The following is a 1,153,433-nucleotide window of genomic DNA, read 5'->3' as shown; positions in this document are numbered from 1 at the left end:
TACAGAAAGGGACAGTACAGACTGGGAGGAGAGTACAGTGAATGAACTCAATGAACTGAGAGCCTTACAAAGCCGTAAAAACAAAAGAAGGTGTCATGATATCGGTCCTCGAAATGATGATGCATGACTTCTGTATCTGGGCCATCAGTTGGTGATTGTTGTTAGAAATGATTCACCAAGTGCAGGGACAGATTCTCTAAAGGTGTTATTATACTCATATCTGCAGGTGCATTATGGATCAAATTTTAATGACTTTCGCTTTTAATTTGATACAGATGAATACTGCGGCAATCTTTTGTCCACCACCTTGCTTTGCCTCTGTGTATCACATCACTGATGAACAGGGAAGCTATGTGTGCCTGTCTCACATTCATCTGGTGAGAAGTGCAGCTTTGGGATTTGCAGCTTTGACTCTCTGTATTTTAGGTTGCTTCTTGAAAATGTGTCCATATAGGTTATGGGAACGCTAGCGACTTAGCTGGCTCTGGAAAATTCTCCCAAATGGGCCCAGTTAACACAAGTCACATCAGCTGATTCACTCACTCCGCGGTAGGGCCCCACATCTGGTCTGCCCTTGAAGTGAATGACACTGAGGCAAAATCAACTGAATTCGAGGACAACTCGGTCTCTCTCTTTTATGTGTCAAGGAGAGAACTCCTGTTGCATCCAGTCCTGATTGGTCCATCAAGGTCCCAGTTGCCAGGCAACCATCCAGCGGTGTATGGGGCCTAGCTGACAGACAGCTGCTAATGAAGCTGAGGTGGTGGGTAGAGTGAGAGTGCTGCAGAAAAGGGCTATGCAACCTCTTTTCTCATGCCTTACACATCTTGAACTACATCTGCAACCCCCAATTACACTGGTGCTCACATGCACATGTAATCTCATTTACTTCCTGCCCGCAGTAAGAGTCCTCGCAGAGAGTATCAACAGTCACGTCTTACACAGCCCCACCTTTTACACCATTGCCATCTCCCTAAACACCCTGTGACTAATATTTACGCAGAAAAAAACAGGAGCATCATACTTATATGCTCACACAAGGTTGCAGAGTGCAAAAGAAGTCTTTTTTTATTTTGGAAATGGAGGTGTAAAGACACAGATGGCATCCACGCAAACATGACAACCACAGTGTTGATTGCTGCACATGAGTCATGCTCAGGTCACACATACAGATCCTGCACAGCAAATGTCCCTTCCAATCTGTTTGGACACACTGGGGATTCAATGGGAAATAGGAGTTACAGTCATATATTTTCCATTTATTTCCAAAAGCCACAATTTGTCACAGTAAAACACTGGGCAAATGGGGTGTGTACATTTTTTTTAGGCACGCTAGTGCATGTAAGACCAAATTTTTCTTTATGTTTCTTTATGCTTGAAGTCCTGTAACAGTTCATGGGTGTAAAGTTTAGTGTTGCACTTTATTGTGTGCTTCAGTGCTCTGCATGCTGTCACACATTTTTTGGTAATGCCTGAAAAAATACACCATCTCTGTGCGTGTAATGCACCCTCGCTATGCCCCTCTGCAGAGCCTTTAAGGTGCCACTCTTTGTATCCACTGGAAGAGCGACTCCATAGCGCAAGACCACTGTGAATTGTCGCATTGCCCGCTCAAGGTGCAAACGACGGAAACCTCGCATCTCTGAACAAATCTCAACACACCAGAGTCTTTGTTCCAACCCGTGGTGAAAGCAATGAAGCAATATGAAGCAGTTCATTTAGAATTGCATTAAAACAAAAACACACACACTTGAAAACATACAAAAAGTTGTACTTGAAAATGTGTCTGCTGTTTTGAAAAGCAGTCATCTTTTTAAGAGTGACAAAGTCCACATTTGGAGGTTGAAGAGAGGGCGGTGATGAAAGGTACAAGTTTTCCATATGCAAATATTGGTTTGTGTCTTGTTTGGGCTTTAGTTTTGTTTAATTTTAACTCAGATTAATTTTGCTGGACTCGCTTAGTTTTGCTTTTGCTTGTTGGATTGGTTTAGGTACAAAAAGCTTCTTGCTTGGGTTCAGAAGAAGACAATGTTCTGGTTTAAGCTCTGTACTTTTTAACCTTTCCTGAAAAAATGAAAGTTACCCACTGCATTCAAACGTGGCGCTAATGGGTCTTTACCAACATTCATATGTATGTCAAAGGAGTTGCAAAGAAAAACGTCTGGACTTCTTTAAGTTGCTTGAAGACGTTTCACCTCTCATCCGAGAAGCTTCTTCAGTTCTAAGGTCAAATGGCCGAGAGTCCCAGATTTAAACCAAGTGGGAGTATCCCCCCAAAGAGGGACAAAGGACCCCCTGGTGATCCTCTAATCAATCCAGATGAAACCATGGTGTCCTTTGATGTAGTCTCTCTCTTCACTTGCATACCCACCACGGAAGCAGTGGAGACTGTCAGAAAACGACTACAAGAAGACAGCTCCTTGGAAGACAGGACCAACTTCACACCCGATCAGATCTGCACACTGTTAGACCTCTGCCTCACCACAACATACTTCAAATACAACGAAGGCTTCTACAGACAAAAACATGGCTGTGCCATGGGCTCCCCCGTGTCACCTATTGTAGCCAACCTTTACATGGAGGAAGTAGAAAGGAAGGCTCTTGGCTCTTTCAAAGGAAGAGTACCCAGCCACTGGTACAGATATGTAGATGACACCTGGGTCAAAATCAAGACACAAGAAGTGGAATCCTTCACTTCGCACATTAACGCCGTGGATAAAAACATCAAGTTCACCAGGGAAGACACTAAGGATAACTGTTTGCCTTTCCTGGACTGCGCTGTGCACATTGAAGAGAATGGCAACCTCAACATCGAAGTTTACCGGAAGCCCACACACACGGACCAGTACCTCCTCTTTGACTCCCATCACCCTCTGGAACACAAACTTGGAGTAATCAGGACCCTACACCACCGGGCAGAACATGTTCCCTCTAAGTCTGAGGGAAAAAAGAAGGAACACACACACGTAAAGGAAGCACTCAAAACATGTGGTTATCCTAACTGGGCGTTCATAAAGTCAGCAAAGAGGCACAGAAAAGAAGATCAGACACCAGCGAGCGAGGATAAGAAAGACAGACGCAACAATGTTGTCATCCCCTATGTAGCTGGTGTATCAGAGAAACTCAGGAGAGTCTTCTCCAAGCACGACATCCCAGTGTACTTCAGACCCAGCAACACACTCAGACAGAAACTGGTTCACCCAAAAGACAAAACTCCAAAACACAGACTTAACAACGTGGTGTATGCTGTACAGTGCAGCGAGGAATGCCCAGACCTCTACACTGGAGAGACCAAACAACCACTTCACAAGCGCATGGCACAACATAGAAGAGCCACCTCCACAGGACAAGACTCAGCAGTCCATCTGCATCTTAAGGATAAAGGTCACTCTTTTGAGGATGCCAATGTTCACATTTTGGACAGAGAGGACAGATGGTTTGAAAGAGGAGTGAAAGAGGCCATCTATGTCCACTGTGAGCGACCATCTTTGAACAGAGGCGGTGGTTTACGACATCAACTGTCTGCCATTTATAACCCAGTTTTGAGTTCCCTCCCCAGACGCCTTAATGCCCACTCACATCCTGGGCCATCTGACCTCAGGAATTCACATGACAAGGTGGGGCCAGGTTTCACAATGAGCACACCCGAAACCTTGGCTGATTAGGTCCCACACCCACTTTCACACCTCGGCTCATGTGATTAGAGGATCACCAGGGGGTCCTTTGTCCCTCTTTGGGGGGATACTCCCACTTGGTTTAAATCTGGGACTCTCGGCCATTTGACCTTAGAACTGAAGAAGCTTCTCGGATGAGAGGTGAAACGTCTTCAAGCAACTTAAAGAAGTCCAGACGTTTTTCTTTGCAACTCCTTTGACTACGATGACCTGGATGACTGAGAACCTTCACGGACACATTCATATGTATGAGAGCCTCATTTCTCCAGTGTGTGACATCATCAACAGTCTTTGTTTTTTGGTTGCCCATCTTTGCCATGAACATCAGTGGTTCCAACTTGGCTGCAGAAATTCTACTTCCACCTATATTCCACCAGCACTAATCTTGATTTGGTGGAAATGTGTGGAATCAGGTCTGGGCACTGGCACCATTGCAGTAGGATATGCAATATTCAGTGTCCTGTGAATGAGAACCAGCTAAAAAAGTGATCTCAGTGTAATCAAGGTTTGGGGGTAATAACATAGTTATAATGGCATCACAGTAGGAAAAAAAAACAAATGTATCTAATCTTCCTCAGTAGTTCTGGTAGCAGTCACAGATGACAGTCACAGATGAATATATATCGCAGTGTACATTCGCGTGGACTATGTAGCCACATGACAGTTAAAGAAAGTACTTGTGTCAATGTTCCCTCTAAGCTGCGCACGTGCGCAATTGCGCACTGCTGGCACGGTCTCTGCGCACAGAAAATCTGCGTTGCGCACAAAAAAATTAACCTGAATTGAAATTAAAATAAATACTTTAACAATTCTGTTTTGCAGTGTTAGTCAGTAAGTGACTGGCTGCTCCCATATTGTATTAGAACAATGCCACCTTATCCCATAGTCCAGCCAATAATCCCATTCACGTTCGTATATACGCAGCTAATCAACGTGGTTGACAGGCTATGACAGCGTCCTTATGTGCCGACACCGACGGTCTTTTAGCTGGCAAAGCGGCGTGTCTGATGTGGAGTGAAGCCACGTGTACAACCATTGGAGATGTGAGCAGGACAGACGGAACAATTGACGGGAAAAGTGTGGACATTATACCAGTTTTTAAATTGTGTTGATAGGCCACGTAAAACCAGAGTTATGATAAAAATATCTGCAATGTTTGGTTTTCTTCCTGAATACTATCGTTGTTTATATTTACTGCGAGAAGAAACGGTAAAAACGGCGTTTTATAAGAAAAAGGCTCGAAAGCGCTCTCCGCCTGTGAGCAAAACAAACTCCACCCCCTCTCCCTTTCCTATTCGTCCAAAAAAGTACCATGTCGACCAATCATAAAATGGTATGGCAACGCAGCATCTAGTTGTTAAGAAACGGGGGGAAGTTTTAGGAGTGACGGCGGTGCTTTGAGATGTGAGAGATTTGCGATATTTAGCGCAAATCTTGTGTAGTTAGTGTGTAGTGTAGTCAATAGTTTTGTTGTGTGTGTCAGAACAATGAGGCGACTGCTGAATGTTACAGGTGTTACAGCAGTAATACTCCTCCTGTTGTCAGGCCTGCAGGTATCAGGCTGTTGTTCTCCTTTATCTCATAGTGGACAGAAATTGTTTTTTGGAGTGGCACAAATAATTTGTGTGGCATCAGATTTGATGCAGAACAGCTGATTGTTCTGTAAATAGTTTGAAATGTTTATTTAAAAATGCCTTGGCTGCATTTAAAAAAAATAGCTGCAAAAACTTTGTTGTTTGCCAAACTGAGTTACTTTTTTGAAGAAGTAACTATATAGTTAATTGTCCAACAGAGTTACAGGACTCTCTCCCAGACCACAGACTCAGACTCATAATACAAGTCAGAGCTTTTTTTTAAAAGAAAGAAAGTTGTGTTTTCAAAATTGGAGTTCAAGTTATTTTTACTTCCAATAGTGTTAACATACTACACAGGTCAATGACTAGATTTTTTTTTACATTTTCATTGTAAGTGGGCTAAAGCAGTTAATTAAAAGTAGTCTAACATAAATGTAAATGCTGTAATTTGATTATTTTAATAAACCATGTAACTTGGATGGATTAGATGCCGGCGTGACCACAGTGCACACGTCTGATGTTGCTCACAGTGGTCCAAGGGACCGCTCAGGGAGTTTGTGTGTTCGCTCAGACACGTGAAAAATTAGAGGGAACATTGCTTGTGATGAACACGTGGATCATTTTAGGGCAGTACTCAAATTCTATTAGTCTGCTGCTGTTGTTGAACACAACACTTTTGCTTCTATCAAGAAGAGTTCTCTCAGGAAAGTGCAATTTCTTGTTAATACAATACTACGCAGAACATGAAATAATTATTAAAAACAACTTATAATACATGACAAAATATTGTACACCCCTGTGCAATTGCACAGACAGCTTTTGTTTTAATTTGTAAACAGTCAGCCAACACATTGCAGTCATTCTGAGTCAGCCTGCACCCATGAATGCAGCTCGTCTGTGACATGTCTCTTTGGTCCAGTTCCCAAGTTTTCAGAAATTATGTATTATCTGTTAGCTCCACAAACCATGAAATACTGATGGTATGGCTCCCGCCACGCATAGCAAACTGACTGTCTTATTGCAGTTTTCATGCAAGTCTTTTTAAAGATGGCAGCTGACTGCAAGTGGTCGTAGACCTGCTCCCTGTCTTCGAAACAACCATTTCAAAGGCAACAAGACGTCAAGTTCATTGCACGTGCAGCAGCTTTAGTTTGTGCCTCAGTCTCAAAGTGCTGATTTCCCTAATGTGACCCTCTGGTGGTGCCTGATTTTAATAACAGAAAAACATTCTACTGCACGAATGTTAATATTTTTCAAACTGCTCCAATCATGTGAGAAAAGATATTTCGGTAAACAATGCGATTCGGATGGATGCTGTAGTGGTGGAGGGGCTGAAACAGCAGGCTGCGATGCAATGCAGCAGTGGCACTATCATGTCACAGGGGGAGAGGGGAAATTTTGCAGCTTAAATAGACCACCAAACTGGAGGGTATGTTTGATATATCACGCGAGGAGAGACAAGCGAGGAGAGAGGGATATTGCAAGGGTATGACACAGCACAGCTCTGGTTGTTTGCCTGATAAACTAGTACGAAATCGAGTATAAAATCGAATTAAAGGATGGCTCTTAATCTTCTTTCTAGTACCTACTATATGCCAACTGTGATTTTGATGCACCATTGTTTTTAATAGAAGCTAAATATATTGATTATGTTCAGTATTATTTCTGTCTGCTTGTTAGACCCGTCCCCTTCCACGTTTTGAAATCTGCACCACAGACACCCAGCTTGTTGCATTTTGTCTGACATCTTCCACATGCTATGAATCCTGATATGTGGAATAAACAAGATTTTCTGGTCCCTTGGTAGATATGATCCTCCCCTCAAGGTCCTCCAGCAGCGTCTTCAGGCAACATCTGATTGATGTCGCTCCATTAAGGTTTTATGAGGCCAATGTCAGAGGGCCGTGTACTCTCACCTGCAGCGATTCTTATATTTCGGAGGAATGATAGACCACATGTCTGCCATGTCATGGGAATATGCAGTGAGGGGAGAAATAGTTATCCTATTAAGAGAAGCTTGTATTTTTTTTTCTTTTCATTTATTTACAGATTAAAATTCATCAAAGATATTTCAGTGTATCTATACAACTACAAAATATAGCCCCCTGATTGTCTTCGAGCTCTTAAACTCTGACTTCTTATCTCACAGATAAAAAATGACTTTTTAAATTGTATAAAATGCCAGAGTGGCCCCCACCCTGCTGGCTTGTATTATATTGTCCTCCTAAATGTTGCGCTCTCGTTTTCATAGGCAAAGTGTCTGGGTCCTGCTCAGAGGCTAAATAGGCAGCGCACATAAATAATTCAAGCTAGCAGTAGCAAATGCAGGATACACTTAGTGTCCTGAGAGACCGGAAACCAGCACGTCTCACCAGTGCAAGACTGGTTATTGAGAATGATGCAATGGAAGAAGCTTTGGCGTCTTCCTTTGACAGTACACGAGTTAAATATTTTACTGATAAAAATCTCACGAGTATATTCATGGCAAATATAGAGCTATGAATGCATTTGAGGGTTGTAATTGGTTGGGGTTAAAGAGCTAGATGCAGTGTAGCCTGGTACTAGAATTGCTGTTTGAAGGCAACTAAGCATAAGCTTTTGATGTGAAGCTTTTCATGTCAGAACTGCAGAAATTAACAGCCTCTTGCTGTCCCAAGGGATTGATGAAAATAAAGGTGGGTCAAAACATCAAAACATCCACTTTAACTGGATGAAAAAAATGACAGAAAGAAACTGAAACGGGTGTTGAATTAATCACTTAAGTGACTTGATAATTAGGAATCATCTATAATCCCAGGGAATCATTCCTTGAATGTGCTGCCAAACAACTTCAGTTCCCCTTCAATGGACCTAAAACTATATCCCTCCTACAGCTTCAGCAACACTGGGCAATCTATTTAGTACTCTCAGCGGAAGTATAAATAACCAGACCAGGCGGGCTGATTAAGTCTTCTAGAGAGTGGAAAAATTTTGTATTAAATAGAAAGGCTAATTAGAAGGAGCCTTCAGGCATGAAATGGGAGTGAAGCCCTGTACAATCTGTGACTCTGTACATGCATGCATACAAAACTGCTGTCGACATGTAATCAAGAGATATCACTGCAGATGGTGATCAGCAGTGGCAGTAAGCAAACAACCAAGTCACTGTTTATTGATGTTTAATTAACAGGGCCCTGTAGACTTCCAGGTGACTAGAAGAGTGGGGTTTTTTTTTTCTCTTCAAGGCTTCAACAGTTTTTAAAGGTTAAATTACAAACATGTTATTTGACCTTTTGTGGTCAACTTCCATGTAGAGACAAGACTTTGTAAATCAAACACACATCAGAAGGGCACCAGAACCGAAAGATTAGAATCACTTCTCAGGTTCGGTATCATGCCCAAGGACACTTCTCAAGGACACTCAGCCACCAAAATTGCAATTAGTGTATGACCTGCTCTGGCTGCTGAGCCACAGCCCCTGTGTGAAGTGATTTCATTATTTTCTTTTTTTTCCATGATGAGGGAAATAGGTGCAGGGGAACAGAAGGCCAGGAGAGATTAGATGATGCACGGGAAAAGGAAGGCTTCTCAGTCTTTTTGAAAAGCTTACCTCGTGACTTAGAACACATCTAGATGGATATAGGTATGGACTTTATTAATTCCACACTGGGGAAATCCATGTTACAGCAATATATCTCAATATATCAATTGAGATATATTAGAAAATAATCCATCCATCCTCTATCTTTATCAGAGTCACTTGGGGGCTTGAGCCTATTCCAGCTACCATAGGGTGAGAGGTGAGGTACACCCTGGACAGGTCACTAATCTGACGCAGGGCTAACACAGACAGACAAACAACCGTTCACACTCACATTCACACCTATGGGTAGTTTAGAATCACCAATTAACCTATCCCCACTAACTGCATGTCTTTGAACTGTGGGAGGAAGCTGACTTTCCCAGTGAGAACCCATGGGGGAGAACATGTAAACTAGAAAGGTCCCCACAGAAAGGCCCCGGCCAGATGGTGGAGTCAAACTCAGGACCTTCTTGCTGTGAGGCAACAGTGCTAACGACTGTATCACCAAGCTGCCCTAGAAAACAATGAAAATAGAAAAAAATATAAGGTACAACAACAGAAACATGGTAAAAATGTAGAAATCAATAAAATACAGACTGTACTATATGCAATAAAAGAGATGTCACAGATAGAGTAAAAAGTTGCGCTCTTTACCAGTTTAGCAAGTTGTTTCCTCTCCTTATTCTATTTCAGTTATTCTGTTGTAGATTTGCGGCTGTGCTTGGGATTGTCCTGTTACATGACCCAATTCAAGCAAAACAAGCCCAAATCATTGCCCCCCTGTTTGTTTTTACCAAACATGGAACTGTGCATTATGGCATATTCCAAACAACCCGTAGTTGTTCAGTTGTCGTCTAATTGGGTTGTCATAAACTTTAATATTTAACATGACAACTGAAGCCTGTAGACTCTGAGATGTAGCTCTTGGGTCTTTTTTAATTACTAATTATTTACCAATGTAATTACTATGTAATTACCAATTACTATGGGCAGCAATAATTGTTTCTGTCAGATCATTGATCATTGTGAATGCTCCAAACCAGCGAACTGCCAAAACTTCAGCTTTTATAAGGGTGCTCACACTTGCTGAAGACAAATTAGTTATTTGATTAGCAGCACCCAGCTGCTACTTTCTTTGCGGTAATAAGGTGTACTTAGTTTTCACAAGACTGAGTCCTGTGAAAACTTCCTTCAGCTCTTTGAGTTGTTAGCTCTTTGAACCTTTATTTCAGTGTTTAGTTCGACATTGCTTTCACTCGATGATTAAGGATTTTTGCTAACCAAGCATGTATGAATTGTAAGACAACATGATTACCAGTCATGCCAGCATAATGGTTTTGCCAGGTTTTAAAAAATATAGCAAAGAGAAGTACCAAAAAAATCAGTCCTCATTGTCAGAGGATAAAATACTGTCATTTTGTCAAAGATGCTGGCTTCTCACAAACATGCAGAAAGTTTCCATCGGTACTAGTCCCATGACTGACATTTAACCACAGTGAGTAAGCACAAGATTTATATTACAGGGTTAATGTTTTACCGATACTGCAATATTTTCCCAAACCAGTTATTCATATTGTCATGGTCCGTGGGAGTGTCTGGGGTTTTTCCACCTGTAGCTGCTGGTCTCCTGTCCACCCCTTTGGGGTGGAGCTTCCCGCATCTCCCGCATCTCACCTGGGCCTCGTCAGCAAGCAATCAGCAGGCTTCTTAAACCAGTGAGACTTGCTACTCCTCGCCAGTTCATTATGTGATCCATGGTGGTAACTAGGCGGCACTTGTAAAACCTCCTATACCTGTTTTTCCCTGTGTAACCTTGTTTTCCTTGTGTTTAGAGGTTGTTGTTTCTCATTGTTTGGACTCACCTGGACATCTCTTTCGCCTCCTTGTCTGCTTGCCTGCCAGCCCTACCGTCTGCCATTACACCCAGACACTTTGGAAACTCTCATGGACATCCCCTCCTCAGAGCTTTCAAAACCCAGACCTGCAAGTAAGGAAAATAAACTCACCAGCTAATATTTCTCAGTCACCTGCTCCTTACCCGTACAATAACTCCTTCTCCGTCTACTACAGAATCCTCTCATTCCTCTGTCTCTCGCTGTGACCTATTCAGTGACCCAGTTTCGTAGGACCACCCTTCCCTGTTCCAGTCACTGTCACATGTTCCAAACATTTTCTGTTACAAAATAAACACTCTAGTACATAGTTCTACTACGTGTCTTTGTGTTTGCATTTGGGTCCACTTCTTGGGTCAACCTTCGGTTCGTGACACATATATACTATGCCCTAAACAGAAGCATTATTTTCATTGTTAAACCTAACCAGCAAGTTAAAAGGAAAGTAAAAAGTGAGAAAAAACAAAACACAAAACAACTGTAACTCACTCACAATATCAGGGAAATAAGCCAGGTGGACTTGATAGATTCAAAGTTGGGGACAAGGATGAACAGCTCTGGATCTGAATTAGAATAGAATAGAATAGAATAGAATAGAATAGAATTCAACTTTATTGTCATTGCACATGTCACAAGTACAAGGCAATGAAATGCAGTTTGCATCCATCCAGACATGCTTTAGCAATTATATGGATATATTACAGAATATAGATCTATTATAGATGTGTTACAATGTACATGGTATGAAGGTATGTTATGAATATACTATAAGTACGTACAGACTATAACTGTAGTGAGTGTACAGGCTATGAACAAGTATATACAATTGCGAGTATTAATAAATAGTCGTAGAACTATAATTATTGTCTTGTACAGTATAATTGTCTTTACAGCATTTACAGTAGTGCAGTTGAGCTCAGTGAGATATATAGATAAATTATACAGTAGTTATATAAAGTGCCAGTAGTTGTAAGTGGTGGTTCAGTCCATGTTATTATTGTGTGTATAAGGGTACAGTCGGCCATTTGTTTGTTTTTTCCATTGTGTGTATGTTTAGTTATGGGTGGTTGTGAGTGTGTGTGTGTTCAGTCCATGAGCTTTAATGTGGGTGAGATGTCAGGAGGCAGCGTTCAGGAGTCTGACAGCTATAGGAAAAAAGCTGTTCTGGTACCTGGTGGTCCTTGTCTGGAGGCTCTAGTAACGCCTCCCAGAGGGCAGGAGGGTGAAGAGTCCGTGTGCTGGGTGACTGGGGTCTTTGATGATTTTTCCAGCCCTTTTCAGACACCGCTTCCTGTAGATGTCTGTATGGCAGGAGGTGGTGCTCCGGCGATGTGCTGGGCAGAATCGCATGACCCTCTGCAACGCCTTCCGGTCCGAGGCAGAGCAGCTCCCGTACCAGACTGTTATACAGTTGGTCAGGATGCTCTCGGTGGTGCAGCGGTAGAGGATGTCTGAGGACAGATGGTTCTTCCTCAGGAGGAAGAAGCGCTGGTAAGCTTTCTTGACCAGCTTGGAGCAGTTGGTCGTCCAGGTGAGATCCTCAGAGCTCCTAAATAAAGTATAAAATGAAGTATAAAAACTAAAGAATATTTCTCCAGCAAATAATGTTAGATATATATTTCAAAAAATAATCCTTCCATCTATTATGGCAACAGTGAAAGCATGTGGCATGCTGGGTAATATTAATCAAAAACAATATAAGACTGACTTTCTCCAAGCAACCATTACGTGTTTATTTTCTGGTGTTTTTCTCCAAATCTTATAGACCGAAACTGTCTGGCTTACAACAGTGATTTTCTTTCTGTCTTTCTCTCTCCAGAGGTCTCCAGAGCTCTGCTTGCTGTCTGTTCCAAGAATCTGACAGATACCCTGGGCTTAGATTGCTGCCTAGGATGCCTTGCTATCAGTCACTTCCCAGTCTAAACCCCAGTGTCCCTCTGCTATGAGCCTGGCCTCGCTCCACAGATGAAATTCCAAGTTTGATTCAATCAAGGAAATTGACTCTGAACTGCTATTCTCATCACAGTCACCTAAAACCAACTGTGTGATTTTCAACCCTTTAAAAGAGACAATCTATAAAATACACCCCTTTAAGATTTCCATTGGTCTTCTGTTTGTTGATACTTAACGTATTCAGCAGTATTACAAAAAAGAAAACTTCACAAGTCAATTTTGCCAGTGGATGCAAACATTTTAAAGGACAGTATGTCTGAATGTTACATGCTATGATGAAACAAATCATTATAGATAGTGCTGAGATGCATTCACAATTTACATAACCTTTTTCTAATTTCACCCTTTATCTTTATGGTCACAGGACTTTCACCTCCCCCACATATCAGACGTTTCTGTTTTTTTTTTGTTTTTTTGTTTTTTTTTTAATTCTCCATCCTCTTCCTTTCTCTCATTTGTGTGATTAAATATGGAGGCAGGTATATGAGCAAGATTATGGAAGGGGTTTGAGAGGTAGTGTTGGAAAAGCTAACCTCCAGGATGGAGTCCATTAATGTCTTCAGGTTTTGCTTTTTTTTTTTTTTTTTTTTTTTTACAGTTTTAACAATAACAATAATGGTATGACAATAGACTGTATATAAACGATGGATGTAGTCACTGGGACATCACCCACTGGATTTTAGATTGCATTTTGAAGCTTCAACGTTAACGTTTTGGTAAGTAGTGTGTTATAACAAAAAAATAAAGTAGAATTTCATTTACCAAAACTGAAAGAAAAACTTATTGGATGGTCTGTACAATCTACCAAGCCATGTTGAGCCATTGAGCCAATAGCTACCAAACCTTTGAGTCAAACAATCACAATAAGCTAGCTCCAAAGCTCCAAAGGACACAAACAGCATAAACATGTTGGTGATCCAGTTATGTGGCTGGAATAAGTGGAGGGGAAGGTTGGAAGCAAAAATTAGCCTCACCTCCCAGCTTTCTAACACCTGCATATATATCCAAGCAGTCATTCTCCTAGCTTAAAGCCTTACCAATTAATCGAAATTTAAAAAACATTTAAAAAAGATTTACTTTATTTTTCAGGCTGCCTGATTCCCACTTGACTATAACATAACTTTGAGCTTTGAAGAGCCACAAAAAGACAATTTAATCAATAACTTAACATTTTGTACAATACACCTTTTCATTTTCTTGCCTAGTTACATGACAAGATTGAGGCCACTGCTGTTGATACTTAAAACAACGCTTTACAATGAAAAAACAAAACAAAATGTAGAAATGTTAAAAGCAATGTATAAGTAACATTATTTTAATGAGGTCATCAAAATTGTAATAATAATAATATTTATGATTATAATTATAACAACAATAATAATTTCTGTCTTTTAAAAGTTCAGGTGTTCTTTCTTTTGCAGTATTTCCAGGCAGCACCATCAAAGGTAGGATTGCTTACAAGAAGCTGTCTCCAGCTCTGGACACAATTCTGTTATTTGGAAATATGCATACCAATGTAGTTATTTCTCTGATTGGTTTTATGTTTGAATGTGACTTGACTTTGTGCTGCCAGTTAGATCAGTATGCATTGCTTTAAGAAATCTTAGTTTTCTTTTGACATACTTGTGATCAGCCAGCCGTGCCAAGGCAACTGCCTACATTATGGGACAAAATGCCTTTTAGTGCTGGAAGTTTAAGTTTTTTATTGTGAAGTCAGCAAGGGGACTTAATGTTACTGTACTATAAAAGTGCAGCAGTGAAAATGTTAAACTTAAAGAAACATCTATAGCCTGTCGTGGATGTTTCTGCTTGCCCAGAGCTAATCAATAAGTAATGTAATTTAATGAGGTAATCAAAATTGCTCCTTTACTTATTGGGTTTTTACAACTGTGACCCATAATCTCAAATTTAAAAGCAACCTTCCCACAACTAGTGTAAGTTCAAGTGCTTCCTCCGTGTCACTCAGGAATCGTAATGTCCAATAACTGACTTCAAAGTCATGTCCTGTTTTTCTTCCTTGAGAGCTTCAAGGTCACCAGAAAGAAGAAAGCTGAAACAGTTTATTGTTCTCAATATTCTCCCTTAATCATAGCAAATCAAACGCCACTGACACATTGTATCATTGCATTCATATGATGTTAAATTATAAACCTCTCAGTCTCCTGCTTTGGCCTAAAGAGTCCCCTGACTTTGCAGTGATCCAAATAGTTGGCATTGATCCATGATTTTTAGCCAACACAGTGCAGAGATTGCAGCTCGCTCAGGGAAAAAGACATAGCTCTGGGGATGGGATGAAATCGACTTTCTCCTCATTAACAGCAGGATAACATATAGAGAATCAAAGGTCAGCCGGAGTGGCCAAGCTGAATGTCAATAACCCACACCGCATAGACACCCTTAGTGAAGCCTGTTAAAGAATCCACAGCATACCTCTCGAGATTACCTCTGATGACACGACCACAGCTTAGGAGCAAATCTGTAAAGCCAGCTGTTCAGACAGATCAAACCAGGTGATTTCAGTGAATCTAGAAGAGCAAAATTGCACAGTCTTCTGGGAGATCCGAGTCCTGTGAGTATGTACAGTAGACAAGAAGAAGTCAGATTGTGTGCGCTTATCTGTTCACCTGTACATATTTGAGTCCTCATTTCAATTTTTCTTTCATGCTTTGCTGCCCCATGATTTATTCATGACTACTTTCTGGTGGAACCATCCTCCCAGGAAGGCCCGGAGGAGAATCAATAGAGGCTGGCACGAAGAAAAGCTCTCGCTTTTCTTTTCCAAGTTTATTCTCATCTCTTTTTTGTGGATAACTTATTCTATTATATCAGCTCTCAGATGCAGAATACCTTAACTCCTACTTGTAAAGTCTGCTTCGGCAGTTTCTTGATAACCTTAATGTAAAGGCTTTTGTTTGCAACCCAGACTGAAGACTGCAGTCAGTAAAATTTAGAGTTGAGGGGTGCTATCTGTCGTATCTTGAGATAGTTGTGGTCTGAGACTGTGATGATTTTGTTTTATTATTATTTTTTGGTTAAAGCTTGCATTTGAAAATTACATGTCGGTGTCAATAAAGCCATGTTCACACCTTAACCTTGAGCAATTTTAGGAGAATTGGGTGTCAGATATTTTCCACAGCTGCCCTTTCGCTTGTCTTTCTTGTTCTGTCATAACCTTCTTTCCCTGAAGTAACTGGAATGAAATCATTGCATTAAACTAAACAGAAGCGTATTCATAACCCAGTCTGTGTCATTTTCAAAATGCACACAGAAAATGTATTCATCTGAACGAAGTCTCTGATACAGCAAATCCTTTGTGGAATCCCCATAAAACGAATATACTGTAAGCTTGTGATTTTTGGGTATCCCCAGTGCAACTCTTTGAGGACTTGCTGCTGTCTTGATGCCTCTGCTGTTTCACAGAAAGCACAGAAAATGCTTGCTGTGAGAAAAAATGGTGAACTACTGTCGTTCTTTCTTTTATTTCATATGCTGCTTTGATATATGTAAGGATAAATAAGAAAAATAGACATCAGACATTGAGGTTTTGCTATGAGTTGGCAAAAGTCCCCTGTGTATGAAAATGAGTAGGCAATAGACCCTGTCAATTTTATCTCAAACATCACACGTAGTATTGATTGCGGATATGTATTACCATCTATCCGCAAGCCTATGCGTGCTTTATTTTGCCAGGCTGGTAGTCTAACATACCGAAGATGGACAGGTAGACAAGCAGAGCGTCCATCAAGTTAGGCAGAGCAGACAGAGATGGAATTCGAACAGCTGTGTTATTGATCTGAGACTATGTTCGGTGACAGCTTGTCAACTTGTGAGACCAGCGCTGAGATGGACAGCAAGGACACTGCATTTCAGAATATGAGTATGTGTGTGGTTAAAGAAAATACTATATATTTATAAAGGTATTATTTCATTGGGATGAATAAGAAACTGAAACACAGTTGAATTATTTTGCAGCTGAACACCAAACATCAGTCCCACACTTACTTGATTTATAATGTGAGCTAGTAACAAGGAATATTTTTACAGCCTTCATACATACATAAGCAACACTTATTAAGTAAAAGCCAAGCTTTCAGTCCCATTTCTATGTGGAAAAAGTAGTGATTCTGCCATAAAGAGACTCTGTGAAGGAGTGAGTCAGCACAGTGGGTCATTGTAAAAAAGCAGGCTTTAAACTGTGTAGGCTGAGGAGCAGGCAGAGAGAATTGGAGACATGACTAAACTGGAATTAGGAAGGAGCTCTTGTCTGGATCACAGCAGCAGGGAGGGAATAAATGTACAGAATTAATATTTAAGACACATTCCATAATTCAGTCCCACTGAAAAATTCACCTGGCATTCAAAATATGTCTGTCTGGATTTAGCATAGCAATATTTTAATAGCTGGTGGTAGTGAAAGGCAGATATCCCTCAAATCTAAACCAGTCTTAACTCTTTGTATAGTCAAACCCATCTTAAACACCAACAATAATGCCAAAAGGTCTAGAATTATCAAAAAATATAATAAGGACTAAAGCTTAGTATAACTAAGGTGGTGACACCACATACACTCACCAGAAACCCAATTTTGCCTTCCAAACTGCTTTAAATATACTTGGCACAGTTTCAACAAGGTACTGCAAGCATTCATCACATGTTTTGATTAATATTGACATGCATTATCCTGCCCGAAGCAGCCATCAGAAGATTGTAACGCTGTTGACATAAAGGCACAGACATGCTCAGCAACAATGCTCTAAGCTGCCAGGTTTAAATGATGCTCACTAGTACTAGCACCAGTGATCCCAGCGTGTGCCAGTCCTCCACAAATATCCTCCACACTATTACACCACCAACAAGAAACAATCTGAACCATTCATACAAGTCAGGATGGATCCATGCTTTCGTGTTGTTTACAGTAAATTTTGACCCTACCATCTGACTGTTGCAGCAGAAATCTGGACTCATCAGACAAGGAAGTGACTATACATATGTCCATCCTTCCTTTCTATACCAAAGCACTCCAATTGAATACCAATAATGTTCTCACATATGGTAAAGTTACACTTCATTCACACTTAAAATGTTACACATTTTCTTTATGGGAAATAACACAATATATGCCCAGCCAAAACATGACTCACTACTATTCTGATCAGGTTTGTGTTTCTGTAAAGAGGGCCTCTTTAGTCTCAGAATTAGAGATCAGTGAAAAAGCAATCTTAGTGATTATTATTGCCATTTTACCTTTTATCTTCAGTTACATCACAAGGCAGGGTGTTACTCAAATGTCAGAAAAAACAGAATATTAATTTTACTTCTAGATTTTGAGATTGAATTTAAATAAATATCATATAATCCAATCCTGACAAGTTTCATTTCATATTTGTGTTTTGTAGCAGCAGCACGATGGTGCAGAGGTTATTACAGTCACCTCACAGCAATAAAGTCGAGGTTCTTATCTTCCCGAGCCCTTTATTCTCACAGTGCCTGGTAGGTTTCCTTCTCCAGGCCTTCCTGTTTCCTCCCCTAGAGTAATGTATGCATGTTAGAGTACATTTTGAAGTTAGCTGTGAATGTGAGGCAGATAAAGCTTTGAGTGGTCAGTAAGAAAGCTCTATACAAATGTGAGCTTGTTTCTATGAATGGGTAGTAATAAAAAATAGTAATGGGTACCCCAATATCCACTTCTGGACCTTTTTAAAATGTCAGTGTTTGTACTGTTACATTGAAGTACTAAATTGTTGGTACAGGTTTAAGACTGGTCTTTATAATACGCAAGCTACAAGGGTATTCCTTGTGCCGAAGGTACAAGGGCAGCAGCTTGTGCTGATCCAGTAACAAGTCATTGTTCCCTCTTAGGTTAGTCATCATATTTGATCCATGTACGTTTAATGGCTTATGAGGATATCATGAATACAAAGCCAGCCAACTTAACGGCTGAATTCGGTCCTACTGCTGATTAACTGATAGTATTTCTGAGTGTTACCAAATGTGAGGTGGAGAACTCAGTGTATTGGGTGTTTTGCCGCTGAGGGCTTCACCATAGAGACCTTGATTTAATATCTGTTACGAAGCTTGTGTTTAATAACGGTCCTCACTGGATTTTATGAGCTGACTCCTCTACCTCACCAACATATGTCATAAACAATCCCCGCAGTGTGTCATCCAAATAAGAGATAATTCAACTTCAGTCGCCCGTCAATGTAATCAAGATGCGGGGCTGCAGTGGGAATATAGTGTTAATAAATGTGGTCTATACCGCACAGCGCGATCATAGATCATTGGTTTGTTTGTTTGTTTCACTCTAAAATTGTAGTTATGAATTTCAAGGAAGCAAAGAAAAACATTTTCTGATCCCACACAAAGATGCTGTTGGTAAACAACATATGGATTCTTTGTAAGGTTACAGCATGAAGAGGTCACATACATGACGACAGCAACGTCCCACGTGCACTCATTCATCTCCGCCTGCAATGCACTCTTTGGGCAAGTTGACTTCAGACCAAGCAAACTTCATAAAAGCTTTTACTGCACTTAGACACCATTTGTCTAGTAAACAGCTACTTCACAACACCGCATGGCAACAGAAGCTCACACACACAAACAAACACTAACGCAGAACAAATTTAGAGAATCAAATGTTTGTATGATCACCTAATCATTATTCATTACGCTATTAGTATTTCAATAATAATATGTTATAAGATTCTGAGATAGTCAGTCACATTCATAAAAAAAATAAAGACTTACCCGAGTGAAAGACAAACAACTTTATTTGTTTAGGTGATCCAGGTGCTACACAAAGGTACGTAGCCTTAATTAAACAGTAAGCTCAGAAGTTCACTGTCTTTTCATGGCTTTAAACTGAGAATGAAACATCTAAAAGGTTAGGTTATTTTGTGTAACTGCTTCCAAAATAGGTCAGGAATAAACTTCCAAGGTGAATAATGTCTCAAAAACAATAAGATAAAGCAGTGTGACACTGTTAAGCTGCAAAATCTCTAAGGGAGCATGTTTGGGTGGATGTTACAGAGTGACTTTGACCTAGACATTGATAGTTTGATAGATAGCTTGATAGACCTTGATATATAATGACACAGTGTAATATGTCATGTTTTGAGTTTAACCTGTGGATCTATCTAATTAATTTCAAGGCCTACTAAGATTATGTTCTGATGTATAAAATCTCACAATTGACCTCCCATCCAAGAGGCTTCTTCGGTTCTATAACCAAATACGTAGTGGAGAGTCCCAGGTATTTAAAGCAAAGAGGGGGTTGTCACTTAAAAAGGCCAACAGACCCACTATTAATCATATGTCTCATCACACGAGCAAAGGTGTGAAAAAGGCATGTGTCACTAGCAACAGCGGTTTGCTTTATAGTAGTCAGTAGTTTTCTTCACTCCCATTGGTGTTCCCCCTAATCACTTGTTTACAAGTAGAAATAAGTTTATGTACCCAAACAGCTCTGTTCTCCAACTGTTATTTCACTCATCTATTGCCACAGATAGCTGAATTTTATTGACATGGTTGCCACATTGCTGCTAGTCTCTGAGTCTAGAGACAGAGACTGCATGATGTGTAACTCAACCCTACCCTGATCTCAAAATATGTCTATGCAGAATGTAATCATGTATGTTATGCAGGCTTTTGGTCCCTATAACGAAGACAGGTCTCCATAATGTGACTTGAACATATTTAGGTCCCCACAAAGCGAGTGATGCCTGGATGGAGACACAAAAATACACACACTTTTACAATGGGCATCCCAGACATCCACTGGGCAGGGAGGAGCTGTCTCCTAGCAACTGGTTTTCAGCTAAAGCATTTGGTCAACTAGCTTTTTCTGCAACAGAGTGCACTGGCACAACACTGTGGTGGGACTGATGAACTGACTTCAAGCTTAAGATTAACTCAACAAATATTATGGGGGAAAAAGAAAATCAACACTGTAACATTAAAATTAAACATTAAAAATAGGCTTTGGAAGACTGGATAAATTACTGTGTTTGAATGACTTTTGTCTCACTCCCGGCAGTGAGGGAAAATTATCTCTGTGACTGCATCATAGCCCCGTCAAATTAATGCGACACAGTAAAGCAAAGCACTTCATCATGTGGGACATAAATTCCCTGGCAGGACAGATTTACATTGATTGAGTACGTCCAGATGAGGGAAACACGCCCCTTTAGGTAATAAAGTGCCACAGTCAATCACCCATCAGACTCTCATCACAGCTGTATCCCTGCTGTTCGGCTCTATCAGATGGAATTCTCCGCAAGCTGTCCAGCAATATGTGGGCTTGTGCGAACTGAGAGGAAAACTTTGGGGATGGAAGTTAGTCGGTCAAATCCTGCACCAATTTTCTGCAAATGGAGATCAATTTTTACCAAGCAGTCAAACGTTTGGCTGCTCTCTCTACTATTATGATCCTTAGAATAGACCAGCACTGTGCTATTTGTCGTGTTTAAAGCAGTTAACGTTTTTAAAAGTCAGTCTTTCCAAGTCAAAAAAGCCAAATACATGCTAGGTTAATAAAAGTGGGCCACTGATGTAAAAACTCATGCATGTGGAGCAACAAGCCACAAGGTAAGATAAAGATATAAAATCTCTAAAAACGGACTTTGTCTTTATAGCATCGCCATGTTGTTTTCTTGGAGACTGCTAAGTTATGATCCAATGTCTAAAAGTGAGGAAAAAACAGTCTTCCCATTGAAATTTTTTTTGTGATTTCCTGCCCCTATGGAGAGGCCACCCAGGCACATGAGATATCAACCGAAAGCCCTGGATGTCTTCTATTTAGTACATCAGGAGTAGTAGGGTAGTAGGGTAGCTGAAATAACTCAAAAAATATAGAACAAAAACAAATGTCCATTACAGAGGACAAAATGAATAGGCTCGTTCTCAGAGGGATATAGAGCAGAATTTAGTCCTAAGTAACACACTAATAAAATGCTAAAATTTCACACACTAAAACTGAAGTACAAGATGTCTTTCTTTATGGATTTTATGCAAAAACTTTCCCAGAAAGCTATGTTATTTGTCTGATATTTGCATTGAAAAAAATCCTAAAGATACCAAAACAAAACCCACAGTGTACAGGTCCATTCAGTGATTTGAATAAGCTTGGCTGAGGCCTGGCAGATATCAATATTAATTGATTGATAATGACTGATTCATTTTTGGAGTCAGCCTTAATGTAGTCATTTTTGCCTTAATCGTGTGAAAGCAGATGGTTTGCTTCTTTTCTAGCAATTAAATCTCCTTTCCTCAGGAGGTGTGGAACCTGTTGAGATTCCGAACACAGTGTTCAGAGTTAGTTGGGTGTAATTCAGAGTGAAAGAACATCCCTGTTGTTAGAGATCCATTCATGAGCGCCAGAACTCTCGACTCCCCCTCTCTTTCTCTATGCATCTCTCTCTCTCTCTGTCTGTTTACAGCAGTTCAGGCCTGTGTGATTTACCTGGATATATAAAGCAAGTCATGAGTGCCAGCAGCGCAGACGCCTTCAGCTGAGACGGTTTTCTTCTGCCGGGCTGGACTGCAGCTTCTGTGATGAGAGAGGGAGGGTGAGATATCCTGCAATTGTCATCAGTCACTGTTATTTGCTATGTCTACTGCCATCGAGATGAATGCTGTAAGAGGGCCCTCATGTATCTATATCCCCAACAAGACTTCAAGCTTCCTTCAGAGGCCAGTTCACAGATTACTTGGGTCGTGTTGTCTTTGCGGTGCATTGTTGTTCTGCTCTATGTGGCAGGCATTTATCAGCCTATCCAAACAACAAATAAATAAATAAAGAGACCTGCATTATTAAATTTGTTGTTTTAAAGATGTATGCTACCTTTACGACATCTGCTTAAAAGTCTTCACGTGTATTCATATTTTGAACTGTGTATACAATATAATTTTTTTTCACTTTACAGCGTATAGTCCAATCCTGGTTTTGGTTTAAAAGCTTTTCATTTTACTCAATTTGTCAAATTTTAAATTCCTTTTATCTCCAAAGTCAGATGCTGGAGTTGGCGACGTCACCCCCAAGTTTAGTATATTCAAGTTGCAGCAGGCAGAAAAACGGGTGAGCCTAAGGATCAAGTTAGAGCTGTCTTTGCCAATATCTGGAGTGAAATGAAAAACATGGCTGCATGTTTGGACAGATTCTGGTTGATGCTCTGTGTATGGCTTCTTCATGGAGACACTAATACACAACAGCGGGTCTACATTTTTACTTATTGTTTCCGCTTCCCACTCCCATCTTGGATTGCAAAGTCAATCTGAAAGGGAGATCCAGATAAAAACTGTGACTGGGAGATTGAGATTTCTGACTTCCCTCTTTAAATGGAATCTGGCAAATGGCATACATGACACAAACATATCTCTATGTGAAGTTGTGGAGCTGTAATGCTCTCAGCTTAATTATTTTGACCAACATAATAATTAGCTTATTTGTTACAGATCACATCTATAGTGAGGAAAGACTGACTGTAAATCAACGCTTTTGCCACCACAAGGTTGATCAAATTATATGTACAGAAATGAATACTGCATCTGTACTAAAAGGTAGCTTAAGTAGTTTTGTTTGTATAGCCAGATTTCATCTATTCCTTTGTGAAAACACAGCTCATCAAAGTACTTCCAGTCAATTTTTATTGCAGTGTTTTACAGCCATGGTGTCTCACAGTCCACATTGTAAGAGATGGATTGTAATTACAGTTTTACCCACCCTGAATCAATATCTGCTGAATTCAAATGAGCTTTGATGAGCAATGTATTCTATTGCCACGAAGTAGTGACTGCCACCTTTAAAGTTCATTAAAAAGCAGGCAGCACAGCAGTGCAGCGATTTGCACTTTTGCTTCATAGCAAAAAGGTACTGGGCTTGTATCCACAAGCTGGCTGTTCCCTTTCTATGTGGAGTTTACATATTCTCCCTGGTCATCTTTCTCCCACAGTCCAAAAACGTAAATGTTGGGTCAATTGGTGAGTCTAAACCATAGATATCTTTGTGAATGTGAATGGTTGTCTGTTTTGTGTTAGCCCTGTTTTAGCGTAATAGGCTGATGACTCTACACCTTTATTGCTTCCGTGGGATTTAGGAGCGTAGCAGCCTAGTGCAGCTAATCAAATGCACTTCATTAATTTATGATCAACTGTAACCATCTCTTAATGCAATTAAAATTAGTGTGAGTAAAAAACACCTTGAAGTTGGGTCAAAAGGACAATGGCATTTATTCACTGATTTCTGAGCAAACAAGTGCATACACAAAGTCATCAGATACACAAAACATGCACACCAATTTATTTTGTTCGTACTGTATCACCATGCATACAAATCAGAATCATTGTAAACCAACAGACATGTGCAATCAACACTAAAAGAAGAAAGTAGGGAACAAATCTGACTAAAACTGGACCTTCCAACTGAGCTTTCCAAAATGTTTCCACTGGAGGGAACAGTTTAAAAAGAAAAAGAAAAAAAGGTTCTGGCTGAAATAATATAAATTTTAATAATAGTGTTTCTTCTGAGATACTCACTGACTGGCTCATGTAAAAAAAGTTAAAAAAAAAAAAAAAAGGAAATTCGGGACATTAAAGTTGATGTGAAAACAAACAAGAGACAGACTAACAGGCTACAAGGAAAAGAAGAAAACACATGGAGGGCAAGGAGAACAGAGGTGAAAAATGTACCGCAAAGAAAAAAATAAGTCTCCAGCAACATTGATGAATCACTGATTTGCATCTGAAACATTTGGATGCACGATTTACACACTGCTTGTTAATGTGGCCCAGTGAAAAGAAAAGAATCAAGGTGTTGCAATGCCCCAGTCGGACTTGATTAAAATTCTGTGGCAGGACCTGAAGAGAGCCGTGCATGAATAAATCTCAATGAACTGAGGTACAATTGCAAAGAAAAGCAGGCCAAGATTCCTCCAAAGTGTTGAAGTTGGTTAAACAAGCTTTTAAATTATGGGGTATATTTAATTTTACACAGGCTTGAATGGCCCATATGACAAAGACACACCAAAGAAAAGTGAGTTCCTGAGACAACTGAAAGTAAAATCAAAGTAATTATGCATAAATGCTAAAGTGAATGCAAAGGTTGAAGGCTCAAACTTTCATGTATAGTGAAAACAGACAATGGGATATAGACTTAGACTGTATATTAACCTCTTGGTCTGAAAACAGGTGCCTTGAACCTGCATTGTTTCTAATGATCTACAGCCATCGACTCTTCTGGCTGAATAAAGAAAAAAAGAAGCCGAGAGTGCAAACCTCTGCCAAGGTAGTTCACTCTGGGCAGTATTTACCCCATATATCATTCCCTATGTAGCCGTAAGTTGTCAATTCAAACAATGGCAGTGAGAAACTTGGGTTTAAAAAGCTGTGTATTGGATTTTTATCACTTTGACTTTCAGATCAATTTTTGACCTTGAAGGAGAAGCCAGAGGTCAATTTTCGACTAATAAATTGTTAAGTTGACCTTGAAGACCGCGGTGGATGTAAACCAAATTTGAACTCATTGTTAACATGACCCCACTCTGCACCCCTAAAAAGTTTTATCTGAATTCATTCAAAACTTTTAGAGCTATCACTAACCGAACAACATGTTTAAGCATGCAAACGCTACCAAAACCATAACCTCCTTAGTTAAGGTATCAATCCTAAGAAAACTCAAAAAATGGCCGACAATTATAGGCAGCTGTCACATCTTTCAGCCCAGAAGTTTTACACTTGGTATAGATTATTACTAGCTATATTATTTTCTTTCTGTTTGCTATTGTTAATAAAGAAAATTAATTGAAGAAATAAGACCCCTTGCTGCTTGTATGACAAACATGGATGGCGACTGGGCTATTGGTACTGGTTTTAAGTAAATATTCCTTTTTGAGATAACATTGTTGGTTTTTCCTTCTCCAGCCTAATAATCTCATTGACACACTGTGAAATGAACACACACAATATCGACTTAAATACACGCTGTACAGCGCTGAAATGATTCAAAGCAGTGCAAGCATTTAGACAAGACAATTAAAACTGTAAGTGATGGTGCACGGTTCACAGCGAATGACTACAATCAGTGCCCGCCATCACATTGTGAAAATGATGAATTGTTATTTGTATCCATTATTTATGATGAATACTGATTGTACTTTAATCACATTTTTCATGGTGATTGTTGGTGTGAGCGATTTATGATGCAGATCTGCAACATAATTAAAGCGGCTTCTCTGTGTATTACGTAAAGTTATAAATAGTGTAAGTAAAATCAAATAACTCAAGGTGGCTTTGAAATGTAAACACTAATTGAACTATTGAACTCTCTGTCCGAGTCACACAGTATACTGTGCACACTTTGTATTGTTACTGGACCAGATCTCCAGACAATTGACTGAGCAGGACTCTAAACACCTAAGATGTGTATCAGGCTGCTAAAAGGAGAGAAGGGGAGAGGGTGATAAAAACAAAGGGTTGAGAGAAGGATGGATGGACTTCCTTTTGGGAGCATGTAAGATGAAGATTGATGTGGTGGCCTTTTATTTATTTTTTTCAACAGTTCTTTGTGGCCTGGTTTCTGGACAGTGGAGGTCTGTATCACCAGGCTACAGAGCCAGTGGTGTTTATTTACACTTTGAACACTGTGGAGACCTCAAAATCCCCAGAAAGGCTTTGAACTCTAGTCTTTCTTGTTTGTGTACAACTTAAAGGACCCATGGCATTAATTTTGCAGTCAAGTGCCACTAAATCCGACCATGAGCAACACAAATGCACACATACACAGGACACCTTCTGCCTTCCTCTCAAGGGTTGAAATGTAATTTAAAAACAGCACTGTAAGCTACTTAATCAAACCATTTGCTTGAGTACTCTGCTGTAACCTGTCATTTCACTTTACCAGTGTAACATTTGCCAACCCTATCCATCATGCTTAATGTTTAAATCTAATGTGATGGTCCCATGCAACACATGCTACATGATTCTTATTTGAGACACATTCTAAAGTCAAAGGTGGATGTCTGCTGTGTGCCAGAGGTAGCACTGATAGATGGACTGTCTGCTGTGCCCTGCAAATTTCAGTAGTATTTGCTTCAAACTGGAGCAATCTAGATAAGGTATTTGTTAGTTGGGGTCTTTGATTATTACCCAATCTTTAGGCTTTATGTTTAGGCAAACATCCATGCATTATGCTGGTAAACACAAACATGAATGTGTTATGGTCCCACTCCTCTCGTTTGGAGTTTTTTCCGTTTTTCTTTCCCTCTTCTTTCCTTCTGTCCTTGTGCTCTCAGGTGGAGCAGTGTTCCAGGTTTTCCTGGACACCCTCCTTTTAGGCAAAATTTGTGTTCCTGGGCTTCAGCCATCGTACATGTTGGTAATCCTGGAAATTAAGTCTTGCAGTATTTAAGAACTGGCTGGTACTGTCATTTCTTGCCATGTCGCCTCACGGTGGGGATCAGGAAACTCTGTTTCCTTGTGTGTGTTTGGTCAGTAATCCTGCTTTTATGCATGTCTCCTGTTGAAATTCCCGGTGAACAGCTGAAAAAAAGCTCCTCTGTTTCTCTTTACCTAAGGATCACAAGCTCCTTTCACTGGTACACTTACCCGCTTCACTCAAGCCGGTAACCTTTTTTGCACACCTGTCAGGCTGCTGCTTCATCTTTTTTTAGGACTCCCTTGGCCATCTGCATACTCACCTTCCTTCAACTCCAAAAGAGAACCAAGTAAGAACTGAATGGAAACTATCTAACTAAGATCAAACTATCAAGAGCAATTGGTCATACTCATCTGAACCTTAATCAATCCATGTTTTCCTCCCCTGCAGAAATCCCTGACCAGCTGCAGTAGGACCTGATTTACATTGGTATGTTATTCCTGCCTTTGCTGAGCCCTGGGCGCTTTGCTGTTTTGCAATAGACGATCTGAGTCCTGCTTTTTAGTCCTTGCTCATGTTCATTATGAGAAACTGCAGCCAACAAGGTCTCAAAATAATTCATATAAAAGCTATAGACACAGTGTAATGCCTAAAAAAAGAACAATAATGCTTCATGAGCAGTTAAAGTTTGAGTATTATCATCAAGAACTTTGAACATATATCTGACTGAGAGAGAAGACAATATGGAGTTTTATCTTACGATGCATAAAATCTCTGTCTGTGTGTCTGTCGGGAGACAAGCAACCAAACTCGCCACACAGGTACATCTTAGGCCCCTGAACGTTTGTATCTATAGCAGATATCATGAGACCATGACATTGCCAAGCAGCCACCTAGCAACACGCTAAAATGAACCATTTTTAGCATTGTGCACCTGTGATACCTTATAAAAGTGTGCTATTTTAATTTTTTCACAGTAACTTTTAATTATATCCACAGGAGTTGAAGTATGCATGATATAATATAATGTCATGACATTGCCTGGCAGCCACCTGGCAACTAGCTTAAATTACCCATTTTTAGCAAACAACTATCACTGCTATTTTTGATTAAGTTTTCTCAGTGTGAATAACTAAATCAGTTTCCTAAAGGCACCAACAATATTGTGGGATGGGCTTGTACTCACTTCCAAAATCTGCACCTCCAAGTACATAAATCTATATGCTGAATTTGGTGTGATGCAATGAAATGCTCAAGAGTAAAAAATAAATTGGCCTTGAAATTGTTTTCTCTTGTGGAGCTGACCCAAACCAAAATCAGATCAAAATACAAAACATGTTTTCTCTTCTTTTCTTACCTCTTAGAAAGGGTCTAAAATACACAATTCAGTCTTGTTCATGCAATATTACTTTTCATACCCTGCAGAGTACATTAACATCAGTCATTGTACTGAATATAATCCATTTACTGTAAATAAGCTTCAGACAGTTAAGTTTTCTTCACAAATTTATACAGCTTGTTCACACTGTTTTACCCAAACTTGTAATAACAACACGTGATGTGTGCATATATGTGTGCGGGAGCCTCTATATCTGGCTTTTTCCATATCACTGAAATCCCTTAAGCATTATATGTGTATGTTTTCATGTACAGTACGCATATGTGTGGTGGTGCATGTGTGCATTTCTGTGTGAAGGTTAATTAATTCCCAGGACAGGAACACTCAGGGTTTACTCGATTATAAATTTTATAATTGGGGTCTCCATGCTCTGTGCATGCAAAAACCTCAGCTGGGTACCAACGGTGATGCTTCCATGAGCGTAGCGGTGGAGGCAGAAATAAACTGTTCAACAGATCAGCAGTCCAGTCTTTGTTTTTGACTTTTATTTTCACAACAGTGGATTAGTGTGCCATATTTACAGCACAGATTGGCTGGCCCAATTAAAGAAAAAACAGAACAAAAAAGATAATTTCACGAGAAAGAAGGAAAAATAATGTATATGTCCAACTTAAAGTGTATAATCCTAAACTAAATCAAACTAATAAATAAACACCCGGGCTAAACCCTCTTTAACTAGGGCCCCTGGCAAGTAAGTCACTGTGATCTGCTTACAATCATCATCATCATCATCCCCTAACCCAGGGGTGGGCAATCTCAGTCCACGAGGGCCGGTGTCCCTGCAGGTTTTAGATCTCACCTTGGGTCAACACACCTGAATCACATGATTAGTTCGTTACAAGGCCTCTGGAGAACTTCAGGACATGTTGAGGAGCTAATTTAGCCATTTAAATCAGCTGTGTTGGTTCGAGGACACATCTAAAACCTGCAGGGACACCGGCCCTCGTGGACTGAGATTGCCCACCCCTGCCCTAACCCATAATCTTCAAGAGTCGCTGCAACTTCCAACTATATAGTCAGTAGCCCCTCCCACTCCAAGAAATAATTAGATACCAATTAAGGCTTAAATACACTTGAAACAGTGCTCAATCTATCATTTAAATATAATGGTACTACATTAACAATGGGCGCATAAATATATTCAAAATGTCTGTGCTCTGTAACTTTTTGCAATCAACACATCCATCAATATCAAACAACATTCCCCCTACTTCATACCACACTTGGAATGTTCTCTTCCTGGAATTTCACCCTAAAAGAGATCCAAAAACACCTGGACTGGTTTTTCAGTTCATGTGTTTAATCTGCGTGGAGGCTAGCTGCAGTCAGGAGGAGAGGTGAGAAACAAATGAATCATATACAAATCTTAAAACCATCACTTGCAATCAAACTAGCTTCATGACTTTAGAACAACTGTGCCAGCAATCAGAAAAGAATCACTAGCCTATTACATTAGGTGTAACACTAAGAGACAGACAACCATGCACGCTCACACCTGTGGGCAATTTAGATTCACCAATTAACCTAACCCCACTCTCTGCATGTCTTTTGACTGTGGGAGGAAGCTGGATTAGCTGACAACCATGCAGACATGAGGATAACATGCAAACTCCACACAGAAAGGCTCCAGGTAGTGGAGTCAAAGTTAGGTCCTTCTTACTGTGAGGCAACAGTGCTAATCACCGCACTTATGTCAGAAATATACACGCAAGTTAAAAATAACGTGTAGTATGTTTAAAGTACAATACTTTGCTTCTTTCTTTTTTTTTCCTCGATTCTTTATATTCTCCACTGGTTTCTTTTCACTTTTAATCCAGATCCCAAAGATATCATTTTAATATATAAAACTGATACTTTCCAACTAAAGTATTTACTAAGGAGATACTAAATTATTTCTTTTTTCAATCTTTAAACTTTAGTTTAGTTGCTATTGATTCACTGAATGGAAAAGCCAGATGGTCCCTTGTGTGTATGGCTCCTGAGAAATATTAAGATGTGTTCCTTTTGTATTCTGCTCCATGTGAGATGAGCCTATGGGAGAAACAGTTGGGAGTGAGCAGTTGAAGCTTGTTTGGCCTCCAGTTGACAAAGCAGGGATCTTAGCAGGTCAGGTGGAAAACAGCAGGGAAGATAAGCTCTTGTCTCCTGGGATGGGTTTACCTGCAGAGAGGAGGACTAAAATCGGACCCACCCTGGGAATTTCACACTGTGATGCTCGAGATGTCTTGGGGGTTTTTACCTTGGAGAAAATTATGTACGCATTCAACTGCAGAAGACACAGTTGAGATAAACATAGAATCAAGGTTAGCAACCTGTAAAATTCAAAGCCAGGTGAGATGTAATTGCCATTTTCTCGAGGAAAATAAAAGCACATTCATCTGTGGGGTAACATTTACCAAGAAAGAGACATGAGTTCCATCTGCTGGCCAAAGATGGAGAAACATCAAGTAGTAACAGGCAGAATCTAACACAAACGTATTGTATGCACGATGAGGTTTAACAGCATTATTTAAATATCTAAATATACATTTGATTCAGTCTCTACCATAACCATTTATTAAAACTTGCATAAAACATACAATGTTCCTTTTAAGGGGTTGACACTTTAAAATCAAAGAAATGTATACAGCAAGATGCTGACAGCTTGCATACAGCAAAAAGCAATGCTATTCTGTGCTGAGTAAAATTTAAGCTCCAAAGTATAATCCTATGAGCTATTTGGTTAAAACTGAGTAGCTATTATTTTGGTGTTCCTACTGTAATCTCAATAAATGGTTAATTGCTGTAAAATATAAATGAATAGCATGTCTTATGTAACCTGAATTCTTGTCTTTTATTAACTATGACAAGACTCAAGTGTTAACCATCATGCCCTATTCAAACTACACCTTCCCACTGTTACTGGTCACACAGTCACTGGAAACCATATCACATTCTCATAAAATCATACAAAGTGTAAAAATGCAAAATAATTGACTATAGCAATCAAACCTTTTAAATAATTGAATTGAGTGGGGAAAAAATCATTCCCATGAGTCTTAGTATCGCCAAAGAAAAAATAGTTATACTGTAAAAATTGATTTCCTTACAGTGTTCAAACATATTAATAAAGAACTACACATTAATGCATGCACATTTTTTACACAAATTGTTATTTGAAAAAAAAGTTTTAATTATGCTGAACATTTTACAAATAATATACTAGAAATGTTTTTCAGTCTGACGGCATTTTGAATGCATCCATCTTTGCATTATCTGAGTGAGAGGAGTTCTGAGTGCAGATGCAGTCATTCACTCGTCATAAATCTTGACAGAAAGAACTTGATGTGTGCTGTGTGTAGAGGAATGTTAACAAGCGGAGCTCCTGCTGATAAAGTGAAGCTGACATCCATGCAGTGGCCATGCAAGTGAAAGTAAGGAATATTAATAAAGCGGCCTCTGTCATTTTTTTGTTGTTCTGTTGTCTCATATCATTTTTAGTTTTTGCTTAAGACGTGTATGTACACTGTGTAAAATAGCTTGACAGGACACCATGAGATTTTAGTCTGTGTAGATTTTGTTGAAAGTAGCCCTCCTGCAGTCTACGCAGCTGCCTCCACAGCACCCTGACCTGTCTCCGTCTGAGCCCACAGGGCCTCTTCCAAGCTGTACACACATCCATCCGCACATCCACAGTGTACAATGCAGAAAAGTGTTGAGCCTTTAAACTGCTGTTAATTATTGCTTAAGTTTGGAAGACTGCTGGCTTTGTTCCCAGCTCAGACTGGGCGGGTGGGGTAAGAGCCAATGAGTGGTGAAAAAACAGACAGGATTGGGGGGGTGGGGGTGTTGTTGCAGCCTGTGCTGTTTCTTCCTGCCACAGTGTCCAGCACATTCGCCCTGTGACCTACAGCCACAGAGAAAAATGGAGGGGACCAGGATAAAGAAAGGGGGAAATAACGAGAAGGATAAGAGAGATGATGAAGTGGTGTGCCTTCGGAGGCAGATCGGACTGCTGCCTGCCGTGTCCTTCATCATTGGGACTGTGGTGGGCAGTGGGATTTTCATTGCACCGAAAGGAGTCCTGATGAACAGTGGCAGCGTGGGGTTATCTCTGCTGGTGTGGGTGCTATGTGGCGTCCTTTCTCTCTTTGGTAAGATGAATGATATTTCAGCTGATGTCTCCTTTTGTTTTACCTTTTTCCTGCTATTGTGTTGTGCACTTAAGTGTCAAATATGAGAAACAATGTGTTTTATGAGTAAATAGTAAAAAGCTAGATTTATGTTGGTGTCATGATTGCACAAGTGGACAGCCCAGTTCAGTCCTGGAAAGAGGCACAAATCCATTTAGGGTTGCATCAGGAATGGCATGTGGTGCATAAAGAACCTGCCAAATCAAACATGTGGAGCTACCTGCAGCACTCTTGTAAATAAGGGGAAGCTGAAAGTAGATTTTTAAACTACTTAAAAGACATTCTAAAAATGTTGCCATTTAATATTATAAAGTAAAAGTCATACTCTTATTTTTCCAAAACTCTGCTCTGCCTCTGGCCTATTAGGAGCCCTGTGTTATGCAGAACTGGGTACCACTTTTACAAAATCAGGGGGTCACTACACATACCTACTGGAGACTTTGGGGCCTCTGCCTGCCTTCCTACGACTCTGGGTTGAGTTTTTATTCATCAGGTATGGTTTTTACTGGTTCGAAAGGAATTAAACTGCCTCAAACATAATACTCACAAAGATATTGTCCACCTCTAGGCCAGCTGTTGCGTCTTATGTCTCCCTTGCCTTTGGTCGTTATGTGGTGGAGCCATTCTTCACACCCTGTGCTGCTCCCACAGTGCTCATCAGACTTGTCAGTATCCTTGGAGTGAGTGAGTGCTTTTATAACTCATCTGTGTCTGGAGCACTTTGTGTGTAGAACAACACATATCTTTAACCAGTTCTTTGTCTTTGTGTTGCTTCAGCGTTTGTCGTAGCCGTCAATTGCTGGAGTGTGAACATGGCCTCTCGCACTCAGATCACCTTGACTTTCATTAAGATGTTTGCCCTGGTCCTCATCATCGTCCCCGGTGTCATTGCACTGGCCAAAGGTGAGAACACCTAATTGTTAAACCCTAAGACAGAGTTGGCATTCAGCTCATTTATTCTCTCTGTCTTTGCAGGGAGGACAGAAAATTTTCAGAATGGTTTCGAGGTTGACTTGTTAACACTGGATAAGTTGCCACTGGCCTTCTATAGCGGCCTCTATGCCTATGGTGGATGGTAAGCATACTGTGGTTTGAGCATCAGTGCAAATCCAATGTATTTTACTGTGTATCACACAGTATATGAAACTCTTTCCCCCAGTAATGGTGAAAAGAACCATAAATTACATGACAATGTATGTACTATAACTAACAATCAAAGCTTTATGCCTCAGTCTTGGCTTTCTCTTTTCCTCTAGGTTTTATTTGAACTTTATCACTGAAGAAGTCATAAACCCTAATAGGTATTTTTGCATGAAACATCTGCTATAAAGTCTGTCGCTTTTTTTGAAAACCAAGTTGCCTCCTGCTGTTATATCTCTCTGTGTGTATCCTGCTTTGTCAGAAACATGCCACTGGCAATAATCTTGTCCATTGTGGCAGTGACAGTCTTTTATGTGCTTATTAATGTGGCCTACTACACCATGATGACTCCTGCTGAGGTGCTTCTGTCAGATGCTGTGGCTGTGGTCAGTTCCATTTCTTGCTTTATGTATCATTAAAAAAGGAAAACCTGGAGTAAATGTGGTATGTCACTGTTGGTCTGATCTGCTGTTTGTGCCTCTGCAGACATTTGCCAACCGTGCTTTTCAGGGGTTGGCTCCTGTGATCCCAATTCTTGTTGCTATATCTTGCCTTGGAGCCCTTAACGGTGGCTTCTTTGGGGCACCTAGGTAATCTAGGGACCATAAAGGTTTATTATTGTCATTTTTTTGTGTGTGTGCCTGAATTCTAATGAGAGCTCTGTGTTGCAGGATGCTGTTTGTGGGAGCCAGGGAAGGCCACTGGCCAGCCATTTTTTCCATGATTCACATCCGCAGACACACACCTTTACCTGCTGTGTTGTTACTGGTAAACTACTTTTAAAACAGATGAAGTAATCTAAACAAATAAATAAATGACTTATTCTATTTATTATGTTGCATTATTAAAATTGAGAATACGCAGTAAAACAATTATAACATTTTATTTGTATTAAGTTTATCCATGTCATATGAATAACAACAATAGGATCCAGGCACAGGATACAGAGGCTGGTTGAAAATGGGAAACAGGGGAACACAAAGCCTTAATCCAGATCTAAAGGAATGAGTGGTTGGCACAGTGTCTGACAAAGATATATAATGTGATACTCTCAAAATAGTAGGTTTATAACTATCTTGCCTGTGTCCCTTTAGTACCCCTTGGTAGTTTTCATGTTAATCACTGGAGAGATTTACCAGCTCCTCAACTTTGCCTCCTTTTCACGCTGGTTCTTCATCGCCTTGGCAACCTTGGGGATGCTCATACATCGATATCGTTTTCCTCTCCACCCAAGACCTTTTAAGGTTAGCATACTGAACTAAAAAAACCTCCCTTTATCTTACTGCTCCACACTACGCTGACCAACTTGTTTTATTTTTTGTAATGTGAAGGTGCCCTTGGTCATTGGAATCACCTTCACAGTGGTCTGCTTCTTCATCGTGGGTCTGTCTCTTTACTCTGACCCCTGGAACACAGGACAAAGTTGTGCTCTAACACTGACTGGTGTCCCAGTTTACTATGTTACTGTCTACCGCTTTCGTTTGCCCCGTAGATGCAGGCGCATATTTGGTAAGTTGTAACAATATTCTTCTTCAGAATTTATTAACATGATAGTTTTCATCATGAGACTGAATTGAGTGGCTCTACTTTTAATATTAAACATAGGCATCTTTGGTACAGTGTCAAATGATCATATATGCCTGCTTGTTTTTGTTAAGAAGGAAGAGGATGAGTGAAATCGAGAAATTCAGTTGCTTGTAGTAAACAAACTAGATAATTCTGACTTTCCTCAATTCTCCCAGACTACTGCAGCAAAAAGCTACAGATCCTTCTAGAAGTGGCTCAACAGGAAGTCCAGACTTACTGAAGACCCAAAAGGCATCCTGCATTCTACTTGCAGACTACACGGATACTACCTGGACAAAACATTAAGAAGACATTTTTAACAGTTTAAATAAATGTTTCATTTTATACTACTTTTATATAAAGGGCCACGTGTTTAGAGAAAATAACTGCACCAATTATGCAGGTATGTAGTGTTTATACCAGAGACCTTAGAAAAAAAAGTACTTAAAGTTTCAAAGATGCACTCAAAATGTTCATTTTGAAACGTTAGATAAAATGACATTTTTGAACAGACAACCTATGATAGTTTAAACTTTTATTGAAATATAAACAGAAATAAGCAGTCTTGCTACACAGTTTTTCAAATAAAATACGCTATGTGCAAAAGGGTTCATTGCTGTATTGAAGAATATTTCAGGGTGTAGAAATTACGCCTTGTCTCTACACATGAATTAAATTTGATCTGAGCAAGACAACAGATCAAAGTTTGCTTATAGCCAAAAACATAAGTAAAAAATCTTCATGTTATATGAGGCACCAACACATTGATTGTTGTCTTAGAAACACCGAGTTTAGTCAGGTACAAGGTCTGAAAACTGCTAGAAACCACAACATTTCACTCCTGCATACACAGGGACAATTACTGTGAGAATTTATGAAGTCATGTGATAAAGACAGTTCTGCAGTTAAATAAAGAAACAGTCCTGTTCCTGTTAGCGCTATTCGTCAAGGCCTATTACTAGCAATCCTCCATCACAATCTATTATTCTAAGTCAGATCTAAGACGCTGACTCAAACTGCAGTGAAGCATCTTGAAAATATATCCTTTAAAATTTATGTAGAAGCTAAATTATATATTAAAATGTGCAAATCAACATACATATACACTTACATATTTCTTTTCATATACATGTCTTTCAAGAAGACAGACAAATAAGACAAATAAGGAAAACCATAAAACACAAAGAGGCCCAAATATGTGAAGAAATTCAAAGAAAAAGAAGTGACACCGAGGCAATTATTGATTGATCCAATGAATGAAAAACTCAGAGAAGGTAAAAACATCAAACAGTAACTGAAACTGAAGCATCCCTGCAATCTATTTAACTATGTTACATTTTCCCCCTCATGTTGTAGCCAGAACCCTCCAGCAGCAAAGCAAATGTAAAAGAAACTTGAAGCTAAAAGCTCCTAAACTACTGCAAAAAAGGAGGTCCGAATAAGTCTCCAATAAGAAATTTAAAATTCATGCTTCTGAATATTTGACAACCAGAGTAAATTAGAGCACTCTAGAGCACTAGAAATTTCTTCCTACATCAACAGCCTCGCCTTCTATTGAGAGAAATCCTCTTCAATATGGAAAAGTCGGACGGTTTAAATAGTGTCAGATCCAGATTTGTTTCTGTCTTGCTGCTTTGGTGTGGGCCTAAATCACATAGTCTTTACATAAAGAAAAAAAAGGAAAAAGAAACAGGTGACACTGCTTAGCCATAGAATGTGTTTCAGCCCTCTGACTACTTCAACTGAGGGATTAAGTCAGACCAGCTGATGTTCGCCATACTAAAGTCATCATCATCAAGACTAGAAAAGCTAACATCCAACAATATCTTGCTCAGGCTGTCGTTCATGGTATCCAAAACGAGGCCCTCTGTGATTGAGCGACTGGCTGCTGTGGAACTGCCTCCCTGCAGAAGCTCTCTGGAGCAGCTACTTTTGAGGCATTCGGTGGGCGACTCTGCTGGTCCGGTCACTCTGGAAGGAGCGGATGTGAGCAGCTCTCTTGGGGAGTTAAACAGAGGCAAGTCTTTAAAGGGAGTGCTGCTGAAGCTGAAGGTGGTGTAGTCGTGTTGTGGAGTAACTGTGGGACCACCCGTTGCACGAATAGGGCTCAAGTGTAGAATATTTTGGCTTCCTTTGCCCACCGGGGTCACTTTAAAAGACGCAACATAAGAAGGTGGCTTGCTGGGGGTGGATGAGGTCAAATGACTGCTACTTTTTATTGGGGTTTTGAATGAGAACTCCCTATCTGGGCTTTCCTGCCCATGCTTGGCTTCATCCAGCTCAATATGTGGATTGTCCTGGAATGTCGAAGCATCAGAGGCTACGCCAGAGTCAAAGAAATTACTTTCGCGGCAGAGGAGAACATGCTCTTCATTCACAGGGTGAACAAAACACTGTTTGCGCCGTGAGCTGCTGGCATGTCTCTTTGGAGGAGCTTTGGGAGTCTCGCATTTAATTGGAACACATACCAGCTCCTCCTTCACTTCTACCCTAAAGTCCGTATTCTTCTGAGGAGATATCATCACAGCTGGGGAATCACTTTGTGTCATCTGTCAAACATGCAACAATTCCCATTAAAATCTTAGTGGTATGGGTGAAGTTTATACTCATCTCTATGCACATAATGTTGTCAATGTAAACTGTAGGGAGTTCCAAGAAATACTTGTTTTGAAAAGCAGTTTGGAACTTGCATAGCTTATGAAGTAAAACAACAACAACACGTTTTTCATCCATTTGCTTCCGCTTTTCCTTTTCAGGGTCACTGGAGCCTATCCCAGCTGTCTTAGGGCGAGAGGCATGGTACACCCTGGACAGGTAGCCAGTCTGTCACAGAGCACATACACAAAGACAACCATTCGCGTTCACATTCACACCTATGGGCAATTTAATGTTTCCAATTAACCTATCCCCAGTAACTGCATGTCTTTTGACTGTGGGAGGAAGCTGGAGTACCTGGGGATAACCCACGCAAACACGGGGAGAAAGACCCCGGCCTGATGGTGGAATTGAACTCAGGGCCTTCTTGCTGTGAGGCAACAGTGCTAACCACCATGCTACCGTGCTGAAATAAAACGCTGAAATATATGAGAAATTCCTTACCTTCGGTGCTATGCGGACTCTCTTTGCTCCTCGTGAATTGTTCCCCTTCTGCTGGGAGCAGGGCGGAGGAAAAGGAGTAGAAGTGGATGACAGATAGACAGAAGGAGTGACGGGGAGCTGTATGGGCACCAAGTAGGAATCGGTTCGAGGCAGAAGAGGTTTCATCTTTCTGTCTGAACACAGAAAACACAACAACATAACATTGCACTACACATTTCCAAACTAAACAGAAATCAAATATTTGTTTGCCGACCTCTGACTTTTCTCAAGTCTCAAATTTATAAAACAACTCATACATTTCTCTTAACTCACCAGAGCTAGTTGGTGTTTTTCTTGCATCTGGAAGTGTCCTCTTTTGGTGCTGTGAAAAGTAAGATGAGACATAAATTATATCAGTTAGGAGCCTTACTGTGCTGTCACCTAACAACACTTGTAACTTGGCGTTCTGTCCAAAATTTGTCCCTTGATAACTGACCCTACATCTTTACCCTCAGGAAAGGACTAAAAGGAAGTTTTATGATTGTATGGATACCAGATATTAGAAGAAACAAGTGCTCTTAAAGCACATTAGCCTTTCAGACTGACTTCAGCCTCTCTGCTTCCCTGCTGCTCTCTTGTCTCCTCCTGCAACAAAAACAGGTGTAGCTACAACCTGTGGGTCTGAAAGTCTGGTGACAAATGGATTCATGAACGTTCAGATTTTTCTGGCCCTTCTCGGCTTACTGCTGCCTGAGTGCGATTTAAAGATGGCTCCTGAAGAACTAAAAAAGAAAAAAGAAAAAAAAGGAGTAAATCAGTCTTACTTGATTAGCCAGTAAAAGCATTGGCACAGGAACAGTGGCAGTCACTGGATCATAGCCCGGCTACAGAGAGAGATGTGAAGTGAGATTAGGGGGAAAAAAGAAAACAAAAAACAACATGAGGAATCTCTCTGCTTCCCTGCTGCTCTCTTGTCTCCTCCTGCAACAAAAACAGATGTAGCTACACTCTGTGGGTCTGAAAGTCTGGTGACAAATGGATTCATGAACGTTCAGATTTTTCTGAAAGTGTGATTTGAAGATGGCTCCTGAAGAACTAAAAGAAAAAAAATAAAGAAAGGGGGTAAATCAGTCTTACTTGATTAGCCAGTAAAAGCATTGGCACAGGAACAGTGGCAGTCATTGGATCATAGCCCGGCTACAGAGAGAGATGTGAAGTGAGATTAGGGGGAAAAAAATAAGACAAAAAACAACATGAGGAATCTCAAAACACTCTCAAGGTGTCAGACATACAAAAATACAATTGAAAAACAAGGATCCAATGAAAATCATTATATAAACACAAGGTAACACAATAAGCATTTAACAAGCATTCTTGCAACAAAACATTCAGGCCAAGTAACACAAATGTTCCCAGATATCACCGATGTAAAAGCAATGAGTCAGCTGCACTCACCTTGTACACATGATCAAGTGTGAGGCATCGATTGGCTTCAGGTCGGATAGTCCAGAAAGACATTTTACCATCTGGAGACGTTTCACGAATGAACATGTCATGCAGAGAGAGGTTATGGCGGATGGAATTCTGCAATTATAAATAAAAAGAAAAAGTATTTGAAAACTGTTGCTTGCTGCAGAGCTGGAAACATATCACACTTTCAGCAGCTCTGAAGTACCTTCCAGCTTAATTTGCCCACATCTCTATAGTAAGGGAAGTTGTCCTCAATCCACATGTAAATCTCGTTTAGGGTCATCCTCCTGTTCTTTCTGCTATTGATAGCAAACTGGATCATGGCCATGTAGGAGTATGGTGGCCTCTCTGAAATGGGTTGCTCAGGAGGTTCTGCACTGGTATGTGTATTGTGTGCCTATATGACAAACAAACAAACAATAGTCAATAAATCTGACAGTGTAACTATTCTGTGCAATCAGACTACTATTGCTGTCATTATAAATCACAGTCATGACCAATTGGTTCAGAAAGGGTGTTTAGGGAACATAAAGCAACATGTCTGGGGTCAGTGTTGCCTTCAGAAAAGTATGCCCCCCCTCCCCCCCCAAAAAAAACAAAAAAACAAAAACAAAAACAAAAAAAACAAGGCAGGTAAGTGACATTAAAAAGCACCGAACCTGAAAAGTCTGTGGTAAAGGGTCTTGGTTCTCCTTGCTGCTGAGCTGCTTTGTAGAATTTGGCTCCAAGGCACATGTGCTCATCCTACCAAGGCTGTCATCTAAAGGACTGTAATTGACATCCTTATTCTCTAGTATGACAGAGAAAAACAAGCACTAAATTCCACACTTATACTTTAAGTATTATCCTAAACATTAAAAAACATTTTCCGTGCATGGTTTAATTTCAGTTAGAAGTTTGTCACCTGGGAAATTGCGTGTAGTTTCAGCTTTGACTTTATGTCCTTCTGTACTCCTTGTAGCAGCCGCTTCAGCAGCAGACTGAGAATCAGGTCCATAGTCCCACTTGTTGACACTTCCACTTCCACTCAGAACAATGAACTTGTTTGGGCCCTCGGCATCACATTCCTTGCCTTTAGCTGTGAGGGCCCCAATAACACTTTGAAGATCTGCTGTTTTGGGAAAGTATACCAACCGAGTATCAGACTTGGAAGGATGGTCCATGATGCGGATACCACCAGGAAAGCACTGAATGGCAGCTGGTATTGACGGTTCTTTGGAGCCTGATTCTCCAGGCTGTGAATCAGTCGCATTTTGATGAAAAGGCAGTTTTTTTCTTTTGAGAATCAGGGGTCTCGTCGGGCTCCGTCTCATGGTCAGATCATTGAAATGTGCCAAGTTGTTCAGAGGTATTCTGCACAAAAAATACAAACGAGCCTGAACAACGAAGATTAACTGTTACAACAAGAGTAAACAGTAACGGTAACGTTTACCTGGGAGATGGAAATTATCAAGTCAGCGCTGAAGTCAGTTACTGGCGTTAGCCATCAAGTCCGTTCACAGCAAATCAGTCTAGATCATCTCGGGAAAACTCCCCGATTTAACTCAAATACTGATCATAATAAATCGTACACTAAACGGGTTAAATGTTATCTAGATAAAACCAAGGTCCGCACCTTCTTTGTGTCTTTTTTTATATCTTGAACTCCTCACTTAAGCGGCTAATTTTCTTCAGTTAGTGATGTTTCCGGACGATTTCCAGCTTCTCGAACAGACGTTAGCTAATGTTTTTAACCCTCTGGGTTTGTTCAAAATCACTATCCTTTCAGCTTGTTCGTGGCCAAAAGTGTCCACCAATAAATTAGGTGTGTAATTTGTATTGGGGGGGGGTTGCTATTTTTACTGCATAAAGTTTTTAACTAGCATCAGTTCTTTTCATAAATATAAAATAGTTATTTCTTTAAAAAAAAAAAAATTAACCTTTAAGAAAACAGTTTGTTTGTACAATGTACTTGTTGGAAGACAACCTCAAAACTCACCATTTCATTTATTCGCATTGCTACTGGATTTTCTTGTATTATTAATGGTAGAGTCTGGGACATGTAATCGATTAACAGCAACATCGATTATTATGAATTGTTATTTTTGTGCAGGGAAAGCAAACCAGATAAAACTCCCACTCAGCTTGTTGGTGGCCAAAATGACCACCTTTTGTTTAGGTTTATAAAATACTATCAAATTAATATATATGTAAATATTTTTCCACTTTGACCGACTTGATTTTTTAAATTAGCATCAGTTCTGGTCATGAAAATCAAAATTTCATTCAAATTCAGAATTTCAACCCTTTCAATACCAGTTAGATCACATAATTGTAATGATCTACAAAGAGATAAAATAATAAAATGACTATTTTCCCCAAATAATACATACAATCTGATTTATTTTCTCCCCATGATTGCAGTTAGATGTATATCAATAATTAACAGTATCAATGATTATATAGGCATCATTACTTTTTTTTGCACAGAAAAGCAGAAAAACTCCCACTCAGCATGTTCATGGCCAAAAGTGGCCACCTCCTGTTTATATTCAGAAAATGCTATAAAATGAATATATGTTAAAACAATTTCCACTTGATTTTTCAAACTGGCATCAGACCTTGTCATAAAAACCAAAATTTTATTCAGATTTTTTTTTTTTACCAGTGGCTGAGGTCACCAGCATACGCCCCAGCTTTTCCAGGATCATTAGGTTTTAGACTCCACCAACTCCTGTGAAGTGGTTTCCAAGGGACAAAGACATTGTATTTCAAGACATCCAGGAGACTGTAGAAAAAAGCCAGCACCCAGCAGCTAGTTTTCCTTCAGCAACTCAAGGTGCCAATATCCTGTCTAGGTTATCCACACTATTCAATCGTGCAGTCCAGGATTGCTTCTTGCTTCCTCTATTCCCCATCACTGACTGCTGATTCCCTGTGTGTTGTTGTCAAAATAAGCCCATTCCTCCGTTGCTTTGGGATGTGGGATATTGGCGTCGTAGTTTTGGCGAAGGCAAAGACAGACAACAAAATCTTCCTCTGTTGCAACTGGAAAAGCTGGGGAGGTAGCTCTGTGTTGTTTCCTGACTGTACCAACAAGAGCCAGTTTTCATCTGAGGAGTTTCTCTGCCAAGGTCTACAAAGTAAAGATGTTGTCATTGTGTCCTTGGAGCTCCTTCATCAGTTGGAGTCAGAAACTCTTTCCCTTTTTAACTTCCTGGGAAATTCCAGTGTTGTCATCCAACATGTTGCTTTATTCTGGTGTAGGCTCACATCTCCACTTCATCTATACCCCTCCAATCCTCACCCTTTCACGTCTCATGCAGGTTTGTATAGGTGCACAGCAGCTAAAAGATCTCCTTTGTTATAAAAAAGTTAAAGGTAGATCTCAGGCTGCTTATGCAGAGAACTGCATATAGGGTGGGCTCTGGACTGTAGAGCAGCCTCTCTTTAGTAGTGGGACCAACATGGTTTTTCCTTCACAAGGCATCCACTCAGTTGCCAGCCCTTCTTGACAGAAAAAAATGATCTGGAAGCTGTTAGGCTTACTTGTAGCAGTAGCACTGACTGCACCTGCATAAAGTCCAGGACAGAACTACAAAGTGTTTGTTGCTGTTTGTGTTGCAGCTGCGAACTCTGCAAAATGTCCTGTGAGGGTTTTTTTTTTTAAGAGTTAATATTTTGGGTATGGTATCTTTTTTAATTAAAAATACAAGAGTAAAGGTGCTTTTAGCATTTGCTGAAGTTAAGTTTGCCAGGGAAACTAAAAGCTAAATAGCTTGCATCAACATTAATTCACTGCAGCCTATGTGATGTTTGATGCATCGTAATTATTTCAGTTTGTCTTGCAAATACATAGTTGTGCTGCAGTGTCATGCACAAACAAACTATTATCTGAGATCCTCAAGATCAAACCTGTGTCAACATTGTGTCATTCTTTTGGTCCATTGGAATGCGGTAAGCCATCATACGCCCCTATTGGAAACTAAGAACATTACATGAAATTGCTTATTTGGACAAAAATGGGTAAATGATGTAATTTGTTAAAAAAAATATTACAAACTACCATTTTCATGCGGTGAGTTTAAAATAAAATCAATTTTACCCAAATTGCATGATTCAGTACTGTCACTAACAAGGAATTAAACATTTTTGAACAGACAATCTATGATAGTTTACACCTTTAATGAAATATAAGCAGAAATACCTCAATGCACGGCAACACCTCACTAAACCATCAAGTTTCACATCAACAAAGGACTAATGAAGTCATTATAGGTATGAAACACTTTGTGGCATCTTTAAAAACAGGTATTTATCCTCCAGAGTTGGGACTGCAAAAACTACAGTGAGTATTAAACTCCAAGACTGTGTGGATGAAGTCACTGCATGCATTTTTTGTAGGTTAAAGGTGCCCTGAAAATGAGCGATATTAGCATACACAAGGACAATTACTGTGAGAATTTATGAAGTCATGTGATAAAGACAGTTCTACAGTTAGATAAAGAAACAGTCCTATTCCTGTTAGTGCTATTTATCAAGGCCTATTACTAGCAATCCTCCATCACAATCTATTATTCTAAGTCAGCTCTAAGACGCTGACTCAAACTGCAGTGAAGCATCTTGCTGGCTGATCAGAAAATATCACATACTTTAAAATTTGTGTAGAAGCTAAATTATATATTAAAATGTGCAAATCAACATACATATACACTTACATATTTCTCTCCTTATGCATGTTCTTCAAGAAGACAGACAAATAAGACAAATAAGGAAAACCATAAAACACAAAGAGGCCCAAATATGTGAAGAAATTCAAAGAAAAAGAAGTGACACCGAGGCAATTATTGATTGATCCAATGAATGAAAAAGTCAGAGAAGTAAAACACATCAAACAGTAGTTGAAAGTGGATCATCCCTGCAATCTATTTAACTATGTTACATTTTCCCCCTCATGTTGTAGCCAGAACCCTCCAGCAGCAAAGCAAATGTAAAAGAAATTTGAAGCTAAAAGCTCCTAAACTACTGGAAAAAGGAGGTCCGAATAAGTCTCCAATAAGAAGTTTAAAATGACAGCATCAAGTGGGCCTTATTTGAAGTTGTTTTGGTATAATACCAGATATGCTTCTGAATATCTGACAACCAGAGTAAATTAGAGCACTCTAGAGCACTAGAAATTTCTTCCTACATCAACAGCCTCGCCTTCTATTGAGAGAAATCCTCTTCAATATGGAAAAGTCGGACGGTTTAAATAGTGTCAGATCCAGATTTGTTTCTGCCTTGCTTGCTTTGGTGTGGGCCTAAATCACGTAGTGTTTACATAAAGAAAAAAAAAAAAAGGAAAAAGAAACAGGTGACACTGCTTAGCCATAGAATGTGTTTCGGCCCCCTGGCTATTTCAACTGAGGGATGAACTCAGACCAGCTGATGTTCGCCATACCAAGGTCGTCATCATCCAGACCAGAAAAGCTAATATCCACCAATATCTTGCTCAGGCTGTCGTTCATGGTATCCAAGACGAGGCCCTCTGTGATTGAGCGACTGGCTGCTGTGGAACTGCCTCCCTGCAGAAGCTCTCTGGAGCAGCTACTTTTGAGGCATTCGGTTGGTGACTCTGCTGGTCCAGTCACTTTGGAGGGAGCGGATGTGAGCAGCTCTCTTGGGGAGTTAAACAGAGGCAAGTCTTTGAAGGGAGTGCTGCTGAAGCTGAAGGTGGTGTAGTCATGTCGTGGAGTAACTGTGGGACCACCTGGTGTACGAATAGGGCTGAAGTCCAGAATATTTTGGCTTCCTTTGCCCACCGGGGTCACTTTCCAAGACTCAAGTGCAACATAAGAAGGTGGCTTGCTGGGGGTGGATGAGGTCAAATGGCTGCTACTTTTTATCGGGGTTTTGAATGAAAACTCCCTATCTGGGCTTTCCTGCCCGTGCTTGGCTTCATCCAGCTCAATATGTGGATTGTCCTGGAATGTCGAAGCATCGGAGGCTACGCCAGAGTCAAAGAAATTACTTTCGTGGCAGAGGAGAACAGGCTCTTCATTCACAGAGAGAACCAAACGTTGTTTGCGCCGTGAGCTGCTGGCTTGTCTCTTTGGAGGAGCTTTGGGGGTCTCGCATTTAATTGGAACACATACCAGCTCCTCCTTCACTTCTACCTTAAAGTCCGTATTCTTCTGAGGAGATATCATCACAGCTGGGGAATCACTTTGTGTCACCTGTCAGACATGCAACAATTCCCATTAAAATCTTAGTGGTATGGGTGAAGTTCATACTCATCTCTATGCACATAATGTTGTCAATGTAAACTGTAGGGAGTTCCAAGAAATACTTGTTTTGAAAAGCAGTTTGCAACTTGCATAACTTATAAAGTAAAACAACAACAACAACAACACATTTTTAAAAAGCTGAAATATATGAGAAATTCCTTACCTTCGGTGCTATGCGGACTCTCTTTGCTCCTCGTGAATTGTTCCCCTTCTGCTGGGAGCAGGGCGGAGGAAAAGGGGTAGAAGTGGATGGCAGATAGACAGAAGGAGTGACGGGGAGCTGTATGGGCACCAAGTAGGAATCGGTTCGAGGCAGAAGAGGTTTCATCTTTCTCTCTGAACACAGAAAACACAACAACATAACATTGCACTACACATTTCCAAACTAAACAGCAATTTCTATTTGTTTGCCGACCTCTGACTTTTCTCAAGTCTCAAATTTATAAAACAACTCATACATTTCTTTTAACTCACCATAGCTAGTTGGTGTTTTTCTTGCATCTGGAAGTGTCCTCTTTTGGTGCTGTGAAAAGTAAGATGAGACAAAAATTATATCAGTTAGGAGCCTTACTGTGCTGTCACCTAACAACACTTGTAACTTGGCGTTCTGTCCAAAATTTGTCCCTTGATAACTGACCCTACATCTTTACCCTCAGGAAAGGACTAAAAGGAAGTTTTATGATTGTATGGATACCAGATATTAGAAGAAACAAGTGCTCTTAAAGCACATTAGCCTTTCAGACTGACTTCAGTCTCTCTGCTTCCCTGCTGCTCTCTTGTCTCCTCCTGCAACAAAAACAGGTGTAGCTACAACCTGTGGGTCTGAAAGTCTGGTGACAAATGAATTCATGAACGTTCAGATTTTTCTGGCCCTTCTCGGCTTACTGCTGCCTGAGTGTGATTTAAAGATGGCTCCTGAAGAACTAAAAAAAGAAAAAAAGAAAAAAGAAAACAGAAAGGAGTAAATCAGTCTTACTTGATTAGCCAGTAAAAGCATTGGCACAGGAACAGTGGCAGTCACTGGATCACAGCCCGGCTACAGAGAGAGATGTGAAGTGAGATTAGGGGAGGAAAAAGAAAACAAAAAACAACATGAGGAATCTCAAAACACTCTCAAGCTGTCAGCCATAAAAAAAAACAAACAACTGAAAGACAAGGATCCAAGCAAAATCATTATATAAACACAAGGTAAAACAATAAGCATTTAACAAGCATTCTTGCAACAAAACATTCAGGCCAAGTAACACAAATGTTCCCAGATATCACCGATGTAAAAGCAATGAGTCAGCTGCACTTACCTTGTACACATGATCAAGTGTGAGGCATCGATTGGCTTCAGGTCGGATAGTCCAGAAAGACATTTTACCATCTGGAGACGTTTCACGAATGAACATGTCATGCAGAGAGAGGTTATGGCGGATGGAATTCTGCAGTTATAAATGAAAAGAAAAAGTATTGGAAAACTGCTGCTTGCTGCAGAGCTGGAAACATATCACACTTTCAGCAGCTCTGAAGTACCTTCCAGCCTGGTTTGGCCACATCTCTATAGTAAGGGAAATTGTCCTCAATCCACATGTAAATCTCTTTGAGGGTCATCCTCCTGTTCTTTCTGCTATTGATAGCAAACTGGATCATGGCCATGTAGGAGTATGGTGGCCTCTCTGAAATGGGTTGCTGAGGAGCTTCTGCACTGGTATGTGTATTGTGTGCCTATATGACAAAAAACAAACAAACAACAGTCAATAAATCTGACAGTGTAACTATTTCCTGCAATCAGACTACTATTGCTGTTATTGTAAATCACAGCTGTGACCAACTTGTCAAGAAAGGGTGTTTAGGGAACATGTAGCAACATGTCTGGGGTCAGTGTTGCCTTCAGAAAAGTATCTCTTCCCCCCCCCCAAAAAAAACCAAGGCAGGTAAGTGACAAGAAAAAGCACTGAACCTGAAAGGTCTGTGGTAAAGGTTTTTGGTTCTCCTTGCTGCTGAGCTGCTTTGTAGAATTTGGCTCCAAGGCACATGTACTCATCTTACCCAACCACTGAATGTTGGTAAGGCTGTCATCCAATGGACCGCAGTTTACATCCTTATTCACTAGTATCAGACAGAGAGGAAAAAAACAAGCACTAAATTCCACACTTATACATTAAGCATGATCCTAAACATTAAAAAAAAAACCTTTTAAGTATATGATTTAATTTCAGTTAGAAGTTTGTCACCTGGGAAATTGCGTGTAGTTTCAGCTTTAACTGTATGTCCTTCTGTACTCTTTGTAGCAGCTCCTTCAGCAGCAGACTGAGAATCAAGTCCAAAGTCCCACTTGTTGCCACTCCCACTTCCATTCAGAAGAATGAACTTGTTTGGGCCCTGGGCACCACATTCCTTGCCTTTAGCTGTGAGGGCCCCAATAACACTTTGAAGATTTGCTTTTTCCGGAATGACAACCACCTGAGTATCAGACATAGAAGGATGGTCCATGATGCGGATACCATCAGAAAAGCTCTGAGCAGCAGCTGGTTTTGATGGTTCTTTGGAGCCTGATTCTCCAGGCTGTGAATCAGTCGCATTTTGATGAAAAGGCAGTTTTCTTCTTTTAAGAATCAGGGGTCTCCTCGGGCTCCGTCTCATGGTCAGATCATTGAAATGTGCCAAGTTGTTCAGGGGTATTCTGCACACACACACACAAAAAACTACAAATGAGAATGAACAACGAAGATTAACAGTTACAACAAGAGTAAACACTAACAGTAACGTTATATAATAGCTACGGGACTCGAGAAACTTTTGGCCACCTAACCGTTTTGACAATTATTGAAACATTACCATATAACTTACATTAAAGTCAGCAACTGATTTGTGTCGTTATACCTAAACAAATTCAATTTTTCCAGCGTTAGGTTTTCTTGCACCTGACGATAAAAGCTAACGCTAGCGTACGCTGAGGTAGTCTGCTAAGCTACGTTAGCAAGGTGCCTAGTTCACTACACTGCTCCAACAAACGGCAAAAAACCTGACCTTCATATTACTGCGAAGTTTCAGAAGATTCCGTTTAGCTTGAGTCCAACCAGTAATGGTTCATATTCGTGTTTAACATAACCGAAAACATCTAAAACAGTCTTTTATTTAATGTTATTTACATGACGTCAATACGATTCACAAGCGATTTTGAATTTTGGCGCTGTGGGTGCGGCCTCCCGTCACTTTGATCACGTGAAATTTTTGAACCAATAGCAGATAGGATAGCGACGTCACTAGAACCAATCAGAAAAGACAATGGCTACGGTAGATGGCAGTAATGCACATGTGAGGTGGTTTGTCAAGCCCCAACCTAACCAAAAAGAAGAAGGGGAAGAAGACCCGGGAAATAACAAACAAAAAGCAACAAAGAGATGAAAACAAAGCAGGCAGAGAAAAGACAATTTACACTAAACAACTAACTTTTGATATAAGTATTTATTGTATGCAAATAAGCACATTAAGGTAAGTTTAATGTCGTCTTAGCACCCACGAGCGAGTATATTCGGTTTGGTAGTAACCGAATATAGTTTTGGTTTGGTAGCAACATCTGGTTATTTGCGGACATTTGATGCCTCAATTGATCGTGTTTTTATTCCACCAGGAGTTCAGTGATGATTTATCTTAATGCCCAGAAAAGTTACAAAGACAGCAAAGCCTTCGCTGCAATTCTTGGAGCGACCTTTGTGTGGAGCCAAACTCCAAAATGTGCCCGAAGTCAGAGCAGCACTCAATGCCAGAGATTTCTTCACAGAGGCAGAAGCACAGAGCAGCTCAGCTCTTAATTCCTGGGTAAGCTGTAATGAATACTTTTTAAAGTGGTGTGGGCTATGTTTTGCTTAAAAATTATTTCTGAACATAAACTTGATCTTCATATGCTGGAATTTCACATAATAATTTTCATATATGACTACATGGATTATTTTGTTTAATTTGCCTTTAATATTTCAGGTTAGGCCACAATTTGACATTTCAGTTGCAACTGCACCTCCAGTGAGACGAGGGAGGAGAAAGTGTCAGTCTGCCACAAGCATCTTGGACAGCTGCAGTCAGCTGTCCAGGAAAAATAGTGTCTGCAAATTCCCCCAATTATTGTTTAAAACAGGGTCAAAAGACCAAACTCAGCAACCAAAGGGGATCTCCAAGAAGAAAGCTATAGAGAGTACTCATGTGGGAAGGAAACCTGCCGAAAAGAAAACAGTTTCAGCTGCACAGTGCTCTAACCTACCAAAGGGACAGTTTGCCTCAGTAAGAAAACAGAGTGCTGAAACATTCTCAGACGACACTTCATCCCACCAAAGATGTTTGGCTGAACCTGACAGACCATCTGTGCAAGTGTCAGAGAGATGCAGAATTCCAGCAGTCTGTGCTTCAACACTTCCCTGTGAAGAGTTTAGCACCACTGAAGTCTGTCCACCTCCTGATGTGGACACTCCGAAAGCAATGGGGGAAAGGAACATTTCTCCGTCTACCCCCTGTGGACATTTGCTGCTGGCTCAGCCGTGTACGCCTCCATGTAATGGGTCACCTGACATTTTGGTGGCTGACACGCCAGAGAGGGACTATGGAATGAAGGTGACATGGAGAAGAAGAAAGAACTTGATGGTGTTGTTAAAACAGAGGGGCCATCTCTCTGAGGCAGATGCTTTAATTCAAAGTTGATGTAGAGATTGTAAGATTTGTCTGTATTCTCATAATAGCTGCAGATTAATTTCCTGTTTATTGGTTAATTGACTAATCGTTGCAGTTCTAAACATCATAATGCCACGTCTGACAAAGTCTGTTATGAACCCCCTCTGAACAACATTTTTATGCATGAGTTTAAAATTTAACTTTAGTAAATTAGTTTAATGGGTGTGATATTAAAATCTGTCTTGTGATATCAAGACAGATTCTAATGATACTGTACTGTTTTATAAATTATGTTATATACAGAAGATTTAATCCTCACTTGTGGCAACATGTCTGGATTGTTATTCATATGCAAATGATTTTTGATAGCTGGCATATGGAAGAATGTTTAATCTATATTAACTTTAACTCAAATATCCAAAAATTAAGAGGCACAAAATAAGTACTCAAGTTACCTGTGTGATCTAACCACTGGTCTTCTGAAGGACCATTTAAGATTGTTTTTGATGATTCTGATGTGCAATTTAAAAAGAGGCATAAAATAAATGTTTAAGAGGAAAGAGAAAGCTAAATTCTTGATTATTGAGTAACCTCTCAGGCTTCCTGTGACCCCTATGTCCGGGATTGCTCTGCATTTTTATCCCTTCTTCTAGCATTCCATTTATTGAGACAACATCCCACATTGTGATTGGCTCTTGGTAAGTCGAGACGTCACACTAAAAGTGTTGACCCTAAAAGAGCTGTGCTGATCCCTGGATGCATCCCTTCTGAAACGAAAGATGAGCATCAGCAGGTGAAATAAGTGTTTAACAGTTACAGTGACACAACCCTTCAAAGACTTTCCCGGAAACCACTGAAAAACACTAGTTTCCATTTATGTTGAATGCTAGATGCCAGACCTGTAACTTGCACGTTTGTGAGTAGTTAGATATACCATTAATTCAGACTACCTCACAGCAGTATTAACGTGTTCCACAAAAACATACTTTGACCCACATTTAGTTTGCAGTAAAGTTATATTGCTATAATTGCAGTTGGGTTGGATTGGACAGGTGGAAATTTAGCTGGATGTTTTTCTTCTAAAACTTTACATTTGTGACAATTCATTGCTAATTCATTCGTATACATTACTTGCATTTATATAAACTTATATAGGTTTTTATTTATATAAAATGAAAAATAAAACCCCTCCTACAGTCAAGGCATGCACTCCCCCTTCCTGTAGAATGTCCACCAATCAACCTCCCCCTAAGTAACTGGTAAGCCAATAGCAACCCCTGTCTTTAGTGTGCTCGGTAACTAAGGACTGAGCAACTGAGTTCTTCCCAACCACAAAAGTGCTATGCCTCCTGAGAATCTTCCTTAGCAACCGTGGACAAACATGAGTTACTACAGCATAAGGTGAGAATTAAACCATACGCAGCTTGTACGTTGTGTCCTTACTTTTTCCCTTTGGTGAACTGGGGAATGGGGAGGTAAGCGCTGGGATTAGCGCTTTCTTTGAGGCGAAAAACTTAGCTGTCGCCTACAACTTTTATAAGAGAGAGCTGCATACAGATAGAGACTGGGCTCAGGCAACTAGCGTTAGCTTGTAACGGTAACAGGCTAGCTTTAACATTCCACAGCTGGCGTGTGAGCACAAGGAGCAGTTAACGGTGTAGTCCCCCCCCCCATCTTTTTTATTTTATTTATTTTTTCGTTTCGATGACTGTTACTGGGCGAATGGCGAGAGAACGGTCGTTGTATTTCAGGACTTGTGCTGTGCACAAACCGCACAGCAGAAAGGGGGGGAAATAACCATAAGTAGCAACCGTTTTGTTTTAATGTTACCCTTGCTTGCTTATAAATGTAGCCATACTCCCTCTTTTTCCGATGAATAAAATAGTTCGGAAACCCATCATTTGTCGCATCTCGTTTGTCTTTAGTTAAATGCCCACGTACAGTGTAATAAACACTTATTTATTTATTTATTAAAGCCGCCGACAATCCTTTTGTTATACACAAACACATTTCTTTATTTCAAATAGCATTTGCGTTAGATATTTGCCTCATACACAACGCCATAGATATTTCAAATTTGGATATAGCAAGACTAGATGGATTCCAAATAGTTGTTTTGCTGTATAAAATGCTTTAGATCCTGTACCTAAAGAGAGGTACTCAGCCACTTCAGAGCACTCACTAGGTTTAGGTGAGTGCTCTGGGAAAAAAAACTGTATATCATGTCTGAACATGCCTCTTCGTAGTCTCTGGTTTTATGTAAAAAGCATTCATGTCAGCGTGTGTTTATCCTCACCTCCCAAATGAGTAAATAGATAAATATCTGGATAAGTAAGCCAGTTACTGAATGCAAAACATAGATTTACAAACAGTCACACAAAATTCGCCTGGGTATAATGTACTGCCTGTAACCCCCCTCCCCATACACACACAGAGTGTAAAAACGGCGCTGTGTTAATGGAAGCTGCTTTACACGGTTTTAAGAACTGGAGCAGAGATTCGTCCTTCATGTTTGTTGGGAGATAATTATCACAGTAGCTCACCCACCCTTTCCTGTTATAGAGCCAGTCACATTATTTGATTTAATCAGTTTGTAGATTAGTTCTGTCACCTAAGGCTTAAACTTAGTGATAGATAATTTTTATTAGTTACAGTGACATTGAAACAAGAACTTTTTTTGTCTGTGTTTTGTTTTTAAATTGACTATTTTGCTGCAAACAAGTATTGACAGAGAAATGATCTCTGCATGGTATCAGTTAGTCTTGGTCTGTTGACTTGGAATAACTCCCATCCTGTTCATGTTTTTTTCCCCAGATGTGGAACAAGTACTGTGTTTTTGGAAATCTCAGGGCCTTTCTAACTGTGTCAGCTTAGTAATGTGAACCACTTTGAACACATTCCTGATTAGCACACCACTTGGAATGCACACTTTATCAGTGTTGAAAAGAAATGGATAAAGGGCTTCTCGGAAATGCCACACAATTCAAAAAAATAAATATATATGTATGTATTATTAGTATTATTCTTTGATGCAGTGAATGCTGTGTCCTTCGTATTTCTTCAGTGACTGCTGAGTCACTTGGCAGCTTGGAGTAGTTACAAATCCCAGAGTCTCCATGCAGAGCTGACACATTTGCAGAATGACAGTTTTCATAACAGCATCACCATTGTAATGTTTCAAGTGCTGATAACATGAGTGTAGCGTTATAAGTGCGAGGCTGGTGGAGTTTTGTTATTTGTCGTACTGCACAAACAGTGCCAGGCTAGTGCTTAGCAGGGATTTTCAAAGTTTTGATGACAGATTGCCTGCTTAAGGAGCTAGCACAGAAAATGCACACATCAAACCCTACTGTAGTTACTGTGTGTGTTCAGATAATGGTGCTTTATGTTAGTATTTGTCATTTATGTAGTGAGGTTGCTGTAATATTTCTTAAAACCAGCTTTATTTGTATATTTTAGGAACCAGCGTGAGTATTTGTTTTGGAAACCTAGGGGTTTTAATTTGGATAATGTCCTTAGGAAAATGTTCTATTTGTCTTTTATTGAGTCTGTTTTAACTTTTTCTCCAATCTGCTGGTTTGGGTCTCTTAGCTTGAAGAACAAGAAGAGGTTGGAGCATGTTGTTAAATTGTGTAGTAAAGTGGCAGGTATAAAGCTAGATGATCCTGCCCTCCTGTATAGAGTCAGCACATCAGAATTGAATGGAGAAAAAATTCGGGTGATAGCGCACATCCTGTGTTTTCAGAGTATCAGCTGTTGACTTAAGGGAGGAGGTATTCTTTGCCTAATTGCAGAACAGATAGATTTAAATTCCAATTTGTTCCTACCACTGTTAATTTTTTAAAATTCTATGATGTGATTTGTGTTTTTCTTGGCACATCTTGGCTGGCTACAAAGCAAATTGCCCCTCGGGGATACTAAAGTTGATCTTGATCAGCCACTATCTTTGGTGTTACTGAATTCTCCTTTTGGATTTCTATTCATTGTTGGATTGTCTGGATACCATTTCTGCCTCCTGTAATATCTCTGGAAATACTCTCTTGGTATTTATCTCTGCTGCTACTTCAGGAGTGGTGAATGAATGAAATGTACAGTTTCCTTGTTCATAAAATCTCACCATTTTCTATCCCTGTTGTTCTATCCCAGTGTGCACACAAACCAAAATTTCAGTGCGTAGAGGCAAAACTGCCTCTGTGCCATCTGACATGTCATCAGTTCTTCTTCTTCAGATTCTATATTTGATGGCCTTTTTGCAGCATCTAGACATAACAGGATACTCTATTAGCTTTTACCACTTTTCCATCCATCAACTACTTTCATACAACAAACAAACAAAAAAAACCCTATAAAAAACAAACATTTCTCAGAGGAGGACTTAGATTTCCCAGGGATTCCTTAGTTTAGCATTAACCAACATCTCCCAGCAGATCAGATGACTTACTCAGGATGAGGGCTGTTTACTTCCCAGGTAGCCTTTGCTGTACTTTTTTCTCCTTTTTCTCAATTAGTGGTGGTTCACCTGCACCTGTTTTTAATTGTGGGTTAATTCACACAAGAAATCGATCGGCCTTTTTAATTACTAAAGTTTTTTTTTTTTTTTTTTTAAGGAAAAGTGAGTGCAAATTAGTACAAAGTATTGATGCAGTAATCTAACAGTTAATTCATAACTGTGTGTGAAATATATTGCAATAATAATTTGTGCTTTATGTAAAATCCCACAGGAACACTGGAACTAGCCCCACAGCACACACAGTGGGCCTCCACACATCATTTGAGAATAGCTGGTGAGCCCCTGTGTTCACACTCAGTGGACTGTGGGGTAGAGTGTTACGTATAACCTGAGGTGAAATGAAACACCTTTTCTTAGATGACATGTGAGGACCACAAGTGTTAGCATGGAATCTTCAGCTTAAAGTTAATTATAGCTAACTTTTTTTCTGAATATTTCCTGTTGGAAACTAAAGTTAGTCCTACAAAGACTCTTTTATACCTATTGTGTCAAAATCTTCTTTGTATGATTCAGTAAGATTCAGTAGCTTGTGGAAATGTGGAATCATTGAGAAGGAATGTGTTGGGATGAGGTTTGAACTTTGACTAGGCCATTGCAACACCTTGATTCTTTTCTTTGTCAGTGATTCTGTTGTAGTTTTTGTTGCTGTGCTTAAGATCATTGTTCTGTTGCAATACTCAATTTTAGACAAGCTTTAACTATCAGGCAGATGGCCTCAGATTTCACTCTAAAATATAGAGGAGCTCATGGTTGACTCAGTGACTCCAAGGTGTCCAGGTGGCAACAAAACAAGCCCAAATCATCACTGTCAGTTGGTATGACAGTTGGTATGAGGTGTTTATGTTGTGTTTTGTGTTTGGCCTTCACTAGTCGTGACACTGCGTTATGGCCAGACATCTGTGCTTTGGTCTCGTCTATTCATTGTTCCAGAAGTTTTGTGGTTTGTTCAGATGCCACTTTGCAAACCTTAGCCATGTTGCCATCTTCATTTTAGAGAAAATTTCTTCTGTGTAATCTGTCCAAACAACCCATAGTTGTTTAGTCTTTTTCTAATTATATTGGAACTTGGGATCTTTGCAGTTTCTCTGAGCATATGGTGAAATTGCTGGGATATCCACTCCTGGAAAAATTGCAATATTGTGTTAACACACACCTGAATGCTCCAGACCAGCAAACTGCCAAAACCTCTGCTTTTATAAAGATAGTCAAACTTGCTGATGATTATTTAGCGGCAATGGTAAATGGACGTGTTCTTATATAATACTTTTCTACTGTAACTGAGCACGCAACGTGCTATATACAATTACAATATTACTGCTTCCAGTAATGCTTCCAGGAATGCAAAAATTCCTTTGAAACGTTTCCTTTCCAACCTGCTACCTGCATCATATAATGTGTGCAGTTCTGCACGAACAGTTGGGGTGATATTGAAGTTAGTACGCCATCTTAGTTGAACATTGTTATAAATCAATCAATTAAAAAAATTCTCTACAAGGATAGCGGTTAACCTCTGCAACTGCAAGAACGACTTGTGGTCCAGTTGTGATTTACTGTGGCTGTCCAGTGAATTCCAAATGGCTCAGCTGGCAGGCGTAGTCCACTCTGTTTCTCATGCATTTAGAGACTAAAGTAGCATTTCTGGTTTTTGTAATCTATACACTTTTTTGTTGTTGAATAGTACAGCACTGCAAGCAGTCAACTAAATTAATAGATATATCTGTATTTGTCATTCTTTGTTAATTATGAAGAATTAGTGCTAATGGACATGAGTTAGCTTTTTTTGTTGTTGCCTAAATAAAGTAAAACATAATTGTGAAAGAGTCAAAAGGGGACTGTGTCACTTGGCATCCCAAGGGTAGCTTATTTCCATCATTTGTTTTGACTTCAATAATTACTCCCACGGGTGAATGATTCCCCTGCTTATCATGAGTTAACGTATTTGCGAGTTTACTGCTCTCTCTCTAAGAACAAACATAGACAATATATGCCTCATTTTCTGTCTGATTTTTATTTTGTCTCTCTATTCCAAATAGCCTCAGGAAAAACAAATGTCAGCTTCTGGTCACCTAGCAACCACACAAAGGTCCTCCCACTGTATCTGTTTTTAGATGTTGTAATCTATAGGTTTAATTTTATTCAGATAACTTTCTTAAAACTGCGTATGCTTCTCAGTTCCACAATGAAAAATGTAATCTTAGAGTGATCCAGGAAGGTAGTTTGGGAATTAGTTTTGACAAGATTTGGACTATTTAAGGCTCAACATAGTCTCACTGTTGCATAACTCAGATGCCAGACAGAATTGAAGTCTGGTTTCATACTATACGTGCAGTGGCCCCCCTATGAGTCAGAGAAAATGAGCCACATGCAAGTGCTGACTTTCTCAGTAGTTAGTGGACGGTATTGTGGGAACTTAGTGATAGCAATCTTTAAAGAGTGACTTTATATCTAAAATATAATCAGGCTAAAACAACTTACCCTGGTGCTCTTTTAGACTTTTAGTTCTGTGTCTGCCTGATCTTTTGCAATACTGTGACATTCAAAACTGTCACTTCCATACCTATCCCTAGCTGGATCCTTGCGCATTGCCTCAAGTGTGAAGTCATGGTAACAGCACTAAGCCTCACAACCTCAGAGTACCTCAGCAGTGGTAGCTGTCACTCCCATGGGTGGGACATCTACTCTTTCTCAGTGACACACTAGCAGAGATCTTGGAGTCTGTAGGCTTACAAATGGGTAGAACTGAGCAGTAAGTAAGACACCGAGTGTAAATGAAGATTTTTGTTATAGATAAGAGACATTTGGACTGGCATTCCTGAAGCTGCATCCATGGACACTGTAAAGACCGAGGGATCTCAGCCTGCGTACAGTCGCTGGTCATACAGGTAGTTGCACATAATGGCACGCGTACATGCAGTATGTTTTGATCTCAGTAGTAGAGTTATTTTCAGAATATACATTCTTGTGTGCTCTTTAAGACTTGTGGTTTCTTTAAGCAAGACAGCTGCCTTCTGCATTAAAACAGATGCAGTTAAAGAAACTTTTGCTTTAATTCTCCTAGCAGGATAGTCTTTTTAGAAATAAGGAATTACAGAGTTGCCTGTGTTAGGATTGAGGTCAGCATTACTATGTTTCTTCAAGTTGCTGAATGACTCGATGTTCTTCTCTCTCATGTTTCTGCCACCATGTCGTTACTTATTCAGAGCATCAGGCTGTGACTGTGTGCTGTAACCAGAGTTGGTAAATTGCGTGTGTGTCCAGCCCGTTTTGAGTGTGTGTGTGTCTGCTCTTGGTAGGTTAATTCAAGCAGATTCATGTAAGTAAGGATGTGCTTGGAGTATTCATCCAGTTAAATGTTTCCTCTTAGCATTTTATTTTATAAATACTCATCAGTTTCTAGTCTGTTCTAAGGAGTCTACATAAACCATATTCTCAGTTTTGAGGCTGTGGTGATTGAGACTAGAGATTTAATTTGAATTTACCAATCTTTAATTCCTTTGATTTTGAAATTGATCTGAGAAGGCTGTAATCATAATACATCTGTACATCTGCACTTTGCTTCTTGTTTAGTTATCATTCCAAGATTCTGTAGCTTTGAATTATCATTATTCCATTTCAAATTCATAAGTCATGACTCTGTGATTTTGAGTCCTGAAAACCAATTGAAGGGGATTCCTCCCTGATAGTATTCAGAGATGCTCATAATATATATAGAAAAAGTTTTGCTCTATGACAGCTAATCACTCACTGATGTCCAAAATAGTCACTGGCAAAAATAACTATAGTTAGAAATTTTCAAAAAGCCATTATTATTGTTAGAGCCCAACCAGGGCTAATATTGTTCAATATTAGCTATTTGCAGATCTGTCGGTATCTGCATTTAAAATGTCCGATAAATGAAAATTAAAAACGTAAAGAAGAGAGAGGGAAAAAACACGTTTGAACCATGGTATAAGTGTTGATGTTCCAGAGTTTGTCCACCAGAAGGCACTGTACAACTTCCCTTTTGGCAATAAATGCTTTTGGAATTCCATAAACACAAGAAACAGCTGATCCTGGAAGACTCATTCAGAGCATAAACTAAATAAATAAAATAAATAAACAACCAAACTTACAAATATTAGGGAACTGCTTTGTGTGTCTCAAAAAAAAAGGGCAATATATATTAGAATATTGGATTTTTCGGTCACCAAATATTGGTATTGATATCGGTCTTAAAATGAGTCAACTCTAATTATTAGCACTGATTTTAGTATTTAGTATGATTTAGTATTTAGTATTTAGTTGCTGCATTTCTGCAGGTGCTTTTTCTGTTGCTCAGATATTAATGTTAAATACAATCAGTCAAGTTTTTAGTGAAAAACAAGAAGGACACGGGTAAATTATATTTAACCTTAATATGTTTATTATGCTTTATCGACCAGAGAGTCTAGTTTGACAATCTTGTAAAATGTATGAACAAAAAGTTGTATGAACCTAATATGTTTTGCATGGCCAGAGAAACCGTAGCTCTCGATAACCCAGGACAACCTTGCTGTGAGGTAATAGACACCTGCTTCTATACATGTACCAATTTTAGTTCTTCCTGATTATAAACTGGTGCAAGAGCAACTGGATGGATGGATGGATATTTTGGGGTATGTTTTACTCTCTAGAATTAAGCATTAAACCATTATCAGCCCTCATTTTATGGAGTACCCTCTCTTAAGTTCAAAGCTGAATTGCCTGAATTAAGTCACACTCATCCAACTTTCAAATTAACATTTAAAGTGGCAGAGTGGAAAGCTTTAAATTAAAATGAACAACACACAAAACAGATCATGGTCTGATAATACTCTTGTGGGTTTAATACATTTTTCTGGTCAGCTTTTCATTTTTTTATATCTTGAACCAGCAGCAGAGTTATGGACAGTTATCACAGTTAAATTAATCCTTTTAAATCATTTAAAACATCAACATTGTGCAACTTCTTTGATATTTCCTACAAAGAATTTATCAGAGGCATAAGTACTTAGATTTTGCACAGCTCAGCTGCAATTACGTGCTTTGGTAGGCTCCTCCCTTTGTCAGTCTGTGAATCTTTACAGCAGAGTGCTAAAGTCCTCCAATTACAGTGAGGCTCAAGAACACACTGCAGGTTTTTAATCAATGCTGGTGGAAGTGTGCTGTTGACAGAGCAAGAATCTCCATGGTTACCTTGGACTGACACACAAGGAAGGGACAACAGTGGCGCGTCCTTCTCTTGTCACCAAAGCTGTGACGGACTAATGAAGAGGCGATCGCTTACCGCTGTGATGAGGCACCATTTAACTGTGTTTGTGTGTATGCACATGTCCATATTTACCAAGAACATAAAGGACATGCTGTAAACCTTCAGCAAATTAAAGTGTTTTTTTTATAATACTTTAAAGAAGCTTGTCTTATAGTTTACATTGCACCTGTTCTGCAGCTGTCTTTTTTAATACGTTATCTACTTGTCTGACCTAATATCTGAAGGAGGCCATCGATTTTGGACTTTTTTGGACTGTTTTACAGCCTTTCCTACTTATATAGACCGCCTCTATTGCCATTCATACTACCCCAAATTAAGTAATTGGTATGGAACTAAATGACTTTTTTTTTAATGACAGGAGAGTTTTGGGTAATTTTGAGCCAGCAGAACCTTTTCTGCTGTTTTACAACTGTATTTATTAATTCTGGAAGATTTATTTCTTGTTATTATCTTTATCAGTCGCATTTCGTTATCACATTAAAAGCTGAGACATACCTTTGAAGTTGCACTTCTTTTTCTTCTATTAATTGGGATTAAATGTACAGCTTAATTTCTTTCTACTGACACAAAAGGGAGTATTTTTGGTTTGGCCCACTTAAGATCAAAGCGGCTGTAAAATGACATCCCTGCTTTAAAACATATCTTGTTTTTTTGTTTTTTATTCTTTCCAAACCACAATTGAATCAATAAAACCATCCTTAAAGATGGAGGGTTTTTTTTATATCCCACACATTTTTTAACTCCTTCAACTGAAGGACCAGCGAGTTCATACCATGGTAAGGCATTCAGTTCAATTGAATTTCAATTCAGTTTTATTTATATAGCACCAAGTCACAACAACGGTCACCTCAAAGCGCTTTAAATTGTAAAGTAGAGACCCGAAAACAGGGATGTCAAACTCAATTAACATCAAGTGCCTCCTTCACATTTTCCAAAGTCGTCCGGTGGGCTGGATTGGTCTTTGATGAGCTGATTTGCTCCCCTGTGCCTTATATTTGATACCCCTGCCCTAAAATAATAGGCTTGTATGTCCTTCCATCCAGGTGTCTATCCACAATTCACAAGAATCACTGTTCCTCCAACAATAACGGTCAGAATTTAATCGAAGTTGCACACAGTGATGGGTTTTCATCCAAACTTTGCTCAAGGTCAAAGTCACATTTGTCATTATATAAGCACTTTTCCTTTTCCCTGTTTTCATAGCATAACTTTTAAATACATTTCTTACAGTTTCTAAAAATTCTTTCATTCATTTCAGTGTGAGCGAGATTTTGTCCTGGATTTGACTGTTTGCGAGTGTCCTTGGCTTCTCAGTGAATTTCTATTCTCAAACAGCCAACCAGTGACAAGGAAACATTTTACTTTCTTTCTGTTCTTCACACATTATATGAACCTGTGAATCGTGATGAATCGTGAGCCAAATGAGCTACTACGTCATTGACATTATGGTTTTCCTATTTGGTGTTGTCTCTAAACTTGTTTCATTCTTTTGTTTATTTTCCATATGTCCCATGCGTCTGGCGGTATGATTTTTTCTCAAAGACCTTCCAGTTCTGCCAGCTTCTCGTCTAACACAACAGCCAGGTATGCACCTACACACTCCAAAAAATTAAACTCCAGTTGCAGTACCTGAAAATGACAGATAGACTGAATGTTGAACTTAAAACTGTTATATTTCAGACAGTCATCAATTAAAGAATGATCTTCTTGTGTGAGGGGCCTAGGTTTGATTCCGGTGTGGACCCTTTCCTGTGTGTCATTCCCTTTTGCTCTCTCCCTACTTTCATCTGTACGCTTACCTGTCCCTGTCCAATATAGACTAAGGAAATGCCCCCAAAATATTAAAAAAATATGGAAGTCTTTCACTTGGTTTGCATTTCTTAAAGTGAATCATAAATGTGATTTAAAGGGTATATTTGTTATGTTTGTTTTTTTGCCATATTTGTTACTTAGGGGCTAGACTATTAAAACTCTTTATATGCAGGCTTACTTGTTGTTCCTAGAGAATTTAAAAGTAGAATGGGAGGCAGAGCCTTAAGTTTTCAGGCCCCTCTTCTATGGAACCAGCTCTCAGTTTGGATTTGGGAGACAGGCACTAATAGTAAAATACAGTAGCCACTGTGATCACAGGTGTATCTACTCTGTGACAGGCCCCAAGATACCCGTCGCTTTGTACTAGAGCAAACTCAGCTTCTCAACATTCTCTCCCTCCCTGTCTCCCATAGACATACACAGAGACTGTAAGTGCAAAAATAATAACATATAACAGTAATCAGTCATATCATTAGTATCACCCTGGTCAACAACGCAGTCAGAAGTTGAACGATGGACACGTTTATCTAAGCTTATGCTATAAACTCACACTTCCACTAAGCTACCATAAGCCCCAAACAGATTTAGACATAAAGACAGCTGTAATGTCTATAAGCATGGAGCAAACAAGAGTCCACAGGTCCTCACTGATGGACTGGATGGGGTCATCTTGCCAGACAAACACATTCATTCATAGAATTCCTATTTCCGATGGGTCAGCTTCTAGATACACAAAAACGCAAACTGAATTCTGATTTAAGCTGCTAAGATTAGGCTTAAAACTTTCCTTTTTGCTAAAGCATATAGTTAGGGCTGGATCAGGTGACCCTGAATCCTCCCTTAGTTATGCTGCAATAGGTGTAGGCTGCTGGGGGATTCCCATGATGCATTGAGTGTTTCTTCTTCAGTCATCTTTCTCACTCAATGTGTTAATAGACCTCTCTGCACTTGTTGGATTATTGTTATTATCTCTATATCTCTTCCACAGCATGTCTTTTATCCTGTCTTCCTTCTCTCACCCCAACCGGTTGTGGCAGATGGCGCCCCTCCCTGAGCCTGGTTCTGCCGGAGGTTTCTTCCTGTTAAAAGGGAGTTTTTCCTTCCCACTGTCGCCAAAGTGCTTGCTCATAGGGGGTCATATGATTATTTTCTCTGTATGTATTATAGTAGGGTCTACCTTACCATATAAAGCACCTTGAGGCGACTGTTGTTGTGATTTGGCCCTGTATAAATTAAATTGAATTGAATTTATTTTATATAATTCAAAAAACTCTGCGAAAGCCTTTAGCTGTTCTTAAAACACCACAGCGAGAGAACTAACAGGCACTAGAAGGGGAGATAAGCTACCCATTCCTGACTCTAGTTCTGCTGGAGATCTGTCCCTTTTAAAAATTTTTTTTTTTCTTTCCACTGATATGCCAGCTCATAGGGGTTCATCTGATTGTTAGGTTGTAGGTTCAGTCTTTACCTTAATGGATAAAGTGCCTTGAGGTGTCTATTGTAAAACTGAATTAACTCTCTTTACTACTTATGATTTCTCTCTTGGCTACAAAAAATGTTTTAATCTCTTGCTCCCTTTATCAGAGCAGTCATGTTCTAATGTGTTCAAGCAGTGCTTTAGGCTCTTAAGCACACACTATTCTGCCAAATTACTTTAGGGGTATTACACTGTACCAATGGGGAAAAAATGTGTTTTAAGGAACTATTAGGAAAACTGAGCTGCTGTAGAGAGTGTCTTTAGCAATTAACCAGATAGTGCCTTGTAGCATGGAAACAACATTATTAATGGAAAAGTTCAGTGAACGGTAAACATTTTAATTAGAGCTGTTTATGCCATACTTTGATCACTGGGTATGGTTACATTAGTTGGAGAATTTGTAAATCAGAGGCTCTTTGGTAAAAGCCTCTTTAGGAGGACTAATTAACAACGTGTCCCAGGTCCCACTGTTAGTTCATTTGAAGAAATGACTTGGGAAATTAAAAACTAAAATCATCTCCCATTCTCCAGCCCTCCTCTCTATCACCACAACCTGTGCTCAGTTGCCATAATAACCTGCTGTGGAGCCCTTTGATTCATTCGTGATAATATGGCACACTCGGGCAAGATGACTAATTTTGACACTATGTAGCAAGGTACTATTCTTGCTGGCTGTTTGGGAACATATGATCTGTTAATTGTAAGCTGAATTAAAGTCTGTTATGCTTTTGTGCTTTTTAAAAAAAATCTAAATGGATTTCATGCACTATGATGTCAGCCAACATTGGGCTTGAGAATCATAAGCATTATGTGTCCTCACTTATAATCAATTCATAAATGTGTAAAGGATGTGAGAGTGACTAGAAGAGGTGGAACAGAGAGTCAGGATAAGCTTTTTGGATATCTGATGAGCTTACGTGGCTCATTTCTGCCAAGCAGAGCATGAGATATTTAAAGATTTACTCGACAGGAAGCATTCAAGTTCATGAGGATGGGAGTCACACATTACATCACATTATTGGCTTTGGGTGTGTGTTTGATGGAGAGATAGATGTGCTGTCGTAGGTCTCTGACTCCGACTTGAGAAAGCCAACTCCTGCTGCTCTCTCTTCACTGTAGCTTAGCAACATTTGCCTGGTCCCTTCAGATAGGTGTCCAAAGTAAATGCCCACAGGCCCCACACTGTAAGGGCTTCTCTCAGCTAGAGCATTGTGTTGTTTCTTTTTCTTCTTCCCTCTCTGTTTCTTAAAAAAAAAAAAAAACCCTAAACAAGACACAGGCGTAATTAGAGAGTGAGTCATGTCATGTTTCAACAGTAAGCAGAAGATCAGTGTTTTCCCCTTTGTCCCTCTCCCTTGGAGTTAGTTTGCAACGCTACTCTTTTCAAGATGGGTGCTTAAGATTTTAGATGTGCTGTCTTTCACTAAAATTACTAAAGTAAAGTATCTGTAATTGATTAGAGAAAGCTATCAGTCCAACTGCAGTAATGCCCTCTACTGGCTAGATAAGAAAATGCAATTTTTGTTGAAAAAATGTGTCTTTATATTGCTTCTCCTTTTCTCTGCAGTGGTGTTGAAAATGACAGCAGCAGTCTTATGCAACAGAAGCTGGAAAAACAGGTGGGAAACAAAACATTTTCTACAACTGAACAGCACAGGTTTTCAAATATCCTACTTTTGATGTTCTATTTCTCAAAATTTGTGGCATTTCTGCTCTTTTGTCATTGCACTTTCAAAGAGCATCTGTTGAAGCTCATGTGCTCAAATGAGTCTAAGGCAGAAGTTCAACTCACACATAGATTTTAGTTTGAGGGTTAACCTCTGGTGCTTTTCTAAACATCTGGTAAGATTTTGCAGGGTAATTAAGGGGCCTGGCTTGTGTTCTGTTCTGGTCACCACGGGCTCCTTATGGTTGGCAAGAATGGTTAAAGCAACATACATTTTATTAAATAATGTTGTTGGATTGAAAACCTCCTCTGTTTTTTGGCTTTACTGTTATAATGCTGGGTCATGAAACTGTGACACCTCTATCCTTTCCTAATGAACCACTAAACCAGAGATTCATGGATGTTCAAATTTATGTCTAAATTGCTTTGAAATGCATAGTTTTCACGTTTAAAAAAAAAGCACAGTTCGAATGAGAGATTTTAATAGACATCTATAACACAACTAGATATTGATTCGAACATGCAAATTGTTTTTCTAAATGTAGTATTCAATTGACATTTTAATTGTGTATGCAATGACTATAATGAGAGACCGACAAGCATTTACTCCCAATGCACAGACTTATATTAGCAGACAGTTAGTCAAATTATGTGTGTGGTGATGGTGGTGGGTGAGTGGAGGGGGGAGTGTTCATTATGGGTTACATGGTAAGACAGTTAAAACTTAATGTTCCTGCATGCAGAGTGATCTTCTGAAACCTTGCTGTAGAGCTGTGGTGTAGCGCTTTAAGCTGGAAGCCTTACTCCAGTATCTCACATTAGGCAGAAGGAAAACAGGGGAGAAGGGTAGGGGGCTCAGATTGGTGACTTCAAAGAGAGAGGCAGATTTATTGTGAGGCGCCTGGCTGTGTGTGTGTGTTTGTGTGTGTGTGTGTGTTTCAGGGTCTCATTGTGGCTGTCTTGTGCTGCACGCTTTCAGCTGAGTTCAAACACACACTCTCTCTCTTGAGTCTTCTGCTCTTACATAACTCACAAGGACAAACAAACATACACAGAAGAGATCAGATGCAAGCTTTGAAAAATTAAATCATAATTACATTTTATATATGTTTATATGATGAAAGTGAAGCGCACTAAAGGAGCTGTACACCTCACAGCCCCCCCCCCCCCCCCCCCTTTTCTCTCTCGCTCTCTCTTCCCTTTCTTTCTGTCCTCTCTCTCTCACCCTATCTCTCTCCTGCTCGAGCGCTAATGATTCCTGATTCAGTTAGCAACGGTGACTGCCTGTACATACAGACACACATACACACACCCGCGTACAGACACACACAAGCTTGGTATTCGGCTTGTGTTAGAGGAGCACATAGTGCAGTGGAACAGGTTGACAGTTTACTGATTCTTAAACTGAGCTCCAGAAGAGGAATAAAGAACATGGAGACAGAGTCATGCCCACCAGGAGTGCTTCTTTTAGGGGGAGAACACATCTTCATCTGACTTAAAGAGAAGTGGAATCTTCTTTTTTCTTTAGAAAACTTGTTAACTTTTAATATCAATGGAACGGGTTTGTAACTTCTTATTTTTCTTTTTCTGATGTATTTTCTACTTTATTTGTCTTTTGGATCAGGACTTGTTTGTGAGACGCAGGTGTGAGGCTGTTGCTTACGTAGACTCAAAGTTTTTTAATCAGTACTGCCAGTGAGAAAAAAAAAAAAATCTAGTTATCTCTCCCTAACAGTACTTCAACTTCTCTTTTCAGTAGAGGGTTTGCATGGCCTCTTTTCATCATGTAAATATAAATGTACATTATATCTAAATCAGTGTCTTTTAACCCACGTTCTTTGCTCGGCTCTTTCCGGTGTTTTGGGTCACATAGGAAGGATTGTGAAAACCTGAATGAAGTCACATCCTGTGTTGAAAATGCCAAGTACTCACGCTATACAAAAGAATTGAATATTACAATGGGTTGGCTTAAAATAGCTCAATGGAAGACAAAACAAACTGCTCAGACTAATGTTAGGCTGGGAGTACATGTGCAGCAACTTTTGAAGTTAAAGCTGTGGGTTGCCTCAAATCAGTAGTCAGTATCTTATTGAAGAGGAATTATTGTGCAATGTGAAATCTGGTAGCATTCCCACTTTCATTCATTACACTAGACCTAATTATGTTCATTATGATAATGTTGCGTTATGTTTTATTCATTTGTCTCCTTTTATTTATAGCAATAAAGGGAGAACACAGATCTGCTCTTTCTTTGAAATGATAACGACTGGGTCCAGCTCCTGGATTTTTCATATGCTAAAGAATAAAAAAACAAATGCTTGCAGTACCAATTCTTTCTTAAAGTTTGCATTTTGGATGTTTTTCATGTTCACTGTAGGATAAGAAGATTCGATTCTCTCTTTTTTTTAAAAAAAATTACATCAATTCACTTTGTCTAATATAACTTGCAACGACGGCTAGTGAAACTGATTTCCTCGAGTGTTGGAATGACTGAAGTCTAAAAAGCTTTTTGGTCTGCCAAATATGAGACAAGGCTTCTCGGTCTCTCCCAGCTGACTGAACACTAAACAGGAATTGTTGTTGTGCATTTGGTGCGCTAATTAATGTGCTTGCATAATCCATCGCCTGCTCTGGCCACAGTGGGTTTTAGGGCAAGTGGATACAACATGAACATAGTCAGTTTTCTATCCTTACTGAAACTACAGTACAAATGATTGTGGACTAATCTCACTACCTAGAGGTTACACGTGTTCTGAGTAATCAGTCGACAAAAACCTCATCTCAGTGATGATGTTTGAAGCAGCTAATGACTTTATCAGACCCTTGTTATGTTATTACGTTGGGCATTCTACAGTTCACCAAACTACAGAACATTACTGTAAGCTTTCACAGCCCCCATTATTTTATTATTTTTGTTTTGGTTGTTGTGTTTTATTATGGGCTTATTTTTTATTTACTCTGCTTTTTGGCGTCAGTATTAAGTCAGGTCACAGTGGGTTTTAGGGCGAGTGAATACAACATGAACGTAGTCAGTTTTCTACCCTTACTGAAACTGAGTTGTGTACTGCATTACATATAGTTTTTGTAGTACATACAGCTTTCTATACCTTGAAATGGTTTGCACAATTGCTTTATCTGTTAATGCATGTCAAATGTCCTCCTATTCTGATTAGTAGCTCAGCAAAATGTGTTCTGCTGCCTTACAGGTCTGGACTGTGTGTAGCTATCTTTCTTTTGAAGACTGCGTAGTGTATTATGGTGTGACCTTGACCTTGTATGGCTTTATCTCTCCACTGGAATATTTTCTTCAAAGATAAAGTAAAAATAACTAAAATACTTTAATGAGTTATTGGATGGACTTCTGTGCATTTTGGTAGAGGTAACCACGGTTCCCAGATAAGCCTTTAGAAAATCAAAGCTTTTGTTTGTCCAATACTTGTTTATGGCACAAAATCACACATGTAGAAATCCAATTTTTCCTAACCTTGCTGTAGTATTAGAATAGCATTATGCAATGCAACTACCAGTGCTCCTTTCTTTTATTTTCTTTTTCTGTTATTGTCCTGGTCATTTGCAGCACCTACTGAGAGACACAGGTTGTAACTCATCATCCATACTAATGTAATTACCCATAGCTTGTTGTGTTGATGTTTTCCAGCTTGGCTTAATCTTCCCAACCTCCATCATTTAATACATGCCAGCTAATTATGTATGAAGTGAGTTTTCCAGTTGCGTGACCTGAAAGTCATGTATATTTGTACCTAGAATTAGGTTACACACCATTTCTGTTCCCCTGTTTGGTCCACAGAGGGCACTGCTGGAGCAGAAGCAGCGGCAAAAACGTCAGCAACATTTGATGGTCCAGCCCAACACAGAGGTTCGCCCCCGGCGTTCCAGGGCACGGCGTGGTGAAGAGCAAGCCCCGCTAGTCGAATCTCAACTCAATGTCACCAATGATGTCATAATAGATGGTGAGAAAAAACATGTGCAGCATTTTTTACGTCTTTCATAAAGGCATGTTAATCAAATCCCCATAGTCTAGGCATTGTCACACACTGTTTCCTCTTTACATAAAAGTAACTTCAGTTGGAAGTATAAAATTTTCAGCATTGGGCTGTTTTTAATTTAGGCTAGGCACATCATAGAGCAGCACGGTTAAACTACCAAAACACACTTAAAGGTCACTTGTGGCCTCAGGCAGCAATAATACTCTGCTATTTGATGTCCTGCTGCATGAAGCTGCCGAGGTTACACTGATACATATTTTAAAAGGAAATTGTTTTATGAAATCATGGGTTTTCCCCCCTATTTTCTTAGTTCATATTAATATTAGGTGCAGTATTAAGGGAGAGTACTAAAAGTGGCTACCATCAATCCCATGGATCAGTTTTTTGCATCAAGGCAAAAGGGCTTATTTTTAAGCTGGTATGGGCCTCATTGACAGATATGTATTTTTTTTTTAATATATATTTTTTTCCTATTTTACACCCATCTTATTTGTGCTCAAGCACTGTCATTTTTTTTATATATTACAAGGTGTTTCTTAAGTTTTAACCTCCTCAGCCTTGTTTAGCCACTGACAGGCTCAGATTATCCATCATTCTTGTCTGTGAGTAGTCTTTACACCTGTCATGAGCACAACTAGCCAGATGTTCAGCATCTCCCTGTCTCCCAAAGGTATGCTGTAAAAGCTTCACAAACTACAGCGTGACACTGTGATGAAACAACACTGCAATAATTGACCTTCCCTCAAGATTGAGGCTTTTCCTTGATTAAAACTTTGTTACATGTTAGACAGGTGTCTGTCTTTGTAGCTTTTATTTAAACAATGCTTTCAGGTACTCCAAGAGATGTTTTGTTTTCATATGGAAGGTGACATTATTAAAATCAATATTGTCACAATAAATTCTATTTCATTTTCCAGGATTTTCTAGTGTTCTAGGCAATCTAGTATTGATTTTCTGCCTTGTTTCTTGCACACAGATATTTCCCTGGATTCTCTAAATCTGATTATGAGAGGAGATATTTGGGGTCTTTACAATTTTATATTATATTTTAAAGAACATGGTGTACCTCTTCCCATTTTTACTTCTGACAAGCTGCTTCTCTAAGAAGCTCTTTTTGTACCATGTCATGTTAATGACATGTTGACCTCCACATGTTATTTATAGTGCCACTTACTTTTCCAGCCTTTTGTTGCTTCTGTCCCGACTTCAAACTAATTGCAGATATATGAATAGAAGAGGTCTTGCTATGCATTTAAATGTTTTCTTTGTTAAATGGCATATTTTAGACCATTTTTATGGTTTTTCTACTGTTGGATGTATATTGTGACAGTGTCACATTATAGCTCTAATATCCACTCACAGGATTAAGTTGTTTGCAATAAGGCCCAGTATGAGAAAAAGAAGGATTAGTCTAAAGTGCAAATCACGCAAACCTACACTGGAATCCAAGAATAAAAATATGGATTTGGAAATGTGTATAATAGATTCACTTAGTAGATTCATTAGATATGCTTTGTTGGACCCAGGTAAGGGAAAATTAACAGCTCATGCCTGTCTGCTACTGTCTCCTGTGTTGTAGGTATTGATGGCCCAGCAGCCTTCCTGAGCTCAGAACCTCCTGATATAGGAATGAAAATTCAAATCCTGTCAGTGAGCCAGTCCCAGTCTCAGTCCCAGCCTGAGTCTCAGTCCCAATCCCCTGCTGCTGAAGAGCCTGAGAGAGACGGAGACACTGAGACGCTGCTGGAGCCCAAGACAGATATCCACGAACTGCTCCAGAAGCAAGGTGATTTGTACTGGAGCCTGGGTTTAAATCATTTTTCTAAACCCTGCAGTAAAGTCAAATGGAACAACTATTGTTTGCCTGCTTACTTATTTACTTTGATAGTGTGTGTGTTGAGTCCCTGGTGATTTTTTTATTAGAAGAGAGTAGCATCACATATTTGCTTCTGGTTACTCTCAGGGTTTTTCTTACGTTTCTCAGCTTTACAGTTTTTACCTATAAAGAAAAAAATATGTATTTATGACTTAGCAGGTAAGAAGTTGCTGTTAAACAAAGTCAGACTTTTTGACATCTACCAAATTGATAGCACTCTGCTGCTGCATATGGAGTGAGTGGTATGATTGATGGTAATGCAGTGAGAACTGGTTCACTAAATAATAGGTAAGGACATTGTTCACACTGCAGTGCTTGTTTGTGGCATCATTAGAACTACTACCACCCACACCCACCAACCAGCTGACGAGCATATGTACAATTTCAGGAAAATGTATAAAAATCAAGCTCACAGTGACTTTTGCACTTTTCAGATTCATCTGCAGCAAAAACAAATTTCTCATTATATGAAGGTTAGCATGCGTTTAAACAGTAACAACATCATGCAGTTCTGCAGGTGTCATAATGTAGCTCGTGTGTTACCACTTTGTGCCCACAAACTTAAGACATGACTGTTTTTTTAAGATTTCATTTGAATCCTGCTGAGAAACTCAGAAGCTGGGTTACTTTTCATACCTTTTTTAAAGGAAGAAAGTGTCATTGTGCTTCTCAATAATGTAAGACCTCATTGTTAATGTTAGCTCAGTTAAGCAGACGAGCCTGTCCCAAAGAGCTCCAGCAGGTATTTTTGGCTGCCTGTCTTCCATATTACCACGGTGCCTTGGGAAATGGAAGAAATAGACATTTTGAGGTACATTCATATTTAATCAGCTCCTTGATGTCATCCAACATCTTCACTTTTGGCTCGCTGTAGAATTTAATATCCTTCTTGGCCATGTGATAATAATTATCTGGAAATGCTGTATGTCTTTTTTGGATTTGCTCAGTCGAATGTTAGTCCTCTTTGACATTTCCAGATGGTTGATTTCATAAGCCAGTGGCTGACACAACTTTGTGTGGGTTTTTTAATTGGAGCCCTGGAGTCATTGTTAGAGGGCAGCTAACATTTGCATTCAGTATTCCATGATGCTTCCTGCTTTTTCACAGGATTAGCAGCATATTTGGGGCGCATCACTTGTAAATACTGCACAATAGGGGTTGTGTTTTGCTGTTTTTACTGTCACATTATCCATCTGGTTTAGTACTGCATAGCTTAATGCTTTCTCTCACGCTGGAACTTGCCCAGGATATGTTAGTCTAACTGATCAGTGTCAGGAGGAGGCAGAAATATCTGAGGACAGAATGCTTTTTGTATGCAAAAGAAGAAAGGCTGTGTGAAAAAAAAACAACCATGTATATAAAAGCAGGAATATTCTTAACGTGAAATTGGATTTGTTTAATAAGGTTCTGCATTCCTTTTAATGGGCAGCAGGGAGGAACTCGTCTGGTCACTCCCTGGAGTCTGATTGGGAAAACTCGCCTTGACTTCCTCCATCTGTTGCATTAGTAAACACTTCACTGATGGGTTTATGGTCTGAATCGCCAAGTCTCACTGAATATAACACGATGTTCATTTTGTGAATGAAGGAACAGCTAAGATGCAAAAAAAAATGAGGATAAAGCAGGGTACGATTTTAAGCAAGCCTACTTGTGTTCGACAGATCTCTACCTATGAGCAGCGTTCCTTGGTTTGTCAGTCAGAACCACACTTATTCACCCACATTTTCCTGCAGCAGTATATCCTCACAGTAGTCAGTTTGATTGCTGTGATTTAAAATCTAAAGTTCTTCATTTACTTCAAACTGTAGATTGGATTGCAGTATTTAGGACTCCAGCTGTATAGTGTAACAATTTAGAGCAATCTTGGTATCATTATTGCCATTTCTGGTCAAGCATTTCTTTTACAAGTCAAATTTTAATTAGATTTTAATAAAAAATAATACTTCAATGTAGTGAAAACACACAGCTTTCATATGAGTTTACACTTTGATAACACATTACAGTGGGCTGTAGCTGCAGCCAAGAGCTGCATCCTGGCTGATAAATCCAATTATCAGTGAGGAGACAGATAGACAGTCCCGACTGTCTGCACTGTGCAAGCCCCAGTTTATGTCTGCATGACTGCATGGAGCTGTCTCTGCACAAGTAGCTGCACATCAGCTTCATTTATTGTCATAAATATGAGCCTTCCAGTAACTGACATGGGAAAGTGGTCTTTAGGCCAGAGAAGTGGCCTTTTGGTTGAATAAATAAGAATCAATGCTAAATACTCACATTCTTTTTGATATTCACTTTCACAAGGCTTCATCCTTTCATTTCATTTGTCATGGTTTCAACAGCTGAAATCAGTCTCCCTCATGTAAAAGAAATCCCCCTCCCCCTGAATATTTCAGATAAATATGAAAGGATGTGCTTTCAGCTGTATAATGCTCTATTTTTTGCTTCAGCTATTTCCTAAGTATTGCATCACTTCTTGGGAATTTTTTCTCATATATCAAAGACCGCAGATGAACCAAAAAACTGGTAAAATCTTCTGTGGAGCGTTTTGAACCAAAACTGAAGGAACCCCTGGAACGAAATAATGACTGAGGTTCTTTTGTTGTGGAGGATGTACGCAGAGCATCTGGGTTTCATTTTCCTCTTTTGTTTTTGTGTGAATGGGTTTCTCAGCTGGAGAATTAGTAAAGACCTTCGTGTGTAATTAAAGCTCCCTCACACCACACTCCCACGTCTCTCACCAGGTCTCTGCGAAAGCATGAACTTTGATGAAGCCAGTGAGCACGAGGAAGACTTGGAGGAAGAACGGACCCGTTCTCGGTCCTCTCACACAGACAGCAACAGGCCTGCCTCAGCTACTAGTGGCAAGGACATTCCTGTAAAGCCTACGCACACTAGTTCATATACTCACTATTATCTAAAATGCTTTTTTTTTTTTTTTTTAAAAAGTAGCTGACTATATTAATTTGTCCCAGGATCTGGTTACCCCAGGATCACCCACAGCGGAAAACTTACTAGCCGATGTGGCGAATCTGGAGGAGTTTGTGTTACGCCCAGCACCACGTGGCGTCACAGTCAAATGCCGAATCACCCGTGACAAGAAGGGTATGGACCGCGGCCTCTACCCCACTTACTACATGCACATGGAGAAAGAGGATTGCAAGAAGGTGCGATACATGCGTGGGCCATTAAAGTTGTGAATAAGAATCATCATTTTTGTTGTAATATGTAACATTTATAAACAAAAGCCTTCATTAGATACATGTGTCTGCTTTATTGTGTCGTTCCAGGTGTTTCTGCTGGCAGGAAGAAAGAGGAAGAAGAGTAAGACATCCAACTACCTTATTTCAGTGGATGCTACCGACCTGTCACGAGAGGGAGAGAGCTTTATAGGTAAACTCAGGTAAATTCACCCTCCCTGTGTCCACAGAGACCTGCATTAATAAGGTATTATTTGCTGATTGCACACCTTTAATTATATTTATTTTTTTAATGTCAACTGATACCATGTGAACAAAATACCTTTAATTAATAGCATTACCTGCATTCTATATCCGGCAGCTCTTATAAGTGATTTATTTTTCTATTTGATTGGTAATATTGATTCCAGTCAAAATAGGCAGTGAAAACATTTCATCTGTCCATCCATTTGTAGCTCAACTGGTCACCAGTGTGTGCCTGGCAAAAATAAAGTGAAGTGTAGCAGACCATTGGCTGATTTCAGAAATTCAATCACAAACCGTGAACTACTGAACAGGAAGCTTCTCTTCTCTTCCGTGCCTGGCTTCCTCCAACTCTCACTCACATTCACACTTTCTTCTTCCAGCAACACCTCACCTCCGGTGAGATTTCAGAGCGAGACTTCTTCTTGATGTGAGATACACATCTCTGTAGGGATCCTTTTCATAATGTTGACAGTTGGGCTTGACAGTCTGAGCTCATCAGTGGCAAAGACAACGACATTCACTTTGGTCCGGACAGTTGACCTGTGGGATTACATTGTAGCCTCTCACTTTTGCCTCTTTTTTTCAATATAACATTCAATTTGATTCCAAAGATTTTCTGCTTGCTAACAGTTAGAATAAACTGCAGCATCCAATAGTTGCTGTTTGTTTGTTTTTCTAAATATCAAGCAGAGTGTGTTGCTTTCTGCCAATCCACATGACTCAAATGTGAAACAAAATGCTGCCAGCATCTGAAAAATATGAAAAGGTGTAAACATTTCATGACCGGTTTGTTTTCTATCAGATCCAACCTCATGGGCACTAAATTCACAGTGTACGACAACGGGACCAATCCGTGTAAAAACCCCGGGGCTCTGCTGGAAGAAAGCAACACACGACAGGAACTGGCTGCCATCTGCTATGTGAGTGAATGACAAAAGGCTAGCAGTGTGTTTAGTGTGTTGCCTGTTCATTAAATATACTTAGTAAAATTGTCACACTCTCTGTGTTTTTTGGCAGGAAACCAATGTGCTGGGATTCAAAGGACCACGCAAAATGACTGTAATCATCCCTGGCATGAACATGAACTTTGAGAGGCTCCCTGTAAGGCCCCAAAATGTGAGTCTGTCAGTAACAGAATTATGCAAAGCTTAACAACTCAAAGAATCTGCCCTTAAATGTGCAACGTGTTGTCCGAATGTTTCATGTATAAAATGACTAAAAGATTCATTTGAATCCAAAGCTGTTTAGCTTTAGCAGTCTGACATTTCACAAACGCTGTTAGAATGCAAAAGTCCAAAAGTCCTGGTGTGTGAGTTTAATGTGCAGTTTGATTCATTCCTAATAAGATTAAAGACTGAAATCGGATGTGTTTGTATGATAGGAGCAGGAGAGTCTCCTGAGCAGGTGGCAAAACCATTCGCTTGAAAATCTGATCGAGCTGCACAACAAGGCACCCGTATGGAACGATGACACCCAGTCTTATGTGCTAAATTTCCATGGCCGTGTGACTCAGGCATCAGTCAAAAACTTCCAAATAGTTCATGATAATGACCGTGAGTATCTTTAATCTCTGAGAACAGCATCTGTTAACTGTAGCATTGCTTTCTTCAGTTATGTTTAAGTAGTTTAAATAATTTGGCTGCTAAGAGGATGTTGCAGAATGTCTTGAAATATTTAAAACATACACCATAAAAACATTGATCGACCTTTTTTATTTTTACCCCCCTCTATCTCTAGCCGACTACATTGTTATGCAGTTTGGTAGAGTTGCTGAAGACGTCTTCACTCTGGACTACAACTATCCCATGTGCGCTCTTCAGGCGTTTGCCATTGGCCTGTCGAGCTTCGACAGCAAGCTGGCCTGTGAATAGGTGCTGGTGCTCTGCCGGTAAATTCCAGGAACTCAGTTTTTGCATGTCCCCCCCACCCACATGTCGTTTGTATCAGGGTTGGTTAAACGTCTGCTAACCTGTGTACAATTTATGTGTATATGTACACGTGTGTAGAGACTAAAAGGGAAATGCAAATGAATAATCTGTGCTGGAGACAGGTGCTCTTATTAGACACCAAGTGCAAAAAGAACTGATCTGATATTTATGAACCTGTTTGAAGATATGTGAAATGTTTATTCTTCACATATTTTTTGTTGCCTTTTATATTTTCATTCCACTATGTTTTTTAGCTTAAAAAATAGCTGTCATCTACAATTCATACTGTAAACCATTTTGAACTATGTAACATGATGGCCTTTCCTCTGGCACCACCTGCAGGCCCAACTTTAGATGTTGTCAGCTAATAAGGCAAACAGAAACACACAGTTGCTGTACTTTATTTCAACCCCCATTTATAAGGAACTGGCATCACAGCCTCAACACTAGTTTAACTTTTTTTAATCCTTGTTTACATCTTAAATCATATAACGTATGTTTTAATCTGCCTTTTATCAATAGCTAATTCTGATATTGTTTTTTCATTGTTGTTATCACTCTAACATCCTTGTGTGAAAGGTGGGGGTTTTGTGAATATTTTTTTTTTAATCTTGTGACTGTAATTTTGTTTTTGCGAGTTGGATTATCATTAAAAACATGAATGCAGAATTGCACATTTTAAGAAAAATGAAATACAGACTTTATACAGTATGAAATAAAAGATAACACCATGTTATTTGAGCCGTTCTTACAGTCCTAAATTATTCAGTGACATTTCACGATATGGAATTTTACAATGCTGTTTGGAAGTTAAACATACACTACACACAGCTTTTTCTGTGCTACACAGATCTTAATCTATTTTTCCGGGGGGGGGGGCAATGAGTGTTCAGGACATGTGGCATTTTAAGGAACTAAGATGGCATTAAAGCCAAATTTTTACTGCTCATGTTTTGTTTTTCACAATTTTCTTCGACTTTTCTTCGACTCTTATTTTTCTCCTTTTAAACAAATTTGATAAGGGGGGTTATTATTTTCATTAGCAGGGATTTAATGTGGCGTTTTGGTTCATCATTAACTGTCCCGAACGTGTTATCTGTTCAATGCAGTTTGTTCTTAGATGGACTGAACTGGGAACATTTTTTATGGCCAGCAGCGTCAGATACTTTTAAAACAGTTTAAACTGGATCCTTCAAAGAGCCATGATTTTTCATGCATAAGCTAAATTATTAGAATTTTCCTGCTGTTTCCTGTTCAAGGAAGTGTGCAATTAAGTTCTGAAGAAAAATATTCTGTATATACTTTTACTAAAGAAATCTTTGATGAAACACATTCCAGTCTGACCTTTGGAACAAACAGTCAGCTCATTTGGCTGTATGAAAATATACCAGCAGTTGATCAAACATGTTTTTGTTTTATTATACTGAGGTGAATGTATTTAGTGTTTAATTTCATAAACATAACAGAAATGAATTTCATTGAACAGATTTGAGAGAAAAAAAGGAAAAAAGTGTTTATTGTAAAATCTTCAAATAACAAAAATAAAGGCATTTTGAAAAATTAAGTGATACAGAATATGTTGTCATTTTAACACTGTCTTCACTATTGTCAAGAACTTCATTGCAAACAAACTGAATATGGCATATTTTATCAAACTAAACGGAGCATTTGATAACAATATATACTGGATTCGTTAACACTTTAGGTTTTCTTGCAACTGGAACACGATTTTTGTTGAACAATTAGCGGCTGAGGCCCCTGTCCTCATCCTCATTAAATGTCTATCTCTTTGGGTAGGTTTTTATATTTGATTAGGTAGTATGGGTAGCACTGACAGCTATCAAAAACAACAAACATGGTGGGAAGGTTCACGTTGTCAACACAGGCGTCATACAGACGATGCTGCTTCTTCTTGAAGGTGAGCTTGGGTGGACGGCGGTAGTGGCTCTTACCCACAGTTACCTTTCCCACCAGGACTTTGGCAAGGAACATGTGGCAAACTTCATCTGGCCCGAACTGGGCTGAGAACATGTGGGAGAGGGAGGCAGCGGTGGCAAAGTATGTGCCATGACCGTGGGAAGCTCCGTTAACCCCGGCCACTCGAGGGTCAAAGTTGCTGGTGCAGATCTCCTCTGAGGCCTCTTTGGTGGTCCCATGGAAGAGATGTCGCTCTAAACTCCCGGTGGCCTTTCCATGCTGCTTCTGCATGTATAGCTTTTGCCTGTAACGAGTTGTGTAAGTGTGGCATGCATATCACCATGAACAACAACAAGATTTTGTGATATTTTATGCTTTAACTTCCAACAAAATAATTATTTGAATCCGCTGTAAGGAAGCCATAGAACTGTCTAGAAAAGTAAACAATGGATGAAAACAGGAGGAAATAAGCATAGACCCTACTACTAGCCGAACCAATGCTTACCCATGTTACAAATGTATTTCATCCAATAAATGACATTTAGAAAAGGACTTTCCGAATATCCAAATAGTTAATAAGGACATCAAATTTCCCTCCAATATTTCTTAGTATTAGTCATGATTAAAAATTGAACTCAAACTTAGCCGGACCTTTGGTACTTGTCCCAGTGGAATAGGTTCTGGACCTGCTGGATGCTGATGATGTCCACCTTTGTCTCAGGCATGCTCTCATTGAAGAATTCTTGAACCCGTTTATAGGCCGGAGTGCCTGTAGGAACATCCACTAGACTGTAATCCTGCTCTGAAGCCCAACACCACGCCGGAGGGTACCAGGAACTGAACTCCTCCAGAGGATCTACACTAAAGTTGGCCTCAGGAGGATTACTGTCAGGTTCCGCTGAGTCAGGCAGGACTCCTGTCCTGGGTGTTGGGAGTAAATGGGAAAGGGATGGGAGAACATCATGATATAATTTTAAAGGAACAGAATCTCATGATTTTAAAAGAAAATGTAAACAAATGCAAAAAAACAAAAAACAAAAACATCTCAGGACACCAACTGCAAGTAAGGTTTCATAGAATCCAGAGAGTGGTAGGCGGGTCTGCAGCGAACGCCTCTCTGGAACCCTGTGGCGACGTTGGTCTGGGTCATGGTAGTGAAGTCCACCTTATACTTCTGTGAGCCGACACTGAAGAAACACTCTGACTCCTTCTCGCTCATCTTTTTTAGCAATGTAGCGGCCACGCTCTATGGAGAAATGAACCAGTTAAAAAATAACAAAACTGGTGGGGGTTTTTGATGTGTTGAAAATGACAGAAAGGAGTAAAGAAACTAGAAAAAAGAAGGAAAGAAGATCACCGTGTTGTACTCTTGCCAACTGATGTTCCACCAGTAGATTTTCGATTGGCTGGCAAAATGAGGGTTCTTGATCTTACTGTTAGTGTTAGATAGTCGCCTGACTCCATCATACACGGAAGAGTCATCCAGTTCCATTGAGTCAAATTTCAAAGTGTAGCGTGCATTCCTAAAGAAAGTGTTCTGAAGTTACAAAAAGAATCCACAAACTTTTGTGATTTTTGTCTCAAAAAAGCCCATATTTTTATTTTTTTAATTTGCAGACTTTAGCAAAAGATCTACCCTGTTACTCACCCATTTTTGAGGCAAATGGCATCCTTATTGACGTCGCAGTACATCCTCTCCAGCAAGACCTGAGAGCTAGGAGAAATGTCCACCCACTGGCGGTTGGCAACACACCACAGCTGCCAGTGAAAGGGATAGGGAGTGTGGTGCATCTTACACTTCTCCCCTGCAGAACACAAACCAAGGAGGAAGTCGTCACAGATTTGGATGGTGGAGCAGCCTTTTGTGTGAAATGAGACAGGCACTTTAGATGGGGTTTCGGTGGTTTGCTTGGTAGGGGTTCCACTTGGCGTTTGGGTGGAGGATATGGACCCTTTGTTGACAGGAGCAGTAGGCTGACTGGTATGCTGGGCCTGGGCGATAATGACCGGCAAGGAGACAATAAGTGAAGTGGCTGGAATAGGACTTAGAGGGTGTGACACAGACTGTGTGTTTTGGGGGAAGGTAAGCAGCACACAGGAGCTGCTCTGCGATGCAACATGCTGCTGAGTGTGAGTGATGGGCTGAATGTGGATCTGAGGTTGCAGGATGCTGGAAGACAGCCCTGCAGTCTGCACCATGCTGGAAGAGCTTTCACTCTTGCTGGGAGCAGAATGCTTTCCTTTCTTAGAGGTCAGAGGTGTTATATTAATGCTGAGGCCATAGGGCTTGACGGTCCAGGTGATGTCAGCCTGCTCGGCTCTCAATGCCTTCCACACTGGGAGGCTGGTGTCGGCGTCAGAAGGGATTTCCAAGAGGAGGAGAGACGGGCTCAGAAAGGTGACTTTGGAGGACCTGGACACAGGTTCTGCAGCCTTAGCACTAGCAGACAACTTTCTCTTTGTTGATCTGGTGGATGAAAGTCCAGCCATGTTGGACTTCCTAACCAAGAACAATTTTAACAATTATTTGTTGCAAACTGGAACAAACACAAGGTTATAGTGACGTAGAGACACTACAAATGAAGAGAACAGAAATTTTAACTAGCAGTTACTGCCATGAAACTCCCCAGCTTTTGAGATTTGATGGTTAAGTTTTAAAATAATTGAATAAATGCACTATTTTTCATAGTTTTGAACAGAACTAAAGCCAGCTCTGTAAAACTTTTCTCCAGTCACTTTAATACCTAGACCCACTCAACTGCTGCTCACCACAAATATCTACTCAGCCAGTCACACAGTAGCAACTCCATGCATTCAAGCAGCAACCATAGTTTACAGCCAGACAGGCCAATCTGAGAATTTCTGAAACTTCAGATGTAAGAAAGGCAAACAAATAAACACTTTTAAGAACAAACATGAGCATCTTTGAATTCACAACACACTGAACCTTGAAAAAGACCACACAGCGTCACATCCAGCTAAAAATGAGAGACTGAGGCTACAATTTACATGGGCTCACCAAAGTTGTACAATAAAAGATTGTCCTTAATTTATGTTGTGAATTCAGATGGTACAGTCAGAATTTGGCATAAAAAACATCAAGGCAAGATGGAGACAATACCAGTGCCTCAGGTGGAGGTGATGTAAAGATGTGGGAGATATTTTCTCGGCACACTTTGGACCCATTAGTACCAGTTAAACAATTATTTAAAGGCCCGGCAGGTCTGAAGGCAAAACAGCTTTCCACAACATATCCTCCTCTAAAGAACATAACTGAGCCTTTACAACACATGACTCAACCTGCTAGCTACATACACCCGTAGCAAGGTACTATGACTAGCTAATAAGACTTTTAACGAGTTTGGCTTACATTAACCGTGAGTCCGCCTCAGGCCTCTAAACTTTGCTGAATCAAAGTTGCAGGAAAAAAAAGAAGCTTTTAGGTATATGCCTTGAAAACCCTTCTTTATACAAAAGACGGTCAGCTTCAATGCGCCAGGCTGTAGAGTTCAGAGGGAGGGGAAAGAGAACGGTGTGCAAAGGCTGTTCATATACCGAGAAAAAAAACCCCACTAAAAATGAGAAAAAAAATTAAATGGATACTTTCACTGCATTTTGAACAGAATTACAAACAGCTGATACATAAAAACAAAATTTGAAGCTCAGCATATTCTGTCTTTGTGATTTTTAATTCAAAGACAGGTTTTCTGAAACTCTTTCAAAGTTTTTCTTTGGACATTTTACTCATTTTCAGTCCAGTCCTTCACCCTGTTAAGGCATACAATACTGGCCTATGAATCATTCAGGCATTAAATAGCCACCTAACTCAAAGAATAAACCTGTGTTTTGTCTACTCATCACGGTCAACTTTAAATTGTATCTTTCGGGACTTTATTACCAGCAGCCTGTTCCAAAAACAGACATTATGTTCCGTTTTATTTATTTGAATCTACAAAAACACAAAAGAAAACAGTTTGACAGCCATAAAAATAGTACTTTGGATCAAATTGGTGATTTCCAGAGAGCTATTATGCAAATCCGTGGCACATGTTAGCATGGTGCGCAGCGTGTAGTTAAGAGAAAAAAAAATGGAAACTTGAAAAGTGGATGACGAGAGCAGTGTCAGACCTGAAAACTATATACAGGAGATGAACTGTATCTGAAAATCATGCCCTTAGGAAGCAGGTAATAAAATCTAGCAAAGACAAGACGTCGCATCTGACCAAACATAGAGGCTCACCTCACACGCTAAAGAAAAGTCTTTCTGACTGCTCTCGGACTGCAGGTCTATATCCAGTAAGGACTGGGTGGTGACTCATCATCAAGGGAGGCCACAATACTTGCAAATATTTTATTTGTAAATTAGCACTGTAAAACAAGTAGTATCTGCACATAAAGCACATTCGATGTTTTTTCATACATTAGTAGTTAGGAATACAGCTGGGCACCAAAATAAGGGAGGAATGTGTAGACACTGACATGCTTACTCATTTTTAAAACTTACATACAAGCAATAAATCTGTACTATTTTTTTAAACCTCACAATTTATATGCTGATAATAAGCAAATGAATAATTTATAAATTATTAGTGCAAAAAAAAAAAGCTCTAATTCAAGTTACCAATCACTGAATCCTAAGTACGTTGATCAGTGTGTTCATTGAGTTTTAAATTAAGAAGAGCCCAAAGAACATTGCATTGAACCAGGAAAAAAAGAGGCAAATAATCTGACATTTAATTTGATGAGTTTCTCAAAGTCACAGAGTAACTAAGTTGCACTTTCAATTACACTCAGGGCAACTTCCATTGGTTCAACCGTCAAAGGACATTGCTGACAACCGACCCAGAAGTAAGGAAAGACTTTCTCACTGATGGCCTGTTTGAAGGTGTAGATATGTGTGTTGTTGTGCGCGTCATAGAAAGAAACCTTGCCCTTGTCACAGTCCAGCTGCACTCTGATCTTCTGCGGGTTCCTTTTCAGGTTTAGTCGCGTTAAAGGAGAGGTACCCGCAAAGTACATCTTGTGGTAGAAGTACACACACAGGTAGCCGTTTTTCTGGACCGAAGACACTTTCTCTTTCCTCTGGACAGATTCTTTAGCCACGCCGACAACCCACGCAGTGTTATCTCCCACATTCACATCCCAGGTACGCCTTCCTGAGGTGAAGCCCTCCGAGCCCAGCACACCGGTGTCGGGGTCGAACCTCTCCGGGTTGTCTGGGAGCTTCTGTTTCTCATCGCTGTCACAGACGCTGGTGAGGTCATCTGACAGAATGAGCCATGGGGCAGCAGTGTTGGGATCCAGAGTTACTGGAGCTGAAGGAAACATGGCAGATTGTCAGCTGTAGTTACTGTGGCTGTAGTTCAGTCAAACATCTCAACCTTTCCTCCACCTTGGGAATTCATGACAAACTCCAGCTCAGAGTTTAAATCAAGCAGTACATTAGGGTTAAACTCACTGTATTTGGCAATTTTATGCATCTTCTCCCACACATAAAACATCAAAGAGCCAACATGTTTGGCCACGTCTATGAGTGCTCCTGGAGGCATAACGGGATCTTCAACAGGACAATCAGCACTGCAGAAAACACACAAAAAAAGCAGGTTACATAACACATTATGAAAGTTAAGCAAAGAATAAAACAAATATTAAACTTTTCTTTACCTTAACAGAGTCCTCTTACTGTTCTAAAAGACAAAATTAAAATTTACTTTAGCATTTAAGGGGGAAAAAAATATAAAGTGTTCCTTCTTTAGTCTCATTTCAAACTTACATGAAGGACTGAGATGCCCTCCAAAGCCATCTCCTCCTCCAAAACTCTGATGGATTCGGACACAGATGCCATTTTTCTTTCTATTTCTTCAACCTTCTGCTTCATCTCTTCGCTCTTCTCCTCTTCCTCCCGCTTCAGCGCTTCCATCCTGGCGTTCTCTTCAGCGTGAAGGAAGTTGTGAAGTTTTTCAAACTCCTCATGGGTTCGCCTTTCCACAAATCGAGCCTGGACCTGTAAGATAATCTGCTTAAGTACGGCTTGGAAATCAGTTTATTGAGAGCCAATAAATAAAGTGACTTACTAGGAATTTTAACCTATAGTTTGACAGATTATCACCACACCTGAATGTAGGTCACAGTGTCTTCATAGTTCTTTTTCATTTTGTCAAACGCCTCCCTCTTCTCCTGCAGTGAGCTGAGAGCGGACTTCATTTTCTCCTGAGTAAATAATTCAAAGTAAATTCATTAGAAGGTTTGTTAATCTCGCTTTAGGCTTGTAACATCCTTCAACATAATGACTCATGACAGAAACTCTGTAAAAACTTAGTAAAGGAGCCCCAAGAAAGATTCAATCTCAAGTCCTTATTTGATCAGGAAAGTGAAATATTTACCTTCACATCCACAATCGCCTCACTGACAGGACAACATTCGTGCTGCTTGTGTTTTCTTGAGGTGTGGCAGACAACACAGATAGGCACCTTATCTGACAGGCAATACAGCTTGAGCCTCTCCCCATGATGAGGGCACAACTCCCCTGGTTCACCGGGCAGCTCCTCCGCTGTCTCCTCCGGCTCCTCGCTCTCATGTGTATAAGATTCACACAGGTTCTTCAGGGTGAGACTAGGAACGGGATCATCCACACTCTGGGTTCTGCACAGAGGACAGTCACGGTTTCGTCTCTGTCGACTCCAGTACTGCTGCAGGCAGGATGCACAGAAGCTGTGGCTGCACTTGAGGACCACTGGGTCTCTGAAGATTTCGCAGCACACGGCACAAGTGAGGTCCAACTCAGGGAGATAGAGCTTCCCTGCCATCCTGAGGCTTTGCTCCTGTTTTACCCTGAAACTGAAAGTAAGGGAGAGTTCAAGAAACTAAGCAAACACAGAGGAAGTCACTCCCTTTTTATACCCTAGTCAGTTGTTCCTCCTCATTTCATCCTGTGAAATCTGTGCATGCAAACCAGCCTTTAAATGCAAATGAAATAGTGTTCTGTTTAAAAAAACAAGGAAAGTTAGAGTGAAACATACCTCAAAGCTACAGTCTTGTAACAGCTGTATATGCGTAATGGTGAACACTTCCTGCTTCCTGTTATGCTGAGTCACTGAAAGGAGGCGGAGTCTCAAAGACAGCAAGCATTTTTAACCCTTCACTAACCCTGCAGCTCAGTCAGAATCAACAGATTACAGGCAAGGAAGAAGAATATGAGGTGTTTTCTGGACTAATAAAGGGACAAGAAAAACGATGACATAACATTCCAGTTAGATTTTCCATGCTTTTCTTTTTTTCTTTTTTGGTTAAATTATACCATTTAGAGAGAAAAAAATGCAGTTGCAACAAAAGGTCCCCACTTGCATTTCTGAATTGATTGCTTAAAGTACAGTCTGATTTTATACAGAAATGAAGCAATTAATTATTTTACTGGGTTGATCTTTGGGACCTCTAGTTATAACAGTTAGCCCTTCTGTATCTAGGTTAGTTCTGCCATTACTAACTGTGGGCATAATTAGGTTGTTTTGGCTGTTTCAATGTCACTGTCAGTTACTTTGTGGCTGTTTAATTATTAATGAATTTACCTGTCCAAAGATTACGGTCCTAGAAGTGCTGTGGAAAATCCAGGTGTTCCTTTTCACACTTAAGATTTGCCACATAGGCTTTTCAGAGAACAGTATTTTCCTTTGCCTTTACTTATTTCCTTTAATTACATCCATTCTTACTCATCATTATTCTTAAAGTCAATGAATGAGAAAAGATTTCTTTGAGAAATCTACCCTCAGGTTCAGTTTTACCTCTTAAGGCTGCAAAAATCACACCAACATCAAAACATGCAATCTCAGTTTTCCCAAAGAAAGAAATACATATGTAAACAAATTACAACTGCAGATATAATTTCCTTACAAAATTAATGTATTTAGAGTTAAACTGCATCTCCATCATATATACATTTGGTCTCAACCTAAAATATACAGGCACATATTTCTGTCTTTGCTACTTAAAATAACTGTATTCAAATGAATAATGATACTTATGTCCAACCTTTCCACGGCTACAGAGTACAAATAAATGACTGACATATTCAACATCAGAAAGTCTACCCGTAACTATTGTAATACCACCAGCTCCACATCTAAGCCTTGCCAAATAACATCAGATAAAATCATCTAATCTACGCATGGAATTTTCCAGTTGAAACTTGTGCGTAAATATTGTATAATTTATAAGTGTGTGTGGTGTGGCGGCTACTATTCGATGTTGTATGCCAAAAACTAAACAACCTACATCCAACTATCTTTATTGATTTAAACCTACCCACTTCTCCATATACAGCAATAATTGCAGCATTTTTATTAAACTTAAGTAGCCTCTTCAGACATTTAACATGAAAGGGTGCAATAAATGAAATGTCTTCATGTATCTACACCTGACCCATACACCCATACAGCAATGCTGGTAAGACCATCTGATCAAACAACTGTAACTGGGTTTCATCAGTTTCAACTCAGGTAAGATGCCAACTAATGAAAAACTACATTAAAAGTTTGATCTTTATATATAATAGCTAATGTCAGCTTCTAAGCAAATTATAGAGTAGAATGGGAATTTTACTCACTGCTGATTCATTTTCTGCTTGTTACAAAAGGTTCATTATAAAGTGAGTGGCCAAGGAGGTCATTTTTTCCCTGCCTTTCATTTATCAACAAAAATAAAGTAGTTTGTACCACACTGGTTTTCAATTTAAGATAATCTCATTTGATTTTCTTTGCATGCTAATAGGAAAACTGTGATGGTAATGTTTAGTCACACTCTTATTAAAATGCATAACAGTTCTGAAAGCTTTTCCTTAATTTGGAACAAATTTTTCAGATCTAATGAACAAAATCAAACACACAGAGACAAATAATCTGATCACCGGGGTTCTTGTTGCTTGATAAATGTGCCGAAGAACTTTAGGGCATCAATGTGTAGCGTGTCTTTAGCCCATTTTCCCCATTCTCTCCACTTCTAGTCCACTTGAATGCATCTCCAATCACAACGTGACTTCTGTGACTGTAATTTGAAGGACTAAAAATAGCCGAAACTTTTCGTTGTTTCCATGAGAGAGTTACAGCTCAATCGCTTGCTGTGAAGTGATCCTGTTACCCCACTCTGGTGTGTGATTAGTGGTCTGGACTCCTCACCAGGTCAGCGCTATAATCACTTGAGTTATTGTGAATGCTTTGGAAAGAAAGCACTTCAGTGAGTCATTGCATTTGGCTTTGGTCTGTATTTTAAAGCAGGATAGAAAGAACTGTTTTTAGAAATGTATGAACAAACCCAAGTGGCTACTAATGTTTGCCAGAAAATGATTAAGTTAATATTTTTCTTGAAATTGGTATTTAGTGGAAACACAGCCTCTTTTGCAGAGGCATGTAGGACAGATAAGAACTAACTTTGTAATTCAAAGGTTTTGCACCAATCCTAACACTGTACATACTTTTTGCCTTTATATTCATTTTAGAAATGCCATACAATGATATTTGCAGGCTATTATTGATAATTAATTACATTTATATTTCAACCATTTGCAAAACCATTGAACAGATTAATGTGTGGTTAAAATAACACTGATGGATATTGAAACAAAACAAGGTGTCTATAGCCATACGTGCCACTCTAAGAAATATAATAAACGTGCTCAAAAGTTTCAAATGCTGCAGTTGCTGTAGTGGCCACTAGAGGCTCCGTCTGAAAGCGAATCAACAGACTCCCATGGTGAAATGCCCAATTTAAACACATTTCAAAGCATATTTACAGCCTGGTACAAAAACAGCTTCTGTCTCCATGAATAATTTCCTCTTCCCCCCACCTTGATAACAACTGTGTTGTGGGTGATAATTTGTTATAACGGGCCTTTTGGATTTTGCTAAGTCTTGGCAGCTTTGTTAGGTCTCACCTGTGCTAATTTGAGATACTTGACAACTTGACTTTTTTGTGGTGCTGGAGCCTTACATGTAAGCTTAAAAACACATCTTGAGTCAGGGCCATTCCACACTGTACCTAACAGTATTTCAGCTTCTACAGTTTATGGTTAAATTCTCTACTGAAGCTCTTTTCACAAACACACACACACACACACACACACACACACACACACACACACACACACACACACACACACACACACACACACACACACACACACACATATATATATTTCACCCCAAGTCCAGCACCCTGAGGCTGTATGCTAAGCGGAAGGAAGGAGGCCAGGGACTAGTGAGCATCAGCACTACGGTCCAGGATGAGGTAGCGAATATCCACGAATACATCAGTAAGATGGCCCCAACCGACCGCGTGCTCAGTGAATACCTCAGGCAGCAGAAACCCAAGAAAGAGTTTTCGAATGACAGCAACATCAGAAATAAGGAACAAGGAATAAGGAGTGCAGTCCTAGGAACAGCTAAGATGCTGCACAGGACCCTCAAGCTCCCAGGGCTCTGGTAGAGGACCCGAGCTTGAAGGATAGACCGCCGGCAGAGGTGAGAGGGGAATTTTTTTTTTTACGTGTGTGTATGTATAAAAATCCCAAATGTTGAAATATATCTATATCCCAAAAAAACATAATAAATAAATACAATTTTTAGGCTACAGGTCCATAGCATGTCATTGATTCTGGATCATTTTGCCATTTGCACCCACAGTATGAAAGCAGAAGTATATGGAATATTTATACGTTCCTTGGGCGCTGTCATGGTGACTGTGTCGATTTTTTATGTAGACCTGTATTCCATGGATAATATGTAACACATTACATGTGCCAAGTATCAGATCAGAATCTAAGTACTGAAGGAAGTTTGAGTCAATTGTGACACCAGACAAAGTCAAAAGGATCACCAAGTTGTTACAGAAGGTGATTCATCCATATTTGTTCAGGTATTTTTTCCCCCTCAGCATCAACTGTCAGCCTACTTGTGTGGCAATAAACCCAGTTCACAGCAGCCATTTTAACATGTCATAGCAGGGTAAACATTGGTGTAATTGATAAAAATTAATTATAGCCCCTTCTATTTGGAATGTCACTATCAGTCCTGCGAGCCACCGTGCACAATACCAGGGGCCCAGCCAATTTAATGGAACGGTGCCATAGTTAATGTGTTAATTACATCCACATTTGGCTTGCAGTCACATGTCAAACCTGAGTGCTGTGAAAAGGGCCTATTTATCCTCAGGGTGCTCGAATGTCTGTACAAAATTAAAGGCAATCCACCTGACAGTTGTTGAGATATTTGAGTGTGAACTAAGCCGCTACAGCGCCTTGATTTTTTTGTACACTCGAGAGTCCTTTTTTCAAATTTTGACCCAGATATGGAGAAGGGGATTTTGCTGATTAGATCAACAACCTGCTGCTTGTCTGAGGGACCCCTGACTGATGGAGTACATGACTGAGCTGTCACTTTCCAGAAAAAAACTTAAGTATGAAGTCAGCTTTGGAAAAGTTACAATAAATTGTGAAAATTTTCTTTTAGCACTATGCTTTTGTAATAAGACTGGTAACACAGATGGTCTGTGTGCCAGCCATAAAGTTTCCAGCAGATGTTTCTGTTATTTTCTTCATTTCCAAATGATGGGATGTTTTAAGCAAAGCTGAGCTCACTGAGCTTCATTTGGCCACTAAAACATTTACAGTGTTGCAGTTTATTACAGAACATTGCAAAACACTATGTCTTTATTAGCATGGCTGCTCTCTAAATTATACTGTGGGTTCAGGGAAAGGTTTTAGTGCTCTGTGGACTTATGTGGCTCCATGTATTATAAAATGAAATTATATCCCTGTTATTTTGCTTCTCCATACCTCTTTACACGCCATATGCTGTTTAACAGGATATGGGAGAACATCTGTTTCATTTTGGCATTTTGGATGCATTTGCATTTGCAAGTTTGCTTCTGGTTTTATTTATGAGGAAGCTAACTTCTTTATATTCACATCATAATCGGCAGTAAAATCTGGCAACCTCTCACCAGTAACCATTTTAATTTATATTGCTGTAACCAATAAGCACCACTAGATGTCAGAATATACTCACCTATGACATCAAATAGCGTGCTGAGTACTTTAAAATACTGAACAAATGCTGCAGTATCAATGCAGAAAAGTTCATAATAGCATTGCATTAAAATGACTTGAGGCAAACTCACAAGATTCAAAAGATAAGATATAATCTTCTAGTCTTATCTGACCTGGATATTACTTTAGAAAAGAAAAACTGCTTTACCTCAGGATAAAGCAGTTAAACGCTCACATTTACCTGGATGTCACCCTTTGTAGCCTCTGCTACTCTGTAAATTGGTTGTCAGCCAGTGTGACCTGGGCTAATAGTGATTCATTATTGCCCACACCCAGCCAGTGTTCACAGAGAACTTCATCTGGGCTGAGGGGAAAGAGGAAGGGATGGGGGGGCTGTGTCAGTCCCTGAGCATCTAATGAGGACAGGCAGGGTAACAAACCAGAGAGACAACCTCAGTCAGACCTGTCTCACCACCTGACACTTCACACCAAGAAGCGGGAGATGAACTACTCCTTTGTAGGTCAACGGAAGTATTGATGAGAACAGCTCAGGAGGTGCTTCAAAAACATTATCAGCGAAGCATAGCGGTTTCATATTTATATTGCCCCCGTGGAAGCGTGTTTGCAAATACATCCCATACCTGGTAGTTATCCTCTTAGCTTTCCTAATTTCACCATGCATATGCATCACAATGTGTTTTTCTGACAGTATATAAATTCTGTTTTAAGGTAACACTTTCTCACAAAACAAAAATTATTCACCTTATGTTTGAAGATTTTCAGACTGAGGCATCACACATATGGGTGGTGTGCCAAAAAAGGTGCAGTGTGGCCCAGTAAATAGCTTTGCACAGTGTTAAATTAGCAGAAAAAGAGGACATTTGGACTTTTTTACTCTGTTTTCCACCAGGAAATTGTGATGCAAGTCAGTGACATTCCCTGTGGTCGTTCCCAGAAGTAAGGTGTTGAGTCAAGAATCCGTGCTGACGTGTTTCTTTGATTTATGGGCGTAGCATTTCTTTGTAACAACAGCAGACACATAGACACGCTTGATGTGAAAGAGTTAGACCTGCTGCTGAAATTGTACATATTTTCCTTAAGACATGGCCAACTAAATGTGAATGCTTGACTTCACTTAAAAAAAGGATTGTTTATGGACCATGAATGAAAATGAGTTTGTCACCCCTTGTTTAGACCAGCAAAGGGCAAGCCAAAATTTCACCTGTATTCACATATGCACAAAATAGCCTCTATTCCATCTGACACGTCATCAGTTTTTTAGACAGCCCATCTGTGGTATCTGGAGCAAAGAGGGTTTTTTTTTTTTTTTTTGCAAGAATGTCACTTTTTCCCCTTTGTAATCCTGCTCACTGTCAATCATGGCTTCTGATGTGTCACACTCTTATAACTCCCACCAGCTGCTGGGATGTACTGGGTTTCCCTTTTTTTGAGGGATTATGTTAGCCATAGCACAGTACACACACACACACACCGACTGTGTGTGAGGGGTGTGCTGGTTGTGATAGTTCCATCTACTCCATCTTCCTGCTCATCAGCATCATCATGACTTCAAATACCTCTAGACCCCTCTTATTTTGTGCATGTGCATGAATTTACAAAGCAGCTCTCATACAAACAGCTGATGCATGCATGATTTTCGGTAACAAAGACTAAAGCTTATGCAGCACAGGGTTGCAGGGTTGTTGGAGCCCATCCCAGCTGACATAGACTAAGAGGTTGGGTGCACCCTGGACAGATTGCCATCCCAACAGACAGACAGAGCACATGCTAACCTAACATGTGTGTCTTTGGACTATGAGAAGGAGCCTGAGCAAAGGAAAACATCTTTGTACCAGATCACGCAGATGTCTTTACCTCAGTCCACGCCTCCTGTGAATTTCTGTCCACTTGTCTTTCTGAGCAAGAGTGCTGCCTCTAAGATTCACTTCACATTCAGCCTGACCAGTTGCCAGCATTTATATCAAGCTGCCTTTCTGCATTAAGCACTGTCATGCGTCAGTATGTTCAAGTCTGAAAAATCTTAATTTACTACACAAGCGCCCTACTGTGCTTTTTGCATATAAGCCTAGTTGTATCCGACAGATAATAACATTCCTCTTAATATTGAAATTCCTGCAGTGCAAAAGATTACAGTCGGCTCAGTCAGTGCACAGTGTGGGGAAGACACTGTAAAATTAATCTCCTGGTTTATTCATAATTGTAAATGCTACCATAGAGAAGACAGAGGGACATAGGCACCAGAGCTGAATTATACTTTGTGCCATATCAGTACCATTTGATCTTTTCAAATTAAAATGTGATGCACTGACGAGCCATTTTCATGCTCCTCACATTGTGACTGGGAAGGAGGGAGCTTCGTCGTCAAAGGAAAACGCTTTAGCGCATTCATTTCATCGGAGGATGCTTTTATTTTGTCTCTATTTTAACACATGAATTGACCGCTCCATGTAAATTGGATTAAATGCCCAATTTCACCACAGCTTGCAAGGCACTCTCAAAGACCAGGTGCCTTTTTTGGGGGGGGATGTCACATTTTGAATTCTCCTCCTGGTAATGGTTGAGAAACTTCACTGACACTGTAAAGCATGTGTGATGTGGTAAAGTTTAGGTCTTTTCCCTGCTAGCAATTTTCAGTGTGTATATGGAAGTGTGTGAGGGAAGGGTTGACTGAGAAGACCCACACACGTACCCACACCTGAATGTGTAATGCAGCCACGCCGACACATAAACACATTGACATTTTCACACATGCAAATGTGTACTGAATTGGAGGTAAATTTGATCTTATTGGAGAGACTGCTGGAAAGCCTTGGGCTCAGAAACCTCCTTGAATGTCTGGAAGGTCGCCAGGCTCTCCAAATTCACAGGAAAACCTTGGTTATTTCCCTCCCTCTCTCGCTCACTCACTCCCTCACACCTGCACCGAAACCACTGAAATTTAAAGGAGTGACATCAATTCAATAAGCTCAGCCTGACAGGGACAGAGCAATGCACCATAACACAGCTGCTCTCTCCATCTTTTTGCTAACCCATTTCCCCTCCTGGCTTCCTCCCTTCCCTTTAAACCCTAGCTCAGCAAAGAAGCGTGATGACAATTTTGTTTTAGCCGGATGAATCTGCTGCCTGTGATGACCAAATCTTCATTAAGTTTCTTTTTTTTTTTTGTCACTTCCCTGCTATCGTAAATGATGTAGAGAGAGTCAGGAAATTGTGTCCGTGTCAGAGAATTGCTTACAATCATTTTCTGTTGAAATTGAGGTATTTCTTTCTTTATTTCACTTATTTTTTGGTGGGGGAAGGTGTTCTTCTCGCCATTTCATGCCATCTCGAACAGGTGAAGCAGAATAGCAATGGAGTACCTCTGGTCCCTTCAGTAGTCGTAAAAATGAATGTCAACTAGACGAAGCGGATCAAACTGTAAACACGTGAGTGAAATCTTTTAATGGCTCCGTGGGGCTGTTGCAGCACGAGGAGGACCACGCAGTGACCATCTATGTGGGTCATTTGGCTCAGCTTAGGCTATAGTCGTCTGTCACCATCGATGTGTCAAATCAGCTGTGGCATGACATGATCGGCTGTGGGGCTGAAGCCAGGGATCTCAGGGTAAAGAGACAGAGCAACATTATTCATCTCAAAGCCTACAAAACGCTAAATGTGATCATCAGGGACATCATGGCTAACCTTATCAGGCCTTTCTAAAATCCAGTTAAATGACCTGAGAGAAAACGTACACATGTATGTGGTTTTGTTCCACAGGAATAAATTAGACCCAGTCCACCCTTCATTTCATCGACTTCAGGCAGGCCTGGTTCTCTTTAGCGCTGAGATGGATGTGCCTGCTCTGCCATTATGGCACCCAAAGCCCCTCTGTCACGTGGTAGTGTACATTATGAGCTGGTCTGTGAGCTAGATACCACCCCAAATGGGTCTACATCAGACCGAATGTACAATATGGATTGCAGGAGGGAGGCTACATAATCCCACTGACCCCTAATAATCCATGTATATATTTGGAAGTGAATGCCTCTTCTTAAGGACATCTTTTTAAATAATTTAACAGCTCCATAAATGATCCAGAGTTTTCTTTTGTAACTTACTCCTTAAGGAATCATTGGACTCATAATGGAGCCCATATGGTATAATATTACTGATACCATGAGTTTTCTTTCTTTCTTTCCTTCCTTCTTTCTTTCTTCCAGACAAGCATGAGTTTAGGCTGTAGGAGGAAGTTGGAGTACCTGTAGGAGAAGCCCTGCTGGCACACGGAGAAAGTTTTCTCCCTTCCTTCCCCTGTTGTTTTCCCATCTGGACTTTCATTTCTGGAAGGCTCGAATAAGGCTGGAAGTCATTTCTTTTTTTCAATAATCTCATGTGACTTGTTTGTCTCACTCTGTTAACATTTTAATATTCATTCACTTGTTTTTTCCTTTTACAAAGTAGTTATAACTCCTCTAAGCAGCTTCAGTTGGCCAAATTAGATTCTTCCCTAGAGTATCGTCTTTTGGTGTGACACCCTTTATTTTAAAAGGGCTTTTGCATCATCGACACCTGTACTGAGCTGATAAGCAAACTGCAACAAGTCAAGAATAAAAGCTCTTTGCTCAACAGTATGGGACTTTAGAATTTTCGCCAACACCTTCATTGTAGTGGTCACTGCATTTTTGTGTGCACATGTGTTTGTCGGTATGTGTTTACTGGGAGAGATAAAGGTGCAAACAACCACTGAAGTGTGATGCACATGATTCGCTTGATAAAATGCTCAGATAGTCACGATCTGGACAAAACAGCGGGAGAATACAGAGCCCACTTTAACACACATGAGAGCTGCTTGGGTTGTCTTTTTGTGACTTTGTGTGTCTTCGTAAATAAATCAGAAGCACTTCTTCAGGTTCAAATATTTGCCAATTTTTTTCCTGATAAGACTTTTGGAGACCTCAGCACTAATTAACATTCCTGTGGCTCCACACATCAGGATGACATCAGCCAATGAGATTAAATTATTATTTTATTTCCTATCTTAGCTACAGGGAGGATTTGAATGATATAAATCCCCATTGCCAGAAAAAGGATTGGAGCTTTCGCCTGACTTAAAGGTGTCAAACAGTCCGAGACGGCACTAATCCTGTAATCTGGCCAGTCAGCAGCACTGCAAAGGTCCTTACTACAGGATGTACTGCACAGGCAAACACAGTCTGATATAGAAACACCACCCAGCCACAAAGGCCACAGCTGCCACCAGAATAACCAGCAACACTACCACCCACCTCTTGTCTGTCCTCAGATCCCAACTTGTATTCCTCTGCTTCATCCCAGCAACCCTTTGTCCTCAGCTGAAGTCAACAGGTGGCAGAAAATGGAGTGAAAATCTCTTGAATGCATTTGTGGAAAAGTAAAGCTTGTTTGAAGTAAGGCTTCTCACAGTCCTGAAAGTAATCAGATAAAATCACGAGCAAGAAAAAAATCCTTCTTCATTTCTGGGACCATGGAATATCATTGAAAGTTCCAGATTAATAGTTTCAGTTAATTTGCAGATGTACATAACTGTACAGAAACACTGGTGGATCAAACAGTAACGCATTGCGCAGACTGAATTCAAAAAAGGAGATAAAGGCTTATGCTTGTGAGACAAAATCTGTGTCCACATGTAAACCATAATTTCGTTGTACATGTACAATGACAATAAAGGGCTATTCCGTTCTAGAGTTTCTGAAAATCTTCACTCTGGAAGAAGCTCAGTTTTCAGTTATTTTAATATTTTGAATTGAAGTTGAGCAATACAAATAAAAACTGAGTTGACCTTTGCAAGAAAAGAAATTATTCATAAATACACTTTGCAGAGAATCATTTAGAAAAACAGAGACTATGATAAGACTTTTTACAGAGGCTTGGGTTATATCAGCATACTGATTGCTGTGTTTGACAAGCCGGCTTAAAAAATGTCTTTTGTAAGGTTAGACTCAAACCAAGTATAACGTAAAGTTGGCAGAAACAAAACAAAAAAAGGCCCGTGAAAGTCAGTCAAAACAACAGTAATCCGTGCTTGCAGGTGCCAAGGCAGCTGTTTAAATACAGCTTGAGGTCACGGGCCAGTTAATATCGTGTGGAATGCCCAGGTGAAATAAATCAACAAATAACACTCAGATGTCGAGCAATTACCTGCTGAGATACCTGCCGAGCCTGCAATTACCAGCCTTCATGACTGTTGGAGGGTGCACTGACATATTCTCAGGTTGTGACCTGTAACATGATTGACATCTATAAATGTGCTAGCTTTTTTTTTTTAATGTCAACAACCTGTGTACTGGTGGGAAATTAACAAACACTCCTTCCAGTAACCGGCATGTCCCCTCTTACTCTCTTAAGTATGGGGTAGCCGAAGACATTCGGAGACTTGCCCATGTTGCTGGGATACCACAGGCACGAATGCATTGATTACATCTTATGCTTAAGGATGTACACCGAATCGGATTACGGTGACTGTTTGTATCTTATTAGTGTGACATTTTAAACAAGAAGAGGACAGTGCCCTGAGATGACTCAGAGAATTGGCTGCATTTAAATGTCAGACAACAAGGACTAATGATTTTTAGGTCTTGACATGTTTTAATATGCTTATGAAAGGAGGGGGGGCGGGAGTCTAAAAAACTGCAGGACGGCGGGTTGAGCAGAGAAGCTGATAAGAGACCTTTTTATCACTGCGGTTCTTTTCAAGAAGAAGAGGAGACGCAGCAAACTCTTCAAGTGGAGCCCTGACTGAGTGCATTTGATGATAGCAGTTGCATAATGAGACTATCCTGAAGCTCGGCTAATTCTCGACTGGAAAAAAAAGAAAAGGCACAGGTTTACCGTGGGCGAGACAGAACAATGCCATTTTTGAAGTCTTTGTTGTGGTCCTTCTGTTTTTTCTTTTAAAATATTAACAACTTTGGAATGACCCAAATCTGTTGAATGTCACATCTTGTTGAATCCTGTTGTGAGCCACGTTAGCTTCCTTAGTACTGGCACTCACAGAAGAAAAACACGACTGTCTCTAAACAACAGCCTTCTTTTTTTTTGGTTTTGTTTTTTGAAAGAGAGACAATAATTCAACTTTAACCCTCAGTGCTAGCCTCAGTGTGGCCTCTAATGTGTCGACCATCTGTATTGACTCATACTGCTAGGACTGGACTTGGCTTGTGATGAGAGGTGCTTAAACCACAGCAAGCGCTATAACCAGCCATCGATCCATGGAGAGATGAGGTCTCGGTCGCTGTATTCGTTGGGCCTTTTCAATTTTGATAAAAAAGTGATGTATAGTGGGTGTACTGTAGGGGAAATGAGCTGGGATAATTCTTGTGTTGGTGTTCCCTCCTTGACCCCACCATGCCCTCAGTGAAGGTAATGCCTTACTAAGTGTTTGGCTGCACTTGCAACCATAACCATGCAGTTATATAGAATGGTGTCATTGATCAAAGCTGCCTGTGGTTTTCCAACATCATATGTTACATTTAACATTCAGAAATGGTCCATAAATATACATATATAAACAAAGGGTTATGTATCACCTGAGGGGAATAAATATTAAGTGTAGAGCCCACATTCAGTGAGATTGATGTAAACATGACTTCATACTAACTAATGGCTTATGGGTGCTAATTTAAGATGCTTTTGCCTGTCTGCAAACCAATTTGCAACCCACTTCCACCCTGAAATGATACCATCTGTTGTCATCAATAGACAACTGTACTAGGCATCTTGCTGATTATGGATCTCCAGATATGTGTGCATGGAAGGGCTGGGAGATCCCACAACAGAACCATTCCATGGTATGAATTACTGCTGATAGAAAAAATCCTTTCAGACTGATTCTGACTGAAATCTTTATAAATCTCGCTGTGGGCATATCTACATATGATGTACTCAACTACCATCATAGTTATTTTCAAGTAAACCTAAAAATAATATTCTAAAAGCCTGATGATCAATTTTCCTTTAGTTCCTTCAGTTCAGGGCCCCAAACTTACGTTAGCTTGGATTTGTCACTGGCAGCTGTTCATCTTGAACATGTTCCTAAATGTTGTTGCTCATTTTTATTAAAATGAAACCCAAAGATATCAAGGTCCAAGAGCACCTGCCTCACCCCACCTGGTTCATCTGTGGCAACAGAGAAAACCCCCCGCCACACACACACAAAATTATATCAATTATATTGATATAATTATATTGATGCAGACTTGCACAAAGTGACAACAGAGCATCACAATGGTATTTTACTTTTATTTAGGTATTTTACACATGCAAATTATCCAAATGCGAAATTTTAATTTTCATTTCAAAAACTCTGATTAAACATTAGCAACACATAAAATGCACCAGAATATAAAAAAACAACAAAAAAGTCCACCCATCCATTTTTGTAAACAGTACTCCAACTAAGGGCTGCAGGAGACTATCCCAGCTGTCATACGCTGAAAAATTGAGCACACCATGGACACACTGCCAGTCTATTAAAGGTGATAAATAAAACTTTTCAACATTACTGTGGCCTAATAAACTTCAGTTACTTCATGAGTCACCAAAGCAACAACAAATATCTCCCAGCCTTGCTCATCACTTGTTCAAATTCCCTAGAAGCACCTATATTAAAGTCTCTACTACCTGACAGTATTTGCAAAACACTTTAGTAGAATATTTGCAAATATTTTCTTTTTTCGCTGGTGTTTTGCCTATTGACCTGTTTCCTTTTAAATAGTGCATCAAGCTCTCAGGGCCACCTGACTTTGGCTAAACAGAAACTTTTTAAATGAGGCAGTGACACACAGGATTTATAAACTGCTGGAATCCAATATTTACCACATAAATAAAGAAGCATTCATCCTGGGATTTAATGAATTTGAATGAGTGAAGGACAATCTTTTCATACTCTCAGAATGGAACTCTCAAAAGTGCAAAGACACCAAACACAGTACACAGAGGCAGCTGGAGGCAACAGAAAAGGCGAGTCTTTATATTGCTAAGAAGAAACACAAAAACAATGTATATCTAAAGTTAAGCAAAACAAGAAGTAACTTAAAAACAATAAACTAATACTGGAATGAATATTGTGTCTCTCAGTATGGACTCAACCCTACAGACAGAGAAGCATGGCAGAGGTAGAGTATGATTCAGTATACAATATGTGTATATATATGTGGAAAACATATGTGTTGATGATGCAGTAGACACTTACTGTGATATTTCTGTGCAGATTGCTTCAGTGATGTTCCTGTTCAATGCTAAAATTCTAATGCTTATATTAAACCATCTAAAAGCTAGAAGGTGATATAATATTATATTTTAAGCACAATTCCATTATTGTTGGGTCCTGCTTCTCTAAATTTCTCTTATTAATGGGATGACCGGATTGGCCTCAGACTAATTAACATTGCAACAGAACAGATTATGCACCATGAAAACAGATAATTCTGTTTGAGTGCAATGTCTAAATCTCTTTTGACCAAAATACCAACAATTTGATTTGCTCTGCCTCATTTGATTAGACTTCCTATTTGTCTCCTCCTACTTATTTACAATGCACTGGTCATGGTGCTACACTGAAAACGGGATACACTTAGTCTTATACCAGTCTTTATTTCTTCATTCTTTTTAAACTGACCTGTATTTATTTTGTGCCCTAATTGGCAGAAGAATGATAATGATTTAGTAATGTATAGATTTCAACTGATATAGGCATGCTGGCTGGCTATAAGTTAACTAGGAACTGCCTTCCTTGCTATGCTGACAATTGAACCCCCTTCCTTGGCTGGCGCTTTGGTCTGCTGTTTGTAATCCGTCAGGCTCTTGTGAATGATGGTTATGGGGTGTTAAAGGTCAGCGCAGTCTAGCCTACACTGCTTAGACTGTGGATATTCTCAACCTCATTAAGAAGAAATCACTGAAGCCCTCTTGGACCAGACGCATTCTCATCTGTATGCCAGGAGACACTAACACAGACATCAATGCGGCTGGTGCTTTGCTCCATCTGCTTGGCCAAAATTGACCCAAATAAAACACAAATGAAACACATATCACTGCAGCTGCTTTGCTTGGTTTCGTTTTCTCATGGTGCCAGTCATAAAATCTAAGTTGTGAATGCAGAAAGCTCATTTTGAATGCTGTGATCAATATTCATAAACCTGATGCAAGCCAGAATTAAGTTAAGCGTCATCTTTGGAACAAAAAAATAAATAAAAAATTCCGAGAAGTTTTAGGAAAAAGTGTATAAGACATTTTGCTCTTGTAGTTAAAAAGTTACAAACTCATCCCAGTACAATGAAGGAGACCATTTGGGAGCATGGATTGTAATGCACCACTTTTAATGCTTGCTAAAGAGAAAACAGCATTTGCATACTTCAATTATACATGAAAACTCATCAGCAAGCATTAAGCATGGGAGACTGCAATGCAGTGGATAATCCTTACATTCTATCTTTGCAAGAATGTCCTTTTCCAACCATGACAAATGGCTCTCTGCTCAACCACGTTTCAACAGAGGGGGCTGCATGCGGTTTCATTAAAAATGGATGGTGATCAAAATGTGGTGAGAGTCTTAAAGCTCTATGTAAATAAAATTATTCTGCTTTCTTTGTAATTTCATTTGGTTATCATGTTTATCTCTAGCTGTAGCTTCCTCTCAGCATCACGATCAAGTATTATACATGGATAATAAATTGACTTTTGATCAAATACCCACAGGAAAGGAAATACTCAGATGATTCTTTACTCCCTCTAGTTTTCAGAATCAGCAATCTGTTTAGTGCCACAACCATTAAAACATCCTTGCACTATTCCTGTACTTTTCCTTATTTTAAACTCTGCAATCTCTATATCATTTTATATTTACAGTCTCATGTCTGTTTTCAAAGGGCTTTATAGAGTGCTAAGCATACCCTTACTGCTTCCAGAGGAATTAATAGAGTAAGGAGCAGCCAGCTGCTGTTAATCAAATACACTCGATTGTGAGCATTCAGGTGTGTGATAACACAATGCCAGAGACTTCCCGGGATGGGAATTTTACCTCAAGGTCAAACTGTCCAGTGCTCAGAGAACGAACCTAAGAGCTACATCTCTGATTCGACAGGCCTCAGTTAGCACGTTAAAAGTTCATGGCAGTACAATTAGAAAAGCTGGACAAGTATGATTAAGTTGTATCTGAACAAATCACAACAACAATGTCCTTTGAACATATGGTAAAGTCGAAATGTTGCACAATGCTAAGTAATGATACGTTGTGTTGGCAAAAAAGTAGACATGGTGTATCAGCACAAATCCCTCATCGCAACAGTCAAGCATGGTGATGGAGGCGTCATGATTTGGGACTGTTTTAGAGTCACAGGACCTGGGCACTTTGGAGTCACTGAGTTAACAATGAACTATAATTTGAACTACAGCTATGGGTTGTCCAAAACTGGGTTACACAACAGGAAAACGATTGCAAATACACCAGCAAATTCCCAAAAAATCCTGAATGATTTACCCTTGCCCTATTCTAGCATGATATGTTTCTCTGAAGTACAGTATTTGCAATGAAATTAATGTAAATTAATTTAATTAAAAAACAAACAAACAAAAAACTACAAACCAAACTTTTTTTGTCCAAAGGAGCACTGGGAGCTCTTTTACTTTTCCACTTTCTGGACTGACAGTGTACACCTGCAAAGAGCTGAACCAATGCCCACTAAACTGATGTGTCTTTACACGCTTGGATTGCTTGTCAAAGTATCCCCAACCTGAGAAATAGGCTCAGGGCCCAGTGCCAATCATCAACATTTTAACTGTCTTGCTAAACCTCCCTGATGACAAGAGACAAAGAGATTTTAAAAATGAGAGTCAAAAATTGAGACAAAATCATATCTTTTGTATATGTCTTGTATCACCCCAAGGCCATGTTATTACCACAACTATTTCCATTACTTCTTCTTTGAAAGATCAGGTCAGTTGTACACTAATTGGCACTGTGGCTCAACCTCTCCTCAGGTCTATGCCCAGACTGCCAGTGGTAATTTATTTCCTCATCGATTAGCGCTGCAGGTCTTTCCAACCACTGACAACTGGCAATCAGCTGAAGTGAGACAGAGGTGTTTTATTATGAGGATATTGACTTCCATCTAAACTCACTTCAGTTGCACAGGTAAGCCATCTTCATAAAGTTTTCTGAGGTGAGGTGCCGGCCAGAGCATGTTGTATTAAACAGACCCGGATGGTTACCTTTGTGCAGCACAGGTCTCCCATCATCAAACAGGTTTGAGGAACAGGTTTTCAGGTTAGTGAGCCTTCTCTTCAGCGTTTCCTTTAAGGGGAAGGACAAGGAAGGTTCAGCAGTTGGTCGCAGAGCTATTTCCTTCACTTCTTTCTCTCAATCAGCAGATAAAAGGCCTGTGCCAGTGCCAAGCAAACAGACCCCTGCCCACTGGCTACAGACTAGATGACAGAGAACAAATCAAACAGAAAGACAAGTGCTCCCTCAGGGTTTGAGGCTCCATCAGTGATAGCAGTGATCCCAGGCAGTTTTTATCTTCCTTCCCCCCTGCCTTTTTTTGCTGCCCAGCTTGGCACTAATCCTATTGTTAAAGGTGACGGCTGGAAACACCGCGATGCTTTGAGCTCAAGTACAGAGCTCTGTGTTTTTTGGATAACACAAAGTTACTCTTACAGAACCGAGCAGATGACATGTCATTTAAGTTTTTCTTCACCTCGTCATCATTCTGTGCAGGCCTCCCCCACTGCAATTCCCTCGTTAATTGGCCTCAAAGCTATTGATCTATTCAAGTGCACACATTCTTTCTTTGTCAAGCTCTGGGTTGTTTTGACAACTTAAAGTCGAATTGAAAAGAGTGACATGAAATATGGAAGACTGTGTTTATTTCACCACAGAGCAAATACCCAAAGGGGAGTGTGAGAACCCATAATCTCAACAATACTTAAGAACAAGACTGCAGAACAGTGTGTCTTGTTTACAAAGTTGTTAAGGCAGACAAACTTTTGTTCCATCCCTTTTTTTAGGTTTCAGATCTCCTCAATTTAACAAATAAGAATCTTAAAATGTTTCATTCAGCATCAAGGATGTTGATGTTTTCCAGCATTACTCTCAAACCACCACGCTGAATAACTTGGCCTCTATAAACTTAGTTTACCCCGTGTCTTTCAATGTCTTTCGCAAGTTCTTAATTTTCGTTTGAACTATAACTTGCTTGAAGCTTTTATACATTTTCATTTTCTGTCATCACCCCTAGATCTCATACTTGATTATCTGCAGCACTCGACATCAAATAGCTACAAGAAGGATCACGTACATTTCCTATTTCTAATCTAAGCCTCCTTTTTTCTTTCGTTTTTTTTTCTTTTTTTGGAAGAAAGGCATTTCATAATCTTGTTTCTACTCTATAGCATAAGATTGAAAAGCCATTAATGAGAACATATGCAGGCCATACTGGAAACACAGAATTAAGTCATTAGAGATTAATGAGTTTTGGGGGGGAAGCGTATGGAGGCAGATAAATGCTGGGCGACAGGGCCAGACTGTCGGCTGAGAGACGAATCGGGCGAAAGCTGTTTTTGCCAACGCTGTCACGCTTCACCAGCCATGCTGCAGTGTTTTTGCTCCTTCAGATTAATTGTCAGTCATAACTTAAGTTCTGCAGTGTTATAACAGGACTGCCAAGACAGGGGGCTTTCACTGACATGGTTATACATGAGTACAGGAGAGAACATGTTTGATTTATCTGGCTGGAGTTGCATTAAAATTCAGCAGAGAAATTTCTAAAGGCATTGTGCACAGCAAAGCGAACACAGTATCAGATTTCCATTTGTTTGACTGGTAGAAGTTTCCACAGTCTGACATTCAAGAGAAACTGAGAACTTCACATCCCCTAAGATCCTTTGGGGATCCCAGTGCAGGGAAACCGCATTATCATACAAAAGCATCAAGCTAATAAATCAGCATTATTTCATTTGAATTCTGATTATCTTGCTAATCAATAGATTTTCACCATTACATTGCTGATGCTAAAAGTGTATGATGACTAATTACCATCAAATGGATTTTAAATGGAGATTAAATACTGCATTAAGGCCTGAATTAGAAATGCAGCTGCAGTACTGGAAGTATAAGAGGTATACCTTTGCTTTTTACATTCCTTTATCTACAGTAAAAACGTGAAAAAGTCATTCCTGAAGTTCCAAAGATGCCAATCATTTACCACAGAGAATGCTGAAGATGGTCTTTGGAAAAGTGAAAATCTCTTTACTTTTATTAGCTTTGGCACAGGCATATGAATACTAATATTCAACTGAGAGCTTATGTTGTATTAATGAACGTGAGCTTCTTGTGAAATTAAATGGGCATAATGCAATACTGTTCATTAACTTGTGCTGAATTAATTAGAGCCATAAACCTTTGTGTTTTCAGAAGGAATAGATTGCGATGGAAATTGACTTTACTGAAGTTTTCATGTTGTGTTTGTGTCCAATTAAAGTTGTACAAGAGTGTGTGCTTCTGAAAAATGATCAAAATCAAATGGAATTAATATTACAGTAACAATGGGTGCCATACGCTGCATAAAATGAAAAAGATATTGGTGGTGACAAATTCAAGAAACTTCACTGATCAGCTCTGTGCTTCTCATCTAGTCTCGACCTTTTGCCAGAGAGTTGCTCAACTTGAATCTTCAACTTTAATGCTGCTTTCACAATCGCTGCCTCATCAGGCAGCTACTTTGAGCACAAAATTATCAACTGGCTGCTAAACATACTGGAATAACTAGCAGAGATTGAACATAACTGGTTAAGCGATTTTTTTTATAATATGTAAGATGACAACCTGTTGAAGTTCAAAACGGATTATCAGAATTGAGAAGAAAGGTGATTTCAGTGATCTTGGACATGGCATGGTTGTTGATGCCAGGCAAACAGTTCTGAGTATTTCAGAAACTGACGATCTCTAGGGTTTAGATAGCAAGATTTCAATAGGAGAGAGTATCCAATGAGGGACAGTTCTCTTGGTGAAAGTGCCTTGTTGATATCAGAGGGCAAAAGAGAATGGGCAGACTGTAATGAGCTGGCAGGAAGTAACTGAAAAAACCCCCCACTCATTACAACAAAAGTATGCAGAACGGCATCTCTGCATGTATAATATTCCCAATCTGATGGTCTACTGCAGCAGAGGTCCACACTGGGTGGCACTCAGCTGAAAACAGAGAACGGTTCACACAGGCTCACCAAAATTAGACAATAGGAGATTGAAAAAATGTGGCCTGGCCTGATGAGGCTGTTATGTTTGGACTGTAGTGTCAGAATTTGGTATAAAGAACAGGAAAGCATGAAATCCAGCTTGTTTTAGGGTGATGGTGTAATTGTGTGAGTGATATTTTCTTGGAATGCTCTGGCCCGCTTATTACCAGTTGAGCATTTTATAAACCCCACAGCCTACCTGAGTATTGCTGCTGACCATGTTCATCCCTTTATGACCACAGTGTACCCATCTTCTAACTCCTGCTTGCAGCAGGATAACACACCGTACATTATCCTTCTGGAAGCTAAGATCATCTCAAACTGGTTTCTTGAATATTACATTGAGTTGACTATAGTCCATTCACCTCCATAGTCACCAGATCTCAATCCATCAAGACCTCTGGGATTCAGTGGAACGGGAGATTAACATTATGAATATGCAGTCAACAAATGTGAAGCAATTGTCTGAAAAAGAGGACTCAAAAAGAGTCCTTAGTAACGTTTCTACTCTCTCTTACTGTCAAGGTCTATGTAAAGGCAGGACTCAGAGGCAGAGGATAGTGCATTTATTTACAGTGAATAAGATAAAAATTTCCAAAAAGACCAAACAGTTGTGACAGTCCCAGTCTCCTCTTAGGCTTCCAACAGATTGCAGACAGTTTCCAATCCACACGTTCTCTCCAATCAAAGACCAATCACCACTCAGTGTCAGCAAGTCCTCCAAGCAAAACCTGAGCACAGGGAAAAGCAGTGTAATATTTTTTCGCAAACAAGTCGCAGCGTAAACAAAGGCAAGGAGCTGGGCAGCACCGAGTGTTATGGTAAATTGATCCAGCAAAAACTGAAGCTCAGTTTGATACAAATGAACTTGTTTTGATTAGATGTACTGTGAACAGTTGGATATGGTATGTGGCTGGATTTCAGTTTAAATGGTGGTTGTGGCCTGCAGATGTTCAGTGTGTGTCAGTGCGTGTGAGATTTGTCCTGTGCCTGGTGTGACTCGAAGCCTCGCAGGACACATTATGTGAATAACATTGCCAAGACATGTTGGGCCTCCATTTTCTCCTTATTTACTATTACCATATGATGAATGAAATGCATTGATTGAAATGAGAAAAGTACAAATCTATCCCCAAAGGGATATATATTACCATGAAGGGCTCAATATGTTCTGATGATAATCTTATACCTAAACAATTTTTTGAGTGATTTGAGAAGATGTTCACAGACACAGCTATTTTATCTGCATCTCTTACATCCATAAAATGAATCTCTATTTCCTTCTAGACACACTGAATACTTGCTCTGAAAAAAGAAAAAAAAAAAAAACTGTGGAAAAATGACTTCTCTGCCATTTCCTGTCACTCTCATCTGTGCCGTGTTTGTGTCAAGGAATGATGGGATGAAGAGGCAGAACCGGTGGAGCTGTGACTTAAAAAAAAAAAAGAAGAAGAAAGAAATCATGTGGCTGACTTTGACAGGCTTATTTCATTTGGTTTCATCAGGCTCTCGCCACAGAAAGGCCGAGTCACTGCCATCTCTGATTGGGCTGCCGGTGGACATGTACTCAATGAACAAAGCTAGTGGAGCTTAACAGTGACTTCATCCCTGGCTCACAACGACAGCAGCCAGTTTAAACTGTGTAAAAAATAATGAGGAAGCTGTTGGGTTTAACATTAAGGTCATATTTCACTCAAACCCCTTTAGATCTAGCTAAACTCTTTTGTGGAGTTCCCTTCATACTTTTGAGAGAATAAAAACAGAAAATCAACTCTTGGAGCATTCTAAAGACAATCTTCTTTTTCATAATTTTTTCCTTGATTGCCAGATCTCATTTAATCAAACAAGGGAAATGATATCATTTGTGAAGCTCCTTGTGGGTGACACTAAAGAGCAGCACACACTAAGTGGTGGACTGAAGGGAAAGCAAATGGATCAAATGTATTATTAATGAGCTGAATTTGAGACGGCAGGAGTGGAATTATATATCTTTATCAGTGGGGAATGGGGGGGTATGAGTCATGCTAATTACTGACCATCACTGGAGCTGGGGCTTGGGGCTGATACCGAAATCCCCAATAGTGCAACACGAAGCTAAACATGTGACCCTGAAAGAAAAAGAAAGCCAGAGTTAAAGGTTTATGTTTCATGTAAGTCCTCTAAGCGTTATATGTCCCGTGCTATGATTCACTTAAAAAAAGTAGCATTTTTCTTATTTTATGGATACATTATGATTAAATTTAAATGATTAGATTCTGATGAATATGTCGCCTGAAACAAGTGTGAAAGCAGCAAATTGTATTGGTAAATTACTACCAGCATCCTCAGTGGCTGAAAAAGTGAGTCAAATATAAAGTGCCAAACATAGCAGTACTTAAATGGTCACTTGAAGCAAACTCCAAAAGCGAGTGAAGCCCCATAGACTCCCACATTTAAGCAACTCATTCATTTAAATGTTACATGTAGTTGCTTAAATGGTGCATTGCTTGTAAGAAGGCTAATTTGATACTGGTATGCCAACACATGTGGGTGTAGCCAATTTCTGTCTGCTTGTCTTTACTTCAGCTGACGGGAGTGGCATCCGATGTGGTCTTCTGCTGCTGCATCCCATTCAAAACTCGATGTGTTGTGTCTTCGGAGACCTTGGTTGTGATTAGTTGGGTTTTTTTGGGTTACTGTTGCAGTCTGGCCATCCTCCTCGGATCTGTAACCTCAACAACTTATTATCCCAAAGAGCAATATAGCTCACTGGATATTTTCTCTTTATGGGCCATCTTTTGTAGGCCATAGAAATGGTTGTGTGGTAAAAATCTCAGCAGTTTCTAATCAACTGTCTTCACCGTGGGGTGGCTGTGGCTCAGGTCGTAGAGCAGATCAGATCAGCTATTGACTGGAAGGTTGGAAGGTCTGCATGCCAAATATCCTTGGGCAAGATACTAACCCCAAATTGCCCTCCGATGCGTTCATCGGAGTGTGAATGTGTGTGAATGTTTATTAGTTGTACTTGAGTTTAGAAGTGCTTGTATGAATGGGTGAATGAGGCATGTTGTATAGAGCGCTTTGAGTATTCTGGGAGAGTAGAAAAGCGCTATATAAGAATCAGTCCATTTACCGCTCTGATGCTGAACTTCATGTTATCTTGACCACGTTTACATGCTGAAATGTACTGAGTCCCTGCCATGTGATTGCCTCATTAAATATTCATATATAGCAAGTGTTTTTATATACCTTGCTAAAAGGCTTAGCATTAGCTGAAGCTTAGTGATCTGCTCTCTTAATTTGTGGAAAACCAAATTGATGAGAGCCTTAATGCTGAAATTGAGGCTTCAAAATTGGACTTTATAAGCTATGGTAAATCATAGTATGAGTGATGTGAGTCTTAAAAGACATAATAAATTCTTCTGTTTCTTCTCTCTTTGTCAGCACAAATGAACAGTGGACTAAAATACTGGGTAATAATAAAACTACGTGATACAATCGGGGAACACAACTTGCATCTTCTTGATGCCATTTGGCCATGTGTGCACGCAAGTGTTTAATCTGTGTATTATTGTAAAAAAAATTTATTAAAAAAATCAATTCCTACATTACAAGTTTTTACCTTAATTTAGACTATAGATGAGGACACATCTATCTTGGGAAGATGCACCAAGGATTCTAAAAGTTTCTTACTAACTAATCCATATTTTTGCGTCTGGCCTATTGCTTTCCAATTTCAGCATTTTTTTTTAACACAGCAACACTCTAAAGACTTTCAAAACAAGCCTTCAGTTGCTAGGCGAAAGGTGTTCAAGGAGCACAGCTCATCATCGTGCTTTTGAACTCTAAGTCTAAATGCTTGCGATCGAGCGGCATGAAGATTTTACCCCTCACCTTTTCACTTTTTCTGTCAGTCTTCATCATATCACCCTGAAAGAAGCTGCTTGGTCCAAGTGAAAGCAGATTTCAAGACTTGAGACTTGACTTGAGCGAGACTTGCATCAGAAAAAAATCAGTTATAGTCTTGAACTTGAGAGCTATGAGGCTCCCTCCAGACCTTACGTGAAAGCTTCCAATTTTAGGATGATAAAAATCTGTGAAAATAAATAAAACATGGAGAGGTAGATCTTGTAGGTATGTGCACTACGTATCTAACAGATATGTTGTCATGTTTCAGTTTAATTTATGAAACATACTACCAAATTTTTTATTCAAAACAGCTTGACAATGATGGCAACTGGTCATATTAAATCAGCTGTTTAAAATATAGCAGTAAAGTTTAAAAGCAATAAAAACCAAACTATTTAACAGAATGAGGAAGGACGGTGGGGTAAATTGAAATTGATTTAAATTTAAAGCTATTAAATTGATGCTGCAGAATGACAACCCAACTTTGAAAGGAAAATGTTCAAACACTGAGTTTAATAACTTTTATTCAGAGACTGAAGTAATATTTAACTCTGACTCCTTAATTCATTCTTGATGTAAAGAACTCTTGTGAAAAGGCTTTGGGGCATATTTTAGTCACTAAGGTTATTTTTTCCCCTATTTTTAATTCATAATGTTGAACCTCACCATACTAACTAATGGTTCTTGAATGTGCATAAAGACGATTAAAGTTGTAATTGTGCATTATAATCACATTGCCAGTGACTGAATAGCACCTTGACAGCAGTCCCTGTCACTAAAATGGGTTATCTAATAATTATGACCTGGAGAGATGCTTTCATTTCGAGCTAAGAGGCATTTTAATCTAGCACAGAAAGAGCCTGTGCCAGGTACTCAATCAATAACTCAAGCCTGGAAAAAAAGCCTTATAATGTGATATATAAGGCCATTCCTCTTTGCGGGGACTTTAGCGAGTACAGAGGCAGTCTGACATCAGTATTGCACACAGGGCATTGTGGACAGAACTAATGGTAGACTTTATTGATTGTGTGTGCTGTAATCTGTCAATCCAGACCTGTCCAGCTGTGGCAGGGTGCCGGGTTTGCTCTATAGGGTCATCTGCAGCCATCTGCTCTTTGAAACACACTCAGTGTATTCACAACTTATTACCACAATCCCTTCCAAAAGGATATATTGCTACAAATGAGAGCTGAAATTGATTTAACTGGAAATACGAGAGGAAGAGAGGAAAAGATAGAAATCAAGTGACTACATATCAGCTGTCAGACACTGTTGGCAGGGCTGGACTGGGACAAAAAAAAAAAAAAAAAAAATCGGCCCGGACCCACCAGGTATTACAGGAAAAGCCATAAAGCCTTTGAATGAAAACACACGCTGTTGTGACAGTGATGCACACCGTCTTGTTGGTATATGTATGATTTCTATACATTTTACATCAGATAAAAACTTTGGTTGTAAGATTCAGATAATTATTTAATAAAAGCTAGACATTTTAAATGAGAATAAGAAAGAAAAGTATTTCTTTGTGCCCCCCTCTCCCAGTAAAAACGAAAAATCACCGATGGCCAGTCCAGCTATGACTGTAGCTCTAAAGGCAATTCTCAGATTTAAACCTAATTCAAGTTGACCATTAAAAGTCACTAACTGTTTATTCTATCTAGATTAGACTGCAAAATTGTACACTTTGCTGATTTGTTGGTCAGGTGATGATTTATTTTCAGCCATCCATTTAGCCATTTGTTGCTTCTTATGTGGCAGTCAAAGCAGAGATACCCAGACCTCCCTTTGCCTGGCCTTCCCAGCCACCCAAGACATGTAATCTCTTCAGCACGGTCTAAGTTTTCTCCAGGGTCTCCTCCAAATACCCAAAGTACCTCACCTAGGAAGCGCCCAGGATGGATCCTAGGCAGATGCCCAAACTACTGTCTGACTACTGACTACTGCTTTTGATGTGGAGTAGCAACCTCACACTGAGTCCCTCCTGAGTTGCTGAGCTCCTCACTCTGTCTCCAAGGGAGAATCCGACCACACGCTGGAGGAAACTCACTTCCATCCCTCGTATTCATGGTATATTTCTGGTCACTACCCAGCGCTTGTGAAAGCAGCTAAGGGTAGAAATGTAGATTGAGTGGTGAACTCATTAGATTAGTTTTCACACTGAAGTTTCTCTTGAGCTCTCTTTACTGCATAGACAATATGCAAAGACCAGTGAACAAGACACCCTTTACCCAGGGGCGTAATTTCCAGGGGGGTTAGGGGGGTTATGAGCCCCCCAATAATCAGACTAATATAACCCCCCCCCAATAAAATTATGATTTATCTTGCATAAATCGGTTGTTGATTTTCTTTACTCATTTCCGTTATTACCAGCAAAATAGTTGCATGTTTAATCATCTGGGAATTTACCCAGATTTATTTATTTATTTATTTAGAAGGAGATCTTGACCCTCTCAATGTTCAGCACAAAGTTACGCTGATGCCCTTACCTCTTGACAGTGCCAAGAAACTCTGTTAATACAAATTCTTAATAGGATTGGTAATTTTATGTTTGGGAATGAATGGATTAGCCTATTAGTCAAGTTACCTGTAACACATAATCAATTACTAATTACTGACTAAAAAAAAATGTCATTAGTTACATTACTGATAACATTAGGCTCCTCACTCTGGTGTTCTAGAACAAAAACAGACAAAATTGATCTATTGATTGAATTTTGTTTTTTTCAATGAATCATCTCAACCACTCTTTAGTATATTATCATGAAGTTCTTTGAAGCCTATTTCATGATAAAGTTTCGTGTCACTGGTTATTCCTGACTTCCCATAAAGGGGCACAGCCAGGCAAATTTCCCATTTTTCTGTAGAGTGTATATAAAAGATCACCTACTGGTTAGTGAAGTCCTGTTGCTGCGCTCTAGCTGAATGTTTCCACCGTAACCATCTTGGTGTTTTAAAAATGGATGTGACAAAGGAGGCGTGGATTTGACTGACTGATACAGTAATGACTTGTTAATTACGCCCTTAATGGGCACCATAATTTACAAAATGAGCTTCATGTTTTAGTCAATAACATGTGAAACTAGACATTGAGACCAAAATCTTATCAGGAAAGTGTTAACTGAGGTCATAGATTAAAGGACCTTAAAGGGTCATTTTCCCATACACTTCTGCACAACAAGACTTGCTCCCCACTGTCTTTGATTTTTCCATTACTTACTGCTAGTACTATTGCAAGTTTATGATCAAATATCTGAAAAGCTGATGGCATTAAATAGAAGGATTCACTTTCACGTTCAGTGCTTTCAACACCATGACAGACAGGTCCAGCATTACTGCAGTTTCTGCACCAAATCTGTCAACTTTCCAGTTCTTTCCTCCCCCATTTTTGAACAATTCCATCTGTGAATGGCCACTTTATTATATTTGTTGGTTTTGTGTATTCCAGTGATAACAGAGCAATGCTGTCAGGGATAATTTGCCCCTGGCAGGGTCTCAGAAATCAAGCTGGTCATGTGTGATGGGCCAGACTAAGTGTGACTCAGAAGTCCTCTACAATGGATACAGATGACTACATTTTGCCTGTAACCATAGATGGGGCTTGCCAGGGCCCCACCCTAGAGTCAGGCTTGGAGGAGGGGCTCATTGACGAGTGCCTGGTGGCTGGAGCCACCTCAAATCAGCCGCACTGGCAAGACCTCCTGTAGATGACCCAGCACTCTTAGGATGGGCCATAGAGGTCTGGTGCAATGTGGCTCAAGCAATTTGTTGAAACTTTCTAGTTGATAGTAAACAATGATGGTAAACACCGCAGATGTTGCATCTGTTAAGAATCTCCACAATATCCCTGCTGGGAGCTAGTCAGACTACACTTAACACAACTTCACTAACCTGATAAATAAATACATCCAATAATGTACATTTTCTGAATTAGCACGTTAGCTTCTTTTTGTTTTTTTTACCGCTAATATGTGGTAAAATAAAGAATTACTTATATCTGAGCCAGCTTTTTGAGTCAGGATTGTGCCGATATCTGATCCAAACACTGCATCAGCACAAGCCTGAGTACACCACAATGACTGTAGAAAACACAGTCATTGGTACACCATCTGGACGCTGATCATGCTTATCCACGTGAGCGCAGAATATCAAATACAAGAAGTACATTATGTGAATAAGTCTGTCAGGCACAGCACTGCTACTTTAATGTTTTATATGCAAACTGCAACTTGATTAAATATAATAATTAAAAAATACTTAGTTGTCAACAGAGTTAAACCTTAAAAGTTGTATCCGGTTTAGTGTAAAGTTGAAACTTAGCAATTATCATTTAAAAGTCAGGCAACCACAATCCTAGCATAAGTAAAATAAAATAAAATAAAATAAAATGAACACACTGGAAAATTCCACGCAAACAACAGTCAAGTGATTAAAGGTACTATTGTTTCAGAAAATATGTTATTTACCTGAAAAAAAAGTTTGTTTTGTTTATATGGAAACACTGGCCTATATAAAGCACTCAGAAACAAACCCAGAGCCCTGCTGGTGTTTGCCAATATTCTATTGATTGCTTTGGACTCACTTTTCCATAGATCAACAGGATATTTTATGTAACTGTGTGGTTTGATGGGACTGCTGTTCTCAGCTTGCTCACTCTGTGGGCTCAGAGTCACACGCAGACGTATTTTATTGTAGCGTTAGCTCACTCCTCCTGAATATCTGCATCTCTGTTGGCATTTGTATCAGCGTCTCATTTCTCTTGCTTATATATATCTGTCTGTCTCTTTTCCCTCACAGCTTTTTCTCCTGGTCCCCATAGATCTCCCAAACACTTTGGCTCTTAACTGCTCTCTCCCCCTATCTCTTTCTCCCACACACTCATCCACCATCTTACATCTTCTCTCTGGTGTCTCCATAAGTGCCAGGCCGTAGCGTCCCTCGAGTGACCTTGGGGGTAATGAGCTCCTGATCACGAGTCAGGAAACCCGGCATTCAACACCCAACCCATCACCCTCCCCTCACCCCATGTAACAGACACACAAAAAAAGAAAAAAAGTCTACACTGCTATCGAATGCTCAGCCCACAAAGACAAATAGTATTGGAGAGGCAGGGCAGAGGTGCAGATGAAAAGAGCCTGGAGAAACTATTGCTTTAAGCTCTGAAATACAACTACCAGACCTCCAAAACAAAGTAAGTGGATTCTTTTTCTGGGTCTACACTTATTGATACGTAGTTTTTGAGGGGTGATGTAATGTTGAGCTGATTTACAGAGCAGGAACTTGACGTTAAAATTTGTATGAATTTTGTTCTGTCTGCTCACTCTGTATGTTTGGGATGGGATTTATATGGATTCAAGGACTGCTAGTATCCATCCAGCTTGTTTTCATATGACTTTAAAACTTGCAAGAAGTAAAGTTTTTGTAAAGTTGCAAAAATTAACTCAGCAAAAGTTTCTGTTCCAAGCACAACACTGTTTTGCAATTGTGCATTTTTCTGATATTTTGCCTTTTGGTAAAAAATACCCAAACAAACAATAAAAAAAACAAACTTCTGTAGATATGGTCCTAATTGATTCTTTGTTGTTCTTCCCATTTTAAGCAGATTTTGTCTTGAGGCTGTTGATAGGAGATAATAAACATATGAAAATATAAAAGACTATTAAGCTTAAAATGCTGAGAATTATAACAGCAGATGGAAAAGTGGCTTGTAGACATACTGTGTAAACAATTGGAAAGACCCAGTAATCCAACAGCCATGGGCTACGGACTTTGCTGTTAAATCATTAACAGGCCCTCTTTCTCAGTGATTAGACTTCAAACATTCATATGTTTTGTTTATTACTGCTATCAGCCAAATATGTGTTGGCCCAAATTAAGTCTGTCTGTGCGTGGGCACTGATTGAAGTGGGCTACTTTTTCCCAGGATGTCGTAATTTGGGTCAGGCCTGACTGGAATGACAAACCCAGAGCTGCTGTATTGTATCAGCACTAAGTGATCCAGCAGACCTTCTGCTTGCGTTGCCATGGCTTTCTTCAGCTCCGGTATAGCAACCCGAGTCAGACCAAACAGTGTTCCTCTCTGTCTTATGGGCATTCCTACTGTGGACAAAAGCTTTCTCTGGCTCATTCTTGCTCGAAATGAGGTGTCCGCTTCATTTCTTCAGAATCAACACATGGTGTGGTCCTAATGAAAGAGCAGGGGGAGATTAAACATGAAGTGGAGATGAGCTTGAGAAACCTGCTTTGGTCTGTAGGAAGTCAGAACACAATGTGGATTAAGCTGGATGATAGCCAGCAGGGGCAAACTCATAAAACTGCTTAATTTCTAAAAGAGTCCTGGCATTTTTTCCCCAAGATGGCCACTTGGAGGCCTTTAAGAGACATTTCACACATTCTGCCCTTTTTTCTTTTTTAAATGTTTGACCCCCAGACTTCACCACATGATGTCACCTATATGTCAATGTGTTTAAGCACAAAGCCAGTTCATTTCTTTCAGTATCCTTACAAATGCTTTGGCGAGAAAGTTCTCCGTGAAGGAGCTGGAGCAATAAGGCATAGAATTACTCTGTTAGGGCCCCGAGAAGTTCGCTCCAGGGGGGAGGGAACACTGTGAATGGAGCCAGTTCTCGTCTATAGGGCGCAAGTAAATGAGTGAGAGAGAGATGGAGAAAGAGGCTAGGGGGGTAAGGACATAAACAAAGATACTCACATTGAGTGGCTGGTTTATTTTTGTGGGGTATGCACTGACCCCTAACATGTGGGATGTACAGAATGAGACTTGATGGGGTCCAGGGGGCCTACGGAGAAAGGGAGGAAAAGATAAAGAAAGGGACTAGAAGAAAAGAGGAAAGGAAGGATGCCAGTAGAGAGGCCTGTCAAGGAACTGTCCTAACCATCAATCTCTAAAGACAATAGGCTAGAAGTAAAATCTGCAGTAAAGCAAAGCTGGAAAAAGCAATCATGTGACCCTTAAATGATTATTCTGGTGTCTTTTTTCATAGTTTGCCCACCTCTTGGAAGTAAATAAATCTGGTTAAAAAATCCTTCGTGTTTTAAAAAGTTAAACACAAACTATTAAATATTTCCAAAAGGTTTGGTTATTACAAGTGGCAACAAAATAAATAGAAGCAGCAGAACTGAGGCATATTTGATTCACACTGCCTTATATGGGTAGCACTCTAGAACCACTGGACCCTACAGTTGACGCAAGCAATCCATTACTCTGTTAAATTCTCCCTGCCCCTGTAGCAGGGATGAGATATTATCAACTTAGCCTCAAGATTAATTTTTACCTCATCCTGTACTTTGGGTTCTCAGGCAAAAGTATTGGTTTGCTCACTATCAATCTTGTTGCTGACCACTCGTTCTTTAATCCTTGATAGTTGCAATTTAGTGCATTTAAACATTTAAATATTTGATAAACTGAGTGTTGGGGCTCTGTGTGCGGGCAGGCGGAGGTGAGGATCCAAATGCAGGACTCGTGGAGACTGAATTGCAACTGAAAACCACAGCTTTATTGCTGGTGAAGAACAAAACATGAACTGAACAATGAACGGAAACAAACAGGCACAATCTTAGGGTACGACGCGACACTGACACAAAGAAACATGGGGCTTAAGTACACTGAAGAAGTCATCAAGGAATTAGAGACAGAAGGGGAACACAGCTGGGAGGAATGAGACCTAATGAGATAGGGGGAGCGAAGCTAGAAACACTGACATAAGACATAATCTTTCAAAATAAAACAGGAAACAATTCACAAAGACGCAGACTAAGAAACACGGACTTTACACAGAGGGAACACACAGGCAGAGAAGACTAAGCACAGAGCTAAACCTAAACTAAACATGAGGGCATAAGAACAAAACCTAAGAACTAAACCCTAAACCAGAATAAACTGAAACGTAGATTTATAATAATCAAAACAGGATAACTAAAGAATCAGACATAAATCAGAATACAGAAGAATACCAAAAACATAAGAAACTGAAAATGCTGGGTCAAAATGACCCAGAACCGTGACACTGAGTAGAGAGCTCTCGCTATCACATTTCCTGAGTTTGTTGGTTGTTATAGCTTTTTTTCTGCATTTGTGGCAATACAAAGTTACTGCAAAGAGCCCACCTTTTTGGTCTGTTGGGTTAATAATCAAGAGTGGAAATGCTGATGTTCTCACAGAGATGTCAAGCCAGCACCTCTTTCAATATAGGGAAGGGTGAGACAAAGCTGTCTGCAAAACCTCTAGGTTTGTAGGGGGGTTGGTCCCTACAAACCTAGCCATGAATGCTTTTTGTGGAAGAATTCAATTACACAAGCCAGTGTTTGTGTTTGTCCATAGTATAGCGGCATATTATGAATTTCTCTGTTTCTTTTTGATCAGAAGCGAGTTTTATCATCTGATTTAAAAAGGTAAAACTTTCCATCTTGCTATTTGTACAGATTTTGAAGTTTTTCAGTAAAATTTTGTGGCCAGCATCTCTCTCTGGCATGCTGTTGGTTTGATCTAGTATTTGATCCTCTGAGAGCTAATGAAAACCTGAGGCTTTCCACTATAATCAGTTGGCTCATTAGTGTTCCACTCAGTCACAGAGCCACCCACGCACACTTACACACATGCACAAATACAGACAATCTCTCCCCAGGCCCCTCAGTCAATGACTGAAGGAAAATAGGGCAAAGGTCATATGGCTGGGTGTGAATTTCTGTACTTGCTGAGGAAGTAAACATGCAGCTGTGATGTAAGACTTAATTGGATGCATTTGTGCAGCTGTGCTAGCATTGCTGGTATTGTTTTTACCTTGTGAGCCATGTATTTATCCTCATAGCAAATTATGGCATGCACAATCGTAAAACACAGTACAAATGTAATTTGAAGTACTTTGGAAGGTGTTTTTTCACTTCCCTGACTGTCTGACAACAAATTGTGTAACCCAGCTTTGTCACAATCTTGTGAAGTCCTAAGCCAAATAACACTCTTAGTTATGTTTGGTTGGCGGGAAAACCAAAGCTCTGGGAGAAAACGCAAATTCACAGACCTTTCTAGGGAATAAACCCCAAATCTGGTACTTACAACTGTAAGAATGTTTTTACCTGTGTGGCTGCTGCAGGTAAAGACAAGGGGCTCCAGAATTCAAGCTCGAGAAACGACGACTACCGGGAGTGCACTGTACTGTCAGACAATAACACAGCCTAGCATCATTTCCCTCTGATTTTCTGTGCCCAACCAGATTGTTAGAGTGCCCCTACTCCAAGGCAACTCGGGTTCAACATAAACATGAAACAGCCACTTCCCCGCTGTTTTAAAACCCCTGGTTTGCATTAGCCACTGAAAGGGTCCAAAAATACAAACAAAACACACAACACAAACAAAATGATAAAAATAAAAGGAAGAAATTCTTCTCAGAGCGCTAAAAGAATGAGGATAGAACTGTATGAAACCCTCTTTTAAAGGCCAAGCGTCTCCAGATTACATGAATTCACTCTCCCCTCTAGAATTATTAACACTGTATCACAAACATAACACAATTTACAATGTTCACAAGGAAATAGTCCCAGTTTCTACTAGTCAGTCCCCCCCAAAATGGCCTTTGAATATGAAACCATATACAGTATCTTCTTTGAAGGTGTAACTGTAGTGAAAAGGAGATAACTGCGGGGTCCCATTCCATTAAGCTGACCAGAGGTACAGGAGCTGGAGTGAGGAATCAAGTCTTGGGTTCACAAAAGCAAAGAAAATAGAAACCATGCCTTTGTGTCTAGGCAAAAGTGCGCGGGAAAAATACTGGGCTATGAGAAGGCAGCGCTTTCACATACAGCTGAACGAAGCCGGATGAACAACCAGGATGTCATCTGGATGACAGGGTAACCCGTTCACCGCTGACTCACTTTGTTCTCGGCGTCGAGTCCGTAGAAAGTGCTCAAACTCAGACCAGCAATGGGCAACATTAAGTGAGGTCGCTAAAGCCCTCCAAGAGACACGTTAGCTTCCAGCGAGGCAGCTAACCGTGCTGCCTTGCTCTGAACGTTCACTTAAGGGCCAAAGTCAGCCTAATCCAACTGCAACGGTGACAGGTCTTAAAGAAAAGCACAGCTAAGGTTAGGTCTCACTCCAGCTCCCCACCACCACGCTGTCTCCTTCCACGATGGCCTGCAGCACCACACGTTGTGGCTACAAAAGCTATGCTTCCCGCATGGAGCGAAACTCCGTCTAAACTTGCTGCAGTCGCAACTTCTTTTTTGACTGACCTCTCAGATCTCCCTTTTTGTCTCAGTCAAACTGTGAGACGTGGGAGACAGCTACTCCTACTCCACACAAACACACACACCAGAGCGTGTACCCGGGTTCTCTATCTTTTTTTGGTTTTTCTTGCCTTACTCAGACAAGCCCCTTGAGGCACTATAAGGCAGCCCCTGACAATTTACATACATGTGCCCTTACATGTGTTTTGACCCAACTGTAATTCATAAAACAATGCAAAAGTAAGAAACTAAACTATGTCTTCATTTTAGCAATTAAGTAATGACTCAAACAGGTTAAATATTTCAAGCAGTGTGCAAGATTGAAACCTTGAACAGATGTACTATATGTTTAGCAAATGTCATGTAGGGAATACAGTTCCTGAGGGTGCTCCCTCACTCAAGGTTTTTGTGTGTACAGGCCTTAGAGTGTGAAGCACAGGGGAATGGGTAGTGTTTGTATTCCTCTAATAAACTGAAGGATGATCTTGTCTCTCAGCACGAACGGAAAGCTTGAAACTCAGGATTTTACAATAAACAGCAATACTTTAGTTGTAGTTACCACAAAGCTAATGGCAAAAGCACATTTATAACATCTAGATAATAGCACCAGTTTAGTAGTAATTCCTTGGAGACTGTGTCATTTTTTAATAATTAAAATCTGGTTATTCTGCAAATCTTTCTCTGTTGATAATAGGTACGGCAGAAATAAAAGTAAGCCGCATCAGTAACTTTCTCTCCAGTCCAGAACCTTGCTTAATGGCTCACAAAACCCTAAGGGGGCTATTAAATAACATAGAGCCAATACGTTGGCAAAGTTCCACCTAAATGCTATAATGTATAGGCTCAATCAATGAAATCTCATTTTATTTAGAATGATTTTTTAGCTGCTCTGAAGCCAGCAGTGGATTTGCCAAGAGAGTTTTTAGCGATATTATAATCGCTCCTATAGTGAGAATTTGATCCTTGCAAGCCATAAACTATGAAAGGGTATAAAATGAAGAAAAAAAAATCTGATATGGATGGGAGCAGGTTGCTCTTATGCACAGGGATGCAGGAATTTGTTGTTCAACATCATGTGACCAGTGATGTTGAATGGAAAGTTAAATTGATTGTGAGCATCACTGTGGAACACCGTCTGCCACTTAGTTTCTCTATCCCAGTCGTACTGCTAATTGGATTGCTAATGGCAATGATGCACAGAGGTTAGACGCTTCTCTGATTAGAATGGTTTGCATTGTTTATCGTGAAATCTAACCACATTACCAGTGCTGTGATCACATGAAAGGGAGCCAGTTTTGTAAAATATATAATTCTCTTGAACTGACTCAATAAAATTATGTGTTCTTTTTACTTGTGGATTTTTTTTTATTAGGCCAAATAGTGGTTACTTGGCTGCTTGAAGGGCAAAATCGTCAATACTTAACATAAAAATAATTTTAAACAGTTTATATAGTCTTCTCATGCCAAAGGGGGTTTCTAATCCTTGGCTAAATCTCAGCAGGTTTTAATCAGGCCCAGTGGAGAGTTTCTGCAGCTCTGGGATGTCTTTGTATTCTTACCTCAGGGTACCACATTCTAGAGAAAGTATGATTTGGAAAGTTAAATGCCTGCGATGGATGGGGAGGGGATTAGATAGGCCCATGGTTACAAACACTGAGGATGGCTTTATGTCCGCCTACCAATAAGTGATTAGATAGCAGGATCAGTAGGGGTAGAGGTGTTGTTACTTGCTCTATTTTAGTTTCTTACATCGTTGTTAATTTGAACAGAATTAAGCATCTTGAGTACTTTACTCAGGAGTTACAAGTTTCTTTCCACAAAGAGGCAATGGGAGATGGAGGAGTGAGAGGAAAGAGTAGAGTGGGATGGAATCTGGAGAAATCGAGAGAGGCGAGAGAATCATTAGTCATATCCATTAGTATTCCATCCACAGCTTGTGCTGTGAGACAGCCGGTCTGTCCAAACAAACAACCGGCAGAGGGGGGATGCCTCATTATAACTTCCCCCCTTTCTTCTCACCCGGAGTTCACATTCCATCTGACCATAAACACTAGGCCAGGGCTGTGACCTTGCCCTCTTTCTCCACTGGAGTTTAGAGATGTTAGTGGGGCTAGTAAAGCAACAATTCACATGCTGTTCAGTACATGATGATGACAGTACAGTACAAGGCCGCATCCTGTAAGAAGAAAGCAAAAACACAGTCTGAATTCCTATTCTTTACCTCTTGGAGCAATTTAGCTTAGCGGCCTCTACAGCCTGATGCATTTATGGAAAGGACATCTTGAGACGTCTACTCCTTTCACCTATCTTTCCCAGTACTGTATCTAGTAAAGACTTCACAGGTCCCAAAGGGAGCCCTGACTCTCAAGGGGCATGTAAACCTCTTGTGCTTGATGTACAGGGGCACTGAGAGGATATTTGCAGAAGACAGAATTCCTGCAAATACCTGCAAACAAAAAAATCAAATACAATACCTACGTAAAACATTCAGAGCCATATGGCAGGGTAATATAATTACCCAACAGATGGCATTTTTGTTTTTAACCCATTTGTGTCCACACTGGAATTTCATATAGAACTTGAGTCAGCCACAAATCCATTTAAATAGGTATAAAATATTCATGGAAATCCCCCCAGTTATTCAGTGTAAAAACAATTAACAAACAAACTTAAGTAAGTCAAGTGGGAGAACATCTCTATGTTGCAGTGGATCATCATTATACATTAACCAAGAGTTGACCACTGTTTCTTCACTTTCTGGAAACAAAAATGAAAGAGCAAATGTTCCTATAACAGCTTTTCTCATGAAATAACTCAAAATGCCACGAGGGGAGAGGCAACCCCGACTTATGCATGCATATAAAAAGTAGACAACAGTAGCCCTCAATGGAACTGTAAATGTGAAGATTTAAAAATTAAAAGCTCTCACCAGTCCACAAATACTCTGAAAGCATCGATGGGATGTTGGAACAAGATGAATGCCAGCTCTGCAACCCGCATAATCTAGATCATCAGCTGCAAATATCCCTGTTCCAGACATCTCTGGACACATTTGGAGGTCTGACATCGGAGCTGTTTTGGCAGTGTGAGGGAATGTACATAATTTTGGTACATAATTCTAGTTGTTGCTGGTAATGATTCATATACCAGTGATTCATTAATCATCAATCATTTATCAAGAACTGTAGCATTTATCACGATTACAAAATTAAATAATTTTTTAAAAAAACATATATTTTAGAGGAGTGACATTATTTTTTTAAATTTCTGTTACAGGTATGTCAGTGTTACCAGTTCAGTCACCATGAACAGTGATTTAAATTTTTTTTTGAGAATAAGGTATATCTCACTCACAACACCTCTTCTCTTGTGCCTGGCAGCAAGACTGATGGTGGCCAAGTACAGCAAACCAGACTATAAATAAAAATAAACCTGCACTTTAGAGATCAGAGATGTTTATAAAGAAGCACCTGGCTTTAGGATTATTCTCCCTCTTTCTCTCTGTGTTTGTGTGTACTCGTAAACCTATCTCAGTGAGGACCAGCATGAGTTTACTGCCAATGAAATGAGGACATTTTTGAAAAGAGAGGGCCTAACTTTTTCACTTTGCTTCAAAAAAAGCAGTTTGAGGGTTACGATGTGGTTTAACAGTCAGCGTTGGAATTGCGACATGCAGTTGTATATTGCCTTGAACAATGGATATGGCTGTTACGTTTATCCACTAACTGAGCTTCATACTTGATTGAGATTTTTTAAAGTAACGATTGTTAAACAAATCCACAGAACTGAGCTTAGTTGTCACTGGACCCTAGCTGGCCACTTGTGCATAATCAAGAAACATGTAGAGTTGTACTGCAGAGCCCGAGAACTTGACCCTAAGAATTACATTACAGCACCCTTTTTTGCAAGTCAATTTCTGAACCTCTAGCATTTGCCATTTGTACTTTGAAAAGTTCAGTTATGTACCCGAGTGACCTTTAAACATAATCATCAGAGAATATGGAGAAAATCAGAGTACTGCCTTAATTTGAAAGGCCAATTTTCCATACACTGCAGTTATCGCTCATGCTTGGCTTGGGGATGCTACAGGCAACCAAACAGAGGAGCAAGTCACTGCCATGACAAGGACATGAACCTTCACTGGCTACAAACAACATAACAGCCACACTAGCGGGAATTCAACCGGGTGTGTCTGCAGCGTGAATGAACCCCCCACCTCAACCCCCCAACTCCATATTTGCATTCCTTAATTAGTGCATTACTTAAAATGACTCTGAAAACAGTGATGTTTAATCTGCCATTGCAAACCAAAATGAATTGGTATACATTTGTTTTGTTCTTTTGTATGAAGTTACACTTTTGGTGACTTTTTTTTATATACAAAGATAAGAGAATTAGATGAAAATTTGCTGGTGCATGAAATTCGCATTTACCTTTCCCATTTCTACATTTATTTAATTGATAATGTTGTGTTTCTCAAAAAATAGAAATAAATAAACTAACTACTTGCCAAATATTTCAATTTTTATTATAGAAACTTGTCATTTATGTATTATTTCACTGTATAAGCTCTGCAGAGACAACAACCTCTTACCGAATTATCTGCATGTCAGTTTTGGTCACTCGTTTTAGACAGGGTAAAACCACCTCGACTGCAATGGCTTACTTAGCAGATGTTAAAGTAAAAGAGTGTGTCAGTCCTAGCAGTAGTCCCACCACACTCTGTTCATACACAAGGACTTGATGTCTTTTCTGACTGCTGCAATGCTTGGTGGCAAGTTGAAAGGTTATGTTTAATGCCCTGGGCTGTGACTTAAGGCAAGAGCCCACCATGCAAACTCCTCTGACTCCCCTGCTCACCTCTTAACCCTACACCCATCCCACAGTCGAACAGAGCCTGTGTCACAGAAGGGCTGCTGGTATTTGCACAGCAGCTCTGAGTTGTGTTTTCACTTTGAATAGGAATGATTGGATCTGTCCATGCAGCAAAATGGGCTCCCTTATTTATTTGTAAATTGTGTCACATATAGCATTGCTGCATTTATGGTTTGGTAAATAAAGCTGGAGCAAATAGTATTTTGTGCAGATGAATGTAGACAATGACACTGGTGGGCACACAGAAAATCTGGTGCATTGCATTCCTGATGGATGGAAATAGCTTACTGCAGAAGCAGGTTGATAGTGAATAGGATGGATCTGTGAGCTGAACTTTAGTAAACACTGCATTGTATGTGTGAGCAAAAAGACTAAATGACTTTGGCAGGAAAATGGACAACATTTTTAAAGGAGTAGAAATTGTATACATTTTCATTCCTTATTATCATAAAGTCCATGCCATTACTATGACTATAGATGTTTGAACTTTCTTTAATATATGTGGACTATTAGAACACTGGATTGGATAGTGTTGCAAACAACACTAAGACAGTAAATGACCTGAACTGAATGCTTTTCTTTTCAAGAATATTCTGTCACACAGAAACCTCTTTAGTTAAAGAGTTTGTGATGAACTTTAGTGACATTCAGTTGGCTGAACCATCAATGGAGTGGTACACAAACAAGCTCCCACCGATTTTATTGTGGAATATATTAGGCAGTGTGGATGCTGTGTATTGAATTCCTATCATCCTCTCCAGCTAACGTCAGAGAACCTCAGGCGGTGGATATCTGTGATGCTGCACGTGCCCCCCTTGATGCCTATCCCAAGTGGTGGCATTTAACCTGTAAACATGTTTATTTCTGCTGCCATTTTAATACGAGGGTCTTTGGGAACTAACTCGCTTTGCATGCAAGTACAACTGACCATTCAAGGAAGTGTCGTTTTTGATACGTCCATGTTGACTTCATTTTGCATCCCTTTATGCTGCCACTTGACATTCAAAAATAGTCCTAGTTCTAAGACTAGGGCTAGCTGTTCATCAACATGCAGCTCACAGAAAATCTAAACAACAGGTTACTGAACGTAGTGCCTCATGTGTCACTGTTATGCTCATCACTTATTTGGCTTTGAATGACTATTTATTGTATTTATTATATTTACACATAGAAGTTATTTACATGATTATCGGGGTTGTTGATGGGTCTTTTGAGTACCTATTTGAAAAACTGGGGTTTCATCCATCTGGTATCAGAGATGTTTTAAAGTGTGTGTGTGTGTGTGTGTGTGTGTGTGTGTGTGTGTGTGTGTGTGTGTGTGTGTGTGTGCGCGTGTGCGTACGTCCGTGCGTGCATGCCTGTGTGTGTGTGTTTAAATTTAGATTAGTAATTTTATTTTAATTTATGTATTTCTTTATTTAAACCAAGACTGTTCTGCTTATGTCAGACTAATGACAAGGCTTCAGAAACTCTGAAGAATGGATTTCCTTTTTCTCCTAGAAACTTAGCTTTGGGAAACAATGTTTGATCAGAGAAATGCTACACATTAGCCAGCCACCCCCGTCCACCACCACCATTACCAATTTGATCGCTTTGTGCCAAATGGCCCAAAAGACAATGCAATCAAAGTGAAGGATTTGCTTTGGCCAAAAGTCATGTCCTTGACAGATCAGGGATGTCCAATCTTTGTCCATCGTGCATTCTCAGTAAATAACATTACCTCTGCTTCATCGATGGCTGGAAATAAGACTGTCACTGGGTTCTAGAATAGTACATTGGAAGCTACGTGTGATTCATTTCAGGTCATGTGGAGCCTGGCGGCATAGGAACTGAATGACACTATCATTACAAACTGGAGTGAACAAGATAAACCTGCTCTATTTCTCTGCTGCATGTTTCTACAAAATCTTTTTTTTTCATGGTGAAACAAACAGACAAGTTTTATAATATGGCAAACACAAAAACATGACACTGAATGCACAGAACTGCTGTTGAATTATGTAGTCTCTTCCATCACATTTATATCTCCTGCCACACTTAACTTTCATCATTCATTCTTGCAATAAAAGCAAGACAAGATGAAAGAAAAGTAATATGAAATGCCTTCTTAAAAGAGTTTATAAATTAGCACAGAAATGTCTTACTGTAGCAGCAAGCCAAATGCAAAGCACTGTATACTGATCGTTTTCAAAGCCAAATAAGTGGTGAGCATACCAGTGACACAAGGCAAAACTTTAAAAGTTCACTTTGTTTTCAGCCTCAGAAAAGTCCTAAGATAAACGGACTGTTCGCCACTACGTCAAGTAACTTGTTGTTGAGGTGCTCTGTGTACTGCATGGTGCAGATAGTCCTTATCAGGAGTTGTTTTTGAATGTCAAGTGGCAGCATATAGGGATGAAAAATGAAGTCAGTATGGACGTATCAAAATACTACTACAGTTCCTTGAATGTTCACTTGAGCTTGCACAAAATCGAGTTCATCCCCAAAGGCTTGCAATAAAATGCCAGCAGAAATAAACATGTTTACAGGTTGATACTATAAAAGTTACTGTTATTTAAGATTAATTAGCAGATATTGTTATCTCTGTATAGCTGCAGCTTGATAACTCACACTTATGTCCAAATACAGTAATTTCTTGGTCCTAAGTTGGTAGTTGCTATAATGCTTCTGCTGAGACTTCAAAAACCAATGGGTGACATATCTTCTGTCAGTCTTACACACATAAACTAAATACTTAGTTATGTTCACCTGCTTGTCCCCAACTTTCTGGTTACTTTGAAAGAGACGGTGTGAATCAAAACAGTCTTTATAATCCTGGTTTCTATGTGAGAAAATGTTTGTATAGTCTTTCCCTGTTTCAGACATTTATGTCCATTATACACAAACAATACAGAGATAATTTTAAGATTATTGTCATAACTAAATGTTTGTGATGTACTCATTGATATAAACATGACTTGCAGGGAGTATTTATTTATTTACGCCAGTGAGAAAACAAAGATTAGGTAAAGTTTTCATATGTAAGAATCTCCTTGCTTTGACAGCACATTTTCTCAAAGACCGGAGGGGAGTTTGACATGTTTGAGAGCTTCTTGCAGATGGTGGGTATTTCATGCTTGTTTCACTGAATAAATTTTGATGGGCTGCTGTGGTCCAGACATCTTTTAACTGTCCCGACAAGCCTTTGTTCTTTTCCTGTTTTCATGTCTGATCCCCAACAGCCCACAGGGGAAGCTCTGTCGGCTGTGCGCTGCAAACCTTTCTGTTTGATCAACTTCTAACATATTTGAACAATTTAGGCAGGGATGAGGGCAGGTAATTCAAAGCCTGCCATAAGAGTGTTATGGGGAGATGAGAAGACACACGGGTTCACAAAGAGCAGCGAAGAAGATCTGTTTTCTTGTTTCTGTGCCGCTGCACGCTCCAAAACTACCCATCAACGTGGAGGATATTCTTAAATGAACCCCTAATACGGCTGACATCTTCCATCTACAAAAAAATGATCCTATCTCCCTCAAAAAGCATCTCTACCCTTCCCTTGCTTTTCTTCAGGCAATAACTTATTTTACCCAGAAGAGGCCAGTGTGTAGTTGATGAGGTCATCCACTCAATATGAGAAGTACTGTACACACACAAAAAAGGCTTTTAAACACCTTCACATGGAGGTCAAAGTAAAGAGACAGAGCCGTGGATATAATTTAGTCCAGAAGCACAGTGAGGAAATCAATGGAACATCGAGCAGCAGGAAACAAAGATGCACATACTGTCTGATGGTGAGTTAAGGTAAATGATAAGGCCATCCTCACCATTGTTTGAGTCAGAAAAACAGAGTGAGCTGGAGAAGAAAAGCGCTGTTCAGTATTGCCATGAAAGGGCATTGATAGTGGGTGTCATTAAATACAGTTACTGCAAGAGAGGTCAGACCCATTATAGATAGATCATGAGAGCCCTCTACTGACAGTTAAATCAAAAGAGACCAGTATCACCATCACAGTAGACTCTCCAGTTTTTTTTTCCTCCTGTGCATTAAGAAGGAAAATAGACTTTACTGAATATGCATGATTATTTTCTGTGGCTGAACCATCTGAAATTAGTTATGTTCTTCTCATCATGCGGAGAACTCCGAAATTACGATCATCATTTAGCTCTAAAAATCGTAATTCAAACGCCCACCTACTGTTCGGAGAGAAATGGAGTAAAGATTTAGTGATCTGAAGGGAGGCGTGAAAGAGATAAAGATAACAGCGGGAATATGCTAAAAATTTTAATAGCCTAGAGAAGTGACCCCTGATTGATGCTTGAGCCTTTAAGACGGAAGTGTAATTTTGCAAGGTCTTTTTACAGGTGTGCTGCATTGCAAACAATTATATTTTTCTAACTCTATGAGATCAAATCTTACATAATATATTTTGCAATTAGATTGTAGTGAAATCTTATCTCTGTTGCAGAGGTACTCATTAGAGTAAGCGAGGCATTTAGACATTTAAATCACAGTTTAACGCAGTTGTTCATTACTTTTTCAACACATTTGAATCCCATATAAACTAGAGAGTAAAGTTGAGTCAAAGTTTATCTCAACTCCAACTGTCCATCTTTCAGCTTCGGTCCAGCCACAAGGGGTATTTGAGTAAGGAAAATTTTTAAAAAATAAAAAAACAAACAAACATTAAGAACACACACTGCAGGGAGAAGCAAATCCCCCACCAAAGCAGCAGAGGAACACCGTTATTCAACGCTGCGCCTTAAAATCCCATCTCTCTGCAAGTCGATCTACTGGGAGCAACCTGTTACTGAATATTAATCAAGCAAATATTCTAAACTTGAGATGAGATCAGGCAGGCTGTTTGCATGCATGTGCGGTAATTAACAGTGAAATCTCCATTGTATGGGGTACGTGTGGTCCAAAAAATCAAAGTGTCACTGATAGATTGTCCTTGGAAGAAAGTGGTTGAAAATAACAACTGATTGGCTTCTGCTAAAGCATACAGGTTAGTGGCTAAAAGACCTAAACTTACTTGCTTGCAGTCATCCCTGAAATTGGACAGATATTGAAGTAATGCTGCGACGTAAAGGGCTGTAGAGACCGACTATTACTGTTATTTTAAAAATCAATAGGCTATTTTTTTATGCACCACTTGTGGGGGTTTGACTGGTTGTGGATGTGTGACGTGCATCTCGTAGATGTTGGACTGCAACTATTCCTGGCCCGCTGCTGCTGTGTGATCAGAGGTGAGACTCAGCCTGGGGGGAAATTTACAACAGTTTGCCTTTGTGAGGCTTTCGTAATCTGCAGTCAGGCTTTGTTCCATTGCCACACAGAAAGGGAATCATCGGGGCTTCAGGGAAACAAAGAAACCATACTGTATCTTTGTTGTTCACCTGCACTTTTAATATCTATTTCAAGAAGGCAGAAGGAATACACATAAAACGCTGCTGATTCACACTATGTGGGCTCAATGAGAGTACCATTTCAACTGCGGGCGGTCTATCCTTCAAGCTCGGGCCCTCTACCAGAGGCCTGGGAGCTTGAGGGTCCTGCGCAGTATCTTAGCTGTTCCTAGGACTCCGCTCTTCTGGACAGAGATCTCCGATGTTGTTCCCGGGATCTGCTGGAGCCACTCACCTAGCTTGGGAATCGCTACACCTAGTGCTCCGATTACCACTGGGACCACTGTTAACTTCACCCTCCATATCTTCTCGAGCTCTTCTCTGAGCCCTTGGTACTTTTCTAGCTTCTCGTGTTCCTTCTTCCTGCTTTATATATATATATATATATATATAGCACAGACTGTATATATTCTCTCATGTCTATGGCAGAAGTGTGACACTAAGATTGTAAACGCAACAGTACATATTCTAAAAATGGTGGGAAGAGCTGTCAGAGCTGTCCACCACAATTTGTTTTGCTAAAGTGAATAAACACAATCCACCCACACTTTCCCTGTTATTGTCTCGCATCGATGTCAGACAGTCAAAACTTCTTCATCTTGAGCAAGTCTCAGTGACAGCACACTTTAAAATGACTTTCAAGCTAATGTTGCACCATTGTCACCACAGCTTCCCTCCAGAGGCAAGATGAGAGCTGCAAAAATGCAAGAGTAGTAAAGAGGGGAGCAATAATGAATCCCTTGACAGTTTTGCTCACATCTTCACCCCTAACTTACTCACAACAAAAAGTAATGCCATCCAGAAAATAAAATAGAAAATGCCAAATTAAATCAATAGTGTAAAAGTAGATTATTCTGTCTTGGACTTTGCCACAACTAATAACACAGCTAGCGGCAACAGAAGATAACCTTCTCCTGCATCCTGTGACGCACACTCAACAAAACTGATTCAAAAACTTGTTTAATCAGCCTGTTTGCCAAAATCTCGCCAGCACTGTGCTGCAATATGTTTTGGATAAACATAGCCACCAAATAATGCACATTATGTTATGTTCTGCGTGCAGACAACAGTACATATCCAGTGCTCTTGGCACTCATTTTTTTCTTTCTAACAGCTGATCTGACGCTCTGTTGTACTCTGTTACAAGGACAGTTGGTAGCATCACATTATAGAAGATTTTACAGATTGGCAGTAATATCTAACTTGTGAGTTTTTTTCAGTGAACATGACATATGCTAATATACTATTATCTCTATTGCAATGCTATTAAATTGGTTATTTATTATAGTAAGGCTGCATATTTATATTTCATACCTATCTTAACTCAAAAGCAACAAAGTAATCTGAATTACTAGAAGGTAAAACAGTGAACACTGTCACCAAAACATATTTACACAACTCAGCCTTACTCCTGGGGATATGCAAATTTGTACCAATGTTAAGTGTCAAACTCACTAAATGAAACAAACAGAACTGCGTGCAGTGCAGCTATGACGTAATAATCTGTGACATTTTCATATAAATAAATTTGATTTCCCCCTTCATCCGCTTCAACTCGTGAAAAGCGTTGATTTAATGCTCTCAACAGCTCTCACCTGTTGAGGTAAATTTTCCTGGATGTTTGAAAACAATCCAATCAGATTTTAGGTTTCTGGCTTGTTTGATAAAAATGGAATAAGTTCTAAGTGAAAGAGAAGCATCAGCAAAAGAAAATGGTAAATGATAAATGGCCTGTATTTGTATAGCGCTTTTCTAGTCCCTAAGGACCCCAAAGCGCTTTACACAACCAGTCATCCACCCATTCACACACACATTCACACACTGGTGATGGCAAGCTACATTGTAGCCACAGCCACAGAAAACATGAAATTAGACGGCTGTACGTCTCCGGTAGTCAGTTTGAAGTTTATATAACTATCTGTCTATACTGGACCTATATCAAATCGAATAAAACGTGCATAATATACCCACAGTCGCATAAAAAAGTAATTAAAATTAAATCAATGTGGAAGTTTTCAAAAAAATCTGACTTTACCTTACTAAGTGAAACACCTTGAGGTGAGTGTTGTTGTTGTGAACTGGTACTATAATAAAGAAATAAGAATACAAGATATAATTAAACTGAAATAAATGCAGCAGAAGTAAACATGTTTACAGTCTTAGGCCAAAAAATTTTTTATAATTTCTTTTTCCGATTTTTTGCTTCATCAAAACTTTTTTTTAGTTATATCTTAAAATTATGCTTAATTTGTTCGTGTGTGTGTGTGTGTGTGTGTGTGTGTGTGTGTGTGTGTGTGTGTGGGGGGGGGGGGGGGGGGGGGGTCTGCAATTCTTTTTTGTTGTTATTTTTTGCAATTACCTGACAAATAATATTGCTTAGTGCATCATTAACTATATTAATTGGGTGTTCAAGAAGACTTTTTGGGCAGTTTCATGAAATGCCTGCCAACGTCAGGTTGCTGGAGACTGGAAGCATTCTTCATTTCCGGTTTGCATCACACTTTCTTGGATTTCACAAACCTTCAGTGAATAGTTGACGAGTGTTTTCAGACAAGTTTGCATCTTTTATACAAACTGTAGGCGAGTGCAAGAATTAGCTAGCCATCAGCTAGCAACCAAAGCAATCACAAAGAGCGTTTTGGTGCAAAACACCCTTTGTGACTGATTTTACCTGTAGCTACAACGAGCAGTTAGGGAATACACATTCTTTCCCAGTAGCCTGTCTTTGCTAGGGTGTCACAGACTGGTCTCTATGCCTGTGTGACTGGAGCCTTATATAGCACTAATTAGCAGGCACCTATATAGTCAACAGATGCATCTTTGTTTACCACACTTGCTAGTGTTAGCTAATATCTAAGTCCACTTTTCTTTAAATATTGTCACATCTGACTATAAAACCAAGAAAGTCTGGACATGTTACCATACTGATTGTTTGTATCCAATTTTAATCATAATTATGTGACTTCTTGAATTATGGGCAAAAAATATTTGTGAAATCATGGGCGACTTTCACCTTTGAACACTAAATCAGCTCATCCTTGATTCCAAAGACATATTCATTCCAAATTTGAAGACATTCATCAAAGGTGATCCTCAGATAGCTTATGAGTGAGATCACAGAGATCTTCACTTGTGGCCTTAAAAATCGAATAATTTCATCATTGAGCCAAAGTAAGTGGTTGGCCAAATTTGAAGAAATTCCCTCCACACATTGATGAGAATTGAATGCAATTACAGATGCACTTCCGTGCTTGACAGCAGAAGTACGGCAAGAAAAGACGTTTCAGCACTCAACTATATTGACTGTTTTACTATTTGTGGCTCTCAGTCTGGCGTTAATCCGAGTCCCTCTTAGCCGTTGAGCATGTTGTTTTGACCAGAATGTGGTGCAGGAACAGCCGGTGTGGAATTACAGGTAACAGCGGGCTTTATCTCTCCACCAACGGCTGTAAACCTGCTCCCTCTCAGCCTCACAGTGTGATGGCTGGTTTGGGGAAAGTGGGTGGGAAACCTCTGAGGGGGAAGGATGGTGTGTGTGTAGGTGGAAGATGTAGGTTATCTGAGACTAGAATCATGGTTAGATCCAGAGATGAGCAATACCTCCTTCTTTGGCATGTGGCAAATAGTACATAACCATGTGCTGAATTTGGAGTCCTACTGTATGTGCCAAGCTTTCAGCCTACGGTCATTATTATTCAAATTACCTCAAGAGCCAGACTGCACAAGGGAAACACGTCACTTCTTGGCATCACACAGCCAACAGGAGGTTCTCAAAGGAGATGATACATCTGCTCCGATTCGTGATTATCTGTGTATTCAAAGATGCCTCTGAATATACTGATTATATATGTGAGATTCCCAACGGTCTGAAGGGGTCTATGTTTATTTTTTTAGAAAGGACAGATTTAACAATTATGGGGAAAAATTTAACTGGCAACACAAAGTCAAGAAATAGCATTTTTAAAATGTTTTGTAGCCATTTTTGAGACAGTGGGATGGAAGTTTACGATGGGATTATAATAAGTAACTGATAAAATAGCAATATAAAAAAACACATCAGGTTGTGCTAGTTAGGATCAGTAGGATTAGATAAAATAGATTTGGTGTTGCTGTAAGAGTTTTTGGAATAAAATTAAACTTTTTATCATAGAAAATGGGATTTTATATGTAACAGTTTCTATGGTGGCTATGCAAAATAAAGGAGTTTGGTATTGCTATGATAAACTTTCTTAATCTTTTAAGACCTGAGATTGTTTCTTGTGGTATTGAAACACCAAATTCAAACTGATGGAAGTCAGCCACTGTGTGGGTGATCAAAGAGTCCTTCTGTACATTGGAGTACTTATGAGCCTGTTTTAGAATACACTGACTTTAGGTATTTCACTTTTGACTTTTCCATTACTGTTGTTTAAAAGCTTTTTACTTCATTCTGCAAGGTGGACAGACAACAAACCAGCCATCGTGGTTTCACACTTGTTAGTTTGTTAGTCAGGACCTCTGTCAGCTCACTGAGGTGATTCGTTCTACCCACAGAGGCCTTGTACAATAAATGGATTGTGTTCACTGTTTGTATGTATAGCCTTTACAGTGTAGCTTGGTGAATGTGAATCAGATTTTTAAAGGGAACCCTGACTATTATGACAAGTTACTCTAAATATGTTACAAATTATCTCCACTACATAAAAACATACTTGAGAATAACCACAATTTTTTTGTTATTCATTAAATCTTTGTTGTTTGAAACTATTTTGGAGCCGTGGGAGCAGCCATGTTTTTTCGCACACAATGCATTCTGGGACGATGATGTGTATTGGATGTCGGTAGTATAGGTGCTTTCGTTGAGCTAACCTGTTTTGTTTTTTAAAGTGTAGCAACCGTATTAATTAACTTGCCTATTAGTGACCTGGTTACGACTTGTTAGACCAGCACTGTCCGGTCTTTGAGTCTGACGTTATTAGCCACGTCTGAGCCCAAACTCCGCTGCAAAAGTCAAATGATCACTGCAGCATTACTGAGAGTTGAAAAACTGTCTAAATTTGTTCATCTGTAATAAAATGATCAGTGTGGCTGCTCTGCCAGGTGTAACAATTAAGTTTAACATCCAGGCATCCATGAAAACTTAATTTATGACATTTAACTGTGTTAGAAGTTAGCAGGGAGTTAGCTCGCTAGCTTCCATCTAAATATGATATACCATGTTCTGACTGAGAGATTTATTATCAAATTAAAACGTACAGCTCTGCTATCACTTCCAACATAAATGACGACAGGAAAGTAAACAGCAGTGACGTACAAACCGTGAGAAGCCGACAGTGATCACTGACTGTTTTTAGGGGACTGTTGAGATTAAATCGAACAAGATACAAAGCATTAAAACATGTTAAAAACACAACAGTCTTATTAAATGCAGACTACTTTGGGCCCAGAAGCAGAATTCATGATGTTATCACTTAAAGACTGGATACCGGTCATGGAGGCTAACAAGGGCTGCCCAAAGAACATCTGGATTAAGACATACGGTTTTGGTGCTTTACAACAAATGCTCTCAGTCGCCGTTGCCATTGGCAAGCAGTAGCCGCATAGACACCAGTAGTTTTCCCTCACTCTCTCGTCCTCGTGTGACGGATTGTTTTCATCTTCATCTAAACTAAGTGCTGGTTGACTATTTTCATTCTCTCTTTCGGTTTGCTCTGGTTCACACTGGAAAGGTTGAACAGAAGCCATTTCCAGTGCGCTGCTAACTGAACTGGATGCGGTGCAACTGTATGACGTCACTACCCAGAGTGCATTGAGAAGTAAATAATAATGGCGACCTACTGGTAAATCGGTTTTATAGAAAATGTGATTAAAAGGAAAACATTTGGTGTATTTTAATACCACATATGTGTTATTGAAAGCACAGTACATATTTTGGCGCAAACATGTCTTAATAGCCGGGGTTCCCTTTAAGAGAGCAAAAACTCTTTTAAAGGGTTTTTAAAATATATTTGTTGTGTTTTGTTGATGATGAGAATGTCATATAGGTTTACCTGCTTGTGAAACCTTTGCTAGTATTTTGGGGCAAGACATTAAAGTTATATATGTTTTTTTATTGCACTTTTGTATGTTTGTTTTTTATGGGGATTACTTCATAGCAAAAAAGTAAATGCTGATCTAGTATCATGGTGTATCAGGAGTAAGAGAAAGTACTCATGAACTTTCTAGTGTATGTACAAAAAACAACAATTAGATTTCAAAGCTATCGCTTTCTGTTTAGGTGCAGACTTACATAAACATTTCAGCAATCAGTTTTAGAGCAGATTTTAGACTATAATGTGAAAAACACAACAAAAAAAAAGCCATTTACTGTCAAAGTTTTAAATAAAGTTTGACAAATTATGTTGCACTGAATGTAGTTAACTGTTGAAAATGGCCAGACCTGCTTATTACCCCACTACAATTCCAAGGTTAAAACATTCTGTTCCTAGATAGCACATAATAGCTAAGCATAAAAAAGAACCTGCTCTCTCCTTCTGATGTTTATTTCGCTATTCACCACTTTCCTCATCATCACTTGCAGATTACATCAATAAATCCATTATTTCAGCACACTTTGCAAGGTCAGGAAAAAAGAAAAAGAAAGCAGTTTTCTTTGTTTTGGTGCACTTTCTCTGCAGCACTGATCATGTTTTTCTTTCTATCCATGTTTAAGCAGGTTTTTGAGTATTAGATGCAAACAGCCTGAGAGCATGCTTTCAGTGGTGATGGTAACTGCTGCTGCAGCAAAGATAACCTTCAAGGTTTTTATATGATGCCATGGTTGCGAAAGAATATAATGGCCCTTCCCGATAGCCTGCCCCATCCTCCCCCTTTACTATGGAGAAATATTGACATAACGGACCCTTACATCAGTGAGGTATATGGATGTAAGGGTTTCAAAACAGAAAACTGAATATTTGAAGCTTACTCAAAAAAACCCTTAAAAAACCACTGAAGGACACACATTGAAAACTTTATTTATAAGTCCATGTCTCTGCCATATACCATAATACCATATTGCCGTACTATATTATCAGATTTCTGTTCTGCTTCCTTCTCTGAACGTTAAAACCTCTTATGTGCAATGCTGCATATAAATATATAAGCAACCTTCACTAATGCTGTTTATTTTGATCGCAGCTCAGCATCAACTTCAGTTAAATTATTTTTTTTACTCCTGTGTAAACTTAAGGGAGTTTTTCACAGGTCTCACCTACAAGCTATTAGTCATTTCATTTTTGAAAACAAAATGTAATTCTCCCACTGAACAAAAGCAATTGCTGTAATAAGATCAGTTGCTTATTATATTTTTTCGTATCTCTGAAAACATATCGTAGTTTTAGTAATGAGACAAATATGCTGTGATTCATTTGCCAGAATTGGGCTACATTAAGGTTTGACATAGTGATGCTGTTGAAAAATGACACAACAGTTTAATTTTGGAAAATATTCTGTTGCAAAATAGAATGTACATGCTACATACAGTCCCAATCAAAAATTTAAGATACTTGAAAAATGGCAAAAAATCATATTTTGCATGGTTGGATCTGAAAAGGTTCCAAGTAGAGCTTAAACATGCAACAAGAAGAAATGGGAGTGAATTTTTTTTTGATCAAAAGTTTAGGACCACACCTACAAAAAAAACCCGTGACCCCCCCAAAACAGAAATCAATGTTCCAAACATGAACTCAGTAATGAGTAGCTCCACCGTTAATCTTGAGCACTTCAAAGATTCGTTGCCGCATGCTTGATGCAAGCGTTTCCATGAGGTGAGTGGGAACATTTCTCCAAGTGGTGAAGATGGCCACATGAAGGGCATCTGCTGTTTGGAACTGTTGTCCATTTTTGTATACTTCCCTTGCCATCCATGCCCAAAGGTTCACAATTGGATTTAGATCAGGGGAACACGCAGGATAGTCCAAACAAGTGATGTTATTCTCCTGGAAGAAAGCCCTTGTCCTGCGAGCATTGTGTACTGTAGCGTTGTCCTGTTGAAAAGCCCAGTATTGCCAAGTCCAAATGGTCAGTTCTGTGGCATTCAAGGAGACGAGGCTTTGGAAGATGTTTTTTGTTTTTGAAACGCTTCAATCTCAGATGCCGTCTGATGTTTATGGGTTTTGTCTCACTCCCATTTCTTCTTGTTGCATGTTTAAGCTTTACTTGGAACTTTGTTAAGATCCAACCATGAAAAAGATGATTTTTTTTTTGCCATTTTCAAGTGGTCTTAAACTTTTGATCGGGACTGTATTTACAGTTGGGTCTGGGTTTGTTTGTTTTTTTTTTTGCCGTCTTTGATTTCTTTATGTTTTGCTTCCAAGAATCCAAACTTTCCTAGTTTTTTAAATAAGTGTTTTAAGTAAAAATTCTCCAGGCTTTCTGAAGATATTTCAAAGTGTCAATTTGGACATTGGCTGCTCTTTTACTCATTTTCAGTCCAGTCCTTGTACCTGACCATTTTCAGAGAAATTTTGTTTGTTAAGCCATTTAACCTGGGCCTATGAGCCCCTTAAGCATGAAAAGGGTACCTAAAAAGGATGAATGAGTGCAAAGAATTTGTTATTAGCAGCCTGTTGGAAAGACACAATGTTTTCATGTTTCTTTAGTTGAATGTATGAAAAATATCAAATGACAGTTTCTTCAGATCTTTCTACTGTTACCAAAGCCTCATCAGAAGTGGGGTGGCTATCAAGAAGAAGAGGAATTACAAGAATACAAGAATAAATACCAAATTTGGCATTGACTTTCAAGCGAATCTGTTTTAACCTTATATACTGTATTTTCATTTATGTTTAGGTTAGGTTACATTTTAAACAAATTGTTAGACCTATTCTATCATTTTCTTTGCAAAATGTAACAAAATGACAGGTAGCTTAAGATGCTGAGTGCAACATCTTTGGTTTGTTGGACTCTAGTAACTCTGTGAGTGAACCTTTTCTTTTAAAAAATGTAAGTTGAAAGTGGTAGCCTATCATTTGTGAATGTTATCAAACTACAGACGTTCAGAGCCTGCAATGGCTTAAATGGATGAGAAGGGTAACTATTGTGTAGGTTGGCACTGGCGAGTGAATGGGGGTGACTTGAGAGGTAACAGGAAGCCATCCCTTCTTGAAAGCTTAGGAGGGATATATATTAGGAAGAAAATGAAAATGGTGACTAGTGTTTGAAACACAGCCTCCTGTTTCCTGTAGTGTACAGGATTTTTATTTATATAACTAAATACCTCAAGGTGAACTAATTTGTGACAGCTTAAAATAAGAAATCAACAGTTTACTGGCAAGGCATGGCTAATATCTTTTGTTTATGACTGCTTACTGCTCAGTTGTTGCATATTTATGTGATTTCTAAGAGAAAAAACAACCACATGACAATGGCATTGAGTTCTGAAGTACATTGAAGGATCTGAATCGGTAGCAAAAGTCAGTATATGTAATATACTGAATGGTATTCATGCAGTGCCCATTACATACAGATGAACACAGTGTAAAGACCCTGATATTTACAATATACACTGAAACAGTTGAAATAAATGTACTAACCAAAGCAGTAGATACTTTTTAAATTAAAATCTTCCATATCCATTGTGCAAATTTACTGTAGTGTTCGTAGCTGAGGTGTGACTGATAACTAGATCTTCTACAGCATTATGTACCTTATTCAGCTGCAGATGAAGTCCATTCTCACTTTCAATAAGAGTGATTTCTTGGCTCTTTAATAAGCTGTCACCGACTTTCCACTGCTATTAAGAAATTCAACAGTCTGTTTACAAGCACAAATTAAATACACAGAGATATGCAAAGCACTGCTCAAGTGGACAAAAAACAAAATTCTTTGCATAACTCTCTGCTAAATACACAGAATAAGAAGCAGAGAAAGAAAGAGAGAAGTCATTTTAGGAGGCAGGGAGGATAGGAAAAAAGAGAAAGGGAGGGAGCATGGCTTTATCAAAAGCCAGACAAAACTACCCACGCTCTCTGCAAAGGCTTTCTCATCCAGCATACTTTAATGAACAAGTGACTCAAGGTGCTTTCAGCAGGTTCCTAAGAGAAACACAGACACACACATACTCACTTTAGCCACACACACACACACACACACACACACACACACACACACACACACACACACACACACGCACACATACAGATAAATGTTGCCTACTCAATTAGACAGACACCTCTAAATTGGCACCTTTGGAGAGTAGGCAGGAGAAAGCATTTGAGAACGGAGAGAGGGGAGGCGGTGACTGCTGATGTTACTGTGTGGGGCTTGAGGGATGGAGCAGCATTGAGCTGTTTCTGTGCCGTCAGTGGCTGCCAGGGGGATCAGCCTGCAAGGGTCCAGCACCAGGACAGCCAGCATGTGAAGGGAACAAGACTAGCTATTTCAAGCAATCAAAAGGTACCCAAATGGAGAGAAAAGCAAAAGGACAAGTAGTGGGTGATAAGGTGTCCTCTGCAGCCAGGCACACAGGTGTTTCTACTGGAGCTTCACAGAAAGGAATGGAGATTAAAGGACAGGGTAAAAATAGCCCAGTGTATGAATACGGCACATCTATTTCAGAGTGTTCTACAATGAGCAAAACCTGCTGACTCAAAGTAGCCTTCTTTTCAGCCTACTATCAAAATGTGTTAGATCTTATCGTGAGACCCTTATAAAATGGAATAGATGCAGAAGTAATATTTATGAATATCTTTGCTGTTTGGATATGACCTTGTGCAATCTGTTCTTTTCAGAAAAACTCTCAAAAGTGTCTGCAGTTTTGTGGTTGTGCAATTTGAACAATTTTCCTGAAAAAAGGTTACCAATTTTACTATTTCAGAATCCATTAGAGAATAACAGTTATTTGGTTTTCTCTGTTTGTGCAACACAAAACAAAAAGGCCTATATTTAGAATGCAATATACAGAAAATCTACAAATATTCCATAAATGAAAAGGGGTAAAACAGAGTTTTGATGATTATTTTGCTTTATCAAAAGTAAGTAATTAAGGAAGTAATTTCAAAGACTCACTGAGCCGATTTTTCTAAGGTTCAAGATGCCATTCTCATTCTCAGGCCATCTAATATGACCACTTTTGCCTCACAGATAAATCTCATTATGTTTTGTTGTTGGTGCTACACACACTTGATTTATGGAAATAGAGTGAAGGGTCTCCCTCTCAACCTGTCACATAACAACAATGAAAACGAAAGTCGTTATTAAACTACTTTTTTTCATTCCTTAAAGTGAAAATAGAAAGCACTAGACAAATCTGAAAAAAAAAATGGCTAGCACAAAGCTCCCAACTGGACTCAACTACAGTCTTGGTGTCCAACCCATAACATCAAAATGTGAACTTTAATGGTGTCATAAAAATTTATATCTCTTGGTGTCCTGCATTGCTGCCCCCAGTGTGCCAAGGCACCAGTGTCTTGTGTGCATCTCTGCTATCAATGCAAAGACATCTGACTTCATTCGCTCTTAATTTTCATCTAGTGGTATTATTCTTTTACTGCCTTCATCACATATTCATAGTAGCTTAAAAAACATTTTTCTCATTTGAAACAACAATTTCTCATGCTAATTGGAAACCCCGTTGGCCCTTAGATACTCTTCACATTTTATGCCTTTAGACCAGTATAGTCTGGACCAACTTTGACCAGTCTACTACAACAAATTTTGAACAACAATTTTGAAGAGTAATTTAGAAAATCACTTATTGGACAATAAAGAACTGAATGAATCATTAATCCTTAATGTTTCATTGCTGATGTTAACGTTCATCTGTGCTGAGCATGGCCTGGAAGTCCAAATTGGTGATGGCTAACCAACTGGACATAGTAACAGTGGACAAGCAGAGAAGGAATCCATGGTAACAGATGTACCTACACCAAGCGATAGCAACATCAGGTAGAAGGAAAACAAGATGCTGGAAAAATGCCAAAGGCTGAGAGAGGAGTAAGGGAAGATGTAGAAGTTGAAGGTAACATCTCCATGGTGAGAGTGGGAGAGTGCCTCCAGGAGATTCCGGTAATGACATCTGAGATCTCTGTCCAGAAGACCACAGTCCTAGGAACAACACAACACAACACAACACAACACAACAAGATGGAGAAAAATCCCAGTGAACTCCAAGCGAACCAGAATGCAGTATTACGAAGCAGTGCGCTGTTCGCCACGCTCACTGAAATGGCAGCTCAGGTGCCTTTATAATCTCAAGCCCATGTTTGTTACAGGGGGATGTTAATCTGCTTATGGAAGCGGACCAATCACAAGACATTCGGGTGATCAGGGGCTGCAGCAGCTAAAATGCCTGATTCGAGAGAAAGGCCTAATTAAATGGTGGCAGCGGAGTGGTGTACGATAAATATGGAATATTTTTATTGTAAATTATGCAAATTATAAATAAAATTCCGATTCACTTAGAGTGCGTCTCAGTGCTGCTCCAAAATAACTTTGGCCTCACTCAAATGTTCGTGCACAGCATCTTACATTTGAACATTCTCTAATATTTGTTTTAAATGTTTACCCTCTGAGGCAGAACGTTTTTTTTCAGCATTTTACCAACTTATATCTACTTCACTAAAAAGAAAACTTTATTGAAAGTTTGCTCGACTGCTGCAGTGCTCCAGCCGCCAGCTTTCTTTGTGCAACCTTTGTAAAAACATAGTTAGAATATTAGAAACTTTAATTTGCCAATAAATTTTAATACAACTGTAATTTTTCTATATTGCAGTTTCATAACCCTAAAAATTGGGATGACTGGAATTTGTCACAGCGATAGTATGGGGCTCATAATGTTCTCATGCAGCTAATAATATACTGGGGAGATGAGAGGGAGGATAAGCAAATGAATGAGTGTTTGGGGGTATAATATAATACGATCATCGTGATGGAGGCATTCATGCATAAACCGAAGTCTTCAATTTCATCTGTTTCAGCTCTGATGCTCTCACACAGCCGTTGCCTGCCGTCCTTGTTATTATATTTTTTGGGGGGGTTTTGTTGGTTTTTTTTAATCATTAAACAAGCCTATTTTACACTGCTGTTCAGACTGGCCTCAGCACACAATACACACAAGCTGAAACACACACAGAGGATGCCACACATGCTGCTTTTGTTCTGGAGCATGGCTCCCTGGAGGCTTCTCTCAGGCTGTTCTGAGAGATACTGTAGTAGGGACCATCTTCACATACCCTCTTCCCCATTGTCTGACCTTTACAAAACACAAGTGTGGCATTTTCCTTTAATCATCTGAACCTAAACACACAAGAAATGGTGCCGTGCAACATTTAAGGCATCCTACGGTCCCACGAGAAAACGATTCACTTTCCTTCAACACCGAACCTGGAGGGATTACTGCACCTAGCAGCATTTTACCAAGCTTTCACTCACATTATTTACTGTGTAGTTATCTACATTTTGTAGATTTTGTAGATACATTTTTGCTCTGTGGGTGTTCTGTTTTTGTTAAGACGAAAGGATTTCAAACTCTTAGGCAGGGAAAGGTTGCTCCTTATAGGGAAGACAGCAAAGTCTAGGTAGAGTGAATCACAACTGAAGTCCAACAGAAAAAAAGGAAAACCAGAGGAGTAAGAGAATAAAGGCAAACAACAAAGAGTCACGGGCAGACCTGTAGAGAAGTCGTTAAAAAGGCAGGAAGGAAAGCATGCAGACTCACAACTAAGAGGCAGAAAAAGTAAACACTAAGGTACACGAGGGAGGTGATCTTACAAGCTAAACCCAGGACCCTCAGCCGTGACAGTGGCTGCATATTGGAGCTATATGCTCGACTTTCCATGGCTTTCTGCCTTTCAGTTCCTTTCAAAGGCCTTCCTTTGTCTTCCAGTCAATACACTTTTCATTTCATCTGTGCTAGAATCTCTCAAAAGCTCAGCTCAAGGAACACACACAAACAGAGAGACTCCTAAATAAATCCTTTCAATATGCCCTGTGTCTAGGTGAGGCATTCACTCCTCTCCTGAATCACAACTACCGGGATGGGAAAGCCACTCAGAAGTGGATTTTTCTGCCTGACTTTTCCAAGGACACAGTGTTGTGTTGTTTGTCTACAACTGAAGATAAACAAAAAAACAATGAACCACACAATGGAAATCTGTCAGCACTGTGGCTTTTCTTTTGTTTTTTCCTCTCTCTCTCTCTAAATATCAGATGTGACTTTGCAACATAAATCAATATCCAAGGAGACACTTGTTTTTGCCACATGTTATATATTATTTTTTTGTTTGGAGAACCGATGTCAGTTCAGCTGAATTTTTTTCATGAGGGAGATTTCCAAACCAGCAAAACAAACCCCAAACGGTTACCAGAGTAAGTTCAACTCATATCCTATCAAGTGTCCTGAAAGAATATTTTCTGTTAGTAAATCCACAAAGTTTGCTCATATAAGCGTTCCAGGTGAAATACAAACATTTGAGCAAATTTGACGTGATAAATCTTACGTGTATAGAGGAAATTTGTGTTCTTAAGAAAACCACACTTCCTGCTCCATTTATGTTTTAACTGTGTCAGCAAACCGTAACAATGTGACATGATTTTTTTTTTTTTTTTAAGGCTTGATGACGACATGAAATTAGATTAAAAAAAAAATGTAGTCCAAATCAAAGCAATGCATGAGCGACATGAAAGGAGGTCAAGGGTATATACAGAAATAGAGCTGGACATGGAACAGGTGCAGTCATGGGTGATGATGTGCTCTAGAGTTGGATGTCTCGAGACCACTTTTACCTGGTCTTGGTCTTGTCTTGGTTTTGACGGACTTTTGTCTTGGTCTTGTCTTTGTCTTGGTCTCGGTCTTGCTGTCTCAGATCGACATAGTGGTCGGGAGATTTGGAGTCAACAGTATCCATGACACACAACGTAACGTTCGATAATGTGTCATGCACAAAAGCATCAGCTCTAAAAACACATAAATATGCCTGATACCCATAAACGAAGCAGCATCTGGCTGCAGTTTAAAGACTTTTTTGGCTCGGTCTCGTCTCGACTTTGTCTTGGTCTTGACTTGGTCTGTCTTGGTCTTGGTCTTGTCTTGGTCTCGATACCCTCTGGTCTTGGTATTGTCTTGGTTTAGGCGGTCTTGACTACAAGTCTAATGTGCTCTTGGGTATGTCAAAAGCTCAAGTTCCTCTAGATCAGGAGTCTCAAACTCCAGTCTTCAAGGGCTGGTGTCCTGAAACTTTTCCATGTGTCCCTGTTGCAACACACCTGAATACAATTAGTAGGTCATTAGCAAGACTCTACAGATTTGATTCATGTTACAGCAGTTCATGAGTGAATGAACATGGTGCAATAAAAGTACTTTTAGAAGTACATTTTTTCAAACACTTACATTTATTTAACTTTACTTGAGTAGGGTTAGGGGTTGCTACTTCAACATGCAGCCAAGTTCTATACTCTTGCTAATGACCTACTAATTTTATTCAGGTGTTTTGCAACAGGGACACATGGAAAAGTTTCAGGACACCGGCCTTCAAGGACTGGAGTTTGAGACCCCTGCTCTAGATGGTGACTTCCATAAAGGTTCTGAGGCAATTATAAAGGGGTTCATATGGGGATTTACCTTGCAGATCTTAGCCAGCATCAATTGTATAATTTTATAGTGTTAAGACTACCATAATCTTATGTCCAATCTCATAATACTTCTTTTTTCAATTGAAAATGTGTTTCATTTAGCATTTTTTGCTTATGTTTTAGAAACATGAATAAATACAGTCATCTTATGAGACAAATAGCTAGTGTCACATCTGTCAGGATGTATTGGAGGGAGAACCTAAACACAGGTCACATAAAAAGGCAAAGTAAACAAAAAACAAAACATGAATCCAAAAACAGAGAGGGTGATTGATGATGTGGGAAGGAAGCACAGGTGGAAACAATCAAATACAGGCGACTGTAAAGAGGATGGTGGAGACAGTCACAAAGCTGGGAAAAGTGCAAAAGCAGGAAGTAAATTTTATACAAGAGACAGAAAAAGTAACCTTCAAAGTACAAAAGGAAAAAATAGACATGAAAGCTAATAATACACATGATGATAGAGAAGGCTGAGCAAACTAGAAACACAAAGAAGAGCAATAACACCAACCATGACAAACGTGCCACACAAAAAAGGAAAAAAAAAAAAAAGATAATTTTGTGGAGGATCTTGCTTCAGGTGCATTTCAATGGCATCATTGTATCAAGAAGTGTATCATGCCCCCCACTGCCAGCAACATTAATTTGTTGGCAGTGGGGAGCATGATCCAATCTAGGCATTTATGAAAAGAATGAGGGAAGAAAATTGGTATGGGTTTGGCACTTTGCTGCAAAAATGCCTGTATTATTGCGCTCATGATGTTGGGCAGATTTGAGGTTGGAGCACTTTTACAGAAGCCTGGTTCTACAGTTTCTGTTTGCTAAGATGCTCAAAGTTGAGTCTCTGTCAGGTTCCAAATTTCCATTTGCACCAATGATCTGAATCAATAATCAATAAAGATGGTGCTGCTCAAAATTCTACCTGTTATAATACATATTCATTTATTTTTCTTTTCTTTCTTTTTTCATTTTGAGAGTTGATTTATATTTTTTCCACAAACCTGAAGAACATTTTTTATACCACTTCTGCAGAACTGGTTGATAACCCTGTGTGCTTTTCTCTGTACAATAGGTGATCCATTACATCTTATAGCAGTGTAATACGTTCCCTGACATTTTCAGACTAAACAGAAAGATTTAAAACTGGTGGGAGGTAAAGTTGCAGTCACAGATGTGCAGATGTTCTTATGGAACACAGATACAGGTAAATGCACATAGCAGTAAAGATAGTTTGTCTTCTCTCAGTTCATCTTTACAGACCTCCAACTGACCTGAGTAACATATTTTTAATCACTCGGTAGAAAACTGTGAGTGCTGGCTTAGTGTTACCTTTTCTATCCTGTGTTCATGTGAAATGTTAAAACTGAAAATAGAGAAGCTAGAGAGGCCAGAAGGATATCGGGGAGCAAAAAGCTTACAGGACCATGTTTTCCCTTCACTGCACATATAGTTTTCCACATGGGGACACATGAGGAGTGAGTTTTTTGGGTTTTTTTCTTCTGTTCTGATCGGTGTTGTTCCGTCAGTCAGCTTTATGATATGGAACACTTTTGGCTGTCATCCCTCCTTTTACTTAGCAAATGAAATAGAAGAGAGAGTTGTGACTTGTTCCTGTCTGACCTGTTGCTTGATCCTTTGTTACGATCTGAAGTACAACTGATTTTTTGACATTGTGAGCTTGAATGTGGGGACATTAAATTGATTTTCTGACGATTCCATTAATCACTTAACTTTAAAGGATTTCTATGCTCTTTGTAATAGTTTGAATATATACTCAAGTACAACGTTCCCAAGTCTCCTGAGGTCTGCACAAAATCTGATTGTCAATCTTGATGGATTTTAAAATATTTTCCAAAAAGATGACTTTTGACTACTTGAAGCAAAAAAAAAAAAAAAAAAGTTCACTGCATTTGAAATGCTGCAATAAAAGATAAAAGAAATTCACGAAGTCTGACTTAAATCTAATCTTGTTATTTGTGAGTTTAAATGTGCGTGTATCAGCTTCGCTCTGCTCAGTGTCAGTGACTGTATCTGATGATTAGTTGGGACATGTGCAGGGTGTTGCTGTATTTATCACAACTTGTTGTTTGCTTTCATGGCTTGTGCTGTGTTGTGTTGATTGACTATGTGTAATTATTACAAATGAATAATTGCACACCAAATGAAATTCATTGCATGAATTCATTGCATGAATTTCATTTGGTGTTAAAAGCAGCCTCAAAGGCTCAATAACGAACTGGAACTCCATTTAATGCTGATTGGAGCTCTAGATTGGGGTAATTATTCTCTTTATGTTCACAAAAACAACCAACCCATGTGACCCACTTTACTAATTGTCATTACTGCACATTTGGACTAAACTCCTTATATCACAAATGAAAAAAGATTTCCTCTTGAGCAAGTCTAAATATTGAGTGATGAAATTAGTGATAGCCAAAAGTGTCTCCCATTTGGAAAGCACATCCTTTGATTTACTTCTGGGAGCCAGGAGTTGTTTAAAAATGTATAATTCATATGCAGCTAAGTGATATTAAATGCATACATGTGTCTTATGGTAATATTTGTGTTCATTATAAACACACAGAGGAGCTGTTGCCTAATTGCATGCTCCCCAAATGTATTTATACAAGTTCTCTGATTAGGAATTGGATTGTGAGAGGTTAACAGCTTTAATTAAAGAAACCAAAATCTATTCTTCACAGAAGGGTAATGGTGGAAATCTTTTTTGCTCAGCCGGTACAGCTAATAACCCGAGCAATTCCCCTTTTCTTGGGCCATATAATTGATTCATTAAACTGCTCTCTCCTTTATTCCTTCACTGTTGACTCCATCGCCTCCTGCCTTCATATCAAACGCAACCAAAGGATTCGATCGTATAAATAGATTCTCCTTTATGTTCTCAGCAGGGATTACGTCAGTCCGCGAGAGAGGGGAAAGAGATGGGATGTGTTTTGAATGCGGGGTTATTGTGGAGTGGAGGAGCATCTTGTTCGTATTTATTGAAGCATGTGAGGAGTCACTGAAGATCCATCGATCTGTGCCCGGTACTGGCTTTCCTCCTCCTTTCCTTTCACCAGCAAACTCACAGATTTGTTTGGATCAATGGGGCAAATGGTAGGGTTTGATAGGGCTCATTCTTAGTGGCTCATGAGCCACATCAACCACAGGATGTTTCTGATGTTCCAGCTAAAGTAACCCCCTTTGTTGAAGTTTGCAAACACTCACTTCTCCTGTTCCTGCACTGAGGAAAGGCGGGCAGTGAGGGGTATTGTCTAAAGACAACCTTGAGGGCAAAAAAAAAATCTCTTATTTGAAAAGCGCCACTTCACTAAACCTTTACTTACTGCAATTTCCTGCCTTCAATATCTAGTTTGGAATCTGGCAATAAGTTCGGCAATGATTAATGACTCTTGCTCTCTTGTGTCAGGCTACTTAGGTATCAACTTTAGCTGAACATTAAAATGTCTAAAAATTTTATGATAATCTTTTATAGACTAGATATAAAAGATGGACGTAATATTAAAGTCTGAAATATGAAACCAATCAAAAAGGCTTAACCTGCATTTTTTCTAATGACAAACAGAAGTGACTCTTTTCTTCTCTTCTTCAAACACATCTGAATGTAGAGAAAAAAACATGGCCTGCTCACTTCACTTTCACTTCATCAACATTTTTCTAATAGGCTTCTACACCCAATTGGCATTTTATTAGGTACACCTTACAGTTTAAAATACAGTCACACATACTCACACATAACATGACATGTCATGTTCAAACACCGGTTTGAGATGATTTGAGCCTTGTGGCATGGCACAGCCATTGACACAGCCATACAAGGATCCAGGCTTTCATGTTGTTCATGCCCAAAAATGAAAGAAAATGCCAGAAATGAGTCTTGTGAAACCAGGGGAAGTTTTTCAATCTTCTTTTGTGCAATTCTGGTGAATCAGTGTGAACTGTAACTCTGTTTCCTGTTCTTAGCTGACAGAAGCAGCACACGGTATCATCTTCTGCTGCTGTAGTCCATCTACTTCAAAGTTTGCTATGCTCTGTATTCAGAGGTACTCTTCGGCATACCTTGGTTGTAACAGGGGGTTAGTGTTAGCTTCATGACTTCTGGAAGCAGCCTGGTATCAACAGGGCATTTTCAGTCAGAAAACTACCTCACAATGGATATTTTCTCTTTTTGGGGTAATTCTCTGTAAACCTTAGAGATCGTCTCAAGTCCTGAAATACTCAGATCAAGTTAGATCACTTTTCTTCCTCTTCTGATATTTGATTTGACTTCACCTGGTTCGTCTTGACTATGTTGGCATGCCTAATTGTATTAAGCTACTGTCATGTGATTGGCTGATTAAATACTTGCCTTGCAGTTGAACAGGCTTATCACAGAAAGTAGTCGATGAGTGTAAACCTAATTGCAAGTTTCATGTCTTACTTGGAAAAAAAAGTTCCCATTTTATTAAAATGGGAGTAAAATGGGCAATAAACGAAGTTAAGCGTGCAGTGTCCTATTTTTCTCGTTAGATGCACCTTTCATGTTGACCAGTTTAAAAAAAAAAAGAGCAAAAAATAGAATTGCTTAAGATGAGAATTCAAAACACAACTTTATAAACCAATCGACTTACGTCACAGTAGCTATATCCATCCTTTATTTGGATTCTGTATGCATTTATCTGAATACACCAATTTCCTTTTGGCCACATGGAGGGAAGAGGTGACTTGAGGGACCTTGGAGAATTATGTTTTTTTACAAATCCCCCATTGGTTCAGTCAAACTATAGGGGTATGAGTCATGAAAGAAGGCTGGTTTGTGCTCAGGTTATAGCAGGAGCCGAGTCTTTTCCTTTCTGTCAATGTGTAGAGCTGTAGGTGCCTCTGAGCGTAAAGAAAATGAGAGAAAGCATTTATGGAAAGCATATGCGCTTGTCCTTTAAGAAGGCACTTTGGAAGGCTTCTTATCAAAGTCGAACACTGGCAGCACACATGCCTACTGAAGTATAGTCAAATGCTCAGACCCATCCATCCATTATAGGTGCTGTCATGCTCTGAAAACAGGTACAGTGACTTTCATTTAAATTATTAACTTCTCGAAGAGGAAGAACTTGTTGTCTCCCAGGATCCACTTTCTACAGAGGAAATGGTTAAGTCAGCTCAATTCCAGGACATATTTTTACTTTAACTTGCTGTATGTAGTGCTCATTCAAAGTCATCTGCCATGTCCCCTATTATTATGCCTGCACTGCACCAAAAGCCTATCATTCTTTGTGTGACTAACTCAGGGAACGGCTTTCTTATCTTTTGAAAGGCCACAATGCCTTTTTCTTGGAAAATGATCTTTATCAGTGAGCTTTCATTGGGCTTTCTCTATGAATCTTTTAGAACTCATTGTACATACTTCTTACAGTTGGGATTCAATGATTTTTTCCCCCTTTCATACTTTGGGTTATGGAGATGAATAGTTGTGGACCTCTTAAAAACTGGGAGACGGAGTCTGAAGTATTTAATCAAAACGGGGTTTCTCTGTGAGCTGAGCACTCAGTAAAGTATAAAAACAATCTGCTAGGCAAACTACAGGCACTGGCATAAGGTCCATTATGAATTTCAGAGAAGTGCTGGAAGACATTAACTCCGGGATAAAACTTACTTCAATAGCAGCAAATAATTAAATATAACATTTGAACGCCTTTACATTTCAGAGGTGCTCACTGCCATAGACTCAACTTATGTGGAATCTTAAGTGAGTGAAATGAAAAGCTGAGGACGCACAATAGGATGGACGGCTCAGATCCAGCTCGTGATTAATTAAAAATGACAAATGTATATTATTTCCCTGCCAGGCTGAACTGTTCTACAAGAATTCGAGCCCAGAGGAACGTTTCTGGCGTCAGACACTTTGTAATTGCTTCAGTCTCATGCTGTTTCCCCCTCAGAGAGTGCTGTCGGCTAGAGGATCTCACTCAGAAAAAAAGGAGAGTAGAGGGCAGTAGAGCCAAAAAAAAGTAAGCTTTTTGCAGCAATTTCATCTCAGTGCATTAGGCTAGTGGTAGTGACAGTAACAGCTTTCTGCCAATCCAAAACCAGCAGGAGGATTAAATAAGGTCGGGAAATATGAAACGTGGCTTTAGTTTGATTTATGAAATCATAAATCAGCTAGATTTTGAATCACTAATGTCAGCTGCACTGGACAAAAATGAGGCAGATGGCTAAAATTCTCCTCAACAGTTTCAATAATTGTACAGTGGCTACATAATAGAGGTCACCTCTGCTTCCTTGCTCTTTTCTCGCTGCAGGTATAATCTTTTCTTGAGCAAATGTTTTGCACCTCAGTAAGCCTGGACTCAAAGCATCTCAAGTCTCTCTAGCCTCTGGGAATATTGCATTTTATGATGGCAAAAATAAGAATACCTGTGAATTTCAACAATGATTGAATCTATATTAAAGGAAAAAGAACAAATATGTTGTGCTATATGTTGTACAAGTGTTGGCTGACTAATTTGGGTATCTTATTATATCTAATTAGGCAGTACAACAATGAACTCTATCATTCAGTTAGTGTGGGTCATATAATTAAAAAATATAGGTCATTTACAGTATATTAGCATCCATCAGTAAAGTGACCAGAAGGATCAACTTAACTTGACTGACAATCCAAAAACAGAGTAAGTGAGAAACTCAATAACATTAAGGGTTCTTGTTTTGGGTGTAGAAAAAGAGAATTTTGACATTAAATTTGACATAAATGAAACCCGTATAGTGAACATTTCACCGACACCGAGACCAAATTACTTTGAGTGCAGACAATCAAAATGTTGATTTTAGGCCCCAGCACTGTGGGGCTAACATGAAACGAGATCTTGCAGGATGTTCTTGTTGATCCATGTGATGGATGGCTGCATGACGATTGCTTTTCAGGTGTATTTTCTGTAAAATCAGAGCTTTGAAATGTTAGAACATTCCCTCTCACATGCATACATGGAAACCCAAGGGTATTCAGAGCACAGGCAGGTTGGTAGAGACAAAAGCACATACCAGTGGCAACATCCATAATGCTGATGAAGCCAGACAGCATGGAATGGAGAAGCTGAGGAAATGATGGTTGCAAAGTGGCTTGCAGATATATGCCAACTGCCTATAGGATTCAAAGAATGGAATGATCTGAGCTTTAACTGATGTGGAGCGGCAATGATATCAGATTATCTGCTGGGATTGGGGTTTTGTGTCCTGTGTGAACTAAGGGAGTGGATTAGCTGACTATAGTTGCTTATAGAAAAGGCATTTTAAGGAACACAGAATAACTGCTTGATGTTGATCTGTAACATTTAAACCGTGAAGAAGTAGGATTCTCCTGCTAACAGCTGTCTTTTTGGGACTTTCAGAATGAATGGACAGAAGCAGTGGACACGGGTGGCAATAGCACTCCTGGTGCTTACAGTGATTGCAGCTGAAGGAGGCAAAGCAGAAAAACAAGGTGATTCCTTCAAACTGTTAAGTATACTTGTCAGAAGATAAAGAGAAAAAGTGTTAGTTGACCTTAAATTAAGCAGTGTGCATGCTGTCACATTTCATTGTCCTGTTGAACAACTAATTTAGTCATACAAAACTCTTCAAAAAATACAAATATAATTTTTAAAATACAACTTTGAGGATAAAATAATTGGTCTCCTATGAGAATTAACAAGAGACAAATAGGAATAACTTGCAATAAGGAACAAAAAAAAAGTGGAGTAATCCCGCTTGGGTAAAGAAAACACATTTAACCTAATTTAAATTCAGGGGAAAAAAGTTAATTTGCATTGGAAATTAGTGCAAACACCTAAACTCATTACAGCCGCCTTAAAATAATGTGATACAGTCCTAAAGGGGGTACTTTAACAGACGAACATCCAACCATCCATCTATCCTTGCAGTTTCTACCATCTAACTGAAGTTGGTCTGCAATTGCAGCAGGCTAAGCAAGGAATTCATAAACAGAAGATTTAATAAATAAAAATGATGAGCAAGATTGATGTAAGACCTAAATCATGACTTCACTGTGGGAAATAACTTCACAGTTGATGTTAAAATCTCAATTTTTGACCCTCTAGAATAGAAGATAACAGAATCACGCTGGTGTCTGGCTGAACACACACCATTACAGGAGCTGGCATGAGTAATGGAGAACCATGCTATTGGAATACTATATTATTTGTACTATATTCATTTATTTTAAAAAATTACAAACAAAACAAAAGGAAAACACACCTTGTTTGTCCTAAAATACACAATGAACAACAATCAAGGGGTGTTTGAAACACTATTTCATTTAATTAACAATTTAAACTTTCCCCTTTTTTTTTGGAATACTTGCTACTAAACTCAGCTTAAAAGAAGAATAAAAAACAGCCTTGTTTTTTCAGACAGTTCTTCACCAGTTTAGGTCAGCAGTGTATGAGTGCACTGTGAGCTCTCATTAACTTTTGGCAGCAAGTACAAAAATCCGTGTAATAGAACAAGCACTATCATCTGTTTAGTCTATGTTTTAGATTACCCTCAGTGGAGCTCTGGCCCTCTCACTTCATTAAGTTTCAGTTGTTTTATACTGATAGAAGTAATACAACCTGTAGCTACTAGCCTTAGTAGAGATGAGCTGATAAGTTCACATCTAGCTAAATTCATGCCTCCAGATTTGATTCCTTCTGTGTTGTCTTGGGCCCCAAATATGTTGTTTTCAGCCTCAAGTAGTGATATTTGTTGTCTTTTGTCAGGTTTTGTGAGCAGCTTTTTACAAGATCTGTAAACAGACGTTCATGGGGAAAATGGGTGGCATTCCTGCTCAACGCTATCTATTTTGATGTTGTGTTATAATATGGATGTTTAGTGTGTTGTGTGGGTGATTCTACAGGAAAGAAGGAACGCAAGTCAGACTGTGGGGATTGGCAGTGGAGTGTGTGCGTAGCCAACGAAGGGGACTGTGGACTCGGCACCAGGGAGGGAACACGCACCGGCACTGACTGCAAGCAGACCATCAAGACCCAGCGCTGCAAGATCCCTTGCAACTGGAAAAAGAAGTTTGGAGGTGATAAATGTTCACATGTTGCTTTGTTGAAGTAGGAAAAGAAGGATCTACTTTTCCAGTAGAATTTAGAATACGTACTGCTTTAGGTTTTTAAATAATTTATGCCTTCTAAATGACCCAGGACTCCCCTCCTTCTGTACAAATACATGGATGCCATCCATCTCCCACCACGTCTCCCGATGATTTATTGTGGCCCGTCATTTACACAAACAATGGTCCCATTTTCAGAATAGGAATGAGTAAGCTAGCTAATTAGAGGTACAACAAAAACGTCTATGCAGTATATAATATATTGTCATGGAAAACATAGGAATAATTGCCCAGCATTGTCATTTTCTTTTTTGGGCTTGAGACGGTGAGGCTTTTACAGCCGAAATGTCTTGCAGTGACAAGCCTGGAGGACATTTGTTCCCACAGTAAGGCCTGTCAGGCAGGAGCCTGCTGCTCTGCAATGTGCCTGTCACGAATGATGAACACACTGCAGGAAATAATGGTGCTAACTGGCTACATAGATTACAGCAAGAAAAGTTTGGGAGGAGTGGCATTAAGTTTCACGCCTGTGTGTTTGAAACTGTGGAAAGTTAGTTAAGAAAAGAAAAAAAATTAAAAGTGTGAATTGCCCCTCTTGGCTGGAAATCCTGCAAAATGAGAGTAGTGTCGTTTTAAGTGTGGATACTTTTGTACTTGGAAAAAAAAATGGATAAACACTGTAACATTTGGTGCCTGCGCCCCACAGAACCTGTAAGAATAGGTGTGAAAAGACCCTCTACTTCAACCCTGGCTGTTAGGTCTATATTTGGATATGCTGCAGCTGAGTAAAATGTCTGTTTGCCATTAATTAATATACTATGTTACTAGTACACTTATTATCTAAGCTCTAGTAGGTAGCGTACTCAAATAAGGAGCTGTATTATATGCCTTTAGCTATGAAGTCTTAAAAGAGACATGAAAAACAGATTTTTTTTTAGTATAGTTCTAAGAGTTTTGAGCATGAAAGATTTGACATCCCATCTGGCAAAACTCTTACATCTAATTAGAATACTAAGACCCAAAAGACCCTTAAAAACCAACTAGTGAAAACTAGGTTAACGTTGGTTTTCCAGTTTGCAGCACACGGCCCAAACTGTTCTTTGCCTCTTGCCAAAGTATAACACAGTGATGCGAGGAGAATAAATATTAATATAAGAGGTGGGCACAATATTGTAAAACTGGGATTTCCAGCAGCATGACACAAAAAACACGAGTACCTATGGGACTGGTGACCAAGGTAACAAACACAGCAGCTAATGGGTCTCATTATAATAAACCGAAAGAGATAAGTCATATGGAGTGCTGCAGTGGCTGATACAATATGAATCCACAGAAAGCAGCTATGTGAGAGCTGAATGGAGAAGAATTACTAGGAAGTAGCAATATTTGGTTCCGTGGTGCATTTCTATAAAACTGTTAGCGTATGCAGGTTTTTCATAGCACAAAAACACAAGCACATTGCTTCTTTATTAGGTGGAAATGAAAATGCATGAAAGTAATTAAAATTAATAAATAATTACAAATATCTGGATCTCTTATTGCCAGGAAAGGGATTAAGGGGTAGTCATAGAACAAATTCTGCCTACTCCATATAATAGATGACCATCCCCATATACTCATATGTCATACAAGTCTCAAGACATCACTTGTTTCTTTATATATTGCTCAGAAAATGGGAAAAGGGTGCAGTGATGAAATGTAGACATGCACATACAAGAATATACAGTATATAAGGCAAAAATACTAGTTTATACCATTCTAACAAGGTTAAAAGTCAATATTTGGTATGATCACCTTCATTCTTTAACATAGTCTGGACCCTCTTAGTCAAGATTTCTTTTTATTTCTTTAAGTAGTCTTCAGGAATAGTTATCCAGGTTTCTTAAAGAACATTCAAAGCTCTTCTTTGAATGTTCGCTGCCTTTTTCTCTGCTTCGATAATGTTATTTAAGCTCTGGGCAGACCAATCCATGACTGACAGTGCTCCATTGTATGTTTTTCTATCCAAGCATGCTTTTCTATACTCATAATTCGATCAATTCTAGCAAACAACACTGGCTGAAATGGAGCCCTAAACTATGACAGAGCCTCCACTATGTTTTTACTGTACTGTACTGTTGTACCTCTCTCCTGACCTCCTGTCCTCCATCCATACTCATGATGATTGGAAACACACATTTAAAATTTAGATCTATCACTCCCCAAGACATTTTGTCGCAGTCAGTCCAATTCTTATGTAATTTAGCATACCTCAGCCTTTTCCCTTCCTTTAAATGACTAACAGGCACGCTTCCTCTGAGACCATTTCTGATGAGTAGATGGATCAGGTACTCATCAGAAATGGCCGTGTCTCTCAGGTCCTGTGTCAGGTCTTTGCTGCATTTCTTTTCCAGCAAAAGACATGACTTTCACATACCGTTCATGTTTTTTTTGAGCTATAGCAAGTTTTCAGTTAATAGCTTTTAGGAATCACCTTGTTGGTGCAAAATTGCTTATTTATATCTGTCACACTGTGTATTACCTTTGGCATTTTATATACATTCAACTAAAAAAAAAGAGATCAAATGATGTGGTTCTTTGAAAAAGAAAGGTGACTTTTTTTTATCCTTGAAATATTTATAGATCGGTATTAAATAACTTGAAAAACAAACAAAAATTCCTTTAGAAAACTGCTTAAGACCACTTTAAAAATGGCAAAAATCTTGTTGGAAGCAAAATATAAGGAACTTAGGATGGCTCATGACCACAGTACTGTACATAAAATTTATGTGCATATTTTTTAAGATTTTGAAAGCAAGATGGACTTAAACTAGAAATCATTCTAGAAATAAAGAATAAGTGATATAAAGAATAGATGGTGGGGATGATCTTAGTGATGGTGAAATGTATGAAACAACATCAAAAGCAAAATGTTGGCTGTTTCATGATGATATTTCATTTTGCATATATTCTGTCTCTATCTGATGGCACTCCAGTTTCTTTAGGCTCTGTAGAAATGAGTTATGACTGAGGTCTTTTTCACTGCTTAACAAGTTATATTCAGTGATTTGAGACTTTGGTTTAATGAATAGCCATGAGGGGGTGTTATTTACACTTTTGCAACCATCATTTTTGCCAGCACAAATACTGTATCTTACACTGTATGAAACACCTTAAAGAATACATGAGCTGCCTGACAAATTCCTGGTAGTCAGCAAGGGAGCTCTCTCTCCAAGACAATTTACAGCTGTGGAGGCATAGGGTTTTTAAAGTTGGTTGCTCAGGAAGTCCCTGTAGGATTCTTGCAACAATGGCCCTGTCACTCCCCCTCTTCGCTCTTCGCCCCTCTTTTCCTCGCCCCTTCTCCCACCTCTCCCCTCCTCTGATGAGCACCTTGGGATCTCAGAAGCAGTGACAAGGGCGCTGATGCTTTGATGAGAGAGGAGGCAGAAGAATGAGTGTCACATCCTCGAGGGAACCCGGCTAGACTGGGGAAAAAAAATTAATGGAGAGAGATAAGGGGGACATGGACATACAGTACAAAAACAAACACTAACATACACACGCCTGCATGCTTTTCAAACCAATATCCATAACATACAGTGCATTAGCGACTGTTGCCATCCGTCTAGAGCAATCTTGCACTTCTTTTGGTTGAATTTAAGTTGTTTAAAATGTATGATAAAATGAAAGCACCAGCAAGACCTCGCCCCAAACATCACGAATATGTAAAATTGTCCTCCTCTAAAATTACATCTATCCAGGAGCCAGGCTCTGCTTGATTACATTCATCTTTTAGAAGGTTTCATCATATCAAGAATATGAGACTCAAACTGTGAAGCATCACCGATTCCAGCAGGAAAAAACATAAACACACTTTAGTTTGTTGTTAAGAAAATGGTCTCATGAAGACACTTTGTGAGCGGTTGACAGTTTCTCTTGATGGAAGAGGATAGGCAACTGCTCATCAAACACCCATTCAAAGTCAATGACTCAGCACTCCCCAGGCTCAGGGGCTTGTTACAGTCACTGATTACAATGGACTCCTTTTAGAAACAAATGTAAGATGTGCAGGTTTCCTTTCTGATCCCGTCCATACCATTCTTTCTTCAAAACTTCACTAACGAAAAGCAGGTGATTTAAAGTCTGATGTCTTTTTACTTGATAGGTGAATGCAAGTACGACTTCCAGGCCTGGGGGGAGTGCGATCTGGCAACGGGCAAGAAGAACAGAACGGGAGTGCTAAAGCGAGCGCTCATGGACGCGACCTGCGCCGCCACCGTCACAGCCACCAAGCCTTGTGGGAAAATCCCTAAAACCAAGCTGCAAGGTAAGATGACAGAAATAAATCATTTGCAGCATGAAAGGTGGGATGCACTAAAGTTGTTATGCTGAATCACCATGTCCAAAAATGTGATATCTTGTACTATGCATTTTGTTGCTATTACTTTTAAAGAGATTAGCTTTTTGGTAAAAATCGTTCCTTGATAGTTAATTATAATGTCATATCTAAAATATATCTAGTGTCTCGTATATATTAAGTATCATTATTATTAGTTATATAGAGAGGGACATTTAAAATAAAGGTTTCATTACTGATCTTAGAGCGTGCTCTACTCTAAAAATGAATGCGACTCAAAGCAACTGGCTTGTCAGAAACATGCATGTGACCTTTTACATTGGCCCTGTATCATATCCAAGAAGTTATCTATGATCTAATATAAAGTAATTAATAATATTAGCTAAATAAACTTTACTTATTAGTTAGGAGGGTGTTACTTTAATGTGTAATTGGTAAATATTTAACATTTCAATTAGAAATACATCAAATATAGTATTTCCTACCTTTTGTATTTTTAAAAAAACAAGGTTATTGATTAGCAGCTAAGCTCAGCAGCTTCTGATGACTCACATTGTACAGCCCATATTGCTATTTTGAAGTTACTGGAAATGAAATTCCTTCGCTGACTAAGTACACCTCCAGTTCCAAGACTACACCTTGTGGGTGGCTAATGAAAGCAGAGAGACGAGCGTATTGTAAACCCTCCATTAAACTCCCAGTAAGACAGAATACATGCAGATCCCAAAATAGTCTGAGTAATGGAGCCTTAGTGGAAATTTCAAATTGTAATCTCTTTTCCTCAAAGCAGTCACAATTCTGTTGGCTACCTACCCGTGAATATTTACTCAGTCTGTGGAACATCTCACTAATAAATGAAGGAATCTGTGTTTGTATTTCTTGGCTTTTTTCCCCTCTACAACTGCTCTTTTAAACAACTTCAGACCACAACGTGCACTCACTTTGACCACCAGCCTTACACCTGCCAAGTATGTGTAAGGCTGGTGCCAAGTACATCAAAAAAATTCTACAAATTCCAGTGAGGCTCAATTAGTCCAGCTATTATAGGATCTACTGGTTTGCTGTTTTAGTTTCATCTGACAGCCTTATTTGGTATGTGTAGGAAATAGGGGTGTACAGAAAAGTGCACCGCTTATTGGTTAGAATTTAGCATGCTAATATAGGAACTGTCTGCTTCCTATTATATAACTTGTACCTAAAAGAAAATGGCAATTCAAAATATTTACAGAAGGAATCAAAATATCATCGTAAAATATAAATCTGGGGTGAAATTAAAGCAGGACAAAGCCTTTTTTACAAGCCATGTTCATAAACTTCCTTCAATATTTGTAATGTAAGACAGATCTGTTGAAAACCACCCTACGTACAACACTGGCCTTTTTTGGGCTCGTTTGAAAACTGTTTACTTTCCAGGAAACTCACATGATATTAGGTTGGTTTAGATCAAAAGCCAGACCCACGCAGACACATGGTCTATATGAAAAATCATTCCGGGACTTTCACTGTTAGATCACTGTAAATAGTTACGGGCAATGTCAGATCACTTCGTTTTTGTAATTAATCGTAGCTGAAGGGATGCTTACCGCTCAGACCTCTTTGTTTCTTCTGCCAAAGTGCTTCTCTGTATCCTGACACGTCCGCACATTTACATCTTTTGTTTGTCATGACACATGGGTCAAAATCAAAGGCAAAATAACTTGGGCTTCATTTTAATTAGGATGGATTGGCATCAGTAGAGTAGTACAAAGTATGTATCAAGGTATTTGGGAGAATGAACTAATTCTATCCTCTTTGTGATAATAACTGTGTAAATTCAGGAGATATTTATCTTGTCTCCGGCACATCTCAGACTGATTGCATCTCAGCTAAATCCAGCAAACCCTTGCAGATGATTTAATCGAGGAAAAGCCAGCTGTGATTCAAATTTATATTCAATCTGCCATCAGTATGATGGAAACCCTCCTACTTAAGTGCTAAGTTGGAGCTGTGAAAGACAGTGTTAAAGCAAGGGTGAATAGGTTAACTCATTATTCAGCTATAATTACAAGCTTTTAGCTTTCTTCAGTCATGTATAAGACACTAAACTGAGGACTACTTTTGCCTCCATTTCACAGAGAATGTGGGAATTAATCAGTTTATAGAACATTTAAGGAGCTATAAGATACAAGGTATTTAGAAAATCTGAAATAAACATGGAATATCTACAATATATCCCTGCCTGCTTGAAAAATTGAGGTAAAACTGTTGATGAGAAGCACTCGATTCATTCCAAATGAGTTGGTGCTTTTTGTCAGTTTTGTAAACAAGGATGTTCCATTGTCCAAACAGGATTATAATGAGTACAAAATGTTGCCAGTGGCCATAAACGGCAACCTTATCACACTCCCCAGATGCCATGTGTGCACATGAAGTTTGCACATACAGTTTACTTAACCTTACCATCGCTTCATCAAACAACCACAGTCAGGCGAAGTCCCGCTCTGCAAAGATAAGACAATGTGAGCACTTCTGAGAGACCCTCTCAGTGCAACACGTCTGCCACTGCAGTGCTGTGAAATGTTGCACATCTGTCTGCAATACTGTTTGTCTTAAGATTTTTTTCCACACACTATTTGACTTTCAAAAGAGGGATCAGTTGAGTATTTCTCTTGGTAGCACATTGTTAATACATTGTGACAGTAGGAACATCTTGAAGAGATGTACTCTACTTACCATCTCTCACGCTTTGCAGCAAGTATATGATACTTTTAAACACATAAAGGTGTATATGGATTTATATTTAGAAGGTATAGAAAGTAATTGGATCCATTTTGTTCAAAATAATATTTTACTTAATGTGAAATTGAATGTGTGCTCATTTATACTTCTCAGACCTTCATCTATCTGTGCAACTATGGACATGCAGGTTTTTTCAGTTTCTTGAGTGTTTCATAAGGAACCAAATGATTAATTTACTTAATTAAACAAAATCAAATATGACTTCCTTATTAAATTCTTATTAATCGTTTAGAGATGCTTGATTACATCCACATTAAACATGTAGACAATATCACTGCACATCAGTTCAAGGCGCAGCGCAAGTAAAAAAGTACAGCATGTATTTAAATATAGTCTGTGACTGTGTCAAAATCTATTTGTTTAGCAGTCATGTGTGCAGCACCGCATACCTGCACATCAATTAAAGCCAGATGCACGGATGCGGTGTGACAACCTAAGAGGTGTGAGAGCTGAGGGCAAAAGAGATGCAGAGCAAGGATGACAGGGGTAGACATGAAGGGAGGCAGTTGGGAAGAGAGACTCGATATCTGTGCGAGGTGTGATATCCCATGTCTGCCAGTTGGAAGATAAGCCTTGGGAAACAGGGGAGCTACTAGGAAACAGAGAGGGGGTGCTGTGCACAATAAGGTTCACATGGTAGGGGGAATTGTGCATGCTCTACTCTGTGAGTCAGGGGATGGCAGAGATACAGTCCACAGCAGCAGAATCAGAGGGCTTATGAAAAGAAGAAAAAAAACCCCTGAAAAACAAACAAACACAGAAATGTTTGCCTTAGAGAGAGAAAGTGAGAGAAAGAAGAGACCATCTAACCCCCAGCTGGGAGAACATATCTGCCCAGCCAAATATGTAATCCTGACCAGCCACTTTAGGTTTAGGAGATGCAGCCGGGTTTTCCCTGAGTGCAGCAGGGTTGCTGCTGTGGCGGCAGCATCTGTCATTTGGAGATTTTGAAGGAGACAATGCTAAGAGGCACCTTGGGAGCGATCTGAGATCCAGAGTTGCGTGTCTTTGCTGTCTAGTCCAGGTGAAACACGGACCCTCTGGAGCGAAAGAGAGAACAAAGACTGACAGAAATGAAACATTATGAATACCTGTAGAAATCTCAAGGTCCCCACCTTCTCTTTCAGCAGAACACACAGAGCAGTGCGTGAGGGAGTCTTTGCATGCCAAAGTTGATTTCAGGTAAAACAAAAGGCTTTGTTAGGAGAAATCTGGCATCTCTGGATCTTCTTGGAGTGAATTTGCTTCTGTCATTCATCTTGAACAGACAGGAGGTGTCCTCATTTTTAAGTCAAAGACATGCATTCACAGCCACATATGGTTGTGTTACTGCACTCAGGATTATTGCTTCCCAAAGGCAAAGAGGCATAGCTGCGAAAACTGAGGTTGAGAGTGGTCAAACTTTATAATTGATAAAGTTGTAATAAGTAATAAAATGCCTTTTTATTCTTTTTTTATGCCATTTTATGACACTGATGGCATGTGCATCAGTGTCATACTCCAGCTCTCTTGCTTTAGCTGTCTAAGCAGCTGTCTCCACCTCAATGAAAGTCTGAGAAGCAAAACAATTAGAATAAATTATAAAACAAAAAACTTGGTAATACTGTGTCCTTAGCTACTGTTTGTAAATGTTATACATTTTCAATCGAGTATATTTTTGGGAATAATGTTTTAATTAGAAAATAACACAGAAAGTTTGATCAAATGAGGGTGAAAAAGGTGGATGTCAAATAGTAACATTGCATTTCATTGAGGTGGAGCTAATTTTTACTTTGTAATTCAATAATGTGGAGCAGTATCATTTTCTTCCTGTGAAGCAGAAGTATAAAGTACATAATAATATAGGATAACTGTAAACTATTTAACTTAATATGCAAGTTTTACTTTAATATGTGCATTTTTATTAAGTGAATGCAAAAAGCCTGAAATTTGTGCAAATATGTAGCCACTGTGTTTTGGCTCAGGGCAGATTCGAGCTGGAGAAGGCAGCAAGGGTCTGATTATGAGTCTGTGTCAGAGGCAAAAAGAAGCAGAGTCATGCAATGTGCAAATGCAGCAGAAAGTACTCCAACCTGGCATGAGAGTCCACATCTCATATATGGAGCTGAGAGAACAGCATGAGAATAAATCCTTTTGCTCCATCTCTCTCTCTCCAGGGAGCAAAATATGCTGACACAAAACAGCAGGGAGATGAAGAGAGAGAAAACATTGAAACAAATAAAAAAACAAAAACAAGCAAACAAATGGCATGGAAGAGTAATTTCTGTATTTGCAGGGGCGAGAGCGCTTTGCATGTCAAGATTCTTATGCCAGTGGAAGTTTGCAACTGAGATGACAAGAAGAGATTTTCAGCTTTTTCCTGGTAGTGCACATTGAGAATGTTAAAAGGCTGAAAGGCGGCTCGAATCTCATTGATAAAGCACGCCTTGTCGGAGTTTAGAACTGCTTGCCAGCACGTTATTAGGCTAAGATCATTTCTTAAGGTAATCTCTCCAAACAAAAGTGCACAAAGTGAATGCATACAGAATCACAATGTAGCTTTTCTGAATGTTACTGTCCCTGCTGGATTTCCAGACATCTTATAATGACAGTCATTTTCATCACACACCATCACTTTCTACTTTGCCAAGTCACTTCTTTTGTTTAGAGTATGTGCTTTGGGTGCAGATGGCTGACATCGCCGTTCAACGTGTCCTAAGCTGGACAAATCTTGCTTTGAAACACGATTTATAGTCAGAGATTAGACATGCCAAACATCTAAGAACTTCAAACATGTATTTTTGAAGAGGATGAAAAGTGCAGAAGGAGCAAAATGTATTATTTTTATTCAACATTATCCATATGCATTTTTCACACCAGCCATTTTCACTTGTCATCGTGGGGAAAGCACAGGTGTTACTAACAATATTAAGCATGGCTTTGTTCCTTTGAAGTGTCCAGATGAGTCATGGCAGTGCGGCTACCTTGACAGACTCATGGTTAGGTTGTAGCATTTTCAAAAACCACTTTCTTGCTGAGAGGGAGTGCAGATGCCACTGCACTGTCTGTATTTTAAATATAAAGCTATAGGAAAGGCTAAAATGGGAAAACAAGCTTTGATATGTGCACAATTAAAAACTGAATCTTTTTTTAAAAAAAATAAGGCTTTAAGGCCCTGTTATTGTATTGTTAAGTCAGTTTGCTAAGACGCTTCCAAGCATAATATTCATAGCACTCTGAATTCTCCACATAAGTAACATTTGCTTCCAAATTGCTAACTAGACATATGGTGCTCTTTAAGAGCTGTGATTTGTTAAGATACATCCATCCATTCTCTTCTGCTTATCCTTATAAGGGTCGCAGAGCCTATCCCAGCGATCATAGGGTGAGAGGGAGGGTACACCCTGGACAGGTCACCAGTCTGTCGCAGGGTTTACACAGAGAGACAGATAACCACAAATTTAGAATCACCTATTAACCTAACTGCATGTCTTTGGACACAATATAGTATTATGTAATATTCATAGTGTATGAAAACATTACATTTGGTGAGCCCGTACAGCACTATGCAGAGTACTCGCCCTATAGCAGTTGGGATTGGCTCCAGCTCTCCCGTGACCCTGGATTGGATAAATGGGTAAGGAAATAGATGAATTTGCACAGACCAATTTTGCTAACATACATAGTCACCACCCAAAGCCCTGTTCTGAGCCAGGAAAAACTCTGGAGCTCACTGCTGCTGCACACTTTCAAAATGCTTTGGCTTAGCCTGAAGTAAATATAGTAGTCCTAAATTGGCATTTATATATTTTACTTCTCACTGACAGAATGCTTGCTGCGAAACAGAGCGAGTATTGGGATTCCACAGAATTGTCATTTGTCCTTCTGAGGTCTCTTGTTTTATTGCCTGTATCCACTTTGTCTCCTTAAGGCTCAGTTTTTTGGTTCAGCAGCTTGCAAAACTTAGTTCTGGGTTCTTTACCCTTGTGGTAGTGCACCGCACCACACTGTAGCTTTTAGGCATTTTCTTCCCTTTTTTCTATTTTTTTGCAAAAGCAGTCTTCATATAGTGCAAAGTCAGTCGAGAGCCATGAATTGTTTTCCTGTCTCTATATGCACATGATTAAAAAAATGGCTGTATTAATTGTCCAGTGAATTTCAGTCATGATTTATTTTATTTCCACCTGTAATGTTCCCAATATAACTTGGCAGAATATGTTCTAATGAAATGAGCCATTTTCCTGCCAAACAACCATTTGCACAGATGTTAGATGTGGTACTTTTAGACATATAACATCTGCGCGCTAAAATGCGAAACATCAAAGTTGTAAAATGATAAGACACCGACAATTTGGCTAAGAGATAGACATACATGGAGCCACGCAGATACAAACAAAAATGAACAGCACAGCTGAATGACCAACACACAGCTAGGCAGAAGCTAGCTGTCCAAACCTCTGAGGGTTGTGCTCTCTTTCTGTTTACCAGAGTGGAGAGGCCATAAAGCAGAAAGAAGAGCCATGCACTGTGCCTCCTGTCATGGCAGCCAGGTACCAAGCCACTGTTGCGGCAAGTTGATAAGGTGGTTTTTCATGGGGTACAACCCAGGCTGCCAAATCAATCCCCAAGAGAGCACAGAGCTACAATCATCACAGCACAAAATGTGAACTCTGGCGAAAAAAAGATTAAAACTCATACAGTTAATACATTTTGTTACCGAGCACAGGTTCTCTTAACTTTTCACAAAACAGCACAACTAGTAGAGAAACTGTCAAAGTAAAAATTGTCTATTTTAACCTTTTTATCCTTGCAGATGCAAAGAAGCAAAAGAAGGAAGGCAAGAAGCGAGAGCGCACCCAAATGGCTGATGAGCTTGTTTGAGCCGGTGAAGGAGGAAGAAGACACCGGAACAGACGGCCCTATTTCAACATGGTTCCTCTTTACGTGTCCTGTAGGTTGACTGTAGGAGCCCATATAGCTTTGACAAAAAATCAGTCAGAAGATGACTCTTAGTGACCACGTTTTACTTTTTTCTTCTTTCTAGCACCTGAGGAGAAAGACTTGTATGTTGCAATAGAGGATGTAATACAATAGAGATAAATAATCAGATTTAATTAGTAGCATTCCCACTTAATGATGTTATGTCTAGGATTATTTTCTTAAGGGCAAATTGCTTAGGATTTGTCTTACAGTTTCACATAGCATAACCCTAATTTGGAAAACTCTTTGATCCATGCCCAGACTTAATAAGTCGGTTTGTTAAAACTGAAGCTATGAAAATGTTTACTCAATTAATTTGAGCAAAAAAAAAAAAAAAAAAAAAAGTCATGAATTTGCAATTTGTGGCTCACTTTAATTATAATTCTTTTTCTTCCTGTCAAATAGCACCGAATAAACATAAGATAGTTTTTTTTTTCTCCTGCTGCTCTGTTGTACCTCAATTTATACTCACTGGTTGTAACTCTCCATCTCTCGGTTGTAAAAAAAGAACGGAAAAAAAAAAAAAACGAGTCCCCACTGTGGTAGCCCTTCGAGTTAACATCCTCTTTGTTTCCTGGTACATTTCCAAAAGTTAAAAATGAATAAAATAAAATTCAAAGTTAGAAAACACACCAACAGTGTTTGTGTTTCATCCTGTGCTTCCCGTTAATCAAAAACCTCCAAATTTCAAACACGTTTCGTATATTTTTATTCGAATTTCATTCCGAGAGGATATGGCACAATGTAACCACTTAATGCAGTTCATCTTACAGTGTCATAGGTAGCCAGTGATAAGAACACTCAGATTCATTGTCCAGAACAGATAATCGATCAAGAATGCATCAAAGCAAAAAATATTACCATTGTTACTGTACAGGGAGTTTCATAGTGGGGGGAGGGGAGGGAGAATAAACGAGGGATTGTCGAGGGGAAACATTCAGAGAATAGCTATTAATCGTGTATGTACATTTCAAATATACTGCATCTGAATTACATATAATGTAATATCATATAGATATATACAATGCAAACAATAGATTTATTTTTCCTATTACAAGAGAAGCCACAAGCCACAGTTAGTGAGTACACAGTGAGCACCTACATATATAAGCAAATGAAAAATTAACACCTGAATGTACATTTAACACTTGCAGCAGGCTACTGATTGCTTTTTTAAAAAGTTGGTTTTCATTTTAAATACACATTTTCCGACCCATGAAGTTCAGACCAGGTCATAGAACTCAAACCCTCAGCACATTATTTATTTATTTTTTTTACAGAACACATTTTCCCGTGATGTTAAAATTGAAAAAGTTGTAAAGTGTGTCTAGTAAGATAGCAGGTGAACCACCTTTTTCTCAAGGTAAGTGTGAAGCCTTATAAATTTACAGGTGAAATCAAAATGAAACCCTTGCCTCGGAGCTTTCGGCCACACTGAAACTAGTTTTAGCTTTTGTCCCCATCCTCGGTTTCCCTTCTTGGGGATTGCTCTTTTTTTTTTCCTCTTTCTGGCTGCATAAGTCATTCTTCAAATCCCCTGGAACGTTTTTCCAGTGTGTAAAAGTTTGGATTCAGTCACTCAGTTCCCAAGGCAAGAATCCATTTCTTCAAATGGCGCACTCCAGAAATGCACATATTTATACCTTCTACCTTTGCAGTTATATAATCTTAGAAACACAGTTTATAATATTCACATCTTTATAGATTTTTATTAACCTTTTTTTAACCAAAAAAAAAACAAAAACCCTGGCTGTACACTGGTCAAATTCTAATTTGTAATACTACATTTGTACTTTGTACAATGATAAAAGGTTCAGATTTACAAAATGTGATAGAAAATGTATGTATATCATGTCTCTTCCATGGAATTCTGTGTCTCAGTGAGTCTTTGGAAGCTTTTTGCTGTTGAAAGACTGTTTAAAGAGAAAGAAGTGATGACAAAGAAATAGGTAATCACTCTGCCTGAATCTGCCCTGATGTGCGTTATGATATTTTATCCAGTCTGATGAGTTCATGCTGAGAATGCCAGTTAGAAAAAAAATAAACCACCACACAGCAAGGTGCATGCACACACACACAGACACACACGAATGAATGATGACCCCTGATCTCAACGTAATGACACACACATAGGTTTTGCTTGTAAAAGTACAATGCCTTTGAAGACGATTTAGAATACATACATAAAGGATTGGCAGTCCGCTAAAAAAGCCCACTGTGCCTGCAAACTGGTTTAGCTGTGGATATTTCTACATCATTTCAATTCTTTAGCTTGTTCAGTCGAAACAGGTGACTCCTGTTAACCTAAAACTTGTGATGGTAGCCCAGAGCTGGCAAAATAATATCAATAAATAAATAAAATCACAAAGGCTGACAAACACGCTCTTTAATGTGCATCACACAGCAGCACAATCCACAACTTTCAGGCCAGACACTCTGAAGAAGCAACAGGGATTTTAGGATAAAAGAGCAATTTGTTTATGTCATTCTGGATAAGGCACTTCAAATTGCTCTGTACAATCCGGCGATATAAACTTTCGGTCTCTGAATAAAATCTCACAGCATGCACAAGCTGCTGCGTCTTCGTATCTGCTTGGTTGCACAAGACTGTTGAGATTATTCTCAGCAACGGCCCCAAGAGTGAAGCCAGAGAAACCTCAAATTTAAAGTTGTCTCTGATAAACGTTGCGTGTCACATGTACTCCTTAAAAAAGGAATGTAGCCCTTTGACATAAGCCGTATGGACAGGAGCCCAGCTAGCTCTGACGGCACAACATGATATGATGACTATTACAATATAGAGAGAGACTAAGTTTATTTTGGTCATGGACATCAAGATATGTATGTGAGCATAAATGCATTTGAAATCACTGATAAAATGCTTGAAAACAGTGAGAAACTATGAATTGCGTTTGCACGGCATGAGAATGAGATGAAATAAAAGCACAGCAGCGACAGTAAACGGTGCCGTGTCACACCCTGTTTACATACAGTGGCAGGTTTGGGACCGGGACACTAAAATTCTTGCAGGAAAACCTTTGGCTGACCTGCCGAAAATGGCTGGGACTTCTCCAAACATGGTCCACCTGCGGTGTGATCCTCTAGCTTTGGATTTTGTCACTGAACAGACCCTACTCTCTCCGCCCTTTCTATGTCTCACTCAGCCCCTCTCGTAACCACGATTATCTGCTGTTTCACATGTACAAAGAACACCTTGGAGCCATCAGCTTGCTTTCTCCGTTATATGGATGACAGCTGTACTCTTTCACTGTCACTACGTGTTGTACTTTCTCTCTGTCATAAGGGGTACATTCCTCACCTAACCCCCACCCACTTTGACCATTTCCAGTCAAGCCCTAATACAAGAACGTCTTTTAGTTCTCAAGTGTTTGACAACTTGGCAACAAGACCAGGATGAGTGAAATGGCTTAATGGCCCTAATGTTCAAAGTACACACGTTTGTTTTGTTGGATGCATTTTGCCCTTTTCCCGCTCCGGGAGGTGATAAACTGCCATCGCCTTCCATCAAACACCTACACAGCTGCTCAAGCTGAGACCCCTAGACCACCACTTGAGCTGTGAGCCACTTAGTCTCCTGCTGGTATCACTCAAATGACAGCTTAGCAAAGATTAGTTATTCTGGAAGGGTCTTTACTCACTTCTAAGATGTGTGACAGATGTCAGACAGACATGGCTCCACTTATCATCGAAAAGGATGGCTGCTCTGATGGACATCTGAGTTCCTGCTGGAGGTGTTTAGATAAATATGGACCAGCTGGTTTTTTTTCCCTTCTGTTGCTCAAACCGCAAAAGTAAAATTCTGAGGTGGTTTAATTTTTTTCTGTTTTACACTATTTTGTATTTCTACTGAGAACTTTAAAAGAATGACAAAACATTTTGTGCCAATATTAAAAGATAAATACATATGAACGCACCACTAAGACACCATGACCTATATCAGAGAATTATAGTTCAGGTGTCTTGGTGAAAAAGAAGAAGATTTAGAAGATGCAGAACAAATGGAAAGATGCTGTGGGAGCCCTTGATGCCATCTTTCATGGATGCTGAAAGAAATGTGAGGATTTTCTGGGCAAGGCAGGCAATCACTTCATCGAGAATAGAGGCAGTCAGCGGGTGTTCTGTCTACGATGCAGAGTCCAGCAAAACCACTGGATCCCAGACCTGCTGAGCAGCTGCGGGAACAGTTTGACTGTATGACACCTAAACAGTGCCATCAAGTCAGTCTAACTTGTGAGGGTTGCTTCAAGGAGCATGGGGTGTAACATATTTCCAGATTACCTAGGCAAATTGGCCACTAGATTGTCAAATGCCTGCGAGAATGTGAAAATTGATGATTCTTTGATGAAAGGCAAATTATAATTTGAACTAAATATCATTATTTCTAACCTTCTAATGTCTCTGAAAGTCATTTGAATAAAAATATCCATAAAAGAACTCCAAACTTTCACTATTCTCCTCTGCACTGTAATTTTGTTCTTTGACCTTCTTGTTTAATCTCTTCCCCCTTTCCCCACCCGATCGTGGCAGAATGCATACTGCTGCTCGAAGTCTCTCCTTTAGAAATGCAGTTCTTCTTCCCCAGAAAGCGTATGTTCATAGTGGATTATTAACTTTTTACCTTATAATATAAAGCACCTTGAAATATGGTGAATCCGCAATATATATATGGACTGATTTGAAATGAACAGAGCATACATCAGTGGTGTAGTAGCTGGAAGTAAGGTGATACACTGAGAAAAATGAAAGATACAGTGAAATAATATATGAAAATGACTATATAAATATATATTTATATGTACATTACATTCATGGCCTTAAAAGAGTAAGAGACTATAACAGGATCAGGGTTGAGTGGAGCACTAAGTGGGGCATGGGCTTGTAGCAAGCTGAGCGTATAATGGGCAATCTTTAATCTCAAATGTAGGTGTTCCACATCGTCCCATAATCTGATCAGCCTCATGGTGAGTTTTTATTATAGGATCTGTCCCAGATTTCTCTTTAAGGAGACAGCCTTGAGTAGCTATTCGGTGCAGGCGTAATTCTTTACAAAAAAAGCCCCCCTACCAGCCAATGTGGCAACATCCTCGTGGCAATTTCTCCTGCGTATTAATCAGATCAACTGGTGAGCGCACATTACTATAAACGAGGATCTCGAGGCTTAAGTGATGGATGACATGTATGAGCACACAGAACATGTTGTGCTGGAAAAAGATATTTTTCTCCATTTTTCATTTCATTAACACAAGTGTACGTGTGTGTATATGAGTGTGTGTGTTTATAATAATTCAACAGTAGTAAAATAAAAAAAGTCACAAAACACAAAAGGTGTAAATAGCCCTTTTTTAAAAAAGAAAAATCACGAGTCTATGACCTGTGATCAGAAGTAAACTCCACTCATGGAGTGCACAGACAAACTCCGCATGTATACACCCACACACAAGCGTACCCCACACACACACCTAGGTCTTCACAATCGCAATCATCATCAGTACAGTACAGAGCACGCTGTGACATCAATCCACTAATCAGCATGATCAGATGACGTCTCCCACTCATGTGCACACACAAAGTGCCTTCCCACAGATGGTAAGAAAAAACAGCTCTGAGCTCCAACCACCTGTTTCACTCACTGAGAAGGAAGTTTCATTTCAGAGGTGAATATCTTGACAGCAAAAACACATTTCTTCATAGCTGTCATGAGCGACAAAAGAGCGACTGAACAAGCTATGCCACATTTTTAATTTATTTTTTATAGCTATTTATAGCTACTGCAGTTGGGTCTGTTTGTTTGCCTTTCAGCTACAGCCATTTAGTTATCCCTTGTAATGGTATATGACAGACTACTCTTTGAGACTACTCTTTGGCTGTGTGCAGTGACTTCCTCACACTGACAGTAAGACAAAAATCACTGCCCCGAGACAAAAACAAACAAACAACAACAACAAAAAAAGGTAGTATCATACATAGACCCTCAGAAAACATCATGTTGTTCTTTACATCCAGTCCGATCCATTTTCTACCTCTTATCTGGATCCAGGACCGAGTGGCAGTCAATTAAAAATTGTGCAGATCTTGCTCGCCTTGGTGATTACCTTGAACCTTTCTGGGGGTCTGCAGGGCATTCCCAAGCCAGCTCAAGTGATTTCTTTCAATTTGAAGAAGCAAGCGCTCTACTCTAAGCTCCTCCTCCTTGTTGCAGTTTGCATTCACATTTTTGTGCAGATTAAATGACAGAGCACGTTAATCAGCCATTTCCCCCTTGTTTCCATTATTTATGCTACACTAAGCTACAGCAACTGTCTCCTGGTCCCATTTTCATCTCAACAAACATGAGTGCTAATAGTCTTCCCATCCATCACTGAAGTGAATGAGCATATTTACATCCTCAATGGGGATCCATCCTCAATTAGCAGAATAATGGATTTATCTGACTGGTTCAAATTAAGTTTTGCTGTTGAGTATTTTCAATCTTTATCAGCTGCTTCAGTGGATTTTAAATGCTTTTTTTTAAATGTACAAATTTTATTCTTAAAAAGAACAAAAAAACTTTGCTAAACCAATTTTTTAAGCTCAACATTATTTCTGACTTGGATCTGTTCCTGCCAGTGTGCAAACTTGCCAAGTGCAACTTTAACATTAAAAGTCTTATGTAAGTATCATGTATTAATGGCAACTCATTCCCACAGGGGCTCATTGTTAAATGGGAACTCTTTGAGTCCTAATGTGAGTGATTGGAGGTGTCATGATGATGATCACAGAAAGAAGGCAGGCAGAGGGCCACAAGTGTGCACGCAAATGCAGAGCCAGCACGCACCTACTTCTGCACTCACACACATAATTACATAGTGATATTTACAGTTATCTACAGGTATCTTTTCTGAACTTCAAACTTCTGATGTTTGTAAATTCAGTCAGCCCTATTTTCCCATTTTGAAGATTTCTTGTGTTTTCTTACAGCAGAGATATTCCACTGCTCTTTACCTTTGTTCATTTTTCATCGGATCAGTCTCACTTCCTTTTCCCTGCTTTACACCCCCCTTTCTTTTTTAAGCATTCAGTAACCCTTTTTTGTTTACCTCACAACCTTTCTTATCTACACTGTTTCTGCAAAACATATCTCAATGCAACTGGCTTCAGTTGAATTTGTGTAAAGTGCTACAACCGGTTATTGAGAGAATTTGGAAAACTAATGGCTGAATGATGGCAAACGTACTCTTGCAGTCTTTATGATGCTTACAAACCTCTTTCATTGGCACAGATACACATGTTCATGGATGACACACACAAACACACAATCATAGACACACGACTCATCCATCTGTGGTTCCTGCCAAGCGATCTGTGTTTATCTGGCTGACCTAATATTCTTATATTGGCAGAGAAGAAGATGTTTAAATGTCTTTTTAAATGTGACATTGCACAGGGCGTAGCAGGCCGGATTAATGGTGCTGTTGATATAGCATAGCCAGTAACCAATAGTCCATACTGTGTTGGGGATACAGCTAGAGCAAAACGTGTTAATAAGCACCATCACGTTGTAAGGAGTCCAAGTGGCAACAAACGCTACCAGGATGGCCATTATGGTGCGGGTAACTTTTTTCTCCCGTGACGGTGCTGCTTTCTTCTTCTTGTTTGGAGGTTGCTTAGTCATCTTCACAATCTTCCGAGCCACATGGTTCTGCCGCTCTGAGGTTGGGACAATCTCAACAGTGGCATTAGATGGTGTGTAGCAGTCACCTTTGGGTGATTTAGTCTTGATCTTAATGCATGTCAGCTTGGAGCCCCCTGCTTTGGCTCGCTGACGTGTGATTGGCTGGTTTGTCTCAAGACTGGAGTTGGCTGTGGATGGTGCAGGTTCCTCATCCTTCTGATTGGAAGCAACCACACTGCCAGATGTTGAGTCATTGGAGCTTTCCTTTTCCTCTCCAGGAGTACAGTTCTCCCTTGCTGCATCATCACCTTCAGTTTCTCCCTCAGCAGTGGTTGAGGAAGGCCCTTTGCCATTCTGGAGTTTTCCGTCATGCTGGTTTGCCCCATCAGCAACATTCTGGCTTTGCGAATGCCCCGCATCTTCCCCTGGTACATTGTTGTTGTTAGATTTTGGAGTGTTGTTTCTCCTCTGGCCTGGTGAGATAGAGTCAGGGTTTGCTCCTGATGGCTTCCGGTTGTCCTTCTTCACACGGCTCTTGCTTGCTCTTGAGATCTGCCAGTAGAGCTGAATCATGATGATGACAGGTAGGTAAAAGGCGGCAATGGCTGTGCCAAAAGTAACGGCAGCATTGGAAAAGAACTGGATATAGCACTCCTTCTCAGGCACTGTCCGCCCACCCACAATGAACTGCCAGAAGAGAATAGCAGGCGCCCATAGGATGAAAGACAGGACCCAGGCAGCCGCAATCATCATTCCTGCCATTTTGGTGGTCCTTTTGACAGGGTAGGTGAGGGGCTTGGTGACACAGAAGTATCTATCAAAGCTTATGATGAGAAGATTCATGACAGATGCATTGCTGACAACATAGTCCAATGCTAACCACAAGTCACACACCACTGGCCCCAGGGGCCAGTAGCCAATCACTATGTAGACTGTGTACAAGTTCATCGAGCACAGTCCAATAATGAGATCAGCACATGCAAGGCTGAATAAAAAGTAGTTGTTGACAGTTTGTAAGTTCCTATTAACTTTGATGGAAAGCATGACTAGGATATTTCCAATAACTGTAACCAAACTGAGGGAACCAGCCACCAACACGATGAACACCACCTCCACAGTCTTGTAGGCGCTTTCGCTCTCTTCCACAACTTCTGTGTCATTGCCTTCAGAGGCATTCCAATATGTGAAATTGAATGCATCCATGGCATTTGGTCTTTTGTTGCCACCTCCTACTCAGATGGAACCTACAAGAGAACAAAAGAGAGAAGATTTGTAATAAGGTGCAAAGGATGACGGTGATAGCTTCAGCATTTTAGTTAGCTAAAGACTATTTTAGATGCATATACATTGTATGCACTTTATTTTTTCTTTTCAACTGTGAAAGCTGAGAAGCCCACAGAAACTTATTTTTTAACTTAACTTAGCAAGCCAAGTATTTTCTCACATATAGTCAAGGTACCTAATCCAAAATGCATTAATATGTGCTGATTGGCACTAAATTAAAATTAAAACAGCAAATGACAGCAGCACTTATCAGCACACTTGATAAATATACTTTCAGAATGCTACAAAAGATGCGATGCCATCTTCCAACCTGTAATGGTACAAGCAGAGCAGATGATAATCGAGATTCATTACAAAAATGTGAAAATATGTTTCTCTAAACCATCAGTATGGGCAATATGACCCTTTCTGTTTCAAACTAGCTTTTAGCCCTCCTAAAAGCAATTCATCAGATAATAGTGACAATTTTGGCCACACACTAATTAGCTTGATAATTGGAAGCACAGGTATCAGGCACTTATATTTTTCATAATCACTGCATGAATAACATCTACCCATTAGACACCTGCCTCATTATAGAGAAAAAAAAAAACAAAAGGTCCCTGAGAGGCAAAAACCTAATGCACATCAGTGATTGATGAATAATAAGATATGTAAAAATAAATCGAGGTAGGATATGAAATGAGGATATCATGATGGCAGATCGCCCTGTGCCAGACTGGCGACCTGTCCAGGATGCACCCTGCCTCTCCCCCCTGTGATAGCTCAAAAGACGCTCCAACTCCACCATGGCTTTAGTCAATTAGTGGAAAGAAGAAGATGGCTGGATGGACAGATGGATGACGACATGGTCATGATAATAGAAATGTTCACATATAGGACTGTTTGTTTAATAAGCAAATCATTTTTAATGCACATGTAAACAAAGGATAAATAACTTTCATAAATTATTCATTTTAAATCAATGTCTAGTACAACATAATTTTACTTCAGTCAAGAGTCAAACTCACTCTGAAACCCCTTTATGTCAACTGATCTCAGTGCCTGCTAGCTTCAGTGTATATCTCAACACACCTTTGAACATCCTAGTGGTAAAATAGAACATGCTATGTAGCCCACATAATTTAGCTCATCTTTGCTGCTGCTTCTGCAAGCTGCTTTGCAACCCACTTACAATACAATTTCTCACTTAATGTCATGTCTGTTGTCACTGATACTTGTTCTATTTTATCTTTGGGATCTTTGTGTATGCACATGTCAGGGGGAGGGGAGGCCTCAGGATAAAACCATACCTCTAAATCTTAATTGCCGCAGATGATTGATAGCCATTTTTATGCCACTGTTGTGGTCCCAACTGGACAGAATTTGGTTAAACATGCAACAACAAACCTGTAATGTTTTCTTTGCTATTTTTTTTTAAAACCATGTACATATAAAATTTTATTTATTTATTAATCCCCAGTGATTAAAGCTTACTAGGTGTTAACACTTTGATGGATACACTTTCAAACTAATACTGTAATGCCTAATGACTAGTTTGGGGCTTGAATTACTGTCCTTTCATGTCTTCTTCATGTGTTTCTAAACCCATATATTAGCTATTGATGATTGTTTTAAAATTACTATTCCTTTAAACCAAGGCAGCGTTACTGCATACATTCTTAAAAAGAGCGAGGAACTGTGTGATTATACACTACACACATCATGTTACCAAGAGTTCAATGAAAACTTTAAAAGGAATTATTGACAAAATTTGAGCTAGCATTTTAACTTCAAAGACATTTTCCAACTTGCATTTAAAAATTCTTTTCATACAGCACTATAAACTTCTTTGGATTCCCAAGTGACCCACTAGTTCTCCCTTTTAATCTTAAACACTCATCAGTGTTGTAGACCTTGCTTTGATTTTAAAAGCACTGCTCAGTTCTGCGCATACTGTACTAGAGTCTTTTGAAATTATGAGTGATGTGTCTTAAGGTGGATCAAAATTCTTTGAGTCATTTCAGTTGCTTTGTTGCAGATTTTATGGCACTTGGTGACCTGTTTAGTGTTTTTATGCAAACACCTTAACGTACTCAAACTTTGTTCAGCCTCTGAACTGAGGGTTCAGATATTACTGGTACTCTTTTGCTGTTATTTAAAAACCAACCTTAATGTTACCCAATACGTTTCTTGACATTGCAGTAAATATAAATCAAAGCATATTTGACTAAAAACTGCTAGATAAAACACCAACACATTCCCCTGTCCATACAACACCTTGAATTTAATTACACAAGACAGAAAATCAAACCGTTTGTTCTTCGGGGATAAATGCCAAATCTAAAAAGTGTAGACAAACTGGAAAATCTGTCTCACTCATTTGTTTAAGAACACACACCTGCAATCCTCTATCACAGGGGTAGGCAACCTTTCTGATATCGAGTGCCATCTAAAATTTCCTCAGAAGTCAGTGTGCCATATGATTGCATTAGCAATAAATTTAATAACGCTCTATATTAACAGTTACACACTATATAGAACCACTTCATAGAATTATATTTGTTCGCAGATGTTGGCAGCTATCAGCGAATAGTTATCAGCTATTTTGAAACAACAAAAAGACACTTTTTATCCATAACAAGAACTTTGGTTGTAAGCTTCAGATAATTATTTAATAACAGCCAGACATTTTAAATGAGAATAAGAAAGAAAAGTATTTCTTTGCGCCCCCTTCCCCTGTTAATGCCCTAGCTGGCCCCCTGGCAACACTTTGCTAGACCCGCCCCTGCACAGTTACCAGCTGTCAGCTACTTAGAAAAGGATCCTGGTGTTATTTGTCTCTCGGAAACAGTTCATAACTTCCCTTCAACTAATTCATGTCACCTAAAAGGTAAACCTGTTTCTCCATCACCTGTTCAGCTCTGATGATTCAGTAAGGACATCTCCTGGTTTCATCTGCATGTTTCCCTCTCACCAGATAACCAAACTCCAGCAAACATCAGCTGATACAGAAATTAATATTAAATAAATTCTAACAACAGCTGATCAAGCTTAAACGTGCTGCTGTTGTTTAGCGCAACATCCGGCGGGCAAATTGGTTTGCCCGATGGCCAGTCTAGCTATGGTCGTGCCATCAGTTAACCCTTCGCGTGCCAGCTGTGGCACGCGTGCCTAGGGTTGCTGACCCCTGCTCTATCATATAAAGTAGTGTAGTTCTCTTCCAAATTTCCTGTCATTCAGCTTTCTTCAGTTTACATTTAAGCAGTCTTTACATCCAAGTTTTTTGCTTGAATACAGTTTAATGTAACAAAAGGTTAGTGACCAACCCGATCATTTCTCTGTGACGCTTCTCCAGCTTGAAAGCTGTCTTGTTCAAGACTTTGCCATTTTGGTCTAAGGTCTTTAACCGTTGAGCCCAGTGAGTAACTAGTGAACATTCACTTATCTGCTGTGCCAGAAATCCCTAATCATTGCATTAGGCATGGAGCTAAGCTTGTCTAATCCGCATAAAATGTTTAAGTCCACCGATTTACATTCAAAAACACTAACAATACAAATGGGACACACTTGTGACTTGCTTCAGCCAAGTGGATTAGAGAAGTAAAGTGGATCAGTATAGATGGTCATAGCACTGTTGAGACAGTTAACTCCCCTAGCTGCTCTTTGTCCACCTCTAGCTGCCATAAGCTATGTCCCCCACCTGAAATCTCTTCCACAACAGGGCGAAAGCTGGGCCCCTGCTAGAGTCAACTAAAAATGCACAAATCCTTTTTAAGCTCAATGTGGGCAGCCATGGTTTTCCAAAAGCAGACTTAGGGGTCCAGACTTGGTTTAAAAGCTTCACTTTATTCACAGGAAGCCATTAGGCACCCCTTCCAAGGAAACCCATTTATTTACTTTAGCTTTACTGTTGTGCTTTTAGCTGAAAACCTCATTAAACATCTTTATCTTAGCTCCTTAAGAAGAACTGAGGAACATTAATAAACCATTACTGAACAGAAGCAAGATGTTTTTGCTGTAGTGTGACTGGTAGACATACTGGCACTGCAGCCTGCTGAGCAGCAGTTCAATTGTCGTCACCTGGGGAGAGCAGCAGTGGCACTCTTAGCATAGCTATCAATCATGGAGCTTACCTGCAACTCTCAGTACTACAGTAGTCAGGTACCACTGCATCTGACAGAGCCCAATCAGAGCATGAGTGACACCTCCATTATTATCGAGACAGATGAATATTCAGATATTTTTCACTTATTCTATAAAGTTTTTTAAAGGATTAACATAATCAGTCACAGATGACGTAATAAAAAATAAGTTTGCTGTTTGTTGTAATTTGTAAACTTGTGCTCTGCAACTCAAAGAATTAAATGTGTGTCAGTGGATCCAGTAATCCTAAATTTGCCATTTTTGTTTAAAGTGTTTTTATTTAAAAAAAAGGTGACAAGTCAGTTGCTACCATGGGAAGACATGACTAAATGAGCTTCAGTATTGTTCTGTGTTCAGATGCTGGTATTCCTAGAGCTGGCTCACTAGAGCTGAAAATTGCGTATGCCCTCTGGGAAACAGAGAGGGCCAACCTCACTCTTCCACGTCTTATGTCCTCACTCTGTCTCTTCTGGTGGACTCCAGGCTAGCCAAATATAACAACAACAACAACAAAAAAGCCCTACAGTGAAGCCAGAAACACTTGCTGCATTTAACCCTAAGTTAAAGTTTCTGACTTAAAATTAATCAGAAAATAACTAATCACTTACACGATGGTTTTGCCAGAGACAGACAACAAATGTGAGCTTTCTGTTCACATGGCTTCAACCAAAAATATATAAAAGATTGCTTCCAAATGTCCCACCATTGTAGCTGAACTTAAACTGATGCATTTGACTGCTCCTAGTGTCCAGATTTCCAGCCCCCATCTCTGAGCACTGATCCCAAGCAAATCCCAGGGCACTTGCACCCTGCTTTCTGTGATTATATGCAATTTCATTGCAGGCCCTCTCCATGGGAGCGTGCAAGGTTAGGCCTTCGTTTACTTGCTGTTTGCACAGAAGCATGACTGGAATGTAAAAACCCCGCATTGCTACAGTCCAGCTCATCCACAGGGGTACAGATTTATTTAGCCCTATTGTCAGGGGTTATACAGTTTACTGAAAAAGCCAGTTTTCAAAAAGAAAAATCACTGCTTTTTTTGCTCATCTAAGCTCAAGGATTCTTTATTGTGGGCAAAATGAGCAGATGCCGTAAAAAAAAGAAAAAAAGAAACAAAAAACAAAGAGAAGTGTTATAAATACAGCTTTAGTAATAGGTAGTATGTGAGCAGGTTAAACGGGCTCTTATCTCTTTGGAATCAGATTTGAGGTTAAGCTAAGCAGGTTTAGTTGGGATTAAACATTTTTGTTCTTTGCCTTTTTGTAAACTAATCTTCAGTTGAGTTGTGATTCAGACAGGGATACTGACCAAGACGGGAGATACACAGAGACACAGAAATGCATACAAATATTTTTTGGGGAAAAAAAGTCCAGCAGGAAATGAAAACTGTTCTGATAACCATCAAAACAACACAGCATCCCAGTGTTCTGATGAGACATGGCTACCAAACGATCCAAATCTTGAGCTGGAGTGTAATTACAAATTTGCATTCATTTCCTCAGGCCCTTTCCACTGTCTCAGGGGTATCAGACTGTGAGTTATAGATCTTGACAGATGCCTGTAGAGATTCAGAGTAAATATTTATACTGTGAATGATCAAAGCTATTTGCTAATCCATTTTCTGTGATTTATTGGATATTGGATCTCTGTGGTAATCCTGATAGGTAATACCATGGCAAAATCTTCCTGGATGTTGTCATGGAAAGAGACCCAGCAGATTTCTCAACAGAAAGCACCCTGTCAAAACAACTCACTATTTTCAAAAGAACAGTGGTTATACTTAACGGGTGAGTGCAGGCAAACTCTTGAGAAAGTACTCTTTGGCTCCTTTCCAGTGTTATTCTTGAAGTCTCTCCCCAGATGTCATGACCATGGCTAATGGATGGCATCACCCGCGAAACTGAGAGACAAACTTTCTTCTGACCAACACAAATTCAGTACAATACCTGTATCTGCTTGTCAGACTCAGGCTCTGCCTTAAGCCGTGTCCCCTCTGGAAGTGATTTGCTCATTGTATATTGCTTTGTCACTGATGGTTGGGTGCTGGTAGCCATTCCAGACTCTAGTCCAACACTTTCTTTCATGGAAACATCATTGGAAATATACTATTTAAGGCATAAATAGAGTTCTTCAACTCTTAACCATTTTTTTTGCAATTTTTAAATTTCCTCTTGAATGATATTCCAAAGCTCTCTGTTGCTGTTGGCTGCCTTTCATTCTGCTCTCTGTCAGTATGATCCCACACTCCTTCAATAAAGTTAAGGTCTGGGTTGCGGGAAGGCCAGTTCATGATTGATGGTGTTCCACTGTGTGATTGTGTGTTTTTCTATTCAGGTATGCTTTTACTGCCGTTGGCAGTGTGTTTGGGATCATTGTCATGCTGAAAATGAAGCCACTGCCAATCAGATGCTTTCCAGATGGTACGGCATGATGGCTCTAAAAGTGACGGTACTTTTCTGCATTCATAATAACATAGATTTAGACAAGAACCCCAACATCACTGGCTGAAATGCAGCCCCAAACTATAACAGATGCCCCACCATGTTTAACAGCTTTTGTCCTCCACTTGTCTGGTTTTCTCAATTATTTTAAGGACAAACTACATGCCATTATGCCAAGATTTGAGAATGCCAAATAGAATTTTATGCCTTTTCATACTTTAACTTTGGTATTTCACATAGATTCAACTAAAGAAAAAAAAAACTACTAAAAACACTAAAAACACTAAAAAAAAGTGTTTTTACAACAGGCTACTAGTAATTAAGTAAGTGTTTAAAGATACAGTTGTTTGTAAGATTTTGTAAGAATGATTCTTTACTGTTGCTGTTGTCTGATATGTGTAGACTGATACCTTTGATACCTTGAGTTAGCTGTCTTTTCTCTGCTTGAATGATTCATAGGTCAGTGTTAAGTGGCTTAGATAGAAAAAAGTCCAAAAAGTTCAGAGTACAACAAAAACCTTTGAAACACCTTTAAAAAGCCTCGAGAACTATTATTCAAGGCCATTTTAATAAACTACTGCCTCCTTGGAAGCAAAATACAAAATAAAAGAGTGCTGGCTCAAGACTTTTGCACAGTACTATGTTTACTACCCAGTAATGTCAATCAGCGGTGTCCTGCACTGTCATTCAAAGTCGCTTTAATCTCTGAAAAAGAACAAAGCTGACCTTAGAATGTGCCCATTTGATGTCGCCGGCAGTTTCACTGGTCTCTGCTTGAATATCACTGACTTTCTGTGGTCTCTGGACGTCACATTGCTGCTAGACACTTCCTGTGTGACTGAGGCTTCACACTTAGGCTTTGAAAGGAAATACTGGGCATTACAGTATCTCAGAGAGTGGGGAGATAATTGAGCTACATTAGTGGATAACTTGGTGCTTATTTTTATATGGTCCCATTTGGCAGACATGCAAGCTGTACTCAGCTATATAAAATTTAAATGATAGAATTGTGCAGTGCATTAAAACGGAAACGTAACTTGAATAAGGCATTTAAACCCAGATTGCATTTTCAGCTATGTAAACCTGGCCAGTTACTGTAATATGTTGTAAATGTCAGATTCTTGGTTTTTTTGTAAAGACAGTGTTTACATCTATCAATTAAAATCACAAAAAGCATCAATGAGATCCAGAACCCACCCCTTGTGGTGCCAATAGCACATGCACTAAGTCCTGTGTTATAGAGGACTTATGTGTCTTATGATTACCTCAATACTTGACTGGTGCCTCCCATCTTGGGCAGCTCTGAAGAACTCTACACTAATGATATTGTTTTCAGAGCATGTGATATGTGAAAATGCATTAGGGTATTTCCCAGTTTCCCTATTCTGTATAAGGTTAATCTCTACAATAAAAGATAAAAGGGGGGATCTTAGAATCCCTCGCCATCTTGATCTTCACAAGAGATCATAAGATCCTTTTGAAGCTAAACATCACAACTTCCAGGGTCATAGCAGCATGTATCCTCTTTAACGTGATAAGATTATGATTCACTAATGGGAGTATTAAATCTTTATAAAAAAAAAATAGTAGTGGCTTCTTATTAAAAGTTAGACAATAGCATTCTGCATGAGAGGATGTAATTACTGGGACAACCTCTCTTTTGCAGGTGTGACACAGCCTCTCAAACCCAGACCTCTCTAGCAGTGCTTGTGTTAAGTGGACACGAAGCAAGGGGTACTAATGGAGGGTTAACAAGCAGGAAATGACATTCAAGCAGGTGGAAAAACAAGCTGTAATAATCTGCAAAAAGTCAACTACTCACAAATTCCCCGTGGAACCTGTAGGTGGCCATGTGTCACTGTGCACAAAGTGCTGGGAACGAGTTCAGAATGTACACAGGAGAATTTACTTGTCTTTCAATGCACATATTAGGAGAGCAAGAATACAGACATTGGTCACACTCCTCCCTGTCTTCTGTTTTACGGTCATCCAAGTTTAAATCAAGTGGCTGCAGCACTCCTGTTTGATGTGTCCTGATGAATTGTCGCGAGGCTTGACAGCGAAAGGCTCACAATTATTTTACTGTGACCTTTTGATGTGCACTTCATATAAATTATGTTCATACTGATTCAGTGCAAATTATCTTCAGCACTGCGGGAATGTCATTTTAAGGTGTCCTTTATTCTGCTACCCCACCCCCCTGCCTCTTCGGTGAATGCTCAAGAGATCTGTCCATAGATATTCCAGCTACGTTGCTATAGCAGCCTCGACGCCATCTGTGAAAAATGACAGCGTCACGTTTGACCTCTGCTGTTGTGTTCGGAAGTAACCTGACACGTTAAAGCCAAAATAAGAAGATCAATACATTTTGAAGCATGTTTTAGGCTTCTCCTGCGTGTATATTAAACCAGCCTCGAAGAACCGAGTGAACTTATTTTGAACAAATACAGGTCAATGGAAAGAGCTTTTACAGTTCTCGCTGCACATGACAGTTTCAAAGCCGTCCTGTCTGGAAAATATCACAAGCCTTCTGGGATTCAAAAACAGTGGAGCTCAGCCAGTAATGAACGAACAATGTCCTCAAGCAAGCTAGGAAGGTAAGGGGGATGAGTCAATTTTCTTCCTGTCATACAAAAGAGACCCTGCAACAGCTACGACTTGATAAACACCGTCACGCTACCTACTCAAACGCTCGCTATCTTGCCTCTCGCTTCACATTAAACATTTTATTTCATAGAAATAATTCACCCTCGACTGAGAAACCCCGCACCATGTATACTCTGCTGATTTGGTTTTAATTAGCAGATTTCCATATTTCTAATCATAATTGCTTCTCAAGAGTAGAGCTGTGAGCTTCTACCCCACCTAGTACAATTTCATTAGTCTGATTCTCAGTGGGGAATTTTAGGGACTTATTTTAGTGTAAGTAACATCAGATGTGTTTCCAATGTCAGCACAAATATCCTCTCTTATCCCCACCTAAAAATACCATCATCATTATCTTTCCTAAAAAATCCAGGGCAGGCGGAAAAACAAAAAAACAACAACAACAACAAAAAAAAAACAAAAAAACGGGGCTTGTAAGACATTACCTCTTTTGCTTTTTCCTTTTGGAAATTGTCCCAGGTGTTAGCTAATACATGACAAACATTTTTTTACCCGGCACCAAGGACATTTGCAGCAGCTCTCAAACAAGCTATAATCAACAGACAAACATATTAACCAACATCTGGCAGGCGAGCCATTTCTCTGGTGAGATGCTTCATAACACTGGCAGCCCACAACAGCCTGCGTGTTTGTGTGAGGCTAAAGCCATGGAAATAATAATGCAATAATGTAAAGAATAATGTACAATGATCACAATAGACATTATTCTTTCCACACTGTGCATGCAGAAATCCTTTGAGTTTGAAAAAGTGTATTGACATTGCCATTGCTTCTCCCATACAGAATATGCCCACTTTTCATTATCTAATCTGTGCCTCATGTGGGCAAAAATAGCACATCAATGAATGTTCTTGCACAATAAAGTGCATTCCTTTTACCACGGCTCCTCTCATGCAGACCTGCTGCAGCTGAAGCTATGACTCAGATTCAGATGTGATCCTAAGGAAAAGGAGTCACTGCTAAGCTTTGCTTAGGTAGGAGCACTGTCATGTATTTTATAAGTGGCAATGCTGTTTCTTTTCTTATTGTCGCTATTAGCTAAGAACATCTTCAGAGTTTGGTTTTTCCCATAAGGATGACAGAAGCAACATAGAAAAGCCTGTTTCCATTCTTAGATCACCTCTGGGACCCCCCAACCCCCGTCACTGATTCTTCATAGAATGCATGATAATGAACCAACCTGCTACTGTCTCCTGGTAATTTCTGGCTCATTACCGAGTTCACATAGAGCACGGACATGGATGCAATAATCATCTCACGCAGGTGAAGCACCGGGCCTTCTTTTCACAGGCATTGTTCAATTAAATCCTGCTCATGGGTGCCAGCATTGAAAAAGCAAATAGTGCCACATTTCCTATTATTGTAATTTTAAGGGTAGGTGTTGCAGACATAATTCAATTTTTATCTACTGAAGAGCTTGAGCTTGCACGACTATGAAGAATAAAAATAAAATATAAGACAGTGTCTGCTGTAAACAAATGGAAAGGTCACCTCCTATTAACTTGGTGCAATGTTGCCTCTGAATAATGAGACTGCGTTACGCAACTAAGCTCTCAGACTTTGTATGGTGAGTACTTCTGATTGTTCCATGGGGGTCAGCGTAGACTGACTTTAGACCTGACATTTTAATTCAGGCCAATGAGCAATTATAGCTAACTCTTTGACTGAAGTAAGCTGAGCTGGAAGAACATGAATCTGTTAATGTCAGTTTCCAAGTGTCACTCTCAAAAGGTTTGACCATTTCTCAAAGGGTGTCAAGCGCATAAGGTTTTATTGAGCCACTGAAAACAAATCCAAGAGAAGCTGTGTGATATTAAATAGACTCAGGCTGTAGTATTAGAGAAGATGACACTGCAGTTTTTCCCTATTAAATAGAAAAAGTTAACGTGCCTGAGTCATAAAAATGAAGCCACTGAAGAAGCGAATCAGCATTCTGTTTGAAAGCCACCATAGTTGGTTGGCTGCACAAAAACCTCTGATCCTATGGAGGTGTATGGCAAAACAGCTCTCTGACTTTACCTCTGTAAACACTTTGCTGCTAGGTTTGTGGGCTCAGTCAGTCATTTAAGTTCATGATGAATAAAAAAATAAGCCTTTTTGTAAATTTTGATCATACTGTGTTTCAAAATGGAGAATTATCTCTGGTATGAAAACACACACTTGTTGTCTAACAATTTATGATTGACAAGTGTGTGTAATGAGCATACAGTTTCACAAGTCACTCAGATCCTCACTGTCATATCTGTTTTTCTTTTTCTGCAACCGACAGTGCGAGGCTTCAAATTAGGACTTCAGAAAACAATGGATGATGTCATGATAACTACTGTTCTTAAAATTTTTTTAGACCAAAAAACACGAAAACTTAAAAATCTGTCAAAATAAATTGGACTTCTCTGAGAAGTTAAGCATTAATCAAGTATAACAGTCATTTATTTTAATTTGGCATCTTAATCAACCAATAATAATGTGTTTTTTAATTTTTTTCAGCTTTTTATGTAAAACACTAAATTAGAAAATTCATGAATAACAACATTAATTATGTTTTATTATTGTTTTAGCCTTGGAAATATCATTTCAATTAAAGAGCTTGTGCATACTCCTTGTGCACACCGTTACAGAAACCAAAAGAAGAATAGAAAAACAAGAAGCAGTCAAAGACGGCAAACCCAGCAAGGGAATGGTGCTGTATTTTTTATATTTTGTTATTTGCCCTCTTGAAACCCATTTTAATATACTTAATATACGTACATCATTTTGAGCAGAAATATTTTGTATCAATTTTTATATATGTGGATATAATACATGTCTAGCATCTATTCCATTATATAGTAAAAAAATATGCTTATTCAGGAAACTTGTACATATATTCAAATTGTTATGTATTTAAACATTTATAATCTGTTACTATATTGCACATGTGTCATAATAAGTCATAATAAAATAATAGGAGGTTAAAAGTAAAAGCTGACGTGAAATTTTAAATTCTTTCACTGTACTTTTGATATGTTGACAATACACAATGTTCCCTCTAAACGATCTCTGCGCACAGAAAAAGAAAAGTTGCGCACAAAAAAAAAAATCCGACACCGGTGTTTTAGCTAGCAAAGCCACGTTAATGACAACGTGTACAACCATTGGAGATGTGAGCAGGACAGACAGAACAATTGACGGAAAAAGTGAGGACTTTATACCAGTTTTTAAATTGTGTTAATAGGCCAAGTAAAACCAGAGTTATGATAAAAATATCTGCAATGTTTGGTTTTCTTCCTGAATGCTATCGTTGTTTATATTTACTGCGGGAAGAAACGGTAAAAACGGCGTTTTATAAGGAAAACGCTGGAAAGCACTCTCTGCCTGTGAGCAAAAACAAAACCAAAAAACCCCACCCTTCCCTATTGGTGGAAAAATGTACCATGTCGACCAATCAAAAAATGATATGGCAACATGGCATTTAGATGTTTAGGAAGGGGGAAGTTTTAGGAGTGACGGCGTGGTTTTGAGATGTGAGAGATTTGCAACGTTTAGCGCAAATCTTGTGTAGTTAGTGTGTAGTGTAGTCAATAGTTTTGTTGTGTGTGTCAGAACAATGAGGCGACTACTGAATGTTACAGGTGTTACAGGAGTGATACATCTCCTGTTGTCAGGCCTGCAGGTATCAGGCTGTTGTTCTCCTTTATCTCATAGTGGACAGAAATTGTTTTTTGGAGTGGCACAAATAATTTGTGTGGCATCAGACTTGATGCAGAACAGCTGATTGTTCTGTAAATAGTTTGAAATGTTTATTTAAAAAACCACCTTGGCTGCATTTTTAGGTACACAGCTGCAAAAACTTTGTTGTTTGCATAACTCAGTTACTTTTTGAAGAAGTAACTATATAATTAATTGCCCAACATTGGTCATTATATACTGTATTTTGCAGACAGAGAGTTACAGGACTCTTTCCCAGACCACAGACTCATACTCATAATACAAGTCAGAGCTTTATATAAAAAAGAAAAAAAAAGAAAGTTGTGTTTTCAAAATTGGAGTTATTTTTACTTCCAATAGTGTTAACATACTACACAGGTCATGAACAAGATTTTTTAAAATTTTCATTGTAAGTGGGCTAAAGCAGTTAATTAAAAATAGTCTAACATAAATGTAAATGCTGTAATTTGATTATTTTAATAAACCATGTAACTTAGATGGATTCGATGCCGGCGTGACCACAGTGCACACGTCTGCTGTTGCTCACAGTGGTCCAAGGGACCGCTCAGGGAGTTTGTGTGTTCGCTCAGACACATGAAAAATTAGAGGGAACATTGACGGTACACGTGTAAAACGTATTGTCGATTTTCAACCAATAAATCGTTAAGTTGACCTTGAAAGCCGTGGTGGATGTAAGCCAGGTTTTAATAAATTGCTAATAGTACCAGAATTCATTCAAAGCTTTTGAAGATATCGTGTTTAAAAACCAAATGCAACACACCCATGCATAAATGCATGCATGCACACAAACGCTCAGAAAACCATAACCTCCTCAGTGGCTGTAATGATTGTTTCATTTAGCGCAGCTGGGCCATAAACCTTACAGTAGGTGCGGTCTAGTAAATGTGTTAAGCACTGTACATCCATTTTTTCAAAATATATTAGACATCCATTTAAAGCCAGTATATGCAAAATGTATTTACGATTTGTATGTCTGTTCAAATTACACCGATGCAGCAATCTGTTACTTTCACTCCACTGGTCTCAGTTTTTACAGGTCACATGCTCATGGACAAGAGTATCTGCCATATATTTCTGTAACTGTATTTGTGAGTGTGTAAGTTTAATGCTTTTTGTCTTTGAAGTGTTTGAAGTGAGCACATAGGTGTTAATTTAGTCTTTGTGTGACCACCTTTACCTACACTCAGAGCATTCAGTCTTGGAATTGATTTAGTCATGGCTACATGGCTACACAAACATGCGCGCACGCACACACACACACACACACACACACACACACACACACACACACACACACACACACACACACACACACAGACACACACTGAGTGTTCTCAGTCCTCTTTATTTATTTATTTTTTTCTATCAAGGAGTGAATGAGGACCTCTGCCATTTCTCTGAGCATGATGGTGCTCTTTTGCTCACACTCTGAATCAGCATGCCTGTTTAAGCACTCTTAATCGCTCTGCCAGCATCACTGTCACCCTGCTACTGTCCTGTCCTCATTCCCCTGTATGTGTCCTGCCTGTGATGTATCACACTGGCACCATCCCTCGATAGAAAGCTGTGGTGCTCATTAAGATAAAGAAAGATAGCAAAAATGGAAAAAAGGCGGGGAAGGCGAAGGGAACGAGATAAAGCTTGTGCCTGTTGGATTTGTTCCACTTCATTGTTTCTGTATTATGCTTCCCATCCCCCTACTCTGTCTTTCTCCTGTTATTCAGAGTTTAATGATAAAACACAGAGTTATGCTGCCCTTGTATAGGTTGTTCTATTTACAGTACCTGTTATGTTTTTTTGCCCTAATCCAGAAAATGATTTACACTACAGTACTGTGAAGTTTTAATGGGAGTAAAGTACTGTTATACTTTTATCTTTTTTTAAAATGCTGCACCCAAATGAAAACTCAAGAGACTACAACAAACTGTTTCAGTGGAGTGTTATGGGACTTGTGGTCCAAAAACTACTGATGTATGAAGGCTCTCTGTGATTGTTCACTTGCAGAAAGATCTGTCTCACGCTTGTAAAGAAGCAGCTTCGACTATGTCAGATAAGACAGGAACGCAATATGCCAGAGCCAGTCACAAGTGGCCATCAGCATCCTTGGCAGTAATCTGTGCTCTGAAGCCTCTTGGTGTCGCTGAAAATAAAGCTGACAGACGCTAATCCAAGGAAGTCAACCTTGATCTGAATAACAGATGCGTCACGACCAAAACTCAAAGTGTTCAAACCTGACGGACTGTCAAACCATGTTGTTACAGGCAGACAATTTTGACAGAATCCACTTATGTGACCCTCCCGATTAGATTACCATGTCACTCCTTCTAATATAACTGCTGATGAAAAGAGATTAGTAGTGGAGTAAAGCGATACCTAAAAGCAATTTTTCATCTTTTTTTCTTTCTTTCTTTCTTTTTTTTTTTACATTTTACCTCAATGACCTCTCCAAAGTGGATCTGCAATGTTTTGGATATTATGAATAAAATTTCTGCTATTGCAGAAAAGCATCCAGCCTTCATCTTCACTATATTTCACAGCTGTCAGCTATTATAAAAGTCAGTTAAATACTTTTGCTTCACTATTGAGTCCCTTCCAACATTTCTCATTTCCAATTGGTCTCATATTGACATTTGTTTGGGAAACCCCCTTCTTGTTATGCTGTTGTAAAGCGTGCCCCTTTATTGTCTGGTGTGCGGAGTAAAGCTCCAGAATACTTTTGTCTCTTGTCTCAAGGCATCAGTTTCAGATGTTAGGTGATTTCTACTGAAATTTCTGCACAATATGAAATTATACTTCAGGGTGTGCTTTGCACTGCAACAGTTGTACAAGTCCTGACAAAAGGAAGCTGGAACTTGGAAGTGAGAGTGGCTTGTTTACTTACATTGCCTTGCAATGCTCGGAATAGGAATTCCTAGTAGCTGCATAGTGAAATAATCTTTATGGAGTATCAAAAGAAAAATAAATATCAGAGTTTAATGTTCTGAAAAGAAGGCATCACAGGGAGAGCTGCTGGCATGCTGTCAGAGGCATTTAGATTTTGCAAAGAGGGAATGCATGAAGGATTCTGAAAGACAAGATGCTCCTGCGTTACATTTGATTTATTTCAGGCATCTGTCTTTCAAGTAGGTCTTGACACTGGATTGATCCAACTGACAAGCGATGCTCTCAATATTTCAAAAGAAAAAACATAAATTGCCAAACTGTGTAATGCTCAAAGAACATGTCACATCATTTCTGTCCATCTAATACCGCAATGGCCTAAAAATAATGGACAAAACACAAGATGCACACCCAAACAATACCACTGTTGTGAAAACACTGTGTAAAAGGGAAAAAAGTAAAGAAAGCAAGAATCAGCCATGTAATTAGTCCTCCTTAGTCTGTCCTCCCCTTGCTTTTAGTATATCATTCCCTTCTGCTCTGATTGACAGTTTTATATTTTGGAGAAAGCATGCTACTGGACTTTTGTGCTTAAAACCCCCCCCCACTCTCTCCACCATTTAAATGTGATTAATTGGCGTTTCAGATTTGCTGTAGCAGCAACAGCACACCTAACCCAACATTTCATCAAAACACTGTGCCTCAAGCCAATCAGATTCTTTCAACTAAGCAGTCATTAGCAGACCTGACACCAATGATGGCTAATTTGTTGACATTAGTATGTGAAAAGAAAATCTGCCTCAGGAAAACCACTGTCATTTTAGATTTTGGTAATTACGAAATTTTGATGTCATGTTGCCTTCAGCTGAAATCACTTGAAAAGGACAATCGTTGACCCGTGTTCACCACCATCAACATCCTTTATTGATTGTTCCTTTATATAAGAACTTTAAATTACATTTTGTTTTTTGTTATTAAAGTAAACATGCATTTGCATTTTTTTTATTTTGGTAAATTGGCTTTTACTCAGCTTTCAGTGATTAGCCTAATTCTTTATGTCGACGAAGAATATCAGTATAGTGATGAAAGGTGTTTCGGGACATGGATAAATGGGAGCCAGCTTAGTAAAAATAACAAGATGCACATGTACCAAACTTCTCAACAGCATAGTTGATATTTTGCTGTTAAATATCATGCAGTGTTTTAACCCTGAATCATAATTTGATTTTATTAAGAAAAATACTCCAAACCAAAAAAAGTAAATATTTTTCAAGGTAAAAATATTTTATTAATGGATTAACATTAATGATGTCACGTGTACTGACGTCTGTACTTTCAACATGTCCAGATCATGAATCACTTTACTCAATGAGACTCCTATCTAATTTACACAAATTAGTGACTTGGTAGTCTGAGCGCACATCATTTAGCTTCTGTGGGCAACTGTTTTTTCAGGGTTTGAGTTTTTTTGGAGATATCATTTGTTACAGACATTTAATTGTTTTTGTTATTCTACTGTTGCTTTGAGTGCTTGACTCCTGTTTTGTTTCCATTATATAATCCTGAGCATTTATTTATGGTGTTTAGAGTCCCAGTTACTGTTTCATGCTCATGGAGTTTTGGATACTTGCTTGAGGCCTTTATTATTTTATAGTGAAACTGATCCTTTGTAAAATGAAGTCTTTGGTTCCTGTGTTTACTGCATTCGAGTGAGAGGTCTTAGTTTTTGGTTCATGTATATTCTTCTTTTTATTAGCAGTAGCCGTAGTGATAGTAGTTGTAGTATCAGTAGTAGTCTTCCCCTCGTTCCCGTTTATGCCTCCCTCTGTGTTCCTGATTTCTTGTTAAGTGTTTTCATTCAGACCTTCATTTCCTGTTTGACTGTTAGTTTCTTTTGTATCTACTTCTAATTTTACTTCCTGCCTTTTCCCTCCTTTGTGATTGCCTTCTCCTCCCTGATTATCTTCACCTGTGGTAATTTTAATACTCTGCCCTCACCTTTGTCCTTTCCCCCTAATTAGTGCTTTGTATATAAATAGTTTCATCTTCCTCTCTGTCTTTGTCACAGTGTCTGGTAAGTGCCCCTTAGTGTGTGGGTCCCTCTGAGCTCTTTTGTTGTGTGTCTGGTTTGAACTCAGAATCAACCTTAATAAACGGCTCCCAATCCCATTAATCAGTCTGCATGCCATGTCTGCATTTGGGTCTTTTTAGTCTTAGGTTAGGTCAACACAAGATGTTAGTCAGGGTGGCCAAGTGGTCTAAGGAGCTGTGTTCAGGTTGCAGTCTTCCCTGGAGGCATGGATTCAAATCCCTCTTTGACAAAAATGTTTTACATAATTTTGTTGTACATGTACAATGACAAAGGGTTATTCTACTCTTTTACCTGGATCATATGACAACAATGAGTTTCTGGGCTTGGTGAATGATCCTGTAGTTATTATTTACAAATTTCATTAGTCAACAGAACTCTGCCTGTGTCGTGATAAAACAAGAGGAGATTACCAATGTTCTGGATCTGAACTTTCATTTAACATCTATACTCATCAAATGTGTTTTTGCAGAAGATTTCTCTTCAAACAAAACAATGTGTAAAAAATGAAGTTAACATCAAGCCAGGATGAGCTGATCCTGATGTTTCTAAACAAAGAAAGGAAGAGGAGGACGTTCTCACGAGAAAGCAGCAGCAGCAGCAGGGAGAATTCTGTGGTTTGATCCAGCGGCATCACGACCACTTTCATACATATTTCAGGATGTCAGTGGGGCAGTTTGAGCTCAGTTGGCAGAGTTGGGACCACATCTAAGTAAGCAGGGAAATAATTTCAGAGAGCCAGTTGACATGAAGTCGCATCTAGCTGTGTGTCTGAGGAAAATGGTATTATTTGTATATTCAGTACTGGTACACGTTTTGAGCTACGAGCGCACTTGTTGGCAAATGCACTGGTCTGATTGGCCAAACCTTTTTATTTGGATCCAAAAATTTACCTGGTTAGTATGAACGGCTGCATGAAAAATGGGTTAGTCTAAAAAATATTTTGAATGCACAAAATATTCAGACAGATTGAATGCATCTGGTGTGTAAAGGCTTTAAGGCTATGTTTAAATTCCATATTTAATATTTGCTCTCAAACTCTAAAATGCAGGTGAGAGACTAAAAATACAACTGCTGGGATATGTTCTGAATTTCAGTTTAAATCAGCCCAAAGCACCACATTTTCATGGAATCTCTTATTTGCAGCATGTTTTCAGCGTGATATCGATTCTATGGTAGAGGAATGCGTTATATGTGCAGCCGTACCTTACTAAAATCACTAAAGCGCAAACTGTGTGTCACATTGTCATGGGAATACCGATGTATTAATTTGGTGATTTAAGGAAAAAAAAAAACTAAAATACTTGATTCTAATCTGCTGCTGAGTCTCTTTCCGACTGCTGGTTATCGCAGCTAAAAGGACACAATGCACACACCAATAATACCTGCTCAAAGTCATTTTGCATCGATATGCTGAAAAACTAAAGCGATCCCCACATGTTCTTTATTAGACTGTGGGACAGTAACATTAAATGTTTAAATGTATCCAGTTTAAAGTTTGAGAGCTCTAATGTGCAGCCATAACCTTAGAAATAAGCAGCAGCAGTGAGTGCACACTCAGTGATAAAATAATTAACTGGAATTAAAATGTTTATTTTACTACTCAGGCACTTAATGACTTGCTGCAGCATGCTCCTCTTCTCCTTTTTACATTTGCATCTTACTGTTGCATTTTTATGTTCACTAAAGAATTTTAATCAGCATTTGATAAAGTCTGTGGAGTAGGTGGCACTCACAGGGAGCATTTTCTGTCGAAGAAGAGTCATATGACCCACGAAATGCTCCGTTTAGATTGGTTAGATGTTGCCAGCAACATCCTATCCATGGATATGCACACTGAAGGTTAACTTAGTGAGTTGATAACCAGCTTCTTATGACCATTTATCCTGATGGTCAGTGTTAGGGTAAGTGAAACCAGATAACAGAAAGATACCTGAGATATGGTGAACTGCGGCTGAATAGAACAGAACCCACCATATAAAAATTTAAAGCTATAATGAATTCAAAGGATGAAGATATTAGGACGTTTCTGGGCATCATCTTGATTTGTAAATTGTGGACAGCCCACTATAGTTTGACACTAGCTTTTACATCTAAGAGTTTTTACTAGTTAAGCACAATTTATACCTCAGTTCAAACAAACTGACATTACATTAGACATGTGCCCATTAATAACCCTTAACACAACTGTAAAACATGCTTTTAACATAAAATCTAACAATTTACATGTGTTTAGGAAGACACATTCCCATAATATGATTGTGTAAACAGATTTTGGTCCCCATAACATTTGTAATACCTGAATTACAAACGCACATACACACATACACCCCAAGTGGTGCCATGGCATTTATGCCTACAGTCACCCAAATTGTGTTAAGAGGCCAAGTTAATGCGTCACCGAGTATTTCAGTGCCTTTCAGCCCTCACTGAATTAATTTTGTGGCAGTTCTGCTCCAAACAAGATTATAGAACATTACTAGACATAATACACAAACTGTTAATACATACTGACAACCAAACTTGTAGCAAAATGTAGCAGTACCGAGAATCATTTCACTGGTATGCAGAAGTTCTATGCACTCAATAAGAGCTATTAGAGCCACAGTCAGTCTGCAACTTTTCAATTTAAATCAGCAAAGACCGTCTGTTAACCCACTTTAACACTTGTGTTGATCAAATTATTGACTTAGCACCTCATTTTTTTTACAGATTGTCAAACTTGAACACAGTGTTTAGACATTATTCAGTCCATAGCTAAAAATGACCTCATCTGCAGTGAAGAAACATACCGAGATAAAAGCTAAATGGTCTCTAAAAACAGACCAATTAGAGCCTGGGCCAGATTTAGCTTTACTGCTCTGTTTACTTTACTTGGCACTCAATTTGGATTTCCACCATTGCTCTTATAGCAACACATTAACAATCAGCAGACATTCTTCACTTTCTATTTTTTTCACTCAAACTAAGAAATTTAGGGAATCCCAGCCAAACAAATTGGTAATTAATACTAAATGCTTTTGTTTGGTAATATCAGTAAAGGTATGATATATCTGCTCCACTGTGAAGAAGATACAGTATACATAGAATGGACTTTTCACTGATCTTGATGCTTCAAAAAGTCATACACACACACATAACTGGTATATTTTAAGTTTTGCACACTGATAACTAAACCACAAGACCAAGGATATTGTTTTTCAGTGGTTCTTTGTTTGTATTGTTTTGTTCTCTCAGTGTAATTCCCCTTATCTTGATTGGAAATGAGCAAGTTAATGAAGCTAGAGAGGATATATTAGAGGGGATTATTTGCCAACAACCAGGGAAATAAACATTGCTGTAATCAGCCAACAGGTAACAAGATGAGCTATACCTATGCAAAATCGATCATCAGTGCTTGCCTGTTTTTAACTCTGTCAGGACAAACTCTGTCATATAAAAATAGGAAACATTAAGAGAGAGCTATGCAAGCAACACAGCTGATCTTCGCAGACCGCAAAACCTCAGATCAGGGGGGAGAGGATATTTCCCATCAACTCAATAACCGTCTGTGCTGTAAAGAAACTTGTAAAGATATTTAAACTTTACCAGTAAAATATTTCATCCTGACAGATTATTCTGTTACCAAAATATACATGTGATTAAATTGCCAATTAGGCTGAATGCATTTAATTTGCATTACACATTTCTCAGACTGTACAAAATCTCTCATAGTTCTTGTGTTCAATATAAATATTTGACACAGTAAGTGGCAGAAAAAGTGGGGATGTGAAGACTTGAAAAATCATATCTGTACCAGCAGCTCTAAAGAATTAACACAATTTTTGCTGTAAAAAAATTAAGTAATTGATGACCGCATTGCTACTCAGTGTTATGGACCCCCCTCTTTCTTTTTTTCATGCAGAGTTTCTACCTGCAAGTGTGTTGGCAGGGAGAACAAGAAAGCTAATGAGGGTACACATGTTAAGACCGTCACACAGCGCTGAAATAAGCATTGTTTAACCATTCTGTGTACATAGGAGACCCCTCCAGGTGCTGGTTCATGTTGTCATTTGCGTTACAGCCACCACTGACCTTACGTTCTTCTTACCCCTCATGTTTATCATTCTTGTCTTCATTTTTGCAATTAAACTTATGATTAGCATCCTAACAGCTAGAAACACCTGTTGTCAGTCACATACAATGCACTCTTGAGATCCCTTCCCAGGCACCGCCTCCCCCATTCATAAATTGCATCAGGTGACCTTTATAGGTCACCCTATCATGTGACCTATACAAGGTGAGACGAAGCCTCGCAGTGGTTTTATCCAAAACTTTAGGCGGTAATTACCCATGCCTTTTTTCACAACTTGGCTCATGTAATGACCCACACAAGTTACCTCCTACAAGACAAGCTCCAGTAGGTTTTAAATACCTGGGAGTCTCCACCTTTTGGTTTAGAAATGGAGAAGTCTCATGGATGAGCAATGAAACGCCTGCAAATAACTTAAAGAAGCCCAGTCGCCTTATTTCAAGCTCTTGAGACTGGCATGATCTGGATGGCTGAGAACCTTCACAGACATTTGATTAGCATCCTAATCTAATCTGTCATGTCTTTTTTCTATTCCCTGGCCATGAATTAGCTTGTCATATCCTGCAAGATGAATGTAGCTCCAAAATGGTGGACTTATCTTGCAAAATCAAAAGTGAAAAGTCAAAATATTAAGATGACTGTCTCACAATGTGCACAAGGAGGAACTGCAGCTGTGCACTGTAGTCCATGATTTAGTAGGTATTATTAAGTGTACAATCTACATGCACCAGACATCATGTCTCAACAAGGCTTATTAGATCCATGTCACAATTGAGCTTGTGCTCAGTTTCACAGTGCGTAGGTGCCTTTGGTTTAATGAACTTCAAAAGTCCTACTGACATGTAGCACTGTAAAGCTACCACAGAGCAACAGTAATTATAGGAGACTACACACATAGTGATTTAGTCTGATAACATTAGGCTGGAAACAACTGACAAAGTGCGTTTCTGTAGCTTCCTGTGCAGACTGTGAGGCCTGCTGCAAACTGTTTATATTGACTGTAGCTTTTTGTCTTCCTCCCCCTGCTGCTGCCGCCTGCTCTTACCCACTTTCTATGCAAGACACAGCTCATCCTAAGCTACCCTAATCATTTTTGTATATGAAGCATTTAACTAGACACTGACCACACGCAGAGACACTAAATGAGATTTTATAATGGATGAACAAGGACATTCAGCTCATCCATGCCACTCACTAGTCACGGTCACTGCATACACTGCTTTAATTCCATGTTGTTTTATCTTTTAATCCTGATTAAGTTGATGTCAAATTATCAGAGGGCCCTATAGATATTGTGAAATACATATGATATATTTTTTTGCCCTTTTTGTAGCCACAATGGAAAACATCATTAAATAAAAGGTATTGGGCAGAAAGGATGTTTGGTGGAAATTTGATATAAGATACAGAAACGTCTGCATTAATAATAAATGCTAAAGTGTTTTTGTTCTAAGTGATTCTTTTTACAAATGGGATAAAGCTTTTCCGATTCCCAGCCTAATGGTTTAAATCTGTCCTCAAATATCCAAAGGGGCCCTTTTCAAACTTCTGACAGAGACTGAGCTCAGCTTCTGAGTGTTAGAGTGCCTACGCAAGTGTGACAGTGACAATGATAAATTCTGATTAATTCCAGCGAGTTCATCCCACATTTCTGCTCAAATTTTGTCATGCTCTGTAATTTGCAGGGAAGAGACTCATTTTGATCCCCTTTGTTGTAATTTGATTCAGATGACTACCAGTTACATAAAGAAGGATAATTGACCAGAGTGAAAGGGCAAGAATATCCTTGTCGTTGGAGAAAAGATTCAAATCTGCCTCAGCTGTGTTCTTTCTTTGCTGCAATCATGGCATCAGCCAGACTGAAAAGGTGAGAGCAGAGCAGAAGAAGGAGCTTCAGGGAAAAAAAAAAAGGTCCATTATGAAAAGCAGCATGTGCGGTTTTCTACATAACCATAACTGAGAGGAATCCTTTTTCCTGCACTTGTTTACATTAGTGAGTCATTTTCTCCTTGATGAGCAAAATAAATACACATGCATCTCCCGTTTTAGTGGAACTCGTTCTTTTAAACTTATTTCTTTTTCATTTACTGCACATTTACCCATGCTTTGTGTCAGTAAATTACGTAACCTGCATATAGACTATCAGTAAGTAATAAAGGCATGAGGGCTTCACATGGCACATTGCAGTTTAATTGGGTCAGAGTTGCAAGCTGTTTCATTCAAAGACAGTTAGCAATTATTTTTTTTTTTTTAAAGTAGTTTGCAGACGATAAATGAATGATGAAATTCTGGGAGAGTAACACACTAACACTTTGATGTCGGATAGACATGCAGATGATTGGGTCCGTCGGTCCATGACCAATTCTGGACATTTTGGCCCAAACTAGGTCCACAATTTGGACGTCCAACTGGATGATCCAGCCTGGACATAGATATGAAGTTCAACAGTTGAACTTTGGAATGGGTAATTTTGACGGACGTCACGTGGTCGTCCATAACAGGTGCAGGAAATTCACATTATTAATGAATGTGTCAGGGGCTGGGTCTGTGACCCAGCGCTTTCAGTTGGTTTTGATCTCTTTTGTTATATTTTGAAGATAATGTGGAGTTTTGGATTATTATTAATTGGCCATGAATTTAAGTTTAGTCTGTTTCACCCAGGCCTTCTGTGCTAGTTGTTATGTATTCTTGTCTGCATGTTTCATGTTGTCAAGCCTGTGTTGTCATGTCTACTTCTCTCCATGTTTCCTGTTTTATTTTGAAAGTCTTGTGTTTCTTTGTTTATTGTGTTTAGTTTTACTCTTCTCCTGTGACGTCGTTATGTTCTTTTTTGTCAGCTGTTTCCTCATGTGTTTCCACTTCCGCTGATCACCTCCTGTGTGTATTTAGTCTGCGTGTTTCATTCAGACTTTGTCAGATCATCTGTGTTCTTTCCTTCTTGTCTCGTCAAGTTCCATGTATGATTCTGCCCAGGTCGTGTTCATGTTTTTGATTTTCATAGTCTCGTTTAGTCTACGTTTAGTTTAGTTTGCCCTTTGCTCTATTTTTGCATTCATGTTTACCAGCCTGAATAAATGGCTCACTTTTTGTTTAACCTAAATTACGTCTCCTTCAGTGTCTGCACTTGGGTCCTCCTTTTCACGCTACACACAGTCAGCTCCCGCTGGCTGTGACAGAATGTAACATTTTTTTACCGGTCTGTGAGTCGTTTGGTACCGGGCTGCGAGAGTTGAGGTTCAGGTGTGAAATGTATGGTTTTCAGGGTTTTTATCGGTTTTCAGCGTTATTTTGTTATCGTTTTTATCGTTAACTCAGTTTTCAGGTGTGTTATGAATAAATAAATCTTCTTTTTTTCAGTACCGGTACTAGTTTTATTTTGTTGTATTTATCCGCGACACCTTAAAGGCCGGTCCGTGAAAATATTGTCAGGCATAAACCGGTCCGTGGTGCAAAAAAGGTTGGGGACCGCTGTGTTAAAAGGGAGTTTTTCCTTCCCACTGTCGCCAAAGTGCTTGCTCATAGGGGGTCATATGATTGTTGGGTTTTTCTCTGTACCTATGAAGCGCCTTGAGGCGACTTTTGTTGTGATTTGGCGCTATATAAATAAAATTGAATTGAATCTCATCAAAGGATTTTGATGATTTTAGCAATTCCTCGCTTTCTTTAAAACCCTTTGGATGAACTGGAAATTTCTCACACACAGGTTTTCATGAAGACTGACTAGCTTTAGGCATGACCTTGCTTTTTATAACATCTTTCCTGTACACCATCTAAAAAGCTTTGGGTTCTTTTCTGGCGTATTTTTAGACTAACCTTCAGTATTTCTATAGCTATTTTCCATCTATTCAATTGAAATGTCAGCCAAGAATATTGTATCTCCTCTGCACTCATATTTTCAGTTGAAGCTCACAATGCACAAGCCCTGAGGTCTATTCCAGAAAACAGGTTGAACTCAGTTTTTGGTTCCAGGTGATGAGTTTCTTCAGTCAACTATGTTCACTCCATGGCACCATTGCAGTCAGCAAGCAGAAAAGGTCATCCTTTGTATATATACATATGTACACGTTCTCAAAAAACAGCAGTTTTTACAGTTACAAAGGCATGATAGAGGCCTACTGCTGAACTGAATTAATGCAAATCTAAAATGCTAAACTCTTTAAGTAGACAGTTCATTGAGCATTCAAGCACATTTTCTTTACTGTTACAGGTGAAAAAGTAATCACTAAATTTAATTACAATTTCAAAGTGAATTTGCTGGAGGGCACTGAAAATTAATTAAAACATAAATTATAACATAAATTAAGGACACATTGACGGTGATGGGCTGAATACTGAAAAAATCTGCACGTCCATCCATCTATCCTTTTCGTCTTATCCTTATTAGGGTTGCGGGGAGGCTAGAGCCTTTCCCAGCTACCACAGAATGAGAGGCAGGGTACGCCTCTGACAGGTAGCCAATCTGACGCAGGACTAAAAATCTGCATCTGTCATTCTTGATGTCATCTTATTAACCAAGAGACTAATGGTAATTAACAGGTCAAATACTAATATCAAATGTCTGGGCTTCTATCAACCCTATTAGCAGAAGGAAAAAAGAGATAAGATTGGAAGACACATAAGAAAAGGTAAAAACACTGTGGGTTCCTATGAAGATTTACTACTTGACTCCTAAAACAAAACAAATCTCTTTTTACATCATAGCCCACTAACCAAAAGAGAGGCTACAAAAACTGCTCTCCCAAAAGTGTTCCACATGTTACTCAGCTAAGCCTTGAGGCTTCTTCAGTGTGCAAAACATACCAACTCTGACCCCCACCCACCACTTCACAGCTGCAAGCACTCAGTCATGAGGTGATCCAATTTAAAGATAAAAAGCTCCAGACATCAGAAACACACCTGATCAATCATGAGCTTATTTTTTAAAAAGATGCCCAGTATAAATCCACAAACATACATTATGTTTTAGGCATGTTAAAGTACATTAGGTAAGGTTTGGTGATGAATCTTTTAATGAACATACAGATTGTGAGTATAATGCAACACTGCATTCACAATGTTAAAACAAAATGCGTATACACTTATTGGACTAATACTGTTCTGTCTGCAGTTTGGAATCCAGCACACTTAATAAAATATTTACCAGTCAGTTAAACACAGCTAAAAGCTGAAGACATTTGCTTAAATTTAGAGGGACAGCTTGCTAAATTGTGCATTTATAAACCTAAAAAGGTCATTTTTAATGGCAGAAGCAATTTTTAGCTATGAACCACTATATATGGAAGCAATCTACAAACTCTCTGACCTTTTGATGAGTCACAAAAATTTACAGTCCATTACTTGAAGTATTGGCATAGCCCATTATCAGATCAAACTCTAAACTCAATTTCTTGATATTCTGTTTGTATATTATTAGGCAGAATATGTTTAGATAAAAATAGTATCTGTTTGGTCAGCACTGGTCATTTTTTTTTTTTTTTTTTTTTTTATAAGAGATAATGTAGGCCAAAAACATGACAGATACCCTCTGTAGTGTTTTTACAGAGGGTATCTGTAAAAATACCCTCTGTAAAAGTGTCTGTTAATTAACTCAATTGGCTATTCCTCTCATGCAGCCTAAAATTAAACTTCAAAGGAGTACTTAAGCAATATGGTATTCCACCTCCACAAAGTTATGGGACTTGTGAGCATCAGATTTAAAAATTGGTCATGACTGATGCAGCGAAGCCCTAAATGGTTTTTTAGAGCCTGTGTCGGGCTTGAAAAATGGTGTATCCTAACAGACCAATATATGGCAAAAGTGCAAAAGTATTTGCAAACTGGATTGAACACCAAAAAAAAAAAAAAAAAAGACTTCTACATAATTTCTGTGTAGGTTCTCGGTCATCCAGGTAAGTCCAGTCGGCTTTTTTTCCAAGCCATGTCCTTAGATTGCCATGACATAATGTTAATGTTGAAGAAATGGCAGACGCACTGAAAGGTTTAAGAGCAAACTTAATTTTGGTCATTTGAAGCCTTAAACAGCATCCACATTGGCTATGAACACATTAGAGAAACAAACCAAAGTTAAACTGTAGATAGAGAGCTCCAATTATTATATACAGACATAAAGCCAGTATCGACCTTTTTTAAAAGGCAGGTTTTCTGATCTCTATGCAGTTATGTATTTTGGATTTAACTACTGGCTTTCCATGACCCAAGTTCGTGACATTCAGACAGCCTAACACTAAAGTAAACAGCAATATATATTCCTGTATATTTTTATATTGGCATATATGTAGGCTTGGCAACGTGATCTTTCTTTGTAAATCTGTAATTAAGCGAGTCACTATTATAGATCTGAACTTATAGATTTGAACCTCCTCCAAGCTCTGTAGGTAGCCTGTACCTAACAACAGAATGCCTGCAGATGTACGATGGTGGGTGTGGTCATATAAATAGCATTTGCAGGGAATGAGGCATGTATTTGCACACCGAAGAAAGCTTTAAGTGTAAACATTTGTGCTCCTTTAATTCCCATTTGATAATAAAAATGTCAACAGCACTTGGAGAATAAATCGAATTCTATTTTGGGTAAAAGACAGCAACACATTTTCTTCTTTCACTATAAATATGTTCAGAGGTTGAAGGAGAAAAGAATGAAGATTAGGGCTGGTATTTTTAGGTACGGTTACTCTGGTCTGAAACCTGCGCTTTGCATACCTCCCTATGGTGATAGGAGTATCAAAGAAGTCATTGAATTTTGATTTGATTAATGGCGGTTTAACAGTCCTTAAAAAAGCCTCCTATGTTGTGTTTGCTTGGTTTAATGCTTTTGATTTGTTTGTTTATTCTCTCTCGTGTCTCTGTGTGATTTCCCCTGGCTCCCCTGTGGTGCAGTGCTAAATGAAGTGAGGTCTACACATACACACACGCTCTCCCAAAGTGGCACTCTTGTCTTGCAACGAGCCGGGGGGTGGTATCCATCACTGCAGGTTCCATCTCGAAGGAAGTGATTGATTTTGGTCGGCCTGGATCACATGATAAATTCAGCTTAAGGTGCATTATTTTCTCATTTGAAAGACTCTGAAGACATAATGTCTATTTTTATTAAGCGTGAAGTAACCCAAGAATGTAACCACATGCATCAGTTTTTTTCAGTGCACAGGGATGATGTTGTAAAGGGGCATATATTACCCAAAGCTGAATCTTTTTCTGAAACATTTTATTTCAAACCTAACTAGCAAGTCAGAGCAAAACATCCAGCCTGGGAACAGATTTTCACATAAAATAATACTTTTTGTGACCAAATGGATAATGGATGGGAATAACTTAAGACACGAACGCTTCCGTGGCATGCATTTTTAATTTCTCTTTGATATTTGGGCTAATTGGGACCCGATGTAATGTAAAAACAAAGAATTACCAGATTTTTTTTTTTTTTTTTTTTTTTTTTTTTTTTTTTTAACTGATTTTTTGGTTCTAAGAAAAATTAGAGCCACATATGAGGATATTTGTTTAAAATTGCGATAGAACAGTAGCAGTATAATGTCCTCATAAGTGGATATCAGGCCCTTGTAGAGCAAAATTAAGTATTTTGGTCTAAATAACCCAAAATGTGATGTCCACATATGGGGACGCCAGGTCCTAGGAGGTTAGCATATAATTTAAAATACAAAGACGAGATTCTATGCTGTTGCTTGCTTTCAAATTTCTAGCTAAAGCGAGGTTTCAGCCGCTTTAGTTGTTCTGCATTTTCCGCAGATGATCTCATGCTCCATTAAGCTCTATAAGATGTCCAAGCATCTGGGCATTTGGTTAGTTAGTGTCAAGATAGCACTTCAAAAGGGCAGACTTTTCAGGAACACTTTGCATGACGATACAGATTATATTTTAGCACATATGTAAAAATTAGCAGACATCCAGTTCTGTGTAATTTCGCCTTTTATATTCATGAACAATAAAAACCCATCTCGATTAGTCTGCTCCCTCTTGCTGTCTAGTCTGTCTCTCTTCTGCTCAGCTGTGTCCATCTCCTAATCAGATTAGGACATTATATTTGAGGTTGTTGGCTTAATCAGTGTAATAAAGGGTCTCTGAGAGCATTGCCGCCCATTAGTGTCATTAGGCTGCTGCTGAAAGAAGGGATTTGTAGAATTTGCCTGATAACCTCTGCTTAGAGGAGGTGAGCATCCATCTCTCAGGTGAACATATTGATCTGTTTACTCCCATATGAGCTGGCAGGACTTGTAGGAGTTTGCCACCACACAGAAGCTAAAAGGGTAGTATTCGCTGAACAAATTGCTGGTTGGTTGCATAATAACTTCACTTCTGCTGCTTCTTTCTGGTTTAGAAAAGTAATGTTCTGTTGAAACGGTTCACTTAAGTGCATGGGGATAACTGTCTGAATGTGCTACTTTCAGCATTCAAGTATCATTGTTGAAATGGGAAGTTCACGAATGGGGCCAAACTCAAAAAATTTGGATTAGGGTCCAGTTTTTTCCCCTACACAGACGAATGGAAGGGAAATGATAATTCTATCTGGCTGTGACCCAGACTTGTGACTTTTGTCAAATCTATTTTTATAGGGTGTTGTGTGTTTCATCTTCAAATGACGAAGCGCTGAGTGGTTTTAATCTTCAGGCCTCACGCTGTCATGCTTTCATGACACACTGGGTTTGATAAACCACTGCAAAGCGCTGTGTGGCTGCTATGGCAGGAAGCAAGCAGAGGCACTGCCAGGCATCAGTCCAGCTGGATCACTGCAGCTAGACTCCAGGGGCTGGCATCAATATGCTACACTCGGCTATGCTGCCTTTATGGAGCAGAGGCTGCGAGGGAGTGGCTTTGCCAATTTTGATTTATGGCCTGAGATTAGCAGCTGCATCGAAGGCTGGAGGTTGTCATCCTCTTGTGTATATGGAGAGATGTTCTTAGAGAACGAGAACCGTCTTGATATGAGCCAGAGTTATGTGTAGATGGTCCATTATGCACATCAAATCCCTCTTCTGTGTGTTAGTATGAGTATTGAAATGAACAACCACATGGTCCGTGGGCGCTAGGCAGCTCGCAGAAACAGTCAAAAACGTTATCAATGACCCTTTCAGTAATATAAGCAAAAGCATTGTGCATGAAAGACTGGGAGGCTGTATTGAGCAGGCAGAGAGGCCAGACTTCAGTAATGGGTCACTGCACACTCTAAGCAGAGAGCTCCTCAAAGCAGTTTTCCTTACTACAGATTTCAGTGATGTAACTGCCAACAGTTCAGAAGTGCATATTTAACTGCTAAGCATTGAAACTAATTGGCGTGCCAGTATGGTATTTACAATATCTGCTGACTGTCTGAAATAAAGTTTTAGGAAAGTTAAATTGTTGAGCCAGTTAATACTTTGAGCCATGTGGGATTTCTTTCCAATAGACTTGAATGGATATTAACTAGATAATCACTTTTGTACAACACTGTGCAACTCTCGAACCGCCACTTGTTTCTTTACATTTTGCTAGGAAAATGGAAAATAGTGGCAGCAATATATTGAATTGTGCAAACACAAAAGGAAATACACTTAAAAGACAAACTGAATTTTACAGATGGCTGTAGACACTCAATGTTGTAGACACTCCTGATCTCTTCAGCACATATTGACAAGGATTTGAACACAAAATTTTATCCCTTATGAACTGTTGCCATTGATTTTTCTGGCTCGACTGCCATCCTTCCTTTGGGACCATTTCTGATGAGCCTTCAGTGAACAGTAGACAGATCAACTGAAGGACTAGATACATCTCTTAGGTCCTGTGTTAGGTCTTTACTGGATTTTATTTCCCAAACAGTTGCTTGGCTTCTAAAGGAGAATGTAAGGGACATTGGAAGATTACCTAGACAATGATGTGGAATTGGGAAAAGGCAACAATCAAATTTCTGATCCAGTCCATGTACAAATCTTCTCCCAAGCTCTTTCAACTTTCATATCGGTTTCAGGCTACCAGGTCTTTGGAGCATATTTTGAGCTGCTACCCCAAAGCCCCAGTAGAGGGGGAATACATTGTTGTGCATTCAATAGCTCACGTCATCATCCAGACAGGTTCAAAGCCTCCAAACTAGCTGAAGAACTCTATAGACTCACTAACTCCAGCTCATGATTGGCAACTACAGGTGGACCTGGGGGAAACAGCTGAGGTTTCCAGAGTACACTGCTTAGACAGAAGTCAGGGCCTGATCAAACCTATGTGGGACACCCAGGTCAGGGTGACTGAATATCAAAAAGCTGAAATCCCCGATTACCCTAGGTTCTTCACTGATGACATGTCCAAACTGCTCAAATGAGGTTTGTTTAAACTATTCCTGTCAAACTGGTCCATATCTTGAATTTAATGTCTTATTTGTGTTTGAATCATTCATAGGCCAGAGTAAAGTGGCTTAATTAAAAAAATAATACATCTTCTGAAAATCAGTGAAAAAGCAGCCAATGTCCAAAGATCATCAAAAAGTCAGGACTAGTAAAAAGTAAAAGAAAGTCTGACTCTTTGGAAGCAAAATATAAATAAATGAGGGGTAGATCTTTTTTTTTCAGATTAGGATTCAAATTTTGGAGGTGAGGTAAAACCTGTCGTTCTTTAGTTGAACTTATAGAACCATAACCACAAAAGGTACAGCAGATAGCTGGGGGTCAAATGAAAAGTGAAAAACAATGGGGCAGTGCATGACCCAACAGATAACAAATACATACATATGAATAGGAAAAAGGGAAACAAGAATAAAGCTGGGAGAGACAATCACAGAGAAGGGAAACTGACCAGAAAAGTGTGAGGATAACTAAAAATAAACGGGTCAAAGTATTCTAAATCTATGACCTGGAAGTCTTTGATTTTATATATATTTAAAAAAGACATAATTAAAATATAACAGTGTTAAGTCCTTTAGTGAATGTTCCATCTCAACTGCTAGGTCAAAAAGAAAAAAAAAAAAAAGAAAAAAACATGTAAAATGATATATTACTTCTAATAACATTTCACTCCCTTTGGCACCATTTTGTCACAGACAGAAGGCAATTTTACAGTTCCATTCAGGACTATAATTTGTAATTATGTGGTGGTTATGGTGTTATGATTCTGTCTGTGGCCTCTGATACTCATTTGACAGCCAAAGAATGATTAAAGTCACCCATCAGTCTGTCATTTGAATTATTCACCACATAGACAGCTATAGTATCAAAATCAGAATCAGAACAAGAATATTAATCCTTCAGGGAAATTGCTTTTTAACAGTTGCCCAAGACTGTATAAGCTATAAAATTATACAACTTCAGCAGAAAGACGAGGAAATATAATGACCACAGAAAGGAAGGACCTCCAGTGACATTTGGTGTAGCATTCATTCATTCCTATTTTCTGGCTCAATATGCTCCTCTGGCTTATCAGAAGACTATTTAAAGAGTCAGAGGTATACATGATGAAGTTGACATCTTCTTGTCCGTGCCTGCATTCACTGTACAGCTCCGCAGCAACTATGCTGACCTTCTGAAACAGTTAACTGAGTCTCTCAGGCACTGTACAACCATAGTGAGAGCACAGCTAACAATAGCTTAGACTCATAAGTGTTGGACTTTGTCAGAGCTTCCCTTTGTCACTGACTCTGATCAGAAATTTTATGGATGGAAAATGGCTGAAAAAAAAGTGGCCAAGTCTTCTGGGTTCGATTTTCTCAGGATAACAACACTCTTCCTTTTGCATATGACATAGTCCTGTTATTTTCATCGAGCAAAGACCTCCACCGCAGGAGGAAACAGGTGAAGTGCCTGCTCCTGGGCCCTATAAATGTCCCAGGGTATTGATCATGGTGAGGAAAGAGGGTATTGGCAGAGCTTCTGCAGTACTAAAAACGCTGAACTGGTCTGTTGTGGCAAAGAGACCACTAAATGCAAAAGAAAAGTTGTCCATTTCCCACACTCCCCTATAGTCTCAAACTTTGAGTCATGACAGAAAGAAAGAGATTGTGGATACAAGCATCAGAAATCTTTAAAGAGCTGTAAAGAGCTCAGTCATCTGGGGGAAGCTCAGAACAGAGCTGCTACACTTCTACATTGAAAGGAGTCAGAAATAACAGAAAAACCTTAACTGACTGATAGGAGGCATCGTGGCACACTGGGACATTCTCGGTGTCCCAGGTGCCTTGGTAACACCTTGGGGTTTATTTAGAAGATTTATAAATTATGTTATATCATGTTATACTTGAAGCCTGAAACCCAGTTGGTAAAAATAAAATGGAAGAACACAGTACTTTGTGGACCTGCTCACAACTGTTTCTGAGTTCTGATACTACAAATTTGTCCTGAAGGGAGAAAAAGGAAAACACTAAAACTGAGGAAATGCAGTTGATACAGACAAACATACAGTGCTGAAACAACCGCTAGAAAAGGAGGATAAAAAATATGCTAAATTCTTGGCCTATCAGCAAGAGTGTTTATAGAAGTCATGACACCAGATTTGCCATTGTGCATAAGTAGTTGTTTTCGAGTCATTCCCTTCCATAATTAGTCTCATCACTTGTTTTTATACCATTTAGAATCGTATTAATAATATATATTACTAATAATAAATAAAGGAAAAAATATTTTTGAAAAATTGTCAGAAAATGGCTTCACATTGTGAATCTTGCTGACAACGCCCTCATACCAGATCAAGGTGAACTGACATTCAGTAGCAGAAAAGCTGCATACTAGAATGGTTGAATAATATCTGGCTCACTGCCAGCCTAAGCATCTTAGAAAAAGTTTTTGAACAATGTCCTGTTGCTGCCACGCAGTAGTGGGATTACCTAATGCGATTAGCAGAGTCGCCAAATCAACCGTGGTGAATGTAGCTCATAATTTACAGTGAAGAGCCGAGGAAGGTGTACAACAGAGATTAGCAAAGGTGAACTCCAGTGAGCCATACCCTCCCACCCAGTTTAAAATATACATACTGGGGTTTACAACAGGAGTGTTACTTAATTTGATTGCAAATCTTCCTAATGAAGACTGTTCTTTTGACAGACTAAACAGATGCTCTATCCTATCTTATACTTTCATTTACAATTAGTTGTGTCCACTTGAGAAATGTATAGTATTTTTTAAAGCTCTTAATACTAAAGATGATGTCTCTTTATCATTTTTTTTAATTCTACAATTTGTCTGAGAGCCATTAAATAAATTAAATTAAATCTTTTGTCCTATCTTTCTCCCTTCACCCCAAACATCCAGCCTGTTTTTTTTAAATCACAGAAATGTTAAAATTTCATTTTTAGTTTCACCTCAGACACCTGGAAAATATTCTAAATCTTCTTAAGGGGCATGCCTTTAAAGTTAATGAAAACAATATTGTGTTATCTTGAGAGAAATTTGCAGTGACTACGATTTGAGACTGGGCACATGAAAGTGACACCTATAATATGGTATTATTGTTGTTTCTGTTGCTTAATAGCAGAAGTTGATAATTCTCCTATTGCGACATATTTTTTTCCCAGGGGCCATGTGATTGGAAAGTCTAGAAATTACTATGTCAACATAAACAATTTATGTTTCTGCATCCCTCAACTACATGAACCCTGTGCACATGTAACTGATCACATGTCGATATAATCAAACTGTCCTAATCATCATCCATCTAAAGTATTGATTATATTATGAGTATGATGCCATTGATGTCTGATTTAGATGACATATGTCTAAGCTTTCAGTCCTGAGAAAGATTTGCATCTTGGGTCTTCAAACTGAGCCATGATACACATTCACATCCTTGCCTCGCTGCTAAATTTGTGGGAGGGGAGGCTATACTCTGACAATGTTATAAAGAAGAAGAATGAATTCCCGACAGCTAAATGTTAAATGAATGTTTTAAATGCCACAAACAAACTAATTACTCATTTATGTGCCCTCGTGGCACGTTTGAGGCATTTATGCAAACTAGGCTGGCACTTAGCTGACCTATCTATTGTGCTTTAATATTTTAAATCTCACCATTTGGCTCATTTCCCAAAAAATTCAAATTCTGTTTCTCAAAACAGCAACATGCCAACCCCGACCAGCCATCAAGTATTTATTGAAAGTGTACACTGAGTAAAGGCCATCCTGCTGCAGTGACCAATGGGTAATAAGATCACCAGTGTGATACAAAAAAGGTCTTCAATGTCAAAATAGGAACCTATATTTTCTGCATTTCCTGTATCCCGGGGAAAGAAATGAGCCTTATCTTTGAAGAAGGTGGCCATCCATCAGCAATTTATCTCAGTTTATCAGTCTGCCCGAGTCGAAATGTGCAATGATGTTGGACATTAATCAAATCCTGACACCTCACATTCAGGACTGAGACATGCACCCTTTCTTCCTGCCCAAATCTGGTCATTGTCCTGCTTGGGTTCTCTGGCTGCAGATTTAAATCCAGGCGGTGCTGGGTGCCAACATCAGACTGCTAGAGGGCCCTGTCATGTTAAAAGGGCATATGAAAATTGCAGCGACCATGCAATGAAAATCAAAAAAGCAACACATTAAAAGTCTTGTACTTCAGCATCTTCATTACAGTTTTATTGTGCTAAATGTATCGCTGAAGTGCTCTTAGAACTCGCCCTGTTGAAAAGAGCAAAGATGAGAAGGATAGAAAGTTACATTTACTGTGTGTCTGTGTCAAGAATAATCTCATCATAGACAATGCTGCAGATCAAGGGGAGAGAGCTTCTTGTGGCTGAGTTCGTTTTCTCTCTTGCTAGACTCCCTACTGACCACTCATTCATTCTGTTTTAGAAATTACTGAGTGTTACTGATGTACTGAATCGAAACTATCACAGGAGCCAAGGCTGCCATAAATTGAGCATTTTGGACATTGGCTGCTCAATCTCTCCAGTCTATATTCATGTCAAAGCATCGATCTAACGTGGACAGCCAAAGGTCTGATATGTAGAGCAAGATTTTAAGAAAAATCTGTCAGTGATGTAAGACCTTAATTCAGCCTCGGAGAGTAACCCCTGCAGTCGATCATAAAACCCTTTAGAGGACTTAAATTTTTCAGATGGATGAATATCTGGATACAAAATAGGAGGGAGCCAGATGTGACCCTGGAACAATTCCCTTCATTTTCTCTCTGCTATCAAATATAACGGATGTTTTGTGGCTGCTCTTGGTTGAACTCCATTCTTTCCTTTATTATTTTGTTATTGCAGCAGAACATTTTATAAAGAGGAGATGTGTATGGATTTTACACAAGAGATTTACTTTTTTAAAACTTATTTTACATGAAATGAGTTCATGGGATTTCATCTGTCAGTAGCACCACGGTAGCACTGGATGATTCACATGTTATCATAGCTTATAATTGAAAGTAATTGTATGCACATTCTTCTATCAAGTTCTTTTTTCCCATGTTTACACTCTTTTACTGCGACAGAGTGCCATTTGGTCCAGAGGTCTTACAGTGAATGTAGATGTGTTTAAAAGAAGATTTTAAGGCTTTTTTGACTTTCATCCATCCATCCATCTTCTTAACAGTACGGTCACGGGGCCTGCAGTCTGTCTCATCTGGATATCCTAGATGGGTGACCATTCCATGGTAAATGGTAAATGCACTGGTTCTTATATAGCGCTTTGAGTACTCCAGGAGAGTAGAAAAGCGCTCATTCGCATTCACCCCATACACATCCCATTCACACAAGCACTATTATCTATACGGTTAGTGCTTTCTAACTATCACTCATATGCATTCATACTCCGATGGATGCATCGGGGAGCAAGTCGGGGTTAGTATCTTGTCCAAGGATATTTGGCATGCAAACTGGAACCAGGGATCGAACCACCAACCTTCCAATCAGCAGCTGACCTGCTCTACCTCCTGAGCTACAGCCACCCCTCCATCACAAGGCTAACACAGTCAGACAGACATTCCACACCTATGGTCACTTTAGATGATCTTTACCTAACTGTTATCTGTTTTGAGTGTGGGACAAAGCCACAAATACCACACATACTTAATGCCTCAGTTAACCAGCAGGTTGTTGTGAGGCAACAGTCCTAATGAGTGCCTTTTAATTTTTTTTCCTCCCTTGTTTACATTTAACTCAGTCATAAAATGTCACTGTCTTTCAGGCTCTTTTGGAGGCTATTTTTTCTATTTTTTAATAGTGAAAGGGCATTTTATTGTCTAGCACACCAGGCCGTTAGGGATGACTGAAAAAATTCATTGTGAAGTATTTCTTTAACTGAAGTTTGACCCTTTTCAATAACAAATTTAAACCTTTTGCACTGGGAGTTGAAATCATGAGAAATGTCAGCAGCAATGCAATTACAGGTGCTATGCACCCTCTCCTTTGCACAGCTGACATCTTGAAGAGTGAGAATTCATGCAGAAAATTGCATTTTTTATGTTGCCCTCACACTGAGTGGCTGTAACATGTATGCAAATTCCGCTGCCTCAGAACATTCCTGTCACTGATTTGGAGCATATTCGAAATGGCTTAAAATAAAATAGTGTATGATTCTTTAAGACACATACATACAGCATACAGTGTAATATACGTGCACTGAGAGGTACATCTTTGTCTTTTATGAGATCATCTGTTTTAATAATGGCCATGATGGATGATAATGTTCTGAGAAAGCAGCTCCTAATGTGTTCCCACTGCTAATGTTCAGATTATAACCCGCCTTTTATGATGGCTCTTGACCCCCCTGCAGAAAGATGCTGTATAAACATAATATCTTTTGTCATTAAAGTACTAGAAGAATGCTGTATAGACTGACACAATGCTAATGTCTTTCCCTGTCTGCTATCTGGCAACGACACAACTCCTTTTCTGTGAATATTTGAAAGTTCACACGGCTTTTTCTGTGGTGTGTGTCAGTTATTACCAGGACATTTTAGAAATGAAAATGACCGGTAAGTATGTACTGTATAGCTAAGCGCATTTGAAAACAAAATAAAATTAAAATAGGATTCAGTTGCATTCAAAGTCAATGGGGGATATGCAAAGCTTTGAGATAATACCACTTAGTGTTCCAGTACTTCTATATGGTATGGTATATGGTTTCATATCATCATATTGTCCATTTAGTCAGTTAAGTAGGAAGGACAGTAGTAGTGGGATTCATATCTGGTCATGGATGTATAATTGGCCTTCAAAGAGACTGGTGACCTGTCAAGGATACCCAGACATCGATGGATGGACTTTTTCCTCATTTCAAACATGTTAATTTTAATGCATGGTCAGTGTGTAGAAATTATTGCTAAATGTAAGCCAAGGTTTTAAAAAACAGTTTAATAGTCATATTTATTTTACTTGCCTAATTGACTGGCCTTAAATCAGTGAAGCTGTGACAAAAAGACATACACTGACAGGCAGTTTGTATTTTCGGCATATTGAGTGCAGTAGACCAACATTACACATCAATTTACTACTGAAAGAGGAGGTCCATTTGCATAACCCAGGGGGCATAGAGCACAGATAGTTTTCATCACTTGCCTTATACGACCCGTGATCATCCCAAAGAATACAATTCTTTTCTATGTGATTAACCTCTTGCTCCTAGATTTCGATTGTGTCCCAGATTGGAATAACTTCGACTAATCAGCCATTCTCATGTCCATACTGATATCTCTCCTGATGTGATCTTCACCATACTAAGACAAAATCTATATAGAATGCATTATTCATACTCCCAAAACAAGCCCCATGAATTGATTTATGATCACTGATGAATAATACATATATAATTTCAAGCAGTAAAGCTTTGGCAACCATACATCTTATTTCTTTTTTTCCCTTTTTCTACTGTGAAGTATTTGTGAAGCAAGAACAGCAACACCTGGAAACATGAAACTTTATAACACGGCCTTAAATTCCTCTCTGTGACTTTTACCCCGAAACTTTAGTTACTGAGCACATAGATGATACTGTAATATTTAAGATAAGACATGAAAATGGCGGTCAAGTCATTATTTCTAATAATCTAATTTCAGCATCTTATCAGAAATCACTGGAACAGCTATCCTAAAACTGAGGCTTATTTCTGGATTTTGCTGATCTTAACTTGATAGGGAAATTTTAGTCTGTCCCATTTTATGAGCCAATTCCTTTTTATTAAAAAAATGTCACTTTCAAAAATTTATAATAACTCTAACTGTGAGATATCAGCTTGAAATTCAGGAAGTGTTGACTGAGCTTAAATAATAAAACACACCATCTTTCACCACTGAGGGATTCCACAAACGTAAAAAATCCATATACTGGCAGCATGGATTGTACACAGTTCTGTTTCCATGATTTAGTGTCGTAATTTAAGATTAGTTTAGACTTCTGTGTTGAATCCATGTAGGCTCTACAGCCTATGCAATTGGCTGACACCACTGCCAGCATTTAACATGCCAATATCACAGCAAACTGTGTAGTAGACATGCCGGTGCACCTTGTCCATTTCACGCCTTTTCTCTCCAAAGTGTAAAAATGTACATGCATGCAGAAGTTGCAGTAAGCTGCAGTACCATCAGAGGGAGATGATTTATTTCAAGCCAATGTGAAAACAATCACAGGAAAGAGCTAAAAGAGACATTATTACATATAAATGCATATTAGCCAGATAACTTAATTGTTTCTGACATAGAAAGACCCTGGAATGTACTTCATACTTAGCGACTTCTTGGCTTTAAATGTATTATCTCCCCCTGCTGGTATTTGAACTTCTGCATGCGTGTTCACACTGGACATGTCGTGTCTACTACACGCTTTGATATTGGGCTGTTAATACAACAGCATAAGTCTATTGCAAGCTGATATCTAACCTTTGTTGCAATAAGCCATTCCTCTTGAAACAGTTATTACCAAATCTAAAGTTCACGTTATAAAAATAATAAAAAAAAATAACACTTTGTGCAAAAAATTCCCAAGGGTCACTTTAAAAGTTAGTTACATTGTAAAAAATTTTTAGTGTCTGACAAAATCAATTTTAACTGCAAGCGTTTTACCTGTGATGTAATTTCCTTCATATGTGTAAAGGTACGTTTGAAGCTATTTTTTCACCCTGCCTCATTAAACCACACACTGGGCTTGGGATCAAATTCCCAGGTGGCCAAGACCAGATTGTCAATAATGTAGCTATTCATAGATGTGGTTCATTTACAAGAGCTCAATTAAATCTGTTTAAAAATAGTCTGAATTCTTGGAACTCTTATTTGAATCTTATCATTTTTCTTTTTCTGCTGCTATAGTTACTGATTTCTGTATCTCATTATTCTCAGGGACTTGATCAAGTAATAACCCTCATGTGAATGACATGTGGCTTTAATAATTGGTGGTTGCCAGGACACGTATCCCCCGCTTCTGTTGTAATGCATGTTGAGAGGAATGGAGGTCAGGAAGTGAGAGACGCCTCAGGTAGCTATTCTTGGCCTTAGCTTCGAGTCATTCACATTCTCTAATTGCTCAAGTTAACGTGTGACAAAAGATGAACAGCAGCCCTTCGTCCAGCAAAGCAAACGGCGAGCACTGCACACGTGCTTCACATGGCGGAAGAGAACAGTTTATATGTTGACATTTACAACCTAATTAAAACCAACAGGGGAAATGAACCACACAGGGTCAGATGCTTATTCACACAAGTATTTACACACAAAATAAAGTATACTAGCACTTGCACAGACAATGGCACAATCCTGCACACAGTTTAAGCACTCTGCACATTTGCTAATCCCACCCAGCTGGAAAACCTGCTCATTTGAATCACTAAAATCCTAAGATGATTAAAATATATTACCATGTCAGAGAAATTCATACTGGTAATATTAAAGATGTATATATGCACATAAATTCCCCAAAGCCCCCCTGCGTTTTGATTAGCAGATGAGAGAAAAAACTGTAGGTAACAAATAAAATGAATCAAAGGTGGAATTTTAAACAGCGTAAAGTTGTTATAAGAATACATTTGCACATCATTGTAGTATTTGTTCATAAGCGCACACTAAACTACCCGGGGCGGAGCAGAGTCTGCTGTCACATCTAACTTATCAAGTAGGAACGTGCCTCTCAGCCACTTGTTTCAGTTTTTCTATGGTAATAGAGGACATGAACTGAACTCTAGTTCTTCAGGGTGAAGGACTTTTTTATGCAAAGTCTGTGAATTGCACCACAGTTGTTCTTCCTTCATTTGATGTAACTCTTGATTGGAAACCAGAGCAAGGAAAATCTCACTTTGGTTTCACATTAACAATATTATCAGTGCACAGATTCGCTTTCATTACTTCCATGTCATTGAATTTCTTTGTAAGGAACACAGCATATTCTTCACTTTGCCACTGCCACTGCAATATGCTTTATTCATTAAAATGCCCTTTAAGCTCTTCTCTGCAAAGAAGAACACCATTTAGACCTCACAGTTTATTTAACCTCACACATGAATGTGCTTGCTGTGATGTAAAGCCATGGTGTTTGCTTGTGCAGAGCCTCCTGTCATTACACTGTGTTGTGAGTACAGAAAAATTACATGCATTATGCTTGTCCTGCAGTTTACTGTGGCTCTTATATTTGCATGGTTTTTTTTTACATGCATCCAAATTTTGTCTTATGAATCCAATAGGTGGTTGTTTAGTGCATGTTAATCATTTGCAGCTGGCTTTCCTTATCTTATTGTCATGGGTAATTGGTTATGCAGCACATGGAAACCAGAGACCTGCAGGCGACACAGAGGAAGAGGCACATTGGGATGGAAGAATCTGCGATCACTGAAGCGTGTCAAACATTTTTTTTTCCCCTTTTCCCTCCTTTAAATTGCTATATCTTGTTTACCTATTAATTTCCCCTTCTCCTCAAACCCATCACAACCCTCCCAAGCATTTCTTTATATTTTACTTTTAAAAATGTGCAACTTGAATATATACGCCTTCATTCCATCTGTCTCGCCTCTCCTTAATTTTCCTCTTTATTCTTACTCCTACTCAATCTGACAGCGAACCCATATCTCGATTAGACCTCTGGAAATGCCTGTGCAATTTCCTGGAAGATTATAGTGATGGATTTACACAATATCAATCAGAGCAAAGATGTGGCTCAAAATAGCCCTCTGCTACTGGCAAGAGATGTTTTGGAGCGGTGGTCAAAGCTCATATTTGCTCGACTACTTTCTTTAAGCACATAGTCAAAAATGGATGGGTTTTTTTTTTTTTTTTAAATTATATGAAACAAGCTGTTACAGTGATTTTAAAAACCTAGTGGGCCTCCTGACAGCAGTTACCTCAAAGCAAGATGAGCCATTCCCTGGTGACTTTTCATCTAATTTGACTAGTATTTCTCTTGCTTCCCTCAACAAACTACTCTGAATGAGGTCACATTCCTCTGACCTCGGGGCATTATTACCCTGTAATCATGTGTTGCTCTGCATGGCTACATTTGTTATTTCTCGTTGACAGCCTAATGTTAGAAGAAAGCAATTTTACCTGATGGATGATCATAAGACTGGGAGAGGCTATATCAGCTTCATGCCTCACCAGTGAATTATGCACAACAAAATCCCATAGATGCCTGAACCAGCTGCCCACAATACCTGCCTTCTCAAACCAGCTTTACACACTAGATATTATTGCCAGAGGTGTGAGGACTTATCGGCTTGTCAGAATGTGCATGAAGATCATTCATAACCGCGGTATTTGCTTGCCTTCTTAAATCAAATAGGGTGCCAGTCCTTACATTACAATGTTGTCATGAAAAATTGTTGACTTATTTTTAAGCAGCATAGGTTGGACAACTGATTCATGGGTCTCAGGGCGTTCATGATCACACAAATCAATCGGCACTGCTCCTCTGGCCCGCACTTTGTCTGTTGGCAGCAATAGGGATAATGTGTCAAAGTGGGCCTCCTCCATCTTGTCACTTTAAGTGCAATCAATAATGCTTCCCCACCAACTGAACGCCTCTGAATATCAGCCCTCCCCTCGCCTCGTACTGCGCCGAGCATTTCAATCAATATTTGACTGGGGGGCTAAAACATCTGCAGGAGCAACAACAAAAAGCGAGGTAATATTAAATGCTATACAATACACTGAAAATGACGCCACACTCTGCAGGAGTGTCTCTGCAGGACCGGCACTGCGATGGAAACCAAAAAAATAAATGAAAAATTGAATTCTCTGTGACGGTTGTGTCTACAAACGTCATGTTTGTGTTGTGTAGATTTTTACATGGTTTGAGTCTCAGTGGAAAACGATTTCACAGCCTGTCATAATTAAACAATTAAACTGCTATTTAACTTCAACTCAATTTAGCAAATCAAACACTGCATCACAGCTCAATCACTGCTACAGCATAAGTATGTGGAGAGGATGCTTTTTATCTTTAAACACAGTTTTCCAGCAGTGTTTTACAGTGTGAATGTGTTGTCCCCACAGCCTCATACATCACTGTAGAGAATTCTCAATGTATGGCTTGCCGTCGGCTTCCAGACGGGCCCAATCAATAAAAGCTAGCCTCTGGCCAACGTATCTGTAAATTAGTCTACCTAAAAAATTCAACAAGCCCATAGAGCGGTTAGATGTGTGCACATAGGTGCTTGGCCCTGGAAACGATTGTATTAATTGCCTCGGGGATTATGAGACACAGACCTCCACTCTCTCATGCATATTTGACACTTCTAGCAGCGCTCTCAAGCCCCCGTTGCAGCTAATGGATGGTGTTTGGCGCAGTGTTGCATATGTATTAGCTACCAACTTATAAGTGGGCATGTAGTGAGCACATCCCCATGCATGCCTATGTGTCTGTGCGAGTGTGTCGCTTCTGTTATCCTGAGCCGGGCAGGGTAAGTGCAGGGCTGGGTGGTCAGGTTGCTGGTTCCTAATTGGTATGACTGCTCCCACTACTCTTGCCCTCACAGGCTGGCACTACCCTTCTCTGTTAATCTGTGCCAGGGATTTGGCTCACTTGACACTCAACTGACCTGACAGTCCTTTGGGTGTCTGTTGCAAACAAATATACACACAAAAACGAAATGGATGACTGTACAGACACTTAACTACAAGTACTCCTGCACAAAGAGACAAACTCTCATGCAAATGAGAGACACGGATATGCAGTCACTTAGACAAGTGCACGCACACATCAACGCAAAATCACAGTTCAAAGAGCCGCAACTCCATTTGAGATATGTTTCTGGACAGCATCACTATGCTGTAGAGGGAGAGCTCTTGACAGTGTTGTTAGGGGAACGGCATCAAACAGTGGTGTGAGTATGTGTGAGTACGTGCCGATGCCACATCTGCTGATAATGTCCGCACGCAGCCCTCGAATGAGAAGTGAGCTTGTTGATATCAAGTACTTGCACATAGCTATACATGGTGTCCTTTTTGTCTGAAGAGCTCATCTGACACGGCAGACTGACATCTGATCTGATGGCTTTTGAAACTTCTGAACATGACGCACAGCCTCTGAAACATGTTCTTGTCTAGTCACATATGCAAATATTTTATTAAGGGAGACTGACAGGGAAAACATGCTACACAATTAAAAAAGGTCTTCGAACACAGGGCATTAAATGAGTGTCACTGATGAAGCCATAGCTACAGCCTGTGATCACAGGAAAAGCAGGTGTCAACTGCATTGCGAGAAGTCAACAAAGCTGAAAGTTTGTGGTTTAGCAGCTGTAAAACAAATAAACTGGCTGAAGCGATGAAGCAGCAGTCTTAACATGACCAGAGGTGTCAATGCTCTTCATATGAATCTACTTAATGCATTAAGTAACAGTCACTTATCTGAAAAGGCAAGGGAACAACACAAAAAAGACATAGTAATGCCTTATGTTGTTATAAGTAAGCAGATGTTTACAGAGCAGACAATGAACAAATCAGCAGTGTTCTTTCAAACTCTCGAGGGAACTCTATATTAACCGTTGCTAAACATTTCTGTCAGCTGTTCAGTGTTAATGTGTGATTTATCAAGTTATTTCTAAAAAATATAATTTGCTGCTGGAAATGAAGCCGATAAGAGCACCGAAACTAAACAAAACCAGTAAAGTCAAAGGTCATAAAACCAAAAAAGTGAACTGATCAGGTTTAAACCTTAATTAGATTACAGATATATATAAATGGTAGAATATAGAGCTGGTATCTTACCAAAAAACTTTAGCTCAACTGGACTGCTTTTAAATTCATAAATACTACCAAAAACGGTGTCAGTTTAGTACGTGGTACCATGAATGAAAACTTACCTGTGATTCTCTGAATTTTGAGTCTTTGCTCAAGGGTCTGTACACAGACAGGGTGAGCTCTCCTCTTTAGCTCAAGAGCTCATATGTAACTCTGGTAATACTCTTGGAAAGTAAGGAAAAATGTCACATATATACTTTAATAATGCTTCAAGGGTAGTCTGTGCATTAAGCTAGCTCAGAAATTCAGCGCACAAAAATGTAGGTTATTAAAAAAACAGGCATGAGTTTAGAGAGTGGGAGAGATATTTCACTACAATAGTCGAACAGATGGTTCATAATTTGGAAATGATTCGTTTTGAAAATCAGAACTGAGGATGAGTTAATCTCTCGTGGGGTTTGACTTGGTCTGAGTATTAAGTGAACTTTCTATCACTGCAGAGTCAGAGCGCATTCGTACTTACAGCAAGTGTTAAGCAGTCCGTTGGGCTTTCTCGTGCTCGGTTGACATATTCTGAGTGTCCGTTTAGTGTAGCACCAGAGAAGCTTGGTTGATCAGGCTCCAGCTTGATGGTTAATAGCCATGGCCACTGCACAAAAAGAAAGATGAAACAGAATGAGCAATAGAAAGCCTCCCAACTCAAGACAGAATGCAGGTATTGGATGGTTCTTCAAAACTCAATAATCGATGACCATACATAGCAAGGCTTTGGGAGGTTTTTCCATCTGAACAGAGCCCGTACAAAACAACGCCACTGTATAAGACAACAGCCTCTTGATTGATACTGCTCTTTTTTTTTTTTTTACCTTACTTTTATCCATCCACATAATAGAACACAAAACCTAAATAAAGTGAAAGATGTGCATGTACAGTATCTTCACATAAATTCCTAAATCAATCCTCAGTTCCATCTCTGACATTTTTTAAATTATATTAAACCTCTATTTTCAATAAATTACTGTCACTCCCTGTTTATAATTGTAAAGACAATTTTATCATTTTAATAGTACAAATAAATTAAAAAAATAAGCAAACTTTAAAAAATATTAACAAAGGAAGAAGTAAACTGCAGGAATCAACATCCATTCTGATATGGTCTTTATTATTGGCGACTATAGTGTTGCAGTGAATTGTTTCCCGTGAATGTTGACAAGGAATCTTGGAGATAAGTCGTGCCTAAAAAATGCAGTGATTTCAGTGGACTTAATGCTGTCAGGAGCACAATCATCATATTGCTGCACCCGTATTTTCTAAAATAGCCATTCTAATGAGAATGTCCCGTCTGTGCAATCAAGGACTCTGCTTGCTTCTCGGCAGGACACTACCTCTGATCTGAACACATGCACACACATTTGGGGACGGGACTGATGCAGGCATTTCCTTGTCTTCATTTTGTCATTGTTTTGGAGTGGAGGCTGGTGATGGCGTAATGTACAGCTTGTTAATTGTAACTATGAATCCAAAAATCAAACTAAAGTTTCTGCTAGGACTTAAATAAGCTTTAGCTCACAACCCAGCACTTCTTCAAGTCTCTGTCCTAAGACAGTGGTGCTGTTTCAAGGGCAGAAAAGTGTCATAGACCACTTTGTAAATTATACAGTACTCAGTCCCAGGAGACCTATAATCCTCATTATCCATAATGTATACATCCAGCATGAGAACCAAAGAAAATGACGATGGTTCTGACTGCTTCTGATGTAAATGACTGTGGCCTGAGTTCACTATATGTTCGCACCCTCTATGGCAGCCACAGCCCTCTGAGACCATTATCCCACAGTGCTAAAGCACTCTCACCCATATGGACACTAACAGGCACACGTCATGTGTGTAAAATGTTACACAGAACTCTTCACAGGAACCCAGGCAGTTTCAAAATCTCTCTAACGAAGACTTGTACACTTCATGGAAATAACAGCTGCTGCTTGTGTCTTTAGTATATGAAGGGCAAGCATGTAAAAAATAGATAAAGAAAATACCTTCTTTTGAACTGTGGATGAGCAATAACCTTAGTTTAAGACGCAAGGGGAGGGGAAGACACGAGCAGGTGATAATAGGATAAATCCTGAGCCCTGAGGCCACAGTGTTTAGTACACTAAGTCTGTGTTGCTAAAAAGATGTAGCGTCATGATAACAACTTGTGTTTATGGAATGTCGCCGCAGAGACGCATTACTGTCTGCACCGTGTCAGTCATGTTTTGACTAATCACAAAACAGAAGATGGCAGAGAAATCATAGGACCCCCACGTTCCAAAAAAAACAAAAAAACAGGTGAGATAAAGGGAATTTTAGCAGAATCCAGGCACCAGCAGGGCTTTTAGTGATGGAAAGAGTTCGGGAACGCTGGAGGGTGAAACATGCTGAGGCTGGGTGACACACCACTGTTGTCTCAAACAGTTAGACAATACATTGGCCAAATTATTTCCCCGTGGTGAAAAACTGCCTAACGATCCTTGTCTCTGGTGCTGTAATTCATTTATTATGCTAATAGGAAAAGCCTTTAGTCTGATCAGACATTGCATAAACTTAAGTGTGCTTCAGTGTTCTCTAATCATGTAGGAAAATGATTTGAAGGCTCCTAGCAATTCTGCTGCATTATAACATGCTGGAAATTATTCACAAAATTGTCAGATGATAAGGGTTTTAAATATCTAATAGGCAGCTTTGGACGGGGATTGCAATCTTCCTGGCCAGCAGCCATTTTAATCCTTCATCAACAAATCTGAGAATTCTGAATAAATGCTCTGTAAGGCTAAACATGTATAGCTGAGACTGGCTCACGGTAGTCTGGCATGACCCAAGGTCTTTTCTGCTGCAAGCAGTGGGCTTACTGTATATGTCAGTAAAAAGGGCCATCAAGGTTATAAAAATGCAGTCTAGGTTCTCCCCTGGCATATGACCCAGGCAGCTGTCTTTACCCACACTCTATCACCTTAATCTCCCAAGAACTACTTCAGCCTCTGGGGAGGAGGAACTCTGATTTAATAGAGTGACCAACCTGTCTAGCAGACTGTCATCACTGAGGAGAACCAAACATTTGGTAAAGAGCACACTTCCTGACTTGCTTCTACACTGGGTGGACTGTAACATCCTGACACTTGTCTAAGCCCTGCAAAGATGTAGGAAAAAATGTTGTTTGGTTAGCGAGTATGTTCGGGTAGCTGCACGAATATCACAAACCCTACATTTTATGGTTGGAAGCTTCAAACTTAATTTTATTTGTGTCATTGTGTGGATGATCTAATTTTAGTCTTTATGTAATGCAAGAAAGCAAGGCTGTCTACTAATCACATTTACATCTGATTACGCAACAAAAGATTTCAGATGGTGATGTCTATTCTTGAAATATAGCTACACCAGTCAATCACATCAAAACCAGCCATTGCATAAGTACCTGACCAATTACAGTCTGTACAGGACTGTGCAGGGGTGTCATTTCCTGTAACTGTGACACCTGCAGCGGATCCTTTGGGAATTGTGAAAGGATTTTATTGCCAGATATGCATTAGATGCTCATTTGGTGTCAGTGCCTTGGCAGTAGTGAGATGGGTCTGCAACTACCAAGTGCTACTTACAGAAGCTTGCCTCAGTTTTGCCATTTTTCTTCATGCGGCATTAATGTTGTAAGGGGGCACATTTTAAGATAAAGCAATTATCTAAAGCTGTTGCTCTTTGTGTTTCCTGTTCCTTTCTGTTTCCTGTTCCTTTGTGTTCCTCTGAAGTTTTGGCGTAATGGCAACGTGTGTCTTACTAATAAAGAGATTACAATTGTTTTTATTGGTAAGTGTTCATGATTAGCATTTGTCTCTATTTTATTTTATTTTATTTTATTTTAAGAATACCACTATTATTGTTCAGATAACTTCCAGGTTGTGGCACGGAAGGGTGTATTTAGCAAAATAACCAATTACTGGATATAGAAAGTATATATTTACTGGTTGCACCATAGGTGTAAAGAATGCTTGAGAAAGGAAACATAAATGTGTTTTTTAAGGTACTCTGTTTTTGTTTTGTTTTTTTGTTATTTTTACATTGTTCATTATTTACACTAGCTTTCTTTGTGTGTTGCTGCCAGCAGTTGTCAGTAGAATAGCATGTGACAGGCAGCAGATGCCGTTATCTTTGAGACTGACAAACCTCTTGGGGATCCAAACATAACAGCATTAATCTGTTGCACTTTAACCTTTAAAACCTAAAAGAAAATATCTAAAAAAAATATATATATATATATCTCCCAGGAGTTTATGTTCTTAAGAAATGCTTAAGAACACAAACTCCTGGAAAAAAAACCTAAAAAACCCAAACAAACATTTACTTTCCATCTCTGAATGTGAATTAGATGTTACCCAGTCTATTTTTTTTCTTGCTTTTTAATTCTTGAATATTTCCTACAGGTCAGAGAAGATTTATTAACACATTTTAACTGCAGATAATAGTGTCCTTTAATGGAATTAAGGTATCACTAAGTCATAATTTAATGATTGATTAATAAAGTAATTTTGAAACACAATGTGCCTAATTCCTCTAATCCCAGTTGAGCTTTGTCTTTTCTTTGTTTTATGAGGTACTGAACTGAATATCTTTGAGTTTTATATTGCTGGTTTAATAAATCAAACCATTTGAAAATTAACCACCTTTGGCTACAAGCATTGTGAGTTTTTTGTATAGATCAGTCAGCGACCTAATTTAGAAATCAGTCAGACAATTAAGAAATAAAAAATGTAGTTTTCTTTGCAATCTTAACACAACTAAACTTGGAAACTTAAATGTAGTATTGTTAGGTTTTTTTCATGCTATTATTTTTTTAATTGCAGTGATGTGTTGCTAGTTATGCTATCTCATTATTTCATATAGAGAAATTGTTTTTACAGCAAACTGATAAATAATTTTATTTTATTATTTTATTTTATTCAATTAATACAGTAGGTGCAGGCTAAACTGTTTGCAGTATTACCATATAGATTACAGTGATGGACTCTTGCAGTGGTGCAGGGCAAACTGTGGTATCCATGGTCACTGCTAGGTTGGGTCCTGACATGGTAAAAGACAGGCATGGCACTCAGGATTTGCCGACTGAATATTCTGTACATGTGGTTTTCTAAACATCATGAAAAGCAAAAAATTACAATAATAAGAAACATGTGATGAATAAAATAAAAAAATATGACACTGAGACATAAGAGAGTAGTATAGTAGAGTCACTTCAAAGTTCTTTGTGTTTATGGGTTGTGGTTTTCTGGGCAGTCGACAGTATAGTGGTAATTACTGTTACCTCAATAGCAAGGTGGGTCTGGGTCTCAACCTGTTGGCCTTTCTGTGTTCTCTCAGGCTACATGTTCCCTCAGGGTACTTCCACAGTCGAAGGACAACTAATGATTCTCAGTTGGCCTTAGGTGTGAATTTGAATGCATCTCGCCTAATGTCAGCTTGGACTCCAGCCCCCATGACCCTGAATTGGATGGATAGATGTATGGATGACATTTTTGTCTTTTTTTTTTTTTACCTCAGTATAAAACTTCATGAGGTCAAGGAAAGACTTTAAGGATTTAACTATATAATGGCAGATGCTGATGGGGATTTGAAATGTAGTGCAAACCATGTTTTGAAGATGGACTACAAAAAGCACATCTTAGATGTTTTGCCACGTGTTTTTCACATGTTGTTTTATGGAAGCTATAAGTCATAAAATATTACTGTATTAAGGGCGACCGTGGTTCAGGGGATTGGGAAGCTAATCTTGTAACCGGAAGGTTGCCGGTTCGATCCCCAGCTCTGTCTGTCTTGGTCGTTGTATCCTTGGGCAAGACACTTCACCTACCGCCTACTGGTGATGGCCAGAGGGGGCGATGGCGCGATATGGCAGCCTCGCTTCTGTCAGTCTGCCCCAGGGTAGCTGTGGCTACAACTGTAGCTTGCCTCCACCAGTGTGTGAATGTGAGAGTGAATGAATAGTGGAATTGTAAAGCGCTTTGAGGGTCTTGAAAAGCGCTATATAAATGCAATCTATTATTGTTATTGTATTACCAATGTTAAAATAGACAAAAAAGGGAAGCTACCAAATGTAACAGCGAAATAAGAGTGTTTGCTTTCATTTTTGCCACTCATATTGTGTCTTCTCGGTGAAGAGATGATGTAATTAAACTTTTGCCTTCATTAAGACTCTCAGTATCTGTGACTGAAGTCAAACTAATTAATGATAATCCTAAAGGCTGGCAATAAAGGAAGGCTTAAAATGAGGACCTAACTAAAGCAGAGTAGACGCGCAAAATAATCTCAACTTTACTTTGATCATTTTGATATAGCAGTCTTTATACAGATATAGAAAACTTCTAGACCTGTCTGACAAAAGTAACAACTTCATAAAAAGCTGTTTTTACTAAATCAGATTAAAGCTCACAGTTAACCTGTAAAGTAAAGATATTATTAAAAGCCCAGTTGTATAAGCATCTTAGCAAGTTATACCAGGAGATGGAAACACATCAGTAATTTACATGAAGATCTGCATCCTTTGTCAGGTCATGTTGATCGTTTGTTTTTGTGAACTGTCAGATGGTGCATTGCTCTGAATTGTGAGGTGGCATTATCACCTTTCCTTTTCTTATGGACTCTCTGCTAAGGGAGATAAGAAAGGAAGCATTCAAGCACCTTTTTTTCTCAGCAGCCAGACTTCAGCTACATCTTATTATGGCTGTGACTTAGACAGTTTTCTATCTTTTAACACAGTAACCATCACAAGGAAGAGATCTGACCATGATTAGGGTTGACCACAGACCTGGTTGTGCATTAGTCTGAATTTAGCTCACTACAGGTCACAAAAAATAATAAAATTTGCCTACATAGAGAAATGCACATAGAAGGAAATGCATGCACATTAAATGAAATGAGGACAGGTGGATACCAAGCTACATTTGATATCCACAGAGATTAAACCATTCATATCACATTTTCACTTATCACAGCATCACCTCAGAATACCCCATCCTGAAATTGCTGTTTTATGTCCAGTGACATCTGCATCTCCACAAGACTCCCCTTAAGAGGGCATTTTCTAACAAAAACATGTTCACACTGCTATGAACTGTCGGAAGTGCTTTGGAGAGATCTCATCGAAAGCATAAGCAATAAAACAAGCCTCCCAGTGTTTCCATTTTTAAATACTCAGAAGGGAAGGTCTATAATGCAGTTTCCTAGTACTTGGTGTCCCCTGACTGAAACTGCCAGGGCCCTCCTTCAAGTGTGGGCTCTTGCTTTCCTGCAATATCAGCATTATGTTAGAGAGGAATGAGCGGCAGCTTCTATAAGTCTAAGCGCGGTCATAGATCTCAGTGGACATCTACTCTGGCTCTTCATTATCTGCTCTCAGCTAACATCCCAGTTGGGGGGCAATGTGTCTGGATAAAAAGTCTTTATTATGTAACTGTCTGAAAAGCTGCCTGTCAGCTTGTTTACACGCCAATGCATCAGTCTTCCAGTGCTTTTTCATCTCTTTAGAATAGAGAGTCATATGCTTCCAGCATACATTATAGATCGATAGGCATGCCCATCTGGTGAATGTTTTCCTCTGGTTGATTAAGAAATCCAAGTAACAAGTATCGTACTGTATCCTGACTAATGCAGACATCAATCATATTATCAGTAGGTGGATGTTTTTGCACCTACATGTTGAGCCAAATCATTCAGCTTGAAAGACAGTAGAGCACTGACTGTGCTGCCGTCAATTGCTGTGGGTGCTGCCTGGATGAGTGCAAAGCCCAGACCAAACAAGGAGAAAGATTAGTGGATCTGTTTAACCTCAGGGCAAAAGGATATGGTATTAGACCGTGGAGTTTGCTTAGCTGTTTGCACTGCCGTTTGCCTTGCCGTGTGCTCTCCCTCTACAATATGTCTCGACAGTGCAACTCGGAGCTAACGGCACTAATTAGATAAACCACTGAAGGATTTTCTTTTTTTTCATTTCGATTACTTGCACGTGGGATTTTGGAATCAGTGCCTGTCTTGCTTTGGCATAATGTGTGCCAATCACCCAGTTATATATGTGATCTGTAGTTAATTTACTCAAGCATTTAGTCAAGAACTGCAACTTAATATTGTGCTACTGCTCATAACGATAATGTGTTCTTTGTCTATAGAGATGTATTAAAGATATTTTTTTGTCTCAGCTCAAATATGAAGTAATAACTGAAATGGATATAAGATTAAATTAACTCAAGAACTGGAGAAGCAAGCGAAATGAACAGGATTTTAATAAGGATGTGCTCAGGTTAAATTTGGTTTGAAAGTATGAAGGACTGTTGTAGAAACGAATTATTAAAAATTGTGATGCGTTCAAGAGACGCATGATCACACTCGTCGTGACACTCTATCTTGTTATCACCCATCAGTTTATGACGGACTAAGTGTTTTTCATTGTTACCATCTTGGTGTTTTCAGACCAGTGTGAAGAGTGAGAGGTGGATCTGACTAAGAAACTGAGCATCCCTGCACACTTGTATACTCGTTGTGACTTCTTAGTCACACAACAGGCCAGGTGTAAAGCACACACTGCTTTATCCTTCTTTTTTGTCTTCAGTGGGGACCACAATTTACAAACAGTCATGTTGTGGTCAATAAGACTTGAAACTAACAATCACAAACTGATCAGGACATGTTTTTACTGTTTTTTCCCCCCATAGACTTCAATACATGTGCAGGTCCTTTTTCAGATTTAAAGCACTACTTTTTGGGCTTCAGGGATTTTTCCATTTTTATATGGAATCTATGGAAACAGAGCATTGCTGGGTAACTTGTCTTGCCTAAGGAAACGTGAACAAGAAGAGCTTGGGGTTTAACCACTTTTTTCTAGCTGAAGCCAGTAAAACCATGAAAAAAGTGACCAAAAATGTTTAATATACTGTAAAATATGGAGTTTGTTACAAGTCAATTGCTGTATTGTGAAGTGTTTCCTACGATGTAACAAAGTTTCTATCAAAAAAAAAAAGAAAGAATAAATACATAAATATAAATGCATGACTATGCTGGTGTCTTAATAGGCACCGCATCCTTTAACCAACAAAATATATATACATGTGCAGCTTTCACTTCTGCTTTCTGCATCATCCCCAACTAGTCTGACATCCAAGTAATAAAAAATATTCAACAAAATACGATATAAACTTTAGCTCACTGACACAAGTACAGGAAGAACATTTAAGAATTCTTTCATGAAGGTGTGGGAGAAACAATCTGGAACATTTTAAGAGCTCAGAATAGGATCAGTGTGAGACAAGAAGCCATTTTTTTTTCCATGGGAGCGATACTTCAGAGGTATCAGAAAATGTTAAATAACTGTTGTCAAAACAAGCTTGAGTGTGTCTAGGAGAAACTGTCCTAGCAAAGATAACATCTTTACCTGAATTTCCATTTTCTCTTCCACTTAATGCCTCTGCTTCATGATTAGACAAGCTAACTGTGTGACCAGTGCAACCACCAGTCTGTTTTGCAGACATAGTGACACTTGTGTATATGGCAGCAAATAAGTAACAGAAAATACACTGAAAACTGTAGAGGTTAAAACATATGTTTTGACGTTTAATTGTTAACTGTATAGTTCTGCACAGTACAAATTTTTGTTGTAATTCTTAAATAAGCAAGCAGCCTTCACAGGTTTCTACTGTTGCAAATCGGGTATTCCAGCTTGTCTTTTTTCTTGGAGTTTAGATCCATATTTTTTTGCTTTCCTAGCTACTTTACAAGGTAATACCTGCAGCTCTTGCTGATGGTATCTCTTTGGTCATGTTGCTCAGTGTTGTTTAACCTTAAGAAATTCTGCTTCTCTAGATCTCTGACTGTGTCATCTCCATCACTTGGTGTTTGCACTACTCTTCACTTGAACCCGATAGGAATTGAGGTTTGTACTTAAAGGCTGAACTGGTACCATCACATTTTGAGACATCAAAACATTGAGCGCCACATCATTGGACAAACTTGTCACTTTGAGTCCACTCAGAAACTCCATCTAACTGTCACGGTGATTCAAAGTCAAGACAAAAGCGTGTCACTACATTTTCACGGCACTTTAAAACTGACATTAACTGAAGGGTGAAAAAATACCTCAGACAACTGGTAGGAATAATCACATTTCTATGCATTCTTAGCACAAATTGTAGTGTTTTTCATATTGTAATGATGATCTACTGCATGTGCAGGTACTGATATTCTATTAAGGAGTTTAAGAGCTACCTGCACTTGGAACTGCTGCTGATTTTAAAAAGACCAGACAGAGAAGAGTCTTTGATGTCGCTGCCAATAACCTCCCAATAAGAGGTTGGATATCTCTTTCCTTCCAGGTGTTATGCTTCTTGTCTGAGTTAAAAAACAAAAAACAAAAACAAAACAAAAAAGTACTTTTCGCTGTGTTTCACTGAGTGAAAAGAAAGAGCAAGTATAGCAAATAACAACAATTTGCTCGTTTTAGCTCTCAGGCTGCGAGCAAAAGGGAAAGATTAGATCAAAATCTGCAGATGGAAAAGTCTGCCTGAGATTAGTTTGTGAACACCGCCTATGGTTTAAACACTATTGTACAGAGATTTAAGATGACAGTTAAAAAACAGAAACATTAAATATTTAGGTTTATTCAACTTCATTTATTCAACATAAATGATAAGCAATCTAAATTAGTCTTCGCTCCTTTGATTAAAAAAAAAAATCCTAAAGGTTGGCAATAAACAGAAATCCATTCTATCAGCTTTTTTAAATCCTTGCGATTGAAAAATGTGCCTTTACGCTATTCATCTTCTTTTCAGTTGAATCCACTTCCTTGGTCAGGCTCAGAATTTTACAAAAGGATGGAAAAGATTTGGACTTAAAAGTTCAGGGTGAGCTTTCATAGGGACCGGAGCAAGAGTTATCCAACTACAGAGAGAATAAGATTTGAATAAACAGGAGGTGGAGATCACATCCAAAGAGATAAGATGAAACTTCACTTTGCTTTTATTTAAAAATAATCTGCAAGGTAACTGAATAAACCCTGTATACAGTGTCACTGGGGTTTTAATCGTGTATCCCTAGACCAGAAATATGACTAAGATATTTGACTGCAGCACATGATGCACGATCAAAGGTGTGCATGTTTGTGTGCAGGGTCATTTAGATTATATATTCCCTTTAAAGAAGTCCAGCATCTGGGAATATTTTTAAAAAAGCAGGGTTTAAGCAGATATAGCAGACAAAGTATTTGCTGTCTTGCAAAATTATGTTAATGGCTTGTGCATGTGGATTAAACTTTTCATTGCTTTTTTAAAATATTTGACATCCTTTTTCATCCTTTTGCTGGTTTAAGAAAGCTGAAAGATACATTTATACTACTCTTCAGCACCATAATCCTTTTGGTGGATTACGAGTAACAATTTTAAAGAAGTATTACCTTCATGTGGTATCAGCAGCTTTTCAAATCAAGCCTTTAAATCCCTTATCATACATTTATATTAGGTGTTGCAGATATTTTTTTCTTGCTTTTCCACATCAGCATTTAATGACAGCTGATAGAACTTTTGCTAATACACAGTGAATCATCAAGGGTCACTATCTCTCACAGAGCAAAACCAAGGCTATAGTGAAAGCTAAACACAAACACAAACACATGGGAATGCCAATAACCTACCTCTCACACTCTGAAGTAGTATTGATGTAGTTCTCCGCCAGCATTTATACCATGCATACTTGCATACTAAAAATATGATTCTTCTCTCAGTTTCTTGAACCAATTTTCTCTGCTGAATTGACTGAATGGGACTGTAACATCAACTGAATAACAACCACCCCACATGTGGTTTAAAACAAATGCTCTTCTTGAGGGCCACTTGAGGCTGGCTCCAGGCTGCTTATTACTAGGTATCAGCATTTGTGCTATACTCCTCCCCAACCAACCTTACCAGCATTTGCTGATAATGTCACGATTCACTATTCCCCATGGAGCCGCTTTCACGGGGAATAGCGTGAATAAAGGACATGGACAAAAGGCATGTGACATCTTACTCAAGTGGTAACCTGTGAAACGCAAGATCACAGTAATTCGTTGTGAGCCATAAAGTGCTCCTAAATTATTTCTACATGTATGTACCTGTACACCCACAGCATTAGGGGAAGAGAAGAGAGGGAAGGAACTCAGAGTGCAAAAACAAAAAAAATACAGAAATGAGTTAAAATTTAAAGATAAAGTAGGTGAAGTTGAAAAAACATCTTGGAAGACCAAAATATTTCCTAGTGAGATTGGTGGTTTGTTAAATGTAGCATAAAATCATTATTATTATTATAATTATTATTACTGCACAATGCTCATTAGTGTACAGTGTAACTAACATATAACTTCTGGCAGATGTAGCTGATCCCACTGATTCATGCAAATCCGTGCCCCACATGCAACTTTACTATAAGGTTCAAAATGTGTCAATGCTTTTAATGCGCTAAAGTTTTAGCCAACAACAGGTAAGAGAATAACAGAACTAGAATTTTTCACTATATTAAGTGTATATCTGTAAATGAATTGCACATCATTACACCAGTAATGATGTTTTATTTCCCATCCAGTGACCCCAGTATAATCCTCTGGTCAGAAGAACTATACTAAATTGAGCACATCTGTGAGTGCAATGTTAAGCTGTGCAGAAAATACTGTATTTTCTTCTGAATGGAAAGGTGTCTACCTAATGTGACACATCCAACTTACTGAAAGACAAAATGACAAACAGTTTAGCTTTACATTACCGTGAAGAGAGTCTACACGTTTTGATTATATTGCCTTAAAAAATATGTGCCCACTCAGTGTGACAATAGGGTCACTGTAGAGAAGAACAATTCCTCTTTTTGCAGAGAGAAATTGCACATATCATCGTACAAATTTAAGAATGAATCAAAACTTGATAAAATGTTTGTATTTTAGAAAATATTAGTATATAACTTTTTCACAGGGTGTGAATCATCTCCTAAATCCCTCTGCAAATCATCTTGCAATCCCCTGGGAGGTACCATCCTGCGGTCTGCTCTAGATTAATACTCAGGCATTTCTTTGGAATTGATTATTTAACTTCTTTAGTATTACGTTTTATCTCCGTCCAGCAGAATGGCTTTGCGCTGTCATAGAGGGCTTTGCCAGTGAACTGAAATCCTCAGTGCAGGTGTGGAAAGCAGAGTGGTGAAGGGGCTCCTTCACTTCTGGACTCCGCTGATAACCTTAACATTTGACCACGTATTGTGTGCAGGCAGCTGGTTTTATGAAAGCTTGTGGCGATGCTTTCCTCCAAACAGATTTGCGTTTTTTTTGTTCTCGCACGACTTTGAGTTTTGAAAAGAAGAGCAAACTCTTGAAAGGGAAATAGATGGCACACAGCTTCAGTTGCTGCACAGACCTGATTAATGAGCATTTCTTATCAGCGATCTGCTTATTTTGTTGCTAGGACGGAGGAAGCTTCAGACAAATTGAACCGCTCGTTGTAAATGGTCAGTGAAGTGAATTTCTAAAGAGATACATTTTGCATACCTCCAAGGTGGGGGAGTTTGAAATTAATATTTTAAATACTCAGCAGTTTATATTTCTAAGATTCAAGTTATAACAACAGAGAGTTCTGGCACTCAGATGGCTTTATAATGAATTAGTCAAGCTTGGAAATGAAAACTTCCCCTGTCAGCTGGATGGCGGTCAAACCTGTTTGCACCGCTTCTATGTGAAGAAAAAGATGAAGTGCTTGCATGCTGATTTTGTAACTAGGTTACTGGTCACTCTTCCCCCCCTTCTTTCTTTCGCTTACTCACCCTCTCTCTCTCTTCTTCCATTTCCTCCTCAACTTCTCAGCCATGCGTTTGTTACTAATTGCTGGATGTCATGTTCATGAAGTGCTTTCATTTATTTTTTTAAGAAAGCTAGTTTTTGACCCAAATAATGTATTGGTAGAGTTTTTCTCTATTTTTTAAAAAAGAAACTAAATCTTGCCGTTACTGGATACAAACACAACCACTTGGCTACTTCTATACTACCAAGCAAGCCCCTCCGCCCACCCCAACTCCCTCTGTCACCAATTCCTATCTTCACACTGGAGCCATTTTCCAGAGCGATTTCAGGGGATAATAGCACTCACAAATCATCCGCTGGGCACTGGAGCCCATAAAACTGATGTGCCTTCACTTCAAAACAATGGAGGGGCCTTATGAAGGGCCTCATGATGTCATAACTTTAGTAAGTGACAGCCTGGACAGGTGTTTTTTGGCCCCAGAATGGGCAAAGTGCCAATGACAGCCCAGAAAGGAAAACTTAATCAGCTGCCATATTGAGAGATAGAAAACCTTTCACATAAGAAGCCATGAAAAATTCTCTGTCATGTTCTCCATACTAAACAAACTGACAGCTTTCACCTTAAAAACCAGCCCCCTAACTCAAGTGACTAATGCCTCACTGTATCTTTTTGTTTTTTTTAACTTAAAAACTGAAGACTAAACACAGATCTACACGAGAGCTTTGTACCAATAAGAGTTTCTTGGGTTTTGCTTGAAAGTAATAAATTATTCATATGGTCAGGTTAAAGGGCACTATAAATCTCTGGAGTTTTTTTTTTAAATGTAATTGAGTCAGTCAAATATCAGTGGAACTGACACCCTGATTTGAACACATATTGCAGATTAAATTCAAAGTGAATTAACTTTATTTTTCACAGGGAAAATCAGCGTTATCCGCATGACCCGTTGCCTCCTTTAATCAACATCCGCTGCACTTGTTGACATTCTTTGTAAAGGGTGTATGAGTTAAGCACACCCCGAGTGCGGAAAGATTCAAAAGTCACTTACATGCTAAAAAGAATTATGAATGACTGAGGAGCATGGCCTGATTGAAAATTGATCGAGTTAGCCGTGTTACACCTGGTCTCGTAGCATTTCACATCCTTCATGCACAGTGAGTTTGATGCATTTTTCAATAAGTAGCTCCGTGGCAGCACAACCTTTTCATACTTGTGTTTCTCTGTAGGGAAAAATTGTTGGGATGAAACCATGTTGCCTCCACAGATCCAAGCCATTACTTCAAAGAGACAGGGTGGGGATGATCTTTGCATGACGGATGCAGCTTTCCTAGCTGTGGGTGCTGCAGAACGAGCAGCGTCTCATATCTGGGTTTCAAGTTCCATTGCCCTGCAACTGCTACAAACAAAAAAACAAACTGAAAGTAACTCCTCTTTTTCCAAGATGGATACTTGGTGTTGTGATTATCATGTTCTGGTTTACCAGACCTAGTGTCATTTTGTGGGCAGACACTGGGTCTGGTAAACCAGAAAATGAGGACCAAAAATAAGCTAATTATCCCCATACCTATAAACTATTAGATTCCAGGGTGTTAAAATTGCCAATTTATAAATGCTCTGATTTGCTCTGACTGCACATCACTAAATGTTCTACTTGCATTTAAATTTACTATACTAGTGCTTATTAAACACATAAAAAATACAGTCTGAGTTTATAAAACAATAGGAAACGTACATATAATAATAATAATACATTATTATATAGTCACCAGCGAACTACAAAACTGCCATTTTTTTCATGATTGGATTCTAAATTTTACTCCACTGTTTAAAACAGGCTTTTAATTTACATATGCTGCCAAATGTGGGTGATTTGCATGCAAAAAGTCCATCAGTTTACAATGGGAGCATGTAATGCAGGTCAGTTTCTGTACAGTTTATGTGCCCTAAACACCTCACGTTCAGGGTATTAAACACAAGATGCCAAAGGTGAGCCCCGAGGAGCAGAGCTCAAATAAATCACTGCAGCCATTGCTAAATAATCTAATGGAAGCGTGCCTGCTTTTACAAAGCCGTATCAGGTGAGAGCATTTCTTTTTATCATTGTGCGCAATTTCCACTGCAGTTTTTCCCACAGAGTGAGAATTTACATGGGATTGTGCGTAGCACAGCAACCACCAAATTTCTCACCCCTAAATTCCTGACATTCAAGCAATCAGTAGTTGGGAGAAGTGCTTACCCACACCAAGTGTGACTTAATACACCCCCCCCCCCCCCCCCCCCCCCACACACACACACACACACACACACACACACAAATAAATGACACATTTTTTTTTTAAATTTATTTGTGAGAGAGGATCTTTTTTTCTTTGTCATTTGGGTACATTTGCAAGCTGCATGTAGAGTGCGCTTACAAACTGCTGTTGTGAAATAACAGTTTTCTCAGCAATGGCAATTTGTTTTCCTTACTTGCAAAGCTGTATTTATCTAACAAGTGTTACAGCTGCATTTTTTTCCCGTCACCCCTGAGTTAGTCTGACAAAACTGATCAATTCAGATTTTTACACAGGCAGTGTAGCGTTTTTTCTTTTCTTTTCTTTTATAACTAAAGTCCTGTTCCCTCTGTTTTAAGTGAATCTGCAGTGATTGTGTGCTGAGCTCTGATTCAACATCACATTACTGTGCCCATGTAGACACAAAACACTGAGGCTGCTCTGCTAATGTGCCACTAAATTAGAAAGTTTACATTCAAAATGTATCATTTCTTCACCACACTTGCTTAATCCACTTTAAGGTCACTCTGCTTGTTGCTTGTCGAGTTCTACAACCAAAATGAACATTCATTTCAGTGATGTTTGAGAAACCCCTGGTTTAAAAATACACCTTAGGATAAAATCCAAAAATCTGACTTTAACAGCAATACATATTATGCTTGGTTAAATATTATTGTATCTGGCAGCCAAACCCGGTTTAGTTTTACTTAAAAGCATCACAGTGGGGCTTTACATTAGGATGTCCCTGAGGACAAACATTTCAAATGGGCCTAATATAGTTTGAAGGTACTTAAATGGATTATACATCAGGCTACAGGAACATGGGTGGGCATAACAGACAGAGTATTGTTGGTGATGGAGGGAAGGCATGCATGGCTGCTCTGCAGGCTCCAGACAGAGTCTGACAGGAGAAACATGGGAATGGCAAACATAGGAAACTCCTTGTGCCTGCCTATGTACATCAGCCGGGGTCACTGGCACACCAATCCTCAGATGTAAATGCAGCTAAGCACAGAAGAAGACAGACAGATGCACACACCTTTCTACTAACAGAGCACATCGCTGCCTGTCAGACCGGATCGAGGGGGTCAAGGGAGGTCACAGTAGCAAAGCCAGAGCAGTCAGACAGCTCGTCAATGCTGTTGACAACCAGATGGATGAGCCAATACTTAAGGGAGCTTCAGTTCCACTTTCCCATTTATTAACACAATGTACTACTCCAGTTGGACATGCCCCAAAAAGCTACACGTTTTCAGCTATTTACTGCAAGTTAAAGTTATGTTAACAGCTCATTCAAATATCCCCTGGTGAGCAAATTTGAATTTCTATTTTCTCATATCCATAATCTGTTGGCAAAATATCTCATCTCCCAGTTCTCAGTCAAAGCCCCAAATCTATATGTGCTGTTTACTGAGCTTGGTTGGCTCAATCTGGCACATTCATTTGTCACCGCTGTGTGTCTTGGAGCAGAATCTGATCCCAGAGTCAACATTAACATGGCTTTTCTGGGGCAGCAGCTTCATTATTGAGTCCCGGCATGGTGAACCGCACCATTACTGCTCTGGAGATATAGAGGCCAAACACGGAGAGCAGAGGGGAGATGGAAAGACGAGAGAAGCCGGGATATAGGATAAGCAGAATGATAAAGTAGGGAGAGGGGAATGAGGGAGTGTGAGTGAAGGATGCTAGCGTGAGGATGGAAGGAGAAAAGAAGTGACCAAATAAATCACCAGCCAACAGGTAATTGGACGAGCTGCACTCCTCTGTTGCATCACTGCGAAAAGTGACACCACGATTTGAAATTAACTCCAAGGGATTTAGTTCCTTCTGGTATAATTCCAGGAATGGCTGCCATAATGAATCTTTTGGGGAGTAGGAATTATTATCCTAATTTAACTCATATTATGGCACAGCTCTCCAGTGAGTAGAGGCCCCTAACTGAGAGGTTGAAAACATTTGAAATTACCCCTGTATGACCACAACAGGACTGTCCTTGGAAGCTGAGCACTTTCAATGTTTGTCAGGTGAGCAGTTTTTATCACGTGCAAAGTGCGTCTTTGCAGTTGAGAATTAGAATATACAAAGTTAAGTGGTTTCAAGGACAAGAAGATTGAGTCAGACTCAGTATCAACATTTGCACTTCTGAACAGAAGTTGTTTAAGGGCATAATTATGCAGAACACGCACTCACATTCTCACAGAAGTGTAATTTAAAGATAGAATCGCTCTGATACAAGGTTTGGTGTTCACTTATCTACCAAAATAAATGTATTTCCCAATAAGGAGGTTTGTTTGAACACATAAAACAGTACTGCTGAGGTGCTGTGCTGAGACAGAATGTCAAGGTCACATCAGTTATCTATTATGTAGATGATAATAATCAAAGCATAAACGTGCATATCCACCTTTGATTGCAAGTGCTAAAAATGGGACATTACAAGAAGCATGAAAGCAGAGGGGATGACCCATCACAAGAATCCTCAGTAGTTCTCCCATTCTTGACGTCAATGTGCTTGCAATGTTAAATATCACCAAAGCAACCTATGTTTCTGTCGCGTTGATAACAATCAAGACACTTAGCCCTTTATTGTAACTCACTTATTTGACCTTTTATTCATACTGTACCTAATTCAATATTACCTAGATCTAATTTAAAACTGACTATATGTTAATAATTCTAATTAGGCACCTGGATAATGGTGCTTTCCTCAAATGAATGCTATGGCCATCTGTGCTTTTAGCAAAGTGGATGACCTTTCCTGTACTTCCCCCACCAATAAACCACTAATCTCATTAGGATTTTAGAAGACCGCAACAAGTCCTCAGTCCCCTAATGCAAAGTCAGACAGTCGGCACTAATCACCGGAGACATGTGTCGGCCCACAAAATAAAAAAAGTTAATATTACTTTGAAGACTGAAAGGCTGCCTTGCATAAAAAAAGACGTATGAAAAAAAGTTTAAAGTACTTCTGAGTATTGAGGCTCGCAGTTTTAAGAGTCATCTGGAAACTGGGAACGTTTTTGATCAAATAAAATCTGAACATCAAATGAGAAATGTGAAAGAACAGAAAAGAAAATGTTTTACAGGTACAGAGATAAAGAGACCCGGGACATTTCTTTGTAGATATTCATTATTCCCAGTCAAATAAAAACTTAAAACATATATTTTTCAGCTTATTAAAAACAATCAACTTTTACTGATGCAAGTTGGTTTTACAACTGAATTACTTGAAAGAAATTCTCTAAGACAATGAAAAACATGAAAGTTCCTGCATTAAAACTTTTCTATTAATGCATGCTTTATTGGATTTGGATACTCTGTGTATTTTGCCCTTATTTATAAAAATTAAAAAGTTAATATGTCCCAAACTGAAGTGGAGAAGGTTTTTACCTAAAACATTCCAAGCATTGAGTTTGAGCTTTTATTACAAAGCTTGATTTTATTCAATGAAAAAGCAAGAAGCAGACGCCACTGTTACTCGTGTCCCATCGTCTATGCTAACTGCTTTCAATTATTAGGTGACTGGGGAATGAGACCTCTCTTTTTAGCCATGTTGGAGAGTATCGATTGGACAAGGAAACTGTGTAAAATTGTAGAGAAGTGGGATGACCTTGTCTCTTGTATTTCTCCCCTGATCGACAGACAAAATAGAGACAGCTGCGGAGATGTACCTGCATAGCAATCCTCTCCTTCATTTTGTTCAGCTGTGCAGTGTGATTAACACAGTGAATGCATTAACACCATCTTTAACTTTTGTAAAATATATATGTACGTTAATTTGAATACGAAAAAAGAAACAAAGACTTAATTGACACGAGGTCTTTAGAGAGCCACAGAAATTTGTGGAGGTAAAGGACCCCAACTGATTCCCCACCTGCATTTCCAATAACATCTTCAAGCCCAAACATTTCCCAACTACCTAATATGGCCAAGCTAATAATGTTAGTGATGAATGATGACTCACAGATGATTGGACAAATTAAAGGATGAACCACTAATACAGGGTGAGTCATCCAAAAAACATGCTTTTAGAGACATCCAGTGGCTCAATTTTGCACTTCACTGCGGTTATGTAACAAACCACACCCATTGGTGAGTGGCAAGTTTATTGACATGACCTAATTCACTGCAGCCAATTAAGAAAAAAAAGCGCTAGAGGTCAAAACTATGAACACTTTTTAGAAAAAGGTAGGAATTTGCATAGTATAATATTATTAAAAATGCTAGCCAAACAATTAGCATGGATGACAACGAAGGATAACAACTTGGAAAATCCATTTCGTGTGACTCTAAGTTGTTTTATGATGAGGCATTTCTTTTTTCTTGCTATGACTGGTTTGTTTGTGAGAGGGCTGTCAAAAAGGGCCATCAGAGAGTGTGAACATAGGGGCGACGGGTGCCTCACACAGTGAATCTATCCTACAGTCTGTTTGTGTTCCTCTGACACAGCGTAGTCTCTGGACTCTGTCAGCAGTCCTGTTCCTGTCAAGTCAAATAACAGCATTTCAGATGGGCTTCTCACTCTGACATAGTGAGCCCACTGAATAGTATGCCAGAGAGGTTAAAAAGTGGTTGGAAAATGTTCTGAACTTCACCATACATCCACTGAAGAATGCAAACAAGAAACCCCCCAAAATTCCACAACACACAAGCACGCATGGGCTCGGAAAACCCAAGAAGTGCCCACTTTCCTCCTTGCTGGCATTTCTTCCAAATGTCAAATCGTTCACCTGGAACAAGTTACACAGACCTTCAGGGATCCTCTTTGAGAATGTCAAACTAAACCACGAATCTGTACAAAGCTTTGGATAAAGTACAACGTCCACTGACTTCTTATAGCCAAGCCTGAGGGGAAGTGAACCATCCAGGTCTCGGATGACACAGTCACACTGCACTTCATAAATGTACATATAATCTTAGCCTGTGCTTTGTCTTTTAAATAAACCAAGCATGTTTATCCTGTGGAAATATCACATGCCCTAATTTCCGTTTTTGTGTATATTGGAATAAAAGTGAAAGTGTCCATACTCCAGTTTCCCTGGAGGCACCTCAAAAACAGAAATCTTTTCTGAGAGGAAAAAAAAAGTCAACATCTGCCAAATGTCATCAAACTCTGTGGTATTTACTACCATTATCTGGGCTTCATCTCACGTTTTCGTTTAAAAAGACAGTGTTGACAGAGTCAATAAATTGAACCGACTGACCACATAAAAGGGAACTACAGTTTGCAAAGCCTCCGGGCATTAAAAGAAACACGGGAAGAACCAGGTTACACCTCAGGCAATAAACAAGTCTTCACTTGCCAAATCAGAGGAATAAAACAAGAGGTGACACCGGATGCAATAACATTAACAGACTACTTTTATGGCTGGACTTAATAATATTGACCTGGTAAACGATGCTGCCTTCTTGCTGTGCCAGCCACTACGCTAGCCTCTTTTCCAGTGTGGAGAGAAGAATGTTTACCTTTTGATTTGATCCACAGTATCCAGGGTCATGGCCATGTTCATCTGCTGTGTGTGTACACAGTATTGAGTCTTGTGTGAAGTCATCTGTCTCAGAGGCAGCTCTAATTCAGCTTTGATTTCACACATGGTCTTTTTCTCACAGGGAATTTGAAGACAGAATGTAATTGTTTCATACTCTTTCTGACAATTTGTAAACTGTCTGGAAACTAAATCTATTTTTTTTTCTATAGACACTGAATTGTAACACTTCAAATCCCTTAAGCTATTTCAACTAATGCTTTCTAAAATTAGTGATTTTCAAAGCTCTGAATGCAATATGTCTGGCTTTCGAAGTAAATTTTCTTTCATTGTAGACAGATATATTTAATTGTGAAATAAAATCTATGTGTGTATGTATGCTGTATGTGGTTTCTATTTTTGTTAGGGATTTAAAATGAACAGACCTGTTAGTTACATTCCTAAAAAAGCCCAGTTTATTGATAGAGTTTGTAGATCCAAAATGCAATAAGGAATATTCAAAGAGAAGACTGCTCATTGCTTTTTCTATCATAACTGATTGCAATTCAAAGCACCCCATTGGAGTGTTTTAGGTTTGTTGTTTTAATTACAATATGAGTTTAAAATGAGTTTAAATACCTACCTTAAAAAAATTTAATTTGATTCTAAAAAAGCAACTTTGTAGCAACAGTCACATTTTGAGTTTTTAGCTAAATTTTTAGTCGCAGTGTTGTTACAAAACATTCTCAAAACTCCAATAAGAAAATATATGATCATATTTTAGAATTGCAAACTGAAATGAAGCTTATAGCCGTGCATGCTAATGCTAGCTAGACATGCTTACAACATCAGTGTTCACAGGTATAACAACTGCTGTGTTGTTTTCCATTATAATAAGCCAATTAGCAAATTTTATCAAAACTATCACAACATCATGACGAACATCATTATGTCTTCTAACGGTTACCCAGACATGAATACCTATCCAATTTCATGGCAGTCTATCCACTAGCCATTGGGGTATCTCAACTTGCACCAAAGTGGTCAAGAAGCTAACAGATGGCATAATCTGTCTGTAGAGAATGGCAGGGAAGAAATGACTGTGATTCATTATTGACGTTGAGTACATGGCGTCTCCAACTGATGATCATTCCTGTTTATCAGCTTCAGGCAGGCCAGTAATTAGGACAGCAATCCCTCCAGGAAGACAGTTTGACTTTTATTGCCTATTCAAATAGAAATCAACCGCCAGCAGCTCATTGACTCGCACTTAGCATGAATTAATGCTCAGCTACTCCTAATGGATCACACATACTGTTGTGTAATCTGCTGTATAAATCTGCAAAACTCCCAATGGTATAATGAAGGTTATGTGCATCTGTATCTTCTGTTTGGTCAGTTTACGTCTTTCAAACACTAGCAGCGTCGCTCCTCTGCCTCATGTGCCTAAATGATTTTAACATGCATTTGTATCTGCTGCGAATTTTCCTTCCTATAACAACCAAAACCTTCAAAGGCAAAACAAAGAGCATTCTTAGACTGTAAGCTCAGCTTTCGTCCCATGAAATACCAAGCACTCCTCCTGTTGGCTAATTGCTTGTTAGTGTTCCTCGCCAACAAGAAGAAAAAGTCACACAGGGCTACTTCAAAAACATCTGCAGCAACACAGTGAGATATTAAGGCGCCCTGTCATGTTGGCGCCATTTACAAGAACTTGTGACACCAGCTGAAGCTGTTCCCCCTGCTGCTAAAGTTGCACTGCAAAAAGAAAAGAAAAAAGAGAAAGCAATCTAAATTCACTCCTACCTTCTTTCTTTGTTTTTGTCCACATCACAGAGCTCTCTTGGTAATGCCATTCTGTGAATAGGCCCTAATTGTGTGTAAAAGCATATGCTATAGGTCAGAGGGAAAGCTTGAGTCTACCTTTTTAGTCTAATGTGTCTTACAATCTCCAATCATAGAGGAATTTGGCCTGTGGGCAATTAGAATAACGCCTCCCTGCCAAGGTCAGATGCGAGCAGACAGGCATACCGAATCTCAATGTTTTATGGAGGAAATGACAATGGCTGAGCCAGATAATAAAGCTGGTTGGAATTATCTGGTACTGAGGCTCAGAGTAATTAAGAGCAAAGAATGGCTGCCTGGCATTATTGCTGGGTGAGTGGCAAGACTGGAGAACACCTGAGGCTTTTGGAAGTGCACCACATTCAAAGGAATCTCCAGAGGTTTAGAGGGTAGTACTTACAACTGCTGCTGTCGCATTTCAACTGCTGTTCAGGTTCTGTTATTCAGGAATGCAACACAGACCAATGCTGCCAGGGTAAAAGGATTAACATTATGAAGATGCACCACCGGGGGATTTTGCATCCAGTTTGATTTAAGATAAGATGTTGATAATGTTCATTTTTGAAAAAAGAGTAAGGACATTTTACAATGTTTGAAAAAAATCACATGCCAGTGTACTTTACTATTTAGTCCTCTAAAGTGTGGCCGTATCTTATTTCTATTTTCTGCCCAAAATTCAGTACTACCAATGGTGACCTGTTTTGGTCAAAAGTCCACCTGAAGAGTTTTTTGCTGTATATAGTATACAACAAAGTATATATTATCCAGTATATTTCATCAGGACAGTGATTTATTATTTCCATATGGCTCCAGTTAATGTGTCATGGTATAGCAGTTATAACATAGTAAAATACATAACAAAATAAATGGAGCTAAAAGTGTCACTGTCAACTAAATGAGATTTGACTAAAAGGCTCAGGACATGTTTAAAAATGCTACATTGTTATAGTCTTAAAAAAGAACATTTTCAGGTCTATTCAAGAATTCTGTCTGTGAATATGTTTAAATTAAGATCTATGATTAAAAATAGATACATAACAGTACTGAATGGGATAAAAAAAAATTATATTATAACTGAATTTTACTGAAATCTATCTTGAAATTGAACGTCTTTCACTTTTTTGGTTTTGCTACCCAAGAGTAAAAGCAGGCAGCTATTCTCATTTAAAAAAGTTGTGTACACAAACTTCAGTCGAAAAAGTTAAAAAAAAATGTCCAACAATAGAAGAGTAAAATAACGCTTTAAAAATGAAAATTAATGAATGAACTAAATTGTTTTCACATGCCATGTCCACGAACGTGTGCTTTACAATACAAGGGTCGGGCTCATAGTGGGTGAGGTATTCTAGACAGAAATGTCCATCCTTTCCTCTTACCAGCCACCAGCTAAAGCACTTCTAAGAGGGATACCGAGGTCTTCCCAAGTTAGCTGAGAGTCTTAAGCCCTTTCTTACGACAACAGATGTGTGCTGTGGCGTCCTGTACCAATTTGTCAGAGGGTTTCTCCACTCGTTAACAAAACCATGAGGTGCTTGAAGTTTTCCAGTCCAGGAAGCAACTCAACCTTTCACAGCTTAGCTCTGTGGCTTCGGGTTTGAAAATGCTAAAACAAAAGTGGATATAATACATTTTAGAAGGGAAAAAAAGTTCTGTTTTGAAAAAAAATATATATATATTTGAAGCTGAAGTTCAGAAAGTATGATAAAAATATGATGATGAGTCAGCTCAATTAAAAATGAAATGGCCATAAAAAGAAAATTCCCAGAGACTAGGCATTTAGCTGGTAAGTTGGATGCCAGCTACAGAGGATCTGTGAGATGTATTATTTAAAAATCTAAAAAGTATATCTGACATGTCAAGCCAATAAGAAACTTCAAATCAATTTTAGACTAAAAGAAAAACCATGCAACACCTTTGAAATACAATCCTAAAGTTTAATCCAGCTCTTTTGAGAAATCAGGTTGTAGACATTGCTGTTTGATCTTGATCAGGCCTTGAGCTGCAATTTCCTGAAGAACTAGATAAACCAAACCAGACAGCATTGCAATAGTAATGTAAAAAGAACTCTATGCAGTCCTACGAAAAACTTACTAAACCCAATGATTTAATAGATTGTAGAAAAACCTTTAGCAGCAATGCCTTTGTTTACTTTTAGCAGTCTCTCTGGAATTTTGTCCCAGTCTTTACAGTGTTGTTTCAGTTCATTGATGCTTGCGGGCATTCATTCTTGCACAGCTCTCTTTAGGTCCCACCACAGTATTTAAAAAAAGTTGAAGGCTGGATTTTGAATGAGCCATCACAGCACCTTGAATCTTTTCCTTTACAGTCATTCTTTTATAGATTTTCTGGTATGCTTGAGATCATCGTCCTGTTGCAAGACCCATTTTCAGCCAAGCTTTAGATGTGGGACAGAAGGCCTCACATTCAACTCTAGAATACTAATAATTTAATATACAGAGGTGATCATCATTGACTCAATGGCTGCAAGGTTTCCAGGTCCTGTGGCTAAAAAGCAAGCCAAAACCATTACCCCTCCACCACCATGCCCGGCAGTATGAGGTGTTTGTGCTGATGCACTGTCGGTTATGGATAAATATCTCCACTTTGGTCTCAACTGACGAAAGAAGTTTGTCCAAGAAGTCTTACACTTTTTTTCAGATCAAACTTTGCAAACCAAAACACCTGGTTGCCACTTCCCCTCTTGATTTCTATCGATGCAGTAAAGGTATACTTAGTTTTTTGTGCACTTAGACTGTACATGTAGATGTCTGGAAGAGTATGTGCTTAATAGTCCCTGTTATTACATCATCAAATGTTAATGTGTATGTGTGTAGCAATATTATGTATAAATAATTATCTGTCAAAATTAATTAAATGTTATAAAGTGTTAAAAAGTTTCTGGTTTGTCAGACACATTCTGAATCGCGACATAAGAGAACAGACTACATCATAGAGAACTGCTGAACTAATTTCGTAGCATAGATTTTATAAGCAATTACAGTGAGACTGGATCCATTTGAATGTTGATGAAATACGCTGACCAATTGCTGTAAGTAGTGCTTAGTCCATTGATTCCAAGTCTTTTGTTACAAATGCAATTACACTGGTTTGTTTCGTCTAACTCTCTCTGTCTGCTTGATAATGACCTTAAGGAGGAATCTCCCTCCTCTCATGCTGTCCAATCAATGCCACTTCGTGCAGTGGTTTAGAGCCACTTCATATTGCAAAGCTCTGCAGTCGCTCATCATCTGAGAAGCAGTCCAACAGTGTTCCACTGGCCGAATCAGCTTCAACGTATGAAAATCTGCACGCTCTGACTGTGGATATATGCATATTTAGGCTTATGAAACTACGTTTATATATGTATGAGTCAATGACATCCTCATCCTGTCACTCTTTTCATTCGCATAACCTCATATCCCTGCATATATATCTGTACTTATATACAACATGCTCACTGTTATGTAAAACCCCTTCATCTCTTTTTATCTCTTTCAGAAAAATTCCACAGATCAGTTGAGCCCATTCTTTTGCTTCTGCTCAATTGCTTCCTTCAACACCCAGCCGATGTTACACGGACTTTCCGGCTCATCCACATGGAGCAAAAATAACATTCTAATTGCATAAAAATAAAATAAATAAGTGTGTAATGACAACAAAAAGAAAGCGATTAGAGCAGGAGCTCAGTGCAAATAGAGGACCCTACTGCGGCTGAAAGCGTGATAATTAGACATTCCTTTCTGTGTGTGCCAGATACACAGATTCACTAATGTGCACTGTGCAGCCTCTCTACAACTGAGAAGCTTATGTCCATGCAAAGAGGCACCCCACTGGCTAAATTTAACTATTTACAAAAGCAACCTTGTCTGTAACACTGTTTCCAACACTGCCAAAAGCACAGATTTAGCAATATGTGTGCAATGTGCCTCCACTGAAGGTAGCAGCGTTGGCATGAGCCTCCTCCTTCAATCGCTTCGCTCTCCGTCCTTCGTGTGAATGTGACCGAGAAAGACTAATTCATTCCATTTCATTTGAGTGTACGTGCATGCATGTCTCACTGTTATGAAGCACCGTTTTGGTTAAAATCGTCATGATTTTAACGTGAAAGACATCAAACGAGAATGAGAGTTTTCATTAGCGTGTTTTGTACACATGAGGAATAAAGATCACTTTTAAACACAACAGCAAAGCAAAAGGTGCTGATTCCTAAATACCAGAAATACACTTAATCTATTAAATATTTGTCACTTTACTCTCATCTGCATCAACAACAAAGACACCAATACGCAATATTCATGCAGAACTGCAGGGTGATACATAAATCAATGCATGTCATCATTTACTACATCAGTCAAGCTCATGGACACCAGATTCTGACACTCTGTCATCTGCATATTTCATGGAATAGCAGTAGGGTTAAAGAAAAGAGTTTAAATTAAAGCAAGCTACACATCTGATCTTAGTAGACCTCAGCGAGCTTCATGAAATTATAAATAACTTTTTAAAAAAATCTAATAGATCAAAATGAATAACTCACAGTTCATGTAAACCTCACCTATCAGCATCATGGTATCAGACATGGTCTTAAGTGGAAATGGACTGCAACTAGTTGCTGAAAGTTACAACGAATACTTGCTTAGAGAAAAATTTTCACTGCTACATAACGGAAGGAACAAAGGGACACAATAAAAGCCTTGGGAACTTAAAAAGTGGTTGGAGTTGTGAAAAAGACGTGGGTAGCACAGTGAAACAGTCACAGTTTATACAGCTACAACAGTTAAGCTACACTTTACCAAGTGTACACAAATATCACCTTTTATAATGCTATTATGTAATAAATATGACTCCATCCAGGTTTGGATTTGATTTTCAGTGATTATTATCTTTTGCATTTGTGTTTTTAGAGGTCCTGTGAATCTGTTGAGTGATTTTTCTACACCTGGAATTTTTTTTTTGCCCTGTAAACTGCTTTTTCCCGATAAAAACATAATAAGTAGACAACAACCTTTATCTGCACATTCACATACAGCAATATTAAACATTTTCAGGAAAAAACAACAATCATGTTTTTGTCTCAAGCACAAACCTGTTGACATTTTTGATATTGGTTTCCTATTGACTTCATTATGTTTTAAGAGTTTTGCCAAATGAACACTATTCGTCAGACTGAAAACTGGGCTAGTTCCCCTGCAGTGCAATTCCAAAGAAGAAAACAGTGCGAAACGGATTCCACACCAAATGGAAATCCTTTTTTTTCTGGAAAGAAACTAAATCAAATGTCACATGAATTAATAATGATTTTACAAGAACAAAACCAGCACCGTGTTAACGTTCCGCGTCGATAGGAGGTACTAAGGCAACACCACTTCTTTTTGTTTACTCGTCAGCTCTTTAAACAAAGCCAGTTACAGTCAGGAATCAAAACGTAATCAAGGTCAAGCCACAGCAGTTAACTGTACAACACAATGCTAAAAATATCAGATATCAGCACAGATGTTGGTGAACTGCATCAGACTAAATATTTACAAAATAAGAAATGAATACGCACAAGCAAAATATACTTAGCCTTATTATAAAGTCCTTAAAATCAAGGTAAGAGGAACACAGAGAGACCATATGTTTCCTCTTCTCTCAGTCAGAATTAGCCGCCAGTCTTGGCGAAACCTGATTTTCTCCCCACTGTAACAACTGAGAACCCCCACCCTCCCACCTGCCCCAATTCCAAGAAAACCTCTTCTCCCTCTTCTCTGGCTGTAACTTTTCAGTGAAGTTAAATGACCCCAAACTACAACCTAACCTCCAATCATCACAGCGAACCACAGGGCTCGTCCAACTGCGATGATTAATCTAGCCGAACGATACAGTAGGAGTAGAGTGCGTTTTGTTGTTGTTGTTTGTTAGTTTTTGTTGGGTTTTTTTGGTCTCCTTTCCAGTCACACGACTGTGACTGCGGCTAATTTTGCTGTCGTGCAGATTAGAAAAATACAATGGATTTTGTAGCCAAACGCTGTTCGATATAAACGAATAAAAAAAAATCTAAATACTTGAAACAAAAAAGAACAGAAACTGGTTTACCTTTGAGCCCCCCGTTCGATTTAGTGGCAAAAGCCTCTCTATCTGTCGTTAAACATGACTGGAAGATCCAATCTAGAAGTAAAACATCTCAACTATAAGACCCGTGGTTATAAAATCCGACAGAAACCCGCAGTCTCAAATCTGTTCTGTTGCGTTGCGCTTTTACGCACCTCTGGTGCGGCTTCGACGCCAAATCGTCTCTTAATCTCATTGTAAAAGGTGGCGGTAGATCTCAGTGCAAATATGTGCTTTTTTTTTTATTGCGATGGCTGTTGAAAACACGGGGAATGTGAACATGTGGCGAAAAAGCTCGCTGAAATCAAGAATGGTTTTATCGAATTAATGAGACGAGAGAAAACCTCTTTTGGGCAATTATAGACTTTCACAGATCTGTATCTCTGGTGCCACATTAACGACTATACATAAGCTTTCAGCACGTTGGAATTGTCAAAAGGCGAGTTTTCTCACCATTTGGGAATTATTTGCGTCCTACTGCAGAAATTAGACCAGCAATTTTATCCAGACTTGAATGAAACGATGCGGAGCGCTTTTATCCAAGTCACATTTGAGTCCTTTAAGCACACATTATGATACGAGTAAGTCAATTGGCTCTTCCTTTTAGAAACGATCCAAAAACAGATTGTTGGAATTAGTAATGTCCGGAGAAATGAGGCTTTAACGTCTTGAATACTTGATAAAAAAAAATGCGCGCAATGGACGCGTGATCGTATAATACTGACAAAATTAACAAGGTATCGCGGTCCATGACTCTGAAATTGTTTCCGCTTCTGGGGTTGTCAAAAAAAGTATATCAGAACCACAAAGTTCCCCTTGCTCCATCTAAGATGCGCAAAGACACCGATGTTGGCACAGGGAGCTGTTGAAATGTCTTTGTGTTCATTGCGCATAGCTTCCAAAGCAGTAGATATTAGACGGGCTCTTTCTAGTTCGATTATAAGGTGTGAAAATATTTTTCAATAGTCACCGAGGATCGGGATGTTTTCTCTGAGCTGAATTACGTGAAACCAGAGTTATGTACTTTTGCCACTCCATGAAACCAAAACAGTGCTGAAACGTTTAAAATCAGAATAAACCCCACTCGGAGTAGCACCGTGACAATCGAGTTTCCACATATTGAATGTATATGCAGGTGTTGATGTGGCTGTGTGAGCAACCTGGCGGATATAGATAGATAGTCCCATACTAAAAAAGAAAAAGAAAAGAAAAAAAGTCCAAGGTTCAACTCCTGACCACAACTAGTTCCTCCTTTCGGACTGTCCTTGAGCAAGACAGCTTAATAAACCCCTTTTACTGAAACAACAAGCGCTTCTTGTCTGACAGCTTCAGATAAAATATCGAATCCTTTGGTTCCTCTCAGAAATCACAGACTATTGATCATAAAGGGGCCAATATTCAGTCAGCAGCTTACCTGCTTTTATGCTGTCACGCTGGTGGCTTCTTTTTGGTCCGCTTCATCGCATCGCTGTTGCATGTCTGAGGACATGCTTCTGAAGACGGGCTTTGGAGACAAAACGCGCCGCACAGGAGAAAGTGGAGAGAGGGTGGGGGTGCGTGAGCAAGACGGCGAGAGAAAGGGAGAGAGAGCCGTAAGAAGTAGGCTGGCTTCTCTTTGACGGTAACGACAGTCGTTATTTGCCTTTCAGATTCAGGGAAACCAGCCTGAGTTTAGTGCAGCAACACGTGATTTAAAACAGAAATCACCCGCAGCTTGAAAGAGTGCTGTTCGTCGGTACACTAATTAAACCCCATGCCAGGAGAATCAGACACTTGCCACAGATTTTCCGCGGTAAATCAGCTCATTTAGCCCGTTAGTATATTTTTAACGACATTGGATTTTTTCTTCAAATTATATTTTAATTGGCTGGGGTGTACTTCGGTCTTAATCACTGTCATTTTGATTGAAAAGACAGAATTTTGCTTGTGGCTTTTCTCTTATAGTTCCCATTAAAAAAAAAAGCCAGAGTGAGAGCTTCGCGTAGACTTTTAGATTCAGCACCAAGGAGAGCGAATATAAACGATACGGGAAAAGAAATAAAAAAGCAAAGCTTGCTCACCTTTTGCGTCTGCAAAATTCAATCTTTTCGATTTTAGTGTACTTTTAATTAAGAAACAATCTTTAATTATTCAAGTACTTTTTGAAAAGAAATCTAAATTCAAACAAAAGAAGAACTGAGTGGCTCTCAGACCTGCATCATGTATTTCTGTCTATGCACACGTGTCTTTGCAGGAAACCTGTTGATTATCTAAAGACGTGGCCAACAGGACCTGCTTTATGTCAAGTTGTATACATTGTAAGGATTTAGTTTCCCCCCCTTCTCTCTGAAGACAGCTCTCACAGCGGAATGACTCCTTTTATCATAACTGACTGGCGCTTATCAGATTTACCCGCTTAGCACTTGTTTGAAAGCTGAATTTCTGCCTGATTTATTACAACATTACATTTGGGAACTGGACTGCTGCTATTAAAGTCTTGGAGTGATTTGACATTATTCAGTATTTCTCAAAAAAAAAAAAAAAATCTGCCACACAGCCAAGATTTTTGGAAAAACAAACAGAGGATGAGAATGTTTTACTGACATCTACTGGGGAAGTATTTTTTAAAGTCACTCTGGCTCTGTGTATTTATGTGTTTGCCTCTTAACAGGTCATCTGCCCACAGGAAGTAAAGCTGAAGTCAGTTTCATAGACCTAAACCAACCAGCACCCTTCCCAAGATCATCCAACATGCAGGTAACACAGGTAACTCTTTCTTCTTCTTCCTCTAAGCTGAATTTGATCAAATCAACATGAAGATTTTTTAGTGTTTTCTGATTCAGAGAAAAGAGACTACACACAGAGTGAATGATGCCACCCTGAACCCTACCTGCCAATTAAAATGTATCAAGTGGTACTAGTTTAGGTTTGGGGAACATACTCCATTTGAATTATTTAACAATGTGGCTCATGTAGCAACTGAAAAAAAATGCTAAAATGCAGAGAGGTTGCATATAAAGTGGGAAGGCTCTGCAGAGAAATGGAAAAACTAAGTAAGAGACAGAAGAGAGGCTGTTGTCATCTAGTGACAGATATCAGACATGGTTTTACACAGCTATGAGAGAATAATACATCAGTGACTCATGTAAATGCTCCAGGTACGTGATAAATCCTTAAATCCCATCTGATTGCATGTGCCAAAAACAAGTAGGGTGACAACAAAAACATCCACCACATGCGTTAATTATTCCTATTCGCATTGCTTCTGACACGCACGACTCACTGTATATGCACACACGCTGCTCATTACTCATGTGAGTGCGTGTGTGTGTTAGTGCTGCGAGCAGTCACCTAAATGGCCACAGATGCGTCACGTGTTGCATTCACACCTGTGTTATGCTGATGAACAGGAGAGCCTCAAAGGGTGGCTCGAGTGCACTGCAATTAGTTATAGAAAATCGCAGTTTTAATGGACTCGCTATTGCCCAATTAACAGAAACACGATGAACAAAGAGTCATCTAATGCACTATCCGGAAAATAGCAAACACATCAAAGTGCATATATAAAATTCATCGTTAATGTACTTTTATGGCAGCTGTGTGGCCGTGGTGTGCTTTAACTTTACTGAAATATAGAAATCTTGTCTTCATCTCCGCTCCGTCTCTCATCACCTCTGATCCAAAGTCTTTGTACGCCTGCTCGACAAAGATTTCCAATGTACTGATTTTGACTGACGTCACTGAACATCTGGACCCATACAGTCAAATCACAGGGCCAAGAAAAGCAAAGCCATGAAGGATTTCACAATGCTTAGCATAACCTATTCTGGAAGAAATTAGAAGGATGATGAAAAGCACGATGAATACATTTAAAAACATGAGTTTCTTAAACTATCTTACATGCTTAATCTGTATTGAGAGATGCTGGCTGGCATGCCTCTTCCTTGCACATTGGAAGCAGCTGTATAATTGTTTTTCCGGCTCTCAGACATTACGGCACATTGTATTATTTTCAAATGAAAACAATCTCATTAAGAAAACCAAATGCTGTCATTTCAAACCCAGCAACTGATAAAACAAATCACATTTTATTGTTCTGTTTTGGGGATGTCATGCATTTATTTGGGTTTATGAAGCCAAATCTGAATAACAAATTTGCACTTGTGATAGGTGATGTGTGTTTGCAAAGTATAAAAAAATACTAATACTATTTTTCCGCCCGTGTATGCTCACCACAATTTATGTAAACAATACTGGCTTTTAATATTCTCAAATGAGATTTTTTAAATTGAAGAATAAAAAAAGACAGCAAAGAAAAGTTGAAAAAAAAAGTAGTTTCTTATATGTATATATTTATTTACTGAAGTTGCATGGTGCTGTAATACATAGCCACTAATGTAAAGGCAAAAAAACTGGATCCAACACTTGAAACGCTTCCACTGATTTATATTATGTGGCTTTCTTATCGGAAGTAGGACATTAATGTGAGTATTCTGAAATCAATATGTCTAAAAAATGCATTAACGTCACCATTATTCGTGTTTAACCACTTGAAGGGTAGTTAAATACTACAGTCAGCCACTGAGTGTGCTTGAGAATGCTTATTGATCAGCAGGCTGTCCATCAATGTGAGCAGCTGTCAAGAGACTTTTACTTGCTGTTGAAAAACCTGAAGTACCACTCGACTAAACAGAAGGATGAAATAATCCCCTTGGCGTCTTAAACCAAGTCTCTCACCATAGTTCTCTATATAAAGTATTTTGTAACGCTCCAAGCTGCGGAGAATTTGAATGGATGAAGTAAGGCTGATCCTGTGATCACTTCTTTAAAAAAACAAAAAAAAACAAAAGGAGAATCAGAGGTTGGTGTTGGAAAACTTTTAACTACTCACTTTTCAACAGTTAACAATTCTGTTGGGATGAGTTGTCATTGCAGGCAAATGTGCTGTATGTAGTAGGACCATTTTGTCTTGATCGGGTTTAACGAGTCAGTGACAAGCTGTTCCCACAGTCCTCCCAGGACCAGCAGAACAAAAGACAGAAGCGAGGGAGAAAGGAGGGAGTAGAAGAAATACAATACACATGATTCGATAGATGGGATGGGGAATGGGATTCACCTGTAATTTAAGGAGCAGGCCAAACAACTGTCACAACAATTTAATGTGCTTGCTAATTAATTTTCTACATGAATCAGTATAGAAAAAACAAAACTATCTTAAGTTTGCATGTCATCGGGCTTTATTTTCAAAAAGCAAATCTTATCTCTCTCTAGTCTTTCTTCCCATATGCTAAACTTTGTATATATAATGCTAAGAAGGAATGCCAGCATTCTTTAAAAAATAGTTCTCAAATTTGATTCATCCCTGTGTGAATATATATACTTTATGTGGGCACTGTGCATTAAGCCCCAAACAACAGCCCAAAGCTGTGTGGTGATTGGCAGTACACAATGTAACTTGCTGCCCAATTTGAGCATAAACATGTTAAAGCACATAAGGACCAGCTGTACTGGATTATGTAAAAAGATGAACCGCTTTCTCCGTTGTCCAAGGTCTTTATAGAACTAACCAGCACTCATTTACAAAGTTTCTCTGCATGTATATTATAATCATACAGCTTAAAAGTATATACTGGGATATCCATATGCATACATATTTAAACAGGCATACAGTATTAAGTCAGATATGTAAAAATTTATTATTATTATTGTTATTATTGTTAATTTTGTCAAAGCTGTTGACATCAAAGAAGTACGTGCAAGATATTGCTTGGACATGGCCCTGGGTCATGGCAATGGTGAAAACGGCCCACTTCCAATGCTTGTGCAGGACTCCTTGGCATATTTTTTAACTGCACTATGTGCCATTTTTGCTGTAGTGTCATGGTGTGAACATGGACTTTTTAAACCAAACCAAAACCTTTTCCCAAACTTGTCACTTTTGCTGCTGCATCAAGTCAACTCACAGTTCTCTTTAGCAATAGTGAATTGACCTAAACAGTAAACGACTGAACGTGGCATCACCCCCTGTCAAATGTCTTTTTAAGTCTCAGTCTCAAAACGACATCTTTATTTTACTCATATTTCAGCTTTAATTACTTTGCTTCCATCTTTTACAGTGTTTTCAGATTAAACTGTGTTCAGTATTGTCGTCATGAGCACCACTTTTCTGATGGCTCATATTCAGCTCACACTGAGTCATGTCACGTGTATTAAATGCAGGACAAAATCAGTGGAGGAGTGCAGATGGGGTGGAAAGAATAAAGTAGAGTTTTATTAGTAAATGGGATCTTTTCCAGATGATATCTCAGTCCCCTTAGCAACACATGGAAGCACAAGCATTCAAGTTCAGGTACCTATTCATGGTCAGCAGATATTTATCTCAAAATATTGATTAAACTGTCTCATTTTTGGGGGTGGACTTTCACTTTAAGCTCACATTTTCTTTTTGTATAAAGAGAAGGGCTAAGGGAGTGAAGTGGCTTATCTAAAATGCCTGGGGTTAATTGCCCTCAATCCAGGATCTCCTTTTGAATGTTTCCACGTCTCCAAATTAGTTCATTAGCAATTCTTTGCAATTCTTCTATAGTGTCTTAATTGAGGGTAATTAAGTGAAGTGATGGCATTAGTGGAGTGGTGGACAAAGCATCAAAACCTCTGCTAGGGGTGTAGCATACATGAATATGTCATTAACGGTGACACTCAAGAATAAACCCCACAATCTCTAATTGTGGTAAAGCTTTAGAATGGCCAATGTGCATTTGCCTGAAACATTTTTTGTTATTTAGATAATTGGGATAATTGGAGGGGGATGAATGGTGCACCAGAGTGCAGATGTGCAATAAAGCTGTGTTGAAACTGTGCAGACCAGCAGGATTAGCACTTTGTGTCACGCCTTCATTTTCCAGTCTGTTTATGTGTGTTGAGAAGAAGTGTCGTCCCGGTGCTCGTCTGATCAGTGATAAATCGAATGCGACTTGTGATGTTTGCTCATTTATCGTTAGTCTCTCCGTGTGTTTTCTATATGCAACTTTAACCTACTGACCTGTCCGCCCTTTCAAAAAGGCCTTTGCAGGTGGTTGATCATGGTAATCGATATTTACATAGCTTGTGAACAAGTACATGTAAATCCTTTGCTGTTGCCATCACTCATTTTCCTTTAGGTGAGACAAGACCTGTCTCCTTCAACGCTTACTGTTAGATCAACCATTTCTACCATGTAGATTGTGAAAATAATTTAACTAAGTCTATGGTCTTTTTCAGTGTAATGTGTGATTCTAACCACATTTTAACTAAAAAAATAAAAATAAAAACTCAAATGTAATAAAAATAAATAAATAAAAATAAAAAAGACATGTACTATTTTCCCCTATATCACCACCAAACCTATCTACCCTGTAGGTGGAATTTGTTGTACTGTATTTTTAGGCGCATTAAGTGAAACAAAACAGATAAGTTTTATTCAACTCATTCTTCTTGCTTCCTTCACTTCCATACCATTGATTCATTAATGTTGAATTCTCTCACAGCTGCTCTATTCCCATGTTGTTGCATTATATTAATGACTAACCTCGTATTGTGGATGATGTCAGTTGTTCTCCTGACTGAGGTTTGATCCATTTACTGCATCCTGCCATGCGATTGCATTTGTCCCTAACCATCGGGAAACCTCACGTTAACTTTTATCGAATGGAAAAAAATTAGTGTTCATCCTCCAGCTTCACTGTGTTTATGTTATGCTAACATAGCTGTGACGCTAGCGATCACATAGCACATCATACCAGCTAGTCTAACTTCAGTAACCCTACAAAAGTATCTGCTGTTTAGTTTTCTGTCTTCATTTATGTTGGAAGTGACAGCAGAGCTGTATGTTTTAATTTTTTTCAGAAATCTCTCAGTCAGAACATGCTATGTCATGTTTAGGTGGAAACTAGCGAGCTAACTTCCTGCTAACTTCTACCTCCTTTAAATTTAATAAATTCTGTTTTCAAGGATGCCTGGATGTTAAACTTGATTGTTACACCTGGTAAAGCAGCAATGCTGATCATTTTATTAAAGATGAAAGAATTTAGACAGTTGTTAACTCTCAGTGATGCTGCAGTGTTCGTTTGACTTTGGGACCTGAAGCAGACGGAGTTTTGGGCCCAGATTACCCAGATTACAGAAGACGTAATGTTCCGACAATCCATCAAGTGATGCAGCTTCGTAGCTTACCGAAGACGTACTAAAACATTTTTTGACAGATTTTTGAGCGCCGTGTACCGCAAAAAATCGGTTTGAGGTCAGTAAGCACAACCAGAATTCATACATAAGGCGCATCGGATTATAAGGTGCACTGTCCATTTTTGAGAAAATTAAAGGATTTTAAGTGCGCCTTATAGTGCGGAAAATACGGTATTTTGATTTTAAGGTGTGTTCTACGGATTGGCTCTAATGAGAATTTTTTCCTACCCAGTTGTGAATTCAGCAGCTGGTTGCTAGCTCAGTCACCTTAGATTCAAAATGTAAGTTCAAGTGACAATGGCTGGCAGGAGAACTTTTGATTTTTGTTCCTCACAGATGAAAAGGTTTGGGTCATTTTGTTAGCTTGCCACTCCTCTTATTTCTAATCTTAACCTTGATTGATCTTTTATCGTAACTGATACCTCAATATTGACCTATTCAGTTGATTTGGGTGGCTACAAACAACAAAACTAATAGCTTTATTGTTACCAGTCATAATTTTGACAGCAAATATTGATTTAGTTTTAGTCATAGTCTAAATCAGGGGTGTCCAACTCCAGGCCGGTGTCCTGCAGGCTTTAGATGTGTCCTTGATCCAACACAGCTGAATTACCTCCTCAACATGCCTTGAAGTTCTCCAGAGGCCTACTAATGAACTAATCATTTGATTTAGGTGTGTTGACCCTGGGTGATATCTAAAACCTGCAGGACACTGGTGCTTTAGTAGCCTAAATCTAAAGTCGATTCAGTAGACTAAAGTTTTTATCATGTGGTTTACAAGCATGTTATTTTCCTCGTCATCAAATGTGAAATGTTCATACTTCTACTCTTCTCTTGTACCGTTTCCCAGGGACAGATCAAATATGTGCATGTAATCTTACTGTATCAGGAGATTACTTCTGATTGGATAACTTCCAAACCTTTCCGCCTTTCTACACAACTCAGTTAGTCCCGATTGGATCTCCTCTGTCCAGATGACTTTCTTTGTGTTTTTTGTTCATCGACAAAAGTGTCAGTACATTTCATCATAATTTTATTAGCTTCACCGTTAGCTTTTATTTGATGTTTGATTAAAACTATGATGGAAATTATTGGTCAGTGAAATTAACACTGATTATTGCATTGTTTTTCAAAGGCACAGACAAACTGTTCTAATGGTTCTTGGTGTGAAACGGTACTAAAACTATTGCTTGCCAAAAGGATAAAGTGACCTACTACTGTATCTATTCTTGCAAAGATAAATGACTTGCACTGTAGTGGTAAGCATTTTTTAAAGAGAATAAAAATGAGATGAAATTATGGGCACTGATCCTCAAAGTGTACGGTACTTTGATTTGTAACCTTTAAGCTCAAAAGAAGGCACCATATGAATGGATGTGGTCAGTCATCCTTCACTTGGACTTTCTCCAACCTTCATCTTGCCATTGCAATAAAAAGGGAGAAGCAAAAACAACAATTGTCTTAGCCAAACAGACTGTTGTTTTGGCTGTACTTCAGGTCTGTCCTGTTGAAGATACTCAAGTCCTTTTTAAAGGTGCTTCCACCTGTGACTGCAATGAAGTGAATGTTAGAGGACTGCTTTTCTGTGCACAGAGGCTGTTGTAGCCTCTAAATACCTCACCTACAGCAAAAGCTTTGTGCTGCAATGACTCACTGAGACAGTTGCTTTGATATAAAAAATGTAACATAAGAGGCAATTTGGCCTTTTGCTACTCTGAGCTGAGAGACAAACACTCAGATTATGTTTTGAATCTTTCTGATTCTGGCAAGTGTTGTTCTAGTAATGAAAACTGTCTTTGTGAGCAGACAGATGCAATTTAAAAGTTAAATCTCAGTGTGGTTCTTCTTTGAGCTTTGTCCTTTGTTCTTCCAAGCCCCCCCTCCCCTGCCCTCCAAGTCTTTAACTTTTAAATTGTCTCCTGCTTGGATAAAGTGTTGCTGTTTCACAACGAGAAAACTGAAAATTACTGAAGAAAAATCAGAGCCCACTACAAGCTGTGCGTGCAGTGGTGAAAAGACCCTTGTCTAATTATCATTTAAAGATGATTAGAGCAAAAAATAAACACTGTGTGACAATGCTGTGAAGCCACTGGATTGGAAAATTCCTCCAAAACTTTATGCATAGAGTTTGTATTGAAGCAAAATGTGTGCAAGCAGCTTGATCCTCATTGGACTGAAATTATAACCGAGGCTAAATCTTATAGAAACTTTTCAGATTTTGTGAGGGGAAATAAATAAGTTGCATTTTTGTCTGAGCAGCTGAGCACAAATGTTTGTGTTTGCTTCTGTTGTATCATTAAGTTACAATGCCAAATTCAGAGTGATTTCATGTAAAATGACAGACAGATAACGGAAGTCATAAAAATGCAAATGCATCTTCACTGTACTTTTATATTGTGTGGACAACAACAAGCTGGAAATTGGTCTGGGAGAGTATATTGTCAAATGTCTGGTGTGTGTATGGCTGTGTTTGCAAAAAATGAGATTTTACTTGGCACGGTTCGTCTCATTCTTGTAATCAAATGTGACCCTCAATGAGCTCCATCAGCTGAGCTAACAAAATGAAGAGGAGAGTGAGGGAGGGTGGAGGAGGATGAGAAGGTGGTCTACTTTAGTGGTGCAAATTATGAAGGACTGTGGAGTAAACTGGTGCTAGATCAAACATTCTCAGTCAAGCGTGGCTCCCTTTGTCTCTAAATAATAAGAAATTGAAATTGATTATGCCAAGTGGAGCAAGACAGTACAAAGGAAATTGGAAATTATTGCTGGTGAATGGAGGAGAAACTCAGAAGAGAAAGGATGTACTTAGTCTGCATTGTTTTTAGATACTCACTACAAACCCTGTGGTATGGTACGTCCATGATTCCTTGTCTTTGGAGAGAGCATCTGGCACAGATTAACCCATCAGGTCTGATTCCACATGTGATATTTGCACTGGTGTAACTGTTAGCCAACTAAACATTTGGCTCTGTTTTGTCTCCATCTATCTCAGGTCATTTTTATTGCAAAAGTGAAGCCATTCTTCTGTTTCAGAGAGTTTGAGAGAGCTATCCATGCCTTTGTTTCATCTTGCCTCAACTTTTGCAATAGTCTTTACTCAGGTGTCAGGTGTGAAGGCTGCCTCCAGCACGACGATATCACAAAGGTCAAATGATCTCAAACGGGTTACTTATGCATGGCAATGAGTTCTCTGTACTAAAGTCACCAGATTGTTAATCCAGCAGAGCGCGTTTGGGATGTTTTGAAACAAGAGATTTGCATCATGGATGTGCAGTTGACAAATTAATATGTGAGTGTACAGTGTAGTCAGAATCCAGCATGAGAGGTGTTATATTAACACTGCCGCATAAGAATCCAAGGGAGGTCGTTGTAGTAGCTGGTTGCTCTATAAAATTTAAGACTTTGATATCTTTGATCCTGAAACCTCCCCAATGCTTGCACTTAATACCCAAATCACCCTGAAAAAGATCAGATAAAGAATGTGGTTTTAGAGGTTGCTAAAAATAAAGCAAAGAGTTACTGTGCTTGTCTTACAGGAGGATTAACCAGAATGTCATCTGGGGGCTAAATGAACTAATTTGTATACACAGCTGTAAAACGATCACCTGGAAAAAAAAAAAAAAGCACTTGCAATAAAACCTGTTTTTTTGTAGTGGTTCAGCCTCCTTACGGAGGTCTTTAGATATTCTTCAGCCCAGCTATCAGGGATTTATTATTTATGATTCATTTATTTTCATAGTCCAGCACAAAACTGTGCCACATAAAGCTGTTTTATTTAGCTCTGCTTTGTTCATCGGGGCCTTGTTTTCAGAAGTTTCAGCAACACGTATGCCACCAAAGGATTCTATGTGGAAATGGGTTACCATCTATACTTTATTTGGAGTGTGGTCTTATGTAAATTAAATATGAGTCATGCACAAGCGCAGCCATGCAGAATGCTTGCCATTAATCACAGCTGTGCTTATCCGTGCATACCTGCTTGATCATTTTCTTGTTCTTGGTGCCACAAAGATTCAAAAGACTTTCTTTAGAGTTTAATAATAAAAAGTAATCTGAACAAATTTTAGCTATAGGATTCGATGAAGTCTCGGACGTGGTTGCTCCAAATAGAAAAGGGATTCTGAAATCAGATAGGATTGCATTGTACAGTCTTGGTTTTGCTTCCGGTTAAAGCTTCACGATGTGTTGTTCACTGTGAATCGCGTTTGGTTTTTATTTGCATTTTACTGTGTCACAGCTTTTTTGGAGAAGGAGTTGTAATCACTAAATCTCCAGCTGATTTTAACATTATGACAGACTGATCATAACATTAAATATTATCAGAGATAAATCACTTTCTTTTTCACTTGGGCTTAGGAACAATTCAGTCTTACCCAGCGACAACAGCAAACAAAACACAGTTTTAAGAGCTGAGTATCAAAATGTACTTTCTTTGTTCGGTTACTGTTGAACATTTTGGCTGTTTTGGGATTGGACACACACGCTATAGCCCAAAAAGTCAACAATGACTTTGTGAACATTGCATATGTCGCAATAGTTCAGCTAGGTTGTGCTCACAGTTCTTTATCGACTTATTCCACACACATAGTAATAATGCTGGCTCCACACTGCTGCCTTGCTGTGGACAGCTCACTGTCCACTTTAACAGTTTTCAGAGATCCTCACAGCTGTCTGCCAGTTCCAAGTCTGTGTGTGTTTGTGTGTGTGTCTCTCCTCCGTCTCACACCTACTGTATAAGGAGAGAGGTTGATTAGCAGGAGCATGCCATGTGTGCCTCTGTCCTCAGCTGGCACTGTTCCCTAAATCACTCTGATCCACCACTCCCTCCCACAGCTGAGCCAGAAAACCACACATCACTACCACAGTATATTTAACAGTACATTGATGATATCCATTACTTATCCATAATCTATGGTGAATAATCTGTATTTGTTTTCTGTGTTCAAAGTAATTTTTGATGGTCAGATGAGGGATAAGATTGTAAAAAAAAAAAAAAAAAAAAAAAAAAAAAAAAGGGATCTGGAGGAAAATGTTAGACGTGAGGTTTGTCAAAGGTCAAATAAAATTTTAAGTGACCTTAGTGCAGTTTTATTTCATGCATAAATACAAATGGTAAAAGTTTAATGTTTTAAAAATTATTTCAAAGTACATTTCAGAAACGCACATTTTCACAAATAAATGATCTTTTAACTGTTATGGCATGACCGTCTGATAGTTTTCATGAATGCCTAAATGTGAGTGAATGTTTACTCTGTTTTGTAATTTCCTGAACTATATACCATAATTGTAAACTGTTTTTGTCTCTGACTTTGGCCAACGTCTAATATTGATAACTGAAACATTAGTTACTGTGGTAGCCCCAGCACTGGATCCCTGTCCTCACACAGCAAGGCAGCAGTGCTTCCTGAAACATCGCTCTGTTTTTATGACCAAAATGAAGTTTAGCAATATGGTCTGTGGCAGTGTGACTGAAAAATGGCTGCTGAGAAGTACTGGAGCCTGGCACTGATTTTCGAGCACTTGCTGTGATGAGACTAAGAAGAAACCACCAGAGGAAAAATGACAGATGAGAATGCCTTTTATTTAACAGTAATTACGTTGTATACTTGAGTGGGATCATTAACTATTGTGACCAAATCTAAAGGGAAATTATGCAGCACAATTAATTAGGAATCTGGAAGATGGTCAAGCTCTGTGTTGTATTTATAGGTAGGTCAGAAGACTTCTATGTAACTGGGGTATTACTGTCAGGAGGTTTAATAGCTAACCTTGGTTTCGTTCCTGGATTACTAATTGTTTACAAAATATTAAGGAAAACACAAAATTGCAAAGGTTCAGTAACTGAAACAGCGTTCTTTTACAACAGCAAATATTGACTTCTCACAGTGAGATAAATCACCACACTACAAGCTTGACACAAAGTGTATTTCCTTGAAAAGAGTAGTACTTTTTTATTAATAAAACGTGAGTCAAATTTAAATTCACCCCACAGAGAGTTTCACTCACATGGATGACTTCTGATTTCTCATTAGGCCACAGAGGATGGAACATATTTGTTATGCAAGTGAAGCAGTTAGCCTTGGGTGTGAAAAAAAGTTAAAATATTTTTTAGTTATTCCAAGCTCTCTGAGTTGCGGAAAAGTAGACTGTTGGAGTCCATCGAAGTGCTTTCACAGCTTAACAGAAGTTCCTGGGAAAGGAAAAAAGGGGAGGCAGCAGTGTGGAGTGCTGACTGGCAAACAGCCAAAACACCAACTGTGGTTGTGGGAAAAAAAATAAAAAATAAATCAACTTGTATTTTTGGCAGCCAGGATGGATGTAACAGTCGGATGGCTCTGTCAACGACTGCAAGCTGCTAAAAGTGCTGTAACTCTGAAGAAGTAATGATGTGAATATGTTTAATTCATGTGTTAATATAAAATGTACAAAATATCAAAAAAAAAAAAAAAAGCTCCAGCCATTTCCCACTAGGATTGTAGACATTTAGTTTTTTGGTTTTACAGTTTAGACATAATTTTAATAAATATATTCATCACTTTAAAATGTCATTTTTTTAAGCCTCTGTGGAACTGGGACATTATCTTTATTCCACTTAAGTCAGCAGGACTAAACCATGTCCTCAATAATAAATATTTATTACAATTTAAATGTGACGCTTTAGTACTTTTTATCAGACAAAAAAATGTGCATTTGAATAGAGTGGTGCAATTTTACAGTCCTGGTGGGTTTTCTGTGAAATAAAAAAGAATAGTAAAGTTTTGTCCTCGAAAAGTCATCGTCTCACAAACCTCTGACAGTGCACATCAATCTCTACATAAACGAGGGAGGCAGCCTCTGTTAACAATATGAATACAGGAGTTATATGAGGTTATATTACAGCCTGGTGCTGGTTGTTCAAGACCTAATCCGGGATCCACAGTAGATCCGCTGTGAGTCATCACACTTTGGCAATGCACATCAATAAATTAGACACTGCAGATGGAAAACATACCTGGTGCTTTTGCAAAGCTCTAAAGGGAGTTAATCAGCTAAAAAAGAGACGTCACTGAGGCAAGCTGTTATGCATAAAAGATGCAGAGAAAAGTAATTAATTTTTACTCTTCCTTAAAGGCATTATTGCTGTAATTATTCTAAAGCTTTTGTCTGTGAAGGATCTCATCCAGGTTGTAGAACATGATGCTCACTGAATACGATGTCATACTGATAAACACAAGTTTTGAACATGATAAAAAAAAATGGCCGTATAAAATCGTCAGGAGATCAAAACGAGCTGTAGCATTTTAAAGAAACTTTACACCTATCAGGCAATAGCAATCTAAGGAGCTTGGAAAGAAAAGCGACTAGATTTCTTTAAGTTTCAGCTCATCATCCGAGAAGCTTCTTCAGTTCTAAGAGCAAATGCTGGAGAGTCCCAGGTATTTAAGCCCTAGTGGGAGTTGTCCTTTAAGAGTGTGTGCCTCATCACATGAGCCATTTGGCACATCAGTCAATCCAACTTTTAACTATTTTTCACATGAATTATGGATAACATTAAAAGAATCAGATCAAGATTATGTCCATAGTTACCCATTCTTCTATGTTGCATGCTCTTACAGTTACAGTTTTCATGTGATGTCTTCTCAGTACTGGAAATAGGTGCTACGACAATAGATCATGCAGGAGGAAGGACACATGATGAGCATGGGCTCACTGTGAATTCACTGTACTTTTATTTGCACAATTCTCACATGGGCACAGTTGTACTGAGGGAGTTGTCAGATTCAAGACCAGACTGTGTTGGGTATGTTGGTTATCACATTCACCTCTGCCGGGTATTATCTAGAAAGGTTTAGGGTGGCAGTGTAAAAAAGGACTTAGATGTTCGATTTTAAACTAGATATCATGAGTTACGCAGCTGTTTATTGTAAGTAAAAGATTAAATAAATGAAAAGGATAAATCAAACATCTAAAAAGGGCTGCTGCAGCAGGCTGGTGACCAAGAGTGAAAGCTGCACAATAGGCTAGCGTCTACTGGCCCAACCCACAAGCCATCACAACCGCTAGCCAATCAGCTTATCACAGTTAAGATGGAAACAGAGAATATCAGAACAAAACTAAGAAACGTAATGCACTCTTATACATTTGGAAGCATAAACTATCAGCACTTTCAAATTTTCTCTCCATGAGCCCATTTGAGTTAAAGCATGAATCCAAATCTTTGCCCAGGTCCTAGATCAAGGAAGTGGTTGCATTGTTTTCCCTTAAGCTTCAATAATGTGACTTCTTTTTCCAGTAAGGGGAGTCACCCCCTGCTGGTCTCTAAAAAGAATGCAGGCTTAAAATATTTCGACACTAGCTTCACTTGACATTCCTCTTTAATGTACAGTCTATAAAAAAAATAGTATCATAAAGCCATTATATTATACTTTAAGAAACTGCTGCCTTGCATGTATATTTTAAAAGGCACCTTTTAAGCCCATTTGTCATATTACTAAACCGCTTTCTGGAACTCGGGTTGCTGAGTTGTATCTAGTTGACACCAGCTGCACATCTGCCTCACTGTTCTGCGAAAGTTACTGTTGGTTGTGAAGACGTTATGAATATTTAAAGCAATTATAATGAGAGGCATACTTTTTTGAGACACTTAATGGTTTCTAAGTTATAGATGAGCGGTCAAAAGGTTGAAGCCAATGCGAGAGCTCAAGAGAAAATCCTAACTCGTGTAGCAAGTTAATTGGTAGTGCCTGTTGTCTCTTGGTACATTTCCAGCACTTATGATTCCACACTCACTTTCTGCTTTCCATTATCAGTGTTTTCCTTTTCTTTTGTTTTCCTGCCTTTTTATATCTCCCTTTTGTTTCTTCTTCTTTGTTTCACGCATGTTTTCTGTTCTCCCTCTTCCTCACTTTATGCTAGCCTATAATCAGTGTGGTTTCTATTGAACTACACAGTGCAGTTAAAAACCAGGAAACAGTAGCTATTCTTCTGTCATAAAAACAGGAACAGTGGCTCTTAATGAGGATGTGCAGTGCCTCTTAAAGCTGGAAATAGAAGCCTCCCATATATCACTGTTTAAAATGGCTGTAAAGTTATACAAGAGTTTTGATTGTTCTGGGACCAGCGAGGGAGATAACGAGACACGCCGACTTTGAGGCTGCACTGCAAACTGCTCACAGAAAAGAATCAAGCGAGCCAATACCTGAGACAGATAACACAGATTGATCGGGTTCACAGTTCGGTTGGTGCCACAAAAGACTGGACAAGCTTGGGTGCTTCTCTGAACCAGTCGATAATACCTTGAATGCTTGTTTTCTACCGCGCTGGTTGCATTATTGTTTGAAAGGTGTGCACTGTTTGCTAGGTGCATTCCATCATTTTGTATTCCATAATGCACTGGTTGAATGTGAGTCCAGCATTAACTGTCCTTGAACTCTTGTCCAATCAACTCCAGAGGAAAAAATCAGAATCTTTAGCTGCTAAATGGTTCACTAAATTGTTGCTAACTTTTTCTGCCTGACATTTATTGCTGGGCTGGATGGAAACAGAACCAATTAGTTTAATCAACCAAAGTTGTGAAATCAAACCAATTAAAAAAGAAAGATGAAAGAAAGATGCTAAAATGCTTTGATAAGGGAGGAACTCGTTATGATTTTACAGAACGTTGGGATCAGAATCAGAATACTTTATTATTTCCTAATAAAATGATGTGGTTACAGTTGTTCCAAGACAATAATAATAATAACAGCAACAGGTTGAACTAAATTAAATAATACAATATATTACAAAGTTAAAAAAATAAGATATAACTCTAATATATACACTTTTTTTTTTTACAATTTATTATTTTGCTATTAGTATTATTTGTTGTGATCTATATACAATTTGAAAATATTAATTATCTGAATAATAGGTCTTTCAGAGTGGATGACACAATGGCACTGCTGTGCCAAGCACATCATTTCCAGTGGCCTGTGCCAAACAACAGTTGTCTACACAATATGGTCAAAACATGGTGGTCCTGTTGACGAAATCAGTTTGAGATGATCTGAGTTTTGTGATGTGGTGCGTTATCCTGCTAAAAGCAGCCACTGGAAGATTTGTATACAGTGGTCATAAAGAGAATTACATGGTCAGCAACAACACTCTGTGGCTGTGGGACTTAAACGATGCTCTGTTGGTATAAAGTCCCCCAAAAAATCCCCTACATCATTACACCACCACCAACAGCCTGAACTGTTATTATAAGTCAGGATGGATCCATCCGTTCATGTCTTTTGCATCAAATTCTGACATTACCATTCAAAGGAGGGAGCAGAAATCATCAGACCAATCAACGTTTTTCACTTTTTCTTTTACGTGAGCCATTTCTTTTCCCGTTCTTAGCTGAAGCAGTAGCACACAAAGTGATCTTCTCCTGCTGTAGCCCATCAGCTTCATGGGTCGACGTGATGTGCATTCAGAGGTGTTTTTATGCACACCTTGGGTGTCATATGTGGTTGTTTGAGTTACTGTTGCCTTCCTATTACCTTGAAGCACTCTGGCCATTCTTTTCTGACCTCTGCCACCGACAAGGCATTTTCTCCCGCTGGACATTTTCTGTTTTTTGAACCGTTCACTGCAAAACATAGAAATTGTTGTGTGGGAAAATCCCAGGAGATCAGCAGTTGCTAAAATGCTATTTGGCACCAACCATCATGTCACTCTCAAAATCACTTGGAAAATCTTTTTTTTTTCCCCCATTCTGGGGCTCTGTTTGAGCTTTGACAGGTCATCTCGCCCATGTCTGCATGCATTAATACACTGAGTTGCTGCCCTGTGATTGGCTAATTAGATAGTCATTCGTTTCTAGCCATACATTTGTCTAAGAAGCAGGAAAACGAATGTGCCTATTTAAGTAGCTGTTGGGTTCATGTGTAAACATTGCTTACAATTATTGCACTCTTCCCCATCACACTACATTTGTAAAAAATTATTAATTATGGAAAAGAGGGTCGTTTTTAAAAAACAAAGAATGTTACCTTCGCCCTGAAAGCCTCTTTACAAATAAGGAAAGGAAGAACTAACCTCAAATTCATTTGATTAATTCATGATTTTATGGTATAGCAGATACTGGCATTTTAATTAAGGTACGACTACCTTTGTTAGAATAACAACAATGTCAAAAGATTGTGACAAAGAGAAAGTCCCAGTTCATATGTGAGGACGATCTCCTGTCAGCACAAGTTTCAGAGTTAATGTTAGAAATAAATAAACGTTCCTGACTGGAAACTTTATGAGACTAAGCATCATGGTCTCTGGGTTTTCTTTGTTTCTCAGCACTTTGAAATAGTTTTCAACCAACTTGCATTTATGACCTGTCCTACTATCACCACAATATTTTTGTAACGGTGTCAAAAAAGGGCAACTGGGTCATTATTGTGTCTGTTTGCATGCTGGGTCTGTTTGCATGCTGTGTCCCTCAAGGCGTGCGTATGCTGTGTGTCCAAGTTTGTTTACTGTAGATCATCCAATTTCAAATAAACCACTCAGCTTCTCAACAGTTGACCAAATGCCAACTTAACTGGCAGGTTTGAAAATAGCCTCTCTTTTGTTTGAGAAAATAAGAATTGTGAAGCGAAATATGCAGCTGTTACCTCTTAGTTTAAAACTGTTAGAAAGCATTCACAGTCTGATTTATTGAGTTTATGTGGTTTATAAAACAGCACATCAATTCACAGATCCTCCGCCACCTTACTTTACACTCCAGCTGGTTCATTGAGCCGAGTGTTTTTTTTTTTCCTCACACGTTGTGGGTAATACTGTCTTGTATTTGTATTCAGCTCAGGAAGCCTCTTAAATAACTTCAGTCCATTTAACCTGGACTGTTTCCACCTGAGTGTTATTATCATCTCCTTAGCATGCTTCTCAAATTAATCATCTTAAAAGAGAAACACTTGTGATGTTCAATGTATAGCGTAGGAATATTTTAAATATGCCTTTCATTTGCTTTTTAATCATCTCAGCTATACCTAAGTCCTAAAACAGACACATATTATGATCAGAATCACAATTTACATTAAATTTTCTTAGATAAATTCTATTGTAAGATAATCTAACACATTTTATCCAACCAGTGGGTATGTGAGAGAAGGTGGTGAGGTGTGAAAGCTCATCTCATTCCATATTTTGTTAATAAATACTGATTTCCAGCAAAAGGTTTCCAAATACCATTTTTATACTTCACGCTTACATTTTTTGTGCCTTTATTTAGTTCGTTTTCCTTCCAAACCATCACAACTAAAGAGCAGCAGTCACTTTGTGGAGCTAATTCTCTTATCTAATAATTTCAGAGTGGAACTCTCGCTTTCTTCTGCACACCCACTCATCATACCTCTCAGGTCTCATTTAACAAGTTAGAAAGGAAAATTTTTGAGATCCACAGAGGCTATTAGTTGCTCTGCAGAGCCTTTGGCAGTGCTGCGGTCCCACCTGCAATCACACGCCTCTATACTTAGACACACCTTGCTTCCCAAAGCAGAAACCTACACAGCAATTAAAAATGCATTGTAGTCTCACTGAAACATACATACTGCCATCAAAGCAGTTTGTGAAACTGCGCTCCTACACAGGCTGAGTTTTAATAATCTAAGAGAAACAACACTCGATTTGACCTTTAAGGACTTTCCACACTTTAAGTAAACAACACTGACTTTTCAACAGTGTCATGAAGAAATAGTGCACATATTGGATTTACAACATAAACGTGAGGCCATCACATTGCTGGTGATAGAATAAACTGCAGCTGTGACATTCCCAAGCAGTGTTTTTGGTTTATAAAAAGCATTCAGCCAAAAAAAATTTAGCAGATAATAGAAATTTCATCAGATCAGGCAAACTTGTCATTTTAACTGGTCTGGCCTAGTGTTCAATCAAACAAAGCTGCAAATCTTAATTAAAAGAATCCCTAGCAAGCTAACCCCGAAACCTCTTTAGGTCACTTTGGGTTAAAGTGTGGAGGTACGTAAGGACGACACGAGAACTCATCGCGTTTTACTCCAACTTTAATCTCGGCTTCACACAACTGAACTCAAAAGGTGGCAAACACCTCCTACGACCCAGAAACATTACCCCTCTCACTTCCCTTCTCGCTGGGTGTGAGTGGAGTCCCCTGGTGGTCCGCCACAAAAGATGCATTGAACTCAGCCCAGCATGATGGAGGGTTTGCTTTTAATCATCTTTGGGGGATCCATGGGAATGCAAGACAGATTTGTGATGAAAATGAGAAAAAAAAGTTTAGGAAGCCACATTGTTTAACTTCAAGCACTTGTGGCCAAAATGTTCCTGCAATCAACATAATAATTTGCAGGGAAGCTCAAAGAAAAAGTGACACGACGGAGGAGAGGAAGTTAGGAAGCCAGAGAGGAGTTTTTATTAAACGAAGAGCAGAGTGTGACAGTAATGAGCTCCTTTTGCTCTGTGACATGTAAGTAGCTTTTTATTTTACTGCTACATATATTCAACTCTTAGTAGAGCAGATATTTGAAGAATATCACAATGAGACCATTATTTTTCATGGCATTTCTGTACAACCATAGGATTAGTGTGCTGATTGCAGGTCTGTTCACACCGTATTATCATAATGCAGCCATGCTTCTGTTCAGTGCTACAGTGGGAGATTTAGCATGATTATTTTACTTTCCCATTGTTGGCATTTGTTATTGAACAAGTGCTAACAGGTAATCGACCACAAAGCAGAGAGCAGCGAGCTCCAGTTGTACATGAGGTGATGTGAAGTCAGTATATCACACAAGCTTTTAGACATTGAACTATTGTGGATTACATCTAAGATTATATTTACACATATATTGTATAATACTTTAAAACTTCTAGATTCTGTAAAAATGGAGGTCACTGTGTAGATCGTAGCCTACAGAGAGTACTTGATCAAGGGTTAGTAAAAAGTAAGGTGGACATGACTCTGACCAGGTAAATTTGATTCAAAATAGTTACTTATTAATGTGATTTAATTTTAGTAATAGGATGTTATAATGGGACCGAATAGTGTTACCCCCCAACTGTTACCCCATCTCTGCTCATGTCCCACTTCCAACGTTTCTCTGCCCCATCACAGCACTTTATCAAGGATAGCGGACCGTTGTGAGGCCTGCCTCATCCAGTAACTCTTCACATTAACTTTTTCTGACATGATTCTAACCGAGTACAGTTTTTCACTTGGTTGCTCACCTCTAATGTAGACTGACATTTATGCTTGTGGAGTTTGCATGATTTACAGGACACACTCAAACTTCTAGTAAGTTTAAAAAAAAAATAATTATAATAATAAAATATAATATATATATATATATATATATATATATATATATTTATTTATTAGGGGTGCAACGATACACAAAATTCACGGTTCGGTTCGATACTTTGGTGTCACGGTTCGTAACACCTCCCTGACCTGGAGTGGGCACTCCACCCTTTTTCAGCTGAGGACCATGGCCTCAGACATGGAGGTGCTGATTACAATTCCCTCCACGCTGTACTGGTTCTTCATGGTGAAAAGAGAGCTGAGCATAAAAGCAAAATTTAGATTTACTGGATGAGCTACGTCCCTACCCTCATTGAAGGTTATGAGCTCTGGATAGTGAATGAAAAAAGGAGATTGTGAATACAAGCTGTGGAAATGAGCTTTCTTCGAAGGGTGGCTGACCCCTCCCCTAGAGATAGAGAAAGGAGCTTGGCCAACCAGGAAGGGCTCAGAGTAAAGCTGCTACACCTCAACATTGAAAGGAGCCAGTTGAGGTGGTTCGGGCATCGGACAAGGATTCCTTTTGGGCGCCTCCTGGGTGGGCCCTGTTCCACCAGGAGGAGGGCCCGGTTCAGACCCAGGACACGCTGGAGAAATTATCTCTCCCGGTTGGTCTGGGAACACCCCGGTGTTGCCCCGGACAAGCTAGAGGAGGTGGCTGGGGAGAGGGAGGTCTGGCCTTCTTTGCTTAAGTTACTGCCCCCGTGACCTGGCCCGGAAAAGCTGAAGAAAATGGATGAATGTATGGATAATTACGGTCTAGTAAGAGACACTGGTACAGCTTAGTATTACAGTTTTCCCAGCTTAACAAGTGGCACAGCCAGTAACTGTCAGTACTTCTGATTGATCAGTCCCAGGCTGTTTGAGACAGAGCTGAATATAATGCTACTACTCCTAGCTGAATGAAAAGAGAATTGAGCCTTGCACATCTGTTCCTGTTTTTCCCTTGTTCTTTGCTTTCCTTATTCCCCCTTGTAGTTTGTGGCGATAAGAACGCAGGGCGTAATTATAAGCAAGATTTAGAGTTTTTACATCAATAGCTCTGCTGGGTTGCATAAAAGCTAAACAGCAGCATGTTTTCTGCCTGATTAAAATTCCTTTGATTCTCACTTTTCAGACTTCTAATGCATCAGTTCCACAGATTACTCTTTCTTATGCAAAAATGGGGCAACCTTCCAAATGTGTTTTAAAGAAATATATAATTCTTGTCGTGAATGGTATTTAGACTGTCAGGAAAATTAAAGATACAGCATTATTATGTGATATATACAGCTAGGTCCATAAGCTTTTGAAAAATCATGCTTTCTTTGGTAATTTTGCCTCTGTGCACCATTACAGTGGATTTAAAATCAATCGATCAAAATGTGATTGAAGTGCAGATTTTCAGTTTTGATTTAAGGGATTTAATAAAAGTGTTACATTTTAGGGACTACAGCCATTTTGATATAAAGTCCTCCATTCTGAGAGGTTCGAAAGCAATTGGGGAAACTTTTTTTAAACCTATGGATCATTTTTAATAATTGGATGAAAATCTTTTGCATTGAGTGACTTCATTGGTCATGATCCGTTTGCACTGTGAAGTGCTGCCTGATCAATTGTACAGCATTTGGCTGTAACTGAGCAGAGAATATAGCCTTGTACTCTTCACAATTCATCCTGCTACTTCCATCATCAGTTAGCAGTTTGTTTTTTGTTGTTGGTTTCCTGCTTTTGTGAATTGTAAAAGCTCTTTTAGATGCTTACTGGCAAAGTCTGTCCACTGTAATCAGTGGTTTGGACCTTATTGTAAACCCTCTGATGACTGTAGACTGTATAAGTGTTATACCTACCTCCTTCATAGTGTTCTCTCTTGTCTGTGTTGTGATTTTATTGATCTATTTATTTTTATTAACCATTTAAAAAAAACTGCTTTCCTACACCTTTGATATTGCTGAGCTAGCCAGTGTTATGTAATGGTTGTGTGCAGGTAGAGGTGGTAGTAGGGAGGACCCAAAGTGCAGACTCCGGAGACAGAAAGTAACTTAAATACAGCTTTAATGCTGAACTCAAAAGTGTAACAAAACAAGGAATACAAAATACACTTACGCAGACGAAACACACAGCTAGATAAGGGTAGATCGCAACAAAGACAAAACTGAAACACAGGGCTTAAATACATAGAGGGAGCAATCAGGGAATGGGCAACAGGAGGGAAACACAGCTGGGGCAAATCAGGCCTAACGAAACAGGGGAAGCAAAACCAGACACATTAACATCAGACATGGACCTTCAAAATAAAACAGGAAACATAACACAGACTGAACTACAGACACAGACTGACTGGACACAGGGAGACAGCAACTAGAGAACACAGAGACATAAACCATAAGACATAACTCTAACAAAGAAACCAAAGACTAGAAATGATAAATAATATAATAAACTCAAAAACCCTGGGTCAAGGACCCAGGCATCCTAACAGCCAGTGCATTTCTTCTTTATATGAGTCGCCAACAATCTCTTACATTCCTGACAGGTTTTTTTTCTCCGCCTATTGAAGGCCTCCTTACGTTCATATTCATTTCAGTTCATATTGAGAATTCCAGTGAAAGCTACCAAATACTGTTTCAACACTTGGAATCAACCCCAGATTATTTTTCATCTTAACGTCTCATTAAATAATGAGGGAACAGACCTCACTGCCATAAAACTACTTGTTACTCAATGGTCCAACTACTTTTGAGCCTCTTAAAATCGGGGACTGATTGAGTGTCTGAATTAAAGTCCACTGTTACAGCAGCTGGTAAATGAACTATTAGAATTTGTAATTCAGTTGCATATATGTATTTAATCTTTTTTATCAAGTAGTACTAGTTGTAGTTGTAGTGAAATTTTATTATTCTGACCTGTGGTAGTTTTGCTATTTGTGAATAAGGAAATAAGACATCATTGGATGAGCTGAGCGGACAGTTAAAAACATTTAACAGTTTCATCTCATGTGTCTTCTTTTTTCATAAATTGACTACTGGAAATACTGAAAAAAGTTTCTGCATTCAATGTTAAATCTGCAATCGCTATATGTCCATGTATACTACTTATCCAAGCATTGTGCTGAAATGCACTGTTACGCCATTGTATTCTGTCACTTGAGCAACTGACTTGAAAGTCTGACGTACTCTTGGTGCGAATGCTAAATGGAATCTGCAGATACCCCGCCATAACTGATGTGGCAGAGCCAGCTTGCACGTGATTAGCTCCTTGCTGAGACATAATGGGCAAAGATAGCTGTCTACTTAGGCAGAGGATTCATTCATCTTCTTCCTATCCCAACTAACCAATAAGTTCTTGCTTTGAGTATGGACAAAAAACAGGGTCACTTACACATACAGGAGCTGCCTGGACATGAACTCTGTAGGTAGCCAGCAGAGCGTTAGTGACTTTTGTATATACCCTATTTATTTTGGCATTCATCATGTGGTAACATCATGTGGTCTGACAGTTTGTGGCTTACATGCTGTAGTTTCTGAATTCTTCTATTTTGCAATAACACCATTAAAGTTGTTTGTGGAATATCTAGGAGGAAAGACATTTCATGAACTGAATTTTCGTAATGGTGGCATTACTATAGATGACTCATTTATTCACAAATGTTTGTAAAGGTAGACTGCATGGTAAGGTGCTTGATTTTATGCACTTGTGACAATGAGACTGAAAACAGCAGTGATACTTTCATCCATATAGTCTACAAGCAAACACTCTGTGAACAGGGCATAACATGCAGAATTCGAACTGTGTGTCTGTTTGAGCAATTTGTCTTTGGAGCATGATTTTGTGTGAAATTATAGACTGAAAAAGACCACACGAGAAATCGTTTCATAGCTTACAATGTTTAATAATATGTTAACTAGCCATGTGTTCCTGTTGCTTATGGTAACTGTCATGTAACACTGTGATTTTCTGTTTTTATTTTTTACTTCTATGCCAAATCAGTACATAAAATACCTGCACTTCTATGTTCTAATACATACAGTACACTCTATTTAAATGCTTAAACATGTAGCATTTTTCTAACAATTTTTCTAACTTTTCCTAGGATCATCACATTTCCGGAAAACCACACCTACGGGTCACCAGCCTTCTCATACCTAGCGCTCTAAATGCATTAATGTTGTTGCACACCATTAAACAAATTTTTACACAGCACATGACAAAGGCAGAGCACATAACGTAAGGCAATGATGCAATAACTCGAAAACATTGCGTTCTGAGCAATATCCACATAAGGCTAGAGTTTCCCTGTAGGTCAGCGTCTTGTCATAATGGTGGATAATGTCACATCAGTGCATTTACCATGACGACCTGCTGCAACCATTCAGCGTGAATGACAATTTAAGGAAATGACAATTAAAATAAAAATATAAATAAATAGATAAATGAGGGGAAACGCATGTCCATATCAAGCACGAATGACCGATCCTTAAAGGAGAGAATAATTTAAGCACTTTAACTCACATTTATTCTCATTGATCCCAGTCAGTGTTTATAATTCATATTTCCATCTACCAGTTTTTCTGAGGTCTACAGTGAAACGCCGCCTCAGCACATATAAGACTAAATAATATCACTTTTTACATTAAATGTTGTAAGAGTAGTTTGCCTTCATGCTTAGTTTGTGTACATTACTTTAGTGTTTTTCCTTTTCCTATCTTCAGTGTGTTTTTCCTTTGAAAACTGCACAACATAGTGAGTAAATGTAAGCACGGGTTTGGTCTGTCTTCTTTTAATAAAGTCGTGGACACTGATTGTTGTTCCTCTTCAGCAGCAAGGATCTACTAAGGCCTGATGGGAATCCACTCATGCCCACTGTTCTGATGTGACAGCTGTTATCAAAAGCAGTCACATCAGAACAGTGGGCATATAGCCGAGGCAGTGATTAAAGTTCAAAGTTTTACATGATCAAATGGATGTCCTTTTTGCTCTTTGGTTGCAAATATATATAGTTTTTGTGTTATTTAAGAATAATGAAAACAGCAGCAGCGAACTTATTGCAATTACAGATGCCATGTCTCCTTTAAAGGAATACACATGCAACATATGGCAACGAGCTACAGATATTTGCGATATCATGTTATACATTAAAAATGATTTCTGTAAAGCTTCAGTAAAGAATTGTAAATGCAAATGTTACTGTGGCAAGCATTCATGTTTTTAACACATTCTTACTTCATAAAAAAATAGTACAATAATAACAAATGTGTTTTCATTGACATATTGATTGTCTAAACAAATAATGGCCACAAGGGCTTTATTAGTACTCATACCCATGGATGGATTTCTATATATGCCTGCCAGGCACAGGGCTCATGGGAAGACATGTAATAAAAAAAATCACCATAAAAAAATGCAAAATGTCTACAGACAGAAAGCGTGACTATGAGAAGACACAACGGAACCACAAAGTGATGAATAATGACCATCACAAGAAGCAAAATGACCACAAAGAGCCAAAAGATATAAACCACAAGGAGAGAGAAAAAGATTTGATACATTCACATAAAAAAAAAGAAAATGATGGGTTGTGGGGTTTTTACATGTCTTTGCAGAGGAGCGTTGTGTCTCATTATCCCATACTCACAGATATTCTTTCTGTATCTTTGTACTTTCAATTTCACCTCAAGTGCCCAGCCGCAAATGATTAATGTGTGCTGTCAACCAAAGTTTAACCACCGCTTCTGGTCTCTATTTGCTTTCCTGTATAAATGTACTTTTGTAAACTGTATATATTGCTGCAGTGTCAAAAAAGTAGGCATCATTTAACTAATATTTATAAGAGCAGTGTCCAAAAAAGGGCAACCGAAAGCATTGCCTTGAAGGGTTTTGTATAGAATAGTATATCTCTGGAAAACTGTGCATTTCTTTCTCTTGTGTCATGAATGTGTTGCTCACAAATGTGCACTTAGCACTTTGGGAACATGTGTGTATGAAAGTGGGAGATGTGGAGACAGAGAGAGTAAAAGTGTATTAATGGATTTATGGTTAAATGACATTGAGTTAAACCAAAGGGCAATCTATAATAGCCTACTGCAGATGTTCCTTTTTGTATTCTCTGTACATCAATACCAACAACCAGAATGTTGGAGCTCAATTAAAAAGAGTGATGTCACTGTGAAGTGGACATGTGAGGATGCAAGGACTGTAAGGACAGCCCATACAAGACAGCCATATACATAGACTAGATATTGAATTTTGCTGTGAAAGATCTAAAAATGTGTTAAAGTTTTGGATCACTTCTCTTGATCACTTGGTTGGCAAATTATGAAGCAACAAGAATTGGAAGCAGCCGACATTGATCTGAGGTTTTCCGTCAGGGTTACTTACTTTGCTGTGTCCACTCAATAGGGCTTGTGAGCTCAGTATGTAAGAACCCTTATTATGATATAGCACCGCTAGTGGGTGTCATCCTATTATTGTAGCAGTTGGAGAGTCTCCTAGGGTGAGTGCAGCAGCAGCCATTACAACCGAGCATGCTGCTCGCCGTGCATCTGTTTAGAAAGTCCTTACCATTGTAACGGGCTGGCAATGGCGACTACCTAACCCCGGCACATGTATGTATGAATAGGGTAGAACCATGGAAACCTGGCTTGTTCTTTTAACCCCAAATAAAAGTCTGTTATTTAACTGACTGACCTCCGAGTTGTCCGGCTAACCTCCACACCACATGCCCGCTGGACCTGCTAGCCGCTCCTTCCTCGCCAGACCGCGTTACAAGTGATCAAATTATACAGGTACTGCTTGAGTAGGACCAACACTGGAGCAGGAATACATGCAGTAGGTATACAATGCTGTGTTTTAAGAAATAATATGTATAAAAGCTCATATTCAGGTCATTTTGTATTTAAGGAAATGGTACCTCGTCTGTTTTCCAGGAGGAATTAACTATTCTTATAATGTAACTGTTTTTTTCTTTGAGCTTTTAAATCAAAATGACCTTCAAATAATTATATTACAGATAGTTGCAGGCCATAAAATGTGACCATATCTCATAAAACCTCAAGAAGGGTCACAGTGTCCTTTGCACAATCAAAGCTTGAGATGTCCTGGGTGGATTTCTTTCCGTCTTGTGACAGGACTAAATGTTACGAGAACAGGGCATTCTCCATATCTGCTCAAATTGTAGAACTTCCACCATTCCCCCAAACTATTCACCCTCTCTGTTAGGATTTTCAAGGGACATCTTAAAAAGCACTTTCACTGATTAGCCTTTAACTGTGTCTAGCTCAGATTGCACTGCTGTGGGAACTGAAAACTTCCAGTAATTGTCCTTGTTGTTTTTCCAAAGTGTCGACTTATAATAAAAGCAAAGAAAGCCCCATAACGATGCAAGCACAGGGTACAGTGGCATTTCAGATTGCGCTTTTGGAGTTAAATTTAGAAAGGTATTCATTCAGAAGCCAGTACCCGAAACCATCAGCTAATCATGCGTGATTAGTCTCTAGGGGGAATAGGAAATGCATCGGCACTGCAGTGCAATGATTAAGAGTAATCAGTTTTTTCACCCACACATAAAGTAAGTACAAAATCGAAGTGAAAGCTAGAATCACACATAATTTGTGGTATGTCTGCTGCAAATATCCCCGTGGGTTTGTTTTTCCAGAGAATTTAAAAGTCTGAATAGCACATTAAAGCAGCTAGACGTTCTAATGTCACACACCATGAGGTATGTAAGCTGTGTTTTATGTTTATGGAAGCAGTTATACCACTGAGGGAGGGAAAGTGATAAAAAGATGGGCATAAAGAAACTTATTTGATACATCATTTGAGAAGGGAATGTCTTGAGGGCTTGGATGAGGAGTAACCATTGTCTTTGTTTGTAATGTGCTTGTGCAATCGAGTATTCCCAAAGGTTGCATTTATTTGGATTGTATTTGTTTAAATGAATGCACATTTTTAATGTGCTTTTGCTTATTGAATTGGACTTACTGACTGTTACTCAGGCTGTGCTGCGTTACTTACAAAAGGCTTGAAGAAGAAGGCTCAGTTTTGCAGGAAAAATTAAATACTGTGAAAACCGTGTGGGTTAAGTGGACATGGATTGAGCATACTTTAATACATTATATAATAGTTGAGCTGTGGAATAGAAGGTGAGTTTTAGCAGATTCTTTTGATTTTGATGCCCTTGGATTCAGCTGGAAGCCACTGCAAGGACAAGGATCTTTTCTTAGCTCTCTTTAAAAGTCTCATGTTGGATGAACTACTAATTTTTAATAACAGCAATCACACTCTCTTTATTTAGGTCAAAAGGTCTGATCTTTGCATGCTCTTTAAACGTTTCCTGTTGCATTGCAGTTTGGAACCCGCCTGGCCAATCTGCTCATTTAGCTTCCACATGCAGGAGCCACAATTTTTTCAGGCTTCCAGTGCAGCCAGGATACAGAGATGACACTAGCAGCAGTAGACTTCAGATAGATTTGCAAACACTAATAAAAAGCTTTGAAGTTTTGAGGCAACAAATGCAGCGCCTGTTTTGTTTTGCATGCATCTGAGTGGAATCAGTGATAATGGGAGATGTTCTGTGCACATTTCATTGTAAAGGGGGGGTCTGAGATCATGTTATAAACCTTTACTGAAATATGAATGACAACTTCATTTCTGTGCAAACTATATCCTACATTTGTTTTATTGACAAAATAACTCGAGCTAATGGCTGTTTCAGATTTGCGGCTATAGTTGTGTTTTTTAATCTAGGTGTCTTTGACATAATCAAAGAATACGCAAAGTTTGTTCCTGTTGTAAGAGCTGTGCTCCCTGGAAATAGACCACCAGCCTCACTCTAATTTAATTGAGTTATTACCGCAGAAACAATCACACAGGATGTCGGGGACCCTCGTGAGTGTTAAACACCTTAACTTTTCTCTCAACCAGCTGTTTCAAATTACTTCGATCTCTCTAGTGCTCATTAATGGAAAACGGCAATAAAATATTCATGAGAGCTAATAAAGCAGGATCTTAATAGGGCATAATTTAATTACTTGATTGTTTATGTAAACCAATAAACTTAAAGGGAAACCTAAAGGAAATATTTATAACTTAAAATTCAGACAAAACGCCAGAGACAGAAAATGACAGGGAGTAGAAAAAGTAGCAGGACCACAAGCAGGCAACCTTCTAGCAAATGACTTTTAAGACGGTAATGGAGTGCACAAAGTGTTAAACAGCAATAAATCTGCTATAACAAACATGCGATCAATAGTGTCAAACATATAAAGCACAGCGGTCATTAACTGAAATGGTTATCTAGATGCAGCTAAAGGGAGTGTCTTCCTGTTTGAACCTACTCAGAGCTTCATTAGTCCAGGATGATAACACCCCGTTGTAGAATCAAAGTTGTAAACAGGAGGACTTGTTTACACACTACAGATATATGACGATGGATTTATGTCTGTCTGCACCAGATAGGGATGACAAATAATGTCATGTAAAGTGATAAAGCCAATGGAAATGAAGGAGAGTTTTGAAAGATGGCACTGCTGCTCAGATGTGACAAATGAATGCAACGCAAAAGAAACGTCGGAAATTATGACAAACAGAGCACGAGGCATACCTGGCGCTAAGGGAAATCATGGCAAAGGCAAAGAAAGGGAAAACACTTCTGGTATAATGGAACTGTCTCGAGCTCCCAACACTGATTGCGGTTCCAGTCGTCTCATTTGAAAGTAATAGACAATAAATAAAAGGCCCAGTCATGACTTAATATTGAGAGGGCAGTGGTGAGGAGGCCCATTGGATGGAATTTAAAGCGAGTAAGCCGGCTCTCAAGTCACACTCAGTGCCACACCTGTCTTACACCATATATAATAGTCTGGTTTCCTCACTGAGCTTTACTTGAATGGCTGCTGTTTTTATCTCTTTATCACAGTGTAAATTATAAAGGGGATGCAAAAACATTTGGCGATACGCTGGATTGGGTTTATTTTGTAGACCATCTGTTCCCTCTTTGAATTAGAATATTTGGGGTCTTTGATTGAATATGCTGTTTTATCCACAGTCTCTTACATTTTAATTATCCCCACCCTCTACTTTTTCCTAGGCAGTATACGCTAAAGGATCCTGTAATCCTGCACCCAGTCGAGCTGACTGCTTTATAAATATAAACTGTGCACAGCTAAAACAACAGAGGTGCATGAACATAAGGCTATTCATTGGGCACAAATTGGGCAAAGCTGACAGTAGACTGATTGTTTTTGTTAATGCTTAAATTTCTCCACATCAGTATTTCAGCAAAGGTTGTCTTCTGTGAATTTCACTGAAAAACAAAAGGTGCATTGTACTCTTTAAAACTCCCATACACATCTATTGCTCAATGTCGTCTAAAGAGTCTCTTGCTACTTCTGAACCACAGTGTCTATGAACTATAAGCATACTCAGTATTGACACTTTGGCCAGAGCACCATGTGTCCTTGAGATCAGTGGCTTCTGAGTTGAACAGTTAAGCGAAATGACAGGCAGAATACCTTGTTTTTTTACTTTTTGTTTTTTTTCCTCTCGCTTGCCTGTTTTATCTCCACTCGCTGTCAATACAGGAGTATTTCTCTGTAATGCCCTGGGCTTTATTCTGTTTTCTTTTAAAGCTGTGTGTATGGGCAAGCGAAGAGGCTCAAAGGGATTTTGGGAATGCAATCCAATTCTCTAAGCATCCATCCACAGTTTTTCGTCTGCTCCCGTATTGTTCAAAAAAATGCTGGGAGGATTTAGTCTGAAAGCGTGGTTGCTTTCTTGTTTTTGTCTTATTACGGGACACAAGGTTAGATCAACCTCTCTCACTAGTGTGCAGCTGCTCGCGATCCCATTTCTGTTACAAAAATACTCTCACAGATTGCTTCCTGTTTATGTCCTGTAAAATGGCTTATTTTTATTTGGAAAATTATATTTTGGGGAGTTAAAATTCTCACAATGTCAGTGCTGGCCTGCCCTTGGCTGAAATCAAAACTATAGGCACACGTACCCGGGTATTTTTGAAAACGCAGATTTTTCTGTGCGTTTGCACCTTTCGTCCACACGTAAACGGTGTTTTCGGTCACTGAAAACACAGATTTTTAAAAACTCCTGCCGGGGTGGACATTTTCGAAAACTCAGTTTTTGCATTTATGTGTGGACGAGGAAAACTGAGAAAACCTTACATGCTTACATATACAACACAGTTTCTGTCCCTCCACATAGGACTCAGTTCTGCTTCTATGCGCCATCTTTGTTTACTCTTTCCCACCCAGGTTTCTAGACTTCTGATTGGCCAACATTTCTACACGGTTAGGAATATAACTGTTGCTTTGTCATGTTCCTAGCAGCATTTTCCTTGGTTTTTGCGTTTACGTGTGGACGGGATTTTTAAAAAAAACGTAAACGGAAAATTTCCATTTTCAAAAATACCCGTGTACGTGTGGACGTAGCCTAAGTTTTTCCCTTTTTGCTTCCTAATTTCCTGTAATTTCTCTATTCCCACATCTATAAAAAGCATAAGAAAGTGTTGTTTGAATATCAGAACTGACTTGCAAGGCGTAAAATGACAATTACACATGCATGTCTGTATGAAGGTGGGAGTGAGATGTTTAAGAAGAAATCAAAATAATTTCTTGAGTTAGAGTTAAAAAAAAAATCTACCCCAGATCTCATTATGTAGCAAATTTACCCCAAACATTTGAACATTCAAAGAATATTGGTTGACAATCACAACTAAGCTGTCTTGAGGTCTATAAATTTACCTGGACTCTCCTTTCTGGACTGTTTTGCTTTTCGGGTGCAATAATTTGATAAATATTTTATGGCTTATAAGAGTTACTAACTTGACTTCTACTGGACATGGCCATAACGTCATCATCTTCGTCAGACCATGTACAGAGGAGTTTCTTGCTCTCAAACAGCAATTGACTTTTACCCATTGTTTTCAATGTAGGTGGCAATGACTGGCATAATTTTCCTCCTACACCTGAAACTTAGTGAATTAGGAAACATTTCCAACTAAATATTGTAATGTCATCTAATTTTTTTTCATTGTATTACAACACACCCTTAGTTTTCAAAAGTGTGTTGTAATATAGGAGTGAAAACTTCTACAAAACACACATACATCCTAAACTTTTTTTTAACAAGCAGGAAACAAAGAGAAAAAAAAATTCTTTGAAAACTCGCTGATTTGCCTCGGTGAAATGCTGATTTTAATTTTAAAAGACCCCTTACTGCTTCATTGCTTTAGATGTACCTTGAAAAGAAGATGCTGTTTGTTTTGCATTTATCAAAGGGGTCCATATGTGCATTATCTGAAGGAGATGATGTGCTACTTTTTAGCTTGTGCTGTGCCCTTCCTTTTACTTTTGCCAGTAATTAGTTGTCTTTTTTATTTGTACGAGCTTTAGCGCCTTGAGGCGACTGTTTTTGTGATTTGGCACTATATAAATAAAAATGAAGTGAATTGAATTGTCAGGCTTTTTCTACTACTCTAAGTTGATATAATGTGAATAAAGCTCTTATATAAGTTTTAATTAATATGTACAAAAAACACTGCAATCAAAGCAGTGTTCAGAACCTGGTTATTACTCACTGTTACATGTGTTCCTACTGATATTCGCACCTTGCCTTCTCTTAGATTCCAGCAGCGTCATTCATTGCCTTCCCTCTCCTGAGTCTGCCCGTCTCTTTCTCACCTACATCTTTCTGTGTGCTTTTTATCATCTCTGCCAGCCTAGGCATCCGTCATTTCAGTGTCGCTCCCACTGAGTAGATCTGCACTACACGCAGACAACCCTGGTGTCTTCGGTGGACCAATTAGAAATGTATCTATATGTTCATCTCCAAACACAGTATGTACTTCCCTTTCGAAAACACTGATAAAGCACCTTTCGTCCTTCCTCTTATCACCTGCTGTTCTGTTGCTTCAGTGTCATCGTTCTGATACAAGGAACGAGAAAGCTGTTTGCCGCTCCCAGAATGCTCTCTAACCCCCACCCCCAGTAAAGTTTATCTGAATGAGGAGTTAAGTAGATATATGCTACATTTTTTGTATTTCTTATGGAGTGTTTCAGGTTTGAAAATTGCTGGATCTGTAAGCTCATATCTGCAATACAAAAATACCCACTTCTCAATATCTCTAAAGCAATGGGTGGAACAGCTCTCGTTTGCCTGTGTTGTTATTTCAAGGGATCTTTGAAACTGTCTGATATTAAATATGATATTAAATATGATAATAAAGCTGGCAAGGTGTGTCAGAAGTGACATGAAAAAAAACTGTGACGTTAAGCACTTATTACTTAAATTCAGCTACACAGACAGTGTTATCTGTTTATATTTTTTACAGCAGGGCTCCATGGTGTAAATTAGCCTTTTTTTTACATTTAGTATTTCATTTACACTTTAAACCTAATTTAATTTTGTTTTGTCCAGAACTTGTCACAACGTGATCGACTCACTTTCCATGTCATACACTTGTACTGGAATCAGCTCTGATCTTTTAGACACCTATGATTAAGAGGTTAACACAAAGATTTATCATCGAATGAGTATATTTTGAATAATTCAAGGGGAAACTCACTGGTTGGTTAAACTACCAATATGGAAAAGATATATATAAATCTTATAAGGTTTGTATCCGTCTTGTGTGAAACTTGTATGAAAAGCATACAAGAGTGAAAACAGATATAAGATCCCTTGAAAAATTATATAAATGGAACTTGTATGTTTTGGATACTTCCTAAAACAATATATGAAAGTAATGAGAAAGTGGCCACTTTAATGAGTAAATCATATAAACCTTATATGATTCACTATATGAAGCAAGCTGATGCAAGTCTTTTATAAGTTTTTCCTATTTCTTTTCCATATGGGTAATGACAGATTTTCATGCATGTATACATCATGATAGGAGGTGTCTAATCTTTGTGCATAATCTGTAAGCAAAGAATGACTCTAGGCATTTTCTAGCTTTCATTTATTTCAAATTTTTGTTTTCTCAAGTCTGTTTTCTGTGAGAGGACTTCTGAAAGATCTTCTTCATGGCAGAGTGAATGTTGGTCAAAAACACATAATTTCGCTTCTCACTCAAGTGAATTCTGCCTGGTACGAATATGGTGTTGTCATAATCTCTCAGGGAGGGATGCTCAATGATGATACCTCTATAGGAATTAGCTGCCTTTCTCGTGACTGAGTTTACAGTTGTCTTGTCCTTATTGATGTACTTTGGATTTCCGTACCTCTACATTTGGTGCTTGTTGATGCAGGAATATATGATTGTCATGGAGGGGAACTTTGCATGCAGTTCAATCATTTCTTTCTTCATTGCAGAGGAAAGTTCCAGGGTGGATATGAGTCTCAAGTCGTTGCGGCCGGCATAAATGACCAAAATATCAGGTGGACTCTTTCTGTGGAAATCTCTGCATAAAAACGAGGAGGCACCCATTCCGGCGCATCCCTCCTTCTCCAAACCAGTGAACATTAGCATCAACTCCAAACTTTTCTTCAAACATCTGGCACATTGCTCATTCTCCTTGCTTTATGCAACCTGATTCAATGATCCATATCTTAGGTACTCTCTTAATTACCCTCTGCTCTTTCTTTTTTTTCTCCGTGTGGTTTTGGATGTTCTGCCACAATTGTGAGGTCTGAACTTGACAGTGGAAGAGGCACCTCTTGATGTGCTTGTGGTCACTGCTAATTCTCTGTCATCTCTATTTGTTTTTCCTCTGTTTTCTGAGCGACAGATCTCTGATACACATTTACTGCTGATTGCAGTGTGACTCTAGCGTCTTTTTAACAGTGCTCTCTCTTCATAGATACGCCGTTGCTTCTTTGCTGGGGAGAAGCTTCTTTTGCCATGAAGTTCAACCTCAACTTTGGATCGCTTTCTTTTCGATGCAAACTTGGTGCTTGTTAAAGCAGATTGATCAGCCTTAGATGCTGGCAGCACACTGGGTGGACTTTGCATTCCAGTGGAGGAACTGCTCCATACTTGGTTTGGACACGGGCTCGTCCTTAAGGCTCAAAGCCCTCATCATTCTAATGATGGTCTCCATCTCAGATGAAGAACATTTTTTAGGAATCAGAGCCATGATTTCACAGTGATGAGTTCAGGGATGTTTTTTAACATTTTTTGTCAAGACGTTTATGAATTTGAGTTTTGTTGTATACTCAAAAACAACAATGAAATGACTCAAGGTTACAACCTCTCTTTATAGACCTTCTTTCATGTGGAATTCTTTTCTCCAGGATTTCTTCTATATTTACTGTGGTATTTATCAATGACATTGCTGAAACTATCAGGATTTCTAATCTGTTTTTATGACTTTATTTTACATCAACGAGATAATAGAGCCTAATAAAAACTAATAAGATAGAGTTTTAAAGTGTGTGTGTGTGTCTGCGTGAGTGTGTGTGTGTGTGTGTTAAGGGGGAGTGAGGAGGGGACTTTCGGATTTCACTGGGGACAGCATGTGACACATAAATCAGCAGGGCCAATCTTAAATGACAGATCATCAGGCAGGTGGTACAGTGTTCTGATGCACCTATGCTAATTAAATGCTAAATAAAGCCCTGCTATGATATTAAATCTCACTTCATTCAACCTGAGCAATTACTGGTTAATCAAATAAGTTACTTGGTGGGATAAATGATTGACTGGCTGATGAAGCTTGTTTTAATCTGCCAAGAACAGCAGGTTACAGGTTGCCCCTCAGGGTTAGCTTTGAAATTGTGTCACTAAATGGGGACAACCTGAATATGACTTTGTAAGGCCATGACGAATAGGTTTATATCCAATCAGACTGCCCAGACTATTTAAAATAGTACCCAAAGTGACCCCTTGGTCACTTTTTCTAATGCTAGATGTCTCAGCAAATGGAGGCCAAATTGTAGATTTTCACAGTCCACAGAGAGTGAGTTTGCTAACAGCTGCTAATTTCCTGAAATTCTGAAAAAAAGAAAAAAATGCAACTGGAAAATAAATAAACGTATGGGGGACACATATATATATATATATATATATATATATATATATATATATATATATTGTATATTATTTCTTTAATTATTATTTCTTTAAAAAAATAAAAGAAGGGGTGTGTGGATGATATGCATAAGAACAAGTCCTACTGGCTTGGCTCTGTCTTTCTCCTTCCCTTTTTGTTTCTGTTGCCCTGCCCCCTCTACACCATGATGACCTGTGTGGTGCAGGCCTGACTCATTTCCCTTTCTCTGCATCTGGCTCTCTGGGGTGGAGTGGGTGCCACTTGCTTTGTCATGGGTGGTGGGAGTAGGAGGCTTGGGTGGACACCCCATGGGAGTGGTTGTCCTGTGCTGCTGGGGGTGTATCCCGGTGCCCGGAGTCTACTGGCTGGTGTCTTTCTTGGGCTTTGGCTCTGTTTGCTGTACCTGTGGGCTTTCTGGGGGCCCCACATGTTGAAGCATTCAAATTGCCGTCTGTTCATCCATCAGTGTCTGAGTGTGTATAGCTGAATGGGTTAATTTTTGTCCATATTGACATAATAGTGTCAAGCAATTACTGCTGATTTGTCAGTCTCCCATTCCACCACATCCCAAAGGTATTCTACTGGATTGAGATATGGTGACTGTGAAGGCCATTTGAGTACAGTGAACTGTATGGCTGTTTCAACTTTGTTGAAGCCGTCATACTTCATCAAATGGGTGACGTGGGTTTTGTCATTAAATCATATTTACTTGGTACGGTACTATGCCTGAACTCTTAACACAATGCAGTATGGATCAATGCATTTACGTTGTTTACACTGGAATTCTGAGCACACCATCCCAATATCACAAGAGAAACTGAGACTCACCAGACCAAGCAATAGTTTTGCAGTGTTCTGTTGTCTGTTTTGGTGAGCCTAAAAACAATGTGGTCTTCACTGACAATCTGCTTTAAGGTTTGAATTAAATGATGCCCTTCTCGGTTGTAGCAAACAATTATTTGAGTTACTGTTTCCTTCTCTTGCTTTGTGGATGTTCTTTTCTAAACACTGACATTTTCAGCCAGAGAACTGGTGTTTACTGGATAATGCTACTTTGGGCTGCTCCTGTACTTACAAGGGGTTGCCAGCAGGTAGCTCGACCTATTTGATTCAGCAGATTTTTACACTGGATGTCCATTGTGACGTAACCCTAAAAGGATTTGTATCTCTTCGCTGAAAGTTTAAGATGAATTTATAAATGCAAGTGAATAAATCACTGGCTTAACAACATGGCCAGTGTGTAAATGCCGGTCCACTTACTTTTTTGTTAATTAAAGTGTTTTCACACACACATATGTTGAGTGTTATTTGGACACTGAGATTTCTCATTCTCTGGACATCAAATACTGCCTATTGGTAATATCTGCTCGCATCTCCAAATTACTCATAAGCTGTCCTTTGATGTCTATGCCCAGTTAGGCGATCCTGAGAAAGGTTAATTTGGAGTACTTTGTAAAATCAACAACATGAGGTAGACCCAGCTTATGGTTTATTCTGACATGCACCTTCCCATAAATGTAACAATAAGTACCCATAGTATCGTATTTTCGGATTATAAGGCGCACTTAAAATCCTTTAATTTTCTCAAAAATCAACAGTAGCTTGTGTATGAATTCTGGTTGTGCTTAGTGACCTCGAATCTGTCAAAAAATGTTTTAGTACGACTTTGGGAAGTTATGAAGCCGCACCGCTTGATGGATTGTCGGAGCATTACGGCTACCGTAGTCAGGAGCCTCACAGAGTAATCCGGGTCCAAAACTCCACTTCAGGTCCCAAAGCCAAACAAACACTGCGGCATCACTGAGAGTTAAAACTGTTAATAAAATGATCAGCGTTGCTTCTTTACCAGGTGTAACAATTAAGTTTAACATCCAGGCATCAATGAAAACAGAATTTATTAAATTTAACGGAGGTAGAAGTTAGCAGGAAGTTAGCTCGCTAGTTTCCACCTAAACACGATATAGCATGTTCTGACTGAGAGATTTCTGGAAAAATTAAAACGTACAGCTCTGCTATCACTTCCAAGATAAATGAAGACAGAAAACTAAACAACAGTGACTTTTGTAGGGTTACTGAGGTGGACTAGCTGCTATTTAATGATGTGCTACGTGACTGCTAGCGACACAGCTATGTTAGCATAACATAAACACAGTGAAGCTGGAGGATGAATGCTAACTTTTTACCACTTGATAAAAGTTAACGGGAGGTTTCCTGATGGTTAGGAACAAATGGAATTGCATGGCAGGAAGCTGTAAATGGACCAAACTACAGTCAGGAAAACAACTGAAATAATCCATCCACAATACGAGGTTAGTCATTAATATACTGCAACAACATGGGAATAGAGCAGCTGTGAGAGAATTCAATATTAATGAATCAATGGTACAGAAGTGGAGGAAGCAAGAAGAATGAGTTGAATAAAGTTTGACTTATCTGACTTTTCGTTTAATGCGCCTTCCAATCCGGTGCGCCTTATGGTCCAAAAAATATGGTAGTTATATGAGCACAGTATATTAGTTATCTACAAGGATAGTAGCTCTCTAATGCTGTATAATTGTATCTAGTTTGTTCATTATGCTAATGCAACACCAAGTATTCTGCCAGTACTATAGTACTGGTAAGGCACTATTATAAATTATTCTGAACTTATAATGCACTGTTTGCATCTTATTTAAATACACTGGGTGAGGTAATTTTTCACTTCATCTTTCATCATCTATCTATTCATTTAACTTAACCAAGTATAGTTTTTAGTCTTAAAGGAATTAAAAACAAATTCAACTGCCAAGTATAAACCAAGCAAATCAAAGAGAGCAAAAAGCAAACCATGTTCTCCTGCCACACCTACGGACCTCTAGTACCATTACCTCAGGCTTACAGTGTAAAAAGGCACAAATAACAAAAGGACACCTTGTAAGAAATTTGGAAATGCCAACAGCATCTCACAGAACAGCCCTGGGATGAGAACACTTTGGTATCACATATGGTGATGGTTCCTTTTGTTGACAGTACAGCTGTTAACAAGTCATTTAAATTCCTGATTCCATCACCAGCACACACGAATACAAGAGGATTATATTATGCTTTATGACAAATACAAAGCTACTTTATGATGCTGTAAACCATAAACATATCATAGTTACTTACCCAAACATACTTCAAGTTTGGACATTATTTTAAAAGGGAATTCAAAACCCCATCATCTTATATCATCAACTTCTTTACACAACTGGTGTTTACTCACTTACTTTGCATCTGTAATATCTGCAATTATGGTGCTTTTACTCAAGTGTAATTTATTAGTACAGTTTAATGCTACACTAATTATGTTAGGCTGTTAATAAATAATGATGTTTATCCTCCATAAGCTCCATAAGCAGTTGACTGGAGAGCTAAGCCATTCTGCTTTATGTCAACAACCTCTCTCTCCCACTTCACATCAGGCTCCATAACATTTTGCTGTATACTACAGCACTCTGAAATGTCTCATGAGATCAATCAAATATATTTGCACCACATCTTTCTCAACAAGACGATCTATTCACTTTACCTGTCAGTGGTTTTAATGTCCCAGGTAACTGGTGTGAAGTTACAGTTAGAAGTTGAGCAGTCTTCTGCTAAAAACACCAGAATTATAGATTCTGCACATTTGTAAGTGGCTGCTTATACCTTGTTCCATGACACCAATTGCTTGTGTAATCATGTCATATTGACATGATGTTGGTTTCTTCTGATAGTGAGTGGCTCCACTATTAGGAAGAAAAGTGTTTCACAACGTTGAAATACATTCCTCTCCTCTTTTGTGCACTGAAGTGTCTTCGAATTGTGTCACATTTGTTCCGGGTGTATCATAGGAAGGCTGTGAGACAGAACAGTGTTTGGCAGGTAGCTGACAGTGAAGGAACACTGGCATCCGTGACACTTCCGTTTAATTAGCATCCACATTCAGATACCTGCTGTTCTTGTCAACTTTTTGGGGGGGAGGGGCATGCTTGCTAACTGCTGTTAATTTGACATATTCGCATAATGTAATTGTGCTAGTACCATTTTACCTGGCTCGAGTTGGGGTTTTTTGGTCTTTTTTTATTATTGATGTGTTGTGAGTTAGTAGGGAAAAAATCCACATTTTACGTTTAAGGGGAGCAAATTAAGGCAGTTTTTTATTGTGTATTTATACCCCTACCCTCCTACAGTCTGCTTGTACAAACATTTGTGAAAGAACTGGTTGATCTAAAGAGCTCACTGAATTCAAGAATGGCTCTATACTAGGATGTCACCATTGCAACCATATTCTATGATCAGCTGTAAGTGGAGGCATCTGGGGACCACTGCAAATCCATTATAAAACAGCAAACCACATAAACTTACAGAGTTGGTTCGCTGTGTGCTGAAGCACGTAATGTGTAAAATTCAGAAATGCTCTGCTGGCTCAGGAATTGCAGAGCTCCAAACATCCTCTGCCATTAATATTAGCGCAAAAGTTGTACACTGGGATTTCCACGACCAGACAGCTACATGCAAGCTTTCCATGACCAAGTACAATGCCAAAGGTCAGATAAAATAGTGTAAGGCCAACCTCCACTGGACTCTGGAGCAGTGGAAAGGTGTGACAGATCATGCTCCTCTAACAGGCAGTCTGATGAGAGAGTAGGTTTCACAAATGCCAGGAGAACGTTCATTGCCGGACTGCGCTAGCCATAAAGTTTGGAGGACAAGGGATAATGGTGTGGGGTTGCTTTTACGAGTTTGGTCCAGGCCCCTTAGTTCCACTGAAGGGAAATCTTAATGTTTCAGCTTACCAAGAAATTTTGTACGAGTCTATGCTCCCAACATTGTGGGACAGCTTGTTGAAGGATGTTTTCTACCTCAGCGTAGGTGTGCACTGGCAATCCTTACAGAAGAGTAGAAGCTTTTATAGCTGCAAAGGGAGGACCAACTTCATTTCAATATGGAGAGCTCAGAAGGAATTAAAGTATATCAAGTTATTGATATACAGAATTCAGTTAAGGTATTTGGCAATTAGATTCCCACGCCCCATCACAGCAGAACTGAATCTCAGTGGTGATGGGGATTAGGGCACGACCCCCTGGAGTTTAGACGCTGGTGGTGGAGATGAAGATGGAGGCTTAAATGGAGCCTGAGTAAAAAGGAAGAGGCGGATATGCAGAGGAGGTGGTTTGCATGAAGGCATCTGCAAGGTAGAGTAACAGATGAGCAGTGAGATTTAAAGTATGCAAAGTAGAGGCTGATTGGGCTGAAAAAAGGGGCAGAAAGATGATTGGACTAGACCAGTGATGTAATAAGGTTAACAGTGTGGGGAAAGTGGAAGTGATGCAAAGCTTAAGTTAGCCACCAAACACCTGGAAAGCAGAAGCGTGACTACAGATCCTCCTTATTAAAATTATAAAGCTTCATATTAATGCCTGCTAATTTAGAATGAGACGCTATAAACACTCACTAAAACTGTGGGTAACATGTGTAGATCTTACATCGTGAGGCATCATTCATATGAGTTTATGTGAGAATAATATTGGATCCATATTCCCGACCTGTGGTATGGCAAGGGCCTGCTCAGTTTGAAATATTAGCCCACTTAACTGCTCTTCTCAGTTCACTGGGCTGTTACCAGTAAGCTATATTTTTGAAGTCAAATACAATATTTGCTACCAGAGATTTTACATGCACTTAGCTGCAGAGAAAAACTGCCACTGGCCATTGGCTCCTCGTCAACATCATCTTCTGGCTGACCTGATGCTATGCTCCTCTGCATGTCTCTCGCTGTGGCGAGTGTGTCTGCTTTTCTGCACGAGTGAAGACAGGTGTGTCAGAGTCAAACAGAGCTTCACCATCTGTAACCACTTCCATAATCAAGAAATCTCCAAATAGTAAGCTCTGCTACCCCCATTAAGCAATATCGTAGTCTCTGCTAACAGCTAGTGCCACTAGTTTGTTGCTATTAAGCATTTTGATTATTGCCCACCTTCCCTGGGCTTTTGTTTTGTTTTGTTTTGTGCCTTCTTGCCTCCTGTGTCCTCCTGCTCAGAAATCAGTCTTAGCACACCATCCCGGAGAATGCCTTCATTCCTCAACTGCATCAGGTAGAAAAAATGAGGAGAGATGATGTTCGCCAGAGCAGCTATGATTGAGGATGCACAAGTGTATCCTTTGTGACTCCAGTCAGTATGACACAGCTGAAACCATGGCAGGTGGACTTCATAATAGTAAGGTAATACACTCGTGTGTGTGTGTGTGTGTGTGTGTAAGTAATACATGGGAAACAATTTATGAACTCTGTAAATGCTTCTGATGTTGTGAAAACACTGTAACCTTAAATAAAAGGCCTATATATGGTATGGTCTTTGGCCGCCCCTTGTTTCCTAAGGTTTTGCTTCCAAGGAGACAGATTTTTATGTAAGAGTAGTTCTTCAGGCTTTCTGATTGCATTTTCAAAGTTTGTTTCTTTGAACATTGGCTGATTTTTTTTCCCCATCTAATTTCAGTCCAATCCTTGTACCTGACCATTTTCAGAATCATTCAAGCATTACAAAAATTGTTCCGCGCTAAAGAGCTGCATTCCAGCCAGTGGTGTTTCGGATCTTATCAAAACTGATGAAACTTTGAAGGCAGAAAAGTACCGTCAGATTTTGATCCACCATCCAAAAAGGGCCTGACTGGCAACAGCCTCATTTTTCAGCATGACGGCAATCCCAAACACGCATGCAGTAAAAGCATTCAGTCATGAATTGGCCTTCTCAGAATCTGGATCTCATCATAATGAAGCAGTGTGGGAACACGAGACAGTCAACATCCAAAGAAGTGCTTTGAAATGCCCTTCAAGACACCTGGAGAACTATTCCTGAAGACTGCTCAAAGAAATTATAAGGAACTCTTCCCCAAAAGACTTCAGGCTGTGTTTAAGAAGGAGCTCATAACAAATATGTAAAGTTTGTTTGTTTCTTACACACTGTATTTCCACGTACACTTGTACATGCTTTAAGAACCCATTTGTCATCTTCCTAGCAAAATATGAAGAAATGAGGAGTGGCTTAAGACTTTTACATCGCCCTGAATAACTAATAAAATAATAAATTTTGTCAGCTACAAGACTCTACAAATGTAAGTTTTCAGTTTTCATCTCCTTTCACTTAAACTTCATACTTGGTCTCCTGAACTATTTCCTGTCCACTTATATGTGATTGCACTTGGATTCATTTATTTTATTCATATATTCACATATCATATATTTATTATCTGCTTTATGTTGATGCCAGTACTATCAATGTAAAGTATGATTTGATTCTCTTTTACGAATGCAAGAATTCATGCTGTCACTGTAAAGTATTATTGAAAAATAATATTGATTATAATATTCTGTTGGTCTTCCTTGGTCTCTTGTGTTCTGGGGGCCTCTGGATGTCTGGAGTTTTGATCTCCTCCATACCTGCTTCATGCCCTGGAGGATGGGACTGTGGCCCCCCACACCCTCTAGCAGATCATTACATTAAGGAACCTTTTAAATACAAGCGCGCTCATGCTCACAGGTGTACACACAGGTGATCACACACACAAACTACACCCTTTTTGGCTCCTACCTCAAAGCACACTGTGCGCTGTCGATCTTACGTGCTGCACAATAATGTTTAATATTAAGTATGTAGTGTTATATTCCCATATATCATTGTGATGTTGTTTATTCTATTACTCTCGTTTTCTTCTGCTTGTTTTCTTTTTTCTTTCTCAACAGGTGATCCAGGTGATTGATATATGTATTTTTTGTCTGCTTATTTTGTTGGTTTTTGTTTTTTGCCCTTTATCCCCGTCCCTGTTCTCCGCTGTTTTTTTTTTTGTTTGTTTTGTTTTTTCCCCCCTCTTTCTTTCTCCCTTTTCTTTTCCCCTGTCCGAAAAAAAAAAAAAAAAAAAAAATGCATATAGGCATCTATGGTGCCCAGAGGATGGATCCTAAATATGTTACATTTTCTCATATCCATAACATTAAATATATTTCAGGCCAATATGTCATGTATGAACTAAGATTAAATTAGCATTTAAAAAAAAAAAAAAAAAATAATAATAATATTGAAAAATATTAGTCTGAGTTTCTCCTCTGAGGTTCAAAGAGTGTCTAGCCTTAGTTTTTCTACAGCTAAATCACTGCAGAAAATCTTGTCATGTTTTTGTTTGGGTTATGATATATAGTGCACCAAAGATAAGTGTTTTTCTTTTATTTTCTAGTCTGAACTAGTCACTGTATGACAAATGATATGAGTTCTGCAGAGAGCACAGAAAACTGTATTCTTGCTGGCAGGCGATCTTCACACAGATGCCGTAGATGCTCTTTAACAAACTAATTGTCGCAAATGTTTACAGTTTACAGATTCTACTAATCCATTAATCTCTCTTTGTTTTTCATTAAAAATCCAGAAAAATCCATTAATCTAACAACCCAACAATCAAGGCGTCCTGACTCAGATGAGTGATGCATTTATGTTCAAAGACAAACCGGCCAAGTTTTCTCATAGACGGGAAGTTATCTTCACCCACGTATATCGGAGCAATGAGATAGGCGCGAAACTCATTAAATGATTATGTGTGAGTTGTTTGGCAACACTGAATTATTCATGCTTATTTGATTGCTGTGTATGAAGGATTTATTGGGAGGTGGTGCATCAAGAGAGGCAATCCTTGTCTGGGTTGCTGTAGTTCAAATTCCACAGGCAAAGTACCATTTATGTGAAGTGACATTAAACATCCACTGAGGTATTTGAATCTGATTGTTCTCCTCATTATTTTTTATTATTTTGCATTTATGCTTATATCTATGGCCTTGTTCCACATGCTTGCTCTCCATCTGTCAAATCTTTTTTTTCTTCTTTTGCTCCTCCACACGACTGGTGATACTGGTATGAAGTCAATGCCAACATCACTTAATTTGCCTGCATATACTATCTGTGGACCATGACTGGTGTCTCCTAGCAACGGCATTTAACAGTTTCAATTGAGTCCCTCCGAAGAACAAAAGAAGATTTAGCTTTGAAACACTTAAATTAAGCTCCTCCTATTCGAATGATTCATTTTCCGTTTTAAAGCGCGCATCCCCCACACTCACCCGTTTATTCCTTGCAGCAGGCCAAAGGGGTTCTCTTTAGTTCCCTTCCTAGGCTTTACACTGTCATCAGGCATCTTAGAGTGCAGGGTATGCAGATATGTAGGAACAACCTTGTGTGGATGGATTTTGAATGGTCTGTTGCAAAAGCTAAAGCTGCAGTCCCCCCCAAAAACTTGCTGATTGATGTTGCTCAATGACACAATAAGACTATAAAAAGCTCTGTTCATTCTCCTCTCAGCTGGGTGCAGCATGGGGGGTGAAGCCGAATGCAGCTGTCAGGGTGGGTCATCGGACATCTGGCAATTGTGGCAAGTGGTGAGGAGATAATGACCATTATCTTTATTTCACCAACCTGCTGCCTTACTCTGCCCTGCAGCTCCATTCAAGGCAGCCCATCAGCTTGGCCAGAAAGAGACAGCGTTTCATCCATTAGTTTCTCAGCAGGGGTTACAAGCATAAACCTGACAGAAAATGTAGGTAGTGACTAAGTCAAAAACAAGACAGACTAAGAGAGGCTGTAAGTTGGCTTTCCACAGATAAAACATAGTGATGGAGCAGGAATACCAGCAGATGCACGTCTTTGTAAAAACTACAGGAGAGCTTTGATGGCTAATCTATATTTTAGTTTGAATTCAATCAAGAGTTTAAAGGAAACATGAAACAGACACAGTACTGCCAACCTATTTTTAGATGATGCTTTAAAAAAAAAGTGGAGCAGCACTAAAAAAACGTGGGTCCTCTAACTTTTTCAACAATGTCACTGCTTGGGATGTCTGGCAGGTGTTTGGGAGGTGGTTTTAGGAGGCTTTCCAATTCAGAGGGTGAAGTTATACCTGCCTGCTGTTCAACAAAAGTCACATCAGAAACCGGCTGCACCAGCTGTCTTCCAGTCAGCTGTAAGCAATTTCAAAAATAAGGATGGCACCAAAGAAAAAAGAAGGGAATATGGTGGATTCTTCTCCCTGAGGTTTCTGCTATGAGGCATATTTGCTTAGCTTTGTAAGCTGGATCTACCATTGATAAGGTGCAATGACAAATACAAACTGGCATCTGTGCCCCATAGATCTCAAAGCTGTAAATATTTAGAAAATAAGTTAGAGAATCTCTCTCGGACTCCCTAGTGTAGGACTCTTGCGCACGCATACACGCACCTGGAGAAATAAAGCTCTACTAAACCTTTAAACGTTCCCTTTTTTCCTCTTTTTATCTACAGAGCTTTCTTGTGCTTATCTTTTTATCCAGCCTCTCTGATTCTTTGATGCAAACCGAGGCTTACCGTTCTGCAGGCACCCTGTATTGCTGCTATTTAAAGCTTTGTCAGCAACTATCACTGAAATTAGGAACAATCCAACCCATTTGCAGCAGGAAGGGCGACACTTCAGTACACTTTAGTAAAACAGAAATGCAAACAGAGGATGACCAGCATTTATACAACCCCGAGGTGTAGCTCCAACTCGTCTCATTTGTTCAAACTCAGTGATGAGATACAAAGAAATTATCATATTTTCTTGGTTAGCAAGCTGCATCTGTAATTTTCCATGACGTTAAATAATATGATGATTTCCAAAAGGTCAAACAATGAGAAATCTGAGCACGACTCCTTATTGTCTTGGTCACTTTTAACAAAACTGATTGCTAAAAAATGACTACACAACAAGTAAAGGATTAATAAAAAACCAAATGGATGTTTATCTTAGCTGTAAATCTGGACATTGTAACATAGAGATCGATGAGGATAGCCATGTTTTAAGTGTACATTTGGGGAACTGTAGATTTTTGCTTTTATAGCTGGCACTTGGGCTGAGATAGCTTTTTTGGTCAGTATATTCCTCACATAATACAGATCTGCAGTGACCTACACTTCATTACTCATTAATGCACACCTCAACTCCTTTACCTTACTTCCTTTCCCCTTTTCCTTTTCTCATTATTGATTGGCTAATGAGTTTATTTGTTCCTTAACTTAAACAACCTGGGACACATTATTAAGGACTGCACTCCCTTACACTCTTTCCACTCCCACATAGAGAGGCAGCTAAAGTGAGTTTACTTTGTCCTTCTCTTGAGTTGATTTAATTTAAAAATTATTTAGTAGCTCATTCATTTTTAAGTTGATGGCTTATAGTCTGACCTTGTTTTCTCTTTCAGAGTGTAGCAGTCCGTGTATGTCTTTCCTTTTGTTATGTTAAGCTAGCTTGATGGCTGTGCTCTTCTGACCGGATTCCTATGCTGATAACAATCCTTAATTTTGAACCTCCCAATTAACAATATCTATTTTTAGTTTTTAATACATGTATCTATATCTCTACATATATCTATATTTATATGTGTATGTGTATAATATATGTATTAACAAATACTAAAGTCTATATATGTGTTTTGATACAGTAGAGACAGCATGTTGAGGATTTGTTACCTAGCATAAAATATTACGCTTTCGGGAGTGAGAACGTGTTGCAAGAACGTGTTGGTATAACATGGGTCTAATAAACTTCCAGAGGTCAATGAGTTTGCATTCATGGAGACTGGATAATAGATAATGCCGACTAAATCATGGGCTACAGTGTAGGCTACAGTTCCTTTACTACTTGTTTTCATGTCTTTTGTCAGGGTAGCTAGAGAGCACATCATACAAAATTTCTGCTGTCAAAACTCAGCTGAAACTAGAGGTTCTTCTTCGTTGGAATCCTGAACAATTTTTTTGCATATTCTCTCTCATTTCTTTTCCATTTATTTTTTAGAATTCATTTACCTTTTTAACAAGTTCAGGTATCACACTAGTCAGTGTGTCATTTCATGCTCCATTGCTATTGATGAGTTGCTACCTGCAGTCACCTTGTGAGATGTCACCATTGTTATTTTGCATTGATTGTCTTTCATCTGGGAAAGCCGCAAAATCATATCTTTCTTTAGAGATGTTTAAAGATACCTTTCATAGAGCTATGAAAAGTAAGGTAACACAAATTGAGCAAAAAGTTTAAAAATGCAATTAGTTTTTTCAGCGATGACAAAAAATTATTAAATTGTTAATTTTTCAGTTTTACACTATGCACATAAACACTATAGTCTATAAGCTGGTAGTAAAATCACTTTTTACTTAAGATATTAGATGACCAATACTTAGCATATTAGATATTAGATATTGATGCAGGCATTACATCATCAGCTGTAATGTACAATTTGTAAACTTGTACTTTGGTAACAAAGGGGTCAGATGTGTCAAAAGAGCAGCACTTGTCCATCAGGTTACACCTATGGTTCTTCATCAGCTCAGGCTACCTACAGAAATCTCAGTATCCATTCTGATAATCAGCCACTGTCTAAATACTCATATGCTCTGAAGCTCTGAAATTGGAATGATTTGAGAGAGGTGCTGTGCTGAGATGTCTCTGCAGCTCCTGATTGGTGTCTATTCATACCATCGCTTTCATATTCAAGCTTAACGCAGTGAGATTGGCAGATAAATCTCCATGCATGGGTGCTATGGGAGTTTAGACTATCATAAAGAAGCAAGGTACTTCTCATAATTTAGAGCTGCATATGCAAGCAGTAACGACCCCAATCAAGGTGATGAAGGAGAAATATTACAAATGCATCAAGGGTGTATTTTCAGACAGTAATGAGCAAAGTATTTCAAACATTATGTCTAAGAACTCATCAAAATGAAGCAAATATTTAAAGGTAGCAGCTTTTTTCAAATATTTAAATGACAGAAAAAGATTGGCTTTATTGAGTCCTCAATTTCCGCCCCAGGATGTTTGCAAGTACTGCAAACTCAGAAGGCACTGTGAGCTCTTGAATCATTCATGGCTGAGGGCAATTGCATCATTTTCTCCTTTACCCCCAGGGTTCAGGGACAGAGAGGAGAGAATTTTGAAAAAGAAAAAAAAAAGACCTGATCTCATCCTTGCTGGGAAACTAGAAAATGCTGGCCTCTTAGCGGGCACTTACCGCTTTAAAACTTGGAATAAAGTTGGTATACATTGTCAAGCGATGTAGCTGTCACAGACAGTGTTGTCATGGAGATGATGGTATTAATAGATGGAATTTTTAATTACTTAATTGAGTGCTGTCACGCAAGACTGGTTTCAGAATTTGCTGGATTTGCAAAATGAGTCTGCTTCCAAACAGAGCTTTCTTTTTTATTATTTTATGTTATTATATTAAAGATTTTATTATAGTGGTTCTAAACAAATGCCTCCTGTCAAATCAATCCTCCTCAAGCGAATCTACCACTTATAGTCAATCATGATCACTGAGATGACGTTAATAGGCTTGGCCTTGTCAAGTTAAAAAATATGATAGAACCTTCAGCTCTACTTATATTAATTAAAGGCTTTGAGTGGACATACATATACTTGAGCCTGTGTGCATACTTTTGACGCTCATGTGGATTAGAGAAAATCCAAAATACATTCAGACTTAAATACCCAATTCTTGTTTTGTTTTTTTTTAAGTCATTAAAGATGTATGCTGTACAATCATTCCACCCTGGAAAAGAACAGTTCACAGAAATCATTAAAAGCCCCAGATTATCAATCATTTGACACTAAACATGGGTGGTCAGCATTTGGGGACAATATTTTGAAAGATTCCCAACCGTGTTTAATAAAGTATAAGTGCAAAAGCAATACACAATACAAAGATAAAGTCTTACTTTCTGAAGTGTTGTTTTAGTCTCAAGTGGAATAAAGGTTCATATACTGACCATTTTAATTATCAAAGTTCCTGATTTTGAGAGAGTTCAGATTTTGACCAAACTGACACAATTAATAGGCCTCTGCTGGCTCCACAGCATTTATCTTTCCAAATGCAAATAGGTTTCACATTGGGTGATTGGTCATTTGTAGACTTTTCAGGGTTTTACTCATTAATTCATGCCCCGCAACACTAAAAATGACAAGCCACCCACCGCGAATCATTGTTTAGAAGAATCCTTTGTCAGCTTTCGGGATATGAGTGAGCCCACTGGGATCCATTAACAGTGACATTACAGAAAACAACCGCATACCCTATGCTCTCAAAACTGGAGTTTGGGCAGTAGAAAAAGATTGTGTGAATTATTTTTTGCACACGGAGCCATAATCTGATGTCAGAAAATGAATATACCATGACACGCTTGGCTTATTAGTACATTCAGCTGGGTGATTGGTTCTGGTTGTTTGTGCTGCCTACCGTCAGCCAAAAGAGATAATGATTAGTTGAAGTCTTGAGCCTGAAACTATTAGTGTGCCACTTGAGAAATATCTTAAATATGCTGACTCTGTTACGCTGACTATATGAAGTAAATAAATGTAATAGCTGACTAAAGACCATTTTTGACAAAAGCAAATATGCCCATCAACTTATTGATGTTCTCACCCCTATCTACTCGGTGTTCATCAGTTAAATATTCAATTAATAGTCACTACTCACTTCATACAATGGCATTTAAAAACCCGAGGTGAACTATCTAAAGCAACGGACAGTGAGAAGCAAAGAAAAGAGTGCAGGCAGGGTGGAGTGAGGGGAAATTTGTGAGAAAAAGATAGCACCAAGAGTGAAAGAGGGAAATTTTCCAAGATGATAGTGAGACCTGCTGTGATGTATGTTTCGGTGGCACTGACAAAAAGACAGGAGGCCGAACTACAAGAGACAGAGTTGAAAATGCTGAGGCTTTAATTAGGAGTGACCAGGAGGGACAGAATTAGAAATGAGTATATCAGAGGGAGAGCTCAGGTTGAGAGTTTGGAGACAAAGTTAGAGAGGCAAGGCTGAGATGTCTTGGACATGTGCAGAGGAGGGATAGTGGATATATTGGACTAAAAGTGTTGAATATGGAGCTGCCAGGCAAAAGGACAAGAGGAAGAACTCAGAGAAGATTCATGAATGTAGTTTTGAAGGACATGCAGAGGGTTGGTGTGACAGAAGACTGAAGAAGAATGCTAGGCATGAGTGGCATGAGGACGGCTGTGTGCTGTGGTGACCCCTAAAAGAAGAACAACACTCTGAACATCAGTAAAGTTTTATACCAACATCCTCCACACTTGTGCTATTGTGTTGACAAACTGTATCCATAAGCACACATATACACCTCTGCTAAAGTATTAAAAACAACATTTGTAGCATGTGACCCCTTCTCCAGGGCCACATGTGAAAACAATACAAGGTATACTATTCAATATGTTTAAATACCTGTCAAAACTACTTACATACGAGGATTAACACACAATAACACATAGAAAATTAAAGATAATTTAGGCAGAAGTGGGACAAATGCTGGGGAACCGTTCCATACTCATATGTATAAACCCAGCAATACTTGAACTCTTATCTTGCATAGTTCTGTTACTATCATGTTATTAGTAACAGTCATTTCCTGCTATGCATCCATATTTTTCCAAGATACTTGGGGTGGCTGCAGGTCAGGAGGTCGAGCAGGTCATCCACTGATCTGCTGGTGGTTGGATCCTTGGCTCCTCCAGTGTGTATACCAAAGCATCCTTGGACAAGATGCTGAATGTGTATGGATGTTAGCTAGATGTAGGAAAAAAGTGCATGTGTGAATGGGTGAATGACGCATGTAGTACAAAGGGCCTTGAGTGCTGGATTAGAGTAGAAAAGTGCTTTCTAAGAATTGGTTCATTTCAAATTTACCATTTACAAGCAAACAGAGAGGGAGACTCACAATCACAGACTCACGAAACAATATCAGACTGGCCAGCTGGTATTAATAGATATGGAGACCATGAAAAACCGAAATTAGCACTGAGCACCACACACCGTTTATCTGCCCACATATTTTTGGACATAATGGCAAATGCAGCTTTTTGAGTTTGTTTTTTGCTTATTTTAATTACTGCGGTCTCTGAGCAAGTTTCTGAAGAGTTTCCTCACTATAGCAAGCCACTGTGTTCCACTCAAGGTGTTAAACTAATAACAGTAGCCAGTATCATCTCAAGTGAAGCGTCAGGAGAAGTAAATTGGAATAACAAGAACTGGAAACTAGGGACATGTCATTATTTTCGCAGCAGCAACTTTTACTCTTCTTCCTGTTATCTCTGTCCAGTTTGCATTGTCTAGCTCACACACTTTGTGCTGCAATAAACTTCTTTTTTTCTTTTTTCTTTTTTTTTTTTACATTTTTACAACAACAGACCGAATCTGATATATTTTACTCTCTTCTCAGAAGAACATTTCTTGCAGTATAATCAGCGAATAAAGAAAGAGCTACTTTGACTTTTATTAGCGCTAACATTTATCTCGTTTTATGACTATTATATTTCTCTTTAGGGACAGCTTCATAAAATCTTTGTCCAGCCAGCAAGCCTGTGAAGTTTTGTCTATTAAATTAAAGTTTGCACAAACATATCCCAGATTCTGTGTAAAAGGAGCTCCTATACTGATCCATATGGTGCTTTAGAGACACAACAAGATGGCCTGGCTCCTTGAATGATACCAGCAGCTGCTTGGTTTATGGCAGTAGAGAGGTAGTGACAAATATGTGGTGGATTTGCCACAGTCATTGCAAAAGGATGAAGGGAAAAGCATGGAGAATATTGCAAAAATTCCTGACTATTAGATCAACTAAGATCCAACATTTCATACAAACACCATGGTGTACGTTTGGTCGACAGTTAAAAAGTTAAATCGGGAGGGAAAATAAAGTTTCACTCTGCCACTACAGTTTTGAATTGGGTAATGGAAAAGTGGATGGATTTTTTCAAATTTTATTTTAATTCTTGATGAAACAAAAATGAAGGGTGATAAGATTTGATAAGAATTGTCAAACTTCTGTTATCTTGTAGAAATGGCCAGCATTTAGCACAAACCGAGGCCTGGTCTAGTTGTTGAAGCAATCAAAAGACAAATAAAAGACAAACTGGTAAACTTGATGATGCAGAGCGTTATTTAGTCGCACACTATCAGCCTTCCTGTCAAAAAAAACAGAAAGAAAAAAGACGCACAGACAAACCCAGCTGCTGAATCTGGGCTGAAAAGACTCACACTCAGTTTGCAAGCAGCACCCATGTATAATTGATTAGGGTATTTTAGAAGAGCGGGCCAAATATGATAGATGTGCTTTATTAAATGAATTTTATATGCCCTCCTATTTTGTAAAGTTGGATAACCCCAAAGTTTGCCAGAGATAAATCCATAATGTTCAATATTTGATGAAGTACTCAACAGTATGTCACTCTATGTGATGTTAATGACCATTTAGAGAGTGAAAAAGTTGATTATTCAGGGTGCTAGTGTGGAAAAAACATGATTTGATTGATACAATGTTCACCACTCGTACCAAAATAATTCAGTCTTCACTGAATCGCCACTTTGGAAGTGTTGTATATGTCATGGTTTTAGAACACACATATCATCTGTGAGTACACACAAACATGCTGAGGAGAACCCTAAAATAAACCACCCTCCACTTTATTCAGGACACCCAAACTCTCAATTAAAGCTCTCTGGATGATAATTTAGACACAAACACTTCACTTCAAACACTGTTACTTCCTCAGACCCATTGTGTCTCTTTTTAGTATTTAAGTGTCCTCTAATTATCCGTTACACAGAGAGCACCCACTCTCTAGCTGTAGCCATGTGACAGGTGTTAACGCGACACGTTTTTAATAATGCATTCAGAGCTCAAGTGACCCTCCTCAGGAATTTTTGGTCACATACACTCAGATGCGCGCACCGTCCTGCATGCAACAACACCATCTGCTCCTCCTTTTCCAGCTCTCTCCTTATCGCTCTCCCTTTCCATGCAAGATGACACATATTACATGGTATTTTTAGCCATTAGCACTTGAAGCAAACAATAAGGTACAATGAATCGAAATCCGGTCTCATGTTATGGTTGCTTAGTGTGAGAAAATTGCTGGCATGTTATGTATTGAGTGTTTATGTACTGCGTGGAGGTTTATATATGAGTATCTCTCTCCCAGTCTGTGCTGAACTGTCTCCAATAAGCCGTCTGATTCCCAGTCTGACTGTTCTCAGCGGGTACAGCCTCAGGCTCTGCTGCCTCACACATGCACACACACAGACACGTCTGCCCGCGTTAAAGAAGGTACTGGCTTCTGCTCAGTATATACTGGCCGTATGGCAACCATACTCCTGGAATATCACCCTCCAGTGTTTCTGAGCACTCCACCTCCCTCCTCCATATATTCTTTGCCTCAGTCTCCTCTCAGCAGTGCTGTCAGCATGTCTTTGTTTCATACCTCCTCTTCCTCTGTCTGTCCAACCTTTCTCCCCCACCCTCCTCATTTCAGTCTCTTTTCAATATCCAGATTCACAGTGAAGCCTCGCCATGCCGCAGCCCTCCAGCTCAATCTCTGCTTCACAGAATCAGATACTTGCCTTCGAATCTCAAAGTGCAACCTTCTTTTTTAATGCTCCATATAAACCAGAGATTTATACTTGAATTACGCTTCTGGTGGAGTGTTCAGCTAGTGTTCACACATCGCTTATCTATCCAATATTGCTGACACACCTGTGAGTTTTGGACTTTTAGAGGCTAAGATGTTCACAGGATTTTTTTTTAAATCATTCTTTACAAATTGTTTTGCATACACACTGAAGCTCGATGTCTAATCCCAAAGTCACCGGTTAAAATATTAAATACTTATTTATTAATAAATAAATAATTCTGTCAAAACCTTTTGGGGAAATTTTGCCAGTTACAAAGTATTATATGTGGCATCTCAGGTTTTCTGGCTAAATTTTATGAGGAAGCATCAAAACACCTGTGATGTTAAAACCATAGTAAAGTGTAGCAAAGTGGTTTATGTAAGTCTATGACGAGATTACATCAACCAGTACAAGTTTAGGTGAAGTAGAAAAGAATCCAGTTCGAATAACTGAAGTGAACTGAAACTGAAAACAATTCTGACATATCTGCTCTTGGCAGTTATGGTGAAAAGTAAAGAAAATAGCTTCCATCGTCAAGCTGGTTTTGCCCATGACAGAAGATACTCACTACTGGAAATATCCTTTTTGGTAAGGCAAACTTATCTAATGCATGATAAAAACCCTTGTGGTTATTTTGGGGTAGTATGCTTTGACAACACTAAATATCAACTGAAATATTAATGCTAATTATTTACATATTACATAACATTTATTGTAAATACAATAAATACTACTAAGAGAGCATTATCTTGCTATTTAGCACAACTGCATTTTGTTGCATACAGGTATAATCTAGAAACAAACTTGATTTTATCAAAGTACGTTGTTAATGCATTTAAATATTTTCTCTGTTTTTTGCCCAGTGTGCTGCTTAGGTAGAGATTGCAGGAAAGAGGATACATAACATCCACTTCCCTTGCTGCAAAAATTGCCTGTGCTATTCTTGCACGGGCTCAATCGGACATCATACAGACTTTGTACCGGGGAGCTGGCAGGATAAAGACTGTTTAATGTTCAAACTCACTGAGTCAGACATTTGCATTTTCATGTACAGCTCCACTGAGTAATGCTGAGACAAATTCCAGACTGTAAAAAAAGATTTGGTAAGCAGTGATACTGAAAAGGATCGGTACTCTGATCCGATATCATGGATATTCTTGTTGTGCCTTTTGTTTTATGGGGCAGTCATTAAAAAAAAAAAACAAGTTTTAAATCCACCATAGGTACCATTACTGCAGATCGTGGTGTTAAAAAAACAAAGGCCAAATGTTTCCTACTTTATGCTAAACTAAACCATTCAAATAGAATGTATGCACATGTAACAAGAGACAAAGCTGCCTTCCAACTTTCATTTATTTACCTCCAGTGGGGGTCATATACAGTAAGTGGGCTGCTGTGTTTTATGCTAGTTTGAAATCACACACCAACCAGAACACAGCCATTGGAGGTCTGCTCACAACCAGGCAGCATATTGAGTCTGCAGGGCACAGAGCATGAACAGACCTGACTCACCTTGTGGTCAAGCAGATGCTGTTTTGAAAGTTTGTGTATTGTGAGCATGTGCGTTTCTGTGTGCACATGAATGTGTGTGTGGGTGTGTTGTGGGCTGGTATCAGCGGCTGACCTGTGACCCTACTGGGTCATTTGAGTCCAGTACTATTTTGCATAAGAGCTAAAGGTTTAATGACAATGGCGAGACCGCCTCACAGTCGCTTCCTCGGGGACAAGCCATTGGTAATTAGATACATAGGATAAGAGGAAAGTGCCCTTGTCTGAGCAGCTAGATATCAAAGGAGCCGGCAAAAAACTCTGTGAGATTATGTAATTTTCATAAAGTGTGTTTTTTTTATGTTTGTTTCATTGTGTGAGAAACATGGTCCTCATGGAGTAGCAAGCTGGGCAGAGCTGCACATTCAAAAGTTACTTCTTCAATTTATGTTTGAAGGGTTTCTAACAATAGTGACCCCTTTGTTCCTTTAAGTATCATGGGATCTACTATTATATTTATATATTATTATATTGTGTTATGTCCTGGCAATTTATTCATTTGTTTTTCTAATGTCAGTGCACCAAATTGCCCAAAATACTAAAACTTACTTACTATAAAAATATCCCATTGACCAGACTTTGGATTTCTTATTGTTATTAAGTGTTTAGGTACCAGAATGCACTGGTCACGTAGACGTTTGAGTTGCTGCTTTATTCTTTGGCTATGCAACTACAGTGTCAGGTTTATCTGCATTAATCAGCTATGAGTTAGCAAAAAATATAAAATGTTAGAATTAATTTATGAATCATGAAGTCTTCTCTCTGCACGATTTGTCTGTCTGATCATCTATTCCAAGTTTTCTATGAGTTCACAATAAAAGCTTCTTTATGAATATGTGTTTCTGTCCATTGAAAGGTTGAAGCCTTTTTGTGTTTAGTTAGTATAAACAGTGTATTGCAGTAATTATAACACATCTGGAGCAAAAAGACTGATGGACTGTCACATGATCACGGTTTGATATAATGCCAGTCAGAAGGATTAAGAAAAGAACAGAGGCCTGTACTACAGCAAGAGCCAGGTTCCTTCAGGATTAAACCCGGATTTTCGGGGTTACAACGGTGGTTTGCTTCTTACCAAGGTACATTGCCATGGTAACTCAGGCTGCAAATCTAATCTGCTCCAGAGTAGATTAGGGATTAAATAGTTTAAAATCATTACCAACTGACCAATCAGTTTTCCAGAAAATAGTGTCATCATTCCTAGAAGGTCCCTCAGACTTCTGTGTTTAAGAATGATCAATTTTTAGATCCAGCTTTATTGATTTCTTTTCTTGTTGGTTCTTGTTGGTTGCAAAACATCCTACAATAATTTTATTGTTCCATAAGCATGAATATATTTGATGCTAAAACAAGGCACCAATTTGTACTTCCAGATTCTATTTTCAAATTTGGACGTTCTTATATGCTCTAGAACCCTTAAACATCACTGGGGTTGCAGCTGAAAGAATAAAAACTAAACATTGATTTTCTTAATGACAGAACTGTGGCACTGACAATTATTAAATCACAGAGTCTGCCTTTTTTCAAGCTTTCCTTCCTGCCTTCAAATATAGGTGAAAATGTATGAACTTTATTATTAAAGTTGGCTTTTTCCAAGCTTACCGACCAAAGCCCTTAAAGTGCAGACACTCATGCAGCAGTTTTACTTATAATAAACGACTGTACAGAGCATTTCCTCTCACACGCTGCTGCTTTGTCTGCAGCAGCTGTTCATATTATCTATTCATATTATTCCCATAGTATAGTTTTATCTATCTTTGTAAAATCAGCCGCTCTGCTGCAAGCACATTTATCCATGTTTGTGATTGGTCAGGCGCTGTCAGCGCCACTCTTTTCATGTGAACGCACATGAGACCCTGGATGGAGACCCTGGATGAACTTAGCAAGCTGATAGTGAGCCAGCGTTAGGGTAAATGAATCCAGATAATGGAAAAATACCCTCAATATGCTGAACTTGCTTTATATTACAAGACCTAATTCTCTGCGGCTTCTGAGGTAAATAATGTGACTGTATGAGGAAGCATAGTGTTAATGTGAATGAAGCAATAGTGGTCCTAAGTTTGATCAGCCTTTAGCTTTTGGAGTGCTTCAAAAATTTGGGGGTAACTTTGCTGCTTTTTTATTTTTACATGTTTTTGTGTAAACCTACGCTTTAACATTCTCCTGCATCTTACCTAATGCATAAGCTGACGTTGTGAACCTGTTAACACTTTCAGGGCCAAATTTACTAAGTGGAGGAAATGACTGTGTAGAATATTAAAAATGTGCTGTTGGAAGTGTAAAGTTCTGTGGGTGATCTACCAATCATGTATTAATTTATAATTATCCTGTTCATTTTAATAATGACACATTAAATGTATTATAGCATTTGCAGGGCAAAAGCAAGCAGATCCATTATGGAGCGAGTAATCTACTAACTAAAGTGATACAGTGTAAGCAGGGGTTAAAGTAAGCCGGAACAATCCGAAATGGCATTCCAGCACCTTCAGTTAATGAGCAATTAAATCCTATCCAGATTAATGGGTAACACTGTGGAATGAGTTAATTTTTTATGCCCTGCGGCCTGTTGTTTCAATGACAGCATGGACATACTTGCTCAGTAATAAGAAAATAATGACATCCCACGGCCTCCTTGCAATAAAAATTCTTGTGACTCCAAATAATTGTTAGGTGTGCTGCACTAAACCTAATGTTAGGGTTCCCCCACCTGCCCAAAACCACTTTATCCCAAAGTATAAGCACTGTTTTTACTCATGTGTTTCTCTGTGGAAACAGCAATTCAAATCAATTTGAAGTCAACAGAGAATTAATATGTTTTTGATATAAGGATGAACACTTTTAGAAATAGCTGGGAACTTTGTGTAGACAAATGTGTGTGTCATCTCTGGATAAATCTAATCAGGAAGAGTGTAGGATTTATGCAGAGGAGGGCTGCATTACCGCAAACTATTCCATCATATAAATGTGAAATCTGTGTTATAAATGACTTGCAGGAGGTCCAGAAGAAGAACACAAAACATTATTTACTGTCATATCCTGGCCCATCAGCGTTGATCCGATATCAAGTAAATATTGCAGATACCCATACCAGTACCGATACTTTTAACTTATAAAGGCAGCTTATGTAGGGGAGAGCAGTGTGTCATGATTTGCCAAACTCTGAACACATTTTAAAGACTTTTACTTTTCTTTCCACAGTAATTAGCTAACACAACAACAACACACCTTTCAGCTTTTCATGTATTTTTAAAGATCTTTATTGTAACTGTTCCTGACTCTGAAGGACTAAAGGAACTGTGCTATAAGTTATAGATAAAATAGACGTTACAGTCAACACAAAATGGTTCAGACACTTTTCATAATGCATGTTTGAGGTATATTTTCCTTATTTTTTTCTACATATAAAACTTAGAAAACAGAAGCAAAGTATCAAGTATCATTCTGCCTACCTCTACTGAAAAGTATTAATGAAGTTACAGAGTGTCAAGTGTGTGTTTGTATTTCTTGAATGCCATGTGATCATTCAGCTATTTATTAAAGTCAGCATTATATATTCCTAACATTTAAACATTAATCTAACCCACTTTAGGGTTTTCTGAGTCTGATTAATTGTTGTATTTTGGTAAATATGCCATTATAGACCCATCTCTGTGTAGAAAAGTGATTAAAAGTCTGAATCATCCATCAACTAAGTGCAAAAAGTAAATTGACTTGCCCGTAAGCATTTTAGGTTTATCTAATAATGTGCTGTCACCAAAACATAAAATAAACCACCGTTCTCAAAATCCTATGAGAATAGAATAATCCAGCTAAACTATTTATTACAATACCAATGATTAAAAATGCTGCATACGGTAGCAGGATGAAGACAAAGCAGGTGACACCCTCAGATTACCTTGTTGCTGAAAATAAAAGTGATTGTTTCAGACAGCGTAAACAGAGGAAATTGCCTTTGATGTCAGCATGACAGGTGAAAGAATACAATTTGCTGATTTCACTTGTGGGTGGAGAGTTTTGTCAGATCTGCAGAGGCCCCGTGCACACACCTTGAGGGCAAGTAGTTTTCGTGTAGAGTATTGGTATGCACGTCCTCTTCAATTTATACTCAACTTAGTGCAGTGTGGCAGTGCACCACTTTCATGTTGGAATCGGTTTCTCGGGAAGACTGACTCAATTTATTTGTTTTTTTCCCCCCCCCTCATTCTGTCCTTTCTGTCTTCTCCATCTTTTCAGTTGTTTTGTTTCACCTGCACAGCTCTGACTTACGAGGGCTAAAGGGTGACAGTGTATTTCAGTACCAATCTGTGTTCACTGTGAGGCACATCACACACAGTTCTCCAATCTCTAACCTATACTTTTAGATTTGTTCGTCCTCAAGCTTGTCCAGCCATGCTCGTGTCTTTATTCAGGTCGTTTCTGTGCCACTGTGTGTGTGTGTGTGTGTGTGCATGAGAGAGATAGAGAATAGGTGGCCAGATGCTCGGCAGTGTGCTGTGAATCTGAGACAGTAGTCTCCTCTCCATCCAGCTGTCTTGCTAGTCTCCCCAGTGTTTCTCGACACACTCTGTCAGCCAGCCTTTCCCACACACAGATCAGTCTGAATTCACTCCATACCTCGCTGTCATGGTCTGTACATTCTGTTCCTGGATGTATGGTTTTCTCTGTATATTCACCTCTTTGTCTGCATCTTTGACAAGTTCTGTAATACATCGTAAATTCCTCATTTCAGGCATGCTGTGTCTTTTTTTGCATCACTGCAAAATGAATAACAGTGAATGGCAGCTGACACTGTTATTGTCTGTCACTTTTTTTTTCAACCAATGCTCCATAAATAAAGCAGGGTAATTAAACTTTCAAACCCATCATACAGTATGCATGTGGTGAGCAGTTTATTATTACTTTTATACTGATTCATGGGCTACTTTAGGAAACTGTGTGGGAGACACACAAACCTTAATACCACGCACACATTTGTAGAGTAGGTGGGTTGTAACAAAGTAACTGGGTTTGTATGCGTGCAGGAGGTAGAGCAGGTTGGTGTCTTCAGAGTAAAGAAAGGCAGAGTGCATCTGTGGCCAGGGATCCTGAGAAAACATCCATATCTAAAAAGTTAGGAGTGAGACCTAAGCCACCACCTTGGCCTTGTGCTTCACAACAAGTAGGCCAAGAAAAAGCTTATGGTCATCTCTCTGACACCAGCAGCTTTGAATAAATTACAGCACTTCACCCAGTTGACCTTAGTTTAAGATATGTAAAACTGGCCAAAAATAAAAAAGTAAAGCAAATTTAGGCACAATCTGCATAGCAAAATTAAATGAAGGCTAGTTACCATCAGTCAAAGTTCTAGCCGTTCACTATCTTCTCACCACTCGACAAAAGTGAACATAAAAGCTAAGATGATCAGTTCAAAGATGACTTTTATCCTGTAACAGAAAAATCTCACCAAATCTGTCAACAGGCCTTTTTTCTCTTTGGTCCCGTCTCTTTGACACTTTCTCTCACTTTGTGTTTCTGTGCCTTGTACTGACCCTGTAGTGCTGTCCTCAGATTGAACAATCGCCTGGTCTTAGAGTTTTAGAGCGAGAGGAGACATTTGTCAGCTAGAGCAACTCAAACCTTCGCGCCCCCCACTTCCACCTGCCCCCCTTCACACCGGCAAACTTGTGGGCAAAAGCCCTGCTGATGATTCACTGAATTTTCTGTGTGTGTGTGTTTCCATCCGTCTATGTGTAGGTGTGCACTTACATTCCCTTGAAATACACACACACACACGCACGCACGCACACACACATATCCATCAGTGCAGCAGAGGAGAGTCAAGCGGGAGATTGACTTTAGCAAAAGGAGCAGACAGCCGTCGCCAGCTGAACGCTTGAGATGTTTCCTTCATAGCACTCAGCTTTCACAGCAGATTACAGACACTTGCTGACTAGTCTTCAGTTTAGTGGCCAAGGACCTTTCCAGAATACTGATGACAGGCAGTATAGATCTCTATCGCTGGGTTTGCTGTATTTCTGCTCCCATTCTGGCTTTGATGGAGATCTGGATATTCTATCTCTATTTAATCAAGTTTAAAAAAAAAATTAGTTTTTGTATACATGTAGAATAATTCATCAGTGACCAGTGACCTGGTCATCCTTGATCTGTTTCAGCTGTGTTCCCCAAGTGTTTCCCATTTCCCCAATTACCTTGTGTGTATTTATAGCCTTTGTGTCCCCTCAGTTCTGTGTTGCATTATACTGATGGTTTGCCTGCCTGTGTGGTTTCCCCTCATGCAGCTTCAGTTTAGATTTTTATTAAACTTTATTTAAAGCACTGTTCTATTGTCTATAATTTGTGCTCTCCACATCTGCTTTTGAGTCCAGGAAACTAACACAATATACACATGACAGATGGTTAGGATGTTCTGAGCAAGTCTGTAAACATTAAAATAAGAATTTAATTCATTTTTAATAAATTGTTATCTCTGCAAATAATAAAGGAATTTTTCATTTATTTTAATTTATTTTATTTATTTACTTTTTGTCACATATTGGATGTGACTGTAATTCAGTCTTATCAATTGCATGACTGTGTAAAAGGACATTATTGGTGTATGACATAGAAAATGTTTCTTTTAGTTTTATTCTTACCATTGGTTCAGTGTATTATTCCATAAGGTCTGCTACAAGGTATCATTACAAGCAAAATATATCAATGGTTAGAGCTTCGAATAGTTGATTATACCAACAATTAAAACCCAAGATTTATCTATCTAACGATCGATCGATCGGGAATATTTTTTTACTGGAGTTTATAGAAATTCTTAAGTGTCACGTCATATGCTTGTTTATGAGTCCTTCTATGTGCTGGGTTAAAGGGTTACATACTAAATGTTCTTACTCATGTCAGTAGTCAATGTTTGTATATATATATGTATATATATATACATCACACATTCAATCCACTTTTTAGGTGACTGGAAAAGAGAAACAGCAGCCCGAGTACAACATGTCATGGTATCACTGTAAGGTGAGGGTTTGGACAAACTACAAATCGAGAATAAATCTATACAGTTGAGGCATGGCAGAGTCTTTAGTGGATTTTCATCGGTGGAAAACAAAGTCTTTGGGGCACAGCTCGTCCCCACCCTCCTGTCTCTCCTGGCCCTGCAGAGTGCAGCCCATTGATAAGGGTTTCTGTCCTTGTCACCAAGGACTGATGTCTTTCTGTCAACTCCCAGGCAGCCCTGTTCCTCATTTTGTGCTACTGTTTTGTTTCGCTTCTATACCTGACAGACTCCCTATCTCCCCTCCCTCCTCTTCCTCACTCCTCCCCCGTCCCCAACACCATTCACCGCCCTTGCCTAAGAAGCATTTTTTTTTCCTAGCACGGGTGCCAGCAGCTGCAGTTTACGAGTTATTGTCTCAATCACAGCTCCTTCTTTATACTCACATTGCCACCATCTCATAAAGCTCTGGGAGGGTGCTTATCTGGTGATTCCTTTCTCGCGCTTTCTGTCTTGAGCTCATCCATGCATTAGAGCACTAACACACTTGCATTACATTGTTCATTGTCATATCATCCAATCAGAGGAGAATGCTATTTCAGTAGGCACAAATAAGTCTTTTCTTCTTTTAAGCACACAGGAACATGCACAGCCATTTTGATTTCACCACCCACCTCCACATTACAGTGACTGAGTCCCCTGTGGCTTAACACCTCTTGTGTTCATTAGTACTGTGCAGCACCATGTCAACAGCTCTTATTTACTAATTAGTGACTGATGACAATGAGGCACACAATAGAGGACTATGGTGATCCTCATCTTTGATGCTTGTTGTCCTATGACAATATGAAGTATTAGTCATTCAACTGTGTAATAAGCTCTTCTGCTCTCAATGAAAAGTGTAAGAGCACAGCAGAATACAGTTTTGTCTTGGAATCGCAAAAGCTGATGGAAAAATTGTTGTGATTTTGGAAAGAAAAAGTTTTATTTCGGACGACTCTTCGTCCAAGGTCAGAAGCAATGCTCTGACTGCCACTTGCTGCTGGGAATGGAGATAAAAATGTCAAAGCCATTGTAAATAAGAATATAAATAATAAAGTCCCCTACCAGGCTTGTTTAAATTGAACAGCACAGGGTTGGCTTTCTCACCATCCCTTTGAGATTTTAATCTCACACACTAAATCTTTTTCACCCTTTCTTCTTTTGTCTTATGGTTGCTCCTCGGAGAGTCGGTGCATACACAACTGCCGCATGACGCAACCCTGAAAGGACAGGCCCTCCCAGCCGACCCTGAGGGCTAGTGAGTCAGTGAGGGTAGATCATGAATTTCATCAGTTCTTACAATGACTTCTAAAAACAGATGGGATATATTATTCCTACAGTGACGTCTGGTGATATTTATCCAGGTGCAAGATTTTGTATTATCCAGGGCGGTGTTCAGAAACTAGTGCTACTACTGATGTTCACGTTAATGAAAAGAGAGAAAGAATGATTAAAATTACTAGATGTAATTATAAGATAATAATTATTAGATTTGCCTACTACAAAAAAACAAAACAAAAAACTAATTAGTGTGTTAATCATTGCCTTGAAATAAAAATCCTTTTGAATGTGTTACTTTGAAGGTGAACAGTCGCAATTTTTGTCTTATGATTAATTTTTCACAACTTCACTACTGCTCAGAGAGCAAATGGATTAAGGTCTTACTGGGCTACACACCCAGCCATAGGCAGACAAATATTTTTCAGGCAGGTAGTCACTAATCTACATACCATTTATAGTTTACTGAAGAGGGATGAACTTTATCGTGACTAACTTGTTGTAATGGTACTGTACCATCCTATTAAGATACCATATGTGAATTCAGTGAGCTCTTAAATGAGACTGAATGGTTAGGTGTTTAGTTTGATAGCCCTGTGACAATGAGTGGGAAAACAACTGATTTCAAATGTTACCTGCTGTGGCCCAATACTTTTGTATTGGTCCTAAAAGCTTGTTTAGTTTCCATGATGGAATCCACAACAATTAATATTTCGTCATATGCTAATAACAAAAGAAATATGTGTCTATTATAATCAGTGCTCTGAAGGTACGACAATCAACCTGTCATTTGATGGGAAGGTTAAAAAATAACTGCATTGTTTACTCTAATAATCAAGGACTTACTTAAGTGTTTTAAAGAATCTTGACTTGTTATGTGATGGGCGAATATGTTGTCCTACAAATTATTGAGGATATTACAACAGTGATATCCTGTCTGCAAACTTTTTGTACTACAGAGAGAGAAGTGTGGAAACAATGTGACATCTGCATCCTCGGTGGGGATTTACAGCATACGTTTTTTTTGTTTATGCACTCTCATAAACAAAAAATGAACTACCTGCAAACTCAGATGCCAGAGAGCTCATCAGCAATGCAAATACATGAACAAGGCCTTATGTTTTCCTTTGACAGACTATGGATACCTAAAAGTTAAGCACCCTTCATTCATTTGGATCCTGAAGGTCGATTAAAGCATCATGATGCTCTACATAGAGCTTGTCGGTGAGTTTTTTCTATGGAAGTTTTAGCCAACAAACTTAATTTTAATGTGACTTTTTCATCATTGTTGTGCAGCCTGACATTTTTCTCATTCAGAAACCGATGAGGCGAAAATACTAAGCAGCTTTTGGTGCATTGTGTAGTTTTTTGACATCATTCCCTCCATATTTTCCAATCATTTTTTTCCTCTGACCTTTTCATATGTCTTGAGCCCAAATGAGTAGGCGCCAGCCACTCTGATCCTCCCTACACTCAACCACGCCTGACCCTGATGTATCACTTGCTCGTGGGCATGGAGGAGAGAAACACAGAAAGGGAGAAAATAGAAGAGAGGGGTTTTATACTTGTCTTGTAGAGTAGATCAGTAGTCCTCGGCTGCTTTCATCTCCAAACTCCAGCAATCTGCCACCTGGCCTCTGCACAAAACCTGTTCATTTGAGCCTTGGAGGTTTCTTTCTCTTTCTAAGTTCTCCTTCTCTTCTCCTGCATCTGCCCTGACTAAAGCTAAGCTAGAAAAAAAAAATCAAGAGAAGTGCACATTCACCCATGGGCACACAATAACCATTGTCATAATGCCCCCTTATGAAACAAACTATAAAAATTCTTGTGCTTTATTTCTGAAGGGAGCAACATTTCTGCCTTGGGCGAAATTCATCTGTTAAAAGTCCTGCATTGTTTCTCCAGCCTTTATTACCGCTGGCCTTGATCCACTTTTATTTGTTAAGATCGGCCCGCTGCAATTTAAATTACCGGGCCAATGATTGTAAGATAACTGTGCACTTGTAAGATAGCTGGAGGTCCTGCATGATTTCCAAGTAAGTTCCTCAGAACCCAACAATCTGAGAATAGAGAGAACTGTTCATTCCATTTAGCTACTTACTTGAAGTATAATGTATCTCCCTCTTCTTCCAACCTTAAAAAACTGCCTCCTAAGCTTTTAACTAGAGACTTACCTGGGAATCAGTTACTTACCTGTGATCACTTTTTGTTGCCTTTCATTTGAGTGTCGTTAATTAAAAACTGTGTCTATCTGAGTCCTTTGGGAGAAAACTTGACATATTTTTTGTTTCTTTTCATGTCTCGGTGTCTGTATTTGTCCATGTAGCAGTTAGTAGATGTCTTGTTGGGCATAATCTAAACTTCCATGTTGAGACTTATCTGTACAGAAAGTCTTTCTTACGCGGCCATCAAAAAGAGGTTTATCACAGTTTATTACTCAAGGATGAATGATCAAGGTAGGCAGTTTAATAATACTTTAGAATTGGCTCTGAATTTAATTTGACAATAATTTCCCTACACCTGGTGTCCGTTGCAGTGACAACATATCCTTCTGTCCCCAGGTTTTCTTGCCAAAGTCATACATAAATTTCAAACCTTAGGAAGTGATCACCTTTCATTAATCCATGGGGGTTTAAATCTTCATTTTCTCCTCATTTATCACTGGTAGTCCATCTTTGGAAGTTCTGTCTTTAACCACATTAACCTGTTTTCACTGATCGTTTCTTAAGGTTAATGCCAATGGGATATTGCATGTTGTCTTAAAGAGGTGAAGTACAGCCTTCCAGGGCAATGGTACAAGATTGTGTCCAGACAGGATAGGAAATCATTACTTGCTGCTGGCAGTAAAAAGCCTCTCATTTTATCTTTTTTCCCCCCCTTTTCTTCAGTGGTTGACCCTCAAACATGGTTATGAAAATGTTTTAAGGGCAGGTCACACTCCTGACTCCAATGATTTTCATGGAAGAGACAAATAATCACTGAGTAAATGTACTGGTCACTAAAAATGATTTAATGTTATCTTTTTTTTTTTTAAGTCACCTCACTGCACTTCATTGCTTCAACCAGCTGCCTCCCCTACATGCTCGACTTTCAGAGCTATCATGTCCTAACCCCACCCTGTGTTCCCCCAGGCAGCTGCCTCAGGTTGTTCCTAACTCGCACTTGAACAGAAGGCCTTTGAACCGTGTTTTCCGCACACACTCTTACATTTTTTTGTGAAGAGTAGACTGGTTCATAATTTAAAAGACCACTTTTTTCTTTCTACTAGCATCGAGCAGATACGGTATAGTTTCACTGGTACTGAAATGTTGAAATGAAAGCATTACGGCTTTAGTTTCAGTTCACTGTGACCCATGGCTTGGTCATTGAAGAACTTCAAAGATTTTGGCTGCTGAAAAAAAAAAAAACAGAAAAAAACCCTCCTAAACCTTTTTTTTTTTTTTCTAACAGTGTTTCTTCAACACCTGAATATAAATTATAGAGCTTGTCCATGTTAGGTCCATTATGTTTTTGCAATTTTGCCTTGGTACACCATCAGTGTTGGTCAAGTTGCTTGAAAAAGGTAATCAGTAACTAATTACTTATTACTTCCCCCAAAAAGTAATCCCGTTACTTTACTGATTATTTATTTTCAAAGGTAATTAGTTACTTAGTTACTTAGTTACTTTAAAAAAAAAAAAGATTTACAACCTGAATAGGTAATAAAGCGATAGATCTTTCAGCCCAATTCCATTTTTTCTGCATAATCCATCATATAAAATGTAATCAAATGAAAAAGTCTCTTTTTGAAACTAGTTTTATTAGTTTTAATCTTTTAACTTTATGCATCAAGCAAACATTAAATTATATACAACATTCTCTGACTGGAAGAAATTTGTTTAACATTTAAACGTATTTTCTGCACATTCCAGCATATAAAATAAAATATTTTTTTGTGTTTACACTCAGTCTTTCAAATAGATGCACGTAAAACCCAGCAGAAAATGAATATAAAAACAAAGACTCAGGGGTCCTGTTGCTCTATTTTCACCTGTATAGCAGGAGTGGGGCAGGCGGAGGTTTGCCCTGGTGCAGGTGTGCCGCAGCGGTCAGTGGAAGGATACGGCAGTTTCTCTGTGAATTTCACATTCCCATGGCAGCGTACTCAGTGCTTGCTCGGAAGTTTAGGGTTTTTCGCTGTAAAAAGAAGTTTTCTTCCCACGCAGTGAAGAGCAGACGCTAATGTTTTTGTCACTTTTTATGGAATCAAACTCAAAGTAAGGTCAGTACTTCCACGCTTTAAACGCTGCACGGTCATACTCTCTCCCCCACTCGATATATTATCCATTGTTGATCTGCACACAGCTGTTGCCACGAACGTCGCACTCCCTTACGTCATTGTCATGAGATACTCTCGGAAAAAAATTGCGGTTTTATTAACGCAGTAACGCAGCATGCTTACGGGAAAGTAACAGTAATCAAATTACCTTTTTTGCAATAGTAATCCCTTACTTTACTCGTTATTTGAAAAAAGTAATCGGATTACAGTAACATGTTACTCTTAACTTGTAACGCGTTACTGCCCATCTCTGTACAGTAACACGTTACTCTTAACTTGTAACGCGTTACTGCCCATCTCTGTACACCACTACCACTTTTTAGGAATTAGAGCCAGGTTTTATGGATTATGGATTATGGATTATCCCCCCCCCCACACACACACACACACACATTTTAAGATACTTAGAATTAACTGGACACACTGACACTATTTTATATATAGGAAGTGTTTACTTTGCAAATTGTAAGAACCCAAAGGCATCACCAAATGCTGTGTTTCCTTGCTTTAGATGCTCTGCTACTTACAGCCACCTTTAATTGCTTCTTGCTTGTGTTTGACCCACAGACTTGTCGGTCTGATGATGCACCTGTGCAGAAATATACTGCAAGGTAGAAGTTTAAAATTAGTATATAGACTATATGAAATCACATGGAGGAGCTAATAATCTGTTGTGTGTGTTCTTGTTGTTGAATGATTCTCTTCTTTTTTCAACATATCTCTGTTTTTAAGCAGGTACATGGGTCAACAATGAAAAGCAACCTCAGTGATTTTATGCATCAAAGTCATTTTAACAGTCATGGAGAATCTTATGCAGCCTGTTAAAGTAGCTGTATACTATTTTTTTAAATGGCATACTCAAAGAGCTTTGTTCAGTCGGTGGATTTAGCCTCACTGATAACAGGGATTATTGCCACTTAAACAATAAAGGCAACATTATTTAGAACAAGTTGTACAAACTGGGATTTGGTATGTGGATGTTTGATGTTTGATGGTGATCTTGTGAATGCATTCAATCACATATTGTTTTTAACTCCTTCAGCTGAGCAGCATTAGAAGCAGATTTTTTACACTGTCCATCATTGAAATCTTTTCCTTCCCTTTGGCTTTCATTCACTACATGAATGAACTTTCATTTATTCTGTCATTTAAGTGTCCAAGTGATGCGACCCACCCAAATCACCACCAATCGTTGCAATGAGCACATCATTTAGATGTCAACCAGATGTCAGGCTTATTCTTCACTCCTTTACTCCTGCCTGTACCACAATCACCAAAGACTTGACATATATGTCCATCTTCATCGAATAAATGATTTTTAAAGCCCTGCTGATAAATCTTGACACAATTGGCTTTAGTGTATGCCTCTTTTATGAGCATGCAAAAAGAGGCTCTTGCTTTGTGCCTGTGGCTCCATCTCCAAACACTGCTCACTGGCATTATGCTTCTTAAAATAGTGCTGAACAGATGTTATGTTTTGAGACATTAAGAAAGCAGCGCACAAACACAAACCGCCATATAGCTGGAAGCAGTTGTGGCAGAGTTTCTGTATTTTTTGGGTTTTTGTGTCATTTGTGACTTAGGGCTATTATGTCAACTTCCTCTGCACACTTGCAAGGCTGAGGTGGCTCCTGCAAGACGGAGCTGAGCTGGCTGAGCATATGGCAAGAGGAAGCTGCCTGCGGAACCCCTCTTTTTCAAATTAAGGAGGAACACAGTACTAACAATTAGCATTTCTCCTCCTCAGTGTAGCATGATGATATCACTTCATGATTTGTAACGCAGAGCTCACCAGTCCAGTTAAAAGAACAGCACTTTTGGATATATGACTCAATTGTGTTCTGGACATTCATACAATTTCATCGAAGGCAGATTTTATTTTTTTTTAGCTTTGGGGAAGTTTTTCATTTACCTTTTATTTCAGAGGGACAGTACTTCAGTTTTAGACATATTTCTATTGTATTTATTGTATATTTATTGCTTTATTATTTTGTTGTTAACAAAATCAACACCTCTTTCTTGCTTGTGTTTGTGTCTTTAGAATAATGCACAATTGCCAAATGGCTAGGGGCCAAACTATTTCAATCAAACTCTAAAGCCTGACCACCTTTCTGGTCACCAAAACAAGGCTAAAGACCATCAGTGGTGCAACACACAGGCTCGCAACTATTACTATTATTACTACTATTTTTTCTAGAATAACCATTTTGATATTTCTTAAAGTTCATTGTTAACATTCCTAAACATCTATGCATTCCTTCTTCAGGAAATTCAAACCAGTACAGGTGAACAAACAGTGTAAGATTTTGTCCCATGTCCAAGTTAGGTAATGATCTAGCTCACCTCTACAAAATTATCTGACTCTGTCACTGGGTGAGTGAGTTCTGGAAGTAAGACTCCCATTCATATTATCCCTAGGGTTTCTGATTTTGGGCTACAATCTTGTTACCATCCAAAGAAGACTTACTCCGAGTTACAACACTGTGAAAGGATGGTATGTGCTTCAGCCTCATACCATCCATATGATATCCACAAGTCCATATGATAGCGACTCCTAATCAGTAAAAGAGTAGCCACTGTTGCGCTCTATTGCACTAATTCATATTAGTTTCCTCTTACCAGCCAAATCTCAATCTATTATTTCCATCTTGTCAGAAGGGTTTAAATTCATTTATATAATGTACCTGTGATGCAAAACATCGTGGGCTAAGAGTAGGTTAAGTGTCAGGCAGAAAGAGTCAGCAGGAACACAACTCCTTTTGAAAATAATGGAGTCGCAAATGAAAATATTCATCACAATGGAGATGGTATGACTTTTCAAAGCATGAAATGTCAGGTTCACTTATTCATGAGCCCCCTTATCATACTCGGCTTCACTCTTTGTGTGAAGCCAAGAGTTTGCGCTGACAGATCAGCACTCACAGGGAATTTGCATTGTTAGGACAACCGTTAATGATTTAATACACAATCTCTCCCTCCAGGAGGGAGGCAAGAAAAAAAAAGAAAAGAAATGTGAGTGACAAAGCACCGATTCAAAAGTAAAGTGGGTCTGAATATAGCATTATAAGGATTGTTAGGACGAGTCGATAAACTCCCTGCAGTGAGCTCAGCAGGAGAGCTAGAATGTGGGTAAGTCTGAGCCCTGCTCCTCATTTGTGATTGGTGTGTCGGCCACAAGTCTGCCTTCATCATTAGATGACCTATTAAAAGTGGAACCAGCCAAGTGAAAACAGACAGGAGGGGAAAAATGTCTGGAACAGAGTCGGGAACAGGAAGATCACTTTTATCTCTGGCACAGAGTAGTAGCCTGTCTGGAGACATTCTGTAAGGCAGTGTTACTCACTGCACCACTCACAAGCCGTATGTGATCTGCCAAGCTTTAATCAGTACTCACCAGGTATATTATAATATATGGTAATGTAACCAATGCTCACAATCTCTTAAAAAATTTCAAGCACCTACAATAGGCATTTAGCAGTGTAGGCCTAAGACACAAGACATATTCTCTGCAGTGCTGGGAGCTTTGGTAGCCTTTGGGAGTAGCCCAATGGTAGAAGTGTTTCTGGACAGATAAGTAAATGGAGAGCAAGTGATAATTTTAAAAGGACTTCTTGCGATGAAGTATCTACACAGTTTCTTGCTCAAACTTGCTTGAAAACTGACTAAATTCTATAACTTAAAGTCCTTACTCTCATGTAGCATTTCATTCACACTCACAGACATTTTAGAATCACCAATAAACCCCACTAACTGCATGTTTTTAGACCGTGGAAGAAAGCAAGAGCACTTGGAGAGAACCCACGCAAACATTCAAACTTCACACAGAAAGGCCATGGCCAGATGGCAGACTCAAACTCAGGATCTGCTTGCTGTGAGGCAACAGTGCTAACCACTGTGCCATCATGCTGCCCTTCTTTCTGCATCCTAAGTTGCAATAAAGTTGGGGTGAAATACAGGAGGGCAGCAGGTAAGGAAAAATCAACTGAAACTCAGAACAATGTGTAGGTAGTCACTGTGAGAGAAATAGAGAGGAAACCTTGGGTGCTAACATTCATGTGAATGTTACTAAGATATGTACCACACACCCAAACATTGCTGCAGATGAAGCACACCACTCCATGGAAATAGCACTACTCCACAGCAGCAGCCTTCCTCATCAAGACAGTATTCACCCCACCATACTGCAAAAAAACTGCTCAGGAACAAAATGAGATCAATACAGAGGCCTGCGTTCAAAATTCCCCAGATCCTGACTGAGTATGAGAAGAAAGCAGTGGAACAAGCCTCCACAAGAGAAGCCGTTCCATGACACCAGACGCCAGCATTCAGTGACTCAAGGGAGAAGTTTTAAATTTTATAGCTGATTATTGTATAAGAGGGGTATGCAGAATCTGGACAAGTCATTTTTGGTTTATCCTTCACATGTGCAGATTTAAGTCATTAAATTTAATATGGAACCAACATTTCTGCTTTCAAGTAAAGTGACTTGGAGTGCCATTACCCAAAACTGTGTGGTTTTCTGTGACATAGCAAAAGTGTCAGTGCAGCTACATGGAGAAAAAAATAGTTAAGATCACCACTGTAGGGGAATCTTGGTGACGGTTCTGCCAAGTATCTGACATCTGCCTAATCAGAAAGGTAGAGCTCTTTCACTGTGGTGGTGAAAAGCAGAGCTTATAACCAGCCACCTGTCCACCTCGGCACGTAGGCACAGGTATATACAGCAGGAGATATTCTTAGTAGTTAATGGAGAATGTGCCAGAAAAGACTGGTGGAAGTGGTTTCAAAACCAATGTATGATTTTGGGACAGGGATGTACTTACAAAATCCATGCACACATCTCCATGGATTCTAGTGTCAGATTTTGCCACTAGACGCAGTCAAAAACTGTGCCTAATAAACTGGACTGGTTAAGATGTGAAATATAAAAAAAATGGCTTACAGCATTTCAATCTGGTTGCTTTAACATCCAAGCCACAACTCAGAATTGTGTCTGAGGAAATGACTTGACAAACATCTCCTATCATACCTTCCTCTTTTACAACATCCCCCCAGTCTTTTTGTTCGAGCTAGTTCCTCTCCTGGGGCATCTGCAAGCCACAGCACTAGTACTGGGAGGTGTCAGTATTTGCTTTCAAGGCATTTAGCTATTTCCAACATGCCTCAGGGTGTTGAGGGGGAAAAACACTAGGTCCCTCTACATATGGGTGCATACAACAACTAAGTCACTGGCTCAAGGACACTGCCCTGAGGCTGTTCAGTGACGGCCAAAAGAGCTACTGTACTTAGAGTCAATTGGGCATGTCTGCTAATGAATCAGACAAGGCATACAATGTAATCTTCTTTAATAAATCTCAGTACCCTAGTGTTACAAAGCAACTGAAATATTAAAACATCCACAACTACATTTCTAATACACTCAATTTATGAATCCTCATGCTGATGCATGTGACTGCTCCTGAAGCGTTACCTGGGGATTTCATACAGATTCTACCATTACTGCATTGCACTACTGCACTGCAGTTCAGCATACCTGCTGTGTTTTACCTGCAGCATAATGGGCTTCTGATGGGTATAGGTAACTATGGAAGCAAGCACAATCTTAACATGTACAGTAAAGGAATTAAGACAATTAAGACTTACTTGACAATGACTTATGAACTGTCTTGTTAATTCTGAGTGACAACTGACCAAAAAAATGTCCATTATTCTTGAGATAATGAAAATAGTAATAACTTTATCAAAGATGCTGTTTGGTGTAAAAGGCTATGGTTAAACCCCCTTTGAGGCAAACCAACTATTAGCGCTGATCTGTAAATAAACACATGCTTCTTTATATGTCTGATTAGCTAGCTTATCTTCATTTTCATTCATAAATAAGGCCTTTGGCTCTGGAATTACTACCTCCAGTGCAAAAGGTACATTTTTGCATTAGGTAGTACAAAGACTCCTGTGAGAGTTGTGATGTACAATTGGATTACAGCTAACGAGTTTGCAATCAATTCGCTACCTAAAGGGTAGGAACAGGCATCCCACTGGAAATGTTTGTGTGTTTTCTGCCTGCTATAAAGCCAGTATTTACTTAAGTTTTGGCCCAGTTTTGGTCAGTCATGTCAAAGGACTGGAGTCCTGAATGGAGTCAAATAGTCAAAACACAATATGGTGAACATATTAAAAGAACAGAAAAAAATAGTGGTATTATTTGCATTGCTAATTACTAATAAAAAGGATTTGTCTTGCAAGGAGGCACAAACCCTTGTTGAGCTTCAAGAGGCCACTATACAAGCAAGAACTTGAATCAACTGTACGTCACGATGTGAAACCTTTTGGTCAAATTAAAGAATAGAACTGTAATGCTTTCAAAAGCACATACTATTAGCCTTACAGTGCTTCACAAAACACATGGCAAGTAATAGAAACAACCTTAGATTTGTGTTTTTAACAAGTTCCAGATATATTAAGCTTCTGCAGGCAAAAAGGTCTGTTAACAGTCTATACATGTTAAATAAGCAACCTGGCACCACGCAGGGAAAAAAAGCCACAAACCCTGCAGCCTTTCAGTTGAGGTACCGATCAGAAACATTAACAGAGACATCTGTTTACCTTCTCTTTATCCAAACAGCCATCTGATCAATAAACATACCCTTTTCTATACACTTTATTACAAGTTTAAGCCATTAAACCCACCCAAATACACATTAATTGACACATGCATGACTTGTCTAGCTATATACTTTCTATTTGCACTGAGGAAGGTGATGAGCTTAGTATAAACTACACTTGGTGCATAAATAGAGGAGTAGGTCTATTAGGCCTGACTATAGATGTCAGAGTGTGACTATGGGAGTCCCAGAGGTACTGTTATATCTCGTTTCTCAGCCATTGCTGCTCTCTTGACTTTCAATCAGAGCGTCTATTGCTTAATTAGTGATTTGATAGAGCAGAGGGAATGAAGTCAGCAATTAAATGTCTCAAAAACTGCATTTCTATCACAGAGGTCAACTATGCAAATGTTTTTTTTTTGTTTATTTGTTTTCTCATGTTGCACTGTTTGATATAATTTATTGGTTGGAACTTAAAAACAGCCTCTGTGCAATGCTCTGTGGATCCATACACAGATGAACTGTAGGCGTATTTATTTGTTTGTTGTTGTGTGTTGCTGAATCCATCTGCAGATGCTTTGATGCTGTATTGATGCACAGTATTGCAGAGGATCATTTGCTGTGCCTGGAACTGATTGGTGCAACAGGAGTGAGCAGGGATCACCTTTTTTTCTTTTCCTGTGTTTACACCTACACATCTTAATGGCTCTGACCAAGCTGTGAGACTGGCTATTGATCAATAACTGCACTCAAGTGATCTCCAAGGAGAAGACAGAGAAAGACGCTGAGTGATATCAACATATAATACACAGTATTTATTTCTATTCCCAATGTGTGTTTGCCCTTTCTTTTATTCCCACTGTAAACACTGCGTTGTTGATGGAACCAATGATAAAACGAGATGTTAAATCATATTGCCTGCCTTTACTCTTTGGGCTCTTTTGTCTTGTTGTGCACAGCCACTGCGAGCATATGATGCGAGCCACTTGATAGTTGAGTTTATTCAGCCTGGCCCGATAAATCCTGAATAGAACAGTGCGTCAAGAGAGCTGCAGAGATGGCGTCAGCATTGGATAAGACAGCAAGAATAGAAAATGGAAATTGAGAACACTCACTTCAAAAGACGAAGGCTTGGATTCAATCTAAGTTGTATTCACTGGTCAACTGATGATAGGCGCAGGCTTATGGTAGAAAGTTAAGAGAAAAAAAGGAAACGTAGTCCTGCATAAAATATGGTGATGAGGAGGAAGGATTATAAAGGTAGTGGAAACATGTTTTGTAAAAAAAAAACCTAATTAGAAGGGCAGCATAATGTGTTAGTGATCCTTGATTTATTTTTAATGTGTCCTGTGCAGAATTTCAAATTCTCTCCTCAGCATTATTCCTGTTACAGTAATGACTGCTTTGCTCTAGGCCATGGCTGCTCAGGCCAGAGGGTCTTCTCATAATTTACACCTTTCCACTTGCTGTTTCTGTATTTTCACTTACCGCAAGTCAAAGAAAGCACTGTATGATATCATGGCTTGTGCTTGCTAATGCAGTCCAATTTGACCTTGCTCTTGTAGGTCCATGCAGTTTTTGAATGGTAATAGTTATTGTTTTGAAGTCGTGACCTTCTATTTAGCTGGGCCATTTTCATCCAGGCATGAGAGCGAAACTGACAAACAGCCTTGCCTGTAAGCGGTTTTCTATTCTGACCTTTAACCTTACTGTAAATACTGTTATAGCCTGGGATCAGCGTTATTACTTTCACAGACTGCTAGAGTTGTGCACACAATATACAGTATGCAGCATTGTAGAACATTCTTGAGATGCCTCATTTCTTTAGGTTTCTTAAGGTTTTTCTTTGCACATTTCACTTAATTTCAGTCCAGTTCCGCTCAGTCGATTTTTACAGAAATGCTTTGTTTTTTTCTTTTTATTTGTTCATCCACTTAACGCTGACCTATGAATCATTCAAGCATTAAAACGGCACTTAACTCAAGGGGTGAAACAGTGTTGTGTCTCCACATAACGGACAATTTAGCAAAGAACAAATTTGTATCTTTAGGCACTTGTTACTAATAGCCTGTTGAAAATCATGTAATTTGTTCCCACTTCTTTAGGTGAATCTATAAAAAATGCCAAACATACCACAGTTTGACAGGCATAAAATAGAAAGCGCTATTAGCCAAAAACTTGTTATATTTCAGATTGGTGCGCAGGGTGCCTTTAAAAAATTTGAGGAAACTGGACAAATGGAGCATAAAAGAAGAAGTGGCTGGCCTAAAAAAATATTTACATCATTTTTTAATTGCATACTTTAGTAACAGCTACAAACTTCCTCTCCATTCATTTCTATAATCGGCAAATAACATCAGTTGTAACAGTATGGGGGGGCATCCCATGACATGTGTTTCTGCGCTTCCTCCTTGGTTGTCATGTTCTACTTTGTGCACACATTCACACGTGTACAAGCACAAGAGCACACACAAGTGAGATAACACAGCAATTTTTGTCCCACGATAGCTGCCCTCCATTCCAACCAGGCTAAGAGCTTCAGACACCTCAAGTCTTGAATTAGCAGCAAGTGCACCCATCATCTATACTGACTCCTATTATGGTAAAGCTTGTGCATCACGTGAGATCGGCCTGTGGGAAAGAAAGTTCAGAGTGTACTCGTCTTCATCTGTTTTTTATCTCTTTGCCCTCTCTTCAATGACAAAATGCAACCAGCTGTTGTGAAACAATCAGGTGCACATGAGGTGATAAGGATTAAGAGGCAATAACGACCCATGGAAAGAAGGGGGGGGGATATTTCATCAGTCAGATTAGTGCATTAATGGAATCAAGGTCAGATCCTGATGCTTTTAAGAGCCAAGTCACGCTTTTTACACTCTGACAAGTTCGCTGGATATATAAGAAGAGCTTAAACTTAAAGGTGTTACCACATCTACAGAAAGATTGTATTGTGTGGGTAACTATTAGCAAGTAATATGCCTCATTCAATAATAGGAATAAATACTGCTGTTGGTTATCGATTAGAAAGGTAGGCTATTCACCAAATTTGAAGAGTAGTTAAGACTAAACCCTGGAAAGGATTAAAAAAATAGTAGACCTTAAAATGGGCATATAGTGATTATCAATTTCCTTATTTGTCATAAATGGCAAATGGACAGGTATTCTATATTACCAAGCACTCAAAGCACCCATTTATCTCCCATTGACAATGGAAGGATATATGATTTGTTAAAATGTAACATTGTTTCATTAATAAGGTCAGTGTATTAACTAAACCCTTGCTCTCAATGCTCAGTTTTCAGCTGTTTTTGCTTTTGTTCTTTTCAAATAAAAGGGGATATCCCTGATCTGCTCATATCACTGACAGATCTGGCTGTACATGAGATGATAACAGCAGTCCCACCCACCCATCTGCTGTTCAAACCATCTGTTTGCATGAGGGAGCAAATCAGAAGAAAGATGGTTTAAATGGTGAATAGCTTAAAGGGAGAGAAGCTAAAATGGCTTGTTTTGTACATTTGATGAACTGAGAGGGTGGACATGGTCCAGTATAAGATATTTTCAGTCTTGCAAAGCTACTGAAGTAGTCCAAGGGTAATAATACAAAGACAGAAATGACCACAATATGTCTGCTTTAACATAGCTCCTAAGGCGAGAAGGAAAACTGTTAGGAGTGAGGAGGAGGATTTTTAAGAGGCTTATGAGGCTTCTTAAGCAGAGAAGAAATGGTGGAAAGACAAAGAGCTGAGAGAAATATTCGTGAAACACTATATTAAATTGAGTCAATCAAGTGCTACAGACTAGACCATGCAGGGATTAGGTTTGTGGTCGATCTCATTAGGGATGAAGTCACGACTCCAACCAAACACATTAATGCTATGATGCCAGAAATGAGAGTGATCAGAGCAGTGGGATGCTTGGCAAACAGAAAAAAGCAGTGGAGCAGTGATGGATTTGATCTGTCACAGCCTTCTATAAAGAGAGTAATCACACAAGCAATTGCAGCACATTAGAAGTATCATTTTGTAATTGCAGTATGTTTCATTTGTTCTATGGACAAAAATATTTCTTAATACCAGCTAAGTCCACAATTAGGTCTATTTATTTTATTGTAAATTTTTTTGCCCTATTATCCCTAAATTATAATTTTTTCCTTTTTTGAAAAGTGCAGTAAGGTTAATAAAAGAAAAAGAATATTGTACTGCATATAAATACACTGATTAGTTTGTAATTACATCTTCCAAAAAGTTGATGTTCTCATAAACTTAGAATTAATCAATTAAAAACATATGAGTGGGCATTGCTTTCATGGTCTCTATCTCATTAAATCTTTCACATTCTCCTTACTCTCTCCTCTCTCATTGCCACCTGATTCTCTTCACCCTCACCTCGAGGTTAACCTTCCAAACTGAAATCTAGGCTCTAACATAAAAAAAACATGCATAAACTAGTGCTGTCAGCGTTAATCTCATTAAAATGACGTTAAAGCCATAACCACATTAACGCCGCAAATCTCCGTTAGCGGGTTAGCGCGATCGCCCCGTGCGTGGGGCTGCACGGCGCTAACACGTTAACGAGCTAACCGCGCTAACGTGTTGACGCCGTGCAACCCCACTCGCTAACGGAGATATGCCACGTTAATGCGGTTATGGCGTTAATGTCATTTTAACAAGATTACCGCTGACAGCACTAGCATAAACATGTTCATTATTCCCAAATGAGACATGCAAGCGTTCTGTTTCTGGACAGCTGACAACAAGCCGCTAAACAAAACCATTATGCCAGCTAACATTATGTCAGCTAATATTAGACTCAAGTCTCCTAAAAAATCCCATTTTCCTCCTGATAAATACTTTGATATGCATTCGTACATAATATGAACATTATTCACTAAGTGACCTGGTCCAGTTCCAGTTAAAAGATCCAGTTAAAAGAAAGTTTCATTAACGCTAGCTAACAGCAGATAGCAAACACAGCAACACTTGCGGATGGAAAAGTTCAGCATTTTCTCAAATGACTCACCACAGTATCGCTGTCATCAGCTAGAAGTGAGCTTTCCTAACTCATCAACTCAAATCAGACTCCTATCTATTTCTCCTAAATAGAAACAGACACCAGTTGAGGTAAAGAGTGGACAGCCTGCACTCACTACAGATGAACGGTAGCCACAGCCACATAGGTAGCGCTTAAACCGGGAGGGGTAGGAAAACATCTTCTGACATCTAGTGGTGAGATTTTACACACCATACTTTTTAACTATCCTTCACATTTTGAAATGTGATTTACCTTTTCGGTTTGATAATGTTAAAGTTTTGGTCCATGCCTTGTTCAGAGTTACTGTAGCTGTCACTTCTTGCCATTTTCTTTTCTTTTATTTCAGCTTGACTTCTGCTTGGCAGGCTGTAACATGTCAATCCATTTATAATTCCTATGGTGAATTAAAACTTCTTGTGCTTTGTCTTACTTTAATTTTACATGGCTTGATTTATGACTTTGATGAATTTGAGTAAATTATACTTTAAAATAAAAAGGCAGCCATGCTTTTAACAGCAGTTCAACCAGGCCCAGGTCATATGATGTATTTTATTTTATTTTTTGCTGGCAGGTGATTGCGAGTATAATTTTTAAACATTATAGACTATAGACCACTTTTCACAGACATAAAGTCACAAAGCATTGTAGAACAAAGTAACTAAGGACTAGGAATTATCATAATAAAATAATATAGAGTATAGCCTGTATAAATTTTTTTTTAAAAAAGTAGTCCGCAGAGTCATTTTGGTGACAGAGACCAAAAGGCTGCATCCCCCTTAGTTTTCAATCTTGAGGAACAACTAATATTAATTTAAATCCGTTTCTGTCTTCACCCACTCTAAAGAGAGTTTTATGACCTTTGATTACAAAAGCTCCTGTCATTTTCAACTAGTCCTCCTAAGCAACACCACCAGAATACTTGCATTCCCTTTTCAGTAATAAACATCATGACATATCCTTTAGCAGTATCATCCTCTACTCTCTTTCTGCTCAGTATTAATCATGTCACCAGTATGATCCACAGCAGCAACGCATACATTTGTCAACAGGAGAGTGTCTGTATCTTGGCGTTAGAATGGATCCATCACACATACAGGAACTTGCCAAATATATTTATATATCTATATTTAGAGATACACATGTGCTCTTGTAGTGTATGTTTACACACAGTTTACTGTTTAGAATTTCAATTACGGCCCATACCTGCCTGCCCCATGCTGGAGATGAAATGTTTGGCAGTGTGACAAGAGCAGGTGGATATTATGCTTGTGGAGCAAATGTGGCGAGCAAGGCCTGCGGGAAAGAGAGACAGAGAGTGAGGCAGGGAATATTAACGGGGGAATAAAATGATAGTGACAGCAGAAAATGGCAGCGAGCTCCAACACGGTGCTTATGGATTTATTTGCCTTGTATGTGGGGGAGAGGGGATATAGAGAGGTGGTGTTTCACTGCAACTCTTTGTATGACATTTTGTCACTGCATGGTCATGTCACCCTGTTTGGTTAGGTCTCACCAGACCTGCTTTGTGTAAAAACATAATGATCACTCTGTATGCATCGGGGGCGATTCCTGTGCACCAACAAATGATTGTTCAGGGACTACATTTTCAGACTTTAGGGACGTAATTTCCTGCAGTGTGCAAAAACAATTATTTATCTTCTAAAACTCCAGCCACTTGGATATTACTTTCTTTTTATCTCAAAAAACATCTGTTGGACAAAAATTTTCTCTTCTTCTTAAAAACTTTCCCCCCGCCCGCCTATCAGTTTTTACCTTTTATCAGTTTATCAGTTTTATTGTTTTCTTTATACAGAGTTTAAACAAAATTCAACTTTAAATTGACTCTCAAACCAAGTTATTTGGAACCAAAAACAAAAGTCTTTGAGTAATTACAAGCAAAGTGAAGCCATTAGTGGAAATTCACCTTGCTTCAACAGTTTTACTCTCATTTTTCAGAGATTTTGGGAAAGCAAATTCTCCATGTAATCAGTTGTTAGGCACATGAATAATCAGCAAGAGACCAATCTGTTAACACGTGACTTTCAGCCAATTACTATTAATGGCTTTAAATCAATTGTGTAAGAGGACTGCTGTTGGTTAATAATATGTCTCGTTTGATGAACATATATGTGCATCAGCAGAGGCTTCATTGAAATGAATGAATAGTAAACTACAGTTCCCTCTGTGGCCATCCTGCACCTGTATTATTACATTATAAATTTGTCCAGTTTCTTCAAGATGATCCATATAATATGTAATGTGTTTCAGTTGCAGTGTGGAATAATAATTCACATTATTACTTCTTCACAAGCGCTTTGAGACAAGAGCAAATATAAATAAATATAATGTGCAACATGATTTGCTGTCAGTCACTCTGCTCTGATTTTCTGATACCCACTCCATGCGGTGCTGATAATTCGACATGACAACGCAATGAGTTACTTGTCAGATTTTTTGGAATTCCTTTTATTCTTCTTGGTTTCTCTGTGAACGGCCAGTCTAAACCCAGTACTAAAAATGTTCCTGTATTATGTTGAGTATGACAAGCAAAATTATAAAATAAAAACTCCAAAACAACCTAAAAGGGAACATTTCTCTGAATTCCTCTACTGCAAAAAAAAAAAAGGTTGCTCACTTTTTCTGTTTTTCTTTTTTTTTAAGGTACATCTCAAGTGTTCATGTAATGATTTAAAAACAACTAGAGAGGTATTTTTCTCCGTCACCTCAATCTCCCCTTGATAGGACATGCACACGGAGTCTGTTTCAGCTCTTTTCCCTTCAATTATCTGGTTGCTTTTCCCATGTTAAGCCCCCTGCTGCTGCTCAGTTATCCTTTTTTTCCAACATCCTTGAGGGGGGATAAGTTGAAATGCTGTATTGATTTCTATCACTTTTCACATTGTTGCATTCAGTGGTTGGCTGGCTCTGGTTGCGTTCCTTTAATTCTTTTTCAGCATCTGTCTTTCTTTTAGTCAAAGCTTCACTGTACCTTGTGAGATAAAACAGAGTATTAAAAGACCTGATGTAGTGAGTAACTGTAGTAGTGGTTTAAAAAATAATCAACTGTGGTTGGCAAACAAAGATGAAGAATATGAATAAGTGAAGAGTTATAATATTCGGAGACATCAAAGACGTCTGTAAATGTATCTTCTACACCCAGAGGGATTTTTTTCTTTTATTTTCTCAACTCTCTTTGTTCACTTACATTTTACGCTTTTCATCTCCATTCTCCTGGACAATAACAAGGTATCAGGTGATTTAAGTGTCAGTATGAAAGATTCTTCTGAAGGCTTTTCAGCATGCATTCATGTGCAAACTGGTGAAATCCACAGCTTACAATCTGACCACAGGTTCTTGTACTCTAGCAAGAATTTCTGTAGTTTTACTTTTGGACCAAAATATATCCCATGTAATAATGTTGGGAATAAAAAATACCAAATTTGTATTTTTTTTTAGGAAATATAATGACATATAAAGACGTAAAAAGGAGTAAGCTACAAGCTATGCTCTTATTTTAACAGTTTCCAGATCCAAACAGAGCTACTGAAAATCAAACAAACAGTACAGTTTTGCTGTGAGGTGATGGTGCTAGCCACTGCACAGGGGTGCACAGCATGAGCATCCACAGCAAAGTGAGAAAAAGCAGTAACTACCAAGCTAACTGACATCTAAAGATACCTACCTGAGGCTCAGGGCTATCATTTGGAGAAATAGAAACTTTGCAGTGGCAATATCTGTTCAAGGTTTTAGCATGAGGCTTGAATTATACCTAACTGACTGATTTTCAAGTACAGCAACTACAATAGAAATGTGCAATCAAATGGAGAACACACTAAAACTGTCCAAAAATATAATAAAAAAGATGCATTACTCCGTCCAAAGGAAGAGGCTCCTAACTTATCAGTTAGGAACTGATGTTAATGATGTTGTGGTGTGATGTATTTGCTACTGAAAAGTCATGATTTTAAACTGGAATGGTTAAAATAATGAGTCTATAAGCCTGGTCCACATATAAAACGACTGGCTCTTCATCCAGTGCTTTCTCACCCTCTTGCCCCATTGGTAGTCACTTCAGTCACGCCACTTAAAGTTTAAATTACTTTGCCAGTGGTTATTTTGGCTTTTGTTGAATTACATTTACATTCCTTGCTCTCTGGTAGGGTAGAGTGGATCTATCCACATATAGATAGTATTGATCTAATGCTGGTATCTGATCAATGCTAACCTCTGTGGAAACGCCTCTCATGCAGACACACTTTGCTCCGCTCCCTCCTAGCTGCTCTGCTGTGTTCACGATCACGTGACTTAGAGGCACCGAGAAGAACCATACAGGCTGCAGCGAGTGAAACAGCAGAGCAAGGTGTAGAGGTACTTTACTGCTGAAAATGAAAACACTGCGAACCGTAATGTGGCAACACCACCAACTTATGTAAAGACATGAAAGAAAAGAAGAGCTTTGTCCTGGAACAAGCAGCAAAAGAAACTACAAGAGTTGAAGGGTCAGACAGACCCGGACACTCGACACAGAGACAGAGCCCACTGTCACAGTCAGTCAGGTAGCTCATATAGTAGTGAAAGTAATGTTTTAGTCATGACTGATGTTGACTTTTCAGCTGAGCTGTCCTCCAATATCTTCTGCTCTATGTGGATTTAGCCAGCTGAATTCAACAATATATGAACAGATGTTTCCTAGGATGTATGGCTCACTGCAAACCTAGTAAAAATATATAATTTGGTTAGTGAATGTCTGATACTCTTGATGTAACGCTACAATAACCATGCACAACACAGCCACTTTGGATCACTTTAAATTTCACCACAGTAATGTAGTTTAATACAGTTTACCGTACACTAAACTGTACTAAACTACATAATACAGTGTTTTACTAGGCCACTAGGCAGTTAAACAACTTCTTGGTGGCAGAGCCCCTGGGGACCAGAGGGTGTGTTCCAACTATTGGGGGATCACACTCCTCAGCCTCCCTGGGAAAGTCTATGACATGGTGTTGGAAAGGAGAGTCCGTTCTTAGCGAACCTCGGCTACAGGAGGAACAATGTGGTTTTCGTCCTGGTCGTGGAACACTGGACCAGCTCTTTATCCTCTCAAAGATACTTGAGGGTGCGTGAGAGTTTGCCAACCAGTCTACATGTGTTTTGTGGCGTTGGAGAAGGCATTCGACCGTTTCTCTTGGAGTGTCCTGTGGGGGGTGCTCCGGGAGTATGGGGTGTTTGGCCCATTGCTACAGGCCATTTGATCCTTACAACCGTTACAAGAGCCTGGTCTGCATAGCCGGCAATAAGTCGGATTCGTTCCTGGTGGGTGATGGGCTCCGCCAGGGCTGCCCTTTGTCACTGATACTGTTCATAATTTTTATGGACAGAATTTCTAGACAAAGCCAAGTGGCGGAAGGCTTTCACTTGGGTGGTCTCAGAATCTCATATCTGCTTTTCGTGGATGATGTGGTTCTGTTGGCTTCATTGGGTGATGGCCTCCAGCTCGCTCTGGAACGGTTCGCAGCTGAGTGTGAAGCAGTGGGAATGAGAATCAGCACCTCCAAATCTGAGGCCATAGTCCTCAACCGGAAAAGGGTGGAGTGCCCACTCCGGGTCAGGGACGAGCTCCTGCCCCAAATGGAAGAGTTTAAGTATCTTGGGGTCTTGTTCACGAGTGATGGGAGAAGGGAGTGGGAGATTGACAGACGGATTGGTGCTGTGGCTGCAGTGATGCGGACACTGCACCGGTCTGTTGTGGTGAAGAGAGAGCTGAGTGAAAAAGCGAAGCTCTCAATTTACCGGTCAATCTACTTCCCTACCCTCAGCTATGGTCACGAGCTGTGGGTAGTGACCGAAAGAACGAGATCGCGGATACAAGCGGCAGAAATGGGCTTCCTCCGAAGGGTGGCTGGCCTCTCCCTTAGAGATAGGGTGAGAAGTTCAGCCATTCGGGAGGGGCTCAGAGTAGAGCGGCTGCTCCTCCACATCGAAAGGAGCCAGCTGAGATGGTTCTGACAAGGATGCCTCCTGGGCGCCTCCTTGGTGAGGTGTTCCGGGCATGCACCACTGGGAGGAGGCCCCGGGGCAGACCAAGGACACGCTGGAGAGATTATATCTCTCGATGGGCCTGGGAACACCTTGTTGTTCCACTGGATAAGCTGGAGGAGGTGGCCGGGGAGAGGGAGGTCTGGGGGCTGCTGCACGGTGGTTAGCACTGTTGCTGCACAGCAAGAAGGTCCTAAGTTCAATTCCACCATCAGGCCGGGTCTTTCTGTGTGGAGTTTGCATGTTCTTCCCGTGTTTGTGAGGGTTCCCTCTGGGTACTCCAGCATCCTCCCACCGTCCAAAGGCATGCAGCTTGTGGGGATAGGTTAATTGATTAATCTAAATTGCCCATAGGTGTGAATGCGGGAGTGAATGTGAGCGCGAATGGTTGTTTATCTCTGTGTGTTAGAGACAGACTGGAGACCTGTCCAGGGTGTACCCTGCCTCTCGCCCTATGACAGCTGGGATAGGCTCCAGCAACCCTGAAAAGGATAAGCGGAAGCGAAAGGATGGATGGATAAAGTTAGTGGTTGGAAAAGATGAAAGTTACGGTTAAAAGGACAATCTATGTACTTCATACTATTTCCTTCTTACTATCCATTTACTACTTACACCTACATCTATTTAGCTTAATAATACCTCATTTCAGTATCATTAACTTACTTTTACAAGACAGTCAAAAGACAAATCAAGACATTGTCACATTTTGCTGATTTCTCTTGTGAATTTTTTTAGGCACCCTCAGTGGAGATTGGGCCACACATATCCTCAAGCACTGACAAAAAATGAGCAACAGCAGGAAGATCTAATTCACAGGCCATGCCCCTCCCGAAAGTCTGCTTCACAGTGATGGCAATACCGCTCCTTATATTACTTCCATTCTTCCCTCCAGGTGCACAAATGAAGAACAGACTCACTATATTGCTCACCGGCTTTGTTTAAAGTGCAGAACTTGAAAGGCTTTAGACTATCCCCCCTGTTAATTAGGCAATTGAAAGATCTAAGGCATAGGGGTAATTTGGGTTAAAACACCAACGTGTGTCAAGCATTTATCCAAATGCCATTTGCCATCCACAACAAAGGTAAGGGGCAGCTGTGATCTGAATGCAAGCTCTTTCAATATTTCCTCCGCTTACATACGCGCCTGTGTTTATTAGTAGGTGTTGAGCGGATTGGCTGACTTGCTGCTCACTCTACTCAATATTCTCAAGTAATGAATTGGATCTGAATGAAGGCAATGGTAAGATTAGTTGATTTACTTTTTCTCAGCCTCTGAGATTTTTCCCTCATCTCCTGCGCTAGAGTGTGATTGCAGGAGGGGAAAAAAAGAAAAAATCAAGACGAGAAAAAGGGGGTAAAAATGATTGATTTTAATGGATTTTGCTGGAGGAAAAATGAACCAAGTTCATTAAATAACAATGAGAGAGCATCACAATGTAACTTCAAACGATCCCTTTATGAGTAGGCTGTTTTTCTGTGGCACAGGCACAGCAGCCATTTAATAACTTGTCTGTTATTCATGAAAGAAGCCACAGTAACCTTGAACAAACCTTGTTTTCACAGAAATGAATTTATATCTCAAAATGAAGGAGGAAGAAACTCATACAGGGTATTGCTCTTACCTCTAGTATAGCTTTACTTAAGTGTTGGAATCTCTAAAGAAACTAAGTTATATCCCATTAAATTTGTTTTGACCTTTGCTCTTTTTTAAAAAAGTGGAGTGATCTAAAAAGTGTTTCTCAGTGGAGTTCTGAAGCCAAAGAAAGTTTAACTTCAACTCACGCTTTGGGGATTTAAGGAGTTAACTATTTAATTTACATGTACAATTCTCATGTCTAATTTGATCCAATTATATTCTTGCTTTTCAAATTCACCTACCGTGACTAAATAGTGGCAGATAGTAAAGTATAAGTAGATGACTTCTAACCAGAAGTCAAAGGTTCAGGTGCAGTACACCTTCATTTCTGATGCTCCTTTTCCATTGCCTTTTAGTCTTTAAGCAAGAAAACTACTTGGTTAGCTTTAAGAAAAGATTAACTGGATTCAAACGATCCCTTCTCCAAGATTAATCACACTTTACCAGGTAAATTTCTGCAACCTGAAATAAGTTTCTCCACCGTTTCTTTGGTTGTTTCTGTTATAACACCACAAGTCTTGCAACAGTAACGGCACATTTGCCCTCAGTCCATTTTGTCTACTTCAAAGGTTAAGGGAATTCTATTCAAATATGTTTGACTTCCTGTCAAAAGAAATTGCATTTTAGAGGTACACTGTGTGGTGCAGTATTACTGTTGTGATCAGGTCATAGGCTAAACAAAGAATGGACACACACTCACAAATAACACAGTTCCCGGGTGTTTTGCATTTCTGACAATCTCACTAATCTCCATATAAGAACCAACACTGAGCAGCCACAGCTCTACTTCTTTATCAGCTTGCCTGAAAATTATTATTCACCTTTTACTGCTGTCAGAAATGCAGTAATTTTTTTCTACACAAAATGTGACGATAAAGTTGTACAAGTCTGCCTATAAAAGAAACAAACAATAACAAAAACACAGAAAACACCTGATTTCCCATTCCTGGATAATCTTCCCAAGGATCTCTGTAACACTTCCAACCAGGTTTCCATCTTTCTATAGAAGTTTTGACAACTTACATGTCAGGAGGTCAGGAGCAAACCAGGAGCAAATGAACTGAATGGTCTCTGCACAAAGCAGTCTAAAAAATGCCGGACGCCATGTCCAAGAAAACATCCTTGAAAGGTGTCAAATTTGAATCACATATATTTTTTGATTTTTATGATTTTATAGTTAGATTTATAACTATTATTATCCAGACTTGACTGCATGAGAGGAAATTATTTCAGTAGATGCTAATGCACTTTATTCAACTGCAAAGCCCTGTGAGTCCTTGAATCTTCTTTACCATTTATCTGCTCACTGAAAGCATAAGCTGCTTTTGTAATGTATAGATGGTGCTTAACCTTCATAATATTGGTTGACATCCACTATAACTTTGCCTGATATCCGACATTCATATCAGCCATTTTTTCCCCAAAAACAGCCCAAAGATAAAACTGAACCACTAAGGCTAACAATTCCCTCATAACAATGCAAAATCCAGTCTGCATTCTGACTGAATTTTACTTGGCAAAATGATGCTTTATTACACTAATCTTGTTGATGTGCTGTCCATGAGATTTTTCATAGTCAGAAAGATGTGTTCTGAACATAGCTTTAATGCACCCTAATACTTTGGAAGTTTGGCAAGACATCCAGTCTTCATCTTATGCACTTTAGAGGGAAAGTGTCAAAGTGCACAGAAAAATTACCCTGATCACACTAGGGTGAGGCTCCCACAGTCCTGCTCAGTGTCAACATGAATAGGATGTTCTTTCTCTAATTAGGCAGGCCCCATCACATGTCTTTTAGTACACTCAGACGCCTTGGCTCAAGAGGCGAACCCATGCCAAAAGCCCCATTTGAAGGTCTAATCTACAAAACCCAGCCATGTGAGAAGTTGTGGTCAAGAATGATTTCTCAAAAGAGCCTTTAAAAAGCTTTTATACATCATAAAAGTCTAACCTTTTTTCTTTTCAGAAAATACTCCTCATTATCTCCCTAGACCCCTTTTCTCTGTGAAAACCACCAATTTGTTTTCATACCATTTGGAGATGATGTGGAAAGTCACTCCTCTTTAGGCACCTACTCTCCAGACTAGCAGTTGCCATTAATAATTACCTGCCATGCCTCGACTGAGAAACGGGCCTAATTAATTATACATGTAAACCAGACCTTATTTTAAACTGAATTTTCCACCGAATGATACAGGTGTCACTCAAAGGCACTGAGTCGCAGCCAAGTCGCTGAGCATCAGTCGCTGTCAAACTGTCCGCTGTGAGAAAAGGCGGGGGCAAGTTTGCAAGAAGGCACATTTGCACATTTGTCATGTCTGAAATTACAGTTGGATGAAGGACAACTCCTATTAGTTATCATTAGAGAAAAGAGTAGGCAGGAATACTGAAAAATGGGAAGTCCCATCATTTAGACAGTGACATAAAAACTGCAGTTCTCTTGTTGACACTTTTATAAAAAGAAAATCTGCCAACAGAGTTGTTATCTAATATCAGAAAACTTTAATTTTTCTTTTCTCTTCAAATAGAATGTCAGTGTACCTCTTAAGGTAGCATTGACAGGGGTCTAATCCAAAATGTGTTTTTATAGTTGTGAGTTTCTGTACTTAACCTTAAATCTGGTATTTTTGTGACATCTGCAACAATCGTTGTCTGATACGAAGCTTAAACAAGTGTGCGTAAGCATCACACTGACTCACATTTTGCAATACACGTCTAACCATTTTAAGCATATTGTATTTCATTTCATTAAATGACATGTGTTAAGGTTATGGTTGGATCATAATGACAGAAGAATGCAAAGAAATATGTGAAATGATGTGTCATTTTATTTTTATATTATTTGACAAGGCTGCCAGTGAACAAGAACTGAGAATGGATTCTGTGGTGCAGCAGGAGACATGATTTTTGGAGAAAATTACATTTTTTAGTAAAGCTGCAGCACAGGCATATATATATATATATATATATATATATATATATATATATATATATATATATATATATAGGCCCTGAGTACGACTCCACCACCTCGCTAGAGCCTTTCTGTAGAGAGTTTGCATGTTCTCCCCGTATTTGCATGGGTACTCTGGCTTCTTCTCACACTCCAAAGACATGCAGTTATTGGTTATTGGGGTTGAGTTAATTGGTGATTCTGAATTGTGTGAATGGCTGAACGGTTGCCTGTCTCTCCGTATTAGCCCTGCGACAGACTGGCGACCTGACAAGTGTGTACCCCACAGAGCCGAGATGGCAATTTTTCATTTATTTATTTATATATATACGTGGAGACCTTCCTGGCATGTTGTACCCAAGCACACTCACTGACTGTCTCTCTCTCTCTCTCACTCTCACTCTCACACACACACACACACACACACACACAAGACAAAATAACACATAACGATAATCAGTATCAATAGCTTCAGAACTCCAGCTTTCAATCTGCACCAGGGACAACAACCATAATCAGAGTTCAGGGGACCAGACATGTTTAATTGAGCTTGTGCTGTGAACGTAAATCATCTTCTTCAACTAGGCTACCACAAGCCCGAAACATCCAACCTTCAGATCCAACTGGATGACAACTGTATCCAACTGTAATGTTTGTAAGCATGCAGCAAAAGAGAATCCATAATCACAGGTCCTCACAGACTACCCGGAAAGGGTCATTGTACCAAACAAAGACACTTATTATAGAATTCCTCATTCAACAATGATTTCCAAATTACAGAATGAGTAATATATATTACCATTCCTCAAACACTGCTCAAATCCAAAGCCCTGATGGTATATATATCCTGCTCTCTCTTTCTCTTTTAAGCACCACTGTTTTGCTTAGGCTTTCTAAACTTACTTTTAATGCCACTGTGCTGACAAAATACTCAATAAGACACTTGAGGAAAAGCAATTTGTTGCATCGTTGACGTCGAACAGCCAAAAAATGATCGAGAACAAGGTCAGGATGTACAAGTGACAGACTTCCCAGCAAGCTCATCATCATCAAAACCTTTCAGAAAGGCCCCTATTTTTAATCAATGGAGTGTAAAATGATCAACTACATATTTGCAGATAAAATGGGACACTGTCCTGGCTCCACCACCTGAAGCTACACCTTTGAGCAGTAGAGGATGTCTGAATACAAAAATACATGGGGGTGGAGTGGGGGTAAATACTTATTAAAAGGTTGTACTTTGGTCCAGACCCCAAAGAAGCACTAACTAAACAGCGAGTCAAAACAAAAGTTGAAACATGAAAGTGGAAATACTTCTATATAGAGTATGTTGTTTCAGACAGTAGAAACAAACAGCCAACATTACTAGGACAAATTCTTTTTTGCAAGCATATACGTATTAAAAATATATTTGAGGAATCATTAATAAACATTTATTGGGTAAAAAAATGTCACTTGTTATTTAAGTTAAAGCATTAAATATTGCAATTAGACCCTTTAAAGTTGCTTTTTTTCTTTCTTTTTTTGTTTATTGTGAGTAGCTGCATTTGGACTATGGATTGTCTATATAAAGATGTCATCATGGGCTGTGGGAGATTGCAAGCGACAACTTATTTGACTATTTTCTGACACGTACACAAACGGAAGTTCATAAATCAGAATATGATCGGCAGATTTTTTGCACGTATACAGAAAAGAACTCGTGATTTCAGCAGTATTGCAGTTAGTTACAGCATAATGACATCTCTCTTGTCCTCCCACACTGAGCCATGGAAGCTACATGGGTGACAGTGAATTCATGTAATCTTTCAACTCTGACGTCCTGGTTGCTTTATTCCTTTCTGGTGGCAGACTGCAGCTGCACCAGCCATCTTCGCCCCATGTTCAGAAACCACTGTGTCATTCCCACCCCGTGTTACTTTCTCCGTCCCTCACATCTGTCTGTCTAATGGCTCTGGAGCCCCTCTCTTGATGCTTCATTATGATGGCAGACACCAGGGATCACTGGCACACCAAGTGTGTCCAGCCAGAAAGCTCCCAGCCACCCACTTTCCTCTTTGACACGCATCTTATTCTGCGACATCCTGCACTCACACACCACCCACTGTCTTTCACCTGGCACCCAAATGCATCATTGTAATCAGAGGAAGCTAAAGAAAGTATAGCAAAGTCTTTCCTAAAGCTGAAGCAGAGAATCACCAAAGATTTAATGATTCAAATCTCACTGGAGGCACTTTGAACGCTATTTAGTCCATATCAGCAACAAAGTGTAGATGTACTCTGCCAGGTGAGGCAGGGTTTGATCAGAGGAGGCAGAGAGTGTGAAGCACAGAATCTGATGCCTATTAAAATATATAAGGAAAGAGTCTCCATGTTGATCCCACTACAGGAATAATTTATAAGGGGTAAATCCCTATAAATTAATGAATCAAGGAGGATTGCCCCTGGAGGATTAATAGATGGGGTCTTACCACTGGTGATGAAGGAGTTCTGAAGCAGTGCACTCAGTAGGGATATGAATCAGAAAGACAAATTCAACTAGCATCTGATGAGAAAACTTGTTAGCGTGAGCTGAAGATACAGTGTGTTCTTTGGTTTAAAAAAAAGTCAAAGATGATTTATATTTTCTCAGATTCAATCAAGAATTCATGGAATTCAGAAATGAACTACACAGCAATCAGAGTGAGGCATATTATCAGAAATAATTACCAATCAGACATTGCACCAAACATCAGCTTTGGTGTAATTATGTGTAGTGTTTCCAGCACACACTTTTAGTGGCATAAAATGGAAAAATGAGAAAGAAGTTTCAAAGTAACTAACTAAACTAAATTAAATTATACACTGTATTACAAAGTTACAAAATAGCTGTAATAAATACAAATTGCTCTAACTATAAATATATTACACAAAATTAAATATATATAGTTGGCATTGAGATGCCCTTCTTATCACATAATAATAGCCAGTTTACCGAGCTGGCTGGATTAGATTAAGTTGAATATCACCTGAATCCAGCAGCTTTCGGAATGGTAGTGTTTCACTGCTGCTCAGTAGACAGTTCCCAGTTAATCCTTATTTTAATACATTGGTTGTGAGATTTCCACTTTTGCTTGACAACAGTAAAAACCTGACTTCAAAGCCCACAAGAGCCTTTCCATCTGTGCATTCTTCCCATGCTCGTATGCACTGGGTGTTTCAGTTTCCTCTCACATCAAATCATATATGATCTCTGTTAAAGATCTCCTTTAGATATTATATTTCACAAAGGTGCTGTTTTTACATTAAAGCTGGTCATTTTGTATCAGAATACATGCAGATGAGTGAAATGCACTTGTCATTTACAATTACATGAAAAACTTTCCTGTCTTAAAAGCTGGGGTAAACTCCAGTCCATTAAAATGTAGCCACAGTCCTGACATGAGAAATGTTGCAGGGGGGAAAAGGCAGCCTTCTTATGAGTCTCCACTGTGTGTCTTTGATGTGAGAATGTGATGCTTGCTGGATGAATTTCTCCTTGTTCCTCAGATGTGCCAAACACTCCCCAGGTTCTGCTTTTGACTAAAAAATTAAAGGCGCTGGATGTGGTGTGAACAGCAGGGGCATCAGCATAGTTTTTAAGGAAGAAAGAAATTCCTCCAGAGAAGGTCAGTGGCTCTGCTGTCCACCATCAGGGGGTCTTTTTGTTCCCTCATTGCTCCCGTGTTCCTAACATTTATCTCTTAATTAACCGCACTTTCTGCAATTCAATTAAAGGAAGTGTAATGGTGTACAAAGTGGGGAATGGTGTTGATCCTTTAGGCAATCCACAGTCTCTCGACAGTTATCTGGCCTTGTACTAGAACTGTCTGAGAGGCCAAAGGATCATTATGTGAGGTCTTTAGGGCACAATATAGCAGCAGAGAAATAATATCAATTTGAATTTAGCTACTTTGGGTTATTGTCCAATTCAGACTGACTCAGTTGTTTCATAGCTTTATAATTGAGCTGAATATGTGCCAAAGTCGTAGTTTCATTCATTTTTATATTTGAGCCTTTCTCCAGGCTAACTGGTGCACATTATGGTGCAAGGTGGAAATATTATAGATTTAAATATTTAAATGTAAAAATTGATGCTTTTTAGTTTAACATACAATCTTAAAATTGAATTTGAAAACTGTTTATTTAGGATTTAAATGGAGTATGACTAATCTTGAAGGGTTCTGAACACTAGGCATAAATTAAAAGGCAGCGTTATGCGCACATTTACATGCAGCTGAATCTAAAAAACAGTTGTATTGCGCACATGCCTTGAAAGTTAAGGTAGAGACAGTAAAGGCGTGATCCTGTGACAAAGAGCCTAACACCTTGATTGGAAAATTTAATGCGGACAGGGTGAAGACCAGAAGATGTGTTTATGTGCTTTCATCTTATGTGTGACTCTGTATCTGTCTAACCCTTTTTTGGCTTTCATCATTTCACTGCATATGCAGCAAAGTTCCCCTCCCATAATGTACCTCTTCTGGAGTTAATTAATGGCCTAATTAGATGAACTCATTAGCGATGAACTGTAATTCTCTTATTTCATCTACTCATTAGCCGACAATATTCATAATTAGTGGCATTAGTGACGATTATTGCATGGCAGGTTGGCCTGCATCAGGCTGCGTTCCCTGCTGTAGGCATCCTGCTGTGCAGACAGGGAGGCCTGATATTGGCTTCATATTTTACAAGTATCAAAGCTTCTTTAAAAAAAAAAAAAAAAAAAGAATGACAGCATGGGACAAAGAAAAAAATGCACTACTCCCACTAGCAATGTCATTGCAGGTCAGTTTCTTTCCCAAAATAAATAAATAAATTCCCATCATCAATAAAAATGCAGAATACAAGGGCCAGCATCTCTGGTGCTGGGTGGCTCATTATGCACTGAACAGCATTAGGTCTTTGGGGAAGTTGAATCACAGTCGTTAGCAAGCGCGCTATTGTTCAGATGTCAACACTGCTCACCTCCACGTTGGGGTCCCATGCTTTTATCAAAAAGCTTTTTTTCTCCTTCTTAACAAAAACACAGTCGGAGCAGCTTTTTAATTTGTGGCATTTTTTCATTTGGGTTATTATCTTGTATTACAAACCTGTTTCAGAAACACACAGAGAGAAAGGAATGCAACTGCAAAACAATTAGGATGTGTTTATTTATTTAAATCACCATTAATCATGCACAGCTAAATAATGTGGCTGTGTGGCAAATCTGAGCTGTGCTGAAACATCCTTTCAAATGTTTGCTGTGTTTAGTGTTGTTTTAGTAATTGTAATTAGGCTCAGATCCAGTAAGAAACCAAACGTGTCTACGCAAGAGGGATGATGTGTAAGGAAACATGAATGAGTGTGTTAATTACTACACTGGACTTGGCTGACAGCTGCCTGCCACGGCACATGTTTTGATTTACGACAGCAGCAAAGAAAGACACAAAACTGTTTTCCATCATCTTGAAAGGAATAGGAGGTGAGTGTATGGTTCATTGCTTGATTCATTTCTCCTGCATTTGTTGCATTGGATGGTATAAGGCGGAAAAGAATATATTCTCTTGCAAGTGTTTGTAACAAAGCCCCACAGGTCAGTTGGAAAAAAAAGACACGGGATTGTGGGATGTTGTTGTTTTACAGTTCTGTTAAAAAAACAGGCTGAAATGGAGACAGGAGCCAGACAAGCAGGTAGTGAAAACAAAGAAAACTAAGAATAAACTGCAGGTACTGCAGGGAAGAAGCATGAAAAGTCCAACAAAAGTTCAAGCAAGGTAATCCAAACTGACAGAGATAAGATAAATCCAAAGAAACATGAGAAACCAGCCAGGTACAACGCTGGACTACATGTTATTTCCACACAAGCACACACTGCTGAAAGCTGGAGTGCTTCAACAAAGTTTTGTAGTGGTTCAACTCGCAGCCTACGGACACCTTTGCAGACTGTTTCTACATGTTGTAACCGTTTACTGTCACCAGGGGGCAGTGCCACAGACAACCTGTCTGCAGGCTACTCTCACTTGTGCTGTTGTGGGTCCATCAACCAGCTGCAGAGAGGAGCAAAGTTCTAACATCAGGAAAAATACAACCTCTACCACAGGCACCATCTGTGCTTCTTATGCTGTATTTTTTAATTTTTAAAGTATTTTTGTGCCTCACACATTTGTGGTGCATGCTACTGTGCCTTGCCTGGCCTGCCCCACCTTTCAGCCAATCAGCGTTCGACCTGTGCCTATCGTCAACCACATCGGGCTATGTTTGTTGGGTGTTAGGAGGACTGCACACAAGCATGTTTGTGTAGGTGGAAAACCCCCGTAGGCTCTGTGTAGAGACAACTGCTGTACCATGAATAAAGCATAACAAGACTCAGATCAAACTAATCAGGATAGATGGAAGGTGGGGAAAAAAGTGAAACACATGACACACAAGGGCATCATTCAAATGGCTGATTAGAGCTGATTAGATTAGGTCCATTTATAGTCTCTGACTTTTCAACTGTAGCTTTCATCTACTACATATAGCGTACTACAAGTCACTTTAGAAGCTCAGTCTCAATCTTTAAACAATATGACCACTTTGCATTATATACTGAAGATTAGTAAACAATAGCACAGTTATAGCTGCTATCCTCAAGTGTAGGCAGATATAGTTCAAACCAAGTGTGTTGTAAATACAGTTGTGTTTAAAGATTTGTTGAACACAACTGTATTTGTAACATTGTGCTCTCCATGAACTTAAATTGGGTACAGTTTATGTGACAGTCATAATTACAAATAGGGCATAGTTATGTTGTAGTATTATATTCAAATGGTGTCCAGAATGTAGCTGTATGCTGTCATTCCCTAGGTGGTTCTTTATGCTGCAAACACTATATAATGGATGAGTGGGCAAGTGAACAAGTAGACAATTTAACAGAGCCAAAGGAAGTACAGTAAGCAAGGCAGGAATGTGCAGGAAAGAAAAAGAAAACAAAGGGGGAAAAGGGGAAAGACAAGGAAAGAAAAGAAACAGATTAAATGCTGGTGTGATTGGTGATATCATATGTAAATATATATGCATATGATTGCTGTCATTTTGTTTCCATTTGCTCATATCAAAGAGGTAAATGAATAACTTGTGCAATTTCTGTCCTGATAGACTAGCACTGTATAACAATGACAAGAAAAACATACGACAAGGCTAAATATCCAAGCAATCAGCATAAAACATTAACTGACGTGAGCAAAGATGGCTATTTATAAATCTGATATTTTAAAAAAGGAATTTTCAGTTTCAAGTGTTGACATAAAAAACGTGCAAAAGTCTCAAGTTACCCATCATTATTTATATTGTGTTTACAAGGAGCCAGATAGTCTTTTTGCTGGATCATTGCCTTGCAACAGTTAGAGCAACCTTACTCTAAAGCTTGAGTTCATGCTTCTACTTACCTGTGAAAGAGAATATTACCTGTGTTTTCCTTGTGCTCGGGTTTGCCTGATGAATTCCCCGCCCTGGAGTGGCGAGCTTTCTTTGTTTGGATTTTCAAGAATCCCTTTTTTTAAGGAAGGGAAATGGGGAAAAAAGGTTAAGGTATGCCAAATCTCGCAAAAACTAAAAAACAATGGTAACAGATTTAATGCATTAAACACAAATTTTAAATATTTGGTTCAAAGCATCAGTATGGACTGTCATATCTTAATCCACCATGAAATACCATCTGGAAAGGATCTAATTGGTAACTGACTCATTATTCAAAATGACAATGATCCCAAACACGCTGCCAGTGCAGTAATAGCATACCTGGATAGAAAAGCACACAGTGGAACGCTATCAGTCATGGGCTTGCTTCGCCCAGAGCCAAAGAAGAGCTTTGAATGTCCTTCACAAAGCCCGGAGAACTATTCCTAAAGACTAATGAAAGGAATTACAAGAAAGTTTGCCTAATAGAGTTCAGGCTGTGTTGATGAATAAAAATGGTGATAACAAAAACTGACTTCCAAGCTTGTGAGAATTATATGCATAAAAACAGTTTCTGCCTTGTATACTGTATATCCATGTGTATTTGCATATGTTCCAATAAATCACTGCACCTTCTATTTTCATAGCAAATTATCAAGAAATGAGGGATTGCTCAGGAATTTTCCACAGTACTGTATAGTCTAGTGGGAGCAATGCTATCAGTGTGCACTGTGGCTGTAATAATCAGTGGACACTAATGCATAACAAATATCTTTTGCATTATATATAACCATCTTAGTCGCTATTAATATTAATATTGATTGAGACAGCTTAAAGATTTTGCACCCACTACAAAATGTGGCATTTGTAAGAAATGTAGTGATGCCACATTTTGTAGGGGATCCATTTGTAAAAGGTTAATAAGCTGTAACAAAATGATTTATTAATGAAAAATACATCATTTACTAATGATTTACAGGTCAGGTAAAAGCCATTCATTAGTATAACATTTCAGTAGCTATGCTGATCCAGTATGGCACCTTCTTCATACTTTTGGACTTTATGACTCAACACTAGCCCGCTCCATTGAAAAAGGCCTGCAAGAATAGCAAAAATAACAAATCTCAGACAGGTTACTCCTCTGCTCTCCTCTGACATCCACACATATTCTCAAGCAGACATCCTTACCTTGCATTTAAGGGTTTTTCTTTTTTTCCTATTTTTTTTTTTTTTTTATAATTCAGAATAAATAAAAGGTCTGGCACTCCTCTCCTGTCACTGCCCTGGTCTTAATCAGCGTGCCTCCTGCGGCTTTACTGAGAAATCGGGCTGCCTAGGCAGGCAATGATTGGATGCTGCCATTTCGTGGTTCTGCAGTGTTGTCTGAAAGACCTCAGGCATGACGGCTTCTCGCAATCTTGGAGGCAATGTCAGAAAAGCAAGCAGCAGTAAGAAAGTATTGACAGGCAGCTAAATCTTTACCAAGTTCAGTTATTTTAAAGACTACTTGTTCACAAAAATGTGTCCCTGGCAGCAGTTCAATAAAACTGCAGTAGAAATAGATGTGCGCATTCAAGTCAATGAAAGAAAGAAGGCTGTTTGCGATGCAAGCACAACTCCCAATAAGACATCAACCTGTTCATTCTGTCCCGAGTATATATTAGAAGTTCTCAGCTGCCCCCACAGGCCATGAAATGAAAATGTGGACTCAACCAGTTAAAGCTGGACTTTTTTTGTCCCTCAGTTATTTCTCTCTTCATTGACTCTCCCCAGCTTTCATAGCCAGAAGTGCCTCTTTTTTGGATAGAGTTATTCATAAGACCAGGACCTCTTCGATTATTCTCAAGGAAAATGCAAGCATGGCCGTTAATCCGGCCTCAGACCAAGATTAACTCTGCTGCTGCCTCCAACTCTCCCTTTTGTTTGTTTGTCTATTTCACACATGCCCCCTTTGCTTATCTCCTGAAATGGTAAATGCCATTTGTTTTGTTCAAAGTAATTCGGGGTGTATTGGAGTGTGATTGTGTTCCTGAGAAGGGCTGCCAGGGCATAGATAAGCATGTCAGTACTACATCCTCTAAAATAAGGCTGGAGTCCAAGACCCTTATGTATCCCTATATTATGCATATAATGAAGAATACAGCTGTCATATAAATGCATCAGCCATACAGTAAAGCTGGAGGTTATGATTGGATACTTGGATATTGAACATCTGTGTCCTTCCTGCAAGGGTGTCTTCAGCCAGCGTATAAAGTTTTGTAAGCTCAAGGCAGGATAATAACTTTCTCCAACTACTTCAGGGCCTCGTCATCATTTATTAATTTTGCTTTTTGGTTTGTTTGTTTTTTTGGATGATTTAAATATAGATTTTCTTACATTTGATAGGCAAGTCTGAATAGTTACACTTTGTAGTCTTTGCTATTACAAAACAAAACCTATCAGTGGTTCTCAAACTGTGGGATTGGCCCTTGTGTGTGGGGCTCAGAGGAAATTCCAGCAGGGGCAGAGGAAAAAAATGTTGAGTGAAACTGTGTTTTTTGTTTGGTTTATTTGAGCAAAAATTATACAATGAATGCTGATGCTGTCATGCTGACCTTTATTTCACTAAAGTTCAACTTGGATCCTTATTTTTTTAATGTTAATGACTGCTAAAAAAAAGTGCTGAATTTGTAGCATGAACTTTCTTCCATTAATGTAAACAACACTCGCCTTTCTCACTGATTTTAATGTCAAATCCTGCATGTTTGGACATGTAGAAGGCATTTTACAAGTGTGAAATTACGCAGAGGGATATTTTTTGTAGCAGTAGTAGTACAAGTGACGCTGTTTGTTTCATTCACATCTCCTGCATGGACCCCTTACACTCACTGGTTACCCAAAATCTTGTTGTTTATGATGACTCAGGACCTAGAGCCTACTATTCACAAGGTCAGTGGTTTGGTCTCCAGCTCTTGCATCCATATGTTCAAGTGTCCTTGAGCAAAATATTGATCCCTATGTATCCTCCAATGCAAGCATCTGAGTTTGCAAGTTAAAAATGTGTCTGTGAATTCAGTTTAATTTAGAGTAAAAAGTGCTTGGAGTGCTACATAAGAGTAAAAAAAAAGCCACATATAAATTGCAATCCATTTGCCATAGAGCAAACTAGAAGATGGTATAACATTAACTAACCTTATAAACTTTTAGTTAGATTAGTTATATGATTTAGTCAACAGAACAAATAGCTAGGCACCACAGCAGTGTACTGGTGGCCTCGCAGCAAAAATGTTTGAACGTCTCCAAAGACACACTTGTGCGGTTAATTGGTGATTCTAAAGTGGCTGTTGGTGTGCTGGTGAATGGTTATCTGTCTCTCTGTGCTAACCTGTTAAAAAAATTGATGACAGGGTGTTCCAGCAAGAGAGTGCTTAGCCAAGGGTAAAGGAGTCTTCACGCGTCGAATACATGAAATTCACTGAATCGCACAGAAACAAATTGGCACCAGATGAATAACAAATGTCTGAACCCAGCTGTATGCATCACAGTGTTACCATGGGGGTAGAAGGGTAATCCCTCGACCTGCACAGTATCCTGCAGATGAAACTGTCATCAGATCACTGGAGCAAAGTGTAATATATGTAATATAAGTTTTAAATGAATAAATTGGATTTACTTATAGTCAAACATATAAATCAAGAAAAGCACCTTTGGAATTTTTCTAGTAATTCTGTACTGAAATGGCTCTTTTCTAACGGTAAAATCAAGTCGGGATTTTTCAAATTAAAAACTGTGAAAGGACAAACATGCTCATTTTTCCTTCACTGTAAGTACTGGGGGAAAAAAAGACTGATGATTTTTTTTCCAAAGTACCTTGGATAAGAGTCACCAAAAAAAAATTCCTATTCCAATATCATTTCCGTCATTTGGACAGTCTATTCAAAGGCATTTAACAGACCCAGTGAGTGGCATGGCATAGCATATTTAGAGGAACACATTTAGGATGTCCAATTCCATCCATACTATAAAAGAAATACTTTAAAATGTTAAATGTAAGTATGCGTGAATCTAACAAATGTGTAAATGTTCACTTGCAAATATGGTGCATGTGGTGAAAATGAGCCTACATCAGGCACCATTCATTTGGTGCATCCCGACCAGAGGTTTGCTATCATTCTGATGAAAAATGACCTCATCTGTGCAAAGCCTTATCTTCCTCACTTGTGACCTGCACTTGCTCCCCAAACTCATTTACAGAAACATCCTATCATCTACCACCCGAAACCAGAGAGACAGAGAGAGACAGATGCTTGTTATAAAAGCCATAGTTATAGTTCAGTGAACTTCTATTGGCCCACTGAAGGTTTACAATTCATTTTCAACACAGAGTGAATTGTCTGTGTAGTTACATTATGATACCTATTCCTCTCATTTACTGTAGTAGCACCTACGATACAAAACTCAGCTAATGGTGCACATCCAATACAATTAAATGAGAATAAATGAACAACCCCTCCTTCTAAATGTATTCTGCAGAACTGCCTAAAGGCCTGGATTTGTATCTGACCAAATATAAAAGCAGTGGCACACTGCTGATCAGTGAAACAACCAACGAGGAATGTTTGGTTTTCAAGGACGTCCTCAGGCCCACAGGGTTGACCTTTTAAGGTAAAGTTGCAATCGTTAAAGTTCTCAGTTGGTTGACCAGCAAAGGTAGACCTGAAGGCTTTACTCTTGAGCTCAACATGTTCGTTTTACACACATTTCTAATTTTTAAAGTTCACAGAAATCCATCTGTACTTATGGTGACAATAAAGTTATCTAAAAGAGTCAAATTACACATAAGTCAAATGTCACATAGAGACTTTGTTGTCAAATTTTTAATTCTTTACTTTATTTTGATCACCTTTGAGATGTCTCTCCTCCTTCACTGAAGTCCATCTGTTAGCATTGTTTAATTGGACATATGTGAAAAGCAGCACACCTGTTTATCTAAGACCACACAGCTGACAATGATATTGTTGTAAAAAACCAAAGGTACTGTATTTAAAGCTGAGCGGTACAAACCTGGAGACGGCCATAGATAAAAAAAAAAAATCTGGTACTGGGCTTTGATGAGCACGGAGAAGTTTGGAAGAACCAGGACCGTTATCTGATCTTGCCACACAAACAAACTGACCAGTCCAGGGATGAACTGCCATGGTGAGAGAGTGACCAAGAACCATCTGATCACCAATTTCCCTGCCTTGACTATCTGCTCAGGGTTGTTATGTTCTAAGATTCAACGACTTCTCTTGTGAGATCAGTAAAATGTCTATGTATCTATATCGCTCTGGGTGAGGGTCAGATTTTCTAGAAGAAACTTCCAGAAAAACAGTAACCACTGGGACACTCCACTGATCAGACACATGAAGAAAGAGTTTTCTCTGGTTTTATTAAGCAAAGAACTGTAAGTGTTGTGACATGAGGAAATTACCCAGTGCCATACCAAAGGTTTTTCAGGGACAGTCAGGGTGATCAGGGAAAGCTGAACTTGACATCAGACTGGCCTCGAACAGAACAACCCTGAGCAGATAGTGAAGACAGCAGCTGGGCTTGTTAAGGAGCTGCCCCATGAATGTCTTCGATTGGCCCACTCAAAATCTAATCAACTTTTAGGGAGACCTAAAAGTGTCTTTTCACAGATATACTATCCAACCTGAGAGGGATTCAGACTTTCTGGTAAAAAGTGAAAATCCTATCATCCCATACCCAAGAAGACTTGAGATAGTAATCAGACTCAGGGGTGTTACAACTAAATACAGAGTCTGAATACTTATTTTTCATTATTAATAGAATTGTAAAGATTTCAAAACAGTTATTGTGTTTTATTATGTCATTATGGGTTTTAAAATAAAATAAAGTAATTAATTTAAATAATTCTAGAGCATTATAGGCTGCATTATAGCAAGACTCAAAGGGGTCTGATTATTGTATGAACACACCTGAAGTTGTGTTTTTTTGCCTCTGTCTTGCTGTTTTTCTTCCATTCCATTTTTGTTACCTACAGTCTTTTCTAACCCCACGTTTTTCACTCTTTTGTGAATGCTCTTAACTTTGTTATTTTCAGAGACCATTGTCCACACCGGCCATCAATCCCGTGTTTGCGTTTAATGCTCATCTGAGGGCTGCTTCAGCGCCAGATGTCTTCAGAACAAATGAACATGTGCATACACAGAGAGAAGGAAGATCAAAAGAAAAATAAACAGGTTTTGACCACAGAACAAAATGGAGCCACAAAAATAGCAGCATGCAGACTGAAAAAATGACAGACCTTTTTATACTTATTCTAATAAAATAATTATTATAGGGAGAATGCCACCTCTCCATATATGATTATTTTTTTATTGTGAGTGTTGAAGCTCAGGGATTACATATGGCTACAATGCACTTATAATATCGTGGTTTGAACAGTTCCTATTTTACCTAGCTGTAATAAAACATATTCAGTTGTTTAGGCAAAAAAACTATATTTCCAGTGTATTTACAGCATGACAATAACTGAGAATGTCAATATGATGCAAATTATTATCCAGTAAATACATCTTATTACAAAGTTTGTCCAAGGTATCTCAATATAAAGTAAATTGTGCAGCCCTGGACTTTCAAAGCAGTCACTTTGAATAATCCAAACCCCCATCCTCTTGTTTAAAAGTAGATGCATCTGATTTACATTTAATTTGCATATATCTTTGTTTTAAAACATACTCATTGTGGTTATGGGTGACCAGTCTCAGATTTTCTGTTTTTAGCTATTGTTTTCCTGACACTGTGGTCTCTTCAGCTTCAACATACCGAGTCACCTGACAATAAAACTTAGACCTTGTAAAGGATTTTTTTTTTTTTTTAAAGTGATGGGCTTCCAGGGAGAGGAGTCAACTTGAGTTCCAGATGGCAGCGCTGATATGAGAGTTAAAGACCATTTTTAGGTTGACTGCTTTCAAGAGCAAGTGACCCTAGACAGTGTTTTGCATGAAGAGATGTGCCAGGTTATGTCACATGCAACACACCAGCTGGACTGCAACCTTAATAGGACACCAAGAGGGCTCGCCATTGCCTTGAGGTTTGCCTCAGGGCATTGTCTGAGCCTAAAGGTGCTTAAGCACTGCACTGACTTTTGTGGCTGTAGCTGTATTAATGCTGAACTCAACTGTTTACTTTTTCAGGCATTTTAGCATTATTTTGATCAGCCAAACTGCAAGTAGCCCCAAAGGCTTTGGACAAAGTTTTGGTTGGAAAACACTCTTTCTGCTGCAGTTGTATGATTCAGGAAATAGGTTGTTTTTGTTTTATTTTTTTACACATACTGAGTCTCCTGACTGTTAAGAATTGACCTATGACAGTGCCCTTATGCGATTAATCTCACCTGTGAATACTCGATCTGCTGTTGTTGCACCAGTTGCATAAATGTCTTTGTAGGTGAAATCGCAAAGCTGTAAACACAGCCCGCTGCAATAGCACAAACCAAATTAGTTAGGGATGCAGCAGAGGAGAGGACTGGAGTTGGGGCGGGGGCTGTTTTGAGTTTAATCAATCATTCCCACTGAAATCCGAGTTTGGCACAGGGGGAGACGAGCAGTAGAGGCTGGGAATATGTGGTGTTTTGCTAGGAAAAGGAATCTCACTTTTTCCCCTTAAGGAGCTGCACTGAGCCAGCTCATTTTTCACCTGGGTGCGGCTCATTTGTTCATTAGGCAGAGAGATAGGGATGTATACAACGGATCTGTGGAGCTGCTTCATTACTCTCTGAAGCTGGGCAAGATCGGACCATGCTGTGGAATATTTAACCCCCCTCCCCCGCGTGCTTCCTCCTCTTCCTCCTCCCTGCCATGGGAACGATGTGTGTTCAACAGGGTTTGAGTCTCTGCTCATTATAAAGGCATGATCATAACTCAGTGATGGGTGCTTGCTACATGCTGAGAGAGCAGCACTTGCAAAGGCAAAGATATGCTGATCCAGTGAAGGCACTGCTGCCCTGAAGAGATAAATGAGAGATGTGGTTTTGACTGAAACGTGATCACGGAGGAAAACAGAACACCTTTCCATAACGGCATGTATCCACTGAGATGTTCTTTCCAACCCTTTAAAGAACAGATTTATTAAAGTTGGCTCCGTTCCCAGAATATCCCAGAATAAAAATAGAGGATTATTCTTTCCAATGTATTCAGTTTGTATTGATTAGTGCACTGAGACAGCTTTATTACTTATGCATTTGGTGGTCAAAGGTCTCTCGATTAGCCTCCAGTGCATTAGAACAATGAACATAGCTGCAATGTGGCTATTAGGCATATCCACATCCATTACAGCGGGTAATATGGATGTCTTTACTGCCTCCTTTGGGAACTTGCACTCAGATTTTATATTGCAGTTTGGTAATTGCCCAATGTTTCTAGATAATTCTTTATAAAAAAAAAAAGTAGCAAGCAAAATAATATGACTTCTATGAAAAAGTCCCTTCTAACAGGTAGAAACCTCCAGCAGCACCAGGCTCAGGGAGGGGCGGCCATCTGCCATGATTGGTTAAGGTGAGGGGAGGAAAATGGAACAAAAGACAGAGCCAGAGATTAATAATAACTAATAATTAAATACAGAGAGGTGTATAAACACACAGTGAGTGAGAAAAGTGACTGAAGAAGAAATATTCAGTGCATCATGGGAATCCCTCGGCATCGACCCAAGGGAGGATTCAGGGTCACCTGATCCAGCCCTAACTATATGCTTTAACAAAAAGCAAAGTTTTAAGTCTAATCTTAAAAGTAGAAACGGTGTCTGTCACATGTGTTACTATAATTATCATAATTATAGTTCCTACAATTACTATAATTATATACTATAATGTGTACTAGCACATTATAAACTCATCATTAATGAATGAATGGTAAGTTTATAGTTAAGGAAATGTAACACTGTAATTATAACAATGTTTACTAACAGGTTTATATTTCATTTATGGTTATTATAAAATGTTTGCTTATGAATCATTGTAAACGTTTGAGAAGTGCTGTGTAGTGCAGCCATAAACACATTCATAGCCAGGGGTGCACACAAGTGGCCCGCAGGTGCGCATGCGCTGTCAAAATAAAAGACGAGCACCAGATAAGAAGTTGCAACGCGCATTTGCGTACATATAAAAGGCACTGTTTTTGTCCGCTAGAGTGGGATTTTCACGGCATATTCTGCACCACATCTCTGTGCGTTCATCATTTGTTTGAAGCCAGCTCACCTCCTGCAACCACTTTTCCGAGAATACGCGCTTCTTTTGCGTTTCGGACTCCTTCTGACATTTCTTTGGAGGTGGAGGAACACCAAAGTAATTGCTTAAAGGAGTTTGCTTCTTCGACATCTTTCAGAGTTCTAAACAAATGTCTGTCCTCCTCCAGAAAATCTTATGTACGCAAACGCGCGTTCCAACTTCTTATCTGGTGCGCGTCTTTTATTTTGACAGCGCATGCGCACCTGCGCACCACCCCTGTTCATAAGCGTATCTGGCATTTAATTTAACAATAGTGCGAGTGGGCTGGTGGGGTAGCGATGGTGTAAAGCAAAAATCTGTGAACCTGTAAACTGACATTTGCTTTTGGTTTCACTGACTGTTTAGTTCTGTTTTCACTTCACAAAACTTTTTAAATAGATCTAAGAAAAGGCAATTTAGCTCAAATATGACAAGTTAGGAATGAGTTCAAGAGGCATTATTTGATTCACAATACTCACACGGGTGAGGAGTTCCTCACTGACGAGTAGTAAAACTTTTATATATAGCACAATTAGCAAATAATAAATAGTTATGCCCATGCATGTATTATTACTTACTAGCTCTGACATAGTTCAAAATACAATATATAATTCATACATTATGTATTCATTAAATTAATATTTTTAATTAACCAACTAAAAACATAAATAAATTATAGTTTATGTCTAAAGCCAGCATTTTCAGTTCAGCACCCAAACTCTAAATATGAAACCATGCTGTTTTAATAGCTGCTGTATTCAGGTTTTGCTTTATCATGCTCAGATATTCAAGGTCTTTCCTGAAAAACATGCTTTCTGAATGGGAGCGTATGTTGTTGTAAAAACTGTATATACCTTTCAGCATTATGTTGCTTTTCCAGATGTGCAAGCTGTCAAATTGATGAACACTCATGCAGCCCCATACTATCAGAGATGCAGGCTTTTTGAACGGAGCACTGATACCAAGCCAGATGGACCATCTCTACTTTAGTATGGAGGACGCAACACCCTTTTTTTTTCTCAAAAAGAATTTCAAATTTCATTGATGAAATTGATGACAGTTTTCACTTTGCCTCGGTCTACTTTAAATGAGCTTTGGCCTAGAGATTTCATATGTCTTCTTCTTTGCATACGCACGCTTTAACCTGCATTTTCAAATAGTGCAGTGAACTGTGTACACAGACAGTGATTTCTGGACGATTTCTTGAGCCTGTGTAGTGATTTCCATGAAAGAATCGAGCCTGTTTGTAATGCAGAGCTGTCTGAGGGCCTGAAGATCACAGGCATCCAATATTGATTTTTGGCCTTGTCCCTTGCACACATAGAATTCTCCAGATTCTCACAGTTTAGTTTTTTTTTCTTGTTTTGTTTTGCTTTTCAATGATATTATGTAAAATGATTAGATATTCCAAGTCTTCACAACTTTATGTCGTGGAGCATTCTGAAATGGTTGACTCAGATTTTTGCAGATTGAACTTCTGTCCATTTTCACTTCTGAGAAACTCGGTCTCTCAGATATGCTCTTATTATACCTAATCATGTTATTGAGTTTCTATAACGTCATCTAAATGCAATTTCAAAATCACTATATAAATAGCATTCATTTACTCTACATGTTAATGTAATGTTTTATTGATATTTCATCCTACAGCGCTGCAAACCCTTGGCATTATCTCAATGAACTTGTGCAACTTGTGTAGTCACCTGAAATAGGTTTCACTTCACAGGTGTTGTGGAAGTTTTCCATTTAAATAAAGCCTGCAGACGAGCGGTGAGTGGTAGCTATAATATTCTTTAATCAAAACACAAAAGAACATAAAAACCCAGCTTGTGGAGAGCCTGCATGATCGCAGGGCAGACGGTCAGCAGAGTCTCCCCTGAGTCTAACATGGCTCTCAGTTAAATACTTTCTCCAGGAACAAAAGGCAGTACACAGCTGTTTCACACCTTAAGGTTCACACTCCCTTGCTACCTCCCAGAGTCCTCGAAGAGACAAAAGACTCTTCCTGTGGAGTTGTCTGCTTCCCCCAACTTCCTTACTAGACCCCCACCATTTGTCTTACTTCGTCTTGATGTATTCTCAATCATCCACGAAAGTAAATCTCCAAAAGTTGATTCTGTTCATCTGGACGTAGCGTTTTGTGGGAGAAACGTTTCGTCACTCATCCAAGTGACTTCTTCAGTCTCAGCTGACTTCAGGTTTCCCCAATCTTATAAACAGTACATTTGCATAATGACTGAAACCAGCCCACTGAAGGAACAATGGGCTGGGGTGTCAGTTCCTTAATCATAATTATGCAAATTCTCATGACCATTGATCAACAACCACTGACCAAAACCCAAGAGTACCATTCACAGAGAGTTGGGGAATGGCTGCAATCACAGCATTGTAAGATGGCAAAAGATGTACCCTTAGGCCCCCTCCTCGATTCAGAGATGGTCTTTCCCTTTTCACGTAAATGGCCTCCTTGACTCCGCGCTCAAACCAGCGTTCCTCCCTGTCCAGGATGTGTACATCCTCATCATTGAAAGAGTGTCCACTGGACTGTAGGTGTAAATAGAGTGCAGAGTCCTGGCCTGACGAGGTAGCTCTTCTGTGTTGTGCCATCCGCTTCACCAGAGGTTGTTTGGTTTCCCCGATGTATAAATCCTGGCAATCCTCCTGGCACTTAACAGCGTACACTATGTTACTCTGTTTGTGTCGGGGGACCCGATCCTTGGGGTGGACCAATTTTTGGCGCAGCGTGTTTTGGGGTTTAAAAGCCACAGAGACCCGGTGTTTAGAAAAAATGCGTCTCAACTGTTCCGATACTCCTGACACATATGGGATCACTACAGGTTTTCGCTTGGGCAGAATTTGCATAATTATGATTAAGGAACTGACACCCCAGCCCATTGTTCCTTCAGTGGGCTGGTTTCAGTCATTATGCAAATGTACTGTTTATAAGATTGGGGAAACCTGCAGTCAGCTGAGACTGAAGAAGTCACTTGGATGAGTGACGAAACGTTTCTCCCACAAAACGCTACGTCCAGATGAACAGAATCAACTTTTGGAGACATTTGTCTTACTGTATGAGTGTGAGACATGTTAAAATCCAGTGGCACCAAGACATCATACAATAAAATAATGTGATTAATACATAAATAAAAGAAATTCCTATACACAGGTGTGCCTTGTCAGAGCTCTTTTGTGGAATTCCTTGCCTTCTTAAAGAGATTGGGACCATCAGTTGTGTTGTGTAGCAGTCAGGTTGGTACAGCTAAGAAAAGAGAAATGACGGTCCAAGAACTAAAGGTCAGCAAGTCTGGAAAATTGCTAAAACTTTGAATGAGTCCCAAAGTGCAGTTGCAAAAACCACCAAGCATTACAACAAAACTGGCTAACATGACGACCGCCCCAGGAAAGGAAGATCATGAATTTTCCCTACTTTGTTTTCTGTTTTGATTAATAGACTGTGCATAAATTATACAAATGTCTAATATTTTTTTCATGAAGTTCCCCAATAAACGTGTTTGAGTCTTATTAGTCTCTAAAACAATAAAACTTTCTGTGTATATGTGAAAGTTTTCATATTTACTTAATTAAAGGCATATGGATACACCACTGCAGGTGTTGGGTCAGACACCTCCGGCAAGTCTGGACACATTATTTCAAAGAACACATTGTTGTTCAAGTAATACTGGCAAAAACTGGGAGAAAAAGTTCTTTTTTCAAATTTCCACCACTTATTTCAGCAGATAATGGCCATGGAGGATCTCTGCTCTGCGGTGACTGCATATAAGCAGGATGTCAAGGTGAAAGCAGGCTCGTGGCAGGACTGGCTGGTAACTTGTTGACATCTGTCATATGCATTTGTTTGTGGAACAAGGCTTTGCCACGGGAGAGACAGATACTCTCCAGAGAGTGACTGAGCACAAAGCCCACTCTCTTTCTAAAGAATGAGACACAGGTCTGCTGATATACAGACTCTATACCTGCACATATGGCTGACTCGTGGACGGAAAGCGAGGGCAGCTCAGTTATTCTGAGATGGTCTCTTTATCTCCTATTACCGAGTGATTTCTGGGAATTTCATCGTAAACGAAAGCACAGGAATGATTTATCTCTTTAGACTGCCATGATAAATGATGCTTCGGTGTAAAAATACTATTTGTGTAATTGGATCATTCTTTGCCCCCTGTTCCATAACTCCTCCGTCAGGCTGCTGGTAGAGTTATGTGCACTAGTGGCAGGTAATGTTTTTCATTATATGCCAGGCCAGTTTTATATATAGAAAATGGGTAGGAAGGGACTGCGTCTAGCCTGCAGACATTTGCTTGGTTAGTCCCTGTAGGTGCATTCAATATTGATTGCTTGAGAGTAGAGCGCTATCCCCACAGAAAAGCTGCATATGTACTGTACGCGCAGAGTGGAGATACTTGGTGTTCTTGCTTGGCTAAATTTAGAAGGCAAAGCAATACCCAACATGACAACCTCCAAGCAGAGGTGCCATAGAGTACACTTTATAGCTATGGAGACACAAACAAACAAACAAACACAACTCCATCATAGGCCTTTGAACACAAAGTAAAAAAAACAAACAAAGACTTGAGCTTTGCTTTCATCACACTCAGTATATATTTTAAGTCTAATTGGTTTTCAGCTGCTGTGAAGGTAATGCCCTCTGCAACTACTTCAGCGTGCATGGTGACAGGGTTGGTGAGGTGAATAAATTAAAGCATGAAGATGCACCTCCTAGGAAATGTTTGAGGGTTCCAAGGCTGTTATGTAAACAGCCTGTCGGTTGATTTCAGACGTCTGATAGCAGCTCACTTCCTCAGATAAGATTTCCCCGCGCCTCAAGAGAAAATCGTACCTGCATATTTATCTGTCCATTAGTCTCTGTCTCTCACCTCATCATCTTCCATCTCCAGGTATCAGTTACACCACAGAGCATGGTAAATATTTGAGATTCCCCCCTGCCAATGAATCAAGTCTCATTTTCAGAGTAGGTGGGCATATTCTGGAGAAAAAAATGACAGTGTTTATCTCCATTTTCAGTGCTCCACTGCATGATGGGCACACTCTATAATCTAACAGATTAATTCAAGGCAAAAGTTCCCAATTTGCATTCCTGAGGTTAACTCTCGTCTCATCCGATTTTCCCTTTGAGCTTTGATGAATCTGCGGCTGAATAGTAATATTTTTTTTTCTTTTTTCATGCAGTTAATGTTGGATTAAATGAAAGAGTTGTCAGTTTTGAAGAGCTGGTAGTTTTTGGCTGTCAGAGTATGCTGCATGGTTACTGCCATGCTCAGCAAGTGATTTTTCTAATCAGCACATCTCACATGAAAATAATTAAACCAATCTCTTTCATATGCACTTAATCATGAAAAGAAAAGACATAAATGTGAAAAGCTTGCTAACCCCGGTTGGCTCATCTGTGTTACAGAGTTTGAATGAACAATATGGAGTCTGGACAAATCACCACTGATCTCAACGCACAGTATATTTTTGTGTTGTTGTCTTAGGTGACACTAAAACAATACTTTAGAAAGGTGTTTATAAAGACCTTCTTTGAGGTCTTAATTCTTCTGTATTTTTTCTCATCCTCAGATGAAGCCTTTGTAATATTTTAAATTCTTTTTACAGTATGAATGGTGCCATGCAAATACATTTTTGTGAACAATTTTTAGGCACCACAACTGAATCTGGGTTTGCCCTGGCATGAGATAAGCTGGATACTTACATATAATAAGGATGCTCAGTGGAAACCCACAGAGCAGGCGAGAAAAAAACCCTGGAGAAATGCATCAAGTCAGAGGAAAAAGTGTTTGGTCAGCAGGAATAAATACGCCTCTGATTTTCTTCTTTCACACGCTCATTTTATTCTCCTCAACACCCAGTTCAGGCAGCATTCAGCAAAACCTGTCATTAAGGAAAGCAGGATTTCTAAAGCTGTAACTCACCCAGATTTTGCATGGTGTTTAGACTGGGCAATTTAAGTGATTCACAGTTGAACAAGGAAGATGGGAAGAAAACAGCCTTCATACCTGGGGCAGCAGCCGGTCTTCTGCCCACACAGGTAATTACAATTATGTAAATGAAGCACACAGTCGAGGCCTGGAACAAAAGCAATGCCACATATGCAAACTGAGAGCCTGACGCCGGCTCACCTGTACATGCAGAAGCAGGTACATCCAGCGAGGCAGATTAATTATCATTTTGTCAGAAAAAACAATTAGAACAGCCTCTGCAAAATCACGAGCTTTTCTCTGGGATCAAAAATCACTCTGTGAATGGCTTGCAATCTTCTTTTTCTTGTTTCAGTATCAGACTGCAAGATTGCTTTAGCAGGAAACTGAAGGGTGAGAGTGGTGATTAAGAGGAAAAAGAGAAACCTGGCAAGGGGTGATGAGTTTTGGACAGGAACCTGATGAGGCTCAGGTGATGAAAGGATGGTGTTCTCTCTAATTCATTAGTGGGCTAAAGCAAGATGCAATGAGGTGTTCTCTGATGGCACCATTGAGCACGAAGCGTGAACATGCTGAATACAACATTCGGTCACACTACCACTTTTCAGTGCTACATTTGAAGTCTGTTTGTAAAGCACAGCCATTAGGCCTAAATCCCTTTGTTGCATTCACTCCCGCTGAGGCCAGTGCTTATGATGTGAGGTGTGTTCACATGAATTATAAGAAGATGCATGAAGGTTGCTCTCCCTTTCCTATTGTTTTTGTATGAGTGCACCTGATTGGATGAAAGAGTCCTATAGGCCAACATATATTTTGCTTTAGAACTAAGAGATTCTCCACCTCTGGTCAACCAGCTGGTAACTACAACTTGCATTCATTCTCTGACAGCAAAAAAATGACGTTGCCTTCCTGTTTTTACTCCAGTCTGAGTGAACCGTCAAGTAGCCATAAAAATGTTTAATGGTTGGTGTTACGACCCGGCTCAAAAGCTGCAACATAAAAAAAAAAAAAGATGAATACCAGAGTGTTAGTGAGAAGATGTTTTAATCCTAAAATGGCATAGCAGTCTGGCTGAACACGGCTGGTACCACCAAGGCACGGCTAGTGAGGCTCTTTGAAAGCCTGCCTCAGGTATGGTTTTATCAACACCTGACTAGGTGTGGCCAATTAGCACCACCTGAACACACTGAGGAGATTAGGGGCTACAGAGGGACGTAACACCTCCTCCCTCAAAAGGGTTCCTCTAGGACCCCTAAATTTCTTTAAAGCCCCCCTGAAGCCTTCAGGTCCTTGACCCACAAACCTGAAATAAAAGTAAAAGCTAACAGAAGCACAGTGTTCACATTATAGTTGGCATCTTTAAGCATGGATGCCCCTGCATGAGGATTTGAAGTTGCCACACTGAAGACACACAAAAAGTAACATGTGACCAACACAAAGGAGCACAACAGTCACAAACTCAAAATGATTACTTGACCTGCTACAACACAAAAACAAAAGTAGCAACAAATAACCACAACCAAGTGATCTGTTGTCTCCACCACACGAATGGTCACATGCAAGTGGCCTCATACCACAACAAGTTACTTTAATCCACAAGGTTCAGTAAAGCAAGCATACTAGTGACCAACCACAAAATGGAGAGCTATGGCCACACAATGATCACATCAAGGGTGGCTCAGCACCCCTCAGTGTTATTGCCATCACCTGGCCAACAACACTCACAAGTGATCCAACAAAAGTAGCCATATTCCCCACAACACTAAAGGTCACAGCACAAAACACTCACCTCATGAGGATCTCATTAGCATCCATCAACACTGACATATTAGATGCACACACGGTGTACACACTACGCCAACTTAAAAAATGACCTACCTGCCTCAGCTACAAGAGCTTAATTAACGAATGTCTTAATCCCCTGCCAAGTTTGGTGCCACTGATTCACACGAGCAACTCCCGACCTAAAGACAATAAAGCCCTAACTTCACCTATCTAATCTTCAGTGGTGTACCAGGCTCGAGGCAACTTTAAACGCAAACTTACACAGAAAGTGAGTGAGACGCACAGAAGTGATGGATCCTATGGACACATAACCCGATTCCTTCAGATTCGGCAACTGTTTGTCACAAACAATGCCTGTTAACTCTATTTTTGACATTAAGCTGCATAAAGAACATAAAGAGGACAGGAAGTCACAGAAACACTGCTGGTGGTTGCTGATTTTCAAAATAAAAGACACTGTATGCTGTGCTTCTGAAATTCAGAGTGATTTGAAGCAGAAGGGAACAAAACTACATCAGAGATGCAACATTGGAGGCATGCATCCAGTGTATTCCCACGGTAATAGAGAACATAATGTAGGCCAATTACATCCCAGCAGCTGAGGTACAATATTCCTGGAGCATCTGAAGAGAGAAAAATCATTAAATTATTGTGATATATCATTGTGATATATTATCAGCCCAGCTTTACAGTATCACAGCATTCAAAATGTAAATATGACTAAAAACAGCGTCCATGTAAGCACTAAAGCATTACACTGTGTCTATACAGTAGGTTTAACTTTTCTCATTCATTGGAACTGAGGTGCACTGAGATGTATTAAATCTGTACTGTCACTTGTTACTATGAGACAGCAAACTCTTATACTGCAGGATCACATTTCATTTCTCTATAACTGACGCCTATTGAAGCTGTCAGGATTTAAGATCCCAAACCAAAATGATTTCTTACACTTTTTGTCCGATGATTTTGTATCATGGTTACTTCTTTAGCGCAACTTCCTGCTGAGACTAACCCTACTGATTTACTGGGTAACAGAAATCAGACACAGCATTTTAGGAAAAATCCCTGCATGAGCTCAAGGCACAGCTTGTTGCGCTCATACACGGGGGCTTTTCAAATTCAAGCTGATGGTTACAAATTGAACATTTATTTTTTTTTTCTCTCTTTAATTGTAAGAGTTTCAAATTTAATTAAAGCATTACAGTGCCATGCCCACCTCCTTACCTACCTCTTAAAAAAGTAGAGCAACTTCTGACAATATACTTTTTCTTAAAAATGTCACAGTTGGAAAAACAGATATTACCATCTGACTGCCTTTCCTGTGTTGCCTATAGTACATAGATTCTTGCTGAATATTCAGCTGACTGCTAATGAGCCCATCTCCTGTTAATTTAATTTAGAGCGTGGGCTCTTCCATGTAGCCACCACTGTTTCTGCTGCAGGGCCTTTAATCCCTGCACAATTAATCTCTGGTCTGCTGTTGGTGTGCCACCTTTGTTACATCCTGTCTTTCCTGTCTTACATCCTTGTGTTTTCTTGTAACCCAATGCATTATAATTTACACAATTAAGTGCTCAGGTAACTTCCCCAACAAATACAACAATAGATAGCAAGGACCATCAGGCGATCCACACCAAAACTGTTAAAGGAAGCACTGTGTACTACTCGGTGTGTATAATTTCCTAGGTAGAGATGCAATAGGATGTTGAGAAAGGCATTTCATGTTTTTAATGACACTGACTCTTATTGTGAAAGTAATGATCCTTATCTACTGATCATTTTCATTGTCAATGCCATTGTGTCTTCAGCATGCCTGTGGATTGTTGAATAATCAGCCAAAGTGGACTCAATGTGCATCACCTTGAAAAATAACAGCTGAGCGGGAATACGAAAAGAAGGTCAACACGCATTCTCATTTTCCTTCTCATATTAGAGTAAATGATCAAAAATGTGAAATTTAGGTAGTATTATCAATCATAATCTGTCTGCCTGAACCAGAAATCACACATCCATCCTTTTCTCCTCCTTATTTTCAAGGCAAAGCTGTCGCTTTGAAAAAAAAAGCACAAGAATGAAAAGGCAAAATGTAACTGCACTTTTAGAAAATCCCATTTTCTGCATCATTTCCATATATTTCCAAAAACAATCATAACTTATCACAGATATATCACAGATTTTTTCTGGCAAGGCTTTACTGTTTCCAAACAGGGCAGCTTCATATCCTGAAATTGCTACTATTTCATTTTGCTGCTACATCAGTCGCGCACCGAAAAAACTGAGTTGATATTTCTTTTTGGCGTCATATACTGTTGTGTTTGCAGCCACAAAGGGATTGATGTCTTAACTGACATGAAACTCTACTTTCGTTGTTTCGTGCAATACAAAGTTCATCCGCTGTGCCGAACAGTGTGGTGGAGATGCGCTTTGTCCTCAAGTGGAGTGCATATCCTAAAGGCGTGTGATAAATCTCTCTTACAAGAATCACTTGAGCCTTGGATACAATTTATGCCTTTTTGTTTTGTTTGTTTGTTTGCTTGTTGTTGTTGTTGTTGTTGTTGTTGTTGTTGTTGTTGTTGTTGTTGTTTAGATTTTTTTTTTCTGTTTTTAGAGATCAACAATCAAATCCTAAAAATAGAAGATCCCACTTCTGTAGCTGTAGAAGCGACTTTGCCTCTTTTCAGACCTTATACATTCATTTGAATATATGCAAAGAAAAGAAGCGACTTATGGAAATTGTCCGTGCCTTCTGTCTTTCTTTTCTGATCTCCCTTTGGGGTGGGGGACTGTTAACAAAGCCAGAATGAATGCTGCTGAAGTGAGAAGGAAATGTTAATGCATGAAATCCTTTTTCGGCTCCCCTCTCTCCATAATGCTTCTCAATTTGCCCAAACTTTTCTCAAAGAAATTGGGTGATTTTCATTTTGCTCTTGAGTGAGGAGCTTGGGGAACATGCCTGTGTTAATCTCTTCAAGATTCCCTCTGTTTAACCCCTCACTGAGACATACTGACAAATGGGTTTTTCTTCTTCCTCTGTTGCGCTGAAATAAATCATTGCACCCGAGAAAACCAGAGTGGAGTTATTATTTATCCTTGGATTAATTTATTATCTCTAAAGCCAATTGTATTTCATTGCCTTCTCGTATATTCCTGTTTCGTGATGGCCAAAAGTATTTTACGGTGAACCGCTACAGTTAGCGTCCTGTGTACCGCATGGTGTGGACAGGCTGATCAGCTATGTCATGTGACTTAATGTGACTTGGCATTAACAATGGTCCGAAGTGACAACTGTGGTTGTTTTTGTCGTGAGCTTGATACTATTCATTAATGACAGGACCAACAATCCAAGCAACAATATGTCCCCTAAAGCTCCTGTAGTAGAGCGCTGAGGGGAGGGAATGATAAAGTCGGAGAAGGACCCAGGGGCTTTGAATAAAAAGAGATAGAGGAAAAAGTGAAAAAGAGAATTCCACCCATGACGAGAACCACAGCTTGGGGCGCACATCGCTCACATGTCCACCAGAGAATGAAAGTGCGGCCGCCTGATTTGTGCCTAATAAAGTTGTCAAATCCTATCAAGACTCACATCTACCATATAAAGCACTGGCCCCCAGTCAGAGCTAGTCAGGGGTGATCAGGGGTAGCTGGTAGTGGACAAAACCTCATAGTGATAGATGATGTGATAGCACTGCCTTATGGAAGTGGAGGCCAGATGATAGAGGGTGAAATGGGTGAACAATTGACAGCCACGGGTGTTTCTGCTCAATTTATTAGGAGCTGTAAGCATCCAAGAATTATAGTGATGATCCTGGTCTCCTGGTAGCAAATTCATCACAGACTCTGTGAAATGAACAAGTCTTGGAATATATTTTCTTCACACCTCAGTGCCTGAAAGCCCACGCTCACAGTGGCTGTTAGGTTGGCATGAATGTGGTACACATCAGTGTGCCTCTGCTTGCAGACAGGTCCTGTTCTATGCCTTCCCTATTTCCTCATGCCCACACTCCCATTAAGGAAGGCTGTATCTATGGCCTGACCCCTAGGGGGAGGCAGTGCATGGTGTCAGAAGAAGCAGCACATGTCTGCCCACAGAGGACACGCTGACTGTTCCCTATAACAATGACGAGTCAGCCTCAGACAGATCAGACCAAACAGGATATTTAGAGAATTAGCTACTAGTGGTCACCATTTGGCCCCGAGGGCATCAGGATCTTAAAATCTTCAGGTCCTCTTTAAGATCATTCAATCACAGTTCTTAGGTAGACTTTTTAGAAAACCACTGACAGCTGAAGTGAAAATGTTGCTTTTTAATATTAACTTTAACAGTTAAATGTTTCCACAGGTTGCCTGTTGAAAACTACAACCTAGAGCTGTTATGCTATTAACTATCTAGCATGACTACCCATTGCTCATACAGTAATATTACTTTATCTCTGCATTGCAGACTTTGACAGAGATTTAATTTCTCTTGAGATTACACTCAATAGCTCATGGGTCTATTGGATGGAAAATTATGTACTACTAATGTTTCCTCTGCCCCTAAAACACAACACACTCTCCCGCAGTTACCAGTTTTTATTAGTCTTCCAAACTGCTTTTTTTTTTTTAATTTCTGCTTCACAAATTCATCCGAAAGAGTTTTGCCTGAACTCCCTTTATCAAAAGTTTTCAAATTGTGAAGCTGAAAAACCAGATGATGCTCACCCTTTCTGTCACAATACATTCCAGGTTTACAAACCCGATTTGCTCTGTGTGCAATATCTGAGAACAACAGGGCAGCTGTGATTGAGAGGGTTGTTTGAGGTCTAAATCAGTCTAGGGTGGCACGTTACAGGGAGTTAGGGAAATTGCTTTCATCTCTAACTTGGTGATGGTGTTTTTACATTAAATCTGTGATGAGACACACATATTATAACTTCAGATTCACAAAATGAAACAAAAAGTATGCTGAAGTTGGAAGAGTTGTATAAGCTACTGGATCATTATTTTTTTATATATATTCATATGTAATATAACTGATAATAAAAAAAATACCTGAAAGCTGTAATAAAACATATAAAAATAGTATACCCACCAGCTGAAATATGAAGTTTCTGCCTAATAATGTACAGGTCCACTAGTGCTGCCTCAACATCTCTAATCTGTGTAGGCAGGGGAAAGACCTCTGGGGGTATTTCTGACATCAGGAAGTCAGCAACAGATCGTTTAGGTGTAGCCCAAAAGCCCATTTGGCTTGATATGGCTTGATTTGATTAGGATATGGTTAGCTTGGAAAGCAGGATGACTTTGGTCTTTCTTTCTCAAGCCTTTCCTGAACAGTTTTTGTAATTTGATTGGGTTCAAAGTCATGGTTGAGGGACAAACTTAGGGGTTGGTCCAATGAGATTGCCATGTGCGTTTGCTTGGTAAGCTACAACATTTACAATGAGTACCCAAGGTTACACAGATGACCGTACTGCAGCAGCTTCCAGTGCTATTTATTTCAGCTATCAGTTGTTTTAGTATCTGTTTGGCGCAATGAGTAATCTGTAGATTAACCAAGGAGAATTTTCTCTGGCTCACAATTTAACTGCTTTGGCTGCCTTTTAGCACTCTCATTAACATTGTTTCTAACAGCAGCAGGTTGACTTTTTCAACAAAAACAAAAAAGCTCAAATGAACCTAAATACATTTGCAGCACCAACAAACTGTAAACATTATCATTAGCTGGTGATTGAAATCAGTGTGTGAAATTTGACATCATCCCAAGCATGTTCAATCAAACTAACACACAAATACAAAACTGTTGTCCTAACCGACCTATCACATTGAACACTGAGTTTTCAGATGAATATTATATATTATAATATATTTAAACATTGAGAAACATTTTTTAGTTTTTAATTATGTATACCTAAAGCCATCATTATTATTATATTACTATAATATATACTACATTTTTGAGGAGCATTCAACTTGCAAGGGAATTTCTCAGATCTTACAAGCTTATTCAATTCAGGTTTATTTCTGTAGTGCCAAATCACAACAAAAATCACCTCAATGCACTTTATACTTTAAGGTAAAGACCCTTCAGTATTCTGGAGAAAACCCTAGCAATCAAATGGCCCACCAGGAGCAAGCACTTTGTGATAGTGGGAAGGAAAAACTCCCTTTGAACAAGAAGAATCCTCCAGAAAAACAAGAAGGAGCCAGCCATCTTTTACAAGTGAATGAGGATGATGATATGAAGCTGATGCCTAAGTTCAAGAAGGAAGATCTGTCATCACTCATCTGCCTGCTTTCCTGAGTTCAGCTGACTATCACTTTCCCACATTGTCAATCTCAACACTGACATCATTACTCTAGTCCAGCCATCTTCTTGCTTGCCTTTCTTGAGCCAATCAGCCTCCACTTTGCATGGTTTAAATCTGTGCTCTCCGTCATTCTCCATTTTCAGATTCTCTTTCGTGCAACCCACTTCCTCTATGAACCACAAGTAAGCCTACAATCTGAGAGTGAAGTGCTCTGTTAGCATAATATACTATGGTATGGTATGGTATGGTATGGTATGGTATGGTATGGTCTATGAGACATGATGGGGCTTGAGCCCTGAGATAGAAATAAACTCATCAATTATATACTACAAGGACTACTGAGGATGAGTGTGACCTAATGTTTAATCATCCACATTTCATTATTTTGCTCCTTGTTACAGTTACAACATTAACATTTTTCTTTCTTTATGATTTTTTGGTAATTCAAATTATTTTTGCTAGTATTTTGTTAATTTTTTGGTGGTTAGGGAGCAAACACAGTCTCTAGGGGGTTGTTGTCTTGGGGGTTGTGGTGGCCATTCTGTTGGACTGAATAATTAAAATTTCTGATTCTGATTTTGAAGTTGTTATTGAAATGTGTTGCTGGGTTTGTTGGTCAGTGCCTATTGTAAGAAGTAATTAGATTGGAGGAACAATTCTGAGAATAGCTTGGACCTGGAGGACATTAAATACAGTTTTCAAAAAAAGAGAGAAAAAGAGCGAGAAACAAAAATCAGCATGAACTTAAAGTGCCATTCAAAAGTTTTGAGCAACCCATTCTAACACACTTGAAATTCAGTAGTTAGTATGACCACCTTTATTCTCCAACACAACCAGAAATGTCTTAGACAAGCTTTGTTGTAATTTCGTCCAGAGGTCTTCTGGGATGTTTTCCATGTTTGAAGAACATTCCAAAGCTCCTCTTTGTGTTTTGGTTGCCTGTATTCCAGATGATCACACGCTGCTTTGGTTATGTAGAGATCCACACTCTGGGAAGGTCAATCCATGACAAAATCTGAGGGTACCTTTCAACATTCATAGGTCCATTAGTTTTTACAAGATCCCCCAAATCACTGGTTGAAACCCAGACTTCAAACATGGCAGAGCTTCCACTATGTGGATAGATGGCTGTGGATATTCACTGTACCTCTCTTCTGATTTCATCTGCACATACGACAATTTAAATCAAAATGTAAAATTTGGATTCATCACTTCTTAAGACCTGTTACCACTGATTTTTTACAGTTCTTATGTAATTTGGCATGCCTCCACCCTTTTCCTTGTTACCCTACCTTAAGAAAGGCTTCTTGACAGCCAATATTTCAATGAGACGATTTGTAATGAACCGACGAGCAAACCATAGATGGATGAACTGAAGGGTCACATGCATCTCACAGGTCCTCTGTCAGACATTGCAGTGAAGACGTTGCTATATCTTACGAACATTACCAGAGAAAGTCACAAGGAAACTCTGGCTTCTTGGAAGTAAAATATAAAGAAATGATGGGCAGCTCAAGACTTTTGCACAGAGTGAAAAAGTTATTTCATGGTTTCTAAGAGGTCTCTCAACTCACACCTTGTTGCACTGCCCCCCAGTGTCCAAAAGGTAAATAACTGCAAGCTTAAAGTAGATATGTATATGTGGATGTAATTTTTGATTGATAGATAAACATACACACCAACATAAAACATAACACAAAACCCTCCATCTATTCTGATAAATATGAGGCTACTGATAGTACTGATAGTACTACTGCATTCTAAAGGTACATAAACTTGTATGACTGTGTTTCTTTTCAAATTCTAAATATTTCTCCAAGTAGTTATCTCTTTTTGCTTAAAAGGAAGAACAAAATTAAAAAGAAAAGAATATTTCAAGTGGGAAAAAATACAGTGTAGAGTGTAGAGTATTCATTTAATTTAAATTCGTGGCTAATCATTAAAGACAGTATTCAAGAATACGTTTGGAAATTTTCTATATTTTCAATGCTATTAAAAGATAAAAACCTAACAATTAATTGATTCCACTTACAAGCAGTATCTGTGTATATAAAGATTGACATAACGTCTTCATGATAAATCAGAAAAGTCCTTTAAAAAGAGCTACTCAGTGTAACTGTGTTCACTTTCACTCTGCAGAAAAAAAGTCTTCAGTTCTGGGGTTTCTGGGGCTTAAGTATGCTGAGAATTTAAGATGGTATGCATGTATACAACAGATGAAAATATACTATCTTCCATTTGGCAGGTTATAGAATATTCTTTTTGCTGCAGCATCTACAGCATAAGCAGTTTTGTATGAGATGCTTCATCAAAATGTCAGAGAACTTTTTTATTTGCCGCTATCTCCAAACTCTCTGAGCTAAGTGTACATCTTAGTACTCTTTTTTTTGTCATGTTTTATGGCTGCAATGTAAGTTTATCTATATGAATACCAGACTGAATAATGTATTGTGGTCAGTGTCACCAAGCAAAATTTTCTAGGGCTGAAATATTAGGCTAATATGGCCAAAAGAGTGGTCACTTGAGCCTGTCTCCTAAAGAAAGTCTATCCCCACAGACCTCCATGTGAAAATAACCAACGTAAAAGCAAAGACTTAAAGTTATGAGTGAAGCACGGTAACTTTTACAGTCATCTATAAACCACTTGAAAGTGATTAACAATGAGGTAACTGCATCTATGGATGTATGTTGCTAACTAAGCTTGCTAGCCCTAGCTAGTTAACTCTCCATCCGATACTGTCACTTTTGGCTTCAAACCACCCAGAATGGTGCTAGCTGAAAAGTTTAGCTTAGTCTTTAAAACTGGGGGTCATAAATTAGTGTGTGACATCAGAGTGACTAAATCAATTTTTTACATACAGTCTATGGGTTTTGCACATTGTCATAAATCGTCTGGATTCAGGAGTTCTGCGGAGAAGCTCTTGCAGCTTGTTGCTTTGTTTTCTGGCCATCAACTGGCCCATTACCATTTTTATTTGCTCTCATTTCTCTAATTAACCTTGTTTTGAGCATTGCAGGGAATTATATATCTGTAAACTCTCTTAGCATGTCTCTTGTATTTTTTCTACCGAATACTCCTGCTCAAAAAAGTAAGGTTCTAAGAATCGATCACCGTCTTCCTTTATGTTCCTTTATGGCCCTTGCTTTGACAAGTGAAAACTGTCATTATTGGTCTTTTGAGCTGCTTGTACATATAGTGCCCTTATCTTCCTTAATAAATGAACCTTATCTGACTGAAAAGGTGTGATTTTCTAACAGCATACATATTTGTGTACAATTTAAAGTTATTCTTTAAATTTTGAAATGTGATTGTTGTAGACTGTATGCGCTCCCAAGTCCTGACAATGTTGGAGAAGCAGGTTGCTTTAGCAACTGCTGTCTTTGAAAACACACCTGACATTTGGGTGATTTTCAGTGTGTCCCCAGGATTGTGCTGAGACTTTAGTAGATACCTTGGGTGCCTGTGACAGTGACAGCAGGCCTCACTAATCACATTAGATTTGGCTATGGCAAAGACAAGGCCATGTACAACTAAGATAGATGGATTAAACCAATTTAGCAAGTATGGATTACCCTTCACTACAGTGATCAGCGTGATAAGGATGGTCTCGAAGCTGGATTCTCAAACTCTTCAGCTGTTAGTTTGTATTGTGTAAATTTTGCTGTATATATATATATATATATATATATATATATATATATATATATAATTTTATTTTACTTTTTTTTTTTTTTAATTCTTCGTCCATTACATCCAGTTGATGTTAGTACCTGCACTGGCAGAACTGAATTTGGGGTTGGTTATCATTTGGCATTTGGTTATCTGTAATATAAGCATAACTAGTGATCTGCACTACATACTGTGCTAGTGCTGAGATTCATTTTTCTTCTCCAACTTAATTGTTGTTCATGCCTTTATTTCATCTCGTGTAGATTATTTTGATTCCTTGTTCACTTGTGTCAACAAAACCTCCTTGGAATGGCTACAAGTTGTTCAGATTGCAAGGCTTCTAACTAAGCCTTCAAAGTACTCTCATGCCACACCCTTGTTGTACTAGCACCCCATCAACTTCAGAATCTGTTTTTTGAATTTTAGAGCATTTTATGGGCAAGCACCAGCTTCCATACATCCCCAGCAGCTCCCTGAGCTCCTGTGATCAGGGGGTTTTCCACATTGGCCCCGAAATTCTAGAACTTTCTCCCACTTAGCCTGAGATCCGTGGTTTCTTAGGTAAAAACTGTTTTTTAAATATAATTTGGGTGGGGTTTTTTTGTTTTTATTTTTCAGCAATTTTATTGAAACATTTTGTGATATTTATCTTCAGAGCTGCTTTATGAATAAAATGTTGCTTATGTATGTAGGAGCCAGTGTTCCAAAAATAATCAGTGAGACTGTTCGTCCCCAATTTTCTGTCCTGTAGAGGAAGGTGCTGCCTTTATTGGATATCACTGTGGGGAATGAAACTCCAAAAATAGTCAGTTTTGAAGGTTCTTAGACCTTTGGTTTATGAGGTATGATGACAAAGTTCTAGATGGCAGTTTGGTGTGATAGCTACCATGGTCTCTACAAAGCAACAATCTACCAGCCATTGACTAGCCAAGTGTGTCTTCCTGTGTGGGCTTGGCATTCTTCTCCCTGTGTCTGTGTGGATTCTCCTTGGGTAATGCAGCTTCCTCCCACTGTCCAGAGACATGCATGTGGTTAGGTTAACTGGTGGTTCTAAACTAGCAACAGATTGGTGACCTATCCAGTGTAGAGCCTAGGCTCCAGTCCATCCATGACCTGAAGGGGATAAGTGAAATAAATGTACCCCTTCCACTATGGCTGCTACTTCTAGATTGCTGCCTAGAAGCACCTCTCTCCCTTCTGACCATTATCATGTTTGTTTTTGTGATTTCAATATGGACTTCAAACTTGTGAAAAGAGCAGCCATCAACTTCTGTGTCAAATTGACCTGACTGTCATGTCAAGAGACATCAGTCGTGATGAGAGTTGGGTCTCAGGCTATGACCCAGAGAGAGCAATTATTAGTGGAAGAGCTAACAGTGTCCGAACCCGAAGGTCATCCGACCAGGAAGGCGAGCAGAATCATGGCTGTTTTTGACATTCATGGGTTTGTGCACTGTGAATTTGTCTCCTAAAGTGAAACTTTCAATGCATATTCTACTGTAACATCCTGGGAGAACATTTGGCACGAACAGCCTAAATTGTGACCTTTGCCATCACGTGTCTGCTCACAGCACTTTGAAAATGACTTTTTTGACCAAAATGGCAAATTTGGCGCTCACCACCTGCTTTATTCTACTAAATATGGTTCTCTGCAACTTTATCCTCTTTATCCCAAAATGAAAATCAAGGTTAAAAGTTCAGCCTCAATGGACGCAGTACAGCACTAGTGAAGTATCGAGGTTTGTGCAAAACAGCTGCTCAGTTGTTGGATACACTGGAAAAAGTCGATTTAAAGGACTGTTTCAGAAAGATAACTGGTTAGTTTTTGCTGGAAATCAGGGACATTATTGAAAGAGTGCTAAAAAAAAGAAGTACAAGTCTCTTTTCTTCACAAGATCAAGTCTGGTACCACTGAGTCCAAGGACTGGTGAGAATACTCTTTCGGATTCAGGTAAATAGATTAATAGATAATAACAAAAAGACTAATTATAAGTAGGTACCAAATTTAAATCAGGTTTTGACTTTTATGGGGACTGCACTTTATGATATCACAGTCCAGGCTTCGTTAAGCATTTATGCAGGGAATGACAAGCATTAATTTGAGATCTACATTAATAAGGTCTACACTAAACTTCTATTAAGATATTTATCATTTGTATTGAAATTAAACTTCAGGGGACTTAGATGAGGCTGAATATCTAGAACAGACAAGTGAGTGAAATATTCCTTCATCAATATATGAGCTTCAGTTGAGTCAATGCCACATACTCTGGCCCATCTGGTGTAATTAAGAGTCCACCAGATTTGTATTAATCCACAGATAAAAATAGTCCACCATTTTACAAATTTACTTACCCCCCCCCCCCCCCCCCCCCACACACACACACACACACACATGCACACACCCTTTTTTAAATTGAAACTCTATATTTATAACCTGATTTGAAAGACTCATCTTCAGGGCCAGTGCACTTAAAGCAGACGCAGACAGACTGGAGTAGACAGAGACTATCCAGAGATAAATTAAGCATTGCCTGTTTTTGAATTTGGAAACAATATTCCTAAACTATTTGAAATAAAATTAACAATCATAGAACATGTGTTCATTTACATTTTTTCCCATATTTTAAAATAAGCATGAGCATCAATGTTTTTCCTGCATCTTACTTTTAGATTTAAGGCATTTAATGTGAACCAGTGAACAGCTGGAAACTGGTTTTATGCAACATACTGTCTGGCAGTGTGGTTAAACCTTTTTATGGTTTTATCTTAGGAGAAACATAAATGGAAAATGGGATTGAGGTAGCTGATTTACATTCACATGGTGAAGGGATTTAAATTTGAGATGCTAATCTAGAGTGTCAGTCTGAAGTTAAGTAAAACACATTTTTTTCCAAGCTTGATAGGCTAAAGTGTTATTATTTAAATTAAAAATGTACTTGTGGAAGTTCTTGTCTATTCTTTGCTAGATAGCGTTCAACAAAGTGTTCGTGCACAATTAGAGACCCAAAATGTACAATTTCAACTTTAAAGCATCAATTATAATCTCTCGGTGAGGAAAATAGTCCTCATAAAATGGCAGCATTTGATCCATGAAGGAATGTCTAATTGACTTACTGCAGAGGTTATGTGAATTAATTATTATTCAAACTGACTGTAATGGCTGAGTGTTCTTGTAGTTATGGGGAGGCATATGTGCACCGTTGACTGAGTATTATCCCCAGGAATGTTTTGAAAAGCTAGAGAGGAGGGAGAATGTCTGGACAGTTTAATGGACACAGTTGCATAGCGTATTTCTGCAGCCTGGGCTGCTAATAGACTGAAAAATGGAGGTGCCATACTGTCATGCCTATGGATAGAATTACTTTAACATTTCTGTCAGGTGGAAAATTCCACTCTGGTGCTTGTACATTAAAGAAATGTGCAGCACTCTCATAAACTTGGGCCTCCCTTTTGACACAGCTAAAGTATGTTTTTATGTTATCTTTAAGTATAGTAAAAGTGTAATTTAGATCTTTATTACAAATAATGATTAATCTGAAAACCTGGAGGATTTTATTAATTTTCTATCCAGCTGACGGTCGTATGAATTGAGGATATGTGATGAAATACTTAAGCAGTACATTCTTCAGCACCATTAGTATGCAGATGTCATTATTATAACCGTGAATACTTGCAACTGACTATAATTAATTTAGACTTCACATGAAGTTGTAGCCCATTCTGGGATTAATTTTAGTCAAGTTCTGTGTGTCACATTAGCATGGCAAGCAGGGGAAATCTGGGCAATACTCATCTCTGTCCTTATTAATTATTAGGATCTAAAATACGTTGCATAGACTGGAAAAATCTGATTCTTTTTGTTACTTAAAAGGGTTTTAATAATTGTGTTTCAGCTACTAGGTCTGTAATATATAGATGTACATATTGGAGAGATGATGGATACTATGCGAGGTACAGTGATAAAGGAAACTATAGAAAGAGGAAGGCAGAGCACTTAAATTTAACCAGCAGTATTTTAATTCAATATAGCATTTTCTTAGAATTGTATCTTTTACTGTTATCTTCTTCATCTAGACTAGTTCCAGGGAAGTGATTTCATCAAATGAATGTGTTACAAGACTTTTGTCCTCACCTATATTTCACAAAGATGGTGCATTGGAGAATATACACTTAGTTGGTTTCACTGGAAGAATGAAAGCAGATGTAGGTGTCTCTAGTGGCTTAATAGGCAAAGAGGCAGTTGTAGGCTTTGAACTTATTGCTCTGACCTTGAGCCTTTATAGATTAAGGTTATGTAATGATTGATCTTTCTACCCCTTTGGAGTGTTGCTTTCTGCAGCTGACCCTATTCATCAGGAGCTGATGGAGCTGTCCTTAAATGGCATAGGTCAGAATACAGATAAATCTGCAACACATGCTGCATTTGTTTTCACCACTGCCTTAAAAAGTAATCATGCACAGCCATGCTCACGTAATAGGAAACATTCCTCAGGGATTTTGATCCATATTGGCATGATAGCATCACACGGTTGCTGCAGATTTGGCTGCTGCACATCCCATTCCACCACATCCCAACGGTGCTCTATTGGAGATAGATGTGGTGACTGTGAGGCCATTTAATTACAGTGAATTATATACTTATATACTTGAATTATTTATTTAAGCCAGGATGGGCCAGTGCGTTCCTATTATTTATGCCAAGCTGACCTGACAACGATTTTACAATCTTTTATTGTTCAGTTCTGCTGAACCCCTGTCAACTGCAGCCTCAGTTTCCTGTTCCTGTTAGCTGACGGCCAGTGTAGTTGTCTGCTCTTCTGTATACTTTGGTTTTAACAAGTAACAGATGTGAGTTACGGTTGCTTTTATATCAGTAGGGCCATTCTCTTGTGATCACTGGCATCAACAAGCCATTTTTGCCCAGAGAACTGCCATCCACTGGATATATTCTCTGTAAGTCCTACACATACTTAGCAATTTCTGAAATACTCACAACAGTCTGTCTGGCATTAAAAATCATGCCATGATCAAAGTCACTCCAACCACCTTTCTTCCCTATTCTAATGCTTGATTTGAACTTCAGCAGGTCATCTTGAACAAGTCTGTATGTCTAAATGCGCTGAGCTTCTGCCATATAATTGGCAGATTAAATATTTGTGCTCGCAAGCAGATGAACAAGTATACCTAATAAAGTGGCTATTAGGTATATGTGACGTCTTTCTTTTTTATATATCTTCAGGTGTTTTTTGTGTTCTAATAATAAAACCACTTACAGGTCAAGATAAAAAAAGACTGATTTAAAGTGGAAATAATGTAGCTCAAACCCAGGCTGTGCTCTGAATAAAAATGAAACTTATATTGAAGGCCATGTCGGTTCACAGCAATTTGGAGAAAAACGAATATGGTGTTTGGTCATAGCTATTTAAAGACATGTGAAACTATGATTTTAACTTCCCTTGGTTACTGTGGCGCTATGGCTTAACATGACAATGTAAAAAGAATTTAATATAGTTTGCATTTGGATTTTGTAACTAGGCATATGACGGTCATATTTACTGGGTTTGTTTTCTTACATCGTTAACTGTAGTGGAGTTGAATGTTTTTTGTGTGTTTATTATTTTTATTATTAAAATTTTTCAGTTAAACATTTCTGAAAAACAGTGAAAAGGTGTATATTCAGATGTGAAGACATAATGTGCGAAAATACATAAATGCAGAACCAGATAAGGAACGAATTTCCGTTTTACTTTACATGGTAACATAGAGGCTTATTTAATTATACTTTTCTGTATATGTTTATTTAGGAACTGTAAATAATTGTTACAAATTAGGGATATTCAAAAACCCTGACGAGTCATGTGCGTTGCATTAAGTAACTCCTTATTGCCCCAGAACAGCATAAACTTCTCCATAAATATTCTCTTCCGGGTAACGGCATCGGAAATATTTGTGGATTGCAGAAAGGCGGATACCTGTTTGCTACTTTGCCGTTTAGAACTTTTCGTGAACCATTTTCCCCCGTCACTCGTCATTGAGTCGCCATATCGAACAAAAATTATTATTCTGCGTATTTTTATTTAGCTGAAACTGTATTAGCCTCGACGAGAGTAGTAGTTTTCTAGCCTCAACTAGCTAACTTTTAACACACTAGCAGATAAGTTGTCAAACCCCCGGCAGTACAACAAGGAAGGTGCAACACCGAACCGACAACAAAAAGATGTGCGATAAAGATCTGATTTGGACACTGAAGACCGGGGACCTGGATGAGGTCAAAGCCACACTGCAAACGGTAATTTGGCTGTTATTTGACTTGCCCACTGTTGTGCATTTTTGACTACTGGCAGCATAGCTAAGGTAATCAAAGCTAGTTCGTAGAGCTGCTAGCGAGCTAGCGTTAGCTGGAGTTGGGCAATGTTAAGTTAGGTAATCCAGAATTGAAAAGCTGTTGGGACATTCTAGGTCTGTAACATTAACGGTAATGTGTGCACCTTTAAACTGGCTTTAATTCGTCTTACGGGTAACGAGACGTGTTTAAAGTTAATCCATTATCACTTTCCGCTGAGAGCAACTTGTTGGTTAGCTAACCAACTATGGTATCTGTTGGTACGTGACACGGGTAACGGCTCTTGACACCAGTAACAATGTTACTGTAACAAGGTGTTTTAAGCACAGTATATACGTTACTAGAAAACGCATATTACAGTCTTCTATAAGCGTGTTGTTAAGAGAGCTGAGGCAAATGTCTAGCTATATGCTAGCGGCTAATCGAGCAGACAGGCCCAGTGTCTAGTCAGCTTTGGTGGGCGGTGGTCTCAGCTGTAGTCTAGGAGATGGAGGCTTGGCTAATAGCAGCAGCAGCAGCGTTCGTTAATGCCAGCATGCCCTTTTTGGAGCAGCCTGATGAGAAGGTTTCTGCCTATGCTTACCACGTAGAGATGTTTCTGTAAAACATCTACCTTAGGAAACACGCCTGCATTCGGATTTTGTAGTTGGGTAGTAGCTGGATAGTTTTACTGCCACATATGATTTACACTCAGTTGTTTCCCACAAATGACTAACTGAATCTATATTTGCTTCCTCATAAAGTACAGCTCACTAATATGTTTAAATTGTAAAATGCTAGCTTCCAATGTAAGTTTTACAATACGTGAAACTACATATAGTTTTTGATCAAACTCTTAAAGACTGATAAAATGCTCATGATGTTGGTGACTTTTGAGAAGACGGAAGCGTTTTATTTTTTCTTAGTGTCTTGTTCTATTTGTGTCATCAACACAATTTATAGAAACACAGTCATTTATGTGTTTCTATAAATGACTGTTTACATACACTCATCGTGATCGTCATGGTAATTTGGTACTTTAAGTTATTTATTTCAACTGTTCTTTTTCCAGGGTGGAATAATTTTACAGTATACAGCTTTACACACAGGGTCAAAACTATACATACTGTCTCCAAGTATGTGACATATTTTAAGGTTCTCTTACCTAGAGCAAAAGAACAAAAAATGAATTAAATTTTTAGGTTGTGTGAGGTAACGCTGTACTTGTTCAACTTGGCACCATAAAGTGCTTGCCACTGTTTCTATGTAGTCACTGATAGATTTTTTTTTTTTCACCTTGAGTCTGTGACATCAAGAAAAACACAAGTTTTTAGACACAAATAACTGTCCTGTTAATAATTTGTATTAATGTTACAGGCAGGCAGGACTGATAATTTTTGCTGCCTATTTCCCACATTACCATTATTATTATTTTATTAGTAGCCATACCGAATAACCTTCAGTGTTCCTGAAAGGGCAGCTTTAGTGACTTCTTCAAATTCCTGATAAATTGTTGTTCAGTGTTGTGCAGATCAACTACTTGAGCTGCCAGTGTAGGGAGGGACTGTGTGAAGTTTTGTGTGCGTGTGTTAACTGCAGGAGGCGAAGACCGCACTATAAGAACTGTTGACATAAACCACCACTACAAATGATTGACATGAGCTCATGATTACAGTTGGTGACTTCTGAGAAGTGAGGTTTCTTGTGTTCCAGCTGTAATTGTGTCATTGACGAAACATGTAGATAAAAATAACCAACCTTTTTCTATAGTATAAATGGAGCTCGTTTAATTTTATCAACCACTGAAAGTAACATTTAAACATTTTTAGAAAAGTTTGAGGTTTGATATCAATCAGCTACAGGACTTAGCAAGATGAGGTGTAAGGTGAAACATTGTGTTCAGTATGTTGAATTTGACCTACAAGGATGTTTTTGATAAGGCAGTGCTGTGGTGTGGATTCTGTTTCAGAAATATCTAGTGGTAATAAAACAGAATTTGTGTGCAACTGACCATGTTCATCTGACCCCAAGAAATGTCAGAGAGTAAAAAGAAATATGGTATTTTGTTTTTTTCAAAGTGTAACCTTAAGGTTTTAGGTCTACATAAAGCTGGATTTATTTTATGTACAAGATTATGTTGAGTCCTTTCACAACAGTTATTTCATGAAACTAAATATATATGTGACATTACCGCCATATTAATTCAATGTGTCTGCTTCGAAAAATTCATATTTAGAGATCTGTAGCAGGTTGAGTCTTCATTTTATGCTGTCATGGTAAATATTGTAGCAAATTTAATGTAGGAATTAGAGTCAGGAGATGACTATAATATTAATAATAATGTAAAAACTTGAGGTCATATGTAATCTCATACAGTTTTGATATCAATAATGCACAGTATTTGTCAATGCTGTTTGCCTAGTCTGTCCATTTTATTGCTATCTCATTAATGTTGATCTTAGTTGCCCCAGGAGAACCAACACCTGAGCCTTCATCCCCAGCTCAGGTGTTTATAATATGAAGGTCTTGTGTAACAAGATATTAATGCATCTTCTAGGGCTTCCTATGCTTCTATATTCTCGACAGTATACCCATTTTTCTGAGCTGATGAATGCTTTTCTTGCTTCACTTCCCTTCATCCTTATACAGGCAAGTAATTATTTATATACTTCTGGGGAAAAAGTCAGGACTGACAGCCCTCGCTGGGACCGATTTGTGTTTTATTATGGGTCCAAGCAGCAAAAAATGATTTAATAGATGTTACCTTCTTTTGAAGGGCTTTGATTTGTGTTTTCTTTTTTGTTTTTGTTTTTTTTTAAACTAAGACACACCATACTGGCTTGTGGCAATGCCAAGTTAGGTGATCTCAACCCTGTTAATGTGTACTTTTTCCCTTCTCTAGGCTGAGCATGTGAACCGGACCCTCGATGGTGGGAGGAAGCCGCTGCATTATGCTGCAGACTTCGGTCAGACAGATGTGGTGGAGTTCCTCATTTCTAAGGGGGCAGATATCAATGTAAGAGTTACAACTATCTCAGCTTCATTCTTTTTGCATTAATTTGCCTACTGCTCAGCACTACAGTGACCACAAAAATAACAGAGCCTGTGTCTCCTTCCTTTGACTGTCTAATGTCTGGTTAGAAACAAACATTATTTGTTTGTTTAAACAAAAGCAACCTGGCTCTAATAAAAAGGGGTTTATCATATACATTTCTACCTACTGTTCATTGGCTGTTTTTTACCAGTGAGTTGGCCAGGCCTCAGCAGGGGTTTTTTATAGGTCATAGTGGGCTTCTCATGAGTGACGCACATAACCACAATTGATCCGCTTGCAGTTAGGGCAGTGAGTCTGTGTTGCCTTACTTAACAGAGGTCTATGCATTTCCTGTTATGTTTAGTAAATTAAGCCCCTCTTCAAAAAAGTTCAGTAGTAGTTCAGGTAATCTTCCTTTCGTGTGAGGCTAAAACCTCTTTGAAAGCCCCAAATTTTTTTATGCTAGAAAACCCCTTCTCACATTTAACCTTGTTGGCCACTTGAGCCTTGTAGTTTCGTCAGAAGGTGTGGTAGTGGCCTGATTCAAAAAAAGTCTTTTAAATTGCTTTTTGCCTTGAAAGCATCATGTGTTAGTAATTTACAATAAGACATGGATGCTTTAACTCTAATAATCAGGAGTAGGAAGTCTCTAAATCTTCCTTGCACAGGAAGACGCACATCAGCACGGTGCATCTCACCCTTTGCTTAAAATTGGTATCTGCAAATCACAAGACTTTTTTTTTTTTAAACAAGAGTTTAAAAGTGTAACAATATACAATCTTTGCTTTCCCTCCAAAGACCAAAAGTCTTCTTCTTCTCACTCATTCCTCTCTCATCCTCTTCTTCCACAGGCTCCAGACAAACATGGGTTTACTCCACTGATGACTGCCTGTTTTGAGGGTCATCTCTCATGTGTCAAGCTCCTGCTAGAAAAGGTGGGTGCCCTGATTGCGTTCATGTATGCGTATGCAAGCATCTGCACAAAGGAGTGCACTGGTGTCTTTCACCCACTAGTGCATGCTGATGTATCAGTGGTTCCATGTGAGCCATGAGTGCTGATGAGGTAACTCATTGGACAAAAAGCCCTTTAACACATTTCTATGGAGGCTGTGCTGGAATGTTCATAGAGCATCGCAGACTGTCGCTGCTGTGCACTTGCTTTTTTGTTGTTTGTTTCTTTCATTCATAGGAGCACTGCCGTTGGCTTCATCTAAGTCTCTGCTCCATCCCTCCACATTAGCCTCCCTAAGGTGTTTAGCTCTGGAAGTACCTTAAATGCTACTTAGTCCAAAAAAATACATGCTGCCATGTGCAGATCTAGTCACAGCTGTGAGGAGAGGCACAGAACAGAGTCAGGCACAGCTGGCATTGGCTATAACACTACAACATAATAACAGGGATACTATAATAAATGTCCAATCTATCCAGCGTCATCTGGCCATAGAATACACATTTCTGCAGTTCCTTCACAGTTTGATAGACAGACTCATTTGTAAGTGGGGAGCTTTCTTTTACAAAGTCAGTGTTTCTTCTTGCATGTCTTACCTGAATGTTAGACTCAAAAGTGTATGCACTCCTGGCATAATGACACATCTTCTACCCATCAGGGCAGCTGTAGCTACTGTTTCACTACAGTCCAAATGAGCCCGACTGCAGTTGAATTGATGGCCCTGTGGAGGATGAATGTCACACATTCATTTTCACACACATTTCTTTTTCTGTGTACCCCTCCACCTTATAACACTCATGATGTTTAAAAGAAGCAGGTAGGTATGTAGTTGACTGGGTCCTCTATCTCGGTACATGTTTATTATTAAATTTAAGTGGAAAAAAAGCTTATTTGAACAATAATGCAAAGAACATGGATGTTTCAGTCGGACAGCTTAGCTTTGTAAATGTGCTTCAAACAAATTTGTCAATTTTTATAGTTTGGCTTGAAATTTGGAAAATGACACAAGTACACCACCACTGATTGAGTGGCGTTTACATTGTGGAAGACGGCATGATGTCATGAAAAAGCATCATTCAAAGGCTGCTCCAGACTGTTATGTGTATATGGGAAGAATTCAGAGAGAGAGTGAGAATCAGGGGCCTGAGGGTGAGTGAGCAGCTGTCTGTTTCCAGCCAGGCTTAATGAGGCAGGGTAAATGAAAGCTCCTCTACACAGTTGTTTCACAGTAGCATCAAGTAATGGGAAGTGGGGAGGGGTCACAGTACAGAATGGGGAAGTCACTTTTTGCAGTCTTTACAATCTCATTGCCAGCAGCCAGACAGACTTTTTAATAGGTTCACAGGTTGAATGGGACTTTGAAGAAGGCATTTGAAAAGAGGAAACCATAATCTATATATGGGGAAACAGCAGTGTTTGGTTAGAGAGGCATGGTTGTGGTATGCTACACCAACTGATTTCAGTTAATCAGCTGTATTAGTCCTGCATTTTTGGCAGCGCAGCTGCAAACTCTGTCCTGCCTATCAACAAAGGCACCAGAATCTTGTAACTAGTCAGCCAAGAGCGGAAAACTGTTGTCAGCTGGCAATCAGCACTAAGATAAACTGAAGGAAATAACGGACAGGAAAAAGAAACTAATATACAGCAAGTCATTTGCTATAAAAGTTGCTAGCATGTCAGCACGCATTTGACATTGCATGTTTCTGACTTAAGTATACATTTGACTCAGAGCTTTTTATTCCTACCATAGACCATATTTATATCCAATGAGCTATTATTTAAGCATTGAAAGATGACACGTTATAGAATGATTTCTTTGCTGAAACTAAGCGGTGTACTTCAAGTTAAGATCTGAGCTGTCACTAGATGATGCATTTAATGTCCCTAAGAGTGTTAATATCACACAGCCACATTTCACTTTCACATTACAATGAAAAATTTGGGTTTTAAAAGCTCATTTTGTCTCTTTAAAAAAAGACTTCATTATCGGCATTTATTTTCCTTAATTTCTTCTGCTGCCAGTCACAGAACATCCTTCTGAGAGTCAGAAGCTCTTCTGCATTTAAAATAGGCAGCTGTATCATGTAGTGCCTCATCTTTGTAAATCAAAGACCTTTGGGTAAGTTTTGTTTTAGAGGGGGATGAAAGCACAGCAACTTAAGAAAAGGTGTGTGAGTGATTTATTACACAAGAAAAATGAGTTTTGTTATGACAAGGACTATGACGAGGAAATATGAATAATTTTACGTTGATTGTCTTGTTTTCATAGTCATTGTAGATCACAATTGTAAATTTAAACTGAAGTCTCATGAATTATCCAGCTACTGGTAGACTTTCAAAAAGCTAGTATCATATCAGACAAGACAGGTGGTCCTAATTCAACACAGTTCTTGATTTTATAATAATTCCAACTAAGTACCATCAATAATTAACACTAGATGCTAATAGTTGCCACAGGGAGCAGGTCTCAGTATATCCATATGACAGCTTTGAAAACTTCCCATGTATCCCAACATGAGATTAATAGATATTTCAGAGCTACACCAATGATAGTGCTAGTGTAAATCCACTCTGTCTGGCAGCACCTGTAGCTGTGCACAGCTGCCACATTGCACTGGATAAAAGGAGCCCACTGAGAATACTGAATTGTGACTGTCGGACTGTCAGACATTCTTGTGTTGGCAGATTAAAAATGGCGTGGTTCCCTTGTGCATCATGGAAGCTGACCCCTGCCCCCAACTGTGTGCCGTACTGTTGTTGTTAATGAATTATGAAAGGCCATTATTACCCCAAAGGTGACCCAGCTGTAAGATCCTGGCCAAGAGTGCTGACTACAGCCTGCAAAGACCAGCCAGTTAATTTTAGGTCAGCAATAAAAGGGCGTACACACAAATACACACACATTTTCCTTTTAATGGGAACTTGCTATTGTCTAGGAAGAACTACAGTACTGTTTGAAGTCAGTTCCTGTTGTTTTTGTGTCTTTTACATCCCTAAAGGTTTCCTCCTTTTTTCTCTCTGCCCTTTATGCAAAGAATGGATGGAACATTTATCCTAACTGTATAGATAATAAATAAATAAAAAAAAAAAAAAAAAAAAAATATATACACACACACACACTAGTATAAAATATCTTTCACTCCTCACTGAAGTGTTTTTGTTTTTTGAGGGGGGTGAAAGTGCACACTTGCAGTCTTTATTGCTTCATATGTTGAGGTTACCATAAACTTATAAAAGGATTTTATTTCCCACCCCCCACCATATCTCATCCAGAGCCTTTCTGGCACATCCTGTCATAATACATGTATTGATCTTATCCTTATCGCTGGGTGTTAAAAATTTGCCCTTTTAACTGCTCAGTAATGTTTGATTGCGGACAGCAGCTCAATAGTCTGATGAAAATCTTGTGCTTCAAATAGGTTTCGAGTGAGGCTTTGGCTCAATATTTGAAGACTTAGGCATTCTATTCACTACAGTCATAATGAAAACTTAATGGACATTTTGGCATGTAGGTGGCATTATATTACTGACCCACTGCTGCTTTGTACAGCTGTATAATCCAGGGTGATGATGTATCTTATTTTGACTGGAGACACGCTGGGAGTCTATTCTTGTTCATTAGTCTGTGTCTCAATTGGCCATCAACGTCTTTGACTGGCTAGTGTTTGGACAGTCAGGTGATCATGTGGGGTCATTATTCAAGTTGAGTAAAGCTCATTACTCTAAGTGGTGTCAGGAGCGTGCCAGTGAGCTGCTTGGCCGTTGGGGGTAGCGTGGTGTATCCTGAAAGGCAGAAACGGGAAGACTGTGCCAGCACTATTACTGGAACTCGACCATAAATACTGATATGAAGCATTATCTCTGGCATGGCTCCAGTATACACTTTTTGGCAGTATGTTTGGTGACAAGAAGGTAATGATTATGAGAAAGGTAGAACCTAAAATATAGTGGTACAAATTATGCAGTTGTGTTTATTATATAGAAGGCTTATTTGTCGCCAAGAAGGCAGTGATTATTGCTAAAGTCAACATGTAATGCTGTTTTTTGCAATGATGAGGTCTGTAGGGTTGATTAAGTTTGGACTGAACCAACAACTAATGACCTCTCCAGAGCTGGAGAAAAGGGAGGGATAAAGAGAATCATCTCCATTCTTCTCCTCTTTACCCAGTGGTAAGACTGGGCGATATATCGAGTTTTTAAAAAAGATTGATAGATTTTTATACAAGATATAAGATGTGACAATATCGTTTATATCGATATAGTCTATGTTGTGTTATAATTACACTTGTGGAGCCACTGGTTTGCCTCTCTTTGGTCCACTTTTGTCTCTACGCAATGTTACTCTGTCCCGCCTCGCTCCTTCACTGAAAACAACTCCCCCTCCCCATCGTTTCACCTGCAGCCAGCGTCAAGATGCTGATAATTTATTTCTGAGTGATTTTATTTATTTATTTTTTTTTATGTACATCTACACTGTATGTTAATAAAAGTGCCTGTGTGACATCTGCGACACATAGCTTTGACTAAGAACTCTCTTTTTGTTCTTACTTTATTGGTTTAAAAAATATCGAGGTATATATCGTATATCGCCATCCAGCTAAACAATATAGAAATATGAAGTTTGGGCCATATCGCCCTACCCAGTAGCACATCAGAGTAAGAGATTACGGTAATTGGTTATCAGGTACCTGGTATGCATGAATCTGCATTTTCAGGGAAAGTTAACTGACAGAAGAACAAAAATTGTTTAACTTGTTAGAAGGAGTAGACTTTGAAACTGTGATAAATGAAAAAAGATTAAAACATTATTATCAGAAAAAAAACTGTGGTTTTTGCCTGGCAAGCTGCCCTATCTCTGACAAGATGAATTACACTGAAGAAACCCTTTGTTTATTTGCAGGTAAGGTAGGGGAGGGAAGGGATTTTTTTTTTTTTTTTTTTTTTTTTTTTTTTTGAAATTGAAAGATCTGGCTACCAAAACCATAGTTTTGTTTTTGTTTTGTTTTGTTTGGGTTTTTTTTTAACACTGCAGGATTTGATTAAAGACTCAATTTCACACAACTTCACTTAAAAAAAAAAAAAAAAAAAAAGTTTGTCATTGTTTATTTTGTAGTTGATAATGTACAGCTTTTGTGTGAGATCAATTCTTCATTATACAATGAAGACTGGCCCCACTTTAAATTTTTTTCTGCACAGACAACCAAATCAGTTATCATTTTGTTAATTAGTGAGCCTTATAGAAGCTGGTTGTCAGATTTTGTTCCCCTTGAAGAGAGCTGTTCCACTGTTTCTCCTTGCATCCATGTTTTATGTCCCAGCTAAGACAAGTTAGCTGTCAACCATCATTTTTAACAGACATGGGAGTGATGTGAATTTTATTATGTAATCCTTTGCAAGAATGCTTAAATTTATGAAATTGTTTTTTTGTTTTTTTTAAACTTAATATCTCTAACAGGCATGTTTGATACCATCAGAATAATCAGATAAAATGTATAAAATTCACATTGAAAAAGTGAGAGAACAGGTCTCACTAGTCTTCATACCGCAAGTGTTGCATAACAGAGCTCTAACATGTTTAACTAGAGTGTTGACAGGAGCATTATGCCAAGAAATGTGAAGTATGTTCCAATGGGGGGGGCGCTATCTCTCATTTTGTCTTCCATTTCCTTACCAATTAGAGCTGTAGATGTGACAGGTTACCAACTCAACCCTGGTAAATCCCCCTCCTCGCTTTATGCTCTGTTGCTCTTGTGGCATGGAATTTGCTCCCAGATAACCATCCTCCTGCTACCGGGTACTCGAACTGGGGCACATTGTTGTTGATGCCCTGCTTCTCCACGCAACAATAGTCTCTCTCTGCCTTGGTTCTGTAAGCTCTTTTGCTAAGAGGCTAAACTTGGCAAGCTAAACAAAGGGACGCGTTTCCACTGCAAGGCCTTCCACTCCTACTTTGCTATTAAATCTGTTGTCACTACAAATGCATTAAAACGTGTGGCCTGTTTCTTTCTCTCTCTCACTTTGTTTTTGTGTGTGTGTCTTTGTTTTTTGTCCGTACTAATCTAAATGGCTATGTCTTCTCCCATCTCCTTCACATTGATTCTGTTATCCCTCAAAGCTTGAATGGATTTGTGTCTCAGTGTGTGTGACTTCAGCCCCTCTTAGTCATGCACTCCTTTCCATTGATCTGATGGCCTCTGAATGTGGCAGCTTTATGTCTGAATGACCACCCTCATTTTTCTGTAAAGATCTTTTATGCCACAGCCTTTCTGCTTCCCTAAAGCAGTCAACCAAGGGAAAGTCTTGTCCTTGTTGTGTTCATGATTGACCTACATACCTTTCCTGTGTCCCTGAGTATGCAAGGGTTCGGCTGATGTAAAATATAATCGGACCGTGAATGCAAGGCTTTGTTTGGACGTCGGCATGCCTGCCAGTTTGTGCTGGTTCTGCACTATAATTGAACCAAATATACATGCCTCCTCCAGGTGGACTCCCTGCAGCTTAAAGAAAAGTATAACAATAACTACACAGCCACAGTGTCAGAGTCAGCATACACATATTATCACAGCTCAAATGAGTAAGGGGCTAGTCTAAAGTAAGTCTTGTCTCTCTTCTTTTGGCAACTACCGTAACTTTTGTCTGAGTTTTTCACTCATCTTTCTCAAAAAGTGAAAGATGCATTTGTACACCAGAACAATTGAATCTGTGAGATACTTAATAACTAACTTGGCCTCTTTCCGGTTGAATCTTATCAACTGATTCCTGATTTTAATGATTTTGTTCATTAGGGATGTGTATGCATTCCCCCCCCCCCCCGTCAGACTGAGCTTTTCCCATTTCTGGAACAAACCTCTTCTGATTTCGCTTTAGCTTGGCTTCCAAATGCATCTACTCAAGGCTCAGTGCTCGGCCAACAGTTTTGTTTTTGAGGAGTACACAGTTCAGCTCTGAAAACTAAATCACAGCTGGTGCAATTTGTGTCCAAAAACTATGCTTCGATTTTAATCCCTTGTTTTGGTTTCCTTAATCTTCCCAGTTCTTCAGATGTGGGTAAAACGAATAAGAAGTGTGTATGAAGGAGTTTGGGTCTGACTAGTTCTGTATGGCTCTTAAGTAGCCACGCAAGCTTGGACATTGTTCACGGCGGCGTTATCAATGCAGTATTTGACTGTCACGTTTGAGCAGATGTCACGAAAGTTTGAGACACCAAGTAAACATTATGTCCCCTCTCCTCCACAGGGAGCTGACAAAGACCAAAAATCACCAGACGGCATGACTGCCCTTGAAGCTGCTGCTACTGAGCCCATAAAAGCTCTGCTCAAGTAAGACACCACAGTGTGGGAGGTGGCTGGGCAGCTGTATGAACGGGCACTCAAATGGATGCAGTGATCTCCTGAGAGAAGATGGACTTGCCCCTTTGACCCTGATCAACCTCTGTCTCAACAATGCTTTTGTCTGTTTGTTGGAGGTTCATTTTGTCTGTCTGGTGGTCTTCCTTACATTGTAATTTCTCTTTTCCCCAGGTTTTTGGGATAGGATTTTTTTTTTTTCCTTAGTCCTCTGTTTTTAGCCATTTAACAGAAGGACTTGTCAGTTATGTCTCCCTTAGGGACCAAACACTTGGGGAGTGCTCTTGAACCTGGATCTTAACACTGCTCAGATTAGTAACAGACTCTATAACACAAACACAAAGCTTTCATATACGAGTAAATGCACATCTTTTTTGCAGTTGTGTTGTAAAAACATACTGAAGTTAAATTGTAATGGATCAGTAGTGTGTTAATATTTTTACAACTTCACAGTTAAAGTATTTTATGGCCAGGATTTCTCATGAACATTAATTGCACTGTACTATACTTGATAAGACTAAAAAGATTAAGTTTAATTATGTTAACATTTCATTATGTGTGGCCTCTTCCTGTACTTTAATTTTTTTTTTTTTTTAGTAGATCAAATTGTCCCTCAAATCTAAGCTTAATATTTTAGAGATGTTGGCTGAGGGAGGTGCAGAGGTCAGATTTTTCTTTTCTACTTGGTGATGTATCACTTACATATCAAATGGTGTTTTTTCCACAAATTTTACATCATTAAGGTATTCTCTATTCTTTGACCAATCACCATGCTGGCTAACTAGAATGACTTGAATGTTGCAATTTTCAAACGTGTTACTCAATCCCTTTTGAAGCAATGTTAACAGCACATAATAGGATTAGATATTTTAGAACTTTCTTCATTTTGCCGCCCCTGGGTGAGAGTTCAGAGCAAAAATTCCTTTTTCCTTTTTTTTTCTTGCAGCTTCTCTGAGTATTTTGTAACTAATGGGCTCTAGGGGTTGTAAGTGATGGGTTAATGGGGGTCAGATTTGAAAGTTGTTGGTAGGGGTGTTTTTTTTATTCCCCTTGCCTTGTTCGTTTTTTCGGTTCAAAGCCCTGCCTGTTTTGCTGCATGTCAAAACTGCCTCTGCTTTTATGCTATGAAATGGTCACTGTCCTCTTGGTTGCTTTCAAACAAATTACAACAATGCAATAGACAAAAAAAAGAATGCTCTTGCTGACTTTGTTGTGACAAAAGTCTGTAAAAACAAATAAAAATATAAAAAAAACACCTGTCATCAGTATCCATTTTCCTTGTAAACTGGAGAGGGAAACGGCAAAGAACTGTCAAAAAGATGTTTAAGATTAATGATGGGTCAGCTGTGAGAATGCTTTCTTTATTATCTAAAGCAGAAGCACATTTTCTGTGGCAAAACGCATTCCCTTAAATTTGTCATATTTCTGTTGTGCACTGTGGTGACCTTTAAGTTGGATTAGATGAGGGCATTACTGTGATTTTTATGCTGAATTCACTCAAGATGGGATTTGCTGACACCACAGTGCTGCTTGTAACAAAATCTTGTTGAGGTGTTGACTTCAGCAAAATGTTTTACCAAGAGGGATGCTCTTCACAGACTTGTTGATACGAAAGCCACATTTATATGTGTGGTGCAGCCATCAACACCTCAGCAAACATCAAAGTGATACGGTTCTATATTGGTGTTTTTTAGGATTTGAAAGTTAGTATTACTTTAAATGCATTATCTTGGGACTTGCAGAAACTTAACGTAATTTACTGATTTGTTCAATCAGCACAAAGAGCTTTCACAGTATAATGCCAAGTAATCAAACAGTCATTGATTGTCCAGGTAAAACTACCTTACCTTAAATATTACCTGCTGCATGTGTTAAAATCCTTGTGGCAGTAGAGTCAGTGCTACACAAGTAATGGCTGTAATAGAGTACAAGCACAGTAGACAGGATGGACTCTAGTTGCACCCATTTCTCTAACTTGTGTTAATTGAATGAATGAAGATCTGTAAACAAAGTGGGATAATTGGAAAATGAGCTAAAAATTTGAAAGAAAGAAGTAGTGTGCCTCTCCTTAATAGCAATGTTCCCTCTAAGCTGCGCACGTGCGCAATTGCGCACTGCTGGCACGGTCTCTGCGCACAGAAAATCTGCGTTGCGCACAAAAAAAAATCTAACCTGAATTTAAATTAAAATTAAAACTTTAACAATTCTGTTTTGCAGTGTTAGTCAGTAAGTGACTGGCTGCTCCCATATGGGATTAGAACGATGCCACTTTATCCCATAGTCCAGCCAATAATGCCTATATACGCAGCCAATCAACGTCGTTGACAGGCTATGACAGCGTCCTTATGTGCCGACACCGGTGTTTTAGCTAGCAAAGCGGCGTGGCTGATGTGGAGTGAAGCCACGTCAATGACAACGTGTACCAACCATTGGAGATGTGAGAAGGACAGACGAACAATTGAGGAAAGTGTGGACTTTATACCAGTTTTTAAATTGTGTTGATAGGCCACGTAAAACCAGAGTTATGATTAAAAAAAATATGCAATGTTTGGTTTTCTTCGTGAATACTATCGTTGTTTATATTTACTGCGGGAAGAAACGGTAAAAACGGCGTTTTATAAGAAAAAAGTCTCGAAAGCCTGTGAGCAAAAACAAACCCCACCCCCTCTCCCTTTCCTATTCGTCCAAAAAAGTACCATGTCGACCAATCAAAAAATGATATGGCAACGTGGCATCTAGTTGTTAAGGAACGGGAGGAAGTTTTAGGAGTGACGGCGGTGCTTTGAGATGTGAGAGATTTGAGACGTTTAGCGCAAATCTTGTGTAGTTAGTGTGTAGTTAGTGTGTAGTGTAGTCAGTAGTTTTGTTGTGTGTGTCAGAACAATGAGGCGACTGCTGAATGTTACAGGTGTTACAGGAGTGATACATCTCCTGTTGTCAGGCCTGCAGGTATCAGGCTGTTGTTCTCCTTTATCTCATAGTGGACAGAAATTATTTTTTGGAGTGGCACAAATAATTTGTGTGGCATCAGATTTGATGCAGAACAGCTGATTGTTCGGTAAATAGTTTGAAATGTTTATTAAAAAAAACGCCTTGGCTGCATTTAAAAAAAAAATAGCTGCAAAAAACTTTGTTGTTTGCCAAACTGAGTTACTTTTTTGAGGAGTAACTATATAATTAATTGACCAGCGTTGGTCATTATATACTATATTTTGTAGACAGAGAGTTACAGGACTCTCTCCCAGACCACAGACTCGTACTCATAATACAAGTCAGAGCTTTATAAAAAAAAAAAGGAAAAGAAAAAAAAGAAAGTTGTGTTTTCAAAATTGGAGTTCAAGTTATTTTTACTTCCAATAGTGTTAACATACTACACAGGTCAATGACTTTATTTTTTTTTTAAATTTTCATTGTAAGTGGGCCAAAGCAGTTAATTAAAAGTAGTCTAACATAAATGTAAACGCTGTAATTTGATTATTTTAATAAACCATGGTAACTTGGATGGATTCGATGCTGCCGTGACCACAGTGCACACGTTTGATGTCGCTCACAGAGTGGTCCAAGGGATCGCTCAGGGAGTTTGTGCGTTCGCTCAGACACGTGAAAAATTAGAGGGAACATTGCTTAATAGCTAATGTTAGATTGCTCATCGTCTTAGGCAGCTACACTATATTGTGAAATTATTTATTCACTCACCCAAATCATTGAATTCAGGTGTTCCAATCACTTCCATGGCCACAGGTGTATAAAATCAAGCACCTTTGTGAAAGAGTGGATTGCTGTGATAGCCTGAATGCCAGTGTGGTACCATGATAGTATGCTACAGCCGCAACAAGTCCAGTCATGAAATTTTCTCACTACTAAGTATTCTGCAGTAAACTGTTAGTGGTATTTTGACAAACTGAAAGTGACTGGGAATGACAGCAAGTCAGCCAAGAAGTGGTTGGCCATTTAAAATAACAGTGGGATCAGTGAATGCTGAAGTGTATAGTGCACAGATGTGGCCAACTCAAAACTTTTGGCAGTGTTCTACTCACATGGTGTATAATGCATGTGTGGTGTTGTTGACTTCGAATGAGGATATAGACAGGTGGTGAAAGAAATACTCCCAGGGATCTGCTGACACTCCTTTTATAGAGGAAACAAAGTCTAGGACTAAGGGGGATGGCTCGCCCATCACTAGCAGCGAGGTTACCGAGATAGTTAGCCAACTTGCTGGTGGGCCACTGGAGTGTGGGAGATTGGCTCATATTTCCTTAAGGCCTAGGATGTTGTCCGAGTGTCTCGGTTGACACACCTCTGCAACACTGCATGGAGATAAATGCATAACATAATTAAACAATAATTAGATCATTTCCTCAGGGATTAATAAAGTATTCTGATTCTGATCTGGGGACGGTGCTTCTGGAGTGGCAGACTGAGGTGGTGGTTCCCATCATTAAAAAGGAAGTTTGGAGGGTGTATGCTGATTATAAGGGGATCACACTACTCAGCCTGCCTGGAAAGGTCTACAGTAGGGCATCTGCCTATTAGCTGAACTTAGAGAAGGCATTCAACAGCATCCCTCAAGGTATCCGTGGCATATGTCATAGGAGTATGGGGTTTCTGGCCTGTTGCTATGAGCCTTTTGATCCCTGTACCCCACACTGAAAGGTTAGTATGCATTGCCAGCAATAGGTCAGACTTCCTGGTGGGTGTTGAATTTCACCAGGGCTGTCCTTTGTCAGCAGTCCTGTACATAATCTTTATGGGTTGGTCAACAGTTTTCACTTTGGTGTTCTCAAGATCTTGTTTCTACTTTTTTTTGCTGATGTGGTTCTGTTGGCTTCATCAGGTGGTGGCCTCCAGCTTGCACTGGAGTGGTTCGTAGACTAGTGTCAAAGGGCAGGAATGAGAATTGAGGGACTCACTAGAGCCAATACTCCTTCATATGGAAAGGAGCCAGCTGAGGTGGTTCCAGTTTAGAATGCCTCCTGGGCAGTGTTCCTAGTATGTCTTATTGGGAGGAGGCCCCAGGGCAGACCCATGCTGAAGAGAATATATCTTTTTGCTGGCCTGAGAATACCGTGTTGTTCCCCTGGAGGAGGTGGCTGGGGAGAGGGAGGTCTGGGTTTTTCTGCTTAGATTGCTGCCCCTGCAGCCTGGCCCTGGCAGGAGATGGATTGATGGATGGCAAGCCTCGTATAGGGTTATGAAAAGGAGTCTTGCTATACTTTAATTTTACTTTTTCCAGTCTATTTATTTTACATAAACATAAACTGTCATTCCACTGTTATTTAGTATAATGGGATTATATGAATAACTGCGGTAATTTTCTAGTACAAAGAATATCATGCTGTTTGACAAATTTTACCTTTGGTTTTTCTTGTACCCTTGGGCAATCTAATCAGTATTTGTGAACTTAAGCAACTCTGTCACAAATATAAAAAAAACTGCACACTCTAATCTTTGTTGCCATACCAATCTATTGCCTCGAGCAATTCCATTATGAATCATGGACTGATTTTGACTCCCACTAGATTTGTCTGAATGTCTGGATTCAAATAAACTCTTTATAATAACAGGACAGTCAGTTCTGATACAGAAAATGCACTGTCATCCACCATCAAATTATAGCAATCATACCAACTATTGTCATGGTCAGTTTCATCATTTAGTGTGACAGCCGTATCACAAATTAAATTAATGTTTCATCATACCAAAGGCCAAACCATTGTACACAAATGTCAGTGAAATTACCCTTAATTATGATTGAGTACTGCTACATTATTCAGCATCTACCACTGAATGTAAAACAAAGGTTTTTGGATCACAATCCTTACCCCAACTTGACATAAAACTACTCCAAAAAAGTACTAAGCTGTTGTTCCTACATATAAATTAAGATCAGCCTTAGTATGACGTGGCACTGGTGTTCATATGCCTATCTATAAGCTACTTTCCTAACTCCTCATTATTAACAGCAACCAAAGTGCACGTCGTGGGTTAAATTCCATCTAAGGTATTGTCTGAGTTTACATGTAAATGAAATTCAAACTGTTTACATTTAGTCATTCAGCCAGCAGGATCCTCATATAAAAACAGCTCCATTATGCTACTGGTATCAAAAACTCCCCGGGGTATATTCAAATTAAACATCATCGGCTCTGTATGACAATCTCACACTCACAAAAAAAGTATATATAGTAACTACTTTCCACAGCACTTGATTGATTTTATTTAAAGATTACTTGTAGAATAAACTTTAAACGGACATAAATTGTGAAGAAGACCATCACTCATAAAAAATGGAAATATCTAGATGTCTTGTGAGTTATTTCCTACACATTTCCCTCTATATTAACGTGAAACACTTGAGCTCAAGCAGAATTGAAAAGTTATTCAAGGTTAAACACTGCTTGTTTACACGACAAAAGTTAGTAATGATAGACCTGCAGGAAAAACCTCGGGGACAGAGCAAATAAGTATGTAACTGAGCTGTATCCTGAACTGAAGAGTTACAAGAGATCGGGTCCGGTCAAATGAGCACATCTGGAGGGAAGGTGGAGACTGAGAGATGTCACTGAAAGCTGCAGTGCTTTATATAACAGGAAAGGCGCATGCCTCTGTAGGCCACTTTCCATGTTTGTATGCTCACGCCTGCGAACAAAGACAAATCAATTATTGCCGTGTGGGCAAACGTCAAGATAAAATGACTTGGCCACATTTTGACAGCCTCATCTCCATGCTTCCACCCTGGAACCCGTACCATCTTATTTCTGCTCATTTAAATCACTTTCAAAGTGAACGACCAGGAAAAACTGAGGTCCGCTCTTGGCTCTGGGCTGACAGTGACATTCTTGTAATTTAAAAGAGCCAATTTTTCCCTTTGTCTTTGTCGCGCCAGCAAATAATATTGATGGCTGCAAAAGAAAGCATGCGATTCAGGCTCGCAATAAATGTCAAATGAATAAACGGCAATACGTTTTCATTTGATTTTTGAATTGTTCGCTACAGGCTGTACAAGATCCCTGGACAATCCACGGGCTTTCAAAACAACACTAATCCTGTTTAGGGTTATTAGTTTGGCCTTGTCACTCTGTATGCGGCACAATGCTCCTGTAATGTGTTAATCTGTCACCTTCATAGCACTTTTTGTATTTCTTTACTCCACAAATGTAACTTAAAATTCACACAAGTTTTCCAAAAGTCAGAAAAATCATGAACTCACTTCTTGACCTAGGTTGCCTCAGACGTATAAGAAAAAGGCATTTGGAAGTCATACATGAGTTCAACTGAATTCTCTCTTTTTAACGTAACCAATAGTGGATTTTTTTTCCCCATGAATAATTATGCAACCTGTGTTTGCATTTAAATAGAATGCAACACTTAAGAAATAATTAAAAACATTTGTGATAATGACGGATTGCCAGTCAGGGGAAATTTATACTGTATCAGTCACGTAGATTCAGGAATAGAACCTAATTGAAATCCGAGCGTCTTTACAGTAATTACGATAATTAGCATGTGTGCCCACGTGTGCGCGTGAACAAATACACACAAAGACACACACAATCTCTCTGACTGTCATTTGTTTGTTTTTTCCACACACACAGAATTTATGCAGAGCTACCCTTGTGATCAACCAGCTCAAAATGGTGGTTAATGAAGTGGCAAATCCAAATCATTAGCATAATTAATACAGACTCTTGATTGCCTTTTGGGTACCTCTCACTCACTCTCTCTCTTTTTTATAATCTGTTATTGACTCCATGCCTCATGCATTATCTTAGCTTTTAACTGATTTTCAGCAGATCTATAAGTTATTTGTACTTGTTCAGCAGTCACATGGCCTGAAGGCAAGCCAACCATGAAATCAGCTATCAAATCAAAAGGATGCAATAAACTGATGCTCACTCACCGAATGTGTATTTTGATTAAAGAACTGAATTGGGGTGATCCTGTGTATGTTGTTTTCGAGAAGACTAGTCTAGCTTTAGGTGCAGTTTTTAATGGACATTTAGGCTTCATAAGGTTTTTGCACTGAGAAGCGGCTTTACCCCCTGGTTGCAAACTAAATTATATTGTAAAGCATGTCGTCTCCAGCAGCCTAAAGATAAAAAGGCAGTATTTCAATTCACGGTTCACTGTCTATTCCCTGTAGCTCCAATTTGTTCTTGTCAGCAATTTGTTGTTTTGTTGAAACAAACTCCTGATTGAAGTCACTTACTTGTTTGCCTTGAATTGAAAGTAATTTCTTAGCTAAGTTTATTATTAACAGTGGATTCTCAAGTAAAAAAAAAAAGCTAACAAAGATAGCACAAAACACGAAATACACCAAAGATTGATTTTAATATTAGTTTGTATATATTTAGCTATAAAGACAAGGTAAAACTTTGCTTGAAAGGAGACAAAGTATAAACAAATGTGATGCATACACAGAGTTTCAGCCATTTGTTAGCAGGTGTATCTTTCTAATATTTCCAAGATGTACATTTTTCTGGAAATACTATATGAATAAGTATGTGCAGTAGAAGGAAAACCTGCAGGGATATTCTTTTAACTCAATTTTGGGCAAAGTAAATCACTTTTTTAAAGAAATTTGACTAGCAGATCTAGATCCTAAGCTGATAAATAAAGCCCTATGTTCACTAGTTGGTTTTAAAGTCTTAATGCTGCATTCTGCCTGCTGCTGTGTTAGTTTTCAAAGCCAGAAATGACCACATTTGGATGAGAAGGTGGAATGCTAATCAGAGCTAATAGGGCTAGCAAAGTTGGTTAGCAAACTGTATTCATAAATTTCTCTGCTGCTGAATCTTTATGGCACACAAATAAAATGTAGCAGATTATTCCAATTATTTCAGATGATCTCACTCACCAAAACTGAAGCACAAAATAGAGACATGTGTTCAGAAAGCTCTAGTAGAAACAAGGCAGAAAGGTCAGTGACGCAAATTAGCAGATGAGTCTTAGGATGGGCTACGTCTCCCCTTGTCTTGACAGTTGACAGTCAAAGCAGTCATACCCCTTCATTTCCACGCCTCACTAGTATTCAAATGGATGTGTTTTTAGAAGAAAAAAACCCTGTTGTTAAAGAGGGAACTTTTATATAGATGCTAAAACCATTTTTGCACCAAGCCGTCCACTCAAAATGCTGTAAAGTTGGTCATTTTGGAGTCTATGGGGACTGATTTATGTTTGGAACCTGATTCAAGTGGCCATTAGATTAAGTGCAATTTTTTTGGCACTAATGCATTGGCTTCATTTTTAGGCCCCAAAAGCTGTCATTTGTTCTAGACATTTAATTGTTATGTCCCAGTGACCACTGAAATTGAAGTTGAGGCTCTCCCCCTAATTCATTTAGATAGGGTCTACAAAAACTAAAACCTCCCCCAAAACAGCACTGCCTAAATGACTGCTGAGGCGAAAGACTTGTTTCTAGAAGGTGTGTGAGTAAAAAGTTTAGAGCAGATTCTATTTAAAATGTTTAATGCAATACAGAAACATTCATATGTTTTTCTCACCATTTAATCTTCCCATTTACACTTTTTCTTTTTAATAACATCTTCTCCAACTAGGGCGGTGCAGCTCAGAGGCAAGGATGCAGGTCACCAGTCCACCACAGGCCTAACAAACTGAGACAATAATTCACACTCACATCCACACCTACGACCAATTTAGAACCACCAATTAACTAACATGGCAGTCTTGGGACTGCTGGAGGAAACTGGAGCACCTGATGGAAAACCCACTCAGCAACAGGAAAAACCATCTTAAGCTGACCAAGTAATAGAAAACTAATCCCCCATATGTTGTTTAGGATAAATCACCCAACAAGAAGCCTGTCAATTATGACAATGTGTAGCATTAAAAGTATGCTATAAAGATTTTATATGTCTCCCAGTAAACCTCTGCAGGAATGTTCTGCAGGCCTTTAGAGCGTCCTGAAGGGCTGCATATTCTCCGAACTTTAAGTGACCACAAGCTGGCAGTAAATTTACGAAACTATAAGTGCCAGCTATTTTTATATTTAGAGGAACTTAAAGGAGCTATGGATAGTGTCATGCAAATTTACTGTGTGCATTTTGTTCTTGCGTCTGTATGAAGTGAAACTGAGGAGTAGAAGAACTGATGCATGGAGGAGAATTTTGTCTTCATTAAAATTTATCTGAAGTCAACTTCTGCATTTTGAATTTTCACTGCCTGTCAGTTGTCAAATGAAAAAGTGGCGTGGGCTTCTCCACAGAAAACCGCAATAGACGTTTAAAGCAATCAGTAGTGCTCTCATATACATTTGTATAACCATAATTTTGTTACAGACTGTTTAATTATCAGCCCTTCTTTGTTTGTACTCTGATCCAGTGAGCAATGAGCTGGATCCAAACCCCACAAGATGCCTTGGTGCAAATGTTTTTAGCTGAACAGCCATTTGCAGTAAAATCTATGTAACCACAATGCTTGTACGAAAGTTTTAATTGGAAATAATAGTAGAGTCATTATTATGTATTGTCGACTGAACTGTTGATGCTGGTGTAAGTGTGTGGGAAATTTACTTTTTTGGCCAATTTGGGCCACCTGAGTAGCTCTGAAATGTCTACGTGAGTATTGTTGCTGACCATGTCCATCCCTTTATGACCACAGTGTACCCATCTTCTAATGGCTGCTTCCAACAGAATGTTGCACCTTGTCACAAAGCTCAAATTATCTCAAACTGGTTTCTTGAACATGATGAATTCACTGTAATCAAATGACCTACACAGTCACCATATCTAAATCCAGTGAACACTTTTGAGATGTAGTGGAACAATATATTTACCGTTCCACTACATATCCAGCCAAATGAATCTGCAATAAAGTGGCCAGTGAATGCAAAAAGGAGTGATATTGTTTTAGTCAGATGGCTTGTACAAGGTAGAGATAAGGAGTCAAGAACCTAGGACACAAGAGTATAAAACAGATCACTTTAAACGGTAAAATAAACATTAATACATGATAACTGATGCTCTTCTGTATTTAGTTTACCTCTGTTTGCAGATCCAGCTGACTCTCTCCACAGATCTAGGTAATCATTGATGCAATAAACCTCTGAAGCATTCAGATCCTGTAACAAATATAATAAGTACAGGAAAATCTGTTGCAGGGTTCATATTTCAATAAATAAGGTGGTTTAGTGTGCAAGTCCCTTGCCTAGTATCCATTAAAAGCTTTAAAACTCATCTCAAACTCATCTCTTCATCAGATTACATTGAAGTTTTTACATTTCCCTTCAGGCTTTAAAATGGCTTAAATGTAACTTTACACTTCGTTAGTATGTGTGAATCATGAATATGCAAATTGATCCACACCTCTATCCCCACTCTCCCCTTCACCACTTACCGGAGCTCAATCATACAGGCTCACCTTCAATTCTGCTCAAACTGCCCTCATGCCATTTTCATACATAAACTCCGGACAATGTCATTTTTACCAGATCACGACCAGTTGACCTTTTACAGATCCTGCACGAAGAGAAGGACATCATCCGCTTCAGTCATGTTATTGTTGCTGGAAATACCATGTAGTAGGGCATGCAGGATGCAGAGCACACTTTCACTTCCACTTGCTTGCAATGAAATGTTACATGCACTTCCTACATCAGGTCAAATCAGCACAATCTGTCATTGCACGGGTTTTGGATCAAGGAGCTGGCAGGTGCAGGATCAGTTCAAGTCCCATCAAGTCTAATTTGATAGCGTCAGACTCGGTTGGGTAGTGCCAAGAAACATTTCTGGCTGCAGTCCATGTGTTAAAATGCCACACAACAACAATGTGGAGTAATTCATCCACACATAAGTCAAATATAAGCAAATGTATAGGTTGCTTGCATAGGTTGTGTAGCTTAACTACATAATCAAACATCAGGTAATGTCTTAAATAAACATTATTCCTGATTGCAAGGTCTGACAAGGTAGGCTAACCCATTAAGTTGAGGAAATTGTTTCCTTACATATGTTACTCTCATGATGTTTCTGTTTAGTCACTTCCTGTTTTATCTTGACATCTCTGTTTCTGTTTGACTTTCTGCCGCATGGGCTCAGCTTGTTTATGAAAGCCCCTTGCTGACTTTGCTTGCTTCGGTTGATGACTGATAATCTTTACTGTACATGTATGATTCCTGCTTGTTTTAGATTAAAGATTTAGATTTTTTTGGAACTTCCTCTGCCTCTCTGTGTGTCCTGCATTTGGGTCCAACTCCTCTGTGATTGTCACAGAGGAGTATGAAACCTTGTCTATCTGAAAGTTACTTGTCAAGATAGTGTTTCACTTCCATGGAGCCTGGAGACAGGACCACAATGCTGAATTGCTGTTAAACTGCATTTTAGAATGAGCAGGGCATACGATTTATAGCAATAGTCTGAGAAAAAATAAAAAAGCATTTGCAGAGAGAAGACTCAGACAATCGAACCTTGAAGTGCAGAGGCCATAGGCTATGACAGACTGCTCTGAGTCACATTTCTGTCAGGTAAAATACAAAAATATAAAGCCAAAGTGGGTTACTTTTACTCCTGACACCACAATTGGATAGCTGAAGAGTGAGGCAAAGTGCCACCTGCTCCAAATATTGGTTGCTGTTGTGACAGGTTAATGGCAGGGTGAAAATTAGTCATGAAGATCATGAATCAATGGGTTTTCTTTGTCTGGTGCATAAACTGTATATAGAAGACAAAAGCAGCCTCTGGTCTGAAAAGATCAATGTGGATGTGACTTAAACCTGCATTCTTTCTAATGATCAGCAGACACTGATATACAGAAGCCGACACTTTGGTTCACTTGATTTATATCCTTGTGAATACTGTACTAATGAGTTTATCTTCCTATCATATCTTATCATAATTCAGGTATTCCTTAATACAGCAAGACTTTCATATCATAAATGATATCCCCTTTGGAGGGTAAACTAGCTGATATAATACGCTATGGCATGTGTTTTTTATGCTCAGTATTTTATGAAATAAATGTAAGTTTAAAGAGAAGGCCCGCAGGGTCCACAGTAAGATAGACGCTGTACTGGCCTTCGTGAAGAAGAGAGAGCTGAGCGTAAAAGTGTATCTGTCGATTTACTTGCTTATATATGACCAATACCCTCAACAATGGTCATGAGTTTTGGTTAGTGACCGAAAGAACAAGGTCACGGACACACAGAGCAGAAATGAGCTTTGTCTGAAGGGTGGCTGGCCTTTCCCTTAGAGAGAGGGTGAAGACTTAAGTCATTTGAGAGGGAAGCTGTTGTGAGCTGCTGCTCCACCATTTCGAAAGGGGCCATTTGAGGTGGTTCAGGTATCTGGGATGCCTCCTGGGTGCCTCTTGGGTGAGGTTTCCTTGGCATATCCCACTGGGAGAAGGCCCAGGGGTAAACCTAGGACACTAGAGAGATTATATCTCTGGGCTGGCCTGCAGAACATGGATGGATGAATGGAAATGTAAGCATAAGTTTCCACCTAGCTCTCAAGCTATGATTTGCTCTCACCTAATCATTTCTGTTGTTTCCTGTTTAACTTTTTTAATGTACTTTTTCGTTTCAAGGCCTTCAGGTGTTTCTTGCCAGTGTGATTGCTTGCCCTGCTCAAATACGTTGCACCTGTTTCATATTGTCCTGTGTGTATATTTAGTCGTCACCTTCCCTCTTTCTTTGTCAGATCATCAGCATACCATGTGTTGAGCATTTAAACCTTCTTTTCCTCTCGTAAATCCTGTGCACCTGACTCTTTTTTTCCTCCTCTTGTCATAAGTTCTGACTCTGCCTCTTGACTCTGTTTCTTTGCTCTGTTCGACTGATCACCTGTGTGTCAAACTGTTTTCATCATAAGTAAAGTGTTTTGACTTTTTACCTGGTCTCTGGAGTTGAGTACTTAAACCTCTTCATGCCAGCTGTTATATTAAGCCCATCATTGACCTTGATCTTAAAACATAGTTCTAGCATGAATGGGAGAACATTTTTATACATGAGGCTCCAGGTTGGGTTTTTTTCCAGTCCCAAAACAGATCCTCTAGAGCACACTCATAAAAACCTCAACTCTGCTGCTGATCAGCTACCTCATTTAATGATTTAAAGTCTTTGCATTTGAAGCAAAAAGTGTAACTTGCCACCACAAAAACCTCTTGGAGGTCACTGAGCGGCTGCGCAAATTTTATTCAGCTATAGCTGTTTGGCTGTGTTGGTTTTGATGACAGATTTAAATGCACACTTCTGTTTCACTGTTCTCATCTGCAGGGTTTTAGGCAGAAAAGCTCACGCCAAGCCTGCCAAGCACCAAACACCAGACATTTGGTGAGCTGGCTCTGCTTCTGTTGGCTTGTTTTAAAGTTTTCTACTTTCTAATGCCCAGAAATCAATAAATGAAACTTCAAAAAGTGGCCATTCCGAGTAATTTACAACGGCTGTGAACTTTCCTGGGCAACTTGCTGTACCATACTCTGTCACAAAGACTTAAGAAGCACTTCTATCAGCTATTCTTCTTAGTCACAATGAGTAAGGACACTCCAGTGGAGTGCGAGTAACTGTAGCCTGTGGTACTGAGAAATCTTTGAAAGATCTTCTTTGTTTTTCCTATTGATTCATTTATTTTCTCAGGGCACTGGTGTCTGTCCTTGGCACAGTGACAGAGGGAACTGAGTGACTAATAGTACAGGTAGCACTTGAGGCTGAGACCAAGTCTATAACGACAGGGCTTATGTCTTCACTTGTGTTGTCTGGTTTGACTAATGTTAGCATCTGCCATGCTCTCATCTATTATGATCGTGTCTCTTCTCACCAATAGATGACAGTAAGTCTTCGTCTTCTCCCCTGTCTTACTAAGGAGCAACTAAGGAATAGAGAAACAGACTTCCCAAGGCTCTCTACTCCCTGTTATCCACTGTGTTTAATTATTAGGAATCCACACATATCCCTTCTACTTTAATAGGAGTGCCTGATGTTTGTGGTCCTCACAATGCAAAAAGCACACAAAGAAATTGCCAAGGAACAAAGAAAATACTTGTGCAACAGAGAGAGAGCGAGAGAGCGAGAGAACACTCAGGATATGCAACAATATGACAGAAAGAACTTTCTGGAGCTTAATCATGAAGGACCATTGTGGCCTCCATGGCAGAGTGCTGCCTCATTAAGAGCAGCTCAGTAAGCACATTAATGTCCTTCAGACACTGATACACTTCTTAATAAAGTAGCTCAATTGCAGACTCTTGTAATGGGACACTGACAAACATAGCAAAAGCCTGGTCTGGATTTAATTTCTTTCTTTGTTTCTAATGAATACACAGACAACACCATGGAGAATTATCCAAATTTCTCAAGTTTTAAACCTTAGCAGTGGATCTTAATGACAGTCTCAGACATCACTTCATGATCAGGTAATTCAGTTGTAAACAGAGGTTTTTGTTTATTTAATTATATATATATTTTTTTATCATAGTTATTATGTTAATAAAGTGTTCCAGTGTTTCACTTCCTTTTATACTGGCCAGATCAATTAAAGTATGGTGAACTTCGTCTTTGCAGTTGGTTCACTTATCTTCTTATGGCACACTCATTCTCTGTATCTGATCACGGTCCAGTTCAGTGATTTCACTTCAAGAAATACTACCAGGGGCATAATAGTGGGGAGAAAAGTGAAAGTGACTGTCCAAGGCCCCAGTGGTGGGAGAGGTACTTGCAAGTTTGTAATGAAAAGTTTATTTTTGCTTTCAGATTTTTATTCATTAAATTTAATTTCTCAGTAATTAGTGTCACAATTAAATTGCCTGAATAAATCAGCTGGTGGCTGAACTTTGATTCCACATAGTAGTCAAGGCTCTCTGATGCCACTTTCACTTCTTAAAAATAAAGTTAAATGGTTTAGTCCACTCTGCACTCTGGCTCGCCTGCAAAAACACAGCTAATTTATTCTATATAGGTGATTGCACTTGTCTTTGCCTTTTCCTAAGAAAGCAAACTCAGGATATCAAAACAGAAAAGAAATGAGAGGAGGGAGAGGTAAACTGAGGAAAGTCAGTGTTTAAGAAGTTCCTTTCAAAAGTAAGGTGAGCAAAGCACAGCTGATATCAAGTAGCATTATCCTTTGCTGTATGTTGCATCAACTGTTTAGTAAGAAAGGTATTTTGAGGAAGCCAGTGTGTTTGAGAGTGATAGAATAGCAATTTAAAATACCACCATGACACTGTGTCTTAATTTCAATCACCTAGGCATGCAAAGAACAGGTCGCTCTAAAGACCTCAGTGAATGCCAGCATGGTACCATGATAGGATGCCACCTGTGCATCAAGTCCAGTCGTTAAATTTCTTTAATACTAAATATTCCACAGTCAAGTATTAGCCGTTTTATAAGAAAGTGGAAGCAAATTGGAAGGACAGCAACTCATCTGCGGATGCTGAGGTGCATAGTGCACAGAGATTGACAACTTTCTGAAGAGTCAGTTGCTCCAAATCTCCTAATTTTATGTGGCCTTCAGATTAACTCGAGAACAGTGCGTAGAAAGCTTCATGAGATGGGTTTCCATGGGTGAGCAGCTGCTATATTACCAAATGCAATGCAAACTGTTGAATGAATGATGTAAAGCACGCCGCCACTGGACTCTAGAGCAGTGGAGACATGCTCTCTGCAGAGATAAATCACTCGCCTCTGTCTGGCAATCTGATGGATGAGTCTGGGTTTGGTGGTTTCATTATACCAAGAGTTTTTGGACAATTTCATGCTCCCAACTTTGTGGGAACAGTTTGGGGATGGCTTCTTTCTGCTCCAACATGACTGCGTACTAGTGCGCAACACAAGGTCCATAAAGACATGGATGAGTGGGTTTGGTGTGGAAGAACTATACTGACCTGCACAGGGTCCTGACCTCAACCCGATAGAACAGCTTTGAGATAAATTAGAGCGGAGAATGTGAGCCAGGCCTTCTCATCCAACATCAGTGTCTGACATCACACATGCTCTTCAGGCATAATGGTCAAATCCACCATGAAAGCACTCTTAAACCTTGTGGAAATCCTTCCCACCCTTTCTCACTGTCCCTCTTCCCTTCTGTTTTTCTTTTCCTTCATCTTTCTTTCTCCCTTTCCTATCCCTCAGTCATGTCTGTCCCATCTGTAACAACTGAAAATAAAATAAAATAAATAATAACAACAAAGGTTGACCAAATGGACCAATACGGCAAGGCCGTGATGATCCATTTGGCAAAGTAAATCCATTGGGTATCTTTGTTGGTCTTCAGACAACAATTCTGACGGCTAAAGAACCAAATGGGACAAGCAAAAAAAAAAAAAAAGGGAAATCCTTCCCAGAAGAGCTGAAGCTCTTTAACACTATGGATTAAGAATGTCAAGTTCATATGTGTATGAAGGCAGAAGAGAGTATATTTTTGGCAACATAGTGTCTTATAAATAATATTAAATCTAATGTATTCTGTATAATGTAATTATAGCGTAAAAGTTTTATAAACCTTAAAAATGTTTGGACACGAACTTTCACAAATATAAAGATTATTAAATTATTTACAGGTATTTTTGGCTTTTCCTTGGTGACCTGGGTTGACTTCTGATAGGCCTTAGTACCAAAAAGTTGAAAATAGTATTAAGCTGTAAGCAAGAGTGTGTCTGTGTAACAGATAGTGATTAAAAACATGTGAGAGAGAATAAAAGAAGTAAAGAGAGTGAGGAAAATGAAGTTGCGCTGACAGTGGTGGGAAGAATGAGGAAAGCACAGGCGGTGGGAGAAAAGTGTTAGAAAACTCAGATTGGATCTTAGGCTTTTTTTCTCCACAGCGTGGGGATTATAAATTTAAAAATGACTGATGACAAAAATATGAAAATAATTCAATCTTAACCTTGATAAACCAGCAAAAGGCATTTAATCATTAATACAAAATCAGAATCTTTATTGGAGCAATGACAGGCTTATAAATATGAGGTGAGAGGCAGGGAGCACCCTGGCTGGTTGTGAACTTAACATGCACTCTCCACACAGCGGAGTCCTGGGAGCCTTTTTTTTCTGTGAGGTGAAAGTGGAAACCACTACACTAGTTGGCACAGGGTGCACGATAGCTGACTAAATTAGAAGTTTGCAGGAAGGGCGTGTTTATGTCAAGCTCAATCTTGGGAACATCTCTGTCATGTGGTCCCACTGGGGCCAGTAACAGAGGCTGCTGCTTATAGTAAAACTGAAGCTACTGTGTGTGTGTGTGTGTGTGTGTGTGTGTGTGTGTGTGTGTGTCTGTGTGTGTCAAAGGACCAAACCGTCTAAGCTTAGACTATCAATTCCCATATCTACACATACAAAAAAAGCACAAAGGCATGAGGCATAGCTCTATTCCATGTGATCTTTGGAAAAGTGTAGACTTGTTGTCCTCACGCTTTTGAGTTAATGCTACCTGCAACACATTAAATCACCACGATAGAAAACCTGTGAAATGCAAGATGAAATTACAAAAAAAACCCAAAAACCCCCAAAACAGTCCAGTATTTTGATCATAACTGCTCAGATCTCCAGTTGCTCATTGTGCTACAGCAATGAAGACTCCCTTGTGTGGCATATTTGTGGTTGTTGTGGAATGAAAATGCTTCTAAGACTTTTTCATTTGTACTTCTTCCTTTGCAAAACATATAAAACTGTACACGTCACTATCATTTCAGGGAAAGGAATGCATTTGGAGGAAAATCAAATCTGCCGAAGAGAAGTTGTGCTTCAGGCTAACTTTCTAACTTTTCTAAACGAACAGTCTGACAGGCATATGCTTGATGCTATGAGGTGAAAAAGTGTGCAGATCAACACACATTTTTTGACATTGGTCATTTTTCCAATGCAGCGCCATTAAAGTCCAAAAGGAGATTTTTAGTGTGCACCACCATCCCCATTTGTATGAACTATACTACCCTTCCCTTTTCTGGGAGGCAGTGGGGAGGTAGAGCGTACAGCCCGATCCGGCGGGGAGGTGTGGGAAGCCAGATTGGGCGCCCCCCTTACGGCTCTCCTCTCTGCTCTCTCCTATCTTGTCCCTTTTGTCTTACTTCTCTCTATCACCTTTTCTATCCCTTTGAAGAAGTTAGGCCCCATAAATGCTAAAGAGGTAAGCATTTCTCAGTTGCAGTGAATAGATAGAAAATAAACTTTAGGAAACTAAACAGAAGAAAGAAGAAGAGAAATAACAATTTAACATAAACCAGTGACACACTCCAGGGCCTGATCAACCCTGGCAGGGCCTCCTTGGATGAGGATGTCTAGTGATAATGGCCGAAACACCAGATGAATCCAAGGTCCACTACTGATGATGTGTCCCAAATTTAAAATGATAATCTAGATTGATCTCTAATCCCTAAACCTAACCAAGGAAGGAAAATGGCAGATTAGCCTGGGTAAAAGACCGAAAGTTGAGGCACAGAACGATGTGTGCTGCTGGCAAAGTTTCTGGGCTGCCTTTCCTCATAACAGCCATCCCTCAAGAGTCTCTCCATCTAAAGCAGGGGTCCCGAACTCCAGGCCTCGAGGGCTGGTGTCCTGCAGGTTTTAGATGTGTCCTTGGTCCAACACAGCTGATTTAAAGGCTAAATTACCTCCTCAACATATCTTGAAGTTCTCCAGAGGCCTGGTAATGAACTAATCATTTGATTCAGGTGTGTTGACCCAGGGTGAGATCTAAAACCTGCAGGACACCGGCCCTCGAGGCCTGGAGTTCAAGACCCCTGATCTAAAGCAATGCATTATCACCCACATAGCAAAATTGGTATGGTCTGGATCTGGCCCACACAATGTGCTTACACATGGCCCACATACCGCAAAGAATGACGGCCCTTTGGGGGCCCAGATCTGGTTTGCTAAAGGTGGCCCACACACGGGCCAGCACAAGGCAAGTTTCAGACACACTGGTGGCCCTTTGCTGGCCCATGTGTGGATTACCTCTGGCAAACCTGGTCTGGGCCCCCAAAGGGCCGTCATTCTTTGCGGTATGTGGGCCATGAGTAAGTTGTGTGCAGCCACGGGCCAGTTGCAAACACACTGCTGGCCCTGTGCTGGTCCAGAACAGTTTCGGTTCTGGCCCAGAACAGTTTCAGCTCTGGCCCCAGATGTCAGCCTAATGTGTACCTTAATTAAGCCATGTAATAACAACATGTGTATAATAGTGCAAAAGTAACATGACGAAACTCTGTTCAGACAGTGAATAGACTGATTCTTATGTAACATTTTTCATCTCTCCCAGATTACTCAAAGTGCTCTATACAACATGCCACATTCACCCAACCACATACTTTCTCTTAACTGAGTGCTTCCTAACTACTTTCATACACATTCACACTTACGACATGCAGACTGAAGGAGCCAGGGATCGAACCACTAACCTTCTGATCAGTAGGTGACCTACTCTGCCTCCTGAGCTACAGCCAGGCGCTGGCTACTATAGCAGTACAGTATTGCAACATGACATTTGGGTCTTCTAACTAAAATAGGAAAATAGGAACATAAATAGTGCATCATTGCCAGACCTGGCCCACATCTGGTTGACATACACTCTGCCATGACACCAGTCAGTCAAAAGTGCCAGCTTGATGCCGGATCCCGGCCAGAGCTGTTTTCTATGGGCCTGGGCCGCATAAACCAAACCATAATCGGGCCAGATATGGCATGCCATCACATAAACAGTGGCATCATTGCCAGACCTGGCCCATATCTGGATGACATATGTCTTATCATGCCAGAAGTCAGCCAGCAGTGCCGGCTTGATACCAGATCTGGGCCAAACCTGCTTGCCTGGTGGGCAGGGACTGTAACATCTAGTCCTTTTAACTGAACCCCTTTTACGTTATTTTTATTGGATATTTTATTTGGTGTTTGAACAGCTTTCTATTACCTAATTAGCATTCCATAACATAATGGGCATTATCCAGCAGCTGAATGCTGCATTAACGTCAGAGTGACCTGCTAGTTTGAAAAAAGGAAGCTGCAGGATCTTGGGAATCACTGAGCTAACAGTGAGCCATTGTGAAGTCAGACAGAGGGATTTTCACAGGGGCTAGTTATTAATCATTTCCTGCAGTTGTATTTGTTGAGAAAGTGGAACCAGACCTTAAAAGACGCATCGCCACCACTGCACTCCATCTTTCCCCTCAGTACTCTCAGATCACCTTTACCAGACAGCCTTTCTCTAAGTTTGGAGAACTTGTCGATTAAGCAAGTTTTAGCAAAGGCCATTAGATTTCCAAAATATACCACTTATTCCAGAAGAAGATAGTGAGGTTTCAGGCTCATATCAGGAAGATTCATCGATACAGAGGCCCAAAGGATGTCCACTCAAAGCTGTCAGACAGTTTGCAGCCAATTATAGGGCTTTTTTCAAATTATCTCTGAGTCCTAAACATCCCCATGCTCTGTCAGAGCTGGCACTAGCCGCAGTTGCTAATGCCTGCTGGCAGCTGGGGCACTTGTTTAACCCATCACCAAAAGGTTCTCAGGGGGATTGATTATGCTTGTTTGTATCTGTCTCCTTTTTCTTTTACTTGCTGGTGGAATTAGAGGGAACCGCTATGCAGACATGTCACGGGTGTTTTAGCAGACAACCAAATGGTGGACCGGAATTACAATGTCAAACCCACCCGATTGGCTTGGGGTGCAGAAATTAAAAAGGAGGAAGTAAAGTATTTACTTGCTCCGGCGGTCACTGTGCACAAAGTGACAGCATTGGAAATACCTGTGCACCAGTTTTCCCTTTTGTTCGGCACTGAGAGTTGAGCTTTTCCTCCCGGCTTGGGGGGTAATTCAACTGCAATCTTTAGAGAAGAATAGATTACGTGCACTCTATTAACCTTTTCCTTTACCCCAGTCTCTTACCGTACACTTTATGAATATCAGTCCTGCATCTTAGCTCAGTACTAACTTTATTGCAGCTAATAGATGAAGAAAAAAGGGGAAAAATTGAGAAACTTGACATAAAAAAATCACCTTTCTGTATCAATGACTAATGGAAAAGAGGTCTGCAGGTTAGGAATCTTGTGCTTAGCAATTAAAGTCAGAAGTTTTGCATGTCTGCTTCTCATAAAGCCTCAGGTTTTATGTGATTATAAAAGAGCAAATGTGTTGGTTTGGGCCATTGGATGGGTGTTTAAATTTTTTTAAAAGAAATTCCTCTTTTAATCACATAATTTTACTGTTGTTATCATCACTGAGGCTTAGGAGTGTTATTAGTGCAGGGCTGGTGAGTTACAGAACCGCTAATTACTTTTTAATGGATGATATGCAAATTAGACATGGATTTCTGTGAATTTGTTTGTTCTCCTCACTACAAATATTCTTTAAATGAACCCGAAGAGACACGCTGAAGCAAAACTGTTTCAGAAACGGAAACTACTTTGTTACAAAAAGGCAATCAAGCAAAAAAGTATGTTAAGCAAAATAGTAATGTGAGGAAAAGTTTTTTTGGACAAACTCAGAATAGCATAAAGAAATGATCACCCAGGGGTGGCACAATATATCATCAAGAACCACATTTTAAAAAGAGACTGAAAAAGATTTCACAGGAGCAAATAATTTATTTTCCTGTCTTAAAGTTGCTGAAACTTGATGTCATACGCACCATGAACTTCTGTGGGATCAATAGAAATTAAATTTTTTCTTTAATGTATTCTGAATTGTTTTATGCCTAATATTCTAATTGAGTGACAAATATGACTAATAATGCACGGGTGTTTAAGACTTAACTGTTACGTTACTGGATTAAAACCATTAAAAAGTAATATGTTATATTTTCTCATTACCTACTGAAGTAAAATTTTAGACTTCCTCTGCATTAGCAAAAGCAAATTTAAAAAAGAACTGTGCATGCTTTGTTGCCCCACGGGTGTTTCGCCTCCTGTACATCTACAGTACTTCTGAATGTATAAACTTCTAGCAAATTGCATAGCTGGTTAATATTGGTATCATCTCCTGCATCACGTAACCATCAATATGTTCATTTCCCTCAGGGTGACAGCTTTAGCCAGCCTCATTATCCTCCTCAGTGGGCCACCAATGTGCTTAGCTTGCAGGTGCTTCTTCATATTTAAAGTAGACCTCTTAGACTTGGCAGACACACACTTGCCACCCAGGTTCAATTTGCATTTCATTGTGAAACAATTTTTGTCCTTTTCACCCGCAAATTCCTAATAATGTGACTACATAGGCAATGTAAAGACTGTCGCATCTCTGCCATCTTTCTAGCTGAGGACTGACATTAATGTAGATCAGAGCAACCAGGCAAGGTATAAGAGATAATTAGTTGGAAAATTTCTCTTTTTCGTTAGTGTTGCAAAAAAAAAAAAAGAGAGAAAGAAACTGAACTACTGTTACAACAAACCAGAATGTCAATGACGTAGTAGTTCATCTGGCTAGCAATCCATCACAATTCACAGGTTATTGTAATGTGTGAAGTACAGAAAGAAAGTGATAAGTTTTGTTGTCATTCTTTGGCTGAATTGCACAAACTAATGAAAGTTAAAATCCAGTGAGAAGTCAAAGAAACTCACAAACAGTCGTATCCAGGAGAAATGAATGTTGTTCAGCATCAAATGAAAGAGTTTGGGTTCAGGAGTATTACTACATGTCAGTAGTATGTAGTATGTCATTGACTCTGTTTCTGATGTTTGATCTTCATAACGTGGGAGTCAAAAAAGAAAACCAATTCCTCCATGACCATGACCAATAAGATCACAATCATTTCTTCAGTTTTGTACACGCAAAACTGATCAAAAATCAGAATCTTGTTAACAAAGCCATGGCCCTAGAACTTGGCCAGCTCTCACCTACCTTATGACATTATTATCCAATGAATAAACCCAATGACAGCATTTAGATGGCAGAGCTGGCCTACATTAAATTCATTTTATGAACATTGAGATCCACATCAGTACTCTTAGGAGTAGTGATTCTTTGAAAATGGACTTAACATTAAAAATCTGACCTTGACCTTTAGCACAGTTTGGGTGAAGACCAATCATGTGATCATTTCGTGTAAGTTTGATTAAATTCTGAGAAATTCTGTAGGAGAAGTAGTGAACTTAACAGATGAAAGACTCCTTGCTTTGGCCTAAGCTCATCAGCTCAGAGCTAGATAAATCAAAAAGTAAAATCGATACACTATAAAATTTGGTGCTGATGACAAATTATACGAATATCAATCACACTGTGGCTTACATTTGTTTTACTGACATAACTTCCTCAAGCTGACTCACCACCACCATCAGTTTCATTCCGTTTGTGCAGCTGTGATTACCTCCTATATCTTTACTGGTGTGTTGATGTTATAAATTGTAAATTTGTCACTTTTGTAAATCTTAGAGTTAATTAACCGAATTTTGAATAGGGCAAAACTGCTATCATACAGGATAACACCAGTTCAGAATGATGATGCTGAAAATGTTGCCAGTGAAGTCCGTAACTTGTTTGACATTACAACAAATTGTGCTCAACAGGCCATCTGAAACATCATGCCAGGATAATAAAATAAGACGCAACAAGTCAAAATTATGAGTCAGTTTGCCATTTTCATCTAATCAAAGTCTTCGGGTTTGATGATCAAAAGCCTTTCTTTCAGGCTGATGAGAGATTTGAGGAACTTTTAAACAGAGTGAACTTCTGAGCGCTGGTGACAGAACATCTTCATTTACATTTCCTGTATTGCTATTTGAAGATGCTCCACAAAAAGTAATTGGGTATGACATTTATTTTTCTTAAAAGGACACTTCAAAGGGACTTTCTCACTGTGCTTCTCTCTCCATCCTCAACATGGTTTCCTCTTGGTGTTCTGTTAACTTTTATTCACTTTGGTGCAACGACTTTACTCTGAGTGGCACAGACAGAAGGGATGAGACACTGTTTTCCCAACCACCCTTCTCTTTTGAGATTATTAGTTTCTGAAATAACTTCACATTCATTCCTCGTGGTCCTGCCATCTGGCTATTATCTTTACAAGTAGTAGACAGAACTGAACAGCAGGCATAGGTTTCTGGCAGGATTTTTTTTGTTCTCACATTTGTTATCGCTTTTGGATGCCCAGAATTGTCCTCCCATATGGAAAAGAAGTAGAAAAACCATATAGTAAATGCTTAAGGTTTGTGTAAGACTTACGTGCCTAATACTATCGTGTACTTGTGGCCCATTTGGCATTTTTCTAATAAAAAGTATTGACTCATTTTATACATAAATCTTACATTAATGTTGTATTAAAATGGATTATTAGGAAGCTTTGCACTCCACTTTAATGCAAAATGTGTGCACTGATGGGAAGATGTCAGTATTGCCCAGATTTCTGACCGCTGAGGCCATGACACGTCATCAGGTGTAATTATGGTAAGCAGGCTGTTGAATTTAACACATGATCAGCCTTCTATTCTAGCTGTAAAACTAATGGTGCGCTAATTAGGGCTTATAGTCACGGTGTAGGTCTCTCTGCCCAGACATTTGCCTTACATGTGTCACATTTATCACTACAACTGGTCCATTAAGCTCCACCATTACTTCTCAGCAGCTGCTATTTCATGTAAAAACAAATTACGCTAAAACCTCGGCATAACTCGGGACAAATGGCAATGGTGCTATAAAGGCAGAAAGTTCCAATGTTAAAGTTTTTATTTGAGGAGTGGGTGGCACAAAGATAAATTTCACTCCTCTATCCTCGCTTCAGAAGGCAGTGCTTTTTTTTGACGGAAATGGGGACTGGCTTCAATCTCCTGGTGTTGATCACTGCTCTGTGCTTTCAGATGAGATAACATAAGGAAGTAAGGAGAAGAGAGCAGCAGGAGGAAGAGGAGGAGGATGTGTCTGCTAAAAATAGAATTTAAGATGACTAAATGGAGAGATATCATCCGCTAGGAGGACTGAAAATTATGGTAAATTGCACCAGTTGTAGAAAGTGATTAGCTATGAGATTTCTTGTGCTGGGAAACTGCCACAATTTACTGCCCCAACATTACCAAAACATGAAAATAATAACAGCAGTAGCGGATGTCCTCGGTGTAGCTCTCAAGTGTACCTTGGCCGTTTGTTTTAAGTTGGTTTCATTCCTGAAGAGGAATTAAAGACATGATTGAATGAAAACTACTGAGGCCGTTTCCTACTTGAAGCATTCCACATGCCCAGTTAGATACTGTAGACTAAAAAGTAAAAAGTCTGAACTGCTTTGGGGTCAGTTCTATAGCCCTGTTATTGGCATGGCTAAACATGGCTAAAGCAGAACGGACAGCTGCACCAAATTAAGCCGTGGACATCTCAGTATTGCTATTTGTGAAAAACAATATGATGTAGTTGACATATATTTCTGCAAAAATACAAATAAAAATAGTATCTGCACCGTTTATTTAAAGCTGAACAGATTATAAAAGTATCACTATATGTTGTGACCCAAATTTTTTGCTGTAAATCTCAACTATTTACACTCCATTTATTCAAAATATGTGCCTTTTCTAGAAAGTTTTAATGGTGGGGAGGAGGTAGGAGTAGGAGTGGGGGTGAGGATGACGCACAGGTTGAAATAGTTTACTTGTACTGCCTGTCCTTGCTCTCATTATATCTGCACCTGGACCTGTCAGAGTTATTTTGCCTATGGTTTATGTTATGCCTTAAAGTTTGTTGACCTATTCAAATATTTCATTAGCAAGCTAATACCAGAACATATCACAAACATATTTACAAGCTGGGACAGCTCAACTAATGACGCAAATGTTGTTCTGGTAGTCTTTTGAATACCTATTTTTAACAGTTCTGCAGCACAGGCTTAGAGCACAACATTTCCACAGATGAGAAGTCTGAAAAGTCTTAATTAGATTTCTATTATACTCCCATCTTTCTTTGGTTAATAACAATCACAAAATTCTATTTTTTATTAACTAGAATCAGTCTGACTACAAATAGTGCACTCAACTCAAATTCCTAAATGTGCATTGTCTTGGTTTGCGCACAAGACAACTGCAGAACATACTGGAAAGAGTTTAGTCTTTTTTAAGGAACGCTTTCAGTTTAACAACTGCACCAGTTTGAGAAAATACAGAGATTATTATTCAAGGAAGGGACTTCAAGTATGCTTTTAAAACAGGACCGCAGATGATTTGCATTACAATCCTGCACCACAGGAAGCAGACTTTTAAAAATGATAACAATTCAATTTGATTTGATTTATATAGCACCAAATCTCAGGAACTGTCGCCTCAAGGCACTTTATGTTGCAAGGTAAAGACTCTACAATAATAAAGAGAAAACCCCAAAAATCACATGACTCCCTATGGCCAAGCATTTGGTGACAGTGAGGAGGAAATACTTCCTTTAAACAGGAAGAAACCTTCAACAGACATGGTACTATGCGGTCATTAAGACAAGATGGGACCTGATTATTTTAAGATAAGATGGATCCTGTATGGGAGGATATATAATGTATAATAAGAATAATATCTCAGCCGTTGAGTCTCAGGATGTCTATGTATGAACTTGGGTAGGTATTCTTCAGTGGCTGAGAGTGGGACAGGCAAGATCTTCCAGAAGTGAGCCAGGTTGGCACACCTATGGTGGATTCTGCGACAAAGAAGGGCAAAGGTAAGCACACAGCTAAGGTGAGCAGGGAAATAATAAATCATCAATTGACTAAGTGGCCCAACTAATACTGCCACTTAACGCTCCAGCAAAAAGTGGAGAGTGAGCCTGACAGCATATGACTACTTGCACTCATGCTGAGTGTACTCTAATATTTCTTGATTGTCAAAATGCAAAGGGATCATCTGAATGGGAGGGTTGTGGCTCCTTGAGCAAGCTCCATGCTCCATGTTCGTATTAGCCCTCCACAGGAGTAACCTGCAAATCGGGTTGCTACTACTAGGTAGCTTCCAGGTATCAATACCTGTTAAAGTATGAGTATGATCAGGAAATTTGTTTAGCAAAACTTTACTGTAAAGAAAAAAACTAGTTAAAATATGGAATTGGCTTATGCTTTTGGCAAAAACAATATAACAGAAATAGCTGTGAAGGGAGATAGATGTAAACAAGTAGGGGGCAGTTATAACACTGGCAATGTGCCTTTTTATCTCAGGATGTAAATGTTGTTTCTATTTGACATTTCATCATTTTCAGTTAATACTTTGCATACTACTGAGCTGACCACATTCACCTCTAAGACAATTTCTATTAACTCCAGAGAGCAGGTCATTGGTTGTTGTTTATCACTGCCTCTGGAGTAAACACTGCTAAACTTTCCATTTAAATTATAATAACCTCAGACTGAAGTAGTGAGATCGTCAGTGTTGCTTTGTTGTTAATGCTTTTTAAAAAAAATCTATCCAACGTCACCCACTGATTAAAAACTGCATCTAACATACAGGCAATGTGTGAAAATATCAGTTGAGAGTTTTGCTTAGGGAGTGAGCTTTTAAGCTGAGCACATCATCTGTGCTCTTGTTTACAAGATTCTGAAATAGGTATGGAGAAAACAAATATGTCTTCTTTCTCTTTTTTCTTGCAAGTTTGAAAAGTCGTGACAGCTTTAGAAAAAAGGTGTAGTTCAAGAATAGAAGGCCAAATGTCAGGGGCTGGGTCTGTGAGCCAGCATTTTGAGTTTATTTTGTATTTTTCAAAACTTATGTTATATTGGAAATATGTTAAGTTCTTGTGTTGTTATTATTAGTTAGGATTTAGTTGAGTTTTAGTATAGTTTATGTTTCACCTGTCTCTTGTTTATGAGTCTTTTCTGTTTGTCGTGTGTTTTCTCCTCGTCTATGTAGGTCCACCTTTCATTTCTCTCCTGTGTCCCTCTCCCTCTCTCGCTCCCTCTTTCTGTCTCCTGTGTCAAGCTTGCGTGCCCCAGTTCATGCCCTTTCATGTTTCCCGTTTTATTTTGAAAGTCTTGTTTCCATGTTCAGTGAGTTTAGTTTTGCTTCCCCTGTGGTGTCATGTTCATTTGTGTCAGCTGTGTTTCCCCAGGTGTTTCCACTTCCCTCATTACCTTTCTGTGTATTTTAGTCCTCTGTGTACCTCTGTCCGGTGTCAGGTTGTCTGTTATTCTCACCTCATGTTTTATGGCTGTCATGTTTTTCTAGTCTTGGTTTTCTCATGTTTAGGTTTATGGTGATCATTAGAACTTTTCCATGTGCTGCGTTAGTTTCTTCCCAGTTTAGGTTGTTGTGTAGTTCTTCACCTTTGTGTGCCTTTGCTTTTGTTTTTGCGGTAGTTATTGGCCAAAATAAACAGCTTGCTTTTTGTTCAACTTTAGTCCTGTCCCTCGTGTGTCTGCATTCGGGTCCACGCTCCTCCAACACATCCGCCATTCCCAACGTGACACCAAGACTCCTCTAAGAAACTTCCTCTGTTGATACAAATACAATAAAGCACCAGCATGCCAGATATTGCAAAACATCTTGTTTTTAATGCCTGGCTACCTTTTCATTTCATGAGCTGTTTTCCAAACAGAGCTGTAATTCTCGCCTTTTTTTTTTTATAATTAAACAAATATCATATCTGTCCAAAAGATGCCAATAAACAAATAAACTCACTAATGAAAATTCTACATTTCTTCTTTCTGCATCATGAGCCAGTTCTCAAGGGGTGAATACTGTTATTTATATTATTTCAGGGCTGATTGTTTGGAATATTTTGACACTGCAGAAGTGATTCTGTACTAAAGTAAACAAATAGTACAAAATAGCACAAAACTTCTGGCAGAGTATCAGATATATAAACTTACATTGGGTCAGCTGAATTATAGAGCTCACTGCTCATAAAAGTTTAGTTAATAAAAGCTGCCATTATTTCATCTCTCTTATATTTTCTCTTCAGTTCTAAAATGTTGTTTAAGGGTTTACAGTTAAACAATTTGTAAAGACTGCCCCTGCTGGCCCAAATCACCTGATTAATCTTTAACTGCGGACTCAGTGGACAAGGCAGGGAAAAAAATGCAAAGTTTGGAATAGTTGAAAGCAGCAGTACTCAGAGCAGAGCAAGGGCTGACAATTATTGATTACATGTGATGGAGAGCTCATTTGGAAAGGTTGGAGCCACGTTGCCCACCGGGAACTTCGAGTCATTTTGTTTGTCTAACAAGCTGTGCAGCCACAAGTTGGTAATTTTTCTTCATTAAAAAACAAAAATTATATTTGTGATTTATGTTCAGTGCACAGAAGGGTTGCACATATTACCATAAAAATAGATACAGGGACATAATTAGTCAGACTTAACACACATCACAGGTGACAGTTATTTTCCCCTGGCCTTGCATTCATGCACTCAGGCTCACAGACAAACCTATGTGAGTGTTTGTGTTTCTTTATCTAAATAGCCCCCTATCTAAGGGACTTTTCTATCTGCTGGTAACAAAGTCATCTGACCTGCAGAATGAATTTCACTGCCCTGCTCTTGTTTTATTAAGGACTCGCATAAGATAGTATATAGATAGATATACTTTCTCAGTAGCCTGAGTGCTTAGATGCTCTTAGTGTCTGCATTTGATCATCGAGGTATGTCCCATTACAAAGACAGAGGTTAGTAAATAGACAATTGGTACAAAATGGAGCAGAATTGGCATACAAACAGAAATAATTATACACTTTTTTAACTTTGTTTGGGGACCATCAATTTCCCAACTTAAGCTTTAGCTAAATGGAATCCTGTCCTCATTTTCATCCTCTAATGCCGTTTCGTGCTGGGCTGGTTGCTACAATAAGTACAATTTACAAAAAGAATAAATAAATGAAGTGGACCAGCATTTCAAATGTTACTGACAGATCCCACAGTTTGGGAGCAGGCACCTACTGTACCATCCTTCTGATAGGCAGACACTCTCTAGCTTCTAAGTCACTTGAAAAAAGTGAAAGGAAAACTAAAAAAGTGAAGTTGACCATAAACAGTGAACTGAAGGGTGGTACGTAGTTCATGGAGACTGCAGAGTTGATTGATAATTCTTTGTACTTGCTTGGGAATGAAGCTGGATTTACAGTCAACACAGTCCCAGGATACATATATTTAAGCTCGCCACCCACTTTGTTGGATATACCTGCTCAACAATACAGAGTAAATGGTAAATGGCCTGTATTTGTATAGCGCTTTACTTAGTCCCTAAGGACCCCAAAGCGCTTTACACTACATTCAGTCATCCACCCATTCACAACCACATTCACACACTGGTGATGGCAAGCTACATTGTTGCCCTAGGGCGCACTGACAGAGGTGAGGCTGCCGGACACTGGCGCCACCGGGCCCTCTGACCACCACCAGTAGGCAATGGGTGAAGTGTCTTGCCCAAGGACACAACAACTGAGATTGTCGGAGCCGGGGCTCGAACCGGCAACCTTCCAATTACAAGATGAACTGCCAACTCTTGAGCCACGATCGTCCCAGAGCTCTAACCAGCCAATCACATGGCAGCAACACGATGCATTTAGACATGCAGACATGCCTAAGCATGCTATTTGAAGATTCTGAAGTGGGGAGCATCAAAATTGGGGAAAAAAAGGTTATTTAAGTGACTAAAAGTGAAATGGTTATTGGTAAGATGAGCTGGTCATAGTATTTCACAGCGATCTATTGGTTTTAGAGAGAATGGTCTGAACAGATGAGCACAGGCTCAACACAATTATCACAATTACACAGTAGAAGACTGAAAAATCATTGCGTGGACTCATGAGTCCTGTGAAATTCCAATGGTAGGGACAGACTTTGGTGTAAACAACACAAAACCTTTTTTATTTTCCTGGCACATTCTGGACCTTCAGGAAAAACTGAGCATTGAGAAAACACCATAGTCTACCTGGGCATTGTTGATGACCATGCAGATTCCTTTATAACCACAGTGTACCCATCTTCAGATTGCTGTTTCGACTACATAACGCATCAAAAAACTCAAATCATCTCAAACTAGTTTCTTGAACATAACAATGAGTTCACTGTACTCAAATGGCCTCCACAGTCATTAGAACACAATCCAGTGGGGCATCTTGGGATGTGGAAAATAAGAGATTTGCCTCATCGATGTGAAGCTAACAAATCTGTAGCAACTGTGTGATGCTATCATGTGAAGATGGACCCAAATCTCTGAAAAATATTTCTACCAGCTTTTTGAATTTGTGCCACGAAAAATTAAGACAGTTCTGAAGGCCAAAGTGAATGCAACTCTAAAAGCAAGGTGTACCTAATGAAGTGTCCACTGACTGCATGTATGACATGGGTATATTTACATGAGTGTTTGATTTTGCCCACTCCAATACTAGTGAGTTATTAGCATTTCAAAATTAATAATCAAATGCCATTCATCTTCATGTGGTGGAGTTGTGGTCTATCCAAGTTGACACTGGGTTTTTGACAGGTCACCAGTTCATCTTCCTGAATGAGGAAAAAACACAAACAGCTCATGTTGAACAGTCACAGTTCTTGACAATGACCTGACCTCAAGTTGCAGTAATTACAAATGGAGCTGTGTAGTGCAGTTTCCAGGCAATGCTCAACTCACAACATCAGTGCCCAAGGCCAGCATGTAAGTGAAAAATCTTAAAATGTTTGACCTAAAATTAATGAGAGGTGCCTGAATAATTCATTAGTTTAATTCTGTGAGCCTTGACCATCCGAAGTCAATGTTTGTAGGTCATATTATTCTGAATAGTCATGCAAAAAAAAACCCAAACCATTAGAAGCTGCTATTTAAAGCCCCCCAAACTGTTCCTCACTTCCTTCAGCCAGCCTGTTCTCTGAGCACATTCATAAACAAAGTTTATGGTTGGAAGGGCTTTTAATGAATGGAATCTAAATAGTCTGGCAATTAACATCTGTTGCTAAGCTGGTTAAACTTTTCCTTGATTTTCATGATCCTTCCTCTATTACTGTCAGCATTGTCAAAACACTGGGACAGTTGCTATCTTCGAACACCTTTGCTGAGATCTTGACTCATCTTTGCCATGTTCCCTTAACTCAAACCCCCGTTTGTCAGCAGCCACTGGCTTTTAATTGCACAGGGCCTCAGCTTTGGTAATTATGTTGTCAAGTGCAAGAGTAGTGAGTGCAAATAATGTGAATGGTACAGCGGCTGGTCTCTCTTTTCTCTCTCTCTCCCTCTCTCTGCAAGGCTGATCCGTCTTGATCGCAGGGAGACATCGCTGTGAGATGAGGAAAAAAGCAACCCGGGGAGCAATTGAGCATACAAAGAACACTGTCACCTCATTTGCAATCAGGAAACTGTGGAAAATAAAGAAACTATAGTTTCCTCTATGCCAGAAATAGAGCAACACAAAGAAAATGTATCTTCTCTGTTGTTTTGTTTCATAACATAAAAGGTTTGCATCATGTTGTCAAGAAAACTGATAGTATACGGCTTAATTACCATATAGTTACCTGCAGTTTAATTATATGGTGCTTTGTTTATGTCTAGTTTGCCTCCAATCATTCAGACAGTTTCACCTTAATGCTACTTCATCATCACAGGTGGAAGTTTTTGCTTTTGTGCTCAAGACAACTTAGTATTTATGTGTTGGCATTCAAAGGAAAAACAATTCAAGCTGTCGAATAGCGTCACATGGTGTCTTCCGGGAGGTAATTTTCCTACCTGTAGGTATGAAGGTTCTTGAGCAATGGGTACCCAAAGGAGACGCTGTAATGTCAGCATACAGTTAGACCCATAATTTGTTAGACAAAGACAGTTTTTGCCTCCATACACTACAATAGTGGATTTTAAAGCAAACAATCAATACATGATTGAAGGGCAGATTTTCATCTTTAAACGAAGAGCTTAAAAAAAATAATTACATCAGCTGTTTAGGAATTACATCCATTTTTATACACAGTCCCCCATTTCCAAAGGCCCCAAAGTAATTAGACAAATATAACTTTAAATATAAGGAATGTTTTGAGTACTTGGAGGGAAATCTCAATTCTAGCACCCATAAATAGGACCAAATGGTTTTTTTTATGTTCTGCTAGGCCTTTACTGCAGCAGTTGCTGCAAGTTTGTGGGTTTTGTGGGTTTTTCTTTAGTGTTGTATTATCATTTGACTCAGGTGTGCTGACACCTGAATTAATACCTGAAAAGCATTGTCAGTTGGGTTGAGATCAGGTGACTGACTGGGCCACTGGAAATATTCCTGTTATGTTAGGATTTCCAAAAGACAGACGCACTGGAAAAAACACATTTCATTAAAAATTTTGCGAACACAACAGGCAAGAATATTGCTTGGAATTCTTTTCTGGAATTAACTCAGGTAGGTTGTACAAAGTTTCAAGGGTTCATAATAAAGTCCTATATAAAGTCCTTTCGCAGGGAGAGCTTCTCCAAAGTCTCTTTATTATACTCACGCGCTGATTCAACTCATTGATCAGTTGAGTTTCTCCAAAAGTCCACAATTCCAATTCTTCAACTAGCTCAGCTCAGCTCTCAGTTTAGTCCTGATGGACCAGGATGAGATCTGTGGCAAGATGTGGAGGACACAGGCTAGGGAAAGACAGATCGAGCAGGAGAGGAGAGTCAGAGAGAAGGTAGGTGTGCACCTGGAGAAGAGGAGGAACCTTAACTATTCAATTTCTTTGCCTTGAGAAACTCTTGGGCTGCTTTGGTAGTATATCAAACACTAGCTAAAATACACTTAGATGTAGCAGTTTACTTTTTTAAATTTTAAAAATTAAGTTTTTGGTGTTTCTGCACAATGCTTGAATATAAAGACTTTTGTTTGAATGAGATATTCATTCTCTGTTTAAAAGATGTATAGCAGGGGTGGCCAACTCCAGGCCTCAAGAGCCAGTGTCCTGCGGGTTTTAGATGTGTCCTTGATCCATCACAGCTGATTTAAATGGCTAAATTACCTCCTAAACATTTCTTGAAGTTCTCCAGAGGCCTGGTAATGAACTAATCATTTGATTCAGGTGTGCTGACCCTGGGTGATATCTAAAACCTGCAGGAGACCGGCTCTCGAGGCCTGGAGTTGGCCACCCCGTGATGTATAGGCTTATTGCTTTACATGTAAGTACAAGGGCTGAAAGTACATTTGTAAGTGCAATGATGTTGCGTATTGCTGGTGAGGGTTTTTTGGGGGGATGGGGGTACACCCACAAACAAGCAAACTTGGTGTTCAGATAGACTGGTTAGTCCAAAATATGTGTGAGCAGAGTTACCTGGAATGGAGTCAAATTAAAAAAGAGACACTTAGCGACCATATGACAACCCCTTTCCAAATTCCTATTTTGAAGCCTCAAAACATCATTATGTATGTCACCGTCTTGGCTTTTTCTGAGCCAAAGTGACAATAATTAGACAAGAGCTGAGCGTTTAATCATCAGCCAAGGCTAGCAAGCTTGGTTATCAAAGTGCATCCAAAGACTCTATGGGTGGACTTCATGGACACAAGAAGCTGGTTATAGTTAATAATTGTTGTTATAATTAATCACAGAGCAAGCAATGTTATTTTTCAGTTATTAAATTTAAGATGTTCAAAGAGTAACAAACTGTCTAAATGTATGCAGCCATGTCCCTATTAAATGTGTAATGTTAATCCATATTAAATGTAAATGCCAGAGTTTTACTAGGTTTTGAAAATATGTATTTTGGATTAAAGATGGGCATTAACTAATGCATGGGTGGCCAACTCCTGGCCTCGAGAGCTGGGGTCCTGCAGGTTTTAGATGTGTCCTTGATCCATCAGAGCTGATTTAAATGGCTAAATTACCTCCTAAACATTTCTTGAAGTTCTCCAGAGGCTTGGTAATGAACTAATCATTTGATTCAGGTGTGTTGACCCTGGATGATATCTAAAACCTGCAGGACACCGGCTCTCAAGGCCTGGAGTTAGCCACCCCTGAACTAATGCATAGGGTCTGGTGGCCATTTAAGGAACTGCAGTTTTAGCAATTCTGCATTGCATTTTTTACTAACCAGGTGTTGCCAACACCTGGGTTTGCAACACCAAAGGTCACCTGCCCAGTATCACATCACAAAGAAATAGCTTGAATGTCGTTATCATATGATTTCTACTTTGGTCTTTTGAATCCCAAGGATTGAAGTTTTTTCTTATTTTTGCCTTTGCCTATAAAATACTTTCAGGTATGCTTAAATGGGTATGTTAACAGTGTGAGAAGTTCAAGGCATGAAATGCAATCATTGACCCCATGGGTTTCTTTGGAGAAGAGCATTAAACCCATAGAAAAACAAATCCACATCTCCAGACACATCATTTAAAATTACCAGCACCATTGATCATAACAGAGTTTTTAATAATATATAAATAAATAAGCTACTCTATTTCTAATCCAATATCTTTTCTCATCTATTGCAAAATAATTCTTTTGGGATTCTGATACTGTGTGTGCTGTAGTCTGTGCTGATAACACCTTTGGATCTAATAAATTTTCTTCATGTGATTTATTTTATATACGATACGGTAGTAAAGTTTTATCGGCACAAAGTAAACCTCAGCCGGGTAATGCAGGATTATAGGCCCAACGTTGCCAGTCTGTGCCCTGGAGTCTGTTCTGCTCAGAGACACTGCAAGGGATGATGGGAGACTTTGTTTGTTTACTGTGTGAGAAGTGATCAATGGGAGCCTCGGCTTGCCAGCAAACTGTCAGGGTCAGGGTTCCCCTGAGCACTGGGGAGTATCAGCAGAGAAAATAAAATCTATACAACCCTATTGGTGGCCTCATTCTCTTGATTCACAAAAGCATGCATGAATTCATAGGAAATGCCACACAAGCTTGCAAATCCCTTGCCTATGGCAAGATCACACACATGTAGATGAGTTTACTGTATGAGTATGTGAGACTGTGGTGCAGTATCTGCGCCTGTTTGCTGGGGAGAGAACGGTCATTGCCATGGGTCCCCAGAACACAACCTGGAGGGCCGAGCAAGAGGCGTGACAGTAGAGGACAAATAATCAGAAACAACTGGCTGGGTCATCCCCACAATCGTCATATCTGTGAGGCATTGTCTGTGATTAGACGTGAAAACTGTCCTTGAAGCTGCAATTGAGAAACCCCGCATCCTAACACCAAGAAGAAGGATTAGAGGGATGGAAATCAACAGAAAATGAAAGAAAAGACAAAGAAAGGAAAGAGGGCAGGGAAACGCTCAGGGGGCTGGGGCGAGGAGGAAACAGAGAAACATAATGGAATAAGTTATGAGTAGGCAAGATGGACAGATAGAGAGCAGGGAGAGATGCTGGGGAGCAGAGACACATTTAGGACAGTGCCTTTTCACATTCTGGGTTAGTATGCAAGCACAGAAAGATTAAAATGAATCCCAAAGATTATCCTCACAAAAAATGCATTGTTTCAATAGTTTGAGGATTTTTAGTGGAAAGAAAATCGGTGTACAGTTCCTTGGTATCCAGTGTCTTTGTCCTGTTGTTATTTCCTTCACCCACCCCCATATAGTAAGGAAATAAAGTGCTTGAAGAAAAGTCAGCTTATGTTTCACAAGTATCATTAAAACCAATGCAGATCATTTTCAGATGAAGCAAATCTAGGAAGTAATTTCATCAAGAGGTGGGGAATGAAGATGCAGAGTTGTCATATAGTCTGATTAACAAGTTTTTCTTTTTAAAGGTAATGTCCACTATATGGCAGAATAGAAAAAACATGCAGGTATAATGACTGCAGAAATGTGGAAGACTATAATTAGAGGCAGTAGGCACACACCAAACAGTCACAACCTAAAACCCATCCAGCTAATAAAGGGTAGATCCTCATGTTGCCACAACAGCTGCGACCCAATGTTGTTACAGAAATTTGTGAGAATAGGTTCACTTCTGCAGCAAGTGTATGCGGGAGAATGTCAGATGTGGGTGGTACATGTCAAAGTAGTATCCAAATGAATGCCAGTACCTAAAGTTTTCCAGCTAACATTGGAATATAACAAGACTATTGATGCGCTTCACTTCACTTGTCAATGGTTTAATGATGTGGCTTGTATATAAAAATTGGTTGGGATAATGGAGGCACATCAATATAGTTTAATTTCTTAGATAAGAAGCCGTTAGAACAGGTTTTTTATTAAACAGAAGTGCATCACAGTGGGAACAGCTTACTTTGCATTGTCCAAAGTTTTAAAAATGCCTACCAGCTTTTGTAAGCCTTACTAATTAACATAGTTTATGTGCCTGTCAGCCCCATGTTGAGAGAAAGGCTTAATTAAGTCACTTTTACTGGCACCCCCCCACTGAAGCCAAAACCTGTCATTTTTTTGTCTTTGTTTCATGTAGAATTTGTAAGAAAGAAAGAAAGAAAGAAAGAAAGAAAGAAAGAAAGAAAGAAAGAAAGAAAGAAAGAAAGAAAGAAAGAAAGAAAGAAAGAAAGAAAGAAAGATAGATAGATAGATAGATAGATAGATAGATAGATAGATAGATAGATAGATAGATAGATAGATAGATAGATAGATAGATAGATAGATAGATAGATAGATAGATAGATTTTGGCTATTTATATATTTATATATAAATTATATTCCATCATTATTATTTGCATAGTAAGCAATACTGTACATATCCCTGCACTATCATAGTATGTAACCATCTCTCAGCAATCCAACATAACTAATATAACCCTCTGTTTCTGTGCAACAATTGATTAGCTCTGAAGGGTAGGTCATATTAAAAAAGTGGGGATTTAAATGTGGGCTGCTGGTTTTTTTAAACAGAGAGATGTCATATAGATGTTAATGACATCTTTTAGACCTCTAATCAATGGGAAATTGGCCACTGGAGAAGTCATTTACTTTGGAATTGCTTTCGATTTTTGGACAGTGTTTTCTCAAAATTATTCATGGGTCACACCTGGAGAAAAACAAAAGCAGCTGAAAAAAATTTACTAGCCCATCACACAGACCTAGAAACCAGTCAGAGACCCTACCCAACCCCATTGCTAGGGAAAAAATATGTATTCTCCAACTAACTGGCATGTGTTTGCTGGAGGTTCCCACACCAATGAAAGCAGCTTTCTAGCTAATTCCCACGGTTTCCTACAGTTTAAAAGGAGGACACCGACCTGTGTAGAAACACTTACCATTTAAATATAGTGACAGTTACTACAAGCCTCATTAACACACATATTTATACAGTGCTCCTATTTGATCCCCAAGAGCCTTGTCTAACATTCATCCACACACTCTATGATGGATTCACTGTGGGCAACTTGCAGTTGAGCATCTTCCCAAGGATGCAGGATGCAGAATGAAGGAACTGCTGGTAAACAGACGATCCCTTCTACCTCCTGAGTCATAGCCACTCTGGCAGCTGAGTTACCACTATCACTAAGAAGCATATCAAAGATATTACACTTGTGTAAATTAATTGCATGTTGTATGGTTGAATGTTTGTGCATGTTGGATTTCCTCTCTTTGTTGGGTCACTACTCAAAAAAGTAATGAATTACACATATTGCTTAGAACACTTTTATTAAAAGTAAGTGTGTTACTTAATTACTCCAAGGAGAAAATAATTAATTACTCATAACACTACTTTCATCTTACTCTGTAAAATGACCTGCAACACATTGTCTCATAATTACCATTTAACAGTCTACTACAATCCACACACAAATCCCTAATGAGAACACACATATGATTTTTTTTCTTAGTATTTAGTTATGAACACAAAGCCAAGAGCGCAAAGAAGAGATGAGAACCAGCACAACGAAACTACAAAGCGATTGCCACGGTGATTCTGCTGTAGAAACATTTGCAGGTAGAAACAAAGACTGCAGCCTGACTGCTCATCCATTTCTTACCTGATGAAGTTCAGTGGTCGGCTGGCTTCACCGCAGCTCACAAATAACTGCTCATTGACCCTGGTGCTGGGCTGGGATCGGCATTCACTCAGTGAATTCATTTCACTTTTTGGCCAGCTTAGCATTAGCATGCTGTTTACCTGAGTGCTTGCAATGAGCCAAATTTGTGTTAGCAACATAATGCAGTCGTTTCTGTCCTGGATGCAGTTTGAACATTAACATTACACTCTTGTCCTTTTGTGTAATAAAAATGAAAGCAATGTCGATATCCAGGCTGTAAATTCCACTACTTTTTTCCTCCGACGACAACTGAAATCAGCTCGTTATAGCCCAAGAACAAGAACTGATAAGCATGATCGATAGGCAAGCAGACTAATGATTCCAAGGAATCGGTTCTTGTAGAGAACTGGGTCCCATCCCTAAGAGCCAATTTCATGCTAGAGACTGACAACAGGCTTTTGCATCTGGTCACAAACTTCCTTAGCGACCTGGGGGGTACATGTCTGGTCTCAAGCCCTGCATAATTCTGGCGCGGGCAATTAATTTCACAGAAACTGCCAGAAACCTCAAGTAACCAATCACCTATTGGAAAATTTCAGAGAGTTTATTGATCCCTTTATTTGAAGCGCACTGACAGCCTTAACATGCACAAACTCAATGTAGTGCTTCCTGTTTTCCACAGGCATGTTGTTCTGTGAAAATGCAACAAGTTACGTTTGTCTTAGTGCATTTATTTTTGTGCCCAGAGCAATCACAGTAGCTCTCTAAGGGACTGATTTGTTGGCAAAATCTGTGACTACAGATGTAACCGTTAGATCATGACATCTGGACATTTTACTGCTCCACTGGGTGGTCCCAGTTCTTCCTTAACAAGCAAAAAAAAAAATTCACCTCAAAGGGAATCAAGACCAAGACCTAACTTTGGACATAACTGTGTAATTTCTTTTTATAGCAGAGCGAGGCAGATCCCCGGCTATTTACTGTCACTGACTGCTCCTGAGGATGTGACGGAATGAGGAAGGCAACCAGAGCAAGTCTGCTCCAGCAGAAAAGCCTTGATGGAGGAAGCTTTGAGAGCTGACTTTACAGTGGTACTGCTAATGAGACGAATGAATGAGCCGGCAGACTAGAGGAAAGGATCGCATTCACAGTAAATAACCTGAAAAGAGAAACCAAAGAGAAGAGAGAAACAGCTCATGAGCACAAAATTGTAAACTAATAACCAGCTTCTTGTATTTCTGATGAGGATACATGCTCCTCCTCTGTACGTGTACATCCAGTGCAGGCGGGCTTCAATTTTTTTTAAGCTGTTGTTCATTTTCATAATTCTGTATGTTGTTTATACTTTGATGAAGGGCTTAAGCTTTGAAATGCAAAACTGTGGAGTTTAATTGTATAATCCAGACTTAGTAAGCTGGGGATATTGCAGGATAAGCAGCAACAGATCAGATCTAACAAGGCACTTTGCGCCGTGGTAGACAGCTTTGAGAGGATTGGAGGGAAAAAGAAGTGTGAGATTTTAACAAGGAAGAGATTTGGATTTGGTTGGCTTTGTGTCTGCTTGACAGTCACAAAGATGCGCGCACAATGAAGAAAGAAAAGCAGGTTCAAGCTGAGCTCCCTCCAGATGTTGTTTTGAAATCAGATAGCCTTCAGAAAGTCGAAGCATGAGCATTGTCAGAGGCTGAAATGACAAAGAGAAAATCCAGTCACAAGCTGAGAGAGGAAACACATTGGAAAGATGTTTTTTTTTTAGTTTATCAGACTTTGCATTCATAGGTTGTCACAATACCATTTTTTCAGATTTCCTTAAAAAAATGTATTCTCTATCAAAAATATTATCCAGGTCACTTGAAAAAGTGGCACTTAATAGATACAACTTGTGATTGTTGTTGATCTTCCTTAAAAGTAGGTTTTAGCTATGTATATGCATGCATATGGGGTGTGGAACTAGGATATATACAAAAGATTTCTCCAAGTTCACTTTTAAACCCATCTTCTTTAACTTCTGTGTCAAATGGACCCAACTTCATCTTTAAGTATAAGGATTTTGTGATTCCATCTGAGGCTGAAACCATAGGTTTCAGAGGGAATAGTCAGCATTATTCGAACATAAAAAGCACAGAACTACTCTGAGAAAAAACACTAAAACCTCCCTCAGCGACGCAAGAATGCCTTCAACAGGACAGTGTCCTTTTTTACAACAATGGATCTTTAATTACTCGCAAAATGTGGGAATGAATTATGAGCTCAGACCACCACTGAATCTTTTGTGTTCAAAGCAATCTGACACACGCATACAGTGTTGTGATCTCAGCAGCACAGCCTTTCTGCCTCTCCTCTGATGCAGTGTGCTTGCAGCAAGTTTATACTAATGGATAAGTCAGAAAGAAAAAGGATGATATTATAATACATTTTTTCTCAAAGGAACTTAGCCACTGATTTTTATTATTTTCATTTTTGCTTAAAAAAATTCCTCTGAGATTTTGGTCGGCATTGACATGTTAGAATCACACAGTTGCTGCAGATTTGTTGGCTGCATATCCGTGATGACAATCTCTCATTCCACCGCATCCCAAAGATGCTCTACTGGATTGACATCTGGTGACTGTGGAGGCTTTTTGAGTACAGTGAACTCACTGTCATGTCAACAAGGCAGCTTGAGAGGATTTGAGCTTTGTGACGTCCAATTTTCATAAACGCCTCAGTTTCCTGTTCTTAGCAAAGGAAAGGTTAAATAACCTAAACACTTACGATTCATGTTCCTCTCTGCTTTCACAAATACTGATTTTTTTCTTTTACTGCAAAGTGGTTTTACTTTTTTCTTTATGTTTTTAGTTACTGTCTGTCCTGTCATGTAAATGACAATATAGCACTATAAACACATTTTAAAGTAAAAACTTACTAAAGAATTTTCCTTGATACAAAGCCTATGAGACATTTTGGAAAGCTGAACTTTAAAAGGATAAAATACCTTGAGCAGTACCTCACACTGTGGCTGTGCATGCTGTTTTTTCCTTGATCAAATACAAGTATTTAAGAATTCATGTGTGCAAAGACTCTTTCTTTTGAATTTCTGGCATCCCAGCAGGAAGTCTGAGTCAAACCATAAACCAAGTACTTTTTGCCAAAGGCCATATAGGCTTTTGGCATTTATTGAACTTTAATTTTTTCACTCTCTGTTGACCTTCTTTTACAGCTTTTTCAGCTTCTACCAATAGTTCTGAGTGGATTTGTAGCCATTCGAAAACCCTTTTTGTTTTTCAGTCGGTCTTTGTACTATATGTTTCCTGGTTGCTCTTCCCCACTCATCTTTTATTATTATTTTTTTTCCTCACTTTACAAAATGTTTTTTTTTCACCTTTCTTATTTAGAGGGGTTTTTCAATTGGTCTGAGTCACTTCTTTTCTTTCACTCATCTGAGCCTGTGCTTTTATTTAATTTTATTTAAAAGCATTTTTTTCTGATGTCCAGGTTCAGAATCTCCCATTCTTTACAAATCTTCTCATTAAATAAAATAGCTGTTGTGCCATAAGTTCATGTTTTCTATCACTGGGAAACCACCACAGTCTATGACGATACATCTTTTCCTTCCTCATCATGCCTATTTAGTGTCTTCCAGGTACAAGTAGTAGAAGCCAGCCCCCCTAACAGTTCCCACTGGAGTAATGCATGATCATCAGAAGGCCACAGACTGCTGTCGGCCATCTGGAATCTGGACATGCTTTGATGTGTTACACAGCTTTCCATATTGGGGAAAAGAATGAACACCTCATCCCACCTCCCTATACTGACCTCCCACCTCACACTCAAAATATTAATACACACACACACACACACACACACACACACACACACACACACACACACACACACACACTACACAGCCCCCTAGACCTCATTTGCTGGGTTCAGTCTGTGTCTACCACTTCCCATCTTTCATTCATACACATGATGTCTCACAGGACTCCAGCTTTGTTCTGTACAGGTGGAGAAACATTTTCATCCGCTGAGGTCAAGGAAGCTGCCACAAGAGACACAGGTGTCTAATAGAGACTGATGCAGTGCCAGTCTAGCATGCTGAAAAAGACTCAAATGTAATGTTTTATTTCATGCAGATGCACACACCCTAGAACGAACAAGGAGAAAAGTATAATACTTTTTAACTAGGTTTGCCATAATCGCAGGAAAAGCTCTGTTTTATATTGGAAGATATTACTGTTATTATGTGTTCTACTGGCAGGAAAGCAATGAGACTACTTCATACCTTGTAATAATCACCCACAGAAAAAACAAACATGTAATAGTGTGTTCAGGGGGAATTTTGACTGTGTGTTTTTCATGAAATTGACCACTAGACTCCTTCTGCAGTCTCTGTTTGTCTCAACAGCTCATTAGCTTGTACTCAAAGTAATATCAGAGCTCACCAGGACCTCAAGTTCTTTCTCATATTTCCCCCTAGCCTTTTCCCTTATCTCTGTCTTCATAATACACGATCATACACCTTCTGGAGTACTGAAGTGTTTGTTCAGGTTGAAATTTCTTTAACTGACATAATAGAATCTTTACTTTAGATACATAAGCCAACCCTACAAAACGTTAAACATTTACTGAAGCATATTTTACGTACATATAAGTGGGGGACAATATTTAACTGAATTTAACTCTATTAGAACTACTTTACAATGTTCCCTATGATGAAGTTTTCTCAAGACACTGTGCAGCCCCTACATCAAGTACATCCTTATTTCTTCCACAATAATTAAAATGGTAAGGATCTGCTAACCAGATACACTTGATCAACTGATCATCAGCAGGTGTAACCAGCAAAACAGAAGTATTGGCAGTTTGCCGGTCTGGAGCGTTTAGGTAGAGTATGTGTTAACGTAATGCCACTGGAGTGGACATCTGACCAAATTCACCCCAACATCTGGGAACATCTGGATAGAGAGAGACTGCAAAAAAGCGAATGACTCTACTAGTTAAACAGTTAAGCTTGTTAAATGTTGAAGTTCATTGGAAACTGGGTTTACTGGAAGGACTGCCATGAGAGAACCTCTTCTCTCTAGAAGAGCATGCCATCATGGCGTAGATCTGCAGAGTTGCATCGGAACAAACCATTAAATCTACATCAGAATAGATGAAAAAGAAAAGGATCAAGGTGTTGCAATGGCCCAGTCAAAGTCCAGACCTCGACCTGATTGAAGTGCTGTGGTGGGAAATTAAAAGAGCTGTGTATAAAAAATAAGAAATGTGTCTAACGGTGGTTCTACATGTTACTGAATAATGGGCTGCACTAACTTTTCTACAGCACTCAATAGAGTCCTAAAAACTTTCTAAAAACAGTATCCTGTTTCCAGACAGAGATCGACTCAGCTTTTCTCACTGTCAAAATGTTATTAATCTGGAGCATTTGTAGCTCATCAAATCAAATCGTAACAAAGAGAATACCGGGCTTCAATGAATGCAATCTGCTGTATAGTTGCTAACAAGCTTCAGCTGCAGAAGTTGGATTAATTAATTGACTTTATCCATCAACCACAGAACAGACCTTGAATTTGAAAGCTCGCAAATTTCCCTGTTAGGCAGAACAAGAACAAGTTAGCATTAGTCGGAAGAAAGGCAGCCTGAGATCTGTTTTGATCCCTAAAGATTCCTCCAAAATCAAATGTTGGCCATACTTTTTCTGTGAACACATTTTCATTTTGCCAAATGGGCTTTATTACATAAAACTTATTCAGTTATCCTATTTCTATGATAACATTAGATAAGGTTGATTTATAAGCCTTTTGAAGGTAAAGATTAAAATTGTATTTACAACCAAGTAAAACTTAGAAATACAAACATCAATTTGAATCATTTTTTGAAAACCAGTTTAATTGAATTTCCTCATAAATACATAAATTCCTCATAAAAACATAAATAAATAAATAAGCCGGAGCATTCTCATTACCTTGTTTTATGTAAGCTTGAGTCAGTCTGTTTCTATGCTTGTGGCTCACATCGTGACTCCCCTCTCTGGAGTGTGTTAATACTGAGGCACTTATGATGAGGCCCAGAAAACTGCTTCCTCATTACTCATGGCCAGTTAATAACTGTAACTGGAAATCGTGAGACCAATTCATGCATCGGTCATGATCATGGTGAGTGATGTTGCTCTGCCCATGCGTTTGTCTTTCACCATGACTCAATAAGTACCTTTCATTAACATGCAGAAACCAACGCACAAGCAAGCATGAGCGGCACATGATTACAGGAAATGAAGTGTACATATCCATCGTTATTCGAGATACAAGCAACCAGTTGGGTGGCTGTGGGGCACTGGGAGATGGTTGGCTTTCCTTTAAATCCTGTAAACTTTTCCTGATCCTGAGATTAATGAATTATAAGCTTTGCTTTACTTTCACATGACAGAAAAGTCCTTACACCACAGTCAGATTTCCATACTATTGTTCTGAAGGCAAAAACAAGCAATTAGTGTTGCCTAGTTTGCTAATTAACTTCATAATTTAAGATAAATTTAACTTAGCCTTTTGGTTGCAAAACATAAAATATTGCATTTAGAAATCTAATGGATATTAAATTTATATGATAAATTAAAGATAGCCCAGCTTTAATTCTGTTGTCATATGAACATGGATCTTGTTGGATTTTTTAAGAACTGCAAACATGCTTAGTCAAACTATATGTTTGATTTCTGTTCTGTGAACATTTTGTTCTTTTCCTCTTGTGTTCCAGAAAGTACACAAGAAGAGGGGTTTTTTTCAGCGTAAAACATTATTTTATGCATAGACATGATTTTTCATTAGAAACATAATCGGCCAAAGGGCCTTGGGTAAAATGAGCTGTGGGCCCCTGTTGAGCAGCCGCACACATCTTCCCCGGGTGTTTTTTTTTCTGGGAGCCCGTTAATTTTCCCTTCAGTGGATTATTTCCCTGCCCTACTTTGAGTGCATATCAGTTAGTCAGTGATAATCTGATGAAACGTATTTTTTAAAAGAATATTCACCATGTCAGCATAACACCATCTAAAATATTAAAGGTATTAAAACTAAAGACTGGGGCTGATTTAGTAAAATACAAAAGTTTTTATCTGCAATTTCAGGGGTCCACATTTTGAAGAAATTGTGCAATTATATAAATTACAACAAAGACAGTGATTGTGGCCTTCTGGGCTCATGGGGAGCCCAGAGGCATTGATAGCGTTGCCCATTTAGGTGCAGTTCCGAAGCATAGACTGAATTAACTCTATGAAGATAATCTACATGTGAATGCACAAAACACCTTTTAGGTACCAAAAGCTGTCTGATTTAAGTTAAGCCAATTTGCAGTATCAATTTATTCAGTCACATTTCAGCAGGTTTTGGTATCATGCTGCTAATGCAGAACATAAAAGATGAAACACATTTGCCTAAATGCCTAAAATGACTGACTATAATCTGACACTGATCTGGCTTTATGTTAGCTTTTTGAGAGTATTGTGCAAAAGTTCTGAGTACGCCTCATTTTATTTAATATATTTTGTTTAAAGATGAATCAATTTATTCGACACATGCAAACATACATGGACAGCCCGATATCACGGCAAAGGATACAATAGACACGCCAGTCCACCATGTCCATTTGTGAAATGGACATGCATGCACAAGTTGCGGCAAATTGCAGTACCAGCAGGGGGAGATAATATGTTTAAAGCCAAGTCGCTAGTGACCAAAGAAAGGTATGAAGTACATGAAGTACATTCCAGTGGCATTCAGTGCTGGGAAAAATTATGCTACGTAGCTAATATGTATTTCTATGTGTTCGTAATGTCTCTTTAAACTATTTCCGTGATTATTTTCCTGTTGGCTTGAAATAAAATATCCCTCTCGGCAGCTTACTGCAACTTTTGCATGTGTGTCCCCTCTAAAGCCACCTTCATTCTTCAGCACAGCCTGAACTCTTTTAATCAAGCTTTCTACTAATGTCTTTGAGTAGTTTTCAGAAATAGTTATCCAGGCTTCTCGAAGGACATCCAAACCTTTTCTTTGGATGTTCGCTGCCTTTTGTTACATTCTCTGTCCAGATGTTCCCACACTGTTTCAGAAGTGTTGAAGTCCGGGTTCTTGGTAACCCAAGACTGGTAGTGAGCCACTGTGTGCTTTTCTGTCCAGGTACACTTTTACTGCATTGGCAATGTGTTTGGGATAATTGTCAAGCTGAAAATTGAAGTTATTGCCAATCAGATGCTTTCCAGATGGTATTGCATGGTGGATAAAAATCTGATGCTACTTTTCTGTGTTCATAATTCCATCAATTTTAACAGGATCCCCAACACCACTGTCTGAAAGTGGTAGCTTTTATTGAAAAAAAGAAAGAAAAGAATTTAAAATCTATGCTATACATCATGTTAATGAGTGTGTCTGCGGTTTTAAACTACGAAGACAGTTATTTATGTTGTTTTGCTGTTTTACACTTGTGCATTGTAATAATGGCTGCACAGCTGACTATGAATCAGGCTATTATAAATTAATTGGTCAAACAGGAGAACATAGGAGAAAATTATCAACATGATTTTTGCAAACACATTCTATTAATTTCTCAAGTGTTACAAAGCTTTGTTTCCTGTCATGGCTAATTGGGATATTGTTTGGTAATAAATACTGCATGCCAAAGTAATGTGACAGGTGGCCTGTTTAGGCTAACATGCTGCTGTAGCTGTCTCCTCTCTAGTGTGTAGGATATATCAGGCAGACAAGTACCTACTTTTTAGGATTTGGAGACACCCGGCACCCACGAGGGTGATCGTGATGTTCCAAGCTGTCCAAGACATGCTAGCTCCATTTAAAGACTCAGTGCTGTGCTGTGACTGTGCTTCTGTGCTGACGAGCCCTGATGAAATTGTTTGCAGAGGTGTGATGGACAGTCGGGGTAATTATTCTGCTTGAGGTATGATGATTAGGCATTGTGGTTGAGCACTCACATACTCGCAGTATTTTGTTGAGTTGTTTTGAAGTGTGATGTGCCTCCTGCCAGGTAGGTAGAGAATCTCTAGACAGCCCATTCTCACACTGGCCTCACTTGTTGTGACGGCTGCCATGCTGCCACTAACTATGGTCAATCAATAGATCTTGGTTTTAAACTCTAAGAGTTCATTTCTAACTGTTCTCAAACTTTTCTCACTCTTACCCCAAAGCCTGGACTTCTAAGTTGTATTTATCCTCATGATGCACTTTTCTCTGCAACCTTGTCCCTGATATTTACTTGCATTTCTTCTTTTATTTTAATATGGTCCCCTAACATATTTATGACTGTCCTTATGATTTTTATTTAATTTTTACCTCTTTGCAACCTTGAGCACAAACAAGAACAAATTGTCATTTACAGTGAAATTAATTAAAAATGAAGGTGTCTCAGCAGAACTTTGAGGATTAAAACTAAAAAAAACATTGAACTGAACAGCATTATATGAATGTATATTAACAGTGCTGTATATGCTCTGGAAGCATTTTTCCCCAGGTAGTGTGTTTAAATGTGTATAAGCAGTCGCTTGCTGTGGTCTCCAGGCTTTACTTGCAGCAATATGTCAAACCAATAACTACCTACATCATAACATGACAACATTTCGCTATTCCTCCAAACACTCCCAATGAGCCACAGTCTCTTAGCTGGGAAATGGTACCATGCCCCAGCGGTCCGAATCTCAGCATTTTCTTTATTTGCACAATCAGATCAGGTGTTTATTTATTATCCCGACTCATTGCATTACAACATAAAACTGCAGCTGCAGACTTTTCGCGTGATAGCAATTTGACTGTTAAGCAAGCCTCATGCAAGTTCAGATGTGCAGTGGCCTTGTGTAAATTTGCATATTTGAGGCATTCCACTGATTTGCAGCATAGAAGCAATTAAACTAAAGGATGTCTCGAGGGTCCCCACCTGGTTTGAACCCAAACAACCTCTTTGATCTCTCTTAAGTGGCTGCATTCACGTTGCCAGGCCTTATCTGAATAGAATTCAATTATTTTGGAATTCATGCACCATCACCAAAAGAGTTGGGGAGCAGCAGCAATCACTGCAGGATCTTGGATAAGTTGGAAAATTGTGGATCACTCAGGATCTGTGTCGTAACACTGCCCCCTCATGGTTACAAAGACAAAAGAACTGGTTCTCTTTCCCACTGCACATGATCGGACTGTGTTTGTACAACCTCACGCACTCAGGGGTCATTACCATTTTTCTTGTCTTACAGTAGTTAAATCTGTGCACCTGCAGGCAAACACAAAGGACATAAGCAGCAGAGAATTATGTTTTGGGCTTTTGTTTTGCCCTTCAGAACGCCATCTGCCTGCGCCTTACGTGTTACTCATGTGAATCGCATGCGAACGAGACTTACAGCTTGCCCACAGAGGCACACTTCCAGAGTTCTCATCCTTGCAACTGTGTTTTGTGTTTAGTAGGTTAAAGAAAGCTGAGGGCATTATACCTTGGGCGCCCATCTGCTACTAGCAAAGATGCAAACATATGGTGGCAGTAAAGCAAAAGCACATAAATTCAGAGCTGTGTAGATGAATCAAATTTCTTAATATCACTAAATTACCATTTCTATGCTTTATATCTCCTAATCAAGCAGGATGAGCTGTTTTATTTAATATTATTGTTATGCTGCATGCTGTATAATCCTTCCATGTACCTTCTTCACTTTATTTCCCATCAGATTTTTTTGGCACACTAAAATTAAATGCATGAATCCTTCACTGATTATGTCATTTTTCACACTGTTAAAATCACTTGAAAGGTTTCCCAAACGTCCACTGACTTTTCATTTACTACTCAAATGAAATGAGAGAACTATTTGTCTCTTGCGATCATATGTAAATGCATTTGTTGACCTAAACTACTGATGCTTCTGTCGAATGGTAAAACTTCAGTGGCTTTCCATTCAAAAGGTGGATGTTAACTTAATGCAGATAGTAGACTTCATTGTTTATTCAAATGGCATAGTGTCGATAAGAAGAAGCTAGCTCTTATCACCTTTATTTTGTTAAAATAAACATTTAAGTTTGATATCGTTAGACTCTATTTGAATAATTAATTGTTGCTCTCTAATCTACTGCGGGGCCACAAGTGTCTGTCTTTTTAACTGCTTTTACGAAGCACCATCACTGGCATATCATCTCCTTTATTTTAGCAGACACAGCCTTAGAGAATCAGCCAAGAAAGCATACTATCTGAAATCCAAAAGCACCTACACAGGCTATTATATGCCTTGGCACAAGAAGGCGGACTGCGTGTTTATTGCACATATTCTGTGACAACAAAGAGCAGAAGGCACTGTGGAGGAGAGAATATAGACTTGGGGAGAGAGTCTTGACAGCCTTTAATCAAGATGCTCTGAGCGGTCCTCACAGCGTTGTCGATGTTGACTAGCTGTTTGTCTCCAGTCTGGTTTTCTTGATGTACTTTCAACTTTTTCAAATCCATTTTTTCACATAGTAGCAAATCACAACAACAGTCATCTCAAGGCGCTTTATACTGTGAGTTAAAGACTCTACAACGATAGAGAGAAAACTCCAACAATCAAAAGACCCTCTTTGTTCAAGGACCTGGCGACAGTGGGAAGGAAAAACTCCCTTTTAGCAGGAATACACCTGCGGCAGAACTGGGGTCACTACCTGCAACTAAACAATTCTTTTAGGGCAGGGCTTTGTTTCTTGAAAGTTTAATTTGAAAAATGTAATAAAATAACCAAGAATTTAAGCATATAGCAACAACAAAAATGTTAATCTACTTAAGGGGGACAGTTTCCATTTTAGTGAGTAAATAGAATCACTAGCATTTATTATAGATTGCAGTAATCAAATGCTGAGATTTGGGATCACAAGTACACAGGCTATAAAGTAGTAGGACAGTAAGCAAGGGGCTTAAGGAACCCTCAGGTTACCCAGACATACTTAAAGGAAATAAAAGGCAAATACCAGAATGATTCTATTCTCAGCACCTAGCCTGGGTCATTTTCTTATGTAGCTAAAATAAAATCCAAATTCCCTGAAATAAATATCTCAAATATTGGTTTGATGTCACTTGTGGAAGATAAACTGCACTAACCTCCATCATAGCGTACAGCCAAATAGCATCTGTCACTCTCTGTTATCCAGAAGTTGGGGTTTTTTTTAAGAACTATTTCTTAGAACTGTTGGCTTATTTACAACCTATTTGCACTTCAGGCTGCTTCTTTCTTGAAATGTTGTGAATAAATGAAAAAAAAAAAGCTGTTGTCCCATGTCTGACCTCTGACTACAGTGTGATGGGATAAATGTGGTAAAATTAGTTATTATCCTGAGTAGTCCATCTCTCTCATAACTGGCTTGATTGTGGCTCATTGGATGTCATTATGTTCAGTTAGCAATTTAGTCAGCCACTCAACCATTTGCTCAGTTGCCTGGTCAACTGAAGAGTCACTCAGTGGCTGAACCACTCAGCCAGTAAAGCAGTCATCCAGTAGCTGTAAGAAAAGTCCAGCCAAGAGGGCAGGCCTTCCCAAAATTGTGATGAATTCCAGATGAGAGCCCAGACACCCTGGCTTGAGAAGAGAACACACACACACGCAAAAGAAAAAAGAAAAAGAAAAAAAAGTAGATGAAGAAGGGAGGGGACAAAAGAAAAGTGAACACAGTGAAAGATGATCCCATGCACAAAGCCTGTGAAGTGGAAAGGAGGGTTCTCATCCATCCTTGAGATGTTCATTTATGACTGAGAGACAGAACTCAGAAAGAAGGGAGTGTGTACTGATTTATACGAGTGGATCTTGGTTGTGAGCATCAGCATGGCACAGTGGTGGACTTTACTCACTGTTGTTTACCTGTGCAGCTACTGTGCTGCCAGTCAGCACCACAGGAAAGGTATGTTGGCACACAAGCTCTGGTAATTAGGTCTAAATGAGCAATTATTAAGAGTCTGATTAGTGTCTCTCTATTATCAGATAAATGGCAATTTTATCACCATCGAGTATATTTGCATTTACAAATTATTCTGTTTTCATTTGTGGGATCATTTAAAAGATTACTAGAAGACAGAGACAGACAAATTGTGATGGCTGAGTCCTGGTACGAGTCTGTGGTTCCAGCTGTGAAAGAATGTGTTTATCCTCTTCAGTTAGCAGGAACATTGCAGTTTGCAGGACATCAGCAGATCGTTTTCCAGCGAAAAATGACTGGCCTGTTGTTGCTGGATCTACTCACTGAGGAAATTCCTTTCTCATCACTCGCAGGCCTTGAAATCTGTAGACAAGTCACATGACGCTGAAGCCAGAAAAAACAAAGAAAGTTCAGAATTGTTTACATTTTTATACCATATCACCAAAATCCAAGAAATCATTTTTTTAATCATTGTTTTATTAAAAGTTTGTAAGACTTGTTTGTTTCCTTCAGCAATAAATCAAACATCCAAAGTGACACTGTCAATAAAAAGTTTCTGAACATGCATTAATTGTCTGTGTTGTCAACAACTGCCCACTGCTGCTGAAAACAAGAGCAGAAAGAAAGTGAAGCTAATGTTCAGAAACTCCTAGAGTTGAGGGAAACTGCAGTTCTGTATTTACATTCTCACTACAAGCAGCTCAGTTCACACTGGAGTGGATAGCACAGCATCGAATCAGGCCAGGACTGCTCTGTTTACATGTACAGGCCAGCGGCCACTCTTTCAATGATGAGGATGTGCACATTCTGGACAGAGAGGAGCGCTGGTTTGGGCAGCCATCGCTGAACCAAAGAGAGAGCCTAAGAGTATATATTTCATCATTCATCAGCTTACAACGATGTGGTTGCAGCCATTCAGCGCTCTGTGAATAGCACTCATGACAATCAGTCATTGGTCATGCCAGTTTGCAGTATGACGCCAGTATGACAGTCTAACATTGTCATACATAACTGAAAAGTATTCCCTAACTGGTTGTCAAGTACTGTCTTTAGGATCGTGGCTGTAGGTGAAATCAACAGCAAAGAGAGTGCAAAAATCTCTTTGTGATTTCTTTGGCCATTAGCAGAATTTGCAGTAAAGACATCAAATTCTTTACTCGAGTCTGCAAACACTAGGCACAGCTTTTAACTTGAAAGTAAATGTTTCCTGCTTCTGTCTCACTTTTCACAGTTTCAGTACCGCTCGGCCAGCGTTGGTGAGTGTCAGGGACTTTCCATGCAAACTCTACAATCTCTGTCTGGCCTTCAGGTCTGGTTTGGTCTCCAACCAATTGCTAAACCACCAACAAGCCAACAAGTTTTAGGAAGTAGTGAGCAACTAATCTGCGATCATTCTGCGACTGGTTAAACAAGTGGTCACCCGGTTTTGGACCCAGGGTTTTGAATTTTCAAGTTCAGAATTCTTTGTACTTTTGAACTTATGTTATCTTTGGATTAGGTTTCTGTTATTGTTAGTGTTTAATTTTTTTATTCGCGCACTTTATTCATTAATTCCTTTGTGTTTACAAGTTTTGTCTTTCTAGCCTTGTTATTTGTTCCTTCAGTTGCTCGCTTTAGTTACTGTTAAAACAGTAACTTTAGGGTTGTTTTTAATTAGTTCCCCTTTTTCTGTTCCTCCTTCTGTCTCATCGCTCTTTGTCTTTGTCATCTCTGTCTTCATGTTCACTCCATCTTCTTGTCTGTCTTTACTTTAAAAGGTTCTGTTTTCATTCATGTTGAGTGTAGCTTTTGTTCGCGTCCCTGTCCTCACTGATTCCCTGATTGGCATCAGCTTGGTTTTGGTCCTCACCCGTCTCCTCTTCCTGCATTACCTTTTGTATATATGTTGTCTCAGTATTCCTTTGTCTTTTGTTGCATTGTCCATATAGTTGTGTGTTTCCTTAGCTTTGTGTTCTTTGTGTTGGATTCCCCAGCTAAATGCTTCGTTGACAAAAGGATTTTTGGACTTGATTTTGGACTTTCCGATTCTCTGAAATAAGAAGCATTGAAGCTGTTATTATTTAGACCTGTTTTCCTGTTTTCCTTCATCACATCTACAAAACCTTTAGACACACAGCGGTTCATGACATGACTTAAACTTTAGTAGTTTAGCAGTTGCTGGTTGCAAACCCATCTCTAGGCTATAGTAGGGGCTTTAGTTGGAATAAGACAACAGAGCTATTGAACACTGGTACTGAGAATAGATACCCTCTCTACTTTTAAGATTAGGCTTAAAACTTTCCAATCTGATGAAGCTTAGTTAGAGCTGGATCATGTGACCTTGAATCATCTCTTCCTGCAATAGGTTTTATATGCCTCTTCACAACATTAGCATATTTTGAAAAACAATGTTAAAGGGCAGTGCATGTAAACGTGACACCAACTAATCACAGGGGAAACTAACCAAGTGTTTCTTCTGTGATGAGTTGGAAATGTGCCCAGGCTTGTGTGGGTTATGAAAGGCTAAGCTCACACCTCCATGAGGTGGAGTGTGGGTGATGGGGAACCAGGAGAAACTGCAGATGTATAACCTTTCTCCCATATCTCCAGTTGTCACCACTGTCCCCAGTATATATCAGCTTCCCTGGCACCACTGCATGACTTTATTGCAGCTGGGCTTTACTACTGCTGGGCTCACAGTTATTAGGAGTATTTATGATGATCTGTGTTTACATCATAAATGGTAGAATTTCAATCTGTCTCACTACAATACTGTCATGGATTGGGATTTTACCATTTTCTATTATTTGGAGATATAGTGAAATGTAGAAGATGGTCCATTGCAGGGAAGATTTCATTGTATCCTGTGTCCTTTTCACCCTCTTTTATCGTACGCTGGAGGGATCCAGACATTCATTTGGGGGTTTTTTTTTCTGTTTTTGATTGTTTTTCCTTCTCTCTCCCTCTCTCTTTCTGTCTCTCGTCAAGACATCCTTCCAGCCAGGAGTACCATTTAGCCCAGCTAATTAATGGATCTTTGTTGTTCCCTCATCTCCTTGCAAGCAGTTAGCGGGAGATTACAAGTTCCCTGCCTCTACATAATGACACTGGGGGGAAGCCTGCCCATCCAAACATTGATTGTTTGGAGCGCCGAAGGAGGGAGGGGAGCATGACGGATGAATGGGCTTAGAACAAGCAGCAGGGAAAGCTGATATGTTGTGATAAAGGACATCAGCAGTATATTAAACATTCAAACTGAAAATGAGAAAAAAGAAAAATTTGCTCATAAGAATGAATCACCTCGTGATGGTTTGTTCGCCTGCATGTTACCCGACCCCCCCACCCACCAAAAAAACAACTTCATGGAAAAGAAGTGCCTGAAAAATCCAGCTCTAAAATATATGGACAGCCTATCTTCACCAGCCCCCTCACTTACATGTGATAAAATCGTAGTGATTAAAGCTGAGATGTCACTTTCACATTCATAAATATTGCACATTAACGTGGCATAATCAAAGACATTAGTTTTGCATAGCGGTTGGTAATCAAAAATGACTAAATATCATTATTTCTCCTTCACTATGATAAATTAGTGGATTTTATATGTTGTCACTGCAAAATTCAGTAGATTTTCTGCACCATTAATCATCTGTAGTTGTCTGCCTGTCACCAGCTGTGTCAAAATATTTCTTTCCCATTTACTTTGTTATGCACTCTATTTGGTCATCCATTAGGGAATGTGAAATTCCACAATGGCATAAAAAGATAGTCATGTAATGAGAGACTATTTTGTTCATGCAGTTCCTCAAAGCTAAAATCCACAATGCAAAGATCACTGTCCTGCAGCTGTACTGCAGTGAGTGCAGACGCTAAATGTCAATAATTTATTTATTGCTTGTAACAGAATGAATAATATCTTGAATATCTATCCTGCAGTGGCCTCAATTTCTCACATCTGTTATCTCTACCTGACCTTCACTACCACCTGTGCTCCTTCATTAGCTCCTTTCTACGTATATGTGCCCTTTTTCTTTGTTATTTGCCATATTGTCAGTCACAGTGTCTCAAACTTATTAGCTAGTTCATTTTCACTGTAATCTTTAAGCATGATTCATTTAGATATCCAGTGTGTGCCCCTACCTATCTTTCCTCTAAGTCAGTATCACCCTCACGATATTGTGCATGGAGAAATTGAACAATTTAACCGAATGACTAGAATTACTGTTATTGCCTGTGCACATATACACTAATGCAGCTCCAACTATAATATTTTTATTCCAAAGTGCTACTGGAGCTGCTATAAACATAAAACACACACTTTCCTACATGCCAAAGGACTATTGTAGTAGTAGCAGAGCCTTTTTATGTAAATTACAGATTATTAATTTTAGATGTAAATCAGCGCTGGGTTGGCCTCCAAGCTGTCACTTCCCTGCATCTCCTCAATCCTTTAACGATATAACCCTTGTTCTAATGAGCACCCTCGGGTGTTGTATTGTTTACATCAGCAATGGCCCGCTGAAGCTTCAGTATCTATTCGGTAACTAATATGTCTGCACAGGCATTGCTCCTCCACAATACCTGATGCATTTGGGAGTTGCATACTCAATGAGGAGTATACATTTTCACCTACAAGTTGTCATCCACTTAGAGTTGGATGTTAGTACTTGATCTAGGGAAATCTTCTCTCTACTTGTCTTTGGTGTTTTGGGGTTGGAACAACTGTGCATGTTGCATATTATATTGCTTCAGAGTCACTCTTCAACAAGTTCAAACTTCTCCATTGGAGGTGTTTGAACTTTTATTGATTTCTGACATTATGATGAGGGTCGTGAACAGCATTTCATCTGCAGTTGGAATTTACAAGAAGTACATATGTTTTGATCCTTGAAACCCAAATTCATATTATAGGAAAAGGTGGAGTTAAACAATGTTTATTTGAGATTTCACAACATCTGGCTATGGCCCTGTTTAGTTGGGGATGGTGGGGCAGGTGGAAGGAATGAGGTAACATGCTGAAGTTTACACAGATGTGCCAGATTTTTGGAATTCATTACTCTAGCATGGAAATGTAGAGCTACACATTTTCTTTACATTGAGAGCGGTGGCTGTGCTGCGAAAGGGAGGCCAGAGCTGAGACTGGCAGTCGCCCAAGCAGGAAGCAGGTACATGGGTGCTCTGCCAGTTTGTGTGGCTTTGGCTGGCCTGACAATTGCTATAAAGCTAAATGTATCTGGCCAGCGATGCTGCAGGCAGTCAAGCTGATCATTACTGCACAATTGGTGAAGCAGCAATCCATAGATGCCACTGTAGGAGAGAGGAAGGATGACATCCAAATTCACATGAATGCCAGTGTTTATATACTGTATACCTCATTAAGATCTCTGTGTGTTGGCTTACACGCTGAACGGAGCACTGGACGGCAACAGAATATGGGTAGCAACCGAAAAAGAGAGCTGAACAGCTGTCGAACCCCAGAGGAAGTTTTACCTTAATTCATTATACTGAGAGTCCTCCTTCTGTGCAAATCAAATTTGATTTTCAGTTCCTTCTCCTGATGCTACATTAACAAAAATGGTTCTTGGAGAGATAACAGAGATACATAAAAAAGTTTTCAAAGTCTGGGCAGTATTCAAAGTTATATTATTACAAACAGACCCTGCACATTCTCGTGTGACTCTTAATCTTCCTTTTAGCCTGGAATAAACTTGCCAGTAGGAATATCTGTTCACTGTCACACAGGACTGCTATCCAAAATATTATAATGCAAATGTGTTGCTGGATTAAGGGAGTTCACATATCATTTCTTAGACACAGCTATGTCATTTAGACAATTTAGACCATAACGTTATTTTTCATTTTAGACCAGTGAACTAGATCATCCCTGAGGTTTTCAAGGCTTCTTGACATGTGACAATAAAAATAAATAAATACCTCCAGTCAGACAGAGTTGTGTACAAAAAAATCTAATATACTACCACATTTAAATATCTCACAAGATAATACTTTTAAGTTATGAGGAAACAGATCATCAGTTCATCAGATCAAATGTTTCCCACTGAAAACGTTACATCCGGATCAAACAAACTCTTTTGGGGATTTCCTAACCTGGATGATTGAGCATGCGTCAACACATGATCCCACACTGTTTCAGCATTGCTGATGCTCAGGTTCAGGGAGGGTAGTCCATGACTGATAGTGCTCCACTCTGTGTTTGGAATCATTATCATCATCAATCATTGCTAAAAATGCCTTTGTTTACATTTCTACATTCATAATTTCCTCAGTTTTGACAAGAAATCTTGACAAACTGAAATTATGACAGAGCCTCCACCATGTTTCACATATGACTGTACAAACTCATTGTTGCACCTCTCAGCTGACTTGATTTGTAACAAAAGTTGTAAATTGGGATTAACCATATCAGTTCCTGTGTAATTTAGCTTACCCCAGCCCTTTCTCTCTGCTTCCCTTCCTTCTTGAGAGCCACCCTTCCACTGAGACCATTTCTGATCAGGCTTCAGTGAACGGCAGACGGATCAACTGAAGAACCTGATGAACCTCCTCTAGATCCTGTGCTAGGCTTCTGCTGGATTTTTCTTTCCAATTTCACATCTTTATAGAGCAGCTCACTCGGTCCAGAATTATGAACTCTGATGTTTCATCACACCGTACAATGCGCATTTTAAAAGAATTTTAAAAACCTCTGAATTGGGGTAAAAACAAAATATTCTAAAATAGCCCCGTGGTTAATTGTTAGTACATCAGATACTTAGGAAAGTATGTGAGTAATGTTAGCTGCTGTTCACCTCTAGATGTGAGCTGTAGGTTTAGCCTCTTGTTATCACTTCCAGGAAAATATGGATTTTGCTCTATTTTATCACAGAAATGAGGCGGCAGCAGCAACTGTTTCTAGCTGAAAGTGAGGGGTTTCATTCCAGCCGTATCAGGACACCTCACATTATGGGATCCCCCGTCTGCTACACATATGGACTGACACTTTGAAGTCTGACCAAATGAGGTCAGTTACACCTGCCCTTCCACAAGTCAATAAGCAGATATCTCACCTCTGGGGGCACCAGGCTGCTGGCGCTTGTAGCAGCTGTAGCTCAGGTCAAAGACCAGTTCATCTCTTCACAGCTGGAGCCCAAGTCTCACCCACATACATAATATTTGAACAGTAATGAATATGTGTTTACTCAACCTCTGGCCCTCCCACATAAATGTCACAATAAATAATGTCCTGCCTTAATTTTTGAATAGGGAGATCCTATAATCCAATTTTTTCTTCTTGTGTGTTCTAGCGCTGTACCCATCTGCATACAGGATAAAACGGGGAACATATTCACTGATCAACCCCACATTCCAGCACTCAGTGGAGGACATCAAGCTGCTTTTTGAGGTCAGTTAAGTTCTTGCGGCCCCGAAATAGTTCATGAGCTAGTGTTTCTTTACTGGAAACCAGTATGCTTAGAATGTGCACAAGACTTCTAAAAATAACACATTTGTGGCCTCACCCTGCTGATTAGAACAAAACACTGTGTACTGCTGCTGTGCTCCTATTATTAGCAGGAATGTGAGATATTTTGGTGACACTGATGAAAAAGATATTTTACTTTCTTATGCCATCTTAAGCTCATTTCAAGATATTTAGATGATTAGGCTCTTTGGAATAGATTGAAATAGCTGTTAACAGGACATGACCTTGCTAGCAACTCCATTTTTCAGTTAGCTACTTATATATGTGAATGTGAATTTAATGGATGCCTCTCTATCTCCCAGATTCTGCTGGCTGGAATGCAGATCCAAGGTGATGAACACACCCTGCTGATCCCAGATGAGGAGTTGGCCTCCCTGAGAAGTGTGGAAAAGCTGGAAGTCATCTGTGAGGAAGTACTGCCTAAAAGGCTCTCCGACATCAGGCGTCTGACGGCTGAGCTCAGCCAGCGGCGCCAACCTCTGAGCTGGCAGGACTTTGAGAGGACAGTACTGACGTTAGTGTACACCACTCAGACCCTGGCTCGAATCACCAACAAGCACCAGAAAGAGTTGTGGACCGACACCCTAATCCAGCTGTTCCAAGCTCTTCAAAAGGATCTCAAACCCTTTTGAGGAAAGAAGAAGTTGTACATATTTTTTTCAGTAGTGGAGATGCCGTTTATCCATGCCATTTCCAGTGTCCTGCAAAGTTTAAAAACAAATTTAATTTTTATATTGCTTTTTATATGAAACTATTTGTATATACAAATACAAATATCAAAAAAAATGTATATAAAATTATATAAGCAATGTAATTTTTAACCAAAAAATGTAACTAAACTCAGGGTCCAAACTCACTTTTATCAGCGCTTTCAAGCTTGACTTCCAGTCTTCCTTAGCTGACTGGGCTAATTCCAATTAAGAGCTCAAACCACAAACTCCTGAAAAGTTATATCATGTGCTTCTGTTTTGTTTTGTTACCCTATGTGAGGTAAATAATAAAATTTTAATTCTCAACAGATCAGCGTATCTTACTTTTCTATAAACTTATTTAAGCACAAGTTTAGTTCAAGCAGACCTCAAGGTCCCAATACATCAGCTCATAGCTGAAATGTCAGATGATATGGGCTTGTAGAGATCGGCTGCTCTCACTTTCCTGGATTTTCTTTCTGATCATGGAAGTCCATAGCATTAAATGAGACTCAACCTTCAGCAAATGAAAATAAACATGTATCTGAGTGAAGTGGTCATGGCTGAAGTCCCTTTTCTTTTAGCTATCAACTCGAAATGTAATGATCATCAAAGATGGTTTGTTATCATTTTTCAGCACATCTTTGCGATAACAGTAGCGCCAGAAAATCAGTGTATAGTCTATTCCTACAGTCACACCAGGTATTTTAGACATGTTTCAATGCCTAAAATTACTATGCATTGAACCAACCCCTGAGTCTAGCATTTCCCCAAACTATTTTAGAGTGTTTTACAGAATAATTTATTTATAATCTGCAGCAGTTTGAGTCACAATTATTGTCACAATATAGGCTATTTAGGCTAACTAGATTCCACCTACACATGATTCATTTAATGTCATAATACTATGACATTGTAACAAACCATCAGTCTAATACCCAAAATATAAGGTCATTAAACCAAAAAAGCCAAGCATACTAATGAAGGTAAACCATTAACTACTATTAAATCCGTTTTTGAGCTAAATAATGAATCACCATCACGTTTCTTAATGAACTAGTTCTGTTTTGTTACTGCATCAGTTATGTTACATCTCAGCTCCTGAGTGTGTGTTTGTTTTACGCTCAGTAATGCATTATTTCTGAGCCCACTTATTTGTACATCGTGAAGAAATCAAATTAAATCAACAATGCTTTTGAGCCCCGCATATGCATACAAGCCAGAGGATGGCCTCATTAATCAAGTGCGTCCCGGTGTGCTCAAATAAACTTCTCAAACTTAGTTTAATGAAAATACATCACGTAAGTACACACATACGCGCAATTACCTCAAAGTTTTTCCTTCAGATTTTTCTGATTATACTGATCTTTGACCTACTTTCAAAAAAAATACTAAATCAAAGTGTTACATTAGTTTGACAACTCCATGGGAAGTCACCTCAAGCCCCCTGCCATGCCTGTGTACATGTTTGATGCCATCAGATAACTTTAGAAGGCGTAAGATGCTTTGCTCTGTCTGGAAAAGATTGCTCAGCTCATTTGATTTGCCACTAAAAGCCCTTTGAATAAAACCCACGGATGTATACTTAAGAGTCTGTGTACATCAATACGCTTGATTGCATTTCTGCAGTCTGTAAAATATCTGATGGATATGTGCTTCAGAGCTACCCATTTCCCCATTCATTATGGGAAATAGGTACTTAAGCTTTTGTGCAGTTCACTCATCAAGGAGGGGATAGAAAGCAGATATCTGGTTTGTGTTGTTTTCCCTCCTCGAGTTGATTAGTTTTACATTTGCTTACACCTTACAGTATTTTGCTCAATTCATACTTTTATGTAACCGTGGAAATGTTCGTCATTCCCTGTCACCCAGATCGCATCTTCAGTTGCAGCTTCTGAAAATGTATACGTTAATCGCAGCATTTTCAGTGTCTTTCTCAGCGTGTCAGCATTCATTGCTGAGCTGTATTGGCACTGACTAGAGGGGGCTGATTAATGAGGAAGTCAGGAAGACTGCAGCAAGGAATTTCCTTCCAAGGCGAGGGATCAGCCTTCACCCTCGGCACCACTCTAACTATAATAGTGACCAATGACTCTTGCATTTGACATGGCTTGTTTTTTGAACTCAGTTTAAGTTGCTTAATGCAGATGTTATAATTTTCCAGCAGATTCCATGTTGCCAGTGACTTTCCAGACTGACTTAGAGAGGAATTGTGAGATTGTGGAATATTTGCCGAGCCTCTAATTAAATTTTGCTCTGTTATCACATTCAATATACAAAATATCGGGGACATGACGCTCCATTTGTGCAATCTAATCCTTAATTGTCATAAAGTTTTAAAATGATCTCACAAAGTGGTCTGCTAGGCTTCATTTCCTTCCCCTTTCTCTGTGATTGTGGTGCAGATTTAATAAGAAAAATCAGGCTTTTACGTGGATTATTGACTTATCAGTCTGCTTCATGAAAAATGAGTCTGCAATATTTTATTCATTTAGAGTATTATCCCTAAATGTCAAGTGGAGCCCTCTGCATGTTGAGAGAGCATCACCAAGTGGCTGTTGACAGAACTGCTCTCCTCATCTGATACTGCATGTCTCTAAAGTGTCCATAACACCCGTATCATGTCTTCATATAGGATCATTTAGGATATTTCTATACAATCACAGCTTAATATACAAATATCTGGTTTATCATTTCTCATGTTTTAACAGTAACTGTTTCATGTCTACAGGACGTAGGATGCTGTTTAGTATAGTTTGTTCAAGCCAAAACTGATGAAAGGGTTGTAGCATAGATGGTGTTCTAAAGGAATTTAAAATTGTTTCCTATTGCCGATTTTCAGGAATAGCATAATGAAATCCAGTGAATCCATTTCAACTACAGTCTTTCCTAAAATAAAGCAGAATATAACTAGATGGATGGATAGATGGTATAAAATCTTTTTGGATTTTTTTTTTTCAATTATTATTGCATCAAGATGCTCACTAGGTGGCAGCATTTCCAATCTGTTCCCCCAGATCCTGGCTCGTGGTGTCTGTCACGATGTTTCCTTTTGTTATTGACTTGTGCAGCAGATATAATGAGGAGTAATGAGTAAAAAGGGAGAACTGAACTATATAATGAAAGCAGCAGCATATCTTGTACTCTCACTTTCTCTTACTCTACAGTCAGTGTTTTGTTATGCATGCTGTAAGGCTTCTCAAAGAGTTCTCGTATGCATTACAATACATCTTTTTATGTTGACACAAAGTGCGGGAGACAGAAAACGACAGCGTGGCATTTCTAATTAGATTTATTTTTCTTTGGAGGACGTGTTTTTGTTGGAGTTCGCTTAATTAGAGCTGAATCTCATCATAACTGGAATGTGTCTTTCCTGGTAGAACTATCCTCTGATCACCTCCAGATGAATACCCAGTTGTTTTAACTCAAGCTTATCAGCTGCATATGTTTTCCCCGCAGCTGTCAGGCATATTTTCATGCTTCAAGTCCGCAAGCAGAGCGAGATGGGACTTTACAATGTGTCACATGTATACCCACCGTGCTTTCTCCATCAAGTTAAACAACTCAATACCTGAAATGGGAAAAAAAAATAGAAATAAAACAGCTATTCAGGATTTTCAAAATCTACATAAATTAATACCATTTTTTTTTCTTTGAAAAACAGTCCGTCACTTCAAACAATCTTTGACATGTTATGTTCACGAAGACATTTTTTTTTTCAAGCAAACAGATTTTATTTGTTGTGCAACACATTGTCATCCCAAGTGGGAGTAAAAAACACAGTGTGAGCATCCAGATGTAAGACTACATGACGGGTGGTGATTTGTGGGCTGTGAAGTCATCAGCATCTGCCCATGAGCGCCTGTCATGCCAGTGTCGTCGTCCCTTTTTGTATGGCTAATAGTAGTTATATCAGCTCCACCCTGCATTGCCTGGAGTCCAAGTTTAAGGTTATGATAGTGCAGCTTCTAAGGATTTAGTATTATAGCAGCTTGTCAGCTGAAACCACGAATCTGGAAATGGGTTTGGGGCATTCTTGCAACCCTGTTATTCTCATGCGGCTAATGTTGCTGAGCATAGCGGAAAGATGGCGCCAGGGATGGATGGATAGATAGATGGATAGACAGAGGTAGGCTGCTTTATTAAGAGAGCGGGATACCTCACTGACTAGGAGAGCCAATTACACTGCATGTGTGAGAGCAGGCAGCCTGCTCAAAACAACCTCCTGCTTGCTCCGGCTTCCAGTAATCAGCACAGTTTTCCACAAAATCATCACAACAGCTGGGAGAGCGTAACAAAGAAACAATGCTGCGTGGATAATCGCTGTCCTGATACATTTGGATGTAGAATTGAAACCTTTTAAAAACAAAGTGCTGTTTCAGTATTCTGGTCCACAGTGTTTTATCTTATCATGTCCTTCCAATCACGAGGATCTGCCACTAAGAGCTTGCAAAGCCTTTTTAGTTGTGGGATACATTTCAGCTTTCCCACCAAATATTTTCTTGGGCATTGCGGAATTTTTGATAAGGAAATGGGAGAAAGTTGGCGGGCCTAGAGATAGAGGCTAATGCTCGCTTATCAGCCGCTGTAATGAAGAGGTCTGAGATTCACACGGGAGTTGTGGTATGCTGTGTTTCAACATGGCTCCCCAAGTCACTAATTTGATTCGGCATGGTGCAGCCCCGTCACAGGTGGAGCAGTCTCAAAGGGACTGTTCCGATGGCTCATGAGAGACTAAGACTGCTGCTGTATGTGGATGAGGTCTTAGACTCTCCTAAAATATTTGTGAATTGGCGGATTTTCGCATTAACAGTTAAATTTAACGATGTAAGTATGATGAACTATAAAGGAGGCCAGTCTCCTTACTCTTATCTGTATAAAGCTGTTTGCAATTTTTAAAAAAGCACTGCACCAACAAAGCTGGTGACTAGCCTTTGGATTTTAAACCAAAAGCACTTTCAGCACTTTCATCCAACAGAAGTATTTCAGATTAACACCAGTGTTACATCATATATGATAGGCTACACGTGTAATGGGATAATATGTCAAGCTGTGTTCAGAGTCAGTTTCACTCCACCAAAGAACCCAGAAAAACCTGCTAAAGCCCAACACAGTAGCTAGTAGAATTCACCACAAATGTGAAATAGTCCTCACTTTTCTTCTAGCGGTCAAAACCACTTGGCCGAGCTCCAAGACAGCAGTAAATTCACATTTTAAATCGTCACCCCGGCTGGAAATGTTGGTCATGACAAATGGCTTTTTCCATTTCATGTCCTCCACACAGCTCCTTGTTTCAACATCATAGGATTAAGAGGCTCTTTTAACAGGAAAATAATAATAATATAAGAACATATTTTTGATGTAATGTGTTTCAGGTGAAACATATTACAACTGCCCTTCATTGCGAACTTGCTGATTATATTCTATGGATTCTCAAAAATATGACCCCACTAATGAAATGTGATTGCAAAGGAAACAGAGGGTGAGACCTAAAATAAGTGGGGCTTAAAGCGCTCTTTGACCCCAGCCACCCAGCAAAAGTCCTCTAATTTACATCACTTTCTTCTGATTCGTTGTAATGAAATCCTGTGCATTTGTGCTCTACAGCCGCATGAGCAGGCATGCTTTCAACACAGAGTGTCATTAAAAGTTTTATAGCACTCTAACGTGCAGAACTTTAGGCCTGCCCTCAAATTCCTCTTAATTGATAAGATCTGCAAGTTTTAAAACTTTTGATTTTTTTGAACTAACTGTAGCACAAAGTTAGACACGTGGCACGGCCCCGGAGCCTGGAGCCTGCCTGTAGTAGCCAGGCAAGGCTTAAACGGTGGACTCACGGGTGCAATCTGTCACGTAAACACAGTTAAATGTATTTTCTTTCAGATTTTCCAAAATTTATTTTTGTTTATACTCAGCCTCCCTTCCGTTGAACTCAGCGCACAGTGGTAAATAATATGGCCACAGCAGGTGTCCAGGAAACCTGACTATAAATTAATTCAGTTCAATAAAGTTTGACTCACATTTTCCTGTTTAAAGGAGAATTAATGATTAATTGAGTTGATCAGTCATTTGCTCTGATTGTTTTAATGCCACCCATCCTAGTTTGCTTTTCCTGGACTTTCTGCTTCAGCATAAACACTTTGAGGCAGCACAGTGTCAGAGAACAGAATAGAAGAGTTTGTTTCTTACAGAACAAACGCTTTTTGTCAGAGTGTGTGTGTGTGTGTGTGTGTGTGTGTGTGTGTGTGTGTGTGTGTGTGTGTGTGTGTGTGTGTGTGTGTGCGCCCTGGACAGCTCATCAGCGGCCGCCTGCCTGCCCCATTATGTGTTTGGTGTCAAACTGACTATGAAGAGGTGTACAGCCCCCGTGGGAGCCATATACCAAAGTTAACAATTTGCTTACACTCTCATTTCTCTTCACATCTGATTTGTATATCATCTGTGTACACTCTCGTGGCATAATAAACTGTGCTGGTAAATGTTTTTGTCCTCAAGTTGACCTCAGAAGAAAGGCCATTGCTTTGAACCCCCACACCATGCAAACTTTTAGAAGAGGCGTCGTTTTCCTCTTCAGAAAGGAAACATCTTTAGGAGGAACAAATGATTTAAAAAAAAAGATATAAAACAATGATTCACTGACCTCAGTTGAATTTTTACAGCAATTTAATTTAAAGAAACAGATGTGTGTTTAGTCGCAAAGTGGCTCAACAGATGCTTTGAGTTTGGGCAACACAGCTCCACTCACTGCACAGACATTCGCTCTGACACGTGGGACGGTATTCTCATTGCGTTCTCCTTCTCCCCATAATCTGACTTCATTCAAATTCTTTTGTAAAATCAGATATTCTGAACTTTTAACTTGGACATGAGGGATCTTCTCTTTCAGAAAAGCTATGATTGATGTTTTATGCACAAAGAATGTGTTACTTGTTTCAGTATGCAAGCAAATAACTCCAGTCGTCTGCCCCCGCAACAAATTTAGCAGTTTTCACTCAGGAAATCCTTGTCTGGTATCTGTGCCAGGAAAGCATAAAGGAGTGTGCTGACTCCAGTATATATGAACTACAAACATAAGCTTTTCATCTGTATTTTATAATAAAAAATTTAAAAGCATAAGGATTAAACTGTGGTAGCGGACTACACAGCTAATGCGCATGTTATGGTTTGTTTTCATTATTGACCTCATAATCAATGATTTCATTTAGATTATTTGTCAGTGATTTAAAATATTATAAAGATATAGTCCATGACTTCTTAGTATGCCAGGAGCAATGCCTCTTATATGAAGAACTACATGAGATAATCTGCCAATATAACTCCTGCTACTATAATAATTATGCAGTTCTAGGTTTGAGGACAGTGTGTCTGTAAATAACACTGCAATCCATTTGAGTTAATTAAATATACACTTTATACTAAGTCAATAATGCTGCGGATGCTGTATTGTTGGTTACTGTCGTGTGCTCTGTCAATACGTCTTCACTGTTTTATCTCCTGCGACTTGGCAAATTTACAAGAAGAGTGCACAGTGTTATATACTGTTATCTTGTTCCCTCTGTGTACACTAATGAGAACATTTAAATTGTAAGATTAATACTGTAACCATTATAGAAGTAATGCAAACCCATCCACTAAACATTGGGAAAATACAGGAAAATGTAGGGATATACAAAAAAACATTCACAGAAATAAATTGCAGAATCATCTTCCTTTGGCCGCTGTTTAAAGGATCACTACCGTGGATCATCTGCCTCTATATCATCGCATTCTCGTCTGTCACACCAACCCTCTGCATGTCCTCCTCCACTCCAACCTCTTCTGTGGTGTTCCTGTTTTTCTCCTGCCTGGCAGTTCCATCTTCAACATCTTGATTATTGATTTCATTTGGCAAACATTTTACCCCTGGTGCCCTTTGTGACGCAACACTCCCTATTTTTCCACGCTTGGGACCAGCACAAGGAGTACACTGGCTTGTGACCCACCCATAGCTGGGTTGTCATCATCATCATCATCGCTGTCATCATCAAGGACGACTGCTCTGCTTCCACATTTATGTGTGCACATGATTAACTTTTTGTATTAAGGCAGCATTTAAACTTTAATACTCTGGCACACTAAATCTTCCCTTCTCCTTTCGTATGTTTCAGTTTTCCAGCTTTATTTCTAGTTAGTGTGGCCTTTTTGTCCACTTATTTTCAATTTCAGTCTAATATGATTTACTTATGTTGCTCAAAATCTATAGACTGTACTTAAAGGATGGATGTAGCCACGATGACATTATCAGTTAGTCTGTGGACTCTGCATTTTAAAGTTGCATATTAGCATCTGTGGGTGCCAAAAGTGAACGAACGTGGACAATTGAGTGGGCTACTAAGTTATTGGTTAGCACTAGCATGCTTGTTTGGTCAGTTTTCACATTTCTTATAAATTGGGAAATTAAAGGTAGCAAGAAAAACCATGTTTAATTTTGGCTAACAGCACTAAAAACCTGTTTTTTAGTGTAATTAAGGTGGACATTTTAACAGCGAGCCAGCAGAGGGTAACTTATGCCTGTTTCATGCTTGAGCAGGGGTAGCACACAGGCAGCTCACGGGCAGTCACAGACTGGCCGACTTACCTGCAGAGAATGTTTGTTTTCAGATGGAGGCAGTGTCAGAAATATGTGGCACAACTGGCCTGTGAGCTGATGGACCAACCACAGCAGAGAGGAGTGAATTTATAACATACAAACAGCTGCAGTAAAACTGAGTGAAAACAATGAAAAGTGCCCGCTGCTGCAACTGCCTCCATTCCCTGTTCTGGCCCACTTGTCAACCAGCACTCAACCAAAGGATAGATAATCTGCCTTGTGCAAAGTGCTGGGATTGTGGAGGCCTGTACGGAACCATGTTTCATTGAAAATCTCTTTCTGAACATAAACATGTACGTTTTGTTTTTGCAGTCAACCTCAAGTGGCCACTCGAGGAAATGCCATTTTTAGCGCTTCCATAATGGTTTCTTTTTTCAGTCCTAGAGATAATAGACTACCATAGTTAAATCCCAACTCAAAGCACTTGGGTCAGCAAAATTAGAGATGGAAATCCTTGTCATCCTCTTTGACTAAACACACAGCAACAAACTTCAAGCCTAAAAGATTACTCAAAGTTAAATCTGTAGTTAAACAAGCAAAAACAAAAAAAAAAAATCATATTTTCCTTCCACTCCCTAGTATTACTGTTGGTGTCGGGCTCAAATTTGCACATAATATAAGCTTCCTGTCCTGCTGTCTGCAGCTACAGACCGCTGCCACTAACATGCATGTCAAAAGTGCATATCTCAGATTGGCTCTGTTGGTTTTTGTGTGCTTGGCAAATGTTAGTATAAGCTGTGAGGCTGCTGGAGACTATAGCTTCTGCCACAGTTATGTTTATGGGTAATTATCTTCCTTGAGAGCAAATATTATTGAAATTATGGTCACTTACTTTTCAAACTACAGCTTTTACAGATGCTGTTTTTAAAATGCAGCCCACACTAATATGGTTAAAGCCAATAAGTACAACAATTTTTAGGCACGACAGTTTTTCTCCTGGATTTTGCCACTTATAAACATCATGTTTCCTCAAAATTAGGCCCCAAGGAACTGTGATCTTTGTGATAATACCTCAAAGGGTAAACAACTAACAATTTAACCATTTCCCCCATAAAGACGACAATTGACACCTCAGTATATATCAATATAGGTGCAGTTTGACAACCTTTAGAATAGTTTCTGGGTTTTTCCAAGGGTTGTTGAATAGGCAGAGACCACCCTGACTGACTTCTGATGACCCAGTCATTTTGTCCTACATCAGCCCTGAAATATAACAGAAACTACACAGTTCAGAAAAGAGCTTCAAGGGTTATTCCCAGCAGGCGTTCAAATGGTAAAGAGTTAAAGCAAGAGAGGTTTGGTAACTATCTCAGCATAGCGCTTTTCAAACTGAAACACACCCAAAAAGATGGGTTTTTACATCTCTTTTCTTCTCTATCACCCGCCACCTTTGTCAAAAAAAATAAAACAAACTTTTATTACTGGCTATGAGATTTTGCTGACATGCATGAAATCTTAAGCGTGGTAATTCAAGAAAGTAACTGGTCTCTTTATGGGGATGGCTTCACGTGTACCAGATGGATGTCTAAACCAATCTGCAATTGAGACAAAGATCTCCGCCACACACTCCCCTGGGAAACTGGGTGTACAGGTTAATTCTGACCTAATCAATCAAAGCCTTGAATGGAATTACCTTTGAGTATTCCTGATCTTTCACTCAGCCAATTAGGACTATTCATCTGCTCGGGGTGGAGATGGTCCCGTGGCACTTACAGGGTCGAACTAATTAAACATCTTGGCTTCTCGCTGCTGTCCTTCTGCTCATTTACTTAAAACATGGGCACTGGTTAAGCAAAACTGCTCTTTTTGTTTTAGATGTGTACTGTGTTTGATTATTGATTTGGACCTGATGTCATCCCAGGTTAAGTGTAAATCTGTAAGAGGTCACACTGCAGAGGTAATCAAGAAAATGGAGAGTGACAGGCCTTATTTTAGTTGAATTGTATAGCAGACAAAATGACATGTAGGTGGAGGGGCTGCTAGACTGAGGACATTTGATTAATGATCATGCTAACATTGGCAAGCCAAACAACAACAATCTGTACTAAAATTTAATGACTGGGAAATGATAGTCTTGCTTAAGTCTGGATGCCTTTGTTTCAAAAGCTAACTTAATTTTTGCCTCCTGCTCACATATGTTCATCATTGTTTGCTTTAATGGGTCCCTTCTCTTTAACTAAGCAGGCTTGTCCTTGGACACAGCAGCTGCCTGCCATATAAAATGAAATCATAGCCATATCCTCCCAGCACAATATAATCTTCTCTCCATGCATTTCAAACTTAGACAGGATTACTCAGACTAGATAAGGAAAGTGGAAAATTTCATTTCTAATGGTTGTACTAAAATACTGCATTACCTTCATGCTATAATCTCTATAATGGTAAAAAAAAAAAATTGAACAATTCACACTGGTACTGTGGATTTATTTTCCTGAACTGCAGTATGAGCCATATTCTTTAAAGTAGGGAAAACATGTCGCAGGAGATTGACAGGCAGATCGGTACAGTCTGTAGTGAAGGCAGAGCTGAGACTGAAGGTGAAGCTGTCAATTTACTGCTTCTTTTCTCACCTCTGACCATGAGCTGTGGATAGTGACCGAAACCATGAGATGCTGGTGACAAGCAGTGCAAATGAGTTTCCACCTAGTGGAGTCTGTACTCTGGAGATTGGGTGAGGAGCTCATTCATCAGGAGGGGCTCAGACTATGCTGTCCTGTGGAAGCCTGGCTGGAGGGATGTTTGGGGCATGAGGACCCAGAAAATAAACCTGGATCGTCACCTTCCTATAAGTGACTACATATTGCAGTGACACATACCGCAAAAATGAAAGGTCCACTTATAAGCAGCATAATTACAGTTCATTGTTTAGCACAAGAACAATGCCTACATTGAAAAAATGTGCAGCATGATTACCTCTGCTTTGTAATGGCAGAAAAATGCAGACGTACCAGCACACAAGAATTAATGCAAACAATATGTGGGGATAAGTCAATGTTTTGGAGAGATTCCCAAATAATCTGGATGCAGATAATCTGTGGATGGATGGATATGGATTTGTGGGATTTAGAAAAACATGATTCGATTCATTTATATAAACCAATATGACTCAAAGGAAAGCAACACATGGCAATCTTTTTCTCTCATTTTATGCCAAAGATGCCCTGAACAGTTCCAGCAAGCAAAGCAGTAGCGTTAATTAAGGGAGTTCTTCAGATGATAACGTCTTAACACTAATCCCGGGCATATTGATTAAACTGTCTGGGCCTCAATCTATGTATCACTTAGGGTTTAAGTGGCCTTTCAAAGCCCCACACTGAAAGCACAAACAAATAACAGGTACTAAACAGTAAACGATGTTAAGAACGCAGGTCATGCTCTTGGCGAAGGCGGTCGCACTTTTTTTTCCTCCTCCTCTCCCTTAGCTTCCCTGCTTAGCCTCTTGTGTCCTTGTCTAGTCTCGTGTTTTTTGTATTACTTTTCCCTGGAACACTCTCTCACAGTCTGTTCTCTAAAACCTAAAAGAGGAATTATGGATTTGATCAACTGGTCTCTGAATGCAATTGACACCCCTTCAACGAGAAGTCTGGGCTCGGGTGAGCCTGAGTGCTGAAGATATCTACCTATTCGGAACCATGATAACAGGGTTCTTGCTGATCGGAGCTGGCTTGGCCCTGGCTTATCGAAGAATTAAGGAAGCGGAACCGGCTGTTCAAACCCCCACAAGGCTGCCCGCTGGGATTGAAACGATGGAACGAGGCGTGAGTTTCTCGAAATGGGTCATTGAGCGCAGCACGGATGAGATCTTGGAGAACCGCACGGCTGCCGTGAATACTCAGAACAAGACCTCTGAGTGCAAACTGATTACATCTGGAGGGGCTCGCTCGGAATAACACCTCTGGGCACAAATTGATCACATCTTGGGAAGTGCACTGCGGTCGTGAGTTCTCAGAACCTGTTCTTTGACCACAAGAATGACAACATCACGGAACGTAAGTGTGGATAACATCATAGAAAGCTCACGGCTCTCCAACGGGAGATTGAGAGACCAGTGTTGGACTGTTAGAACAGCTTTGAAATTCTTATGAGTTGTTCGCACTAAAGTAAAAATCACCATCATTTTATGCGGAGACCCCTTCGGCGCCAGCTGTGGGCTCAAGGCTGGAGCCGAACAACAACACCCAGATAACGACTGTGTTGAGACTTCTTCCCATTCTATGCAAGGCCACCTGGGTTGGCTGGAAGACTGTTTACTTAGCCTAGCAGGGCGAAGGACACTGTCTCAGCTGAACTCTGGACACATACACACACACGCACACAGACATATATACACATGCAGATATACACTCATCCCCCCTCCCCCTCCAAACGCCTTCGACGCTTATTCCCTTCCGATGCTGACGGTGGATCATGGAGCCCGGATGTACTGTCTACACTGGCTGTCTCTCACCCTTCACCCACCCCTGTTGCTTGTCATGTGTTTCTTTGGTGTATTAAGAGTTTTTTTCATGTGCTTTGTGCAGAGGTGTTTTTTTCTGTTCTCAAACTGATCTCCCTGTTGTAGCTCAGTCTGGGGGGAGTTATTTTTTTCTCCTTATCTTTCCTCATGTTGTGCTTTTCCATGTTATACCCCTCTGACCTGTCTTCCCCATGTGTTGTTTGTGTAATGTATGTATGGTCGGATGGGTAAGACGGCGCTGGCACGGCTGGCAGCCTTAACCCAATTTCCCTCGGGATGAATAAAGTATAATCAATCAATCAATCAATCATCCGCCTGTATGACTTCATTCATCCACTGTAATAAAAGCATTATTTTAAGAAGTCCCGATTAGTTAGAAAAAGCAGAGATGAAGGGTGTGTGTTTGCAAAGAGCTGACAGATATCAGCAAGACAAAGAGAGTTTGGCTATATGCTTTTAGATGCTTCCTAACAGCAGGTAGAATTGGGACTGGTGTATTTCTTAAAGGTGATAGAAGCAGGCACCATGAGAACGGCACTTTTACTACTTTCTACTTTTGTGTCTATCTTTATCCAAACCTCAATTACATGCAAATATCAGCAGCAAGTGAGCACAAAGGACAGAACTGCTCCCAGATAAGATTTTATTTGTTGCAAGTGAAGTGTGTTTGCATTTGTTGGTCCTTTTCATTAGAAACAGTTTCATGTTGTTTCAGGAATGCCTACACGGGTAGTATGTGATGGTAAGACAAACAGCTGGTTTACACTGAAGGACTCTTTGTGAAAAACATACATTTAACTTACTGATAGTTACTTAATACTTGACAGCATTTGCTCATTAGTACTAAATGCAAAGTAGTTAATGGGTCTGTCTTTTAGTTTTGTTGAGATTGGACTAACTTCAGTGACATATTTAAAAACAAAACTTTGATCTAACAGTGCTCTAGTGTAAGGTGGAGTGGGGATTTTGCAATTAATTCAAAGTAAGGACAAGATTTCATTGTAATCCACTGACTAATTATTGAGACATTTCACTGTAAACCATAGAAAACACTCACAGGCCACTTAATTCAGTTTGCCTGATGACCTCCTTGTTAATGTAAATATTTAAGTAGCCAACCCAATTTAAGGAACTCAATGTATTTGCACATGTAGACATAGTCGAGATGAGTTGATGAAGTTCAAACTGAGAGTCAGAATGCAGGCAGAGAGTCAGAAAGGCGATTTAAGTGACTTTGAATTTGGTTGAAGGGCTAGTGCGCATATTTCAGAGACTGATAGGAAAGCAAGAGTAAATAACCAATTGCTATAACTAAAATATGCAGAAAAGATGCCAGTCCTGTCAACTAAGAACAGGAAACTGGGCCTTTATGACTACAGTGTACCCATCTTTTAATAGTTGCTTCTAGCATAATAATATGCCAATTCACAAAGCCCAAAGCATTTCAAACTGGTTTGTTTGACCATGAAAAATGGTTCACTGTACTCGAATGGCCTCCACAGTCGCCACTTTAATGTTAATAGAGGACTTTTGGGGTGTGGTGGAACAAGAGATTTACATCTTGGATGTGCAGCAACTTTGTAATACTATCATGTCAACATGGACCAAAATCTGTAAGGAATATTTCCAGCTCCTTGTTAAATCTGTGCCACAAAGAATTAAGGCAGTTCTGAAAGCAAAAGGAAGTCCAAACCAGTACTATCTAACAAAGTGACTGATGAGAGTACAGATGTCATAATTGGAAGGGATGAGAACGGCGTTCTGGAGGATACCAAAATAAGACGGACTCATGCTTCTGAGACTATAAATGCCTGAGTGGCTATGAGCAATAGGAAGTTAAGGTTTTTTCCACTTGGAAGTCGAAAACAAGCTTAAACCCATAAAGCCTGAACCATGAACTAATTGCCAGAAAATTCAATTTGTTTTTAAATGTAAATGTCTTGTTGAATCTGCTGACATGTTGTTTAAAAAGAAATTAGATATCAGTTTACATAAATGAGTTTTAAATTTGCATACTTTTTTACTATATCTGCCTTTTTTGCGCAATTTATTGTTTCCTAAAACCCCAAAATAGAGCTCTTTATAAGAAGAAACTAACAATATAGTGCTAGAATAACGTGCTATCTGCCACAACATGCCTAAGTTCAGTTTTGTACTTGTGTTAGCCAATGCACTTTGTGCAGCGTGTGCATTCAAACTCATGGTTAAAAACAACATCCATCAAGATGAGTAACAACTGGGCTAATTGAGAACCTTTACAATGAATGAAAGCTAATTCAATTCTACTGTGCCGGTGACAGAATGCTTTCAGATGCTGATTTATTTTGAAATTAGTCATGCTCGTCAGTTCACCCCTGACCTCAGGAAGCATATAAAACAGCAGGAAGTTTACACAAGGCCCAATTTATATGTGGTGGGTGACACGGGGCCAGTATATCCGCCCAGGCCCTGTCGTGCAGGCACTCTAATCTGATAAATGGACCTTGGTTTCACATGAATTTATTTATTACGTGGATTTACAGCAGGTGTGTGCAGTATTTGGTATCTATAATGAGTACATTTTTTATTGAGAAGCATAATATGGTTGTAAAATAAAGGCATTAAAAAAGTATATTGCGCTATTAATCACTGAAATCAATAAAAAATTTGACACAATTTATTTTAAACTGGAAATATACAAATCACTTGATGCCAGAGAGCAAAACAATATCTTGTATGGAAGTAAAACAAGCCACATTTTTACTGGAAAAAAAAAACAATATCCAGGGCACTTGAGCCTCCAAAGGCTTCCAGTGAAATATATCGTGGTAATCATAGAGATAATAACATAACATCTGCTCAATACAAAAAGGTTTTTATCTCTTTAACTGCAGCCCATAATGTAACTACTTATTGAATAATTCCTTCCATTTTACTGCTAAAGAATGAAAATGTATCCTGAAGAGGTTTTGGCAGAAGGGCAAGAGTGCAGCAGTATTTTATGGGAAGTGTATCCACTAAAGGGTGTGCCTTGTGTTCAATAAATAGTAAAAAGGAGCTGCTCTGAACCAAGAGTTACAAGGCCAGGACATACAGAGAACGACGACCTGCAAAATCACAGGTTGAGACATAACTTGAACCTCTTCTTGTATTATGTGCTTCCTTCCACAGGTGAATGGCTTTGGTGGGTGTCTGGGGGCTGGCTGGTCGGGGTAATGCAGGGTGAGGGTGAATAGAAGAAAGTCTGTAGGTCCTTTGGGGACGGATAATTTGAGGTTGGTATCTGGCATTTTGAAGGTTCACGGTTCACAGGGGAACTGACGAGATTGCAGCTCCATGGGGAAGTCTTTGGTGTGTCAAAGGGTTTGCAGTCACCTTACCGGTCCCAACACATGGGAACTGACATTATGCATCTGTCTCTAAAGCCAGGGTCGGGTAAGGGATATGTCTTGACCCTTGGCCTTTGGTGAAATTCAGCCATTCGTCACGCGTCGCCGAATCAGGAGCTCTGGCTTCTGGCACATCTGTTCATAATGCAGGTAGAGTGTGGGGGCTGCGGCTTCCATGAATCCTATCATCCCATCTGCTGATGTATATAAAATGATCACAGCTGATGTTGATGGGGGTTTTTTTGTGCAAAACCTTGAGATTTATCCAGATTGGGGTAAAGGGTACTCGATTTTGAACCTAAAAATTATAGATAGTTCAATAGTTTAAGATACTGGTATATATTTTTTAATGCTCCATCTATCTTTACACTTCAAACAGTGTCATCCTTGTATTAAAATGCCCCCTTTAGCCGTCCACTGATGTTTAAAAGGATCATCAAGGGTCTTTAAAGGAACTTCAGCTGTTTACATTGTCCAAGATGAATGGCACTAGCCCCCATTTAGTTAAACACTTTGTACATGTTCTTTTTTAAATGGCTTTCTCTACATTTCCATAATCTCAGTGATGGTCGCAGAACAGAATACATTTGTTACTGACTAAGGAGAAAGTTAATATGTAATAAAATATCAGATTTTAAAAATGACCATATTGGATATTGAAGCTGCAAACTTTTTCTACCAGATCACCAACGACTGGTTCTATTATGAATACTGTGAGGCTAAAACAGTCGCTGAAGCAGTGTCTATTGAGTCAGTGTGAGTTGTGGATAAAAAATTGGATTTTGAACATGAAAAAACAAACCTGAGCTTGTAATAAAAAAGTAAGCTTAATAGACCTCTTTATCCAGCTCCTTTATCCTGCTTGAGGCTAGGACTCAAGGCTACATTGATTCCTGCCTTCACTGCTACTGGTATAGCACTCCTTGATATCTTGGATTTTAACAATGCACATGTTGTAGTTTAAACAAAATTGCATTCAAAGTATGATCTCTTTGGTTTTAATGTCCACATTTGATGATTGTTAATCTGGAAACCTAACAGTGAGTCATTTCCCTTTGACTTCCAGCCGTTTGTTGACCAAACTTTGGTCTGCAGTTCAATCCTGTTTTTCTCTAGCCAAACCAATTATGCACTCATTATGATCATAAACTAGTCAGCTAGTTAACTGATAACCCTTCAGTTCCACCCTCTCATCCAACTGCTACAATCTTTTTCAGAGAACTAAGATAGAGACCTGCATGCTAATTCATGACAGACTTGCAGCAAAAGCAGAACATAAGCAACTTCTCCCTTTTCACTAATCAGTCAGTCAATATGTGATTGACACCAGGTCAGTGATAGACAGCTGACCCCAACTATTAATTAGGGCTCGACTAGACAATCATGACTGCTGAAAATTGACACTGAGCTTAAAGCTGAGAACGCCCACAGAGTATAAATGATCGTGATCCACACTGAACGGAGTGACAACTATTGAGTGACGTTGTTGCTCTGAGATGATCAAGAAGAAAAATCTCCTCTTTACCTGATTGAAATTCCTGTGGATGTGGTACAGAGGGGTCTGAGGTCACACCAGTGATCCACAGTGACAGCCGAACAGCAGGAATTCAGATGAAAAAAGATAGCAGATACCTCAAGATTTTTATCTCTGTTCCCTTCCTATGTGCTGTCTGCTTATGTCCTGAATTATGATGAATGGTTCTGGGGTGGACTGTGCTTGTTGCAACAGGCTTTACTTTCACCGTCAGAATACTTTTTTCCTTCCAGATGGTGTGTTTTATCTCATTTCTATCAGGGACTGGGGGTGTTTACTATTCAAAGTAATCACTGCAGCGTCTCGTCAAAGTTCATACCACTGGCCAAATCAGGAATACGCTGCTGATTTGAAAGTTTAAATGTAGGTTAAACCAACATGTTCCTAGCATGAGGTATTGCAAAATCAACTAACAGGAAAAGCTACTGTAGCCAGCCATGTACTCAGCCAATCTTACATTTTTATCTTTTATAATTTATTTTGCATATAGGTTTAAAAAATGTAGTCATCATTAAGTTGTTCTTCCAGAGAATTTGCACTTGTATGGTGCAAGTCTGATATAATTTTACATTGTGTAAAACGAGGAAGTCTGACACAGTGACAGTTCAGGGAAATGAGTGAAGAAATCCAATAAAATGTAGCAGATGACTCGGTAATGAGATGGGAACTGCTTTGGCAAGTTAATGAGCAGGAGCTGACAGACCAACATGGACTCTGTGATTAGGTTTTGTTCCATCTTCTCGTGCTCAAATTTAAAGTTTGTCTTTGTCTCACTGACACATTCATCATTACAATAACTTATTAAGCTAATGGCCTCGATTTGAATGAATGTGTGTTCAAACTGCAAATAGCAACCTTTCACTACAAAGGAAAAGAGCAAAAGAGGAATTCATCTATTTCGAGACAATGTCGGGTTACCTGTACATGTGTAATATGTTGCCTATTTTCTTAACTTTGAATGATGGAGCACTGGGTTAAAAACTAGCAACAGCTGAGCCTCTTAGTGTCTCTTTAAAGGCAAAAAGACATAAAGAATGAGAGTTAATGTGCAGTAGGAAGGTGAAGAATCAGTTTCCAAATTTTCAAAACACAATTAAAAGCATTGACTTGGACTCTTTGTTAAAATGTAAGTAGAAGTTCCAGCATAACTGCAAGATATATAACGGGAGCAGCTAGGTAGGGTTTAATATTCGTTGATGACTATAATTATTTGCTGTCACTAAAAAGCCTTTACCTACTTTTTCTCTGTTCTTCCAACTGATACACAGTGTCAACGTCTCTAGAGAGACAGAGAAAGAGAATGTGAACCAGAAAAAAATGGCCTTCACCTAATTTTCTGTGTGTTGATGTGATGTAATTATAGCCCGTCCTGGGTTTCAGCATTACACGCATTAATAAAATGGAATATATTGCCATTGGAAGTGAAAAGGTCAAAGGTGTTATGTAATGATGAAGACTTGATTTCATTATGACTGTCTACAGATCTTTTCACAGTCTATTTTTGCTGAGATTCTTCAAATCAAACCGACTTTCAGACATTTAACGAAAACAAATTGGTAAACATTGCTAAACCTGCCCAAAAGACCACTTACATCAATTTGAATGCTGTCTTCCTTATTTATCACATTTGCCCCACATCGAGAGCATCTGTGTTGCCTCAGAGTGGCTTAGCTTAATATCCTCAGCACCCTCTTTACGCAGTTTCAACATCTGCCGCCAGAAAGGAGTTAATGCTTCACAAGTAGGGCCAAATTTAAATGCATATCTGGGTAAATGTGTTGCCATTGAAGGATGTAGGACATTCCACTAAGCAAGCACTTTCATTTCATGTATCCAGTTTGTGTGAATAAATGTTCTGACATAATAAACTCTGTCTTTCCCAAAATGTCAGCCCCAAGCTTTTTGTTAGTGTCTCTTCTTGCTTATATGTGCTGTATTTTATATTTACTGTCACCAGTTTCATTCTGGCTTTCATTAGGGATACATCTCTGCTTTTTCTGTCTGGAGTCTACTATGTATGTCCTTTACAACCTCTTGTCTCAGCCCCTTTCTTGAGATGCGCTCTTTATTCCAGAGACTGTCTCAGTGGGTATTAGGCATCCAATAATCCACCACCTGAATGGTATCCAACACCATCAGCCTTCCAAATATCCAATTTATCCATCCATTTCCTCTGTACTGGCGCTGCCGCTAGTGCATCCCCAGTTCGGTGGCGAATGGCCCTCCCAAACCTATCATTCTTACAACCTCGCCACTCTCCAGTAACTCCATTATTCCAGGATCCGCTTCCAGGACTCTCCTCCCAGCAGCTGTCACTTGCACAAGTCCAAGCACTCATTCCAAACACAGAGCCTCTTGGTACAGTGTAATCCCCAAACTATCAGCCTTATCCAGAATATGCGCCAGATATCCATATCATACTGGCTTCCCACCACTGAACTCTGTTTCGGTTTATTAAAAATCCCTTCTGCTCAGAAAAGTTCTGTTATTAAACTGAATGTTGTCCAGCATTACCAGCCTGGTCTTGACAAAAAGCTGCTGCACTGGATGTTTCAATTAATGTCACCTCATGCCACACAGATTTCATTTAACGATGCCTTATTGTATTTTGCATTCCTCAATATGTCTCGCAATCTCATGCATTTCTCACATACATTTATATGTACAGTTTTTTTTGTAAATGAATATATTGCTGGCTGAGTTGTCCACTTAATGTATTACATAAAAAGGGCCTGCCAAAGCTTTAATCAATCTCTACAGCAGTTGGTCTATCCTTTACATCCAAGGAGCTTGATTTCCAATTTCAAGTAATACCAAATAAGTCTTGCTAAACCCCAAGAGATACTGATTTGAAATGATAAACAAAAAACAGTTATTAATATTTTTTTCAGTAATGTGCATATAAAAAGTTGCATCTTGAATTTGAATAATTCCACACATAAGAGGCATGACATGACTCTAATCATGAGAAAACAGATGTGGAATGCATGCAGTCATACAGTGAGAAGTTTTTTTTTTCCTACTTGGAAGCCACTTTAGGGGAAATCTAAACCTAAATTCAAGGCAGTCTTTGTAAAATATCTTGGTGATCCCTATATTTTCAAATGTGACAGACTGTTCCTGTATCGGAAAATCAGAAATGATCAAGAAACGACTATTGGATGTCACTTCCAAGTCCTGATAGAGAACTTGAGAATAACCTGAAACTGGCTTACAGACAAGTAAGCATACATCCCAGTTGAAGCTTCTTGAAGCTGCCCCTGAAAGCAACAATCACTGTAACAGAGGCTGTTCAATATGTAAGCTCATTAAGTTTATTAGAGTGATAAAGATGTGGATGTGGATGTTGTTCACTATAAAATCTATTAAGATGTGAGGCTTGAACTCTGTGCTGCTGTGGAAATGTGTATCACATGCACATGTACAGCAGCTACAAGAAGCAGGAAGTGGGGATAAATCATAGCCAGATTGTATTAGTTCCTCTGTGGAAGTTAATGCCTCGAGTAGAGAACTTTTAATTTGATTCAGTGTTTTCCCCTCCCACTAAGATGGAAAAGTGTGAGACAGGAAATGATGTGCAGAGATGGGAGAAGAGACATATATGAGAAATTACCCGTGTGCCAGGTAGAACTGGGACAGAGGGGCTTTAAGCTACAGAGGAAATTACAAGGTAGTGTATACTAATAGTTTGATATTGTAGAAACATCTTGAGGACATTAAGGAATGTAGAATTAAAGTCTTCCAGGCTTTGTTTGCAGGTTATTTTAAAAAACCCAGTATGATGATGCAAAAGTCTTGAGTCACCACTCATTTCTTTATATTTTGCTTCCAAGGAGCCAGACTTTCTTATCATTTTTTAAAGTAGTCTTGAGCAACACTTTTCAAGGTTTTCATAGGAAGTTTTTGTCTTTAAATATTGGTTATGTTATTGAGTTTCAGTCCAGTCCATCTACGTGACCAGTTGAGGCTTAGCTTAATATCCTGTGCAAACTATCTACAGCAGATGAACAGTATCATGAAAATAAAATAGGACACAGTCCAACAAAGACCTGACACAGGACCTGAGAGATGCATGTGGCCTTTAAGTTCATCCATTTACTGTTCACTGAAACCTCATCAGAAATGGCCTCAGTGAAAGGTTGGGGTCAAGAAGCCATTGTGGAAGGGAAACAGGGAGAAAAGGCTGAGTTATGCCAACAGGTCTGGAGTAATGGAGCAATTAATTCAAATGTGACATTTATGGTAAGTAATTGTAAGTATGTATGGATGAAGTCAGGAGAGAAGTACAACAGTGTCTGTGGCCATCTGTAAAACAAGGTGGAAGCTTTCATGGTTTAGGGCTGCAGTGTCTGATTGCCAGTGGCTTTATTTTTGAGCATAACAATGCAATAAAAGCATGCCTGGATAGTAATAATACCATGGAAAACCATCAATTACGGATTGGTCTACCCAGAGTTCAAAATGCAAAAAAGCACTTTCTAACTGAGAACCTACACCGACTTTATATACTACTTTTATATGTTTGGAAGTTTCAATACATTGTTACAAACAACAAGTTATGAAGAAATGAGGGGTGTCCCAAGACTTTTTAACCAGGTCCTAACCACCGCAAATCCTAACGAGGTATTGTGGAAAGTAACAAGTGATATCTCCAGTAAGATAAGTTAGCCCCCGATCAGATATGTGGGTTTCTCACACCATTTCATTGAACAGAGCATTGTGGGCATCACGGTAAAATCTAATAAGTTGCCAGTACTGTTTACTTAAGATAGCTAACTTAGGACAATTTGTTCTTTGTGAGTGAACAGTAATTAGCATATTCTTTTTCATATGGTTTATGATGACATATATATCAGGTAAATTAATGCACTTATTCATGGATTTTACAGTGATCCCTGTTTTTCTTTTAGAAATTGTGACTTTATACTGTGAGCACATTATAACACTGGAAAAAATGTAGTGGAAAAACTGAATGAGAGCATTCAGGCAGATTCAAGGTTAGATGGAACAAATAATAATTAGTCAGCGGACAAATGAGTCACTTTAATGAGCTCACTAATTGTTTCCTTTCTTTAGCTCATCACCAGTGTTTCTGTCTGTCCTAGCCGTTTTCATCTTTTCTTGTTCCCTCTTTTCTGTGTCAGTCTGTGCTGGATATTATGTTTAATTTGCAATGTGAGCTCATGCACGGCGGACATCTTTCTGTTAAAATTACCCTCTCACAGAGAAAGTCATACTCCAGACTCCCTTTACACCACTGTACTGTAATACGTGTATTCCAACTGATGACTTCAGATGCTGAGAAAGAGGCACTGAGAGATTTCTCTCCAGATGTTTTGACACAGAGCGTGACTCTGGCAGAATTCCTCATCTCTTTTTGCAGGGGTGACTAAACTTCTCGATTAATCTCTCAAAGTGAGCTGTTGAACGCGAAGGACTCTGCATAGTCCTGTTTAGCATTTATCAGATCTGCCCTTTGGTCCTTAGCAGCTAATTAGTGTGCCATTATTCACATCTCTGCCTTTTGTTTTTCCTCACTTTAACAGAAGTGTCGGTCGTAAGTATGCCACAGCCCCACAGATGGAAGGAACATATGTAAACTCAGAGCAGCTGCCCTGATGGAGAAAAATAATCTGGTTTGACTTGTGCAGAAAAAAATGCGTGTGGCACGGCCAACTGATCAGTTGGAGGTTCAAAAGCAGTGCACGGTATTGCTGTGCTAATGTAAGTTTAATAGGAACTTTCATTACAAGTTCTCAGACAGCATTTGCAGAATGTTGGACAAAATGTCAGAATAGACACTGAGATACTGTCAGCACTAAGAAAGGACTTTTTGTGTAAAGAGCCCAGCAGCTTTGAAATAGAAATTATTAGAATATTCATGAAGTTTGTGAAAAAGTAGGTCTTTAGATGTCCCAGATATGTCTTAAAGGTAATTTTATCATGCAGGAAAATCTGCCATGTTCACAGTTAGAACTTTATGTTAGTTGTAATTTGTGTAATTTGTGTTTATTTTTTATTTTTACTTTAGATTAGTAACTTCTCTAAATCAGCTTCCCAGAAACAGAATAAAAGAACAATCCAGGAGGAAATTCTAAGCAAATACAAACAATAAAATATAATGTGACAAAAATACAAAAATATGTACTGTTTTTTTTGTTTTTGTTTTTTCAGCCTTTTACCTCGCTATGGAAGAATTTCAGTCCACTTGTTTTTGCAGAATAGTTTTACATTGGAGAATAACGGGCCTGCTAAAGCATCTAAATCTGAGAGCTTGTGTAGGCCAGTCAAAAACCTTTGCTTAGCTTCGTGTTTTAAGTCATTCGGAGGTGGACTTGCTGGTCCGTTTTGGATAATTGTCCTGCTACATAACCCAACTCTGCTTGACCTTCAGAGGTGAATCCATGTCCAAACATTCTCCTTCAGGATTTTCTGGTAGAGAGCAGAATTCATGCTTCCATCAGCTATGGCAGCTCGTGCAATTGTCATTCCACAGAATATTTTCCCAGTAGTCTCTGGGATCATTGGGATGTTTTTGTGTCAAATACGTGACAAGTCTTTGTGATCTTTATGGTCAGCAGTAGTTTTCTCCTTAGAACTATCCCATAATGCCATTTTTGCCCAGTCTCTTTCTTATTGCTGAATCATGAACCCTGACCTTAAATGAAACAAGCGAGGCCTGCAGTCCTTTAGATGTTGTTCTAGTTTCTTTTTTCCCCTCCTGGATGAGTCATCAATGGGCTCTTGGAGTAGTAGTAGTAGGAGTAATCAGGCTAGTCAAGCTAAATTCAGCTTTCCAACACATTTGATTAATCACAGTTAATACATGATTGAATACTAATTACTTTATTTTGGCTAGATAGGTTTGGATAGCTTTTTTCCCCTTAATGAATTAAATCATCATTTAAAAACTGAATTTTTACTTTTTACTTCGATTATCTTTGTGTCATATTAAAATGTACTGAAGATCTGAAACATTTGAGAGTAACATAAAAAACAAATAGCTTAATATATGTGGGCTTTGCTGTGTTCATTTAACTGTGTTTTTTAAAGTCATCGAATACAAAACTGTAAAAGAAAAAAAAGAAGAAGAAGCTAAAAGAATCAAATATAACACTGGTGCTGACAGTATATTAATGTGTTAGTGCCGACCATGTGAGTTGGCAAGTGTTTAAATGTGCATGTGATAAGGCAAACACCATAGGAGGTCCTCCCCTAACCTTGGTCTGTGCTTTTAACATCAGCATGACAAATGCATAACATCTGCACCGCTAACGAGGGGCAGGTTTTTTTCAAAGGCACATGTGTGCATGGCCAAGAGATTAAGTGAGAAGACCATTTCACGCACAGAAACACAGCACAGCGCTTGTCAGATACAGTCTGTGTAACAGAGACTCTGACTGGACGCTAAGTGGCCAGACTCAAGACAGTTATTATAATATTTGGGAGTAAAAGATAAAAACATTGGACCAAATTCATCTCTTTTACAATCACTTACTGTAAGACAAAGTCCTCTATAATCATATGTCATGTCAGACAGCACACCTGTCTGCCATTTGTCACCCTCACTTTGGCTCTCCACTCTCATCAAGTTAATTTACTGCTGCGGCTCTGTCATGGGGACCGTAAAAGATACGCCTCATCTCAATTTTGCTCTCACCCACCTCTTTCTATTCTTCTCCTTCTCCACCTATGAGGACCTTGCAATATAGTCTTCATGCACCAATGAAAAACCTGCACCACTCTAGTGGGCCATCCTGACACTTTAATTGGAGAGGCGTAAATCTGGCTCCATTGTCAAGGAGAGGGGTAATTATTTCCTCCTGTCTGAGCCACCAGTGATTCTCTCTTTCCTCCCCCTGTTTTACTTTTTCTTACCGTCAGATGTATTCATCAGAGAGCTGGCTCACACACCACCTTTTATTTTCTGTCTTTCCTATACTCTGATTTTTAGCAATCTGCTCAAATATTTCCATGAAACCGCTGCGCTAAAGTGGAAAATCCTTAACATCCTGCCTCATATACCTGCAATGAAGTGACATGTGACACCCAGCTAAGGGGGAAGAAAAAAAACACCTTTTCACATGAATTTTACAAAAATCGAAACTGCATGGTATCTCTCTGCAGCTTAGTGTGGAAACAAGGTTAAATCAAAGGCTTGCTGTGAGTGGTACCTGATATTACATACTGTAGCGCTCGGGTTTTGGGCCAAGTCTTCCTGACGCCTTGTGTTGAAGCTGCAAAATCTGTATTGGAATAAATAATTACGTTGAAGCAGGTTTGGCAGGGTTTACCTACACAATATAGCTTTATAAGCTTCCCATGCTGGCCAAGCTTTCCTCACCGAGCTCATTTAAAGTAACTGTGTGTTAACAGGGATTTTTTTCAATTTATCAGAATCGCTACACATTCAAGTTCAAGTTCAGGTTACTTTATTTGCACCCGCTGGTACATCTGGTCTGCAGTAAAATGAGTCATCCATCCCGACGTGCACTTTTTCAACACAAACACAGACAACAGACAAGCATATGCAACATAGTGAAGAATAAAAATAAATAAATAATAATGGAGAATCTGGAACAAAGCTGTTTTTAAACCTTGTTGTTCTACACTTTGGGACTGAAAGGCTGGAAACTGGAGCTCAGTGTGAAAAGTGCGAGTGATCAAATATAATAGAGCCAGCCTACTGCTGTGACTGTCTGGTGCTTGGGGACGCTGGGCTCAGCTGTGGCCTCTTTTAACCATTTAACAATTTGATTTAATCTGGTTTTGTTCTTTACAGATATGTATCCAAACCATGGAACTGAGGAAGAGAATAAAACAGACTCAATAAAGGTGACTTAAAATAAAATTATCAATGTTGATTTTGGAAAGTTTCCTCAAACTCGACAGACATTGGTGCCTTTTTTTATGCACAGCTGCACCGTTTGTTCAGTTCAATTTGGAGTTAAGAGATTTATAAATGTGAGAACATTCCCCTAACATCTTTCCATTAATGATTTAATCTTGTGTATGACTATATTTTCTAAGAATCAGTGATCATATCTCTTGTCATATATGTTTAACTGAAGATCGTGATATTTAACACAGTAATCAATGACAGACCATGGCTGGTCTCATTATCCTGGAGCTGGACTAACAATAACAAGAGTCATCTGCACACTTTAGAGTGGTTCTGTTTTCATGCCTGTTGTGAATAATATTTGTGTACCGGATAAATTATAAGGGTAAGAGAAAAATATCACTTTTATACTGCTCTTTGTCTTTTTAAAGACTTTGATGGAAAAAAACAAAGTAATATTCTTTCTTTTTCATCTAAAATAGTGGGTTTGCTCTGAGGGTGGCAATGCTCTTCTGAAGCATGGCACTTATATTGGTTTATAGGTGATCCCCTGATGTCCAGATTTTAGATGAAAACCCCTTAAATTTAGTAAAAACAAAGTGAAATCTTTATTGATGTTGAGATCTTTCTAAAAATCCCACAGTTTCTTTCGTTCATGATCATAATTTTGTTCATGATCTGCAAACTCAATATGTTCCCATCACTTTCAGGCAAGTGCTAAAAGCGATCATCACTACTATTGCAATACGTATTGGGCAATTTGGGTCATATTTAACATAACAGCTGACTACACAGACATCACCTGACTTTAGTGATGTCATGCATAGTGGTGAGCATGACTGTAGTTCATATTTGAACCATCTTCAGAGAGAAAATGCTCCTTATCAAATAATTATTTGATTTGCAAAGTTTCAAGTGCCCAGTAATTAAAATAGTTTGTTTCCCAGTGGAAAACAAAAAAGGCCCATAAAAGTGGAAATGAGCAGAAAACATCTGATTTCATTGGTATCACTGGAGGCAATCTAACTAGTGGATCACCCACAGATTAAAAGCATGCCTGACCTTTTCGGGCTTCACCCTCTTACTGTGGTGAGGTAAACGTCCTCTGCCTCTCTGATGTTTTAAGCTGTGCATGTGATCTGTTTGCTGTCTAGTTAACGGAGAGAGGGAGGACGATCGTGGAAAGGAGGGGTGGGGAGGAGGAAGAGGAGGAGGAGGAGGGGGGACTTCAGTGAAGAGTGTGTAATAGGACACCCGCTCTCTCTGTCTTTTCGTTCTCCTCCCTCTCTCCTCTCCTCTCCTCTCTCCTGTGCTCTCTCAGTCAAGTCTGCTCTCTGAGCACTTAGATGGCATAGCAGCATTTTTCTTCTTTGGTATTATTACAGGATACTAGAAACAGGCGAGAAATACGATCCTGCCTTCCTAAACTTGGACCAGCATCGGAGGAAGCTCCTGAGAGGTGAGTCACTGGCAAAGGTCTGATGTGTTCCTTTCTCTAAAGGTAGAAGGTTTACCTGCCTGTACTGCCTGTACCACACTGTACTTTTTATGCAGTGGAGTGGATCTCGCAGTGGATGCAGAGAGGAGTTGGTAGGCAGCAGGCTAACAGGTGCAGAGTCCCACCAGTGAGAATTGGTAAAAAAAAAAATAATAAAATAAAGAGCTGCAAGTAAACTCAATCTGACTGTGGAAGAGTCTGCCAGATGACTTGGTGCTTCTCCGAAATCATGTGTGGTATTACATCAGACTTCTGTGTCATGCTTTATTTTCCACTCATGTGCTTGGTGAACAATTCCTTTTAAATACACTGTGACTGGTTATTACGCTGCAGCCAGTAAAATGGAAAACATGACTTTATGAACATTTTTTATTTCTTCGTTCATCTAAAAAGGCTTAAATCTTTGGTTTAAGTCTCCACCAGCATCTGTCTATAACTATATAGATTCTTTATTTAGAGCTTTTTTAAAAAAAAAAGAAGCTGTGATCAGTCACAGGGTTTGAAATCAGAAGATTAATCTTAGTCAATGTGCTTGTGTGAAGTTTAAGAGTTGAAATATACACTTTTAGCTGTGCCTGCTGGTCATGTGTGCAGGGGAATGTGTGGCTGTAATAGAGCTGCTGACAACCGAATGACAGGGTGTGGTATGAACGCACACCGTCCTGCTAGGACAAAACTTGTTTATCACTGTGATTTTAATTCTTCCTGTATTGATCAAAATGCCAAATTGAATCCAACCGGGAGGACTCGTTCCCACTCGTCTCATAGCTGATTTGGGTTCATGTGTTTAAAGCATTAATAGGAGCAGATGGGAGCGATAATCCATGCAGTTTTCCACTTTCATCAATATTAGTTTTTGAGCCTCCAAAATGGCAAGATGGAAAATTCATTAGGCTGCCAGCCAAGCAATGAGCACAATAAACACAATTATCGTTACACCTCACTGGAAATATAACTATTCGCTCACTTCACTGACCTGCTTTGTGAGAAGACATTTAATTGGTGTTAAAGAGATTTCCTGGCACACTGATGCCCTGGAATTTCTGGGCTGAAGAGCTCAGAGAAATTAATTGGAGAATTTATTATTTTTGTTCATGGCAACAAATAGGAAAACATCCTTTACTGGGAAACCCTTTCATCGAGGGGAGCGTTACAGTGCTCCACGAGTGTGAGGGAGAGTGAGCTCATTCATGTATTTAGTGTGGCATAGCAAAGTGTCGGAACACAAACTCATGGGGATATCACAGTATGCACATGAGACTCCCTTGAGGATGAGTTTAGCAGCTGTGAGACCAACATTTCCATACCAGAGCCTCTCCGTGGGGAGATCACCAACTCTCTGAAGGGAGCAGGGAGTGGTAGGTGTGGAAGCTCGGCAGCTCAAAAGGTCAGTCCACCTAAAAATATGGGAAAATGTAGTTCTCACTTAAAAAATTTGGGTTGTCTCTAAATTTTATTTTCAAGGATCTTGCTTTCTAAAATATCAACTGTAGTATGCTTTATTTTATGAAAGATGGCACATGGACAAGGTTTGGTACAAAATATTTTTGCACCATAGATCTGTATACTTACAAACATTCAAGTCATACCTAAAGGAAAACTTACCTAAAGCTGGAACACTGTGAAAAATATTCAAGTTATATTTGACCTGATGAAGTCTAGAAGCTATAAATGAAAAAGACAAGGTGCCGCAAAGTCTTGAGTCTTTAGCCTTAAGTAATTTTACCAATGTTCTGCTTTTAGCACAAAGATGCATTAACTGTTTCATTTTATACTCGATATTCTAAGACTTGGAGGACTTGCAAAACTGCTGTAATTGTATTATGACAAAGGCAGAAATCTCACTGTACAATATTTCAGAATTGGAGCACATCGGGCTTTATATACAAACAGGGTGACCAGTTTTTTCGGGGACCAGATCGTTTGGGGACAGAAGCCAGAGCAGGGCAAGTTGTGTGAATGCCTGAGATTGAAGGGGAGGGTGTGCGTGCATGTGTGAGGCTGTGTGGATGATGCAGCAGGAGAAGGCTGCAGTTACAGCGGCTGGGGCTGTCTGGTAATGCCCCGTGCTGTTTTATTTCTCTCAAGTGCAGCCAAAGACATCTCATCCCCCAGCAGTCCTCCATATGTTATCCTTATGCACCTGAACACCAGAATTCCACTTAAGCTGTATATCAGTCATGCTGCACTCCACCTCACACGCATATTTTAACCTATTTGTACACCACACCCCCAAACTGAAATTTTCATAGCGAACTTGCAGCTTTCTTATCTCTTGGCCATCAATTTTTTATTGCACATCCATAAGGCATGACATCAGAGATTTAGTCTGTGAAATTTTTATTTTGTTTTTGCATGTGAAAGGGTCATTTTTGTTTTATGTCTAGTGCGATGTGGTTTTGTACAGCACAGGTGGTGGAGCGGCCAAATGAGTGGTTAAAAACAGGCCGGCCCTTCTCCAGCAGCGGAGTGTTTCATTGCAGGAGTTAGCGCCCCACAGGCAGTACACTACCTGCCTCTATCAATAATTGAGCTGCTCTTGTCCCGTTATGGAAAAGGAATGAGAAGAGGCTGTGGCCAGAGTTTCTCCAGCAGCTCTTTTGTGCAGATTTCACTCATCCATATTTAAGAGCCGTACATTTGCGAGGATAAAGCAAGTGATGGGATTTAACTGGCATGTTGTTGTTTTTTATCTCTTTCTTTATTCAGTGTTGTTTGTCCAGTGCTTCTCTCTGTAACTCAGCATTTCTAGATCAGTGAAACTGATGAATTAGCTGTTGAAACTAGCAGTGTGCTGTATTCTGTAGGGTGTTGTCATCATTTAAAAAAAAAAAAATCACATTTCAAATCTTGATCCCATGACTGGGTGGTATCAATTAACCAGTCTTCATATGTCATATATAGTCACTGTAATTGGACTGCATTAAGCTGAAGATTAAGAGCCATTAAATTGACTAAATTCAATTTAATGGCTTCACTGGTTGTCACAAAGTTTGATGCTGCACTGCTATATAACCTGTACGTCAAATCTGTTCCATTTTAAAATTTACTGCTTGAAATAAGCCATCAACTAACTCTCTGTTGTGCATAAACCCATAATGCATACCAAATCTCAGATAGATAAAGCTATAAATCATTTCAAGTCCTCGGCTACTTGTATGTTTGATGTTTAATGAGCCAAATGTTTCTGTCAGGAGTTAATGAATACCAAACCAGAGCTAAAACAAGACTATTAGGTTTGTAATTAATGTTGGCCACTAATAGAAAACCTTCAGCAACATTTTGGTAACACTGCTAAACGGTAAAAAAGTAAATGGGCTGGTACCTACGAAGTGTCCTATAATCCCATCTAATCTGATGAGTACTCTTTCTTCTTTTTTCTTCTAACTCACATTCACCAAAGTCATACAGATAATCATGCAATGCATTCATTAATGCTTTCTAACATTCACAAACACACTTGTACTCAAATTAATGCATCAGGGGCAACTTAAGGTTCAGTATCTTGTCCAAGGATACTTCAGCACACCGACTGGAGGAATCAGTGATCAAGCCACTGACCAACTAGCTTTACCACTGGAGCAACAGTCATCCACAGCTACTGTATTGATGAACATGTTCACCAGTGGTTTCAGTCAATTTCTTAAGTAGTACTAACTTTCTAGTAACCTTCTAGCAACAATTTTTCCATGTGCTGCAAAAAAGCCAAATGATTTATATTTTCTATGGATTTTTTTTTGGTTATACTTCTTTTATCAATTCTTAAGACTTTTCCTGGTCCTTGCATGGTGGTTTCCACTTCCACAAAGTTAGCCAAAAGTGCATATAGTTTTGTAAATCTTTATTGCATGTGACCTTGTGGATAACTTGCCAACCTTTAACTTGCTAAATCAAAGGTTAATTGCTATGTTCTTCAGAAACCTGCCCCCAGTTACCACAAGAAAAAGTTTTTTTATGTCTAATGATTATATTTGAATATGCACTATGACTGCCCTAGTAGATCCTATTTCAAATAGCATGTAAAAATGCTATCTCTATATTTAAATGGGACATATTTTAGGTATTTTTGTGGTACATAAGCAATTTTTGTAACAACACCTGTGGTGGCACATGAATGCTGTTAACTAAGTTTTGATTTTAGCAATGAAGTATGAAGAAACATGTTCTCAGAATTCACTATTTTCTCTCCAAAACCTCTCCAGCAGCAGTGGTGACTGGCTTTGGTTCCTGAGTGGTGCAGTTATGGGCAGGCCAGAGGGGTTGGCCAGGCCACCTCTGGTGTCAGCCATGGCGTTTTCCCTCCTGGTTCTCTCTTTCCTCTGCACCAGGGTCTCCAGCCTCCCACAGCCTCTGCCAAGAGTCTTCCTCTCCTTTGAAGGTAAGAAAAAAAAATCAACTCATCAACTTAACTGTAATGATTATCCTCTGGTGTAATGAAGTTAAACTGATGCCATGTCTGTAGTGCACTAATGCTAAACAAATGGGTAATTATCCATTTGTATTAAGTCCAGCTATGGGCTACATTGTAACAGAGTGGAATAAGAATCACCTGGGATCTTTAGCAACTATGCAAGAGGATTCAGTTAGTTGTTTAGTCTTGTTTGATGGATCAGAGTTTTGAAACCTTTTCTTCTGTATAATCCAATATGCCCCAGGCCTTAAATTTCCATCTGTGGGCAGTCCTTGTCTATCCATTGTTTTCCTGTGTGTCTACCAAAGGGAGGAGGTGGCACCGCCTGTCAGAACTACCCTGTATCTGTTCCTAGTTAAACTTTAATCATACCACTCTGCGCTGTGGGCATGTGGGTATTGTTGCTGCCTCTGGTTTTGATTCTCCTGTTTTATTCATTTATTTCTCTGGACACAGATTATTTTGGGGATTCTTGAACTCCCTTTTGGTTGGATGGGGAGGTTTGATTTTTGTGCGTGTGTCTGTCTGCATGGTTGCGTGTATCCATGGAAGGGATAGTGGATCACTCATACCCCTGAGCTATGAGTGGTGCCGTAACCTTTTTGCAATAGAGGGATAGTGTGCAGGATACGTTTGATCACCTTTCAGTACCTCTCGATGTGGATTAGGCAGCACAGAGCAGCTGAGGCTGTCCATCAGCAAGGTTTCTGCACTCAGATAGTGACTGAAGCCTCGCAGTATAAGTCTAAAGCAGGTGTAGTTTTATTTTGTTCCCTTTTTCTAGATTTTTCTTAGTTTTGGCCCAGAAACACACTCTTCAAAGTTCAATTTCCTCCTCTTTCATTCTCATTTCTTCTTCTCTTTTTCTTTCCCTTTTATGGTTTCATGTTTTTTTTTTCCTATTGCTTACTGCTTCATTCCAAATAAATGAACCAGTCTGTGGTCCAGGTCCAGACTGTCTCTGCTCTGCAACCTCTGAGCTGTTAAATGTGACAGCCATCTTTAAGAAAAAAAGCCCAAACTAATGACAGCAAAAAAGCTAACATCGCTATCGTTCGTATCTTTGGTCACATTATTTATTCAACTCTTTTCTCATTATTGTTTCCAAACAGCCACCTAAAAAGGTCTTAGGTGGCCATGCTGAAAATCAGTCAGCCTTGAATGACTGAATCTCTTTCAAAGTGTGGATTAGATTAGATTTGTTTTGCTTAGTGAAAGAGTTTTTCACTACAGGGAGGACCATAAATGGAGAGTTTCAAGCGCACTATCTGAAGCACATTAATTCCTCAACCAGCTCAGGACTTTATCTTTGATGAGTGCTTATCTGTATAATGATGTAAATGTGTGTATTTGCATGTGCTGCAATTGGACACCTGTGTTCATGGCCTAATCAAGTCCTGAAGGGTCATTAAAGCTGGGCTCACATAGCATTTTTTTTTTTTACCGTTTTTCTGTGGGTACTCCTCTAATATGCTGCCATATTTTGTCTGTAACAGCATCCAAGCTATGTTTTCCCCTGCTATAACTGCCTTATATTCTTGTGTTACCTAGTTCCAAGCAAAAAACTCTTTTTGCTTTTGCCATCCTTACTCTGTAGTATTTTCTATTAGCAAGCAACCATCTGTTTCCTGCTTACACTGGCACAAGTATGCCCTATGTGTCATTTATGGTAGTGTATATGAACCAGAGTAGATCAGTCGCAGTCTCCCAACAATATGTGAAAAAGCTGTGCTAAAAAGTGTCCAGCGTCCTACTTTTACCTTTAGTCTCTTTTTATCGCTGCTCTTTACAAATATGCCTGGAATTGGGGGACATTCTCTGCAGTACTCAAGTGCTTGAACAGTTATGACACTGACTTTACAAAGAGCAGCCCTGTCTGAGACAATGCACTTAATATAGGTTCACTGGGAGTGCAGAGGTCCAAGGTGTTTGCCAGTAATACATTAAAAATAGGATTTCGTCCCAAAGAATAACAACATGGAAGGTTTTGGTCAAAAGCAGTCATCTCAGAGTGTCAGTAAGAGTAAGTCAAGTAACAGTAACACCAAGTCAAAAGTAAACAGCTTTGTTTTTGACTCAAAAAGCATTTTGAACTCTTGGTTGCTGGAAAAAAGTTTGGCATGGCTGAACACCAGATGCAAGGAGAGTCTTACAGAGAGCAAGGTGGAGGCTCATTTTTTACAAAAACACAGGGGAGGAACAAGTCAGGCAGTATGTGCTCAATCCAAAGCAGCCAGAAAGATAAATGAAGAGTCATGGAAGATGTATAGGAGACTGGTGTCCCAGCGGGGAGGACAGCACAGGTGGTTTGGCACCTGCTGGGTGTTTAAAAGGTCAGTCATTCAGTCTGGATTCTTCTGCTTCCAGATGTGAGGACCAGTTAATTACTGTGAGCTGGAGCAAACTAAACAAAAAAAATAAACCAGTGGCTAAACTGCACATAGATCATTTCACAACACTTGAATATCCCTTTCCCTTTTCCTCCTCGTGTCACTGCTGAAATCCAATCCGGGGGTAAGGCAGGTTCGTGGGAGTCCCGGTGTAGCCTCACGTCCTGCAGAGAAGTTGCTGTCTCCAACATTCCTCTCTCCCGTTCTCCTTTTGCTCTTGCACTCTTCAAGCGAATGCAGCCAGACCGCAATTAAAAACGCATAATAAACAGTGAAAAATGCAGCTAACCCAAATAATAAACTCTCAAGTGGTGCTTTTCTATTCTGTGCCGCGGATAATAAACAGAGGCCTCCTTTGCTTACAGCAAAACTATTTAGGGATACCAAGTGTGATAAAAGATAATTGCTATACTCCCCTTCAATTGCTTTAAGTATCTATTGTTCTCTCAACATTTATTTTGGCCTGCTTTATGCTATGTTTGATGCATGTGCTGTTTCAGAATCAGGCTGAAATGCTGAGAGACTACAGATTTCGACGAGAAACTTAATTTGCTCTCAGACAAAGAAATCCTCCAACTTTCAGATCAATGTCTGCAGTGTTGTTACTATAGATTTGGTCTCATCAGAACAAAGTTAAAATTGATTTTCGTTTCCAATCCTTGACATTAAGTTCTTAGACCTTTTCAAGAAGCCAAGCCTCGGTGCCTTGAGGCCGCAGCTACAGTACTGAGAGGTAAAAGTGCCCTTTCAACAAGCCACAAAGTTAAATATGCACCTTCACCACATTAAACCTGGACAGTGAGAAGTGAAAACTGCCTAGTTATGGTAAATAGACTAGTTTATATAAAGTGCTTTTCTACTCTACCAGAGCACTCAAACAACCTATTCTCAACCTATATTCATTCAAGCACTTTTTTATGCTTAAGTGCTTTCTGTCTAACATTCAGATACATTCATCAGAGAGCAATTTGGAATTGGAGTTAGTACCTTGTTCAAGGATATTTGGCACGAAGCCAGTGATCTACCTCCTGAGGTACACCCACCCTATAATTAAAATCCATTCATTTACTAAAACTGAATGCTGAGCAAGATCAAACATTAGCCATATCTTTAAGCTTTAATACATTTTTAATCCCCCATACATTAAGTGAGCTTCATGATCATTCATCAGCACAGACACCAGACATGGTTTTTTGGAGGAAATTGCCTATAAAGCTACAGAGATGTTCTGTACCAGCCTAAAAACATGTTAATTTCTGCTGTAAATCTGGGCTCGTTAGCATGGATGTCTACTGGGAATGACACACTTTTGGAGTCAGCCTCAAGTGGCCACTAGAGCAACTGTTTTTGGCACATCAATGTCCGCTTAATTTTTCAACCCCTGAGGCTGCTGCGTGGTTGAGCCTACAAAATGAACATAGTTTTGCTGTGGGTATCTCACAAAATACTACTACTACACTAAAATACTCCTGTGATTCAAAACGTGGTTTAAATATTGGGTGGTGCACTGTAAATAGGTTTCTGCATACTTGTGGGAGACATTATTATGCTGTACAAACTTTGAAACTGTAAGGTGTGTTATTTAAAATAAGCTACTATTCACTAATGTGCCGCATACTGGTTCTGCTACTGTATCAGAGGTTGGCCTAACTGGTGCCAAATATCATTCTGGCTCATTTATCTTCCTGGTAGGCAGATGGGGCAGCGGTCTGTGTTTACGATCGGGATCATTTACCCTCATCAACAGTCTCCCGCTGTTCTGGAAAACTTCCATATTCAATACAGTATTAACTTACAAATCTATACGTTTGGAATGTCAAGACATGAAGCAATGTTTATTTGAAAGTGAATGGGCCATATGCTTTTGTGTTAAATGTAGATTTTGGCAAACACATGTTTGAGAGCCTGGCTGAGACAAAGGGGAGATTGATTAAAATGATGTCTGCAGTTAAGTCGCACTGGTATGAGCCACATGTGCCACAGCCTGAACCAGAACCAGGCACGGAGATCAGGAAGCAGGCGTCGACGAGCGGATACAGTCCCTTTCATGAGTCATTATTGCATCCCCTCACCCCCCATTTTTTCATACAGATATAGTGCTGTTCATGCTGTCTGTTGAGGGTGTTTACATGGTGTGAGTGAGCGTGTGCATGTCAGTAAACCTAACAGAGTGAGTGAGTGTGTGCTAATGTTAAGTGCCTGATTGTGCATTCTTTGACTTGATTGCATTTAAGTGGCAAACTTTTCAATGAGTCATTGTTAAAGCTATGTGCTTTTCCAGCTTTCTGAACCGCATGCAGCTATGAGACACAGTCTCCAAGCTTTTTAGCTATACCTCAAAACCAAGGCTTTTTCTTGCTTGTCCCAGATGATATTACTGTACATTAACCTCTCATGTGATGTTTTAAACATGAACTTTTTTCGCCTGAGATTTAACCACTCTTGATAAACCTTTTATAAGATTTTTACCTGTTAAGTGAGCATCATGATCATTCAGCAGCACAGACACCAGACACGGACTGAATAACGGCATGCATTTTCTCTTGGGGTCAACAAAAGATCAAAGGGTCAAAGGGCAACACTGACAAGTAGCCAGAAGCAGAACAGGATGTATTTGACTGCGACATCGCGCCAACATGCCTCTGCTTTCCTGCCTCTGCTTCACATTTCACCTGCACGTTAGCGTCTTCATTTTTGAGGAGTAAACATAATGAAGAAAAATCAGTGATGCTCTGTTGTTGCGAGGAATTCATGACAGGCCAAAGCATGATCCTGTCAGCACATAGAGAGATACGGTACAAATAGCTATAGGTCAGTGGTGCATATATGAATACCAGCATATGTGTGGCATATTTCTTAAGGGTGTATGTATGCATTCTCACACAAACCCACACGCGTGTCATTAGATCTCTATGAAATTGCCAGAGTGACATTTTCTTCAGGGGTATTCGGGAATGTGGTGAGCTCCAGCTTGAGGCTGACAGCCCGTGAGATGTTTGACAGCTCCTCTGTCAGCTGGCCTTTCTCTGCCTTCCTCCGCCTGTTTTTAGCCGTTTCCAAGTCTGACCTTGCACACCCTGTTGAATGTTTTATTATTTCCCCGCTGGAACATGTTGAAAGGTAATCAATGGCCATCAATACGAACAAAGACAGAGTCTCTTCAAGGAGAGCCAAGGTCTAAGAAAAATTCTTTATACAGAGATTGGCATTAACACAAAGCAGTAATCCGATTTTATGAAAGGATTATGCTTGTTTGCTTCCATCACTTGTTCTGGTATGAGTATAGCGTATGCTCGCCTTATTGAATTGGACAATGGCTACATTCATATGCAAGTTTTTCTGTGTATATGCACAGATTTACTATCTCTGAAATAAGGTTTAAGATGCATTATTTTTACTTCACTGGAAATATTTTGTGACATGGATTTTCTTCAAGCACATGCAAAATAATGTTTGCGACAGAAATCCACAACAAACTAAAAAGCAGGCACATGCCTTGTTTCCCCCCTAAACAAGTCATTTTTTTAAGTCAGCACAACAGAACCAACCCAGTTGCCTCATTCCCTCGATGATTTGTTCTGATAAGTGTTTATGCATCAAAACAAATCATTTAGTACTCATCCGGTTCTAAAATTATTTAAATGCACACAAATTTAAATGAACAACAGCACAGGACATATTGCACCATGTCATTATTTATTTCACAAAAATCAAGCCAACATACAGAAGCAGGGTTTGCGAGCATTCGTTTATGCACATCTCTCTTAACATCCTGCCACAGCATTTCAATCAGACTGAGTTCTGGACTTTGACTGGTCCATTGCTACACGATTTTCTTTTTTGGCCATTCTGTTGTATATTGGAGATTATGTATCAGAATTTCAGGAGCAGGACCACGCCTCCAAACACGGTCCTTTCAGCTGTCATCTATATAGGTTCCCCCAGTTCTGCAAGCTGATCATTCTTGTTTATGTGCCCCACCCTCCCTCCCTCCTTGTTCTCCATTCTTTAACTTCTTCACTTCTATTTAGTGCATGGGGATCTGCCAGGCCCGGGAGCCATCGCCAGTCCCCTTCGAGGCCTTCCCCAAACCGCACCTCAATTCATGTCAAAGCATTCGCTTTTACCTACTAAAACGCTGTCAAACCTAAAATGAGGACGTGGGCCCAGCTAGTGAATTTGCTGTTGTGCTTAGGTTCATTGTCCTGTTGCATGACCTGGTTTTGACTCAGTTTTAGCTGTTGGACTTATCACCTCACATTTGGCTCTAGAATACTTTGGTATTCTAACAAGCCCAGATAATTACTCCTTCACCACTGTACTTGATGGCTGGTATGAGATGTTTGCGCTGATATCCTGTGTTTACTTTTTGCCTTATGTGATTCTGTCTATTCTTGCCAAATATCTCCTCTTTGGACTCATCTGTTAAAGTACGTTGTTCCAGAAATCTTGTGGTTTGTTCAGATACAGCTTTGCAAACCTAAGATGTGCTGCTATGTTCTTTTTAGACAGAAGATCCTTTCACTTGGCAACCATTCCAAAAACGTCATCATTGTTCAGTCATCTTCTAACTGTACTTTCATGAACATTAACTTTTAACATACTAACTGTTGAGTCTGAGATGTAGCTCTTGGGTTTCTTGCAGTTTCTCTGAGCATTATACAAACTCAGGTTGGGATGACCTCAGTGGGACTTCCTCTTCTCGGAAGACTGTAAACCATTTTGAATGTTTTCTACTTGTGAAGAATTTCTCACTGCTGAATGATGGGCTGCAAACTGCTTAGAGATGGACTAATAAACTTTTCTACCTGGACAGGCAGCAGCAATTGCTTCTTTAAGATCACTGCGGATCTTCTTCTTCCATGGTTGCATTTAAATTATTTTAGAACTTGCTAAGGACCAGATGACTTTTTATGCCCTGGTGTATAATATAATTTCAATCTTGAAGATGGCTGAAGATGGTTTTTCTATATGCCTTGTAAAAACAACAGCTCTAAAAATCCTCTGACCCATATCTCCTGCAATCCTCCCCTCCCTCTGAGACTCTCTACAAGATCTTTCCTGACAGTAAAAGCACAGAGATTTACCGTCCAATAGAAGTAACTAGGGACTCCTGATGTGGGCAGGTGAGAGGTCACAGGCTAAAAGTCATGGCGACTGCATGGGTTGATTCTGTGTGAAGGATCGACTGTTGGTGACATCTGAGGATGCTGCATAAATGCTAATTGAGGCACTGGGATTGCAAGCTAGCTGGCTTGCAGGGCGGTGGATGGACAGTTTATCAGCTCAAGTTTCGTCTCTTCGAAATACTAGCTGTCACCTTAACAGGTCAACCACGCACCAGCAGTTGACATCACTCTACACACACGCAGAAAACCAAGGGAGAAAAATACACTGCGATCTCGCATGTCATGTTTAGATATGGTGTCTGCTTTTGGACGCCAGTGTGAGAGAAGGCATATATTTCAACTCACGCACTCTGTTCAGCCATGTGATTCACATTAAAAATTTCTGGATGTAGATAATTGATGACAGACAACAATCAGGAAATTAATGACACACAGCAGATATAATTCCAACAGGGCTTTTGTCCATGACCAGCAGTTGCAGTACAGTAAGGCTGAGAGTGCTGTTTGCATGCTGAGTGCAGCTTTCCTGGGAATTTGGAGTATGTCAGTTACACAGACAATCGGACGACTCTGTCAGCCAGCACAAGATGTCTTGGGTGGTCTTCTTGTACTAGATCGACACTTTAACTTCCCTTCTGCCATATTTATATGCCACCAGCCATTACTGTATACCAGAGGGTAAATCCCCAAGGAAAATGGATGGCTGAATGTTCCAGCACCAGCCATTTTTTATTTCTAAAGAGGCTTGGCAGTTGCCGGGATAAAGTCTTTTGCAGACCCAGTATGTGTGAGTTGGTCAGCACAGTGTTAGGTGAGTGCAGCCATCCAGAAGTGAACCCAAGAGCTCTTTGCATTGTTCCGACAAAGAGCAATGGCATTTGGCACCAGGTTTGAAGTCAGGCCTCTGTGATGAAACCCACTCCTTCTTCTTGTGTGGAGAGATGAATGAAAAGTGGGCGGTATAAGCCCCTGCTTCAATATTTATCAAGATGAGTGATTGGGGTCCTCCCACCAGCTACCCCTGACAACCACAGAACGGGTTCTGCTTTAACTAAATGGAAAGCAAGCCTCATTAGCATGAAGTTAATATATTCATACTGGCCTTTCAGGTAAAAAGCCAATTGATGAGGGCTGATTTGCATAAGAGAAACTAAGCTTGGTTTGTAATTGGCCCACCGTTCAACCTTGAAGTGTGTTTAATTAGGTGCATGGATGTTTTGGCTCATGTTCAGACACTAGCATTAATCAAAAAATCCAACTCTCTAAACACCTAGTCAGTTTGATTAAAGCTGATCTACAAAGACTAAGCTAACATCCTGACAGAATAATCCGATATTGTTCTCCCATGCTGATTTTATCACCTTGTCGTGTGGACATAAAAGTGCCTGCCGATGGATTTTCACGATGTAACTCCCTTATCTGATGACTCAAACAAGTTACAGCTGCCGCCGCATTTCCTTTCAAAAAGCTGTTTCTATTTCCTATCAAACTGGATGAAGATCCCTAAGGCTGCATGAAGCGACACCAGCTGAGTGAGTTGGCACCAGCTCCTAAAATCTGAAACCAGGCGGTCCAACATTACAAATGCCTCTCTCATAAACATCTCACATATTTTCCAGCCACTGTGAAGTTCTAATTTTTATGATGCCACATTACAACAGACCACTTCTTGTATTATTATCCGCAACCAGAACCATGGAAGCATTGTTTTCTTCTGGAGTCACTGCTTTAAAACTCGCATATCTGATATCTCACGCAAACACTTTTGGGGGGCAATTGTATCGGAAAGTCTTGTGGATTTAAAACCTGAGAGAAGATTCATGGTGGCTGTTACATTTCCTCTCCTGGATATGTAATGACAACAGAAGAAAAAAAATGAATTGTGCACTACAACTTCCTCTTCTGGGTTTTGATTGCTGCCATACAACAAACAGGGACACAATGGCAGGTCACTTCATTTTACCCACACTTTCTTTCTATTTCTTCTACGTTTTTCACCAGTCACAGAAAAAGGGATGTTCATTTCGTTACCCTGTGGGATACCTCTCTGGGTTATTGCACTGAACCCTGTGCCCATGAACAATCAATTCTCTCACAGCTTAGAAGAGGCTGAATTAACTGCCACACTGATCACAGCTTGTAGTTGTTTCAGATATCCTTCAAAAAAAGGGGGGAAAAAAGTCTTCTGGCAAGAAACAATTTTACAATTTTATTTTGAACCTCCAAAAATATGAGCCATATTCTTTTTGAAGTTTCAAAATAAAATGGAGACCTTTGTTTTAGTCCACTAACTTCCTAAAGGTGATGAAAAATCAAATTCTCTTTTAAACAGATAAAGTTAAGCAGTAAAATTAAGTTAATGTAGTTTTTTTTCTTTTAATTGTAATGCATTAAACCTCATCTATCAATACATGAAGAGTATTTTCTGCTTATATGATGAGCAGGAAGTAATCTGTTGTTTAATACTGGAGGACTACTGGGGTTTCTCAACTGAACAAAAGCCTTTTGTTGGGTCTTCTTCTGCTAGGCCACTTCATGAAAAAAAAGAGATGTCACAGAGATAGAGTCTCAGCTTTCCCAGTACTAGTTTTCCTTTTCCGCTAACCCCACTGTCCATCCAACCGATCAGGATGGATTCTATGAAAATTGGTCTTCCATCTAGGCCACAGGGCACTATGGGTCAAAGCTCAAAGTCAAAGCCAGGACACAGGGGGCTGGTGTTACATCCATGGGGAAGTGCATAACCCACCTGCCTACATACATAATAGAAAACCCACCAGCTGTCAGTATTTCCAGACCCAGTTCCTCTGTATTTGTTTGCTGGTGTCATCATTGCAGATTAAGAGGAAAAGAAAAAAAAAAAACGAGAACAAAAAAAAGATAAAGCCATTTCATCATCCCCATTACTTCAGCTTTTTTTAATTTCTTATCATTAAAAGTGTGGTTCACACCCTTAGCCCTTTTCAAGAAATATTTAAAATGCAGCTCCCCAATCCTTCCAATGTATTCTGTCTTTCGTGCATAAACCAAATAGAAAATGTAAACCTTGAACCTCCAACAAGTGTCTCGGTCATGCTTCAGTAACTCTGTAAACAACCAGTCTTGACACTCTTCCCTCTCAGCATTTGTGTGATCTCAACAACTAAGAACGTCCATAAAACCACAACAGAAGAACCACATGTGATCCAGAGGATTTCGTCATCTTGGACATATAAACAATGCAGCTGTCCTCCAACTTCTGTTTTCTGTTTTGATTAAAACAAGAAGAGTCGTGTTGTCAAAAAAAAAAAGAACTTGATATAATGCCTCAGTGGACTGAAGGGGTCCTTGGGAGGTCTATGGATGCCTCGTACACAGGTTATGAGCTGGTACTAATTCTGTAAACACTGGGTCCATATGAATGTACTAAATGACTCTGGAAATCCTTGACTGTTCAGAGCAGCCCTCTCTCCCTGACAGAGCAGGTGCACCATCTGGCAATTTGAACTTTAAATGCTGGTCCACAACGCTGCAGCACTGCAGGCGTGACTCGTGTGTTTATATGAGATTGAAAGCAGAGCACAGAGAAGATACTGGATCCAAAGGTATGCAGGCTCCAGAGGGTTTCAGTTTGTCTCTAGCTGAATAGGCCGGATCCATGTGACACACCCCTGCTGCGTCCCGTCTCAGCACCAGGCTTAACTGGTCCTCCACCTTCACGAGGGAACATGAAAGTCTCCCGTTTCCCCCCACTGACAAAACAATACAAAGTTCACCATAATATTAAACAGAGACCCCGCCCGTCCGAACAATTCGTTCTCTTTGTGGAATGTTCTGGAAAGGTTCTGTCAGAAAGAACAGGAGTTCTTTATCTTATTAGTGTCAGTGAGACTTGAGAGTGAAGCAGTGTCAAAAATTGGTCAAACCCGGTTTTCACAGGAGACATTAATAAATAATTTTCGATTAGATGGGGAAGGCACTCAAAAAATCAAATGGAAAATATGAGAACTAGATGAGGTCCGGTTAAATTTTCAGTTAATTCGCCTTTATTTTACGAATAATCTTTGTTTTGATGTCAATTGTATCAAGATTTGTAACATTTCAAATTGTTAAGTTAAAGATATTCTCCAGACTTTATAAAAAATACACTATCAAATCTTTCAATGTAAACTTTGGCTGTTCAGCAGTATTAGAATTTTTTAACTTCTGATTTTTTTTAAAAGAAAAAGTGTGGGATACAGTTAAATGTTCCCAAAAACCTAGTAAGCATAGACTAGTTTGTTATTGGAGGTTTTTAAATAAGACCATATTTGTTCATGTTGGCTAACATTAGCTTACTTAAGCAAAAATGTGAATGCTGATATAAATGGTGGCATGGTGGTGCAGTAGTTAGGATTCTTGTTTTTATACCATGGAGGTTGTGGGTTTGAACCTCCTGGTGGGTTGTGGATTCTGTGTGTTCTGTGCTTCCATGTAGTCCGGCTAGCTCCCACGGTCCAAAGACATGGTTAGGTTTATTGGTGAGTCTAAATTGGTAAATTGGTAGTCTAACACATTTGTTAGCATACCATACATGCCACTCATAAGAAAATTACCTTTTGTCCTGAATAAATCAACTTCTATAGTTAAATCTTGTCTTTGTTAGTTATGGCTAGTTTAAATATAATAACCCTGGATTGTCAAAACTTCACATACTTGTCTTTCTTCTTCTCATCGCCACCTCTTCTCTTTTGAAAGGCCACAACTAACATAACTGATCCTTTAGTTTCCACCCACTGAGGTTTAACTCAACCACTGAGATTATTCTTGCCTGGATAGGCTATAATGTATGACTGTAAAACCTAAACCCCTACTTAGTCCCTCCATTGTGAAGAGTTACATGTTTTAAATACAGCTGCCACTTTTATGCTCCACAAAACTAAGATCTTGAAGAATAATTAGGTCTTTCTAGAATATCATCCAAGAAACTATTTCAGGAGATTAATAAAATGTTGTTGTTTTGTTTTTTTAAATAATCTGGAACCCTGCCTGTTTTTAATTAGCTGTTAATTAGTTTTTCACCCTTGGTGGCTTGCACTGTGCCAGAGCAGAGCGTGTAACATCATTAGCCTTTTCAGCATTAGAAGAATATTACCTCTGCACAGAGCTCACTCTGTGATGCTATCTACGATGCTATCCTTATGGTTGCTTTGAATCGTGATCCTAAAAGTTTTACTTTCATTAAACACAAATCTTCTTGACAGGACACCTTCCCTCCTAATTTGGTTTCTCATAAGTCAGGTAAAAACACTGTCGTGTTCATGTGCCTGTTCTTCATTAGGCACCAGACGATGCTCTCACTCGGATGATACAATGTTTAAAAATACCCAGCTCTCTCACTTCAAGACATTAACCATGTAAGGCAATTTACCTAAACATAGTTGGAGTAGAGAGCGAAGAGTCGTGGGAAACTCGCCTGTGACTGAAGTGGTTAACTCGTCTTTATTTAAAGTTAAATACTCCAGGCTTTACGTGGCCAACGCACCAAACAACAGCCTGGGATGAGAGCGAGGGGTGCCACAGAACAGCCACTCTCCTTTGAGATAAAAGGCTCCAGCCTCACACAATAATGAAAATGTGACTTTAGCCGAAGGCAATGGAGCAAAGTATAGACAACCTGTTTGTTGATTAGAGGAGGGAATGCAAAGAGAGCTCAGAAAGGGTCAATAGAAGGAAGGAAATGGAGGGTGTAGATCTACAGTACCCCCCACCCCCACCCCCATACCCCCTGCTCTCAGTGCAGATTGAAAAAGTGATAAATATGCATGAGTTTGGCTCCGACAGTGAAGGCCTTTGATGGTATGGTTGAGAATTCTTTATCTCTGGAGCAAATAGGCTGAAAATAACTGTCTGAGAAGGTTTACTTTGTGTGAATCTGAACAATGTTCACTTTTAATGAGTAGAAAAGAGTCTGTAGGAAGACTTTTCCACATTCTATGCATTTAAATATACCCGCATGCGGCATCCGCCTTGAACATGTGCACTGTGCTCACAGCTTTCCTTTAACTGTGTTGATTAAAGTTAAGTGAAAAATCATACATCTTTACTGATACATTATAGTGAGATTCATTTCAGTGGCCATTTGTTCTCCAGTCCTCGATGTTCAGACTAGGGGGGAAAAAAAAGAGTGATTTCAATTTTGCACCATTTTATGAGCTATAAAGTCTAAAACCGTTTAGAGGAGTGAAAGTGCCAAGTTGTGACCACAGAGTGTATATAAAAGATAGACATAGAGCTACCCTGGTTCTCTGTAGTACTAATGGCCTTCTCCATTTTAAGTGACAGTTGATGAAGCAGCAAACTGGGATTGAACTTGTATACAGTAGATTTACAGCGAAACCAACCAAAGACTGCATACAAAAAATAGGAGCCAATATGGAAATGTCCAACAGGAGACAATTCATTTAATTGCAGAAAACATTCCACTTGTACAATGATGATTCTACTTCTCATGGGATTTATGACCTCAATAAACACTTTCATGATGACTTCATTCATTCATTCTATTCATTCTATTACTTTATTCAAGTTGTTTAATATAGCATCCAGCCAATTAGAGAAAGTCTTATTGTGGCTATCTGGTGATTCACAAATCCCTAATATTTAAGCTTGCCATATCCTGGATTTGTCAATCAGATCCACTGCTTGGTTATTATTATTGGTTTTAAAACCCAATGTGCCAAATTGCTAAACTATGGGTTTCAGAATCGGTGTACATAAACTTCAGGGGTAGGCAACTCCAGGCCTCGAGTGCCGTTGTCCTGCAGGTTTTAGATCTCACCCTGGGTCAACACACCTGAATCAAATGATAAGTTCATTACCAGGCCTCTGGAGAACTTCAAGACATGTTGAGGAGGTAATTTAGCCGTTTAAATCAGCTGTGTTGGATCAAGGACATCTAAAACCTGCAGGACACCGGCACTCGAGGCCTGGAGTTGCCTACCCCTGACATAAACCAACAGGTGGCATTATGGTGGCTGTGTCCACTTTGTATATGTCGTCTGCAGTTGAGGAAGTTAAGGAGTTTATTTTATTATTCTGATATTATGTAAAGTGAAATCAGTGTAGTGACCTTTAAAAGGAGCTGCTACTACAGCTGTCAAAGGCTGTCTGTGGGGAAGGCAGCATGTGAAAGCAGGGCTCAGGGAAAAAGGAATAAACTCTGAAAACAGCTTTAATGCTGTTAACATCATAAGGGTTAACTTGCAAGAGTACAAAAAGTTCAAAGCATCTGCAGAGCAGGAAATCTGGATCTAGCAGGAAATAAGGATATAGCAGGAAATAAAGGTCTCAGGAACAGAAGCTAAGAACTGAGGACACGAAATAACAACACTAGAAGGAACTTGTATGAAGCATCAGGAAGAAATGGAAAAGAAATAACTGTGGATGGAAAGCTAAATTCCAACAATGCAGAATCCTAATCAAACCAAAAATACATAAAAAAGAACGCAAAAACTCAAAACCCAAAGCATGACAACTGTGGTTTCCCTGAGCTTAGCTTCAACCTCAGGCAGGACTGCTGAAGTAACGTCTTTATTTACACCCAACCACACAGACGTTTGACATTGCTCAACACTTTTAGAGCACATACAGTTCATAAAATTAACAAATGACTAATCCTCAGTAATGCACAGGCCTGGTGTTCCCTCAGCATGGTTGGTATGTGTGGCAGCCCAAGTCCTAGCAGCCCAGCATTCGACTGCATAGATTAGCACAGCACAACAACTCAGCTCATACTGGCCCTGCTCCTTAAACACTCCTTTTCCCAGCTCCCCCTTTGCAGCTGTACAAAACCGCACACTGCTCCCACATACCCTTTCAATGAATATGAACCTCTCCCCCTCTCCCCCTCTAAACAGCATCCGTCAGGTTTTGAGACTTCTAAATCCAAAGATCTGAGTGATTTCAGACGTCGGGTTTTGCTTCTTCGGCCTCAAGTCTGTTTGGGTCTCCACTGTAAACTTCTGGCATGTGATCTTATCTAGGCGTTACCTTGCGTGGACTTTACTGCAGCCCTCTCTATATCAAGAATTGCCCCTACTGCACATGTTTCTAATACAAAGAAGAGAGATTATGAATGTTAATGTTAAGCAGTTTGATGCTTCTAGCAACCTTCTGTGCTACTTAGAAATGCATTTGAAGCAAATATTTTGCAGCAGCTGTGGTTATCTTTTATAAGGTGTATTTAAGAAACTGATTCCAAATGTTAAAAAGTTTTCTTTTTGGATCCTTGAGGCGCCAGTGTGGACACAAGAGATCAGTGTGGGCTTGCATGTATCTGTCTCTCTCTGTTTAATTTAGTAGAATTGGGAAAAGCTTCTCCTATGTCAGTGTTTAAACAAGCTTATTTGTATGTTATACTTAGTCAGCTTTCTCTGTGTGCCTTTTAGACCTGCAGGCCTCTGAGTCATTTGAGCATTATAGTATATCAGACAAAGCCATGGACTACAGGCTGCTGCAGATGGATGAGGACCAGGACAGGATGTATGTGGGCTGCAAGGACCATGTGCTCTCCATGGACATCAACAACATCACCCATGGCACACTTAAGGTCAGCAGATGCTTATTGTTACAGTTAAACAGAAACGCTTTATGCCACTGCAGCGTTGGTATCATGGTGCGCTATTTTTTTTCTCACAGGCACAAAGAAGAAAACATGAATGTTATGTAAAAACACTGTGTAAGAGACAACACAACACCACTGCTGAGAATATTATTATAATGTGTGTGCAAATTACCATGCATTTGCCATCCTCCGTACACTTTAAGGCTTTTTCAAAATAGCCATAAAAATGCTCATGCTCACTTATAACTAATTCCGCATGCAGCGAAGGAATCATCTTCTGTGTAATTGACAGGCATGAAGTGCATAAACAGATGGGAAAGCATTTAGGTTCCCCCAGAGAGTGCTGCACCACATCCATTTTTGTCAAGTAAATTGCTTGATATATTCATTGAGAGCGACCTTTAAGCACCTCTCCCGGGTTTGAAAACACACATTTCCACAGATGATAGCTAGCTGTAATCACTGACACCGAGACTGTGTGGAAACTAAAAATGTCCGAGCATTCATTGTACTCATTTTGCACAGTGTTTTTTTTTTGCCCATGTACTCAGGATATAATGAAACCTCATGAGCATATTGATGTTACGCCTCTTTCAATCTGTTAGTCGCTAATTTAACTGATGTGCCTTTTTTTAACCATCAGCTGTTTTGGCCTGCTTCAACAAGCAAAATAGAAGAATGCCAAATGGCAGGCAAGGACCCTACAGTAAGGAGAATAAACCTCTTTGATTTCTTGATTTATTTTAGAGTCCCACTACTGTAATAATACATTACAGCATATATTGCATGTTGTTCATTTACATGTTTTTAGCATTCAGCTAAACACAAAGACTCTATATAAAAGATAGTTTTGGTCACCATAACATCACCCTGTGTTTTGAAGCTTTGAGTTTAGTGTTGTGCCTATCACCATGTTGGGTTTTTTGGCGCCAGCAGTGACCAAATTTTGACACCAATACAAAGCGTTAATTTAGAAATTAGCGACATTAAGTTTGGTTAGCAAGATGTAGCTAAAGATCAAAGATGGGTCACACACGTCACTGATCTGTTAATCAGTCCTACAGTATGTAAGTGAAATTAACGTTACAGCGCACCATAATATTTGCCAGATGAATGCATAAAGGACCAACAATACAATAACATTTAAGTACTGGAATTAGTGACCTACAAGAAGCCTAACATTGCTAGCAATGTTAAAAATTAAACATTTTTGAATCATTCAGCATTAAATCTGTCAGTGTCCCACAATAAGAACAGTTAAAGTATGATTAGAAAAACATACTTTTGCTTGTATTTTTCATTAAAAGCTTTATCCCTTTATTTGTAAAATTGAATGTAAATGCACAAATAATGAAAGAAGAAAGTTGTTTCCCTTTGATAAGAATTACAGCAATAAAAGCTCATTATTATATTTAGTGGACAAGAATCAATTTAAACCTCCCAAACCCCCTAAAACTGGAACACATTGTTGAAATTGCATTTCTTTTTTTAAGACATGTCAGGGATTAAATGTGTGGTTAAACTCCTTCACACTAAAAGAAAATGAAGAATTTGAAGGTGTTTTTATAGGTTACTGAGTGATAGTTTTGCTGGCACAGGCTACTTAAGACCAGACTGAGCTGTATGCGGCCCACAAACTAAAATGAGTTTGACACCCCTGATCCTGACTAAAGGTTTAGTCAGCTGTTCCAAGATCCGCTCCTCCAAGTGGGTCTGCAACGGAAGTTGCCTCCTGGGATTTCCCTCTCGCATCTGTGAGTTTGCGTCAGATCCAACTGTATTTCTATCAAGCAGCAGATGTCTGCAGGGTCACTGGCTGGCCTGGAGTCCTTCTGGCATCGTCACAGTTAGTCAGTGCAAGATTGAGGTGTGAAGGCGATTGAAATGCCACGGATCACTGTAAAGAAAAAAAAAAAAAAAAAACAGACTCAAAGCTTACTGACGCAGATATTTCATAAGCCACCCTGATTCTGAGAAGCACTTGTTAGCTACAACAAGGTTTAATGAAGACATACAGCGAGAGTCAATTTATTCCTCCTTCGCATCTGTTTTCCCCTAATTGGGTTGTTCTGAAACAAGTGCATGCACAGTTGTCTATATATACAGCAGTGCTGAGGACATGAGAATGGAAAGAGAAAAAGTAACTTTTACACAAAAGAAAGGCCTAATTTTTAATGTAACTAAAAAAAGAGTCAATCTGCTGCCAGTCCTCCATGGTTTCACACATTCTCCACCATCTCTGCATCATCTGACAGGCCCTGGGCTAACAGAGCCAGGGTTTTATTCAACATGCTGTTGCAGATATAGAAAAAAAGCTGTTTCCAGTCATGGAGTGATTTGTGCTGCTCTGACTCATAGCAAGCCTGCTGCAGACAGGCTACCACAAATATTTGGGTGAGCCATCTCTGTGTGGAGCCACTTGATGGCCTCTTCTCCCTTCTGTCATGCCTTTTCTTATTGAATCCCTGCGAGTTTTCCTTTAAAGATTTTACTTTCTGTTTCCATCTTACCATTTTTCCTTGGTCACTTTTTCCAACTCCTTTAACATCTCTCCCTTTCTTTTCTTTTTACACCACACTGCAGTTTTTTTTTCTCTCGTACACAGTCTCCCCTCTCACAGGCTTTTTTTTCTTCTTTTATCAGAGCCCTTGTACATATGTTATTGTTATAAATATAAGGTTTCCCTTCTGCAATACGATCTGTGGTCACGCATGTAGCATCATGGGGGATATTAAGTCTGTTTGCTGCTTTGTCAAATGTATCAACTTTAAAAGAAGGCTGTATTTATATCAGGAAACATGAAATCAAACATGATAGCTCATATATATTTGAGTTTGAAAGGCCTCAGAAGGATTTGATGAGACAGACAGAGAGTTAGATTAAAAAAAAAAAACAGTACGAAACATGATAGATGTGGGTGTGTGTCAGTAAAAAAGTTTTGTTACTTTGCATTGATCGCTCTCAGTGGAGCCTTGTGCAGTGACCATGCGCCGCAGCAGCTGTCATTCCAGCAGCCTTGGCCAAGTTCCTGACAGCTCCCTGGACATGTGTTCTTCTCCCCACTTCTTTCTCCTCATTTCTCCACTCATTTTCTGCAAACTCAGGCTTAATTAGCCACAAAGTCCAGCACACCTACAGTTGTGGGGTTTGGAAAGTGGAAGCAGAGATGAGGAGATGAAGTGAGAGCAGTAGTCAGTCTTACCTAGATATGTCACATATACCGCTGACACGTTTTTTCCACTGCCCTTAATACCAGACCTGTGAGCTCTGGGATCCTTTTATTGTGCAGCATGTGATTTTATAACCGTCACAACAAGTGAGATAAGTTTGAATTACTCCCGCATATGGGAATGAGATACTTCCAGAGCGATAAACAGGTTCTCTATTTGTGTGTCTCCTTGGCTATATAACACGAATTAGGTCTCTCCTCAGCGGCTGGTCCGGTGCAATCTGTGGGATTAAAAAATAAAGGCAGCAGTGATTATCTTTGTTATTGCTGTATTAACTGTAAAGATTAAATATAGCTTCAAATATGAATACCTGTGGGACTAAGTGCACCATGGCTATAAATGAAAATCAGTTAAAACATTCAACTTTTGTTATGGTACAACCAATCCTGGGCCAGTGCCGTAGGACCTAAAAACTGCAGTTCCTGTCACGGCTACTTGAGGCTGCCTTTGATTAAAGAAAGTACCATATTAAAATCTCTTTAGTCTACATACCTTTCCTCTGTTTATTGATATAATTAATATTAAAATTAAGTAAAGAAGTAAAGAACAGTCTAAAGCATGAATGTCGAACTTAGTTTACATCAGGGACCACATACAGCACACTCTGATCTCAAGTTTATCTCCACATTAAAATCACTGTGATTTCTTAATATAAGGAAAAGTGTGATTTCAACAGCACATCTCAGTTTTTGTACATGATAAAGAAATGATGCTCTGTTTAATGAAATAAATTTGTCAGCATGGCTCTTCGGGCTTAAATTGGAAGAAATATGTTTTGAAATTACAGAAAAAGTTTTGATAGCTCATTTCCCAGACTGCCCTGTAATTTTAAAACAAAGTTTTTGTTAAATATTTTTTGTTTGTTCTTTATTTCACTGTGGACACATTGTAAAGGCAGTAGGCAGAATTAAAGTCTTTGCCAGGCTAATTTTGGCCCTCGGGCCACACGTTTGACACCACTGGTCTAAAGAGTCAGTTCAGTTGTTTCCTTTAGTTTAGTTTATTTGAGGGCTCTCTAAGTAGAGTCATAAAGTCAGTTAGTTCACATTAGCTTACATTTAATACCAGAAAGCCCCTTCTTACTGGATCAGCAAAGGATACAGATGCTAAATCCCTGATTTCATTAAATTAAGCAAGAGCTTATGAATTCAAAATTAAATTTTTTTAGAGAAAAAGTGTCTCATTTGTTCTCTCAAATCTACATCACTTACATTAGCATGTGCCTCTCATTGTTTATCCTTATTTTCTAGCACGGCTGTGGGAACTTCATCCGGGTGGTGCAGCCTTATAACAGAACTCATCTGTTCATGTGTGGCAGTGGAGCGTATAGTCCCGTCTGTGTGTACGTGAACAGGGGCCGCAGACCAGAGGTGGGTATAAATGAAGGAAGCACTTCATTAGAAAAGCAAACTCATGAAGAAATAAATGTTTTGGGGGAGCACCGAGTAGGTGATCATTGCAACTGGCACTGTAACAGTTGTTACAGATTAAAATTTTCATTGTGCATAGTGATTAGACACGAACATTATCTCATTATCACTCTTGTACATCTGTAAATATATTGCAAATGACTGGGTTGTAATGGTGCACAAATGAGGCTAAGGACACTTTGTAAAGTTTATGGAAGTTTTGGTTTCTCTGTTATTTCCAAAACAAGCTTGTGTCAACTATCTTGAGCAAATATAATTAAAATGATGTAATTTATTTAGCTCCTGAAAACTTTAGTCAACTGTTAATATAATGAGCGATGAGTGAAATTAGTGTGAGTACTGCCACACAGAGAAAATAAGCGAATCTTATTCACTGTGTGACAGTAATCATAAAAAATGCCTCAAGAGGTCTGTTTACACTTTTTTTTGCAATAAATCAAATTATGTACAATTATTTAGAGGTTTGAACCCAACATGACATGTTTTTGACTGATTGCTATAATAACATGAAAATTGAATTTTCCTTGTATTACTGAATGTTGGAATGAGAACAGCAAAATTCAGAATCGCTAAGTGCGGAAAATACATTAAACTGATGTCAATTGGTGCATGAGAAAAATGGATATAATCATACCACAACATTGTTTTCGCAGATCTCCTACGAGTTGGGAAGTGTCAACATATGGTTAAAAAAAACTTACACATCTCATAACTTTTTTGAGCACAGTTTTCATGTAGTCAATTTGATGCCACATGAGAGCAGAGATGCTAAGGCTGAGAGAGAGAAAATTGAGGTCTAGTGTCAAGGATGGATGGCTGTTTTCTGAGCTCTAATCTCCAGCCACACAGCCCTGAAAGTAAGAGCGGGGAAGCCCTCCAGGAGAAAAGTGCTCACCGAGCGAGCAGCATTCAGCCACAGACCGTCAGCTGCTGCCAAACACTAATAAGCAGAGCGAGAGAGCTGCAAACCAGGCTCCTTACTCACCGCGGGGCCTTTTGTCATTTGGGGTTTTTGTTTGAAAGGCAGACTGCTATGTTTGCAACTTCTGAACTCAAACATGTCAGTGTCTCAAAAAAAGTGATCTGTTAAGTGTAACAAGCTGTTGTAGTGGGAAGCTGACAGTGAGCTCTCATCGTGGACCTTTGCTCTAGGTTGTGAACGTGCTGCAGCCTGTTGAATGGATGTAACGAGATTTTTTTGCACGTGTTAGTGTTTTTCTGCCTAAATTTTTCAAGTACTTCTAAAACACATAGTGAATTACATACTGTGATAAATGTCAGTCTTAGTAAGGGAAATAATCTTTTATTTAGTCTTTAAATCTTTATATGGTGTCGTAAGTCTGCTTTTTCACGATAGCTCATAGCATATTTTGAGGTATAGGCATTTTTTATTTGTTGAAAAAAATGTGCTTTATAGATCTCCTTTTAAGAAAAGGAAAAAACAATCTGAACTTAATATTAAATAATTTGTGGATGATGAACTGCACGTTTATCCCTTCATCTTTGTGCAAATTTTTGGAACAACGCTGCTTGACAAAGGTCAATGAGCCAAATGAATTACAAATAAATAAGACATTTTTTCAGATGAGAGGGGCTTTAAAATTAATAAGATGGCTATTTTTTGCAGTGTAGAGGTTAATGACAGGACCTGCCAGATGGAGTCTATCCACTTCCAGAACCTCTTGGCAAATAGGCATATTTTCCTGGAATAACAGTGCTTAGCTGACGTCATCCCCATTCAAGGAAGCTGCACCATCGCCATGGGCAAGATCTAAATAAGATGGGACAGGAAGTGCTATAATTTACCTAGGTTGCTGCGGTGCTTGGACTGTCCAGTCTGCCGCAAGGAGGCTGTTGAAACTTGGCAGCATTTCCGCCTGAGAAGAGGAGTTGGCTGTCCAACAAATAAGCAGGGAAATTCCTCCTCTTCTCCTCCCAAACAGAATGTTCTTTTACTATCCCACATGGAGCAGTTAAGGTAGACCAGGGCATGACAGCCTCTGTGTCTCCTTAAAGGAGGCTCTGAGCAGGGCTACTCTGTGGGACACAAAATACACTGTTGCACTCAAATATTCAGTTTTATAGCAGTAGAGAGCACAAGACAGAATAACGTATCATATAAAACTGTCTCCAAAATGTCTGACTTCCTCTTTTTCTCTGTGGCAGGAACAAGTATTTCACATTGACTCCAGGACAGAGTCAGGAAAAGGGAGGTGCTCCTTCAATCCACAAGTGAATACAGTCTCTGTCATGCTCAGTAGGTGCCTCAATCGCTATCTACTATTTTTTTTCTTGTTTTTTTCTAAAACCCCTAAAAACAACATTATTTTTTACTACAAAATTACATTTCTTTTGTTTTGGAGTGAACTTTTTGAAGCAAAAACAAGAGTGCATAAGCCACTAGATTTAAAAGATGGCCACTCTGACCTTTTGCTTGGGAAATCTTTTTCTAAACCTTTGGGCCTTATTTTGATGTGACGTGATGACCAAAGACAGGCTCATTTCATATGCAGCCGTATGACTATGGTTTACAACCTAAGTTATAATCTGCATGGTTATTTATTTGGCTGTAAATGAAGTTCAAGAGTCCTTGATAAACTGTTCACTTAGGTAATAAATCAAATGAGCCTTGAACAAATAGAACAAATGAACAAATAGAAGTTATACAATGGAAGGTACTTTGAAACTGGTGTCACTTTTTCGAACTGGAGGCTAGATCCTAGAGGCTAGCAAGTATTGAACAAATAATATCAACAACAGATAATTAGTCTCCAAAAGCTAATCAAGATTAGCTAATTAGTCTCCAAAGGTTGATTCTGTTCATCTGGACGTAGCGTTTAAAGTGGGGGAAGTGTTTTGATCAGTGGTTGTTGATCAATGGTCATGAGAATTTGCATAATTATGATGAAGGAACTGACCTCCCAGCCCATTGTTCCTTCAGTGGTGCTAGTTTCAGTCATTATGCAAATGTTCTGTTTATAAGATTGGGGAAACCTGCAGTCAGCTGAGACTGAAGAAGTCACTTGGATGAGTGACAAAATGTTTCTCCCACTAAAAACGCTACGTCCAGATATACAGATTCAACTTTTGGAGATTTATGTACCTGGATGATTGAGCATGCATCAAGACATTAGCTAATTAGCTTCCAGTTTATCATTAGCTCTTATGTAGCCAAACTTTGTCATCAGACTGTGCATACCCAACCTTTCTTTAAAGTTTGTATATACATGGCTATGTGCCATGTCACTTACACACTGCTAAAGTTAGCAGCGTGTCTTCTGACCTCAAACGTCAGTTTGCCATGGGCAGTGTTGGGGCCGTTACTCAAATAAAGTAATGTATTTCACATTACTCATCATTTTTCTTTAAAAGTAATTCAGCTGGAGGAATTAATTGTTACACTACTTGTTACATTACTTTTTTGTTATTTCATAAAATGACCCAAAATGCATTATACATAATTACCAGTTAACCAATTGGGCTACACTCAAACACACCAAAACAAATGACTGCCCTAAAGAGGACACGCAGTTTTCTTAGTTTTTTCCTATGAAACAAAGCGGACATCAAAAGCAAGATGAAAACCAGCCCAAAGAGACTTTAAAATGAACACAACAGTGATTCTACTTTAGAAAAATGAACAGGCAAGAACAGATTGTTACCTGTTAAAGACACGATGTGCCTGTATGAGCATGCTCTCTGTGCAGGTGCTTGCAAAGAGCTGAAGTTGTGTTAATGTGGTTGTTTACATTCAGAATGCAGTTTGCACAATATGAAATGCAATAAAAATAAAACAACATTTCTCCTTTTATGAAAAATGGGCCTACGAATTCAAATAAACATTGTAGCCTACACTTTCTCACTGGAAAAGTGAAGTGAATTAAAATTGCAGTTTAATTTTAATACACAAGAAATCCCCAGGTTAATACTTCAGTCAAGTCAGGCTAAACCCATCCCTTTCTCCAGTTCTCTTTCCTTTGATCTCTGATTGGCCGAGGGGTGTTTGGTTGCTGTTGACATGTCTAAAGGCGAAACACTCCACCCTCAGCTCTGCTTTCTGACACCTGAGTATTGCCATGTCAGCAGCAGCTTTGCCAGCCAGTGAGCGATGTCAGAGATCACCAGGAGGGAGCCAGAAGGAAGGGTGCAGAATAATCCAAAGCCAGGGTCAAAGGCAGTGCTGTGAAAGCAGTGATGCAGCACACAGAGCCCCTAAAGATCTGAGGCAGTGTCTGGGCTCAATAAAAAGCTGTGCTTCATTTCCAAATCCTCATGTTTTGGACCCTGTGTGGCTGTCTGAGTACTGTCAACACTCACTCCTTAGCTAGCTGGCTTGGATACGGGCCACATACCCTTAATCCTCCCCTAACTTGCCCCATATCCTCCAAAACATATGGTCCGAAACTGATAGATGATTAAGTGAGAGAAAAGGAATGATAAAAAGCATGAAGCAGCTGTGAAGAACATACTTATTAACAGCAGGACACACGCAGAGTGTAAGTGATGTTAGTGCTATAGGCGTTTGGGTTTGAGTTCATTCTCAAAAAATAATAATGGTATAAATATATTACTAAAGCATCTGAATGTACCAAATTCATGCAAGGCTCTATGTGTATTGTGGTGATGTTTTCAGGATTGTTGTGTGGGAATGTTGCTGATTGGGCTTGTGTGCATTCTTCTAGATCAGGAGCTGTTCTCAGGCATGTACATTGACTTCATGGGGACAGATGCTGCCATCTTCAGGAGCCTAACCAAGAGAAATGCAGTGCGGACAGATCAGCACAACTCTAAGTGGCTTAGTGGTGAGCACATGTCAGAGCTTCTGTGTACAGTATGAATTCACACAAATAAGATCTAGAAGGCCTCTTACCTTTTTTACTGTTTCACTCAGAGCCCATTTTCATCGACTCCCACCTCATACCAGATGGAACAGACCCTAATGACTCCAAATTGTATTTTTTCTTCCGCGAGAGGCTAACAGATAACAATGGAAATACTAAGAATATCCACACCATGGTGGCCAGAGTGTGTCCGGTAAGTCCCTTTTGCTTTCGCCAAAATAAACCAGCACCGTTTCTTTTGTGTTTTTGCGTTGCTATGTGCGGCTTTTGTCGGCAGAATGATATTGGCGGACAGCGCAGCCTGGTCAATAAATGGACCACCTTTCTTAAAGCCAGGATGGTTTGTTCAGTTGTGGAGGAGGATGGCACCGAAACCCATTTTGATGAACTTGGTGAGTTAAACAGAAGAACATACTTGCAGCAATGCACCCTGTTATTATCAAGGTATTACTTTGACACATCATTTCCATGCTCGGGGTCTTCATGGTCTGCGGACCAAGTTTAAACAAATTTTACTGTTTGAAAACTATAATGCCAAGAACCAAAGAGATTGCTAATTTCCAAAAGCTTGCTATTTATGTTCCAAGGTTTCAAACTGAATGCTTTCTCCATAAACAATCCCGGGAACGTCCCATGTTTGGTCTGGATAAGAATTTCAGCCCTTTGTCCAGTTTCAAAACAATTGTTCTGTTGCTTTTGGTTACCTGGTATTCAACTATAAGCACATCCAGGACTTTCTTAGCCTTAGCCTCAAATTTCTAACATCAGCACATAGCATTTGAGACCCAGACTCCATCTGTCAACATGTACATTTATCAGGCATTCATCTCTCTTTGGCCTTTTTATCTGTAGGATGATGTGAAATGAGATTTGGGGAATTTGCTGAAGGTATTAAACTGGAAGGTGTGTGCTTTTCTCTTTGTGTGTTTTCCCTTATAGAAAGTGTGTTTTTGCTGGAAACGGATCTGCCCAAGGGCCTGTTGGTGTTTGGCGTGTTCACTTCCACAAGGTAAGGCCGATGAAGCCAACTGTAACATTCCTGTCGGCCTCAGAGGTATGGTAATCATTCAGGGGATATCAGCAGATGGGGATGTGCTTGTCAAAGGGCCACTTACATATAAATATCATGTGTCACGTGGCAGAACAGCTTATTCAGATGATGAACTATCAATTACAGTGTCCTGGTGGTTTGGCCATATGGTATTCCTTGATTTTCTTTCCTCAAGATCCTTTGCGGCATTGTGCCATGTTGCAGACCAAGTGCGAGGGATACATTTATAGCATATGTTAATGTTAGAATTCATCTGACATGATGTTGTTGGATGTCTTCCTTAAGCGTACTCCTTAGGATTGTTGAGTGCACAAAGAATTTAGTTATTGCATTTTTTTAAATAGCTGAAACCCAGCTGTGTTTTATAACAATCAGATGACCCCACATTATAAAAAAATCTGAGAAAAATATTGGGAGACAATAGCAGAGTATTTTTATAATATCAGAAATTTAAGAAATAACATCATAAAACAACATAAAAATCTTTAGATATTTATTTAATTTTTGAAATCCTGGAAATTATTTTTTTCATTTCATTTCATAGCCACAGTATGGTATATATGTCTAACATTTAAGCATTCAGGGTAGCACAGTGGTGCACTAAGCACTATTGATTCACAGCAAGAATATCTTGAGTTCATTTTTCCAATGTGGAGGTTATATGTATGTTTTACACTGTCAGCACCTCTGTGACCTTAAAATAGATGAGCAGAAGAGGATGGATGGATGGACGGACAGATGGATGGACGGACGGACGGATGGATGAACGGACGGATGGATGGACAGATGGATGGATGGATGGATGGACGGACGGACAGATGGATGAACGGACGGATGGATGAACGGACGGATGGATGGACGGATGGATGGATGGATGGATTAAAAAAGCATTAAAATTTTCAAATGTTAAAAGTTTCAAATATGTACAAGGAGTTCAGGAGTGGAGGGTCATTAGGTTTGTGTTTAAGTTGTTAAAATGGGCCCAAAAAGAACTAAAAAAAGAACAAAAAGAAATAAAATACACTGCAGGAAGGAAGAAAGTTGACCAACGAAGGCAAAAACTGTGAAAATAAATTATAGAAACCAAAACAATGAACACATACATGGCCCAAGGGACCTCAGTAACTGAAAGAGAGGAAAAGACATGGATGACATAATAGGAAAGAAAATACTAAAAAACACAAAGAAAGAGGATTAAGGAAAAAATCCATGAGCTTCTGTGGTAACTGAAAAAATGTTCTCAACAAACTGATTACTGAAACTGCTCTCCTCCAGCAGAAAGCACAGCCAGCAGGGCGACATGGCAAATTTGGAAGTTTGAAAAAGTGATCACTCGATACTTCTGGTCAGATATTTAATTGGGTCTGTTTGTTTAACCAAGTGTGACACTCCCACAACCCTCGATCCACTTGTTACCTCAGGATTGTAGAAAGCCTGCAGTAGTGTCTCCTGGCTCAAAAAAACCAGCCAAACTAAACACTGAGGTCCTCGAGGTCTCTGAGCTCTGTGTTATTCCTGCTTTCTTCCTCCCTCTCTCCACTTTGCACAATACGCTTCTGTTCGCCTTTTCAACAAAGCCTCTTTTATGTGTTAAGCAGTGTGGTTTTAAATGGCTGAGCCAAACCACATCAGACCATCGAGGAGGAAATAGGTGAGCTGTTGTCAGCGGAGCATGACAGCAATTTCACCCAGGCTCAACTCAGAAAATGAGACCTTAATAAACAACCTCAGAATATTTCATCTGGGAGGGTCTTGAGATGGTGAATACTGGTTCCTGTTGCAGTGTCTCACTCAGGTTGTGCATGTCGTTTCAGCTCCGTGTTTAAAGGCTCAGCAGTGTGCGTGTACAACATGGCGGACATTCTCACAGTCTTCAACGGGCCCTTCGCTCATAGAGAAGGGCCCAACTTTCAGTGGATTGCATTCCAGGGGCGCATCCCCTACCCAAGGCCTGGAACTGTAAGTTACATTTAGGCCACACAGTCATTTTTTATTGCTTTTTTTATGATATGATAAGATAACCGATAATTAATAACATATGAGCATATGATCTACATATTGAAAAGGTGAACTCATCTCTAAGATTTCTAGAGATTGCCTCTAGAGAAGTATGAAATCTTTTGATACATTCATATTGTTTTATATTCTAAATAACATATCCAAACAATTTAAAGCCATTAAACAATAAGTAATGTATTTTCTCTGCAGCAGGACTTGCAATACAACTTTTCTGTTTGTTTAAATTTTCATTAATTGATAAAAAGAAAAAGAACTTGTGGAAATGAATGAATGAGATTTTGTTTTTGCACTGTTCAAACCCGCCCTATGTTTCTGCAGTGTCCTGGTGGAGCCTTCACACCTGACATTCAGACAACAAAGGAGTTCCCAGATGATGTGGTGACCTTTGTCCGCAACCATCCTGTAATGTTTAACGCCATCTATCCGGTGGGGAGGAGACCCCTGGTGGTTCGTACGAATGCTGATTATAAATACACGGCAGTGGCTGTGGACCAGGTCATGGCCGCTGACGGCAACTACCAGGTGCTCTTCCTTGGCACAGGTACGCGTTCTGCAGTTCAGATACAGAAACACTTTAAATATGGTTTTTGTACACATGTGACATTTGGAAGCAATATGACTGCATTCTACAGGCCTCAGCTTTCTGGTATTAGTTCTGGTATTTAAAAAATACCTTAGACAGGTGTCTCATGCAGAATATTTCTGATAGATGTAATTTTGTATTGAAATATGATAGAATAGTCCTTTATTGTCATTGTTCGTGCAACAAAAAACAAATATTTCGTAGCTCTTCAGCTGTTTTGACAGCAAAAGACAAAAAGAGACTATACTATAAAGATAAAAGACCTAAAGGTCAACAGAGCTTTAGGGAGGGAAGAGGGGCTTACTGGTTACTGCCAGTGGGGAGAAACTGTTTTTTTTTTTTTTTTATCTGTTAGTTTTGGACCTGATTGAGCTTAATCTATTCCCCAGAGGCTGATGTCTGGGGTGGGTGTGGCCATTATAATACAACTAGCTTTCTTTTACAGTCAGCTGTTGTAAACACAACCAAAGGAAGGTCTTATTTACATTAGATGATAACACGCTCTGCTGCCCTCACCACTCGTTTCAGATCTTTCCTGTTTCCTGCTGTGCAACAGCAGGTCAGAAGGTTCTCTACTGCTGACCAGTAGAAGTTCAGGTCAGCAGGTGATAAGGGAGGTGAGTGTGCTTTAACTTCCTTAAGAAGTTAAGCCCCTCTCTGGCTTTTTCCACCTGATGAGAAGATACACGAGGTCCAAGTGAGGTCAACAAAGCCCTGGTAGCACAGGCATAATAGTCCAGGTATTACAGGATGGGTGTTGGCCTCTTAAATAGCAATGGGATGCATTTTCCTTTGTTTCTTCACACAAAAAAATATAAAAACGAACCAGCCAGACTACTAGCATCTCAATATTTAAATTTTACTAGCTCATTTAAATATATTTAATAGAAGTGAGATCAATGTTTGCGGTGCAAAGACACTGTGTATAAAATAAATACAAACTGGATTCCATATAAGACCTACATCATGGCATCAGCACATTCAAATATAGCCATCGTCTTTTCCGAAGACTGTGGCACCACCATATTCCTGTTCTAGGAAGGTGAGCTTTAAGTGCTACTATAAATTCATTTACAGTGACATGCAATACACAGAGGCTGATAGTGACATTTTCTTTTTGAACAGGTTATTGCTTGGAAACTCAATGACACAGCTGGTTATCAGATACACAGATAAGCTGGAGTGCTTGTGTTGTTGCCACTCAACTCAAACAGGTCAACATGGCGCTGCATGCAGTATAAACCAGTGCACAGATAGATCAGAGCAAAAGATAAAGTCCATTAAGAGTAGTTTTTTCCATTAAATAAGGAAGAAGGACCTATAATGGATTGCTACATGTTTTTAGAAAGTCGCTACCTCCTGAGTATAAGGTTAAATGAGGGACACCATTGTAAGACATCACTTAAATGTCAAGTCATTGTGAAAATGCTAGAATGACTTGCACTTGCAGAAATAATTTTTATGAACAAGTTATGCTATAAAAAAGGTCCTGACAGAAAAAATGTAATGCTAAAAGTTGCATGTGATCATTGAGATAAAGCAGAGTACATGTGATTATTTTCTCATCAGCCTAAATGTATGAACAACACGTTTCTCATTTTCAACCCATTCACCCACATGATAACAGTATTATCATGGTGGTGCTACTGTTTTATGGTGCTGCGTGAGTACAAAAGGCTGAGAAAGTGGTGGGCTGATATTTACAGACGACAACATGAATGCCATAAGCAGATATACCAAAATACTGGCTGACAAGATGACACCCAGTCTCCAGAAACCTGTCATGTATCAGAAATATTCCAATGATCCAAAGCTCACTAACAATGTTAAAAAGGGAAAATGCCAAACCCATTAAATCATTAAATCTATGCTGTTGGTGCATCATAAGTGCAAAACCTTCTGAAACCCTACACTGCAGCATATACCATAATCTAACACCATGACCTGACGTGCACATCCCTAGATATTACACAATATGTGATACATAAATTTTGGTAACAATATCAGTCACTTACATTAGCTGCATGGTAGGCTCTACATAGTTTTGCTGCAGAAGTATAACTTAAGCATTCGAAGTGATGCAGTTCCAAAAAGGTTCTACAGTTCTGACTTAGTTGACAGGCAATATTGTGCACCAGCTTGCTGTGTAGTGAATATTTGTCGAATATATGCCAGTGTGTTTCTGTGCTTAAAAACACCAGATTTAGATAATAGAAAAATGTGTGTTTGTTAGCAGAAGTGCGTGTGCATTCATGCTTGTAATTGTCCACGTGTGAACATTAGCATTCAGCAAACTGCTCTGGGAGTCTCTCGCCCAGCTGCCAGTGTTTATCGAGCAGCCTCTCCTTTCTGTTCCTCCTGCCTTGATTTTTGAAGAGTAGCCAGTGCCGCGTACCCATATCTGCTCCTGAAATGGCGCTTTGTCTCAAGGATGAGGGAGACGCTCTTATCAGGCATTTCCAGGAGCTGTTACTGTACCCCCCCTCCTCCTCCTCCTCCCTGCTCTGCTGCTCAAATTCCCAGGCCAAAAGAGCCATACTGATGAGGGTAGAGCTGTGTTTTGCCCTTTTGTGGTCCTTGACCTGCCTTAAGAGCTTCCATTCCCACTCCTGTCACAGCTGATTTTGTTTTTGGAAACTGGTCATGGCTATCATGCCTAATTCAAAAGCAAACATGGGCAAAGAAAAACAGACTGCTGGTGGAGCTAGTGGGTTTTTTTCCACCAGCAGTCGTGTTCTGCTTTTACTGATGCCTCACAACTCTAGATGTTCATTGCTGCGTAGCCGTATCTGTTTCACACGGTAGTTAAATGCATGTGTGTTTGGAACTCATGAGACGTGTGCTTTTTTCCCCTTCAGACAAAGGTACAATACAGAAGGTGATTGTGCTGCCCAGCAACCATTCCCTGCATGACGATCTGATCCTGGAGGAGCTGGAAGTGTTTAAGGTCTGCTCTCTGTATTTCTCCCTTCTCTCTTTTTTTCCCTCTTTCACTTTAATCCCTTTTCTCCCCTTAAATCAAAGGCAGGGACTGGGAGGAGGGTGTGTTTGGCCACTACACAAAGACCAAGGGCAGACAGACAAAAGGCAGGGTGGCATTTGGGAGATGGATGTTCTGTAGTGTAGAGCAGTGTAGAGTGATGAGAAACATGCTAGCATACTCCAAGTCTGGAAGTCGCCCTCGAGTGAACCTTTGCATATGTTGTTTTATCTTAGGTGATGGACCTGTGATCAGAAGAAAAAGTCTCCTTTGATCTTTCTACCACAAATGGTGCCACAGATAGACTTCAATCTAAAGAGATTTGTCTCAGAGGACATAATTTATTTCTCAAGCTACTAAAGACATCTGTCCAAAGTTATTCTAGACCAGGGGTAGGCAACTCCAGGCCTCGAGTGCCAGTGTCCTGCAGGTTTTAGATGTGTCCTTGATCCAACACAGCTGATTCAGATGGCTAAATTACCTCAACACCTCCTCAACATAACTTGAAGTTCTCCAGAGGCCTGCTAATGAACTAATCATTTGATTCTGGTGTGTTGACCCAGGGTGATATCTAAAACCTGCAGAACCCCGGCACTCGAGGCCTGGAGTTGCCTACCCCTGTTCTAGACTGATTTGTGCTTTTTTTGCACCAGCATTGCAGTCCTTGTGATTATATTTGCTTTGCAAGCTCTTTTTCAAGATCAAGAGGTGTCTTGAAGTCTATAAAGTTAATATCATAAATATCAACATCTATAAAGTAAAGTAAATATCAGGTTATCAGGTCCTATGAAGGGATGAATCCCAATTTTAGCTTTTTTGGTTCACCCCATCATAAATATGTAGGGAAGAGGTCAGGCAAGAGGTACAACAGTTAGTCTACTGCCATTAGCAAATGAGGGTGGAGGCTCTTTCATGACCGATTGTTGGCGATCTTATCATAATTGATGGAAATATAAATGCAGAAAGTATGCATTAATAATATCATCTGGGAAGCATCTGATTGGCAACAGCTTTATCTTCCAGCATGACAACAATCACAAACATACTGCCAGTACAGCAAAAGGATATACCTGGATAGAAAAACATACAATAGAAAACTATCAGCCATGGACTGGCCTCCCCAAAAACCTGACTTCAGCATTATTGAAGCAATGTGGGATCATCATGACACAGAATAGAAACAAAAGCAGCCAACATCCAACGAAGAGCTTTGAGGTTCCTTCAAGAAGCCTGGAGAACTATTCCTGTAGAACACTCTATAGGCAATAGCTTCATAGGGCCTGATTTATTTTGGACTGTATTTCATGAAACAAGAACTCTGAGAGCGCCCATTCTTTGCTATATAATTACCATAAAATCTGGTATTTGTTTTCTCATCTAAGTGTTATGAATTAAAATGTATATTTTCCAGAAAGTTCTACGTTTATTTCATCAACATACAAGCTCTGAACTTTGTTTTTGTCTTTGTTGTTTTTCAGAATAAGGCTCCTGTTACAAACTTAAGAATATCCTCTAAAAAAGTAAGTATTCTGAATAAGTTATGTATGCATCTGCTTATCTTAAGTGCACTTATACTGTTTAAAAACATTCACTGTCTATGGCCACTACGTAATGCATTCAACAGTAATCTCCTGTGCGTGATAAGCCTCCCAAAGGCACGGAAATAATAAGCCTTTTTTTTTTTTCTTCTTTTTTTTTTCTTGCGCCCTGCCTCATTTTCCTGTCAGCCGGCCACTTATTAAGACAAACAGGGCTGCTGACATTTGAACTGTTTACTTTGCAGCAACAGCTGTACGCCAGCTCGGAGTTCGGGGTCTCGCAGGTCTCCCTGCACCGTTGTCAGGCTTATGGCTCGGCTTGCGCTGACTGCTGCCTCGCCAGAGACCCCTACTGTGCCTGGGATGGACTGAGCTGCTCCCGCTTCTATCCCACTGGCAAAAGGTAGACAAACATTTCCAGTTTGAGGGTTTATAGCTACAGTTTTATGCTAGTATTAAATTTAATTGTACCCACTGAGGATTGCTTTCTTGTATTGCATGAAAAAAAAAATTCTGCAAGCCCCCAAACAATTTATTCAGTGGTAATAAGCACTGATAGGTGTTGACAGGAAACCCATTCATGGAGGCAAAACTTTCACGAGTCTTAAATAAACATTAGCGACTTTTACATTTTTCAATATTAAACACTATTTTTGTTCACTTTGATTATACTTAACATTTTGCAATTTGCAGGATTATTACAGTGAGGTTTACAGTAGCCAATGAAGTTACAGCAAATATCAAACCAATCGACTTTCCAAAGCATGGGAAGCAACTGATGTGCCATACGTTAAACAGGAATAGAAAGTTTTGCTCAAAACTTGTGAAGGCCAAAAGATCACATGACTGCAATCCTTCAGTGCACACTTCTGTGTAAGCCAGATTCCACTTTTGTAGTTTCCCTTCCGGCGTCTAGACATAACACAGACAAGGAGGTATGAGCGACACCTTGCATCTGCACCGGTGTCTCTCTGGTTCCTTTAAGGACCAGCTGCCTGTCTCCTGGCAGTTCAGTCAGACGCAGGCCAAATTTAGTTTGGTCGTAGAACAAAAGGCACGTCTCTGTTTTTCTGCAGAGAATGTCTCTGAAATGTGTCAGCTGTTTACTTGCTCTTTTCCTCAAGCTGTTATATATGAGTGTTCTCCACCGAGTGGAAGAACATGGTCAGATTTTCCTCATATTGTTTTGGCAGCGACTGCTTCTTCCACCATTTCAATATGACAGACGGACGGTTGTTATGATTGTGTATTTTATTTTGTAAGCCATCGACCGAGTTTTTTTTCCCCTCCTTCTTTCAGGAGAAGCAGAAGGCAGGATATTATGCATGGAAATCCACTCACTCAGTGTAGAGGATTCAATTTAAAAGGTAATTAAAGCTCCGGAAATATCCTTTTAAAGGTAACAATGGCTCAAGGCATCATGATTAATGTGAAAGATTCTAAACAGAGCTAAAAGAGGTTTAGTTATTAGACTAATATTTGTATAGGTGGCCAGAAACATGACTCTTCATGAATGCTAATGCTGTTTTGATAAACTGGATTTGTAAGTTTTCTTCCCTAATGTAAGTTCATTTGAGGTTTACACACAGCCTGTGCCTGCAGATATTTCTGTGTTCTGCTAGCATTTAGGCCTATTTTTGAGTCCGTACTCCAGACTTCATTCTTCATGAATATATATCCAGTCCACTAGCAGGTGCGGTTTAATGAGAGGAGAGAATCGGCTCCCCAGAGTGTTCAATTTCCATGAACAGTTTACTTTACTAAATTAACACGAGCGTGGGGAACCAGCCATATGGCCATTACCGCTAATTAGTCGCAACCCTGTCATACACCCGACTGAGTGATGAACGTTTAGATAGAAGAAAAATGACACAGTTAATAACTGAATTGGTCTGATACGTCAAAGTGTATATTGTTAGTGGAAAATGAAGTCTGGGGTGGGGTTCGGTTGTGCCGCAGGTGTCAGACTAAGCTTTGAGTCAACATCTCACTCTCACTGTTGAGGCTTGAGACAGATTTGAGTCCATCTGTGCTCTTTGTGTCTGTCAGCAAATGACGTATGAATTGCCTTTCTTGACCCTGTGCATGTGTCTGCCTGTGTCTGCGTGTGTGTCTTTGTGTCTGTTAGCCTACAGGAACGCAGTGGAGATGACACAGTACGGCGTAAAAAACAACACCACTTTTCTGGAGTGTCTTCCCAAGTCTCCTCAGGCGTCTATTCGCTGGCTGATTCAGCGAGACAATGACAGAAGGAAAGAGGTCTGTTTGACATTTAATGCGGTCAGAGGTCAATGTTACGGCCCACTTTAGCTGTAGGATTTAACAAGATAAACCCTTCACGATGCAAGCGATTTGATTAAATGTCCTGTTGTCAGCCCGTAGGGGGTTGCTCCAGTGTTTGGTTAAATATTACAGCAAAGATTAAACATGTCGTAACAATCCAGTGAGCTCATATGAGTTATCAGGATGTGCACTGCCTGAGGAATGACACTCTTAATGCTTATTGGCAGGGGAGCATCGTAATAAGTGTTGATACAGATCAAACATGATATGGGCCTTGACTAATGGCTCGATACACTCAATGCTCAGTGGGGAAACATTTTGCAAATGTTTGACGGCCCTTAAATAGTGGGAGCATTTTAAAAGGCAGCGAAAGTTTAAACAAAGCTGGGCATGATGAAAACACATCTTTTATGCATTTAGCTCTCACCTCTGTCGAGCAGGGTTGCATGGGGGGGGGGGGGGGGGGTGTCTTAAAATAAATCACTTTAGTTTTATGATGTGTAATCACTGGAGCCTTTTCCAAACTGAGGCCAGACTGATTTGGAAGTAGTATGCTGTATGCAGTAGTAGACTGTCCTAGGCTGTAGGACGAGTCTCATGAAGCTTCAAGCGCTTCAAGCACATAGACCTAAAATACCTGTCATTGCAGTGACTCCCTGGCAACCTCTAGTCCCTAGGGAAAAATGTGTGTTCCCTAATTGGTTGGCAAGTGGTTGGTGTAGGTTGCTGCCTGTCACTTGGTGAAATCGATTGCAATGAGAGCACTGCCCCAAAAACTCCCTTATTAGTGCATTGATCGCACAGATTGCCACAGTGGCTTGTAGTTTGCATGGAAGGCCTTGTCTGCAAACACTTGCTAACTAACCTCTGAGTTATAGTGAAACTTCTAACAGTGCCAACCACATCTATATCAGAGAATGTCCGCCTTCAAATTAAAGATTGTTCCTTACTGCTGTAACAACACCTTTTTAAATGGAGCAACTTTTGCTATGAAGACAAATAGTCTCTGTTTCCACTTTAAGTCACACTCTTCACAGTTTTGTTACTGCTTAGCAAGTAGTTGGCAGGGGTTTACAGACAAGTAAGAAGCATTCTATATAAAGTACAGGCAATGACATCAATGGTAACATCATCCTGGTGACCAAAGCATTTGCAAGGATGTTTAAGTCTTTAACTTTCAGGTGGGCAAACCAACACTTAAACTTCCCACAGCTCTTAGGTTTAAATTAACATTTCAGGCATACTTTTAGTCATTACTGACTATAATTTTGAGCAGTAAACACATATAAAATTTGGGGTACTTAAAAATTTTTTTAGAAAAAAAAATATGCATTCACAGTTTGCCGTCTTCCGATCTTCTAATCAGTAATCATGAATAACTGAGACTTGAATGTCCTAGGCAACTCTCGCCACTCGCCATCCCTCTTGATAGCACCAAGATATTTATTACAGGCATTTATTTAGCCAGTGGATAAAAGCACATGCATAAATGAATAAACATGTTTCCTAATTTGACTATTGACAGTGTGACAAGTCATACAACACTCATCCTTGCCATTGCACAATTTTCTGACAGGCTTCTTATCAGGATTTCTTAAGAGTCTCTCTCCTATAATGTCTCCAATCATTCAATAAATCTGTGCCCTATGTTATTGAGTGACAAATTAAAGTAAAAATAACCATACTAAAGGAATAAACAACAGTCCCTTTATTAATGTTAAAAATGTTAGTCTTCTCATAGGTGTTCATTAGCTGATTGCAAAGAGTCCTTATCCTGGCAGTGCACCATAATTTTGCTGTACATTCTTGAATAATGACAATAAAGAATCGTATCTTATGTTATTAATCATTAAGGGACCCCTTAAATCTGCATTTTTAGCCAGGTTTTTTGTTGTATATTTTTGCAGGTTAAGCTGAGTGACCGCGTCCTCTCCACCGAGCATGGCCTCCTCATCCGCTCTGTGCAGCTGTCCGACCAGGGTCTTTACTACTGCCTGACCACCGAGAATGGCTTTAAACGCACCGTCGCCAAAATCCGTTTGCGTGTGCTGAGTGAAGCCATGGTGAGCATGCTGACAGACAAGCAGCAGTCGCCTTGGGCATGGGCCAGCTCTTTGCACCCCAAGGTCCTTTTGGCAGCCTTCAGTCCCGCAGAGAACCTGGCAGTGCAACAATACTGCAAAGAGAGAAAGGAGCTCAAGAACCTCCAACAGAGGCAGCAGCAGCAGCCATCGGAGCCACCCGGACCTCTCAGAGGGGATTTGGCCAAACTGAAACCATTGCTGGACCGGAGGAAGAGCCGCAATAGACGCAATCACCCAGAGGACTGACAGAGGGAGCTTGCAGCTGCAAAAACGGACATGCACAATTTCCTATAGTCCCTACAAAACAGTTACAGATCCCCATATTCCAACTTTCATCTCAACCTCAGAGCTCCGTAGTTGATAGACATTAGAGGGAGAAGCATGGGGAAATGTTATATAGCAATATGTCCTTTTTTTTTGCATGAGGTACTGTGACCAGAAGGCTGTGACATGAGCCATTCTTTTTTTTCACAGTCACAACACAAATCAAAGCAGCCCTATTATGACTGCCCCTAAGAATCTGTTGTGGGAGTAGAATTTGAACTAGTTGGACATAAGCTCACAGTCAATTTGTACTTCTTGAAAGAAGAGGAAAGTAATTTAAAAAGCTCATGTTAAATGGAGCTGTTTGAAAAGGGACAAGCAATAGGCAGATGCATGTTTATTAGATGCTACTCCTTTTTGAATATTTTATTTTTTAACTAACCAAACGATTAAATTATGGGACACTCTACAGGACTTTGAGAATATATGTAGTTAGCATACTGTTTACACAAACAATGGTCATGCTAAGAGCCCACGGCAATAAAAAGTGTGGTGTTGGAGGGACGAAAGTTGAAACTCTATTAGTTCAAAGGCCAAGCTTTACGTCCAGTGCTGATGCTACCCAAATGGCAATTCTTGTTGCATACATGTCGTCTATATTTATTCCTACTACTCAGATGTACATGTACTGTATGAATATGTGCCTCATGTGTAATCTGCATATTGTATCACAATTCTCTCATTTCCAACACAGACGCATGTTCATAGAAGGTGTCTTAAATCCTCGCCTCGGTTAGATTTTAGCAACCAAGCTAGCAGATACACACATTTTATTTAGTGTAAAACTACGCAGCTGCTGAAACACGACAGTATCCGTTATTGGATCCACATTTTCTGAGCTATCTCCAGCAACTTGGACATACTTTTAATTCAGAAGTAGTAATTGTCAGTGAGGTAGTCTGTGATTTAGAGCCTTCAACATATGTGAAAAGCCAATTTTTTTTTCCTAAGCATAGTTAATGTAGATAGCGATTATTTGTTGCTTGTGTACAGAGCTTTTTGTTGTTTTTTCTCTGTTTGTTTGGATGTTTCATTCTTTTAATTTAATGTTGTGCCAGGTATTGTGTTTTAAATGTGTATATAATTTCAACATATTTCGCCAACTAACTGCGACTGTGTCTGCAAATTGTAGAGGCATACAGTATTATTTTGATTTTGAGAAAAAGACTTTCTAGCGTTCTCTCGTACAGATCTCTCCAGCATCATGTCAACAGTGTAATTTTAGTGTTATGAAAAATATGTATTTCTATTTATTAATGTCATGGTAGCCTGAATAAATTTGTTCAGATCAATCCCAGTTTTACCAAAATATCTTAGTGTTTATTGTACAACCACAGCACAAGCCAAACTTCTAATGGTGCTGTTCCTTTTTTTTTATACTACAGTACTGTACAAAAGTTGGCAACGGGTCTGAATTTTACATTTTTGGTTCAAAGTGTATCAGTATGTACAGAAAAAGGTACAACAGTGAGTGTGAGCAGCCATCCATTAAACATGGTGGAGGCTCTGTCATGGTTTGGGGGTCTGGATTTCAGCTTGTGGTACTGGAGGTCTTGTGAAAATTAATGGAATTATGAATGCAGAAAAGTGCCATTAGATTTTGATTCACTATGCAATACCATACCTGGATAGAAAAACACAATAAAAAGACAACAGTCATGGATTGGTAAGAAAACTTTTAAATAGGACTCCATGAACATTTTGGTTTCTTTTTCAAAAGTTTCCACTCCTGTACCAGTACCAGTTTGGAGGCTTTGTCTGAGTGGACAAAATTGCTCAAATATAAGTGCATAGAGACTTGCCTTTTTTTAATCTCAATAAAACGCTTTACAGTATAAGTGACAAGCAAGATTCTTGTGGAACAGCAGACTCAAAGACACCCATAGGACCCTGCAGAGGGTCATTTAAAACTACTAAAGAGTGGCCTCCTGCTGAGCAGAAATACTGTTTTCCTACCAAGCAATCACAAGTTCCATTCACAACCAGAGTATAGTGATCCCACCAGCTTTATTTTATCACTCTGTCTGATTTATAGGCCAGGTAAAGCGAGAGATGCAGAGATTTGTTTTAGCCATGGGGGCCATGCAAGCTGTATCCTGACCAAAGAGGATATACGGCAGATCTGCTTTCATATCCTGGTAATTATAAAGAACAATGCAGGAATAGGGTATTGGATGACAGTCTCTCTTTTCCAGTATTTATTTATTTTAAATACACTAGTTCAGCAAAGCATACATTCACATAATATTTAAATTCATGTACATTTCTTTCATAGGATGGCAAACTATTCCACGTCTCTCTTCTCAGAGGTCTGATGCATTACCTGACAGTTAAGAGTAGTTTCCATGTGCTCTCCCTCTAGAAATCCCTGATACAGTTAATATTACAGTGTTTGCAATTAAAATGATACTTGGCAAATGAGTTCTATACAGCTTTACAAAATCACAGTATCCCTCCCAGTTATCACAGGAGGTATAATAATTCAAAATAACGCAAAAATTTCCAAAAAAGTGCGAGTCTATATCAAAACGTTTGATGTAGCAGCTTCAATGCACTGTGCTCATACAACAAACAGTAAAATGAATGATTAATTCATCCAAGGTTTGCTTTGCTTTTCCTCCTCACACAGAAGAAGGCAATTAAACACACAAAAAAGATGATCACGCCTGCAATCAGCAGGACTTGCTGTACTATCTCCAACATATCAATGCGGGAGATAAGTTCCCTCTTAAACATGTCAGCAGTTTTATCATCCAGCGTTGCCGTCTGGTTACACAAAGGACACAGAATATGAAAAAACGACTTATTAAAAAAAAAGTGAGCAAACAGGCTTCGCACATATTTTTTTTTACTTTTACGTACCTCATTCAGCCAAACAAGAGGTAATAACGTGTGATCTTTCACTTTGTTTAGCACCCTGCAGGACAAAGAGTTAATTAATTCATATTCACTGCTCTTAAAATGTCTTTCTTCGGCTAGTTTTAAAGATTAGGAAATTTGCTTAGTCACTTTCTTATATAAATATAAGAATATAAATAGCTCTTTCATGTAATTTCTCTAAAGCTACAGTTAGCCATAGTTAGCTTATGGCAAGAGATGCATTGAGACAGATAAAAAGCACCTAAATAACTATATTCAATTATTGCTTGGTTGAAACAGTAGCAAAATGCCTCTAACTGTCTAAAAACATTTAATTTTGCTATTTTCGTAACGCCATAAGTCAAATTAACTCCAAGATGGTTAATGCTATGTATTAGCAAACTGATGTTGTTAGCTAAGGCACGTGTAAAGAAAATAGCCGATAGTTTTCTAAATTATTCATGCTTGAGCTTAACTTAAATAATAGCCTAACACTTGCCAGTTATCCCATATTTCCTTAGTCCAAGTCATTTTCTCCTGATTCAGTAGGTCTGTTTTTTTTGTTTAGTTAGACTGCTTAGTCCTGGGTTCTTTACACTGTTGGTAACTCAAGCCACCACACTGTAGCCTTTTGGACATTTTTCATAATTCTTTAACTGGCTTACAAGATTGCAAAAAGGCACCTTCATACTGAAAAAAGTCATGTAAGAGTTACAAATTGCTTTGGAAGTGTATAATTGTGTTCTGTCTGTCTGCATCCTTCCACAGAATTTTTGTTGAAACTACACAAACAGCAAATTTTCACCTCTTAATTCCTTTAAAAAGGTGAACGATAACTTACGTAATGTCTTTTGCTGGTCCATACATCATATTGGCTTGAATTCTCTTGGCAAAATTCAGGGTAAAACCAGTAATCTAGTGGAAATATACAATAAATAAAAGTTAGCATCTACAAACTCCTGTTGTTCCTAAAATGTAAAAAAATAATAATAAAATAGCATTGGTTCATACAGGTTCCACATCCAGGAAAGTTTTATGGTGCTCTTCATCTGGGTGTAGGCCCAACACAACCTCCCGTAGATATTCACTGCCTTGAAGGAAGTGGGGCAAAGAGATGAAGACTGGTCTACCTGTTAAGATGACAAACACAGAATTAAAAGCTGCTGGGCGGACCGATAAATCATTACAACTTTAGGATGCATGAATTTCCAATTGAGTCATGATATGCTGTATGCTGACTGACCGTCTGAACAGGAACTGATGTCCAGCGCTCCAGCCAAGGTGCAGTTTTTGGTGGTTTCATAATTTCTGCAGAAACATTTATTGTCTGGGTTGTCCACAGGAGAGGCTAGAGTGGATGGTAGGAGGCTGTAGCGGTAGACCTCAATACCTTTAAGATTCATAGTTGCCTCATAGCTAGCTGACACAGACCTGAAGACAAACAGATAAGAAGTCAATTCAGGTTCATCTTTGGCTCCACAGGGCAACTTTATTCACACAGGAGTATATAAGAAAGCTCTGACCCCTAGTGGTTACTGATAGGATAAAGTCCAAAGGTTACAGTAAAGCTCCAACACTTGCCTTTCCATGAAATATCAAGAGATCTTGATATAAGGCATGATCAAATTAAATTTTACCTACAAATGAAATTATTTATCACCTGCAGATGTCTGATGAGAAGAAATAGAGGGGTACATCCTTATCCACAAACGGAGCAAAGGAAGAACCATCTAAGGAAAAAAATCAGGGAAAAATCTGTTCATAAGGGTAATTCATCTGCATCAGGAGCTGTAGAAATATGTTCCATGTAAATGAACACATGTTACTTTATCCTACGTACCTGTCCCGTTGATCATGTCACAATATGTATCATTCCAAAAGCTTAATTTCCTGTGGGACAAGATTGAATTTGTCAGAAACACTGACAATTGACAATTGGATTTAACAACAAAAATAAATAAATAATTGTAGTTAAAATACATGTAACATCTAATTATCCATTAAACTAATTTTGATCAAAGATACGGACTTCAAATGCAGTATCTTTAGTCATAATTGTACTCACGTCTCTCCTCTCCATCTGTCAATTACAGACACTTTTGAAATGTCATCCTTTCCAGTGAAGACATTGTAGGGGCCATCACTGGTACCATTATACTATGGAAAACATATTTCATTCAATTTTGTTAAATAATTGACTTTTATGCTGCATTTGCCATTTGGTACAAGTGTTTACTTACAGGTGAAAATAGGCCGATGGTGTCTTTCAATATTGGGTCATAGTAACCCCACAACAGCTCCTTAACTGTACGGTGTTGGAATAGGGAGGAATTTGTGCTATTTATGACCATGTCTAGCAAGATATGTGATCCTGGAGGAAGCAATGAATAGGCCCCCTGAAAGAAAATCCAAAACACAAACCCTTACATTTGGAAAATGCTATCATCAATGAAGGTGTCACAAAAAAAGCAATATGGTTCCATATGTACATATATTAAATGTGCAAACAAGAGCTGCTGTTGTCTCAGGAGATAAGGCAGAAAATAATCCTCTTTTATGAGAGTGATTCTTCTTAATTACTTGCAAGCAGTACAAGCAAGCTCACGCTCATTGTTAAAGCTTTATCAAAGTTTCGAGAGAACGCTCATAAACTGCTCATAAAGAAAGACTGCCATTGACTTGCCACTTGTCTGTATATTCCACCCTCGAACACAGTAAGAGATTGTGTGTGTGTGTGTGTGTGTGTGTGTGTGTGTGTGTGTGTGTGTGTGTGTGTGTGTGTGTGTGTGTGTGTGTGTGTGTGTGTGTTAGTGTAAGTATAAAGGTGAATATCAAACTGAGTTTAGACAATAAATTAAGATGAGCTTAAGCAGCATTATAAAGAAAAGTGGATCAAAAACATAGCCTCCCAACACAGCGTGACAGACTGATAAAGTCATATAGAAAACAATTAGTTAAAGATAGTGATGATAAAGGTGATACTAGATAATACTGAGGTGTCTATAATTTTTCACAAAAGAGAATTCTTGAGAACTTCTTTTTTTACGCCTGTATAAAAGGAAGTACCACTAATCTCCTAAAGCTATTCTAAGCATTTCAAAACCTTTTCTCAGAGTGTGAGTGAATATGCAAACATGTTGCATTTTTTGCAAACTTCCAGGGCAACTTGGCAGTTAAGCCGCCTATTCATTAAAAGCGTTGAAGTTGTCAGAGTAAGTTGTTGGAGCTGTCAGAGAGATTAGCTTCCCATATTAGCATTTTTGGCTATACCATATACTATCTGCTGGCAAACATCTTACTAACCAACCCAAGTATATTGGGTTATATATGTATAATGTTAAAATTAAGATTAGTGTAGATTTGCTATTCTAGTGTAGCTAAATGCATTTCAAATTCAGGTCAACTTCTTTGCTAATCAAAGCCCCATTCATCTAGCAAGTAATATTCTATTTTTCATCCATTCTCTTCCATTTATCCAATAGTCAAGAGGCAAGGAACACCTTAGATAGGTTGCCAACAGTCTAACCCTTAGCTCTGAGTTGATTAACTCTGATTTAGGAAACTCAGCTTTTTGGGTTCCAGAATAGCTGGTTAGTTAATTTCAGCACAGTCTGAACAGTCTCTATTTTTGTCCTGTGGACTGAAGAATGTAAATGTGGATCTGTACAGCAGGGGGAAAAGAGGAATTGTAACTTTCAGCATCATCAACTCAGTCATTTTTAACCCAACTTAAATTTCCCCTAAGAGATTAAAGGCTTAAATCCTGTCAGATTTTACCTTCCAGTTTTAAATATAATGAATAGGCTGTAAACGGAAAGGGCATAAAGACCTGTTGGTGACCATATGAAACCACCCATTGTGAGGGAAAAATGTGTATTCCCTGACTGGTTGGCAGATGGTTGCTAGCGGTTGCTGGCATTTGCTGTGAAACTAAAGATCTCGTCAAACAGGCCTAGAGATCGATCAGTGATCCCGTAGTAACAGCTGTTCTCTAGAGCCCCTTTTCCATTAGTACCTACTCGGATCACTCGCCACGGTTTTCAGGGTTTTCAATTTAATCATAGTACCTGGGATAAGGTACTAAAATGAGTACAGGTGATTTCTAGAGGTTGGTGAGAGTCGTAAGCATGAAATTGATAGCAAATAGGTATACGGTACTGGACCAAAAATCACCCAGAAACTGGTTTGGTCCTAGCAAAAGTGAAGGTGAATGGGTGCAGTGGTCACCCGTAATTTTCATGGAAGACACTGACTTGGCTGCAAACATTCCCAAACTACTCATAATGACACAAAGAACATTTGTTTTTGAGGTTAAAGTTGTGCCAACACATTTAAAAAGGTGCAACTTTGACTTTGAAGGTGATGGTCACCGTTTTTGGCTTGTATCACACTTTTTCAGGTTTTCACTCTGAGAGTAAAATAGTGTTTGTAGATAATTTGGCTCATTTCATACAAACTAACAGTGACTGCTGCGATATGTTTGTGACCGAATCCATCTCAAGGAGGTTTTTGATGCAGCACCGCTTTACTGCTGATTTACTGCATCACCCAGAAACCACTAACCAGCCACCAGTCAGGAAATATACATTTTTCCCCAGCGATTCGAGGTTTCCAGAGGCGGTCGCTGACAATCTATGTAACTGAGGCCTTAGTTAACTACTAATTTCATTATTCATACATCTGTCGTAAATTTTAAAATGTTGCTCAGCATTACTTATTGACTATATGTGTGAACATTTTCAACATAAAATGCTAACAGACCATCTGTACCATAGATTCAAGAACTCACTTTAAACTACAGTGAGTCCCGTTTTATTATTTTAAAGTTATTAGTATATTGCAGTGATTGTTAGAGTAATGTGCAGTAAATGTTTCAGTCTAGTGTATAGCTGATGTGCTGTGCAGAAAGTCACTGTGTTAACAAAAAGTTGTGGGCCATAGATTTAGTAGTGAATCTTTGATGTCCATGGAACCCTGTCTAAATATAACAAGTAACCACCTAACATCTAACTGGTTAGGTTTACAGCAGACCAGAGTTTAAGCTTTCTTTCTGGAACAGAAAGCTCAGGATTTCCATTATGTCGAAGTTAACAAGCTCAGAGTTTGCAATAAATCCGCTTCCTTGAACAGGCCCCAGGTTCCTCAGTGTTAACACAAAAAAAAATATTAAATAAATAAATAAATTAGTTCATGAAGTAGAAACAAAACATACACAATTTCTGCAATACATTGATGAGCCCTTTCTTTTATCTTTGCTTTCATTCATGATTTAAATGAACCATCCTGGAAGATAGAGTGTAACCCTTCTTTCGTTATAAACAAAATGATACGGAGGGTCATAAGACAAAAAAAGTTTGGAATCTAAAATTAATGTTTGAAAAGCAAGCCAGCACAGCTTGCCTTGGCATTTGCTCGTACTGGCATTAGAAAAGAAAAAAAGGGTACGGCAACTGTTAAAAGCAGAGCTGACACAAGTTGGGAATCACTATGCACAGCCCCTGACACTTACGGCCACTGCCAGGTTGAGTGAGGTGACTGTGTCTTCCTCTGGTCCCACTGACATGGATGGTTCGAAGATGGCACCCATGGGCAGCACGAAGGAGGCAGTATTATTGGGGTTGAATGTGACGTTTGCTTTGGGAAGATATCTTGTCCTTAATGAGGAGAGGGTCATGAATGCATGTGGTGTGCCATGAGATAAATGTGAGAAAGGACTAAAACAATATTACTATACCGAATGACTTTGAAATTAAAATGATATGCAGGAGGTAAACAAATCCAACTTACTTATATGTGTAAGGTCCTTTTTCCTGTACCTCTGGAAGTGCACCTTCCTGCACGACCTGCTGTGGGTTTTTCACGTCAAAGAGCCAGAACTGCCTGTAAATTGCGATCTCTGAAGATGCCCAGTTGTCATAAGCTGTCGTTCCAGGCTCAATGACAGCTTCCTAAAACCCCACAGACACACACACACACAATCTATTTTTAACATGCCTCAAGACTGCCAGCAGGCCAGCAGCTCCCCTGATACATGAAAAAGGAGGATGCTCTGTTATTTTAAAAGATCGTTCAGATTTAGACCGTCTCTACAATGTCTAAAAGAAAATCACACATGCTTTTGACAGACGAAAACAAGAAGGCACGCCTGGCTTTCTGCACGGCTTCTTGTTTAGTGCTCGGAGCAGCTTTCCACAACATACGCCTCTTCCCTCTCATTTCACCTGATTCACCTTGATCTCCACATACACACACACACACATACACACACTCACACTCTCTATCACTCCCTATCCTGATTCCAAGGGTGAAACATGAGCACCATACCTTCTTGACTGTCCTCTCAATGATCATGTCCCCCACTGGGATAAGGATGCCTCCCAGGATGGCTATCACTGCCCCAAACACAGATCCGGCTAAAAGCCCGCACTTAATGCTAAAGCAGCCCATGGTGGTGTGTGTTGCCTTCCTTCCAACCGTACGTCCGTCTGGCTGCCTGGCTGCTTGTTCTCCTTCTGTCTCTGTGTTTGTGGTGTGTGCTAGTATGTGCAGCTTGCCTGTGTATCAGGAACAGCAGCAGCAGCACAGGCAGGCGGTACTATCAGAGGAGTTGACAGAACAGCAAAGGCCAGGTAAAGGCACACACATATCTTGCAGGTGCCAGATAAATTAAGTTATACAATGACAAGACAGGATTATGGTTCAGCTGATAGGAGTTTCAACCTGGTATGAGTAAGCACTTTCTGGCAAGGTGATAACAGTTTGGCTGAGGAGAAAGGTTGAAACGGGACATGGGGTGCAAGTATAACGTGAGCAGGTTGTTATTGTACATGATTTTGTTAGATTTTATTTTATTCTTATTGCAAAATTTATAATAAAACCACTGACAAAGATGTACAAAGAGTATTTAATAGCAGTCCTTTCTTATTCTGATCCTTATTTTATCCATATATATATCTAGTCATCTCTAGCCTGTTTTATTATTTCTACTCATTTACAGTCCTGGGGAAGATCACACAAGCTCAGAAAGAAGAAACACATAAATCATTAAGAATATTCCCATTATCGCAGTGCATTTATATGCCTTATCTGTATTTGTGTCTGTGTGGCTGAAAATCAATTACACGTTATCTCACCAAGATATTTCCCCCATGCTTATCATGAGTCTTTATTGAAATCATTTTTTATTGTCATTATTTGTTTCGAGCTTGCTCAGCAACAATATAATATTGATTACAATCATGCAAGGATGGCAAATCATTTAAAGGTTGTTGTCATCTTTTGTGTTGCTTTAATTGCATAGTCTGGCATGGTGAACAGCACTAAAATTGTTCACATTTGTTTTAGCCAATATATTAATAGATGGGTCTTTCTGGCTATACAGGACTACTTGCTTATTCCAAACCATTGAATACTACACTTCCCATAATGCAACTGCCTTTAGACCCTCCCTGGGAAGCACACAGATTCTAAAAATGCTTTCTGCTATGAAGGTGACGCTTTAAGCCGAAACCATAACAGCCCCTATGACATCACCCTGACATGATGAGCTGTAATTTTGTCCGATTACAGAAAGCTCCTCCAGTGTAACAATAGTCATTATAGTACTGCTTTCTACAGGGTGTATTTTACGCAATGTGACAAGCAAATTACTCCTTAGGTGTAAATCTATTGGAGTGCCTCTTTTAAACGTTCTGAATTCGTGCAGCTTGGTGCTGTGCAGAAAAATAAACACTCAGGATTTCCACCACATGCACTCTGAAGTTACGTGTTATTGCCACTAGAGGGCAGCACCACCTTTGTATCACGTTCAGCACAGTGGGCCTGCTTACACAATAATTCCATTACATATCTTTGCCAAAGGCCTGTCTCTGTCTGCTTAAACAAATACAACTGTCAAACAGTATGAATCTCACCTGACTGACTTCATTGTTTATTGCAAGTGTGACTCCAGGATTTCACTTTGCATGGGCGCACACTACACCTACAGGCTTTTTCTTTTCTTTACTTTAATGTTTTTAGTTATTTCTAATTTGAAACATGTAATTTTAATCATAAAATGTCTAAAACTAAGGAAAGAAAAAACTTACTGGCAAACTGTTTGGATGCACACAAAATTGGTCTGTATTTCCTAAACATATACACCTTTATAAGGGCTTTATTGATTTAAAAGCCATGTAGTGCTCCTACAGGGTTTTGAGTCTTGTGAGGACCAGCACAACAAAACAGTAAGCAATGTTTAAAAGGAAGGGCATTAAATATATTCTGTAAGAGTGGCTTACTTCATCTCTCCCAAGAGTCTAGTATGTTTTTCTATCACCTTCTTTAATTAAACAGAAGAGACTTTCAAAACAAAATGTAGCTTTTCTAGCACTATGGTACTGCTGTTAAATATTTTATTGTTAATTCTGTTCTAGCTCCTTGACTTATGTTTGGTCACCCTACACCTACAAGCAAATTTGTTTGTTTTGTTTTTTTAATCTGGAACAGTCACACATTTTGAAAGTCCATCCATTTATCCATCATCTTCTTCAGGACAGTTCAGGACTGGGTGTGTCTGTTGGGAGGGGTTCCCTAGTCTCATAAGGTGACATGAGGTTGGGTACACCAGTGTTAATTAACAATGGTTTTTTTTTTTTTCCATTGGGCTGGTTAGAGACACATTACATTGACTTGTTGCACCATCCCGTGGTACAAACTGGTAATGCTTTACAGTAAATGTGGTCAAAGTTGTAGTTTCTTCATATTTTGATGATAGTTTTAAGTAGTTTTGGAACATTTTCAGCTATTTTAAGCACAGAAAGTTACAAGATTTGTTAAACGAAGAAACAAAATAGATACAGTGCTTATGGCTGCAAGTAAAACCCGGGAAAGTATTTTATAACTTCTTCTTTTTTTAAAGCTGAGGTATACATCTTCACTATGTCTAGTTATCATGTTTTCGAAGAATATGAATGCACCACAGCCATACAGTATTTTACAGGTTAAATTTAAAAAAAAAAAAAAAAGTCTTTTTCTTTCAAATTCTCCCTTTGGGGGTCACAAAAGTGGATCATCTGCCTCCATCCAGTCTTCTGTCCTCTTTCATTACATCTATATAACTTTGTTTTCTTGTATAAAATGATTTCAGCTTTTAGTAGTGCTAGTGGTAGTACTGCTTAGGGTGTACAACCTAAAATCTACTAGCAAACTGTATGGATGCAGGAGAGGAGCTGCATGACAAATCTCCAGCTAACACAGGACTAAAATAGAAAGGTCAACGTTGTATATTTGCATGTACTCGTAAAAAGTCACATTTGTAAATAAAAGTTGTACAGAAAGGCAACGAAATAACGTTTGCTCCGCAGGAATGTGTGCACAAAAGTGCAGCGCTTACTTTGAATGCTCACACTTTGTCTGACAGGCTAAATTATTTAAGCCACAAACAATGGTTGTGAGCGGCTGTGAATGGGTGGGGGATGGGACTGCAATGGTAAGAGGTGTAGTTCCCATGGGAGCAATACATGCTTGTAATGTAGACTAACCAGTTGCAATAAGTCTTAGCAGATGTGGTGAAATATTGAACTAAAGTGAAACATTGCATAGTACTGTAAACATGTCACGGCTACTTTAAAAATGTTATTTATCACATATGGTGAAATAAAAATGTTGTATACTGTAAATCAAAATAATAGTTTTAAGTTAGAAAAAAAATAAAATTATTTGGGCAAGCAGTTGTAAGCTATGGGTGTGCTATGGGAATGCGTTTCAATTGATCACGTTTCCGGTTGACGGTGATTGCCTTCACAATAAAAGTATCATACGAATCGCTTGATATTTATTCTTGCTAAAAGAAAACAATAATGAAATGATTAAAAGAAAGAAACTTTTTTAAAATATATAATGATTGATTTTCGATGCATTAAATATGTAAAAGTATAGCATAAAGCTTATTTTAAGGCATTTTGTATGCAGTTTGAAGGTGTTTCTTTTATTATGGAAAATTAAGCCGGAAGTGTTGATTCCGTTGCTGCTTTTGGAACACAGTGCAGCGCTCACCACCCGTAACAGCACAGACAGTACTAAGCGCTGCAACGAATGGAGGCGAACCGGTGGGAGAGACATCAGCAAGGAATTGTTTCACTGTCGAAATAGCTTTCCCTCGGATTTCAACCTGAGAACATTTCAGTCTGGTGAAGAAAAACTGAGTTGTTTTTTTTTTTTTTTTTTAAGAAAAGTCGAATCGCTTTCCCTTTCCTCCTGAAGAGCTCGATTGCCAGTCATTTAAAAAAAGGGCGTGTGTACGGGGTGAAGGCAGCATTAACCAATTAATGTTGATATATATGATATTTTAGACATTCTTTTACACCAGCTGGGTCTAAAGGACACAGTCGAGGATGGGATGCACACTGAGCACCGAGGACAAGGCTGCGGTGGAGCGCAGTAAAATGATCGACAGAAATCTGCGGGACGACGGGGAGAAGGCAGCCAGGGAGGTCAAGCTTCTGCTGCTCGGTAAGGAAGATTGGGGTGGAGGGGGGCGGTGAACGAACTTCGCTGTGTGTTCGCCCGCAGAACTGCTAGTTCAAAGGATACGGTTGGGAACACACCCTGCTGTGAAACCCACGTTAACCACGCTGGTTAATGGTCAGTGTTGGGGTTGTGTTAGATTACATTAGTTGTTGCAAGTGTTGCTGAGTTTCCGCATCGCTAGCTTACACCCCTCCTTGCTAGCTACAGTTAACCGTCCACTCTTCTCACTTTTAACACAACCTGTCCTTTTAAAAGGAAAAACGACACTATTGTGGCCGAAATACCAATGATATAATGTCATTTTGCGTTTATTTGGCTTTTTAGGGGGTTAGTTTTGTAGTTTGGTTACACATGCATGGCAGATTTTTCTTTATTTATTTTGCCAGCTGTTGGCGTTACATCCATTCAGCCCGTCTCCGTGGAGAATTTATTGACTAAATCCTTTCAACAATGGCACATTTCCTCTCGTCTGGTCCGGTTCAGTGCAGTGAAAATAGGCCTTTGGCTCATTAGGGGCCCAGGCCTGAGTCGGAGTGACTGAAAACTGTTTTTTACTTAATTTATTTCAGGACGTTATAGGTTAAATTCCTATTGTTTCCTATTTTATAACAGTGTTTCCTTGTTCTCATCTGAAGACGTAAGCAGGCGTGTTGCATGCAATAGGCACACAGCTTGTGCAACAAATGCAGAAAATTACAGTAATCAAGAGGCCAGAATAAAGGCTGATTCAGTTAGGCGAAGCCACATAAACATTAGCGAAACTCATTTAAACAAAGCTGTAACCGATAAACTTACAACGTTGTATGAAGTTAGATGCTGATGTAGATATAGTGGCCTCATGCCACTTCTTTGCAGTGATCATTTTTGATTGATCTTCATTTGTGTACCCGAATCCACCTATTATATGCTGTTGCTGTGTTAAATTGACACTGACCTCAGAGATGTAATTTAAATGGCACAGGACACCCACTGATAACTATTACACTTCATAATTATAATTTGTTGCGTTTATTTCATGTGTTTTGTCATTTCCTAGCTCCATCTGACAACCCTGCGTTTACCATTATGTGAACCGTTTCCATTTAGTAGCTAGACGTGTGTGTAGATTAAAAGTGTTGCTGAGATGTGGGGAAGCACTGTTTTGCTTGTAAACAAAGACCACAGGTGAAAAACTTTTCCGTCAACCCTTTTTAGGTGGCTCACTTTGGGAAGTGTTGACATGCACACACGTGGTATGTGGGTTAGCAGGACACAAAGTCTGAGGGAAATGCCAGTAGCAGGCAAATACCTAACAGAAGGCGCATAATAGGAGCTGTTGGCAGCTTTTGCATAATTCAGAAGCAAATTTTCTTCCATTACTTCTAATTTTCAAATGAAAAGAACTTTTTTGTCTAACTTGATGGGTCAAAATTGGCTTTTAGTAAGGTATGGTTTTGTTTGTACAAGCCGGTGCATATTTTCCCATTACAGATCGGTTGCATTCCTTGGGTGTTTGGAGGCCAGATGGGGCTTGCTGAGTAAAAGCAAGCAAGTTAGGTCAAGTTTCTGCTATGTCGCTGTAGGGAAGAATATTAGTTTTAGTTTAGTTTAGTTTTTTTTTTTTTTTTTTTAAATGTGTATCATACACAAAAACATGTGGCACTGCTTTAGCACTTCTCAGTTTCTGATAGAATAGGTCGCGTGGCGCCACTCGTGGCTGCTTTGGCTCCATCGCCTGTCATCTGTGTTTGATCTATTCAGTGTGGTAGCCAGGTAACCCGCTCGGCCTCTTCAGGTTCCTACCTGAAGTCTCACACACACACACACACAGAGTTTGAGATGCCAGGAGAAAAGAAAAAGAGAACCTGTAAGACGAGAACAGTGCTAATGACGAGAGCATTAAAAATGAAAAAAGCTGCGGTGCGGTGAAGCACGGGGACCCGAGTTGGGCTTTTGAATTGTTTACCTTGCAGAAAAACAGTCACTGAGTAGACTTGAGGCTGGTGATTTGCAAGCCACTCATGAGTATACTTTTCTCTAAACACACCCTGTCAACAGTGCATTCAGGGATGCTGTTGTATACCTCTGGATGCACTCGAAGAACATTAAATCTTTTGTGCAGCTTGTGGTGGTGACCTCAACCCGGTGTCGAGATATTTGTATACAACAGGTGGCCACAGTTTAGCCACAATTTGGTGTGATGACCACCTGGTTTTCAAGCGCTGTCCTAAATGTTAATTACAGGCTCATGGTCTCTCCCTGTCAGCAGCAAAGAATAATTGCCTTGATGTAAAAAAACAAAACTCAATTTGCATGGAAAAAATGATTTGAATCTTTGTAGGGCTTCGCGCACACCGTCAAGTCCAAACCAGCTGGCAGGCTCAGGTGTGTCTCGCAGAGTGAGGAAATGTGATCTTTTCTGCGAAACATATTTTTCATTTAGCTCTAGTCTTAATATGGCTCTCATTTTATTTCCATCATCTCCAGGACCCAATTATCCTACTATTCATATCTACATGCTAAAATAGATTACAATCTCCTCAGCCTAATTACTCGTTCTATAGCTGTCGCACAACTGTGGGAAGATTTTATTAATAAACCTCGGGCTTTTTCTGACTCATGTCATCGGTCTCTCTTTCATTTTCTTTTTCCCATATTTGTGTTCTTTTACTAATTATAAAACCAGCTTTGCAAGATGGCTTGAAGATGGCCCCCATCTCACAATAAACAGAGATGACAAAGTAGTTAAATAACTCTTTTATTGCTGTAAGCACATTAGACATCGAATGGGTCAGTCTGTGCCAGCGTGCGTGTGGTAAGCAATCTTTTAGTTGTCGATTTTTCTTTTTTGGCGGATCAATCTCTGTGATTTAGAATGGTCATTTCCCGCGGTGGGTAGCACCTCTCCGAGGCTCCTGGAATCCTTCACGAGTGACTCATACTTAAATCCCCGAGAAGGGGAGAAGGAGGGGAGGGGGAAAAAAGAGGAATTGGATAGTGAGTGAGAGGAACAATTAATCATAAAGAGAAAATGACTATAGGAGACTGGGAGAATGTGAAAGAGGAAGAAGCATGCGTGCAGCTGAATAAGAGTGGAAAACTAAAAGAGGGAAGGGTTCCGTGGTGTTGGGCTCATGCTGCTAATGTGGCATCACTAATGTGTTTAGCACATTGTGCCAAACTTCATAAGCTCTCCTTGAGCCCCTGAACTGCTTAAACCCCCTGACCCACACAAATTTATCTTCATGCCATCGATCCGAGCCCAAAGCCAGCATGAATGAAGAGAATTTTTACTTCACTTTTAACTGCAATTTTGGTTTGCATGTATCGCATTACTCATTCTCCACAACATTTATCAGCAACATATGGTTAATCTATAAATGAGACGGCCCAGGCATGGCAGCCATTTTAATCACATTCTTATAAAATATCCCTCCCTGTCTTCCTACTTGAGGAAAGGACCAACTAGGGTCCAGGAGGGAAGATGTGTTTGCGGTCAGTAGATAGAAACGGCTCTGTTCTCAGTGGAAGAAGTAGAGGGGGGGAAGAAAACCACAATTTTCACTGCAAGGGTTTGCTCGAATTTTCCTAAAATAGTTTGAACCACTAGAAACAGAAACCAGCTGCTCCAGTGGTTCTGACTCTAGCTGTTTTAGGGTGGGTGTATCAAAGCTGTGGGCGTGTAACATGACTCTGCATGAAGAGCGATAGGTCAGGCCTGGTTCTAAAGTAACCCTTAAAGGTCTGTGTGTGTGTGAGTGAAGAAGAGAGTGAGTCGGTTCAACTTTCTCTCGATGTTCCTCAAATATTGAGACTTTGACGAAAGCCACACCCTGATCATGTCGCTGTTGAGACACCAGGGTCAAGTCACTTGTATAAACACATGGCTTATGTTTCATAGATGTCTTTTTTAACTTTCTTTTGTTTAATAATAAAGAAAGTTCTTCTCGTGATTTGCACTGAATTTAAGCAACAGTTCGCTCAAGAGTCACTGATAATTTGTCGTCTTAAATATGAAGGAATCCCTCTAAAAGTGTACTGAAATATGTTCATTCTTAATCCCGAATGATCAGTAATTGCTGATTTAATTAACTGAATCTTCGCAGCTCTGAACTATTTCGTGCTTAGTGCAACCTTTCTGTAGGAAAGTACTCCCAGCGACATATCTGCGGCATTGTCAAAATGGGTCTTGGGCAGGCCGAGGGGTGCAACTGTGCCAGCTCACCAGCAAGCCATGCCCAGTCAAGCAGCGCTTGCACCGTCTGTGCGCAAGTCCTGCAGGGCTTCACACAGCCGAGTGTTTTGGCCTCGGAGCACGGGGAGCTGCCACTGCACCGTCAACCCCCTCAGGGGCGCTCTGGCACCCGAGTGGTGACACATAATTAAAATAATGTGTCCTCAGGTGAATTTCGTCCAATTATACTGAAGGTGAAGTGCCAGTGCTATGCCAGCATGCAGCTGTTACTGAGGGAAAGTTCGCAGGAATTCAGTCACAAGCTGTGTATACTGCAGTAAGCATATATATAGTATTCATTTTGTTTTCAAGTTTTTATAAATAATGCTGTCTTACTGCATAAGGCAGGCTCGACAAGAAGTGGCACTAAAAAATGCAATATGTCCCTTTTTTCTTTCTTCTTCTGCTTCTTCTTCTTCTTCGTCGTTTTGTTTTTGCAATCACAAGGAAAGTGGAACTAGATTAGGTGGGTGATTTATTATGCAAGAGCACACCATGTTGTCCCTGCTGACTCCATCACGAGGTAAAAGATAGTGGTAGATTTCATGATATGATTCCACTTCCTCTTATTCTGTTTCTAGGGCTGAGAGAGAAGCTGTGGGTGTTTACTTGGGGGAATGGCCACGCTTTAGTGGTTAGAAACACCTTCCCTACTGGCAGAGGAGTGTTACGTCAACAAGAAGTGGCCAATTGCTTCACTATAGCCCCGGTTTCTGCTACTGTAATATGAGGACATTGATTGTGCATTAGTAGTTCTGATGTAGTTTATGATAATACCCATTAGAGCACGCAACTCTAATGAATGTGGTTTGTGAAGATATCGCATATGGGCTTTTATCGGTGAAAGAGAAATATCAGTAAAAGGGCACACCCACTGGACTGGTGCGGTAGAGGAAAGGGAGCAGAAGGATGTGTTATATGTGGTGGACTTGCAGTCAAAACCCACATGTGACACACACAGAGCCACATGGTCTCTTCAGGTGACTGTGGCCCAGAAATAACGAGAGGAGGTCATCATGACACTGTGAGGTTTTCAAGATCCACAAAAGCCATGCCGACGGTTGCATTCTCTTCAGGAGCACCCCCTACTCCACCACTAGTATTGTCTCATCAATCAAGGAAACTGACGTGAATTTGATTAGTGGTGAGCGCCTAGTGTCTTGCCATCCTGAAAAGGCACCTCGCTGCTGTTGGGTTTGGGGGGTTTTTTTGTTTGTTTTGTTTTTTTGTTGTTTTTTTTGTTGTTGGTTTGTTTGTTTTTCAAGGAATCCACACTGCTGTCAATAATAATCCCTTATCATTAGTTGTGCGCCAACGGCCTTAATACCAAGTGAACAAAATGCCGATAGAAATCCCAGACGAGCATTCAGCTTACAGAGCAACAGATTCAGTCCCATTTTTGGGATTTAAGAATCAGGGTATTAGAGGCTGTAACTGCCCGGAGCTGAGAGAGAATCAGAAGTTAAAAGCGTGTTTAACCTAAACGCTGAAGTCATGCACAGACCTCAAAGCGTACTCATACAATCACAGTGTTGTTTAGGAGTTCTCCTTTGGTTGACGTGATCGTGTTCAGCTTGCATTTTCATGGTTTCCTGTCATGCTGTTTGGTCACACTGAATCCTCGTGTAAAGGCATGGAATTTCGTGGGCTGGTTAATATAAGGGTTAGTTTCCGATTTATCTGTCAAAACAATTCAAGTAAAGTCCAATTTTGTATTTATTTATGTTTGTCTTTTCCAGGTGCTGGCGAATCAGGGAAAAGCACAATTGTCAAGCAGATGAAGTGAGTATATTTCTCTCCTGCACTGAACGAGCAAAATAAACTTTATTCTCTCTTCTATTTTTTTCGTCTTCCATTGGCTTCTCTGATGAGATGCGCAACTGACACCACACTAGATTACACACTGGAAGAGTATTCATTTTCCTCAGCTAAACAGTGTCAAACACCTATCATAGTCTCTATGGGTGGTAATACGCCCTGCGAGTTGCAGTACAAACAGGTGTCATGCATAATGGTCATGAAAACAACCCAGCAGCATACGTCAGTGCGTGCGTGCGAATGTCCTGAATATGAAATACATTTTTGATAAATGTTTTTATGGCTGCATCATCAATCACCAGCCATCCACATCTAAGAAGCACAATATATTTGTACAGTTTTTGTTTTTTTTTACAGCACCTGCCCTACTGTAATATTGCTTTATTTGTTATTAACAAGCAAGAGATCACCATTCAGTCCCTAGACAGATATCCATGTGATTTAAGGAAAGTGTTTACATTATGTTTAGTGTAGTGTTAATAGAGCTGAATTGTGTGTTTGTAGCTGGTCTAAAGAAATTCAGTTAAAAGACAAAATGAATAATTACATAGTCTAATAAGTAAAGCTGGAACAGTTCAAACAACTGGCTGAAGGCTTTTTAGTCACTTGATTAGTTAAATTAAAGCCTTCTAGGAGCAAGTCTTGTCACTGAAGCATTCTTTGTAATGCAACCAGGCAGTTATTTTGAAGCCAGCGTCAGTTTCAGTCAGTCCCAATGTGACTGTCATGCTGACTCTTTAACAAAGATCATGCTAACGATACAGTCAGAATATAATATCTACACTATAATGAGTAGATGTGACCATTATCACGCAGTTAAGGATGTTATGAACCTTTTCTGTGCTTATACGTCAATGCTGTAATACCATTGGTTTGTATTTTTCATGGTTCAGCAACCACCATTCTTCTCTGGGTTTTGTTCGAGGTTCTTTGAGTGATTGTCCATCATTTTGGACAGCTCCAATTTGTGAGGGTTTGGTGGGTTAATCTGCAAAGCAAAAAAAAAAAAATTGCTTGAGGAAATGACGATTAAATATCATTTTTAACGATTTTCTATTATTTTATAGACAAAATAATAATAATAATAATATGATATTTAAGAAAATAAAAGGCAGATTAATCTTTCTGCTTGTGGCTTACATCTGCACTACCATGTTTTTAAGCACTTCAAAAACAGACCAAAACACTGGAGCCACATGATTCCAGTGGGTGACATGTTTCAGTGAAAATGGGCACTTTAAGTTAACCGACATATTAAAAGAGCTCCCATCTTCAGGAGCAAAAGATGGACTCAGGGCTGAAAGCCAGCGATGGTGTAAGGAAGATGGAATTTGCCGAAAGACTGACTGACGCATTGTTGGTTTGGAGCTTTTAGTTGGCTTTGGAGACTGCCAGAAGTATGGCATAAAGCCTTTCCTTCTGAGCAGCAAAACCAAAGCTCTATTCAGAATTTTTTTTTTTTTTTGTGCGAAATAAACTGAAAGAACTTCAAGATAATATTTTTACATAGCATGAATTCAGCTGATGCTTTTGTCTAGTAACCAACACTGAGTGCAACTATAAGAGGGTGAATAAAAGCTTCTTTTCCCTGGATAATCATAATTCCTGCAGCCAGAAATGAGGAGCAAAGAGATCAGGGCCACTGTGGACAGGCAGTATTTGTGCAGATGGGGATTTTTTTTTTTTTTTTTTTTTTTTTTTTTTTTTAAGTGGTACTAAATTTGAACTAAAGAGGAAGAATGATTTCTTAGAATGATTAAAAAAATGGTACATCATTCAGCAGGAAGAATTGGCTAGGCCCACTGCTAACCAGTAGACCCCCCCCCCCCCTCTTCTTCTCTACAGGATCATCCATGAGGCAGGCTACTCAGAAGAGGAATGCAAGCAGTACAAGGCTGTGGTCTACAGCAACACTATCCAGTCCATAATCGCCATCATCAGAGCCATGGGGCGCCTCAAGATCGACTTCGGTGACCCAGCAAGAGCTGTGAGTAGAGAGAAGATTGTAATTTGGTCTGTTTAGAGTAGAAACCCAAAGTAAATTTGTGGCGTTGGGGAAACAAGCAGGTAGTTACATTAAGTACTTACTTTCAACAGGAACAATAGTCTCTGCTTACACGCCCTTCAACATAACATTATAAAAAATAGTAGGGTCATTTATTTGGGTCTTTTAATTTGTAGCTTTCCCTGCGATGTATTTAAAATGTGACTGGTGTTTTAGCTTGATAGCTCATGTGAATCATAATGGTGGTGTAATGACTTAGATGGCTGATTTATGATATTGACACCACCCCGACTCCTCTCTCAGGATGATGCACGGCAACTGTTTGTGCTGGCGGGCTCAGCAGAGGAAGGCTTCATGACAGCTGAGCTGGCCGGTGTCATCAAGCGACTCTGGAAGGACGGAGGTGTTCAAGCCTGCTTCAGCCGCTCCCGCGAATATCAGCTCAACGACTCGGCAGCATAGTGAGTCACGCAGTCCAACACATAAGCAACCACGTTAATAATCGCCGGGTTCACCACAGCCGTGAGTCATCTGCAGAAAAGACTGGCGATGACAAAGTCTTTCACGTCAGATGACCAGGAGCCCAAAATGAGCGCATTTCCACTGCAAACACAGAAGCCAGACACACGCTGCCCCAACCTTCAACCATGCTCAGAGAGCTACTTGTACGGCTGATGTGTCTGGACTTTTAATCTGTCAATATTTACTTTCCTCTACCGTGCCTGAAGAGCGATGGCTGCAAAGACTGTTTAATCTTTGACCTTCTCCTTCAGCACAGGAACATTTAGCACATGCTTAAAGATTTTAAAAACTCAATTAAAAAAAGAATTACACGAAAATACATTTCTGTAGCTGAACATGTCTTTACTAGTTGGAACCTAGCATAAATTGCCCCTGGCACAAATTCTATCACAAGGCAGCGCTTTTTTTTTTTGGTTACCCCTTTATTATTTTTGGGGGGTTGGAAAGCCATCTGCCTTGTTTTGCTTCTATAGAGCAAACATCAGCAGTTATATTGCAGCAGTTGTCCATTTTCTAATTAGTTCCGCTTATCCTGCTGTCCAGGGGCTTTTCTGAATGGGAACAACCATCGCAAAGCCTTATGTATTTTCTTTTTCTTTTTTTTCACTCCACATAATATCCTGCAGGACAAACAGCAGGCTTGTCTGCATGAAATGGAGATTACTTTGCTTCTGCTAACAACTACAGGTTACTAATCTCCCCTCCTTCCTTTTAAATTATCACCAGTAACCTTGAGGTATTAACTTAAAACGTAATGCATCCGAAGTGTTTTTAGTTTGTCTAATATACTTAACGGTATTGCATATTTTAAAAGATTAAAAATATTTCTACTCTGTTTTCAAAATGTTCTATCTTCATACATGTGTTGCAGCACTACAGTTGGCAGAGAATGTTGTTTTGGTTTGCACTGATGTGCAAGAATTTTGTCGAGAAGGCAAAAACCTACTCGAAGTGATAAAGAATAAATTGAATTCCACCCTTCTATTTTCAGTACACAGTTATTCCCATACAAGGTAATGAGAGTCTATCCCAGCAGGTACTTTATTTGACAAAATGTGGGACAGCACCCTGGACAGATGGCTGGTTTATTACAGGGTTAAGGCACAGAGACAATCGCACTCACACGTAGGGAGTTTCCAATTCAGCTGCAAGTTGTTAGGACTGTAGGAGGGATCAAAGCACACAGAAGGGAACCCCACAACCAGCGAAAACAATGTACACTCCCCACTGAAAAAGAGCAGGGCTTAGATTAAACCCAAGGTCCTGTTTGCTGTGAGGCAACAGCTCTAACCACAAAACCACTGTTAAATTTAGACACAATGGCACGGAGGCAAATGCTCTATACTGTCACTAGCTTCCTCTTTTTTTTGTTGTCGTTGTTTTTTTTTTAATGCATAATTGTTCTGTAAGAGTTTCATTTTGTCTCTACTGAAAAACTGAATTCAAATGTGTAAAACAGGGCTGTATTGAAATGTGTACATAAAATGAATAGTTTAAAGACCAGAATATAGAATCTAACCAGGTTTTTCACCTCCATGCACTGGGAGCAGAGACAGGTGACCTTGATCCATTTTCTCCAACCCTCCTCTCCTCATGTCCTTTTCTTTATGTCCTTCTCTCAGCTACTTGAACGATTTGGACAGGATATCCCAGGCCACCTACATCCCAACTCAGCAGGATGTCCTGAGGACCCGAGTCAAAACCACGGGCATTGTTGAGACGCACTTCACATTTAAGGACCTGCACTTCAAGTGAGAATTTTGTTGTAACAACTGGCTCAGAGTGTTTTACAAGATGTCTTAATTAGTTTTCCTTCCTGTTACTGACTCATTCACTCCAAAAGAAATTCCCTTTATACATTTACAGCTGTAAGTTGTGACACAGTCTGCGAAGGTGTTGCGCACATCAGCGATGACTCAGTTGTCACCCTCTGTTAATGTACACAGACAGGAAGTGAGCGCAGGAGGTTTGGTGATGTCATGATACCAGAAATGGTTTTTAGCTAATTCAGCGTCACATCGTTGTAATTAGCTCCATAAAAGCACACTTCACTTACAAAAGCCGAAGTAGGCATTGCTTTATGTAATGTGGGAGTTTACAGGTTTTCTCAAGAACAAAGTATTTGTTTAGTTTAGGTACTCATCTGGTTGAATTTGCTTCCAATTTAATCTGAACACAAAGTATGGTTTAATTTCCTTTCAAAAGCCCGCCTCCTGTTTCATCTTTAAAGCTAAAGTATTTCCAGATGGGACTTGTGCTGTTTTATACACCAGTAGGAGCTATTACAGAAGCTAAATGAGGCCTTGAATGGTTCCCTTGATATTTCTTATTGCACTACAGCTGTGTGTTTTTGTACATCGGTACACAAAGGTGTCTCACGTAATGTATGCTCAGATTGATTTTCATAAAAATGTGGAAAAAACTGTAGATATAAAGTGATATCTGTGATGAGCCTTAATTCAAAATCATAGTCCTGTTCACGAATTGAAGTAAGCCCAACTCAGAACCTACATTGCCCTCTAAAGTAAAAACAGTAAAGTCCTTTCCTGATGGCCTGTATATGAAAGATGGAAGTAGCCACCATCACATCTGGCTCAAGCTTGGCATTTTGGCTTTAGCAGTCTTTTCGTTTTTTATTTGTTTTGTTTTGTTAGCCAGATGTTACCATAAGGGTATGTCTGTGGAGTTAAATAACACTAGTCTCATGAAGCTAACTTAGTTAGCAAGTTGAATGTGTAATTCACTGTAATATTGAATGAAAAGGAAACTTTGAAAAATAGGCTTTAAAAAATCTTTTAGTTCAGCCAAAAGCTAGAAAAAGAAGACTCGCATGTCACTCAGAGCAGCCATGAACCAAATGATGCACACCTTCAAGACCTATAAACGTTTAAATAGGTTGAGTTTCTAACCTTTAAACCTTGTACAGTTGTCACATAAGGGTTTGGAAGGTGCAGGCACAATAACAGTATATTGGACCGGAATGTAAACATGTTTATTTATGCTTTAAATTTGGGCTGACGGGCAAAAATCAAGTCTATAGGGACAGAAAAGATTTTTGCAGCCAGCTTCATGTGGCCTTTCAGGAAACTAGTACTAGCTTGGTTATTCTCAAGCCCTCTTTGTGTTTATACTTGTTTTATGCCTCAGTGTTTTCTGTAGTAATGGTTTTTAAAGTTCATCTTTCATTTATAACCACAAAGTCATTTGTTTTCTGTACTTTTATCACTACTCGCCATAGTAGTACTTTTTTTTTTCTTTTTTTTTTGTAAACCTCTGGATTTCACACGATCCCACTCCTGTCTTCCAACCAGAATGTTTGATGTAGGAGGTCAGCGTTCTGAGAGGAAGAAGTGGATCCACTGCTTTGAGGGTGTGACGGCCATCATCTTCTGCGTGGCTCTCAGTGATTATGACTTGGTGCTGGCTGAGGATGAAGAGATGGTGAGTGGTTCAGCTGTGTGACTCATGGAACATGACATAATAGCAGGCACTCTACGTTCACACACAGCAGGAACTTTGTCTTTGTGTATTATAATCACGATGGTCATAGAAGTAGAAGCGAAGGATCGGTTCCGCTCGTGATGTCTTCGTGGATCACTGAGCGAAGCACAAAGACCCAGCGTCACTTTCCTTTTTCTCCCCAGAACCGAATGCACGAGAGCATGAAGCTGTTTGACAGCATCTGCAACAACAAGTGGTTCACAGACACCTCCATTATCCTCTTCCTCAATAAGAAGGACCTGTTTGAAGAGAAAATCAAGAAGAGTCCTCTTACCATCTGCTACCCAGAATACGCTGGTGAGTCTGGCAGTAAAAAGCCTTTTTCATCGATTCACATTGTGCTCAGCATACCCTCAGTTGGTGTTGTTATAAAACAAAGTCTTACAGCAGATTTTAAAACTGTTTACTTTCCTGCTAAATACAAAGTTATAGCTAAGAGATAATCTGCCCACCACTCTACCTTTGAAGCTCAGTAATTAGTCTTAACCCAAATGTTGTTTTTGTGTAGCATCTATGTGCCAGACTACTTGTTGGCCACCACCAGTAACCTTCTCAAATTATTGCTTCAACCCAGCATGTTCGTGTACATAAACCTGCAGAATTTTCTTTTCAATCTCTGCTTTTTATACACAATAATTCAAATGCATCCTAATTAGTGGATTATCAAAGCATTATAGCCATTAGGGATGTCCTGATCATGATGTAGGGCCATACCAGCATTTAGCATAACAATTTAGCCATTTCTTTTCCTTTTTTTTTCGTACAAAGGAAGCACACTTAGCAGGATAAAGCCCAACCATGCTATTCATTTCCTAGCGCCGTACAAAAATTACGCTTTCCCTGTCCCTTCCTTACATGGTAACTTCCCGGGCTACTTCACTTCCACCTCCTCGTGTTTCTCAGGCTCCAACACGTACGAGGAAGCAGCTGCCTACATCCAGTGTCAGTTTGAGGACCTGAACAAGAGGAAGGACACCAAGGAGATTTACACCCACTTCACCTGCGCCACAGATACCAAGAACGTGCAGTTTGTCTTTGACGCTGTTACTGACGTCATTATCAAGAACAACCTGAAAGACTGTGGACTCTTCTGACTCTTTTTTTTTTTATTGGTAAGTAAGCCCTCACATGTGGCGCACATGTGTGTCATGGATGAGGGCACATATGAGGAATACAACTGCTTATGTGCTCACCAGGATGAAGTGGGAGTTGAGTAAACCACTGGAGCCTTATTTGAATATCTACGTCTTTCCGTGATGATTAAAGACTTACTTTTATATAAATATATATGTGTGTGTATTTTTGTTTCCAGAATATAAGTATTCAGAGCATAAAGGAAGAAAATAATCCATCATTTAATCAATGATGTGTGCAAATTTGTGCCTTCTTATTTTCAAAGGCTTGAATTCATTTTCTGCTTAATTTAGATGCATGTGAAATGATAGCGGCAAGGTCGAGGTCTGCAAAACCTCTCCTTAAACCACCACCCCTCCTCCATCTACTCGTCTTTCATGTTTCTTTATTTCTCCCCTTGTGTCCTCAGGCAGTGGAGCCAGCTTATTGTGCATCTTTAGTGGGGAAGATGAGAAGAATCGGGAGAATCAGTCACGGACCAGTGCTGTACTATATGCCACTTTTAACAGCTTTATTTATGTTTTTCGTCTTGGAACCTTTGGAACTAGCGTTACATTTGTGTAGGATGTTTGTATCATTGTAAAGGCGTCACTGCAAAATTCTTTTTGTCTTTTCATCTTTTTTGTTTTTCCGTTTTTGAGAAAGATCTTTTTTCTTCTTTTTTGCTGTTCCTTCTGCCACTGTCTCTGGAAAAGGAAACTTCACTGTTGATGGAAATGCTTCTTTTCTCCCTTCCCCGCAACCAAAAGGGAAGAAAAAGGGGTGCAACCTTTGAGTCCAGTTTGTTGGTACTTGTGCCTTCGCATGCCTTTTACTGCGGTCGTAGTACAAATGCTTGTTCTTTTGCCTGCTGAATTGTTCTAGTCATTAAGAGGTAAACTGTTTTCATATGTTAGTGTCTCTGCTATCTTCTGTGTGCACACCACTGAGCTTTCAGGAGGATTTACCTCTAGTTTATAAGGTACATGGGTCTCCATTGTGACCAACATGTAGCCTCCACGGTCCCCTAATTCCCACCCACCCTGACAATGGAAGGCCTCATCAGCCAATCACACAGTACAATACTGCGATCTATATTGTTACATTTACCCCACAAATATGGGGTCCTGGTTTTTAAACGATCTGTAAAATATCCATTCTTCCCAACCATTCAGAAAATGGTTAGCTGAGGCACTGAGCTTATAATATGCTTAAGTGTTTTAAGTACAAAGACCAGAGTAGGCACATTTTACTGTATATTTTAATGTATTTGGGGGGAGGGGAGCTATGGAGAATTTGGTGTTGAGAAGAGAAACGAAATCTCAGAATAGATTATGAAGGTGAGGATGAGGTCTGAAATGTTTTAAAATTCAGGCGCTGTTCTTGGATCCTGCCTAATGATGATTTTTGAGAGTAGAGACACTGCTTGTGATGGTCAAGGAAGCCTGGTCTGTTATCATAGATCAGCAATACTTTGGCAAGAGAGTGATGTAAAATGTGATCCTGGATCTGTTCATATAAAGAAACTGCCACAACTGTCAGTGTATGTGTATGTTCTCCGTGGAAGGAGAATCTTTGTAGACTCATCTCCCTTATTTTGCTAATAAAAACCATTTACAAACCATGTGGCTGCTGTATCATATATAATGACTTTCTTTGACATCTGTGGGCATTTTTTTTCCTGATGAGTAAAGTTTACAGGGTTACTAAAATGATAAAATGTCCTTTAGCAATTTGCACCTCAACCACACACCATCTAGTTGTTGATTTTAGGTGAAGTTGAAGAATTTGGAGGTTCTTTCATTTTTTTTCCATTCTTTTTGTGCATTGTACTGGTACCACTGGCAGCAAAACAAGCCCAAAGCATGATACTACCACCACCATGCTTGACAGGTGGTACTTAGGTTTGAAAGCCTCAGCTTTACTCCTCCTGAAGGCATTTGGCTTGGCCCATATGTGCAGCGGCAAATTTCATTAAAGCTTGAGGGTGTCGATTTTGGAACAGGGGCTTCTTCCTTAGTCAGCAAACTCTCAGTCCATAGAGATGGAAAACTTTATTGTGGACAGTGATGTATTCCTGGTGTTCCAGGAATATATTGCAGGTTTGAACCTTGGTGGTTCCTGGGTTAATCCTGAGCATCCTAACTAATTTCTTCTAATTTTAGGGGATAAATCTGGGTTTTATTCCAGACCTTGGCAAAGTGGTGTGGAATAAAGGTGGTCTGCAGCCAAATAACTTGTATTATTGTGCAGTTGTTGGAACTGATAATCTTGGATTCTGCTGTTTAGAAATGGCTTCAAGAGACCTTCCACCATGTGGGAAGAACCTGGCGTTTCTTGAACTTTCTTGATTGTGTTCATCAGTTGTCATACAAACCCTGTTTATACTGAAAAAGAGAATCCACCAGTTGTAGTAAATCATGATCATTTATGAGAAAATTATAGGCCTTTGTCTTGTGAAGTTATATAACACTGTAGAACCACCAGCACCACTTATTAAAAGATCAAGAGTTCAAAGAAATTGTTTAAAAAAAATAAATACCATAACAGTCGTGCCCACGATCACTGTATGCAATCATCTGACCCCAACCTTAGACATCACACTCAAGGACAAAAACCTAAAATGATTTTTTTGTGTTTTCTGACCAGGTAAACCTTATATGTATGATCAAAAGTGCTTTTATTCATAATGTATCTAAATTGCAGCAACTCCTTGCTTAGATGATTTTCTCAGTATTTGCTCAGGCATTCATTCTTGATACTTCACTATTTCTGTAGTCTGACTGGCAGTTGAAATTTTTATGAATGGTAAGCTTGGGACACAAACTATGTGCATATATATATTGTGTGCCTTCCTTATGATGCCTGATACAAACAGCCTCCGTCTAGCACATTTGTTTTGCTCCGTGGCATTGAATGCTGCGCTACTGCAGTAGAATCTAAAGGTAAGGCTTCTTTGAATAAAAATTGATCATGCCCAGATGTTACTACGTGAAACAGGTTGGCGTGTATTTGCTATTATCTCACTTTGATCTCATTTGCCTATTGACTTTGGTGTTGACTGGAATGTAAAGCAGCTGTAGGACTGTCTCGACACATTCGTGGCTGTATGCAATTTTCTCTTGCCTAATGTGTATCTAATTTACATTATGGCTTTTTTTTAGCCACCATGGCAGGCTGTGAAGCATAGACTGTGTATTAAACATGAAGGTAGCTTCTAGGTCTAAAATGTGAGGCCTTAAACCTTCAATTTTCTTCAGACTGACTCTTCTGAATACAAACATAAGTATGACTACTTATGTGTTTATGATCTGAATGGCTGAATTGCATGACGGACAAGTCTCTACTGTGTTAGCAGGAAGTGATCTTGGTTTCCCAGTCAGATCCAGCTCTTTGTCAAGACATCTAAATTTAAAAGACGAAGATGGCGCTGACCAAAACTTGAGGCTTTAAATTTATAGTCAGCAAACCAAAGGGTTACATCACAGTGGCTATGGTAGATTTGACTGTGAAACCGTTCACTAGCTAAGGACTTAAGTAGTTAGTCAATGACCATACCCTGGATAATGCTTGTTTCTAAGTATAATTTAAGATGACTATAATTTACAAAATTGCCTTAATGTTCTGTTAAATGTGACCCCTTGGCTTTCAGGTTAGGAAGGTTTGCTGATATAGAAGGAGGTAGTAACCAGGCACCCTGATCTCCTAATCCCATAATATACACCACTCATCTCCTTTTGAAGAATTATCAACTAAAGAAGAAGCCAGAGGGCCTCTAAGCAGAAAACTTAACGGCAGCAGACTTAACATAAATTGAGTTATGTCCAATAGCTACTGTGTTTTTTTGTTTGTTTGTTTGTTTGTTGTTTCATGCATGGCCTAAGAGGCTTTGCCACAGGTTATTGTCAAAGGATCTGGATGATTGATTTTCTCTAATCTATACCATTAGCCAGCCTTAACCCATTAAGTCCAGTCGCCTTGACTTGTACATGCTGCCTCTGTCTCTATCGCTAACAATAGGTTTCATGAATTGCTGCTGTCAATTGCACTCTTTTGGAGTGGCATGAGGCAGATGGGGCCACAGCCTGCCACAGCCTGGTGACTCAGGCAGGAGGAAATAGGCCACATGGAAGTCCAAAGTTGCCAGCATTTATGGAACGTCCATCTTTGTCTTTTCCGATGTTGCTGCAGGGCTCAGATCATATTCACCGATCCTCAGCATGGCCAAGGGGAAAGGGAGGTGAACCGTGTGTGCTGGGGTTTTATAAGGGACCACAGTGGTCTTTCTTAATCTCTCCATGAGAGAAAATATCTAAGGGCAGGGCACTTATGCAACAGAACTGACTCATCAGCTGCTAAAGATTAAAGATAAATGGTTCTAGGCTGGTAGGCCATGTTTAGAAACTGTGTCCTATAGGTTATATGCTTTTAGTTTGCCCCAAGTGTTTCTAAATAGTACTGAAAATAGGTATTGGTATTAGCATTAAGTTTATTGTAGTTTTGATTATGTCATAATTTTATGTTCGTCACATGAATGTGTCTTAAGCTAGCTTAGCTTACTGGATAGAGCAGGTGACCCACATGTTCAATGCAGAGTACCAGGTTCAAATCCTGCCCCACTCTGTCATCCCATAATCTTTTGTCCTGTTTTCACTCTAATGTCATTTTGCAATGAAGGCTAAAAAAATGCATCTTTAATAAAACAAAATAAAATGAACTAAGAACCTATCACTGTTACAAACAACATGCTAATGGCCATAAGGCTGTAGCAGCAGACCTAAAACCTAATGAACTGAGCAATGAGGTGTGTCAGTGCTACAGTAATGAATCCAGTATGTGTAAGATGTGCAAGTTGAACAGTCTGGCTTCACAAGAGTTTTTGAAAAACAGTGCTTCAAACATCCCTTTGCTTCTCTTGAAGTTAGGGATGCCCTTTTCAAATATGCATTTTAAGAGATCTGGGCGCCCCAAATATTTTGCATGTGTGGTTTGTTTGCACACTGATAAACACTGCTGATTTGCGTGTGTGCTGTCTCGCTCTTTAGCAGCAGTGCGGCATCCCGATGTTTAAACTTCTATTGCAAGTTGGCAGAAAGGTGGAACAAGTCTGAGAGAGATAAATGAGACAAAACAGTGTGAGGCTAGGCTTTGTGTTTGTGGTAGGGTGGCTCCCATGGGTGCTGCCAGTTGGAGGAGTTAGAGTGTGTTTATGTGGGTGCGGGTGCATATGCTGTATTTATAGCACCTTTCAAAGATGAGACGGTGAAGAAGCCAGAGTGAACAAGGGGGCAGCCATGATGAAGCAAAAAGAAAGCAACACTGTTGAGTTTTTTTCGCAGCAATAAACAGAGGGTGGGGAATGTTTGAAGTGTGTGTGAGGGAGAGGAGGGGGGTGTAAATAGACTGAACAATAGAGGCATTATTTAGTTGAGTTGTTCCACTGCTGTCTGCTCTCCTCCCGGTCACTTTGTCTGGGGGTAGGAGTTGGCAACAGAGATAAGACAAGCTTATCTGCTCTGCAGCCATGTCATGGACAGTGTGTAACGCCAAACTGGACACACACTCAGGCTCAGTCTGCACACATTCTTTTACACACTGGAGTTTCCACAATACAGCAGATGTCTCGCTTGTTTGTGGTCGAGTCTTTTATCGCATAACTCTTTTATCTTTCAAGCGATTTCTATTTTCTGCTGCTTTAGCCTTGCGCTCTTAAGTGACCTCTCAGTAGCAGAGAATAGGCCCACCTGTTTACAGTGGGCTGGTTGGGTATTTATAAGGTGAGTTCAGTAAAATTAACATATTTTCCTACACACATTTGGATAGTTGAAAAAAAACAAAAAAACAAGATACATTACAACTGGGACCAGTGTTGCCTTCACCTTCCACATCCTCTGGAGTTCTTCTCGATACAGTGGGTAAAATAAACATTGAACATGTCACCAATTTTCAAAGTAAATATATTTCTAAAGGCAATGGCATGAAATTCTCACCCGACGTTAGTAGCAACCCATCCAATCCTCACATGCAAAGAAATCAAACCATAGATGTCTATTAATAAAGTTATGTGTGGTAAAGAGAAATCACACGGGGAAAAAGTATTGAACACTTGAAGAAAGAAAGTCAGCACACCGTTAACCAGCCACAAGCAAGGGCTCCCTGCAAGATCTGTTCATCTAAATTAAAGAAAGTTTAAAGCCATCCATGCCTTAACATCCTCCAAACAATCTAGTAAAACCTTCAGAGAACTCACAGATTAACATTTCAGTGGCAGGTAAATCTGTGAGTTGTCTGCATAACAATGAAATGAGATGCCATTTTTTTAAAATATGATCTCAGACAAACGAGTGAAAAGAATTATCAGAAGAGTTGTCCAAGAATCAAGAATCACTCATGGAGAGCTACAGAAAGACCTGGAATCAGCAGGTATGGTTGTTTCATAGAAAACAATAAGTAATGCACTCAACCACGCAATGCAAGACTCCATTGCTAAAGAAAAAGCATGTTCAAGCATGTTTAAAGTTTGCTGAACAACATTTAGACACGCCCGTGAAATACTGGGAGGATATAGTTTGGAAATAATACCAAGTAACCATATTCAATATTTTTTCCGTATGTCATTTCTCTTTATTACAAAAACCGTCATTTATGGACATCTATGGCCTTTGCATATGTGGTTTGGATGGATTGTTACCTACATCTAGTGAGAATTTAATTAAACTGCCCCTTTAGAAATATATTTACATGTTCAATACTTAGTTTACCCACTGTATTATCACATCCCAGACATGAGAGTATTTCAAATACAATAACACATATACTAACTGGACACTTTACTGGGTGCACCTTGCTTGTACTCAGTTAACCGCCCCCACCCCCACCCTGTCACATTTAAACTGGCCTTAAATCTTCATTCAACAAGGTGCTGTAAACATCATCACACTGATCCTACAGATTTATCACCTGCACATCTATGATACAAATCTCCTGTTCAACCACCTCCCAAAGGTGCTCTACTATGTTGAGATCTGGTAACTGTGGAGGGCATTTGAGTATAGTGAACTCACTGTCATTTTCAAGAAACCAGCTAGAAAGCACTTGAGCTTTGTGACATAGAGAGTTAACCTGCTACAAGCAGGGCAAATTACTGTAATGCTAAAAGTGTGCCAAGAAATCAACGCCCCCAACATTACACTACCACCACCAGTCTGGACAGTTAATACAGGGAAGGGTGAATCCATGATTTCATGTTGTTTACACTAAATTCTGACTTCAGGACTCATCAGATGAGGCAACATTAAGTCACCTTCCTTCCTGATGCTCAGTTTAATCTCAGGCATGTCTACATGCCTAAAAGCAAAGGTTTTTGTTTGTTTGTTTGTTTATTTGTGCTGATTTTACCTGATTAGATATTTGACTTAACAAGCAATTGAGTAGTCGTCCCTAATAAAATGATCATGATTATATGCTATGCACTATTTAAAAACATGCATAAGCATACATAAATCCAAAAAACAATTACAATGGAATAATTTAAACAGGTAATCACATAAACTGGAATTCGGGTTCAGCAGAGGCTGGCTTCGAAGTAATTAAGTTAACAACATAGTAAAATGCCCAACTTTACAGCAAAATGCATATCCTGTTACAAGCTGGTAAAACTTTATTTTTATTAAGAAAGCAGACTAATACAGTTAAAACAGTCACGGTGCCACATTCTGTTTGCAGCAATGATTTTTGCCCTTCCCAAAACATCCAAATTCACACACAAGCTTAGATGTAAAATGTAAGTAAATCCAATATTCATTTTTTATGTTTTGCCTTTTCCTGTAAGTTCAATAAAACAATGAGTGAATGATTATATTAGATGTCATTAATCTGAGATAGTCGAAATTCAGGTCTTTGATATAAATGTGCAGCCCAGTCTGACTTCTATTTGAAGTTGCATATAGCTAACATAACAGTGCAGGCATTTTGAAAAGCATGAGCAGTTATCATCATTAACCCAATTATTTTTTCTTGTCCATTTGTTTGGCTGTGTGTCACAGGGTGCGTGACAGATTGGTTGGTTGTGTGGGTTGGTGAGTGGGTGGGTGAAGGGCCGTATGAGCTTGGTGTGTGCATGTGTGCACGCTCCAGCTGGATGCCTGCTGTCTGTGCTTCTGCTCGTCACCTGATATTCGCTAGCTGTGTTCATTCAGTCTGCAGATTCCAGCTTTCATCTCCGCACACAAACACACGCGCAAGCATGCACACACTTGTGATGTCATTGATTCACAGCGCCATGGCAACAGTGAGCGAGGAAGCGAGAGAGGAGAAAAACAGAGAGATATTCCTTCATATGAGGGGGTGAAGATGTTATAAATAGCTCCTGATGTTTCTACGTGGCCGGCGACGGGGGTGGGAGGGTCTCGGGCGACAAGGGGGACCGAGGGAAGGGGGGTTTCAACTGGAACATTGTGTCACTGTCAAGTGGCAATTTCAGAGCCCTCAGAGTGACGACAGTCATACGTGGCCTTTAGGGGAAACTTTTTGTCAGATATGGGTCTGTTATCTCAGGGCTTTATCAATGTGGTAGGTAGACCAGAAAGCACATGTCAGCTTTATGGGCTAAAACTAGCTTGCAGCTCGTATGGATACCATTGTTCACTCATTTAATGTAATAACCTCTTTATCATATATTCCCTTTTCTGCAGCCATGTGGTCACTTTTAATTCCCTCCAACTCTCTCATCCCTGGTTTCTGTATGCACCCATCATTAATTTCAAAAATGTATCACTCAGTCTTGAACAAGAATTTGATTGGTGCATCCAGCTCAACTTCAGCACTGTAAAAGAGAGCAAACTTGTAAACCATATAAAACATATAAACCCGTCTGAAGTAGAAAAGAAGCGACCATATAAACGTGATGAAACCTTTGCAGCTCAGACAGTGATGTCCTAGCCTAAGTAAGCAAATCCTCTTCATCTAACATTTGTTTTCTATCAACATAACTAAATATCACCATGCAAATCTGCTGTATAGAGGCGGCTGTAGTGCCAAGCAAAAATAGCTTCGCTTTGTATTTACCTAAAGGGCTTTTTATAACAGTACTAAAAGGGGAGATCCACCATAAAGTTAGTAAACTGGTCCAGTAAATGCCCCATGTTCCGCAAAGTCTCTAAAGCCCGCATACGAACACGAACCAGCTGGTACCAAACCAAGAAAGCTACACGTGAAACTAGTCTTTAGAAGTGCCTTCTCATTTACCTGTGCTTGCCGTGTCCTGTAAGAGTGACTCCATAATGCAGTGGTTTACATATTTGCCCAACAAGCCAAAGGTCTACAGTTCAACCCTGGGAGGAGACACAGAAAGAGCGTCCAGAGATATCTGCTGTGGCACCCCCTTGTGAATAAGTGAAAAGCTGAAAAGCTTCCAAAATGATGCACCAGAGTACTAACAGAGAGTAGAAATACATCATGTTTCTCCCATACTCCTTGGTGTCATTCACCATTCACTGACTTCCTGTAACATCAAGAACTGAATTTAAAATGCTTCTCCAAACACATAAAATCGTGAATGATCAGGCGCCACCAAATCTTAAAGATCTGATAGTACCCTGTTGATGCTTAGAGTGCAGGGTTACTTTTCATTCCCAGAGTTTTCAAAAGTTGAATTTTTCTTTTATATGAAACCAGCTCTCTTTTTTTCTTGGTAGGCAGAAACCTTCACAGCTTTTAAGATTATGCTTTACACTTTCTTTGATATCTCTTAGTTATGCTGCTGTGGACTGTCTGTCATTAACTTTGTATTTTCTCTATCCAGTAGTTTGTGCTATGTCATGTTTGTTGGTTTTGTCTTCTTCTTCTTTTCCTCTCTTCTCTTTCCCATCACTACAAATTACTGTGGCAGATGGCCACTCTCTCTTAGCATATTTATCCTAGAGGTTTCTTTCAGTTAAAAGGGGACTTCCCCGCCCCTCTGTCACTACATGCTCGCCTTTATGGGATTCAAGATGTTACATTTACAAAATTAGCTTCACGACTTTAATCATCCAAGGTCAAGAGTATCATTTCTTGCCTAATTTTGATTTTACCTTTATATTTCACAAAATCACACAAAAACTGTCACGATCCTGGCTCATTTGACCCAGCGTTTTGAGTTTTAATATATTTTATGATTAGTGCTGTCAGTGATCGGTGGGGCTGGACGGCACTAACACGTTAACGAGCTAACCACGCTGTGCAGCCCCACGCACAGGGTGATCCGCGTTAACTCGCTAACGGAGATTTGCTGCGTTAATGCAGTTATGGCGTTAACATCGTTTTAACAAGATTAATGCTGACAGCGCTAATTTTGATGTTTATGGTTTATGTTGAAGTAATTAGCTTATCTGAGTTCATTTCTATTTTGCCTATGTTGCCCTGTTATAGTTCATTGTTTATTAGATTCCTCTTGTGTCTTCACCCCTGTATTTAAGTCTCCCTTGACCTTCATGTGTTTCACGTCTGCGTGTCTTATGTTGTCAAGTTCGTGTTGTCATGTCTGCGTCTCATGATGTTTCCTGTTTTATTTTGAAGAGGCCTGGTGTCCCATGTTCATTGTGTTTAGTTTCACTTCCCCTGTGGCATCATTATGTTCATTCTAATCAGCTGTTTCCCCATGTGTTTCCACTTCCCCTGATCACCTTCTGTGATTACAGTTAAAACCTCATTCCTTCGTGAGGTTTTCTGGTGAGTTCTCGTCATGTTTCCAGGTTTTTCCATGTTCAGGGTTTATCATGTTTGAGGTTTTGTTCTTTGTCTATTGTGTTTAGCATTTAGTTTTTTCTAGTTTAGTTCTAGTTAGTTTCGCATTGTGTGCATCTTCCTTTTGTTTTGCACCTTTTCCCAGCCACAAATAAACAGTTCGCCTTTTGTTAAGTTATAGTTTCGTTCCAAGTGTCTACATTTAGGTCCTCTTCCTCCCTCCACACAGTCTGCCAGTGCAAATCATGACAAAAACCATCCAATTGGAGTAGGAAAGTTTGTTTTGTTTTGTTGTTTTTTTTAATGTGAAACCTCAAACATGTTTAAAAAATAATTTTCATAGGCTGAAATGCAAATATAAATTGTAAAATCCAAAAAGGTACATTGAAACTTTGCAAAACAACAATAGTTATATACAACTATTTACATTAACGTAGAGGAAAGGTCTCAGGTGTTTTTGTACTCTATTCAGGATGTATCACAACTCCTGTTGTCTACCTGGAGAAATACCGCGCTGAACATGACAGCAATACTGAAGAAAAATCATTAAAGCGGTATTAATTTACTTGGTCTTTCAACACAATTTAAAAACTAGTATACAATTTGAAATCTGCACTTTCGAAACAAGTTGAAACAGAGACTTCGCCATGCTGCAGCCTGCTGCTACGTCGTCTTAAATTGGTCACGGTGCGTTTCCTGACAGCGGGTGGGAGCGATTGGGCTCATAAACTCGCCAGGGTCCAGGGGGCTGTTTTCCTGGTGGCCATTAGAAAGGATGCAGTTTTAACACATTTAAACCTGAAGCTGTGTATATTTTTTATATCCAGTCTTTGGTCATGGGTCAAAAAGATTGAGGACTACTTAGAAAATGGCTGTGATTGTACTTTTCTGAAAGCTTGTTGAGTTTCAGAGCAGTGCTACTTTGTTTTCAGTCTCAGTGGCCTGAACAATAGTCCAGTACGCAGCCCTGCATCCGTGGATGAGGATGTTTGGGATTAAACAGTGCATTTCCTCCCTCTTAACATTCCTGCATGCCCACTGCTGAGGAACATTACAGCACCAGTGCCAATCACATGAGCTTTTCAGCCAAAACTGTGGACGACGTCTTCCAACAAAATTAATAAATAAGAAATTACAATAGCATTACATAGAAAGTTTCCAGACTCAAATTCCAGTATCACATTGCCAGTCCTAAAATAACTTGTTACAGCTTTAATGCTGAGGACTTATCAGACTCAGTGATAATGTGTGATAATGTTTCAAGCAGTGTAAATACAAACACTGGCACAGTGATATTCTTGCACTTACTTTACTATAAGCTACAGTAGCATGACTGGTAATGTTTTCACCTTTTGAGTTTGCTTGTGTGTTTGTCATGGGAAAATGTGCCTTGAAGGCAGTTACACCTTTGGTGGTTGAAGCATCACAAGCCTGTCCGCCACGATTCAGTCAGCTTTCTCATTGTAACATTAAGCTTCTAAATTTGTTGAAATGTAGGCTGATTCTCAAAAGGCACCAGGCCAGAACTGACTCTACACAGGCACCATGTTAGTAGAAACCATGTAGTCATGTGGCGGGTAATATCGCAAATGTAGTCTGGTGAAGTTTTCCTCCAGCCCGTCTTCCTCTTCATAGACTTTTTAATGAACTCGCATGAGTTACTTTTAGCTGGCATCTACTTTCCATGATCGAGAACTCACTGGCCTGTTGCAGCTGGCGTGATCCTGTCACGTGATTGTCTAGTTAATTATTTTTGTCAAATAGATGATGACAAGGACAAAGGGTAGCAATATTCAGATTTCCTAGATTTATGATTCATTTCTAAGTAATAAAAAAGTTCATGTACTCTTGTCATACATTCTGGTTTCTGCTAATTGGACCTCCTCCCCCGCTAACTTAGACTGCATGTGGGAAGGAGCTCCTCCTGTGACTAAATCACACCTTATTGGTAAGATCATGCCATGCACTTATTATTTTGGCTGCTTTTGTCAAATAAAACAAAGTTGCATTCATTAGTATGGCCTTCTATAGTGGAATGGAAGAGGTTTTTTTCAGTTTCATCCTCTCAAAAGCACAAATGCCTCTACATATGGTTAATATGCTAATGGGCTGCTTTCGGCCAAATGTATGTTTTCATCTGTATTCATCGGCTGATGTAAAGACAGATAGTTGTTAATGGAGCAGGGAGTGGGGTTTACTAGGTTTGAAGCAGAACTCATCTATATTTAATCCTGTAAATGATCATTTAGAGGCACTTTCAGAGGAATCCGATGCCTAATTACAAAGAGAAACTTTCACAGAGACAAAGCACATAATCAATCGGAGACATAATTATCAGCCACTCTCCATCTGTGTTCTTTTTAAGCCATGTCTCTTTCCGCATGTTCCATGCTATAAAGCTGGCTTTAATTATTTATCATTTTCTGTTTGTACACCCGCACGTCCACACGCCCAACACTCCACCCTCGTGTTTGTATCCGGAAATTGCGGTCAGGGTGGTTAAGGTGAAGCAGGCTGTGATCTAATGGGGAGAAAGGGAGGAGAAGGAGCCGACTGTCAGCAGTAAAGAGTCAGAGTGGATGCATCTACTTAATGGCTTTTTGTGGTCCTGCTGTAATATTATCCAATTTAACCAGTCATCCAATCAGATCCTGGAATTTTTTTTCTTAGCTTTTCCAATGCAGTTTTTCTCCTTTGTACAATACTTTCATTCTACAACTTGGAAAAACATAAAATGTCTTTCTCTTCATACAAATCATCTTTTTCTACATTGTTCTGATGTAGATCGTGCCCTTTTTCATTAAATTCAACTGAAACGTGATTGATTCAAAGCCATTTTATTAAAAATCTGCGTTACATTTTTTAATGACAAACCTTTCCTACACTGAGCACCAACCTCCTGAGCATCTTTACTCATAGCACCCTCTAGAGATTTTTCAACACCACTGCATCTGTGTGTAAACTAATAGGTCACAGCGTGGTTTAGAGTTAAAGTGAATTTCCTGAGCTGTAATATCATGACTGCGGTCATATTACAGAGGCGTTTGGCTCCTATTGGATTAGACCGTTGTCACTTCCTACATTTCCACTTGCTTGAAGACGCAGCTGATGTTGCCACAACTCTGTGCTGACACTGCTCTGACTGAAGCTTCCCACATGAGTCAGTCCCCACCTACAACTCACTGATAATTACATCTGTGACTAAGCAGTGTGTGTTGCCAAATCTGTCTGATGCAAAAAATAATATATGATGTACATGACAGTATTTTAATACAGGCTAATGTCTGTACTGTTCTGAAAATGTAATGTTCTGGACAACACTTTATTAGACATTTCTATAACAAATTCAAAGACGGTCTAAACTGAAAATTTAGTCAATTTAGTTACATTTCATTGTATACGCTTAAAAAGGAGTTGTTCTTTATTTTGTTATCACTTTTCCGTGTCATATGGCAAGCTTATCTACATCATGGCAATATTTGTTTTTCCCTAACAAAAGGCATGTAGTGTTGAGATCCTCGCAGTTTTCCCCAAAACAGAGCCACCTCAGTTTGTATCCATTTGAGATCAGATTTCAAATTCTTTTGTACAATGAGTGTTTATTCAGTAATTCAAAACTATTCCTGGGGCAATAATCCATTATTAAATTGCCAATTATGGCCACATAAATACCAAAATAAATGAAGTTAATGGTGTGCAACTTTATATTTTCACTGAATAGACACTACCTAAGTAGTATCTATTCGATTGTTTGACTAATTTAGGATTCAAAGTAAGACATGTCGGAAAAAAAACATCAAAACACATTTTTACAGTAAATCACCAAAACTAAAAGGTAAAAATTCTGGGATAATAAAGAGAGACGAAGGCTGCTACATGGATCACATTTGCATCTTGTACGAGACACAAACCTTTTAAAGATAAAAGGCTTGAGGACATCAACAAGCTCTTTAAGAGCAAGGGACTACTCACTAGGAGACACTCTTTTAATTAACCCCTCCCCCTTTCACCGGCTTTGAAACGGGCACCAGCTGTGTTTACTCCACTTTTACACAACCAGCAGCTAGATTGGTCCGGTTTAGGGCAAAAGAAAAACTTTCTCCACCTTATTACAAAGAGACATCAGCACACACAGTTGCATAACCTTTATTTATATTAGCAACCCTCTTGGAAGAAGTATGTTGAGGAAAGAGAGTGCTTCTTTGTGTGAAAATGAAAGGAATCTGCCAGAATACCCAGCAAACATTTGGAAATTGAGTAACAGCTGGCTGAGCGTTCATTCAGTGCTGGTTGAAAACTGTGAAATTTCTGTGACGTCATCACGTCGTCACTTAAATGTTGTCTGGATGTTTTATGTTGTTCGGGAATTTATAGCAAGAGGTTGCATTACTCTGTTCCTCTTGTGATTTAACATTTTCTGGTATAATTTACAAATCTGTTGCCCTATCAGTGATGGGCAAGTCATGTTGTCCCAGATGCTGCGAAACAGACCCAATCCATGATACTACCACCACCATGTTTCACACCTGAAATAAGAATCTGATGCTAAAATGAAGCATTTTTCCAAATCTCTCATTCTACCCGAAGAAAAAGTTCTATTTTGGTCTCATCTGTCCACAAACTATTGTTCCAACAGCTTCTGACTTCTCCAAATGATCTTTAGCAAATTGCTGACAGGCGGGGGAGTTCTCTTTTGAAAAAGAAGTGAATTTCGCCTTGCAGTTGTGCCAAGTATACCATTGTTTAGTGTTTACCCGATCACTGGCTCATTAACATAAATGTGAAAGAGGACGTTAATTGCTAAGAATTGTTCCTAGGCTCTTACACATCTCATTCCTCAAGACATTTTCATTGGTTGACTGTTCTTGAATTTCCTTGATTTGTAAACAATCTGACTAACTGTTGATAAGATGAATGCAAACTCCTTTTCCTGAGGTCATCCAGAAATTCCATTGTGTAAAATGTGAATAACAGAATGCAACAATTGGCATAAACCTATGCTTGAGCAGAGATCCATCAATCTGCAAAAAAAACTGCATCTACAAACTGTAGGAAAAAAATCCAAATAGAGTTCCTCAACATTAAATTGGGAAGACTTTGAAGAGTATAATCTGAAGAAATCTCTATGAGCAAGAGACAAGGCTGACAATCAATATTAGGTGCATGTAGTGTTCAGGCCCTCAGGCTGCACTGCACTAAAAAAAAGAAAAGCATGATTGCATCATAGAAATCACTGCAAGCGGTCAGGAACACAGTAAACCATGCCATCCACAAATACAGGTTAAAGCTCTACGATGCAAAAAAAGAAGCCACGTGTGAACATGACCCTGAGACACTGTTTTCTTGTATGAATTGTATGAACTATTTTCATCTAGTTCTACTTTTAAAACCAGATCATGGCTTAGGTCGTACTTATGTAGAAATACAGAAAATCTCAAAGTGAACGCAAACATTTTCACATGGCTATAATTGTTCTTATTATACTGCTTTTTAAATCCATATTCCTCCTGGATGCATAAGCTCCACGTGTGCAGTAGATCAACAGGAGATGTATTATTCTTTTTCCAGAGTATGACTGCCTTCATGATCTGTAGCACATGTGTTTAAAACGAATTAGGACAGCAGTGTGCCGCTTCACACAGCATCTCTTCTGTTGTTCAGTTTTTTACCTTTTTCACCTTCATTTCACATTTTTTTTAACCATTTACCTTGCTGTTTCTCTTCTTCTGGTATTTTTGAAAATTGTTCTATAAATAAGCGCTATTGTTATCGTAGAGGTGAAAACACTGGCGGTTTGAGAGTTTTCAGACGTTGGCCTAATCATGTGTTGTTGTGAACTGCTGATGGCTATTTAAAGAACTCCTGCTCTGGCGTAACCCGGCTCTCTGTGTGATGACGATAAAGGCTCCATGTTGCTGTGGAAACAGCTCATCAACCAAGGCCACGTGTGGTTGGCATCCATCAGACGATGCATCTTTGTGTCGAGCCCACCCCACCTGCTTCACAAACATAATTTAATCATTGCAACAAAGAAGAAAAAAAACAACAAAAAAAACATGCCCCGTCCAATTAGGCTTCTCAGTGTTTTTCAGCAGAGAGAGGCAGAGAAAATGAACAGATGTCTCCTGCAACCACTACATTGTTTGTGATGTTCCACCATTCGGCTCCTGTTTGTTAGGCGACCCCCATTGAGCTGACTGTTTGGATAAAGTTTAATGGAGGATTCCCTGTGTCTAAAACAAGCAGTTTCACTCCTGCCCTACAGTGTGATGCAATGACAAGCAGTGTTATCCGATTATGGCAGATCAGTAAGTCGGCGTTCAGAAATCAATATGTCATCCGTGCCTCTCATCTCAGTATGCAGCAGGGTGTCCCCTAGTGTGTCTTACTCCTCTGAGAAGGGAAATGGATTTGTGTGAGAGACAGTGAAGCGACTGATTGAATAAGTGAAAGTGTAAAATAGGGTTTGTCCCCAACTTCCTGCAGTCCGTCTCCCTTCCTGTCGGCGTGAAGCACGAGCCATCAGTGTGTGGCATGGGGTGTGTTTGCTCCATTCCACCCTAAACTCCCCACTGATGTGATCGTGCCTCAAAACAATACCCTTTTGTTTGCCCACACAGGGGGTCGTGCCTGCCGTTGCACATCATTCCAAACTGATAGGCCAGTCGTCTTTGGCTCTTTCCAGCGAGAGAAACTCACTGGAAGTCTCATCACGAGAATGCCCACAGGCAGCTGCTGGGAAAGGGAGTGGTGTTGGCGACGGTAAGGGGGGGGGGGTTATTACTCATTTTAATGTGCTAGCCACATCTGAGAGAATATGAATGAAATTATCCTGTGTTATTTTCTGACACACTCCAGTAATTAGAGGAGTAAAAGTGGATTCAGCTGTAGACAGCTCAAGGTGATATGGCTGTGAAATTTATCTTCAATACACTGTCCGTTAGGTCGATTATTGCCGTCGCTTCTGTGTGAGGACAGGGATCAATAGCAGAAACTAACTAAGGCACGGATGACTGGCAGAGGTGAAGAGAAGCTTTCGAATCGATGAGACAGTCTCTCAGCTTCAAACCATCCCTGCTGTGTGACTGACAAATTCAGTGTACACTGTAGTGTGTGTACTTGCACTTCTGTTGATACAGCAAAAGTTGACTCATAACAATGAGTCTTTTTCCACTGAGAGGCTCAAAGGCATCTCAAAGGGAGTTATCACAGAGTTACTCAGATGTGGTCCACCTACCCATATTTTCTGACATTAGATTAGTGGATTTACTCCTGCAGTCATCACATCGCTGAGGGTAAAACCACATGTCCTTAAACTTGAGGTCATGTACGTGTATCCTGTATTTTTATTACTCTTCAGCAGATTAGAATACATGTCAAGTTTTTAACTGGCCTTTTCCACCAGCAGATGGCAGCATGACCACTTCACTGCACCCAACACCCAGAGGTATTTTTCTGCTGTGCTAACAGTCACCTTAAATGTCCTCTTATTGAGGCGTTGGAGTTTTTTGTAAACTTATTTATTTATTTATTTATCTGGTAAAAAAAAAAAAAGGTGTTGCTTCTAATATATTAGACATTAGTGTTGCTGTTGCCCATGCCCAAACTTTCACATACAGCAAATGTGACTTTATCTTTATCACACCTTTCAAAACATGAGTCGCAAACTGCTTTACAAGCAGAGAAAACGACACATTTAAAAGGCTTTATCACAATCGAAAGCAAAGAAGAACTCAAGTAGTCCTGCAAGTAGACACTCGTTGACATTTTTATGCTAGTGACATAATTTTATTCTCATGTGGGAAGTGCTCTGATTCTTTGTGTTATCATGAATTCTTTGCCATACCATTGCGTATCTGCAGTGTTTTAAAATAGTTTCCTATTTATCTCTGACTTTACATCCAGCGTGTAGTCACCCTGGGTAGTTTAAATGAACTGGCCCTTTAAATAGCCCAGAAAAGGAGATAGTAGTGTTTATTTCAGAGGAAATGACTCTCCTCTTGTAATATTTAGTGAGGGCACAGTACTGAGGCCATAATCACTCCTGCAAATACCGACTTTGAATTTAAAGGGGTGGGAACCTAAAAACGACTATTGCTGGCAAGTAATATAGTTTTGACTTTAGGAAATGGGTTCGACTAGATCACATCAAACCTGTGATGTAGCTTCAATAACGAACAATCAAGAGAACCATCGTGTAACAAATGATTTCACTGCAAAACCTGGCTGTCTGATGTGGCCTTGATAGATCCTGTTAGTGTCACAACTAATTGGTAGCTTTGAATAAGTTACAGCTGTTGTGCCAAATACGAACAACGTAAGCAACTTGTTACCTGTATTTTATTTTTTTTAAAGTACTGAAGATATTAAATGTGTTATGAGTCATTCTCAGTGACAGGTAGCTTGCACTGTATAATAAGCTACCCCATGGCTTTACTGGAGATTTTTTTAATTTGTACAATACAATGCAAGAGATTTGAAGACTGATTGGAACACTGCACTGCCAATATTGTTTGCAGCTTGAAGAATAATAAGTAGGGATGCATTTCCTTGAAGCACAATTTTATATGTCCTGGCCAGTAACAGCAAATTGCATTAAACTGACTGTCAGCTAGGTACCTCCTTACTGCATCCCACTGTTTTATCTACTGTTATGGGATTCTTTCCAAAAAAAAGAAGAGGATTTAAATCTATCTAGCTATCTGTTAGACTGTTATCAGTCTAATGCATAATACTGTTAGGGTGCCTGGGTCGTTGACCCGGAGTTTTGAGTTTTCTTTACTATTGTACTTTGATTTTGCCATTATTTGTTGTTTCTAGTCTTTTGGTTTCTTTGTTAATGTTCTGCTCTCTGGTTTCTGTCTGTGTTCTTTAGTTGCTGTCTCCCCTGTCTGCTTTATCCCCTTGTTAAGTCCGTGTCTCTGTGCCTCTTGTTTCCTGTTTTACTTTAAAGTCCATGTCTCAGGTTATTGTATCAGTTTTTGCTTCCTTTGTCTCGTCAGCCCTGATTTGCCCCAGCTGTGTTTCCCTCCTGTTTCCCATTCCCTGATTGCTGCTGACGGCTCTGGTGAGTCCGGTCATCCACCACCTGCGGCTTCCACGCCCTCGCAGCCGGCCTCCAGACCTCCTTTGCCTGCTTCGCCGCCGCTGCCTTCTGCGCGGCCAGCCTCCGGACCTCCTTCGCCTGCAGCGCCGCCGTTGCTTTTCGCGCGGTCAGCCTCCTGAACTGAACTGTTTTGGACTGTTGTGCTGTCGTCCTCCGGGCCGGCCCCCTGAATTCTTTTTTTGGAACTGTTTTTCTGGCCGCCTGCGCCTTTTGTTTCCTGTTTTACTTTGAAGTCCATGTCTCAGGTTACTGTATCAGGTTTTGCTTTAGGTTTAGGTTTTGTATGGTTTTTCTGTTCAGTAATAAACCTGTTTTTGAGTTTTGTCTCCGGAGTCTGCACTGTGGGTCCTCCATACCTGCACACAGCCTACACATGACAAATACTGCAGTACGCGTGCAAAGTATAGTGTTCTTTTATGTGACCACTTAAGAAGGGTCGTTCCTTTTCTCAAAAATAAAGTGGGTTGGAAATTGTGCTGATGATGGCTCTTTGACCAAAACATTATCTTATACAGCAGTTTTTCACAGCTGTTAAAAAGTATTTACTCCGTTCCGGATTTTTTTTTTTTAATTAATTAATTAATTTACTTACATATTTTTCACTCTTCTGTGCAGAATAATTTTAATTCAGCAACAATGGAGGGTTTTTCGAGCATTGAATGCCTCTTTAAGGTCTTTTCAAAGCATCTCAATGGGATTTAAGTCCAGACTTCATTTTTCTTGCTTTATCATTTTTCAGGTGGAGAGCAGAATTCATGGCTCCATCAATTACAGCAAGTTGTGCTGAAGCACCAAAGCAGCTCCAGACCATCACAGACCATGTCCTCTTGGAGTAATTTAGGTACTCTGGCCACTCCTGGGAAGGTTCACCACTGTCCCAAGCTTTCTCCATTTGTGGATAATGGCTCTCACTTCGCTGGAGTCCTAAAGCCTCAGAAACGGCTTTATAATGCTTTCCATGACTCTGTTAACATCTGCTGTTGAGTTTCTTTAGATTGCAGCATGATGTGCTGCTTCACTTTGTCAGACAGGTTCTATTTTGTGATTTCATTATTCAGCAGGTCTGGCAGTAGTCAAACCTGGATGTGTCTATTGAAACAGAAATCAGCTTTCCAACAAATTACTTTTTCACACAGGGTCAGGTAGGTTTGGAAAGCTGTTTTCCCTTAAGAAATCTGGGGTTATTACTACAAGGGTTATCTTTGTTAATATTACAATTTAAGCAACAACCTAATAAATTAGGAAGGTGGTAATTGCTTTTTCACAGCACTGTATATTTGAGCTTTGGAAATAACTGATTTGATTTGGTGACCCTGTGCATCATGGTTTATGCCATCTACAATCACGGTAAAGCAGTCTGTCGATTAAAGTGTTGATGTCATCATCAGGATGAAACATCAGACATGTAACATATTGCTTTGGCAGGATCCCAACACGAGCATGGCATTGCGTGAGTATCATCATATTGTCGTTGGTAATGTCATAACCAAAGACAAAAAGCTGATGAATTAATTTTTTTCTCCATCCCTCTGAGGTCACATCTCAAGGGAAAAAAGGGAGTTTAAAGTCTTTGTCTGACCAACAGTGTGTGTTGATTTGGCTGCCAGCCTGCTTGTCGACAATGTTTTTCATGCTTCAGCGGAGCATGAGAGGAACACGCATTCTCCTCATTGGAGGAGCTCACTCACAAACTCGTCCTCTATCTCCCGCACAGACTTCTAGACGCACACACAGAAGTCGGCACTGCCCTGTCAAATTCACACCACTGCGCAGTGAGACCACTGATTCTTATACTCCACATACACTTTGTTGCTTGGGCAGTGCTTGATTTTTATAATCCACCCCAGGCTCTAATGACTTCGTGATAAGCAGGACTAACTTGTATAAACAGTATGGATTGCCTTGTGGAAGCAATTTAGACACCGCAGCGCCTCAATGCCCCATCCCTGCCAACTAGTGTGGTGGATGCCAGTTTGAGTGCCAAGACTGAATGATTAGCAATGAATAATCACCCTTGCCTGCAGGTACTGTTATCTAAAATTATCTCAATATGTGTCCCACTGAAGACTGCTGAGGTCTTTTTAAACTCTGAGAAATGGTATCCCGGGCAGGAGCACAGGAAAGTTAAAGAAGCAGGTGACAGGTGATGTTCTGTAACAGTTCAAAGTTACTTATCACTACTTAATATCCAATCCAGGCTGCAAAACCACTTCTTGTGGCTATTTTTGGTACTCAGTGGCAGCAGTTTATTAAAACACTTGTTAACTTGGTGAAAAGTTGTGTGTTTGTAGATAGTTGGGCTGCTTGATAACCCTTAAATGTTGAGTTGCTTCAATTTGCATCAGAATTTGTCGTGTTCAAATCTGATGACACAGACATGATGCATGATTTTTTTTTCCATTCAGTTATGCTTAAATTTCATCATGTTCATCTCCAATATCAATTGCAAGTCCTGCTTATAAGTAATTCACAATGCACTCTTTAATCCATAAACAAAAAAGGGATAATTCCATGTTATTTTAATCTTTTGCTTTTTGCAAACATGCAACGGGTAAAAGATTTAGTGAGTTCACTGAGCAAAAACATAAAGGATGGCAGATGGATCCTTTACGGCCTTCCCGCTGTGGGATTCTGAACCACTTCCGGTGCTCCTGCTATTTTGATCCCTGGAAATCCTGCTGGGACTGACCACTGGGACTACTGCACCTGTACTGCTCTCTGGGTCAAATACAATTTGATATTGGAAATGAGGACAAAATATCAGGGAGCCAAATCTGGCGAGCAGGGCAGGCGGTGAGTGATGAATGTACTGTGTGGATAAAAAAAAACAGAGTTTACCATGAGCTGTGTACCTCTACACAGTGGGATCCACCACAAGGCAGTTTGTTTCCAGTGAATGTTATACCCCAGGAGAATTGACGCCCTGGTGCCAGTGGACAAATTCATGTTTATTTGGTTAGTGGCCAGAGACACAACTCTTATCACAAGTTATGATTCTCAGAATATTGATTTGATATGTTTTATACAGCAGCCGATGTTTGGTGTTTGCACAAAATTGAATTGGTAAAATTGCAGGTTACAGTGGTCACAGTGGAACCACATGCTGGTGGTTCCTTATCTGACTGAATGTAAATCAGATAAGGTTTTTACTCTTCAGTGTCACAAATCTATTTCATCACACCTCATCCAACCAATCTAAAGCAATTCCAAAACTGAGAGTGTTTTTATTAGATAAGTAAAAAGAAAGAGACAACACATTGTTTAGGGATCATCCTTAGCTTGCACTAAACCTGAAGCGTATTTCTTTACCTTCTGCACCCTGCACCAGCGCCAGCCTGTCACAGAAGCTATTAGAAGAACAGCTTCTGTGATTTTCCAGAGGAAGAATGAGTTCACTGTGAACTATGGTCACCATCAGCAAGACGGGTAATCAGCAATAGGTCCCATGCCAGGACAAAGATTCTTTTTTTTTTTTTTTAAGTGAACAATAAAGAAGAAGGAATTAATAAGTTAGTCGTGCTAGTCAACAAAGTTAGTAACAAAATGAGGAAGAAAAGTGATTTAAGGGAGTTTGGATGTGATATGGTTGCTGGTGCCAGACGGGCTGGTCTGAGTATTTCATTTCAGCTGCTGATCTACTGGAATCTTGCCACACAATCATCTGTAGGGTTTAAAGAGAATGATCTGAAAAAAGAGCATATCCACTGAGCAACATTTCCCTGGGTGTAGATGAATGTTGGTGTCAGAACCAAAGCAACTGAAATAACCAGTGGTTAATCAAGATGTGCAGAATAACGTCTCTGAAACAACACGTGGAACCTTAAAGCAGATGGGTTGCAGCAGCAGACCATTCCAGGTGTCCTGTCAGCTAAAAACAGGAAAATGAAGCTCCAGTTCACATGAAGTCACCAGAATTTCTGCTGTGACATTTAGAATCACCGAAATTTGCAATAAACAACATGAAAGTGTGGATCCATAGGATTGTGCCATAATGGGGGATATTTCCTTGGCACATTTTGGGCCCCTTAGTACCAACAAACTACTGGAGTATTACTGACCATATCCATCTATTTATGACCAACAGTCCATGTTTCTTGAACCTGATAATGATTTCACCATACATAAATGGCCTCCACAGTCACCACATCTCAATCCAACACTACACCTTTGGGATGTGGTGGATTTGCATCACAGATGTGCAGCTGACAAATCAGAAGCAACTGTGTGATGATTTCATGTCAACATGGACTAAAAGCTCTAAGGAATGTTTAGGATGGATGGATTTTTTATTTAATACTGTCAGTGCACATTAAGCAACACACTGTTCTATAAGCTTGATTCCAGAAAGTTAGTCTGCTCTTTGCTTTGTATGATGTCAGAAAGAGTGGATTTTCATAATATGACCCTCTGAGGCTCTGACTGTGTGCCTCTCGCTCCAAAACTTGTGTTTGTGAGAGGCAGTCAGTCAGAAGAAACCCGGCCTGTGATAAGCCGAGGCCCATTATAACATAAATAAGTATTATTTTGAACTGTGAATCATACAAAGTTCCTCTAGAAGAGTCCAATAATAAATAAAAGTGGAACAGGGAAGTGGTTTTAATAGCTCCACATTTAAAACTATGTCTGCAAAACAAACACAAAATGACTACTGCTCTGATGTCGACCCAGCTGCGTTGCATGTCAGTGTATAACCTGATCATTATGACCTCACCAGAGTTTTCCATCTTCAAGAGTGAGTCACACTTTTAATGTCCTCTCTTCTGCGAGCTAAATCCCAAATCAGTCTGAAAACAGATTTCCCAATACACGACAAACTGAGCTTTTATTTAAATTTGACTGCATTGGCAGCAATATTTATTCAAGTTAATGAAAGAAGAAAATTGTGCCTGGAGCGTCTGGCAGGAATACAAGGACTTATGTCAACTCAGTCATCGCTATGTGTAAAATGACTCCGATTTAACAAAGAGATGAGCAGTAGGTGGGAAGTGAAAGGTGTGGGGGTGCAATCCCAATCACCATGGAACATCAAACAGTGTCACAAGACCGGGGAAAACAAGACTAGCCCGGAGCAATAATTCTCCCATTACAGCCTTTTATGACAAACTCTATGATGATGACAAAAATTTAATTTGAAGTGATCTTGGAGGTCTGTCCTTCAACTTACAGCCAGAGGCCCGAAACTTACAGAGAGAACTTAGATCCTGAAGTGACTTTAGTAGATGGAGGGAATCTTCCACTTTGCCCTTTGAGAATCATTTTAAACTTCAAAACATTATCTCGTGCATATTTAAAGAAGCCCATTCATGCTTAATCTCACCTTTAAACTGCTCTATCACTGCTTTCTAAGATGTTCTCATATCTCCAGTTAATTAAGAATTCCAGTTCTCTATCTTCAATTTCTTGCCAGTTTTATTAACTTTGGCACTTCCAACAAGGTGACGATTATTTAAAATATAGTGAAGATTTTGAGTTTTACATTATCGCAAGCCTGTAGTAGAACCTCTGTGACTGTGGTTTAGGTTTTTCACAGTTAAATTCTCATATTCCCAAATTGTTTTGCTTTTTTTTGTGCAAAGACAATGAAGCAGAAACTGTGTAGTTAAAGAAAGCACATTTCCCATGAAAGCCAGCACAGTGGTATGAAAGCTGAAATGCAGTGTAGCAGCCCACAGAGGCTGCCAGTCCTCTCCCTAATGGTCGAGTTTTGTCAAGTTAATTATAATGTGGAGGCAGAAGTGCTGTTAAGATGGAAGCTCACGTGGAGACACCAGACGCTACCAAACAACTTTTATCAAACAACTTTCTCCCAAATACTCGGCTTTTAGCTTTGATCTTTATCCCTAAGACCATTAGTGTCTAAAATTCATAAGCTTTTCTTAGTGCATCTATCATATTTATCTTAATTACAGCTTTCCCTGTTAGGCATAGATTTAGTTTTTTGTTGTTGTTGTTTTTTAATTCTCAGAATATTCAACTTTAGTTGCAGCATCCATGTGAACAGTAATGGACCTTTTTCAGAGCATCTTAGCTTGCCAGGGTTGGTAAATCAAAGGCACAATCAATCAGAGTAATGATGGCACAGTTCCATTATGTGTCCCAATAAGCAATGCCACAGAGCCAACTGGAACGAAGCCATTGTTAACACGTGCTTTTCCTGCTTTGACAAATGTCTACTGTGGCAACAGCTTATTATAAGGTTTGTACACGGTCATTCTTCCTCTTAAAGAAATTGAATTATTTTGGTGTTTGGTATTATATGTTCTCCATATTCTTCTCCAAAATGATCATAACCTGCATAATCCTGTATTCTGAAGCTTGAATGAAAACATTCAGAAAATGGTCTTACTCTTTTATTTAATATGGACCTAAGTCTGAGGGTCATAGTACCATAGATTTCAATAGGACCAGAAGTCTGGTGGCCAAAGAATGCTCGCTTAAAACACTCCCACATTCACTTTGTTTATCATAGCCAGGACCCAACATCCATCTTTTATATTATCTGTGATACTGACACTCTTTCTAGTACTTTCTAAGATCTTCAGAAAGCCATTGCTCAGTATCGTTTTTAATTAATTAAGAATGTCTGGAAACAAATAGGAGCATAAGGAGTGGCCAAGGACTTTTGCACAGTGCTGTCTGAACAAAACAAAAAACATTAGCAGTTATCATGGGTTGAGCTTCTAGCTAAGTAACTGAGATGGCTGTAGACACTTGCTGTTTGTGCTTCTCACCTGACCTGTCAGCTAAAAATGTCACATTTGGATTCTGAGATCTGTTGCTGCAGATTTTAGTCCAGTTCTTGTTAAATTTAGCATTCTTCAGCCTTTTCCTTAAGAATGGCTTTTTGACAGCCACCCTTCCACTGAGACCAGTTCTGATAAAGCTTCAGTGAACAGTAGATGGATCAACTGAAGGGCAAGATGTATCTCTCTGGTCCCGTGTCAGGTCTTTGATGGATTTCTTTTCTTTCTGTTTTTTAAGGACACTGACACTTATTCTTTTGTCTTCCACTTGTCCAGTTTCCTAAAAAAAAAAAAATGGGCACAAAGCAGACTAAGCCAAGATATGCCAGGTTTTTGGCAAATAGCGCTTTCAAGATTTGCTTTGCTGGAGCAAAAATACCATGTTATGACTTTTAAACTGTGTCAGAACTGTCAGAACAACTCATGAAATGGGATTTTTAAGATAGGCTGCTAGTATCAAAGTGCTCAAACATATAGTTTAAAATTGGTTCTTTGTTATGTGTAGACAGAACATTGGTTCATCCCTTGAGTTTGGTGTTTTTTTATGCTTGAATGTTAAAGAGGCTAAAAAGACCAAAAAATGGTCTTAAAATGGTCAGATACAAGGACTGGTCTGCAAATGACCAACAACAACCACCAGTGTCCAAATGAAAAGTTTGAAAGCCCTTTAGAAAGAACTGATGTTCAAGACTACTTGAATCTGGCTCCTTATATAAAAAAGGAGGGGTGGCTCAAGACTTATTTGGAGTTGTGTTTCTAGCTGAGTCACTTCGTCCATGTTTCACTTGTACGAGTGTGTAGTCGTCTCCTTGGTTTAGTCATTGAAACCAAGGTTGACAAAAGTGAGAGTTAACCAAAACAGTTTTCATGCTTCAAAATTAAAACAGTGAGCTGAGAGATGATTCAGTGTTAAATAAAACTGACAGCAACTCTAGCACTGATTGATGATTTTCTGTTAGTTGAGCAGCTCTCTTAACGTTCAACATCAGTCATCCAGCCTGCTCATATAAAATTATTGAGCTTCAAATACCAGTGAGATGCTGATGTAAAGCCATTTCTTAACATCCACACATGTACTTGTATAGTGTAAAGCTTCCTTTCTTTCCCTAGTTTCTTCAAAAACTATGAATCATGTGCTATTTTTCGCTTTTTTATTCTGAGCTATTTCTATTTTATTGCAGGTTTGTGTTTTCGGGAAGAAGCTGACTTCATGGTTTCTACATTGTAACCTAACCGAGTATCTGCAGGGCATCAGAATGCCACATCCTAAAGGCCACAGCTGTTTGACTGTTATGAACACTTGAGGTAGACGATAAATGCATCAATAGGTAATTAATTAGCAAGCTCCCGTGTTATCAGCCCACACAGAGACCGGAAACACTGACAGTCAAGGGGAAAGAAATCTGTCATCGTCTCCTCTCCTTATGCTTCAGGGAGAATCATAATCCTCTGCGTGCACACAGACAGAGGACAGTCGCGTGCATGTTTGTGTGTGTGTGTGCGTGTGTGTACACAAACCCAGTCATTCTGCTGTTCTTTTGTGATAGCCATATTGCATCTCCACTTCACCCTTGTCTGTACTTTCACTTAGAGTTCCCTCTGAAGATCAAACTTCATCAGAAACGCTGAACCAAGCTTTTGCCCCTTCTCTCTGTGCATGTTACAAACAAAACCTTGATCTTTTGTGAACCCCCTTGACAACCTATTCAATTGTGAAGTGTTGGGAGGCTGCGACCTTCTTTTTTTTGTTATTTTATCTCCTCAATATTGAGGGAAAGGAGCAGAAAAAGGGGAGCAATCATTCATATGCAGTTTCACATTATTTCATGAGTCATCTTTTATGCACGCTCATGTAGCTGCATTTTCCATCACTCTCTATATTTTCGAAAAGAGCAAGATGGCACTCAAAAAAAATTGGAAAGTTGTTGCTCAATTGTTTTGGCATTCTACAGAAGACTGAAGTGGAAGCTAGCGGTGGCACCCGGGCTGTGAGCATAGCGTCTCCTGACATGTCCATGTAGAATCAGCAGTGTGGTTGACCTCTTGCAGGCCAGTGATGGGGTTTGCAGAATCCTTATGATTTCCAAATGCAGTGCTGGATTTCTTGCCAAGCCTTTTACAGAAGTGGATTAACTGAAGCTACAGACATGAGGAGCTACCAGAAATTCCACAGGAAAAAATGGATGGATGGATGCATGCAGTATATATTCATTCACACTGTTCCAAGTTAAAGCCGATCAAATATATGATCAAAAATATGTCATGTCTTAAACACAAGTGGTACGAGTGTTTCCATACATACACAGCTGGGCAAGTACTAAGCTATTCTAAATGTTGGTATATCTACATATGTTAACACCAAATAAAATAGAATACAAGGAATACTCACATTTACAAATTTCTATAAATAATTTAGTTTGCCGCCATCAGTCAGGTGGTGATTGCAGGAAAGCAGGGCAAAGACATGCTGTGGAAGAGAGACAGAGATTAATAATAACAAATGGATGCAAAGCGGTGTATAAACACATGCAATAGTGAGTGAAAAAGGTGACTGAAGAAGAAGCACTCAGTGCATCATTGGAATGCCCCAACAGCCTAGAAGTATTGCAGTATAACTAAGGGAGGATTCAGGGTCACCTGATCGAACCCGAACTATATGCTTTAACAAAACAGAAATGTGATGTACATTTCTACATGTAGACATTGAGGGCTATCAGGAGGGGCCATGTGCTTACCTGCTGCTCTCTGGCAGGTAGCTCCATGCCCTCCTGGGTTTTAAATGCACCTTAGAACACACATGCATCAACACTACATATGAGCGGGCGGAGGGAGGTTTGGAGTCTTCACACACCCCCATTCTCTGCGGCCTGTTGGAGCGGGGGGGCTGGGAGGAGGAGTTGGCCGTCCGATTGGGGTCTGGATTGTGGGGCCTCCCTGCTGCTGCCGAGTCGGGGCAGTCTGCTTCTCTCCACCCCAGGGAAAAGGGTAACACTACCTGGGTCTGGGTGCAGTTTCCCCCTCCAGGGGCAAGGGTACCTAGACCTGGGGCTTAGAGTACGCTTGGGGAGTGTGATTGTGTGTACAGTGTCTATTTATGTCTGTCTCCACGTTGGGTGAGTGTTGAGTAATTGCATATGAGAGCATGAGGGTGGGAATGGATGTTTGTATCTGTGTGTGCCTGTATGTCTGTGTCTATATGTCAGGTTGGGTATCAGACGCCACCTCTCTAGGGACATCTCAGGCCCTCCAAGGTATGGAGGTCTATCTCCCCCCACCACTTCCCCTGCCAGTGGCAGACGCCCTCAGACATCGGTGCGTTGGTGGTTCTTTGTGTCCAGGGATGGGCGTCCAGGTACACACCGGCTCACTCCTTGGTGGCTGCTTGTCGGGGCCTGGAGCCTGGGGCTTGCTCGGGCCACTTCGGGGGTGGGTTACCCTCAGCCTCTCGGCCTGGTGCTCGGTCACTCTGGCACAGCTGGCCGCCGGCGAGCTCACGGGCACGTCACTGCAACCCCCCCTGGCTTCTGCTCCGCGGCTGCTGAGTGACCCCTCATCTGGGACTCTCCTCAGCTCTTTCTGGGATAGTGGCACGGCTGCCCCTCTGTTGGTCTTCCTTGGTCTCTTGTGTTCTGAGGGCCTCTGGATGTCTGGAGTCTTGATCTCCTCCATACCTGCTTCATGCCCTGGAGGACGGGGCTATGGCTCCCCACACCCTCTAGCAGATCATTACATGAAGGAACCTTTTAAATACAAGCGCGCTCATGCTCACAGGTGTACACAAGGGTGCTCACACACACAAACTACACCCTTTTTGGCTCCTACCTCAAAGCACACTGTGCGCTGTCGATCTTACGTGCTGCACAATAATGTTTAATATTTAGTATTTACTGTTATATTCCCATAGATCATCGTGATGTTGTTTATTATGTTGCTCTTTTTTTTTTTCTTCTGCTTGTTTTCTCGTTTTTTCTTTCTCAACAGGTGATCCAGGTGATTGCTATATGTATTTTTTTGTCTGCTTATTTTGTTGGTTTTTGTTTTTTGCCCTTTATCCCCGTCCCTCTTCCCCGCTGTTTTTCTTTCCCTCTTTCTTTCTCCCCTTTCTTTTCCCCAGTCAAGTCTGTCCCGTATTTAGCAAGTGAAAATAAAATAAAATAAACAATAAAAGGTGACTCAAATAGACCATTACGGCAAGGCTGGGATGGTCCATTTGGTAAAGTAAATCCGTTGGGCATCTTTCTTCGCCTTTAGACAATAATTCTGATGGCAAAAGAGCCAAACGGGACAGGCAAAAAAAAAACCCAAAAAAAAAAACAGAAAGTTTTAAGCCTAACCTTAAAAGTAAAGAGGGTGTCTGTCTCCTGAATCCACCTCATATTCTACTTTTTTTTAAAAAAAACTCTAGGAACCACAAGTAAGCCCACAGTCTGAGAGCAAAGTGCTCTAATAGGGTGATACAGTGTTATTAAGATAAAATGGAGACTGATTGTTCAAGATATTGTACGTGAGGAGCAGGATTTTCAAATTTGATTTTGAATTTAACAGGGAGCCGATGTGGAGAAGTCAGTATAGGAGAAATATGCTCTCTCTTTCTAGTACCTGTCAGTACTCTACAGCACTTTGGATCAATTGAAGGCTTTTCAGGGAGTTTTTAGGATATCTTGGCCATAACTAATTGCCTTAGTCCACCCTAGAAGTAATAAGTGCATGAACTAGTTTTTAAGGGTAATGCTATCCAGAATAAGCATCTGGCTAGAAACCCCATTCCTGCGATTTTCAGGGCCGAGTACAATAACCTCAGTTTTATCTGAATTTAGAAGCAGAAAGGCCATCCAGGTCTTTATGTCTTTAAGACATTCCTGCAGTGTAACTAATTGGTGTGTGTTATCTGGCTTCATGAATACAGTAAATAAAGTTGGGTGTCATCTGCATAGCAGTGAAAATGTATGCTATGCCTTCTAATGATACTGCCTAAGGCAAGCATGTGTATATATGTAAACGCAATTGAGTCCTAGCACTGAACCCTGTGGAACGTGCATGCTCTAATCACTGTGATAAAATGTTATGATCAACAGTAACAAACATTGGACTGAGGTCTAGCAGTACAAGTACAGAGATGTTTCCACTGTCAGAGGCCATAAGATCATTTTTAACCTTCACAAAAGCCGTTTCTAGGCTGTGATGAGCTCTAAAACATGACTGAGATTCTTCAAATAAACCATTGCCATCTTGGTGTTTTGAAATCAGTTATGATGAATGAAGGGAAGAACTGTAGTCAAACTGTCTGTGAAGGTTCTCAGTCATCCAGATCATTGTAGTCTAAGGAACTTGGAAAGAAAAGCGTCTGGACTTCTTTAAGTTTCTTAAAGAGTGTTTCACCTCTCATTCGAGAATCTTCTTCAGTTCTCTGAAGAAGTTTTGAACTGAATCTTACATGGAGTAAGATGGACGGCATCGCGTCCGTCAACTTTGCCAGTCTTGTCTTGGCTGATGCTACCTCTATTCTTTTTTATAATGTCTCAAGATGTCCTAGGTCTAAGGAACTTGGAAAGAAAAGCGTCTGGACTGAGGGTGCCGCCACCCTCACACCACACCATGGAAGAAGCGCCCAAGGAAACAGGGAAGGCGAGCTGGTACACTCATCAGAGTCAGGGCTTATCTTCGTGCTTCTCGTGGAACTACAGGACCAGCGGAGTACACCCCTAGATGGATCCTGCCTTTTGTCCCTAGAGCTCCCACGACATTTGATCCACTGCTCCCAAAACTCTACTTCCCTAAGTGGCCTCAGACCCGTGGATGTGGCATGGATTACAGTAACCTTCGCACGTTTACCCAAGCTGGTACCTCAGACATTAAGATCTGCACCCATCAAATGGCTTTATTAAATGCAATATCACTAGCAAACAAGACACTTCTATTAAACGACTTCTTTAAGCTGGATTTTTTGTTTCTGAGAGAAACATGGCTTCAATGAGTCTGTAGCTTTTTTCGAGCTAGTTCCTCCGGATTTTCTCTGTGTGTGCGAGACGTGGCTGAGCGCAGGTGGGTGCAGCATCTTCTAAGAACTTCTACCTGACAATTGCTGCTACTTTAATTGCCCGCCGATGTTGGGCCGAGGAGCAGTAATAGCTATGATTTTTAAAAGTCATTTTAAATGTGAACAGCTATCCACCGCGTCATTCACAAGCTTTGAATTGGCTGTTTTTGAGCTGGGCTGCTCACACACAGTGTTGTGTGCTGACTTCTTGGCTGAATACATGCCAAAATCTGATCAGGTTCTTATTGTTGGGGATTTTAATATTCATGTGTGTTGTCCTGATATGCCCATGGCAAAGGGCTTTTTAAACCTTATTGATTCTTTTAATCTAGTGCAATGTGTGACCGGTCCCACACATGAACGTGGACACACACTTGATCTTGTTTTATCTCATGGATTTTCTATTTTTAACATAGAGATTTGTGATGCTGTGTTTTCTGACCACAGTCCTGTGATGTTTGAAGTTCCTCCTACTTGTACCTCAGTTAAACCTCGCGCTGCTGCTCGGCGCTGTCTCCACTGCTGAGCCGTTTTCAACAGTTTTTAACCAGAACTGTAAAATCCCTGAGTTTTTATGCAGCCAGACTGAGGAATTAAGCTTGTGGTTTTATTCCACCTGCCGGACTGCTTTGGACACTGTGGCTCCATTAAAAACCAGGCAGCCTAAAACTAAATCTGAGCCCTGGCTGAACGACACGACCCAAGCTGGCAGATGTGAGTGCCGTCGAGCTCAGCGGAAAAGTGGAAAAAGTTGGCGTCAATATCAAAAAAATGTAAAAGATGCCAAAGGAAAAAACTTATTTGACATTATTCTGTCAAACTGTCACAACCTGCATGTTTGGAAATGTGCTATATAAATAAACTTGACCTTGACCTTTTATTTAGAGCACAGAAATGTTCCTTTGTGGTTTTTCCTGGCAGTCAGCTTTGCAGCGTACTCCACACTCCACACTCATCCCAGGTCCCCAGCGTCACTAAAAGGAAGGATACCTTGTTAACACAATCATCTCCACCTGCCCCATTAGCCTTCCTGGCATAGCCCCTTGAACCCAGTGCAACACCCTGCCACACATCTCCACTGCCCGACTGAGGCTGCCTTTACATCCGGACGAACCTACCCCCTGTGGTCTGAGCAGAGGGTGAATGAGCATCCCATGATGTAATAGCGTAGTGAATCAACCGCCCGTGGGCTCGCCAGAGACTCCTTCTCCACGGTACTGTATCGCGTTTTTTCGGTCGGTCAGCTTCTGGCTGATGTACACTCTCAGGCGCTCGACCGCTCTTACCTGCTAGGACAAAACAGCAGCCCTCTCTTTGAGCCGTCCTTCTGCAGAATCAAAGGGAGGGAAAAGTTAGGTGTGTGTAAAAAAAGCTCCCTATAGAGAGCTTTTTTTATCTGCACAAACATCACCTGGCACCGCTCCAACCACAGGATCAGATCTGAGGCACCCTTTCGGGTGAGATCAGTCAAGGGGCTGGTCAGGTCTGCGAACCCGGACACGAATTGGCAATAGTACCCAGGCAGCCCCAGGAACTGCCTCACCTCCTTTTTGGTCTTGGGACATGGGTAGGATGCAATGGCAGCCGTCTTCTACGCCCTTGGATGCACCTGCCCCCCTCCCAAGCGGTACCCCAAATACTGTACTCCCTCCATCTAACTGCACACTTCTTCAGGTTGGCCGTGAGCCCCACCTGCCTCTGGGTCTCCAGGACAGTGGCCACCTGCTGTACATCCCCCACCCAGGTGTCACTGTGGATGATCACATCATCCAGATAGGCGCCAGCAAATGCAGCTTGAGGACACCTGGTGCATGAGGCACGGGAAAGTGGCGGGGGCTCCGAAGAAGCTGAACGGAAGTGTGACAAATTGGCAGACAAGGGAAGCCCTTGGTTAAATACAGCGTTGTGAAAAATTAAGCAGTGCCTAAATGGTCCAAGAGGTCAATGAGCTCGTCAAACCATGACACTTCATTCACCTTGCGGTAGTCGACACAGAAACATGAAGACCAATCTTTCTTTACGACCAGAACTATGGGGCTACACCAAGCGCTGTACGATACTTCTGTCACTCCCATTTTCAGCATTTCAGCCAAATCTTTCTGAACTATTTGTTTCTTATATTCAGCCAACCTGTCGGGCTGTGAACACACCATCATGTCTGGCTGTATTTCAAAATGGTGCTCTGTGAAAGTTGTTCAGCCGGTCAGGCAGGAGAACCCAACTGCAAAGTGCTGTTTCGATGCAGCAACATCCACTCTGTGGGCCTGTGTGACATGGTTATCACAGTGAGGTTGCTTCTGTTTGTTTGCTGACATTCTCAAAGACTCAGCCCAAACAGCTGATAAGTTACACACACCCATGCACATCTAGCAAGTTAACACTGGTGGATTACACTATAGCTTGAAACAAAGTTCGAGGACAGGACTGAAAATAATTTAAAAAGCAGTCAACATCTAAAGAACAGCTTTGAAACACCTTCATAATATATAAAAATAGAGAGAAATTATCAGTTCCTCGAGACTTTTGCACCAAGAGTTTGAAGAAATGTAAAGAAATAATGAAAATATTAACCTGCAACCTAAAAGAAAAAATGAAGAAGGTCCTCATAATTCAAACAGAGGTCTGAAGAAGTAACAACCCAATAAGTTAAATGAAAAATTAAGTCTCAGAAATAGTCTCCACATCTGGTTTGGGATCTATGAGGAAGCTCATGTGCAAGAATATTATTTTTTTTGTATTATTATTTGTATTTATTTTTCTTTTAAATTATATATATTTGTTAGATTGGATTCAATGTGCTTTATATTATAAGGCAAAGATCATACAATAATGCTGAAAAAAATCATCTCTACGATCTGTACGAACAAGCCAACTCAAAGATTTTTTGAAGAAAGCGCCATCTCTTGGGGACACTGCAATCTGGTTGTTAAGTGATGACATAAGAAATCATCTCAGTTGTTCTCCTGACTGAAGTTTGGTCTGTTTACGCCATCTTTTTCCTGCCATGCGATTCCATTTGTCCCTAACCATCAAGAACCCTCATTTTAACTTTTATTGAGAGGAAAAATTTTTACCACACAGAGTTCGAGTAGCAGACACATCTCTACGTCAACTGTTCAGAGGAGACTCCTTGAATCAGGCCTTCATGGTCAAATAGCTGCAAAGAAACCATTGCTAAGGAAAAGCAACAAGCAGAAGAGATTGGTTTGGGCCAAGAAACACAAGGAATGAACATTAGACCAGTGGAAATCTGTGCTTTGGTTTGGTGAGTCCAAACTTGAGATCCTTGGTTCCACCTGCTGTGTCTTTGTGCGAAGCAGAAAAGGTAAACGGATGGTCTCTACATACATGGTTTCCACTGTGAAGCATGGAGGAGGAGGTGTGATCAAGGTGTGTCAAGTGCTTTGCTGAAGACACTGTTGGGAATTTATACATAATTGAATCAAACTGAACAGTCACATAAGGGGTGAGGGGCTTGAGCATCTGCCCATTTCCTGATGGGTGCCCCAAGTGCCCTTTTCCTGAGGCAAATTTTTATTTATTTATTTATTTTTATTTTTAATGTGTGCATGCGTGTGGAGTCATGACTGTGCCCCAACAATAACATTTAACTATTAATCACAGTTTTGCTAAATAAAAAGAGCTGGCTTGCATCAGTCACGTGACTACCATTAACCAATGATCGCCCTTGATGGAAGAGCGCGCTGGAAATGAACCGGGAACGAGCACGCGCATTTTTTTGCCGTCAGAGCCGTCGGAGAAACACAGGTTAATTGGGAGAAGCAGACTGATGCATCAAAAAACCAGTAAGTAATAGTAAGTAGCGTAATCTGTAGTCTACAGCACACAGCAGTATTATGCTATTATGTACACGTTAGTAAACTGTCTTGTGACAACTGACAAACTGAAACAAATGGGCATGTTGTGTGTGTGTAACAGCGCGACAAAGACCTTTCATTAACTGCACAAGTAGTGCTGGTCATTAGCTGCTAGCTAACTGGGTAAGAGTGTCATGGTCTGTAGCTCTGTCCACCGTTTTAGTTTTAAAGTAATATTTAGTTTAGTTTTAAAGTAAGTTACAGGGCTTTTCCCTGCCTTTCTGGAGGGCCTGTATTTAGTCTAATATGCATTTCCACATAATTATGGATTATTATAATTACGATATTATAAAAACACAGCGTTTTAAAGAAAATACATTAAGAAACAGATTATATTAGATTTATATTTCAAATAGGACAAAATGCTGATTTTACAGCAGCAACATTATTGTATCTCTACAGTTTAAACATTTAAGATTCAAGAGCTTCATTTTCAATACAACAGTATACACAGTATACAGTGTACTGAAATGCTGTTTCACCCCAAGCCCCCCATGGTGCATTTATAAGTATATAAACGATATATCTCCAAGAGATATAAAACTAGGATTTACAAATAAATAATATAAATAATGATATAAATAAAATAATATAAATAATATTTCGGTAAAATTAAGGGATAAAAAGTTACTAATTACTAACTATACAATACAATACTAACTGTACGATAAACAAAGACAGGACAGAGACAATATAAAGTGGCTTGTGCAGTAGGTATTGAATACCAGGTTCAAGTTATTGTCAGAATATTGTAGACGAGACAGGAAGAAGACATGTGCAAGATGCATAATAATAAGCTTTCTGCCTGCACAGAGTGGATAGTCAAACGAATTGAATAATCATATTTTATTGTATATTTATTACTTAATTTTTTAAATTTTAATTATTTTATTATTTAAACAATAAGGGAAGGATTCTTGATCAGCAACTTGTGGCCATAGTAGGCTATATACAGTATTCTGAAGAAGGTATAAAATGTCACTGTATGTGTGCGTGTGTGTTCGTGTGTGCATATTTTATGTATATAGATTTTTTTTTAAAATTAGTACTCATAATATAACATTATCCAGACATTCCCTGTAAGGATGTGAGGAGGAAACAGTGACAAAAGGAGCAGTGTGAGGTTGCTAAAGGCAGTGGATCCCTCACCAGCTGGAATAAAAAGCTGGTCCATTTATGATGATCCATTTATTTCTCAATTTTGTTACCTTATGGTTGGTTGCATTTTATTATTATCTCATAACACTTGTTTAATCAGCTACCATCTCTCCTATGGACTTTTTACAGTCTACAGTCCCAGATCAACAGAACCCTTCCCTCCAGCACTATCAGCAGCAGCAACCCCTCAACAGTGCCATTGTACCGCATCAGGTAAAACATAGGCTACGTTTGCTTTGCATTGTCCCCACCTGATGACAGTGATATGGTATGATGCAATTCCATATTAGATACTTAAAGGATGTGTGTTGTTGTTCTTCAGCCTGGTTATATGTGCCCATTTTTAACTTTGAGCACCCACCCCTTTAAACATCTCTGCACGGCACTGACACTGAACCAGTATGGCTACCAGAACTTTTGACTGGACTCCTACCCTTCTTTCATCATCTAGTTTCCTGTGCCAGGTCTTCTATTGATCCACTGAGGCAGACATGTCAGAAACATGAACTAAAGCACATTTCTGTGTATAAGCAGGACTTTAAATCTTCATCAACAGCTACTTCAGAGGAAATTCTTCAATAAACTGCAACCAAAGGCTCAACTCAGAGGACAAAACCCAACCCTTTATAAACAGTGTGACAGCAAACCTTCTCTTGTGTAAAGTTACAAAAAGGAGTAATTATCCACAGGACCTTTTATACATAATGAAGTTATATTTGGTCATGTCGAAATTGTACATTTAAGCTATATAGATCCCCTTTGTGGTAAGTCTGCTATGAATGCCTCTGAATTATTGTTTTACTTTTACAATCAGACAGCCCACTATGAGCAAACACTCAGCAACAGTGGGAAGGAAAAACTCCCTTCTAAAAGGAAAAAAACTCTGGTAGAACCAAGAAATCTGTCCAACCTAGTTGGGGGTTAGAGCAACAGATGACTTCAGAGCATTTGCAGTGCGACTGTCTTTGTGCACACTTTAACCTGATTCAGTTTTCTTATTTGTCAAAATGCACCATGGGTAAAAAAAAAAAAAAAAAGAATCTTTGAAATAGTAATGAAGGAGAATCCTCAGCAAAGATGAATTAAACAAGTTTTATTTTGATCAAATTTTACTTTAAGTAAAACACATCTTTATTTGATGACATTAAAGTCATCAAATAAAGACAGTTTTGATGGAGCTCCTGACCCAGCCCAAGCTCTCTATGAAGACGAGGAAAAACTCCCCAGGGGGCCAGATCGATGGGAAGAAACCTCGGGAAAGCCCATTCAAAGAGAGATCCCCTTTCCTGGGATGGCTGGGGGGGTTACAGGAACTCCAAGAAAGCAAAATATTTATTTATTTTTAATTGTTCCATTCTATCTATTCCTGTCCAACAGAAAAAAGAAAGTAAGTTACTACAATGTATCACACTTGCATGATAAGTTGTGAATTGTGTGTTTGTGTGTGTTATCTTAGCCAGGGGTGAAGCTGGAGCTCCTCTAGTGTTGGGCGCTTCTCCGGGACTTTAGTTAAGCATGCGTCCAAGAAATTCCGGCATTCTGGACAGAAAGAAAGGATAAAAAAGATGAAGATGATAGTCCCAGTTATTCAAGGCATCAGTGAATCTGGAAGTGTGAAGTTTTCTTACTTGTGGACAGACGCTTTTTGATGCTCAGTTCCTTTCTGAGGAAGCTCTTGGTATTAAAGTCCCGTGCATGAAGTGCTTCATACAACACCACTCCTATTTGCCACACCGTGGTGGGTCCACACCTGTAGGAGCTCTTCCTGTACCACTCGGGAGGGGTGTGAACAGGAGTACCTAACAAACAGACACAATTACATTTTCTTCTAAAACAAAAGACACAAATTGTTACATCTGTGAAAAGCAGGAGCAGAATATGTTACCATAGAAGATGTGATACAGAGATCGCTGCTTAACAAAGCAGCTCAGTCCAAAGTCAATGATGCGAACACGAGGCACATCTGAGCCGGTCTCAATCAGAATGTTTTCTCCCTTGATGTCCCGATGAAAGATGTGTTTATCCTCAAGTTCCTTTGCAGCATCAACTAGTTGCTTCAGAATGACCTGGAAAAGATGAAAAACACAATAATGAGTTAATGCTTTTCTGCCTTGATTGAATGCTGTACAGTCTAAGGTTCTTCAAAGTCAACCTACCTTGGCCTTGTCCTCTGGTAAAGTTCTTCCATTTTCTGCTTTGTATTTTTGCAGGTCCACAGCGGGGACAGGTCTCTCCAGCACCAGGATCAGCTCTTTGCCAAGGTCGAACCACTCCAGCAAGGACACAGGTGCTGATGTTCCCACTGACCCTTCTGCTTCACCAGCAAGTTTAAGCATAATGGCCACTTCCACCGAGAGCTTCTTCCCGTTTTCATCCTGAAATATTACAACAAAGTGGATGATGAGGAACGCTGCATTCAATCCAGTAATGTAAAACTGATTCAAGTGTTGGATACTTACCGCCACTTTGCAGTAGACTTTATTTTTTGGAATGTGTTTGATTGCAACCTAAAAGACACAGAGCATTGATGAGCATTTCCTCAGTATGACATAATGAAAGGTGGAAAAACAGCACACGTCTCAGCCTATGATATTATCCATTATCTGCGTTACTGCCTGTCTTACTGCCATCATCTGAACACTTACTGGAAAATGATCTTCTGTCCGGTAGCCAGCAAACACTGCTCCGCAGCCTCCTTCTCCGAGCCGGTGCTCCTCCACATATCTGGCTTGGAATTCACCTAAACAGACAAATGCAAATCTTGTTTTTCTACAGCTGTGACACAAATTACTCTCCTCTGTAGCCTAGATGTTCTTTTTGCCCTTCCCCTGAATATAAAACCCAGGCTGCTTGCTACTTACGTTTTTGGTCAGCCACTGATTTTTTGTCCTGGTCCACATTCCTTTTTTTTTCCTTGGGTGACTCTCTGTTGTCTCCCGCAGCCTTCCTTTTGCCATTTCTTGGACACACCTGTTTGTTGTTCAGACTACAGTCTGCAGATGTGGAAAACACCAAAAGCACATCAGCTCACTGGATGATAGACACAAATATTCATCCAAACACTAATATCTTAAGCCTAGCAACCACACTGAATCTACCCCCTTACTCAACTAATTAGCCTACCTTTACCAGTGTCCAACGAGGAAGATGCTTGCTCCTTGTCACCGCTCATATGGTCGAGAAGTTTAGCCTTCTTTGCTTTCTTTGTTGTGCCCTCTCCATCTTGCACAACCTTGCGCTTCACTCCTTTGACCACATCTTTGCTGGTGGAAGGACCAGCCTGCTCAGCGACCCTCCTCCTTTTTATTGGGGTCTTCTTTTCAGGACTGGCCTTTCTTTTAGCAGTCCTGGTCTTACAATCTATAAACGACAACAACACAGTGGTGAAAAAGAGTCCCCGACATCAGGACTGGAAGCATTTTGATGGCAAAGAATTTGAAATTGCTATTGCTTAAATTATTACAAGTTTATTCTGGGATTAAAAAACTGATTAGTGCAAGTCGATACTAGGTCTACTAAGTCTTAGATCTTGATGACACTTGTTGGTCTGTTTTTACTGTTGAGTCCAAGAATAAACTTATTACATTATTTCACCAAAAGACAAAGTGCACCTACAATCTTTCTTTGATTAGACATGTTGTATTTATTCAAACACAGGACTGAAATGCTCTAAAAAATAATTCACACAGTGTCAACATTTTTAGAATTGAACATTCTGCTTTTTGGGGGATTTTACCAGGATTTTTTTTTTTTTTTAACTTACCTTGATCAGAATCTTTCTTATCGGCTGGAGTGGTAATTTTTCTTGTTTCCTTTTTCATTGTAATTTCGGATAACTTTTAAAATCGAAAATGTAAACCGTAATGAGTTAATATTCCTTCAAATGTGCGTCCTTCAAATGCTTGACTTTTCTAACTGAGTTCTGTAAGCGAGCTTTATAAGTAAACTCTGGAAACTACGGCAACAAAACATAGAATCTTGCCTTTCAGTGACATCACTGACTGCCAGTAGTTCAAAGTAGTTTACAGAAAAACAATCTGCAAGACAAAGCCATAACATTTCATATAATTCAATCATTTCATATCAGTTAAACAGTTTCTTTGATTGTCTTTTCATCATTTCTATAAAGACCTAATGTATGGATGACAATATAAAGAGTTTTGGTTGACCACACACGAATAAACACAGTGTCAGCTACATTGTCATCTGATTTAAAGAATTTATTATTGTACATTTAACTGTCCTGATACTGGGTCATTGACCCAGTGTTTTTTTGTGTTTGTTTTATTTATATCCGCTGTTTATTCTTATGCGGGGGGGGTATTGGATAGTTTGATGCAAGCAGAATTGTGAGGAAAATTTATAATCCACTAACTTCTATTTTTTTCTTTCAAACAGAAAGAAAGTTGGTTACTGTACACATTTGTATAATAAAATGTGAATTCAGTGTATATGTGTGTGTGTGTGTGTCAGAGATGAGTTTATCTGAGCCAGGGGTAAAGCAGGAGGTCCTCCAGCATTGGGCACTTCTCCAGGACTTTGTTAAAACTTGTTTTCAAGATGTCTGGAACAAAAGAAGGACAAGAGAGATCAAGATGATAATTCCAGTGATCCAAGCGATCACCATGATTTACTGCAAAATTTCTTTTTCCCATAGACCACACTTTTCCTGATAATTTAGTTGACACATTCCACCTTTGCCAAGATATGGCAGGTTTTCAGCTAATAGCTCTTTGGGAATCACCTTGCTGGTGTAAAAATTGTATTTTTCCTCTTGAACTTTTTAATTTTTATCGTTTTTCATAAATTCAAGAAAAGAAATGACAACAAATGATGTTTTGTGACAAGCTCCCAGTAAAGTTTTCTGTTATGTGTAGAAAACAGTTGTTCATCTCTTGTGTTACGTGCCGTTTTTATGTTTGAATGATTCACAGAGACCTCATTAACACAATCATCTCCATTAGCCTTCCTGGCACAGCCCCTTGAGCCCACTGCAACACCCCTGCCACACATCCCCACTGCCTGACTGAGGCTGGGGTCGCATCCTGCCGAACCAACCCTCCTGTGGTCTGAGCAGGTGAATGAGCATCCCACGAGGTAATAGCGTAGTGACTCAACTGCCCACAAGATCGCCAGACACTCCTTCTCCATGGTGCTGTACCACGTTTCTCGGTCGGTCACCTTCTGGCTGATGTACACTCTCGGGCGGTCGACCCCCTCTTACCTGCTGGGGCAAAACGGCAGCCCTCTCTTTGAGGTGTCGGGTCTGCAGAATGAAAGGGAGTGAAAAGTTAGGTGTGTGTAACACCGGCTCCCTATAGAGAGCATTTTTTTACCTGTACAAATGCTGCCTGGCCACCGTTCCATCCACTGGACCAGATCTGGGGCACGATTTTCAGGTGTGATCAGTCGATGGGCTCGTCAGGGCGGGATCCAATGGCTACCATCTTCTCCGCCTGTGAACGCACCTGACTGCCCCCCAAGTGGTACTCAAAATACTGTATCTCCCTCCGTCCAACTGCACACTTCTTCAGGTTGGCCGTGAGCCCCGCCTGCCTCTGGGTCTCAAGGACTGCAGCCTCCCACTTGGCATGCTCCACCCAGATGTGATCAATGTGGATGATCACATCATCAGGGTAGTTGGCAGATTATGCAGCATGAGGACGCAGCACCTAATGCATGAGGCGATCTGTTAGCTGTTTGACAAGTACTCTTTCAAGAATTTTTGATATGAAAGGAAAGGAAAGAGATATATAATTAGCTAAGGCTGCTGGCTCTAGAGATGGCTATTTAAGTAAAGGTTTAACTACTGCCAGCTTGAAGGCTTGCGGTACATAGCCGATTATTAGAGATAGGTTGATCATATTTAAGATTAAAGCATTAATTAATGGCAGGACCTCTTTATAGAAAGTTTTGTAGGAATGGGATCTGAAAGACACGTTGATCGTTTGGAGGAAATAATTACTGAAGTTAACTCAGAAAGATCAATTGGAGAAAAAGAGTCCATATAATTATGAGTGGTGCTAAGAGTACTCATATATATTGTTGCATTTGTGAGATGGTCTGAAGAGAAACCTATGGTGGTTCTTATTTCCTTCAATCAGTCAATAGGAGGGCTTTTTTATAGAGCAGCAAACTGGCTTTCCAGGCTATACGATGATCTTCTAAATTAGTGAGATGCAAGTTCCTCACCAGCATAAGAGTTATCTGCTTTAAAGTGAAAATTTGAGAATTATACTAGGAAGTCAAGTACTTCAGATCTGAAGCTTTCTTTTTCAGAGGAGCTACAGTATCCAGAGTTGTAAGCAGTGAAGAAGTAAAAATATTTACAAGATAGTCACCATCTGTGGTTCAGGTAGCTGCTCTGCACTGTGCTGGCACAAGGCATTGTGGATGATATAAGTGGATGAACTATATTCTTAAACTTAGTTACAGCACTTTCAGAAACACATCTACTGTGATCAAATCTATTTCCCACTTCTATGTAATCAATTATTGTAAATTTAAATGTTATTACAAAAAAATCAGACAAGCGAGGTCCAAGTGGACAATAGATAACAACAAATAAAACCGTTTTTTGAGTTTTCCAGCTAGGGTGGACAAGTGTCAGGCTTTCAAATGAATTAAAACACTTTGATTGATTAACAAGCTGGAGTGGAAGATTGCTGATACACCCTCGCTTCTGACAATAACTCAGGAGTGTTGATCCATTTAAACTAACATAATCATCCTGCCCCCATCTAAGGTGATGGGATTTTGAGGGAATAACAGGAGGAGAGAAGCTGAAGGCTACAACTCTGCTTCCTGGTCCCGACTCTGAATAGTCACATTTTGGGGGTCTAATAAATTTGGCCAGATTTCTAGAAATGAGAGCTGCTCCATCCAAACTTGGATGGATGTCGTCTCTCCTAACAACACCTGGTTCCAGGTTCAATTTATGTTTACCCTTAGCCAGCAGTTTTAAATTTCCCTCAGTGTCACCTGCTCCGGCTCCTGGAAGACAATTGATTATGGTTGCTGGTGTCTCTAGTTTCACATGTCTCAGAACAGAATCGCCAATTACCAGAGTTTGAATCCCGGCGGGTGTGTCCCCGAAAACGGAAAAATGGGTTGACACATGAACAGGTTAGTGATGTACAGGAGCTTCTGTTTAAGACTATGCTTCCTCCTCACCGTAGCCGGCCATCCTGTTTCCCTGGCTTTTTGGAACAATCTGCCTAGCTATTGGTTTTTCAAGGGTGTGAAGCCAGGTCTCCAATTCAGCGATCCTGGATCATTTAGCTTGAAATAAACATACAGTATGTTTCAATGGAACCAGTGATCACTGTTATATATACCTTAAAGGTCAGCACTTTATCTCATTTTTTTAAACTTTGCATATCATTCAGCCCTTTACAGATAATCTTTACACCTCATCTTTAAGGTGTAATATATATATATAAGAAAAACACTATTTATCAAGGCAGTTGGGAAATTAATGCATTACAGCCAACAAGGAATTAAACATTTTTAAAAAGTGATACGCTCAATAAATCACAATCTACATATGATACATTAAGTAGCTCAAATGTAAAATTAATGCAGGTTTTAAATATGAGGTGTAAAGATCTGTATCTGTATTTGTCCTTGAGGCAAACAGAGCTGAAACACAGAGAAATAGAGTTTGAGAAAGTGTTCAGCTGCAAGTGCTCTGAAACTGGAGTCAGTTTAATTTTTTTTATCTATTTTGGATTCTTGTTTTTTTGTATTTTGAGTTTTGCATTCTTTTACCTTCAGCAGATATTTCCTATGTGATTTCTTTATGTTTATATTCTCAGGCAGTTTTCATTTTAGTTCAGCTATCTGATTTTTGCTCATGTTTGCAGTTTTAATTATTGCATTTCTTGTTTCAGTTTTTCTTGCCTTCCCTGTGTTCTTTCATGGTAAATTTTTAGATGTGTATATTTCTCCAGATGTGACTCATTGCCCCTTAGCCCTCAATGTGTGTATATTTTATATTCACCCATCTTGCATTTGGCTCCATATTCCTCACACCATGACATACAGAGGACAGTCTGGATGCATAAATTATCCACATCCATTAACCAGTCATTTGGATCACCTCTGCGTCAGCTGATGGAGGAATCCAAACAGCGTGTTAATTCAGACTGATTTCCACCAGCAATGATGAATTTCCTTGATGAGTAAAATGAAAGCATGAAAACAGCTAGCATTTCAATATCCAGGCCACAGAAATGTTCTTTCACAGTAACATGTTCAGTTTTACACCTCTATTCGGTCACAATCAGTGCAATCCCTCCACATTTCTTCTTATTGCTCAGATTAACATCAGTGTCCAATCAAAAAGTCCTTAAATCACAGTTATCAACACATGAACTCTTTAAAAATTAAATAATGTGAGCTGCTGTAATAGGCTGTCACATACACAGCGCCAGGAAAAAAATAATAGATGGGATGCTTCTTTTTTCAGGAGTAAACAGGCTTAAAATAATGTATTTCCAAAGAAAATGACCATCTGACTCCTTTTGATACAACCAACAGTTAAACAAGACCAAACAGCACCCAGTCACTCAGAGTCGGCACACATCAAACACTGTCTACACATCTTAATACAAAATAAAAGGGTGACTTGTGCAGAAATTCACTTCTGGTTGACAAAGGATTTTGCTGGACAGTTTAATATGGTGGTCTATGGTGTTGACTTACTTTTAGAGCCAGCCTAAAGTGGCCAGTTTTTGCCACACATTAGCTTCTCTTAGCTGCACCTCTAAAAAGTACTGTTACTGTTTACAGCACTTAAGTTCTAAAATATTCTTTCATGTCCTATCTTATATCTTATCACACTGATAAGCACATTGCCGGGAGAAGAAAAGAGCATGAAAGAAGAATATGAAGAAGCAAGAGAAAACAAGCACTGTAGGAGAGAGAGAGCGTGCAAAGGGCTCAAGCAAGGAATAAAAGGAAGTTCGAGCAGCACACATTCTGGACAAAGCAATATGGCTCCATTCAAGTGAGAAGCAGGTGAAAGGACAAAGCCCTTCAACATTTCCTTGATAATGAATTGATGCTCGCACACTCTCAAAGCTTTTATTTCTCTGGCTCTTTGCTGCCAGAGTGACACACACACTCACTGGCCTGGAAAACACCTAGTTCCTGATGCTTGACTAGAGAAAGCAGCAAAGTGCATTTCACTGCTTCCAAAAAGGTATTAGCGACAGGCGAGGCAAATAATGTGCATGAGGAAATGGGAAACGGTAGGGTACGCAATCAGGAACAAGTGCACTGAAGCACGTTCGACCTCATTGGGTCTTTGTACTGTCAAGACCCTGTCCTATACAGGGAAATAGGATACAGTACCTTTGCAACTCTGAATCTGAATTGAAATGTTTTACACTGGTTCTTTAAATACCATAGAGTATATAACAGGTTATGGGAAATGTCACCAACATCTATCAAGTAAACTCAAAAACTGGCTCATGACGTACATACATGGAGTCAAGTATTTACTGAATTGCTTAATGATTATAATTTTTAAATATAGGACAGGATATTCAGTATGTCACATTTAAAACTCTTTGTACTAGTTGATCCAGAGATTTGTTACAGTGTCATTCAGTTTATTGTTTGAAGATGCAAGTTTGGCATTTTGGCTTCAGCAACTTGGGGTTTGTTTTTTTGTGTGTGTGGTTTGGTTTGTTTGTTTTGTTTTCAGCATGAGATGGGGAGTTATCTACTAATGCTAGGACTGGCTAGCTAGCTTTCTTACCAGGGTGCATTCTGATAAAGGTACCTCTTTATTAGGTACATCTATTTGATTGCTTATTAATGCAAATATCTGATCCACCAGTCAAGTGATAGGAGTTTAGTGCATTTAGGTATGTAGACATAGTCGAGATGTTTCAATGTGGCATGTTATTTTGTGCCAGGTAGGCTGATGTGAGTAGTTCAGAAACTGCTGATCTACTGAAGAAGAGCATCTCTGGATGTACAATAAATTGAACCCCAAAGCAGATGGGCTACAGACCACACTGGGTGGCACTCCTGTCACCTAAGAACAGGAAACTGAGGCAAATTGACACTGGCATGAGCTCACCAAAATTAGAAAGACAATACAAGACTGGAAAACTTTGCCTGGTCTGATGAGCTGATTTCTGTGTGATAACTGGACATCGAGTATCATGCCTCGTATTAATGATTCAGACTGCTGCTGATGGTGTAATGGTGTGGAGAATATTTTCTTGGCACAGTTGAACCCTTTTGCAGCAACTGAGCATCATTTAAACACCACAGCCTACTTGAGCATTGTTATGCCTGAGTATTCACTTACCATGTCCGTCCCATTATGATCAAGGTGTACCCATTTTCTGATTGCTGCACCAGCAGGTTAACATGCTATGTCACTGTACCCAAACAGACTCCATAGTCACCAGATCTCAATCCAATAGAGCGCCTTTGGGATGTAGTTTGTATCATAAATCTTCAGCAACAGTGTGAAACTGTCATATCAATAAGGAGGAATGTTTCCAGCAGCTTATTAAATTTATGCCATGAAAAATTAAGGCAGTTCTGAATGCAAAACAGGGGTCCAATCCACAGCTGTTAAGGTGTGTCCAGTGAATGTATATTTGTGGACAGGCAAACCTTTTACATCAGATCAATTCAGAATTTTGTTTAAGATATGTAAACAATACAGAAAGGTGTGAAATAGCTTAAAAGGAGTCACTTTTGCATCACCTTCGCAAATGAAGAAGTTCTGATCACGAAAAAAAGAATGTGAGGCACTGATGTGATTTAGCTGTCAATTATTGGAGCCTTGAAAGATCCTGATCAAACTTCAATCCATGCTCAGCAGTAATGCCTGTTTACAATAATGACACATTGCCAAGAAGCGCTTTTAGTCTCAAGTGCAACTTCACAGTACATCATAATCATCTCTTTGATCTTTGCCTACAGTAATATACCCACTTAACCCCCATCTACAGTCAGAGTGAGAAATGCAAAGAGGCAGTCCTCCGCTGCAGACTCTCTCTCTCTCTCTTTCAGCCCCAATACTTAATTTCAACTTCTTATTACTGCACTAAGCAGGGACATCAGAGCCCATCTAGAAAGGAGGCTTTGAGAGCTTGTTTTGGCGGCGGTCCTAGTTATGAATGTCTCATTGGTATTCCTGCTTTGCGGTTTGAAGTAAAAGTAAAAGCCATTCCCACAGAGAGCCAGACTCTGTTCCTTAGCACTGCCGACAAACGGCGAGGGAGCTCACCTCTATTAGCTACAGCCACAATTCTTTCATTTAAATTTTATTCTATTTTAAATCATCACCAGGTCAGGCAGGAAACTTGTCCCCTAGGGTGAGATTGTCGGACTCCACGGTTTCCTGCCTATGCTTTTTCTGCTGATTTGTGTTTGTAAAGCTCTTAATGTTGTCACAGTGTGTTTTTAATCATGAGCCGTGTTTGTCCAGACCCAGTTCAATTATTCATGTTTGCTCAAGGAGCTCCTCTACTGCAGTGACGCCATTGATGTGAATTACACTCCAACAAACTAAGAAATAAAAACTAGTTGTTGTCATCAATCTCAGTTAGATATTCTGTGGAGAGATGTGTATTGTGTGTTGTAATATTTTATATCACTCAGAGTTCCATCTGTCAATGACAGGACCAGCACTCAAATTAATTAGATCAATAAAACAGATTTTAGAAGCTAGGGTTCATCCTCAGGGAGAAATCAGAGGGGAAAGCAGACCAACAGAAAGAATACATGCATGAATGTGATGGTAATTTGGGGATTTTAACAATTTCTTTGAACTTTACTTTTTCCGGGGTGGAATGATTGTACAGTATGCATCTTTAAATACGTTCTAAATGAATGACTGGGTGCACAAGTTTGAATTTATTTTGGATTTTCTCAGTTCCAGACAGGTTCTGTCATGATCCGGGTGAGGGGCTGGAAATTTCAACCAGGTCCCCCAAGTTTCTCTGGTCTCGGCCCTTGGGCAGGATTGCAACCTCTCCAGCAGCTCTGTGCACCTGGAGCAATCAGGCTGAGAGATTTAAGCTCTATGTTTGCTGTCCAATTGAGGGACTGCATTATTCAGAGGACCCGACCTTTACGGTCTACGTGGGCCGGTGCCTCCGAAGGATGCAGTCCCTGATTGGGACACAGCCGTTGACTCTCCTTTACCGCCAGTTCGTCAGCTACTTCAAGTTGGTAATCGGCTCCCATGCTCCATGTTCTTGTTACTAAGTGCGTTACTTCTCTTGTTTTCCTGTGCCTTAGCTCTCCTGGACTCTCTACAACATAGCTTTGGCTTCAGCTTCTTGTCTTGAATAATTATCTCATTCTGGAAATCTCTCTGAGCCTCACCTGCCTGCCCTCCAGCCATCACGCACTGTCGGATCCTGCGGAACTCAGGTCAGCCATCTCGCACCATTTAACTCACCCAGACACTCACTGCCTCTCCCTCAAAGCCTGTTTCACTCCAGCTACAAGAAAGCTAAACATCCAGATATACTCATCTCCTTCAAGTGCTCCTCTCTACTCCACTGTTCTAACACTGTTCTCCTCTCTCCTCAGTACAACCTTTAGACGTATCTGTCACGCTCCAGTCGCTCCTCCAAGTCCCATTACCCTCTCTCAGCCCACAACTATGGCACCACACCATAGTTACATTCCATGTCATCCTGTGCCCAGTACGGTTAAGTCCAATCTGTGCTAGTTTAATAAACATTGTTAAACGTTTTGCCGTCTCTGCCTTGGGTTTCTGCATTTGAGTCCAGTTCTGGTACTGGCCTTCGGCCATTGTGACCATTCACAAGAATTCAAAAAGGCCTAAATGTACATATGCTCATTTAAATCTCTTAATGATTGTTGCTGACTGTTCGGCAGTGTCTTGTTACTTGTTAAAGCCAAGAATATTAAATTCTCATTAAACAGAAGAATTTAATTTTGACTTCAACTGGTAGTTTCTCTTTCGTAGCATAAAAAGGGGTTTAGTTTGACAGCAATCATTGGATTTACAAATATACAGAACAATGGGAAAGTCCAAGAATCTCAGTGAAAGTCAAAGAGCTGCAGGTTTAAAGAAGTTGGAAAAGTTTCTTGTACTATTTCTAAAGAATTCTGGGTTCCAACATCATCTGTTTAAACAATTGTCTAAAGGTTATTCAGATACGTCACCACTTTGCAAGGTCTGGAAGAAGTCCCAAACTGTCATCCTCTTATAAGAGTTAGGATGTTCATAAACAATCTAGGAACCACCAAGGTTTAAGCAAGCAAAGAACTGGAAACTGCTAGAACATCAGTGTCACTGTTCACAGTTTAGCAAGTTTAGCATCATAGACTGAGAGGATACAGACCAAGAAAGAAGCCCCTGGTCCAAAAATCATCATCCTCGTGTCATTTATGCATTTTTCCATGTCCTGACGGCTTTTTCTCTTTACTGAGAGAAGTGCGGTTTTACCCAACCCAGTATCACACTAAAACATGTAATACACACACCGGTCCACCGTCTCTATTTGATGTTTTGCCTCTCCACAATGTGAAATGGACACGCACACAGAGGTTGCAGTGGGAGATAATATATTTAAAGGTAAGAAGTCAGTAGTGAATAAAAACGTATGAAGTACATTCATTGTCAGAAACGATTAAGCTAAGCGGTTAATATGTATATACATGTAAATGTGTTAATAATGTCTATTTAAACATTTTACTGTGATTATTTTCAAGTTGGCTTGAAATTAAATTTCTCCCTCTGCTGTTATTGCAGCTTAAAGCAACTTTTGCATGCATGTCTATTTCACGCTTTGGAGAGTCAAAGCGTGAAATAGACACGGTGGATGGGTGTTTCCATTATTATTGAAAAGATCATAAAAGGACATAATCGTGTACATATTTGAATATACATGTTCTTCTATGCTTAGTCTATTTTCAGTTTGATGTATTGCAGGTTTTCAGCATCAGCCTTTCTTATTCTCTGCAAGTCAAAACTGAAGTAATTCTTACTGCTTTTGATAGAAGGGTTTTGCACAGCAGATATTCAGACAAAGACATTTTCGTAATAATATATTCAGCCAACTAATAACGCCCACCAGGGCAGGAGGTAGTGGGGTGCTAATGCTCATAATCCCTTCAAAAATCCCTCTCATCTGCCTCCTGCATTGAGTGCCATGGGGGAGAACTTGGCGCTAAATTACTTTCTGTACTTATTTGTAGCTACACAATTATTTTGAGGGCCCAGTTAGGTGTAATTATACATTTGTAAAATGAATTCTTCTTCAGTGGAACTGTAGCTTTCTCTATGGCAGTAATGTAGTGTAATGTATGTGTGTATGTTCAGAAGAATAAATTGTCTTAATAATGATTTTTACTTTAAATATCACCCATTTCACTAGACATCTTTGAAATAACTGTTCAGCCATTATGATGTTCTGATGGTATCATGTTTAAAAGAGGCCTAAAATACTTTCTTGCTTTTTTTTTTTTTGTCTTATATTTAAACTGTCAGAGTTTAAAAATAAGGAGCTGGTCTTAAAGCTCAGGCTCCAGACTGTTCCAAATAATTATTTTCCTTTTTTTTTTCTACTATTGTGTTAGCTGACATTAGCTAGACACTGATTTCCTTATACAGCATATGGTGTAGCTTGCACTTACAAGCACTGATTTCTGTTTACAGAAGCCAAGCAAGTAGCAGCCAAACAAAAGAAGGTGAGATTTTAAAGTGAGAGGAGCTAAAATAGGTAGCTTTACTGTTTATTGTGCAAAGCTAGTCTAGTAGTATCAGAGAAAATCCATAAACATGATAGGTATTAATGCTACAGTCACATTACAGAAAAGAGTGGCTGCACAACCAAAGGTTTTAACTTGCAAACTTGTTTTCTTTGTTGCTTCAAAGATTAGAACCAGGTTTGTGTCCACTCGCAGTCGGTCACCATCCTTAAAGTGACTGTGGTGCATCAAGGCCACGATAAAACAGTAAAAAGATGGAATCAGCCTGTGATTGAATGGGTTAAAGCTGGCAATTTCATGAAGTCTGTTTATCATACTGCAATTAACTCTGGTAAATGAGCAAAAACCTCAGGTTTTTTTGCCATCTGTTGCAAATCTGTTGCTGTCAACATACAGAGAAGTTCTCATTAAACTCATGTTCACTATTTACATCCAGACTCCATCCAGAAGCTCACAGACTTGAAACAGAATTTCAGATATTCATCCACAAATAATAACAGCGTTCCTACAGGATGATGATTTAACTGACATGGGTACTCAGTAAGCTTATATAGGTCTATATAGGAATATAAGCAGAATACAACCAGTTGCCTCAAGTCTCCTATTGCAAAGAGACATGTTGCCATCCACCAGATTACCTGTGCATTCAACTATTGATCAAAAGTGGTTGTCCAAAGGTTGAGGGTTTTACATGATCAACCTCTGAGCAGGTGGTTGCTGGTTGGTTGAAACCACCAGTTATTCCTTGTCAGAACGAAGTTACCATCCTATTTTTACTCTGTTGTGGCTGAGCTATAAGGGTTATGCTTAAGGTTATCTTTAAACTAAATACTATGAAATACTCTGCATGACATTTTCCTTCATGTGTTTTCAGTCTGTTTGTTTTCTTGTTTGTTTTTTGCCGTCTGTCTGTGGGTGCTGTCACCTCGTGCTGCACACCTGCCTCCCATCTAAAGCAGCTCTTCATCCATTTTTCATCAGATTGTTGTTTCAACTGCAGTGGTGCTAACACTTCAAGGCCAACTAAAGATTTGTTTCTAAGGATTCTGCTCCAGTGTATCTTGTTACTAACCTAACAAGAGAAGCCTCCCGTGTCTCACACTCATCAGCCGCCTGTCCCTCTCATTGCCAGCAAGCAAACAACCTCCCAATCAGCAGCCTACCTCAGACTGACACGCTTTTCCTTCACTCCCTACTACGGAAGCTTTATCCTCCATTACCCCCCTCTTGTCCACTGTCACTGGAATTCCCATTCCGTGTGTACAACCTCTCTCCAGTCTTTTAATGGCAAAATCACTCTGTTTGTAGCCTGCATTTTAGTTATACCTGTGAGGGTTTTTGCCACAATCCTACATCATGTATTCTCATTTTTTCTCACATCTTTAATATCCACCTTTAAAAAAAAAAAAAAAATAGAAGGAAAAACAGATTATCAGAATCATCAGGTTTTCAGATGATAAAATACAGGCCACAACAGCTACGCTTACTGTGCTTGGTATCAATATAAACATGATATATTGATTTGCTTAAAGATGCTATTTATTGTAAACGAAAGAAAATGTAACATCAAATATCTTAGATATTCAATCATCCAGGTATGCATGCCAAATAACCTTGGGCATGATACTAACCCCAAGTTGCTGAATCCTCCCTTAGTTATGCTCCAATAGGCCTAGGCTGCTGGGGGCTTTCCATGATGCGCTGAGTGGTTATCACTTTGCATTTAATCATTAGTCATTATTAATCTTTTGTCCCACGTTCCTCCCCTCACTCACATACTGTTGTGGTAGATGACTGCCCCTCCCTGAGCCTGGGTGTTTTTCCTTCCCACGGTTGCCAAGTGTTTGCTCATTAGGGTTTCATCTAAATGTTGGAGTTTTCTCTGTACTATTGTAGGATCTTTACCTTTCAATATGAAGCGTCTTGAGGCAACTGTTGTTGTGATTTGGCACTATATAAATCAAACTCAATTGAATTGAATAGAGAATCACAATATAAATCCAACAATGAAAACGAAAAGAGACAGTTGTTTGATCTGAAATCCCTTATCTGTGTTTGGTTCCTGCCAGACCTGCAAAGAGCCTGCTCTAAGACACTCATGTAGGTTTTACTGAGATAACTTGTTTTCTTATTTTGAGATTTTTGCTCATTAAACCTTTCAAACATTTTCACTGCCACTGCACTTGACTGCTCAGTGTAAACTATGACAATAGAATATGTCGATCACTTCAACTTCGAGTGTTTACATTGTGCTCTTTGTTCCATTTATCTTTCCAAGTTATATGTTTAGTCCTACTTGGTTATGCTTAGGTATCTAACTTCTGTAGGAACTTTGCTGTGAGACGCATGACTCTGACATCCAAACAGATGCTCACCTTTCATGGTGTGATGAGGAGCGCGTTCATCACATTGGATACACTGCTGCGGCTGTCATGCGTGATGCTCAGTGGGCACTGACATTACTGCTTGTTTCTGTGCATCTCCCCGCTTCGCTTTGACTGCCCATCACGCTGACAGGCATCAGTTTCAGTTCAGCTGTCAGACTATGAAGCTTTTCATGTCTTTTCGGAGGCGGTTTTAGCAGAGGGAGGGGGGTTAGTGCCTGCAAAAGTGTGTGACGTCTGATAGAATTAGTGATGGAGCCATGAGAGACCATCACTGCTGGTGAGGAAAGCAAATCTGTCAGCATGGCATTAGGAGAGAATATTTCCCTCATAACTGAGACTGCAATACAATCTGTTTTCTTTTATGGAGACTGACTCCCTGCAAATAGGAGGGAGGAAAGAGAGAGACGCAGAGGGAGTGAGATTGTTTGTTGTATCTCTGTGAAACATGTATAAAACAAAGCTTTATGCAAATTTCAACAAAGGAATGTCTGGATCAATATAAAGAAATTCTACGTGTGTTTGCAAAGAATTAATATAAGCAGAAAACACAACATCTGTTTTTGTTCCCAGTGCCCTGCCTCCCTCTGATAACAACCACCGTTGTTCTCTGGATGCTCACCATTTAGCCTGCATTCTTCTTTTCCTTATTTTCCAGAACAATTCTGTTTTGTGTCACTAAATGGTTGGACCTCATTTTGAGATAAAACACAAAGACCCCCTAAGGAGTCGTATCTGTGCTCCTGGAATTAGGCTGGGTGGTTATGAGCTGGATCAGAGCTTAATCAGTGCTGTGGCACCCAGTGGAGTCGAGGATATTAGCTGCTGGCTGTCAGGCCAGCTCGGGTGTTTTGAACGTGAATATAAAATTACGCTAGTCTTCTGTTTCAACGTTCTTGCTGTAAATCGCTGATATTCAATTAACAATATAAATATTTGCTTTTTAGGTGCTAGGAAAGGACTTCAAATCGATTCCTAATCTATATTTTCGGTATTATCCCTACATCCAAAGACTCTAGTTATAGATGGATGGGACAAAGACTGCAGATTTGCAGTTTTGCCAAGTAAACACAGTATAATTTGTATGTCCAAATCCCTTAAACATGAATTCAGTTGCCATTTCTAGTCATTAGAAGCAAGTTGCGAACGCCACACTGACACATAATTGGATCTCAATGTGACATGGCAAACAAGTACGCAGCTGCCTCCGCTCATCCAGCAGAACAACATTCCCATTAATTACAAGCCACAACAATACGATTCATCAAGACCCCCAATTCCCAGAGCTGTGCCTCATCTCCCACATTCATAGTTGTTAATATATCCGTATTTCCCCATATGAGGTAGCTATATCCTATGTACAAACAATTGCCCCAACAATCAAATTGCTGCTGCAGGTGATATGATCCATTTAACAAAGTGTTCTCTTGAGTTTCTGGCCATCTGATGCATGTAATTGCAATATTCACCCTTTGTTTAGTTTTGTTTTGCTCCGTGGAAACATCTGAGAAGCATGCTTGACCTTTAAGTTGCTCTCTGCTTCTCTTTGCCACCTATTCACTAAATCTGCGAGCTGCCTGCTGTGGCTAAAAATGACACTGATGAATGGCATGCCAGTCCATTAAACCAGTAATGTAGCAGGCCAGAAACCAAAACAATGAGCCTAAAGGTGCCAAAAACATTGAGGAGGAACCTTAACAATTTCTCAGTCCTCACTTATCAGATGCCGACACTTGATCACCAATCCTTGTCATTACCTTTTCCATCATTTTTTTTAGTATGAGGGGCAATACTTCAAAAAGCCATTTTCCCAACTGAGGAAGTGTAACAGCTGACTCTCCTGGTACCCCAACTTTATCTTTGGTGGGGATAAAAATAAAAAAATCCTCCCTCTCTCTGATTTATAATGCTGCAAAATAGTCCACGGCATAAACAAAAGTCCAGTCAGACACTAAAACTACCTGGGGGAGTAAGGATCTGTGTCTTTCCAGTTGCCATTAAGCCATTACGCATCATTGTAGCTAAGTAAAAGAGACATGAATCGGATTCAGAGCGTCATATTTTACAAACTCACAACAAAAATCCTCGAAATGTTCCCACTGAGTGTCAAACACTGACATCTGAATTCCCCACGGACTGCAGCTTCATACTTGTTGAACTGCAGTTATGCACCAAGGCTGCCGTCTGTGAAATCTCGCAGTTAGAAAGCTTTGCTATGAAAGTGATGGGGCATTAGAGGGGAGCAGCCCCACTCCTGTGTAAAAAGATTAATTCTGACCTGACCGTCATTCGCTGCATCATTCACAAGTTACAACCTGTGGTACATTACAAAGCTGAGTAATTTTCCCCTATTTATTGACTCTTAAACTCTGAAAGTCTGCTGCTGATCTCAATAAATGGAGCAGGGGGTGCCTCAGATCCTCTACAGAGATTTGCAGATGTGGGTAAAAGAGGCGGTCCACAGGAAAGCAGAAAAGGTCCACTACCAAAGCAAACTGTTTTCTAAGCCTGATACGTAGGAATCCATTTCTGCTGAATATACTGAGAGCTGTTTTCACTGTTGGAAATTTGAGATAATTTCATATTAAATATTGAGGTTAAAGTGGCACAGCTGGCCAAATGGTGCTACATGAAAGGGGGATTTCATTCTCCACGTTAAACTGTTTCTATTGTTAAGTTTGACTGGATCTCCTGCAGAGGAAGCCTGAGCACTTATTTTGCACATGTTAATTTAATTTAAAAAAAAAATACATTAAAATATTCTTGTAAAGCCAGTGCTTAAATGTTTAAGCTCTGAACTTGTTTGGTTATATTCATAATTAGTGTGTAAGTGTTACATTCAGGATTCCATCAATTATTTTAAGTCTTACTGGTCCTGATGCAGCAAAGCAGTTCCAGACCATCATACTACCACCACCATGCTTAACGACTGGTCCGTTGTACTTTCTATAAAAGCTGTGACTCAAACTTCCAAAAAGTTCACCTTTTGTCTCATCAGTCCACAGAATATTTTACCACAAGTCTTGGAAATCATCAAGATGTTCCAAGACCTCAAAGAATCAAATCATTTCCAATAACTTTTTTCCAAAAAGGCAAAAGTTATTGGAAATGATTTGATTCTTTAATAGTGCCTTTCTACGCCACTCAGACACTCAAAGCAATTTATACACCATGCCTCTTTCACCCCATTCAAGAGCTTTCTATCTAACATTTACACACTTTCATTTCTGATGAATGCATCAAAGAGCAACTTGGGGTTCAGTATCTTACACAAAGATACTAAGCCATGCAGACTGGAGATTAGAGTAGCCAAAGACTGAACCACCAGCCTTTCAATGACCTCCACTAAAGCCACCCCAAACATGAGAGTAGCCTGTGGGTTCTTTTTGGTCAGCAGTGGTTTTCTGCTTGCAACTCTCTCAAGTACGTGATGTACTCTTGGAGTACATCACTCCTCGGAAGGTTCACTGATGTTCCAAAATCTTCTCTATTTGTGGATAACGGCTCTCACCACGGTCCTCTGGAGTCTCAAACCCTTAGAAATGGCTGTGCAACCATGTCCAGACTGATAGCTGTCAATGACTTTGTTTTTCAGCTTTTCTTGAGTTCCTTTGGATTGTGACATGATGCACCACTTTTTCAAATCTTTTAGTTAATGACATTTCATTATTTACTCAGATTATATTTTCTAATGTGTTTGACAATCTGAAACACGTAAGTACAACAAATGTACAAAAAACTGAGAAATCAGAAACTGGGAATAAGAGTCTTTCTTGGCATTGAACATGTTCTCGTACTTGCAAAATACTTCTCACTATTTTCCTGACAAAAATGAGACACATTACAGGCTAGCCTGTACAATCAAATGTGATGCCTGAAAAAGAGAAGAAGTTGGGTGAGAATTGAGCTGCGGACTGAATTGATCATTCTTGCTGGGTTCTTTGCTACAAGGGCCCTTAAAAGCTCTTCCAGTCAGTTTGAAAAGGAAAATAACCATTGTTGGTAGTCTAGCTTTACCAGAGATAGTAAAATAGATAGCAGTAGATGTAGCAATACTATCTTCAAAGTAAAGTACTCAGAGATACAGAGTGTGTCCTCGATAGTGTTTCTTTTCCTTGTTTTCCTGCCCCTGTGATTGCCTGCTCTGCTCTAACTGTTTCCGCCTGCATCCTGTCACCCAATCAACCTGTTTGTGTGAGAGTTTGTGACCGTGTCCTTTGATTTGGTCACCATCCTGTGCTCCTGCCTAACTCCCTATTTGTCCCCTGGTGTTCCTGTGTTTTTCCCTCAATTGTTTTCCTGTTTTCCACTCATCTGTTTGTTTTTTCCTCTGGCAGATTATCTCTTGTTTGAACTGATGTTGGCTCGCTCTACAGGAACCTGCCTGCTTCCCTTAGAGGCATTTCATTTTATCTTAGGTAAGTTTTATTAACATTCACCTTTATTTGCCTTACAAGCGCACCCCTGCGTTCTCCACTGGGGTCTTTTTTTCTTTTTTTTTAATGTATCTGAACTACAGTTGGCAAGTTTCACCCTTCTTTGATTGAGATATGGGAACATTAGGTCTACACTGGATAGCATAAAAATGTAGAAGTTGTGCCAAGGCCACTCTTGAAGTCTAGCCACATTAAAAAGCTGGTCAGGTACAAATAGTGCAGTCAGCGGCTGTAACACCGCCCCAATTTTCCTCCTCAATTCATGGAGGTGAAACTGGAGAAGAGAGACACAAACTGACAGGCTTGCACTGCACATCACCCGTCTGTCGCCCTGGATGGCGCCATCTCCTCAACAAGCTCATTGGTAAACATAAAGTGTAAGACGATAGCCAGATGGAAAGCACAGGAGGCTATCTGCTCTTCCCCTCACTCACATATCAGCTTGACTAGATAACAGTCGGCACAGGAGCACATTTTAGGAGGGCGATAGCACTGGAGTAATGAGGATCTTTGTAGGAACCTTTCCTGCCATGTCCTCACTTCACCTAACTTTCTGCTATCTTCCTCACCCAAAGTATCACTTCCACAGCTTCACCTCTGATCTTTGAGGCTGTTTCCCACCTACTGGTTACACAGAAAAATCATCTAAAACCTGCTGGAAAGTCTTGCATTGTTTGATGCTAACAGTTCCCCAGTGCCCACATTTTGTTTTTCTTCCTTGCTACCTTACAGGAAAAGGTTCTCTAGCCCTATGTCCTCTGCTTCAAACTGAATCTTAATTCAGTTAACACTCAAGGCTCAGGCGAGACAAGGCTATAACTCATCCTGTCTGAATGCTGATGGTAGAGTTTAGCCTTGAATGGAAACAGTATAGTTCAACTCTATCAAATGTTCAAATTATCTGCTAAGCTTTAACAACCTTCAGTCCTGGGTCATATGCAAATTTAATGATACTTTTAATGGACTTTGTAAAAGTCTGACATCTGTCTCACACCATTTCATGTCTGTGCAAGATCCTAAACTCATTTAATGCGGTGTCATTGTTTCACATACGGATAGTGATGTACTGCGCGATGGTCGCTGAACTTTCGAAAAAGCAATTGTCATGGCAATTTATGAGAGAGTTCAATTACATCCAGACCAAAATATTCTCATTCTCGGGCATCAAATAGTCCTTGTTGGATCCCAGTGATGTCGGAGAGAGATGCACCAAGTAGTGGCGCTCTGAATTCTAGATTTTCAGAAAACATGTCCACATTCATGAGTGTTTCTCTTACAAGATTGCAGGAAGTAGCAATGCATAAAGTTTCAGTTTCATTTTATTGTGTCTTTGTATTTCTAAAGGCAAAATATCTAAACTGAAAAAAAGATTTCTTTGAATATTTGCTTTTTAGGTTCTTTGGTCCTTTTGTGCACTTTAAGTTGTTCTTTTAAGGAGTTCTGGGACTAAGTACTTTGAACTCTGTCTTATCTGTCTGACATAGCCTTTAGAAAATCTTCTTTGGCTTCAGTGCCTTATTCCTAAATATACCGGCGCCTGCAGGAATTAGTCAAATTGTCCTGCTTCTTCAGCTGCTCCTCCACCTGCAGCCACATCTACCCACAAGTCCCCGGTGACTGTTTAAACCAACATCCTTATCATTTAACAAATTCATCTCTGAGCAAACACCATGGTGCATCTTTTTGCTTTTTCCCCAGCTCTGTGAGAGGTCTGCATGTGCTTTAGCAGTAGAAAACCCTTTGATCATGCCATTTCTTTTGATAAATATTCATCAAGATGGTAATCTTGTCAGCTCCTGTGTTTTTTGGTTGATGGATCTCTTAGTTATTTTAATTGCCTTTCATGAATATTTCCCTTTGACACGTTGATTCATAAAGCGTAATAGCAGTTAGCAGCAGGATGAGGATATGATAGGTGGATGATGTATGCTTTCCGTGGCAGCCTCCAGGCAGATGCTCTATCCTGAGTGAGTGACGGTTCAGGCTGAAGGTAAGCAGACAGCTAAATCTCCACCGCTCCTGCAGAAAGTGATTACTCTTCCCTGCAACTGGGGAGCATAAAGCATGCTGCCTGCATTGACAAGGCTGCAGCTGTGGGGACTGCTGTGACTTGGTCAGACATGGTCCCCCTGGCATGGTTTGTATGCCCTCAAATACCCCACGCTCGATCTTCCAAACTCAAGTCTTCCAGTCTTGTAAAGAAAGATTACACCTGTCGCTCAGAGGAGCGGTCAAGGTGAGGATTAGGGCAGGATTAGATGTCCCGTATGAGTGGGTTCTGGGGGAAACTGCATTCCTGACATCTAAAAATAATCATACTGACAGCATTCAAAAAAATAATGTATTAAAAAATAATAATATTTAAAATTCACAAAATAGTTGTAAAAATGTTGATTAAATCTGCGAGAAACTGTGTTGTAAAAAAGTAAAGTTAGAGGAAATCTAAATGATTCTTCTGATTCTCCAGTTCAGGGTCAGATCGGAGCTGGAGCCTATGCCAGCTGTCATAAGGTGAGAGGGAGGGCATGCCCTGGGCAGATCACCAGGGCTAATGCAGAGAAACTACCACTCACTGTTGTATTCACACCTACAGCCAATTTAGAATCACCAGTTAACCTAACCCATGCATGTTTTAGGACTGTGGGAGAAAGACAAAGCACAAGGAGAGAACATGTGCAAACTCCACAGAGAGAGGATTTGAACCTTGTTACTGCAGTGCTAACCACCACCCCACCACACTTTCCTAAATATAAATATAATGAATAAAAATCCTTGTGCGCTAGGGACTCACTTCTCTTTCTATGTTACAGTATATGCACTTTACTGTGAATGGAGCTCATACTGATGTATGAACTCAGAGCAAAGCCACAAAAGCTGATCATCCAGAATTTTTTTTCCTGTTTGATTTATTGCTTTTTAAACCAGCAAAGCAACAGTCTGCAGGTCTTGTGTATATATAAGTGGTTAAGTTGACGATTAGTACAGGATTAGATGTCATGGATACGTGTGTTTTGGGGCAAACTCATTCCAGACATACTCTGAGGATGGTGTGTGTGTGTGTGTGTGTGTGTGTGTGTGTGTGTGTGTGTGTGTGTGTGTGTGTGTGTGTGTGTGTGTGTGTGTGTCTGCAGTGTTATTCTCAGGTTATTCAAGACCTAACAAAGAAAGGAGACCCGCACAGCAAGCATTTAATCTAAGTTCAAATTTAAGTAATTGTAACCCAAGAAAGATAAGCCAAGCAGAACAGGTGACCAAAAATACATGTAACTTAAAAGAGGGAAGAAATTGAAATCTAAGCTGGGTGCCTGACAAACCCCAGCCGTCCAGTGGGAAAGAGAGCCATCTTTGGTGGAAAGCAGCTTATATATGGTCCTGAGCAGGAGAAGTGATTTGTCCAGAGGTAGGAGGTAGGAGGCCAAGGATTACCTGAAAGGAGAAAGCATTGAGCAAGTGAAATAATCAGTCCTGAAAAGGCACAGGGTTGTCACAGATCAGTTAAGGTATGTTTTAAAATATGTAGAAATTACATAATATTCATCGCTTAAATGCATTCAATCATTTAAAAAACAATTATTAAATTGGTCATTTTTAAAGAGCCTGTTTGAAAAGCGGTGATTAAAGGTTTCTTTATAGTCATCAGAAAAACAACGCTGTTTGTACAGTGATTCATCAAACTCATGAAAAGGCACCCTGGGAGAAAGGTGTAAATGCATGAAACAGTTTGTGCAGCACTCAATGAAGGTTTAGAGGTTTAAAAAGATCACGTAATCCTGCAGTATTGTTTTAGCTTTATAACTTTTGAGTCTGTATAAATTATGTTTGAATAGTTGGATAAGGAAGGTCACACACACAGGGTGATATGCTTAAAAATGTGCGGAGTCTTTTGGCATGGAGGAGATGCCGAACTAAAGGCTGGCCACCTGAACTGAAGTGTCCTCAAAGCAGTTTGGCCTGAAGGGAGGAAAAGGCTGCACCCTACAGCAGGGGTCACTGTTGAACTGAAGCATTCATTTAAAATGGCATCCATCTGCCTCACACCCGCTCTACCTTTCTCTCTCTCTCTCTTTCCTTTCCCTTAACTGTCAGAGGAAAATGTAGCATGACAGAGCTGGAACAATAACTTGATTTAATATCTAGGTCATGCAAAAATCTTCTAATCTTAGCAAAGAGAATATTTATTGACTGAGGGTGAGTGACTTGTAGTGTAGGCTCCTGTTAAAGGATAGATTGGGGATGAATAATTAAGCCGTGGGCTGCATCTGCATGACAGAGGATGTGCACACACAGTGGAATGCAGTGATGGAGGTGCTACCTTGTCAAAAGGGCTTGGGGGAGAAAATGGGAGAAGAGTGATGAATAAAAATAAGGCATTTGATTAATGTGGAAGGTTTGGAGAAGACGTGGTTGGGAGTTTTGTAGGTCATGGTAGTTAGTCAAAAGGGGATGAGAGGGCCTTTGATGATATCAGAGGTGGAAAGGCTCATTTATGAAGGGAACGTAACCTTCAGGTGAGTTCATGAAGTGACAGGGATTGTTATATTTCATAACGATGCCTCATTCAACTGAAAATCACTCATTTATATACATGAAATACTGCTGCATAATCTGAATAATGTGTAAAAGCGGTAGATTTTTCACTTCCTTTTCTTTCGGAATTTTTCCCTCCGTGTTCAAATGTATAATCAATAGCCAGATTCAAACATCAACAGAGGAGCAAATTTCTTCCCTGGTAAATCATTCAACATCTTAGTAGATCTACGAAGTCTTAAGCAAACCAGTCCAGTCCCACTGCTTGTATGCAATCCACTGATGGAAGGTAAGTAAAGTGGCTGAGAACTATCTGTTAGGACAGTTAACCACACAGCAATCCCTTTATTATTGATCAGATAAGTACATTAAAATTTCCTCAAAAAGCACCAACACCACAAACACAGTCTAGTTACTCCATTTAGCTGAAATGATGCTTAGCAGACATAGCTGCGCCCACCTGTCAGTGGACGTGCCAAAGCCCTAAAAATGCATGTTTTTAATGCTGATCTTGTCATAAAGAAGAATGTTACCTATTACTATGATAACTAATTTTATATAATCAAAAGTTTTTAATGCTTTGGTTTTAAACTGTGGGAAATGCGCACACACACCAGAAACTTTTAGCCCATCCCAATTTATGTAAATTCAAAATAAAGAAGTTACATGAATTTATATCCAAACAAATCATCCCCTGTACAGATTTTTTTTATTACTATTATTCTAGATTTCAAACACAACAAATAAGAACATTCACATTTGTAAGATGAGAAACCGCGATCCAGACTTTTCCTCATAAATCACATGATCATTTATTCATTTTCTGTGACAGTGATGTAACAGTTACTCCTCACTAAACGAGAAAAAAGGATCTTAAGGAGCCGCTGATCAATGAGGGTCTTTGAAAAAAGGCTGTGTGAACAGAATACCGAAAAGGCCTTTGGGAAAAGCTCACTGGGGTCGTGCAATCATTCAGCGGCAGAGACAGCCTCAGTGAGTCCGTTAGCTGGAAGCTAAGATATCTGACTTGCAACACAAACTCCTTCATGCTGGACAAACAAGGGACTGGGGAAGGCTAAGGGGCACTAGCTCGTATAGCTGCAAGCTCTGAATATTAATTACACTGATAGTGAAAGCCCCAGCTAACCTCTTTAACACTGCTCTGTTGAATTTTCAAAACATTAGGATAAACTTTGCTCTCCTAAGCCTCTGAGGTGGCATTTGGTGGTGTTGGTGTCACTGGTTGCAGGCAATATGTAACCTTTCAGCCTGCTGCTCAAACTCTGAATGTTCCCTTTGACAGAACGACTTTAAGGGCATGTTAATTTCAATTTGGGATTATGCATTATGCAAGTGGGTCTGTTGTAGAAAACATGGTATTTAGAGAAGTAAAAAAACTGCTCAAAAACAGGTCTGACTTTGTTTTACTTAACAATATTTCTGTGATTTGTCGAGATCGTTTCTGTCACGATGAGATTACTGTTATTCCACCCATCCACCTTCTTGTCCAAATACCAATCGTGGGGGGTGGGAATATGTTGTCAGTACATTACAGAGCTAACACAGAGAGACACTTATCTGCACTCATGTTGACACCTACAGACGGTTCAGAATCACTGGAATTTGGGACAAACTCAAAGTGCCAGGGCAGAACCTACTGTATACAGGCCCTTCTTCACAAGGTATGTAGAAGATGCTCTTCTGCATACCTTTGTTGTAATCAGTGGTTAATTGATTTACTGTTGGCTTTCTATTAGCTCAAAGCAGTCTGTCAATTCTCCTCTGGCACCAAAAAAGGCATTTTCACCCAGAGAAATGCCACTCACCTTTTTTTTTCCTCTTAACCGTTCATTGTAAATAGTTATGTGGGGAAAACTTTGTGGATCAGCAGTCTCTGAAATACACAGACAAACCCATCTTGCATCAACAACTCACGTTCACGCCATGTTCGTTTGAATTCAACCAGGTCTAGATGTCTACTGTACTGAATTGCTGAAATGTGATTAGCTGATTAGTATTTGCATTGACAAACGGGTGTACAACAATGTGGCCGGTGAGCATATATCGTTTGTCAGTTTGGGTAGTTTTTCACAATTTAACATTTTTCCATGCAAGTATACTTTCACACTGACACAATTGGGCCTCTGGGCCTCATTGCAAAGTTGTCTTTAGTTTTTTCTCATGTGTTCAACTTTTGTAAAAGTCTGGCTGATCAAGGCTTCCGTTTTGCATCATCATGTCACAGACAAAGTGCAATATTCAGTCACTTACTCTACTGCCATAACGGTGGCATTGTGTGCCAGGTTTTATAATGCTAGTCATATGTCTAACAGCATGAATGTGCCTACATGTTAGACTGTGATAAGGAACCTTATGTATAAATGTATGTGGAGACTGGACAAGGTGGAGAGGAGGAAACTGCTTAAGTAAATCCAACCAGAAGCTGCATGTGATATACTTCAAAGATATGATGATTCTGCTTCAGGAAATCTTTTGAGATGGTGTTGTGTTTTTAATCAGAATGCTTCTATGTTGTAGGTGATAGGAAAGTATGGGATTATTTTTTTAAAATCCCTGGGTCTATATTAAAGCACTATTTGATCAGCCCAACTTGTAAAATAAAGTGGGTTCCCAATTTGAACCCTCTGGTTGCCTTTCTTCTACATATGGGCGTATATCTTTAAAGCTTTAAAAATCCTTAAAATTAAATGTAGCAGTCCTTTAGGAATGACAGCCATGCTTTTAAAATAGCTCACCCATAGCTATTAGCTATAGCTAACAAAATGTTCACTCTCCCACTCATCCACCAATCCTAGACATGATATGCAGACAAATAAATCTGTCATTACTTAACAAATCCGCAATTCTGTGGGAATACAAAGGTGCATTAGTACAAATGTGGATAAAGAGCTGACCACTTCTATTTGAGAAAGTATTACACCTCATCCCTAATAGGCTGCTGTCTTCTAGTTTGATGACCTGTCTCTGCTGGTTTGTCAGATATGCTTTGTGATGGGATATGAGAGGAGGCTTGTGAAAGTCTATAAAGCTGTCACGCTGTTGATTGCATGGCAACAGTGACACGGCTTCCCTCTCTGATGAACGATGCACCTTGTGAAGGCAGATGACTGACTGTGATAGTATAAATGCAACTTTTCCCCTGTGAGAGGGTAGGAGAGCCTGGTGTCTGCGGGGCTGAGCAATGGGACTCTTTGCAGCCCTAGAGGCAGTTTAAAGCCCTCAGTGAGGTACTTATCTGTCTGAGCTGATAGGGGAGGAGGAATGAGGGAGGAAAAGCAGAGGTGGAGATGCTGGATGTTGTTGCAGAGAGCTGGATTTGTGAAGTAGCGGTCTCGTGAGAACTCAACCGTGCCAGAATGCCGCCTAAATCGCCCCGTGTGAAAGCCAAGAGAGGCCATAAATTAACAGTCAGACAGCAGGGCAGAGAACAGACCATTAAAACACCGGTCACAAGTGAAGGTAAAATACCATAAAAATTATGCAAAGGACAATCAAATCAAATGCGGTGATGGTAGAAGCCCTGAATTTCACCCTGAGGTCTTTTGATTTACCTCTAGTGCTATTATGCATGTACTGACTAATTCATCAGCAACAGAAAGCAGCTGGGGGTCCTGCAGTGGAGGTGCATAGGAGAGGCCATTGCCCTGTATCGTGATTTAACAGTGGCCTTTTCACTTTGTACTGAGACGGGGCTCAGCATGCTGCAAAAATACACAAAAAAGTCACTGTGCATCTATCGTTCATGTTAAAATCCTTTGTTCCTAATCAAAGAATGTGGCTGGGGTGTGCAGGTTTTCTTCAATTTATGACCACAACCAATTTCTAGAATGCCTGTGATTTAGTTCCAGTGAATGAGTAAGAGTGCAATTGTTGCTTTAATTTAGAGGAACCAGTTTCTGAGCGTCAAATATATTTCTCTAAAATCACAATGGTGCAAAAGTTCTCAATTACCGGTAAAAGTCCAACATTACTTACTTATAGTACGTAACATTATGGAGGAACAATGGCATCTGCCAATTTTATTATTATTATTTTATTTTGTGCTGTTATCATAATTTATTATGAAGCATTAGAATGTAAAACATAAAAGAATGAAGTTGAATGAGAACAAGCTAACTTTAACAACTTGTATTATACTCACTTGCAGTTTTTCATTGAATACTTTTGTTTGAAACAAACTATCTTTTTAAGCCCCCTCCTTCCTAAAAGTCCAATTCTTTTCTGACTGGCTGCCCCTCACCTGGCTTCCGCAGACAACCCATTGCTTGCTGATATCCGCTTGACACAAAAGGAGGAAAAAAACATCCAGAACCAAGCGTGGAAAATGGTCAGAAGCTGCAGCTTTTAGCACACAGGAGTTACTTTTAAATACGTTGACTTGAATACATTAATTTAGCAGTTTTTTTGTTTTGTTTTTAAACAATATAGCATAACACACCTGAAAGTAAAACAGGCAATTATTATGACAAGTTAATGATAGTCCTGGTTCCAGCTTTTACAATTTGTGGTTTGTTCTACAAGACGTAAACTGAAGAATATCTCTGGGTTTGGTCAGGTAACAAGTAAAATAAGAAAATATTAATATTTGGGATCTGGGAAATTTGCAGATGTTCTGTTTTGCCTCCACATTTTCTCGGCATTCACAGCGTTTCCCCATGACATCGGCAGTGTATGAGATTCAGCTGAACATCTCTTGGCACTTCTTTTTCAGTTGAGGTCAAGCAACAGGAGACAGAGAGTGACAGACTGATTTTTTTCTGTGCTGCGAGGTAGAACAGATGGCAGCAAAGTAAACAGGTCAGATGCCTGAGATTGACCGGGCTTGAATAAGACAAAGTGGCTACACTGAGCGCTCAGAAAGAACAGCTTCTGTTCAGTCATTCACTCATTCCTGTATGGAGCGTGACATTGTAAAACAACCTGCCAAATCACCAAAAATGACTCAGATGGAGCTGGAACGGCAGCGTTCGCTCGCACAGAGTGGATATTAACTTCCTCTTTCATTGGCAGTGGAAGCCATCGTCAGGCAGTTTCACTTTATTTCTGACCAGCTTTAATTATCTTGCAATGAGACCTGTCATAACCATTACATCATGTAGCAGAGCAGTGTAGCAATCCCAGGGGCAGCATCACTGGCTGAGCCAATGAACTCCCATCTGGTCGTGTAGATGTGACTGATGGCTGAACAGAATGATTTCCTGCAATCTGAATCTGTAGAAAAGGCAGGAAGTGTCTGTTTGTGTACTGTGTGTTGTGCTTCCAGGAAAACGATCACATAAACAGGAATTTTGAAAATGCGCTTCTCCAAACATATACATTATTTTGTTGTAGAAACCCATTTTCCTCAACCCACTTTTAAGCCCACCCAGCACATCTTACACAGTTTAATCCCACACTGTTTTTCCAGTCCTTTCATTTCCTGGGCTGTTGTTCTCTTCACCTCCCTGGCACTTATTCTGCCACGCGCAGAGCATTCCTCTCCTTGTTCAAACACTGCCTCCAGAATTCCTACCCTTGTTAAAATACTCCCTTTCTCTTTTGCTTCCATTCTTTCTTCTTTTTTTTTCAATTTTCACTCAGCAGTGCTCCCACCTCTGGAATGCAGAGGCACTTCTCCAAATCCCGCTGAGGAGACAACAGAGCATTGTCTGCTGCTTTACTGTCATCATGACTCAAGGACAGCAAAGATTGTTTTGAGCAGAAATTAATTGCAAAACAATGTTGATTTGATGTCCATTGTGCAACTATATCTTCAGATGTGCATTTCCTTATTTTGCTCAACAATTTTGCTCAGCATAGTTTTTTTTTCTTGGACTTTGAACCTGGGAAAGTTTAAATGTACATATTTTTACATATTTAGACAATAAAGTATGTGTTTCTGCATCCTTGCTGAAGGTAAGTTGAGTTTGGAGAATAACACATGCTTCAAGGTCTTGTGCTTGCTGCATGTGCCTTCTTGTGTGTGGAGGTACAGCTATGATGAGTGTCCATGGGTAACATAATCCATGCAAATAACCCTAGCTCAGAAATTATAATGTTATCTGTAGTTCGTTTACACCAAACAGAAAACTGTTTTTTACAGGGAATTACTACATTTGTCTCCGACTGCTTCCAGGATAGTGATTCCAAAGTTGGCTTAGTTTTGACATAAAGATAAAACAGTAATATTAATCTTCTCAGTTATACGGGACTTATGCATCTCATATTTTACATAAAAGCACATTCATTGCATGCGTTATAACAAAGAACTTCTGGACAGCCACTGTGCAAGTGTCTTGCACCATCACTCATAAAAGAGAAAATAGGTGCTGAGATTTATTGGAAGATGTGCAAACAAACATGGAAATACAAGAACAGAGTCTGTATGATTGTAATGAGCTTGAAAGTCAAGCTCAGCTTTAATCTTCAACACAGCCTGAACTCTCTTAGGAAAGCTTTCTTTAATTTATTTAAGTAGTCTTCAGGAATAGCTCTCTGGACTTCTTGAAGGACATTCAAAGGTCTTCTTTCTTTGGCGGTTGGATGCCTTTTTGTTTTTCTTCCGTTCTCTGTCAAGATGATCCCACACTGCTTCAGTAACGATTAGGTCCAGGCACTAGAGAGTCCAATCCACGACTGATAGCGGTCCATTATGTGTTTTTCTATCCAGGTATGCTTTTACTGCGCTGGCCATGTTTTTGAGGTCATGCTTAAAAAAAGGTTGTTGCCAAACATGTGCTTTCTAGAAAGACTTTGATCCACCAGTACTAAGTGAGAAGATCACAAAGACTGGACTATAAATGAGTGGAAAATCAGACAATGTCCAAAGGAAAACTTTAAAAGATCTTCAGAAAGCCCGGAGAACTCAAGTATGGCTCCTTGCAAGCAAATTGTAAAGAAATGAGAGAAATCTAAAAAACATTCACACAGCACTCCTCATTTCAGTTTGACTCCTATGACCTTCATGAATTGCTCTTTGTGCAGCTTTGCACTAATTTGAGTGCTCCATCTATTTTTGTTTATTCCATGAAAGTCCCATTCTTGCACAGGACACGAGTTAATCTGCCTGCTCACGGTGCAATGAAACCCCCTCCAAAAAACCCTGTTTTTGTTTTTATCACTCCCATACAGTTATTGTAGTTATTACCAGATTTGGCTCATCTTCTTTCCCCAGACTACCAGATTGATGCAGCGGACACCATGCACTGTAAGGCTGCCCTGACTCAGTATCCACTTACAACTACCAGGGTATTCTTTTTTTTAATTAATTTGTTTATAACAATTCAAATTGCTTACACAATATTTTAATGATTGAGTCCTTTGCTGTCAGTATCAATATCTCCACCAGCTTTTACTGGTATTTTACAAGAAAACATTATTGAACAGTTAATTGAATGAATGAATTAAAAAAGTCTTAAAAACAACCTTTCCTTGAACTGGGTGGAATAAATGACATCATGACACAAGAGGAAGCCGTTTTGTGTTTAAAACGGGGCACTTATCTCACGTCATTACTGGAATGCTTCCTTATGGGGAAAAATGCTATTTTTAAGGCTTTGAAAAGGATTAAGAATGACTGATAACTCTGCATTGTAGAATAGCAATTATCATTGCATATCTATACAGTTGTGGCAGCAAAGCGGCAAACTATCATTACTGAGAATGGGATCAGTAACTACGTGAGAAAAGGCTTCATCACCAAGCAGACTGGAGGATGTCAGTGCTGTGACGGAAAGACCCACAACACACACTTGTTTGAAGACGGATTATAGTCAGCCAATTCTCCATTTGCTTTATGTCCCTTTCCTCTAGTCAGAGATAAACACAAGGGGATTTTCACTTAAGAGCCATTTTTTTCTGGCGCATGACAGCACTATTAGGCCTACAACAAACCAACTAAGCGAGCGGATCATAAATGCCGTTAGAGGGAACAAATGATTCTGAAATCTGAGTATCAATAACGAGGAGGAATTCTCAGCTGATAAATACTTGCAGCCTTTGAAAATGCTCCGTAATATAAACGTCACACAAGACCTTGAGGCTGTTCAAGTAAATACAATCTTGCCTTCAACTTCACCTGAAAATAATGTTAAAAAAATGTGTTTGGGGCTTCAATTCAAGTTACACACTGAAGTGACCCTCAAAGCTTCTTATCAAACCAGAAGGAGACTTTAATTGATGCAGAGTCATGTTTAAGGAGAAAGGAATTGCAATGATGCTGGGGGAGGCAAAAAGAAATTTGAGTAGACTCAGCTGATCACATCTTTAAAGTTATAGTTATGGTCTCACAGGCTACACTGTGGCAGATACTTCGCACTTATTTTAAAACTGTAGTATTAGAAGTGTCTGTAAACAAGTGTCAAACAGAAGAGACATATTTGTGGTTTGAAAGCCCCTGTTATTATCGCTCCTTTGCTGCCATACCAGTGGAAATACCGCTGCTCTGCCTCCCCCTCTTTCCTTTTTCTTTTTTCTTTTTTTTCCGTGGAAAGCTGGATTTTGGGAAAACCCTTGCCTCTCTCCTCCTCCTTCTTCAGCTTTCACTTCCGGGTCAGTTGGGTTGGTCAAAGCTGGATGTCGCTTTCAAATGACACTGGTAATGTTGTGCATTCCGAAGTTGAGAAGTTTTAAGCGCTTTCTTCTTGGCGCTCAAGATGAACTTCCTTTTTGGAATGTGTGGAATGCAAGTAAAGGTTTTACAACGATCAAATAATGTTTTTAAAAACTGATTTGCCTCATTGATTTATTTAATAAGATGACGTGTTTCTATTGCACATGTCAGCAAAGTTTTAAAGTGAAATGATAACAAAGTATAATCTAGTTTTATCATTAAGAACAAGTACGATATTTCACTGCATATTATTGCATTTCTGCTGGCAGATTGCAGTTGGTTTGAGTCTTGTTTTCTGCATTTTCCCGGTTAATGTCCTACAATGGGAAACAAGAATACTAAACTTTTTAATTAATAATATAACTTCTTACATCACCACGCAAAACCACCTATATTTCTCCAGGAGCAGGTCCTAATCATTATCTACACAGATTTTTTTTAATCAAATTTTAAGTGTATGTAGTGTTTCTTACAATCACTTATTCACATAGTGTGAATTCTCCTAAACTGCGTTTTTCCTCCTCGCGATGGTGTTTGCATAAACTGCGATCGTGTGAGTTCCGATTTTTAAAATATCCCCTGAAGGCGGCACAAGTTCGGCAGCTCTCAGTTATTGCAAAGGCAGGCTGATGATCCAGCTGCTGTGCGCGTGAGTGTGTGCGAGGACATGGATACAGCTGGCGTTTACCACTGAAACCGATCACTTTACAGTGCTACCGTGACACTGAGGCACTTCCGAGAGCGACAAAACTTCTTCCACAGCCGCACTCATGTGATTTTCCCTTTCTTCGAGCCATGTCCAAGACCCTGAAGAAGAAGAAGAACCACTGGACAAACAAAGTCCACGAGAGTGTCCTTTGCAGGAATGAGGAGGGGGAACTGGGGCTGGAGTTGAAGGGCGGCGCAGAGAATGGACAGTTCCCGGTTATCGGCGAGCTTCTCCCGGGCAGAGCGGTCTGCCATAGCGGCAAACTCTTCCAGGATGAACTCCTGCTGGAAGTCAATGATACCCCTGTGGCTGGACTCACCACCAGGGACGTCCATGCTGTGGTCAAGCACAGCAAAGACCCCCTCCGACTCAAGTGTGTCAAACAAGGTGAGGTTTGTAAGCTTTCGGCGCAACTTTCTCGAATGTCGCAGTTTTTCTTTCGGTTCTTTTTCTAAAACCGTTAGCTTTTTTCCCCCCTGAACGCGCTTTTCTCTTTTGACAGCACCTATTGTCTCCCAAAACTGATGCGCTTACCCCTAAGTCTCCATACTTACAGTAAACCATGCAAATAAATCACATACTTGCCACATATATATTATAATTATGCCGATATTTTGTTGCTACACTTATTAGGCGTATGGAAACGATTATCTAAGAGGTGTTTGTGGCGTGTTTTTGTGTTGGTCGTGGTGTGCTCCTGGTGTGTTTGGCACTCGTCCGAGTTAGGGGGTGTGTTACAGTTGTGGCAGTCAGAAAACACATTCCAGTGTTATTCATAATTCATAAGAAGTCATTTACAAGTATTGCGCCAACTCATTCAGCCTTGAACCCAGCTACTAGCTACAGATATGGATTACTTTAGGCATGCTGTACTTGCAGTAGTGTAACAAAGTATTAATCCAATATATTTGGCATGATACCACAGATATAAACAGTGGATTATGTGAGATGCTGGATCAGATTAAATTGGATTGAGCCTTGCACACACATTTATTTCAGCAGAATATTACAGTCATACATGATCTTTCTTATAATTAGAAATCTAAATTACTGAGACATTTTATGTCCTGATTTAAAAACAAAAAAGGAGCAATTATTTAATTGACAAAAAAATTAATCAGGACTGACTTTGATAAGTTTTTGTCAGTTTTTCTGTAATAGCAAGCTGTTAGGATTGTGTCACTTTTGGGGTAATTTTGCTGGCCATTTATGGACGCCTACATGTAGTTGCGAAGATGATCATAAATGAAGAGAACTAGTCATTTTTGTGTTTAATGCATGTGCCAGTTGCCCAAATGGAACCTCTGCTATTCTTGCCAGATTCTTAAATAAAAGAAAATTGCACTATATTTTCAGTTTAACCTTTGAATTACATATAATTTTTCTTTTTTTTCCTTCAGAGCACACATTTAAGTATGCAATATTTATTATCCAATTTGTGCTTCACTGAGTGGACTAAATTGGATTTGGAAGGGATGTTTTATGAATATTAGAGCAAATCCCAGAGTCCCTATTTCAACATTATAGTTGTGTCACAGAAGATGAAAAATATCATAAAGTATGATAAGGTCACCGTTAGCTTGGTATTCGGTGCAATGGAACAGCAAAAGCCCCCCCTCCACAGGATTACTACAGAGGGCTTCTTTTTTTTTTCTTTTTTTTTACGTGGGAAGTGCTGTGGATTGCTTAAGTGAGTGTAGTAGTTGCGCTGGATACACATGAGGCTGTGATTATGTGGTCCAGAGGCTATATAGTTTGTTGAAGAAATGTTTGGTTTTGCAGTATATGGAGTAGCCAGAACACACATTTTAAAAAGAGCACAAGTCAAAAAGAATTTCCTAACTTGTCCCTGGTTCAAACTCATCTCATTCTTGTCAGCTTTGTCCTCCGGATGTGCAGCTTTTATGTCACGGACACACTCCTCTGGCTGTCTGTGGTTTTGATCTCGACAGCTAATGACTCTCCGTGTCTTGTGTTGTGCGCCGGGACCGGGATCTGTGGGATCTCATTTTGGGGTGAAAAATCAGCGAAACCCTGTAAGAAGCTTTGGATCAAAGTCTTAGCTTGTGTGCTTGCATAAGTGTATCTGTGTGTGTGTGTGTTCATCGTCACCCCAGGGATTTATTCAAAAGGCAGCCAAGCCTATACCAAATTAAAATGTTAACTTTTTTTTCATGAAATATTTATATCCTCCAGCAATTTTCCAAGTGATTGATATTTTCCCATAGCTGTGCTCGTGTTTGCGCGATCGGTTGTTTACAGTGTTGAGCTCTTTTTAATATGATTGATATGTACATTAAGTAAATATTATGGAGGGAAAAACAGGCTTTTGCAGTGCCCTCGCAGCTGTGTGCTCAATAATAAATATTTTCACTTTCAAGCAAACGCACATAAACTCCTATAATCTGTCTCAGTAGATTCTTTATTGAGCAGAGCGAGTCAGAGAGCACAGTTCAGTCCACTTGTTCTGATGTTATATGGTAATATGACTGTGTAATGAAAGTTTTTTTTATCGTTATGGTTAGTTGTTTGTTTATCACGTGCTGCTTGAAAGTTGGTGAACTCTAGAAATGTCTGTATTTGTGCATAGATATGAATTAAAGTAGTATTAAACAGATGAGAGACAGAAAAGAGGTCAGCTGGTCATTTAGTCATTGAGGAAATGATTCAGTATTACATATCTGAGTGCCAAACGTATCTGTACATCAAGATCTAACTGTAAATTTTAGAGTGAGCTTGGAGTGAGGTGTGTTCAGTCAGAATCTAGACACTGGTGGTGATGGAGATGAAGCGGGTGGAGACTTGGATGAAGATCTCTCCTTGGCCAGGATCAGATGGAGAGGGAGAGGTCCTGGCTTGCATGAATGAAAGTCTGAAAGGCAGAATGGTAGAAGAGCACTTAGATTTAAGGCGCACTGAAGAGGCTCTGATTGGCTCTCAGAGTGATGAGGACAGAATTGTGTTGGACGGCCTGAAAAAGTGGCAAGGAATGAGTGAATACAGAACTTCTTTATTGAACTTAAAAAATACAAGAAAATACAAGAATAATAATGTCCTCTCAAGGAATGTCTAACCAATAAAGAAAAGTCCAAAAGGGAGGTGAGGAGTACTCTAGAAGGTCATGAAGGAGTCCTGGCTGCAGCTTAAGAAAAGATCACATGGACAACCCATAAGGCTGTTCAAACAATGTTTTTCGGGCTAAAATAAAACAGAAAGGAACAGAAAGTTAAAGCAGTGATATGTATATATTTTATATTTCACAATAATGCAAAAAAAATGTGTAATACTTTTTACCAGGTCACAGAAATGAAGAAAATACTGTTTTCATTCAACTTTCATGCTGGATTGAGCAAATATGACAAGTGTTATCGCATAAACAAAAACAAAAATGTCAGTACATAGTTTCCAGATGGTACTCTAATTATAACCGAGATAATAACTTAGTTAAATTTATGCACTCTTGTCATTTTCAAAACCTACTTTGTAGGCATGCACATCAGAGGAGGTCGAGCAGCTTGAAAAAAAAACTTAAGAAGTTTAGAAATGGAATAAAGGACAAGGTAAATATTGTGAGCTAATATCTGCGCACTTATGTTACGTCATACTACTTTAGAAGTGTGAACACTTCCAAAGTGCCCTGCTTCACACTACTTTCAATCAACTAACTAATCCGCCAGGCTGGAAGCATCATTGGTCAAATTTGGAGGCGTTTGAGTCAGTTAGGGACAGCAGGTCACTGAACAAACTGCTCTCCATCATGAACAACCCATGACACCCACTCCACACTTGTGAGGCAACGGGAGCTCCTTCTCCCTCAGACTGATTCAACCTCGCTGCCATAAAGAATGCTTAAGGAAATCATTCCTACTGTTCTCTGTAAAGCTGTACAATAACTCTTCATTCTGTGACAGGTGAAGACATCTGAACTGCATCCCATGTTGGTGGTAATGTCATGGTTTAAGACCTGTTTTGAACCCCCCTGTCATTGATGGAACCATCAATTTCAAAGACCACTAAATACCATACTAAGGTGAAATGTCAGGACACCAATCCATGAAATGAATCCCAAGACAAAGTGGGTCATGCAGGAAGACATCTACCCTCAGTACACAGGTTGTGCTGCCAAAGAATAGTAAAAAAAGAATGTTTTGGAACGACCAAATTCGGACCTTAATCGAATAGAAATGTTTTGGAACTGAAGCAAGCAGTTCATGTAAGGAAAACCAGCAATGTCCCAAAATGGAATAGATTGTGCAAGGAGTGCAGGAAAATTCCCAAAAGGTGACAGGCAAGAGTGACCAAAATTTGTGCTACACAACGGTGTCACACCAGATCTTCTTGACCCTCACATGTGTCATTTCCATTCATTATAGCTTATAATGTTTTATGCAGAAATATAAAAAAAATCTAAAGGTATTATGAACATTCAAGCTCCACTGTAGCTTACGTTTATTAATCTCAGAGCCAGCTTTCCTCTAGGGTCTAGAGTTTATTATATAAGACCTGTAATCATAAATGCAACGCTCTTCTTTTTATTTAGATAAATGTGGCAAATCAGTACTAGCTTTTGTGTGTGTGTGTGTGTCTGTGTGTGTGTGATCTGAGATTGTGGCCTTTATATTAAGTATTACAGAAACATTTCTTCTCTGCCTCTTTCTCTCTCCCTCTTTTTAAGCTGCTAAACGCATTTAACTTTGAGAAGATTTGTCTTAGTCTGTGGCGCCTCATGGTAACAATGTTTCTATGACAACAGTACATGAAAAGGCACTACTTACCCATTTAGTGTTTTGAGATTTTCACCTGAACTTGCAGGCTTTAGTGGTTCAGTGTGTAGATCTTATCCTCAGATAAAAGTGTTAAAGACATGTAAATGTGTCTTTTACAAATTCTTTATTCCATCCATTCATCCTGGATAGGTTGCCAGTCTATCGCAGAGCCAACAGAGAGACAACTATGGCCAATTTAGACGTGCTGCAGAGCGTCCCGAATGCCTCTGGATTTTCACTGACTCTGGCAAATTTTAAAGCTGGATTCTGGGAAACTTGAAGGTGTTTCCATTAAACTGAATGATGTATCAGTGGATCAAAAAGTTAACACAAGATCCATCCCGGTTATGAGTAGAATCAGGGTGAGACATTGTCTAGAGTGTCCCTTTCTTAAATGTAGCATAGAGCAGGAGATGATCTGCTTCTAGGCACACCTGCCAGGTTTACACTGAGGTGCTCCCTGAGTGTAGGGTGCAGAACACATAATAAGCGCTTGCTACCTGTGAATTTCCTCCAATCAGCATACTTTGTGTAAGTAAACCGGTTGGACTGTGCAGATCCTGTGAGAAATTTCTAGGAAAGTTCATGGCTGCATTGCATATGTGAAAATGGCATCACACAATGTTGAAGAGGTCTCACTTCATACTTTTACATTTGAATTAACAGCTTACCAACAATGACTGTTCTATAGTATATATATATTTTTTGTAAGCAGAGCTTTTTCTCTGATGTCCTTGTTCTTAATGTAGTGTGCACCTCGCATTCATAAATGCTTGACAGATTACTTATTGGGTTCTCATTCATTATTGTGTGTTTTTATTTATTTATTTGTAAAAAAAAATTTTTTTACAAAGAAATTTGCATTTATAAACCCAAATATGATTCAAGGATGAGCAACATCCCATAATAATGGGTGGGTAGAATACGCTTTGAAATTCTGAGCGTTGTTTTTTTTAGCAGTGTACTTGAGGGTAGCTGAAGGTTTTGCTCAAACCCAGCTGTAAACAAAACCTTTGCTCACAGAGAGAAATCCTTGGTATTTGAGGTTTTGAACAAGGGGCAATCTCAGAAGCTGAAAAGTGAAGCCAGAGCGGAAGTGCTAAAAAATTGCAGTCCCTCTAGGTGCCGCATAAAGCTAGCTCCAAAAGTGGATCAGATCCAGTCTTAAACTAAGATGTCAGAAAGAAACCATGCGGAAACAGTCTCCAGATTTTATTGATGGTCTTTCAAGATTTCTCTTTGGACATCAGCTGGTCTTTCACTGATTTTTTTTTTTAGTCCGGTGTTTGTATATGACAATTTTCAGAGGACTCTTTTTTTGTTTAAGCCATTAAAACCTGCATACACCTCACCTTTTATTTGATCCATCTGTGGTTTGCTGAAGCCTCATCAGATACGGTCTCAATAGAAGAGTGACTGTCAAGAAACCATTATTAAGGGAGAGGGAACTGGGGAAAAAGGCTGAGGTATGCCAAATTATTCAAGATCTGCACTGAAAATCAGTGGCAACAGGTATTATGGAGTGATGAATTCAAATTATGAAATTTTTGGTTCAAATTGTCTTCAGCATGTACAGAGGAGTTCAGGAGAGGGGTACAACAGTGTGTGCTTACAGGCATCTGTAAAGCTCTGTTACGCTTTGGGGCTGCATTTCAGTCAGTGTTGTTGGTGATCTTGTCAAAATTTAAGGAATTATAAATGCAGAAAAATACCGTCAGATTTTGATCCGCCATGCAATAACATCTAGAAGGCATCTGACTGGCAACAGCTTCATTTTTCAGCATGACAATGATTCCAAACACTAGAGAAACATACAATGAACCCCTATCAATCATGGACTGGCCTCCTTAGCTCTGACCTCAACATTACTTTAGCAGTATGGGATCATCTAAAGGCAGCCACCATCCAAAGATGAGCTTTGAATGTCTTTCAAGGGGCCTGGGGAACTATTACTGAAGACTACTTGAAGAAATTAAAAGAAAGCCTGACCTCTTAGGCAAGCTATGTTGCCTTATATACTGCATTTACTGTATGTTTGCACATGTTTCAATTAATCAGTGCGCCTTTTTACAATTTTCCTAGCTAAATATAAAAAAAATGAGAGGTGGCTCAATAATTGTGCACGATCCTGTAGCTAATTAGATGAACTCTGTCCTTATGATGAATCAGTACAGTTTATGGATGCAGCTGACAAACCAAGCAATCTAGCGTTAGCAAATAACCTAGCACTACCTATTTTTTATCAAAAGAGCTCCAAACATTGACAGCACAGTGGCATCTGTTACACTGACTATTTTGAACTGATAACACTACTGTGACTAGTCAAGACTCTGTGGTCTTGACAAACAATTTTGAAATTGTGTACCTCAACTAAAAACAAGCCTCTTTGGCTGACATCCAATACTGATAATGACATTTTTTGTTTGCGTGTTGAATTCTCTTTTGTTATGTAATTATTTCCCATTTGGTGCCAGAGAAACAAAAAACCTTTGTAATGATTTTTTAAATTTTTTTTTAAAGAACAGTTGTTAAAATTGTTCCACACCTTCTCACACTATCTTTGAATTCTTGGAAATAAGTAACACAGTGTTACAACTAAGGCATTACAGCAGGTAAACACTATGCACTGCCATTAATTGATTGGCTTTTACACCCTTAAATGTAACTTTTATTGTATGCTTTAAAAAGAAGAGCAAGTTGAAGTAGACATACTGCCAGTAATTAAAGTACTTTAATGCAATGTAGCCTCATTGTTTTACAATGCGGCCGCTACATTCCAATAAAACAGTAATAAGCTGTGCTTTGTTTAGCTTCTTTCTGCCTCCAGTCACGGAACAGGGTCAATGACTGGCTTACATGCATGGTTGATCTCCAAAAGATGTCCATGGCCTTTCTGAATAATACATCAAGTTCTCTTTTGCAGTGCTCTGCTGCTTCACTAATGCCACAACTCTAAAGGTGTTCTCTCTTTCTCTTGGGATGTCTTGTCTGGATTGTTAGCTTTTACCGTGTTCTTCTCTGTAATTAAAAATGTGGATCTTGATTCTTTTGGCGAACATGAGTACTGTTTATGCGTTTAAGTACTTAATTTCCTACATAATGTAATGCGTCTTTAATTTTTTTGTGTCAACTGAAATCCTTGGGTATTATCCTTTTCACACACACGCACACACACACACACACACACACACACACACACACACACACTATAACAGGGCTTTTATTAGTCTCTGAGGTGAGGATTAGATTAGTTTGCCATCAGCAATCAGGTGTGCCCTGTAGGACATAATTAGGATGTCCGCAAAACACAAAGAAGAATATTAGAGAAAGTACGGCACTGTTACATTCCCAGAGAAATGATGAATTGTGCTTAGAGCAGAACATTATGGATAATGTAAGAGTGGCATTAAGACTACATCCTGTGGCTGTTGTGGCCCCTGTGGATTAGATGCTAGTAAAGAATAATGATGCACATTTTCAGAGTCTCTCTCCTGGGTTCAGACATTCATTAAGTTGCATTCAATTGTTCACCATGAAGTTTACAGAAGAAAAGGAACGAGTATGCTGGCTGTTTACAGTACAGCTAAGTCACTGAATGAACACCCATGTCTGTCCCCGGAAGATGCACCTTGATATCAGGAAGACTAATGAGTTAATAACTGTCAGGAGTTAATAACAGGGTTGGGAGACTTGGGATGCCTTGAGCAACTGGAATTTGATTTTTGAAATGTGCAATACATGTTGGAATTTTTGCTTGCAGCTTATCAGCTTGTTGTTTCTCTTTTAACACTTCTCCTGATCCCTATTAAGATTGGTGATTTGTGTAAGTAAGAGGAAAAAATAGCAGTGATGCATGCTGAAACAGCTAGCTGTGGTGATGAGGGATTTGCCTATGCAAAGCTCTGTGTGAGAACGAGGGGCAGGATGTTATAACTTTAAGTTAGCAGAATTAACACAAAGCGGCAGATGCTGTTGTGATGCAACTCTAGGCGAGTGTTCCGATAAGCAGAAATTAACACATTGTCGGGCTTCTCACCCCCCACGCTGTAGTTTCTGTCACAATTATGTTAGCCTATTTCAGTACGTCTTTTGCTATTTGCTTCTTAGCGAGGAGTCAGGTATACGCTAAGCATGCAGAATGGTTTCTAAGCAGTCACATCCATGGGCAAAAAGAAGCTGTCATGAGTGGGAAATCTGCATGAAAATAAAATCATAAATGCTACTGCTGAAGCATCAAGGTAAATTAGCTTTATATCACATCTACTGCTGCTTTTACTCCAATGTCCCAGTTCAGTTTCCTATTTCAGCTTCCACCAAGGATTAATGCAGCCAGCTATGGAGCCTGTCACTGTATCTTTCACTGCCTCTACAGTGAGAACACACTTACTGTGGCTGTACTCCAGCGTGACTGAGAACCGTATGCTGATTGAGCTTCGCTTAGTTGTGTTGGGGGTGCAGGTAGGAGCGTTTTTAGGTAAGGTGAAGCCAATCAAGTCTGCTAGCTGGGTGTCCACTTTGTGTTAGCTGGTGGCAGTGAAAGTCATTACAGCAACCTGAGCTTGGGGAGCTTTAGCAAGTCAGAAATGGCAGCAGCCATGGTTCTATAGAGACAGCAGTGCTGGTCAGTCTGTCAGCCCAGCACTTTTAATACATGTCACTTTCAATACGCGTTTGCCAAAGTTGTATCAGACTTGAGTTCCCACAGGATTGGGCACAACTGGCTTTGACGAGTCTCCGATTTTAAATGTGAACTTCTATAATTCAGAGTTAATTTTAGACGTTAGAAAAACAACAAGCAGTCTCATCTTCTTGCTCAAGTTGAGCCTCGAACTTTGTCTCATTACTGCTGCCATTGATTACCTTTTTGGGAATTATGTATGAATGTTACAGACCAAATAAAAAACAAAAACTGCAACACCAAGTATTTACTGTAGTATAAGAGTAGTGTTGGGCCTGTATGTGCCCTAAAAGCCACACTTTAACCTATTGCTAGGGCAATTTGGAAGTTAAAGAAAGCTAGCAGCTTGGGAAATACTGGGGCAAAGAGGGTAGAGAGAGTAGAAAGGGTTATGCTAATGTGACAAATTTCTTTAAATGACAAACCCTTCATGCTTCAAGCGCTTGCAAGGAAAAAAAACATTTTTCTCAGATTTGGCTTGGAGTGGGGAGGTAGAGTTTTCCTAATGCTGGAACCTCCCTGGGATTACCCTAAAAATTTTCAAGGCTTTGCTGTTGACATTTTAACCAAACCAAAACTGGGTTCCCTGGTTGTCTGCCTGAGGATTTTTTTTGAATCTTTGGTAGTTAAGTCTGGGATTTTTATCTACACAGGAGGGGTGGCATTATGCTAGCAGAGCAGCAGCAGCTTAACTGCTCACTCTGTGACTGCATATTTTTCAGGCACTGTAGTTTTGAATAAATAGACTTTATTTGTACAAAAATAAAGTGCATTATTTGTTAGCTTTTGAGTTCTTTTTTTACCGGGATATTTTTTCAACTGCGTTTACAAGGCTACTATGTTTGGGTCACACATTAACACCACAGCTGCGTATGGCTAATTAGCATAACGAACATGATTGCTTTGCTATTTAGCATATCGTGCCCTTTATCCAAACTATTTTAACTTACGTTGAAAAAATATGTCTACAGAAACACAAAAAGTGTAATAAGTAAGATAAATTTAATAGTTTAGACCCCAGTCACACTTTCCTCGAGCATCAACATTTGTCTGACTGAGGTCTTTAGTTATAGAGATGAAGCAATCCCTCCATTTCTTGGACATTACTTTCACATAATCCTCCTACTGTGTCTGTCTTTCTGTTCATGCACTGAGGTCCTGCACTTTCACGGTGTCTCTTCTGCTCAACACCCCGTCATGCCTCTATTTGCAGTGTAATAATGGTTGAAATGGAGTAACAGCTGTGGTGGCAGTTTGGTTCGTGTCTAGCAGGACACGAAACGTGGATTCAGCCTCAGTTTCTGAATTGTTGCAATCTGCTTTTTACTCTGCATCAGCAAAAATTATTTGTTTCTGACTGACAGCGTGAAGCCAGAGAGGCTAATTTAATAGAGATTCATAAATTAAAAGATACACTCGTTCGTTCAAATCTTGGTATTACATGTCTTTTTTTTTTTCTGAACCTTCCAGTTTTATTTACAAGTCTTTGGTTGCATATTGACTTCCATTATTAGGATTGCTCCTGCAATAGTTGAGTCACTGTCTTCAACTATACATATAACTGTGCATGCTGCATAGCTGACAGCTAAGCAGATTCATATAAAAAGAGCAGGTCTCAGCAGAAACTGTAGGTTAAGATAAAAATGTTTTGCAGACTTGTATCTCAAGCATGGAAATCCATACCAAAGAACAGTCTATAACATGGCACCATGCAGGCTACTCACTAGCTCAAGGGAAAAGTGGTATGTTATGACACTATCAAGTCAATGGTGCATGCCCAGCCAATGGAATGAGTGATGTGAGTGATGATGACTTTGGACTGGTGGCAGGTCTGTTGGGCTTTTGAAAGATGGGACTGGGCAATCCCTGAGAAGTTGTGTTGAGTCAGAGGCACACACTGTTGTTGGGAGGGTGGTAATGATTGTCAGTGCAGTCAGACTCATCTGTCTTGTTGTCAGAGACCCCACTGAGAGTGTAAAGTTGCACCAGCAAGTGCAACACAGACAGTGTGATACACAAACAGACACATCACATGCACGCATAAAGACCTGCTATCCTCCACTGTGTGTGTTTATGTGTTTGTGTCTATGTGTGTGTCTATATATGTGTGTCTCCCTGGAGCCTTAGCACCACTTACCACATCCTGTCCAATCATGCTTGACAGAGGCTTGGTGGAGAGATGCTGTTGTTGTTGCCTCTGTTACACTGTCTGACTGCCAGGCTCACCTCTAGGGACAGGTAATGATAAGGATAACATACTCACAAACTCTCACAAACACGCACGCACGCACGCGTGCACACACACACACGACTGTCTTTCCCTCCTTGTCAACATCAACCATCTGTTGTGGCAAGCTGAAGAATTCCAAGGACTGAGCAATGAGTAGGCTGTAAATACTTGTGTGTGCATAGTGTTCATATGTGGTGCTGTGCATTATTTAAATTTGGATACCAGAGTACACTGGTGTTTTTGTGTGCATTTGTGTCTTTGTGTTATTGAATTACAGTTAACTTGATTTATAGAAGAATGCGTTAAGCTGTCTCTGTGAAAGTAAAATTCTTATTTTCCCTTTAACTCGTGTGAGAGTGCAGGAAACTATTTAAGAGGTCACAGTGACAGTGCAGTTTAACACACTGAATAATATGATTTTGTCAATGGACAGTGCAGGTGAGGATGATGGGAATGTAATTGGTTTTGCAGGTATTTGGTAAAAAGCCAAAGTATTGGACTCTGTAAAAACTAATGACTTTAGATGAATCCTCAAAGTATCACAAAAATGCAATGTTAATATCTGATATTCAGTCTGATATTTGAAGTGATGCTGACCTTAAAGACAAATAAGCAAACTGAGCAGCCATCATTTACCATGATCAGAGAAATGCCAGTGGCATGTCAAAATTATTTGCAGCTCTTGAGTTATCCTGTTTTGCTAAAAATTACAATAATGGGAGAGGTGACATTTCATGTTCCATGTTGCCCGTCTTGGGAACCCGGAGTCAGACTGTTAGGGTCTCTGCTCTGGCCGCCAAATCCACAAGGCACCAAACCCCCTATGGTGCCTCCTGCAGGTGGCGGGCCCACTAGTGGTTGGGCCCATGTGGCTCCTTCTGGCTTTGCCCAGGCCTGGAGCCTGGTCTGTTTTTCCTCAAGCCACATCCCAAGTCTAACTCCCGAATGGGGCCCTGATAACTCTATTCTAAACAGTCCTGTGCCTACAAGGAACAAACTGCTCTTGGGATCACTAGGCCACAAACCCTCGACCATGGTAATGTGGTGATTTATGGAGGGAGCCGGTTTAAGTGGTTCAGACATCTGATCAGGATGCCTTCTGGGTGTCTCCTAAGTGAGGTATTTTGGCATGTACTGAGAGGAGGCCCCAGGGCAGACCCAGGACAGACTGGAGAGATTATATCTCTCAGCTGACTTGGGACCTGGATAAGCAGCAGAAGATGGATGGATGTACAATTAGTCCTAATAAAAGCAAATTATTGTAGCTTACAAGTTAATTGACTAACTTGCAAATCTGCTCTTTTGTCCCTCTAAGGAGTAAAGTGGGCCCATAGCAGCAGAATAAAAGAGCACCCAGATTCCGTCACTTTAGGGGTGACTGGTTCAGGATGGTCTCTGACTTACTGTGTTTGTGTCTCCGTTACCATTGGCTGTTTCCTCATACATTTATTTAGTAGCTTCATAATAACAGTCCAAATAACTGCCTGGAGGCATTAGTGAGATAGATACCAAGTGGCAAGACTTAGTTCAAGAATGACTTTAGAACTGGTGAGTTTATTAGTCCTGGTTTTCTAAATAAAGATGTGCTAAAAGTCTTGCATGTTAACACACCTACATGCTGTCTAAGTAGGATTTTTATTTATGTGCCAGCCACAGGTGAAGTCTGAGCAGGAGGATATCTGTTTACCTGTGCTCATCTGGTGGGAGAGGGAGCTTGTGTAGCTTAATAATTGATGAGTGATTTTGGTAATCCAGCAATTAGCAAGACTGTTTTTGCAGCAAGTCTGTGAATTTTAATGAACTGTAGACAGAGGAACTGCAACTCTCATCTGTTTCCTAGAGAGCCTGTATTGTGTAGCGGATGTTTTTTCGGGGGGGGGGGGGGTTTGACAGTAAGTGTAACTGTACAGTATTTTCAGCTTCAGACAGTGAATGGTTTATTTAATTCATACTGTATATGTACACAGATTTGCTTTGACAGACACTAGACGTGTTGTTTGTTTGGCATGAATGCTCACTGATCATAAAATATCTACCTGTCTTATTGTCAAATCTCAGTGACACTTCTTTTGTCCAAAAGATGTGGCGATTCTTCTCATCTTTGCAACAAATCACAGCTGTCATATTTACACTTTTTTTCTGCATAGAGCTTATTTTCAGCCTCCTTTGGGCACTTGCTTTATCAAAAGCCACTCAAATTCTGAAAGTGGAATAGTGCAGACCCAGCAGCCCTCTAGGCAGATGATGAACCAAAAGAAAACATCAGATTTTGGTTGTGAAGCCGTGATGAATCACAAAGTTGCTGTTGTGCAACCTGCAAAATTTGATAGATGCCCCCCTGGATACCATAAGATTTTGCAGAGGGAGATATTGTAAGTTTTCATATTTCATGTAGGGAAAAGCTCACATTCGACATCCTCAAACAGCCAGTGGTATGAATATAAATGAGATCTAAATAGGATATTTTGAAGCGTAGACACTGGGGAGGGTGAAATTGGCTGACCTGCTCTCTGAGAGAAGGGAATATTAAGCAAACTCCTCAGCCCTTACCAGTTGTTGCTGATTCACCAAAAAAGGGAACAATCGATATGGAGCGATTAAAGCCTTTCTGAGTGCCTCGGTGGTCGTTCTGTCCTTCACTGCCAATCTCTTGGCGAGGATCAAATGCTCTTTTTATTTACCACAAGTGTGTGTGTGAGAGAGAGGATGGTTGCATTTGTATCCATCTGGATTCGTTCCTTTCCCTTTTGGTTTGGGCACAATAGATTTTTTTTTCTTTTGAGGATAATCATTTTTTACAAGTAGCAGAACTACTTCCTTTTTCTCGGAAAAACATTTTGTCAGGTACGGTCAACCTGACTTACTACCAAACAGATGTTCATGGTACATATACATATACAATATCTCCAAGAATACTTTGGCATGCAATCAGGAATTGAAAACCACCAGCGTTCTGATTAGTAGACACGCTGCTCTACCTCCTGAGCCGCAGTCTCCCCGATGTCTGTCTGTCTGTGTGTTCTTCTGCAAAAGATGACTGTGCAGTCCTGTGAAAAGTATACACTATGATTCTTTAGCTTGTAGAATCATTTTTAACTGATTTTTTCTCTTGTGGCTTTTATCAGTCTTCCAAATCATTATGGAAGAATTTTAGTCCATTCTTGCTTCAGTTTATTGAGGCATTAATTTAATTTTCCTGCCACAGTATTTCAATCAGGTTCAATTCTAGACTTGACTGGCTCATTGCAACACCTTGATTCTTTTCTTTTCAGCCATTCTGTTGTAGATTTGCTTTTGTGTGCTTTTGGCCAAGCTTTAGCTGTCGGACAGAGCCTCACATTTGACTCTAGAATACTTTGGTTTGCAGAGGAGTTCATGGTTGACTCAATGACTCCAAAGTGTCCAGGTTAGTGGCTGCAAAATAAGCTATCCAAAGCTATCCAAAAGTGGCCCTGTGCATTATGGCCAGACATTGCAACTTTAGTCTTATCTGTCCAAAGGACATTTATCTGTAAGTCTTGTGTTTTGTTCGTATGCTTTTTCAAACCTAAGCTGTGCTGCCATGTCCGTTGTCCTGGCAACCCTTCTAAAACAAGCCATGCTTTAAGTATGTTTCTACTGTCATGAACTTTGACATTTAACATGCTAACTGAGGTCTTCCTCCTGAAAGTCTAAACTCATTCACTGTTCAGTTTGAGATGAAGAAAATGGAGCTTTTGGTCTATCTAGATATGGTAGGCATGTTTAAACTTTGGACATACCTACTGAAGCTGTATGCCAATGTTTCCAGTGGTGAAGCTAATTAAGCTTAGACATGAAAATCTGAATCATTCTCATTTGTGCACTAAATCTTGTAAAATAAATTTCTTATTTTGCTGAATTATCCCTTAAAATCATTTAAACCAAAGATAATGCTTGCGTTGTATTTTCCACTTCATATCGCTCACTGCTCACATGATGTGATGTTTGCTTGATTAGATGTATAGTTATACAGTTGCAAGAAAAAGTTAGCAAAGCCTTTGGAATTACCAGAATTTCTCATTTGATTTGTTATAAAGCACGCTCTCATATTTATCCCAGTCACAATAATAGACTAATCTAAACTTAAAATACGCACTGTTGCATGTTTCATGTCTTCATTTAGCACTTGTCATGTCATGTTTTGCTACCTCAGGGGCTGAATGTCTTGCAATCATTGAGGGAACAATTACTTGTAAATTGCACCCAGAACCTTTATAGAAAAATGTCAGGGTAGAAATATAAGACTTGAAGCTTAGGCAAGATAATGTCTCAAAGTACACAAATAAATCAATAAATGCTAGAAAAAGAAGAACATTCAGTAATGTAATGGCTAAGTCCTGACCTTAACCCAGTTAAGATGCTCCAGCGTGGCCTTAAGAGGACTGTTCAAACAAGACATCCCAGCAGGGTCGAGGAACTGACCATTTTTAGTAGGAATGGCTCAAAATTCCTTCTCCTTGTGGTCCAATTTTCAAAAGCTGAACCAAAAAAAAAAACCATGCCATGGAGATTGTTGCTCCTGAAGGAGGTTCTGTTAAATTCAAAAGTTTTCAGTGTTCCCTCAGTGTGCTCAAGAAAAGCATCAAACGTACTGCTATTTGTGGATTTTTGTTTTATCAGATGGTGGTTTTACTGTAATTATGAATTACATTACAGAATTTTGTGAGTACTGAATGCAGAAATACTGCTTATATTTATTTATTTATGTATATATATATATATATATATATATATATATATATATATATATTCTTTTTTTCAATTGCAAGTCTACATGTGTAATCTAGCAAAGTAGACTGTATTGTTCGACCAATGATGGCATTTAGCACATATACAATTAAGAAAACAAAAGTGTCTACCTGATATATTGATCTATCTGTGGTGTGTGCAGAACAATTGCAGTTCAGAACTGACACAGCAGCAGTTTCTGACAACACAAAGAGTCTGCAATAAGACTGTAAACAAGACATCGATTTAATGCCCAGCTGTATAGATTCTACAAGGAGCGATGAGACACATTATTAGCATGTCCATTCAATAACTGTCTCCGTGTTGTAACAAATCTGTGTGCTGACCACATCTGTCTTACTCTCCTCTTTCACACCAGTGGTTCATAAGTTTGAGACCAGTGTTGTCGGAATGTAGTTTTGACTTTTTGGGATTCCTGTCAACTCTCATACTAGCCTTTAGCTTCCCTTTAGCAACATTTCTCTGCCCGGCCCATGATGTTAGTTTTGCCTGAAGCGAGGTCACCTCCAGCTGCTTTAAGCCAGCTCACATCAACACTCCTGGGATGTTTTTACATATGCAGCATGGTCTCTCACTGTCACTATTCTATCACCCTTTTTCTCTGTCCCCATCCTTTGCATTCATACACTCATTTCATCCCGTTCTCCACTGGGAGCTGAGGGAGAGAAGCATGTTAAAATAGTTACAGGAGATGAAGAGGCCGTGCTGTCCCCGTGCTCGTAGACATTATTCATGCCTTCCACGGGTCTGCCTGAAAGACAAGGAGGCAATGAGAGAGACACAAACACCTGATGCTCAATTGATGCAGAAAAAGCACAAAAAAGAGGGAAGGAAGGAGTGTTGACAGACAGCAAGAGGAGAAGACACTCTGCACTTGTTTTTTTTCTCAGCACATCTGATGACAAACACAGCTTTGACCACCAATTTTGCTTTGTTTAACACAAAATCCTTAAGCAGCTTGTTTTTTTTTTGCTTTTATTTCTTTATTTGCACATGATTTGAAGTACTAATTTCTACTTAATTGACTTTTACATTATTGTATTAAAAACAAAGCAAAAGAAAAACTCCAAAGGAATTAGTAATACTGCCGTCTGTTTGAGAGATGGTGCATAGTTCAGTGTGCTGAAAAAACATAAAAACTCTGCTGTTGTCTTTTTGCTTCACTACAAAAAAAACTGCAATGAGATTAAATTGTCACCACAGTCTGTTATTGTATTTTCACAGGACACATTTGAAGGAAGCGAGGAGTTATTTTCATCAGTGGCGTCTTCCATTTTTCATTCTTGCAATAAAGTGATTTTGTGTGTCATGAGTGGCATCAATCCCAGATACTGCATATCATTTTAAACAGAGATATTTTTAATTACATCAGATTGTTTTGTACTATGCAAGGAATATAGCGTTTGGCCTTGGCTCAGCCTCAGAGAGAACATCTTTTATTATTTGGCAAGCAGCTGGATGACTAATCTTTAAATGTGTCACAGTTGTACAACAGTCAGGCCCTTTTTTCTAAATCTTCAGCTGTGCCCTGTTCCTCTGCACTTGGATGGCACTTAGATTAGATCGTTCATTGGCCGTGGTAGTAGTTTTTCATAATACAAGAAAAACAAGGTGCAGACTAATAGTAACACACACACAAGAAATTATGTTAAAAAATGCATTGTCAGTGACTCACGCTTGATTGTAATGATCTGTGCCTGAGTAGCTGCAGGATAGTTAATTGCATGCCTCTCTGTCTTCCTGCTTGTCAAGCTAAATAAGCAGCGTGGGTTAGAAAGGGTGTCTTCAATTAAACAAGCTTTATTTGACTAAACCAGCCACTTAAGTATTATTACATTCAAGTGTAAGTGTGGATGTGCAGATATCCTAGAATTTCCAAGTTAGTGAACACCCAGTTTAGTAGTCTAAAAATAAATTTACTATAATTAGGTGATTGCATACTCATTTAATCATTTTATATCATTAGAATTTCACTGTTTTTGATAGTGATGCAAAGATTGATTGGCCGAAGACCAGAGATTCCCCATTTCCGGGGTTCTTAGCTTTCGCCAGCTGATCGTGTATGTCTGATTATAAGCTGGTCTGTTTCACACATGCGCAGCACGTGAACAGACGCAGGCTAATAGTAACACACACACGCACGCTAACTTCTAACTTCTTAGCTTGTGGCTGTGAGTTCTTGATTGTCACCAAAAGCAGAAATTTGCCGAAATAAACTTTTTGGGAATCAGTGTGAAAACGTTGACAATTGTTATTGCTCTAAAATTTTATTGCCAATGACTTAAATGTTGCATGGATTTGACAAATGTAACAGTTTGCATTAACAGTCTAATCCAAAGTTCCGTAAATGCAAACATGTGTGAGTACTCTACTGTACTGCTCCAGGTATTCAGAATGTGAGAAAGCAGTCGCCAGTCCTCTGTGAAATAATGAGCTATCATAGTCTCACATGACTCCACAGTTGCCCAAATTAATACAACTCTTACTGCTGTACTCAAAATTTTCTCCACCGTGCGCTTTACTTTACCTTTCTGGGTGAATTTTAAAGTTCTGTGTCCCTGCAAAAATACATACCTGGGTTTCATTGTCTTGAGCATGTAACAAAAGCCTTCATTTTCCAGAACTCTGTATGAATGCAGGGCTTTACAAATCAAGGAGGTGATGCTATTTTCTTAGCTCACGCTGAACTGGGAGCTATGTCAAACTAAGGGTGTCCAGTGTTGGTTGGTGTTTCATTGAGCTGATTTAGGGTTGCCTTTGCCATCGTTGGCTAATGTTAGCTCACAATGGTGCCCGGTAAGTTGACACCTCACGTTCATGGTGTATTTATCAAGTCATAACCGTTGTCTTTGACCTGTCCTTTGCTATTCTATTACTGAAAAGTTAAATTTGTATTTCAGTACTATTCTGTGTCTTTTTTTTTTCCTCCTAGGGGTTGTTGGTGGAGGAAAGAGCCTGTATCTTAGGGTCTGTATAAAGGCAGCATTTGGCAATGCTTTATTAAATAGACTGAAGTTGTTGTACAAAAAATGTCAGCTGATTATTAGAAGTCAAATTCATTAGATTTTATTTGGAATAACCTAACTGTTGGTTATTGGTTATTGGCCATATAGTGCTACAGCGTTCTAAATAAACCACGGCTTTTAGCTGTTATTTTCTCTCCTATGCTTTTTTTTTTCATGCTTCAGGATCTTTATGCACAGTGAATGTGAATATGTTGTCCAAAATATGTCCCATTTCACTTTATCCTTTTGCCACCTTTGAGTCAGGCATTTGGAGCCAGGCGTTTATAATACTAAACAAAAAGTCCAAGATATCTGTTTGGCCAAAATTTCAGTTGGCCTTTCTTGTTCCTACATGTTAAGCCAGTACATTTCCAGTTAGTGGAGAATGTAGAGCACAGAGATGCGCACTCAAAACTTGCTTTCCTCACTAGTTCTCTTTGCCCCTGGGCAGCAGAGCCATGCTGTGCTGCTTTTTGAACCATAGGGAGGTACAAAGGGGGCCAGGCAGCCGTCTGGCATCACAATGTCCTCATGTCTTCGAAACTCTCTACAGGATTGTTTCCACCACAGGGTATGCAGTAATTAGACTGAGGTCAGGGGAGTGTGTGACCTCTGTGCCTCCTGTACCAACGCAACATACTGTTTAGAAGTGCTGCCCAACTTCCTCTAACAATTAGCAAAAACACCCTAGTTCTTCACTCCTGTTACTGCTGCCCTGCTGTTTATCCTCTGCACTGATTAATATCTAGTTTTCAAACTCCCTCACCTTGTTCTGTCATTCTTTTCCTCTTCTTTTCATTATTATGTTTGTGCATAAAAGCAGAAGAGAAAACACATTTTATTCCAATGACAATCTCATGAAGCTGAAGGACGGTAAATGAGTCACAGCAACTTTCACCCAGAAGAGTTTTAAACTTTTTTTTTCCCCAAATTTTGTTTTTAGCTTCTGTTTCATTAGGACTAGACACTATAAATATTTTGTTGACTTTAGAAAACGATTATGGTGTGACATTAACCACATCTACAAAAAAATGTCCTCGTTTTTTTTTATGGCCACTATAATCATGGAACATGGGCTGGCATTAGTCTGCCCTGCATGATAAATGCGATGCTGGAGGAGTATCCAGTGGATAAAAGTGAAATGGCAAAATGTCTAAACCAAGTGTTAGTATGTGATTAGAGCCTGCTGTGATTATCTAAAACAAAATAATGGACACATTTAAAAATTGACTGAAATGACGATAGACTTTACTCTGATTAAGAAGCTTTTTTATTATATTCTCAGATAAGAATTTTTCCTGACTCTGTTGATCTTTTTGTTAATTTTGACCAGCAAGTTTAGTTCTTGCAGTTGTGACTTTTTTACTACCTCAAGGTCTCATGCCGTTATTTCCATACTTCATTTGCAGTGTTCATCTTCTTGGGATGACGATAATAGTTGGTACAATGCATTCTAACACCAAATTTGATGCCACAAAATAATAATTCATGCCAAATTAACATAAAATTTTATTTAAAAGTTTCTAGTTTTGATCCCTTGCCCCTCATGTTTCTCTGTGCCACCTCTGTTCAGTGTAAAGTCTGTGTCTTCGCATGTTTTGAGTTTCTTGTGTTCTCTGTCACTCTGTATTGTGAATTATGTTCTCATGGTTGGTCTTTCGTTACTCCCTCGAGTCTAGTTTCTTGTGGTCCATGCTTAGTATTTCCCTCTGTGTATTTTGGTTCTTAGAGTCCTCTGCCTTATGGTTTATGTCTCTGTGTTTCTTAGTTGCTGTCTCCACCGTGTCAAGTCCGCGTCTCTGTGTTATACTTCCTGTTTTACTTTGAAGGTCTGTGTCTAATGTGAATGTGTCCTGCTTTGCTTCCTTGTCTCGTCAGCTGTGATTTCTCCCAGGTAGGGATGGGTACCGGTATCCGGTGCCATAATGGCACCGGTTCTGACATAAACGGTAGTAACCAGGCTGAAAAGCAGCGCACATTTCGGTGCTTTATTTCGGTGATTTTTTTTACTGAGATGTCATACACTTTGGATTCTAGCCAATCATTTTACCTTTGCAAGCGTAGTAGGCGGGCCCAGGTACGTACGTTCTTTTAGAGCAGAGCTACAGATTAAAGATGCCCAAGGCGAAGCGGTCAAAGTCTGGCTGTACTTCACAGCAAAAGATGCAAACTCAGCAGCCTGCAACAAGTGCTTTAAGCTGATACTGTACTGTGATACTGTGCAAAGGAGGTAACACCTCGAATCTGATGAAACACCTGCCGACGCATAGCGTTTTTTTTAAAAGCCGAGAAATGCACCGTATTTGACAGCTTGCTGCGAGACCCCACACCGAGCACATCTACTGCGGGTGTGGTGCCTGTTATCGGACCCGGAGTTAGCAACATCCCCCAAGAACCCGAAGAGTAGAGTCCTGGCCCCTAGCCCTGCCAGTGTAGCAGAAATGATGATGGCAGCAGCAGCCGTTCTTCTCTGCGTGAGTAGCTTAATGTTGTTCGTGTGTAATTTACGTTGAGCAGGCTAACCATGTTATTACATTAATGCATGTAAGGTGAACTAGCAAACACTGTCGTAGTTACATGCGGCTGTCTTCTTGTTTGATGGCAGATACTCCCTTCACCCTGGCCAAAAAGGCTAAAATGACCAAAGACAAAGTGGAAAACAGCTAAACTTTTTTGGACAAAGTTGGTGTTTTTTTTTCCCCATTGATTAAGCACTGCTTCCAGCCAAGAGTGATACCATAAATCCCCTATAGCTGCAGAAAAGGCTAACATTGTTATCTTTTTACAAAAAAACAGCTAAACATGAGAGGTTTTTGGACAAAGTGTGTGTCCTTTATTCTTTAAGCACCGGTTCGAGCACCGTTTAAGCACCGGCACCGTTTCAAAAGTACCGGTTTGGTACTGGTATCGGATAAAACCTAAACGATACCCATCCCTACTCCTAGGTGTGTTCCCCTCCTGTCTCTCATCCCTTGATTACTGCCGTGTGTATATAAGCCCTGTGTTTCCTTTGTTTCCTGTCGCGTCGTACCCTCAACAAGCTGTGTGTTTTGCCTCCGTGTTTCTAGTGTTTAGTCTCCTGCGCCAGTTTAGTATTTCTTTTCCAATGTTTCCGTCCTTAGTTCCTCTGTACAGAGTTTTGTTTGTTTTGGTGAGTTTTAGAGGTTTTTGTCCCAGCAATAAAGCTGCGCTTTAAGTTTGACTTCCGTGTTGAGTCCTGCATTTTGGGTCCACAACTCCTGCTTGCCTGCCTGCCACACAGCCAACCATGACACACACGTACTTAGATGTAATTTTACTGTTATGGCAGTAGTCAGCTAACATTATTAACATCACCTAGCTCATGTTATTAACTATTGCTATGCCAGCCTGATATTTGGTGATTTAAAAAATCTGATTTATGAGCCATTATTAATTTTTCTTTTAGACACACAAATAATTTGTTAGCTGAGTTATTTATAAGTCCTTAAGAAGATAACAATGCAGTGTAAAAAAACAAAACAAAAATCAAAACAACTTATTTTGTTGCCACAAGTGCCCTCTGGTGGACAAACTATGCAGCATCGACACTTGAAGGGTGTTTCTCTTTTTACTTTCTTTAAATTGAATTTATAGGCTGATACAGTGGCTTGCAAAAGTATTCGGCCCCCTTGAACTTTCCCACAGTTTGTCACATTACAGCCACAAACATGAATCAATTTTATTGGAATTCCACGTGAAAGACCAATACAAAGTGGTGTACACGTGAGAAGTGGAACGAAAATCATACATGATTCCAAACATTTATTACAAATAAATAACTGCAAAGTGGGGTGTGCGTAATTATTCAGCCCCCTTTGGTCTGAGTGCAGTCAATTGCCCATAGATATTGTCTGATGAGTGCTAATGACTAAATAGAGTGCACCTGTGTGTAATCTAATGTCAGTACAAATACAGCTGCTCTGTGACAGCCTCAGAGGTTGTCTAAGAGAATATTGGGAGCAACAACACCATACACACCAAACAGGTCAGGGATAAAGTTATTGAGAAATTTAAAGCAGGCTTAGGCTACAAAAAGATTTCCCAAGCCTTGAACATCCCACGGAGCACTGTTCAAGCGATCATTCAGAAATGGAAGGAGTATGGCACAACTGTAAACCTACCAAGACAAGGCCGTCCACCTAAACTCACAGGCCAAACAAGGAGAGCGCTGATCAGAAATGCAGCCAAGAGGCCCATGGTGACTCTGGACGAGCTGCAGAGATCTACAGCTCAGGTGGGGGAATCTGTCCATAGGACAATTGTTAGTTGTGCACTGCACAAAGTTGGCCTTTATGGAAGAGTGGCAAGAAGAAAGCCATTGTTAACAGAAAACCATAAGAAGTCCCGTTTGCAGTTTGCCACAAGCCATGTGGGGGGGACAGCAAACATGTGGAAGAAGGTGCTCTGGTCAGATGAGACCAAAATGGAACTTCCATCCATTCGCTTCCGCTTATCCTTTTCAGGGTCGCGGAGGGTGCCGGAGCCTATCCCAGCTGTCATAGGGCGAGAGGCGGGGTACACCCTGGACAGGTCTCCAGTCTGTCACATGTTCTTTTTATGTCCTTATTGAATTCAAAGAGTAACCACTCACAGTGACATACTGCAAAAAGCGAGTAATCTCTTGGACCTCTTGGACTTTTGCACCTCGTAGAAGCCGTTTTAGCACCAACTCAACCTCCGTGAGGTGCCGCTAGCACAGTGGTGAGGAGGAATTTTAGATCACTCCTACTATGAAAGTGTTCTGTGTTATTTCTGGGATGTTGTGATTGAGCTGTCTTTAGGTCAAGCCTATCAATCAGTTTAAGGTTTAATACAAGAATTTCCTCTTTTCTTCCCTACCACTATAAGTATGCATTTACTTTTATGTTTAGAGCCACTGTGCTGTGCAATTCTCCTGTAAAATTTCTTCATACAGTTTGGATTTCATACATATTCACTCTTCCATGGTATTTGAGTGTTCCCATGGATAAGCTGAGATTAGAAGTATTACTTTGTTATAAAAGGCATTTTGGCAATCCATTCTTCTAAAAAAACAAACAAAAAAACAGTGGTGTTGATTTAACTCGTATCTTAAATTGAGAACTGTCAGGTTAACACTTCTTGGTAAGCATTTAGTGAACTTACAGTAACACAACATGTTGCCGTCAGCTCAGTATAATTACATTTCACCTGTCGCTTCTCAGCCTCACACACTGTTTGTCAGTAGGTGCACTCAGAGTGAGACAGGCTGAGAGGAGAGAAAAGAGAAACTAGTGAGACCATAAATTAGAGTGTAGTCTAATGACTCACTAACACGTAATGAGATGAGTGCAATTTTTTTTTAAAATTTTATATATCCCGGTCTTATCATCTGTTATTTTTCTAATAAATAAAAGATCATCTTGAGATGTTTTTCATTTATTTTACAAAGGTGGGGAACCACTTAAGTTGATCCTGCCTAAAACATTAAAAAAATCTCCTTCTCCTCTGAGTAAAGAATACAACCTTTTAAATCTATCACTGGTGTTCAATTCGTCCTCTGTATTGGCATTATTGCAAATATTATAGAGACACACAGCACTGGAAGGGGTAACAAAAGCATTTAAAAGATACATTTGTTCTTAAAACGTCATTAAGAGAAGTCATTACCATGTTCTGTGAAGAGGTCTTTTGCAAACTTAAGATGTGTTGCAATGTGTGTTCTTTTTTTTGTCTCCCTAACAGCATTAACACTACAGATGGCACAATACCACTTTTTTATGTTCGATACCATAAATTTGGATATCTGCCAATACCGATATAAATCCAATATAGCGTATTTTATAATCAATAAAATGTTTTTTTAAATACCTTGCTGCATTTTGTATAAGTTCATACTCAAGTTTAAAAAACAAAACAAAACTAAAGCTATTCTGTTATACCTGTATGCAAAAAATACACTGCACCCAAAATATTTCATAGATCAGCAATACTGATCAAGCTAATAAACTTAAACCTACACCATCCTCCCTATTCTGGTATTTTAAAGAGTACTTAGTGGAAATATTAAGCAACCTAACTAATAGGGTTGCCAACTCCGAGCAAAAAAAATAAAAAATAAAAAATAAGGAACCACCCCCCTCTCTCTGCCCCATAATGCTTAATTGACATAATCAACTTTAATTTAATACACATGTAAAAGAAAATGCACAGAAATCAATAATTAAATAGATTCAACATCTTTCTTCAATAGAATTGCAGACTGCACAGATGGTATCTTCCCAAAGGAAAAAGTACTATAGCTTAGTAGGTTATAAATTTGACTTAATAGTTCCTTTATACAATAATGGATTTCTATACATTTTACATCAGATGAAAACTTTGGTTGTAAGATTCAGATAATTATTTATTAAACACTAGACATGACAATAAGAAAGAAAAGTATTTCTTTGTGCCCCCCTTTCCCTGTTAATGCCCTACCTGGCTCCCTGGCAAAACTTTGTTAGACCCGCCCCTGCACAGTTACCAGCTGTCAGCTACATAGAAAAGGATCCTGTTGTAGAAAGTAATATTAAATAAATTCTAACAACAACTTGTCAAGCTTAAACATGCTGCTGTTTTTTATCCGCTGGTTTCCTCTTTCTGGCGCAAAGTGGGCGATAAACTAACGAGAGACAGGACTCGTGTCAGAAAAGCCGATCAGCTGATCATTGATCAGTTTCATGATTGAAGTAGCAGCAGGAGAGGGAGAGAATGAGAGGCAGTCGCTCCCAGCATTCGCTGGGAATGCTTTCCAAACATTCAGAGATGAACTTACACACTTGCTTTACTTCTCTGGGATAACTTTCTCGGAGATTAAATGCGGGTTTGGAAGCACGTAGCGAGGCTCCAAATGCTCAAGCAGACCGCCGACAGGTCTTGCATGCCACAGCCGCTCTACCACGAGATGCATACTCCTCCGACGTGCAAAAGTTATGAGCTGGGTTATGCTAGGTCGCAAGTTTTGTGAGGTGCTTTTGTGATATTGAATGGATCGGATTACATTTTTTATTTCTCTCCGATATCCGATCCAGTAATTTAGGTCAGTATCGGACCGATACGTAATATCGGATCGGTCCATCTCTAATTAACATCAGTCTTACTGAGGTTTTTTTGCCCTAAGGGACACATAAAGATTTTAGCAGGTTGTAGATTTCAGTAGGTATTCTGCTGTTACCCTTGGGTCCCTTTTTACCTGTTTCAGGATTGGATGTGGTGCTTTTGGTGTGATCTTTGCAGGACACGTACTTCTAGGAAGAGCACTAGCAACAGATTTTCCTTCTTTTTTTTAGTAGGATTTACAGCCTTTGTGCATCTCTATGGCACCTTTTAGGACACGTGAAACAAACCAGTCTTTTTGTTGAAAGTGACAGACTTTGTCAGAATCCAGACTATGTTTGCCTTTAGGGAGAGGAACCTCTACAACTCACTCTTTAAATTTCATCTTCTTAATTGGACTTTAAATAGTTTTTGAAAAGTCATTAAACAAAATGTTCACTTACTTTTTTGAGGCTGCCATATGAATGATTGCTCAGTCTGTTTAATAAAGACAAAACATACAGGTAATTCCAAAGGGATACGAGCCTGCCCTGATTCTTGTGCCTGACTGTATTCATGTGCCTCTGGCCAGGCCGAGCTCCTAACCATTATGATGAGCGATGGGTCTCTATTATACTAACATGAAAGCACCCATTGTTATTTTAATTAGGTGAGCCAAACGAGCACTGCATTGCAAAGCTTCCTTTCCACCTCCCCGCTCATTTTTCTACAACTACACTTTCTCGTGCTTTCCTACGCTCTCTCACTTTGCTTCCCCGCCTCTCTTCCTGTGCCAGTTTGCAATGTAGGTGTTGTCATCCGGTCGTTGCGACACCCAGACCCCATGCAGAGAGGAGTTGTATGGTGTTTTTCTATATCTGTGACGGAATGCTACAGGAAGAGCCTCGGTGCTGAATGTGTCCCAACTGGAAGAATGTGTTGCCAGCTTTGCCGCCTCTGAAAAGATGCTGTTCCTGACACTGTTTAGAATTACAGAATGCACTAAATAGACTGAAAAACAGCTGTGTTATGATCTAAGATTATTCAGTTATACCACTTGCTTCCCCTGCTTTTGCACTTGTACATTTCTGTCAAGTTTTAAACCCCAGGTGAACTAAAAGATTCAGGATCTTCATAAACCAACAACTCCATTAAGAGGTGTGGAAGTGTCACTGAAATGCACACACTTTCTGTCCAGTGCAGCTCTGCTTGTAAACCTGGGTGAGGCATGTTGTCATGTAATCAGTATTTTCACAGGTCACATACTCAATCGCTCACAATTCAGTTTCAGTGTTTTAACAAATTGGGCATTTTTTCAGAACAGAAATGGGTAAAACGTTAAAGCTGTTTGGTACAATATTAATTATGGACTTGGTTTAGTCGCAGTTAGTAGCAGAGTAGGGTCATTATTCTGCTTAAATGCTATCAACTTAATTGGGTCCAAGAATTAAATTTAGCTCTCATTTGCTGTGCAGTGGCCTTAAATCTGCAGCTGGAACCTCCAAAGTAGCTGGGAGGACATGTACTAGAATACCAGTTGATGGTGACTGCATTGAGAATAATTCTCCAATGCAATCGCTTGGAGCTCAGCATCACTTTACTGTTAACTCACAATACTGTAGTGGAGGTCTTTGATGTAGTTCCAGGTCCTTTACAACCATTAACATTTGGATGCAGATGAATCAGCATTGCTAATTATTCTGTGCCACTACAAAGAGGGTCTGTCTTGACTATTTCATGCTCATACACATGAAATCTGCTGTATCGAATCCATATATATGATCTATAGCAAATAATTCAGCGTTCCTTGCCTACTGTATCTTGATTCCAACTTTCTCTACAATGTCAGAACCAATTTGGCCTTCTCCGTTACACTGACCTCTATCCACCTGACGTCTCCACGCTGAATGTGCCCACTTTATTTAAGTTGTACATTAACCGCCTGCACAGGAAGGCATTGAGACATTTCTAAACGCTCTCTTCTCTCCGCCTTTCATGAGTGAATGTGTGTCTTGCCCTCTTGTCATCAAGCATTACAGTCTTGTGTCGAGTTTTGTGCACCTGTGCGCCTTTACAGATCCATGCTGGTGGGTGAGGGGAGGTATGGTATGTGCACAGTTTTGCATGAAAAAGAGTGGTGCATGAAAGAATTGATTTTGAGAATTTACACTAGAAGGGAAAAAAAGTAAAGAAATCTTGTCTCTGGAATAATTTGCACTTTGTGTTTTGCACTGCATGCTTTGCCCGAGCAAATTCATTTGTTATTAGTATGCTAGTGAATAACGAATAACGTCTGCATTTACGTGTGTGTGTGTGTGTGTGTGTGTGTGTGTGTGTGTGTGTGTGTTTGCTTTCTCATTCTCTGCTAATATCCAAGACCTTTCATGTTACAACGTTGGTGCCCTTATCAACATGCCAACGGTGTAAGTTAATCCCTGTGCAAATAAACAAAAACACTTGTTCTCGTTTCGCAGCAGCCCGGATTCATTCCAACAAACAAGCTATCGTCTAGTGTGTATAAACTAGTGGGGGGTGTACAGACTTGGCTCATGGACTGTACAGCCTTGGCCCGTGGTACTAATGAGGTCAAACTGATATACACGTTCCCCTAAAAAAACTGTCCAAGACATTCCGGCGCAGCCACTGTGCAGCCTGGAGGCATTTCTACTTGTTGCAGAAAGCCATGTTTACTGTGGTTCAGCAAATTATCATAGCAGCTTGGCCCACAGCATGCTGAGATTTTTGCCTTAATGCTGTTAGGAAAGATGAGAATTTCATGTCATTCTGTAACTTATCAGAGCCTCCTCCCACTACATCCACAGGGTAGAGAGATGGCCACATAAAAGTCTTTATTCAAGAACCGTACTAAACTGTTTATGGTCAGCTGATGTTCACTACTGCTCCCAGTCATTTATGATGCTCAGCACTACCTTGAAAATATCTAGAGAAGCTTGCTGTTTGGCTGTTGGTAGTATTTGCCACACATCTCTGTTGCCAGGTTGTCACTGTAAAATAAAAACCCTTTATATAACTTAATTGGCCACAAAACCTTAAGAATTTGTGGTGTTTGTGGAATGCAAAACTAATATTCCAACACCTAACTCCCATCAAGTCAAACATTATTTATTTACAATATTTACTGATGTTTTGGTTGGTGTTTAATGCGATGAATTTTCCAGGTAATTAATGTGTTAGGAGGCTTAATTCCAAATAAAACAGATACAGACAAGTACCAAGCCATCTTTCTAAGAGTGTAAATGATTGGGGCTAATCCCAGAATACTCTGGTTAAAATGTGAGCTATAATGTGGATAGACAACACAATCATCGGGCAGAAAACTATACAGCAACTCCACACATGGGGAAAAACATTTAAATTGGGAGTGAAAATCCTCCCAATACATAATCCTCCCATACATAACCATACCCCGGTTATGTATGTATGATGTGCTGACCATGTGGCTTCATGTATGTAGGTAAAACTTTTAGAGACTTAAAACGTAGAATAACCATAGACATATGAGTGTGATTCATTGAGAGGATGGAGATTATGTAGTTAGAGCCCACTTGAAAATGGGATAGAGGTCAAGACTTTACTTTACAGAAATTTTTACCCAAGGGACTGTGTGGACTGTATGTGATGAATGTAATGTCATAATTTCTCTTTGATTTAAATGTTCGATCATGAAATAACCAAAAATGATCATTTTAAAAGAGAAGAAGTTTTCTGAAGGTAGTACGGGGAGTTTAAATGATGTGTCTTCGAAGTCAAATCAAATCAAATCAAATCAAATCACTTTTATTGTCACATCACATGTGCAGGTACACTGGTACAGTACATGTGAGTGAAATTCTTGTGTGCGAGCTTCACAAGCAACAGAGTTGTGCAAAATACAATAATGTAAAACAAGCAAAATATAAAAATGGCTAATCTAAAAAGTAATAAATATATGTACAATATGTAAAGGTATATACATTACTGAATGTGTATACTAAATGTTTTTCTACGTGTGTGTGTTTGAGTGTGTATATAGTATGTATATACATGTTTTACAAATGAAATAAAGTAAACAATAAAATAAGATATATAAAATATACAGAGGTTGGTATGTGCAAAACAGTGGTATTTATATACAGTATGGAGTGCATAATGTTGAAGTTCCAGTAGTGAGGGTGAGGTGTCTATGACGTGTTCAGCAGTCTGATGGCCTGATGGAAAAAGCTGTCTCTCAGTCTGCTGGTACGGGACCGGATGCTGCAGAACCTCCTTCCTGATGGAAGTAGTCTGAACAGTTTATGGCTGGGGTGACTGGAGTCCTTGATGATCCTCCCCGCTTTCCTCAGGCACCGCTTCCTGTAGATGTCTTGGAGGGAGGGAAGCTCACCTCCAATTATCCGTTCAGCACACCGCACTACTCTCTGGAGAGCTTTGCGGTTGTGAGCGGTGCTGTTGCCGTACCAGGTGGTGATGCATCCAGTGAGGATGCTCTCAATGGCACAGCGATAGAAGGTCCTGAGGATGCGGGGGCTCATGCCGAATCTTTTCAGTCTCCTGAGAAAGAAGAGGCGCTGCTGCGCCTTCTTCACTGTTTTGTTTATGTGTACTGACCACGTAAGATCCTCAGCCAGATGTACACCAAGGAAGCGGAAGCTGCTCACTCTCTCCACAGCGGCGCCGTTGATGGTGATGGGGGTGTGTACTCCTCTGCACCTCCGGAAGTCCACTATCAACTCCTTTGTCTTTGCGACGTTGAGGGTGAGATGGTTGTCTTGACACCAGTGGGTCAGGGCGCTGACCTCCTCCCTGTAGGCCGTCTCATCACCGTTGGTAATAAGACCCACCACTGTAGTGTCGTCCGCAAACTTCACAATGATGTTGGAGTTTCTAGTGGCCGTGCAGTCGTAGGTGTAGAGTGAGTACAGGAGAGGGCTCAGTACACACCCCTGTGGAGCACCAGTGTTCAGTGTGATGGGGGATGAGGTGGTGCTGCCCAGTCTGACCACTTGGCGTCTGTCAGACAGGAAGTTAAGGATCCAGCTGCAGAGGGAGCTGCTCAGTCCTAGATCCTGCAGTTTCCTGTCCAGCTTCGAGGGAACGATGGTGTTGAATGCTGAGCTGTAATCTACAAACAGCATTCTCACATACGTGTCTCTCTTCTCCAGGTGTGACAGGGCAGCATGGAGTGTCAGGGCTATGGCATCATCAGTGGACCTGTTGTGGCGGTATGCGAACTGTAGAGGGTCCAGTGAGTCGGGTAGTGCAGAGCAGATGAAGTCCCTGACCAGCTTCTCGAAGCATTTGCTCACGATGGGGGTCAGGGCTACGGGTCGCCAGTCGTTCAATGAGGAGATGGTGGAGGATTTGGGTACAGGGACGATGGTGGCCATTTTGAAGCAGGCTGGGACTACAGACAGAGAGAGGGAAAGGTTGAAGATGTGTGTAAACACTCCAGCCAGCTGAGCCGCGCATGACTTGAGGACGCGGCCGGGAATCCCGTCCGGACCAGTAGCTTTGCGTGCGTTCACCCTCCTGAAGCACTTCCGCACATCCTCCTCAGACACAGTGTGCGCACTGACGTCATCCGCGGTGCGCACACTGTCCGGTCTCGTGGTGTTCGCTGTGTCGAATCTAGCGTAGAATACGTTTAGATCCTCACACAGAGAGGCCGTGGTCTGCGGTGTGCTGGTTTTCCCTCTAAAGTCTGTGATCGTGTTTAGTCCCTGCCACATACTCCGAGGGTTGTCAAAATGTTGCTCCACCTTGTCCCTGTACTCACGTTTGGCTGCTTTGATCGTCTTCCGGAGTTGGTAATGTGCGTGTTTGTAGTCCGATGTGTTCGCGGAGGCAAAAGCGGTGCTCCGTGCCGCCAGTGCTGTGCGAACATCTCCGTTAATCCAGGGTTTTTGATTTGGGAAGGATTTAACTGTTCTGGATGGGACGACATCTTCCACGCATTTTCTGATAAATCCGCAGACTGAGTCTGTGTACTCATCAATGTCTTTAGCAGCCACGTGAAACATTTCCCAGTCCGCGTGATCAAAACAGTCCCGCAGCGTAGACTCCGATTGGTCCGACCAACGGTGCACCGCCCTCAGGGTTGGAGCTTCCTGTTTCAGCTTCTGCCTGTAGGCGGGCAGGAGCAGGATGGAGCGGTGATCTGATTGGCCGAATGGGGCGCGGGGGAGGGCTTTGTATGCATCCCGGAAAGAGGTGTAGCAGTGGTCAAGAAGCCGGTCTCCACGAGTGCTGAAATGGATGTGTTGGTGTAGTTTTTGTGAGACTTTCTTCAGGTTACCCTTATTAAAGTCCCCGGTCGTGATAAACGCCGCCTCTGGGTGTGCGGTTTCCTCACTGCTGATCGCGCTGTACAGTTCCCTGAGTGCTCGGTCAGTGTCGGCTTGTGGGGGAATGTAAACCGCCGTAATAATCACTGCTGTGAATTCCCTCGGTAGCCAGAATGGCCGGCACTTAATCATCAGGTACTCCAGGTCCGGTGAGCAGAAAGATTTGACCGGGTGCACGTTCGCATAATCACACCAGCTGTTGTTGATCATGAAACATACACCACCGCCTCTGCTTTTCCCAGTAAGCTCCTGTGACCTGTCCGCGCGGTGCACAGAGAACCCCGGTAGTTGTATTGCGGAGTCCGGTACCTTGTCCGATAGCCAGGTTTCTGTGAGGCAGATCACGCAGCAGTCCCGCATCTCTCGCTGGAATGAGATCCGTGCCCGAAGCTCGCACAGCTTGTTCTCCAGAGACTGCACATTAGCCAGTAATAAACTGGGTAACGGTGGTCTGTTAGTGCGCCGTCTCAGTCGAACCAGAACGCCAGATCTTCTCCCTCTGCGTCGGCGTTTGCGGCCTCCACGGGCCCAGAACAAAGGCGTCTCAGGTGAGATGAATGGGGGGTCTGCAAACGGAGGGTCCGTGTTGCAAAACTTGAACTCCGGAAAGTGATGAGAAAGTCCATCTTTTATGTCCAGTAAGGTTTGTCGGTCGTACACAAGGAGACATGTGCTACTCGTGAAAAAATAAAGAAAAAGTAAAATTAAACACAAAAAACAGCTGTTGCTTGGGGGAGCTCGCGACGAGGCTGCCATACTCGGCGCCATCTTAAACATTTAATGAACATGTTATTTGCTTGTTGTGATATTTTCTTTTCATTCTTTAGCAGCTTATATACTTGTTTGGGTGGGAAATACACAAATTTTGTGTAGTGTACTTGCTATTTTGTTTATGCTGAATATGGGTGTTTGGATAGACCAATTTAACCATTGTTCCATTTTTGACCTGTGCGAATGTTTTTGTAGAAGATAGAAAAGCTTGTAAGCCATTAAGTTCTGATTTATGATTGAAAGTAAACAGTATGGATGCACGTGTATGTGTGTCTGTATACTTGAATATAAGGATATTCTCTGTTTACGTGGAAAAAAAAATCAATCGGTCTGAAACATTGTGACTTAATAAATGTATTAGCGGTAAGTGAGACAGTGCGTGAGTTATATTTAAGTTCACTGTGGAACAAATACAGAGACCAATTGAGATCGAGCATCACTGTTTCAGCATTTGCAGAGATGTTATTCTTGCAACATTATATTGGAGTGGAAAGGCTGATTCGCTCATGTGCCAATTTACTTGCTTACTTGCTAATGTAGCTCATTTATTGTTTCAGAATGTTTTCATTTCAGCCAACAGCAAATTATCTACCGCAAACTTAGATGCCGAGCAAAAAATTTGTACAGTAAGCTGTGCAGCAGGTTTCTGATATTGGCACCTTTGTAACTCTTAAGTTATCCTTTTGTCATACTAATACATGCATATAGTATTTACCCTGCTCTCTTAGTTGTGGTGCTACAGACACAGTGCATGCAGCACTGCAGCATGATATGGCAGTCTTCTTTATTCCTCGCCATTGTTTTGGGCGAGTTCACTCAGTGCGCAAACTCCAGCAGCAGGGTGCTAATTGCAGTTCACCTAATGGATGCTGGCATCAATACAACGCTTTTGCCTCTAGGCTCTTGGTGTCTTACTGATTAGTAGTCATCTGTGGTGCACTACACCAGTCGCACACATAAGTCATGTAGCGACTCCTGTGCCAGCTCCGTTTACTGAATATTGACTGATATGACACTGACATTTATTTTTTTTTTTAAATTTGCCCTCTCAAAAAGTCACAAGATCAAAGAATTTAAAGTAAGAGTATCCTGCCAAGTTGAGTTTTTTGGTAAATGTGATCAAGTGACCACATCCATTTATAAATCATCTTTGTAATAACAGAAAACTGTAACCACCAGATGCCACTGTACAAAGACTTGCTAAACTTACTTAATGACACCTTACAAGGAGTCTTGATGCTAGTTAAACAGAATGAGCCAGCAGGAGTGTCTTATCCCCTCCTCTCTCCTCTCTGGAGTCAACAGGAGGCACAACCTCGAGAATGTAAAGAATGCAGCTGGAACAAAAACAATAGAAAGTAAGGGCTTATGACAGATGTGCAGCCTCATCTAAGCGGTAGATAAAAAGCACTAGGGCAGTATATTGTTTCAGTTGTCTTTCCAAAGAGGAGGTCTGAGGAGAATTTACATGACAGGAGCAGTGCCAAAAGTGCCCGCAGCAAAGATATCTCGAGGTTAAATGACAATTGGTCTGTAATATGTTTGAACAGACCTCCTATTCTTAGAAATAAGCAAAATCCTTCTTCCTGCTTCTAAGGCAGCGTTTATACTTGCATCTCCCCGACTTTAGGTCCTTCATTAATGAATCTCTACAATCATTTCTCTGAGCCAGGAGTTAATGATGAGTCATTTTTAAACAGAATGTTAAGATTTAAAGAGGCTTAACAGTTTGCACATCAAGTAAGTTTTTTAAACAAAGCCTGGTCTTTTATAGAAATAGCTCGACCCAGAAAATTACAGCAACAGCTATACACACTGAGTACATTTAACTATTTATGGCAGATATCAGGACCAAATAATTAAGAGGAATATCATCATAACAAGAATAATAATAATAATGATGATAAGACATCTTTTAACATTGTAGTGCTGTAGTAGTTCTGTTATTGACCTTGTAAGACAAATTAGATCATGCGTTTCATAAAGGCGCCACATCATATATAGTGTCTTTGTCGTTTTGTTTACTCTTGGCAGACTGTCGATTCTTTTTGCAGCAGCAGCAGCAGCAGGAGCATTTCTTGCACAGTGTTCATAACTACTCGTATCTGCCAAAACAACAAACTTGCATTTCTCTCACATGCTGACAAAAATAATTCTGATTCAAGTCTGGATGCTTCTGGGTGATCAGGTGGCCACATGGGATAAAGCTTGCGGCTTGCTTATGACTGATTAGCTCTCCTCTGGCCCAGATGGCCTCACCAGGCCAACAAAGTGGCAGAAAGCCCTGAGACCCAAGAATGATCCATTCTGTCTCTAGTCCTCCCCAGATGGGCAGAATAATCACCACAGTCTGACAACAGACTACAAGAGGGTGTAAACTCATAAAAGTGCCGGAAACAACAGATCAGTCTCCGTATTTGCTGTCACCCTGCTTTTGATGGCTTATTTGTATATTTCTGTTAAATTCGGGGACTTTGTTCCCAGAGTCTCGAAGCTCTGCAACGTTTAAGAATGACTTCATTGATTCAGACTGAGCAATTGGCGCCTTGGGAGCAGCTATGTCAAAATGAAAATCTGCTCATTCAACTTATCTCGGCTCTCGCTCTCTTTGCTATGACCTCCCTATCTGCTGTTCTCACTCGGGATCGAAACAATGAGACAGTCTCTGGGATTTAGCTGTGAGGAAATCTGTGTGAGCAGGATGGTTTGCCTTTGCCGTTTTGCCTGGGAAGCAGCACATAAGCCATTCATTCGCCGCCTTGGTTTTTCTTATTGGCTTAAAGCAATTAAAATCTCTTTGCAGCAGGGGATGCTCTCTCTCCAATTTAAATCTGGGAGAATAGAGACAAAGCACTTTGTCTTACTGCCTGTAGTAAATAAGGAATAACCTATGCAGAAAGGTAAATAGTGTGAAGGCGCTGTAGAGAATTCTCTTTATTTCCCTTCAGAGTTGCTCAGTACTTAGTTTACTTAACTTGATTTCACTTTCTCTTTATGAAATTTTGTTGCTGGTTGTTGATAATAGTTGAACATGCTGACCCTGTTGAATACTTTGGCCTTGGCATACTGCGTCCATCAGGTTATTGCTTAATTTTTCTGCTCATTAACTTATTTAATGACACAAAGTATTGTGGCCTTTTGGTTGGATATTTTAATCTCAGAACAGGATAAACTGTTCCCGTCAAAATGACTATACTTCACTGTGGGATGAGGTCAGTCTGTCACAATGTCTTCAGATTGTTAGACGTCATTCCTGTGGAGGGGCTGTACAGGCAGGGCATGAAAAAGCAACCTGAAATTTTCAAAATTATGATTATTACGATGGTTAAGCCTGTTTTGGAGCTCGGTATCCAATGGAACAAAATGCAGACCTGTAAAAAGCTGCCAAAAGAAATGTGAGTTTTGACCTCATGTGCTTATGTAAAAATTACATGTGATTCATTAGAGTTTATAGATAATGGTACCAGCTGTTCCTCCTGTGCAGAAAAGCGTGCAAGTAAATAATGTAATGGAAATGGTGACAGCAGAATTACTTTGTGCATTAGAGACTTTCTTAAATCATATCATATATAAGGTGCACATCTTCAATCAATATTTCAGTTTCAAGTAGTTTATGATAAATAATGGAGGTGTTTTTGATCCAGTGAGGCTCTTGATGTCTGCATGATTGTTGTCACAATATTAGCATTTAAATATTGATAAAGATGCCTGAGAAAATTCTCGATACCATTTTCAAGACCAAAGAGCAAAAAATGACAAAATTAACATAAATACTTTAAGATTGTCTTAGAGTGAAAAAAACAGGAAACAACAATATTTTGAGGTTATCTGAAGTAGTATTGTACTTCTGGTGCCTTGGCCCCATATTAAACATACAAGTCTATGTAGCTTCAGTCTTTAAGAGAAGCAAATAATTGTGGTAAAATGTAAAATCAACACTGTCTATTATAACGTTACAGATTAGCAGGACAGGTGCTGCTTCTAAAAACTACTACTGGAAGGATGGCTATTTAAATTTGCACAGACATTCGTGGTTTAGTGTGAAAGTACATTAAACCTGTATTCTTTTCTAATGGCCAATGGGGGTGGCGTTTCTGGTGATAAAACCAAGTCTGACTGTATGAGAAATGTTTTCTCTTAACCTATGAGATTATAAAATATAATTATAATAGAGAATACTTTGGGTTGTGTCTGCCTTGTGACTGACAAGGTACTATTGTCTTAGGATCCAGTGTATTTGATTTCCTAGACTGAGCTATAAAGCGCTTAGTTTGCAGAAAACAAGAAAAATGGCCACATCAGTATTTTTCTACAGCTTGTGATTATACCTGCAAAATTACTTTCAGTCAACCTAACCTTTGCTTTGTGTTTAGTGCTTATTATAGCATGGTGTCAGGCTAACATGCAAAACAAGGATAATAAACATTGTACCCAAACATTATCCTCTCAAACAAAGATCTTTTGTGAGTCACACACAGCTGAAAGCATGGCTGGCGACTTGTTTTACCTCTGTTTATCCAAGGAATGTCAAATGAGCTTGCTCCATTTTTTCATCAAACCCCGTTTCACATTCACACCTGGGAGCCGGCCAGTAAGGCCACACACTCGGGCTGCCGGCCTCTTTCCATTTGTGGCACAGTTGTGTCCTTTGGAACAAAAAAATTTGGGTTGGGATTCAATCAAGTGGAGGTGCTGCTCTCAGCAAATCCCATTTGGAGAAAGTAGTGCATTCCAAGTTTTCTCTGACACACAGAGAGAAACAGGCAAGAAGGCCGTGGCTCAGAAGAAAGTGAAAATGGAGGTAGTGCTTCTCAGAAGCTTGCAGAGAAGAAAGTTTTCTGAATAATGTCAAATGTTTGCAGGCTGTTATCTTTCTATGAATATTGTATTTTTCTAACCTTTGCTGTGGCTACAGTTTTGCCGGGTGGAAGGAAGGTCGAACTCCTAAAAGCTCTTTTTGTGTGAACTACTTTGTGCACACACACTCACACAAGCACCCTTGATTCCCTCTGAAACATGGCCAGGGCACCTATCTTACCATTTTTTCTCTTTCTTTTCTACTCTTCTTCCTTTTCTTTTGAAAGATGACCACACAGACATGCTTATCTTATTGTCTGGTAACTTCTGTTGCCAAAGTACTCAAAATGTAGCCTATTAAAGAAATTTTTTCTTGATAATTCAAGGCAGCTTCTTTTAAAGGTCAGCATAATGTTTTTAAAAAGTAGTGATGGATACAGATGCCCAAGGTCCATTTGTAAGACTGCATAAATACTTCTTGACATGATATGCATCACTGACTTTTTTCTAGGGCGCATATATACAATAGAAGTGAGATTTAATCAAATTATATGCCAAGTATCTGTTTTTTTTATGCTGAACCATTCACTTTCTGACTCACCATGCAGCTGGCACTATTACTCAGCTGCTTTTGGCCCATGTCACTGCATGCCAAATGCTTTTAACCCACTGGTAGTTGTAGGTTGTTTTTTTTTCTTCATGCTGCTTAAACAGATGGTTGTTAGACACATACACACACTTATATAAGTTGAATATGCAAGCTCACCCTCACCCACTCGTGCTATGTCTGAATAATCACATGGAAGACCTGGGAGCCACAACCTCAGCTCGACCTCCTCTTGACATTACTGGATGCTAGCCTCTACTAGAACCCCCTCAAAAGTCCGAAGGCCTTCACATCAACAGTGATAGGATTATAGATAATAACCTCTCTGTAAGAAAAACATCTTCTTGGTGTATATCTTCTTTTTCACTTTTTTTTAGAACACATACAATCCACTCATTCTTCCATCTCTTGTAAAAGCATAAAAGGGCACATTTACCTGTTTGAGCACTGAAGAAATCTTTTTATGTGCTATAAAGCAATCAGTTTTTCTCAGAAATTAAAGAAGCACTCACCTACTTGATATTCTCCACACATCGGGTTTTCAATACAAATGGAATGTATTTTCATAAGAATCATGTTTTCATATCTTCATGTTGGATATAAATCATTCATTCGCAGATAAGAAATATTGTATAAATGTGCCTTTACAAACTATCTGTATTCAAATTTTGCACTGAGCTGCCCAGAATCTATTTTATTTCCACCCCAGCTAAAGTGCTGTCATCTGTTGTTGCATGCAAACATTGCCAGATGCACACAGAGACATTCTTTTGTCCCTTTAGAAGACAATACGCTGACTTAGATTCATTTCATGGGACTTCTCTTAACCATGACCATAAGGCCTGCATTCCTAACCCTAAACTAATTCTGAATTCAACCTAAACCAGTAGAAAATAGTGTGATTTTCAGGCTCTTGTGCAGCTCTGTGTTTACAGATGACATTTCATTTAAAAAGGGACTTGACAAGTGCATTATAACAAATATTTAGACCCTTTGCTTAAGTAAAGATAATAATTCTACTTAGCCCCCAGTCACACAGTATTAGAGACCAGTCAGTGGACCAGTGGTAAACACTGGTTGCTAGGGAAAAGTAGGTATTCCATGACTGGTTGGCAAGAGGTTGCAGGAAGTTGCTGGCAGTTGCTAGAAATTGGTCATAAAGAGGTACTGCACTGAAAACCTCAGTGTGATTGCTTTAGTGTCTAATAGGTTGCTGTGGTCACCAGTAGTTTGCACGATGCCGTCTTGTCTGCAAACACAGGCAAAAACAGGGAGTTGGTGAGTCCCATGCAAACTACGGGTGACTACAGCAATCTGCAAGCAACCAAAGGAACGTTTCAGGCAGCGCACTGTATACCTCTTTGTGACTGATTTCACCTGGCAACAGCCAGTCAGTGAATACACATTTATCCCTATCAACTAGAGTTTCTAGGTCTATGAGTGAGGCCTCAATTATGATAGGCTTCAATTACACAGACTTAAACCTAACCTTAGCCCAGTTTTTCACCCTAAAATGTAATTGTAATGCCACCCACTCCCACAGCCCCTCCCAAGTCACCCCTGTCTTGAACCTTATCTTAATCTTACCCTAACCTTCAACCAAGTCTTCACCGTGAAATGTAATGATTTACTTTATCTAGAATAGCATTTTGTACTCAAAAGAGAAAAACACTTTAACTGCATAGAGAGGTAAATGTCCCCACAGCAAGAGTAATACAAATACGCATAAACACACCCAAAAAAGCAACACATGCGTCTGTTAAATTACTATGCTTTCAGTCATAATGTTTTCTTGCTAAACCAACACTTCAATATTTGTTCTGCGCTGCACCATAACTGCTCCCCTGAGCCCCCCTGAGGCATCTGAATCTGAATGTATAATGTCTCACTCCTTGCTGCTGCCTCATGCATACAACATGGTCAGTCATATCTATTTATTTCCATAATCTTCAGGCTTTGCGTGTCAGCATGTTGGTACATATAACGGCACGTCACCTGCTACAGCTGTGGGTGTTAGAAGTGATAAGCGGCTTGCTTTGCTCCATGACTCTATAAGTAGTTTGTTACAGAGGTGGGACGTGGTGTCACTCATATACAGTATATCTAGTGGTTATGTACTGTGTATAATATTGTTGTTCATTACAATGTTTGTTATCTCTGACAGATGTTCCAGATGTTTTTATTTGCACATTTCTAATTGACTGTGTTTGAAAAGTAACACGAGGCTTGTAGCAGAGCCTGGTTTATATTACTGAGACATTTGATGTTCACATTTATATTCAAATTCTACTCAAATTCAGTCGGCTGCAGTGGATGTGAATGTATAGTGTTGCACATTTTTACTGATTTACAGTTTGTGAGTTGACAGACATCATTAGCAGAAGTTGTAATTTCTTTGAAGATGGTCTGACCTTGAGGGGAATTTCCTGGAATATCCAGTTATCGGAAGATTGTTGCTATGCATCTCTTCCATGAAGAGATAGCAGGTATCACCTTAATGCTCCAAGCCATCAAACTGCCAAGCCTTCTGCTTTTATAGATGTGGTCACACTTACTTTTGATCAGTTGATCACGTGCTTTGAATAGCAGTGCCTTGCTGTGATATACCTACTGAATTCATAGGACTAAGTAAAGTTTTCACATGGCTGCAGGTGGTTGCAGAAAGCCCTTGTCTCAGTATCTACCTGCTTCTCTGCCAGTAACATTTCACCTGTAGAAATGGTCAGTGAGAAGAAGAGGAAAAGAAAGATACCGTTGGTAGATTGGAAGCTAAATGTTCAAAAATAAATCCCAGTCAATGAGCCGGACAGTCAAAAACAGGAGCTTAAAGTCTAGCCTTGTACATCTGCTGTACATTACAGGGGTTAACAAATTTATTAGACAACCACTCAGTGTAAGGTTTATGCCTCAGCTGCTCCAATTGATCACTATTGGTAATTACCCAGATAATTTTTTTTATGTTTCTCTAATGGTTAATCCATCAATGAGCACAAGCTTTTTAATTGAAAATAGAATTTTTAATGCTAATAATTATTGTTATCCATGAATTTTCACTTTTTTTTAAATAAAAAGGCAGAAAAAAATTGTCAAGCACATCATTTTCGTTTTTTTGTTTAAGTGCCAAATTACAGTTATTTACTGGCATTCATGAACATAAAAATTAGTTTTAGTGGTTGAATGTTATTTTTGATTAATTACTGATTCAGTGTGCCAACTCAACTGGGTATAAAACACGAATCCAGTTTGTTATTTGCCTTATAATTATAAAGGTAATTATAATTATAACAATATAATTTTTACTTTTAAGTTTTTTTGCCAGATTTAATGTTTTTATTGTTGTTGTTCTTGTTAAGCACTGTACGTTTAACTTTAAGTTTTATAAATTGGCTACTTCCTGATAAGCTCCCAATTTTTGTATTTTGTAATCCAAATACATTTCCTACCAAATGAACATAGTGGCCAATTTAGTAACTATCCTGGTAGCCTATATGAATGAGAAAATGTGGGGTTTGTTTGCAAAGATTGACCTGTAATAAAATCATATTTTTTCATTTCCTCCTTTAGAGTGCTGTGCAGAAGCATTAGGTGACTTGCTCATTCACATAGAGCCATACTCTCTGACTCATGTTGAGATCAGGGAGTTGTTGCATGACACTGGTCTTATACTGTGTCATCCTGCAGAATGACGTCAAAAACAAGAAGGCACATCTTTGATGGATAAAAGCCTGAACATCTATTTTTGCACAGTACTTCATGTTAGTTAAAAGGTCAGATTAAGACAGCTGACTGACAGTGTCAACAAGCAGCATTTGACTGAAAAATACATGCTGTTCACAAAAGCTGTCCCGTGGGCATTGTCTGCTGCTGCTGTTTTTTTCCTTTCTTTTTTTTAATAAGTAAGAGGCTTTTAATGAGTTTGTTTTAGAAACATCTTCATTCTAGTGGAAAACACACATTTCCATATTTTTATTTTTAAGGGTGATTTATGTTTTCTAGTTTTTCTTCCACCCCTTCTTTGTTTTATATCATTTTGTTAACATTGTTCAGAGCCCAGCAGCTTTCACAGATTAAATTTTTGTTCTTTGTCTAAATGCTTCATCTCTAAGGTTTTTCAGCTTAAATTTCATTGAGGAATTCAATTTGCAAGTGGGAATGAATGAATGAAGCTTTTATAACCACTGCCTCTGTGATAAAAGATGTCGAATTGTACAGTAAAGATTCTTTGGATTTTTTTTGTATGAAATCTACTTAAATCAGAGGATTAGAAATGTCTTCACTGTTTGTCAAATCAAATTATGGTTTGTGTATCTAAATAAGCTCTTAATGATCGGAGGAACAGATCCACTCACCAATTATTCTCCTCCTACAGACGAGTGTTTGCACCCCTCATATTGCTATGGTTACTACCTGGGTGGTGGTGGTGGGGTTCTCATCATTTTTGTGAGTAATTAATCACCCAGTAGGATGAATCCTGGTCATCTAATTACAGACAAATTAGATGGAAGTAATGCCTGAGAGGGAATATGAAGACAGAGACTGCCCAGTATGGTTTCTTGCTATCTCTGCTGCTCCTGATTTTATTTTTTCTTGATTTCTTCTGTCTTTTAATCCAGTGAGTACAACCCGGTATGCTTTTCCAAATATCATTTTAGAAGTAATATTGTTTCAAGTTAGAGGGAATTTTATTTTTATGTGATTCAATCAAATAAAGTGGAACCATATTTTTAGAATAATGCTTGCTATTATTGCTCCAGAAAAAAGGTTTAATAATATGGCTAAATAGTAGAGAAATGGCTCTGGGGAGACAAAATGTCATCTCTCAAATGTCTAGACCCAACAGAGGCCACCATTTGCTGCTACTTATATGTGTAAGAGGCTTGTTTTGGGCATTACTGTGGCATTAGCCATCACATATTTTGTTGTTTTTATCTGCAGGGACCATTAAATATCGTAAACGCTGCCAAAGGAACAAAAACAATACCCTCCCCCAACCTTACCTCCCTTCCCAGTACTAATCAGTTCTTACGGAACCCATTCCAATTTTCTTATGGATACATTTCTCTCCATTTATCCGCACAGCAAATGCTTTTAGTCATTCTAACCTTTCTGTCAAAAATGTGAGTAATTCATATTTCATTTTTGTGACATTTCAAAAGCTGCCCCTAAAATGTGCTCGGCAGTTAGGTGGAAACACAGCTGAAATACGTGAAATAAGTTCCTACTCTCCCTGCAGGTGCTTCTGCCTCGCTTGCACATTTTTCTTTCACACGTACTCATGAACCATTCCGTTCGCTAATGTTTGTTTTTCGCTTCTCTCTCAGCCATAGCTCCGGATTCTTGTTTTCTGCTTGCTTTTTGTTAATGTATGTAAAGCTGTCATCTCTCCATGCCAGTATAGAGGCTTTACTGGGAGTACTAAAGAAGGTTTAATAAACCTTTAATAAGCAAATTAGTGCACCAAGGACTAAAGACTCTTTGTGCAGAAAGGGCACCAGCAACAGTGTGTATGTGTGTGTGTGGGTTTGTGTGAATAGGCGCAATTTGCTGTGCTTTTGTTTGTAGATGTGTGTTTCTGGTAAACTTTGTGTGTGTGTGTGTGTGTGTGTGTGTGTGTGTGTGTGTGTGTGTGTGTGTGTGTGTGTGTGTGTGTGTGTGTGTGTTCATCATACCAGACACATTGTGCTATGCTCATCCCACTATGAAAGCCCTTCAGAAACAGGGCAAGACGCCCACTCTCCCACCAAGAATAGTTTGCAGCTTCAGTAATGTGCCATGCATTCTGTGTACAAGTGTTTATCAGTGCACAGAGGACAAAAAATATCTTGGTTGGATCTAGACTGATTGGAGAGAAGGATCTTCATGTTACTGGATGCATTCTGGTTTGTCCTGTGGCTCCAGGTTGATAGTGGGATGCAAACCATGTGGCCATTTATTGAAAAGACTGGTTTTAAATTTACAAACACAGATGTAACTTCTGTGTTTACATCTACTACTATCTGTAATAATATTTTGCAAGTTTACAATTTATTTTCCAGGTGGGCTAACCCGAAGGTGGGTGTTGCGGACTCCTATGAGCTCCGTTGACTAATTTTCTTTACAGACAGGCCATGTAATAATCTCGTCTGCTGCTGTGGCTCTAAGGTTTACTGCTCTTTGTGAATTTAGTCCACTGCATGCTTTCTGATTCTTTGCCATTGTATTGATGTGGAATTTGGAAAGTAATAGTGAATAGCAATAAAAATTACAATATTAAACTTTGGACTAAAAGTGTTCAAAGATATCACAGCCTGCTCTGCACCACGCCAAACTAGTCCATTACTGTGAGGTTTATTGGATAAATGTGCTTCTTTAGAATGTCCAGTATTATCAAACAGCTTCAGTATAACACAAGAATCGGGACAAGTTGTTCTGTCACCAAGCCTCCGCACTACAGTTATAGATTTCAAGCAAAATTATTATTCAGTGCTTTTACTGGGAATCATTTAGCTAGCACAGTAGTGTGGTGTTTAGTGCCACCAACTAAGAGTAAGAATTCAAAGCCATTGGCTTATAGGGGTCTTCTGTGTGAAGTTTGCATGTTGTCACTTTGCCTGTGTGGGTTCTCTTCAGGCCCTGTGGCTCCACCCCACAGTCCAAAGACATATGTTTGGTAATTGGTTGTTCTAAATTGGCTCAATGTGTTAGTGTGAGCATGAATAGTTGTCTTACTCTCTGTTAGCTCTATGATTGATTAGCAGTCTGTCCGGTGTGTACCCTGCCTTCTCCCCTATGTCAGCTGAGATAGGCTTTAGTCCCCCCACAGCCATTCAGCTATTGTTTAAATATCATGCCCTGGCAACTAATACTTGTTCAAGGAGTTCTAAACAAGAAATTGACAGCTGTAGTCATCCTTGGTTATGCATTTTTTTTGTGTTTGTACTTTTCTATCTAATCTTACAGTGCAACACATGCCTTAGTAGTCGAGTGCCTCTTAGTTGGTAGCTTCTTCTAGCTTTGCGGTTTAATGGCTAGTTAACAAGTTGCTGGTGCATCGTTTTCTGGTGGTAGCAGGATATTGCGTGCTACTAGGCAATGGTAAAAAAGAAGGACATGCTATGTTTTAGGCCCAAAATTGTTACATAAACTATTTTATTGTATTTGTTTGTTTCTCTCTTGCTGTCAGCAGTGGTCATCATCCTTTAGCTTACCCCACTGTTGCGAATGGATTGACATTGTAACACAGAGTCAGCAACTTGTCTTACTTTTCTAGAAGAGTTTTTTTGGTGCCTAGCAAAATATCTGGACAATACTGCTCTGCACTGGAACTTTTGCTCCCATTGGTTTCTCTTTCCTGTCAGCAACTACACCCACATGGATTTTATGCCTTCAAAGAATTTCAACATTCTCTTGCTTTTCTTTCTTTTCTTTCTTTTTTTGGTTGGGAAAAATAGTTACAAGTGCATGTAGTTGCCACTCAAAGCTTTTATTTTACTAGTGCACCCAACACTTCTCATTGCCTGGTGCCAGAATGCATTCAGTCAAAGTTAAACAGGTACCTTTCACAGTAAGAAAAACAGAAAAATGTTCTGGGGCTAGAATCTGAAGCCTAAAAAGAGTGCCTAAATTATGTTTATATTAAAAACAAATCTAAAATAGTATGTTAAAATCCTGTTTTGAAGCCTTTTTTTATATTATATCCAACAGATACATTTTATTTATATTCTAAATGCTGAATCATGATTACCAGATTTTCTTGAAAGAAAAACACAATTTTACACCCTAAAGATACATAATTGTTTAAACTAGCTGTGACACATCCTCTTCCACCTTAAAGTCATAGGTCCTTAAGGTGAAAGTAATATAGTTACCTACATCAGTGAATAAACAAATTAAGAAATAAAAAAACAACAACAAATTAAATGTTTAGATACCCTTTCATATCTTAGACATTGCATCACCTTGATGCTGGAAATGAACACTAATTAAATCACCTGATTAAAATTCATTATCAGTCACAACAGAGATCAAGGTAAGATTTAGAGGCAGCTTGAGTGTCTGACAAGTAGAAATTTCAAAAGCTGTGACAACATTTGTACCTAATGTCTGTGTGTTACAACATATTTGAATATTTGACTGATATAGTGAAGTAACATATTTGAATCTAGTCTTTGTTGGCGCTGGCTCGCCCTGTTTCTCCGGTGTGGTATATAACCATGTATAGGCCACTATGCAGACTAATACGTAATTATTTTCACACCAGAATATCTGACCTCTGTGGTCTTAGCAAATCTAAATGACAAATAGAGTTCATTATTGTGGTAATGCTGTTAGAATCTGGAAAATTGTCTGTCTGAAGGCCGAGGCAGGCGTATCAATGTGTTCCATTAGTCAGGTGAATACATTGTTATGGTTGTTTTTTATTTATTTATTTCTTCTTTTAGATCTGAGAACTCCAGTTGCCTCCAGCATCTGTGTTAGCGGAAATGAATCTGATTTGTTTTTAGTAGAAGAATGCATTTCCTCATTCACTGTTGAACGAGCTTATTTTGCACTTAATGAGAGTTTCATATGAAGTGCTGTCAAACTGAATTTGAAGTGTCATTTATCTTCAATATAGACACTCCTACTTTAGCAACACAACCATAGCACAGCTACAACTCCTTTAAATCGAAAGGCACGATCCACTCTGCTGAAAATTCTCTCAGGTGGAGACTTTTGGGCCTTCAGGGACCTGCTGAAGGTGACCTAGGAATTTAGAAAAAGTACTGCTACTACAACAAAGCCAAACGTGTCGACACCCTGATACAACAGCCCAGAAATAAATGTACCTTCATGAAAAGCATATGACTCATTTGCTTTATATTTGGAATTTATTACCAGAACCTCGAAAACAGTCGCTCCAGTTTCAGCTTTCAGACACTTCTCATGAATCAAACTCTTATCTGATGATGAAAGCTACAGTCAGGATTTTGTGCTGATTTCTGTCTTTTATAAACAGCATGTTAAACCCCATATTAAATTTAAATACAAAGAAAACATATCAAACCTTATGTATTTTGATATGTATTAAAAACTGTCTAGCACCTGGATTTTTGTATTGCACACATGCTGTTATTTGGCATTATTTTCCTGAAACATGTATGAACCAGTTTATATTGTTTTCTATTAATGTGATCTTCTCAGGTGTGCCGGACGCCCATGGCTTTAACTCTTAAAAAAAACAACACATCAACAAAGATGCCGGATTTTAAACTGTGCACTGATAACAGGCCACACGATTCCCCTATTTTGAATTATGAATAACTGTTGGGGTAAAATAATTGCAGTTTTTGCATTCACTTTGCTACAAAGCTCTATTTTTTTCTTATAAGTCAAACACATCTCTTTTAATTACAGCAGCATGCTTTTACCATTTACTAAAAGCTAAGACTCACTTGCTGTTTAGTTCAATATGTATGAATAAAAGAGAGAGTTCATTTTGACAGCTAATTTTGGTTTAATTGTGTCATAGTCTTTGCTTGATGTTTATGCTAATGAATCACCATGTTAAATAATGGGTATTATAATATTAAAGATAAAAATAGTCAATTTTTAACACTGATGTTAGAAAAAAAACAACTAATAAACAATCAATCAATAAATTATTATCAGAATATTGTTTCTCCAGGACAAAGAAACACCAAGACCCAGAAAAAAAATCATAAACACTACTAGATGTCGTGTTTGTATATGTAACCACATTTCATCTATTATTCTATTTGTTTGTATGAGATGTGCATTATTTTGTGTGTGTAGTGTACACATGCTTGCTCAAACTCAGTGCAACACACTTTAAACTCTCTAAATTATGAAATCCCACTGCGTACTTTCTGGTGTTTGTTCAGGTGTGTTTTCTTCCAGGTGTGTTAACCTGTCACGAGTCTGTGCATGCTAATGTAAAATGTGACAACCATAACAGTAGGATTTCCTTTGTGTTTGTGGAGTGCAGAGGTTATCTGGCTGAGGAGGTGAGTGCTCGAATCTCTAAGCTTTTCTCTGCTCCCTCTGGGAGATGAATAATCTCAGTGTTGCAAGGCTACGAATATAAGCTCCTCATTTGTGAACTAATTGTGCCGTCACTGCTGAAAAGTGAGCCTGGGAGAGCCAGGCAGCGTGTGTTTATGAGTAATTAGTATACAGATGTCGCACATGCATCAGAAAGCATTCGCTTCAGGTAAAAGCAGCTGACTGGTTTGACACAAAAGGAAATGGAGACTCCAGGCTGAAGAGGTATAGCTTGCAAATATTTTAAAGGTGTCTGTCTGTTTCCAGGGTAGGGGTCTCACACTCGAATCATTATGCCGACTTTGAATTTGAAAGGAAGACACCTGAGATGTGTTCCAAGGAACTACAAGTTTGGAGTTATTTCCGTTCCATATACTGCTTTTTCTCTTATATGCCTGAGCATAGCTGATATAGCTGAGAAGAGAAGTGTGGTGAGTGATTATACTACTGGAGTGGAGAAATCAATAGCAGACCTTACTTTTGTTATAACTATTAGAGATTGACTTTTCAAAGATCAGTATGAAAAAAAATCTCATTTTTTTGGTTTGGCTAAGAAAACAACATCAAAGTCTTTTCCAGGATATAGAGAAGCTCTGTATTATCATGTCTGCTATGTTTGGCTCAATGAATAATTAAGACTACCTAAGTATGGCTTAGCAGGTCATCCTGATGGGTATATCTTTTTGTTGGGGTATACAGATTCGTCGTTTCAGGGTAGCTGTTGTGGTCAAATATTTTTGCAGCGCTTACTGACAGTTGCTGTGTTTATAAAGTGCGAGACGTCGCTTCAGTATTTGACAGATTGTGATTACCGTCCTAAGCAATGGCCTTATTATAAAGGACTCCAGAGGAAATCTGCAAGTAATGAGAAATGGGCACAGAGCGGCTAAATAAAATGGCATTTTCAACAACATGCTCGCACAAATTTAGTCATCTAAAATCAAGTCACAGCTATGATTTGCTTGCTTATGGATTCAAATAAGGTTTCATTTTTTCCAGGTAGTTGAGAACTCTGAGAGACTTTTGGTGGGTTTTTCTTTCCCCTCTATCTTTCTTAAAAGCCTCCTGCCAGAAACCCTCATGACTTTGTACATTTGGACTTTCATGTTTGCCTTTGAAGCGCTGATTATTCCTTTCTGTGAAATTCAGGTCTAAAAACTGTATTTAGCTGGACCTGACTCCGAAAGGATTATCATGAATCTTTGGCTGCAATCCCAAATTGCCATGCGAAGAGCTTAGATTTCTTTGGCACTGTGCTAAAAATATTCATTTTAGTGGTTAGCTTACAAATCCAGGGAAATATTCTTTCTTATTGTAGCGGAATACTATTTTTTACAGTGCCGTGCAAAAGTTTTGATCCACTCTTCATTTCTTTATATGTTGCTATCAAATAGGCAGACTTTTTTGTGATTTAAGTAATATTTCTACAAGCTTTCTGATGGTATCTTAATGTTTTTCTTTGGACATTGGCTGCTTTTTCATTAATTTTCAGCCCAATCCTTGTACCTGATCATTTTCAGAGGAATTTTCTTTTTTTAAACACTGACCTATGACGCAAGCGTAAAAAAAGCGCTTATCTTGAGGGATAAATCAATGCTGTGTCTACAAATAACAGACAAACTGGCATTGAAACAATTTTTAATTGTATTCTTGGGCACTTTGTTACTAGCAGCCTGTCACAGAAACAAATTGTTCCCATTGGTTTAGCTGAGTCTACAAAAGATCCCAAAGATTACACAGTTTGACGGGCATAAAAAATGCATTTTTTAACCAACAAGGTGATTCCCAAATAGCTATTAGCTGAAAACCTGGCATATCTCATTATCGCATGCAATGTGTCCTTAAAAACTGTTCTTTCACCCACCTTTCTGGGACAGAAATGTTACTTTTTTTCCATGAGTGATTTGATAAACTTTAGTATTAAAACCGTTTAGTGTCAACAGCAATCTCATACACACACACACACGCAGACCTTCATATATCAAGTTACTTTTTGCACAATGCTCAGTCTTTTGCACAATCCACTGTCATTGTTGCACTTTTCCTTTGAACTCGTGTCTTTGTTTCGGTTTTTTGCAATTTTTGCACACCTGCACTTTATGTAGTCCCGTGTTGATTGTCTGTTATATGTCATGGTCTTGGAGGAACGTTGTCTCGCTCCACTGGGTACTGTACCACTGCACATGGTTGAAATGACAATAAAGCCACTTGACTTCAGTTGACTTGACTTGGAACAGAACTCGCAGTACCTTGTAGTTTGTTTTATCTCCAGGCCGGATCTCCAGCTCTCCATATGAGCTTGTCAGTTCCCATAGATGGCAGTATCGAGCTGTAGCCAGATCGAGGCCCCTTCACCCCTCCCCGGAAAGGAAGACACAGACATGATGTAGACTTTGAACACACAAAAAACATGCACGCACACATTCCGTGTCTCATACTTACACAGCCCCCCTTCACACAAGCGTACACCTGCATGCAAAAATAGCATTCACCTAAAAAGACCAAGAAATGGGACGTGAAACATGAGGCAGAATATTTGCTTTGCCTCTGCTAAGTCGGTGGCCGGAGTAAAAATCAGAGAGCCAGAGTGCTTAAACAGAGTCTCAGTTACATAAATGTTTAATCTTGTGTGCTTACAATTTGTGTTCAGATCTGATTGGCCACTATAAAAGGAAATAGTGGTGACAGGCTTAATCAATCCCAGTGGGGGGAAAAAAGTAGGTCTGACTCAAACATACAATGGCGTTTTACAACAAGTAAATGGGTCCTCTGGATAAGAAGAGGTTACATAAATTATCATGACACCAACTAATGACCCTACAACATCTGCACCCTGCTGACTTATCCTTGAAAATGACATTGAAGCCACAAAACTGACTCTAGGGTGCCGTTCTTCTTTAACGTCTGCTGTGAAGCTGGCCAGGCAAAATCAAAGAAGACAAATCTCCTTCTTCACCAAATCAAAAGTGTGTTGCGTTTCAGAAAAAAAAGAATTTCACAGGCTTTTTAATATTTGAAACAATTGAGTGGAATGGGTTTGAACGAGAAAAAGAATCACATAAAAGGTGAATGTGTGGTGAAAGAGGGCATTTCAAATGTACATTTACAAAAAGCCTTTATTATGTTCTGACCTTTTCTGAGTTTGAGAGTGTGAAGCAGCTCTGTAATTCAGCTCTAACAGGGAGCAAAAGCTTTTTAACAGCACAGAACAAGTTTCCACATGTGGGTTCAAGCAAAGGAAAAAGTACAAGTTAGTGATCGTGCGAGTCAAACGTATAAACCTGTATATGTGATAAATAAAACAATCTGAAAAATAAAAGGACCTTTTAAAAGATGGCAATATTTACACCTTTCTCTCTGAAGTATGAAACGGCACTTATTCCTGCACTTCCAAATCACTAACCACTAAATATGATAAACGGCACCAGTCTTTTCAGCTAGCTGCTTAGCTGTAGCAAGCTTTCATCAGTTAGCTTTCAATATAGCTAACTTTGGTAGCATTAGCTTACCTATCAGAATGCTTTAATGTCTGTTATTACCTTAGTGTACTTCTGTAGTATTAACAGCTGTATATATACAGTAATGGATAATTGATACCCATATTGGTCATAAAATTGAAGCCAGGATCAACTGCTCATTATTTCAGATTTAGTCTGACAAGAACTACAAAAGGTGGAAACAGGTAATAACTAGGCTAAGTTAAAATGGTTGCACTACATGAATAAATTCTTGTGTAGAACTAAGTTCAGCATGTACTCACAGTAAGTGCCAGGTGTGACTGTTGCACTGCTGACTGCACCAATTTAAAAGTAAAACATAAAATAGAAATTAACTCTATTTAAACTTGATAAAATGCAGGTGAAAATTTGCTGTTATCACAAACATCTAATTAGACAATCACATGGCAGCAACTCAGTGCATGTTGCTACGTAGATATTCACAGGACGACCTGCTAAAGTTTAAACCGAGCATGGGGAAGAAAGGTGATATAAATGATGCTGAGAGTATGAGCGTACCTTGATAAACTGGGGTTTCCTGCAGAGACTGGAACAAAACAACATCCAGTTGGTAGCAAAAATTCTTCGTTGATTCCAACCAGCAACAAGTTATATAGATCTGCACGTTGAACCTTGAACCAGACGGGCTATAGCAGCAGAAGCAGATGACAGTCCTGCCAAACTGAGTCCACCATCACTCACCAAAATTAGTCAGGAGAGGGTTGCCTGGGCAGAAGAAAATGTTTGGATGATAGGGTGGTAGTTTGGCATAAACAACATAGAAGCATGGGTCATTCTGCCTTATAAGAATGGTTCAGCCTGGTGGTGTATTTTCTTACCGCACTTTGGTGCCCTTAGTACCAATTAAGCATCATTTAAAAGCCATTGCTTCCCGCTGGATACTCCATTATGTCACAAACGTGAAATCACCTCTGTCCATTTTTTTTTAACATGACAGAGAGTTCACTGTACTCAAATGGCCTTCACAGTCACCTGATCTCAGTCCAATAAAGCACCTTTGGGTGTGGTGGAACAGGAGCTTTGCATCATGAATGCGCAGCAACTGTGTGATCCTATCATATAAATATAGACCAGAATCGCAAATGACTGTTTTCAGCACATTGTTGAATCTTTACCAGAAAGAGTTAGTGTAGTACTGAAGGCACAAAGGGTCCAGTCAAGTTGACATTGAATGTACAGTACTGTGCAAAAGTTTTAGGCAGGTGTGAAAAAATGCTGTAAACAAAGAGAGCTTTCAGAAATATAAATGATTGTTTATTGGTCCCAAATGTATTCTGCAGCAGGACAACCACCCCAAACATACAGCCAAAGTCATTAAGAACTATCTTCAGCTTAGAGAAGAACAAGAAGTACTAGAAGTGATGGTATGGCCCCCACAGAGCCCTGGTCTCAACATCATCGAGTGTGTCTGGGATTACATGAAGAGACAGAAGGATATGAGGAAGCCTAGATCCACAGAAGATCTGTGGTTAGTTCTCCAAGATGTTTGGAACAACCTACCAGCCGAATTCCTTCAAAAACTGTGTGCAAGTGTACCTAGAAGAAGGCAAAGGGTGGTCACACCAAATATTTATTTGATGTAGATTTCTCTTTTGTTCATTCACTGCATTTTGTTGATTGATGAAAATAAATGATTAACACTTCCATTTTTGAAAGCATTCTTTGTTTACAGCATTTTTTCCTCACCTGCCTAAAACATTTGCACAGTACTGTATGTCCAGTGACTAAATGTTTTCTAGAAGCTTACATGAGTATTTCACACTCTTAACAGCATAAAATCTCACAAGTAAATGTATTATCTTAATAAACCTCATATGAATAAATGATAATATTTTCATTTTCAAAGAATAGGTAGCTTAATGTCTTCTTTGGAGATTTGATTGTGATATTTTTGCAGTGGATGCTGACGGGGATATTTTATTGTCTATTAGCAACTGAGTCACCATTAATGATGTGTCTACTAGTTAAGACATTTTTAATTTCTCATTATATTTTAAACAAAACAGTCTCCCAGAAAAAAAGGAGGTTGAAAGGTGTTGGGACACTGTGAGCCACAAGATCAGTTACAGTAATCCTTGTGATTGATTCTCCAAGCCTGTGGGGGTTGCGGTTGGCTTGGCTTGACAGGTGAGCAGTGGGACCATTACACCATTAATCACGAAATTATCAGCAATCAAGAAAATCCAAAAAAGTATTTTTCAATTGTAACTTTTGGATATAAATTACTGTTTTACTTTTTTTTTCTTTTTATACTCTCTTTCATTTGTCTGTCTAAAGTATTACCTGTGTGTTGTTGCATTTTTTTTTTACTGCTATGTTAACCTTTTGCTGCCTATTGTTTATGCCAGGGCTTTGTTAAACTTAAACACTATCAAGCCAGTGAAGTGTTATTTCCAGCTCTGTAAATGGCCAGCAGTGTTTCCCCTCTCTCTTTAGTTTCGCTTGTTGACAACATGTCTCCCAGAGAGGTGCTTGTATTCCCACTGTGGTGCCATTGCAAGCATGTGTCAATGGCATTTAGACTAATGTAATGTGATTCGTTCCTTCTGATGAGGTGAAATGAGATGACATTTCACTTGACAATCAATCACTAGCCAAATACCCATTTGTAAGGCTGCCCTGAGAGTCCGTGGGTTCATGGTTAACAACAGATGGCTAATTAATGATGCAGTACACAGATGACACATTAAAAACATTTTTATATGATCTAAAAGTCAGTGCAGTATAATAAATAGAATCATTTTTTAAAAATTAATTGCCATTGCGTGTGCTTGTTTGGCCACTTCTTATTATTTTTGCTTTGCAAAAATAGCTGAGCATTGTGAAATAGTAGTTTCAGAGGTTCATGGCAACATGGCCTTCTACATAATAGGTAGTTAAAAATAAGCAGATTATTCTAGAAGAAAATAAGCAATTTTAGCCTTACTCCAGAGTCTAACGTGCACTCAAAAGATAATTATTTCTTTATGTAATGATTGTTTTTCAGTAACATAAAGCAATAATTTGTAGTAAAAGCAACTAAAATGTACAAAATTAAAGATTTATTTATTCAAATAATTAATCATTAAGCAAAAAAAATGCTGTTATAAACTGAATGTATACCAATCATGTAAACGTTCAGACCAGATACCATTAAACTGAATGTTTTACATTGTGCTTGTGCAACAAAATACGTGAAAAATTTAAATGTAATCAAATTACTTAAAGTAAACATTTCAGGCATAAATATTTTTTGGGAGTGTCACTTTTGTTTGTTTACTACAACAAAGTCTTCACTGTTGTCGAGCCTCTAAATAGCATTGAAACCACCAGTTTCAGCCTTATCACTAGTTCTCTTGTTAAATTGTAATAATTATAATTCAGACACATGTGATGCCATCATCGTAAACAGCAAACCTGCAATTTTTTACTATCTTGACTCAGCTCAGTTAAAGCTTTCCTATTAAACCCATTCATCCCACCTAATGTGACCACAGTGTTAGTCACTGAAAGGTTCCTCTCTTTTACATATTTTTTTTAAGTTATATAGTGAGCACATTTATTAAATATATTATTTGTAGTAACATGTGGCTGGGTGGTTTTTAATTGGTTTCCCCTTTCAGTTCTGGTTTCTCCCAACATTAAAAACATAGTAAGTTCTTTCTGCTGTCAGTGTGCCCTTGACCAAGACATTGGGTTACATCTGGAGTTGGTCCCCAGGTGCTGCACTGTGGCTGGCCATTGCTCAAATACAGGGGAGGTGTTCAATCACGATGTCCTTAAACTCTTATTTTCCTTCAGTAGTATTTTTAAAACGTAATATTTTTTTTTTAAAACAACTTCTCACAATTTGTTATCAATGGGTAACGTATAGCCTCTGTATTGTTCTGTTAAGAAATATGTAGATGTGCTTCATGACTATTGTTATATTATTTGTGCTGTGTAACGTTGATCAGTGTAATACGTTTCATATTGGCGGCACTGTAAAAAAGCTAAGTCGCGTGCTTGTGTGTTTATGTGTTTGTGTGAAGTGGATCGTGTAGGGTTAAACAGGTCTGGGGTTTTGATCCTGTCTGCCCTGAGTTGGCCTGGCTCTCTGCTCTCTTCTGCCTACTGAAGCTGAAAATAGGACTGGGGCTGCAGGCTCTCTCCCTCTGCACAACTCTCTGCCGGAGAGCACAGCACTGGACAGTTCTCAACATAACAGCACTTCTACCACTGTAGATGCACACTATCTACGGATATCAAAATTTTAGAGGTGATGCAACCGCCAAGCTCGATCTCATCAGTATGGGTGATGATCCAAGTGTCACTCATTTTTTGCTCTTATATTTAGGTTGCTCAATGTTGTTTTACATAAAGTAATGTGCAAAAATAACTACCATTTTTATAAACAGGTGCACGGCTCTATGGTCACATGACACAGCTATGTAAGTAAAGCATTTCAAGTTTATATCTAGTTTATCATGTTGACTTTTACTGACCAAAATATGTAGACAGAAGAAGTCAAGGAAGAAGATGAGTTCAAGTATTCAATAAAAAGAAATTTGCAAGTGTTTGCATAATGAAATGCATTGAAGACACTTTTCAGGTATCTCTGTTTTTTTTGCTTATTAAAACTTAATGAAAAACTCGACTGTCCACAAGACACCTCTGCAGGGTAATTATTAAATTTGTTCCCTGTTGATTTTCTGACAGGCTAATAATTATTGTAACAAATGTCTCATTCTGGACCGGTTTATAGATAAACAGTAGTGCGGTAGGCTCCACACAGCCTATTAAAAATAAATGGCATTCAGCCTGCCTGGCTCATCCTCATTATGCCAGCGACTTTCACAAATAGCAGCTCTTGAGAATTTTCACATGTCAGAAGACATTTTTTGCTCATGCTGAAAAGACTTTTACAGCGGCAGAGTGTGTGGCACTGACGCAACAATATTGTGACAGCTCAGAGGACTGATTCCAATACAAAAGAAGCTCTCTCTCTATTTTGCTGTTGTTTTCTATAGCCGGCCTCTGTGCCGCTTGACTCTATGTAAAACCTCTTAATGCGTGTCTAAATGAAAGCATATATTTCCCCCCTCCACTTGAAATGTACTAACTCCATTTTCACCTGGACAGCAGCCAGCTAGAGTCAAAATAATTACCTTTTTTTTAAACTATCGTGTGCTTGACAATGTTTCTTCAGGTCTGTGAGCTAATGACAATCACCTGCAGGTTGGTAGTGATTTGATCACAAGCCTAATAGCAAGCCTCATTTAAGCACAGCAGACACAGTCCATTGGTATATTAGCTAATTAGGTAATTGAGTTTAATGAAGGGTGGTAATCAAAATGATCTCCTGAAGTAATAATAAAAAAAATAGTAATGGCAAATCTGAAAGTTAATCTTCATTGTGATCATCATTTTGCATTGTAATATTTTGTAATAAGCAATGAGGCTTAAAGTATTCAGCCACATGCTCTGTGAAAGAGGTGGATGAAGCCACTTCTTAGCCACATAATCATTTCATTCATTCTTTTTTGTGGAGCTGTTTTGAAATCTAAATTCTGGCTTTTTGGCTCTGAGCATTTTTTAAAATATATATACAATGCTGCTCAAAAGTCTTGAGCCATCCTTTATTTCTTCATATTTTTATAAAATATAGAACATCAGAAATAGGTACAATGATTTACTAAAATGTGTAAACATACATGGAAATACAGTACATAAGGCAAAAAATAGAATTTAAAATTCTAACAAGCTTAACAAGTCAGCATTTGGTATGATCATCTTTATACTTCAACACAGCCAAGCTTTCTTGTTATTTAAGTAGTTTTAAGGAATAGTTCTCCAGGCTTCTTCAAGGACATTGTAAGCTCTTCTTTAGATGTTGGCTACCTTTGTTCTCCCCTCCTTGGCCAATCCACGGTAGTGTTTCACTGTGTTTTTCTGTTGAGGCACTTTGCTTTTACTGCATTGGCAGTGTGTTTGGTTAAACATGGAGCCACTGCCAGTAAGACACTATCCAGATGGCATTGCACTGTGGATCAAAGACTGACAGTACTTTTCTGCATTAATAAATCCATAAATTTTGACAAGATCCCCAGCACCACGGGCTCAAATGCAGCCCTAACCAAACAGAGGCTTCACCATGTTTTACAGATAGCTGTACATACTCGCTGTTACCAAAAATGCAATTTTATGTGTCACGCTGTGCTGTCTTTGGTATTTTTTGTAGCTTTCGTTAAAGAAATAGGAACAAATTATGTGGCCGGCTGTCTATAACAAAGTGCCTAAAGATACAATTTAAAATTGGTTCTTTGCTCTAATTGTCTGTTATTTGTAGACCAAACACTGGCTCATCCTTTGAGTTAGGTATTTTTTATGCTTTAGTGATTCACAGGTCAATGTTAAGTGGTTTTAAAAAATGACCAGGTACAAGGACTGGACCTGAAAATGAGAGGAAAAGCAGCCTATGTCCAAAGAAAAGACTTTCAGAAAACCTGGAGAACTGTTCCTCAAGATCACTTAAAAAATTGCAAGCAGAATGTAAAGAAATGAGGGGTGTCTTGAGACTGTATGCTATATACAGCTATATATTTGGTATAAGAGACAAATTTTTTAGTTGACTCTTGATTTTATTGTAAAGTAGGTATTTGTCCTCTCCTTATTTCCCAAAAGACTTCTAACACTGATTAAAAGTAATTAATTTAACTTATTTTAAATTAACATGTAGTTTTATTTGGTTTTCTTTACTTTTTTTTATGCAAGTTTTTTGTCCCATGATGTTTTTGAGCCAGCACTGGTGGCCTTTTGTAAGATTTCACTTTTCCTAATGTGCTAAATCCTCTTTCAAGAGATGAGCACATGCACATGGGTGTTCTTCATGTGTGCTGAAAAAAAAAACCTCAGTGTCACCTGTTTGGCACATGCCTGGATTCTTCCAGATAAAAAGGAGTGTTTCATGTCCAGTGACACCAAAAATATACTTTATTTAATTTAAGTGAAGATCTCTTGATTGCCATCAACATGAGTGTGAATGGATCAATGAGAAGCAAGTGACCAAAAACTATGTATTCCATTTTATTAGCAGTAAAACAAAGTGTCAGGCTGATGAAGATGCTGTTAGTTTGGAGGTGGTTGGTTGCAAGTCAAAGATTGGATCTCTTGTTCGATTCATCATCCAGGAGATATAAATGTTTGTTCCAAATTTCATTTGCAGTCCATAAATGAATTGTTGAGATGTCAGACAGACGTTTCCGTCTACCGAGCAAAACCGCTCTTTTTTTTCTGCTACAACCAACAAAATAATTCTAATGTTAAAAGTAGTCGCAGCCCTAAATGCATTCTATTATTTGTGCAATGCTTTATCCATACAGGATGGCTCGGCTTTGATTATCAGTATTCTCCACACACCCACCCATCCATGAATCATCTCAGCCAGTCTCTCTCATTCTCTTTCTCTCTCGTCTGTGTGTCACTTCACTTCATTTGTTTGCTTTGTTTCCGGGGACTGCGTAGCGCTGTCTGTCTGTCTGCTCACTTTAAGCACTTGCTCTGGCTTTGTTTTGTCTGTGACAAGTCATATCACCAAGCAAGCCTCTTGCCAATAGTCATACCTAGCACTAGTGATACAAGAAGGCTGGCATCAATTAGGCAAAACACGACAGGACGGTGGCAGCACATCAATATTTATTTCATCTACATATAAATGAGATTGGGTTTTAGGGAGCCATTTGCTGATGAACCTCTCCCTCTCCAGAGTTCTCTGCTGACACCACTTTGGTTATGACAGGTAGGGGTGGGGCGAAACAGGATGGGAGCAACAGGAGGACGAGAAAAGAGCTGCTGTGTAATAAGATTCAGGAAAGAAGAGATTTCAGGGCTGAAGGTATTTGTTCTCAATGAGTAAACTCAATTTGTAGCTAAGGCTTTATTTAATTTGTAACTGCAACTGACACCCCACCCCATCTGTAAACATATCTGAAGAAGAGGCTAATTCAGTGAGGTCAGAGGTCAATTCCTGGCAGCTCACTCCAGACAGTCAAAGTAGTCTGAGCGGTTTGACGTTGATGCTGATAAACTGTTGAGCAAGAAGGCACGCTCGTGGAGGGCTTTGAGCCGGAGACTCAATCTCATGCCATTGTGGCGTGTTCCCACTTGGCCCTCGGGGCGATTGGGACTTGGGCTGCAGCCACAGCCTGCATGGGGTGGCTCTGCAAGACTGCGTGAATTTGTGTCCCTGACTGAGACTGCAAGAGGAGTAAAAACAGTCATTTGCTCAGATGGAAATGCGGGTAAACCAGTTGATGGAGCTGTCTGAGGAAGTTTGAGTCCTCTGCAGCCTTCAGCTATTTGAACTACGTCAACCAGCATGCAACAGTGATGGGACATGACAGGTGGAGTTTTCCCTAGTGGTACCTAGAAGAAAACGAAAGAATCATTTGCACTGCAAAATACAAGTAAACATTTTTTTTTTCTTGAGCTCTTCTCAGACATGGAATATGTAGCATTGTTGGTTTCACGCATCTGTTAAAGTGACAGCATTTAGTTGCTCAGACATGAGCATCAGCAATGACATTAATGTTTCCTGTGGCTTTATGCAGACATACCCATAGTACTGTCAGAACAAGCCCACAGTACTTGCATGATACTGTGTACTATGTGACTTTAAGGGTCAGTGACATTTGTCTGCACACAGTGGGCCAAGAAACAGAGACTGAAGTGAGTGCCTCACAGTTTTTTCCTAAAGGCAGTCTCCAAAACAGTCATATTTTAGAGAGCAGAGAAGCTCTAGATGCAGGATAGACACATACACACTTTAAAAAAAAATATTCCTATATAAAGCCAACACGATCAGATGTCATTATATTGACATAAAATAATAGATCTAAAATATGATTAGTTTCATGGCTCATTGCAAGTTTCCTGACCCCATTCATTTCGAATGCGCCCTCACAGTTTCTTAAAGCTCTACTCAGCTTAAATGTGCCTGTTTTATCTGAACAACAGTGCAAATCCAAAACACATTCACTTTAAATACACGGAGAAGCCGAAAATCCTCAAATACAGCAGCTTGGAGCTACCAAATATTTCATGATTTTCTTCAGTGCTACAAGTGATGACAATTAAATGATTTTATTGTCAAAAAAGCTTCCTGCAGAATATTACCTACTGAAGTAAAGACCCTTCCACTAGTATGAGAGGAAATTATTAGACTTCCAGTTCACAAGCTTCATCAAACACAAAGCCCACATATTCAGTGAGATGATTGCTCTAATCACTACAATAATCGCAGGAAACAGCATTCATACTTGGTGGTGGTTATATTTGAGGAAAAACTCGCTCCACAGAAAGAGCTTCTGAATGTTTACTTTACCCAAAATCTACATTTAGTCTCATCAGTTTTTGCTTTCTACTTTCCTTTCTACTCTTAACATATCTAGCATGTTATCTGGTCATCATTTACTTGACAGTCCTTTTATTAACTTCTCCACGTTATGCTGAAATCATTTATTTAGCTTTCACCAGGACTCCCATGTTGGGCTGCCCCCCTCCCAGTTTGTATTATACCATGAGCTTAAACTGTGAGTTTGAGAACATGGGAAATATTCCAGGCTCACATCAAGGAGCTTTGAAGCAGCTCTATAGAGAGGCTCTTTTTTGTTCTCTTGAAGTTATGAAAACCTTTATGTGTAGTGCTTTGTACCCACACTGCTAGAACAAACATAAGCACTTAAGGTAGCTCTAGACAGTAAATGGCAAGAACCAGGACAGATCAGTAGTTGAAAAGCAGAATTTCTTTTCTCATCCATTGCTCTGCTGAAGCCTTTCAAGCTGAGGTCAATTTCCTGCTAACACTTCACTGAAACTGAAATTGTTTATGTGATGAACTCTTTTTTGCATTTTCCTATTCCTATGCTAACACACACACAGATATAAAGGTCTGTATATGCCGCTGAATGCATGCCTTTGACCGCTGTCGAGTTTGTAATTAACCTCTCATGCAGAAAAAATCAATGTGCTGCTTTGCACAGTCATTATTGGGAAAGCAGGCCATGCACTGGCCTGTTTAAATGTTGATTTTCTTTAGTCTGCAACACTCCATTGGAGGGCTTTACAGGTAATAGGTTGCACTTAGAATTTAAAAAGCCTTAACCAATCAAGCGGTTGGTCAGTCCTGTTTATCACTTGGATTCATCACAGATTTACAGGAACCTATAAAACTTACAAAATAAGACTTCTAATGCGTCTGGCTTAATTTTCAATTGTTGAATATTTTGACTGGAAAACAGTATGATCAGAGCACGGTACATTTAGAAAGTAAACAAATGTGAGAAGGAAGTTATAGATAAAACTAAAAATAGCAGATTTGACTATGAAAAACCACACACATAGAGATTTGCAAGCTCCAGTGCCATTCCCAAAAGTAAAGGGCAGTTGACAAAAATGCCAAATGGCTCTAATGAAATTATAATAAATGTCAGGTGGAGGAAGCATTGAAATGCCACAATTTAGAGAGACAGGTTAAAGAGCAATAGCTTAGAGAAGCTCTACGAAAAGGCATAAAGGGATGTGATTGTTTGTGTGAAAAAACTTTGAAGAAAACACTTTGTAATGTTCCGCTTGTGAGAGCAACAGACAAAACTAAGAGGAATAACTGAACCGTGTGTTTGAGTTGTGAGCTGGAGCTCTTTAGCAGCCTTTTATGCGTGCAAGAACCGGTACAGTGCAGATAGCCGTGGGCAGCCTGTTACGGGGATGTTTCCGGGGGGGTGACATGGGGGAATTTGAGATGGTTGACCGGTTGCACTGTTGTGGCAGAGTTGAGAGGGCTGACCTGGATGAACCAGTAGCAGTAGTAGATTTGCTCATGGTACATCATGCATATGAAAGCTAGCACAATACATCGACAAAGGTTTGAATCTAAGCTGAGTCCCTCTGAGGGAACCACTAATCCTGGTCACATGGTTTGCTTTAAGGTTTATGATTGTAAGCTGAGATGAAAATCAGAAGGTTTCAGGTCTCCTTTAGGAATAGTTGAAAACATTATTTACAGTAGATTGGTTAACTGAAGGGCCAGGTGCATTTCTCAGGTCCTATCTCAGCTCTTGAGATTTTATTTTCCTGTTTGTTTGTTTTTTCAGATACTTTTAATCTCCTATAGATGTTTTTTTATGCTTAACACTTTTTCTTTTGTCCTCCACTTGTCTAGATCCCTTAAACCTTTGAATGACATTCTGCAGAGCTAAAGAGCTATCAGCCGCAGCTCTGTATCACCTAATATATGCAAAAATACAATTTTGTCTCTCAAACTGTGTTTTCTTTGACATTTTATAGTTTCAACCAAACAAATGGGAATAAATGATGTGTTTTGCAACAGGGTGCTAGTAAAAAAAACATGCAATTTAAATTGGTTTGTTGCTAAATTAATTCAATTAAGTGTTGAGTGGCTTAGCAAACAGAAAAACATTCTACTGAAATTGGTCAGGTACAAAGACTGAATGAAAAATCAGCGAATGTCTAAAGAAAAACATGTAAATTACCTTCAGAACGCCTGGATAACTGTTGCTCAGAACCACTTTAAAAAGCTAAGAAAGTCTGGCAGCGTGGAAGCAAAATTTCAAGACCTGAACGGTTGTGCAAGACTTTTCCACATTACTAGACACGCTCATTGGATCCAGTGTTTATATGAGTGCAAGTATAAATGAGTGGTGCAGCAGGTTTTAATATTCACGAATGTTACTAAAAACTGTCCAAAACAAATCTCGAGCCAAGTTACGACCAAAATCCAACATAGCTTCATTCGTATGCAAATGTAAAGCAGTTAATATGCATGTTGCATCTTCAAAGTATGCAGATGACCTTTTCTTCAGGACCACGTCCCAGATACTCGGTACTTAATAAGACACTGTAGGGATTCAGACTTCGAAACACATTTCCCTCCTAAAACTTCCTCTGCACACCAAAATCCAAAATACTGCTTTCTGAGTGGTCCCAGTACAACAGCGAAGAGCTGTGGAGGATTCTTGTTGAAAACCTATCGAGATCTGACCTGACAGGGGGCCCCTCTTGGAGTTTGATTACCTCAAATGATCTACTCTTACTTCAGCTTGTAGTCTCCACTGCACACTAAATGGTCTCATCCAGAGGGTGCCGACTTGTGTTGGTTGCTTGTGTATGTGCTGCTTGTATAGTATGTCTGTGAACTCCCTGGTGCATCTCCTTTTCTTTACAATGTATTGGTTTATCCATAAAAGGCATTCTGCTGGGGGACGTTAACTCCGAAACCGTTCTCCTCTTTGCTCAGTAAGCTGTGATCTGGAGCCGAACTGCCAAATGCAATTGGGCGAAAAGGGCTTTGAAGTGTGCCATGATTGGCTGTGTGTGGCGGCTATCCTGACAGCGCAGGTTGTGATGAGGAGGCGAGTGTTGGAGCTACAGTAAGTGTGTTAGGTCAGACTGGGCTAGCTTTCGATAAATCTCAGATGTAAACGTGCATGCGCATGTTTGTGTCAGTGAGAAAGACCTACTAAATCACTTCAAACCTATGCGAGTGTGTACAAGAGCGAGAGAGGAGAGGGAAAAGCGGCGGAGGCTTGATGGATTACATTTTAGCTCTTGTGAAAGCAGGGTGTTTGTGGCTGTGTGTACGAAGTCAAACAGCCAACATTTCTGCATCTTTGCACAGCCCTCCTGCAGTTTCTCCTATTTAATACCCAGCAAATATTTCACCGACATTTCCCCTCTGAGCCTCACATTGTCACAGTTCATTAAAACATAATTGAATGGAATATTCAGCAGCTCACTTTGCACATAGACCACTTTACCCCATTACACTTGCTAAAGGAACATTTACATAGAATATCGTCTCAGCTCTGTTTGCTCTCAGAAAGCTACATGAGCTGCTTACATGGCTCTCTTATCATTTCCCATAATTCAACTCTGCCAGCACAAATAAACATAGCAGGGAACGTGGGATATGCAAAGCGTGATTCAGCAGCAATATTTTTAATCTTTCTTCCATCAGCTTCTATTACCTGCACTGCCTAGCTCTGTAGACCGAAGCGCTTCTGGGCTCTGATTGTGTTAGTTCAATTAAACTGGCCCCAGCAAGGTGTAATGAGAGCTGTGCTGTATCAGTGACAGCGTGTTGGAGTAAAACCCAGTGGTAACCATTATAGCTTTACCTAGCTATTACCTAGTGACCCATCAATACCAAAAAGCTGGTTTTATGCAGTTTAAGTTGGAGTCTTGCTGACTAAGCCAGCACTCGGGACAATCAGAGACTTCAGTTGCAGTGAGATGCTAATGTGCTGCTACATAAGCTAAGGTGCGACGGGGCTCAATTGTGTATGAGACTTGCCCTCCACCTCGTTACAATTTAGGCCTTGTTTTCAGAGAGCTGGCGAGTCACATGATCAGACAGGATATAAACAATGTGAAACTTAAGCCTGATTATTGAAACAATTTCATTTGGTGGTAAAAGGGGAGTGTACTCACATTTTATCCATAATCCCCCCCATGCAAAGGAAAGCTGTGTCCACTTAATCGTGGTACAGTGTAGTTGGTCACACTCTTCACATTGGAGACCTGTGAATACCTTGGTTTTCTCTTTTAATAAATAAATTTGGCAAACTTATGATTTATGATCATTTCCTGTCTTCTGTCTCTTCTACATCAGCACTGATGTCATTTTGCTTGACACAACCTTTTTATTATACTATATTTAGATTTACTAAATGTAATATAAAGTAACTGCATTGTAAATTGCAAAAAACCCCACAATGAATCTATTTTCTTAAGCCCTTCTTTAGCTCTCTTCATTGATTTTTTTTTTTTCATAGCTCAGTAGACTTGAACGGGTCTATTATGAGAGGACCACGCCACTGATTAGTCGATGTGGGTCCTGCTTTATAATGAAAGTCCAGAAAAGAAACAAATATTGATCTTTCTTGCTTCCTTCCCTTTTAGGCCTTTGCTACTCTCACTAAGGGGAGAATTCTCTAACTGCTTTATTTCTTCATCTCATCTTCGCAGCACTAATCAGAACCTCGAAGCTCCACCAGATCAGTGAAAGGCTTCTATTTTGCAGCTACATTTTCCTAATTAATACAAATATTAGAAGCTATTACTCTAATCTGTGGGGCTAGCGTGTTATAGATGACAAAACCTATCTCAAATAAATACTTTTGTGATGCCAGACTTGACCAAAAACACATCATCTTTACTGAGCTGAAAGCACTCTGACTTTAGCATGTTTACTCTTTATGAACTATTCAGTCAGTTGACTAACTTGAGGTCACTTCACCCAGTTCTAAATATCATTTAAGGGCAGCTTGACTGTTTGTCAACTGATATAAATGCCAGCACCTATATTTATGTAAATAGCTAATAATGGCTGATAAACTGAAGAAAGTTTTTTGAGAGATTTACAGCTATTGTCTGAAAATTGTACATCATCTTTGTAGGTCAGAATATACAGAGGAGGAAAAAATAAATAATTAATTAAACTTACGGTAAATCTTTAAAAAAAGATGAATGGATAACCAAATCTAATTTCTTCCCTTGTTTTTAATGAAGGTTATCACTGAAGTGTAACTGGTCGCTGGCAAAAATCACATAAAAGTTCGCCAAACTTGGTGCCAAATTCTCACACAGATTCATTTTGCCCCAGTGCAATAATTGTATTTTAGTGTGACATTTTGCTGTTTTTAAATAGGCTGCTCCGATTGGCCTTTATCTCCTCTCACCCACGTTCCAGGCTAATGTGCCATGTGTCGAAATGAGCAACCTTTTAGTGTCGAGCATTCATCATGTGTGACAGCAGGACATTTCTCTCAGTCCTTTTAAACAAACTTTCAACAATTTAATGAGGCAAACGGCGACTTTTAGTTGCTTCTTGAAACTAGTGACCTTACTCATGAATAAATAAACAACACCATTTGAGGATTATTATGTTTCTTCTACAAATATAGAAACCTGGGAGAAAGTGGAGAAGAGAGAAAAGGGGGAGGGAGACAGAGGAATCGCCTGAAAGAGGAGAAGGTGAAGAGGGCAGGAGAATAGCAGAGGAGGACTAAAAGGAAGGAGAGAAAAGTGACATGTGAAAGTCATTATAGAGCTGTGTTCAGCTGGTGACTGCTTTTGAAGTTTTCATTCTGTTTAATGCATCTTAAGCTGGCCACACAGGAGTCATTTTTAGACTCCTGGAGACTGTTAGGCAGTTACAAGGTTGGCCTGATGTAGTTCTAAGTGATAAGAATCAGATCCAGGAATTTAAACAAGAGGCTAAGAGATAATCCATGCCTATCTGATCCACTAAAACTTACTGGAAAATCAGCATAAAACATTTGTAAATAAACAGGGTTTACTTGAATGCTTTCCTTCCGTTTCATAGTTTTGATTTCCAGAGACAACGCTTGAAGATAAAGTTATTTGTAACAGAGATGCTGGGGGAGGCTGGACTAGTCACTGGGAAGCCCTCAGTCAACAATAGTGTGAAAGAGAAAAACAACAAATTGAGAAATTGTAAGCTAGAAGTGTACGATATGGGGATAGGCTGTATATCTGTAAAGTTTGGCTCCCATATCCTAAAAGTCATTCGATATGTGCTTGTTGTTTTCAGGCATAGTTTCTCTTTAAGGTGTGAAACAAGCCTAGGAAGCAGAACAAAGTGCTTAAGTGCTTTGCAGCAGCGAGTGGTAAATCTGGGTAAATCTGGCTGTCAAGTTAATGTGGGCTGCCAAATTTAGCTCAATCTAGCAGCCTGTAGAGGCATTATTGATATGTGGTCAGTTTAATCTGCCAAATATCTCTTCTTTTTAAAGAGTGGGATTGAGAGATATACCGGCTTAAATTGAGTGACAAGGGAGTAGTGTTACCTGTTTACTGATCTCTGATGGCACAGCCTGATGACAGGTGAAGACCAATGATGGCTCAATATAGCATATACAGCTTATCTAAGAATCCTCAGCCAACCTTTAGCATATCACAGTGTGTATTGATTTACTATAATTTCTAGGACTGTTAAAAATGATTAATGAAAACACCTTTAAGGTTCTCTGTACTTGTATTTATTTACAGTTCCAATCAGTGTAAATGCAATATTTATCTAGCATTTATAGAGTGTTTATAGAGTATTTATTTATCACAAACCCTTTGGGACTGACCCTTTAGGCCTAACCGTAAACAACACAAACACGCATTGCATGCCAATTCAGCCGTGACTTTACTCATACATGCTGCAGCTGATCAACACATTAAAATCACACCTGGTTTGTATCAAATAAAATTCATGCATGCAGATAATTTGCTCAGTAGAACACTTTGTGTAATCACATCCTTTTTACACAAAATCAGGTTTAAATGAAGCTCAGCCAAACGTTTAGTTCACCTCTGCCATACCACAAAAATCACATTCATGAATATAAGTAGCTGTCTGATGTGTTTCGGTGTATGGCAGGTTCAAAAATGTTTGTTTGCACAGGTCTGCATAAAAGCCAGAATTAGGTTTGGGCTTCCATGGTCCAACTGGGTGTTGATGCAAGTGAAGGCTATCATCAGGCTGAAAGACCTAAATTAATCAGAGAGACAGCAAAAATTTAAGGAGTGGCATAAAACTGTCATCATTGTCAAAGTCTGTAATCAAAAGATTCCCTCATGAATGGAAATACAGAAGCTCTGCAACAAGGTGCAAACCACAGGTTACACTCCAGAACTGAAAGACAAGATTAGAGTTTATAAAAAAAAATGTAAACATCTGAAAGATTCTGGTAAATAAAATTCTTTGGACAAATGAAACCAAGATTAACTTGTTCCAGAAGGATGGGAAGATAAAAAGTGTGGAGAAGGACGGAAACAGCCCATGATCTGAAGCACACCAAATTATCTGTCAAGTTTGGTAGAAGCATGGTATATATATCTGTCTGTGAAATCAGGCCACTAGTGTTTATTGATGATATTACTGCTGATAGAAGTAGCAGGATTGATTCTGAAGTATACTGACATATATATTAAATCAATATTGATCAAAAAGTATAAATGAATACTGACCTGAAGAACACTGTAAAAGCAACCCAAGAGTTTCAAAGAGGCACCTTTGCTTGTTGCTTTAATCTGATTTAAACCCAAATTAATCCCAAATAGGTGGTTTTGTATTATGAGAAGTGAAGTTTGCTCATGATGTGATGTAAAAACATAAAAGAAGATTAGAGGGGAAAAAAGTTATGTTATTTAATAGTTTTTACCTGTTCATCTGATATCCACATGCATATATGTCCACTGCTAGAGACCCTTTCCCAGTTCTCCTCTTTAAACTTAGCTATAGGAAGGATTTCTATCAGATCACTGATTTAAAACAAGAGTCACTATGCTACAAATAGCAGAGGCAGTGTGTGATCATGTGGGATGATGGTTGTAGTCTGACAGTTATTTTATTCCATGTGTATTTATTTATTTATTTAACCTCTGGCAGGTCGTGTTGTTTTACAATGACAGGGGTGTTGGCACATTTTCTTCCTTTCAGCAGTTTATTTTCTATTTGTGATTTTAGTATTGATGGCAGCAAAAAAAACTCTTACACTTTCAAATTGCGTTTTTTTCTTTGCTTTCGATTTCATTCATGTACTCCAATGACATTAAGGAATTATCTGCATCCTCTAAAGGGTGAAGATACTGAATGAAAAGGATTCCTGTCGATATAATTTAGCAGTTTTGGATATTTATTTTAAAAAATAAACATGTATCCACAGCGATATAAATTGGACAACAAGAATATGTATGCACATTTCTGTTTATGTGCTGAATCTATCCAGAATTTTATGCTTCTGGCTCCAGGCCTTCCCTGCCAAGAGACAGATGCTGAGCATCAGGAACGCACACAAATGCTCACATATAAGTCAGCAGCTGGTGGGTTGAATGAATTTCCATGGCAGTGGATGAGCTGAAGTTGGTCAGCATAAAGCAATGGAAGGAAGGCATGCTGTGTAATCACCTGTGGGACTTGGTGAAACTTTGGAGCCATATTTCAGGGTCTTGTCCTGTATTTTCAGAACATGAGTTTTGGTTTTTATGACATCTGTACAAAACATATACTCGACGGTCATATAATTATGATATACACATGATATACACATATATATATATATATATATATATATATACACATATATACATATATATATATCTATATATACATATATATATATATATACATATACACATATATATATACATATACATATATATACATATATATATACATATACATATATATATACATATATATATACACATATATATACATATATATATATATATATATATATATATATATATATATATATAATATACACACACTGAAATTAATATATTAAGGGTTTGTTTCATATATTCAACATGTATAAAAATATATTTAAAAAATTAGGGCCGAGTGCCCTCTACTTTTTATTCATTTGTTATCGTACTCCATCTATACTTTATACTAAATACTTTGTCTATGTATAAATCCTATTTTATGACCTCATAATTTGTATTAATGGTTGACTATGACAGTTTCACACCTCTTACACCCCTTAATTGATAAGATTTATGGTTAATTTTGACAGTACAAGCTGTCTACATCATAAAAATGTCAGCAATATTAATTACTATACCACACTATAAATCTGTCATAACAGGCCATTGCTTCTGACCATAACCATAAACAGGTATGTAATCTGGTAACCTGGTAATGATGAGTATGTAACTGTTTTGTTTGTTTTTTTAAGATTTGGACACAAATTGGAAAATAATTGGTGCCTAAAGTTTGAAACAGCCAAGATTTAAAGAGCCACTGTCACGGTCTGTGGAGACAGACCGTGCGGAGGTGTGTGTGGTGGACCCAGGTGCGAACACAGGTGAGGAGACGGGAGTGAACTTAAACTGAAAGTGAGCCTTCATTTGGGCTGATACAGACGGGAGTAGACAAAACATAACAGGGACAGAGACCGCAACTAACCAGAAACCTAAACTGGAAAAACCCTAACATGACTGAAAGGAATAACTATGATCACTGTGAACAGAATGCTGTGCAGATGCATGGAAACTGTGAACCAAATGGCGTGACGAAACAGACATGAACATGACCTGCACGGAACCTCATCGTGCGGATGCATGAAAAACAACATAAACCAAATGGCAAACATGAACTGCACAAAATCCTGAAAAACACTTAACTTGACCAGTGGGAAGGTACACAGATGACACGACACAGACTGAATGAAACACAGAGACTAAATACCCACAGGGATGATCAGGGGAAGTGGAAACACATGAGGAAGAACAGCTGACACACATGAACCTAATGATAGGACAGGGGCAGTGAAACTAAATACAATGAACAAAGAACACCAGACTCTTTCAAAAATAAAGCAGGAAACATGGAGACATAGACATGACACGAACTTGACAACAAGGACCACACGGACATGAAACATGACAGGTAGACAGTACAGGGGGAGATGACAGAAACAACTAAGAAACAAAGGACTAAACTGCAACCTAGAAATTAACTGGATGAGCTAAACTAGAACACAAATGAATACAAAAGATACATAAAAACTCAAACACTGGGTCACACGACCCAGTACCGTGACAGCCATACAGGAAAAGAAGGAAGCGCCAGCAGTTCTTTTCTCAATATAAGGGGCATTGGTCACTTTCAGCCTCTGACCTGCATGTGCTTAAGGGCTACTCTCTTTCGGCGCTTCTTGCTTTCCTCTTTGTTTTTGTTGAACCTGCACCTCTGTGGGCGTCCAATAAAAAAGGCTGAATTGAATCTGCTCTCCTCCAGCGATTTTTTTTGTTGTTGTTTTTAATATATATTTTGGCTTTAAAAAGGTTCTTAAAAGTCTGACTCTACATCTTTTTGGGCCAAAGATGTTTAACAATTACTTCAAATTTGTGACCCGACTTCAGCAGAATGCTTTATAAGAAAAATGCTGTGGGTATACTTTTGTTTCCCATTTCTGATGATTGGTTTTCAAAGTACTGATCTTATAAGGGTTTTCAGTCTCGGCAGACTACTTGTCCTCCCGTAAAATATCACTTATCTTTAAGTGTTATCATGTCTGATGCTGCTATCATGTTCCTTCCGATAACGGTTCCAAATCCCTGTTGGTTTAGAAAAAACGAGGCATCAGCGATAGGCTATAAAATAAAGAGTTAGTTCAAATCTAATCATCCACCACAATTTCTCTTTATGAAAATTAGTGACTCTATAATAACATCGCACAGCTTCAACCTTTGTTTATCTAATGGGTGTTGAGAGGATTTTTTTTTCCTAGAGCAAAAAATTATGTACGGCAGCCTGGTATCACCAAAAAAGTGAAAATATGAATTCTGAAAACCCTCACTTGAGTTTCAGTTTCCAAGGGCTTTTTTTAACAGTCCCAGACTTAAATCCATCCAAAGCCTTCAAGACGATATAATATATAACACATTTTCTTCATTAAGATAACGTATATCATTCATTTATTTTAATATTGAAAAGATAGCAGACTCCAAAGGCCTTTCAGCCACCTGTACAAAAAAGCCTGTGTAGAGTTTGTCTGTATAGTCATCGAATCAGACCTCATGTTAGATGAATGGCGTTCATTAACTCATCTTAAGTAGAAACCTGTTTGAATGGGGCCACGCATTCGGCTTGAACAAAGGAAACATGAAGGCTCATATTCCAGACGTATACTTGCTTTCATTCATTTCCTTGACTCTCGAACATTATTCATTATGTTCTCTTTTGAAAGATAATTATAACTGTGTCATGGGACAACTGTTTGTTCCAATTCTGTATTAAATTAGGAGTAAATAACAGCAGCTGTTTGACTGATGGTTAAGAAGCTACGAATTATAAAAACAGTGCTTTGTTCCTTTTACCCTAAATCATATAAATTGAGGCATAAAGAGTAATGAGGGTTGTCAGTTTTTTCTCATTTCATGTAAACCTATTTAGGTGGTAGGAGCAAAAATGTCGTCCCAGAACTATTTAAATAATATTTTTGTGTGTATTTGCATGTAGCTCCATCTGAAAGCCAGTTGGCGTTTATGGATTCTAGCGATTCACCACAAAGTTGGCATCGTGCTTTCCTATTGAAGACTAATCAACAGAGCGCAGTGTGTGTCTGGTGAAACTGGCAAGGTTTTAAGCCCATCCTGATCATTTAATTAGTCTGATTATCCAAACAGCTGTCTGCTGGTGCTCTTTCTGACTTCAAGTCGCACACAAACACATGCGTGCACGCTGAGTGATGATGCTACATATGCGCCTGCTCACGGATGCCCTTGGAGCGCGTGTGATAAATAGTGTCATTGAAGCTGTGATGACAGCACTCCAAGCTGACTGACTGTCAGCATGAAATCTTCCGTGCTGCACTGTTCTTGACAGTGAAAAAGGTCTTTGGGCAATTGTGGAAGATTTTGTTGAATTTGAGTTGAATTCTTAAATTATCAAAAAGGGCAAAAAAGTCTTGAAATGACAATAGGCTCTGCCAGTAGACAATATATTGATCCTTATATGCCGGTTGTGTATTTAGTCCATCAAGATGACCATGTGAGGTTGTTTGTCTTTATTTTTACAAGCTTTAGTCACTCAGACGTTTCTGACCAAGGGGTTGTTTTAGAGGTGACGACATCTTTTCAATCACAAATGCAAATATTAGGAAATGGCCATCTCTGGAGCTGAAATACGAGGCTGGTGTGAAAGTGCTGGAAACTGTAGTTCCTTAAATGGCCACTTGAGGCTGTCTCTAAAAATGGACGTCCCATTTTATCAGCAAAGACGTTTTCCAACTCAGCCTAGATTAGAAGAAAAAAGAGCTTTTTTTTCTTGGTGTAAAACTGAGCTTAAAAACAAGCGCTGCTTTGCTCTGATGCAGGAGTAGGTTCGCTGAAGACGTGGTTCAAGAGTCTCTTATGTTTATGTTTTAGCTGAGTAAGGAAATCTCTTTGGCTTTAATTCATTGGCTTCTGATCAAACAAGTTAAAAGCTGCTGATAAGTTTTTTTTTTTAAATTTACCTGCATGCATGTAAATTGACTTATTTTCTCCTCTTAAAACATTGATATTATTAAGAATTTGTCAACAACTTATTTCCAACTGCAAGCCAAGTGCAACCAACCATGAATAATTCATTGCAAGCCTAGTTTAAATTGTTGAAGGCAAATGAACTGAAAGGGCATATGCCATATGCCATGCATTTAAAAACGGACATCTTTTTAGAGCAGACTGCTGTTCTTGAGAGCTTTTCCTCCACCTTAATATCTTGCAGTGGTAGCCGGAACTCCTCTGTGAGCTTGACTGGTTTGTGCCTAGGTATGAGGCAGTTAACTGTTATAACACCTTGATCCCCTGGAGGAACCAGCTGCTCTCTTGTTTTTTGACTCTCCACAGGCTGTTCGCTCTTTCTCTCTCTCTCCCAGCCTCCCAGGGGATTTACATGACACCTGCTGAGCTTAAACAGGGAATTGTCTTCTTCTGCAGAGCAACAACAATTTTCCTTCATCCATCTGTTTTAGAAACAGTAATAAAAAAATCTGATTTTGGCTCTAAACACACCAGAAGTGCTCCCTCAACTGCACGGAGGAGTCTTTTCATTTTGCATCGTGCTAAGATGCTTTTTCATGTCTTGCGTGCATAGAGCCATTTGCTCAAGGTGAAAGTGGAAGCAATAACTGCCTAATAGACGTGAATGCTTGATTCATGTTAAGCTGATAATGCATCAGCGAGTGGATTTTCCTCGGGTACTGTCAATTTGCAGTCATTTTTTTTTGTCTTCCTCCAGCCCTCTTGTTTTTACGCTCGCTCTGTCATTCACCTTTCCCCATTGGCAGCTTTGTGATGTTATGAGGCATCTCTGTCAGAGTGGGAGGAACTGATGAAGAAGCACCTTAACAGGAAAAAAACAACAACTTTGCATCACATTAAAAGACCTCCTTCAGCCTTATACACCTCATTGACCATAGAGTTGCTGCTTGATTTGCACCCTTATGCACTCTTGCCTGCCCACATACTCACACAATCTATTTTTGGATCTGTGGCCACATATTGGGATGTATTGAGTAGAGACTCCGGTGGTGGTTGCTCTAACTGATTCTTGTTGTTTATGGAAATTTTTGGCCATTCTTCCAGAAGTAGATTTGTGAGATCAGTTTCCGCTGTAATTCACCCCAAAGGTGTTCTATTGGGTTAAGGGTCAGGACTCTGTACAGGCCAGTCATGTTCTTCTACACCAAGCCTGCTCATCCATGTCTTTATGGACCTTGCTTTGTGCACTAGTGGACAACTTGCAACTTCTGAAAAAGTGGCCTACCACTTCCTAGCTGAGTGCCTTTTGTTCCCAGTCGCTTCCACTTAGCTACCACTACTAACACTTGACTGTGAAATATTTACTAGCGAGGCAATGTCACGACTAGAGTTGTTGCGCAGGTGGCATCCTATCATGCCACCACGCTGGAATTCACTGAGCTCCTGAGAGCGACCCATTCTTTCACAAATGGTTGTAGAAGGAGTCTGCATGCCTACAGAAGGTGCTTGATTTCATACACCTGTGGCCATGCATGCAATTGGAACACCCGAAGTCAATGGTTTGGATGAGTGATTGAATACTTAGTAATATAGTGTATAATAAAATCAATCCACTTCACGAGTAATGGAATTAGACTGATTCCTTTAGGGGCAATAGCTAAACTGCAAAGTGTGAATATAAACTAGTACACATCTTCCCATGTAAATCAAAACTCACACCTAGTTTACGCACTGCTGTATTTTATGTAATTTTCTCCCTGCTTTGCTGTCTATGCTCTCAAATAGAAGTTAAATATCTCAAAAACCTTTGCCTGGGTTGTCTTCCCTTCAAGGTAGTATCCTTAGACAGTGCTGCTTCCAGTATTGCTGCTATTTTTAGCCTGGAAGTCCCATTCAGACCACTTGCAAGTGTTTGATCTCCGCTGTGTCACAACAGTGACCCTTCAACTTGAATTTCAGTTTGGTGAAGAGGATGAAGTCACAGGGAGTCAAATCTGGCAAGCTCCAAAAAGCTCCTACATTTTTTATTGCCCTGTGTGTGGCAAGGTAATGGCACGATGGCACGCACCACCGTTTAGGTGATTTGGGACCAGTGTCCTACCTCCAACGCTTCAGGAAATTGCAGTAGAACTCTGCCCTGACAGTCTGATCCTGAAAGATGAACTCACAGTACACATCCTTGTGAATGTGGAAAAGAAAAAACAAAACAAGCTCACTCCTGGTCATGCTCCTGAACTCATGCGCCGTCTTCTTTCATTGAAAACTGCTGTTTAGTCTCTGGTTCATAACTAGACATCCAGCTCTGCTTGAAGAAACACATGCAAAAAGATGCATTTCTTGTTGCTGATAAACCATTAATAAAACCAAACCCTTTTTTACATTGTGGGAAGTTTTAGAAAATAAATTTACATATATGGGATTTTATATCAGTATCAACATCAGTGTGCTGTAAAGCTTTACAAAGATTTAATTTGAAACAGAGAATAAATGTCATTGCCAAGATGGCACGTATGACGTGACCAGAAATGAAAAAATTGCTATGGGTTTCTAAACACAGAGTAAACAAACAGCAAATTAATTAGTAGGAATACTGTTCTGTGGGAGTGAGACAGCACTGCGTTTGGCTGAAGCATATTATTTAGTTTCGCCACATGGTTTCTGATGGTGGAAGATGGTCATTTCCAAGCCATCTGGATGCTATAAGCCAAGGAAGACGATGTGGCAGGATTGCTTTTAATCACTAATAGGCATATAAAAACCCATGTAGTGCACTGTACAGCAGATGGGGGGCGTTGCAGGACCTGTGAATCTGAAGGGAAAACCAGGGATTTCATTGCGATAGGTCCCCACAGCCATAGCTGTGCTTCAGCAGTCGCTCTCCCTCACTCGCAGCATCACACACTTCCCTTCCCCTCCGCTTTGCCACCGTCTCTCTCTCTCACACACACACACACACACACACTCTCTCTCTCTTTGCTTCAATGTTTCTCAACCACTCATTCTGCTGCGCTCGCCCATGTCATCTCTCCTCTGTGGAGTGCAGAGAGAGGTGATTCAGCTCGCGGGCTGACTGGCAGTTGCTGGACTGGGCAAACAGAGACAGAGTTGAGGACCTGAGGGACAGGACAGTACTGTTTGAGGGGGGGATTCCATCGGGAGAGATACAGCGCAAGATTACCTCCAGTGGAGATTATTTGCATCACAAAACCTGTGGAAAGAGGACTGTGACTCTCTCTGTGTAGTGGATGCACAACCGCTGCCTGTGGAAGAGGTGCCATTCACTGTTTTAATTTTTGTGCTTTTGTGTGTGTATGTGTGTGTGTGTGTGTGTGTGTGTCTGTGTGTGTGTGTGAATTTTGAATGTGCTCACCTTTTCAGTATGCAGATTCACCGGCTTGCCTTCTTTTCTCATGCAAATGTAAATTGGCTGGTTGTACTGCTCTACACCTTTGACAGAGACTCAGATGGAGCCGGTCTCTGTATTTCAGGTTTGCATGATTATAATGCAACGCTGCGTGAAATAGTTTGGGATTTATGCATCTTGCTGTATTTGTGTGTGTGTGTGTGTGTGTGTGTGTGTGTGTTTGTATTTGTGTGTGTGTGTGTGTGTGTGTACTTCGAGAACACAGAAGTGAAGAACCAGAATGTGCTGAATAATTGATCCCCAGTATGACAGAAAACTTCCAAACTAGGTTATTCTTGAATTAATGTGCCACTCATTATATTTGCTGCTATTTCACCCACCTTCCCTCTGAGCTCGTTTACAGTCAATTGTGTGGATACCCCCGTCTCTACATGTGTGCACTGGTGATATGCATGCTCTCCAACATATCATGCGTGGATGTCGTTGCCTCGGGAGCACACGGGGGAAAAGAAGGGGGCAGCTAAGTGGTATGTGGCACTGTGCCAAGTTGCTGCTTCAAACTGGATGTTGAAGGTTAGTCAAATCCACTCGGTCTGCTTCTCTGCTTCTATGCAGAGGAGTAACAAACATGACAAGTATGTTGGTTAAAGCGACACCGCGAGGAATCCCTTAAGTAACATCAGCCGACCATTCCCCCTCCTCCACTTAGCCGTCCTGTCTTGCCTCCATTTCAAATGTGATTATACGAGTGTGTGGCAGAGTAGATAGATGGAGTATTTGTTGCAGAAGGAGGAGGTGGAGATAAAGCTTGTTTTAGTTTGCTACTTTCTACCCCCCCCCCCCCCTCCCCCCCACCCCCCCACCCCTGCCACGGGATTTGCCTTTGCCTTCCTTCCCGCTTATCCCTTACCTCCATTTGTCTGTGGTCCCTTGATCACTTTTTAACCCCCTCAGTCCTGCTGAGCCAGCAGGAGTCACTGGTTTTAAATTGAAGTCCATTTACAGAGCTGGGATTGCTAGAGAGACACAGAGAAAAGAAAAGAAGGGGGAGGTAACCCAGGTGAGGGCAAATAAGAGGGAGTAAAAACAGCCCCTCGGGGAGTTGGTGGCTGATTTATGTGTAGACATATCTCCACACGTGTTTGGCCACAGCTCCAATTAATACCTCCGCCAATCCGTGGCCGCGCTTGACAAATGCTGGATCTGTGAGTGCCAAGTGTGTTCATTAGTGTTTGTTTGTAGGATTTTCAGCGAATTTAAATTGTTTACTGTGGTCTTGGGAGATTCTGGGTCATTTGATGCTGCAGTGTTTGGTTCTTCCTCTGCTTGTTGTTGAGGTTTGCACGAAAAGAAAAAAAAAACGTGTGAGGCAAGCAATTTTCCTTGCCTGGATAATTCACAAACACATCCAGCTGTCCCCATTTCTGATCAAAGGCTGATTAGGCTCTTTCCTTTTATAACTTGACTGGAACAAATTTTGGTATCAGTCTTAGAGTAATTGCATTTATTTGAATTTGGTGCTTTCGATTATTGATTATTGACCTTTGTGTTCCTCCAGGGGGCGTGATAGACAAGGACCTGCGCCACTACCTCAACCTGCGTTTCCAGAAAGGCTCAGTGGACCACGAGCTGCAGCAGATCATCCGGGACAACCTCTACCTCCGCACCGTCCCCTGTGAGTTACCTTGTCCTCACCTGACTTCCCTTTGTCCATCCTTGTTCCCTTCACTCACCTCCTTGAGTGAGACACTTACATTCAGTGCTTTGCCAAGGGTAGATCATCAATAAAGCCAAGTGTGCAATTTCAAAGGGGGCAGTAAAAGCTCCAGGTTCACTCTGTGACAGTTTGAATGTGGTAAGTTGCCAAAAAACAAGACAGAAATGAGTGTTTGGCTCACATCTGCAGTTCTCTTTTGGCCACATTGGACCTTGCCTGACATAGGATGACTTTGGCTGCCTCAGCTCAACCATAGATCCACCTTGTCAGTTCAGCTGTGTAACAGAGCTGTAAGTAGGCCTAATGTCTGCATGTGGATCTCCAGTGTCCCACACTGTTCAATAGCATCTTTCATTGCGCTCTACGTGGTGTTTAAATACCCACTTTTTGTGACGAGGTCTCAGACCACAGTGATGTCACTGATGACATCAAGGTTAAGGATGTCCTGTAAATTAATTAAAGAGAGAAAAAAATCAGATGACAAGCAGGCTAGTCTCACAATATCAAAATATTCAAAATTCGAGCCCAGTTTAATGGATGACGTATTTAAGAGCTATTTTAAGCCAATAATCACATTGTTCAGTGATCAAATCACATTGTAAATTTTGTTGAAAATTGTGACATATTGCATAATGTGTGCATAATATTGCAAACTTATGATGTCAGGTTGCTTTCCAAGTGTTGCTGAAATTAGCACCGCTAGCACCAGTGGCATTCTTTTCCTAATTCCTTTTTTCTTTTTCTTTTGATTGTCCACGCACCTCATCAAACCATGTTTACACGTTGCTCTCCTTCAGAGGTGTATGCCAGGTTATTTGTCGGTTGTTGTAGATTAACAAAATATGAGACTACATCCACACATACAAACGCGGGTATTTTTTTTTTGAGATGGAAATTTTCACATAAAGACACTAAGAGCACTGTCAAGAGTATGCCAAAGCAACATGTGGTGATATAACCCTAACTGTATGAATTGTTAGCCAATCGGAAGGCTGGAGATGATAGCAATGTGCACAATTTAACATTAAAAAAAGGAGATAAAGGTACACACCTTTGACATTGCAAGACAAAAATTTCTTTTCCTCACCGAAACACAAAGTATTTTTTTCAAAAGCTTTGATTTTAGTGGCCTGAAACACCATTTACATGTGGATGAAAGACCAGAGCACATACAAAAAGCTCACTTTACCAAAATACCTGTGTGTGTGTGTATACATATGGATTGAATACTTTGTTTAGCTTGCTAACAGTTCTGTTGCCAACTAGAGACAGCAGCAATGTTTACCCTTCAAGTGGAGTGAGTGAGTGAGTGAGTGAGTGAGTGAGTGAGTGAGTGAGTGAGTGAGTGAGTGAGTGAGTGGAGCCATTTATATGCACTGTTGTGATATTTTCTGTTGTAAAAATGTTTCCTGCCATGAATTTTGCTGTCTACATTTCCTGCAACTTTTAAAAAAACATATAGGCTGATTTTTTTTTTTTTTTTTGCAATTTTATATTCCTTGTGACTGTATTCTAATGTGGAAAAATGTACTGCTGCAGAAGCCTTGAGGGTTATCCCTAACCCTAAACCCTAAACTTTTTTGTATAAAACTCACTGAAAGCCACAACAACCAATTATATAACAACAGGTTTGTCTTCTCTCACTTTGTGTTAATGATTCAAAATGCTTTCACATCTTTGGCAGCTGTGCAGTCTGTTGATTTTTTTCAAAAGCTCAAGAGCTTAGAACTGAATAGATCTAAAGCTGAGGTCAAGTTCAACATGTTACCACATTTTCAGGCAATTTTATACATACCCACTGACAGAGAGGAAGCCTGAGGGCAGGCAGTACTCTTGCAGGTGGTTGGTTTCTGGAGCTGCAGAAAATGTAACAAACTAATAGGTTGTTGTGTATAGTCCGCTGCGTACATTGTCTAGTGCTTGAATGCAGCAGGACTCATACACATGCAGAGAGGATGGGAGGAACAGGGGGCCAACAGGGGCATCCTGACAGGTCGATCGAGCTTCTTGCTTCGCGTGAACTGTTTCCCCTCTGAGTATTTTTCAAGCGCGGTATGTGCTGAATATACTGAATTTTCCTTCTGATGTGAGTACGTGATGTGATATTTTCTTTCCCTGTTTGCCATGTCCCTTTGGTTTCAGCCCCAAATCCCCCAAATATCTATCTGTGCGGTGATCGATTTAGCTGCTGGAGTGTTAGTTTAGCTGGAATCAGCCTTGTCTAGAAGTTCGACTCTTTAAAATCAAATGTTGACTGCAGCTCTGTCTCTAATTAGCTGCATTAACTGCCTCACAAGAACACAGAGCTGCAACCAAGTGATCTGTAGACAATCAAAGATAAGATTTGGAGGGCTTTAAGCTATTGATACTTGGTGTTCTTGGTTCAGGATAGCTTTTTAAACTGAATGCTTATCTAAGTCTTAAATATTGTATGCTGAAAAACATTTTCTTTTATCAGGTTATCACACAATGTTATATGTGCTAGGGCTAAGAAAACACAATATTTAGTAAGTATTATTCTGATTCCTGATTGCTTTTTGTTTCCTGGATGTTCAGCCGTCCATTAAAGGACTGTGATATTAAAGGGTGTTTGTCTGTAAACTCTTATCTGTGCACACTGTTTGTTAGCCTAGCTGTGCATTTAGACCCAGCTGTCTAGTGGCTAACTCCCCCCTGAATCCCCTAATGGAGGTGCATTCTTCAAGCTTAGGTGCAGGCAAATATCACTGGAACCACTTTTCTGTCTCCCTGACTGCACAGAATGCAGCAGGAGAAACAAAAAGAGACCTATTTATATTACAATACAAGCATCATTTTCTCTGATAACCACTCATAGAGCCACTGCCAGTGAGGCAGTGAAGATCGAGAAGAGGTGAACAGTAAAGACTGAGAACAAATGGAGGAACAAATAGAGGGAAAGAAATATGAAAAGGAATGGGGGAAAGGGGATGAAGCTTGATGATAGGGACACGGGCTATATACACATAACCACATAGGGAAATTGACTACACATACAGAGAGAGAGAGAGAGAGGGTGGCAAAGAGAGGTTAACTGGTGCATTAATGAAGGTTTAACAATGGGCTTTAGTGCTGCTGACAGGAAGAGGGCTTAGTCATGACTGAACTAGGCTTTTTATATCTGGATGCATAGATGTGTTCTCTTTTTAGATATGGAAAACATATGTTATTGAGAAGAAACAATGCACTATGACTGTGAAGCAATCAACGTGGACAAGACACATCTGGAGTTGGTCTTGGTCCAAATTATGAGTGTATTTCAACCAGATTCATTTGTACTTTATTTTCTTATGAGACAAATCCTTCCAACAGCCTCAAATCTCCTGTGTACGCATCTGTTTCCAAAAAAATTGGGATGCTGTGTGAAATAGATTAGCTAAGAATAACCTAGCTAATAACATAGTTGCAAAGACTTTAGTGATATTGTCTCATACAGTCATATCATTAAACAATTCCGAGAAGCCAAAGAAATCTGTAGGCAGAAGATAAGGCTGAAAACCAATACTGAAAGCCTCTCAGGTGGCACTGCATTAGAAAAAAACAGACATGACTCTGTAATGGAAATCACTGCATGGGCTGAGGAACATTTCTGAAAACACAGTTTGTTTCAAATGTATCCTAAATCTCTACCAAGGAAAAGAAAACATATACTGTATAATATAAACTAGATCCAGAAACACTATGCCACCTTCTCTGACCAGAGAGAGGACAACTGGAAAACTGTCATGTGGTCTGATGATTGAACGTTGTCCTCCAGTCCTCCAAGTCCAGAGTGGCTTTAGTAGTAGGTTGTAACTTGCACATCTGTGAAGGCACCATTAATACTCAGTGATATCTACAAGTTTTAGAGCAACATGTGCTGCTATTCAGACAATATTTTAAGGTTAAGTGATGCAAGATTATTTTATTGGAAAAAACCAACAACAACAAGTGTCCCTTTGCTACTAAGCATCTGAAATCTTATCCATGGTAAAGAATGGGAAGACATTTCCACTTCAAACAAGTTATTTCAGATTCCAAACAGCAGAAAGTTTAAAGTGAAGAGATCAATGAGGTGTAAATGAGCTTATTTTTCTAAAGACAAAATTTCTCTTGCTTAGTGGTGTACTGGTTAATACAAACCCAGCCTCAGCACGTCACACACTAGTGTACTCCCAGTGCCTTTCCCAAGCCCAGAAAAATGAGAGGATCCTAAATCAAACAAGCAGATCCGTTCATTTTGGCAACTCCTATGGATTAACAGAGCAGCCAAAAGTTTGTTTTTTTCTTTGTGCTTGTACTATTTCTAGTAAATAATGGGATTAAATGACAAGCAAATCATTGGTTTGTGTTTTTATTCATATTTACACACTGTGCAAACCTTTTTTTTTTAGGATACTGATAATATGCCAGGTTTAAACTGAGCATTTGACTTAAATGAGCTAATTGTAGACAAACCACTGGGAGATTCATGAAGTAAAGCCCCCTCTCTCAAACTGATAAAAAAAAGAGTTGCACTGAAGACTCCCGAGATGTGTGATGAATCTAAAGGAGGCTAAGGGGTGAGAGAGAAAAGGCATGATGTGAAGTAGTTCATCATCACAATTTACACATAACCCTTGAGTGGTAAAGAAAGGACATTTTTTCGTGGGGATGGAGGCTGACGGGCAGACAGTAGGAGACTTACTGCCATTCACACCAATCGTGAGGCTTGGATGGAGTCGGCGAGGGCAGCTAAGGCTGTGCCAGCTCTTAGACAAATTGGCTGGTTGAAATCCAAGGTCAGAGCGTTAATAGCCTGAGCCCATGTGAAATCAGGCCTATCTTCTGGTAATCCATATAGATTTGATGGGAGGGATAGAAAGTGGAGTGAAACAAGGTGTGTGCAGACTAGTCATGAGACCTAAGTGTTCTATATTGGCTGAATTATTTAGGTAAGAGTGAATTGAAAGAACATGACAATGGAGTAAATATATATTTTTAAACAACAGAGTGACTCCTGACTGTGCTTTCATTTAATAACGTCATAGCTGAGCAGAAAGATATTTGAAAGATGCTATAAATATTTGAACTAATTTACAAGTGTTTAGATATTTAGAGTAAATAACTTGAAGGTCAACTGAAAGATTAAAAAAAATACAAATGTTACTCTTGTTTCCCCATCGAATACCAAATCAAATATAAATATGCACAGTGCCTCAGTTACAGGGAAACAAAAATGTGTTAAAAATATCAAGGTCATCAGGATAATATGACTCATTTCCCAGAAGCCACTGAGTCTTTCATGTACTCATTATATTTGTTCTTCTCTTGTTTTTCCTTGCCTGGCTGATTTTTCTCTTTTACTTTACTTTCTTCATACAAGAACACTTCAAGCACTCCTTTTTATCTCAGTGGACACAATAAAGCACTTAGTGATGTGGTGTCATTGATGGTCTCTGAATAATAGAGCTGATGATCAGGAGGCCATCTGGAGGTAGAAAAGGGAGGAGATGCTCAGTTTGTCACTTCCTTTCAACTTCTTAGAAATGTAAGTAACATGTCCTCTTAAAACAAGATCTAGAGTGTCTATTTGTAACAAAATGTTGGTTTAAGCCATCTATAAAAAAGCTTTAAATGCCAGAAATGATCCAATAATCCACAAGAAAAAAAAGGTAAAGATCAAAATAGAGTCTGAGTAATATAATTTAATGTATCTGTTCTGTTTCCATTAATGTTAATAATCTTCCACTCTCCTTTTTTTTGTTTTAAATTACTAGACTTTGTAGGGTCCCAGCCCAGAGTCAGGAGCCAGTGGAGCAGACTATTAGTGTTTAATAGTAGGCTATTACTGAATTAATTATAGAAATAGAAAATTTGGTCCTTATAATGGAATAGACCATGATCTGTTTTGAAACCTCCTGTGGGCCCACCTGCCACAGGATGAGCCACTGGGGTTCATATTGTTTGAGGTATTCCAGTCATTCGTTGTCTTAAGTGAGAACTGGTGGGCAGGGATTGGTATACTTGTATTCCTCTGGTTTTAATGCCTGCACGATACCTAATGCTATGCTGAGACTGCAACACATACATATAGGATGCCTCTTTGGTGTCTCGTAAGTGAGGTGTTTCAGGCACTTACTTCAGGGAGGAGACCCCAGGGAAGACCCAGGACAATCTGGCTTGAGAACACTACTGCCCCTGTGTCCTAGACACTGTATTGATGGATGGATCGATGGATGGATGGATGCTGAGCATATCTGCCATACCATCTTTTAAACCTGGACATGACAAGGTTGATCTGACTGCGAAAGATACTGCACTCTCACATAATGGAGACTTATCCTTGGCCTGGTAGCCATGCCAGAAGGCATACCATCCTTTATTATATGTATTATTTACCTCCGCTTTGAACATAAATAGGCAAAATAAACATCATGTTGTATTAAAGAAGACTTTATGAGGAAAAAATGTATAATCATAAAGTGCAACGGGTAAGTAATTTCCTCCGTCCGTATGGTCTGACTTCTTTTTTACAGTTTGTTGTGGTGACTATCGCACAGTTCAAAGCAGTGATGGCCTCTAGCACTCACAGCTGTATTAAATTGTATTAAACAGTTTAAATCAGCACAATTTAAACACATTACCTGTTAGGTAAGAATGTCGTAAGCTGCAAATGGTGACATTGTGACAACATTGCTCTGTGATCGCAAAATAACCCAACCACAGACTTACATTACTGTACTGTTACAGAACAAATTAATGTAATGTATTTTAGTAACTATGGCGTTATGTCAAGATAAATTGTATTGTAATCTGCTTTCAAATGTAACTCTTTTGAATATAAAAGCAACATATTTACAACGTTGTTTTATTTTATGTTAATGTTTGAAGCACTGAACAGACGTCACCAGAGACCAACGCAAGATGTTACCGCTGAGCTGCACCACCAAATGTTTGTTGTAAACGGGAATGACATTAAGTGACAGCTCAGTCGTTCTGTGTGGTGCTTTGTGACTCTTATCCTGTAAATACAATAGCTGCCATTAAGTAGCATTTGCAGCATTATCCACAATTCAAACTAAGGGACATGTGTATACCTGTGAGCACGAAATCTATGTTAATATCCCAGCTAGGGCTGGGCCATATTATACCGTTCACGGTAATACCGGTATAATGTTAGGCAACGATAGGAAAATGAAATATCGCGATAGAATATGGGTCAAACGCGCATGCGCAGTGCCTTTGTTTTCATACGCACATGGCCGATTGTTGAGTGAAACGGATGAACCAGAATTAGTTTGTAAAAATGGTGCCACTTCAGTGATGTGGAACTGGTTTGGTGTTTGTCCGTCAGATACACAACAAAGCACATTTTTTTTGTAGAACATGCAAGCGGCCGTCGTTATTGCCGTATTTGTCGGACTAAGGTGCTCGTAAATCTGGGAGTAATCTGGGTCCTAAACTCCCTCCGCTTCAGGTCCCAAAGTTAAACAAACACTGCAGCATCACTAAGAGTTAAAAACTGTCTAAATTCTTTCATCTTTAATAAAATGATCAGCATTGCTGCTTTACCAGGTGTAACTATGAAGTTTAAGATCCAGGCATACATGAAAACAGAATTTATTACATTTAACGGAGTTAGAAGTTAGCAGGAAGTTAGCTCGCTAGTTTCGCTAGTTACCTAAGCATGATATAGCATGTTCTGACTGAGAGATTTCTGAAAAAATTCAAACGTACAGCTCTGCTATCACTTCCAACATAAATGAAGACAGGAAACTAAACAGCAGTGACGTTTGTAAGGTTACTGAAGTTGGGCTAGCTGGTATGTAATGATGTGCTACGTGATTGCTAGCGACACAGCTATGTTAGCATAACATAAACAGTGAATCTGGAGGAATCAAGGCTAACACTTTTCCACTCAATAAAAGTTAACGTGAAGTTTCCTGATGGTTAGAGACAAATGCAATCGCATAGCAGGATGCTGTAAACGGACCAAACTTTAGTCAGGAGAACAACTGAGATAATCCATCCACAATAGAAGGTTAGTCATTAATATACTGCAACAACATGGGAATAGAGCAGCTGTGATAGAATACAGCATTAATGAATCAATGGTACAGAAGTGGAGGAAGCAAGAAGAATGAGTTGAATAAAGTTTGATTTATCTGACTGCTTTGTTTCGCTTATTGTGCCTTATAATCCCGTGCACCTTATGGTCCGAAAAATATGTATTTGACTTTTTTATTTGGCACACTGCAGTTTAATGTTGCAAAGCAACTCTTTTTAACTTCAGTGGATATTATACATGGTTATGCTCAGGATATGTCAGCCCATTTCTACTGGAAATGCCTTTTGGTTAAACTTTCAGCAAGGAATTTGCATTTGCACTGTTAAATTTTTATATAGCTTTAATGCACATAAAAAACAGCTTCTTGTTTAAGTGAAAATAAATGGATGGTGTTTTTTTGCGCTAGTAAAGTTGTGGAGTTGTATTTTGTCTCGCATCAATTATATCGTCAGTTATATCGTTATCGCAAATTTTCAAATATATATCGTGATAAATATTTTTGGCCATATCGCCCTGCTCTAATCCCAGCTGCTGGACAATTTTTTCCTTGTTACAGAAGATATTGCCCAATTATAGAACCCCACACTGTGATCCTTTTGGGAATCCTGCCTTCACTGCTAACAGCTTGGCTACCTTGCAAAGAATGCGGCAAGCAATTTGATAGCAGAGGTGGGCCTCTTGAAGAAGGAGAGTTTCAGCGAACATCCGCTAATGGAGACGTAAAGTTTATGAACGGTGTGATTGGATACTCCCGCATGTGTTTTTAATGCCCACAAGTGCATTTTCATTGCATTGCCTCTTATGAGTCCTTGCATTAATGTGTGAATGTGTTTGTTTTCTTTGGCCTTTACATGCATGTGCAAACAACATATGCTTAAATAGCAGGAAGTAGAGATTGATATTGTGAGTTAATGGGGAGTTTGACGCCTACAGGGACACTGACTTTGCGTTAATGGCTGGGGCAGCCGTGCACAATATGGATGGTGTTTACTAATGAGAGAGAGAGACATACTCGACGTCCATCTGCCTATCCACAGTTGTCAGTTTGATCATTCTGAAGTCTTGCAGCATAGCAGGAAATATGACTTTCTCTACGGCTTTCCTTTCCTTTCCTGCTGCTCTGCTGCGCCGTCTTTGTCTTTACTTCGTCCCCTCATTATTTTCTCCCTGAGTCCTGTTGTTGTTATTGTTGTTTTGTTTTGTTTTGATTTGGATTTTTGTGCTGTGCGTCAGGGTGTGCATTTCATTGCAAAGAAGATTTGTAAGTCCAGTATGTAACTTGTAAGATCACACAGGTATCTGTGATTGTCCCTGCTTTCTTTTTTGCAGCCTGTCACTTGTCTGTGTTTCTGGTTAATAGCCTGATGTCTGATAGATGACGGCAATAATCAGGATAATAAAAAAAGTCTAACAGCTCCCCAGTGCCCCGCCATTCATTATTTAGCATCTCTGTGAGAAACCCAATAAACTGTAGAGGTGTGAGCCTGAATGAGGAGCTCAGAGAGGCCTTCCTTACTGTGGCGCTCTGAGATGAGGCCTGGTGTGGAGAAAAATGAAGAGCTAGTTTGTGTATTTTTTTTAAAATTTAATTTATTTTTTTATCCTGGTCATGAAAAACAGGAAAACGTGCTGCTTGTGTTCTTGTTTGCTTGCTTGTGTATTATTTTGTCAGTCTTTGTGAAGAAGGTTAAGCAGATCAGACAAATACCTCTGGTCAAAAGCTCACTTTCTTTCATCCATCCATTTACTCCGCTCTCCTTCTCCTCACTTACTCATTGACTCACTGGAGGCAGGGCCGGGTTTCCATGGCAACCGTTTCCACTCCCCATCTGCGTCAGAGGCTCAACTCTTCTTAAAACCTCAGCCCCCTTTCTTTTCCCTTCCTCCCTGTGCCCTTCCTGTCCCACTCCCCTCTACTTCATCCCACTTTCTCCAAGCGAAGACTGTAGGTCAGAAAAACCTGGCAACTCGGGGTCAGCGCCAAGTACACCGCTTGCTGGAAATAGGATTTCAAGGTGTAAAATCGAGTGTATAATCCATATGTTAGAGAGGTGTGCGCGTTTTCATCTGTGGGCTGAGGGTGAGGGAGTGTGGGAGGGGGTTGACTGACAGGGCAGGACACAGATGTGGATGTGCCGGGTGGCAAGCGTGACGCGGCACTCTCTGCTCGCTGGCAGATGCGGTTTTCAGACGCAAAGGGGAAAAGGTGTGAGATTTGCTCTTTAATTGGCCTTCATCACATAAACCTCCTCAACATCACCACGCCTCATCATCAAACGCCTGCTGTCTCCTACCCTTGGAAGTGAAGAAGCGGTGTCAGATAGACAGATCCATCAGGTGTGCCGCCTGCGGTCACCTCACCATGATGCTGTAATGAGAGCTTCCTCAGTTGTCTTTGGTATAATGATCTGGTGTCTTTGGGGGAATGACGAAGACCTTGATCCTTCTCAGGAGGTTTCACAAAAAAGTATTTACACATTTTTCTTATTCCAAAGCATGAATTATTTTAAATGGGAGCGAAAGCATTAACAGAACGGCGGCACAATCTTAATGGGGCATATTTCCACTGCAGCACATCGCTCCCATGACAGCCTGCTGGAAGCTCCTGGATTATGATTGAAAATGACTGCTTCTTTAAGTTGGACACTGGAGATAATAGAAACTGTTGGGTAAGAGAGTAAAACCTCAACTCGCTTAATTGTGTCCACAAGGAGTAGTCTAAGTATGTCTTATTCACAGAGTGCTGTCAACACAGAGCCCTTAGCGCAACATGGCAAATTTAGCTCAGTCAATCAAACACGGGGCATATATTGTTAGGTGGCAGTTTGTTCTGTGAATCAGAGAATAGGCAGACAGTAATAGATTAAAGTTGGTATTATAAAGTAGTTTGACTGCAAAGATTTACTTCATCTTCTCTACTTAGCTTCAAAATTTCACACCATCATCTGATATTTAAAAAGAACAATACTATGCACCATCATAGCAAATGTGCCTCGGGACTGAACTCTTATCAGCACATATCTGGGGCACTTTCCCTTCTCTCCTGTCGACTGACTGCAGTTATTACCTCCATCCTTATTACCCACATGTGGAAAGAACTCGTTGAACCAGCAAGTGTAGAAAGCCTTTTCTTTCTTTTTTTTTACAGTGCTGTGTTTTTCATCTCACCACCACATGCTCACAACCAATCCTCCCATCTATATTTTTCCAAACCCTTCCCCTAGCACTTTTTCTACTAAATGCTTTGTATCCGTTTGGCAGGACAGCGCAGACAGGTGCACAGCTCAAGCTGTTGTTCACCATTGAACTGGCCTTATCGCCAGAGAGGTACACGGAACTGCAAAACTCATGCTATCGTTTTGAATCCAACCCTATTGTGACAAAGGAGTTTTCTGTTCCTTTATAAAAACAATGACGCAACAGATGTGAGAAAATGGTATTGATCAGAAGTAGAATGTAACTTCTGGTACCTGTGATAAATAAAGTTAGAAAACGAGCAGAATTATGTGCACAGTTTTTGGGTGTTGCTATGCATAGAAATGTGAAATGCAGAAAGGGTTTCTTAAAGTGTGTTGCCGATACCATTTTTGTGCCAAACCTAGAATACAGTGTGCGTGCTACACCTGAGAGATAAATGAGAAAATTGTGCAGGTTGATAATAAGGAGAGACAATGACGTCCCTGCAACCTTCTGATTACTGTTATTATCACTGGAACAATGGGTCCTTAATTCCCAGCATAAAAATGAGCGAGCCATGTTTTTTCTGGTTAAAATGAAAACTGTCATTATCAGATTTTATCAGTGGCTAACTAATTAAACTAACATGAATTAGCATATTAAGATACCGCCATTAGTTAAAAACTGCTTTTCCAACGGACTTGTTAACATTTCTAGCTTGATTTAAACAGGAACGTTGTCTTAGCTATGAGCTTAATGGCTCCATACAATATATATAATAGTAGATTTTTAAAAAATGGCATAAAAGAAGAGGCTTTATTCTAAGAACTACAAATTCCAGATATGTATGAGAGTAGTACTTTTTGAAACTTCTGCAGTTGAGCTGCCATGGGCATTGTGGCAGCTCAAGCATTTAAACACAGTTTGACCCATAGCATTTTATCCATTACTTGTTAATTAGGTGGCTGTCTTCAAATAGTCTAGAGGATGCTTCTCCAGAGGCACCACACCCTCCACTCATCAGACATCTGTTTATCACCCTTACTATTGCTGTGAGCTGCCAGTTTGTTTGACTGGCATACCCGAGGTAACGTGCAAATAAATTACAGAGCTGCTAATAAGTGTTACTCTAACCAAATTTGGAGTATCAAATTTGTTCAAATGTTGTGACTGGAGCTCGTAAACGTTTCTATTACGGTGCCAGATTTTGTGAACAGGCAGAGAAACTGACTCTGGGGTTGGGTTAAAACGCAGCGCTCTTGGTTCTATTTTTACATATTCACTGCAAATAAACCGCAAAGGTCTTCAGATTTTGATGTTTTGTGTTTCTTGTCTGGTGTAAATTGTGGTTGTTGGCTGACTTATTCAGACAGCTCAGGGACTTGGTACCTGTATCATTTGTTTCCAGGGTTTTGCCGTTTATAAAATAATACTTTGTCAGAGATTCTGACTAGAACTCTAATTTAACTGCCTGTGCTCACCAGAGGTTACAGTTGCTAAGCTATGATTGGACAGTTGTTCTGGGGTTAGTTTTAGCTGTCACTTGAATGATGGGTCCTGAGACAGGCCTACAAAATATTTTACTTTCTAGACTTGAACATAAAATCTTCATTCTTTTAAAAACTCAAAAGAGCAATAACTGACCATGTGTGATGTTTGAGATGTCTGTCAACTTTCTTCCACCTCTCTGACTGGTGTTTCAGGTCGCTGCCTGCAGACTGATTCGGTCTAGAGAGCAGCATGGGGACACACCGACCCACAGTCTTAATATTCGTGGCCAGCGCCTTTGTGGCCAAAAGGGCATTTCTTTGACCAACCATAAGACAAACCCCTCCCTTCTGGAAAGAGCTGCACACACATAAGGCTGAATAATATTTATTCCATATTTATATTTGCTCTGGTAATTTTATTATGAAAAGGGACAGTAGTAGTCTGATTACAGAGCTATATAAGGATCTTGATCATATTATCTTAGTCATTATGAGGATACTAATTAGGGGAAGTATAACATGATTAGAAAGTCTTTGTTTTCCATCAGTATGTACAGTAGATATACTTCTGTGAGTATACAGCTCTGTTTCAATGTTGAACGAAGGAAGCATTGATGTGTAATTCGGCGTTTGAAAGAGCAACTTCGCCCTTGGCTAATATCAGTACTACATCTTTTTTATGCTTATCTACCGTTTATTTTTTTCACATATAGCTTAAGGAAAGATGTCTTTATTACAAATGTTTTATCTAAAATTATCTGGCTCAAAAACGATGTGGCTGATATATTTCAATAAGGCCGATACTGAATGTTGGCTCAAACATTGGTGCATAGGGTGTACCCCTGCCTGTCACATTGTGACACTTGACATGAGCTCCAGCCTCCCCCATGACCCTGAATTGGATAAGCAAAAGGAAATATTCTTATTCATTCGTATTATTTTTATTATGTGATATTTACCACTGCTATTACCAATTAATAACTGACACTAGTCAATAACTGACTCTCATCACATGTAAGAGGAATTAGTGCTCAAGTATGTGTGTCTGTCTGTGTTTTGGCTGATTGAATTTGGCTGATTAAAATGTTGAGCGTTTGACATTCATGGACCAGTTTGTTGTGGAAACATTTTGTCCTTTTTTTCTGAACCATTCTTTCTAAATAGTCGCTTCCATGTAAACTAACTTCATAAAATTATATATTTGTGTTACTGCCTCCCACCTGTTTTTCTGCTTTTTTTTTTTTTTAAATCATAGGCTTCAAAGTGACAGTTATGGTATTGTGCCACCACCCATTGTAGAGACCTGAGGAGTCAGTAAGGCCAGAGAAGAGAGAAGAAAATCCCCAAGGCCTGTCTCATTAGAGACAGCTTCTCTGTCATAATTCTCTAGTTGTAGCAGCATTAGGCTTTCCTTTCCCTCATGTTAATTACAGGGGCTGTGTAAGTAATTGGCTCTTTTTTGGATGGTAAAGCTAAGGCAGAGAAAAAGAGATCATAGTTTTTTTTATTCGAAGGAAAATTCTGTGCATATTTTTTTGCTCATGAGAGCAAGTTTCAGTGTTTGAGGCTAAGATTAGGGATCATTCTCCGGTATCTGGTATCCCAAATGTTAAAAAAAAACCCAAACCCTTCTGTCCACCAGCTATTTCTCTTCTTTTTTGAAGTTAATGTTTTCTTCATCCGCCACCCCATGTGTTTTTTCCATGAAGTGTGTAAAGTAAGTGTGACACTGCAGTCGACAGTAAGGTGCACAGTCACCCAGGCTGATGATCTCCAGAGGGTTGTCAAAGACTTTAGCTACAGATAGCATCAGCAGGATTTTGACCATCATGTATGTCATAGTCAAGTAATAATTTCCACTGCTCTCTGTGGCTTTAGGTAATAGCAAGACAAATGCTTAGTCTGCTTAGCCTGCCTGCTCCCACAGATATATCAGAGCGGTGATTCTGTTTAGCCCAGATCCTAATGAAATATTCCATCTTTGCCACCTCAGTGGGATGGGGAATTGAATGTGCAGAGGCTGCTACGCTATCTCATATTGTGACCTGCTGAAAGAAGGAAAGCTATCAGAATGTCAGATTGTCTGTATCATTATTTGGTACGATCCACGCATATAAGCTTGACACTACAAGTATTCAATTTGGATGGTAATGATATTACGCCGGAAAGTGTATGCACTCAAATCATCCCTAATGGCAGCATTACAGCAGGCATTCAGTTGGGCAGATTGAAACATGCTGCAGCCTATTGATGTCGAAGCTCAGGTCACAACTGACGCAGGTAGAACTTTCATGACGTTTTATGAGAAAGCCACAGAATGTGAACATTTGCAGGTTTCATTTTGTTCCAAAGTGCATGGTGCAATGCAGCAAACCTCTCGGTCAAGCAACCCGCTCGGTGTGTACAAACACATCCCGACACAGAAAAAACGGCACGCTGGTCCCAAATTTGGGTCAATAACATACAGTCAGATAATAAAAGAGATAATAAACATTTTCATTCCCTTTGATTATTTTTTTCTTATGTTATCTCGGGCCTTTTTATTTGTCTTATTATCTAGTACATCCCATTTTTTTGCTGCTGCAATGGCCCACTTCCCCTACAGGGGTGATTAAAGTTTCATCTTATCTTCAAACGAGATTACAGCATGCAGTAGCTCTCCCACAGGTTGAAGAGCTAATTCAGGTACAGCAGATTGACCAACCACAATGCTACCAGCGAAAGGGAATCCTTTTGACTTTTTTTTGGCACAGTGCAGAGTCTCCAAGGGTAGGATTAGCGTTCAGCCCTTTTTACAGTATGTTTGTTTGTTTGAGTCCCGTTTTCATTTATTTATTAGAGTGACACATAACTCGAGGGATTTTGTAGATGTCCTTATCTGAACAGATGGGCTTAATATTATCACTTCTGATCCATTTCACAGGGAAAGTGTCAGGCGGGATTTGTATTCAGATGTTTTAAGTTGTCTTTAAGACAGAGCTGTTAATAGAAACAAATAAGGTGTTGGGGGTTTTAGTTGAATCTGTTTGAGACACTTGGGGATATTGATAGAGCTTTATGTCCTGTTTTTAGTCTTACCTTGTTCTAAGTGTTGGCATAATATTTCTGAGGCTGATCTGAAGTCAGCTAGGAACATACCACAGCTGTCAAACAATAATATTTGTTGCTTCTTGATATCAAGCAGAACAAACATGAATACACAAATTGTCAAGATGTATGAAGGTTGTCCTCCAACAGAGAGTATTTACAATCATAACCATTTCTTCAACCTGCTCTCCGCTTCCAAACAAGGCCAGGACAATAGAGAGTACTATTCAACACATAAAAATTTAAAACTTCCCTGTCTGAGGATCCATTTTTTGTCTAGCATCTCATTCTTGTCAAGGCAACGGATTCTCTGGAGGAGTTTTCCAATGTCTGCTAATTATCTCCGCCAGGATGGTTATGTGATTGTTTCGGTTTGCCTCTGTTTGTTTTCATGCCTTCTAGCAGGAAAAAGTTCTGGATGTATTTGTGTGAACATTTTACTAGAAGTGGGACTTGACCTGGCATCAGATCTGGATTCAGAAATTTTTGACAGGATTCTTTGCCATCACAAATACAAACAGAGATATGATGTGATATGTTTTCAAGAATTTTTCACAATCGATTTCACATTCTGATATCTTTCTGATCCAAGGATTTAGATCGTGCTTCATGTCGAGGGGATTATCAGCCTTGATGGAGGTAAGGCCCCCGGGACTGGTCAATGACACCCCCTGGCAACCTTCTGTCACTAGGGAAAGATGTGGATTCCCCGACTGACTGGGGAGTGGTTGCTTGCTGTCACTGGATGGAATAGGATACTGCACCAAACACCTCCTTGGTCTTGCTTTGGTTTATAGCAGGTTGTCACACTCGCTTGTAGTTTGCCTGAAAGAACCTGATTGTGAATATTTGCTAACTAGTGCCAAACCAGAAACAAACACTATTGGCCTTCAAAGTAAAAGCTGCTTCATTTTGAAAAACATATACACAGTATTAGTATATGGAGCTCAGTGATATGGAAAATAATCTGATTACAATATATATTTTTTCACATCAATGAATACTGATATAAATATTGCAATATAAATAAAATCACTATTTCTCAAAAGCTTACAGCTTCCTTTGTACTCCTCAGTAAAGATGTGGGGTTAATTTCAGTTTAAATAGTATTTCATTTCTGTCAGAAATTGTATTTTTATACTAATAAAAGTTCATCAAATTTATTGTTCAAAATTGATTCTTGGAAAATACTTCTTAACCCGTTATCCCCGGTACGCCAGCAAATCAGATCAAGAGCTCAGGGTGCTACTAGTGAGTTGAACACTGAATACTAAATGAGCATCAAAAGCTGGGGGATCAATTTATCTTACAGGGTAAGACAAATTATCTCGCTTTTGTTTATCTTGGGTTTTTTTCTCTCCCTCACACTGTTTCACTGGAATCCTGCCATGCCCCAGAATCGTTTTATTGTACAATATTAAAGAGAAGAAACAGTCAGCTGTTGAATTTTCATATTCTCATCCAATTCGGCAAAATGCAAGGCAGCACTTACTTGATTCCTTCTCACTCCAGAGATTCTTTTTACCTGGTTGTTCAGATAAACTGCGCTCTGTCACCACAGGCTTTTCGTTTCTTTTCTGCCGATCAGTTTACTGAAGGAAAAAAAAATATGCATGGCCTTTTTTTTTTTGGCTCACTTCTCCTTTACCTCCCTCCGTTACTTACTCCACCTCTCTCTGTTTCTCAGTTGTGTTTGCTTTGTTTTGCAGTGCGCTTCAGTGCTCAGGAAGATGCTTTGGTTGTTCAAGGTTAGATTGCTACACTGATCAACAAAGAGCAAGTGCGTTTTCTTTTGTTTGACACGAGCAGTGCGCCTCCCCAGACAAACATACAATGCATTTACTCATAGACAGTCACAAAAATGTGCATTAGACGCATCCACACCCAAGAGGTTGGAGTACAGGGCCAGCAGTTACAGCACTTTGCCTGGCAAACAGCTTTATCTTCTGTATTGTCAGATACATATTTAATTGACCTTTCATGTATTAAGCTACTTATGTATTCATCTTAGCTTGGCATTTTAATTAAACCAGGTTTTCTGTTCAGTGTATATTTTTGTGGACAGGAACAGGGTTAGGGTTTAGCATTAAAAATGTTATCGCTATGTCGCTATATTTGTTAGCGATTTTTCTCCCGTGTTGATGTTCAGGGTTATTAAATCTTACTTAAAGCAGCGTCTCTCCAGCCTTGCAGTATATGGGCTGTGGGAATTGCTACAGACACACATCCCAAAATGTCTCCTGAGAATAGATCTTAATATTGTGTAAGTTTAAGACAACTAGACAACTATATCACCATCTGATCTCCCACACTGATGCATTGCCTCCTTGAGAACTCCACTGGGAAAATAATCATCTTCTAAAGGACAATTGCCAAATAACACCAAAATGTTGCACTTCTGACATATTTACCAGGCCAACAAGCTATCTTAAAATCTATGCCAGGGACACTTGCTGCAACCCTAAAGTGCACACACATAAACATATAGCCAATCACCAGTTGTTTGAATTACTGTTAGCTACTGTGCCTGTTGTCCAACATAAAATGGAAAACTGTGGTTTTCATAATCATATTTTCTGAGTTCCAAATCAGATGTTGCTGACATAAAATAAAAATTATATGATGCTTTTCTAAGCATAAACGCTACAGATATTCATTTTAACCCACTGGTAGGTCGTTGCTAGACAACATGATAATGTCAGATTAGATGCAAAATGAAGGTTTTGTGGATGTAAATTACAGATAACTAATAACTGTTAACTAATAACTTTAATTTAGATCCACAAAACCTGCTGTGAAGTAGATTATCACTACGTTTTTTAGGTTCAACAAATAGATCATTTTAATGAATGGCGGTTCGTAGACAATTTAATGATAATATGTCAAGCATGATGAATATTTTGTACATGTAAATGAGATGTTATCAATGTTGAAATCAAAATGATACAGTGCCTTTATAAGACATCAAAGGTGCATAAATGCTACATTTTAACCCATTGGTAAGTGGTTGCTAGGTAACGTGATAATGTTATAATATCTGATATAGATAAGAACCTTCATGGTTTCTCAACTGATTACAAGTTAACAAACAGATTTGTGTATTTATTTTTTAAAGATTTGACTTACTCGTATTGAATAACTTTAAATTTTATTTCAAGGGGGTTTTTTGGGTTTGTTTTTTTTTTGCCAGAATTGGGTTAATATTGCTCATTGTTTTAGAGATGTAACAGCTTGATTGAATTCAACAAAACCTGTGTGAAGCGCACAAAAAGTGCTGCTTACTTTTAATTAGAATTTCACCAACCTTTACAAAGTTAGGTTTGTTTAATTGCTTTTGCCACTGTAGTCGGTTTCCTTTTTTTAAGTTTACTTGACTTTAAAGACTTCGGGAACATCAGACATAAAAAATACTGTGGTTCGTCTTTCCTGAACAAAAAAAGGCTAACTCCAGATATGAAACGTAGTTGCTTTAGTTATTTATAACTTTTCCAGTTCCACAAACGTTGAAAACAGATTTAAAATCTTATTTTTTTTAATAATTCCAAAACAACTGCATTCTGATGTTTTGTTGTGAAACTGTAAATCCTGTCTTTTCTTAAGTGGCCAGCATTTCTGCCTCAGCTGCTGCGTTAGTTCTCAGAAACAGAAAGCCCTTTTCCCCGAGCCATCACACATCTGTCACAGGAGTGAGATGCACACGTCTGGTTTCATTAGTCTTTTGTCACACACCCACCTGCTCACATGTACCTGAACATGTGCACAGGTGATCGGCTCTGCTCATACTGCAAAGTGATTGATTTCTGTCACTGCTGCCAGTCTGCATCTCATGTTTTTTGGGATATGAAGGTAGATGTCTGCTTTTGCTTTTTATGCAGCAAGTCTCGGCGTAATGTTTACACATGGCTGTTTACTGGATAAAAGAGTGACTTTTAGTGAGGCTTGAAGATCATTATTTGTTGTCTGCGCACACTGCTTCTCCAGTGTAACAGCAAAGACCAAACCTGTATCATCTCTGCAGGGAGAGTGAGCCAGTGCTTGAGATGTCTGGCAGTAATGTTGAGGCTTGACTGATGGCATCTGTAGGGACGTGATGAGAGCCAATTATGAGCCAATTATGCTGATTAATGGGATTATAGCTAGTACCTCTCCTGGTAGATAGTACTTACACATGCAAATAGAACCTTTCCTCCTCAAAGTAGAGCGGATAAATTCAATTTCTCTCACAGTTCCACCACTACTCAACAATACAGGCTTTCCTAATTGAGAAGAGATCCGTTGTGAATGAAATAAACATTTTCAGTGATTGTGCACCCATGAAGTCTTTTCCTCTGAATTCGAAAAAAGCTTAAACGATCACTGGCACCTTATGGCTGTCTTCATTGAGCCGTTTGACTTAGCGACACTTCCGAGTGCTTCAGAAATCTTTTGGTCTGATGGGCATCAGCTCACGTTTGAAAGCAAAGCTCTCTGTCAGGGAAACAAGGACAGCAGAAAGTGGCCCCGTCCTCACATCTCCTCTATCCACTCCCTCTCCCTGGGGTCTGCTTGAGAGAAATGAACTCTCGATGGTGCTTTGCCTTGCTCACTCTGAGAGACCTCTAGTGGCGTCTTCCCTGTCTGGGTGCAGTTATGGGAGCTTTGGAGAACTCTTAAGTCTGTGCTTCATTTATAGCGTATATGCTGTTGAACATCAAATCTTTATATAAACTCTGGTCTCCTGCAAAGCCACAGCATCTGCCCCAACAATCATGTGACTCTCAGCTAACATCTAAAACACTGCCTACTCCAATATTTATGAATGATAAAAGCAGCACAAAGACTAAGTAGATTACATTTGAATGGTATCTCAGTGTGCGTGTCTGAATGCTATTGTGTTTGTGAACAAAGCTATATACAGTATGTGCATCTATCCCTCAACAAATACACGTAGTAGCAGTATTGAAAATCTGAATTTGTAACAACCGAGCAGCTTTTTCATTTTGAGACTTTGGCATGATAAACAAGTATGCATTGATTCCACTTTTCCCCTTAAAAGTAAACTCACAGTATTGATGGACACAGAGAACCTGTTCAATAGAGCCGCTGTTTCTCTCCCTTTTTAGTATTTGCTGAACTGATTTGGATCATTAGTGAGGATAATATACCTATAGAATAATTTATTCTTCAGTTTAAATAAGGAAGGGTCTGTCATTACAAAGTGACTTATTAACTAACAAAAGGATGTAAAGATGGACATTAATAAGATCATAGGTCTGTTTCTTTATTAATTCCTTTATTGATTTTACAATGTTGCGTGTTTAAATTAAAAAGAGGTCTAAAAAGGTTTTTAACGACTGTTAACAAAGAAACGGAGCATGTCTTTTTTTTTTTGTTGCTTTACAGTGTGCTACAGGCAGAAAACTGTGCATGCATTGGTAAAAAGAAGATTGGAGGCATTAAGTTGTAATTGATTTGATTATTAGCATTTTGATCCACTTTCTTATCCACATGGGCATTGCACCTGTCCCGTGTCCATCTGTAATCTGATGTGTGGCATCATGATCCTTTGGGTCCTGTTGGCTGTGGGGTATGGCCTTTGTGAGTTAGACTTGCTTGATTGGATCACAAACAAAGGGAATCTGGAGACCAAGTCAGCTCTTTATCATGCTCCATGAGCTCTTTTTGAGTTGTGTTGTCCTTCTGGGGAGTGCTGCCAGTGTGAAGGCGTGTGCTTAGCCTGCAGCAATCTTTAGGTTGAGGGTACCTGTCAAAGAAACATCAATTCAGACAACTTTGAGTCTGAGTACCAGTAAGAAAGCAAAGAAAGCAGTGAATCATAACATTTGAAAGGCTGAAATCGGTTGGTGTTTGACACTTTCTCTTCGATGAATAAGTTGATTAACATGAATTGATTGTCAAAATTGTTTCCTATGAATTGTGTGGTGCTTGAATTGAGCTACTGTCATTATTTTACCACATGCTAAGGCGCGTGGATGAATATTAGTTTCAGGTTTTTGCACCATGAGACAGTTTTCCATGTGGATCAAAGACATCTGGCCAGTATCCAATTTGTTCAATAACACTGGCATAGGCACTGGTACATCACATCTGTGCTTTACTAATTGTAACTACAGTACTTTCTTTGGTTTTTTAATTAATCAGATAAATCTGAAACCAAAGCTAAAAATAACTGGTTTTAAACATTGCAGATGAAGCTGGAGCAGTGGTGTGTTCGTTGGTCTTTAATACTGCATCTTGAGCTGACAACAGAACTGTGCAATAGTAGTGTTTAATGTAGCATTCATGGACTGTGAGTATTGTGAACAGCATAACTTGAGTGTTTAGCTCCAGGCAACATTCATTATTGATATTTACATGAGAGCAGGGAAAACCTCAGCAGGAATCAGTAGGTAAGCTCAGGTGTGAGAGCGTTGATCTGGCCAGTAAAGCACACAAATGATTACTGGTTCAGTGATAAAGACATAACACATCAAAATCTATACGTGTATGTTTTGAGTTTTGGCGATCCTAGCTCAGTAATCTTGTGGCGAGTCCTTACTCTGTGTGTATGTGTGGGCGTGCTCCATCTATCCCTCGGAGAGACATTGTACCCACAGCATGGCTCATTTAGGCGCCGGGCAGCAACGAGTACACACTCCCCCTAATCTCCACGCTCCCCAGAGCAGAGAAAATGGCTGCAGTTAGCCAATTAGAGCACTGGGACTGGATTAGGTGGACAAGCATTGTGTCTGGAAGGAAGCAACATTGATAGAAGAGGCACGTCTTACAAGAAGTCTAAAAGCAGACATCTGCACAAGCTTGCTTCAACAATGATCTAGATAAATGCATATACCATGTGTGCACCCACACAGAGAAAAAAAATGCATAAAGCTGCCTAAAGTGCAAACAAATCTATAGAGAAGAAGGTGTTATTTTATACAGAAAGGCTAACAAAGCAGCAGAATCAATAGCTCAGTGCTTCCCGAAGTGAACAAGCCTGCAGAGGACACTTTGATGAACCAAGCACTGAACTGAAGTGTTTGGTGTGGTAAACAGGTACAATACAGCCTCCATCTGCTGGATTCAACGCTGTCTATCAGAAATGGAAACATAATGTTCTGTGCCTCTGATTTTGTTAGCAGCCTGCTGGTATTTTCAGGCAAAAAAAGAAGAAAGACAACATGTTTAAAAAGAAAAAAAAAGTAGAGAAGCAAGGGGAATTTGCTGCAGTCAAACAGTACGTGACACCACGCAGACCACCGTTTTCTGTTTGCTTTGCTTCCCCGGCTTGATCTGTGTCTTTGCTAATTAAGCTGTGCGCCTTTATTCCTTTGTCGTGTTCTCCTTGTCTCCTTATTCCTCACCTCTCTTTTTGTGGGGAGAAAACAGATTTAATTCACGCTGAGCTCAACCATAAAGTACTTTGATAATTCTGCCTCCTCCTCTTCTCTCCCCCCTGTCTTTCTCAATCCCACCAATGTCTATATTTAGAGGGGTGACTTTACCAAGCAAATAGGTCAAAGCTGTTGAGAAACACACCAGAAGACAAAATTATTCGGGATTCCTCACGACTCCTACAGAGGCTTAAGCCAACCCTGAATAGATTTCTTGGTTATTAATTTGTTTTATTTGCTGCACAGACTGCGTCACGGTTGTTGTGTATTCACGTATCTGTTGAATCCAAGGTCCAAACATAATTCTACTTGGGCTAACGATCTGTCATAAGTTTGTATTTTATTAACAGCTGCCAAAACAAATCCAAATCCACTTAGCATCCTTGAAAGACACAGCACAAGCCCAGAGGGAAAGTCAGCAGAAGAATCTCAGCACTTCTGCACGTCCCCTCTGTAATTGTTGTAGTTTTCCTGCAGTTGATTAATCAGAATTGAATACCTACATAGAGATCCACTGATGTCTTTTTTTTACTTTCATGAAGTAAAACAACATTTTAATTCAGCCTACTCTGCAACAAATGACCTTTTGTTGTTGTTTTATGAGCTTATGCATAATTGAACAGTTACTAAGCCCTGATCAGTCAGTGGGTGTTACTACACCTGCCAAAGTGTCAGACTGTGATTTGAGTCTAATGTAAACCTGTTTGGACACTGAGCTTGCATACTTGGACAAGCATGACAGAGTCGAGATTTAGACAGCAGAGAGCTGCTCAACTCTACCAGCTCCTACACAGGAGAAAATAGCACATCACATTATGCATTGGTTACTATAAGCTGTGACCTAACAGATTGCCTTTGAAAGTGTACTGTTTAATTAATTTTTGCCAGTTTTGAGTTGAGTCTTTGGTTTTCGGAAAAAAAAGGAAGGTCTCTCTAACAACAGCCCTACACTCGATCTTTTAAAGAACTCCGAGGCTTGACAACCTGCCAGCTATGGCAGGTCTGCCTGTCAAGGTACTGAGGTATAGGTGCTACACTATAGGAGGAGAATACCAATTCAGCAAAGCAGTTTTGCAAATTGTCACTTATTTTGTATGAATTCAGAAAAGTGAGTGTTATTTAATTGCTGACATAACTACAGTGCTAAACGTACTTTCTCTCTCTTTCTTGCTATACATATAGTCTCCTAATTATTCAAACCAAAGGCATTATATTAATTTCACTAAATCAGAACTGCAATGATCTCAAATTAGAACTGCAATGCTACTGAATTGGTACTGAAATTCCAGGTTTGAGAAGTATAGCTAATGTGAAAGTCAGCATTTTTTCTAATGGCCAGCAGGGGAAAATCCTGTTTTGATTGGAAGGCAATTGCACAGATTGCCTGGTGTGAGACAACCTCTCTACAAACTATTACAGTCTGATGTGGACTGACTGCGATCACTGAGTCGGTGTAGGTTAATCAGTTTAACTCATCTGCAGTGCATTTTTTTGAACCCAAAAAACAGTCCCATTTAACTCCATTAAGTCACTAACCAGAGTAGACCGATGGCAGACTGTGTCAGTCTTGTTGGCATTTTATCTCCATTTTGTTGATTGGTTTGAAGATTGCAGCTGACTACAAGCGCTTGCAGACCTGGTCCTTGGCTTGTTTCAAAGGAACAATTTCGACTGCAACAATTTTGGTCGTGCCCAAGTCTTCTGCAACTGTTTTATCATTTACTGTGCTCAACTTTTTGTACACAATCCATGTGTCTGGAGAAGAGGAGAGAGACGGGTGAATTAAAGCTAACATTAGCAAAATTTCACAGTTCATCAGCTATTCATCATGAAAAACGAGCTGCAAACTGCTCCAATAAGCAAACTTCTCCATGGAGCTAATATAAAATACCACAAGAGGGATTTGTTAGCCCTTCTTCAAACTTTTGCAACGCTGTTGATGTCAGATGTTGTAACAATTGGACAAGATAAATTTAAATGGCCAACATGGACTGACCTCAATAACGAAGACTAAGTGTTGGTTCAGTGCATCCCTAGGTTACATGTTGTGGACTTCCTCCTACATGTCAGAGTCAGACAGCCTGTATTTCAGGGCTGGATCAATATTGTGAATATTATTTAATAAAGCTTAGAAGGCTGGTGTCGCTGACATTAATAAAAGAGAAAGAAACCAATATGAGTGTCAGGTTTATATTGTTATGCATTTGATTTTGATATTTTTAGCACACATAAAGGTTGTGCTGAGTCAATAACACAACTCTTTCTCTTAGAGACATTAATATATTGTCAGTTACTAAAAATATAGCATCACATCAGAATCATATCACCCCGTGTTCCTTACTTTGAGGTGTCTGCATGCTGGAAGCAGATAAGAGCAGCTGCTGCTTTCCAGGACACTTCTGCCTATCTGCAGCATTTCCTGTCCTTTATGTACTCACCTCCAACCTGCATGCAGTGCAGAGCATGAATCATGAGGACTTCTCAGGGCTAGGGTTATTGTTTCCAAAACTATTAGACTAGACTCAAACAAGAGGCTCTTATATTGAATGAGCTTGAACTTTTCCACAGAGATGAATTGACAAGATTTTCTTGCTGCATTTATCAAAGACAAAACACGGCTCTGTAAAGGCTAAGGCTACACTGGCACAAAAACGTACTTTCCAATGTGAAAACATTTTCTTAATTATTGATTTTAACCTAGTGGGTGGTGAAATTTAGGACACTTAAAAGGCTTACAGAGTTACATGGCTCTAACAAAATAGTCACAGCCTTTCAGAGGACTTTTTATTTCAAGGTGTGAAACTGACAGAAAGAAATACTTTATCAGATGTGAGAACAGGTTTTCATATTTATCTGTTTTTCCATTTCTTTTGTCTTTCTTCGCTGGCTGTCGGGTCTCTGTGGAGAGAGCAGCCCTAAGCTTTAGTCCAATAGGCTTTAATATCACCGTTGGCTTTGGTGACATTTGTGCTCAAAGGCCATTTTTCACTTGATACTGTCTGACTGTTGACAAAACTGAGAGAGACCGTGTCACTGACTGGTGTGTGTGCGAGTTTGTGTGTGCACGTGCTCGCCTGTCCATCTATAGCCTCCTATATTAGTATTCAGAGCGTGTAGCTTCCTGACACTATGTTCCTTCACGCCTCTCCTAGAGGATTTCCGACACTCTCTTTCTCTGTCTGTCTCCCTCTATCTCTGCCTCCATTCCTCTCCTCACTCGCGTTGCTTCCAGATACCAACAGCCTACGTTTCTTCCACATTGCCATGGAGACAGACGTGATGTCAGCGCTGGTCTGCGGAGGTTTGTCAGACTATAAACTCATTCTCCCTATGTAATCAGCATCACCCTAAAGATTATTAAAGAGCACATTACATGCCTGCACCACCTGGCGCAAAATTAAAGTGTTTTCTCAAGGACGCGCGATCGATAAACTCATGCATGGAGCAAAGGATCCTGTTTAGCTACTTTCAGCACCAGACATCGGTCACTTATTATTTGGAGACATGGTGTAAAAGGGATGATTTGCAACAAGCACAGGTGGCAGAGGGCTATTATGTTCGATTCTGAAGAACGAGAACAGAACACACACAAGATTGCACCTGCGCTGTTTGACTTTTTCATTTATTTTCATTCTAGGGTGGTGAAGCGACACACAGCTGATAAGAAGTCGGATTTGGGACACGCACATCAATACAATAATCTTGTACTGATGTGTGTGTGGGTGTGTGTTCTAAATTTTACTGCTTAATATATATAATATGCAAATACTTCCTCTGCTTTTACAAAAAGTGCTCCCTATCCCTTCTTAAAAAATAACATGTTTCTGTGTGTTTATTTATATTAAAGATAATGTTCTTGTAAAGCACCATTCATTTGTGTTAGATTATATACATTAACATCTAACTCCTGGAACATCTTCAAAGACAAATAGCTTTTCTGGTGTAAAGAATTGCTTTAATCAATGTAAAACTCTTGGCTGCATAAAGTATATTTGTAGTGATTAATAATAATGGCCAAACAGCTATAGGAGCCAAACTTTGTTTTCCCCACAGAGTCAGATTCTGTTTGCTGCTCGAGTGTCATCTTTATGATTAAGTCCAGTGTCACTGTCTTAGACTGCAACTGGCAACAGTAGTCCTTGTTCATAAATGAACAGGTTCTCCACATTCTGCTGGTTCTGGCTAGAGTGGCCTTCCAACTTGCAGCAGTTCTCCAGAGCAGAGCAAAAACCACCATTGCCAGACGCAGTCCCAGTCGGTGTAGTTGGAACTCTTGTGCAACTGACTACAGCACAAGAGACTAGAAGCTAGAAGAGTGAATGCAAGATGGAAAAGGCTAGGGCTACATTGCTAGCGTTAGCAGTAATTGATCTTTGAAGAGAAAAGGAAGAGGGTTGTCCACTGGTAAACTGATCACAGATTATGTAGTTCCATCAGATAGGAAATAAAATCACCATATTTTACTTTGACAAGATACCTGCTTCAAGGCAATTTACACAATCACCCATCCACAACTTCCAGCTCACAGTACCTAAATTACATAACCGAATAACTGGGAAAAAACAGCTACATGTATGATTTACAGTGGTCCCTCGCTATAACGCGGTTCACCTTTCGCTGCCTCGCTGTTTCGCGGAATTTTTTTTGCGCAATTTTGCATGCTTTTTACAGCCTTAAAACATCTATAATAATAGTAAAAAATAAAGTTGGCTACTTGGCAGATTTCACCAATCGTGGGTTATTTTTAGAACGTAGCTACCCTGATAAACGAGGGACCACTGTAATGCAAAAATTTATGTTCACCTGAGAGTTTAGTATAAAAAGACAAAAAGAGGGTATTGACACCTCAAAAGGAACTTTGTGCTTTCAACAATTTATTGTAGATAGTTGTGTTTTTACATATCATACATATACACATAGATATGGAATTGTAGAAATTTAATTACAGAAAAAACTGACAAAAGTGACAAAACAGACCTTTGTTTAAGAACGTATCTTTGTAATGAACGCATTCTTAAATAGTTTAAACCTCCTGCACTTTTAATATATATATGTACTTTATTTTTTAATGCAGATTTCAGCTTGTGGCTTTCATCTGGTTTTCTTTGCAGCTTCCTTGCTGTCAGTCTTTTTCAGACAACCTTTCCTATAACAGATTATTATATTATGTATTATTTAGAAGATGCTTCTGACATGGTTACCAAGTTAGTGTCTGGGTAAAAATGCCTTGTTCATGCCAGAGGCCAGAGGAGAATGGCCAGACTGCTTCAATGTGATAGTAAGGCAACTGTAATGCCTGAATTATGTATCAACTGGAAAGCTACATCCTAACTTAGGATGTAATAGAAAACCCCTCTTAACCCTACGTCATAACCTGGCAGCACCTCCCGAGAAATGTAACTCCATGGCGAGTTGACGCAGCCCGCAGTGACTGAACAGCATGGAAAGTTGCATGGTTGGGATAAGAAGGCTTTCCAACTCAAATAACCAGTCATTAAAACCAAGGTATGCAGATGATCAGATGTACTTCAGCAGCAGAAGACCACAATAGGTGTCGCTCCTTTAAACTAAGAACAAGAGATTGCGCTTACAGTTTGCATAGGTTGGAAAAGATCACTTTTTGTTCATATACCACTAAATCACATTTAAGTAACTGTATTGGTTGGCTTGAAGAGTAAGAGCAAGAGTTGAAGCCCTTAACTTTCACACACCTCCTATGATTCTCTGTGTCTGCTCACAAAGCTCCAACGGGTCTGTCTCATCTTGGATATAATCAGCCTAAATGTCATATAATGTCTCCCCAGCCTTAGAGGAGGTAATTGCACACTCTGCTGTTGGGTCTCAGGTGCCAAAGCAGAGATGTTGCTTCAATCAAAAACCAGACGCTCTTCACTCAAAGATAAATTGGAAGACTGCTGCCATATGTAGAGGAAAAAACTTCAAAAGAAAAGAGCTCTTCAGAAAAGAGCTAATTTTGGAAGAACTAGTTCACGTTTTGAGTCTCAATATTTAGAGATGCACTACATTTATTACTTTTAGGTGGGGTGTTTTCTTCATTTTTAACATTTTCTTTTTAACTGTGATGCTTTTAATTTTGAAATCACTACTTTTAGTTCATCCTGTTTTGATCAACTAAAAGTTGTGAATGTTACTGAAACAGGAGTAACAGGTAGTTTCTTTTTCCCAGTTTTGACCTCTGCGTGGGCCTGGAGCATAATATTTATCCTACACACGCCTTTCTCTATTGAGACTGATAAAAGCCGAGCACAGTGTGAAATTGTCCTCAGTCTGCTTGGTGTCAGAGAGCTTTTAGATCAAGCTTCCCGCAACCTTTCAGAGCGCTTTGTAAATGTTTCTGAGGAAAACTAATTAGACAGCAAGTGGTATTTCACTGCTGAAGAATGCATATTGAAATTGTAAATATCCCTCCAAGACACACTTAAAATGTGCATAATATTTAAAGGCGCTGCTGCAATCAATATTAATAACATGCACGGATAATCTAGCTATAGTGTCAGAGATGCTGTTGTTTCTTGTCTTTGTTTAATGGGATCACAGGTTCAAAGCAGCAGCTGCATTGTTAACTAAACAAGAGCGTACACACAATACATACAGAGTATGAACCTGCGCTGCTCACAGTAATGGACTGTTGCTGTTCTCTCTCTGGAGAAACAAGAGCAGTAATAGCTTGTTCAAATGCTAACAATGACATATGCTTCCATTCACGAGCAAAGCTGAAAGTAGAATAGCCCCAATTTGTGCCCTTCATCTATTAATATTCAAACTAGAACTTAGCTTCTGTTTTTATGAAAACTAGAAGGTCACTAACAGGTGTTCTGAGGCTATTTTTAGACCCTTCAAAGACACCTCGTATCATCAAGATGGAAAAAAAAAGACTCAAATTATAGCAACAATACAAAAGGTTTTATGTCAGAGATTCAAATTCTTTCTCACACCAGAGAAAGATTGTGTTATTAGTAGATTTATGCAATATGAATTCAGATTTTTATCACTCTGCATATTAGTTATACTCATTCACAGGAAATCCATTAGTTATAAAAGTATAACATTGAATTTAAAAATCCACATGCTTCCCTCTTTAATAAACTGATATCAGTTAGTTTATCTAAAACCAAATGAACTACTAGGGTTGTACTTGAGTTAAGAAATCATCTTATTTATGCCTTAGTGGAAGAACAATACATTGCTTTATGCAAAAACTAGATATTTCCACAATTAATTATCGTCTCATCAATGTAGGATGTGACCAGATACTTAAAATACAGTTTGACACCAAAATCTTGTAAATGCCACTGTACTTGTAAGTATCATTCACAGCATTGGTACCAAGACTGCAGTTCTTCCAGGAACATCTGTAAATGTTTTAGGCTATTCATACATGATATGGAGGAAGAAGAAGATGTCCACAGGAAAAACTACACATGCTAGATGGTGACAAACACAGCTGCTGTGGTAGCTCAGTCTTGACTTATTTACAAGAAAAAGTCAGGTTCAAGGCAGAGGCAAGAGGTGATAACTCACAGACAAAAATCAAACTGCAAAAATAAAAAAGTCAGGGTGCTTTTCGTGGTTAGTGGCGGATATAGAAAAATTTACGGGGGGCGGGGCAACGGAGGGGCAAGAACTCTGTTGTTACCTAGTCTAGGCAGCTATGTTTTTATAGGCTAAAGTATTTACAACAAGTCATATGCTTAAGCTAATGTAACTAATGGTATACCTTGTAGTAAAGCTAGTAGGCTACTCAGCAGCTATCCTAACATTTAGTGATGGTATTCGAGAATTGGTTTTATGCAACTTGGACATTGCAAGCACCTGCACAGACAACATGCTAACGCGAAGCTAGCCAAGAATCCACAGTGACAATAAGGCCGAGTGAATGTCGACCCCAGCCCAGCACCCAGACCCTGAACTTGTGTCCTCATTAGGATAGGGATTTGTGTTGGTGTGTGGGACTGTAGCATGTAGGTTTATGTTGTTAAATGGTAATTATGAGACAATGTTTTTCCCGTCATTTTACAGAGAATCGCGAAAATGTATGGGTAGTATAATGAATTACATTCTCCTGGCAGTAATTAAGTACTTTATTACATTTAGGAAACATTTTTTACGTTATATGTGTAATACAATAATTTTTGAGTAACAACTCCAATACTTCTCACAACAAAGACAGGAAATGCATCCAACATGCACAAGCATTTTACCACACAGCATACAATTAATTTGCATGAATGTATTGGCTTTGATATGCTGCTTAGAGATGGTGGTGACTCTCAAAGCGAGGCTAATGAAAATCGATTAGAGAGTTGAATCAATAAGTGATATCGATAATCGCTAAATTCTTAGCAATTCCCATCCCTAAAATTGAGTCTGTGTTTTTTCAACAAAATATAACGTTACCAAGTTGGGGATTTAAATTGACCTGTTAATAAATGTATATTTCAAGACATGTGATAATCATCTAATTCTATTGGTATTGGTTCTAACTTCCAAGTTTCTGGTATCATTGCAATCAGTATATTACAAGCCCAAAATGGCCTGCCTCTGTAGAATACAATTAAGGTGTCTTTTTTTCTTTTACATATAAAACAGCTTAAAAAAATCTGAGAGTGCTTTTTTACTTAATAAAGAAAAAAGGTTTTTACTTTTTTAGCTAATATCTGACCACTAATGTTCATTCATTGCATATTTAAGAGGAACTGTGATCCAATGTTCTCTCTCAAGTATCTGTGTGGGTTTTTTTCTTTTTTTCTGACACACCTGCTTCGTTTCCATAGAAGTGGCGAGATCAGCTACCTTTAGGCTACCTGTGCACCTTTTCCATTTGTGCCACACAATTAGCATAATAGTAACATTAATCATGTGCAATATTCCACCTCCACCACTCATTCTCCCGTCCTGTCACAGCCACTGGGCTTAACAACATTTTTTGGCTGAAACTCTGGTAGTCGAGCCTGTAAATCATGAGACTGGTAGAAAAAAAAATCAAATCATTGCACAGTGGATTCAGTGAATGCAACTCCAGACTTTTGACTGCAGGTTTTACAGTCCATAAATCATTTATAAATTTATTAAAATCCAAAGTTTTTTGTGAGTTTCTTCCTTATTTAAATTGGGTAAAACCTGATTTTTTTTGGCCAGCTTTCACTCTCTGTCTGTGATGACAGCTTCTAGAGTGCACACTCTAAAACAAGCTTAGCTGCCAACATGGCTAAAGGTCGCCAACTTGGTGACCTTTTAGTTACTTTTCTGACAAATCTTTGGTTCTGGCTCGCTAAGATTTGCTTCTTTTTTTTTCTCACTTTTTTGCACATCTCTCTCTGCATGTCTTCTCTTCAAAGAGAGCAGCACATTAAGCAGACCTACAGTTGCTGAGTTAAAATAAAATAATCATCGCGAGATGTGTCATTACAAGGCACATTTGTGAAACAGTTTGAAATTGAATTTATTTTACAGTACTGTCATGGCTTTTAAACATTCTTCCCCATCCCCTTACAACAGTCAAGGTTGGTTTCTTTTAATCATGAAGACAATTTATTTTTAGGCTTTAATCTCACCACATTGCAATCTTTCTTTCTATTATCCTGCCAATATAGCCTCCAGATCTGCCAGAAACTCATGTCATTTGAAAGTCACTGGCAAGCAGCCTGCAGTATATTATTCCTGTTTTAGTTGTGTGGCTTCACGTGCTTGCTTTTTACATGTTAGACATTCGCACCATTAACATAGATAAAGATAAAACAAACACACATGCATACATTTGCTCACACTTGGAAGAATTTAGGTCATTGCCATAGAGATGTAGATGTCTAGATGACTGATGATGACTCTGAAGGGTCCGTAAGGATTACTGCTCAGAAAAGGTCTCGCCGATGACGTGGAGGAGGTTGGGTAGATGGTGGGGATGCATGTGTTGTATATATTTGCTCGCACGCGCACGTGTGTGTGCGTGTGTGTGTTTGGGGATCATCAAAGAAACAGCAGCAGGTTGAAACAACTCAGAGGAGCTATGAAGAACAGCATATCTTCATCATTAACCACCACACAGACATACACTTGCTCTCTCACCCACACACACACACACTTACATACTTTCACTGTTTGTCTCTCCCTGAGAGCCGTTCACTCTCTTTCTCTCTCTCTCATTATTTAAACACTTGAAGAGCTTGCGGCACATTCAGACGTTACACACACATTTGGCACATCTTCAAACACAAAGTAAAAATGGATGCAGACAGGTGGATGTGACAGGTGTAGAAACCCTTACAAGTAATAGAGTAATAGAGAAGAATAAAATTTTGTTTTTTTATTCTACGTGTAATGATTAACACAATAACAACTGCACCACACTACAGCTGTGTGCTGTAGCAAATACCTTAACGATAGAAAAATTTATGTTGTAACACTTAAAACTGACTGAAGAATTCCTAATTTTTTAGATGTAAATTGATATTTGAAAGATCCACACGCTGTATTAGAAATAGCACTGCTTGATCTCCTGCATTGGGGGAATGCATCGTTCCACATAACACAAACCCAAGAGTCGGTTCTCAAACTCTGCAAATCCTAAACCGAGCATCTGCAAGCATCTGATGGATGCACTGGAACTACCTCAGAGTCACCACTTAGTCACCACCAATGTGCCCAAAGTGTGCAGTGCAAACATTCAGAGTCTTTTTGGCAGCACAGCCAGGTTGTTTTAATACCGAGGCGGATTCTTGCATCATGTATTCATGTATTATATTTGTGGATTAAGATGATTTGTACAGGTAGCTAGGCTGTAACTTGTCAGCTGTGTAAATAAAAGACAGCTGGTGAGTTTTCAGCTCATCAAAGTCAGACTGGTGAGTGATCTGATTATTAATAGAGAAGCAAACTTTGCGTTACATTTCTATTTTAAATATAACACACAAAATAATTTATTTTGTGGGAAATAATTGCAGCAGGATTTGGAATCAAAAGAACAGAAGCAGCCACAGAAAAGTATAATTTCAGTGCAACAAACGCAGCATCAGGCCCTAAGTAATGATTGATTTAGTCCCTCCTCACCATCAGCATTCAGCAGCTCTGCTTTCTTGTTGTGGAAGATTCTGGAAAACAAATTGATATCTTGATGTCCAGTGCTTTCGTCAGTCTTTTGATTGATAACATCAAAGTAGCATGGAGCACATCTGTTCAGAGAAAACAAGCTTTTTTTTTTTCTTTTTACCACATCTTCACTAAATAACTCATCGAGCATGGTGAGGAAGAAAGTTTGGAAAGAAAAAAGGGTGGGAGATCTCATCTGTTTAATTAAACACCATTCTGAAATTTTGAGATCACATCTGAGATTGAAACAGCAGCTTTTCACAATATCTATTACTGTATGTGGTGCTTTTCCGCTGAATCCCAGCCTAGTGTTTCCCTACTGCCAACATTTTAGAAATTCAGTATAATTCCTGCATTAAAATTTCCCCCATCTGATGGAAAATTATTCAGCCCTGATCTGCTTTCCTTTGCAGAGTCAAGCGTGGTTATGGTTAGGACAGTCTATAATTCAGTCTCCAATTAAAAAGCAGGCTAGCTCCACAGTAGAAGTGATTGCATAAGCGCCTGGCTCTGCCATTATGTAATACAATGCAGATGAAACGAGGCACTTCACTGTTTGACATAATTATTGGCACAGATGTTTCACTCTATCATGGTCATGAGTCCAAGATTACACCAACTTCTCTTCCTCCTTTTTTTCTTTTAATCAGGGGTCTTTGCACAGAAAGTAATTTGGGATTTTTTTTCTAACAGCATGGTTAAATATGTCTGTTTTTGTTGTTTTTTTTTAATACTTAACCTGGACACAGCTAAATTGAGATAGAGATTCTTATAGAATCAATAAAATTTTCATTTTCTCTGCTTCTTTTTATTTCTATCACCTCTGTTGAGCATGAAGGCCTTTTTTCAGGGCGATCGATATTGCATCATGAATCCGCTTCCTAATGTTTTGACATTTGCATTCAGCAGACATATTTTTCTGGAAAGGAACCCACTCTTTTTTGTGGTGGAAATGTCTGCTTTGAACAGGAAACGAGGCTGAAATAATCAGTAAACCCCCTCCAGCTGCGCTTCACAGAGCTGTTTGACTTTGCGGCACCTCACAGAAACCTTTAAAGAAGTCTTGGTTTTGGTGACATTAGAGGCTCCGCTCACGTTTGGAAGTGAAGCTCTCTGACAGAGAAACAAGGACAGCAGAGAGTGGCCCTGTCCTCACATCTCCTCTATCCACTCCTATCCACTCCTACTCCCTGGGGTCTGCTTGAGAGAAATGAGCTCTCCACAGTGCAGCGCTTCGTTCATGCAGAGAGACCTCTAGTGGCGTCCAACCTGTCTGTTCGGTGTCTGTCTGAGTTTATGTAGGTTATGCAGACATGTTGGTCAAGCCTGTCCTGAATTTCTAATGTATATCTATGCCAGTGAGAGCATCATACCCTGATACAGACTGGTGATATGTCGCCTGTTCTCCTGCCAAGCCACAGCAGCTCTGCCAACAGTCATGTGTCTGTCAACCACCATCCACAGCTCTCCTGCTCGCACTGCCTACTCCAATATTTATCTGAAAAAGAACCCATGTTTAAACTGTTTATATTAGCCCTGGCTTATGTGTCCTACAAAACAAAACAGATTGGAAACATTAAACACGGGAGAGCAAATATGAGCGGTCCAGTTATTATTGCAGATTTTTCTGTCTTCCACATCCAGCAATCAGGGGAAATCCTGTTTTTATTTGCTCTCATGGAGCTGATTGCACCAGCTCTTTGTAAAAAAGAAGCCTGTTGAATTTATTTTGTGCAGCTTAATTCTTGAGATATGATTTCCCAGAATTTGAGAATTGTTGTATAGCTAACTCATGAAAATAACTTTAAAAAGTCGAGAGAATGAGCCGTCAAAACCATTGGTACAAATTGCGTTTGTCCTATAGGCAGGAACAGGTAGTTTGTTTGGTCAATGGTGGAAATTCACATCAAATTAGTGCGACGGGGCAACATAGTAGAGAGCTGATGTAAGCGGTGTCCAAAAAAAATGATGGAATGATGGTTTGAAAGGCAGAGTTTCATAACAGAAAAGAGTTTTTAAAGAACAGAAAACTAATCAGAACAAAAAGATCACTGGACCAGAGTGATGACATCAGAACTGAGGATGAGGAGTTTAACAATGTCAGTAATGAAAATCATGAACAGAATACAAAATATTTCCCTTAATAGTCAATCGTAAGAGCTCATCTTCCACCTGCCAAAGACTGAAATGATTATCTGCATGTAATAAATAAATAATACACCCCATTTTTGTTGGGGTTTTTTTCAGTTGAGGTCTATATTTCACAAAGAGGGATATTTTAGAGTCTAGTGATGATTGTGTACAGATTTGATTAGTATTTTGCAAATGAACCTATTTCACTCGGAGTCTAAAGAAAATGAATCTCTAGTTCACCAGGCAGTAGAGCGGATTGTTTTCCTTCATCAATAATGTCTCTGTTGTTTTTCTCTGACATTTCTTTCAAATGTCAGAAAATAATGAAAACAGCACATCACAACAGCACCCAAAGTTTTGGCTGGCCTATGTGATTAACTCACTAATCATTCAAGCCCTGCCTGGCATGTTTAAGGTCCCACTGACGCTATGAATCCTTTGTTGAAACTCGGTAATAAACACCTGTATTACCAGGTACGATTAATCAAAGGCTAATGAAATCCAGCTATTTTATGATCAACAACAACCAACACTGCTGTTCCTCTCTACTCTTGCTTGTACTAAGCTTGTTAGGCCCTATTGTTCTGCACTCCCATCAACCTCATTTCCAGCAGCAGCGGCAGGCATTTGTTTTAGTGATAAATTTGTGATAAGCCTGGTGGGCACAAACCTGATTCTTACCAAATCATGCTGTTGTTCTGTATCTGGAAACAGGACTGTTTAAACCCTGATACAGACCTGTTCTCCTACGGTGTTTGACGGTGTTTGCTCCACCCTCATTTGTGTGGCATACCTGTTTGTTATTGGTCTAAATGCCAAATACCTTAATATACCAAAATCATATGGAAACAGTTCATTTCATTTCACTCTAAGGCAGTGATCTGAAGTGGTTGCACTCCAGAATTAACATTACAAAGTTGCTTTTTTAAACTGGCCATTATTGTAGCAGTATAGAAGAAAATGCCATACCACCCTTTTCCAGTTGAATGAATACAAGGAAAGTTATATTAGTTTTCACAGCGCGGCTGTTGATAACAAGAAGAACAGAAACAAGCTTGTGAACAAAGACCCACACCTCCCTCGCACTTCCCTTTGATGTATCTAGTCGATTGAAAGCGCTCAGAAATGCTGCTGGTTATTGTCGCGATGCGGGGCGTCTTGGATAATTTCCCGTTTTATAGACAGGTGGATACTTTATTGATCTAAACACTATTCATATGTTTGCCCCACCTTCATCAGTGTTACCTGTCTGTTACTTCTTGTTAGTTATTCTCAATCTTCTAGACAGATTCTCACACTTTTTGTTTTCTTGAGTCTTAATGTTTTGTCTGCTGTGTTCCTTGTTTTTTTCTTCATTATTTCGTAGACTTTTTAAGTTTATTGCTCCTCCGTTGGGTTTTTTAGCCTTTCTGACTGCTTCCTCATGTATGACCATTGCCTGCTTTGTGGATTCAACAGTTGGATTTTAGATTTTACCTTGCCTTTGTGTGTGAGTCTTTTTTTATGGCTTGTACAACATTTGAAAACCAAATGCTGTGCCTACAATTTTCTTACACAGGAAGTCTGAACCCCCTCAGATGATGAGTGAAAATTACATGAAATACAGGACATTTTGGAGAATCTCTTACTAGGCAAACCATCCTCTAAGGCAGTTGCTTCCTCTGAAAGCAAACCACAACCCTGACCATAAAGGTACCTGACGGTCTGACTGTTTAATCAGCTCAGCAGGCTGTATAACAAACACACGCCCTCTTGATTGGCAAGGGGCACACAGACGCCAAGATTTAGTCTTGTGATCGTCTTGATGTGCGTTTTGTTTAATGCCTGGCTTGTTAAGGACCAGCAACTGATGTCATTTTAATTATTATTATTTTTTCATAATTCAGTTGTAGTATAATAAGCTTTGTATGCCATCATAGGCAGGATTCCTTTTAACAACTTTATGAAGCGATAACACAAATTAATATAGAGCTTTGGTTTTTAGAAGATGGCAATAAAAAGAGTGTTCTTCTTGCGCATGAACTCTCTTTACATTTTGGGTCCTTTTATGGAGCCACATAGGAGCTAAATGACTTTTTGAGTTGAACCATTGCTGCAGTTTATTTTATGGCTGTCTTATGGTAGAGAGCCACTTGAGGAAAGAGAAACGCAGCATTGGTGGGAGCAGGTAATTATGGTGGTGGTAGGTTGAGCTTCGCTGTTGTTTTGCTTCCTCTAATCATTAGATATTCTGCTCCAGACTGAGCTCAATGACTCCCAAGGTTGGAACGGCGACGTAAAGGGACACCACTGCGAGGACTATAAATACAGTAGCATTATGCTGAAATCTTTTTCTCCTGCCTCCTCTTCATCTGCTTTCATTCTGACTTGACCTAACCATCTTTCACAGTCACACTGAAATAAGAGGAACATCAGTAATCAGGGAATCTCAGAACAAAGTGCAACGTGAACATGTGTTCCTGTCCTACAAAGACAGACACACATAAGCAGACTCTCCGACCCTCTGCATCTGGTAAACAGATCTATTTAATAGCAGCTCCCAACTGAAACTCGGGCAGTGACTCATTTGTTTGAGGACCAGGTTGGCTCCCACAAGGTCAGCTGTAGTGCATAAACCAATACAGTCTGTATTAAGGGACGAAGAACAGAGCAGAGACACAAATGTGTCTCGATTCCCTGCTGAGGCTCAGAGCCAATAAGCTGCTGCTTGAGATGTATAGGAGCATTACAGCTGCGCTCGGACAAAACAGAGGAGTGCAGTTTGTTTGTCTTTGTAGCTCCTTAGTGGATCTATTTCTGTTCTTGGGTGTATTTGTTTGTGTGTTTGATTCTTTGATGAGAACAATACTTGCGTATTCATGAGAATCCACAAGCGGATAATGCTATGTAATGCAAAGTAGCTGTCAGTGAATGGGTGGGGTAAGCGAGCAAAAAATTGAGAATTCGTATCAGTCTGAAGCAATCAAGAAAGAAGACGACATATCTACCATAAACAGCGGCATTTATGTGTTTCTTCTCCAGCTATTGCTGCTGCGAAGTGTGAAAATTAAATGAGCACACTGAATAGAGTAGTTTACTATCGCTCATTCAGCTTAAAACATGGATAAATATGGACTCGCATTACAGCCTTCTTCTAATCTCTTTGATGACAAACAATATCATTTGGAATGGGATTATATGTACATGTGACAGTAGATGTATAGTGATATGGTAATTTCTGCAGAGGTGTTGACATATAGTAACCGATCTCAGCATCTCAGAAGGGAAAATTGGCAATCAATGGTCTAATTTAAATCTCTGATATGATTTGGAAAACCTAAGCAGGCAGCATAAAAACATATAAGGAAGACTCTCTGTGTCTCCTACAAAATGTATAATTCTGTATGCATTTTGTATGACACACATCTTGCAGACGATGTTGCATTAGACACGTACAAGGACAGGCTTAAAAATGATCCTAAAGCAGCACTCATCAAAGTGGTAGCTAAGTGTGATGAATTATCACCCATTATCTGCAGCTCCTCGCCGCTGTAAATAACATTTTTGCATCTTTCGGCTAATTGTCTTGGTTTTACGGCCCCAGACTTTACTGCTCTTTTCATTGAAAAGCCTCGTACATTGGCAGCCCAGTGGCTAACAGTAAACAAAGTTTGAGTGGAGCATTTAGCAGGTAAAGAATTAGATATTTCCCTAAAGAGTGGCTGGAAACACTAGAAAAAAAAGTAGATTAATGCGGGACCTGGCTTTAACTTTTTGAGCTGTTGAAGTATAACCTTAAAGTATGACCGCTTATGCTAAAAAGTATGCAAGACCTAGAGAGGATGAGCAGAGAAGTGGCAGTTGTTAAGCCATCCTCAGGCTACAGGAAAATGGAAAACGACACAGAATTGCAAGTCACCTCTGCCACAGACTCCCTTTTGAGGTGAAGGGCATTGTTCCCTTCGGAAATCCCTGTAGCTTACTTTAGTGTGGTGGAAGACCATGGTGGTCCCGGGCACTATCAATTGGAGCTGCTGGCTCACGCTCCGGTAGTGCCTGAAGTTGGACCTTGCCCACTCACCATCTCTTTCTCTCGCTTGCTTTCCCTCGTTCTTTGCTATCACTTGACCACCCTGCCAACTGCAACCTTTGCAGAGCAATGAGAGGGTGTAAAGGGAATAACTGTCCCTTCAAGTCCAGTGCAAAGAAGTCTAGCCAAAAAAACAAAAAAAAAAAATACTTAAGCGACACTCTTGTGAAAGATAAATACATCTCAGTGTATACTGGATAATGAGCACATTTTTACAGACTTAATTGTGGATTGCCAACCTCTGATTAGAGCTCCTAAAAAAATTGACTGGAAAAAAAGTGGACAAGTTAAAAAAAACACAACAAAAAAAACCCTAAAATAATTACTATTATTTACAAATCCTTGCTATATTCTCTAAATACATTCAGGTAATTTTGCATATTTACATGAACTGCAGTGGGAGTGATAATATATACACGCATATTTTAGCAGGTAACTGTCATGTATGCATTGTACAGTCACCTGCTGTCGGCATGAAGGATCTGCGATAGTGCTCCGTCCCACACTGTGTTTGTAACAGTCTACTGTTGAATGAACACTATCTGTGTGTGCGTGTGTGTGTGTGTGTTACCATACCGTAGAAACATGCATATTTTAGACAGAAAGAAAAATTGTTTGGATGATTACCATTTGAGCTTATACAGTGTGTTGGATTTTAAATGAGAATCCAAGATTTCCCATGTGTGTATGTCTGTGCTGGCTAAATACTGTAGATTTGTACTGTTGTTTGTGTTAACCTAGATTCTTAAGGGAATATACAATAATATACACAGTATGTCTAAATGAGTATGTAATTTCATTATTACAGTGTGTTTACATCACATCATCTCAAAAATGTGTCTGTGTAGACAAAATACTTTGTCTTGATGTGACATCATTGGCCTGTGCGTTCTCTCACTAATAGTTATCAGTCTACTCAGCACTCCCGAACAGCGAATGACTCTACTGCTGAGGCATGTGTCCAGATTTATACTTGTGTGTTTCTTTGGAAGAGTTAAGGGACCAACGTGAGAGAGTTGAATGGAGCTGGAAAAGCAACAAGGGAAAAACCTGATGGCAAATAAAGTGAGATAAGAGACAGGTTAGTTGGCAGCAGAGGGAAAGAAAAAGGCTGAACGCCCATTGAAGATGAGGATGAAGGAAATGGCAGATGCTTTTACAGAGGTGAAGATGGCCAGAAATATAAACATTTTCAATGCTGGTTACAGGGGGATCCACAGATAAATGCTCCTCCTTAAATGTTCTTTATGGCTCCTTTACCTGCAGTAGAAGGATAAATGTGAATTCTGCCATCTAGAGATGCAGCTTGGGGATGTTGGTCATGATATACAGAAAACATTGCAGGCACTTTAGACTCTTATCCATCACACATTATTACCGCAATATCGCTGTCATGCATCGGTGATCATCCCAGATACAGTGTAATAATCTGAGATAGGTATGAAAGCACAGAAAGCTTTTTGTGTCCAAACCTTTGCCTCAGCATAGTGTGTCATAAATGCAAATACACAGCCAGCATCAATGTACCCAACCGATGCTGCTTTCAGTGGGAACGTGTGCTCTATGAAAGGAAAGAGTGGCCCAAAAGTAGAGGATAGAGGACTTGCATTATTTATTGCGAGAGCCCAGGGAACTAGGAACAGTGTGTGAAACGATGTCTAGACGTTCCATACTATAAACGAGCTTGGCCTACTGATTGGCCCAGATAAAGGTGGCAGATTAACACCAGCAGACAGTCTCGGATCAATCGGCTGCACAGAAGAAAAAGCTGGGCACAAATTTTCTCTCGGGCTACTAGATGAAGACATTTTTCTCCAAAAGAAACGAGTCTCTGTAGACTCTGTCACTTTCTCCAGTGAAGCTTTTTAAAGAATTTTTGGTACATTTTATGTCTTTACCACACAGTGCACAGAGGAAAGAAGCAGGAGGTAGGATTGACATTCACCAAAGGTTAAATTTGGACTAGAATTGGACTTGACTTACTCAAGATTTGACTCCCTGGAGGCTAGACCTGTCACAAGGTGTTATATCAAATCAACTTTTGACCTGAAAATAGCCTTTAACAATAGACACAGCAACAGGTAGACCACACAGAATCACTTCAGAAGTTAAAGTCATATCACCAGTGCATTACCTGCAAAGACTGACTGAATCATTTGTCAAGCAGCACACAATTACTGCTGTAACTGTCGGGGTCAAAAAGACAGAACAATGTACGTGACGGTTAAACAAAAAGGTCAACTTAGGTGTTTCATGTTTTAGAGAAGGCATGTACAGGAAATATGAAATATGATTAATTGTCGGGAAACAAAACTCACTTTTAAACCTTTTTCATAACTTTGTGCATCAGTTAGTGTTTTTCCAATGACAGGTGTGGAGAAAGGGAGGTCATCATATATGTAGGGCGCTCCTTTGAACTGTCATCGAGCACAATGCTGAGCTGAATCCCAATCCCATCAGATCCTCTGATCTTTCTGTCCTAATGTTTAAACCAATTTTGGCTTGTGCCTGTATGTGTTGCAGATCCATGTTCTGCTCCAATGTCTTGTTCTATTGTTGTTCTATTGTTATAAATAAAGGTTGTTTTTTTTTTTAAGAAAGGAGGAAACCCCCTGAAATCAGCGCCAGCCCACATCAGTTAATGTCCCATTAGCAAATCTTATATGATGGAATATTAAGGCTGCTTTAGTCCGCTGACAGTTCCTGCTGCATCTGCAAGCTGCTTTGCAACCCACCTCCATTTCAGCCTTTCCTTTATTTATAGACATAGCAATATGTTTTAGTATCATAATCTGGTGGTTGTGTGGATTGTGGGGGTGAAGAGGAACCACGGTGCAGAACACAGAAGGCAAAGTTTAGAACAAAAAAAGCGAGCCTTTAATGCTGATGGCTAAATTCAATGGGCAGATACAACAGACACAGAACAGAGACCGAAACAACAGACCTTTACTCCATCACCATCTACAATAATGAGAAGTAGAACAACAGAAAGCCAAACAAAGAATTTTTCATAATAAACAAGAACACAACCACTCAAACTCCTGAGTCCACAACCAGTACCATGATAATTAGGCCTGTTATTGAAATAACCCGAATACGCTTTTAACACAGAGTGAACGTATTGACGATACTTGGCGTGTTGATGGCGAATAGACACTGAGCAATGGCGGCGGATGATGTTTGTACCTGTTGTATCCCATTAATTTTTTAGGAATTTGGGGTAATGAAGCACGGAAAGACTTTAGATTAGCTGTATATTAAAAATAGAGATTTCTTTGTTTGCCTGGCACAGAAGAGGGACGAAGACAGAAAAGACATCAGTATTGACATCAGCTATCAGCCCAGCTGTTATCGTAAACATCGGTTTTAGCCCTGAATTTCTCAGTCACCTCATCCCTGCTGAACGCGGCTTTTAAATTGTCGATTTTAAAGGTCAGAATTCAGACCAGAGACTTGTATCTGCTTCAGAAAAATAACTTAAGAAAGAACATAAGGGTTTCAAAACATCAGTTTGCAATCTTATTTCTCTCATTGGAAGCACATTGTTCATGATTTTCACCTGTCTAGGACTTTTCTACTTGGTTTCTAATTACCTGTCTAATGACTGTTGTGCTGTTTACCTGCTGGTTTTCTCACATTTGATGCAATGCAGCTGGTTTTGTTGAATCAGGGCTTTTGTGATGAAAGGGTTTGTGAAGTTCTTACAATCGATGTAGACCCCAGCATCTAAGCATTTCTGTCAGCAGGGAGAGGGAGAGGGCAGAAGTGAAAATTGAAAACCAACAGAAAATAGGAAAAGAGATAAAAAAAAAGTGAGTAAAGGAATCAGACTGAGCATGGAAAAGCGAGAGGAAGGTTATTACGGTTATTATGACAATCAGCCTTCCATTAAAACATCCAAACAACATGCTTTTGCTCTGCCTTAATGTTTGTTGATACAGACGCCTGAGATAAAATTAGTCTTTCAGAAGCGATGATGACAGGAAACCTTCATCAACACGCTACCTGAGCATCCACCTCCTGTGCTACGCTCTGATTGCGCCCAGGATGAGAGCATTTAGCCGAGGTTTTCCATCCTGTGCAACAGCCTCCCATTCCTCTCTGCCACTACAAAATTGACGCACTCCCCATAGCTTCCCTTTTCTGCCCATGTCAGGGGCAGCAGGAAGAAAAGTCAAATGTCAAGTAGTTTGTGCTTCTGTGAGAAATCCATGTCGAGTCTCGCCTCTGCTGAATGCGACACTGGCATTGGTCTCAGCTGTGTCTCCTCAAGACTGAATCCGCTGCACTCTAATGTTCTCTGACTCACGCTCTTTACTGCAGCCCAGGCTCAGTAAAGTTTGTGTGTGAGCTGATCACAGAAACACAGGAAGAGCGGGATCATGTCATAAAAACATGAAAGAGGTGGCGAGGTTTCAGGAGGAACATAGCCTTATATGTTGGGGTAAGTTCTCCTCTCATAAATACTCTTAACAGGACACTGATCCTGATTAAAATTGAAATAGATTTTTGGAGCTTATTGTATGAGAGGTTATGATGCTTTTCTTGTCATATATATATAACAGTGTTTGGTTTCTCATTTTTGAGCTGAATGACTGACTGTCTAAATGACTTGTGGCATTTTTTAAATAAATCATTTGTGAGGACATTGATTAAAGTAAAGCTAAGTCAGCTTGGAGACCTAAAAATATTGTCCACGCATCTTTTTGGACACCGAACTCCATCACAATCCATCACACAAGACTCCAGTGGGAGTAGGAGGATGGGCTCTTTGTTCGTATCGTCAGTGTTTGGTGCTTAAATGCAGTCACTTTAGAAGGACAGTGGTTACCTGATGTGGACTTTAGTAATGTTAACACATCTGCTTTATTATATGATTTTATCAGTGCATCTGCCACTGCTGTTACATTTCTCCAGATGCAAATATAAAAAATACACTTCAGGAATTTTACGAGATCGCCAGGAGCACAAAGGCTCTACCGAGGGTGATGTTAATCACCCAGAACATCTCTGAACCCTTTTTTTCTGAAGCATATAAAATGTGTGTGTTTTGTTATTTTTTTATGAGTAGCAAAAATGACTACATTTAGATTTTGGCATGTATTCCTCTGCTGAAAAATGGGAATAAAAAATATGTTGAATTTTGAATCTATATAAAACTGGCAGAATGACTGATTTAGAAATTCTTGTCAGCAGTTTCTACTTTCCTAGACTAGCTCATACTGAGGACTCACTAATAATGCACTCATCTGTTTCTGAGTCCTTCCCTAATGCTTTGTAGCCTCCTTCTGTTGTATATTGTTTGCCTGCATGCCATTATGTTCCTTTTAAGTCAAACCATTTTAGATTCACCTCTTGTACGCTGTAATTTGTTGCCAGATTTTTATCTTTCAGGACAGCAGAAACTCGGCTGTCAGTGTGAGCACTGAAAAGAGTGTTCATCTCCACCACTGCCTCAGTTATTTTCTTCCTTTTAATTCTTTTTAAAAGGTGTGACGCTTCTGTTTTTTTAGTTTCCTAATTTTGCTTTATTAGCATGCATAGGCAGTGTCATGTCATCTTTTTGCTTCTACTTGAATATATGTGTGATAAAAGTGGGCACTGCCTCGTCTAATCATGTGAACTTGCCCTTTAATCAAAAGCAGTGTGGCCTTGCCTGTCATTCTGTCTTCTCTTTGTGTAGAGATTTTAGATCTCTTTTATCTAAAGCCCTGATGGTGTACAGTATAAGGCAGCATGTTTATCAGACCGTCACGTAACACTTAGGAAAACATGGCTTGTTTGATCAGCACTGTCGGGAGGAAGTGAACTGCAACACACGAGCTAACCAGTTCCAGCTCGTGTTGCTTTTAACGTCTGCTTGTGCAGAAAGAAACTGTCTGCAGAAGAGTAATTGTGGTATTAGTTTAACAAGCACTTTTGGCTTTCATCCATTTTAACTTCTGAAGGAAAGGAAAGTGAAGGGCTAATGGAGAAGGAAGCTGTCACCAGAGACTACATTAAAAAAAAAGTTTGTTTATGAAAGACTGTTTGATCAGCTACAGCTGATTGTTTCCTTTGTCATTTAACAGGATACATGTCTATACTCCGTGGGGTTTTTTTTTTCAGCAAACATAATATATCCTTTCTATCTGAGTTGCCCATTATGTTTTAAACCCTAATGCTGGGTCTGAGGCAGAAGTGAGGTCCACTGTTGTGCTTCATTATATTGTTTTTGGTATTCTGTCCATCTCATGAATGTAAATGGTGCCACAGAAGTGTTTAACATTCTGTGCTGATCGAGCCAGCGCTGACTAAGCAAACAATCTTGGTCTAGTCCAGCCATTCGCAAACTTAAGATTGCTACAGCTCATCGAAATCTGAAAATCGTCTGCAGACCATTCAAGCCTTTTATCCCACCTGGATCATCGCCCGAGTCTAAGATGGAGTATTTCCTTCTTTTTGTTTTCATTAATACATTTTAATCTTCTGCTGATTTGTTTCTTGATATCATGGCTCTATTAACCGCTTTCATTTCACCGTATAATTAACACTTTTCCATTTTAGTTCATTGTAATGATAAAATATAAGATGTGCTCAGAGTCAGCAGTCCAAGCAGAATTGCCTGCATCACCCTCGCCCTAGTTGCCTCCTCCAGGTCTTCTGGTAGGACACTTAGGTGTTCTCAAGCCAGCTGAGAGACATAGAGTATGCCTCTATTCCACTAGTACCTGCTGGACTCAGTTCTACAAGGTTTTAGTCGTTTTCTAATGCAGTTGAGTATCATCTCAAAGTGGGTGGGGTTGTTATAGAAACATGGCCCGAAACTCTCATGACATCATTTGTATGTGACACAAACACAACACAAGGAACATTTGCATGTAGTTGCTGGACCATGTTGTTGGTTTTTGTATATGTTTTTGCTTTATTGGTGGATTTCAAAGATGCTGGGATTGATTCTTGTGAAGGAATTACTGTCATGACTCCAGTGAACCAGTATGGCTTCAGTTTTATCTCTCCCACTCATATCCGAGCTAGGCTTGGTTAGCATGTGGAGGTCTAGCCTAGGGACCCTCACTGGATACAGAACCCCTGACTTCAAGTTCTAAAGGCGTGTAGTTTTACTGCAATATATATCTTTGGTTACTGACTCATCACAAAATTTTATCTTGTCATCACAGAATTTAAATTCCTTGTACTATGACCAAACAGTTTCAAAACTAATAATACCCCCGTTACTTTAACTTTACCAGTGACTATCTGGAGACCCTGTTCAAATCCCATGAATATCATTATACCATAATTTGTCAAAGATCCCTTTCTAGATGAGTGATTGCAGGAGGACAATTTCTCTTAGTGGCTGTACTATAGCAGGAGAGTGTGGTTGTATCAAAACAGAGGAGATGGATCTGTGTCTCGATTTCTTCTATTAAAAACAACAAACTTTGTCACGTTTGTTCACCGTGTAAATATAACAATTTACAGATACATCTCCATAGGTGTCCATTCATTCTGGATTATCTTACAGGTACTACCTAAGATATAAGGACTTCTGGGAAAGCCACTGCTTTGGATTCCTCACCTATGCAAATTAAGCATTAATTCTCACCAAATAGATTAATGTTAATGGCAACAACTGTCACACAAGTAAAATAAGAAATGCTTTTTTTGCAGTCACATTCACTGCAAATAAACCCTTACCCTATACTTACCCTTACCCAAAACTTTTCTCTCTGAAAGGGAAGCTACTACAAATATGTATGCTACACTTTGTAAAAAAAAAAACGATGTCTTAGCCAAAACTGACGCTGGATTTTTTTATTTGTCGGCTTTTCTTTAGCACCAGAAAAGGGGGTTTGCACTGGTACAGACCGTTAGTCAATCTGGTCTTCAAAGCTGATATGTAACACTGGCTGTGGCCTAGAAAGCAGCAATGATATCTGCAAACCAGATGGGAAGTTATTTTGAGAAAAGTCATTTTTCCCCACTACACCTGAACAAACCTCTGTAAAGAAACCATGTAAATTCCATTTTAGCACTTGCGTCTGGTTATTGCTTTTAAATAGACTTGGACAAATGTTAACCTGTTCTAAAACATAGCAATAACACAAAGATAAATGTGTTTTTGTTTGATTTTTGTTGTAGATTGTAAGCATGGGTTCCCAGATTAGGGTCATTATACACTTGGTAGCACTGAATCTGGAATAAACTGTCACACTGCAATCCACTATTTTAGAGCCGCCCATAGATAACCGTGTGCTATTGATCATTTCCAGTCTTTCACTACACTGTATTACACATCAGGTGGATAGGGACTGGCTAATATAGGATTTTAGTAAGAGCTCAACATTTACCTAAGTCCTTTGAGCAGACTGTTGTCAATCAAGCTTATATACCATATAAATAATTACATTATGTATGTAGTGATATTTATCATGTCATCTAACAAGGAACAGAAAGAGCTAAACTGACCACTTAGTTGTCAACAATAATACATTTAATAAGGACTTTTCTTCATAATAATGTGTTGTTCTTTCAGCTTGGACCAAGCCTGGCAGAAAGATTTACTGCCTCGGGGGTGAAACCATCCATAACGCGGGATATGGGTCCTGTCTGGACTTTGTAATGGAAAAGTCATATTTCTTCTCCTGGGGTCTTTTACTTTTCTGACCAACAACTTCACTCCTAGCGATTATGATGAGACTGTTTCAGTGGCAGCGACCTAGTGACAGAGTCAGGTTATATCATACTGAGGCCAAGGGGTGAATCAGTAGCCCAGCAGGTGAATTATTCAGGTGATGAGATGTAGACCTTCAGCTCTGAGACCTGGCCAAGGCTAACATTCATTTAGACCTGTCAGGCTCTATTCAGCTTTGCAGCACTCTCACAAGTTGCTCTCTGCCACTTTTTTTCTACCTTTTTTTCCTGGGGTAGGGAGCTTATTAAATAATTTTTCGCTTTCTCACCTTCTGATCCTCCACCTTACCCCCTGCGCTGTTCTCAAGAGCTGTATTGTAAGTCTGCCAATCGTTCTCTTGAGTTTTTCGCAGTAAATTTGGCTGGACTTCAACTTGATGGATGATCAGCATAAGGAAATGCAAGCCTTCTACAGAGCTTATACTGGCTTGGACCCTCAGGATATCTCTATTACTGTGTCCACATTGCTTTAAATAAACAGACATAGCAGTTAGCTAGTTTATGGCACCAGTGGAACTCTATTTCCTTGCCAAGCCAATTTCGACTTACTATTTCTATCATTTAATCCTCAACACTTCCATTATATTTATATACTTTTGCACATTATCAAAATAATACAGATACTTTTAATTTTTTATAAAAAGAGTGTGTGTCCAGAAATGTTTGGTTGGATATTTAAAATCATTTGGTTCAGCACAGCAGAAATCTCATTAGTGCAGAGATTTCAATAATCATTATCAAGTTATATCTGCAGGTGCATAAGGCTGATAATTTTACCTTATCAAATCAGTCACTATTAAGCTTACGGTCCATTTGGGCAAAAGTTTTACAAAAGAGTAGTATGACAGCGTGTCTTTGAATATTGGCCACTGCTTGGTTACACTGCAAAGCAGCTCTTATTCTTCACCAAGTTACTTTACTGTGTTACTTTGTAAAACTGCTATTATTCAAGTAGTTTCGTACTTCCTTTGTCTCAGTATTTCCCTGTTCTCTCTATTGCCACAAAACAGCAACAATAAAAGTCCCCCACTTGCACTCATTCTGTCTCTCTCGTACTTCTTGGCAGGTAGCTTTGTGCTCGTGGAAGGCATCCAGTCTTTTGTTAATGACAGTGAACGTGTGTAGCTCAGCTTGTAAGATGGTACAGAGGACATCCCTTACCTCGATGATTCACATTATTTCGAATTTATAGGTGAAATTGACAAGAGCCGCATCACTATGAACAGCTCTATTAACTATTTATGTAATCACTTGCTCCAGCAGCTAAAGCTTCACAAAAGGAAATTAATTAGCTTGGTGCTGGTTAAATGGAGTAAGAAATACTACCAAAATCAATTTGCCGTGCAATGAGGTAGCTTCAAAATGTAAGAGTAGGTGTGCAAGGGGCTAAATGCTAGAGCTGGGCGATATAAGATTTTTTCATATCACGATATATTTTTTTCATTTCAGGCGATAACGATATATATCACGATATAAGCCAAATAACTATATTTGTAAGATTCAAATGTGCCGTTGCTCACAAGTAAAATGTGAAATAATCAGCAGCTTGTTTTGATTTAAATATTTATTTCCCATAATAAGTTCAACAGGGCAGATGTACTTAAGGAACATGAGACTTCAGTTTCAGATAAATAAAGGCAAATATTGCAAACTACACAAAAGATAGCCGCTAAAGCGTTTAAGTTTCAAAATAGAACAAACAAAACAGACTACTAAATTGTCAGTTCCACTTAGAAACAAAATATTAATTCTAAAAATAAATCTTAGTTTGTTTTACAGAAGAACAGACAAAATTGACTAACTTATATAATATTGCTTTGGAAGCGCTGTCTGAGAGAAATGTTTATGTCCAGGGAGTTGGTAACGAGGATCCATTACCTTAATTAGCTGCTTGAATCCTTCATTTTCGACCGTGTTTATTGGTAGCATGTCTTTAGCAAGACAGTAAGCTATGGCATTCGTTATGTCGCTATGTCTCTTAGCTTTTTTGTCATATGGTAAGACGCTGGAGAAAGCCGACTCAATTAACTGTTACTGCTTCACAGGGATTCCCCTGGTTGTTTTCGATGACGAATTAGCGCTTTCAGTCAGAGATTGAGCGTGCTCTAGTGGGTGGCACTGCTTCAGGTGATTTAAAAAAAAGGTTTGTTGTATTTCCAGACTTTGTGGGAACATGCTTTTGGCACAATTTACAGTGCGCGTTTTTTTCAGTGTTTTTTGTCAGACTTCAAATAGCCGAAATACCTCCACACTACGGAACTTCTATGGCCCTTCCGTTCGACAGTCTCTCTGGCATTGGAACCGTCATCTGTTCTCCTCGGTAACCTGGTCACCCAAGCTCTCGGTTGATTTTTCTCTTGTCGGCACACTCATTTCCTCCATTACCCGGCGGCTGGCTGCTTCCCAAACAAATACACATGTGCGGCTTGGCACTTGTGCTGTACGTAACAAGTTACGTGACGTGACACTGCGGCTGTGATTGGTTCGGCTCTGCGCTACTTAATTTGTATTGGCTATTCTTTCTTTTTTTTAAGAGAGGAAGAGAGAGAGATGAGGTCTATCGCAATAGTTTCATTTTTCTATCGAGAAAAAGTTATTTCGCAATACATATCATTATCGTTCTATTGCCCAGCTCTACTAAATGCCCTATTGGGAATACGACTAGCATGTGCAAGGATATATGAAAGTTTGGGGATAATCCTTTTCTGAACAATCTGATCATTAAGAAGTGTAGATGTCTGCCTGTGGATGTTTTACCTACATACTAGGATCCTAAAATACACTATATGAAAAAAACGAACTGCCATGAAGCTCCCAGCACACAGTTTTACTGCTGATGTTAATGCCAGAGGAAGTTTGAAACAGTTGATTGGTGCCACTCTACACTACGAGGTCAGGTTTTAAAACACTTCTCCTGTGCAGTAACACCACTTACAGTTGACCGTTAAATACAACAACAAAAAAAATCATAGTGGAAAGAGATTGGCAAAACTATCGGAGTGGACGTGAGGGGATGTACAAAGAAGTGGAAAAACTCGAGGGACAAGTCCACAAAAACTGACCACAGCAAAGTGTGGGGAAAAAAACATCCCACCATTTTATTTGCTCCTATCAGCTGGCTCCACATATACCACACCAGGATATAACCACAAAGTAATTAACACATAATTCACTGTGCACAAGCATAAATGCTGGTAATGTTATGTCGTAGGCTCCACAAAGCTTCCCAGCAGAAATCTAAATCAGGCCACACTGCACATGGAGCAGTGGTGCCTCTGTGTGTAGTCACTCCCAGTCATCCATTCTGAGCCAGACAAGACTTTAGTGAGTATTAGAAACTTGCTTTAATTTTGATCTAAGAACTAGGATATGCTGTCACCCTGAAGGATTGTAGGACTTATACCTATATTTTCATTAACCCCATCCTGACTCAGTTTTGCTCAGCAGATGGACTGTGCTGCTGCTCCTGCTGCTGCTGCAGAATAAGAAAAAATAAAAACAATCTTTATCTGTCAGCTAAATAACTGCTATTGCTACTGCTCTTAATGTCACCTGCAAGCAAAGTTCTGGGACACAGAATATTAAGAGTATGTACCGTTGTGAGTTTATTAGATTTTTATCTATATATGATGGATTCGTACTTTAGCAGCGTTCAAAGTGAGAAAGGTTCTCCACCACTGTTCCCACAGATGTCACATTTTGCAGTCATTTCATTGGTTTAAGGAGTTCAATCAGCCTGCCATCTTTTCTAGCAGAGTTATCACTCATTTATATATGTAACAACAGTCTTTGCAGTGTCAGAGATAGATGCCAAAGAGACTAACTAATGCAGGGCCTGAATAAAAGATTAAGGATTCTGTAGCTGCAGAGCTTGATAAATCTGGGTATGTTAGATCCAAAATGAGACTGGATATTAAAAACCATTCCTGTCTTTTAATTTACTTCACTGTTTAAAAACTGTTTCATTCTTTGTAGCGGAGCGATGATCACTAAAAGTCATGAAAGGAAGGAATCTTTTCTTTATTACACGGTAACTATGCTATTATGAGTGTGAACAGTGTGCCGCCCTTCAAATTTTCATACTCTTTTGTTTCGTCTACATCAAAAGTTGCAGTTGATGCTGTCCTCTCTCAACTTTCCCTCTATGCGTTTTTCATCCTCTTCTCCCTGACATATCTCCTGCAGGGATTGTGGGAAGCTCAGATTGATCTACGGCTCTCGCTGTGTGGTCATCCCCATAGGAAATGTTTGTGTAATGGCTTCTATATGAGCGCTGTCAAAGCAGATGAGGATCCAGCGCTCTCGGCGGCCAGTGTGAACACTGTGTCGACAAGCCCCAGCAGGAAACGTTCAGCCCCCTTTTAACCCCTGCCGCTTAGTCACTTACATTGGGTTTTCTCATTAATTCAACATGACTGTCTGTTTTTTCCGACGGTGAATCGTGAGATCCAAGTAGGCAAATTATGTAGTTCTTGACTTAAGCGCAGATGTGACCCATGAAATATGTATTTGAGGGTATTGGGCTCAAGCTATGGTTTATGTATGAGTGCTATGTTTGCAACCGTGTCTATGAATGATTGAGATGTAAAGCTAATAGTTTCTCAGCAGCCGCGTTCTTTTCACAAATATGTTTGTTTTCTCGAAGCTGGTGTCTTCTGTTTCTCCTTCCTTCCTCTTTTTTTAACACCGTGTTCACAACTCGATTCCTTTTCCTTTCTACTCACGTCCCGTGTTCGAATTCAGAAATCTTCAACTGCCGGCTGCTTGAAAAAGAGCACAAGTAAAACTGAAAATACTTATTGCAACCAGGGTTTTCTCCTGTCATCCTCATATCTTTGGTGTTTCTCATCTGCTATGCATCTATCTCCAAGACTTTCTCTCTTTTTTGTAATTCCCTCATCGATATTTATTTTCTTCATCTCAGTCTCTTGCTCCTGTTTTCTTTCCTTTTCCTGTCTTTTCAAAGTTGTTGCTAATATGCCAGTGTAGTCTTGCCTTGGCCCTGTCCATCACTCCACATCAAAGCCTCACTTGTTCTCCAGCTCTGTCTGCTTCATGGTCTATTACTCTACCCTCTCTTGTTGACAGAGAGTGTGTGTGTGTGTATGCGCATGTGCATACTTAAAGGGTCCTCTCCTCCTTCATTTGCATCCCCAGAAGGACTCGCCGCCACACTCTAGAGATGTTTTACTTCTATCACTGACTTGCAAGCATCAGTCAACCTTGCTTTTCACGCTTTCATTAACTTTTCCTGAGCTCGTTCACACACACACATACACACATGCACACACATGCACACACACGCACACACACACACACAAAGAGGAAAGTAATGGAAAAAGGGACAAACAAAGAAGAAGCAGGCAGGTTTAAACCAGGCTGGGGAGCGCTTTGTTGATGTCGTACTTCCAGCATAATTCATGCTTAGCAAAATCTAGGACATAATCTTTTGCTCCTTCTCAGCATCAGCCGTCCAGATAGCAGCGTATTTACAGCATTACAAAGCAGGAGTTACAACAAGGCGCTACCTCTCTGTCTCTGTCCTGGAGAAAGCAACACTTCTGTAGTCTGACACTTTTTCATGGCAGAAATAAACCTTCAGGCTGTTTTGTTTTTTTCGTAGAGAAACTGAGCTTCATGTCACAAATTATATTATAATCACATTTTTTTCACAGCCTTCCACACAATATCCTGACTTTGAAACACAATGACAGTTATATTTAATTCACACCGCAAGGCTGGGAGTGGTGGCACAGTGAACTATATACAGAATATATTATGACTAGATTTTCAATATCTCCACAAATTGTGCTTTTAACTTAATGTGGCATATCATTTGTCTCTGGTAATATATTTCTGCTATATTTGTGCATATTTACACCCTGGACGTTTGCAATTTCCCACAAGAAGCCAGTGTTATCTTTATTTGGTGAGACATTTTCATCACGCGCCGTTGTGAATGGCACATGATGAAAAAGAGATGAAGACATGAATAATGCGATGTGCTGTGAAGATAAGGCTAGAAATAAAACGGATTCATCTCCACAGCCCTGTGTTTTTTTTCTTTCAGTGACTTCACAGTTAAATTTGGTCACATGGTGACTCTTGAGGAAGCCTTATCCATTGTATGTGGTGTGAATTCAATTTACCTGTCAGTGTGTGTTTCAAGGTCACCATATTACCAGGTATTGTAGAACTGCAAAGAAGCTGGGATTTGTGCAGCTTTCTTTAATGCAGTCAAAAGCTCCATTGTAATCTTCCAAAAGAGCCTTGATATTGGAATATTTTACCACAGATATGTGTAGTGACAGTTATGAATAAATATATGGAAAGTTTAATATTGTCACTCTGTAGTGTTGTGTCATAAACTGTGGATGAAACCGTATTTGTCAGGTTTGCAGATCAAATATAGATGTTCAAAATGAAGTGTTGCGTTTCACATATGTAATCTGATTTTTAAAATTAGATTCGGTGCCACATCGAGACTGATTTTGGAGTGAGTTTTTGCTGCTTTGGGATAAAACTACTCCTGTTATTGTGGTTGATTTTCAAAATAAATGTATTCTTGTTTTTTAACCAATATAGCAAATCTAATATTGTATTGATCAAACCACTACAATAGTCCACTTATTAAATATGGCTTCATTTATACAGGCCTAGAGATCAGTTGGTGAACTGTATATTCCCCAACCAGCTGGTAAGTAGTTGCTGGCAGTTGTTGAATTTGTTTCAAAGAGGCATACGGTGTTGCACCTTCAATCACCTTCTGGTGATTGCTTTGGTCGCAGCTTTCTGCAGTCACACATTTGCATGAAACACACTGACTTGTTGCAAAAACTAGTCAGTTGCTCACCCCTGAGCAGTAAAACTGAAAACTGCAACGCAAAGCAGAAAGGGAGACTTTTCATTGAACAGCCATCCAGGTCATGTTAGTCTAAGGAGCTTTGAAAGAAAGCAACTGGACTTCTTGAAGACGTTTCACCTGTCATCCGAGTAGTTTCTTCAGTTCTAAAACCAGGTATATAAACGCTAGTGGGGTTTTGTTCCTTATTGTTGCATCTGAGTTTTACTTTGAAATTTTCAGTTTCCATTTTTGCATCACACTTTTTCAAGCTTTGCTACTCCTCAGCAAGTAGTTGGCAAATGTTAGGATACAAGTCGGCATCTTTAATGCAAACTGTGGTCTCCATGGCTTGATGACCACAGTTTGAATGACTGTTATCGGCATCTAGCCAACCAGTAGGGGAATCCACATTTTACCCTAGCAACTGGTGGTTGCCAGGGTTTCCTGACCTGTGTGACTAAATGGTGTCTATTCACACACTCACACTCTGATTTATTGCAGTTCAATATTGTGCCCAAGGATATATTCCTCTAGAGCCACAGCCACCCTATTGTTGCACAAGTTGCCAATCCCAAGTACCAGTTAGATTTTTTTTAAGAGCAGCTAGATTGTATTAAATATACACAGACAATATAAATAACAGTTCGAGTTAAATGAATTCATTTTTCATGCATTTCATGCATTTTTAACCTTTTCTGGGGCACTCTATATAATTAATCAAGAATCTCAATGGTTAAAAGTAAAGTATGAGTCAAGACACTAGACTAGACGTTTATGAAATGACAGTGACAAACAAAATGACTTATAATATCTTCCCCTTTTCTTTCAAAACCAGGAGATCTATTTATTAACTCCTCTCAGGTGACCACTGGGCATCTCTGATCTCATAAACATTTGTTACTTAACTTCTCTGCTAGATTCAGTAACATGACACCTGTGTAAGTCTTATGCATTGTATGTGATGAGAGTTTAATTTAGCTGTCAAAATGTTCACAAGGTCAAAATACCAATTTATAGAGCTTCATAAGCAAGTGGGATTATTTTCTTTCTATTCCTTTAATGATAAGCCTTGATATTAGAATATCTTAGAAGGTTAAGAATGAACGAATAAGAAGTTTGATATGATCATTTTCTTGTCCATATCTTTCTGGTTTACGAATAAAATCAATGTTACTTTGAAAATTGATTGAACGAATCATCAACACTTATTTTGCACTGTGTGTGTGCGTTTTCAGTACAGAATTTAAAAAATGCACTGTTCCTTTTATTTAGAGCTGGCTTTAAAAAGTAATTAAATGGTATTTGGCTTATAGTGAACACAAAAGTTGCACCCCTATTAACAGCATAATGTTCTATATATTTATTCATAGCAGGAGCAGGTTGGGGTTTATAGTACACTTGTGACTGTCTAAAATTGCCCCTCAATGACAGACAAAGCCAAATAACAGATAATGGTGATCCATCTGTCAGACTTCAGACTTTTAGCCCCCACAGAGGTAATGAGCACTTTGAATTTCAACCTAGAGGGCTATAATAAGGTTAAAAACCACGCCTTAGAAAATAACTCCACATGTCATTGTCCCCTGTAGTCCACCGGTGGAAGCTAATTAGCTAATATGGGTCTATTTGCCTCCAGGGTGCATTTCTCTCTGTTAGCATCTACTGCCACAGAGCTCTCTTTGTCCCCCTATAGTTTGACCCAGGTGGGCTGAATGGACACAGCGCTCCGTAATCACTACTCAGTGGAGCATCAAAGATGGTCCATCAAGACATTTAAAGTGTACCGTCGTTTGTGACGGATCACAAAATAGCCAAAGCACTTTACCTGTCTCCCTCCTTGCTCTCCGCCTAATGCTATAGCAGCTGTGCAGATGCCGTGATCAGAGGTCACTCAGCCCAGTGACTTTGGAAAAATTCACCTGCACTTGATGCTGACTTCACCTGTGCGCTACTTCTTCTCAGAAAAGAGGCACTCTGGAAAATGACATGCTGGCCCCTTGGCTCCTGGAGTGCTATTGCATAATTTGCTCTCTTCTTTGAAAGCAGATACTCATCAAAGAGAGGCAGATAATGAACAATGGCTTTGTCAACCGTCAAAGCTCAAGCCCACCCTTCTCTTTGATTCCTATTTAATATAGTACAGCAGGGTGGTATGCTGCAAGGGAAGAACATAGTTCCCATCTTCTCTTTCACACGTAAAATACCCAACATACATTCCTTGGCAAGCCGGTGTGATCATCAGCTCACCAAATCACGTGCAGTACTACTGTTGAAGTTTAGTCTCGATATTGTAGGGGAAGAAAAAACTGATTCTTATTCTCGGAATTGCTTTAATTTTCCCTGAAACTTTACAGATCTAATCTAACATTCCTATGTGATGGTAAACCAGATAGCTCCAGGTTTGAAAGTACTATTAAGATAATTGCATTGGGCAGATTCACTGATTTATTAAAGTGATTGTTAGTTCCAACCACCAACTGCTGACTTTCTTAAGGCTAGTGTTTTGAGTGTGAGTGATCAAATTACGATCAGTTTGTAAAAGAACAAAATCTTTGGTGAGTTTTCAAACCAAGATTAAATAGGTGAACTTTGAACTTCTTATAACAGTGTTTCTAAAGTCTTTGCCACATTAGTGAGTATATGCATGTGTGGGTGGAAAATGGACATAGTTGACCTTCACTCGTACACTCCCCCTCGACCTGTGGAGGATTTTTTTAATGTGACAGCAGCATGTGAAATGCCACCATATTTCAATGTCTTTAATGAGACAGGAGCATAGCAGACAGTGGCTGCTCCAGTAAATGAAGGACTTAGTGGCACAGGGGCTGTTAGAGAGATGGATTAGCACGACATGATGACGGCGTAATATCAAGGTTTGTTTTTGGGCTTTGGCTAAACATTATTTACTGTATCAATATTCAGCGACATCAGTGATTACTGTAACAAATGTCACATGATAAATGAACAAACTTTCCTAATAAGTTGCAGTAAACTGCTGGCTGCTACATTTACTTGAAATCTGTTATTCTACAGTGTAAAGCTCTGAGTTTAATATTATAAAATATTATGTTATTATATATAAAAAATACTATATTCTATTTTTAGAACCGTGCATAGTGTTTTTTCTGAAGGCATTACAGTGTTCAGCAATCTTTACAAAGAACAGAATATTATTGTATTTTTATTAGTGAGGTGATTACAATAACCACAAAGGTGATATTTGTGATTTATAGATTGTTGTTGCATTCAGTGCAAACCTTAATGTTGCTCTTTCAAGTACTTTGGTTTCCTTTTTACTTTTTCTTAAAGCCAGTGAAGGTCAACGTCTGCACTTCTCTCCCTGCTTAATATCTGTAATGAGTAACATCTCCATAGGCCTCAGCTTTACTTAAACAAAGTTTACCACGGTAAACACTAAATTAAGTTTTTAAAGTTTGTAAAGTAAGTAAAGGCAGACATTTAGCCCTGTTTTGCCAATAAATGTCTTCATTTTTTAGTCTGTAAAATATCCAAAAAGTGAACATTTCATATTCCAATACGTCAGCTCTGTGGTTCACACTTTCAGTTTATGTCCTATCCAATCATCTAAACCTCTTAGATGAAACAGCATTAAAAAAAAATCGAACAGTGTATTCCATCCATTTTGTTCATAATTAATACTCAATAATCAACATTGTTGTCTCCCAATCAAATATATTATCACTAAAATAAAAAGACAAAGAGAGCCCATAATGTGCAGCACTGCCAAATTTAAACAATTACATTTCTAAGTTGCAACTGTGGCTCAGTGATCATGTGGCTGAGATGCCTGCCAAGATGTTCCCAAATGCATACTCTGCATGCTGTTTTTTTCCCCCTAAAAATCTCATTAACACTCCCATAAAAGTACACAAAAACTCAAACACACGTTTAAGCATTTTCTTCCAAAGCTAAAGGCATCCGCACAGCTATGCTGGCACACTCGACAGCAGAAGCAGAAGGATGTGAAGACTTGTTTAACTTTTCTCAAAAAAGCTACGCAACACGTCAGAGTGCTTGTATCATGCTTGGACATGAAAGCAGACGCGCTTTACATTTGTTTCCACACACACACGCAAACGCATATGAAATAATCACGGAGAAGCAAACCCACGCTGACACTGCATGTAAAATTGTGACAGATGCTCTCCGAGGTGCAGACATCATAGTGTAGTGAAAGCACAGCAGTGCCTGCATCATTCGGTTGGGTTAGAGAGTGCACTTGATCATTGTGGTAGGAAAGATTTAACTAATGAAACTAGGTTGGAATTAAATGTGGGATACTTTTGGAACAGATGGGGTTTCTCTGTCTATGTATGTCTTGTTCACTTGCCCCCCTCTTCCTCGCTTAAATTCATAAACATCTTCTGTTCCATTAGAGATCAAAAAGAGGCGAAGTGGTAATAAACCAGTTCTCCTCCTCTTGTTGCCTTCTTCTCCCCCCTCTCTCTCTGTCTCCAAGGTTGTTTCTGAGTAGCCTCTCCCTGACACAGAATGTCTCATGCAAAGTCTGGAGCAGATTAATGGAAAATAATGAGAAGGGGGTGTTGGGGGGGGGGGGGGGGGGGGGGGGGGTGAATATGCATCTAGCTGAGATAAGCTTGATGGTTTTTCAGTTTACTTAGGCAAACACAATAATGACCCACATACTCAACTCTAATTATGCAGTAGCTGATTCTTCACGGAAGATGTTCAAAAACTGAGTCAGAGACAGTTTTAATCAATTATTTCCCATGTTACGATCAAGAATAAATCCCAAGGTTTTGTTTATTCCAGATGCTCAAATGTGATTGTGTAAATTAAGTACCATTTGGACTGCTGCCTTGGAGAAAAACCTCTCCTTGTGGTTTTAAAATCAGGCTCTTGGAAGTGATGGGCTTTTTTCAGGATTTGCCTACATTTTACGGACGAAAGGATCATTCAATAAGAAAAAAATTCTATTCAGTATATTCCTCTTTTAAATTTCAAGCCTTAATACTTTAGGAGGAATGAGGAGCTGATAATGGATTTGCGAGGTCAGTGAGATGCAGTATAAAGGTTTATAAATTAAACAGACTGATACATTTCTGGACCTCTGGATTTAAATAGTTTGAAGAAACTTCTGAAGAATTCTGTTTTAGTTGTGTGATTAAATGCCCGACACTTCCCAGTATGTGATCCATCGTTTATCTCTTAACAATAAATGTTGTAGGGAGGTGTTTTGAGACCAGAGGTTCCAGCGGTTTTAATAAATTAACAACAACAACAACAACAAAAATGAAGATGAAAATGAACATGTAACTTGAACACTTGGAAGAATTCGATATTTCTCAATGCTCTGTAGCAGTCTAGCTGGTAATAAGCCAGGCCATGTGACCGCAGGACAGGCTCATTGAACACTGACAGAACCAAGTGATTTCATGACAGATTAAGTTTCTAATGGCCCAAAAATAAAACTGCGGGAGTACTAGACACAATATGCTCGTACTGTTGATATAAATAGTTCAGTCTGTATACATTTATATGGTAGCCTATATAAACGCTTACACTCACCACCTGTTCGGTAATACAATTATCTAATCAGCCAATCACATGGCAGCGACTCAATACATTTAGGCATGTACATAACCTGTTGAAGTTCAAACTGAGCATCAGAATTGGAAAGGTGACTTTTGTACATGGTTTGGTTGTTGGTCTGAGTATTTCAGACCAACAACCATATATCCTGCTGTCTAGTACTTTGACCAGACCATGTCTTTCTCTTTATGAATGCATTATAAAGAGTTAGCTGTACTCAAATGGCCTTCACAATCACCAGATATCAATTCAACAGAGCATCTTTGGGAAGGAATGGTGTATCATGGAAGTGCACGATCATGTCAGGATGGACCAAAATTTGTAAGGAATGTTTGCAGCACTAACACCAGCCTGGTACTATTAAGGTGTATCTATTAAAGTAGCTGGTGAATGTGCATACAGTGTTAATGATACAGTGTAATTCTGAGCCTTTGATTGTGGGTGAAATGAAGGAGGTTAAACAGCTTGTTAGACATGCTTTTGCGATTTTATAAACGAAATTATAAATTAATTGGGGAAAAAAAACACATATTGATTGAAAAACATTCCAACCCTTGCCTACATTCTCCAAACCTGCTGCACTAAAATTTATTACATCATTTGGCTACACCAATATTGCTGCTATTTTACATTTTGCAGTTGTTCTTCGTGTTCTGTGTTTGGTTTGAATTTGCAATAACCTAAAGCCAACATTTCAGATTCACTGTGCACTTGATTGCAGTGACAGAGCAGTGACAATTTATATGAATTCGATTGGATCAGATTTAATACCCACCTCAGCGTTTCCCGAGCTCTCACTTGTTTCCTAAATCTCTTTCATCTGCCTTTGTGTATCCCAGAATTTGTCCTAATTAGTCTCCACTGTTATTTTGCCCTTTTGTCGTATTTTTTGTGTTGGAAAAAGATCAGTGCACCAAAGAGACTGGGAGGCACTCATGGGGAAATAAAAAGAGAGACATAGAAAAAAAACAACATCAAGGCCAAGATTTAGAACATCAAGGGCACAAAATGCTAACAGGGTGAGCACAAAATAGGCCTCATGCACATGTTTTCATTAATCTGAGTGCTCATCACGCATGTCGTGTCCTTCTATATAGTTTGTTCATTTTCTTTATGTTGTTCAGTTTTGTTCATTTATATGAGCACCAAAAAAACCAACAAGAAATGAATTGAATAATATAGATAATTTATATATTTTTAAAGGAATTCATTATGATTATTATTAAACTCATTTCTAGCTCCAGTAATATTAGACTGTATGATTCACACTTCAAAATAATTCCAGTTTTGTTGGACTTTGTGGGGCCATGTTGTAATGGTTAATACTTTGGGGTTACATATTCCCAGTTCAATTCTGGGAGGAGACACAAACCCAGCCTCAGGTTGTCACAATCTACTGTCCTCCGAGTGCTGAAAAAAAGGAGCAACCTAAAGTACCTGTATAGCTTGGAGCAGCCCACCCTTTAAGCTATCTCTCTGCTGATTGGTTGCCCCATGCAAACAAAAGGTTTGAAAAGTAAATGAGTGAATCAGTTGTGCTTTTGGGAGGGGCAGACCTCTACACTACTGTGGGGAGATCGTGGCTCAAGAGTTGGGAGTTCGCCTTGTAATCGGAAGGTTGCTGGTTTGAGCCCCGGCTTGGACAGTCTCGGTCGTTCTGTCCTTGGGCAAGACACTTCACCCTTTGCCTACTGGTGGTGGTCAGAGGGCCCGGTGGCGCCAGTGTCCGGTAGCTTCGCCTCTGTCAGTGCGCCCCAGGGCGGCTGTGGCTACAATGTAGCTTGCCATCACCAGTGTGTGAATGGGTGGATGACTGAACGTGTAAAGCGCTATACAAATACAGGCCATTTACTGTACAGTACATACATTTTTAGATGTTAGACCTTTTTGACGAAAGGAAAAGTGTTGAAAGTTCACACTCTGTGTTTGCAGCTGCTTGGAGACGGGTTTCTTCTCACCAGGCAACCTATGCAGTCAGCTTGCATTCAAAAGAGGTTGAGGATGTTGCATGCTTAACCAACCAGTTGATTGCTACAACTACTTGCAGTTGGTTGCTGAATACAAAAAACTTCGCAGGGGCAACCATCAATTTTTCCTACGATGACAATCTTGGGAGGAGGTTCCATTCTATTTACTCTAGTGTGGCTGAGCCATTACCAACAATGAGAAGAACTTAGAACTTAGATTTACTCCAGAGAGTCAGAGTAGTGTCGGGCCACCAAGATGATAAAGATGATGCCAACTATTCCTACTCAGGTCAAGTCCAGAATTGGAAACCCATTACCTACATCACAAACAAGCAGTGGAGCAGCAACACGAACCACAAAATACTGTCACTGTTGTTTCTGCTGCACTAATTACAATTGATCAAGAGTCTTTCATTTGTGACCTACAAGTAAAAACAATGGACACATATTATGATGGACTGCAACCAGATTCCCCAGTTATGTTCTTCTGTTGCCTTACTGTTCTCATTAAGTTGCACTTGTTATTAGCTTCATTAATTAAAGGTTTTTGTTCATCTCTGAATTAATAGACTTTAATTAAGTGCATCCATTACTGACATCATTTGTGATTCAAGGCCTTTTCTTATTAGATGAACAAGGAGATTTGCAGTTAACAGATCTAACACTTATCAAGTTATATCTTACCGGAACATCATTAATAAAGCTGTCCGACACTATATCTCAGAAGGAAGTTTAAGCATACATTTCATTTGAACTGAACTGTTGTATTTAACTAGTTTCCCTGTGCTTGTCAGCCTGCATGGTCTCTAGGGATGACTGTTCAGCTATTTTTCTCACCTATCCATCAGTTTTTTAGGGCTATTCCCATCTGTCACTCAAGTAGACAACCTCCCATCATGATGTGCTGTCAGACTCCCACCAACCTGGTTTATATTCCCTGGGTAATCGGGCCAGGGGTGCAGGATATATTTTCACGGCCTGCCTGCACCTCTCCATCACTTCCCTGCATCCATCACTGAAGAACTGTCTGGGAGAAGAGCATTTTAGTTCATTTTAACACATCCCAGCATCTTTTTATAGAGATTTTATGGTCTGTTGTGATACAATGAGACAATCAATGGGTTTCTTAATTATTTTTTTTCTGTCAGTAAATGTCAGAAAAAAGTGACAAATGGTTCCCATAGTAGGTGCCTACTGATGTCTCCAGAGCAGCTTATCAGCTAACTAGAAGAGCAGTTAAAGTAGCTTAAATACGAAGTTGCAGCCAGGAGATAACGTAGTTGCAGGCTGTCTAAAGGATGCAATAATATATGGTATTGGTATGGGATCTGGACATCTTTACTTTTGGGGGGATTTGCAAATATCCCCAGAATACATAGTGTTTCAATGGGAAACAGTATTTTACTGCGTGATTTTTCCTGTTTTCTTGGGGTAATTTGTCATATTGTTAACTACCGCTGGTCAGAATGAGGGTAGTTGTTTCTATAAACTCTGCAATTGGTCAAGGCCAAAAAAGAAATAAGCTAGCTTGGATTTTGTGATCAGAGAAATTGGAGCTCCTAACCTGTGCAGCACAGAAAGTCCCTTTTGCTGTGGCTTAAATGATCACTCACTCAGTCGTCAACTCAGTGTTACAGCGTCACCTTCACTGAATGTAATGAACAAGAAAATGTTTGATTCCTGTTCGTTCCTTTTTTTTTAATACTCTTGAAACTCTATTACTATTTTTTAAGCCCGGAGACCAGTCATCAAAACTAAGGGATGTTTTATGCCCACGAAATCTTCTCTGCTTCTTCCTTTTCTATAATCCAAACCAGCTCTGAGGGGGAAATGAGCCGCCTGGTCTTTAGGGACTTGTGAAGAACACGTCCCATGATTCTCAGCTCTGTTCCACCTAGCCCATGGGATTATTGGAAATATAGAAAATGCCTGGCTGACCCCTCTTTCTCTCTGATGCTCACACATGAGCAAACTGCAGTTTCATCCCTTCACAATGTTCAAAGCCCATTCTTACATGGAGACGGTCTGTGGATTTTCATTTTCCCGATGACAGACATTTATCGCAATTTTCTTCCCCTCATTTCTATCATATGAACTTGGCTCTTTTATTCTGTGCCTTTTCAAGTTCCAACTCCTCCTTGGCTTCCAAGTACCTTCTATCACCAGCTGGTAATAACTTCATTCTATATCAAAAACCAAGACTTATTATTTCACTCCCACTGCCTCCCTCTCTTCAGCCTTTCTGTCTCTCTATAACCCTCTTTCATTTCTACCCACCCAGGACATTAAGGTCTAGGCAGACACTCTCATAAACAAACACAAATGCATGCCACATCTCTAGGGAAAAAATATCACTTTCTGAGAGGGTTTCTCTTTATTCATTTCCCCCATATTTTATTTATTTTTGCCTCTGCAGGCGGTTTTAGTTAAGGGATGAGGGGGCTCTGAGAGTCAGTGATAAGGGCCTTCCATTGACTCCATGCAGGGACAGGCTAGATAGGTGAACAGTAAGCTGCACAGTGCGTAGTTATCTGAAGACACACACAAACACATGGGCCATGTTTTCATGCACATGAACTTTGAATTTAAACAACTAACATGCGAACCAACATTTAACTAAAATGTGTTTTGTTAAAAACGTAACCCTTAAAGAGACCCTTGCTCGTGCAGTTAACAACAGGATATAGGATTGCTAGTAGCTAAGAAATTTTAGGCCCAGCAGCATGCTATCCCTAAATCTCAGAAAAAGCAAGCAGATAAGGGATAATTATGCATACTTTTAGATCAAAATTATTATACAGCTTCTTCTCCTTCACTATCACAGTTTTATGGGGCATTTTAAATTTTCCAGTTTATTAGTGTCTCTGGATACAACTTCCCTCACCTTATTTCTGTTTATATGACTATAATCCTTCTTCAGATCAATCTCATCTGTGTTAGTGTCCATAAAGTGAAGAGTTTTCACTTCTTAATGGAGACCAAGTCAACATTTGGATTCAGGAGCGCATAATTGAGTGGCATGAATCATTTTGCCACTCACACAAGATACCAGATTTTTCTTTTATACTTAATAGCAGCAAAACTACATGGTTAGGGTCAGAAAGTTCAGACTCAAAAGCAAGATGCAGGCCAAAGGAGCAGCAAAAAGAAAACAGTTATTGGATGAACAAGGTCCAAAGGGTCCAAACAAGTGATTTAAGAAATACACACATACTATAGGAAGACCACAGTCACACGGGTCTAAAGAGCAGTTGGCGACCCCTTGGCAAACACTAGTTGGTTGGAAAAAATTCTATTCCATGACTGGTTGATAGTGGTTGCTGGAGGTTTCTGGCAGTCGATGGGTGAAACTGGTCAGAAAGAGAGTTCTGCACCAAAAACAATGTTGTGAGTGCTTTGGTGTCTAGCAGCTTGCCATGGTGGTTGGCAGAAGCTTGGTAGTAGTACAATGAGATCTCTAAAAACAACTGATAATGAACCACCAAGCGCTACTGAAACTTTACTTGACTCAGAGGTTTACTACCGCTTCCCAAGCATGTACTTACAGTCTTTAGTTTTTATGAAAGTTGGCATCTTCCATAAAAACTAATGACTGCAGCAAATCTGCTCGCAGCAAGGAGGTTTTTGGTGCAGCATCCTGCTTGCTTTGGTTGCTAATAGATTGATGTGGTCCCCTGTAGTGTGGATAAAACATGAGAATTTGTCTGCAAAAACTTGCCAACTACTAGTCCAGCAATAAAACTTGGAGAATGCAGAGGTTGTGCCTTTTGAAACGTGTTGGCACAGTTGCATTGCCATTTAGAAAGTAGTTAAGGTGAGTGCTTGCGGAGAGGTCAGCGTCTTGCATAAATCTGTAGATGACTCTGGCAATCTGCTAGCAATCAACGCAACCACAAGTAGTTGTTTGACGCTGTAATGTATACCTTTTTGTGATTAATTTCACGTGGCGACTGCCAGTAATCTTCATCAACCATTTCATTTGCCAGCTGATCAGGGAAAACACATTCTTCCCTAGCAACCACTGGTTGTTAAGTGGTCACAGACTGGCGTGGGGCATTAATGAATCACAGGTTGGAACATTTGCACACAAATGAAACCAATAAGGGTGAGGTAGATCGCAAAGAAAGAAACTGAGCAAAAACACACCGACAAGAAGCTATCAAAATGAAACTGTAACTATAAAAGGCAACTAGTAAACACTGAAATATTAAGATTAACTAAATATGAAGACAGAGACAAGGGAAGACAGAAGGCAGGAGTAAAAGGTTTGGGTATATGTTGCCACTTTATCAAAAGTCCATTTTCATGGTTGCCTGGCAAAGAGACCCCCAAAGCTACTTGCTGCATGCATGGCACATGCTTCACGTTGAAGTACATTCATTTCTAAGTCATGATTACATTTTCATGATTACTTTACATTTTAACCTTGAGACCACATTCCGCAGTTTTAACTATAAACATTTATGAATATGCACATATCGTACATTCATTGTACTCCATTCTATTCAACAGCCGGTGTTTCACAGGCTCGACATGCGTGCAGCCTGCTCTCCATTCAGCTGTCATTAACTCCAACACAAGGAGGCAGATTAATTTGTGAGGTTTTCAGCAGGTGGAAGAGGGAGAAAGGTTAACATACCAGGAGTGATGAATGAATCACTTTGAGCGCCATTGTTTCGTTATATTCCGCTATTGTGGCTGTAATGATTTTCTGAGCCACTCAGAAATTGTCCTTTAGTCTTAATCAAAATGGATTTTATTTTTGTCTTACCCTCCCTGCTAAACTGCTGTGGCATGTGAGTGCGTTGCATATGTTCGAATGTGATTAAGTGTATTTAATTAAGCCTCAGCCAGATGGTCCTGCTGGTGATTTTACACTGCTGCATGTTTTATAGTATACATTATAAACCTATAATGCATTTCAATGTTATGGCAGAGGGTTGAATATAAATGTTTTGTGTTGTTCAAGAAAGGGTGTAATGATGCCATTTTTTCTTTATTCGGGCCTTCTCATCTTTCTTGTGTTCTTCCAGATTTGTTGTTCCCCCTCTATTACAATTTATTAGGTGAAGTAGACAGGTGATTAAAATTTCTAGTCTTACTTCTAGAGAGATGCATGTTTTGCCTGAGTCATGACACAGGCACCCCATTCCTTCAGTTATAGCCAAATGCTGCTTTGAAGTTTTTCTGCTTCATATTTTCTGTTTACAATTACTTTCATTTGATCTTCTTGATTATTGGTTAAGAAAATGCCCAACCCTCTTTCAGCATTTCATCGTCGCATCTCTCGTTATGTCCGATCTACAGGTGAAAGCCAAAAGATATTCACTCTACACTCATATAAGAAAGAGAAAGGCATTACAACTGGAATAAAAATTATATTTAACTGAAAAAAATCTTATTGAAATATCTTCTAGATATTTATTTTTCTTAATAGTGTTTAATCATCTGATCATCCCAGTGTTTCAGCTTATATTGCATCATGCCACATTTACCTCTAAGGGGGAAATGATCTGTGGTTACAACCTGCAGGTGCTCATGTCATCAGGCAGCTCAGTGATTCAAAGCATTGTCATCTGAGAGTTTAAAAATACCCAGGATGCTGAATTAAGCACTATATTGATGAGATTAGCGTCAAAGTACCTTGAACAAACCAGCTTACTCGGCCAATTATGTATAATTTAAAGACCATTTTAAAGCCTGTTTTTATTCAGCTTTAACTGTCATTGTTTTAATTGAGCAACTGAAGTGCAGATTCTTCTCTTGGTCACTTGTGCTTTAGTCTGAAGTGGGGCTGACTCTGATTGTTTTGTAAACTGCTGAAAAGAAGAATGCAGTCTGATTGGTGTGGTTAAAAGTGGCAATCATATAACTGTTGTTAGTAATGATACATGCAGCTTTTATGTGAGCAGTCAGTGTTGTATTGATTGCATGTGCACTATGCTGCACTATGTACTACATATCATTCATCCTGAACTGCAACTATATACAGTACATAAGTATAATGGCAACAAAGGTGACTTGGACAAAATAGAATACATAGCTTTTTACTACAAGCCCTGTTCACCCATTCACACACACATCATCCATAACAGACTTCATGATAATGGCATTGTACTTAGGCCACAGCCACACAGGCTTCTGGTACCCTTTGATTGCCATGAGGCACTCAGAAATATGTCAACTCATCTAGAAAACTCACTAACTACTAGCTGAGAGGTTGAAAAATTATGACGAGATGCCCAAAGTTTGAAAAAGAAAACATTCACCTTCAAAGTAAATTTTATCCCTTACCAAATTTCAAAAGATGTTTTATTTTGGAGGGGAAAATTCCACAAGCGAACCACCAACTCTCCAATATGAGCTGAACATTGATGATACGTACTAATGACGGAGAGCACGATCAGACTTCCTTTGGAGAAGTGTTGCCCTGTGGTCTGAGTGGACTGCACTGCTTTTTTTAAAGCAGGAAATATTTTTAAGGGCAAGATGATCAGTCTTCATGATGAAAACAGTTTGGAATCGACTTTTGGGTGTAAACAAATTCACTTTTTTGCCTCTGAGGTATGAACTGTCAAAACAGTCACCTAGAGTTATTGAAAGTCCTTTTTCACCTGGACAGGTGGATGACCCATCCATCTATTGTATATCCACAGTGGCTTATATAGCACCATCTCTTTTTCTTCTTACTTTCTCTACTTTTGTCAGTTCCTTTTCTGTCCCTGGGGGAGTGCCTCTTTGTATTTATTGTTATTAAGCTGCTTATGTTCTCCCATCATCCATTCATCCATCCATCCCTGAGACTGTGCCACTGCCTTTTGATAGAGCGCTTATACATATATTATTCATTTGATTGACTCCCTCTAATCGCCTCACAAGTGGAAGGAATTAATCATTGCAGAAATCCCATCATTTGCATCCCGTTCGGGGAGTTTTGGTGATGCCGTTTTGGGAGCGTTGCATTAGCCAGGGAAGCCAGTTTGGAAAGGTGCGAGCCAAAAAGAGAGCAAAGGAAGGCCACTTTGCTCACAGCCAAAAAAATCAATGAAGCTGGTTATTCAACACTAGTCTTTTGTTTTTATGGTGGCCCATAAAAACCCCATTGAAAAAGTATATATGGCATGAGATGATTTCTCTGTGGGTGAAATTGGATTAAGTCTAGTGTAAAACGAAGAGTCTGGCCTTTTTTCCTCTCTTTCTCTGTCTCTTCCGTTCTTTCCCTCATCCACTCTCCCTCTCTCACCCATCCCACAACCATTAAACTCTATAGGATGAGAAACCTAATTACATGGCTGAAAGTGGCCATAGTGAGGACTATTAAAAGGATCCAATTAAAGTTTGTGTGACGCTGGCAGCAGCATTCTGGTGAGGGATTATTTGTGGAGGTGGAATTTGATCTGACGCATGGAGAGTTGTACATTGGCTGAGTATTCGCAGATGGATGGCGGGTGGGAGGGTCTTCGGAGCAGTCCAAGTAATTGGATCCTGTGTTAATGGACACTTGTGTCAAAGAGGGAATGAAATACAGTGACAGTGTAAGAGAGACCAGAAAAGTAAGTAAAAATAAGTGAATGGAAGAGGGGGTGCTCATGAATTCACTGAGAGGACAGAACACAAAAAGTACCCTGTTGTTTGATGTGATTTTAAGTAAGAGAATCTACGCTGTTATTGGAAAGAAGGTTACAGTATGTTTGACTGCGACTGGGTTTGTAACAGTGCTTTTCAAAGGATTAGCACAAAAGATGCTGCAAAACCAAAAGAAAATAGTTACTTTTGGTGGTGATTCAGACTAGGATATGATATATTATTTTTGCTTTCACCTTGCTAACAGAAGGCTGAATCTGACTGTGAGGTTGCATGCTCACTGGCATCTTGGATAATCCTCCTTTCTAAGGCCTTCTAAGGTCACACAGGCCTACATATGGTTGGCAACCTCCTGGAGAATAGGGAAAAATTTGTATTCCCTGAAGGATTGCGACTGGTTGTCGCTAGGTGAAATCAGTCTACAAGAATGTATAGCAGCAAAAATCTCCATGTGATGGATTAGGGTTCTTGCAGATTTCCATGATTACCAGCTGTGTCCAACCAGTAAGGATGTGAATATGACACTAGGCCTAACATTTCAATTGACCAAAATTTTAAAAATGCATTGTTTTATTCATCATGACCCAAAATCAGAAACTGAGCCGATAAACTCATCAGTGAAGTGTTCACAGAGGTCAAGTCCGATGGCTCAATAGGAAACTATTGACTTCAAACCAACCAACACCAACTGCTCCAACCACAGGTGTATTCCCCTGGTGGCCATTAAAAAGGATGCAGGTTTAACTTCACTATGCAGGCCCGAAAGCAATGTCCACCTTTTTTACCGCCTGTGAGCCAAAATTTCTTTATGTTAGATTTGAGCTAAAAGGTCTTCTTTAATCAAATTGTCTGACATATTTTAGTTTATTCCTATAAATAGATAATAAATAAGGTGATTTGTCTGTTAGATATGAGTAAAGTCAGAAGATTGGTGCCTTATTAGAGTTCAAGCCAACATTTAAGTGCAGTTATAAAATGTTTTTGTAGCAAATATCCCACAAGGAGTTTAATATTACCCAAGTGCTTGAAAACCATCACATTAATAAAAGTCTGAAACAGGAGTGGGAGGGAAACAGCTACCCTGTCAAATGCATTTGAAAAACTGAAGTGCAGGAATATAAAGTTTTCATGAGCTTTTTCCGAGTTTATTCCTGTCCTGACAAACCTCTGATATGTTTACTGGCGCCAACAGCTTCTCTTTATCCTTCAGTCCACCTTCAGAGGATCAAGATTATCTAAACACAACCTTCATTATTATTTATAGAAACATCTTCCACAAACCATTATTTATACCAAGTATAGCACATTATTCTAGACGCTTCCACCAACACATTTTTTTAAAACTGTTTTTATTTATTTATTTTTTTTGCCTTGAGCCAGTAACAGGAAGGAAGATAGAATTCATGAATAATTTTCTGTCACTTTTTTAAAAACCGCTATTCATTATTCATGGATTTGTATTAGCTCGGATATTTTAACAATTCTGTGAACAACTTTGGAGTAGATTTTAGTTGAGGCATAAATAAAAACACACCTGATGACTTAAATGTACCACTGACAGAAATGTCAGTGCTTGTTTTTGAGAAGGTCAGCATTATTCCCCATGATGGTGCTTGTAATTTATCACAAGTGCTGTTATTGGAGCTTTGGGTTTTGTTTTTTTTAAATCTTCAGTATGTTAGCACAGATCACACAAACAATAATTTCAGCCCTGAAAGGTTTCTGCAGAAAATATTTTTCACAGTGTGAGGTGCTCTTCACTGTCACAGAGTAATTCCAATGCGGGGGGAAATTTATCAGAATTTGGGTGTTTTCACTCACTTTTGCTGCTGGGTAGAATTATATATCATAAGCTTGAGTCACTTTTAACATTTAATTTAACTGTAATTTGTACCTATAACTCAGCATAAATGACAGTACTAAAACATCACACACATGCTGTACTCGGCACAGACTACTGTGTCCACTCAATTCCAGCTCTTATAAATGTTTTCTTCTTCACTACAGTGTTATAAAATAGCAAAAGAGTTAATAAATATTGAATGTTTTTCTACAAGCTGAAGCAACTAGAGGAATTTGTTTATTATTAATCTGCTAGCTAGTTCAGTTTTCACTGTGTTTTATGAAGTTCGTGAAGGTTCATGAAGGCTTCATATTTGAAGAAACTTCCAAGCACATAGAAAAGTTTTATTTTTGTGACAGCATAACAATGGAAAACCTGTGGGCTTGCCATTAATCCTCATGGTCTACCAGAGGGAGAGCCAGTATTGCACATACGTAGGAGCTTCACAGCCTGTTATCATTCCTAGGGCAACAAATACCACTGTTTTGTCACAGCCAACAGTGATGCCGACACAGATTTTCACAAGTTTGCAGGAGTGTTGCGATGTGTTGGACAACATAAGTCTTCATAAGAATGCAAGAGTGCTGGCAGTGGTGCTGTCAGCAAACAGGCTGTGGTTTGTGTCGTAGGTAGAAGCTTTTTTCTGTCTTTTCTTTGGATTTCTCTGGGTTTTTGGGGAAATATCAAAGTTTGGATTACATTATGCCTGCCGTGACATTAAAGAATTATGCTAAGGCTGTCCAGTATGCTAAAATGTGATTCCACAGGTTCTGAAAATTGTAAGCGTGTGACGAGTTCAGACTGAGATCAGACTCAAGCGCCAGGTGTAAGGTTTTTAATCCTTTCACTTTATACATGTGTTCATTCAGCTTTGAGTATAGGATCCATCCATGAGCTACATCCAGGAAAATGGCACACACAAATCAGCTAAAATTTAAGATAATATCCAAATGATTAACACCACACATTTTGGGAGTCAGCCTGATAGTAAAACAAAAGCCTCTGGCTCAAAAGGTTAAGCAATTTAGAGAAGTCTTTATGCATCACGGGGAAACACAACCATGGTTTCAACTTCCTGCCCTTGTAATAGTGAGCTCCTATAGCTTTAACTGAAATGCTTAGGCTTCTCCACATCTCGCTCTCACATGCTGAGCCGCTGTAGGTCCAATAGTGGGAAAGGGGCAGAGGTGACAGCAGGGTGAAACAGCTTAACCTCCAGTATTAAGGGGTCAGGAGGTCTCCGTATGAGATGATTACCGCCATGTGGAGTGTGATGATTATTCCAGCCTCTGTGGCCCATAGAGCCACTGGCTCAAATCCCTCACCTTATCCAAAGAGGTTACTGGAAACCCTCGAGTTGGCTCTCCTGTCATTGCAGCTGTTGACAGTAGAGAACTGTGAGGGGAGATGGTGTTGGATAGCAAGCAGGGTTAAAATAGGAGCATTGATTGAAAAGTTTTTGAGCTGTTGGTCTGATAGAAATTCATGTCTGAGTCTTATGGCTAAGCAGTCATGACAGGCTTTATAAACTGATCAAAATGGTGTGGGCCATCCTGACGAACAGGATTGTGTCATTGGATGGTAATGTGCTCGAGCCAGAGTGGCCCTTACTGGAGGATTAGCCTGACAAAACAGCACTTTCATGTCCCTGATCACTGCCTATGCACACTCTGAAAAACACCCACCCAAATGAATGACATCAGCGTTCCCTTAATCTCTATATCTCTGCCCTCTTTTTTCCTTCATGTTCTTTTTCCCCTCTCTTTATACCTCCTCATCGTCCACTGTGTGTGTGAATGTGAGCTGTGATGCACCCGTCCTCGCTGGATTCTGAGAGATATTGAAATAGCTGCAGAGAAAATGAAAGGGCCTTCTTGCGTTTTCCGTGATATTTTTGGGGGGCATCTCTCTAGATTAAAGTTCGCTGACACGAACGCTCGCTCAGCTGCTGTCTGTCAGGGGTCTCCTCCGCAGCTCTGAATAATTATAGGAGTGGGTTTTTTTTTTCTTTTATTCTTTTTCATTTCAACTTTGCGCCTGCCGCAAACGTGATGGCTTTGATCCCTGTGGAAGTTGAGATGCTGAGCAAGACCAAAGGAGATCTCTCTTAGCCTATGGAGAAGCACAAAAGCTTAGAGGAAGCTTGAGATACAGTTAAAAAATCCATTCACATCTTCTCACAAGAGAAACAGGAGCGAGAATAGGAGAGCCTTGCTCATCTCTCAATGATAAAAGACTTCATGATGACATCCCTGTGTAGGGGTAGGTTGTTTTTATACTTCGTATATTTATCTTTTCTGCGTACTGTATTACATTTGTAAGATAGACTTACAAAAACTTGCATATGAGTTACACCCTGAATGTCAGCATTGGTACTTGTTGCTGCCAGTTTTGGGAATTCACAGTCATGTCTTGCCTTAAATGTGTTTGTCACAGCACTTAATCAACACCAAGAGGTCTTTTAAATGACTGGATGATCTGTCACTAGTAATTTATCAGTTGTTTGTGTGACAGCTCTGCATGAAGAAACATCTACACTGAGTGGGTGTGGATGTGGACTAATGTGATGAATATTACACAGTACAACTCCATAACACTCAGTTTGGTTCAAGCTGCAGCCCAGAACTCAAACAAGTCCAATTTATTATCTTATAAGACAATTAAAAATAGCAGATCGTTGGAAAAAGTTAGATCATTAAAGAAGTTAGTGTTTGACATTATGGAGATGAATTTTATGCTCATTTATTAATCATTTCAGCTCCAAATAGAGTTGATTCCAATTGCATGCACACTTAATTTTAATCGTAAAATTGTTGACTAAATTATAGTAGCTGCTGCATGTACTGCAGACAGTGCTGAGTTATGATTTGAAACTCCTATATTTATATTTAGTATATTTTGTTTTTATTTTTCATTTTGCTCTATCAAAATATAATATAGGTGCGTATTGGACAATATATAAAACAATGCTTTTATACAGTCATGTGAAAATAAGAGTTTAAGGACAGCAGCCGCACCATTTCATTGATTTAACAGCTTGTAGAACCCCTTTTAGCAGAAATAACTTGTTGTAATTATTTTCTATTTGTTTTTATCAGTTGTGGAAGACTTTTGGCCCACTATACTTTACAAAGTTGCTTCAGTTCGTTGAAGTTTGTAGGCATTCGTTGATGCGCAGCTCTCTTAAGGTTCCGCCACAGCATTTCAATCAGGTTGAGGTCTGGACTTTGACTGGACCATCACCACACCTTCTTTTCTTTTTCTTTTTCAGCCAGTTGATTTGTCGTGCTTCAGGACCCAGTTTCAACCAAGCTTTAGCTGTCGGACACATGGCCTCACATTTGACTTTAGAATACTTTGGTATTCAGAGGAGTTCATATGCAACTTTGCAAATCTTATGCCCTGCTGCCATGCTCTTTTTAGAGAGAAGAAGCTTTCTCAGGGCAACTCCTCCAAACAGACCATACTTATTCAGTCTTTTTCTAATTGTGCTGTCATGAACTTTAACATTTACAATGCTAACTGAGGCTTGTAGAGTCTGAGATGTAGCTCTTAGATTTTTTGCAGTTTAGCAAAGCAAGTATTGCATGGTCTTATCCTAGAGTGAATTCTACACCTAGGACGAATGCGGCTTTTTCTGTCTTGTGAGTCCTTTTCACATGACAGTATATTGACCAATATGTTGGCTCATATATATTGGTCACACTCTGACTTGAACGAAGATTGCAGGACTTTTAAATTGCAATAAAAACATTTTTAACTCACATTTTGACTTACTAATGTTTAGAAGCTCCATTTTTATTGAGTGCAAGTTATTAAACTCTTTCAGATGTCAGAACCGCTCAACGCGTTATGCCATAAAAAGTGAAAAACTCTGCTCAGCTTATGTGTCACATCAGTTAACTGCATTAATACGTGTTCATACCATCTACAGGGAAATCTTGTCACATTTTGACAGGTTATTGCAGTATCAGATGCTATGACCTGTTCCAACTTCAGTAGTTTGGTTGGATTTTCGGGGCTCTGCTCCAACTTTAAACTGACATATGATTGAATAAATTAGATTTCAAGCAGCTCTCATTGGTCTTCAGACATGAGCTTGGAGCGACTGAGTCTCTGTGAATATACAATTACTTGCATCTTTGTACCAGTAGAATAGTTGTTATTCTGTTATTTTATAATGTTATAATGTTATTTTCTTACAATAGGATTCAGAGGAAAGTGCCCTTTTGGATATGTGAGCTATTGGGAAAATGCCCACCGAGAATCTTTTTGGTGTAACAGAGTGTTATTTGTGCATTTGTTATGCAGCAAGCATTGGCTACTGTGAGCTGACAAACAGCAAGAAACTGATGCTGAGTAAATATCATGCAAAGTGCTTTGCATAGGAGAAAACCCAAGTGACTGTTTAGTCAGACAAAATACAAATAAAAAAGAAGTGAGCAGATCTCCTGCAATATCTCTCCTGCTGGTTTATCTCTTTAATGTCCATTAAAATTTATAATTTATTTAAGGAATGCTTGTGAATGTCTTGTAGTACTACCTTTAACATAGAAAATTCTGCTCTGCATAATTATTTTCCCTGTTAATCCCCCCTTTTCCCACCTCTTTATCTCTTTATCAGCCCTTTCTTCCCTCCTCTCCTCTCTCCTAAGGGGAAGGAAACAGTCATTAATATCTCTGGCTGCATTACAGGCGGTCCACCTAGCACCTCCTGGAGGGCAGAGCTATTAATGGAATTCAGGGGAGGGCGGCAGAGGGCCAACAGGCAGGGGAGTGTGGTTCAGTGCTTGGCTTTCTCCAATCTATCCCACATTACTGGCTGTCAATAAGCAGGAGAGCAACACGCAGTCATTCTCACCAAGCTTGACTGAACTCAAATGAACCTAAAATTTCATTAAGAGGGCTATAGGACAAAAAAATTACGTATCTTTGGTCAGGAACCAAGAGTGAGGTTTTGTATCTGCGCTTTGCCAATGAACCAAAGCATTCAATATGATTAGATTTTAAAGGAGCAGAATTAACTTTGATCATGAAAACAGCAGCATCCTCCACATTCCCAGTTCAGCAGACTTTATTGCCACCTAAATGATACGTAATCACAGTTTATTAAGACCCTGCTCTTTATCATCGCTGGAAACAGTGAATAAGCACATTGCTACTCTTGCTGTCTATGAAGGCAAAGTGCAGTGAAAGCAGCTTTCAGTGGCGTGGTAGAGCATTTCACTGTCCTGCATCAGTCCATTTGCCCACAGGCAGCTGCTGAATGGGAAACTAATCCATCCCTCTAATGCAAGGGCATTACAGCTGCCCGTCACTTCCTAATTGGCTAATGGTTAGATTTGGATGGTTACAATAAGCCATGCTGACACTGTTTTAGACAGTCAGAACAAAGGGTTTTTGGGGCGGAGGAGTTCAGGGTCGGCCTTATGCACAAAACTGGTCTTTTGGAGGTTGTAAGGTATCTAATCCTATCTTTGACCTCAACATCTTAACACAACCACTTTTTCTTTAATTTGAATAAACATGATGAATGTGGTACTGTCGTGTTAAACTTGTAGAGGCATTTTCTTCTTTTCAGTTTCTTTAAAATTTAAAAATGAATTCATGGAGGTAAATTGCACAATGACTTTTATGCTTTGATGCAGTGAGATTATGCAGGAGAGGTTGCAACTCCGTAGCTAAATGAAAATGCTATTACTCTGCCCATAGGAGATTTGTGTGATTAGAATATGAAACATATAAGAGGGAAAATGGAAAGAGAAGAGAGACTTTAGCAAAGAGTAGTAGACATGTGGACACTATTTTTTCCTTTCCTGCAGTCTGTCACTTCACTATGGCTGTTACCTAGACTACCTACTTTCTCACACTCACACACAGCATCATATATACGACACTAAGATGATTCAAGACGAGCACTCACTCTGTGGCTAGCGCCTGTATTTTATTGTGCATGTTTTATTTATTTAAACCAGAGAGAATGAGATGGGCACATTAAAGTAACAATACAAACAAGCTGTTATGTTATGTCCATCCAAAGCTGTTGCAATAACAATAAAATACATGTGGGGCTATTGTTGTTATATTCATTTAAGAATGTTAACAACACAAGTTAAAACAGTGGTCTGCACAGAAAGCAAATAAAATAAACACAACTTGTTTCACCCTAACTTTATTGCTAAAATTCATTTCTTTTTGTTGTCAGGAATATGTAACATGTTTTCTCATAGTAAACAATCCAAACAATCATTTGCAGCCAATAAGAGCCAAGGTATGTTTAGTAAGATATTTTCCTTCGACCTTGCCTGGCTACTTCACCAAGCCGACTGATTTTTCCGATACTGTGAAGGAAACAGATGTTTCTTAATTGAAGAACGGTCCAGTGAGCACCGCAGGAGAACTAACGAATAGCCAATTAGTGCTATAGATATTAACGCCACTATCCAGGGTTGTTTTAAATGACCAGAGCTTGCACCCCAAAAGGCTTGGCCACTTAATGAAATATGGAGGAACTTTGTGAACTGTTTTTACTTATCTGGTTCCACCGTAAATCCACATTCACTACGAATCGGGATCTACTTGAAATGATGATAGATTTAATTGAATGTACTGGTCTCCAGTGCAATTGTAAAGGACCTGCACGTCGACAATAGCAATTGAAAAATATATAAATGTCAGAAAACTTTAGTTTTGTCAGGCATGGCAAACAGACACATAACAAAATATCCGTACAAAAGCAAATTTTTGATCTCTAAATAAATTAATTAAAAGATCATAATCTAGCAGATCATTATGGGCGTTATGCACCTATTTTACCACACACATATGCACAACCCATAAAATCCAAACAGTTCTTTATGCCTGACGAGTTTGCCGAGGTTCATGATTTTATAAGATTTTGGATCACCGCTTTTGAGGCGGAGGAGCAGTTTAAATATAAATCTGTCATTTCTAGGTGGCGCTCTATTGGTCATCTGTGTTCAGATTGGGGCCATTATTAAACACGTACAGTTTGGAGCATGTTGGACAATACGTATTTGAGTTACAGCAATTTCGTGCTTCATGGCAAAATATCAAAATGGGCCATGCTGCCAGGTTCACGACATTTGATGAAAAGTCACAGTTTTCAAAATAAAATAACCTAAAGAGGCTGAGCAGATGGCTCTGGTCATTTCCTGTTGTCACTAGGTGGTGCTGTGACTATTATTGAAAATTGGCATACAGAAAGGTTCAGGGGCGGACCTTTATCAAACATGATGAATCATAAATAACGTTTATGACAAACTGGACAATGTGTCAGCCAATGACAGAAATTTTAAATCCCCACTTTAGCATTAAACTCTTTAGGTTTACTGACCAAAGATTAAGGTGATCCCGTTAAAGCCCTTAGGCAGATTTTGAAAAAGTACATCACCTTGAAATTGCAAAAATGAGCCTTAATTTTTTTTTTACCCTAATATTCTGTAAGAGGACATTACGCTCAGTTTAAAGCAAAAACATCAAAGATAAACATTTGCTTTACTTTCCATATTTTTCTTTGCTTTTAGACCACACTGCGTAACTGTATGGAAATGATTTGTTTGAATTCTTATGGTATAATCTTTTCCTCAGGGCCCGTGCACACGCTTTGATTCCCTATCATAAATACACAGTACAACATCTCTCTGTCATGCTTCAGGACATTCTCTGGATATGAATCTGTTGTTTCAAAATAGAGGCCAATGTTTCTGCTTTCCAGAGACTGTCTGGGTCCCTGTTGAGCTTTTTTGTATTGCCTACAGTTAAGTTCAAATTGTGCGCAGGTTACAGTGATTTTATTTTCAATGTGCAACTGTGAGGCAGAACACAGAGGTCATGCATTTCATCTGGTGTATTTGATTAACATACAGATGGGCTCAGAGCTATGTTAATGTATTCTGTAGGAGCACTAGTCCCAGTGTGAAACCACTACAGGTGTTAGCTTTGACAGGGGCATCCGATAATGGTGCTTGGCTGCACAAGTGAGGGCTGGACTCGTGGCCCGTGACTGTGGAGTTGTATCTGGCTCGAGAACTTACTTGAGAGCAGCAGGATGGCTGTAGGCTACGAGGGCCGCAGCCCACGCTACAACTTAAGCTGCTCTCTCATCCGTTCCTCTTTTTTTACACCTGTACTCACTTCTCACTCTCACTCAGCATACAAACAGCTCAGTGCGATGTTCTCATTGTTAACTTTCTGCCATTCTGTGTTTCTTGTTTTGCATCTCCAGGGAGAAAACAGTAATTTTTTTTCACATGCTAACAACAAGGAAATGAGCTGCTATTTGCTAAAGTACTCAATGGCATTGTCTATCTCTTCCCCTGGCTTTGAAGACTGTCCTAGACTCTAAAGATGTAAAGGTGGATTTATACGTCTGTTTAAGAGCGCAACACGTCTGCTGTAGATGCCTCATGTGTAGTAACTAAATGTTCTTTAGAGATGTATTTTATTTTTTCACAGTACCACCAAACTGTGTCATGCATTGTCAGGCCGGATGATTTAGTTTCAGTTTGAAGCTTGTCAGGCTTGCACAATTGCTTTCAGAAAAATAATATCTTATAGGTTGAATTAACAACTATTAGTGATTAATTGCAGACATTAAACTACACTATTGCCCTCTTTTTTTAGAGGCTCAGAAGTAACTGGACAATTGACCGACAAGGAGATTCTTGTCTGGGTGGGGTCTGCTGCTTTTTTATTTTATGAGCAAGTAATCAGAGAAAAGATCTGAAGTTGAACTGAAATGTAGGACGTGTTGCTGTAGAGAGAAACCAAAAAACTTTAGGAGGGGCAAAATCAACAATCTGATACATTATTCTCAAAAAGAAGGAATGTACTGGTCAACTCAGCAACACTAAACGGCCTGAAAGACCAGGAACACTGTTGAGCTGGTGGGCGTATCATTGTCAAAGTCTAAAGAGATGCCTTCATCAATGGAAACACAGAAGGTTTACAACAAGGTGTAAACCACAGGTTACACTCAAGAACAGGACGGTCAGAAACATCTGAAAGATCTTTACCAGGATTTTATTTTGACAGATGAATCCAAGATCAACCGGAGAAGGAGAGAAACAGCTCACGAACTGAAGCACACACACATCATCTGTGAAACACGGTGGAGGAAATGTTATGTATGGCTGCCAATGGAACTGGGTCACAAGTGCTTATTAATGGTGCGACTGCTGATAGAAGTAGCTGAATGAATCCTAAAGTATTCAAGGCTATACTCTGTGCTCAGACACAGCCAAATGCTGCATAAGTGGTCAGTTGGTGCATCACTGTGCAAACGGATAATGACCCAAAGCATTCAGCAAAAGCAACCCAAAACTGAAGGTGTCTGCAGTAAAGCCCTAGCAGACCATCTGAAGGGAGGATAAACACAGCACTTGGTGATGTCTATGAGTTCTAGACATTTCAACTCAAGAGTCTCGGTGCAGTTGTTTTTGTCTGCACCCACGTGAAATTACTGGGTTCACACCTGCCCTAAATCACACCTGGACCAAGTGGGAAAACCAATCAGAGTCCAAAGTGTAAGTTGGAAGGTGTGAAAATCACTTCTGGTTATCTGCTAAGGTCTATTTCTCTTTCTCTCTATCTTCAGTCATTATTCCAAAATAAAGAAGACCGTAGCAAAAAAGGATGACTGTGATTTAAAAAAAAACACACACAAAAACTGAAACTGCTACAATTCTTTTGGTCAAATTGCACCTCCTGTTCATTTTTGAAATGCTAATCAAATGCTAAAAGGGAAGTCTTACTTTCTTTCTTTTTCTAAACTGGTAGAATATTTTTTTTTGCTGCTAGGGTAGTATTCAGTTTTTCCCACTTCAAACATCAATGAAACATGTTTGTGCTCAAAGTTTTGTATGCATGCCTATTTTTAGGGAGAGCTTCACACACTCCTGAAACACACCTAAGGGGATTTTTTTTTAACCCCAGACTCTGGTAAACTAACTAAATTATGAACAAAGTAGTAAATCTTGATAAGTGTCCGAGGCTTTTAGACATAATCATGACTTACCTTCCTAAAGAAATACTGTGTACTTGAGCGGGGTGTTTCTATTTTCACAGATCAGCACTAAAGGATCATGACCCACATACAAAGGACTGAAAATCGAGAGGCATTGTGGGTGCTTCCTTTTAGAAATTGTCACCCTAGAGAAGTCCTACCAGAAGATTCGGCTAAATATAGCCCCCCAACATCAAAGGTCCTCTTTGAAATTTGTGTGTATGTGTGTCTGCTGCTCAGTCAGGAGCTCTGCCTGGGAGGGAGGCTAATCTGACGGGTACACAAGCCCCCATGCAGACAGACACAATCAAGAAGCTCTTCTCCTCTGGAGGTGCAGCACAAACAGAAACACAAAAATACTTTTTTACGTAGACCACAGTGTTCCCTGCTGCTCATTTGCTCTTATCAGCTCACACGACTTACTCTCTCAGGAGGTTCAAGCTTGATGTTTTAGTTTTGACAGTAAATTTCTATTTGAGTGTCTGAAAAAGTGCATACAGGGTGCCACTTTAGTTCATGAAATAGTCATGTCAGTATCATGTGCTCGAGAAATGAAAGGGTTCCTCTGAGTGAATCTTATGCAAACAAAGTCGGGCGCTGCAGTCCCCAGGACACCAGCTGATCATTGATTCTTTTCGGGGTTTGTTCTCTCCATTTAAGCACCAATAATCAGCCTGTTAACAAGAAGAAATGAAAAGGTTTAATACGAAGGTTAACGGCATGCAGCTGGTTTGAAGTAGAGAAGATGTTTTGTTGTTCACAGCAAAAATTTTAAATTAAGTAAAAGTTCTGGGATAGTTTTTGCCTTTATTTCAGAGCAAAATATTGAAAAGAGATAATCTGACAACATAGAGACTGGGAATGACAAGAAACGCACAAAAAATTATTAAAGCATATATATTTTCAATTGCATATTTTATTTTTGGACTCTATTACCATAGCTCTGCATGATCCACAGTTCAAAATGGTTCAGATTTATCTCATACTAGACCTTGGAGCTCCCCTTCAGTTTATCAGCATTAAAACATTTTAGCTCCTTTTCTCCTCCTGTTAAGCTAGCTTGCATCTTACTGGCTATAACTCATCAACAAAAGATTAAGCTTATTCAAACTTCATCATTGACTCTATGAAGAGCATTAATACTTGTGTGTGGTGTGCCTACTTTGCTCCACTGTTTCACTGTCAAAACACTAGCGTTTTCTTTTTGAGAGTTGATCATTTCATTTTGAGCCAATTGAAAAAGCAGTGGCAGAGCAAACAGCCAGAAATCAATTGGAGGAAGCGAAGATATGAAACAGGACAATCACAGACGATGTAGGCTAGGGAGGTGCATGTTAGGTTTCAGAAGGGTTTGCAGTTATCTAGATTTAAGGGAGAATTTTAAATTCCACCTTTCTTTTAATATATTTTTGGGCCTTAATGTGATAAGGTAAGATAAAAAACTGGGCAAAAGAGCAGGGCTAACACACACCATAAATTTGAACCCGTGCCTTTGCCTACAATAACAACATCAGGCTGCTCAACAGAGTGAGCTAAACTTACACCCTAAATGCAGCATTTAACACTCGTTGGATGGGGCATCTGTGCACTTATCCAAAGCCAGATCTGTGTGCCTGATTCACCGTGGTGCATTCATGTCCCTTTGGCTACACGAAGTGACGTTTGTAGGTAAGCAAACTACGAAGATGTGGTTGTGTGCAGTCCTCCAAAACCCGACAGCATGTAGCCTACCAGGGATGATGCTATACGTAGGTTGAACGCTGACTAGTTGTAATGTGGGCTTGAACAGGGAACAGAGTGACTGTGGTGTTGAACCATAAAGGGAAAAATGGAGGGGGAAAAAGCCAAACACATAAAAAAGCATGAAAAGCACAGACAGTAGACAGAAGTGTTGACTTTGACAACAAATTATGATTTAGTTTTAGTCCTAATTTAGGCATCTAAATTATTTAGTCTAGTTTGAGTCAACTAAATATCATAAGATTATGATAGACTAAATCTAAAGTCGCTTTGTCATTTTTTGCCAGCAAGTTGCTCCATACATTTAACAAAGCATCTCAGTTTCCTTGACAACAAAGACAAAATGTGTCTATATTTCAAATCTTCTCTTCCTCCCAAGCGCTGACATTTTGTCACGTTTTCATGAGCATCAGGAAGCATAGGAGTACTGTACTGTTTCCTGGTGGCAGAGCAAATGTGCCCATCTAACCTTACAGCACCAGAAGATTACTTCTCATTGGATCACTTCCAAACTCGTTCCACCTTTCTCTCGTCTCTCCAGAACATTTTCTTTAACTTTTTATTTGTTGACGGAAGTGTCAACACATTTCATCATAGTTTTTGTCCTCATGCATAAATTTTTATTTAGTTATCGCCTGGAAAAAAAACAGTCGTCGATGAAAACTATGACGAAAAAATACTGTAACTTCAGTCTCAGATAGAAGCTGAAGGACCAGCAGCAGATCGGTGGTTTCATATATTTTGACAGTGATGACAGTAAATGGCTACATGTGGATAATGGTCTGCAAAGCTGTGGGTAGGCTCTGCATAGGACCAATGCACAACAAAGCCTTTCCTTTGACAGGACCATATTAGGGATATTGATTTTCTGAATTTATTAAGAACCAAGAGCAGAAAATAGTGGAGTGTTTCAAACACTCTGAACATGAGCTTTTTGTTTACCTGTTTGCTTTTGTTAGTGCATGTCCAAACTTCACTATTTAAAGCGGTGACTCCTTTTAACCCTTGGGTGCCCTGAAGATTACGGAGTTTAAAAAATGTTAATTGGATTCAGATTTTTTCAGTTCCGAACTTTAAAATCTTAAGAAGTTTAAGCTCGGGCTGATGATGTTGATCACACTGTCTAAACGCTGACACATGAAAGAAGCAGACCTCGGTGAGTTCATACACCCCATGTGAGGCTCAGTCACGTCTGATGGCAAAGTTGTTTATACCTGATCCAAGTGGCTGCATTTCAAATGCGAATAGCGTATGCACTTTTTTGGATACTCTCTCCTTCAAAGCATTCAGCCTCACTCTTGTTTGTACATATGAGAAGTGATTGAAGTGATCAGATGACTTGAGAGAAGATCAAACCCTCTTCTTGCTCTCTCACCTCCATGCGCGTTGCCAAAGAGGGCAAGATTTTCTGATTGTTGTTGCTGAAAAGTTCAAGTATAAAACACAAACCATGCAAATGTCTCTAAACTGCCCGCTCTTAATGTTGGCCGACTTGCAGCGTCGAGAACCTCAAGGAGTTTTTCAGCCTTTAATGCAAACCCTTTAGGGGCAGTAAGATGAAGTAGGCTTGCTGATTCTATCCCCTTTCTTCTTATTCATGAAGTGAACCAAGAAAAACTAACAATTTCATCCTCTTGGGCTCTTAAGCGTACCCATTTTTCCCACTTGGTAGTTTTAAGATCAGCTCTTTAACTGATGTAGCTCTGTTTATACAGTTAAAAGTGCAGTAATCTGTGTTTATGGAAACTGAAACCTGCGTACTTTTGGCTTTTCTTGGCCCACATCTACACAACACACAAACTTTTACAGGCATTGGTTGAAACTTGTAATGCAGGAGCGATGTCATCTGGCCTCACATAAAGTCAAATCACCCCATGCTGCGTACAAGGGGCGATCGGTGGCACAACGCTCCGCCGTTAACTTTAAAACACACAGTTGGATACTTTATAGTCAGGCTTTAACAAGTGTGGTTTACAGGCTCTGCTTTAGTGTGAGTAACGCTCCCTCAGATGTGAAAACCCATTCAGCACCTCAGGGGTAGTGTGCTGCGTGTTATCACAGCTGGGATCAGTTTTAACTAGTCTAATTAGCACACAGCTATGAGAACGTATTTAGGAAGTCATTTGTACCTCATTTTAACATTGTAAACACTTTGACACACTTTGTTTTAGTAACTGGAGGAGAAATGATGGTCGTGACTTGACTTAAAATGCTGCTACCACAGGGTAAAATATTTTCACCGCACCCGTGTTCTTGTCAGCTGGCAGGACCGCTGCTCCTGCCAGGGAGTCCTCGACATGCTGTCAACTCCATGCAAATTGATTTGATTTCTCCTCTTGGTGTCCAAATTGCATCACTTAGCTCCTGAAATCATACCTTGCCACTTCTCCTCTCTGTTAAATATTCAGTCTCAGCTGTACAAAGGATGGGACAAAAAAAGGAATGTAAAGATAGGGAATTTAATGAATAGAGCTGGGCCGGGGTCAGCTTGTGTAAGCTCTGGCTTGTTCTGATCGTCTCGAAAACACTGAAAAAGACTCACCCTTAATCAAAGTCGCCCTCTCATTCAGTAGTTATTCACATTATAGCTATAACTCTTCTTGCTTATCTTCTGCAGGCACAACCAGGCAGCCCAAGGAAGGAGAGGTCCCAGGGGTGGATTATAATTTCGTGACCATTGACCGGTTTATGGAACTGGAGAAAAGTGGAGCCCTGCTAGAGAGTGGAACATATGAAGGTAAGGATTTATTTAAGACACGCTTAATAACGCGTATGATTGCAGCCATTCTTCTTTGTGATATTTCTATATTTTTTAAGGAATGTATGCTTCAGTGTGGCACTATGGGTAGTTTTCAGCAGCTTGAATAAATGGGGCTCATCGCCTCACGTCCACACACTTCCCCCACACTTACAAGTCTGCTTCCATTTATCCATATTTTGGCTCTATGGAGATGAGAGTGAAATCTGACATGAAGGACACTAAAACCAATCTAAAGTAAATTCTCAATGAAACACACACACACACACACACACAGTACTTTCATGCTGGCTTTCTCTTGGCTCACTTGAGCCTGAGCTGCAGTGGCTCTTCAGGCTCCTAATCCAGACAAACAGATACTCTCTTCCATCTCTTTCCTGTGGTCAGACAGGCCTGAGGCTTAGATTTTAAACCACTCAAAAAGTCCAGCGCCTAGTTTGCCTGTCCACCTCCAACTCTCAGGAGACCCCTACCATTATATAGATAACACATAGCAGCCGACTTTCTTCTCTCCCACCTGACACCAGTCTCTGTCAGCCTGCCGCCCCTGCAGGATGGAGCAAAAAAAAAAAAAAAAAGGAAATTGCAGATGGCCAATTTAATGGTCGGTTGCCAGAAGCAATGTTAGATCCTTTTGGCGATGGGAGCTGCCTTCCATGGGGAGAGGGAGACAGAGTTCCTTCTTGCGCGGTCGCTCGGCCGTCATACAGCCTTTTATACATTTTAATAATTTAATGGCCAATTAGATGTGGAAGAAAGGAGGAAGGCATGAATTTTAAAGGAAAGAGCTGCCTGGTAAAAAAGGAGAGAGGTTTGACTTGTTAGTAGGAAAAAAAAATAGGAATTTCTCAGGTTCAATTCCTAGAACACGTTTCCCGGAGAAAAGCAATAAAGTCCAAACATCTTACTGTTTTGATCTGTTTTTTAGCAAATATCTTTAATCAGCTGAGTCACAAAGTGAAAGAAACTCCAGTTTTTCTTCCTCAGTTAATTTCCACTTACTTTTTCACAGTTGTTATTTTAATTACATCCCTGGTGTTCTTCAACTTATAAAACAGGAGTCTGGGTGGTAATTTAATGATAGCGTAAAAATATGCCATTGCGATTCATTTTCATTATTCCAGCATAATAAAATAATCTTTTTGTTTTTTCATGTTTTGATTGTGAGCTCTAAATATTACAATAACCGTACACCTTAGGTTATATTTGCTGTAATGATGAAGCTCGTCAGATAGATCAAGCCATCTGTTACACCATGTGAATGCCAGTTAGAGCCAACATTAACTACTAGGTAGTGAGTTCCAACCAAAACCAGCTGCAACATTTCTACATATATTGTTGCACAGAGGGATATGAAATGGACAAAGTTACAATAACTTGTGACTGTAATTTGAAATAGCTTTAGGGTTGGCTGTTATGGAAAGAGATGTTTACATTTACCACTCTTCCCCATCGAGGATACCCCGGGGAGGGGCGTTACCTCTGCAGAATCCGGTGGGTACATGAAAAGTGTAGCTTAAGCTTTAAAAATTGCAAAAAGAAATGCATTGGAGTGCGCCTGAACAAGTTTTACCAAAACAGTGACAATAACTAAAAGGCAATGAAATAGCAAATTGTTATTTGTAAATGATTGATGGGCGGGAGGAGTACTAGCGGATGATTTTGTTCAGCGGTGCAGGAGAGATCCTCACTTATCTGGATATGAACCATCTGAGACCAGAGCGATGGTGATCGACTTCACATGGACTACATAGCCCACGTCTTTTCTAGCACATGTGTGTGCACATCGACAACAGGTGGAACTTGCAAATGCTTCTTGTATATCGAGGCTGATGATTAGGCTCTACATTCAGAGGATGCTGGGTCCTTAAGTGTGTCTAGCGAAATGTTGGAGACTTTCTTTCTGTCAGTTGTAGAGAGTTTGGTGTAGTCTACTGAAGGAACAGAGATGCTGTGGTGGAGATGAGGTCTCCGAATAAACTGTTATCCGTCGTTTTTTCTTTTCTCTTTTTTTTGCTAAAAAAAAATCCATAACAGTACGGATACAAGATAGACATGGCTTTCAGTACCTAAAGGCTGCATTATTTTTAATGACCACCAGGGGGCTGGCTCCCCTCGGTTGCACAAAGCTGTCCAGTTGTATAGAAGTCTATAGGAAAATTACTCTCAGCTGCCTTGCTGTGCCCTGTGTTCTGAGGACTTTGTTGGCTAAATCACTAGTTCCAACTCATATTCAATAAAATATGAAGTTCATTTTGTAAATTATGGTTATTATTAGAGTCAGAAAGAAGGATTATTGCCAATGAGCGTACAGTACCCTGGTTCTGTGTCAGATCCACCCCTTGCACGGCAGGTTTACATAAGGGAAAACCTTCAGTGTGAAGCTTCATAACTGGACACTATCCATTCCGATGGCTGCGTCCATCTATTTATACCATCTCTGTTTTTATTTCATGATTCTGTTGTGACAAAAAAAAATCTCAGCTCCTCCTTCCTTTTGTTTAATTTTTGATCTTTTTTTGTTAATTGAGGTGATTTCCTTCTGTTTTTTTTAAGAAAAGAAGTTACTTTCAGTAACACTGTAGACTTAAATCACCGTGGCTTTTAGATGTGACAGCATTTCCACCACTTACTCAAACTTCAAAGTCCAGGTTTCTGTGATGCTTCGGGTTATTTAAGTTCACACGCGGAGTATACTTTTCCTCAGCTTCAGCTCATTAAGGCTCCGGGAATCGTGTCTTTGGTTCAGAGGTTCTAATCCCACCAGTCTCCGTAATCTCTTTAGAGCTGCTCGCTTCTATTTCTTATTGTAGCCTTTAGGTTTTTCACAATGTGAACATGATGTTTCAATAGGTGCTTCTTCATGTTTCCATTGATATATGTGTAAAAGTTTGTCTCAGATGCTTGAGCCTAGTTAATTGCGCATAAGCAGTCCCTTCATGTGCTCTAGCAGGCACACTTGAGTGGATGAGGGCACCGATTTAAAAGGGAGCCTCCAAGGAAAGTAGTGTCTGATCTTTTAAGTGACAGAAGAATCTCTCAGACTTTGGATGAATATAATCCAATGTCTCACTCTCACTCTCATCTGTTTGTTGTGCGAAAAACTCGAAAAGAAAACGTCCGGTCAGTCACATAAAACTTGCAGTTTTTTCACTCTGTATGAAAATGCTTTTAGAAGCTTGAGACTTGCAATGGCTTAAGGAAAGACTGTAACTTTGTGGTTTCATTGGTCACTTCACATCTAAAAATGCCAGCACACTTTTTTTCCCCTTAGGTTTTGAGGTATTGGCTCTTCCAGTTACCCTTTGTGTGAGCATTTTATAGCATTTTCCAGCTTTTTTGAAGAAAATGATTTATCAAATCAAATCTCAACAGCACTCATTAAAATAAAAAAATATATAAATCCATAAACATGAGGTTATGAGGTTTTCACATTGACTGATGGAGACTGTCAACAGTACTGGACTGCTGCCAGTACTTAAACTGAATGACAGTAAAATGTAAAATCAACTTAGACGACTGTGGAAGGAGCTGTTGCATCACAGCCAAATGAAAAGCTGCAGTTCCCAGAGGTAGGGAGTTGGTTCTGAGCAGAGACCGAAACTAAGAGAGCGAGAGAGAGATGGTTATTATTCAGTCCAAGTCATGCAGAAACCCATAGTTATATTCCAAGGAAATCCAGGCACTGGGCTAGTAAGTGATTTATATGCAGAGGAGGTAGTGAAAGAACTTCGCAATAATAAATATGCTGTTCTTTAAATGGTTGCGATTAGCTCGCAATTAGATGTGTGCAGGTCAAGATTACTTTGCAAGTGTGCACGTCTTTGTGCAGATGATGGTGAATTAGCTGGAACAACATCTCAAGTGCAGAAAACATCTGACATTACAAGGCTAACATCCTAACCCACTCTCGCTTCTCTCATCCTTACTTTCTTTATTCCATGCCCGTTCTGCTGCCTCTTTGCGTCTACATTATGTACACAGGAATTATTTTTCAGTGCTGCTTTTCCTTTATTAAAATTTTATGGAAATGCAGATTTTATTTTTTTAATCTCATGTCATCTCCTGGGATTAACAAAAGCAGATATATTTACTTTTAAGACACTTAAAAAGGGGGGGGGGGGGGGGGGGGGTCCAACATGTTTCCTTCTGAAGAACTGAGGTTCTTCCTAGTAAAGAGGGAGAGGATAAAATGAGCCAAAATAACAGCTCTTTTAGATGCTTTCTTATATATTAGCAAACCTTTAACTAAACATGTTCCTTTAAACACTAAGGTAAGCAATGAACCCTGAAACTGTTCTATATTTTAGAGTGTGTGTGTGGTTAGTTTCAAAGGTTTGGGGAGCTCTGAGCACCCCTGATTTGCATAAAATAGGCTAAATGTAAACTTGATTCAAATGGGGAGAAGCCAAATCAAATCCATTCATTGGAACTGCAACACTTTGGCAACAGAATGCATTTCCCAGCTGCTGTCGTAGTCAGTGATTGGGAAGTGTGGAAATCACAGAAGCTGTGGACATATACCATCAGAGTGAGGCTGCGCTTTAGTCAAATGTTGCTTTGATCTAAAATTTGCATGTTAAGATGTCCAGAGCTTGTCAGTGATAGCCATCTTTTAGATCCCTTCATCCTGCTCTCATTTTCACAGTGAATTTGACAACTTGGTGATATTATGTGATGTATGAGAATCTAAAGTGCCTTTGCACTCTACTGTACATCTATAGCATTTGTAGAATGTAGAAAGTCTGAAAGCGTGGCCCATAGCAAAGCTTTGATTTAAAACTCTAAACTTTGTTTTCCAGATAACTTTTACGGCACCCCAAAGCCTCCGGCTGAGCCCAGCGCTCTGCTGCTAAATGTAACGGACCAGCTGCTCCCGGGCGCCAGACCCAGCTCAGAGGGCAAGAGGAAACGCAACAAGTCAGTCAGCAACATGGAAAAAGCCAGCATCGAGCCCCCCGAGGAGGAGGAGGAGGAGAGACCCATTGTTAATGGCAACGGTGTTGCTGTCACCCCAGGTCAGTCCCGACAGCAACCTCCACAGACGCACAGAGGCAAAGGTCACTTCTGCCGAAGGCTTCATCATGACAGCAGGGTCTGAGGTCACGCTTGGGCTCAGGCTGATCTGCATGTTACAGCGACAGTCTCTTTAAGGGCGGTTGCCTAGCAACAGATGCAGGAACAGATTGCTTTTACATGCATTTCTTCGAAAATGATTTTACGGCAGATTATCACTTTTAATTGGTTACACAAATATCTTTATATGTAGTTTAATGACGTGATATATAAACAGTGAACGGCAATTCGCTCTCGCAGTGATTACCTCTGCGGCACAAACAGTTTATGATTAAAGCATTAGTGCTGCTGCTCTCTAGAATTTGATATCATTCATTAGGTACCATTATTAAACAGTGTCTCAGAACAGATAGCCAAGGGGCAAACACATATTTTGCTCCCCAATTCAACAAAAGCCTGTAGGCTGTTTAAAAATCAACAAGGGCATTTTATTAAGTGCTTTCTCTCATTTGTGAATCAGCCCTGTAGAAAGTGCTGTTATCTTCTTTGTAAATACAGAAAATTGGCAGAAAAGGGGTTTAACATTCTGTGTAACAAGGCCAAACCTCTAGAGCTTGCTGTTATCCATAAACTGATAGAGAAAGGTGCCATTCTCTGCACTGAAAGACTAGACTAAAAAGACGTATCTAAGTATACCTTCTAGTGTGTGCACTTGTTATAACAAGTAAACACACAAACACAGATACGTGGAGTTGCTCCGTCACGCACTGAAACCCGTGATCACATGAATAGGCGATCATAAAAACACCATTATGAGTTCGAATTTTGTGATTCCAAATCCAGAGCCATGCTTCGGTCCTGTGACTTTCTAAGATGGTTTCATGGCCTCAGGAAAAGACTTTCACTGCACAGCATCAGTCAGAGCAGCACAGAAGCTCAAGGAGTCTGGGCACTGATTTCAGCTGATCCCTGCACTTACTTTTATATAGTGCTGCTGCTGTATTTTTGGATGTAATTACAGCTATATACTATGGAGCTGTTAAGGTGATATTTTGAGAAGGGAAGTTTGGTTAAAGGATGCGATATTGGTTTCCTTTTGGCAACGAGGTCAAACAAGGTAAGATTCATGATTTGTGGAAGAAAAACAAACAGAAAATACTCAGATTAAATGTTCTAAAGGTGAAATGATGAGTTTCCTTTAAATATCATATTTGTTTTACTGGATCAGAGACATAAAATACCTGAATTGATTAAAGGAAATCAGAAGCTAAAAAAGTAGATTTTTGTGTGTGGTTTTTTGCATGTTATTTTACACTTTGACTTTACTTTCATTTTGTCTGGAGCCTGGCAGACATCATTGCTGTGAATGATAAAATAATATAAATCTCTGACATTGTGATCTCATTAAAACCCAGCATGTAAAAGCTAAGACTTTGACATAAGACCTACTGTATGGTAGTCAACTTTTAATGAAGCTGACATGATTTATGTTTTTACCTGCTTATGAACAGTAATCTCAATCTAGTGGTAGTGGGGTTTTTTAAAAAGGTTTTGTCATCTTTGGAGACCCCAAACTGAAGCAGAGCACCACTTTTATGACCAGAACGCCATCAGTTCAAATTTGTACGTGAAGTGTTGAAAAGTTTTTATAAATCAAGAGTGGAAATATCTTCAGCAATAGTGAGATGCTCAAAAACGTCATGCTGAGGCATGTTGTGTGTTAAAGTGGGCAGCTTCTCTCGGCTCAGGAGGAGTTTTGTCTCTGAAAGGGACCGAGTGTGGGCTGACCAGGAGAGCAGAAGGGGAATCAATAGAGCACAGCAGGCTCTGTGATCTAAGCAGATCACTACCTCGCGCTTTCCCTCCCATAGATTATCTCTCAATCCGCTACTTTCATTTGTCCCCTCTTCACTTCCCTCCACCAAACCTCCTCTGGGATGAGCTCACACTTGCCATCTCTTTCTCTGTCTTCCCATTTTTCTCTCGCTAACACTTTCACACACTGCCACAACTCAAAGTAGGGCATCACCGCCTGCTACTTTCTCAATCTCTATTGTCTCCTCTGATTTATTCATCTTTCTGTCTTGTTAACCTCAATCACTCCCTCTGTTCCCTCCTGTCTTTCACCAATGTCACCACTTCCTCTCACCTTTTTCTAATCACTCTTTCCTCTTTTTTCTGCCTCCACCCTAGCCCCTACTCTTAATCAGTCCCTACACATTTTCCACGCTTCAGCTCCCTTGTCTTTCACTCTCCTCGCCCTCCACTGTTCCTCTCCTCTCCGATGATAATGTCATGCCTGACTCATCTTGTCCTGTTGTCACCTCAGAGTCAAGTGAACATGAGGACAAGAGCACAGATGCTTCAGGGGACGTCGGCCCGCAGATCAACCCAGCAGAGGCCCCGAGCGAGGTACCCAAAGATGACGGACAGATCCCGAAGATGGCAGTGCCCAAACCAGAGGAGAACGATGAGCTAGGGCCGCTGCCAGACAACTGGGAGATGGCATACACTGAGAAAGGAGAAGTCTACTTCATAGAGTAAGTGTTTGAATGATATATGCATTCAGACTTTTCTCAGATATTCTTGAAATTGATGATGTTTATAAGTGATTTTTAAAGACCTCAGCGGGGTGTAAAGTGACAAAAAAACTTTAGCTAAAAAAACTTTCTTCTTTTATAGTAGGGTCCCTGAAAAATGAGCAAAATATAATTTTCTAGAACTTTCCTTTACTTCACTTTTGTTTTTGCCATTTTCAAAGTGTTATGTTAAAATAAAACTTATATGAAGCCAAAATATGGATCTCTTTTGAAGATACATGTAAACATAAAATCTTCAAAATTGGATTTTGAACGTTGTTTTGCATTCCCGTAGTTATTGGAATATTTTCTTTTACTTTCAGCCATTTGTTGTGTGTAGCTGTGGAAAGAATGTTTACCTGTATAAACTCACATCACAATAATTATAAATCCTTTAATACAGCAGTCCTCAACCTTTTTTGTGCCACGGACCAGTATATGTCTGTCAATATTTTCACGGACCGACCTTTAAGGTGTCGCGGATAAATACAATAAAATAAAACCAGTACCGGTACCAAAAGAAAAAGATTTATTCATAACACACAGGAAAAGACCCAGGGAAACCAAGTTAATGATGAAAACGATTTTTTAAAAAAATGATAAAAATCGATAAAAACCCTGAAAACCATAAATTTCACATCTGCCTCAACAATCGCGGCCCTGTACCAAACAACTCACGGACCGGTCCGTGGCCCGGTGATTGGGGACCGCTGCTCTAATATATCAGCTGACAATCGATGTCAGCTGATATTACTTTACCGATAAAAATATCTGCTTGCCAATCATCTGTTTGTGTTGGCTGCATGTTAAAAAATATCATGGCACGAAAGGAAACCAGCAAAAAAATTATCAGTATCAACTATGAGACAAACTGTTGCTTTAAACATTGGTTCTGGGATTATACAAGAATTTCACTAAAGGCATCGCTCCCTAATAATAAGCAGCTTAAACATTTCTTAAAAACAAAAGTAGAAAAATGAACAAATTGATAATCGATTGAACTGATTGGACAGGTTGACAGATGAAGTCAGGCATGGACTATAATGCTTAGAAACAACATTGTGATCTGTAGTGAGAGTAGGGACCAGGTGGGAGAGAGCCTGGTGAAGTGGGAGGTATGCTCTGGGGAGAAGAGGAAGGCAGGTGGAAAGGTGAAGATGCAAGGACCACAGGTAGTGAAAGTTGAAGGGGTTTAAATACTTGGGGCAACCGTCCGAAGGAACGGGCAGTGCCCAACCGAGGTGAGGAAGAGAGCGCAGGCAGGGTGTAGTGGATAGAGACGAGCGTTAGATGATGTATGGTTTGGAAACAGTAGCACTGACATAAAGACGGGAAGCTGAGCTGGAGGCAGCAGAGGTAAAGATGTTAAGATTTTCAATGGGAGTGACCGGGATGGATGGGATTAGAAATGAGTAAGTCAGAGGGACAGCTCTGAAACTGAGCGCCATACTCGGAGATCATGTCATTTGCCTTATATCCTAAGAAGATTGCCTTTGTGCTCAGCACACACACACAGACTATATGTGATACATGGTGGTTTTAAAGATTTAAAGCTCCCCAGAAATACCTTGCTACGTAGAGCTCTTATAAAAGCTCTAAAGTTTAATTCATTGGAGTTGTTAGCATTTTACAGCTGCAGTAAAACCATGGGGTGAATTTTTATTACATAAGAATAATTGAGTTGCTGTGTGTTTTTGCAGTGGTGTGGTGGGAATTGTGTGTGCATTTGAGTTCTTGTAAAACATTAACAAATGTAGATATAGCAGAGAGGGGGTTTTGCAATTGCGAAAAAGTTTGGGGGCTTTTCGGCACCAGTTGATCATTTCAGTGATTAGGAGAAATCTCTCCGTAGAATCAGCTGAATCCCAGCCTGCTTGAGCGCACTCTTTTAACTGCTAGAAGCTTCGCAGCAGCACCAAAGTAAGAAATGAGACAGGGTTGTCAGCCAGCCAGGCACATGTTGTCTTTTCATGTCTATTTGCCACAGATGCAAACTTTTAATTCCTATCCTCTGCAGACAACTCGCCATATGTCTCCTACCCCAAACAGAGAAACCTCATGCTCCCACATCCATCAAGCACATTACACAACTAATTCACTTAGCCTACCGCATTTGTAGCATCAAGGGTTTTTTTTTTTCTAGGCATAAGTGATGTAGTGCCAAAAAGATCTCAGTTGCCAGAAGGATGCTTGTCTTTGATTGGCCTCCATATAAGATCAATTCGTTTACCTACTGCTCTTGAAGTGAAATGTCTGAGAAGAGGAATAGACAGAGGAAGAGGGAAGGGAAAAAAGTGATTAAAAATAGCAAAGGCGGAAAAAAGAGAGGGTGACAGGGAGGACAAGAAAGTGAGTAAGGAGGTAGTACGTTTTATATACTACAGGTAGTAATGGAGAAGAAATGACTGAAAGGCTAAAGTAGAGGAAAGAAAAGAGAATAAAAAGCTCTGATGAAAAAGATTCAACATTTAAGCCAAAGACTTTAACTTGCACTGAAGTTCACTTCATCCTCTTCTGTATTTGGCATGAGGCTTCTTGTTCCTCTTTTATCTGTCCATTTTTTTTACTCAGGCTTCTGTTTATAGCTCAAAGGACAGCAATGTGTCATTCAATCAGTCTGTTACTTTGGTCCAGACTAAAATACCTCAATACACTTTGAGAAAAAATCTACCATGAAACATCTGTGATTTCTGGCAAAAATACAGTTTCAACCTTGTAAATATATAAAGATCTCTGCTCTGACATGTTTTACCTATAACTAATTAAACAATTAATTGATTGATCAAGAAAATATATATTTTAATAAAATGTATTTATTTATTTGATTTATTTTCAGTTATTCAATTTCAGTTATTTTTATTTAAAATAACTGATTTTATGACAGAAACGCCTTGTTCTTGACACCATTTAATACTAATCAGCAAATGTCAACATGTTAACTCAGTTAATTAAGCTACTGAAGTTGGTGAAGATTATACCTGTCACTTTGAGATTTAGCAAAGTAATATAGCTTTTAGTTAGGATCAGTAAAGTGCAAACACAATGTTGCAGGGCTATAACAACTATCTGGTTGTTCTACGTAGTTTTTTATATATATTTATTTTAATTATTCTAATATTCCAGCAATTAGTGTTCTAGATAAACATCATCATCCAGCAGGTTGTTGGCACTCTTTTGGGGTTAGGATGTATTTTATCCATATAAAAGCAGAAGATCTTCCCTTTCAATTAAAATTATATACTTTAACAGCTATACAAGTTAGCCTAACCCTAACCTTGTGTTAAACCCTTAATATTGAGTAAATGACTAATTTGAAAAGACACCGAGAACCAACAGCAATTCGACAGCTGTATAGAGGATGTTCTTATTTTTTAGCTTATTATTTCAGTTTAATATCCTGTAAATTATGCACTTGGCTATCAGATTTACAGTCTTAGCATTGAGCTGCGTGCTGTTTTTGTGGTCTGTGGGCTTTGTTTCTGGATTTTGTTTAGTTTTTTACATCTTGGGAAGTTTTCAGTTCTCATTTAGTCCTAGTTTTTTGAATCTTCTTTTCTAGTTGTATTTCATTACTATTTCTAGTATTCTCATGTGTTTCCTTTTGTCTATCCCCCCTATCTTTTCCATGTGCCAAGCTCAGTCTTGCGTCTGATTTCCTGGTTCCTGTCGCTTACTCCTTGTTTTACTTTGGCAGTTAGTTGTCTTTTGTGACTTACTTTCAGTTTTACTACCTCCCCTGTGATAGTGCTGAATCTGTAAACCCGTGTCTTCTTTCCTCCCAGCTGTGTCTTATCTCCTGATTAGCCCTCAGTGTTTTTATGTGTATAAATAGCCACAGTTTCCCTCTCTCTTTTGTCTCAGTGTCTATTAACCCTGTTGGTGTGTTTCCTGGTGTTACTCCTGTATGTATGGTACTTCACGGACTGTACTATGCCAATAAACAGGAGTTGTTTTTATTTATTTTTTTCTGTTTATCTTGCCTGCTTCCTGACTCTGCATTTGGGTCCTAGCCCCACATTCCTAACAGCGATAAGCTCTATGGAGGTGTTAACAGAGACTAAAGGTGTTTTCACATCTGCGCTGTTTAGTCCATTTAAATCCAACTCTGGTTCATTTGTGCAGATGTGACCAGACTTGCACTCAAGTGCATCAAGAGGAGCAGTTCAGCAGTTTGTTTCAGATCCGTTTCTAAATGAGAATGTTTCCTTTATGTTAACATGATCCACCCATAATCTGACCTGGGTACCAGCTGCATGTTGTAAACTGTAAGAGTAAACAAACTGTAGCCCCTGGCTGTAAAATAAGTCAGGGACTCACTCAGTTGTGTTATCCACCAGGCCAGACAAAAGCGACTACTTCTTGTATTTAATTTTCTTGCTGTATGGCCTGAGTGTTCTCACGTGGTTTGTTGTGGCACAATTAGGTTTTCTTGGAGTCTGTTTGGAGTTTTATTTTTGTGAAAAGCAACCAAGCCACAGAGAAAAACTACTAGTTCACAAAGTCACCAGCTGATTCAGACGAGAGTGAACAAAGTGTGTCGGTGTGAAAACGCCCTAAAAGAAGCTGATTCATTGCACTTCAGTGAATCAGGTGAGAGAAACATGCCAGACTACTTTTTGCTCGGTGATTACTTTTGTGTTTTTCCCTTTGTCTTCTTTGTCATCAACAGACCATCACTTAACTTAACTTTATTATCTCTATATTTTGCATTTTGCATGTTTTCAAGACTGTTGTTCCTCTCTGTAAATCTATATGTGTTTGACGCCTAGCTGCGAAGAAAATATCCTGCGGGAAAACACAAAAGTTAAAAGTATTAAAGAGAAAAAAAGATATAAGAAGGTCTCCTCGCTGCATCCTCTTCCTTTATCTTCTCGCTTCCTTTATCTTTTTACTGTAGGCATTTTCTACACCTCCCCTGACTTTTCCCTTCCTACTATTGTTCTGTCATCATGAAGGGAGGCCATTGTGGGTCCAGAGCTTCAGACAAGCCGCGTAGATGCATTGCGCTTCCCTGGCACATCATCATATCTGATCTAGATCCAGCTCTCTGCCTGGGGCTCTGGCTGAATCTGCCAAGCCCACAGCTGTTCCTCTCCATCACTCCCCCAGTCACCCCTCTATCCATTCCTATCCCTTCTCCTCTCCTCCTCCCCTGCCCGCTAATGAGAGACAGTGAGCAAATTAAAAGTATTGATTGCCATTTTGTTAACCTAAAGCATTTTTCGTCTCTCTTGTCACCTTTTTTAGATGCAGGCACTCAAGGGAGTCTCATCTTTCCTCTCTGAAATGATTCTCTGGCTGAATTAAGAATCCACCAACCTCCTTCTCTCTCTTTGTGCCAAGTCTCCTCTCTCTCGCCATCTATCACACTGCCTCTCACGCTCTCTCTGTCTTTTCTTCACAGCCACAACACTAAGACAACATCGTGGCTGGACCCGAGGCTAGCCAAGAAAGCAAAGCCGCCCGAGGAATGCAAAGAGGATGGTGAGTACAGCATCTCCATCGTCTATTCGTTTTTCCTCTTTTATGCTTTTCTGCCTCGTACATTCACTGATGCTAACTACACACTGGAATGTAAGTTGCTCACGGCATTAATTTCAAGAGATTAAAATCTTGCCTGTTGCTCTGATGAGCTGCATAGTGGCATGATTTCCTGCAAGTCAGTGGAAGGACATTTGCTAAATTGTGTACGCTGGTACAGGATTTGTATGTTGTAGGAGTTATGTAGAGGCAGCGCTAATGTGTGTGGCAGCCCGCGCTGCAGTTGATAGGAAGCCCCGTGATATGTGTGCTTAAAAACCAGGACCAAAGAGACTGGAGGTTACAAAGACTTCTTTATTCTCAACCGAGCAAGATCTGAAGTGTCCTTTATCCACCCACACACTCGATAAACACACAACAAAAAGAAAGGAGAGAGATGAATGTCAATGCATTTTTATAGACAAATACAAATACACAAGTGAGTTGTATCTTTCTCTTTTTTTCCCACATCCAGCCTTCCTGCTTCCCCTTTCTTTTTGTGCGTGACCAAGAGGGGGTTTATCAACTGAGTTATAGGCGCTGGGGGAGCAGTGCAGTTAAATATGACTGGGGATGGACAGAGATAGAGAAGAGAAGTGACTACCTTGCTTACTTGTTTCTCTTTTCAGTGCATGCTTGTTTATGGTGGGAGGGTAGCAAGGTTTTTTCAGGATGCATATTCCTGGAAGCACATAAATACATTGGACACTGAATGAGTGTTCAGACGGCAAGTCATGTGAGCAAATGACACCTCGCCCCAGGTCAAATTTAACCTGCCCTGTGTTGCCAATTGTATGACAGACAGTTACATATGTTGGTGTATTGTTTAGTTTTGGAAATGTGGCAAATGATAATTGGAAGTGTACTAATAAACCTTCATGAGGCTACAGTCACAATAGGGAAAACGGTAATTACAGACTTGGCACAAATTATTGCAACAGTGCGCAGTGAACTTGTGATCTCGTTGCCTTTTAGCTCATTGCTTTGAAAACAGAGACCAGCTTTGCGACCACTCGCAGTCAGCTGCCGTCTTCACATGTTTGATGTGTCGAAACAGCAATAACATGGAGTCAGTCTGCTATCGGTTTGTAGCTGTGATTAAATCAGCAGAAATGACAAATCTGTCACCATCTACATTCACAGAAATTCACATTAACCAGTTACTCCAGTCAGAAATTTGTAGATTTGAAACAGAAGTTCAGAAATTCCTCTACAAATAATGACACAGTTCCTGCAGGATAGCAAGTGACACAGACACTCAGCCAGCTTACTTTTTAATGGAAATATAACCAGAATGCAACAAGTTGGCAGCCAGTTGAGTCCCTTGTTGCAAAGAGTTATTGGCAGTTTTTCTGCATTTATAAATTCAGAGTGATTGCAGTTGGTCTTAGAGACAGAAGTTTAGAGACAGAAGGTGACATGTGCCATCATCTTTGGACCAGTTGGTCACTATAGCTACTTGCAATCAGAAGCTGAATGCGGAAAAAAAATCAGTAGGCTACCACTGATGTTTTCCTAGTTGCAAGGAGGCTGCCATCCTACTTTTACTTTTTTTCTGTTGTCACTGAGCCATAGGCAGATGAGACAACAAGCTTTTGTGAAATAAAGCTGAACAACCAGCTCAGTATAAAACATCTCAGCTATTATATAGAGTTTGAAATCATAACAGCTTTGGTGCTCATCTGCCAGCACAAGGAAACTGATATCTGAAACGGCTTGACAACAATTAAATGAATTCTGTAGTTTTGAGGGTTTCCGGAGATTCTGTGATCTTCTTCTTCCTCTCCTGCTGTGTTTTTGACTATACTTACGTTGCATAATTAAGTTACGTGAAATAAAATATACCTTAAGGTCGCCCAAGCTGAGATTCTACACAAGTCCATCATTTAAAAATTAGGTGAACAAATACTCAAGTGGTGCAATATTCCTGCACAGCCCTAGAAATTCAATACAGACACTACTGCCTCCTCTCCACCTACAAATGAATTTCAGTGACTCTGACCTTTCATCTCACACAAACACCTGATCAGAAATCTAATTTTCACAGCTCTTGACCTAACACCAGTCAGATTCCTTAAAAAACTAGAAAACGAATGATATTCATACCAGCTTGCGCTGTTTTGTCTACAACTACTTCCTGCTCAACATGTTTTCATTTTCATAACTGCATAACTACAGCCTCGCAGAGCTGCATGGTTATTGTTTTTCAATCAACTAGACATTAAATATTCCCTGGTGTGTACCATGAAGTTAAATAAAATTTACATCCTACATAAAGTACATAAGATGATGAAGGATTCCAGCATGTTTTAAGTGAAAATAGAAATATTTGTATTTGCGGTTTGGTAGCATTAAACATGGCGACTCATAGCCTGTTTTAACCTTCCAAAAAAGATTGCCTTCCAGATCTTGCATCTTATTCAAAAGAACCCCCATGTAGTCACTGAAACTCCCTTTTCTCTCTAAATCTTCAGACATTAAAGGGAGAATGATCTCCAAGATGATGAAATGACACAGAAACAAAGACAAAGGCGTCTGTGAGGAATTAGTCCAAATGTGATTGTGCTTTCATCTCCAAGACTTCCAATCCTATTTATCCGCCAAGGACACACCACATGAGGAGATGTGCTGATATTTGCAAGGATCGCTGCTGATCTTCTCGGGGCGTCTCATCCACTTAGTTAGTCCCAGCGGTACGAATCAAAGTCAGGCAAGAGAGTCAACTGTATAGCAGTTGATAACAGTGGCTTCAGGTCGGGATCAGCTGAATGAAAAAGTTCAGTGACTGCACCTGTAAAAAACAAAAAAAAACAAAAAAAAAAACGGAAAAAACGCACCTGTTTGAAATATAGCTGTTATCCCCTTCAAGGTTTTCTCCTTGTGCATCTTCAGCACTTATCTGCAAGTTCACTATGCGCCTTAAATGTTTAGAGATCAAACGACTTCTGTGTTGAAATAACGCAGCTTTAATGTTTAGGATCTCTGGTCATGAGAAACGGGTCTTAGTTTATTTTAAGTCCTTGAAGTTTAAGGACGGTAAACGAAGCATAAATTGTGGTTTCTCTGTCCTCATTCGCCAGTACACATGATATTGAATACAAGTAGGTTTTTTTCTCACCATCACCTTCCTCCCCAAAGCTAAGTCTTTGCAATTTCTTCCTCTTTCCCATATTGAAATTCACATTTAATGGAGTCCTGGGAAAACAGTGTGGCTCATCAGGGATACAATCTTGAGGGATACAACAGCCAAATTTAAATTAGTTACAGTTTTTGTTTTTTATAGCTGTAGTCATTGAACTTTGTGACTGCTCAATTCTCAAGTGGAAAACACAGGAGAATTGTTGAGCTCAGTAATAAGTTATAGCTGAATGCTGCACCTCAGTGGGTCAAAATGGGCAAATTTCCTTATAGTTTGGAATATTGAATTTCCTGAAAGAGATTTCTGATTCTGTTACGGGGTTAACTGCAAGTGCACGTTGTTATGTGGGTTAAACTTTGACTTAAAGACTCTTATTTAATTCTGGGATCTTTTTAGCCATCTCACTGCATCAACAAGTTGTCAGCCTCACACAGCTTTTGGTTCATTTGACTTTGTGTTCAGGGATTTGTTAATTCCATAATTAAGCTGTTGACCTCTGTATTTATTTAGCTTTCAGATATATTTCTTTTGACGATCCAAGACTTAAAGATCCGCCAGGGAAGATAATACGGTGGTGTGCACTTTGCTCTGCTTTGTAGGTTTTAGTAACTCAAAGTGTGTTTCTGTGTCAGCAGCCATACGAGATGTATGTAGTTCAGCCAAACTTCCACAGCCTGGTGACACCAGCCACCCCTGAGAGCTGAGCTCAGTTAGGAGAGAAAAGCTGCCTCTGTAAATTTGGTATTGATTGGGGGAAAGGTGTGGGCGTGTGCGTGTCCATGTTTGAACCCGAGCCATGCTCTGATAAGCACTAACAGGATCGCAGGGTGGAGTCTCTGAGGTGTGACGAGACAACAGGGAGAGAGAAGGAGGAAGAGGAGTACAGTATTAAGTCAGACTTTGAGTGTAGAGGAGAGGAGTGAAAGTGAAGAGTACACATGGAAGAAGTGCTTATACACTGGACTTAAACTGCAATACTTAAGGTTCTTTATTACAAATTTGATAGGAGAATTTTACTTGAAATTGTACTGTCACCAGAGTGTACTTAAGGAGGAAAGCTTTGCTTTGTTGCAAATTATTTCCGTATCTGGGGGTATAATTTCTCTAAGTCAACTGTTATCTGGCAGTTGTGATTAAACAAAAGGCTAACAAGGCAAGAAATAAGGAGCCAGATGATCGAGCTTGTTATCTTCTAATCCTGTGAGATAATCACCATCCTTAGTCAGAGGGACTTGTGTACTTGGAAAAGTGTGAATATGAGAACAATTTTTTAAACAAATGTATATAAAAGAAAGTGATTAAGTGATCGACAAAGCCACTGTGACCATGCCTATGTTACACGGCTCTGAGGTAGGTTTCATTCTGTGGAGGGAGAATTTTTTTTGCTCACAGACGAGCCGAATCTCTTACGTCAACACAAGACTAAGGAATACGAAAGCTGCCTGCATAGGTCATACATACTGAAATACACAATTCTTGGTCACAATTTGCTTTAAGTACTAGTGATGTGTTTAATCTTAGTATAATGCATGATATTTTAAGTGTTTTGGACGTAAAGCCTTTCATCTTTAAAGCAACTGGTAACTGCAGCTGTCAGACAGATGTTATGGTGTTAAAGTCTACAGTTTCCCTCCTAAAATGAGGTGAAATAGAGATTTAAAAACCCCAACTGACTGTTTAGAACCTCAGCGCTGTACCTAACAGCCATACGTGAGTAAATGTTTTCACCTCTGGTGAAGACAACTTGTTCCCTCTCATGTTTAAAGTCAGTTGCAACGCATACAACCAGATTCTGTCAAAATATGCGCAGAAATGTGTGCTCGGATTAGGGTGCTCATTCCTGCATGTTCAAAGGAGCGTCAGCTTCAGTGAAGACAGAGCAGCTGACATCACAGGCGCCTTGTAGTTACATAACTCGCTCTATATTTCTCCCTCACTCTTTCTGCCTATATTTTTTTCTCACCTCCACTCTCTATCTCTATATCTTCTATATCATCCTTTCTCCCTCGTGTCCTCGTGCCTCTTCTTTTTTGTTTTGGTTAAAAAAAAAAAAACTAGGACAGGCTTTTTACAGAACCTCCCTCTTTGCTTTTATTCCCACTCTCTCACTTAAAATTGCTTGGTTGTGTTTTTTTTTTCTATCCTGCCAAATATTTGTTGGCCTGGAAAAAAAATAAACTGAATGGGCCATACTCTTGTCTCACCTCTTTACTTATTCAGCTGGTTTTCTCCCTTTTATTTGCCTTCACAGGTAAAGAGAAAGAGAATCCCCCCGATAAGTAAACTAAAAGCAGTTTGTTCTCACTGTTTCTGTATGTTTAATTAGCTGTCAGTTTGTGCTATCTGGAGAAGATATGCTATATATCAGGGGAAGTTATACTACATACAGTATAACGTAGTATATGAATAGACGCATAAATTGCAGGGAGGGATTATTACTCTGATCGTGCTTAATCGTATTACAGCGCCTCTTGTCTTTTGCCTCTGTGAGTCCCAAAAGACAGGGCTCGTGCATACAGAGGGCAGCAAACGCAGACAAGTAATTACATTCTGGTCATGTGAGGAGCTTCACGGCCAAACACACAAAGCTATTATCGTGTCTCACAGGCTAGCTTCGGGCTCACACTTCCTTCTTGTGCTCTCTCCAGGGGAACTAGCAGGACCAGCGTTTTACTCGTTTTTCTTTGCTTTTCTCACGTCTGCAGTTTAAAAAAAAAAACGCCATCCAGTGTGCGTATTTGTGTGTCCCTCTGATACTTCATCACTTCTGTCCAGATGGGACAGCGCTACTCCAGCCTGGGAAATGCCATCTCTCCTTTCGCTGTGATGTCAATTTAGCCAGCTCAGCAGGACTTTGTAGATAGATTTTGTGATTTTTGTGGGGTGCAGGGTGTTGTTTGTGAATGTGAAGACACACTCACCCTGCAGTGAGTGTGTGTGCACTTCTACAGGTGAGTTATTATAGATGGCGAAACGCAGCGCCCTCCTTCACCTTGAGCCTTTCTGCAGCAGTCGGGAGCGGAGTCGGAGGGGTTGGGGATGGCAGGCGTAGATGTCGACAGCATGATTGATGGGTGTATTTTGAGACCATCCCCAGCAGAGCATGCCTGAGGCCTGGAGATTGGATGGAGGATTCATAAGACTGTGTGGCAGGTGTTTGTGTGACATGCAGCTTCTGAATTAAATGTCATTGTGTGAATACCAGTGTGAATACCAGCACTGCACTTTTTTTTAATTAGCATAAATAGACCTAGATGATATATACAATACTGCATTAAGGTAATTTATGTTGATTTATGATGATTTTAAGGATGCCTTTAAGCATTATTATTTATTTTCTTTTGAAAACATGAGACAAAAAGCTAAATGAACCTAAGACTGTGCCACAGCGCTTCACTGGTGCCCAAAGTTATTAAAGGATAATAACAATCAAAAGGTCACACCGTTATATCCCTCCACACGGGTATTGAAGTTCAGGAAGTAGCAGAATATGACCCACATAATTCTGCTGCCCAGAATAGTCAGTAGTGCATTAAATGTGTACTACTCCACAGCAACGATCCAATGCATTATTTACTTTTGTTTGAGTAATGTTTGCTGCAAACTACTCTGCCCGGCTATGATAGGAAAATACTGAGCCTTTTTTAAAAGTGGAGCTATATTTGTGTGCGTTCTATAAAAGATTTACGTCTTCAAAAGGAACTGTTGGGTTTGGGTCTGAGAGCCAAAGAGAGGGTAAAGAGCTGAGAGAAAGATTAATTTATAGCCTTTTTTAAACTCCATTTTCCTTTTTAATTCATATATACAGAACCGATTTTAATACTTGAGATCGAGGTGGATGGCTTTGCAAAGTGTGAAAACTACAGGGAAGAACGGCATTGTTTTTGGACTTTCCACTATGATTTATGGCGGAAAGCACTGTGCTGCAAAGTTATTAATGGTTTTTTCATTACCCATGGCCTACCATACCACGCCAATGGGTTTCTTTGATTTACAAAAGTAGCATTTCTTTGTAATGACAGTAGACTCACAGTTGCGCTTATTTTTCTTAACACATCTTTGGCTGTTCATCATCTGTATCGGAAATGGATGGTTCATTAAAATTTAAAGCTTTCCGAGTGTACTTGCACTTTATTGTATTAAAAGAAGGATATAATTTGTATGGGTTATTATGCAGTGGTGGCACACTTTCTGTGGTCTGTGAGGCAAAATAAGAGTGACACCCGTGATTTAGATGTCAAGTAAGCTCACTTTAAAGTGCTTTGTCTATGACTTTTAAAAAAAAAGAACAGTACATAATTCTGCTTATTCAGGTCTGTGTTTGTTATGTTCTTCTGTACTTAGATATCAGTATCACAGTACTGAATCCTATCTGTTGTTTCATCTTCTGAATTCTCAGAAAATGTTTGAATACAATAATATGTCACTGATTAGGTCACTTGATTAGGAACCAGTCAGATGCTTATCTGGGCAAATATCCAATCAGCCAATCACACAGCAGCAACTTGTTGCATTTAGTCATGAAGAAATGGTCAAGACCTGCTGAAGGTCAGACCAGCCATCAGAATGAGTAAGAATAGCTGGTCTGAGTATTTCAGAAACTGCTCATCTGCTGAGGCATTCTCAGATATTCTTAGATATCTGTAAGTCTGACAAAGAGAAAATATCCAGTGCAGCAGTTCTCTGGGTGAAAATGCCTTGTTGTGTGCCAGAGATCAGAGGAGAATCCCTCAAGCTGATAGGAAGGCTACAGTAACTCAAATTATGTCTCATGACAATGAACGTATGTAGAAGTGTACAGCACATCCAGCCTTGAAGCAGATGGGCTACAGCAGCAGACAACCACACCGGATGGCACTCCTTTCAACTAAGAGCAGGAAACTGAGACTACAATTTGCACTTGCTCACCAGTGGGTCTTGATTTGTGCTTTAGCATTTGGTAGGTAGGATCATAATTTTTTTATAATCAGCATAAAAACATGGATCCATCCTGCCTTATATCAATGATTCGGGCGTAATGATGTTCTGGATATTTTTTTGGTACACTTTGAGCCCCTTAGTACCACCTGAGTATCATTTTAATGCCACAGCCTACCTGAGTATTGCTGGTGACCAAGTGCATCCCTCTGTGACTGCCGTGTACCCATCGTCTGATGGCTGCATTCGTCACAAAGCTCAGATCATCTCAACCTGGTTTCATAAACATGAAAGTGTAATGGCTACAGTAGCAAGGTGTACCTAATAAATGTCTGAGTGGATCATTTGACCTAAACGTAATTTTTATATCAGTTAGTTTATACAAACTTGTTTACAGAGGTATGTGTACTTACATTTAAAAAAAAAAGAAAAAGAAAATGGACATGATAAGGAGACACTTGAGGATTTTTAGTATTCAGTTCATTTTCTTCCAAAAAATTGAAACTCCTGAGTACACTTAAGCTGAATCCTATAGTTTGCTGATATTTCAATTTTATGTTTTTATTCATCTATATGGACTCGCACACTAAACGTAGTTAACTCTAATACATTATTTTATGTTATTCACAGCATCCAGGAGGCTATAATGAAACACTATGCTCTACATAATTACCTTGGTTAACACCTAAAAAAAGCATTTCACAAATAGCGTTTTCTCTGACCCCAGCAGGACGAAAAAAGAGTGCTTCGGAGGGTAACGCTAGAAACAAAAAAGAAAAAGGAGAAAGCGTGCGCTTGTCTGTTTGCAGCTGCACGCAGCTGTAAGTGTTTTTCACAAAGAGTTTATCCAAATAAACCCGAACTTTGGAGGCAACAGAGGAGGGGATAAGTAAGGTCACACTTCAGTACATCTCCTCCTGTCACTGGAATGCCCTGATAAGGTACAAGCTTGTGAATTCTGCTTTTTTTCCCTCACTTTTATTCTACCGCTTAACTGTTGTCTGCTTGCTTTGAGTTAGAGACCAGTGAGACACTGAAGTAGAGCGAATGAAAGGAGGGTCTCCACGCCACGCAGGTGCATTTAAAAGGAAAACAAGCTGTGGAAAAAACAGCAGCTCATTGAAATGGAGAAATATACAACAGAAGAAAACACTGCTGCCAGCAAGTGACACAACTAACTGATTTGCTGTCAAAGCCACGGCTGTTGCTTTGACTTTTCCTGTCACGGCGCAGATGTATTGGTTTATTAATCATCTTCTGAAAGACTAAGTAAACAATCTTTGCCTAGTAGGAAAAAAATATGCGTGGTTTATATCTGTTGGACCCGCATGTGACAAATACAGCAGTAAATCATGAGCACATCACTGTGTATCAAACCCTGTCACAGCCTGTGTGGTTTTAAATTACTGTAAGCAGATTCAGCCATATGATTAACTGACAGCTGTTAGAATGACTCAGCTTGTGCAGTTGTCCCCGGGGAGTCATAGCTTGTTGGCCATGTAGTCACAGAAACATATGCACATGCTGAACTACAAGTTTGCTGCACTGATAGTAAAGAGCCGCCAAAATTTAAAGACTCCATGAAAGGCAGTGTAGTTGCTGGACTTAAAGTCATGACTGATAGCAAGGAGATTCATAAAATTTGTGATGGGAGCAGCAGATCGCTTTCTTGTGTGAAGCAAAGCACAACTATCCACCAGTGTGACGCACCGACTAAAGAAAAAAGGAGGGGGCGATCTGTCAGTAGATCGGTCTTATGGTCTCAGCTGGAGCTAGGATGTCAACAGCCCCTCAGCCCAAGTGCGTCATGTCAAGAGGAGTTAGCTAATGCTAACATGGTGCCAAGCAAGCTGAGGACACATTTAGAAACCAAGCATCCTTTCTGTCAGGAGCACAGGAAGCAGGAGCTTTTTCTGGACCGTGTCAGTGTGTCTGATGAGTTGATGCAGGTGATTTCTCTTGTAGTGGAGCTTATTGCAAATTTTAAGAAAAAGTCATGCAAAGTTAAAAAGCTGCAAATGGGGTATCTAAAATGATTTTGTCTTTCAGTATAGTGATAAGAAGAACTGCCAACTTGTTTGTTGCATTAAAATTTTAGCTTACCCTTTGGTGTTTCTTAAGCATTAACATTTGAAAACCACAGATCTAACATCCAAAGCACAGGCACTGACGCATTTCAGTTAGATTTTTTTGTTAAAGAAATAAAGTCCTGTAGAACGCACAGTTATTTTCCTGTCATTTGCATGACAGTTTTTGCTAAAATCATTTAAACTTACATTGTTTAAATACATTTTTAACTTATTGAACCTAGCATTACCCCACAATTACAGTACATTGGGTTATAAAATCTGATCTCGACCACATCACGGGATGACCCAGCTGATACCTTCCCGTACAGGCTGTGCCTCCGCAAGCCGCTTTGTAACCCACCTCCGCCTTAGTCCTTTGCCCATGATTTTGTGTCCAAAGGAAAGTGTACCCCTCTGTTCAAGGACACTGACAAAAAAAAACATTTTTATTACTTCACCTGAAGAAAGCGTGCTTCCACATAATAACTAGGATTTCGATTTTTCTGCTTCTGTGTGCCCCGCTGACAGACAGCACCTCCCTGTCTTTGTTAATATTTTTCATATCTACTATCATCGATGCTTGTTGTTTTCCGTACTGGAGGGTCTGGTTTCTCCCCTTCCAAACAGAAGGGGAGAGCATGTCACCAAATGTAGATTACTGCAGATGGAATAACAATTTTCGCCTTTTTCAGTTTACCACGATATTAACAGTTTTTATCTTCCCTCTCTTTGTCGACTCATTGTTATATTCCTTGGTGTGATATTCCTACACTTCCTGATCAAGGAAGAATAAGTTAGCAACCCCCACTTTTCCAGCCTCCTTTTTTTAAAATGCCTTCTGTTCTTCTGCTCTAGTGTGACAGAAAATGGTAAACTGCACTTGTCTTGCAGGTGAGGCTTTTTCTGCTACGTCTTGTTTGCCCATCAACAAGCCCAGAAAGTCTCAGAAATCATCCGACGGGGCCGGTGAGCAGCTCTCAAAGCGCACAGGCCCCCTTTGATTGCGGTTTTGATTATGACAGACAGGATAGTCATTATCAGCACAAAACTGTAGAGTATTTTTTTAAGTGCTGATTGGAGAGGCAGCCAAGTTTATGAATTATAGGTTAGGCTGACTGAGAAAATATTGAGACTGAGTTCATCATCACTTTCAGGTCCTCTGAAAATATTCCGTTTCAGTCACAACCAAGTAGGTTTAGCTCTTTGTTGTTTGGTGGTTCCTGAGAGAAATAATGATGAGCGGCGTTATGAAGAAAAAGACTTGAAGAGAGCAGGAAGACCTTCGCTTAGAGATATACATTTACATAGACACGGTTCATTATATACTAATGTATGAGTGTTAAATGTTCCTGAATTTTCCCTTCAGGTTTTCAGTACTGCAAATTTCTGCTGAGCTTCACAGTGGGCTGTGGATAATCTTAAAATAAATGGCTCAGTTTTTCTGCAAACACCACTATTTATCATTTTGAACAATGTGGGTGTTGAATTCACAGGTAGTCTAGTATATTAATGTTCAACTGGGCAAGTGGGCAGCAAGTTCTGTCCCTGCGACAAAAACAAATAATGCTAATACCTTATTTCATCTGCCGAGACATGCTGGGTTTAAATGTGTGCACAATGTGGTTCTTCTTTCTGCAGCAGCTGATGTCTACAGTGGGATTTTTACCAGACAGGCAGAGTTTTTGCCAAGAAAGTTACAAGTCAAGTTGCAGTAGACAGATGCCAGGTAAAGGCTTAAAAAGGTTCAATAAGTTATCATATTTTTCTTTTTTACACTTCTTTATAGGCTTTACAAGTTGCTTTTTGCTTTTATTGTGAAATAGTCACAGGAAATGTTTTTATCAACCAGGTTAGCACTGACTGTTAAAAATGCATTTAAAAAAAAACAAGATGCTGATTATTTATTGAGGTTTTAAATATTGGAAGAGAATAGCTGTGCAAACATCTGGCTGCTGAGTACTTTTACTTTGCTTTTACTCTGCAGCTCGGCGACCAAATTTCATGTGTCCTGCTAAGAGGCCAATTTATTGACTGACACCTTTATTAATGTGAGGTTGTTTGTTGAGCTCCACTGCAAACACAGTTGACAAAAAGCCTTGAATATTGGCTTTAGTATTGAATGAAAGATACAATAAAAAGTGTTGAAAAAAGAAAGTAATTTTTTTTACAGCTACAGTTAGGATGTGAAAATGTACAAGGCCTCTTTATCTTTAAAAAAAGTTATTTTATCTTAAAATAAAGCAATATGCAGACCAGTGGTTTCTTTGTATCTATAAAATGCTTTTAGGAGAAAATTTTTTCTATCCATCATCCTTCTACCGCTTATCCGGGGCCAGGTTGCGGGGGCAGCAGCTTAAGCAAAGCCCAGACCTCCCTCTCCCCTGCCACCTCCTGCAATCCGGGGGGGGGAACACCAAGGCATTCCCAGGCCAACCGAGAGATTTAACCTCTCCAGCGTACCCTGGGTCTGCCCCGGGGCCTCCTCCAGGTGTGACATCCCCGGAACACCTCACCCAGGGGGCATCCTTGTCAGATGTCCGCACCACCTCAACTGGCTCCTTTCGATGTGGAGGAGCAGCGGCTCTACTCTGAGCCCCTCCCGGATGGCTGAACTTCTCACCCTATCTCTAAGGGAGAGGCCAGCCACCCTTCAGAGGAAGCCCATTTCTGCCGCTTGTATCCGCGATCTCGTTCTTTCAGTCACTACTGTAGGCACGTAGATCGACGAGTAAATTGAGAGCTTCGCTTTTACGCTCAGCTCTCTCTTCACCACGACAGACCGGTACAGCATCCGCATCACTGCAGCCGTCTGTCAATCTCACGTTCCCTTCTCCCGTCACTCGTGAACAAGACCCCAAGATACTTAAACTCCTCCAATTAGGGCAGGGACTCATCCCTGACCTCCCTGAGAAAATTATTTGATTGATTTAAATAAGTATTTTATGTGTGTCTGTCTTTAAAACAGCATGTGATTGGCTTTTTAGATGTTTTCATTAAGCATTAAGCAGTTGAACCTCATACCTAATACAGTTACCTGTTGCTTTTTTAGCTGACAGTTGGTGATGGGTTTCAGGCTCAGTTGTGCAGTTAAACCTAATATTAGAAGTCACTTCAGTCACTGGACATAAAGTTAATTGTCTCTTCACGCGTTTGCACATTTGTGACTCTGCCTGTAATTTAAGGATCTATTACCACTTGTTTCAGACTTTTTCTTGGTCTGACTAGATATATATATATATATATGGGTTCACTGTTATGTTTAAGAATAAACTTGGGCTTAATCAGATGCCTCCCTTATGTAAAAAGTGTCTTGGATAATCTAGTTGTCTTATTGTGATGGATAAAAATAAAAGTATTAAAAGCTTTCACAGAGCTGCAGAGAATGTGCCTCTGAATACAGACCAGGTGGCAATTCAAAAAGAAGCTGAAATAATTAAGACAGTATTGTAGTATTGAAACAGCTTCTTTGTCGTCCGTGGCCTTTCACGCACTTTTGAGCTTAAATTTGAAGTTTAGAGAATTGATGCTGGGCTGCTACTTACAAAGAATGCAATCTGCAGTAGGTAAGTCTAAGCCTTTGCGGCAACAACGGTCCATTTATTTCTTGTTAGATCTTTATATATTGTATATTTCATTGAATTAGAGCTGATTTTGTGTTCTCAAATGTGTTTTTCATACCTTCTGTCAGTTAGTGGACTTTGTGCCAGTGTTGATCAGTAGAAACGTACATTAATCAGCTGAGAGAAGTTTCTCTCAGTAGGTTCAGTGATCGAGCCTGAGCCCTCGAGTGGGTTGCATTCAAAGGTGACATGATAGATGAAGCCCTGTGCAGTACACTATCCGGTAAGACAGAACTTTAATTTTTGGTGACTACAAAAGGCTCAGGGCACTGAAAATGATTCAGTTCACCTTGTTTGCTTTTCAAAAGGTGGAAAAATGAAAGAATGGGGGGGTGGAGGGGCGAGAAACAAGGTCCTGGTGAATCCCTGCGGTGTTTGAGGGCTGTGTGGTTTGCCACCTTCTTCGTAAGACCAAATTGGAAAAAGTAGAATAAAAAATACACAAGCTTGTGAGCGTGAAACCTAACTTCAAAAAGTTTTGGAGAGACTGCATGTGGTAAGGTAATGTAAGATAAAAGGACACTTTTGGAAGGAAGAAAGCGAGAGAAAGAGGAAAGAGAAAGAGAGAGAGATTATGGAGCATAATGGTGGCAGAAAATATGGGAAGATGCCAGGATACCTCCTGCTGGTAGTAAGAGGCCCTCCACCTGTGACTGCAGGATGAATGTGGTGGCATGACTAGCAGTCGTAAACATTTTTCCACTCGCTTCAGGGCTTCATAATAAGAGCTCCTACCTGAAAATTCTACACTGGCTTGACATTTCCTTCCACTGATAAGAAGCATTGGTTTTATATTGCATATACACACACACACACACACATTCGCACATTCTCCCAACTTGTCCCTAGGAGTAAGTGCTTCATTGCAGGCTGCTGACAAAGAGGTTATAGACTACACTCAGCGGAGCCAGACAAAAGAAAGCGAGCAAAGAGACAATCCTCCTAAGTTCAGCATTTATCATCATGCTGCACAGTAACAAAGGGCGCAGTGTGGGCGCATTTGTGTAAAGTATGTGAGGCACTGAGGCCATAATACCACATGAACACATTAAAGGAAGACTATGTAAGTAATGCTGGATTATAGCCAGTAATCACAAGTAGCAGCTAGCAAAGACATTAAAACGGTAAAGAAAAGTGTTTAAGTCTGCAAACTGACTTTCACTGTTTCATAAGGTTTATTCGCTAAGAGAGGAGGTAAATAACTATCATTGGAAACGCATGAATCCGTTCCCTTGAATTGATTTGGGAGTAAAATGATTTTGCTGCAAGGAAGTGTTATCAGCAAGAAACATGAGTAATCAGGGAATCAGAGAGATAAACATTTGTTATCAACATTTAGTTTAGACAATCTAGAACCCCAATTCCAAAAAAAGTTGGGAAGTTGTGCAAAATCTAAAATAAAAACTGAACACATTGATTTGCAACTCTCAATATTTTATTCATAATAAAACACAGAAAACATGTCACATTTTTAAACTGAGAAAATGTAGAAGTTTAATAATAAATTTGGTTATTTTGAATGCCTCACTAGTTGGTTACTTGGCACCAAAAAGAAAAAGCTAAAGAAATATTTTGCAGCTGATTACATGAATTGGCAACATGACTGGGTACAAAAGGAGGATCTTAGAGGGAGAGGTTCACCGATCAGCAAAAAGCTGCATCTACAAATTCAGAAAAATGTTCCTCAAGAGAAAATTGTGAAGAGTTTGAATATCTCATAATATACAGTACATAATTTCATCAAAAGTATCAAGATTCAGAGACACTAGAGAAATCTGTGTCCAAGGGCAAGACAGAAAATCAATGTTGGATGCCTGTTTTCATCTGTCCCTCAGTGGCACTGCATTATTCTGCATGATTTTATTACTACACGGGCTCAGGACTACTTCCAGAAATCACTGTCTATGAAGACAGTTCACCATGCCATCCACAAATGCAGGTTAAATCTCTGCCATGCAAAGAAGAAGCCATATGAGAGCATGATCCAAAAACGGCACCATCTTCTCTGAGCCAAAGCTCGTTTAGAGGGGATGGAGGCAAAGTGGAAAACTGTTCCATGGTCAGACAAATCAAAATTTAAAATTCTTTCTGGAAAACATGGACAGCACTAAAGAGGAAAGGGACCATTTAGCTCGTTATCTGCACTCAGTTAAAAAGCCTACGCCCCTACGTCTAGCAGCTTGCACATCTAGAAAGGCACCATCAGTGCTGAGTGGTACACTATAGTGCCAAAAGTATTCACTCAGCCGTCCAAATCATTGAATTCAGGTGAATCACTTCCACAGGTGTATAAAATCAAGCAGCTAGTCATGCAGACTGCTTCTACAAACGTTTGTGAAAGAATGGGTCGCTCTCTGGAGTTCAATGAATTCCAACAAGTCATGAAATTTCCTCACCACTAAATATTCCACAGTAAACTTTTAGTGGTAGGGGGTTTCTCAACAGTGCAAATTTTTTCTTAACCCTCTATTGCTAAGTGTATCTCATTTTTTTATGTTTTTGTGAGGTTTTTTGAGACCTTTACGTCATTACTGGGATTTTTCTTTCCTGAAAAAAATAATTCATGTAAATTAATAAATTAATGTAGCAGATGTAGCAAAAAATATACAAATGCATATAAAATATTTCTTTTTTTTAAGTTTCTCAGAAGGTTCAATAAAAAAATTACATTTTCTGGCAATTATTTTGTAGTTCAGGCTTTACAGGGTTAAACTTTTTAAACATTTGATTTGTCAGTTTCATAGTTTGGATAAAATATTACTTTAGGAGATATTTACTTTCTATTTATATTTTCTGTGCTTTGTAGCTATCTCGTTTCCAGTGACTCCATTATTTTACTACTTGTGTATTTTTACCCTCAGACTTTAGTGCTATGTTGCTGTGTTGCCAGATTTTAGTGTTTGAGAACCGTTGTCAGAAATGACAGTCAAAAGAATAAAAATAAGAGCCAAGTTTTAATAAAATCAAACTATCCTTAACAGAGAATCAATTTGTCTTCTTCTTGTTATTGAAGCCAGGGACTGTTTTTGTTTCTGTAAATATTCTGTGGACGTTTTAATAGAAAAGCTTTTCATTAGAAGAGTGCTGGGATGCATGACTGAGTCCTTTGATCTCCTTTATTTGTCTGTGTGTGCGTGCGTGTGTGTGTGTGTGTGTGTGTGTGTGTGTGTGTGTGTGTGTGTGTGTGTGTGTGTGTGTGTGTGTGTGCATATGGAAAATAACTGAAAGGGTTATACCTCTGAATATGAGTGTAATGTAAGTAATATAATTTGTATGTACTTCATATACAGGTGTGTAGGACTTAGCAAAGGTCTAGTTAAAAAAAAACAAAAAAAACACTAACTCTAAGAAATGTTGCTGTGTTCACAGTATTCCCGTGGGCTGTCAACCTGCTCACAGCACTGCTGTATCACTCACAACCCTGTGTGTGTGTGTGTGTGTGTGTGTGTGTGTGTGTGTGTGTGTGTGTGTGTGTGTGTGTGTGTGTGTGTGTGTGTGTGTGTGTGTGTGTGTGTGTGTGTGTGTGTGCAGGAAAAAATAGTGCATCTTATGAAACTTTAATCGTTTGTTTGGAGGAGATGGGGGCATGGGTACAGAGAGGCATATGGCACGTGCACTCGTTAGCATTGGTGCAATAGTGTTGTCTGCAACAGAGGAGCAGTATGCACTCAATCGAGTCTGCTAACTAGGTCAAGGGGTGATATTTAACACACTGAACAGAGTGACCATAGATTGTATCATATCTTTGGTGGATCCCTGTTTATGTGTCATTGTCAGAAGCTGCAGTCATGCCTACAACAAGCTGCAAAGTCCAGGAGAGCCTGAGGTGCTTTAGTTCTCCCTCTGGTTGCCTCCCTTTCTGATTAGGAAGCATTTTCTCTGCTGTTATCTCTGCTCTCATCCTGATTAACTTTGCATTGTCACTAATCAAAGCTGGTCTGAATCTAAGCCGAGCAGGACCGGAACACACTGTCCCCGAGCTCCACGCTAGATTCAGCTTAGATTCTATTTCAGTACGAGCCTCTAACAGTGAGTACCCAAGCTGGTTTTGAATGATTACAATATTATGCTAAAATTCTGCAGTCTACATGTGGGAATATGTTTTAAATGCTAATTGCTCATATCCTGGAAAGCAAAGGGGGGAACTCCTTCTAGGCATTTTTTAAGAGATGTGTTCTGCCAGTGAGCTGTGGGTATAGAAAAGAGGAGACAGGGCAAAACTTTCAAAGTCCTGTCCGGTATGACTGATAACTGTCAGAGCTGGAAGGAAGATCACCTTTGATCACTGCAGCGTGTTCTGCAGCACATCTCATGTATAGAAAGAGGCCAAGGTGGCAGAAACATCTGTGCACTCACTCTGTTCAAAGGTTATACACCACTTTGTGTAAAAAAGTAAAGCTCTCAGTCTGACCAGGTAGTCAATGCCAGCGGTTACCAGAACTATTTTAGGCATTGTCAAAATCTTGTTTTGACATTTATGGATCATTTATCAATTCTAGAAGATTAATGACAAAGGGGATTTTCAGATTTTTCTTTCCTGTGAGGTTACATTTGTTGTTTTGAGTGATATTCCTCAACATGTATTGCATGGATTTCCTCCCGTTATAAAAAGTTATACAAATTATACACTGACTTTTCATTTAGAAGTGTTAGATGAAGGTTTTAGTTTGTCAGTGCAACAAGGTCCTCCAAATCGTAGCGTTTCAATTTAATTTTGCTCGTTAACTCATAATGTTCTCATTTAATTAGGTTTTTCTGTGGTAAATCCATCTAATGTTGTTCTGTGGAGGGTTTAGTGGGCATGAGTCACATCTGTTGTTTTGGCCTCTGTGGCAGTTTGAGAGTTCAGGTGATTTGTTTGGTTTTTTTAGAAATGAAGATAAATTTTAGGTTAAGTTGAAATTAGCTTCCTGCAAATATCATCCCAGAATACATATCATTAAATATATTTGCATATATTTGATGTGCTGTTAACTCATAGTCTGTGTTTTATGTATAGACTGTATATAAAAGATGAACAACGCTACAGTGACTTATGCCACCTGGTTTGTGAACTTACATTTTGATTCTTTGACTTTATCTTAATGGTCTTGATGGAGCCATTTGCCACGCTGAGATGATGGAGTGCTTAATTATCAAGCAAGCTTGGCTATCCAGGTTCATCTGTAGACTGCGAAGTTTCATCACACAGACATACATATCTGCTAATTAGATTAAGTAACGGACTAATAAAATGCTGGAATCTCCTTCACTTAAACTGGGCTGTAAATTAACACATATTACCACAAAGCTCCAGTACACCATAATAATAATGAAGCATGTTATATAAAAATTTAAAACAGGAAGGGAAATACAGGAATATTATCTATGGAGACCAAAGGTATTTCATTATAATTGACTTAAACACGTTTCTGTCTTTTACACAGGCATGCAGGCTCTGTTATAGGCACTGAGGCAGGTATTTCTTGGGCCCTTGCCTGCTTTCATACTGGACGAGCCACAGGGCTAACACATAGAAAAAAGCAACCATTCACACTCAAATTCACACCTACGGGCGGTTTAAAATCGTCCATTAGCTTAACCCCATGCATATCTTTGGACTCTGAGGGGAAGTGGAAGTACCACCGGAGTAGTAGAGCAAAGTCCTGCTGACCTGGGGGGAACATGCAAACTCCATACAGAGAGACTGCTGCGAGGCAACAGTGCTAACCACCGCACCACTGTGCTGCCCTATCATACAGCAACAATCAATAATATCAATAGCATCATTCCCACGTTTGATTAGCACCATGGACAGCAACTGCAGTTAGAGGTTGGGGGAATGGACACATTTAGTCAAGCTTGCCAGGCTACATTAACAGAAAGACAACTGTAATGTCTGCAAGCATGGAAGAAAACAGAGAAGCCCATTAACAACAGGTCCTCAGACTGACGAGCTAATCTGTTTATAGAATTCATGATTCAACAATCATTTCTAATGGAGCAGCTTCTACATATATCACACATATATATTACAGTATGAACGCAGCAAGTATATGCCTGCCATGTAATCCAGAGATCCTCGTTGGATATTTATGTCAACCGGGCCTCCCCTACCTTCTGAGCCCTTGGGAAAGTTACACCTTTATGGCACATTTATCCTCCCTGCATTGGTCGCTTCGCACGCTGATGATGACATCATCAAGCAGCCACAGTCATTTAAGCTCGCCGTTATGGCGCTTTTGTCCATTTGTAATCTTCTCCAGCACTGCAGCAGAAATCGTCCTCCATGAGTTCCGTGTCATCTGGGAATACTTGTGCTTCCATATGCACGTGTCATATAAATCTCAGTCACAGGGTTTGAATCAATTGTTGTGCCAGCCTCAAGTGGCCACTCATGGAACTGCAGTTTTTTATTAGCTCTGTGCTGGCTGAATTGCTTACACCAGGAGTTTGCTCTTTAATTAATATGTCATTTAGATTCTTATCACAAGTGTTGCATTGTTTGATATGACATTTACAATATCTGTGATGTATTGTTTATTATTGGGAGCTTAAGCCAGTCCCTAACTCGTAACATTTGGAGGTGAAATAAGAGTAAAACTTCACTAACATGTTCCAGCTGATGCTGTTGAGATATAATACCCTGACAGTTTGTGCTCATTCTAGTTTTATTCTGTTAATTTATGGAAAATGTTCCCATATTTTTAAAGTATATTTACAGCTTGGTGAAGATGCAGGACATAAATATTTTACGGATTTAAATTCAGCCACTAGATCTAACAGTGTTTGGTGCAGTTTTACAACTTTTTTCTGAAAGAAGTTTGCATTTGATGCACAGATTTAAAGATGCAGTAGCCTCTTTAAATCAATCAGTGTGACAAGTTGCAAAGGAAACAGCTAGGTTTTTATCTTGTGTCTTATTGCCATAAGTTTTTTTTATAAAAGATGAAATTTCCAAAATATAGATGAGAAATAATCCTTCCAGTTATCATGCTAATGTACCATCAAATCACTGACGATTACCAAACAGTAAAATGGCACTGTAAACTTAATCTGCCACGAACATTTTTTCATGCAACATCAACATGCTGATGCAAGTTCACTTAATAAACAAGTCCTTCATTATCGCTTCTGTTCTTTTTTTTTTTTTGTTGTTGTTGTTGTTTTAACAGAGCTTCCGTACGGCTGGGAGAAAATCGATGACCCCATTTACGGCAGCTACTATGTCGAGTAAGTTCAGTACATCTTTAATACATAATGACTTGCTTTTGATTTTCAGCATAGCCCGCTGGTGTCGCATTAATCATATTTATTAGGAGCAAACTGGCGATGTAGCCAGAAAAGAGTTACTCTTAATGTCTGCTTGCTGACGGCTCACTGTTTGTTTGCAAGTTTATGTGCTTATCTGTAGCCCTGATCGTGCATCTGAATGCTACAGAGGAACTGCTGCAGTGGCCTGTCCTCTGTATTGAACTGCACGTCCCCTCTCTGTTTCAGGGGTGCCTTTTTTTTTTTTTTTTTTTTTATGGCTGGATGCTTTCCACTCTGGGGCACTGGAATGCTGCTCTATTTTTAGACTGGCAGGGGGAATTCATTTGGCTTGACTTTGCTTTAAAAAACTGCAGAGTGACACTTGAATACACTCTGCTTTATATACTGCACATCCCTCTCGAGATGCTCTTTTTGTCTCCCTTTGTCATCATGTAAATATCATTAAAGAAGCTGCAAGACCTTGAAATTATATAACTATATAAAAATAAAGTTAAGCTGTTTTGTAATTAGGACTGTGATACTGGGGTGTTCATTAAAAGATAAGGAGAGGAGAGAATGTTGCTGTGTGTGTGTGTGTGTGTGTGTGTGTGTGTGTGTGTGTGTGTGTGTGTGTGTGTGTGTGTGTGTGTGTGTGTGTGTGTGTGTGTGTGTGCGTGTGTGTGGAGTCTTAAATATGGAGAGAAGTATCTAATGATGACTAATTATTTCACACTGGCAAATTACAGCATTTGTAGTCAGTGACTATCTCCCCCCTGTACATACTAAATTAAGATCAACGTGGGACATTAAAGGAAATCGCTGTTCCATGTGCAGGGTTACTCCCAGTCACTGATTCACATAATTCTGGTTACAAGACGAGTTAAATTACGGAAGAAATCAATCGTTTGTTCTTTTTTACTCAGCAGAACTGTTCTGCGGCTGTTACATAATCTGGGGACTGGCCATTCAATTAATCATCATAGTTATGGCTGCTGTAGTGCTACGTTTGTTAGATCCGATCTTTTCCAAGAAGGGGCTGAGATAGGTGTGCTGGTGTAGTGTGAAATCTAAAATCTCCTCTCTTTTTTTTTTTCTGGTGTTATCATCTCAGTCATATAAATAGAAGGACCCAGTTTGAGAACCCAGTCCTGGAAGCTAAAAGGAGACTCCAGCAGCAGCAGCAGATGCAAAGCCAGGGCCTGTCCTCACTGCCCCTTCCCACCATCTACAGAGGTAAGAACGGCCTTTGGCTTTATGGGAAATTATTAGTAGGGTATATATATCCATTTATTAATTATTTGTGTATTAAAAGATTAATATTGCACTATAATTAAGGAACATTTATAAAGATATCTGTTAAAAACTCCATTCAGAAATGTTTTTGTGTTTATTATTGTGCTTCAGAAAGCCTCTCAGGAGCTTTAATTACAAAAGCAGATGCAGGAAAATTCTCTTAATACCTTCAATTACACATGCAAATGCTGGGAAGGTGCTTTAATGAATGTGATTCATTCTAATTGTCAAACTAATGATAAACAACATGAAATAAAATAAATTCAGTATTTGAGCCCTAATTCTCCTAGGTCCACTTGCGTGTTAATTTTTGGAGTCCTTTGCTGGTGTTGTTCAAAGCATCTTTAACAACAAAGTTTTGGGGTTGAGTTTTTAAGTTGATTCTGTTAATGTAATCCCAGACTAAGTCCACCATGTTCAGATCAGGTCTCTGTGAAAGCCAGATCCCCTCTTAGAGCACCCCTTGGAGACTGGAGCAGACTTTTCAGGCAATATATAAAGCTAATATATAAACAGTAATTTATCTAATCAGAACAATCTTTGTGTAAATGTAAATATAACTGACAATGACAGGCTTAAAACACCTGTCAGTAAGTGAAAATTCATGTGTGCTGGACACATAAAATACATAAAACAAAGGGTCTGAAATTCAAGTCTCTGCATAGGTGTCTCTTTCCAATGGCCAGGAGGGGGCGACTCCTTCTGGTTGCATAACCAGTCTAATCTATAAAAGTCTATAAGGAATTGACCCTACTTTTAATTTAATTTATGAACTCAGTAAATAAATTTTTTGATGAGTTTATAGTCTCGATGGATATATTTAAGTGTTGTTAAAAACAATGTGGAGTTTAATTTGTGAGTTATCCTCCCAAATAGATAAATATAGATAATAATAAAGCAGTTTATGTTTTAGTATACACTGACCTTAAGAACGCATCTGATACATCCTGTATCAGAAAACTAAGATGTTAATTTCCCAGATATGAATTTCTAGGCTTGAAAATGAAGCAGGGTGGCAACGTAACAAGGTGCTAAGCTCTTCATCCTTGAATATTATGTCCAACAGCGCTGCAATCACTAACACTTTCAAACAACATAAAATGATTTGAATAGATGTAGCAAACTATTTACGCACTGATGCAATTTTATATAGCCATGGCCTTAGAGATACACACAAGGTCATATAATCAGGAAAGCTGCATGTAAGAGTAAAAAGCTGTTTGCAAGAAAAAGTAAGAAAAAACATGCATGTTACCAAAAAATAAATACTATTCATATAAAGGATGTTGATTTTTTTTCCCAAAGGCTTTACTCATAAACATTATTTTTATAGTGATTGACAGTAGGATATATCAGTCAGTTCACACCTATGCCTCATTAAAACAGTGGGTGGAATACATTTTCGTCAGACTAATAATACTTATTGGCCATATAAATAGACGTCTTCCTAAGAGAACATGTGGGTTTCAGGGTGATTCATTGTTTTGTTTAATGACTGGTTACCTGATTCTACTCTCTATCAGTTTGTTACAGTAGGATGTGTACTGCTAGAAAAAACTGTCTGGATCCGAGAAGTGGAGGTTTGTTTCTGTAGTAATGTTGTTAGTCGCGACTCTGAGTGAAGAGCCTGTTTCTTTTGTTCAGTCCAGTGAGGCTCTTTTTCCTCCTCTCTACCCACCTCTGCCTCCTCCTTCCTTCTCCTCCTTCTTTTCCCTTCAAACTTTGACGCCAGTGGAGGATGCCAGCCCCTGTGCCACCCTCCCCAGATCCCCCCACGGCCAGGTCGGCCCGGTGCCCGAGCGCTGCCATAGCCTCAGCGACCTCTCCCGCTCGCCAGCTCTGGGCCACAGGACTGCTTCGTATACCAAATCCTCCTCCGCCGATGTCTCCCCGCTCCGGCGTGTTCTGACACGGCGGATGAATATGTGCCCCAATCACAAGCAGAAACAGCAACCCCTTCACACATCCGCCTGCGCTGTAGTGCTAGAGCAGCCAGTCTGTAGCCCCTACTCCCTGTGGCACTTTGTCAGTAAGTAGGCCAAGAAAGATGCACAGGAGGCTGACTCTTGTTCTCACGGCTGCCTTCGCTTGTTTGACGCACTGTAAGCATGGTAACTGGCAGGCAAGCTTGTTCCCTTGAGGTAGTTAAAATATTTGTGCAGTGACCATGCCCTGTCACCTGCCCTATCACCTGGGAAGAGCAGGTACAGAGGGGCATCGCTTAGTCTGGACCAGTGACTGCTTACAAAGGATGCAAAGTTGCACGCTAGCCATGTCTCTTTTCCGAGTCAAAAAGATGGGGGACTTGGTTAAGTGTGACTAAGCTTGTTGGCAGAGATCCTCTCATTCCGACTCCAGGCGCTCCTCCATCAGAAAATTTCCCAGCTCTTCCTCCTTCAGAAATCTCCCACTTCTTCCCTAACCTCCCCGAGCATCTTCTCCTGGAACTGATCCCTGATTGGCAGCATGGCATTTGCTGAATTTTGCTGCTTTCTTTGCAAATTTGGGATGGAACTGAAGAACTGCACCACTGTGGCTGTCTGCACCTCTTCTGCCCACTGTGTCCCAGCATGGGAGGCGAGGACAGAATGTCAGTTTAGTGTATTTGGGGTGTGCCAAGAGGGACTTGGATTGCATTGGTGCCCTGCACGGGAGGCAAAACGTTTGAACCACACCTGCATCTTTCAACACCGCCTTTGTCCGAGTTTGCTGTTTTGCTACTGTGGTCATACCCTTCCAGTTTTCCTGTGGCTACACCCATATCTTATTGAATAAGCTTTACCCTTGCCCCCCACCCTGTGAGCGCTGCCCCTGCACCAGCTTTTAGGTCCTTTTAGTGATTGCAATAAAACCTATAGGGAAAGACGTTTTATTTAATTTGCTTGTTTTTATCCTTTTGTAGAGAAGCCGCTGTTTACGCGGGACCCCACCCAGCTGAAAGGCAGTTTCTTGTCCACATCACTCCAAAAGAGCAACATGGGTTTTGGCTTCACTATCATTGGAGGGGATGAGCCCGATGAATTCCTCCAGGTCAAAAGCGTTATCCCCGATGGGCCCGCTGCAGCAGATGGAAAGATGGCTACAGGTAAGCTTCAGGCATGACTGACACACAAACTGAGAGAGAGGCTATTTTCACTGAATCACTTTTCTTTACCTGTAGCTAACCAGGAGCTCTCTTGAGGCAGTGTTAAGTACGTAATCCATAGCCGTATTCACACACAGACACCAAACGATGATCTCTGCTCAATAAACTAGAAGCTGAAGGTCACGTAGATAAGTTATCTTTGCAAATTTAAAATAATGGCATTTCTCATGGCTGGCATGCATTTGCACACGATCGCGCTCACAGATTGTTGCAGAGAAGAGCAATTATATGTGGCCTTTCTGCTTGCAGTATCTATTCTATATATCAGCATGCAGCGAAAGAAATGAGGTCAGCCTTTCTTTCAGAGTGCAGCCTAAACAAAGTCAAATAAAAGCTCATTAAAGCAGCACACAGTTTAGTATCTATTTCACAGCAGTGCTTACCTGAGCTCCCCTTGAGTTTTTTTGTTGTATAGAACTTTGTGCTTGTGATGATATTTCAAAGGGAACGCAGCTAATTGCATGCCAGCTTCAAAAACCTGACATTATGAATGATATAGAATTATACTGCCAGTAAAAGGAGCTCTACCCCAGTCGGCTGCAGTTTTTGCTTCTTGCATGTCAGTGCCATCCATTCATATTCTTCCACTTATTTGATTCAGGGTCACAAGACAGACTGAAGCCCATCCCAGCTGTCACAGGGCGAGAAGCAGGGTATGCCAAAGATAGGTCACCAGGCTATTGCGGAGCTAGCAGAGAGGGACATACAACCATTCACACCTGATGCTTTATATCCATTTACACTGTTTTGGTTTGAGTTTTATAGATGGAGATATGTATGCCTGTCATTAAATATAATATTATGACCCGGTTACTCGGGCAGCGCAGTGGTTAGCATTGCTCCCCCTGAGTTAGACTCTACCATCTGGCCGAGGCTTTATGTGTGGAGTTTGCATGTTCTGCCCATGTTTGCGTGAGTTCTCTCCAGGTACTCTGGCTTCCTCCCAAAGAGATGCAGTTAGTGGGGTTTGGCTAATTTGTGATTATAAATTGCCCTTAGCTGTGAATGTGAGTGCAAATGGTTACTGTCTGGTGGACACCACTACTCGCCCTGTGGTAGCTGGGATAGGCTAGAGCCCCACTCATAACGACCCTGATAAGGACAAGTGGAAGAGAAGGGATGGACCCAGTTACTCAACAAAAAACAAAACACAAACGTGCGTACCTTTTAAGAAAGGGCAGTTTTACTTCTAGAACTAATCAAATGCAAAACAAAACAACCTGCTCCTGTTCAGCACATAAAAATCCACATCCTCAAAAAAGTGTTCACCTGAAGACAGAGGACAAGTGGAGCAATGGCAGTGTTCAAGTTCACACAAGCCCCCTCCTTTAAATTACAAAATAAATAAATAGAAAACTGCATGGTTCACAACAAACCACTAATCCAGTTGACTTTCCATTAGATCCACATCCCCTACAGACTTCCAAATAGGGTCCCCAAATCTTTTCAGACATCCTTTGTTTGTCCTTCAGTGTTTATGTTATTCATTCAAGTCTAAAGCTATTGTATTTTTAAAAGAAACTGAGGTTTAATAATTGTGTTGTAATTCTGTTTTCTGGATCCAAGCCAAGTGTTTTGGGTTTTTTTTTTGTATTTTGTATTATTTACTTTTTTCCAGAATAACTTGGGTACTTTTACTTGAAACCATCCAAGTACGTCTGCCTCCACTTGTTCACGCAGAAATATGTGGAGCTTCCTCTTCAAGAGGAAATGGCACTGGGTCCACACTCAAACACACTTACAAGTATTACCCATTTGCATATATTCTTGGCTGGTGCAGCTTGCCAGGCTTGCATTGTCTTAGCTCTCTGTGTGGACATATGCACATGCCCGTGCACCAACTGCAGTTTTGTTCTTTCATTAATCATGAAAGGGACTTTATAAGCCCCACAACGTTGGGCTGTGGCCACAGGGGGGTCGCACTGCAGCACACTTGCACACACACACACGCACACACACACACACACAGAGGCAAACCATCTGTACTGAAAGGTCAAGGGACTAGAAGTAGCCAGCTTGTCATGCTCTCAGTATGCAGTGATGTGTCTGTTTCTATACTCTGCAGCAAATGCAGAGCTTATAGTGGTCATTTATCACACATAAAGCAAGCTGGTCAAGGTGTTTCCTCTGTAGTAATGCTCCTCTCCAAAACACCAGTGTTTTAACAGATTTCTTCGGAACACTAGCTCATAATTGTTCTGTTTTCTTTCTTCCTTTCTTTCTTTCTTTTTTTTTTTTTTTTACAAATGCGTTGGTGCAGCAGCCCAGAATAGATCCCTTGGTGACTAATAAAGCTTGTCCTGATAGTTCGGCATATAAAGCATTTGGGTTTTGTGTCTTCTCATCCAATCCTCCTGCTTTGTTTTACAATTCCCATTTCTTTTTTATGTATTCTTTCCCCCAAAATAACTAAAATATCCATCCCACTTCTCTACTACTGTATCACACATCTTTTCTTCACCACTTCCTCTCGTCAGCTCATATCCTTCTGTACTCCCCCACCCGTTCCCCCAACTTTGCCTCCACAGACTTTGTGTCCTACTTCTTCAGGAACAGTGCTAGCTTGCTAACTCAGAGCTTACACGGAGGAAGCCCAGGCCGGCAGAGGTGTGAAATTCCCAATTTCAGATAACTGATTCCTGCCGGTTTTTCCCTATGACACCTCCTGGCTATCTCTGTCTACTGTGTGATTGCGCTGCTAGAAAAACATATGTATGATAGTTACATATATTATATTTATATATCTATATATATTACCTATAAGACCAAATGTACTGTAGATCATTTTTCCATTAAATTGCTTGATGTGTAGAGAAAATAATTCTTTTTAGCCATAATTTTTTTAATGTAAAATAAAGCTAAGAAGCTTGGTTTGAATGTAGGAGGCAGAAAGTGTTTAATGTGAAATGAAATGGGTCTGTAGGTGGAGGACAGTCAACCCTTGTTTTACAGTGTGTGGCCTATTTGGATAAGACTGCCATATTTGCTTAGTTGTTTTTTATTTAAGAAAAAAAGGTTTATGAAAAACACGAGACAAAGACAGCAATGAAAAAAAATATAACTAATCAGTAAGTTACAAAAGGTTTAGCAACCTGTTGGCTAAATTCTTGCCCATACAGTGATAGATCATTAGATACACCTTGCTAGTACCAGGTTAGACCCCTCTTTTTGCCTTCAGAGCTGCATTAGTTCTTTGTGGCATTCATCAAGAGATTTTGGATCATGTTTACAGGATAGTGTCATACAATTGCTGCAGATTTTTCAGCTGCACATCAAGATGAGAATATCCTGTTCCATTACTTCCCAAAGGTGCGCTATTGGATTGAGACTGTGGAGGAAATTGGGAAATTGGGCTCATCAGACATGAAACCTTTTTGTTCATTTGTATAATTTTGCTGAGTCCATAGGAATAATAGCCTCGCTTCCCTGTTTTCAGCTGATAGGAGAGGCACCTGATGTGGTCTTCTGCTGATGTATCCCATCTGCCTGTTTATGACCTGTTATATGTTCAGGGATGCTCTTTTGCTTACCTTGGTTGTAACAAGTGGATCCCAGCTGATCAGCAATTTCTAAGCTTGTTTGAATTTTAGTGGGTCATCTTGACCATGTTTACATGACTAAATGCACTGTTGTTGAGTTGTTGCATTGTGATTGGTTGATTAGATATGTGAATTAATGAGCAGTTAACCAGGTGTACCTTTATTATCATTAAAGGCATTCAGTCTTGTTCTCAAAATGGCCATAGTGCACTTAGAATCACGTGTCACCTTACACAGTACAAAAATTATAACTTTAAGCTTACAGTTAGGCTTTTCTCACGTTAGAACACTATTTTAGTCAGATCGTCAACCAGTCTCATTTGTCTGTCTGACGAGTGAGTCATTGCTCGTTATAATATAATAGGCATACCTGAAATAGAGCTAATCAAAGTGTATCGGCGCAAGCCTTTAACACATAGACACGACCGATCCCTCTGATCACCAGGCTGAAATGATAGCCTGCCTCCTTCAAATATAGGCTTCCTGCCTGCTGCTGTTCAGGTAATCAATGCCTATGTCGCTTTTTCAAGAAATAATATTTCTCTCTTGCAGTTTAATCCTGATTTTGTGTTATATCTGTTTACAATTAATTTCAATGCATTCTTGCACAAAAAAGTCAGAAAAAATGGAAAGTACACTACCTCCATAAGATGTTTGATTTCTTTTTATTTGTTTCATCTTTTTTTGTTTGTTTTTAACATTTAGCCTGACGCACACAAACACACACAGACACTCAGACGACCGCAGTCGGTACCACAGCTCACCCTGCTGAGAGTCTTAACTGCTCTGTTATCGTGGCCTCATCTTCTCAGCAGGGCCACAGAGAACTCTCGTTATGTTGACAGACTCTTGAGCACACCATTAGATGGAGATGAATATGTCATAACGAATGTACAAGGATGGGACAATGAAGATGAAGCAGCTGGGAGTGTGGGCCTTGGTCCCACTGAGCGTGGTGTGTACAGATAAGGTCAATGTGATGTGGACTGTTTAAGGGACCTGCAGGAGCTTTTGTAATGGACCGAGAGAACGAGGGCAGTTTTAATTAGTGCGGGCTGCTGTCTGAGCTCTCATTCTTGATGATTCAATTTTTTCCTGTTTTTCCACTCTCGGCCATGTTTGTTTTATTTGTCCTTGTTTCACCGAAATGGCAAAAATACATCATTTTCTTTGGATCCCCGTGAATAATTTGTTTTATCTGCTGATATTTTGACACTTTTCCCATGGATTTAATTTGTTCTGCTCATGGTGATGGAAAATTGCTCTTTTAGTAAAATGACAGTAGGCTCTTGATGTGTTTAATTAAATAGCAAAAAAGAACAAAAAATGAGTTTTGCTCCCTAAAAATGTTAAGTAAATAAATGTTCTTGTCTTTCATTTGTACTGAATGGACATTCCTCTTCAAGGATATAGCTATTCAGTAATAATGATTACTGAATATTAATTCCAATTAAGTATACGGAGGTTAAGTTGTGACAGAATATTTGGTTTCAAAGGTTCATTGGTTTCAGACAGATTTACACAGTGCAACTGCTTCTCATTTCATATTTCCTTTTGCTAAGTTGTACTTATTCCAATACAGTAGCTAGCTTTTTTTTGTTGTTGTTGTTAGCTTATTTTAAAACTGAAGCTTTGCATCTTGGTTTTTTTGTCTCATAAACAGTCATTTCTAATTTATACCTTTATACCAACAATATACCAGTTTTCTGTTTGTCTGTGTGTGTGCAAAACATGGCACACATCTTAAGCCGCTAAAGGTTCTTATCAATATCAGATATTATAACGTAATCATGTTACCTAGCAACCACCAAGCAATGAGCTAAAATGACAATTTTTTAAAAAATTATTAATTTATGTACCAACAACACCTTATGGGCGCAAACGGACGTTTTAATTTCTCAACAGTAACATTTGATTTCTATTCACAAAAGCTTATTTGTACAAAATGTATGGTAACATCATCATGTTGCCTAGCAACCACCTAGCAGTGAGCTAAAATGACCTTTTTTCTTTCTTTTTTTTAACTTATGCACGTACAACACTTTATCACCTTATAAAAACACAAACAGGCCAATCAAGCTGTATCATGGGCTTTTTCTACAGTAGTTGAAAAAATACATGCGGTACTTTCGGTTTTTCCGTCATTTCCCAAGGGGTCAGCGCAGTGGGTGGATATACATATTTGATTTGGCATAGATTTTACCCCACATGCCCTTCTGATACATCCCTCCTAATTATCCGGGCCTGGGATGGGCAGTAGGAGTACACAGGCTGTGTCTGTCTCCCCACTCAGTGTCAAACTATGCTAACCGCTACTCCATGAAGCCACAAGTAGTTGATGAGTTGATCAAATAAAGCAGGTAAAAATTATTTGTAGAGCTATTTTTGCTTTGTTATCATGCCAGCTGTATCGACCTATGATTAGTGCTCACCTGTGCTTTGTGTAACTGTTTTTCTGAGTATATGAGAGTGTGCACTCTCTGTTTTTGAGAATCATTGAGTGTTTTTCATCATTTTAAAGTATAATGAGCCAAAAAGGTTTGGGGGCACAGATTCAGAGTAACAGGGGAACTATTGGAGGAGTTGTTGAGTCGCTCCTATGCAATTTGTAATAAACAAAATTAATGTCACTTCTGTATGGATATAGGGAAGGCGGTAGAATTTGGCACACACGTGCCAAATTGAAATCCATCTTTTAGGAATAAAGATTCCTGGTAAAACATGTGATTATATCACAGTTCCTACCTGCCTGTGTCTGTTGATGGTTTATCTGCGTTTCATCTCTGGTTATAAAGAATGAGATACATGTGCGGTTTGAGGGCGCCATGAGGTCACAGCACCATCATTTGTTTTCTGCCAGTGTGCTCAACTATTGATTCTGACACTGATGCTCAAGGCAAATGTCGGCTACGTTTACCCGGATTAATTAAAAAGTCCCTCACGTCACATTGCCCAGAGGTGTGAGCTGGCTCTGTCAATACCAGCAGAGCGTTTAAACTCGAAAAGCTTTTGAGACACGGTTTACAAAGATAGACAGCGTTTCGGTGATATCTTAACTTCCACGTGTGCTGTCACTCAGAGGGGTTAGCTGCTCGGTTGCAGTTCCACAGCCAATCCAGAAAATCAATAAAAAAAATCGCCTTGTTTTTGTAAAAAAAAAAAAAAAAAAAAGTGTAATTGACCCAGCCATTAGTGCCATTATAGTCTCTGTTCACGTTTTATGAGAATTGGTCAGGGTGGTTAGCAAGGTGAGAGCCAATCACTAAAGCACATGCTTTGCTTATTAATCACAAAAGATCGCCGTTTTTTCACGCCTTCTCTTTACAATGCACACTGACAGTGTCACCCTGCCCTCTCTCCAAAGAGCGTGACAATTATGCCTGCAATTAGAATGTAATTGTTTTCATTATCAACCCAGGTAATGCTGTTTGTCAGACTTTAATGTGGATAGTGCTTCTTAGTCCCACTTGCCCAGAGTTTTAAAAAAGCTGCATGGTTCCTCCACAGTGGAGCAGAAAACACTATATTTAGTAATCTGGTTGAGAAAAAGATAAGCCTGGATGTTGAGTGCTTTTGTGTGGGAACATTTAATTGTTGGCTTGGGTTTTATCTACAGTGCAGTACACTGCAGCAAGCAAATAAAACCACTTGGGACCATAAAAGGCAAACATTTTAGCCACTTGTCATATGCACTATTTTATACTTAAAAGGCAGCTGAGACATTATCGGTGGTAATGTTTATCTGTAGAAATGGTTTATAGCTGCAAGCCATCTGAGGAGAGACAGCGCAGATGTCGCGTACAGCTGAGAATGTGAATAACTGTAGAGAGATGAAGTCTTGATATTAAATCCAGGCCAGCTGCTCTTCCACATATTTGATATTCTACATAATGATGATTTCTGGAGTGGCATGGTGGTGGGGTCTGTGTAGAGCATTCCTGCTTGATTCCAAACTTCCTCTCACAGTAAAGGATAACAGGTAATGCTAAACTGGCTCTAGGAGTAAATTGTCTGGTTACCTGTACATCCAGGGTGTAGCCTTCCTTTCTCTTTCTTACAGCTGGGATAGGCTCAAGCCCTTCCGTGATGATTGCTTTTCCCATATGTATATTATTAGCCCTCAATATTTCACTATTGTAGCTGTCATTTTTCCTGCTTACATCTTTTTGGTATCATGTTATAGTGATTTTCTCCACTATGGTAAGCTGTTTCTGTTCTGTTAAATCACCACTGCCTTTGTAGAAGTGTGATAAGATTGTTAGCATTGTTAGGACAGTCTATAGTCCCTGTACATTGGCTACAATCAGCTGATTTCAGTACCAGCCAGGCTCCATCAGCTGATGGGTCTGCTGATACTCTTCTGCACATGATATTGATAAATCTAATTTAAGCTGCTTATGCTGCCATTGAACGAGAGGAAGCAGTGATTGGAGACTGTGGCATGATGAAAGTTATTATGATCGTATGCAATGAACTTGCAATCTTGTTGCCTTTGGTTGCTTTAAAGATGGGGACCAGTTCTACAACCACTCACACTCAGCTGACATCCTCATGGCAACTTTGGTGCATTGAGGTGGTGATAAAATGGAAATAAGATACAGTGAGTAACTGTGATAAATGGGCAAATATCACAAATCTGTTGCCATCTACATCTACAGAGGTTAACCAGAAAATGACATTAACTAATTACATTCAAAGTCCGCACAAAGCCTGATTTAAAGTTACTCCGCCAAGGGTGATGTAGTTGTTGCAAGACTGCGAATTACCTGCGAAATGACACAGGTGCTTAGCAACAATGCTTTTACAGAAATATAACCAGAATGCAAACAGTTGGCAGCCAGTCAAGTCCCCTGTACCAAAGAGACACAGATGATCTGGGCTCATTGACGTAGTCTACACTCGGATTGATTTAAACATCTGCATTTATAAATTAGACACTTGTTATTTGCAAACTTTTGCCAGTCTTTCTGAGAGTGGTTGCTGTCAGTCTGAGTTGGAGCGCAATTGTATGGAAATAGGTTGCCTTCAATTGCCATCATATTGCAACTGAAGGCAGTTGCCCAGCTGTTTGCCACAACTGCTTGCCAAATGTGAAAAAAAATCAGTGCAGTCAGCAGGCAGCCACCAATTTATCCTATTTGCAAAGAGATTGCATCCTTTCTTTACTCTGGTGTGACTGAGCCATTAGCCCATATACAGTTGCTGGTACCCCTGCAAACTACCTCTACCCCAATACCTGCTTTTTCCTGCTGTTTCTGTAATGTCATAATCAGTACGTCACGTCTGTTGTCACTGACGCCTGTTCTGTGCTGGGGGTCTTTTATTGCTCTCCAGTGAGACAACTAGGACCCAGAACACTGCTGTCAAATTTCTGCAGACTGAATAATGGTCTTCTTTTAAATGAAGTGGTTTTAACTGAAATTCCATTGACCAAGGTTATGATGAAGAGCTGTATTTTTAAATTTGAATTTTAATATTTTTTCTTTGTGATTTCTTTTTCTTTTTTTTTTAAGAATAGCACTTAATACTTTGAAGTCACTCTTTAACTTTGCCCAATTAGATTTAAGGCAATTTGGTTCAGTTCAGTGTCATTTTGTTTTAATTGTAATTTTATGTGCCATTAAAGCACAATATAAAATTAAAAAGAGCCTGAACGTGGCTTCTGTTTATTACAGTTCTTGAGGTTAATCGCCTTTAGCCACCCACGTGCCCATTATTTCTAATGTTCCAGCTCCATTATGCCTAACCACTATATTTTTGTCCATGCTTTTTCTCTGCAGGTGATGTTATTGTCTACATCAACGATGTGTGCGTCCTGGGTACCACCCATGCTGATGTGGTGAAACTCTTCCAGTCTGTACCTATTGGCCAAAGCGTGACCCTCGTATTATGTCGCGGTTATCCTTTGCCGTATGAGCCAGAGGAAGCTGCCAACACCAACAACAACACCACCACCATCATCTCCCCACTGGGCATCATGGAGCAGCGGCCCATTATTGTGAATGGCAGGACGGGCTACGATAACTACCTAGATTATCTCACCCGCACGGCACGCTTTGTTACAGACCCCAGTCAGGACCCAGTCAGCGCCCAGCAGCAACTGCTCACTGGTCACCCAGCGGACACCCACTTAGATGGCTCGCTTCCTCCCACCACGGGTACTACGCCACCAGACAGCGTCTCTATGGCATCATCGGGCGCGACCCAGGGGGAGCTACTAACCCTGACCATGGTGAAGGGCGTGGATGGGTTTGGCTTCACGATTGCGGACAGCGCCACAGGTCAGCGTGTTAAACAAGTCCTGGAGCCTCAGGGCTGCCCGGGCCTGTGCGAGGGCGACTTGATTGTGGAGATTAACAAGCAGCCCGTGCAGGGATTCAGTCACACACAGGTGGTGGAGCTGCTCAAGGAGTGCCCTGTGGGAGCTGAGACCTGCCTCTTGGTTCAGAGAGGTGGAACAGGTGAGAAGGTGTTAAAGGTGGTGTTGCTGGCTTTGGAGAAGAGCTTGAATCTCTGTCCTTCTTCCTGTCTGCTTGTTCATTTCTGTCGTCTTTTGCTGTTGTGTCTGCATGTGCGGTTTAGTCCAGTGACAGCAGAAATCTGTGCTACAGTCCCTCAGTGCACAGCAATGACTTACTGATCTTCAGCTGCTCTCAGGTGTCCTGCTAAGTCCCCTTTACTGTTAGCTGTTCCTTGCTCCTCATTGACAGCAGATTCCACTCCAGCTATACCTAGGGGTCCCCTAGTATAGTCTGATTGAAGCGTAAGCTTTTTCTCTGTTATTTTCAAGCCCACTTTCTGATTTTCTTTCTTTTCTTTTTTTTTTCATTTTCACATGTACAGTGAATTTTACCTTTTCTACAAGATCCAAATAAAAGCCCGCAAATCAAAGCATGTCAAAACTGGCACAGTTTTTCCTTGAAACACTGGTAAATGGCTCTTTAAGTGTGCTTTCAACCCTGTGTTTTTCAGAATGTGAGGCCCTCTCACACTCTCTGACGATCATAATTATGCACTGCACTTTGTCATGAGTCACACACAGGGCTGTTATTTGCCGAATCTACAGGTAGCTGAGTGTGTGTGCGGACTGATGGAGGACATTGAGTGTTAAGTGTGTACAAACGTCCGTATTCTTCTAGAAGGCCAGAAACCTTTAGATTGCTGTCTTTTAATGGCAATGTCTATGAGAGAGTTGCTGTCTTGTCTTTGGGAAATATACATATGACTCAAATGACAGAACATAAGTTGTGTGTAAGCTTGCTGTGATCTGCCTACAAACTGAGATTGCCTTCTTATTGAATTGTGGCGGCGGTGCATCTGTCAGCGATGACTCAGCCGAAGCACCGACGTTGAAGATTAAAACGTTAGAGAGTTTAATTAAATCTAGAAACAGCAACAGTGGCTCTTCATCAGCCAAGCAGATAGGATCTGTCTCTGGAACCTTATTGTTAAATGTTGTTAAATGACTCCTCTCTTTGCGTTTACCTGTCCTTGATTTATCTTGGCATCCTCTAAGTGATGATGCATGAACTTTAGCACGCTCTCATTTGTAGAGCGAGCTGGAATCTGAGCCAACTCGTTTGGAAAACTGACACTGCTGTTTCTTTTTGTGTGCAACCAATTTGTAGTTCCGTGTTTTGCCTCTTTGTGTAGTGTAATGTCGCATACCAATCATAATGCCAACCGCCTGGGTGCCACAGACACCACTGAGACTCACGCGCAAAGGTCAGCAGCGGCCACTGAATAGATTTATTCCCATTTATTTCTTTATTAGGCTGCCCATGTCTCTGCCAGTGAGCAGGGAGCCAGCAAACAGGAAGGGGGAAAAATAGAGGGATGACGTGAGGTATTATACCGGGAAGATAATGTTTTGGGTTTTGGAGGGGGGAAGGGGTTTGTAATCCAAAAAATCTACAAAAAACAGCATCACCCAAAAAATCTGAAATCTGGTTGTGTTATGTTAGCGCCAGTAAACTGCAATACATCAGGGCGTAGTGTCGCATCTGATGGCGTTGATTGCCTGTGACATGACAAGTTGCAAATGCGAAAGGTGGAACAAATGTCAGTGCCACCCAGCTTGCCGTTACTACAGCACAACTACATACGGCACAAATTTGTGTCGAAGTGAGTAAAGTTAAGAAAATGTACCAGTGGGGTGGAGTTTTTAGACATCGTGCATCTCCTGAGAGTATTTTTGGGATTTAAGCAGGAAAACTCTGCCAGACTTTAAGCTTGTTAAGATCAAAGACTACACACTCTTCTGAGAGTAAATGATCACAATAAACTATTTTCAGTTTTGTTAGAAGTCTTTGTTGATAGAAATTAACATGAGAAATGGGGTTAAAGTAGAAACCTATAGATGGTGAAAAATTTGAAAACGCTTAAACCTTTGACTCCTCCCCCACCTATAAAGAGTGGGCAGTGGCTCTGTTGTGCTCCAGGGGGCATTTTGCTGGATAGTTGGTCACTGCACATTAAAACAGTTGTTCTGGGTGATCATGCCATCTTCAGGGATTACAAGGGGATAATTTATTTTGTGTTCCTCCAAAGGTTCTATGGTGAACATACCTGTGGTTAAAATGGGACTTTAACATGGGACCTTAATTTCTCTTTCAGTCAGTCTGAATAAAGAAGTTGAATTTTTTTCCCATCGAATCCCATATTTAAGGATTTAGGAGCTGCGTAGGTGTTGAGGGAAAGAGACAGGATTGTGAGATCAAACGCAGAGCAAGACAGGGCTGCAGCTTCTCCTTCCATGCTTAAATCATTACCATTTCTGACTATGATGTCTGATCCTCTGGGGTTGTGAAATGAATACTTTGTTTATCAAGCCTGTTCACAGTGTTACATGTTTGTTCATGTTAAGGAAAAAGATGCACTGAACTGCAGAGTAGCAACTGACTACAATGTTGCCAATTTCTGCAAATAGGTAATTGTGATTTTTATTCTTCTCATCCGTAAACTCTCTCCACACTCTTTCACGTGATTCTTGGGTAGGTGGTAGAAAAGGTTTGTGATTTTTGAGTCCGTGTGGGGCACGAAACAAACGATAGCATATAATATGAAACAATAGGCGTTTTAATTTTGTCATCCAATATATTTCATCATATTGCACAGCCCCATTTTTTGACACACAATTTTCACTGACAGAAACAAGATTTGATCAAGAATTACCGAAGTTTCTGTCCATAAAACTGAAATAATCCATGTGCACCACACCACAGTGTAGTCCACAGTGTTCAGGTTGAAGGTGACATATCAGGTGAGGAGTGCTATCAGGAGCATGATCAACAATTTTTATATTAGGCTTCAGTCACACAAGCCTGTAGATCATTGGGCGATGCCAACACTCCCCAACTACTACTAGGTGGATGTGAAACTGAACAGTATGATGTAAAGCAGAAATGGAGATTGCTTACCTTCAAGGTAAAAGTTGCGCATTCTGAAACATGTTGAATTTAGCTGCAAGAAACAACTTTTACTTTGAAGGCAAAGGGTCTGTTTCCTGTTTCCGTCAGGCCTGGGTGACTGCAATCTTACTTCTCACATAAGGGAACAGCAAAATTGTTCATCTCGGTTAAAAGGTTTTATCTTTTATGGAAAGATTAGATTGCACCGATCTTAACTAACAAATACAATATTTAACAAAAAGTTGGATGGCTTTCAATTTTTAGTTTTGATGATGAAACTACCACTTTGTTTCAGGGCAGGGAACAATTGCTTTGACTGCTTTGGCCTTAACATAAATAAATGTCATTTAAAAAAAAAAATGGGGCAAAAATTGCATCAAAGGCTTAATTGCACATTCACTTGGAGAAGAACAAGCTGGATAAGCTGCACGAATACGAGCTGAAATTGTCTCCACCCAAGCACAAAAAAAAAATCTGTTCATCCAGTGCTTGAATTTACACACAGTGACACAGAGAGAGGAAGACTGGGGTCTCTGGTGAATTTTGATATGAGATCAAATAATTTCTAATGATGTTAATGTTTACCCATCTTTCTACATTTGCTGAAAGCCAACTGTGAGTTGATAAAATTTTTAAAAATCCTACACGTGGGAGGTAAAAAGAAAAAAAAAAAGGAAAAAAAAAGATAAATGCCAGAAGGTGCACACACAGCCAACCATCTGAAACACATTAGGCTACATTTGTTCACCATAAAAAAAGATCTCTTTAATTTTACAGTGAGAGGCTAACATTAGCCCTTCAGTTATTTAAACGAGACAACGATAGCACTAGAAATGATGGTAGAGTGTGCAAATGTTTTGGCCCTTTATAAAAATGTATCCTCATATCATGAAGGAGACTGCCAGCTTCACATCAGAGCTCCAGCAGAAAACCGATTCTGTCCACTTCTATTGAATCAATTGTTTCATGTTGGTCTTATGTTTTTAAAAAAATCAGCCTCATTGCAGCTGTGTGCAAAACAAAATCATTTTCTAGGTACACGGTTGAATATGCGTGATATTAAAGCAGAATTTATTCAAACACGCTCGTGCAGTCACTGGGTAATCACTCCATCCCATTAAAAGCCAAATAGGAGCGCTTGATTTGTTTAAGAGGCAACCGAGGTCAGTGACTCTACTCCTCCCACAGAAAGGAAAGGGATTCAAAGCACAATATAGAGTTTAGTGGTCTAATTTTGATGGCAATAAGGCTACCATCGCATTTTCTACTTGATATAATCTCAGCATTTCGCCCTTCATGCACAATACCCCTGGCTCCCTCCCTGTGCCGATAGGAATGGATATTGATCCCTGGCGGGCACCGCCTCGGCTTTGGAACCTGTGGGGACAGAGCTGCAAGTGTGAACATGGCAGACAGACTGTGGCTTACTGGCAGAGAGCCGAACTCATCGCTCTCTTGCTCTTTCCTCCCCTTCTCTTTCTCTCTTTTGTTTCCAACTATTCCATCTTGAACACACACAGCCAATGAATCACTGTCTAGTTACACACTGATTCCCTGGGAGGCTAGAGGAGGCTCACTGAATCAAACCCTTCTTCTCTTCTTCTTTTCCTTTTCTAGAGAGCAGACCTTCACCTGAGGTCCGCACGGTTTGTAAAGCAGCTGCTGGTCACATCAGGTGAAATGTCAAACCAGGCATAATGTACAGTTTACTCATGGTACTACTAGCAAGGGGAGTTTATGTAAGTGTGCGGGGGCTTGCATGGAAAATTTGCCTGGGGATCTGTGCGGATAAGATGAGGAAAGTGTGTGCCTGGCTGTTGTGTAGGTGTGCGCACAACCTGTGTGAATCAAACCATGTGGCTCGGCGTTTGTGCGAGTGCGTGGGCGGGCAGCAGTGAGGGAGAATGTGGCATGTTAGTGGAAGCTAAATGGTTGAGCGTACATGTGAAAGAGATGATAGTCTCGGCAGCTAATTACAGGCCTGCATCTCTGCTGGTGTTGCAACGAGGACACAGACTGTTAATGGTCTAGATCGCCACTAATGAGCCTGTCTGGCATGCACACACATACACGTGCCACCCATACACACAGGCACAATAATTACTGGTGATGAGAGACAGAGTGGCCATTTGTTGGGCAAAAATGGCTCAGGAGTCAAACTGAAATTTAAGGGATGGATAAATATCATAACTATATTATGAGTGTTGGCTTTTTCAAGGTGATGAGGCTTAATTGACTGGAAGGTTTGATCATAAATGTCCTCATTTGGTCAACAGGCAGCGTGCTTCTATTGTCGGGATTTCAACAACGAGTTCTTTGGGAGTCATGGAAATAAAGCTTGAGTTAAAAAAGAAGAAAAACGACTAAAACAACAGATTTAACTGAACTCTAAAAGAAAATACTTTGTTATGATTGGTCGCTTTTATGACAAAACTTAAACAAACAAAAGTTAAACAGCCTGCCATGCTGCAAAAACTGATCATGGATCGCACTTTAGGAGCGCAGGCCTCCACAGATCCCAATCTGTTGGTGCACCTGGGAAAACAGCAGGAACAAGCTTGAATCACAGAGGGTCTACCCCACAGCCCAGAGGTAGTATCTAAGTATCATCTTAGAAATATTGGAGACCGCAGAGGTTCATGTCCCATGGCTCAGAGCTGTTTCAATGAAACAAAAGGGGTCTACTATAGTTCATTGTGTATGACCAACTTTAAACTTGAAGACAATAGTGGCAGGATGGATACAAAGGTATTTATTATCTACTCTATTTGCACTACAAATCTAGCTAATAAGGTGGAGCCCAAGTTAAAGGGCAAAATACAAAAAATTGTATCCTAAATTGCCCGAGATGCATCGATCGGAGTGTAAGTGTCTGATAGTGTGAATAAAACATTGTATTAATTCTTATTATGAATGGATGAACATGTATTTTAAAAAGTGGTCCGTTTGTAAATTTAAGCACCAGTCCACTCACCATTTACTATTTAAACTGTACTGACTTCAGATCTTATCATTTCTGACCCTCGTCATTTAAATACGCAGTGTCAAGATTGCAGGAATTGCCACTTTCTTTTGTAATGGCCTCTTTTGTTAGAGGTGAGTAAAACTACTCTATGTCTCTGTGTGACAATGACTTTTCGAAGCCGAGAAGTCATGTGCACTTTGCATTACAGTAGTAAATGTTCGGTTCTGTGTCCATGACAACACCAAGCTGAGCAAGGCAAGGCTTGCTGAACAAAGAGTTGATCATGCTAACTCTCTTTGTTTTTAATTTTTCCTGTGAAGTCACATTTTTCCTGTGCTCCTTCTTGTTTCTACTAGTGAGTTACTTTACTTCTTTCTAGTTTGTACATACAGCTATGGAACTGACACAAACAGGATGCACTGTCTGAGTGTGTGAGGGGAACCTGTAATTGAACCTTCCTCGCCTCACTAGCCATTCTTGATCTTTGATGCTGGACATTAGAAGTGTGTTGTCATAGTAACACCATCATAGAAAAGCCATAACAGTATTGTCGGATTGTGGTTGTGGGAGTTTGTGAAATATGTGGGTGTTATGAAAGCATAAAAGCTGTCAATCTCACTTCCAGTTGACTTTAAGTGTGTGTGTGTGTTTGTGCATGTGTGTGTGTGTGTTCTTTGTCACAAGGTGGTAGATCTGTCTGCAGGATTAAAGAGTGGCCATTAAAAAATCCAAACATATGCGCACATATACACACTATTTAAACTTAAGCTTGTGGTGCTCGTTCAGTCCTCCGCATCAGATTGCCATTTCAGTGAAAGTGATGAGCTGTGTGCCTGGCCCTGAACTGGCAAATATTTGGAGAATGTGTCAGAGACTGAAGCATGATAGTTGTTTGGTGACAGATATCAGTCAGTTCCTCCCATCTCTCTCTCTCCCTCTCTCTCTCTCTCTCTCTCTCTCTCCCACTTTCTGTTACTCTGCTGTGGGGCACAAAAAACAGCCAGCTCAATTAGAAAGTGTGGCCAGCCTCCAGTGGGCTAAAGAAGCGAGCCAAATTGCTATATGTTAAGAGGTAGATCATCATTTCAGCAGTATTATGACAGTTTTATTACGATGGATAATAGCTTGGCTAATGTTTACAGCTCATCTTTTTGAGCACGTTGGGTCAGGGAAGACCTGCAACTCAAATCTCACAGGTGGTGCTGCGAGTCTCACACAGGTCACAGTTTGATGAGCTGTAAGAAGTTATTTTATTGGCAGCCATCCTGTTTTGTCTCCTTACACTTCTGTGGATATCCTACAGCAATTCTTCTATTTTGAGACCTCTCCCCAGAAGTAAGGCTTCAATCACACAGGCCAAGAGACCAGCCTCTTGGCAAGCTCTGGGTCACTAGGGAAATATGTGCAATTCAGGACCGTTTGGCAAGTGGTTGCTGGAAGTTGCTGGGTAAAATCAGTTGGAAAGACAGTGCTTCACCAAAAACCCCCTTGCCCTTTTACTGGGTACCAGCAGATTTCATCAGTCACCCATAGTTAGTGTTAATAGCGACTGCCCAAAACCTTTAAAAAGCATTCACCAATCAGTTGAGGAATACACACTTTTCCCTAGCGACCAGCAGTTGCCAGGGGATCACCGACCAGTCTCAAGGCCTGTTTCATTCAAGTTTTAGGAACAAATTTCATAACAACATCCAGCAACAACTCACCAACCAGTTGGGGAATGTGCATTGTAACCAGTGGTTGCCAGATAGCTGGTCTCTAGGCTTGCATGGCTAAGGCTGAATGAACTGAGAAACCGAAGACCCATCACATTCATAAAAATTAAACAAATATTTACTCAAGCCAAAATCAAGGAAGAAATAGGGTTGTTTTCTGTCAGTTTTTTTATTTAATTAGACTACTTTTGGTAACCAAAGGAGCCCCCTGATGGTCACTACATATAATGCAGGTTTTATGCACTTAAGAACTCTCAATACAGAACTTTAAATACAGTCTATGTTCTGAACAAACAGTAACACAACCGCTGATATTTTTTGCTGGTTTTTTTAATGACATTCACCCATTTTTTCCCCATTGGAAGCTAATTTTGACAGCAGCAGGTTTTAATGAGCCAACATGTAAGATTTAATTTGGCGCTTTTGAGAACCAGTGCTTTCTGTGAAGTCCCTGCCAGCTCCAGCATCTCTGGAAACATTTCCAGTTCCAAACTCTTTAATTAGAGTTTTGCCCAGAAACCAGAAATTGAAAATGAGGCACAACTTCAACCAAATGCCCTTCACTATTACCTGAAGCTGTGCCATGGCTGGAGTGGAGTCAGACGCAGTCATTATCTGTGCACTTTTACTGATGTGTATTGCTGTTGTTATACTTATATTGGAAAAGGCTGACGCATACAGTAGGACAGGACACCAGTTAGCTCAGAACTTAAGTGCAAGTTGGACGCTGCAGGGTTCATGTAGCTCTCTGCAGCTGAGCTGACAGATCTGATTAGCATTTGGGCTAAGAGCTTTCAGCACCACGGACAGCTCCTTTTGCCCTCGCTCTCTCTCTTGGTGTTCTCTCTCAGTTGGTCACCCCTTCTCAACTTCTAGCCATGGGGCACTTTGACACCTACGTCTGAATAAATGTCTGGTATGCCTGAGCTAACAGTGTCTTTAACCTGTGGATCACCTCCGTCAGTGATGCCAGGTAGTGCACCCTCTTTCTGTCGGTCTGGCTTATCTCAGGTTCTTTTACCCATGTGGAGGACTGCTCTGTTGTTGCCTCTTTTGCTCACTGTACCCTCCACAAAGGCTCAAATCTAGGTATTCTGGAAAGCTGTTCATTGATTCACCTTTTTTGGGAATAAAAGCAAAAATCCTTCTCTGCCCCTCAAGTTATAACACTTCAAAAGTCTTTCTTGTTTTGCGCTGATAAAAATGCTCCCATGTGCATTGAAAGTGAAATTGTTATTGAGTTTTAGATAAGCTCCTGTAACTGTTTTGTTTCTAAAAATGTTATTTGGCTTGTTTTGACAGAGAAGAGCCGGCGCTCTGAAAAACATTGCTGGAGTTCTCTTTGTAGCCTTTGTTAATTTCCATGTTGTCACCATTCCACTAGTGGCTCAGTGAGACGAATGTTTTTACAGTGCGATTGGAGTCTGGCCAGGCCAAGACTGGGAAGGCTGGCGCATAATTCGAGCAGTCACCCTTTAATTTGATCCCTCAATTTGCATGTGCTTGAAGCTTCCCAGAGGGAAGACTGTGGCAGCACTTGAAAGACAAGAAAAAGAAGAAGTGAATAAAGAAGATGGAGAATGCACCTTTTCTTAATATGCTCCTGTGAATTAGATTAAAGAAAAGTGCTTCATTACTCTGTGTGTGCATGTATGTGAATGCATATATACAAGTGTTTGATGCTTGCTGCATGTCTTGTACTTTTTTACTGATGATTTTCTTTCATCGCTCAACTCAGAATTCTGGTTCTTGTGCTTGGGCAATGTTGTAAGCAGCTGAAATGTGTGGAATAACATTTTAAAGGTCAAAGCAAGATGAATTGGGAAGTGAAAGGAGAAAGTATGTTCTTAACTTGCTGCACTGCATTGCAAACTAAAACCACTTTATGGTCACCCTGAACTTACTTAAGTGAAAGTCACAGTTTTATTGCTGTAGGCACTGACAAATCAGTGATATATTCACAAACGTCCCTTTGCCTAGCGTAGTTGCCGTCCTGCTGAGTGCTGATATTGAATGCTTTAATGAAATGTTTGCTGAAGATTGATCAGAGGTATTGAGTGAGGTCAGCCTTTCCTCATTTCAAGTGAAAACTGAAACAATGGATTCATGTTCAGTGTTCAGTTCTTTTATACTACCCCTGGATCCCCTAGTTACCTTTAGATGAACAGATTTAGACCTAGGTTAATTTTTTTCATACCTTCCTGGTGTGAAACGTCACCTGGGGATAGGATATGTGATGGTTTTTATGTTTCCAAAAAGGTAAATCATTGTAGCTGGGTGGTTATGTAGTTAGACAAATCAGCAACTAGTTGCCTTTAGACATTTTAGAATTGTTAATTTATTAAGTTGAAAACAATTCATATTATTTAATGTACACCACCGTTTAAATGTTTGGTTACACAGTAGCCCAGTAGCCCACACTCACCAGTTACTTCATTGGCTACACCTTGCTAGTATTGGGTTGGGCCAAGTTTTCCCTTCAGAACTGCCATAATTATTCGTGGCATCGATTCATCAAAATGCTGGAAACATTTTTGCTTCATACTGACATGACAGCATTGCACAGCTGCTGCAGATTTGTCAGATGCACATCCACGCTCTATAGGATTTAGATCCGGTTACTGTGGAGACCATTTGAGTACAGCTCAAGAAACAGTTTGAGATGATTTCAGCTTTGTGACACGGCATTTTAACCTGTTGGAAGCATCCATCAGAAGACTGGTACACTGCGGTCATAAAGGGAGGGACATGGTCAGAAACAGTACTCAGATAGGCTGTGATGTGCCCAAAGGGTACCAAGAAAATATCCCCTATACCATTACACCACTAGCAGCAGCTTGAATGGTTAATACAAGGCAGGATGGATGTTTTTGTGTTGTTTGTAGTGAGCCCGTGTGAATTGGAGCCTAAGTTTCCTCTTCTTAGCTGTGGTCTTCTGCTGCTGTAGCGCCTCTGCTTTAAGATTTGCGTTCAGAGATCCTTATCTGCATACCTTGGTTGCAATGAGTGTTTATTTGACAGCTCAAAGCAGTCTGCTCATTCTCCTCTGACCACTGAAGGCCATTTTCACTCAGAACTGGCGCTCAGTGGATATTTGCTCTTTTTTTGGAGGATTTTCTGTAAACCCTGCATATGCACATGTGGTAAAATTCTAGCAGTTTCTAAAATAATCACATCGTCTGGCACCAATAGCTAACCCATATTTGAAGTCACTCAGATCACCTTTCTTTCCCATTCTGATGCTCAATCTGAGCTTAATCTGAATTAAAAGTTTTATTTAATCACATAGGAATTGAATCTCCACTAAGACCCCTACCTTTATCTTGATTATTGTTGGATGACTTGCTTGACAGCTGTCCATGTGACAGACATTGAAACACTGAAAGTCAGTGAGCTCACTGAAGACTCAGTTTGTAGGATTACATCTGTATCCATGACTTTTTCTCTTGAGGCTAAGTGTGCACATGTTCAAGTGTGTTGGCTGGTGCACATTTATCAGTGAGTCATTTTTATATTTTTTACCTGTCACAGCTGACTGAGCTCTGGAGCCTGTGTCACCAGTAGACTGCCCTCTAGTGACATTTGATGTGCAGTACATGATGATATAGAACAGCTTGTCTCTGTCACATTAGTAAAACCAGAGTGTCTGTATTTGTGAGGATCGGGATTTGTAATACTACATTTTAATGTTTTTTATTCATGCAGCTGATTTGGTTTTATGGCCTAAAATTTTCAGCAAGCATGCAGCTGATTTCTCTAATAATCGCACCTGCTCATAGATGAGCATTTAGCAGCTGAGGAGATTTGAATTTCCTTTAGGAATACTTATGTAATAATGTAATAATTTTTCAGTGTTGTCTTTACAGCTTGTTTCCGCTGCCCCAAGTGGCTATAAATATAATAACGCAGGTTTAAAATGCATCAGTATAAAGTTTGGCCTCGCTTTCTATTTAACAGAATGCAAACATTATTACCTGATATCCCCAAATCAGAATAAAAATCACGTTTTATCAGTAGCAAATACTCTGTATGTGCAGCAGTGAATTTTCTCAGGTCTTATTTTAATCTCACTTTACATTCACAGTTGGTTTCTGCCTCATAGAAATGTATTTGCCATCGCTTGCTTTGTGCTTTCATCATGTTTTCAGATGTCCTTTTCTTCGTCCTTTCTACCACTCACAAACACTGCTGTCATGTCCCATTATTGTCTTCATTTGGTTTAAATTTAATTCAGATGTTTTCTTCATTTTATTATCCTCTAAGATATACCCTGGAAACCCTGGCTTCATTGGGTAAAAATAAGCCTCACATCTCATGATCGGTTTTCATCTTTTTCCGTCTAAAACATAAGTTGTTTTTTTGTTCTCTCAACATTACAGGTCACTATTCACCCTGGAAGACCCCTAAGCAGGTAACATGTAACATCCTCAGAAATCCAGACTATCCACATTTCTGCTTTTTTATTCTGTCGATTACCACCAGTGGCTGCAGTGTGCATACGTATGTGCTAACTGGAAAAACTCTAAATTTAGCAATGACTTGTCTGCTCTTTTGTCCGTCGTACTAACCCCCACTGATGACTCACTATATGTCCGTGTCCCGCTTTTGATATTCAGCCCTTCTTTATTGTTATGAGATGGCAGAAAGTCCAAGTAGCCCACTCATAACATCACTAGACTTGGATCCTCCAAGTCAGGCGTGATTCATAGCCTGGCTGGGTGCCATCAGGGTAATTTACACTCAGGACATTAGGACTATTATGCTACAGCTCTAGTGCTGCTATCCATCTGTGTTCAGTGCTTTGGCATGAGCCAGATATGTTTCATCCCCTTTTTAATCTTCATTTCATAACATTTGTCCATTTGGCAAAATGTTTCAAAAGCTTTTCTGCACATCTATACCCTGCCTTTCTTCCACGGTCATTTATCTTTCACCTTCTTTTTCTTTTTTTTCACCCAGTAAAGCAAAAACCCGTCATGTGGCATCTCTGCAAACTTGCCTTTAGCTCCGAGTCCTGCCTCCACTGCTGTTATAAATACACTGCTACACTGTCATTTGCTGTCCCTACAGGCCTCTAACAACTCTGTCCACCAAACACCCTCTCAGATCAGATTCATTTTGCTTTATCTGTGTCACCCTCATATTCCTTTCATGCCTTGGCATCTTCCCAGCACTGCTCTGACCAGTCCCTGACCCCAGCTAATGTTGTCCCCATTCCAGTTCCCAACTAACATCAGAGGAAACCTCAGTTGTGCAGCTTTTAAGATGCTTTGTCTGCTGAAATCCCCTCATTGTTCATCGTTTCTCCTTCCATCTCAACACAATCATCGTCGTTCATCTCTCTCAGAATAATTGTAATCCTAAACTCTGAGCTTTTGTAGTGCAGCAGTCAGCATACACAACCTCTCTCTTGTCTTGTTTGTTCACCTTTTTGGATGCCCCACCTGCGCCTGCCCCTCTCTTTTAGCTGCTGAAGCCCCCGACACTAGACTTTAGTACTCGTATAATTAGGTGTAATTTGTTAAAGGAATACTTCTGCAGCAGAGAATGAAATATGGAGGAATTTGGCTAATAAGGGAAGACAGGAAATCTCCTAATTGCCATATTGACCTACAGTCCTGCAAACACTCACCCCACAACTCCCAAGAGTTTTATTTGCAAATGAGCTTATTAAGATTTGCCAATCAAACTCAGCCGATACTGTAGGTAACAGAGAACAGTGCTTAATGTGGCAACACATGCAGGTGTTTTTCATTCAGCAATGCTGTCAGCCTGCAGTGCGCTCTATTCATGTGATCAAGTAGATCATCGCCATAGTGTGCTTGCTTCAGTGTCTTAATCTCAAATAAAAAGAGACAGAGTGAAAGAGAGATCAGGATGCAGAAGTCTACTCCCCGCCTTAACAAGGTCCCCAGTCTCAGCAGCCTGCCCTATGCAGACGTGCTTCACATCAATAGCAGACGCGACTGAAAACTGCAAAGAGCGGAGCCGCTTTTCATTCCTGACCAGAGCTTCCATGAAGTTGATATTTATTCTCGGTACATCTGGAACCAGATGACCTGCATTTCTCAGTATTAAAGTATGGCACTATGCAGCCACTCTCGCCGTCTCGCTTTCAAAAGGCCTGTTGTTCCCTCCAGATCTGTCGCTCACCCTTTTTTGACATGTCAACATGTCATCTTGGCTATCTGCTTAGTGTCATGCCATGACTCAGGCGGCCCCGCTTATCTGACACATCAAGGCTGACACTTTGACTGGTGATGTCAAAACTGCCTTTGTCACCTCCAGAGCTTGACAGCACATTTTCAGATGTCTTTCTGGATGAAAGTTATCCGATTTCTGATTATATACCACACTCTACCTTACAGATAGAGAATAACTTTTGCTCTGGCCCATAGAATCCACTATCATTTTTTTTAAATGTCCATCTAGATGTGTCAATCACATATGTCAGATGCTTTCCTCCCTGCACACATCCCCATAAACACTGTGATCTGAATGCCAAATAGAAACAGCTGGCAGTATTTTGTTTATTTCTACTACTAACCTCACTAACATGCTTGAATTGACAGTTGGCAAAACACTGCCCCCTAACAGGAAATATTGAACCACATCAATTAGGTGCAGCAGGCCTGTCAAGCTTTGTTCTTTCCCAGATGTTAAAATATTTTAGCGGGGCTGCCTATTGTAGTCACATTTGGGGTATTTTCTTTAGTTGTGTCACAGTTATCTCAAAAATACAAGGCAAAGGCTGACTTTGCAAAATGCTGCATTCCTGATGGTTTCAATCAGAGATGTAAAATTATAATTCTGAATACACATCATCATTAAAATAGTTTGAAAAAACAGTAAACGGGGAGTTCAAGTGAGTCTGTAACTGACACACTTTGGTGCTTTTTTTAATGCCCAGGGCATCATCATCAGTTGCCTGAGTTGTCTTTTTGCCAAAGCTAAAAGCATCAAGTCTTTTCCGGTATGTTTTTTCTTGTAAAGTCACCACACGTTTTAATCTTAAAATCAGAAGGAGACAGATGTTACAGTTACATAAAAACATGTAAATTGACAGGCACCTTTTTGTGAGACGAAAGCATAATTTTTTGTTAGAAATGAGTAGTTTTCTTTACTTTTCTCTGAAAATAGACATGCATTATTTAGTTGTAAATATGTGCGAGCAGGCAAAGCTTGACGGGTGTAGCAGCCATAAATGGGCGCGGCAGGGTTTAGTGAACTGTCACAGCTCCTTAAACGAAACCGTGCCTAGGTGGTTATGGTTCTTACTGTGATTTTGAGGATGAAATCAAGCATCAGGAGTGGGAGAGCAGGAAGGGAAATACTGACCGCTCATGCCGCTGTGCTTTGCAGGTGCTGGAGCAGTGGGAGTCCCAGCAGGGCCAGAGCAGCCCTGCTCAGACCAGCCTGTCGGCTCCTGTTATCCCCCACAGCGCCCCCTTCCCAACACACCATCTTCACAGGGCCTCGGTCCCTGAGTCTGCCTCCGAGGCCTTGGTCCTGGCAAAGCCAGACCCATATGACCTTTATGAGAAGTCCAGGGCTATCTTTGAGAGTAGGCGTAAGTACCAGCGTTGATACTGCAGGTGAAGTGCTGTGAAAACACACTCCTCTCTAGAAATCAAGCAGGCCAGCTTCTACGAGGGAAGGCAGAGGAGTGAAGAGCGATCACTCTTTCTCTCAATCACAGAAGTGATTCATTGTCACTTTTGTTGCTCCAAAGAAATCTGAAAAAGTCTTCTAAAATTCGCTGACCTCTTTCTTCAGAGCTGAAGATCTGTGTCTGAACTTTCCACACAATAACCACAAGTATAAAATAAAAATCAGAAGCTGTGCAGATAGCTAGAAACACTGATCTTCTTCCAGCTCACATTGTAAACTGAGAAGTGTCCCTGAATAATCAGACAGGTGCTTCTGCACAGTTATATTTCTATCCTGTGACTTGTAAAATTATAAAATTCAACATATTATTGCGATGGTGCATACATCATTCTTTTGCTCAATTGAGCATTTTAATCAGTAGAAAGTAGGACATGCTTTTTATGCATGTTTGTATTTGCAGAATAAGGATTTTAGTAACATCACAGATCTATGTTATCACAGCACACAGGTACTAGAATTAGTTTTTTATGGTCTTAAATTATGTAAATAGACATTTACACTAAGTATTATTGTGTTTCTTTCACATTATGCTCTTCATTTTGTCATTTAGATTCCTACTTGAAAGTAAAATGTGTTTCTGGGAAACACATAGTGAAATATGGATTATGTTGAGTCGGCTTTTCCACTCTCACAGTGGTGTGTCAGCCAGTTTCTTCACTGATTCTCTTTAGAGGTTAACATCTGCCTTGCATATAAGTGATAACAAGTCTCATGGATTCATGGCATGACAGTATCTTTCCTCTGGTTTATTGGAGGATATTGCTATAGTAAAGTTACAGTAAAGTTTTTATTGTTAAGACTGCTGTATATGAGCTACCTGCTATTCAAGAGGACACAGCTGTCAGAAAGTCTTCTCATCAAATCTTCCTGTTTCGCTCAGTGTCGCTTCCTCCTCTTCAGTGGCGGATGCCGTGATCACTGCTGCCTTCCTCTCACTAAAGGTCACGGGTTGTGCTTGGTAATGCTCAGTAGGAAAAACACGCAGACAGATTTTAGCAATGCTCCATTTGACCGCCTCACTGGTGTAGGTAAAGCAAGGGTGTGACCTTTTATTTAGCATCACAACCTCAGGCCAGTTCAGACTCTGCCAGCTCTGGTTAAGTTCAGTCTTCTTTGACCCTTAATAAATTAATGTCAGCGATTACATAAACAGACTGAGGTATAGGATCAGGTATTTCAAGCTCTTTAGCATACATTCTCAGCTTTATGAGCCTGTATTAAAAATGGTCACAGTAGGTTTTGTGGATTATTCAGTGTGACGGGGAAAAGCAGGTGTTCCTGTTTTGTTGTGTTTTCTTAAATGTAATTTGACAGTTTCATACGCATTAAAGTCAAAGACACTTCAAAGACAGACATGTGAGATCCTGAGTGAATAAATCCCAAGCAGGCTGCATTGCTAGAAACCACTCGAGATTTTGTGTGTGTGTGTTTGTGTGTTTGTATCTTTGAAGAAGATTGTTCGAAGATTGTTTAGACCAGTGCTCCCAACCTTTTTTCATCTGACATCTACTACTGCAGCCCTGTCAGACGGACTCTAAAAACCTGTTCACAACATTCTTGATCTTTAAATCTGTTAAACTGAGCTTATTTTAAACTGCATCTGAACACTTTTGGCATAATTTTCAATTGTAGATAATTATCTGATCCAGATCCTTACCTGTTAGCGTGTTATTTTAGCCATACGTCACTACTGCTCAGTTTAATAGCTGGTGACCAATTTCACCACTTTAGAGTTTTGTGTGTACAGTTTCGACCTTTTCTTTATTTTTTCCATGTTATATCTATTCCCTGTTCAGTTTGCTTTTCAGACAGTTATTTAAGATTTAATCATTGTTTTCAGCTGTTTTTCTATGAAGAATTTAATTTGTTTATTAACTGCCATACTTTTAGCGAAACATTTTACATTTTAATTATAGTCTAAGCTAGGTACTGTGTTTCAAATATACTTCATGGACAAATTATTATGTACATCTTGCTAGTACTGGATTGTCTTTAAAGCTGTCTTAATTCTTCATGACATAGAAAGTGCTGGAAACATTTCTCAGACATTTTGGTTTACGTTGACATGATAACATCACAGAGTTGCTGCCGATTTGTTGGCTGCACATCCATGATGAGAATCTGCTGTTACACTATATCCTGAAGTTGCATGATTGTAGATTGTTGGAGAAATAGATCTGGTGACTGTGGGGTCCAATTGCTCAAGAAACCAATTTGAGATTATTTGAACTTGGAGGCATGCCTGGAAGCAGAAATCAGGAGATGGGTACATTATGGTCATAAAGAGATGAACATGGTCAGCAGCAGTACTCAGGTAGGCTGTCGGATTTCACTAATGGTCAGTGGGTACAAAGGGACTGAAAAGGTACCAAGAAATTATCCTCCACATCATTACTCCAGCAGCAGCAGCAGCAGCCTGAGTTTTACGCTAAGTTTTGACCCCAACATCTGAATGCTGCAGCAGAAATCGGGACTGATCAGACCAGGCAGCGTTTTTCCAATCTTCTATAGTCAAGTTTTGGTGAGCCCGTGTGAAATGTAGCCTCAGCGTCTGAAGCTACAAGTGGCACCAGGTACGGTCTTTTGCTGCTGTAACCCATCTGCTTAAAGGTTCACATGTTGTACATTCTCCACGTCTACATGCCAACATGTATTGAGGTGCTGCCATGTGATTGGCTGATTAGATATTTGCAAAGTTATTCAAGTCCAGAGGAACAGGTGTACTTAATAAAGTGGCCAGTAAGTGCATTTCGATGTAAAGTTTTGTTAACAGCATTGTTTATTTGTTCATGCTATCTAGTCAGCCAACCTGTTCGACTTTTTTGGGTTTACTCCATTAATTAACTCAAGCTAACAGTGAGCTAATATTACCCCCAAAAATACAGATATACTTGAACCTATTTCCCTAATTTGATGTTTTTGAGTATAGAAATTGACTTTGTAATTTTGATTGTTCTTAAAATGTAAAAAAAAAAATAGACATACTGAAGGAATCCACCACTTCTCTATAAACAGAACTGTGTATTTTGTGGTAATAGCTGCCTCGCTCTGCTCACCTGTAGTCCTGATTCTCTTTTTCTCATCATTCCTGTGGAGTCGCAGCAGAGCGCTCACTATGATTAAAACACTTACAACTGGAATCAATTTTTCATTCACAGCCACTTGTCTGTGGTTGACTTCATTTCACTACTTTTGCACATCATGGCGTCGTGCAAAGCTCCTGATTGCAGATCAGTGCTTGCACCCCACCTCACGCTGTAAATAAGGGATGGGTATATTACACGCTGTAAGCACTTCCCGACTTTTATGGATGATGCTGAAATTCTGCAATGACATAATGCTGAGGCAGGGTCTTTCTGCCTTGTTTCTAGCCTTTATGGGAGCGTCTGTGTTTACTGGTGTACTCTTTGGCTGTGTATGAGCATTTTTTTGTGCATTTTGCATTGTTTACAGGGACATCCTGTCCTTTGTTTTCATCTTTTAATCTAGATCCTGGGCAGCCAAGGACTGTTTTTCCTGTGGACTCTTCAGGTAAACACATACTCCTTACAGGGACACTGGAGCTCCGCACACTGTCAGGCCAGGACTTTAATTATTTTCCTCTTGTTTTGCCTCAGGAGGAGAGTACCAGGACATCGAGGTCCACCTGCGCCGACAGAAGTCCGGGTTCGGTTTCCGGGTGCTGGGCGGGGATGAGGCGGGGCAGCCTGTGAGTCCGGAGGCGCGTGAGAAGGCTCGTATGGCAATGGGCGTGGAACCCTGTCATTTTCTCCTCTCTTAACCCACTACACACACTGTGAACACCTAACCTGACCTTTGACCCCTGAGAGTGTGCTGGCTGTGGCTGCTTTGGTGTTTATTGCTGTTTTTTACCGTAACACAACAATATTTTAGCCATGTAACTGAGTTATTAATGTGTCAGTATAACAAACACTTAACACCCACTTGCATGTGACCCACACAGTCTACACTCCGGAGTCTCGGGGCTTATGAGTCTGAAATCTTTCTGACAGCCTGCGTTTAAAAACAGATCCTCATCGGGGCGATCATCGAGAAGAGTCCAGCGGATCTAGATGGGCGCCTGCGGCCCGGTGATGAGCTGCTGTTTGTTGATGGAATCCCAGTGGTGGGGAAGCCACACAGATATGTCATTGACCTGATGCACGGGGCAGCGCGTACCGGCCAGGTGAATCTGGTTATCAGGAGGAGGGTTCAGGCGGCAGGTGAGGAAACAGCAAAGTCATCAATCTGGGATTCCTTCTTTATAGATTTTTTTAAATCAACTGGTTAATACAGCATAAATGTACTGCTCAGGATTATAAAAGTGTGCAGCGTGCCTCTCCTCTGTCTGTTCTCGTCCTCCTCTCTTACCTCTCCTGGTCTCATTCATGTCCTGTAATGATTCAGGTTTAATCAGTCAGAAAACCGAACCACTAATCTCTGAGTAATTATGCTGAAGCCTCTCTGAAAAACACATTAGCACACCTTCGCTCTCACGCACACACATTTCCTTACTTGAGTTTCTTTACCGTGGAGACTGGGCTGGCGCTTCTTCCTCTGAACTACAGCCTCTCCTGTTCTCATTATTACGCCCTCCACCACACACATGCACATGCTCCTCTCACCAATCCAATTCTTCCCACTCTAGTCCGCCCTCTCTGTCAATTTCTTCTCCACCAAAGGCTACTGTCTGACTCATGCCTGGCCTCTTGTGCGGCCCTTACTTCCATCCTAATTGTCTGACTCCCACTGGCACTTTACGAAGTGTCAGACTCTCTCTGCTCCGAGCTCACACTTTAGCCCGCACCCAGTGACCCACATTTTGCACAAATCATTGGCTTTTTTCACTATTTTCCTCCTCATGTGATAATAATTTGTGCACTCATTGGGTAAAGAAATACTAAATGTGGGCTCAAACCTTTTAGTGATAACAAAGCTTGCCATAGCCTCACATTTACAGTTTAAATCCTGAACTGTTTAACTACAGAAGAGTGCAGCCCCGCTTACTAGTGAACTATGAAAACAACACTGGGTTCGATCAGTCAGTGTGCCAGAATGCATATGCACACTTTTGTCAGTGTATGCTAGAGATGCTAGAAGCTACTTTAGCTGTGGTCGGATTGACGTAAGGCAGCATTTTAATGATGTGTTTTACCACACTGTGACTGTTCTTTACTTTTCCTGTTTTGAATTGCTGTCTTATGTTCGCTTCTTGATTCTTCACAGGGATGAGGTCTAGTTCCAGCTTAGGGGGAAGATGAAAAACACTTTGCTGGCAAAAATGTGTAGATTTTCCACATGCAAAATGATCTTTGGATTCTATGAAAGTAACTCTGTATCCTGCTGATATTTTTTTCTAGTTAGGAATCTTTAGTTTCTTTAAAGGGGACTTTTATGCTTTCACTTATTTTATGTCACTTGAACATTTCAAAACTGTGGATGATCATATTAAAGTTGGCCAAAGTTTCAAAAAATACTAGTAAATTATATGAGGGTTTATGTAGGATGTGACGGGGGAATCCTGTGAATCAAGCAAAGCTACTCTAGTATAGTACAAAAGCAATATAGAGATGGACATTTCTGTATTGTATATGGAAAAATGTAACAGTGACACTACTTCAAAGTGTCACAACTCTGAAAAAAAACACAGCTTTACCACTGGAGTGTGACTAGAAGAATTAAGGAAGCAGGAAACAAAGCATTAAACTGTTCCAGGAGCATCCCCCTGGGAATTTCTATGATCCTCCAACAGCATCTCATGGAAATATATGTAGAGATCGCTCATGCCTCCAGCTTTGTTGCTATGCGCACACCTGTTACAAAACCTGTAAGGTGCACCAGCTGTTGTAACATCATTTTTGGGATGAGATGCCGTTCTCAAGAGCAGTAGTAGCGAGCATGAACTGCACTGATAGAAGGTAACAAGAGTTTAAAGGTACTTTAATTCATTTAAGTACTTATTGTATTATTCAGCGCACCACAATAATTTGACACCTGGAGTCACCTGCAGGTTAAGCAAATAAATGATCTTATTAAATGCAGCAAATTGTTAAGGATTAAATTACTGGAGAAAAAAATTATTTTTGTTCTTACTGTGTTTCAGAAGTCTAAATTGTAAGCTGCTAACTGCTACACTTTTCTGATGGTTTACTTAAAATAGCAATGTGAGGGCTAGAGGGTTACGTCATCAAAAAGAAATAAAAAATCCACACACGAAAAAAGCTGCCATCTTATTTGAATGCTGCGACACAGCAGGGTTGCCATTGTAGGGGGTCCTGAAAAAAACTCCATTTCAGCTGGCTGCAACAGTAAAATGCTCATTGTGCACTTTTGTATTATGAAGCAGTGATGTATTTTTGATATGTTTTAGCTTGTGGCCTTCATCTGAATCATTAATGTATACATTGTAAGTGTTAATAGGGTTTGTAAGTCCTTTCCTCTCCCATTAGGCTCCTTAAGGTCTCCGATGTCTTAAAATATCTTAAATAAACATTTACATATATATGGCTATAAAAGTCTTGACCCACCACTAATTTCTTCAATGTTTTGCTGGGAAGTGGGAAACAAATGAAAATACAGTATATAAGGCAAAAATAGCCCGTCCATCCATCCAGCTATCATCGGGGTAGAGGCAGGGTACACCAAAACAGAGGCAAAAAACAGAGTTTTTATAATTCTAATGAGCTTGAAAGTCATGTTTGAAATAAAGATATGACCACCTTTATTCTTCAGCACCTCCTGTAAGCCTTCTTGGAATTCCTTTAAGTAGACTTCAGGAATAGTTCTCCAGGCGTCTTGAAGGACATCCAAAGCTCTTCTTTGGATGTTGTCTTTACTTTGTTCTGTTCTCTGTCAAGATGATCCCACACTGCGTCCTCTTCGGTCTCAGTAGAGGTCTGTCCATGACTGATAGTTTCACCTTGTGGTTTTTTTCTATCCAGGTATACTATTACTGCATTGGCAGTGTGTTTGGGATCAGTGTTTTACTGAAAAATTAAGCCATTGCCAATTAGATGCTTTCCAGATGGTTTAAAGCTGACAGTACTTTTCGTTGTTCGTAATTTCATCAATTTTGACAAAGATTTCCTAACAGGTTTTTCTTCTTTCTTCAGGAGATGACTTTCAGATCCTTTTCATCTGCTTTAGATAGTTTTTTTTCTTTTGTCCTCCACTTGTGCAGTTCACTCAACCTTTAAGAATTCACTTCACACCAAGCTGAGATATGTCAGGTTTCGGGCTAACAGCTCTTTAAGAGTCACCTTGTTGGTGCAAACATACAATTTTGTGCCTTTTCACATTAATCCGCACATTTGAGAAGGGTTCTCAAACTCAGCTACATACCTCTGTTCTGATTCCTCTCTGCGTCGCCCTACAGGCGAGTCTTGTCCAGAAAACGGCCGCAGCCCAGGTTCTGTCTCCACGCAGCACAGCTCCCCACGTAGTGACTTCACGTATGGCAACAGCACCAGCACACCCCAGGCTCCCAACGCTGGCATGGGCAACGCCGGTGCTACTTCAGACGGGACCTCGAACACACAACCAAGCGATGTCATAATCAGCCGAAAGGAGAGCGAGGGCTTCGGCTTCGTCATCATCAGCTCGCTCAACCGGCCTGAGGCGGCCACAACTAACAGTGAGTCCAGTGATTATTAAAGAGTCAAGTAGGTGCTTAAGCATCATCAGTCATTCTCTGCTTAGCATAACAACTGCTTCGAGTGCTAAACATTGTGGCAAAGCTCATAGATGCTTGTAAATAACCAGGTAGTCTCTTTATAGTGTGAAGAAAACTTATTGGTTAGGGTAGGCAAGGTCACGGCTTGGTAAAAAGTGAAGCGCCTCTCATTCTAGCTTCTCAATTATACATGCCCTCCCACAGCACGTCAGTCACACACATATCTGGCGCACTGCTCTGAGCATCAGTGCATCGCCCACACACACATGAAGAAAAACTGGATGCCTTACGTAAGCCTGAGGTGAATAGCAAAATGAGAGAGGCAGAGACACGTTCAGTCAGTCAGTCAGTCAGGCAGTGAGTGGTGTGTGAGCACAGACAAGCGTAATCCTCCAATCTGCTGCCGAGCGCGTCTTTACCTGCTGTTGCGTGTGTGAATGCTCCAACAGCTGTGCCCCACAAAATTGGCCGCATCATCGAGGGCAGCCCGGCAGACCGCTGCGGGAAGCTGAAGGTGGGAGACAGGATACTGGCGGTGAACAACCAGTCCATCGTCAACATGCCGCACGCTGACATCGTTAAGCTGATCAAAGATGCGGGCCTTAGTGTCACCCTGAGGATCATACCACAGGAAGGTGAGCCATGGACACACACGCACAGCAAACACCTGCTGACGGTGATTCATGACAGATATTGAATTAGCTTTGTTAAATGAAAGCTGTAAAGCCTTGTGTCACATTCACAAGCCAGTCACACTCTGTTTTTATGACACCTCTGCATGCAGATGCTTGGAACAGAAGTGCACGTCTCTAACAATAACACTAATACAGAACACACTCCGGCTGTGTCACTGAGAAATGTGTTCCCTACTCCCATTTACCAAGTGATTCTTTTCATTTGTTGCTTTTGAGGAAGATTTCAATTCAACAAGAGACTCTTAACTACTCACAATAAACTTGAATCACAGCAACCAAGGCTGACGAGAAAGGATTTTCTTTTTGCATCACTTCCCACTGATATTCCACTGACATTTGTATTCCCATTATTTTGAGATACATTGGAGATACCTGTAGATTTTTGACCACTGTTAGTGGGCCCAATAAGGGATGCACATTACAGTTAGGAGTAAGTGAGACTCACTGATGATCAAAACTGGAAAAAAACACACACTTTCACCAAATGATTACACAATAGACTTTGATAAAGCTGCAGTTGTGTTGCTAGATAGATTTAAACCCATTGTACTTCTCCACTGCTGGCCAATCACAGCAAGAAACAGCTGATATTGGGTAGCCATAGAAATTGCCAGCCCTGGCAGTAGTTGTGTTTTATTTAAAATAGAAAATAAAGGTCTACTTATCAATATTCTTTATTAAGAATTATTCAAATCAAGAACACTTTCACCACCACCCAGCTTTAATTGGTCACTTGATCTTTTTTCAGGCCATTGTTTCATTTCTGTCATAGTAAATAAAGTGAAGACTCAAATATGCCCTTAAGCATGTGGTGAAAACCTAAACAGGAATCTCCTTTTACGCTCAGATTTAGCAGTTGAAAAGAAATAAATAGCGCCGTTACTCCAGCAGATCAACTTTATCAGAGGACAATAGGTTTGCTGTGCTGCCCTCAAGTGGCCAAGACAATCAAATTATAGTGACAAAACAGCCTTAGCTGATACCTTATGGTTTGATTTTCTTACATCACATTCTGTTTTTCAGAGGTGAGCAATCCTCCATCAGCCCCCAGCTCGGAGAAGCAGAGCCCCATGGCTCACCAGCACAGCCCTAAGGCCCAGCTAAACACTGCAGCCTCCCTGTCTAACCAAGCAGTGACAGAACCGAGCCCCTCTGCCAGCCAGCCCAACCCCATGCCCCACCAGAGCCCTGTGACTCAGCTTCCTGCCCCGACACCTCAGACCTACACCCACGAGGGCAGGTAAGAGTCGGTTTACAAGCAGCTGCCTTGATATTTTTTTTTTATGACGCAGTGAAGCATTTTTTATAGACTAGCTCTTTATCTGCCTCTGGGGTGAAACACCGTTCCTCTGAGAATAAAGGTACCCTGAGCGAGTCAGATATCTCCTTTCTCTTTCTCTTCACCTTGCGCTCGAGCCTCTCTCTTCTCCCCTTTTCAGTTTCTTTTTCCAGCTTCGTCGTTGTCTCTCTTATTGTCCCTTCTCTTTGTTCATCTCTCACGCTCGCTCACTATTTTGTTGTATAACATCACTTAACTCTTATGGAGTGCTAAATTATTTACATAAATTGCTTCTTTATCGAGATCTGTTGAATATTTTACCAAGAACTACAGGGGTCCCAAAATTTACAGCCTCATTGCCTTTCCCTCTGCTTTACACAGTATTCAGATATCTTTGCACTCATCAGCGTGAGAGAGTTTGTTTTTATTATAAACATTTTATGTGATGTTTAATTTCCTCACTTAAGTTGTGTTTAATGGTTGTCATTTCAAAACTAAAACAAGCCATTTCTGTCAGCGCCGGATGACCCAGCAGTTTGTTAGAGATGGGTTTTTTTTGGTTTGCTAAGCATGCTGAAAGATAACACGAGTAATGTTCCATGTCCAAAGGTGGTGATGACAGCTGTAGAAATCCCCCCTGGAAGTTCCTCCTTCATTCTCATTGGTCTGTTAGTTACAGGTCTGAGGTGAAGGCGAGGCAAGATGTTAAACCAGACATCCGACAGCCACCATTCACAGACTACCGACAGCCGCCAGTGGACTACCGGCACCCTCCCGTGGCAGACTATCGGCAGCCGCCCACGTTGGATTACAGACACCCGCCTCTGCTGGACTATCGACAGCTAGCCACAGATGCTAGACAGTTTGCCATCCCAGAGTACCGAATGCCACCAGTTCAAGTAAGGAAAGACTTTGCCTTGAGGATGAGAGTGACTCATCCTTCAACAGACTCTTTTCTGAAGGTCAAATCATACAGGATTGTCAATACGAACATTGATATTTGAAATCTAGGACATAATCATATCATATCAGTCCCCTACAGCTCTACGGAGCCTTTTTAGTATCTGTTAACTCTTAAATTTTATCTCTGCTATCTGTGCACAAATCCAATTAAGAGCCAGACATGAGTTGGTGAAAACCTAAAACTGAGCACAGCGTTGGTTCAGGCAGGTCACAAAGTCGAGCTCAGCCTGCAATCCTGCATGATCAGCTGATGACAGCTGAGCTCAGTGCCAGCTTACAGGAGCTAATGGCTCAGCTGATACCCTTCTACACGTCCAGCTGACAAATCTTAGGCCTGCCTACAGATGCAAGTCACTTTGCAGCACACTTACAACACAGCTCCTACTTTTCAAGCTGGATATCTGTTCTCTGTTCTCTGTGCTCTGTTATGTATGGACTGTCTTCCTGCTGCTGTTTGCACTAATACAAACTCCTCCATAGAAGGGCAACGGGCTCCCAGCACAGAGCTGTACCACCACTTATAAATTACTGCAGGTGTAAAGAAACCTTCCTTCTCCTTACTGAGCAGGTTAAAGGAGAGCGATAAATGGACTTAAAGTTGTATGGTGGCCATAAATATGACAAAAAATTGCCAATATTTCACCAATAATATTTTAGATGTGTAAATAAGAAACTACTTCCTAACAAGTAACCTTAAAATTTGAGCTGTATATCAACCTTGTGTTCACAGCTCAGCTGCCAGAGGCCAATAAATGTATAAATACTTCTAAATTTGGTTGGTGATCAAGGACATGTGGGTATTTGCTGAGAGGAACATTTTAAAGTTACAAATTTAGGGTCTAAAATAATATTTTAGGGCTCACATGGTGAAAAAGCTGTTACGTGGCACTGAATTACCTCAAACATATTTTTCATTGCACAGTCTCTTGTACAATAATGTAGTAAAATATATTTCCAGAGAGATTGTTTTGCTATTATATTCTAAGCTTATTTCTAGATATTTTGAGTTTTTGTATAAATTATAAACCCTTTGTTTTTCTATTTAAAGCTGGTTTTGTCTGTCAAAGTAAATGCCGTGTTATTTCTCAAATCCTCATGTATTGAAGCTAAAGTTATGGACTTATTAGCACCTCTCCCATTGCTTTTGCTCCATTATCATTCAAAAATTTTATTATTGGAGACAATTTTCTGCAGTGATAGCCTGTTTTGTGCTCGAGTACGACTGCATCTGATCATGCGTGATCTCTGCTTGTCTCAGCTTACACAGGACTTCGACTTCTTCACAGTGGAGCTGGAGAAGAGCGTGAAGGGCTTCGGTTTTAGCATCCGTGGAGGGCGGGAGTACAAAATGGACCTCTTTGTCCTACGACTCGCAGAGGACGGGCCGGCCATTCGCAACGGGAGGATGAGGGTAGGGTTTGATGACATCATTTCCTTTAAGAAAGCGGTTACCCCGTCTTTAAAGGTTAAGCTGCTTTCAATCTTTGCTGCATTACACGGTGTTGTCTGTAATTGTCTGATGTTATCAACGCAGCAACTGCAACTTTTTTTGTGCCAGCTAAGAAATAAGCTGTCAAAATAACTTATGAGATGGTTTGTCCTTCTGATGCTGATTGCAAGTTTGTCTCCTCCCAAGTTCCCAAAACTTAACTTCTTCCTTATGTTTAGCATCAGGTGATATTCAGCAGGTTAAAGACAGATTTAATCGTTTAATGGGGCCATCATGATGTCACGTGTTTGATGGTCTCCACAGCTACACAGTTATCCCTTTAGCTAAAAAAAACAAAGCAGCACACACATTTTCTGAATTACATATATATATATATATGTAATAACAATAAATCCAGTGGAAATGAAAATAAAACCCTTCCACTTCCCCAGCAGCTTTTCTGTCTTTGACGTTTCCCTCAGTCCTGTTTTCTTTTTCTTGCATGTCCTCCAATTTTTACGTCTGCGGCTGATAGCCTCAGTATGCACTACAGTGCTTATCTGTAATGAACCTGTCAAAGATAATGGTGTAAAATGCCCCTGAAGGAGACATTACTTTTCCTTTTCTGTGTTGTAATCGTTGTAGTCCAGTGGCTCCAGACGGAGGTGGAAAAGGAAGAAGGAATACTTGTGGAGCTCTACTTAAAATCAGTAAACAAACTGCTGTGAAGTAGTGATAGTTTCTTTTTAAGTATTTAGTATTAAACAAAGAAAGTGAGAAAGAAAAAGTCAAACTGATTACCAGTAAAGTTTCTGGACATAAAAAACTCCTATGACTGGTTTCATGTTGTACCAATTAACTGATGTAGCAGTCTACTACAATAATTTACATTTTAAGTTGGAAAGAGCTGCATTCAGTTCTCATTAAACATGGAATTAACTAACACATTAGTTTAGAGTGCTTTGTTGAAGCATCAAGTTGAGCATTTTGAAGCAGATGTGAACGAGTGACGTGTGGATCTGACAAACAAAAAAAAGGATAAGTTCATATGAATAACTGTGTGTCACTGAGAAGGTAGGCGCGCCCTAAAGCAAACCCTGGTTTGATTGATTTTTTTGACTCTAACTGGAGCCACGCTTTGCACAATTAAATCTATTTATTAAATACTCGAAACAAAAACAATGCCATGTTCAAAGTCATTTAAATCCCCTTTCTTGCCCATTCTGATGACCATTCAAGCAGGTTGCCTTGATCGTGTCTGCATACCTCAATACACTGAGTCGGTGCCATGTGATTGGCTGATTGGATATTTCGGTTAAAAAGCAGTTGAACAGGTGTACATAATAAATTGGTTAGTTTCAGTTGTTACCAAATAAAGCAAAATATAAAATGTACAAAACAGAAGTTTTACAAACACGTGGGCACCTTATGCGGTCACCCTCTCGGGTTAATTCTGAACTGTAAAGTTTTATTTTGTGTCCAAATTACATGTACTGTGTAAAATAAGTAAATAAAGCCAATGCCTCAGGATTTTACTTAAGTAGACGCATGTATGCGCTTCAAATTTGTCACCGTTGATTGATCAAACAGTGTAAGCCGTGTGATCCCTCCTCCAGCAATCCACGATCCACACCGCTTCATGCGGCGAGGAATCAATCTGCATTTAACTTCAGCAAATGCGAGACAGTAGTTAAAAAGCATGGCTGTCACTGTGGATTTGAGTAGCGCTTTAACACATACTCAGGTGTGGAAACCAAAAAGCCCACATGCTCTGTGACTCCCTGCAGTCACTCTGACATTTTGAGTTTGAGCCAAGTAGTTTCTACTCAACAGGCTCTTAAAAAGGAGGAAAAAAACCCTCTTGCGAACAAACTAATCAGCAACAAGGAGCGCTTACAATTTCTAACAGGTTTTTTTTTAGGTTAAATGTCACTGTAGATGTTGTTAAGAAAATTGTATGAAGTGATTGATTTTTACAGATAATCATTCAGCACATTTAATTACTTCTCCGAGGTTCGCTCCCATCTCGTGCTTTTTGAGCTCACGTGCTGTCCATTCAGCTTTCTTTCCCTCTTTATTAAAGATGAAAATGGAGATCACTCTCTGCTGCTGTTAGGGGCTGAGGATTAATGAAAACTGTCTTGGCTTCCACCTCTTCAGACCACTGTAATGACACGTAATGACTCCCCCTCTCTTGACTCTAGTCCACTCCTAACTTTAAAATTACCCTCCTACCATTACTGGGAGACTTCTCCATTTGTTAGTGTAATTGGCTCAGCACGTTTTGTCCTGTTCCTCATGATTTCTCCCATTAGTGAACCTCAGGGCCCTCACATGAAGGGCTTTGAAGTGTTTCATATTTGAGCCATCCTCACATACACCAGGGAGTGGTCACATAAAGAAGGGATAGGCCTGGGAATATTGACTTTAGTTTTTAGCTGAGCTATTGCTGTTATGATTATTTTATACACTTAACAACCAGTGTATTATGTATTCTTCTTCAACTGCTCATTAACACCTCATTAACACAGATATATAAACAACCAATCAGATGGCAGCAGCCCAATGCATTTAGTCATATAAACATGATCAAAATAAGTTGCTGAAGTTCAAACCGAGCATCAGAGGATTGGGCAAACGTTACCTGGATCTATCCTGCCTTGGTTCTAGCTCCTGCTCCTGCTGCTGCTGCTGCTGCTGCTGCTGGTGGTGTAATGATGTGGATATTTCTTGGCAAACTTTTGGCCTCTTGGTTGAGCATCATTGAAACGCCACAGCCGACCTCAGGATTATTGCTGACCATATCCAAACTTTTATGACCACAGTGTCCCCAGCAGTAACCAGATGACACACCATGTCACAAAGCTCAAATCATCTCAAACTGGTTTCTTGAATATGAAACTGTACTCAAATGGCCTCCACAGGCACCAGATCTCAAGCGACTATAGCACCTTTGGATGTAGTGGAACGGGAAAGTCACATAATGGATGTGCATTCAACAAACCTGCAGCAACTGTGTGATACAGCTGTCTTAATAAGGATCAAAATCTGTGGAGAATGTTTCCAGTACCTTAAAACAGCTCTGAAGGCAAAAGTTCAGAAATCCAATCCAGTACTATTAAGGCGTAACTAATAAAGGGGCCAGTGATTGTAGATCTGTATTGATCCTTATAAACGCACAAGGAAACATTTCATACAAATAGCAAGGGTCATCTAATAATTTAGATTTATCTGCTCCATTCCTACTGCTTTGTTTTGGATTGATTGAGGGCAGTTTGGTTTTCCCTTCAGTGGTCAATGAGCTTTATTGATACTCCGTCTAATCGATGCACGCAGCTTCAGACTTGTTCCAGTGGTTGCTGTATTTGGCTGTTCTGAACACAGCCAGCACAGCATTTATCGATCACAGAACAAAGCTGCCCTAAGTTCATGGCTGAAAAATACTTCTTCTTTCATTCAAACAGAAGCATGTTGACAGTTTCTAGACTGCGTTTGATTTATTCAATTATATTATAGGTGTAGTTGTTACCTTTGTGAGGCCTATGTCTTCTTCGTCTATTAGAAGTACCCTAACACTACACTGTTTGATGACTGTAACTAATTTAATGTTCTATGTAATTTTGTTACATTGGTACAATGCAAAATGTTTAATTTAATGGAATCTGATCAAATCAGATTTACTTCACTCATATACATTTAGTTTATACAAAGCACATTTTTCAGTGATAAATCATTTCAATGAATGCCTTTGATTTTATATGTTTCAGTTGCATTTTACTCTGAATTACTGCTTCATGTTTATTGATGTTGAAGAGTTATTTCCGAGTGTATGTCATGAAGAAAAATGAAATGACTTACTTGTAAAAAAAATTGAAAGAAGACAAAAAAGGGCATGATCTGAAAGCAAGGATGGAAAATAAATGTTGTGTATGAATGTTCTGGTCTGTTGTACAGCAAAGATGATGCAAACAATTTAATAACAAGAGACCAAGCAACCCCAAAAGTAGGAAAATAGGGCTATATATCAGACTTGCTTTTTGGTGGCTCACAGTTACATCAGTGATGTGTCATGTGTGTATCCCTAAATTGTCACTAATCAAATAAAGGCAAAAATGCCTAAAAGCACTATTTAAAAAACATCCATAAGTTTAATCTAAAGCAAATAAACCCCAGTCTACAATCCAGAAAGATTTTGCTTAGGTTTGATTTAGATTTAGCATGTGACCAAAAGCTGTAAGCATATTGTTATACCTAAAATGTCTTATTGATTTGACCTTGCATGGAAAGTACAAACAGACTTCTCAGCTTCTTTCTTTGTTTTCTTTGCAAACTTCCTGACATCCAGGTTGGGGACCAGATCATTGAGATCAATGGAGAGAGCACTCGGGACATGACCCATGCTAGGGCTATCGAGCTCATCAAGTCTGGGGGCAGGCGGGTTCGTCTCCTCCTAAAGAGGGGTACAGGGCAGGTCCCAGAGTACGGTAAGGTTCTAAACTTTAAATTATTTGTCTTTCAGATCATTTCTTTCTTAACACGTAGTATTTTCTTCACTGTTAATCTAGTATCACAATGACTCTGAATAACATTAATCTGACATGCATTTTTATTCATATTGTATCTTCTGCCTCTGTAGCCGTCATCCTTTTGTATTTAATCTCTTAATTCTGTATTTCACTGTTGCTGTAAACTAATTGTCTCTTCTGTCTTAACTAACACTAGTTTATCTTCTGTCCATTTCAGTGATCTATCACTAATTGATTGGTCTAGGTTGTTACTTCCCCTTCTATAGGAATGGTATCTTCCAGTCTCTCCATGTGCATGAAAAGTGACAAGCATGGCTCCCCCTATTTCTTCCTAACGGGCCACTCTAAAGACACGGTTTGTGACCATACGAATGTTTCTTTCTCTTCACTTAACCCTTGCTTTCTGTGCTGTGGTATTGTGCGTTGTTTTCACATCAAAACTTGTTTTATAACTTTGAAAAGCCCCAAACTCTTGAAGATTTTTCTTTTCTTTTCTTTTCTTTTTTTTGCTCCAGGAGTAATCAACAAAAATCACACCAAGCTGCAGGAGGTTGTAAAATTAGTGAACATAACTCTGTTCCCGACTGAAAGATAAATCAGCCACCAACAGCTACCTACGGGCTCAAAAATAAAGCTATATGAGCGTGCATCCTGAGCCAGCCAGGGGAAATGAACGTGAAATATTACAGCAGATTATTTACCCAGTAAAGTTTCGGCGCAGCATGAATTGAGCCTGGAAGGGGACATTTATTTGTATGACACTGCGGGCAATAAAACTCCAATGCGTCACTCACTCCTGTGGCTTCTGCGTCAGCATGATGCTCACTTTTTCTGCATTCTCTGCCTTGCCACTTTATCTGTTAACCCCCCTCTCTGTGAGGCTTATTCATCAACAACTGGCCTTGGTGGTCACCCCTGTCGCTCCCCCATGTCTGCCCTTCTCTGCTAGTCCCCTTCCAGCCCAGGTTTTAATCTCTCTGTGTGGAGAGCTTTTTTTAATACTTGCCTTGAGCTACAATCTTGAAATATGCACACAAGGAGTCCTGGTGTGGTCAGCCAGACAACACGGCACCCTATCTGTGGATAGCTACTCTTATCCGAGTTCCCCTGCAGCCTAGTAGCAACATTTTTTAACCCACATGGCCTAATCTGCGTGGGTTTGATTCAGCATTTAATCATTCCTAGTTTACAAGCACTTTATTTGCATACTGGAAGGTTATTCAAATCACGCGCAGTGATTAATTTGCCTATTTAAAGCATTAGCATACTAATGTTCAAAGGAGCGAGCTATTTTTGTTTCGGGTTGCTGTGAGATTTTTAAGGGTTATGCAAAATAAAGCACCAAAAATCAAGAGTATAAACTGTGTGATGTAGCTGTGAGTATGAGCACAAATGTTATTTTGTGTTCATCTGCGTGGCGTTGAGATATTGAGTCCGCCCTTTTAAATGTAAGGCTTGCGCCTCAAGAGTATGCGTTTATCAAATTTATCAAAACTTACACTTAAGCTTGCTACTTAGGTGGTCAAAGTTATTTGCTACTTTTAGTAAAGGAACATGAAAGCAAACTATGTAAAAACAGTTTCAGAGATAAAAGTTAATAGCACTTAGCATCTCATTAGCATATTTCTGTTAAAAACTTTTCTTCTGTTTTGCGTAGTAATTTTCTCTTAAAAGGTTTTTTTCAGAAACAGAAATCAGTTCAGATACAGTTTTTGTATGCTGAGTAATACGTCCTGTGTAACTGCTGTAAACCCTCACACTAACTGTTCAGCACTAAACTGTAGACCTCAGCATTATATTTTGCTTCCAAGGACCCAGATGTTTAAAGTGGTCTTGAGCAGTAGTTCTCCGCTTTCTAAAGGTCTTTTTTCACTCATTTTCATTCCCGTCCTTTCAGGGGAATGTTTTTTTGTGTGTTTTGCCATTAACACTGACTCATTCTAGCATTAAAAGGCATCTAACTCAAGGGATGAATCAGTGTTGTGTCTACACAGAACAGACTTTGTGAAGATCCAGTTTTAAATTGTAACTTTTGTTACTACCGGCCTGTCAGAAAAACATGATTTGTTGCAATTTCTTTAACGACCACAGAAAAGTACAGTCAAAGTTTGATCCACAATGCAATGCCACCTGGAAATCAGCTGATTGGCAACGACTTAATTTTTCACAATGATCCCAAACACACTGCCAGTGCAATAAAACATACCAGGATAGAAAAATACACATACCAGTCATGGATTGGTCTCCCCAGAGCCCAGAACTCAACATTATTAAAGCAGTGTGGGATCATCGTGGCAGAGAACAGAACAAAAGGCAGCCAACATCCAAAGAAGAGCTTTGAATGTCCTTAAAGAAGCCTGGAGTACTATTCCTGAAGACTACTTAAAGACATTACAAGAAAGTTTACCTAAGAGAGTTCAGGCTGTGTTAAAGAATTAAAATCGTCAAACCAAATGTTGACTCTTCGAGCTCACCGTAGTGCAAACTCTGTTTTTGCCTTAATAACTGCATTTCCATGTTGCACATTACTGTATATTTTGCAAAATGCAATTTGCTTTACTTTACCCCCGTTTTTATACAGCCTTGTCTTATTTATTGTATTATTTTTTTAAGTTGGTATTTTTGTATGTATTTTGTATTTCCCCGTTGCATTCCTGCCCTATTTAAGTGAGAGTACTGTCACTGAAAGTGTTTTTAAATACATTAATTAATTAATTATATTTTTTGTGTATTGAGTCAGAGAAGTGATCTTTGGCAGTATCTGACCTCTGTCTGATTCTGCTCTTGCTAAATGGTTAAAAATAAGCTTTTATAATTTCAGATGATTTTGATAAGCACAGATCTAGGTATTTATTTTGTAATGTGCTATAGTGACTTCGCTGAAATGTAGGGAGATTAAGTGATCCAACATCGTAACCAGCATACTGTAGGTAAAACACTGTGAAGCTCCAGTTTGCTCAGAAATGACCTCCTGCTCGTCCTGCATTCAAAATGCTCCAGAGCTTCTTATAATTGGGCCTCATGGCGCCGGTGTAGCAAGCCTAGCCTCTGCCCCCTGCCTAGACCACTGAAAATGACTGATGGCCCAGGGACCGAGGCTCATCGGTGCGGAAACAGAAGCTAACAGTCCGTGAGAGTGGAGAGTTGTGGAGGAATGCACCACAGATTCACTGCGGAAGCTACACCGATACCGAGTTCCTCCAGCTTTAGAGAAAAAGAGAGAGAGGCACTCTGCCCCTATGGTTTTCATTCTCACTAAAGCACCACCCTATTGGGCACATCATCCATTTCATTAAACCTGTTTTCGATTTTCCGCCAACATTTTAGGTTGGCCAAGGCCTTTAAGAGAGTTATGGGAGGCAGATGGATGTTGTCTAAAAGTAGAGTTGCCCTGTGACACGTCTGAAAGTAGGTTATCGTCCTGTTCTGATATTTACCTCAGTGCTTCCAGCTTGTAGAATAGGCATGATTGCTGTAATGATTAGAGTTTATTGTATTTAATGTTTTTGGGTGAGTGGTGTTGTTATGTTGTTATTGACTGCGCCCCTATGCATTCCAGACAATGCCGCCCCATGGGATGGTCGCCCTTCAGCCTCCCCAAGCCTGTCGGAAATAGCCCCTCCCATCGAAAGCCTTTCCATGTCATCGCCTTCATCTCATCTAGCCCCAGCCCCCGACCTTCCTCATCTGCCACCTCAGGATGTCCATCGAGACCCGGTGGCACGAGATAGCAGGACGGAGCGTTCGAAGAGCCCCCAGAAAGCCGAGCTGCTAAACCCAGACCCAATCAGCCACGCGAGGAGAGCGGCTGCAACCAGCGGGAGCAGCAGAGCTAAGAAGGAGGGTGGCAGGTCCACCCACAAGGGCCTCAGGATGCAGCCGACTCCTGATGGGGAAGGGGGCAAGGACGGGCAGAGCGGAGAGCCTAAACCTTCCAGAAGCAACAGAGAAAGGTCCAAGGAGAGAAATACTAGGGACAATAGAGAGTCCACTCACTCTCCTAGCAGCTCTAAGCTCCCACACATTAACGGGAACAGCAGGGAAGATGTAGAGCGCTGGAGTGGTGCAAAGCAGGGGGAGCTGGAGCAGAGCAAGCCCAGGCCCAGGGAACTAGAAAGGGGCCAGGGAGAGAGATGGCCTAGCCTACCCAACAAGAGCACCAGCAGCAGCAGCATCGCAGCGGGGAGGAAGGCCACAGTCTCTCCTGGACCTTGGAAGATCCCTGGATCAGACAAGCTGCCCAGCACCCTGCGCACAGGCACGTCCACTCTGAGCAGATAACCCCGCAGCTTCAGCAGAAAACAGTGGCCACACTCATCTGAACTAAACCACCCCATCTGGATGAAAGTACCATTCTCACACCCTCCTGTGCTCCTGCATCCCCTCATCGACCTGTTCTCCCATACAGTCAAAACCAAGAGGAGGGGGGCAGGGTGATCTGGACCACGTGTTTTTAAAGTTTTATTTATGGAACTGTATTTTAAATTATTTTGGAGAAACATATTTTACACCTACCACCTTAAGAACTGGAAAATCATCCAAGTTAACACACACAAAAGAAGAGCAAATAGAGTCTTTGTGTAGCGTGGTGGGAATCATTTGTGGAGTAAATGAATTTTGAAGACCTCTATTTTGCTGAACTGAGGGGGGGGGGGGTGCAAACATGCAAATATAAACAACATAGCAGGAAGTAAATGTCGGTTGGATTTTTTATATATATATCTACACAGTGGAGTCTATTTTATGAAAAGGAATGTTTAACGGATGTTTTTGAGGAGAGTGAATGGATCAAAGAGCGACCGCGGAAATGAAATCGACTCATCAGCAGAAACTTTGCCTTAACAGAGACTGTATTGGGCCTGAACCTGTCTTGAATAATCTATCAGATGATTATAGACATAGATATATTATAACGAATATGAATATGTGGGAACATTTTGTAAATAAGATCATCTTTAAGTGAACATATAGAAATTCTAGTCTACAAATAAATGAGCGAAGCAGCACGACATGCCCCGGATCTTTAGGTAGCTCCTTGCTCCTGCACACTCCTGTTCCGCCCTGCGATCACAGGTCTGAGTCTCAGCAAGCCTGCTGCGATCCACTGCACGGCCTGTTTGAATCATTCGGGCTTCAGTGGGAGTGTCTCTTCAATCTGTTTTCCTTTCTTGTGTGCTTAACGATCAAAGCAATCTGCGACAGTGGTGTCCTGTCGGACACTGAGAGAAGGAGCTTGCGCGATACCAACGAAGGGGCAGAGTGCCTTAGACTGAGGACAAAAGGTTCAACCATGAAAATACTGCAGAGGGTTCAACAGAGGCTGCTATACAACACCCACTCTACAGATATAAATATAAACTGCATTTCTTTAGTGTGACACGGTGAAATATATAATTTATTTCACAAGCTTATGTATGAAAATGAGTCCATTAGCGGAGGTATCCACGGTCCCTTTTTATTTGTGCAAGTGGTTCATCTCGGGTCATGATGCTTTTCATTACTGATTTCTTAATGAGGTCTGACACCAGTAATTTCCATGAAGAATTGCTTATATGAGATTGTGTAATCAAACGTCGCCACATGGCAGACAGAGCTTTGCACCCTAAACCAAACCAAATTAATAAAATCTGATATTAATTCAGTAGAGAATCAATCTCACCTTCTCAGAAGCTCACTTGCGTAACAATCTGCATCTTGAAGGAAGGACTGAATGCTCATGTGAACGTGACACTTTGTCAGCTGCTGAATTAAATTTTTTTTTAAGAGATTCTGTCTACACTGTGTGATATTGAGACATATATCCATGCCAAAGCTCTTTTGAGGGTTCCTGGGTTTTTTTTTTAAGCATTCCTGCCCAAGAATCTGACTGACTTTGAAGGCAACGCTTGTATTTCTATACATCAAGCTCGTAACTAGCTAAGCCCTGCCGCCTTTGGTTACTGCCACAGTTCCTGTCAAGCTTTCTATTCTTGCACAATGTTTGATAAAACGGTGACGCTAAGACTTCAAACGGCGCGTTCTTGATTACAGGCAGAGGTACTTGAAAGCAGCTTGACATTTAATGTCACAGGAGGGAAAGATTTTTAGGATGAAGACTGTCAGGTGAAGTTGGACAAAATGTCTCATCTGTCTCAGATAGCATTGCCTGAGGTTGCTGGAACATAAACTACACAAAACTACAAAAGTTACGTTGATACTATAATAAAGAGCGTTGGGGAAACTTAATTGAATTAGTAATTTTACAAACCTTTACAATCTAAATATTGCTCATACTAGAAGAAGGTGAGCTATAGCAAAAAGGCCCTAAGAACTTCAGGGTTTTGCACTTGTTGGCAGTGTAGTCTTTGATCTGGTTTTTCCAAGTTTAGCGCAAAGTCCAGTCCTGTGACCTGGCATTGTGTTGCATTTAAATGTAAAAAGACAGAAGAGGTAACCTAGTAACCTTTTGCAGCACAGAGTCTTATAAATGCACAGCGTGCAATGCTGCTCCTTTATGTTTGCTGACTGTCTCAGTTTTCATATAAGGTGCAATGATGAGTAAGAAACGGATAAAATTTGATAAAAGTCAGTTAATTTTTTTTTTTACACAGTATTAATATTACTAAAATGTTTCAAAAGAGAAAGCTACTGTACTGAGGTCAAATATGCATATGCTATATGTGTGTGTAAAAAGCTGTTTGCTAGCCTGTTAGCCACAACAGCATTAAAGTCATAATACCAGTATGTCAGTGTTGTGTTCAGATAGCTGCACACTCATAAAGTGGCCAGAAAAAATGTACTGGAGTCTAAAAATAAGCAACGGTAGCTGGTATTCAGTAGATTACAGTAAAAAAAAAAGCTAAAAAGTCCCCTCTTTCCTTTTGACAATAAAAACATCTTGGTTTATTTCCAGACTGCAATAAATTCACATTTTAAATTGTGCATGCATAAAAGTGTCATCCACACTTTTATAGTCTGGAGAGTTGTTTAGTGTGGGTCTTAAATGTGAGCCTAGTGCGCAGCCAAAGCCGTCACTGTTTATAACAATCAGTTCAGTTTTATTTTTAATTTTAAGTTATAACTAAAGTAGGACTAACGTTAATCCTAATTTTGAGTTAATAAGTTAATAAAATCTCAAGATACCTCCATCAAAATATTCAGAAAAGAGCTTTGAATTAAAAACTCCGTAATACTAAATGAAACAGAAAAGCCCTACAAAATAACCAAAATCCCTGTGATAAACCCACAGACTGTGACAGAAAAATGGGTGGGATTATTTCATTGCATTTATGGAACATTTATTTGTAGTTTCTGTAGTGAAAAACCCAAATATATGGCAAAATAATAATTGGATTACATGAATCACTGCATCAAAACAAATGAAGTTCAACTGCCAGCAAGCTATAATAATAAAATAATGTTAAAAATACTAATTTAGTTACATGTAGTTCTCTGTTCCCCAACACTGTAAGTCACCCTGCAAAGGATTACAGATAAAGCATTAATTCCTTTTGCTATTGTTTTTAGTTTTGAGGCTAAATAACTGCGCAGAGATATCACCCACCCTTAAATGTGCCAAACAGTAAGCACACCACACAGACAAGCGCATGAATCCAAAGCTTGACAGGGCTGCAGTGCATTCTTTGAGTCACTAAAATGGAACTGAATGGCTGTTGAATGGGAGGAATCTAGCAAACGGTTAATTTTGAGTATTTTTCTCTGAATGAGCCGCAATCAGAGAGCCTAAGAAAAAAACAAAAAACCTCCTTTCCTTCTTCTGCTGAGGGACATACTGATAGTGTTTGAGTGAGCAGAGGGACACAAGTCATTATGTTTGCCGTTGTAATCCGTAATTACACACGCACTAAGCAGACTGACTTAAAAACACAATCCAACACAGAGGGTTTGAAATGGGAGGAATGGAGGAATCACCAGCCGGGAGCAAACAATTGAGCTTTTCAGTCACTTGTAAAATGCCTCAGTTACACGCCGTCACATCACAACCATTTAGTTGGACTGCTCCTTTATTTTGTGACTTCAGATTTGAGCAGAAGCTGGAAAACGTGTCTTTTTTTGCTCTGCCTTTGCACAAATCACTGCTTTCCACATCTGAGCTGTCTCCATCGAGTCAAACTGTAAGTAGTTTTCTAGGGAAATTTAAAAAGAAAAAAAAAACCTAGGGGTGTGTTAAAGTGTGTGTTTGAGAACGACAAACACACGCTTTCGCACCACCATATAAACCCCAACAACCTGAGCGGCTCAGTATCACTGTGTAGTGTTATAGCAGTGTGTAGACCCTGAACAAATATCTCTATAAATATGACTCGGTGTACTATTGATGGTCACAAAGACTGTAAGTGGAGCAACTATTTTTATGAAATGCAACACTATGAATATATTAACTTTTGCAAAAATCTTGTTTACCTGTATGATATTCTGAAACGCTGTCAAAATAAAACTCTTGACACAAGATGGGAAATTTCTTAGGATGTGCCGCTGTGTGAGTCCTTGTGGATGTATGGATGCTGTTTTTGTTTGCTCTGTTATGGCCGCAGAGGTTGCCAAATGCAAGATTTGATTAATCAACAAATAATTTTTTTATGTAAAGTATTTTTAAAAATTGCCCAAAAAGGAGAGGGGAGTCAAGCAGTTAAATAATGCATAAACCAAACCAGATATGAAGAGTATAAGAGATTCCGTTTTGCCTTAATTCTTAATGGCATGGATTCAACAAGGTGCTGGAAAGGTTCCTCAGAGATTTTGGTCCATGTTGACATGAAAGCATCACACAGTTGAATCTCCTGTTTCACCACATCCCAAAGGTGCTCTACCAGATTCAGATCTGGTAACTATACAGGCAATTTGAGTACAATGAACTCATCACGTCATGTTCAAGAAACCATCCTCTACACCATTACATCAGTACTGCCAGCCTGAACAGCTGATACAAGCCAAAATGTTTTCCATGTTTTTGTGTTGTTTACCCAAAATTCTCATCCTACATCCAAATGTACCGACTGAAATTCAAACTTGGATCAGGAAAGATTTTTCAATCTTGCCAATTGTAGCTTGATTTCTTGTTCACCTGGTGTGATCTTCTGCTGTGGTATCCAATCTACCTTTGCTGTAATGAGTGGTTATGTGAGCTGAACTTTAGCAGGTCATCTTGACCATGTCTGCAGGACTAAATGAACTGATTTACTGTCATGTGACTGGTTGAATAGATGTTGTTAATGATCACCTGAACTTACTACTAAATAATGGATCTACAGTGCTGAGACCATCGCCAGAACACAAGTTCACACGTGGAAATGTTCTTTTTTTAAAAAAGCTACATTTTCAATGAAAAAGCTGCAGTTAGTGAATTTAAAGTAAACTATTTGAGTCTGCCCTGGTCTAAATCAGCTAAGTGATTTATTACATTGAGTTCTAACTCAAACTGTAAATATAAAACAGCAGTTACCACCTTCACAGCTCTATCTGATACACATTAAAATTGTAACTTTACAGTCTGCTATAAACCATGTATTCATTGTTTGTGTATCATTCATAAATTATTTAAGCAAACTGTTTTGTATTGATTTGCTCTGTATTCTGCAGTCTGCCTCTGCTCAACTCTTGCCTATGAAGTGTCTCAGTTTGGCCACATGGAGGCGTCTGGTAACCAGATTGTAATCTAACAACAAAACTACCAAAGGAAATAGTCTGGTGTTAATGGTTTTAATTGTTCAGTCGCATGCTAATATTTTTGTTTTTTTAAATTAGTGATTTCCTTTCATATGCTGGAGAAAAAATGAAATAGAATCTGCTCCTTCTGTTCCCCGTGTGCACACTTGTCATGTCTTCACTAGAGGTCAGTGTAGGCCAGGCTTTCATTTTTAATGCTGCTTGGTTTCATAATTGTAATAACTTACATAAAGTTATTAGTCAGACATCTCCTCTTATAAAATGTTTAGAGGATTTTATCACCCAGTGGGATATTATAGTTTCATAAACGACCGTCTGTCACATCATGTACCACATTCTTGGCTCGGGACAGCATTTTATGGTTTCCTTAAAGCACTATACATCATCCAGGTGATATTTTGGTCTTAAAACATGCACATGCACAATATTTCACTCTCAGAGCTTTGCACTTTGGTGTCCAAGGTATAATGATGTCACGAAAAAGTCATACTTTGGTTAATAGGGTGTCTCCAATGCACATATAGATCTTTGCATCTTGCAGGCAGGAAGAGTGTGAGATGATGCACCGCAGGGGTGGGACAATGAGCTCTCCTGCGGAGACAACGTTGGTCGGGTCTTCCTGCTGCCAGCTGGAGGCTGCTGGCTGGTGTGTGTATTCACCGCAGGACCAAATCAATCCAGAGCTGCACTCGTGTCTCTGCCGGGAAAACAACAAGCTTAGCACAGACCTTAACAGCCTGCTCAGCTCCATCTAAGGAGGAGGACAGAGATGAAAGACTTCCTTTTAAATGTTTTTCAAGCAGTACTTAAAGTGGACCTATTAAGCATTCTTTCCAACTCTATATTATTATTTTCTAAGACTATTTTTTAGTGATTTACAGTTCAGGAAAAACTCTGCTGCCCTACAGTTCATCTTGTCTAAGACGAGCTGCTTCAGAGCAAATTAATGACTTTTTTTTAAGGGAAAATAAACAAGCAAGACTTTACTGATGCTGGACCTTTACGTGAAATTCAATGAAATTCAGTGATTTTTGTTTTGTTTTTTTGTTAATAATAATAATAATATAAAAAAAAAAACGTGGGATGTGGGGTATGAACATTTTTCGGCTTCCAAGGTGGGACATGCTGTTATAAGCCAGCTCTCCTCTAATTGGCTACCACACCCAAACAAAAGGTCTGAACAGCAAGTAGGTGGAGCTTCAGAGCTTTGCGCTTCAGATTACCATATAAGGGCTATCCTCTCTCTCTGACATCACACAGAGCCAAGAGTAGAGAAAGCCATTTGAAGCTGGAGCTTTTGATTCAATAGGATTATGTCTCCATGCACAGACCTCATTATTTGAAATTTTGGCTCTGTTTAATGTGAGCTTCCACCTTTACAACAATGCATGTATAACAGAAAATAATAGAGCAAGAAGGTCCTCTATTCAAAAGCCTTCTGAGTCCTGGGTGCGTGCACGTTCTTCCTCTGTTTAGTCACTGAGATAATCTGTGATGCTAAACTTACCACAGATGTCAGGTAGATGAAGTGTTTACAGTGCATAGACTAGAGCACCATCCAAATGCATTTACCTATGATTGCATGGGCAAATGTGTTTTATAGTGCTTTGATTGGTTAGTAAGAAAAGAAAAGTGCCATTCAATTTCCTTTTAAAGGAAATCCCATCCATTTATACATGGTTAGGCTCAAAACACAGTAGAACACCTAAATTGTATAAGAAGATAATTTCATGAGTTGAAATTGTTCATTTAAAATGTGTGCACACACACACACACACACACACACATACACTAGTAACACTATGCCTCACAGACTTGGATCTCCACATGATGCCTTAATGGTATCTTTAAAACACACACTAATGCAGTTGGCAGCAGGCATGAGTCAGATATTTGCAGCAGTAGTATTTGATGGATGTCTCCGGTGTTCTCCAATCTTTCCGTAGCTTCTCATCAGTATTAAATATACTGCCAGTAAAATGACTGCAGCGCAATGATAAATCAAAATGACTTTGTCCCTCATTAGAAGTCAGGGTTTCAGGGTGTGGCTCTCAGATTATTTCAGATTATATCCCTGAGCATCCTAATTGATACTTAGGAGGGAGGTGTGTCAGGAATTGTTTTGGTACCTAAAAGCAGGTTATTCCTCATTTTACAGTATTCACAGAGCTCTATGTGGGAGAAGCTGTGAAGCCTTCCAAAACAGAAAAGGTCTATTCCTTCCCCCCCTTAAGTGGACAGATTTTCAGAGAGTTGCAGGAAAAATAATGAAGTCATTGTAGAAAGGGAAAAAAGCTGGAAAGTTCTGTGTGTGCATTATTTCATGCAATCCACCAGCACCATCTGTAAAATGTGTTTAAATCACAGCTTCATATATTGAACATCAGCAAAAATTGACTGCTGAGATCTAAACGATATGTTGCATAACCAGGATAATCTATAGAAAAGGGCTGAGGCAGAAGAAGACTGTCGTGTTTTGTATCCCTGTTATCAAAAAGGAGAGACTGTCCTGTTACAGCCAGCTCAGCCGCCACATATCCTGCCAGCGTGTGAGGGCCACTTCGAGGTTTGTGGGTCAAAGCCCAGTTTGCAGCCTTCTCTTTATGAATCCTGACACAGTGGTTTTAAGTGGATTTGACTTCACATCGTGAGGAGACACATTAGGGACAAGGCTTCCACTGTAGGTTTCCACTCACAAGCGTACACATGTTCGTGCATACCATACATTCTCATGAGCCAGACCTATTTAGTGTCATAACACGAGTCACATCATCCTGCATAATACTCAAAGATGTAGGATAGGAAATGACAGTATCAGCTGGAGCTTTAAGTATCTTGCTGTGAGAGGTATTGCAGTATTGAGTGATTAGTGGGTTTGTTATGAGGGGTTTTTTAAAGGCTCAAAATTGCTTTTTGGACAGAAGATCACATGCACTCACAATGGGCGTGAATATGATGGTAAGTTTGGAATTTTTATTTGAACTGTTCTTTAACAAGTTTAAAAAACAAAAAATTAGGTCGACAAGTTTGAATTTATTTTGGTTTTTCTCTCATCGACACATTGTCCAAAGTATACATACATGCTCAAATACATGTCTACACCCCCATTAATATTTGATGAAATCTCCATTACCAAGTTACACCTCAAACAGATGCTTTTGGTTGCCATCAACAAGGTTCTGGGATAGTTCTGGCTGGATATTTGACCGCTCTTCTTGGCAAAATAAGTAGAGTTCATTTAGTCAGTTAGTTGGTTTTCTGGCACATACCTGAAACTTTTAAGCATAGTCCATAAACTTCCAGATTAAAATTTAGGACTGAGGTTGGGACTTTGAGAAGGTCATTCCAGAGGCTTCATGTTATCCTGCTTTATCCATTCCAAAACCAGTTTTGGAATGTGTTGACATCAGTCCTACTGGAAAACCCACTTGTGGCCAAGTTTCAACCATCTAGCTGTTAAATATAAGTGAAACTGAACAATTTGGAGGTAGTCCTCCTCCTTCATTATTAGTACCAGTACCACTGGTACACAGCAAAACAGCCCCAAAGCATGATGCTACCAACACCATGCTCGACAGTTGCTCCAATGTTCTTAGTAAAGCTCTTTTCACCTTTACTCCTCCAAACACACCTCTTTTCATTGTAGCCAAATCTCTCATCTCATGTCCAGAAGGCATTTGGCTTGTCCATGTGGGCAGCTGCAAATTTCAGTTGAGCTTGAAGGTGTTGATTTCTTATGCAGGGGCCTCTTTCTTGGTCGGCACCCTCTCGGTCCATGTCGATGAACTCCCTTCGCTGTGGACAGTGACGCTGGTGTTCCAGCAGTTTCCAGTTCATGGCATGCTTGATCTTTGCTAGTTCTTGCATTGTTCCCTACATTATAACCAACCTTCTCTCATCTCAGGGTAATAGCTTCTTTCAGACCTTGGCAAAGTAGTGACGCATCCAAATAACTTGTACTGACATGCAAATGTTTGAACTTATGATCTTGGAATCTGCAGTATTTTAGAAATAGCTCCAACAGACCTTCCCAGCTTCTGTAAATCTACAGTTCCTTGTCTTAGATCTTTACTGAGTTCCTTGGACTTTCTCATTGTAGAAAGTCAGAGTCAATGCATTATAGAACCTTCAACACCCCTAAAAGATTTAAGTGATTGTATGTATGTATTTGAATCTGTATGTATACCTTTGACCCTACGTGGACAAGAGGGAACAAAAAATAAATTCAAACTTGTGCACCCAATTCTTGTTTTTTAAAGTTATTAAAGATGTATGCTGGACACACAATAGAAATAATAGTTCAAAGAAATTATCAAAGATCCAAATTTGCCATCACATTCATCCCCATGATTTGTATATGTGAACTTCTGCTGACAACTGTAGTTAATAAAGTAACGAGTCTGTATTACCTTTATTTAACAGAGGTCCATGCATTTTCCTGCTATTTTTGGCCATTTCATAAACGGATGTATTAAGGTTGAGGTTTTATATGCATAGTGATGTTCTTTACTAAAAAACTCTTTTTATAAGCAGGAAAAACTCTATATTCAAGAAGATATCAGCTTTTTAAATTGCCATATATCAGTACTGGTATTCTGAAAATTCTGCATTGGTGGGGCTCTATTAGATAATCAGATTCACTCAGTCTCGTCCTGTTGATATCAGGTTGGTGATTTGTGGTCAGATTTCTGCTCTTGAGGTCTTCAGCTTGTGAGTATTTTATACATCTCCTTAGATCTGGGTGTGACCAGGTGTCTCGCTTTTTTCCCACATTCTGATTTTGTAGAGATTTACTAGTCGATGGGTGAATCCTCGCAATGATTTCTAGACAAAGCAACAACTGAAATAATCTGTTTCAAAGGTTATTTGGATAAAAAGCACAGAGTAGGAAGACTATGACATCAAAGTAAACTTGACGGGAGTTGGGAAGGTCATGTTCAAATAAAATATGTCCTTCACATGATTAATGCCTCTCAGCATTACTGTCCTGTATCATTGTCCCACATTTAGTCTGCTGGGATGTGGACACTCTGCTCACATGCCATAATTTCCTTGTCTGCTATAAAACCCTGATAAGAGATATGACGCACAACCCAGTGTGTACCAAAAACACACAAGGAAGCTTAGATCTTTTAATATAATTCAGTTGTCTTTGCAGTATGAGAGCACTGAGTCACTGAGAGAAGAGTGCTGAACAACCTGAGCTCAACATAAGTGATAAAATATCATGACAGAGTGAAGAGCCCAGAGTGAATTTTAGGAGGGAGGCCCTTCTACTCAACTGCAACTGCAGTAGGTAGGAAAATCTTTTCTACCTACTGCAGTTAATATAAACATATAGGCTCCTGAGACCCAGAAGAACAAAAAATAAATAAATTTATATTTCCTGTTTTCTGTTTGATGTAATCAGAGGATCACTGATCACCCATTTGGTGGTTGTGGGCAGAGTTGTCCTATTTTCATGTTTCATGCAAAAAAACAATTTCAACACGATTTCAGTATGGTTGAAATTGAATTGATAAAAACAGGATGTGTATAGTTTAATGCACTTTTAAGCATATACATACATATCATGAGTTACATTAATTGACAGGATACAAGAGGAAATCAAACTCTTAGCTTTTATGTGTGGGATTGGTTGTGAATTAAATTGAAAACATTCTTATTTGTGATGGCTAAAAATGTCAGATGTAATGTAATTGCTGGGTCTTAGGAGGACATAATGATTCACCTCAGTGCACGGAGAAGACGCGTATCCTCCTGGGAACCTAGGGAAAGGAATCGTTACATTGAACTTATTTTGTGATTTCCTTCCTCTTTGGCGCTGAAAGAGGCCAACCAAACACATGAGATATCAATGAAAAGTCCTGTATTTACTACATCAGGACTTAGTAAGGTAGCTCAAATAAATCAAAAGACATAGACCAAAAACAAATGTCCATTACAGAGGACAAAATGCATAGGTCGGTTCTCAGGGGGATTTAGTATGCACAAAACATTACACTTCTGCGTAGTTGGAGCCATCTATATTTATTGTAAGTATTAACTGGTTTGTCTTTTTAGTATATAGATTCTTGCTATTAAATTTTCTTGTGTTTTGCAAGCTACATTCCCTATTTCCCATAGTACTAATCTAGCCATGAAATCCCTCAAATCGTTCACAATTACTAATATCCTACTTTATTTTTGTGTCAGTCATGTATCGAAGTTTTTAATCTGATAACTCACTACACAGCTCTCCCTTTCGCTTTTCAACAACAGATGACTTGTGCATACCAAGCATGCTACGTTAACTCCCCAGTTTTTTGAATGAAATTTGGTGTGGCGCTGGCTCAGCGGCTCAGCACGCAGCAGGACGACATGTACCGGGGAGGGTCACGGGCTGTGTGACACGCCCTGCTCACTCAGAGGCTCATATTGGTGTAGCGGTCTGTCTCACTGCTCTAGTCTGCAGATAGACAGGCAGGCAGTCTGTTGACTTCACAGAACCGGGCTTTTCTTACCCTGGAAGTATCCTGACGAGCCAGAGCCAGGGGCGGCCGGTGGGAGGAGGCAAAGAGACCGCAGCTGCTGCGCCGCACAGCCTCTTTGACAGCTTCAAGAGGAAGCATCCACCAGCACCGACCGATGTCTACGGTAGGGAGCGATTTTCTTCTTCTTCTTTGACTCATAAGCGACCGCCTTTTCAAGGTGAGTGGTTGATAATGATTTAGGGACGCGGTGGTGTGTCGTGGCACGCCGCTGGCCGAGCATCTTATACCCGTTTTGTCGGATGTGGGGTCGGGACTGAGCATCAGCACGCCGGGGCAGAAAACGCTCAGAGGGTCCGTGTGAACAGCCAGCTGCTACATTTCGCTGTGTTTTCGCTTTTTGACCGTGATGTGTTTGAGTGTAGAGGTGGGGGTTGTGTAGGGAAAAAGAGAGCGCACTGTTAGCACGAAGCTGTAGCCGCCTCCGAACGTCAGGGCGGCGGGTAGCAGGGCAGAGGGAGCCGCAGTCGGCGTGGAGCATCTGCGGAAAGCCGGCAGCCGATAGCGCCAGTTAGACAGGAAGTGGGAAAGCTGGGTTTCATATTAAAACAATAATAAAAAAAAAAAACTATGGCTTTATAGCTAACCACATGTAGGATCCTGTTAAATAATTTCATTTTAATTGTTTATTTGTTGCTTTCTGCGCATTTTATGACATTGCACTGAAGATGATCAGATTTGGCGCAACTATACCATTTGTTACAGGTAAACACTTCTTAACTAAATCTGCCTATTAAGGTTAAAATTTGTAGTCAGACCACACCAGCTGATTAGAAACTGAAAAGTGATGGTTTGAAGTTTGGCTTTGTACACTTTGAGTGGCTTCACACTGGCATAAATAGTTTAGATCGACTCTTGAGTTACACTGCTCATTTTAAATACATATATATATATATATATATATATATATATATCTAGCTATGTGTGGAGCAGAAAGGAAATTGGTGCCTGAGTTTCTTAGATTTATAGTGTACATATGATTTATTTGCTCTACTTTTTGCGCATTATTGGTCTAATTTTTGTTTTCCTTTAGCTTTTTTGTAGTACCTCACAGTACTATCTGTCTATCTAATTAATTTGTGGTTACTTGGCTTCTTGATGCCAAGTAATGAATCCTGAACTCTGAAATTTTACTTTCAGGCAAAAAATATCCAATAGTCTCTGTTTCCAGCTTGTCAGATGTTAAGATCCTTGTTAAATAAAAACATTTATGGTTCTGGAGTGTTTGATCATCGCCTTGGCCTGCCTTTCAGTCCCTTTCTTTGTTTGCTTATTTAAGTTTAGTTATTTGGGTTTTGGCTTTTAAATTATATTATCTGTAGCATTTGTGAGGTTAAATATTTAGAATTATACTCTTGACTGAAAGCCATGTAGTCTCAGTTGCAGACATTTGGACTAAAACTGTAGCAATTTCCTCTCCATTTTTAAAATGTTATTTTAGTTTGCAGAAGTTTACTTAATGTTAATTTAATAATTTTAGATTAGTTTCAGTTTACTATAATAATCTTGGGATTCATTGATTGATTAAAAACAATGTTGGTACCCTACCATTTTTTTCCGTTACTTTAGTTTTACTTTGAAATCTTACACCGGAAGTAAGTGCTTGTGGAGCTCGGTGTCTTGACGCAGTTGAAGTGGAGAGCGTTTGCTTGATTTGAGATGATGTAAATTCCGTTAAATTGCTTTCTAACTGTCGCAGTGATGGATATCGGTATGTGTGTGGAGGGGATGGTAGCTTTGGGTACAGGTAAGAGACCGGGTGACGGTCACGTGTTTGTGTGGTGTGCCATGTGGAAGCGACCCGCTTCAGTCCCCTCCTGTCTGCTCAGGGGTCTGACTGGGATCACTCTCCACCATGCGTCAGTCGGTGGTGACCAGCTTGTGTTCGGGGCCTTGCTTTCTTTTATTATTATTATTATTATTATTATTATTATTATTATTATTTTCCGATTTTTCTGGAGCCATTTGAGCGCACATCAGAGCCCCGTGAAACTAAATAAACTGAGTACAGATTCCCTTACAGATGTGATTTTTCTGCTTTCAGGCTGGAGTACATGAGGTTTGTGAATTTAACTGTCATCGCCATAGAGAGTTAAAGGGACAGTTCACCCTGCAATAAACAAAAAGTATAATTATATAAAAGATATTTGACCATTTGCCCCCAAACCTTTATTGATATCAGCCTTCTCTTAACTATTATTACACTAAATGGCACTCAGTGTGTGGTATTTAAAGCTCGCACGTCATTTGTGCAATTGAAAACCTCTCTAACAGCGTCTCTTTCCAGAACTCATCACCAAGTTACTCAGAAAAAACAGCAAAGCTTGTTGTTGCAGTTTCAAGTAGGAACAATTTTCTTTTTAATAAACTACACCCAGTAAATATGTCACCCTATAGCCATCTGCCATTGACTAGAGGCTCAGTCTGACCAAGGTAAACATTAGTTCAGCTGTTAAGTCAGCCAGATGCAAGTTTCTGCTGGTTGGTGGAAGAAAATAGTTCCCACCTGAAAGTGCTCACAACCAGTTTTTTTTTGTTTGTTTGTTTGTTTTCTTGGTAACTGTATCAGGATTTCCAGTGAAACACATCGCTGCTCCAGTGCATCTGTTTTTGCACTTTGAGCACTTCATGGAAAATCTAATGAAGAGGTGGGCCATCTTTAGCTGCAGTCATTATAATTTTTTTTTTTTTACTCTTTTAAAGTTGGTTTTCAGCTTTTGTTGTGAATATAGTTTAGTTTCAGGAGGAACAGTGGATTTGCTTGTTTTACTTTAGTTTTGATTAATTTCAGTGGTAGTTTGACAGCAAAGGTAGTTGACTCGCTTTAAACTTTCCCTTATTTCTTTTGATGTTACAACCTCACACTCAGACCGGTTGTACCACATATATTTGACTCTGCCGCCATCTGAAAACAGACGCTCTCTGCAGGTATGCAGACGGTCAGTAGCTGCCCACAGACTTCCCGTGTGCTAACACCTCTGAACCATAAATTCCCCATCGTGCGCTTGTTAAAGGAGCTTTATCTGTCCATCAGGCTGCTTACTGTGTGTGAGTCAGAGAAAGGCACATAAACAGCTAAAACGGTACTAAATAATGACATCTGCCTAGCTCTTTCTTTTAATACTTATTTTATGTGACTCACTTGCTTCTCCCTCGCTGTTCACTATCCACTCCCCACACACAACCAAGTCTTTCCATGACTGGTCAAACAAACAGTTGAAGATGGGAGATAAAAATCAGATATATCGGATATAAACACCCTCCTGTTTGTCCTCGTTGATCATATGCAAAGCAGATTATAATACTGATTTCATGCATTATGAGAAAACCAGTTAAAATCATTCATTTTAGGGGTTGAGGGGGGCTGTCCCCTCTCTGAGTCTTGCATCTCCTCATGGGAGCGTGTTTTATTTCGTATCTTATCATAACTTTCTGGTGTAAAGGACATGAGAAGCTTCTTGCACTGATTTCTAAATTGGGATCACAAAATGAGTTCTAATTATCTTCAAGGGATGGCCTATATTTGGCTCTCAGATAAGTGTTAGCTGAGTGTGCACACCGTGTCCAGGAGTGTGTGTGCGTTTAGACAGTGTATGTTTATGACTGCAGAAAGGTAGGGCCCGCTGCCTTCCTGCATTTGCAGTCCAGTTTGAAATCACATGTTTGTTTTCTTTCAGCACATACTTTCAATGATCTTGATGCATTTCGTAACACACAAAAAAAAGAAAGTCCCTCATGTAGCTTCCGGATTGCTTCATGTGTTCTTGCAAACTTCTTTCTCAACAGCTGCTTTACACTTGCACTTCTTTTCTGCCCTCCTTTCTCAGGTATCTAATAAATCTTTAAATGCTCCAGAGATGTGTTTCTACTCTTTCCAAAACACCTCCTCCGTGCATGTGCATACCACAGAGTAGTAGTATATGGCACACTAAACCTAGATGCATGCTGGAAGATGATTCTTTTGCTTTCTCTGCAGTTTTAAGAGGGCTTTGATATAAAGATGTGGTCTGAGGTGAGGGGATTGCGCTTCCTCTTTGGCAGATAAGCGGGTCCCGCACGGCCCTAAATCTCTTTATATTGTTAGTGTCGTCAGTCAGTGCTGGTGAGAGAGAGCCACATTGAACATTTGATCCTGCTTAACCATTGTAACCTGCAACTAGAGCAGGGCGATATGACCAAAAATATTTATCACGATATACATTTGAAAATTTGCGATAACGATATAACTGACGATATAATTGACACTAGACAAAATACTTTACAACTCCACAACTTTATTAGTGCAAAAAACCCCATCAATGTATTTTCACTTAAACAAGCAGCTGTTTTTTATGTGTATTAAAGTTATTTAAAAATGTAACAGTGCAAATGCAAATTCCTTGCTAACAGTTTAACCAAAAGGCATTTCCAGTGGAAATTGGCCGACATATCCTCAGCATAACCATGTATAATATCCACAAAACTTAAAAAGAGGTTATACACACACAATACGGTAATATTATGTTGAAGCACAGTACGTATCACTCCGCGAGGCTCCTGCCTACGATAGCCGTAATGCTCCGACAGTCCATCAAGCGGTGCGGCTTCATAGCTTAGCAAAGTCGCACTAAAACATTTGACAGATTTTCGAGCGCCGTGTAGCACATAAAATTGTTTCGAGGTCAGTAAACACAACCAGAATTCATACATAAGGCACACGGGATTATAAGGGGCACTGTCGATTTTCAGAAAAATCAAAGGATTGATTTTATGTGTGCCGTATTTTCCAAACAACACGGTAATAACGACGGCCCGCTAGCATGCTCTACCAAAAATAGTGCTTTGTTGTGTATCTGACGGACGAAAGCTAAACCAGTTCCACACCACTGAAGTTGCAGCATTCTTACAAACCAGTTCTGGTTCGTCAGTTTCATTTAACGATCCACTTTTATGGGCTCAAAATGTGGTCATAAATATTTTGTACTTGTAAATCAGTTTTGTATGTGTAAAAAGAATTTGTGTGTGCGTAAAAAAGATTTGTATGTGTAAAAAAGATTTTTATGTGTAAAAAAGATTTGTGTGTGCGTAAAAAAGATTTGTGTGTGCGTAAAAAAGATTTGTGTGTGTGTAAAAAAGATTTGTGTGTGCGTAAAAAAGATTTGTGTGTGTGTAAAAAAGATTTGTGTGTGGACTTTGCCAAAAAACCCCTGCAAGTTACAAGTACGGATTTTGACCCTATTTTTCTTCCTTTCATCTGATTGGTCAATGTCATGTCAATCACAAATGTAACAATCCAATCAGAGAACAGATGGGTTTGGCTGTCGGAGGGGCACTTTTTTTGAACTGCAGGTCTTTGAAGGGAATAAATGCCCTTTTACATGCCAACTCAGCGTTTTCCTTTATCACCACGAAGGAAAACACTCTGTGGTCTGAGTTTGGTGATTTTTGTGTCACAGGTCTATGTGCTTAATACAGGGACTTCCACAGCCTTTTCAACAGCGCTGCGGACCGCAGGGGGGGGGGGGGGGCAGTGTTTTGGAAATGACAGTCTTCATTACAAAGCTTTCTTCGTTATGAATTAGCATACATGTTTTTATTGAACATTTGAAGAACTAGCAAACCCCCCCCCCCCCGAAACTCTTGTAGAGGACATAAAGTCAGAGATAGAAACGACAAGGAGCAGGTGCATCTAGTACAGGTAGAGCTGCTGCAAAAACCCACAGAGCCCAGCAGCCAGCGCAACAAATTCTGGATCCTTTGCTTTTAGTTAGCAGTTAGAATTAGCAGCACATCCTGTGTCCGATGTGAAAGGACTTTTATGCTGCGCACTGTGACTCACAGCAATGGTCCCGGGTCAGCCCTGACTTTGTGTTAAACTAATCCTAAAGTAATGATGGTGTTTCTAACCACTGACATACCACAACTTTATCCTTTCAACAGCTGCTGAAAGTTAAAGGACCTAGCTGCTATCGGATATTTATATAGAGATCCTCCAGCTTCAAACTGTATCACCCTTCAAGGACCTGCAGTTCAAAAAAGTGCCCCTCCGACAGCCAAACCCATCTGTTCTCTGATTGGATTGTTACATTTGTGATTGACATGACATTGACCAATCAGATGAAAGGAAGAAAAATAGGGTCAAAATCCGTACTTGTAACTTGCAGGGGGTTTTTGGCAAAGTCCACACACAAATCTTTTTTACACACATACAAATCTTTTTTACACACATACAAATCTTTTTTACGCACACACAAATCTTTTTTACGCACACACAAATTCTTTTTACACATACAAAACTGATTTACAAGTACAAAATATTTATGACCACATTTTGAGCCCATACACTTTCGCTCTTCTCATTCTGCGTCACCCCCCTGTGCGTATGTAAACATAGGCACCGCGCATGCGCGTTTTACCCATATTCTATCGCGATATTTCATTTTCCTATCGTTGCCCAAAATTACACTGGTATTACCGTGAACGGTATGATATGGCCCAGCCCTACCTGCAACATATCATGCATTCACCTCTGGATATTGTGAAGTGTACCAGTTAAAGTGTGTAGGTTAATTTGTTCCAGGGGAACACTCAAGACCTTTAAATGAAGGAAGGGGTGTTTTTTCACATGGAATCAGACTCGGACACTGATCTCACATCTAACTAGGAGATGAACTGTACAGAAAATGCTCAGTTTGGTTTTGTCACGGGTGCTGCATGGGTGAAGCATGCAGGAGGCAGCACAAAGGGAGAACGACCATTAGGGTTAGGGTTAGGGAATTCACAGGATAGTTAGCTGTACTCTTGGTCATCGCACAGACTTTGCTCTTTGGGAGCTGGAGGGCTAAAGGTTGTTTAATGGTAAATGGCCTGTATTTGTATAGCGCTTTACTTTACGTTTAATGCTCAATGAGACTGCACTGGAAATGTGCCTTCTTTATTGCAACTCTGCCATGTGATGCCCACAAAAGCTTGTGTGCAACTGAGCCATAGCAAAAAGCTACACTATGCTTTATGTCTCAGGAATGACAACAGCCTGGTTATGCATGAAAGTTCTTATGATTAATTTTTAGAGGTCTTCTGAAAAGGGGAACACAGCCTCAGAGAGGTCAGTTAATTGGTCGGGGGCTCATAAATGTCCACACAGTGAAACATTTTGTGCCAATCTATCACCTAGACTGTGAGACTCCTTGGGGTAAACAGGGAATTTAGCATTTGCTGGTGGCATTAAATAATACATTTAAAAAAGAATTGTCACTTTGTGGCAGTTCATTCTAATTAGAACAAAAGGGACTGCCCTGAAATGAGTGTTTAAAAAGGCTAACAGGAAATAAAAGCTCATCCTGTTGGTGGGTGTGCCGTTTATCTCTGTCTATCTGCATTCATTCATATCCTCTGACCCATCTGACATCTTCATTTCATGCCAACAACAACAGCAGCAGCTTCATAAACACATAAGAGGCTTCATCTTTGTGGCGATTTGAATGTGTGGAAAACTACAGATTGCACTCCTTTGATTGTTTGTGCTGCCTTTTCATCACAGTAGGGTTCAGAATTATGCAGTCATACCAGCTATCCAGTGCAAGAACTGGTGAGGAGCTAAAATGCTTTTGGCTATTAAATGATAAATGCTGCAGAAGCACACTAAAAGAAGCCAAAATCCACCGATCTCAAACTGTATCTCACAGGCCAGCAGCAGCCCTCGGCAATGTACTGCACAGCCTGCGACTGAATGAAGAAAAACTATTTTGTGTTTAATTGAGTCTTTCAAAGTTCAGTTCACAATAAAATATATATCAATGCAGTATTGTAGGCATTAGTACATAGGGCAAACGGCATCAGGGAGGGCCGGCCATGTACTGCTACCAGAGCTCCAAGACGAGGGTAAAACACAAACTATGGGACAGTTTAGTCCCATAGTCCCATCCTGCCCACAGGAGAAGGGCATGAAAGCTGAAGGCTCTGCCTCCCATTCTACTTTCAGAAACTCAAGAAACCAAAAGTAAGCCTGCAGCCCGGGAGCAAAGTGCTCTGTTGGGGTCATTTGTATCTGCATGACGGGGAAATAAGGGCCCTCATGAGGGCCAAGTCATACTGGACTTCCTAGTACTGTGTGTCAGGTTAGGAGTAGGGCAGCAACAAATGAATATTTATGTATTCAACTAATCAGCCAATTTTTCTTTGATTAGTCAGTGATTATTTCAATAACTCTTATCTCTGCTTCCTGTGGTTGTATATCATGTCTCAGATGGTGTCATGTTCAAAACCAATTAAACTGATATATATGGTCCAACCCATAGATTAACTACCTAATATTAGGTTGAAGAGGTTTACCATTCAAAATAAACCTTAATATTAATGTGAGGGGAAAAAACAAACTAGCTGTTGTGCTGTTTGCTCTGTGTTCTTCTTCATTAGTATTGACTGCAGTCTTGGCAGATGATAGAGGCAATTCTGCCCCCTAGCTTCCTTACATAAACACATTTGCGTGGTTTTAGAATATGACGCGTCAACAATGTCTTGATGACATCGACGAATCGTTGCAGCCCTAGTTAGGAGTGTAACCGCCTTTTCCGCAGGTTCTCATGGTCCGCAAAGTAGGTTCATGTTTATTAACCAAAGTACTGTTTTGGAGAATTACTTTGTTTTGCAGGCGCATTAGTTTTCTTTGTCTTTACTTTTTTTTTTTTTTTTGCATAATGTCATCAAAACATCTGAATCCCTGGCAAGAAACACCGAAAAGTTCCCATTAAAGATGCCAAAAGACTAAATAGTCTAAAAGTAGCTCACGCCTGTGACAGGCTTAATGAAGAAGAGGTTTCCCTGCACCTGTGGTTTGCCCTATGTCATTGGAATACCTGAACACGTCTGAATCAGTGTTTGGTGCTTTAAGGCTGTGGATGGTGAGGATAAATGAACAGGAGAAAGGGGGTCAGGGCCATGAGAGGAAGTGAGAGGAAAGATGCTTTCTAGAGGACTGATTAGATTGAAATATTATTAAAAGATAAAGTAAGAATGGGAGCCAAGTCTGATTGAATACAGAAATGATTTTTCTCGTCATCGAATACTCCATCTAGTCCTCAGCAGTGTTGGGTAAGTTACTTTAAAAAAGTAATTAATTACTAATTACTTAATCAATATTGTATTTAAAATACTTATCTAATTACTGTGTCTGAAAAGTAACTTAATTACTCAATAAGTAATTTAACTAAATACTTCTTAAAATCCCTATAAACCTTGAGTGGACAAACAATAGAAATTAAACTCTTTAAATAATAAATAATTTTTTAAAAAAGATGTAGACTCTACAGTACGCAGCGGTAGCATCTCTTCCACGATGTAGCCTGCAATCATTTTTTAAGCTCACCTTCAGACACTTTCTGTGCTGAAGTAAAAATCAAGTTTTGCCTGCTTAGCAGGAGTTGCCGCGGTGTTATCCATGGATGATGAACAAGAATCACTCAGAAGTGTTCGTCTATGCTCTCGTGTCAGGCGCTTCAATAGATTCCTCGTGCTATTAACAGCGGCCGATAGTTTTTACATATTACTGTAATGTTCTTGTCTGCTTGTTTCAGAAAAGTGAAGAGACGGGAATATGCGCATTTCATAAAACAGCCACTCGCTTCAGCCGAGTCCGACAGCTTCCGCTTTAGAATACGATTATGCAGCAAACTGGCGCGAAATGACGTGCACCTGCACTGCAACGATGTTAAAACGGCAGTTTACTTTTACCTTTAGAAGATAAATTATTGAAAATAAATAATGATATTCAGCGAGTTTAATTATTTTACAATGTAACGCAAGTACATTGTAAGCAACTGTAATTAAAATACCTAAAAATGAACAGTAATCAGTTACTTTTCCACTGAAAAAGTAGAGTAATTTAATTACAGTAATGCGTTACTTAGTAACGTACTGAAAAAGAGATGTAGGACCAAAAAGGGTGGAATCCTTATGTTACTAATTCTCTGTATTTTATTTTAGGTGAACTTCCTGTATGACAGTAGTTTCTTTTATTGTGTAAATGGGGAAAAATCTTGAAAATATTAAGATTTCCATACATTTTCAAGTGTTTTCTATCAGTGTATTTTTCAGACCATATCGGGTTGAAAAATCAGATGTTACTCGTAAAGGTTTAAACATGCAATACCACACATCTCTCCCCCCCCCCCCCCCTTTTTTTTTTTTTTTTTTTAAATTGAAGGTTTGAGCAGATGTTGTAAATTAGCATGTGTCACCTTGCTACTTGCTCTCCATCTGTGGTTCCTGTGAGCCTCCATGCTGTTAATAAGAGGAGAATATCGAAGCGTCGTGTGACATTGAACCCCACAGGGACATGGGTGCTCTGATGACCGCTTGTCACTGGAGGGTGATATCCACTGGAGGATTTAGAGGCTTTTTCTGTCTGTGTTGATTAATGTTGTCAATGACCAACCACAGCACAGGGGAGTATTTCTGAGCATAAGACCACTCTGAGGTTACATCTGAATTAAATTCAGGAGATTTAAACAGGGAGCTCCCATTCGTACTCGCTTCAGAGTCATAACAAAGTCACAGCGGAGCATGCAAGCAGCTTTCACATCAGGATTTCTTGTGTATAGATGGATAGATAGATGTGTGTTGTGTATTACAAACAACTGTAGAACGTGCCAGAAAATGATTGTTTTCTTCAGGGAAATCCAGTTCTAGGTAGCACTTCTGGTTTGGTTGTAGTTATTAGGCAGTTCTTCACAGTGTATTGATGCCAATTAAATAGTGTAAATAAATGTAGGCAAGACCAGATTAGTCTTCACTTTAATCTTGTTTTATCAGTTGGCCTATTTGAACATGTTTGGTGATGGCTTGCTGGAAGAGTAAAGCGTTTTTGTGCATTAGGTGCCTCTTTCAGACTCAAGTCTTTACTTGCTCAAAGTTCAAGTTTGTGTTGCAGTGTTACTTTCTCAGTTGCATTAATCCATTGTTGCGAGCGTGACAGCTTCTCCAGAAACACGATCCTACGAGTGAAGCGGGGGTTTCACAGTTTCACTGAATGCCGCTTCACACATGGCTACAAGCATGTTGTGGCCTCAGGGATGTAATTTGGGTTTCCTGCATGTCCTAACTAACTTTAATGTATGAACTGTGACTGTTTAAGAAGCGATTCATCGTTTGAGTAATTGAGCAAGAATTAAAAAAAAACAAAAAACAAAAAAAACAAAGTGAGTCATAATCAGTCATGCTTTGATAAGACTTCCTGAGAAAAGACAAACACCCAAACCACCGCACAATGTCTGAACATAATTTGAGTCTATGGCCTGTGTTACATAATAGGTTGGACATTATCTTAGTGGGTGTGTGTTCAAAACACAGTTCAGCAAACACAAAGGCTTACAACAATCACCGCATGCAGTATATTCCCACACTCCAGGTTTCAAAGAAACTTAATGTAAGAAAGGTAGGATATCAAAGGGAACTGTGTCCTTACTTCCTGTAATGTGACAGGGTTTCCTTTGAAACAGGCTGAATAAAGCGCTTCTAACCTCCGAACCAACAGGATGATGGTTTTGTAGAGAAGTTGCTTGACTTCATAAGAAGGGAGGTACTTGGTCTTTTGCTTTATGCCTTGCCTCCACAGCATCAAGCCATGAGATGTGTTATAATCATATTTTCTGGTTTTAAGCTCAGTTTTATTTTGAAGGGCTCCGACAGTATGTGAGTTATATTGAAAATTTAATGTAATGTTTTCAGTCATTGTTGACATTTTAAACATTTTGGGTGGGGTTGTTGTTTTTTTTTTTGTTTTTTTTGTTTTTTTAATCAGACGGTAATATCTATGATAGGATCTGTAGACTGCTTTGTTCATTGTTGTTCACATGGTTTTAAAAGCATTGGGTGTTTATTGATGTTATCTTCCAATCAGACCCGTAGCTCTGGTTTTATGTCATTCTAAACAGTTTTTTTTAGTTTAGTCTAGTTTTTGCTTTGAACTGTTTGTTTGATGGGGGATTCTTGAAGCTATTAGCCATGATTCATTTAGCAGTCAGTGCTAATAAAAGAGGTTTAATCTGTTTCTATTGCAAATCTAGAGAAAATGAATTTATTATGTAAATCTGCAGTTGTAAAGCCCTCAAAATTGTGGATTTGGTCTGTACATTTAGCTTAAACATTTCCAGTTTCCATCACTGATAATCCAGGTAAATATTTGTAGATTGTTTGAGTTAAAAAGGGGGGGGGGGGCACAGAATGCTTATTATTCCTCTATTTGAGGTTGTTGGCGGCGATTTGATTACATTTTTTGAAAGTTGTCTTCTTTGCCCCCTTTTTGAATTCCAACCATTCATAATCAAAATAATCCCTCATGATTTTGCAGTAGAGAAATCACTGACCTACCATCTCTAAAACTTTTGCTTTTCCAGAAATTACCTTTCTGAGCAAGTATATGTCAGTTATTTTAACTTTCCCTATTAAAGAAATGCCTAAATTACATTGATCTGTTCATCCAGGTTGTTGCATGATAATCTTCCGAACCTAAATGTGTCTTCCACGTGCCCTACGAAGATGGTAAAACTCGACTTTTTTATGAACTTCTAGTGTTTAAAGTTGCTGTTCTGCTTACTTGTTAAATATAACCTCAACAATGCTATACCCCAAATGGTTTCCTCATTTTAATCTTAAGCTCTTCCATTGTCTTGATTTGTATTGCCTGTCAAACAAGTACATCCTCATTCACCTCCCAAGTCTAGCAAGATTTTCCACTGAATGATGTAACAGCTGGCTGATTGACTGACTGGACTGACAGACTGCTCATGCTGAGGCATTCAGTTTGTTTGGTTGCTTGAGTGTCTTAAACTTACTACTCTAAGTCATAAAGTACAACTTCTGGAGTTTGTCTTTTTATGGGAGTAAATGGAATAAGCCTTTGGGGCTCATTTGGACTGATGTTTGTCTGGGACCCCATTAGGGCCATTTGTGCCAGGGTGGCCCAACCCAGCTGTCAGCATTTGGGATGTTTTGGATAAATGCCCAGCCGTTTATACTAGGACACATGGCTAGCTGCCAAAGCGACTATCTCAGCACTGCCTTAGTTTTAAATGTTGAACAGATCTCACTCACCCAGTGATTAGTCGAAGTTGTTGTCCTCCATCTACAGCAGAGCTGATGACGAAGGCTGCCACTCCCTGAGCTGCTGTGAAGTTAAGTGTAAAGCAGGTGGTTGTAACAACACACTTTGAAAACGACTCATAGTTCTGATGGGGTGTGTTTAATAAAGCCTTTTAGCAAATTATATTTGAACTTTGCCCATGTATATACCAGCACATTAAAACCATTATATCAAGAAATGACTAGTTGAACAGCTTTGTTAATCCAGTAGTTTGTGTCATTCATCCAGCAAGCTAAGATACGCCTTGATTACTGTGGCTACATCAGCCACAGCTCTCAGTTAAAAAGGAGTTTCTATTAAAAATGGTGGTAGAGCTGAAGTAAGTCCAGAAATTTTAGCTTATTATCTGTGAGATTTCCCGACTGTACTCGGAACATACAGTATGATAAGGAGGATAAACAAGACTGACATTGACCGGGAAACTTCCAACTCAATGCGAAGAAAAGGACGGATGTCATAGACGATCAATTTACCTCGGATGTCTTATGTCAGAGCTGGGAGTGACAGTACTACTGAATCGAGTCCATTCCGATAGTAAAATTTGACAACCAGGACTTGTTTGGCTCCAACTTGGTAAGAATCAATGAATGCATCTCTAAGCAAACTTTCTGTTTGTTTGGGGGTTTTTTGCTCTTTTTGTTTTTAGCTTAAAAACGCATCTGAAACTTATTTAAAAGACTCGTTTAGGTAGTCACACAACAGTAGTATAGGTTGCAAGTTTTACTAATGTTTACATACACTGCCACCCACTTGTGGTTGAAAGTCTGACTTGAGGGGGTGTTCCAGATGAATTGGAGTTGTTACATCTGCTTAGTAAGAGATGAAATATTAATGTATTTCTTACAATTTTGTTTTGGGGTTTTGCAAAGACCCATCTCCAGATAAAGCCTCAAGCACGCTGTCACAACATGTGATTTAAAAGTCAAAGCTTGATGGATCTGTTGGAACGTCTGACTTGTTTAAGTAAGGGTTTAACGAGTGGTCAAAGGCTGCCTTCTATTACAGGTACTGGAGGCAGTAAAGGTGGCACGATTATGGCCCCAAATCAGCCCTGTTAGCTGTTTTCTGTTTATACGGGAATGTCTGTTCCAGAGATTCGAGGTTGTGACGTAATAATTTTGTATCAGCTTCATGGTGTGGTGTCATTTTATCCGGCAATGTTTTTCAGCACTTAAGTAAAAAGTGATGCTAAAACTTAGGGGAGTTGTTTTTGTTGGTTTTATAATGTGTGAACTGGTGCTTGAAGAGGAGTTAAAAAGGAAACTGAAGCCAACAGAATCAGCAGCATGGGAAGTATTTATACAGGTTTTCCAGAATTTTCTTGGCACTCTCAGAGCAGAGGCTTATGCCGAGCTTTTGGATAATGCGCTGATGAGTGTCAGAATATCACTGAAAATGCACTTTTTACATTCTCATCTCGACTTTTTCCCATCAAAACTGGACGGTGTCAGCGATGAGCATGGGGGATAAACTTAATTAAGATATAAAACTGTTGGAAAACAGATATTAGGCCAAATTTAATATGAGCATGATGAGCGACTACTGTTGATTCACCCAAAGAGAAACAGATGTGTAGTATAAGCATGAAAGCAACCTCAAACATTACTAGAGCGCTCATCTTGTTCTATTTTGAGCTAAATTGGCAAAAATGTGCTTCTCTCATATCGTCTTCTGGTTTGGTTTCTGAATAAACACATCAGACGTTGTGTTGCTATATTGACGTGTCAAAATATCAGTGATGTGCATCTCAAAAACCTGATGTGTAAGCTTAAATCAGATTTCATATCTGAAACGAGTTTTTATTTATTTATTTTTTTAACAGATAAAAAGCTGGTCTGAACTTCCAAGTAGCATAAATGACACAATATTGGACATCTGTTCAGTCACCAGCCTTGATTCTTAATACAAGTAAATAACATGAATTTTTATGAATGTTACCCCCAGACCAAATTGAATTATAAAGCACATTTAATCTTAAGGCCAACCCATTTTTAGCTGAAGAGAATCTGTCTGAAGTGTGCCACAGTTACCCCTTCATTGGAACATGTGTTATTCTGGCAGGAAGGTAGAGCTCTAAGTGGGCCCTCAGAGACCACGTTCATGCTCCAGTCCCAGTAAGAGAGCAGCCTTTCTTCTAATCTTTCTGCCAGCAGACGGCCAAAGCCGATTGCATGCATGCTTTCCCTGAAATCAACACACACTCCAGCAGCAGCAGTGGCAATAACCATGTTCTCCTGGCCCAAAGATATTTGCTTTCCATTCACAGAAGTTGACACCAAACACTATGTGTTTTTGTGTGTATGTGCCCTCTTATCAAATTTGTCACACCTTTCAGATATTATTACAACTGTGCCGGAATGATCAGAGTGATTGTGACACGAGGAACACCCTCTCTGAAATCAATCGCCAAAGATAAAAAGATTATAACTGTATAGTGGAGAGATCTCGTTGCATTAATGTAACCTAATCTGTCCAGCAGCAGATGAAATAATCTGTGGGTTTTCATACCTCTCATGTTCACAACCATCCGCTTTAATCTGCATATAGGAACAATGGATGGATGGATGGATGGGTGGGTGGGTGGGTGGGTGGGTGGAGGTTTTTAGAAGATGAGGTACTTGAAGAGCTCTTCTGTCATTAATTACAAACCTATCTGGCATTGACAGAAGGTGATGCTGTAGTGTGTTAAGGACTACATTACTCTGTGTTCACTGTAATCTATCTTTGCTCTGGATAGCTAATTAAATCACTTGGTCACAGATACCTGTTTCCATGCAAGGGAGCTTTGTGTCATTGGTTGAAAGAATGAACCAATCATTATAAGCCAGTATTGACTATATGACACCATTAAAGCTTCAGTTTGAGACTAATAATATCCACCATGGGGTAACTCATGGCTTGGTCATGTCTTGATGCATGCTCGATCATCCAGGTTAGGAAATGTATAGCATTAACTTTCCTGGACTGTTTGGTCTTGTTTGATGTGAAGAAAACATTTTGCAACAAGGGCTTTTGTTGGCGTATTAAACCTTTTCACTACTGCTGTCTACAGTAGGGTGGGCGGCGTGTTGTCAGGCAGTTGACCAAATTTGGCAAAAATCTAAAAGAACTTGGTAAAAGCATTTGGGTTGGACCAATCTCTGACTGAGCCACCAACCTTTTGCATGGATAACTCATGGCAGCTTTAAATCCTGCAAACCTCTTTCCACATTAGAAATAACAAGCCTGCGGGATAAGCAACAGAGCGGCTATGGCCTGTGCCACTGGTCTGTTTATGCAATTAGGTTTTTGAGACCGCCTCACCCATCATCACAACATGTCTAGATACTGTATTTAAGCTTGACTGGCTATGGAAAGTGAGACTTTGGTCAGCCATTTTGCTAATGGCTCCCTCAAATAGATCATAAAACACTGGCAGGCTCTCTGCAGCCTGAGTTTGCATGGGTGTTTTTTACATTAGCTGAAAGAACTGGATACTCATACTGCCAGCAGCTTGCTCAGTGAAATCAAAGAAATATATGGCTGTGTCCTAAATCACTCACTACATAATGAACATGATGTAGTGAGAAGTAAATTGAAATTTTTGCACACTCGAGTGATGGATCGTGCTTTTTGCCCTACCGCCATAATGCATGATGACACAATGGGGGAACTGAATCAAATTCTTGATGCAAAGTCTGAATTTAAATTCAACTAAAGAGGAGTGACAACTGATTACAGAGTTGGAGGACCAGGAAGGTGAATAAAAATGTCTTGAACTTGCATTCAAGACATCAAGACAAAGGGGTACAAAGGCACTGTTTTGTCTTCCCTGTTTTGATAATAACCCAGTTTTCAGCTGGTCTGGTTGACGGATTGAAGACTGATCCCTGGTTGGGAATCAGTGATTTATGGCTCTGTGCAGTCCATGAATCCATTTACATCCCCGTATTTGCATTAAGGGAAAAATCAACACGATAAACAATTATTCTAATTCTAATTTCAAAGTATAACATTGCAGTTTTGGTATTATAGTGAGTGAGTTGGTGTTGATGGTTCAGGGAGAGTCCTGTTCTCCCCGTGGCCCTCAGACAATGGGACAGGTGATCGGTTTCCTCTCGGTGCATGGAAGCTGAGTTTCTAGGAATTAGAGTAATTGTGGCTTCCATGAATCTCCAGTAGTTTTTCCTTGTCACCTTTTCCATTTAAAACTTTAATCCAGCGATGCTATTTCAGATTAAACATACAATGACACTTTTTTTTTCCCTCCACTGTAACTGTTTACCATATGGAAAGTTGAATTCAAATGAACATGTGACATGTGGAGCTTGTGGCAGCATACATATGTTTTTCAGCCTTGAGGGAAGCTGTTTAAAAAGGTGTGGATGACTGAGCCATCTGATGTAAACTCACTGTGTTGCAAAATTTTTGAACTATATATTTAAGGATACAAGTTATGCATGGCATTTTTTTTTCTTCCAATGCATTGCTTTGATTTATGTCTTAGTGTAACTATTTTCTGATGCCAGTTTTAGTCTTACATAATAATAATAATAATAATAATCATTATTATTATTATTATTATTATTATTATTATTATTATTATTATTATTAATTAGTAGTTTGGTACACAGGTATAACTTGCATAAGCTTCACACACACCACTGCAACTATCCTCAAGAAAAGCTGGAGGGCAGTTTGTTCCCAAGGGTCGGTAAGAGTTGAAATCATACACAGATTACAGAAAATTAAAAGCTGTCATCAAACTCTGCTAATTCCAGCCAATAATTGGAGGACAGTGTTTATTACTTGAAAGTGGTGCACGGGGTTTCATACCACGTTGAACACACAATACAAGTTCCTGACCTCTTGGCCTGAGAGCTGCACTGCGGGTGCGATTGGCAACCTGGGTCTAAGCCAGGCGTAAACGGACACCACAGCTCACGGAGGCTCTGTCACTCAGAGACAGCTGGTGTAATTACAGAATCCCTCTGCCATCGCATACAATGTAGACAACGCACTGACGCAAGCGTATACACGTGCACACAGAAACATTAGCTCACACACTAGCGCTCCCACGGCCAGATATCTAACGGAGAGCACTGACCTTTGTGTTGACACTTGCTCATAGTTTAGTGAAAAGGTTGAATTAAAGAGGTGCTGCTTAAATCCTTGAAGCCCACGGCCAATATAATTAATTCTAATTAGATTAGCATTTAGCTGCCTTAGAAAAAAAAAAGAGAGTGGGAGAGAAGACCTGCCGTTTTATGCGATAATGCAGTCTTGGATAAGGGCCCTTTTAAAAAGTGCTGTGCAATTATGTGGGTTTGTAAGGGACAAAGTTACTGCCTCGTACACCAGAGCGGGGGAGTTGAGCTGCAGTGTGCTGAAAACATCTTTAATACTGTAGTGTATAACTTGTCACATTTATAGTGGGTTTATCTGATGTAACATACAGTAAGCCACTGCTGGAGCACACTCGTATTCATCATGTAGGCACCATGTCCTTTATGCTGTAGTCATGCTGAAATGGCTAATGCTAGTAGCTCTGTCTTGAAGAACTTGACACTTGATTATCCATATGTAAGATAAACAGCATGACAAAATACTGTAAGAATGAAATATTCTGATCTTTATTTATGATTTCTTTCTTAAGGATATTATTATTGATTTCCATGCCCTTTATGTTGATGGTTATTTACATCTTTATTTATCTTATCTAGTATCTCAGTAAAACCCCAGAAACACATTTTATTCCGAACAGAACAAAATCACATTAATGGGCGATGTTTTATTACTGTGTAGTTTCCTCTTCTTTAACCCTCTGGGGTCCAGGGTATAATTTGCCGTTTTTGACTACTTTTAATTTTACCTCTATATTTCACCTTTAAAAACTGTTTATCTTGCCTTCTTTGGTATCATTATTTTCAGCACAACCTCAAATATCTGAAATTGGAGTTATTTTTTTCATTTTGACTTACTATATTAGCGTAATTGATCTAAATTCAGAGGAAAAAATTTAAAATCAGAGTAGAAAAAAGTTATGTTTTTTTACTGTAAAAACCACAAACATGTTTAATGAATCATTTTCCTTAGAAGTCCACACTTTCGACCCAAGTTGAAATGGAGCCTCTGGGTCGCTGCATCTTGTTGCTGTATCTTAAATTGGTCATGTCCCTTGACCCCAGAGGGTTAAACAAGAGATCCATCAATGTCTATATTATGCAGTGTAACAAACAATTTCAGTTACAGCTATGTCAATCTTAGCTAATGTTGTACAAAGGAGTTAATGGTAGTGCTATTAGCAAGGAGCTATTAGCTACTTGCCATAGTATACGCTTGGCTTGGGTAACTATTAGCCGTATTTATGCCTAACAATTTAACTGTTACTCATAATGTTTTATATAGTTTTTAATATAATTTTAACTAGTTGCTGTAATTAAACTTTTCTTTTATGTTTTGACAATTAAGTTTATCTACACTAGTGGATAATAATTTAAAACTATGAGCTATACATTTAGCAAGTGAGTAATGCTAATTCATTAGCTTTTGAGCTCAAACCTATTCAAGTCCACTTAGTACTTTAGCTTGACTATAACAATAGAGCTCTCCACATTCTATATTTTTCTGCTACATATGTTTCTCCAATAGGGTGTATAAAGTATGATTATAAGCTTGTTATATTAGTGAGATTTTATCTGAGGCTTGTAAATTTAGCTTACTTCTCTTATCACTGTAAATTGCAGGCATAATAGCAGTAACTAAAAGACTAAAGGGCTTGCCCAGTAGTCACTATTAACATGCTTTTCTCAAGTGTTACTCTTAGCAGCTAATGTATTTTATTTAATCTTGTGGTCAGGTCATTACCCCACCCTCATCTAGTCTCTCTGGGACAGGAAAAAGAGACTCATTTCCTCTCTTCTGATTGTCATTGAGACAAGAACCAGAAACTGCCTTAAACAGCACGGTGAGCCTAACAAAACCAAATTTAGAAATGTGGACTTGTGGGTTAGGAGCTGGGATGACCACTATTGCTTCTCTGTTGATTTAAGCCTTGGATGGTGATTCCTCTGTCTCTAAATGCAGGATGTATTGACTTTTGTGGTTCTTCTGAATGGTGGACAAAGGTGTATCTCCTGGAGTCCATGTTGGCACAGCACTGTGAAACTACAGCCAGTAGTGGTTGTATACTTAACAGAGCTTTTCAGGATTCTTTTTTTCACTGCCGTCACTGTGCGATAGTGAAAGGGCCTGACTGTTCCTTTGTGCTGCTTGGCACCGACTAATGCTGCTTTAATTATTGGCTGCATTTTGCATCATTTTGCTCTTTCTATTTTTCCCACACTCACTCCCCTCCTCCCGCTGCCAGCTTTTGTCCGGCTATAATGGCTTTAGCCAGTGTGCAGCTGTGCAGCTCGATTTTTGCCTGTGTCTCCAGCTGCATTTAGCTGACCCAGTAATGGAAGGGTTGTGTGGGGAAAGGCCGGAGGCAGAAGGACTGCAGAGCTGTGGCTTAAAACAAGCTTCCTCAGACAAACGGCGTGGATTTCCTGTGGAGAGTGGCTTTTGAGGAATAATACAAAAAATGCCCTCAGTGTGAAGAAAAGGAGACATGAAATAAGGCCAGAGTGCAGCAGCATTAGCTGCAGACAACAGTAAACCTCTGCTGCTGAGCTGTATGCCTTGAGCGTATCCCAGCTCTGTTTTTAAAGTGACCCTCGAGTGACTTTGGATGTGATGTGGTACTTTGTCAAGATGGCATCATAACCTGAGAAGCTTGTCCCTTAAGCTTTTAGGGTTTGTCCTTGCTGCCCAGCACTTCTCCTTTCAAGTCATAATATAGACTCTAAAAGAAGATGCAGTCTTATTCACCAATGACAACACAACAAGGTCACTGCTGACAGACCTCATCTCTGCTTGTCCTTCATAATCTGTGTGATTGACAAGGACAGGCTGAGGAATTTAAAAGTAAAGTTTAATTCAGTTGCAGTATGATAAAAATAAACTAAGAGAATATGCTGGGTGCCTGAGGAAAAAGAACTATCTATAGACCATTCATCCATGTTGAGATACTGAATCTCTAGTGTTACCCAGAAATTTAGGTGATTAAAAAGTTCAGACTGTGCCTATTTATTTCATGTTTTAAATTTTGAGGTTATGCACTTGAAGGTCAGCTCCTTGGACATCTGTTGTATTGAAGTCTCATACTGACTGCATGTCAAACCTGGAGACGGTATAAAAGTTGTAGCCACCGTGATCTCAGTCATTGGGTTTGGCTGCATTTTGGTTGGTGCAACATGCTTTTGCACCAGTCTTTGAACATGCTTTTTAATGCTGCAAAATCTGAGATTTTAACATGAGATTCTATGGAGGTTGACTTGGGCAAACCTCCAACCTCTTCCAGTGTGTCAGAAATGTGACCCTTCACCTTAAAAGGTGAGCAAACAGGGCTGGTGGTGGGACAAATTGGATGGAGTCGTAATCACCAGTGATCGACATGAAGGTTTGTGGTCCGTGATGAAATCATAGATGGACACATGCAATTGGCCAGAATGGTGCTCCTACAAAGTAAACTAAACTTAGTAGGGATGCTGGAAGGGGGCCTGAGGTACACAAAGAGATGATCTTGAAGGCGATAGATGCAAAATTTAAATTGTAAATGTTTTTTTTTTTCTTTCAAAATGAGCCATCCCTGAACTTCATGATCTCACCATATGAGTTCTTGTTAACGTGAGGCGGTGCCTAAACTCTTTTAGATATAGTTTACCTCCCTTTTGTGTGTCTGTGTGTGTGTGTGTGTGTGTGTGTGTGTCATTTTAAAATCAAGTGTCTTTAATTGCTACTAGTTATCACAATGAACCAAAATTCAATTTATAAACTTTCAGCAAATACTTGGGATGTATGTATTCTATACTTCTTGTAGTCATCTTGTAAATGCATAATTCTGATCTAAAGGCCTGTAAGGAGAATAATGGACTTAAACAGTTTTGCCCCACTTTCCATGTTGGCTTGTAGAGGGACACCTTCAGCTTAACTGACAGGCATTGAGAGAAGCAGGAGGTGGAGTTGTGTAACCTTGTGTTTCACAAGCATTCAGTCTCATGAATTTGATTCATGCATGGCCGTTCCAACACTCTTCCAGCTGCAGGAACATTTCCATTGTCAGGCGTTAATCTGTAGTGACTTTCAGCCCATGTGCTCTTGTCCTCTTGTCCACAGGGAATCTATGTGAAGAACAAGGCTAAAATGTCAGGGGCCTCAGCAGAGGACCTTGACTGTGACCTCTTTTTGTTGTCATCTGTGTGTACAGAGTGGTAGATCTGGAGATACCGCCTTGTCTGAAAGTTGAAGATGGGGAATATCGAATTAAAATAATGGGACAAAATTGGGATTAAACATAGATGTCAGTAGGAGCATTTAGTTTCTGGAACACATTTTTGGTTTTTCAAGTGCAGACATGTAGAAACCTGAAAAAACTGAATGCACACACCCATCTTTTTTCCTCGTGTTTGTGTGGAAAGGGATTCTGATTTTAAAATTGCATGCACAGACGGCAGAATGGAGGGAAAGCAAGTAAATACAAGATTGTTTTTGTTATCTGGGCCACGTTTGGCTCAGGAGGATTTGGTTTTTGTCTTTGGGCAGACATGCTGGGAATCTGCAGCACAGGAGAGAGGATGAACGAAGCAAAGAGAAGGAGCGTAGCTTCATCTTGGGTACAATCACAGCTCTGCTGTATCACTGAAGGTGCTGATCAAGCATCAGTCTTGGCTAAATGTTGTGCCTATTGTTGCCAAGTGAAAATTTTACAAGTCAAGTCCTGCGTTTTTATTGGCTGCTGCCAAAAAGTTGGATGAGACTGGGTGTGCTACCACTGCCACCCTCTCCCTGTGACTGGTTGGTGTGGGGTGGGGGTGGGGGGTGGGGATGGGGGGGGGTGATACCAACCAGAGACAGGTAGCTGTCATCTAGTCTTTAAGAGGCGTGTGATTTATCAATGCTTAGTTGGTGTGGTTGCACACAAATGCTGGCAGTGTGCTGGTGAGCTTTTAGCCCACACATCAACACAGTGCTTTGATCAGATAGACTCATGGCACAACCTCCCTCACCGAGTCACAAACACAGCATATCTGCGGCCATGTGACTTCTCAGGTTGCATTCAGTTATAGTCGTCTATTGTCTACAGGAAATAAGGGCAAAGTCCAACAGAGTCAGTGTTAGTGTTATAACACAGGTGTCAAATAAAACTAAAAACTGCCATAAAACCCAGTTATGTGATTTATTGCATGTGGAACACGCATAATGTCAGATGGTTAAAGATAAGCTTTAGCATTTAATTTTTTTTATAGCTTTAAACCAAACTTGTTTGTTGGGATTGAAGGTTGCAGCTCACTTTGTCATTACTGAAATCATGCCATTCACTTCAATATACCAGCAGTCTTGTACATTTAATATATGTGAGTCTTTTCAGCCTCCAAGGTCCTGGCGTAATGTAATTTCTCATGCACTTGCTCACTTCAAGTGCGTCGCCTGCTTTAGTTTTGTTCTGCGTTCAAACTACAACATAACTGAGGGCAGCCACAGCAAATAGCTGGGGGGAAACTTCTCAGCAGCAGTGTGTCATTTCAGAAACTTATCATAATCCATCACATCTGTTGCTCTGAGAACTCATCGACTAGATCGATCGACTGGAAAAGGTTTTGGCAACAGTTTGCCAACTATATTACAAATGCTGTCTGTGAAGAGGTCACATCGCACTCACTATTATTTTTAATGGGGTCATCAGTTAAAACATATATAAACTCACTGTTAGCAATGTGTAATTATTTCTTTACTACAGATAAATCTGAACATAAACCATATAGTTCAAATCATCATCGAGACAAGATGCTGCGAGTTGTAAACGCCAAGATTTATAAACCATAGAAATACGGATAAGTGTGACCATCTTGTTTTGCCATCTTTCTAAATGTGTTGAGATTATCTGAAAGTTGTAGCTAATCAGGCTTCCTGCTAATATCTGTCATCTTGTAAAGGAGTCAATGCGACAAGCCGTGTTCTTCATTCCCACAAAACTACGACCTTGCTTGACAAGATTATCTGTCACAGATAAACACATCCAGTGTCTTCAGAACAAGGTCGTTCTGGATTGTTCTGTAACTTTAGGAGCAGATATCAGATAGTCTGATGGTTGGTTCCACATGATGTGGTGGCTGGGTGGCGATAGGGTTAAATTGTTTTTCAATGTCAAGGACATCATGATGCAAAGAATTCACATGCAGTATGTTTAATACAACGACCTGACACCTGATGTTTTTGTCTCCACCTTGAAGCAAACCCAGGCAAACAATGGTCAACCATAGTGATGTACGTGGAAGCCTGTGTTTATATTCAGACACTGATTGTCACTAATGCCTTCCCTGTTTTAGGTTTGGTTTTCTGAGATCAAAGCGGTGACATATAAATAACTGCAGCTGGGAATAATAGTCTAATTTTGATTCTAGCAATCCTCACTGTAATTGGTTTACAATCATAAAAAGCTATTTATATTATGCAATATATTTGCATGTCCTCAGTTACGTATTGTATATCCAAATCTGAGCACAGCAGAGCAGTAGAGTAACATGAAAGCATTCTTCCCTACTTTGTTTCTAAACTAAGTTTGGTTTTAATTTGGATGTATGGATAAAAGGAGTTTATGGAATTTTTAGCAGACATGTTTGAATGTTTAGTCTGAAGTGCTTGAGCAGAAGGCAGCTGGAATTTCTTTTAGGTTCTTGAAGATGCTTTTCCTGTCATCCAAAAGGCTGCTTCAGTTCCAACTGTTGAAGGAGACTCAGATATTTAACCTCTAGTAGGGTTGTCACCTTGTAGATGGTCCTGAGAGTCACTGACCAACTCTCCCGTGCCATGGGAGTCATTAAGCGCATGAGTCAAGGTATAAGTGGAGGTTGAATCACCTGGGAATAGATCTCTAGACTGCATCATAGGTGGCTGTTCATTGGTGTTGTAGACAACAGCCTCTGTTCACTGATAGTCCCTTCAGGTCCTTCAAGACAGATACAGAGTCCAAACTGATATTTTCTCTTTTTGTTTTTTTCCTCTATCAAACTGAATTTGAGTGAGTTGAACCTTAGTAGAATAATTTAAACTTTGATGTTTGTTTGTTTTTAACTAGTTTGCTTCTAAAATGGCTGATCTGTTAATCAAATATTAAGCTGCTTTTTTTCATGTCAGTGGTATTCAAAGAGTCCATCTATGACCAAATTATATTGTTTACTATATTTTGTACAGGTAAAAATAATTTCTGATTTGTTGCTTTTTGCATTTATGAATAAATTATAAAGGTTATTGTGGTTAGCGGTGATCAGTTGCTGCTTAAAATCTTGCTGAACCCTTGCTGGTGGACCTGACACACTTGTACCCACGCACACATGCAGCTGATGTCACACTGCCCCGAGCATCACCCTCCCTCCCCCTCATGGTATAAATATTCATAAAGTTTGCAGACTAGTTACATGCTTCTTCTCTGAAGGTCAAAACAGAGACGTGCCACCACTGATGCATATTTTTCAGTTTATTGAAATGCTTGTTTTCATTTCCAGATACATGAGACTAAATCTGTCAAAGCCTGGACATTCATGCGGAACTGTGCACTTGTTGCATTAGTGCAATTCACAGTTCATATTTAGCTTCCTGCTGCATGCTTCATTGCTTAAACTGACACCAGCTTTAGAGACACTGATACAGTATTTAAAGTTTGAGGTTGCCTATCCTCATTCTTATCCTCCTGCTCGCTCTGCAGGACTTGTGTGAAGGCCGGGACCTCAACGGGTTAGGAGAGCAAGCAACAGACGCACAAACCAGACTGACGGACATCTGCGGTGGGGCAACGGGTAGCAGCATGGCGTCCGTAGTGGAATACTACGCTGGCAAGAATGTGCTGATCACGGGAGCCACGGGCTTCATGGGAAAAGTGCTGGTGGAGAAGCTGCTGAGGTCCTGCCCTGAGGTCAAAGCCCTTTACATCCTGGTCAGACCCAAAGCTGGGCAGTCCATGAAGCAGAGGGTCAGCGACATGATGAAGTGCAAGGTAAGAGCTACAAGTGCATAATGTTCTGACCGAATGGGCACATATGATCTGATCTTTTACCACACATAGTATAGTAGAACTTTGGAAAGCTTTGCCACGGTTCACTGTATGTATGTATGTATGACAAGTTCAGTAAATAACATCCTTAAAAGGTGTAGGATGAGAACTAAACAAAAGGCTAAATCAATATTATTTATGTATTTATTTTAAAGTATGAATGAAAATACATGCGCTCACTGTTTTTGTTTTGTTTTTTGTTTTGTTTTTTGTGGAGATATTTGGCAACTCTGTTGCTCTTGGAGAACCCGGCACATTTCTTCTGTGGATTTATTCTCTCTTAATGTCGTCTGTCTCTTCATATCATCTCAAATTGAATCCATGATGTAGAGATTAGGGCTCTATCGGCGGCCAAACCATCTGTTGTGGGACTTCTTGTTCTTCCTGTGACTAAAGATAGAAAAAACCATTAAATTCAAATGTTTTTATTAAGCACCAATTTTAAGCCGTAGTTGTCTCCAGGCAATTTAAGGTAAAGATTATAGAGGAAAAACCTTATGATCCACTGATCTGTTATGAGCAGAACACCTTGTTTTGCTGATATTTCAATACACTGGACATATTTTTTGAACCCATGCATTTCTTTGAAGGCTTTAAAAGCTTTAAAATGAATGAAATTGATGAGGAAAGGCAGCAGTCACTTTTTAAAAGTTCTTCTGTGAAGCCATTAATTAAACCATGTGGCATTTAGTATATACACATTTGACACCGCTTATTCATATTGCCAGCTGTAAGCATGTTTGCAGAGCGATAGAAATTTGCCTTTGAATTATAACACCAGCTTGTGTTGCCATGGTGAAATAAGCTTAACGACATGAGAAATCCAGCCCCTGGTCTCCAGGGTCCAGTAGTTCATCTGTGAGCTTTGGCAAAGGCTCAGAGAGAATATATGGGGTCCGATCAAAAATACCAAAACGCTAAATGAAATGGACGTTATTTAATTGAAAATACAGACGGCTTAAAGGGGAAACAAGAGAATAGTTAATCTATGAAAGGATCTGGAGGTTTGGTATTACTGAGATAGGTTGGAGTCTTGTTTATCCTCTGGTTTAAAAAAACATTTTTATTCTTATGATCATGCTCTCTTCCAGGATAACAAGGATGGGATGCTATTTGGTATAGTGTAATTTCTCTCCAATAGAGTTTGGGGATAAATACAATATTCAGGGTCTTTCCTGCACATGAAATGGTGTGGTGACTCCCAAAAAGACATTGTCTTGCTCTAAAGGAACAGCACATGAGTTGTTTACTCAAATATGAAATGCATTTTCTTTATTAAACAGCCAGAAATATAAGAAAAAAGGTCAAACAAACTATATGACCACACCGGTGCTGGATCTTGAATGTCTTTCGTGCATTTTCCAAAAAATACCAACTGGCGTGGAAGCCCTGTAAGACGTGATTGGTTACAGGAGTGGCTAATGCCAGATTGGATTCTGTCCATTATCACTGACAGAAAAAAAAAAAGGGGGGGGGGGTGTTCCACTTCATTATTCACCCCTGTGTATCTGGTGTGCTTTGAGAAGTAGGAGAATATGAGTGCACTGGATGTTTAATAAAGTCGGGAGGCTTTGGGGCAAAGGATGTCCTAAGGACAAAAAGATCAGAGAGAAAAGCTGCGGGTTGAGAGGAAATGGGTGAAGGAGACAACAGCAGAGGGAAGAAAGGAGGAGAGAGGTGAGGATGAGCTCCAAATATGTGGCGTCAGCTGTATCAGCAGCAAAGCATGACTCAACAAAAACCTCCAAACTGTTTTCGACTTAATGAGGACCAAAGGATTGACGCTGGCTGTGCGTCGATGTGCTCGCTCGCAGGCGATGCGTGCTCCGGCCTCTGCTCTCTGTGTACCATCAGCCTCAAACTGTCAGTACACCTAAGAAAACCTCCTCTGTATCACTCCTCCTTCCTGTGATAGCATCTATTTTTACTGCTCTCATTGAACCTTGCTGCTGCATTCATTATTCTCACCGCTGCTGTGATGGCAGCGGAGCAGCAGTTTGAGAATGCGTACCTTAACATAGCACAACACTTATTTTGGTGGGGGGGTTTATTAGGTTTTTTTGGGGGTTTTTTTGTTTTGCTTTTATTTCTCCCTCCTCTTGTCAAGGTGACTGCGATGCCTCCGCTTCAGAGAATGCCTCTCACCATGTAATTAGTTTACTCTGACACAACAGCGCTGTAAAAGTGCCAGTTATAACACCCTGTAATTTAGGCTCAGCAGAAATGGCGAGAGTGGGCGACAAGGAGAGGAGTTTCACATGCACGGCCCTCCTCTGCTGTGGCTTTCAGGGGAGAAAAGTAATCGTTGACGATCAAACGGTTTATTTGTCGATGCTTCAGCAACAGCTGCATAATTTGTATACTTAGGGTTATGTTAACTTGGTTTAATGCTGCAAGTCTAGAAAGCCTAAACCTGTAAGAAGTCTAAGGGTTTTGGATTAAAGAGTACTTTTAAGATCAGGTTTTTGTTATTGTGCAGAGAGAGTTTCAGTTCATGAGCCACTCAGAGAAACAAAGTAAGATTTATATAAAGAAGTCCTGGCCACTCCAGAGGAGGGGAAATAGTTCATTGTTTTTCATTGACTTTGTATTGCTTGTGAATGCCCCCATCACACCCATCTCCTAGAAAGAAAAAACTAAATTCGTTAATGCTGCGGCATTGTTTTAATCAAATAAAACAAAGTAAATAAGGTGGTGTTTGTGTAATAAAAGCCAGGGTACTCAACACAAGCAATGGGGAAACTAGGGGTGCTAAGTACTGACTGACAGAGAAGTCCATTTTTAGGGTTGCACGTGTTTTAGTTTAATGTAGTGGCTTCAAAACAATAGCTAACTTAAGCTTTCTAAATTTGGCCTCTGTGAAATCATTTGAGATGGCATCAGACAGCTTCTGGGTTTGAAAAGTGAGGCCATTGTTCTTAGAGCCCATCGGGGGCGGTATCTCTGGTCTTACTGAAGTCTGTCGGAAAATGACCCATGGTCCTGGCTCTCTTGCTCTCTTCGGGTCATACCAAAGAACAAATGAAATCCATTTTGTACATTTTGCTTATTCCAAGTTTCTCTGGGGAGGATTATTAGGACGTGCGCTGTTAATTGTTTTGCAGTCGCAGATCCATGCCTCTCTTGTTGGCAAGATGGCAACAGGAGAAACATTCAGCTCGAGGCTTCACAAACCAATCACACTTCATCTGACATATATACACTGCCTCTGGTTAGTTACTGTGGGTTTGCTCAGACCCCTAAAGGTCATTTAGTCCAGTTTACTGCAGAAGAAGTCGCTTCAGCAGTTGGGAACAGTCTGACTCAGTCAGTTACCAATTATGGTTATCGATCATTGCCTGCCTTTTTATGGCATCAGTTAGCTATTTTAATTCAAACTTATCAGGAAAAAGGAATTTGAACATTTATAACAACTACATAAATGACAGAAGCCATCTTTAAGGAAATTTATCTAATTTACACTTTGGCTTTTTTTTTCTCCCCACATCTGTGTTTTGGGAAGCTGTCCAGTCGTCCACCTTTTGTATGCATGTTTTTTTTTTCTTTAATGAAATCTGTCAGTCATCATAATGTGCCAGTTTGATTCTTTACTGCTGCCAAATTAGCTGAATGCGAGTTTCCAAGACAATTTCAGCCTAATGAGGATTCATTAAACTGGATTAGTGAAGCCTTGTATGAAGAACAAGTCCTGGAGGAGTCGCTGGGAAACCCCACAAAGCCGCACCAGCAGATCTGTGTCACACAGCAGCACCATGCAGGCAAAGAAAAAAAATCAATAAAAGGAAATAAAATTTTGTAAATTGTTTGTGTACAATCTGATTTTTTTTTTTTTAATTATTATTTTTTTTAACACATCTCCCACTTGTGTTTGCAGTATTTTCCCTGCCATCAGGTTTTTCATTGGTTTTGGCATCCATCTATTAGTGTCTGCTATCAGGTCACTGCTTGATGCTCTGCCAACCGCAGGCTCGCTCATGCTCAGTCTGCATTCAGGAGTGATGTCATTAAGTTTCCATGACCAAGCTTCAACTACTAATTGGTATTCATGCAAGTCCTCGGGTCAGTATTATTCTGTTCAGAATCGGGATAATTCATGAAGGCGAACCGCTTTGTCTCTCAAGTAGCCTCTCTTCTCCTCCTTCAAACCAGGCCAGTATCTTTTCTTACCACCTGTTGCTAGGTAACGGCCAAGAGATCTGTCCCATTGTGTTTTTCAAAGGATGCAATCAGATGAGCTGCCCCAAGCAGGAAAAGGACAAACCGATAGGAATCTCATTGTTTCTGTGCTTCTCCGCTGCTCCGACTCTGACATTTAAGCTCTGTCTCTCTCTGTTTCTGTCTGCGCTGAGGCTTCTTTGATTCACTGAAAACATTTGGATGACTGCAGCTCTTTCTGCGGTACCGGGTGCCGAATGGCATGTCAGGCACTTGATAAGTAGGCCTTTGGGTACAAAAAAGCCTCTCTCCTGCTCTGTGGCATGCTTTTCCCACCCACTAGCAGGCTGTCGAAGCCTAGTCATAGTGTTTGAGGCTTTACAGCATACTGCAGAACCAGCTCTGTAACTGTGAAGGATGTGCTGGGCTGTCAGCTGAAGAGGTGGAAAGTGGAATGCTTTGGGTAGGAACTGGGATCTTCTGGAATTTAGCCGACAAGGCAGGATCCTGTAAGGGGGGGGCTCTGTAGTCCTGCTTGAGAGGCTGTTCAGTGATCAGTGTGGCAGCTGGAGCACAGATGGCTCTAAATGATCATAAATGTTCTGCCTGCATTAGGTTCATCTGGAGGCACTTCAGGAAAGAGTTGGAATGTTTAGAGATGAAGCAATTACTGCAGGCTGACTTGCGTCATTGTGGAGCTGCCCAGACTTGAACATAAAGAGAGCTATTAGTATGAATTTAGTGCATCACTGCTTGATGTATGACAAGATGCCTGAAATACCTCCGCTTAAGACGCGTCATGGAAATGGTCACACCTGAGTATGCGTGGAGCGAAAAAAGTATTAGAGTATTAGCACGTGCTTACGGATATGATCCATTATAGATAACAGCATAAAGATTATCATTGTCTGCGATGCCAAAGTACTGAGCTCTGTGAAACACAAGTAACAAAAGTGTGACACTATTTAGTTTTTTACAAATTAAATGTCAATGTGAAAACAGCCCTGATTTGTCCTTATGATTATGGATGGGGTCCTTGTTTGCCCGAGACGGACAAACTCTCCCTTCTCTGTGGTTTTCAGTCGTTTGCCCATTATTACACTCTGATCTAATATAACTGCACTGTTGTATTGATTTCCTCTTGTTTGCATCCACAGCCAGGTGATCTTTCCAGCGGTATAAATATTCAAGTTTCATTGATTGCTGCTGTCCCTGACGGGCAACTCTGGGCTTTCGCTTGTGGAGCTGGGCATGAAATTCGTGCATCTATCTATCGCTCCCCAGGGAAACGTCAGCCTGTTCTTATCCTGTTTCCCAATGTTAATTCCTGATTTAGTGCTTATTAGCTAAATCCTTCACTTAATGTGTGCCAGTGTGCATGGCAGTGTGTTTAAGGTGTGTTGAGGTGTGTCTGTTTAAACAGCAATCTAAGGATGAAGGTGCGTGCAGTGACTTGGCATTTGCTGCTCTGACTCCTGAAAAGAGATGACTATTTAGAGCACATGATATGGCAGCTAGTCTGGCCTTTTGCATGCCATTTGTTCCTCTGTGGTTGTTTGTCATGCAATAGCATGAAGCAGGCAAACAGAATGAGGTGACCTAAAGCTCTAACACTCCTCCCTCGAGAGAGAATGAAAAGGATTGCATGTAGTTAGGCCACAAATTAAGTCAAGTTTATGAAACAGACCAGCATAATAAAGGTTGCTGGTGAAGCCGTTTGGGAAGAGGGGGTGTTCTTCTGGAGATTGTTTCAGCCCTGCTCAGTGTTCCACAGATGTATGTGGAGGGAAGACTACCTGAAACGCCATGTTTCTGTGAAGCTGAAAATTGAAGCCCTGATGAAAGTGGTGAAAACTGCAGTCCCTCCAGGTGCCACGTGTGGCTGCTTCCAAACGTCTTCAGTTTCCTGTTCCTATGTCAGCTGATTGTTGGCTTAAGGTTTAAAGTTAGTGGGTGTATTCTCTCAGGTGTCCCAGCACCGGCTGCACCATTAGTCCCTGAACCATACCTCAAGTCTCTGTTTGTAGTGTTGATGTCTTTTGGAGTATTTTTAATGGAATTAAATGGAATTAATTAGTTAAAATGTTAATGTGTTTGATGCAAACATCCAGTAAGTTTGTGCTTCAGTTTTGATGAATGAAATTCAAGTTTTTTATCAGGCTGTTATACAGCTGGTATCTTTTATGTCTGTCTGAGAATGTATTTTATGTTCTGTATCTCATCCTTGAAAGAAAAATAACCCTGAAGTATTTAAAGAATCAAATCATGAATCGAAAACACATGGTTTCAGATTTGGTCAGGTCGAGATGAATGCAATCCTGTTTTCTGTCATTAAAGGGGCAGAGAGGGTCACACCCTGCAGCAGTTTTGTCCTCGGAAACACCCTCCGATCAGTGTGAAAGAACCTAGTTTCTGATGTGATCCCTTAAAGATGATTAATAGTAGACGGAAATGATATACAAAGTTGTTGGGGATCCACATTCTTCAAAAAGAATGTCTTTAAATGAAATATTTAAAGTCACTTTATTGTTTGTAAGAGATTCAGCCCACTTTTATTTCAGAACTGCCTTTTAATAGTCATGTCACAGATTCAACAAGGTGCTGGAAGCCTTCCTCAGATTCTGGTCCATGTTGACATGACAGCACCACACAGCTGCAGCAGATTTGTGTTCGATTTGTGGTCTCCCATTGCACCATCATATCCCAAATGTGATCTACATGAGCTTTGACATGATGGTGATGCCCAGTGGTCCCCAGGTAGTGTGCAAATCAAGCGGGAGGGTGTGGTGCTTGGGTTATTTATCACTGTGGTTATCTATTCTACTTTGTTTCCCATTCTGACGCTTTAGTAGGTCGACTTGACCATGTCTACATGACTAAATGCACCGAGTTTCTGCCATATGATTGGCTATTGGCTAGATATTTGCATTAATGAGTCGCTGAACAGGTGTACCTAAATAAGGCATTACTATGACTATTGACTCAAATCAGCATCACAGTCCAAACATTATTTGCCTTTGTTTGACATCATTTGTCTAATCCAGTGCATCACATGTGGTTAATGATCACATTCTTTCTGCATAAAAGCTGAGTGCAAATGGCTGTGAATGCAATGAGATTTGTTTTGAGCTAATATTCTCGCATGTCACTCTGACCTTTTACTGTCTGAGCAAAACTATAAAAGGTTCAGAGAGGCCTTGTAGATTGGTGGCACCAGACTGCTGTAAATCCAGTACTCAAACAATGATGGGCTTTCCTGTGGCAAGCACAAAGAGTTAACACTGACTTGGGGGAAAACTGGGAGGGGGGGGGGGGAAGTGCTGGAATTAATTATCAAGTGAACTTGGCATTTATAAATGGGAAGAGAGCACAGCTAATTATCTGCAGCATTTAATAATGGCAGAAAAGCAAGCAGCACACACAATCTTGCTTATGTCTCTCCTTTTGCTCTTGGAGGGTAATAAAATTCTTCTTCGCTCAGCAGGAGGTCATTGTCTTAAAGACTGGAAGCCAGCGGCCTCCCGAACGCCAAGCCCAGAAACTCTGCATTTGCTGTCACCGCAGACCTGATTACTGCCCTCGTATTGATCGCTTCAGTTGAGTCGTGTACGACGAAAGCACAGGCATGAGAAAACCCTCCATTTTCATTACTTTGCTTTAGTGAGCTGTTCCCCACAATTCGTGATCAGTCCCCCCCCCCCCAAGCTCTTGGATGAGATGGCTGAATAGAAAGAGTGGGTATTGTCTCTCTTAAGCAAGTCGTGAAATATAAAGCCATGTAAAGGTGGCATTTGCTGCCAGGTAAACCAGAACTCTCACTCCTGCATTTACCTTTTTCCACCTATTTTCATCAACTGTTTTTTGGTATCTTGGTGCCAGGTACCTAGAAAAAGACTTGCCATTTAGAAGCTAATCGTTATTAAGGCGGTATTTCTGAAACGGCAGGTATTATTTTGGGGGGTTTTTCTGGGGGGTTTTTAACTGTGAGGAGGAGAGTACTGAAATGTGTTGTGACACAGGATGGTAAAATGTATGTTTTATATCACGGGAGAGGATTGGAAATGAACCCATTTTTTTCCTTAATATGCTGACAGCTTCAGGAGGGTTAGACACACCTGTCCTCCTTCACAGCTTCCCATGAGAGTCCTTGCATTTCTGATTTCTCCCCAGGCTCAGCGCTTCATCCTTACCGCGGGTGTTGTCACTGAGGCAGGGGGAGAGAGGGAACCTCACTGGTATCTGGAAATATAATGATGGTTATTCAGCATCCTTCACCCTATCTAGAACCTTTTGTGCTAAAGCTCCGTGTTGACAGCCCAGGAGGAGATTTGGTTTGTGCGAGTATCCTATTATTTGACTAATTTAGTCAGTGCATGCCAGGAAATGGAGGTCGGCACTGGAGGTACAGATACATTAATTGCTTCTTTCTAACACGTTGTGGTAGAGCTTCCCCGGCTAATATAAACTACCCGGTATGGTCGTCTCAGGTAGTCGGCAGGGAAAGGTGCTACAAATGAACAGATTAAAAGAGAAAGGTTCCATGAATGTGAGTCTTGGCTCGAGGTCAAGAAACTGAATTTGTTTACTGATTAAAGATGGAGAGGCATTAGGCAGTAGCCGTGTACCCCTGTCTTTATCTCCTTTCAAACACACACACTCTTTTCCATTAATCTGATGACCTCTGAGTAACCTACAGGTGCAGGTTTCAAAGCAGTCAAGCTAATATCAAAATATCTGCTCTATGCTTCCCATTCGTTGTCCATAGAACCAGCTGTGCAGTGCATTTTGGCATTTCAAACTTTCTTGCCGATATAAAGTTGAGGCTAAGCCAGCCGTCCTTTATTTTGCACTTTTGTGAGGATCAGAAATGAAGTTTTACTTTACAAATAAACTTCTGATGAGATCCAACTGAAGAAAAAAAGTCAATTTAATTTTAAAAAGAAAATTATCTTATGAAACTTTTATTTTGTATCAGACAGCAGCAGGATGTATCCACAGGGGGACTGTTGCATGCTGCGGGGCTGAAAAGACTGATGAAGCCAGCAAGGTTATGCAACCCTGTGTCTGACGGAGGCATTGAAAACATTCAGGGTATTGCATGCATTTGTTGTGGAAGCCGTGCTGGAAAACGTGTTGGGGAACAAAGACAAAAGGCGGTGACAGGATGTATTGTCACCTAGGTGACCAAACAGGATGTTTTTATATGTACTGTCACTCATTCAAAGTGCAGAAGAGCTGCATGTAAACAAAACTGAGGTGCCAGCTTTAGAAAAATTACAGAAATTACACTCCTAGGTCTGATATAAGAAAGACAAAGAGGAAGAAAGAAAGGTGGGACTTTGTTTAAAAGCATTATGACTCTTATGGTTTGCTGCCGGGGCCACCAGCCTGTCAGGAGGTCACGCTGAACCTGAAGCGTGCAAAGCATACCTATCATTAGCTCTGCTTTGTGCTGTGTCCTATTGCTACCTGACATTTTGGCAGCATAACAGTCTGAGACATCGCCAATAATCTCACAGCTTTTGTGTGTTGTCTTTTTGCTCATTTTGTGCAGCTCTCTTTGAACTTTTTTGGTCCTGGAGAATTGAGGAAATGGTCTGCGTGAAGGGTCCAGTAAAAAAAAAAATAACCCAAAAAACAAGCAAGAAGAGTGGAGTTAAAGGGCAGTTAGCGAGAAGTGAGGCTGTTCAAATGGCATCTCGGGTTGGTGGGCTGAAAGGAAAGTGCCATTAGTGTTGGGTTTCTGTGAAAGTCCACACAGTGGCTGCTTGAAGCACTCTTGATGGAGGATTTATTGCCCTTTGGGTCTACAAAATGACACTCGATTGCACTGGAAGTACAGGTGATGACCACATTCAGATCTGTGCGTTAAACCAAAGGAGTTACTTTATACTTCTGAAACTGCTGCTTGTTCAAGGCCATGACTTTGTTTCAGGATGCAGCACTGAAACACTTGGCTGTGGTGATGTTTCACCCTCCAACACCCGCCCCCACCCTCACAGCATCCTCCAAACTGGTGGGCTATTGTCTTCCTGTACAAGGCGGTTTGCTCACTAACACCCGTGAGTTGGAGAAGGGTGCAGTGGTAAATACGTGCAGTGGAAGGCTGGCACAGGCCACTTATCGCCCAGAGAGCTTTTTACAAAGCAGGGCCTCAATCCCACAATGCCATTCTCTGCCTGCGCCTGTAACAAAGAGCTCTCTGAAGCTCACATTGTACGCCCTCTTTCACCCTTTTGACCCTGATGCACTTTCTCCGTTCTGACTTTTTCTGTAGTTTAGCTTAACTGGGTTAGAAGTGCTTCAGCGATCTGCACGTGCCATGATTTGGTGAGCTGTAGTCAGAGTGAATGACAAAATGTAATTTTTATTTATTTATTTAATCCTTTTTAAATGTGCACACTGATTGTGTAGTGCATGGAGACTGCATTTCTGTGTGTAGCAGAGAGTACAGTTTCACACACCCAGATAAGAGAGAAGTGAGCAGCTGGGAGAGAAACAAGAAGCTTCTTGCTCAGAGCTGCATGTGTAGCTGCTCACCTACTACGAGTTCAAATGTAGAGGAGGCTTTCTTTGTTCCTGGTAGCTCGTTTCTCGTTTTGCCAAAGAAAATCTGAGCTATGTTTTGCAGGCGGACTTTGCCAGTAAGTTGATAAACTCATGCTGTTGAGTAAATGCTGTATTTCCCTATTTTTATTCTTTTACTTGTGCTGGTAGCGTAAAGTCAGAACGGGGCTGTCGCAACAAAGTGGCACTTGTCTCTTAAGAGATCATCCAGAACATCACAGGAAGCTCTACTGCAAATCATAAACTATGGGAAGGATGGGAACTGTTACACATGAAAGCTGCACTCATTTTCTTTTAAAATAAACTTAGTTTTCAAAAGACAGTAGTATTTTAAGTATAAATATTGGGGATGTCAGTGTCCTCTCTGTGACACTCGCCCCCTGCATGTCATTTTTCACTACACCCATGAATCTTCTCTGTTATCTTCCTCTTTTCCTCCTTCCTGGCAGTTCCATATTCAACATCCAATATATCCACTCTTCTGGAGAGTGAGGTGTTCCCAAGCTAGCAGTATTAATAATCTCTCCTGTATATCCTGGAACTTCCCCCAGGGTCCCTACATTCCTTAAAGCCCTCACCTAGGAGGTGTCCAATGAGGCATCCTAGTGAGATGCCCAGATTCCCACCTCAGCTGGCTCCTTCTGATGTGGAGAAATGGCAGCTTTACTATCATTATATAGCCTGTTATATATTGTTTAAAGTTGGCAAGCAGTAACCTCATCAGTTTAGTTTTTCTGCACTGTTTGTGTTATATCAAGAATATCAGCTTACATACTGTTATGTTCATCATGCTCTGCACTGTTTGTGGTCAGAGGATGGAGGAAATTGCTCACCCTTTTTCAGTTGCTGGGTTGCTAACGTGGTTTTAGCCTGAATAAATGTTGCAAATCTCATTAAGCCACAGTTGCACTGTCAAATTTTGAGCGTGCTTGGGCGGCATTTGTGAAAACACTTGTTGGAGTTTTAACACTTCTTTAAGTGTCAGAGCTGTGAATACGTTGTCCCACCGCCGGAGCTCTTTTAGCTGATGACAGCTACCCTTGAGCCTCATCACATGCGAGTATAGCAGAGCACAAGCACTTGGGGAAAGTTCAGATTTTCTTATATTTGTGTTCAAGGTAAAACAAAACAAAAAATAGACTTTTCTTGCTGAGCTACAACAACGTAGAGGAAGTAGAACTCGGATCACTCCATGACATCAGCGGCTCCTTGAATCATGCAGCACAGAGAGGACAGGTTTTGCAGTGCTGATATTTTTTGGAGAAAGCTGCACACAGAATCTTTTCCTCTGCTCCTGCTCCCTGCAGACTCCGTTACTACCAGCTGTTGGCCTTGAGCAGAGGGAGATAACGCTGTTACTTTTCATTACATAATAATAACGGCTTTACATGAGCATGGAGAAAATCCCTTACACCCCCCCACCCCCACCCCTTTCCCTCAGATGTTATGACAGTGCATACTGTACATGCGGGCTTGTTCCTAATATGGGCAGTATGGTGTACAGTATTGGGAGCGAGTAGGGTGCCATTAAAAAGCAGGAGATTGATGAGGATACAGAGCATGACTGTAAACAGCTGTTTAAGTCAACTTCTGTCCTCTAAGCGAGAGATCTCTGCTTTTAGGACAGCTGACACACACAGGGCGGCACTTTCAGAGCGCACGCATTTTGATGCCAATCCCTTCACTTCCCCTCTCACTCCCCTTCTTTTCTCCTTCTCATCCTTTAATATCTGTCTGTGAAAGGCCTTTTGAACACAGCTGCTCTGTGCAGCAAGGCAAAGCCAAATTTCCTGGTAGGAGCTGCACAGATAAATGCATGACATCTGACTCCGCTGCCTTTGGGAAGCATCTCCTGACTCAAACATTGGCTTGACATGCTCAGCTCTCTGCAGGGTGTCGGGCAGCGAACGGCGTGTGATACACGAGCCGGTAAATCTAGACGAGACTTCACATAATCCCCGCCTCCATGTTGGAATATTTTCTCCGGCACTCAGTTGGCGAACAGCAGCGTAAACAGGTGGAATAACATGAGTAGGGTTTGCGTTTCAGCGTGAATGTACAGTAGAGTGCGGCGAACAGCGGCACAAATGGCCCTGTCAGATACCGGTCAGAGGTTTACAGCCCTGAGAGTGTTTTTGTATAAAACGGGGAGTGAATTCTTTTCTTTAGAGAGGAGATTACTTTTGCAAGCTGACTCACTGACCCGTGTTTACTTTGAGACATTTATCAGGAAACACTCCACAGTGTGACTCATGGCACAGATGGATAAATCTCATTGGTCGATGGCAGGCATGCTACCTTTTTTTTTTTTTTCTGCTCTCACATCTGTAGCCTACCTGTCTTAACACCTAGTCCCATCTTCTTTTAGTTGAAGCTATTCATTAGTGAAAAAAGCCACCTTTGATTAAGACTTCATAGTCAATTCACAGAGCTCATTTATTGATTAACTGTCATGATTATAATTGGAATTAATACTGCTTTGAAACTCAATTGGACGCATCTTTCCTCTTTTGTTTTAGTAGCTTTCAATAAGGTAGAGCAGCAAAATGAGAGTTTACTAGTTCCACCCTGTTAAAACAAATGCACTCTAATACAACATTCCCTCTCATGAGGTGAGTTTACTTTTCAGTCTGTGTTTGCTCTTCTGCAGGAGTTTGTTTCTTTGTCTTGTAGAAAAGCTTTTTCTTATATTAAGATGTCTCAGGGATTAAATGTGCAGTTAAACTTTTTTTACACTGACAGAAAGTCAAAGTGGGCTTTTTGTGGCACGTGGATGTAAAATACTCTGATACAGAGTAAGAGTGGATTTGTTGACGTTTGTACTGGACTTCATTAGTTCCAGTAGGGTGTACCTAATAAAATGTCTGTAATAAAGTGTCTGTTAATCTGTCTGGGACCTTTCTATGTGCCGTTTCCATATTTTGGGTTAAGTTGCGATTCTAAACAGTCCAGTCTGACCGGTCTTATCTTGTCCACGTTGACTATCGCTGCTTTGGTGAAATGAAAATGTACAGATCATTTGCATCAGAAAAAACTCCTCGCCTGAAGCGATTATGCAAAGTACATTTGCGTTCCTTGCCGTGGTGTTTTAGTGTTTGAGTCGACTGTAATAGTTCTTCTCTCCCTGACAGCTATAAGCAAAGTTTATTTATACAGCTCACTTCGTACACAGCATCAATTCAATGCCAATGTCCACATCTTACGAGAAAGCACAACCTTCTTCAAGTTTAAGAAAAATGTATATGGCGTTTAAATGTTCGATTATTTGAATGCTGCTGATGAATTAGCTAAGACATAAATGTCTTTCCTTTAGTGATTCCTGTTTTGTCTGGCAGCTTTTCGACCGTGTGAGGGAGGAAAACCCCGATTTCCACCAGAAGATCATCCCAATCAGCAGCGAGCTGACGCAGCCGGGCCTGGCCATCAGCCCAGAGGATGTGGAGAAGCTCACCGCCTGCATCAACATCGTCTTCCACTGCGCCGCCACCATCCGCTTCGATGAGCCGCTCAAGTGAGGACCACGTGCATTTCATCCACTTTTTCTTTTTTTTTTCTTTTTTTTAATTTTCCAGCACAATGAACACACAGACTCCTGCTGCTTTGTTTCACTATTACACCTCATTACAATCCTGTTCCACTTTATGCAAGGTGTCTTTATTGCTGAGTAAATGTTGCTTGTAGCAGGAACTTGCTGTTGTGAGGGTGCACGCCAGAGGATGTGCAACTCAATGAGCATGGCGGTAATGTTTCATTGACGTGACGCAAAGAGGAAGTGGAGCAGGATGAGGGTGTGGAGAAATCAACCGTTTCTACAAGTTTGTAAAATCACCTATAAGAAAATAGATGGTTCCTCTTTTACTCAGGGAGCCGTGGCATGTTCAGAGTGTTGGTAGGAGGCGATTCAGAGGACACGCCTGTTGCAGTCAAATGAGTCAGTATTAAGATAGCCGGTCAGTCTGGATTGATTGTGATGTCTTCAGAGGCTCCTGTATGCTCCAACGTCCCAGTGATGACGTCCCACTCGTTACTGGTCTACGAGGAGCTTTGGTGAATGTAGAGTTGTTGAATCCTGATGTGAGCACTGTCTGAGGTCGGTTGGTCATAGCTGGGAGGCGGCAGGGAAGCCATTTGTATAGACTGTGCCTGAGCCTGCAAGCTTGTGTAAAAATATACAAACATGGTGTGCAGCTTTCTTTGTCTTGCTGTACAAATACCCGGCCTGGACTGCACTGGATCCTTCATGTAGAAAATTATCTGCAGAGTGAAATAAGGATGAGCCGAGAAACTGAAAAGAGAAGAATGATTGGCATTCCTGCTTATAGCTTGTGTCTGGACACTTTCAGTTGCACTGCATTTTTGGGATTTTGTAAGTCTGTTTACACACATGTTGACCCCACGTGGTGATCCCGGTATTCATAGATTAAATCTTCAGCTTTAGCTTCTTTTAAGCAGGGAAATTCCTCCCAAGATAAGCGAGTGAGGCCTCCCCTTCGGTGTGTTTGCAGCCTCCGTGTGCATGGCTGAGTGGAGGTAGATCATTTGTCTGACGTGGTGTAGTGCTGCTCTTTAAAAGCTCCCTGAAGATGGGTGTTCAGAGGCGGGCCAGTTTGAGTGACAGCTCAGTTAGGACTGCTGCACTGCACTGAGCTGCACACAGATTCATATCGATCTCTTAGTGCTTTAGCGTCTCTCTGTGTCCTGATGTGACTTTCCTGTCTCTGTATCTTTCTCTCTCAGTGGCCTTTATCTTCTCTCTTCTTTTATTTCTTCATATGACTTCACTGGGTTTTTTACTCACGCCTCCCCTTTTTGTCATCTCAGAGTCATTATTCTTGTCTAGCGACCGGCAGCCTTGTAAGCAGTGCAGAGGCCATAAATCAGACGAGTCTGCTTAAGGCTCGAGAGTCAGTCCAGGGCTTTTCAGCCCGACACCTCAGCTGGTCTTCATCCTGTGCAAGTCTTTATCCACACTTAAAGGATCATTGCTATTTATTGAAAGCTGGTTTTAACTTGAAACTTATTTCTATTTATCATAAGATTGATCACATTAATGTAATCTGTGAGTAAAGAGGGATTTTCACCCTATAATGTTCTGCACAGTGAGTTAAAATTTCTAGAAATCATGACCTTGTTAGCAGGAACTGTGCAGAAACAAGTGCCCCTCTACCCTTGGGTAGAGGTTCTTCTTCGTAATGAGCTGTGACAGGATGTAAACATTCATGGTATCCTCCCCTCGGCTGAACTACAATGTCAGGTAGCTGCTAGCTTGCTTCCTTTTTAAATGAACTTGTAAGAAAGCCATAAGAGGAAAATATATGTTTGATTTTTGGGGTGAAGTGGCCTTTTTAAAGAAGAAAGCAGCACTGAGTGTTAATAATAGAGCTGCTAGTGATTTATTATTGATTCATCGATCTGTTCTGTGCTTCAGAGAAGTACTGATAAAATGTACAGTAGTAATGATAATACTTGGGGCAGTCTAAGCATTAAGCAGATATTAAACAGGACTCTTGAAATGTAGGAACATTATCCGATAAACAAATTCTACAAAAACCCTTAGAGTGATTTTATTCTGAGATTATTATTTTGAAGTCTTATAACCTCAGTGGCTTCATATGAGTAAAAATCAGCAGCTGGGAGTTTTTTGTGTTTGCTAACTCGAGCTTTTCTCTAAAGGACCGTGACCCTTACAGAGAACTGTCTGAAACAGATAACATCCAGTGAGCTTTGTGAAAATGCTTTGTTGATGACAGAGGTCAAACTGCTTCAAATGGATAGGAAGGAAACAGTAACTCAAATAACCACCAAATATGCAGAATAGCATCTCGGAACAGAAAACGCGTTAAACGCTGAAGCAGAAGGGCTACAGCAGCAGAAGACCATACAGTGTGCCACACCTGTCAGCTAAGAAGAGGAAACTGGGTCTACAATTCACACTGGCCCACGAAAACTGGGACAATAGAAGAAGCGTCTGAGCAGCAACATTCAGGTGTTATGAGAATTTGTTGTAAACAACATGAGAGCATGAATCATCCGGCACTTTTGACCCATAGCACCAGTTATTCACTGCTCAAACACCACAGCCTGCCTGAGTATTGTCGCTGACCATGTCCATCGCTTCATGACCACAGTGGACCATCTTCAGTGTCTTGAACGCTGTACTCAAATGGCCTCCACAGTCAGCAGATCTCAATAGCTGGTAGTTTCTGATGAGTGCCTATACCGGTCTGTAGTTGTTGCATCTGAATCATAACTGCAAAGACAGATGGGTGATGAGTCAGGAGCAGGAAGGGGCGCAGTGGTGCCTCCATCTTCCCTCTGCAGTCCTGCTGGCGTGACGCCCTGCATATGGTCCCAGAAGGTGGAGGGGCGATGACACGCCCCCACAGCACGCAAAAGCTCACCGGGTGATCGCCACCGCAGTCTTCATGGTCCTGCCGCTTCCAACAGCCTGACCGCACCTGATTCGTGCCACTGGACCGTTCGCCCACAGCTTTCTGCCTCTCGGTTCTCCCGCGACCTCGTGATCGACACCCACGCTGAGCCAGAGAATCATGCAGTGTCTGTTGAAACTGACCACAGCGTTTCTCGTCTTTGCTTTGGGCAAAATGGACTCTGTATGTTGTTGTAGTTCTGCTGCAGAGCTGACGCACATCCACAGCTGAGGGCTGAGGTTTATAAAGTGAAATGTGTTGTGTGGGTGGCCTACAGGAGGATTATCAATCACATGTGGGTTCAGTTGTTTTTGTTTTTTCTTCTTCTGGCAGTTAGGATTTTGTTGTTGTCATCTCTTTAAGAAAACATTTTTAAAACGATAAAGGCCAGCACCTTGATTATTCTTGCATAAGTTTGAGTCGAATACGTCTGCTTCCTTTTACCAGAGATGGAGAGTCTTTTTATAGAGGTGACGCAAGACAGGTGAGGACGCCAATTATAGATTTCATTGGCAGAATGAAGATGATGGCAGCGATAAACATGAGGCGTGAGAAGTCAGGGTAAGAGTGGTGATGAATGAGATGTGCCATGGTGTTATGAGTGGCTGGCTGCTTATGTGGAGGCCTACACAGGTGAGCCAGTATTCTCCTAACAAGCCTCACTGCCTCCTGCAGGAGGGAACCCTGCAGGGAGAGCAGAAAGAGAGGAGGCTGTAACAGCTTTAGACAGTATAGAGTCAGGATTGCTAATTACAACACTTGTCTCATCATTATAAGACCAGTATCTATTAGACTTGTATAAATAAATGGCCAGCTAGGCCCTACTTATGTTTATTTTCTACTTTATCAATGGTTTAAATTGGGAGGGGGGGATTTAATCTCTTAAACTATCATGTAATTAATAACTTCATTAATCTATCTGCATTTGTTCTCATTTTGTGGTCCTCTGGATTTTTCTGTCTTCAGAGAAACACTTTTTTAAAAAAAATGTTTCTGCTTTTGGACTCTTGAGGTGAAATGCTGCTGCGTCATTTATTCGGTTATAGTCTCTGTGTTTAAGAAGAGAAAAGAGTCAACAAAAGAAGGAGCAACAGGTTATTACTTTGCCAGATTTTGCAGTTGTAAAGTTGCGTGCATTGTTCAGGACCGTTCTCTGCCTCGATTCAGAGCCACAGTAGATACTGTAATGCTTAGTCTTGGCTTTATAACTGGTACTACAAGATGAAAACAGCGAAAATGATGAGGCTAATACATTTTTTCCCTCCTCCTCATTTAGTCTTGTTCTCTCTCCCTCTCCTCTGTTTGATTTCATGCCTCTCTATCCCGCCATGTCACTCTGCTCTGGCTTGAATTTTTTTGCCAATTCCTGCTCGTTTGCAAATTCATATTTGAATGGAACACTCAGTCATCAGCAAACAAACGCTTATACATGCAAATACAAAGATAGTAGCAGTCTAGCAAACACGAACACACACACACACACGCAGCGACTTTCCCTGCACACACTGAACCTGAGCACGCGCACACACAAACTTTTCCCTCCCACACACAGACTCATTTGCACAACCTTTCCTCCCACATCTACATACACATACTCCCAGAGACGCGCAGTCTTTTTAACACCGTATGAATCTCTCTCTCCTCTCCTGCAGACACGCCCTGCAGCTCAATGTGATCGCCACACAGCAGCTCCTCAGCCTGGCCCAGCAGATGCATCACCTCGAGGCCTTCATTCACATCTCCACCGCCTATGCAAACTGCAATCGCAAGCACATCGATGAGGTCATCTACCCGCCGCCCGTCGAGCCCAAGAAACTCATAGACTCCCTTGAGTGAGTGGATGATGTTTTTGTTCACCAGTGTCACAGAAATACTTCCACTTGGGGTTAATCCATGTCATGTGGAAATTAATCCCAAAGAAAAAGAGAAGTTGTATATTTGTGCAACAGCTGCAGCCAAGGGAGAGACCGCGACTGGGCCCAAAAGATCAATAAATAGTGAGTGGATAAACTATTGCATCACCCAGAAAAGGATGCTCACTTGGCGAGTGTGTCAGAATCAAGCCCAGTAATTACGAGGAACGAACAAACAATGCAGTCATTCACAACACATCCAGCTGGGGCTAAACCACCCTGGGCACGATACCAACACAGATCTCATCCATTCACTTGCATTCAGCAGTGAACCTGGACTGGGATAAAAGCAGGAATGTGGAGACACGAATTTCATGATTATCTGCCTGTTTTCACACCTGTGCACACATTTGGCCCACTGGCAGTAGAAAAGAGCGCTTTATTGTCAGATTGCTCCATGGAAGTTATTGCAAAAGTTGGGCAACATGCACACCTTTCAGTGTGAAAGGAGGTTGTCTTTGCTTTTAAACTGTTCATATTCATAATTTAGTCCAGGACTAACACCTCCACGTGCATTTGGAGAGCAGTAACAAAGACTCTCCCTACATATCAAAGGTCACAGTAATTTCAATTTGATTCATATAGCAACAAATGACAACTACAGTTACCTCAAGGTGTTTTATTTGATACAGAGAAAACCCCAACAATCAGGTGACCCCTTATGAGCAAGCATGTGGCAAAAGTGGGAATAAAAAAACTCCCTTTTAACAGGAAGAAACTTCCAGCAGAATCAGGCTGAGGGAGGGGTGGCCATCTGCCGCGACTGGTTAGGTATGAGGGGAGGAAGACGGGACAAAAGAGACACTGTGGGGGGGAAAAAAGGCAGAGATGAATAACTAATGATAAAAGACAGCAGATATTACACTAATGTCTGAAACGGCATGAAAAGGAAGTGCTAGGGTTGAGATGGGTTGATAGCGGCTTGCAGGGTAACTAAAGCAGCTTAAATGCCACGTCCTACATAGATTTGTCATCAGCTCATGTGTAAGGACCAGAGGTTTGGTTTAACTTTGAGAACTTTGCCTAATGGAGTGTTTCCGTTTCATTTTATTTCATGCATTTATTTGGCAGTGTTTATAGGTGAAGTCGCCTTAACTCCTTTTCCCATAAAGACAACATGACGACCTTTACAGCATTCACAGGGTAAAGAGTTAAAATGCTGGTCTAAATGTAGTAAGCGTACATGACCTGGGAACTGTAAATTGCTTTTTCATAAACCTGTACCTTCTAATGTTCTTCTGCAAAACAAACCTGCCACCTACGTTTTTTAAAAATTGTTTTTATCATAATAAATCTCAGACGGCACCAAAATAAGTGCTCAATTATGTTGTAAATGGGTGCTTAGTGCTGAAGCTTTATGTCTCTGGCTTCAGGTGGATGGACGATGGCATCGTGCGGGACATAACACCACGGCTCATCGGCGACAGGCCCAACACGTACACCTACACCAAAGCCCTGGCTGAGTACGTGGTGCAGCAGGAGCAAGACAAGCTCAACATTGGCATCATCAGACCCTCCATAGTGGGAGCCAGTTGGCAAGAGCCCTTTCCTGTGAGTTCAATGAATACTTTGCTCTCTTTAGAAATAAGCTACTTTTGCATAATTACACTTATATATGTTCTTTTTTTTTAAGTATTGACAAAGTTCCATGACCTTTTCTAGTTTTAATCTTGCTGAGAGAGAACTGACACGCCCACTATGGCTCTTGTCTTTGTGAAAGAATTTCACGAGCCTATATGTCAAAGACTGTACAAAAACGATGGATGTAGCGACTGATGTCAGTCATTGGGTTGTGAACACCTACATTTTAATCGCATAAAAGAATTGAAATAAAACAAAGCAACAAATTAATTGTCTCATAGCTTAATCTCTACAGTTTGATCTTGTGACATCAACATTTCAGTTCTCACCCCATCATTGACACCTACACATGGTCCTTTTCTCTCGACACTGTTCCTCAAAGTCTTATGAGTTAATTGCTCCGTAACATATTCCACTCTTTATTTTCAGCCATTTCTCTTGCGATGTTTGTACGATCCTTATTTGGCGTGATTTGCCAAGTTAGTAGGGCCACCTTCATGCTTATGCTTACTTTGATTAATAAAAACAGGCTTAAAGGATTGTGTACCAGATGTCGTCATTGGTCATTTTTCATAAAGGAACCATAGTGTTTTAAAATGAACACAAACAACAGTCAAAACTAGAAATTCAGACCATTTTTTTTTCTGCTTGCATCTTTTCTATACAGTCTGTGATGCATGTCGTGATTATGATCTGTGGTGCTTGGATCCTTGCAGAGTGCAAGTCGTTTGGTTTCCTATTTCATCGTTGGCTCATTTTCTGCTCAGAACGTGCCCCCTTTTTTGACTTGATTGTTTCTTTGTAGGTGCTTTAGTCCAAAAGATCAGCACCAGTCTGCTGTTAGAGTTGTAGTTTAGTGAGCGGTCACACTCGTAGCTCAAATGTTAATTTACATGTTGGACACCCGTGAATGACGCGGACTAGTTTTTCTAGAATCCCTCCCTCATTATTTATCCTCCTCCTGGGGCAATCGTGGCTCAAGAGTTGGGAGTTCGCCTTGTAATCGGAAGGTTGCCGGTTCGAGCCCCGACTTGGACAGTCTCGGTCACCCGTTGCCTACTGGTGGTGGTCAGAGGGACCGGTGGCGCCAGTGTCCGGCAGCCTCGCCTCTGTCAGTGCGCCCCAGGGTGGCTGTGGCTACAACGTAGCTTGCCATCACCAGTGTGTGAATGTGTGCGTGAATGGGTGGATGACTGGATATGTAAAGCGCTTTGGGGTCCTTAGGGACTAGTAAAGCGCTATATAAATACAGGCCATTTACCACAGTGACACAAATTGAAATAAGATATTGATCAACCTAATCCTGCCCGGGTCAGTGCTGCTCTCCTGTGGCTTTTATCTTAAGTGGCCCTGGATTAAAGCAAATAGGCTAATGTCGGTGCTAAAGACTGGCGTTTTCCACCCGAGTCACCTTTCATCAAGCCAAACAGCTGCTGGGATGGGAGAGGTTGGGCGGACGTCAAGGACAGTAGGGCGAATCGGAGGCTGTGGACTGAATGCTGCTTCGCTAAGGACCCAAACATGAAAGCTGAAGAGTGCATTATCACGTTTTCACTGTCAGTCTCTGGTGGATTTCTTTACATGAAAACTTGCACCAGACTAATCAGCGTGAGCGAGATTGCTTCTCAGTAAATATTTAATTGAAATTATGTGATTTTGCATGGAAAGAGTTCAACTTTAAACTTGCCAATAATTATTCATTTTTTAATAAGATATTTATTTACTTATTCTTTCATTTTATTTTATTTTTTTATATATATTTTTTGCTGAGTGACTCCTCGTTAAAGCTATAAATATATCTATCACCCAAGGCTGATGACTGCAGAAAAAGCCTTAGACTCGTGATGATGACATAAATGTATCGATTATTCAAAGAGATGTTCAGCAGAAATCTAACAGCTGATTCAGATTCTTCCTAATTAAAAAACATAAAGGAGTTCATCTGAAGGACTAGCTCTGAAGAGATAATGCAGCATGAAAAAAAAACAAATACCAGACCAACACAGGAAAGTCCTTGTTTATGTGGAGTCAGGAAATGTAGGCCTTGTGTTTGTGCAGTGGGACTGTTGGTAGCTTCTGGCTCTGCCTGCAGTTGTAAACTCGGCCTGGCAGCAACTCTTCAAAAGACCTCACTCACGCTTGGCCCTGCAATCGCCTTGGCAGCCCCTGCCAGCAGGCGCTGTGAGACTGGTGGGGGATGGGCACAGCGTATTTGTGTTTGTGTCGATGTGTTGTGTACATTTATAACCCCAGTATGCGCCTGTCATTCTGGGAGTCCGTGCTTTTAGAAATGTCCCATTTAACCCAACACGCTGTGCAGAATAAAAGCTGCATCTCCGTCTTCAGCTTGGCGTGAAGCCGACAGCAGATCGCCACGCTAAAAACACCCCTGGCCCCAGTGGCCTGCTCTTCTTCTGTGCACCTTATCTGCACCAGAACATATTATTAGAGCGAGGATAAGGCTTAGCTCTGCCCACATAATGAATCCACAGCCCCGCACATTAGAGACTGTTGCAGTCTATTACCAGTGATTTCATCCATTTTTAATGATTTCTAATTGAAGCCGACAATCCCCGCTTCTCTGTTCTCCCACCGCAGGAAGTAACATAACCCCGAACAGCTGCTTTAGCGCACATAAACACAACCACACGTGTGCTGCTGTTAGAATTAATCAATTAATGTCGATTCAGTCTCATTGCTGTTTTTCTTTTCTTCTCCGTTTCATGCCTCAGGGTTGGATTGACAACTTCAACGGGCCAAGCGGCGTCTTTATAGCTGTAAGTAAGACATGTTACCCTTGAATCTCAAAGCTCTTGGTTGCAGTGGCAAGATTTGGAGTTTTAAGATGATGTCATCCTGTGATAAGGCGGGAAAGGGTATCCTGCGCACCATGAGGGCCAACAATGATGCGGTGGCAGATCTGATCCCTGTGGATGTGGTCATCAACCTCACTCTGGCTGCTGGCTGGTACACTGCTGTACACAGGTGAGTAAACAGACCCCAAAACTCAGTCCCTAAACTTAAAATATCCTCCATTTGCCATAATGCATAAGTTGAGGGCTTTCCATTAGAAACTTGAAGTTTCCAAGTGCACTCTTGAATGATTTGGGAGCCCTTTAGGTATAGGGACAACGGCCAACTTGTGGGGATTTCTGCTGTAACCTGCAGATGTTTGGGCTCAATACAAAAGGCAAAACAAGCAAATAAACGTAAAGTTATGATCATATGACAATAGCTGCTTGCCTGCTCAGGCAAGCTTGGCCAGTCAAAGCAGAAGTTAGAAAGCTTCAGAAACCCAATGTCTTGTCCCTTTTTCTAGATATTCTGCATATTTTCATGTCTGTATATGTCGTATGTCTGTATATAGAGTAAATCCCCCAGGTTACTCTGTTTTACTTAGCCTCGGTAAACTGTGACATGGACAGAAGGCATCTGTTATGAGTAGGGGTAATACTCCATGATCACCAAATATAGTTCAGACAGAAGCACCTGAATAGATGCTTTAACAGTGACTCTAAAAATAGAGTTGCATACATTCTTTGTGCAGCTATTTCCACCAGCAGCCCAACACAAACCTGTTGTCACGGTCTTCCTGTGTGTCTTGTTAGTGAGCGTCAGAGTAACTGTAATACTTCAGTACTTTTATAACAGCCTGGGGTGATAAAAGAAGCTGTAAGTGTAAATCTAAACCTGGCCCTGATGTGAAGAGAAGAACTGCACTGAGAACTTGTCACAAAAAATCCAGAATGGTCTGGGAAAATCAGTTAAATGCCAGATTTTGAAATATTTTTCTGTTGATCCTTACCAAATTTATTTTGGCACTAAAAAGAAGACACTAGTAAACTCAAGTGGGTCATTTCCACGCCTTGCCAGATGTTTTTCCCAGGGAGTGTCTGACTCACTGCTTCGCTGCAGTCTTACCAAAACTCAGAGGGTCAGATTTTCCATACGGGAAACAGCGTGCAGAGAAAATATGCGGCATCCACACCCATTTCAGACTGCTAAGAGAGGCTGATGAAAACACACTTAACCTCTCAAATTTTGTAATGTACAGGCATTTGTAATGTTGTACAGTACCAGGCTTATGTACTTCTCATTTTATGTACTGACTCCTGCACTGTAAGGGTTAAAAACACTGGTGAATAACAGTTTTAAATATAAGATCAGCCTTTTATATCAGCACAGTTTCACCGCACAAACAGATGAGCAGGAATTATACACCAAATGCCTTCTACAGACGTCATTATGACCTTCATCTTCCACACTTTGCAGACCTAAAACGGCCCTGGTGTACAACTGCACGACCGGCGGCATCAACCCTTTTCACTGGGGAGAGATCGGTAGGTACTCTCTTTGCTGTGTGGTAACACAAACCTGTCACTGCAGGCGGATATTTATAGAGCTGTTTTTGTCTGCCTGCCGGCATCCCGCAACACTGTCGTCTGTGTTCGCTTTCCTCGTCATAAATCAATACTTGGGTGTTGTGACATAATGTCTCTGTGATGTAGATGTGATGTTTGTGGCGGAGGCTTCAAGAGGAGGGAGTCTGCCACCTGCTGGCAAGAAGCGGAAAATTAAGTTTTTGATGGATTTGGTGGCGAGTGAATGATGCAGAGGAATCTTAAAGCTTGTTTGCAATATGTTTGAAAAGTAAACACATTTAGTGTCTGAAGACGGATTAAAATGTTTTATTTTATACTTTTTAGTTGATTTTTGTTAACGATTACTTTAAAAGCCTATGTCTCAAAATTAAATAACAGAATTTAGGAAAAAAATTATCAAAATGACTGCATCTGCTTGGATTCCATGTGAAGAGTAAAAAACTCACATCGTTGCCCTCTGGGTGTGGATATCCGGCCGGCAGGATGTCGAGTGACCCTCAGATTAACAAGCACGCTCTCTTCACCAAGGAAATCGTGACCAGATGGTTCGTGGCAGGATTAGGTCTGATCACTGCGACTCATCACGTTATGAAAGAGGAAGTGTGGACTCTGCACTCTCACTGGGCCAGAAGAGAGCTAGAAATGAAGCCAATTTAAAACAAGAGGATCAGAAGAGCCCCAGTAACACTGGCCATCCCCTCAGAGAAAACAATTTTTTTTTTTATTTTTTTTTTAGATTAATATGACATTAAGAAAAGAAGTACTCTAGTGCAGCTCAGTTTTTTTAAATATTTATATCACAAGTGTCCCAGGCTTCTGAGAGCAGCTCAGTGTTTACCACGGTGCCTCCAACCAGGCTGCAGGGAGCCAGGCCACAGCTGGCTGTCACCTCGGATCTGGTCATCTCGGTCCCTGGAACCACTACATATTTGTTGTCATGGAAACAAACCTTACAAGGCCTCATTTGCATGCCGTGTGATGTAACGTCTGTGGTCACATGGCTGCTTCCTGCCGCTGGCCGCCGCTGGATGCTGAGAGGAGGAAGAGGAGGAGCCACCCACGCTGCCCAGTGGGGAAATCATTGAATGGTCGCTTTCTGCCTGATATCCCCCAGAGAAACAGGGTCATGCCATGATTAAGGCCAGCCGAGTTTCTGGAAGTCTTGATCCTTGTATTAAAACCCTGTCCTCAAAGGACCTTTTATTTTCTTTGTTTACCTCTGAAAATCACGCTTCCATTTGAACCATAGAGCTCTCATATGGAGGACCAAGTATGCCAAAATTAAAAACAAAATGTAAAAGCAGTCAGAAAGTAAATTAATAATTCATGAAACAAATGTACAAATTAATTATTAACATGGGATGGATGAATGAATAGAGTTAAGAACCTTTTTCCTGGCGATTCTTTAATGAGAAGGCTCATTAAAGTAAAGGATGCTGGAGAAGTGCATGGTGTGCATGCAACTGGAAACTGGAAATAAACCCTCTCCTACTTAAACCTCAGTCTGACCTGAAACTGAATTAAAATACACAGTCCAAAAGTTTCCTGCTGTCTTTGTCTCAGAGGTGAATACTGCACTGAGCCTAATCCTCCTCAAATATCTTGATTTGCAGAGCACCACGTGATGTCCTCCTTTAAGAGAAACCCCTTGGAGCAGGCTTTCCGAAGACCCAACGCCAACATCACCTCCAACTACCTGATAAACCAGTACTGGATCCTGGTCAGCCACAAGTTCCCCGCTTTCATCTACGACCTCTTCCTGCGCCTCTCCGGGCAGAAGCCGCAGTAAGACCAGCTTCCTTCTAATCCCACTTTTAGCCTAAAGAGAAATTAATTTGTGCCTGTTGTAATCTGCACCTCCTCCGTCTTTGTAGGATGATGCGCATCTTCAATCGCCTGCACAAGGCCATCAGCCTGCTGGAGTATTTCAGCAGCCAGGACTGGGAGTGGAACTCTGAGAACATGAGCATGCTGATGGGCCAGCTAACCCCTGAGGACAGGAAGGTAGGGTTAACCATGTACGTGGTGCAAATTTTGGACCAATAATACACCTTTTAGGGTCACATAAAGATGCAGGTGTTGAATAATAATAATATTCAGAACTTACCTCACCATCTAGTTATTTTATTGGTTTAAACTTTTTGGTCTTCATTATTTTATTTTACTTTATTACTTTTGCGGAGGATGGGGAAGTTGTCTTAATGGGTTTTTAACTTGCATGCTTGTTTTTAATTATGCTTGGATTAATATTAATGTTTTACTTTTACATTATTAGTTTTATAGCAGCAACCCCTTGCAGCACCACCTTGAAAGAAGCGTACTTTATAAACAAAGTTTAGTTTGTGAAACACCTCTATGGAAGCCTTTTTATGCCACTGAGGGGGGAAAAAACAGTCGGGGCTTAATCGAAATTTCAAGTTATTATCTCACAAATTGAACTTCTCATTACCTAAACATTTTGAGATAATAACCCAAAACTTTGACTTTATAGATTGATTAAAAAAATAAAAACCTAGTGGTAGAAAGAAGCTTCCATAAAAATTCTCCTTTTGCAGCCACACATAAAGCCTAAACTTTATAGATAACACTGACTACAAAAATGAATCCATGACTTTCTCAGTACATAATGGTATTTCTACTTGTAAATAAGTAAATGAGCTGAGCACATCATGCACAACTGCAACAGAGCTCAAGACAGAAAACACTTGTGAACATTAAAGACAGCCCGCTCCTTCTAATGCACTTTTAGTCACAAAAATAGCAGCTTTTTTATTTTCAGTTTCTATTTTCAGTATTTTCAACTTTTGCCATCTTATGTTGCAGACATTTAACTTTGATGTGCGCCAGCTGAACTGGCCTGAGTACATTGAGAACTACTGCATCGGCACCAAGAAGTATGTCCTGAATGAAGACATGTCTGACATTCCTGCTGCCAGGCAGCACCTGAGAAAGTAAGTCAGCAATTCTTCAAAAGTACAGGATTGAAGTATGTGTTTCCCCACCAGTTATCATTCTATTTTTGGAAGAATTTCCCTGTGATAATTAATTAGGAAAACATATACACAAGCTTCCTTGTTTATCATCTCATTTACATCTTTAAGCTTTTTAAGAACTTCTATGTTAAGTCTTTAATCTGCTTCCCTCTTGTCTTCTTCCAGACTGAGAAACATTCGCTACACCTTCAACACCCTGCTGATCGTTTTCATCTGGAGGGTGTTTATCGCCCGCTCCCAGATGGCCAGAAACATCTGGTACTTTGTGGTCAGCCTCTGTTTCAAGTTCCTCTCCTACTTCCGTGCATCCAGCACCTTAACCATTTGAGTCTTCCTCACCGCCTCAAGCCAGAGTCAGCAGCCCTCGCCTTTAGCTGTCAGCAGGAGGAATACATCCACTGTGGACACTCTAAATCCTTCTAAATGTGGACAAGCGGGGCTCTGCACACGTGGGGGTGGCAGTTATGTGAAGAAGAGGGGGAAAATGAGGTCTACTAGCCATGAATTAAGCATTCAGTTTGGATATCTGTCATCGGTTTGTGCACTCTTCAATCTCCAACCCCGTCCAAAAAGAAAAGTGTTGTCATTCATTTTGTACCTTCTGTTTTCGTCTCAAAGTGGCCAATTATATATGCAACAATAAGCCTTTCGTGTGATTTCCTTTTTCTTTTCCACCCTCTTAAATCTCAATACATCGCCTTGCCTTGTAAGTACTTTTTTTTCATACTTGAATAATACTGGCACTGCATCATTGGAGGAAAATTTCTATGAGATCATTATAGTTCATGTTTTTGTTTTTGTTTTGTTTTTTTACTGTGGGGATCTCCAGTTTTTGTCTTTAATACACGGGTGATTCTGATATCTGTATGTCTTTGCAATGAGTGCATCTACTGCCTTTTTAACATCCCCAAAAAAACTCACCGGTGGTTTTCCATCTTAATACTGATCTGCAGTATATTAAGAATAGTATTAAAGCTAAACTCAAACTACATGAGACACCTATGGCTACAGATACAGATGCCACCTTTCCTGTTGTTACAGTTGTCACTTATTTATGACCACAGATGTTGATGTTCGTACGTCTTGTTTGAATGCTCATCCACTTTTTTGCCTGTTTGTACAGCAGTTTGTACTGAAACTAAGTTTACTACTTTTACATCTTTATACCTGCGCCAAAGGCTAGTCCGACTATATGTGGTAGACCTTGGCTGTGTAGAATATATAAATAAGAGTAAATCAGAGTGAACTTTATTTGTATAGCCCAGTATATACTGCACATTGTTTCCCAACAGTTTCTAAGCAAACTTTGTAAGAAGACAACTCCCCAAAAGGTTAGCACGTTAGGGAAAGATATTTCACAGGCAAAGCAGGAGCGAGTGATTCAGTTAAAATGGTTCAATGCCTCATAGTATAGAAGATGAAAGTTGGAGACCATTGCAGGTACCTGCAGCAAAGGAGCCTGAATTCATGCCCTTGTTGCAAGTGCACAACACAGTGGAGGTTAAAAAGGAAAAAAAAGTGGGCCTATTACTGAGCCCTGAGGGATGCCTCACCTTATAAAGTGAAGTTGGAGAGGGCAGTTTGGTGTAGTAGGAAGTCAGAGTGGTAAACACGAGTTATATTTGAGCAGTGGTATCCATTCAACGTATCCAGAGATGTTTTCAGTGCTCCTGAGATGCTAATTATGATTTAGTGATCAGAGTAAAGTGTCATCTGCATATGAGTGAAAAGTCATGCCCCAGTTTCAAGTAATTCTTCCTAAAACACTAAATACAAAGCCATAAGAGATGCCTCACCTCACAGAATGGAGAAATAGACTGCTACGACAAACAGATCAATTTAATAATGCATATTTAAAATGATCCAATGGAAGTTAAAAGAAAATAAGTGGGCCTGGTCCTGAGCCCTGAGGAATGCCACGCCTTACAGAGTGGGGCTGGAGAGGGCAGTTTAATTGCATAGAAAGTCAGGTCACCTGAAATCCTGAGGAGACCTCACCAGCCTAGTCACAGTGGTAAACATGAGTTATAATATAATGAGTTATAGAAATTATTGCCTGCTGCACAACAGAGTGCACTTTTATTTACCAAACCAAACAATTTTGGGGAAATGGGTCAAACTGTTCAGAAGACCGATTTTGAGGTTCCTATAAATACAGTTGTTATGTCTCGAGCCCTGGTTTTTCAAACACTGCTGGAAAATTGTTTTAAAAAAGATTTTTACCACTGTGATTTTAACATTATGTTAGTGCATAAGAGACACACACTACAACTTCAGTAGATCCAAAGAAAATGGAAAAAACTAGTTGCTGGATATCCAACAGCTTGCAGTTTAAAAAAAAAAGAAGGCCCACACCTGTGCAGATGAAGGCTCTCTTTTCTCTTCTGATTTCTTGAGGCAGACTAAGAGATCAAAAGACTCATGAGGCACTTTAAAATCACATACAGCGTGAATGTGAGGCTTCTGCAGAATAATTAATTTAAAAGTACTGGTTAAATTACAATCTAAGCTGGCATTGTATCCCCTATGCCAGAGTACTTCAGCTTCATCGTCTTAAAGGTGCAGGGCACTGAGCAATCAGAGTTGAGTTGCATCTGCATATATGTGTGAAAGTTCATGACCCAGCTTCAAATGATTCTTCCTAAATTAAGTAAAAACTAGATAACTGGACCAAGACAGAGCCATAAGATATGAGTCCAGATTTATATTTAAAAAGTCCCAAGTAAAGGGCTGGGAACATGGTTAAAACTCTACTGGCATTACATTCTTTCTGCATATTTGGAATATCTGTAAATAGATGCTTGCATATTATTCTTATAGATTACCAAAAACTTTTATTTGACTGTTGATTTATTTTGGTTGAGTGTCTTCACAGAGCTTCCCACAGAGTCTACCAAAAGTGTGACCGGCTGGTATGATTTTTACTGAAAGAATGAGACAGCTGTGTACAGTATTGTATATGTTGCAAGGCATTACTCTTGACAGAATTAAAAATACTTAATAGTGATGAGCCTTTATGGGAGAAAAAGGGACAAAACTAAATGTTTATGCAAAGCCCATGTCTGGTGAAATCATGATAACTGTCCTCTTAATTTCAGACCCGAAACATCATACAAGGCCTGCATGATGAAGCAGTTGCATCAGATTGTTCTCAAAGAGCTACAGGGCTATATTAATGATGTTGTCAGTATGGAGTTTTGCTCTTCTGTGTGTCTGTCTTGTCTTCTTCTTCTTTTTCTTTTTTTTTCAAATGCAGAGCACTGTTGGTACCATAAACCCCAGACTGGAGCTACTGTTACTGTATGTAACAAACGGCATCACTTAACCAATGACTTCATGTTATTTCTGGTGTCATTTGCAAAACATCCGACCGCCTGTATTCCCTGCTCTGACAACACTTTCAAGTCTGCTTGGCAAAACTGAAATAAACTCGAAGAGTAAAGGTGCACATGTGCTGCAGTCTTTCATGCTTGCCTTCCAGCTCACTCGTTCATGGTTACAGAGGAGAAAATGAAAAGTGAAAGATATATTTTTCCTGGAACCACTTCAGTTCTGACCAACCCAGCTGGCTGATGATCAGTTAAGCAGGTTTGATTAGCAGCTCCTAGAAGCAGTAAGGGTCTATTTAGTGACACACTGGCTCAATTTTTGTTAAATAAAGACTTATGTCATGTGGTAGACCTGCTAAAGACATTCTTGACTACGACTGCACTTATAGAGGATGGCTTAATAGGCAACATGACACTTGCTCAGTCATCCTTCTCGAACCTGACTGCCATCATTTCATGGTTTACCTGTTTAAAAACCATCTGCATGTTATTTCATTTAGGAATCAACTTTTATTTGTTTTGGGCTTCTTTTTTTTAATTTTATACTTTAATGCTGTGAAACAAACCAGCGGTGCTAATGACCTCCTGGGAATTTAAACTTTAACATAATCGGAGTAACAACAAAACTGTCAGCATCACCGTTATCAAATATGACCAGAGTCACAGGGTACACATTCTCCTACAGTGCAATAGTTAGTGCTAACTCTACTATTTAAGTAAACAGGATGGCTTTTTTATTAATTCTTTTTTTTTTTTTTTTTTTTGGTCATTTGGACGAAAAACATTTTGTGATATACAGTATGGTAATGCTGCCAATGAAAAACCTTTATAAACTCTAATAAATAAACAAATATCAAGTGAAAATCCGAACTCAAGTTTCTGAGGAGAAAGCAGCAACTGTGATCATTATTTGTCGGGTCACCCGTGCAGGCCGAGGAATCGGCGGCTACTACCGAGGGGGATTGTCAGCCAGCAGAGGAGTATGGTGGTGGTTCAGATTATTCATCTGGTGCAGCTGTGCGTCCTGCAACAGATTCAGCACAGTTGAGTTTATTTTTAGGGGTAACTTCTTCTGCTAGTGAGCAAAAACACAGCGACTGAGAAGAATTGGTTTGGCACCTCTCCGGGCCTGTAGAGTCCCAGTTTGAAGCGGCAGCAGACGACATCAAAACAGAAGCCAACGAGCCCGTGAAGCATCCCTTAAAAATGAGAAGAGCACAGTAAAAAAAAATAAATAAATAAAATAACTGCATGACTTCAAAGCTAGAACCATATTTAATTGTTTTGCTCTAAATGTCCAAGCCCACTCGCCTGTGGTGGAGAATATGCCCCCGATTATACCACACAGTCGCACCAGGAATTGCCAGAGCGGCATATGCTGCTCGCTGACCGTCACCATCAGAGAGCTGGTGTCGTACTTGACGAAGATGCCCGAAACACCGTGACTGCCCGCGGCGTGGTTTATCACCCGTTCCTTGGCAGCAGACATTGTGGTGGTTAGTCTACTTGCTTTGCACTTGCTGTCACAACATTGGGCTGTGTTTAAAGCTCTGCGCTTAGCGGTTACTCACTCGCTCAGTCACAGAGAACTGGTGTGTGTCTGCGGATATCTTGTATGTGTTCAGTTTCGTGGGCACCACTGTAATGAAGTACTGGAACATCTGGTTATCTGGGATGCAAGCACACAGGAAAGAACAATTGAGGGTTTTATGAAAAAAAATGCACTCATTCATTCAATGGGAAATCCTTTTCAAATGTTTCCTGCATGTTTTATCCTCTGAAATCATGTGACTTACTGTTATAGGTGATTTTCTCTGTGCCGTCCAGAGGATTGATGATGCCTGGTAACTCCTCCCCAAAAGATAAATGGTCTATTCGATGGGAGAAATTGTACGCTGTAATGCAAAGATGAAAGAACCCTCAGATTCAATCAAGGCTGTGGACAATCATTCTAACTAGTAGCAGTACTTTATAAGCTCGATTTCCTAAGGCTCTCATCTGGCCAACTTTGGTCTCTTTTAGTAACAGAAAAACACTTTTTTATCTTCAATGCCATTAAATCTGGCTCACATATTTGACATCTTTAATGTTTTCAGGGTTTTTTGTTAAATTATTCCCTATTAAATGTGTAAGGACAATGTTTAATACACTCACAGCCACTTTTTGAGGTACAGCTGTTCAACTGCTTGTAAATGCGAATATCTAAACAGCCAATCACATGGGAGCATGTAGACACGCTCGAGATGACCTGCTGATGTTCAAACCGAGCATCAGAATATGGAAGAAAGGTGATTTAAGTTGATCTGAGTATTCCAGAACCTGCCGATCGACTCAGGTTTTCCCACACAACCATCTCAAGAATGGTCCCGAAAATAGAAAATAAGTAGTTTGAGCCAGTTCTCAGAAGGAAATGACCAGAGCACTTCACGTTGATAGGAAGGAAACAGTACGTCAAATAACCCCACGTTACAACCAAAAACTGCAGAAGAGGATCTCTGAATGTGCAACATGTTAAATCATAAAGCAGATGGGCTACAGCAGCAAAAGACCACATCAGGTGCCACTTCCTGTCAACTGGAAACTAAGGCTACAACTGACACAGGCTCACCAGAACTGGAATTTCAATTTCTGCTGCAATATTCAGCTCACAGTTTGGCACAAACAACATGAAAGCATGGATCCATACTGCCTTTTATCAAATCAGGCTGCTGTTGGTAATGTAATGGGATATTTTCTTGGCACACTTTGAGTCCCTTAGTACGGTCTAAACATTGTTTAAATGCCACGGCCTTCCTCAGTATTTATTGCTGAACGCAGAAAAAGGGAGAGCTGAAGGGAGCACCGATTATGGTGACAGATAATGTTCCCTGGTCTGCTTGTAGATTATAAAAGTGTGTAATTAGAAGTGTTATTAGAAAACCAGATTTTAACTTACTCTCGTGGCTCACAAAAGCTGCAATGTGTGCATGGCCCTGAGGATGGTGAATGGGCCTTAAAAAGACCAAGAATCACTATTAGTCTGCAGCATCAGAAATGTTTGTCTCATGCTTATGACGCTACAGAGGTTCTTACTTTCCAACAGTGATGTGCAGGTTTCCTGCTACCTTGTTGACGTAGACGTGTCCATGTATCCTGCAGGCATTGAGGGGCTCCATGGAGGCATCCTCCCTACGCACATAATGTTTGAGCACATCATTTTATTATAACAATAATAAGTGTTTGCCTTTTTGTAAAAAAACTATTTCCCAGCAGGAGACTGACCGTGGTGGCAGAGCAGTGGGAGCTCCTTTCAGGAGAGTTTTATAAAGGACTTCCTGCAGAGCGTGCTCCTCTCTCAGCCTGTTCTGTATTAGAAGCAGCGTCCTGGAAAACAAACAGACTGCAGAACTAGCTAAACAAGTTTAAAAGCTTTCAAACAACAAGAAATCTCTTATAACTTGATAACCAAATTTTAGGCATTACCAGAATTGTGTATTTTTTTAAACTTACTGAGCGATTGCACAAAACCTTACCTTTGCCACAGTCTTTGTTGCGGGGTCAGCTCAAAAATAACCTGCTCGAAGACACAAACAGGAGCGTTTGCTTGACAGAAGCGACACCTCAGAAATGACCTTAAGGTTTTTCAGAAACATGCTTGACTCACAGGTTCATACTGCAGGCCATTAGATGTGATCATGGTTTCCGCCAGGTCCAGAATATCTGCTCCCACATCTACAATCAGAGATGAAATATGTGCACTAATGTGATGTAAGCGCTTCAGGTAGCAACTTCTCCACATTGACGGCAAACAAGGTGGGATACTCACGCTGGCATTTCATGGCGACTGTTATGTCAATGTTTATCCTCAATTTACTGAAATCAGGATAAAAAGATTACCGTGACATCATACTGTAAAAAAGAAAAACAGACTGAAGTCACAATTAATTAACATTTAATAACCTAGTAATAACATCTCACCTGGAAAAATCCTTGTCGACCGAATATTCATACTTCATCCAAGTCTCTTGATAAACAAAGAACTCTAAGACAGCCAGAAGTGCCATGGCACTAAACGCTAAAAGTGACACTGTGGATGAGACAGATGAGCAGAGAGTGTTACTCCTCCCTTTTGCTGCTCCTGCTGTCTTGTCCTCGCAGGGACATCTCACCTGTTCCTCCTGACGCCGATGTCTCCACGTAGCTCTCTGACACTTTGGGGAAGGCGTCCAGCTCCTTCACCAGGCTCAGCGCTTTCTTTCTTGACAGACGCCTCATCTTCAGGTTCACGGCAGTTCTCCACCTCCTCCACCGCAATTAAAACAAGCCTCAGATTAACACAGTACACCTGTTTAATGCAAACATGTTAAATCAATATAATCAAAATGTATAGAACAAGTGGACTGAATGCAAAAAGGCTGAAGGAACAGATCAGGTAAAAAAAAATTATTACAGTTATAATAAAAATAATGAAACATTAATGAACCTTTTGGAAAGAAACTCTTGCACCAAATGCTAAACACTGGATAAACTAATAACGTCAAATTTATTTGAAACTCAATTTACTTGTGAGTAAGTCAAAATGTCAAGACAACAAGCATAAATTTTGAAACAATAACCTGAAGTTTTGACTTCTGGACACCTAAAAAGAATTGTGGCAGAAACAAAGGTCCATAGAATTGTTATTAAAAACAATTGTTTAAAAAAAACCATGGTGATTATCACAATTATCTCACTATAAAATCAAATATTTATTTAAACAGAATTTGAAGTAATTTTTAGTAATAATCGCTAATAATAATATATTTATTATTATTATTATTATTATTATTTAAAAAATCAATAAATAATAATACATTTCTTTTATTCTTTTTATTTATTCTTATTATTAATGTGTTTATTTGTTTTTTGCATAATTTGTTTAAACTAGGCTCACTTTTTCTACAACAACAATGATAATAATAACAATAAAACATAATTTATACCATTACATTAATGCTTACTTTAGTTATTGGTCCATAATAATCCTTTTGAGCGAATTCTGTTTAATGAAATACTGTGAATATATCACTGATGCCGACGTTAATGGCTGCTAATGTGAAAATATCTCACTCACATCACATATATTATTATATCTTTTGTCGCATTACATCATCGAAGAGAAACGGCAGAGTAGTAAAAATCTGAATTGACGCTGTTTGTATGCAGAAAAGTCCCGGAAAATTATCAATAATAGATGTTTTATTAGGCGAAAGCATCACATTTAATGATCATTTGAAACCAGTCGTCCATCACTAGTGTAACAACACCGTGCCGATTATTTTTTTTTAGATCTTACCTTTTTTGGTCATCTAGTTAGACGTTAAATCGAGACGCAGAGTCCCTGGACTCCCGTTTCCAGCAGCTGCCTAATGTTTAAATCATACCTGGCAAATTTTTCTACACCTTCATCCATGATGCTAACACACAGGGGGGCGGGGCGCGCTGGCTTCTGCCTCGTTTCGTCTCGTCGTGACGTTTGCAGCGTGCGCGCGCTGCCCATTTTCGCCCACGCACAGTAAGCGCACTTGCGCTCTTCAATCAGGAGGTGGAGCTGTAACACCATAATACAGCATACAGTAAAATCACATAAATGAAATACTCCAGGCTTTAATAAATATTCAGTATGTGTACGTGTGTATTTTTTACAGTTATATTAAATTATTTTTAATAAATAAAAACACTAAGCCTAAAGCTAAGTAAAATTAGATTGATAGAACTACAGTGAAAATTGTTAGGCGTGTAAAAAACAAGAAAAAATGACAGAAATGTGTATATTTACATACATATGCACACTGAACACATCACTAGCTAATTAAATTAAATTTCTCAGGATAACTAGCCAGCATACTGAAGCTTTTGGTACATAGACTATGCTTATTTAAGGATTTTTGCATGTCTAAATACACACATGTTGGAATGTTTTCCCATTTTTGTATCATATAAGATTCTTTTTTTGCATTGCATTCTTCGTTTCATGATGTTTTCAGCTGGTGACATGTCTGGACTCCTGGCAGGGCCGTTTATTACTCGGACTCTTCTACTACGAAGTCTTGCTATTGTAATAGATGCAGTATGCGGCCTAGCATTGTCTTTCTAAAAAAAATCCAAGATCTTCCATGAAAAATATGTCACATTTTAGCTTCTTCTTGACATGATAAAACTTTAACTGGCATATGTGGCATAATGAACTGTGTTCACAGATGATGAGTTTAGAAAGTGTTCGCGGGACCATGCAGGGATTTTCATGACAGAAACACACCTGTTTTTAAAGCATTGCTTCCTGAGGAACCAAAGGTCATGGGCACCCAGTATTGCTTTTCAATGGTGTCTCTTTCACAGAGATTTGTCTAGATTTGTTTTTCAGAGTTTTTCAAATCTTTATTGCATTTATTATCTTCATGTCTGTTCATCTGACTTCATGTAGTATTTATTCCCTTGTCCTGATAATCCTGTTCTTTAATATGCATGTTATAATATCTATAATAATGGTGACCTATACCTCCATTACCATGTTTCCTTATAATGCCTTCAGACTGTCACGTTCTTTTCCTATTTACACATTTAATGGATGTTTATGTGGTGCTCATAGTGATTGCAATGAAACTCAAAGTCAACATTTTTGTCTGTTTCAAAAAGCCGAGTACACTGATTACACCTTATTCTGCAGAAGAGCTGTTCATGTCCATCCATCAGCACCAGCCTACACTCACAAGTGTTTATTAACTTCCAGGAATAGTGTTTACGTGCATGCGGTGGATCTGCACACCAGACATGAAGCTGCTCACACCGGGGCTGACGAGAGAGAAAACCTATAATAGGAAGCCCTGATAGTGATCTACTACAAACAAGGCTGTGATTATCATCCTGAAGACAAAGGGGATGTTTACACCTTGGTGCATGCTTAAAAATGCACAAAGAAGAAGAAAAAATGGGCAGAGATTAGCAGATAACCTCACATGTGTCTTCTGTGCTGTGAGCACTCTGGAGCCTCTGCATGCACCAAGGCTGCTTGACTATGCAGAGTAGCACAGATGGGCGTGTGGGGGGATGGGTGCTGTCAGCTCACAGATCAAGCTGTGGGTCGGTGGTCCCATTGCTATTCACCACAAAGCACGTAGGGCATGTCAGACACGCTCCATGGAGACATACCAGGGCTGGATGTTGTGTTTTGATTTTTTATTTAAGATGCCTCTGAGCTGTCTGCCATGAGGCTGAAAACGCCTTCTGAAGAGATCTTCACAGTGAAGACAGTGCAGGAAAGATAAAGACCGTGTGACACACTTACATTTTCTTGCCTTTGCAGCTCATCAGCTGTGTTGTGGAGTTACTGTTAAGTCAGTGTTGATAGCACATATGCATTGATATAGGTATTTAATGCTATTTGCAATCAGAAAACACTTTTTATCCATGTATTGTGGACATTTTAATTGCATTATTTAAAGATGCAACACTCAGTATTACACAAAATAACTCCCCGTACATTTAAATGCCTTATAAGTGGCTGTGCATCAATTAAGATATAAGCATGCTCAGTGAAGCTTTAAGGGTCAGACCATCAAGTGAAGATAACTTCTCCGTGGGCCCTTTGAGCTTCTAATTCCTTCAAAAATATCTCTACACACTTTTGTGTCTCACACCTCACATAATGGTGGCTGAAAAAACAAATATAATTTACATCCTATGGTCTAGGAGAATCTATAATTTTCTTTAATGCTAATACCCCCCCCCCAAAAAAAAAAAAAAATTATATAAACATAAATATGTTTTTAACATTTGGTGGATATTTAGTTGCACAAGATACAAGACAAAGTAAATACCCTACTTTTACATGGTTGTGAATAGAAGAGAATAGCATTAATGTACAATAGGATCCATGCCAACTGTGCGGGAAGTTATATGCTCTGTTTCATATAGGGGGTATTGTATTCTCTAAGAGTGCTGTTGTGGTTTATACAACCGAAGATTGTCTTAAAGCTGTCCAAACCTACCTGTCCCAAAAAGTAATTGACTGAGCCACACCCAGGCCTAATTACTGCCAGGCCTGTTGAATCAAGAAATCATGTAAATAGAACCTATCTGATGGAGGGAAGTAGGCTAAAAGATGTCAAAACGCAACACATCATTGCTGCGATCTAAAGAAATTCAATAACAACTGGGAAACATAGTCATGGAAAGGGATACAAAGCCATTTCTAAGGCTTTGGGACCCCAGCGAAACACAGTGAGAGCCATTATGCACAAATGGAGAAAACTTGGAACAGTGGTGAAGCTTCCCCTGGAGTCACTAGGATGCCAAAATTACTCAAAGAGTGTATCAATGACTCATCCAGGAGGTCCGAATAGAACCCAGAACAGCATTTAAAGAAATGCAGACCTCACTTGATTCAGTTATGGTCAGAGTTCATGATTCAACAATAAGAAAGAGACTGGGCAAAAATGGCATCCATGGGAGAGTTCCAAGGAGAAAACTACTGCTGAACAAAAAGAACACAAAGGCTCGTCTCACATTTGCCAAAAAAACATCTTGACAATCCCTGAGACTTTTGGGAAAATCTTCTGTGGCACAGCTACTTAGTAGGTTTAGGCAGAGATTACTTTTTCACACAGCGCCAGGTAGATGTTTCCCTTAAAATGATAAAAAACTTTATCTAAAATTAGAGTTTGTTTGATATGAAATATTTAATATTTAAATAAAATCAGGAAGGTGAAGCTCAATAAACACAATGAATATATCCATATTTAAATGTAATACGACTAAACAAACATCTTAATATGGTAAAATAATACATATCGCAGGTTATGGAGATTATTTCATCAGAATAATTTAAATTACAGGCTGATTTTTCGCTTTTATCCGATTGTAGCATAACGCCTAAAACCAAGCCCTTTATGTCATTCCTTTGTTGGAAAAAAAGTTTGCGTCTATTGTTGGTGTGCCCACACAACCAGATGGAAATGCATAATCTGGAAACTGACGTCAGAGGTGGGATTGCCTCAGAATGGCGGATTTCGTGCGTGCTCGGCTCTCCCCTCGGGTATTTCCGGATGTTGGGTTAAATCCCCGCCCGCTTCATTCCTGCGTTGTTTGGGGACAGTAGGAAGATGGCGGCGGCCCCGCTGTACTGTGTCTGCCGGCAGCCCTACGATGTGAGCCGGTTTATGATCGAGTGCGACATCTGTAAAGACTGGTTTCACGGCAGGTATGTAGTCTGCGACATCCTAAAGAGGTGTAGTTACATGGAGGCGAGAAACACGGGTTGTTTTTTAAGAAAAGGCGACGGTTCTCTGAGCGGTCTTGGCTAACTTAGCGTGCTAACCGTTAGCGGTGGGCGACGGGGGTTTTAAACCGTCTATTGACACGACTTTACGGGCGAAAGTGGGGGTTCGCGCCCCTAAAAACAACATTAATGAACTCCATCGTGCCGCAGATAAGTTTAAACAAAACGACACGATCCAGCTCTTTGTAGTTATTTTAATAATCAGCGGTATTTACTTAAATAGAGCCCAATAGAAAGTAGATCTTATAGCTGATGGTATACCGAGCTGTGTCAGTCAACACGGGTGATCAAAAGCGTACGTGACTACCTCTCCGTAGAGTTATTTAAAGGATAACTTTAATTTTGATGTCGCTGTGATTCAGTCGATTTAAATCCAGTTAAACCAGCCCTAGTGTACAAAGTGTGCCAGAGCTGGCAGGTTATTAAAGGTAACGGCAGCCTCGGGCGGCGTCTGAGTTATATTTTAAACTTAATGATACAAGCAGATCTAATAAACAACTTCAACTTGTTTGGGCACAACCTGTACGTTAATTATATAGCAAGCTGGTAGTTTATATCTATTATTTAATACAAATGAGCTTTGTTTTTAATGCTGTTTTGATATTGGTAGAAAGTAAGTGGGGGGAAACGAGGAGATTGTTATGGTTTGGCTTTTGATTGACAGTTGGAGAAATTTAAATCCCCCACCCCCCTTTTTAGAAAGAGGAGGCACATGGCCTCGGACCCCTAGTGGCAAGCAGGGGAATTATTTAAAGGTACCAAGCAGGCACGTGTCTGGGTTTTGTGTGTGTGTGTTGTATTTGTTTTGTTTTGGGGTTTTTTGTCTTTTCTTTTTTTCTTTTTTTTTTCCTATTGTGATTGCAGGTAGCAGATGTTTTTGTGATTCATGCGTAGATGTAGGTGGAAGCTGTTGAAATCTTGATGGGAATCTTAATGTTGTGTAATGTGCATTGCCTAAAATGTACAAATTTCAGTCCACACCTAATATTGTGACGCACTTCTTGAGCATGAGATTTCCTCAGCATCCGACTTTCTTTTTTTGCAGCTTTCTCTGGTTTTTTTAATGTGGCTCTAAGTCCATGGGCTGACCTAGGCAACTCTTTGAGTCAGCCTGTGTGGGCGCATTTCCACAGTGACTGTTTAGGAATACAATAATCTGGGTTTTTTTTGGTTTTGAAGGTGGGGGGTTGCTCATGTTGAAATGACGGAAGCCATTGCGTAACCACCAAGTGTGCTGCCAAAAAACTCAGCAGCCAGGATTTGTGGCGTGTCAGCGCCAAAACAGACTAGCTGTGTGTCATGTGCCAGCAAGAAAAGGAACAAATGTTGGAGCTTCCCCCATTGATGACTAATAAGCAGATACACACCACACACGCACACACTCACACATACTCACAGCAAAGCTCCAAAAACGGCCACATTTCCAGCCTCTTTCCCACGAGGCAGGCCAGAAGGAAAGGGATATTCTCTGGCTGTGGGTGATGGCACGCCATTGGAGGCGGAAAGCGGAGGAGCTCATTCTCCTAGTTCTTGTTGGTGTTTGTGTGGGAGACTTTTGTCTCAGTTGCTGGAGAGTGCCCTGTTTTCTATCACCTGTGTTTCAGTAAACAAAACAAGCTGTACTTTAATGTGGTAAGGCTGTCTGAATCAGTGTCACGGTTTATCAGCATCAGATTTGTAAACAGTGAGGTTACAGGAAAGATGAAAAAAGTCCTGATAAACTCCTCCCACGTTTTCAGTAATCTCTTTATTACAGTTTAATGCAGTCATATTCATTTTTGTTTTTATTCAGTTGTGGTTCAGTTAGTTTCCACATTGTGTTTCTTATTCACTTCAGTTTTATTAGTTTATAGTATTTCTTTAATAATTCAAAATTTGTAATACTGCATTAAATCTACATTAACTACAGCATAGCCCTCTACTACTTCAGGAAAATAGTCAACATATTGCTTTGAGAGGAAGACAGAAATACTTTTTCCAGTTGGGAACAACTACTACTTTGATGCTAAAGTGGAAATACCTCTTTGAGGCTAAAGTAGAATACTATTTTGTGAATAAAGTCAGATGCAATGATGAGAATAAAGTTGAAATACTACTCGAAGTAGCTTCAAGATTAAAATAAAAGTACTACTTCATGGAAAAAGTTGAATACTATTTTGTGAATAAAGTCAAGTACTGTTATGAGAACAAGATAGAAGTACTACTTCAAGAATAAAGTTGAATAATAATTATTTTTTACTTTAAAGTCATAATACTACTTTCAGAGTACTGGAAAGTACTATTTCCAGAATTAAGTGGAATTAGTGCTTAGATAATAAGGTAGATTGTGTAAAGTTAAAAAAATGACCACATTGTGTACATCTTCTCTTTTATGTGCTAAAATAGAAATTTTGTCTTTTATTGTAACTGCTTCTAAAAATGGTACTTTAATCTCATGGGCCAACAGAATATTTTTTGGTGCCTATTAGATATTTGATAAATACTTTAATCTAAAAGTTATACATTGCCTACAGTGGTAGACTTACACCTGAATGAGAAAAAAGCATTTGAAAAAAATACAAAATGATTGTTTGCAGAAGAAATGTTTCTGGGGGTCTCTGTTACTAAGCTTCTGACCTCTTTGGTTTACTTTGCTTCCCCTTCAGGGTTTTGTCCTGACTATCTGCAGGGGTAACAGTGCCCTGAAGCAGTATAACCCACTATTAGACCCTTTGGTTTATATTTCAGATGTAAGTCTGAGTGCCATTCATCATTTTGAGCCTCACCTGATTGCAAGACCTGCCTCTGTAAATGGATCGCTTCATGCATTTCTTAGATGCAAATTTACATCAGTGTTATGGATGTAAATCCCCGGTAGGTCACATCAGATCACAGTGTAGGTGTCAGGCCCTCCGGTCTGCCCATTGTCTAATGTGCGTGTGGACAGTGGGGGTGATGATAGACCAGTGGTGCTCAATGAGATGGAGCGAATGACTGATGGGAGCTACTGCGAGCCAAGTTCAATGCGCGATCTGTCAATGTCGCACAGAGTGTGAGCACACTAAAGAGAGATGGATCACCTCTGTGGAGAGCCTTTTTGGTGTTTAGGCTAAGTGGAAGTGCCCCCCCCCCCTTTTTTTTTTAAACTACTGCTGTCTGTGATGTTTCAGATCATCTGTTTAGATGTCTGATAAGTTGATTGGCTGAAGTAAAGACAGCCTCATAGCTCTTGTTTATATTCAGCTGACTCTCATTGGGGTGGAAATAACATTACATTTGGCTCAATCAAAGTCGATTAAGGGTCAAAAGCATCATGTATTGATTACTAGTCAGTTTGAATTATAACAGTAAAGAATATACCACACAGTTCAAATTAAAGGAAGTTTAGAAAACCACTTTAAATTACAATATCAAACTGATAGCTGATGTACCAAACTAATAGATCAATAATTTGTATGTTATGAACTGTGAATCTGCACAGCGAGTTCAGTCTGTGTTTGTTGTGCCGTGTCTTTCAGCAGCAAACACTCGTAAGACTGACGACTCGTTAGGTTTTAAATGGGGCTCAGCCATGTTGAAGACATGTGTGAAAACAGAGTCCCAGTGCTTGCGGGCCTCAGGGCAGCTCATCCTGCACTGAAAACAATTAAGTTGTTTAAAACTCCCAGGGGCTCCCTGACGCCCTATAAACAACAAAGTGATCCTCTTTTTGTTGTTTACCAGCTGACTACAGAAAGCCCCGCTGTGTCCTTCAAACTGTAAACACTGCACAGGTGATATGTTGCTTTTATGCCTAGCTGGCTAAAATGATTTAACCCCTGAGGGCAGAATGACAGAGCCTTATCCATCTGTCAGACCTCAGTGGCTCTTACTGCTGTCCAAGTCCGGCTCTGTTTATGTAAGCCTTGCCTGAGTGCACTCGGACGAGTCAGGTGCTCCTCTGGGGCAGATAAAGACAGCCAGGTGTGTTTAACTGCCCTCATATCCTCTCCATCTCCACCACCCATCCATTAGAGATCTGCCAGTTCCCTAATGTAGGCATGTCGGCACCCCATGCGGAGCGGTTATTTAGAGCTTAAAATAATGGCGATGCCAGCCTCCAGCCTTTGTGTTTCTGCACTGATCACTGAGGACAATGAACCCCCTCACAGTGCGTGGACTAATGAATAAACCCTCTCAGTTACACAGGAAGGAGGCCCTTGATGAGAGGAAGTGGAGGAGAGGGGCTGTTGATGGTGAGGGTTTAGCCAAGTACACACATCTCCGCTCATTCAGGAAGGGCTGTTTAGCTCGGTAATCTGCTGCAGTGCTGTCAGAGGGCAGCTCTATCAGGGAATAAAGCAAGGTTTTGTGGGGTATCTGTGTTGCTCACCCTGGTTGTACTCTCTCTGACCTTTTTGTTGTCTTACAACGCATGATAACACTATCTTATGAGTTGTTGAGATGACGTATGACTGAGCAGATGAGGTTCGTGTCGGTTCAAGAGCTGTTTGCACAGTCACCCCGCTTTGTGGTGATGCGATGCATCATCAAGCCCGAGTAAGGCAGCAGGAAATACTTGGCCCCTTTCTTTTCTTTCCTCTCCCCTTTTTACATTTGCTGTCTCAAGTCCACATAGACTCACAAGCTCGGGTTAAAGTGGTAATCATTACAGGTAACACGCGCGCTGAGTCAGGGTGGCGTATGTGGCACAGTGCCCTTATTTCCCACTGCGGTGTTATATAAAGGAAAGTAGCAAGAAGGTCACGTCAGCCCAGAGCACACGCTGTATTCACACGTCTCAGCAAACCCAGCGGCAGAGAGCTGTGACTCATGCTTTCCCCCAGCGAACGGCCACATGTTTGAACAAAGATTCCTGATACATGAGCTAGGCTTAGTCGCCAGCCAAACACTGTACACTGTTACTGCTAGTTATCCATTTGCTCACGTGCAGGAGCAGGAGTGCTTCTCTCAGCTTTTTTTTTTTTTTTTGTCTTTTATGGATGTTGTAGGAGAGTGGAAAAGTAACTTGCAAAAGAGATAAATGTGAGTTCTTTACAGCTGAATGGATATTCAATTAGTTACTGTACTAATGCATTTGTTTGGCCTTATACCCAACCAGCAAAAGTTCAGATTTTGTGCAGTATGGTTGATATCCTGTTTGTGCACCAGGGTGATGTGGGGGGTGGCAGGCATTCACACAAGCTTACCATTTCCTGATGAGTTAATGGCCCTCTGCTTTATTTCCTTTACAGTTTTCCTGCAGTTCCTTGTAGATCAAAGCTGATAGCAGGCTTTGGTCAGCTCTATCCCCCCTGCAGGCTTTCACCTTTAAAAGCAAAGGTTATATCAGCAACAAACCCGTTTATAAACCTCTTTTTGCTGTGCTGCAGGAAGGGGTTTTTTTAGGCCAGTAATGAAGCTGGCGTCCGTCTGGTTCTCTGAAGAAAAAAAAAAAAGCAACAAGATTTCTTCATTTGCTTTTGGAGTATTGATCTCAGGGGAAGAGAATCTCCACAAATTGATGCCATGTGCAGTCGGAAGAAGTAAAACACTAATGTGGTTCTCAAACTGTGACACTATGGGCAAAATGTAGAAGGAAGCTAAATTTAAAACTAAACTGAAATTTACTTTGGTTACTTTTTTTCAGTGTTCATAGAAAATTGTGGGGGCATTGAGTCTAAGTTATTTGTTAGTTTCTAATTGCGTTATTTGGGGGTTTTGAATCTCAAACGTTATAGATTTTTTTCTAACCTTCATCTAGTGGCTAATGGGCAGATTTATCAGCACTGGGTACCAGTGAAGAGGTCAGGTGCACACTAGTGATAGTAGTGATTAGTCATCTTGTCGACAAATTGCAGACAATCTTAGTTTGGATGGTGCAGGCTTCAGTGGCCTGAAGTTTAAGTGTTTGCTTTTCCGTGGATGACACAGTCCTGCTTGCTTCATTGATCACCAGCTCACACTTGGCTGGTTTGCAGCTGAAAGCGAAACTGCCAGGGCTCTACTTCTAAGGCCACGATTCTCAGTCAGAAAAGGGTGGAGTCTACATGCTTGGTTGGGAATATGTTGTTGCCCCAAGTGAAGGAGTTTGAATTATGTCAGGGACTTCTCAACAAGTGAGGGTAGGAGGACACGGGAGGATTGTCAGATGGGTGCAGAGCTGAAAGCGAATGTGAGCAGTTGATTTACTGGTTGATCTGCAGTCCAACCGTCGCCTATTCCTCTTTAGAGCATTTGGGGTCTTCATTAGAAAGGTGATGACTTCAGTAGAGCCATTGCTCCTAAATATAAAAAGGGAACCAGCTGAGTCGGTTTGAGCATCCAATAAGGATCCTGGGACTTTAAGGGGCAAGGTGTTTCAAGCATGTTCAGCTGAAAGGAGATCGCAGGGCAGACTGAAGACATGCGGGAGAGATTCCGTCCCTCGGCTGGATGGGACTGCCTCTTTGACCATCTGAAGAGCTGAAGGAGGTAGCTGGGTTGAGGGAGGTCTGGGTATCTCTGTTTCGGCTGCTGGCTCTGTGAGCCAGACCTGAATAAGTGGTAGAAAATGGATGGATGGTCATGTGAATTAGGATAGTTCAGTTTTAGTTTGTACTTTTTGGCTTGCCACACTATACATGTTGTCCACAATCCGAACAGAGTTGCTGTTCAACCCATGCTGCTCCGGTATGCAACCCAGGAATGCATGTGAGTTGGTTCCTGTGGCTTGGCTGTTGCGGGATACTCAGGGGTAGTAGAAGCATGAGTGACACCGCTGTACTGCAGCTCCTCTTGATAAATGCGCTGCAAATTATATGATGAGAATGCAATATTAGCGAAGAGGCCAGATCATTCAGCTTTTTAAAAAAAAAATAAAAATATTGAAGCCATAACTGTGAAACGATAGAACATTTGTTGGAGAGGAAAAAAAATAAAACGGCTATGTTTGGTCTCCTGACCTAAGTGTGCTCTGCTTTTTCCTCTTCTTTGTGTTTTATCTTTAACCTGTGACTCCTGGCATCTCTGCTTGAAACACACACAGCATTTGACAGGAGTTTGGGAGCGTTTCATCTGCTTTAGCTTGTTCAGGTCAGATAAAGATTGCGGTGTCCTCGTTTCATTTCTGAACGGGCTTGTAAAGCAGTAGACCTGTTCCACTCATTTCAGTTTGATTGACAGTGGTTTATATGCCACCATTTACAGAATAGGTTATCTGAAGTAACTTTAAAGTATAAGGAAAGACCATATATATTGTAAATGCAATGAATGCTTCATCCCAGAATTCTTCAACTGGTAGGGTTTATTATTACATACATACATTATTATAGTAAATGCTTTGTATCTGTTTGGGCAAAATCTTGTGATGGCATGTTTTCTTTTCCTGGCAATTTAAGAACAAACCTCTGTAGGGGACTTGCCCTAACTCTGTATCTCATTTCTTTCCAGCTGTGTACAGGTAGAAGAGCACCATGCTGTGGATATTGATGTTTACCACTGTCCCAACTGTGATGTCGTACACGGACCCTCCCTGAGTGAGTCTTTGCTGCTTCCTGAAGCCATTTTTCTCACTCACACACACTGCAGTCCTAAACTTTTCTAGACACCTTGGTGCATGCAACCTGGCAGTTTCATAGTGCATAGTCCATTCAATGTCAGATTGCAGCAAATATCTTAGTAAATATTAGTGTGCATTTACTACTTATGAGTAGTTGTTTTGTACACCCTCTTGCATCTCTTATCTTGGCGGCTCTGAAGCCTAAACAGTAAAGTGTTTCCATTAGCCAGTATATCTGAAGCAAACTATTTCCTGATGTGTGCTACATGTGAGAAAGCACAACAGCGGAAAGTATGACCTAATTCTTTGAGGTGGATGTGTGAAAACAGCACCATACTCTGATTCTCTGCCTTGTCTCACCCATGTCTCTATAAGGCCGCTCTCTGCAGTGCTAGTCGAGTCAGATTTTTTTTTTTTTTTGGTTAAGGGGGGGAGGGAAATAGGTTAACCTTTGAGAACCCTGAGGGCAGACATTAACAAGCTAATTGAATGGTGCTGTAAACCCTCCACTTTGATTGGACAAACCCCTCGATATCCATCCCTGGGCACAGGGGCTGACTAGTGAATTAATGTGCTTGTGACAAGTGATTGTGATCTGCATAATTTACAATGTTGTTGTGTGAAGGTGCTTTAAGAGGGCATTATTACATTAGGACGAGACAGCCCAGTGAAACTCAAACCTACTTTTTTTTTTTTTTTTTTCTGCAGTGAAAAAGCGCAACAACTGGCACAGGCATGACTACACAGAGCCAGACGATGGATCGAAGCCGGTGCAGGCTGGCACCTCAGTGTTTATCAAGGAGCTCCAAAACAGGACATTCCCCAGGTAGATATCAACACCCCCCACCCCCAAAGAGCCACACTTGTTAACCAAACTCTAAAGGCATTGCCTAGTGGAATATTTTATTCAGGTAAACTGAAAGTGCCGTTTTCTGATTTGTGAATCATGTCTACTTTTGAAGGCTCAAAATTGGGCTCCTGTAAAGTTGTCTATGCAGTTAAAGGCTTAAGTAAGGCTTTGTATTAGAAAGTTACAAAGGAAAAGAGAAAAACTGCAAATATATGAGAATTTGTTTATTGTGTTTTTTCCAGTTTTCTCTCTTTCATTTTGGAAATGTTTTTTCTCATACATAATCCTTTTGACCAGTTGGATTGTTTTCCTAATTTGCTGAAAAAACTCGAAATTCTTAACTTAACGCTCATACAGGTTAAAGTGGATTTCAGAGAAGACATAAATATGTACACGCTTGCTTCTTGTGGTTTTAAGCCAGGCAAACTGTTTTGTTCTGTGTTCTCACGTTTACAGATATCTAGTGGGAGTTTTATTGAGTCTGTTTCTATAAAAGAAAATAGTTCCAGTGTGTGGATTATTTACATTTTCACGGCCACTGATTCTGGAAAAAATGTGTAGCTTTGGAATATTTTTAGTCACACAAAACAGTGTGGCTTTAAGAAAGAAAGACGCATTACTGGGTCCAGAGTTTTGTTGATTGTGATCACATTTTTGTAGAAATCTTTATGAAAAGTCAGTGGCTCACCTGACTTTATCTCAGATGAAAAACCAAGGTTGTCGTCAGGATTAAATGGGTGATCCTCTCAGTGTGCCTAATCACCACCTAACAGAGCAGCTTGCATGTCTGTAGGCTCTTTTTGGGTCAAAATGCTACCACCACCACAAACACAATATTTTTACCTATATTGATTTGTGGTTAGGGTAGTAAAGTAAACAAAGCAACTCTCTGCATGGCTAAAACCATTATGGTTTTATTTTGAGAACACTGGCAGCTTGAATTAACTTATTACAATCTGGTTTTCAGTGCCGAGGAGATTCTGATACGGATGAAGGGCGAGCTGGTGACTACCAGGTACTTGGAGAGGCAAGGCTTCAACTACCCCATAGCGATCACCGAAATGGAGGGTCTGGGTCTGAAACTACCCCCCTCTACTTTTTCTGTCAAAGATGTGGAGCAGTATGTGGGTAAGAAAACTTGGCTTTGTCGTCACATGTATGTATGTAATTTACAACAAAACATTAGTGTTTATTGTTTGGGAAGGGTGTGACCTCTGTGATTGGACTACACAGCATCATTGGAAGCTGCTTAAAAGCTAATGAAATAACGCTACACCAGCCAGCTAAGTGGCCGTTGCTGAGCAGGCGCCATCTGTGTGTGTCAATATGAACCAGTTTCCAGGTTCATGGGGTTTTAACCCACTTATCAGGCATCAGACGATGGCTGAATGCGTTCTAAATGAGCGACGGCTAAGCTTTCACTGCCCTCTTCATGACCACTGCACTTCCTTACCGAAACAGCCTGCTACTTCCCAGCTCCTATTACAAGCCCATTACCAAGCCCACCAGTGTTTTTATAATTAAGTTCAGATTACAGACTCCCTCTCTCACGTTATCTCTCTCTCCCTTGCCCTATTGAGCATTAAGCCAAGGCACAGGTGTTGTGACTGGGATCTGAGTGTGGGATTACAGTTCTTCCAGTTTGAAGACAATGGGACAACTGGAGTAAACGCCAATGCTGTCGAGCATTTCTGCTGCCAGCTCGGTGTGTGGTCAAAGATTGGTCAAAAAGTTCTACACATGATGGAAAGTCTTTAAATTAATTGACTTATATAGTTCGGATTGAAAACAGTAAATATTGTGTGTATATATAATGAATGGAAACCAGGGCGAGGGGCCCTTGCTGGGAAGGATTAAGGGTTTAGTCAGTAAACCTAATTATTCTTAATTTATTTAATTACCAACAAGTATTCACTCATCTCGTGTCGCTTTGAACCTGACAGTTGGTTGCAGATATACTTTAGATGGTTACACAGGCTCTGGTTGCCTAGGTTACCTTGTTATGCATGTATTAACTTGTTATGTGCCAATCACTGGTATCAATTGCTTGCCCCGAAGTTGAGTGAAGTTTATCTTGGCGTTGGTCCGCTCGGTGTTTTTCCTGTTTTTGGCTGTAGTTCCTTGAAGTTGCCGAATGTTTTTAACTTTCTCTGGTTTCCGTTTCTCTGTAAATCACTTCCTGTGTAGACGCAGCCTAAGATGTTACAATGCAACCCTCTCTCTTTGTGTGAGGGGAAGAATGCAGATGACAGCTGCAGAGACCAGCCTCTAGACCGCTTGAGTACTTTGATGTAGAAAATTAGGTTTAATGCCAGCTGTTTCAGAGTAAACTGGCATGTAAACTTTCAACTGAAGGATGACAGCCGATGTTGGCAAGGGCATTACAGTTAATTAAAACTAAAATAAAGGCTCAAACTGGGTGTGAAAAAATATTTTGGCTAACTTTAGAAAAAAATGAAACTGACCGAAATTTTTAAAAAAAATTAGAAAATGTCTTTAGTTTTAGTCTCTGTTTGATGGAATTTGTTAGCACAGTCTGCTTGATGAACATTCAGTTATTTGTGTACAGAGACCCTGACAAATAACCTCTCATTTATAATAATAAAAACACCAAACCTGAAACTATCGATTCCTCAATTTTTTTCCACTTACCCATTTCAGGGCTGTAGTGGAAGCTGGAGCATGTCCCAGCTGTCATAGGAACTGAACTAATATTGAAGCTAATAAAACTAAACACAAATGAGCAAAGCCACTTTAGAAGCTAACTACACTGAGGCCCTGTCCACATTAGAAAGGTGTCTTGGAGAAGTTGGTTTTTGATGTGATTTGGTCTTTTGTTCACACATGAAAAGCATTTTAGGTCACAGACATTGGAGATTTTGAAAAACTCCTTCCAGGGCAAAGCTTTTTAGAAATGGTTTCAGAGAAACCAGAAAGGGAAAACCAAGTTTTTATTGCACCATCAAACTTGTGTCTTGATGCTTGTTATTGACTAATCAGATCACGACAGGCTTAAATTAATTTTAATATGAGTTAGTTTTCCTCATGACATTTAGCACAAAATGGGTGGATACCAAATTAAACTCAGCTCAACTTTGAGGTAATCTGTTAAAGCACCCAACTGGTGCTTTGAGGAAGAGTAAAGGTTGCTGTTGATAGAAATTTTGTAGACAGGCAATGGCTTATTACCAGCACTTTATTAAAAGTATATATTTAAAGCCCGATTCACAAAAACCTATTATAGAAGGAGATATTCAATTTCCTCATCCCAGTATTTAATATAACAAACCCTGCCATGCATGTTCATAGTAACAATCATGTTCATTCCTACAAAACGGTCAAAAATAAAGTAGGATTCATCTTTTGATTTCAGTGTTGAGCAAATTATTTTACAGCACTTTGCTCCCAAAATGTTTGATTCATGAGGAAATAATTGTTTTACATTAAAATTAATGCAGTGAGTAACAAGTTCTGGTTCCTGTCTGCTGACAAAGACATATTTGCAACAATTATCTCAGTTAATTGGCTCTTTAACATAACTGGGTGTCGTCATATATCATTGTCGTTATGGTGGGATGTCGGTTAGATTGAGTGTCTCTCGAGCTGTCTCAGCGGTGCTTTAGTTTGTTGACATTAATAATAATTAAAAAAAAAACTAAATAAAAACATTGAATTGGGTTTGTGAACCCAGTGCTCGAGCTCGGCGTTGCAGGGTTTCCAGGCAGCTTTGTCTCGCACTGTGTGACTGACTGCTTTTCACTCCACCTGTTCTCTGTCATCAGACGCTGGCCAGCTGGGCCTTTAGAGGAGTGTGTGTGTGTGTGTGTGTGTGTGTGTGTGTGTGTGTGTGTGTGTGTGTGTGTGCACAAGTATGCACAGGGGTAATAAAAAAGGTGTGTGGGAGGGGTGTGGGGAAAATACAACCACCAGCTGTCTTGCTACACACTGCACCCCAGTCTTATTTCCGGCCCTGCGTGTCACTGTGTGTGATTTGTAGCGTCCCAACTGTGAGCTGTTTGCTGCAACTCTCTCTCTTTGACTTTTTTCTTTTTTCCTTTTTAGCATCTGTTTTCTATCCCATGAGTAAACACACACATGCAGACACACACACATGCACACACAGCTTTTGCACACTTTTTCTCACATCTACAGACATATTTCCTTATATGCTTGAGATCTCCCACGCACACACAGCTATTAAACGTAGCAGCCCTCTCACCTCCACCCACTCCCCTTCCTCTGGGACTGGTGGTCTGGACAGATTGTCTCGCTTGCATCCCCTACAACCCCTCCCCATGCTGCCATATTAATGCCAGTTTTCCTCAGAGGTTGATCTCTAAAAGCACATGAAGATGCCAGCAGGCTGCTGACCCCTCTGAACCCCATCACCTACTCTGCAGTCATTTAAAAAGTTTGAAGATTTTCATTCAGGAGTCTGTGACTGCAGAACATCTAATCTGATATTGCACAAACTAAAAGGCACTTTATTCCCATCTAGGTGGTAACAAAGTCATCGATGTGATAGATGTGGCACGGCAGGCGGACAGCAAGATGAAGCTCAGCGAGTTTATCAAGTATTTCACCAATCCCCATCGACCCAAAGTCCTCAACCTCATCAGCCTGGAGTTCTCTGACACGAAGTAAGCCATGCTGCAGGTCCGTCACTGTGATTTAAAAACAAAAAAGGAATAAGTATCTTCAAGAGTCAGCAAACTAGGTTTGACAAAACTGAAGTGTTCCTGCTCACTGCTGAAGAGCTTTCAGCTGTATTTTTGCCAAGGCCATCTATATCAATGTAAAGTTGAATGGAACTTTCCAGCTGAGTTAATAGTTGCCTGAGTTAATAGAAGGAAATGTAACAACATTTGATTTAAAGCCCTTCTGATGTAGCCGAAGCTGTTTTCACACGTGCACTTTAGACAGATTTGTGAGAATCAGGTTGGGATATTTTGCTCAGTTTCTCTTTAAGTGTAGCACATAACAAAACAGGCATTTGCACTACTGGGAATACTGTGAAGGTGAGGGAGCATGTAGCATGCTGGAGGCTCCTTATATGATGACAGCTTGATAACGATGAATGCCAAGACTATTATTCTGCTTTATTCTAACACTTGTTCAGTCTGACATCGTATGGACTTTGCTCTATAGCCACCTAGCAGGTTAAAGACCAGCTACCATCAGATCTGATTGTGCTGGACGTTTACGTTCTCACTTTCAGCTCTGTTGGGTAAGTCTTACAAAAGCTCATGGCTGCAGTGCATGAGTGACAACACCTAAGTGACTCGTTATTCTGTTGAGGGTAGAGTTGAGTCTCTCTACACTATTGGATGTGGTTGAGATTAAATCAGGGACCTACAGGTATGTTTTTAAAACTTTCCTAAGCTCAGTGTGCTGCATGATTCTGATCACCCGCAGGATGGCAAAGCTGGTGGAGGTTCCTGACGTGGCTCAGAAGTTGTCCTGGGTTGAGAACTATTGGCCAGACGACTCCTTCTTCCCTAAACCCTTTGTCCAGAAGTACTGCCTTATGGGGGTCAAAGACAGCTACACAGATTTCCACATAGACTTTGGAGGCACCTCTGTCTGGTATCATGTTCTCTGGGTGAGTGTGTGGATTTAAAGAGCTTTTTTTTTTCCCTTTAAAGAGAGGAACATGCCACCATGATGTTCATCAAGCTCAGGGATTTCAGTGTTTCTTTAAATACTGAGGTTTTTAGGGCAGATTGACTAGCACTCTGAAAGGTCACCCTGCTTCTCACATCCAGTTAATTCATAAAGCAGCCAGCAGCACTCATCATGATGGACGTCTCACCCCCCCGCTTCTGAAAACTACAGCTAACTTTAATTTGTGATTGAATGAGGGGCGGGTGTTTAGTAGAGCAGTGCCATCACATTCACAAGTTTAACCTCTCGTTACCTTAAATACCTTTTCTTTTGATTTTCAGGGTGAGAAAGTCTTCTACTTGATCAAGCCCACCCTCACCAATCTTGCACTATATGAGGCATGGAGCTCCTCGCCCAATCAGAGCGAAGTGTTCTTTGGGGACAAAGTGGATAAGTGTTACAAGTGTATTGTACCCCAAGGAACCACGCTGCTCATCCCTACAGGTCAGTGAGGTGTTTTAATGTCACATTTGATAAGTAAAGGACTTTAACCTCCTAAGACCCGAACTCTTCCACGGCATGCATTTTTAATTTCTCTTTGATATTTGGGCATATTGGGACCCGATGAATGTAAAAACAAAGAATTACCAGATTTTTTTTTTTTATTTTTACATAATTTTTGTTTCTAAGAAAAATGACAGCCACAAATGAGGATATTCGTTTAAAATTTTGATAGATAGAACAGTAGCAGTATAATGTCCTCGTAAGTAGATATCAGGCCCTTGTAGAGTAAAATTGAATATTTTGGTGTAAATAAGCCAAAATGTGATGTCCACATATGTGGACACCAGGGGCCCGTTCTTCGTACCTCGCTTACTACATCCAAGATCAAATGACACATCCAAGATCAAATCATCGCGCTAACTTTGAGCTCGCTAATCCGGTTCTCCGAACACACCTGTTGTTGACGATTAGTATAGCTGGATGAAGTAATCTGAGATCACTGGGTGGCTTAAAAGGGGCTACGCATCGATAGTAGAAACATTGATCGGCAACCCTGTGATTGGTCGGCGAAGATGTCGAAGGAGCGCGCTCAGTATTTTACGGCAGCAGAGCAAGAACTCTTGATTGAGGGATTTCAGGAGTTTCGGAGTTTAATTAAAACGCAGGGGAACACTGCAAAGGCTGCAAAAGCAAGGAGAGGGGGCTGGCAGAAAGTTGCTGACAAATTAAACTCGTAAGTGATCCATGATATTACATTATATCGTGTGATATTATATTATACCACATTATATTATATTACATCATATCCTCTTTCACATTAGAGCCACAACAGGACCCACTAGAACATGGGAACAAGTAAAAGTGAAATATAAGAATATTCTACAGAATGGTAATATTTATCACTTATATTGCTTTTAGTCTCTTGAAAAGAGACCCTGCAATAATCTGTTTGTTTATAACAGCAACCAAGAAAAGGGCAGAGCAAATAAAGACAGGTGGTGGTCCTGCACCCCCTCGTCACACCCTGGCTGTTTGTACCGTGACATTTATTGACATTGTGGGGTTTTTTGTGTGTAGTTTTACATAACACTCCATCACTTTTACCTGTTCCCATGCAAGGGGTGACTGAAGCATACACAGTAAGTTGGGAGATCTATATAGAGAGAGAGTTAAGTAAATAACAAAAAAAGCGATATCTCTCTATGAGCACACTGTCGCGCTGAGCTAAAGGATCCTGTCTATCCCGTCTCCCACAATATACGCTGAATTCTGAAAACTCTCCTTATCAATCTTGCACCTTCCGCAATGGGTTGCTCGCGTACAAACGGACAGGACATGGCTGCGACAGACTTCCCAAATCCACCTTCGCTTTTATAGCCGTGGTCTCTCATCTTGATTACACGAAGTAATTTACTATTACTACTCTAAAATATGAATTACATCTGAAATAATCAAATACATGAAATAGAATGATTAATAGTACATTTCCCTTTTTTTTAGGAAATGACCTGTATGTATCTGTATGACATCAATACAAGAATCAAATACTGCATTATCTTTAGTTACATTGATAATATTTATTTATGGAAAAACAGTGGAGAAAATTTGCTGTTGCTTTCATATAACTGCAGCGGACATACCTGAGTGGCCGCGATCTAATCCTGTTTACATAAAGTAAACCTGCTCCCGAGCAGGTTTACGCTTACGGATCTGTTGCTATGACAGCAAGTCCCAGATGAGCTTCGGAGAACCGAACGATCCAAGATCACGCGAAATCGTCAACATTCAAATCCGGCTAACTTACTTAGCGAGGTACGAAGAACGGGCCCCTGGTCCTAGGAGGTTAAGTGTACTTTCAAACCTTTCTTAAGGTCAGTTTGAACTGGGAACTGGGAACCTCCTGAGAAACTCTGTATTTCTATCACAGGAACTGGGTAGCACATTAAGCTCCAGGGAGATTATTTTACCCCACAAAAACTTCCAGCTGACAGGGGTTGTACTTTCTGAAAGTACAACAGTTGGCTGTTGGTTGACAAACAGTTGGAAAGTTGTAACCTCGCCATCTTCTGGATGTTCAAGAACTGTTTGATAGAAGTGATGATTGTGATAAATGACCCACGTTTTTGTTTTTCATGTCATTCATAAAATTTAATGTCTTTTCCTGTCTTTGAATTCACTGCAATAATGTGAAATAATTTTCATGCAAATCTGTGCATAACATTTTTTGCATAACGAACACAAAAACAAATCACACCCTATCGCACAGCCTCCTACCCAAGTGTTTGAGCAGCTGTCACTTTGTTACATGACATTCTGCTGATCTTTATGGATCTTTGGATGGCGGCACAAACTGATACCAGGACCTTCTACAATTCCTCAGAAGTTCTAAGTAACTTAAGTGAAAACGCAGCTTTTGCAGCCTTTTAGGTCTTATCTGGTTCATGTTCATGCTATGAACCGTGAACATGGCCGTTATGTAGACCTCTAGGTATTGGACATATAAAGAAATCAAATTTGGATAACTGGCAGCTGATCATCTGTGCTTTACTAATTGTCATGATTAGCTCAAAAAGTCAACTATGATATGTTTTATGATGAGATGAGCAATGTTATTGTTATTATAGGGCATGTTACAGCACTATAACATCCGCTCTTTAAAGATAATAATGTATTTATGAAAAAAAGGATGCAAGCACAGCAGACTGCATTCACAGTTGGTTTTGACTGACTAGTAAAACATGCAGGTCAGCACAAGTGCAGAGCTTTTCCCAGATCAGTCAAATGATTTGCACAAATGTATTCATAGCTTATTTATAATATTACAGATGGGTTTAAAATCAGCTCAGCCTTTGAATTCATGCTCAGTCACGTCCGCTATCCTGACACACCTTTTTGAAAGTGATCTTTGGTCGGTACACCAGGATGTGATTGAGAGCTTTCACACCAGCCTAAACAAACATCACTGACCAGACAAACACACACACATTTTAGTTGAACCAAACTAAACACACTAGTCATCAAAGTACTTTTAAAGTCTTGGATAGTGGTGTGTGGTTTCCAAGCACAATAAATTCCACACTCTCAGACGTGCAGCTGTTTGTGTCACTGATGTTAAATCATTGTTTCTGGTGACTGCCTGACAGTTTTGCACCAGCTTTGCTGACCTGCCTGTTTTTTGTTGTTGTTTTTTTTTCCCCATGTGCATTTAAAAGTGAAAAATAATCATGATTCCCATGGCTGCTGCCAGGAAAATACAGGCTCCTTTAAGGTCCTCTATTATTGCCAAAGGAAAATAACAGAGAGGGAAATTCTTCCTGAGCAACAACCCAAACAGTTCTTAATGATCATAATTACAGGGAAAAATGAAGAGAGACAGAGCTCCTATGTAATATGATGAAAGTAGCACTGAGGCGTTTTACTACACGTGACTCTGCAGCCTTGTGGTGCTGCTGATGTTGCATTAAGAAGGTAGAAAGATGTTTTGATGTCATGTCACTAACTGAGCATGACACCAAAGCATGCTTTGATTCGCTGAAGTGAAGCTAATGGATCCAGTCATACCATTATTTGTCCATCAGTCTCTCAATGGACTTTTTAAGCCCATAGAGCTCCTTCACCCTTGCCCCCCTACGGCACACGGACAGACAAAGCTCAGTTCAGCCCGTCAACTGCTGGATGTCCTCAATCAGTCTTCCAGCCATGCTTTCTCAGAAAGCTCGAGCAGCATTGTGAAAGAGAGCTTTTGGCAGAAAGGCTGTGGAGAGGTGGGAATTAAGCTGGGGTCAGGAAGCACAGTAGGTCAGTCAAGCGTATTATCAGGCCTGTCTGTCAGCCTCTGTCAGCCCCCCCCCCCCCCCCCCCCAAAAAAAAAAAAGAATCTGTTTTCTCCTACTTTGTGTTGTATTGGGAGCACTGTTTATCTGGGGTGGAAGCCGTTATTAACAGCATTATCTCCTGCTGCTGAGGGTGACTGTGCCTCAGCAGGATAAAAGTTTCTTGCAGTCTTGTTGTCATGGATTTTTTTCTGCATGTTGAGAAAATATGATTAAGTGAAGTATAAATCCCTATCTCCTCAGGTATTTATGTGTAATTTCTCTGCCCCACCCTAAGAATGTTATCATTCTAAGCCAGAGAGTAGATAAGCTGAGTAAACGTCTGTGCTCTGCTGCCCTCTGCAGGCTGGATCCACGCTGTTCTCACCTCTCAGGATTGCATGGCATTTGGAGGGAACTTCCTTCACAACCTCAATATTGGCATGCAGCTCAGGTAAACCACTCGCCTGCCACTGGTGTGGCATCTTGATTTTTGTTTGTTTTCTAGAGACTTTAGCACTTAACGTTTGGTTCACGTTGTAGGTGTTATGAGATGGAGCGTCGTCTGAAAACCCCAGACCTCTTTAAGTTTCCCTATTTTGAGGCCATCTGTTGGTATGTGGCAAAGAACCTCCTGGAAATGCTAAAAGGTGAGAGTCTAATACTAAAAACGACAAGCCACAGAGATGTGCATAAGAGCTGTCGCAACATAACATTTTGACATAAAAATTCAAAACATTTGGTAAGAAAATAATGGTGTCAGTAAGATTTATTTATGGGACCCCTCAGATTCAGTATATTTAATGAAGTCATGTAAAATTTTACCTGCATATGACAGTAAATTTCAGGGTTGCACGTCCTTTAATACATAGTGGAGGGTCAAAGTGTGACTTGTTTTGTTTTTTTCCTACTATTTTTGATCCCTCAAAAGTTAAAAACACAAAATATCCACATGAAATTTCCATTGCTGAACACCACTTTTAATGCTAACTTTTTGGAAATCCATTACTGTTTTAAAAGGTTTGAAGCTTTCTCGCTTAAAACTCATGTGACAGTTTTCTCTTCTTTGATTTTGTCAGAGCTTCGAGAGGACAACTGTCCTCCACCAACCTACCTAGTGGATGGAGTCAAGGCTTTAATCAGTGCACTGAAGACTTGGTTGAAAAGAGAGGTGAGAAGCTCCGCCTGATTACACCTCACATGTCTGCAGTCCACATGGTTCTTGTGACACAGGAGTCACCGGAGGCATCCACGTTTAGTCTTATCTGTTAGCAGCAGGCGGCAGATTCTCTGCTCACTCCTCTGGTTTGAACGTAAACTTTTGCGGCTTTGCAGGTGAACGAACCCGCCAGCGAGGTACCAGACAATATCAGGCCGAACCATCTCATTAAAGAACTGACCAAGGAAATCCGCTACCTAGAGGTGAGGAGCTTTTTAGACTTAATGCAAATGGTGGTGTCAGCTGGGAGAAAAGCTGACGCTCTTTTGGTATTGTCAGTGATTAATAAAAGTGACCCACATTTTAGACATATAAAAGCTGTAATCTCAGTGTTTACATCATTAATTTGCACCGTTTCTTGACCCTTTACAGTTTTACATGTGCTTTATCTGTACATCTTATTAAATTAAAAAAAATCATAACCATTTGATTCTGTAGGTAGGTTTTATTTTAAGGTTTTGTTTTTATTTTTTGCACACTGTAACAACCTTCACTGCATGATTTGTTTTACATTTATTTTCTAGGAGGAACCAGTGGGTGGTAGCAAGCTAGTGAAATCTCAGGGAAGTGGAGTACCTTTGGGATCAAACGGCTGCCTGTCCACTCGAGCCACGCTGGAGAGGCTGTGCCAGGCACGGCGAGCTCGAAGGGCCGCCAGGCAACTGAGGGAGCAGCAGCGCCATGCGCCCAAGCTACCCACTAACTTGGACATCTTAGAGCAGCACACCAGGGATGTGCTGAAGAGGCTGGAGGTCGGGCCACTGGAAGAGGTGAGCTTCAAGGAGCAAATATTCAGAATGTGTGTTTAATCTACATTAAAGGACGAAACCAAAATGCCGTTAGTTAGGCCAAAAAGTGCACAATATACTTATTATTGTAGTTGGAGTCTTCATCAGCACTTAAATGCAGCTTTGCACCGATTAAAGCTTTTTGTAAATGCTTCTGTGTGTGTTGTTGATGACTGATACAATACTTTTAATATTCTGTATCCAGGATCCTGCGTTTGGTGCCAAGGTTCACGCAAAGTTCAACAAAGTGTCAACTGCATCTGCAGCTGCTGCTGCAGAGTCTTTGGAGGACAACCACATACGGCTGATGCTGGTCAACGGAAGAATCATCAGGTGGGGGAGCAAAGTCTCTTCGGTGAATCAGTGTGCATAGCCAGTCAAACTAGTACTTTTGTTTTGGTGACAAACTCCAGAAACCAACATAAAACCACTTTGGTGAATAAAAAAAAATAACATGAAGTAAAAATGAATTTAGAAAGGTTTGCTAGTCAGCAACAGAAACTATGAATTTGTTAATCTACAAAGCCTGTTCTTCTGAGCTGTGACGCAGCCGTCAGGAGTTGAGGAGTCCAATTTATTTTAATCTTCTTGTTTATTACAATATAAATTAGTCACCTGCTCTGCATGTTAACATGATCTTTATATTTGTGTGTGCAGAGATTTGAGACGACCGGGAAGCAGCAGCCCTGTAAAGTCCGAAGGTGAGGGACTGTCTGTTGGCCCACCCAAGGGTTGCATGGACGTGAAGTTTGAGAGGACGTATGACAGTCAGGAACAGCACAGCACAGCTGAGAAATCCGCACTCCTCAGTAAGTCTACAGTGAATATTAAACCAACAGATGATTGTAGCCATGCAAGCATTTAGCTGACGATGTGTTCCTTTGTGTCTCAGGAGGTCTGGAGAGGATGAAGACTGAACTCAGGGAAGAAGTCTCAGGACACTCCAGTGTGTCAGATGTCGAATCAGACAGCGACTTTCCCATAGAGGTAATTGATGTGCAGGATTTATACAAACACAGCCGGTTTAAGAGTTCAGTGTTTCTGAACAGAGTGTACTTTGGGTAATCGTTTTTTACGCTGTCTTCTGAGGCATGTTTTTGAAATTTCTCTGTCCGATGTAGCATAAAGAGTCATCATCGTCGTCATCGTCTTCTGACGAGGACTCGGAGAGCTCCCAGGATGAAGAGGACGAGGACGAGCAGCAGACAGGCTCAGGGCACATAAAGCTGGACCAGTCTGGCGAGAAACTCAGGCACAAACACAAACCACTCAAACGGTGAGGAAACAGATAAAGGCAGGCCTGTGACCAGTACTATTATGCTTCTTCAAATATTCTGATTTTCCGTGGGCCGTTTAACTAAATAAATAAATAAAACAAAATCCTTGAAAGGCCCCCGTGAACATGGCTCCATCGGGACATCTTTTTAAAAATGAGTCTTGTCTGCCTCCTACAGAGAACGTCCTACCTCACCCAGCACAGCAGAGGCCATTCAGGGGATGCTGTCTATGGCTGGTCTGCTGTGCTCCTCCAAATCGGAGACGGCAGACTCGCTCCAGGAGTCCTGGTGGCCCAGCCCGCTGGAACAGGCGCAGCACCAACGCCGACTGCAGGGGGACAAGAGCCCGATAGACAGCCAGGGCAACAGCAGCAGCGAAGCCTGGGACAATCAGGGGCTCCCCAGCCCAGAGATGGATTACCAATACTGTGACCCCTCAATGTCTCCACCTCTGCACCCCTCCAAGAGGCACGCCCCGAACCCTCCACCAATCAGCAATCAGGCCACAAAAGGTTTGAAATGTGACTTTTATCATTTCTGCTTGTTAATATGCAGAAAAATGGAGAAGCTGTTTCAGTCTACACTAACTGGCACAGAAGATAAAGCATGATTCAATACATAATGTGCAGGATGTGGGAAGCCTGATTAGGTCTCTGACAGTGGGAGAGGCGGTATTCAGTGTTTAAAAACTGTTTAAAATTAAATAGAAAATTATTAATAGAAATTACAGAAAAAAAAACCTTTCTAAAATTAAGCTGATCATAGATCAGGACAAATTTTAACCAGGACTTAACTGTCGTGCAAGAAGTGTTAATATATTTTACTTTCCATTCCATGGATTAATGTATACTTTATTGATCCCCGTGGGGAAATTCCTCTCTGCATTTAACCCATTCACTGAAGCAGTGGGCAGCAGTGTGTAGGGGACGGTACCTTGCTCAGGGGTACCTCAGGCTAGCGGTTCAGTGGATTCGAACCCTCGACCTTCCGATCATGGGGCCACCACTCTACCTACGGAGCCCCATTATCATGTTTTATTTCATTTTTGCTGTTTGACAATGTTTAGTTTAATTTTTATTAGTTTCTTTAATTACTGTAAAACAAAGTAGGTGCTTTCTTTGGTGTCAGGGGCCAGATTTAAGGCCACTTGATGGATTATTTGTCGGATATGTGAGAATATTGTTAGTTGAAATGTTACTCACTATTTAATGTTGCTAAATAAATCCCGTTAATATTTTCATTTTTCTCTTTTTTTTTTTTAGGCAAACGGCCCAAAAAAGGCATGGCCACAGCCAAGCAGAGACTGGGGAAGATCCTGAAGCTCAGCAGACACAACCGCGTCTTCGTGTAACCCTCCCAGACATTGAAAGAAGGGCGAGGAGTCAGGAGCAGGGGGAGAGAAGAAGATAGTTTTGTGTATTTTTTACCAGACAGTTAAAATATGTCGGGGGAGGGGGATGGATGAAACAAAAAAGAAATGAAATCACATGGACACACTGCCTGGAGATGAAACAAATCTTTGATACGTAAAACACGCTCACTGTGCATGCTTAGGAGACAGGGTATCAGATTGGAAACGAGCAAGCGCACGACTTCACTACAAGCACACTAAAGACAAAAACATGAAAGGAGCATGTTGCTGCAGGGAACGGTGGACTTGAAGCTCCTGTGGGCATTTTGGACGGACAAAAAGGAGACGTTGGTGGGGGCGGGAGGAGAGGGTGAGGCGGCAAGACGTCCACTGCTTCTGATGCCAAGATCACCTGCATCACATTTGCTAGTATTTCCCCCCTCTGCTGATCACCCCTCCACCTCTCCCCTGCCCTCATTTTTATTATTATTATTATATATATATATATATATATTTTTTTTTTTATTCGTGACAAACTGAACAGGACGAAGGGTCTGTTTACCTGGACGGGTGGAGGTGAAACGCGGTGCTAAAAGAGGAGGCGGTGAAACTGAAATTTCAAAATGGTGCTTATTTGTTTGTACGTCTCTCCACTCTCTCATGCTTGTGTCCCACCCTTCCTCTTTATCTCAATCACACCAGCAATAATGACTTTTTTTTTAAGGAGAGAGGTAAGGGCGAGAGGCAGCACTTTGGTGCATTTCTTCTGCTCGCAGAATTTTAACAGGTGTAAAACTGCACCTGCTCTCACACCTGCACTGTAGTGTTGGAGGTGGGGTGGAGTCACTCAAAATGCTGCCTCTCTGTGAATTGTTTTCCCATAGGAATTACAAGTCGTCACCTCTGAAACGACTCTGGCTTAATTTATTTCGCGTTTTATGTGATTTTTTTTTATTGTTGTTTTTATGGATTCTGAATTATGTATTTATTAATTGAACAGAGGTAATGATTTTATTATATTTTCACCCTAAAAACCTCAGTGAGCCTGAGGGTGGTTCTTTTTTTCCCCCCCTTCGTAGGGAGTTTTTTTTTTTTTTAACCTTTTAAAAATACGTTTTTGTAAATGTGGATGTTTTTAGAGTTCATGTGATCATCTGTTGAGTACCTACCCATCTTTTCCCTTCCCAGCTGATTAGAGCCTGTGTCGATCCTCGTCCTCTTTGTTCCTGTAGCGTGAGTTTTTTTTGTTTGTTTATGGGCTATGTGCGGATAGTCTAGGTTAAGAAACTTCCATATCTACTCCTGAGCTTTCTCTACTTAGTGCCACACCGTTTAGCAAAAAAACAAAACAAAACAACAGGTATTCTGAGCCACTGTGGTCGATCCAAAGTAGATGATGTATTAAAAGGTCAGCGATTGAGGAACTGACATGTGGATGATTGAGGTTTTTTTTTTTTTTCCTTCTTCTTTAATGTGAGGTGTGTGTGCAGTTCTTCACTCTCAGGGAATGATGCCATGGACATAACCTTCGATTAACCACCAGCCACACATCATGGATGCAGACACTCATGACTTCTTATTTCAGTGTTTTTCAGTTTTTATAGCTCAAATAAAAGGAACAGGTCAGATTTAACAGTCATTGTATCTTTAGGCTACTTTTATCCATTTGGTGTTACTCCTACTCGCTGCCTCCAAACACGTGTTCAGCTCATTAAGTAGAAAAACACCCTCATTTAAGTTGACTCTGCACCCATGTAGCTTTAAGAGCGCCCTCTGAACAGTGTGAGCCTTCCTCAGGTGAGTGATGAGATCCAAAACACAGAATTAACATAAAAAACTGAGTGTTTCCTTTGTACCCCTCTTTTTTCTTTTACACTACACTTTAATCTTTGAAGTCTTTGCATGTTAACTCACAGAATAAAAACACGAACTGGCCCGCAGGCAGGGTTTGTAATAAGCTGTAGTATTTGTCCCCCTCCTTCTGCTTGAAATGCAGCTCTCAGCATTTTTTTTTTTTAAATATGTGTTGGTTCTTGCAATGTTTATTTCCAGATTTAAATGGCTTATGATTTGAAATATACAAACACTGGCTAACTGTGACACTGTTAATGCATTTCAGAAATTGCGTGTAAATAAATAAAAGTAATGAAATGACATGCTGGTCTTCCTGTTTTAATTTAAAGATAAGTTTATTAAGTCTATGTACAACAATGACTTTCAGAACAGCCCGAAGACTCGCCCAGCAAACCAAATCCCTTGTGGTGACCTGCAAAGAAGAAACGGACACTTTATTAGGTACACTAAAGTGAAGCGGTACCTTTTCAAATAAACAATATTATTACTGCATTTTAAGTAGAATAATGGTTTACATGAATAAAACCATTTTGTCTAAAAACAGCTTACACCCTTCATGAAGTTGCCCTGCTTGAACATAATGTGCTGACGATGCCTGCAGACACCATGTCACTACCGTTACTACCATCAGCACCCCTCACACTGACCATGATAACCTGTAAGATTAATTACATGTATTACACTACATTAGCCTGGTGCACCTGGGGTAATTCTTTTAAGTGGCCAAATGTGTCACTTAAAGGTTAATATTTAAGTTTATATAGTGCTTGACAATATAAAGTAAGACACAAAAATACACTGTATACACCTGTCCTTGTAAATAAATAAATAATGTGAGTGTAACCTCAGTTGAACCAGGTGTGCAATAGGTTTAAGGTAAACCTTTACAACACTGTCCTCTGCAGGGCTCAGACTGAACTACAGCTGCTTCTGAGGTTACAGCAATGGCGTTTAAGTAATCATGTGAAACTGGAGGTTTTCACAGCTGCACTGCAGCCCTCAACTTCTGGGAGAAGCCCGGCTGCTCCACCCATGCAGCGCTCACCTAAAAAGCATTTCCAGAAAGAAGTGTGGAAAATATCCCCAAATTATCCAGAGCGCTTCACAAATCTGACTGCTTCTCCTATCACGTAAAAATTACTTTGCACCACTCTCACTTTTACATACTTAGTTAAAACTTTACAGCTAAATACATAAATGTTTATCTATATCAGATGAGAGACGCCACCACCTTTCAAACATCCTCAAAGTGCTAAGTGCCTGCATGTGTAGATGTTACATGACAAAAACATCAGAATCCTTCAATTTGAAGTGTCAAAAGTGTTTTTTTAAACCTTTCAGACAAGTCTGCACATCCTCCATAAAAAACAAAAACAAAAAACAAAAAACAAACAAACAAAAAAAAACAAAACAGGAAATGCCCTCTCACCTTAGGCACATGTACTGAACTGAAGCCATGCAGGGAGCTGAATGTGTGCAAAGCGAGGCCAGCGAGGTCTGCGGACCAATAAAGCTAAAAGTGATCTCTTTTCAATCTTTTGGTGAATCTGGAGAAGCCCGTGGATCAACTGAGTGCCCAAGTTTGCAGATTCCCTAATTTACTTTTTACTTCATAGATTTCAAATAAAGTAGAAGGGAATTATATTTCAAAAAGGCTTATAAAAAAAACAAACAAACAAACAAAAAAAACCCACAACTTGCCAAAACCTCTACTTTTAGTTTAAAGGGCTGAAACAATTAGAGCAGATTCCAGTCATCTGTTGTGACTTTTACACCGTGAGCTGGTCATCTACTTTACATTTGAACAGCATGTTGTGAAAGTTAACTCTGCTGTCCTGTTGGGCATTTGCTTGGAAACTGGATAAATCACCTTATTCCTCGTCATCTGGAGGGATACCAAGCTCCTCATCTGTCCATTCAGAAGCATCCGGCCAAGGGAAGTGACCCTGCAGAGGAGGGATCAATCTTAATCAATTAACTCAATCAATTTATATCAATAAAATCCTGTTCCTGGCAAGTCTGTGCACAGCAAACCCTTTATTAGGAATGCCATACTGACACAGCTGTGGTTTGACATAATTCTACCACATAACTACTGCAGATTATCAGCTGTACTTTCATGCTCCTGTACTACCTCATCCAAACTCTCCTCAACTGGATTCTCCTGGACTTTCACTGGTTAGAAGTGCTGTGGCACTAAAGGGATGGAATGAGTGTCTAGAGTTAAAGTTTAGTAGCGTGCCTCCTCCACACTATTACATCATCTCCCTATGGGGATGGACTACAAAGCGAGATTAATAGCTTAAAGAGCTACGTTGAGCTTAAAGTCTGAGTTTTCGGTGTCATGAAGGTGCTTCTCCTTTAACCAGGTTAGGTAACTTATCTTCTAAGTCCAGAAGAGGTCATCAGCACCACATTTACACTCACAGTTTGCTTTTAGCATTGCAATTAACAAAACACAGACTACAAAACTGATCTGTAGGCTGTTTATCAAAGGAAATATTCAGTGTTCTTCAAATAATAAAACTTTGAGCATCTTAAAGTATCTATAAGGCTGACGCCTGCCATCCTAAAGGGACCAGTATACCCTACTCATTGTTCACGTCACACACCACCACTCCAACATCACACATTCAGCGTTCTCTTGAATGATAGGTGTCGCCACTCAGACAATACTGCCACTAAAATATTGACAAAATGCCAGTTTTCTGCGTAACTGCGTCGAACTCTCTAAACCTTCATCTTGTGGCACGGTGCTTGGGATTACTGTAATGACTCCAATATCACTGAAAAGCACAGAACCACTGCTTTCAGAAACCATAGCGCAAACCATACGTTGCGCAAACCGTTCAAAAATTTTGCAAAAACCTGTCTGCAGTGATGGGTTAGGGGTAAAAGGGTTCACTAGAATGTTTTTTATATTTAGTTTAGTTTTATTTAACTATCAAATCTTCCTGCGGTGAGCATAAAAACAGCCTATGGGGAAATTCATTTCAGCCGCTCATACTAGTGATTTTCTCATTGCCCAGATCACATGACTTTACATGATAGTGAGCCCCTGATGAGTCAGCACCTCCGATGGCTCTCTCCTGGGAAACTGAGGGTTGGGCTGCTCCCTCTCGGTTGAGGGAGGGAAGTTGCTCCAAGCTGTGAGGGATTCAAGTATCTTGGGATCTTACTCACAAGTGATGGGAGGGTGCAGCATCAGCAGTAATCTATGTGCTGTACCAGACCTTCACCGTGGAGTGAGCCAAGCATCAAAGCAAAGCTGTCGATGTACTGGTGCACCTATATTCGCACCCTCATGGTCAGGAGATCTGAAGGTTTAAACGGATCAAGTTTCACACCTTGAATATGCACAAATTTCTTCCTTGTGCTCAGAGAAAGAAAGACTTCAGACACTCCTGATGCACCTTGAGGCAGCTGCTGTTCAGAACTGTTGGTCTACATAGATAACTAGACTGAAATGAACTTTGAGCTCTATCCATGGGTTCTTAAGTCCATAGGATCTTCAAATGTTGGTGATGCCATTTTCCAGAGTTAATTTGTCAGTAGGTGGTGTTTTCACTCCTGTTTATGTCTTCTCTCTAACGCAACCTACTTTGAAGCAGGTTATCATTAATGTGATAACAAAAACCTGTATCTGCATCACCTGTATGCACACTAGACTGTGGTGCCTAAGGAGACACCGTGGATGGGGCAGTTTGATCGAGGTGAAAAAAGTGACGTCAAACTAGGATGAATATTTCTGAGTTTTGATTTTTGAATGTTTGACTGCTAATGTTGTAACTGTCTTAACTAAAATCCAACTTTGATTGCTTTTTATTGTTAGTGACTTATAAGACGTTCAAGAACCAGTGGACTAATTTAATTACTGCATGAATAGGTAGGCATAGAGTGTTGTGAAAACGTATTTGCCCCCTAACGATTTCTTATTTTTTGCATATTTGCCAAACTTAGATGTTTCAGTTTAAATAAAATTAATATTACACAAAAATAACCAGAGTAAATACAAGTTGTAGTTTTAAAATTATTTCATTCCTTAAGCGAGAGAAAAACTTTATCCAGTATGGCCCATCTAAACCTAATGATTGCGCCACCCTTGAGCTTTTTAAATTACTGTGAAAGCCCTTCAGAGGTGGACCTGCTGGTGTGTTTTGGATAATTATCTTGCTGCATAACCCAAGTATTCTTGGGCTTCAGGGCATGAAATGATGACTGGGCATTCTCCTTCAGGATTTTCTGGTAGAGCTCAGTTTTATGCCACACGTAACAAGGCTCAAAATTTCTTGAAGTTTAGCTTTTCGCGCTTCAGTCCAAAGAAATTTTTTTGCCCAAAAATCTTGGGGACGATCAAGATTTTTTTTTTTTGCAAATGTGAGACAAGACTTCAGAATTCAGCAGTGGTTTTCACTTCTCTCCCATGGACTTTTGCACAGTCGCTTTCTTATTGATAAATCATGAACTCTGCCATCATTGCAATGCCAAGTAAGCATGTGGTTCTTTCAATGTTGTTCTGGGTTCTTTGTTACCTCCTGGATTAGTCACTGATGTGTTCTTGGAGGAACTTTGGCATCCAAATTTGGTCCATCTGTGGATAATGGCTCTCACTGTGGTTCGCTGGAGTCCTAAAGTCTTAGAAATGGCTTTATAACCCTTTCCATCAGTTTGTTTCTCAGCTGTTCTTGTGTTACTTTAAAGCTTTTTGCTAGGAGTAACAATTGCTTTTTAACAGTACTGTATGTATAAATACATATAGGCCTCTGTGATTCTGCCTGATTTGACCTGGTTTTGCAGTGTTATTCTGGACTACAGCCGTCCTTCATTTTCACATTACTGTTTACACTGTGTCTACTCACCAGAACCGCATCAGGGTCATGCCAGCAGTGCCAAAGGATCCAGAACCACATGACACCACTGATAAGCTCCGACTCAAACTTCTGCTTCTTCGTCAGCTGCGGGTATTGTCTGTACTGTGGCTCAATGTGCGGTCCGCCACTCGCCCTGACAAACAGATAGTGTTAAAAAAAAAGGCACACATTAACTCAAGTTAAATAATCCAGAAAGCAACCTAACTACTTTGACGTGTTTCAGACTTCGCTGGTTTGAATGTATCGACGTGCTAACCGCTGAAGCTAACAGAGTAGCTAGCGTGCTAAAGGCTTACTTTCTGCTCGTTATTCTCGCGGGTTCGCGTCGTAGCAGTCGCGCTCCGGTCCGAAGGACTCCCAATGCCCTCCCAAATGAAGACATGGCTGCTTTTGTATCAAAAATCCAGCGTTTCTGAGACTCTGTAAAGATCTAGATTAGGTGCTACTCCGCTGCCTGAGAAGTCACCTTCTCCTCTTGTCAACAAGCGACCTCCAAACAACGCCAGGTCTGATTGGACAGAAAGTTAGGGGTGTTATATTTCAGAGCGCCCCCTTTTGTTGACAAGGCAAAAGGAAGTTTTACCCTGCTGGGCTGTGACATCCTCAGATTTTATTTGCGTTGTAGTAGTATGTAAAGCTTTACATTTTAATCTAATTACAATGTATTTTTTAGCGTTTGAACGACAGTGAAGAGGCACTAGACGTAGTGAAGGTGGACGAATTTAAATACCTGTGCACAAGAGAGGTGAAAAAGAGGGCGCAGGCAGGGTGAAGAGGGTGCAGGCAAGTGTCAGTGGTGATTTGTGACAAAAGGATAGCAGCAACAGTATAAAGGGAACGTTTACAAGATAGTAGCCTGATATGGTGTATGGTTTGGGAACAGTGGTACTAACAAAAAGACAGGAGGTGGAGCTGGAGGTGGTAGAGCTGAAAACGTGAACATTTTGTTGGGAGGATTAGAAATGAGTACTTCAGAGGGACAGCTGAGGATCACAGGGGCAAGGCTGAGATGGTTTGGACATGATTAATAATAAGAAAAACTGATATTGTATTTAGCCCAGTTTACTCTCTAGATTGTATTTGCCTAACAGCAGTGACACTAATTCCATTGTTAGCACCCAATTAGAAAATAACACACAAGAAGTGCTCACTGGTACTGAATAAACCCCATTTAATTTAGGTCATGAGTACACTGGTCTATTAGGGCCATTTTTGATTTAATTTAATAGTTAAATAAATCAATGACCCATATAATTTATGAGGCTGAAATGATACATTTAGGAGAAAATCATAACACTAAAAAGTGCGAGAATTATTCTGAAATTTTCTCAGATTTATATCACAATAACACATAAGAAACATAAGTTTTTTTTGTTTTGTTTATTGTCAGATAAAAACAAAAAACAAAGAACTGGTCTCACTTTATATGGTTTGAGCCACCTCACCACACTGCAGCTAACTCGAGTAAATGAGTAATGATACGATAATCGCATACCAGTCATTATCTTTCAGTTTAATATTCAATTACATTTAGTTACTTTAGCACAAATTCACAACAACAGTCACCTCAAAATGCTTTATATTGTTGGGTAGAGACCCTACAATATTAGAAAAAGCCCCAGCAATCCAATGATGCATATGTGCAAGCACTTGGCGACAGTAGGAAAAAAACCCTCCTTTTTACCAAGACGAAAACCCTGGCAGAACCAGGCTCAGGGAAGGCCATCCATCTGCCATGCTTGTACACTGTTGTATAATCAGGGTTAAAGATTCACTCTCCACCTCCGTGAACTTGCATTTCAGGTTAATTTAATTCACCAAAAAAAAGATGCAATAAACACTCAACAAAGACTAATGTAATCACTGGCCTCACCACAACTCTTTTGTCAGTTTCTCTGAACATTGCAACAATAACGCTGTTGTTATTCTTTCTTTTTCTTTTCTTTTTTTGGTTAATCTGATATGGTCACAGGCTTACAGAAAATGCCTTTGAATAGATGAGGTTTCATCTTTTCAAAATCCAGATGCTTATTATATAGTGGATCTGGGATTAAATTATGAGTACTTCCTTTTTTAAAATCCAACTTGTAAGGATAATACCCCACAGGCTCTGATGTGAAGTGAAGCAATGAGGGTTTTCGTCACGATATGATTTTGCAGTCTTAGACAATGGAATTTATTTATATTATTTACCTTTGTCTTTATGTAAATATATGACTTAGCTAAAAAATGTAACTAATACATGACAGTGATGCAAAAAGTAGGCTACTCATATTATCATTGTGTCAAACTACTGTTCTACATTAAAACTGAAATACATAAGACTATACCCAAAAAACCCAATTTCCACTTTATAGAAAGCTAGATGAAGTCCCCTGGCTGTGCCACTAGATGGGGTCAAAAGCTAAACAGATGTAGTCCGGGTGGTGTCGCCGAATGTTTTTGTGTTACAAATTAAACGTATCCACTTTTGTTAAAGTTGAAGTGTTTGTTGGTGTGCAAACAGAGGCAAATGAAGTGCTTGTGTAACTAAACATCACTAGCACTGACAATGATGGACTGACTTCAAACTGAGGTTCATACGTTATATTTCCGTGGCGAGAAAAAAAACTTTTTTGTCCGTTAGTCACAAACAGTGTAAAACCATATGTGCACCCCTTGGTTTGCTGAGCCTGTAAATTAAACCAGAACTTGAACTTTGCAGGATACGAAAACAGGAAATAATATCACACTGGCGAGAACGCGCACGGCGCCGCCGCCCAGAAGTGCTCGAACTGAGCGCAAACAGAAAAAAAGTCATCGACGCCATCTTCTTCTCAAACGACAGCGATAACCGACTTCATTTCAGGGAAGGAAGCTGCCGTTTATCGCTTGTTGTTGGTAGTCCTTTTCCACGCAATGTACACAGGAATGTCATCGCTTTTAAGTGTTAATTTGGGTGTTTCTTTACACCACACACACTTAAAACTTAATTTGACATTGTTACCTAATGGCGCCTGATAGTAGCTGCTCTCCGGTTGCGCCCCTCTCCCCTCGCAGCTCAGAGCCCGCCCACAAATACTAACTGCATGATGTCATCAGAAACCAACCATTTCTCAAAAATGACCATTTTCATCAGTTGCTTATGGACCACTGCTAATCCCCCACCAACTGTGCGCCACCGTCCTAACATAGGAGAGATTGGATCGTCTTCGGACCGACAACACGATGCTGGTGGGCACTACGGCATAAATGACATCCGCTCCAAGAAAAAAATTAAAAAGAAAACAGACAGGGGCAGATTTATCGCTGTAACCTCCACTCTAGCCGTTTACGAACATTTCCGTTTGAAGCGGGTGACGATTGCTAGAATTTTCTGCCTCCGTCCTCCCCCCGAGTTTTTATCAAACGAACCCGTCTGCCCGTGCACCAGCCGTTGCAGCGGTCCTGCAAGAGGGCGCATGCGCGAATGGATGCGGTTTTAGGGTGGGGGAGGGTGGATAAATGGAAACGATGAGAACATCCTCTGTGAACATATGATGTCAAAGGGATTTCTACAGACATGTTTCTGGACAGGGGGCCGTAACAGATTCACCACAATCATAATAAATTTTGTGTGGAAACTGCTAGAATCTCCAAGTGGACTGATGACTTTTACAGCTTACACCCAATAATAAACGGGCCGTTAACTGCAGAGTCTCCTTGATAATAATTACCGGCCATAAAACGGATATCCACTACTAAATACTAAATGAAAATGAAGAGCAACTCAGATTTTTGCAAGTCTGTAAATGGGACTGAAGTGAGTTGATGTGTCCTCCAAGCCTTTAAGTCTGTATTTATAAATACAAACTTGGAAGAAATCAAGTTTATTGACTATAAGTTTATTGACTATAAGGCCCTCAAAGTGTTCTCCTGCTTGCCAGGTATTAGTTATCCATGATTAAAATCTCAGTGCGCTATGTTTCACAGGGTATTTATTCCTAATATCAGTTTAATATAGAAAATGTCTTGTGTAAGGGGTTACATAACAGCTTAGTTGCCTCCTACTGAGTTGGGGTAGCGGATTTGGGTGCTTCTTTGCACCCAGTGCCAGTGGGTAAAATAGAGGATTTTGCAAATGCAGGCTATTTATATGTATGTTGTTTTGCTCGTGATAATAAAAACGTGGCTTGACCTACTCAGACGGGACTGCTCAGCTGTTGCTTTAAATGTTTATTACAAAAAACAAAAACAAAACAAACAAACTGGCACATAAGCTTGTTATGTGGGCCCCGGTTGAGGTAAAATCCCCATTAACAGGCTGTGGGCTATTTATATAGTTTTTTGTAAATTAATAATAAAATTGTGGATTGGTCTACTCAGACTGCTCAAGTGTTACTTTTCGTGTATTATCAACAAATATAAGAGCAAATGAAAAGCAAATTACTAGGTTATAGCTACTGTAGCGTTTGCACTTGATGTAAACTTCCTATGTGGGGTCGTGTTGAGGTAAAATCCCCATTAAGAGACTGCAGGCTATCGCTTCTTCTTATCCTGAGAGGAAGAGGAGGAAACAGGAGAGGAAAAGAGCAATTAGTTTAAACAAAACCTCCAGATAACAGCATTCCCACAGCTGACTTCACTTTCAAAACATGATCTTGGAGATAGCACTGGCGTTATAAACAAGCTGTTTAAAAAAATAAAAGAAAAAGGTTCACGCGCTATCTTTCAGAATCTGCATATTTAATTTACATTTTAAAATGATTCCAGACATACTGTCCGTTTTAATTTTACGGGCATCGTCTAAATAGCGCAAGATAAATTTACTCCGTAGCGTTACCGACACAAACGGCAGCCCTCTTGAGGAATTGTTGAGGTGGACGCGCGCCGAGCACGGTCACGGCGCCCCTGTGAAATGGGGACTGTAAGCCCCGCAGTGTGTGGAGGCGGAGCTCGGGTTTAGCGATGGAGAGGGAGTGAGGAACGGAGAAGAGGCGGAGTCAAGGCAGTCCTGGTAGGGCCGCCATTTTTGCAAAGGGAAAAGAGACTGGTTTTGAGGGGATCTAATTTCTAAAAGTCTCCGTTGACTAGGGCACAGTTTTAGCAGTTTCGAATTGATTTTCTAGCTACATTTGGGGTCCCCGCGTTTAAACAAGAGGCAAGGGAATCCCCCTTTCAGAAGAGGAGTCTTTAGAGGACACGTTTAAATACAAACATTTTAAACCTTGGCCAGAGATCCGCAGTGTGTGTGTGTGTACAGAAGTATTGTTTTGGTTGTGGAAGCTGTGTGGAAAGCGACGGGGGTCTTACCCAGGTCCCCTTATTCGCTACTCAGATCCTCCAGAGTGGACATAAAACGGTGAGTAAACTGCATTAAGTATTAGTTAAATCCGACTTGGAAAGAGGGTATTGTTGGCTTTTAGTTAGCTGGCCAGGCACATCATGCTGATGCTGGCTAACCGTAAGCCAGTAACCAGCTGAGTTTAGCTTCCAAAGCGGACTGCTCGACACCGTTAGGTCGTAAAGTGGCAAGTGGTTTTCGTTCATATTTACCATATTCATAATTCTTTTCAAAAACCTGATAAGTAAATGACGCAAGTGGCTGTGTGAGTATCAAATTCGCAACCCAACAGTACTTGCTAGCTAGCGCATGCTACTAGCTCAAATTAGCCTGACACTGACTACTCGCTGATAGTGAGGCAATACACGAGACGTCATACAAAGTTATCAGGTAAATATTATTTACAAGTGATCACCTTGTTTAAAAAAAAAAAAAAAAAAAATCTGCCTTAACACCAGAAACATTGAGACAAGTGTACCTCACAGCCCTTCGTCCAGTCAACAACATTGAAGGCTGCCAACCGTGAGCTGCCTTTAAAATCTTTAAGAGCAACGGTTTTACAGCCGTTTTTTGCACGTTGACTCGGGATAATTGGAGCCAGATAGGGAGTCTCTTGTCTAGTTTGACACAGTGACACTGCAGGCCATATTGCGCACACTTTCGTGCCTTTTTGTGTGTGTAAATATTACCCTTCGAATACAACCGCTTTATTCTTAATCAGCTAAACTACTGCACGTACTGTCTATCAGCAGATGCGATAGCTCACTGAAAACGGTATTATTTCATGAGTGTTTTTTTTAAGCTTGAATCCGTCGCAGTAGCGGCATCTTTCATCTCTCTTTAGCCATAGAACGGAAACATTATTTCCGTTCATGCGTTGAAAAAAGCCCCGAAAGAAAATAAAGCCTTTTTACATGCAGCTACACCAATTTTTATGAAGTTGTTCTTACGCAGTAATCTCGCAGGCTTTATAAAGAAGTTGAGAGCACGTCCGGTGTCAAACGGAGAGAAACTGGCGACTCTTCTTTTGTTACACTCTGACTTAGAAGTGCATTTCGTGATGATCACTTAATTTAGATTCAGGGTGTATTGGGTTCAAATGCTGCAAAGCGTGGGGGAGGGGATGTTCCTTTTGGGCATCTCGCCCCATCTACTCCAGCTGTACTAGCGATTCAAGCTACGCAGAATTAAACAAATGAAGGAAATTTGTCGCTTTCCCCTCACCTGGTATAACCGTGTGAATGCGCAATCAGCTTTGGTGGTGGTGTTTTTGTGTCTTAACGCGGATGTTGTCGCTCTTTCCTGTCTGACAAGCAGCGTATTAATTCGTGTCGGCTAGTTCGCTGTGCTAACTATACGCTGTTTGTCGTCGTTACATTCCGAGGCTATTTTTGGCCTCTATTCACGGCACAGATTTGAAGAGATTCCCCATATTTTCTGCTAACATTCAAATTAAAAAAGGCCTTGCTTCTCTTATGTAGCCTTCTAACATTACACTTTTAGAGGCCAGTGCTAGCCGATTAGCTCGCTGGCCTCGCTTTCGACGAATTCACACAAACCCCTACTTGTAACAACACAAAAACTGTACCGACAGAGTGATACTCAAGGTAGAGTGTGTGAAAGGCGATTGAATGCATTCTTGGGGGGGGGTTTCTTCCCATGGCGAGGCTCCCTTGGCTACACGGTTGTCTCGCCGTCCAGAGAAAAAGCGCTATGAAAATGGCGACAGCGCCAGGGTGTTGTGGTAACATAATAGCAACGTTGTACCCTCCACACCCCTATCGACGGGGACTGACTGCAGCGCCGACGTACTCACTGAGGAGCAACTACACAACACATGCTATTTATTTATTTAGTATTTAAGTTGGGCTTATAATAGCGTGAAAGAATCATACATCGGCATCATTGCGCTTTTTGCCTTGCTGTGGTAATAATTGCTGGTGCTGTTTCCTGTTCCCAAAACGAATTACATAGCACCCCTGTAACGTGCGTCACTTCTTGGGCGATTTGCTTGAGTTTTAATGCTGGGGCACTGTTGGTGTTACCACAGAAAATCCGACACTTTTGTTTGACATAGAAGGAGCATGTTGGTGTACTTTTCAAGTTTCAAAACGGTGCAAAAACACAACGACATCAAAGGACATTAGATAGAAGACTTGCTCTTTTTGCCGCATCTCACCTGAGAACCGTAAACAATATTAAGCAGTTTCTCCATCACCATAGTGGGTTTCATTTCCTCTTCATTCGCTTTAGTGTGACAGAAGTGCACCCAGTGTTCTAAGGGTCTGAATATGTTAGCTGTGATGGATAGAATTGTAAATTTAAATACATATGCGTGAATTTTCCCAGCTCAGAAACTGTTTAGGGGATATTGTTCTGCATGTAGTTAAGCCTCAGTGAATGTTGTTTTGGCTTTGTATTTTCCTGTCATTGAGCATAAGTAAATTAAGCCCTACATGGTTTTTTTTTCTTCTAATAGCCTTAGTGATTCTCCTCTGGTGAGTGCAAGAGGAGAGTCACAAGAGATAGCCGTGCTTTTGCACTTTATGTTCAGATGAAATCAGTTTTATTAGATGCTGTAAAATGCTGGGTATGTCTCAGTCAGTGTGGGAGTGATATTTATGTTTTCTCACATAATACAATACCGTACAGTTGCACAACACTTAATGCCAAGTATTTGGTAGTAAGGAAAACTTTGCCTGGATCGTGTCACATAGCAGTCTTGCAGACTGCCTCAGTACTCTCCCGTGTAACGGGATATGTTTTAAATTAACTGTAATACTAATATGTTCTGTGTATGCTTTGTTTTGTTTTTTTCATGTCAGACAACATAATTTTGCGCATTAGTTTTCTGGCGAATTCAAAAGTAAAATGTGGAGGGAAACGAGTCAAAGCCAGTTTCCGGGGTACTTTTTTGAGCTCATGGCACAGCTGTCCTTTCCTCTACTTTACCCTGTGGGAAAAACTCTGGCACTTTGTTCAGCTCAAATGCCTCTTCGAGACTCTTGCCAAGAAGCTTTTTTTGTGTCTTTTACCCCTGATCATTTTTTGTTACGATGTGTAAAGTAGAACATCTTCCATGTCAGAGAAAGCATCAGTCTTTCTTAATAAACTATCAACCCACTTTAAACCAGGGCGACAGTGACTTAAATTGAACAAACAAAGGACCATTCATATACTAAAGTATGAATCAAAACACAGTTAAAGGTTATAGTGAAAGTATTTACATGACAACATAAAATACCCACCTAACTCAGCCTTTAAATGAGCCTACGCCAATTTTCTGTTATACCCCACTGCATAGGCCAGTGATGAAAGGCATAGCATTGGAAATGAGTTCAGTAGCAGTACATACCCACAGTTGTCATTCCTCAGAATAACGTTGCCTCTTATTGGATTTTTCAGCTGTGCATTGTTTTCCTTTTAGGGTCTTGCGAGTTGGATCAAAACGGCCAGGTTATATTTTGCCTGTGTGTGCACTTTTTATTGTTTTAAACCTTAATACAGACTTAAGTGTAAGGCCAGGAGGAATAATGCATGACCCAACCCCTCCAAACCTCTGGGAGTATACTATCTGATGCTGTAATGAACCCAGTTTGTCTCAAAATAAGATTAAGTGTTAAAAGATCTTCTCTGTGGAGGTGTTTTTACTACTAGATGAATTAGAAGGCACTATCATGGCTAATTAGTCTTTGCTACTTAATACACAAAATCCCAAGCTGCCTTGCTCGTTCTTGTAAAGGAGCAGAGGCCTAGGGCTGCACGATTTTGCATAAAATGAGAATCACGATTTTTTTGCTTAGAATTGAGATCACGATTCTCTCACGATTTTCTTTATTTATATATATATTTTATATATATATATATTTTATATTTATATTTTATATTTATATATATATATATTATATTTTTCCATATATTATATATATTTATTGCACTTATTAACTGCACATCAACTTCGTAACAGTTGAAACTGAACATAAAAACAATAAATACACATAAAAACAATAAATGCCTCACATTTTGTGGTTGCCGCAAAATGTTGTACTGCTTGAAATTCCGTCTCCACCGTTGCTCGACACTGCGTGTATAGAGCAGGTAGTGCAACAATAGAAAAATAGTTGCGGGACGGCACTGTGTAGCGTTTGTCTAGGGTGTTGATCATTTTCCTAAATCCCTCGTTTTGCACAGTGTTGATATATCTTTGGTCAGGTGATAAGTAATAGCCTCCGTAATTTCTTTGTGCCTGCGGGAGTTCGACGTGTATAGGGAAGCGCTGTATAAGGTTCCCGTTATTGATGTTTGGGTGGTTGACCAGGACGGATTTTCTCCTGTCACTTTCTCGTCATCCCTGACGTGTTCTCCGTTGTTTTTCCCTGCCAATTTGAGCATCACGGCACAGCTTCTGTATCACGTGGTATAAGGCTCCGCCCTTGTCATTTGTTGAGCACGAAGAGTGAGCGCTTGTTTTCATGCAGATTACGTCCCGGATCAAAATGCGGTACAATCGTCGTCGTCTTTTTTTTTTTTTTTTTTTGAAATCGTTGTCATTTGGAAATGAGATCGCACATAAGTATGAATCGAGATCGCGATTTTCTAACGATTAATCGTGCAGCCCTACAGAGGCCTCTATTCAAACACTCAACCTCCTTTTTTTTTTCTTTTTTTTTTGTGGTGTTCCCCTCTGTCCACAGAATATCAGACCAGCCAGTGTTAAATTCCCGATTGGCTCTGTGTGTGCCTGGTGGCCTTGTGCAGGAAAGCGTGTGTTTGTTTACTGTGTTAACAGAGATGGTGAGGTGGGGTTCCACTCTCCCTCTGCCATAGGGACAGAGTGCTCTGGCCGGGCAGCTTGGAGACATGGCAGTCTCAGGTGACGCACCTTTCCTCTCACCCTGACCCCCCAAGGCAGACTTGTGCCATCAAAAAGCCACACACTAAGTGGAAAACAGTTTAATTTTTTTCAGCATACTATGCAATAGAGAGAGAGAGAGAGCCAATAAAGAAACCAGACAAGTGCGCAGGATGTCTGTTGGTATATTGATGTATTGACAAGCCAGAAAGAAGAGCCCCTGTTGTTTTTGTGCCCTTCTTTTATCTCCAGACATTAATTCTCTGAAACAGTAGCACCTCTGTGTAGTAACTGTCTGTTCGCCATGTGGAGCTAAGCTGTGTAGCTGCTGCCTGGTCTCCAGAGATCTCACATGTGTGGTGCCCAGACACCAGAGACAAAGCTGCCTGGCTCAGGAGCCCAGCAGAGTCACATGGTATCCCAGCTGGGAGGAGAAGCCAGAGCTCAGGTGACCTGTTTTTGTGCCGCTAGCTCGGGCGTAACAGATCCCTCTTTAAACTAGCAAGCTGCCTCCCTGACAGGTGGCTTTAGGGCTAGAGCTACTGAGGCCACAGCCCCACTACACCTCCCCAACCTTCTCCTGTTGCTATGCCTGGGTTACAATAGCATTCATGGGTTGTGGGATAAAGAGGGGCCGTGTCATCGACGTTGGTGATGTAACAACACTGCAGTCCAAGCGTGAAATTGATCATCAAACACTGTTATAATGGGTCCTGAGTGGCTCTTACTGTTCTTTTGCCCTGTAGATGTTGAGTAGCCGCTCCCCATTTTCTCTGCACACACACAGCTCACATGTTAGTTAGCTATGAAGTGCATTCTCCAAATGCTGTAATTAGGAAGCAGCTGCATATGTGCTTGCATTTCAGCCTCTAATCATGATAGCTCTCCCAAGTCCAAGGGACAAAATGAATCCTATTGGCCCTCACACTCGCACTGTTAAAGAAACCCGGTGTAAAATAATAGAAAATAATTATGAAAGCACAACCTATTTGTTTGTGTTCATGAACACAATTTTTTCTTTTTTTTTCCTGTTGTCATTTAGCATGACTTTCAAAGTAATGTATTTTTACAGGAAGTATATTGAACTAGTGTATTTTTGCTCAGATGACTAATTTTTAGTGTTTAAATCTAACAGGTTTTTGTAATGATGGTAATGTGTAACTTTGGTTTTCAATGTGAGCACTGAAAGTTTTAAACACCGTCACCACCAACCCTTCTGGCTTCCAAATGCTGACTTTTTTCACCCTTGAAAAGTAGAAAATATTCTTTTCTTGTACGCAGATATGAGAATGGTCAATTTCATAAACCTACTAGTACATCAGTTTTACTTTTCAGATGTTTAAAGAGACTTGTCATTGACCATACATAGCCATACATTACTCTGACTCTGGAAGCAGCAGTGAGAGGGAGATGGAGAGATTGTGCCCCCAGGGATCTCCTGTACAGGACATTACTCAGACTACAGGAGGGCTGTCCCAGCTTTGCTGCCATACGGGCTCTAGCTCGCTGTCTGAACTTACACGCCGCTTGCTGCTACACTGCTCTCCCCTTTTAGTCAGTTATTTACTAGTTCTCATTTAGGGTACCTGAAAACAGCTGCATAAATACCTTCTCCTCGTTGGCTGACATTTAAACGGACTGCTCCTAACAGTCTAATGAGCCTTTGGTTTTCACGCGTACCAATACATTTCCCTATTGTTGCAGCAAAAAGTGCTTGTGTGAACGCTCACATCCATATCCCCTGCTGTATTGATGTATGACTTCACCTTCAGCGCTCGAGTGCAAAGGGAGTGTTGCTGGCAGCCATGAGCACACTGATTTATGAAGAAAAAGGCAGATCTCGTGTGTCTCCCGGTGGGTACAGGGGGGAAAAAAAATATCCATCTGGGTCATGCTTCCTGTTACATGAGTGTATGTGTAGGGAGTTTGTTTTATCCGTTTTCCGAGCTGAGTCATTGCAGCCAGCTATGAGGATGGTGTGAAGTCACATCTGCTTGGCAGAGAGGGCCCTGGGATTTAGTTGGAATCCCTCATTTTCCTCTTGCTCCTCCCACTTCAGGAAAAACATGATCTGCTGTGAAAACGAGAATAAAGATGCTGTTGCACATAGAGCAGTGGTGATAAACTGAGGAGAGAGGTATGGGTTTTCCCTTGCCGACTTCAGTGCAGTTCTGTCTTAAAAGGATAGCTATTTCCCCCCCCACACACAATGACGTGACTGTGTCCCCTCGCTGAGGGAGGGAAGGAGGAGAAAGGAGAGACTGGGTTTACGCTCTGTGCTCCACTCCGCCACCCAGAGTCCACCCAGGTCGAGGCTGTGCAGCATCACTGTCAGACATACCCCAAGTACACCTCCCCCACCCCACGCCCTCTAAGCCTTTGGTAATTTTATTTTTCTTTTTTCGTTCTTTCTTTCATTTTTTTCTTTTTTTAAAGCTCTCAGCGGGATGAGCAAATCTATTCAGTGAGCACATTTGGAGAACTGAGACACCAAGAAAATGTAAACCACTTCCACGCTGCGGTTTCTTCTACTATTACCCACTTTTTGCCATATTTCTTTTTCACGTTTGTCTGCTCGCCCTCCCCTGTGCACGTTCCTCGCTTTTCCCACCCCACTCTCCATGTGTTTCCATAACAGCAGCGGATTTAGCCAAAGGTGGCTTTAAATGGTCTCTCCTGGCACTCGTGTAATTGGGAGCTGTGTCTGCGACACTCCCCTTTCCCTCAGCTCTGCGTTACTGTCTCAGGTTTATTTAGGAAGTGCACAGAGGAGGGAGAGAAATCCGCTTGGGCGGGGTGACTGGGCTCAGGAAGGGGGGGGGGGGGGGGGGGGGGGGGCGTGTTCTTTTCTCTCTCTCTTTGGCTGCATTTCTCCAGGGTGATGGACGGCCCTTCTAGAGGAAGTAGGAGGAGCAGGCAGAGGCAGTCACAGTGAAACGCCGATTTACTGAGGAATGTTGCTGTACTGCTGTACTGTACTTGTTTGTTTGGTTTTTTTTGTCCCACTGTTCTTTGTCAGTCTTTAGTGTGTCTGGCTGCAGCACAGTGCACACATGTGCATGCTACTCTTAAAGCCTCCTTGTAGAGGTATTTTTGAAAGGACAACGTGAGAGATTATCTGTTTATATGAGTGGAAGGGGGCTAAATGTCTGCATTCCTTAGTAGTGACAGCAGGATTCATTGCACCAAGTGGAGGCAAACATGGTGGAAGAGAGAACAAATGACTTGCTTTAGAGGGAAGCTATTTTACCCATGCTAAAACATACTGGGCCTCTCTGATAATACAAGGGGGGGGGATCTGTCATTTCAGTGTTTTTTGGCAAACTGCCCTATTCTTGTTGAAAGAAAGTGTTTTGGTTACATCAGCGTCTATCATGAAATGCCCCTGCCTGTGATACAGTTGTCCTGTTTAACCCAGTCGGTGCACAAAGAATCGGGAGAGGATTTGGAAGGTGATCCCGGACTTGGCCGACACACACACTCACAGGGGTCTTCTTCCTTCTATTAATTAGGCCTGGAGCTGACAGCTGTCATGTCTGTGAGGCTCTCACCAGTCCTCCTGGCTTAAACAGTGCATTTGGGTGAATCGGTACCTGAAATTACTACCATCATCACGGCTGTGGAGTCTACTTTAAAAAGCTCCTGGTGTACATGTGCCTCAGTGTGAAAAATTTGAGGGTTTCCTTGATATACGCTGTGTTGTTTGAGGGGGGGAGAGGGGCGGGGGCTGTTGGGAAATAAAAGCTTTCCTGGAAAGTCGTCCTGCATATGTGTAGACCTGCAGTGCTCCAGAAGGATTTAATGATCCACGCTCTTACCTCACAAAACCACACAGGCATGCAGAGACAGGTTTTCTTGAGAGAGTGTGTTTTTGCTTGCTAAATGTGTGAATACATGACATGTTCTGTAAACCTTCCCCCAAACGACAACCTTAGCCATGATCCGAGCCTTTGTTTGAGCCCCAGAGTGCATAAGCAGGCTGAAGGTGTGACCTCCAGCCTATTTTGTCTCAGCATCTGTCCCTCCCACTAATCCCGCTTATCAACAGAGCTCTGTATCAGGGGCAGCCACACTGACACATATGCTCCCGTCTGGATTCAAGTTCCATACAAATGCATCTTAATATTCCCATGTACGCTATTTCCAGAAAAATCCTTAGTCCAGCCAGTCTCCTGCACTACATACACCTGCCTGACACCTAACAGTTAAATTATTGATTCTCAACTCGGGGAGCTTTTTCAATGTCCGTTAAAAGAGTATAACCTAAACTTTTCTACTGTGTAGGTGTGTGGACATGCAAATACAGTACACTACAGTTTTTAGATTTATTTAAAACGGAGCACTCCTATTCAGTCAAAAGGGGGTGGGGGGAATGGCCTTTATGTTGCATTTTTCTCCCTCCTTTCATGGCGGTCGACTGCTATGTGTTCTCTTGCTCCCCTTTGTGGGAGCTTTCTTGCAGTGCAGCCCTTTCCTGCATGCCTGGCGGAGAGTGTGCAGAGGTCGCTTTAGCGCAGTTCACTCAGCAGCAGCAGTTGGTGGCGGCTCAGGCTTCACCTTACAGAAACATTCCCTTCTCGCTTTTCATCAGTCACTAACCTGAGCTCGGTAACCCTGTCAGGGGGGAAATTCCTGGCAAACACTTCCCTGTGAAAAACGTTGCTCATCTGAAAGTGTGAATCATACATTTACATGTGTTGGAAATACCCCATTTTCACTATGAATTGTGATTTCAGGTTTGCTAGATCATGCAGTTTTCCTGTGTTTAAACTCACCTTCACTTTACTAATAAATTGTCTTTTTTTTTTTTTTTTTTGTCCCCCTTCTATATTCAGGCCTTGTGGATGCACTTAGATGTCTGCAATGAGTGCTGTGGCTGGCATGCCTCAGTGTTTTGGACTCCCTTTCTCTGGACTCAGTAGGACAAGAACTGATCAGCAGAGAACGTCATGAGCATAGTCATCCCAGTAGGGGTGGACACCGCAGACACCTCATACCTGGACATGGCTGCTGGCTCAGAGTGAGTAACACCAGGCCTCTACTGTGCACATTTTTATGCCCCCTCACTTCCTCTTATTCACTGTTGTGTACCATCTTTCGTTGTGTTGTATCACCAAAATGTCACTCTCAGTTTTGCTCTCCTTTCTTTCATCTTACATCTCACACCCCTCCTCTGTGTCGTATATAGTTTTATTTGAGCACGTCTGTCGCCTTCTCCTTTTCAGGGGCCCCAACATGCCCTCCGTAATAACTGAAGCCGCTGTAAAAAATGTTTTTCTTTGTCCGCTCTTTCTTTCCAGACAGATCTCTTCTCGTATATTTACAAAGCTACTGTTAATGGGAAAGGAATTTGCAGGAAGCAGGGCCCCTCTAGTGTGCGCTCTAATGGACTGTTCAGTGTTGTCATTGATTCCTGTAGATGTTCACATTGTTGAGCAGTTAACTACATCTACCATGTGAATCTGCACTGTATGTGTGCAGTCTGTTTATAAAGCTGACTGTGTGAAGTATACAGAGGCACCACGTATGATATTTTTTTTCCTCCTCCTTTTCCCTGATCCTTGTCTAATGCTGTAAGCTTGATGTTTGCACATGTGTGCACTGCATTCAGTCAGTGAAGCAGAAATGGTGCATGGAGCCATGGCAACAAGCTTCCTATCGCCCCTCCTCTCGGTTTCCTTATAGTCTTGTCAAGGACACTGCCGCGGCGTTTTGTGGTCAAATAAATGAAGCAAGAGGTTCGCGTACGACTAAAGAATAACACACGTCATCTGCTTATGCAGGGGATCCTGTCTCTTTAAAAACAAGGGAGAGCCCTCCCCTCCCTGCTGCTACCACCGCCGCCTTCATCAGAGCTGTTACCCAGACAGCATGTGTTGCCATGGTTTTTACCCCTCACTCCCCTCCCTTCCTCTTTTCTCTCTGCACTGCGCAGGGCCTGTTACCATGGTCACTGCCCTGAGTGACAGGTGGTCCTTGCATAGATATGGCGTCTCTCCCCCAACACCAGCCAGCTACCCCCCACCCCCCTGAGTGCTGCTGTCACCGGGGCTACGAGTAAGCCCCTCGCCTTGACTCTCTCCCTTGTTCTTTGTCCGTCAGTGCTCTGTGTCCGACTGCCTGCTGCAGATTTATTCAAAGGCTGATAACAAGCTTGAAAGGGGCTTCCACCTGCTGCTGTGCAGGTCCTGTCTGGACCAGAGGCACAGCATAGTTGGGCTCACACTGCTCTGTAGAGATGTCAGGAACATGTTTGACATAAAAGTTGGATGCAGGCACTGTGATGTCAACCACTGGTTTCTGAAACCTCGAGCTGAGTATTTTTGCCAGACGTGATGAGAGCGGTGGCTCCAACTACGAAACCACACTCTTATTGGCCTAATGACTTGTGACCGACAGTTAATTAGCCAAAGAGTGTCGTCTGGATAATCCTCCTTTCCTATTCACTTCAGTATGACCTGAAACTTGCAACTGAGCCCATAAACTGGTTAGGAAAGTGTTTACTGAGGGCACAGAGTGCTTACTGCAACTAGAAGTCTTTATGCAACCACAGGAATCGCCCCCTAATGGCTATTAAAGAATTTAAACCCTTTTGATTTATTTTAACCTACCTCAGGTCATAATTTATATCAGATCAAGTGAGCAGTAGCATTATTTTTGCCAAGGCTTCTTAAATCTTTACCTCACAAATTCCTAAATTTAAATCAGTGAGATAATTGGTGTAACCAAAATCAGAATTGCTCTAAATCATGCCTTGAAATGACCACCCGAATAAGTGCCCAGATGTGTTTCAAGATGGCTGCCAAGCGGCAAGACTTCTGGAAGGACTTTGGCTACGTTCCTTATTTTATATTCAGCCTCTGCTACTCGCCCGAGAAACGGCGTCATGTCTTTTCCACGTCCTCCCTCAAATCTGCAGCAGTGTCACCAGCTGTTGGCCAATGCAGTGTGTGCATGCATTTGTGTGTGTGTGTGTGTGTCCACGGTGACACACACAGCCCAGCGCACGCATACACGCTGCTGACAGAATACGTAGTGTTGCCATGGTAGCAAGCAGGAGCTCTTTAGGAGTGAAGGCGTTGCCGGTGGCGTTTCGGGGGCTGCTCTCTTTCCTCTCCCTGCTGTTGAGCTCTCTCATGTTCACTCTGCTTGTCCACTCTGCCTCTTCACAGTCTCGCACCAGATGTTCATCTTCTAAATGATATTGTCTCTCCATGCTTTTTATTTTACACTTGTGGCGTTCTTTTAGGTAAAACTAGAAAATGGCTAACTGCCACCTTTAAGTTAAACTTTGTTACAAAAATTCTCTCCTCATTCCACCCTCTTTCATCTGTTCTTGTGCGCAGGCAGGCAGTCACTGATTATTGGACTGTATATCTGCAGTCCTCCCACTACATATATGCACACAGTGCCTGTAATCCAGCAGTGTCAAACTTGTTTTTGTTTGCAGGCTACATAAAAGCCTATTTAGTTTAAAAAAAAAAAAAAAAAAAAAAAAAAGCCTGAAAGATTTTAATTTCTTTTAGTTTACAGAATTAGATTCATATATTTAATAAATTATCCAGTTAAACACCTGAATGGAAAAACCCAAGGTGACTTAAGATAAATGACAAATCAGTTACAGAAAAGAACATATAATGGAAAATTGAAAAACCAGGTACTTTTCTGGTACCTGGTTCAATTGAACACACTTTTTCTGTTATTTAATACCTTATCTATTACTTATTTTGACAGGTAATTTATATATTACCTGTCTCTCTTCAACCTGTACGACATGCCATGGGGGATGGTTTTGGTCAGGAAGAAGGTTTTCAAACTGACCATAATTCAGCCCTCTGTCCTGGAAATTAACAGTTCTAATTCTCATGACATAACCCATTTTTAAGAAATAAAAATTGAAAAGTCCAAAAGGTATTCCCTACTTACTTTCAGTTTTGTTCAAGAGTAAATGTATGAATAATACAAACCCACCAGTTATGTGCATACAGAAACAAACACGCGCACGCACACAAACATGCTTCCTTCCTTCCCACAGAACAGGCTCGCTCACTTGTTTGCCTTGTTTGTCATTATCTTGATTTTTTTTTTCCCCTCCCAGACTAATTTGTAACACCTGTGTCTCTCTTCAACCTGTTTAAAAAAATTAAAAAAAATAAAATAATAATAATTCCTTCTTTCTGCCTCTGAGTGATACACACCCACATCTCTTTATTATAAAGTGTAGACTTTGATCTGGTTAATCATTGATGGAAGAAAGTTTGTGAACCAACTGCACCCAGGTATATATGTTCTGTCTTTCTGCAAACCTAATCTGTGGCAGTTAATCTGTTGTGTACGCATACACACCCCTCTTACACTGGGCCCGCCTCCGTACTTGAAGCATGCACTTTACGTTTTCACTTTGACAGTGAATAGTTGAGTGGCAGTACACACAGGAAGTGCTGCACAGTGCTCTTTCGGCATGCAAAAGGAGCAATAGGGCTGAGAAGGGCTCCCACAGGTACCGTATCACCAGCTTGCCTTGGGGACTCGCTGTTTAAAGGGAACTTTAAGGGGTGTTTTTAAGTACTTGTTCAAGCTATATAATTATTCACTGTATCTCCTAATTGCCTTGGCTCTTTCTAGTGTGCTTTTTAACCTGAGTGCGAGCTTCAAAATAACGTGGTTATAGAGTCAGAGTCTCACATGGCCTGGTCAGGGTGCTCATTGTCTTTGCTGCTAAAATAGCTCCATATGAGGCAGTTCTTTATGCTTATTGAGCGTCTTTATTGTATTTTGCCTAGATATTTTTGTAGCTTGGAGAGAGCAGAGTAAAAAACTTTATTTCTTTATGACCTTTGAGCAGTTTTCTACACCTTGCTCTGGGAAGAGTTGAATCAAATGTGTTTTCACATGACGGAGCCATTCACTCATGTGGATATCGAGCTGAAACAAATAGCTGCGGCACCATAGCTTAAACAGTCCGTATCTCAAATGCATCTTGTTTATCCAGTATGTTGCACTCGTATTTCTCTCTTCCTCTTCTTCTTCCCTCTCTTTTTTCTTTTCTTTTCCCCTCTTTCATACTGGACCGTCTTGTCTCATGTCATCCGTTTTGCCAGTTCCACTTCCCTCTTCCACAGAGCAACTGAAGAACAGATTAATCATGTCATAATAAGGGTGGGTTGGTCCTAAACGGTCAAACAGGCTCTCTCTCTTCACCACTGAACGTGGCAGAAAAGTGGATCGACTGGTTTGGTAGGAACGAACTTGTGCAAGTGTGTGTTTTGTGTGAGCGACGGATAGCATGTGTTTTCTGATGATTGTCTGACTTACAGATGTGGGTTCAGGGATAAAAACGTCAGTTATGTGTGGCTCTCAGGCCTGACGAGCCCGGATAAGGTGACATTATAGCAGACACTGTGGTGGTACATTTTTTTAGTGGCCTTCCTCTGGCAGCTGTAACCTCTGTGTCACCACCAGTAGCTACCCAGATGCAGACACATCCTTAAGACTGTTGTAAGGAAACTGTCCTTGAATTACTTTGCTTTTCAGCTCTTAACCAAATTTTTGTTTGTGTTTCTGTCTTAAAGACCAGAGTCGGTGGAGGCCAGCCCTGTGGTGGTGGAAAAGTCGAGCTACCCACACCAGATTTACAGTAGCAGTTCGCACCATTCCCACAGTTACATAGGCCTGCCTTATGCTGTAAGTACACACACACACACACACACACACACACACACACACACACACACCTACCTCTTTCCTCACCTTCCTCAAACTTCTACAGATAACCTGCAAACCTTGAACTGGAGAGTTACGGTGAACAAGGAAAATATTGCTTTCAGTACACGCTTTCGTGCTGTTTCTTATACAACACAAGCGTTAATGAGTATAAACGCTTCTTTTTTTAAAAATTCATTGTCAGTCAAATGAACACAAATAATGGCAGCAGCTGCCAAGATAAAAGCAGACTAAAGAAAGGTGGTCATGTTTGATCACTGATGCAGCAATGTTTGGGTTTAAAGGCAGCACAACAAGCCTGTCCCGAGGATTTAAGAAACCCAGAAAACAGACCAATGTTGGCTGCTTCCTTGTCTACTTTGTCATAAGGCATCAGAGGAAGGAGGGCATGGCAGGCTGTTTGGATATTAGGGGGAAAATGCAATTATAACACATAACCTTGCCATGAAATCTGTCTTTTTCAGTCATTGAGTGAAACTGATTTGCTATTGGTTAATTGACATTCTTAATCTTTTAGGATATTTAAAATAGTACATAGAACTTTGTTCATTGTTTGATCATTAAATGATCTATAGATGCTATAAAATGGAAACTGTGAAACAACTAAGTCAGGGCTGTAAAACCTTTGCTTTGGACCTTACTAAACCTGTTGCTAACACATCTTGGCCTAAAAACGATTAAACATTTAATTTGCTAAGCAGTGTGTTGGTTGTAGAGGTAATTTTCTGTTGCCAGTGATAGTGCATGCCCATTGTGGCAACATTGTTTTGTAAACTAAACTATTTTGATAAGCAACGTTTACCTATATCACAAGTACATTTTCAATTGTTCTCTCAGGACCACAACTATGGGGCGCGGCCCCCACCTACACCGCCAGCCTCCCCACCCCCCTCCATGTTGATCCGACAAGGAGAGGGGGGGCTGTTTGTTCCAGGGGGCCAGGACGAAGCGTCCAGGGGCACCACACTCAGCACCTCAGAGGATGGCAGCTACGGGGCTGACATCACCCGTTGCATCTGTGGCTTCACCCATGACGATGGCTACATGATCTGTTGTGACAAGTGCAGGTGAGACACAAGTAGTCACAAGCTTTGACTAGTATTGACTCAGGCCGCTTTCATCTAGCTGCCTGTTTTTGTTCCTTGTGTTCACTAGATCAGTTTTTGGTAACTTCATGTGGTTAATGGGAACAAAAATGTGACTTGAAGGTTTATTAAAACTCCTTAACGTTTCCCTTTAGTGCCTGGCAGCACATAGACTGTATGGGCATTGACAGACAGAACATTCCTGAGACCTACCTGTGTGAACGCTGCCAACCTCGACACCTCGATAGAGAGAGGGCCGTCCTGCTGCAGACCCGGAAAAGAGAGTCTTTATCTGGTAAGGGAACACATTTATAAAGCTCCCAACATTTCCCTTTACCCTTGTACTTTTTTTTTTTTTAATTTCTGCTGAGAAAAATCTCAATACAGTTGCAGTAATTCACAAAAAGAAACCTAGAGAAACTAGATTATTTTGAGAGCTGAGCTATGAGGCGTTAAAAGCAAGAACCCACAGATAGATGTTTCAGTTCTGCTTTTACTGGCTTCCTTGCTGCAGTAAATGGCCAGCTCATTACTGAGTAAAGCAGGTTGTAAGCTGTGTCAGGGTGCAGCCTCCTCCCCCTGCAGGACAGCCAGATATAATTCTGCCTGAGAGCAGGATGTACTGACACCTGCAGGCCAAGCAGAAAACTGCAATTTAGTTTGTGATGTAGCAAGCCTTGTCTTCCATTAGTATGACACGATTAGCTTTTGTTTTGCCCGAAGCAGGTGTAGCTTTTTATATCTTTGTGTGTGTCACTTTCTTTGTTCCCTGCCTGACTCCTAATAACTCGCTTGCTCATTCAGACGGGGACACCAGTGCTACAGAGAGTGGAGATGAGGTTCCGCTAGAGCTCTACTCCACCTTCCAGCACACGCCTACCACCATCACCCTCACCACTGGACGCCTTGGCAATAAGCAATCTGATAAAAAGCGCAAAAAGAGTGGTGAAAAAGAGCCTCCAGCGTCCTCTGCTCGAGCTAAAAAGGTCAACGTTTACTCATTCACTTACAAAATTAATATTTTACAAACACCTGTTTGGAACGCCGATTAACCTCTCACTTTTAATTTATTTAATTACCTTACAGGCCTTTCGAGAGGGGTCCAGAAAATCCTCTAGAGTAAAGGTAAACTTACAGAACACTCTCACGTCCACCATCTCCAGAATCCAGAATGCTCCTGTTAAATCTGAGCTGTGAGTCACATTTGTACTGTTTTTCTCAGGGTGCAGCTCCCGAACAGGAGCCAACAGAGCACCCGTCTCTGTGGGAGAACAAGATCAAAACGTGGATGGAGCGTTACGAGGAGGCCAGCAGTAATCAGTACACTGAGGATGTTCAGGTCCTGTTGCGTGTTAAAGAACAAGGCGACGGCAAGAGTCTGGCATACAACACGCACCCAGCCTCTTTCAAACCCCCTGTAGAGGTACAAATATACACACTGAGTGAATCTCCACTGGTAACACAAATATGATAACACCCAAACACATTGCTTGTCTCTAGCAGCCTGCAGCACTAGCTTTCCCTCTCGGGGTTCACATGTAATTCAATCAGAGCCTGTCCGCGATGTTTGTTTATGTCAGGCGGTTTGTGTCTCCCAGAGTCAAGTTCAGAAGAACAAGAAGATCCTCAAGGCGGTGCGAGACTTGGCCCCAGACTCCCTCATCATTGAGTACAGGGGCAAGTTCATGCTTCGACAGCAGTTTGAGGCCAACGGATACTTCTTCAAGAGGTTAGGAAGCTGGTCACGAGTCAAAAGGGTTTTCCCTCTTGGATTTGTCTCAATCTAAATTGAGTGCAACTTTGTTTTTAGTGCAGGCCAAATAAATTAACTCTTAATGTAATGGCAGATGATTTAAGATGTTAAATTGAGGTGTTTTGTGTACATTGATCCCACTCATCCCCTGACTTTGCTTTTCTCCTCAGGCCATACCCTTTTGTGTTATTTTATTCAAAATTTGATGGACTGGAGATGTGTGTAGACGCTCGCAGCTTCGGAAACGAAGCACGTTTCATTCGCCGCTCTTGCACTCCCAATGCTGAAGTATGTAACATTCAAAAGTGCTTAATAACTTGCTTCTTTTCACTTAATTAACCAAAACTCTTATCCATAGTTGTAAACGCTAGTTTTTACTAATACTCTTCTGAACGTCCCTCAGGTGCGTCATGTCATTGAGGACGGCATGTTACATTTATACATCTACTCATTGCGGCCGATATCCAAGGGCACAGAGATCACAATCGGTTTTGATTTTGACTATGGCAGCTGGTAAGTGTTAAGGAGTAAAACTGGCAATTACTTGCTAGCAAGACAAGATCGTTTCACTAAATTTCTCCTGGTTTTTTTTGTTTGTTTGTTTGTTTTGGGTTTTTTGTTTGTTTTTCTAGTAAATACAAGGTGGACTGTGCCTGTGTGAAGGGGAACCAGGAGTGCCCGGTGCTCAAGCACAACCTAGAGCCCACAGAGAACCTGGGTTCTGGAGGCAGACGCAGAGGGAATCGGAAGGACAAGGAGTTGGCACGGGACGACCAGGCCCAGAACCAGAACGTGGGTTTGGATGGCGAGGGGAAGGGCAAGAACATAGGCGACAGCAAGCAGAGAAAACTCTCTCCTCTCCGCCTCTCCATCTCAAACAACCAGGCAAGATTACTTTTTAATGTACGGTGCACAAAATACGCCTGGTGTCAGTCACCCTTTTTAACACTTCTTCAACTTCTTAATTTAGATTTATTTTCTGTTAAAATGCACTCACCCTTATAGTCCATGCATGTGGTTTAGTTTGGTCTGTGCATGTGTTTTCCATTGTTAGTCACTCTTTGTTATTGTACATCCTGTTTAGTTCCCTCCCTTTTTTTGTTTTTTTCCTCTCCCATCATCCCTGTTATGCATCCACTTTTGTCCCCTCCCAGCTAATTTTTTTTCCTTATATAGACCAGATCTTACTGCACTTTTGTGCCACTGGTCTGGCAGAGATGTGCAGTAGTAACACAAGCAGAGGCGCCGACGGTAACAAAAGTCTCATTTGTTATCGGTTGTGGAAATTATTTTAGAGTTCATGATTCAGGAAAATCTTATTTGTGACTTGAAAATTTGGTTTAGAAACGGGTCCCATTTGAATTAGAAAGGACTGCCTCAGGCTTTCAGAAATGCAGAAACATGAGTAGACCTGTCCCAGTAAGACATAGGAGGTTTTAATATCACGGCGCTATGATGATACCCAATGGACATGACAATATTCAAGCTTCTACACCAATAATTTAATAAGGGGGTGCTAATAAAGTCATAACTTTCAAGAAGGCCACTTAGCAGTTGTGTAATGTGCACAGACCAACCACCTATCTCAACGTATCTTTAAAAAGTTCTTCCTCAGCCTCTCCCTCACCTCACCTCTCCTCCACTCTTACCTGTCTCCTTCTAGTCTGTAGCCAGACTGAATGATCAGCCATGATAAAGCGCCATACCCCGCTCTCCCCTCCTCTTACAGGATCCTGAGTTATTTGAGGATCTAGAAGACAAAACCTCCGTTAGCAATGAAGTAGAGATGGAGTCAGAGGAGCAGATTGCAGAGAGGAGGAGGAAGATGGTAAGTGTGCCGAGCTAGGGGCTACAGCTTACCCCCCTCCCCCGCTGCCGTGCTACCACCCAGCAGAAAGAGCAAAAATAAAAATAAAACTGTCCCCTGTTGCTCTGGGTGTGGACTTAACTATTTGTCTGCTAAGGGCTTGGATAGGAGCAGCTGTCTTCTACCTCTCCTCCATAAAACCAGCCTCCTCCTTCACCATTCATCTACTGCTAGTGCTCCCACTATTATCGGTGCCTCTGTTGCTGTTTTGTTCAAACCCGCTGTGCTTTCCCTCCTTTAGCTTTGACTTTTCCCCTTTTCTCACAGCGCTGAGACTTTGTGCTTGTCTGTCATTACGCTTATTTTCCTCATTTGTTGCCTGTTTTTTCTTTTTTGCCCCTTCATGTGAGAACATGAACAGGCCTGCAGTGCCGCATGCCTGTTGACAACCTTGCCGGTGTATTGTCTCTTTATGCACGCTAAAACTATCCCCCAGTGTGTATTACAGTTTGAGTAGAGCTCTCTTCTCACCTTCATTGTAGCCATGAGATTGAAATGGCCTGTTACGGGTTCAACCACTCTCTCTGCCAAATGGTCGTATGTCCCCGAGAGATGGGATCAAACACACACACACAGGAAATTACCCTGCAGTCAGCTCCGTTTCACATGGTAAACCCAAGGTGTAAAGCGCTGACTCATCTTTGGCTAAGGTACAGTTCTTATAATTCGCCAGAGAGATGGATGGATAGATGGAGGGAGTGACTGCAGAGGGTAGAGCCCTGTTGCCGGGGCCTTATTGACTCCGGGAGATCCAATAAACTGCCTTCTATGCAACATGGCATAAGAGGGCACCCTGCTCGAGCAAAGAAGCATACATTTGCACACTGACGGTCACAAGCGTAGTAGGGTGTGTGTGGACATTTTTAAATCTGTGTGGTGGAGATGCTGCATGGTAGAGAAATATCTTGCCTGCTTAAGCTCTTACTGAAAGTTCTATTGGTGGAAAGGGCATCCTGGGTTTATGTTTTGTCTTCCTACTACCCCAGCTCTTTAGATATTTTATGTATTCTAACACTTCACCCTTGGTGTTCTGTTACCTGTGGGAAGAGTCAAAATGCGAAATCATTGCTAACATGGGCTCCCCCTTTCTTTATATTTTTGTTAGGGCTCCTTTAACTTAGCCTCTGTGATAGAAGTTGGAATATACAAAGAAACTGGACATTTAAAAACAACCCTTTACTACCACCGCGGTTTGTTCTTCCTCCTTGTGGGGAACTCCGCTATTGTTTCCTTTACTACTCGAGCCAAACTTCAACCGATCAATATTCTGCCTACATACAGCATCATTGCCATTGGTGCCACTGTTTGCTTTTTGTAGGGCTGCATGCAAACACATTTGGTTGAAGTCCAGTAATTCACAACCAGACAAGCAGGACCTTAAATCTCACTTTAAAGATCAAGATTTTAAGAAAATGTCAAATTATGTGCTGTGACTCTCTTTGTGAGATGAGTGTAATAAGCTGCTGGTCAGTGATTTTAGTGAATGCCCAGCTTTTGGTAGAAGGAATTAAGAGACCTGTGCCTTTTTAATGTCGTTTATTTATTTATTTATTTTTGTAAAACTTAGTTCTTAGGAAATTCTGTGAAGATTTTGGTTTACAGCAGGAGTCCTGCTATGAGACATTGTTCCTAAATTTTTGAATACTTGTCGACGCCTTATCTTTGGAAGCCAAAGCTCCAAAGAGGCCACAAGTGGAATTGCATGACCTTGAGGTCTTAGACTATGGGTTTGGAGTGGCACCAATGTTTTTCTCACTGCTGTGAAAAGGGCCATTACATCCTGGCATTGTTAGTGCATTCCTGAAGATGCTCTATAGTTGTAAATATCCTGCATAGTGTTATTGCGTATTACCAGGTAACCTTAGCGCTGGAAAAATTTCACCAGATGATTAGAGATCCTTTAGTCCAGTCATGTCCATTTTTAGTGAAGCCTTGTTTAGGTGGGACATGTCTCTTCTAAACTGGGCTGTTTCTTTATTAAACATTCAGGCCAACCCAGCGGAGCAGTCCCATCTACCTGTCGGGGCGGCTTCGTGCTGGAGGGGACTGAAAATCAAGGAGGTAAACTTGACCCATACATGGCCAACCCCACCCATCTACCAACCTCGTAGTGGTGATTGAGTTAAAAGCGTACTAACAGTCCTGTCTTTACAGCAAACTTTAGCCTATGCAGGCAAAAAAAATAATAATTATTTTTTTTCCCAAAGGTGTGTTTTGAGTAATGATGGAGTGCTTTGTTTTTGGTGGAGGTAGCTATGGTTTCTTTATAAGGACCTGGGGAAATTTATTTGCGTACAAGCTAAATTAAAACACCTTGTTCTCCTACATTTTTCTCTCACTCCAATCTCCTCTTTTGGTTGCTCTTATTGTGAAAGTGAAGGGACATTTTTTTTCTACTTGGCTCTGCATATGGCACTCTGCACTCAGATAGAAATGCTTTTCGCTGCGTAGCACACATTAACCAGTTGCACCGCTACCTCTGGGGAGTAGTACTCCATGAACTAATCTATGCGCACTCTCTTCCTCTCCCTCACCCCTCCTCCATGCCCCACATCTAACCCTCTGCAGACACGAGAGGAGAGGAAGATGGAGGCCATCCTGCAAGCCTTTGCCCGAATGGAGAAGAGAGAGAAACGACGGGAGCAGGCGCTGGAGAGAATCGGCAGCATAAAGTCCGAGGTTGGGGGCCGCAGTGACATTAAGGAGGAGCCTCCAGCCACACCAGAGACAGCAGATTCGCCAGCTGTCATGCAGGTCAGAGCACAGATAAAAAAACAAAACAAAAAACTTTACTTTTATTTATATTTTAATTGATGTTGGCACAAATGCTTCTTCTGAGCTGTACTATAAAAAATGTGCGTTTTTGTTTGGAGCGAGCTATTGTCAGATTTTTAAGAGATTTATGTATTCAAATGTGATGTTATTGAACTCTAAAATGTGTTCTTTTTTTTATAGCCACTCCTGGAAGTAAAAGAGGAGCCAGGTCTAAAGCCAGCCAAGGTTAAAGGCACGAGGAACAGGAAAAGTTTCTCAAGAAATCGCACTCACATTGGGCAACAGCGGCGACGAGCTCGCACCATCAGCACTTGTTCTGACCTGCCTCCCAGCTCTCCAGCTGAGTCTGTGGAGCCTGTGACCAATGAAGCCCCTGAAGGAGAAACACCCACTGTGCCAGAGCCGGAGGCCATCTCCACACAAGCACCCGACACCAGTCCTCCGCACAGCAGCTCACCTGCACCTGACAGAAACCGAACAGGGAGCAAGAATTTCAAAACAAAAAAGGTACAGGCACATGTCTAATTCTGCATATGAAACATATTCGTGGCTTTTTAAAAAATGTTCAGGAACCCTTTAGAATTTTTACATCTTCTCAAACTCTTTTCCACAGCACTTTGTGAATGAGTGGGTAGGCGAGAAACAGCAGGACCGTGGTGCTGTACGAACACCAGAACCAGTCCCAGAAAGGCCGCTGAGAATAAGCAGTGACCCTGAAGTGCTGGCCACGCAGCTCAACGCCCTGCCAGGCCTGGCCTGCTCCCAGCAGGTCTACAGCACGCCCAAACACTATGTCCGCTTTTTGTCCCCGTTCTTGGCAAACCGCAGCCCCACATCTCCTGGGGTCCCCACCGGGAGACGGCGTTCCCGAGAACTACCCGAAATGCCACCAACCACTGGGTCCTGCAAGAAGGTACAGACTTCTGCTTTTTAAAGCAATCCTGCATTTCTTTGATGCTCATGGAAAAAAACTTAAACAGCTAGATTTGGAAAGTAGATCTTTGTTTACATAGGAAATTACTAAGTTTTCCCAAAATGCCACAGCCTTTGAATTTCTTCCATTCTTTGTTAATTTCGTCTCCATGAATGCATCAAAAAGTTTCCAGTGAGATGAACTCATTTGAAGTCGCCCAGAATATTATCGAGGGACAGGACTGTCACTGTTTAGCTGCTTTATTTAGAAGCTTCCTTTAATAAGTTGCTGAATTTATATTCTCCTTTACTAAAGTGCTTCTAGAAGCAGAATTTATCATTCAGCAGCTATCTTGTTAAAACCTATAGGTACTTAATTTTGCCCCTATCTAAATGAATAGGGAGAGGTTGTTGTTGGTTTTTTTTGTTTTGTTTTTTTAAGCTTGAAATTAGAAACTTCTTCTCTCCTTTTACACAGCATCTAGGTAACTTGATTAATACCATGACCATTTAGGTTAGTTTCTATATTTTTATTACAATATTAAGTAGATATACCTGCCACCAGATGTTTGAAACTGTTGTGAATGTCTCCTGTGCACTCTTTCTCTTTGTTATAATGGCTCTGTTTTTACAGCGATGGTTGAAGCAAGCTCTAGAGGAGGAAGGCTCCACCAGCCCAGGCAGACGGCCAAGTCTTCTCATGCCCGGTGAAGGCCCCCTCAGCCCCTCCGTTAACGGAGACTCAGACAGCCCCCTACCCTATAATGGCACCTGCTCGCTACCAGGTAAGTCTGGGTTCGAACTGATCCATCTAATGCCACTTAAACTACAAACCTAACAAAGAAAATTGTCTATTTATTCAATGATGGTAAAGGAAACCAGTCTTAATAACTTTAAATAATCAAGCCAACTTTAAATCATAGATGCCACGCTCATTTTGACATCTTGCAGAGTTGCCCACTCCTTTGAAAAAGCGACGGTTGAGTCCTTTGGACGCTTGTATGTCTGAGAGCTCAACGCCCTACGGTTCCCCTTGTGCCACGCCCACCCGGACAGAACAGTCGGAGACGACGCTGACACCAGCCTTAATGGCCACCCCTCCACGTCCCCGAACAGAGGAGCCAAGCACGGAGCCCTTGCCCACCACCCCGACGCCAACGCTTAATGCCCCTCAGGAGGTAAAGCTGTGTTTATGCATGAGCCTGTGAACGTTACATGTTTACATGAGGAAGAAAAAGTGGCTAAGTGTGTTTGTGGTTGCACAGAATGAATCTTCAGGGGAGAACTCACCAGAGGTCAACCGAAAACCCTGTGTGCAGGAGGTAAGATCATACCTCTAATATATTTAATTTGGAAATGACTTTAACCATCAGTCTCCCTCAGTTCCAGTACTATACTATTTGAAAATGTGATAGTATTGCTGTAATAGTTTTCTATAATAAACCCGCAATAAAAATGTGCAGCTACATCCAAACATAAACCAGTAATCCAAAACATAATGTCATTTAAGTCTGTTAAGCAGACATGTTCTTAGTGTTATACCTCATCAGTGTTCATGTTGTGTATTCATCCCTTGCTTCTCACCCAGGCCGATCGTCCTCCTTCGTTGGCGTCCTCTCCCTGCATCAGGGTTCCTAGTTCAGATGGACTCCCGTCAGAAGCCAAGGTGTCAGTTCCAGAGAGTCCACAGCCTCCACCTGCTGAGTCGGTGGACTGTGGAGAGGACAGGCCTGATAGTGGGGGTGTAGAAGGCACCAGTGAGGCTCCCTTATCTACAGAAGCATGTGCTTCCTCTTATTCTGGCTGGATAAAAAGCCCAGAGAGGGGCCCGACTGGACCAGCTGGCCTGAACTTCTCTCCAGTCAATTCAAACTTAAGGGACCTCACCCCCTCCCACACTCTGGAGCCTCTGGCAGCCCCCTTCAGGCCTGAGGCTGCAGCAGGACCCTCAGCAGGAACGGGGTCACTGGTTGGCTCCCAGCCCTCGTTTAGCGAAGGCCAAGGGCAGCTCTTTCACCCCGGCTCTGAGGAGGGAAGTTCTCTCGGCTTCTCACGCTCGCTGAATGGGGACAGCGCTGGCGACGGAGGAGGCTCGGCACAGAACCCCCCACAGAAGAAAAAGGTGAGATTACTGGACCTATAGAGATGAAAAAGAAGCTATCTGAAAACACTAAATGGCCCTTAATGAGATTGTAAATGCATTTTGCCCCCAGACAGTTTAACCAAACAGTTAATTAGTCAACAGTCTGGAAAAAATAATTAGTTACTTATATAATCTGCAGAGAGAGTACCAATACATTGTGAACAAATGAGGTTGGCAGCGGGACTCCAGAAGTATTGATGCTTCCAAAGGTTGAACTATTCTTCTTCAAATGCTGCCCTCTACTGGTTTGACTTAATGTTTTTTGTGGTTCTGCTTCTTCCCAGGTTTCCCTGCTAGAATACCGTAAGCGTCAGCGCGAAGCCCGTCGCAGCGGCTCCAAGACCGAGTGCAGCTCTCCCGTTTCCACTGTGCCGCCTCTAGCTGTGGACGCCTTCTCTGTCTCTCTAGAGACCACCAGCGAGCCTCCTCTACCTCCTGCTTCCACGGCTCTCTCCAACACCACCACCGCAGCTTTAAGAGAGCCACAGACAAACGAGGAGGCAGAGTCCACCGGAGAGAAGGAGGGAGGAGAAGGACAGTGGTGTGTGCTTTAATGTGTTGAAATGATAACTACAGAGAAATGTGTAAACAGAAAAAAAAGCTCTGCATTCATGGTAGCAAACCTTAGTACATAAAGTCTTCTTATTGATGTTTCACTTCAGGACATCGTCGACTTCTGTAGAGCAGGCCCGAGAGCGCAGCTACCACCGAGCTCTGCTGCTCAGCAAAGACAAAGACACAGGTAAGAAAACGGAAATCGTACGTGTGAGGATGGAGAAGCAAACCCTATATGTTACAGCCTACCATGGGCAGAAGCTCCTCGTGCATGTACAGAAGCGCCCTTAAGCCTTTTGTAATAGTAGTTGATCATGTTTACTGACAACATTTTTCAAGGAACCAGCACCCAAAATACCTGTAGCAGTTTGAGGGGTGTGCTGCTGTAGTACATGAACACTGTAGTTACCCTATTTCCCTATTTTTTTAGTTTGTTTGTGAGTGAAGTGGTGGTGAGTGCTTTGTTTCTTTGTGAGAGTAAAATGAGTTGGAATTTCTTTTTGCAATATGAAGGCAGCTGGTTTGAACCCTGTGCAGGAAATCCTGGAATAATAAAGTAATTTGTTTTCTCATAACCTGAATTAAACAATCTGGATTTAATTAAAGAACTGTGTGCCATTCTTTGTTGAATGTTTAAGTGTGTTTTGAGTGGCTTGTGGTTAAATTTATTTGTATTGAAATGCTTTTTACTATCAATGTGTTGCAAGCATTTTAAACCATGCATGAATGGTCATACAACCAGATCTGTCTCCATCAGAGCTGTTTATATTTGACATGTTTCTTTTTTATTTTTTTAAATGATGATCTGTTTTGTATTTTTTAGATGGTGAGACAGAAGGTGGAGATACGCCTTCGATGAGGGAGTGTGCATCTCCGAGTGTCCAGAAGACGCCGACCCACACAGTGAGTTGACGTCAGGCTATCATCACCAGTTTTATTGCCAGTTTATTTTTATTATTATTTATTTTATTAAATTTAATTAATTTTAGTCATGTTTGCTGTTAAAGTTTAATTGATTAAATTGATTAATTTGACTCATCTCTGCTTACTTTTGTCCGTCTCCTCTGCAGCCCTGTTCTCCTGGCCCTCTTGTCCAACCTTCTGGTCGGCCATCGAAGGAGGAAGATGGCGATGGTCAACCTCGGACGCCAAATCTGACCAGCCAGCCGACAAGCAAGCCGACAGGACCCAAATCGGCCCCGCTAACACCGACAAAGCTGCACCCCACCCCGTTACCCTCCTCACCAGTCCACTACCCTGGATCGTCCCTCCTCCACTCTCCAAAGCCTCAGGCTCAGGGTTCGCCCTATCGCAGCCAGAGGGCGCTGTTCTCTGCCCAAACTCAGAACCAACCACAGCCCCAGACTCAGACTGGGCCCAGTGCTTTTCCGCAGTATAATACACAGAACACTCCACCGCCACCACCCCCTCCACCGCCAGCACCGCCTGTTTCCACAGCCTATTTTCCAAGCCAGAACCCCTCACCTGCTGGACCTTTCCCTGGGTTTAAACCCTCTGTCACGCCGCCCTATCCTCCAGGCTCTCAGCCCCTGATGCAGACTCTTCCCCACAGCGTGCACTATCAGAGTTCAGCTGCTCCTCCGCCGCCACCTCCTCCGCCTCCACACCCGATGCCTGGCCCCACTCTGCTACATGTCAACCTGCAGCCACCTCCCATCCAGCAACATCAGCTCATGATGACAACTGCACCTCCTCCACCTCCTCCCCCACAGGGTCAGACCTCCCAACAGCAGCAGCAGCCGCCTCCTTCAGGAGGCACCCTGTTGTCACTTACCCCTCCGCCACCACCTCCTCCGCCTCCTCCAGCCCCCTCTACCAACACCCCAATGCAGCCCCACCACTATCAGAACTTAGGGGGGTTTCAGCCGGCACTGATGCACCCTGGTGCTGCAGCGAACTCTTCAGTACCCCCATCCTCCTACCCCCCACCCCTTCAGCAGACCGGACTGCCTCCACCTCCGCCACCTCCTCCCCAACAGACTCAACAAGGCCAGTCTCAGGCCGCTGCCTCCCAGATGCCTTCTGGGACTCGTGGAGCTCCTGCATCCTCGACCCCCTTCCACAGCTCGGGGTACCTGAGCACAGGGTGGCACTGACCCGCCCCTTCTTGCTGCCGGTGTCTGGCAGCCCCTGAGAACTCATCGTGAGGGGGCATGTACCATACGCTGTAGATACGTTTTCTATGTACCTGTACACATGGCCAGTGGAAAAACAGCTGATTGTGGGATAAAAGGGTACTTTTTAAGAAAAACAAAAAAGACATAAAATTTTAACAAAAAAGGACAGTGAAATAAATCTTCAAGACAGACTATAAAAATAGATGATTCTCCCCGGTGCTCATAGCCCTTTTCTCTCTGGCCTCCATGTTTGTTTTTATAATACCCTTCCTGTGATGGAGAGGAAGGATCTTTGTTCTGTGTCTTGTTTGGACTCCCGTTGTAAGGCACTTTGTTTATCAATGGACATTCCAGCCTATATCCTTCCTCTTCCTTTCCCCTTTGTCAGTTAAACATTTTACTTCCTCTTCTCACTCATCTGTTGTCATCTCTATACACCATTTATTTGTTTTAATCTAGTGGTTCATTATAGCGCAGAGAAAGCTCTTTTTGTATAGAGAAGAAGAAAAAAAGACAAATATTTTTTTTATTCCTCTGTCTGACAACAAATATCTGTTCACCGCTGCAGATTCAGAAAAAAAAAGAAAAAAAAAAAGACCAGTTTCGGGGAAACCTGCCTCACTGCCACAGGAGGCCGAACTCGTTTGTGTGTGTGAGTGTGTTTCAGTGTGTGTGGCTGCTTAGATAAGCAAAGCGTGCGTGAGATTTCATGTAAAAACGAGTGTCTTCTGAGGTAGGCTGGGTGGTCTGGCCCACAGGTAGGACGTTAGCGGTTTATTTTTGAATATCAATGGTTATTTGTAGAAAATGTAATTTAATGTATAGGTGGTTACTCCAGCTTTCACCAAGAACAGGTTGTACATATTCGCTTTTTTTTTTTTTCTATGCTTGTACAATTTGCTCCCATACTGTTTATTTTTTTTCTTTTTGTTTTGTTTTTTAAATATTGTTGTAAATACAAACGCTCTTCTTGGCAAAGCTGAATGTTTCTGTGACTGTAGCATTATTTTTATTTTATTTTAACCCCCTCCACCCTCCCATCCTCAACTATTCAACTTGGTCTTTTTTTTTTTTTTTTTTTTTTTTTTTTAAATCATTTGTGTGTGTGAGTGTATGTTTGTGTGGAGGGGAGAGACTCACAGACACTGCACTGGTTGGCTATTTTCATGGTTCATTATAATAAATCACTGTAATGACAGTTTTACACCACTTGTCGTGACATTTGTGCCGTCGTCTTTGCTGCCGGCTGCTTTGACAAATATCCGCTCAGATTGAAATCATCCAAGGACAGCAGAAAACTGAGGCTGAGAGGTAATAATACTGTCCACCTACAGCACATTTATAATCAATATCCAAACACTGTTACTAGTTAAACATTGGAACGTACTAGGAAATCTTTAAAGTTGGACTATAATTATAGGAATGAAAATTTATTGGGGTTAACTGTGTGCCATTATTTTCCCCAAAATGAGTTTCGTTGTAAATTAAATTAAATTTAATTAATAATCTTTGGCAAGTTGTTTAATTGTATAGATATGTTGAGAGTACATCCTTTTTCTGCAGCATAGAAAAAGGAACATTGTTAGAAAGTGAAAATCAGAGGTGGAACAGAATTAATAGAAAATAACTTTTTTTTTTTTTTTTTTTTTTATTCATATCATTGTAAAATTGATATCTGTAGGTATTTAACTGCTAGCTAGACAAAAGGCAAATTTGAAGATGTTATTTAGTGCTTAAAGTGGACTTATAGAATAAAGCGAAATAGGATTTTCAAAATCATGCAATAGGTGCAGCCAACAAAACACTCAGATAAGTCTGATTCCTGGTAACCTTGACCTCAAGGTCAAAAGTCAGGTTTTCTGAAAATCTTGTGACTGAGATCATTCAAACATGGCAATGTAATTCTTTTCAAATTCATACCACAGGTGCATCTGCATTGGCAGTGTTGTCAACTGTACCAGTACCACTGACAACAACCATCGTGCTTAACAGTTCATACGGTGTTTAGGTTTAAAACCCTCATCTTTAAGGTCGTTATACACAGAGCAGTGACACAAAGATCCAAACTTGTATAATAAGTATATAAATGCAGTGGGGGCGGGCAAGTCAACATCAAGCCATTATTAGCTGGTCCTGATGTTTCTAAGCAAGAAAAAAACTAAGACACTAAGATTTTGGGTTTATCCTTCATCTCAGGAGAAGGCAGCAGCAGGGAGAATTTCATGATTTGATCCAGTAGGTGAAGCTGAATCACGACCGCTTTCATACATATTTCAGCATGTCAGTGGGGTAGTCTGAGCTCATGTAGGGAGAGCTGGAACCACCAACTCCAGTTGACCCGGAGCAGCGTCTAGCTGTGCGTCTGAGTTTAAATGATGGTATTTTACCATTTCCAGATCATTGTATATTCAGTACTGATGCACGTTTTCATCTAAGAGTGCACTTGTTGCCAAATGCAGTGGTCCAATTGGCTTCAAATTCATCCTGCAAAATAACACAGTCTGTTGTGGGATTAAAGAAATTATTTGGAATAGGTCTAAAGTAGAGTCCAAAAATATGTGTAATGCATGAAATATCACACATCGGTGTGGAAGAGCCTTTATAGAGTAGCTGTGCATCATTCACACTTCAAATTAATCCTTATTTTTCTTGTAGTGGGCGTTGTTGCATCACCCCTCCTCTCCCTGTAAGCTAACTTTCTTTTGATTGGCTGCCACTTGCAAATAAAAGGTGTGGAGCAGGAGTAGATGACCTTATTGGCAACAATGACATTTGTCAAAGAGTGGAAAAAATGATACTGAACATTTATAGCAGCCCAAAGCCTCCAGCAACATATATATGACCAAAAATAAGGAAAGGCACTCCCTTGAGGAAGGTCTAACAAGGATTTCTTTACACACCTAATGTTAGCGGGTGGGGATGGCTTTGTCCTCCAGAGAGTAAATGTTTATTCAGCTCAAAGTAAAGTTAAGAATAAGAGAAACTGACCCAAGTGAGATCACATGGAGCTGAGATGTCATAAAAAGGTCACCGTATAGAGGATGGACCCTTCTGATTTAGGGCACAGTGTGGCTTTACTCTGAAGTCATCCTGCCCTTGTAGCGGTTCCAATAATAGCAACACCGTCTATATTCATCCATCCATCCAATTTTGCCTTGAGTGTATAACGAGCATTACGGCCTCATGAGGCACTATAGTGATTAGGCTTTAGTCTCTGGTTGAAACAAAATAGCCAATAATGACTCATAACTTCCTCTAACAAAGAGACTAATCTTCCCTCTAAGAGGTGTACAGCCCCCTGAAGGCTGTTAGGATTCATGTGAGCAGATGGCTGTGCACATGTCTTGATTTTAATCAAGTAGCTGGTGTGCATGCCAAAAATTATATCCCCCCCCCCCCCCCCCCCCCCCCTTAATGATTATGATGCTGCCTCTGCCCTTCACAGTGTTTTGGAAGTGAGGGTGACAACCAGTACTCACATGTGAGTTCTCAGTTTGCTGCACATTTAGACCTACAAGTCATTACCCATCACAAAAAAGGATATAAAAGCAGTTTTTTACAACTTTGTGAAACTTTAAGATCTTTCAACAGTTATCCATCAATCCATCCATTTTCTCCCACTTATCTGGGCTTGGGTCATGTGGAAAGCAGCCTAAGCAGAAAAGAACAAGCCTCCTTCTCCCCAGCTACCTCCAGCTCATCTGGTGGAGGTGTTTCCAGGCTAGCCTTCTCCAAGTAGGATATGCCTGGAAAACCTCACCTAGGAAGCATCCTGGTCTGATGCCCTAACCACCCAAGCTGACTTCTTCTGATATTGAGGTGTGTACTCTAAGTCCCTCCTATTCTATTTCTAAGGCTGAGCCTAGCCACCCTAGCTCATTTCCACTGCTTATATCCACCTATATTAACCTCATTCTTTCAATTAGACTGCTCAGAGCGTGTGACCACAGGTGCAAGTAGGAACATGGATCAATGAACTATAATCAAACTTAGACTTCATATTGCCAGATCTGAACACAAGCGATGTTCTGTACTGGATGTCTGTGCAAACCAAAGTTTGTCCATAACAGCCATGTTCGAACATAAGACTGTAGATAAGTGCACGTGGCACTAGGATACCCTAGACCACATTTTGTGTCCATTTTGGAAGCATATCATCAGATCTGTGGCCATATGTTCTGGACCCTTGGTTGAAGAAAGGTGTTGAGCTGTCAAATGATCTGTCAAGTGGTGATGAGTTGGATCAGGTGGTGGAGGAACGCCTGGCAGAGATCTTCAACCCTCACCTTGGGCAGAACTTTAAGTACATTCAGAGGAAGACTGGGGACAGTCTGGGGTCAGAACGGACCATGTTCAGGGCCCCCTTCACCTCCATGAAGGTGCTGCACTGAGCTGTGGCTGCATGGTGGTTGGTGCCTGAGCGAGACTGTTCTAGCGGGCTTGGTTAGCCTGTGGGACTTCAGAGGCAGCCGATAACTATGGGCTCAAAATGTGGTCATAAATATTTTGTACTTGTAAATCAGGATTTGTATGTGTAAAAAGAATTTGTGTGTGTGTAAAAAAGATTTGTATGTGTAAAAAAGATTTGTGTGTGCGTAAAAAAGATTTGTATGTGTAAAAAAGATTTGTGTGTGCGTAAAAAAGATTTGTATGTGTAAAAAAGATTTGTGTGTGTGTAAAAAAGATTTGTATGTGTAAAAAAGATTTGTGTGTGCGTAAAAAAGATTTGTGTGTGGACTTAGCCAAAAATCCCCTGCAAGTTACACGTACGAATTTTGACCCTATTTTTCTTCCTTTCATCTGATTGGTCAATGTCATGTCAATCACAAATGTAACAATCCAATCAGAGAACAAATGGGTTTGGCTGTCGGAGGGACGCTTTTTTTGAACTGCAGGTCTTTGAAGGGAATAAATGCCCTTTTACATGCCAACCCAGCGTTTTCCTTCATCACCACGAAGGAAAACAGTCTGTGGTCGTCTGAGTTTGGTGATTTTTGTGTCACAGGTCTATGTGCTTAATACAGGGACTTCCACAGCCTTTTCAACAGCGCTGCGGACCGCGGGGGGCGGGCAGTGTTTTGGAAATGACAGTCTTCATTACAAAGCTTTCTTCCTTATGAATTAGCATACATGTTTTTATTGAACATTTGAAGAACTAGCAAAAAAAAAAAACCCAAACTCTTGTAGAGGACATAAAGTCAGAGATAGAAACGACAAGGAGCAGGTGCAGCTAGTACAGGTAGAGCTGCTGCAAAAACCCACAGAGCTCAGCAGCCAGCGCAACAAATTCTGGATCCTTTGCTTTTAGTTAGCAGTTAGCATTAGCAGCACATCCTGTGTCCGATGTGAAAGGACTTTTATGCTGCGCACTGTGACTCACAGCAGTGGTCCCGGGTCAGCCCTGACTTTGTGTTAAACTAATCCTAAAGTAATGATGGTATTTCTAACCACTGACATACCACAACTTTATCCTTTCAACAGCTGCTGAAAGTTAGCGGACCTAGCTGCTATCGGATATTTATATAGAGATCCTCCAGCTTCAAACTGTATTACCCTTCAAGGACCTGCATTTCAAAAAAGTGCCCCTCCGACAGCCAAACCCATCTGTTCTCTGATTGGATTATTACATTTGTGATTGACATGACATTGACCAATCAGATGAAAGGAAGAAAAATAGGGTCAAAATTCGTACGTGTAACTTGCAGGGGGTTTTTGGCTAAGTCCACACACAAATCTTTTTTACGCACACACAAATCTTTTTTACACATACAAATCTTTTTTACGCACACACAAATCTTTTTTACACATACAAATCTTTTTTACACACACACAAATCTTTTTTACACATACAAATCTTTTTTACACACACACAAATTCTTTTTACACATACAAATCCTGATTTACAAGTACAAAACTGATTTACAAGTACAAAATATTTATGACCACAGTTTGAGCCCATACATTTTGAGCCCATAGATAACTACCAAAAGGCTAACTGGAATGCAGCTCGGGTAGTGGCTGAAGCAAAAACTCAGGTGTGCGAGGAGTTCTTACAGGCCACGGAAAAAGACTTTTGGACTGGCTTGAAGAGATTCTGGCAAACCATCACGTGTTCTAAGAAAATGTGGAGTTTTTTATTTAAAAAATATATATCTTTCATAATGTGCTGCAGGGTTGCATCTGTATAGCAACCCACATAAATATTTAATCCTTTCTGTTATTGTCCTTTCTTTTATTATTTTAAAAGTGGTATGTGGACCTTTTGGATCAGGAATGTTGATGGGTGTCCTTGGGTGGCAAGGCAAACAATCAGGACTCCTTCAGCTTGCTGTGGTAACAGTGACGTAACAGGAATTCTCGTTTCTGTTCAGAAAGGTGCAGAAGCCATAATATGCCAGCAGCATAGCAGCTCAATGTATTTTTAAAAGAAGTCTTTTTTTATTTTGATAGCGATGTTACCAAATTTATGCCACCATGCAGTATTAGTATTAAATTAAGTATTTATATTACTTACTGTATTTCTATTAGCTATGATAGCTGACAATGTAGTGTTATTTCCCAACATTTCCAATTTATCTATTTATTTTTGATAAGCAAATGCTAATTATACTGTTAGTGTTTTACAAACAAGAGTATTTTTAAAATATTAATATTTTAAAAGAAAAGAGGCAAAAACTTTACTTGATGTATTATCACAGTGGTTATTATAGGTTATTATAGTACAGTGAAACTCTATATAAATATTTTACTAGTGATTTACTGAAACACTTGCAAACGAAAATTGAAAAATGTAGCACACAAGGCAAAAAACCCCAAACAGTTTATACAATTCTAAGAAGCTTGAAAGTCAATGTTTGCTATGACAATCTTTGTTCTTCAACACAGGCTGAACTATCTTAGCCAAGCCTTCTTGTATTTTAAGTAGTCTTCAGGAACTGTGTGCCAGGCTTCTTGAAGGTCATTCCAAGCTTTTCTTTGGATGTTGGCTGTCTTTTGTTCCATGACAGAATCCACAGTTTTGGCACTAGATGGCTTTATTTTGCCTGAATAATTCATAGGTCAGTGTGAAGAGGCTTAACCCCTACTGCCTAGTGCATCATATTTGATACATATAGTTTTTGTGAGTTTTTAAAGACTTCTGCACTATCAGAGGGTTTTTCCCTTAAACTTAAACCAGCTCACATCTACTTCTGTGCAGAAATAATCTGAAAATAATCATCACTTAAAAATACTTAAATATAATTTGTTTCTTATTTCCTTCAAGGTCTTCAGATTGTTTTCAGGTACTGAAATGTGGGTAAATCACACTACAGGTCATAGGCTGTATTATGAAGTGCTTCTTGATTTTACTGTATGAACATAGTAGCAATTCAATATTTAATTACCTGAACTAACAATTGAAAAAAATTCTAGGAGAAGTGAGACATACGAGCTGAGGATGGTATGCACCTACAGGTGTAATGTAAAACTGATAAATCTCCACTTATTAATTGTGTTTACTCGCTAAAGATTGTGAGAAAACCTATTTTCTCACAATAGATTGTGAGAAAACCGCGGCGCCATATTCAAGATGGCGCCGCGGATGGCAGCCTCGGTACTGCGCTCTCTCGCACTTTTCTTGTTTTTGTTTATTTTCTGCGCTTTTGGTCACTCAGACCACATCACTTTCTCCAGAGATGAACTGCTAAACATCAGGCAGTCGTCTCACTATAGTTCTTATCCATTTTTCACAAACCCGGAAAGTTTTTTGGAGATTTTAGTTGGAGGCGCAGCAGCTCTCTGTGGCTCCTGGAGGAGACGCAGACGGGGGACCCGCGCTGGTGCACTGGTGAAACTACGTCGGCGAGGATTCCGCACGGCACTCCCCTCCATTCACCTCGCGAATCTCCGCTCTCTTCCAAACAAAGTCGACGAATTACTGCTCTTAAACCGGACTAACAAGGACTTTGCACGCTCTGCTGCCCTCTGCTTCACTGAAACCTGGCTCAGTGAGCGTGTCCCAGACGCTGTCTTAAATCTGCCGGGCTTCCAACTTCACCGGGCGGACCGCGAAACGGAGCTCTCAGGGAAAACAAAGGGTGGTGGAGTCTGCTTCTACATTAATGAAGGTTGGTGTACTGATGTCACAGTGTTACAGAAACACTGCAGCCCACACTTGGAAAGTCTTTTCATCAATTGTAAACCGTTTTATTCACCGCGGGAGTTTTCTTCCTTCATGCTGGTCGGAGTTTACATCCCTCCTCAGGCCAACGCGAACAACGCACTGTGCGAGCTGGCTGACCAGATCACCACCCTGGAGAGGAAATTCCCGGACTCCTTTACAATTATCCTTGGGGATTTTAACAGAGCAAACCTCAACCACGAACTCCCTAAATACAGACAGCATATAGACTGCCCCACCAGGGACAACATCATACTGGATCACTGCTACACCACTCTAAAAGATGCCTATCGCTCTGTGCCCCGGGCAGCTTTGGGACATTCTGATCACTGCATGGTCCATCTTATTCCAGTTTATAGGCAAAAACTCAAACGTGCCAAACCTGTAGTCAAAACTGTGAAGAAGTGGACTAACGCAGCAAAGCAGGAACTACAGGACTGTTTTGACTGCACTGATTGGACTGTTTTTGAAGCTGCATCTGATAACCTGGATGAGCTCACGGACACTGTGACATCATACATCAGTTTTTGTGAAGACGTGTGTGTGCCAACAAAGACCTTTTGCACATACAACAACAATAAACCATGGTTCACTCCTAAACTCCAAAATCTTCGTAAGGCCAAGGAGGACGCCTACAGAAGTGGTGACAGGGCCCTGTACAAGCAGGCCAGGAACACACTGACCAAGGAGATCAAAGCAGCTAAAAGGGTCTACTCTCAGAAGCTGGAAGAACGGCTCTCAGCCAACGACCCTGCGTCAGTGTGGAGGGGCCTGCAGGAAATCACCAGCTACAGACGCCCCCCACCCACTGTTGAAGCAAACAAAGACCTGGCCAACGAGCTAAATACATTCTACTGCAGGTTTGAGACGGACAGACTCCCACGCCTCATCCTCCCCTCCCCAGAGACACTGCTTCAGACAATGACCCCCAACACACCTTCCACTTCTCCCCCCTTCACCCTCCCCCTCCCCAATCCAGTCTCAACGACAACCCCCACCCTCCCCAATCCAGACCCAACGACCACCACCACCCTTCCCATTTCAGACTCAACGACCGCCACCACCCTCTCCAATCCAGACTCAACGACCTCCATCACACCTCCCACCCCCCTTTCCTCCTCCCTGGAACTCAGAATACACACTGAGGATGTGAGCCGACTATTTCAGAAACAGAAGCCCAGGAAAGCCCCCGGACCAGACGGTGTTTCACCCTCCTGCCTCATGACCTGTGCTGAACAGCTGGCTCCCATCTTCACTCACATCTTCAACAGATCCCTGGAGCTGTGTGAAGTTCCATCCTGCTTCAAACGCTCCACCATCATCCCTGTTCCCAAGAAACCTACCATCACAGGACTGAATGACTACAGACCTGTCGCCTTGACGTCTGTGGTCATGAAATCCTTCGAACGACTGGTGTTAGCCCATCTGAAGGACATTACAGGCCACCAGCTGGACCCTCTGCAGTTTGCATACCGGGCAAACAGGTCGGTGGATGATGCAGTGAATATGGGGCTGCATTACATCCTGCAACACCTCGACCGCCCGGGAACTTATGCCAGGATCCTGTTTGTGGACTTTAGTTCGGCTTTTAACACCATCGTGCCTGAACTTCTCTCTTCCAAACTCTCCCAGCTCAGCGTGTCTCCAGCTACCTGTCAGTGGATCACCAGCTTCCTGACAGACAGAAAGCAACAAGTGAGGCTGGGGGAGATCACCTCTGAAACTCGGTCCCTCAGTACTGGTGCCCCTCAAGGATGTGTCCTCTCACCACTACTGTTCTCCCTCTACACTAATGACTGCACCTCCAAGAACTCGGCTGTTAAACTCCTAAAGTTTGCAGATGACACCACCGTCATTGGCCTCATTCAGGATGGTGATGAGTCTGCATACCGGCAGGAAGTTGAGCGGCTGGTACTCTGGTGCAGTCAGCACAATCTGGAGCTGAACACTCTTAAAACTGTAGAGATGACAGTGGACTTCAGGAGACACCCCCCAACTCTGCCCCCCCTCATCATATCAGACAGCCCTGTGTCGACTGTGGAGATCTTCAAGTTCCTGGGTACCACCATCTCCCAGGACCTGAAGTGGGAGACCAACATCAACTCCATCCTCAAAAAGACCCAGCAGAGGATGTACTTCCTGAGACAACTGGGGAAGTACAGTCTTCCACAGGAGCTGCTGATCCAGTTCTACACTGCAGTCATTGAGTCTGTCCTGTGCTCCTCCATCACAGTCTGGTATGGTGCAGCCACTAAACAGGACAGGAGCAGACTGCAGCGGACTGTACGGGCAGCAGAAAGGATCATCGGTGCCCCCCTGCCCTCCATCCAGGATCTGTACCTCTCAAGAACCAGGAAACGGGCAGGGAAAATCGTCACAGACCCCTCACACCCTGGACACAGACTTTTTGACCTGCTGCCCTCTGGCAGACGGTACAGAAGCCTGCAAACCAAGACCACCCGACACAGGAACACTTTCTTTCCCCTCGCCATCTCCCTCCTAAACAGTTGACCTGTCACACTGCTTCCCACTGCCAGACTGCAACTGCACCTTGTGTACATTCTGTAGTATTCATTCCACCTCATTTCATTTCTGTATTTTATGTACATAAGTTTAGTTATTTATAGTTGGTTCACACAGCTTTGTGTATGTATGTGTATGCATGCGTAATGTACATATAGGTGTGTGTGTGTGTGTGTGTGTGTGTGTGTGTGTGTGTGTGTGTGTGTGTGTACGGGTTCGTACTATCCTGGTGGGGACCAAAATCTGACTTTTACTATCCTGGTGGGGACTTTCTGCACCGTGGGGACCAAAATCCAGGTCCCCTCGGGGTTGAAAGCAATTTTCACACTCAAAATGCGGTTTTACTGTCAGGGTTACAATTAGGTTATGGTTAGGTTTAGGGTAAGGGTTAGGGTTAGGCATTCATTTTTAATGGTTAGGGTTAGGGTAAGGGGCTAGGGAAAGCATTATGTCAATGGGATGTCCCCACGAGGATAGCAAACCAGACATGTGTGTGTGTGTGTGTGTGTGTTTTTACATTGCTGTGCTTGAGAGCCACCATCTACCGGAACCAAATTCCTTGTATTTGTCTGCACATATACTTGGCCAATAAACACGATTCTGATAAACACGATTCTGATTCTGATAGGGGGAGTACTTTCTTTAGGAGTGCTTTATTATGGCTTTTTACTTCACTTGGTGATCTGGAAAAAAGGCCAGTAAAGGCACACATGCAGTGGAAAAGAAGTGCATCTTGCTCAAGTGCAAAACCTATATTTTTATTCAAGGAGAGAGAGGGAAAACAGAGTCTTGGTAAGAATAGAGTATGTGATGTCTTATGAAGCCATTTTTGTTATGAGTTCCATGTTTTCCAATCTGTAAGTATTTGATAGCTGGTAAGTATGTTAATGGAAGATGATTTCTCTAAAGACATATTTACAATGTAGGTCATGGCCAGATTATAGTTTTTTATATACAGAATAAGTGCTAGTGCTTGGTCAACAGGTGTCAAGAACAGTGAGTAAATACTTACCTCAGGTCACATAATGGCAGGGGGTCACAGAAACAGGTGTAGCACTTGTTAGCAAGCTTGGCAACAGCAAGGGCAACAGTTTCCAGCAAACAGCATCTCTAAAAGTCCCTAATGAAGCACTTATGCAGTTGTGATCAGACAATTGCAAATACCTATCATGGGCATGAATGTCATGGTAATTTGGGGTTTTTAATGATTTACTTGAACTGCTCTTTTGCGACACTGGAAAGATTGTGAAGCATACATCTTTAATTTCTTATCTGGCCATGAAACCGTTCTCCAGCCAGTATTTGGCTTGTCCGTGTGAACATCTGCAAATTTCAGTCAAAGATGAAGTTTTTGATTTTGGAGCAGCGGCTTCCTTCTTGGTCAGGATGCTTTCAGTCCATAATGATATAGAACCTCCTTCACTGTGCACACTGATGCTGGTGTTCCAGCAGTTTCCACTTCATTGCAGTCTTGAGCCTTGTTGCTTCCTGAGCATCCTAACCAGTTCATCTGAGGGTGACAGTTTGCATCTTTTTCCTGACCTTAGCACACCGGTAAGACGCGTGAATAACTTGGACTTATACACATTTGCTTGAACTGATGATCCTCCAGCTTCCTGAATGACCTTCCCAAAGCTACGACCTCATCCAGTTGAAAATTTGTGGACTAGGCTTAAAAGCCAGGTCTGTGCCTGTTTATGTTTTAGAGAAAATCCAAAATTATTTTAAACTTGGGGATCCAGTTCTTTCTTTTTTTTTTTTTTGGACATTCATGCCCAAGATGACTGTACGTAAACTTCTGACCACAACTGTAAGTTATTTGTTAAACCCAGTGGGTGTAGAAAAACAGATATGTGTAAGTTACGTTTTTCAGATGGGTATAAGTAGTTCGACCTTCTGAGTAGGCCAAACCGGTAGCCTACCAACCTGACTCAGTGTTAAAAGGCACCTAACCTCAGCACCAAAACAAAAACACATAACCCGTTAAGTTCTTTTGTTCTTTCCATTAACACATTTATTGTAAGTTAGACTCATTTCTTTCTTTCTTTCTTTTCTTGTTGTGAGACAGCGAAGGATGACAGGAAACAAAAATAAAAAAGATACAACAATACAAAACCTATCCACAGTTCGAGTCCAGCACTTACTCCCTTTTTAGTTCCTCACAATACTGCCAGATTACAAGATACTCTATGGCACATACTGTTAATGGTACAATAAAATGACATTTCAAAATGTACAATTTAAAGTTCAGACAAAGCACAGGGACACAATCAACATACAGCTATACACAGATTATAGACTTTATATAAACAATGTTTTCGCCCTTTTAGTACAATTATATTTTACTCTGTTTTTGCACAGTCCTCACCAGTAAAAACTTCTAATTACTACCATTTGATTCTATCACATCAAACATTTAATTATAAGAAAACAGCTGTGTTCTTCCTGCTCACTTATCCAGCCTGTCATTCTCTCCAGTCCCTCACATCTCTGCAGACATTGCTCGTGTTTAAATTAAAAGGTCAAACTGTGTCAAAGCTGGAGTCCTTTGCAGGAAGTTTGTTGACGTGATAAGAAAGAAGATCTGACAGCCTTGACCTCAAGTCTGTTAAGTCCTTATTTGTGTCGGTCAAAGTCTTGTTAATGCGTTCTGATTTAATTCGATTTGAGCGGACGCCACTCTGTGGTATTTGTCCAAACTGTGTCCTGGAGCTGATGTGCCATGTCTTTCTCACTTTGTTTAATTTTTTTTTTTCAGCTGAACCTCTGCACTGGCGGCCATCCTCGCTTCCAGAACAGCTCGGGTGTGATGATGAACCTACCAAGACGGGCAAAGTCTTTTAAAGTATTTATCCTGCAAAAATTAGCAGTTTGAGATGCAACTGAGGACTATTTTACAGAAAGAGCTTCCAGGGAGGACAAAAGGTCTCCTAGTCTCCATAATGAGGTTGTGTGGCTTCTTCCAGACTTCCTCCTGTCCTTCTTCTTCTTTGATGTTGATTCTCCACTCATCAGTTCTGCATCCAAGCTCCAAGGTTGACTAGGAGAGGAAAGCTGGATCCTGAAGTGACTTTACATCTAGGTGGTAAGACCTGCAGACACTGAGAAAAATAATGTAGAATCAGCTGACATTAACATAGTTTGGAACCATGCTGATCTTTAGCTTCCAATTTTAAATGCCTTGTGGTGACTGTTGCTATGGTTTCGAGATATATAAATAAAATTGAATAAAATCTTTCTGTCTTTAAATCCAAGACTAGGTCTTGTGCCCAAATCATCTGTTTATTATAGAAAATAATTTAAGCACATGATGTGATAATGCAAGAAAAATAATTGGCAACTGCTTGTAAACACAACAATTAAACTTGGCTCTTTCTCATCAGAAGCAGTGGGTAAGAAAGCTGGAGGGTAAATGACAGGAGGGGTTGTGATTAGTAATTTTTTTGTTTATTTCATACTGGTTGGTTTCCAGTTAAGAACCATGTGGGAAGATTTGGGTGAACTCAGCCAATTCTCATGTTATAACATTATTCTGGGCTCTGCTTTACATGTATGTGTGCAGACAGTGAGTTTGTGGTGTCCAAGCCCTTAATATTTCCTATATATTGTCCATTTTGCATCAGGGTGTGCTTTACCAAATTTCTACCCTGTGAACGTGCTGTGTCCTTCCGCTTCTCAGTTAGATCCACCTCTCGCTTGTGAAGTACGGTTGCAAAAACTGCCAAGATGGTGGCAGTAAAAAACATAATGCAAGTAAAGTGAATGCTTAATGTTGTTGTGGCCTCTCAGCTCTGGTGTTCATAGCATGACAGAGAAGATAAACACAAGAGGAGAGAATGGAGCAACAGTTATGTGAAACGGAGGTTGGAGAACAGGGTTCATGTGAGTCTATACATCTCATTTTAGGAAAATCTGCTTTAAACTGATGTACAAAATAGTTTTTTTTTTTTTTAAATTATGTATGTAAAATACATTAAATCTTATCAATAGTTCATATATTCATCAGATTATGAGACCATATCTTCCCCATGTGAGTGAGCTTATAATGGGTCAGCTATAAATTACAGAATAGGTCAAAATCTTTTCCTAACATAAGATTTGAATTGTAAAAATTTGATTCCTTTTGGCCTTTGAATATTTTAAGGACTCATTTTGCAGTATTTATTTAGACCCTTCATACTTAGATTAGATTTTTTGGGGGGGCAAAAAATACCTCAGAAATTGCAACAAACTATAATCTGTATGTTATTTTTATCTTTATATAAATGCATAATATGCAGTTTAGACTGTATGCATACATAAAGATACTCAGGTAAATGCCCAATGTTACATACTAAAGTTTAAAGAGCTTCATAAACTTATTACAAGACTTATTCTTATACGAAAGAACAGACAGACTGATTATTTTCAACTGTTTTCTTTCATCTCTATTTTACAGATTTTATGCATGCTTCACATTTTGGTTTAAATAGAAGCTGACGTGACATTGTTGAAACACGCATCATTTCTCATCATTTCTCTATTGACTTAGATTACTAAATGTGGCTTAACTCACAGTTAGTGTGGCTGTATAGTGGTATGATAAAAAGCACCCGCGCTCGCCTGCAGTCTGAGAGTGTTGCCTGAGTTTAATTGCTGATTGTCTGCACCTGACAAGGGGTGGATAACAGCATGCCTGAGGTTGGCAAACTCTGGTGTCCTGGATTTAATGTTAACATTTGGCTCATATGCTGCAACATAAAATGGAGACAGACACCAGCATATTTAGAAATGTTATTTTATGAGTCAAAAAAAAAAGTTTATTTTTTAAGATTTTTATAGATAAACACTATAATATACAGTCCTGTACAAAGTCTTGAGTTGCCTCAAAATTGTTGTAATTTTTTTAAAAGTGGTTCGGAGCAATAGTTCTCCAAACTTTCTGAAGGTCTTTCAAAGTTTTCAGTCCAGTGATTGTACCTGACCATTTTCAGTGGAAAGTCTTTTTTGAACCACTCAGCATTGACTTATAAAGAATGAAGAGGCTTCTTTAGTTCAGAACTGAAGAAGCCTCTTGGATGAGAGGTGAAAGGTGTTCATTAAACTTGAAGAAGTCCAGTTGTTTTCTTTCCAAGCTCCATATGCATACCAGGATAGAAAAACACACACAATGAAACACTTATTGGCCTCCCCAGAACCTGGAGGCCAATAATCTGGACAGAAAACAGAAGAAAGGGCAGCCAACATCCCAACAAGAGCTTTGAGTGTCCTTCATAAAGCCTGGAGAGCTACTTAAAGAAATTACAAGAAAGCATGGCTTCAGGCTGTGTTGAAGAAAAAAGGCAGTAACACCAAATATTGACTTTCAAGCTCATTAGAGTTGTACAAAGTCCACCTTTGCCTTATATACTCAGTTTCCATGCATGTCTGCACATTATTCAATATGTTGCTGTAGAACCTAAAGAAGTGAAGGGTTGCTCACAATACTGCACATTTCTGAATGGATATATGAGAGGTATACGCCCCATTATCTTATTCAATTAAGAGTGCCAGCTGGGGCACTCTTAACCTAACCAATGCCTATCTTTGAACTCTGGAAGGAAGCTAGAGTACCCATGGGTATGACCCCAATTGACCAGTAGATTCAAACCAAGGACTTTCTCTGTGTGAGGAAACAAAGCTAACTGCCTCACTGTGCTGCCCCAGCAGGAGACATATTGGGACTAAATACAGGTTAGGTAAGTGTCTGGGCATGCTCCTGATCCAGAAAGACCTTCCATGATCTGGCGCTGTGGGTGTGGGCACAGTAATGGGTAAGGTTTTGCCACAAGAATGGCAGAAGTACAGTTTGAAGTGCCTCATCTCAGCACCTCTATCCAATCACATTTCCACCAAGAACAGTCAGCTCAGAAATGGTGCTCTTGCATCAGCAAGAGCCGATGACAGAGTCGTGCACACTGTTCTTTTAGTGCTCTGACACCACTGGCCTGGGAATACAGCACACTGAATCAGTTCTGAGATACCAAATTACCAATCCCATCACTGACTAAAACCAATAAACCAGAACCGAAAACTACTCAGATAATCTGTTTGGGTGTTCTAAGAGATTAAAATTAGATACTGAGCAATGGATTTAAAACAAAAACATAAAACTCACCTCTCTTTTTTCAGTGTACTATATTTCAAATTACTACATATGAGAAGCCAGCCTCAGGCATGCCGTTACCCACACCTTAGACAATCAGCAGTTAAACACCAAAAACACCAAACGCTCTCACACTATTACTGTAAGGCAAGTAGGGGTTGCAGAGGGGGGGTAATGCAAGAGTTTGAACATAACGTGACAGACTGTCAAAAATATATTATTGCTTTATTATTAATAGATTATCATTTCTTATTGCTTGTGGCGACGGTGGTGGTGGTGGTTGTAGCTTAAAAAGTAAGACTGCTACCTTTCATGAGCTGCGGCCACTGTTTGCACTTCAATCAACTGCTTTAAACTTTCAGCTGCTTTAAACTTTAAAGCGGCCGATCGAGGAGATTGAGGTGTCTTTAAAGTTTAAAGGCACATTCAATAGGCGAACTGACTCATGAGGCGAGAGGGACCACAGTCAGAAAATGAAGTCAGTAAATTAACTGAGTAATACAGCAACACATCTGTTGTTTCTAGACAGCTTTCTAACATTAGCCAGTACAGGCTCAAAAAAACCAAGTTTATTGACTCATTTTATTACTCATGAATTCAGGTATTGATTTGTAAGAGAGGCAGAATGCTTTAACGTTCATAGTCTCACTTTAATTGCCACGAAAACCTTTATTTCACCTCAATCAGTAAATTAAGCTTTTAGGTTTTAGTGGGCTTAAGAAGGGGAAAAAAGGGTGGGATAAAATGTTTTTGTAATGAGGAAAGACATTATTATTTTTATTTGAATGATTAGAGATTGTTCTTGTGCTCTACAATGACACACTTACCTGTGTGTGTGTTGCTGCTTTGGCATCAGCAGACGTTATATGGCGTTATTACCGCTCTCTGTGGGGGTGGAAGAAGAAAGGGATGTGAGTGGAAAGTATGAAGAAGTTTTCATAACCAGCAGGCGGCAGTATTGCATAACATTTGTGCCCCTACAGAATCAAACGTCATGCAATTAGCCCACCTCCCCCTCCTCTGATTTCCTCAGGTTTCAAACTTGGACAGGTGTCACAATCTATCCTCCTGAGTGACAAGATAAGAAAAACATCCCATTTACACTTCATCTGCTGTTTGATGAATCCCCCATTTTCACTTTGGGGATCATATTTCATCTACATTTGCCTCTCTCCCTCTCTCATCGTCCTCCTCCTCGCCTCATTATCCCTCTCCCTCTGTCTTGTCCTCACTCTCCGGTCTCTAGGTTGATAATGGCTTCTTCCTCTCAGTCACTTTGCTTATATGAGCTAACAGGCAACTGTGTCCCGGCTGATAGGGTGGCTGTGATTCATTTAGACAGGCTGGCAGCAAGCTGTGTAAACAGCCATTAGTAATTCATGACTCTGTCCAGCATCCCCAGGCTTCAATTAACCCTTGCTATTGGTGCATTCTTCCATTCAGTCGCCCGTCTTTCTCTTTCTGCCCATCTCCGATTGCTTTTCATCTCTGTCCTCCTTCATCTGCATTCCTGCCTCCTTCCAGCCTCCTCGCGGTTTTAAATCATCCTCTTTGGGTCCGAGCGCAGTTGTCATTGAGCCCAGTCAAAGAAAGAAAAATCTCACTGGTAACAGGAGCAAACAAAACCAGCCGAGCAGGTGGTGTATAGTGTCCCGTCTAATGTATGCAAATTAAGAGCTCGTGCATGTGAAATCATGCAAGCAAATAAAAGGCATTTTCTTTATTTAAAGCTGCTGCTGGGATGTGGGGAAACATGATGTCTTTGATGTGAGAAGAAAGGCCAGTTAAACAGAAAAACACAGCAAAAGAAGTGAGGACTGAAGTCACAGGTTTAATGTCTCCAGGCTTGACAAAACAAACAAAATGCTTTGACTTCACCTGAGACTTTGAATACTTATGAAACATCCCCCAGGCCAGAAGTGGAATAAAATCTTGGTGGGACCTGCTGCTTATTCTCTTAGTCCAGCAGTCAAATTGATTTTTTAATAAGTTCAGTAGCACCTCTTTTGTTTTGCTTTGAAAACAGCCCGGATCTCATTTCAGGTATAATTGCACTGCAGCCTTTATTTGTTTGCTGTATACCCAACTGCCTCAATTACTATAAAATGGGTTTGGAAAGTAATAAAGATATTTATTTATTTATTCTTAGAAATTGCATTTGCAATGACGACACAAATCTGACGAACAACGGGTAACGACTTTCTGCAGGGCTTAGATGTTCAATCACAGGAAAACTTTTCCAGCTTATTTTTGAGCAGGTTGTATAAGTGTGCCTAACAACAAGTGTTTTGATGTGATTGACTGAATCATCTGAACCGAATTACCAGCGGACTCATATCATTAGCTAATATTACCGATTTGTCAATTTATTGGCCTCTGCATTTATATGAAAATGCAAAAAATAAAGAGACAGGAGAAACACCCTTTAACCATGTTATGAGTGTTGATGCTTCATAGTTTATCCACCAGAGGGCACTCTGCAGCTTCCCTGTTTGAATCATTTATTTGAAAGGGCACAAACACAAACACCACAGAGTACAGATTCAAGCAGAAAACAGCATAAATGAGTAAATAAATAACTACACATAACAAATATAAGAGAAACTTGATTGTGTTTTTGTTTGTCTGAAAGAAAATGTAATCGGCTGACATACTATAATGTTGGTTTTGGTATCGGTATACACATCGACATCAGTCTTAAAAATTCTACCATACCATAGGTGTATATATAATTTATATTGTTAAACCTCTCTGCACCCCTTATCATCTTTGCAGACACTTCAGGTGTTGCCTAGGCTTAACTGCTAATTGACCACACCTGGTGAGGTGCAGATAAAGCTAATTTCCTGAAATATAACCATAAACACCATAAAAACTGCCCCAAAGAGGAAGTGTGTGCAGGTGTCTTCTTACTGTCTCCCAGCAGCTCCTCAGACATCAGACTGTCCTGGCGGTTTCCTAAGACGAAGGCCAGAAAGGAGAGGATGAGAGCATCCAGGATGCCCATGATGGCCAGGATGTAGGCCCAGCGCACTGAGCAGGCGCCTAGTGTGTACTTGTCCGTCTGTTCGCCACACATCCTTTTCACCTCATCGCTGTCCCAGCCGTCTGGGTAGATCATGCAGCCCAGAATCAGACACGTACCTGGAGCAGGAGGACACAGTGATAGACAAATGATATTAGATGTCAGTGTTACACATTGCTGTGTAGTAATACATGTTATTCAGTGTACACCGTGGTCTGGGGAGGTGATGTAGGGCTTTATGCACATTTTAACCTTTAGGTATAGTAAATAAGCTGCATAAACTGACCTTTAAGCTGGGAAATTCAACCAGGATATCACACTTTGATTTATGATTGGTCAAATTATGAATGTCACTGACTACAATTAATGTAAAACACAGAGCACACACATTCACTTATTGTGCATTCCATGATTTCCAATCAAGTCTGCTTTGAGGAAAAAATCGCTAAACTCCACTACCTTTGTTAAGGAAGAAAATAAACAGCCAAAAAACATATTGGAACAAAATTCCTCTTTAACAATGTGAGAGACTGATAAAGTCACACAGAAACGATCACTTCCAGTGATTGATGCTAAAGCTGGATCTACAGGCTGGAGTACTTAACTGTGAATTTTTTTTATTCAAAGGTAACCCAAATATGTCCACCATATTTGGTGGATAAAGCTACATTGCACAGAAAGAAAGAGGCAGGTGTAAGTAAAGTTTATGTATTTAGCGATTTCAAGAACAAAAGTCTTGAAATCGCTATATACATATAAGATAAAATAAGATACAACAATACAACTGGAAACAAATCCCACAACTTGGAGGCCACAAGCTCAAAAACAGGATCTTCATTGGTCGTTAACCTGGACCGAGGTACCTCTAAGAAGCATCGATCAGCTCACTTCATACACCCCGTAGTTACGTATGGATGTAGGCATTTACTAATTTAGGGACACATCTGACCATGAAGAGCTCTGAGAGTGAAAAACCTTAAGCCTAATGGGGAGCTGGTGTAAAGAGGACAGAATTGGTGTCACATGGGAGGTTTTAGATGACCTGGTGAGCAGCCTCATCTGTAAGCGATCCAGGGATGATTTGCTCAGGCAGAGTAAGAATAAATTCCAGAAAGTTCTGTTTTTCTTCTATATTTAAGGATAGGTAATTGTCTGCCATCGAATTCTTTATTCAATCTTAGTGCAGTCATCAATGACAGAAATGTGGCTACATTCTGGTATCGTATCCTCTCCTCAGCCAGTGTGGGCCCTAAGTCTGCCAGTTTATGGTGGACATTCAACTTCAACTTTGTCTATGACCTCACTAGCCTGTAGTTTAGCTTAATGTCTCTGTGTCACACACAGTGACACAGAGTCCAGCAGCTATTATTTTTTTAACAAAGCGTTTAGAGTGAAAGCATTTTGCTATGGCGATTGTTCTCAAATATGTCTTATGGGTGTTCTCAGCATTTTAAAAAGGATAACTCACATTTATTTTGGATTAAAATGGACTGCCTACAAGAATTTGGCATATACGAGTCCTCATGGTGCATTTCTGCATGACAGTGATGCCTTCATGAGCAAATAATAGGACTGGGTGACCGAAGAATGATTATATATATATATATATATATATATATATATATATATATATATATATATATATATATATATATATATATAGCCCACAGCAATGTGCTGTTGAAAAAGGCTTCATTCCAAGAGCCGTCAGCTCTCATCAGGTTGACAGATGAGAATTTTTAAGCCAATGACATTTACATTTGTTTACTTTTCGTGTTGTTCTTCTTCCTGTTTGTTGAGCTGAAGAAGAATTCACAATGAATATTTATTCCCTCTTAAAAGGAGACGCATCCTCTGGAGTGCAGAGACACCAAACAAAGTTGGTGAAGGAGGCATGAAGATGCCAGCACATGTCACACGGCACCATGTGGTGACTCGGGCTGCCTTCATTAGCCGTCTGCTTGCACGGCTGACGTTGAGACAGTGAGCTGTTACAGAGTAGAGTCATCTAACAACACTTGGAGTTGTTTTCACAATCGCACGCTCGCACTCACTCTCACACTCGCTCTCACAGTCGGTTGAGGCAACGAAGTCAACGGTGAGGCTGTGAGGTCTGTAGTAATTGTGACACTGCTGCCAAAAGCTAAGTCAGAGGATCTGGGAGGGTTTGTGTGTGCATGCTTATACTCATTTGTGTCTCATGGAGAGACAGTTTGGCCTTTTCGGAAAGGCACAAAACCTTCACGAGTAGATTTTTTTATGATGAATGATGAATTTTAATTCCTGTGTAGTTAGGCTGGGAGTCGTAGGGTTTTTCATCATTAAAGAAAACTTTTTAAAAAAGGCTGTCATGTGGATTGAATCTGACCTTTGCTGGGCTGCATTTTGCACACTGCTGGGCTAAAGATAAAGGGGTAATCCACTGATTTTTACCTATAATTTAGCAGCCTAAGGCAGACGTATCTATGGCTTTAAATATCCCTGATCGTCACTAAAATTTTAAGTGTGAGCCAGTTTTAACAACGGAACTTTAAAAGAAAGGATTAATTGAAATTGTGGTCTGCAATTTTGCACTTTTGTCATCCATTCCTATATTTTCTACCAATGTATCCATATATTTAAATGACTTTAATAATATATTGATTGAATTCCCATTAGTCCATCCATCAATTTTCCTAACAGCCTTGCCAACAAGCATTGTGGGGGGGCTGAAGCCTATCCCAGCTGACATTTGGCAAGAGGCAGGCTATCTATATATCTATCTATCCATCCCAGGGATAACAGGAAGACACAGATAACTGCTGTCACTCAAATCCACACCTACTGCCAATTTAGAATCGCCAATTATCCCAACATTCATGTCTCTGCACTGTGGGAGGAAGCTGGAGAGAGCCCATGCAGGCACAGGCAGCCACCCAGAACCTTCTTGATATGAACTACATTCACTGCACACCCCAAATCCACATTACTTTATTTCAAATTTATGCTGAAGCCCTCCTTTTAGGGAAATGTGTATAACATAACACACAAAAACATGTTGAAGCGGGTTTGTTCTCCCTGTGCCTGCAGGGATTTACTAATGAAGTCCAGGAACATGCATGTTAGGTTAATTGGTGACTCTAAATTGGTGCTGATGTGAGAGTATGTGATTGTGTGTCTCTCTGTGGTAACTAGTCCAGAGTGTGTCCTGCCTATCGCCATATGACTGCTGGGATAAGCTCCCTATATCAGATAAGAGGTTAAAAAAGATGGGTGGATGATCTTTGGTATAAATATTTTATTTTATCATGAAGCTTCAGTGAAGAATTGGGACAGGCTGACAGAGATGATACAGTCCTGTCAGTGTATATTTATTGAAACATTTAAAACTAAATCAAAAAGAGGAAACTATGCCCAGGGGATGATATGAAGGAGCAGATATATTTATGATTTATGATGTTTAGTTATAGGAGTCCAAAGGGGAAAATAAATGCTACAGAAATTAAAATGAGTTAAGGACTAGCAACAAAGCATTTGATTATTTTACAAAAGAAGGCTCTGGATTAAAAAAACCATACTGGTCATTTGGGGCCTGTCTGTGTTTACTTTGCATGTTCTCCCAGTAACTGCATGGCTTCTCCTCCCACAGTCCAAACACAGGCTTGTAAGGTTAACTGGTTGCTCACTTTGGCATTTCATTAACAGAAAAACAAACAGCAACAACATAAAAATGAAGAGAAAATACATTCACAGAGTCACTTATGTGCAGCTGTGCTTGCACAGTAAGATCCATTAAATTTACATTTAAAAGACCACTGAAAAATACTTTATAATTAATAAACCTATGCACTGGGTCACCTTTACAGGGCACATAACAAGCTACTTTAAACCACACAATTAAGCTTAATGTAAAATTCTAAACACATTTTGTTTATAATTTTCTTTCTTATCCTGTCAAGATGACTCCACACTGTTTTGAGGTCCAGGCTCTGGGGAGGCCAGTCCATGACTGATGTGTTCCGCTGTGTGTTTTTCTATCCAGGTGTGCTTTTACTGCACTGGTAGTGTGTTTGGGATCACTGTCATGCTGAAAAATGAAGCCGTTGTTTCAGATGCTTTCCAGATGGTACTAAAAGATTTCATTTTGATTTCTCTTCCCTTGCTTAATATTGGGTTCTTGACAGCGACCCTTCCACTGAGACCATTTCTGCTGAGGCTTCAGTGATCAGTAGATGATTGGCTGAAAGGACAGATGCCTGTGTCTGGATTTTTTTCCTGTTTTTCAAGGATATGACTTTCAGATAATATTCATCTGCTGTAGACAGTTTTTTAAGCATGTCACTTCTTTTGTTCTCCACTTATCCAGTTTCCTCAGTTTTTTAAAGGCATACTTAACACCATGCAGAGATATGCCAATTTTTCAGCCAATAGCTCTTTGGGATATTTGGAAACAAAATACAAAGAAATAATGGGTGACTCAAGACTTTTGCACAGGACTGTATGCGTTTTCCAAAAATGGATTCAGATTTTTGTTTCTCATCCAGCAGTTCCACATGTTTTCCTGTGATTTTAACAGACTGTTTCCTTAATTGCTTTCTTTTTGTCATGGTGTGCAGATTTCAGATTTTGTCATTATCTCAGCTGAACTGTAGGAAGAATTAAGAAGTGATCCAACAAATAAAAAGAGGAAGAAAAAACAAGATGATGCTTCAAAACAAAAGGCAGCACATGGCTTCCACATGCTTTTCTCATCCTAGCATCAGGGTCTTGTAAGGGATATTGTTTCTAATGTGAAAGCATTATGCCATTCACTGTCCTCACAAACACAGATGCCTAAACTTGTGTGAGTGTATGCACCAAGTTAGGACACTAATGTGAGCTTGCAGTAGCTAAAAAAGATGGATGATCTCTGGAAATGTCAGAGACATATGCCTCTCAATCCTGCTCCTTTCCCTTCATCATCTCTAAGCAGTGAACATGAGAAGTTGATGGTACAGTAGTGACATGTGTAGTCTTTGTTACTCAGAGATGAACTACACAACCAGCCTTCCTCCTCACAACAGCAACAGGCTACCGTAATGATAACCACTATTGATGTCAAAGCACTCAAATCCATTTGTAATGCCTACAATTCCCAGGAGGCAATGAGGGTATTGACTTCCCCCGCTGCCTTCCTGAGTTTGGAGATCAATTTCCTCAGTGTCAGGGAATTAAAGCAGCGTTGTGTTTGTTGGCAGTTCATTTCTTTATATTATCTGTATTAGACGTAGCACAAACACAGGAACTTCAGAGTTCTGTCTTTTTCTGCAGGGTGGTTATAAAGCATTCATTAGGCATTTTTTCCTAATGAGCTTCCACTCATTTGGCGTCTGATCGCATTCACTAATGTATTCCCCACTCGGCTTGTGATCGTGTCAACACAGAGTTCAGCACGTCATCCAAACAAAGACAGAAAGACAAAGATTCGAATATGTAAAGAGTGAAATTCACAAGAAAACATTTCATGTTTTTTCTACTGAGGGTGAAAAGGAGATATTTTAAGTATTTTTTTATTTTGACATGCTCAAAGCTGCTGCTTGATGTTTCCTTTTTTCTTTTTCCAGCAGTGTTTGTCATGATCCAGGAGAGAGGATGCAAGAACAAACAAAATGAGGGAACAAAAAAAAGCTTTAATTGGTTAGCCAAAAAAGCAAAATAATACACAAAAGTCAAAAGGAGGGTAACAAAACCAGCAAAATCCAAAACAGAAACAGGTGAAACACCTGCAGCTTTTCTATGTCCTTCTCCCTTTAACCCAAACATCAATCTCAATGTGTCACATTGAAGGTTGTCTCAATACCTCTGGAGGACAGTGGAGGCTGGCCTTAATCGAGGATACACAGGTGCATCCTTTACCGAGGTGTTTTTACCTTTGCTGGGCTGAATGGGATCTTTTGCAGGGTTACATCTTGGACTCATTTTAAACAGAGACATGTTGGCTTTAAATTCTGATCATCACCAAAATGTTACGCAAAAGGCAGCTGAACAGCTGACAGCTGAAGTTTAAAAGAGAGGAAGCTGTAGGATACATAATGTTGGGTGATTGAGCCCTGCTAGGGGCTGCAAGTCAAAATATCTTGATGCAACAGTTTTGCCATTCATCCGTAATCTGTCTCTTGCAGGTTTCCAGACATTTGAGTAATGCAGTACCCCTCCACAGTTATATGCTGACAGAAATCTGCCACCCTGCAGAGAGTACTTCTGCACATTTCCTGCCAGTATATCTGACCATTTAACTGAAGGCTCAGAGGCAAGGATGTCTCACTGTATTACCATTTTATTGCTTTGATTCCTCTCTTCTGCCTCTTGCGCAACCTTGATTCCTCCCCTCACGTCCTAGTCCCTAGTCCATGGCAAAAGCTCCGTCTAAAAAGACATCAGCTCATCATTCATTCATCTTAAAGTGAAGTTGGGGAAAAGGTTGTGCAAAGAGACAAATGATAAAGCAGAACATTAGGCACAAACACAGGTGTTGACAAAGGGAGGCATAGGTGGAAACGGGGCACAGGTGGCGATATTTGAGGTGGGGCAGTAATTCACAGAGAAAGGAAGGCAGAGGAAAAGCAATCACCATGATACAACAAGATATCTGCATGGGGAGGCATAGTTGGATAGTCAATACTAATTCTCCAAATACTAAGGACAAGTAGTTAAGTGCTTCCTTTATTATTTCATTTAGCAGAAGATACGCTGAATTGTACACACAAATTTACAGTGATCTCATTCCCCATCCTCCCATTTTGCTCAATCCTATATTTATTGATTACTCATAAAATTACTCATAAAATTACTTTATTAGCTTTTATTTATGTATGAGAATTATATGCATGTGAATTAGGGTTTTTTGTTTTTTGAAAGTAAAACCAAAGTAATGGTTACTTTATCAGTGACTTTATTTTCATTGTACTTGCTTGGTTTGGCTTTTTTGTCTTAATAAATAGACTTCAAATAAAATAAATTCTGCTTCTTGTCGAAGTGTTGGCATACATTCATATAAGCTCTTTAAATCAAGATTATGAGCTATATTAATTAATCAAAGTATGTTTAAAGTTCATTATACTTCACTTTGCTTTAGTACTGGTCACAGTAATCCTAAACAAGTTACAGTTTAGGATCTCTCTCCAGCAGAGGAATCAAAATAAAATAGGATTTATTTAATTTTAATATGATCTGTACTCATTGTTCTTCAGCAAAGAAAACAAAAGAACACAGGATTGTGACAGCACTTTTGTTTTTTCAAGTGAAAAACAACTTGAACACAAAAATCAAACCAAGAACACGATCGCTGAAGAGACCCAAACTAAATGTCCAAAATCACCTCTCAACTCAAAAGAGCTTTCTATAAACAGCATTTTAGGAAATAGTTGCTGAAACTCAAACGTTTCACCATGTCCTCACCACTACATTAGTGATTACTTCTTCTTATTTATATCAGAGGATTTGGTACAATGAACAGTCTCCTGTGTAAACAACCTGCTCCTGTAGGCTTTCAGCTGTAATATTAATAGAATAAGATGAAGCGCACGCCATCTCAACGGCAAGCCTTAAATCTCCCACAGAGCCAAATACAGGAGATCAAAGAGACACCGGGTTTGTCTTCCTGACTCTCATCTGAAAGCCTCGAGATATGCAGTGTTGTTCCAGGCTCCAGCCTCTGGTAGACAGAGGTTTGATGCCACAAAAGTCAACATATATCTGAACTAAAGCCAAATACACACGGTTCAGTCTTTGCACGAGGGTACTAAAGAATTAGAATGTATGTCCCTCTTTACCTCACTAACTGATCCCACTGCTTTTCTGTTAGATGCCATCTTTAATAGTAAATACTGTTTTTTTCCTGCTTTCAAACATGTTCTGAATCTGAGCTTCAGATAATGTTTAACTTCTGTCTTCTGCTGTTATCTCCAAAGCTGGAAACGCTCAGACAAACATTGTTTTTTTTTTCTTTTATCCCCAAAACTGTCTAAAAAGAAGGCTGCGAGCAATCGTTCATCTTCATGCCACGCAGCTACAACAATCCTACAGATGGCATGCAGCTAAAACAGTAAAAACATGCAGCAACAACAGGGTCAGCCTCTTCATCTCCTGTTTGATAAAGCCCCCTCATCTCAGCCGCAGAGGAGAAAGTAGCTGCCTGCACACAATCGCTGTCATGAATAATGAAAAATATTATGAAATCCTCCACCGAGGACTCGTGTCAGCTCAGTTTGAGTCTTCAAATGAGTGATGTTTTGAAACGGCGCAGACTAAAAGCTGACTGTGACATTTATATTGGCAGAAAGCAGCTGAGTGATCCAGGTTTTAAAGGCTCCTGATGTTTGAGGTCGACTTAAAAAAAAAAAAAAAAAAAAAAAAAGAAAAATCGAGCATGTCGGCTGTTCAGAAATGTTCCAAACAAGGTTCTTAACTGAAGGCCTCATTCAGAATGGCAGCACTCACTGCAGGGGATGAGGAGTAATGAGCTAAATTTCACATTGGACTCCTGAGAGCAACTCTCCACCACGGAGAGGAGATGAGCTCGATTACTCTCATACCTCTCTGGTCACTCTGGAGACTTTACGCCTGTTTGGTCAAGACAGAATGAAAGAGATTGAATTCACAGACAGATTAATTTTGCTTTTTCATACATATTTTAATGGTAATTTCATGTTTTACTGTGCTAGCAATGCAGAAATCCACTGAAGTAAAGTGGAATTAACCCTGTGAAGCCTGGCACATCAAATAATGGGCAGATAACATGGCAACAACACTGCTAATAGAAAAAAATGAGTCATCTTATCAGGGTTAGAGACTCACTTCTTCAGAGTAGTATCTAGAGACCAGATGATACCTGATGATCTCTCTATAAATAGCCTTTTGTAATATTCAAATGGTGCTCTAGAACATCAAGCAGCCGTGCACGATAAATAATATACTTAAATGGAGAATTGTCCTTAGTCAACCTTCTTCCTCTCTTTTCTTCTTCTTCTTCTCTCTTATAGATTTTCTTTCTCTTAACATAAACAAATAATTTTTTTGTCTCAAATTTCAGATATAAAGTATTTATGACTCAAAGAAGAGAAACTTTTTTAAACACTTTATTTCACCTGAAGAAATGATTTTTTAAAAATCCCTGTGAAATATTTCTGATGATAACATATATATCTGATCACAGGTTTAATTAAATGATCAGAGCACTGACTTTATAACTGTAGCATTATGTAACATAATTTTGAAAAATACCTGTAGTTTTATATTAGATACAATGTTACGACATGAGAATATCTGGAAAGATTGATCTTATATTAAATTACTTATAATCGTATCTAAAAATGGCAGATCAGACAGCATGAAAGCAGGAAGTGGTGCCCCCACAAAGCCACGCTCAGGCATGTGTTTATCCTCACCTCCTTTACTTTCCTGCTTTCCAGCACTATATTCCTGCTAATTTGTGCTGGCGGTCAATACTGTTACACTTATAAATAAATATGTTAAATAAGGGGGAAAAAACCCAACCAAACAACTTAAAAAATGGATAAGTTACTCCACCAGCTGACTGCAGGGGCTCATTCAGTTGCCCCCAGGCTGCGGTCTTACTTGTGGTTCTCAGGAGTTTGTCAAAGTATATTGGTAGGCAGAACCTTCAGCTTTCAGGCTCCTCTCCTCTGGAACCAGCTCCCAGTTTGGATTCGGGAGGAGACACCCTCTCTACTTTTAAGGTTAGGCTTTAAACTTTCATTTTTGATATAGCATATAGTTATAGCTGGATCAGGTGATTCTGCATTTCTTCTCTACCCTCCTCTTTTCACTAGTGTTGTAATATATGCCCCTATTTCTTGTTTCTGTTCTTTTCCCACAGTTTGTTTTGTCCTTTTCTTTCACCTCCCAACCAGCTGCCATATATAATAGCCCCTCCCTGACACTGATTAAACCTCAGGTCTTTTCCTGTTGGAGGAGGTTCTTTCTCCCCACCGTCCACAAATGCAGCTCATAAAGAACAATCTGATTGCTGAGGTTTTCACTCCAGTGCCAGAGGATCTTTACCTTGCAGTATAAATCACCCATAGGAAACTGTAGTTGTAAAATGAAGCTATATAAAATGTAATATCTAAAGCTGAACTGAATTACAAAAGTCAAAAGACAATCAGTGTTCATGTGAGAATATAAACTTTCTAAAGGAAAACACCAGCAAATTTTAAAGCGGACCTACTATGGTCATTTCCATCTCTGGATTTGATTCTCAGTGTCAAAAAAAGCTCAGTGGCTCCTCCCCCTTAAATCCAGCTTTCGTCTGACACTGTATCTGCAAACACAAGGTTTGAACAGCAGATGGGTGGGGTTTTAGGCTTGAGATAGCCATAGGGATGGCCACTCTTTCTGACGTCACACAGAGCCAAAAGAAAAAAAAAACCCTGAAGCTTGACAAGGAGTACTTTTACATTATTATTTGAAGCTTCAGTTGGATTTACAATGATAGTATATGCATGTGACAGAAAATAAGGAAAACCAGAGTAGTTCCACTTTAAATAACTGTGACTTGACTTCCCTGGCTTAAAATATTGCACTAAGCCAACCTGGCAGGTTTCACATGTGCATACCTAACTTTTCATTCAGGTGTGTGCGTCACTACTGTCACACTTGTGCAGGCTCGGGAGCTGTGAGCCGCAGAGGGATCAAAAAGGACTACAGATTTCTCGTCTCCCACGGGCGCTCGCTCATCATACCACTCCTGACTCTACACACCTCTGGCTGCGCTGAGGGAAGCTGATAATGAGACAGGATGGTATGTAGTTCAACTCACTATATGATATCTAATGTTGTTAGATTATTTTCCACATACTGACACTCAGCGGGAAATCATCTCTTCTCCCTGAGGTCAGAGGTCATGTAGAAAAAATAAATTTGCCACTGAAAAGTTTCTCAAACATCTCTTCAGTGATTACATACGACCTTGAAGTCTCTGTAACTCTCCACACACACACACACACACACACACACGTCCTCATTGCACTTCCTCTCTCCTTGAAGGCTTTCCAGCTGACAGCTGTTGGCAGCGACACCAGGACAATCAGAGGAGGAGGTGCTGTAATCTAGACCTCAGTCCAATCACCACATGATGTTACACACACACACACACACACACACAGATACACACACATATACACACTCACACATGTGTGAAGCCACTCATTGTGATGCATTTCACAGGCCCAGCTTCATCCGACTTCTGTGCACATATTCAGGTGAGTGTGTGCTCGTAAGGTATGCATCAGCTTCAAGGTGGAGCATGGCAAGTGATATTAATGGGAGTTAATTGGGGCAGAAACTGGCAGATGAATGAAAGTATGGGGACTAGAATACCTCCTCCACCTCCTCCTACCTCTCTCCACCCTATTGCCCTGAATCCTTCTGCCCTGCAGAGGGGCGAGAAAGTGCGTGTGTTTGAGAAAGAGAGCTGAGAGATAAGGCATGATTTGCAACATGAATCCTGCTGCATGCCCCCATCCTCATTAACACCTCTTGTATTACGTTCACTGCTTCACATGGCTGGTGTGTGCTATCGACTGCTGGCACAGCAGATTAATGAGCTGCTTAGAAGTCGCTGCACTTCCAGGCTTCATGTCTTACAGCGTCACACATTGTGTGCTACAGTAGAGTGGAAAATATGATTTCATGTGAAAAGAGGTAAATGTCAGCTAAAGCAGCATTTGAATTGCAAACTCACACCTGTAACAGGTGATACTGCAAATACTGCAAAGCCAACAACAAAATGAGGTGATGTGAATGCAACAGAGTGAGTGCCTGCATGCTCAGCCCATAAAATCTATATGATCATCATTTTATGAGCATTGGCATTACTACACACTTTGTTCAGCACTTCATCTGCATCACTAAAAGATATGCACGGAGCCAGAAGTGTAACTGCTGTTATCTTAATGCTCACATAACTTAAACAGGGATCCTAAAATACTGAATGCGGGACAAAATGGGATATGCTAGCAGTTCATGTCCAACTTAAAAATAAAAATGGAATGAGAAGCAGGTTTCTGGTTTTGCATTTAGCACATTAAACACAAATAAATGATGTTTGAATGTGACTTTTCCAACTCTCTCTTTTTAAAGCTTGCTCTGATAGTCTCTTATTTCACTAGCAATTTTCTTTTGGCCTGATACACTTATACTCTCTTAATCCTTTTGTGAAATTAAAAGGAAAAAAAACCTATCCAATGAGACAAAAAATTACAAAGCCCCGCAAGGGACATTGGAGGAAAAAAAAATAAAGATGAACTTTTGCGAGATCTTGCAAAACTTTTCTTCAGTGTTCATTGCGGGGCTCCGTAAAAAAAAGTATTTACCAGTCAAAAAAACCCCACATTTTCTCTGTGCTAGTTTCCATCATATTCACCAAAAATCTGCAAAGCTTGTCACTTTTCTGTAGCTTCTTTCCCTGATGGGCATAGCATTAGATTTGATAAGAATAAAATGCTTTCCTCACATGGACTGGGTAAAAGACAGACTATAGTTGAGCACACATCCTGCAGAGTCAGTCAAAGAAACATGGGAGCCTGTCTCGAGGTGTGGGACAAGACGAGGGTTATAAATGCTGTAGTTCGACATAAAGAGGGACATCAGGTCACCATAAATTTATAATTTATTTTTTTTCGCTACAGCCAATGTCATAACACCAACGTTTCTATTTATATTATTATTTATACCTATATTCCTTCAGGCTTCCTTTTAAGTCTCTTTGGTTTGCTTCCATGCAAGTCTAGTAGCGTGGGCATCTTCTATGTATTAGTTGAAACTGAAGTTACTTAACACTGATTTTAAGTTGGCTTGGACGGTTATAAGGAAACCTCTGCAGACTTTACTGTGTACATTATTTAATGCTCACGTAGTTCATATTTTTCTCAAACTGTGTTTGAAGTTTTCCGATTGATTTCGAGAGAAGCATTTAAGCTGCGCTTCAGATGAACTATGAGGAGTCTAAAGTAGGTTTAAATTTATTCAAATATTGATAAGTCAGTGAAAAGAGTTACGTTTTAATGGCCTCTTGTTTCTTTAGAATTTAGTGAGAAAATTGGAAACAGGATTTTTTTTGAACCACTGACATGTGTAAATGTTCATGGGAATACAACATACAAAGCAAAAACAGAGTTTGTGTAAGTGAATATTTGGTGTGACCACCTTTATTCTACAACACAACCTTGTTGTAATTTTTTCTTAAAGTATCTTCCTTTCCTTTGGATGTTGGCTCACTTTTGTTGTTCCCACACTGCTTGAATAAAACACACTTTAAACCTATTTTTTATGTTGAGGTCCGGGCTGTTCTTAAGGACTTTCATATACTGTTCACCGGCTGCTGATAGTTTTTTGGCCTACCACTTTTCTTTTATCTTCCACTTGTCCAGTTTCTTCAGTTTTTTTAAGGACATCATGCTGAGATTTGCTGAAATACTATTTTATGCCTGTCAAACTGTGTTATTGTTGGAATTTTCATAGACCCAACTAAAGAAATGAAAAAAACAAAACAAAACAAAACAAAAAACCCATGTGTTTTTTTTTTGACAGACAGCTGGTAAAAAAAAGTGCCTAAAGATACAATTTAAAATTGGTTCTTTGCCAATGTCTGTTATGTGCAGACACAGCCCCGGTTCATCCCTCCAGTTAGGTGCCTTTTTCATGCTTTAATGATTCATGGATCAGCGTTAAGTACCTTAACATAAAAGACATATTCCTCTGAAAATGATCAAGTACAGAATAATAAATACAGAATAATAAATAAAATAAACACAATTTATAAATAAAAAATAATAAAGTAAAAGACCTCTAGGTTTTTATAGAGATGCAAGACTGGAAACAACTGTCTGAAGCTGAGCATTTGTCTCACAGGGATTAATTGTGTGGATGGCAACCTCCTTATCTGAAACTTTAGGTGCACCCTGGGCAGGTCGCATGTCCACACCTTACAATCAATTTAGAACCCCCAGTTAATCTTTGGACTGAGGGAGACAAGCAGAGGAAACCCATGCAGTCCGTCTGGCCCCAGAAGGCCAGAAATCTTATTGATGTTGAGGTGATAGTGCTGAGTGCTTTCTGAGTAAGTGCTTTTTACTGATCATTAAAAAGAAGTTTTGTTTATATCAGCAACAAGGCTCCCTGTCTTTGCAAGCGCACATGACACTGAAAGATGAAAACTCTCCAAACCATTCAGGATCATCTGCTGAACACAACAAATGCAGAAATATCAAATAACCAAATATATCTCACTTCAATCTTATGAGAACTTTAACCAGTGCAAGCCTCACAGGGAGCTGTCCCCTCCCTGTGGTGCTGAAATCTCAACCAGGGCTGACAGCTGTTTCCCGCTCCTGTGTTCTGCACTACACAGCCTGAAGATTTCTCTGATTCAGATCCTGACCGAGGTCATTTTGAGCATCTGTGTATGCACGCCAGCTTATAACCCCCCCACCCATCCACACTTTTTTTTGGATTGCTCACTACCTCCAACAACAGCTAAACACCATGCTGCTGTTGTTGTTGTCGCTGCATGATAATGCAGTAGGAGCAAGGGAAGTAAAGGTGGGGAAGAAAAAGCAAAAATAAAGAGACAGAAGTGAGGAGGAGTGACAGCAGCAGAGAAGTGGTTGATGTTCACAGCTCAGGCTTAAAATAACATTTGTGTCTGTGTGGTGTTTGCAGAAGAGAGAAGGTTAACACCAGCAGTTCAGGATGACAAAAACAAAAAAACAAAAACAATGAGGAAAGAAGATGTGATCATTAGGTAGGAGGACAGAAAATGAAAGCTGGATACTCGTGTCATTTTCAGGTTTGGCGAAGTAAAGACCGATGGGATACAACAGAAACAAGGGTTACAAGACTGGAATCCCAATGCACCTTATTTCTGACATGAAGGGAAGGAAAGCAGCTGCTTAAAAATGCAGCACCAGACAGGCAGAGCTGCTCCATCAGAGAATGGCACAGAAACAGCGAAACCACATTTCAAAGAGAGACTTCACTTAAAGTCAGGGAAAAAAAAGAACCCCAAATAATCCGCTCTTTATTTTACTTGCAGTAGGACCACCTCAGCCATTAGACTGCCTTCATTCAATTTATGTAAAAGCAAACAAAATTTTACCCTGGGATAAAAAGAGGTCAGTTTGGGGGACGGTCTCCTGAGAGGATTATCCAATACCATTGATCAACTTAACAGTCTAATCATCTCTGAGTCGAGGGAGGTTTGTCAATGAGAGCAGGCTAATCAGAATATTACGTTCATCATTCATTTAAGGCTAATTGACCGACTGACTAAAGAGAGGACAAAAAAGCTGGACACTTGTGTGTGGTTAAAACTGCTTTTGCAGCTTGAGATAGTTAATTAAGCTAAACCGATTAACATTACTTGCCTTTGAAAACCTTCAAACATAACTTTTATGAGTCCTGTAAAGCTTATTAAACATTAACTTGGTGGTTATGTAGTACAAGATATCATGCTGAGAGACAGCAAAGCCGAAACAGCATGTTGCAGGTGAAATGTCCCCGTCAATTTATGATCCATGCAGAGGATGTGGAAATAAAAATAGAAGAGCAAACAATGCTTTTGTTTTGCCAGAGCCTGCTCCTGCACAGTGAAAAACACTAACGCAGACTTACATATTTCACTCTGGCATATTCTTGTTTAAGTGCTTATATGCTTGTACTTACAGTGGCTTGCAAAAGTATTCGGCCCCCTTGAACTTTTCCACATTTTGTCACATTACAGCCACAAACATGAATCAATTTTATTGGAATTCCATGTGAAAGACCAATACAAAGTGGTGTACACGTGAGAAGTGGAACGAAAATCATACATGATTCCAAACTTTTTTTTACAAATAAATAACTGCAAAGTGGGGTGTGTGTGATTATTCAGCCCCCTTTGGTCTGAGTGCAGTCAGTTGCCCATAGACATTGTCTGATGAGTGCTAATGACTAAATAGAGTGCACCTGTTTGTAATCTAATGTCAGTACAAATACAGCTGCTCTGTGATGGCCTCAGAGGTTGTCTAAGAGAATATTGGGAGCAACAACACCATGAAGTCCAAAGAACACACCAGACAGGTCAGGAAAAAGTTATTGAGAAATTTAAAGCAGGCTTTGGCTACAAAAAGATTTCCCAAGCCTTGAACATCCCACGGAGCACTGTTCAAGCGATCATTCAGAAATGGAAGGAGTATGGCACAACTGTAAACCTACCAAGACAAGGCCGTCCACCTAAACTCACAGGCCGAACAAGGAGAGCGCTGATCAGAAATGCAGCCAAGAGGCCCATGGTGACTCTGGACGAGCTGCAGGGATCTACAGCTCAGGTGGGCGAATCTGTCCATAGGACAACTATTAGTCGTGCACTGCACAAAGTTGGCCTTTATGGAAGAGTGGCAAGAAGAAAGCCATTGTTAACAGAAAACCATAAGAAGTCCCGTTTGCAGTTTGCCACAAGCCATGTGGGGGACGCAGCAAACGTGGAAGAAGGTGCTCTGGTCAGATGAGACCAAAATGGAACTTTTTGGCCAAAATGCAAAACGCTATGTGTGGCAGAAAACTAACACTGCACATCACTCTGAACACACCATCCCCACTGTCAAATATGGTGGTGGCAGCATCATGCTCTGGGGGTGCTTCTCTTCAGCAGGGACAGGGAAGCTGGTCAGAGTTGATGGGAAGATGGATGGAGCCAAATACAGGGCAATCTTGGAAGAAAACCTCTTGGAGTCTGCAAAAGACTTGAAACTGGGGCGGAGGTTCACCTTCCAGCAGGACAACGACCCTAAACATAAAGCCAGGGCAACAATGGAATGGTTTAAAACAAAACATATCCATGTGTTAGACTGGCCCAGTCAAAGTCCAGATCTAAATCCAATCGAGAATCTGTGGCAAGATCTGAAAACTGCTGTTCACAAACGCTGTCCATCTAATCTGACTGAGCTGGAGCTGTTTTGCAAAGAAGAATGGGCAAGAATTTCAGTCTGTAGATGTGCAAAGCTGGTAGAGACATACCCTAAAAGACTGGCAGCTGGAATTGCAGCAAAAGGTGGTTCTACAAAGTATTGACTCAGGGGGCTGAATAATTACGCACACCCCACTTTTCAGTTATTTATTTGTAAAAAATGTTTGGAATCATGTATGATTTTCGTTCCACTTCTCACATGTACACCACTTTGTATTGGTCTTTCACGTGGAATTCCAATAAAACTGATTCATGTTTGTGGCTGTAATGTGACAAAATGTGGAAAAGTTCAAGGGGGCCGAATACTTTTGCAAGCCACTGTATATTTGGACATTCAAGACTGGGAATCCTGTTAGCTCACCAAACCTCTTTACCTGTCTCCCCCTAAGCTGTCCCAATAAAATAAAAATAGATTTTCTAAACCCTGAAAACTAACCACAGAGGAGATGTAGGAGTCTCTTTTCCCTTTTCTGTTTATTATGCATGTTTTTGTCCGGTGGTGCCACACATATTTCATACTTCCAACATTAAATGTGAAATACCATTTAACCTTGGAAATCCCTCTACTTTGTTTAACAACACAGTTCAATCCAATCTTTGTATGTTTGCTTTTGTATTTATGGCTTAGATGGTATAAAAAATGGATCCAGCTGTTGTGATGTCGGACCCTATTTCCTGTCCCAAGCCCTGATTAATGGGGAGGGTTGCGTCAGGAAGGGCATCCAGTGTAAAATCCAAACCAAACAAGGATGAGATTCCCATATGATTCATGTGCAGGTTACCAGCGACCACTTTCCGTGCTGCTGGTCAACAGGGTGCCGGTGGAAACTGTGCTACTGTTGGCCAAATGCACAGGAATAGGAGAGGGGGAAGGCATGTTAGGAGGCAGCGAGAGAGAAGGAAAGGCAGGAGTGTGGGTGGAGCTGTCAGCCAGGAGGAAAAGACAACTACCACAGAGCAGATTCATGGGTGTTGTGCAGTGTTTTCATTTCACTGACCAATAATTTTCATCCTCAACCTTTATTTGATCATAACTAAATAAAAACTAATGAACAGGGACTAAAATTGCCAAGAAATGTAAATTTAATCAACAAATAAAAATGTGATGAAAATATTCTGGAGAGATGAGATCCAAACAGAACCAATTAAGTTGTGAAGAAAGTCAGGACGAGTTAGGAAGTGAAGATTTAAATGACTAAACTATGACTAAAACTAAATCAAATTTTGGAGAGTAATGAACGAGAACATGCAGAGGGTTGGTGTGACAGAGGAGGATGCTAGGTACCGGATGAGATGGAGGAAGATAATCTGTTGTGGCGAGGGAAGAGAGCAGCCGAAAGAAGGAGAAGAAGAAGATTCAATAGATTCAATGTTAGTGTTTTGCAGTTCTTTTGGAGTCTGAAGATACCATATTTGGATTGGAGGGTAGAGTGAGTGATAAGTTAAGGTATAAACTAACACTATCGAGCTTGGTTGGCAAGGCTCTAGCAGCACAGACATGCAGGAAAGTTTAGCTTTAGTTCTCTTTCCAGCCTCCTTCCAGGATTGGACCAGGGATATTTCACTTGTTAAACACTACGCTATGAAGCCATCAACCAGAGGGATGAGTTATAAAATCATTAACTGTCGGTAGCTTTTTAATGCTGCAAACTCAGGCACCTATGGAAGCTGACTCACTGGATCCATCCTTACGTTGCCAGCAGAAGAAAATTTTATTTATTTATTTATTGGTTGCAGTTTGGTTTACAGTTTTGGAAAAAGCCAAATTTAGAAAAAAAACCATCTCTTTCTCCAGTCTCAGTACATGCAGAGCATCCCTCTGCTGCTGCTCAACCTGGCATGCCCTTTCACAGCTGCCACGCCACTGTGGTAAATAATGCAGTCTAATGTTTTGTAAATGGCTTGAAGCCTCTAAGGGTGATGAAAACAAAGTCTGATTTTTCCCAAGTATGTGAGGATTATTTCAAGTAACCATGCTGTTGGGGCTGCGCTGCAGAAACAAAGTTGCTTCTTTTTCTTTTAGTCATAATCTACATAGAAGTTATTATGATAATCCTCCTGGGTGCAGATATTGTTTTCCTCCTTCAGATACTCGCTCTAATGCTTGAGCCCCCCTGCTGCCTTACAGCACACAAGAGACAGTTTCTGAAGTTGCATCCAAACACTGATGCCGCCTCACATTTTGTGGCGCCTCCTGTTTGAAGTCGGTTTTTCTTGGAACAGTCTTCTCTTCAGAGTTTTAAAAATGAGTGCAATCAAAGCTTCTTCTGATTTCTTTTTGGAGCGCTGAACATGTTTGGGAGCGAGAGGTCGCTTCCCTGCGCCGAGGATCCAGTCGGCACTCCGATGAGTGAGATGCTGCATCGCCATGGAGACGGGCTGCCTGCCGTGGCTGCTCCAACTGATACGTGGATTTGTATGGATGAGTGTCAGGATTGCATCAACACCTCAGCGCTGTGGTGTGAATGCGACACAAAAGTCGACTCTTGTTTTCTCCCCCCTCTGCTTCTCTTCTCATGATTGAAACCCACGCCATATGTCCCAGCCCTCTGGAGTAATCGGCACGATCATATGAGCAACGTAGCGACACGCTTGACCATAATCCAGAGCAGATTTTTCCCTTCGAGTAACGCAGGACCCTGCTTCCTAATCAGCAGTGTGTGTGCAGGATTGGGTGATTTAGAGCAGGTGTTCCTATTAATTAACAGCTCCCACTGCTGAACCCAAGGTGTAAATCTGCAGAACAAGGCCCGTGCTGTATCCCAGACAGAAGAGAAACATGTGTTAAGCCTTGTTTGCTGTCAGTAAAGTTGAAATTCTGCTACAACGTTAGTGTTTTTGGAGCTCGGCATCAGCAGGCATGTGAGGTGAGAGCAGAGGAATGAAAACATTTTATTTTCTCAGCTGGATGGTCAGATTACTTTCAATCCAACGAATGTTTCACTCCTAATAAGCCAAGGTATGTTACATGTTTGATCAATCGCTGCGGCGTCTCCCTGCTCTTTGCTTCATCAGATGTTGTGACAGTATTCTTGAAGTGGCAGATGATTTTGGCAGTTCTACTGAATCTTTAACGGTTGTCCTTATTTTCTCTCCAAAACCGCCTGCCTTTGAAGTCGAACCGAGGGGGATTGCTCCTCTCCATTTCAGTAACTTCTAATGTGTCTCTGATCTGCGGTGACGGCAGGGAGTACATCTCCTCCTTTTTCTTTCTTTCAAGCCCCCCCACCCCCCCCCTCTCATTCTGTCTCTTTCTGCAGCACTAATGACTGATGATGTGGTGCAGGAAAAAAAATCCAGAAAAATGACTGACTGAGGGAAAATCCACCTGGCACAAACAAAGAAGTGCGATTTCGCCGTGTTGGAGCTCCTAAATTGCACTTCCCCAACAATGTGTCCGTCAGTACAAGTCAATGTTGAGCAACCAATCTCAAAAAATATCTCTTTATTTAATTATTGCCAGTCGGTTTACATTCCTACCCTCACCTATGGTCACGAGCTCTGGGTGCTGTACGAAAGAATGAGATCACAAATACAGAGCAGTTGAGGCATCTTACTTAAATGCCTGGACACCTTTTAGGTGAGGTGATTTGAACATGTCCTACCAAGAGAAACCCCGGAGCAGACCCAGGACATGCTGGTTTACGTCTCTTTGATGGCTTAGATCGCTGCTCCCATGACCCGAATCCAGATAAGTAGCACAAAATAGATGGATGGATTGAAGGGGTTGCTGAGAAAATTTAAGGACGTGTCCTCTGTGTTGGAGAAGAAAAGAGGATTAAAATTTGTTTTGTAAGTTCGGATTCTCTTTAGCAGACAAAATCAATCTTTTTAAAAGGGTCTATTTAATACCTGCTTTGGCGGTTGGTATAACATCAGAAAACCTTATTTTAAAATCTACTTCAGATCCCAAAATTGCCACAGACATTTGTATAAAATGAGATATCTAGAAAATTTCTGTTTGGCTTTATAAAAGAAACGGACTGTGCCAGCTTATACCGAAAATATTCTTAGTGTCAGAAATTGCGGGACAAAATTCTTCTTCTTTTTAATTTTGTTTGTTCTTCTTGTTTTGGCTTCTTCCTATTAGGGATCACCTCATCTCCATCTCAACCCATCCTTAGCATCCTTAGCCACAGCTGTAGACTGTATTTTTGATGGACACTACTTCAAGTTTTAAGCTGGCCACATTTGAAACATGGGGGGAAGTTGACCTGTTCAGGAAAGTGAGGCTGGCTAGACTTGTTGGCAAGCTCCATCCTTAAAGAGTATTGTTACATTGCATAGTCAAAAATAACTCCTAATTAGCACTTTAATTAAAGAATAAAAGAATTATACTAACTGAAACCGGAGCACAAATGTTTTGTCTGTTTTTTGAAAGCTTTCACCTCCCCCACAAATAAAGCACAGTTATTCAGAAGTGAGATGCCCTTCCAGGCCACTGTATATAATTATATATATGTATATATATAATTTCTACTAAAGAATCTTTAAGAATGACTGACTATACCTTTATGAAAATGCCCCCCAAAAAAGTGCCATCCCCACAGACACAGCGGCCAGGGAAGCAGAAGAACACCACATCAAGAAGGCCCTGAGTAAATGTGGTTATCCCAGGTGGACTTTTGTCAAAGCTGGGAAGGCGCCAAAAGAAAGCTCCAGCTGATCCAGGAGAGAAGGACAACCGCTGCCTAAGCAAAAACCTGTAGTGATCCCGTACATGTCAGGAGTATCGGAACAGTTGAGACGCATTTTTTCTAAACTGGGTCTCTGTGGCTTTTAAACCCAAAAATACGCTGCACCAAAAATTGGTCCACCACAAGGATCGGGTCCCCCGACACAAACAGAGTAACTGTCATGGTTGGACGGTCCTTCCCGGGGCGACCTGCCTGTGTGTGTGTGTTTCTCTCTCTCCTCCTCCCTACCCTTGCTGTCTCCACCCAACGGCTGACACACCTGCACCTAATTTGCCACCCAGCTGTCACTAATCATCCTTCGTCGTGGGCTGAGGTATTTAACTGTGTGTCCAGACGGCAGTCGATGCTGGATTGTACTTGAAGCTCGGTAGTAAAGAGTGTTTGTTACTTGCAACATAGCTTTAGCCGGCTAGCCTTCTCACCTGTTGTTGTCGCTCGTTTGTAGGAGGAAAAGACACGGAGCAGGAGGTTGGAGAGAATGAGCCCGCGGGATTAAGCTCTCGGAGGAGAAAAACACACTCGGATAATCACTTTGGAAACTCACCTGCGCACCACTGGGAGTTTGGAGAAGATCACCGTTGGATTTTTGCACTTTGCTTTGTGTTTGGAGACTGTTTTTGAGCACTGTAAATAAATGCACTGTTTGCTTTGCATCCAGAGCTCTGCGACTGAGTCCGTATTTTCCCATCACCCGTGACAGTAACATAGTGTACGCTGTTAAGTGCCAGGAGGATTGCCAGGATTTATACATCGGGGAAACCAAACAACCTCTGGCGAAGCGGATGGCACAACACAGAAGAGCAACCTCGTCAGGCCAGGACTCTGCAGTCTATTTACACCTACAGGCCAGTGGACACTCTTTCAAGGATGAGGATGTACACATCCTGGACAGGGAGGAACTCTGGTTTGAGCGCGGAGTCAAGGAGACCATTTACGTGAAAAGGGAAGACCATCTCTGAATCGAGGAGGGGGCCTAAGGGTACATCTTTTGCCATCTTACAATGCTGTGATTGCAGCCATTCCCCAACTCTCTGTGAATGGTACTCATGGCCATTGATCAGTGGGTTTTGGTCAGTGGTTGTTGATCAATGGTCAGAACAATCCTTTTATATACAAACAGAATCAGCTCGTGTGTACGTGAATGATGGAAGGTGAGTTATGGAGAAACTCTCTGCCCGCAGCTCCTCAAGGCCCCCACCGATCCCAAGCAGCTCGTCTCGGTCATCTCTCTGAGAGGCCTCTGGGAGTGATAGGATGCTGCCAGCAGCAGCAGAAGCATGGAGAGGCGTTTCCATGGGAACCGGCAAGCTCGAAGTGAGGAAGAGCATTAATGGTTGGCTGAGGTGGCTGCGAGAATCACTAAAACAACACACGTACCCTCCGCTCCTCTTTCTTTCTTTCTTTCTCTTTCTTTCCGCACACAAACTCAGCCCGCGCTTGCTGATCTGTGACCTTCTGCAAAATGATGACTGTAAACAAATGCACCTGTTAACCTGCAAAACACACACACACACACACACACACACACACACACACACACACACACACACACACACACACACACACACACACACACACACACACACACACACACACACACACACACACACACACGAAAACACTTGACTCACACCTCAAAAGGTACTGTTCCTCTACTGTTTCCCCTGTGTACTCATAAGTGAGTCCACTGGGACGCAAACATACCCATACACACACACACGCGCACACACACTTCTTAACTCCCACCACCAAGTTTATCAAATAACAACCTTCTCTGCGTCGCTACTCGAGCTCTGGAGCCTTTTGATGTCCTCTCAAGCTTAAACCTCATTTGTATTCTACTTCTGCCCCCAGTTTTCACTAAGCCTGCTTTGATTCAGTGCCCCCCCACCAACATATTTTCCAGCCTTAACATTGTTAGTCCTGTTTTCCACGCAGCATGGTGCACCTCTTCATTCACAGCTCAATAAAGCTGTTATAATTGTTGACAGATGATCAGTGCAATTAGGAGCCTACCTTAGAGGGAAACCGGCAGGGAACCCATTCTCGAATGGGTTTGAGCAGTTGGCTGCATTTGGTCTTTATATATAAGAGGCCGTTTCAGCAGGTAAATGTGAGTAAAGCATGATGTAGATATTCCATTCTATTCTAGCCGTCATGCTTCCCTTCAGTCAACCCAGTGGAACCCAGTTGAATCCTCCGCAGAGGCCGCGATCAGTCCAGGAGAGAAATATATTCTGGATGTCATGTCTGTATTGCCTAAAGGCTGCAGTCGTTAAACACCTTCCTCATTCTGTTTGGAGGTATTGATTGTAAAGAGGATGTGATTGTGGAAATGAAAAGTTCTGCTGACAAAGCTGTCTGTGTAAATGTAGATTTTTTGTTTCGGCTCTTTGGAGAAGAAGTGGGGCTACGCGTATAAAAAACACATAGACAACGCCTTTGCGATCGTGGCACCTAGACTCTGGAATACCCTCCCTGTACATATTCGTATGGCCGAGTCTATCCAGTCTTTTAGATCTCGTCTTAAAACTTATCTGTTTACTTTGGCCTTTGATTCTAACTAGTTGGCTGATTTTTAGTTTATTGTCTTGTTACCTATTGTTTGTTGTCTTATTTTATTGTTTGTTTTAATTGTTTCGTGTTTTGACTGACTGTGAAGCACTATGGTCAACACTGTTGTTTTAATATGTGCTATATAAATAAACTTTGATTTGATTTGATTTGATTTTTCTGCTACTGAGGAAGCAGAGGAAGAAGAAGGGAGTGACTTCGAGTCACTGTTAATTTTTGCTTTCCTGCTTCTTCTGATGACAAATCACTAAAACAAATTACATTATGAAACCATGCCAATGGTTAGAAATCCAGTCCTGTTATGTTTGTCCGCTCTTGCATCCTCTTTGCCTACCATACAGTGATACTTGCCTCCAGTGATTGGTTTATTTATGTAAAACTTATAATTTAGGGACATTTATAAATGCTCCTCCTAAATGGCTGCATTTAGTTCATGTTTTCATGTTGTCAGATCACTTTTCCCTACAAGTGTCCCATCTTTCCTTCACTGTCTACCTCTTCTGTTTGACTGTGTGGTTCTTGCGTCTGCCATCTGTGGCTAAAGTGTGGTGGTAAAGAGGGATTGACTCAGAAAAGCAGCTTTAATGCTGAACTCAAACAAAACAAAAAACACACAAAAGCCCAAAATCCTAGCAGCGCTGGATCAAGGTGTCACCAAGGAAACTGAGAACTAACATATTACATAACTACGAGGACATGACGGATGACAATATCGTCACTCACAGGATAACTGGAGGAGAGACAACAGGTGGGACGCACGGCTGAAAACTGTAGATATAACGAGGCGGGGGAAGTAAGCATAATACAGATGCATAAAACAACATATACCACAAAGAAACAGGGCACAAGGATTAGTTTGACATGGGGAGAAGAGGTGGACTCGACAGAGGGGCATGGAAAGACAAAGGACAAATGCAAGGACTGACAAGGAGTTTCAATGTAAAACTCAGGGAATTAAACTAGATTAAGACTCAAGTCCACAGACTTTATATAAAGGATGGACATAGTCACCAACCCAGTCCAAGTGTAATTTTCATATTACACTGCGGTGTTTATATATTTTTCTGTCTTGTTTTCTGTCCAGTTCAGGCAAAAATGCTTAAAAAAAAGAAGAAAAAAAAAGAATGAAAAGTGTCCCTGATTGCCCACTGAAAGATAAGTGGTGTGCATTTTCAAGTGCAGATTAAGACCTGCAGTTTAAATGTGAGAAGAAAAGTGAGCAGGTTTTAGATCCTGGTGTGGTCTGCTAAATTAGGAAAGTAGCTTTCTCAAGTGACCACCACCTGTAATATGAAAATAGAGCTGGCAGCCATTTTTCAGCGTTTAAATGTGGTCTGTGTGATGTAGCCCTCACCCGGGTGCCTTTCCTATAAATTAAGGGGGATCCGAGCATCATTCAGTCTCAAACAATGACAGCCAGGTGTCAAAACAGGCCTCTCAGAGAGTTTGAAATATGAGGAATAGCTGAGCCCGTGCATCCGTCTCCTGAGCACCGGCACCAGCACCAGCATCACTCATTAGCTCAAACTGTCACCCACTGAAACGAGCATCAGTCAAATGCACACGCATGGGCACGCGGGCTTATCCGAGCTTCAGACGGGTCACGATGTCCTTGTCCTGCTGCCTCACTCAGGAGGAGGAAAATAAATCAGTCGGCTGTCTTCCCCATCCCAAGCCTGGTGATCAACAAGATAACCTCCCGTTGGGAAATCTATAAAGATGGCCAATCCTCAGGGCTCACAGACATGTGAAAGCCAACGGCAGAGGACGGGACGTGTTGACAACAGTTAAAACGCACTCTAGAGGAGACAACAGCAGCTACGGAGACTAATAGATCAAAAGGAAGCTTGATGTTGTCCGCTGGTCATTCATTTGTTTATAAAAAGAGGAAACAGCCTCCAGCTTGAAGTGTAGAGAAAGATGCATTGTCCCCTACAGGGATATGAAGGTGTCTCGTTTCTGCTGTGAGCATCATTTTTGATGGTTTGGATCCACTTTTGCCCACTTGTGTGAGAAAGAGACGGTTCTGTGATGGGAATGGACACATCTAGGGGGAATATGCCTCCGTAAGGACGTTGAATGCATTCATGGGTATGAAAATGATCCCATCCTTCAAATTAAACTGAGAGCAGGAAGTGGGTGTTTTATTTTGAAAAGTGACCACTTCTGACACTTGCTGGTGCACATGCAATGTGACTGAAAGCACTGTCTCAGGTTTCATGCAGATTCAGTGTTGAAATGTCATCGTCTCAAGCGTGTGTGTTCTTTTTTAAAATAAAGTGTAAACTTGCAAAATACATGAGACATTTCTGTGCTCACTTTTCAAAATAAAAGATCCTTGGTACAATAAATCCATCTAAATGGTTTGCTGTGATTTTTCAAAAGTGGAAAAGAACAAGAGCGGAAAAACATGCATCGGAAATACACCCGGGGGGACCGGGTACTATGTGTATATATATATATATATATATATATATATATGTTACACTCCACATTCATTCAGTTTTCAAATGTTTTTCTTTGGATTTTCTGTTTTCAGATGGTGGCAGACTGAAAGCTTCCATATTGGACATATCATGCGTATCAGCTTTCAAATTTTGAAACTAGACTTTTGCAAACAATTTTTCCTGCCAACATGGAAACATGGAAATAGGAGGGAACAGCCCACGGACAGGCTGACGATTTCAAATGCAGTCAGCATGAATAATTTGAAAGAGACGCGTATTTATGGAGCACACTCGTGCACAACCATCTCGTTTGATGGATTAACTGGATTACCTGATGAGCCTCTTTGCAGACAAAAAAACTGTTTAGCATCTTGGCACTAACATGCCTTTTGATACTATTAAACTCATCTTGTATTGGTGACGTTTCTGTGAAATTGAGAACAACAAACAAAAGTTTGAAATAGAAAAGTAAGACTAGCGTAAATAAAATGGGAGAGAGGGATTGCTGCTGATTTGACCAGCTAATAAATCCCAGATATGCCAGCAGAGAGAGTAAATCTTGTGGATTTATTGTGGATCTAATGTAAAATCAAATTGAAAGGGCTTGGTCTTACACCAGGCCTGCCTTGTCTCTGTTTTCTGCTTAAATACTCAACATGATACACTCTGAATTTCCCTTCTCGAAGCATAAATCACCTTTGCACAAATGTGATGTCCTGTTCTATATAATGCATATATAATACATCTCAAGAAAATATAAAAATCAAAAAAGGAGTTACCTTGTCGTAGCCCTCGGGAGGCTGAGACTAATTGTGTGAAGTAGCTTTCTCTCCCTTTGCCCTCAGGTCCTAATTAAGAGGAATTCCACTCGCTTTGGCTTCATCATGTAATTATGAAGCCAGAGAAAGAGGAGCTCACTTTGGACCGAGTGTAAATACAAACAGACTGAAGAGGAGGAGGAGGAGGAGGAGGGAGGAGACGGGCAGCACCAGGAGTTTTGTTTTTGTTTTGGTTTTTTTTGCTGCACTTTGCAGTAGAGGTGTGCAATACTGCAAGCTTTGGTTCTGATGCCAAGTAAATACAGGGCCATTATTGTCAATACCAGTACCAATACTTTAAACCTAACGTAACCCTATTCGAAAAAAGTCACAGATTTATTTGCATTCTTGAATGATGGTGAATTTAGACAGGCAAAGCTGAGCTGCCATCTGCAGATTCATAGAGGATATTTACGTTATGAGACATATGCGTGACTGAATGTCTTTAAATAAATAAATAAAAGCTGCACCACAAGAAAAGCTCATCTCACTGGGAGGCTTTCATTCATGTTTACAGCTGCAATGATTTATCCAAAATCAAATAGTTATGTTTGCATTCATAATTTATGCTTGCGTGACCACTGCCTGATACAATGGCAGCAACAACAACAGCAGCAGCATCGTTTAATGTGCAAGGTCATTAGAATTGGCCAAGAAGTTCAAAATATCTCAGCTGTGAACTCAAACTGAAAGGCCAGAGGGATCAAGAAGCAACAAAGTCATTCGACAGTCAATTTGGCGTACTGTTGGTTTGGGGTCTCGTTCCTTGCATTCAGCCTGTCACATCCCATCACAGCGAGGCGGGCCTCAAAGCTCAGTCGTGTTTTTAGCACTGACGGAAAAAGCTCTGGCAGAAGTCTCTGGTCGTCTGAGGCTATGATGAGTCGCTTGAGGGTGAAAAGGTTGCGACTGACCAAGGATTAAGTCGGTGACACGGTATGTAGGTCTTTAACTCGCAAGGAGATGACAGGATGGGACGCACCAAGGCTGCAGGGGCAGGTCAGCATTTCTCTTCCATCCCTCCTCCACCATCCTGGTTACGCTAATTACGTTACTCCTGGGGAGACGGTAACGCCTTAATGAGGCGTAGAAAACTTCAGTGCTGTGCTTGACATGGCAGTTTCTACCAACAGAGATGCTGAACTTTTTGCTGATTTCCACAGGAGTCTCACACTACATAATTTCTCCAGGAAGACATTGTTGGAGACATTCTGAATGTAAAAATGTTCTTTTTAATGTTGTTATCTCACATATAAACTGTTACAGCAGTGGATGCTCATAATATCGCATCTCAGCCTTGCAGCTCTGTGAGTGCAGAAGCCCCACCCAGCAGCTGTTCAATCCCATTGTTTGCAAATAACAGCCAATAAGAAAAAAGGTGTGTTACAAACAGGGTTTAGGTGGCTAAAACAGCTTGTATGAACTGAGGGTTTTCACCTCACTCAAATACAAGATAAACAGGGATTATTTTACTCTGTGAATCAAGCAAAGCTGCTCTGGTAAAAGAAAACATATGGAGCTGGAAATGAGCATTATAAAGAAGACATGCAGAGCTGCGGCTGTTCACAACATTTAATTCTTTTTCCCTCCATTTCATTATGGTATTTTGGCAGCTCTAAGGTAAGAAGGATTTCCTGTTCAAACTCTGCAAACTGGTCTGACTGGAAAGGACTTTTCAATTACTTACAAAGAGGAATCAATAAGGACTGAGTCCAGATGTAATTGATTAAATGGAGTTAGTCCAAAACTTCCAAATTGCTGGGATGGAAGGATTTTTGGAAAACACATTTAAAAGTATCCACTTAATCAAATATAATGAGTTAATGAATCCCATAAATTATATATATATTTTTAAATCTCTTTTCTTAATGAACATGGACAGATCCAGTATTATGATGGCCTTTGAAATGCAGAGCACATTGACATTGACATTTCTGAAGAAGAAATAGTTTATTAAAGTTATTCCGAAGCTTCCCACAAGACTTAAAAGGCGGCCAGGAAAAACAGAGAGGCAGGGTATTTTCTCCTCCTCTGGGATGAGCTTATGCTCCTCGAGATTATCACTTTCCCCTTCTGGGGGATTTGTCACTGATCCCTTGTGCAGTGGGCAGCAGGCAAACTATTTAGTGACTCTCCTTCGGGAATACATAATACAATAGGATAATACAACAGTAGACTGGGAACATTTTCTTTAGCGGGGCGGAAAATAACCATTTTGATGACTACTGCATGCAACACACTTGCACTCTCTTGCATTTCATATATATGCTGTCAATGTCAGACTCAGAGCTGCCAATCACTTGGTTTCCTCTCCTAATGCCATTTAGCGCTCTCATTTCCTTCCATACCCCCCCTGCTGATAGCGCTCCTGCTGCTCCATAACAAGCACCTGATTAGGAGTGTTATTAAGGCCTATATACCTTCAGCACATCCACATCCTGCAGAGACTCCTGGGAAGACCTCGTTATCTCCCCATCAGCTCTGCTGCCACCTTCTCTCCATGTCTGGCAACTGGACACTCTCCAATCATCACCATCGCACCAATTTAAAGGGCAACGCAGCGCCGGTAAATGCCAACAGACTACCAAAATCTGCTTTCTCCGGCCTCGGGAAAAACTTAAGAGAAGCAGGCAGAAAAATGGAATGAAAATAAAACCTACTTCTGACAAACACAGCAGAAATCAAGGCTGTAGCCTACATCTGAGAGATGCTCGTTGCTCATTAGGGATGGTGCTGCCTCATGCAAACAAATTGTGGGTGTAATTAGACATTTGACAGTTTTTAAAAGCAGCGATGCTTAAGAGAAGCCCGCAGCAGTTGTGTGCAACATGAGCATAAATCAGCTGCTTTCTAGTTGGTTTAATGATGAGAAAATGAAGCCTGTGGTGTCTCTGATGCTTGTCATCCCTAAAGCAAAGACACACATTATATATGCACAATACCTAATAACTGACTGGGACTATTAAATCTCTGTACAAGGGGGAATTTTGCAAAATTTAAAGAGAATCCCACTCACGGTGGCTGAGTTCTGGTCATTTACATTTATCACTGAGTGGAAAAGTGCATCCTGTCAGCATTTTCACAATTTGTTCAAGAGTTTGAAATTTGGCAGCCAATTATTGAAAAAGGATATATCATGTTGGCTAAATAACTTCTTCTTCACCCACCTGTTTGGCTGCAAACTTTTGTAACACTGAAATGTTTTGGAGGAAAGAGAGACAACAACAGCCATCACAGATATAAAAGTCCAATACTTCCTCATTTCATGGACAGAAGTATGAAGTTTGGTACAAAAGATAAGGATCACACTAACACTTTATGCTGTATTCACACCAAATTGTTGGCTTGATTGGACACAACAGGGTCATTCCATCTAACATGAACCAAATCTGAAAGCCTGCACCTCATCCCCTCAGATTTGTCTGCTGCACATCTATGATGACAACTTCCCATTCGTTTATGACCCTACCACCTGAAATCTGCAACAGATATTGAGACTCATCAGACCAGGCAACTTTTTTCTGGTACTCTGTTGTCCAAATTACTCTGTGAGCCCATCCAACTCATAACCCCAGTTTCCTGTTCTTGCTGATCTTAACTGCTGTAGTCCATCTGCTTCAAGGTTTGAGGTGTTGTGCGTTCAGAAATTCTTGCATAACTTGGATATTTGTGTTACTGTTGCCTTCCTGCCAGCTCGAAGCAGTCTGGCCTTTCTCCTCCGACTTGGATTTTCTCTCTTTCACACCATTCTCTGTAAACCCTAGAGATATTTGTTTGAGAAAATCCCAGCAGATGGCCAGTTTCTAAAACACTTAGACCAGCCTGACTAACACCAACAACAATACCACCTTCAAACTTACTTAAATCACCGTTCTTCCTCATTCTGATGCTTGGTTTGAACTTCCGCAGCTCATCTTAATCAAGTCTACATGATACGTACCGAGCTTTAATGTGTAAATCTTATTTTCAAACTGTATGTGCACTGATCAGACTGTGCACTAAGAATACTATCTGTTGGTACGGTCATCAAAATCTGTAGAAACATCTCTGAGATATAAACAAACAGAAATGAAACCATACTCTATCCCCACCACTCAGTCAAACAACATTAGGCAGTGTTTTCATGCTCGAATCAGTTGGCCTCAGGCCATTATATTATGTTTGTCAGTAAACACGCCATCATCGCTGCTGATTTCTTTGCAAATTTAACCTGAGCACAGGAGTATCCATTTTGCGGAGCATAATTGCAGTCCCGGAGCCTTTTGAAGAAGGGGGTCTTTGGATGTCATTTTCATTCGGCTGGCAGCCCCCGACCGTCTCTCCTGCCTTTCCCCGTCTCACATAATCGCCATCTCTCTGCTCATTCCACATCCTAACTACTCTGCAATCAAAACTGTCAGTCACACTTAAGGCTCTAAATACCTCATGATTCCCCAATCAGACACACCACTCTCGCTATACCTCGAACCGGCTCCAGACGCTGCTTCGACCCCATCTGTCCATCACACGCTGACTCATTTTTGAAAACGTCATCAAATGACAAGTTGTTTATCAACAAGATGCAATGAATGGGAAATGCTTTGACCTTCATGATGTCAGAGCCATGACATTTTCTGACTTTATCTCATTGTCTTTATTTGCTCGATAGCCAGTGTCGGTTGGTGGTGGGTGGACGGATTTCCATGAAATTTAGAAAGACAGTGATGATCCTCGAGCTTTACTTTGGCACCAGCAGCAGTTCAAAGTTTCATTTTCTCTGTGAAATATCTCAGCTTACTAGATGTACCGTATTATTTTAGCTTTTTTAAAGGTTTATATAAAGATTGTGAAAGCCTTCTTTTGTCCAGTTCTTTTTGTTTAGATACTCTTTATTCTGTACATGATGCTCAGAAGTTTGGAGATCGCTTAAACTGACTGATTAAGCTAAAACTAATTGACTTCTGCTGCATAAAATAAATCTGAGTTTAAAGTTCCCTATGTCCCAAGCACACAGCAAACAGAAAACAGAAAACCTTGTGCACTCTACATATAAATATGCAGTTAAGTTTACAGAGATCAGTGCCCTTCTAGTGCGTGCAGGGACCTTGTGGTCACAACAAATTGGAGGTGCAAGGATGAGCAGTACATATGCCCTCTGATGATATTCAGCCATACTGAATTTGACCCTTTCTTACTCAAACATGAAGAGAGCAGAAATAAAACATCATTTGTTTTGGTGATAGTACCACCAGGTGGTTCTTTCTTGAATGTAAGACTTTATATTTATAAAAAAGCTGTAACCATTTATAATTGGAGCATTGTTTTCTAAAGCTCAGGATCTGATATAGCTGAGATCCAGTTAACTGTGAGAGACATTTTAATATTTGCTAGTGTAAAGGCAGTACTGATCGGGCTGTCAGCCATGAAACTGTTGGGTTTGTGAGCTGCTAACTGTCTGGCTGTGATTTCAGCGTCTTGGACACAAAGCTCAATCTCACCACTCCCCCAAACCACACACCTCGTAAAACAGCTCACCCTCTGTGACACCTTTACATCGCTGTGTTTAGATTTACTCACCGGCTGACAGCTCTATTAAGGGCAACGCTGATCATCAGGGCGGGAGCCGTTAACATTTCAAGCTTCTTTTTTTTTTTTATTTGTGGCTTTTGGTTTCATGAAGATATATATATCGCTTAAATTTTTCAGTTATTTAAAAACAAACCTTTTGGCTTTATTTGGTTGTTTTCAGCTGCTTCAACCCAACTAACAAAATTTATTGGTTTATTTTATTATTAATTATCTCTTATCAATTTAGGCTAGAGTGGATAAAGCCTTAGTCATACAAGCTTAGAGACTGGTCTGCAACCATCTGGCAACCATCGGTCATCATGAAAAACACGTTTTTCTGTGATTCCTTTGGTCACTTATGTATTGCTAGTGTTGTAGTTTGAATGGAAGTGATGGACATCTACAAACACTGTCCAGTTTGTCTCTGAGCTGTAGTGAAACTGAAATTTGAGACACATGCTGGAAATAGAGGTTCGCCTTCAAAGTAAAAGCTGTGCCTCAGAGCTGCAGACATGTTTCTGAAGGCACAACCTTTACTTTGAAGGTATTTGTTCGATGAACTTGTACCAGAAGCACACTACATCATCTGTCAAGCACTCCAGGGGTTTATTAAAGTAAAGATACTGGATATTCTTCAATGTCAAATCATCTAAACCCAACAGAGCATCCTTTACATTAAATACAAAACTGAATGCAGAGACACCAACAAACAAGCAGCAACTGAAGTAAAGGCAGTAAAGGCCTCGCAGAGCATCTCAAGAAAGAAAACATAGCTTCTGATGATGTCCGTAGGTTATATTTGGCAAAGGTTTTTCATCCAAGTATTAAAGTTATTAAAGTTAGGTAGTTTGTTAGTTAGTCCAATTAAATGTAATCTCTGAAAATGGGTTACTTTAAATGCCTGTAATTCCTGAACAGTTAATCCAATACTTTTGTTAACCCCCCTGAAATAAAGCTGAAAGCCTGCACTTCATTCACATATTAACTGCTTTATTTAAAATCCACTGTGATGGTGTACAGAGACAGAATTACAAAAACAGTGTCACTTTAACGGTTCGTGTTACAATTTGAACAGTTTACAGTTAAAATTACAGAAGACCGTTTACATCACTGAAGAAAATTTCTTTTGCCATCCAGAAAGCAAAATTCAGGGTTAATATCTCAAAATTTCAACCTAATTACTTATATTTTCAAATTATATTCTCAATTTCGAGTTATTTTTCCAGAAGTTTGAGTTAGCACAAGTTAAGCTTTTTAGATAATAACCTAAAACTTTGACTTATACATGCCAAAAACGTTTTTTTTTTTCAGTGACAAAAATAAGCTTTTGGATTAAAAAAAAAAAACTCAGAAATTATTACTTGACATATAAAAATTGTTAAATAATAGCGTGATTAAAAGTTTAAATCGTTCAATAACAGTACAGATTAATAGTTGATATAAATTATGAACTTTTCAAAGTTGTTTCTAAGCATGCTGAATAGCTGTTAAATACATACGCTGAATGCAGATCTATGTGCTTCAATCACAGACTATATAAAAGTTGTGTTTTTTCCAGGACTAACACTGACTTCATGTTACAGCTGATTGTAAAGACTTACAAAGCTTTAAATGGCTTTGCCCCAACCCACAGTATAATGTAGAGATACTAAAACCTCATTTGCTCCTTCAGTACCCCATCACTGCTCTCGCACCGTTGCACCCATAAAAGCGTTGGGGACACAGCCTTCCCTGCTCATGCAACCAAAAACACTTAACCATCTGAGATTACAGAGGAGCTCGGGACGCAAGTGAGCACAACATTTTTCCATTCAAATTCAAAGTAAAACAGCACTTTACTGTATTATTAGAAATGCTTGCTGTTTTAACCTTGAGTTGAACCCACTGTATAAAAAGCGCTCCACAAGCTGAAACGTTTAAACTGAGCCATCGCTGTCCTCTGTGTTTGTATCTCAGTTTTCAAAATCGGACTATTTTATGTCTGTTAAGGTAACACATGTGTGAGGCTGTAAACACAGATTTTACAGGTTGATTACTGTCTCTTTAAAATCCTCATCAGCTGAAGGAGGCGATCCACTTTCTTAATCCACAGACTCGAAACGGGTCTGTAGTGGGAATCCAAAATCTCTGAGACTTCCAGCTGACTTGGCAGCCTTTTAATTCGGCTGATACACACTGCGGCACTGTTTCTCTTTCACTTCATGCTTCTTTGGCATTTTTTTTTTTTTTTTGTACTCTAGCCGCCAACCGTCCAACCGCTGTGACCTCTCTGAGCTTAAAAATGAAATGTTTTCCTTTCCAGGCAGCACCTCTAGGGCAGGCGGGCGGGGAGGAGCAGCTGAGCACTTTAGAGGGGGTAGAGGAGAAGACGGCAGAGCAGAGGGTTTCATCTAAACACCTTCAGGTGAAAGCCTCACTCGTTTCTGCTAATGGCCTCTTCCCTCTGTGTGTGTGTGTGCGCGCGCGTTTTCACATGTGGTCATGTTACATCACTTTAAAGCCTCTCAGACTCTTCCAGTAATTCATTATATGGATGAGAGGATAAAGATTGAGCTGTCATTAGTGTCATTAGCACTCGGGTTTATTTTGGAGTGCACATGCACACATGCACAGATTAAAACTAAGGGGTTATACCTTCTCTAGAGAATAAATAAACAGAACAGTAAAATTAGAATCATCCATCTGGTGGCACTTTTTTTGGTGCTAAAATTAGCCACAAGTAGCTGTCTTTGACCATTTTCACATCTGAAGATTGTCCTGAAGATTTTTCCTCCACTGCCTTCCCGTTTCAACAGTCTCGTCTTTGTTAAATGCCCCAACAACATGCACTTTGAAAAGCAGTGTAGGCGTATAAATCTGTGCTGAAACGGATAGTGTGCAAAAAACAAAAAAGAAAAAAAAACTGAATAAGTAAAAAAGAAAAAGAAAAATCAAATGTAGAAGTTTCTAAAAATGTGCACATCACCTTGGGTTGTATGTGGGTTGTGCAATTTTTGCAGCAAATATAAATGTACTTTCGTCCCAGTTGTAAGGCAAACAACAGAATAACATTTTCCATAAATTAATATGGAAATATGGAAATGTGCCGAGCGGCACAAAGGATTCACACACAGGACACAAGACGAGTAAATCCTTGAAGTGTTCAGCGAAAAATGGAAATTTGAACATCTACAATATGCAAAACCAACCATTTTATGCTCATCTTTAGACCTACCAACAAAGAAATACACAGCTCATGTGCAATACTCAATAATGTCAGAAATGGACATTGCATTTTTGCATATTTGGTTTTTTATCTTTACTTTTCTGATGCTTTCAATTATCTGTGCCACCAACTGACCACAAGACACAGATGTGTTTGTGCATACAAGTGCACAATTTATTGATAATACATATTTTAATTTAGCACTTTGCTACTGAAAGGAGAACAGTTACTGAGGCAGTTGTATGTACCAGCATATAACATGCAAAAGTTACGTCTGCGTGATTTCCTGTTAATATTTTAGAGGCAAAACGTGAAGTTAACATGAACCTTTTATGATAGAAGTGTGGTAAATTATTTTAAACTACAATATCTGATTAATTTGAAGGGAGTTGTTGCATTTTATGCATGTAAACAAAAACATGTCTGTAGAGATTTTTTAAACTTAATGTAATATTTGTTAAAAACCAATTTATTACAGAAAATTCAAGATTTGAAAATGGAGTGTTTATTTACTATTATTGTTATTATTATTGCTATTTAATGGAGTGTTCATTGAACCTTCTGACGAAAAAAAGAAAAGGTAAGTCAATATTAATTTTCATGCATGAGTTTGTATCACATTTGCTACATCAGGCTTGTTCTTTAATTTATTGCTTAAAAACGTATTGTGTAATTTATTTTGTTTTTGGGAAGTTTAAAAAAAATCACAAAAACCCATGTATCAAATATGATACACTTGGCTTTACGGGGCTAAGGAACTTGTATCAAATCTCGCAAGGACCTTGAACTCAGTAATTCGAGAAGGGCTCAGAGTAGAGTCGCTACTTATGGATCGTGGCTCAAGAGTTGGCAGTTCGTCTTGTAATCGGAAGGTTGCCGGTTCGAGCCCCGGCTTGGACAGTCTCGGTCGTTGTGTCCTTGGGCAAGATACTTCACCTACTCATCCACCTACTGGTGGTGGTCAGAGGGCCTGGTGGCGCCAGTGTCCGGCAGCCTCGCCTCTGTCAGTGCGCCCCAGGGTGGCTGTGGCTACAACGTAGCTTGCCATCACCAGTGTGTGAATGGGTGGATGACTGGGTGTGTAAAGCGCTTTGGGGTCCTTAGGGACTAGTAAAGTGCTATACAAATACAGGTCATTTACCATTTACTTCTCTATCAAAAGAATATTCAGGCATCTGATTAGTACTCTGGACGCCTCCTAGGTGAGGCATTTCAGGCATGTCCTACAAGAATGAGACCCTGGGGTTGACCCAGAACATGTTGGAGAGATCACGTCTCTCAGCTGATTGGTGGAGGTCTGGGCACCTCTGCTTAGACTGCTGCTCAAGAAGGCATGAGAATTAAAGGTTTAGATTAGCAGCACGGTGGCACGGTGGTTAGCACTGTTGCCGCACAGCAAGAAGGTCCTGAGTTCAATTCCAACATCAGGCCGGGGTCTTTCTGTGTGGAGTTTGCATGTTCCCGTGTTTGCGTGGGTTCTCTCCGGGTACTCCGGCTTCCTCCCACCATCCAAAGACATGCAGTTTGTGGGGATAGGTTAATTGGATATCCCAAATTGCCACTAGGTGTAAATGTGCGAGTGAATGTGAGTGCGAATGGTTGTCTGTCCCTGTGTGTTAGCCCTGCGACAGACTGGCGACCTGTCCAGGGCATACCCCGCCTCTCGCCCTATGACAGCTGGGATAGGCTCCAGCGCCCCCCGCGACCCTGAAAAGGATAAGCGGAAGTGAATGGATGGATTAGAAAATAAACAATGAGGTACAATGACTCTAATTGGATTATTATAACACATGGACAGGAAGCACACAAGTGACATTTTAATCGATAGATTTCATCTTCCAGACGTTTCCTGGATCTTTTCTCATTATCTGGCCTCCTCCTCCTCCGCCGTCGTGGTGAGGCTGTCTAACCGCCTATCTTTGCCTCTCCTTTCCTAAACACAATGTGACGGTGATAAGCAGCACGGCCCAGTTCCACTTGACATCTTTCTGAGGAGGTGTAAATTTGAATGCCATGCAGCACAGCGAGCATTCACATAATAATATCAGTCAGTCAGGAGCTGTATCAAACTGTTATCATGCATCAAACACAAGGCAGCCAGAGCGTGCAAGACTCACACTGAGTCTCTCTGTCACTCACGCTAACACGTAACTGAAGAGCCATCAAAAAGGCCATGCGTGTAGTGGCAGCTGTGTCCTGTTACAGCGCTGCTTCCTGTTGTTCTGGAAAGCAACATTTGGATCAATAAACCTTCAGCTACCAAATGGACCTTTTATTGCTACCTCTGAATGCCAGCTCCACTCTCTAGAGGACCACTTAGTACGCAGAGAGCACCATGAGGAGAGCCACTTACTGCACAGGGAGCTGCTGGTCAGGCAACCAGGAAATGGATGCTGGGTTGGAAATGCTTCAGCAGCACTTTGAGTAACCCACCTCTGATTCTATGGATTTTTATGGACTTATAGTCACAGAAAAGCAAGCAGCTGCTCATGCCAAAGGCAGTGTTCATGTATGCGCATTTGTGTGGGATCCAGATGGCCATCAGAGCTCTGGAGCCCATCCAGGTTATTGAGCATCGATGTGCATCGTCTTGTCAAGAGCTGTGTGCCTGCTGCTCCGCACTGAGCATGCTCACCTCAGCCTGCTTGCATCATCGGTGCCAGTTTATAATAAGGCATGCGTTTAAAAGTTTATAAGTTGTAACTAATGGATTTATTAATGGCAACTAAAGTGGCAGTTTACAGCAGTTTACAATCTCTTTAATTCCTCTGAAACACAAAGTATGAAGTGAGCAAAAAAACAGCAGATGGGCAACAAATTACCAGAGAAAACAAGTCTCTTAATGATGTGTTGGGATCACACAGACATCCAGTACAATATTCACAGAGCCTGTCACTGTATGTGACGTCCAGAGGATTTTGTTTACATGATGTCAGGTTTAAATGGCATCAGAGACACTTTCTGCTCTGATAATTAATGATAATTCTTATATATTTTGTCATCATCACCATCGCTCTGATCCACAAACCATCAGACCCCTTTGGCTCCTCCTGGAGATGGAGAGGCCACAGGAGAGTGAACCTATGTGGCTATTTTGGGCTGAACAAGGCTCCAAAGGCTTAGGACACAACCACTTGCCAACAAGCCCTTCCCCCAGGCCTGTCTGTAAGGTGGAGCCCAGGAAACCTTTTCTAGGTGAGACTGAGGCTCACCCAAGATAATTTGCTAAGATAGTTCCTGGGCTCACTCACGAATAAAAATTCGACTCCTTCAGCATGAGGAGGTCTGCAGTTGTAGTGATGCTGTACTGGTTTGTTGTGGTAAAGAGAGAGCTTAGTGTGTCTACATTCCTACCCTCAGTGATGGCCATGAACCGTGTCTACCAACAAATTTAGTCTAGTATTTATCAGTTGTGCAGCATTGATTTTGTACTAAATTTGGGCTAAATACTCAAATATATCATGTTAAAGAGCTGAAGAGCTTTTTAAAAAGAGTTATTTTTCATTATTTTTCATTTCAATGTTTTTATTTTCTCAGCACAAAGATGAGAATAAATAATGTAGAAAACATAAGAAGTAATTGGAAAAAGAGCCAATCGTCACCTTTATTAATGTGTTTTTATTATAAACAGCCTGTCACACCCCATAAGCCAAAATTACACCACTTAGAAAGTGAAACTCCATCATCAAAACACTCTCATCTTTGACCTCTTTGACCTTTAAACTGTGATTTTTTTTTTAATCTGGTCGCAGAAGAGAGAAAATGGAGGACCTGATTAACTACTGTACAAAGAAATGCAAAAGATGACCATCAAAGCTGTGTTCTGTTTCATATCAAAAAAAGGATATCTCATCATTAAAGAGATCATCATTATTCCTGGCATATCTTTCAGAAATCTTGATGCACCAGAAGCCAATAATCATCAAACATTCAAGAGATCCCATTATTGGAAAGAAGCCTCTGAGCAGTATGTGCTGTCTTTGACAGCCTATCACAGCAGCCTCAGACCACCTGAAATGGCATCTGACAGGGAATATATGTATTTTTTTACAATCCTGATGGGATCAGACAGAGGAAGCTCCTCGAGATTGTGTATCCAAGCTGCCAAGAGATCTTTTAGTGGCTGGTCCCACATATGGACTTGTTGGGACTTGAAAATGACATTGAGGAGGAAAGGTGAGAGAAGTGTTGATTCGCTCCATTCAGAGGTCTGTATGGAGGTCTTCAGATCGGATTTGCTGAGTTTTGGTTTCATTTTGTCTTGAGTTTCTCTTTTTTTTTCTTATCGTTATCACATTCTGTTTTGTCTACATGTTAGCTGCCTCTTGCTCGTTATTTCTATTTAATGACATTGCCTACATTCTGATTTCTTCATTGTTTTTGCTGATTCCTTGCAGTTGTGCCTACCCCAACTTACTTGTCTCCTCCTGTGCTTTATTTCTGCCTTCTGTATATATATGTATGTTTTGTGTATGTATGTATTTGTATACATAAAGTCTTGTCTTTACTGTTGTTGGATCATCCACTCACTCTCTGTGACTTCTTTTTGTGTGGTTTCCTGTTTTATTTTACTTTCTAGGACTCAGTATATTTTTTGGACCAAATTCATCATAACCAGGATATCTCTACATTATTTGGCTTCATTTAATAAGCATCAGGAATCACACTAAGAGCTTGGTAAGTCAATCCAGGGTTTATCAGTTTAGCTACAAGCACTTTCACAGGAAGGGGCATGAGTTTGAAGCTTCTGACCAATCACAAGCATGGACATGTCTACTGGAAAACCAGCAGTGTGGGTGTGTACAACAGGAAAAAAGCATTGTTCTGGAGTTCAGTAATCAAAGGATTGTATGAGTGTGTGTGTTTTGAGCGCTTTGGTCAGCAGGACATTAATAAAGACCCGCTACATTAATAGAGTCTACCCTATTTGAAGGTTTTCCTTTCTGTCTTTGTGTCAAGTCTGTGTTTCTGTTCTTGTGTTCTGTTACTTCCTGTTTTATTTTGATATCCCTTCGTCTCATGCATTATGTTCAGTTTTGCTTCTTTGTCTCATTAGTTAGATTTTGTTGAGCTGTTTTCCCCAGGCGTGTCCACTCTGACCTCATCTCCTCTTGTGTATTTAATGCTTTTGTTCTCTGCTTTGTTGTGTCCTCTCTCATGGCTGTGTCCTTTGTGTGTTTCTCCAGAAGTGTTATAGTTTCAGATTATTTGTAACAAGCCTGTTTTTCTTTGTTATTTATCAGCAATAAAGTTGTTTTTGAGTTTTATATCTCTTGTTTCCGAGTCCCGCGTGTGGGTTCAAACTCCTGCCTGCCATACAACAAGCCTTGACAGTATCAATGCTCTGTCATTAAGACATGTTAGGATTATTATTTATTAATGTTTACAGAACAATAAATTCTTATTTTAAAAAACAGATGAAGAAGAAATCTACATTTCTTACTGAAGCTCATCAGTGAAGGACAAAGACCCTCCTGCTACCTGAGAGACCTTCTCAGAGTGGTGATTTTACAGAGAACTCAAAAATAAAAAGATTCTTCACCCTCAGTAAACATGAAGCAATAATTCTGATTAAAATGCAACTGACATATATAAAATTAAAGGTTTATTTATTAAAATAATCAATGGTTAAGGAAACTGTGCTGAATATATACCAATCAAGTACATTTCATCTTATAAGATTACATTAAATTTAGCATTTTACATACTACTATTTTACATACTTATGTAACAAAATAACACGGAAAGTTTAAGAAACTGTCAGCATGTTGTCAGCTCAGTGTATAGTAGTTTGTTCTCTGGAAACGGCTTCCTACGACATTAGCGCGTCCCTACTATTTGCCTTACGGTGGGACAACAACTAAACTGACTTGGTGAGCTTAGAAGATTGCCAAACTCTTTTCTGACATTTTACGAACAGTCATTAGCCATGAAAATAATCATTAGCGAGCGCAAAAACTCTCTGTTCTCCTGACTTGGTGGGGAAACCCGAGGAAGGCCGACGTGGCTCAGAGGAATAAGAAGCAGCTTTGATCTGTGAGTAAAACACCACAAAGATACCAACTGCTCCTCATTAGGAATGGCTCGTGATTGAGCTCATCATTGTGCTTTGTCTCCGAGATAATCCAACTCACAGCTGCTAGAGCTTCGGGGATTTTTAGATGAAAAGGGAACACTGTGTTGGGAGTAGGCCAACAGCTGACCAGTGGTTCTGCTAACCTCTGCCACTTATAAATGATTAGGTATTTATTGTTTGGCCGGGTGGCCAGCAGACTTGAACCCCAAATGTGTGGGCATATTCTGTATGCAGAAAGCAGGAGTGCAGTTTAATGTGATTGTTATTGGTTATGACATTTAATTCCCATTTGAGAATAACCAGTGTTTTGCTGCAGGCATTTATAAAGGTGCATGATACGATGCTGGCAGATTATTTATATACACAAACGTTTCTGAGCCAGAGACTCGGCGCAGAATCGCTGTCTTTATCAGTCATTACTTATCATATGTTTCGCTGCGGGGGTGTAAATTTGTGCAGCGCCGTTCATTTTCTCAAGAAATGAAATCAAATCTCTTATTTTTGGATCAAATTAAAGCTCAATGAGTCATGTAGCTGCTTCTTTCTTCCACCGCTCTCTCTAGTCAATGTTGAGTCAAGGTCAAGTGAAAGACAAATGGAAGATATCGGCTATATTCTTCTTTTTTGTTCCCAGTTGGGACTGTTGACCTTAAACCAATCTTTATGAGAATACAAATGAGCTTCCATACTTCCATCTGACTTATTTAGATAGATTTATGTTTGCATTTCACAAGCTGAGGCAAACAAATATCAAAAGACTTTAAAAGGGAGCTCCTTCGATCCTACACATCAAAGCCGGTTTACAGGTTTATTGGAGAACTTGTTCTATATGTGGTGAAAATGTTGTATCAAAATTGGATAAATTAAAAACTGTCAGCTGAGGACAAAGGCTACAAGCCTGAAAATGAACCCAAAAAGAGAAGCAGGTTTAGTGGACCCCTGCAGATGTTTCTCATCTGCTCGAGGCTACACTCGCCTAAACTGTCAGAGGTTGACTCGTGATGTGATTGATTAACAGGGTGAGTGTTGTGGTGCACCAGATTGAGGATCTGTGCTCGTGTTTTAATTCTGTTATTTAGTCACAGGTGAAGAGGTGGGGTTGGCATTAGGTGTGGGCAGAGTCTCCTATCTGGTTGTCCTTTCCACACCTGTCCTGGATTGAAACATCATGTGTGGGTATTTAAGGGCCGGAGGTTGCCTCAGTTCCTCGTCAGATTGCCAAATGAAGCTTGGGCCAACCCTGTTACCGGTGATTAGTGTTCTTATTCACCTGTTAACCCTGGTCCCTCTTCTCTTTTCAGTTACCAGTCACATACCCTAGTGAATCATCTGTTTCTCTGAAACTCTCCAATGGATGCATTGGAGAGCAACCTGGGGTTATCTTGGCCAAGGATGTTTGGAATATAGACTGGAGCATAAGAGAATGGAACCACCAACTTTCCAATTAGTAGAGGACCTGCTCTACCTTCTGAGCTATAGTCACCCAAACTGAGGTATTATTAACACTGTCTCTGAGCCCAGCTTTACTTTTTCACCAATTTATGAATAAACACTTGAAAGGCATAAACTCCTCCCTGAGTCTGCTTTCTGGGTCTGTGACAATCCTTAGATGAATATGAAATAAGATCAACTAATGTGAGACTTCAGCAATATTCAGCACTAAATTTATTGCAAGCCACACTGTGTGACACGGATCTAGTAAACTTGGTTAAAAGATCAGGTAAAATCACAGTACCTGGTGAACTGTGGCCTAGAACAGGATTTATGGTCCTGTGTTATTACCCATTTACTTAGCTTGTTAGCTTTTGAGGTACTGCAGCCATGAAACTGCTAACTTATTCCCCATTTTGGAAGTATGATAATCGGGGTCATATGAATGGGGCATCAGTGACACACAGGTCTAGAAAACTGGTCTACAACCATCTGGAAACTAGATTTTTCACTAGAAAAAAATGTGTATCGTGCGAGCGGTTGTTCAAAACCTCCTTTCGATTGCTTTGATCGCTAGCAGATTGCTGCAGTTGTCGGTAGTTTTCATGGACTAATGGAAGTTGTCTGCAAAGGGTGACACAAAACAAAAGAGTTCTCTGTTTGATGTTTGCGTCACACTTTTCCAAATTTTACAGCCCCTTGGTTAGTATTTAGCAAGTCAGCGTCCTCCATGCATACAACAGGCAATCTGCTAGTGACCAAATCAATCACAAGGAGGTTTGTGGTGCAGCACTCTGTTTCTGGCAACGAGCAGCCTTCAGAAACCCAACCAGTCAGGGTATGCACAGTTCTCCCTGACATTCGGCGGTTGTGTAGCATCCATTATGGTGGACGAATCTCAAACAATGTGGACATGATGTTATTCAAGAAACCTTCAACCAACAGAGCCTAAGGAGATGCACTTTATTTGCATTTCTCCAAAAAGCCAAAAGCATGAACCTAATCTCAAAGACTCCAGGTTCACATAGACCAGTTGAAAAGTTGGTGACAGGAAAGTTTATCACAAAGAGGAAAATGTAGATGAAAAGCATGCATACAGTGGCAAGCTTTAATTGCTTTTAATGAAGAAGTTCTCTGTAGAGGACTGCTGTCTTTTCCACAGCAGAGGTTAACATAGTAGACCAGCAAACATGAACAGCAGTAGCCCACATAGTGGTTCGACATACTTTTAGCACCGCTCAAAGGTGACAGTACACAGCTGTAGACACAAACCTGTAAAGCTCAGTGTATAGCGCCTACAGACTACCACTCTAGAAGCTCAGTTTACACAGCTCTTATACCTCTGCTGTTTCTTTCGATGCTGTCCTTGGTGAATGTTCATTTTAAAAAATACACTGCAGCCCTGAACTTTTCCAGACATCCTAGCTGAGGTTTGCATAAGAATGCAAATGTCCAGAAGCAGTCAGATTGGACATTAGCCAGTGTTTAATCTGCCAACTCCCTAGTACAATGTCAGAGAAATGTTCTTCTTAAGAAGAACTCAGTAAATCATCTTAAATGCTTTCACAAAATGAACAAGGTAGGAACAGACCATCTATTTCCTTAGCTGCTTATTCAGCTAAGGCCCATGGGGTAGCTAGACAGGTCACCAGTCACAGGCCCACGACACAGAAAACAATAGAATCACCAATTAACCTTAGAAGTATGCAATTGGACAGAGAGAGGAAGCTGCAGTCCAAAGACATGCTGCCCTCTGATAAACCCACACATTTAAAATTGTCCAAACTAAAATGGACTTTCAGTAAGCGCTTCATTACTTGGCCACAATGCTGCTAACAGATGTATTACAGCACATCTGGGCTCTTTGTCCATGAATTTGGGCCAATACTATAAAAACCTGGGTGTCATTTCTTGACAGCCACCTCAATTGGAATATGAATATCAGTTCAGTTGTCCAGTCATGTTCTGTTTTCTCTTGTAGACCGTTATTAAGTCCTTATACACAAAAACATCTACACAAAACTACAGCTTGTCCAAAATGCAGCAGCCAGAGAGCACATCAGTCATGTTTTAGCTTCTCTTCAGTAGCTACCTTTTCATTTGATGATTGATTTTAAGATTTGATTGATGGGTTTTAAAGCCCGCTGTGGGCTCACAACTAAGCGTATCTCAGATCTTCTGACACCTTATATGGCAGGATACAGCCTGAGATACCCAGCCAGGGTTCTGCCAGGCCTTTCCCAACAATGTAAATTTGTAAATGTGTTTTAAAAGGTGTCATATAAATAAAATCTCTTACTGTTATCACAAATCAGTGTCAGCAAGCTGTGAACAAATCATAAGATAATTATAGTAATAATGCTTGATTCTTGCTTTATTGTCTCTTGGCCTAAAGTTGGCATGGGAGGGGAAAATGGCCACAGGGTACATGCTTCACTGGAGTAAATGTTTCTCAGTCACCTGTATATGAAAAATACTTTATTTTAAAACAATTGGTATGTGTGCAGTATTTTAGCACCGGGTGTAGGAGGTGGTGTTTGTATGTAGGATGGTAAATGGAGTGGTACTTATAGAGTGTCTTTCTACTCGCTGCTACACTCTGGTAGATGTCTCATCCTTCACTCTAAGCGCTTTCTAACATTCATACACACGGATGTATCAGGGTTCAGTATCTTGCCCAAGGATACGTCTACATGTGGGCTGGAGGAGCCAGGGATTGAGTCACCAACATACCCTCTGAGCCACAGCTGTATCCTGCTTGTATTCTATTGTGACTTTAATAAGGACTCTTGGGAGATATAAATCTAAAGGGGATCCAAATAAACAGAAAACAGAAAAACAATAAAATGTACAGAAAACACATCTGTGATAAATGAAAGGGGTAAAATAAGAAACTATTTCACTATTAAACTCCCTGCTGCTGCTTTCCTGTATGTACAGAAATAGTTTGTTTTGGATGGAACTCTCTGCAAAGAGGAGAAGAACTAAGAAATAATTAAAGGCGGGAGGAAACAGCTCACTCAGTACTATACATCATTACATTTCTTTGTGTGAGTTTTTGTTTTCTTATTATTTAACGTGCTGGCTGGGATTGAAGATAAAACCTTCCCTGTGTCATTAAATGAGCAAAAGAAGAATTTGCATTTTCCAGTTTATGTTTAAGCACACCACAGGAAACACTGAGAAGTTATAAAATCAACGATATATTGAATTGAAGTGGAAGAAACTAGGAAGATATAAGCTTTTGTTAAGATCTTCCATCTGTATTTTTGTACTTAAAATCGCTGTCTGTGTATGAAGAGAGTTCATTCACAGCTTCAGGTTCGGGGGGAATGAGTTCTCTGAAAGCAAAATGAAAATATTAGCATGCCTTCATTATTTCATTCTTGAGGGTTTAGTACAATGTTTGGAGCTGAAGATTTAGTCTCCTCAAGGCTGTTGCCAGCCCACCTACACCACAGACAGTTATATAATGTTTTACAAGGGCTTTATTAACCAGAGAGAGTCTCTGACAAAAGGTCTCATCAGACAAAATCTACTCAATTTGGGCTCAGTGGCTTAACCTGTTGCAGATTGTGACCATTTTTTTTTCTGTTTTACAGTTCAGGGTCAACTAATTTACATCTGTAATTTTATGTAAACTACATGTTTTTACTGTTGTTTTTGAAGTGAAAAAGCACTCCAACCTCTGAATTTGTTGGTGCCTTAAAACAATGTACAGATGTTTTGTGCCAAAAACTATACAAGTCCACACCCTGACTGGGAGATGAGGGTAAAATCTGTGCTTTTAAACAGTTTTAGGTTATAACATTTTGCTCACTGGACTCTTCTCACTCACCCCCAGAGTTCCTCTACAAGCCATCTTTCCAAACTTCCACCTGTAGTCATGCCTCTTACCTGCAGCCAGCTGCATCCAGCCGCAGATCTTGTACACGGTGCCGGTGCTACAGAAGAAGAAGAGCGCGAAGCAGGTGATGCAGGTGAGCACCAGCACCATGGACATGCCGATGAAGAAGGAGGCAGCTTTGAACGCACCGGAGGGGATGCTGCTGAACTCGGTGAAGCTGCCCTGACAGGTCAAGTCCCGGGACAGCCCGTTTCCAATGCAGTAGTGGAACAGACCGAAGTAGCCCGCCTGCGGCGTATCCACGCCATCCCCGATCCAGTACGGCTGGATGAAGCACACCACGGTGACGATGGCGAAGAGGATGGTGAAGATGGCCCATAGGACGCCGATGGCGCGGGAGTTTCGCACGTAGTTGGTCTGGTAGATCTTGGCAGCCTCGGATGCGGGGAGCATGGTGGTGGTCGTGCTGGGGGCCCCGGGGACCATAATGTGAGGGTGGTCTGCGCGGTCCTCAGGATCTATCAACCTCCTCAGCAAACTAACATCTGCTTCATCTGACCACAATATCCCGCACAACTTCTCCCTGATTTTTTTCCCCTCCTGTCTGTTCAGTCACAGTTATCACAGCATCACTACGCTCTCATCCGTGGCAAGGTCGGGGTTTGATTTCTTCTTGCTTTTCACTCATTAGTCGGCAGAATCAAGACATGCGCTCCAGGGAGAAAAAAAGACGAGCTCTGGGAATCCAAAATTTAGGAGATTTCTTCCATATTTGCCTTCATGTGTAGGTTATGTTAAAATGTCTCTGCCTGAATCGTATCCGCTGTTCCGATAAACCGTCTCAGCTGTGTGCACGGCTCTCCCTGAAATGGTCAGCCCGTTCTCGACACCGACAGACCGACAGCGCAGCTGAGCTCCTATTGAATTAGAGTTGGAGGATAGCCTCGGATATTACAGGGCCAACCCACATCCCTTAATCCCACTCTGACGTACAGTCACCCGCGAAATCTTAAACAGACACTGATTTTTTTTTTTCCTTTTAGAGCGAAGCGATTTTTACGCCTGATCACTGCGACAATAATTGTGGATTAGTGGATATAAACGCATCTGCTATTCAGATATTGATAATCAGATGCCAAGATGCACGGTCTTTTCTCCAATGTTCTACCTAGATTGTGTACATTGTTTAAGCTGTAGCCCATTTTCTGGTCTGTGATATTAAGCTTTTTGAGCACAAAGACTAGATCAGTAGGCTACAACAACGATTTATTATATGTATTTCTTGCAACTGGCAAAAATAAATAAATAACAAGAAAAATAATAATGATAAACTCACATCAAGAACGAAACGTGCAGAATATTACGTCTTTTTCATCATTATTTTGCTAAATATAATATTACATTAAGAATGTGGCTGGAGATTATGTATCCGAGTGAGTGATTAGCTAGAGAGAAAGAAACAACATTTAAAAAAAAAGCATCAAATTGACATAATATATACTTTTAATATTATGATGTGGCTATACCTTCTTCTGTTTTGGTTATGTTAGTGTACTACCAGTGACTAAATCGTGCAATGTACCAGATTACATCAGATGTTACCCATAGATTACTAGAATGTATGTTTATAAGTGTGTGAAAGCACAATTAAATATGTTGCAGCATGTAAGACTTGCTTTGATCCACGTTTATTGGGAAATATCGCAAATACTTACTTTGAATCCGCAGTAAATTTATAATGTTCTTGTTTCACTCCCAAAACTACATTACCCAGAATTCGTGTCTCACTTGTGATTCGACAGCATGTGACGCAATCTGAAGGCGCGCGCGAAACTCCAGCAAGTGGTCTTGACTGAGTTTAAGGTGTTTCGGTCTTTAACTGAAGATTTCTTCGCATTTTAAGTCTTAAAGACATTTTATTTACCGGCATGAATGTTTCCTTAGCACCCTATGGTTTTTACAGCACATAATTTTTGATGATATTACTCCTATGACTCATTTTTTTGTCTGAACAACGGAGTTCATTCGTCGTCTGGTTGGAGTTGGACGAGCTGAAGCTAACGTCAGTCAGCTTGTTTTTAGCCGCACTCTGCTGAGCTCACCTTTAAACGTAAACGGTGTGGTGGTAGCATGACGGCGCTGTTGCAGCACCCGGGATACGATGAGGAGAGGTTGAAGGGGGTAGCAGAGAAGTTGCCCTGCAGAGAGGTCCAGGCTGGAATGTTGCTGTCGCTGATGGGGCAGGTAAGAAGTCTCCACTCATCTCCGTTTAATGTTTTAAAGTATACCACATTAAAAGACGCATATACACATGCTAAATCAGTTTTTAATGTACTAAAAACTCAGTGTTTTATGTGTTTGATTTAAAAAGTTTTATCACTGATATATGATGCATTAAAGACACCATTTTCACTCTTTTACAATTTTCCTGTATTTTTATTATTATTACTATTATATTTTTTGTTTTTATAGAAAAAGTATAGGAAAAATAAAAATCATTTTCCTAAACCCTAAATCTCAATATCTCAGTAGCTCAATCTCATTTTCTTATTTCTAGGGTTAAGTTTTGCATTATTTCTGTTATCCAGTGTAATTTAGTAAATATGTCGACATATTTGGATCATCTGATGAGATTTCCCTTTAAAATTCACTGTTCAAAATGTTTATCTTAGATTATAAAAAATTGGATGAATGCAGGTCTGAAGCTTTGGACAGTTTAGTACCAGTAATTGATGTCTGTCTTGGATTAAAATCATTGATAGATATGCAATTTATTTTATCCTTGTTATAAAAATTAATTACTTGTCATTTGATCTCACTCAGGGTTTTAAATAGATTCGTTAAGTAAGCTGAGGCTATGAGCTGTTAGCACTATGGCTGATTACTGACAGTAACACTGGATTTAATCATATCAGAGCTTGGCTGTTATTACTTTGCGATGTGCTGATGAAAGCTGATAGAAGGTTTAAGTGGATAGTGGTCTTGATCGAGTGAGACAGTTCTACTGAGTGTAAAGATGCTGAATTTTGTTCTTCCAGCCGCACCAGTACAGCTACCCTTCAATCTTCATTTACGGTCATCAAGCCTCAGGGAAAAGCCACGTGATGCACGTTTTGATGAAGGAGCTGGAGGTGAGGGAGATATCTGCTATTTAGTGAACGTTCTGAATAATGTTCTTATGTGTGCATGGTACAGGGCCCTGTATTTAAAACCATAAAATAAAAACTAACTTCACTCTTAATTCCCCTCATACACGGCAGGTAAAAGTGCGATAAATGACAGACAGCTAAATATGTTTGCACTGGCAGTTACTTGACTTAGAAAAATTTGACTCATGGACTCCTTTAAGCCTTTATAACTTTAATAAAAAAGTTGACACTTGCGTTATTAAGAACTTTTTCTTTATTCAATCACTTAAAGAGTCCTTGGAAATACTTGGCTTTACTGAAAGTACAAAATCACACAAGAACACAAATCTTTCTTTGCATAGTTTGAATGTGTGTAAGATGCATTTTTCCCTTAAAATCACTGGGAAAAAACATTAGAAGAAAAGCAACAATTTTACTGCTAGCATTCTTGTATAAATTACATTTAAAGATCAAAGACATTCAGATGTTTTTCTCTCTTTGCACACATACTTTATGCCAATGCACTCAGTATAGATGGGTAATGGCTACCAAAGAACTCCCTTTCTTAGAAAGCAGCTATTTTCTTTTTTTTAAAATATCCAGATAGTCCCATTGAGACTCGGTGTCTCATTTACAAGAGAGACCCGTTTCATCTGCAGTGAGTTCTACTGTAATTTTGTGCAGAGCCTGTTGTTAAACATTTAAAGGAGACAACCTGAACTGTGGTGCATGCCAGCATGCTATCCTGTGCCATTGAGGGTGTCCATATCGCAGCAAAATAAATGTGGGGCAAAGCGTATGTTACTCTGGATCAGACCTGGACTTCCAAGAAACCCTCACCACCTTCAAAGAGATATCTGGCAAATGTAAAACTCATAGCATACTTTGTTTTACAGTTTAATGATACTCCATTAATGATCACACCTCGCATAGCCACAAAAATGTGACTTGACAACCTGGAAGTCTTCTTCTTCTTTTTTCTTCTTTTTTAAAAAAAAATTCAAATACGGAGAATTTATAGCCTTCTTAGGACTATTGTTTCTTAAATTACTTGTTCCTGATCTTTTTGGTTCCGGCAGTTTCTGAATAATGTTTTACTCCCATCGGGTGGTTTCTCACAATGTGGAAATTAAATTGCCAACTAGGGCTGCAGCCGGTAATGCAGATTAATCCCTGATTATGATTATGTTTATTATAGATGAATCCACTGATTCATTTAATGATTAAACAATGAGTCATTTGGCTATAAAGTCCTGGGGAAAACAAGGAGTGACCTCTTAAGTTGGACCTCAAGATATTCAAAGTTATCTCTCTAATGAACCCACTGTTTATTTAACTTGTCATTGCTTTAAATAGGTAACACAAAATTATGTAATTTGTACATATTTAGGGTCCAGTGCAGTCAGTAGATTAAGTCAACACAGTGTGAAGATGTGTATCATCTCCACAGACATCAGACTGATTCTCTTTCATGCTTCCTTTTCCTTCTCTCTGCAGCTTCCTCACGCCACAGTGAGCTGCGTCGAGTGTGTTTCTATTGCGTTGCTGTTTGAACAAGTGCTGCTGTCCTTCTTTGGCTGCGATGCCGCCTCTCTTCTCCCCCGCAGTCCCTCCCTGTCTGACTTTGTCCGTGTCTACAGACAGCAGTGCTCCCAGTCTCCTGCCAAGCAGACGCGATACATTGTGAGTGCCGTGCACTTTACACACAACCACTCCTCACTTGGCATACGAGATTATCCCTAATCCCATGGCATGTCAGATTATTTATTCCTCGCCTGTGTCACCTGAATGTTTGTGTGATGATATGATTAGTAGTGATAACAAGTGCAAATAGATGCTAAACAAAGCTGCAGATGCATCAGCCTGGAGAAAACAAGTGTAATTTTCAGTCAGAACAGGAGTGGGTTTAATCAGTAATGCTCTCTGATAAGACACCCATTCACTGCCTGTATTATAAATGCTATAAAATGATATCAAATTAACATTAACTGTGTAATTTGTAGGTAATGGAGAAAGCCGAGCTTCTGAGAGATACTGATGCCAGTCTCCTCTCTGCTCTCCTGCGTCTTCAGGAGCTGGTGAGAAAGTGCTGCATGCTCTTTGTGTTACCTATAAAGTGAGTTGCTTTATTGTTGTTACTCTGTGCGGATGATGAAGAGGGGACTGGAGGAGCCTCATTTGTAATGGATGACCTTGAGCTGAGTGTGTGGTGCTTTTTAATGCTATTAAGGAAGGAAGGATGGCAACCACTCACAGCATTTTAATTAAAAACACCAAAAGTAAAAAGACTTATGTGATTATTTGTGTTTCATCCCAATGAAAGCTAAGTGCTTAACGGTGGATTGTGAGCGTTAAGAGGAACCTGTCTTTTTAATGGCTTGCTGCTTCAGTGCTGCCACACGGGATTTTGAAGTGATAATTAGGATGCAGATTTACACTTACGTGGAGGACGGGAGGATGATGAGGAGTTGTTTCATCTCTAAACTTCGGGAAAAAATGTAATAAAACATTAACAGGAAAGACATAAAATGTGTGTGTGTTACTGACATGCAGAAAATAAACTGGCTTAAGTTTTCCTATGTTTCCTACACGAGAAAAAAAGAAGGTGACTGGTGCAGTTTTCCAGTTTCTGTCTATCATCCATGCATCCTTTTTCTGAACTTTTTAACCAGTTCAGGGTCACAGAGTGGCTGGAGCCCATCCCATTTTTCAAAACAGGCAGGTTGTAACTTGACAAGGTTAGCAGCTCATCACAGGGCTAAAAGAAAAAGAGAAGGACGCTGAAGTACCCAGACCAAAAACCACTACCATGCCAAACCCCGATAAACGTTCAAGAAGTGCTTCAACTCTAGATTAATGGTCTTGTGTCTAAACACATAGTAGTTATAGCGATTAAGGCTATTTCTTGCATTAGGTAACAGTGGTGGTCACAGTGGACATATTTTATTGATGTTCAGAGATCCCTTTTATCTCTGCACATTATATATGCACTTTTCAATGATGCAGCAGACTTTTAGCATTAATAGCAAATTATGTTGTCATCTCTTGGTTATAGGCCTCTGCAGTATTAAAGGCACTGTGTGTGTTTAAATTAAGTATGCTTAACTGCAGGTGGTGTTTGTAGGTATGATATGCACCTGCATGCTTACAAATTGACTTTAATAATAAATCTTAGGCCTTAAAGGGAATCTAAGTAAACAAATAAAATGAACTGCAGGATAAATCTTGCATACAATGAGGTAGTGCTGGGCGATATGGAAAAAATGTTTATCACGATATGAATTATTTTATATCACGATAACGATATATATCACGATATACCACCTGACCTGTGGTCATCTGGAAAGTATGCAGTCTGTAAACAGCGAGTGGAGAGGGTGCAGTCTTTGATTTGAGTTACCGTAAAGCATGTCGCAAATCCGGGTGCACGTAAAGCAGCACCATGTCGCAAAACCACAAGACGGAGTTTCTTTGCGAAAAATATCATTTTTTTTATACTTTATTTTCTCTTGCATAAAGTTAAGGGTATGTATAGTGAGAAGACAACACTAATATATTTGCCACAGGCTATTTAACCCTTTAAGACCTACCATAGAACCAAGTCCGCCAGAGCTTATCTTTATGTTTTTACATGCTGTAGTGCCATTTGTGGGAGCATTTCAAGTTGCTATACATCAATACAACCGTTATAGCCCAAATTTTAATAATATGTATGCATTAATTCCATAGTAATTACATAAATTGCAAAAAAATGCAATAAACTACAAAAAAATTGAAAATCTTTTTTTTTTTACATATATTTCTAGTTAGAGAAATTTAAGAGGCTTATCCCTCAAAACTGTAAATACAAAAAAGTTGCACAAAATAGTTTCCAACCACGAGAAATTTATTTTGAGTGTCTTCATAGTTGTATTTTTGAGATACACAAATTTTTATATACTACAGGGAAAATGAATAAATGCAAATTTGCAAAAATACAGCATGTGCATCAAAATAAACTATTTCCAACAGTGTAATTTGACTTCTAAGCATCCCAGAAACGATACAGAAAAGCATAAAGTCAAACATGACTTTTAAAAACACCAACATAGGCTTTGAAGCTAAAAAACTACATTTCCGCGAAAATAACGTCACTTCCAGTTTCGGACAGGTAATGGCGGACATGCGATAGTTCGCGCTGACTTATATTCCAAGTAGGAAGTGTTATGAACAGCTGATCGGATCGGCAAAGCGTGTTAATGGAATATTATGTTTTTGTTCCTGCAAGTCTGGAATATTATGTTTTTGTTGCTGGAAGTGCTTTTTATGCAATTTTTGCAAAGCCATATGTGGAAGGAAACCGTGACCTTGGGCAAGCTAATGGAATAAGATGTAAGTACAACTCCTCCGGTTTCATATGCAAAAAAAAAAAAAATATTGCGCTACCTTACCTGGTTCCAGTTCTACAGGAATTTAAAAATAGTTAGGCAAAACGGAGTGTGCCTGCTCCGACCGGTTGTAAAGGGTTAATGATATATTTTATGTAATAATTTATAAAATTAGGGTTAGAAACGATAGAAGACAAATGGCACGATAGACACTTTTCTATCGTCCACACGATATATATCGTCATATCGCCCAGCACTACAATGAGGAATAGGGAGGTTTGAAGATGCTTGAAGGGATAGCCCTAACCACACTACCACTGTGCTGTCTTTCTAACATATCCTCTGTAATCCTACTTCTGTTGCACCCTGATGGAGATGGGATTCCTTATATACTGATGATTTAATTATGATATAGGAGGAGGCATCTGCCTAGGACGTATCCTGGGTGAGGTGTATATGACATGGCCTACTGGAGAAGACCCTCGCGTTTACTCAGGACAACCTTGGCGGACTTTCAGAAAGTTCAGATGTACCTTTAGAAGAGCTGGAGGTAGTGGCTAGGTAGAGGGAGGTCTGGTATCTCTGCTTAGACTGTTGCTCCTAAGACCCACAACTGGATAAACAGCAGAAAATGGATTGATGTTTTCAAGTAAAGCATCTGAACTGTTGTGTATGCCATTTGTAGATGCAGTACTTCTTCCTGTATTGTGGCTGTTTTAGCTTTAAAGTGAATTATTCCTTTTAATTTTTCCCATATATTTAGAGACTCAAATTAAGAAGGTCTTTTATTATATGCTTATAAAATATTGTTCTCTTTAAGGAAAAAACTGAACTATATTCAATTTTAAATCACACGTAAGAAAAAACCTACAAAATGTTCACATTTGAAAAGCTGAAACCTGTGAGTGTTTGTTGTTTCTGCTTAATCAAAAATGCTTTCATTTGTTTTGTTTAGTCAACATGTCCAGTAAGAACTTAATCAAGCAAACAAAGCTAAACATCTAAATATATAAAACACATGAATTAACTGAGGAAAGAGGTCTGTAACTGTGAAGTTCTCAGAGTCTTCATCTCTCTGAGCTCCCTCATCCTAACTACATACATCTGTTCTTCAGGTTGGGGACAACGTTACCGTCATCTTGCTCAGTGAAATCGCCTGGGACAAGTTCAGACCAAACACAGGCTGCTTTGAGCCGCTTCTGCTGCATTTCCCTGACTACAGTAAAAGTATATAATCCTTCTCACGCATGCTACGCCAGCCAGTGTCACAAGTAACTCACAACACGCTGTATATTGATGACGCACGGTCAGCATATGCAGCGTGAGATGTGACATTTGTACCTGTGATACTGTTCTCACACTCCAGGCAGCGACTCTGGGGAAAATGTTGTGTTATTAAGAACCACTGTATAAATTCAGCACTTGGAGTGTGAATGAATCATTTTACTTTATATTTTGAGACTTGGCTGGTTTTTGGAGAAGCTTTATTTCTTGTTCCTTAAACCGTTTGTAGGTGAGCTGCAACAGATTTTGTCCCAGAACGTGCATCCTTCATATTCAGCTGGGTTTTACTCTGCGTACATCAACATCCTGCTGGGAGTCTTCTACTCTGTCTGTCGAGACCTCAGAGAGCTGCGACACCTGGTCAGAAACACACGTTAACAAGTCGTTGCATTGATTATTTTTAATTCTTCCATCTATTTTCTCATTTTCTTTTGTTCTTTTCTACTAGGCTGCCCTGAACTTTTCAAAGTTCTGTGAGCCTTTGGCAGAAGGGAAAGGTAATTGTGAGGAGGTCTTTTCATTCATCTGAAAAGAACACACTAAAACACACACTACCTGTATAAAGTTGTCATGGAAACTGTAATAGCAGATGTTGGCAGAATACTTACACATCCAGCAGACACCGAGGATCATTAGCTTTTAGTTGTAGATGTGTTTGTGTAAACTTGGCAGCTTTGAAGCCAGATTTCTACATAAAAGTTATTGATTTTTAGGTCAGTGTTGATTTAACTTATATAGTACCTAACTGATAGCAAAAAATCTTATTTTCAAGGCTCATAATGTTCAGTTCTATTTCATAGAAATGTGTCAATTCAGTTACATGTAGCAGTGCTGAGGTCTTCATCGTTATGTTGTTCAGAGCTGTTTTGCATGAAAAACCAGCTAAAAAAACATTTCATGCTCTAAAGCTGACATTTACAGTGGCCAGAAACAGACCTAATGCTACTAATCATTGCTTTTGTGACAACTTGCAGTCAGATGCCATCTTGAGAGAGACTCTGGGGCCTCAAGATGGAGATAAAACAGCAATAAGACAGAGTCAGACTGCTATCAGTTTGAGACTAAATGAGGTCAAGCTGGAAATTGCATTTAATCTGCGATTAACTGTGATAAATTGGCCCAGATCACATATCTGTTGCAAAGCTTTTTCCGTTTGTGGAGACAGAAACTCTCATTGTACAGAAATTCAAACTAGTTACACTCAGAGTCCAGCCAAAACCTCAAACAGCTGCTGCAGGATGGTGATTTAACTGCAGAATGACAAAGGTGCTGGACAATCTTGCTTTAATATAGGAGTATAACCTGAATACAGTCAGTTGGCACCTAAGTTGTTTTCTATTGAGATTAGCCTCCTATTTCTAAGAGATGCATCACAGGCAAGTTGCGCTCATTGGAGTAGATAGAGTCAAATTGCAGTGTGTTGGCAGTCTGTCTACATATTAAATTAGAAGGCAGTTTTTTACAACCCTTTGCCAATATATCTGAGAGTGATCACAGCCAGTCCAGATCACCTTGCAATCTAAAAGTGGTCATTGACAAAGTGACATTGCTGCATGCTCATCTTCTGGTCAACCACTTGGTCACTGCAACTATTTCCGATTGGTCGCCGAATGTGAAAAGTTCAATGTGATCACCTGGTAACCACTGATTCTTTATAGTCAAAATTAGTTTACTGTCCTATTTTAACTCAAGTGTGTCTTTATCTCTGGTAAAAAAAAAATGGTCAAAATTTTATAATACAAATTACTTCCCAATATAATGTGAAACTATGACTTTGCATACCTGGAATTCTGCCTCTAACCAACCAAAAACATCTATTCAGATGATGTAAACCCTCAGACCAAACAATGTTGCCTTAAAAATAAAAATAATAGAGCAAAACTGTTGTATTGCTCTGGGCTGCCTTCATTTGTACAGTTGTACCCAGTAAAGAGGCCACTGAGTGTATATTTCCTGAGTGTATGCTATGAGCGATGTTGTGAAGGCTCCCCTTTGTGCCATAACTGTCTTTGTGTTTATTTTCTTTGATTCAATGATGGTAATTTTCAGGCTACTTCATGTTGTCTTCAACAAGCTTCGAAGACAAAAACAAGAAGCCCACGCGGGTAAATCACAGTCCCTGCTTTTAAACCCCATGGGGTAGCTCTACATTTCTGATATACTGTAGCTTCAGAGGCTCCTCATATTCCAGACACTAAAATAAATTTGAAGTTTAGAAATCCTATCTTGTCTCTTTTTTGGTCTATTGTGAAAACAGTATGTGGATGTTTGTCCGTTTGATGCTTCGGCTTCTCTCTGGTTGCCCGCTGTGATTGGAAATGAGTGTTATGAGAGTAGAGTTTGGAGACTGTCAGCACATAAAAAAAATACCCAAAAAGCTCGCAGGAAATCTGTGAAATAGCTGAGCCGAGTGTTCATTCTCAGCTGGTTAAAATATTGATCTGTGCTGCTTTAATTGCTTTGTTTCTACAAATGTTTTTGAGGTTTTCCTGCTGTTTTTCCACCACTTTCTGATGGCGTTTGTAATTATGCTATGTGTTTAGTGAAAGAGACTGACACCCACAAGCTGTGGAAACACATTGAGCCACATTTGAAAAAAGCCATGCAGACGGTTTACCTTCGAGAGGTGTCCAGGTCTGAACTTTTTGCATTATTTTGCTATGTGCTGCTTTTCAGACTATTAATGGGGTTTTTTAGCCTCATCATCCATGTGTGTTCTCTGTCCTCTGCTCAGTCTGCAGTGGGAGCAAATGCAGCAAATGGAGGAGGAGGAGGCCGGAGCCTTGCGAGGTATTTGCACTGAGCTCTACTGATGTCGATTACAGAGCAGATGTCAAACTGTGAAACACTGGTCACTTACGCTCAATTTCTTTTCTTCTATGCAAGAAAACAGAATTTTAGTGCAGGAAAGAATATGATGACGTGGACTTATTGCATTTATTTTGTCTTCTGAAAGGTTTATCAGCTCACACTCATGTTGAATTGCCTTATTACTCCAAGTTCCTGTTGATTGCTGCCTATCTGGCTTCCTACAACCCTGCACGCACAGATAAACGCTTCTTTTTAAAGGTAAAGGAATATAATAATAATAATAGTAATACTTTTTTTATGTTCAGCCATATATACACTGTAATGTGAAAATTTCTTATAATGAGGTCAGCACAAGTACAAAGTTTGCAGTGAGTCAAAAGTTCTTGGCTGTGTGATGTTAGTGAGAATGAATATCCCAAATATGCTCATCTTTGGGAGAAAAATACTTTTATTAAGCTTTTTTGGGCGGGATTTTTTGTTTTCTTAACCTTCTCGCCTAAGTCATGGTTTTGTGAATGAACCAAATGAATCACATCTTCTGTTTCTGCTCAACAGCACCATGGTAAAATAAGAAAAACAAACTTCCTGAAGAAAAATGAAAAGGTGATTATTCTGACATAACTCTTACATCTTCGTTGATTTCATTTGGAAACATTTAACACAATGTTTATATCGATCTGTCTCTCTTCTAGACAAGTAATCACCTTCTGGGTCCAAAGCCCTTCCCTCTGGACCGCTTGCTTGCCATTTTTTACAGTGTGGTGGACAGCAGAGTCGCCCCGACAGCGAGCATCTTCTCACAGGTCAGTCTGGTTTAAAGCCGTCGAGAGTTGCTGTTTGTGCCAACTTTCACTAAAAATTCAGACCCCTGAGAGGATTGGCTGTCTTGAATCTCTAACAATTGTGGATAATATTTCTTAATGATGGACTTTGGACTTTTTGGGAATGGTCTTAAAACCCTTCCCAGATTGATGGGCAGCCACTGTTGCTTTTTTAGCTCGTTCCCCATAAAGATGACATTTGACAACAACGTCAGTAGATACGCAAGCGGGACATAGTTGACATTTTTCCTCCTTGGCACTGTGCTGACACATCTGAATGCTTGAGACCTGAAGGCTGCCAAAACTTCTGCTTTTATGGAGGTGCCCACATTTACTGAGCACATTTGATTAGCAGCTGGCTGCTACTCACCCTCTTAATTCCTATTCCTGGCTTAATTTTTGTTAAACAAATAATGGCGCTAATATGTCATGTATTGTTGTTCATCTGTTGTTGTGTTTAAATGATTCTATAATGTGGTATGGAACAAATAATTTGAATTAAAGAGTTTGTGTTTTCATTTCCACTGAACTGTGTGCACTAAGATAACTTATCTAAAAATATTTCATTTCCTAAGAGATCTGATAATATTTCTCTCCTTGACTTGTTTAAACACCACCACGTAGTTATGTCAGAGCTCTGCAATAGTCTGTTTCCCCTCATTTAGTCCTGAAGTGTAGTTTTTTTTCCCCTGCGAAATCCTGAAGTTGGCCTCAGGGTACGACCCAATATAGAAAATAATTTCACACTTTTTTTCCAATTTGCCTGATAAGCCACTGAACGGGAATGTACACTGTTATAACAAAAGGATGGTAAAGGATTTTTTTTGTTTTCTGTGTGTAACAGTGCAGTGTTTCATGTTAAATCAAGCCTTTTAAATGGTTTCCTAGCCATATGGTCAAAGGCAGCTAAACACAGACCTATCTATGGACCCAAGCATGAAATGGTTTTAGGCAATTAGGCTCGCCCCATATCTGTGTGACTGGCTACCATCATTTAATGGCTCTGCTTCAAAGTGGAGAAGCTGTGTTTTAAGAAGTGGAGCAGAGACTCATTTTGGTTTTCCTCTGTCCCCGTTTAGATTTCCTCACTGGTGACCCTGCAGCTGCTGGCTCAGGTCAGTCATGACGACCAGCTCGACGCCCCGAAGTACAAATGTGCCGTTTCTCTGGACTTCATTTGCGCCATATCCAGGTCGGTGTGCGTGTGTGTGTGTGTGTGTGTGTGTGTGTGTGTGTGTGTGTGTGTGTGTGTGTGCATGCTCGTCCTTTTAATGCACATGAATGAGACTGACTGAATTATTCAAGTGAACTGACCTTTTACAGTTTTCCTTTTTTTTTTTTCACTGAAAATCTGCTTTGTGTGATTTATCTTCCAGGACGGTGAACTTTGATATTGTCAAGTATTTGTACGACTTCCTGTGAGCCTGCGGTGCATAAATAGAGAGATGACACGCAGTGACAGTCAGACAAAGGCACATTTGTTTCTGGAAGAACTCACCTAAGGACAAGCATTTGGAAACACAAGAAGCTCCAGGAGGAAATTAATCCAATTATTTCGCTGCCCCCTTGTGGTTGATGAATGAGCTCCTTGTTTAAATGTTTGTATTTGTAGAAAATAAATCTTTGTAACTTGAAACTTTATTTTGGTTTAGTTTTGTGGTTACATTTTCAGTGTGTTCATAACAAATATACTAGAGATTTATTTTCTTTTTTAGCATATTGCAAACATCTAGTTTAGGCTTTAGTATAGCAAAGAAGTTAGTGCATACTCTGTTTGTTACGCTTTAAATAAGGAAAAGGAAAAACAAAACTGGTGTGCAGCTGTAGAAGCACTGATGCAAAGTGATACTGGCACCATGCAGGTGAGTCATTGTCCTTGCTCAAAGGCGGGATTTTATGTCAGTAATGTGTTTTTAATCTGTTGTATGAGCGTACTAAGGTCAGGGCATATTGTAAATACAATTCATAAGTGTTTATGGAAAAACATCCCCTAAATTCAGCTCCAGGATTCACAGTAATTTGAGCTTGAAAGAGCAAAGATCAGAAAAATGCTAAAAATATGTGAGTCTTCGAAGTAGTTGGAGGACTCTCTAAATAGATCAGTGAGAAGATAAAGAACAAAAGCAGATATACAGTACTATGTCTCCAGGCTGATATATAGTTATATTATAAATATACACTCACCAACTTTATTAGGTACACCTGTTCATCTGCTTGTTAACGCTAATATCTAATCAGCCAGATGACCTGCTGAAGCTCAAACTGGGGAAGAAATGTGGTTTAAGTGGCTTTGAACGTGGTTGTTGGTGTAAAACTAGGTCCGACACCCAGTTTGACTATAATTGCAAGGTCTACCTGTAAAATTAGTAAGATTATTTCAATCTGAGATAATTTGTTCCTGATAAATCTTCAAAAAAAGAAAAGTAGACAAAGTGTGTGTGTATTGTTTTTTTTATTGTTTATTTTTAGTGTACAAATAAGCAAAAGCTGAACTCAAACACATTCTGTAGTCTTCCAACAGAAGGCACAAGATGAGCGTAGCCAACAAACATAACAAAACTAATCTCCATTAATGCTGAATAAAAAAAGCAAACCATTCAGCCAAAGAAACTCCCACACAGAGAGAAAAGCTGCAAAACCACAAGCCTGCGTTTCGCTCCAACTTAAACTTTTGTTTTCAAAAGATTAAAAAAAAAATAAAGTTACAAATGTATATAAAAGGTAAACATTTGATAACTGTTTTTTCACTGCCACATCTCCCACCTGCTCCTGTTTTACAGCCACTGACTTAATCAAATTAGCATGGATGTTGAGCACACTGCAGTGTCATAGCTCCCTCCTGTAAACCCCCCAGGCAAGAGCGGGTAAATAGAGATTTGAGTAATTTGGTGCAGAGGAACTCAGAAATATATATATATATATTAAAAAAAAAAGATTTGGAAAGCCTAGTCGAGTGTATGTAATTGCCACTCTGCTACTCCACTATCTCCCTCCTTTATGCCTCAGGGTGTCTTAGGGTAAGTGGACCGTCTGAGAGATCATCCCTCATGCCGAGGTGGCCTTGGGAGCGATCTCCATCATTAAACAAGGACAATGAGCAGTCTGCAAAGGCTGACTGAGTCATCCCATTTAAAGTGCATATGTGTCACTCCTTTAGAGATCAAACATAAGATATGTGTCAGTCTCCAAGACACACTGGAATCATATTAAAGTGGATTCAATCTTAATAGAAATCTCAGTCTATAAAATGACCCGACTGACTGAAACATTCAGGTCAAATCGTGAATGAGGATGAGGTAATCGGAAGGGACGGATCCTAAATGCTTCGCCTCCGGTTGTGGATCATGGCCACGATGTGGGCGAGATCCAGACTCTTCATCATCACCTCCATGAAGTCTTCATCGCTGCGAGCGCCAGCCACAAACTCCTCCAGGGAAAGCTCCCCTGTTGGAATAGACACATGTTGTTTTTGGTCAGATTTGAGTGGGTTTTCAGCTAATTTGTCATTTCTCCCTGCAACAAAGTCACGTTCATAACAGACAGTTTGATATATTGATATAATATTTTAATATTACTGGTGCCGTAATATTAAGTAAACAATGGAAAATGTCAGTAAATGTCACTAACTTTCCTCCAGCTATTTTCTTTTAAATTATTATCATTGGTAGCTTGTAACTACAAAGGCGATAAACATGTTTTTAGAAACGTTTGAGATTCCAAAAACACGTTTAAACACTTTCCAAGTTTAAATATTGATTTGGTGAATATTTTCATTTTATTTATGTCATTATTTTGGTTGTTTGCATCCCTTTAATCTCACAGTTATGGAGAAACACATTCATACACTAAAACACCCACACCCAGCTAGACAGACACATAAGCTTACGAAGGTTTCTGGACTCATTTCACTCGTATTCTATAACCTATTTTGCATTTATAAATCCTCATTTAACTTCTAAACTTGCAAAATTTTTCTAAATAGCTATTAATCATACGGAGGCAAGCTTACAGCATGAAGTAGAACCACTTATCACAGTATTTATAACTTAAGGTAGTTTGCAACCTTGTTCCTAAATGGGTCTTTAAATATATAAAACCCAACAGTTAAAATGGACCTATCTATTGGTGGATGCTCATATTAAATATGGGGTCAGTGTATGTACCACTAAGTTCAGACTTCGGACCGCTCTAAATGCTCAGTTTAAGGCAATTTTTTCTACTCTGTTGTCAAAGGGAGCAGATATTTATGGTGGCCCTGAGAGGTCAAACACACTGAACCTGCAACAACAGTTGCAGAAGTGACAGCAGAAACCAAAGCATGTGATTGCAATGAGATGATTAAAGAAAGCACAGACTCCATCTGTGTTGTTAAGGAAAATGAGATGCAGGTAACTGTGTTTTTAATCACATCGTTCATATAATACTGTAGATATATGTTTGCTACGAGTTGTTTACTGTAGCTATTTATCACATCACTTGCATTGTGATTTATTAGCTTTTATTTTATTTTATTGTATATTTTTTTTTGTCTTTTGCAGGATTTTTCTATCTGCTCGTGTTTTCGTGTTAAGCTGCAGTGTGTTTGACCTGTCAGGACCACTGTAGATATTTCTCATATGATCTGAGCACAAGTTTGTGGAGGGCAGCGAATCAGAGGAAAGCTGGTATGAAGAGAGAAAGCTAAAAGCGACAAGTTGTCTTCACCCAAAGGTGGAGTGTTTCAAACATTGAGATTTCCTATTAAATAACCTCAAAAAATGACCGACTGTACCTTTAAGAGCACATTTTTATTTCTAATGGTGGCCTTTTAGCTCAGATTTGCTATAAAAGTACCTTTAAGTATGACAGTAGTTTCACCTGTAGTAGTAATAATATAATAATAATAATAACAGAGTAAAACTGAACTGTTAGTACTTTTTCAAATTGTAAACAAATATAGGTTAAAACACATGTTGCGGTGGCCTTTGGCTATGGTTCATTTCAGTACGTGATGTTAAGTAGAGATCATTTATATTCCTAAGTATACTCTATGTGATAAGAACTACTATAATTTTTACAAGTAGTACAGTATGTCTACTGTTTCAGTACTTTGTATACATGTAACTCGGCAACATTATACTTCCTGTTTTTATTCATTATAAATGTGTATTGATAGATATTAGAAAGCTACTTTAAACCAGTAAAAAAAATTTGCCCTTTCAGGTTTTATGTGGACAGCAGTCGTATTTTTCATAGAATCATCAGGTTTAGTCTCTTATCTTTTGTTTTGAGAGTGAATGTCTAATCTCTGTCCACCCACGATCAATTTTGTCCTAAACCTTTTTCTCCGTACTGTGCCAGCGCACACTCACCATCTCCATTTATATCAATCCTGTCAAACACTCGGTTAGTGAACTCCTCCGCAGATGTTTCCTGATTTTCATTTCCATTGATTGCGCGGATGGCCTGGGAGAAGATGAGGAAAATCAGTATGTTTGCCAGATTAGAGGCTAAAACAAATATTCAGACATGCAGTGTGGCTGGTGCACGATGGGATGACTGTACCTTGATGATGTTCAGAAGCTCGTGGCGGTCAATGCAGCCGTTCCCATCCACATCATAGAGTTTGAAATACCAGCGCAGCTTGTGCTCCATCTTTCCCCGCATCACCAGACTCAGAGCGGCCACGTACTCCATGAAGTCTATGTAGCCGTCCTGCAGAATCAAAGTGTCAACCACGACCATCCACGTTTTATATTCATTATAATCACTAAACAAATGCATCATCCCTCAGCTGAAATAGATCCCCAGCTCCAAAAACAATCCAAGGGGAAGTGAAGCACGCCAGGATGGAGGATTATCTCCTGTCTGCGTCTAAACAATCTCAGCATCAAAGCATGCTTTCACAGATAATCTCACTGTCTAAATCATTCAGAGATTACCGTGGCCTTTTTTGTAAGCTGAGCAGGGTGGGGGGCTAAATATAGCATGCAGCTCCTCAGACAGACATCCTGCCATGACCCCGCCGCTACCTCAGAGATGCTCTCAATTAAACTGGGGATCAAAGGAGATACAGGGGACATACTCTCCCTATACTTAGAACATGCGTTTGCAACTCTAATATATTTTGGTATTTAAAGTCTTTCTGTTAAACTGGGCTTTTTCCCCCCCACGTGGGTGTTCCAAACAGGCAGGAATTTCCTAGATATGTTGGTGTCTCACATTCACACTGGGTATGAAAGCTAGAATATGCACTCCTGGCACAGACCTGTAAAAGGCCCTGCACTAACAAACCCTACACTGAAACCACACATCCAGATATGACATCATCTGTTTTGTTTCTGTTGATTTTGCTTCTGTTTTTTTGTGTGTCTCTGTCGTTGAATGGCATCTTTGTGGTTGTTTTGCATGTATTGGTGTTTTCTTTGAATGTCTTACAGGTATTTTTATCTTTGCTTGCATCGATTTGTGCACGTTGCACCTTTTTAGTAAGCTGTGTCATTCAGTATAAAATGTTCAGTCTCTCTGCAGATGTTTGGACTATATTTGTGTCTTTATAGTTGCCACATCAGCCTCTGGACCAGCCGGTCTGATGTGCAGTTTATTCATATATTCAAGCTTGTTGTAAGGGAGGTTAATTTTAGAGAACTCGTGTCCTTGAATGATACAAGTATTTTTAATCTAGACATGTTTTAAGAAGTTTTTTCTCTCATTTGTTTATTTTAAATGTAACATTAAAGACTTCAGAAGCAAGGAACAGACCATCTCAATTAACAGAAAGTTACCGTCATGAAATATCAAAGTAATATTTTCAACCCGCAGATATGAGGAATCCCACACACTTATCTGTAAAAAAACAGATCATTTTCCTACAATTTCTCATATTATGAAAGAAATAACTTTTCGAGTAGTCAACTGTCAGATAAATGTGGTAAGCAGCTATTTTTTTAATAAAATATTTAATGCATTCAGTCTTATTTTACCTTTTTAACATTAAAAATAAAAAATAGATGAATTACTGGTAATATTTTGTTCCAGCTTCTACAGAGAGACTATCCTGTGCTTTTTCTGTCTTTTTCATTATTGTGAATACACTATGTTATGACTCCTGTAGTTAATCACAAGAATAATAATTCAACACAACTTCAAAACTAAAAATGTGTCAATTACAAATATGTAAATCAACAAAAACCAGCCTAAAAAATTAACTTTTTCTAATTGTGTCTAATTTTAATTAAAAGTTTGTGTTTTTGTCACAAATAATAATAAGTTAAAAGAGAAACAGTAATAATTTGTGTTCAAAGGAAATATGCAGGTAACATAAGCTTACATTTTTATTTAACATGTACATATGACACATTATAATAAATCCCTCATGGAGATACACACTGTTTAGACACACATGTTGAGAACTAAAGAAAATTATTTGCTCGTTTCATTTTCAGATAATCATAGATGTATTCTTCTACGCTAGTTTCTAATAGTTATATCGTTATTTTATTCTTGAGGCATCCTGTCATCTTTGATTGTGTTTAAATGTGTGGTGAAACCCAGACTCATCTCACCTTGTTCATGTCAAACGTGCGAAACATCTGCTCAATGTAGGCGTTGGCCTCTGGGTCCAAACCTCTCAGCCCGAAGAACTGCTTGAACTCGTGCAGGGTGAGCTGCCCTGAGGGGCACTCAGTCATGAACTTCTTGTACCACAGGTGCATCTCCACAGCCTGCAGGTCGTCCACAGTGCAGCCGTTTGAATTGCCCATTTTTTAGTTTTCCAAAACTCAGATAAGGTAGCTGGACTCTGTTACAAGCTGGACTCAGACCTCACAGCCCAAGTGGTCTACTGTGAAGTAGGCAAAGACCGTCCCTCTTCACAGTCACACAACACTGGGACTTTTAGAGTGAGAGCAGTGGCAGGATGGCCCCTTTTGTAGCTCAAGTGTGTGTGTGTAGAGGGGGGTGTTGAGGTGATCCACGCCTCTTGGTGCTCTCCTTGTGTCTAATCACTGGCTGTAATCCTGAGAAACATGCAGATGATCATCTTAATCATCCAGCTTGAAGGGCAGCCTGGCTGTTCCACAATTACCCTGAGATGTGCTGACAGACACAAATGCAGCTTTCATCCCTCACGTGCAGTGCCTGCCTCTAAACGATGGGATACATCTGCCTCAGCATGTGGACTCAGGTATGAGTGATGCAGATTTAATGCTTTGGGCGAAGACTAAGCACACTTCAAAACATTCTCCTAGCATTAGTATACATAGTTCCTCTGTGTACGTTCTATTTAGACCTATGATATAAGTTAATGTTGACGAATTTAAATGTTTAAAATGACCAGGGGCCGGTCTCATCAAACCCACAAAGTCAAAACAATTGCAAATCAAATTTCTGGTACCTGCAACTTTTGTTAAAAGCATCAATCAGCATTCTATTGTGGGTGATTATTAGTGTGGTTTTTCCACACTCGTAAAAGAAGTTTAGGCAGTTTGTTAATTAGGAGCATTCAGGTATGCATTAACAAAATTCAGACTACAAAAGTAGTCTGTTGTTGTAAGACCACTTTCGGACAATTTCAAATCCATCATTCTACAGCGAGAAAGATTATTTAACAACATTCAAGACAGTTACCAGTCTTACCAAATTTACCCCATGATCAAATCGTGCAATGCTCGGAGAAACTGCAAAAAATGCAAGAACTACATCTCTGACTCTGCAGGGGTCGGTTAGCATGTTAAATGTTAAAGTTCATGACAGTATAATTACAAAAAGACTGAACAAGCATGGTTTGTTTGTCAGGATTGCCATGAGAAAGTTTCTTCTGTCTAAAAAAAACCATGGCAGCAAAGTTGCATCTGATCAAGATTTCTAGTGGAGACGTCTGGACATAATGCACAGCACCAAACACCTCATACCAGGTATCAAGCACGGAGTGGAGGAGTGAGGATCTGGAGTTATTTTGTAGCCCAGGACCTGAGGACCTTTTCCAGCCACTGAGTTGACCATGAACTCCTCCTTATACTAAAGTGTTCTAGAGTTAGATCTGAAGCTATCTGTCTGACAGCTAAGGTTTGGGCAAAACAAGTCATGCTACAAGATCCTAAGCAAATCTACAACAAAAAGAAAAGAACCAAGGTGTTTCACTGACCTATTCAAAGTCCAGACCCCACCCTGACTGAAATGCCTGTGCAGAAACGAATGCTTGCAAACCTCGAAGAACTGACGCAACACTGCGAAGAAGAGTGAAAAAAATATTCTTCCACAACGATGTGTGAGACTGATAAAGTTACACAGAAGATGATTACTTCATGTTACTGCTGCTAAAGCGGGGGTGTACTCACTTTTTCACGCACCGTTTCTGCATTTCAACTTAGGGGTTTTTTTGTTAGATAATATGTAAGTATGTATGTAATATGTAGCTACTCGTTTCATCAATAAAAAGGCCAAAGTAAGTTAGAAGAAAAGGTTTCTTTAAGAGACCCTGTTTGGCATGCTGTTTAATAATTATCTTGTGAAACGAATATCCTTATATATTGCAGGTTATAAATACTCTGTTTATCCTTTAAGCCATTTTTAATCAAGAAAAAAAAGCTTCAACAGCATTAGCTTTTCTGTGGATTTTTAAAAAATGAACCAGAATTATAGGGTTACTACAAATGATCTCATTAGAGAAGTTTATTTGGATACCACAGATTAATGCCAACAAGGCATTACAGTTAAAGTTAGTGTATTATTATATCAAAACACAGAAAATAAAATGACATTCGTGTCTAAGTGCTTTCATATGAAATTAAACATCAGTGCTTTGTTACAATGATTTTGCAGTCGAACTCAAAAGCATACATGTGTTGTGTTCTGCAGCTATGAGTGCATTTTAACAGCATATTCTTGTAAATGTCATAAAAAGACATAACAGATATATACTCTAAATGTTAGTGTTTAAACTTCTTTTAAATAAAAAAAATTATATATATGTATATACTGTATATACTAAAATTCATTTGGGGATCATTTTAAAGCATCATTACAAGAAAGGTTAAACAAAAAAAAAAAGTGTTCTTCCTGCAGATTTGCATTAGCTTTCATTACCCTGTGACAGAAGGTATAACGGATGACTGGCCTGGATATTCAGCTTCCAATAGTTTGGAAGAGCTTCTCCGAAACATGGATATTTATCCACACATACATCAACAGACGTATGTTACAAAATAAACTACATTTTAAAAGCTTAAAAAGGTAAAAAGCTTCAGTAAGGCATTATCTTCACTTTTTGTTCAGCTTCATATTCATTTACAGTGTCCTCTCTAGGTCTACTGCCCATGTAACATGGTTGGACACAGTTATAACAGACGAATAAAATCACTGTGGCGGCACATCAGAGTCCGGGCAGATCTCTCTGGCCACACCATGGATGCTTTTCCTCTTCTTCCAGTGCAAGTGTCTGTAGATGGAGTCAAAAACTGCCACCGTGTAGTGTGCAAACAGGCTTGTCCACTTCACTGCATCCACCATCCACTGCACTGAGCGTCCAGCAAATGCCACAAACACTGTGGTGTAGTGTGCCAGCAGCAGAAGGCTCCTCCCCAACTGCTTGCAATGGTTGATAAGCAGGTGGACTCTTTGATCATGCCTTACCATTATTATAATTTGCTCTGTATTGCTCTACAAACAGATATGATTTTTTTTATACCAGTCTTCGTTTTCTTAGTCTATATGTTTATGTAGATACTCCCCGACGAGCAGTAGGCGCTTGTAAATTTGCATACAGTCCCTTACACACGTAGCTCCCGCTCGTCCAATCAGAGCAGAGGAAGTTTTGTTTCCGGGAATGTTTGGTGATGTGGCTCTGCTCTGAAATCCATCCGAGGAATTATATCAAATAAAAACCAGACACATTTACCTGGAAAGCACTCGTACAGGTGAGTCAAAAGTGTTTTCTTTTAAAAACCCACCCCTGACTGGGCTACATAACAGAGCTGTCATGCACAGAGGAGAAAAACTCTGCGAAGCCGCTTTAAAAGACGCTGTCCTTATTTACCTGTTATCAGCGTCAGCTAGCCGAGTAGCTCCAGCTAACTTGTTACTGTGTCGTGGAAACTACGGCCACAATAAACGGATGTTTTCACAGAGCATCCTGTTCACGGCGCCGTCTCCTCATCTTCAGATGTATTTGCTGGTTTCTGAAAACATCAGCATCCAGCCACTCGGAAAGTGTTCCCGTCCATTTTCGCGTTAGCTAGCTTATAATCTTTGCTGTTCTCAAAAAGAGTGACGCAGCCGCAGTGGAGCGTCCAGTAGGTTCGGAGAGATTCGGCTCTGTCCGCTCCAGCTCGGAGAACTTAGTGGGAATTTATGCTTCGGGGGGAAATATACACAGAAAATATGTCGCAACCGCAAACTTCTGTGAAATCCAACGACCTAAACGACGACGTAACCTAGTTCTTGTTTTTCTTCTTTGGACCTCAATGGCGGGGGCAGACCAACTTATACAGCGCACACCTCCCTTGAACTAAAACTACACGACCCGTCGTCCCAGCCCGCATCTGCTGTGATTGGTCTGTTCAGTACCGTCAATTATTCCTAAGCATTTCCGCAGTGGGAGAATAACAAACATCGCCTCTATATAAGGAATAATATTTGAGATAATAGTATAAAGATAACGACTGACAAATCTCAGCAACTTCCTGGAGGGAAATTGCTAAAACTATCGGAATGGGCGTGAGGGGATCTACAAAGCCAAGTGGGAAAAACTTGAAAACTCCCAGCATTTTGCTTCTAAAAAAACAAAACAAATTACTGACTGGCACGGCATATAAAAACACTAGGACACCACCATATTGTAATGAAAGCATACACTTTGATTTGTTGTATCTAATATGTTTGCTTATATTGGTAAATAGGCTGTAGACAACAAGATTTGTGTAGGGGCTATATATAAAAAAAAGTTACCCGTTTTGCAAGTATCTCTATGATACTAAGTGGTGTTAAGCTAAGCTAAAAACTGAAGAGATTTTTGGCTGTTTTTGTTTGTTTGTTTCTTGGCATACATCTTTGAAAAAGTTTGATAAATCTGACAAAACAACCTGTTTGCAGTTAGTGGCACTTTAATTGCTTTTGTAAAGCTTAAGAAAGACATTTGGCCAGCTGTCAGAGTTGCAGATGATTAAATACATTTGTCTACTTTGCTTCTGCAACAATGTGAATTTTCCTTCTCTGGGACTAATAAAGTCCATCTCATCTCATCTCAATATTTTTAAAATTTCCTGCTCGTTTTGGCTCAAGAACTCTCAGTCAAACCTCAGAACATTTTATACAGTTAATGACAGCAGTGCCTTTGTGTGACGGGATAATTCGTAACCTACTGCCTCCAAGTTTTGACCTTTACTCTCAAACACGCCTCTTTCCACTGCCTGCCTGTGCACACAAAGCAAAATCAATATGTTTGTATTCATGCCTTCACAGAATGTGTTATAATTTCCACCACATTTGAGGGGACACATCAATTTTACAGGAAAGTTATCTTTCCAACTTTTAATGTGATCAGCTGTACAATTCAAATGAAAAACAAACAAATCTGTTATAGCAAAAATATATATATTAAAAAAATTAAAAGTACAGTAAGCTGGTTGTATAAGTGTGCACACCTTTAAACTCATTCTTTGTTGAAACATGTTTTGGTTCAAAGCATGTGCGCATCCTTCCTCACTCTTCTTTACAAAAGCGCTCCAAAGGTGTCAGATTGCGAGGGCATCTCTTGTGGACAGCCCTCTTGAGGTCACCCTACAGATTTTCCTTTGGATTTAGGTCTGGGATCTAGCTGGACCATTTGAAAACTTCTATTTTCTTGTGATGAGCTCATTCTTTAGTTGACATGGCTGTATGATTGTCTCCATGGTTGTGTTGAAAGTTGAAATTCCTCTTTTATCTTCAGATTTCTAGCAGACACCTGAAGGTTTTAGGGCAAAGTGACTGGTATTTTGAACTGTTCATAATTCCCTCCACACTGACTAAAGCCCCAGTTCCAGCTGCAGAAAAGCAACCCAGAGTATGATACTTCCTCCACCATACTTCACCATGGGTATGACATTCTGTTGGTGATACAAAGTGTTGGTTTTGCACCAAGTGTACCTTTTGGAGTTTTGGGGTTGGGGTTAAACAGGCTCTTAAATTGAAGGGAAGTGTGGACAAAAGAAGACTGAATGCTTCAACAAAATATTAGTGTAAGGGTGTGCACAGGTATGCAACCAGTTTATTCTACATTTCAATTTGTTTTATTATTATTTATGGTAGTGTCATATTTTTAACATCATAAAAACCTGGCATTTTGACAGGGGTGTGTACACTTTTATATCTACTGCATATAAAATTTGTCACATATCAGTACGGGACATAAATTATGCATTAGAGGTTCATCTAGACTGAAACCCATGATTCCCCCCCGTTTTCTTTTTCTTTCTTTTTTTTTTTTTACTTTCACAGTGCCATCTTTATGTTAAGCCGTCTGGCCACAGTCCTCCAGGAGCTCTCTGGAGAGGAGGGCCAAGATGGAGAACAGCAGGTGAGAGAGCATCAGATAAATTTTAACAGCCAATAATGAAGAGATTTTGAGCCAGCAGTGTCCCTGGTATTTAAAGGTCTAAACCTTATGTTGAAGAATCAGAGCTTTAATTACTCCTTTTACAGGGCACGCTAGTGCCTCAACTCCCTTCTGATGAGGGTCAGGCTCCAATGGGGTCAGAGGTACCTGAGGAGACCATGGAGAGGCTGGCCCACCTGGAACAACTGGTGGTCCAGCTGAAGGAGCTCATCCGAGACAAAGATACCCAGCTCTTCCAAAAGGACACTGAGCTGACCAACAAAGATGCTCAGCTTAAGGTACGTAAACCTCTGTGTGTTTGTGCTTGTGGGTTTCTTCATACTTTTGACTGTGATATTTTGAGTGTTATTTTGCTTCACATTACAGAACGAGAGAGAAGAAGCTGAGGCCCGTTTCACCAAACTCAAGCTGCAGGCCAAAGCCAAGATGGCGTCGCTCACAAAACAGATAACTGAGCTAAAAGGACAAGAAGGCACAACAGTGAGTTTTAGTGCGGTTAAAAGTTGTGAGGAGAACACGGCTAACACTTTTGGGTCTAATGCACTTGGCAAAAAAGAGGACATTAATTGATTTGTTATTTGTGTAGACAAGGATACGCAGCTGGCTAACCACACACCAGCAGTAAATCTCATGTCCTTTGATTTGATCTGACTTGAGCATCTGTTCTGTCTGCAGCAGAGTCCAGACAGCTCTTTCACTGGAGCTGGCGCTGCAGTTGAAGAGGAGCTCCAGGAGCTGAAGAAGAAGCTGAGCGAGGAGGAAGCCAGGAGCCGGGAGCTTGAAGAGAGACTTCTGGCCTCTGAGCAGCTACTACAAGAGAAGGAGGCTGCCCATGCTGAACAGGTGATGCAGAATATCTGTGGGTGTAGACCTTTAAAATTAATACTAGTGCTATCTCTGAATGAGTTCCTTTGTTTTTACTTTCAGCTGCAGAAACTGCAGGCGGTGGTCTGTGAGAAGGACGTGCGTTTCCAGGAACAGATTCAGAAACATGAAGAGGAGCTGCTGAAGGCAACAGTGCAGTCTCAGGATGAGGGCGAGCTTCAGAAGGTAAAAGACTGTCCATTTATTTCTCTGGCATAAGTAACAAATTAGGCTGTGGTTTCTTCATTACTAGCTGACTGATTCCACCTGAGTCTGTACTGTTGCTGAACTTCGTATTAAGTGTTTAAAATGGTACAGAAACGCTGAAATATTCTATTTGTTGCATACAGTTTGCAATACAAATGGTGGCTTATGTGAAATCTAACATAGCTGCTACTGTTTCTGAGGCCTAATTTAATTTTTGTAGCCCAAAATCACCCATGTGGCATAAGAGTGATGTATCATCAAATGGTTTATCAGGGAAAAAGGGGGGGACCTATGCTCCTAAAAGTGTCAATGAACTATAATCAACCCTGGGGTCATAAACACACACAAACAGTTTCAGTTTGTGAAGCAGTGAAAGTGCACCATAGTTTCCACCCTTCACATATACATTGACGGTGCATTACACTGCCTGTTTTTATGGTGTTTTCCTCAGGCCCTGCATGCAGCTCAGCAGCGCTGTGAGGAGCTAGAAGAGGCCCTGAAGTCTCGTGCAGGAGAGCTGGAAATGCTGCAGCAGGAAGTGAGCAGTGCTGATCAGCAGAAACAGGTACAGATGCTGTTTGACTAGATAGCTGATATGATTGTTTGCCTGCTTAAAGCTTGTTGGTTTTGACGCTGTTCTATATTATAGCAGCTATTTGCTCGTGATAAAAAGATGATCAAACAAAGACACGCCCTACATTTAGATGACAAGTTGTTATTATTATACGTTGTTTCTCTGAGCTAGATAAAAAACACCCACTCATTCAGTCTTTTTTGTTCTCCTCAGATCCTGACTGGTCAGTTCCGGCAGATGGAGCAGGAGCTGGCGGAGGCCGCCAAGCTGAGGGAGGAGGAGAAGCAGCAGTGGGCTGAACAGGCGAGCAGGGCTGATGCAGAACTCGCGGGCCTCCAAGCCAGCCTGGAGGCCCTGGAAAGAGAGAGAATGGAGGTGGTGAAGCAGGAGAGCGAGCTGGCCTCCCTGAGAGAAGCAGAGGGTGCGAGTCAGGAGGCGCTGGAGAAGGAGAAGATGGAAGTCGCCAGATTACAGGCAGAGCTAACTGTGATGAAAGAAGCTGAGCTTGTAGCCGCACAAGCAAGTGAGAGAGACAGGGTGGAAATCGCTCGGCTTGAAGGCGAGCTCTCGTCAGTGAGAGAGGCAGAGTCTGCAGCTGTCCACGCCAGGCAGGACGCCTCGGAGAGGGAGAAATCTGAAGTGGAAAAATTGGAGAAAGAACTTGCTTCCCTCAGGGAAGAGCAGGAAGATATGCAGAAGAAGGGCGAGCTCTTCACTGAAATCTGGAAGCTTCTACATTCTCTGGCTGAAGAAAATGTGCCTGAGGAGATCCCTGTCCCTGTTGACCCGTCTCATCTTCTGGGCACCGTGCACTCCATCGAAGCACAAATGACAAGACTGAAAGACAAATGCAGTGCAAGTGAGGAACAATGTGCCCAGTTCACTCACAGCATGGAAACTCTGCAGGGTATGAGTGTTTATCTTGACGTCTGTTTGTGGGATTCTGTGAATTCATCTTTTTACTAATACAAACATCTTATTTTCAGAACAACTTGAAAGAAAAACTACAGAACAGGAGGAGACCAACACTAAGATACAGCAGCTGGAGCAGCAAATTGTAACGGTAAGTACAAAAGTACAGAAGCAACTTTTAAACCTGCTAAAGTCTGACAGTTGTGGCCCTGCTTGACCCTGGCTAACTTAAACCTTTGTTTCCTGTTAAAACAAGAGTTTGTTATTCCCACTGTTGCCTAGTTCTTGTTCATATGGCATCATAATTGATCATTGGGATTCTCTATAATATTGCAGGGGGTTGACCGCTACACTTACTTTATTTATTAAGTCATTCCTTTGCTCATACCTTTCTTGCACTTAATGAAAGTTTAAGTTACTGTGTTGTGTTGTGTTTAGTTGTGCGTAGTGCCGATGTGGGACAGTTACCAATTTTGTTGTACTATTGTACTAGGTATGACTGTGCAATGACAATAAAGAGTTGTCTTATCTTATCTAATCTTATCTTACACCAGTAAGGTGAACTCAACAATACTTCTCAGTATTAATTTTATCTTTATTATCTTGAGGCCCTCCACACCAGTCCCAGTTTTTCATGAGGGAAAATTAATTGCCCACCTGCACCTGCCTGACAGCATAAATATCATTTAGATGAGTGTTTTTGCGAAGTGGTGCTTAACTGAAAATGGAACTCAGTAGTAGTAATAGCTATAGACTGTATTTAAAAGAACGATGTAGTCACAGTGTCACTCATCTGTGCGTGGACTTGGTTAGTATTTTGTCCTTTCCCAAGTTGGGAGTTTTTTTGGAGCTAGAAGTGACCATAATAGTGGAGTGCTAAACTACCAGCTAATGCTAGCTAGCTTGGTAAGGCTGTATGGGTGGACTGCACACATGTAGGTACAGGCTAATTAGTGCCAAGTAACTAATTTATAAAAACTAAAAAAACTTTTGGACAGGCTGTTGGCAATGTGGGTGACTAGTTAATTAGATGTTTATATACATCACACCTTAAGCAATTGCAGTTACCTGTTACTCCAGAGATGTTACAGTGCTCGTCGTGTCCTTTCTGAATGCATTGCGAACTGATCTCAATATGCAAATAAATTGGTTGTGCCTCACAGCCCACAAAATGGCGCACACCCAGGAGGGAGGGACACAAGGGCCAGGTGTTTTTCATTTTCAAAGGGCAAAACTTGCAGCTACTACTCAGAAAGACTGGGTGGTGTAAATGGTGTCCTAAAATAGAGGGCTTACATTTTGCACTTACCTGTTTGTTTAACACAGGATATAAGCAGCCTATTTCACTAGAGATACACATCACAAAGCAGTCCCAAATAAGCTCTGTGATGACATGAAAGCTTTATCATCTCTACGGAGCTTCAGCCTGAGTTTCTTAGTGTCTTTGTCCTGAGGTTCTTTTATGGCATCTCTGTGTTTATTATTAGAAAAAGTGTGAGACTGGTAGCTAAGTACAAGTACTTCTGCAGATGTAGACGTGTCATTTGTACGTTTTGCCATCTGTCAACAAAGTCATCCTTTGTTTTGAGATCAGGACGGTCAAACTGGTTTTATCGGCTACTCCCAGTCCAGGTCACAGCTTCAGTCTGGACAGGTGATCTCTGTCAGACTCAGACAGGACAGCAGACAGACAATACTTCATGTCAGTGTTAGGAATATCGTCTAATCCCTCCTGGGCTGATCTGATGGTCAGACTGACTGACCCGACCGACATACAGCCTGCTGCTGATAGAGATTTAAACTAGAAGAGCAGCCTTGGAGGGTTTCTGTATCCGTTTTTACTAATATTTTAATGCTTTGTATGCTTTATATGCTTTATCAGCTTTATTGCTCTGATTTCTATTAAGTTATATTGTTAAATGGTTTTAGCTTTGTTTTCACTTTTATTTTGAAAAGATTAAAAAAACATATGATCATCAAGTTCAAAGCACAACAAGAAGTCTCCTCCTGCATCCTCTCAAACTTAGTTTAAAATCACAACACTGGTGAGAGTAGTGTAAACACCGAAAATGACATTTACCTGTGGACAGGGTGAATGTCAAAATCCTTATCCACTAGCTTTCTGCCTTTTGTGTAATGTGAAATGGTTTCTTTGTTGAAGTACTTTTTTGCACCGTTGTAGTTTGCAGGATGTCTTTGAGCTTGTCGCTTTTTTTTTGTTGTTCTTTTAGATGTCGGAGAGACAAGAAGCGGCTGAACCAACACAGGATTCATCTGAAGCTGAAAAAGGTACGGTATGATTCCTAAAATAAATGCACTCATTATTTGGAGACAGAATCGAACAGGAAGTTAAAATCTGTATAAAATATTTCTTTGAGATTCCAGAGATTAACAGAAGGCTTCCATATTTGTTTGTCTTTATGAGGGCAGCCCATTTAGAAATGGGAATGAAATTCAGGTCCTAATTTAAACCATTAAATAAGGTTGAATTCTGTAGCTTTTAAAATTATTTGACTAAATTAATTTTTCCTAATTTATTAAAAAAATATAATGAAGGTGAAATCAGAGTGGATTTTCTTTAGAGTGAAGGTGTCTCTACTTTTAATCTGTAAGTCATGTTTCACTGCAAGAGTCCCACTTCCAAATAGAATAAATAAATTAATAATAAAAATATCATCCCACATTCATAAATATACATCTATAAAACTACAGTACAACTATAGAAATACATCACAGCATTTTATTATTCAGTATACTCATTGCTTTTAGGCACAAATTATTTTTATCATTATTATTATTTATTTTTGTATGCTGGTTATATACGTACAGTTTTTCTTCAACCACGGTGACATCCAACACATTTTGATCTCAGGAAGGCTGAACATAAACCACCTGCTTTTCTTTAAATGTAAAGAAGTGCATTGTAAAATTCTTAATATTCACATTACAAAACCGATAGTTAACAGTCTTTGAAAAGTTCACAAGAAAAATTTTATTAAAGTATTTTATTTTAATTTACTCATATTTGGTAAGTGTTTATAATTTTAGCAGTATGTGTTTTTCACATTCAGTCTGCCATTGTGACAAATAAAACCTGCTGTTGTAAATTAAAGAAAGGCGTCAGTGCTGATCTTCTGCTTGTCCACCCTACTTTGGTGTGATAGAGCAATAAGGAAGCTGTAAAACCGACAATAATTCAGACGTCGGGTTTAACTAAATTTAAAATTCCTGACAACCGTTCTCAGAACTCGATCCATTTTTAACAACTTGCAATACAAAGTGGAAAACGTGCCCTCCTTTTCTGTAAGTTAAACACTTTGCACAGACATCCAGTGAACTTTCTGTTCCTTTGCCACCAACTGTATGTTTCACACTCCTGGACCAGACAATCTAAGATCATAAACATTTTCTTTGGCTTTATTTGTCACATTATATATTCATTTTCTCAATGCCAAATTATCTGTGTGAACTTTGAACAATATTGTATTGCAGCAGCACACACCCTCTATTTGTGTTTGTTTTTAGACTGCACTTGCATTTGTTTTTGATTTGGTACTGCTTATTTTAGATCATTCTTATCATTCGTTTCCTATTTAATTTTATTTCACAGCACACATACTGGCCCTGGAACAGCAGCTGCTGGAAAAAGACAACGAGCTGGTTGTTTTGCAAGAATCCCTCATACTTGCTAATAAGCGAAGCTTAAGTGAGCTTTCACCAAATGAAAACTGTGATCAGACCCCAGATCAGGTTGAGGATGCTGTTACGGCTCCCCTCGATAGCTCTGCAGCCCTTTCTGACTTCATGGCAGACACCCAAGAAGAAGAGAGCACTTTAGTTGCTGAGGACACCTCTGTTCTCTCCATTTCTGCTGAGAATCAGAGCAGTCCAGAGCTAATAGGAAACCAGTCAGATTCCCCAGAGGAATCCAAAGGCACCTCATCGGATGAAATGGTCGCCAGTAGTGATTCAGAGGTGGCTCACAGCAGCTGGACACTCCTGGAAGCTGTGAATCAAGATGGAGGTCAAGAATGGCCCTCCATCGTCCAGGACTTTGGTCAGTCGTGGGTGGCGACAGGCATGGAGCAAGAAACCACCACAGTTCAAGTCGAGTCCTCGTCTGTCGTCATCAGAGAGACAGTTCAGGTTCATGTAAGTCAGCAGAGTTCTTCCTCCTCGTCCCATGAAGCCAATGTTCACTCCGGCCAGGTCTTCGCTCAGGCCTTAGCTGAGGAGCTCCAAAAGAGGTACAGTGAACTTCTGGCTGAGCTGCAGAGGCTCAGAGAGACAGCTGCAGAGTCACAGGAGAAAATAAAGAGTCTGGAAGAGGAAACAGAATCCCTAAGTGCTGCTAAAGAAGTGGCTGAGTCCAAGGCTGCGAGTTTAGCAGAGGAGCTCAGTTCAGCCAGAGAGGAGCTAAATAAACATTCCCAGGAAAGCAGCTCTGTAGCGAAGAAGCAGAGCGTTGAATTTCAGCTTCTTGAAGAACAGATAGACATTTTAAACAGTGAGAATAAAACCAAGGACGACCGACTTCAGGCTTTGCAGACAGCTCTGGAAACGGCCCAACATGCTCTCTCTGAGCAGGAGGGTCAGGTTAGGATGCTCAGCACTCAGCTAGAGGAAAGAGAACTCCTCGCCTCTGAGCTGGAGAGGAGGCTTCAAGACATGGAAAGCAGCATGTTGGAATACTCCCAGACATCAGATCTCAATACTGAGTCTTTGTCAAAGAAGGACTCTGAGATTAGCGAGCTACAGCTTCGTCTCAATCAGAAAGAGCAGGAGATGCTGGAGCTCAATGACAGCATGTCTGCTAGACTCCTTCAAGCAGAAGAAGAGAAGTTCCAGATTGACAGCGAGATGAACAAACTGAAGGAGAAGATGGAAGAACTTCAGAAGGTTAAAGAGGAGAAACAGCAAGAGACCACTGAAGACTCACCTGTCCTTGTAGACGATGAAGTTGCTTGCTTACGGCAGGAGAAAGAAGTCATGGAAAAGCAGCTGACAAACACAAAGAAGAAGCTGCAGGCAGCACTTGTGCAGAGAAAAGATCTCATGAAGAAGGTTGCTGACTTTGAGGCAGAAGCGAAGAAATGGAGTGAGAGGGATGAGGCGGCAACGGGAGAAATTCCTGAAAAGTCAGAAGGACACAAGATTGAGGAGATGGAGGTAAAACTTGTGGAGCTCGAGCAAGCTTTAAGATACAAAGAGGAGGCAGTTGAGAGTCTTGAGCAAAAAATAACAAAGCAGGACCAAGTTCTCGCTGAGACTCTGGCTCTGAATAGAAAGCTAAGTGAAGAAGCTGAGATTTCTCCTGAAACAAACGCATTACAATCTCAGGTGACATATCTCGAAGCAGAGTGTGAAACGCTGCAGAAGAAGCTTCAAGAGGTGCAAGAGTCTCGCAAAGAAACTATCCGTAAGGCAAAGGAAAAAGACCGGCACCATCGCGAACAGCTCAAGCAGCAGAAAGAGGAATACAGTGGCCTTATGGAGCGTTTTGAGGTCCAGAGCAGTGAACAGGAAGTTCTTCTCACTAAACTGAGAGAACTAGAAGAAAAGGTGAGCGCTGAAAGAGAAGATCCAACTCCTCAAGAGCCAAAACACAGGGTGGAAAACATGGAAAAGCCTTCAGGAAATGATTGGGTCCAGGAGGACTGGGTTGATTTTGCTTCACCTGAGACTGATTCATCACAACCGCAGTCCAGCGATCCATGTCAGCCTACGTCTGAGGTCCTCTCTGAACAAATGGAGGATTCTCTGAAAACTCTCAGAGAGGAGATCCAGACTCTACGGACAGCAGGTGAGGAACTCGAGAGGCAGCTGCGGGAAACCCAGGCCAGCCTGTCGCAGAAGGAGACTGAGTTATTGGAAGTGGGCAAAGAGCTGCAAGCACTCAAAGAAAAGGAAAGGCAGATTGATGCACTTTCTGCAGAAGTTGATGACCTCAGAGAGAAGTATCGCCAAGCCGAGTCTCACGCTGAAGCCCTAAAAGCAGAAATGGACGCTGCAGCCAAAGCAGCAGCCGCAGAGTCCTCGTCTTCAGTCGCAGCTCTTCAGGATGAAGTCGACAGCTTCAAGCAGTTTCTCGACAACAAGAATTTCGAGATAATGGAGCTAAGTCAGCAGCTGAGTGAGCAGAACACACTTATAAATTCTATGCAAGACACAGTGGCCCAGAAGGATCAGCTGATAGCTTCATTACAGGATGAGCTGAAGGCCGAAAAGGAAAAGTCACACAAGTTAGAGGTTGAGGTTCCACTGAAGCAAGAAGAGGACAAAGACAGTGAGGAGAAGATCCAGCAGCTTCAACGAAAGCTTCAGGCTGCTCTGATCTCTCGCAAAGACGCTCTTAAAGAGAACAAAACCCAGAAGGAGCAGCTTGCTTCGAGCGACAAGGTTATAGCTGAGCTACAGCAGAAAATTGAATCTGCTGAAGATGAGCTGGAGAAGCTGAGAGCTGAAAGAGTTCGACTGATTGAAGAGGTTGACCGGACATTATTGGAGAACCAAAGTTTAGGATCCTCGTGCGAGAGCCTCAAGCTGGCAATGGAAGGTGTACTCAATGAGAAAGATGCCTGCAAGAGAGAAGTGGAGCTGGCAAAAGAAGAAGCAGCCAGAACATGCAGAGAATGGGAGGAAAAGGTTCAAACCATGAAGGATGAGTACGAGACACTTCTCAAATCTTATGAAAATGTGAGCGATGAGGCGGAGAGAGTGAGACGAGTCCTGGAAGCTGCGAGGCAGGAGAGACAGGAGCTGGCGGCAAAAGTCAGGACTCATGAGACGGCAAGGCAGGAAGCTGAAAGACAAGCGGAGGAAGCGCAGAAGGAGGTCAGTGCAGTAAAGGATAAAATGAGAAAGTTTGCCAAAACAAAGCAGCAGAAAATTTTAGAGTTGGAGGAAGAGAACGAGAGGCTCCGAGAGATCCAAGAAAAGCCGTCAATAAAACAAGAAGACAAAGCTCCTGGGGATGAACTTGAGCAGCTTCAAGAGGAGCTGAGAGCTTTGAAAGCTGAGCTACATGCTACAGTGGCAGAAAGAGACTCTTTAGGGCAGCAGATTGAAGGTCTGAGGGAAGAACTTGCCCAAATGAGAGAAAAGGAAAATGATCATGTAGAAGAGGTTGTCACTGCCCAGAAATCAGATGCAAGTACGATGACAACAGAGCCTGCTGAGATTCAGAATAAGGACAAAGAAAAACCAGTAATGCCAGAAGAGATTCAAGATGACCAAATAGTGGCAGCAACTGCAAAAGAAACCCATTCGCAACCTGCCGAAGAAAAAGACAAAGCAGAAATGAGTGAAAAAGCTCAGATGCTACTGGAAAATAAAATGAGGGAGGTCAAGGCTGCTTTCACCACTGAGAGGGAACAGTGGCAGGAGCGAGAAGCTGAGCTCAAAGCTGAACTGGCCTCTCTCGAGCGACATCTCCAGGAGAGTAAGGAGAAGGAGAGCCTCTCAGTCTCTTTAGAGAAGTGCCTTGAAGAGAGCAAAGAAAGAGAAAGGAGCCTGATTGAAGAGGCTTCAAAGAGGGAAACCCAGTTCAAAGAACTCCTCAGAAGTCTTGAAGCTGAAAAAGATAATCTGGAGGAGCGTCTGATGAACCAGCTGGCTCAGCTCAATGGAAGCATCGCTGGCTACCAGCAGGAGGCAGCTGAGAACCGGGAGCACCTCACCGAGCTGCAGCGGGAGCTCGAAAGGTTAGAGAGGGAAAAAGCCGAACTCGAAGCCGAGGCTCAGAGTGAGAAAGACCGAGCTGCCAGGCTGGAAGAGGACATGAGGCAGGCCCAGCGGGAAAGAGCTGAGGCCGAAGCAGAGTCTGGTAAGCAGAGGGAGCTGGAGCAACAGCTGAGGTCTGCTCAGAGGGTCAAAGAAGGCAGCCAGAGCAGAGCTCGACAGCTGGAAGAACTGCTGAGGGAGAAACAGCTGGAAGTCCGTCAACTGCAGAAAGACTGCATCCAGTACCAGGAGAGGATCAGCGAATTGGGAAGAGAAGCGAAGGCGCTGCAGATAGGTCACGATGAGCTCTGCAACAAACTGGAAAAGTCCCAGCTGGAGGCCTCCAAAACTCTAGAGGACCTGAAAAGAACTGAAGCAGAGGTTGCTAGTTATAAATCCCAACTAGATGAGGCCCAGAAACAGGCGAGCGAGGCATTAGCTGCCAAAAAGACCATCGAACAGAGCATCCAGCAGAGAGAGGCTGCTCTAAAAGCTGAGGCAGAGGAAACCCTGGACTCTGTGAGATTCAGGCTGGGAGCTGAGCTGAAGGAGATGGAGCTGAGACTGGAGGAGACTTATAGAGAAAGGGAGAAGGAGGAGGAAGCTACTCTGGAGGCCAGAGAGATAGCAGAAGACGCTGAGAGAAGAGCCCAGGAGACGCAGGCTCGTCTGGATGAGTCTCTGGCCAGGTTAGCTGCCTTCTCACGCTGCATGTCCTCCCTGCAAGATGACCGGGACCGAGTTGTTGACGAGGCCCGGCAGTGGGAGAGTCGCTTTAACGGTGCCCTGCAGGCTAAGGAGGCTGAAGTTCGAGAGGCTGAAACACGTGCCAAAGGCCTCGCGGAACAGCTTCAGAAAGAAACGGCACTGAAAGAGGAACTGCAAGTCACAGTTGAAAGGTAAGAATGTTCCCTTTGAATTTGTCTGTTTTACTGAGTTTTTACATTTTAGCCTATAATCCAGTTTGTTGGTCCTTTCAGGTTAGAGAAAGCAGACAAGGATTGGCAGCTAAGATTGGAAGAAAAGGGGAAGAAAATCACAGAGACCCAAGCTGCTCTGGAGGAGGAGAAGAAGAAGCTTCAGCAAACCGCAGCTGAATTGGAGTCTGCACAAAGTGAAGCTCACACCTTGAAAAATGAAATAGAGAGTCTTCATCAGAGACTTCAGGCTCTGGAGGAGGCCGTGGGTAGGCTGCAGGGCGATGTCGAACAGGCCAGGTTGGAGCTACAGGAGAGGGAAGCAGAGGAGAGACGACTTTGTCTGAACGTGGAGCAGCTGGAGACGGACCTGCGATCCTCCAAAGCGCTGACAGAGACCTTACAGGCTGAGTTAAATGAGAAGGAAAGGAGAGAAGTGGAAATGCTCGGGGAGCAGGAGCAGGCTGTCGCTCAGGTATGAATGGACTTTAATTTACTGAAAAATTCCAAGAGAAATGTTAGAGATTCCTAAAGTGTGTCATCTATTTCTAAGGCTGCAGACGAGGCAAGAAAAGAGGCCGACAGCAGGGCACGAGAAGCCGAGGAGGAGCTCGCGCAGAGAAGAGGAGAAGTGCGTGATCTGGAGGAAAAGCTGCGAAAAGCTGAGGAAGAGAGCAACAACAGAAAAGCCAGGCTGGACTCTTTCACAAAGGCCATGGGCTCCCTGCAGGACGACAGAGACAGAGTCCTCAACATGTACAAGCAGCTGGAAGAGAAACACTTGCAGGTAATGTGTAAAAACAGTACAGACTGAAAGGTGTACAGAGCTTGTTTTAGCATGCCTTATAATATTTTTATTTTGTTCCAGGTGATGATGGAGAAGGATGGTTTAATCCAAGAGGCAGCAGGAGAGAATAACAGCCTTAAGGAAGAGCTGCGCTCTCTGCTGGTCCAGAGAGACGACTTGTATGCTGAAAGGGCCCAGCTGTCTGCTCAGCTTTATGGATATCGAGATGAACTTAAACAGGTTTTAAGCATGAAGGACTCCCAACACAAACAGCTTTTGGCAGCCCAGAGGCAGCGTATTGTGTCTTTAGAAAAGGAACATGAGGAGTTGAAAAGTCAGTTAAAGAGCCTGAGCACAGTCAAAGAGACCGAAGTGGTGCACAAGGTGGAGAGCGAGACTCTTAGTCAGGCAGCTGAGAGGAGGCCTGCATCACAGGTAATGGATGCACCTGGTGCAGAAGTTGAGAAGCTTAGGGAGCAGCTGCAGGCAGCAAGAGAGCAAGTGGCAGCTTTGGAAGAGACTTTACATAGAGAGAGGAAAGAGCATGAGAGCAAGAGCAAAGAGCTAGCAGAGCTGCGATGGGAGGGAGGGGTGATGCGGACAGAGTCAGAGAGCGCTCAGGAGAGGGTGGCGGAGCTGGCCCGAGACCTGCTGGCTGTTGAACAGAAGCTGCTGGAGGAGAAAGAGGTGACAGAGAAGCTGAGACAGGAGAATCAGTCATTCTCTAAAGCCATGGCCTCCCTCCAGGACAGCAGGGACGAGGCAGTGAACAAGGTCCAAGAACTGAGCCACAAACTGGAGGAGATGAGCAAGGCAGGGGGCCACACAGCACACAGCAGCCCTGCAGGCTCCAGTGGAGAAGTTTGGGGACTGAAGAACGCACTACAGGCCCTGCAGAATGACAGGGAGAGGCTGGTGAGTAACCCCAAGTATGACAGATATTAACAGGGCATGCTTGAGTTTATATTCTGGTGACATTTACAGAATTTCAACATATTTTTCATTGATTTTTTTTTCTTTATGTGCAGCTGGAGCAGCTTAAAGCCCAGGAGTCTGAGCTGAAGAAGCAGAAGTCAGAGCTGGCTCGGCTGGGAGCAGGAGAGCTGATTAAAGTCAGCCAGGAGCTGCTTGAGGAGAAGCAGAAGAGCGAAGACATGCTGGGTGTCATAACGCAGCTGGAGAATGTGGTGGAAATGGGCAAGCAGGAAATAGAAACACTCAGGTGACACGACAAAGCAGGAATAGCATTTATTCAGATTTTTGTTGATTTTAAAGAAAAGGAGACTTAATTCAACTGTAGTATATAGTTTATGCCTCTGTGATTATATGCTCTTTAAAGCAGGCTTTGTAAACATCAGTTGTAGCTTTACAATAATCCAGTTAATGCTCATTAATGGTTTATAAACCAATTATTAACCAATCAGTAACCACTGCTATCATTTCACTGTTTAAAGTTCAAACTAAAGTTGAATTAGCTGCCAGTTTCCCATTTATTAACAATGGTTATTATAAAGTGCTCCCCAGAAAGGCACCAACTGATTTTTTTTTTTTTTTCTGTGTTGTTCTTTTTCAGGCTTGAACGCACTGATTTGATGGCTCAAGCGGAGCAGCTGAAGCAGCAGACTCTCACCACGCTGTCAGAGAGGGACCAACAACTGAAGCAGCTCACCGCCATGCTGGAAGAGGCCCGGGTGCATAAACCCAAACTCCAGCAGGAGCACTATCAGAGAGCGGTAAGCACCTAGACATTTGCTTTTGACTCAAAAGGGAAAGCTATAGATTCTCTTGACAGTGGGATGGTTAAAATATAAAGTGTTTAACTTGTTGCCTTTTAAATTTACACCCAAATCTGCTCATGAGGCCTTGTTATTAGTGTTTCAGCTCAGGCTGTTTTATCTTTGTCACAAATTCCCAGAAGTTGTCTTCTTGAATCATTCGTGTGGCACTTTAGTTATTTAAAAAAATGATTTATAAATTACTTTCCCTCCGTGCTTCTTTACTATAAACACAGACTGTACGTAAAAGCTGGCTGTAATTTCTCTGTCTGAAAAGTGAAGCCAGTGTCAAATTACCTGCTTTCTTTCTAATGATCAGCGGGAGGCGACTCCACAGGTTACGGAAAGTCAGCTTGTGTAGATATAAAATATTTTTAATAATAATAATATAAAAGGCAAATATATGTTTGGATTTGTAAAAAACTGACCACTACAAATATAAAACAAATAAGCATATAAAAAACACGACTGCAAAGGAATTAACACGAAATGCAAAAACATGTGACGGCAACAACATCAGCCACTTACAAAGGTAACACTGTCACCTCTGCAAAGACTTCCCGTAGAAGTCTAAATCGGGCATGTGAGAAAATCACGTTATTGCCCACTTAATTATCTTCCTGTTTTTTGTTTTTTTTTGTTTGTTGGTTTTTTTGTTTTGTTTGTTTGTGTTACCTCTTGCTGACAGGTTTATGGCCCCAGTATCAAATTTTAAGACAACAGTGCGCTTATTCTGTAAATTATGGTCCTCATTAAAGTCAGAAAGGAGGATAAAACAAGTTGGACCAAAGATCTACATGTCAGACAAATATGTGACATCATGAATATAAACTGTGGAAACACCAAACCACACGATAGAGATGTTAGACTTCATGTAAAAGTCAAGGTCAGGTCTATTTGTATAACACATTTAAAACAACAGAGCTGACCAAAGTGCTGTACATTAAAAGTGTGCCAAAAGGAGTTTTACGGGAAGTTTTGGTGTTTTAGGGGAAGCACCAAAAGGAAAAAAGAAACAACAAATTAAATAGAAACTGACAATAAAATGCAGTCATCTATCAGGATGTCACACTGGAGCCAAATGCCAAGGGGAATAAATGCAGATTCGTTGTCTTCTGCAGGGCGCAGAGGTACTCTCTAGCGCTCCCGGCGCCCCTCAGGAGCGCAGCAGCCTAATCGAGAGCCACACCTACATGGCTGAGGTCAAAGAGCTACAGCGGAGGTACTGTGAGATCCAAACCTTTAAAAACATGTGAATATGGCAGGCTGGGAAGCATGAATACTGATTTTTAATTTCTGATTTTTTTTATATCAGACTGGATGAAGAGACGCAGCAGAGGATGGCTGTCGAGGAACAGCTGATGGCCACGCAAGACCGACTCAAACGGTATGAACTTCAGTAGGAGATAATCTCATACTGGGAAGTTGAAGGTGCTATAAGAACATTATTTTATATTTATACTAGATGATATGAGGATGGTCCAGTTCCCTGCAGCTCTGCGGTGCTTACTGGTGTCTCTTAGCAACTCTTGTTTTTAAGTTTCCTGTTTTGGTTTGGTGTAATCGCAGGCAAGGACAGGTAAACTTACCAGCCAGCTTGTAAATATGTGGGGGCACATAGATGCTAAAGAGGGTGTGTAAATAGGCTTGTTAGAAGAAGAAGAAGGTTAACTGGTCGAGGTCATTATCAGGGATGAAGTGATTTAATTTTGGAGTCACCCAGTGTTGATATCAAGGGAAGGATCAGAAGAGTCTTACTTATTCGCTTAGGTCAGTCCAGGTGGTTATGCTCCATGTTGCCTCAGTTACATGTTTTTAATTGTGTGACACCATTATTAAGAATCAGCAAGCAATCAGCAAACAAGGGACATTTGCATGTGAATCTCTCCTTTTTTAGCTGCGATAAATTTGCTCCAGCAACAGCGATGACAGCTAACATCTGTTTTTATTGTTATTAGTCACGACCAGGCTAAATGGCACTCTGCACTGGACGGGGATTCCTCGGAGACTGCTGTTTTTATCGAGCCGCCGGAAGGAGCTGTCACTCGAGTAAGGCGCCGCTAATGTTCTCCCGCACCTCATCTGTCACCCTAATAACCGTAATAATAAAGACTTACGAGCTCAATGTTTCCCTTCACCTTGTCTCTCTCCTCTCCTTTCGCAGACCCGGAGAGGCGGTCCCGGTTTGATGCGGATGCTCCGAGTGGCCTTCTGCTCCCGTCAGCGCATGCCTCTGCTGCTCAGCCTCTACCTGCTCACTGTGCACGTCCTGCTGCTGCTGTGTCTGGGTGGATACCTCTGAAACCAGCTCCCTTTATAATAAACCTGACAGATAAGACGTGGGGAGAAACTGTAATGTGACCCGAGCCATCGCTATGATTTATATTGTTACATGAATTAATGAATTAAAGAAGGGTACAAACAAACAAACGTTGCACTTTACAGAAGTTTACCTTTTAGCCAAAGCATTTAGATTCATAAAGGGAGCGGATACCTTTGATTTTAACCATTTGGTCCTAGTACATTGAGTGTGAATGGTGTCTTTTTAGCACCGAAGCAGAGGAGAAATAAAGGGACCACAGCACATAAAGAGTTTTAGGGGAAGAGTAGATCCAGAGTTGTTTTAGGAGACCGTGCTCGTCTTGTGCCTTTACATGTGGATAAGCTGTGTGTAAAACAGATGCAGTTTGTGAGTATAACCTGAAAGGGTCACTTTAAGTTAAACATTTTGGAAAGTGTGCTTTTTAGCTTTCTGGAAGAGTCCAGAGGCTCTGAAATGACTCAAATCTAATCCCAGAGTTAGTGACTGATGCAAAGTCCTTCTAGACGCAAGCTATCTTGAAACACATCTGGGCACTTATCTGAGCATCATCGAAATTAACTGTAATTTCAGGAGGCACTGAATGCTTAAAACCAACCGGTCTGATTATTTTAAAAAGGCTTATAAAGTTTACTGACTTTGCCCCCCAAAAAGTTTTTTTAAAGAGATTTTATTCCCCCAGGAAGTTGCACCTTTAGGCTGCTTTGAGAGGCATGTCTGTCTCATCATTTATAGCATCTGTATGCAGTCTAAAATAAGGCTAACTTATAGAAAGAAGTGAAATGGTTGTGGAATTTTCCTATCACCTGATTAAAAACCCTCATATATATCTAAATCTCTGTATGTTAGTAGTAAAAACCCCACAGTGTAATGACAGCTCTCTGTTTTGTAAGCTCTGAGCTGTTAATAGCCAACCAGAGAGAAAGAAAGCTGGGACCAAGAACCAGATGTTTTTATAGATCAGATGAACCACATGTAACCTGTTAATTGCTAACTGCCTGCAACGTAAACGCAGGGATTTTGTGGAGCTAACTCCACCAGAAAGCGTTAAGCCTCTTTCTCCAAAATCCGGCTCTTCTTTTACAATGGCTTGAGGTTCAGGGCGTGCTCTTCTAGTCCAGTCTCTTCCTTATCTGCTCGTTTCATGCACAAAAATGGAGCGCAGTGCAATTTGAGTTACTTACACATTCCTGTATTATGCTGTCCTTTCTTTCCTTTTTTTTCCTAAATGGGACATTATATTAATATTTGTACATATGAACATGCGTTGTGTGGGGTTTTCCTCTTTCATGTCCAGTATGATTCCCACTCCATGCTTCTGCTGCAGATTTAGATTGTTCACAGTTTGCTCTGTACTTTTGATGGCAGAAGAAGATGAAGTTGCCTTCAGGTGTAATGTTACCACAGTGAGGAAGACTGCTGTGATTTCTAATGATATCCGTCCCATTATATTATGGACTTACCCGGATGTAGCATAACTTATATCAGAACCCTCACCCTACTCACCCTCTGTTTAATCATTGTGTTGGTGAAACTCTTTACACTGCTTCACACCTTAAACACACACCTGTATTTGTAAATAACTGTTGAAAGGGCTGTGTAGGATAATAAAGTGTCATTAAAGTTGGTGGTTTAGAATCAGGTCTCTTCAAGAATGGATCCATTTTCCTGTTAGACAGTGGGCGGTTTTTAATTTACCCTGGTTTACCCTTTATTTGGGCTTTGTTAGTTTTAAATCACTTTCTTTACTTTTACATTCATAAAATGATTCTAAATAATTTGGTTATTATATTGGAAAGCCTGTTTACCCGACCATTATCCTCATCTTCTTCTTCTTCTTCTTCTTCTGAGAGATCAAATGAAGCTCAGGTCCAGGCCAGCTGAGAGAAACGGTGGCACACTGTAACTTTTTTGAAATGCCCACATAATCTATAAAACACTAAAACTGCTTTTCTTTATGGGAGGAGGATCTGTATACACTCACTGTTACTGCTGACACAACAATCACAGCTTTTAATAAAGATATTTTTAAATGTAAGTGAGGTCTGGGTGGAAGTTTTTTGCCTCTAGCATTTTTTTTTCTTGTAATACATCAGGGACTAAAAGACAAAATAAACACTAACCTGTTTCTGGTACGTAGAAATGATGCACATAGTTTATTTAATCAGTAATTTTAAGTAATTTCTGCTTCTCTTGTAGGTCTACAGATGCTTTTGTGGATCTAACAGAATAAAGACCCAATATTTCACAGTGCTTCTTTTTTTGGACATTTTCAGACATCTGAATATTGGAGCTTTAAATAAATGTTTTATTCAACTTGAATTGTAAGGTGAATATATATGTGTAAAAATGACCAATCTAAATGGAAAAATGAGCCATAGAAGTAAGAAATTAAATGATGTAACAAAACATTCTTTCAAAAGGTGAATATAATGAAGACATGAATATTTTAAAAGTAAGTAAAACACTAAAAGTAATACAATTATCCATTTAAATATGAAAGATGCTTAAACTTCAATTAGACAATATGTAAGGTAAAATGTGGACACTTTATTAGGCACACCTTGTTGGTACCAGTTTGGAAACTGTTTTGTCTTCAGAGCTGACCTAATTATTAATTTCATAGATTAAACAAGGTGCTGAAAACATTTCTCAGATATTTTGGTCCACATAAATATGACACTGACACAGTTTCTGCAGAATTGTCCGCTGTACATTCATGATAGACATCCCAAAGTTTCTCTTGGTTCGAGATCTGGTGACTGTGGAGACCATTTGAGTAGCGGGAACTCCCTGTCAGTGTTCAAAAACAAAGTGTGAGATGATTTGAGCTTTGTGACAGTGTGTAAAGATGTTGAACTCCAGTCCTCGAGGGCCAGCATCCTGCTTGTTTTTGAGATATCCCTGCCCTACCTGCTGCTGATTACCTGGATCAGGTGTGCTTTGCCAATAAGAAGCTACAAGGGCAGGTTAGTTGGAAAACAAGCAGGACAGCGACCCTCGACGCCTGTAGTTCGACACCTGTAAGCTAAAATGAGCTTAAATGATGGTGGCATGCCTCCTGCTACACTGACTCACTGCACCATCTTGTGGTTCTCGATGGTATTACACGAGAATACAGCCCAATCTTAATGTGCCGTTCACGCTCATATCTGCACAATGACGCTTAGAAATCTTGGAAATAAGGTCACAGCTTTTATTTCTTGACTTTATTTTTGTAGATTTAGTTTATTTTAGGTGTTTGACTCACTTTAAAACTGGTTTTATTACTTTTACTGTGTAGGAGCTTTTTCGTTTGCTGACGTTATATAGGGAGGTAGGCAGGAGCAGGATGCACCAGGATGCATTGCTTGCTTTTTGGGAGCGGGATTGATTATTTTTCCCGAATACATTAGGACCTACCCTCCCATGTCGCACCAGTGGCCCTCTGAGATTGGCTTTGACAAGCAGAAACTGCAAACGCTTTTAACCAACCCCATTTTTATTATTGAGGCATAGACAGACTCCAAAAGTGAGTGCTCATTATCATTTTTCCCAGCTGTTTTAATTTGTGTAAGCCCCCAAATGTTGCAACTGCACCACAGCAGCTGGTCTGTAATCAGTCTACGTTTTTTTATGATCTGAAACTGTTTAAGAGCGCGTGTCTGGTGGACTTTCTTTGATTTCGGACGGTACTTGAATGCAGCACTTCACTATCTATATATATTTTTTAAATCACTACAATTAATTTAAATGCTTTTATATGAACAATAAAATAAAACAGCCAAGCCGCTTTCAGGTATGAACTCTTAAATCCCCAGAGCAGACAGGGGCGACACTTGTGCAGGTATTTTCACCAAAGCGCGCTCACGTGTGCTAGATCCGCGTTCACTCCTCGCCAGTTAGAGTGCGGCGACTTGTGCGAAGATCCCGCTTGACCGCTTGCTGTTGCACATTATTCATCCAAACACGGGCAAACTGCTCAACAACTGAAAGGTAAAGATCTTATATTTGTATTCAAAGTGAAGCCACTAACAGGCCAGCGTCTAACTTTCCTCTGTTAATATTTCCGTTAAATTAAGGAAGTAGATGTAAGCAGTCGCAGTTTAAAGTGCTGCACAGTGAAACGTTAGTAGCTACAAATGCGACTTAAGAGCCTCAAGTTTTCAGATGCAAAGCATTTGAATGGCATAAAAGTGATTAAATAATACGGGAATAACCTATTTTCTGCTTTTTACTCAGTGTTTATCTGAACTGTGTGTTCAATATTAAAAATAACAAGCCCAGCATTACTGAGACTGTCATTATTAGCCTAGAATTACCATTTATGGCAATAAAAGTGGCATAAAAATATAATTAAAGATAAATTGTAGCCAGCTACTGAAGAAGACTTCATTTTTATTAGATTATCTGCTTCCCTCACGACATAAAATCTCTCATTTCCACCTTATTAAAGATGATTTTAACACGTGCAGTGCATAATGTTCTTAAATAATATATTATAATGCAGCTTCTTCAGTGTTTTAGTTAGATGTTTTATAAGATAAGTGTATGTTCTTTTTGGGGAAATGAACCATCACGTTCAGAATAACTTCCTTTTTGAGACTTGAGCAGAGTTTGGTCAGAGCTTGTGGTTGTGCGTTAGTTTATTTTTAGTGATCACCTAAACAGAGAATAATCATTTTAATGCACGAAGGGGTCGTTGATCTTTATTGCAGCTGTCCTTTGTGGCTCACTGTGTTTTAATCTCCCACCCCCAGATGTGGAAGTCAGTGGTGGGCCACAATGTGAGCATGAAGGTGGCTGGAGAGGGGGATGACTGGGAGACGGACCCTGACTTTGAGGTACTGTGCACTTCCTGGAGTGAGCGTCACTGTAGGGAGGGTTGGGTAGACACCCCCGCGTCAATCATTTCTGATTTTGTGTTTATGTGTGTGTGTGTTTTTTAGAATGACGTGTCAGAGCAGGAGCAGAGGTGGGGGGCCAAAACCATCGAGGGCTCAGGACGTAAAGAACACATCAGGTGAAAAGACATGCAGCCTGTTCCTGGAAATATTATTTTTATAGTGCACGTAGATGAGTTCAGGACATAGTGGGTGCTGTGCAGCAACAGGAAGAGGAAGTGAGAGCAGAGCGTAAGCTGTCGGGCCGCGAGTCTTTCCTAATATGGATAATGTATGATGATGGTGATGTTGACGACTCTTTGACAGTGATATTTAAACCTCTGCTGACTGGGTGGGACAGATTTTGTATAAATTGTGGCTTATTCAGGGTCAATAATTCACTCGTTAATGAATATTTGGTAACCATCAAAGTTGCTGTGGATCCTCATCAAGCAGAAAACTTAATTAATCTTCTAAGAGAGTGTTGTGGTTAGTTAGACAGACACATGATCCACCCTACTGGGAAAACCCGCCCATTAGCAGTATCCATGTACTCAGAGCTTCTGAGCATTTGTGACCCTGAATTTGTGACTCGTAAGAGATTTTAATATTGGAAAGGATTAAGAGTAAGCAGAGAGGAACAACTACTCTACTAACAGTTTAAAATTACCATGATGAGTGTATCAGTGTTAGTGACTGAGTTCACAATAGCATGAACTCCGTCTGTTTCAGTATGTATGTGTTTTGGCCCCTGCAGTGTTGCAGAGCTCAGAAGCAAGGTCACTGAGGAGCACGAGAAGGTGAAGCAGACGGAGAACATTCCCAAAGCATCGTACGGATATGGAGGGAAGTTTGGAGTGGAGACGGATCGAATGGACAAGGTTAACAAATTGTTCTCATTGAAATCTGAATTATGGTGATATGCTCCTATCATTTACTGCGACTCCTCTTTACCCTCGACTCTGTGCCCACCATTTCTTTAAACTGTGTCCTTTTTGTTTGAACGGATGTGTCTCTGTTGTCCAGGTGGCTCTGGGTAGCGACTATGTAGCAGAGGTGGAGAAGCACTCTTCCCAGAAAGATGCAGCGAAAGGGTTCGGAGGGAAATATGGTGTTCAGAAGGACCGTGTGGATAAGGTGAGAAGACAAGCAGACTCTTTCACAATAGGCAAAAATAAGTAAAAGGGAGCACACAGCACCCACATTAACATCTTTTTTTTGATATTCTGTAACTCAGATGTGATTTAAATGACATGATGAGGTCTCCTTCTCTGCTGTGTTTCTGTCTGCTGCTCTATGTCATCAAACAACAGGATTCATTCAATTCAATTTTATTTACATAGCACCAAATCACAACAACAGTTGCGCTAAAGGGCTTTAATTATAAGGTAAAGGCCTTACAATAATACAAAGAAAACAAAAAGAAAATCCCTACAATCATATGACCCACCGTGAGCAAGTGCTTTGGTGACAGTGGGAAGGAAGAACTCCCTTTTAATTAACCTCCAGTAGAGACTGGCTCATGGAGGGGCAGCCATCTGCTGTGATCGGTACAGTTAAAACTGGGATCTATTATACTTTCCATTGTTTCTATTATACCTACATATACTGGTGGATACTCCTTTTAAACATGGTCAAAGTTTTAAATCTGAAGCCTATGTACAAGTACTTCCTGTAAGCCAAATACAGCTGGTTTCAGACATTTTGGCTCTGTATGACATCAGTAAGAGTGGATATGGTCATCTCAGATACACAGCTCTGGTTTTGAGCACAAAAGTCCCACCGACATGATGTTCAGATTGTCTGGCGTAGCCAATCAGAAGCTGACTTTAAGGAAAGGGATCAATGATAGCCTGTTTTAAGACAAATAGAGAAATGAGACTTAGTTTTTATGGGAAGAGAGCTCCAGTAGAGGCAGGTTCAGTGAGGGGCAGCCATCTGTTGTTGGGGTGTGAGGGGAAGGAGAGGAGAGGATATGGAGAAGTGACATATAAATGCATCGGTAGTGGAAAAGAAGAGCTCAGTGCATCATGGGAAGTCGTACATCATCCTCAGCCTTACAGCATCCGTGGGTGAGGCTTCAGTGTCACCTGATTCAGCTCTATTTATTAGCTTTGTCAAAAAGAAAAGTTTGAACCCTAATCTTAAAAGTAGAGAGAGTGTCTGTCTCCTTAATCCACACTGGGAGCCTGTTCCACAGCAGAAGTTTCTTCAGTAAGAAAAGTTCCACACATACGATGCTTAATATTTATTATGATTTCAATCTTTGTGCAGTCTGCCGTCGGCTTTGAATACAAAGGAGAAGTGCAGCAGCATGGATCTCAGAAAGGTACGTCCACTGTCCTGCATCTGTCATTCACTATTCTCCTATCAGAAGTTTGTCTAAATCTTAAATTCTTATAACTCACTGCTTTAGATTACTCAAAGGGATTTGGAGGAAAGTACGGTGTCGAGAAAGACAAAGTGGACAAGGCGGCTTTGGGGTACGACTACAAGAGTCAGACTGAGAAGCATCAGTCACAGAAAGGTGAGTTCAGGTTGTAGCAACTGTCTCTTTTTATATTATGTGCTTTATATTTGCTTTTTTATGCATTTGAAATTTATTTTCACCAGACTACGCTAAGGGATTTGGAGGGAAATACGGGGTGGAGAAGGAGAAGGTAGACAAAGCTGCTGTGGGATATGACTATAAAGGAGAAACAGAAAAGCATCAGTCGCAGAAAGGTGAGTTAAAATTGCAGCTTTTGCAGGTTCGGCCACCGTTTTTTTCATGACACTTGATTGCTTTATTCTGTGCAGATTACTCAAAGGGATTTGGAGGAAAATTTGGTGTTGAGAAGGAGAAAGTCGACAAAGCTGCGTTGGGGTACGATTACAAAGCTGAGACGGAGAAACATCAGTCACAAAAAGGTTAGAGGAGAGAGCCACGGATGTGTTATTTACAGGAACAGACTTCCTGTATTCATCACACTGATGAAGTGCTTCTGTGTTCAGATTATTCAGCAGGTTTCGGTGGCCGGTATGGCGTACAGGCAGACCGCATGGATAAGGTCAGCATCAAGGATGAAATTCTGTATTATTGTCTTTGGATTCATTGTTTAATCTGGAATAAAATGGAAAGTAGCCATAACATCTGTTGGGGGAATAATTAATACTTTGGAAAAAGTGAGGCACAAATGTTAAATGTTGGAATTAATATCGATTATTTCTGTTTTAATTTTCATAAAATGAACTTAAAAATGTTTTAATACCTACCTAAAACCTTAAAGCCCTTCTCCACCACTGTACATCTTATTCTTAGCCTGAATGGTCTGTTGTTCTGTATAACCAGAATAAACATTCTTATTTATGAGACCAATGTTGGTCTGTTCCCATCTTACTCACTGATTTGACTTACTGTCAAAAAGGTAAAGGATGTTATTGTATTCACACAGTGGTGGATCTAGAAAATTTTACATGGGGGGCAAAGGAAGGGCATGAGGTCTAGGGTGGCACATACCTCTTCAGTGAAGTATGTAAAAATACCTTATATGTAGTTGGGCCAGTTGCCCCCTTTGCCCCTCTGTAGATCCGCCCTTGTCTTTACAGCCCAGTATGTTTCATATTTCTCACTTTAAATTTCATACTTGATTTAGAAGAAAACTTTTTTAAAAAAGGGTCTTCTTCCAGACCTTTGCAAAGTGGTGACATATCTAAATAACTTGTACTTAGACACAACTGAACTGATGTCTTGTCATGTTCAAAGTCATTGTAGAACCTTTGGCACAACTTGTTAAAAGATTTAAGTGAGTGGGCCTGAATCTGACTACACCCCCATCTGGCCTGAGGCGACACTGACAGTTACCGATGCTTTATTGTATAATTTTTTTGTATATGTTGTTGCTGTGTAACCACTGTTGATTCAGCTACAGCCTATCTTAGCCAGGGAACTTCTGCAAAAAAAGATTTTTAATCTTAAGCAAAAGCATAAAAAAAACAAAAAACCATCAAACATCTGGCTTCTTGGGACTTTGATCACATTTTTAGCTCCATTTATTTTGTGGTTTAGCCCGAGTATCAGAGGTCCCCAGTAACAGATTGGCCCAGATGTGCCCACATCATCAGCTGAAATAAGGCTGTTTCATGGCTTGTACATCATCCTGATCTGACAGGAACAGACAAGCAGCAGATTGTCAAACCACCAGCTTTTAATTTTTAATTTTGATTTATTTCCTGCCAGTCAGTTAATCGTCTGCTTGAGTATTCTTGCAGCTGTAACCATCATTATTGAAACATGATGTCTGTAGTGACAATTCAAACTTCTGAAAAATAATTCTTCTTTCTATTATTAACCTCTAGAGTGCAGCAGGCTTCACAGACATGGACTCCCCGACCTCTGCATATAAAAAGACACAGCCAGTAGAGGCTTGTAAGTTCATTTGTTTCTCCAACATAATCACTCACACTCTGCCATCTGTCTGGCAAGCAATTAAATCCACAACTGTTCAATGGTTTCCGTGATGCACTGCATTCATATTCACTTTGGATTTTATTATGCAGCGAGTGCAGGTGCTGGAAAACTGAAAGCACGCTTTGAGAACATGGCCAAGGCTTCCGATGAGGAGAACAGGAAGAAAGCAGAAGAAGAGAGAGCGAGGAGGCAAGCCAGAGAGAGCCGAGAGCGAGAGGAGGCCAAACGCAGACAGCAGCAGGTACGCTGCACTGCAAAAATGTAAAGAGCTACAAGGTGAGCCGTTTTCAGCTCACGTGATTGTGTTCTTTCCTTTAGGAGGAAGAAAGAAGAAGAGAGGAGGAATCTAAAGTAACACCAGTTCATCATGTTGATCCAGAGGACGATATGCCAACACCAGAAATCCACCGTCGCACTCCAGAGATTCAGAAAGAGCCGGAGCCAGAGCTGGAGCCGGAGCCAGAGCCGGAGCCGGAGCCAGAGCCGGTGGTGAGAAACACATATGAAAAATCAGATGTACCAAATAACAACTCGTGTTTAAAACATGGGACTCATATTCATCCATCTTTCCTCCAGCATGCACATATTTATATATATTTATATATTTTTTTGTATATATAGGTATACATATACCTATATATACAAAAAACTTGAATTTTACTATGTTTATTTATCGGATAAAATAAGTTAAATGTCACTGTTATTATAACAGCAGGGGTGTCCAAATTCAGAGGCTGCATCCACCCGAGGACCCGGCCTTCGCGGTCTAAGTGGCCGGGTCCGCCGAAAGCCGGGTAACCGGAAATGAACGACTGTGAAATTGGACAGTCTAGCCTTCAGAATTACGTCACGAGCTCTCTCGGTGCAGTGAAACTCTGCCGTCTGCTCCTTGCTGTCTAAAATATAACCAGACGCTGCCGTAAATTCTCTACCATCTCACACTTCTGTTTAATCAGTTTTCTGTTTGACATTTATTCAGCTGTGTGAAAACCCCGGAGGAACCCTCCCGAGGGATTAATAAAGTTTTATTTAATCTAATCTAATCTAATAACTTTAATCTCAGCCAAACCCATTTACTCACGAACAAATAAAACACTGAAAAAGGCCAAACAATAACATGTTTAAGTTATCTAAGTGACATATATATTATGTTTAACCTGAGTAGCAAAAGCCCGCGGGGGTTTGAAAACAATGTGCCGGGAGTTCGCTGTTCTCCCCAGCTCAGATATTTGAAGTTTACACAGCTACATTCTCGCCTGAAAATATGTTTATTTTGCGACCCAGAAAGATTAAAACTAAGTAGCTGCAGTAGTAGTAGCCATTGTTGGAAACTGGAATTGGCTGGGCCAATCTGGGATATGGTTTTTCAATTTTGTTGTCCGGGTGGAAAATCGGGAGAAATTCGGGAGAATGGTGGCTCCAGGAGATTTTCGGGAGGGGCACTGAAATTCGGGAGTCTCCTGGAAAAATTTGGGGGGGGGGGGGCATGTATGCTAATCCATGACTGATAGTGTTTGGTTGTGCGCATTGTGATTTATCCAGGTATGCAGGTATTTCAGATACTGTTCATCTGCTCATCATCACTTCTTTTCTTTTGCCCTCCACTTTTCCAGTTTCCTCAAATTTATAAGGACACGCTGCACACCATACTCTTTGGGAATCAACCTTATTGGTACAAAGATACTATTCAAGTCTGTCAGACTCTTTGGAATTTTTCATAAATTCATTTAAGAAATGGAGACAAATTATGTGTTTTTGTGACAAATGTGTTTTTAGGCAAAGTCACCATTTAAAACTGGTTCTTTGCTAAGTTGTCTTTTACGTGTAGACACCTAATTGGTGAGTTAGGAGCCTTTTTTATCCTTGGACAATTCACAGGTCAGTAGTAACATAATTCTGCAGAATTTTTTTGGTTTGTGGATGTGGAAAAGCAGAAAGAAAATAGGTCCTATGTGAAAATTTTTACAGCAGACTTTGAGGCTATTTTTTTAGTAGACAGTCCATGTTTTTTGAACAAAAAAGGCAAATTCCATGTGGTGCAAAATGCTGTAAGAAGAGAGACATCTCCACAGCTGATATCTCCAAAACTCAGCAACTAACCTAATTCAGCCTCTGAAACGGGTTCCTTTCTGATTATCCTCACCTGTGATGCTTAACTACAAATCATCTAACTCCACTTACGAGTCAAAGGTAGCAGAAGAGCATCATCACACCACGATGAAGGCCACAGCCACAAGTTAGCACATTGATAACATGCTCCTGAAATTTTAAACAAGTGCTACTTATTTACCTTTGAGTACTTAGCATCTCTCAGTACTTTGTGACTTCACTTCTTTGCCTGTTGCACACAGTCCCAGTGCTTCTCACTGAGGACATGAATGTTTAAAAGACAGTGACATGCAGACATTTGCACCCGCAGGGTGGAAATTGTCATTGAAGCTAAAATAAGTAAGTTGGCCTTTTGTTAGATTTTATACAGATGCCGGACATTATGGAACAAAGACATGGCTTTTTAAAGGAGCCCAAATTAAAATATAAAGGAATAAATAAAACAACAGCCTAAATCAGCACCTGGAGACATTTAAAGATGGGTGATGAACAGAAAGAGTTGGTTCCAGAAGTAAATTTAAGATTACAACATATTTTTCCCAAATTATCCCTTTGTCCATCTCAAAATTCAGATGTTTAACTCTGAATATAATGCTGGCACGCTACCGGGACTCGTGCTGAATCTTCTCAGCTCACCTCCAGCATTTGAAATTGGTGACTTTGAGCATTGCTGTTTTCAGGAGGAACCAGAATACGAGGAGCCCCCAGCATTGCCACCACGCTCAGACGATTTTGAGGAACCGGGCGCCCCTCCTCTGCCTGAAAGGTCAATAGATGTGGATGATGATGATGGAGAGTATGAAGACATCGGTCATCCCCCTCCTCCTCCTCCTCAGCGTAAAGGTCTGCCTCTAAGGAAAGTCATGAGTTAATCAGGACCCCTTTCGTGGCTACTGATCATTAATCTTGCATATTTTATCTCCCAGCTGACGATAACGACTATGAAGACCTGACATGTGGCCAGAAGGCAATAGCGATTTATGACTATCAGGGAGGTAGGACTCTCCATTTTCAACGTTTCATGATAAATGTGACCTTGTGCACATATAACTGCCATACCTACACATTCAGTTCTCATTGTGGAATAGCTGATCTGGGCTATTTTGGTTTGCCTTGTTTACATACTGAAAGGGGATCGTGAGCACAGGTGTTCCTTTGGCCTTTGACGCTATGACACAAGTGCTTTTGTTTGTATTTATTTTTCTTTTTAAATGTGAGGATAAATCCTTTGCTTTTCTTTTTTCACACAGAGGCGGATGACGAGATCTCCTTCAATCCAGACGACATAATCCACAACATAGAGATGATTGACGAGGGCTGGTGGAAGGGACAGTGTCACGGACATACCGGTCTGTTCCCGGCCGCTTACGTTCAGCTGATCGAGTGAGCAACACGCTCCCAAAGTCTATTTTTGCACAAGCTTCACTTAAACAAACTTCAATATTGTTGAACAGAAGGAAGAATTTGTATTTAACAATCAAATCAGAGCAAATTTTTAAAATCAGTTGATTTGTGTAATATTTCGCTTTGAATGTGCCGACTGAAAAAGCATCAGGCCAAACCTGATCAGGAGCAAACGTGTACACCTCTGCAAGGAACTGATAGTATATGACCGTATTCTTCATTTCTTTCACTGGATTTTTATTTTACCAATGTAATCACAGTTATGACCAGAAATGGCTCTGCTATTCTAATAAAAGCCTCCTGGCAACCTGTGCTTTGTCTTTCCTCTGATGCGGTTACAGTGACCTGAAAACACTGTTTTGTGGAGCACCAGCTGATCATTTTAGCCATCGCCATCTTAGTGTTTGGACACAGTGATGATTAATGCTTAAACATGTAACGACTCTGCAGCGGGCTATGCGTGATTTCTTGTGCACTTAAACATTGCATGTTCATCAGTATAACACCATGTTTATGTTAGTATTACAAAAAAGGGAAGAATTATGAAATGTGGGAAAGAAAACCCTTAATATGTATTCTACTGTGAAACAGTAGCTTCAAAGCTATGCAAGCCAAGTCATCTTCTCAAAGCAACGCCCACAAACCATAATGGCTGGAGAACATCTGTTTCATTATTCTACCTGTGTTTACAAAATCAAAATTAAATTATAAGAAGCCAACATTGATAATAAAACATTTGGCAGTCTAATAGAAATGGTAAAAGTAGAAAATCCTCGCAAAAAGATTAGGCCAGTATCACGTTAACTATGGCTAAGGACCGGCATTAAACAGGTCACTTTATTGTGCAGCGGTTTAGGCAATTACCTGACAGGTGAAAGATCCTGGTTCACTTTATTTTTATTTTTTTTAATTTAAGAGCTATAACTGGGGAGACACAGGTCTGGCCTTTTATGATATACCTCCATAGCAGCCACTGCTACACAGGTATAGCAAAAATAAATCACCAGATGATAGACATAGCCTATGATGCACATTTCAAGAAATGTTAAAGTTTTTCTTTTCAATATATTGTACGAGCCGGACCTTCTTGTAATTTTTTAAAGTGCTCTTGACTAGTTTTTCTGACCTGCTTCATAGTTTTGGACTTTGGCTGCTTTTTAAAACTCATTATCAGCCCAGTCATTGTACCCGACCAATTTAGAGGAATGTTTGTTTGATTGTTGAAAGACTTAACATTGACCTATGAATCATTCAAGCGTACACCTCCAGGAGCCACTGGAGGTGGGCAAAAGAGTTGCATGATGTCAAGAAAATGAACAGAACAAGCGAACAGAACAAATCATAGGACAGGTTTTTTTATGGGAGTTTAGAGACTTTTAACTTGCGGCAGAGAATACACGTGCACCACTCACATTTCTGCAGTCAGACACACTACACACACGTTTTCTGTCCTCTGATCTCAAGTCAGAGAGGGTTTTCCTGTTCCATGAGAACAAACCAGTTTCTGCAGTGAACTTTTGTACGATCTCAGGCTCTGTGGCAAAGCCCGGGAATCTTCAAATCCACCAGACACAATGAAATTTAATTAAGAAACACAACACTTATCACAAAAGGATGCTGTGTTTCAGCTTCCAGAGTCTTTAAGCTAAAATTACGGTCTTCCCGTTTATTGGTTTACCAGGCAACATTCTTCTTCTTCTTGCCCTTGCCACCTTTCTTTCCCAATCGTTTGCCCTTCATTTTCTTGGCCTGCCGCTGGCTCATCCACGCCGGATACTGTCCATGTTCATCCAGAAGAGTTTTCTTGTTGCGCTTGCTGTCCATGTCCATCTTCCCATCTGAAACACAGACACACAGCAGTGAGGACTGCTTCAACATGCACACAAGCTGTTTCCTCATGTTGGCAAACGATATATGTGACACAGAAAAAGGTGTGACATCACCTCGTAATTAAAAAAAACAACAAAAAACTATAAAGGCTGCTGACTGTGGTGCTCACTGTCTTACCATCAGGCTCTGCCTCCTCCATGTTAACATCGGCCTGCTTCTTTATCTTCTCAGCTGGCACCACTGTGGCGATCTCCTGCATGTCGGTCATGACGACTTCTCCTTTCTTATCGAGGGTCAGAGCTTGTTTCAGACGATTCAGCTCCTTTGGAGCGTTCTTCTTCCTTTTCTCTGCCCGCATCTTTCGCTTCCATTTACTCCGAAGGCTTTTTGCCATTTTTAAAGATGCTGCGAAGACATCAACAAATCACCAGTCAAGCAAACTTGGGTTCACGAATTTTTAGGACTTTCACATGTATCCTTACACCACACAACAGTAAAAACAAGAGGTGAAGACAAATGGATGGTCTGAGGCGACATGTCTCGCCAATGACACGTATTTGTGTAGGTAGAATGAAAAAAAAAATCTGATCTGAAAATCCATTTATAACGGGTTTTTTTTGCTAACAAAAAAAAAACAGAATGAAAATAAACTGTGCAACATCTTTACAAACTAACTAAAGTAGTTAAATAAACCTGGGAGAGAAGCCTAAATAAAACTGATCACGCATTCAGTATCCTGACTGTCTTCTTCTACACCTCTATAAACATTAAGCTGGTCTCTAGTACCCAACACTGATATTAAAAATATTATAAATCCCAGCAGATCAGCATCTTCTTAAACACTCAGACCAACAACTATGCCGCATTCAAACTCGCCTGCATCACCGTTCTTTCACATTTCACTAAATCCACCGAGTTGCTGCCTTGTGATTGGCTGAATCGTAAACAGATGTACCTTACAAAGTGGCCGACGCGTGCAGTACTACAATTTCCCTTCCATGATTAATAACGTAAACCTAAGGACTTTATAGGCAAGTTAGGATTAGCGAATCCACTGAGCTGTTAAACCTCAACAAAACGGGAATGAGCAGCTTCGGTGATAAACTTTAACGTTTGGTCAGCACTAACATCATCATCACCCACCCCCCTCCAAAAAGAAATGGTAAAATGCTGTTAATTCCGTTTAGTTACACGATACTGGCCGTCACAATAAGCCTAGCAAGTTAGCTAACCAACTCCTAGTGAGGCACCAGTCTTAAAAACACATAAAAATAGCCTCTTTCTCTCATTAAACTCATACAGGTGTGATCATTAATCCACTATATGACATACAAATCTGACTTACTTTTCACAGAAGCAGCAGATGAGGTTTTTGACGCTTAAACTGTGTGAACAACACACTCTTCTGCTCCCCACACGTGTTTAGAAGCTTGGGAAAAAATGTATCACGTGCTTTGGAAAGAGCTGCAATATGATTGGCTGCCTCGGACATTCTGAAGACTGTGGCGTCTGATTGGACAGTGGGCTAATACCAGGAAGCTAAACGGAAGGTAAACAAACCGTTGTGGAGAATTTCGTGCTTAGCTGCAAGCTAAAGTGCTTTAAACCCTTTGAGTGTTTGTTGGGTTTGTTTTAAGTTCATCCGGGAGTCATGAACAGCTTCCAGGCCGCCAGCCCTCCGCTCTCTGCTGCTGTGACCCAGATGTTCAACACGCTGGAGTCGGCTGCAGAACAAATGATGGTGCACAGAGACTTCCAAGCGGCTTTTGACACATGTCTCAGAGGTCTGGAGAGTCTCGCCGCCCTGGAGCCCGAGGACAGCAGGTGAGGGTTCTGAAGCTTCACGCACACGTGTAACTGGAAGCTTGGATGTTTGTGTTATAACAGAAACGTCTTTAATGTTCCTGCAGATGTGCAGAGCTCAAGGCTGGTTTCTGCATCTTAGGGATTCAGGCTCTGGCTGAGCTCAATCAGTGGCGTGATGTCCTCTGCTGGGTCCTGCAACAGTATGAGCAGGAGAAAATACCAGCGAAGATCATGCAGATGTGGTGAGGAAAGAGTTTCATTATTATTATTATTATTATTATTATTATTATTATTATTATTATTGTTGTTGTTAGTATTATTACACACTGATCTGTTGATCCCCAGCCTTTGGGCAGGTGGACGCAATATGAAATAAAGTATAAAATACAAATCGTATTAGAGTTCAAATATGCAAATTCTCCAAGACATGTTTTTTTAATCAGCACATTTAATCCGTCATTAATCATATAATTAATCATGAATTAAAAATCAACATAAAATTTAATTACAAATAACAGAAATATTCAAATATGACAAACTTACTAATAACGCCGTTTAAAAATAAAGCTTTTAAAAGACACGAACAACTCCCTGCTTTTTACTGACTGATCTCAGTTTAGATTAAGAGGGTACATAGTCACAGTTTCACTCAATCAGTATAAAGTCTCTCAGATGCTGAATTTCAAAATAATAGCTGTTTGAAATCACTTATAGGAGCTGTGTTTTTCTGCTTCATTCTGACTGCTATTATAATCAAACCTTATATTAATGACTTCAGCCTTTTTTGATAAAGAAATGTTGTTGTAGTAAATAAAAGACATCTGTCATCACAATTATTTAGGCTTAAATGAATAAATGTGTAAAATGACAGAGCAAGTTCTGCTAGCTCATTGCCCAGACTGTCCCATAAATATAAAACTAGAAGTTTTGACTTGATGAGCCATATTTTTTTACCCAGTGAGGTCACATTTGTGAAAGCCCACACTGTTGTACAAAGTGTAAGAAAAAATGAACTTTTATTTATTACTCAATTGCTTTGATGAGATCTGAATGGCTATGGAAGAGGTCTTTATCTGTAGGAAAAATTATAAAGTCTGTGAAGTCCAAAATGTATGCCCTCCAAAGCTCTTCAGCAGGCAAAATTGGGGACTATAATCCCAAATCTATTATGTCAGTGGGTAGGTCCAATGAAAAATGGTTGGCTTTTTGAAATATTTGGACAACGACTGGAAATGGGTGATAAACTCAAAAAAATCCTACATAAAAGTGCCCTGTTCTAGTAACGAAACAGACATTTATCACACCTTCATATCCATAAATTTGGAGCCAAGGTTCCCAGATACTGTGCCAATACTTAGGAACGCCATGTTTCCTACTTAAACCTCTGACTTCTGGGACTGATGCTGATATGTATGGTGCCATCATTCTCAGAATTAAAGATTGAAGGACAAGAGTGCAGGACACCCAAAATAACTTATTTCTACTAAACGGTGTGACGTGTTTGTTTGTGTTTTACAAAGAATTGAAAGATACACATGACCACCACAGTGGATTTTAAGTCAGACGATCAAGATTTGACTCACGTGTAGACTTTAAGCTTTAACATAAGGGGTTTAGAAAAGTATTGCATTAACTATTTAGGATTTTTTTTCTTTAAAAAATTCAATAAAATACTAATTAATGTGATTTTGTGTCTCATTTTGGCAGTATACTTCTTTACTCCAAGGTGGGTGAGCCTGCTGTAATGCAGGAGGTGACCAGAGCCTGGTTACACTACCCGTCCAACAGCAGGGCAACTAGCTTCGGGACGGTCGCAGAGCTGTACCTGCTGCATGTCCTTGTGCCACTGGGAGAGGCAGACGAGGCTCGGGAGCTGATCAGAGGCGAGGTTTTTAGCAGCGCCTTCACAGAAGAACACAGACAGACAGCGCTGGAGATCATAGAAGAAAAAGAGCGACAAAATCAAGACCCTCCTCTAAATCCCAGAATGAATGGAAGCTCTGACATAACTGAACATCCTGTCTCATCCCAAGGTCTGACATTTCAGCCTAAACCCTTATGAGATGCATTACATAAAGCGGCCTAAAAAAGACTGAAACTGTTAACTGTTTGTGATTTTGCTTTTGTTCTGCAGGTACTTTAGTCCATAAACTTGAGGCTGTGATCAGGTTTTTATACCGAAAACTCCTGATGATTGGCTCTGGCTCATTCTCTTTCCGGAGAATCTTTCTGACTGCCATCCTCCTCTACATGCTCTTTTTTCGGATGGATCCAGGTTGGGTGAAATGTTCCTTAGTTCTGCTGGTACATCATCGTCTTTTAGAACTTAAAATAAAAGTGACTGTAAATGCGTTTCTGTTGTGCTTTTTTTCCTGCAGCTCTCCCGTCTGCGTTCATGTGGATTTCGAAACTTCTGCAGCTGCTCAAACAGATGTGGAACGCCATGTTTGCACCGTATTATCAGGCAGTCACTCAGAGCAAAGGACTGTAGAGGACTGAATATGCTAGGTCTATCATTTTAAATGAATTCTCTAAGGACTGTTTGTAAGACAACATGGATGATATTCACGTCAGATCTATAAAACATTTAAAGCGTCCTCATTCCAGGAAAATTGCATTTTTTTTTTTAAGCTGCAGACTCTTCAGCTCACATGACACAGCTTCCCATAAATTCTGCCCAGCTCCTCGCTAATACATCCTTTGTTTGTCCATCTCAAAGCAACACATGAATCATCAAGAGTCTGATGTGTTTTTTTTTCCTTTCCTTTTTTAAGTCTGGGAAGTGACTCACTGTTCTGGTTCAGAGTACCTAGAATGATGAATAGGGGTAAGGAAACAGTTGCAGTCAGTGTATCCCTGTAGGAATATGAAATTTGTTAAATGATTATAACAATAGTTATAATGGTCAGTTTAAGTTTTGTGTACTGCAATGTGCTGAATTCCTGTGGCTGCAAAACAAGCCTAAACCATGACCCCTCTGCCACTGTGCATGACATGAGGTGTTTGTCCTGACATGCTGTGTCTGGTTTTCAACAAACATGGTGCTCTGCATTACAGCCAAACATTGCCACTTTGGTCTTGTCTCTCCAAAGGACATTTCTAGAAGTGTTGCATTTGACATGCTAACTGAGGCCGGTAGAGTCTGAGATGTATTTGTTTGCACGTCCAAGATCATGCACTGGGTGTGGAATTTGCTGGGATGTTTACTCCTGAGAAGATTGGCGACCGCTTTGAATGTTTTCCAGTTGTGAATAATTGTTCTCACTGCAAAATGATGGACTTCAGATTGTTTGGAAATGACCCTATAACCTTTCCCAGATCGATGGGAAGCCGCAGTTACTTTTTTAACTCTTTCCTCCACAATTACAACATTTGAAAACAACATTAATAGGTGTGAAAGGTGGACAGAGATGATGTTTTTCCTCCTTGGCGCTGTGTTAACACACCGGAATGCTCCAGTCCAGCAAACTGCCAAAACCTCAGCTTTTATAGAAGTGGTCATGATCAATTAATCAAGTGCATTTGATTATCAATATGTTACCCTCTTAATTCAAATGGAAGCTGTCAGATTGTACTTAGTTTTTCACAGGACTGGATCTCAAGAAAATGCACTCACAATGTAAAAGTGAAGATATTTGTTCTGCATTTAAGTGTCCCTGTGACTGTTCTTATGTATTATTTTATTGATAATTCTCATAAATGAACCTTAAATTTTTAAAGGTTAATCAATTTGGAATTAGAATTTTGAATTATATGTGTGGATGTGACAGCATGTGTAAAAGGACAGAATCCAGTCACCGTATTTTTTTTTTTCTAATGGATGGATAGGTTGGTGGTGCGTTGGTGGTTCTTTGTGTCCGGGGATGGGCGTCCAGGTACACACCGGCTCACTCCTTGGTGGCTGCTTATCGGGGCCTGGAGCCTGGGGCTCGCTCGGGCCACTTCGGGGGTGGGGTGCCCTCGGCCTCTCGGCCTGGGGCTCGGTCACTCAGGCACAGCTGGCTGCCGGCGGAGCTCACGGGCACGTCACTGCAACCCCCCCTGGCTTCTGCTCCGCGGCTGCTGAGTGACCCCTCATCTGGGACTCTCCTCAGCTCTTTCTGGGATAGTGGCACGGCTGCCCCTCTGTTGGTCTTCCTTGGTCTCTTGTGTTCTGGGGGCCTCTGGATGTCTGGAGTTTTGATCTCCTCCATACCTGCTTCATGCCCTGGAGGATGGGGCCGTGGCCCCCCACACCCTCTAGCAGATCATTACATGAAATAACCTTTTAAAAACAAGCGCATTCATGCTCACAGGTGTACACACGGGTGCTCACACACACACAAACTACACCCTTTTTGGCTCCTACCTCAAAGCACAGTGTGCGCTGTCGATCTTACGTGCTGCACAATAATGTTTAATATTAAGTATTTAGTGTTATATTCCCATATATCATCGTGATGTTGTTTATTCTATTGCTCTCGTTTTCTTCTGCTTGTTTTCTTTTTTCTTTCTCAACAGGTGATCCAGGTGATCGATATATGTATTTTTTGTCTGCTTATTTTGTTGGTTTTTGTTTTTTGCCCTTTATCCCCGTCCCTCTTCTCCGCTGTTTTTTTCCCCCCTCTTTCTTTCTCATTCAAGTCTGTCCCGTATCTAGCAAGTGAAAATAAAAAATAAAATAAACAATAAAAGGTGAATCAAATAGACCATTACGGCAAGGTTGGGATGGTCCATTTGGTAAAGTAAATCCGTTGGGCATCTTTCTTCGCCTTTAGACAATAATTCTAATGGCAAAAGAACCAAACGGGACAGGCAAAAAATAAAAAAAATAATGGATGGATAGGTAGTTAAGTAACCGGTTACCTAACATGCTGTCAGGCCTTTCCAAAAGTATCATCAGTAAAAATTTAAAGAGGGAAAAACAAACTTTTTTATAATCTTATATTCCTGTTGTGAAAATTTGAATTTAATTTATGTGAAGATCTATTAAGTTTAATCTTATGCAGCACTGTTAAGCAGTTATAAAATCTAAGTGTTTAAATTGTTTTCTGAAAGCTTACAAGTGGCTAAAAAAGTGAAAAAAGTAGAACAAAAGTGTGCAGGTAAACATACATGTCCCTCAAGTTTAGAAAAGGTGGTGCTGCAGGAAATCAGAATATATTATCTGTAATTCATATAGTTCTGCATGCATGTTAAAAAATAAATAAAAATAGGGGTCTTTTTTTTTATGTGAAAGTCACATTAGTTTAATCGCATTTTTAAAGTGGGGCTAGGGTCGCTCATTGCCCCCCTCTTTGGACACGCCCCTGGGTACAGGTGAGAAGTATGTAAATGGATGTAACAAATCCAGACTGGGCACCAACACTGCACATGGGGCACGACGACATACCTGTATCAAACTCGGACCAGCACGCAAGGCGTATGCAACGGAAGCGAAAAGGAGCACCCATCGGAGGTAAACACCCCCCTCCTCCCCTCTAATAACATACTAAATTGCTCTCATTGTACGCTAATCCGCACATAACTTTCAGATGAATCACACACCTG

At 40.0% G+C, this 1,153,433-nt stretch overlaps 26 protein-coding genes and 1 pseudogene across 55 annotated transcripts; 16 read left to right on the top strand and 11 right to left on the bottom strand.

Moving 5' to 3' along the window:
• Positions 1 to 32,303: 32,303 nt before the first annotated feature.
• Positions 32,304 to 35,859, top strand: si:ch73-352p4.8 (cystine/glutamate transporter). The gene is made up of 12 exons (XM_063501039.1): positions 32,304 to 32,558; positions 32,964 to 33,090; positions 33,166 to 33,281; positions 33,375 to 33,500; positions 33,573 to 33,672; positions 33,854 to 33,898; positions 34,000 to 34,123; positions 34,224 to 34,327; positions 34,409 to 34,505; positions 34,832 to 34,981; positions 35,069 to 35,246; positions 35,480 to 35,859. The coding sequence occupies exons 1-12, from the start codon at positions 32,330 to 32,332 to the stop codon at positions 35,542 to 35,544; spliced, it is 1,461 nt and encodes a 486-aa protein (XP_063357109.1). The 5' UTR covers positions 32,304 to 32,329; the 3' UTR covers positions 35,545 to 35,859.
• A 987-nt stretch (positions 35,860 to 36,846) lies between these two features.
• LOC134615804 (forkhead box protein M1-like) lies at positions 36,847 to 41,164 on the bottom strand (annotated as a pseudogene).
• Positions 41,165 to 45,114: 3,950 nt separating this feature from the next.
• LOC134647164 (forkhead box protein M1-like) lies at positions 45,115 to 48,131 on the bottom strand. Its single transcript, XM_063501383.2, has 7 exons — positions 48,042 to 48,131; positions 47,615 to 47,806; positions 47,395 to 47,523; positions 47,073 to 47,132; positions 46,571 to 46,619; positions 46,260 to 46,432; positions 45,115 to 46,045 (listed from the first exon to the last, which is right to left on the bottom strand). The coding sequence occupies exons 1-7, from the start codon at positions 48,123 to 48,125 to the stop codon at positions 45,224 to 45,226; spliced, it is 1,509 nt and encodes a 502-aa protein (XP_063357453.2). The 5' UTR covers positions 48,126 to 48,131; the 3' UTR covers positions 45,115 to 45,223.
• A 1,356-nt stretch (positions 48,132 to 49,487) lies between these two features.
• On the top strand, positions 49,488 to 50,773 carry rhno1 (RAD9-HUS1-RAD1 interacting nuclear orphan 1). The gene is made up of 3 exons (XM_063460517.1): positions 49,488 to 49,576; positions 49,716 to 49,903; positions 50,063 to 50,773. Exons 2-3 carry the CDS (start codon positions 49,739 to 49,741, stop codon positions 50,771 to 50,773), a joined length of 876 nt encoding a protein of 291 aa, XP_063316587.1. The 5' UTR covers positions 49,488 to 49,576; positions 49,716 to 49,738.
• Positions 50,774 to 52,070: 1,297 nt separating this feature from the next.
• tulp3 (TUB like protein 3) lies at positions 52,071 to 78,295 on the top strand. 4 transcript variants are annotated; one of them, XM_063460134.1, is made up of 12 exons: positions 52,071 to 52,144; positions 62,065 to 62,106; positions 65,379 to 65,430; positions 69,286 to 69,448; positions 71,064 to 71,270; positions 74,102 to 74,235; positions 74,333 to 74,524; positions 74,648 to 74,760; positions 75,606 to 75,723; positions 75,821 to 75,919; positions 76,185 to 76,356; positions 76,541 to 78,295. In XM_063460134.1, the coding sequence occupies exons 1-12, from the start codon at positions 52,125 to 52,127 to the stop codon at positions 76,672 to 76,674; spliced, it is 1,446 nt and encodes a 481-aa protein (XP_063316204.1). In that variant the 5' UTR covers positions 52,071 to 52,124; the 3' UTR covers positions 76,675 to 78,295. The 4 variants fall into 4 exon arrangements, with proteins under 4 accessions (XP_063316204.1, XP_063316203.1, XP_063316206.1 ...); XM_063460133.1 differs by lacking the exon at positions 52,071 to 52,144 and adding an exon at positions 58,065 to 58,135; XM_063460136.1 differs by lacking the exons at positions 52,071 to 52,144; positions 62,065 to 62,106; positions 65,379 to 65,430 and adding exons at positions 66,766 to 67,038; positions 69,136 to 69,193.
• Positions 78,296 to 78,504: 209 nt separating this feature from the next.
• LOC134615916 (protein mono-ADP-ribosyltransferase TIPARP-like) lies at positions 78,505 to 81,138 on the bottom strand. The gene is made up of 6 exons (XM_063460599.1): positions 80,845 to 81,138; positions 80,297 to 80,790; positions 80,006 to 80,171; positions 79,707 to 79,894; positions 79,300 to 79,569; positions 78,505 to 78,952 (listed from the first exon to the last, which is right to left on the bottom strand). Exons 1-6 carry the CDS (start codon positions 81,136 to 81,138, stop codon positions 78,505 to 78,507), a joined length of 1,860 nt encoding a protein of 619 aa, XP_063316669.1.
• A 1,881-nt stretch (positions 81,139 to 83,019) lies between these two features.
• On the bottom strand, positions 83,020 to 85,722 carry trim35-14 (tripartite motif containing 35-14). Its single transcript, XM_063501248.1, has 7 exons — positions 85,668 to 85,722; positions 85,032 to 85,485; positions 84,763 to 84,858; positions 84,422 to 84,652; positions 84,313 to 84,335; positions 84,107 to 84,225; positions 83,020 to 83,963 (listed from the first exon to the last, which is right to left on the bottom strand). The coding sequence occupies exons 2-7, from the start codon at positions 85,452 to 85,454 to the stop codon at positions 83,416 to 83,418; spliced, it is 1,440 nt and encodes a 479-aa protein (XP_063357318.1). The 5' UTR covers positions 85,455 to 85,485; positions 85,668 to 85,722; the 3' UTR covers positions 83,020 to 83,415.
• Positions 85,723 to 114,895: 29,173 nt separating this feature from the next.
• Positions 114,896 to 167,721, top strand: ptn (pleiotrophin). Of its 2 annotated transcripts, XM_063460490.1 has the most exons (6): positions 114,896 to 115,025; positions 153,307 to 153,398; positions 154,812 to 154,985; positions 159,163 to 159,324; positions 166,600 to 166,661; positions 166,925 to 167,721. In XM_063460490.1, the coding sequence occupies exons 2-6, from the start codon at positions 153,308 to 153,310 to the stop codon at positions 167,069 to 167,071; spliced, it is 636 nt and encodes a 211-aa protein (XP_063316560.1). In that variant the 5' UTR covers positions 114,896 to 115,025; position 153,307; the 3' UTR covers positions 167,072 to 167,721. The 2 variants fall into 2 exon arrangements, with proteins under 2 accessions (XP_063316560.1, XP_063316561.1); XM_063460491.1 differs by lacking the exon at positions 166,600 to 166,661.
• A 68-nt stretch (positions 167,722 to 167,789) lies between these two features.
• chrm2a (cholinergic receptor, muscarinic 2a) lies at positions 167,790 to 253,157 on the bottom strand. Of its 2 annotated transcripts, none has more exons than XM_063500937.1 (3): positions 252,994 to 253,157; positions 222,610 to 222,735; positions 167,790 to 176,007 (listed from the first exon to the last, which is right to left on the bottom strand). In XM_063500937.1, exon 3 carries the CDS (start codon positions 175,964 to 175,966, stop codon positions 174,458 to 174,460), a length of 1,509 nt encoding a protein of 502 aa, XP_063357007.1. In that variant the 5' UTR covers positions 175,967 to 176,007; positions 222,610 to 222,735; positions 252,994 to 253,157; the 3' UTR covers positions 167,790 to 174,457. The 2 variants fall into 2 exon arrangements, with proteins under 2 accessions (XP_063357007.1, XP_063357008.1); XM_063500938.1 differs by lacking the exon at positions 252,994 to 253,157 and adding an exon at positions 251,565 to 251,658.
• Positions 253,158 to 385,296: 132,139 nt separating this feature from the next.
• mtpn (myotrophin) lies at positions 385,297 to 398,264 on the top strand. Its single transcript, XM_063460489.1, has 4 exons — positions 385,297 to 385,660; positions 388,596 to 388,709; positions 389,579 to 389,662; positions 396,913 to 398,264. The coding sequence occupies exons 1-4, from the start codon at positions 385,589 to 385,591 to the stop codon at positions 396,997 to 396,999; spliced, it is 357 nt and encodes a 118-aa protein (XP_063316559.1). The 5' UTR covers positions 385,297 to 385,588; the 3' UTR covers positions 397,000 to 398,264.
• Positions 398,265 to 449,405: 51,141 nt separating this feature from the next.
• On the top strand, positions 449,406 to 458,274 carry LOC134615711 (protein FAM180A). Its single transcript, XM_063460298.1, has 3 exons — positions 449,406 to 449,597; positions 456,896 to 456,993; positions 457,374 to 458,274. Exons 1-3 carry the CDS (start codon positions 449,522 to 449,524, stop codon positions 457,701 to 457,703), a joined length of 504 nt encoding a protein of 167 aa, XP_063316368.1. The 5' UTR covers positions 449,406 to 449,521; the 3' UTR covers positions 457,704 to 458,274.
• Positions 458,275 to 485,866: 27,592 nt separating this feature from the next.
• Positions 485,867 to 530,778, top strand: sema3c (sema domain, immunoglobulin domain (Ig), short basic domain, secreted, (semaphorin) 3C). 5 transcript variants are annotated; one of them, XM_063500455.1, is made up of 18 exons: positions 485,867 to 486,048; positions 490,290 to 490,465; positions 506,426 to 506,586; positions 507,245 to 507,307; positions 511,082 to 511,201; positions 513,428 to 513,518; positions 515,944 to 516,063; positions 516,153 to 516,295; positions 516,380 to 516,494; positions 517,042 to 517,111; positions 518,968 to 519,112; positions 519,491 to 519,713; positions 522,614 to 522,702; positions 524,214 to 524,255; positions 524,519 to 524,676; positions 525,573 to 525,640; positions 526,402 to 526,532; positions 528,464 to 530,777. In XM_063500455.1, the coding sequence occupies exons 2-18, from the start codon at positions 490,330 to 490,332 to the stop codon at positions 528,884 to 528,886; spliced, it is 2,298 nt and encodes a 765-aa protein (XP_063356525.1). In that variant the 5' UTR covers positions 485,867 to 486,048; positions 490,290 to 490,329; the 3' UTR covers positions 528,887 to 530,777. The 5 variants fall into 5 exon arrangements, with proteins under 5 accessions (XP_063356525.1, XP_063356522.1, XP_063356521.1 ...); XM_063500452.1 differs by having other exon boundaries at positions 490,293 to 490,465; positions 516,153 to 516,494; positions 528,464 to 530,778; XM_063500451.1 differs by having other exon boundaries at positions 516,153 to 516,494; positions 528,464 to 530,778.
• Positions 530,779 to 531,152: 374 nt separating this feature from the next.
• On the bottom strand, positions 531,153 to 538,395 carry cd36 (CD36 molecule (CD36 blood group)). Its single transcript, XM_063500456.1, has 12 exons — positions 538,148 to 538,395; positions 537,611 to 537,771; positions 537,333 to 537,477; positions 534,064 to 534,219; positions 533,889 to 533,980; positions 533,664 to 533,713; positions 533,484 to 533,553; positions 533,067 to 533,254; positions 532,835 to 532,953; positions 532,665 to 532,738; positions 531,827 to 531,881; positions 531,153 to 531,730 (listed from the first exon to the last, which is right to left on the bottom strand). Exons 1-12 carry the CDS (start codon positions 538,268 to 538,270, stop codon positions 531,557 to 531,559), a joined length of 1,407 nt encoding a protein of 468 aa, XP_063356526.1. The 5' UTR covers positions 538,271 to 538,395; the 3' UTR covers positions 531,153 to 531,556.
• A 3,472-nt stretch (positions 538,396 to 541,867) lies between these two features.
• On the top strand, positions 541,868 to 557,126 carry gnai1 (guanine nucleotide binding protein (G protein), alpha inhibiting activity polypeptide 1). Its single transcript, XM_063500617.1, has 9 exons — positions 541,868 to 542,314; positions 548,285 to 548,327; positions 550,209 to 550,350; positions 550,672 to 550,829; positions 552,513 to 552,641; positions 554,202 to 554,331; positions 554,535 to 554,688; positions 555,295 to 555,503; positions 555,935 to 557,126. The coding sequence occupies exons 1-8, from the start codon at positions 542,197 to 542,199 to the stop codon at positions 555,483 to 555,485; spliced, it is 1,065 nt and encodes a 354-aa protein (XP_063356687.1). The 5' UTR covers positions 541,868 to 542,196; the 3' UTR covers positions 555,486 to 555,503; positions 555,935 to 557,126.
• Positions 557,127 to 628,458: 71,332 nt separating this feature from the next.
• On the top strand, positions 628,459 to 885,885 carry magi2a (membrane associated guanylate kinase, WW and PDZ domain containing 2a). Of its 12 annotated transcripts, none has more exons than XM_063460659.1 (24): positions 628,459 to 628,929; positions 708,053 to 708,169; positions 795,566 to 795,685; positions 800,509 to 800,724; positions 803,052 to 803,262; positions 808,706 to 808,785; positions 829,721 to 829,778; positions 830,911 to 831,032; positions 832,825 to 833,121; positions 833,995 to 834,177; positions 843,557 to 844,237; positions 856,246 to 856,277; positions 859,229 to 859,436; positions 863,027 to 863,068; positions 863,155 to 863,270; positions 863,568 to 863,760; positions 866,913 to 867,170; positions 867,659 to 867,844; positions 868,928 to 869,144; positions 869,857 to 870,082; positions 871,405 to 871,557; positions 875,921 to 876,059; positions 876,368 to 876,456; positions 879,661 to 879,829. In XM_063460659.1, exons 1-24 carry the CDS (start codon positions 628,629 to 628,631, stop codon positions 879,715 to 879,717), a joined length of 4,302 nt encoding a protein of 1,433 aa, XP_063316729.1. In that variant the 5' UTR covers positions 628,459 to 628,628; the 3' UTR covers positions 879,718 to 879,829. The 12 variants fall into 12 exon arrangements, with proteins under 12 accessions (XP_063316729.1, XP_063316730.1, XP_063316723.1 ...); XM_063460660.1 differs by having other exon boundaries at positions 876,346 to 876,456; positions 879,661 to 879,769; XM_063460653.1 differs by lacking the exon at positions 876,368 to 876,456 and having other exon boundaries at positions 863,155 to 863,246; positions 879,661 to 885,885.
• Positions 885,886 to 892,149: 6,264 nt separating this feature from the next.
• si:dkey-97m3.1 (fatty acyl-CoA reductase 1) lies at positions 892,150 to 950,380 on the top strand. Of its 4 annotated transcripts, none has more exons than XM_063500718.1 (12): positions 892,152 to 892,457; positions 918,199 to 918,486; positions 932,601 to 932,776; positions 937,349 to 937,528; positions 938,983 to 939,160; positions 941,923 to 941,967; positions 942,057 to 942,175; positions 943,463 to 943,530; positions 945,186 to 945,357; positions 945,447 to 945,576; positions 946,396 to 946,523; positions 946,731 to 950,380. In XM_063500718.1, exons 2-12 carry the CDS (start codon positions 918,298 to 918,300, stop codon positions 946,891 to 946,893), a joined length of 1,548 nt encoding a protein of 515 aa, XP_063356788.1. In that variant the 5' UTR covers positions 892,152 to 892,457; positions 918,199 to 918,297; the 3' UTR covers positions 946,894 to 950,380. The 4 variants fall into 4 exon arrangements, with proteins under 4 accessions (XP_063356791.1, XP_063356788.1, XP_063356787.1 ...); XM_063500717.1 differs by having other exon boundaries at positions 892,152 to 892,403; positions 946,731 to 950,379; XM_063500719.1 differs by lacking the exon at positions 892,152 to 892,457 and adding an exon at positions 893,937 to 894,044.
• Positions 950,381 to 950,418: 38 nt separating this feature from the next.
• Positions 950,419 to 955,362, bottom strand: LOC134646789 (endoplasmic reticulum-Golgi intermediate compartment protein 2-like). 3 transcript variants are annotated; one of them, XM_063500724.1, is made up of 14 exons: positions 955,209 to 955,362; positions 954,043 to 954,176; positions 953,852 to 953,960; positions 953,700 to 953,746; positions 953,538 to 953,605; positions 953,407 to 953,447; positions 953,156 to 953,257; positions 952,967 to 953,062; positions 952,830 to 952,885; positions 951,691 to 951,789; positions 951,466 to 951,563; positions 951,206 to 951,368; positions 951,014 to 951,023; positions 950,419 to 950,918 (listed from the first exon to the last, which is right to left on the bottom strand). In XM_063500724.1, exons 2-14 carry the CDS (start codon positions 954,146 to 954,148, stop codon positions 950,897 to 950,899), a joined length of 1,017 nt encoding a protein of 338 aa, XP_063356794.1. In that variant the 5' UTR covers positions 954,149 to 954,176; positions 955,209 to 955,362; the 3' UTR covers positions 950,419 to 950,896. The 3 variants fall into 3 exon arrangements, with proteins under 3 accessions (XP_063356794.1, XP_063356793.1, XP_063356792.1); XM_063500723.1 differs by having other exon boundaries at positions 950,421 to 950,918; positions 951,014 to 951,093; positions 954,043 to 954,218; positions 955,209 to 955,360; XM_063500722.1 differs by having other exon boundaries at positions 950,422 to 950,918; positions 951,014 to 951,093; positions 955,209 to 955,360.
• A 3,644-nt stretch (positions 955,363 to 959,006) lies between these two features.
• kdm7aa (lysine (K)-specific demethylase 7Aa) lies at positions 959,007 to 984,246 on the top strand. Its single transcript, XM_063500494.1, has 18 exons — positions 959,007 to 959,111; positions 966,579 to 966,664; positions 967,396 to 967,513; positions 968,505 to 968,665; positions 972,036 to 972,177; positions 972,953 to 973,139; positions 973,483 to 973,645; positions 977,824 to 977,911; positions 978,001 to 978,107; positions 978,537 to 978,628; positions 978,793 to 978,879; positions 979,201 to 979,446; positions 979,670 to 979,797; positions 980,122 to 980,273; positions 980,357 to 980,451; positions 980,586 to 980,740; positions 980,919 to 981,253; positions 982,004 to 984,246. The coding sequence occupies exons 1-18, from the start codon at positions 959,014 to 959,016 to the stop codon at positions 982,090 to 982,092; spliced, it is 2,529 nt and encodes an 842-aa protein (XP_063356564.1). The 5' UTR covers positions 959,007 to 959,013; the 3' UTR covers positions 982,093 to 984,246.
• On the bottom strand, positions 984,119 to 989,321 carry ndufb2 (NADH:ubiquinone oxidoreductase subunit B2). The gene is made up of 4 exons (XM_063500495.1): positions 989,114 to 989,321; positions 988,806 to 988,950; positions 985,817 to 985,892; positions 984,119 to 984,358 (listed from the first exon to the last, which is right to left on the bottom strand). Exons 1-3 carry the CDS (start codon positions 989,197 to 989,199, stop codon positions 985,818 to 985,820), a joined length of 306 nt encoding a protein of 101 aa, XP_063356565.1. The 5' UTR covers positions 989,200 to 989,321; the 3' UTR covers positions 984,119 to 984,358; position 985,817.
• A 4,461-nt stretch (positions 989,322 to 993,782) lies between these two features.
• On the top strand, positions 993,783 to 1,023,123 carry kmt2e (lysine (K)-specific methyltransferase 2E). 4 transcript variants are annotated; one of them, XM_063460835.1, is made up of 25 exons: positions 993,783 to 994,137; positions 1,003,807 to 1,003,991; positions 1,008,544 to 1,008,655; positions 1,009,532 to 1,009,761; positions 1,009,935 to 1,010,074; positions 1,010,584 to 1,010,765; positions 1,010,866 to 1,010,904; positions 1,011,002 to 1,011,202; positions 1,011,378 to 1,011,508; positions 1,011,703 to 1,011,820; positions 1,011,936 to 1,012,045; positions 1,012,165 to 1,012,417; positions 1,013,262 to 1,013,360; positions 1,015,389 to 1,015,460; positions 1,015,968 to 1,016,153; positions 1,016,355 to 1,016,681; positions 1,016,788 to 1,017,087; positions 1,017,721 to 1,017,871; positions 1,018,038 to 1,018,264; positions 1,018,352 to 1,018,408; positions 1,018,675 to 1,019,208; positions 1,019,514 to 1,019,770; positions 1,019,892 to 1,019,971; positions 1,020,608 to 1,020,687; positions 1,020,855 to 1,023,123. In XM_063460835.1, the coding sequence occupies exons 2-25, from the start codon at positions 1,003,921 to 1,003,923 to the stop codon at positions 1,021,899 to 1,021,901; spliced, it is 5,004 nt and encodes a 1,667-aa protein (XP_063316905.1). In that variant the 5' UTR covers positions 993,783 to 994,137; positions 1,003,807 to 1,003,920; the 3' UTR covers positions 1,021,902 to 1,023,123. The 4 variants fall into 4 exon arrangements, with proteins under 4 accessions (XP_063316905.1, XP_063316907.1, XP_063316908.1 ...); XM_063460837.1 differs by lacking the exon at positions 1,013,262 to 1,013,360; XM_063460836.1 differs by lacking the exon at positions 1,015,389 to 1,015,460 and having other exon boundaries at positions 993,784 to 994,137.
• A 12,193-nt stretch (positions 1,023,124 to 1,035,316) lies between these two features.
• Positions 1,035,317 to 1,090,317, bottom strand: lhfpl3 (LHFPL tetraspan subfamily member 3). The gene is made up of 4 exons (XM_063500994.1): positions 1,089,432 to 1,090,317; positions 1,041,644 to 1,041,874; positions 1,039,558 to 1,039,615; positions 1,035,317 to 1,035,707 (listed from the first exon to the last, which is right to left on the bottom strand). Exons 1-3 carry the CDS (start codon positions 1,089,865 to 1,089,867, stop codon positions 1,039,593 to 1,039,595), a joined length of 690 nt encoding a protein of 229 aa, XP_063357064.1. The 5' UTR covers positions 1,089,868 to 1,090,317; the 3' UTR covers positions 1,035,317 to 1,035,707; positions 1,039,558 to 1,039,592.
• An 887-nt stretch (positions 1,090,318 to 1,091,204) lies between these two features.
• orc5 (origin recognition complex, subunit 5) lies at positions 1,091,205 to 1,103,422 on the top strand. The gene is made up of 14 exons (XM_063501050.1): positions 1,091,205 to 1,091,625; positions 1,092,420 to 1,092,512; positions 1,094,007 to 1,094,192; positions 1,094,513 to 1,094,587; positions 1,097,992 to 1,098,103; positions 1,098,390 to 1,098,520; positions 1,098,609 to 1,098,657; positions 1,100,704 to 1,100,794; positions 1,100,895 to 1,100,950; positions 1,101,117 to 1,101,229; positions 1,101,527 to 1,101,574; positions 1,101,664 to 1,101,774; positions 1,102,872 to 1,102,984; positions 1,103,169 to 1,103,422. Exons 1-14 carry the CDS (start codon positions 1,091,512 to 1,091,514, stop codon positions 1,103,212 to 1,103,214), a joined length of 1,338 nt encoding a protein of 445 aa, XP_063357120.1. The 5' UTR covers positions 1,091,205 to 1,091,511; the 3' UTR covers positions 1,103,215 to 1,103,422.
• Positions 1,103,423 to 1,104,225: 803 nt separating this feature from the next.
• Positions 1,104,226 to 1,109,724, bottom strand: guca1aa (guanylate cyclase activator 1Aa). The gene is made up of 4 exons (XM_063500899.1): positions 1,109,337 to 1,109,724; positions 1,107,337 to 1,107,486; positions 1,107,144 to 1,107,237; positions 1,104,226 to 1,105,236 (listed from the first exon to the last, which is right to left on the bottom strand). Exons 1-4 carry the CDS (start codon positions 1,109,532 to 1,109,534, stop codon positions 1,105,109 to 1,105,111), a joined length of 570 nt encoding a protein of 189 aa, XP_063356969.1. The 5' UTR covers positions 1,109,535 to 1,109,724; the 3' UTR covers positions 1,104,226 to 1,105,108.
• Positions 1,109,725 to 1,111,423: 1,699 nt separating this feature from the next.
• golgb1 (golgin B1) lies at positions 1,111,424 to 1,133,211 on the top strand. Of its 2 annotated transcripts, none has more exons than XM_063460556.1 (20): positions 1,111,424 to 1,112,687; positions 1,115,248 to 1,115,326; positions 1,115,452 to 1,115,643; positions 1,115,732 to 1,115,845; positions 1,116,044 to 1,116,208; positions 1,116,293 to 1,116,415; positions 1,116,888 to 1,117,001; positions 1,117,224 to 1,117,917; positions 1,117,997 to 1,118,073; positions 1,120,154 to 1,120,211; positions 1,121,533 to 1,126,543; positions 1,126,625 to 1,127,036; positions 1,127,115 to 1,127,348; positions 1,127,430 to 1,128,263; positions 1,128,377 to 1,128,570; positions 1,128,922 to 1,129,081; positions 1,130,245 to 1,130,345; positions 1,130,439 to 1,130,510; positions 1,131,082 to 1,131,172; positions 1,131,288 to 1,133,211. In XM_063460556.1, the coding sequence occupies exons 2-20, from the start codon at positions 1,115,258 to 1,115,260 to the stop codon at positions 1,131,423 to 1,131,425; spliced, it is 8,853 nt and encodes a 2,950-aa protein (XP_063316626.1). In that variant the 5' UTR covers positions 1,111,424 to 1,112,687; positions 1,115,248 to 1,115,257; the 3' UTR covers positions 1,131,426 to 1,133,211. The 2 variants fall into 2 exon arrangements, with proteins under 2 accessions (XP_063316626.1, XP_063316625.1); XM_063460555.1 differs by having other exon boundaries at positions 1,116,041 to 1,116,208.
• Positions 1,133,212 to 1,135,308: 2,097 nt separating this feature from the next.
• Positions 1,135,309 to 1,144,965, top strand: hcls1 (hematopoietic cell-specific Lyn substrate 1). Its single transcript, XM_063500889.1, has 16 exons — positions 1,135,309 to 1,135,418; positions 1,136,183 to 1,136,266; positions 1,136,372 to 1,136,445; positions 1,137,063 to 1,137,186; positions 1,137,332 to 1,137,442; positions 1,138,580 to 1,138,634; positions 1,138,722 to 1,138,832; positions 1,138,919 to 1,139,029; positions 1,139,105 to 1,139,215; positions 1,139,300 to 1,139,355; positions 1,140,644 to 1,140,713; positions 1,140,845 to 1,140,996; positions 1,141,074 to 1,141,244; positions 1,143,545 to 1,143,707; positions 1,143,791 to 1,143,859; positions 1,144,115 to 1,144,965. The coding sequence occupies exons 2-16, from the start codon at positions 1,136,183 to 1,136,185 to the stop codon at positions 1,144,249 to 1,144,251; spliced, it is 1,599 nt and encodes a 532-aa protein (XP_063356959.1). The 5' UTR covers positions 1,135,309 to 1,135,418; the 3' UTR covers positions 1,144,252 to 1,144,965.
• Positions 1,144,966 to 1,145,607: 642 nt separating this feature from the next.
• Positions 1,145,608 to 1,147,540, bottom strand: llph (LLP homolog, long-term synaptic facilitation factor). The gene is made up of 3 exons (XM_063500891.1): positions 1,147,444 to 1,147,540; positions 1,146,276 to 1,146,503; positions 1,145,608 to 1,146,106 (listed from the first exon to the last, which is right to left on the bottom strand). The coding sequence occupies exons 2-3, from the start codon at positions 1,146,490 to 1,146,492 to the stop codon at positions 1,145,943 to 1,145,945; spliced, it is 381 nt and encodes a 126-aa protein (XP_063356961.1). The 5' UTR covers positions 1,146,493 to 1,146,503; positions 1,147,444 to 1,147,540; the 3' UTR covers positions 1,145,608 to 1,145,942.
• A 13-nt stretch (positions 1,147,541 to 1,147,553) lies between these two features.
• On the top strand, positions 1,147,554 to 1,152,817 carry pex26 (peroxisomal biogenesis factor 26). Its single transcript, XM_063500890.1, has 5 exons — positions 1,147,554 to 1,147,922; positions 1,148,009 to 1,148,146; positions 1,149,612 to 1,149,937; positions 1,150,039 to 1,150,179; positions 1,150,283 to 1,152,817. The coding sequence occupies exons 1-5, from the start codon at positions 1,147,750 to 1,147,752 to the stop codon at positions 1,150,393 to 1,150,395; spliced, it is 891 nt and encodes a 296-aa protein (XP_063356960.1). The 5' UTR covers positions 1,147,554 to 1,147,749; the 3' UTR covers positions 1,150,396 to 1,152,817.
• Positions 1,152,818 to 1,153,433: the final 616 nt, after the last annotated feature.

The sequence above is a fragment of the Pelmatolapia mariae genome, linkage group LG17 (assembly GCF_036321145.2).
Source record: "Pelmatolapia mariae isolate MD_Pm_ZW linkage group LG17, Pm_UMD_F_2, whole genome shotgun sequence".
Classification (NCBI taxonomy): domain Eukaryota; kingdom Metazoa; phylum Chordata; class Actinopteri; order Cichliformes; family Cichlidae; genus Pelmatolapia; species Pelmatolapia mariae.
Note: the sequence above shows the minus strand (reverse complement) of the source record. Positions and strands in the feature narration are given on the sequence as shown.

Coding starts and splice junctions, on each gene's coding strand:
- orc5 (XM_063501050.1), top strand. CDS start 1,091,512: ATGACGGCGCTGTTGCAGCACCCGGGATACGATGAGGAGAGGTTGAAG. Junction 1,094,588..1,097,991: donor TCCTGCGTCTTCAGGAGCTG/GTGAGAAAGTGC, acceptor TCTGTTCTTCAG/GTTGGGGACAACGTTACCGT. Junction 1,098,658..1,100,703: donor GCCTTTGGCAGAAGGGAAAG/GTAATTGTGAGG, acceptor CTATGTGTTTAG/TGAAAGAGACTGACACCCAC.
- pex26 (XM_063500890.1), top strand. CDS start 1,147,750: ATGAACAGCTTCCAGGCCGCCAGCCCTCCGCTCTCTGCTGCTGTGACC. Junction 1,148,147..1,149,611: donor GCGAAGATCATGCAGATGTG/GTGAGGAAAGAG, acceptor TCATTTTGGCAG/TATACTTCTTTACTCCAAGG. Junction 1,149,938..1,150,038: donor ACATCCTGTCTCATCCCAAG/GTCTGACATTTC, acceptor TTTGTTCTGCAG/GTACTTTAGTCCATAAACTT.
- tulp3 (XM_063460133.1), top strand. CDS start 58,080: ATGGACACTGTAAAGACCGAGGGATCTCAGCCTGCGTACAGTCGCTGG. Junction 71,271..74,101: donor CGAACTGCTCCAGAAGCAAG/GTGATTTGTACT, acceptor GTCTCTCACCAG/GTCTCTGCGAAAGCATGAAC. Junction 74,761..75,605: donor AGCTTTATAGGTAAACTCAG/GTAAATTCACCC, acceptor GTTTTCTATCAG/ATCCAACCTCATGGGCACTA.
- magi2a (XM_063460651.1), top strand. CDS start 628,629: ATGTCCAAGACCCTGAAGAAGAAGAAGAACCACTGGACAAACAAAGTC. Junction 831,033..832,824: donor CCTTCCCACCATCTACAGAG/GTAAGAACGGCC, acceptor CTTTGACGCCAG/TGGAGGATGCCAGCCCCTGT. Junction 856,278..859,228: donor CCTGGAAGACCCCTAAGCAG/GTAACATGTAAC, acceptor TGTGCTTTGCAG/GTGCTGGAGCAGTGGGAGTC.
- si:ch73-352p4.8 (XM_063501039.1), top strand. CDS start 32,330: ATGGAGGGGACCAGGATAAAGAAAGGGGGAAATAACGAGAAGGATAAG. Junction 33,282..33,374: donor TGTCAGTATCCTTGGAGTGA/GTGAGTGCTTTT, acceptor GTGTTGCTTCAG/CGTTTGTCGTAGCCGTCAAT. Junction 34,982..35,068: donor TCCACCCAAGACCTTTTAAG/GTTAGCATACTG, acceptor TGTAATGTGAAG/GTGCCCTTGGTCATTGGAAT.
- golgb1 (XM_063460555.1), top strand. CDS start 1,115,258: ATGTTAAGCCGTCTGGCCACAGTCCTCCAGGAGCTCTCTGGAGAGGAG. Junction 1,130,511..1,131,081: donor ACGCAAGACCGACTCAAACG/GTATGAACTTCA, acceptor TATTGTTATTAG/TCACGACCAGGCTAAATGGC. Junction 1,131,173..1,131,287: donor CGGAAGGAGCTGTCACTCGA/GTAAGGCGCCGC, acceptor CTCCTTTCGCAG/ACCCGGAGAGGCGGTCCCGG.
- kmt2e (XM_063460835.1), top strand. CDS start 1,003,921: ATGAGCATAGTCATCCCAGTAGGGGTGGACACCGCAGACACCTCATAC. Junction 1,016,154..1,016,354: donor ATTCGCCAGCTGTCATGCAG/GTCAGAGCACAG, acceptor TTTTTTTTATAG/CCACTCCTGGAAGTAAAAGA. Junction 1,017,088..1,017,720: donor CCACTGGGTCCTGCAAGAAG/GTACAGACTTCT, acceptor CTGTTTTTACAG/CGATGGTTGAAGCAAGCTCT.
- chrm2a (XM_063500937.1), bottom strand. CDS start 175,966: ATGGATGCATTCAATTTCACATATTGGAATGCCTCTGAAGGCAATGAC.
- kdm7aa (XM_063500494.1), top strand. CDS start 959,014: ATGGCGGCGGCCCCGCTGTACTGTGTCTGCCGGCAGCCCTACGATGTG. Junction 968,666..972,035: donor AGATGTGGAGCAGTATGTGG/GTAAGAAAACTT, acceptor ATTCCCATCTAG/GTGGTAACAAAGTCATCGAT. Junction 979,798..980,121: donor GTCAACGGAAGAATCATCAG/GTGGGGGAGCAA, acceptor TTGTGTGTGCAG/AGATTTGAGACGACCGGGAA.
- ndufb2 (XM_063500495.1), bottom strand. CDS start 989,199: ATGTCTTCATTTGGGAGGGCATTGGGAGTCCTTCGGACCGGAGCGCGA. Junction 988,951..989,113: donor GCGAGAATAACGAGCAGAAA/GTAAGCCTTTAG, acceptor TCTGTTTGTCAG/GGCGAGTGGCGGACCGCACA. Junction 985,893..988,805: donor ATGACCCTGATGCGGTTCTG/GTGAGTAGACAC, acceptor CCTCCTCTGCAG/GGTCACTTCCCTTGGCCGGA.
- guca1aa (XM_063500899.1), bottom strand. CDS start 1,109,534: ATGGGCAATTCAAACGGCTGCACTGTGGACGACCTGCAGGCTGTGGAG. Junction 1,107,487..1,109,336: donor GCACGTTTGACATGAACAAG/GTGAGATGAGTC, acceptor TTGATTCTGCAG/GACGGCTACATAGACTTCAT. Junction 1,107,238..1,107,336: donor AGCTTCTGAACATCATCAAG/GTACAGTCATCC, acceptor ATCTTCTCCCAG/GCCATCCGCGCAATCAATGG.
- LOC134615711 (XM_063460298.1), top strand. CDS start 449,522: ATGGCACAGTGGTGGACTTTACTCACTGTTGTTTACCTGTGCAGCTAC. Junction 449,598..456,895: donor CAGTCAGCACCACAGGAAAG/GTATGTTGGCAC, acceptor TGTGTGTTCTAG/CGCTGTACCCATCTGCATAC. Junction 456,994..457,373: donor ACATCAAGCTGCTTTTTGAG/GTCAGTTAAGTT, acceptor TCTATCTCCCAG/ATTCTGCTGGCTGGAATGCA.
- lhfpl3 (XM_063500994.1), bottom strand. CDS start 1,089,867: ATGGTCCCCGGGGCCCCCAGCACGACCACCACCATGCTCCCCGCATCC. Junction 1,041,875..1,089,431: donor CTGGATGCAGCTGGCTGCAG/GTAAGAGGCATG, acceptor CTCCTGCTCCAG/GTACGTGTCTGATTCTGGGC. Junction 1,039,616..1,041,643: donor TGAGGAGCTGCTGGGAGACA/GTAAGAAGACAC, acceptor CCACCCCCACAG/AGAGCGGTAATAACGCCATA.
- trim35-14 (XM_063501248.1), bottom strand. CDS start 85,454: ATGGCAGGGAAGCTCTATCTCCCTGAGTTGGACCTCACTTGTGCCGTG. Junction 84,653..84,762: donor ACACTGTGACCTACATTCAG/GTGTGGTGATAA, acceptor ATTATCTTACAG/GTCCAGGCTCGATTTGTGGA. Junction 83,964..84,106: donor GCATAAAATTGCCAAATACA/GTGAGTTTAACC, acceptor TGTTTCCTTCAG/CTCCAGTAACTCTGGATCCC.
- LOC134615916 (XM_063460599.1), bottom strand. CDS start 81,138: ATGGCTGGACTTTCATCCACCAGATCAACAAAGAGAAAGTTGTCTGCT. Junction 80,791..80,844: donor GTGAAAGCTCTTCCAGCATG/GTGCAGACTGCA, acceptor ATCCACATTCAG/CCCATCACTCACACTCAGCA. Junction 78,953..79,299: donor CACTGGGACAAGTACCAAAG/GTCCGGCTAAGT, acceptor AACTCGTTACAG/GCAAAAGCTATACATGCAGA.
- si:dkey-97m3.1 (XM_063500717.1), top strand. Junction 943,531..945,185: donor TTTTCACTGGGGAGAGATCG/GTAGGTACTCTC, acceptor CTTGATTTGCAG/AGCACCACGTGATGTCCTCC. Junction 945,577..946,395: donor TAACCCCTGAGGACAGGAAG/GTAGGGTTAACC, acceptor CTTATGTTGCAG/ACATTTAACTTTGATGTGCG.
- hcls1 (XM_063500889.1), top strand. CDS start 1,136,183: ATGTGGAAGTCAGTGGTGGGCCACAATGTGAGCATGAAGGTGGCTGGA. Junction 1,136,267..1,136,371: donor AGACGGACCCTGACTTTGAG/GTACTGTGCACT, acceptor TGTGTTTTTTAG/AATGACGTGTCAGAGCAGGA. Junction 1,140,714..1,140,844: donor GACACAGCCAGTAGAGGCTT/GTAAGTTCATTT, acceptor TTTATTATGCAG/CGAGTGCAGGTGCTGGAAAA.
- ptn (XM_063460490.1), top strand. CDS start 153,308: ATGAATGGACAGAAGCAGTGGACACGGGTGGCAATAGCACTCCTGGTG. Junction 154,986..159,162: donor CTGGAAAAAGAAGTTTGGAG/GTGATAAATGTT, acceptor TTTACTTGATAG/GTGAATGCAAGTACGACTTC. Junction 166,662..166,924: donor CCTCCTGTCATGGCAGCCAG/GTACCAAGCCAC, acceptor TTATCCTTGCAG/ATGCAAAGAAGCAAAAGAAG.
- mtpn (XM_063460489.1), top strand. CDS start 385,589: ATGTGCGATAAAGATCTGATTTGGACACTGAAGACCGGGGACCTGGAT. Junction 388,710..389,578: donor CTAAGGGGGCAGATATCAAT/GTAAGAGTTACA, acceptor CTTCTTCCACAG/GCTCCAGACAAACATGGGTT. Junction 389,663..396,912: donor TCAAGCTCCTGCTAGAAAAG/GTGGGTGCCCTG, acceptor TCTCCTCCACAG/GGAGCTGACAAAGACCAAAA.
- rhno1 (XM_063460517.1), top strand. CDS start 49,739: ATGCCCAGAAAAGTTACAAAGACAGCAAAGCCTTCGCTGCAATTCTTG. Junction 49,904..50,062: donor GCTCAGCTCTTAATTCCTGG/GTAAGCTGTAAT, acceptor TTAATATTTCAG/GTTAGGCCACAATTTGACAT.
- llph (XM_063500891.1), bottom strand. CDS start 1,146,492: ATGGCAAAAAGCCTTCGGAGTAAATGGAAGCGAAAGATGCGGGCAGAG. Junction 1,146,107..1,146,275: donor GGAGGAGGCAGAGCCTGATG/GTAAGACAGTGA, acceptor TCTGTGTTTCAG/ATGGGAAGATGGACATGGAC.
- gnai1 (XM_063500617.1), top strand. CDS start 542,197: ATGGGATGCACACTGAGCACCGAGGACAAGGCTGCGGTGGAGCGCAGT. Junction 542,315..548,284: donor GGTCAAGCTTCTGCTGCTCG/GTAAGGAAGATT, acceptor TGTCTTTTCCAG/GTGCTGGCGAATCAGGGAAA. Junction 554,332..554,534: donor TGGCTGAGGATGAAGAGATG/GTGAGTGGTTCA, acceptor TTTTCTCCCCAG/AACCGAATGCACGAGAGCAT.
- cd36 (XM_063500456.1), bottom strand. CDS start 538,270: ATGGGCTGCTTTAGCATTAAGTGCGGGCTTTTAGCCGGATCTGTGTTT. Junction 537,478..537,610: donor AAAGGACCTTACACATATAA/GTAAGTTGGATT, acceptor CTCCTCATTAAG/GACAAGATATCTTCCCAAAG. Junction 533,554..533,663: donor TGACATGATCAACGGGACAG/GTACGTAGGATA, acceptor TTTTTTCCTTAG/ATGGTTCTTCCTTTGCTCCG.
- sema3c (XM_063500452.1), top strand. CDS start 490,330: ATGGGCAGGCCAGAGGGGTTGGCCAGGCCACCTCTGGTGTCAGCCATG. Junction 517,112..518,967: donor GGCGTGTTCACTTCCACAAG/GTAAGGCCGATG, acceptor ATGTCGTTTCAG/CTCCGTGTTTAAAGGCTCAG. Junction 519,113..519,490: donor CCTACCCAAGGCCTGGAACT/GTAAGTTACATT, acceptor ATGTTTCTGCAG/TGTCCTGGTGGAGCCTTCAC.
- LOC134647164 (XM_063501383.2), bottom strand. CDS start 48,125: ATGAGTACATGTGCCTTGGAGCCAAATTCTACAAAGCAGCTCAGCAGC. Junction 47,524..47,614: donor TGGCCAAACCAGGCTGGAAG/GTACTTCAGAGC, acceptor TTATAACTGCAG/AATTCCATCCGCCATAACCT. Junction 46,046..46,259: donor GAGTCCGCATAGCACCGAAG/GTAAGGAATTTC, acceptor CATGTCTGACAG/GTGACACAAAGTGATTCCCC.
- LOC134646789 (XM_063500723.1), bottom strand. CDS start 954,148: ATGAGGCGTCTGTCAAGAAAGAAAGCGCTGAGCCTGGTGAAGGAGCTG. Junction 951,094..951,205: donor GGGCATATTCTCCACCACAG/GCGAGTGGGCTT, acceptor CTCATTTTTAAG/GGATGCTTCACGGGCTCGTT. Junction 950,919..951,013: donor GACTCTACAGGCCCGGAGAG/GTGCCAAACCAA, acceptor AATCTGTTGCAG/GACGCACAGCTGCACCAGAT.